At 35.7% G+C, this 1,153,433-nt stretch overlaps 2 protein-coding genes, 1 long non-coding RNA gene and 5 pseudogenes across 5 annotated transcripts; 4 read left to right on the top strand and 4 right to left on the bottom strand.

Annotated features, from left to right (window-relative positions):
• Window positions 1-4,148: 4,148 nt before the first annotated feature.
• Window positions 4,149-4,543, top strand: LOC144581242 (putative dispanin subfamily A member 2d). Its single transcript, XM_078364273.1, has 2 exons — window positions 4,149-4,333; window positions 4,405-4,543. The coding sequence occupies exons 1-2, from the start codon at window positions 4,149-4,151 to the stop codon at window positions 4,541-4,543; spliced, it is 324 nt and encodes a 107-aa protein (XP_078220399.1).
• Window positions 4,544-184,550: 180,007 nt separating this feature from the next.
• Window positions 184,551-989,498, bottom strand: PCDH11X (protocadherin 11 X-linked). Of its 3 annotated transcripts, none has more exons than XM_078363016.1 (8): window positions 989,444-989,498; window positions 933,971-934,554; window positions 885,224-887,716; window positions 598,079-598,159; window positions 546,343-546,372; window positions 434,255-434,453; window positions 346,786-346,809; window positions 184,551-186,558 (listed from the first exon to the last, which is right to left on the bottom strand). In XM_078363016.1, exons 2-8 carry the CDS (start codon window positions 934,508-934,510, stop codon window positions 185,882-185,884), a joined length of 4,044 nt encoding a protein of 1,347 aa, XP_078219142.1. In that variant the 5' UTR covers window positions 934,511-934,554; window positions 989,444-989,498; the 3' UTR covers window positions 184,551-185,881. The 3 variants fall into 3 exon arrangements, with proteins under 3 accessions (XP_078219142.1, XP_003735826.4, XP_054107158.2); XM_003735778.6 differs by lacking the exon at window positions 989,444-989,498 and adding an exon at window positions 988,938-989,243; XM_054251183.2 differs by lacking the exons at window positions 346,786-346,809; window positions 989,444-989,498 and adding an exon at window positions 988,938-989,243.
• Window positions 564,471-565,345, top strand: LOC144581223 (small ribosomal subunit protein uS5 pseudogene; annotated as a pseudogene).
• LOC108589836 (KATNB1-like protein 1 pseudogene) lies at window positions 846,265-847,161 on the top strand (annotated as a pseudogene).
• Window positions 972,347-972,504, bottom strand: LOC118150679 (U2 spliceosomal RNA; annotated as a pseudogene).
• LOC118150677 (U2 spliceosomal RNA) lies at window positions 972,811-972,921 on the bottom strand (annotated as a pseudogene).
• LOC118150576 (uncharacterized) lies at window positions 989,331-1,065,464 on the top strand. Its single transcript, XR_004738676.3, has 3 exons — window positions 989,331-989,516; window positions 997,815-997,929; window positions 1,061,804-1,065,464. It is a non-coding gene; the product is annotated as an uncharacterized LOC118150576 (long non-coding RNA).
• A 28,182-nt stretch (window positions 1,065,465-1,093,646) lies between these two features.
• On the bottom strand, window positions 1,093,647-1,094,910 carry LOC100386174 (transcription factor Dp-1 pseudogene; annotated as a pseudogene).
• Window positions 1,094,911-1,153,433: the final 58,523 nt, after the last annotated feature.

Here is a 1,153,433-nt window from a genome sequence, read left to right as displayed (position 1 = left end):
CTAACCTTATATACAATATTTACTTCAGTCCAGACACTGTTTTAAATGTGCTACATTACTAATTCCATCCTTAAAGCAAGACTATAAATACATTCTATGACTATCCCTTGTTTACCCTTGAGAGATGTAAAGCATTCAAAGCATAAATATATTGTTCAAGATAAAAAACCCAATTAATGATTAGCGTCATTTTCAGAAGCCAGAAAATCTGCTTTAAGAGTCTGCATTGTTTACCTTTATGCTGTACTGTTGGAAATTAAAATACTGAAGAATGATGGTAAACAGAAACAGAAAAGTAGCAGCAGCAAAAAGACTCACCACTCTAGGAGCAGTTCACACACTGCAAAAAATCCTCTAAGGGTAGCATTGCGTTAGCACAAAGGAATAATAATAACATGAAAATGATAATAGAGGCAACAATAACAGTGGTTTCTTGAGCAACAACTACACATCAGATACTTTCACAGAGGTATTTATCTGATTAATCCTCACAATCCCCAAATTAGGTTAATATCCTGCTTTTGAAACAAAGACTATCTGACTTCCAAATAAAATATGACTTCTAATAGATAATACTGGCCAATGAAACAATTGCTTTTCATTAGTATGGCTATGGATTTCCAAAAAAAAGGAAAAACGTTATTTCATACTGTTAACAAAGACAGGATATCCATAAATGCAGTTTACATATTGTTTTTTTAAATACTGGAAACCTAATTTAATCTAATTTAATTCAACAAGTATTTGCTTGTTGAATTAAGCAACAAATACATTCGGTCCCTGACTTATGATAGTTCAATTTGAGATTTTTCTGACTTTATAATAGTGTGAAAACAATACACATTTAGTAGAAATGGTACTTCAAATTTTGATTTTTTTTTTCTGGGCTATCAATATGTGGTATGAAACCCTGAAATTCCCAGGCAGCCATGCATCTCAAGGGTAAACAACCAATACTCTACAATATGCTGTGTTGCCATGTTCTTTTGCCAAACCACAGTCTAATAATATATGTGTTCTCTGCATGTTTAAGGCAGGCTGGGCTAACCTCTGAGGTTCAACAGGTTAATGTATTAAATCCATTTGCAACTCATGATATTTTCAACTTACAATAGATTTATAGGGACATAACCCAATGGTAAACTGAGAATCATCTGTAGTGAAGGCACCAAATTAGATCCTTTAGGGGAAACAAAAATGAGTAAGTAATGAGACAGTTTCCACAGATCTTATAGTCTCCTGAAGGAGCTAATTGCACAAAAAATAATGCTGTATGCAAGAAGAGCATACACATTTTAAAAGACATACAAAATATCATAAAGGGACATCTAGATTTAGGATGACAGAATAAAGAGATTTCTGCATATTTATTTTCTGAGAATCATTTCTAAATAAGAGAAAAAGATAGAAAATGAAAACCTGACCACCGTAATTGATGAACTCAGGATGTTGCTAAAAGAATGTTTTTGTTATATGAAGGTGGAAAGTAGATAGAGAGATTGTAATAGACTCAGCAGTGATAATAAGATCCACACACTTGTTTTCTGGGTGGAAAACATTTCCAGAGGTGAGAAGAGTAATTGGGCGAGAAGCTTTCATTTGTACTTTTTCGTTTGTCCTGCAAATTCTAGAAATGAGCCTGGGCTCAAGCCTATGGAATGTTGTATGTTAGACATATTAAAACATGTGGAATGACTTAATATTAAGTAAAACAAAAACTAATTACATGAAATACCATTATATACGTTTTGAGTCAGCATTGAATATTTCTCAGTTGTAAAAATATATGTGTGCTTTTATCTATGTATACATATATATACATGACTTTTATATTAAACTCAATCACTTTCTTCTGTAGCCAAGGAGTAAGAAGAGAAACAAACAGAAATTGATAATTAGCCAAAATGTGGTCTAAAATTTTGTTAATTAAATGACACATTTAACATGCAAATTTTGCAGTTGTGCATAATTTTTAAATTATCATTATATTTGTACAGTTTGAATGCAGTATATAAACTGAATATAATTAATTTTTATTAGCATATTGTAAATATTCTTTAATGTATTTTGAATATTTTCTTATATGATTAAATATTATTCTTAAAAATTTAAAGCATGATTTACATACAGTGATACAAAGATCTTACATGTTTTGAATACTGGCAATTGTATACATCATGTAACCATTTACCACAAGAAGTTATAGAACAGTTGCTTTGCCCAAGAAAGTTTGCTCCTATCCCTTTTCACATCTACCACCTCATTTCCAACTGGCTCACTCTTTTCTTACCTTATGACTATAGGTCAGGTATGCTTGTTGTTGTATTTCACATTAATGGAGTCAGACAGTGCAAACTCTTGAGGCTGGTATCTTTTAGTTAACATCAGGTTTCTAAGTGTCAATATGTAGTGTGTTTCTGTAGGTTGTTCCTTTCAATTGATGAGTGGTATACTTTCATATGAATATGCCCCAGTCTGTTTGTGCACATCTTTTTTGGACTTATGCACATAATTTATTTTTCTTTTTTTTTTTTTTTTTTTTTTTTGAGACGGGGTTTCGCTATTGTTACCCAGGCTGGAGTGCAATGGCGCAATCTCGGCTCACCGAAACCTCCGCCTCCTGGGTTCAGGCAATTCTCCTGCCTCAGTCTTCCGAGTAGCTGGGATTACAGGCACGCGCCACCATGCCCAGCTAATTTTTTGTATTTTTAGTAGAGACGGGGTTTCACCATGTTGATCAGGATGGTCTCGATCTGTTGACCTCGTGATCCACCCGCCTCGGCCTCCCAAAGTGCTGGGATTACAGGCTTGAGCCACCGCGCCCGGCCCAATTTATTTTTCTGTATTATTTTATTCCCCTTTAAGAGCAGAGAGCATTCGCATTATTGTGCATCAGCACCTAACCCTTCACGTTTCCTTCCAAATTAATGACTACTGTATTTTCTTTTTCTAGAATCTAAAAATATGACTAATTAGGAAGTCTCTAAATTTGTTGTTTAAATTATCAAAATAAAATCAGTGCTATACATTTAGCTTAATCAACAAATAAAATTTCTCTGCTAGAAATATCTATAAACCAAACATTACATTATAATCTCCTGTATTAAAATGCATATTGTTTTGTTTAGAAACATGACTTTAAAATACACACCAAAACAAACCAGCGTATTTTTTTACTTAAAAATTATTTTAAAATTATTATGCAGTAAAACTGATTTTACTTTTCTTTCAGTGCACATTTCTATAAATTTTAAGACATATATAGATCTTTGGAACTGCAACCACCATCAGAATATGGACATTTCCATCCTTCAAAAAACAAAACTACCTTATGCTCTTAATTTATAATCATACTCTATCCCTAGCTCTAACCCATGGACACCACTGATTTGTTCTTCAGCACTCCAATTTTGTCATTTCAAATCTGTCATATAAATGGAGTCGTGTAATATGTAACATTTGAAGACTGGTTTCTTTTACTCAGCACGTTTGATATTCATCCACATTGTTCTGTGTATCAGTAGTTAACTCCTTTGTATTGCTGTGTAGTATTCTATTGTGTGACTATAATCCAAATTATCAATTATCTAGCTATAGGACATTTCAGTTCTTTCAAATTTTGACTACTATAAATAATGTTTCTATAAAATGTGTTAGGAAATTGGAACAGTTATTTAAATTTTCTGATTCAGGAGGTTCTTTTATAAAACAGAGAAAATGCTAGTAATCACCTCAAGATGAAACAATTATTAGAATGTATGTAAAACAAAGTATACATTTAGCAAAATTTTAATGATTACTAATGGAAGACAAATAAAAAGACTATGCAAAATTGCACTGTCGTCATCTACTTTTGCAACTGATTAAAAAATGACAGCTGCAGAACATTTCATTTACTTCTATTTTACATCATTTTGTTAATGTTTCGATCAGTCAAAGAATATAGTTTCCTCATGCTGCAACATTAATTGCCCTTTCATAAGATGAACCGGCTAAAAATTTGAATAGTATGTTTTTCACACTTTAAATAATATGCTTTGGAACCATCGCAGCAACCAGATCAAAGCTTGTCTTCCCTGGACAACATGAACCACACTGTCCAAACCTTCTTCACTCCAGCCAACACCGACCCTCCCCTCAACTAAGAGATGCTGAAAGAAGAGTACGAGGTGGATGTGCTGGGGGTGCCCCACAACCCTGCTCCCCCGACATCCACCGTGATCCACATCCTCAGCAAGACCTATGTGCCCAACCATGTCATCTGGTCCCTGTTCAACACCCTCTTCATGAACTCCTGCTGCCTGGGCTTTGTAGCGTTCGCCTACTCCATGAAGCAGCCCCAAGCAAGTCTCTCCATAACCCAGAACCAGAAATTACACCCTCACCTTCCAGACTGGCAGCCAGCCTCCCCCAGAAATCTAGGGACAGGAAGACAGTTGGTGACCTGACCAGGGCCCAGGCCTGTGCCTCCACCAACGAGTGCCTGAACATCTGGGCCCTGATTCTGGGCATCATCACGACCATTCTACTTATCATCACCTGAATATTGATTTTGCAAGCCTTTCAATAGATCAAGAGGAATCATTCAGGCCATGGGCTCTGCCTGTGACCCGTTTCCCACATACACCATCTTCCATTCCTCACCCCGCCCCCAAGCCAAGTCCTGTATCAGCCCTTTATCCTCACATGCTTTTCTACAACGGCGTTCAACAAAGTGCACATGTTCCTGGAAAATGATGATGATAATAATAATAATAATATGCTTCACAAGGCACAATAGTAGTCAGAAATGTGGAAATGAATAGACTAATTCAAGATAAATTATGAAGAATTAAAATGAATTTGCATGTTTTGAGTATAAGAGCTGACAGTAAAAAAGGAATAAGATGAAGCTTTGGACTTGAGTCCTGAAGTCAGAAATGAAAGAGGAGGGATATTCAATTTTAGACATGAAATTCTCAATGGTAAAAGAAGTATAAAATAATATTTTTTAACCATATATTATTAACTATAAAATAACATTAAAATACTTTGGGGAAAAGTAAAGAATAAATGAACATATAAGTATTTAATCACCTAAGAGAAAATGTTCTAATGAGGAGTCAAGGGTCTCTAGATTTAGCAAATAAAAATATATGATACCCAATAAAATTAAAGATTCGGATAAATAATTAACATTTTATTTACTGTATAAAATACATTTACTAATATTATATGTGACACAGTTATGCTACAAATTTTTCATTGTTTATTAAAATCAAATTTAAAAGAATCTTGTATTTACTCTAGAAACCTCTGATGGTTAAAAAAGTTTGTTGAACTTTGAGCATTTGCAAAAATTTAAGCAATAACACTAACAAGTCTAAGGTAAAGTAAGAATCACAAAATAAAGAGAGCAGAAGAAAGGTAAAGAAAAGACAATAAATTTGGAAGGAAGAAAAAAGAGACTGAGATAAATAAAGTAATATACACATTTTAAGGTGCTAGAGTATCATTATCCCGGGAAAGGCCTTTATGGGTTCCATTCAACAAATATTAATTAGCCATAAGATGGCTAGTATTTAGTTAATTCTCAGCTAGACTTCATAGAGCTGAGGTCCTTGTAAAGAATTGCTTATGATTCAGAGAATTCAAATACCAAACTAAATAAACAAATATATACTCTAATGGTCCCAGTTTATCCATGCAGTAAATGTTTTGAGAGGTCGATGTGGAAGATGAAGAAAGCAAGCAGCTGAGATGTGCCTAAACTTGTACAATGGATTAGAAAATGAACTACACTAGGTACCTGATTGCTACTTTCATGTTTCTTTTAACTTAGACCTTGATATTTCAGTGCTTTATGGAGGTAACATTCAAAACAATGTCAAACAAAAAACACAAAGAGAAAGTTTGATATCTCCATCATGTAGACGAGATATAAAAGGAACCTCAGAATGTAATTTGTAGTAGCAGTATAGAAATAGTGTAAGAAATACCATTGAGCCAGAATAATGGCTAACTACAAAGCTTTGGCAGGGTATGAATCATTGTTCAATTCAATTTTGCACCAACAGAACTGAGCATATAATCTTGCAGTTACTGGATGTTCAATAACCACTCATTGAAAATAACAGGAAGATTTTTTTGTTTATGGTAGAGATCAAACTTCTCATAAACTTCATCAAACATTTTACAATACTGGAGACTAACTCAATAGAGACCACATAAAAGTTCTGAAAAGATAAATTGAAATATATATTTATTTATTTATGGGGTGTGTGTGTGTGTGTGTGTGTGTGTGTGTGTGTGTGTTTGAAAGACATGATGGACATGAAAGAATCATGGTCCTCAGACCATAAGGCTGAACTTTAACAATTAAACAGGACCCTTGAAGGTATGAGGAGGAATCATGTCATTTTGAAACTAAACATACCTAAACTATTTTTTAAACATTTCAAATACAAAATAAGGTGTGCAGATTTTTGAGTCATCAATACTTGCATTCTTTATCACTCATTATCTCTTATTTTATCCCAGAGATACACGCAGACTTTTCTAAAATTAGAGAGGTAAAGTATGTTTTAATTGGAAAGGATGGAAGATCCATTTAATAATGAACTGCTACTTAAAATTTTAAGTATGTTTTTATAATGTCTGAAGACAAAAAAGACCTGGAGGCATTTTGAAATCTCATTTGTCATGGGAGGTAATTCTTCTAATGACTTTAAGTCCAAGCTTTTATTCGGTGTGTTTTATGTGTGTTGAGGAATCACTTGGCCAGACAATTTCCTTAGGACAAAAGGGAAAAGACATGACTCATTGCAACTCAAAAGGACATTTAACTATCATTCCTTCCCCTTCATAGTGGACCTGGCAGTATCTTTTCCTGCCTATTTGTTTTGTGAACATAGACTAATTAGCTGCTATCTCAAAAAAATAGCTTTGCTTGGTAAGCACTGAATTCTAGTCTATAAGAGGAAAAAAAACTAAAGATGCCAATTGAAATTTCTTGTTTACTGCTTTTGTAATGTTGTATTTGGTTTACTCCAGCAACTAATCCAAAAAAATTTTATTATATAGGAAATATAAAAAACTTGGATCATTTTAAAGGCCTCAGCTATGACAGAAACCTAGAACCTTAAGCAAGATTGAGGCAGATGTTGCTTTTATAAAAGCCATGAAACTCCCATTTATACAAAAAAATAATGATTCCAAAGATCAAATACTGATTGTTTTACTTCATAGATGTAATATGTATTTGGTAGTGAAGGCACAGTTGCATCCAACTACTAAAACGTCTCTGACTTTGCACATAGGATAAGAAACTACACGTGTGTTTGGGAATATGATTTGTTATTAGTGTTATTGATATAGGATGGGTTAGTTAACAAATGATACCAAGAAACAACAAGCCTAGCAGAGAACTAATTAATAGTGTGATGCTTTCATACTGGGCAAAGCTATTAGAAAGAGCTCTGGAGTCTAGCATTTCTCATGTGGAAGTAAGGGCAATACTGCACTGTTAACAGCTTCAGCCAATTAAGAATTCTTCAATACCACATAAGAAAATGAAAAACAGAATTAGAACACTATCTTTGTTTCTTTTCTTTAGATTTGGAGGGTACATGCGCATATTCTTTTTAATTTTTGTGGCTACAGAGTAGCCTTATATATTTATGGGGTACATGAAATGTTTTGATATAGGCATGAAATTTGAGATAAGCACATCATGAAAATTGAAATATTCATCTCCTCAAGAATTTGTCCTTTGAGTTATAAACAATCCAATTACACTCTTCATTTCAAAATGTAAAATTAAATTTTTGTTGACTATAGTCACCCTGTTGTTCTATCAAATAGTAAGTCTTATTTATTTTTTCTATTTTATTTTGTACCATTAACCATCCCCACCTTCCCACCAGCCCCTCACTACCCTTTCCAGCCTTGAGTAATCATCTTTCTACTCTCTATGTTTATGTGTTCAATCGTTTTGATTTTTATATATCACAAATAAGTGGGAACTTGTGGTTATTGCCTTTCTGTGCCTGACTTATTTCATTAACATAATGATCTCCAGTTTCATCCGTGTTGTTGCGAAAGACTAGATTTTTTGATTTTAATGAATTAATAGTACACCATTGTGTATATGTGTCACATTTTCTTTATTCATTTGTTGATGGACATTTACATTGCTTCCAAATCTTAGCTGTTGTAAACAGTTCTGCAACAAACATGAAAGTGCAGATATCCTTTGATACATGGATTTTGTTTCTTGGGGGTTTATACTTGGCAGTGAGATTACTGGATCATATGGTAGCTCTATTTTTAGTTTTTTGAGGAACTTCCAAACTATTTTCTATAATGGTTGTACTAATTTACATTTTTCACCAACAGTGTATGAGGGTTCCTTTTCTTCCCATCCTTGCCATCATTTGTTATTGACTGACTTTTGGATATAAGCCATTTTAACTGGGGTGAGATGATATCTCATTGTAGTTTTGATTTGCATTTCTCTGATGATCCATGATATTGAACACCTTTTCATATACCTGTTTACCATTTGTATGTCTTCTTTTGAGAAATATCTATTCACATCTTTTGCCCATTTTTGATGAGATTATTAGATTTTTGTCCCATAAAGTTGTATAAGCTCATTATGTATTCTGGTTATTAATCTCCTGTTAGATGGTGATGTGGTTTGGATTTGTGTCCTCACCCAAATCTCAAGTCAAATTGGAGGAGAATCTTTGTGGGAGGTACTTGGATCATTGTGGCAAATTTCCCCTTTGCTGTTCTTGTGATAATGAGTTCCCAAGATATCTGATGGTTTTAAAATGTATGGCACTTCCCCTTTCATTCTTTCTCTCTCCTCCCTCCATGTGAAGGGCTGCTTGCTTCCTCTTCACCTTCCTCCATGATTGTAAGTTTCCAGAGGCCTCCAACTCATGCATCCTATTAAGCTTGCAGAGCTGTGAGTCAATTAAACCTCTTTTTAAAATATATTACCTAGTCCAAGTTAGTTCTGTATAGCAGTGTGAAAATGGGCTAACACAGAAAACTGGTACCAGAAGAGTAGGGCCCTGCTATATACATGCCTGAAAATGTGGGAGTAACTTTGGAACTGGGTAACAAGCAGAGGTTGGAACAGTTTGGAGGTTTCAGAAGACAGAAAGATGTAGGAAAGTTTGAAAACTTTAGTGACTTGTTGAATGTTTTTTACCAAATAGTGATATGGATAATGAAGGACAGGCTGAGTTGGTCTCAGATGGAGATGCGAAACTTATTGGAAACTGGAGTAAAGGTGACTCTAGCTATGCTTTAAAAAAGAGACTGGTGGAATTTTGTCCCTCACCTAGAGATCTGTGGAATTTTGAACTTGACAGAGATGATTTGGGATATCTGGTGGAAGATATTTCTAAGTATCAAAGCATTTAAGACTTTACCTGGCTGTTTCTCAAAGTGTACCCTCATATGCATGACCAAAGGGATTATTCGAAACTGGAATTTATGTTTAAAAGAGAAGCAGAACACTGAAGCTTAGAAAATTTGTAGCCCAGCCATGTGGTAGAACAGAAAACCCATTTTCTGGGGAAAATTCAAGCCCACTGGAGAAATTTGCAAAAGTTAGGGGAGCTGAATGTTAATATCCAAGACAATGGGGAAAATATCTCCAGGGCATTTCAGAGACCTTCGCAGCATCCTCTCTTATCACAGGCCTGGAGCCCTAGGAGGGAAAAAGGGTTTCATGGGCCAGGCACAGGGCTCAGCTGCTCTGTGCAGCCTTGGGACATGGCATCTTGTGTCCCAGCTGCTCCAGCTCCAGTGGTAGCTAACAGGGGCCAAGGTACATCTCAATCCATGGCTTCAGGGGGTTCAAGATCCGAGTCGTGGAGGCTTTGACATGGTATTGGTGCTGCAGGTATGCAGAAGGCAAGAGTTGAGGTTTGGGAACCTCCACCTAGATTTCGGAGGACGTATAGAGACACCTGAATGTCCAGGAATAAGTCTGCTGCAGGTGCAGAGCCCTCTTGGAGAACTTCTATTTGGGCAGTGTGGAGGGGAAATGTGGGGTTGGAACCTACACACAGAGTCACCACTGTGGCACTATCTAGTGAATCTGTGAGAAGGAGATCACCATCCTCCAGATCCCAGAATGGTAGACACACCAACAGCTTATACTGTGTGCCTGGAAAAGCCACAGGAACTGAACACCAACCTGTGAAAGCAGCCTCAGCGACTGTACCTTGCAAAGCTACAGGGCAGAGCTCCGAAGTTCTTGAGAGCCCACCCCTTGCATCAGTGTGGCCTGGATGTGAGACATGGAATCAAAGGAGATCATTATGGAGCTTTAAGATTTAATGACTGCCCTTCTGGGTTTCAGACTTGCATGGAGCCTGTATCTTTTTTGTTTTGGCCAATTTCTTTCATTTGGAATAAGAGCATATGCCCAATACCTGTACCCCATTGTATCTTGTTAGTTAATAACTTGTTTTTTATTTTACAGGGTCATAGGCAGAGGCAAATTATCTTGTCTCAGATAAGATTTTGGACTGTGGATTTTTTATTTAATGGTTAAATGCGTTAAAACTGATGTACTGTTAAGAAGGAATAAATGTATTTTGCAATTTGAGAAGGACATGAAATTTAGGAGGGGCTGGGGCAGAGTGACATGATTTGGATTTGTGTCCCCATCCAAATCTCATGTTAAATTGGAGAAGGGACCTGATGGGAGGTGATTGGATCCTGTTCTTATGACAGTGAGTAAGTTCTTATGACATCTGACTGTTTAAAAGTGTATGACACTTCCTGCTTAGCTCTCTCTCTCTCTCTCGCTCTCTCTCTCTCTCTCTCCTGCTGACATATGAAGAAGCTGCTTGCTTCCCCTTCACCTTCTGCATAATTGTCAGTTTCCTGAGGCCTCCCTGTCATGCTTCCTGTTAAGCCTACAGTTCTGTGAGTAAATTAAACTTCTTTTCTTCATTAATTACCCAGTTGCAGATAGTTCTTAATAGCAGTATGAAAACAGATTAACACAGATAGGTAGTTTTTAAAAATTTTCTCCCATTATACGGGTTATCTCTTCACTTTTTTTATAGTTTTTCTTAACTTGATGTGATGCCATTTGTCTATTTTTGCTTTGGTTGCTTGTCTTATGGGATATTGCTCAATAATTTTTTTGCCCACATCAATGTCATAGAACATTTTGCCAATATTTTCTTTTAGCAGTTACATAGTTTGAGGTCATAGATTTAAGTAATTAGAAATGAAAGTTTAAAAAAAGATTTAAGTAACTAATCCATTTTGATTTGAGTTATGTATATGACAGGAGAGAGAGGTCTAGTTTTATTCTTCTTCGTATGGATATGAAGGTTTCCTGGCACCATTTATTGAAGAGACTGCCTTTTCACCTTTGTTTGCATGTGTTTGGCACCTCTGTTTGAAATGAGTTCAGCGAAAATGTGTATATTTGTTACTGGGTTCCCCATTCTGTTTCATTAGTCTGTGAGTCTTTTATGCCAATATCATGCTGTTTGGTTACTATAGTTCTATAGTGTAATTTGAAGTCAATGTGATTACTCCAGTTTTTGTTTTGTTTACAGAGAATTGTTTTGTCTATTCTGGGTCTTTTGTGGTCTCACGTAAATTTTAAGATTTTATTTCTATTTCAACGAAGAATGTTACTGGTATTTTGGTAGAGATTGCATTGAATCTGTATATTGCTTTTGGTAGTATGGACATTTTAACAGTTTGATTCCATCCATCCATGAACATGGAATATTTTCCCAATTTCTCATGCCTTTTTCAACTTCTTTCATTGGTGTTTTATAGTTTTTATTAAGGAGATCCTTCACTTCTTTAAGTGAATTCCTATGTATTTAATTTCATGTGTGGCTGTTGTAAATGGGATTACTTTTTATTTCTTTTACACATTGTTCACTTTTGGCATATAGAAATGCTACTGATTTTTGTACATTGATTTGTATCTTATAAATTTACTGAATGTATCATTTCTAACAGTTTTCTTTTGTAGTCTTTAGATTTCTCCACCTATGCACTTATAATATCTGCAAACAAGAATAATTTGACTTCTTCCTTTCTAATTTGGAAGACTTTTTTTTCTTTTTCTGTTGGCTCTAGCTAGGACTTCCAGCACTACGTTGAATAATAATTATGAAACTGTTTATCCTTGTTATGTTCCATATCTTGGAGGAAAGGCTTTCATTTTTCCCCATTTTGTATAATACTACCTGTGGATTCATCATCAATGACTTTTAATATGTTGAGATATGTTTCCTCTGTAACCAGTTTTATTAGAACTTTTATGATGAAGGGATGTTGAATTTTACCAAATGCTTTTCAGCATCGATTTTGTCCTTCATTCTGTTGATATACTGTATCACATTAATTGTTTTGCTTATGTTGATTCATCCTTGTATCCCAGAGCTAAATCTCACTTGGTCATGATGAATGATCTTTCTGAAGTATTCATGAATTTGGTTTGTTAGTATTTTTTTAGGATTTTCGCATCAATATTTATCAGAGATATTGGCCCGTAGTTTGCTTTTTTGATTGTGTCTTTGTTTGGTTTTGGTATCAGAGTAATACTGACCTTTTATAATGAGTTTAGAAGTACTCTCTCCTTCTATATTTTCCAAAATAGTTTGAGTAGGATTGGTATAAGTACTTATTTATATGTTTGGCAGAATACAGCAGTGAAGCCATAGGGTCCCAGGCTTTTCTTTACTGTAAGAGTTTTTATTATGACCTTGATCTCATTATTTGTTATTAGTCTGCTCATGTTTTGAATTTTTTCTGTTTCAGTCTTGGTAGGTTGGATGTGTCTAGGAATTTGTTCATTTCTTTTAGATTTTCCAATGTATTAGCATAGTGGGCTCGTAGTACCCACTAATAAACCTTTGAATTCTGCAGTATCAGTTGTAATTTCCCCTTTTGCATTTCTTATTTTATTTGAATTCTCTTTTGTTCTTAGTTAATATGGCTAAAGCTTTGTCTTTTGTTTAACTTTTCAATAAACCACCTTTTTGTTTCATCATCTCTTGTATTGTTTTCGTCATTCCAGTTTCCTTTATTTCTGTTCTGATCTTTATTTCTTTTATTCTACTAATTTTGGTCTGGGTTTACTGTTGCTTTTATAATTTTTTAAGATGAATCATTAGATTGTATATGTGAAGTTTTTCCTGTTTTTTGATGTATGCACTTATTATGGTTAAAAAGTTTTCTCTTGTTACTACTTTTACTGTATCCCATAGGTCTTTGTAAGTTGTGTCTCTGTTATCATCGATTACAAGACATATTTTAAATTTCCCACTTCATTTTTTATTGCCCCACTTATCATTCAGGGGCATCTTGTGTAACTTTCATATATTTTTATAGTTTTCAAAATTCCTCTGTTTATTAATTTTTGGTATTGTTTCCTGTGGTCAAGGTAGTTGCTTGATTATATTACAAATTTTTGGGTTTAAGGCCTGTTTTCTGACCTGTATTTTTGAGAATGATACATGTGCCAAGGAAAAGAATGTGCAATCTGCAGCCACTGGATGACATATCCTGTAAACATCTATTAGATTTATTTGGTCTACAGTGCAGATTAAGTTAGAAGTTTATTTGCTGAATGTCTGTGTAGGAGGTCTGTCCAATGCTGAATGTGGCATGTTGAAGTCTCCAGTTTTTTTTTGGGGGGGACTTATATCTCTCTTCAGCTCTAATAGTATTTTCTTTATATATTTATGTGCTCCAGTGTTAGGTGCACATATATTTAAAAGTGTTGTATACTCCTGTTGAATAGACCTCTTTATCATTATATAATGACCTTCTTTGTCCCTTCTTATAGTTTTTGTTTTGAAATATATTTTGTCTGTTATAAGTGTAGTGACTCCTGTTCTTTTTTGGTTTTCATTGGCATGGAATATTATTTTCCATCTCTATTTTCATTCTATGTGTGTCTTTATAGATGAAGTGTGTTTCTTGTAGGAAATAGATCAATTTGTCTTGTTTTTTCATTCATTCAACCAATTTATGTCTTTTGATTGGAGGGTTTACTCCATTTTCATTTAATGTTATTATTAAGTAAGGATTTACTCTTGACACTTTGCTATTTGTTTTCTAGTCATTCTATGGTTTTCTATATCTTATTTCCTTCTTATTTTCCTTTAGCGAGGGTGATTTTCTCTTATAATATGATAGTTTCTTGCTTTTTTATTTTTTGTGTATCCATTATATGATTTTTGGTTTGAAGTTACCATGAGATTTCTACATAATATATTATAATCTATTGTTTTAGACTAAGAATAACTGAACACTGTTTTTATAAACAATAAACATGCAAAAAGAAAACTGATTTAAAAAGTCTGCATCTTAACTTCCCTTCACCACTTTGTAACATTTTGTTTTTTCTATCTATGTCTTTTTGCACTGGATTTATGTCTTGAAAAATTGTTGTAGTTATCATTTTTGATGGTTCAGTGTTTAGCCTTTTTGCTTAGAATAAGAGCTGTTTGCTCACCACAGTTACAGTGTGGTAATATTCTGTGTTTTTCTGTGTACTTGCTATTGCCAGTGAGTTCTGTACCACCAAGGGATTACATATTGCTCATTAATGTACTTGTCTTTCTAATTGAGGTACTCCCTTAAACATTTCTTTTAGTACAAGTCTGGCGTTGATGAAATCTCTCAGCTTTTATTTGTCTGGGAAAATATTTCTCCTCCATGTTTGAAGGATATTTTTGCAGGGTATATTGTTCTAGGGTAAGTTTTTTTTTTTTTTAGCACTTTAAATTCTTCATGCCACACTCTCTTTGTCTGTAAGTTTTTCACTGAAAAATCTGATGCCAGAATTATTAAAGCTTCATTGTATGTTATTTGCTTCTTTTCTCTAGCTGTATTTAGAACCCTTCTATTTTTTTCTGTACTCTTTGGGAGTTAGATTATTAAATATTTCCATATAGTCTTCTTTTGTTTCAATTTGCTTGGTGTTTTATAAGCTTCTTGCACTTAAATTTTGACTTCTTCTCTTGGTGTGGGAAGTTCTATGTTATTATTCTCTTGAATAAACATACTACCTGTTTCTTTCTCCACCTCCTCTTTAAACCCAATAACTCTTAAATTTGCCCATTTTAAGCTATTTTCTAGATTCTGAATAGCATACTTCATAGTTTTTTATTATTTTCGCTTTTGTCTCCTCGGAGCATGTATTCTCAAACTGCCTATCTTCAAGCTCACTAATTCTATCTTCTGCTTGATTAATTCTTCTATTAAAAAGCTCTGATGCATTCTTCATTATGCCAATTGCATTTTTCAGCTTCAAAATTTACATTTCATTTTAATTATTCTTCTTTTTGTTAAATGTATCTTCTAGAATTCTGAATTTCTTCCCTGCGTTATTTTGAATTTATTTCAGTTTCCTCAACACAGCTATTTTGAATTCTCTGTCTGAAAAGTCACATACCTTCTTTTCCCCAGGATTGGTCCCTGGTACCTTATTGAGTTCATTAGATGAGGTTACACCTTCCTAGATGCTGTTGTTGCTAGCAGATGTATTTTAGTGGCTGGTTTTTGAAGAGTTAGATATTTATTTAATCTTTACTGTCTGGGCTTGTTTGTAGGCCTCCTGGGGAAGGCTTTCCAGATATTTGGTAGAACTTGAGTGTTGTGATCCCAGCTTTATCTGCTTTAGAGGACACCCCAAACCCAGTAGCACTGTGGGTGTTTTGCAGATTTGTAGAGGTACTGCCTTGATGCTCTTGGGGAAGGGCTGGGATAATTTTCTGGTTTACGAAGAAGAGACTCTTGTTTCTTTCCTTTACTTTCTCTCAAACAGAGTCTCTATCTTTGTTCAAATCCACATGAAGCTGGTGGAAGATTGACACAAGTGCCCCTGTGGCCACAACTACTGTGACTACTCTGAGTTAAACCTAAAGCCAGCACAGCACTGAGGCTCTCCAAAGGCCTGCCATAACCACTCCCTAGCTACTATCTATATGCTCTGAAGTCCCAGGTGCTCTACAACCAGCCAATGGCAAAGCTAGCCAGACCTGTGTTATTCTTTTCAGTGTAGTGAGTTTCTGCTGGCTCTATGTGCGTCCACAAGTGGCATCTGGGAGTCAGGGACTAGAGCCAAAACCATTAGAAGTCAGCCAGGTGTTCTATTGTACTGCAGCTGAGCTGGCACTCAAATGACAAAATACAGTTATTCTCACTCTTCCATGCCCTTTTCAGAGACAGAGGAGTCTCACTCCATAGCCACTGCCACCCTAATCCATGAGGAGTATTGCCAGACTACCACCAATGTTCTTTTGATGCCGAAAGTATCTTAAGTCAGCTAGTAGTGAATGCTGCCTAGCCTGGGTGTCACCATTCAGGGCAGTGGCCACCCCTCTGGCCCAGGGCATGTGCAGAAAAGCCATCTAAGAGTCTAATTCTGGAATTGGGACCCCAAGAGCCTAATTAGTGCTCTACTACCCTGTGGCCACACTAGCACTTAAGGCACAAGAAAGTGTCATCTTTACTTTTCCCTCAGCTTTTTCCAAGCAGAAGGAGTTTTGCCCTCTAGCCACCATAGTTGGTAATGTGCTGAGTCTAATGTGATGCCAACAAATCTCAGAGGCTTACCCAAGGCCCAAGATGTAATATTGCTGCTGGTTATTCAGAGCCCAAGGGCTCTTCAGTTAACAGGCAATGAATGCTGCCAGGACTGGAACATTTCTTTATAGGCAGCAAGTTCCTTTCTGGTCCAGGGTGTGTCTAAAAACGTCTGGGACCTGGGGCCCAGCATGGGGGCCTCTTGATTCTGACCAATGCCCTGTCCTGCTGTGGCTGAGCTGGTATCCTAGATGAAAAAAAAAAAAAAAAAAAAAGCTTTTCCCGCTTCTCTGTTTGAGCTGAAAGAAGGGATCTTTTTTGGAGCTGACAACGGTGCCACCTGGGTTTAGGGGAGGGGCTAAAGCCAGCACTCCTTCAGATGCCCCAGCTGGTGTCTCAGTATGTCACATGTTCCTCCAATTCCACTGTCTCTGGATCTAGGTCAGCACCAGGAATCTCCAAAGAGTTGCAGTCCCTATGGCTTAGACTGCCTTTCAAGTTTACTTGAAGACACAGAACAGTGTAGCCCTTGGTAACAAGGTTGGCCAAGTTTTGACTGCTGGCACCTGCAATTTCCCTTTAGCTAAGTTTGGTTTAAATGCTTCCCTAGCGGGCAGCTGTTAGCTGAGTTTCATCTGGTTTTCCTTTCCGTTCTAACAGGAAAGCACTAAGTTCAATGCCTCACAATCGCTGTGCTCTCCCGACTCCAGCACCCAGAGAAGTTATGAGCACCCCACCACTGCCCCATAGGGTTGGGGGAGGAGTGGTGTCCATCATTCAGGACTGTTTTATTTTTTCTCTTTATAGCCTCTTTCAGAGGCAGGAAATTAAAACCAGGTACCATGATCACCTGATATTTGCTTCTTTTGAAGGTGTCTTCCCTATGTAGATAGTTGTTAAATTCATGTCCTTGTGGGAACTATAGGTGGAGCCTTCGATTTTGCCATCTTGCTCCACCTACCCTACAGAATGCAATGTTGAAATGTATGTATTTGAAGATTGCCAGGTGTCAGATCCCAGCCTCTTTACTTTCTAGCTGCATTAGCTAGGGCTTCTCATTATCTGGTTTTTTTTTTTTAACCTATAAAATGGAGATAATTGGAATCTACTCCACACATCCGTAGTGAGCACTAAGTTAAATAATGCATGTGAAGTGCTCAGTTCTGTCAGATTCTATCCATGTTAACTATTATAAATATTAATATTATTATTATTACACACTTTTTAGACATATACCGTGCTAGAATTTTTGCATTCCTTATTTTGTTTCACACTGACAAGGATCTTGCCAGGGCAATATAATTCATTTTGTCAATTAGTCCCTTTGTTTGAAAGCAAAAAAAAAAATGACTTTGAATAACTCAAGCAATGGAAAAATCTATGTATGTATGTATGTATCTATCTATCTATCTATCTCTCTGTCTTCCTATCTGAATGATGTTGTATAGTCCTCAGACTCAGAAAAAGAGCTGAATTACTAGTTACAGAAAGGATAATTCCAGTGATCTACATAACAGTTATATTATGCTGCTTCTGCTGGGATAAATTAAATCTAATTGTTTTTACTATTCCTTTTTTACTCTGCTCAAGAGAGGCTCTAACTGTTTAAGCTTGAATATTTTTGTTTCTGAGATAAGAGTCTTATTCTGTCACCCAGGATGGACTGCAGTGGTGCTATCATGGCTCATTGCAACCTCGACCTTCTGGGCTCAGGTGATCGTCCTACCTCAGCATCCAATGTAGTTGGGACCACAGGCATGTACCGTCATGCCCAACTAATTTTTTCCTTATAGAGATAGGGGTCTCACTTTGCTGCTAAGGCTGGTCTTGAACTCCTAGATTTGGCCTCCAAAAGTGTTGATATTATAGGCATGAGCCACCATGCTCAGCCAAGCTTGGAATATTTATACCACAAAGTGGCTAAAGAAAGAATGAAAAATCTGATTCACTATCTCATAAACACTGATCATGATAGGGCAAAGGTAATCCTATAAGCGGAAAGAAAGGTAGTATTACTTGAAGAAGAGAAAGAATGATGAATGGCCAAAAACAGAAATACTTTCAGTGTAACACCTCTTTATTCTGGAACTCAAAGGAGTCTTTTTGTGATTTCAGTTTTCAAGGAGTGGGAAGAGAAATGAAGGAAGATGACCCAACAATTGTGTGGAAGTCCAGGCTAGTCAGTATTTCTGGTGATATGTAAAAGGCATCATGAGAGACTTCTCTTGGGAATTCATTTTCTGAAATTCCTTATGAATTCCTGTAACATTTTCTATGGAAGATCAAGAACTATCATCACTAGCAAAGACTTTATAAATTCTCCATTATGTTGCATACATGGAAATACTGATGCTATAGTCTCCTCACAACATCTTAGTCTGTGCAGCTAGTAACCTTGACAAGATTATTTTCATGTGAAAATTATAGATGAAGTTTCTTGTCCAACGAAGCATTAATTTATCTACTGCTTCAAACAGAATATAATTGTTCTTGTAATTAATCATAAACCTAATACAGTTAGCAAATTACTGTAAATCTGAAATACCTTCCAAAATCACTAGTGATAGCAATAGTAATAGAAACTGTCCAATGATACAAACACCTTACAATATGTTTTTAAAACTGTTGAAGATGTTAATTTATAGATATTAGACTATTACAGATAGAATGATATGTATGGAAACTTGGGAAGTAAAATTCTTTTAGGAAAATTAGTTATTTCTTTTTCCTCTAGCAAGCAAATTTTGTCTTACTGAACAGCTGTTATCAAATTTAGTCATTTACTTGAAATACCACACATTCATTTTGACAGTAAAAAATGACAAGAAACTGCTTTTAAACACCTCTCTACTTTTTTTTCTTTTTTGTTGGCGTAATAATTGAAGCATGTTTTCTTACTAAGCTATGTCCTTTGTTGAAACATTTTGAAGTATTAATTTTGATTCTTGGGTTTGCTTATTGCTTGGCATTTTATTACAGTATATTAGAATGTGTTGCATGTCAATTAAGAGTCAAAGCCTGTAAAATATCTGAAGAGATTTATTCCGAGCCAAATATGAGTGATCATGGTCCATGACACAGCTCTCAGTAGGTCCTGAGAACATGTGCCCCAGGTGGTTAAAGTGCAGCTTGGATTTATACATTTTAGGGAGGCATGAGACATCAATCAAATACATTTGAGAAATACATTGGTTTGGTTTTGGACAATTCAAAGCAGAGGGCTTCAGGCTGTAGGTAAATTTAAACATTTTTTTGGCTGACGGTTGAGTTTGTTTAAAGACCTGAGATTAATAGAAAGGAAATGTTAAGGTTAAGATAAAAGATTGTGAAGATGAAGGTTCTTTTGAAGTCTCATAGTGGCTACTCTTAAAGACAATAGATGACAAGTGTTTCCTATTCAGACCTTTAAAAGTGCTAGATTCTCAGTTAATCTCTTCAGAATTGTGAGGGCCTGGAATAAAAAATTCCAGCTTTGTTAATAGAGATTCTCTACAGATGCAAATTTTCTCCCACAAAGGACTGCTTTGCAGGGATATTTCAAAATATCACTGTGAAACATGTTTTGGGGTAAAATATTTTTATTTTCCTTTTTGTCATATAATATTATGCCAGTCATATTGGAAAGTAACTCCCAACACACAGGGTTAAATAAAATCCATATCATGAGAGTTTTTGGATTGTACAGCATGACTCCCAGACTCTTTAGCTGAGAATTTGGGCAAGATAAAAAAAGCAGAGTATAGTCCTCAGTGGTACCCAGTTTACATTTCTGACATCAGTGCACTATAAAGTTTTATGACACAATTTAGTTCTAACAAACTCTAACACTACTGTAACTGTGTATGTTTCATCTGCTTAGAAAGAAATGGCAGAAATCTTTATTCATCTTTGAGGAGTGGAGTAGTTACTCTAACGGGAAGTTCACTATTTTGATAGTACTTACCCAAAATTGTCATAAAGGAGAAAAGGTTTTCATAGCTTTAAATCAGATTTAGATTTTTCAATTAAAAGTGCCCTATTTATAGAAGCACTAAACCAAGCAAATATTTTTTTTTAAATGGTAAGATGATAAATGTCGTACTTGTCAATGTGCCTGCTGCTGAAGTCCTTGTGAGACAGGAAAATAGGGTCTGGAGGCAGGAATCGTAAGGCCAATTCACACTTCAGCTATGACAGGAAATAATCTCTCCACAGGGCATAGGACATGTAAATGACTTTGTAACTTTACTTCATCCTCTCCATTTACGTAGGCCCAACCAGAAGTAACCAGTGGAATCCTCTAGAGGGTATTGCAGCTTCCCAAAATATTGTAATGGGGCCCTTGAGCCCCTAATGGCCTGCTCCCACACTGTGGAGTGTACTTTTATTTTCAGTAAATCCCTTCATTTCTTCCTTGCTCTGTTTGTGTGGTTTGTCCAATTCTTTGTTTGAGATTCCAAGAACCTGGACACGCTCCACCATGACACTAGGTGCTCTCCTCCTGCAAAAGACAAATGATTTAAATATATATATATATACATGATAATATTTCTAAAGACATAGCATTCAAAACTACTAGCACTTAAGACCACATGCTTTCGGAAATAAACCCCTAATTCTGCAATAAGCGTCATCTGAGCAAATTTTAACTATGTATATAATTAGGATTTTAAAACTTGACACAATCATAAAAATGCAAAAATCATGAAGTACCACCATTACCAATGTACTAAAGTTTTTCTGTAAGAAAAAACACATTTATATTTGTATTAATTGAGAAGGTTAGACTACCTCCATATCCTATAAAATTTATCGAACTTGCCCTGCCAGAAATGTTCCCCATTAGCCAATTCTTTGTGTTAAAACATTATTACATCCCTCTATCAGATTGCATGTATTATCCAACAGGGAGTAGAATATTAAGCCATTAAATGTAAACTTCAGATGGGTTCGATTTTAAAAAAATTAGACACAGCCAGTTTTCTTCAATTGAGGCAAATTTCTCATAAAATAAAAGTAGACATATAAAAATGAATAATTCAGTATCATTAGTTACATTAACAATGTTAATCACCTCTATCTAGTTCTAAACATTTTCATCAGCCCAAAATAATATCACATACCCAGTAAGCAGTTATTCTCCATTCCCACTTCCCCCAGCCTTTGAAAACCATCAATCTAGTTATTTCTATGAATTTACCTATTCATAAATTATATATAAATTGGATCATACAGTATATGGCCTTTTGTGTCTTAACAAAAGATATTTTGCAGGTTATAGCACATATAGGTGCTTTACTCCTTTTTATAGCTAAATATTTTTCATTTTATATATATATATATATATATATAATATATATAAAACACCATTTATTTATTCATTAAGCTATTTATAGACATTTCAGTGTTTCCAGATTCTGTCACTTCTGACTAGTGCTACTATGAATATTTGTATACAAGTATTTTTTTTTCAGTACTAGTGTTCCATTCTTTTGAGTATATACCTAAAAGTGAAATTGCTGGATTATAGGATAATTCTATGTTTACATTTTTAAATAACTGCTCCTATACTCTCCCTTTTGATGAATGTACCTTGGATCCCAGGTGAGCCCCGACAATGAAGTGGCCTTGTTGTCTGGGGTGACACCCGAGTTTTGTTGTCTCAGCCACAGAGATCAAGGATGCATACATGCAGAGTGAAGTTAAAAGTGGAAATTTGATAGGTAAAAGGAAGATAATAGCTTTCTGTTACAGAGAGGGGTCGTGGAAAAATGGGTTGCTGATCTGCCGTGAAATGAAGTTTTATAGATGAGCTAGTGGGGAGGTGGCATCTTATCTACACAGGACATGAAAAAACAGTTAGAACAAGGTTTGCCATTTGCATAAGGCAGAAATCTCTGGCAGCCCCCACCCCGATCTTTTATTATGCATGTGGGTTTTCTGCCTGAGCTTCTCCATGTGGCCCATTTCTTTCTTACTGTACAAGTGCTAACAACAACAACAAAAAGAAAACAGAGCTTCCATGGTAGACATGGCTGGCTCCCAGGTAACCCTTTTCTATTGACGCAGCTGCAGGCATTCCCCCTTGCGAACTTCCACCTTCCTTATCTGTATTTGCAGCTCAATCTTTCAGGCTGCTCTTTGTTAGAAATAAAATGATTTTTTGGGTTGCTTTCTTTAGAAGGGACGTTCTGCCAAGGACTCTTTTTGCTCTATCTGCCTAAATAATTCTTTCTATCTCCTGTATCAGAACTGTTAAACTTTTCCACAGCAACTGACCAATTTTACATACTCATCAACAATGTAAAAGGCTTGCAATTTTTCCATATCCTTGACAATTGCTGGTTATTTTTCTGCTTTTTAAAAATTGCCATCTAAATGGGAATGAATTGGTATCTGACTGTGATTTTGATTTTCATTGACCAAATGACTAATAATGTTTAAGATCTTTTGAAGTGTCATTTGCACATCTTTAGAGGAGCATCAGTTCAAGTCCGTGGGTTGGTTGTATGAGATTGTTTTCCTTGTTGTTGTTGTTAAAGACTTTTAAAAGTTGAATTGCAGTACTTTTCATTTCGTTATTGAGTTGTAGGAGTTCTTTATAAAATCTGGATACTATATCCTTATCAGATATATGATTTGTGAATATTTTCTCCCATTCTGTAAGTTGTCTTTCTCTTCCTTGATAACATCCTTTAACATGAAAAACATTTTAATTTTAACAAACTCAAATTTATCTATTTTTGCTTTTGTTGTTTGTACTCTTGATGTCAGCTTGTGATAACCAACCCTTTGTTAGCCTAACCCACTCTCTCTTTCTTAGCTGTGAGCTGTACAGACTCCATGTTAGCTTTTTCAGCTGGACAGACTCCATATTAGCTTCTTCACTTTCCCCCCTTTTTCCTTCCCTGAGCATGTAGCTGGGTTAAGCTGACTCTAAGCAGACCCAGGAATGTCCTTACAGATAAGATACAGAGGTAAGCTGTACCAGCCACTCCTAGGGATGTGTCTGCTGATAGTATCAGCAGCCCCTTGGAATGTGCCTGCTGATAACCAAAAGCCCCTACATCTGCAACTGTTAATCTTTCTGTAATAGTTTTCCTTTTAATTTTTGCTTGTTCTGCTTCTGTAAAAATTTGCTTCAGCCAGGCTCCCCCTCCCCTCCTTTAAGCAAGGTATAAAAAGAAACAAAGCCCCCTCTATGAGGCTGAGAGAATTTTGCACATTAGCCATCTCTCGGTCTTCAGCAAATAAAGGACCCCTTATTCGATCTCAGAGTGTGGTGCTTTCCTTCAACTTGCTCGGGTACAGCAAGCTCTCAGAATCCATTGCCAAATCCAAGGTAATGAAGGTCAAGAAATCCCTTTTCTTTCTAAGAGTTTTAGAGGTTAGCTCTTATAATTAGGTCTTTGATAAAATTTTAAATAATCTTTTGTATATGTTGTATAATTTTGTATAAAGCTCCAACTTTATTGTTTTGTATATAAATGTCAATTTGAGCACCTTTTTTTGAGGAAACTATTCTTTACCTATTGAATGATCTTGGCATCCTTGTTGAAAATCAATTGACCATACACATATGTGATTATTCCTGAACTCTCATTCCTGTTCCATCAGTGTGTATGTCTATTCTTATGCTAGTACCATACTGTTTAATTATTGTAGTTTTATAGCGGGTTATAACACTTGAAAATGATAGTACTTCAACTTTGCTCCTCTGTGAGTGTTTTAATATTCAATGCTCTTCACAATTTTATATGAATTCAAGAATTGGATTTTCCATTCTTGAAGAAAGGCTCTTAGAATTTTGATAATGATTGCATTGAATCTATAGATTCTTGAAGTAGTATTGCTGTTTTAACAAAGTAAGTCTTCTAATCCATAAACATGAGATATCTTTCCATGTATTTATGTATTCTTTAATTTATGAAAGTAATGGTTTGCAGTTTTCAATGTATAAGCTATTCACATATTTGGATGAATTTATTCCTAAGTACTTAACTGTTTTGGACCCTATGGTAGATAGAATTACTTCCATAATTTCTTTTCAGATTGTTTATTATTCATGTATAAAAAGACAGTTGATTTTTATGTGTTGGTTTTTACCCAGAAGATTTGCTAAATTCATTAGTAGGTCTAGTAGGTTTTGGTGGATCCTATGAGATTTTGTATATATAGAATCATGTCATCTGTGAATCAGTTTTGATAGGGATATGAAGAAGTAAATAACATCATAGAGTATGTGACCTATTCTGTCTGGCTTATTTCACTTAGCATAAATGTTTTTCAGGTTATGTCGTGTATCATTATTTCATTCCTTTTTATGGCTGGATATTTTTATATATACCACAATTTGTTTATTCATTAACTGCCAATGAACATTTGGGTTATTTTGAACTTTTGTCTATTTTGAATAATGCTGCTATGAGCATTTGTGTACAAGTATTTTTTGAGTACCAGTATGTAAACCTTTTGAACATATACCTAGAAGTAGAATTGCTTGGTTATATCATCTTTGAGTCATGTAGGAAAGAAAATATTCATAACATAGGAGTGCAGAGGATGTAAGTCTTACATAGGATGCCACAATTGGTACAGAGAAAGAAGAGCCAGAGGGAGAAATAGAATATTCAATTCCCAGGAAATGTGTAGAAAGAAAGAAGTTAAAAAATGGATTAGAGAAATTTGTGAGGTGAAGTTTTCATACTTCATGATTTATTTAGTAGACATCTTTATTCATAGCAGAAAGGAAATAACCACAGTTAATCACAATTCATATTATAAGTATGGTACTTAGAGGCATGTTCTTGTTGTAACAAAAACTTGATCCTCTAGGAGTCAACTAGGTCAGATACTTAAATTTTGTACATTTAAGGCCAGGCATGGTGGCTCACACCTGTATTCCCAGTACTTTGGGTGGCCAAGGTGGCCGGGTCACCTGAGGTTGGGAGTTCAAGACCAACCTGACCAACATGGAGAAACCCCATCTTTACTAAAAATACAAAATTAGCCTGAGTTGGTGGCACATGCCTGTAATCCCAGATACTTGGGAGGCTGAGGAAGGAGAATAGCTTAAACCTGAGAGACAGGTTGCCATGAGTCGAGATTGCACCATCGCACTTCAGCCTGGGCAATTAGAGCAAAATTCCATTTCCAAAAATTTGTATATACATATATATGTATATATATATACACACACACATATAGCCTTTAACATATAAGGTAATATGTTATATTTTAGTAGATGCTTCCAATTAAATCATTTAATATCTCCAAATAATCTTATAGCAGGCAACATGGAGTTTGAAGGCATTTAATAAAGTAGATTTGCATTTTAAGAATTTCTATAGTAGATAGTATTTTAAAATTCGCCTACCTACTTCAACACAATTTAATTTCAACTGTTTCAATTTTGATTCATGAGAAACATTCAAAATTAGAATTGTCTATTTTATATGCATTATTTTTTAGTTATGTCTGAATAATAATAAACAGAAAATGACACAAGTAAGTCATTTTAATCTACCACTGAATTTTAACCTCATCATATCTCAGTAGACTGAATAAATTGTCCTTTCTATCACTTGATTTCCATCTGCCACATTGATTAGATTGGGTTTTCTTTTTAACCCTATTCTTTAACATAATCAAAATATCAAGTAAATGCCTGAATTAGAAATCTAATTTCTTTCTGGACACTTTTCTCTCAGTCTTCGCACACATCTAATCCATCAAAGTTTTGAAATTTCTGCTTGCAAGGAATGTCCCACTTCTCCATTTCTCTTTCTCCCCATCATCACCAGCCTATGCTAGGCCACCCTCACCTCTTGGCTGAATATTAAAATAGCCTTATTATTATTTGCACCTGGTTCTCTCCACCTAGTTATGCTGTCCATACAGCAATGCGAATGATCATCTAAAAATGTAAATTAGAAAATTTCACTGTCTTATTCAAATCTTTCAATCTCTTCTCCCTTTACACATAGAATGTAATATTCAAACTCTCTATTAAAAAAAACCTGTAAAACCCTGCATGATCTGAACCTTTACTGACTCCCCCATACTTTCTGCTACTTTCTCCCTCACATGATATGCTCCAGCCACTTTATGACCCTCCATATGCTAAATTTGTTACCTCTTCTGAACATTTTTATTTTCCTGTTATTTCTACTTGAAAGGCTTTTCCAGCTGGTCAGCACCTTGTTTAGCAAACTTAGTAAGATCTTAGCTCCAATGAAATCTCTTAAAGCTGGTCTTCCTTTACAACCTGATCTAAATAGACTGTCTAATTCCTCCCCTTTTCCATATTTTTTTTCGCAACATTCAATTCTTTTCTACAGAAGTCTTATCACCATATACATATATATAAAAAACCATCTATATATACTTCATGTTTACGAGTCGCATAAACTGTTCTAGCCATTTTCAGTGCCTTGCCTTGCTCTATTAAGTTACATTAATTTAGCTCTAGGAACTTTCCTCTTGGTTCAAAATGGAGGTCTGAAGTGTGTGTGTGTGTGTGTGTGTGTGCATGTGTTTCTGTCTCCTCTACTAGATTTTAAGCTTCATGAAGTCATATCCTTGTATTTATTGATTACCAATCTATAATATGCACCTAGAATGGTACCTGATTTAAAAAACAAACATTTATTCACTGTAGAAATAACTTTTATTCTGTCAAGGAATAAGAAAATGCCAGCTTATTTTCTCAATTCATTACTTCCTTCCACAAATTTTATCCTTTCTGTTACATATTTAATGTCTTCTACTCAATTGTTTTTTTTTTTTTCATTTGTTATACATATGTTTTAATTATCTTTAGGAAACAAAAAGAAAACTTTGCCCCATCTGTCAAGACATGCCTTGATTTCTCAACCGCTGCCTTGCCAGCTGTTTCCAGCTGGATGCCTATGATTTGAAAGCTTGTTCTTTAGCTGATCCAAAATGATATATACATTACATCAACTGCCATAGCTCTAATTCTACAGAGTAGTAATAGCTATATATTGAGTTTCCCCATAATTCTTGCTGCCAAACAGTCTAGAATATGGTTCGCTGAGATATACCCTTCAGAATGTGCTTTCCTAGATTCATAGATGTATTGTGCAACATTCAATTCTTTTCTACAGAAATTAGTTATAAAACTAATTCACATTAGTTTTATAGAGGCCAAGGGAGACTTTCTTCTTGCTCTCTGAATGTTTGTTGAAAATCACTGACATAAAGTAGATTAATAGGAGAGAAGGCATATACATTTATTGTACAGATGGGAAGCATCACAGAGTGATTTTCCACTCTCCAGTGGAGTTCAGGAATTTACCACCCTGGCAAAAAAGGTTATGAAAGGAGAGAAAAGAGAAAATCTATTAAGGGGATCACTAGGGAGAATGATTAGATCAGGGAACAAGTAACTTGTGCATTATCTTGTGAAAGGATTTGTTAACACGCGATTGTACTCTTGGCTTTATAGAGAAGGAAAAATTGTTCTCCTTGGTGGATCTGGATCTGAAGAAAAAAAAAATTTAAGCTTTTGGACACCTAATGTTTAGGGGAAGAAATTCATAGAGACATTGAAGGATCTTCAGAATATCTATGTACCATATCTTGGAGTATTGACTTCTGAGCCCTAACATTTCATTCGCCAGACCCGGGTTTTTGTGTTAGTTTATATTTCTTAATTGTGACAGGTTATTCTTTCTGTCTAGTTTTTATTCCTGGGATGGAGTCCTGACATATCTCCTGTTCACCTATTAATCACCCTGCTGTTTTGACTTACTTTTACCCTATTTCACTCGAACTGCAGAATTGCTCATTAGTGTAGTCTCAGGGCTGAGGACTAAGGATCTAATCCATTTATTTTCCTGAAAAAAAAAAAAGTTCTAAAGAAGGGCTGGGCACTCCTTAAATCTCTTCCAACAATTAAGATCCTTATGTCTGAGTATTCTCCTCAGGACCAACTATTTCCAAATTGTTACTGAGATTTCAGTGGGTGGAGCAATCAACTTTACCACTAAGCTCTTAGTCCTGTCCTTATGAAGAAGCCTTAAATATCAAGTTCTGCCTACTTTGGGCTTCTTGTTTGCATAAAATTCTTTAGAACTTTATACAATTATTTCCTCTTTTTTGGTAACCTTGATCTGATCTTTATTTGTTTGTATCTGATTTCTTTCTCTTTCTCATTATTACAACTATTCTTAGAAGTGATTTCCAAATGATAAAACTGATTTTGTAGTTGTCATTAAAATTTATTTCCCTGTAGTAGTTGACTAATCCTTTCTTATTGAAACAATCTTAAACTTCATAGTTTGTGACCTTTTATTATCATGTTTCTCCTCTCATCTATTCAACTAGGCTTATTGTTGTTTTTCTAATAACTCCTTTTTCCTGCTGCTGCTTAATATAATACTCTGCCCTTGATTGAATTTTGCTTTGCACCTTAGATAATTTATTTCATTATCTTAATTATTACTTCTATGTGAAGTTTGTATACTCAGTTCAAACATCGCTGGAACACTCTTCTTATATTTGTATTTGATAGCTGGCTATTTCCATTTTGAAGTTCTATCCAGATCTCACTCTCAATATGTCAAAACATCGAGCCCATCGTCTAATGAACCACAACTCGTTTTTATTAATGGTTACCCTTCTTTTTCCAGTTTCAGTCTTCAAACTTTAAAAAATCTTTTACATCCTCCTACATCACTCCCTACCCAGGAGGTATTATCAAGTTTTTCATTACACTGTTTCTCAAATAAGACTATATTCAGCTTTTTTTCCGGAAACTGAGCTTAATCTTGCATGTCACATAAACTATGTAAACATTTGCCTAATCATATCTTCTGTTCTCAGTAATTCCTCTAGAGCAGTCACCTACAAATTCGAAGTGCTCTGACACAAAGATACACAAGATTACTCTTTAGAACTATTAAGTTTAGTCTAAAGCTGCCACCCTACATATTTTGACTGCAATCTAAAGGTTTCTGTGTACACAATGAGCTGTAATCTAACTGGTTTTAAGAATAGACGGCACTTATTCTTGTACCAATCATTGAGTTTTGGCCAGTTAAAGGCAACCAACTATTCAACCCATGTTGAAATAAACAAAACACCAAGCTGTATTCAATCCACCTGTTTCTGGACCTCACTTTCAGTTTCTGTATGCCACTTTGCTATTTTAGTCCACAAATATCCTTCAACCATGGGACATCACTGGAGATTCTTTGAACATATTCTGGTCTTGGAGACTGTTCGATTCATAAATTATGCATTACTCAATTAAACTCTGATGAATTTAGTTTGTCTAAAGTATTTCTTGGTGGAAGGGACAAGATGGCCAACCAGATGCAGCTAGTAAGAACGTGTCTCACTGAGAGAAACCAAAACCTTGGGTATACAACCAAACTTCAAAGTTATTTCAGAGGAAACACTGAACTTTGACAAAGACACAACACAGTCTCCAAGGTTAAACAGGGAGTAGGCTGAGAAGTCCACAGAGAATCACCAGACCAGGCTCTTGGTCCTGAACAGGTCCTAAGGAAGAGGTAAATGAAGGAACTCTGTGACACCACATTCCTGCTGTGGAGCCTCTGGAATCCTAGCAACAACAGATATCATGATGCTCACAAACATTTCAACTGGCAGAGGAAACTGCCTGAACAGTAGGCAGAGGCAGAGAATAAACTGGCACAGAGCTTAAAATGTTATATGGCACACAATGGCAACTGCAGCAAAACGTGACCGTAAGCGCCCATCTCCCAAGGTTTTCCATCTTGCTCTGAATGGGTGAAGCCCCTCCTGAATGCTGGCTGGGGAGAGCAAGGCTGCTTTTCCTGCAGCATTAAGGTTCAACTTATCTGCATGCCCCCTTTTTCACTGGCCCATCACAAAGCAAGGTGCCTTTCAGCTCCCACAAGAGAATGCACACAGTACAGCCTCCAGGACTCTGTCTGAGTGTATTTGCCAGCATCCGAAGAGCAGTTCAACAGCCCAGTACAGCCAGTGTTTGGCCCCAAGACCCCAGAAGACAAAGCCATAGGACTAGTTTCAACTCCCCAGGGTTTGAACCCACCAACCACAGTTACTGAGCTGAGATTTATGCTACAGTTCAAGTTGGGAGGGGAACCCCAAGTCTCCGAACACAGAGAAGAGTGAGGTATGAACTCATATGTTGGTGTAGGAGCTAAATGTCCCTCCCTCTGCAAGACCAGTCAGGGAAAGGTGGAGCCTGTTTACCAGCCACAGTTTCTTCCTGAAAGAGTACAATGGTCTTGATCACCTAGAACATGCCAGCAATCTGAGTGCAGAAGGTTTGACACAAAACTAGCTGATCAGGCTAGATATGGGGATCTCTTTGCCCAAGGATCCTCCACCTTAGACCCACTATATCACCAGATCACCTGAAGAGATACACCACAACCTGCTCTGTCTTTGCTAAGCTCAGAAAACCAATGAGTACCTGAGGAGTTGCAGGAATCCTGGTAACCTAAACTTTGGCTCTGGCCACCCTTAAGGGAGGAGAAATGCCGGCTGCCAGGGCTCTCCTTAGAGCTAAAAGAAAATGTGCACAGCACCAGTGATTAAAAATGGTTTCCCCAAGGCCCAGGAATAGACTTGGTGAGGGAGTTATTTCTTGCACACCCCATCTCTCTTTCCACAGAGCACTGCTGCATATGAGCCTATGTGCTGACCTTTACTCTTAAGCACCATCTACTGGATCACAGCCTGAATAACATTACTAAACAAAAATAAATTCATTTCACACTGTGAAACCCAATGTAGAAACCCAGTCATAACTATGGAACTCACAAAGAGCTTTATATAAGCGGCAAAAAATTAAATTACAGAAATTTCAAAAAGATAATGGAATACCAGCTTCTCAGATGAGAAAGAATCAATGCAAGAACTTCAACAATTCAAGAAGTCAGAGTTTTCATACCTCTAAATATACACAATAGCTCCAAAGCAAAGAATCCCAACCAGATTGCCAGATTGAAATGTCTGAAATGACAGACATAGAATTCAAAATATGGATGGGGAAAAAAGATCAACGATATTTAATAAAATGAAAATCCAATCCAATAAAGTGAGTAAAATTATTTGAGAGTCACAAGATGACATAGCTATTTTCAGGAACAACCAAACTGAACTTCTGGAATTTCAAAATACAGCTGAAAGCCTTAATGACTGAATAAACAAAGCCAAGAAAAGAACTTCAGACTGCAAAGATAACTACTTCAACTCAACCCAGTCAAAGACAGAAGAAAACTATAAAACAATGAAAGTTTCTGAGAAATATAGAATTAACATATTTGAGGATAAAGTTCACTAAAATTTTTCCATTCATGATAGAGATCAACATGAAAATTCAATAAATTAAGAGAATCCCATGAGAAACTGTACAAGACAATCACCCCAAAGACACAGTCATCAGAATTTTAAAGGTCAATGTGAAATAAAAAATCTTAAAGGCAGCCAAAGAGAATGATCAGATCCTTTAAAAGGGAAATCCTATTAGTGTAGCAACAGACTTCTCAGCAGAAATTTCACAGGCCGGAATAAAATGGGGGCTTATTTTCAGCATTCTTAAAGAAAAGAAAATCCAATAAAGAATTTCATATTCCACTAAACTAAGCTTTATAAGTGAAGGAGAAGCAAAACCTTTTTCAGCCAGGCAACTGCAAAGGGAATTTGTTTTCACTAGAACAGCTGTATGAAAGATTCCTAATGGAGTTCTAAGCATGGAAACAAAAGAATAATACTTGCTATCACATGAACACACTCAAGTACATAGTCTGGAGACCCTATGAAGAAGCTACACAGTAGAGACTACAAAGAAACCACCTAACAACATTAAGACAGGATAAAAACCTTACACATCAATAATAGCCTTGAATGTTAATAGTCTAAACACCCCAATTAAAAGGCAGAGTATAAAGGTGGAGTAAATGCAAGACTCAACTGTCTGCTGTCTTCAGGACACACGTCTCACATAACAACATGCATAGGCTCCAAGTAAAGGAATACACAAAAATTTATCATGCAAACAGAAAACAACAGCAACAAAAAAGCAGAGGTCACTCTTCTTATGAAAGATAAAACAGACTTAAACCAACAACAATATAAATGGACAAACAAGGGCAATACATAATGATAAAGTGTTAAATCAAGCAAGAAGACTTAACCCTAAAATATATCTGCATCCAACATCGACGCCCCCAGATTTGTAAAACAACTACTTGTAAATCTATTAAAAACATAGCCACACAATAATACTGGAGGACTTCAACACCACAATGAGTGAGCTACACAAACTCTTGAGGCAGGAAACTAATAAAGAAATTCTGCACTTAAATTTGACACTTGACCAACTGGACGTTGTAGATATCTACAACATAATCCACTCATCAACCACAGAATATGCATTCTCCTCATTTTAACACAGAACATATTCGAAGATTGACCACATATTTGACTATAAAGCAACTCAATAAATTCAAAAAAATTAAAAAATCATATCGAGAATTCCTTTGGACCACAGTGGAATAAAAATTGAAATCAGTAACAATGAACTCTATCAAAGTCACACAATTACATGGAAATTAAACTTGTCCTCAATGACTTCTTTTATTTTTTGAGGCTGAGTTGCACCCCTGCTGCCCAGGCTGGAGTGCAATGGCATGATCTTGACTCACTGCAACCTATACCTCCTGGGTTCAAACAATTCTCCTGCCTCAGCCTCCCCTGCCTCAGCATCCTGGAATTATAGACACATACTACTACACCTAGCTAATTTTTGTATTTTTAGTAGAGACAGGGTTTCACCATGTTGACCAGACTGGTCTTGAACTCCTGACCTCAGGTGATTCACCCACCTCGGCCTCCCAAAGTGCTGGGATTACAGGTGTGAGCCACTGCGCCTGGCTGCTCCTCAATGACTTTTAAGTAAACAATGAAATTATAGCAGAAATCAAAACATTCTTTAAAGTAAATGATAATAGACATGTAACATACCAAAATCTCTGGAATGCAACAAAAACAGTGTTAAGACCCAAAGCAAAGAATAAGTCTTGATCTAAGGCTCAACTGTCACTTTGAAATTTTTCTGTATTACTGTTTAGGTAGGATTTATTGTTTCTTGGATTCTGTGGCTTTTCCTTTTATTTTTTTCCACTTGTTTTGGTGCAGTACATCTTCCAGTCATTCCCTAAGAAAGAACACACTGTAGAGGTACATTTTATGAGTCTTTGCATGCATAGTAATCTTTTTTCTTTGTCCTCACACTTGATTGGCAGCTCGTTTGGGTATGGAGTCTTAAGTTGGAAATAATAGTCAATCAGAATTTTAAAGTGATTCTACTGACTTCCAAAGCTGCTGCTGATAGGTCTGATGCTCTAACCCATTATCATTTTTTTCATTTCTGCCTCTTCTTTCAAATTATTGTGGGAAGTATTTTGTATTTATCATCCACCTTCTCGAATCTCATGGTACTCTTTGTTTTATGTCTCTTCTCATCTATGCTGCAGAGTTCTCATGAGATCCTTTAATCTAGAACACTTTCTTGTGTTTTTCTGACAGTTTATTAATTTATTTATTGAGATAGAGTTTCACTCTTGTTGCCTAGGCTGGAGTGCAATGGCAGATCTCAGCTCACTGCAACCTCCACCTCCTGGGTTCAAGTGATTCTCCTGCCTCAGCCTCCCAAGTAGCTGGAAATACAGGCATGCACCACCACACCTGGCTAATTTTGTATTTTTAGTAGAGACAGGGTTTCTCCACATTTGTCAGGCTGCTCTTGAACTCCCGACCTCAGATGATCCTTCCTCTTCGGCTTCCCAAAGTGCTGGGATTACAGGCAAGAGCCACCATGGTGGGCTCTGACAATTTTTTTCTCTATATTTTCTCCTTTTGAAAACTTTATTGGTAAAAGTTGGACCTCCTGGAATGATAAAGTATTTTTTTTCTTTACTATCTACTAGTACTTTGGGACATTTTCTTAACTTTATCATCAAAATTTGCCATTACAATTTTCATTTTAGCAACTATCTTTTTCATTTACAAGAGTTATTTTTGTCCTTCATTGGTCATATTTGCTCTTTGTTTTGACTTTTATATGTTCTCTAAAGATAGTTTTTGGATGTTGATTTTTTTTTTTTAATTTCAATAGGTTTTTGGGAAATAGGTGATATTTGGTTTCGTGAATAAGTTCTTTAGTGATGATTTCTGAGATTTTGGTGCAGCCATCACCTGAGCAGTGTACACCATACCCAACGTGTAGTCTTTTATCTCTTGCCACCCCCAACCCTTTCCCTGAGTCCCCAAAGTCTGATGTGTCATTATTATGCCTTTGAAAAGTCACTCAAATCTTTCTGCATTGTCTGAATTTGTCAGAAGCAGGTGTTAGAGACACAAATTCCTAAAGGACTCAGAAAATTTTTTTCTTTTTTTTTTTTTTTTTTTAATTTTTTATTGGATTTTAGGTTTTGGGGTACATGAGCAGAGCATGCAAGACAGTTGCATAGGTACACACATGGCAGTGTGCTTTGCTTTTCTTCTCCCCTTCACCCACATTTGGCATTTCTCCCCAGGCTATCCCTTCCCACCTCCCCCTCCCACTGGCCCTCCCCTTTTCCCCCCAATAGATCCCAGTGTTTAGTACTCCCCTTTCTGTGTCCATGTGTTCTCATTTTTCATCACCCACCTATGAGTGAGAATATGTGGTGTTTCATTTTCTGTTCTTGTGTCAGTTTGCTGAGGATGATGTTCTCCAGATTCATCCATGTCCCTACAAACGACACAAACTCATCATTTCTGATTGCTGCATAATATTCCATGGTGTACATGTGCCACATTTTTCCAATCCAGTCTATTATCAATGGGCATTTGGGTTGATTCCAGGTCTTTGCTATAGTAAACAGTGCTGCAATGAACATTCGTGTACATGTGTCCTTATAGTAGAACAATTTATAGTCTTTTGGATATATACCCAGTAATGGGATTGCTGGGTCAAATGGAATTTCTATTTCTAAGGCCTTGAGGAATCGCCACACTGTCTTCCACAATGGTTGAACTAATTTACACTCCCACCAACAGTGTAAAAGTGTTCCTTTTTCTCCACATCCTCTCCAGCATCTGCTGTCTCCAGATTTTTTAATGATCGCCATTCTAACTGGCATGAGATGGTATCTCAATGTGGTTTTGATTTGCATCTCTCTGATGACCAGTGACGATGAGCATTTTTTCATATGATTGTTGGCCTCATATATGTCTTCTTTCGTAAAGTGTCTGTTCATATCCTTTGCCCACTTTTGAATGGGCTTGTTTTCTTTTTTCCTGTAAATCTGTTTGAGTTCTTTGTAAATTCTGGATATCAGCCCTTTGTCAGATGGGTAGACTGTGAAATTTTTTTCCATTCTTTGGGTTGCCGATCCACTCTAGTGACTGTTTCTTTTGCCGTGCAGAAGCTGTGGAGTTTGATTAGGTCCCATTTGTCTATTTTGGCTTTTGTTGCCAATGCTTTTGGTGTTTTGTTCATAAAGTCCTTGCCTACTCCTATGTCCTGGATAGTTTTGCCTAGATTTCCTTCTAGGGTTTTTAATGTGCCAGGTCTTATGTTTAAGTCTTTAATCCATCTGGAGTTAATTTTAGTGTAAGGTGTCAGGAAGGGGTCCAGTTTCTGCTTTCTGCACATGGCTTTTTTCCCAACACCATTTGTTAAACATGGAATCCTTTCCCCATTGCTTGTTTTTGTCAGGTTTATCAAAGATTGTATAGTTGTATGTATGTTGTGTTGCCTCCGGTGCCTCTGTTTTGTTCCATTGGTCTATATCTCTGTTTTGGTACCAGTACCATGCTGTTTTGATTACTGTAGCCTTGTAGTATAGTTTGAAATCCGGTAGTGTGATGCCCCCCGCTGTGTTCTTTTTGCTTAGAATTGACTTGGCTATGCGGGCTCTCTTTTGGTTCCATATGAAGTTCATGGTGGTTTTTTCCAGCTCTGTGAAGAAAGTCAGTGGTAGCTTGATGGGGATAGCGTTGATTCTGTAAATTACTTTGGGCAGTATAGCCATTTTCACGATATTGATTCTTCCTAACCATGAACATGGAATGTTTCTCCATCTGTTTGTGTCCTCTCTGATTTCGTTGAGCAGTGATTTGTAGTTCTCCTTGAAGAGGTCTCTTACGTTCCTTGTGAGTTGTATTCCAAGGTATTTTATTCTTTTTGTAGCAATTGCGAATGGCAGTTCGCTCTTGATTTGGCTTTCTTTAAGTCTGTTGTTGGTGTAGACGAATGCTTGTGATTTTTGCACATTGATTTTATATCCTGAGACTTTGCTGAAGTTGCTTATCAGTTTCAGGAGTTTTTGGGCTGAGGCGATGGGGTCTTCTAGGTATACTATCATGTCATCTGCAAATAGAGACAATTTGGCTTCCACCTTTCCTATTTGAATACCCTTTATTTCTTTTTCTTGCCTGATTGCTCTGGCTAGAACTTCCAGTACTATATTGAATAGGAGTGGTGAGAGAGGGCATCCTTGTGTAGTGCCAGACTTTAAAGGGAATGCTTCAAGTTTTTGCCCATTCAGTATGATATTGGCTGTTGGTTTGTCATAAAAAGCTTTTATTACTTTGAGATACGTTCCATCGATACCGAGTTTATTGAGGGTTTTTAGCATAAAGGGCTGTTGAATTTTGTCAAATGCCTTCTCTGTGTCAATTGAGATAATCATGTGGTTTTTGTTTTTGTTTCTGTTTATGTGGTGAATTACGTTGATAGACTTGCGTATGTTGAACCAGCCTTGCATCCCTGGGATGAATCCTACTTGATCATGATGGATAAGTTTTTTGATTTGCTGTTGCAATCGGCTTGCCAATATTTTATTGAAGATTTTTGCATCTATGTTCATCATGGATATTGGCCTGAAGTTTTCTTTTCTCGTTGGGTCTCTGCCGGGTTTTGGTATCAGGATGATGTTGGTCTCATAAAATGATTTGGGAAGGATTCCCTCTTTTTGGATTGTTTGAAATAGTTTTAGAAGGAATGGTACCAGCTCCTCCTTGTGTGTCTGGTAGAATTCGGCTGTGAACCCATCTGGACCTGGGCTTTTTTTGTGTGGTAGGCTCTTAATTGCTGCCTCAACTTCAGACCTTGTTATTGGTCTATTCATAGTTTCAGCTTCCTCCTGGTTTAGGCTTGGGAGGACACAGGAGTCCAGGAATTTATCCATTTCTTCCAGGTTTACTAGTTTATGCGCATAGAGTTGTTTGTAATATTCTCTGATGATGGTTTGAATTTCTGTGGAATCTGTGGTGATTTCCCCTTTATCATTTTTTATTGCTTCTATTTGGTTGTTCTCTCTTTTATTTTTAATCAATCTGGCTAGTGGTCTGTCTATTTTGTTGATCTTTTCAAAAAACCAGCTCTTGGATTTATTGATTTTTTGAAGGGTTTTTCGTGTCTCAATCTCCTTCAGCTCAGCTCTGATCTTAGTTATTTCTTGTCTTCTGCTGGGTTTTGAGTTTTTTTGGTCTTGGTCCTCTAGCTCTTTCAATTTTGACGATAGGGTGTCAATTTTGGATCTCTCCATTCTCCTCATATGGGCACTTATTGCTATATACTTTCCTCTAGAGACTGCTATAAATGTGTCCCAGAGGTTCTGGCACGTTGTGTCTTCGTTCTCATTGGTTTCGAAGAACTTCTTTATTTCTGCCTTCATTTCGTTGTTTACCCAGTCAACATTCAAGAGCCAGTTGTTCAGTTTCCATGAAGCTCTGTGGTTCTGGGTTGGTTTCTGAATTCTGAGTTCTAACTTGATTGCACTATGGTCTGAGAGGCTGTTTGTTATGATTTCTGTTGTTTTGCATTTGTTGAGCAGTGCTTTACTTCCAATTATGTGGTCAATTTTAGAGTAGGTGTGATGTGGTGCTGAGAAAAATGTGTATTCTGTGGATTTGGGGTGGAAAGTTCTGTAAATGTCTATCAGGTTTGCTTGCTCCAGGTCTGAGTTCAAGCCCTGGATATCCTTGTTGATTTTCTGTCTGGTTGATCTGTCTAGTATTGACAGTGGAGTGTTAAAGTCTCCCACTATTATTGTGTGGGAGTCTAAGTCCTTTTGTAAGTCATTAAGAACTTGCCTTATGTATCTGGGTGCTCCTGCATTGGGTCCATATATGTTTAGGATCGTTAGCTCTTCTTGTTGTATTGATCCTTTTACCATTATGTAATGGCCTTCTTTGCCTCTTTTGATCTTTGTTGCTTTAAAGTCTATTTTATCAGAGATGAGAATTGCAACTCCTGCTTTTTTTTGCTTTTCATTAGCTTGGTAAATCTTCCTCCATCCCTTTATTTTGAGCCTTTGTGTATCCTTGCATGTGAGATGGGTTTCCTGTATACAGCACACTGATGGGTTTTGGATTTTTATCCAATTTGCCAGTCTGTGTCTTTTGATTGGTGCATTTAGTCCATTTACATTTAGGGTTAATATTGTTATGTGTGAATTTGATACTGCCATTTTGATGCTAAGTGGCTGTTTTGCCTGTTAGTTGTTGTAGATTCTTCATTATGTTGAAGCCCTTTAGCATTCAGTGTGATTTTGGAATGGCTGGTACTGGTTGATTCTTTCTATGTGTAGTGCCTCTTTTAGGAGCTCTTGTAAAGCAGGCCTGGTGGTGACAACATCTCTGAGTACTTGCTTGTTTGCAAAGGATTTTATTTTTCCTTCACTTCTGAAGCTCAGTTTGGCTGGATATGAAATTCTGGGTTGAAAGTTCTTTTCTTTAAGAATGTTGAATATTGGCCCCCACTCTCTTCTGGCTTGTAGTGTTTCTGCCGAGAGATCTGCTGTGAGTCGGATGGGCTTCCCTTTGTGGGTGACCTGACCTTTCTCTCTGGCTGCCCTTAGTATTCTCTCCTTTATTTCAACCCTGTTGAATCTGATGATTATGTGCCTTGGGGTTGCTCTTCTTGCGGAATTTCTTTGTGGTGTTCTCTGTATTTCCTGCAATTGAGTGTTGGCCTGTCTTGCTAGGTGGGGGAAATTTTCCTGGATGATGTCCTGAAGAGTATTTTCCAGCTTGGATTCATTCTCTTCGTCCCCTTCTGGTATACCTATCAAACATAGGTTAGGTCTTTTCACATAGTCCCACATTTCTTGGAGACTTTGTTCATTCCTTTTTGTGCTTTTTTCTCTGATCTTGGTTACTCGTTTTATTTCATTGAGTTGGTCTTCGACTTCAGATATTCTTTCTTCTGCTTGGTCAATTCGGCTATTGAAACTTGTGTTTGCTTCGCGAAGTTCTCGTGTTTTTCAGCTCCTTTAATTCATTCATATTCCTCTCTAAGTTATCCATTCTTGTTATCATTTCCTTGAATCTTTTTTCAAATCTTTTTTCAAGGTTCTTAGTTTCTTTGCATTGATTTAATACATGATCTTTTAGCTCACCAAAGTTTCTCATTATCCATCTTCTGAAGTCTAATTCTGTCATTTCGTCACAGTCATTCTCCGTCCAGCTTTGTTCCCTTGCTGGTGAGGAGTTTTGGTCCTTTCTAGGAGGCGAGGTGTTCTGGTTTCGGGTGTTTTCCTCCTTTTTGCACTGGCTTCTTCCCATCTTTGTGGATTTGTCTGCTGGTCGTCTGCGTAGTTGCTGACTTTTCGATTGGGTCTCTTGAGTGGACACCCAGAATGTTGATGATGAAGTATTTCTGTTGCTTGGTTTTCCTTCTACCAGTCTAGCCCCTTCACTGTACGACTGCTGAGGTTCGCTCCAGACCCTGCTTGTCTGGGGTGCACCTCTAGCAGCTGTGGCACAGCGAGGGATGCTACCAGTTTCTTTTTCTGCTCTCTTTGTCCCAGGATGATGCCTGCCTAATGTCAGTCTTTTGGATATAGAGGGGTCAGGGAGCTGCTTGAGGAGACAGTTTGTACTTTATAGGGGTTTAATTGCTGAGCTGTGCGCTCTGTTGTTTCTTCAGGGCTATTAGGCTGCTATGTTTGATTCTGCTGCAACAGAGCTCATTAAAAAACCCTTTTTTTTTTTTCTCAAATGCTCTGTGTTGAGGGGTTTGGGTTTTATTTTTGGATGTTCGATGAGGTGTCCTGCCCAGCTAGAAGGCAGACTAGCCACTGTTTGGTTGCCGAGGCTACACCCTGCTGTTGTATGATTCGCCCTGTTCCTGCAGGCTCTGCTGTGGTCTCCGAGTCTCTTTGCTGTAGCGTGTTGCCTCAGCAATGGCAGGCTGCGTCAGCAGTGGGCGTGTATCTCAGTAGGGACGGGTTTCCTCAGCAACGACTGGCTGCGTCAGCAGTGGGCGTGTATCTCAGTTGGGGCGGGTTGCCTCGGCAACGGCTGGCTGCGTCAGCAGTGGGCGTGTATCTCAGTTGGGGCGGGTTGCCTCGGTAGTGGTGGACGCCCCTCCCCCACAGAGCGTCTCGGACCGCCTGCTCGGGATAGTTTGAAATCGCGGTTTTGTTCATCCCACTGGGTATCCCAAACGATCTGTCCCTGCAATCCCCTGGGCTGGGCTACTGTCCAAGTCTCGTTCAGTCTCAAGTCCAGCCCTCTCAAGTCTCAGGTTGCCGGTTGAACAAGGCACCCTGACAAGCGCGCCCTGTGGGGATTGCTGGGTCGGGCCGGCCACCGCCGCCCCAGCTGCCGGCTTCGCCGGGCAGACCTACTGCCTGGTGTCCCGTGTCTTTTTATACTTGGGAGTTTCCCCGTTCTGTGGGCAACAAAGATCAGTCTGGAAATGCAGCTCTGACTTACCGTTTGCAGATTCAACGCAAGCTCCAATCCTGGGTTGTTCTCACAGCGCCATCTTGAGTCCTCCCCCCCAGAAAATTTTTTTTCTTTTATATACATATGTGCTCTCTTTCATGTCTCTTAAACTTATTACAATCTTTATATGCTTTTTTGCTATGGCAAAAACATGATATCATGTATCATTTGACACATGGCCTTAAAGTCACAGAGACAAAAGAAAGAGGTTGCAAATTTGATTAAGTAGTTCAAGATGACAAAGGACTTTAGAAGTAAAGAATCTAGAGAAAATAGAAACTCAAGAAAAGCCTTTGATATCAGAAAGAACTGGGGAAAAGATTTCATGTGTAGATTGCAAATGGCAAAATTGAAATGGCACAATTGAAAATCAGGCTATTAATAGTTCCAGAAAAATGGAAGTGCCATAAAACAAAACAAATGCAATTACAATCACTAATTGATGCTACAATTATCAGTGTAAACACTAATTATTCACTTAATAAAGTAGCACTTTTTAGAAAAAGAACTAATATAATTGAAGAAGAAGCAATATTTAAAAGATAATGGCTGAAATTTTTTCTAGAACTAACAAAAACAGGACTATAGATCTAGAAACCACAGCACAGCCAAGCATTTGGAAAGTAAGAGTATCTAAAAAGAAACAATAATTTTAATCGCAACTTCTTTAAAACATTAAGAACTAGAATACAGGAGGATCGAAGATGGTGGTTTAGGAGCAACTCAGGATTGCAGCTCCCAGTGAAAGCGCAGCGGGTGACTGGATGCCGCATTTCCAGAGGGATCTTTATTGCCCACAGACCAGGAGATTCCCAGGCAGAGGAGCCCCACGGGTCACCAGTGCAGCTATTTTGGCCAGCGTGGCTGTATTGCCGGCACTCCAGCGCTGCAGTTCTCCTTATAAAATACACTGGTCTGGTTGCCCTTTTAAGCTGGCGATTGGAGCTCCAGGAATGCAGAGTCGCCAACTCATCTGATTAAACAGGGGACAGAAACAGGGAGCCAGGCCAGGAGATTCCTGGGCAGCGCCATTGTTTCAGCCAGCACAGTGGGTCACAGCATGGGAAATCACACAGATCCTGGAGCCTTTTCAACAGGAGACTGGAAAGCCTGGGAGAGAGTCAACCGTTCAACTTTTTCAAAAAAAAGGCTCTGAGGCAGGGAGCCAGGTGATCAGGCTCAGCAGGTCCCACCCACCCTGCCCCCCCCAAAAAAAAAAAACCGGCAATTGGAAATGCCTGGGGTTGAGAGTTTCATAGCAAGCACAGCTGAACCCAGGACAGTCCAGCTCTGCGGTGGAGGGGCGTCCACCATTGCTGAGGCACAGAGGTAGTCCGTCATTGCTGAGGCAGCCTGCCATTGCTGAGGCAACCCACCACTACAGAGAGAGTCCGCCATTACAGAGGTGAGCCACCATTGCCGAGGCAGTTCTAACCACACCCATATAAACAGAACTGCAGGGAAATTCACAGGGCAGTAGGGCGGAGCCCACAGCAGCTCAACAAAGCCTCTGCAGGCAGACAGTGACTAGGCTGTCTCCTTGCTGGGCAGGGCAGCCCTGAAAAAAAGGCAGCAGCACAACAGAAACTCATAAATAAAGCCCTAACTCCCTGGGACAGAGCACCTGGGAAAAAAAGGCGGGGGGGATATGAGTTCTGCTGCAGCAGACTTAAACGTACCTTCCCAGCAGCTCTGAACAACAGAGCTCACAGCTCAGCACTTGAGCTCCTATAAAGGACAGACTGTCTCCTTAAGCAGCTCCCTGACCCCCATATATCCAAAGAGTCACCTCACAAAGGACTGATCAGACTGACATTTGGCGGGCATCATTATGGGACAATGATAGCAGAAGAAGAAACAGGTAGCAACCCTTGCTGTTCTGCAGCAGCTGCAGGTGATCCCCAAGCAAGCAGAGCCTGGAGTGGACCTCAGCAGTCCTACAGTAGGAGGGCCAGACTGTTAAAAGGAAAAATAAGAAACAGAAGTAACTTCATCATCAACTGGACATCCATTCAGAGACCCAATCTGAAAATCAGCAACTACAAAGATGACAGGTGGATAAATCCACAAAGATGGGAAGAAACCAGCTCAAAAAGGAGGAAAACACCTGAAACCAGAACACCTCTCCTCCTACAAGGGATCACAACTCCTCACCAGCAAGGGAACAAAGTGGAATGGAGAATGAGTGTGATGAACGAACTAGAATACAGTAAAATCAAATCACCAAAATTTCTGAAAGAAAGTAATTCAGTATAGATTACTGTACTGGTTTAAATTTTTAGTAATTGTGCCAAATCATTTTTCCTCCCTATATTCCTATAACCATGTCCTTGCATATTCCCCTTCCATATTGACTTTGGGGTTGGTTCTGTGATTTGATTTGCCAATTAGACTTTATCAAACCTGAGACTTAAGAAGCACTTGATCACTGGGGCTTAGCCTCTTACTGTTGGAAAGTCTACCTCTAACATATGAAGAAGTCTGGGCTAGCTTACTAAAAGCTAAAAACATATGGAGCAGAAACAAAAAAAATCTCAAGTGAGATCCTCCTAGATTGGCTGTGGTAGACCTAATAATTTTCTCCCTAAACCATCCACATCTTAACCCCTGGAATGTATAAATATGTTACCTTACATAGCAAAAGTGACTTTAAATATATATATTTGATTAAATTAAAGGCCTTAAGATGAGGCCATTGTCATTCAGTATCCCAGTGGTCCTAATGTCATAAAAAATATCCTTAAAAGAGTCAAATAAAAAGATGTGACAACAGAAACACAGAGAGAGGAAAAAGATGCTAATATTGCTGGTTTTAAAAATGTAGGAAAGACCAAGGAATGTAAGTAATCCCTAGAAGCTAGAAAATGTAAGGAGATTCTTCACTAGAGTCCCAAGAAATAACACAACTCCACCAGCCTATTGATTTTAGCCCAGGTAAGATTCATTTTGAATTTCTGAGCTCCAGAGTTATAAGATAAAAATTGGGATTGCTTTATGTTTTTACATTTTTTTAATTTATACATTAAAATTGTACATATTTTCATGGCACATATGATAATTTGATATACATATACAGTATGTAATAATTAAATAAGGGTAAGTGAGATATCCATCGCCTCATATATTTACCTTTTATTTCTATCAGCAACACTACAATTCTTCTCTTCTAGCTATTTTGAAATATACAACAAATGATTTTCAACTATAATTTCCTATTGTACTATCCAACAATAGAAGTTTCTCCTAATTGTTTTTTTGTACTCATTGACCAACTTCTCTTTATCACTTTCCTGTTCTTCACAGCCTCTGATAACCACCATTTACTCTGTCTTCATTAGATTCACTTTTCTAGTTTCTACTAATGAATGAGAATATGAAATATTTGTCTTTCTGTGCCTGACTTATTTCACTTAACATAATGTCTTCATGTTCCATCCATGTTGCTTAAAATAACAGGATTTTATTCTTTATGGTTTAATAAAATTGATTGTGTATATATACCACTATTCATTATCCATTCATTTATTGATGGACACAGGTTGATTTCAGATCTTGGCTACTGTGAACAGTGCTGCAAGAAACATGAGAGTAAATGTATCTCTTTGATATCTTTATATTCAAGAAAGAAAATTTCTTGGATATAAATTTCTTGGAAAGAAAATAAGTAGTCTTTCTAACGTGTCTCAGTGAGTTTCATATGGTAGTTCTATTCTTAGTTTTTATGAGGCACCTCAATACTGTTTTCATAGTGGCTGTACTACTTTACATTTCCACCAAAAGTGTAGGAGCATTCTCTTTTTGTCATATCTTCACCAGCATTTGTAATTTTTTTTTAATGATTTCCATTCTAACTAAGGTGAGATATTTCATTGTGGTTTTGATTTGCATTTTTTTGATGATTAGTGTTCAGTAGTTTTTTATATAGCTTAGCCATTTCCATTTCTTTTTTGAGTAATGTGTATTAATGTATTTTGTTTACTTTTTGAAGAAATTATTATTTTTCCTATTGATTTTGAGTTTCTTATATATTCTGGTTACTAATATCTTGGTGGATAGTCTGTGAACATTTAACCCCATTTTGCAGGTGATCTCTTCACTGTGTTAATTGGTGTGTGTGTATGTGTGTGTGTGTGTGTGTGTGTGTTTTGCTATGCAAAAGCTTTTTATTTTGAGGTAATTCCATTTGTCTCTTTTTGCTTTTGTTTTCTGTTCTTTTGGGATTTTACCCCAGAAATATTAGTTTCAAATTTTCAGGACTACCATGTAAGTCTTTAGTCAATTTTGAGTTTATTAGTTTTATACATCAAAAGATGGGGATCTAGTTTCATTCTTTTGAATAGAGATATTTAGTTTTCCCAGCATCATTTTATTAAAAAGACTATTCTTTCTCCAATGTATGTTCTTGGTGCAATGCTGAAAATGAGTTGGCTGTAAGTGCATTAAGTGCAAGGATTTATTTATGGGTTCTCTATTCTGTTTCATTGTTCTATGTCCAGTTTATATGAATTGCTGTTTTGGTTATGACAACTTTGCAGCACAATTTGAAATCAGGCAGTGCAATACTTCCAGCATTGTTCCAGCTTTATTTTGTTAAAGATTTTTTTTTTTTTTTTTACAAATTTTTCATATTTGATGGTGAAATTTGGGTTGTTTTTAAAACATTTGTTTTACTTTTGTGGTTACATAGTAGGTGTATATGTTTATAGGGTACATGAGATCTTTTGATGCAAGCGTGCAATATTAAATAATGACATAATGGATAATGATGTACCAATCAATTCGTTTTCCCTTTTATAAAAAGGAATTTCTATTTTGTGTTGCAAACAATCCAATTACCTTCTTTTAGTTATTTTAAAATGAAAAATATTATCAATTATAGTCACCTTGTTGTGCTATGAAATACTAAACCTTGTTTATACTTCAATTTCTTTGTACCCATTATCCTTCCCCACCTTTTCCCAACTCCTCCCTACCTCTAGTGGCCATCCATTTACACTCTATGTCCATGAGTTCAATTGTTTTGATTTTTAGATCTTACAAATAAGTGACAACATGAAATATTTCTTTTTCTGTGCCTGGCTTATTTCACTTAACATAAAAATCTCCAGTTCTGTCCATGTTGTCAATGACAGGATCTTGTTCTCTTTTATGGCTGAATAGTACTCCATTGTGTATATGTGCCATGTTTTCTTTATTTATTCATTTGTTGATAAACACTTAGGTTGCTTCCAATTATTAGCTACTGTGAACAGTGCTGCCACAAACATGAGAGTGCAGATATCTTTTCAATATGCTGATTTCCTTTCTTTTTTTAAAAAAAAATTGATGCTTTTATTGATGTTAAACTAGATTAATAGGTTTCCTTTTTTTTCTTTAATTGCATTTTAGGTTTTGGGGTACATGTGCAGAACATGCAAGACAGTTGCATAGGTACACACATAGCAGTGTGTTTTGCTGCTTTCCTCCCCTCACCCACATTTGGCATTTCTCCCCAGGCTATCCCTCCCCAGCTCCCTCCCACTGCTGTCCCTCCCCTATTCCCCCCAATAGACCCCAGTGTTTAGTACTCCTTTCCCTGTGTCCATATGTTCTCATTTTTCATCACCTGCCTATGAGTGACAATATGCGGTATTTCATTTTCTGTTCTGTGTCAGTTTGCTGAGAATGATGTTCTCCAGATTCATCCATGTCTCTACAAACAACACAAACTCATCATTTCTGATTGCTGCATAATATTCCATGGTGTATATTTGCCACATTTTCCTGATCCAGTCTATCATCGATGGGCGTTTGGGTTGGTTCCAGGTCTTTGCTATTGTAAACAGTGCTGCAGTGAACATTTGTGTGCATGTGTCCTTATAGTAGAATAATTTATGGTCCTTTGGATATATACCCAGTAATGGGATTGCTGGGTCAAATGGAATTTCTATTTCTAAGGCCTTGAGGAATCGCCACACTGTCTTCCACAATGGTTAAACTAATTTACACTCCCACCAACAGTGTAAAAGTGTTTCTGTTTCTCCACATCCTCTCCAGCATCTGTTGTCTCCAGATTTTTTAATGATCACCATTCTAACTGGCGTGAGATGGTATCTCAATGTGGTTTTGATTTGCATCTCTTTAATGACCAGTGATGATGAGCATTTTTTCATATGTTTGTTGGCCTTATGTATGTCTTCTTTTGTAAAGTGTCTATTCATATCCTTTGCCCAATTTTGAATGGGCTTGTTTGGTTTTCTCCTGTAAATCTGTTTGAGTTCTTTGTAAATTCTGGATATCAGCCCTTTGTCAGATGGGTAAACTGCAAAAATTTTTTCCCATTCTGTTGGTTGCCGATTCACTCTAGTGACTGTTTCTTTTGCTGTGCAGAAGCTGTGGAGTTTGATTAGGTCCCATTTGTCTATTTTGGCTTTTGTTGCCAATGCTTTTGGTGTTTTGGTCATGAAGTCCTTTCCTACTTCTATGTCCTGAATGGTTTTGCCTAGATTTTCTTCTAGGGTTTTTATGGTGCCAGGTCTTATGTTTAAGTCTTTAATCCAACGGGAGTTAATTTTAGTGATTTCCTTTCTTTAGTATATATACCCAGCAGTGGCATTGCCGGATCATATGGTAGCTCTAGTTTTAGTTTTTTGAGGAAACTCTACACTGTTATTCATAGAGGTTGTACTCATTTACATTCCCAACAAGTGTACAAAAATTACATTTTCTCTACATTTTTACTAGCATTTATTATTGTCTGTTTTTTTCTTTTTTGTATATAAGCCATTTTAAGTGAGGTGAGATAATACTATAGGTTTGATTTGGATTTCTCTGATAATCAAAGGTGTTGGGAACCCTTCCTTATGCCTATTTGTCATTTGTATGTCTTATTTTGAGAAGTATCTATTTAAATCCTTTGCTCGATTTTTAATTACACTATTTTATATATATATGTGTATATATACATATATAGAATTTTTTTTCTGTAGAGTTGTTGGAATTCTTACATATTTTGGTTAATAATCCCTTGTCAGATGAGTAATTCCCAAATATTTTCTCACACTTTGTGGGTTGTCTCTTCTTTTCATGATTGTGTCCTTTGCTGTGCAGAAGCTTTTTAACTTGATATAATGCCATTTGTCCATGTTTGCTTTGGTTACCTGTACATGTAGGGTATTGCTCAAGAAATACTTACCCTGACCAATGTCCTGGAGATTTTCCCCAAAGTTTTCTTGTAGTAGTTACATAGCTTGAAATCTTAGATTTATGTCTTTAATCCATTTTTGTTCTTTTTTTTTGAGAGAAGGAAAGAAAAAAAATGAGTAAAGGAGAGGAAGAAAGAGGAAGAGAAAGAGGGAGGGTGAACAGAATTATTGCTTTATTCTAAAAAAAAATGGGTATTAATAATGGCAGATCAATGTTTCATTTAAACCTATGAGTAGGTGTGATGTGCTATTGACAAGAATGTATATTTTGTGTATTTGAAGTGGAGAGCTCTATAAATATTTATTAAGTTTACTTGTTCCAGATCACAGTTCGAGTCCTTGATATCCTTGTTAATTTTCTGTCTCATTGAATCTAAGTCTCTATGTATCTGGGTGTTAGGATCGTTAGCTGTTGTTGTTGCATTGATCCTTTTACCACTATATCTTTGTTGCTTTAAAATCTATTTTATCCGATTCGAGAATTGCAACTCCTGCTTTTTATTTATTTATTTTTGCTCTCCATTTGGTTGGTAAATCTTTCTCCATCCCTTTGTTTTGAGTCTTTGTGTATCCTTGCATGTGAAACAGGTCTGGATGTAACATGCCGTTGGGTTTTGGCAGTGTCTTTTGATTGGGGGATTTAGTCGATTTAAATTTATGGTTACTGCCATTTGATGTTAACTGACTGTTTTATCCATTCGTTGGTGTAAATTCTTCTTTATGTTGATGCTCTTTACTTTTTGGTATATTTTTAGAATGGCTAATACTGGTTGTTTCTTTCTGTGTGTAATGCTTCTTTCAGAAGCTCTTGTAAAGCAGGCCTGGTGGTAATAAAATCTCTGAGTTCTTGCTTGTTCATAAAAGATTTTATTTTTCCTTTAGTTGTGAAGCTTAGTTTGGCTGGATATGAAATTCTGGGCTGAAGGTTCTGTTCTTTGAGGATGTTGAATATTGGCCCCCACTCTCTTCTGGCTTGTAGAGTTTCTGCTGAGAGATCTGCTAAGTCTGATAGGCTTGCCTTTGTGGGTAACCTGACCTCTCTCTCTGGCTGCCCTTAGTATTTTCTCCTTCATTTCAATTCTGGTGAATCTAACGATTATGTGCCTTGGGGTTGCTCTTCTTGAGGAATATCTTTCTGGTGTTCTCTGTATTACCTGGGGTTGAATATTGACCTGCTTTGCTAGTTTAGGAAAATTTTCCTGAATAATACCCTTCAGGGTATTTTCCAGCTTGGATTCATTCTCTCCGTCACATTCAGGTACACCTATCAAAAGTAAATTTGGTCTTTTCACATAGTCCCACATTTCTTGGAGACTTTGCTCATTCCTTTTTATCCTTTTTTCTCTAATCTTGTCTTCTTGTTTTGTTTCATTAAGTTGGACTTTGACCTCTGATATCTTTTCTTCTGCTTGAACAATTCGAGTGTTTAAACCTGTGCATACTTCTCGGAGTTCCTGTATTGTAGTCTGCAGTTCCATTAATTCACTCATACTCCTCTCTAAGTTGTCTATTCTCAATAGGATTTCATCAAACCTTTTTTCAAAGTTCCCAGTTTCTTTACGTTGGGCTACAACATGTTCTTTTAACTCACAAAAGTTTCTTATTATCCATTCCCTGAAGCGTGATTCTGTTATTGGGATGTGCTCATTCTCCATCAAACCTTGTTCCATTGTTGATGTGGAACTGTGATCATCTTTAGAGGGAGAGGCGTTCTGATTTTGTGTATTCTCAGACATTTTACGCTGATTTCTTCCCATCATTGTAAATTTATCCTCCTGTCATCTTTGAAATTACCAACTTTCAGATTAGTTCTCTTGAGTGGACGTCCAAGTTGTTAGTTCCCAGGGCCAGAACAGTGGTGTTAAGACTGTTGGTGCTTTTCTGCCCAGGATTCTCCTGTCTGGATTCCTTCTTGTGTCCGTATTAGGCGACTCTGCCTTCCTGGAGCTCCAAACCTTCGTCAGAAGGGGAACCAGTCTCATTTACTCTGCGCGGAGAGCTACCGCACTGACGTGCCATCACAGCCGCTGCGCCCGCCTCAGGAGTCGTGCTGGGGACCCGTGTGGGTCCTCCAAACCTCGGTCAGAAGCGGAGCCAGCCCTGTTTACTCTGCTCCAAGATCTGCCGCGCTGAGGTGCCAGTGAAACCGCTGCGCTGGCCACAAGAGTCTCTCTGGCAACCCATGTGACTCCTCCACTGGGGATCTTCTGCTCCGTGAGCGACCAGAATTTGTCTGAAAGTGTGGCATCCTCTAGTTCTCTGCAGTTTCACTGAGAGCTGCAATCCTGAGATGTTAGTGATCGGCCATCTTGGATCGTTCTCTTTAATACATTTTGATTTGATTTTTGTATATGGTGAGAGCTAGTGTTCTAGATTTATTCTTATGTGTGTGGAAATCTAGTTTTTCCAGCACCATTTATGGAAAAGACTGTCTTTTTCCCAATGTATGTTCTTGGCATATTTGTTGAAAATGAGTTCACTGTAGGTGTGTGGATTTGTTTCTGGGTTCTCTATTCTATTCCATTCTTCTATGTGTCCGTTTTTATGCAAGTACCATACTGCTTTGGTTGCTATAGCTCTGTAGTATAATTTAAAGCTAGGTAATTCGATTCCTTCAGTTTTGTTCCTTTTACTCCAGATTGTTTTGGCTATTCTGGGTCTTTTGTGCCTCTATATAAGTTTTAGAATTTTTAAAATATTTCTGTGAAAAATGTCATTGACATTTCAATAGGGATTGCATTAAATCTGTACATTGCTTTTGGGTAATATGGACATTTTAACAGTATTAATGCTTTCAATTCATGAACATAGAATATATTTTTGTTTATTTTTTTGTATCCTTTTCAATTTCTTTTATCAATGTTTTATAGATTTCACTATCTCTATTTTACACTTCTTTGGTTACATTAATTTCTAGGGATTTAAATTTATATGTGGCTACTGTAAATGAGATCACTTTTTAATTTCTTTTTCAGATTATTCACTCTTGACGTATAGAAATGCTACTAATTTTAGTACATTGATTTTGTATCTTACAAATTTACTGAACATATCAGTTCTAATCATTTTCTTCTTTATTCTTTAGGATTTTCCAAATATAAGATCATATCATCTACAAACAAGGAAAAATTGACTTCTTCCTTTCCAGTTTGAATGCCTTTCATTTTCTTCTCTTGTCTGATTACTCTAGCTAGGTCTTCCAGTACTATGTTGAATGGCATTGGTAAAAGTGGGCATCCTTATCATGTTCCAGACCTTAGAGGAAAGACTCAGCTTTTTCTCATCCAGTATGACACTAGCTATGGGTCTGTCATATACAGCTTATATTATGTTGAGATGTGTTTTTTTAATAACTAAATTTTTGAAGGGTTTTTTTAATCATAAAGGGATGTTGAATTAATGCTTTTATAGCATCAAATGAAAGGATCACGTGATTTTATCCTTCACCACATTGACAGATTTGCATATGTTGAGTCATCTTTGCATCCCAGGGATAAATCCCACTTGGTCATGATGAATGATCTTTCCAAAATATTGTTGAATTTGGTTTGCTAGTAATTTTTTGAGAATTTTTGCATCAATATTCATCAGAGATATTGGCCTGTAGTTTCTTGTTTGTGTGGTTTTTAATGTGTCTTTCTCTGGTTTGGGGCAATACTGACCTCGTATACTGAGTTGAGAAGTATTCCCTCCTCTATTTTCCAGAATAATTTGAATGGGATTGGTATTAGTTCTTAATAAAATGTTTGGTAGAATACAGCAGTGAAGCCATAGGGTTCCAGGCTTTTCTTTACTGGAAGACTTTTTACTATGGCTTTGATCTTGTTGCCTCTTATTAGTCTGTTCAGGTTTTGGATTTCTACTTGTTTCAATTGTGGTATGTGTCTAGGAGTTTGTCCATTTCAATATTTTTCAATTCATAGATATATAGTTGCTCATAAGAGCCACTAACAATTTTTTTAATTACTGTAATGTCAGTTGTAACATCTACTTTTATATGTTTGAGTCTATTTTGATCATGTCTTTTTTACTTAATATGGTTAAAAGTTCGTTAGTTTTGTTTTACAATAAACCACTATTATGTTTCATGTTTCATTATCTCTTATATTGTCTTCTTCATTTCAATTCTCTTTATTTCTGTTCTGATCTTTATTTTTTCTTTCCTTCTGCTAATTTGGGGTTTGATTTGCTGTTCCTTTTCCATTCCTTTAAGATGCATCATTAGATTGTTTATTTGAAGTTTTTCCTCTTTCTTTATGTAGGTCATTGTAGCTATTCAATTGTCCTTTAATATGACATTTGCTGTATCCCATAGGTTTTTATATAATTTTTTCTTTATCATTTGTTTCAATATGTTTTCAATTTTTTCTTAATATTTTATTGACCTACTTGTCATTCAGAAGCATACTATTTGTATGTATTTAGATAGTTACAAAAAATCCCTGTTTTTAAATTTCTAGTTTTGTTTTATTGTGGTAAGAGAAGACGGCTGATACAATTTCAATTTTATGTTAGTGTTTCAAGACTCCTCTTGTGACCTAACATATGGTCTATACTATAACTTACATATGATCCATGTGCTGAGGAAAAGAATGTGTATTCTGTAGCCATTGGATGAAATGCTCTATAAATACATATTATATCCATTTGTTCTATAGCTCAGATTAAGTCTGATCTTTCTTTTTGGTCTGAAAGATTTGTACAATGCTGAAAGTTTACAGCTATTGTGGTATTCAGACATATCTCTCTCTTTAGTTATGATAATATTTTTTAATTCTATCTGGCTGCTTCAGTGTTGGGCCCATATTTATTTAAATTTGTTATATCTTCTTGCTGAATTGAACTTTTATCACTATATAGTGACTTTATTTGTCTCTTCTTATGGTTTTTGTTTTAAAATTTACTTTTTCTTATGTAAGTATAGCAACTCCTGCTATATTGTAGTTTCCTTTGGCATGAAACATTTTTCTATCCCTATATGTTCAGGCTACATATGTCTTTATAGGTGAAGTGCATTTCTTATAGGCAGCAGCTCAATTTATTTTTTTTTTCATTTATTCAGCCAGCTTATACCTTTTGATTGGAGAGTTTAGTACATTAATATTCAATGTTACTATTGATAACTAAGGATGTACTCCTACCATTTTTTTTGTTTTTGTTTTTTGTTTGCTTTCAGATTGCTTTGTGGTCTTTCTCCCTCTCTCTCTCCCTCTCTGTATTTGTCATCCTTTGTTTCTCCCTTTTTCTGATTCGGGAATGTAGTTTTCTCTTATAATATGTTATAGCTTCTTGCTTTTAATTTTTTTTGTGTATCCATTTTTTTTTTTTTTTTTGGTTTTACGTTACCATGAAGCTTGCAAATACTATATTATAACCTATTATTTTAACCTGAAAGCAACTAACACTATGACATAGACAAAGAAGCCAAACGAAAACTGACAAAAATTTTACATCTTAACTTTGTTACTCCTCTTTTATGTTTTATTGTTGCTACCTATATCTTCTTGTATGTCTTTGTCTTTAAAAGTTGCTGTAGTTAGGCCAGGCGCGGTGACTCAAGCCTGTCATCCCAGCACTTTGAGAGGCCGAGGCGGGTGGATCATGAGGTCAAGTGATCGAGACCATCCAGGTCAACATGGTGAAACCCCGGCTCTACTAAAAATACAAAAAATTAGCTGGGCATGGTGGCATGTGCCTGTAATCCCAGCTACTCAGGGGGCTGAGGCAGAATTGCCTGAACTCAGGAGGCGGAGGTTGCGGTGAGCCGAGATCGCGCCATTGCACTCCAGCTTGGGTAACAAGAGGAAAACTCTGTCTCAAAAAAAAAAAAAAAAGTTGCTGTAGTTATTATTTTTGATTTATTATTTAGCCTTTGTACTTAGGACGAAAGGGTTTATTCATCAGAGTTAGTGTTATAATATTAGGTGTTTTTTTGTGTGCATTCTATTACCAGTGAGTTTTTTGCTCATTCACATCCTTTACTTTATGATTGAGGTATTATCTTTAGCATATCTTGTAGGACAGGCTTGATATTTATTAAATCCCTCAAGTTTTGTTTGTCTGGGAAAGTCTTTTCTTTTATGTTTGAAGGACATTTTTGCTACATATACTGTTCTAGGGAAAAAGGTTTTTCTATATCAGTACTTTAAAGATGGTATGCTACTCTCTTCTGGCCTCTAAGGTTTCTACCAAAAAGTCTGCTGTCAGTTGTGTTGGAACTCCATTGTATGTTATTTGTTTCTTTTCTCTTGCTTCTTCTAGGATCCCCTTTTTTTTAATTCTTGATATTTGAGAGTTTGATTATTAAATGCCTGGGGATAGTCTTCTTAGGTTAAACCTGTCTGGTGTTTTATAACCTTCTTGTATTTTGATGTTGATATTTTTCTTTAGGTTTGGGAATTTCTCTGTTATCATCTTTTAAAATAAACTTTCTAATTATATCTCTTTCTCTACCTTCTCTTAATAGCTAAATAACTCTTAAATTTGCCCTTTTGAGGTTATTTTCTAGATCATACAGGAATGTTTCATTGGATTTTATTCTTTTTTCCTTTGTCTCCTCTGACTGTGCATTTTCAAATAGCTCTTGAAGCTCACTAATTCTTTGTTGTGCTTGAGTCCACTATTAAAAAACTCTGATACATTCTTCCAGCTCCTCTTTTCCTTTTCTAAAGGCAGAGGAGGCTCACTCCCTAGCCACCCCCACCACAGACCATGGGGAATACTGCCAGACTACCACTGATGTTTCCTTAAATCCCAAGTGCTATTAAGTCAGCTTGTGGTAAATGCTGCCTGAACTTACCCTTTTGAGGCAGTGGGCTCCCCTGTATCCCAGAGCAGGTGCAGAAATGCCACTCAAATATCTAATCCTGGAATTAGGGGCCTCAAGTACCCACTTGGTGTTCTACCCTCCTGTTGCCATGCAACAGGTACAAAACAAAGTCTCCTTTACTTTCCCCTTGCTGGAGCAGAAGGCATTTTTTCTTGTAGCCACCATAGCTGGTAATGTGCCTAGTCTTGCCTTAAGCTAGCAAGTTTTAGAGCTCACTCAATGTATTCAAGGTAATAGTTGAGTATTGCTGCCAATTATTCAAGGCCCAATGGCTTTTTAATTTAGCAGTTGATGAACGCTGCCAAGACTGAGTCTTTCCTTTAAAGTCAACACATTTTATTTTATTTCACAGTGTGTCTAGAAAAGTCATCTAGGAGCCAGTGCCCGAAATGGGGAACCCCCAGCCCTTACCAGTGCTCTATACTGCTGTGGCTAAGCCAGTATCCAAGATGCAAGACAAAGTCCTCCCCACTTTTCCTTCTCCTCCCCTGAAGCAAAAGGAAGAGGTCTCTTTTGGAGCCATGAGCTGTGCAGCCTGGTGTTAGGAGATGGGGGATGCCAGCACTCGCTTAGCTGGCCCAGCTGAGCTAAAGTCTCAGTAAGTCATGTGTCCTCCCAGTCCACGGTCTCTGGGCCCAGTTCAGTATGAGGAATCACCTAAGAGTGTCAGTCCTTATGGCTTAGACTGCCTTTCAAGTTTTTTGGGGTGTTTTGTTTTGTTTTGTTTTGTTTTGTTTTGTTTTGTTTTGTTTTGTTTTACAGACCCAGAGTAGTTTAGCCATTGGTGGCCAGGTTTGAAGAAACTCATCTTCCAGCTGCTGAGATTGTTGATTCACTTCTGGGTTGGGCTGTTTTAAATTCTCCCTTCATGGACAGGCATCAGTTGAGTTTGGTCAGACTTTCCTTTGTACTCTAACAGGACAACCCTAATTTCAATGCCTTGCAATTGCTGTACTCTTCCTTCCCCAGGGCCCAGAGATGCTCTTCTTACCACCACACTGTTGTTGGGGATGGTGAAAGGGTGGCATCGGGAATGCAGAACTTTTTCTTCTACCTCTTCAGTGCCTCTTTCAGTGATATGAAAATAAAACCAGGTACTGTGAGGGAGATTACTTGATTTTGGTTTTTATGAAGGTAATTTTTATGTATGTGTAGATAGTTATTAAATTGGTTCTCATGGTAGAGATGATCAGTAGAGTCTTCTATTCTGTCATCTTGCTCTGCTTCTTTCTCCTTGGGTTATTTTAAATCACTGTTAATTTGTTACAGCAGCAATAAGAAATAAAAACTTAGCTAAGTATCTCTCAGCCAGAAATGTCAGAGGACACAAGTGTGTATGTGAAGACATTTCTGGTTGTCACAATTTTTGGAGTTACATGGCATGTAATAGAGAAAGGCTGTGAATATCATGAACATTCTGCAATGCATAGGAAAGTCCCACAAAACATAAAAATATACAACTCAAAATGTCAAATGTTCTGAGGTTTACAATTCCTATCCTAGGCTAACACGCCCAAGCAAATTCACAAGCTAAGCACAGCCATATGACTAATGTCAGATAAGATCAGCAAAAAAAAACCCATCCAGCTAAACATAACTCTAGTTGATAATTCATATTGTGATCACCTGATAAAATATATGTAGCTGCTTTGTGATATAGAAATAGATAACTGATACATATACCCAGCAAATCAATAAATTTAAAATAATGGTGGAATAAATATATTTTCGGACAAAGAAAAAAGGTCATATAGAAAGTGTATTAACTCATCTTTTTAAGGATTAACAGCTGATGTTAGAATAGTTTGAGCAGAGTAGTGATCAAATACAATGGTAAATAGGTATGTAAATTCAAGTAATTAATTTTTGAGACAGGGTTTCATTCTGTTGCCCAGGTTGTGTGTCACCACGCCCAGCTAATTTTTTGTATTTTTAGTAGAGATAGGGTTTCACCATGTTGACCAGGTTAGTCTCAAACATTTGACCTCAACAGATCCACCCACCTCAGTTTCCTAATGTGCTGGGATTACAGGCATGATCCCCCGTGCCTGGCCTCAAACTATTTTTTTAATTAATAGAAATAATTTATAATGCATGATATTAAAAAAACAAAAACAAAATAAGAGACAAAAGTGGTATATGAATCAGGATGCAAATGTTTTGGATTAAAGTGTTCTAAGTCCTTTATACTATTCAGAATGGGCTGCAAGATAAATTTACTTTTTTTATATCTGTTTTGTTTTGTTTGTTTTCATGTTATCTGCATTTTTTAGGTTGATTGAGATTTGTGATTGTGCATTTATGTGATTACTGATACATTTATTTTGGTAAAAATTCAAAGAAAATTACTTAAATAATGCAGAAGGTAATTCCATATAAGTGGAAAATATGGAAAAAGAACAAAAGCAGACAAAAACTAAACTGATAAAAAGCCAAGCATATAGAAAATGCAGGACAAATATAAATAAAATTAGCATGGTGGAAGTAAGCCTCATAACAATAATGACCATTGCAATAAAATATAGGTAGATGAAATTTAAGTAAGTAAGAGATAATCAAACAGCATTGTAAAGACTACAGCTGTAAATGTCTTCACAAGAGACAGTTCTTTATTTTTTTATTTAAAAAAAATTTTTTTGAGACGGAGCCTCACACTGTCACCTAGGCTGGAGTGCAATGGCATGATCTCGGCTCACTGCAACATCCACCTCTCAGTTTCAAGCGATTCTCCTGCCTCAGCCTTCCAAGTAGCTGGGATTACAGGTGTACACCACCACCCATGGCTAATTTTTTGTATCTTTAGTAGAGACGTGGTTTCACCATATTGGCCGAGCTGATCTCGAACTCCTGATCTCATGATCCACCCACCTTGGCCTCCCAAAGTGCAGGGATTAAAGGCATGCATCACTGTGCCCAGCCAAGAGACACTTCTTAAGTATAACAATGAAGATTGGTTACAAGTATGAAATTGATTTACTAAGAAAGACTGATTAAAAGAAAGCTAATATCAGACAAAATTATTATTAGGAACAAAGAGAGTTACAAATAATAATAAGTTTTAAATTATCAAAATATAAAAATTCTAAGCTTCTTTTAATAGTTAATTTTATGTATCAACTTGTTTGAACCATTGAGCTTAAATATTTGATCAAATATTTCTCTGCATGACTCCAGGAAGATGACTTTGGAGGAGATTAACATTTAAGTTGATAGACTTTTAGTAAACAAAATTGTTCTCCCTAATATGGGTGGACCTAATCCAATCAGTTAACAAACAGTATAGAACAAAAGACTAACCTCCCCCAAGCAAGAGATAATTCTGCCAAGATACAACCTTTGGACTTGAACACCAATATACGATTTTCCCTGGCTCTCCAGCCTGATGGCTTTCAGATTGGAGCTGCAATATTGGCTTCTCCCTGGATCTCCAGCCAGGCAGCCACTCATTCAGATTTTGGTTTTACCAACCACCATAAGCACTTGAGCACTTAAGCAATTTCTTAAAATAAATCTGTCTCTCTGTTTCTCTCTGTCTCTCTCTATCCCGACAGACACACAACACATGAACACATCCTATAAGCTCTGTTTCTCTAGAGAATTTGATACACTTATATTCAACTAATATGTTCTCAAAATATATCAAGCCATACTTGAAATGTTGATAGGAAAAAAAAATTGAAATAAAAACATGCCACAATAGTTGGAGACTAATTCTGCATTATTAATGGATTAATGGATAGTTATCTAGAAATCTGTATATGTAAATAAAATTTTATAAATATATTTAACAATTACAGTATAATTGCCATATGTAGCATTCTGTACCAAAATATTAGAGAAGATACATTATCCTCAATCATACAAGGAAGATAATTTTCAAAATTCACATTTTAGATTATGATGTAAGCAAATTTCAACAACAAAATAACATATTTACTACCACACTAAAATTAAAATACAATCAATTAAGCACATTTTTTAAAAAGTCATATTTACAGAAATTTTAAAACACACAATAATTTCTTGGTCAAAAAATGAATCATAATGAAATTTTTAAATTATGGAGAAAAGAAAAATAATAAAAATATTTCTTATAAAGCTTTTTAAGAGGCAGCAGCAACATGTTACTTTTAGAAATATTTGTGGTCTTAATGACAGTATTAAAAAAATAACAAAGACTAAAATATGTGCCTAACTTCGGAAATTTAAAAATAATAAGAAAATAAATGTAAAAGAAAAACAGAATAAAAGAGAAAATAATGAGAATCTCAATAATCTATCACACAGAAAATAAATGCTTCATAGAATAAGAATCCACAAAGCCAAGAGTTAGTTTTAAGTTTCATAATATGGAAAAACACTAGTCAAATCGATGAAGAAAAATTAGAGAAAGGGCATATCAAAAAATGTAATGAACTTAAAAGGGCACATAAGTACAAATAGAGCAGATATATAATGACAATAAGAAATTGTGATATATTTTCAGCAATAAATCAAAAATTCAGTCAAATGAGATACACTTCTCTTAAAATATCATATATAAAACTGACTCAAAATAAAACATAAAAAGTTTGAATTCTCATGCACCTACTGCTGAGCAAAAATGAAATTCTACCTCAAATGGTTTTACTTGAATGTTCCAATAATGTTTCAAGAAATAGGTTACTTTTTTCAGTAATATTAATGTAGTCTGTTTTAGACTAATTCTTCAAGTGTTAGTAACTAAAGAATCATTACCCAATGTAGACAACATATGCTTAATAATGTCACAAAATGACCAAGTTTTCCAAGAATTTTGAGACCAGGATCTCGCATGGAAGGGAAGCATGTTGAAATCAGCCCAATATTCTGTAGCAATTTGTCCCCAAGACATTTTCCATTCCATAATTGTCAGGAGGCTAAGAACAAGTTGAGAGGAAAAAAGAGAAGGCTACAATAAAGGGCTGAAAAGTCAAATATAGCTCTTAGTAATCTCACGGAGTTGGAGAGAAAAAAAATACTGCAGTTAAGGCTGAGAAAAATATGATGAGTCTTGGTAATAAGATTGCTACAATCAGCAGATAAAAGTCCAATATGCCTCCATAAATTTGAACTTCAGCTAAATAGCAATTGTTTTATAGTATAAGTATATACCATGCAATACTTAGACATACTTATACTTGAAATTATGTATTGTTTATCTGACTTCCATATTTAATTGGGTCTCCTGCATTTTATATGATAATTCAACTTGATCGACATACCAGATAACCAGTTTGAAAATTTAAAAAGCCTATACTCCAGAAAGGAAGACAAACCAAAAATATACCAGCCCTAACAGACAAGGAAATCAGGACAAGAAAAAAAAATAACATAATAAGGAATTGAAGTAAAAATCTCATTAGTCACAAACACTTGCTGTCTATGTTCAAAACAAAAATAATCAGATAAATGACTGAGTGAATTAGAATTTATTAAGGTTAGTGGATGCAGATTAACTGATCAAAAATGATTTTTAATAAGCAACAAATATTCATAATATAGAGTTTTCAATGTGACCAAAAAACATGCAATTCCAAGGATGATATGTAAGGAAAAGATGTACAAGACAGCTACACTAAAATTTTAAACACAATGCAGAGAGAAATTTCAAAAGTCATACATAAATGAGGAAATACACTGTATTCAAGGAATGAAAAATTTAGTATCTTTCTCCAATTAACAAATAGATGCAATATGATACCAATCAAAATTCTAAGGCTTTTTAGTGGTAATCGACAAGTGGATTTCTAACCTAATATTTAATTCAAAGGGTCAGAAATAGCTAAGTAATTCTAGAAAGAGCAAGAGAAGAAGGAAAAGAAGGACGGGGAGGAGGAGGAGGAGGAGAATAACAACAGCAACTACAAAAAAATATATATATATCAAAAGTTTGCAAACCTGTACCATGATATATGAAGACTAGTTATAAAACTGAAGCATGGCATTCTAACAAGACAGACAAATAGACAAGTAGTAAATGGTGGAGTCCAGAAACAACTCCACATATTATGGATATTTAAATCTATGACAAGTGTATTACTATGGAACCATAGAGAAAAGATGATCTCTTTAAAGCATGACTTCAGCAAGATGTTGGGATAGGAAGTTCCGGGCCCTAACTTTCCCATGGAAGCATCAGATGAACAATATATAGGCCAAAACAGCTTTGTAAGAATGCCAGAAACCAGTTGATATAGTTCAGATACTTTTCTCCACCCAAATCTTATGTTGAAGTGTAATCACCAATGTTGAGAGTGGTGCCTGGTAGGAGGTGTTTTGATCATGTGGGTGGATCTCTCATAGCTTGGTGCTGTCCTGACAACAGTCAGTGAGCGCTCATGAGATCTAGTTGTTTAAATGAGTGTGGTACCTACCCCCTCTCTCTCTTGTTTCTACTCTTGCATGTAATATGCTTGAGCCCCCTTTGCCTTCTGCGATGATCTCCAGTGCTATGCTTCCTGTACAGTATGCAGAGCCATGAGCCAATTCAACCTTTTATAAATTACCCAGTCTTGGATTTTTCTTTATAGCAATACAAGAATGGTCTACCACAGAAAATAGATACCAAGGAGTGGGGCATTGCTGTAAAATATCTGAAAGTATGGACACAACTTTGGAACTGGGTAGTGGGCAGAGGTTGGAGAGTTTAGAGGGCTCAGAAGAAGAGAGAAAGATGAAAGAAAATTTGAAATTTCTTAGACTCTGGTTAACTTGTTGTGACCAAAATGCTGAAGTGATGTGAGGGAAGCAGGAGCCTAGGGAGCCAGAGTGACACCATTTTAAAATCAACTTCATCTTAAAACTAGCAAGGCACCTTTCTTGTCAGTCATGACCCATGGTCTTAGAATATTTATGGTTGAGGATACAGCCTAAAGACACCTACAAGTGTCTCCTACAACAGAAGAAAGTCCAGAGATCCTAATACCCATAATCATATATGTTTTGAAGATAACTATAGTTCTGCTTTGTTTTATTTGCATGCTACATTGTCAAGGATAGTTTTCTTTAAATCAATACGATAATAAATTTTATCATGCTGTCAGTGCACCTACACATAGGCACACCTTTACTTAGCTTTTACATCAGCAAGACCCATATATATATGTATATATATATATAAACTTAAAGAAGGTGCATTTCTCCACTTACTTTCTGAGGATTCCCTACTCTGTAATGGAATACCTTTCAATAAACTATCTCTTCTCACTGTAATTTGAGACTCACTTTGAATTCATTCCAGCATGAGATCCAAGTATACTCTCTTGGGGTCTGGATCAAGACTTTTTTCTTTTTCTTTTTCTTTTTTTTTTTTTTCTTTTGAGACAGAGTTTTGTTCTTGTTGCCCAGGCTATAGCGCAATGGCATGATCTCAGCTCGCTGTAACCTCCGCCTCCCAGATTCAAGCAATTCTCCTGCCTCAGCCTCCCAAGTAGCTGGGATCACAGGTGCCTGCCACCACACCCAGCTAATTTTATATTTTCAGTAGAGATGGGCTTTCACCATATTGGCCAGGCTAGTCTTGAACTCCTGACCTTGTGATCTACCCGCCTTGGCTTCCCTAAGTGCTGGGATTACAGGCATGAGCCACCACACCTGGCCAAGACCTTTGTTTTTCAGTAACAGTGATGGACAGTGAAGTTCAGAGTAATGAGGTCTCCAATGAAAATGAGAAACTTTGGGAACCGGAACAAAGGTCACTTGTGTTATACCTTGACAAAGAACTCAGCTGTGTTGTGTTTGTGTCCTAGTAATTTGCAGAAGTTTGTACTTAAGAGTGATAATTAAGGCCTGGCATGGTGGCTCAGACCTGTAATACCAGCACTTTGGGAGGCTGAGATGGGTGACTTACCTGAGGTCAGGAGTTTGAGACCAGCCTGGCCAACATGGATAAACCCTGTCTCTACTAAATAAAATACAAAAAACAGCTGAGCTTGGTGGCACATGCCTGTAATCCAAGCTACTCAGGAGGCTGAAGCAGGAAAATTGTTTGAACCTGGGAGGCAGAGGTTGCATTGAGCTGAAATCATGCCACTATACTCCAGCCTGGAAGACAAAGTGAGACGAGACACTGTCTCAAAAAAGAAAAAAAAAAAAAAAAGGGTGATTGATAATTTAGAGTATCTGGTGGAAGAAATTTCTAAGTTGCACAGCATTTTAAGAATTGACCTGGCTTCTTCTAACAGCCTATGATCAGATACAGATGCAAAGAAATGACCTACAGTTGGAACCTATATTTAAAAGGAAAGCAGAGCATTAAAGTTTGGAAAATTTGCAGCCTAGCAAATAAGAAAGGCTGAAAGTGACTCATAGAAAAGTCAAGTTATGAGTAAGAAGAAGTGATACAAGTAAATACAAAGTTATTAGGAAAACAGTATATAGAGAAAAAAAAGTTGCACAATGTAAAGACTGAGGTAATTCTTGGTAGTAACAAGTACAGAAGAAGGGAAGACAAGAGAAAAGGAATTGCCAGAATGAAAGATGTCTAAGACAGGCCACCAAGAGGCAATTATACCCCGAAAGATTGGGCCAACTCAGTCTCTAAATTGCATTTCATCTCCAGCTATGCAGTCATACAATTAATTCTGAAATTCTGCAAAATTGCTCTTTCCCTCACTGACATAAGCGGCATTTATTATTTATTACAATAATTTAAGTGAATTTATATTCTTTTTGATAAAAATAAACTATGACAGTTCTATGTCTTTGTTCTGTCTAATACAATTGTGAATAATTTACAAAAGCATATAGTTTGATAAGACTTCCTAAGAAAACAACAAGGAATCAAATATTTATAAGAAATATACCCATGCAGGCCGGGAGCGGTGGCTCAAGCCTGTAATCCCAGCACTTTGGGAGGCCGAGGCGGGTGGATCACGAGGTCGGCAGATCGAGACCAACCTGGTCAACATGGTGAAACCCCGTCTCTACTTAAAATTACAAAAAATTAGCTGGGCACAGTGGCGTGTGCCTGTAATCCCTGCTACTCAGGAGGCTGAGGCAGGAGAATTGCCTGAACCCAGGGGGCGGAGGTTGCGGTGAGCCGAGATCGCGCCATTGCACTCCAGCCTGGGTAACAAGAGCGAAACTCCGTCTCAAAAAAAAAAATAAATAAAAAAAAATATACCCATGCACCAAACAATCGAAGCATTGTTTCTATTAGGGTATACAATTGTTATGATACAAAGATTGAGTTTTTTCTTTGTTAAATATGATTTTTTTCTTCTTAAGGTCATGAATATTATTTCAGGCTTTTCTATTTTGTTTCTATTTTTCAATACATTATTTCAAAAACTATGTAATCTGACTATTGAATTTGAAATGCTGGTAGACTTGGCAAAATATATTACACAACATGTGTTGATAGGAATTCTTTACCATTTTTAATGTTTTTAACTTTTATTTTAAGTTCAGTGGTATGTGTGCAGGTTTGTTATATAGGTGAGCTCATGTCATGGGAGTTTGTTGTACATAATATTTCATCACCCAGGTATTAAGCCTAGTGCCCATTAGTTATTTTTCCTGATCTTCTCCCACCTCCACTCGCAACCCTCCAGTAGGCCCCAGTGTCTGTCGTTCCCCTCTATGAATCCATGCGTTCTCATCATTTAGCACCTACTTAGAAGTGAGAACACAAGGTATTTGCCTTTCTATTCTTCTGTTAGTCTTCTAAAGATAATAGCATCCAGCTCCATCCATGTTTCTGCAAAGGATATAAATAATCTCATTCTTTCTTCATGTCTGCATAGTACTCAAAGGTGTATATGTACCCCATTCTCTTTATCCAGTCTACCACTGATGGGCATTTAGGTTCATTCCATGTCATTGCTACTGTGAGTAGTTCCACAATAAACATGCACATGTATGTCTTTATAATAGAATGATTTATATTATTTTGGGTATAAACTCAGTAATGGAATTGCTGGGTCAACTGTTAGTTCTATTATTAGGTCTTTCTGGTAGAATTGCTCTATGAATTTTTCACAAGGAACAAATTTATACTCCCACCAACAGTGTATAACCATTCCTTTTTCTTTGTAACTTTACCTGCATCTGTTATTTTTTGACTTTTAATAATGGTCAGTCTGACAGGTGTGAGATATTGTCTCATTGTGGTTTTGATTTACATTTCCCGAATAAACAGTGATGAGCTTTGTTTCACGTGCTTGCTGGAAACATGTTTGTCTTGTTTTGAAAAGTGTCTGTTCACGTTCTTTGTCCACTTTTTTTCTTTTTTTTTTTTTTGAGACAGAGTTTCATTCTTGTTGCCCAGGCTGGAGTGCAATGGTGAGATCTCAGCTCACTGCAACCTCTGCCTCCCGCGTTCAAGCAATTGTCCTGCCTCAGCCTCCTGGGTCGGTAGGATTACAAGCATGTGCCACCACGCCCAGCTAATTTTGTATTTTTGGTAGAGACGGGGTTTCTCCGTGTTTGTCGGGCTGGTCTTGAACTTCTGACTTCAGGTGATCTGCCTGCTTCAGCCTCCCAAAGTGCTGGGATTACAGGCATGAGCCACTGAGCCCAGCCCTTTGTCTACTTTTTAATGGGATTGTTTATTTTTATCTTGTAAATTTGTTTCTTATAGATACTGAATGTCAGATGCATAGTTTGAAATAATCTTCTCCCATTCTGTAAGTTGTCTGTTTACTGTGTTGAACGTTTCTTGGGCTGTACAGAAGCTCTTTAGTTTAATTAGATCCCATTTGTCAGTTTTTGCTTTTGTCGCAATTGTTTTTGACATCGTTGTCATAAAATCATTGACATTTCTCTATCCAGAATGGTATTGTCTTTGTTGTCTTCCAGGGTTATTATAGTTTTAAGTTTTACATTTAAGTCTTCAAACTATCTTTAGTTAATTCTTGTATATAGCGTAAGAACGGGGTCCAGTTTTACTCTTCTACATATAACTAGCTAGTTATTTTAGCACCAGTTATTGAATGGGGTATGCTTTACCCATTGCTTGGTGGTTTCAGCTTTCTAGAAGACCAGACAGTTGTAGGTGTGTGGCCTTAATTGTAGGCTCTCTATTCTGTCCCATTGCTCTATGTCTCTTTTCATACCTGTGTCATGCTATTTTGGTTGCTATAGTCCTGTAGTAGTTTGAAGTCAAGTAGTGTGATGCCTTCAGCATTGTTCTTTTTTGTTTAGGATTTCCTCGGCTATTCAGAATGTTTTCTGGTTTCATATCAATTTAAAAATAATTTTTTCTAGTTCTGTGAAAAATTTCACTGACGGTTTAATAGGAATAAAATTAAATCTATAAATTGCTTTTGGCAGTATGAACATTTTAATGATATTGATTTTTTTCTATACATGAAAATGGAATGTTTTTCCATTTGTTTGTGTTATCTCTGATTTCTTTGACAAGTGTTTTATAGTTCTGTTTACAGAGTTCTTTCACCTCCTTTGTTTTCTGTATTCCTTGATATTTCATTTTTCTGTGGCAATTGTGAATGGAATTGCGTTTCTGATTTGGCTGTCATTTTGACTCTTGGTTTATAGGAATGCTAGTAATTTTTGTATATTGATTTTGTACCCTGAGACATTGCTTAAGTTTCTTATCAGCTTAATAAGCTTTTGGACTGAGATTATGGGATTTTCCAGGAATTGAATAATGTCACCTGCAAACAGAGATAGTGTGTCTTTCTTTCTATTTGCATGCCCTTTACTTCTTTCTCTTGCCTGGTTATGCTGGCCAGGATTTCCAACACTATGATGAATAGGAGCAGTGAGAGAGGTCATCCTTGTTTTGTGCCAGTTTTTAAAGGGAATGCTTCCAGCTTTTCCCTTTTCAGTATTATGTTGGCTGTGGGTTTTTCATAGACGGTTTTCATTATTTTGAGGTATGTTTCTTCACATCCTAACTCATTGACACTTTTTAACATGAAAGGGTATTTAATCAAAAGTCTTTCTGTACCTGTTGAAGTAACTGTGTGGTTTTTGTCTTTTGCTCTGTTTATGTGATAAATCACATTTCTTGGCCTGCATATGTTAAACTAACCTTGCATCCCAGAGATAAAGCATACTTGATCATGGATAAGCTTTCTGATGTGTTGTTAGATTCAATTATCCAGTACTTTCATTAAGAATATTTTCACCAGTGTTCATCAACGGTATTGGCCTGAAGTTTTGTTGTTGTTGTTGTTGTTATTGTTTTTGTTGTTGTTGTGTCTCTGCCAGGTTTTGGTCTCAGGATGATGCTGGCCTCAAAGAATGAGTTAGAGAGGAGTTTCTCCTCCTTAGAGATTTAAAATAGTTTCAGTAAGATTAGTACCAGCTCTTCTTTATACATTTGGTAAAATTCCTCTGCGAATCCATCTGATACTGGGTTGTTTGGGTTGATAGGCTACTACTGGTTCAGTTTAGAAGTTTGTCATTGCTCTGTTCAGGGCTTTAATTTCTTCCTGGTTCAGACTTGGGAGAATACATGTAATCAGGAATTTATTTATGTCATCTAGATTTTTTAGTTTGTGTCCGTAGAAGTGTTCATAATATTCTCTGATGGTTATTTGTATTTCTGTGGGATTAGTGGTAATATCCCGTTTGTCTCTTCTAATTGTGTTTATTTGGATCTTTTAGACTATCTGGAGGTCTATTTTATTTTTTTTAAACTTCTGCATTTGTTGATTTTTTTAATGGTGTTTTACATGTCAGTGTCTTTCAGATCTTATTTTGGTTATTTCCTGTCTTCTGCTGGCATTGGGATTTCTTTGCTCTTCATTTTCTAGATCTTTTAGTTGTGATGTTAGGTTTTTAAATTGAGATCTTTATAAACTTTGATGCGAGCACTTAGTGCTATATATTTCCTTGTTAACACTGTTTTAGCTTTGTCCTAGATATTCTTTTATGTTGAATCTTTGTTCTCGTTAGTTTCTTAGAACTTCTTGATTTCTGCCTTAATTTCATCATTTACTTCAAAGTCATTCAGGAGCAGGTTGTTTAATTTTCATGTAATTGTGTAATTTGTAGTGATTTTCTTAGCCTCAAATTCTATTTTGATTGCACTGTTGTCTGAGAGAGGGTTTGGTGTGATTTTGGTTCTTTTGCATTTGTTGAGGATTATTTTATATCAAATGGTATTGTCAAATTTAGAGTATGGGTGATGTGCAGATGAAAAGAATGTATATTCTATTGTTTTTGGATGGAGAGTTCTGTCAGGTTCATCTGATTCCAAGCTAAGTTCAGGTCCTGAATATCTTTCTTAATTTTCTGTCTCAGTGATCTCTCTAATATTATCAGTGGGATGTTAAAGTCTCCCACTACTATTGTGTGGGAGTCTAAGTCTCTTTGTAGGTCTCTGAGAACTTTTTTTGTGAGTCTAGATACTCCTGCGTTGGGTGCATATATATGTAAAATAGTTAAATTCTTCTTGTTGAATTGAACACTTTACCATTATGTAATGCTGTTCTTTGTCTTTTTTTATCTTTTGAGTTTAAATTCTTTTTTCAGATATTAAGATGGCAACCCCTGCTTTTTTGTTTTTCATTTGCTTGCTAATATTTTCCACCACTTTGTTTTGAACTTACAGACGGGAGATGGGTCTCTTGAAGACCACATACCATTGAGTCTTTGTGCTTTATCCAGTTTGCCCCTCTGTGCTATTTAATTCGGGAATTTAGTCTATTTACATTCAAGGTTAGCATTGATATTTGTGGATTTGATGATGTCATCAAGATATTAGCTGGTTATTATGCAGACTTGTTTGTGTGGTTGCTTTATATTGTTATGGTTCTATGTATTTAAGTGTGCTTTTGTAGTGACTGTAGTGACCTCTCCTTTCTACAGTTAGTGCTTTGTTAAGGAGCTCTTGTAAAGTAGGACTCATGGTAAAGAATTACCTCAGCATTTGCTTTTGTGAAAAGGATCTTATTTCTCTTTTGCTTATGAAGCTTAGTTTGGCCAGATTTAAATTATTGATTAAAATTTTTTTTATTTAGAAATGTTGAATATTTGCCCCCTAATTTCTTTGGGCCTTTAGGGTTTCTACTGAGAGGTGTGCAGTTAGCCTGACGGGCTTCTCTTTGTTGGTGAACTGAGTTTCCTATCTAGCTTTAACATTTTTTCTTTCACTTTGACTTTGGGGAAACTGAAGATTACATGTGTTGGGGATGATCTTCTAATGCTGTATCTTACTGGGATTCTCTGCCTTTCCTGTATTTGAACATCAGCCTCTCCAGCCAGCCTGGGAAAGTTCTCATGGATGACATCCTGAAATATGTTTTCCAAGTTGCTTCCATTCTCTCCATCTCTTTCAGGGACACCAATGGGTAGCAGATTTGATCTCTTTACATAATACCCTATTTGTCAAAGGTTTTGTTTGTTCCATTTCATTTTTTTCCTCCATTCTTGTCTGAGTGTCTTATTTCAGAAAGCCAGTCTTTAAGCTCTGAGATTTTTTCCTCAGGTTGGTTTATTCTGCTGTTAAAATTTATGATTGCATTATGAAATTCCTGTAGAATGCTTTTCAGCACTATCAGGGTGGTTACATTCTTTTCTAGACTTGGTACTGTGTCTGTCAGCTCTTGTTTCAGAATTTAGGTCTGAGAGTTCCCCGAGTGCTAAAGTCTTCTATGGGAACAGTTGAGCCTGTAGGGTATGGGCATCCCTGGCCATGCTCCACTACAGATGCTCCCACACTAAACCCTCTGTGCTATGCACTGGCTGGAATTCTGCCCCATCACTTCTCTAAGCAGCCTTCTCTGCCAGCTCAAGTGTCTATAGTTGTAGAGGAGTCTCTTACTGCCGGGATTCCAGAGATCTGTGGGGAGAGTGGGTTGCTCCTTAGCCGTTCAATAAATGTGGTTTCTTTAGTGGGGTAAAAGTTTCACACAATTTATAGGTATGTATGTATATATGTATACAAGTATATGTGTGTGTATATATATACACGCACACAAATACACACATATATATTTATATTTATACACATATGCTTTATATGTACACATAAAAGATCTTGACAAAATCAAGTCAAAATTGACATTAAGAAGTCTATTTTATTTATTTATTTATTTGCAGGATCCACAAATAATTTTCTTGAAATTTAACAAATAACACAACAGTCTTTCTAGGCTGGGGACACCCTCCCCAAGCCATTTCCCACACTCCAGAAGCACAGAGCTTGCACAGTATTTAAAAAAAAAGTTACCTCTATATAGAAATCAGACTCTGCCATGACATCATCAAGGACTATTTACAAACCTTCATATTATAATTATTTCTTTTATGGTTTTTTTCCACCTTTCTTTCCATACCCAGAGGCTCCAGTACTTTCCCTTGAATGATCCTGAAAGGGTGGGGGTTACTGTTGGGGAAGGGGTGCTAGGCTACTAATAACTATTGGCACCAGCCTTAGCATATTATCCCTTACCACAAGGTGATGAACAGTCTCTTCCCAATTTGAGGAGTGGAGGACTTGGTGCAAAGGTATTAGACCGAATAGGTGGGTTGGAGTAACTCCCTATAGGCACAAGAATCCACAGCCTGGACTGACCATAGCCTTCACCCTCTCAACTCAGGAGCGGGGGCAACAACTAGTATGGGGATCAGCCCAGCCCTGGGTATAGAGAGAAGCCCCCACCCAGTCTTCACTTCTATCAACAGTCAGCAAACTGTCCATCCTTCTGAAGGCGGGAATAGATGACAGCTAGGTGGGAAGAATCAGGCTGGCACTTCCCCCAGCCTCTGTCCAACACAGGAGGAATCAAGGTAGCAAACCATGGTAGCTGGAATGCTCTGACTAGGGATTAAAAGGGAAGTGAAGGAAAGGAAGTTCCTACTTGTATATAGTGCCGGCAGCCTAGGGGCTGGAAGGAGGCAGACATTGCTGGTAAAGCGCTATAGCCTCTAACAGGTTTAGGCTCCAGGCAAACTTGGAAGAAAGTAGATGAGGCAAAGAACCAGGTACCAGGCATTCCTGACAGGTATATATATGCCCTGCGTGCTACTTGCAGGAGTGGCTGGGGAGAGTGGGGTGCTAACTCTTCCATTAGCCTTCACCAACCAACAACCACGTCTTCTCCACACACAAATCAACACCCAACCAATACTGCAGGACTAATCCACTCACACACAGCTAAAGGTTATGTGCCAACAGAGTTTATTCAGAGTTGTGGCCCCAGCCTAGGCTTCTCAATGGCAGCTACACCTTGAGCCTGGGAGTTTCTTGCTGGACCAGGGGAGCTACTGTCTGCCACCTCCCAGGCTTATACCTCATAGAGGATCACAAGGAAATTTACATGGATGTGGGGTAAAAGGGGGGTGGTTCCAGGAATTCTATTTTATAGTAAAATAAAACTAAGAAAAGCAAATAGTAATGGATAAAAACATAGACTATCAATAGTGATTATTTTATTACAAAATATTGTAAATTTGGTGTATTAAAAATATGAGATGAAATTTGTCCTACTTTGATAGAATAAGTGGTAGTTAACTTGCCCTCCTTTCAGAAAATTTACAAAACTTGAAAATATAGATGAGACTGTTTGCAGACTTTGGCAAACAGGCAGCATAGAAGCATAATCAGTGAACAGATAAAAGACAGTAAGCACCACAATACCCAGACAGAGAAATCAGAAAGGTAAATTCAGGAAAATGCCAGGAATCTCCCTGGATTGAAAAGACCAGAATTGAAATTTTGGAGAGTTTAGATGGCTAAACTTTGGAATTTGTGGAGTAGAGTACCAGAGTTGAAGGAATAGCACAGAGGAAGAGCATCAAAAATCTTCATAGAAAAGCCTTTGAAATTTTTGCTAGATAAAAAGCTGTGCATATGTAAGATGGAATTCCATGAGGTAACACATATAACTTAAAAGCGCTGACTTGAATAATTCCAAAAAATACCCAGGGTTGGGAAACATTTAAATTCCGGCCAATGAGGTTGAAAAAAATTCATTGTATGATAGATTTTTCAGTAGAGAAGGATTCAACTGATCTCTAAGTAACTTAACTTCCTGTCTAAACACAATTCAAAGTTAGTTAATGTAAAATAACAAATTTAGACACTCAACACCATAATAATCACCAATATTTACCATAGAGTAAAAATTATTTAATATGAAAGAAGCAGAAAATTATGACCCATAAAAACATATACCATGCTAACAACACTAACAAGAAGACAGCTACAGTAACTATATTAATTTCAGACAAAGCAGATTTGAGAGTAAGGAAAAATATCGAAAGTAAAGAAGGGCATTACATAGATAAGTGAATCAATTCTCCAAGAACATATAACAATTCTTAATATGTGTGTGCTTAGCAAGCATAGAATATGTGAATATGTCTTCTACAATGAGTCTGATTTTGTCTCGTAAAAAGTGTGGCAGGATTTCAGTCCAAATTAACACTTGATATTTTATTTTTCAGACTCTTTTGCTTTTTTGCAGTATTAGCATTCAGTTAGCCAATAGCATCACCCCTACTATTTACTCCATGTGTGTGTTTTGGGGCAGGATAATACTGTTATTTCTGTTCCATGGAGTTTTAAATTAATATTGAACATTTTGATGTCTTCTTAATATGTTAAAAATATTGATGGTGTGCATGTGCAAGTATTTTAAAGAGAACTTATAGCATCACCTAGACGTGAATTGTCTCCTCTGTGTTTAACCTTTAGTTTTCTTCAAGATTTGAAGGATGGAAGTTTACCTAGGCAATTACTTCCTACTCTATAGCATATGCAGCTAGTTGAATAAAGCAACTATTCAAATAAAATTTGTTATATTTTCTCCTAAATCTTTGACTAACAGACACTTCTATAGTATATGGTTAGAAAAAAAAAGGCCTAAAGGAAAATCAATTTACTGTTTATCATTCTCCTGAGACAGTTTCATAAACAGATATTAAAAGGTTTTAAGATGATAAGTGTGTGTGTGTTTGTGCATGTGAAAGGTAAGCCTTTTGAACTCATCTGTAGTAGATTTAAAAAGCAGTCTCTGTCTAACACACACATACACGCCCTATGCATACACTTTTCAGTTTCATGCCACAATATTGTCATCATTAGCCCGTGTGCAAACATATTCTTGAGAGATTGTCCTTATTGTATGTTTACTTCTTTTGCTATCATCATAGGGTTGGTTTGGAGTGTTTCACAGAATTTATGAATTATCTATTTCATATAAATATGAAATTATTCCCTTTTTTATTTATTTTATTTTTTGCAATGGAGACTCGCCCTGTGGTCCAGCCTGGAGTGCAGTGGCGTGATCTTGGCTCACTGCAACCTCTGCCTCCCAGGTTCAAGTGATCCTCCTGCCTCAGCCTCCCAAATAACTGGGACTATAGGCACATGCCATCATGCCCAGCTGATTTTCATATTTTTAGTAGAGATTGGGTTTCACCATATTGGCCAGACTGGGTCTTTTTCTTTTTTTAATGGAAACAGTGTTGGGAAATGTTTCCAGTTTTGGGGGCTACAATGCAAAAAGAAGAGTATAGCAGAACAATGAGAAATTGTCTATCAAAGCAAGATAAAAGGTATTACTGTGCAAAACAATTTTCTTAGTCAATGGGTATTGTCTTTGTGGTCAGCATGTGGCATTAACAATGAGAAAGGGCAAGTTAAAATATGTAATTAATGAACAGGCACAATGGCTCATGCCTGTAATACCAGCACTTTGGGAGGCCAAGGTGAGTGGGTCATGAGGTCCGGAGTTGGAGAGCATCCTGACCAACATGGTGAAACTCCATCTCTACTAAAAATACAAAAATTAGCCAGGCATGGTGGCACACGTTTGTAATCCCAGCTACTCTGGAGGCTGAGGCAGGAGAATTGCTTGAACCCAGGAGGTGGAGGTTGCAGTGAGCCGAGATCACATCATTGTACTCCTGGGTGACAGAACAAGACTCTGTCTCAAAACACACACACACACACACACACACACATACACACACACACACACACACACGTAATTAATTATTCAACCAAAGTATGAAACTATGTGGCAACACAAAAAAATTAATTACACATTTAAGGGATAGGTTATCTGTACTATGCAATTTTGTTCTTTAAATATAAATAACACAAAGATGATAAAACTATTAATCTGTGCAACTATTATAATCATGCTATTAGTGGCTTCTTTTAGAAGTAATGGAAGATCTGGTAATCCTGGCCTTACATTTTTGAATGGAAATAATTAACAGCAGCAGAGCAGCAGTGGCATTTTGGAAATGAAACCATAATCTTTGTAGTAAAATATAGTTTAGCATAATTTTCACCACTCATTACATTTCTGACACTGAAAGATTTTTAAATCACTTTTGGGCATAGTGCCATGAACCAATTAAAATAAAAACATGCTACTGATAAGTAATTGAGGGATGAACTAAATATTAGAAAAGGAATATTTGAAGTTTTCATAAGCAGAAAAAAGTGCAAGAAGTAACTGCTAACTTTCAAGATAGCCATATATTATGAATCACAAAAAGGCTGCAAAATTTTTTAAAACTGTCCATTCAACATTGGCTATGAATTATAATAGTCATATGATTATATCTGAGTCTTTATATGTCAATGACCATTTTAAATAATGATTTTAGGCTATAGAAACATAGAAAATAAAATGTGTTCATAAAAGAACTCTTTAGCTATTTGTTCCTTGAGTATGCTGCTAGGCCTCATATAACATCCTAGCTATCCTTCAAGCAAAGTGTTGATATTAACTTTGTCCTATCAACAATTTCTATCTCTTGTTGTTCATTGATATAGCATGTTTCTCATTTAAGAATTAATATGCAATATTGATTCAGTATGTGGAGTATTTTGTTATTAATAAAGCATTGTTGCTCCTCATCATTGAATATCTCTTGTAATATTCCCAGGAAGAATAGCAAGGGTAGTAGTGAAATAAAAACTGGGTAATTACTAACAGCTGAGATGGCTGAATCTCATGGTTGAGATGATTATCTGTGTAGCTTAATTGTGTGCTCTCCTTGGACCTCCTTCTGTGGGTAATCAAAAATCTGCTATGTGATTTCTTTAGCATAAATACTATATGCAGCTGTTAAATCATGTTGCCAAAATTTATTTTTTTTCTTGCTCTTAAAAGAGAATGCTAGTAGAAAACGTTTGTTGTAATGTAACTCACTTCAACTGTGTAAGTGTGTTTTTCAGCTATAAGTTTTTAGGTAATTTCTAAAGTTAGGTGACTCAAAAGTTGATTTTTATAATACCACATCAAAATTACTGAATGCCTGCTTTAAAGCAAAAGAACATACTGCATCATGTTTTAGAAAAGAAACTTTTGAAACAATAAGTAGTCTGAGCATCTAAAAGGACAGTTTAAGCAATTATATATATATATATTTTACTTTAAAAGTTTATGCAAAACTTCAAAACACAGTTGTTTTTCCTCAGCAATTGAATATTATTTGGCTATGTAGTCCTTGACAGGCTATATAAGATTGGGTTTTCTTGGATCATTAGGATTTAATGAAGGCTTTTTTTATAGCATATTCACTTTAGGGAATAGAATACCCTCAAAGCGAAGAATTTGGGAATGCCACGAAATTACTTTCCTTAAAAATAGCTACCAATTGACGAACCCAGGTCTCCCTGTTATATCATCAGTACTTTATCAAGCTCAAATTACTCTTAATTACTGTTCAGATTATCCTAAAAGGAGACACTAGCTGTAAGTTACATAAACCATTAGGTTTAACGTAAAATGAGTTACTGCTGAGCTCTATCTGATTTCTATACCAATTTCACCAAAGCAATTGGTGGATTTTATTATGAAGACTGCATAACTTCACTTTTAGTTTTATGTATTATTCTATTTAAACAGTGTTAAAATGCATACCTATGACTAGGAGATTAATAGAAACAATATAGAATTCCTAATGGATGAATAAAATACAGAAAAATGTATAATAATTTTCTCAGATACAAATTTAGAAGTGTTCAGAAAATTGTAGGTTAATGGAAAACTAATATATAATACAACTTTGAATATTTAGCTATATTTACAATTGAAAATTATGTGAGGCCATGGGCTAATACTGCTAGAATTTCTGATATAATAACTTTTTAAATACATATATTCTAATTGTCTATATAATGTACAGGGCACCAGGGTTATAAAAAAGAAAATTGCAATTCCTATGTATTAGTCAAAATACATGCATATGTCATCGTAGCAGATAACCCCACTCAACCGCAAGAGATAGAAAAAAAATTCCCGTGTTCCCAGAAATAGAGGAAAACTGAATATAGGTGGCCACAGCAGTTCATGCAGGATTGCCCTCTTGTTGTTACCAAATGTGTGGTTCCTTCTCCTTCCCTCATATAGAACACACACTATTCATGTCAGATTCCATGCTTTATATGTAATGTATGTTGTCATTTAACATCATGGATAGGTTCTTGGAAACTGCAACATTAAATGAAACAACATACAGCAGGTCCTTGAATAACATTAGGGTGATGAGAAAAAAAAAAGATTTTCTTATATACATTGTTTCATTTGATGTTGCTGTTTCCATGAACCTATCAAAGACCTAAAGTGAGGATTTACTGTGATAGTCTTGTAACCACCCAACAGATTCACCTTGCCCACTGTCTAGACGGACTTGATTTATTAAGACAGGGGAACTGCAAGATAGAAAGAGTAACTCACACAGAGCCAGCTGTGTAGAAGACCTAAGTTTTATCATTACTCAGATCAGTCTCCCCGAGAATTAAGGAACTGGGGTTTTGGAAGATAATTTGATGGGATTTCTGACTGGTCAGGTCCGAGATGAATCATAGGGAATTGAAGCTGTCCTCTTGTGCTGAATCAGTTCCTGAAAGGGGCGAGGAGCTACAAGACCAGATGAACTAGTTGATTAGTATGGATAGTGCCTGCTAATACATCCAATGCAAAGTATGTCAAGCACTGATCTTATGTTTCACAATAGTGATGTTATCTCCAAGGAACCATTTGGGGAGGTTAAGATTCTTGCAGCCTCCAGCTGTATGACTCCTAAAACATGATTTCTAATGCTGTGACTAATTTGTTAGTCTTGCAAAGGCAGTGTAGTTCACAGGCAGGAAGGGGGTTTGTTTTGGGAAAGGGATATTATTGTCTTTGTTTCAAAGCTAAACTATAAACTAAGTTTCTCCCAAAGTTATTTTGGCCCACACTCAAGAATAAAGAAGGACAACTTTGATGTAAGAAGCAAGATGGAGTCAGGTCATATCTCTTTCACTGTAAAAATTGTCTCAGTTATAATTTTTGCAAAGGTGTTTTCTGGTATCTTTCACAGTACAGATCTTTTCAAAATTAGTAGGATACTGCGGTCTTGAAAATAAAGAATCAACATTATATGTCAATTTTCCTTGAGTTATCTAAATGTAAAACTATTCCAATAAAAATGCCATCAAGAATTTTTATGAACCTAGGTTTTAGAATTCATTTGGTAAAACCAACAAGTAAGAATACTTAGAAGGACCTTGAAAAATAGCCACGTGGATAGGAGGGCAAACGTCAAAATATATTATGATGTTTCTTTTATTAAACCAGTGAACTATATGCATATACATAGATACATGGATTAATGGACCAGAACAAAACAGTCAAGAAATAAAAAAAATGTTATATGTGACAAATATGACATCTCACAACAGCTGGCAGAAAAGATGGGCTTTTGAAATTAGTGGTATTGAAACTACACAAAAGCAAAACACACAAAAACCAAAATTTGTTCTGTTCCTCACACCATATACCTTGATGTGTTTCAAGTAGACCAGAAGTTGAAAAGATTGAAAAGTAAAATGAAACACAATACCAGTAATAGATTAAAGCAAGGATGCTTTAATCTATTACCTGTGAGAAATGAATATTTCTTAATTGAGACTTTAACTTCAGATACTGTAAGAGAAAATATTAATAAATTTGAGCACATTTAATTTAAAAAGCTTTTGTCTCAAAGAAAACACCATCAGCAAAAAAAAAAAAAAAAAAAAAAATTAAAAACGTGTAGGTTATTTTTTCCTGTAAATCTGTTTGAGTTCTTTGTAAATTCTGGATATCAGCCCTTTGTCAGATGGGTAAACTGCAAAAATTTTTTCCCATTCTGTTGGTTGCCGACCCACTCTAGTGACTGTTTCTTTTGCTGTGCAGAAGCTGTGGAGTTTCATTAGGTCCCATTTGTCTATTTTGGCTTTTGTTGCCAATGCTTTTGGTGTTTTGTTCATGAAGTCCTTGCCTACTCCTATGTCCTGGATAGTTTTGCCTAGATTTCCTTCTTTGGTGCCAGATGTCCTTTATGGTGCCAGGTCTTATGTTTAAGTCTTTAATCCATCTGGACTTAATTTTAGTGTAAGGTGTCAGGAAGGGGTCCAGTTTCTGCTTTCTGCACATGGCTAGCCAGTTTTCCCAACACCATTTGTTAAACAGGGAATCCTTTCCCCATTGCTTGTTTTTGTCAGGTTTATCAAAGATTGTATAGTTGTAGATATGTTGTGTTGCCTCCGGTGCCTCTGTTTTGTTCCATTTGTCTGTATCTCTGTTTTTGTACCAGTACCATGCTGTTTTGATTACTGTAGCCTTGTAGTAGAGTTTGAAATCCGGTAGTGTGATGCCCCCCGCTGTGTTCTTTTTGCTTAGAATTGACTTGGCTATGCGGGCTCTCTTTTGGTTCCATATGAAGTTCATGGTGGTTTTTTCCAGTTCTGTGAAGAAAGTCAATGGCAGCTTGATGGGGATAGCGTTGATTCTGTAAATTACTTTGGGCAGTATAGCCATTTTCACGATATTAATTCTTCCTAACCATGAACATGGAATGTTTCTCCATCTGTTTGTATCCTCTCTGATTTCGTTGAGCAGTGGTTTGTAGTTTTTCTTGAAGAGGTCCCTCACGTTCCTTGTGAGTTGTATTCCAAGGTATTTTATTCTTTTTGTAGCAATTGTGAATGGCAGTTCGTTCTTGATTTGGCTTTAAGTCTGTTATTGGTGTAGACGAATGCTTGTGATTTTTGCACATTGATTTTATATCCTGAGTCATGAACAGACACTTTACGAAAGAAGACATATATGAGGCCAACAGTCATATGAAAAAATGCTCATCGTCACTGGTCATCAGAGAGATGCAAATCAAAACCACGTTGAGATACCATCTCACGCCAGTTAGAATGGCGATCAGTAAAAAATCTGGAGACAACAGATGCTGGAGAGGATGTGGAGAAAAAGGAACACTTTTACACTGTTGGTGGGAGTGTAAATTAGTTCAACCATTGTGGAAGACAGTGTGGCGATTCCTCAAGGCCTTAGAAATAGAAATTCCATTTGACCCAGCAATCCCATTACTGGGTATATATCCAAAAGACTATAAATCGTTCTACTATAAGGACACATGTACACGAATGTTCATTGTAGCACTGTTTACAATAGCAAAGACCTGGAATCAACCCAAATGCTCATTGATGATAGACTGGATTGGAAAAATGTGGCACATATACACCATGGAATATTATGCAGCAATCAGAAATGATGAGTTTGTGTCGTTTGTAGGGACATGGATGAATCTGGAGAACATCATCCTCAGCAAACTGACACAAGAACAGAAATTGAAACACCGCATATTCTCACTCATAGGCGGGTGATGAAAAATGAGAACACATGGACACAGAAAAGGGAGTACTAAACACTGGGGTCTATTGGGGGGAAAAGGGGAGGGCCAGTGGGAGGGGGAGGTAGGGAGGGGTAGCCTGGGGAGAAATGCCAAACGTGGGTGAAGGGGAAAAGGAAAGCAAAGCACACTGCCATGTGTGTACCTATGCAACTGTCTTGCATGCTCTGCTCATGTACCCCAAAACCTAAAATCCAATAAAAAAATTAAAAAAAAAACGTGTAGGTTATATAACAGAAAAATAGTTAATGTAAATAATATACAAAGAGATTGTTAAAAAAAGAGAGAGAAGAAAACAGCAATAGCCTTATGGGAAAATAGACATAAGATAAGAGCATATTAGCCACAGCTTAAACATATTAAAGTGTATACAACCTCACAAAATCACAGAATAGGTTAACGTTAAAATGACATGGTGGTATAATTTATCACTTATCAGATTACTAACAATTCAAAAGCTTGACCACATAGTTTTGTTTTTTTTTTTTTTTTTGGCAAAGCTATGGAAAAAAATAGGCAATCTGGCACTACAAAAGGGTACAACCACATTGGAGTAGACTTTGCCAAGATCTAACAAAAAGAGTGTGACTGAATTTTTTGTAGTGGACAGCAGACAACTTTTAAGACCCAACACTCCTGCTTGCCCTTCCACACACATCTGCCATGAGAAAGCCTGGGTGTTCTTACCTTTGGTGTCCGTAGGAAGTTCAAAACACAAAAGTGCTAGCCCCTACTCAGTAATTCTTATCCTAAACCCACTCCCAGCTACCATAAAAAGCTAGTCTCCTTTCTCCACTTTCTCAAGCCATCCTTATTTATGTTTGAGACATTGTCCTGTTCTTCTAAAGAAAAACTCATTTTGTGAGTACTATAACTTTTTATACACTCTTGGTGCATATGTGACATCATCAGCCTTGATATCCAAACCAAATTTTGGGTGAGGGTCTATCCCATTTTTCTGGGATTGCTGTATTAGGGTTGTCTAGAGGGACAGAACTAATAGGAGATATATATGTATATATGAAATCTAACAAATTCTGTATCTAATATATAAAAAGTATAGAAAAATATAAAATACATTTTAATATTTATTTATATATATATAAATATATATTTTAATGTATTTTTATATATAAATAAAATATAGGGACATTGTGGCTAAATAATTAAAATCACTTGCAAAATAAACATATTATTATGGTAAAAATATCAGTAGCTATACCTCCAGTTATTTTCAAGTTATATTTTCAAATATTACATCAATTATAAAAATATTATGGATTATACTATGCTATATATTTTCATTGTATTGTTACATATATTTATATATTACATATTTGTATTTAGTTTTATTTTATATTACATAATATATCATATATAGAGAGACAGAGAGAGAAAAGAGAGACTTTTTGAAGCTCCCTACCCTCCCTCAATTTAATGGGGACAGCCTTGAGATGAGGCTTTCAGTATGGTCTTCTCTTGGAAGACCACATACTTAATGGGATTTTTGTTCTGAGTTACTTTATTAAATTAAAATGTTTTATTAGGTGCCACACTCTTAAGCAAAACTTTTACCAGAGGAAATTTAAATCAGATTAAAGGTTTTATTGGGTGTTCATTTCTTAAAGTCTTATCACCCTTATCTTTTATATTTGGAGCTCATAAGTAAGTAGACTTTTTAAACATTGGAAGGTCTAGAATTTTTGAACTAGAAATTCCCATTATTATTATTATTTGCTTTGAAACTAGCCAATTATTTTCAGAGTTCTTCTTTTACTTATAATACTATGCCAAACACAACAAATAACTAACACAATTACCATTAGGTTGGTGAGAAAGTAATTGCGATTTTTGCAATGAAATTGTTGCAAAAACCACAATTACTTTTGCATCAACCTAATAATGTTTTCATTTCCTACTTTGCTTTCTATCTTCTTTTTGGCTACAAGTTCCTTTGTTCCATGTTCTGATGAATAACTTGTGGAACATGACAGTTATTCCAAATGCATTGTCACTGTATAATATGGTTACCATCCATCCCAGCTATATTAAAATATTTTATTTTACTGTTGCCATTTCTACAGTCAAATTTAGGGTTTTTTTAAATTCATCTAAAAATTATATACTGCAGTTACAGAAACTAACAAATTTTGGAGGCTCTGCACAATCACCCAGAGACAGAGACTGATAGACCTTTCACTCTCTTGAAGCTGCATCATTTAGAATATGTATATGTGTTAACATGTCGCAGGAAGAAAAGACTGGAACTGATATTTTTAAACCAATTAACCATAACTGTGGCACCATCTCCAGCTTAATTATAAAGGAAAGAAAAGCATAATTATCCTGTGTACCTGAAAAAAGAGAAAATTTCATTAGATATTAGTGCACACTAGAAATCCATACCATACCTTGACCTAAAACACTGTGAATCAAGCAGATTGGCAAACCTCATGTTACAATACAGAGCAATAACTGATATGATAAAAGTGTGCAGTGTACAACAAAACATGGTGAGTGATATGGAGGAACTCTCGTGGTTGTGTCTGTTCCATCCTTGCTATGAAGAACTACCTGAGACTCGGTAATTTACAAAAAAAATAGAGGTTTCATTGGCTTATGGATCCACAGGTGTACAGAAAGCATGGTAACATTAGCTTTTGGGGAGGCCTCTGGGAACTTTTGATCATGATGGAAGGCAAAGGGAGAGCCAATCCTTCACGTGGCTGAAGATAGAGGAATAGGGAGAAGGAGAGGTGCCACACACTTTTAAACGACCAGATATCATGAGATGTTCTCACTACACATATATATATATATTTTTTTATTGCATGTTTGGTTATGGGGTACATGTGCAGAACATGCAGGATTGTTGCATAGGTACATACATGGCAATGTGGTTTGCTGCCTCCATCCCTCCATCACCTATATCTGGCATTTCTCCCCATTTTATCCCTCCCCAACCTCCCTGACCCCCACTGTCCTTCCCTATTCCCCCCCAACAGACCCCAGTGTGTGATGCTCCCCTCCCTGTGTCCATGTGTTCTCATTGTTCAGCACCCACCTATGAGTGAGAACATGCGGTGTTTGATTTTCTGTTGTGTCAGTTGGCTGAGAATAATGGTTTCCAGATTCATACATGTCCCTACAAAGGACATGGTCTCATCATTTTTTATGGCTGCATCGTATTCCATGGTGTATATATGCCACATTTTCCTTGTTCAGTCTATTATCAATGGGCATTTGGGTTGGTTCCACGTCTTTGCTATTGTGAACAGTGCCAGAATGAACATACCTGTGCCTGTGTCCTTATAAAACAACGATTTATAGTCCTTTGGATATATACCCCATAATGGCATTGCTGGGTCAAATGGAATTTCTATTTCTAGGTCCTTGAGGAATTGCCACACTGCCTTCCACAATGGTTGAACTAATTTACACTCCCAACAACAGTGTAAGAGTGTTCCTATTTCTCCACATCCTTTCCAGCATCTGTTGTCTCCAAATATTTTAATGATTGCAATTCTTACTGGTGCGAGATGGTATCTCAATGTGGTTTTGATTTGCATTTCTCCAATGACCAGTGATAATGAGCATTTTTTCATGTTTGTTGGCCTCATATATGTCTTCTTTTGAAAAGTGTCTGTTCATGTCCTTTGCCCACTTTTGAATGGGTTTCTTTTTGTTCTCTGTAGATTCTGAATATTAGCCCTTTGTCAGATGGGTAGCTTGCAAAAATTTTTTCCCATTTTGTTGGTTGCCGGTTCACTCTAATGATTGTTTATTTTGCTGTACAGAAGCTCTGGAGTTTTATTTTATCTCATTTGTCTATTTTGGCTTTTGTTGCCAATGCTTTCAGTGTTTTAGTCATGAAGTACTTGCCTATGCCTATGTCCTGAATGGTTTTGCCTGTCTTGAGAACAGCACCAAGAAGAAATCTGTCGCCATGTTTTAATCACCACATGGCAGGCCTCATCTCCAACATGGGGGATTTTTTTTTTTTTTGAGTCTCATTCTGTCACCTAGGCTGGAGTTCAGTGGTGTGATCTCAGCTCACTGCAACCTCTGTCTCCCAGGTTCAAGTGATTCTCCTGCCTCAGTCTCCTGAGCAGCTGGGACTGCAGGTGTTTGCTACTACGCCCAGCTATTTTTTTTTGTATTTTTAGTCAAGACAGTCTTTCACCATTTTAGTTAGGCTTGTCTCAAACTCCTGACCTCAAGTTATCTGACTGCCTGAACGTCCCAAAGTGCTGAGATTACAGGCTTGAGCCACCATGCTGGGCCAACATTGAGGATTGCAATTAAACATAATATTTGGGTGGGACACAGAGTCAAACCACATCATTCTGCCCCTGGCCCCTCCAAAATCTCATGCCTTTCTCACATTGCAAAATATAATTATGCCTTCCAAACAGTCCCTCAAATCTTAACTCACTTCAGCATTAACTCAAAAGCCTAAAATCTTATTGGAGACAACTCTAGTTCCTTCTACCTATGAGGCTGTAAAATAAAAAAATAAATTTGTTACTTCCAAGATACAATGAGGATACAGGCATTGGGTAAATACTCCCATTCCAAAAGGGAGAAAGTAGCCAAAACAGAGAGGCTACAGGCCCCATGTGAGTCCTAAACACAACAGGGAAGTCCTAAATCTTAAAGATCCAAAATAATCTCTTTAGAGTCTATGTTCCTTATCCAGGACATTCTGATGGATCTTGTTTACCTTTGGTTTATCAATCTTATTTTTTTTTTTCAGAAACAACTCAGTTTTATTGATCTTTTTATGGATTATCACCTCTTAATTTTATTAAGTTATCTGATTTTAGTTATTTCTTTTCTTTTGCTAGCTTTGGAGTTGAATTGTTTCTTTCTAGTTGCACTAGATGCAATGTTAGATTATTAATTTGAAATCTTTCTAACTTTTTAATGTAGCATTTGGCACTGTAAATTTGTCCCTTAACGTCGATTTAGCCGTTAAGATTCTAGTAATTTTTGTCTCTGTTTTCATTCATTTTATATTTTTTTACTTTTGCATTAATTTGTTGTTCACCTAAGAGTTATTCAGGAGGAAGTTGTTTATATTCCATGTATCTGTATAGTTTTGAGATATGTTCTTGATACTGATTTTTATTTTTATTGCACTGAGGTCAAGAGCATGCTTGATATGATTTTAATATTTTAAATTTTTGAGACTTGCTTTATTTAAACATGTAGTTAATCTTAGAATATGTTCTATATGCAGATAAAAATAATGCATATTTTGTAGTTGTTGGGTGGAATATTCTATAAATGTTTATTAGGTCCAGTTTGTCAAGTGTCAAGTTTAATTCCAGAATTTCTTTATTATATTTCCAACTTGATGATCTGTCTAATGCTGTCAGTGGGTTGTTGAAGTCTCCCACTCTTATTGTGTGTGTGTTTAGGCCTTTCTGCAAATAAGAAAAAAAATCTTTTATGAATCTGGGTGCTCCAATGCTGGGTACAGATATATTTTAGTTAGTTAAGTATTCTTGTTGAATTCAAACCTTTGTAATTAAGTAATGTCTTTCTTTGTCATTCTTGATTGTGTCAATTTAAAGTCTGTTTTATCTAGGATAACAATAGTGACTCCGGTCCTCTGTGTTTTTCATTTGCATTGAAGATCTTTCTTCATTCATTTACTTTGAGCCTACGGGTGTCATTACATGTAAGACGGGTTTCATGAAGATAGCAGAGAGTTAAGTCTTGTCTTTTAATCCAGCTTGTCACTCTATGCAATTTAAGTCAGGCATTTTGACCATTTTCATTTGGGGTTGATATTGATTTTTTACCTTTTATTTTAAGTTCAGGGATACATGCACAAGTTTGTTATATAGGTAAATTGTGTCATGAAGGTGTGTTCTACAGATCATTTCATCATCCGGGTATTAAGGCTAATAATCATTACTGATATTTCCTGATCCTCTCCCTCTTACCATCCTCTACCTTCTGATAGGCCTCAGTGTGTGTTGTTCCTCTCTATGTGTCCATGTGTTCTCATCATTTAGCTCCCACTTATAAGTGAGCACATGTGATATATATTTTTTTGTTCCTGTGTTAGTTTGCTGAAAGTAATGGCCTCCAGCTCCATCCCTGTTCCTGCAAAGGGAATGATCTCTTCCTTTTTTAATCCTATTTAAAAAAAAAGATACAATAGTATTCCATGTTGTATATATAACATACTTTATTCAGTCGATCACTGATGGGCATTTAGGTTGATTCCATGTCTTTGCTATTGCGAATAGTGCTGTAATGAACATACATTTGCATGTATCTTTATAATGGAACAGCTTATATTCCCCTAAGTATAAAAAAGTAAACATTAGAAATAATAGAAATCAATAAAATTGAAAACCGAAAATCAGCTAACAACATGAGGACAGGATCAAAATCTAATAATCTTTATTTTGTTTGCTGGTTTCCTGTTTTCAATTTCATTGGTTTCTGCTCTTTTTGTAATTTCTAATGTTGATTTTTCTTCTGCATGCTTTGGATTTATTTTGCTGTTTTTCTAGTTTTCTAAGTTGGAGATTTGATTGCTGATTTTAGTTCTCTTTTCTTTTCTAATACAGGCATTAAATGCTATACATTTCCCTCTAAGTACTGCATTGGTTCTATTCTACAAAAGTCAGTGATTTCCATTTGAGGTATTTAAAAATATTTTCTAAAATTATCTTCACACTTCTTATTAGATATGTATGTTATTTTAAAATATTAAACTCCAAGTATGTTAGATGTTTTCAGTCACTGATTTCTAGTTTAGTTGCATTATGGTCTGATAGCATACTTTGTACGATTGCTATTAATTTAAATTAATTAAGGTGGGTTTTAGGACTCAGGATACTTTCTAAGTTGGCAAATGTTTCATATAAGCTTAAGAAAATGTTTATTTTTCTGTTTTTGAATAAATTTTTTTGTAAATGTCACTTATATTCAGTTTATTAAAGATATTATTCTGTCCAAACATGTCTATACTGATTTTATGAATTCTGAATCTGTCAATAATGATAGTGGAGTGGGTTGAAATCTCCAACTATAAAAAGGTAAATTTTTCTATTTTTTTCTTTCATTTCTATCACTTCTTATTTCACATATTCAATGCTCATTGTTAAGCACACACATATTAAGAATTTTTATATCTTTTGAAGAATTGATTCCTTTATTATTGTATAATGCCCTTCCTTACTTTTGATATTTTTCTTTACTCTCAAATCTGCTTTGTCTGAAATTAATATAGTTACCAAAGCTTTCTTATTGTTAGTGTTGTTAGCATGGCATATGTTCCTCCATAATTTTACTTTCATGGTTCATAATTTTTGGTGTCTTTGCACATCTAGTAATTTTTCACTGTATGGTAGATTATGACCCTATATTTGTTGTCCTACATTAATGAGATTTGAATTATATTTAGACAGGCAGCTATGTTACTTATAGATCAGTTTAATCCTTCTCTACAGAAAAATCTGTCAACGTGATTGGTTAAAGTCTGACAGACTTTTCAGCAGAGAAGGATTAAATGAGTTTTTTCAACCTGATTGGTTAGACTTTAAATGTCTTCCCACCTTGTGTAATTTCTGGGAATTATTAAAGTCAAAACTTTCTAGTTGTTTGTCTTAAGTCATAGAGTTTCATCCTATGCATGCACAGCTTTTTATAGAACAAAATTCTCAAAGGCTTTTTTGTGCCGCTTTGTGAAGCTCTTTCTCTGTGCTATTCCTTCAACTCTGGTACTCTCCTCTGCAAATTCCAATGTTTAGCCATCTAAACTTTCCAAAATTTCAATTCTGGTCTTTTCAATCCAGGGAGATTACTGGTATTTCCCTGAGTTTACCTTTCCTATTTCTCTGTTTGGAATATTTTTTTCTTTTTTTTCAATTTTTTTTATTGCACTTTAGGTTTTGGGGTACATGTGAAGAACATGCAAGATAGTTGCATCAGTACACACATGACAGTGTGATTTGCTGCCTTCCTTCCCTTCACCTATATCTGGCATTTCCCCCCATGATATCTCTCCCCAACTCCCCAGCCCCCACTGTCCCTCCCTTATTCCCCCCAACAGACCCCAGTGTGTAGTGCTCCCCTCGCTGTGTCCATGTGTTCTCATTGTTCAACACCCACCTATGAGTGAGAACATGCGGTATTTCATTTTCTGTTCTTGTGTCAGTTTGCTGAGAATGATGGTCTCCAGGTTCATCCATGTCCCTACAAAGGACAGGAACTCATCGTTTTTGATGGCTGCATAATATTCCATGGTGTATATGTGCCACATTTTCCCTGTCCGGTCTATCATCAAAGGGCATTTGGGTTGGTTCTAGGTCTTTGCTATTGTAAACAGTGCTGCTAAAATTAACTCCAGATGGATTAAAGACTTAAACATAAGACCTAACACCATAAAAACCCCATAAGAAAACCTAGGCAAAACCATTCAGGACCTAGGAGTAGGCAAGGACTTAATGAACAAAACACCAAAAGCATTGGCAACAAAAGCCAAAATAGACAAATGGGACCTAATCAAACTCCACAGCTTCTGCACGTCAAAAGAAACAGTCACTAGAGTGAATCGGCAACCAACAGAACGGGAAAAAATTTTTGCAGTTTACCCATCTGACAAAGGGCTGATATCCAGAATTTGCAAAGAACTAAAACAAATTTACAAGAACACAACAAACAAGCCCATTCAAAAGTGGGAAAAGGATATGAACAGACACTTTACAAAAGAAGACATACATGAGGCCAACAAACATATGAAAAAATGCTCATCATCACTGGTCATTAGAGAAATGCAAATCAAAACCACACTGAGATACCATCTCATGCCAGTTAGAATGGCGATCATTAAAAAATCTGGAGACAACAGATGCTGGAAACAATGTGGCGAAATAGGAACACTTTTAGACTGCTGGTGGGAGTGTAAATTAGTTCAACCATTGTGGAAGACAGTGTGGCAATTCCTCAAGGACCTAGAAATAGAAATTCCATTTGACCCAGCAATCTCATTACTGGGTATATACCCAAAGGATTATAAATTGTTCTACTATAAGGACATATGCACACTAATGTTCATTGTTTGGAATATTTTGGTGCTTACCTTCTTTTATCCCTTCACTAATTACAGTCCTATGCTGCATGTTTGTCAATGTCTGCAAACAGTATTTTATCTTTATTTTCCAGTTTTGTAAGTTTTTCTGAAAGGAGGGCAAGTCCAATACCAGTTTTTCTATCATAGTAGAAAAAATTTCATCTTGCAATTTTAATGTAGCAAATTTACAAGATTTTGTAATAAAGTAACATATGACAGTCTCTGTTTTTATTTATTATTTGCTTTTCTTAGCTTTATTTTACTCTAAAATGGAGTTGTGTCAATTTTTACTTGTTTTTGTACAGATCTTTTATGTATACATAAAAAGCATATATGTATAAATATGAATATACATACATACATATCTAAAAATTGTGTGAAAGTCTTAGTCCATTAAAGACACCATGTTATTTTTAGCAACACTTCAATGAAAGTGTCTATCAAAAATCAAGGATAGGAGCTTGGGTTGTCTCTGAAACTGGTTGTAGTCTGGGCTGTTGAGGTATTTGGGTCTTATAATAAACACATGTGTACAGGTGTTTGTATGGACATATATTTTCATTCCTTTTGAAGAAATACCTAAAAATGGGATTGCTGGAATCAAGGATCCTATTGTAATTACTCAGCATAGATAATTTTCTGTTGGAATTGAGAAAATCCACCAGAGTTTTCTGGTGGATTTGAGCAAGATGGCTAACTAGACTCAGCAAGGTGGAACAGCTGCAGCAGGGGGATGGGGATGACTGGTGTACTCCTAACAGATCTTCAGATGGGAAGGCATTGAGAGTGGATGGAGGGAAGACACAAAGCTAGCCTGAAGCAGGAGGAAGCTGGGAATCCTCCAAGGGGCTAACATGCACAGGGACTCATTCCCAGCCTCCAGTGGCTGGGGCAGCCAGTGACTTGAACTGCCAAGGAGCAACCCATTCTCCCCACAGACCTCTGGAATCCTGGCAGGCGAAAACTCCTCTATAAGTATGGAACTTCAGTTGGCAGAGAAAGCTGCTTAGAGAAGTGGTAGGCACAGAATTCCAGCCAGTGCAGAGCCCAGAGAGTTTAGTGTGGGAGCGTCTGTAGTGGAGCATGGCCAGGGATCTCCATCCCTGAAGTTTCCACTTGCTCTCATGGGAGATTTTTGCCCTAAGTGAAGTGTTGGTCCTGAACTCTGGAGGGTGTCGTTGCCCATGAGTCACGGTGCCTCCCCTCAGCACCCCTCAGCCTGCTTGCCTCTTCTGAGTCTCCAGCCTGTCTGTGCCTATTTACAGTGCAGCCCCCAGGTAACTTCTGGGAGCTCACATAATAGCTCCTGCACTGGCAGATTATGTCTGACAGGCAGAGTGCTCCAATAGATTGGCCCCCATAGACACGCACCAGTCCACCCCTGCCCTCCCCACTGCAGCCTCCCCCATGACACTCACCCACAACCAGCCTTCCCCATTGCTTTGCCAGTGTTTGTGTGCATGAAAAGATCTAGCACACTCTACCAATGCTGGAGTGCTCACGCACCCTGCTGTGCCACTGTTGCAGAAATGACTGCACACATCCTCCACCTACAGTACATGGCCATTGCCCCAACCATTGCCCCAGTTCTGTACCAGCACTGCTGCTGGTATGAAACTAGGCATGGAAAACAGCAGACCTGCCCACACCTGGTGGCAGTAGCCACCATGTGTTCAGAGAGGGTGCACATATTACAGCACTCTCAAGCAAGGCACCCCAATGCTGACATCAGCATGAACATGTTCACAGTGACTATTCACAGTGACTGGTGGGGGTTCCCCACCCCCCTGAGCTCTACTGCCATTAACACTGCTGTGAATGCCTCCACAGAGGCCAGCAACCAAGCACATCACTACCAAAAACCATGAACCCTCCTCTGTTGCCACTGCTGCTGTTACTACCACATGTGAATTAAGATGGATCCAGCTTCCACTGCCCTATGAAGTGATTTGTCTGACTCCTCTCATTAGATTGTTATGACCAGAAGTCCAAAAGCACTTTGATCTCTCCAGCACAGAAGATTCTTAACCTTTGAGGAGCAAGAGATTAAAGCTGGGGCCTGATATTAGTCCTCCAGAGTTAGAACACCCAGTCCAGGAGTCCTTAGATAAGACTTGGTCGCTAAAAGCTTCCGGGAATGAAACTGATCACTGAAGCTACCTTATGCCACAATCAAACCACCAAGGTTTTCAAAAAAGGAAAAATCCTAACCAAAAAACAACTACTTCAAAGATTAAAGAAACATCAGCCCATAAAGATGAGAAAGACCAAGCAAAAGAACTCGGACACCTCAAAAAGCCAGAGTGCCTTCTTTCCTCCAAATGATCATACTCATTCTACAGCAAGAATTCTTAACCAACCTGATATAGCTGAAATGACAGAAATATAGTTCAGAATATGGATAGGAATGAAGATCATCAATATTCAGGAGAATGTTGAAACATAATCTAAGGAAGCTAAGAGTCACAATAAAATGATACAGGAGCTGATAGAAAAAATAACCAGTATAAAAAATAATGTAACTAATGTTGTTGCACTGAAAAACACTCTATAAGAATTTCCTAATGAAATTGCAAGTATTAACAACAGAATATACCAAACAGTAAAGAATCTCAGAGCTTGAAGACTGGCTTTCAGAAATAAAACTGTCAGAAAATAATTTTTAAAGAGAAAATGAAAAGGAATGAACAAAACCTCTAAGAAATACAGGATTGCATAAGGAGATTGAATCTACAACACATTGGCATTCCTGAAAGAGATGAGGAGGGTGTAAGCAACTTGGAAAATATATTTTAGGTTAGCATACATGAGAAGTTCCCTAACCTAGCTAAACAGGCCAACATTCCAATTGAGGAAATGCAGATAACTCCCAAAAAATATTTCAAAAGATTATCCCCAAGGCACATAAACATCAGATTGTCTAAGGAAAAAAAAAATTAAGGTATCCGGAGGGAAATGACAGATCACTTACAAAAAGAAGCCCATCAGACTAACAGTGGACCTCTCAACAGAAACCCTATAAGCCAAAAGAAATTGGGGGCCTATACTAAATCTTCTTAAATAAAAGAAATTTCAACTTAGAATTTTATATCTGGCCTAACTAGCTTCATAAACAAAGGAGAAATAAGATCCATTTCACCTGAAATGCCGTAAACATTAGTTACCACCAGACCTGCCTTTCAAGAGCTCCAGAAGGGAGCACTGAACCTGTAATGGAAAGACTGTCACCAGCCACTACAAAAACACACTTTAGTGAACAGACCAGTGACAATATAAAGCAACCACAAACAAGTTGGCATAAGAAACAGCTAACAATACAATGAGAAGGTCGAATCCATATATATCAATACTAACCTTAAATGCAAATAGACTAAATGCCTTAATTAAATGACACAGAGTAGCAAGCTGGGTAAGAAGCAAGACCCAATGGTATGCTGCCTTTAAGAGAGCCATGAGATATGCAATGACACTGATACGCTCAAAATAAAGAGATAAAAAGTCAACCAAGCAAATGGGAAACAGAGAGAAAGCACGAGTTGCATTCTAAGTTTTGGCAAAAAAAGAATTTAAACCAACAACAAACCAAAAAGGACAGTACATCATGATAAAGGGTTCAATTCGACCAGAAGACAACTATTCTAAATATATATGCATCTAACACAGAAGTACCTAGATTCGTAAAACAATTCCTGCTTAAAAAAATTCCTTAGAGACCTTCAAAGAAATTTAGACTCTCACATAATAATAATGGGAGACTTTAACATGCCACTGACAGTATTAGACGGATCAAGGCAGATAATTAATTAGATATTCAGGACCTGAGCTCAAAACTGAATCAAATAGACTTCTACAGAACTCTCTACCCCAACATGTCTACCCCAGATGTTGATAGACATCTACAGAACTCCTTACCCCAAAACTAGGGAATATGTATTCTTTTCATCTGTAGATGGCATATACTCTAAAACTTGCAACAGAATTAAACATTAAAAAATCCTCAACAAATGCAAAAAACTGAAATAATACCAACCACTCTCTTGGACCACAGCACAATAAAAATAGAATTTGAGACTAAGAAAAATCACTCAAAACCATACAATAGCATGGAAATTAACCTACTCCTGAATGACTTTGGGGTAAATAATGAAATTAAGGCAGAAATCAAGAAGTATTTGAAACTAATGAGAACAAAGGTACAACATACCAAAATCTCTGGGACAAAGCTAAAGCCAAGTTAAAAGGGTAACTTGCAGCACTAAGTGCTGACATCTAAAAGATAGAAAGATCTCAAATTAACTACCTAATGGCACAACTAAAAGAACTAGAGAAGCAAGCGCAAACCAACCCCAAAGCCAGCGGATTACAAGAAATAACCAAAATCAGAGGTGAAGTGAAGGAGTTTGAGATATAAAAAACCATTCAAATGACAAACAAAGCAAGTAGCTAGATTTTTAATAAAGCAAGGAGCTAGTTTCTTTGAAAAAAATTCTAAGACCACTAGCTAGACTAATAAAGAAGAAAAGAGAGACAATCCAAATAAACACAATCAGAAATGACAAAGGAGTTATTACCACTGCCCACACAGAACTACAACCATTAGAGACTTTTATGAATACCTCTATGCACACAGACTTAAAAATGTAGAAGAATTAGAAAAATTCCTGGATATACACAGCCTTCCAAGACTGAACCTGGAAGAAATTACATTTCTGAACAGACCAATAATGAGCTTTGAAATTGAATCAGTAATTGACTACCACACACCCACACCCCCCAAAAAAGCCCTTGTCAAGACATATTCAAAGCCAAGTTCTACAATATGTACAGAGAAGAGCTTGAACCATTTCTCTTGTAACTATTCCAAAAATTGAAGAGGAAGAACTCCTCCACAACTCATTCTGTGAGGCTAACATCAACCTGATTCCAAATCCTGGTGGAGTCACCACAAGAAAGAAACTTCAGACCAATATTCTTGTTGAACATTGATGCAAAGTCCTCAACAAAGTACTGGCAAAGCAAAGCACATCAAAAATGAATCCACCACAATAAAATAGGTTTTATCCCTCAGAGGCAACATTAGTTCAACTTATGCAAATCAATAACATGATTCATCACATCAACAGAAGTAAAGACAAAAACTGCATGATTATCTGGATATAGAAAAGGTTTTTATTAAAATTCAACATTTCTTCCTATTAAAACTCACAACAACCTAGGTATTGAGGAAAAGTACCTCAAAATAATAATAGTCATCTATGGCAAACCCACAATCAAAAATCATACTGAATGGACAAAAGCTGGAAGCATTTCTCTTGAAAACTGGCACAGGATAAGGATGCCATCTCTCACCACTCCTATTTAACATACCATTGGCAGTCGTAGCCCAAACAGTCAAGCAAGAGAAAGGAATGAAAGACATCCAAATAGAAAAAAAGGAAGTCAAAATATCCCTGATTGCAGATGACATGATTCTATATCTAGGAAATCCCATACTCTAGCCTAAAAGTTTCTTAATCTTCAGCAAGGTCTCAGGATGCAAAATCAATGTACAAAAATCACTGGCATTCTGATACGCCAACAACAGACATACTGGTAGCCAAATCACAAATGCAATATCATGCACAATTGACACAATAAGAATAAAATAGGAATATAGTTAATCAGGGAGATGAAAGATCTCTACGATGTTAAATACAAAATACTACACAAAGAAATCAGAAATGACACAAACAAATGGAAATACATTCCACGCTCATGGATAGGCAAAATAAATATCAATAAAATGGCCATACTGTCTAAAGCAATTTATAGATTAGGTGATATTTCTATCAAACTACTAATGTCATTTTTCATAGAACTAGAAAATAATTAAAATATCCCACACCGATCAGAATGGGTATTATTAAAGAGTCAAAAACCAAGAGATGATGATGAAGTTACAGAGAAAATAGATTAATTATATGATGTTGAGGGAAGTATAAATTAATTCAAGCATTGCAGAAAGCAGTGTGGTGATTCCTCAAAGAGCTAAAAACAGGACTACCATTTGACCCATCAATCCTATTACTGGGTATATACCCAAAGTAATATAAATCATTCTATCATAAAGACACATGCATGTGTATGTTTTTTCAGCCCTATTCACAATAGCAAAGACATAGAATTAACTTTAATGCCCATCAATGAAAGACTGGATAAAGAAAATGTGGTGCCTAGTCACCATTTAATACTATGTATCCATAAAAAAGAACAAGATCATGTCCTTTGAAGGAATATAGATGAAACTGGAGGCCACTATCCTTAGAAAACTAATGCAGGAAGAGAAAACCAAATATCACATGTTTTCACTTATAAGTGGGAGGTAAATGATGGGAACACATGGACACAAAAAGGGGAACAACAGACACTGCAACCTATCAGGGGAATGGGAGGAGGGAACGGAGCAGAAAAAATAAAAAGTAACTATTGAGTTTTACGTTTAGTACCTGGGTAATGAAATAATCTGTACGTCAAATCCCCATAGGTAAATTACATACTTTACCTATGTAACAAACATGCACACGTAATGCTGAACCAGAAATTTAAAAAAAAAATTAAAGAAAATTGAATGAGTTATATAAAAAAGAAAAAATAAATAAAATCATTAAACAAAACTCAAATCTCTCTGTGACTTGCCAGTCCTCTCCCTTATTTAAACATGTGCTATCCATATATAACACACTGTGAAAAGGAAACAATATATTTGGGTAACGTTGGCTCATCATCATTTTGCTATAGTGCTAGATCTGATAGTGGGTAGGATAAACTTGTTAGTGAGAATGCCAGGCAATGTGATGTTGGAATTATCCATTCAAATTGAAGATGATGAATTTTTATCAGAAATGCTGTGTATAGTAAAACAATAATATAAAATAATTAAATGAGTTTGCAAATACAGGACACTAACAGGAAAATTTAAAAATAGGAGATTTAACTCTCGCAAAGGTATCCAGCTGAATATTAACTGAATAGGCAAACTAAGTATTTACAGATCATTTTGGATCACAGTGAATAAGAAGAACTGATGCCAAGGATTCAGCTGAATCAATTGCAAGAAGCTATGGTTAAAAGTTAGAATTTCACTAGCTATCTGATAGAATGGTATAATCTTTCTTTTCAGTCTCATTTGATTATCTGAAATGTTATGTCATACTCTTTTTCCTCTATCTTTATTTTTTCTATGTTTAACTTTCATCCTCACTCCTTTCCATATTTTGTTTCCTACCCCTACTATTAACATCACTTTTCGTCAGTATTCTATTGGTGATTCTGATACACTTAGAAGAATTATTACTAGTATACATAATGAACAACATTTAGGGCACTGAGAAAGTATCTGCCTTATGCTATGATGGAAATTACTTTAGGTCCTCAGATCAGTTTATTCTACATGCTTGTTTTACTTGTCTGCCTGTATCATCACTGGATAATTTTCATATTGATAAAATAATTATAGTTCAGTGTAGTATGCATTATGATAAATCACAAAGACCAAAATTACTCATGATTCTCCACTTTTTATTCAAATAATAAAAAGTTGTATGATTTGGTAACATCTTCATGTGTCTGTCCTTTCATGGAGCAATATTTTCAAGTGTCCCCTTATAGTAAATTGTATTTTAAAAAATTAAACCATTCAGTCATTCTCCTCCTTTCTTAAACACTGTTTACTTGCAACTTTCTACCTCCAATCCTTTCAGGAATCAAATTTCCTTGGTTAAACATGATCAATTTACTTTATTAGTCATGAGTGTCAACATTGACTTTCTTAAATTATTTAGCAAGAGAAATATTGTTAAAGATGAGACAAGAGGAAATAATAAGTAACTTTATCTACCATTTAAGAAATTAAGAGGCAGACTTAGTTGATTATAAAATTTCAAATAACAATATTACTAAGATGGGAAAAGAAAGGAAAGCCAGCTCATTCTCATTCTGGTTCCAGGAAATTCTGGGAAGAAAAATTGAAACACAACTAGGGTTAGGAGGTTAGACACCAGAACTTTCACAAACCCCTACTAGAACAAATAGATAGAGGTGGAGGAGTCAGATGGATGTAAATATTAAGATTATTGACACACTAGGCAGAGGCTGCAAACCTCTAGAAGATTCCCCACATGCCCCTACTTTCAACACAATGTTTGAGCTATGAATGTTGAAGTGTAGGTATTAGGTAAATTGTTTGATTAACCTGAGTCAAAGTATCTGATTCCCTATGGCCTGGAAAATTGGGACTTAGATGTTTCAATGTACCTCATTGTGGATGCTATTTGGAGTTCATAGGATACTTTTGGAGCAGCAGCAACTTGGAATTGTAATAAAGATAAACTATGTGAATTGAGACTTCAAGATTAGGGGCCAATATCCAAGAACATGAGTGCAACAAGTAGGGGCAGCACATCACACCTAGGAGGGTAAATGAGACCAGTTGCACATCAGAACTCATCATTCTAAGAAGCAGCACCAACTGCTGAGTATCTGGAGAGAACAACGGGAGTCCAATGGGTTCCATAATAATGCAAGACACCCCATATCCCTTTTAGTGCCTTGAGGGTCACATAAGCCATGTCTACTTTCCTTCCAAACATACTGACAAGCTATCTGATGAAGAATCAGGAGGAGGGAGGCAGAACACTAAAAACTGAGATACTTGGGTCTTCCAAGGAGACATGAACTGAATTACCTAAAGAGATAGTTTAAGTTATTGGAGTAAAATTAGATTATGGGATTCTATTCAACCTTGGGTGGGGGTAGTTTTCATTATTTCTTTTTATCACTATCTAATAGGGTCATGAACAGGTCCTGAAATAAAAGTCAAGTCAATCGTAGACAATTAGAAAAGATATTGCATTCATATATCTGAAGGCACTTTCATAACACTGCTATATAATTAAATTTTTCTCATAGTCAAGCAAAGTTGGAATGTATTAAATAACTATAATTGAACCAACATATTCTTGCTAATCATTTGTATTTTACATGGATATGTATTGCTCTGTCTTCCAACTTCTTATAGGCCACATGAGGGAAACCCACATGTAGGAGAAGAGAATGAAGCAACACACAGTTCACAAAGTGAAGCAGAGCCAAAAGAATGAGGGAGAAAACAGCTTTTGAATATCTTGGTATTGTCATGCCTGAAACTGAAACTACACTTAGTCTTCCTCTCTTTACAGGTTGCTACATTCCCCGTTTTACATAAGCTATTTTATGATGGATTTTCATCATTTACAGAAAAAAATCACAATAAACTATGCTTGTTTTCAAGTATACAATCTTTTAACATAGTAAGCATGTATGTTAAAGATTTTAACTCTTCACTTTTACATCCATTGTAAAGATTGACACCAGATTTGGTGTCATTTTCATGTATGGATATTTGGAATTTTTTTGGTTATTTATATATTCATTTATTTTTACATTTTTCCCAGCTTTATTGAGGTATAATTGACAAAAAATACATATAGTTAAGGAGTACAACATGATTTATTAATTTACTCGTACACTGTGAAATGATTACAATAAAGCTAATTGAGTGATTAGCTTGAATATGTATTCATCACCTCACTGTTACCCTTTTCTGTGTGTGTATGATGAGAACGTTTCCAATCTACTCAGAAAATTTTAAGTATATAATACAGTACTATTAACTATAGTCATCATGTTGTACACTGGATCTCCATAACTTAATTACTTATCCTGAACAATTAAAACTTTGTACCCTTTGACCGACCTCTCCCCATTTCCCCACCCTGCAGCCCCTGGTAGCCATCCATATTTATAACATGACAATCTTCTCATTTATATTTTGTTTTTCCCAAAAGGTCAGAAATGCCTGCTTCAACAGAGATCAAATGTGCATTCAACAAGGGTTGTTCCCTTTTTATGATTTTATTATTAATGAAAATTTAACTATGATAATGAAAATTCCAAATATCACATAATATTATTCATCAATAATTTGATGTAAATTTCAAAAAAGGCACACTTTTTTTACTATAACTACAATCTATTTTTACACCAAAACATTAATACTAATCCTTTAAAGCAATACAATTCCAGTTAATATTAACATGTCCTTGATTGATTCAATATGAATTTTTATAGTTGGTTTCTTCAACCCGTGATCAAACAAAGATATTACACTACATTTGGTCATGATGTCACTTTTATTCAATAACAGTTCCCTTTCCCTTTTTGCTACATATTGATCAAAACAATTTGTCTTTTAGAAGTTCCCATGTTCTGGAATTGCAAGATTGAATCATCTTTATGGCTTTTAATATTCTTTTACTTTGCATTTTCTACAATCTGGTGGACAGTGTCTGGACATTTCACTTTTATGACATTACATTTGATTAGGCACAGGTGTTATAGACCTGGTATATTTATTATAAATTTTTTTTATCATCATTTCACTATAATATTTTAGTGAACATTGATTATGTTCATGTAGACTTATTATTTTATTTTTGATTCATTTACTGCCAAACTTTCTGTATTCTTATGTCTTAAATGTTTCTTTATAATAGTATATGGGTAGATTTTTCTTCCAATATTTTGCTTAATAAATGGAACATATAATTCATATATAATCAATGAAATTACTAAAAATATTGAGTTTTAATGAATTGTATTGTGTTGCGATTTTTGTTTGTGCTAAACAAAAATCTGTGTTACTTCATCTCTTTTTTTTTTGCCTAATTTTGAATGGAATAATTTTTATTATGTCACTTTTTTCTCTATTTATTCAGAAATTTTACTTTCCATTTTGAATTTTTCATGGGTAACCTGGAAATTACAGATGCCTACTCAATGAATTCTTAGTATAAACAAAATCTCTATTCATACCTTGTGATTGTGCAAGTACCTTAGAATACCTTCATTCAATTTAATCACCTCAAAAAGCATTTGTCTCTTTTCTTACTCATTTTAATTATCTTTTTTGTTGCCCCATGATGTTATCATTATCGTTGCCTTATGCAGTCAATGTTCATTCAGATTTCTTTACATATTTACTGTTTTATTTGTTTCGCATTTTGTCTTACATCTCAGAACCTCTGTTTCTGTTTACTTTTCCAGTTGAAGCATATCCTTTAGGATTTTTATTTAAGAACTTCAGTTGGTTATTACAGATTTCATTATCCACAAATGTTTTCATTCCCTGTTAGTCATGAAATATACCTACTCAGTTTAAAACTCTTTTGGCAGCTGTTTTTTAAATCTTTATTCAGTATAAAGATATTATTCTGAAAATCACTGTAGTTGGAAAGTCAGATTTCTATTTAAACTGTAACCTTTTAAAAGTAATTCAGCTTTTTCCTCTGGCTACTTTTGAAATGTATCGTTATCTTTGGTGTTTTGAAATTTTATTAGAACATACCTAATGATTTATTTATATTTATCACAGATATGCGATTCATTTGGTGTCTTAAAATTTCTAGAAATATCTCAACAATAGTTTTCCCAAATGATTTTATGTTTAGTAAAATTAGATTTAAAATATAAGTGCATTATAACTTAAATCTGATATTTTTTTTTCTGAAATATCTATATGAGTATTATTGGACATTAAAGCCACAATTATTTTTTCAGTTTTGATTTTTGTATTTCATGCTTCTTTTTCATTTTCTCTTGGTGAACCTAATCAGTCAAACATTATACATTCTCAGTCTATCCTCCATTTCTTTAAGCCTTTCTTTTTATATTTTCCATCTTATATCTTCAACTGCACTCTGAATAAGTTCTTTAGATATATTTTCTAGTTCACTAATCATCTCATTGTCCATGTGACAGTTGCAATCTGCTATTTATTTATTTATTTATTTATTTATAATTTTTTTATTGCATTTTAGGTTTTGGCGTACATGTGCACAACATGCAAGACAGTTGCATAGGTACACACATGGCGTGTGTTTTGCTTCCTTTCTCCCCTTCACCCACATTTGGCATTTCTCCCCAGGCTATCCCTCCCCACTTCCCCCCCGCTGGCCCTCCCCTTTCCCCCTAATAGACCCCAGTGTTTAGTACTCCCCTCCCTGGATCCATGTGTTGTCATTTTTCATCACCCGCCTATGAGTGAGAATATGCGGTATTTCATTTTCTGTTCTTGTGTCAGTTTGCTGAGAATGATGTTCTCCAGATTCATCCATGTCCCTGCAAACGACACAAACTCATCATTTCTGATTGCTGCATAATATTCCATGGTGTATATGTGCCACATTTTCCCACTCCAGTCTATCATCCATGGGCATTTGGGTTGATTCCAGGTCTTTGCTATTGTAAACAGTGCTGCAATGAACATTCGTGTGCATGCGTCCTTATAGTAGAACGATTTATAGTCTTTTGGATATATACCCAGTAATGGGATTGCTGGGTCAAATGGAATTTCTATTTCTAAGGCCTTGAGGAATTGCCACACTGTCTTCCACAATGGTTGAACTAATTTACACTCCCACCAACAGTGTAAAAGTGTTCCTTTTTCTCCACATCCTCTCCAGCATCTGTTGTCTCCAGATTTTTTAATGATCGCCATTCTAACTGGCGTGAGATGATATCTCAATGTGGTTTTGATCTGCATCTCTCTGATGACCAGTGACGATGAGCATTTTTTCATATGATTGTTGGCCTCATATATGTCTTCTTTTGTAAAGTGTCTGTTCATATCCTTTGCTCAATTTTGAATGGGCTTGTTTGTTTTTTTCCTGTAAATCTGTTTGAGTTCTTTGTAAATTCTGGATATCAGCCCTTTGTCAGATGGGTAAACTGCAAAAATTTTTTCCCATTCTGTTGGTTGCCGAATTCACTCTAGTGACTGTTTCTTTTGCCGTGCAGAAGCTGTGGAGTTTCATTAGGTCCCATTTGTCTATTTTGGCTTTTGTTGCCAATGCTTTTGGTGTTTTGTTCATGAAGTCCTTGCCTACTCCTATGTCCTGGATAGTTTTGCCTAGATTTCCTTCTATGGTGCCAGATGTCCTTTATGGTGCCAGGTCTTATGTTTAAGTCTTTAATCCATCTGGACTTAATTTTAGTGTAAGGTGTCAGGAAGGGGTCCAGTTTCTGCTTTCTGCACATGGCTAGACAGTTTTCCCAACACCATTTGTTAAACAGGGAATCCTTTCCCCATTGCTTGTTTTTGTCAGGTTTATCAAAGATTGTATGATTATAGATATGTTGTGTTGCCTCCGATGCCTCTGTTCTGTTCCATTGGTCTATATCTCTGTTTTTGTACTAGTACCATGCTGTTTTGATTACTGTAGCCTTGTAGTATAGTTTGAAATCCGGTAGTGTGATGCCCCCCGCTGTGTTATTTTTGCTTAGAATTGACTTGGCTATGCAGGCTCTCTTTTGGTTCCATAAGAAGTACATGGTGTTTTTTTCCAGTTCTGTGAAGAAAGTCAGTGGTAGCTTGATGGGGATAGCGTTGATTCTGTAAATTACTTTGGGCAGTATAGCCATTTTCACAATATTAATTCTTCCTAACCATGAACATGGAATGTTTCTCCATCTGTTTGTGTCCTCTCTGATTTCGTTGAGCAGTGGTTTGTAGTTTTTCTTGAAGAGGTCCCTTACATTCCTTGTGAGTTGTACTCCTAGGTATTTTATTCTCTTTGTAGCAATTGTGAATGGCAGTTCATTCTTGATTTGGCTTTCTTTAAGTCAGTTATTGGTGTAGAGGAATGCTTGTGAGTTTTGCACATTGATTTTATATCCTGAGACTTTGCTGAAGTTGCTTATCAGTTTCAGGAGTTTTTGGGCTGAGGCAATGGGGTCTTCTAGGTATACTATCATGTCGTCTGCAAACAGAGACAATTTGGCTTCCACCTTTCCTATTTGAATGCCCTTTATTTCTTTTTCTTGCCTGATTGCTCTGGCTAGAACTTCCAGTACTATATTGAATAGGAGTGGTGAAAGAGGGCATCCTTGTCTAGTGCTGGATTTCAAAGGGAATGCTTCCAGTTTTTGCCCATTCAGTATGATATTGGCTGTTGGTTTGTCGTAAATAGCTTTTATTACTTTTAGGTACGTTCCATCAATACCGAGTTTATTGAGGGTTTTTAGCGGAAAGTGCTGTTGAATTTTGTCAAATGCCTTCTCTGCGTCAATTGAGATAATCATGTGGTTTTTGTTTTTGGTTCTGTTTATGTGGTGAATTACGTTGATAGACTTGCGTATGTTGAACCAGCCTTGCACCCCCGGGATGAATCCTACTTGATCATGATGGATAAATTTTTTGATTTGCTGTTGCAATCGGCTTGCCAATATTTTATTGAAGATTTTTGCATCTATGTTCATCAAGGATATTGGCCTGAAGTTTTCTTTTCTTGTTTTGTCTCTGCTGGGTTTTGGTATCAGGATGATATTGGTCTCATAAAATGATTTGGGAAGGATTCCCTCTTTTTGGATTATTTGGAATAGTTTCAGAAGGAATGGTACCAGCTCCTCTTTGTGTGTCTGGTAGAATTTGGCTGGGAACCCGTCTGGACCTGGGCTTTCTTTGTGCGGTAGGCTCTTAATTGCTGCCTCGACTTCTGACCTTGTTATTGGTCTATTCATAGTTTCAGCTTCCTCTTGGTTTAGGCTTGGGAGAACACAGGAGTCCATGAATTTATCCATTTCTTCCAGGTTTACTAGTTTACGTGCATAGAGTTGTTTGTAATATTCTCTGATGATGGTTTGAATTTCTGTGGAATCTGTGGTGATTTCCCCTTTATCATTTTTTATTGCATCTTTTTGGTTGTTCTCTCTTTTCTTTTTAATCTATCTGGCTAGTGGTCTGTCTATTTTGTTGATCTTTTCAAAAAACCAGCTCTTGGATTTATTAATTTTTTGAAGGGTTTTTCGTGTCTTTATATCCTTCAGATCAGCTCTGATTTTAGTTATTTCTTGTCTACTGCTGAGTTTTTGAGTTTTTTTGATCTTGCTCCTCTAGCTCTTTCAATTTTGACTATAGGGTGTCAATTTTGGATCTCTCCATTCTCCTCATATGGGCACTTATTGCTATATATTTTTCTCTAGAGACTGCTTTCAATGTGTCCCAGAGATTCTGGCATGTTGTGTCTTTATTCTCGTTGGTTTCAAAGAACTTTTTTATTTCTGCCTTCATTTCATTGTTTATCCAATCAACATTCAAGAGCCAGTTGTTGAATTTCCATGAAGCTGTGCAATTCTGGGTTGATTTCTGAATTCTGAGTTCTAACTTGATTGCACTATGGTCTGAGAGACTGTTTGTTATGATTTCAGTTGATTTGTATTTGCTGAGGAGTGCTTTACTTCCAATTATGTGGTCAATTTTAGAGTAGGTGTGATGTGGTGCTGAGAAGAATGTATATTCTGTGGATTTGGGGTGGAGAGTTCTGTAAATGTCTATCAGGTTTCCTTGCTCCAGGTCTGAGTTCAAGCCCTGGATATCCTTGTTGATTTTCTGTCTGGTTGATCTGTCTAATATTGACAGTGGTGTGTTAAAGTCTCCCACTATTATTGTGTGGGAGTCTAAGTCTCTTTGTAGGTCATTGAGAACTTGCCTTATGTATATGGGTGCTCCTGCATTGGGTCCATATATGTTTAGGATTGTTAGCTCTTCTTGTTGTATCGATCTTTTTACCATTATGTAATGGCCTTTTTTGTCTGTTTTCATCTTTGTTGCTTTAAAGTCTATTTTATCAGAGATGAGAATTGCAACTCCTGCTTTTTTTTGCTCTCCATTTGCTTGGTAAATTTTCCTCCATCCCTTTATTTTGAGCCTTTGTTATCCTTGCATGTGAGATGGGTTTCCTGGATACGGCACACTGATGGGTTTTGGATTTTTATCCAATTTGCCAGTCTGTGTCTTTTGATTGGTGCATTTAGTCCATTTACATTTAGGGTTAATATTGTTATGTGTGAATTTGATACTGCCATTTTGATGCTAGCTGGCTGTTTTGCCCATTAATTTTTGTAGATTCTTCATTATGTTGATGCTCTTTAGCAGTTAATGTGATTTTGGAATGGCTGGTACTGGTTGTTGCTTTCTATGTGTAGTGCCTCTTTCAGGAGCTCTTGTAAAGCAGGCCTGGTGGTGACAAAATCTCTGAGTCCTTGCTTGTTCGCAAAGGATTTTATTTTTCCTTCAGTTATGAAGCTCAGTTTGGCTGGATATGAAATTCTGGGTTGAAAGTTCTTTTCTTTAAGGTTGCTGAATATTGGCCCCCACTCTCTTCTTGCTTGTAGAGTTTCTGCCGAGAGATCTGCTGTGAGTCTGAAGGGCTTCCCTTTGTGGGTGACCCGACCTTTCTCTCTGGCTGCCCTTAGTATTTTCCCCTTTTATTTCAACCTTGTTGAATCTGACGATTATGTGCCTTTGGGTTGCTCTTCTTGTGGAATATCCTTGTGGTGTTCTCTGTATTTCCTGCATTTGAGTGTTGGCCTGTCTTGCTAGGTGGGGGAAATTTTCCTGGATAATGTCCTGAAGAGTATTTTCCAGCTTGGATTCATTCTCTTCATCCCCTTCTGGTACACCTGTCAAACGTAGGTTAGGTCTCCTCACATAGTCCCACATTTCTTGGAGACTTTGTTCATTGCTTTTTGTGCTTTTTTCTCTGATCTTGGTTTCTCGTTTTATTTCACTGAGTTGATCTTCGACTTCTTATATTCTTTCTTCTGCTTGGTCAATTCTGCTGTTGAAACTTGTGCATGCTTCACGAAGTTCTCGTATTGTGTTTTTCAGCTCCTTTAATTCATTCATATTCCTTTCTAAGTTATCCATTCTTGTTATCATTTCCTCGAATCTTTTTTCAAATCTTTTTTCAAGGTTCTTAGTTTCTTTGCATTGATTTAAAACATGTTCTTTTAGCTCACAAAAGTTTCTCATTATCCACCTTCTGAAGTCTAATTCCGTCATTTCGTCACAGTCACTCTCCGTCCAGCTTTGTTCCCTTGCTGGTGAGGAGTTTTGGTCCTTTCTAGGAGGTGAGGTGTTCTGGTTTTGGGTGTTTTCCTCCTTTTTGCGCTGGTTTCTTCCCATCTTTGTGGATTTATCCACCTGTTGTCTGTGTAGTTGCTGACTTTTCGATTGGGTCTCTGAGTGGACGCCCAGATTGTTGATGATGAAGTATTTCTGTTACTTGGTTTTCCTTCTACCAGTCTAGCCCCTCTACTGTATGACTGCTGAGGTCCACTCCAGGCCCTGCTTGTCTGGGGTGCACCTATAGCAGCTGCAGAACAGTGAGGGATGCTACCAGTTTCTTTTTCTGCTATCTTTGTCCCAGAATGATGCCTGCCAAATGTCAGTCTTTTGGATATAGAGGGGTCAGGGAGCTGCTTGAGGAGACAGTCTGTACTTTATAGGAGCTCAAGTGCTGAGCTGTGAGCCCTGTTGTTCATCCAGGGCTGTTAGGCTGCTACGTTTAATTCTGATGCAGCTGAACTCATAAAAAAAACCCTTCTTTTTCTCAGATGCTCTGTCTCGGGGAGGGTGGGTTGGGGCTTTCCTCCTGTGTGTCCACCGCGCTGTCCTGCCCCACCAGGAGGCAGTCCAGTCACTATTTGCCTGCCGAGGCTCTGCCCTGCTGGTGTGAGGTTCGCCCTGTTGCTGCAGGCTCTGCCCTGCTGCTGCATTCTCCGCCCTGCTGCCACGGGCTAGGCCCTGCGGCGGAGTATCTCTGTTGTAGCGGGTTGCCTCGGCAACGGCAGGCGCGTCAGCAATGGGTGTGTTCCTCAGTAGGGGCAGATTGCCTCGGTAATGGCAGACGCCCCTCCCCCATGGAGCTGCACCGTCCTGGGTTAAGCTGTGCCCGCATCCGGAGCACTTGGAATTGCCGCTTTGTTTGTCCCACTGCGCTACCCCAAACGCTGTCTCCCTAAAATCTCCTGGGCTGGCTCACTGTCCAAGTCCCGCTCAGTCTCAAGTTCAGCTCTCTCAAGTCTCAGATTGCTGATTCAACAGGGCACCCGGACCAGTGCGCCTTGTGGGGAGCACTGTGTAGCGCCTCTGCGCTACAGCGCCAGCTGCCGGCTGCACCAGCCAAAACCTCTGCCTGGCGTCCTGCATCTCTTTTATACCTGGCAATTTCCCGTTCTGTGGGCAACAAAGATCCATCTGGAAATACGGCCCTGACTCACCCTCTCTGCGCATTCACCGAGAGCTTCAATCCTGGGTTGTTCTCACCGCGCCATCTTGAGTCCCCTCCCCTGCAATCTTCTATTTAATCTGCTCATTGGAGTTTTGTTATTACACTGAATATGTATTTTTTCATTTCGTGAAGTTTCACGTTGTCCACAGATGTCTATTGCTTTCTGATATTTTCTTACTAAATGATCTTTGTAATTTAATCCTTTATTCTTTAAACATTTTGTGCTTCACTACTCTATATTTCATGTCTGACAATGTATATAATTGCAGTTGTGGATGTTTTATTTTTGGTTGTTTCAAAATTAAATCAAATTGCCTGTGAAGATGTTCACTCTTCTTTCAGAGATTATACATTTTTGATGTAGTAAATTATGACATAACAAAAAATGTTCCATTGCAACCATTTTTAAGTGTACAATTCAATATTCTGCACCAAAACCACTATATATTTCTAGAAATTTTTCATCACACTGAGCAAAAACTATATACCTGTTAAGCAATAAATCTCCAGTGCCTCTCCTTTCAATCACTGGAAACCTCTAAAATGTTTTCTATCTCTACATATTTGTCTATTCTACATAGTTCTGTTTTGTCCTTTTGTGTCTGGCTTACTTTATTTCAAATAATGTTTTTAAGGTTCATCTATGTTGCAGTGTGTATGAGAACTTCATTCCTTTTAATGACTGAATAATATTCCATTATGTGACTATACATTTTTTATCCAGTAATTCAGTGATGGACATGAGTTATATTTCCACTTATTGACTACTGTGAATAATGCTTCTATGTACATTCATGCACCACTATCAGTTTGAATCCCTTATGGTAATTCTACATTTTAACTTTTTGAGGAACTCTCAATCTCCACTTTTCACAGAGGCTGCAACATTTTGTATTTGCACAAGTAATGCAAAAAGTTCCAATTTCCCATATCCTTTGCAATTAATGTTACTTTTTAGTAGCCATTCTAGTGGGTGGGAAATGGTATCTCATTGCAGTTTTGGTTTGCATTTTCATATAACTAATGGTGTTGAGAATATTTTTATATGCTTATTAGCCATTTATATATCTTCTTTGAAACAACATCTGTTGAAGCACTTTGACCATTTTTTAACTGGGTTACCTCTTTGTTAGAGTCCTTTATATATTTTAGATGTTAAATCTTAAGGTATTATTTGCAAATATGTTCTTCCATTCTGAGGGTTGTCCTTTTATTCACTTGATTGTGTCCTTTGATATATAAAAGTTGTTAATTTTTATATTATAAAGTTTAATTTATCTGTTTTTTTTCCTGTTCATTGTGGTTTTGGTATAATGTTTATGTAACTATGCCAAATAAAAGGTCATGAAAATTTGTTCTTAAGATTTCTACCAAGAATTTTGGAGTCTCAGCTCTTCAATTTAGGTATTTCATTTATTTTGATCTATTTTTGGATATGCTGTAAAGTAAGGATTTTACTTCATTCAATACATTTGGATATCCAGCTTTATCAGTGCCATCTGTTGAATCACTTTCTTTTCACATTGAATAGGCTTGGCACTTTCTTATAAATCAATTAGTGATATATGTGAAGGTTTCCTTCTGAGCTCTCATTTCTATTCTCTTTGCCTTTATGTATATCCCTATGTGAGAGTCTTAAAGTTATTGTCTAGTGTTCTTTTATTTCAGCTTAATGTAGTCCCTTTAGTATTTCTTGCAGGAAGCTCTGTGATTAATAACCTTTGTCAGCTTTTGCTTATCTAGATATATTTTAATTCTCCTTCATTTTTGAAGAATAGTTTTGTCAATTATAGAATTTTGGTTGCCAGTTTTATTTCTTTAGCACTTTATATATGTCATCTCACCTCTTGCTTTATTGATTCTAAAAAGAAATCAGTTGTTAATCTTATTGAGGATTTCTTTATGTGAAATAAATCTTTTTATCTTGTCACTTTCAAGAGGTCTCTTTGTCTTAGGTTCCAACAGTTTGATTATAATGTGTTTCAGTGTGAATCCCTTTTAGTTTTTCCTATTTGAAGTTCATTTAGCTTCCTGGGTGTGTAGATTCATATAATTTATCATATTTAACTTTTCATCCATTAGTTATTTAGTGTTTTCTCTTTCCCTTTTTTTTTTTCTCTTCTCCTTCTGGCATTCCCATAACATGTATGTTAATACATTTTTGATGTTTGACATTTGCTTCAGTTTTTATTCATTTCTTTCATTATTTATCTCTCTATTCCTCACACTGGATAACTTTAATTGATTTATCTTCAATTTTGCTGATTCATTTTTCTGCCTGCTCAAACTTGAGCATATGGGAGGGGTGTGAAGATTTTATGGCTCTCCTGGCACATCATCATTCAGGAAATTACATGTGTTCAATTATTCAGATGCTCTCCACACCCATCCTTTTGAATTTTTATGAAGGCTTTATTATGTAGGCATAATTGATTAAACAGTTGGCTACTGGTGATCAACTTAGTCTTCTAAATTGAGAGAATCTGGGGAAATCTCTCAACCCTCTAATCCTGCCTTAATGTTTCCCATAACCAACTCCTATCCTGAAGTTACCTTGGGGCTGCCAGTCATCAGTCAACTTATTAGCATATAAAAAGATATCGCTTTGGAGTTTCTAAAGATTTTGGAAATTGCATTACTGGAAACAAGATTGAAGACTAAATATGTATTTCACAATATGACAAACTGCCCCTGGTCTTCAAATTCAAATCCCTTACATCAAAAGGACATACAACTCAGAGGACCCTGCTGCATACTAGAATCCCATATAACAATTAATAATTAGTTCAGTCCATTATATTGCATGAATGTCTTCCAGGGTAAAGCCATTGATGTTTACAGACATTAATTCAATCTTGGCAGGTTACAAAAGCAGCAGTGGTCTTCATCCTTTCAGGCAGCTGGCATACTGGAGCTAAGAGATAATATAATCTCTTTCTTTAAGTCTCTTTTGAGGTTTTAATATAATAAAGGATTTCCCTCAATTCATAACCCATTTATTCATTCCTTTACCCTCAGCTACTATTCCATCTCTCCATTAACACTCAGACTTTTTCACCTTTGGATGAGACCTTAGAATCAGCAGTTGTGTTGATCTCCATTGCAGGCACTAGTTTAGCAAGTACCTCCTCCTCAGTCCATTCACATTTAGATGGCTATTTTTACCACCAGAAAAGATAGCTACATTCACTGTTAACTCCAATTTTGCCAGATGGGGTGAATGCAACACCCACCCCCATCTGGCCTCTTGAAATTCTGACGTAAAGTTTCAATACATAGTTATAGGTTCTTTCTTAGAAATTGTCTCTGCTTCCAGCACTTGCATCAAATAAGGGAAATATTTTTTGAGGTTATGTGGGGAAAAAGTATAGTCGTTATACTAATATACTCCTCCTCTTTTGGTAACTGTAACACAGTTACACTAGCGTCCTTTCCCATCCCCTCTTTGCCAAAATCACAGAAATGTGAAGGGATCTAACCAATGGGAAACTTCCCTTAGCCTCACTTATGTTGAGTGTGGGCACACATTTATGAAGCCCTGTGCTCACACTCATAAGCCATTCCTTTATTCTTATATCTTTCCTTGTTTTAGACAGCTAATGTTTTCATTACCTGTTTTATTTTTCTATAAAACTACTGCTCTGAGAAGGAGATCTCTTTGCCCACTGTTGAACATTATTGCCTGTATGGTGAGTCTCTCAGCCTGCAGTAATAATGCTTGACCATTCACCTCTATGCAATATTTTCTTTTCTGGTTTTCTTATAACACTTTGAACATTTACATCTTCCACAGGATAATCAAAACCTAATCCAGAATCAGTAAATGTCCTGCAAGTAAAAAGATTTTAGTCCAAACTTTCAGGAGTCATCAGGCACTCACAGGTTTTGCCATAAACCCTACCTCAGTGAACACTTGCTGACCTAAATGGAAGAAGCCGGGACAAAAGTAACAAAAGTAGAGATTTTATTGGGGCCAAAATTGAGAATTGCAACTTAAGAACATAGATTAATGTTGTCATGAATATAGCAGAACAACTTCAATTAACAGCAATTACAGGTGTATTTTTTTTAACTAAGTTCTGGGGTACATGTGCAGAACATGTATGTATGTTACATAGGCATACACATGCCATGGTGGTTTGCTGCATCCATCCCCCATCATGTAGATTAGGTATTTCTCCTAATGCTATGCCTCCCCTATCCCCCCACACTGTGGTATCCCTCCCCTAGCCCCCCACCCCCTGACAGGCCCCAGTGTGTGATGTTCCCTTCCCTGTGTCCATGTGTTCTCATTGTTCAACACCCACTTAGGAGTGAGAACATGCAGTGTTTGGTTTTCTCTACTTGTGTCAGTTTGCTGAGAATGATGCTTTTCAGCTTCATCCATGTCCCTACAAAGGACATGAACTCATCTTTTTTATAGCTGCATAGTATTCCATGATGTGTCTGTGCCACATTTTCTTTATCCAGTCTGTTATTGATGGACATTTGGGTTGGTTCCAAGTCTCTGCTATTGTGAACTGTGCCACAATAAATATGCAAGTGCATGTGTCTTTTTTTAATAGAATGATTCATAATCCTTTGGGTATATACCAAGTAATGGGATTACTGGGTCAAATGATATTTCTATTTCTAGTTACATGTGGATTTTTAAAGGAAAATAGTTTCTGAGTTGTTTCCCCAGAATTTACACTAAAATTACATAAGCTATTGATCAACTATATATTGTTCTTTTTATCACAAATTTCAGGAACATAAAAATAATGGGTAAGACAGCTATTCAGACACAAATCGCTTTTAAAAATTTTCCCCAGGCATAAGTGTGAACAGAGGGAGATGACTAACATCCTGTACTCATTTTCTCTTGGTTCTGCATACCTCACATAGTTCAGATTGCTCTGAGCTATTTTTCTTTTCTCTCACTGCACACAGGGTTATTAAATGGAGAATTTATCCCTACCAGAACTCCAGCTTCTGTTCTACATTCTGTGGGCTCAGAAAACCTTACTGGTTTCTGTTTAACATGTCCAATTAATATTGCTAAATAGGCAGATTTATATTTCTTCTATTTTAAACAACTAGGTAGGAGATTTCTCATTCAGATACAATGTCCATGCCCGTTATACAATTAAGTAAAAGAGACACTACCACTTCATATAACTCATATTCAAATGTACAAACTCTCCTACAAACTTTTCATTTTATCAACTCTTACTTTCCTAACTGTAGCCTCCGTTAGAACTTTATCAGTAGGTTTTTGTTTTACGATACCAGGTAGGAAAGGTGTTCCCCATTCAGATATAATATAAAGTTTCATAAAATATTTAGGTAAAGAAGATACAACTTCTTTATATGAAACCAGTTAAAACATTCCAACTTTTCTAATTATATCAACCCTTACATTTTTATGTTCCAGTCTTAGGAACTTCTCTTCTCCACTCTCAGACCATTTTATCCCCTCTTGTGCGCAAAAGCTTTAGGTCCCCAGTAAAACTGCCTTTGAAAAAATTATAACTGAGAAAATTATGACAGTGAAAGAGATCTGACCTAACTGACTCCATCTTGTGTCTAATCTCTAAGCTGTCCTTGTTCATTCCTGGGATGGGCATAGGTTGAACTAACTTTGGGAGAATGGAGTCTATAGTTTAACTTTGAAACAAAGATGATAACAACTGTTTTCCAAAAGTAGCTCCTCTGGCTGGGGGCTAGATAGCTTCTCAGGACTAACGAATTAGCTACACAATTAGAAATTATGGTTGAGAAGTCATGCAGATGCAGGCTGCAAGATGGGGAACCTCCCAAAATTGTTCCTGGAGCTAACATCACTATTGTAAAACATAAAATCAGTCCTTGAGATATTTGTCAGACCCTGTCCTCAATCAGCTGGCACAACCCAGATCAAGAAACTGGCTCATCTGGTCTTGTGGCTGCAATCCAGAAACTGACTCAGCACAAGAAGACAGCTTTGATCCCTGTGACTTTATCTCTAACCCAACCAATCAACACTCCCCGCTTACTCTTTTGTACCCCCCAAGTTATAGTCTCTGAATTTTCAGGGAGACTGATTTGAGTAATAAAAAATCTCCAGTCTCCCATTCAGCCAGCTCTGCATGAGTTAAACACTTTCTCTATTGGCATTTCCCTGTCTTGATAAATGTGCCCAGTCTGGGCAGCTGGCAAGGGAAACCCATTGGGCAGTTATACTCTCACAATCCATTTTAGTAAAGGCTTCTGAGGACGTGATAATACAGATCTACAAAATGAAACAATTTTTTTACACTATACCCTCTGGTTTCAGTCATTACTTGGTTTTCCCCTTCCCCCACATTGGATTCCTTCTTAGTAACCACAGGTCTTAGAAGTACTGTCTGTTATCCCTACATAATTTTTCCCTTGGATATCAGCTTAGGGTTTAGTAGCTGAAGCTCAGACTCACTGAAGTCTGTGCTTGTGCTAGAATGAAAGTCTGACCCAGTACTCTCTTTTGGTTTCATTTCAGCTTTCACACATAACAACCAAGGGCTTGAATGTTTTGCTTTTTTTTTTCTTATGAGGTGGTATTTCTTAAAGCATCCAGTGAACTCTTGATTTAAAAAACTCAAAATCTGTAAAATATCTGAAGAGATTTATTGTGAGCCAAATATGAGTTAACAAAGGCCTGTAATACAGTCCTTAGGAAGTCCTGAGAACATGTGTTCAAGGTGGTCTGGCCACAAATTGGTCTTATACATCTTATGGATAAATAAGTTATCAATCAATATATTTAAGATGTACATCGGTTTGGTCTAGAAGGGGGTGGCAAATGGAAGTGGGGGTTTTCTAAGTCATAGGTGGACTCAAAGACTTTCTGATTGGCAGTTGGTTGGAAGAGTGATTATTGATAGATAGGAATGTTTGGGTTATGATAAGAGGTTTTGGAAACCCAGGTTTTATCATGCAGATGAACCCTCCAGGTAGCAGGCTTCAGAGAAAATGTCTTGTAAATAAATATTTATTATTAGACTTAAAGAGTCTATTCCATCAGTAGTTCCAAAAGTGAGGAGGGTGTAATGAGTCATGTCTGGTCCACCTTACCATCATGGCCTCAACAAGTTTGTCAGGTTAACTTTGGAATGCCATTGGCCAAAGAGAGATTCATTCATATGGCTGGGGCTCCTCATTACTTTGTTTTGGTTTACAGAACTAAGTCCCTGGGACCTAGATTCATCTCTGAATTCCACTGGTAAATTTTACCTTTAGTAACTGATTTCAGCACATCCATGGCTCCAAACCATGGGTGACCACATGGCCCCTCAGGAATCAAAGATTCCTTATCATCACCCTTTTATTCTTTACTTCCAAAACCATGTTTCTAAGAGCCAGTACTGTTCTAGTAAACCCCACTCCACTGACACCAGTCGAGAGTAGAAAAAGCTTACACACAAACTCTAAGTGCTCTTTCTATTCTCTCATCAGTAACAATCAACACAGAACACTTCCATGACAAAATGTGTGGGAATTTCTCTCCATCAACAAGCTATCAATCACTTCCACAGTTCACATCAGCCAGGTTTCCTCTAATTTAGTTCTATTCTGACACTGTCTACTTGAAGATAGTCTCAGATCCCACAAATTGAGATCTCAATCCCCAAGACTGTGTAACCCCTACACACGCCAATTGCAAGCTTCAGGCTCTTTTACATGTGTATCTTACCAACTGGCTATCAATCAAAGATCCCACAACCCCCTCCTTTCATTTGATCAATTTGCTAAATCAGCTCACAGAACCCAGGGAAACATTTACTTATATTTTCCATTGTATTATAAAGGAAATTCCAAAAGACTGGTCAAGGCAGAGAGGCCCACTGGGTTAAACCAACAGGCCAAATGTGGCCAAGTGTGGCTGTCATAACCTGAAGCTATCTGGCTCAGTCGGAACCTTATTCCACCCGAGCCAGTCCACCTCCATGGCCAGCAGCTTACAAAAAGATGCATAGGGCAAAGCATATGCAAAGGAGTATGAAGCTTAAATGCCCTCATTAGGTGTGCCATCTGATAGATTGGCTCTGTGTCTCCACTCAAATCTCATATTGAGTTGTGATCCCCAGTGTTGGAGGCGGGGCTGTCTAGTGCTGTCTCATTATAGAGTTCTCATGAGATGTGGTTGTTGAAAAGTGTGTAGCACATCCCCCTTCTCTCTGTCTGTCTCCTGCTTTCTGGCCATATGAAAACCATGCCTGCTTCCCCTTCACCTTCCACTGTAATTAAAAGCTTTCTGAGGCCTCCCCAGAAGCAGAAGGCTTTACAGCCCACAAAAACATTAGCAAATTAAACCTCTTTTCTAAATAAATTACCCAGTCTCAGGTATGTCTTTATAGCAATGTGAGAATGGACTAATACACCACCATCCAGGAACCTTCATAGGTTCCATTATCTGAAAGATCTATCTCTTTTCTAACATTTGCTATTTGTTCAGACAGCATTCTTCTGAATAACTTAAATTCATTTTTTTTTGGTGTCGTTTTGCTCTTTGAGGATATCTCAGGCATTCTGTGTAACATATTTTACTATAAATTCAAATGTTTGGGCTTTTTCAGAGATGGGTTTTGTCAATTTTTCCCCTATGAGTGGGCTATATGTTTCAATTTTGGTTTTTTGTATTTTTTTGTAATTTTGTTATTGTTGCTGTTCTTTGGAACTATACATTTGGTCAACATGGTGAAAGGCCATCTCTACTAAAGATACAAAAAAATTAGCCGGGCATGGTGGCACGTGCCTGTAATCCCAGCTACTAGAGAGGCTGAGGCAGGAGAATTGCCTGAACCCAGGAGGAGGAGGTTGCAGTGAGCCGAGACCGCGCCATTGCACTCCAGCCTGGGTAACAAGAGCAAAACTCCGTCTCAAAAAATATAAATAAAATAAAATAAATGTTATAATTTGGTAACTCTGGAAATTATATTTTCTTATTCCTAAGGGTTGCTTATTTTTGCTTGGTGATAGCTGCCATGATCCGTTTGTTTAGTAACTTTTTCAAACTGTTTTTGCAAAGTTTGCATAAACTCTTGTTGTATATGGTCACCGAGGTTTCTGTTTCAATATCTCTGCCATAAGCTAGTGGAAGTTCAGAGTAGAAATCCTAAGCCAAAAATGTACAAGCCTGAAATCATCATTTTCTTTCATTAATCTCTCTACTATGGTCAGAAACAAATACCCAACCCTCAAACCTATATTATTCATTCCAAAAATAACAGTCTATAACAATTGCAATTCAGTACAGTTATCAGTAAATCCTTAACTATTGGCCACAGTGTCCTATGAACTAACAGTAATGCATTTCCTGATAGTAACAGGATTGTCATAGCTTTATACACACCAAGGCCAGATAACCAACACAAATACCAATTTTGAAGTTTTATTGTCTATAATTACTTCTAGTATCAAGCACTGTAGTATCAATCAGGGCTCAGTTTAGGTAATAGAAGTCACTTAGAATGTGTAAGTAAAAAAGAAACAATGTAGTAAATTTAGTATTGACTAGTTTATTGCAAGAATTAGAGAGTAAAGATTAAGGCTGTACCTCTAGAAACAACCCCTACTACTCGTAAGAACAAATACATCAGAACCACTACTACCTTCATCATAATCAGAAAGGTAAGAAATCAGAAAGCTTCATCCTAAAATATGAACTTTAATGTAATCTCATTGAAGCCATGATCCAGGGATTAGGAAGACTGTTTAGGAAGCTATGACTACTGCTACAATTACTACGACTGTGGTAGGAACCAGAGAAAGCCTTCACCAACACCCTGCAGTAACTCTGATAAAAGTATAAGTTAAATACTAATGAACTAAAGAAAATGACACCTTAGAACAAAGGCTAGAATGTAAAAAAAAAAAAAAAAAAAAATGCATTTAAGTCCACTTTAGATTAAGGAATGCTTACAAGGCTCTAAAGTAATTTTTCGGACCCCAGACCCTAGTTAAAGATTAAACAGGGTGACACACCTTGGCTTGCAGGTGCACTCTCACACATAGGCATATGGTCTGGATTTATATGAGCACTGGAGAAGAAACTCGTAACTTTGAGTTGATCTGTTGAGTCACTTCGAATTTCTGCCTGTAGCCAGTTGCAGAAATAAACTCACTTCTTTCCCAGTCTGTATGCATCTTGTTACTGGGCCGCAAGAACAAGCAGCCAAACCTTGTTTTGTCTGGGAACACAAGTGTCTAGAAAATGAAATATGAAATCTAGCCACCATTTTTCTCAACACTCAGGATGCTTATAAACAAATTTTAAAATGTTAGTCCATTATTATTGCTGTAACTGCAACTTTCATTGCTAAAACTGGAAATTAAACAACAGAATCTACATAGATATTGTTTGCCAGACAGAAAACTGAAAAAGTCATTTTAGAGGAGTTATGCCTCATATTACCCTTAAAATCTTATAGAAGTTCAACTTATTAGTAAAACTTAATTTGACTCTGTGATAGCTTTCTATTACTACATAACAAGTTACCACAAACTCGGTGGTTTAACACAACATTAACTTTTTTGCCCACATTTATGTAGTTCAGAAATTGTCATGTCATAGTTGATTTCTCTGCCCAGCATGTTACAAAGCTGGTATCAAAATGTCAGTCTGAGTTCCGGTTTAGAGGGTTTGGAATATATGTACTCCTAGCTCATTCTAGTTGTTGGCAAAATTTAGCTTCCTGAGGTTGTAAGACTTAGGTCTACATTTCCTTAATGGCTGTCAGTCAGGGGTCACTCTTATCTCCTAGAAGCCACTCTCTGGTCCTTGCACATGGTCCTCCTCATCTTCAAAGTCAGAAATGGAAGTCCATTAAATGTTTCTACTGCTTCGAAACTTTTCAATATTGTTTTCTGCTATTATTTGAACAAAATGTTCTGCTTTATGCCAGCCAAAATAAGCTAGACAGATAAAGACAAATATTGTATAATCTCACTTATATGTGGAATCTAAAAATGTCAAACTTATAGAAACAGAGGACAGAATGGTGGGTGCTAAGAGCTGGGGTTCAGAGGGAATAAAGGATGGTCAAACTGTATAAACTTCCAGCAAGACTATTATGTGCTGGGAACATAATGGATCTTATCTGTGGTGACAGATGTATTAATTTATTTGATTGCAACAATTATTACAAAATATATGCACATATCAACTCATCATGTTGTACACATTTAATATGTACAAACTTTGTCAATTAAATATTTTTAAAAGAAAAAAGGGACTCACTTGATTGGATCATGCTCACTCAGATAATCGCCGTATATTAACACCCATTAACTAAAGACTTAAATTACTGCTGTAAAATCCCTTCACAACCATACCTAAATTAATAATCTGATTCAGTAACCAAGAATGGAAACCTTGAAGCTAGAGAGAGCAGATAGAATTCTGTCTATTACAGCCCACATAACTGTAGTTCCAGCTACTGTAGTACTAAAAAAAAGAAAAAAAAATCACACTACAAATAACTTTGAATTTGGTCATTTGAATATTTTCATCCTAGAATGTTTGGAATAAACAGGAGATATTTTTTAAAGTGGAGATATTTATGAAACTGCAAGAAGTTTAGTACGATTATGTTGAAGGGTAGCCACATAATGGGAGAAAGAGGAAAAAAATCAGCCTCTAAATGTGGCTAGAGGAAAATTATGAAGAACTATGTATGAATTTGTAGGAATCTTGAACTTCTTTCTGCAGGCAATGGAAAGTTGTGAAGGAGAGAGTTTAAAATTATAAATATTGATTTGGTATCAGAATCAATACATATTGGTTTACATTCCAGTTTCAACACTTACTAACTTTATTCATCTGCTCAGATTATTTGAATTTTCTGAGTATCAATATCCTTGTATATAAAGGAGGATGATCATAATAGTAATCTATGACTTGAAGAACATTTTTAAACAACTAAACAGGTCAAGTGAATAGAATACACATTGCACTTCAACATGCTAACTTTCATTGACATTAAATATATTGAATAGGAGAGTTATCTATTGTGTTTTTAAAATAAAACTCAAAAATTATTTTGGACGATAGTTTATAATGAAGAAAAGATCAGAAACAGACAAATTAGCAAAGGTCCAAATAAGAGAAGAAAATAATATGTAAGCTAAGACACTATTGATGAAAATAAAGAAGAAAAGACAGATCACTTCAGAAATGGATTTAGTTTTTCTGTGTTAATTTGTTTACTTCACAGATTTTATCAGCCAGTCATAATGCCTGCTAGGTCAAAGTTTATTCTATGTGTGATCGTCCTCAGCAAGACTCCTGCTGAAGGAAGTGACCCCCAGTTGTTTTTTGATTATGTTCTGCCCACATGGTGTTTCCCTTTATTATTCTCTATAACCAGTACTCCAATACAGAAGATTCGACTACAAATGATCATTTGACCAACTTGACCAAGAAAAGCCATTTCCTAAACATCACTAACTTATAAGGTGACAAAACATAAAGATTTCTGGCCAAATATAGATAAACTGGCCTAATAAATTATCTGTTAAGCAACTTAAATTAGGAGTCCAAAGAGAATGGGATAGTTAATAGAGGGAGGTAAGACTGAAAGCATGCATAAAGAGGGGCAAAAATGCAAGAGGGACCATGAGAAATAATGAAGTTCATGGGTCAAAATTATAAGCACACAGAAAATTTGAGTAAATTGGGGCTAATTTTGTAGGATCTCAATCTTACACACAAATAAAAGGAATTCATGAAAAAAATTTGGGAGATACTGGGGTATGGTGAGTTATGCATAATAAATCTGGTTAACATCAGGTCAAATAAGAAATATATTAAATGGTGTAAAAAAATCAATGCATAGAAGATGAAATGAATAATACAAAAAAAATTAAAAAAAACAGAAGAGTACCTGAGTTAAAATAATAATGGAACATTAAATTGAAAATCCATTCAAAATGCTGCAGAGGTTTCTAAAATAGTCTTTGACAGTCCATAATATAGTCTCAGAAATATGTTTTAATTCCTGTCTCTATGAAATGTGACCAATGTCTTTTGGGCTTTTTATGGGTCTCATTATGTGTTTCTGCATATGTCTCCTTACATTGCGCTTATATCTTGAACTAGTCAGTGAGAGACTCTGTTCCTTTCAATTAGAATAGATACATAGAGTATAAGGAAGCTTTTATCTGCCTCTGTCCTTGGTATTATATTCTAGTTATTAGTATTTCTATTCCTTGAATTTTTTTTTTTTTTTTTTTGAGATAGAGACTTGCTCTGTTGCCCAGATTGGAGTCAATGGCGCCATCTCGGCTCACTGCAACCTCCACTTCCCAGGTTCAAGCAATTCTGCCTCTGCCTCCTGAGTAACTGGGACTACAGGGACATGCCACCATGCCCTGCTTATTTTAGTATTTTTAGTAGAGACAGGGTTTCTCCATATTGCCCAGGCTGGTCTTGAACTCCTGACCTTATGATCTGCCCACGTTGGCCTCCCAAAGTGTTGGGATTACAGTCTTGAGTCACCGTACCCAGCCCCCATCCCTTGAATTTTTAAAATCTCCTTATGTCAGGTTTCCCTCCTGTATCTACAAACATGGCTCAGCTCCTCTAAGCCAAAAAATCATTTATTAATTCCTATCACCTCTTCAAGGGACTATCTTGTCTATTTTTCATAGTTCCACATTTCCTCCAGAGAAGATTTCACACCAGTTTTCTTCACTTTCTCCGTACCCATTTATAATCATACTTTTTACAATCAGTCTCTTTACACCACTGCTCTACTGAAACTGCTTTATGAGATACTACAAATGAGTTTCCCATTTCTGAATCCAGTCAGCTTTCTTAGTATTCATTCTTCTTGACATTTCTGCAGTATTTGAGGCTGTTGATAACACCATACTTCCAGGAATTTCTCCTCCTTTGCCTTCTGTAATACTATACTCTCCTCATTTCTATCTGGCTGATTCTGTATCCTTTTGCAGCTTCTCTTTATTCTGTCAGCCTGCTAAATATATATAACACGAATTGCACTATCTTGTTATCATATCTGCTGACAAGATTTACTCCAGTCTCCCTGAAATGACTGCCCCTATCCTTGTTCAGAAAACCTTATGAATGCTGCACTTCCAATGTATCTGCGTTACTCTATTAGGTGCTATAGTCATCACTGCCGTTCAGCTAAGTACAGTAGTTCTCTAATTCTGATGGTTGCCTCTCTGCCTACTGCAGCAGGCATTAATTCCTTCAGTATCACAGAACAGACTGTTGCCACTGATATGACGCCCCTGCTTTTTTGGGTATTGTAGTCTTCCTACTTGATCTGCTAGGCACAACAGCTATCTTTCAGTTGCCAAAGCTAAAAAGGTTTGCATGACAGTGTGATAAAGAGTAAGTACTTATTTCTTTTGGAATTTGTTACAGAAATCCTTAAGAATTGTTCTTGTGGATCTATATCTTAAAGAACATTTATCGAAAGATCTCTCCGTAGGTCTCAGACAATCCAAATCAATTAGGGCCAGGCGACTAAGCTTAATAACAGCAAACATTTGTTAAGGACTTAGTAAACCTCCTTAGTAAACTGTCTTATATACTTAGTGTATTTTAACCTTAGTAAACTGTCTTATATACTAAGTGTATTTTAACCTTAGTAAACTGTCTTATATACTTAGTGTATTTTAACCTTAGTAAACTGTCTTATATACTTAATGTATTTTAACTTTTTAAATTACTACAACTAATCTTTGGTGTAGTATTATTTTTCCCAATTATACATTTAAAGATACTGAGACAGCCAGGTGTGGGTGATCATGCTTATTATCCCAGCACTTTGGGAGGCCGAGGTGGGTGGATCACTTGAGCTCAGGAGTACAAGACGAACCTGGCCAACATGGTGAAACCCCATCTCTACCAAAAATACAAAAATTATCCAGGAATGGTGGTGTACACTTGTAGTCCCAGCTACTTGAGTGGATGAAGTGGGAGGATGGTTTGAGCCAAAAGGCAAAGGTAACAGTGAGCCGAGATCGTGCCACTGCACTCCATCCTCGGTGACAGAGCAAGACCCTGTTTCAAAAGTAATAATAATAATGAAGATACTAAGAAGTAGAGAAGTTAAGATAATTGCTCAAAGTCACCAAGCTAGTAAGTGACAGGGCAAGAATTCAAACCCATACACTTTGGCTCTAGAAACTATATTCTTAACAAGTAGACTTTACCATCATTCAAAATTCATACTGAGGACACAATGTTTTACTTAGATTATTATTGCCTAAATTAACTAAGCATTGTTACTGGATCAAGCATAGGGTTTTTAAGCCTCTCCGCTGAAAGACTTATTTTGGGAGAGCTCACTAGTTTGATGGACATGACAAACTCTGAGTTGTTTCCTCAAATTTTACTCACGACATGAGCTATTTAGACATTTGCTAGATATGTCCTAATGACTTTTATCTTCAATGTGGATTCTACTACTTCTGTATATCCCTTAAGATTTTATTCACATTTCTTTTTAGAATCTATCAGAAAATATGTCTATATCCATAGCTTCAACTGCCGCCCCTATGTAAATGACTCTTACGACCATGTCTTCTGTCCTATCATCTCTCTAGTTCAGGAGACCTACACATCCAACTGCTTCACTGATTTTTTCTACCTCATGAGCACAATACATTCAACATTTTTTGTGTGTGCTCAAGGTAACTTATTTTCCTGATATTTAATTTATTCTAACAGCTCTAACCAGGCTTGAGAACTCTTTATCATCATTGATTCCACTCTATCTACTATTCCTTATGGCCAGTTGCTGAATTGTATTGATTTTAGTTTCCACAAAAAAACTCTATTCTCCTCTGTTTCCTCTGCCACCACTCGAGTTCAGGCTTGAGTGACTCAATCTTGTGCTATTGTAAGAGGTTTTTACCTGATCTCCATGTCTTCCACATCCTGACTTAAATTTTCCCACTTGGCCATGAGCATAATTTCCCCTCAGTAAGTTTTCTATATTGTATAGACCTACTCAAAAGCATTCATTGCTCCTCAGCTGACGGTAAAATTAACTCAAAATTCCTCAACTTCCTATTCAAGACTCTTATCATTTTGTTCAAACTACATCTTCAGGCTTCTAATGGTCTAATCTGCTAGATTTTCTACAAAGCATCACTCCACCATCACACTAGGTGCTTTCTGCCTCTTGGTTTGCTATGCATATTTTACTCCATTTTTTAAAGAATGTCTTATATCTCCACCCTGAATGTCACATGTCAAAATTCTGAAATAATATCTCACCACCTCTTTAATGAAAGCACATTTGATCCTCTAATTACATGCAATCATGCCTTCATTTGTTCCCATATCATTTTGTACATTTTTAAATGCCACTCGTCCCTGTCCTGATTTTTGTTTTTACATTTTTTTACTTACCAGCCTTTTTTAGACCTCACCTTATAGATCCACCTCCAACTTCATGCCAGCTAGTATCTGAGCATTTTAAGATTCTAGATGATCTTACTTATGTTTGTGTTTCCTGTAGTGATTAACAGATTTATGATAAATAGAAAGTAATTGGTGGCATCATTCAGTTGAATAAAAACTTCAAATAAGTAAGACTTTTTAATGTATAAACTGGAAGTGTAAAACATCTGTTAGTGCACATAAAAGCAGAAGGAAGTCTAATAGTTTCTTGAGTAGAACCAGACTGGCAACAAATAGAGCTACACTATGGTCTGCCCCCTAATATATTTATAGCACACCTCAAAATGCATCACTATATTCATTAGTGTTCTCTAGAAAAAGAATTAATAGGAGATAGATTGATTGATTGATAGATAATAGATAGATAGACAGATAGGTAGGTAGAGACATAGATAGAGAGATAGATAAATACATAGATACATAGATAGATAGCGATATACAGATACTGTTGGTAATTCCTACCCAAATAAATTCTGGGGTCGGGTGCAGTGGTTAATGCCTGTAATCCCAACACTTTGGGAGACCGAGGTTGATGAATCACAAGGTCAGGAGTTCCAGACCAGCCAGGTCAGCATGGTGAAACCCCCTCTCTACTAAAAATACAAAAATTAGCTGGGCGTGGTGGGGGGGTGCCTGTAATCCCAGCTACTCAAGAGGCTGAGGCAGGAGAATCACTGAACCCAGGAGACGGAGGTTGCATTGAGCCAAGACTGTGCCACTGCACTCCAGCTTGGGTGACAGTGTGAGATTCCATATAGAAAAAATAATAATATACATATATATATATTTTTAAAGTATGTACCGAAATACATAATTCTATTGAAAATGAATACAATTTTTATTTCACCAAATTTAGAATAATGAAGGGATATGCTGCCTGCCAAAGATAACACAGAGGAAATCAACAGAACTTGCTGAGCAAGAGACAAGTTAGGAGTTTTGCCTTATTTCAGTTATAATTTTCAATGCTATTTATATCTAAGCCCTTCCAACTGCGTTGAGGAATGCACTATTTTTTTAAATAAACTAGACACCTCCAACATTTACTTTTCACATATTGCAGATAAAAGAAATAAACAAATCAAATGTATTTCTTCTACAGAAGACACAAAAACAATGTATCCAAATGTAAACATGACAGAAATGGGGAAGATTGCAATCTCTTTTTCTTCAATGGTGTTTCTGTTTAGGCAGCTTTTCCATAAGAGAAAGAATAAGTACATATATTTAATCCATTGCATTCTGGGTTGCAAATAATAACTCTGATTTATGTGGAAATATTCAAGAGGCAATTTATATGCAAAGTAAAAGGTGAAGAATCAGAAGTTTTTCTTCCTTAGTCGGTGATTTATAAAAGATGGAATCTAAGTGTTATTCTGTACACTATGTGTTTTTAGATAAATGAAAGTCATATAAAACAGCAGGCCTTAAATATCTATTTTGGTTTGTTTTAAATAGTAACTTAATTGCAGGTCAATGTAGAGTGATAAGTTAGGTATACATAAAACAATTGACTATTATTTGTTCCTTTGTTTCTTTTTCTTTGTAATTAATCTTTCTTATGTTACTATGTAAACACCAATCAACGGTATGAATTAAGATTTCTTTTACCTTGAAATGCACTAGCCACTGCCTCTCCTTTTTACAAAATAAGCTGTGGAAGCCAGCTTTTATTTCTGGTTTATCATAGGCTAGAAGATTATACAAATAAAGAAAGCTTCAGAAACATTTTTTTTTTTTCTATAAAGATGTACCAGTACAATAGCAAAACTAACAGGCTCATCTTTTTTTTTTTTTTTTCTTTTTCTTTTGAGACAGAGTCTCTCTCCATCACCACGTGCCAGGCTGGAGTGCAGTGGCGTGATCTCGGCTCACTGCAACCTCTGCCTCCCAGGTTCAAGCAATTCTCCTGCCTCAGCCTCCTGAGTAGCTGGGACTACAGGTGTGCACCACCACTCCCAGCTAATTTTTGTATTTTTTTAGTAGAGACAGGGATTCACCATGTTGGCCAGGATGGTTTCGATCTCTTGACCTCCTGATCCACCCGCCTCAGCCTCCCAAAGTGCTGGGAATACAGGCATGAGCCACCGTGCCCGGCCGGCTCATCTTTGCTATTATACATGAAAATAAACATCTCGCAAAGGGGCAGAACAAGGAGGCTAAATAGAAACCTCCACCAATTTTACCTCCACCAAATTAGAAAGAACCTTCATAAGAATCAAAAATCAGGTAAGCAATCACAGTACATAGTGTTAACTTTGTATCACTGAAAGAGGTACTAAAGGGAATAGAAAAAGAGTCATACATTGCTGATGCTACCCCTCCTGTATACTCTGGCAGTGGCTGCGTGGCCATGAGAATCTGTTCACCTGGGGAAGGCAAGGTGCAACAACTGTGGGAAATTGCATTGAATTCAGTGCTGTCCTATCACAGAGAAAAGCAAAACTGGGCTAAACTCAGCTGTCAACTACCCATGGAGAGAGCATTTAAAGCAGCCCTAGGTAGAGAGGCTTCACCCATCCCAGTGATAGGAACTAGAGTTTCAGCAAGGCTTGCCACCATGGGCTAAAATTTCTCTGGGGTCTTAAATAAACTTAAAAGGCAGTTTAGATCACAGAGTCTGTAATTTCTAGGCAAGCCCTAGTGCTGAGCTGAACTTGGACGCAGTGGGCTTAGGTGGCACAATACCTAGTGAGACATCAACCAGGGTGGCTAACAGAGTGCTTGTGGTACCCCGCTGCAAGGTCCATACAGTTCAGCATTTAGCAATGAAAATGATGCCTTCCGGCTGGGCGCGGTGGCTCACTACTGTAATCCCAGCACTTTGGGAGGCCAAGGCGGACGGATCACAAGATCAAGAGATTGAGACCATCCTGGCCAACATAGTGAAACCCTGTCTCTACTAAAAATACAAAAAAAAAAAAAAAAAATTAGCTGGGAGTGGTGGCACGTGCCTGTGGTCCCAGCTACTCAGGAGGCTGAGTTGGAAGAATCGCTTGAACCCAGGAGTTGGAGGTTGCAGTGAGCCAAGATTGTGCCACTGCACTCCAGCCTGGTGACAGAGCAAGACTCCATCTCAAAAAAAAAGAAAGAAAGAAGAAAGAAAGAAAGAAAGAAAGAAAGAAAGAAAGAAAGAAAGAAAGAAAGAAGGAAAGAAAGAAAGAAAGAGAAAGAAAGAAAAAAGAAAGAAAGAAAGAAAGAAGGAAGAAAGAAAGAAAGAAAGAAAGAAAGAAAGAAAGAAAGAAAGAAAGAAAGAGAGAAAGAAAGAAAGACGGAAAGAAAGAAAGTGATGCCTTCCTTCTGCTTGAGGAGAGGAGAGGAGAGGACTTTGTCTTGCAATTTGGATACCAACTCAGTCACAGTATGATGTGGCATTGGGCAGAGTAGTGAGGCTCCCATTCTAGGCCCTAGATCCTAGACATTTCTAGAAACACAGTAGACTAGAAGAAAACCTGCTACCTTGAAGGGAAGAACCGAGTCCTGGCACTGTTCATCACTTGCTAACCAAAGGGTCTTTGTCCCTGAATAACCATTAGCAAGATCCAAGTTGTATACACCATAGGCGTTGGGTGAAATTCTGAGGTGTGCAGGCTTCTAGTGAGAGCCAGTACATTCACAGCTGTGGTGGCTATGAGGGCAGACTCCTGCTTGAGAAAAGCAGAGGGAAAAGTAAAGAGGACTTTATCTTGCATTTTAGGTACCAGCTAGATTGTATCGTAGAAGAACACCAAGAGGGAGCTTGGAATCCCTGCTTCAAAGCATTGGCTCACATTTAAAGCAGTGTCTAGAAGGAAATTCATAGCACTAAATGCCCACCAGATAAGCAAGGAAAGATATAAAATCAACGCCCTAATGTCACAATTAAAAGTACTAGAGGAGCAAGATCAAACAAATTCAAAACCTAGCAGAAGGCAAGAAATAACTAAGATAAAAGCAGAATTGAAGGAGATAGAGACACGAAAAACCCTTCAAAAAATCAATAAATCCAGGAGCTGGTTTTTCGAAAAGATCAACCAAATAGACAAACCACAAGCCAGATTAATAAAAAAGAAAAGAGAGAAGAATCAAATAGATGCAATAAAAATGATAAAGGGGATATTATCACTGATTCCACAGAAATACAAACTACCATCAGAGATTACTACTAACACCTCTATGCACATAAACCAGTTAATCTAGAAGAAATGGATAAATTCCTGGACACATACACCCTCCCAAGACTAAACCAGGAAGAAGTTAAATTCCTGAATAGACCAATAACAAGATCTGAAGTTGAGGCAGCAAGTAATAGCCTACCAACAAAAAAAAGTCCAGGACAAGATGGGTTCACAGCAGAATTCTACCAGAGGTACAAAGGAGGAGCTGCTACCATTCCTTTTGGAACTATCTAAACAATACAAAAAAGAGGGAATCCTCCCTAAGTCATTTTATGAGATCAACACCATCCTGATACCAAAACCTGACAGAGATCTGACTAAAAAAGAAAATTTCAGGCCAATATCCATGATGAACATTGATGCAAAATCTTCAGTAAAATACTGGCAAACGAATGCAACAGCACATCAAAAACTCATCCATCACGAGCAAGTTGGCTTCATCCCAAGGAGGCAAGGCTGGTTCAACATCCACAAACCTGTTAACGTAATCCATCACAGAAACAGATCCAAAGAGAAAAACCACATGAGTATCTCAATCGATGCAGAGAAGGCATTCAACAGAATTCAACAGCCCTTTATGCTAAAAACTCCCAATAAACTAGGTATGGATGGATCATACCTCAAAATAAGAGAGATTTATGAGAAACCCAAAGCCAATATCATACTGACTGAGCAAAAACTGGAAGCATTCCCTTTGAAAACTGGCACAAGACAAGGATGCCTGCTCTTACCACTCATATTCAACATAGAATTGGAAGTTCTGGCTAGGGCTAACAGGCAAGAGAAAAAAAAAAAAAAGGACATTCATATAGAAAGAGAAGACATCAAATTGTCCCTGTTTGCAAATGACAGGATTGCATATTTAGAAAACCCCATCATCTCTGCCCAAAATCTCTTTAAGCTAATAAGCAAAGTATCAGGATACAAAATCAATGTGGAAAAATCACAAGCATTTCTATATACCAATAATAGACAGAGAGCCGAATCATGAGTGAACTCCCATTCACAATTGCTACAAAGAGAATAACACACTTAGAAATATAACTGACAAGAGATGTGCAGGACCTCTTCAAGGAGAACTATGAACCACTGCTCAAGGAAATAAGAGAGCACACAAACAGATGGAAAAACATTCCATGCTCATGGTTAGGGACAATCAATATTGTGAAAATGCCCATACTGCCCAAAGTAATTTATAGATTCAATGCTATCCCCAACAAGCTACCATTGCCTTTCTTCAGAGAATCGGAAAAAAAAAAAAAACAAAAACCTGAAACTTCATATGGAACCAAAAAAGAGCCCACATAGCTAAGATAATCCTAAGCAAAAAAGACAAAGCTAGAGGCATCACGCTACCTTATTACAAACTATAGTATAAGGCTATTGTAATCAAAACAGCATGGTACTGGTACCAAAACAAAGATGTAGACCAATGAAACAGAACAGAGGCCTCAGAAAGAATGCCACACATCTACAACCATCTGATCTTTGACAAACCTGACAAAAACAAGCAATGGGGAAAGGATACCCTGTTTAATACATGGTGTTGGGAAAACTGGTTAGCCACATGCAGGAAGCTGAAACTGGATCCCTTCCTTACACCTTACACAAAAATTAACTCTAGATTGATTAAAGATTTAAACATGAGGCCCAACACCATAAAAACTCTAGAGGAAAACCTAGGCAATACCATTCAGGACATAGGCATGGGCAAGGACGTCATGACTAAAACATCAAAAGCATTGGCAACAAAAGCCAATATAGACAAATGGGATCTAATTAAACTTAAAAGAGTCTGTATAGCAAAATAAACTATTGATAGCATAAACCAGTAATCAACAGAATGGGAAAATGTTTTTGCAATCTACCCATCTGACGAAGGGCTAATATTCAGAATCTACAGAGAACTTAACCAAATTCACAAAGAAAAAGCAAACAACCCCATTAAAACGTGGGCAAAGGATATGAACAGAGACTTTTCAAAATAAGACATTTATGCAGCCAACAAACATGAGAAAAGCTCATCATCACTGGTCATTAGAGAAATGCCAATCAAAATCACATTGAGATACCACTTCATGCCAGTTAGAATGGTGATTATTAAAAAATCAGGAGACAACAGATGCTGGAGAGGATGTGGAGAAAAGAAACACTTTTACACTGTGGGTGGTAGTGTAAATTAATTCAACCATTGTGGAAGACAGTGTGGTGATTCCTCAAGGATCTAGAAATAGAAATTTCATTTGACCCAGCAATCCCATTACTGGGTGTATACCCAAAGGATTATAAATTGTTCTACTATAAGGACACATGCACAGGAATGTTCATTGTGGCACTGTTCACAATAGCAAAGACTTGGAACCAACCCAAATGCCCATCAACGATAGACTGGATAAAGAAAATGTGGCACATATAAACTATGAAATACTATGCAGCCATAAAAAAGGATGAGTTCATGTCCTCTGCAGGGACATGGATGAAACTGGAAACTTGTCTCAGAAAACTGACACAAGAACAGAAAACCAGATGCCACATATTCTCACTCATAAGTGGGTGTTGAACAATGAGAACACACGGACACAGGGAGGGGAACATCACACACCAAGGCCTGGGAGTTCGGGACTAGGGGAGAAATAGCAGGGGGTGGGGGATTGGGGAAGGATAGCATTAGGAGAAATACCTAATGTAGATGATGGGGCAATGGATGCAACAAACCACCACCATAGCATGTTTATATCTGTGTAACAAACTTGCATGCTCTGCACGTGTACCCCACAACTTAAACTATAATAAATACATTTAAAACCAAAAAACATTGGCTCTTGAAAGGTCTTTTCGAACATGCTCTGGGCAACAAGCGCATACTGAGAATACTACAGTAAATACCTAACTACTCAATGCAGAGACAGCAGTTAACACACACAAGCATCAAAGCTACCCAGAAAACCATAATTTCACAAAATAAATGAAATAAAGCACCAGGAAACAATGCTAGAGAAACAGATAAATATGTTGTTTCAGACTGAGAAATCAAAATAGCTGTTTTTAGGAAACTCAAGGAAATTCATGATAAGGAAGAGAAGAAATTTAAAAGAATATCAGATAGATTTAACAAAGAGATTGAAGCAATTTTTAAAAATCTAGCAGAAATTATGGAGTTTAAAAATGCAACTGACATACTGAAGCTTGCATCAGAATCTTAGTAGCAGAACTTATCAAGCAAAGAAACAATTAATGAGCTTGAAGACAGGCTATTTGAAAGTGCACAGTCAAAGGAGACTAAAGAAGAAAGAATAAAAGGATTGAAGCATGCCCACAAGATCTAGCAAAGTTGACAAATTGAAGATACAAGGGCTGAAAAGAAGGAAAAATAAAAACCTGTTAGTGGCCTCAAAAAGAGGAGGAACCAGGAGAACCATCCCTAAATAGATACGCATGAAGACCATTCTTGTGATGCTTTTTTTTTTTATTTCGGCAGCTTGTTCCCTGAGTTTTTTGACATGGTTCTGCACTATTCTCTATTGATTAACATAAACACAACATCCTTCTCCAAGGACTAAACAAATGCCCCATTGGGCTGTTATAAGCAGATTTATGGCACAGCCATTTTGCATTACACTTTGTGCTAGGAAGTCGACCTGACTTTGGAGGACTTCCTGGGTGTCAGATACGTTTGAACTTGGCCGTGAGTTCCATTGAAAGGCTGTAATAAGTACGGGCTGTGAAGTTCATACCTATTATTCCCATACTTAATCCAATGGCAATTGCTGGGCCAATGAGCAAGGCAATCAGATGGATTGCTCAGTTTTCCCTGCTAGAACTGTAATGTGGAATTGGGAGGAATTGATTGGAAGGAGCAATTTGGATGTCTAGGGCTAAGTAAACTAGTGTAGAAGTTTTAGTTCACTTGGCTGGAAGACAACTATATACACTTGATTCACAGAGGAAGAATGCTCCCTCAAATTTAAGGCAAGATATTGAAGTTAGAGTGAAGAAAGGAGTGTGTTTTGGCCTTCTGACCTGAAGAGGAAGTATTAGGTAGCTAGGGTAGCAGCCATAAGAGCTGTAAAACTTGGATATTATAGTTTGCATTGGGTGGATTTTGTTTTCCCAGAATAACTGAAAGCATTGGCAGTCTAGAAAAATCTGAGCTTTGGGGTTGCTGAGCATGAGAATTTGTAGGCAATTGTTAGGGGAATTCACGACCTTGCAATTTCACCATGGAGTTACATCAGTACAAGTGTCTGGAGAGGGCCTCACTGTACAGAAGTGACACATTATATTTCGGCGATTTGGGGCATTGAAGTTGGCTAGGCCTTCTATTCCAACTGGTACCAAATTATATTTTCTTCCAATACATATTTTCTATTGATGCCATTTATAGTTATAGCGTAGTTGCAAAGGGGTTGAGGAACATTACCAACAAGGAGGAAGTATTGCTTGTTTTCTGTTGCTTTAAAAAAATAGAAGCTTAATGTTTAAGTTGGACTTGTTTAAAAAGTGGGGCCACAATGGGGTTTTCTCTTGAGTCGGAGAACCAGTCCTTTGAGAGGGTTTCTGTTTTTGGCTTAGTTGTGTATCAACTTAAATGGGCAGAGAATGAAGAAGCTACCATTCCTTGTGTATGCTTTTTAGGGTCTCATGGGAGTGGGGAAACAGGAATTTGGGGTACAAAGTGGCGTAAAAAGGGATGAAATTCTGAGCATAAATGGGGAATGTGAAATCATACCTTTCAGAGGCTAATAGTAAGCAAAACCAACAATCCTTTGCATACCGAGAATGTTGTATCCTTAAGAGCTTATGAGTCCCTTCAAGTAGGGTGTAATCCACAAGACTTGTCAGAGTAAGATTCAATCTAATTGTTAATGCTAAGTGGAGAGACATCCAAGTAACTAGGATGACCCCTGACCTGTCAAAATTGACAATATATAGCGAATTCAGGGAGACAAGAAAGGAGAAGGACTGTAAAGAATATAAGAAAAATAGTTAACCAAACCCCTAGTATCTTGATATATTGTTGTTGTGATGTGGAGGGATATGAGATTATCTGAGTGGTAATCTTGGAAGTCCCCCTGCAAATAGCAACCATAGTCTACTTCCCTTATAATAGTATTAATATCAAGAGGATGATGCTGTTTAAGTGAGGCCGTTGGATAATTACTGTGAGCCTGTAATAGAATTGAGTAAAAAGGGTTGGATCTAAGAATAAGGTTTAAATAAGGCATTGGGCTAATCTCCACCAACTGCAGGAGAGTTCAAAATATTCTAGGTCTCTTGGGAAAGCAGGAAGCCCTGTTATTAAATGATGTTTCGGGGATCTCTATAAATTATAACCTTGAAGTTCGTCCCTCCTTGCTTTGCTGATTGGTAATTTAGAAAGCACAATTACACACAAGGACATTAAGGATAAAATATTGTTTAGGCATCTGGTTTTTAGACATTGTTCTAATTGCTTATCTTCACAGAAAATCCAAACAAGGGAAAATTTTACTGAAAATTTTATGCTATTTTCTCTATAGTATGTGGTATTGACTTGGTGACATTAAATTATATGGCTAATTAGATAAACTCAATGCTCAAAGTTGGTATTATTGCCTGAGTCCACCGGTACTTGTAGGTTTTTATGTGCTTGACAGAGTGCAAATTGCCTTGATGTGTATCTGTTTGTTAATTTAATAAATAGATTAACTATCTGGGATCCCAACCGGAGATTGAAAAGAACTCAGTAATAGCTTTAATTGTTAGCTGCAGTGGCCGAACATTGTTATGGTGGTTGGGTCATTGGAATGCTTATTCTTTAAGAGTGAAGTTCAAGAACAAAGGCGAATGTTATTCCATCAAGATGTAACAAAGTAGGTAAAGTGCAGGACAATGAAAGCAATGATCCGGATGCAGTTTACAGCTCTATTAAGTAAAGAATCAAGGAAAAATAGAATTCTTTACTTTTAAAGAAAGTAAAGGGAGTAAGGAAAAATAAACTCCTTGAAGCTAGAGTTGAGAATTACCTGAGTTAATATTACCTGAGTCCAACTCAGAGTCTCAGTTTGTCTAAATAACAGATAGAGTCTGGTTTGGCTACGTCCTCATCCAAATCTCATATTGAATTGTAGTTCCCCAAATCCCAACAGGTCATGGGAGGGACCAGGTGAAGACAATTGAATCATGCAGGTGGTTTTACCCATCCTGTTCTCATGACAGTGAGTTAGCTCTCAGGAGATCTGATGGCATTATAAGGAACTTCCCGCTTCACTGGGCACTCATTCTTCTTCTCTTTGCCACCATGTGAAGAAGTATGTGTTTGCTTCCCGTTCCACCATGATTGTAAGTTTCCCAAGGACTCCTTAGCCATGCAGCACTGTGAGTCAGTTAAACCTCTTTTCTGTCTGACCTGCCTAGACCCTCGTAACTTGGACCCCAAGGCGCGACCGAATTAGACCAGACGAAAGAGGAGTTCAGGCTTTATTGGAGAGTCTCCGGGCGGACCAGACTCGTGACGGGGGAAGAGTCAGCAGTCTCGCGCTGGCTTTCTTTGTTCGGCGACTTTTATAGGGGTAGAGGGACTGGGGGAGTGGGAGAGCCGACCTGGCAGGTAGCAATTGGCCAGGTTGGCTGTCGGGCGGGAAGTCTGCCGGGCGGGAGCTTGTTGGGCGGGAAGTTACTGGAGAGCTGAGGGGGTGGATGGTGATTGGTTCAGTCGGTTGCGGGGCGGGAAGGTTGCTGGAATCAGGCGGAGCCAAGACGGTAGACAGAGTGAGATAAGGGACCTTCCTTGCGAGGGAGGAGGGGCTTTCCTTATCGGGAAGTTAGGTACTTTCCATGTGGCTAGGGGGCCCAAGGGTCCTCCACCAGACATTTTCTTTATAAATTACCCAGTCTCAGGTGTGTCTTTGTTAGCAGCATGAGAACGGACTAATACAGAAAATTGGTACCAGGAGTGTAATGCTCCTATAAAGATATCCAAAAATGTGGAAGCAACCTAGGAACTGGATAACAGGCAGACGTTGGAACAGTTTGGAGGTCTCAGAAGAAGACAGGAAGATGTGGGATATTTAGAACTTCCAAGAAACTTGTTAAATGGCTTTGACTGAAATGCTGATAATAATATGAACAATGAAGTCCAGGCTGAGGTGGTTTTAGGTGGAGATGGAAAACTTGTTGGGAACTGTAGTAAAGGTCACCGTTGCTATGCAAAGAGACTGGTGGCACTTTGCACCTCCCCCAGAGATCTGTGAAACCTTGAATTTGAGAGAGATGATTTAGGGTATCTGGCTGAAAAAATTTCTAAGTAGCAAAACATTCAAGAGGAAGCAAAGAATAAAAGTTTGGAAAACTTGCAGCCTGACCTGTGGGATAGGAAAGAAAACCCCATTTTCTGAAGAGAAATTCAAGCCAGCTGCAGAAATTTGCATAAGTAATGAGGAGCCAGATGTCAATCACCATGGGGAAAATGTCTCCAGGGCATGTCAGAGACCGTCAGGGAAGCCCCTCCCATCATAGGTCCCAAGGCCTAAGAGGGAAAAGTGGTTTCCTGGGCCAGGCTGTGGCCCCAAATACTGTCTGCAGCCTTGGGACTTGGTGCCCTACATCTCAGCCACTCCAGGCACGGCCAAAAGGTGCCAACGTACAGCTCAGGCCATTGCTTCAGAGAGTGCAAGACCCAAGCCTTAGCAGGTTTTACATGGTGTTGGGCCGTGGGTGCACAGAAGTTAAGAATTGAGGTTCGGAAAACTCTGCCTAGATTTCAGAGTATGTATGGAAAGGCCTGGATATTCAAGCAGAAGTTTGCTGCAGGGCCAGAGCCCTCATGAAGAAACTCTGCCAGGTTAGTGTAGAAGGAAAATGTAGGGTAGAAGCCCCCACACAAAGTCCCCACTGGGGCACTGCCTAGTGGAACTCTGAGAAGAGGGCCACTGTTCTTTAGACCCCAGAATAATAGATCCACCAACAGTTTGCACCATGTGCTTAGAAAAGTTGCAGACACTCAATGCCAGCCCATGAAAGTAGCCGGGAGTAGGGCTGTACCCTGAAAATGGTCCTAACCCAGCCATTGTGTGCCTTCCAATGACCAATCACATAGTTATCAAAGAACCTTGATTTGTTGGCACAGGGCTGGCCTCCATTCCTCCAGGCACTAGCATCTGTGACCCTATTGGTTGAGGAGGTCTCCAAGCTAACTCTGGGCAAAGAAATAATGATATATACCCCACACAATGTAATAAATAATTTAAACTCAAAGACCTTCACTGGGTCAAATTAGCAGATGTCAAACACTACAGTAAACACCGTAATTAAACATTAAGCCATGTCGATTTCTTAATCCTACCACCCTGTTACGAGCTCCAAATGCAGATGGACCACTTAAGCACTCCTGCTTACAAACTATTCGTTTAACTTGTAGCACCAGAATGGACCTCCAAGACACCTCCCCTTACCAATCTATTGGCCACTGGGTTCACAGACAGCAATAGTTTCATGTTAGAGGGTACCCAGTTATCAGGATATGCTATTGTTAGCCTTACTGAAGTTATAGAATCAAGGCCCCTACCGGGTGGCACCACCTCAGCCCAGAAGGCAGAACTTATTGCCCTTACTCAAGACTTGCAATTAGGAGCTGGCATGAAACTTAATATTTACACAGACTCAGCCTATGCATTCACGTAGTTAATGCCGATGCAGCCATTTGATGGGAAAGGAAACTCTTAACAGACTAGACTTCTCCAATTAGACGGGCACCTATAATCATGATTCTGTTAAAGACAATTTTGCTTTCTGCACGGGTAGCTATCATTCACTGCAGAACCCATCAGGGAAACAGTGATGAAATCTCAATCGGGAACAATTGAGCTGATGACTAAGCAAAAGCCGCTGCCAGGCAGTTTTGGTTCCTAATCCCAGTCTCCTCTCACACTATTCACAGAAAGAAACCGAAAGGGCTCTAGTTAAAGGCTTCTCCTTAGCCTTCCTGGCTAAGAAGCTCTAATGGCAAGCTTTGGTTGCAGAAGCCTCACAAGGAAACTTTTAAAAAGCTTACACAAATCAGGCCAGGTGCGGTGGCTCACGCCTGTAATTCCAGCATTTTGGGAGGCCTAGGCTGGTGGATCACAAGATCAGGAGTTCAAGATGAGCCTGGCCAAGATGGTAAAACCCCATCTCTACTAAAAATACAAAAACTAGCTGGGCGTGGTGGCAGGTATCTGTAATCCCTGCTACTCAGGAGACTGAAGCAGAGAATTGCTTGAACCCAGGAGGCCGAGATTGGCCACCGCACTCCAGCCTGCTCAACAGAGCAAGATTTCATCTCTTAAAAAAAAAAGCTTTCACAAATCAACTAATTTGGGGGCCAAAGCCCTTTCAAACTTAATAAATCCAGTGTTCATTGGCAAAGAAATAACCCAATCTTTAATGAGCCATCTCGCAGGCTTGTGCCACCTGCTGCAAAAAACAGTCCTGAAGGGGCCCACAAATCTCCTCCTCTCCTCTAATCAATTTGAAGACGAGGGGCCCTACCAGGAGAAGACTGGCAGCTAGAGTTTACACACATGCCTCCAGTGCAAGGAACTTCAATACTTGCTAGTCTTTATAGATAATTTCACTGGGTGGATAGAGGCCTTTCCACCAAAACTAAACAGGCATTAGAAGTCACGGTGGCCCTTTGGACCACATTGTTCCCAGTGTTGGGCTTCCTTTACTCACTTCTGTAAGACAATGGCCCTGCCTTCATTTCTCAAAACAAGAAGTTGCTAAGGCCCTTCAAATCAAATACTACTGGCATGCATTCTGATGTCCACAATCCTCTGGAAAGGTAGAAAAATCTAATCAAACCATAAAAAGGCATCTCACAAAGCTAATGCAGGAAACAGTTATGGCCCACTGCGCTCCCTATTGCCCTCTTAAGATCTTGCATTACCCCAAATTCAGAAACCCATCTCAGCCCTTTTGAAGTTCTTTATGGGAGGCCCTTCTTACAGACAGACCTCTTGTTACATCCAGAAAGTCATTATCTCACACAGCCTGCTATACCTCTGAGACACACCATCAAAACCATTAACCATTACCAAAATCTTCATAGTCTAAAGCCCAGTCCCTCTTTTCCAGAGAACACACAGCCAAAACTGATGCCTGTGGACTGGGTGGATTTTAAAACTCTCCCATAGGATGAACGGCCTTTAGAATCTGTTGGGACTGGGCCATATCAAGTTCTTCCTGCCACTCCAATGGCTGTAAATCTCTGAGGTCTCTCTCCAGGGGTCTACTTCTCCAGGGTCAAAGTCACTCTGGCACCAAGATCCTTCACTACATACAACTGTGAGACAATCAGAAACCTCTGTATTAGTTTGTTGTATCACTGCTAATAAAGACATACCAGAGACTGGGTAATTTATAAAGGAAAGAGGTTTAACTGACTCAGAGTTCAGCATGGCTGGGGAGGCCTCAGGAAATTACAATCATAGCCCCTTTTAGCCACAGCTGGAGCTGAAGCAGCTGGGATGCAGGGTACCACGTCCCAAGGCTGCATAAAACAGGAGGGCACTGGGCCAGGCCCACAAAACCAAGTACTGTTTTGAGGCCTTTGGGCCTTTGATGGGAGGGACTGCCACGGAGGTCTCAGACATGCCCTGGAGACATTTTCCCCATTAGCTTGGGGATTAACATTCAGGTTCTCTCTCATTATACAAATTTCTGTGGCCCGCTTGAATTTCTCCCCAAAATAATGGGTTTTCCTTTGCTTTCTTTTTTTTTTCTTTGAGACGGAGTTTTGCTCTTGTTACCCAGGCTGGAGTGCAAGGGTTCGATCTCTGCTCACCACAACCTCCGCCTCCTGGGTTCAGGCAATTCTCCTGCCTCAGCCTCCTGAGTAGCTGGGATTACAGGCACGCGCCACCATGCCCAGCTAATTTTTTTTGTATTTTTAGTAGAGACGGGGTTTCACCATGTTGACCAGGATGGTCTCGATTTCTTGACCTCGTGATCCACCCGCCTCGTCCTCCCAAAGTGCTGGGATTACAGGCATGAGCCACCGCGCCCGGCCAGGTTTTTCTTTTCTATTGAATGGTCAAGCTACAAATTGTCCAAACTTTAATGCTCTGCTTTCTTTTGAACACTTTGCCACTTTAAAACACCTTCTGTTACATACCCTAAATCATTTCTCTCAAGTTCAACGTTCCACAGATCTCTAAGGCAGGGGCAAAAAATGCCACCAGTCTCTTTGATAAAGCATAGCAAGAGTCACCTTTGCTCCAGTTTTCCACAGGTTCCCATCTCCATCTGAAGCCACCTCAGCCTGGACTTCATTGTCTGTATCATTATCAGCATCTTAATCAAAACCATTCCACAAGTCTCTAGGAAGTTCCAAAATTTCCCACATCTTCCTGTCTTCTTCTGAGCTCTCCAAACTGCTCCAACCTCTGCCTGTTACCTAGTTCCAAAGTTGCTTCCCCATTTTGGGGTACCTTTATAGCAGCACCCCACTCTCTGCTGTATCATCTTAGTGTATTAGGCCGTTCTCATGCTTCTATAAAGAAATACCTGAGACTGGGTAATATACAAGGAAAAGAGGTTTAATCACCAGAGGGATGCAAGAAGCTGGCTGCTGAAAGACAGAAAAAAAGTTAGTAGACTCAGGTCCCTTATGAAACAAGTTATGATGGTCAGACACTTCCACATAGACACCTTTTGGTCCCACCAGAGTGTAGTTCCAATCCGTGACCTGCACTTGGCTCTGTGCTTAGATGCTGTCTGCTAGGGGTCCACGGCAGTCTTGGTTCACTTTCCAAGTTGGGAAAGGGAAAGAGAGAGGGGAGAGAGTTCCCCGTGAAAGGAGAGTCCCGAAATGGGCCACCAAAATGTTACAGGCAAACGACAACTATGCCAGTGGCATGGGGCTAGAAGAATATACCATGACAATTGTAGATAAATAAAGGCAGACTTATTAGAAAATGTATTAGGAAAATCGCCTTCAAGGAGGAAATGGGCAGGCCAGCAGAAGCTGACTGCCAGGAAACAAAGGCTTACTGGAAATCTAATAGAATAGCATTTATGCTGTCTGCTGAAGAGAGTTTTGTGCAGTACTGATAATGCCAAGGTTGCAGTGACCTAATTTGCAGGTAACTAATGGTAATTGGGCTCAGGAAGATTGTCAGGGGTGTGCACAGGGAGATCTGTGTGCCCTGAACCATGAAGAAAGGCACACTTACAGCTTATCTGTTTCTTCCTTTTTGTTTTTCCCGTCTCTCACCAGCCTAACTCCTTTGTCTATTTAAGACTCCACACATATCAAACTCGTATATGGAAATCCCTTTTGGTACCAACCAATTTTACTTTCTGTCTCTGTTCAGAGACTACTCTAAGGGTGTATATGTTTGCCTTAACGTTTTCAAAATCAAAAAATGTTTCACATCTTTAGAAATAATGGAAATAAAGCAAACTTATCTGTCAACCAGAAGAAATAAATGAAAGACAGAAGTCTACGGTGTCAAATTCAAATATGATAATATATAAAAAACGGACAAAGGTGGTGTTTTTGACAACTTTACATGTAAATAAAGATATAAATGGAAAAATTTTACATGTAGACATAGAGATAGAAATACATACATAGAGTCAATTCAATAAGCTTTTGTTACCTAAAAGAAAAATCAGAAGTTGATTAAAATGTATCAAAAGACTTGTTTGCTTAGCATTTGTTTTCTCCACTAAACAGCCTTGAAAATGATGGGAGCCGTGGGTGATGAATGCTTGCTTGTCCCTTAAGCTATAGTGAATAAATAGTACAATAAATGAGCAGGGATCTATAAACATAGCTCCAGGATCCTCCATTCTGTTAGTTTCTGATTCTGGGTCCCTCCTGTATACTTTAGGCAAAATGATGCTTCTGTGAAAGTACATTGTAACTACTTGAAATGATTTTAAAGCAATAGTATATAAACTATTTCTAACACATTTTGTTTTGCAACTTTTCTCAGTTCTTCAAGAATTGATCAAGTTGGAATGAATATCCAGTTTCAAAGTTTGACTGTAAATAATTTTTATTCGCAAAAAAAAACCTCTAGAAAATTGTCAGCTTACTAAAATTAAACCTATGAAATGTTTTAATCTACGAAAATTAACAAGGTATTTTCTAGATGTACTATAAATATATGTCAATGCAAAAACTGATTCTAGAATATAGAGATATAATAAAGTTATATATTATAGTCACTATGCTTCATGTTTCTTTGAAAAAGTGTCATTTATTTTATTATAATATTTTGCAATTTTGGTGAAAAGTATTAGATATGTTTGCTTTAACATTTAAAAATCAAAATATTTTTTTCACATCTTTAGAAATAATCTAAATAAGGCAACTTATTTATTAACCAACATAAATAAATGAAGGACAGAAGCCTGGGGTATGAAATTCAAATATGAAAATATATAAAAAATGTACAAAGCTACTTAATAAACAGTTTTGCTTAGATAGAATTTCTTTTTTTCAATATTTAGATTTTTTCATAAAAGCCATAAATTGACTTTTTCTTATTAATTCTAGCTCTTCAAAACTTGACATAGGCTATGCAAGAAATTACCTATGCATGTGTTCATTTGTTCAATCCACCAGTGAATAAAGCAAACAAATATTGATTCATTGGCTAAAATAAAGGTTTTTAAATAATTGGTTTGAAGATACGTTGTTTCAATGATTTATTGCTACGTAAGAAATCATCGCAAGCTTAATAACATAAAACAAACTTCTTTTAATTATTACCTTTTATGGTTTAAAATATAGGTTAGGATTAGATCAGGTAGACAATTATTTTTGTGGGTCTCCCAGACTATAATCCGTAGGTGACCGGGGGTGGAGACATTTAGAAGGATTCCTAATTCATGTATATGGCAGTTGATTCTGGCTGTTGCCTGGGAACTCAATAATGGCCTCAGCTAAAAGATATAAATATGTGATGTGACCTGGACTATTTTCCCAAAAGGAGCCAAGAAGAAGCTCTATTATCTTGTTAAAGATATGATATCTTTTCAAGGACACAGTCTATCCTTGAACCTTATATATCATCATTTACACTGTATGTAATATCACTTGCATTGGGGCAGTAACAAAGGCTCACCCAAATTCAAGAGAAAGAAATACAGGCTTCACTTTTATTTATTTATTTTTTCTTTTGAGACTGGAGTATCGCTCTGTCACTAGGCTAGAGTGCCATGGCGTAATCTTGGCTCACTTCAACCTCTGCCTCCTGGGTTCAAATGATTCTCCTGCCTCAGACTCCCAAGTAGCTGGGATTATAGGCATGCACCACCATGCCTGGCTAATTTTGTATTTTTAGTAGAGACAGAGTTTCACCATGCTGACAGGCTGGTCTCGAACTCCTGACCTCATGATCTGCCCACCTAAGCCTCCCAAAGTACTGGAATTATAGGCATGAGTCACCATGCCCAGCCCTAGACTCCACTTCTTGACAGGATAGTAGCAAGGATGTAGAAGCGTGTGTGGGATCATAAATATTGTTGCAGTCATTACTTGAACAAACAATCTGCCACAGTCATTGTAGAAAGCAATATAAGAAAACAGCGCCATGCAGTCCAAATTTTGACACCTGCTAGACGTATGAACTTAGTAAATTGCTTGACTTTCCTAAGGCATAGTTTCTTCATACGTAAAGTGCAGATAATAACCCCTAATTTATAGGGCTACTATTATTATTATTACACATTATTATTGCTATTATATGATATACAGCCATTCTTTGTGATAGTATTTTCTTCAACAGTGGAAATGTTCCATATCTTCACTGTCATAAGATAGCTTCTAGCCATATGTGACTACTGAACTCTTAAAGGTGACTCATGCACCTAAGGAACTGACTTTTCAAATTTAATTAAATTTTGGGAGATAATTATCAATAGATCTTTTGAGTGTCTGCAACTCTTGTGAATGGGGTGCTAAGTGTCCCTTGTTCCAAACAAACATTTCAAGAATGTGTGTAGAGAAGAACCTTGAAAGATTGAGACTGTTTCCCCTTTGGAGAAAAAGGAAGGCATATAGAGAACTCATTATAAAAGATGTGAGTTTCATAAACTCAAGATTTCTCTCTTGTATGTATCCTTTTGTTAGAGAGACTATCAACTAGGTTTCTATTGCATCACCCTGTGAGAACTGGGGCTCAATAAAGCAGTGCAAAAAATGGTGGCACTCTTGACTACTGCTATTGCTGTGAATAATAAACTGTCCTTTGTTGCTGATCCAGGAGTCTCAGGTCTTCTTTCTGAGGGAATGTATTCTCTCTCTGGGTCCACAAGGGGGTGCAGTTTTGAATGAAATAACTTCCCAGCGCCATACCTTTCCGCCTTCTCCACCTGGTTGCTTAGAGGTCTTTCTTTGACTTTCACCCGCACAGATAGATAGACTGCCCAGAAACGGAGATCAATCACTCCAGCGAAAGTCTGAAGGAACTCCTTTCATAGGACAAAAACCGTGAAAAGGGCAGGAGCAACTCCCAGGTTAAATTCTCCTGCTCCTTTGCCCACATGGACTCCATCTTTTTGGATCCCCTCTCACTCAGTGTGACAGTTGTTTTTCTCTCCTCTTACTCACTGTGAGAGCTATTTTTCACTTCTCTCTCTCTCTCTCTCTCCCTCTCACTCCTCACTCTCTGTCTCTCTCTTTCTCTCCCCAAAATAAATCACTTTTCTTTTTTTATTGCATTTTAGGTTTTGGGGTACAGGTGAAGAATATGCAAGATAGTTGCATAGGTACACATGTGGCAGTGTGATTTGCTGCCTTCCTCCCCTTCACCTATTCTCCCCATGCTATCTCTCCCCAACTCCCCACCCCCTGCTCTCCCTCCCCTATACCCCCAAACAGACCCCAGTGTGTAGTACTCCCCTCCCTCTGTCCGTGTGTTCTCATTGTTCAACACCTGCCTATGAGTGAGAACATGCGGTATTTCATTTTCTGTTCTTGTGTCAGTTTGCTGAGAATGATGATCTCCAGGTTCATCCATGTCCCTACAAAGGACACGAACTCATCGTTTTTGATGGCTGCATAGTATTCCATGGTGTATATGTGCCACATTTTCCCTGTCCAGTCTATCAGCGATGGGCATTTGGTTGGTTCCAAGTCTTTGCTATTGTAAACAGTGCTGTAATGAACATTTGTGTGCATGTGTCCTTATAGTAGAACGATTTATAGTCCTTTGGATATATACCCAGTAATGGGATTGCTGGGTCAAATGGAATTTCTATTTCTAGGTCCTTGAGGAATCGCCACACTGTCTTCCACAATGGTTGAACTAATTTACACTCCCATCAGCAGTGTAGAAGTGTTCCTATTTCTCCACATCCTCTCCAGCATCTGCTGTCTCCAGATTTTTTAATGATCGCCGTTCTAACTGGCGTGAGATGCTATCTCAGTGTAGTTTTGATTTGCATTTCTCTAATGACCAGTGATAATGAGCATTTTTTCATATGTTTTTTGGCCTCATGTATGTCTTCTTTTGTAAAGTGTCTATTCATATCCTTTGCCCACTTTTGAATGGGCTTGTTTGTATTTTTCTTGTAATTCTGTTTGAGTTCTTTGTAAATTCTGGGTATCAGCCCTTTGTCAGATGGGTAAACTGCAAAAGTTTTTTCCCATTCTGTTGGTTGCCGATTCACTCTAGTGACTGTTTCTTTCGCCGTGCAGAAGCTGTGGAGTTTGATTAGGTCCCATTTGTCTATTTTGGCTTTTGTTGCCAGTGCTTTTGGTGTTTTGGTCATTAAGTCCTTGCCTACTCCTATGTCCTGAATGGTTTTGCCTAGATTTTCTTCTATGGTTTTTAATGGTGCCAGGTCTTATGGTTAAGTCTTTAATCCATCTGGACTTAATTTTAGTGTAAGGTGTCAGGAAGGGGTCCAGTTTCTGCTTTCTACACATAGCTAGCCAGTTTTCCCAACACCATTTATTAAACAGGGAATCCTTTCCCCATTGCTTGTTTTTGTCAGGTTTGTCAAAGATCAGATGGTTGTAGATGTGTGCCATTGCCTCTGTTCTGTTCCATTGGTCTATATCTCTGTTTTCCTATGAGTACCATGCTGTTTTGATTACTGTAGCCTTGTAGTATAGTTTGAAGTCCAGTAGTGTGATGCTTCCTGCTTTGTTCTTTTTGCTTAGAATTGACTTGGCTATGCGGGCTCTCTTTTGGTTCCATATGAAGTTTAAGGTGGTTTTTTCCAGTTCTGTAAAGAAGGTCATTGGAAGCTTGATGGGGTAGCATTGAATCTGTAAATTACTTTGGGCAGTATTGTCATTTTCATGACACTGATTCTTCCTAACCATGAACGTGGAATGTTTCTCCATCTGTTTGTGTCCTCTCTTATTTCATTGAGCAGTGGTTTGTTGCTCTCTTTGAAGAGGTCCCTTACGTTCCTTGTGAGTTGTATTCCTAGGTATTTTATAGTCTTTATAGCAATTGTGAATGGCATTTCATTCTTGATTTGGCTCTCTTCAAGTCTGTTATTGGCATATAGCAATGCCTGTGATTTCTGCACATTGATTTTGTATCCTGAGACTTTGCTGAAGTTGCTTATCAGTTTCAGGAGATTTTGGGCTGAGACAAGGGGGTCTTCTAGATATACAATCATGTCGTCTGCAAATAGAGACAATTTGACTTCCTCCTTTCCTATTTGAATACCCTTTATTTCTTTTTCTTGCCTGATTGCTCTGCCTAGAACTTCCAGTACTATATTGAATAGAAGTGATGAGAGAGGGCATCCTTGTCTCATGCCAGATTTCAAAGGTAATGCTTCCAGTTTTTGCCCATTCAGTATGATATTGGCTGTTGGTTTATCATAAATCACTTTTCTGTAAAACTTTTGGGGTCTGATATTTAGTTTAAGGAGCTCACCATCGCTGGTGGGGTCCACTCCCCTATTCTTGTTCAAGTGTGAGACCCAGGAACCTCAGGCACACCTGATCAGGGAAGGAATAGTGCTATCATCCCTCTGGTAACATCATCCTCTTTGGTTACATTTCCATTCAGCTGGCCCAAAACCATGCCCACCTAACTAGTTTGAGTAAAATTTCAGACCCTTCACAGTTGTTTGCAGAAGCACATGGCTTTTGATTACCATATTTCAAATATTTTTCTTTAAATATTTTCTCTGTCCCCACTCTCCAATGTTGGAGGTCAAATTAACATGTTTACTAAGTTAAAGTTTTCTCCCAGCTCACATCTTTTATTCCTTTTTATTCCAGTTTCATTTATGATCGTTGATGATAAGTCTTTAAGTTCAATTATCTTTTCTTCTGTAGTGTCTAATCTGCCATTGATCTAGAATATCAGTTGAGACATTGTATTTTAAAATCTTTCAGACTGTATTTGTGTCATTTTAAATATTTTTCTTGTCTCTACATAATGTTTAATTCTTCAACTCTCTTGATGTGGTGGTGATTTTTCTATTCTATAATTCTTCTCAAGCTTTATTCTGGGATGTACTTTCATCTCATAAACAGCCTTATTCATGCATTTTACGGTTTGTTAGGTGAGACCTAAGAAACATTTAATGTAAGGCTAATTATCTCCATTATCTCCAATCCTGAGGAAAGACTTTTTTTTTTTTTTTGAGACAGAGTTTCCGCTTTTGGTACCCAGGCTGGAGTGCAATGGCACGATCTCAGCTCGCCGCAACCTCCGCCTCCTGGGTTCAGGCAATTCTCCTCCCTCAGCCTCCTGAGTAGCTGGGATTACAGGCACGCGCCACCATGACCAGCTAATTTTTTGTGGTTTTAGTAAAGACGGGGTTTCACCATGTTGACCAGGATGGTCTCCATCTCTTGACCTCGTGATCCACCCGCCTCGGCATCCCGAAGTGCTAGGATTACAGGCTTGAGCCACCGCGCCTGGCCCAGGAAAGACTTTTAAAAATACTTTATATGCCTGTGCAAGGTGGCTCACACCTGTAATCCCAGCATTTTGGGAGGACGAGGCAGGTGGATCACCAGAGATCAGGCATTTGAGACTAGCCTAGTCAAAATGGTGAAACCCCGTCTCTACTAAAAATACAAAAAATTAGCCAGGCATAGTGGTGAGCACCTATAATCTCAGCTACATGGGAGGCTGAGTCAAAAGAATTGCTTGAACCTGGGAGGCAAAGGTGACAAGAGTGAAACTCCATCTCAAAAAAAAAAAAAACACTTTACTTAATGCTCTGTGAATTATTACATTTACTTGTCCAGCTGGTAAGAATAGGCAATATTCTGGGGCTTTTTGAGCTCTAAGTATGCTATTCTCTAATTCTTTTGGGCAGTTATTTTGTCTTGAGTAATTTTCTCTCAAGCATCAACTTAACAGTATTCTGTTAAATACTCAGTGATGATCTTATTGTGTTCTCCAAATTGATTTCTCTGCGCAGACCTTTCCTTTAAGTTACTCCACCTTGTAAAGTCTAACCACCTTGCTCTCTCTTGACTCATATCTTGACTGTCTCTTGAGCCATATCTCCTCAACTGTGAGAGTCTGCTGGGCTTCCCCTGGGTTTCCCGTCTCTGAGCTGCATCTGAGAATCTCTCAAAAGGTGGTCAGCTGGGAAATTATTGTTATGCAATGCCTGAACCCCAATGTTTTGAAAAGTGTTATTTTCATATGTTTTTCAAGTTATTGCTCGCTTTTAGGCAAAACAATCAAATATCTGTTACTTTCTTTGAGTTCGATAAATTGTTTTATTCATATTATCCGGCAGTTCTTTTGCCTTGAGTAGTTTCCTCCCAAGCATGAACTGATCAGTACTCTGATAACTACTCCAGATTTATGTTGTTGTTTTATTGACATTTTGTGTTCCAGTTTTTCTCAAAAGTCAGAATATATGTTCATAGTTAAGAATGAGAAACTAAAAACTGTTAAGAAGCTCTGTATAAGTACATTGAGCTTGCTTACATGTAAGCTTAGTGAGACCTTTGTTTCATTAGAGATTTGGTTGTTATGTTGGTAAATGTTCAAATGGAGAACTCAGAAAATTTCACTCTAAGATAGCTCAGTTTTCTTTAATTGGAACAATTTATTATATCTGGAAGCTAGCACTTCCAGATGTGGAGGCAATACTTATTTTTTATGATAGAATGAATGGGAAATTTACTCATTAATATTTATACTTTCAATCAATTCCCTATTGTCAACCTAATGTCTGTCTCAAAAACTCTCTTATTTAGTAGAAAAAGTAATAATTTGGATTGAAAACAGCTAGGGAGGCTGAGTACTTAGCACACACATGGAGGAGTGCAAACTTGTCTATCAGTCAGAGAAGTGGAAGACTGTCTACAGATACTCCAACAACCTCTTCAAGTATAGAGGTAAGCGTGTGCATTCCAAGATATTTTCTGATTTTTAGTAACATTGTGAGACTTTTGTGGGTTTCAGAATTGGTCATGAAAGGAAGAATTGTATAAAAATTTGAAAAAAAAAAAGAATTAAAACAACAGATACAGAACTCACAGAAATGAGTTTTTTGTACTGGAGGAAATAGTATAAGCACATATTTTAAGGCATCTGTGATAGAACTTTTAAAGCAAGGCAGAACAGTTTTGGGTAAGTGTAGATGAGTGAATTACAATTAGAAGTGCACCACCCACCATTACTATATGTAAAGCACTATGATTTGCATGCTCCAAATAATTTAATCTCCACAGCCAACCTTTATTTTACTATGAAACAAGAAGTTTATAATCCTGATTTTATCTTTGCCTTTGGTATAGTGGGATTCAACTAATTTTGAAACTAAAATAAATCAAATAATTAACCAATCACAGTACAAATTCCATTAAGATGATTTGGAATGTATATTTTTATAGACCGAGGGTCTAGAGAAAAATAAAGAGGAGATATTATAAAAGTGGGTTACCTCTAACCCTAGATTTTTACAGCCTAATTTAGCATGGTACAAGCCTATTATGTTCTCATAAACATTACAGATTAAATAAAAATCTCAGTTTTTAATGTGTAGCACTTAGGAAGGCCAGTTTTCAAATAGTCATTGAGAATCATCAAAAGGTAAAAACTATCACTTAATATGGAACACTATCAAATTTTATTTAATTGAGTTGATCTTCAATCTCTGATATCCTTTTTTCTGCTTAACCAATTTGGCTATTGAAACTTGTGTATGCTTTGTGAAGTTATCCTGCTGTGTTTTTCAGCTACATCAAGTCGTTTATGTTCTTCTCTAAGCTGGTTATTCTAGTTAGCATTTTGTCTAATCTTTCTTTCAAGGTTCATAGTTTGTTTGCATTGGGATTGAACATGCTCCTTTAGCTTGGAGAAGTTTGTTATTAGCCACCTTCTGAAGCCTTATTCTGTGAGTTTGTCAAACTCATTCTCCATCCAGTTTTGTTTCCTTGCTGGTGAGGAGTTGTAATCCCTTGGAGGAGAAAAGGAGTTCTGGCTTTTGGAAATTTCAGCCGTTTTGTGCTGGCTTCTTCCCAATGGAATTGATCCAACAATTCCATTACCGGGTATATACCCAAAAGATTATAAATCATTCTACTATTAAAACACATCACATATATGTTCACTGCAGCACTGTTTACAATGGCAAAGACTTGGAACCAACCCAAATGTCCACCAATGAAAGACTGGATAAAGAAAATGTAGCATATATACACCATGGAATATTATGTTGCCATAAAAAAGAATGAGTTCATGTCCTTTTCAGGGACATGGATGAAGCTGTAAAGCATCACCCTCTGCAAACTAACACAAGAACAGAAAACCACTGCATGTTCTCACTGATAAGTGGGAGGTGAACAATGAGAACACATGAACACAGGGAGGGGAACATCACACACAGGGGCTTGTCAGTGGGTGCAGGGAAAGAGGAGAGAGAGCATTAGAACAAATACGAAATGCATGCGGGACTTAAGACCCAGATGAAGGGTTGATAGGTGCAGAAAACAACCATGACACATATATACATTCATCTCATGTATCCCAGAACTTAAAATAAAAAAAAAATAATAATATTTTTATGAAGATTCCCAAAATAATAACTCCATTGGGATTATTACTAGATGCAATAAAAAAATGTAATTAATTACAAGGTTTTCATATTTTGATGGTATTATGGCTTCTTATCTGAGACCATGGCTTGCTCTTCCATTTAGACTGATTTGTTTTTGTGTTTTCTACAAAATTTTATAGATTCATATAGATTGTTTCCATTTTGTTGAAATTTATTTCAAAGTAGTTGATGGTTGTGTTATTAGTGTGAATGAGATACTTTTTGTTTCTATTTTTAATAAGGTAGTATACAAAAAAATGTATTGATACTTTTATGATAAAAATTTGATCAAAAAAATTAATAATTGTACTATCAAATTGTCTTAATTCTAATAACAGAAAGAATCTTTTACATTACTAGAATACTTTTATTTTTGACGTTTTAAAATTTTTTTCAACATTCATGATGAATGTTTCATTTGTTTATTGCATTGTATTAGCTAAAGTCTCCAAAAACATTGTTGAATAATAGTGAGGATGGCAGCCATCAGTCTTTTTCTGACAGCAATAAAAATTAGTATTTCAGTAAAAACTATGTTTGCTTCTAGTTCTGTTGCAAAATGCATTTATCAATTTTTGTAGTTCCTCTTAATTTCTATCTAAATTTTTATGTGAGTTGAATGTTTATTTTGACATCTATTGATGCAATCTTATACTTCCCCTTAAATTTATTGATAAAGTGAAATCTTTTGTCATTTTCTTTAAACAAAAAGTTGCATTTAAAAAATAAGACATATTCAGAAATCACGGTATTATTCTCTTCATTTACTTCTCGATTTGATTGACTAAGATTTGTTTTAAATTTTTTCACTGATGTTTATAATTTACATTCGCTACCATTTTCTAATTTTGTACTACTGCTCTTAGTTTTCATTTCAGTAGAAAATATTTGTTAGTTTTATATGATTAATTATGAAGGTTTTTAATAGTTTTTTACCAATGGAATAAGTTTGGATAACATAGAAGTTTTCTTAGAAGGAAACACAAGGGAAAAGCCTCATGACAGTGGCCTTAGCAATGATTTCTTGGATATAACAACAAAACACAGGAAACACAAATGTAGACAAAGGAAAGTACATTAAACTTAACAGCTTCTGCACAGCAGAAGGAATAGCCAGCAAAATGAAAAAACAAACCTTATGAAACAGGAAAAAAAATTTGTAAACCATATATCTGATAAAGGCTTAATATCCAAAATATATAAGAAACTCCTACAGCTTAGTAGCAGAAATAAAACCAAGAAACTTACTTAAAAATTAGTAAGACATCTGAATAAACATTTTTCCAAAAGAATACATACAAGTGGACGACAGGTATATGAGATGGTGCTCAAACCAATCTATAAAAAAAATTATGTCACATCTCTTAAGATGGCTATTATTAAATATAAAAGAAGAAAAATAAAATAAATGTTGATGAATATGTAGAGAGAGAAAACCCTTGTATACTATTGGTATGAATGTAAATTGGTATAGCTACCATGGAAAACAGTATGAAGGATTCTCAAAAATTTAGAAATATAACTACCATATGATTCATCAATCCTAATTCTGAATATATTGCCTCAAAGAATTAAAATCAGGGTTTTACAGATGTATCTGCACTCTTATACTTATTTCAGCACTATTTATAATGACCAAGACATGGAAACAACCTAAATGTCAATCAACAGCTGAATGGATAAAGAAAATGTGACCTATACATAAAATGGAATATTATTCAGCCTTAAAAAAAGAAGAAAATTTTACCATTTGCTACAATGTAAATAAACTTGGAGAATACCATGGTATGTGAAATAAGACAGACACAGAAGAGCAAATACTGTATGAATCCATTTATGGCATTGTTTATGGTAATGATTTTGTAGGCATATACTTATCTTCAAACTCACCAAGATGTACACATAAAATATGTACAGCATTTTTGTACATGAACCAATTATAAATAAAAAAATAAGAATTTTATGGTTTTATGTGCCCAAATCATTATGTATAATTAAAGAGCAAAATAATCTAAGCCTGATCGCTTTTTAAATAAGTCGATTTTAAATTGCCTTTGCTCTCTCTTCTGAGATTACTTTAATGTCTAGATATTTTACCATTTCCTCAGTCAGTTTTGGTAATTCTGTTTGCAGAGAAATAAATTACTTTTTCCAGATTTTAGACCCACATTAATTTTTAAAAATTTTCATCAACACATAATTGTACATATTTATGAGCTATGTTGTAAAATTTTGATACATACAATGCATAATAATTGCATCAGGGGAATTAGCATATCCATCACCTCAAACATTTATTATTTTCTTGTGTTGGGAATGTGACAATTCTTTTATTCTAGCTATTTAAAAATATAAAATAAATTATAGTTAATTCTAGTAACCCTACAGTGCTATAAAATTCTAGCACTTACTCCTTCTATCTGGCTATAACTTGTATTTTTTTTTAACCAACATCTTTGTATTCTCCCCTCTTTCCCTGCTTTGGATCTAGTAACCACTCTTGTACTTTCTACTTGAATGTGAGCAAGTTTTTTTGTTTTTGTTTTTGTAGCCTCCAACATATAAGACAGAATATGCAGTATTTATCTTTCTGTGCCTGGTTTATTTCACTTGACATAATGTCCTCCAGTTCCATCCATGTTGCCACAAATGAAGGATTTTATTCTTATGGTTAAATAGTATTTCATTGTCTATATTTTATTTACCTATTCATCTTTTGATGGACACTGAGGTTGATTCCAAACCTTGGCTACTGTGAAGAGTGCTGCAATAAACATGGGAGTGGCGATATCCCTTCGATGAACTGATTTTCCTTCTTTTGGATACATATTCAACAGTGGAGTTGCTGGTTAATATGGTAGGTTCAGTTTCAGTTTTTTTGAGGAACCTCCATATTGTCTTCCACATCAGGTGTACTACTTTACCTTTCTACCGACAGTATGAAAGCGTTCCCCTTTCTCCATATTACCATCAGCATTTGTTAGTTTTTGTCTTTGATAATAGCCTTCCTAATTGTGGTGAGATAATATTTCCTTGCAGTTTTGATTTGCATTTCCTGATCATTGACAATGTTGAGCATTTTTAATGTACTTGTTCGTCATTTGCATGTCTTCTTTTTAGAAATATCTATCTATTCAGATTACTTGTGCATTTCATACTTGATTTGTACTTTTTTGCTGTTTAGTTCCATTTATATACTGAATACTAATCTTTTGTCAGATAAATACTTTGCAAACTTTTTTTTCCATTTTGCAGGTTGTGCCTTCACTCTGTTGCTTGTTTCCTTTGTAGTGTAGAAGTGTTTTAGTTTGCTGTAACCCCATTTATTTGTTTTCCCTTTTGTTGCCTGTGCTTCTGAGGTCTTACTTATAATTTTTTTTCCGGACCACTGTCTTAAAGCATTTTACCTATGTTTCCTTCTAGTTGTTTTATACTTTTGATTCTTAAGTCTTTAATCCACTTTTAAAATGGTTTTAGAGATGAGAGATGGGGTATCACTCTGTTGCCCAGAATGAAGTGCAGGTGCAATCAGAGAGCACTACGGCTTCAAGCTTCTAGACTCAAGTGATCCTCCTGCTTCAGCCTCTTGAGTAGTTAGGACTACAAGCTCTTGTCACTACACAGAGCTTTTTAATCCATTTTGAGTTGATTTTTGTATGAGATGAGAGACAAGAGTCCAGTTTCATTCTTCTGCATATGGATTTCTTGTTTTCCCAGCACCATTTATTGAAATGACTGTCCTTTCCATAATATATGTTCCTGGTGCCATTGTCAAAAGTCAGTTGGCTGTCAATACATGGATTTCTTTCTAGGTTCTCTACTCTGTTACATTGGTGTATGTGTCTTTTTTTATATCAGCACCATGCTGTTTTTAGTTATTTCAGCTTTGTAGTGTATTTTAAAGTGGTTTGGTAATTTCTATTTGAAATAAAATAATTTTATCCAGATTTTTAAATTTCTTGAATAATGTTCCACATTTAAAATTTTTCAGTTACTTCAAAATCTGAGTATGTAGTCCTTCTCAGCCTTTATTTCATATGTTTTTTAACTTTCTTATCTTACTCTTCAGTTTCCCATTTCATTCCTATTTTTCAAGAATTAACTTTTATTTTTATTTTCCATTTCTTCAAATTAAAAAAATAGAGAATTTAGTTCCAAAAAAGTAGCATCCGAAGTTTTCCCCAAAACAACAACCATAACTGGTATAAATTATTTAATAACAAATATTTAAAGTGTCTGAAAATTATTCTATAGGCATACTGTAAATTTGAAAGAAAACACTTTTTATGTCAAGAAAATGTACTAAATCTTGGCAAGAGCAAAGCAGGCTTGTGGCATTTGGACTATAACCCACTCCCTCACCCCAACTCCAGCTTATAATAACAAGAGGCTTACGCATGGTGGGGTCACCTAGGAACTCAGGGTTCTCTCTCTTTCAACTTCCAGTCAAGAGTTACAGGGTATTGCAGGGACGAGGAGGCCACCAGCATTTTTTTCTCTCTCTCAGCTCTGTGTAACATACAAATGCTCTGTTCCAAACAATAGCATCTAAAATTTCTGAGGCTCTCTTCTACTACCCAGTCGCTACTCATAATATACAAGCTCTTCCCCAGGTGTGGCACACGAAGGATTCAGGGGCCCATTTGTCTTCACTTCAAATTACTTCTAAAGTGAGGATTTCACACTAAAGAAGGCAAACTTGGATAATCAGAAGCTACCACTTACCACCTTGGTCATGAAGCAAGTGTGCCTCGATGATAATAGGAATGAGTCACTGTCATCATAGCAAGTTTTGGAGAAGTGGCTCAAAAATGTTACATAGGGAAGGAGGCAGGTTGTAAGAATGAAAAACAGTGAAGCTCATCAAAAGTTATAAGACTGTCTTTAGAACAGACTGTGTAAAAGTTCAATCCCAGGAGTAAGTTGAAAGTAATGGAAGATTTGGTCACAACCAATTAAAAGGAGACTTTTGGCTCCATGAGAGCAACAAGCCAAACTGTAGACCACGTAGAGCTTTACCAGACAACCAGAGAAAATGGTAGCTAACAAGACACCTCCTGGGATTATAAGATATGTCAAAGACCATCCTCAAAACTGTACTCATAAACGGAACAGTGTTTAATTTAATCAACCAGTAGAGCAATTTATACCTTCAAGTATTGTTAAAACCAATAAAGGAATCAAATGGGAAGTTGAGGCTTACTTCCCAAATTTGATGGAAAACAATCTGCCAAACATTCTATTAAATGTTGCAAAGTAACATTGTCTTCTGAAGAGTGTATCCTAAAGATCCACACCCACACACATAACAGTAAAACCGTTGAAAATCCGATGCAAAGAGAAAATCTTGAAAGCAGCAAGAGGAAGAAAAATCATATGTAGGGGAAAACCAAAAATGTTAACAGCTGTATTCTCGGTGTAAACAATAAATGGAATTGTATATTTAAAGCACTAAAAGAAAAAAAATGGTATCCATCAGGAATTTAAAATCTTGCCAAAACTATATTACGAAAATGATGGCAAAGTAACAATATTCTCAGATAAACAAAAACTAAAACAAATTGCTGCTGGAAGACCCACCTAACAAAAAGTACATAAGGAAAGAAATTCTTCAATCTGCAAACAAGTGGAAATTATATGGAAATTCAGTGTATTTTACAATAGCAGCACAAAGCAGGTGAGTAGAAGCAAAGTTGCACTGAATTAAGGGGAGAACACCAAAGTGGTATCTCAGACCCACAGGAACAAATGAAAAGAAGAAGAAATTTTGATAAGAATGTTGATATAATGAACTCTTTAAAAATGTATTCTAGGCCGGACGTGGTGGCTCACGCCTGTAGCCCCCTCACTCTGGGAGGCCAAGGTGTGCAGATCACAAGGTCAAGAGATCAAGACCATCTAGGTCAACATGGTAAAATCACATCTCTACTAAAAATACAAAAATTAGCTGGGCATGGTGGTGTGTGCCTATAGTCCCAGCTACTCGGCAGCTGAGACAGGAGAATTAGCTTGAACCCAGGAGACAGAGGTTGCAGCGAGCCGAGATCATGCCACTGCATTCCAGCCTGGTGACAGAGCGAGACTCAGTCTCAAAAAAAAAAAAAAAAAAACAAAGTAATGTATTCTATTCTTGCCTCTCTTCTTTAAAAGACATAAAATCATATAAGATAAAAATTGAAACAATGTATTTTTGGATTTATATAAATGTAGTAACAATAATAGTAAAAAATGTGGGAAAATAATAAGACGTTTATAGGAATAACATTTCTATTAGTAACTTAGTTGGTATAAATTTGAAGTAGATTTTCATAAGTCAGGATGTATACTAACTCTAGAGAAACTACTAAAAATACTCAAAAATATATTGAAAAAAATCATTAAAGGAATTAAAATGTTACAATAGACAATATTTACTGAATGCCAAACAATGTAGTAAAAAAAGAACAGAGCCACAGAAAAGAGATGAGACACATAGAAAACATAAAGTTAAACGTCAGATATGAACTCAATTACAGCAATAAAATCAATGATTGTAAATTCATTAAAGAATCAAATAAAAAGGCAAAGGTAGGGGTTTTCATCCCCCAAGGGGTCAGATTAGCAGTTTGTTAGCATACTTCTTCAACTTGTAAAGACAAGATAGTGTGTAGAGGTTCATACTGTGAAATTTTTTCCACGAAGCAACACAAGAAATTAACAGAAAAACAGAACAAAACCACAGAGCCTTTGAAAGAAGCAGCAGGCAGCAGCCTCCAATTTGAACCAGAGGAAAATCGTTGAGTCTCCACTGCGTGAAATAGAGAGACTGCTGCTTTGACACACACATGCACAAAATAGCCAGGCAATCCAACCCATGGGGCAAGGCTGTGACTCTACTCAGCACTGGAACTGATTTAGTGAACAGTGGGGAATATATAAGAAGCAGCATGCTTTGTGCGCACTCTCAGACTCCAGTGAAGATGGAGAGAAGGCATTCCTGCTCATTCCTCAGAGGGGACCATGGAAGTCTGCCAGCTAACTCAGGCAGCAGTTCAGAGACACTCCCGACGTAGATTTGCGATATAATCTTGAGTGGGGATGAACCCCATTGGCAGGAACCGAGGGGTGAACAGGAAGTGTGCTACAGCCATATGTGCAGGAGTTCCGTGACCCTGGGTGTCCCTGTTTCATGGGCATATAGAGAGGGGTGTGGCCTGAAACCTACAGTTTCAGCCTTCCTGGCAAAAGACTTATGGCTTGGGGCAGTTTTGAGTTCTGAGCTCTGGTTGCCTGGAATCCAAATAGCTGTTGTTGGCATAAGACTCCGGATACGAGACCTGCCTTGCCAAGTGTGTGGTAGCTGAGTGGAGCTTACTGCCACCTGCTGTACCTGGCTCCTCGTGCAGATTCTTATGTGCAGCAGTTAGTTGTGCTCCTCTCTGGAACATTACTCCAGCAGCCAGGGAACTGTCATCTAATCTCCATACAGCAACTGCTTGTGGCTGCATGTTGGGAGCCAGAGGATAACCCTGCCTGACCCACCCCCAACTCAGCTTTATCCCTTCACCACCCTGGTAGTGTAGCATGTAGACAGGGACATTTAGGAGCTCCAAGGCCCTGCTTACTGCCTGAGGCACCGTACTACCTCCTCTGGGTAACAAGGCAAGAACTCCTTCTACTGCTGCCACTGCAGGTGTTACTCTGTTGCAAGTGCCACTTCCTGGTTTGAGGTCAACCAGCAAAGCCTATTACATCTGCAGACACAGTAACACAGCACTCAGGAAGAAGACACTTGCATGACCTCAGTTATTTCCAATGCCTGCATCACCCTGATGAACCAAGAGGTCTTGCGTCTGTGCTGGCGTTTGAGAAAGCCAACATGCTAAGGCTATTTATAATCAAGGAAATCTGAGAGTCTACGTCATTCCCTTCCAGCCTGCATCAGAGATGGTGCTTATAAACACTGCTGAGAGACTTGAGGACAGGTCACATCACCAGATCGCTTGCAGACATTTCTCAGCATCAGCTTGGAGTGTGGCAGCCAAACTGGGTGGCTAGACCCAGAGAAGTAACAGGATTCACAGTAGCCTTGCCCTCAGGGACTGCTAATCCTAGGGGAATGGGGAGTACACCACATTAAGGGAGTACCCAATTGGGAAAAAGAAACCAGACTGAAGGCTTTGCATCTCTGAACTTTCCATGTGTGGGAAGTTTTCTTCAGCATTGGCACAAGTGCAGTGTTAGGCTCAGTGGAAAAGTCTGTGGTTTGGTTCCAACAGTCAGGCACCCATCATTCTTGTGTAGGATCTGGGAGGAGGAGACTTCTTGTCCCCCTTACCCACCACTGCAGATACATCTGGGGTGTCTACCATGGGAACTTGGCATGGATCCATCTGCAGGCAGCATTTCTGGAAGACTTCAGGGTGATTGCATCCCGAAAAGAAGAATGCCTTACAGGTTCAGGTTTGCACTAGAGGGAAAGTCACAATCCCTCTCTTCATGGAACATCAGCATTCCTACAGATGAATAGAGGTGCCTGCCTTATCTGAATAGACAGAATACTGGTTAGGAATATGACTGAAAGGCAGATTGCTTTTCTGAGGCCTAGAAGGAGAGCTGTGGCAGCTTCCTCTCTTCCCCCTGAAAATACCACATTGCAGTTTACTGAGAATTTTCATAGCAACATCTAATAGCTGGAACCTCTTCTCATCATTGAGGTATTGCATTTACTTACCTATTTTAGCCACTGCTGATTTTATCTTTGGGCATCTCCTACTGGCCTGAAGCCTGAACTGTTCAACCCAGTTAAAAAAATTATTTGGGGGAAAAGGTTAAAATTGCACACTACTGGGAAACAAGATAAGCTTCGTGAGGACTCTGCCACTTCAGCCAAACAGGAGACTGAATCTGCTCATAAACCTAGCATAACTATAACACAACCAACATCAGAGAAAGCCATGACACAAAATTTATCTATAACCAAGGAAGTCATACTGACACTTCTCCAATGAAATCACCCAGATCAAAACTATGTGACAATAAACTGCAAACATTAATGTCAAATCCTTAAGGGGAAAAAAGCACAAAACCCAGTTGAATTAAAAATAAGGAAAAGGTAAGATTTGCCCAAATAAGAAGAAACCAAATAAATATTTCTAGCAATATGGAAAAAACAAGTTTCTATATCATTCCTTCTCCCTAAATCACAATAACTATCCAGCACAGTAGATCCAAGTCAAAATAAAATATTTGAAATACCAGATAAAAAATTCTAAAGTTTGGTTATTAACTTACTCAAGAAGACACAAGAGAAAAGTTAAAACCAACATAAAGAATCTTTTAAAAAATCAGTATCCAAATAAGAAAGTTTCTAAAGAGATAGATACTTTGAAAAAAAAAGAACAAATCAGAACTTCTGGAAATAAAAGAAACATTTAGGAAAATACAAAATTCAATGGAAATTTTTAATATTTGACTAGAACAAGTAGAAGGAATTTCAGAGTTCAAATAAAAGGCATTCAAATGAATGCAAACAGACAAAAATTTTAAAAAAATTAAATTAACAACATCTCCAAGAAAAATAGGATTATGTAAAATGCCCAAGTCTAGGAATTATAGGTGTTCTTAGGGAAAAGAAAAAGCAAAATATTGGAAAAACCCATCTGAGGAAATAATTATGAAAAACTTCCCTGGTCTTCATAGAGTTTTAAACATACAAAGATAAGAAGCTCAAACTCCTGTGATACTCATTGAGAAAAGGGCATATAGTTATCGAACTATCTAAAATCCATGTGAAAGAAAGAATTGTAACAGCAATGAGACAAAAGCACCAGGTAACCTAAAAGGAAAACCTATCAGACTAACTGCAGATTTCTCAGCAGAATCCTTACAAGCCAGAAGTGATTGTAGTCCTGTTTTTAGTCTCCTTAAGCCAAGAAGACAGTAAGCCAAGAATTTTGTATCCAGCAAAACTAAGTTTTATAAATGAAGGAGAAATAAAGTATTTCAGACAAGCAAATACTGACGAAATTTGTCAATGCTATACCAGTTTTACAAGAAATTCTAAAAGGAGTTCTACATCTTGAAATAACAGGTCAATATACACCAGAATAAAAACTCCTAAAAGCATAAAAACCACCAGTCTTATAAACAATAACACAGTGAAGAAAACAAAGTTACTAGGTCAAAATCAACACGATGACTGGCACAGAACCTCACAACTCAGTATTAATGTAGAATTTAAATAATCTAAATATTCCATTAAAAAATACAGATAGGCAGACTGGATGAAAATATTGTAAATCAAATATCTACTACCTTCAGGAAATGTACCTAAGACAGAAGAATTTTTGAATACTCAAGGCAAAGGGGTGGAGAAAGATAATTCACAGAAATGGAAACCAAAAGTAAGCAGGAATCGCTGTTATTTTATAAGATAAAACAAACTTCAAAGTAACAACAGTAAAAAACAAAAAAGGCAAAGACGATTATTATACAATGAACAAAGGATCAGTTTGATAAGAAGATACCACAATTGTAAATATATATACACTTAACCCCTGAGCTATCAGATTCATAAAACTATTTCTATTAAAGTAAAGAGAGATCATAGCACAGTAATAGTGGGGGACTTCAACACTTCATTGACTGCATGAGACTGATAATTAAGGCAGAAAGTCAACAAAGAAACAATGGCCTTAATCTGTACTCTAGAACAACTGGATATAACAAACATTTACAGAACATTATATTCAAGTACTATAGAATATACATTTTTCTCAACACACAAAACATCCTTCAAGACAAACCCTATCAAAGGACACACAACCAGCCTCAATAAATTCTTCAAAATCAAAATTTTTTTGTAGAAGTATTTTTTTTTTGTCAAAATCCTGCTTTACTATGCAAGGTTACAACCTCTTAACACTTTAAGGTTCTACTATCCCAAAGTTGTTTCTTTTTTTTTGTTTGTGTGTTTGTTTTATTATAGTTTAAGTTCTGGGGTACATGTGCAGAATGTGCAGGTTTATTACATAGGTATACATGTGCCATGGTGGTTCCTGCACCCATCAACCCATCATCTACTTTACATATTTCTCCTAATGGTATCCCTCATGTGGCCCCCCACCCCCTGACAGGCTCCAATGTGTGATGTTCCCCTCTCTGTGTTTACGTGTTCTCATTGTTCATCTCCCACTTATGAGTGAGAACATCTGGTGTTTAGTTTTCTATTCTTATGTTAGTTTGCTCAGAATGATGGTTTCCAGCTTCATCCACGTCCATGCAAGGGACAGGAACTTGAACTCGTCCTTTTTTATGGCTGCTTAGTATTTCATGGTGTATATTTGCCACATTTTTTTTTTAATCTAGTCTATTGTTGATGGACATTTGGGTTGGTTCCAAGTCTTTGCTATTGTGAACAGTGCTGCAATAAACATATATGTGAATTTTTCTTTATAGTAGAATAATTTATAATCCTTTGTGTATATTCCCAGTAATGGGATTGCTGGATCAAATGGTATTTCTAGTTCTAGATCCTTGAGGAATTGCCACACTGTCTTCCACAATAAACTAATTTACACTCCAACCAACAGTATAAAAGTGGTCCTATTTCTCCACATTCTCTCCAGCATCTGTTGGTTCCTGAAATTTCAATGGTCGCCATTCTAACTGGGATGAGATGGTATCTCATTGTTGTTTTAATTTACATTTCCCCACTGACCAGTGATGACGAGAATTTTTTCATATGTCTGTTGGCTGAATAAATGTCTTATTTTGAGAAGTATCCATTCATATTCTTCATCCACTTTTTGATGGGGTTGTTTTTTTTCTTTTAAATTTTTTTACATACCTTGTAGATCCTGGATATTAGCCCTTTGTCAGATAGATAGATTGCAAAAATTTTCTCTCCTTCTGTAGGTTGCCAGTTCACTCCAATGATAGTTTATTTTGCTATGCAGAATCTCTAGTTTAATTAGATCCCATTTGTCAATTTTGGCTTTTATTGCCATTGCTTTTGGTGTTTTAGTCATAAAATCTTTGCCCATGCCTATGCCCTGAATGGTATCACCTAGGTTTTCTTCTAGGGTTTTTATGGTTTTAGGTCTTACATTTAAGTCTTATTCATCTTTAGTTAATTATTATATAAGGTGTAAGAAAGAGATCCAGTTTTGGCTTTCTGCATGTAGCTCCAGTTTTCCCAACACCATTTATTAAATAGGTAATCCTTTCCCCATTGCTTTTTTTTAAGAAATATTTTATTGTTATTTCAAAATTACAAGGAAAAGAATGTACTTTTTTAAAGATTTATTTTTAGTTTGAGGATGCATGTACATGTTTGTGACATAGGTAAACATGTCATGGGGGTTTGCTGTACAGATTATTTCAGCACCCAGGTATTAAGCCTAGTACCCACTTTTATTAGCCCATTTTCACACTGATTGCAAATACCCAAGACTGGACAATTTACAAAAGAAAGAATTTTAATGGACTTACAGTTTGGCATGGCTGGAGAAGCCTCACATTCATGGTGGAAGGTGAAAGGTACTTGTAACATGGAGGCAGAAAAGAAAAGAGAGTTTTACAGGGAACCTCCGTATTACATACTCATCAGATCTTCAAGATGCTTTCATACATCTGAAATGAAGCTGGTGGTTCCCAATTCTTGACTTCTGTGCACTGGCAGGCTTAACACCATGTGAAAGCTGCCAATGCTTGAGGCTTTCACCCTCTGCAACCACAACCCAAGCTCTATGTTGGCCTCTTTTAGCCATGACTGGAGTGAATGGGACACAGGGGACAAAGTCCTTAGGCTGCACACAGCACAGGTACCCTGGGTCCAGCCCATGAAACCACTTTTTCCTCCTAGGCCTCCAGGTCTATGATGCTAGGGTCTTTGTGAAGCCCTCTGACAATGCCCTGGAGATATTTTGACCATTAACTTAGAAACTAACATTAGGTTCCTTGTTACGTATGCAAATTGCTACAGCCGGCTTGAATTTCTCCTCAGAAAATGGAATTTTGGTTTCTATTGCATTGTCAGGTTGCAAATTTTCTGAACTTTCATGCTCTGTTTGCCTTTTAAAACTGAATGCCTGGCCGGGCATAGTGGCTCACGCCTATAATCCCAGCACTTTGGGAGGCCAAGGTGGGTGGATCACAAGGTCAAGAGATCGAGACCATCCTGGTCAACATGGTGAAACCCCGTCTCTACTAAAAATACAAAAATTAGCTGGGCATGGTGGCACGCACCTGTAGTCCCAGCTACTTGGGATGCTGAGGCAGGAGAATTGCCTGAACCCAGGAGGCAGAGGTTGTGGTGAGCCGAGATCGCGCCATTGCACTCCAGCCTCAGTAACGAGTGAAACTCCGTCTCAAAAAAAAAAAAAAAAAAAAACCAATGCCTTTGACATCACCCAAGTCACCTCTTGAATGTTTTGCTGCTTAGAATTTTTTCCTCGAGATACCCTAAATCATCTCTCTCAAGTTCAAATTTCACAAATCTCTAGGGCAAAGGCAAAACGCCACCTGCCTCTGCTAAAATATAACAAGTCATCTTTGCTCCAGTTCCCAAGAAGTTTCTCATTTCCATCTGAGATCACCTCAACCTGGAGTTTATTGTCAATATCATTATCAGCATTTTGGTCAAAGCAATTCATCGAGCCTCTAAGAATTTTCAAACTTTCCCACATTTCCTGTCTTCTTCAGAGCCTTCCAAACGGTTCCAACCCCTGCCTGTTACCCAGTTCCAAAGTCACTTCCACATTTTCAGGTAACTTTTCAGCAGCACCTAACTCCTGTGGTACCATACAATTTATCATATTAATCTGTTCTCATGCTGCTGATAAAGAGATAGCCAAGACTGGTCAGTTTACTAAAGAAAGAGGTTTAATGGACTTACAGTTCCACATGGCTTAGGAGGCGCACAGTCATGGCTTAAGATGAAAGGCATGTTCTCACATGGCAGCAGACAAGAGAATAGAACTGGTGCAGGCAAACGCCTCCTTATATACTCATCAGAACTCATGAGACTTGTTCTCTATCACCAGCACAGCTCAGGAAAGACCTACCCCCATGATTCAATTGCTTCCCACTGGGTCCCTCCCACCACACATGGGAATTCAAGGTGAGATTTGGGTGGGGACACAGCCAAACCATATGACCATTAGTTATTTTTCCTGGTCTTCTCCCTCCTCCCAACCTGCAACTTTTTAGAGGCCTCATTGTATGTTGTTTTCCTCTACATGTCCATGTATTCCCATCATTTAGCGCCCACTTATAAGTGAGAATGTCCTGTATTGATCTTCTGTTCTTTCGTTTGTTTTCTAAGGATAATGGCCTCCACCTGTTATCTTGGACATGGTTTCATTCTTTTTTTATGGCTGCATAGTATGTCATAATGTATATGAATAATTTTATTTAGTTTACCATTGGTAGACATTTAGGTTGGTGTCATGTATTTTTCTATTGTGAATACTGCTGCAATGAACTACACATGCACATCTTTATAACAGAAGGATTGATATTTGTTTGGGTATATACCCAGTAATGAGATTGCTGGGTCAAATTGTATTTACATCTTTAGGTCTTTGAGAAATTGTCTCACTGTCTTTTGCAATGGTTAAACTAATTTGCCCTTCCATCAACAGTGTGTAAGCATTTCTTTCTACCCACAACCTTGCTGGCATCTGTTATTTTTGACTTTTTAGTAATAGTCATTCTTACTGCTGTGAGATGGTATCTCATTGTGGTTTTGATTTGCATTTCTCTAACAATCAGTGATGTTGAGCTTTGTCTCATATGAATGTTGCCTACATGTATGTCTTCTATTGAAAAGTTTCTGTTCATGTCCATTGCCCACTTTTTATGTGGCTGTTTGTTTTTAATCTATACATTTACTTAAGTTTAGTTTAGATGTTGGATATTAGACCTTTGTAGGATGCACAATTTAAAAAAATTTTCAAGGAAAATAATTGTTTAGTCTATTGATAGTCTCTTGATAGCTTCTTTTGCTGTGCAGAAGCTCTTTAACTTAATTATACCCTATTTGTCAATTTTTGTTTTTGTTGCATTTGCTTTTAGAGTCTTCATCGAAAATCTTTGCTCCCGCCTATGTCCTGAATGGTATTGCCTATGTTGTCTTACAGGGATTTTATAATTTTGGATTTTACATTTAGGTCTTTAATCTATCTGGAGTTAGTTTTTGAATATGGTGTAAGGAGGGAGTTCTGTTTTAATCTTCCACATCTGGCTAGCCCATTATCTCAGCACTGTTTATTAAAATGATAAGTGTCTTAAATCACAGCAGAATAAAACTAGAAATTAATTGCAAAAGAAACCCTCAAACTATACAAATGCATAAAAATTAAATAATCTGTTCCCAAATAATTATTGAATTAAAAATGAAATCAATATCAAAATTTTAAAAAATATTCAAAATGAATGATATAACTGACACAATTTATCAAAACCTCTGAGATATAGCAAAAGCAGTGCTAAGGGAAACATTCATATTGCTAGATGCCTACATCAGAAAGTCTGAAAGATCACAGTTTGGTAACCTAACCTCACATCTCAAGGAACTACAGAAACAAAAACAAACCAAATTCAAAGCTAGTAGAAGAAAACAAAAAACTCAGATTAGAGCATAATTAAATAAACCTGAAGGAAAATATCCAAAAGATCAACGAACAAAATGGTGGTTCTTTAAAAAGAAACAGAATTGTCAAATTACTAGAGGATATATTAACCAATATAAAAAGAGAGAAGATTCAAATAAACTCAAATAGAAATGAAAATAAAGACATTACAAGGTCACCACATAAATACAAAAGATTATTTGAACTACTATGAACACTTCTATGCAAACAAACTAGAAAATCCAGAGAAAATTGATAAATTTCTGAAAGCATATAATTCACCCTAGCTTAAATCAGGAAGAAACAGAAATTCTGAAGAAGCAAGTAACAAGCATTGAGACTTAAACGGAAAAAAAAAATGCCAACAACAATAAAAGCCCAGGGATAAATGCATTCAGAGCCAAATTTCACTAAACACTTAAAAAATTATTACCAATTCTACTGATATTGTTTCAAAATATTGATATGAAGGAAATCCTCCCTAATTCCTTTATTTAAAACCAGTATCACCCTAATATCAAAATCAGAAAATGACAACAAAGGAAAGAAAAGAAAGCTACAGAACAATATTCCTCTTGAATACAGATGCAAAAATCCTCAAGAAAATACTAGCAAATGAAATTCAACAGCATGTCAAACAAAATAATTTCAGAGACGAAGGGATGTTTTAACATGTGCAGGTCAATAAATATGATTCATCACATAAAAAAATTAAAAACAAAAATTGTATGATTATCTCAATAGTTGTGGAAAAAGCGTTAGATAAAATCCAGCATCTCTTTATCCCTCAATAAACTAGGCATAAAAATAATATAACTCAAAATATTAAAATCCTTAAATAAAATAATACAGTAAAATAAAAAACTCTATATGTAATAAACCTAAAGCCAACATCATGCTTGATATGGAAAAGTTGAAAGCATTTACTTTCAGAACTGGAATAAGACAAAGAGGCCCACTTTCACCACTTCTGTTCCACATAGAATGGAAAGTCCTACCCAGAGCAATCAGGCAAGAAAAAGAAAAGGAACATCCAAATTGACCAAAAAAAAAAAAAAAAAAGGAAGTCAACCTGTCTCTGTTGGCTGATAATATAATTTTATGCCTAGAAATCTCTAAAGACTCTTCCAGAAGACTCCTAAATCTGACAAACAAATTTAGGAAGTCTCAAGTTACAAAAACAATGTACACAAATCATTAGTACTACTACAAGTCAACAATGACCAAACAGAATCAAATCTAGAACTCAGCCCCTTTTACAATATTTGCAAATAAAATAAACTACCTAGGCATATACTTAACCATGGATAAGAAAGATTTCTACACAGAGAAATACAAAATACTGATGAAAGAAATCATAGATGACACAAACAAATGGAAATATATTCCATGCCCATAGTTTCAAAGACTTAATATACCAAAAAAAGCCCAAATAGCTAAAGCAATCCTAGGCAAAAAGAACAAATCTGGGGGCATCATCTTACTGGTCTTCAAATTATGCTACTAAACTACAGTTACCATGTGAGAATAGTTAAAAATTAGACACAGAGACCAATTGAGCAAAACAGAGAGCACTGAAATAAAACCAAATACTTTCAAGCAACTGATCTTTGACAAAGCATACAAAAACATGAATTGGGGAAAGGATACCTTATTCAATAAATAGTGCAGGGAAAACTGGACAACCAAAGGAAGAAGAATAAAACTGGATCCCTAACTCTCACCGTAATACAAAACTTAACTCCAGGTGGATTAAAGACCTAAATCTAAGACCTGAAACCATAAAATTTCTAGAAGAAAAGCTAGAAAACATTGTTTTCTACATTGGACTAGGCAAAGAATTTGTGATTAAGACCTTGAAAGTAAATGGAAGAACTATGAAAATAAATAAATGGGATATAATTAAAGTAAAAACTTTCACAAAAGAAATAATCATCAGAGTAAACATACAACCTATAGAATAAGAGAAAACAACTGCAAATTATGCATCTGACAAATGACTAATATATAGAATCTACAAGGGATTCAAACAAATCAGTAAGAAAGAGACAAATAATCTAATTAACAAGTTGGTAAAGGGCATAGATAGAGTTTTCTCAAAAGTGGATAAACAAATGGCCAAAAAACACATGAAAAGATGGTTGATATTGTTAACCATCAGGGTAATTCAAATTAGAAAGACAGCCTTACCACAGCCAGAATGGCCATTATTTAAAATTAATAAAATAATAGATGTTAGCATGGAGGTGAAAATAAAATGCTTATACACTCCTGGTGGGAATGTAAATTAGCACATCCTGTATGGAAAACAGTATGGAGATTTCTCAAATACCTAAAAGTTCACACATATACCATGATATAATACTCTGCCACACACACGAAAAAAAAAAACTAAACTAAAATAAAGTCTTTGCAGCAACTTGTGTGGAACAGGATGCCGTGATTATAAGTGAGGTAACTCAGGAATCAAAACCAGATACTGCAGGTTCTCACTTACGAGTGGGAGCTAAACTATGGATAAATGAAGGGATACAGATGTCTAGATTCTTTTGTCCTGCAGGATTTTCCTTCGATGTAGTACTGAGGAACTGTGTTAAGGAAAAAAACTTCTCTTCCCAGTATCAAAGATCAATCACTCCAGAGGAAGTTTGAAAGAACTCCTCTTATTAGATAAGAACATGAATGAGGAGGGAATAACTCCAGGGTTAAAGCACCACTGCGCCTTACCTATATAGATATCCTCTCCAGATTCCCCTCCCACAACAGCGTGGGAGCCCTCTCTCTCTCTCTCTCTCTCTCTCTCTCTCTCTCTCTCTCTCTCTCTCTCTCTCTCTCTCTTTCTCTCTCTGCCTAATAAATCTCTTTTTTTCTGCAAAATGCTTTGGGTTCATAATATTTATTTGAACAGTAAGCTCACCACACCTCCAGGGCCACTTTCCCCATTCTTCAGGGTAAGAGAGGCCAAGGACACTGGATTGGGGAATTGGGAGCATCTTCAGGGCTCCTGACTCCCTCCCCTAGCTACATCTTTGTCGAGACGGCCAGGAGCATTGTTGGACTTCAAAGCGACGAGTGATATCGGACCCCTTTCCCTTGCTAATCTGCCCTTTTGCTTCTTTTAAATTTGTTAAGGAGGTAAAGACTGGTTACAGGGGCCATGGACAGCAGTGGAGGCTAGACTGGGTGGTTGCCACCTGTGGAAAGTGGCTGGCTGGGCCTCCATGGGGCCATGTGCAGCAGTGGCAGCTGGGCCTAGGCTGCAAAAGCAGTAGCTGCCTATGCAAGCCACGCCCAGACTTTCAGACCTACAGTGGAGGCAGTTGCTGGGCCGGGTGGCCAGGCCATGCCAGGCAGCTGAAATGCAGCCGCCTATGCAAGCCATGCCCAGCCTTTCAGACCCCAACCTCCTGTGTGCAGATTTCCATAAGGCAAACTTCCAGCTCTTTCCTCTAAGATATTTTCTACACATAATGCTACTACCCATTTTGCAAGGATTTCAAGGCTTTTGGGGCGGGAGGCAGGGACCCATGCCCATGGTGCCCTCAGTCTTAGGCCTTTGAGGACGTCCTGCAGTATAAATGCACAGGGAAAGTTCCCTTAGTCCACAGTGCTAGGTTATGTCCTAAAGGAGCCAGAGTCTATCAGTGGGTACTGGAGGCTATAGGACATTGTGTTTTTTGTCACCCACAATTTCCCAATCCAACTGAATGGTGCCAGAATCTGATGACGTACAATTTCTCTTGCCTAGGATTGGCTCTCCATACAGCAGAACTTCTCCATCTAGGATACCATAGTCAGACCAGGTCTGAGGGTCGAATTGTTAGTTACAGGTCCCACAACCCTAGATCATATTCCTATGATGAAAAATAGGGTGGGGGGGAAAGGCCCAGGTCCCGAGGGCATGGCTCCAGCCTTGTCCATGTGGCCAGCCATTGCCTTCTTTACAATTGTGCTTAGGGGTCCCTCTCAGGAAGTTTATTCTCCTAGGACAGCTTTATGGTCATGCCTATGTTAATTGAACTCTTGCTAGGGAATATTGACACCCATCACCCAAGCCTCACTGGCCTAGTTCTTAAAGGATGTGCCAGTACAGGACCACTAATCCTAGCAGTCTCCATGTCCTTCAGGTGGCCATAGGACCTTTAGACAGTGAGGGTAAACCCAAGATGCTGGTTAGTGTGATTAAACCCAGCACATGGTGGGGCCCAGGAGATGATCATACATCTAGAGTGCAAGGAAACTACAAGGTGCTATAAATAGGGGATGCCCCAGGACTAGCAGTTGCAAGGAATAACTAGGGATGCAGGCATCCCTGTGTTCAATTTCAGATGGGTGCTACTCTTCCCAAGGCAAAATCACCCTTAAAGTGTATCCTGGATAACTGGGACCAATTTGACCCATGGTCTTTGAAGAAGTAACTGGCCCTGGGGCCAAAGCAGAGTCTAAAAGCATTACGAAATCTATCAACCTTGGTATTCAATAATAGAGACCAGGAGGAACAGGCTGAAAGAAACAGGAGGGACCAGAGAAAAGCTGTAGCCCTAGTCATGGCTTTCAGGCAAGCAGACCCAGGGGCTCGGAAGAGAGAAAGGCTTGGGTTAGCCTTCAGTCTGGCAGAGCTTGCTACCACTGTGGTCTACCGGGACACTTTAAGAGAGATTGTCCCCAGAGGAACGGACCACCTCCTTATCCTTGTCCACTGTGCCAAAGGGATCACTGGAAGGCACACTGTCCCAGGGGATGAAAGTTCCCAGGGCCTGAGGTGGCTAAGCAGATGACCCAACAGCAAGACTGAGGGTGCCCGGGGCAAGCGCCAGCACAAGCCATCACCCTCGCCAAGCCCCAGGTGAAGCTAACCATAGAGGGCCAGGAGGTCGATCTCCTCTTGGACAATGGCGCGGCCTTCTCAGTTTTGCTCTCCTGTCCTGGATGGTTGTCCTCCAATTATGTAACTGTCTGAGGAGTGCTAGGACAAGCACTGCCAATATTTAGTCTCCCAATACTTCTCCCAGCCCCTAAGCTGTAACTAGGGAGATATACCCACCTCCCATGGTCTTCTCTATTACCAATAGCACTCTTCAGGGCTTGAAACTCTCCTCAGAAAATAGGACTCGGCCCCTATGAGATGCTTTATGGATGGCCTTTTCTTACTAATGATCTTGTATTAGACAAGGAAACAGCAGATCTAATAAAAGATATAACCTCCTTGGCTAAGTACCAACAGGCTGTTAGGACCTTACCTGAAGGACACCCTAGGGAAAAGAGGAAAGAGTTGTTCTGCCCTGGAGACCTAGTGCTTGCTAAATCTCTTCCCTCAGACTCTCCCTCTCTAGGCCCATGTTGGGAAGGACCATTTTTTATTATTCTGCCTACCTCAATGGCAGTTAAGGTGGTCGGAACTGACTAGTGGATTCATCACACTCAGCTGAAGCCTTGGACATCTCCTGAAGAAAATCATATGCCCTCCACCCGACAGCCTGAAGTTGCAGGAGACGACCCTTCATACACCTGTGAGCTGTTAGAGGATCTACATTTGATCTTCCATTGATCCCCAGGAAAGTAACTACTCATGAGTCTAACTTACATCCTGGCATTAACAGGACGATCACTCTTAACTTTACTATCTGAGACTGGACTCTATGCAGTTGCCCCTATGGATTGGCGTAATAGCTTCCTCCCCTCCTTCCTAGTGCCCCCCATGACAATTTACACTGATTCTAAAGTGCAGAATCTTCTCTTGCCAAGGCCACACCATACTCGATCTCCAATTATTCCTTTCATAGTGGGCCAGTGGGGTGGAATAATAGGAGGACTGGGTACCGGAGAAGTTACTACCTCTACTCAGTTTTATTATAAGCTATCTCACTCTGAACAGCAAAGTCCAACTGCTGTTTAACTACTTCCTGCTGAATTGGGGCATAGAAGGGGCACTGCAGTTGAGGTTTCCTCCTAAGGGAAGTTTTCCAGGGGTGCAGGTTGATCCAGAGGTCCACGATAGAACTCATGAGCCAAGGATATCTGGGGTTCCATTTGCAGGACCATTTGTGGCCTCATGGACTCAATTCTAGAAGAAACAAATTTTACAAGAACATGAAAGACTAGAAGCCCGAAGGCCAGAAATATAATAGAGTGGTTATAAACAGGCCTAGAAAAGGGTAGAACCAGGACAGCCAGTCGTTAAACAAGCTCCACGATCCTGTTTCTTGAACACTTTTAGCCCTGTGTTTGATTTGGTCCCTGAGTTCTTTAACTTTGTTTAAGTAAAATCCCAATCAGTTTACAAAGTAGCAACATTCTTTTCCTAGAAAGAAACATGTTCCTCCTTTCTCTACTGTTAGCAGATCCAGGGCCCTTCTATTTTGAAAAGCCACAGCAGCTAAAAAGTTAAGCTGCTTCTGCAGAGAGAATTAACAACCTTTTCCATGTTATTATTTGACTCCTGAGCTAGAGATAAGAAGACTTAATTCATCATAAGACATGTTAAAATGGCCAAAAAGTGATCAACAGTTTCAACAAAGTCTCTAACAAAGTTTAAGCTGGCATTATTTTTGGCAAAAAATAAAAATAAAAAATAAAAGCTTATTTGAAGTTCTTATGAATTTTTTAAAAAATATTTTGTATGAAACAATCTTCAAAAAGACCAAAGATTAGGCAGCCAGAGAAAATATTGATATTTCAACTGCATATAAACTGAAGCAAATGTTCTGTTTCAAAGGCCACTTTCAAGAGTGTAAAAGGTAATCGAAAAATTAAAAAACAAATCGCATGTCATATATCTTATAATGATTTTGTATCTAGAGTATATAAATAAGTCTTACAACTCAGCAATAAACATTCAAATAATCCAATTTAAAATGAGCAAAGAATTTCAACATAAATTTATCCAAAAGAGATGTGCAAATGGCCAATAAATGCATAAAAAGCTCTATGAATCAGTAGGAAAATGAAAATAAAAAACACAATGAGATATCACTTAAAACTCATTAAGATGGCTGTAATCAAGAAGACTGACAATAACATGTAAGTGATAATGTAGAGAAATGGGAATCTTATGCATTGCTGGTGGGGCTATATAATGGCACAGCCACTTTGGAAATTAGTGTTTGGCAGTTCTTCAAAAATTAGATATAAAGTTGCCATTTGACCCGGGTATTGCACTCCTAGGTATGTGCCCAAGAGAATTGATCACATTTGCCCAAACTTTTTTTTTTTTTTTTGAGAAAGAGTTTCACTCTGTCACCCAGGTTAGAGTGCAGTGGCACAAATATGGCTCACTGCAGCCTAGGCCTCCTGGGCTCAAGAAATCCTCCTGCTGCAGCCTCTAATATAGCTGGGAACATAGGCACATGCCACCATGCTCCCTCTTTTTTTATTTATTTTTGTAGAGGTGGGGTTTCACTTTGCTGTCTAGGCTTGTCTCAAACTCCAGGCTTCAAGCAATACTCCCACCTTGTCCTCCCAAAGTCCAGAGATCATTGCATGAGCTAACATGCCTGGCCCTCACAAAAATTTGTACATGGATATTCTCAGCAGGATTACTCATAATTTAAATAGTGGGAATAACACAAATTTCTATCAACAGAGGAATGGGTTGATTCCATACAATGGCATACTATTCTGCCTTAGAAGTAATAAAGTACTATTAGGTTGTTGCAAATGTAATTGTGTTTTTTGCATTGTTGAAATTTGTAGTTTGATATTGGAATACATTCTTAAATAAGGGTGGTTATGTTATACATCATTTTAATGCACATTTCTCTCTTTATGTTGTTTTGCTAATGACATTATTTGCTGTTTATTTTATATTTATTTTAAACTATGAAAATGATGTTAGACAAAAAACAAATTTGAGCGTTTTTCTTATTCAAGTTCAAAATGGGTTGTAAGGCAGTGGAGACAAATCGCAACATTGACAATGCTTTTGGCCCAGGAACTGCTAATGAACATGCAGTGCGGTGGTGGTTCAAGATGTTTTGCAAAGAAGATGAGAGCCTTGGAGATGAGGAGCATAGTGGTCAGCCATCAGAAGTTGACAATGACCAACTGAGAGCAATCATTGAAGCCGATCCTCTTACAACTACACAAAAAGTCGCTGAAGGACCCAACATCGACCGTTCTACTGTCATTCAGCATTTGAAGCAAATTGTAAAGGTGAAAAGGCTCGACAAGCGGGTGCCTCATGAGCTGAGCAAAAATTTTAATAAATTGTTGTTTTTAAGTGTTGTCTTATTTTATTCTCTGCAACAACAACAATTCATTTCTGTATTGGATGGTGACATGCAATGAAATGTAAATTTTGTATGACAATCAGTGTAAATTTGTATGGCTCAGTAGTTGGACTGAGAAAAAACTCCAAAGCACTTCCCAAAGCCAAACTTGCACCAAAAAAATGTCATGGTCTGTTTGGTGGTCTGCTGTCTGTCTGATTTACTACAGCTTTTTGAATCCCAGCTAAACCATTACGTCTGAGCAGTATGCTCAGCAAATCGATGAGATGCACTGAAACTGCAATGCCTGTGACCCGCATTGGTTAACAGAAAGGGCCCAATTCTTCACAACAATGCTCAACTGCATGTTGCATGCCAAACTTCAAAAGTTTAGCAAATTGGGCTACGAAGTTTTGCCTCATCTGCCATATTCAACTGACCTCTCCCAAACCGACTACCACTTAGTCAAGCATCTCGACAACTTTTTGCGTGAAAACCCTTCTACAACCAGCAAGATGAGAAAATGCCTTCAACGAGTTCACTGAATCCTGAAGTGCCTATTTTTATGCTACAGGAATAAACATACTTATTTATTGTTGGCAAAAATGAGCTGATTGAAATGGTTTCTATTTTGATTAATAAAGATGTGTTTGAGCCGACTTATAATGATTTAAAATTCATGGTCCAAAACCACAATTACTTTTGCACCAACCTAATAATACATGCTACAACATGAATTAACCTTGTAAACATTATGATAAATGAAAGAAGCCAATCACAAAGGACCACATATTGTGTGGTTCCAATTATATAAAATAGTCACAATTTGCAAATGTGTAACAGAAATAAAATTATTGGCTGCGTAGGCCTTGCACCAGGAGATGTAGAGTGGTGACTTTTTGTTGGCATAAGATGTCTTTTGGGGATGAAGAAATATGTTCTGGAGTTAAATAGTACTGATGATTGCACAACTTTTTGAAGATACTGAAACCACTTAATTCTTCAACTTAAGCAGATGCATTTTGTGGTACGTGAATTACATCTTAGGGAAAAACAGATTGTATGAGACAGAAAAAGACCTTGGGGATATGATGAGAAACCAGCATATTTGAAAATAGAAGCAACAGCTAGAGCTGTAGGAGAAAAACCAGATACATGTGGTGTCATACAAGTCAAGTGAAGAAAACTTTTCATGATGGATGCTGAAACTATGTCAAATGTTTCTGAATACTTAAGTCAGAATTGGAAAACCAGTCATTGCATTTAGCAGCATGGCGTGATTGGTTACCTTGATAAGGGAAATTTTGGTACAGTTGTGGGACACAGAGCTGATTAGAGAATAATCAATGGCTTAATTAGATAAATTGACTAAAAACAGCTCCCCTAAAGAGTTTTGCTAAAGGTGAAAGATAAAAAAGGAATAGTAACTGGAGGATGAAATAAGGTCAGGAAATAACTTTTTAAATCGCAAAAACGATTGCATATTTTAATGCTGATAAGCATGTACGGTAAAGGTATAAAAGTTAATGATACGAAATAGACAGGGGGAGATTGTTGAAGTAATTTGCTTAAGTAGGCAACAGAAGATTTGACCCAATGCATATCTACAGTGACTGACCTTAAATTACAGTTTCAACAGCTCACTGATACTAACAGGAGAGAAAGAAGACTACATAGTCACAGATGCAAGCAGTTGGAAGTAAGTATTGTTGGTAGGAGCTGTGGATGTTCTATTTGTGTTGCTCTAATATTCTCATTGAAATAGAAAACAAGATTATCAACTATGAGAGAGTGAACTAATAATCTACAAAAGAAGGAGAGAAATCAAATTCATATTGTATGGTTGTAAGCCAGCACTAAGGTCCATTTGAGGGGAGAGACCATTAACCTAAAGTTCTGACATTTAGCAAAACCAAATATTCACATTTCATTGATATTATTTTCCTCTTTGGCTTCCAAAAATTACTCTTGGTGTTTTCTTTGTCTATATCATCTTCTTCTCACTCTCAAGTCATCACATATTTGTCTCTTTTTATTGTTCATATCCCCTCTCAAATGTCTTCTCACAAATACCTTCCAAACTGCTTATGGTGGTTAACTACACCAAACCTATACCATATAGTCTACTTTATTTATGGCCTTTCACTCAGTTTAGCAGGGATTGGTTTTAATAAGGGCATATGACTTCATTTTGGCCAACAAAATAGTCAGATGGAAGGCTCCTGAGAAGATTTTTCTCTTTTTTAAACAGTGATATCTCCTCCTCTTTCTAAGAATGTTGCTGTGTCTAGACGCAACAATAAAACTGCAGCCAAATTTTAATATCATCCTGAGGAGAGAGCCAAAAAACAACAATAATAGAAAGCAATGGAAATACAGGAAAACAAATTCAGACCCTGGATGTGCCATGCTTTCTTACCTGTGGATATCACGTAAAGGAAAGAGGAAGTTTTCTTACCTCTGGATATCATGTAAAGGAAAATAATAAAATTTCTCATTTTGAAGCTCTGTGAATTAGAGTTTTTCTGTTATCTGGAGCAAAACTTATCAACTGATACAAATCTTAGATAAAATAGCCTCTATTGGCCGGGCACGGTGGCTCATGCCTGTAATCCCAGCACTTTGGAAGGCCGAGGTGGGTGGATCACCTGAGGTCGGGAGTTCAAGACCAGCCTGACCAATACGGAGAGACCCTGTCTCTACTAAAAATACAAAATTAGACGGACGTGGTGGCACATGCCTGTAATCCCAGCTAGTCGGGAGGATGGGGCAGGAGAATTGCTTGAACCCGGGAGGCGGAGGTTGCAGTGAGCCAAAATTGGGCCATTGCACTCCAGCCTGGGCAACTAGAGCGAAACTCCGTCTCAAAAAAATAAAAGCCTCTATCATATTACCTTGTTTGATTTTCCTTACTTATTTATCACCATCAGACATTCTCTTATAAGTGTCTATTTGTTCTTGTTTGTTGTGTTTTGTCTCCAGCACATCATTAGATCATAAGCTCTATAAAAGCGACACTGCTTTTCTTGTCGGCATTGTATTTTCATCACCTACAACGATGCATAGGCACTCATTAAATGCTCATCGGATACATAAACATTCTCTTTTAGGCCTCTCTTATATTCTTTCTTGTCTCACTAGCTCGCGCCTGAAATATTTGTTTCCCTGGAGTCTTTCCTTGGCTGCTTCCTTTTTCACTAATGGTGTTGTAAGTAGAAATGTTTAGCCATAATGTGATGGCCACGGTCAGGTTAGGAATTTGAAAATGACGGTAAGCATTGCCTCAAAGCAATAAAGAACCACAGACTGTTTGGTTCTTTAGGTGAGTGCTGTGGTCTGACTGTATCTCCCCCAAAATTTATGTGTTAAGACTTAACCACCACAGCAATAGTATTAATTGCTGAGATCTTTAGGAAGTCATTAGGTCATTAAGGCTTTGATTCATGAAGGGAATTATTTCCCTCATAGAAAGGGCTGAGGAAGACTTTAACTCCTTTTGCCATGTTAGGACACAAAGAAGGTGCCATTCAAGAGGAGCAGCTCTCATCAGACACAAAAATCTGCTGGTGCCTTGTTGTTGGATTTCCCGGTGTCCAGAACTATGATCAATAAATCTCTTTTTTTCTTTCTTTTTTTTTTTCTTTTTTTCTTTTCTTTCTTTCTTTCTCTTTCTTTCTTTCTTTCTTTCTTTCTTTCTTTCTTTCTGTCTTTCTTTCTTTTCTTTCTTTCTTTCTTTCCTTTCTTCTTTCTCTTTCTTTCTTTCTCTTTCTTTCTTTATTTCTTTCTTTCCTTTCTCTTTCTTTTTCTTTTGAGACAGTGTCTTGCTCTGTCGCTCAGGCTGGAGTGCAGTGGTGTGATCTTGGCTCACTGCAACCTCCACCTCCCAAGTTCAAGCAATTCTCTTGACTTAGCCTCCTGAGTAGCTGGGATTACAGGCATGGGCCACCACGCCCGGCTAATTTTTGTATTTAGTAGAGACATTGAGTTTCACCATATTGGTCAGGCTGGTTTTGAACTCCTGACCTAGTGATCCTCCCACCTTGGCTTCCCAAAGTGCTGGGTTTACAGGCATGGGCCACTGTGCCTGGCCAATAAATTTGTTTCTTATAAATTACTCAGTTTAAGGTATTTTGTTATAGTAGCCCAAATAGGCTAAAAAAGACATTGGTTTTAAGAAGTGGGGTGCTGCTGCAGCCAGTACAAAAAACATGAAAGCAGCTTTGGGACTAGGTAATGGGCAAAGCCTGGAGGAATCTTGAAATGCATGCTAGAAACAGCCTGTATTGCTGTGAACTGACTAAAAAGGGAAAATATGGCAAACACCTTAAATAAGAAGAGAGCTGTAGAGAAAACTTCAGTCTTCTTAGAAATTACCTAAGTGATCACTGCCAGAATGTTTGTAGAAATGTGACAGCAAAGGTCATTCTCATGAAATATCAGACTGAAATGAGGAAATGTTATTAAACACTAGATGAAAGGTGATTCTTGACATAAAGCAGCAAACAACTTGGCTGAAAGGTTCAGGTCATAGTGTACCATGGAAGGAGTTATGAAATAGAATATTTGGCAGAGGAAATCCTTAAGCTAACAGTTGAGGGTATGGCATGACTTTATTAGACTGCGTATAGTAAAATATGACAAACAAAGTTTGAATTCATAATCGGAAGGGAAGGGCTTAAAGATTTGAAAAATTCTCAGCTTGGCCACGTTGTAGAGTGGAAAAATGTGTTCAGGAAAGAACATCAAGGATGTGGCCAAGTGAGTGATAATGAGATTAGTCTGAATAGAAGGAAGCCAGATGCTTTTTATCAAGGCAATGGAAGAATGATCCTAAAAGCTTTTCAGACATCTTTGGGTTGTACCACCCATTATGGGCCTAAAAGCCAGGGCTTTTGGGGCACAATTATTACAAAGTTCCACTCTCCACATTCCAGTAAAGCACTCTTTGGCTACCCTATCTGTGGCTCAAGCAGGCCCAGGTGCAGCTCAGACTGCCCCTCTGAAAGGCACAGATGGTAAACCATGGTGGCATCTACATAGTGGCATCCGCAGGAGTGTGCAACTTGCACAAGGTTTGGAAGCATGCCTACCTTCACCAAGATTTCAAAGGATGCCCTGGAGAGTCTCGAGGCCCAGGCAAATAACTGCTAAAGCGGTAGAACCACTATAGAAAGCCCCACTGGGGCAATGACCAGTGAAACCATGGGAGCAGGGCCGTCAAAAATGACCCCCGCTAGGGAAATAGCCAGTGAAAAGATGTTTACGGGACAACCTTCACATCCTCAGATTAGTATAGCCACGACTGTACTAATATAGCCGTAATTTCTGTTTGCCATAATTTCTGAAATTTTCATTGCTAGTGAGATGTACCACACAACTCATTTCCTATTCAGAAAATTGGAAAGGGAAACACATTTACTTAATATGTTTCTATTAATATTTTATTCTCAATTGTTTTATTAGAGACTGAGAGAGTAAAATAAAATTGGAAGTTGGTCATCTATATGATAGTTGGGAATCTGAGGAAGGAGCATGTCCTGAATTGTCCTAGCCTTCAAACTTAGTAAGGAAAGGTGGGTTTCTGCTTCAATGGTGAACAGTGAACCCTGAGCATAAAGCAAAATGATTTCAAATGCTAACTTATACAGGTTAAAAATGTGCTATCACTTACTCCTGATAGCATGTGATGAGATGAGATACATTACCTCTGAAATCTTCCACACAAAATCCATAACCCCAGTCTAAACACAAGAAAATATGCCATTGAAATCTCAACTAAGGAACATTCTACGAAATACCTGATCAGTACTGTAACAAACTGTCAAGGTTACTATCAACAAGGGCAGTCTAAGCAAGTGTCACAGTCCACAGGAGCCTACGAACATATACAATAAATAAATGTCGAATTTTGGTTGGGAATCTGGAACCAGAAAAGGATACTAAGTAAAAATTCAGGAAATCTGAAAAAAACTAATGGACTTCAGTTGACAATAATGTAAGAACATTGGCTCATTAATTATAACAAATATGCCATGTTAGAAAGAAAGAAAACTGGGAGTGGAATATTTGAGAACTCTGCATTATCTTCACAGTTTTTCTGCAAATCTAATACTGTTCAAAAAAGCTTATGAAGAAAACAGAATATGACCAGATTTCAGAATTAAATTGTTGACAAATTAAACTTTCATTTTTCCATTTTCTTCATTTATATATTTTGCTTCTGTTTTACCCTAATTAACTTTAGAATACTTTAACAGATAAGGAATTAAGCCAGTGCACAATTTAAACTTCCATTGATTTTATATATGTGTTGTTGATTTTCGCATACTGGAAATGGTTATTAAATTTGTTAACCAATATACAGAAATCAAATTCTGAACTGAATTGCCTGCATCAGGATTGTCCTTGTTTTCATTTTTTATTTTATAGCAATTGCCATTACTTCATCAACATTTTACGTTGTAAGTCAGTGTGACCAGTTCTGACAGTAAGACCAGTAACTTCAATGTTTTCAATCAAGCCAAAGATTAGCTCACTTATTTTCCCACTTGTTTAAATGTTAGAAGAAATTTGTAATAGTCCTTTTCAGTAGGGTATTTTTTTCTCCTATTCAGAGTATGTTTTCATTATATTCACTTTCTCAGTCTCTAGAGTTCTTGCTAAAGTTATTATGATAATATCTATATATAACCTGGTTATTCTCAATCAGCTTCACAAATTAAGTCACAACAACTTGTGGGTTTTTTCTTTCCCAAATGGCTGGAGTGAAGATGAGAAATAACACAAATTAACCCACACATATATTGTACTTCTAAAACTGCAATCTCCTTTTTCCCAGAGGTTAAAATGTTGCTTGATTTAAATTTTTCTTTTTTTGTTTCTTCACCAGCTAATCCTTGGTAAAAATGAATGAATTAATATCACAATAATAAATATATGAGTGAGAAAAGAAATAAAAGAAAAAGCACTAGACAGTGCAATATGTATGTATGTATTTATTTATTTATTGCATTTTAGGTCTCTCCTTCACCTATATCTGGCATTTCTCCCCATGCTATCGCTCCCCAACTCCCCACCCCCCACTGTCCCTCCCCTATTCCACCCAACAGACCTCAGTGTGTAGTGCTCCCCTCCCTGGGTCCATGTGTTCTCATTGTTCAACACCCGCCTATGAGTGAGAACATGCGGTGTTTGATTTTCTGTTCTTGTGTAAGTTTGCAGAGAATGATGGTCTCCAGGTTCATCCATGTCCCTACAAAGGACACAAACCCATCGTTTTTGATGGCTGCATAATATTCCATGGTGTATATGTGCCACATTTTCCCAGTCCAGTCTATCATCGATGGGCATTTGGGTTGGTTCCAGGTCTTTGCTATTGTAAACAGGGCTGCAATGAACATTCAATTTCATTTGACCCATTACTGGGTATATATCCAAAGGATTATAAATCACAGTATGTAATTCTTAATCAAAATTTGGGCTAATAATATTCTAAATGGAATTACATATTGAGTGACACCATGTAGTTTGAGAGGTTTCAATGAATTCTCTCCATTTAGCCAAAGTGAAAACAAAGGCAGGAGTAAAGTTATGTTGTTCCACAAATATCATCAACAATCTCCAGAAACTTATTTCACGTGGATCGCCTGCGGTGCTACAGAGAAATCCTTAGGTAGCTTTTACATCAAGTCAAGCAATAGGTCTAATCTGGAAGAAATAAATATCTCTTAAACCACATCTTAAAAGATGCAAAATAAATGCTCAGAAACACTATAATAGTGTTCACAAATTTTGAAAGTGATTGAAACTATATTCAACCACTTTCAAGTCAGGAATTATATGGATGGAGCTATCAGAGTGAACAAAAATATGCTAACTCGAAAATATACCACTGAAAAAGGGTATTTTACTCTACATAAATTTAAAAATTTATTTAAAATAAAGTGAATCCTTTGTGTTTTGTATTAATGAACACACATAATAAAAATGAATTTTTTCATAACTGTTTTATTAATATATATATTAATAAATAAGAAAACATGCAATACAGAACCTGAAATAGAACAATTAATACAAGTTTGCTGCTGGATTACACACTGCCATCCTCAGCCATACAATAGCCAACCTTCTTCCAAAGCATGGTTAGAACTGCTTTGGGGTACTGTTCACTTTCAGATGCTGTATAATATCACAGAGGAGGAATCTTTCCACAACACAAACATAAATACATATTTTATAAAATTCTTAACATTTTAAGCAGGGATAGCATAAATTTCACACAGTTTACTCCTAAAAAAGTATCACTTACAATCACTAAACAATTGCCATCATTTTTTTTATTTGTGCACATACATTTTTCTGAGCAGATTTTTCATTACTGCTTCTGCTGTTTGCAACTTGCACTGCTTTGAAAAATCGTATTTACTAAAAGCACATGATGGTTAGTGTAAGAAAGCTACTGTGAAAGAATATTTTAAGGCCTCTGCATAAAATTGATCTGGTGTGGCAATTGGCACATAATATAGAAAGGTTCTTGTAGAAATATATTTCAGCTTCTCTTGCTCCCATGTTTTCCAGGCCAATGGAGTCAGTTGGAAATATTCAACATAGTTTCTAATGATAATGATAAAAATTTTATCTAAACTAACTATAGGTTTGGTTTTCAAAAAATATAAAAGAAAGATAAGAAATAATAATGAAAATTATAAATCAGAAGTGTATAAATAAAAGTCTAAACAAGTAGATTTTCATAAATGTATATTAGGAAGTACACACAACTTCAGTAATAACATGAAAAAGAAACAAATAAAACTAAATGTTGAGATATACACATGAGTAAAACCCCCTTAACTTTCTCAATATTGGAAAGGATTTTTGTGTGTGTGTGATATGATTACATTTTAAGAACTGAACAATTTGTGATTTTTTAGTTTATTTTTTCCCATTTAATGGCTGTGTGTGATAAATATTAGTTTGGAAAGGCAGAGGCTCTTTGGAACTGTTACCATTACACAATAGCACTAACCATTTAACAATCATTTTTTTTTTAACCAAACTTACATAATTAAAAATAGAATGTTAAGTAACTAAATAAGACTACACAAAATTACTCTCTAAATTTATTACATTGTAGTTATCACATGTAAAAGCTAATTTTTAATACACTGACACAATATTAGTTAAAACGAAGATAAAGTTTAAGAAAAGAGTGTGTATGCACGTAGCATAAAGGTACTTAGTATTTGAATACGTACTTACAAGTTTAATAGTAATGCAATAGCTAGAAAATTAATCATTATAATCAAATTGAATATGGACACAAAATAGAATAAGTAGTTTGATTGAACCTAGTATTCTCATATAAGACATCCAATTTGAAGTTTTAATTTTAAATAAAACCAAATCCTTCTTTTTAAAACAGAACCACTTTTTGATTGACGGTTAAGTAAGACATGTTGCAGTTCTAGGACTACATATTCATACATGACAATAGCCACCTGTGAGCTGTTTCAACCGATACCTCTGTCTATTCAGTCAAAGAAAGAATTTGTAATGTGATGAAACAGAGTTCATCAGATCTGAAGCCCTAGAAGTTACATGTTTCCAGGGTCAGTCCTAGTGGAAGCTTAGAAAGAGAATGCATAGGGGAGAATAACTGGGCTCACTCCCCTTGCCTCTTTGGCTACTCTCAGCCTGCTTCCATTCAAAGCCTCTCTGGTACAAACCAAGAAGAGGGTGCCCAGTCATTTAATATTCTAAACACAAATCTAAGTCTGATTATAAAATCAGAGTTAGAAAGGGCAATAAAAGCATATTGGTTCATTCCTATATCTATAGGAAAGGTGTCAAAACTTCACAAGTTTTTATATACGAGGATTTAAGAACCTCCCAAGTAACTCAGTAAATTATACTATCAGAAGAAAAAACCCAAACATCCAACTTGGGGTCCTGTTCGATTTTCATTAACATAGATAGTAACAATTGAGATGCCTGATAAGTTATTTAATAATCTTTCAGCCTCTTCCTTTTATATCCATTAAGAGTGTGTGTGTGTGTGTGTGTGTGTGTGTGTGTGTAGAACATAACAAAATTAAAGGTTTGCAGAGAGAAAATGTGAAAATAATTAAAATACAAGAAAAAAATCTTATTCACATAATCTTTACAAGTTTTTTGAGGCAAAAAATGTTCTAAAATCTACTGTAAGCACTGATTTTTGTCATTATTTTTTCTTTTTTTTATCTTCCTCAAGTTCAAAATTTTCATCAACAATAGCAACAATATCAACACATTTATATAATAATATATTAATAAACTTTTAAATATCATCAGACCTTCAGGATTCACATGCACCTGGAAAACCAGTATGCTCCAAATCCCTTGGAACATCAACAAACACAAGAGAAAACGAAATATTAATTAATTGTATTAATTAAACTGATAGTTAAAAGTTAAGTTGCTCTGCACGCCCAATCAAATACGATTTCAGGAGCTTTACAATCGATGGAATAATATATATTCTGAAAACGGCACTTAACCTGCTGGGCACATGAAATTATGCAATTACCACAGTTTATGTTACAAAATTTACACACAGTTTAGTTGTAAATTAAATATCAAGTTACACATCACAAAAATCTATGTCTAACTTAATAGGAGATATTCACTCCTCCCGACTGCCCTCATTAAACATCAATTGGTTTAGTGTTACACTGAAACAAGGTATTTTCTCAGTTTTACTATGGAAGAAAGCTAAATTGGTGGTGTTTCTCTAAATTTATGAAATAATTCACGTAGAAGATAATGGCCAGTTAAGAGGATAAAAGAAAAAAGGTAAAGAACAACAGAAGAAAACTAATGTTTTCTCTGAATAATACTGTTTCTTTGCTTAGAAGGACATATTTGACATTATATGTGAGATTTTCTTGTTTTTTTGTTTTGTGTATATTCCTGTTGACTGCAAGAAGCAGTCATGAGCCTTATTTCTCCCTCTGCATTTTTCCTTAAAATCTGTTTGATGTAGGTTTAGAATTACATTTCTGAAAAAGTTTGTTCCTGACTTTCTTGTTGTTATTAGTCATTTTCTTCAGTAAGTTGAGCTAGAATAAGAAAAATCCCTTAGTCTTATAGATTTAGTATATGGTGTTATGTACAGTTATATGTATTTGTTTGTTATTTTTACTGAACACCCTTTGGCAACTGCCTATTGAGCTGTCAAATCAACATTTAAATCTTCCTGAGTTTCTCTACAAAATAGAAATTTACAGTCAACACTGTAAGTGACTTGTGCATTGAATGCATCCACCTCCTTTTAATTTTCTAGACTGTTACATACAAATTCCCCGCAGTAAAGACCTAAGTAATAATGGACTCCAGGCTTAAAATGGCAGATACAGTTTTATTTCTGATGTACTTTACACTAAACTATTAAAGTAAAAAGAGGCCCATTTTAGCAAATAGTTGCCTAATTTGGGCAGTTATTGCACTTTTGTGTCTCGGACTCTACTAAAGAGTAGAGAAATAGGTTATAAACCTAGATCTGTACAGTTTATATATATTCTTTATTGAAAATGTATATACAAATTATATCAACAATATAGTATTGGAATAAAGTAGAAAATATAAAAGCAGAGACAGAGACACAAACAACAAGCGGTATTTACATTACCTACTGTGTATTTTGAAGGGAAAACCACTAAAAACAACAACAAAAAAACCTGAAAGCAACAAACAAAAATCAAACAAAAAGCCAAAAAAAAAAATGCTAGAGTATGTACACCTTTTAATATTATCTGAAGAAAAGTTAAGATAAACTAAAGGTAAACTTGGAAAATAAGATATTTCTAGGCTTTCCATTTGCTACATACTGGTTCCACACCATCAGAAAGGAAAAAAAATCAGTAATATTGCACATGGTGACAAAAAACAACAAAAATACTGTACATCAGAAATAGTACACTGTCATGATAAGCCTCACTGTACAAGGGGATGCAAATTTTTAAATTCCTTTTCTTTTTAAATACACATTCTGAATTAAACAAATTGCAATTTTTTTGGTTAACTTTTGACTAAGGGTCTAGCTCTAGACTTATTCTGGTATCTGTTTCTATTTACATAGCTATTTACAAACCTGATAATCAGAATGGTCATTGAAATTGTATCTTAAATTTTGACTACATACTTCTTTTCTGAAAGTTTGAAATAACTATTTTAGCTTTATAAGGGATGTTCCTCCATAATGGGGGACTCAGGACTAGAGGGTCTGGCCTGTTGGCTTGGAGTGAAGGTTGTCAAAGGAATGACTTTAATTGAATCATCACTGGGATGTAGTCTTTCAGACATGGTATAAAACTGAGATGCTGCACTACCCTGCACTCCCTGATCAACAGAGCGTAGTCCATCAGCACCTTGCATCCGACCTTGCTGCAAACTCATTGACGTTTGGGCCTGGCTGAGATGGAGGGCAGTAACCTGTGGCAGAGGAGAGCTGTGGCACATTGCAGCAGCCTGTGCTAAAGGAGGGCTATAGCAGAGGGCTGGGGCCTGTGCTGATGGTGGGCTGTGGCAAAGTGCAGTAGCCTGCACTAGTGGAGGACTGTGGCGGAGAGCAGAGGCATGTATCGGTGGAGGGCTATGGCACAACGCGATGGTCTGTGTCACTGGAGGGCTGTGGCAGAGAGCAACGGTTTGTGTCACCGATGGGCTGTGGTGGTGAGTAGAGGCCCGTGACAGTGGCAGGCTGTGGCAGAGAGCAGAGGCCTGTGCTTGCGAAGAACTGGAATGGGTCAGAGATGCCGGCATCCAGCAGGCATCAGAATGGCCCAAGATGAGACATTCTTGAGTGCAGGTGTCGGAGGCCTCTTCCACAGTTGGTTGAACAGTTATTTCTGCAGCTGTTGGAATGAGGAAACAAACAATAAAATTTATATTTCAAAGGCATATTTTTATTAGCTACTTAAGTAAGATTGTAACAAAGAAAGGTAACAACCTATATACAAACGCGACTTCTGTTATTTACAGTTAGTATTTTTAATTTGTCGAGACATAATTCCTAGGGAAGTATAAATGACTTGGAGTGGGTGGATGAGATCTCATTATTATTATTAGGATCTTTTGGCCTAGTGTCCCAAATGTAGGCATCTTTTATTGTATTTGTGACCCTCAAGGGAAACTATGCTCATTCATCAAAACATGTAAGTCAGCTGAAATATGGCTTCTAACTAGCACTTAGAGAGGACATAGAAGTTAAACAAATAGAAAAACAAATTAAAAGAATATATAATGAAATAATTATAGCTAAAAAATAGTTGAGAATAAATTACATAAATTTGGAAATGTAGCTTATTGAACTCTTAAGATATGACTTAGTTTCAAGAATAAAATATAGTTGCAATTGTTTTAAAGATAATTAATTTCTGTATTTTTCATTTTCTGAAATCATCATAAAATAGAAGTAAGCAACATAATAAATTAGAGATCCAAGTACTTAGCTGTAAACTATAATAGCTTGTAATACTCTTTTTATAAAATTTCTGTATAGTCCTCAAATGTCAATAGATAATCAGACATCAATAAAAATGTTATACAAATTGAAGTAAAATAGAGATCAAGTTACCACATCTATATAAAGTTTACTTGAGAGCAATAAATACTATCTGGTATAAATAAGTACATTATATAACAACAAAAAGACAAATTCATCAAGAAGACATATGAATCCTAAGTGTGTATGCTCCTTACAACAGTGCTTCAAAATATGAGAAGCAAAATAAGCTAGAAATGAAAGGAGAAATAGACATATCCACAGTTACACTTGGACACTACTATACTTTCTAGAACTTGATGGAAAAAATAGAAAATCAGTAAACACATAGAAGACTTGAATAATACAATCAACCAATTATATCAAAACTAATATTAGTAGAATTATCCAATCTTAGCAAATTAGAAACCGGGGAATATCTTCAAATTGACATGCAGGTTCTACAAAAAGATAGCAACTGACATTATATTTAAAGGTTAAATATTGATTATCTTTCCCCCAAAATCAGAAACAGTAAGGTTGACACCACTCCTATTTGACATAATATTGTAAGTTCTAGCCAATGAAATAAAGCAAGAAAAAAAAATGAAAGACATACAGATTGAAAATAAACAAATAACACTATCTATTCACAGACACATTTACCTATATATATAACAAAACGTATGTTGTATCTGTGTGCTTAAAATTTTTTTTAAATGATAAAATATAAAGAAGATCTAAAGAAATGGAGAGATATACCATGTTCAATAGCTTGGAATACTCAATATAGTTATGATGTCAGTAGTTTCATAATTGATCTGTAAACTCAAAATAATCTAAACAAACAAAAAAATCCTAGCTAGATTTTCTGTTTTTGTGGATATCAACAAGCTGACACTTTAATTTATAGTGAAAGATAGGGGAATTAGACTAGGCATTCGATTTTGATTTTTAAAAAACCTATTTGTGGACTCACATGATCTGATTTCAAGATTTACTATAAAATATACCTAATCTTGGGAGGCTGAGGCAGGTGGATCACAAGGTCAAGAGATCGGGACCATCCTGGTCAACATGGTGAAACCCCATCTCTACTAAAAATACAAAAAATTAGCTGGGCACGGTGGCGCATGCCTGTGATCCCAGCTACTCGGGAGGCTGAGACAGGAGAATTGCCTGAACCCAGGAGGCGGAGGTTGCGGTGAGCCAAGATTGTGCCATTGCACTCCAGCCTGGGTAACAAGAGCAAAACTCCGTCTCAAAAAAAAAAAAAATATATATATATATACCTAATCATTACAGTGTAATGTTAGCAAAATTATTAACAAAAATAGAATAATCTGTTCAGAAATAGATTCACAAAAATACAAAGTGATTTTCAATGAAGGTTTGAATTCAATGGAGAAAATACAGACTTTTCAACAAATGGCAATAGAACGATTATAGGTTATAAACAAAAAATTAAAACTTGACCCACATTTTTAGTCTTATAAAATAATCAACTTGGAATCAACCAAAAGTCTAAATGTAAAACTCTACAATCTCTGTTAGAAAATACTGGATAAAATCTTTGTGACTATGGGTTAGGCAGCATTCTTAACTGCAACATCAAAAGCGCAATTTATTTTTAAAAACATAGTAAGTTGAGCTTATTTGTAAATAAAAATATTTACTTTGCAAAGGTAATGTAAACGAATGAAAAGGCAAGCCACTGACTGAGTAAAAATATTTGCAAATCACATTTCTTACAAGAGACTTCTATATTTTGAAAAGGATGTAAAGTAACTGTAATAATAGATTATTTTTCCATGATGACAGATTAAAGCCTTTTATCATGCCTCAGTGACTTGGAAATAGCAAGACAGTATGTAAAGAGCAACTTTGTAAACTTTAATTCAAGAAGAAAAATGAGAATCCATCAGTATTGTGAAGGGTGCTCCAGTCCTCCTAACGGAGGAGAACGTGGGCAAACACTCCATGTGATGGCATCCAGGTGATAAAAGTAAGTGAAGCCCCAGTACATGAGAGAGGCAGAGAGCCTCGCTCTGACTCACCTTTCTACTGGGGATCTGAGCAACCCAAGAGGAGGGAGAATATTTTGTTTTTAAAGTCCTGGTGTTAACTTGGGGAGAGGCTTGGAGACCTGTGAGGGAAAAACACCAGGAAAAACTACAGACATTTGTCCAGGCTGAGGACTGAGAGCAGGATGCCATTTTCAATCCAGGCACATACAAAATCAGCCATTCCTTTGAGACCTAGCAGCATGGCCGTGCAGGTATTTTAGTCTCAGGTCAGAAATTGGAACACCTGCTCTGGAGCAGGGTAGGGGCCTCTATGGCCAGAACAGTAGAAAGCACCACAGCAGTAGGCACCAGAATTGTATGCTCCCCTGTTGAAGCCCTGGGGCAGGAGAAGAGCTACTATAGCTGTAGTTTCTCCTGAATGACGAGACTTTCATTCAAGGCCAGCTGGCAACCTGAAACTGACCTGCATATGCCATTAATGGGTACCCCAGCATGCTCCCTTGAGATTGTAGTATAGCAGGGCCCTCTCCGTTCCACCTCCATGCAGAAATCCAAGCATTTGGAGCACCCACTTGCTCGAATCAGCAATCTGAGTTGCCCCACTCTTCATGGGCATAAATTGTGGTATAGCAGGCACTTTGCACTCAATGCCCAAACAGATCTCCAGCTATTTATTTGAAGCACGTCCTCACCTGGATCAACAGCCTTAGCTGCCCCTGTTTTTGTGCACAGATGGTGATGCCGTGGGGCTTTCATCACAACACATGCAGACAAATCTCCAGGAATTTGGAGTACTTGCTCACATGGACTAGTAGCCTGAACAACTCTGCCCTTTTTGGGCATGGATCATGGTGCAGTCAGGCCATCTACACTTTACGCCCATTCAGATCTTCAGACATTCAGAGCTCCCACTTACCTGGTTCAGCAACCTGGAGCTGCCCCACACCTACTGTGCAGAGATCTTGGTGAAGGGTGGCTCACTCTGCTTCACACACAGGCAACTCTCTCTGTTCCATACCAAGGCATATCTCCAGGCATCTGGAGGACTAGCTCTTCTGGATTCGAAATTTAGGCCTCCTCTAATCCCTGTCCAGAAACTTGGGGCTCAGGAGGTCTCCCAGCTCCATGCCTAGGCACACCTTTGGGTGTTTAGTGGCTGTCCACTGGATCCTCACTAAGTGCTGATGCTTGTGCCTGACATCCGGGGACATTTAGGCAGGCCACACCCATCTTGGATCTGACCCAACATAGTGCTGAGCAAGGAGCTCAGACAACTGTGTACTGCACATATCAGCCCATTGCCTTAGAAGACAGAGAGCTTCTCCCAGTAAACGAGGATCAGTATAAATCCAGCCACATCAGCTACAGCCAGCTCTCACTCACAAGTACCATCTACAGGCTTGTAGGTTGAACTACATATATCAATATAAAATCTGCCGATGAAAGTACATAGCGTTATAGAAGCAAAGCCAATTGAACATACCCAGCATTCACAACAGTCACACCCTGCAGGGAGGAGAGGAAAGGGAAAGGGAAAGGAAAAAAAAAACCATGTTATACTGAAATAAAGAAAAAAAATCCTACTCACACAAACTTTCAAAAATTAGAAATGCTAACAGTCTCAGATGAGAAGACACCAATGCAAGAATTTTAGCACTATAAATATGAATGCGGTGACATCACCATAACATTGCAGTACCTCTCCACCAATGGTTCATGACCAAAATGTAAATGTAGAAATGACAGGTAAGGAATGCAAAGCCTGGACTTCAAGGAAGCTCAGTGAGATCCAAGACAAGTTGAAAATTAATACAAAGAACTTCTAAAGCAATCCAGGAAATAAAGAAAGAGATAAACATCTTGACAGAAAGCAATCAGAACTTTAGATTTGAAAAAGTAACTTAAGGAATTTTAAAATACAACTGAAAGCTTTATCTACCAAGCAGCAGAACAAATTTTAGAGTTTGAAGACTAGTATTTTGAAATAACATAGGCAGATAAAAATAAAGAGAAACAGAATTTTAAGAAATAAATAATGTTTTTGAAAAATGTCAGATAATGTAAAGTGAACAAACATACAAATTACTGGCATACCTGAGAAAGAAGCAGACAATGTAGGTAACTTAGAAAACAATATTTGGGGTAATAATTTAATAAATGTTCTCCATTCTTGCTAGAAAGACAGATATTCGAATTCAGAAAAGATCCACAAAACACCTGACAGATGTTATACCAAATGAGTATCACAAAAGCGTATAGTCAGTCACAAGACTGTCGAAGGTCAACACTAAAGAAAAAAGTCTTAAAGGCAACTAGAGTAAAAGATCAGATCACATACAAATGAAGCCTATCAGGCTAACAATGAACTTCTCAGCAGAAACCTTACAGGCTAACAGAAATTGGGGGCCGATTTTTAATGTTCTTAAAAACAAAAAATTTGAACCAGGAATTTTATATCCCACCAAACTATGCTTCATAAGCAAAGGAGAAATAAACTATTTTACAGACAAGCAAGTCCTGAGAAACTTTGTTACCACTAGGTCAGCCTTATAAGAGATTGTTGAGAAAGTTCTAAACATACCAGCTACCAGGAAAACAAACTTAAATATATAGCCCAAAGACCCTATAAAGCAACCACAACATAGGAGACACAGAGCAACCAGCTAACAACTTCATGATAGGATTAAAACCTCAGATATCAATATTAATCTTGCATTTAAATGGCACAAATGTCCTATTTAAAAAATATAGTGTAACAAGCTGCATAAAAAAGCCCTATCAGTCTGCTGTCTTCAACAGACCCAATTTGTATGCATAAACATCCATAGACTCAAGGTAAAGATCTAGAGAAAGATCTTCAATGGAAACAGAACACAACAAGAACAGGGATTGCTATTCTTATAACAGATAAAACAGAGTTTAAAGCAATAACAAAAAAAGGGCATTACATAATGGTAAAGGGTTCAATTCAACAAGAAGACTTAACTACACACATATCTATTTGCTCAGCATTGGAGCACCCAGATTTATAAAACAAGTTGTTCTTAATCTACAAAAAAACTTAGAAAGCCACACAATAATAATGGGGGACATCAACATCCAACTGACAGCATTAGACAGATCATCAAGACAGAAAACTAACAAAGAAAATTTGGACTTGAATTTGATACTTAACCAGTTAGACCTCATAAACATCTACAGAATACTCTACCCAATAACCACAGACTACACATTCTTCTCTTCTACACATCGAACATACACTAAAGGTTGACCATATTCTTACCCACAAAGCAAGTCTCAATAAATTTTTAAAAAATTGAAATTATACAACCCATTGGAAAAGAAAAACAAGATTGACAGGCTACTAGCTAGATAAACAGGAGAAGATCCAAATAAGCACAGTCACAATAGACAAAGGTGATATAACAACAGATCCCACAGGAATTCAAAAGCTCCTCAGAAAATATAAACACCTCTTTAGACACAAAATAGAAAATTTAGAGAAAATAGAGAAATTGCTGGAAGCACACAATCACCCAAGATTGAATCAGGAAGAGATTGAAACCTTGAACAGATCAATGCTGAGTTTTGAGATTGAATCAGTAATTTTAAAAACTACCAAACAAACCAAAAGCAAAACCCAGACCAGATGGATTTACAGCCAAATTGTTCCAGACATACAAAAAAAGAGATGTTACCAATGCTACCGAAATTATGCAAAAAAAAAACCAAAAACAAAAACAAAAAATTCAAGTAGTAGGGACTCCTCCCTAACTGTTTCTAGGAGGCCAATATCATCCTGATACCAAAACCTGGCAAAGACACAACAAAAAGTGAAAATTACAGGCCAATATCTCTGATTAACAAAGACACAAAAATTATCAAAAAAATACTAGCAAACTGAATCCAACAGCACTTAAAAAAATTAATAGATTGTGATGACTGTGATCAAGTAGACTTCATTCCTGGGATGCAAGATTGGTCTACCATATGCAATCAATAAATGTGATTCACTGCATAAACAGCAGTAAATTTTAAAAAACCATACGATAGTCTCAATAGACACAAAAATGGCTTTTAGTAAAATCCAGCATCTCTTCATAATAAAAATTTTCAAATATTAGGCACTGAAGGAACACACATTAAAGCAACAAGAGTTATCTATGACAAACCCACAGTCAACATCATACTAAACAGGCAAAAACTGGAAGCATTCTTCTTGAAAAATAGAATAAGAAAAGGAAGCCTGTCTTCAGCACTCCTCTTCAACACATTACTGGAAGTGCTAGACAGAGAAATCCAGAAAGATAAAGAATTAAAGGCATCTAATCAGAAAAAGAAGATGTTTACCTAACTCTGTTTGTGGCCAGTAGTATTCTATATGTAGAAAACCCTAAAGAGCATTGAAAGATTCCTGAAACAAAAAATTCAGCAAAGTTTCAGGATACAAAATCAATGTGCAAAAATCAGTAGAATTTCTATATACTAATAATATTAAAGCTGAGTGCTGAATCAAGAATAGAATAGAATTTGCAATAGCCCCCCCAAAAAAAGCTAGAAATGCATCTAATCAAATCAGCAAGAGATTTGTACAAGAAGAAGACTACAAAACACTGCTAAAAGAAATCACAGATGACACAAATGAAAAACTATCCTATGCCCATGGATTAGAAGAATAAATACAAAAATGGCCAAAGCAAAATTCAGATTCAACATTCTTCCTATCAAACTACCAAAGTCATTTTTCCAGAATTTGGGAAAGAAAAAACTGTTCTAAAATTTATTTGGAATCATACAATAAGCCAAGTAGCCAAAGTAATCCTAAGCAAAAATAACAAAGCTGGAGGCATGACATCTGATTTCAAACTGTACTGTAAGGTTACAGTAATAAAAAGAGCATGGTACTGGTAGAAAAGCAAACACATAGACCAATGGAACAGAAATATAGGACACAGAAATAAAGTTGCAAACCTACAGCCATCTAATATTTGACAAAGTTAACATAATTAAGCGATGGGGAAAAAACATTCTATTCAATAAATTGTGCTGGGATATTTGACTAGCCACATGAAAAAGAATGAAACTGGACCCTCATCTATCACCATAAACAAAAATTAACCAAAGATGAATTACAGATTTAAATGTGAGACCAAAAACTAAGAATTCTTGAAGAAACCACATAAAACATTATTCTGGACATCAGTCTTGGAAAATAATTTATGACTAAATCCTCAAAAGCAATTGCAGTAAAAATAAAAATTGACAAATGGTACCTAATTAAACTAAAGAGCTTCTGCAAAGCAAAATAAGCTATGAGCCAACCAGACAAACTATAGAATGGGAGAAAATATGCCCAAACTATACATTCAGCAAAGGTCTACTATCTAGAATCTATAAGGAACATAAACAACAAGCAAAAACCAAAATAATCCATTCAAAAGTGGGCAAAAGATATAAACAGACACTTCTTGAAAGAAGACATACAAGGGGCCAAGAAATATATGAGAAAATATCCCACATCAGTCTTCACCAGATAAATGCAAATCAAAACCACAATGAGAATCTATCTCACACGAGTCAGAATAGCTATTATTCAAAAGTCAAAAACCAACAGATGCTGATAAGGTTGTGGAGAAAAGAGAATTTTTATATGCTGTTGATGGGAATGTAAATTAATTCAGCCTTTGTGGAGAGCATTTTGAAGATTTCTCAATGAACACAAAACAGAATTACCATTCAACCCAGCAAATCTCACTACTGTATATATATCCAAAAGAAAACAATTGTTCTACCAAGAAAGACACAACCACTTGCATGATGACACAGCACTATTCATAATAGCAAAAACATGAAGTCAACCTAGGTGCCCATCAATGGATCAATGGTGGACTGAATTTCTTAAATGTAACACACATATACTGTAGGACATACGCAGTCTTAAAAATAACAAACTATATTATTTGCAGCAACATGGATGCAGCTGGAGGCCATTATCCTAAGCAAATTAACACAGGAACAAAAAGCCAAATAGCACATGTTCTCCCTTACAAGTAGAATCTAAATATTGGGTACTCATAAAAATAAAGATGGCAACAATAGACACTGAGGGGTATTAGACCGGGGAGAGAGGGGAGAAAGGATTGAAGAACTATGAATATGATGGGATTATTTATACCACAAACCTCAGCATCACGCAATATACACAGGTAACAAATCTGCACATGTACCCCCGAATCAAAAATAATAGTTGAAATTTTTAAAAATTAAAAACAACAATAAGAAAATAAAGAACTCAATTAAAAAACAGAGAGAAATGCCAGATATGGGTGAAGGGGAGGAAGGCAGCAAATCACACTGCCACATGTGTACCTATGCAACTATCTTGCATGTTCTGCACATGTACCCCAAAACCCAAAATGCAAATAAGATAAAATAAATAAAAAATAAAGTCCTCTATGATTAAAAAAAAACTGGCAAAGGATCTGTATAGACACTCTAACAAGGAAGATATGAATATGTCAGAAAAACATGTAAATAGATGCTCAGCACAGTCAGACATTGAAGAAGTGCAAATTAAAAACCCAAAGAGATACCATTCTATTTGAGTGATTAAAAGTAAAAACTAAAAATACCAAGTGCTGGTAAGTATTCCAGACATCTGGAATCTTCAATTAATGCTGCTGACACAGAATGGCACAGGGAATTTAGATAACAGTTTGCCAAATTCCTATAAAGCTACACATAGACATGAAAACAAAAACAGAAGAAAACCAGCGATCTCAGTCCTGCACATTTATGCAAAATATTTAAAAACTTATGTTAACATAGAAATTTATATGTGCAAGTTAAACAGCATTATTAATAATCACCAAAAAGTAGAAACAACCCTTACTGTTTTTCAGCTGGTAAAAGATGAACTGTATCATAGCCATACACTGAAGTACTACTCATCAGTAATAAGGAACATATTGATTCATAGAGCAATATGGATGAATCTCAAATGAATTTTGTTAAGTGAAAGAAACCATAATCAACAGTCTACATCATGTATGATTTCTATTACATAATATTCTGGAAATGGCAAGCTTGCAGGGTTGAAAAACCTATCGGTGTTTGTCAGGAGCTGGGAATTAAGGTAATGTTGACCAGCAGAGCAGCACAAAGAAATTTTAGGAATAATGAAAGTGTTCTCTATATGAAAATTGTGATGGATACATGATTGTAGGCATTTATCAAAACTGGCAGAACTATAGAATATGAGTGAATTTTATTGTACGTAAACATAAAAAACTTCAATGAGCGTTTTCAACTATTGAGAATTGTACTTTTTATAAATTATCTTTTACCTCTTTTATTCAGTTCAGAATTATTTTTCCAAAAAATATCCTAATCGAATTAAATAGCACTGGATGCAAATATTATGTGCTTCTTTGTGGACTCACTGTATTTAATATTTGTAATATAAAGTTATCAAATTCAAAACATAACTGAAAATAATATGTGGAAATATTTAAAAACATAAGCAAATACCATATTTCTTTACAGAAAATATAGGAAAAACTATAATGCAAAGGTTTTCTAAGACATTTAGCCTCACACATTTTCAACTTTCACAAAGCTACAAAAATGACATAATGATTTTTGTTTAGGTGCATGGTATTAAAAGAAGAGCAGAGCAGGAAGAAACAATTTGTTTTTTTTTTTTGGTTGGGGGGAAGAAACCGTCCATATAACCCTCACTATTTTCTCAACTTTGAGTTGCAACTACTAGTTAATTTCAAAAACTTTATAAGTGATTGATATAATTTGTTTTCACACTTAGTTTCCAGAAAAGAAAAAAAAAATTTTTTTTCTCTCTTTACATGTGTGCTTGCTGCGTGATAATAGCAATTCAAATTTTTGTGCATAATTTAACAAATTAAAAATAGAGCCTCAATTTCTTATAGAGTCCAGCGACTCATCATCTTATCATGCTTAGTACTAAAGAATGGGATGTAAAATAAATTATAGTTAGACTAATAGCTCCCCATTAGATAACCATTTATCTTTCTTTATTTAGAGCTCACTTAAAATAAACGTGTCCCTAGGTTATTAACATTAAAAATGTTCTATATTTTTTGCACAATTATATTTGAGAAATAGTTGGGAATATAGAGTTTTATATATTTCAGACAATATTAAATCATAATCACAGTCATGAAAATACTTGAACACACATATAACCTTACTTTCGAACAAAGTTTAATGTCCTGGTCATCAGAAAAGCAATTAATCTGGTAGCCTGAAATTTCACAAAAAATAATCCATCATAGGCCGGGCGCGGTGGCTCAAGCCTGTAATCCCAGCACTTTGGGAGGCTGAGGCGGGTGGATCACGAGGTTAAGAGATCGAGACCATCCTGGTCAACATGGTGAAACCCCATCTCTACTAAAAACACAAAAAATTAGCTGGGCACGGTGGCGCGTGCCTGTAATCCCAGCTACTCAGGAGGCTGAGGCAGGAGAATTGCCTGAACCCAGGAGGCGGAGGTTGCGGTGAGCCGAGATCGCGCCATTGCACTCCAGCCTGGGTAACAAGAGCGAAACTCCGTCTCAAAAAAAAAAAAAAAAAAATCCATCATAGTTTCAACATTGAGCTTCCAGCCTATTTGTGATAAAGAAATTGATGCAAAGTCATTTTCTCTGGAAAATGATATAATTTATAATTATTCCTTTTTAACAATGTTCTTGAGATATAATTTATACCTTAAAATTCACCCATTTAACGTGAGAAATTCCATGGTTTTTAGTATATTCACAGCACTGTGCAACCATCTCAATTCTGGGACATCTTTTTCACTTCAAAAAGAAACTATTAGCAGCCACTGTCCAATACCTGTCAAACTCCAGAGTCCTAAGCTATCCCTAATCTACCTTTTCTCAATAGATTTGTCCAGAGAAAATGACTTTGAAGGATTTCATCTTATAATATTGTCTTACAAATTATGAACATGGAATGGCTTCACTTACTTAGATTGTTCATATCTTTCACCAATACTTTAGAGTTTTTAGTGGATAAGATGTACTTGTGTTAAATGTATTTCTAAGTATTTTATTTCATTATATTCTACTGTAAATCAGATTGTTTTCTTAATATTTTTAGATGTGCTTAACACTAGAGTATAGAAATACACTCAATTTTTAGTATATTTCTCTTATACCTTGAAGCACTTCTAAAGTATTAGTTATAACAGGTTTTTAAAAGATTACTTAAGATTTTCTGTATAAAAAAACTCACATCTTTTTCAAATAGAGATAATTTTACTTCTTTCTTTGCAATCTGGATGCTTTTGTATCTTTTTTTTTTTTTTTTCCTAATTACCTGTGGTAAAATGTTTAAAAAGTGCTAAGTATGAACATCCTATGTCGTGTTTCTGATCTTACGAGAAAAGCATTGAATATTTCACCATTAAATGTTTTGTCATTTCTTTTGTTTCTTCTTTAACCAATTTATTACTTAGGAAGATCTTGTTTAATTTCGATATATTTGTTAATTTTCCAAATTTCTTTTGTTATTCATTTCTAATTTCCTTGCATTTTGGTCAAAAGAATTTCTGGATGAGTTCAATCTTTTCAAATTATTGAGGTTTCTTTCATAGCCTACCATATAGTCTATCCTGGAAAATGCCTGTGTACTTTCAGAGTATATGTATTCCGCTCTTACTAGTTAGATACACGTCTGTTAGGTCATGTTGAGCTAGAGTGCTGCTTGAGTCTCCTGTTTATTGATCTACTGCTTAGTTGTTCTATTATTGAAAAAGGAATATAGAAATATCCAATTGTTATTGAAGTGTCTATTTCTCTCTTCAATTCTGTCAGATTTGCTCCATGATTTTGGTGGCACTGGAGTTAGGGGCATATATATTTATAGTTACTATGTCTTTATGACAGTTTAACCTTTTCATCATGATAAAATATTTCTCTTTATTTCTGTTAACATATTTTAAAGTCTTTCATTGCCAAATATTTGTGTAGTCACTTCAGCTTTCTCATGATTCTTACATGGTATAGTGTTTTTCCATATTTTTACATTCAATACATTTGTATCTTTGAATCTAGGGTATGTGTGCTGGAGACATATGTTCAGATTTTATTTTTATTCTGACAGTGTTTGCCTTGTTTTATGTTGTTTAATCCATTTACTTTGTTATTAATATAAAAAACTTATATCTGCCATTTTTCTTTTTATTTTCTATGTGTTTTGTGGTTTCCCCCTACTTCTCCTTGCAGCTTTCTTTTGCATTAGGTGAATACATTCTAGTGTAATATTTTAATACTTTTAATATTTTTCACTATACATGTGTAGGTATACATATGTATGTGTATATGTATATATGAGTGTTATTCTCTTAGTGTCTAGTGCTTGAATCTTAATCTATCAGAGTTGCTTTTGACTTATTGTAAGTTAATTCCATGGGGACAGAGAGATATTACTCCTATATACCTGTATTTACTATTTCCTTTCCTGTAACATATATATGTAAAAAATTCAATAACTACATTGCCGTAATTATTATTTTATGTATTTTAATAAAGCTGATAAAAAGGGAGTAGTACATAATTATAAATTATATTTCATTAACCTTCCTATTTTACATTTTTTATTCTTTTATTTTTCCTGTGATTTTTAATTATGATCTGGTATCATTTCCTTACTCCAGTGCTTTGTTTCTACCTATTTTTGTGCTATTGTTTTAATTATGTATTATTATTATACATGACATTTCTATGTGTTATAGACCCAACAACAAAATTATATATAATTGTGTGTGTATAGAGATATATATACATATAATTATATAGGTATAAATCTTGTCTTATACAATTGTTTATATTGATGTATATATCTTGCCTTATACAATTGCTTATCAAATTCCTTAAGAGGAGAAAAGAGAAAAAACATAAAATTATACTGTCTTTTGTACTTACCTACATGATTGCTTTTACTGACAATATTGTGTTTTTTAATATGATTTCAATTATTATCTTGGGTCTCTGACTTTCAGCCTGAAGAATTTCTTTCTGTATTTTATGTAACATGTATATACTAACAATAAATTTTCTCAATATTTGTTTGGCTAGGAAGGTTTGTATTTCACTTTCATTTCTGAAAAATATTTTGCTGAATAAAAAATTATTTCTTAATTTTTTTTCTTGCAATTTTTGGTTATTTCACAGCCTTCTTCCCTTCTGGTATCCATTGAGACTCATTTTTTTTCCTCCCAAATTTTTTCATTTTCTAAATACTGAGATGTGTCTGTGTGGATCTCTGTGTTTATCAGGCTCCATTAAGTTTATTGTGTGTATATATATGGCTTTTTAACTAATTTGAGAAATTTAATAACATTATTTCTTCTAGTATTATTTCCACTCCTTTTTTTCTCCTTTCCTTCCGATATGCCATTTCTTCATAATTGTTCTTTTGTTCTTTTTTACTTCAACAAAGTAAATGGATTAAACAACACAAACAAGGCAAATATTGTCAGATAGAATAAAAAATAAGATCTGAGTATATTGCTACAAAAAGAATAAAATACCTTGGAATACAACTCACAAGGAACGTAAGGGACCTCTTCAAGGAGAACTACAAACCACTGCTCAACGAAATCAGAGAGGACACAAACAGATGGAGAAACATTCCATGTTCATGGTTAGGAAGAATTAATATCGTGAAAATGGCTATACTGCCCAAAGTAATTTACAGAATCAACGCTATTCCCATCAAGCTACCATTGACTTTCTTCACAGAACTGGAAAAAACCACCATGAACTTCATATGGAACCAAAAGAGAGCCCGCATAGCCAAGTCAATTCTAAGCAAAAAGAACACAGCGGGGGGCATCACACTACCGGATTTCAAACTATACTACAAGGCTACAGTAATCAAAACAGCATGGTACTGGTACCAAAACAGAGATATAGACCAATGGAACAAAACAGAGGCACTGGAGGCAACACAACATACATACAACTATACAATCTTTGATAAACCTGACAAAAACAAGCAATGGGGCAAGGATTCCATGTTTAACAAATGGTGTTGGGAAAACTGGCTAGCCATGTGCAGAAAGCAGAAACTGGACCCCTTCCTGACACCTTACACTAAAATTAACTCCAGATGGATTAAAGACTTAAACATAAGACCTGGCACCATAAAAACCCTAGAAGGAAATCTAGGCAAAACTATCCAGGACATAGGAGTAGGCAAGGACTTCATGAACAAAACACCAAGAGCATTGGCAACAAAAGCCAAAATAGACAAATGGGACCTAATGAAACTCCACAGCTTCTGCACGGCAAAAGAAACAGTCACTAGAGTGGATCGGCAACCAACAGAATGGGAAAAAATTTTCGCAGTCTACCCATCTGACAAAGGGCTGATATCCAGAATTTACAATCATCTCAAGCAGATTTACAGGAAAAAAACAAACAAGCCCATTCAAAAGTGGGCAAAGGATATGAACAGATACTTTACGAAAGAAGACATATATGAGGCCAACAATCATATGAAAAAATGCTCATCGTCACTGGTCATCAGAGAGATGCAAATCAAAACCACATTGAGATACCATCTCACGCCAGTTAGAATGGCGATCATTAAAAAATCTGGAGACAACAGATGCTGGAGAGGATGTGGAGAAAAAGGAACACTTTTACACTGTTGGTGGGAGTGTAAATTAGTTCAACCATTGTGGAAGACAGTGTGGCGATTCCTCAAGGCCTTAGAAATAGAAATTCCATTTGACCCAGCAATCCCATTACTGGGTATATATCCAAAAGACTATAAATCGTTCTACTATAAGGACACATGTACACGAATGTTCATTGCAGCACTGTTTACAATAGCAAAGACCTGGAATCAACCCAAATGCCCATTGATAATAGACTGGATTGGAAAAATGTGGCACATATACACCATGGAATATTATGCAGCAATCAGAAATGATGAGTTCGTGTCGTTTGTAGGGACATGGATGAATCTGGAAAACATCATCCTCAGCAAACTGACACAAGAACAGAAAATGAAACACCGCATATTCTCACCCATAGGTGGGTGATGAAAAATGAGAACACATGGACACAGAAAGGGGAGTACTAAACACTGGGGTCTATTGGGGGGAAAAGGGGAGGGCCAGTGGGAGGGGGAGGTGGGGAGGGATAGCCTGGGGAGAAATGCCAAATGTGGGTGAAGGGGAGAAGAAAAGCAAAGCACACTGCCATGTGTGTACCTACGCAATTGTCTTGCATGCTCTGCTCATGTACCCCAAAACCTATAATCCAATAAAAAATTAAAAAAAAAAAAAAAAAAAATCTGAGTATATGCCTTTTTCTTTTTTTTTCTATCATTTACTTTAGATTGCATAATATCTATCTACCCAAATTCAAGTGTTCTGATGAATTCTTCTATTGGTTCAAATGTATTGTTGAATCACTCTAATCAATTTTATATTTTGGTTATTATACTTTTCAATTCCAGAGCTTCCATTTGGTATTTTTATGCCTTTTATTTAATTGTTGATACTCTGTATTTGATAAAACATTGGCATTTTACCTTCCTTTACTTATTTAAGCAGAGCTTCTTTTAAATCTTTGAATCTTATTATAATGGCTTCATTGTAGCCATTGTCTGTTAAATCTGACATAAGGGCCCTCTCACAGTTAGTTTTTGTTGGTTGCTTTTTTTCATGTGTAGGTCACAGTATAACTCATAATTTTGTCACAGAATACCTCATAATTTTGTCAAAAAGTAGACATTTTAGATTACATATTGCATTAACTGCGAATACTGATACCCCTACCCTCTCTAAGACTTGATTTTCCTGTTGCTTATTTGCTTATTTGTTTTGTTACTTGGCTGGAATATTTGTCGAAGTCTATATCCCATTTAATGTGCTAGCCCTGATGTCATGCGTCAGAGGGTGCAGCCTTAAATATGGACATACACTAAGATGTCAGGGATTTTAGCTGAGCTTTCTTTGATAGTCTCTTTACCTGAATTTTCAGCTAAACTACCTGCTTCATTTGGTATCCATTCTCAGCCAGTTAGGCTTCACTTATTACTGGCTGATTGCTTGATTGTTTTTGGCAATGTCTTGGGGCATAAATTGCTCATCAGTCTAATCCAATTAAATTTAAACCCCTTTGCAGGGGTAGTCTTTGAGCCAAGACTTCAGTGTTCGTTCTGACCCAGGTGGGCTCTTTCTCTGCACTTTTTCCTGGTTCTCTCTGCTAAATGTACAGCTAATCTACAGTCTTTTAATTTTTAATTTAATGTTTATTAATTTATTTTGCTCTCATGGAGCTATCAGCTTCTTCTTATTGCCTTACCATCAAAATCTCCACTAATTTTGACAAATCCCTTAGCCTGAACTTTCCCATACTTTGCTCCAAAGGAAGTCCCTTCTCTTGAGGACTGCTTTGGTGCTCTCTGTATTTATGGTCCCCTGGGCAAAATGTGTGTGCCACTGCTTTGGAGATTAAAAATGAGAACAGTAGCCTGCGTCTTCTGGTTGATACCCCTGCTTTTTATCAGATAGGTGAAGTATCCTCTGGTCTTCTTAACTTGCCTAACCCAGCATGGTATTTTTACCATATAAGTGAATGGGAGTATGGGCAATTAGGCACAGTATTCTTAACCATTCTTGCCTATAATAGAGTTTCTGCAACATAGACTTGTTAGAAATTAGAAATCCTGGAAGCCTGTGCCTCAGTGGAAGGTATCTTAACCCTAGACTTGGAGTTGGAGGGAAAAGGAGTTCTGTGTTTTTGAATGACCCTGCAAGGGATGAAGCTTTCGTCACACTAAATTGTGGGGAGAGATATGGGTTATGATTCCCATGCCACAGGCTCTCACTGTTCATGCAGAATACTAGCAGGTTTGGTAGAATAAGTGCTTCTGCATTTGCTGTTTGCTCTTACGACAATCTCTTAGGTTGCTTCCAACTCTTGGCTGCTGTGAATAATCCAGCTATGAATATGGGTATTGATACCATTTGAATCTCCATTTCAAAAAATTTTTTAATATCTATCCAGAGTATAAGAGTTGGGTCATATGGTAATTTTATATTTAATTTTTTTGATGAATCGCCATAATATTTTCCTTAGTAGCTATACCATTTTACATTCCCATCAGAAATGTATTAGCATTATAATACCTTCACATAATTGTCCTCCTTCCTTCCTTCCTTCCTTCCTTCCTTCCTTCCTTCCTTCCTTCCTTCCTCCCTCCCTCCCTCCCTCCCTCCCTCCCTCTCTCCCTTCCTTCCTTCTTTGCCTGAGACTTATTCACTATCACAAGAATAGCCTGGGAAAAACCCATCTTCATGATTCAATTGCCTCTCACTGGTTCCCTCCCACAACACATGGGGACTATGGGAGCTTCAATTTAAGATGAAATTTGAGTGGGGACACAGCCAAACCATATCATTCTGCCCCTGGCAACTCCAAAATCTCATATTCTCACATTTAAAAAAAAAATGATGTTTTCCCAACAGTTCCAAAAAGTCTTAACTCAATTCAGCATTAACTCAAAAGTTCACAGTCCAAAGTGTCATCTGAGACAAGGCAAGTTCCTTCAACCTATGAGCTTGTAAAATCAAAAGCAAGTTAGTTACTTCCTAGAACAATGGGGATATAGGCATTGGGTAAATATGCCTATTTCAAATGGGAGAAATTGGCCAAAATGAAGAGACTACAGGCCTCATGAAAGGCTGAAATCCAGCTAGGTGGTCAAATATTAAAGCTCCAAAATAATCACCTTTGACACCATGTTTTACATCTAGGGCACAGTAATCCAAGAGGTGGGTTCTCATGGTCTTGGGCAGCTCTGCCTCTGTGGCTTTGGAGAATACAGCCCCACTCCTAGCTGCTTTCATAGGCTGGCATTGAGTGTCTGTTGCTATTTCAGGTGCATGGTGCAAGTTTTTGTTGGATCTACCATTCTGGGGTCTGGAGGATGGTGGCTCTCTTCTCATAGCTTTACTAGGCAGTGCCTCGATGGGGACTCTGTGTGGGAGCTCTCACCCCACATTTCCCTTCTGCACTGCCCTAGCAGAGGTTCTCCATGAGGGCTCTGCCCCTGCAAGACACCTCTGCCTAGACACACAGAAATTTCCATACATCCTCCAAAATCTAGGTGAAGGTTCCCAAACCTCAGTTGTTGACTTCTGTGCACCCACAGGCCCAACAACACATGTAAGAGACCAATGGGTGGGGCTTGAACCCTCTGAAGCAATGGCCTAAGGTGTACATTGGCCCCTTTTATCCATGGCTGTGATGCAGGGCATCAAGTCCCAAGACTACAAAAAGCAGCAAAGCCCTGGGCCTAGCCCACAAAACAATTTTTTTCCTCCTATGCCTCCCAGCTTGTGATGGCAGGTGCTGCCACAAGGACTTCTGACATTTCTTGGAGAATTTTTTCCTATTGTCTTGGTGATTAACATTTGGCTTCTCATTACTTATGCAATTTTCTGCAGCCAGCTTTGAATTTTTCCTCAGAAAATGGGCTTTTCTTTTTTATTATGTCATCAGGCTGCTGATTTTCCAAACTTTTATGTTCTCCTTTCATTTTAAACATAAATTTCAACTTCAAACTATTTCCTTGTGAATGAATACAACTGAATGCTTTTAAGAGCACCCAAGTTATATCTTGAATGCTTTACTGCTTAGAAATTTCTTCCACTAGATACACTAAATCATCTCTCTCACGTTTTTTTTTTTTTTTTTAATTTTTTATTGGATTATAGGTTTTGGGGTACATGAGCAGAGCATGCAAGACAGTTGCGTAGGTACACACATGGCAGTGTGCTTTGCTTTTCTTCTCCCCTTCACCCACATTTGGCATTTCTCCCCAGGCTATCCCTCCCCACTTCCCCCTCCCACTGACCCTCCCCTTTTCCCCCCAATCGACCCCAGTGTTTAGTACTCCCCTCCCTGTGTCCATGTGTTCTCATTTTTCATCACCCACCTATGAGTGAGAATATGCGGTGTTTCATTTTCTGTTCTTGTGTCAGTTTGCTGAGGATGATGTTTTCCAGATTCATCCATGTCCCTACAAACGACACGAACTCATCATTTCTGATTGCTGCATAATATTCCATGGTGTATATGTGCCACATTTTTCCAATCCAGTCTATTATCAATGGGCATTTGGGTTGATTCCAGGTCTTTGCTATTGTAAACAGTGCTGCAATGAACATTCATGTACATGTGTCCTTATAGTAGAACGATTTATAGTCTTTTGGATATATACCCAGTAATGGGATTGCTGGGTCAAATGGAATTTCTATTTCTAAGGCCTTGAGGAATCGCCACACTGTCTTCCACAATGGTTGAACTAATTTACACTCCCACCAACAGTGTAAAAGTGTTCCTTTTTCTCCACATCCTCTCCAGCATCTGTTGTCTCCAGATTTTTTAATGATCGCCATTCTAACTGGCGTGAGATGGTATCTCAATGTGGTTTTGATTTGCATCTCTCTGATGACCAGTGACGATGAGCATTTTTTCATATGATTGTTGGCCTCATATATGTCTTCTTTCGTAAAGTATCTGTTCATATCCTTTGCCCACTTTTGAATGGGCTTGTTTGTTTTTTTTCCTTTAAATCTGCTTGAGTTGTTTGTAAATTCTGGATATCAGCCCTTTGTCAGATGGGTAGACTGCGAAAATTTTTTCCCATTCTGTTGGTTGCCGATCCACTCTAGTGACTGTTTCTTTTGCCGTGCAGAAGCTGTGGAGTTTCATTAGGTCCCATTTGTCTATTTTGGCTTTTGTTGCCAATGCTCTTGGTGTTTTGGTCATGAAGTCCTTGCCTACTCCTATGTACTGGAGAGTTTTGCCTAGATTTCCTTCTAGGGTTTTTATGGTGCCAGGTCTTATGTTTAAGTCTTTAATCCATCTGGAGTTAATTTTAGTGTAAGGTGTCAGGAAGGGGTCCAGCTTCTGCTTTCTGCACATGGCTAGCCAGTTTTCCCAACACCATTTGTTAAACATGGAATCCTTGCCCCATTGCTTGTTTTTGTCAGGTTTATCAAAGATTGTATAGTTGTATGTATGTTGTGTTGCCTCCGGTGCCTCTGTTTTGTTCCATTGGTCTATATCTCTGTTTTGGTACCAGTACAATGCTGTTTTGATTACTGTAGCCTTGTAGTATAGTTTGAAATCCGGTAGTGTGATGCCCCCCGCTGTGTTCTTTTTGCTTAGAATTGACTTGGCTATGCGGGCTCTCTTTTGGTTCCATATGAAGTTCATGGTGGTTTTTTCCAGTTCTGTGAAGAAAGTCAATGGTAGCTTGATGGGGATAGCGTTGATTCTGTAAATTACTTTGGGCAGTATAGCCATTTTCACGATATTAATTCTTCCTAACCATGAACATGGAATGTTTCTCCATCTGTTTGTGTCCTCTCTGATTTCGTTGAGCAGTGGTTTGTAGTTCTCCTTGAAGAGGTCCCTTACGTTCCTTGTGAGTTGTATTCCAAGGTATTTTATTCTTTTTGTAGCAATTGCGAATGGCAGTTCGCTCTTGATTTGGCTTTCTTTAAGTCTGTTATTGGTGTAGACGAATGCTTGTGATTTTTGCACATTGATTTTATATCCTGAGACTTTGCTGAAGTTGTTTATCAGTTTCAGGAGTTTTTGGGCTGAGGCGATGGGGTCTTCTAGGTATACTATCATGTCGTCTGCAAATAGAGACAATTTGGCTTCCACCTTTCCTATTTGAATACCCTTTATTTCTTTTTCTTGCCTGATTGCTCTGGCTAGAACTTCCAGTACTATATTGAATAGGAGTGGTGAGAGAGGGCATCCTTGTCTAGTACCAGATTTCAAAGGGAATGCTTCCAGTTTTTGCCCATTCAGTATGATATTGGCTGTTGGTTTGTCATAAATAGCTTTTATTACTTTGAGATACGTTCCATCGATACCGAGTTTATTGAGGGTTTTTAGCATAAAGGGCTGTTGAATTTTGTCAAATGCCTTCTCTGCGTCAATTGAGATAATCATGTGGTTTTTGTTTTTGGTTCTGTTTATGTGGTGAATTACGTTGATAGACTTGCGTATGTTGAACCAGCCTTGCATCCCTGGGATGAATCCTACTTGATCATGATGAATAAGTTTTTTGATTTGCTGTTGCAATCGGCTTGCCAATATTTTATTGAAGATTTTTGCATCTATGTTCATCATGGATATTGGCCTGAAGTTTTCTTTTCTCGTTGGGTCTCTGCCAGGTTTTGGTATCAGGATGATGTTGGTCTCATAAAATGATTTGGGAAGGATTCCCTCTTTTTGGATTGTTTGAAATAGTTTTAGAAGGAATGGTACCAGCTCCTCCTTGTGTGTCTGGTAGAATTCGGCTGTGAACCCATCTGGACCTGGGCTTTTTTTGTGAGGTAGGCTCTTAATTGCTGCCTCAACTTCAGACCTTGTTATTGGTCTATTCATAGTTTCAGCTTCCTCCTGGTTTAGGCTTGGGAGGACACAGGAGTCCAGGAATTTATCCATTTCTTCCAGGTTTACTAGTTTATGTGCATAGAGTTGTTTGTAATATTCTCTGATGATGGTTTGAATTTCTGTGGAATCTGTGGTGATTTCCCCTTTATTATTTTTTATTGCATCTATTTGGTTGTTCTCTCTTTTATTTTTAATCAATCTGGCTAGTGGTCTGTCTATTTTGTTGATCTTTTCAAAAAACCAGCTCTTGGATTTATTGATTTTTTGAAGGGTTTTTCGTGTCTCAATCTCCTTCAGCTCAGCTCTGATCTTAGTAATTTCTTGTCTTCTGCTGGGTTTTGAGTTTTTTTGATCTTGCTCCTCTAGCTCTTTCAATTTTGACGATAGGGTGTCAATTTTGGATCTCTCCATTCTCCTCATATGGGCACTTATTGCTATATACTTTCCTCTAGAGACTGCTTTAAATGTGTCCCAGAGGTTCTGGCACGTTGTGTCTTCGTTCTCATTGGTTTCGAAGAACTTCTTTATTTCTGCCTTCATTTCGTTGTTTACCCAGTCAACATTCAAGAGCCAGTTGTTCAGTTTCCATGAAGCTGTGCGGTTCTGGTTCGGTTTCTGAATTCTGAGTTCTAACTTGATTGCACTATGGTCTGAGAGGCTGTTTGTTATGATTTCAGTTGTTTTGCATTTGTTGAGCAGTGCTTTACTTCCAATTATGTGGTCAATTTTAGAGTAGGTGTGATGTGGTGCTGAGAAGAATGTGTATTCTGTGGATTTGGGGTGGAGAGTTCTGTAAATGTCCACCAGGTTTGCTTGCTCCAGGTCTGAGTTCAAGCCCTGGGTATCCTTGTTGATTTTCTGTCTGGTTGATCTGTCTAGTATTGACAGTGGAGTGTTAAAGTCTCCCACCATTATTGTGTGGGAGTCTAAGTCCTTTTGTAAGTCATTAAGAACTTGCCTTATGTATCTGGGTGGTCCTGTGTTGGGTCCATATATGTTTAGGATCGTTAGCTCTTCTTGTTGTATCGATCCTTTTACCATTATGTAATGGCCTTCTTTGTCTCTTTTGATCTTTGTTGCTTTAAAGTCTATTTTATCAGAGATGAGAATTGCAACTCCTGCTTTTTTTTGCTTTCCATTAGCTTGGTAAATCTTCCTCCATCCCTTTATTTTGAGCCTTTGTGTATCCTTGCATGTGAGATGGGTTTCCTGGATACAGCACACTGATGGGTTTTGGATTTTTATCCAATTTGCCAGTCTGTGTCGTTTGATTGGTGCATTTAGTCCATTTACATTTAGGGTTAATATTGTTATGTGTGAATTTGATACTGCCATTTTGATTCTAAGTGGCTGTTTTGCCTGTTAGTTGTTGTAGATTCTTCATTATGTTGAAGCTCTTTAGCATTCAGTGTGATTTTGGAATGGCTGGTACTGATTGATCCTTTCTATGTGTAGTGCCTCTTTTAGGAGCTCTTGTAAAGCAGGCCTGGTGGTGACAAAATCTCTGAGTACTTGCTTGTTTGCAAAGGATTTTATTCTTCCTTCACTTCTGAAGCTCAGTTTGGCTGGATATGAAATTCTGGGTTGAAAGTTCTTTTCTTTAAGAATGTTGAATATTGGCCCCCACTCTCTTCTGGCTTGTAGTGTTTCTGCCGAGAGATCTGCTGTGAGTCTGATGGGCTTCCCTTTGTGGGTAACCCGACCTTTCTCTCTGGCTGCCCTTAGTATTCTCTCCTTTATTTCAACCCTGTTGAATCTGACGATTATGTGCCTTGGGGTTGCTCTTCTTGCGGAATATCTTTGTGGTGTTCTCTGTATTTCCTGCAATTGAGTGTTGGCTTGTCTTGCTAGGTGGGGGAAATTTTCCTGGATGATGTCCTGAAGAGTATTTTCCAGCTGGGATTCATTCTCTTCGTCCCCTTCTGGTACACCTATCAAACGTAGGTTAGGTCTTTTCACATAGTCCCACATTTCTTGGAGACTTTGTTCATTCCTTTTTGCGCTTTTTTCTCTGATCTTGGTTTCTCGTTTTATTTCATTGAGTTGGTCTTCGACTTCAGATATTCTTTCTTCTGCTTGGTCAATTCGGCTATTGAAACTTGCGTTTGCTTCGCGAAGTTCTCGTATTGTGTTTTTCAGCTCCTTTAATTCATTCATATTCCTCTCTAAGGTATCCATTCTTGTTATCATTTCCTCTAATCTTTTTTCAAATCTTTTTTCAAGGTTCTTAGTTTCTTTGCATTGATTTAATACATGATCTTTTAGCTCACAAAAGTTTCTCATTATCCATCTTCTGAAGTCTAATTCCGTCATTTCGTCACAGTCATTCTCCGTCCAGCTTTGTTCCCTTGCTGGTGAGGAGTTTTGGTCCTTTCTAGGAGGCGATGTGTTCTGGTTTTGGGTGTTTTCCTCCTTTTTGCGCTGGTTTCTTCCCATCTTTGTGGATTTGTCTGCTGGTCGTCTGCGTAGTTGCTGACTTTTCGTTTGGGTCTCTGAGTGGACACCCAGAATGTTGATGATGAAGTATTTCTGTTGCTTGGTTTTCCTTCTACCAGTCTAGCCCCTTCGCTGAACGACTGTTGAGGTCCGCTCCAGACCCTGCTTGTCTGGGGTGCACCTCTAGTAGCCGTGGCACAGCGAGGGATGCTACCAGTTTCTTTTTCTGCTCTCTTTGTCCCAGGATGATGCCTGCCTAATGACAGTCTTTTGGATATAGAGGGGTCAGGGAGCTGCTTGAGGAGACAGTTTGTACTTTATAGGGGTTTAATTGCTGAGCTGTGCACTCTGTTGTTCATTCAGGCTGTTAGGCTGCTGTGTTTGATTCTGCTGCAACACAGCTCATTAAGCAACCCTTTTTTTTTTCTCAAATGCTCTGTGTTGAGGGGTTTGGGCTTTATTTTTGGATGTCCGATCAGGTGTCCTGCCCAGCTCGAAGGCAGTCTAGCCACTGTTTGACTGCCGAGGCTCCGCCCTGCTGTTGTGTGATTCGTGCTGTTCCTGCGGGCTCTGCTGTGGTCTGCGCCACGCCCTGCGGCGGAGTCTCTTCGTTGTAGCGTGTTGCCTCAGCAACGGCAGGCTGCGTCAGCAGTGGGCGTGTATCTCAGTAGGGACGGGTTGCCTCGGCAACGGCTGGCTGCCTCAGCAGTGGGCGTGTATCTCAGTTGGGGCGGGTTGCCTCGGCAATGGCTGGCTGCGTCAGCAGTGGGCGTGTATATCAGTTGGGGCAGGTTGCCTCCGTAGTGGTGGACGCCCCTCCCCCACAGAGCGTCTCGGACCGTCTGCCCGGGATAGTTTGAAATCGCGGTTTTGTTCGTCCCACTGGGTATCCCAAACGATCTGTCCCTGCAATCCCCTGGGCTGGGCTACTGTGCAAGTCTCGTTCAGTCTCAAGTCCAGCCCTCTCAAGTCTCAGGTTGCCGGTTCAACAAGGCACCCGGACAAGCGCGCCCTGTGGGGATTGCTGGGTAGGGCCGGCCGCCGCCGCCCCGGCTGCCGGCTTCGCCAGGCAGACCTACTGCCTGGCGTCCCGTGTCTTTTTATACTTGGGAGTTTCCCCGTTCTGTGGGCAACAAAGATCAGTCTGGAAATGCAGCACTGACTCACCGTTTGCGAATTCAACGCGGGCTCCAATCCTGGGTTGTTCTCACAGCGCCATCTTGAGTCCCCTCCTTCCTCTCTCACGTTTAAAGTTCCACAGCTATCTAGGGCAGGGGCAAAATGCTACCAGTCTCTTTGCTAAAGCATAGCAATAATCACCTTTGCTCCAGTTCTCAGTAAGTTCCTCATCTCCATCTGAGACCACCTCAGCCTGGACTTTTTAGTTAATACCATTCAACAAGTATCTAGGAAGGTCCAAACTTTCCCACATCTTCCTGTCTTCTGAGCCCTCCAATCTGTTCCAACCTCTGCTTGTTACCCAGTTCCAAAGTCACTTCCACATTTTCTGGTAACTTAATAACAGTGCTCCATGCCTGGTACCAATTTGTCTTATTGGTTTATTTTCTTACTTCAATGAAGAAATACTTAAAACTGGGTAATTTAAAAAGAAAAGAGGTTAAATGGACTCACAGTTTCACATGGCTGGGGAGGCCTCATAATCATGATGGAAGGCAAAAGGCATGTCTTACATGGTGTCAGGCAAGAGAGCATGTGAGGGGAACCGCCCTTCAGAAAGCCATTAGATCTCATGAGACTTATTCACGATCATGAAAACAGCACAAGAAAATCCTGCCACCATGATTTAATTACCTCCCATTGGGTCCCTCTAATGACACATGGGGATTATGTGAGCTACAATTCAAGATGAGATTTGGGTGTGGACACAGCCAAGCCACATAAGAACAAACAAGATGTTTTGTTGCTGGCATACAAAATGTAATACTCACATCATGAAATGTGGGCTATCTATCCCCTCAAGCATTTATCCTTCATGTTATAAAGAATCTAATTATAATATTTTAGTTATTTTTTAATGTACAGTTAAATTATTATTGACTATAGTCATCCTGTTCTACCGAATATTAGGCATTATTCATTTATTCTAACTACTTTTTGGAACCATAAACCTCCCCTGCCACCCACTTTCTCTACTCTGCTTCCCAGCCTCTGATTAGCATATTCCACACTCTATTTCCATAAGTTCAATTGTTTTAATTTTTCGATTCCAGAAACAATTGAGAACATGCAATGTTGATCTTACTGTGCCTTTCTTATTTCACATAGTATGATAACCTCCAGTTCTATCCATGTTGCTGCAAATGACTAACTCTCATTGTTTATATAAATTAATAGAACTACATTGCATATAAATTTTATATTTTCTTTATCATACATCTGTTGAGGAACACTTAGATTGTTTCCAAATCTTCCTTATTGTAAATGTAGGAGCTCTCACCCCACATTTGACAACTCTGTCACCCCACAGAGTTGTCAAAAACAGGGGGTACAGATATCCAATTTCTGTACATTGGGTATACACCAAGCAGTAGAATCATTGAATCATATAGTAGCTCTATTTTTAGTTTTGTGAGGATCCTCCAAATTGTTCTCCATAGTGATTGTACTAATTTACATTCTCACAAACAGCGTATGAAGGTGCCCTTTTCTCCACATCCTCTCCAGCATTTGTTATTGCCTGTCTTTTAGATAAAAGCCATTTTAACTGGGGTGAGATTATATCTCATTGTAGTTTTTATTTGCATTTATCAGATAATCAATGATATTGTGCATCTTTTCATATCATGTTTGCCTTTTGTATGTTATCTTTTGAGAAATGTATATTGACATCTTGTGCCCATTTTTTGATGAAATTATTAGGGTTTTTTTTTTAATACAGTTGTTTGAATATAAGTTGTTTGAACACCTTATATGTTCTGTTTGTTAAAATGTCAGGGGGTAATTTGCAAATATTTTTTCCTTTCTGTGGGTTGTCTCTTCACTTTGTTGATTGTTTTATTTGCTGTGCAGAAGCTTCTTAACTGGATATGACTGCATTTGTACATTGTTGCTTTGGTTGCCTGCATTTGTGGGGTATTACAGAAGAAAACTTTGCCCAGATTGATGTAGACCATTTTTCAAATGTTTAATTTTAATAGTTTTCTTTTAATGCTTTCACAGTTTGAGGTCTTAGATTTAAGTCTTTAATCCATATAGATTAGATTTTTTTTTTATATGGTGAAAGAAAGGGATCTAGTCTCATTCTTCTGCATGTGAAAATCCAGTTTTCCCAGCACTATTTGTTGAAAAGACCGTCTTTTCCCCGATGTATGTTCTCAGCATTTTTGGAGAAAATGAGTTCACTTGTAGGTGTTTGGATTTGTTTGTAGGTTCTCGATTCTGTTCCCTTGGTCTATGTGCCTGTTTTTATGTCATTATTATGCTGTTTGGTTACTAGAGCTCTGTAACATAATTCGAAGCCAGGTAATGTAATTCCTCCAGTTTTGTTCTCTTTGCTTAAGATAACCTTGGCTATTATGGGTCTTTTTGTGGTCCCATATGAATTTTAGGATAATTTTCTCTATTGCTATAAAGAATGACATTGATGTTGTGATAGATATTACATTAAATCTGTAGTGGCTTTGTGTGATGTGCACATTTAAAATATATTAATTCCTATAATTCATAAACATGGAATATTTTACCTTTTTTGGTGTCCTCTGAAATTTTTTCATCAACAGTTTATAGTTTTTTATTATAGCGATCTTTTACTTCTTTGGTTATGTCAATTCTAGCTATTTAGTTTTATGTGTGGCCATTGTTAATTTGACTACTTTTTCATTTCTATTTCAGTTTGTTCACTGTCAGGACATAGAAATGCTACTAATTATTGTCTTCTTACCTTGTGTCCTGCAAGTTTACTAATTTTTTAAATCAGTTCTAGTAGTTTTTTGGCACTCCTTAGTTTTTTCCCAATATGAAATTATGACATCAGCAAAAAAAGATAATTTGATTTCTTCCTTTCCAATTTAAATGTATTTTATATATTTCTCTTGTCTGATTGCTCTAGCTACAAATTCCAGTATTGTTGAATAACACTGGTGAAAATGGGCATCCTTGTCATGGTCCACCTCTTGGAGGAAGGCCTTTTATTATTTTACTATTCAGTGCAATACTAGCTAAGGATCTGTCTCAGGGGGCTTTTATTATGTTGTGTTATGTCCATTTTTCCTTGGTTTTTCTCATTAAAGGGTATTGAAGGTTATTATTTTGATATCAATTGAAATATAGTGTTTTTTTCTTTCATTCTGTTGATATGATTTATCACATTGATTGATTTACATATGTTGAACCATCCTTGTGTCGTAAAAATACAGATTTTTTGGTCATGACCAGTAGTCTTTTTAATGTGCTGTTTAATTCAGTTTGCTAATATTTTGTTAAGGTTTTTACATCAATATTCATCAGAGACATTAGGGCCTGTAGTTTTCTTTTATTTTAACATGTCTTTGCATGGCTTTGGTATCATGGTAATACCAAACTCATTCATAGAGTGAGTTTGGAAGAATGTTCTCATCCTCTATTTTTAGGAATAGCTTGAGTAGGCTTGGTTTTAGTTCTTTAAATTTCTGATATAATTCAGCAGTGAAGTCATAAGGTCTTAGGCTTTTGTATCCTGGGATAATTTTTATTACAGCTTTGATCTCATTTTTTGTTATTGGTTTGTTCAGGTTTTGGAGTTCTTCATGGTTTAATCTTGGTAGATTGCATGTTCCAGAAATTTACCCATTTCTTGCAGGTTTTCCAATTTTTTGGCATATAGTTGCTCATAGTCAAAATTTTTTCACTGATTTGTTTTTTGCAAAGGTGGTTTCAATCCCCATTTGCCTGTTTTGTTTTGTTTTGTTTTGTTTTCAGACAGAGTCTTACTCTGTCGCCAGGCACCAGGCTGGAGTGCAGTGGCACAATCTAGGCTCACTGCAACCTCCACCTCCTGGGTTCAAGCAATTCTGCTGCCTCAGCCTCCCGAGTAGCTGGGACTACAGGCGCACGCCACCAAGCCCAACTAATTTTTGTATTTTTAGTAAAGATGGGGGTTCACCATGTTGGCCAGGATGGTCTCTATCTCTTGACCTCGTGATCTGCCTGCCTTGGCCTTCCAAAGTGCTGGGATTACAGGCTCAAGCCACTGTGCCTGGTCTGCCTTTTATTCACCTTATTCTTAAGTTGTTTGTCAGAGAGATAGAAAAACGGCAATGACTACTCAGGCTTCTTCTTGCTGACAGGTGGTATAATGGGGGAAGGTCGGTCCCAGGAGAATAGGAGTAAAATTGCTGCTTTGCAGCCATCTGTGTGTAATCATTGGTGTATGACAAAAACATTAATGTTCTCACCCACAGTTCTAATAAAGCACTTAAGTGAACAATATACCATAGGTTGTTAGAAAAACAGATTGGGAGAAACTGGAAAGGGCAAATTAAATATATCATCGTTAGTATATTTGAATATCTTTTGAGTCAGTTCAGTTAAACAGCCATTTCTTACATGAGGAAGTGGCATTTCAGATTGGCGAGTCTCCTCTATTTTATGAAGGCAAACTAATTTTAATAAGAGGCTTTTTTACAGAGACAGAAGAAAAACAAAGGTTAAAGTTGGGTACAATGTAATTAGGTGTTAGATTTAAAGCTTCTTTAGGAATAGAAGAGGACATCGGTAGCAATCGGACACATTTTTCTCTCACCTGTATTACAAGTAATACACTTCAACTTACTGGGCCTCAGGAAAGAGGTAGTGACAATTTTATTGAGGCCAAGTCAAAAAAGAAAAATGAAAACTTTGCAAGGATTAGTATGGACACCTGTAGACTGGAAAAAATTTAGTATTCTGTCCAATTTGCACTCAAAATAGGGGACTAGAATCTAATAACAGGGGTACTACATTTTTTTTTCTGAAATATAATTTTTATTTCTCCTATCCTTGTTTTTACTAAAAACAAATCACAGTAAGACGAATTTTTTTGTAAAATAAGTTTTAGTCTTACTATACTTGGCTTGAGTATTTGCATAACTCTAGCAAGAATAATTATTTGCCACACAGTCCCTTTTTTACATTGAATTTTCTAGAACTTTATTCTGTAAGAAATCTCAGGCACAACATTTTTAAAGCCTTTAAGCATAGCCCCAGATTTATCTGTGCTTACAAATACCTGTATTAATTGGGTGAATTTCTTACCTCAAGGCCCCAAGATAATTTGGGCTTTTGGGGCCTGTCAGGAATTGACATTCTTTATTTACCACATGGCAGGAACCTTATTCAGGGACTGTGTAGACAAGGTGTGAGGTCAGTTTTCCCAAGGGGCTTCTATTGGCCCTATCAGCCAACTTTGACTCTTAAATGAATCTGAAAGTGGCTGGGTGTGGCTCACACTTGTAATCCCAGCACTTTGGGAGGCCGAGATGGGTGGATCGCAAGGTCAAGAGATTCAGATCATCCTGGCCAATATGGTGAAGCCTTCTCTACTAAAAATACAAAAATTAGCTGGGTGTGGTGGTGCATGCCTGTAGTCCCAGCTACTCAGGAGGCTGAGGCAGGAGAATCGTTTGAAGGTGATTCTCCCTGCTTCTGGTAGACGGAGGTTGCAGTGAACCGAGTTTGAGCCACTGCACTCTCCAGCCTGGTGACAGAGTAAGACCCTGTCTCCAAAAAAAAAAAAAAAGAATCTGAAAGTATGCCATTCCATAGAAAGACTTGGTAAAATAACCAGTGTCTCTAATTTTTTCCTGTTACAAAAGAAAAAAGATTCTTATTGAACTTATGCAAATAACTATACCTGTCATAAAGTAAGTACACATGGCAATAGTTTTCAAGTTCTGGAGAAATCAAGTAGAGAGAAATATGCTTCAGATTTTGCTCACGGGAGTGTAATTCACCAAATTATTTAAAGCTATAGATAGCTCAAATGAAAAAAAAAGTTTGCTGGATTCCAAAACAAAAGAATTAGCAATGTTTTGAACAAATTTATATAAAGATTATTTTGGTTTTCCATTAATTCAGTCTGTGCAATTAATTCCTGTTCTGCTTGATATTCATAAACACATTAGCTCTCTATGGGAGTCTTGGAAGTTTTTTCTCCTATTTTAATGTCACAATCTCCAAAGTTATCACAAACCTGCATTCAAGTGCACCTGTCCGAGACTTATAGCTGATTATAAAACCAACCTGAATAAAATCAAAATAAAACAATTGTGAATGAAAAAACTCTCAAAACTGCCATGATTAAGGTCTGGCCATCTCTATAGCACATAATCGCAAAACAACCATAATTATTACTAAAAATATACTGAGACATATCAGAATTACAGGAATCTCACACAATTCTGAACAGACACCAATAACACATTTATGCAAATACAGCTCACAGAAGAAAGCCAAACACAATTTCATACTTGACAATGCTTCCTGTGTGATTTTGATACACCAAATAAGCCAAATATATCTCTTTTGAACTTTGGAGTATTTAATATCTGAAAGGGTAACCAGATCAAAAAAGGGCTTATTTTAGAATTTGACTGTCAGTCAAAGTTTGTCAAATATCAAATATTTAAACACTTGATATTACAAAATGGAACCCATGTAACTGTAAGTAATTTATTTAACCCAAAAGGATAATTAAAATAATTGTAAAAGCAAAATTCTTTACTTGCTGATAGAGGGGAGACTCAGCTTTCCAAACAGGATCCATTAAAGACAGCTTCAAAACAAGTGGATGTTTTCTTTCACCCCTCTCTAATTTTTGTCGTTTATTCAAAAGGCATATAAAAATCTTTTACAATATTTTATAATACACTAAAATATTGTTTAAAAGACAACACAAAATTTCACCTTTGCATTAGTGTCTTATTAATGTTAAACCCTATTGTTAGAGACAAGGAAATGCCCTTCGTGTAGGCTGACCCTTTACCCCCCCAACCAGCCCCCCCCACCCTCGCTCTGACTGCTCTGCAGCTGCATTCCTGAACCCCTACCTAGGCGCCACATCAAGGCTGCCAGACGTGCCACAATTAAGGAAAGCCTGATTACAGCCATCCGGGCTGCATGGGCAGCTCGAGGGAGGACAGGGAAAACGAATGTTGGTTATCTATACTTGTAAATTCCTGTTTGACACATATCTGTAAAAAAAATCCTGGTTTCTGTCTTTTCTAAAAGATTGCCGCCACAAAAGTCACAGGATGATGTATTGTAGGTCTGTTATAAGTTAACAAACTATCTCTGTGCCTGTTACCAGTGGATAGATTATCTCAGTCCTAAAAACCCCCTTATCCCCCTCTCACCATATATAAACCCGTCGTTTTGTAAGCTCAGCACTGCCTCCTCTGATTGTTACAGAGCAACTGGCAGGTTAACAAAACTTGCTTGCCTGACTTTGGGTCTATTCTCCTTTCTTTCACCTACCCTTACACCATTAATAAAACCTTATAAACCAATCTATACAATTTTAATTAGCTTGACCATAAGGCAAACTTTTCATAAACCTCTTATAATTCTTTACAATTTTCTATTAAACAGCAGGTCCGTTCTCTAAGAAAAACATGCTATTCAGACACATGGGCACAGATTCTGGCCCGGCATTAGTGTGCTTTTATTTTAAGGTTTAACCTACAGAAAAACTAAATAATCCGCTTTAAATTTTAGCTAATTTGTCAATACCCACAAAACTTCATTTACAAGATCAATCCTTCACAAATCCTTTACAGTTTGCTTCAACTTTGTGTCGTCCCATTATTCTTTTCAGAATTGGAAAAAAAAAAAAAACTTCTGAACTAGACAAAATTACATGCCTTTCAACAAAAAAACACATTGCTATGCCTTCTCATAACCTCCTACAAAAACCAAATTCTACTTTCCTTTTACAACATGCTTGTAAAATTGTTTATCCAGTAGTCTCTAAGTACACGTTACACTGTGAACTCTCAGCAAATTTCATTCTTGGAAAAAAAAACCTGGTAAGCAAGCAATTTTAACCACGTATATCATTGCAGAGCCCATGACAAAGACTAAGATGCTGACAATGTCTGACTCTTCCCAGCCTAGCCAGGGAATCTGACCGACATGCATGTCTCCAGGCCTTATTTAGCATCTAATGACTATCTGTAAAGCAGACAAATTAACAATTATTAAAAGTCATATAAGCAGTTTATTACCTTAAAGCATCCAGCAAACCATATTTGACCTGCCTAATTCAGACCAAATGTAAAAACTTTGAAGACATTTTTTAGTTTACCAATAATCTTGTAACTGTCTTTATTTTTCAAACATTATCTCAGTCACATGACCTAAAACATATTAAAGTTTCTTTCTGAAATTTGATCTAAGCATTAATTTTCATTAAGTCAATCCATTAAAGCTCTTTTATATAAACAGCCCATACATACATACATACATACATATAGTTACACAGACAGACAGAAACAGAGAATCAAGACAGAGTTCCATCAACTGAAAAGTGATTAGAGGCAGAGCAGGGTCTTCAAGACGGTATCTGCATGCATATAGCGCAAATATTTTCTATGGAGTTCTCCAAAGAAAAATCCATTTAAAATATTTTATGTTAGCCAGGATAAATAGTCAATATTTCTGGCATTTGAATTTTTTTACTAAAGGTAACCACCTATGTAAAAATCAATAAGCCATTACTAAGGGGATAGCTTAACCACAGACACACGAGGTTTCTCCGGAGAAATGGTAAGTGATTTTTACAAGATCTAGAATCTCCCCAAAGGTAGTTCAAATAAAATAAAATTCAAGACAAAAAATCAGAAGCTGTCTGTGGAGGGGAAAAAATGTCAATAAATAGCCAAATTTCCACAAGTATTAAACTTCAAAGGATTCACTCCAAAGCCAAAATTGAACACAGACCACCACTGGGAGAGGGTAAAGAGTTAGCACCTGACCCAGAGCAAAGGTGACTGCTGTTGTTCTTCCCTGAGGGAATCTTGAATATTTTCAAGCTTGCAAAGGATTTTAACTGCTCAGGACAATTTTCTAAGACTAGCCATGTTATTATTATGCATCCTTCTTTTAATTCAACCTTTTTCTTTCAATGGTACACTCAGTTCCAATAGCAGCTCAATCCAAAATGTCTGGTAAAGTCCAGATCGTAATTTTCCAGGTTTTGACTATATCAGCAAACAGGGTTTCCAGAAAGGGGGTAGAGGAGGTATCTCCATGATCCCCATGATTCCCAGGAATTAACTCTCAGAAAAGGGCTTAAGATAGCAAAAGATCATAAAAGCCCAACAAAGATGAGGCCTTTTAAGACAAAACTCACCCAGGGGCTTGGCACATTCAGGGTGAAGAGCGTGCTGACTCATCTCAGACTCCTCCTCTCAGACTGGCTGCCTGAAATAAATTCAAATACTCCAGCCCTCCAGATGGCACAGGCCAAGAGAGAGTACCCTACATGGTCATAAAGTTATGCTCTCAAGGACATAAAGCAAGACAAAAAGAAACTTTCATCTAATTTTTGCTCCAGAGATCTGTAGCTTAGTTTGTAACTGACCAGTATGCAGGGCTGGCTTGAGTAGTAAACTTATAGGAGCCCTAAATACACATTCTATTCTGTGATACCTCTCTTTATGACAGAATTGCACAGAAAGACACATTCATAGTGCAAGGTACACCAAGTTTACCACAGTCTGAGACTTGCCTCACAAATACTTTTTCTCATTAATGAACAGTGATTTCTACAGATCACTCAACTGGTTTGCACAGAGAGAAAGAGGGCCTAGAAGCCAGATTGGTAAGAAATTCATTCTTATGCTTTTGCTGGCATGCAGGATTTCCAGGTTCTCTTTCCCTTGGGGCCCTGGCCACCCTGCTCACTGCACTACAGTCACAAAGGAAAATCACCTTTCTCCACTTCAAGGAGCCTTAGACAAAAGCCTCTTAATTTTGCAAGATGCCACCCAATGGGCTGTGAGGGGAATCCTAATTGGGGGAACCAAATTAACATTTTCCATCCCAGCTGACACAAAACACGCATAACAAAACATACATTAGTCAACTTGCTGAGTACCCAAAATGGACCTATTCCCTTTGCTCCCTGTTTTCTTTGATCCATTCAAAGTGGGGAGGGACTTCTGACTGAGGATTCAATGGGTGGTGTCTGGGCAATTTGAAGAGGAGATAGTCAGCTAGTCAGGCCTGTTGACCTTCCACTAAAAATTCCTTCAGGGCTTACCAAATGTGACCTGACAAATAAGGAGGCTTCTCTTGAGTTAGGCCTGCTGGACTTTCATCAGCAATTTCTTCGGAGATCCGATCCACAAACAGAAACACACACAACAAAGATAAACAGAAGACCTTCCAAACTGATTCCAGACCAGAGGATCATTCCTTCAAACAGTCCCATATTCTTCACCCAATTGAGGAGATAGTTCCCCAATCTGAAAATCCCTGTGATAGGGCCAGTCCCTGTGACAGGGCTACAGTGTATCTTAGTAAGGTCAACAGATCAGGAGAAGGGTGGAGGTGATGGCAGTGCCTAGCATGCTCACCAGGCAAGTTCCAGACTATTTCTCCACTGCAATTTGGCCCAAACACTATGGGTCAACAGCACCTCATCAGCAGAGACAATACCAGAGATAGCCTTCAGTTAAATAAGCAGCTGCCAAGGCTTACCTCCATGTTCCTCATTCTGGTGGGGGGACTAGAAAACCGTGCTCAGGGGATTCCAGATGATCCCCCAAATTTGTAACTTCCCAAGAGGTTCTTCCTGCCTACTGCATAAAGAAAGACCATGCCATTGCAGAAAAGGGTTTAACAGACATGAAGCCAGGAAGCCCATGTGGGATTCGGAGTTTTTACTTAAATCATCCCATTCAAAGCTCATCAGTTAGGGCTTTGTAAAGGCAGTTTGGGGGAAGGGGTGGGGGGTGGTCAGGTAATGAGTATTCATTGCTGATTGCTTGTGGTAGAGATGAAATCATAGAGGGTCATAGCTGTCCTCTTGCAGGATGAATTGGGTGGGGTTAGTGGGTCCAGGTGGAGCCATGGGTGTCAGATATGCAAAAAAAATGAAAAATATATCTCAAAAGGCCAACCTACAATAGTGGTGTTATCTGCAGAAATAATTGGGAAAGTTGTACATCTTATAATCTTCATAATAATGGCTGAAAATCTTTTAAGTCCGCACTTTAAGCAGGACTCAGGCTTCTCTCCTCAACCCACACTGATGGCCTCCCATTAGCTTTACAAAAGCCCTTGAGTTTCTGGCAAGGCTTATTATCATTTAAACAATAGACTAAATATCTCTCCTTAGCTTGTATTAATAGCCCAGGAATAATTAAAGGAAAGGTAAGGTGGGAGTAGGTTAGCTCAGATCTTGTTCACTTTATAATTGACTCACTCATATAATTTTTGGAAAGGCAGCTTCTTCATTTTAATGAAGGTGATTTTCCCTGATGATATGATTTTGTTTCCTGCTTTTTATTTTTTCGGTATCCATTGTGCATTTTTTGGTTTCAGATTACCATGGGGCTTGGAAATGCTGTTTTATAGCTCCTTTTTTAAGGTGGTAAAAAACTTAACAGTACTTGCATAAACAAACAAGCAAAAATTGAACTAATAAAGATTCTATGCTTTCACTTTGTCCCGCAGTTTTCAAATTTTTGTTGTTAATATTTATATCATTGTACAGTTTAAGTCTTGAAAAGTTGCTAGATTATTTTTATTAGGTTTATCATTTTGTCTTTCTACTTAAGAGTAGATTATGCATCACAGTTACAATGTTATAATAATCTGTTGTGTGTGTGTGTGTGTGTGTGTGTATTTACTATTGCCAGTCAGGTTTGTACCTTCAAATGATTTCTTATTGTTCATTAATTTCATTTTCTTTCTGATTCAAGTACTCCCTTTAGCATTTTTTGTAGAAGAGGTCTGGTGTTAATGAAATATGTCACCTTCTGTTTGTTTAGGAAAGTCTTTATTTCTCCTTCATGTTTGAAGAATATTTTTTAACCAGACATACTATTCTAGGGTAGATAGGGTAGAAGGCTTTTTGTATTTTTTTTTCTTTTGGTTGTTTTGTTTTCTGTCAGCACTTTAAATTTGTCTGACCAGTCTCTCCTGGCCTGTAAGGCTTTCACTGAAAAGTCTGCTTCTAGATGTGTCTGAGCTCCATTGTATTTTTTTTCCCCTGAGGTGCATTTAGAATCTTTTGTTTTTAGTCCTTGACCATTGCAGGGTTTCATTATTAAATGTCTTGAGGTAGTGTTCTTTGGTTAAATCTGCTTGGTGTTCTACAGACTTCTTATACTTGGATATTAATATCTTTCTCTAAGTTTGGGAAGTTCTCTGTTATTAAGTACTACCCCTTTGAATAAGCTTCCTACCCTCATCTCTTTCTCTACCTCTTCTTTAAGGACAATACCCCTTACAATTGCTCTTTTGAGGCTAGTTTCTAAATCCTCTAGGTATGTTTTATTGTTTTTTATTATTTATTCTTTCATTTCCTTTGTGTATTTTCAAACAGTCTGTCTTCGGGCTCACTAATTCTCTCTTCTGTTTGATCAATTCTACCATTAAAAGACTAACACATTCTTCAGTATGCTAATTGCATTTTTCAACTCCAAAATTTCTTCTTGATTCCCATTATTTCAAGCTCTTTGTGAAATTATACATATATGCATATATATGTAGATCCATACACACACACACACACACACACACACACACACACGCAAGTATATGAAAATCTACCAAACACTAGTAAATCAATTTTAAACAATGAACAAAAGACAGAAGTGTAATAAGCATTTTCAGGATTTCTATGTGAATGAATGCTGCTAAAATATTCTTCTAAATATATACATTTATAGTGCACTGTATGGTCTTTCTTAAATAGCAACATCATTTAATTATCTTAAAAATTATTTTTCAAGCAGAAAGTATAGGACTATCACAGATTAACTCAGTGTAGTTTCAAAATAACATGCATTGATAATTAGTGGGGTTCAATTTAATTATACTTAAAACAATATACTCTGAGGGCTTCTGTAACTCATTAATAACATTTCATTTTTATGAATTGAATATTCTTCCTAGAGAAATATATTAGCCTCTCACATAGCACCAAAATACCCTGTGGATATCACAGTAATTCTTCTCTAGGGAAATTGTGATGCAGTCATACAGTTGATAATTTTATCATGATGAAAAGGAAACTTGAATTAAAATTATTTTTTAAATGCGGAACAAAAATTCTGCCAACACACACATCAATGGAATACACTGGGCAGATGGAATATACAGCAGTGTAATAGAAATAGCTATCAGCAAAGACCAGATTTCAGAGAAGACTGCTCCAATATCTCTTCTTGGAAACTATTTACAAGTGCACTGTTGCCATCTGCATTTATTGAGAAGAAGTAAGAAACAATTACAGTATTTTGAAATATATTTTAGCACAATTCAATAAATATCACTGTCAGCATAATTCATCTGTTTTGGCTCAGAAGGAAGATTTGTTCTTATGGTATTAAATTCTTTTGGACAATTTTTTTCTACATTCTAAATGCTTACACTTTTATAGACTTTAAATTGCTTTTGAGAACTATCTACTATATCATATTTTTAATTGGATGATGCAGAATATGTTTCAAGAAAGAAAGGAGAACATCCCAGTCTTTCAAAATTCAGATAACAAGTTAACAGACATGATTAAATCCACTCGTGATGGTCCCTATTATTTTCTAATCTCTATCAATTTGGGAGCAAATATATATTTTATAGATGTTTTTCTTAATATCATTCCAAAGCATAATTGAATGTTCATTATACAAATATTTCCAGTCAAACTGTTGTATTTAATGTATCTGTTAATGTCTGATAGCAAATTTCATATGATAAAGGTCTCATACAGACTGATTAATGTTCTAAGCTGAACTCTCATGAAAAGAAAGAAGATGCTGTAAAATTGCTTTTGATCTTTTTTTTGATCTCTTGCACTTTCAACAGCTTCCCAGTTGCCCCACTGAAGACTGTCAATGTTGTGTTTTAGGGCCATATCAAGTTGTAACTGATATACTAATTTCAGTCAAAAAAAAAAAAAAGCTTCTGTGTAGAGTTCATCATTTGGTCTTTTCAAAACAATAAATGACTCACCTAATGGGCTGAAACGTCAATGTTTAGTTAAATGTGGTACACATGCATAGCTGCATTGTTTGAAACATTCAATCCAGATTTTAACTTTATTTAGCGACTTGTATGACTAAGCTCTGTATTGCTGGGGATATTCTGTGAAGATTGATAACTTCAATCTATTCTATTCATGTAAACTAACCAGAGCAGCCAAAGGATACACTAGGAAAAAAATACCATAAGATGAGTAATCCCGTTTTCACCTAGTATTTCTTTTTTTTTTTCTTTTTTTTTTTTTTGAGACGGAGTTTCGCTCTTGTTACCCAGGCTGGAGTGCAATGGCATGATCTCGGCTCACCGCAACCTCCGCCTCCTGGGTCCAGGCAATTCTCCTGCCTCAGCCTCCCGAGTAGCTGGGATTACAGGCACGCGCCACCATGCCCAGCTAATTTTTTGTATTTTTAGTAGAGACGGGGTTTCACCATGTTGACCAGGATGGTCTCGATCTCTTGACCTCGTGATCCACCCGCCTTGGCCTCCCAAAGTGCTGGGACTACAGGCTTGAGCCACCGTGCCCGGCCATTCACCTAATATTTCTTACAATGTTTACTGGAATTTGCTGGACACCAATTTAATGAAGTGATCATCACCAAATTAGTAATTTGGAACCTAATTAGATAAGCAGACATCAGGAACTTGGTAAGCCTGGGCTTTCTAAGAAAGTATCATCAAATGTTGCTACTTTATACATACAAATATACTTATACATGTTAATAAAGTGTGCTTATTCAACTCCAGACCTTTAATCAATCCATGGTTCCATAATTGTATTCTAGGTTCAATTATTCAAGTTTCCATAGTTTTATTCCTATGCAACTTGAAGTCTAAATTAGATAGGTTACCTAGTTTTACAAAGATCAGGTTTAAGCAAATTCTTATTATTAACAGTCTAGCTTTGCAATTAGAATAAAATGATGAAAAAAAATCCACAATTCTCACTCAGTGAAACAAACTATCTACAGTGGCACAAAAATATTCTTTATATTTTTAAATGCTGTCCATACAGCAATACAGAGCTGACTATATCAACAACCATCAAACAATGACAAGTGACTTTCATTTGCTGTAGCATTTCTAATTAACCAATACCTGCAGCATTTTTTACATTATCAGCTTATTGGAATATAAGTAAAAGGAGTGTAATGACCACCTTCTACTGGTTCAGTCAGCAATAGGCAGTAAAGTCTTTCTTCTTTAGAAGTAGTATTTGATGAATATTGCAATTAAGTCCTGGTATTTTTAAAAAGCCCCTGAATTACCTTAGCAACTAAAAATAACCCATGAATAATAGTATTAAATATTCTGTTACATATTATTCTATATCACATAACTGTAAAGTATTTTTAAACACCCAAAGCTATCCATGTTAAAACAGAGTGCACATAAAAGCGAAATTTTTAATTCTTTTATCATTTTATATTTTATCATATTATGGGTATTATTGAAATAATACACTCAACTTTGATGAAGACATAATCACAATTTGATGCAAAATGTTCTCATGCTAAAGGTTTAGTGATTCAAAGTATTCTTTAGAAAGCATTATTTACATTTGGCTTTTGAAATAGGAAAGGACAATTAATAGGGTTTAGATCTGTGACCCTGCCCAAATCTCACGTGGAATTGTAATACGCAATGTTGGAGGTGGGGGTGCAGCTGGTGGGAGGTGATCGGATTATGAGGGTGAATCCTTCATGAATGGTTCAGCACCATCCTCGTGGTTCTGTTCTTTTGCTAGTGAGTCAGTGACTTATTGTTGGATCTGGTTGTTTAAAAGTGTGTAGCACTCCACCTTTCCTGCTCCAGCTATGGGTAGTGTTGATAGCACTTTGCCTTCTGCCATGATTGTATCCTTCCTTCTTCCTTCCCTTCCCTTACCTTTTCCCTTCCCCTCCCTTCCCTTTTCCCTTCCCCTCCCTTCCCTTTTCCCTTCCCTTCCCTTTTCCCTTCCCTACCCTTGTTCCTTCCCTTCCCTTTTCCCTTTCCCTCCCCTCCCCTCCTCTCCCTTCCCCTCCCTTCCCTTCCCTTCCCTGCCTTCCCCTTTCTTTTTTACTTTTTTTTTTCTGGAGTCTCACTATTTTGCCAGGCTGGAGTGCAGTGGCACAATCTCAGCTCCCCACAACCTCTGCCTCTAGGGAACAAGCAATTCTCCTACCTCAGCCTCCCAAGTAGCTGGGACAATGGGCACCTGACACCAAACCCTGCTAACTTTTGTATTTTTAGTAAAGATGGGGTTTCACCATGTTGGCCAAGAGTGTTTTGATCTCTTTTTCTTGTGATCTGCCCGCCTCAGCCTCCCAAAGTGCTGGGATTATAAGGCGTGAGCCACGGTGCCCCACCGATTATAAGCTTTCTGAGGTCTCCCCAGAAACCCAGCAGATGCCAGCATCATGCATCCTGTACAGCCCATGGAACCGTGAGCCAATTAAATTTATTTTCTTTATAAATTACCCAGTCTTAGGAATTTATTTCTCGCAATGCAAGAACAAAGTAATGCAACAAATTTTCCTTTTTGTGGTGGGACTTTTTAAAAAATATATTGTTTCATTTACATCTTAGGCTTAGTATGTACTGAAGTCCAAAGGAGATCAAAGCCCTTGCCTTTGGTATGCCTTCCAATTTTTGTTTGTTTGTTTAATGGAGAATCTGTCAGACTGAAACTTTCTTTTGGGAGATGAAGAATGTGTTTTTTGGTCTATGGCTACAGACACTGAAAGAACATACAGAATTATTCATAACAAATAAATGCAGCCAATGCCATTCAGCCAATAACCCTGGCCAATTTGTGCTAATGAAGTGCATTAGGTAATAACTATTGCTACTCTATAAAGCAGGAAACTGGTATTTATTTAGACTGTGCAAACTGGGACACAACTGCCTTATACAAGAAATCGTTTGGTTAACCCTTCATAATTCAGTTTTAATCCACTCCCTTATTAGGTTTAATATACCAGATGAGAAACAGAAATGGTTCTCTCTTTTTAAAAATTAAGAATTCTACCATTCGAGACGTCCTCTTTTATAAACTCTGGAAATTTCTTATAAGCATGTTAGTTTCCTCAAACAATGAGTTGTTTTAGAACCTTACATCATTAATAAGAAACATGTTCACTTTATTTATTAGAAAAGGTTAATCAAGTTGAACATAATTATACATTTTTTTTTCCAGAAACTCAAAAATGATCATTAACATAAAAGCATTCATGACATTTTAGTAACTATTTTGGAAACATTTATTCATACATTTATCATCAGTTACTTATTCAAACTTGTGTTTGGCAAAAGCAACGGTTGATTTTAATGAATAATGATGCCTATAATTAATAAATGTATTTAGTAATTTTTAAAAATGCCATTTTAATATGCCTTTCAACAAAACCTACAGCATGAGTATATTAACTTTTAAGGAATAGAAAGTATGGCAGGCATGGTGGCTCACGCCTGTAATCCCAGAACTTTAGGATGCTGAGGTGGGTGGAATACTAGAGGTCAGGAGTTCAAGACCACCCTGGGCAATATGGTGAAACCCCGTCTCTACTAAAAATACAAAAATTAGCCAGGTGTGCTGGCATGTGCTTATAGTCCCAGCTACTTGGGAGGCTGAGGCAGGAGAATCACTTGAATCAGGGAAGTGGAGGTTGCAGTGAGATGAGACTGTGCCATTGCACTCCAGCCTGGGCAACAAAGTGAGACTCCATCTCAAAAAAAACAAAAACAACAACAAAAAAGAATAGGAAGTATCAGAAAACAATATATTCAAATATCCTGAAAAAGTAGCATTTGATGCTTGTTTTAAAAAGTATATAATTTTATTTATATAAAATTAATTTTTATGCAAAATATTTACAACATCAAAGTGTTAGCTATCACTATTGTCATTACCAGCTACTTAAAAATTGGAGAAAAGAAAGAATTTATTCCTCTAAAGATGCTCTTCAAATAGGGCAACAGTAAGAATAAGATTAAAAAACAAGGGCACCAGAGAGTCCCAGTGCTAACATCCACTCTACAATGTTCTGGACTCAGCTTTGAAAGTGCCAAAGTATATAATGAAACCAATGTAAACGTTTATTCCAGAGTGACTTAGAATAGATTGATCCAATTGTGAAAGAAGTCATAAAAGTTATCTTTAGTGGCAATATTATTCTTCCCATTGTGGCATTTATGAAGAATTTTCCAGGTTATAGGTGTGTAGGAATTAACCATTTATATTTGACTATTTTATATTATTGGAAGGCAAGAGTCAATAAATTCTAATTTAACTAAGCTAAACTTCATGTTTAGAAACACTTATTCACTATTTTGTATTTTAGTCAAACTAATTAAATTATGTTCCTGGTGTCAATATGCTGGTTGCCTTTGAGCAAGATTTAAAAAAAAATTGCCTTTCCTTTTTGAAGGATGCTTGCTACTTGCTTTTCTAGTTGTGCTTGTATTGATTTGCATATAGTTTAGAGGTGTATCATTAAAAGAGCAATTTTATATAGTGTTACACTTGTAACAGAACTACATGTTAAATGGTCAAAAGATGAAGCTAATTGCTCACCTTTAATGATGCAGATCTCATACATAGACTGTAAAGGTCACATGAAGATATTTTTCCTTCAAATTAGATTTTTAGAACTGGCAGTGTCCTGGATGTATTAAGTATATTACATATTCAAAATTCTATCTGGAATTTTGTAATGAGAAGGCATTAGAGTGTTTCTACCGATGTAAGATCAATATTAAATAAATCAAGTTCAGCCTAATGACCGATAACTTTGATGTCTGCAATGGACATAACTTGTATTTGCATTTCCCTTTACAAGATGTCAAAGGTAAGTGTATGTGCCATAAAATATGGACAATTATGGAGTATGATATCATTGAACCAAAACCCATTTTCCAAAAAACTAAAGTCTTGATTATTCAGATAAATAAACTGTTACATTGTGATGAACAAATCATATTCTACTTTCAAAATAGCTGAAGAGAGGTTTGAGAAAAAATGAGATTTCTTAAAAATTATTTGATTTGGAGATTCAAAGCTAACTTATGAATAATAACCAAGTTAAGTACTCCACATAAGAGAAAAATGGTGAATAAGACACGGGTTTGTGTTAACAAATGGTGTGTGTTGGGGGGAGCATGTGTGTGCGCATACTTGTGCGTATAAAGATAGCCAGAATGTGATTGTGGTTGGTGTTGTGGAGAGAGTACAATAGCCACAGTGGACCAGAAATAATGAAAATAAGTAGACGAGAGAGAAATTGTATGGGAAGGTTTGCAGCAAACTAGTGTGAACACCTTTTGAACAGTTAATTGTGACCTTAAGTGACGAGAAAGTCCCAAAGGCAGTGTTCTTTCTCAATTGAGGAATATTAATCAAAAATAGTCCCTGATAAATGTGGAAAGATAGATGAAACGTGAATTATGACATACCCGAGACTGAGTAATTTTTAAAGAAAAAGAGGTTTAATGGACTCACAGTTCCACGTGGCTGCAGAGGCTTCACAATCATGGTGGAAGGCAAAAGGTATGTCTTACATGGCAGCAGGCAAGAGAGAAGGAGGGCCAAATGAAAGGGGTTTCCCCTTATAAAACCATCAGACTCTTAAGACTTATTCACTGTGATGAGAGCAGTATGGGCAAAACCACCCCCATGATTCAGTTGTCCCACACTGGGTCACCCCCACAACATGTAGGAATTATGAGAGCTACAATTCAAGATAAGATTTGAGTGGGGACACAGCCAAAACATATCAGTGGTCTACCTTGGTTAATGTACCATGTGAACTTGGAAAAAAATGTACATATTCTGTAGTTTTAGGATATAGTATTTTGTCTATGTATAAGCATCCAAGTAGGTCATTGTGGTTGACTGCATTGTTTAGACCCACTGTCTCTTACAGATTTGTTTTCTTTATTTATTCTATTAATTGCAAAATTAATCATGTTTAAAAATCCTACTATGGAGGAGAAGTCATGATGGCTGATTAGAAGAAACTGGTCAGCAGCTTCCACCAAGAAAAATGAAAAGAGTGAGTGAATCTTGGCACTTTCAAGTGAAGTATCCAGATTCTCTTGTTGGGACTGATTAGGTGGTTGGCACAACCCACAAAGAGTGAGGACAACAGGGTGGAGAAAAGGCCCACGCAGGAGCCACATGGGGCAAGGTGAGTTCCCAACCCCACCCAAAAATGGTGGCAAGTGATTATGCTCCCTAACTCAGGAAACCATGCTTTTTCCATGGATCCATGCAACCCACTGATCAGGAGACCCCCTCACAAGCCCAGGCCACCAGGGCCTTGGCTCCCAAGCACAGAGTTGTGCACTCTCAGCAGCCACTTGGGTTGTGGCCAGTGGCAGCAGGCTGGAGACTGCCTAAAATGACTGAGTTCCCAGGGAGAAGGGTAGCTGCCATCACTGCAGCTTCAGTCAACCTTTTCTCCTTGCCAGTGCTAGGGAGACTGGGCTACTTGGACCAGAAGGAATTCCCCACAGCTCTGCGCAGTGGTTGTGGCAAATTATTGCCTGACTGCTTCTTTAGGTGGGACTAGGATCCATCTCTCTTCACTGGATTGGGCCTCCAATCCAGTGTAGAAATTTCAGGAACTCCAGCCAGTTAACAGAACTCTGATATCCCCACAACAGAGACCCTGGGGAGAGGGGCAACCACAGTCTCCATGGATTAGAAGACTTAGTCTTTCCTGCCCTCTGGCTCTGAAAAGTCCAGGCAGTCCAGATGAGGGGAATCCTCCCCAGTGCAGTTCACCTATTCAGCCAAGGGGCATTCAGGGTACTTCATTTAATGGGTCCCTAATCCCATGCTCTTTGACTGTATAGATGCCCCAACATGGGCTACCAGGCACCTTATATAGGAGCATTCCAGCTGGCATGAGGTCAGTACCCCTCTGGGATAAAGTTTGCAGAAGAAGTAGCAGGCAGCTATCTATACTGTTCTGCAACCTCCACTGGTGACACCTCCAGGTGTGGGAGTGTCCCAGGTCAGTAGAGTCTGGAGTGGACCCCCAGAAATTACAAAAGCTTACAGAAGAGGGTCCTGACTGTTAAAAGCAAACAAACAGAAAGCAGCAACAGCCACAAAAAGGCCCCACAAAAACCCCATCCAAAGGTCAGCAGCCTCTAAGATCAAAGGTATATAAGCTCATGGAGATGAGAAAGAATCAATGCAAAAATGCTGAAAACTCAAAAAGCCACAGTGCCTATTCTCCTCCAAATGATTCCAAGACCTCTCTAGCAAGAGCCTAAAAGTGGTAGGTAGGTAATAATGAACTTTGCTGAGCTAAAGGAGTATGCAAAGAAGCTAAGAACCATGATAAAACATTACAGGAGCTGTTATCAAGAATAAACAACAAATGACCTGATGAAGCTGGAAAACACAAGAACTTATCAATTCAACCACAAGTACCAATAGCTGAATAGACCAAGCAGAAGAAAAGATATGAGTTTGAAGATTACCTTGCCAAAATAAGACAGGCAGACAACATTATAGAAAAAAATAAAAAGGAATGAATAGAACTATCAAAGTATGTAAAAAGACCAAACCCACGACTGATTGGGGTACCTGAAAGAGACGAGGGATATGGAACCACGTTAAAAAACATATTTCAGGATATCATACAGGAGGACTTGCCCAACCTAGCAAGACAGGCCAACATTCAAATTCAGAAAATCCAGAGAACCCCAGTAAGACACTCCATAAGAAAATCAACCTCAAGACACATAATCATCAGTTCCCCAAGGTGAAAATGAAGGAAAACAGTATTAAGTACAGCCCATGAGAAAAGCTAGGTCACCGTCAAAGGAAAGCCCATAAGACTAGCAGAGGACCTCTCAGTGGTAACCCTACAAGCCAGAAAATATTGGGAGCCAATATTCAACATTCTTAAAGAAAGAATTTTCAACCCAGAATTTTATATCTGGCCTAACTAAGCTTCATAAGTGAAGGAGAAATACAATACCTCACAGACAAGCAAATGCCAAGGGAATTCATTGCCACTAGGTCTTCCTTGCAAGAGCTCCTGAAAGAAGCACTAAATATGAAAGGAAGTACCATTATAATCCCCTACAAGAACACATTGAAGTACACAGACCAATGAAACTATGAAGCAACAAGTCTGTAAAATAACTAGCTAGCATCATGATGACAGGATCCAGTTCATACATAACCATATTAAACTTAAATGTAAATGGGCTAAATCCCCCAATGAAAAGACACCAAATGGCAGGGTGGATAGAGTCAAGACCCACCAGAGTGCTGTATTCAAGAAAACCATCTCACATGCAAAGACACACATAGGCTCAAAATAAAGGGATAGAGAAAAAATTACCAGGTAAATAGAAAGCAGAAAAAAGCAGGAGTTGCAATCCTGGTTTGTGAAAAAAGATTCTTTGAACAAACAGTAATTTAAAAAGACAAAGAAGGGCATTACATAATGGTAAAGGATTCAATTCAACAAGAAGAGTTAATTATCCAGGCACACCCAGATTCATAAAACAATTCTTAGAGACTTCCAAAAAGACTTAGACTCCCACACAATAATAGTGGGAGATTTTATATATATATATATATATATATATATATATATATTTATTTTATTATACTTTATGTTTTGGGGTACATGTGCAGAACATGCAGGTTTGTTACATAGGTATACACGTGTCATGGTGGTTTGCTACACCCATCAACTCATCATCTACATTAGGTATTTCTCCTAATGCTATCCCTCCTCTAGCCCCTCACCTCCTGAGAGGCACTGGTGTGTGATGTTCCCCTCCCTGTGTCCATGTATTCTCATTGTTCAACTCTAATGGGAGACTTTAACACCCTACTGACAATATTAGATCATCCCTTGAGATAGAATATTAACAAAGATCTTCAGGGCTTGAACTCTGCTCTGGATCAAGTGGACCTAATAAATATCTACAGAGATGTCTACCCCAGAGCAACAGAATATGCATTCTTCTCAGTGCAACATGACATTTACTCTACAGCTGATCACATAATTGGAAGTAAAACACTCCTCAGCAAGTGGAAAGGAACTGAAATTACAATAAGAAGTCTTTCAAACCAAAGCACAATCAAATTAGAACTCAAAATTAAGAAACTCACAAAAACTACACAACTACATGGAAATTGAACAACCTGCTTTTGAATGACTCCTGGATAAATAATAAAATTAAGACAAAAATAAAGTTATTTGAAACTAATGAGAACAAAGAGACAATCTATCAGAATTTCTGAGACATAGCTAAAGCAATGCTAAGAGTGAATTCTACAGCACTAAATGCCCACATCAAAAAGCTAGAAAGATCTCAAGTTGACATTCTAACATCACAACTAAAAGAACGAGAGAACCAAAAGCAAACAAACCCCAAAGTTAGCAGAAGACAAGAAATAACGAAGATCCGAGTGGACCTGAAGAAGATACACATAAAAAAAACCCTTCAAAAAAGCAACTAATCTTGGAGCTGATTAAAAAAAAAAAAAAAAAAAGATAGATAAACCACTAGCTAGACTAATAAAGAAGAAAGTAGAATATTAAAATAAACACAATCAGAAATGATAAGGGGGATATCACCACTGACTGCAGAGAAAAACAAACAACAATCAGAGAATACTATAAACAACTCTATGCACATAAACTAGAAAAATGTACAAGACATTGATTAAGTTCTGCATACATGCACCCCCCCAAGCCTAAACCAGAAAAAAAGTTGAATCTCTGAATAGACCAACAATGAGTTCTGAAACTGAAAAAGTGATAACCTACCAACCAAACAAAAGCCCAGGACCAGAAGAATTTACAGTTAAATTCTACCAGAGGTACAAAGAGGAACTGCTACTATTTTTTTCTGAAACTATTACAAACAATGGAAAAAGAGGGACACCTCCCTAACTAATTCTATGAGACCAGCCTCATCCTGATACCAAAACCTGGCAGAGATACAACAAAAAAATAAAACTTCAAGCCAATATCCCTGATGAATGTTAATTCAAAAATCTACAATAAAATACTGGCAAGCAAAATCCAGCAGCGCATTAAATAGCTTCTGCACCATGATTAAGTCACTATCATTTCTAGGATGAAAGGCTAGTTCAACATATGCAAATTAATAAACATAATTAATCACATAAAACTAGAGACAAAAATCACATGATTATCATAATAGTGCAGAAAAGGCCTTCAATAATATTCAACATCTCTTCATGTTAAAAACTCTCAGTAAAGTAGGTGTTGAAGGAACATACCTCAAAATAGTAAAAGCCATTTATGACAAACCCACAGCCAATATTAGACTGAATGGGCAAAAGCTGGAAGCATTCCCCTTGAAAACTGGCATTAGACAAGGATATCCTCTTTCACCACTCCTATCCAACATAGTGTTGGAAGTTCTCGCCAGGGCAATCAGGCAAGGAAAAGAGATTAAAAGATATTCAAGGAGAAAGTGACAAAATCAAATTATCTTTGCAGATGACATTATTGTATATTTAGAAAATCCCATTGTCTCAGCACCAAAGCTTTTTAAGCTGATAAACAATTCTGGCAAAGTCTCAGGATACAAAATCAATGTTCAAATATCATAAACATTCCTATACATAAACAACAGATAAGCAGAGAGCCAAATCATGAATAAACATCCATTCACAATTGCTACAAAAAGAAATACAATTGCTAAAAACAGAATAAAATACCTAGGAATTCGGCTAACAAGGGAAGTGAACGTCTTCAAGGAGACCTACAAACCACTGCACAAGGAAATAATAGAAGGAACAAACAAATGGAAAAATTCCATCCTCGTGGATAGAAAGAATCAGTATTGTGGAAATGGCCATAGTGTTCAAAGAAATTTATAGACTCAATGCTATTTCCATTAAGCTACAGAATCATGATATGTTAAATGAATGTCCACTCAGAAGCCAAGCATGAGTTTGTCAGTTTTTAGTTGATCTTATAGAGGGAATAATGTTGAATAATTTTTTTCTATTTTATTTTATTATGGACTGTCCAATAAAAGCCAGGTCAATTCCTTTTCCTCCAAAACCAAATCCCTTAAAATAAATTGCAGATTGCTTTTCTATCTTGAAAAGAACTGAAGTTGGGCACGGTGGCTCACGCCTGTAATCCCAGCACTTTGGGAGGCCGAGGCGGGTGGATCACGAGGTCAAGAGATCAAGACCATCCTGGTCAACAAGGTGAAACCCCATCTCTACTAAAAATACAAAAAAATTAGCTGGGCATGGTGGTGTGCACCTGTAGTCCCAGCTACACAGGAGGCTGAGGCAGGAGAATTGCCTGAACCCAGGAGGCAGAGGCTGCGGTGAGCCGAGATTGCGCAACTGCACTCCAGCCTGGGTAACAAGAGCGAAAATCCGTCTCAAAAAAAAAAAAAAAAAAAAAAAAAGAACTGAAGACACCTCATCTAGTGATATTACAGAATAGAAATCCAAGGCAAAGTCAAGTCACCTCCCCAAATGCTCAAAAATAGTGATAAAGGCAAGCATTGAACCCCATTTTCTTCATTCCTAATCCAATGTTTATCTAACTACCCTTTCCTCTTGTGGCATAATAAGGACAACATGTGTTGTGTTATGTTCTCCATTCAAAAGCATTCAATTCATAATTAAAAGGTAGAAAGATTTTTAGGTTTCAAGTTAGAATGCAATGTTTCAGAATTTTATCACAGCTTGCATTCAGATCTTTTCTGAAAAACAATGTGAATTAATTCTTCAAATTCCTGCGGGTTTTTTTTTTTTGTATTCATTTACTTATTTTTGAGATGAGTCTCACTCTGTTGCCCAGGCCGAAGTGCAGTGGCGTGATCTCAGCTCATTGCAATCTCTGCCTCCAAGGCTGAAGGGATTCTCTTGCCTCAGCCTCCCAAGTAGCTGGGGTTACAGGTACATGCCACCACGCCTGGCTAATTTTTGTATTTTCAGTAGATATAGCATTCCCCTGTGTTGGTCATACTGGTCTCAAACTCCTGACCTCAAGTGATTCACCTGCCTCGGCCTCCCAAAGTGCTGGGATTATAGGCCCGAAACCAGTGCACCTGGGCAGGCACAGGGCCCGGCCCTGAGCTTGATTTAAAAAAAAAAAATGCCTTTCACTTTTCTTATTTACTTTTCACTATTTGATGAAATTAAATGATAGTTAAGATAATATACAAATAAAATAGTAATAATGTTTCAGCTGCTAAAAAAAAGTACTCCTATATTTTAGACATAACTTGATAAAATTCAACCATTCTTAAAGTTGGTCATCAGCAGTCAGACAATCAAACAGTTTATTACTCTTCTTCCTGCTCTTTAGAATATAAGCCACAATTGGGCAATTCTCAGAAGTATTTACTAGTTTTCCGCTGTTCACATCCATTACATAAGAGGTGCCTACTAAGAACTGCTCTCAAGTCTAATAAAATCAATGACTATCTCAGACAAACTTCTGATTTATAATTCGAAATAAGTTTAATAGTGACATGAGTTTTTAAGCTGTATTTCTAGTGAGAGTATACAGTGAACATAATCTACACTGCAATTTATATAATCAGCATTAGAATGTTAATGAGGACCTTGTAAGTCGAATTTCAAAATGTTATTTATAACTCATTCTACATTTTATCTACACATATATAATCAAGTTTAATTCAAAGTCTTAATTTATTTCTTTTTTCCACATGATATAAAACACAACTTGAGAATTTTATTGTTTCATTGTTCATTTATTTAATATCATGAATTTCAAATATTTTATTTAACCAACACTATTAAGTATTGGTCCCATTCAACATTTGCCATTTCTCCGTCCTTCCTGCTGAGCCTAGTGACAGAGAAAGGCTGAGAGCAGAGGAAGCAGGGTAGAAGCTTGAGGAATGGTGATAGTGCTGAATAACTGTTGAAGCTTGCAATAAATACAGGCAAGTTCTCAGTAGGGATGCCTATTAAACTCAGCCTAAATCAAATAAAATTACTGGATCATATACAGCACCACTTTTCTTTTAGAACCCTCATCGTTCTGACTCATTATGGCAGTTCTTGTATCTAGGACCTCAAGTAAGTCAACAATATTTACTATGCCAAATAGTTAATAAAGAATGCAGACTGCTTTCTTTGCATACAATTTTAAGTTATGCTCCAACAAATGCCACACGATTTTATGTCTTATTATATCACAAAATATCCAAATTTTTTCACCAATTCATCTCCCTTAATACTAATTTGATATTTAATTACTAAATATTATTTTAGTTTAAATTTTTATTTACTTTAAATTTATAAATTAACTTATAATTTACTAAAATACTAATTTAACAGCAATTAAAAACTTAATGAAGAATACCAATTAGGTTTGTGTATCCTGGCCAAAGTCACAAATTAAAACTAAACAGAGCATCCATACATTGCTCCTTATAATACATAAATGGAAATTGTAAGCATGTGATCAAGCTCTTTCCAGAAAAAGCAATCATCAGAGCAAATGAGAGCTAATTTAAAACATGCATTCTGTGCTTCATTCAATATTGTGCCTAGGAATAAAAAGTAAAGCTTAATTCTGGTTTTATAAAACTTTTCAGGTAGCTCTGTCATCAATTTGAGAATAATATAAGGTGATTTGTATAAATTCTGAAAATTTGTCAAAGATATGCTTAATTATCTTTACCATACAATTTTAAAATGTCAAGTTTTTAAAAAGAGGCCTTCAAAGGAATGATATGTATATGTTTTTTTCACTCTTTTTTATTTACTTTCTAATATGCCTTCCCCCATAATACTGTTTCTATGTCTATAGTTAATTCATTACAGACCAGTGCTTCCATTCAAGCTCAAGTTAGCAGCATATATTCATCAAAAATAATTAAACTTGAGAAGATAGATTTAGCTTATGACAGAGAATAACTTATTATGGTTATTAACAAGCTTCTTACCAACTGAGCTGTTTGAGAGGTGGAAGGTAGAAATGTTATCCTGGGCCAGGTGCAGTGGCTCAAGCCTGTAATCCCAGCATTTTGGGAGGCCGAGGTGGGTGGATCATGAGGTCAAGAGATCGAGATCATCCTGGTCAACATGGTGAAACCCTGTCTCTACTAAAAACACAAAAATTAGCTGGGCACAGTGGTGCACACCTGTTTTCCCAGCTACTCGGGAGGCTGAGGCGGGAGAATTGCGTGAACCCAGAAGGCAGAGGTTGCCTCCTCTCTCCCTCCTACCCTAATGCTATAATGATCAGTAGATCACCAAATTACCTTTGCATACAGTGAAGAGATACAGTTTTGTAATGGCACCTCAAAGGAGCAACTTCAGTGACAGTGACTCATTTAGCTGTTTAGAATTCTGTTGATTCACAGGGGGTTACAATCTGCTCAGTCAACTAACGTGGGCAAGTGATTTATGTTAGACAAAACGTCTTTTTTCTCTTGACAAACTATCTATAATTGTATTTCATAAGATACAGATTAATATCGTTCCAAAATATGGCAATGATTACTATTAATTACATGTTCTAGCAAGATATGCACATAAAAATGTACCTGTACACTTGTGTAGACAAAACATTTTATTGCATATGGTAGAACTTAAATTCTATCATTTAAAAACAACGGATTATATAAATGTAAGTTCACTGATGTACTATAGATGCTGCAAAATTTAAAGGATTAGAGTTAAACTGATTAAACTGATGTGAAATATGTAAAAATGGTACAATATATTAAAATATATCAAGAAATATAATTTTAAATGTTGATTTACTCAAAGAAATCAAAACACAATAGAGGACATACAGTGGAATGTACCATTAAAAATCAAAATTTCAAAAAATAATAACATTGGAAGAGCTCATGGTATAATATTAAGTTAAAAAAATGAAGACATCAAAAAATAAAACGATTGTAATAAATTACAGTATCATGTCACCATTTTAACAGAGATTATACCTACGTAATTTTAATTTTTGATGTTTTCTATATGTTTAGTATTTTCCATTTTATTTATGAGCATGCATCAACACATGAACAAAATAATCAGATTTTTGCATACATATATGTGTATTGAGGTGGCCCTCAATAAAGGATTAATGACATTTTTTAAGAGCTACCTAAACGTCAAACACAGTTTCTGCTGCATTCCTTGCAATATTTCGTTTAATTATAACAGCAACCCTATCAAGTAAGTATTGTGATTTTAATTCAAATACTCAGCAAGTATTTAATGAGGAAACTGAAAGTCAGGAGGTTAAATAAATTTCCAAAGCAAAGAGCTAATTAAACAGCAGAAGCAGGATTTAAGTCATTGCCTATAGCTCAAAATGTTCTACTCTTTCCCTCTTAGCACAATACCTCTCCAGTGATTAGTGAAGTTATATTAGAAATATGTGCCATTTTATAAATTCTTTCTTTCAAATTTAAAGATCAATAATGAACCAGAAATATAAATTTTAATTAGTGAAGATTCCCGAGCAAAGTCGAGAGAAAGGTTTCATCATCTTTGAACATGAGAGAGAGAGAAAATTAACTTTAAACATATTTCAATTAATAGACTTTCTATTAATAACACTTAAAAATGATAAACAATTATGTAAATTTTACACTGCTTCAGACTGGGAATTTGGAAATTGATAAAAATGCAATAGTGTATTTTTAAAAACATACAAAAAAGCCTGTCCTGCAACTGGCTGGGTTTCTTTGAACATTTCATTATTGACCCCTTCTCAGTTTTGTTATAATTATTTTTTCACAATTATGGTTCTTTAGGTTGTACTCTCCCTCTAGAATTCATAATAAAATGATGCTGGCAGTTAATAAATAATATTCAGTGAGTCTGGATATTTAAATATAGCCTTTGAACAGTTTCAGTGATATTTAAGTATCAATATATCACTCAAAAAGCAGAGCTCTTTCCAAAACTGACTGATGGTTTTTTCTGTTATTATTCCTCATGGATATTTCTTTTGTTGTGTGTGGTAGAGATATTTGCTTCGCTGTTAAGTTTGTAATTATTCTTAATACTGATTCGAAAGTGATATAAAAACTATGACTACTATGAACATTGTATTATTTTCGTGTACTGAGGATGGAAGATTTCAGTACATTTGTTCTGACATACTATCATTTCTGTGCACAAGCTGGTTCTCAAGTTAGACAGTGGCTTTTTGAATAGTCTTTTTTTTTTTTTCCTCAACTTTTATTTTAAATTCAGGGGTACACGTGCAGGATGTGTAGGTTTGTTACATAGGTAAATGTGTGCCATGGTGGTTTGCTGCATAGATCATCCCATCATCTAGGTATTAAGCCCAGCATGCATTAGCTATTCTTCCTGATGCTCTCCCTCCCACCACCCTCCTTCTCCAACAGGCCCCAGTTTGTGTTGTTCTTGCCCATGTGTCCATGTGTTCTCATCATTCAGCTCCCACATATAAGTGAGAACAAACCAACAGCCAATATAATACTGAATGGGCAAAATCTGGAAGCATTCCCCATGAAAACCAGCACAAGACAAGGTTGTCCTCTCTCACCACTCCTAATTAGTATTGGAGGTTCTGGCTAGGGCAATTAGACAAGAGAAAGAAATATAGGGTATTCAAATAGGAAGAGAGAATGTCAATTAATTTTTGTTTGCAGATGACATGATCCTGTATCTAGAAAACCCCATCATCTCAGCCCAAAAGCTTCCTAAGCTGATAAGCAACTTCAGCAGTCTTAGGATAAAATCAATGCACAAAAGTCGCCATCATTCCAATACATCAACGATAGGCGAGCAAAGAGCTAAATCGTGAATGATTTGTATTTACAATTGTTACAAAGGGAAAAATACCTGGGAATACAGCTAACAATGGAAGCAAAGGACTTCTTGAAAGAGAACTACAAACCGCTGTTCAAGGAAATCAGGGAGGACACAAACAAATGGAAAAACATCCCTTGCTCATGGATAGGAAGCATCAGTACTGTGAAAATGGCCATACTGCCCAAAATAATTTATACATTCATTGCTTATTGCTATTAAAGTACCATTGACATTCTTCACAGAGTTAAAAACAAAATTATCTGAAAATTCATGTGGAACTAAACAAGAGCCGGTATAGACAATACAATCCTTAGCAAAAAGAACAAAGCTGGAGGCATCATGCTATCTGACTTCAAACTATACCACAAGCCTATGGTAATCAAAACAGCATGTTACTAGTACAAGAAAAGACGTAGACCAATGGAACAGAGAACTCATGGATGTTCTTAGTTCTGGTGAAGGATGATTTCCAATTGTGGCTTTAGGATACTTCAGAGTAATTCTAATCATTTAATAAAATATTAAAATTTACAAAATACATGACATTTTGAGTATTTCAGGAAAGCAGTGGCATGCAACAACTCAAGAAAAAGTTTCAATTCCTTTTCCAACTGGCAAAAAGGGAAATATTAAGGTTAAATAGTAGGCTAAATTAAAGTTAAATGCTCAGTGATCTTCAAATACTTAGTACTTTTGAAATATGTAACAATAAAGTGAAAATAGTTGTTTCATATTTTTATACAATTAAAATGTAGGCACATTTTAGAGGGAGTAATTGGTTTTATTAAGTATTTTTATCATATTACTGTGGGTAATAATGCATATTTTAAGGTATAGAAAAACATTTATTCAGGTGGCTTTTCAAAGCCTCTATTTCTAAATCTGGACTTAGTTCATCTAAATATGCTTAGACAGATGCATATACACATGTTTGCTAAATACTTTTACTAAACATTTATTAGTAACTGTATTTTCCCTTTTCTTTCTGCATTAATTACAAATCTAAAAGAGGTTCAGGTAACTCACCATTTTCAATAAAATATTAATAGAACAAACATATTCAGCATGCTTTGATTTGATATTTGGCTCTTGCACATTCTCAAATATATTTTACTTGATCATCTAATGTTTAAATAATACAAAATTATAGTTAATCATTCCATGTTCTACTTTCTAGTGTCTACTAGAGCTTAAATAAATTTATGATATTAATATGAATTGGTGGATTCATTTGGGTTTCATAGGGCCAACTACTTGGTAATGCTTAAACCAAAACAACCACCACCATCTTTTTTTAATTGAAATTTTTCTGTGAAATCCTGTTGATATCATCTTTATATATAGACTTTGTATACAAAGTCACATTCACCAGATTAGCATTTCAAAATATCTGTAGTACATCTAAAATTTCTATCTACCCTTGGTTAATATGAACTAAGCATATTGTTCAAAATGTTTATTTTTTTTAATTTTTGTGGGTAAATAGCAAGTGTATATATTTATAAGGTACATAAGGCATTATGGTACAGGCAGGCAATGTGTAATAGTCACATCATAAAATGTTGGGTATCTATCTACTCAAACATTTATCGTTTGTATTACAATCAACCTAATTATACTATTTCAGCTACTATAAAATGTACAATTTAATTATTGTTGACTATAGTACTCTGTTGTTCTATCAAATAGCAGTTCTTATTCATTCTTTCTAATTATGATTTTGTTTCTCTTAACCATCCGAACTTCCCTCCCAAACCCCACTACCCTTTCCAGCTACTGGTGGCTATCCTTTTACTCTCTATCTCCATGAATTGTTTAGACTTTTAGATTTCACAAATAAATGAGAACAAGCAATATTTGTATATCTGTGCCTGGCTTATTTTACTTAACATAATGACCTCCAGCTTCATCCATGTTGCTGCAACTGATTGCAACTCATTCTTTATTATGACTGAATAGTACTTCATTGTGCATATGTATCATGTTTTCTTTATGCATTTATCTGTTGAAAGACACTGGATTGTTTCCAAATATTGGCTATTCTAAACAGTTCTGTAACAAACATGGGAGAGCCAATAACTATTAGATACTAATTTTCTTTCTTTTGGATGTGTACCCAGCAGTAGAATCGTTGGATAACATAGTAGCTTTCCTTTTCCTATTTTATTATTATAATTATTTTTTGAGGAACCGCCTAAGCACTCTCTATCATGGTTGTACTAATTTACATTCCCACCAACAATGAAGGAGTTTTCCCTTTTCTTTATATCCTCACCAGAATTTGTCATTGCCTGACATTTTAAAAAAATTTATTTTAACTGGGATGAGATAATATTTCATTATAATTCTAATTTACATTTCCCTGACAATCAATGATGTTGATCACCTTTTCATATGCCTGTTCATCATTTGTATGTCTTCTTTTGAGAAATGTCTATTCAGATCTTTTGTTCTTATTTTAATTGGATTATAAGTTTTTAACTATCTTAAATTTTATTTATCTTAATTTTTATTTTAATCAGATCATACATTTTTTTGTATGAAGTTGTTTGTTTATAAGTTTTTAAAATCAGATTATAAGTTTTTTTGGTATAAAGTTGTTTGTTTATAACACTTATTTATAAGTTTTTAATAAAGTTTATTTATAAGTTTTTTTTTGGTATAAAGTTGTTTGAAATCCTTATATATTCTGGTTGTTAATCCCTTGTCAATGGGTAGTTGGCAAATATTTTCTCACATTCTATAGGTTGCCTCTTCTCTTTGTTCACTGTACCCTTTGCTGTGCAGAAGCTTTAATTTGATGACTAAGTCCCATTGGTTCATTTTTGCATTGCTTGCTTGTGCTTGTGGTGTATAACTTAAGAAATTTCTGCACAGGTCAATGTCTTGGATAGTTTCTCCAATATTTCCTTGTAGTAGTTTCATAGCTCAAGGTCTTAGATTTAAGTCTTTAATACATTATAATTTGACTTTTATATGTGGTTAGAGATAGGTGTCTCATTTTATTTTTCAGCATTTTTAAATCAAGTTTTCTTAGCACAATATTTTGAAGAGACTACCTTTTCCTCAATGTATATTCTTGGCACTTTTGTTGAAAATTAGTTCTATGTAGGCATGTGAATTTATTGCTGACTTCTCTATTCTGTTCCTTTCGTCTATGCATCTATTTTATGTCAGTACATACTGTTTTGGTTACTATACCTCTGTAGTGTAATTTGAAGTAAGGTAAAGTGATTACTCCAGTTCTTTCCTTTTGGCTCAGAATAGTTTTGACTATTCTAGGTCTTTTAATAAACCATGTAAATTTTAGGATTGTTTTCTTCTATTTCTGTGAAAAATGTTACTGATATTTGAATAAGGATTGCATTGAATCTGTAGATTACTTTGGGTAGTATGGACATTTTGAGAATGTTGATTCTGCCAATCCATGAACATGAAATACCTCTCCAGTTTTTGATGTCTTCTTCAGTCACTTTTACCAGTATTTTATAGAGTTTATTGTAGATACTTTTCACCTTTTTGGTTATTTCCTAGGTATTTAATTTTACTTGTGGCTATTGTAGTTGGGAATATTACTTTATTTCTTTTTCAGATTGTCTCCTGGTGACATATAGAAATGCTATTGATTTTTGTATATTGACTTTGTATCCTGAAACTATACTGAATTTATCAGTTCTAGAAGTTTCCTGGTTGTTGTCATTATTTTTTATTGGTTCATTATTTAATCTTTCTGCTTAAGACACAAGTCGTTTACACACCACCATTAAAATGTTCTACTGTTCTGTTTTGTTTTTCTGTGTGCTTACTATTACCAGGGAGTTTTTATCTTAAGATGATTTCTTCTAGCACATTAATATATTTTTCTTTCAAGGTGAAAAACTTTTAGCATCTCAGGTAGGATAGGTTCAGTGTTGATAAAATTCCTCAGCTTTTGTTAGTCTGGGAGTGTCTTTATTTTTTCTTCATGCCTTAAGGATGTTTTCACTGGATATAAATTTGAGAGTAAAAGCTTTTTTCCTTAAGTACTTTAAATATATGATGTCACTCTTTTCTGGCCTATAAGGTTTTCACTGAAAAGTCTGCTTCTAGACCTGTTGGAGCTTGATATAATTTGAATGTGTATCCTTGCCAAAATCTCATTGAAATATAATGCCATATATTGGGGATGGGACCAGGGTGGAGGGTGATTGAATCGTAGGAGAATATTTCTCACAAAAGTATTAACACCCTCCTTCTTAGTGGTGTCCTCTTGATAGAGAGTGAGTACTTCTGAGATCTGGCCATTTAAAAGTGTGTTGCACCTCTCTCCCCCTTCTCTTGCTCATGCTTTTGCCATGGGACATAACTGCTCCCTCATTGCCTTTCACCATGATTGTAAATTTTCTGAGGCCTTCCCAAACGCTGAGCATATGTCAGCATCATGCTTCCTATGCTGCCTGCATTACGGTGAGACAATTAAAGCTTTTTACTTTATAAATTTCCCAGTGTCAGCTATTTCTTCACGGCAATGGGACAATGGACTAATACAAAAAAACTGGTGCCAAGGAGTTGGGAATTCCTCTAAAGATACCTGAAAATCTGGAAGCAACTTTGGAATTGGGTAGCAGACAAAAACTGGAAGAATATGGGGAAGGTTCAGAAGAAGATAGGAAGATGAGGGAATCTTTGAAACATTTTAGTGACTGATTAAATGGCTGTGGCCACAATGCTGATAGTCATATAAACAATAAAGTCCAAGCCGAGGAAGTCTCAGATGGAAATGAGGAACTTATTCAAATTAATATCTTTTAAATACCATTAACGTTAACACCAATATTTTTCCAAGAGTTTTTAGTAGGATTTCTGATACTTTAAAAATTATTGATCTTGTATCTTTAGTCCCGTAAAGCATTCCAAATCACTCGTAAGCTGAGTGTAGCAGATCTTATTTTTTGTCTTGTTTCCATACAGTACTTCAAGCATGTAAGTCTTAATCTACTTTACTCTTGAATTAGTTCCTTCCCAATGAACTCCATATTTTCAGTTTAAACCTTAGTTCATATATTTTTTATATTATGCCATTAGTAACAATGTAACTCTACTATGAGCTTGTGCCTTTTTAAAAGATGTCTCATTTATTTATTCATTCAGAAACTTTATTTTCTACAATATGTCTGGGCACATAGAACAATGGGCAGGGGAAAAAAAAAAACCTGTGTTATGATGAAAGTGTGTACAAGGGAAGAACAATATCAAGAATAAAGTGTGGAGTTTTGAATGCTGTATATTCAAATAGTGAGTCCCCTGTGAAACATATTATGTGTTGATATGGTTTGGCTATATCTCTACCCAAATCTCATCTTGAATTGTAGTTCCATAATCTCCATATGCTGTGGGAGGAACCCAGTGGGAGGTAATTGAATTATGAGGGTGATTACCCCCATGCTGTTCTCATGATAGTGAGTGTGTTCTCACAAGATCTGATGGTGTTATAAAGGGATTTTCCCCCTTAGCTTGGCACTCACTCCAGCCAGCCACCCTGTGAAGAAAGTGTCTGCTTTGCCTTCCGCCATAATTGTAATTTTCCTGAGGCCTCTCCAGTAATGCAGAACTATAAGTCAATTAAACCTCTCTCCTTTATAAATTACGTAGTGTAGGTTTGTGTGTGTATGTGTGTGTGTGTGTGTGTGTGTGTATGTGTGTGTGTGTGTGTGTGTGTGTGTGTGTCAGTGTGAGAGAAAACTAATATAGTAAATTGGTACCAAGGTACTGGGGCACTGCTGTAAGGACACTGGAAAATATGGAAGCAACTTTGGAACTGGGTAACAGGCAGACATTGAAACAGCTTGGAGTGCTCTAAAGAAGACAGGAAAATGTGGGAACGTTTTAACCTTCATAGAGACTTGGAGGGCTCATAGGTAGACAGAAAAATGCAGGAAAGTTTAGAGAAAAATGCAGGAAAGTTTAGAGCTTCCCAGAGACTTGTTGAATGGCTTTGACCAAAACTGCTGACAGTGATACAGACAATGAAGTCCAAGCTGAGGTGGTTTCAAATGGAGAGAAAAAATTTCTTGGGAATTGGAATAAAGATGATTCATGCCATGCTTTAGGGAAGAGACTGGTGGCATTTTGCTCCTGCTTCAGAGATCTGTGGAACTTTGAATTTGAGAGAGATAATTTAGGGTATCTGGCAGAAGAAAATTCTAAGTGGCAAAGCATTTAAGAGGAAGTAGAGTATAAAAGTTTGGAAAATTCGCAGCTTGATGATGCGATAGAAAAGAGAAATCCATTTTATTTTCTGGGGGAAAATTCAAGCCTTCTGCAGAAATTTGCATAATTAATAAGGAGCTGAATGCTAATTGCCAAGACAAGCTGGGGAATGTCTGCAGGGCATGTCAGAGACCTTCACCGCAATCCATCCCATCACAAGCCTGGAGGCCAAGAAGAAAAAAATGGTTTCGTGGATTGGGCCCAGGGCCCTTCTGCTCTGTGCAGCCTCAAATTGTGGTGACTTCTTTCAGTCTCACCATGGCTAGAAGAGGTCAACATACAGCTGAGGAAGTTGCTTCAGAGTGTGCAAGTCCCAAGCCTTGGGGAATTATACATGGTGTTGGGCCTTCTAGCACAGAGTGAAGAATTGAGTTTTGGGAACTTTCAACTAGATTTCAGAGGATATATGGAAATAACTGGATGTCCAGGCGGAAATTTGCTGCAGGCTGGGGAAAGCCCTCATGGAGAATCTCTTCTAGGGCAGTGCAGGAGGGAAATGTGAAAGCGGAGCCCTCACACAGTCTTCAATGGCACACTGCCTAGTTGGACCTGTGAGAAGGTCACTGTCCACCAGACCCCAGAATGGTAGATCCATAGGCAGAGCAATGTGCACTTGGAAAAGCTATAGACACTAAATGCCAGCCTGTGAAAGCAGCCCAGAAGGGGGTTATATTCTGCAAAGCCACAGGGGTGGACCAGCCGAAGAACAGGGGAGTCCACCTCTTGCATCAATTTGGCCTGGATATGAGACATGAAGTTAAAGAAAATCATTTTGCTGTTTTAAGATTTGATGACCTCCCCTGTTGGATTGTGGACTTGCATAGGCCCTGTAGCCTCTTGGTTTTTGCTAATTTCTCCCACTGGGAACAGGTATAATTACCCAATTTCTGTACTTTCATTGTTTCTAGAAAGTAACTAACTTGCTTTTGATTTTACGGACTCACAAGCAGAAGAGACTTGACGTGTCTCAGATGAGATGTTGGACTTGGACTTTGGATTAATGCTGGAATGAGCTAAAACATTGGGGGACTGTTGGAAACGTAGGATTGTGTTTTGAAATGTGAGTACATGAGATTTGGGTAAGGCCAAGGGTAGAATTATGTGGTTTGGCTATGTCTCCACCCGAATCTTATCTTGAATTATAGTTCTTATAATCCCCACATGTCATGGGAGAATCCCCACATGTCATGGGAGGAACCTAGTGGGAGGTAATTGGATCATAGTGGTGGTTACCCCCATACTTTTCTCATGATAGTGAGTGAGTTCTCACAAGATCTGACAGTTTCAGAAGGGGCTTTTTCCTTTTTGCTTAGCGTTCACTCTGTCCTATCATCCTGCAAAGATGGTGCCTGCTTTGACTTCTGCCTTAATTGTAAGTTTCCTGAGGCCTACTCAGCAATGTGAAACTGTGAGTCAATCATATCTCTTCCCTTTATAAATTACCCAGTTTGGGGCATATCTTCATAGCAGCGTGAGAACGAACCAATACATGTGTTTAGGCAAAAGGACCTTCCAGGAACTTCTGTTATAATAGCCTATGAAATATGACTTTTTATCAATAGTTCTTTTAAATGGAGAAGGACAGAACCTTTCTAAAATTGAACACAAGGAATGGTAATGCAAGTGCTATGCAAATACCAACCAGTCGTTTCATAAGGGACACTGTGGCTTTGGAAATATAACAGCACTACTTATGTGAAGTCATGAATGTGTTAGTTTAAGTCCTCAGACCTCAGATGTCTCCAAACTGCAAGCGCTGCCTCCAATAAACTTTAAAATATTCAGTTGAAGTCTCTAATCTGTATGATTCATATTTCCTTTGGTTATATCAGGATTATAGTATTATTATATTCCAGAAAATATTAGACATTTTTTGGTCAAAATTTCAGGACTTTGGGAAAGTTAAAAAATAATCTCCCTATCATAAACCGCATTTTTTTATGTGAATGCTAAAATACCATCATGATAGACCCTACATACATACTTAAAGAAGTACTGAAGGTCAGATATTTTGTCTGTGTTTTAGACTATACACTTGAATTAAAAATTCCCTTCCATTCCAAAGATTTAACCTTATAAACTCAGTAAACCACTTCTGCTGTGTGGGCCTCAATTTTATTTTTTTAATAATAAAGTTGTAGAACTAGATGATTTCTAAGATTATTTCTGATATTAATATTATTCAGCATGCATTTCAAAAGTTATGAGCTTCCCATGTTGCACCAGATATTGGGCTAAACATTGCAAAAACAAAGGTAAACATCACAAAAATCCTGCTACTAAGACTCTGATGTTACAATAGAGAATACACATTTGTAAACAAGTAATAACACTAGAAAGTGCTAAAATAAGAATTGAGATGCTTTGGTGGGCTAAGGGAACAAAGAATAATCTTAGACAGTGTGGAAAGTTTTGTGGGATGTGGGATGTTTACAGTGAGAAGAGCTAGCTTATATAAAGGCATGCGGAGAAGAAAGCAAGGCTCCTTTGAAGGACCCTTCTTAGTTCACACTAGTAGAAGAATGTGACATATAGAAAAAGACAAAAAAAAAAGGTGTAAGTTATAGAACATAGAAAACAGATAAGAACTACAAACATTTCAATTATTTTTTGTAGCCATTAAATAGTTAATAAAAATTCAGAGAAGTGATATTCAATTCAAAAATTAATAATATATCAATTAAAAAATTATGAGCAGCCAAGTGCTCTAGGCTAAAGAATAGTTTATAAAAATGGAGAATTATGGAAGGGGTGATAGTAAGATATACATGCTTGAACTGTATAATTAATACAGTCCTTCTGATTCTAAGGGGTTTAAGGCTTTAACAAGGTTATGGCATGTACCCCATAAATAAATACAACTATTATGTACCCATGAACTTTTAAAAAAGTAATATTTAAAAAAAATTCTATAGGTCCTGAAATATCAGACTAAACCTTAGTGTTTAGCTATAAATAATGCAGTTCTTTTAACTGATTTAAAGAAAGTAGCATGCATAAATGTGGCATAGAAAGTTTGCATCTATTCTTACTATATACAAGACATTGAAGAGTAGAATGCAGAATATCGTTGTCTTCCACAATTAAAACATAATACTTACAATAAATATTATGGTTTTTTTTCCCAGAAAAGGAAATTCTGCCTTAATACTACAGCATAAACTCCTGCCTGAGCTTCTGACCTACTGGCCTGTCATATAAATTGCAGATTTTTTTTTTTTTTTGGAGACAGAGTCTCACTCTGTCACCTAGGCTGGAATGCAGTGGAGTGATCTTGGCTTTGAGTGAACATAGGCAGAAGCCAGGAAGAGGTTACAGAAGGCTGTCAGTGAGATCCAGTGCTATGCTGGCTTCAGGTCTGACCAAGTACATTCACAGTGGTAGTGGTCATAGGGATGCTTGTGCTGCTCCACCCTCAGCTTTATGTGGCTCAGAACAAAGGAAGAGACTATGTTTTGGGAAAAGTAAGGAAAAAAGAAGAGGAGTGTCTGTCTCATAATTCAGAGAATTCTCCCAGATCTTGTACAAGACCATCACGATGGTACCTCTGAGTGTGCAAGAACCACAGCATTATTGGGCTTAAGGTGCTCCCTAAAGTAAATATGGCTTAAATCATGAAATACGAGTTCCTTCAAATATCTGAAAAGCCTACCCAAGAAAAACAGGTTAAAACAGGCCCAGACTGTAAAAGCTCATAAACAGCTAACTCTTCAAGGCCCAGATTCAGGTCAACATCTACAAGTATCAAGTCAATCTAGGAAAACATGGCCTCACCAAATGATCTAAATAACATATCAGGGACAAATCCATTAGATACAGTGATATGTTACCTTTCAAAAAGAGAATTCAAAATAGTTATTTGAGAAAACTTAAGAAAATTCAAGATAAAACAGAGAAGGAATTCAGAATTCTATCAGATACATTAACAAAAAGATTGAAATAACTAAAAAGAATAAAGCAGACATTCTGTAGCTGAAAATGCAACTGGAATAATGAAGAATGTGTGGCAGTCTTTAAATAGCAGAACTGATCAAGCAGAAGAAATAATTAGTGAGCTCGGAGACAGGCTATTGGCAAATACACAGTCAGAGGAAACAAAAGAAAAAAGAATAGAAAAAAAAGCATCACACCAACAGGATCTAGAAAATAGCCTGAAAAGAGCAAATATGAGTTACTCGCCTTAAGGAGAGTATAGAGAAAGAGATAGGAGTAGAAAATTATTCAAAGAGATAATATCAGAGAGCACTCAAAATGTAAAAAAGATATTCATATTCAAGTACAAGAAAAATGCAGGGCACCAAGTAGAATTAAACCAGAAAAGTATACCTGAAAGCATTTAATAAATAAACTCCCAAAGATTAAAGATAAAGAAAGGATTCTAAAAGCAGAAAGATAAAATAAACAAATAGCTTTCAATGGAGTTCCAATATGACTGGCAGAGGACTTTTCAGTGGAAACCTTACAGGTGAGGAGAGAATGGCATGACATATGTAAAGTGCTGAAGGAAAACAACTTTTATGCTACAATAGTGTTTCTAGTGAAATTATCTTCTAAACATGTAGGAGAAATAAAGATGTTCTCAGAAATCAAAAGCTGAGAAAATTCATCAAGATGAAATCTGTCCTGTAAAAAATGGTAAAGGGAGTATATCAACCAGAAAAAAAAGCTATTAATGAGCAATAAGTAATCACTTGAAGGAACAAAACTCACTGTTAATAGTAAGTACACGGAATATTATAAAACTGTAATTGTGGTGTATAAACTACTCATATGCTAAGAAGAAAGACTAAATGATAAACCAATCAAAAATAATAAATATGACAACTGTTTATGACAGAAACAATATAAAAAGATATAAATATAACAACAAATTGTTAAAAGCAGGAGAACAACGTTACAGCATATTTCTCTCAGTTTTCTATTTGCTTGTTTGTTTGTGTAAACCGTGTTATGTTGTTGGAAGATTAAAATGAGAGGTAACAAGATTGTATTTATAAGCCTCATGGTAACCTGAAACCAAAAAACATACAATGAATACACGAAATATAAAAAGAAACTAAATTATATGACTGGAGAAAATCAACTACACAAAAGAAAGACAGAAAGGCAAAAAGGAAGTAAGGGAAGACCATAAGACAACCAGAAAATAAATAACAAAATGGCAGAAGTCCTTATTTATCAATAATGAATGAAAGTGAATGTAAATGGGCTGAACTCTCCAATCAAAGATGTAGACTGGCTGAATAAATTAAAAAACAAGATCCATTGATCTGTTACCTACAAGAAACACACTTCACACATAAAGACACACTTAGCCTCAGAATGACGGGATAAAAAAAAATATACCATGCCAATTCAACAGAAAAAAATAGCTAGAGAGCTGTACTTTTATTAGGCAATATAGATTTAAAGCCAAAATCTGTAAGAAGAGGCACTATGTAATGATAAAGAAGTCAATTCAATATGTCAACATAACAATTTTTTTTCATTTTCTTTTTCTTTTTTTAAGACAGGGTTTCACCATGTTGGTCAGGCTGGTCTTGAACTCCCAACCTCAGGTGATCCACCCACCTTGGCCTCCAAAGTGCTTGGATTACAGGCACTAGCCATTGTGCCCAGCCAACAATTTTAAATATATATACACTCAACACTAGAGCACCCAGATATATAAAGCAAATATTATTGGAGAAAAAAGTGAGATAGACTCCAAGAAATAATAGCTGGATATTTCAACAACTGACTTCCAGCATTGGATATAACTTCTGGGCAGAAAAATAACAAATAAACATCCAACTTAATCTGCACTATAGACCAAATGTATCTATCTAATAGGTATTCATAGAACACTTTATCCAATAGCTACAGAATACGCATTCTTTTTCTCGGCACATGAATCATTCTTAAGAATAGACTTTAATGCTAAATTCTACCAAACATGTAAAGAGCTAATAAGGATGCTACTCAAACAATTCTTAAAATAGAAGTGGATGGAATATTTCCAAATTCAATCCATGAGACCAGTATTATCCTGATATCAAAAACAGACAAAGGCAACATCAAGAAAAACATATACATACACACAAGAAAATTGCAGGACAATGTCCATGATGAATATTGATGCAAAAATCCCCAACAAAATACTAGCAAACTAAATTCAGAAAAAGCAATAGAAAGATCATTCATTATGACCAAGTGAGATTTACCCCTGAGAGGCAAGGGTAGTTCAACACACACAAATCAATCAAGGTGATAAATCATATAAAGAGAAGGAAGGATAAAAGCCATATGACCTTTTCAACTGATGCTGAAAAGTATATGATAAAATTTATCATTCCTTTATGATGAAGAAAACTAAAAGTAATAGGTATAGAAGGAACATACATTAATACAATAAAAGCCAAATATGACAGAACCTCAGCTAGTACCATACTGAATGGAGAAAAATGGAAATCCTACTAACACCTGAAACTTGACAAGGATACCCACTTTCACTACTGTAATTCCACATAGCAGCAAGAACTAGCTAGATCAATCAGACAAGAGAAAATATGAAGGGCATCCAAATTGGAGTGAAAGAAGTCAATTTATCTCTGTTTATAGATAATATAGAACTCATGAACAAGGTCAGTAAAGTTGCAGGATAAAAAATCACATGAAAAATCAGTAGCATTTTTATACGCCAACAGTGAACAATCTGTAAAAGAAATTTTAAAAGGTTATCCTATTTACAATAGAGACAAGTAAAATTAAATACCTAGGAATTAGCCAGAAGTGAAAGAGCTCTGTAATGAAAACTATAAAACTATAAAAAGCTGATGAGGACACTAAAAAACAGAAAGATATTCATTCCATGTTCATGAAATGGAAAATTAATATTGTTAAGATATCCATACTACTAAAAGCAATTTACATATTCAAGGCAATCCATATCAAAACACCAATGGGATTACTCACTGAACTAGAAAAAAAAGTTCTCAATCTTATATGGAATCACAAAAATTCTCAAATTGTCAAAGCTATCCTGAGGAAACAAAAAAAAAATTAGCAGAATCACCTTACCTGACTTCAAATTATACTACACTGCTATAGTAAGCAACATAGCATGAAACTGGCATAAAACCAGACACAGACCAATGGAACAGAATAGAGAACCCAGAATCAAATCCACACACTTACACTGAATTCATTTTTGACAAAGATGCCAAGAACATACTCTTGGGAAAAGACAGTTTCTTCAACAAATAAGTCTGGAAAAATTGGATATTTGTATGTAGAAGAATAAAACTATACCCTATCTCTCATCATGTACAAAAATCAAATCAAAATGGATTAAATACTTAAATATAAGACTTCAAACTATGAAACTACTACAAAAAAACATTGGGGAATCTTTCCAGGACATTGGTCTCGGCAAAAATTTCATGAGTAATACTTCACAAGCACAGGCAACCAAAGCAAAAATAAACAAACGAGATCACATCAAGTTAAAAAGCTTCTGCACAGCAGCGGAAGCAATCAGCAAAGTGAAGAGACAACCCATAGGAGACATACAAATGTCAAACAGGTATATGAAAAAGAAATGCAGATCTAAACTACAACGAGATATCCTCTCAACCTAGTTAAAATGGCTTTGACACAAAAGACAGGCAACAACAAATGCTAGCACAGATGTGGAGAAAGGGAACCCTAGAACACTGATGGTGAACATGTAAATTAGCACAACCGCTACAGAGAACATTTTGAAGTTCCCTCAAAAAAAAACAAAAATTGAGCTACCATATGATTCAGCAATTCCACTGCTTGGTATATACCAAAAAGAAAGGAAATCAGTGTATCAAGGAGATATCTGCATGCCTATGTTTGTTGCAGCACTGTTACAATAGCTAAGATTTGTAAGCAACCTAAGTGTCTATCAACAGATGAATAGAGAAATAAAATATGGTGCATATATACAATGGAGTACTATTTAGCCATGAAAAAGAATGAGATCCTGTCATTTGCAACAATATGAATGGAAGTGGAGATCATTACATTAAGTGAAATAAGCCAGGCTCAGAAAGATGAACATCATACGTTCTAACTTATTTGTAGGATCTAAAAATCAAAACAATCTAACTCATGGAAATAGAAAGTAAAGGGATGATTACCCAGGGCTGGGAAGCATAGAGTGTGGTGGGGTTGAAGTGGGAAGAGTTAATGAGTACAAAAATAGTTAGAAAGAATGAGTAAGACCAAGTATTTGATGGCACAACATGATGACTATAGTCAATGATAATTTCATTATTCATTTAAAAATAACTAAAAGAATATAATTGGATGGTTGGTAACATAAAGGATAAATGCTTGAAGAGACAGGTACCCCATTCTTCATGATTTGATTATTACATATTGCATGCCTGTTTCAAAATATCTGATGTATCACATAAATACATATACTTAGTATATACCAAAATAAATTAAAATTTAAAACATTTAGAAAGAAAAGTATTCCAGAAATTTATACTAAACTAGTCATGCCTTTCTTTTTTAACTCTATAAGTGAGAGAGTACCTAGATATCCCAGGAAGATATTTATGATATTACAATAGGAAAAATACAAACCCTTTAATTAACAGCACATTTAATATGCCTTTTACATGAATACACAGATATGGGTGAACCTGAAGGATATTATACTAGGTGAAATAAGCCAGGCACAGAGGATTAATATTGCATGTTTCCACTTACATTTGATCCCATGTAAGTAGAGACTAGAATCATGGTTACTAGAATAGTGGTTACTACAAAGCCTAGGGAGAAGAGAGGAGAGGGAGACATTCATCCCATGATACAAAATTACAACTAGATAGGAAGAAGTGCTAGCATTCTATAGCGCTGTAGGATTACTATAGTTTACAATAATTTATGATATGTTTTCAAAAAGCTAGAAGAGAGTATTTTGAAATTCTCACTACAAGAAATAATAAATGTTTCAAGTGACTAATATGCTAATTACCCTGATTTGATCACTATCCATTGATGTATCAAAGCATCACTATGTACCCCATAAATATGTACAATTATGTCTACTGATATAAATTAAATTAATCTGTATTATTAGTAGTATACTTGAGTTTCTTTATATGTATATTTCAGTGAGATGACTTTATTTTATTTATTCTGAACCATAGATGTTCTTTGTTCTCTTTTACCATCATGAAAAGGATGATAGGAAGAGATTAAATAAATCTTTAAAGCTTTGCTCTGAATAAAGCACAGAAAAAAAGGCACTACTCATTGTGAGAAACACATGTGTTTTCTTAACAAGCATTTTATAGAGGAACTCAGTGAATCTGAATTCAGATATCACAAATTAAAAAATGCTCATCATTTTCATACAGCTTCTCATTTTTTCTATTATTTCAGAACTCATTTACATGCATAAAGAAAATTTGCTGAAGGTAAATGTAAGCATTGAACACACTTAACTTCAGATTCAGGTAGCATCTTTATATTGACCTGAAATCATGATACTTTCTAAGTAAGCAGCAAATGAAATGAAGTGAAAGTCCATTTCATGCTCAAGATGAAATTATTATTGAGTGCTCCAAAATAAGGCAATGTAAGGCATTAAATCAAATTTCAAATTAGAAAAGCAAAGTCAAGTTACATATACGTATGTATATGTAATTTCTTAATTAAATGTTATTGTGATATTTGGCAATTACAACTTTGTGTCCCTCATAAAGTACTGAAAGACAGTATTTTGAACCTGCATAATAAGCTTTGTGAGAATACATAGTGAATCATTTTTTATATATTATCTAGTTCTATAATGGTCAGATGTACCTGGCATAGGCTTTACCATGTTGAATGGCACACTTTAAGCCTGATTTCAATAAATGACAATTGCACTGTTTTTTTCACATATCAAGAAAATGGATTAGATATTTTTAAAGACCTTCTGAACCTTTCATTTATGGTTTGACTATTGTTTCAGCTGATATAATTTTTAAAACTCTAGTAATACTTGCAATATTTTCTAATGATGGATCAAACATGTCACTGAAAAACAAATGTACCTTTTCTTCTTTGATCCTGTGAGCAACTATTTGAAATAGAATTTATGTCATTTGGTGTTGGCTCTGTCGTCTTTTAAAATGACTATAGCATTTCTACAGCATTTTGGAAGATAAGGGGAAAATGGGTGAAGGGAAAACTTGACATTGTAGTATTGAATTTGGCTCACATTTCAGTAGGTGGTAGTGTTAACTGAAATTAACTTGGGGATGTTCATCATGTTATCATAGGTTTGACAACATCAGCAACTACCATTCCACACACTGATGATAAGATGCCAGAAGGCAAGATAAGAGAAACTAAGGGGCTGTGTGCTATGGATCATGACTGCAATCCCAGCACTTTGGGAGGCTGAGGTGGGTAGATCGCTTGAACTCAGGAGTTTAAGATCAGCTCGAGAAACATAGTCAAACCCTGTCTCTACAAAAAATACAAAAATTACCCAGGAGTTGTGATGCTCATCTGTAGTCTCAGCTACTCAGGAGGCTGAGGTGGGAGGATCACCTGAGCCTGGGAAGGTTAAGGGTACAGTGAGCCATTATTGTGTCACCGCACTCCAGCCTGGGAAACTGAAAGCATGTCTCAGAAAAGAAGAAGAAATCTAGACAGAGAAAGAGTTAAAAAAAAAATAGAATTGCAGGAAAGGAATGAGTTCTTTCCTTTAAGAGTATTTTATGACATGGCACAATTTGAACATGAGTTGTGAGAAAGGAGGAAACCAGTTCATCTCCTTTTTACAAAAGCTTTTGGTTTTAATCACCTTTTACATATATTGAAGCTATTGGCACTTTATAAAAATGGAATAAGCATGTTAATGTAATTTCTGTATTCCCAAAATTACATTTTGATCTATGCTAAAATTCTTGCAAATAGTTTACTGTCCATACAATGAAAATTAAGTAGAACATTTTGTCAAAGGCCTGTGTAAGTTTTCTTTCTCATGTATAGGTGGAATTGATACACTTATTCAGGAAAAAGAGAACCCATTTAACATCAACAAAGAGTTCAATCTGGGAGTGGGGGTTCACTCCTGTAATCCCAGCACTTGGGAGGCTGAAGCAGGAAGATCACTTGAGGTCAGTAGTTCAAGACCAGTCTGGCCAACATGGAGAAACCCCATCTCTACTAAAAAATAAAAAAAAAAAAAAATGATCTGGTTATGATGGTGTCCGCCATTAGTCCCAGCAGCTGGAGTAGCTGAAGCAGGAGAATGACTTGAACCTGGGAGGCCGAGGTTACAGTGAGCCAAGATCCAGCCACTGCACTACTGCAGCCTGGAAAACAAGCAAGACTCCATCTAAAAAAGAAAGAAAGACAGAAAAGACAGACAGAAAGACAAAGACGAAAGAAAGAAAGAAAGAAAGAAAGAAAGAAAGAAAGAAAGAAAGAAAGAAAGAAAGAAAGAAAGAAAGAAAGAAGGAAGGAAGGAAGGAAGGAAGGAAGGAAGGAAGGAAGGAAGGAAGGAAAGAAAGGAAGAAAGAAAGGAAGAAAGAAAGGAAGAAAGAAAGAAAAAGGAAAAAAAGGAAGGAAGGAAGGAAAGAAGGAGCTCATTAGAAAAAAAGTCTATCATTTTTTTTCTCAAGGTAAATGTTTAGCTTTTAAAGGCCTTGATGGGAAAGAGCAACACTAAATATAAATCCTCATAATGGTATAAGAAAAGTGACTAGAAACATTCAAAATATTAAGGAGGGAGGAAAAGAGGAGAAAGAGAGGACAAGGGAGGGAGAAAGAAGGAGACAGGGAGAAAGGGAGGAAGGAAGATAGAGATTTTCATTCACATTTCTTTCTGAGATTACAATTTAATCTTCCCTTGGAAACTCCAGGTGAAAAGTAGAATCTGCATTTCAATAGCATTTTTCCAAATAACAAAGATTGCCTTAAGCAGCATTTGAAAAAGATCTGCTTTTATTTCAACATGTTTTATTTTATAACCATTTCCTTTTACTACAAATCTCTCACCTTTTATATCATGTTCTAAATAGTTTATCCCGGAGTTTTGACAGTTTTGAGCCAATAGAGAAATCAATCATTAATTTTCACAGTTCTTGCCAAATCACCTTAATACTTCTTAAATTCACAGAAAGAATTAACAATTCCTAAAAGGGAATTCACGTAGAATTTCTGTAATAGTATTTTCCAACAAAACTGTCTGGCAGCTGCTTCTTTTTTTGCTGGGCTTTCCTTAAGGTACAATAAATATGTCCATGCTAAGGAGGAAAATCATTTCTTCCCACAGCAGCGAATGATGTCACTGCTTCAAGGAGGTGAATAAGATACTATGCTAAGGTGCATTGCAAGGACACAGTAAAGAGAACAAAGTATAGCTATTTCAGGCAACAAGTCCTTGAAATATAATTATTGAATATTGACTAAATGATATATGGTCTGTTTGCCCCTGCAGATGTAGACCCAATATAAAGGGCAATATGTAAAACTCACTTTCAGATATTCTGTTTTTTAAGTTAAACGGAATCTACTTGTGTAAATAGTGAGCAGTGATGAAATAATTGTGTGATTTGAAATACTGCAAGAAAACACAACATTTCATCAGACACCTACATGATTTACATAGTTCCTCATATGAATATAAACCTAGATATTTTTTTCCACCTAAATGGATTATTACTATATAGCAACTTAAGTTAGACTGAAATAACATTTGTAGTTTGTAGAAGAAAATGAGGAATTAGGCATGACCTTATTTTCTTCCTTGTGCTAACATATGAGAACTATTATTGTCCATTTTATTGGATATCTCATTTATCTGATATTCTCATTCTCAAAATGAGAATTGATAAGAAAAAACACAAGTAATATAACTTAAATTTGTATTAGAAAACTGTTATATATACAGAGAGACCAGAATTTTTTAAGACTCCTCTGTCATGTATGTTGATAGAATATAACATTATTTGGACTTTAAATCAGTGCATCATCTCGATACTGTATAGTTTTCTGATGTTAGCCCCATTCCAGCTAGAATCTGATAGATGGATATTATTTGTCCAATAATTTTTCTTTCAATTTATATTCTTTGTTCCACAACTGAATAAATGTGTGATTGTGGGTAAGTCACATCTGCTCTAAAACTTAGTTTTCCAATATACACAATAATTTGGTCTCTATGATTTTTAAGAATATTTCAAATATAAAATTCAATTATTTTTCTTTGCTCTTTTTCTAAGAGTAGAAAAAGGTTCTCTGTTGTGTAATAATCAGCTCACCACATAGTACATTAAATGGAATATTCAGAACCCAATTTATCATTGGGTTCACATTTTAGAAATATGAAAGAGGTAGACTCACATCAACAGTACCTCAGGGCTAGTGATAATAATTCCCCTACTCCCTATCATACAATTTAGCAGAAAATGGTATCAGAGAAAATGCTATTTGTAAACCAAAGACATTAAGTGCAATCAAAATTTTGTATTCTTAATTTGAGATGTTGAATGTAATCTCACCTTTAAACGAATTCTACTAATATCTCAATCAGACTGATGTAAAAGCTTTATTTAAATGTGTACTCATAAATAGAGAACTCTAAGCATATCAGGGAATTAATTACGGATTCCAGAATTTAACCCTTGAGGCTGGGTGTGGTGGCTCACACCTGTATTCCCAGCACTTTGGTAGGAGGAAGGAGGCAGATCACCCGAGGTCAGGAGTTCAAGACCAGCCTGGCCAACATAGTAAAACCTGGTCTTTACAGAAATACAAAAATTAGCCCAGCATGATGGCCGGCACCTGTAATCCCAGCTTCTTGGGAGCCTGAGGTGGGAGAATCCCTTGAACCCAGGGAGGTGGAGCTTGCCATGAGCCAAGATCAAGCCATTGCACTCTAGCCTAGCCGACAGAGCAAGACTCTGTCTTGCAGCACTGTTTACAATAGCAAAGACCTGGAATCAACCCAAATGCCCACTAATAATAGACTAGATTGGAAAAATGTGGCACATATACACCATGGAATATTATGCAGCAATCAGAAATGATGAGTTTGTGTCGTTTGTAGGGACATGGATGAATCTGGAGAACATCATCCTCAGCAAACTGACACAAGAACAGAAATTGAAACACCGCATATTCTCACTCATAGGCGGGTGATGAAAAATGAGAACACATGGACACAGAAAGGGGAGTACTAAACACTGGGGTCTATTGGGGGGAAAAGGGGAGGGCCAGTGGGAGGGGGAGGTGGGGAGGGATAGCCTGGGGAGAAATGCCAAACGTGGGTGAAGGGGAAAAGGAAAGCAAAGCACACTGCCATGTGTGTACCTACGCAACTGTCTTGCATGCTCCGCTCATGTAAACCAAAACCTAAAATCCAATAAAAAATTAAAAAAAAAAAAAAAGACTATAACCCTTGAAGTCAATGATACTAAAAACGAGGTTTTAACAACTCTTCTTATTTGATAGACTACATGTCTCCTATGTAGTAACTTCTCACTGCTCTTTGGAACCAATACGTCTCTAAGTTGTAAGTCACTCAGGTAAAAATGTAAGAATATGCACTAAGGTAAATCCTCATATGGCCCCCGAGTTTTCATGTCAATCACAAAACTTACTGGCTAATCATTACAACGTCTCTCTCTATTCTTTCCCACAGAGTGTACCAAAAGCTAAAATGGCCTTTTTATTCCAGGCCTCCACATGGAAGCACGCATTTGGACAGCAGGATCTCTCCAACTATACTGTTAAAATTCTACCCTACTGAATAGGCTTTCTGTTCACTTAAAGGAATCATAGAATCTGGGCAAAGGCAATATGAAGAGACAGGTAGCAGTATACTCTGACTGCATTTTGTAGGGGATTGAATCTGGATATATCAATTATAGTAGTCTGCACCATCAGTAAAAACATGGCATCCAAATGGAATATAAAAATTTCATTCATACTAGTTTTCCTTGCTTTCAAAAAGTACTTCCATTATTAATGCATACAAGTACATTTTTCTTCATAAAAGATATTTCTTCATAAAAAATTTGATTGATTTAGGACCTTTAATTAGGGTGAACCTGAGAAAATCTGATGTTTGTGCTGAACATACCTAACCTTCTGAGTTAAAATAAAATCATATGATGGGGTTAAATTTAAGGTGTCTTCAATGGTACCTGTTCACCTGAGACAAGATTAAAAGGAGTAGGAAAAAAATGATAAAACAAAAGCAAAAAAAATCATAATAAAATCCAACTCATGCTGACTTTTCAGAGTACCTCAATGGCTAACTAAATCTAACATATCTTCGAAAGTCTTTCTAGTCTCACTATTTAAAAAAGAAAATCAAGGGCAAAATGTTTTGCTGCATCTTTTGTTAATTATAGTGAATAATTTCTCTTCTATTCTCCAAAGGCTGTGTTCTTCACAGAATCTATTTTGCAGGAAAATGTAATTATATTTTCTCCAAGGGTAACTTACGTACCTAGGAAAAAAGCTTCCTTCTTGAAATGGTAAATTTCTTTAAGACATTTTGCTGTCCTGCTTAGCAAGTATATGGGCAAATGTCAAGTATGTGGGAATCATGCTCAAGAAGAGAAATTTAATGAAAAAACGGTACTTGCTTAAAACTCAGGGTTTTATTCCAATTACCTATAAAGTCCATGGTGAGAAAGGTGTCTGACAATGGCCACACATTAACCCTCAAGCATACTAGTTTTATCTAAAAAGGTAATTTAAATTTCTGAAGGATGTGGTTTTTAAAATTACCTCCCTTCCTTTCTTCCTTCCATTGCCTATCATCTATGGTACTTACAAAGTTTTGTGGTTAGTTTTCAAATTATTATATTAGCATATCTATATTCTTATTTATCTTTAACATGTTTCGAAAACAGGATTGGCTTTTGATGACTTCCTTTAGATGGTTTGAGTATAGTATTTCCTTCTGTTATTTTAGACTATATATATATATATTTTTTTTTTTTTTTTTTTTGAGACGGAGTTTCACTCTTGTTACCCAGACTGGAGTGCAATGGCGCGATCTCGGCTCACTGCAACCTCCGCCTTCTGGGTTCAAGCAATTCTCCTGCCTCAGCCTCCCAAGTAGCTGGGACTACAGGCGCGCGCCACCATGCCCAGCTAATTTTTGTATTTTTAGTAGAGACGGGGTTCACCATGTTGACCAGGATGGTCTCGATCTCTTGACCTCGTGATCCACCTGCCTGCCTCAGCCTCCCAAAGTGCTGGGATTATAGGCGTGAGCCACCGCGCCCGGTCTAGACTATATATTATGATAAAACTTATTTATTTATTTCGAGACAGAGTCTCACTCAGTCACCCAGGCTGGAGTGCTGTGGCATGATCTTTGCTCACTGCAACCTCTGCCTCCCAGGTTCAAGCCATTTTCCTGTGTCAGCCTCCCTAGTAGCTGGAATTACAGGCATGTGCCATCAAACCCAGCTAATTTTTGTATTTTTACTAGAGACAGGGTTGTACCATGTTGTCCAGGCTGGTCTCGAACTCCTGACTTCAAGTGATCTGCCTGCCTTGGCCTCCCAAAGTGCTGGGATTACAGCCATGAGCCACCGCGTCGGGCCAAAACTTAATTTAAAAATAATGACACTGATCCCAGTTTAATAAATTCATATCATAGCTTCTAGACCATTTAGAAAGTTTCAAAAAATGAGTTAGTTAGATATTTCTTTCTAGTTTCTGATTACTAGGGATTATAGGAAAGGTAGGATTAAAAACAAAATCTCTTTCCATGTATATTCTTAACAAGTTCTTGACATCTTTTAGAAAAGTTGGGCCCAAAAATGTGAACATAAATGCAATATAGTGCTGTATTAATAAGTATGTTACTGTAATCTTTTGCAAGTCAATTTTATGCAATATTTGCTTTCAATCACGATTGGAAAAGAATATGTCTACAGGAAATCTTTATAATGTTTTAAAATAAAGTTTAAAAGATATTAAAAGCCAAAATTTTAAAGAACAATATTATTATTGTATGATTAACAATTGCCGTGATCTGATATTCAGGGGACTTTACACTAGTTGGAATTTAGAATGCTTTTTAAATACTTGTAGAAATCATATAATCTCAGTAGTTTCTTTTATTCTATACAGAAAAGTGGAAGTTAGTGGTTTTATAGTCTAGATTTAAGAAGCATGTTTTTCGAAGGATAAAAATGTGGGCTAAAGAATTTTGATGTCTTATAATGAATAATCCTGTTCAGGATCATTAATAACAGAATTGGTTGAAACACTTCATTTTTTTCTATACTTTGAAAAATCTAGAAAGATGGCTCTCAAGAGATGTTAAAACAACATTTTCTTTATGGTATTGTTTCAAAGATCATGTATTCTTTATATTAAACCTGTATTGAATTTTGTAAATTTCTGCCACTAGAGAGGCTTTAGATTTTTCAGAGTACCCCAGATATCAGAAAACAAATTACAATATTTTTTAAAGGTAAAACATTCCATTTGTTGAAGTTATTTTGCCTATATTCACAGAAAATAATGTTTTATCCTTTCAGCTAAAATGAGACTTATATATATTATATATTAGTTGACTTCTAATTATTTTATTATTTTAGATGATTTTTAAGAAACATACATTGATAATATATTGTGAGTCCCACAAAACTTTGTCTTCTGTTATAAGCTCTTAGAAAAAATATATAAAAATGTGGTTTTATTATAACTTTATTCTAATTTATGGACATTTTGAATGGTTCTAATAGTCCCAGTGTTCTAACAATATAATATAAAATATGGTAATGCAGAAAATTGTAAAGTCAAAAGTTTGGAATCATTGGGACAATGATTAGTATTTGTGTGCAAAACTACAGGTAAATCTTCTTCATCTTCTAATGTGCAACTACATATTAGGGTGTCCTAATATCAATGGAAAAGTGATATTTAATGAGTTCTTTTCAATAAAAGGGATTATATCTGCAATGCCAAAATATTCACCTGGCAGAGTAAAATTCAGTCGAATAGGTGTTGAATTTCAGTTTATTCAATTCAAAAATTTTAAAGCCAAATTTAATCGTATTTACAGATTTAATCTTAAATATGTAGTGTGAGAATATGCTATATAATTATGTAAAATACATTTGAAATAAACTGATATCTCCCTGAGAAAACAGTAATATAGAAAATTGTTTGAACTGGAAAACATACACATGGCAACATCACTTTATGTGTAGTATAGCCTTTTCATAGTGAAAGGGGGTAGATGGTCAAATAGGATTTTTTTGTTAATTAATTTTTTAAAAGAACTTCTTGTTTAAAAGAAGTAAAAACTTAAGAAAAATATCTAAAGAGGGTGGAGTAAGATGGTAGCAGAAAAACCTACACGATTTGTCCCCACACTGAAACACCACATTTTAACAAGTATCTGCACGCAGAAAAACACTATCACTGGAACCAAAAATTAGGTGAGTAATCACAGTACATGGTTTAAATTCATATCACCGAGAGAGGCATTAAAAAGGATAGGACAGTATTAAATAGCTGATACCACCCCTCCCCATCCACTGGCAGTTGTCCTGTGGCACAGAGAGTCTGTACACTTGCCGGAGGGAGAGCACAGTGACTAAGGGCCTTTACATTGAACTTGGTGCTGTCTTGTCACAGTGGAGAGCAAAGTCATACTGGGATCTACCAGTGCCATGCACAGAGGGAGCCTTGGGCTCTGAGATGTACTGACTTCAGGTGTGACCAGCCATATTCCTAGCTGTGCTGGCTGCAGTGAAAGACTCTGTTGAAAAAAGCAGAGGGAAAAATAACAGAGACTTTGTTTTGCATACTAGATACCAGTTTGGTCACAGTGGGGTAGAGCAACAAGCAGGCTCTTGTTGTCAAGTCCTAGCCTAGGCTTTTGGACAGCAATTCAGGACCTGCCTTAGATAGAGGGGGAGCTCACTACCTTGAAAGCTGTGTCCTAGTTCTGGCGATATTCACTACAATCTCTCAGAAGAGCCCTTGGTCTTTAAGTGAACATCAGTAGTGGTCTGGCAGAACGCCTCGTGGGCTTCTGGTGGTGGTGGCAACAGGGAGAAGTCCCTATGCCTGTGGAAAGAGGAGGGAAAAGCAGGAAGGACCTCGTATTGTGGTGTGAGTGCCAACTTACACAACGTAGAATGAAATATTAGGTAAATTTGTAAGGTTTTTTTACTACAATCGCTGGCTCCCAGACAGGATTTCTGCACATGTCTGGGACAGGAGAGATCTCACTGCCCTGAATGGGAACCTGGCTAGTTTCACTACCTACTGATTATAGAGTCCTAGAACCTTGAAGTGAACATAGTTGGTATCCAGGTAGTGGTTACAGTGGGACTTTGGTGAGACTCAGTGTTCTGATGGCTTCAGGTCTGACCCAGCACAGACCCAGTAATGGTGACCCCATGGTACTTGCATCATAACACCCACAGTTCCAGGTGGCTCAGCACACAGAGGGAGACACTGGGAGAAAGTAAGGGAAGACAACATGAGCCTCTTTCTGATAATCTAGGTAATTCTTTTGGACCTTATCTAAGACTACCAAGGCAGCACCTCTATGAGTCCACAAAAACCATAGCATTTTTGGGCTCAGGACCCAATTCCCTTAGAATACATGGAAAACCTTCTCATGAAGGACAGGTATAAAACAAGCTCAAACTGCAAAGACTACAATAAATACATAACTCGTTAATGTCCAGAAACTGATGTAGGTCTACAAGCAATGAAGCTAATCAAGGAAAACATGGCCTCATCAAATGAACTAAATAAGTCACCAGGGACCAATCCTGGTAAAACAGGAACATGTGACCTTTCAGACAGATAATTGAAAATAGCTGTGGTGAAGAAGCTCAAAGAAATTTAAGATCAAGCAGAGAAGGAACTCAGAATTCTTTCAGATAAATTTAACAAAGAGATTGAATAATTTAAAAGAATAAAGCAGAAATTCTAGAGCTGATTAATGCAATTGACATACTGAAGAATGCATCAGGAAATCTTAATAGCAGAAATGATCAAGCAGTAGAAAGTATTAGTGAAGTCAAGACAGGCTAGTGGAAAATACAAGGAAAAAAATTTAAAGGATAAAGAATGAAGCACAACTATAAGATCTAGAAAATTCCTCAAAAGGGAAAATCTAAGTATTATTTTACTTAAAGAAAATGTAGAGAAGGAGATGGGAGTAGAAAATTTATTCAAAGAGGTAATATCAGAAAACTCCCCCAAATCTAGAGAAATATATCAACATTCAAGAACAAAGAGGTTACAGAACACCATGCAGATTTAACCCAAGGAAGACAACCTCAAGGCATTTTAGTAACAAAACTCCCAAAGGTCAAGGATAAAGAAAGGATCCTAAAAGCAGCAAAAGGAAAGAAACAAATAATATACAAAAGCTGAGGGATTCCATAAACAGAATCCCTGTGTTACGGGAAATGCTAAGGGTGGTCTTTATTCTGAAAGAAAACACATAAGAAGAAATCATCTGAAGGTAGACAACTCACTGGGAATAGTAAGTACATAGGAAAACACGAAATATTATAACACCATAATGATGGTATGTAAACTACTCTTAAGTAGAAAGACCAAATGATGAACCAATCAAAAATTTAACTGCAAGACTTTTCAAGACATAGACAGTACAATAACACAAAAAAAGTTAAAAAGGGGAGTTTAAAGTTAAAGTACAGAGGGTTTATTAGTTTTTGTATCTTTTGTTTGTTGCAAATCACTGCTAAGTTGTCATCAGTTTAAAATAATGGGTTATAAGATAGTATTTGCAAGCCTCCTGATAACCTCAAATCAAAAACCATACAACAGACATCCAAAAATAAAAAGCTAAAATTAAATCATATTACCAGAGAGAATCACTCTAGCATGCATGTGGAAACCATGGTAACTATCATAACATAAATCTTTATGTTTACTAAATAGTGAGGAGTCATATTAATAATAGCCACTATAAATTTCAATACTAGTAATATGTATGTCTTCATATTGTCACGTCACAGGAGTTTAACTTTTGCTATACTGCTTAATTATGAAAAGGTATCTGCTCTGTTATCTTTGACCAAGTATACACAGTGGCAATTAATAAGCAATTTCTCCTAAGGAAATTTCTAGTGGCATTAGCTAAATTTTGTTTTCTGTTAACATTACTGTCCTACAAAATTGCTTCTAAGAATATTGTACAAGCTTTATATTCTGGAGACGATTACACTACCTGTACCAAGCACCTTCTAAGAAGTACAGGAAAGCTTAGAAACATAGTCTTAATATCATTCTTTAAAAATCAGTTATAAACATTGTAACACAGAGTCTGATAATTCACTATATTTTTATAAGTCTTATCAGAAACATAATTTTTCCCTTTGCCTACTTCAGATCATAAATGTTCTAGCACTGGATAATAAGTTTAAAATTAAACCAAATAAATGTCAATTTTATATAATGTAATTAGTAAATATTGTTATCACCTTTAGGTCTTGCAAAACTATCACCTTTTCAAGAGGCCCAACCTGAAAAGACAACCTTATTTACAATTATCATATGATCTATCCGCCAAAGATCAACTTGCAATCCCACTACCTATGCACAATTTTTTTCTACAGCACACAACATCTTTCAACATACTATAAAATCTGAGAGAGCAAATTAGCAAAGAATAAAATTTGTTTATCTCATATTTATTGTCTCTCTTTCATCACTAAAATTTAAGTCAGTGTCCCATTTAAAATCCTTGCTCTGGATTCACGGGTCCTCTGTCAGTTCCTCCAACATGCCAAGCATGTTTATTTCAGGGCTTTTGTACAAGCTATTTCCTCCACCTAGAAATCGTTCCCACATCTACACACCCAGTAGAAATAAAGCTTGAGGATTAAACTTAAATATTACTTTCACAGAGAGACCATCCGTGATATTCTCAGCTTTCTTGATAGCATACTCATTTATCATTAAGTAGGACATTTTTTTCTAGTTTGTCCTTTGGTAGAACTCAACATCCTAGAGCAGGTCCTGTTATAAAGTATTCAATAAATACTCATTAGGGATATTTTTATCATTCATATAAAATTATGTGATAACATCACAAGTATTATGGCTATATTTAACTAAAATTTACTTTAAAAAATTTTTCCTCTCAAAGACATTTTATTTGTATTCTGTTTTGAAAATGATATTGTGTTCTAAAAAGCCTGTTATTTTCTATTTTAATCAGCCTTTAATGTTTAATTTTTCGCTCTCTCCAGATGTTTAATATTGGCAGTTAATCTACTTAATTTTTATTTTTAAAATTTTTTTCAAGTTTTTGTGGGTTTACAGAAGGTGTATATATTTATGGGGTACCTGAGATTTTTGATACAGGCATGTAATGTGAAATAGTATCCTCATGGGGAATGGGATATCCATCTTTTTACGGATTTACCCTTTGAGCTACAAATAATCCAATTACATTATTTAAAGTTATTGACTACAATCACCCTACTATGCTACCAAACGGTAGGTCTTATTTGTTCTTTCTTTTTATTTGTAACCATTATCCAACCCCACCTCCCCCCACCCCCATCCCTCTACTACCCTACCCAGCCTCTGGGTACCATCCTTCTACTCTCTAGTTCAACTGATTTTATCTTTGGATCCCATAAATAAGTGAGAACATGCAATGTTTGTTTTTCTGTTTCTGGCTTATTTCACTTAACATAATGATCTCCAGTTTTATCCATGTTGTTGCAAATGACAGAATCTCATTGTTTGCTATGGCTAAATAGTACTTCACTGTGTATATATACCAAATATTTTTCTCCATTCATCTGTTGATGAACACTTAGTTTGCTTTCAAATCTTAGCTATTGTAAACAGTGCTGCAACAAACCTAAGACTGCAGCTATCTTTTTGATATACTGATTTCCTTTGTTTTGGTGTCCTCTTAAATTTCCTTTATCAGTGTTTTATAATTTTTTTATAGAGATATTTCGCTTTTTAGTTGAAATAATTCCTCAAGGTTTAATTTTATGTGTGGCTATTGGAAATGGGATTATATTTTTTTATTTCTTATTCACATTTTTCATGGTTGGCATATAGAAATGCTCCTGATTTTCATATGTTTAATTTGTGTCCTGCAACTTTACCAAATTTATCAATAAAGTTATCCTATGGTTATCCTACAGTTATAGGTAGCTATAGTTATCCTATAGTTATACTATAAAGATATAGTATCCACTATAAACAACTATAGGGAATGGGAGTCTTTTGACTCTGGTCAAAAGATCCCCATTCTATCCTACTGAGGCTTAGCTGGTATCCAACAGGCAAGACAATGTCCTCCCAACTCTTGCCTCTCCTCTCCTCAAGTGCAGGGGAAGGCTATCATTTGGAGCTGAGAGCTGTGTAGCCTGAGGTTAAGTGTGGAATGATGCTAGCACTCCCTTGGCTTCCTCAGCTTGTATCTCAGTAGGTTGTGTGTCCCCCTAGTCTACTGTCTCTCAGCCTAGTTCAGCCCTAGGACGCAACTAGGATTTGCAGCCCTTATGGCCTAAACCGCCTTTCAAGTTTACTTAAAGATGCACAGCACTTTTGCCCTAGGCACTGAAATTCACAGAACTCAAGTTCAGACAGCTGGGATCCACAGTTCCTCTCTAGCTAGAGCTGGTTTACATGCTCCTTCTGTGGGTAGGCATCAGCTGAGTTTGGTCTGTGTTTCCTTTATGCTGTAACAGGACAGCACTGAGTTCAGTGACTCACAATTGCTCTGTTCTCTCTCCCACAATACCCAGAGATACTCTTCACACCAGCTCACCACCACAGGGGTTGGAAGAGGGGTGGTACTAGTGATTCAGGATTGTTTCTCCTACCTCTTTAGGTTCCTCTTTCAGTGATATTAAGTTAAAACCAGATACTGTGAGTGCGTACCTAGTTATTGGTTTTTATGAAAGTGCCTTTTTCTGTGTAGATAATTATTAACTATTGTGTGGGGGTAATATGGTTTGGCTCTGTGTCCTCACCTGAAGCTCATTTTGTAGCTTCCATAATTCCCACATGTTGTGGGAGGGACCAAGTGGGAGATAATTGAATTATGAAGGTGGGTCTTTCTTGTGCTGTTCCCATGATAGTGAATGGATCTCACCCTATCTGATGGTTTTGAAAATGGGAGTTGCCCTGCACGAGTTCTCTGTTTGCCTGATGCCATCCATATAAGACATGACTTGCTCCTCCTATCCTTCTGCCATGATTGTGAGGCCTCCCTAGCCAAGTGGAATTGTGAGACCAATTAAACCTCTTTCTTATGTAAATTGCCCAGTCTCAGGTATGTCTTTATCAGCAGTGTGAAAAGGAACTAATACAGGGGGTGAACTGGTAGAGCTTTGTATCCCACCACCTTGCTTTACCTTCTCCTTAATTTTTTTTTAATGAAGGAAGAGAACTTTATTCTTGTTAAATATATTGGTCCCCAACTATCCCACATCCCTTTGAATATATTATTAAATCTCACAGCCTCCAAAGGTAAGCATTTGTTCAATTTTCATCTTGTTTTTTTACATGAACCTAATCTATATCTCTTCTTCCATTTCTACTCTTTCCTGATTTATTCTTCTCAGGACAACTAAACGCATCTTGTCTTTACTGTGTATTCTCATTATCCTTAATGCAGTATAAACTTAGTGCATGATAATGATTGTATGGTGTCCGTTAGTATATTATATTTCATAAAGAAAATTTTCTTTAGGAAATGAAGGAACCTTAGAACTACTCCTTGTATTTGAAAAATAAAGATATCATTATGCCTCTAATTTCTTAAGGAGAAAACAAGTCTAATAGAAATTTAAGCTAATGCAATAATCTCTCTCTTAAAAGAGTTTCCTATTGATGTCCTGTCCCTCCTTCTCTCAGTAACTCTGCGAGAATATGCAGTATATTTATCAGAAGGCAATCTTTATATATCAGCTAAATAATGGCAACTCGAAGTAGAAAAAGACAGACCAGATCCTTTTAAGGTACCAGAGGTTCTGAATTAAAATGTATTTCTATTGGTATACCTTTCTTTCATGAAATTCTACTTACTAGACCTTATTTTCTCCAGTGTCCACTTTGACCCTATAGTACTGAAGTGGCTCTGTGTGATCATTACTAATACATTATAGCAACAAGACAGAAATCCTATTTATTCTTACAACACCAATGGAGTACATATTATATTATCCACACTAGTGAGATTAATTAACTCAAAGAAATTTTCATTTCCAGTCCCCAGGCATACTGTTAGGTCATGATCTTTCATGGTTTTTTCTCAGAAAAATATAATTGACTTTATTTTTGTGACAATATAAGGCTCTCAAAAAACCCAGAAAAGCTCAGAGCTAATGAAGAGATTATATAAATGGGTCAGTCACTTAATGTTAATATTTTTCCTATCAAGTTCTCTGGTATGTCAAATACTGTCAAAATTATTCTTTTCAGTATTAGTATAAGGATTTAGCTGCATATTTAATATATTCATTTAAAAATTTCATGTCAAATTTTCATAAAATCTGGTTGAGGAAATTTTCATAGCATGTTACTTATTGTTAATAGCAAATAAGATGGCTTAAGCTAATAATATGTAGGAATATCTTTAAGAATTAAACACATAAATTCACTAACAGTCTTCATATAGAGTTCAGATTTTCAGAAAACAGCAAACTTTAGTCCATTATTTACATTACAGGAAATTATATTCTCACTTATGGAGCTAATAACTTTGACATCTAAAGTTAAGAAAAATTGAAACACTATCAAACATCCTACGGAAAGGAGTCTCCTTGGCAATTTCGATAGTACCTATATATTCCTGTCCTTACCCTTTGTTCTTGGTACACTGCAGAGTTTCACTTACAGAGTTGATTTTAATAGAAAACATTATATTTGGTCTTTAATTCTTACAAGAAATTTCATAGAAGTTGATAAAACTCTCTGTGTGCACACACATGCACTTTTAAATTAATGCTTTATTCCTACTAAGTTGATATTTTTGTTTGGCTTAAGGAAGCCTTTCTATTTCTAGATTTTTTCTCACATGTGCAAGCTCTATTGAAGTGTTTTTCCCAATATAAAAATATAATTTTGAAGATAATGCATTAACATGAGGATTAAGAAAACCCTCTAATATATCGTATAAATTTCAGAATTATAAAAAACAAATTACATTCTACATAGGCCACCAATATACTTTAAGATGCACTGAAACTATCTCCATCTGTATTACCTTCCATCTGGAAAAGATAATTTACGATGCTTGAAATTTTGTGAAGAACTATATAACTAAATACAATAATTTCATGACTAATACAGTTGTTTTTATGGTAGTCAGTTTTAGAAGAGATGAAAAAAAAACTAAGCTAAAAACAGTCGATTCAAATATTCATCACCCAGGTGATATCATATTCTGTCTTTAGAATTTTGTGGCTGAAGCAGTCCTTGTACCTCTTTCAAAATCTCTGCAATCTTATTCTTCAAGCACAGATCTACTGTGAAGCATTACTGTAATTTATGTACTAAAGGCCATTGTATCTTTAAAAGGGAAATGCATGACAAAGTATTAGGAAAATGCTAAACTTACTCTTAGTATTGCAAGCACTGGTCTCGGGGATTTCTCCTGCCTAACATCTATAGGTTAAATCTATCATCGTAGAAAGGTTTTTATAATTTGTAAAGTAACAACAATGCAAGGCTTGTTTTGGTGGAGGTAGATGCTCTTCCCCACCATTCCCCAGAAGTTTTGCATTCATGCACTTTAAAGTAAAAGAGCAAGGGGAATCCAGCTGTTTGCAAAATAGTAAATATTGGAATGATTTTGAATCCTTGAAACAATTTGTACTCCCCCAAATATGAAGCCTAATTAGAAGGGCTAATCTACACCTTGACTTGGGGGTTTAAAGAACAATAAACATAAATTACTAATCTTTAAAATATATTTTTTTCTCAGCCAGGCACAGTGGCTCACACCACTAATCCCAGCCCTTTGGAAGGCCGAGGCAGGTGGATCACCTGAGGTCAGGAGTTCGAGACCAGCCTGACCAACATGGAGAAACCCCGGCTCTACTAGTCTTTACTAAAAATACAAAAATTAGCCAGGCCTGGTGGTGCATTCCTGTAATTCCAGCTATTTTGGAGGCTGAGGCAGTAGAATCCCTTGAACCCAGGAGGTGGAGGTTGCGGTGAGCCAGGATGCAACACTGCACTCCAGCCTGGGCAACAAGAGTAAAACTCCATCTCAAAAAAAAGAAAAAAATTTTTTTTTCTCTCTTTGAGAATCATCTAAACTGAAAGCTGCTTCTTGGGTTCAAAAGTTTCTTTTTTTTTTTTTTACATGTTTATAAGAAACATGTTATCAGAGTATTTTGAATCACTTGTTTTTATAATCCTTAAGTCTATTACATACTTTTTTATTTACAAACCCATATGTCACAAAAAAAGAGGTCAATGCTCTCTAAGAAATGATATAGTATAGAGAAGTCATTTGTCTCTATATTTCTGGTAAATCCTTACACAAGGTAACTTTAAATTATTATTTCTACCAAACCTAGAAAAGACAACAATGGACCTCATTGTTGACTCAAGTCATAGGTAATTCCAGTTTTTGGTTCTTATTGCCAAACACAATACACCACTGCACTTTTATTTATTTATTTTTACTTTTAAAAGTATTTCCCTGTATTAGTATCCAACAGAACATACTTTAGGAAATGGTAGTCTCTGCTTATCAACCTTTGAGTAAGCTAATTATTTTTTCTTTTCTTTTTCTTCAATCACTGACACCTAGAGAACGGATATGTGACCTGCTCTGTGCTACTTATATCTAATTATTCATAATTTTAAATTCCCTAATCCTCTGCACATTCTCTCCCATCTCAATGCTACTCTGAGCAAGACCCTAGACTGGCTATAACTCCTGTAGTTGCTCTTTATTATCACAGCGTGAAGGCTATAAAGCACTACCAAGATTTATGAACACAAATGAATAACAGAGAAGTAAAAATCTAGAAAGCTTTAGAATTGGTAATGGCACTAAATAATACATACAGATTCAGTGAACTGTGATTAGCATTTCTCTGAAAGGTATCACAGACATGTTCCGCTGTTAGAAAAACTTTTTCAGCCATAGAATAAATCTAAATTAATGCTGGAACACATGACTAATGTACCTATCTTTAATAACTCATCCAGAAACAAGCAATGATGGTGTGCTTGTTACATCAACACAGATTGCTCACTAATCACTGCCTACTTCTGCAAACGTCATCAATCCTACTGTGTTTTTTGCTCCTAATTTTCTTACAAAAGATTTTCATCCTATAAACCCATAAAAATGGCAACTTTCCTCAATATGAAATATAATGCTTCAGGATAAAGTGATGCATTAAAGTGTTCTACCCTTTAGTTCCGTCAGCAATCTAAATCTAATTTAAGGCTGGGTTTGTTTAACGTATGTGGATCTAATTATCTCATGCAGCATATTTCTTTGTGACCTTTATCAATCCTGCACTTATCTTTCATCAATTAATAATGTCACAAATAATAGGGCTTAACATGCACCTTATTTCCTAGGTCTTTACACTGATATTCTCATTTTATCACCAGAGGTACAGTATGCATTTGTAGGTAGTATTTTTTAAAGATAACTGAATGCTTTTTCACATTTAAAACTTTTGTGAAACATTACCTCTTCTTAGAGATTCTGACATAATAATGTGAATTCTTATTAAAATACAGAGAAATATAATAATACTATTAGGATTAGATGGAAATGGGTTGAACTGGAATTTTTCTAAGGATTCCTGTCACAATTTAGGACTCAAGGCCGGGAGTGATGGCTCAAGCCTGTAATCCCAGCACTTTGGGAGGCTAAGGCGGACTGATCATCTAAGGTCAGGAGTTCGAGACCAGCCTGACCAACATAGAGAAACCCCAACTCCATTAAAAAATAAAAAATTAGCTGGGTGTGGTGGCATATGACTGTAATCCCAGCTACGCAGGAGGCTGGGGCCGGAAAATTGCTTGAACCCGAGAGGCGGGGGTTGCGATTAGCCGAGATTGCGCCATTGCACTCCAGCCTGGGCTATAAGAGTAAAACTCTGTCTCATAACAACAACAACAACTGCAAAAAAAAACTTAAGACTCATTAAATACATGCAGGATATGCATGTGTGCATATGTGTGTATATGTGTGAGTGCATATAATTTTCTTTCTTTCTTTTTTTTTTTTTTTTTTGAGACAGAGTTTTACTCTTGTTACCCAGGCTGGAGTACAATGGCGCGATCTTGGCTCACCGCAACCTCACCTCCTGGGTTCAGGCCATTCTCCTGCCTCAGCCTCCTGAGTAGCTGGGATTACAGGCATGCACCACCATGCCCAGCTAATCTTTTTGTATTTTTAGTAGAGATGGGGTTTCACCTTGTTGACCAGGATTGTCTCGATCTCTTGACCTTGTGATCCACCTGCCTCGACCTCCCAAAGTGCTGGGATTACAAGCGTGAGCCACCGCGCCCGGCCTAATTTTATTTTCTTCAAATAAAACTTCTCTTTAATTTTGCTAGATACATTATGTATACTCCTGTTCTAGAAAAATGAAGCAAATTTTTTAAATCAAATAAAGAGACGCTTTTCTCCATTAATCAATCTCATTGATTATGAGATTTTAATCAAATAGAGCCCCAGTTATCAATCTCATTCTGTTTATGATTCATATCTAGAAATAAGAGTACTTTTAGAAGTAGTTCTAGCAATTCACCCCAAAACGTAGAATGTTCCTTACACCAAAAGAGCTATCTTGAAATATGTCAGATAAGGGTCCCCTCAATTCACTCATGCACTCTTTCATTCATTCATAATAGATCAATAATATGTTTTTAAATACGCTTGATACTATTGCTTGAAAGGAAGAAACTTAGTTTTGTCAGTGAAGTATAATTCAGATATTTGGGCTAAACAATTCACTTGGGTCTTGAAAACATGAGTAAACGTTCTTCCCAAGAAATGGTCAATTATTAGATTCCTCCTCAAGGGCAGGATTTTTAAATAGGAGAATGTATTTTATGTGTTGCTCTTTTAAAAAGTATTTTCTTTTAGCTTTAGGGTCTGATAAATGTTTTAAAGTAAATTAATTTTAGAGCTAATTTTCTAGCTTATTATATTAAATAAGACTGGTTCATTTGTAACCGTGTCTAGTGTTTTAAAATAAGTTATAATCTTTCTAAAGATATGCTAATAATACCATGTGTAATTTAACAAGAAAAAATGTGTTCACTAATTTCAAATATCCTTCATGGGAACTGAAATCATAACACTTTTAACTTTTAAATTTCTAATTTTTTATTTAATTTTTGTGGGTACATAGTAGGTGTATACATTTATGGGATACATGAGATGCTTTGATAAAGGCATGCTATGTGAAATCATCTCATCATGGGGAATGGGATATTTGACCCCTCAAGCATTTATCCTTTGAGTTAAAAACAATCTAATTACACTCTTTACCTTAAAATGTATAATTAAGTTATTATTGATTATAGCCATGCTATTATATCATCAAACAGTAGGTCGTATTTATTCTTTCTATATTTTTGGATCCATTAACCATCTCCATCTCATCCCATAGCCTCACTACCCTTCCCAGACTCTGGTAACCTTCCTTCAATTTTCTATGTTCCTGAGTTCAACTGATTTTATTTTTAGATCTCACAAATAAGTGGGAAGGTGCAATGTTTGTCTTTCTGTGCCTGGTTTATTTCACTTAACATAAAGGTCATCAGTTCCATAGATGCTGCAAATGGCAAGATCTTGTTCTTTGTTATGGCTAAATAGTATCCCATTATGTGTATGTATAACATTTTCTTCCTCCATTCCTCTGTTGATGAAAAGTTAGATTGCAAATTGTGCTGCAACAAATGTAGGAGCGCAACTGTCTCTTCAATATACTGATTTCCTTTCGTTTTGGTATATACCAAGCAATGGGATTGCTGGATCGTATGGTAGCTCAATTTCTTTCTTTCTTTTTTTTTTTCCTGAGGGAATTTCAAACTGTTCTCTATAGTGGTTGTACTAATTTACATTTCTACCGACAGTGTACTAGGGTTCCGTTCTCTCCACATCTACACTAGCATATGTTCTTGCCTGTCTTTTGGATAAAAGCCGTTTTAACTGTCGTGAGAGGATATTTCATTGTAGTTTGGATTTGCATTTATCTGAGGTTCGATGACACTGAGCACCTTTTCAGATGCCTGTATGGGATTTGTATGTCTTCTTTCCAGAAATGTCAATTGAAATCTTTTGCCTATTTTTGATGGGATTATTAATATTTTCCTATAGAGTTATTTGAGCTCCTTATATATTCTGGTTATGAATCACTTGTCAGATGGATAGTATGCAAATAGTGGCTCCCCAATGTAAACATGAACTATTAAGCAATTGGAGTGGTACTCATTAAAAAATCTCAATTCTCCCAAAGTCTTAGCTTCATAAAAGAATTTGAAAATCCTACTTTTCTTCACTTCGTTTTTGCCACTTACAGTACTCCAAAGGCTGCTAATGATCAGATACCAAATGTTATGTTGCAGGTTGTACAGGAAGAAGAAAGAAAATGCTAAAGTCAGTCTAAAACGACATAAATCTCCTGTGATGTAGCAATTTGCTGTAAATAAAAACCGCAGTTTTTCAGTGAACACCTTTTATGCTGTCTTAATTTTTTAATTATAAAATACCTTGGGTGGGTGCAGTGGCTCATGCCAGCACTTTGGGAGGCCAAGACGGGCAGATTACCTGAGGTCAGTGGTTCGAGACCAGCCTGGCCAACATGTTGAAACCCCATCTCTACTGAAAATGAAAAATTAGCTGGGCATGGTGGTGGGTGCCTGTAGTCCCAGCTACTGGGGAAGCTGAGGCAGGAGAATCACTTGAACCCAGGAGGCAGAGGTTGCAGTGAGCCAAGATCACACCACTGAATTAAGAATGAATTTTATTTTAGGGCAGATACTATTCCAAGTTCAGATACTGACCTATTATATTCTGACACCTGAAAAAGATTTGACAGGGAACAACAGGGAATCTGGAGCCCAAGTACTGAGTTCTATTTGTTAATATTGTATCCCAATTCATTCTTAGGTCACTCTGTAGTGCTCTGTGTTTATCTTCTAATTTAACAAATTGGAGTAAAAAGTATGGAAATGAACCAATGAATGAATTCTATGCCCTCACTAAAGTTGCATTATTATTGAAATATTTTTCTTTAAATGGTTGTCAATTAAAACTCAGTAGTCTAGCTTCAAGAAAGCATCTCATTATAATATTTGTTAGGCAAGGTTGGTAAAGAATGTATCAATTTTTTAATATTCAATTGTATACATGGTTGGCCAAGAACTGATAAGATAGTAACTCTACTTTTTTTTTTTTTTTTGAGACGGAATTTTGCTCTTGTCTAGGCTGGAATGCAGTGGTGCAATCTCAGCTCACTGTCACCTCTGCCTCCTGGGTTCAAGCGATTCTCCTGTCTCAGCCTTGCATGTAGCTGGAATTACAGGCATGCACCACCACACTGAGCTAAATTTTGTAGTTTTAGTAGAGACAGTGTTTCTCCATGTTTGTCAGGCTGGTCTCAAACTCCTGACCTCAGGTGATCCACCCACCTCAGCCTCCAAAAGTGCTGAGATTACCAGTGTGAGCCACTGTGCCCAGCCAACTCCACTTTTTAAAAATTCTTATTTTGGTAATTTCATGCAGTATCACTTTTGTGAATACATTGAATTACCTTTATCTTCCTCTATACATTGTTCTTATGTCTATAAAGTATAAAAACAGGCAGCCTCTCATCAATTTGCAAAGACATAATTCAGGAAGAAAAATCTAGCAGTTAACAAAAAGAACTCAAAATTGATAAGAAGGTTATGCTAATGTTAATTGTAAAACTGCATAGATACCAAGGTTAAGTTCATTTAATAAAAATGAAGTTTACATTTATTTGTGGGTTGATTGAAGACATGTAATAGTTTATGAACATTCTTCTAGGCTTCCATTTAAGGACTCCTTTCTGGCACTGTTTTATATTGACTGAGTAAGGAAAACATTTGGATGTTTCCAACTGTCAGACTTAATTCTTTGGTAGATTGAGGATTAATTATTAGAAATCATAGAATTCCACATAGCAAAAGAAACAAGGCCCTGATTAGAGACACAGCACATGCCCTGTACTAAATTTCAGGCATTACCATAAATATACACTTGTACAGATGATACTCTCTAAACTTTCTATGCTGCTATTAAGTTAATTTTAGTTAGTTATCACGTCTCAAGTGAGTGGCAAGTCACAGAATGGCAAGAGATTGAAAACCGAGTCCATTGAAGGGACAGAGAACAGAATACCACAGGATAAATTTAATTAGTATTTAGTCTTAGAAAAAAAAGTCAAATTCATGACGAAAACTACTGCTCCAATGAAACTAAACACAAATCTTTTATATATTTTTTTTGAGTACAAAAATAGGGATGAGGTTACTGATAACTGGGCAGTTGCTATGGGCAGTAGATCCAAATATCGACAGTAGATACCCATATTGGAAGATAACATGTCAAAAATCAGAATATAAGCCAGAAAAATAAATATTCCTGTCTCATCAGTTATACTACAATAGGTATTTACAGACGTCCCTTCTGAAAAATGAATAGGCAAAAAAATCACATTTTGGATAATAGACATAAAACAGAATTTGAACATCTGGATTTTCCCCTATTAACTCAACCTGATTTATGGCTTGATGTATTTGCTTCAAATTATAAATCCTGATTCACAACTCTAGAGCAACTTAAAGAGAAAATGGAAAAGAGATCTTTTCTGGGTATAAGTTGGTTAAAATCAAATGGAGATAAAGGCAGAATCAGGGTACTGAGGTAGAATAGGATTTAAAATGTAACTCCATGTAATATGTAATAAATGAGAAAATTAGCACCTAAGAATTACGCTAAATGAACTGAGCCTGAACTCTATCAATGGAACAACAAAGTCTTAATGACAGTACATATTTTGCCCAGTGTATTTTTGCATTTGAACCCACTTTTGAAATGTTCTCGAACACCAATTTCCTATCTTCTGTGCTAAGCATTTACTCATATGCCTGGTAACCAGGCATATGAGGGATAATAAAAAGAAGAAAAAAACAGGGGAAGCTTTGGATTGGGAAGTAAGTGACTGAAAGTAAAAGAAAGAATTTCATGATAATGGAAACTACTAAGTCCCAGAAAGGCATACTGATTCACTGCTGTGAATGCTCTTTCTCTGGAAGTCTTTAAAAGGAAAGGTAAGTGTTCATTACAGTGCCTGATCCTTCCCTTAGGAAAGTCCTGTCAACTTTATAGGACGGAGTGACCAAAGCAGAGACGGAAAACAGTGGAGAAAATCTCTGCCACCCACCTCTGAGTCTAGGAGTGAACTTCGCTGGTCACATATCCTGTGACCATCAGTTAAGACTACAATAGCACTATTAATGTCAAGTTTCAATCTTCATTCAATAAAAATATGTTTTTCTGAGATCTGAGAGATGTCTAACATTACTTTTGCTATTTAAAGAAAGAAAATGTAGCTCACAGCTCTCTAATCCTTAAGAGGGGAAAATGAGGAGAAAATGACTGTATACAACATCTGTGGACCAATTTAATAACATAAAATTTAAGAGCTAGACTAATAGAAAATTCCCTGTATATCTAGAAACAGACTCAAAGAAGCCTGTGGGCAGAGTAGTATGCAAAAAAAAAAAAAAAAGTGGCTCATCCAAACTAATATATGTTATTATTTTGGTCAAAAAGCAGTGTATCACCAAGAAAAATAGATATGACATTGGATAGCAATGACAGAAGAGATTGCCTGTCGCTGTGATATTATTCTTGGGAAAAAGACCTTAAAATGGCATACCTTTTAAAGGATGTGCATATCATGAAAATAGTGCAGGAGGCCTCCCCTCTTATTTTCTTTCCTTTATATTTAGCTCACTCACTGAATGGCCCATCTATGGCAGATTTGTCAGAAAGCCTTACTTTCCTAGTGGCCAAATCTTAACTACTGAGAATAACTCTTGGATATACTGCATCCAAGTGATAACAAGTTCCGGGAGAAACATCATTATTAGGGTCAGACTAACCTGGGCTTGATTTGGTGTTTTGGCACTTTATAAATTTTGATCTTGGGAAAGTTAACTCTCTCACCACAATCTGTTACCCACACTTTCTTAAGCTCTAGAGTGCGTTTGTAATTTTTCTTCCTCAGAGGACAATTTTGAAAATTAGATATAACATCTATTAATTGCTCAATGTGGCATCTTGTAAACACAATAATATACCATTTACGAGCACACCTAATTTTACTGTACTTCGCTTTGTTGTTCTTCACGAATATTGGTTTTTTCCATATTGAAACTTTGTGGCGACCTTGTGTCCAACAAGTCCATCTATGCCATTTTTCTAACAGCATGTACTTAATTTGTGTCTCTGTATCACATTTTGGTAACTTTTATAATGTTCTGAACTCTTTCATTATTACTATACTGTTTTAGTGATTTGTGATCTTGGATGTCACCATTATAATTGCTTTTGGATACCACAAACCAGGCAAAGATAAGAGGTCAAACAATCAATAAATATATGTATTATGACTACTCCACTGACCAGCCATTTTCCCATCTCTCTCTCTTTCCTCTGGCCTGTCTATTCCCTGACACACAACAATATTGAAATCAGGCCAATTACTAATCATACAATGGCGTCTTACCGTGTTTAAGTGAAAGAGTCACGCATATCTAACTTTATATCAAAAGTTAGACGTGATTAAGCTTTGTGAGAAAGACACGTCAAAAGCCAAGATAAGCCAAAAGCTAGACTTCTTGCACCAAATAGTTTGCCAAGTTGTGACTGCAGAGGACAAGGTCTTGAAGGAGAGTAAAACTTAAATTCCATTTAACACATTAATTACAAAAAAGCAAAACAGCTTCACTACTAATATTGAGAAAGTTTTAGCGGTATAAGTAGATCAAGCCAGTCCCAACATTCCTTTAAGCTAAAGACTAATCCAGAGAAAAGTTGAATTCTATGAAGGCTGAGAGAGGTAAGGAAACTGTAGAGGAAACGTTGAAGCTAGCAGGGGTTGGTTTATGAAGGTGAAGGAAAATAGTTATCTCCCTAACATAAAAGTGCAAGGTGAAGCAGCAAGTGCTGATGAAGAAACTGCAGGAAGTTATCCAGATCTAGCTAAAATCATGCATGAAGGTGGCTATACTAAATAGCAGATTTTCACTGTAGATGAAACAGCCATATAGTGAAAGAAGATACCATCTAGGACTTTCATAAAGAAAAGAAGTCAATGCCTAGCTTCAAAGCTTCAGAGGACAGGCTGATTCTCTTGTTAGTAGCTAATGCATCTGATGACTTTAAGTTGAAACCAATGCTCATTGACCATTCTGCAAAACCTCGGGCACTTAAGAATTATGCTAAATGAACTGAGCCTGAACTCTATAAATGGAACAACAAAGTCTTAATGACAGCACCTATTTTCGTAGCATGGTTTACTGAATATTTTAACCCAACTGTTAAGATGTGCTGCTGAGACAAAAAGATTCCTTTCAACATATTATTGCTCATTGCCAATGTACCTGGTCAGCTAAGAGCTCTCATGGAAATGTACAAGGAAATGAAAGTTGTTCTAATGCTTGTTAACACAACATCCATTCTATAGTCCATGAATTAAAGAATAATTTTGACATTCAGATCTCATTACTTAAAAATATATTTTCCAAGGGTATAGCTGGAATAAATTGTGATTCCTCAGATGTGTATCACATCTGTGTAAAGTAAATTGAAAATTATTTAGAAAAGGTTCACCACTCTAGATCCCATTAATAACATTCTTGATTCATGGGAGTGGGTCAAAATATGAACATTAAGAGGAGTTTGGAAGAAGTCTATTCCAACCCTCATGGATAATTTTGAGAGATTCAAGTCTTCAGTGAAGGATGTAACTGCAGATGTGATGGAAATAGCAAGAGAACTAGAATTAGAAGTGGAGGCTGAAGATGTGACTGAATTGCTCCAATCTCAGAATAAAATTTTAACAGATGAGGAGTTGCCCCTTAAGGATGAGCAAAGAAAATGGTTTCTTGACATGGAAACTACTACTGAGGAAGATCTTGAGGACCTTGTTGAAATGACAGAAAAGGATTTAGAATATTACATAAGCTTGGTTGATAAAGTGGCAGCAGTGAGAGGATTGACTCCAATTTTTTAATGAAGTTCTATGATGGGTAAAATGCTATCACACAGCCTGCCATGCTGCAGAGAAATCTTTTGTGAAAGGAAGAGTCAACTGATGCAGCAAACATCACTGTTGTCTTATTTTAAGAAATTGCCACACCAGGCGTGGTGCCTCATGCCTGTGCTTCTAGCATTTTGGGAGGCCAAGACAGATTTCTTGAGTCCAGGAACTCAATACCAGCCTGGACAACGTGACAAAACCCTGTCTTGACCAGAAAAAAAAAAAGCCACAGTCACTCCAACCTGCAGCAACCACCCCTCTGATCAGTCAGTAGCCATCAACATCGAGGCAAGACCTTCCACTAGCAGCAAGATTACTACCCACTGAAGGCTCAGATGATCTTCAGCGTTTTTTAGCAATATTTTTAAAATTAAGGGATATACATTTTAAAAGACATAATGTTCTTGCACATTTAACAGACTACAGTATAATGTAAACATAATTTGTATATGCACCGGGCAACAAAAACATGCCTGATAGATTTGTACTATAAATACCATAAGTGTTAATGTTGATTCCTTTCTATTTATCTCCTTCATCCCCAAAAGATTTGTATTTATCAGCATTTTTCCTGTTCTTGGAATTATTTTTTACAAATGGTATCTAATTATCCTATCTTCTCTCTTATGTAATTAGAAGCCAATTCGTTTTTCCCTTGACCCTATCCCACAGGACAGCAAAAATGCTTAATGTGTGTCCATATTATTTTTCAACCATTATGGTTAAAAACTCAAATCCCCAAAGATATAGCTATTAATACTATTGCTATCTTTGATCAGAAACCCTCAAGAGCCCAAGAGATGCACATGTATTTTAGGGGTTTTACTATTAAAATCTACTTTGAAACAGCATATGAAGGCAAAATGACTGAGAGGAATAAAGAGAAAGTATATCCTTTATGACATACCGAAGCAATGAAGTGCACTGTTTGAATGTACTGAGATAATTACAAATTAACTAATAATAAAGGGTACACTTTTGATTTACCTGGCAGAAGTCAAAAAACAAAAAATACGAAGTCACTATGATATTTCTGTTTTCTAATCCTTATAATAAATTGAACTAATTAGAACAGATAGGTTAATACTCTTTTTGATAGATGAGTCCATAGTTACTAATGATATGTTTTTATCTTGAACAAAGAAGGAGTGATAATTAATTATACTTAAGTGCATGGCCAGACAGTGATACTAATTTAACCAGAAAGTAAAATAAAAAGATAAAGCACATATTAGATGGCATTAGGAGAAAGAAGATCAATTTTGTATCATGTTTTGGTAGAGATGATGAAGAAGTCTATTCGCTACTATAATAGAAGGATAAAAACAAGTTTGGCTTCAATCATAAATCAGCTAATGCCCAAATCTACTGCTGCCTACTGTGTGAGCTTGAGTGAGTTACCCATCTTCTCTATACAGATTTTTTCATCTGCCAATACATTGTATTAAGCACTAGGCATATGTAATGTATTATCACAACAAATGAAGTTGTGAATTATGGTCCTCATTTTACAGATGAAGAAATGCCGTTCAAAGTTTCCAAGGCCACACAACATAGTAAGCAGCAGAATCAGAACATAAAATATCTTTTATGTGTAAGCCATACTGCATGTTCCCTGAAAGATTTAATTTATATCTAGTGAAGTCTTCTTTTGCTAGCATGCTCACAGAAGGTCTTAAACAGGCCAAGTTAGGATGTAATCCTGGAGGCCCTGATTATTCTACCTTTTGTAAGATTGAGGAAACAGGACTTAGACAAGCAAGTCAAGTAGGTTGCCAAACCAAGTGGAAAAATATAAAACGTAAGCCCCTTTGAGTTGTTAGGAAGATTGTGATGTTCAAGAAGATACATTGACTCAATTGAGTAGATCCATAGAAGACTCCTTAATCACTGGGTTGAGTTTCCAGAGTATGTACACATGTACTTCATATATGTGCACATGAACACACATATGGATTTATGGTTATTGTTGCTAAGGAAACTGTAATGACAATATCGACATGATAGGTAAAGCTAGAGTAAATGAAACTCATTGGAAGTTTTTCACAGACATGGAAAGACATTTCACAAAGAGAAAACATATCACAACATTTACTTCTCAATTTGGATGAGTTTACTCATACTTTTTAAGATAAAAATCCAGTTAAATACACAGAATTAAACAAACAGGTTTGGGGCAGATAGGAAAGAAATTCAACTTAAAAAAACTATTTAAAATTATGTGATAGTTTTCACATACTGGTTTGCTTAAAACAACCAATAAATAAAGACAAATCAATCCATCAATTGTGGGAATTAATCTATCATCTTAATGTAATCAATTTTCACCAAAAGAAGACAGAGTAAATGAGCCCCAGTAAATAAAAATGCTATCATTGCACTATGACAATATTTTTTAAAAATCACAGAAGTCAACAATCAGAGTATAGTTTTAGGGACTTGATATATGAAAACAATAACATTTTTTTTCAAATTGAGAAGAAACTTTATTGAATAAAGTAGCATTGCTCAAGAAGTATTTCGCCCAGGCTGGCACAGTGGCTCACACCTGTAATCTCAGCACTTTGGGATACTGAGGAGGGCAGATCACCAGGTCAGGAGTTTGAAACCAGCCTAACCAACATGATGAAACCCCATCTCTACTAAAAACATAGCAATTAGCTGGGTGTGGTGGTGCATGCCTGTAATGCCAACTACTTGGGAGGCTGAGGCAGGAGAATTGTTTGAACCTGAGAGGCGGAGTTTGCACTGAGCCGAGATCGCGCCATTGCACTCCAGCCTTGGCAACAAGAGCAAAACTCATCTCAAAAAAAAAAAAAAGTATGTCACCCAAAGTTTATGGCTGTAACTTTTTATGATAGGAAGAGAAGTTGAGAAGAAAAGTCAGAAGGGGAAACGTACTTCACATAAATGTCTGAATTAAGTGAATAGATTAGAAAAAATAAATTTGATTGTATTAATTTTCATATACTTAATGCTATATATATTTGGAAAGAAATAAAAATCCTATGATATAAAATTTATTAAAGACATAAATCCTGTTTAAAATGAGCAGTCCTTTTTATGTAGTTGGCTCTTTAACGTTATATATTTGAGACCACTGTTCTGGTATACAGCATTACCCTTGAAAACTAGTTGACATGATTAATTTTCTTATCTCAAAGTTTATTTCACTGGGCATAAAGTGATCCATTTTTTGAATTACCACGAAGGTTATGGAAAGTTTATCCACTTCCAGCTTTACACAAAGAATGGTAATGTGATGTAGCTATGTAACTACTAATTGTTGACAATTTTCTCAGGAGCCTAAATTGGCTTTCATAGAGATCTCTGATGCAATTCCAATTCACTTTTGAAATTTGGTATGTGCACACGCGCGCACACACACAGACACACACACACTCAAACTCTGTTTTTTGTATTGGTTTTTTTAAGTATACAGACAATTGCAATAAAAGCAGGGAGGATAAAAGTTACGGGATAGACAGGGTAGAATAGGAAATGTTCGAATCATTCAGATTATTGGTATCTATTCTTCAATTTGCCCTCAATGAAAAACAATTAATAAAAACTTGGGTACTGTGAGACATTATTTAGTTCACATTCAGCCTGGACAATATCTCATATAAATCAATCCAGGCTTCCATTCTCACAGTCTTTCACAAAAGGTCATTCTTTCATTCAGCAAGTCATTGTCAGAAAACACCCAGTCGTGCCTATCATATATCATCTTATCTTACATTTCTCTTGAGAGGTCAACCCCTTTTCTCTCCAGTGGTCCTGAAGATGGCAAATGCTCAATGTTAGAAAGATACTGTTCCCCGAAATGAACCTTCATATATAGATGGTTGTGTTTATGATTGAGGTTGCTGTCATCATTTGATGTGTGTTTTCTTTTAGATCACAGGAGAAAATTAAGAAAAGAATTGTAAAATCTGAGTCTTTATAAGACAGATTGATTACCTCTATAAATACAATGCAAATGCATTCTTTGGAAAATAAATTGATCATATTTGAAATTCTTAATTATTTATAGTAAACCTATATGTAAACTATAGTTTAATTATATGATTCAGTAATCTTTTTTTTCCCTTGGGAAAAAAAGTCTCAGCATTGCATATTAATCTTTTTGTTGTTGTTAAACTATGTGAACTAGAAGGAATTTTTCAAAATACTTTTCTCCCTTAGATGATAAATCCTATTCTCTTCATATTTCACTTCTGTTAACAAAACTTCAAACGTTAATTAAACTGAAAAATCTCCATTTATTCCTTTATTTCCCCAGGTCTTCACCAGTACATTTCACAGACTCTTTTATTTTCTAAACTTCATCATAGCAAGACTTTTGTTTAGTCCTTTTCTGTTTTCACTTAGAATCATCATCTTTTCCTTGTTTCTTTTCTAAAATCCACATGCTTTTCAACCTCCTATGACTGGAAATAGTCTAAGCTCAGCAATCAAGTTGGGACAAATATGATTGCCAGGGATTAACAACCCCTCAATTCAATAGGCAGAATTATGTTCACACAGCTGAGAAGATATAAATCAGTCGCTTCTCTAATTAGGCTCCAAGGTTGATGGAATTATCAAGACTTCACCTGGTAAAATAGAACCTTATAAGGAGATAAAGGCCTGTGAGTCTTTCCTCTTTATTTGAACAGGATATAAACTATACCCATTTACTGAATCTTGAGCAGTATAACATTGCAAGAGAACAATTTCTTTTACCTTTGATCTCTTGCTTCCATAGGTATGTTTGCAAATGAAGGACTCTAATGTAAAATATCAAACATGTATCCAAGTACTTTTTAATAACACTAAATTTGTAATATTACTTAGAGCAATTATTATTCCTATTATGCAGAAAAAAATTGTCATTGCTTTCAATATGGTAGGTAACTTCTTCAGATGAAGAAATTTCAATTGACTAACTACCCTTGCTTTAAATTCACATAAGAACATTTGGACATTGAATTCTAAACTACTAACTTAGGGTATTTACAAAATATTCTTTATGAAATAATAAGAAATGAGAATTGACTAGTAAATAAATGAAAAATATGTTCATCATGTATCTCCCTGAAACATTTATTATAATACTATTTGAAGACTTAACTTTTTCTTATAAGATAAAGCAATACATATGACAAGAGTCAGAGTCAGTTTTGAAGGATAAGGGTGATTTATTTTTTATTTTTATTTATTTATTTGAGATGGAGTCTTGCACTGTCACCCAGGTTGGAGTGCACAATCTCAGCACAAGCTGGCACAATCTCAGCTAACTGCAACCTCTGCTTCCCAGTTTCAAGCGATTCTCCTGCCTCAGCCTTTCAAGTAACTGAGATTCCAGGTGTACACCACCATGCCCGGCTAATTTTTGTATTTTTAGTAGAGACAGGGTTTCACCATGTTGGTCATGCTGGTCTTGACTTCCTGACCTCAGGTGATCCACCTGCCTTGGCCTCCCACAGTGCTGGGATTACAGGTGTGAGCCACCGCGCCCAGTGGGTGATTTAAAAGTACTAATTTTGATCACTTCAAACTGTTAAGCCAGATGCCCTTAAATAATTATAACCAAAACTAATTTGAGAAAACTGAAATTTATCTGATCTTATTCAGCCTCTTATTCACAAAATGCTGGTGATAATATAAAATGGCACAGCTGCTTTGGAAAACAGTTTGGCAGGTCGTCATAATGCTAAGCATAGAGTTAATATGAACTGGGTGTTTTGCTCCGTATATCCAAGAGTAATGAAAACATATAAGTGTCTGTGCACAGAAACTTGTACATGAATGTTTATAGAAGAATTGCTCATCACAGCCAAAAGGTAGAAACAAACCAAACATTCATCAACTGATGAATGGATAAACAAAATGTGTTATGTCCATACAATGGGATAGCAGTCCACCATAAAAAGTAATGGAGTACTAATACATACTACAACACAGATTAGCCTTAAAAACACTGTGCTAAGTGAAGCCAGATAACATACTGTACAATTTCATTTATATTAAATATTTAGAATGTAACTACATGAACGGAAAGCAGATTAGTGGTTGCTCAGGTTTGGGGTGGCCACCATCTTTCTTGGGGCAAAGAAAATGTTGTAAAATTGGGTCATGGTGATGGTTGTACAAGTCTATTAATTTGTTAAAAATCATTGTATTGTACACTTATAATAGATGAATTTCATGGTATATAATTTATACTTCAAAGAATCTGTGAAAAACTACATATTGAAAGATAAAGAAGTCAATGTGAATAACTTTATGAAAATAACAATACAAAAGGGAAAAAAGGACTTTTCAAACTGAAAAGTTTAAGTGCAAAGCATGTTGAAATAAGTGAATCTTCAGAAGCTGAACCCTCATTTAAAACCTGAGTTTTAAAATTTTTCAAAAGAAATAACATTTGTACAGTGAGATGTTTTATGGCCAATAGAAAACCTCATGAAATTTTACATTATGTGGTGGCCAGAATTCTAATATTCTCATGTTGTATAATACTAAACATTAAGAAATTACTCACTATGCCTTATTTTTATCAATTCCGTAAGCCTCAAATCCCATTTTACTTCCAAAATATCTTCACTATTTTTGCTAGTAATATTTTTACCACCCTCATAATATAAAAGTTGCTACTTTCTTAGTTGGAAATGCTTCTTCTTGTCATCATCGGTAAAATAACAATTTGCATAGATTTGTGGGTGTTGCTTTAGAAAGAACAGGTGAAACTTATGTTTTTCAAATTGCAATAGGTATGTGTACACATGTATATTACAAATTCATTCACCATTGAGTTTCCACTTTTGTTCAGATTTTAACAATAGTAACCATAGGAATATACTACTTGTATATTTATAACTACAAAAGAACTATCTAACTAATTTGTACTGAATAAGCACCATGCTAAATATTTTACAATCATTTTATCTCAATTAATCCTCATATTAAATAAAGCTGACCCTTACTGAAGACCTCATCTATGCCAGGCACTCTTCTAAACACATTAAATACATAATCTCTCATTTAGTTATCAAAGCATTTCCATAAGGTAGGTACCAATGTTATCTCCACTTAACAGATCAGAAAACTGAGACGTGATTAAGTAACTTGCCCATGACCACATAGCTAATAATTGCAGAGCTGAGAGTAAAAATTTAGTTGAGATCCATGTTCTTAATCCCGATACAATGTTGCCTTCTACTTTGTATTAAATTTTCAAGCTTCATTTAAAAATAATCCAAAATACTTTGATTTAATAAATTCACTAAAAAATTACTCTTCCCATTATGCTTGAGCCCTCTGTACACTGACTGTGACACCCTGGCTCAGTTTTATGGCCTATAGATAAAAAGATAATATAACTTTAATTAGACATTTTTCTTTCTTTGGTATATTGTCATTTAAATATCTGTCTAGTAAATTCCTTCTAACTAAATAATTTACTTCTCAGGAGAAATTCATCTCAATTTCATATTTCATAAACCGAGTCTCCTCAAAACATTTTAGTTGGCTCTCTAAAAACATTTTAACATGATGAAAGGATTCTGATGAATTTATTATCATTATATATGTCCCTAAAAAGTTCCCACTATTAGTATATGAGTTACAATCTACTGATCTTGAAAATGTTGCAACCATCAAAAGCTTACACTTTCCATGAAGTGTCTATCTTTTCATAAGAGGAAACACTGATTTAAATCAGTGAATCACGTAGACCAAATTATTTTGCTTTCCGAGAGGTACAGATAAAAGTACAGGTGTTTGCATTAATATGCTGGTGCCTTAGAGAAAGAGACTATTATGCCAGTATGGCCTTCATATAGTATATGGTATGTGAAATTAGCTTCTTTGATGATAAGCCTTCCAAAGATTCTGATTTGCAATACATTGCCTTAACAACAAGTAACAGTACATATTATACATGAGGAATAGTTCCCCCACAGCATCATTATATAAGGATTCATATTTTGAGGAATATTTTTAAGAAGAAGCACAGACAAGCAATAGACATTATAAGGTGATGCCACGGATAAAGGCCTTACTGAATTTCTGCTAAGTTTGCCATCATGAAGCTAGAGCTGTTGTACTCTTAGGCACCCCCTTAACTTCCAGAAGTGTGGAAGTTCCTTGATAGCTTTTGCTGATAGTATGTACACCATCAGGAAGCAAATAATGCATTGTAGAATTTCAGGCCTTTTTTTTCTGCTATGCTGAATTATTTCCAAAAAATATAAGAAAGTCTGATCACAAAGAGTATCTTGCCACTGTTCCCTTTCACTAGAAAGTACTGCATCAAGGTAGAAAGTACTGAATTAAGACTGAATTTTGGACTCATTTAGCGCAGTTAACTTCTCTGTATCTTACTTTATCTATGGAATAATAATGCTAACAGCTACAATAACAATAGCTACAATCAATTTAGAAAACACTCTGTGCAGGCATCCTACTGAGTGTTTTTAAAAACATTATTTCACTAAGGTGGGTTGAATTATATTGTTTCACAGTTGAAACAAATTAGGCTAACCACTAAAAAATACAATAATCAAACTCAGACTCACTCTTCAAAGCCGCTCTTTTTCAGTCACATTAACATTGCCTATTTGTCCCCCTACTACCTAAAATGAGACAGTGAAGGTTGAGTCTTTGTTGTCACTTCTGATGTAAGTAACTTCTAGTGACATGTTTTAATGACACCATTCATGCAACTATCTCTTCCTGGAGTCAATACAGTTTACTGAGCATTCTAAAGCTGCCACAGACCTGTATCATTGTTACTAATAGATATCACAGATGCTAATAGATATCACACATAGATATCACAGGTGTTCTAATCTCTCCAGTGAGATTGCATATGAATGGGTACTGGCCACATGTAAAGACACAACAAATGGTGAGAAAAGGAATTTCTACTGGCCATTCTTTTCTAAGTTACATCTGGGGAAACTATAGGTGCAATAGCACCACCAACCACACTCAGTGTTTCTGTCTGCAGTCTGAACATTCAGCAACTTTAAAAAGTATTGATAAATGTTTATTTATTAGAGATAAACAAGATAATTGAAAGCCTGAGGGTAGATTTCCATAATTTAATAATAACTATTATTCACAGTAATTTAAAAGCAGAGTGAAACTGATGTGTTTGGGGAAGCTGTACTTAAAAATCTGGAGATGAGTTAGGATAAGACAGACTGAATTTTAAAATAATCTAATAGAATACAAAAGCAGGAGAGTTCTATTGAGAGAACATGTGCCTTCTAGAACTACCCAAGATACAGTCTGTTAACACAAGGAAGGATTGTTAGGAATACTAAATGAGATCTACTCCAAAACCTGAATCACTGCCAGATAATAAGTGAGGTTGCTGCAGTAGCACAGTTCCCTTTTCACGGTCTCTTAGGGATAATTTAGTGCTTTGAAAATTGGCAGTAATGCACTAAATGCCCTTAGGTTACCGCTTCATAGGTTAAGAACTAGAGATTTGTAGCCATTATTATATCAGGACAATTCTGACAAAAACCCTTTCCTCAATTTATACTGATAGTTACTTTAAAAGAGACAGAGACTGGCATTTGCAAGGTTGTCCCTCTTTCATTTAATTTTTTTAACCATGTTGATACAGCTAAAGTGCTTATCTTACCCACAAGCTGCTATTCAAGAAGAGGGGAAAACAGCCTTCATTAGTTATTACCAAATGAATGAAATACAGTATCAGCTTAGGATACTTCTGTAGACAAGATGTTATAGCCTGGTAATGATCCCTATTAGTTATATTTTATTGCTGTCCTCAGTAAGTTATAAATTTCAGTTACGTCAAGATATAAGTTTGTTGTGAATGAAACATTTCATTTCACTCACCCTGAAATTGTATACTACATGTTTATTTTCACACAAACCTGACTATTATAGCCTTACAAATTACAATGTCAATATGGACAACATATTGTTACATTATTAAATATTCTATAATTTTCAAGCTAGATTCTAACTCTATCTCATTGTTTATTATAAATGTGGGCATATTTCATTATTAGTCTCAGAAAAAGAAAAAGATATCAAGATATCCAGTGAACATATGATGAAAAAAAATTAATAGCCTATCTCAAAAATAAGTAGTTGTTTCATTGTATCAATAATTTCATAAGTTGCACAAAGGAGCTTTTAGGAACCTGATTTTTGGCTAGCCAAACAATTATTTGTTCAGAGGAAAGGATGCAAACTAACTGCTATTAAGCATCACCTGTAAATCAGAATCTAGACTACAGACCAGATCACCTAACTCTTAGCCTCATGTTTCTGCATGTATGTCGTGCTGCCCTTCTTGAAATGCAGAATAAACAAGTCAGAAAAATATTCCTGAGACAATATTAGCTCTTATAATAAATAACAGGGAAGGTGTCATCAATAAGAAACTCAGATTGCTTTCAAATAATACGTATCTCAAAGAAGATGAGTATCTGAAACAGAAATCGTTTTGCAGAATTATAAGAACATGTCTCAGAAAAAGAAAAACAAGTATTTCTTGTCACTATTAATAACACTTTTTATGTGATGTTTTTATCCTTAATAATCAGGATAACCAGATTTTTGACTTATAATTTATTTGAAGAAATTATGTCTAGTGCCAGAGTATCAATCATTGTAGGGCTTAAAACATGAGCCAATCTGGTAACCCATTCAGCTGCACCCCCACTTGAACATCATCTACATTGTGAAGTTTTCGTCCCATCATGTAAGCTAAGAAGCAAATCGTACAATTTATTACAGACTTCCTGTAATGGTCCAATTGATCGTATGTGACAGAGCAGCTTAACTTCAAGAGCTACTGCTGCTTTCTGTAACTGCTGACACTTTTGCTTTCCTCATCTTCACCTTCATAAACAATTTCCTTGTTGCTGCTTTAATTCTGAGATGTCTTGTTTCCCTGGGAAATTGCCATAAGAGTGAATAAAAATAGGTGGCTATAAAGTATTTTTTTCAATATACACATTAATTTTTGCTTAATAATCATAGTAGCAGAGCAGTGGCTAACACCAGACCTATTGTTTTCATAGCCAATATGAATAAATGGCCAATGTCTCATGCTGGTAAAACTCTTTCCTTTTCAAGTGATATATAATCCATTGAGGCAGGAAATAAAGCTTTTAAAATTAAGTGTTACGATCTTAATATTAAGTAAGAAAATTGCACGTGCTTCAGGCAATTTAGAAATACATTCCATTTCAAAAGTTTTTATATACAAAATTATTTTCAGCCTCATTACATTAAAATTGTGGGTGTATTTTTGTCCCAAGTGCTATTTTTAATTTTCCCATCATTCTCTTTATTTTTTATATTGATTTACAAAATGAGTTTATTTAAGTCTTAGCTTTATATCATTTTAAAAATATCAATAAAGCATTATACGTTTTGAGAGGGCTGATATGTGTTGGTATTAAGAAAGTCCTTGGTTTGGCCAGGCACGGTGTCTTACACTTGTTATCCCAGCACATTGGGAGGCTGAGGTGGGCAGATCACTTGAGGTCAGGAGTGTGAGATCAGCCTGGCCAACATGGTGAAACCCTATCTCTACTAGAAACACAAAAAGTTAGCCAAGCACAGTGGTGGGCAACTGTAATCCCAGCTATTGGGGAGGCTGAGGAAGGAGAATCTCTTGAACCCGGGAGGCAGAGGTTGAAGTGAGCCAAGATTGTGCCATGCACTCCAGCCTGGGTGACAGAGCAAGGACTGTGTAAAAAACAAAAAATGTTCTTGTGCTTCAGTGTTAATATTCTTGTTTCTTTTTTGGATTCTTCCTGTTTAATTTCCTTTGAATTCACATTCTCTTAGGAGCATGCTACCTCTAAGCAGTGCTTCCTCAGTAAGAACTGTTATTGAAGTCTTGCCTGTTCATTTCAAGGCCAGCACCAAACATTCATTTGCACATAAGTTTTTCTTTCAGCATCAATCACATGTTTAGTATCCAAATTTAAAACCAGATGATTTAGCTGACCTTTTTACTGCATATGAATATAATGTCAGTTTCCAAATAATGCATCTTATTTTAAAAAAATTGAAATAGAGTCAGCTCTCACCCATCTAGCCCAACGGAGAAGGACCGTAGCAAGTATAAACCAGAACATGAAAAGTGCTTTGAAACCACTGAGAACAGAGATACAATATACCAGAATCTCTGGGACACAGGTATTAAAACAATGTTAAGAGGAAAGTTAATAGCCCTAAACATTCACACCAAGAAGTTCACATTAACAACATAATATCACACATAGAGAACTAGAAAAACAAGAGCAAACCAAACCCAAAACTAGCAGAGGACAAGAGATAACTAAAATCAGAGATGAACTGAATGAATTTGAGACACACGAAAACATACAAAAGATCAATGAATTCAGAAGTTTGTTTTTTGAAAGAACAAATAAGATTGATGGATCACTGGCTAGACTAATAAAGAAAAAAGGAAGAAAGATACAAATAAGCACACTCAGAAATGAAAAAGGACATGAACACAGACTCAGAGAAATACAAAAAAACCCTCAGAGACTATTATGAACACCCCTATGCACAGAAAATAGAAATTCTAGAAGAAATTCATACATTCCTGGCAGCATAAAACCTCTGAAGATTGAACCAGGAATAAATTGCAACATGAAAAGCCCAATAAGGAGTTCCAAAATTGAATCGGTAATGAAAAGCCTAACAAACAGAAAAATCCCAGGACCAGGTGCATTCACATATGAATTATACCGTATGTACAGAGAAGAGCTTGTATCGTTCCTTCTGAAATGATTCCAAAAATTTACAGAATGATACTAGTATCATTCTGAACCAAAGCCTGGTAGAAACACAACCAAAAAAATAAATTTCAGGCAAATATAACTGATGAACCCAGATACAAAAAGCCTCAAAAAAAATAATAATTAGCAAATTGAATCCATTAGCACATCAAAAAGTGAATTCACCACAATCAAGTAGGCTTTAATACTGGGATACAAAATTGTTTCAATATATGAAAATCGAAAAATATGATTCATCATATAAACAGAACAAACATCAAAAATGAAATGACCATCTGAATAGATGCAGAAAAGCCTCTTGATATAATTAAACATCCCTTCATATATTTAAAGAATCCTCAACAAACTAGGCATTGAAGGAACTTACCTCAAAATAGTAAGAGCCATCTATGACAAACCCACAGTCAACATCATACTAATTGAGCAAAAGCTAAAAACATTCCCCTTGAAAACTGGAACCAGAGAAGGATGCTCGCTCCAACCGCTCCCACTTAACACAGTACTGGAAGTCCTAGTCAGAGCAATCAGACAAATAAAAAAAAAAACGAAAAAAAAAAAAAAAGAAAGAAAGAAAATGTAATAAAAAAGGAGAATACTGTTTAAAAAAGATAATGTTAAAAAAGAGAATTTATGTTTATCTAAACATAAATTCAAATTATTTATGTTCACAGATCATATGGTTCTATACCTAGAAAGCCTCATAGCCTCTGCCCAAAAGCTCCCAGATCTGGTAAATATCTTCAGCAAAATTTCAGGACACAAAATCAATGTATAAAAATAAACAGCATTTCTATATACCAACAAGGTCTAAGCTGAGAGTCACATTAAGAATGCCAGATCTTTCACAATAACCACAAAAAGAATAAAGTATCTAGAGATACACATAACCAGAGTGGTGAAAGATCTACAAAACAAGAATTATGAAACACTGCTGAGAGAAATCAGAGGTGACACAGCACATGGAAAAGCATCCCATAGGGCCCAAAGCAATTTACAGATTCGATGCTGTTCCAGTCAAACAACTAATAACATATTTCACAGAATTAGAAAAAAAAATTCTAAAATTCATATGGAATCAAAAGAACCTAAATGGTTAAAGAAATCCTACACCAAAGTTACAAAGCTGGAGGCATCACATTACCCGACTTCAAACTATACTACGAAGATATAATAACCAAAAGAGCATAGTACTAATACATAAACAGACACAGAGACCAATGGAAAAGAATAAAGAGACCAAAAGCAAAGCCACACAACTACAGCCATCTGATCTTCAACAAAGTTGACAAAAACAAGCAATGAGGAAAGACTTCCTATTCAACAAAGGGTGTGGGGATGGTTAGCCATATGCAGAAGATTGAAACAGAACCCCTTCCATACACCATAGACAAAAATCAACTTAAGTTGAGTTAAACGTTTAAATGTAAGACCTAAAATTACAAAAGCTCTGTAAGATAACCTAAGAAATACCATTCAGGACATAGGCCCTTGCCAAAATTTAATGATGAAGACATTAAAAGCAATTGCAAAAAAAAAAAAACAAAGTGGAACTTAATTAACTAAAATGTTTCTGCACAGAAAAAAAAAAAAAACTAACTATCAACAGAATAAACAGACAACCTGCAGAATGGGAAAAAATTTACTCAAATTATGCATCTAACAAAGGCCTAATATCTAGAATCTACAAGGAACTTAAACAAATTAAGAAACAAAAAGCTAACAACATACTAATTGAGCAAAAGCTGAAAGCATTCCCCATTAAAAAGCAGCCAAAGGACATGAGCAAATACTTTTCAAAATAAGTCATACACTTGGCCAACAAGCATATGAAAAATTGCTCAATATTACTAATCATTAGAGAACTGCAAATCCAAATCACAATTAGTCAAAAAGGCTTTTATTAAAAACCGTAAAATAACAGATGTTTGGAAGGCAGCAGGGAAAAGGGAATGCAAATGCACTGCTTATCAGAGTGTAAATTAATTCAGCCATTGTGAAAAGCAGTTTGGTGATTTCCCAAAGAACTTAAAAGAGAACTACCATTTGACCCAGTAATCCCATTATTGGGTATATACACAAAGGAATATAAATCCTTCTACCAGAAAAACACATGCAAACATATTTTCATCACAGCACTATTTATAATTACCAAGATATGGAATCAATCTAAATGTTCATATATGGTAACTGGATAAAGAAAGTGTGCTACATGTACTTAATTCAATACTATGTAGCCCTAACAAGGAATAAGATTGTGACCTTTGCAGCAATATGAATGGAACTAGAGGTCATTATCCTAAGTGAACTAATGCAGGAACAGGAAACCAAATACCATATGTTCTCACTTATAAGTAATAGCTAAGCACTGAGAATGGATGGACACAAAGAAGGGAACAATAGACACCAGGGCCTACTTGAGCAAGGAGAATGAGAGAAGAGTGAGGATCGAAATTCTATCTACCTGGTACTCTGATTATTACCTGAGTCATGAAATAATGTGTACACCATACTCCTGCAACACAAAATTTATGTATATAACAAGTCTGTACATATACCCCTGAACTCAAAATAAAAGTTTTTTTTAAACATCTATAATATGAAGACAGATATTGTGCTCTGAAATGCATTTTTACGAAGTTTCTTTGTTTTTTTTGGAACTTGGGTGCTTGCTGATTTAGAGCATTTGATTCAAATGAAGACTTTCAGAGACATCATGAAGGGTGAGCTCTGAAAATGCTGAAAAGCAGTTTTGAACCTGGATGTCCAGAACTCCCCCTCATCCCACCTCATGGTCATACTCTTCAGTTCTCTTATTTCTAATTCAACTTTTATTTCACATTTAGGTTACATGTGCAGAATGTGCAGGTTTGTTACATAAGTAAACGTGTGCCATGGTGGTTTACCACACAGATTTTCGCATCAATGAAGTATTAAGCCCAGCATCCATTAGCTATTCTTCCTGATGCTCTTCCCCACCCCTACAGATGCCCAGTGTGTGTTGTTACCCCCCATGTGTCTATGTGTTCTCATTGTTGAGCTTCCACTTATAAGTGAGAAAATGCTGTGTTTAGTTTTCTGCTCCTGTGTTAGTTTGCTTAGGATAATGGCTTCCAACTCCATTCATGTCTCTGCAAATCACATGATCTTGTTCCTTTTTATGGCTGCACAGTATTCAATGAGGTCTGTGTACCATATTTTCTTTATCCAGTCTATCACTGACATGCATTTAGGTTGATTCTATGACTTTGCTATTGTAAATGGTGCTTCAGTGAACATATGCATACATGTACCTTTATAATAGAATGATTTATATTTATTTGAGTATATACCTAGTAGTGGGATTGCTAAGTCAAATGGTATTTCTGTCTCTAGGTTTTGGGAATTGCCACGTTGGTTGAACTAGTTTATACTCCCACAGACGGTGTAAAAGTGTTCCTTTTTCTCCACAACCTCACCAGCATTTGTTGTTTTTTTAACATATTTGTAATAGCCATTCTGATTGGTATGAGATGGTATATCATTGTGGTTTTGATCTGTGGATCTCTAATGATGACACCTCCAGCTTTGTTCTTTTTGCTATAAATTAACTTGCCTATTTGGGCTCATTTTTAGTTCCATATGAATTTTATTTTATTTTATTTTATTTTTTAAGAAATAGAGAAAGAAAGAAAGAAAAAGGAATGAAGAAGAGGAAAAAAGAGGAAGAGGAGGAGGGAGAGAGAACAGGAGTGTTGCTTAATTGCCCAGGCTAGAATGCAGTCTAAAAATGGGTATTGAAAACCTCTCTCCATATGAATTTTAAAATAGTTTTGTTCTAATTCTGTGAAGAATGTCAGTGGTAATTTAATGGGAATAGCATTGAATCTATAAATTACTTTCAACAGTATGGACATTTTAAAAATATTGATTCTTTCTATCCATGATCCTGGAATGTTTTCTATTTGTTCGTGTCCTCCTTGATTTCCTTGAGCAGTGGTTTGCAGTTCTCCTTGAAGAGGTCCTTTACTTCCCTTGTTAGTTGTATTCCTAAGTATTTTATTCTTTTTGTAGGAATTATGAATGAGAGTTCATTCACAATTTTGCTCTCTGCTTTCCTTTTGTTTGTGTATAGGGATACTAGCGATTTTTGCACATTGATTTTTATATCCTGAGTCTTTGCTGAAGTTGCTTATCAGTTTAAGAAGCTTTTGGGCTGAGACTATGGGGTTTTCTAGATATAGGATCATGTCACCTGCAAACAAAGATAATTTGACTTCCTCACTCCCTATTCGAATACTCTTTATCTCTTTCTCTTGCCTGATTGCCCTGGCCAGAGCTTCCAATACTATGTTGAGTAGGAGTGGTGACAGGGCAGCCTTGTCTTGTGCCAATTTTCAAGGGGAATGTGTCCAGCTTTTGCCCATTCAGTATGATACAGGCTGTGGGTTTGTCATATATGATTCTTATTATTTTGAGGTCTGTTTATTCAATATCTAGTTTATTTAGAGTTTTAAACATAAAGGGACGTTGAATTTCATTGAAGGGCTTTTCTTCATTTATTGAAATAATCATGTGGTTTTGTCTTTAGTTCTGTTTATGTGAATTACATTTACTGGTTTGTGAATGTTGAGCCAGCCTTGCATCCCTGGGATGAAGCCAGCTTGACATTGGTGGATAAGCTTTTGGATGTGCTGCTGGCTTTGGCTTGCTAGTATTCTACTGAGGATTTCCACATCAATGTTCAACAAGGATACTGGCCTAAAGTATTCTTTTTTGTTGTTGTATCTCTGCCAGGTTTTGGTATCACGATAATGCTGCCCTCATAGAATTAGGGAGGAGTCCCTCCTCTTCAGTGTTTTAGAATAGTTTTAGTAGGAATGAAACTAGCTCTTCTTTGTACTTCTGGTAGAATTCCACTGTGAATCTGTCTGGTCTTGTGATTTTTTTGGTTGGTAGGTTTTTAGTACTGCCTCAATTTTAGAACATGTTATTGGCCTATTCAAGGATTTGATTTCTTCGTTTCAGTCTTGGAAGAGTGTATGTGTCCTCAGGAATTTATCAATTTCTTCTAGATTTTCTAGTTTATGCATACAGAAGAATTTATAGTATCCTCTGGTAGTTGTTTCTATTTCAGTGGGATCAGTGATGATATCTCCCTTATCATTTCTGATTGTGTTTATTTGATTATTCTCTCTATTCTTCTTTATGAGTCTAGATAGCAGTCTATTTTATTAATTTTTTCAAAAAACAGCTCCAGGATTTGTGGACTTTTTGAAGGGTTTTTTATGTCTCTATATGCTTCAGTTCTACTCTGATCTTGGTTATTTATTGTCTTCTGTTAGCTTAGGGGATTGCTTGCTATTGGTTCTCTAGTTATTTTAGTTGAGATGATAGGTTCTTAATTGAGATCTTTCTAGCTTTTTGATGTGGGGATTTAGTACCATAAACTTCCCTCTTAACACTGATTTAGCTGCATCCCAGGGATTCTGGTATGTGGTCTCTTTGTTCTCATTATTTTCGAAAAACTTCTTGATTTCTGACTTAATTTAATTATTTACACAAGAGTCATTCAGGAGCAGGTAGCTGTGTCTTTTTGAGTGGATGTCTTAATCTTGCATACTCTTCAATGTTCTGCTTAAATCTTCCCTCCATCTCTCAGGCTTATATGTTATCACAAGTGTCTGACATTGCCTCTTACGCTTACAGGATTTACTTTTAGATTATCCCTGATGTTAAACAAAGGGTTTAGCTGTGTTTTCTAAAAATAACACTGGAAATATAATATTTTCCCCCTGCATTTTATTTTATACCTTTCTAGATGAAGTGTAGAAAATGATGTTGTGGAAATGGTAATAAAAGGCAGGAGAAATCAGTTGCTTTTTTCTAGTTTCATGTCATATTTTCAACAAATTAAACTCCCTTAAGTAGAGAGATCTACAATAGAATTCAGATTCCTGAAATATGATTCTTTAAAGATAAATTGTTTTAATAGGCATATGAAAAGGTAGAATGCAATAACTTTAAAATATTTTACATTTTGATTGCAATGGAAGCCGGAATTTATTCTGTTTCTCAAAGAATGTCTTAGGTTAGTATCAATTTCCAAAAACGTTATATAAGGCACATAAATTTCCATCAATAAATAACCCCTATGAAATACAATATCTGCATTAGAAATGTGTGTTACAAGGCAAATAGAGTGAAGAGCTGGATTTGCAATTGAAAAAAAAATACATATTTATAGTACAGTGACCAGAACTAGCATTAGAAATGCCAGAGAAAAACTGTAATTATTTCTTGCCTTCCTTTTGAAGGTAAAGGTCTTTCTTTCCCTCCCTCCCTCCCTCCCTCCCTCCCTCCCCCTCTCTCTCTCTCTCCCTCCCTCCCTTTTTTCTTTCTTTCTTTCTCTTTCTGTGTGTCTGCCTTTATTTCTTTCTCTCTCTCTCTCTTTCTTTCTTTTCTTTCTTGACACAGTCTCTATGTCACCCAGGCTGGAGTGCAGTGGCATAATCATGGGTCACTGCAGCCTCAACCTCCCAGGCTCAGATGGTCCTCCCACCTTAGTCTTCTGGGTAGTTGGGACTATAGTCACATACCACCAAACTGGATAGTTTGTTTTTGTTGTTGTTGTTGTGTTTTTTTTTTTGTAGAGACAAGGTTTTGCCATGGTGCCCAGCCTGGTTTTGAACTCCTAGCTCAAGTATTCTGCCCCTGGGCCTCCTATCATGCTGAGATTTACAGGCATGAGCCACTGTACCCGGTCAGGAAGGTATTTCTAAAGTCCTTTATTAAAGGTGATGGCAGTTAACTATCCACTGGTTTATTTTTTTCAAACTCCAAATGAGGAGAGGTACTTCCATTTATTTTATTTTTCCTACTTTTTCATTCACAACCTTTATCTAGGCAAAAATTACTACAAGTAAAAAATTGTATTAACATACAATCAGATATTCAATCATTTTGTATTTATATACATAAAGAAAAATAAATTTAAGTTAACTTAGATATCCTATTGATGAGTAAATTTTTTCTATAGGTAAATTGCCATAGATATTGAGACAAACATCACAGAACTTCTATATTCTGATTTCAAAAAGCTTTTCAGTTTATTGAAGTGATTTTGATTTAAATAAAAAGAAATAAGATATGAAAAAATTTACAATGAACATTAGTTGGTATTTAATAGATTTAGGAAGAATTCTCAAGGTGGTAAACAAAACTGTGGGGGTTTTTTGGGAAGCATTTAAATAATCAGCTAGAAATATTATGCTGATATACAGCTGCTCAAGTTATCTAAGAATACACTCAAGAGATTTCAAGTTTTATTATAATATCTAATATATTGTTGATGACAATATGAATGAAAGAACAAATAGGTTGCTATTTGAGTTAAGGCGTTTATCTTTCCTTGGGTATTCTTCAATCACTACATGTTATAATTTTTATTTTTTATTTTAGAGTTGTATATTATGTATGAGTGTGATCTTTGCTTTTAAACATTTTATGAGTTTTAAGTGCTACATATTGTAGAAGTATGTAATACATTTACAGTTTGCAACAGCTTGATAATTGCTACATTATTGTATTGATTTAACAATAGGTTAAGTCAACTTAAAGCTATATGTTAGTTACTAATATATAGTAAAGCTAACTATATGGCTAATATAATAACCTGGCTTGAAGCTTCATTCTTTTGTCATGACTTTTTTTTTAATTTTTAAGAAACTGGGCCATAGGATATTTAAGGAAATGAAGCCCCTACTATAAACATGTAGCAGAATTAAACTATCAATTGTTTGTATAATTAGGGATATTCCAGCACATTTTGTGAGTGAACCACAAGTGTCTGTTAAGAGTGGGTAATCTGGCATACTATATGTAATACCATGCTGTCTCAATAGGATAGCGTCTTTGCTGTAGAAACTTTGCAAGTTATCATTGTACTTTTGCGAATTCTGTAGCTGAACTAATTTTACTCAACTAAAGACAAGCAAAATAATCTCCTTTAAGGAGCATACATTCATAAAATAACTTTAAAAGAGAAATGGAAAAGTCACAAGGTATGATTACTTATGGACATTTGAAATAATGGTCAAATTATGGAATTCTCATTAAACTGTATGCATGCAAATGCTTGTGCCATATATATATATATATTTGTTTTTAGAGACAGAGTCTCGCTTTGTCGTCAGGCTGGAGTGCAGTGGTGCTATCCTGGCTCACTGCAACTTCCATTTTCCGGTTTCAAGCAATTATCCTGCCTCAGCCTCCTGAGTAGCTGGGACTATAGGCATGCACCACCATGCTAGGCTAATTTTTTGTACTTTTAGTAGAGACAGGGTTTCACCATGTTGGCCAGGATGATCTGGATCCCTTGACCTCATGATCTGCCTGCCTCGGCCTCCCAAAGTGCTGGGATTACAGGAGTGAGCCACCGCGCCTGGCCGTTGCTGGCTGTATTTTACAGTTTTAGCACAAGGAATGTGTCTTTACTCATTAACAAAACAATAAATATATAATTGCAAACAGTTAGTAAACTGTTAATCAAAAAGTGTTTCACTTTTCCCTCACTAAACAAATTAATCAGACCTTTTGTCATCATGCAGATATTTTTCTTAAATGATTAAAATCTGCATGGAACAAATGGCCTAGCAACCTTTACAACAGCATATCAGAAAAAAATGTGATACAAATAACTTAAGACAGCCATTTAGTCCTATATTAGCCTTCTTCCTTATCATTCTCTGTTATGTTTATTTGAAACAAAGTCATACTATCAATAAAAGTTTTAGTCATAGATCAGAAAGTAACTAGTTTCCATTTTCATAATTACTAAATATATATAAACATCAGTCAGAAGTTTATACTTTGAAGACTTTATCATTTTCTTGTAGAATCCTAGTATCTAATTCCTAATGAATACCAGCCACTAAAGCTATATGATTTTTAAAATAGTAGCTTACATTTACCTTATACTCTATACTTTAAAAGTTAATTTCAATTCAACAAACATTATTTGCATGTGCCAAGCATGGTGCTATTTGTGAGGAATACAATATTGAATAAAGAATAATCTCTACCCTCCTGAAGTTTTCAATCTAGTGAGGAATATGTTAAAAAAGATTTTTTACAAAGCTATTTCAGTACAGTGTGATGAATGTTTTGATAGAAACGAAGAGCCTCTCCTTGACCAAACTTTGGTCAAACTCCTTTAAGACCTTTCTTAATTAGGCCTTTTTCTTCAGCCTTGTCCTCCAACCTGTTTAGCCAAGTTTTAGTCAAAATCTCCCACCTTCCATATCACCTGACTTGCAGGACTCCACAAAAATTATGTTAGGTGAATTTAAGCAGAATTTCCCCTACTCTTGATGGCTCCCCTTAGTAATTTTCCATCCACCAGGCTTCACCCGACAACTTCCTCCTTGTCTATAAATCTCCACTTGTCCTTGCTGTATTTGGAATTGAGTTCAGTGCCATACTGGGGCATCTTTTCCCCATTTGCAATAGCTCCTGAATAAAATCTGTTTTACCACTTTAACTGTTGTCCAACTCTGGTTTTCTTTATCACTAATATCTCAGAGTGCTATGGAACACAAAGGTAAGGCTCTCAAGTAATTTGGTCAAATATGTCCTCTTAGATGAGTTAACTTCAGAATTAGAGCTAATGACTGAGAACTAACTAGATAAAGGGATTTGGGAATGGGTGGAAAAGCATTCTAGAGGCAGGTACTGCAAAGGTATGTAAGAAGAGTTTAAAGTGCATTCTTAGAAGGGAGTTATTTAGACTACCTGAAATATAACATTTTAGGGACTCATCAAGAAAGATAAATGTAAATAGCTAAGCAGTGTGTTTACATATCTGGGCTTATTCCCAGAAAGGTGGAATTACTTTGGTTTCTACATTACCATAATTTTGTGTTTGCCATATTCAATAATCCATTGTCATCCTCATCAAATATTTTCTGTGGGCATATTTAATAGTAGTCCCAAAGTCAAAGAATACACATCTCTGAAAATAAGGCTTATGCAACCACCTTCACCTATTCGCTAGCTGCTAGGAATGATACACCTATAGTTTATTAATTGATATCCTAAAACCTAAGAGTTACTTTTCTTCCAACAGTTAATTTCTAGATGGCCTATATATAAGAGATACTTAATTTTCATCACATTTTACCTTACATAATTGTCACATAATTAACCAACTTCCATTTTAAGTCTGTTTAGAAAATAGTAAGCCCCAGATAAGGCTCAACTTCTGGGATTTTGAAGGGATTACCTGTAATTAAATGTATGAGAAAGAAATGGATAATCTGCCTCTTATACTCCCTAATTTTTAAAGGTTCTCATATAAATTTTATGCTTTTATATATTAAAACCAATCTCATCTATATCATAGACAATGAACCACTACTTTACATATATTACAGAATTATATTGCCTAATAAAGTTATTTCAGTCAATACACATTTACCAATTAACTGATAAAATCTAAAATGGTAGTCAGTGCAGTAGGTACTGGGAAAATGAAAAAACTTCTAGGAATAATAATTATGTTCAGTATTTTCATTATGGTTGATATGGTTTGGCTCTGTGTCCCCACACAAATCTCATTTTGAATGGTATTTCTGTAATTTCCATGTGTTGTATGAGGGACCCAGTGGGAGATAATTTGAATCATGGGTCAGTTTCCCTCATACTGTTTTTGTGGTAGTGAATAAGTCTCACAAGGTCTGATGGTTTTATCAGAGGTTTCTGCTTTTGTATCTTCCTCATTTTCTCTTGCCGCTGCCATGTAAGAGCCTTTCACCTCCTGCCATGATTCTGTGGCCTCCTCAAGCATGTGAAACTCTAAGTCTAATTAAACTTCTTTTTATTCCCAGCATAAATGTCTTTATCAGCAGCATAAAAACAGAATAATGCCATGGTGATAATTTCAAATATGTACCGATATGTCAAATTGCATACTTTACATATGGGTAATTTATAATTTCTCAGTTATTTCTCAGTAAACTCATTAAAATACATAATAAATTTATCTTAGCTGATATGACAACAGTCCATATAGGGCATAGTTATGTCACAGAGAAGAGAATGCTCAGTTCTACCTCAAAGAAGAGTCATGGAAAGCATTACAAAAAAATTGACTCTGATTGTGTGTTGGAAGAGAAGTGTTTTCAAAATGGACATTCGAACAGAATAGCATATAAGCAGGCACATGAAGCTTCATGAATCATTAAGTGAACCTGAAATTATCTGGGTTGTTTAAAGCACTGGGATTGAGGGGCAACTGAAGAAATCAGTATGGAGAGAAAAAGATGGTATGCACATTCATGGAGGTTTTATCATGCTAAGCAATTCACTTGAGATGATGGAAGAGAATAGTAAATAAAGGATTGTATCAGTATATCAACATTTTATGAAAATATTCAAGGAAACTCACTATTAAAAATGTGGTATGCCATACTGAGGAAAGAGTATGGCAAATCAGGGTCTAAACATCGATTCTTCCATGTAGTAACTCTATGACTACCAAGTTTCCTAGTATCTTTGAGCCTTAGTTTACATCTTAGCACATGAATTTACTTAGCTATGGGAAAATACGATACCAATGTAGTGATACTTTTGTATCTGGTATAGAGACATCAGCAGTAGAATGGTACGCTGTAGTCTGTATAAACAACTGTAAAATGAGCACCCAGCAATAAAATGCTTATGTTCTGTTGTACTGACAAATACTGGTGAACTATTCATAAATCGTACACATTTACTGATACTTCAGGTCAAAGCACTTTCACCACTATTCAGCCCCAGATGCCTTATTTCAAAGGAGGACATAGCTGTAGATCAATGCATTTTCTTGACTGTTTTATGTAAATTCAGTATTGTCAGTGAGAATAATGGATTATAATAGCGCTGGCCTAAAAAATTCACTGGCAAAAACAATGCTGATTAAAAAACAGAAAATCAAATATCAGCCTCTCCTGAAACAAAGTGGAAGGTGAATTGTTTGTACATATAGCATGACAGCCCCACTGATATACACTTCATTTTTCATAGAATAAACTGACAGTGACATTTAATACTCCTAATAGGCTAGATGCTCTGATCTGTTTGCTTGGCAGTTCATGCACAAAAGACAAAAGTGTACTGACATCCTATTGAGAGGCCAGGACAAAATATATATCTCGAATCACAAATAACATGAAAAGAATTTAGGACTGACCATGTATGAATGACTTTCATGTTATTTTATAACAAAAATGTTCTCCACAATTTATACCTCTTTGCTATTTCATGTCCAATAATTGCACCCTGATTTTGTTTAAGAAAAATTTTGAATTGTGTTCGAATTCAGGGTGAGGATCTCTCAACTATCTTTAGAATAGATAATGTGCAAAATAGCAAAACGGTTCTTTTAGTAAAGTTATGTGTGACCTTTCAGCAGATGTTTTGCATTTATTTTCCTTTGCATTATATCACATAGCCTCATGAAGAGAAAGAAAATAACATTTAAAAACAAACCTGTTGGGAAAACAGGGTTATAAAAATTAAGGGGGTGGCCGGGTGCGGTGGCTCACACCTGTAAACCTAGCACTTTGAGAGGCCAAGACGGGTGCATTGCCTAAGCTCAGGAGTTCGACACAAGCCTGGGCAATGCAGTGAAACCCCGTCTCCACTAAAATACAAAAAATTAGCCAGGCATGGCAGTGACCTGTAATCCTAGCTATTCGGGAGGCTGACATAGGAGAATCACTTGAACTTGGGAGGAGGAAGTTGCAGTGAGTCAATATCGTGCCATTGTACCCCAGCCTGGGTGAACAAGACTCCAACTCAAAAAAAAAAAAAAAAATTAAGGGGCAAACATGCAAGTTTTACTACTGAAGTTCTCTATTTCTGTGTTCTGCAGAATCTAAATCTTGAATGAAAGCTTCCCATAACTTTGTTCCTGAAAATGGATTTTGTACTAGAAATGCACACATCATTACCTTATTGACTTCTAAGGAGACTAAAAAAAAAAAAGGTATGCGAACTGCCCTATTTATTACATTATAATTCCAATGCTATAACTTTTTATGACAACTTTTAAGAAAATTGTACTTTATTGTAGTCAGAACACTTAACATGAGATCTACTCTCTTAAATTTTATGTGTCCAACATGGTATCGTTGACTATAGATACAGTGTACAGCTCATCTCTAGAGCTTATTCACTTTGCTTTGAAGTTCTTACTAAAATGAAACTTTAGAATTTGTTAAAAATTATCATTGCAGTAAAAATACATTATCTCGCTGGACTCTATTGTAGTCTTATACAGTGGGATAATCTGTATTTATGATATTTTAGTATATGTAATATGCATTATTTAGCTGTATTTTAAATAGTTACTTAGAAAATATGTTTATTTTACATAATTCTGATTTTGAAAAAAATTACAATTATATTATTTGCTTATATTTAGAAAAATCATACAATATTCGGCATTAAATAACAGGCTTTCAGGTATGTTTTATAAAGATGTTTGCATATTCTCAAGCTTTACCTCAGTTTTAAACTATCACTCAGTAATGTGGTAGACAAATTTAAGGAATACACAGCAGGCTTGCTGGAAAATGAAAGACGAGATTATCATAAGGAACAGAAACAAAAAGTTTAGGAAATTTTGTTCCAATTATCTATAAAAATTAGTCCCTCTAATGCTTGTTTCATATGTTCCATTTGTCATCCAGCACCTGTCTCTTCTGAATTATCACATATGCTGTTTAATAATAGATATGCAAATTGATAAATGAGTCTTCTACGATTCCTACATCTGCATCTGTATTAGTCTGTTTTCATGATGCTAATAAAGACATACCCAAGACTGAGCAATTTACGTAAGAAAGAGGTTTATTGGACTTACAGTTCCATGTAGCTGGGGAGGCCTCACAATCATGGTGGAAGGCAAGGAGAAGCAAGTCACATCTTATGTGGATGGCAGCAGGAAAAGAGACAGCTTGTGCAGAGAAATTTCCATTTTTAAAACCAGCAGATCCCTTGAGACCCATTCACTGCCATGAGAACAGCATAGGAAAGACGTGCCCCCATAATTCAATCATCTCCCACTGGGTCCCTCCCACAACATGCGGGAATTATGGGAGCTACAAGCTGAGATTTGGGTACAGACACAGAGCCAAACTATATAATTTCACCCTGGGCCCCTTGAAAATCTCATATCATCACATTTCAAAACCAATTATGCCTTCTCAACAGTTCCCCAAAGTCTCAACTAATTTCAGCATTAACTCAAAAGTCCACAGTCCAAAGTCTGATCCAAAACAAGGCAAGTCCCTTCCACCTATAGGCCTGTAAAATCAAAAGCAAGTGAGTAACTTCCTAGATACAATGGGAGTGCAAACTGGATAAGTACAACCACTGCAAATGGGAGAAACTGGCCAAAACAAAGGGGCTACAGGACCCATGCAAGTCCAAAATCCAGCAGGGCAGACAAATTTTAAAGCTCCAAAATGATCTCCTTTGACTCCATGTCTCACATCCAGGTCAGGCTGATGCAAGAGGTATGTTCTTATAGCTTTGGGCAGCTCCACCCCTGTGGCTATGAAGCCTGCAACCTCCCTCCTGGCTGCCTTCACACGCTAGTGTTGAGTGTCTGTGGCTTTTCCAGGAACACAGTGCAAGCTGTCAGTGGATCTACCATTTGGGGTCCGGAGACAGTGGAACTCTTCTCACAGCTCCACTAGGCAGTGCCCCCATATGGACTTTATGTGGGGGCTCTGACCCTGCATTTTTCTTCTGCACTGCCCTAGCTGAGGTTCTCCAAGGGGATCCTCTCCCTACAGCAAACTTCTGCCTGGGCATCCAGGCATTTCCATTTATCTGAAATCCACATGGAAGTTCCCAAACCTCAATTCTTGACTTCTGTGCACTCACAGGCTAAACATGAGTTGGAAGCTGCCAAGGCTTGGGGCTTGCACCCTCTGAAGCAACCGCCCAAGCTCAAAGTTGGCCTCTTTCAGCCACAGCTAGAGCAGCTAATGTGCAGGGTGCCAACTCCCTAGGCTGCTCACAGCATGGGGAACCTGGGCCCTGCCCACAAAACCACATTTTGCTCCTAGGCCTCTGGGCCTGTGATGAGAGAGGCTGCCACAAAGATCTTTGACATGCCCTGTAGACATTTTTGCCATTGTCATTGTGATGAACATTTTGGCTCCTCATTACTTTTGGAAATTCCTGTAACCAGCTTTAATTTCAACTCAATAAATGGGATTTTCTTTTCTACTGCATTGTAAGGCTACAAATTTCCCAAACATTTATGCTGTTTCTCTTTTGAAACTGAATTCCTTTAATGGCACCCAACTCACCTCTTGAATGCTTTGCTGTTTAGAAATCTCTTACATCAGATACCCTAAATCATCTCTCTAAAGTTCAAAGTTCTACCAATCTCTAGGGAAGAAAAAAATGCCACCAGTCTCTCTGCTAAAACACAAGAGTCACCTTTGCTCCAGTTCTCAACAAGTTCCTCATCTCCATCTGAGACCACCTTAGCCTGGACCTTATTGTTCATATCACTGTCAGCATTTTTGTCAAAGCCATTCAACAAGTCTCTAGGAAGTTTCAAACTTTCCCACATTTTCCTGTCTTCTTCTGAGCCCTTTGAACTGTTCCAGCCTCTTCCTGTTATCCAGTTCCAAAGTTGCTTCCATATTTTCGGGTATCTTTTTGGTAATATCCCACTCTACTAGTACCAATTTACTGTATTAGTATGTTTTTATGCTGCTGATAAAGACATATCAGAGACTAGGTAATTTACAATGGAAACAGGTTTATTAGACTTATAGTTCTGTATGGCTGGGGAGGCCTCACAATCATGGTGGAAGACAAGGAGGAGCAAGTCACATCTTACATGGATGGCAACAAGCAAAGTGAGAGCTTGTGCAGAGAAACTCCCGTTTTTAAAACCATCAGATCTTGTGAGACCAATTCACTATCTACAGAACAGCACAGGAAAGACCTGCCCCCATGATTCAATCATCTTTCACCAGGCCCCTCCCACAATGCATGGGAATTATAAGAGCTACAAGGGGATACAGAGCCAAACCATATCAACATTGTTACCTGGTGATATGTTGCATACAACGTTTTTAAGTGCCTTAATTAATGACATTCTGCAGGCTCATCTCACAGATGACTCAACAAGGTTAAATACCATACACAAGGGCACATGTGCACATTCTAATGCTTAGGATTTAATATTTAAGTATTCTGCCCAGTCCATCAAGCTATGCTAGCTCCCCAGAGAAGCACCTCCTGGGATAGTATTAATACTTGTAGAGGGCCTCAAGGTGGATGCATGCAGATGATTTTCAGAGGGCATAGTTGTATTCTGAGAAAGTTAAAGCCTAGTCCTGGTTTTTGTGTTAATTAACTATCCCCCAAACCCCTATGGTGTGCCCATGTGTAAAACAAACTGAAAATCAAAAAAACCAAAAGAGTTAGAAACAGCCTGAATAACCTTACAGCAGAGTCACCTGAGAAATACAGCCATTTTTCATAGGATTTTCAACTTTTATAATGAGTCTGATACCTTCCATCTGAGTCTCACAACAATCCAGGCAATGAATCAGGGTGGGGATTGATCTCCATCTGATAGGAGAGCAATTTAGCCATATACGACCTGTCGGAATTCTCTTATAGTAAATGGCAGAAAAGGAGCTAGAATTAAAATGCACATCTCTAGGTTTCCAGCTCCAGGCACATTAACATTTCTGAAAGGCTGATGTAGTGATCTTGCCAATCTGTTATTGGGGCTAAAAGGAAAAAATTGACTTAAAATATATAGTTGCTTTCTACCACCAAAACACATTTGTTTACTTTCACCAGGAATGCAGAATAGACTATACAAGTACAATGCTCATTGTTACATTGAAACACAAATTGATTGATCTGGTCATATCTCGTATGTGTCCCTAGCAGTGTTAGCTTATGTAATCAGCGGTAATGATCTTGCCAAAGTACTTTCCATTCCTTTGTGTACAGAGAGATAGATCTGAAACACGGTTTCCCACAATTATGCACCCAGCTGGGGGAGAATGTTGCTACCTAAATTTCTAATCAATGACATAACAATAGTTTTACTTCAGCTCATCAATGCACAAAAAATGCAGCTTTCTCTAAAGCAAACATGTTTTACTATGAAAAATTGTGAGTGAGAACAAAATAAAATGATTATCTGACAAAAAAATGTGCATAGAAATTTATTTGGATACTTGTATCTAGATATTCAGATGAGAAGATAATATTACAATAAAGGTTGTTATGCTGGCAAAAGCAAATTCAGACTAATTGAATTACAGTCACTTGTTTGTCACAGCCATCGATGTAAAAATACTGTCTGCTAATATAATGTAGGTTACCTTAAAGTTTAAGTGGCTCATTACATTATTGTAGAAATGTAAGTAGTTTCTAATTCTTCAAATTGTACCCAGAGGCTCAGAGCCAATTAGCAAAATAATAATAATAATAAATACAGAACATTTAAACATTAAAAGAGAATTAATCACAGCTCACAGCAGTTCTTATAAGCAGCTAAAATAATGTGTTTGATGATAAAATGTAAACTTTGAAAGAGTATGATTTGTCACTATTAAAGATTACAGTTTCTAATTAGTGCATATTCGCGTATATCAAATTCAAAACCAGAAAGTTTCTGGCAGCTATTGCCAACATAAACCATATTTTTGTGCTATTAATAATTTTGAGACTTCATGATATTCCATAATATTATTCAGCCTTAAATTATATTAAATTCAAAAGCAGGAAGTTTCCTGCCAGCTATTGCCAACATAAACCAGATCTTTGTGCTATTAATAATTTAAGACTTCATGATATTCCATAATATTTTTCAGCCTTTGAAAAGGATATATTGCCATTTGTGAAAAAAGAGATGAGTCTAGAGGACATTATCCTAAGAGAAATAAGCCAAACATAGAAAGAAAAATACTGCATGATCTCAGTTATACATGATATCTAAAACTAAGTTAAATATATAGACATAAAGAGTAGAGCAGTGGTTACCAGGGGTAAGGAGTGGGAGAAAATGACGAGAAATTGGTCACAGAGTAAAAAGTTGCAGCTATGTAGGATGAACAGGTCTAGAGTTCTAATAACGTATACCATGAGGTCTACAGTTAATATTATTGCATAGTACAGAAAAATTTTACTCAGATAATAGATTTTAAGTGCTCTTACTATTTAAAAATGGTAGCTATGGTATGTGATGGGTAGGTTAATATTTTTGTTTGACTGTAATGATCTTTTTACTGTGCAGATGTATACCTAAACATCGCGGAGAACAAATATATACAATAAAATATATACAATAAAAATAAATACATAAATACACAACTAAAAATAGACACTTAATACAAGATATCAATAAGCAAATCTCTTGTATAAAGCTGTTAGGACAATACAACATACTTCTGGAAATGCAACTCAGGGAGGAATGCACCATACTTGCTCTATTTCACTTCTCGATAATTTTCGAGGGACCTTGTAATTCTCAGAGTGTGATTTATTATGTAGCATGCATTCCAAATGCTCTCTTTCTCCTCCTCTTTCCCTTTTAAACTGCTTTAATGAAATTCAAAAACGATTCTGGGAATAACAGTCATGCCATATTATTTAATAATTTTGAATAGACAAAATATGGTCACTCATATTTTACTCAACCCTTTCTTCCTTTTGAATGTTAGACCTGTTTCAGTTCATATGAAAACAGATCACAAAATACATCACAAGAAAAGCTTAACAAGTCTCCTTAAGTATGTGTCTTATTTTTTCTGGTTGACCTTTTCATAGTTAATTATAGTCATTTGGCTGTCAAATTCCCAGCTTAGGATTCCCTAACATCTGCACCAAAACTCACAGTTGTCATTAATTGTTCATCTAGTTGTCATTTCAGTAAATGTGCCAAGGACCAAATGTCTTCTTTCTTTCTTTCTCTTAGAACAAGGGCTCCTGGGCATGCATGGTAGTGAGATGTGGCACAAAAGTTTAGTGTCACTGTTCACACCATTTCCATTCTGTGTATTATATAGAGAACCATGGTGTCTAGACTTTCTGACATCTGGCTTAAGTTCTATTGGTGACAGGTTCATTATAAATACATAGATCTTTCAAGATCATCAAGACAGAATATAGTATTTTGTTTCCTTGAGGTACCTAACTTTGTCCTGCATCCAGATTCATACTAGAGGTTTTGTTCATTGCAAATACCTATTTCTGACATAAATTTGACAACTCACAATAAATGCAAGGAGTAAAAATAGCGCCGAATATGTGATGTAAAGCTATGTGGAGGAAAAAAACCTGTAGAAATGTAGGAATACAAATTATATTTTAAGTTTTATTGTTATAAACCATATAATTAGTTGATCTACTCCAAAGATTATTCGTGTCTTAACCTTTCTACTAATTTGACTCTGATGTTCTCATTTCTCTTTCAGGACAAGGATCTCTCCTATCTCTTTTGGACAAGTTCTTAGTATCAGAAGTACTAAGAATGTGCTGACTATCGTTTCATCTAGCAGCATCCATTATAAACAATTAGTTAGGTTTATGTATCAGGAAAACTTTTTTCTGCTTCTGTACAAGTAGAAGGATTATATTGCTTTACTATGCTTACAAAATTGTTTTCTGTCTGCCTTGAATATCAATTTTATTTGTAAATCCTCTTACGTTATTGTTGTTATTTTTGTTCTTAGTGTTATTATTATTATAGAATTATAGGTGTTCAAAATATCATACCAGAATTAATTACTTGTTGTGTCCAAGTAAGATCATGTTGTTTAGTAAAGTGGCTGATGTAAGACTATTAGCAATTTAAAGGATATATATATGTATACATACATATAAATTTATATAAATCTGTATTTATATATGTGTGTGTATATATATATACATTTATGTATATAAATTTTTGTGGCATAATTCCCATCATTTTTATAAATGAAATAGGTAAAAGTGGTTAAAATGATAGAGAGGTATATGGTTTAGGAATATTTTTGATAGTGAGAACAGAAGGGAGTGAGAAAGAAGAGATATATTATTATGTTCTCAGTTTAGCTGCATGAGGATCTGAAGGTGAAAAAAAAAGCAGGAGTGGGGATACATGGAGAAAATGACCAAATAAACTCACAAAACTTGGCTCTGCCCAAGAAGAAAAATAAAGAAATACCATGAGAGAAGAGATAATGGATAAATACATTATGTGGTAAATGAACATGCAAGTGTAAATATGCCTGCATTTATAGGTATATGCTCTAAGAAGGCCATTGTCTTCCCCTGGCCTAATGACTTACATAAGCCGGTGGCAACCATTTCAGTTCAGAGCTGATAGTCGGTGCCTTTCACCCACCTATAATACCACGGATATACCTTCATGCCTTGTTTGCTTTTTCAGACATAGGAGTAAACGAGTAGAGGTCAAAAGTGAGTTAAATACTTCATTCACATCTAGATTTCTGCCATTATGATACCACTGTAACTATACTTTTTTTTAAAAAATGTCATTCTTTTGTAATATTAAAAGTTCAGTTAACATGGGTCCTGTGCTCACAGGCTAGAAGTCATCAGATTGGATAGAAACTGTGCTTTAAAGATCATATTTTAAAATGCTTGGTAAATGGGGGTATATACCCACATTCAGGGCTGGGTGCATCTGGCCATTTGGAACAGGTACAAATTAGCTTGTGCAGGAAAACACCCCCACTGAGCTGCAGGTGTCACTTTCTGGAAAGTTGAGCTGGAATACATGATTTCAAATTGCCATCCTGAAAATTGTTTTTAGCATTCCTGCTTATTCTTGCCTCTCTTCCTATTTATGTAATGCCAGAATCCAGAGGATCTGAAATATCATGACTTTTGAAACAACTGAAATTCCTTCAGATCAGAATTTGCATGGTATATGCCTCTCCTTGGCAATAAGCCAAATTTTGTTGTATGTATATTGAGACTAATTCAGCCTTTCTTTTCGGGCCAGATTCAAACTATTTCGAATACAGAATTTAGAATACAAACAACTTTCTCAAGCTTGCCTGACTCTAATAGATAGAGATATAAATATATAATAACACATACAGATGTATAATAAAAAATATATAATTACCAATTTGAGTTTTCCAGGAACTAATTAGCCTAAAAATTCTACCTTAGTTATTATGTCCAAGTCTTGTATATATTTGTAAGATACCTAGAACAATTAGACTTTACTAAGGGAATAGACAAATGATTGCTACATTAGGTAGAAATTTACTAAATGAATAATTTATTAAAAATCTTCTATGTGCTAGATATTGTTGAAGAAGCTACAGAAACACAAGGTGAGCATCTCAGACAAGACTGCTGCCATCATAGAGCCTATATTCTAGTAAGCTTACATTCAAGTTATTCTGGACAAAAAAAAAATCGCTAATTCTCAAGACACTGAACAAAACTTTCCCAAGAATATAGTCCTGTCATTTCTTACAATCTGGTAATGTGCTCTCACTTCACAAAGATGCTACTGATGCTAAGGGGTTAACCAAAGAGATAATTATGCTATATGATTCTAATAAAACATTATCCAAGTCCAGGAGTGGTGGCACACACCTATAGTCACAGCTTCTGGGAAGGCTGAGGCAGGAGGATCACTTGAGCTCAGCAGTTCTAGGCTGTAGTAAGCCATGATTGTGCCACTGCACTGCTGGGCAACAGAGCAAGACGCCATCTGGTATATATTCACTTTTTCCTGATATACAGAATTTGAAATTAATTGGAAGGCAATTCAATCACACCATTGTAGGCTATCAATCAAAAGATAAAGTATTGCTTTCAGTGCTGTGTTGTATACATGATTACTTTGCCAATATTAAGGATTAAAGACAAAAGTGTTAGGTCTCTTAGTTAAGAGTCAAAATACTCTTCTTTTTTCTCCTCTGGAGAGAAGAAAAATGAAAGAACCCTTTCCATACCTCTATCTTCACTTACTATGTTATACTAACATTATCTATTTATGAATCTAAATATGTCCCAGAGTCAGATGGCAGTATACATATTTCTGAAGCCTGACACAGAGTAAAGGCTCAGAATTGCTAATGGAAGAATTATTTAACAACAGTAATACTGTTTTTCATAATGAAGATTTAAATGCCATTTATAAATACCAACTATTTGAAAATATTATTTTTTCCTTCTATTTTGCTGTATACAAAAATAATGACATATTAAAACACTAAAATACTTAACATCTTATAACTAAATATTAGAAAACTTGATTACTCTCTTGTATTAACTTAAACACAGTAAGTGTATTTTATCGGTATTCTCAATGGAAGGCAGATTTGGCTCCAAGGGGAAATGTCGTAATGTCTGGATACATTTTTGATTGTCACAACTCAGGACAGGGAGATGCTACTGGAATCACTTGATAGATAAAAGCCAGTAATGCTACTTGATATCCTCAAATGTACAGGACAGCTCCCCACAACGAATAGTTACTCAGCCCACAATATTAATTGTGTCAAGGATGAGAAATACTACATTAGATAAATGTAGGCTAAACGTATAGAAAAAAGATACTGATGTGTACTATTTTGTAAACATCCAAGTTATGATGGTAACTAAACAGTCTAGTACATATTGTTAGTGAATAACAGGCAACATATAACACTTTTGTTTCATTTGTAACAGCTATTTTAAATGCTACAACTGCATTTTCCACTAAAAATACATGGATTCAAGCCATATATGTGATATAAAATTCTGCTGTAGCCACGTTTTAAAAAGTAAAAAGAAACAGATGAAATTAGCTTTAATATTACTTTAATATGCTGTAACCAAAATATTACCATTTGCAAGCCATATATGCAATTTAAAATTCTGTGGTAGCCACATTTTAAAAAGTAAAAGGAAACAGATGAAATTAATTTTAATATTAAACTTTAAAATGCTATATCAAAAATATAATCATTTCAACATGTAATCAATGTAAAATTATTAATATATTTTGCATTCTTTTTTAGTACTAACTCTTTAAAATTCCCTATGTACTTTATACTCATAGGACATATAAATTTGAGCTAGCCACATAATAAGGATTTAGTTCATATATGTAGCTAGTGGTTTCCATATTGTACAGGCAGACCTAGATATTGAAAACTGACTCTTTAATTTGTTTAGGGGAACCTGGAAAAAGAGGAAGAGAAAACAAGGAATCATCATGGTGTTGTCCTTATAACTAAGGAGGAAGTTTCAATAGTTTCTTCCTAACTCCTTTTCTGTGGCTTATGATAAGGGCTATAACTAGAAATATAGGCCTTACTTTTCTTCAAAAAAAAGCATTATTAAGTAAATAGTGTAATGTAAAATAATCTGAAATTTTTTGTTTTAGAATCTGAAGCAAATTAGGATTCAGGGATATTAACTAAACAATAGGATGACAGCACTGAGTTTGTAAAGTTCAAAAAATTAACAACATTAAGTACTATCTCTGCAGTCCTTTGGCTTATTTTAATGAAAACCTTTATCTTTAACCATAATGCAGATGTTTATAAATAAGATTGTAAGAAATTTATAACTTTCTATGTTAAATATAATGCCTTTTGTATCATTCAATCAGTGAATTTAGCTCACCTCCACCATCCAGTTAACAGTTAAACCAGATTATTTTTCTTATAGTTGGGGTATTTGGGAGTGTTATTGTTATGTTACATAATAATAGCAACAATCAAAATATTTCATGCTCCTTGCTGTTATAAATAGCTTGCACTTAATCTTTACACTCTGTTATGTATTCTGATGTTACTTTCAATCTGATAATCTATTATAATACAAGGAAAGGCAGTCCCAGAAGGCAAGCTTTGACCTTGTGTTCTACTACATAAAAAATTAATGCGCAGACTCACCGTCCAACCCAGCTTTAATAAAACTACTCAAATTCTCTTGGCTGTATTTTTGGCAGGGTGATATAAATCAAAGTATTCAATTTTGTATTTGCTAATTCAGTAGGTAGGCTGAAGAGGCTTTCAGCTCTACATTTAATGGGATAATAGGCTTTTTACATATTTTCAATTTTTGCTCTGTTGACAGAAAAAATGAGTTTCGAGAACTACAAGATGTTCTTTTCTAGTTATAAATGTTCTTCTAAATTTAATATTACTGACCATTTCATCAATCTTTCCATTATTATGCAAGGTTATATATTAGAGAAAAATATTATCTTTGCTATCACAAGTAACTGAAATTTCATTGATTATTAAAAATAATATACTGACTCAGATAGATTGCATGTGCTTTCAGGCCTTACAGATAGCTTCTAATTGTGATGAACAATTATGTCATCCTGTTACATTATTATGAACACTTATTATTAAAGGCAAAATTTTTCTTCATTGTAAATGTGCTTCTTATGATATATAAAAACGTGAACATTTTTACATAATAGATGAATCTTTTCTGATCTTTTTCCTACATTATTATCCTTATCGTTAATCACTAACGTTTCTAGGGTATATACACTGTTATATATTTATGTTAGGCATCTTTTTAAGTATACTTAAAAATTTGAGCCATATGGACAAAGAAAGATTGCTCCAAATTGCCTATAATATTTACAACTTTTGCTACTATAGTAATTATGAAAAAACTATGAAATCTTGTTATCTGAAGAATCTCAGCCATAATTTTATATGTAAATATAAACAAATATGTATTAATAAATATATAACAATGACTGTATAATTAATTTTTTAAAAAAACAATTTCAAAAATTTATATTGGTCTTTGATGGAAATCAATTTTAATTCAAGAATATTCATCTTATAATTTCCAAGGCAGGTACATGTTTTGTTCTATAAATAACTCAGAAATATCTCTCTGACTCTTCATGTAATACAACCTTTGCAAAGTAGAAATCTATGACAAAGACTAAGTGAAATAAATATAATCATAGCTAACTTTTGATATTTAAAAAAAATAATATTCAGACAGGGCAAGGTGGCTCACACCTGTAATCCCAGCACTTTGGGAGGCCAAGGCGGGCGTATCACCTGAGGTCAGGAGTTTGAGACCAGCCTTGACCAACATAGATGAACTTTGTTTCTACAAAAAATACAAAATTAGCCGGGCGTGGTGGCACATGCCTTTAATCCTGGCTACTCAGGAAGCTGAGGCAGGAGAATTGATTGAACATGGGAAGCGGAGGTTACAGTAAGTCAAGATGGTGTCATTGCACTCCAGCCTGGGCAACAAGAGGGAAACTCCATCTCAAAAAAAAAAAAGAACATTCAATGTTTTGATTAGACTCAGAAGTCTTTACTCCCCCTCCATGATCCAAGCTTTATTAAGGTATAATAGATAAATTAAAATTGTGCATTTTTACAGTGTACAATGTGGTTTTGATGCATGTATATTTTGTGAAATGGTTAAATCAAGCTAATTAACCTATAAAAAAAGAGTATTCATCTAAAGTCTTAAATCATACTCATCTTTTTTATAACGTTACCTCATTTTATACAGCAATTACATTTAAAAAATTTTTTACATGAATAAGTTATTTAGTTGTGATTTCTGAGATTTTGGTGCACCTGTCACCCAAGCAGTGTACACTGTACCCCATGTGTAGTCTTTCATTTCTTATCCCTCTCCTAACTTTTCCCCCAAATCTCCAAAGTCTATTATATCATTTGTATGTTTTTGTATCCTCATAGCTTAGCTCCCATTTATGAGTGAGAACATATGAGGTTTGATTTTCCATTGCTGAGTTACTTCACTTAGAATAATTGTCTCCAATTCCATACAGGTTGCTGCAAATGTCATTATTTTGTTCCTTTTTACGTTTTATGCCTGAGTAGTATCCAATGGTATGTACATATATATATGTTCATATATATATATATATATATATATCAACGGTATGTACATATATATGTATGTACATATATAAATGGTATGTACATATATATGTGTGTGTGCGTGTGTGTGTGTGCATGTGTGTGTGTGTATATATATATATATATATAATTTTATTTATCCACTCACTGTTTGGTGGGCATTTGGGCTGGTTCCATATTTTTGCAATTGTGAATTGTGCTGCTATAAACATGCATGTGCAAGTATCTTTTTCATATAATGACTGCTTTTCCTCTGGATAGATACCCAGTAGTGGGATTGATTGCTGGATTAAATGGTAGATCTATTTTCAGTACTTTAAGGAATCTCCATACTATTTCTCAAAGTGGTTCTACTAATTTACATTCCCATTAACAGTGTAAAAAGTGTTCCTTTTCACCACATCCATGCCAAAATCTATTAGTTTTTGACTTTTTCATTATGGGCATGCTTGCTAGAAAAAGGTGGTATCAGATTGTGGTTTTGATATGCCTTTCCCTGATAATTAGTGACATTGAGCATTTTTTTCATATGTTTTCTGGCCGTTTGCATACCTTCTTTCGAGAATTGTCTATTCAGGCCCTTAGCCCACTTTTTAATGGGATTGTTTGTTCTTTGTTCTTGCTAATTTGTTTGAGTTCCTTGTACATTCTGTATATTAGTCCTTTGTTAGATGTGTAGATTGTGAAGATTGTCTCCCACTCTGTGGATTGTTTCTTTCCGTTGCTGATTGTTCCTTTTTCTGTGCAGAAGCTTTTTAGTTTAACTAAGTCCCATATATTTAATCTTTGTTTTTGTTACATTTGCTTTTGGGTTCTTGGTCATGAAGGCAACCTAAGCCAATGCCTAGAAGAGTTTTTCTAATGTTATCTTCTAGAATTGTTATAGTTTCAGGTCTTAGATTTAAGTATTTGATCCATCTTGAATTGATTTTTATATAAGGTGAGAGATGAGGATCTACTTTAATTCTTCTACATGTGGCTTGCCAGTTATCCCAGCACCACTTGGTGAATAGGGGTCATTTCCCCAGTTTATGTTTTTGCTTACTTTTTTGAAGATCAGAACATAACCAAAAAGGAAACTACAAGACTAATGTCTGTGATGAACTTTTATGCAAAAATCCTCAAGAAAATCCTAGCTAATCAAATCCAACAGCATATCAAAAAGATAACCCACCATAATCAAGTGGGTTTCATACCAGGGATGCAGGGATGGCTTAACATCTACAAGTTAATAAATGTAATACACTACATAAGCAGAATTAAAAATAAAAATCACATTATATCTCAATAGATGCAGAGAAGGCATTTGATAAAATTCAGCTTCACGTTAGGATTAAAACCCTCAGCAAAATCGGCATAGAAGGGACAAACCTTAAGATAACCAAAGCCATCTATGACAAACCCTTAGCCAACATTAAACTAGTACTAGGTCCTAGTAGAGCTGCTCTAAACCAACAGCAGCCGACCTGAGAATCAAATCAAGAACTCAACTCCTTTTACAATAGTGGCAAGAAATAAAAATAAATAAAATAAAGAAATAAAAAAAAACCTCAGGAATATACTTAACCAAGGAGGTAAAAGACCCCTACAAGGAAAACTAAACAACACTGCTGAATGAAATCATAGATGACAAAAACAAATGGAAACACATCCCATGTTTATGAATTGGTAGAAAAGCAATCTCTAAATTCAATGCAATTCCCGTCAAAATACCACTATCCTTCTTCACAAAGCTAGAAATAGTAATCCTAAAATTCATGTAGAACCAAAAAAGAGCTCACATATCCAAAGCGAGAATAAGCAGAAAGAACAAAACTGGAGGAATAACATTACCTGATCTCAAGTTATATTACAAAGTTATAGTAACCAAAACAGCATGATACTGGTATAAAAACAGCATATAGACCAGTGGAACAGAATAGAAAATCCAGAAATATAGCTAAATACTTGCAGTCAGCAATCTCTTTTTAAAGGATTAGCTTATGAATATTTATGAAATTTCTCTCATAAGCATTATTTATATACATATCAACACAAACAATAGATTCAAAGTTTTAATCTTTATTAATCTTAGATGTCTAGTTGTCCAAAATTAAACTTTATTAGTAAATAAGTATAGAAAGTGTAAGAAAATTATATGATAGAATTATAACTAAACAGCTCTGTGACCTTGACTGTCATGGACAAGGTAAAAGAAAAATCAGCTACAACTGATACTCATCACCTAAATATCAGTTATTTACAGCCTACAATACTGATTTGGCATCACATAAACATAGCATATAAGTGAAGGAAGATAATGTTCTCCAACACAGATTGTCATAAAAGCCCTACTACTTTTCATTTTAAGGAAAATGGATTATCAACATACAGGACATGGAAAAGCATAAGACAAAACAAACCAAAAACAAAAACAGAGGAGTTATTTGAATGTTAAGATACATTTTAGGCCAGGAGTGGTGCTCACGCCTGTAATCCTAGCACTTTGGGAGGCCGAGGTGAGTGGATCACCTGAGGTCAGGAGTTCAGAACCAGCCTGGTTATCATGGTGAAAGCCCATCTTTATTTTTAAAAGTAAAATAAAATTTAAAAAAATAATAAAAAAGAGATATTTTAGTACTTGGGGACAGTAGAAACTTGACTAATGAAATAATAATACTTTTAAATCAGTAATCACAGATTCCTTAGATTTTAATGGCAATTTGTGACTTATACATTACTATTTACAATTCCAAAATCATGCTCAGATAATCCAACTGTTTTCTTAATTTTGCACAGAGCAATGATCTCTGAAGTCAAGTTTAGTATTCTTTCCACCAAACCATGCTCCTTCCTTCATCAGCAATAGTCAGAGGAGTACAGTTACATGTTATACCACTGTGTCATTGCCTCCTCAGCAGTGTGCATTTTCTAGCAGAAATATTATAAAATCAGAAGCAACCTCACACTGGAATAGGCAACATGGCAAATGAAAAATATTGCTTAAATGTTTAAACCATCTCTCTATCTATAAAGAAGTGGTTTCTTTTATGGAGTAAATTATGAAATAAAAAATTAAAAGATAAGCTTGCTCTTTCTGATGGTGGGAATTTAAACTTAACTGACATTTATATTCACACAGGGTAGGAATATTGTAATGAGGAGTCTGAACTTCCAAATAATTGAACATTACCTAGATTTTAGGGAATGTATGAAGAATACACAGATAACCCTTAGAACTAAAAAATAATTGAAAAACAATTATCCCAATTAAAAATGAGCAAATAATTTGAATAGACATTTATCCAGGGAAAACATATAAATGGCCAGCAGCACATAAAAAGATGCTCATGTCAGTAATCATTAGGGAAATACAAATTAAATTTTACTTGAGATACCACCGCACACCAACTATGATGGCTATAATAAAAACAACAAATAATAATAAGTGTGAGTTAGGATATAGAGCATCAGGAACCTTCATGCAGTGCTAGTGGGAACTTAAAATAATGCAGTTCCTTTGAAAAAAGTTCAACAGAGTTACCATATGACCCAGTAATTCTATTCCTCAGCATACACCAAGGAGAGTTAAAAAATACGTTCACACAAAAACTTATGCACAATTGCTAACACTAGTGTTATTCATAATAGCCAAAAGGTGGGAAAATAAACCCAAATATCTATCAATTGACCATGCCTAAATAATATGTGATATATCCACACAATGAGATAAATGTAAGTTCAGTATTATTCAGCAACCAAAATAATAATGAACTGTACACTTAAAATGACTAAATTGGTAAATGTCATTTTTAAACCAAATTACAAAGAAAAAAAAAGAATTTCAGTACTAATACCTGCTACAACAGGGAGGAACCTTGAGAGCATTATGCTAAGTGAAGGAAGATAGTCACAAAGGCTCCAAATAAATGATTTTATTTATATGAAATGTCCAGAATAGGTAAATCAATAGAAAATAGAAGGTAGATTAATAGTTGCCTGCAGCAGTAGGTCAAGGGAGTAAAAAAAATGGGGGTGGCCGTTAATGGACATAGGGTTTCTTTTTGGGGAGACAAAAATGTTCTAAAATTAAATTGTGGTGATGGTTGGATAACTGTGAATATACCAATAACCACTGAATTTACTTTAAATGGATAAATTTTATGGTACATGAATTATGTCTCAAAGAAGCTGCTAAAATCTATCATCTATTTATCACACATAGAAACTTACTTCCTAAGAATAAAGGGAAGGGGAAAATGGCAACTTCTGAGTGGGGATACTTGGCAGAAATTTTATTAACCAAGAGTTTAAAGGTAAGACCACCAGTGATGTTATATGGATATCACCTTCCTCCTGATAAAATGTGGCAAGCAATGCATTTCCCTCTTTGTTATTCTTCATTCATAACTGCTATCTAATCATGAGCAAACATCAGATAAACCCAAATTGAGGGAGATTCTAGCAAATTTCTGACCAGTACTCTCTGAAAGTGTCAAGTTTATGAGAAATTGTCACAGATGAGAAAAGACAAAGGAGACATGACATCTAAATGGAATGTGGTATCCTGGATTGAATTCTGGAACAGAAAAGAAAAATTTTGGAAATACTAGTTTAATCTGATAAAGTGTGTAGTTTGGTTGATTCTCTTAGCAGCTTAAATTTCTTAGTTTTCATCAGTAAGATGGTAACATCAGAAGAACTGGAGGGAAGGGTACATAAGACCTCTTTGTACTACCTTTGTAGATGTTCTGTACATCTAAAGTTGCTCCCAAATAATAAAAATGTTGAAGTATGTAACATTAGATATGCAGCATGTGTGACTATTATACTTCCAATTTGCAAATGAGTCTATAAATCAGAAAAAAACAGAATTATTCTTATTCCAGTAGTCAAACTACAAATAAGAAAATATAATTTTTGATATTAAAACAAAATATATATATGACAAAGTTATGTTTCTTCTCGTTATTTCACGATGAAACATATTTATGTTAAATGAATGATAGCATGAAAGTACCAAATCTAAAACAAACAATATCATTTATTTTGGAATTGGTATAATGAACTTTAGCAAAGAGTTGGACATGATTTTATGAATAAAATAAATTACATAATTTATAACAAACACATCAAAATGTAATTTATGAAAATTAAGTGTAAATTATTCATAAGTGAAAGATCATAGTCCTTATTCAGAGTGTATTATTGGCTCACCAGTCTCTTGAGCCTTCCTAAACTAACTTAAAGGCCATATATTATAGTCTTGAATAACTGTTTTTGTTTTTATGTCATATCATCTTCCCTTTCTATGCAAAATTATTCAAATGCATCATTAAAAGCAGCATCTGTGTCATATGTGGAAAAGCTGACAAATTTTCCCATACCAAGGTACAGTCTGTTGGCCAAGTGATGACACCAGGAATGTTACCCAGTGCAAGAACTGTCTTTCAGAAATAATTTAAATTCCAAAGCTTGGAGAAAATATCCTTTTTTCCAGTAATACTTCACTACCTCTGACTATAGTGTAAAAGGTAATAAATTGTTTCAGTACAAGGAATGTCAAACAAGCCTGGTGTCACAATTGTGTGGCTTCTCTTTGTCTTCATGAAGTTATTGCAATCAGTGTCTCTGTGTTAATTTATAAATTCATTGCATCACTTTCGTAAAAGAACAAAATACGGATTATCATGATGTCAGACATAAACCTTACAAGAGCCAGATAATTTAGTTTGAGTTGAGCTGTATGGCTTGTCATATGGCTTCAGGGAATTTAATAAATACCTTGGTTATCTTTGAGGGGTTAATAAGATAATTAATTTACATGTTTCACATCTTTCCTTGAAACACCTCATACACTAAAAAGTATCAAAGAACAAGATTAGAAAGGAAATCTTATGTTTAATGTTTGGTGTCAGATACTTAAGTTAGATACAATATACTGTTCCCATGGATGTTAAAATGCAAATACTGCTGTCAGATTCTTAAAATGATATTCCCCTTTATTACTAACAATCTGATTCAAGCTATTTATAAGGAGTCTACACATAAAACTTTGAAGACTAAGAGAAAAACAAAGTAGAAGAAGAATTTTCCTAATAATTTTAGTAAGACATACGTGGGTAACATATACTATAACCAAAGATTGATATGCATAAATCTCTTAATTTACATGAAGACTTTGATGAAACTTTAAAATATGCTAAAAATGCAATTTAATCATTGGCACTTGACTTATCATCTTTACAGTTAGACATTACTTAACAGAGAGGTTAGCTTAATTAAAGGTAAAAGACAATCTAGATTTAGTTATGAGAATGGAGACTTCAAAGTATATTTAACAATTATAAGATTATTTGATAAACTCATAAAAAGATGTATCTCCTATGTTTCTTAAGATATAAGTGGCTGAAAATACTAATCATGATAAAAGAACAAAATTATGCACACAGTTTTATGAAGTCATAGAAAAATATTTCACAGGTTAATAAAAACAAGCAGTACCTTTATTATTTATATTTAAAATAAAAACAAAATAAAAATAATTTTGCCTAAAAGCTAATGGATATCCAATAAAAGTTCCATCCAGAAAAATAATAATAATAATGCAAATAATAAGAATCCTCTTATTATATAAGCATAATATTTAACATCTACAATGTCTAAATGGCAGTGCTAAAGTATTTGCAATAGCTGCTATTGGTATTTATATTTTACAAATGAGTATCAGACTTTAAGAGGTTAAATGATTGAAACTGAGCAAGATGGCCAACTTGAAGCAGCCAGGTGGCATGGCTGCCACGGAAGGATCCTGACAGCTGCTGCACTTCTAACAGATCTTTGGAGGAAAGACGCTGAAAGTGGACAAAGGGAAGGCAAAAATGGGCTGAAGGGGGAGGAAGCTGGAAATACCGCAAGGGGCTACTATGCACCAGGACTCATTCCTGGCCTCTAGTAACTCTGAGGGAACAGGCAAGTTGAACTGGCAAGGAGCAACTAGCTCTCACCATGGACCTCTGGAATCTCAGCAGGAAGAAACCACTTGATCACCACAGACACTTGAGTAGGCAGAGAGCTGCTTAGAGAAGTGATAGGGGCAGCATTTTATCCAGTGCAGAAAGCAGAGGGTTTGGTCCAGGAACACCTGTAGCACAGCATGGTCAGAGACACTCACCCCCCAGGTTTGACTTGCTCTATAGGAGAATTTAGCCCTAGGGGAACTGTCATATTTGAACTCTGCAGGGAAGTCTTGCCTATCAGAAGGGGATGGTCCAACCTGAGCACCCCTTGGTCTACAGCTGGCTAGTCCCATAGGCCCAGCCTGACTGTACCTCATTACAGTGCAACCTCTGAGGTACCCTAGGGACATGCATCATAGCTCCTGCACTGGTGGACTACATCTCACTGGCAGACAGCCCCAGCAGAGCAGACCCCATGGCCATGTACACCACATCCTCTTTCCCCCAACTACATCTACCCCCAGTCCCACAGCCACTCCCCATATTGCCTTGCTGGTGAGTGTGTGTGCAGGTGGCTTTTGCATTCCCTGTTCTGTCAGTGCTGTGTGTGTGTGTGTGTGTGTGTGTGTGTGTGTGTGTGTACCCTGCTCTGCCACTGCTGCCAGCATGAGTTCACTCCACCTCCACTCTCCCCACTGTAGGGTCATTGCAGTCAGAGCCTTGGTGGACAGAGAGCCCACCAGCACCACCTTTACCAAGCCCCTGCCCCTGTGCCAATGCTGTTGTCAGAGGGAAACTAGGAACAGAGAAGAGCGGACTCTCCCATTACCTGAGTGGGGACCTCCAATTGCATAAATGTGAACAGAGGATGCACAAAGACCTGCATCTGGCAGCATCCAGCCCTTGCACTAAAACCACCACCAGCATGACCACATGCACAGTCACCAGAGGGGATCCCCACCCCAGAAAGCCATGCTGCCTCTGTCACTGTTGTGAATGTCTGCAGGGAGACCAGTACCCCAAAACCCACCAGCACCCTGCCACAGCCAACATGCATGTACCACACAGTGCTGCTGCTTTCACTGCTGCTGGCACATGCAAACAAGGACAGATTTCACTGCCACTGACCTACCAAATGTTCTGGCTGGCACCAGCCATCAAAGTGTAGTGATCAATAGTCTGGGAGTATCTCAGGCTCTCCATCACATTTGGTTCCTAACTTTGAGGAGCCAGAGAACAAAGTCGGGGCTTAATACCAGTCTCCCAGAGTTAGAGCATGCAATATATGACTAGGGTACTGAGCCTTGACCCCCTAAATTCTTCCAGAAATGAAACCAGTTGACTGAACCAACCTTGTAAAACAATCAAACACTCATGGCCATCTAATAGGATTAAAAATAAACCCAAATTCATGAAATAGCAACTTTGACAACTAAAGGAACATCAGCCCACAAAGATGAGAAAGAACAGTGAAAGAACTCTGACAACTCTAAAAGCCAGAGTGTCTTCTTTCCTCCAAATGACCACACTAGCTCTCTAGCAAGGGTTCTCAACTGGGCTGAAATAGTTAACATAATAGAAATTGAATTCAGAATACACATAGAAACAAAGATCATTCAGATGCAGGAGTACACTGAAACCCAATTCAAGGAAGGTAAGAATCACAATAAAATGACACAGCAACTGACAGACAAAATAGGTCTTTATAAAAAAGAATACAACTGAGCTCATAGAGCTGAAAAACACACTATGAAAATTCCTTAAAATAATCACAAGTATTAATAGCAGAATTGACCAAACTGAGGAAAGAATCTCAGTTTGAAGATTGGCTTTCTAAAATAATACAGTCAGACAAGAATAGAGAAAAAGAATAAAAATAAATAAAACCTCCAAAACATATGCAATTATGGAAAGAGAACAAATCTATGAAGCATTTGTGTCCCTGAAAAAGACAAGGGACTGGAAGCAACTTTGAAAACGTATTTCAAGATATCAACCATGGTAACTTCCTAAATGTAGCTATACAAGCCAAGAATCAAATTCAGGAAATTCAGAGAACCCCAGTAAGATACTTTACAAAAAGACCATTCCCACTGCAATCATCAGAGTCTCCAAGGTAAAAAGAAAAACAAACAAACAAAAAAAAAATAAGGCAACTAGAGAAGAGTCAGGCCACCTAATAAGAACTCCATCAGACTAACAGTAGACCACTCAGCAGAAACCTTAGAAGCCAGAAAATATTGGGGGCCAATATTCAATATTCTTAAAGAAATTTCAAGCCAGCGTTTCATATCTGGCCAAACTAAGCTTCCTAAGTGGAGAAATAACATTATTTTCAGACAGGCAAATGCTGAGGAAATTAATTACCACCACACATGTCTTACAAGAGCTTCTGATGGAAGCATTAAATATGGAAAGGAAAGGCAGTTACCAGCTACTACAAAAACATATTGAATTAGACAGACCAGTGACACTATAAAGAACAAAACAAACAAGTCTGCAAAAGAACCAGCTAACACCATGATGCTAATAGATCCAAATCCATACATATCACTACTAACCTTGAATCTACACAAGCTAAATGCCGCCAATTAAAAGGCACAGAGTGGCAAGTTGCATAAAGAACCAAGACCCATTGTTATGCTGTCTTCGAGAGACACATCTCACATGCAATGACACCCACAAGCTCAAAATAAAGGGATACAGAAAAATATACAAAGCAAATGGAAAACAAAAAAGCAGGGATTGCAATCCTAATTTCAGACTAAACAGATTTTAAACAAACAAATAGAGAAAAAAAAGATGGGCATCACATAATTGTAAAGGGTTCAATTAAACAATAATACCTAACTGTGTTAAATATATATGCCCCCAACACATTTTCACCCAGATTCATAAAACAAGTTCTTAGAGACCATCAAAGAGACTTAAACATGCACATAATAATGGTGGGAGATTTCAACACTCCACTGACAGTATTAGATCATTGAGACATAAAATTCATGAAAATATTTAGGAACTAAACTCAACACTGGATCAAATGAACTTGATAGACATTTACAGAAATCTCTACCCAAAAACCACAGAATGTACATTCTTCTCAGTGTCACTTAGCACATACTCTAAAATTGACCACATAATTGGACACAAAACACTTCTCAGCAAATGCAAAATAACTGAAATAGTAAGAATTATTCCCTGAGATCACTGCACAATCAAATTAGGAAGCAAGACTAAGAAAATTACTCAAAACCATACAATTAAATGCAAATTTTATAATTCGCTCATGTCATGAATGACTTTTGGGTAAATAATGAAATTGAGGCAGAAATCAAGAAGCTATTTGAAACTCATAAGAACATAGATACAATATACTGGAATAATATGGATACATTTTAGAAAGAGCAGAAAGAGAAAACAAACAAATAACATAAAATAGAGCATCAATACATCTGGCAGCACATTTCAGTGGAAACCTTATAAGACATGAGAGAGTGGCATACAATACTTACAGTGCTGCACAAAAAAAAAATTCTTTTACCCTATAATAGTATATCAGGTTAAAACATTCTCTATATATGAAGGCAAAATAAAGATTTCCCCCAAAAATCAAAAGCTGAGGGATTTAAAAACCAGATCTGTCCTACAAGAAATTCTAAAGGGAGTACCTCAATCAAAAAGAATAGAATGTTAATGAGCAATAAGAATTCATACAAAGGTACAAAATGCTCTGGTAATAGTAAATACACAAAAATACAGAATATTACAACACTGTATCTGGGTGTATAAACTATTCTTATCATAAGTAGAAATATTAAAACAGGATCCAATAAAAAATAATAACTACAACTTTTTAAGATGTAGACAGTACAATTTATAAATGGAAAAAACCAAAGGTTAAAAAGTAGGAGAATAAAGATAAAGTGTAGAATATTTATGAGATTTCTTTATGGTTTTATGCTTGCTTGTTTATGCAAACACTGTTAAATTATTATCAGCTTAAAATAATATGTTATAAGATAGTATTTGCAAGTTTCATGGTAACGTCAAATCAAATAACAGACAACCGATTGACAAAACAAAACAAAAAAACTAAATTGTATCACCAGAGAAAATTATCTTAACTAAAAAAAGCAGGAAGGAAAGAAAGAAGGAAGAGAAGATCATAAAATGAACAGACAACAAATAACAATATGGCTAGAACAAGCCCTTATTTTTTAATAATAACATTTAATGTAAAAACAAAACTCTCTAATCAAAAGACATAGAGAAGATGAATGGATAAAAATAATATATCATGTAATCTATTGCCTACAAGAAACATCACATTTAATGACTCTCATAGATTGCAAATGAAAAGATGGTAAAAGATATTTCATGCCAATAAAAACTAAAAAAAATGCAGTAGTAGCTAGACTTATATCAGACAAATTATATTTCAAGATAAAAATCACGAGACAAAGAAAGTCAGTATATAATGATAAATGGGCCAATTCAGGAGAAGGATATAACAATTGTAAATATATATATGTACTCAACACTATAGCACTTAGATATATAAAGCAAACATTACTGGGCTACAGATAGACATAGGCCCCAATACAATAATAGGTAGTGACTTCAATACTATACTTCCAGCATTGGATATTTCAGACAGAAAATCAACAACAACAACAACAACAAAGAATTGAACTTAATACTCACTATAGAACAAAGAAACCTAATATTTGCAGAAAATTTCAACCATCTGCTACAGAATAGACATTTTTCTCTTCAACAAATAGATCATTTTCAGGGATAGGCCATATGTTAGGTCAAAAAACAATTCTTAAAAACATTTAAAAAAATCAAAAATTATCAAGCACCTTCTCTAACCACAATGGAATAAAACCAGAAATTAATTACAAGAAGAATTTTGGAAACTATACACATATAGAAATTAAACAATATGCTGCTAAATGATCAGTGTGTTAATGAAAAAACTGAAAAGAAAACTGAAAAATTCTTGAAACAAATGATAATGAGCACACAGCATAATGAACCCCATGAGGTATAGCAATAGCAGTACTATGAGGGAATTTTATAGCTATAAGTGCCTACAGTAAAAAACAAAAAAAACCTTCAAATAAACAACCTAATGATGCATCTTAAACAACTAGAAAAGCAGGAGCAAACAAAAGCCAACATTAGTAGGAAAAAAAGAATAACAAATAATAGAAGATAAATCAATGAAATCAAAACAAAAAATAAATACATAAGATCAATGGAATAAAAAATTTGTTTTGTGAAAAGTCAAACAAAATTGACAAGCCTTTGCCAGAATAAGAGAAATGAGAGAAGACCTGAATAAAATCAGAGATGTAAAAGGAGACATTACAACTAATAACACAGAAGTTCAAAAGATGATTAGTGGCCATTATTAGCAACTATATGCCAATAAATGAAAAAAATCTAGAAGAAATTGACAAAACCTAGACATATACAGCCTATCAAGATTAAACCATTAAGAAATCCTAAATCTGAACAAATCTGTAACAAATATTGAGCTCCAAGCCATAATAAAAATCTTCCAGCAGAGGAGAAGTCAAATTATCTCTGTTTGCAGAAGACATAACCCTATATCTAAAAAAACTCCATTGTATCAACTCTGAAACTTCTGAAGCTGATAAGCAACTTCACCAGTCTCAGAATACAAAAACAATGTGTAAAAATTGTTGGCATTCCTATATATCAACAACAGTCAAGCTGAGAGCCACAAACAAATGCCTATTCCCACTTGCCACAGAAAGAATAAAATACCTTGGACTACAGCTCACCAGGGAGGTGAAGGATCCCTACAAGGAAAATTACAAGCTACTACTCAAAGAAATCAGAGATGATACAAACAAATGGAAAAACATTTCATGCTCATGGGTTGAAATGATTATATCATTAAAATGGTCATCCTGCCCAAAAAAATGTATACATTCAATGCTATTTCTATGAATTACCAATGATATTCTTTACAGAAATAAAATTTAAAAAATATTTAAATTCATATGGTACCTAAAAATAGCCCTAGTAGCCAAGGTAATCCTAAGCAAAATGAACAAAGCCAGAGGCATCATGCCACCTGACTTTATACTACACTACAGGATTATAGTAACCAAAATGGTAGGGCACTGGTACAAGAACAGACACACAGATGAATGGAACAGAACAGAGAACCAAGATGTAAGACCCCCACCTACAACTCTATGATCTTTCACAAACCTGAACCAAAAAAAAAGCTATGAGGAAAGGATTCTCTATTCAATAAATGGTGTTGGCATAACTGGCATATGCAGAAGATTGAAACTGGACCTTTTCCTTATACTATATGCAAAAATAAACTCAAGATGGATTAAAGACTTAAACATAAGACCCCAAATCATAAAATTCCTGTAAACATAAAACCCCAAATCATAAAATTCCTGTAAGATAACCTAGGCGATACCATTCAGGACACAGGCACTGGCAAAAATTTCATAACAAAAATTCCAAAAGCAATTGCAACAGAAACAACAATTAACAAATGAGATCTAGTTAAATGAGACAGCTTCTGCATAGCAAAAAACAAAACAAAAACTATCAACAGAGTAAACAAACAACCCATGGAATAACAGAAAACTTTTGCAAACTATATATCTGACAAAGGTCTAATATCTGGCATCTATAATGAACTTAAAAAATTTTTACAAAGAACAAAGCCAACTCCATTAAAAAGTGGGAAAAATACATGAGCAGACACTTTTCAAAAGAAGACATACATGTGATCAACAATCATACGACAAGAGCTTAACAACATTTATCATTAGAGAAACGAAAATCAAATCCACAATGAGATACTATCTCACCAGGCAGAATGGCTATGATTAAAAAGTCAAAAAATAAGAAATGCTGGTGAGGTTGTAGAGAAAAAGGAAACCTTATCCACTGTTGGTGGGAGTGTGAATTACTTCAGCCACTGTGGAATACAGTGTGGCAATTACTCAAAGACGTGAAGACCAAATACCATCTGACCCAGCACTCCCGTTACTGGGAATATGCCCAAAGGAATATAAGTCATTCTATTATAAAAACATATGTGTGCATATATTCCCTGCAGCACTATTCACAATAGCAAAGACATGGTATTAATCTAAATGTCAATCAATGACAGACTGGGTAAAGAATATGTGGTACATACACACCATGGAATATTAATGCGGCCATAAAAAAGAACAAGATTATGTCTTTTGCAGGAACATGAATTGAGCCGAAGGCCATTATCTTTACCAAAACAGCACAGGACCAGAAAACCAAATACCACATGTGGACCAGGAAAATCAACTAATAAGTGCTAGGCTTAAAACCTGGGTGATGAAATAAACTGCAACAAACCCCCATGACACAAGTTTACCTGTGTAACAAACCTTCACTTGTACTCCTGAACTTAAAAAAAAACGAGGCTGGCAAGTATAGTCCAGGGTTGTGGGAGTAAAGTGGGAATGGTTAATGGGTACAAAAAATAGAATAAATAAGACCTAGAATTTATAAGCACAACAGGGTGCCTATAGTAAAATATATATATAATTGTACATTTAAACATAAATAAAATTATATAATTAGATTGTTTGAAACAAAGGACAAATGCCTGAGGTGAGGCCTACCTTATTTACCCTCATGTGATTATTATACATTACATGCTTGTATCAAAATATCTCATGTAACCCATAAATATATACACCTACTATGTACCCACAAAGATTAAAAATACAGAATAGTATTTTAGTATAAGGCTCATTTTTTCAACCATCACAAAAGACTTCATTCAAGACTGTTAAAATAGTGGAGAGAGACAATTGCTGTATAAGAGAAGGGTTGAACTCAACTCCACTGAAGCAAAAGGTCTGAGAGTGAAAAAGTACTGAAAGACTTGGGAGGGGAGGGATTAGTCAATGTGATTAGATCATCTGTGTTTGCTAATTAGAACTAATTAGAACAGTAGTTAGGCTCCTATCTGCCCAGGGAGACTGGGAGATAGAAACCCCATCTTTATCGATGACACTGAGGCACCTGAATGAGACATTTCTGGATTGTAGCAGATTTCCAGCTCAAAAGGACAGAGAAGAGGGCAAGAAGTAATGTAAGAGGGCAACATTCCTAAAGTAAATGTCCTAAGAATGGAGATTAGGGGCCTACATCCAGGAATAAATGTGTCTAAAGTGTAGTCAAGCTGAGTGTTAGGAAAAGGCAATCTTGGTCAACTACATATCAACTATTGGGCCTGGAATGAAGATTTCATAAAACAGTGATATACTTTGTAAAGCATGATCTTAACATGTTTAGGGACAACTAACATATTACTACCTCACAGTTAACCCTCTGTTTAATCTCTAGAAAATTTGACCTATTTTACATTTTGTTCTGGTTCAAAGCATTACACTTTCATAAACCTAGGACTCCTATATAAATGGAAAAATCCTTTGAGGTCTGATTATCCTAGGGTGAGTAAGCAGCTAATCTGTATTCTTAGATAATGAGAGGGAATGAGTAGGTCAACTGTTAAAGAAAGTAATAAATTTGTCTGTTTTTATTTCTAAAATAATCTTTTATTATTATTATACTTTAAGTTATGGGGTACATGTGCAGATCATGCAGGACTGCTACACAGGTATACACATGCCATGGTGGTTTACTACATCAATCCCCCCAATCACCTACATTAGGCATTTCTCCTAATGTCATGCCTCCCCAATCTCCCCATCCCCTGCTATCCTTCCCCTAGCACCCCACCCCAGAACAGACCCCAGTGTGTGATGTTCCCCTCCCTGTGTCAATGTGTTCTCATTGTTCAACACCCACTTAGGAGTGAGAACATGCAGTGTTTGGTTTTCTGTTCTTGGTCAGTTTGCTGAGAATGATGGTCTTCATCCATGTCCCTGCAAAAAACTCATCCTTTTTATGGCTGCATAGTATTCCATGGTGTATATGTGCCACATTTACTTTATCCAGTCTGTCATTGGTGGGCATTTGCATTGGTTCCAAGTCTTCACTATTGTAAACAGTGCTGCAATGAACACACATGTGAATCTGTCTTTATAAGAGAATGATTTAATAATCCTTTGGATATACATCCAGTAATTGGATTGCTAGGTCAAACAGTATTTCTATTTCTAGATCCTTGAGGAATTGCCACACTATCTTCCACAATGGTTGAACTAATTTACTTTCCCACCAACAGTGTAAAAGTGTTCCTATTTCTCCACATACTCTCTAGCATCTGTTGTCTCGATTTTTTAATGATGGACATTTTAACTGGCGTGAGATGGTATCTCAATGTGGTTTTGATTTGCATTTCTTTAATGACCAGTGATGATGAGCATTTTTTCATATGTTTCTTGGCCACATAAATATCTTCTTTTGAAAAGTATGTGTTCATATCCTTTACCTACTTTTTGATGGATTGTTTTTTCTTGTAAATTTGTTTTAGTTCTTTGTAGATTCTGGATATTAGCCCTTTGTCAGATGGGTAGCTTGCAAAAATTTTTTCCTCATACTGTTGGTTGCCAGTTTTCTCTAATGATTGTTTCTTTTGCTGTGCAGAAACTCTTAAGTTTAATGAGATCCAATCTGTCTATTTTGACTTTTGCTGCCATTGATTTTGGAGTTTTAGTCATGAAGTCCTTGCATATGCCTATGTCCTGAATTACATTGCCTAGGTTTTCTTATAGGGTTTTTATGGCTTTAGGTCTTATGTTTAAATCTTTAATCCATCTGGAGTTAATTTTTGTGTAAGGTGTAAGAAAGGGGTCCAATTTCAGCTTTCTGCACATGGCTAGCCAGAATAGATGCAATAAAAATGATAAAGGGGATATCACCACCAATTCCACAGAAATACAAACCACCATCAGAGATTACTAAAAACAACTCTATTCACACAAACCAGTAAATCTAGAAGAAATGGATAAATTCCTGGACACTTACACCCTCCCAAGACTAAACCAGGAAGAAGTTGAATCCGTGAATAGACGAATAATAAGGTCAGAAGTTGAGGCAGCAATTAAGAGCCTACCAACCAAAAAGAGCCCAGGTCCAGATGGGTTCACAGCCGAATTCTACCAGATATACAAAGAAGAGCTGGTACCATTCCTTCTGAAATTATTCCAAACAACAAAAAAAGAGAGAATCCTTCCCAAATCATTTTATGAGACCAACATCATCCTGACACCAAAACCTGGCAGAGACTCAGCAAGAAAAGGAAACTTCAGGCCAATATCCATGATGAACATAGATGCAAAAATCTTCAATAAAATACTGGCAAACCAATTGCAACAGCACATCAAAAAGCTTATCCATTACGATCAAGTAGGCTTCATCCCAGGGATGCAAGGCTGGTTCAACATACACAAGTCTATAGACGTAATTCACCACATAAACAAAAACAAAAACCACATGATTATCTCAATAGATGCAGAGAAGGCCTTCGACAAAATTCTACAGCCCTTTATACTAAAAACTCTCAATAAAGTAGGTATCAGTGGAATGTATCACAAAATAATAAAAGCCATTTATGACAAGCCCACAGCTAATATCATATTGAATGGGCAAAAACTGGAAGCATTCCCTTTGAAAACTGGCACAAGACAAGGGTGCCCTCTCTCACCGTTCTTATTCAACGTAATATTGAAGTTCTAGTCAGAGCAATCAGGCAAGAAAAAGAAATAAAGGATATTCAGTTAGGAAAAGAAGTCAAATTGTCTCTATTTGCAGACGATATGATTGTATATTTAGGAGACCCCATTGTCTTAGCCCAAAATCTCCTCAACATGATAAGCAACTTCAGCAAAGTCTCAGAATACAAATCAATGTGCAAAAATCACAAGCATTCCTCTACACCAATAACAGAGAGCCAAATCACGAGCAAACTCCCATTCACAATTACTAAAAGAGAATATAGGGCTCATTTCTTCTAGTACCATATGTCATTGTGTAATACATTGCATAATCCATAATGAATACGTCAGAATAACTTGCCATATATTATCTGAATAAGGCAATTTAAGACGCTAAAATAGTCAACTACTAATGCTTCTTAAGGCTTAATTTCTTTCACAAGTATTTTGCTATGGCATTTTAGAGTCTTCTATGAGTAATCCAAGACAAAACTCATAAACTTCACATTGATTTAATCCTTTAGTCTGGGAATTTAGGGAGATATTAAATTAGCATGAAGGGATTAATTCTGTGGCCTGTGCTATAAGTTTGTCACTTGGAAACTACACACATGCATTTTCACTAGCTCCTGGCCATGAAAAGGAAAAGCTATCCTCTGAAAATACATTACTTTTTGCAATCATTGACATAAAAAAATTCCATATATCTCATAACAGTAGTGAATTGTGTCTTATGTTCACAAACCCTTATTACCCAAACAGTCAGATGAGGATGGGTGAAGTGATTCATTTGGCTGAGAGAGAATCCATTTTCCCAGACTCTTCTAGATCCTTCCACCTCAACCTACTTTTTTTCCCACATACTTGTCACTCAACAGTTACCTCTGACTCAAATTGAACATTTCAAGTCTAAAGTAACACATTTCTAAATTATAGCTGGCCTTTCAGGACAAACAAGAAGTATAGAAACCCAGCTCACTAGGCAGGCAGATCACCAGGTCAGGAGTACAAGACCACTCTGGCCAACATGGTGAAACCCATCTCTATGAACAATACGAAAATATTAGGTGGGTGTGGTGGCGTGTGCCTATAGTCCCAGCTACTCATGAGGCTGAGGCATGAGAATTGCTTGAACCTAGGTGGCACAGGTTGCAGTGAGCCAAGATCATGCCACTGCACTCCAGCCTGGGTAACTCCGTCTCAAAAAAAAAAAAGGAAAGGAAAACAAATAAACAAAAAGAACATACCCTTGAAAGTCAGCTGAAAACCAAAAGGATAAAAATTGTTTGATAAAACACTGTAAGGAAATGACTGCAGGTAGGCTAACCATGTAACATTCCACTGCTTACAAACCCTAGGTCTCAATGATAGCCAAAAATGTTATTGATGCAGCTAAGACTCTTGCTCTTATATTAAAACATACGCAGAAGAAAAAGACCCTGTACTTAAAAACAAATACAATGGAAAGTATTAGTTTACTAAAACTTAGTAATGTATATTTTCCTCAGAAAAAGGTAGAAAGAAATTTTCCCTGGATGAGTCGATAAGTATATATTTGTCAATTTCTTTGAGGACAAGTAAGGCATCTTCAGAATTAGAAATAATTCTCTGATTACCAAGTATTTGCCTGCATATACTAATTTTACCATGACTTATGTGTCTTGGAAAATAACTCAAGTCATCCCTGGAAATCAGTCAACCCTCAACAGAAAAGTTGAATAAATGAAATGATTCTTGTTTTATAAATTTATAAATAAGGTCATAAAGGACTTTTTAATTACATAAAATATCGTAAAATTTGTACTATATAAGGTAAATTATAGCAAGTATACTCAAATAAACTGAAAATAGAAAATGAATATAGGAAATGTGATATGAACATAGTTATAACATATAACAATAAAAGGTATGATGTTTTTTCACTGTAGCTTAGAGTCAGAGCCAAACTGCCTTATAAATGTACTAAATAAATATTTTTCAATAAAAGCAAATTTTAAAGTATGAATTTAATTGTAATTATCATTACTCAGTGGTGTACAGAAGAAGGTGAAAAGAATCTAAGTAATGGTAATGCCTAACAGAGGCATAGTGTTTCAGAGATTATCAAATGAATTCTAACATTGCTTATCTTTCCTTTGCTTCAAAGAAACTTTTCAGTTTCTACCTATGAAAAAATGGAAATCATAATAAAAACTAAGCATAGAAGTGTTATAAGTATTAAAATTATTCATAGATTATTAAGACCAGTGTCCAGATCATAGTACACACTCAAATGCTAGCTAATGTTGATTGCTGCTATTATTGTCATCACTGTTATTATGCTTCAGAGATATACAAATATTGCAATTTTTTAAATGAGGGAAACAAAAAAAGTGGAGATCCTGTGAGTTTACATGTCTTGGTTAAGTGTTCGCATCTAGTCAGGAGTAGAACTGTCATCAGAACTCAAAATGAGCTGACTCACATTCAAATGCTCCTTCCACTATACCTATGAATACTTAGGACCAAAACACCTTGATGATGTATCACAGACACAAATGAGTCCCCACAACAACTAATTATCTGTTTTTCCTGAAGAGTATCAGAGGATACCAAGAAACCAATGAGAAGCAGACAAAATAAAAAGCACATACAACGCATCTACTTTAACCTGCATACTGAATTACGCATGTAAACTGAATTTTCAAGTTTCTCAAAGGTAATAAAATATTCAGCTTGAAATGTCATGATAGCCAAAAATGTATCATGGTCATCAGGACTGATTACAGAAGAACAGGAGAACTACCCCAACACAATGTAAAAAGTCAAAAGCAACATTTCACAACATTCAAAATACCAAAAATTGATAAAGTATATCATTAATATTGCTAATATGTCAAAATTAAAGATTAAAGGTAAATTTCTACTTTACATAACAATTTAGGTTTATGATTGATTTCAAGAAAATTTATTCTTCAAATGCTATTTCTATTTCATCAAAACATCAATGTATTATACATTGCAGTTTAAAATAAAAGCGTATGAGTAAAAAAAATTATTGTTATAAAGAGCAGTGGAACAATAAGACAGAACCATAGCAAAATATAAAGTGGACAATAAATAAATGTGTGCATATACACGATGAGTGCAAATATATTTAGAAGATTCACTATATCCGGCAGCATTTTAAAATTTTATCAGCACAAGAAAATTATATATATATTTAACTGATTGCTTAAACTCTATGTTTTTAGAAATCTTTTCTGTCAACCTTATTATAGGATTACACATAATCCATGTGTTATAATTTGGCAAAGAAAATACATATTACATATTACCTACAAGTTTATAAAAAATGTAAACTTTATTTTGTTAGTAATTTAGAAAACATATACAATTTATAGATCAAATTGGAATAGAATGCAGAAAAATATAATGGGTACTCAAAATACTGAAAATGCTTACACTATCAGAGGAGAAAAATGAAAAACTAGATTCATAGGTAATTTGAAAGCAACTACTTTAAGCCAAATAAATAACTATAGAGTCACATTTATTTTACTATCTAAAGACTGATGACACACAACTTAGACAAAGCATTCAGATATATAAGATATCCAACTGACTGAATGCCCTTCCTAGATTTCAGATGTTTTAAATGTATTAAAAACATGTTTTAAGCAAACAGTTGATGTTTTATGAAAAGCAAAAAGGTAAAAAGTTCTTAAACACAAATCAGCAATTCATTTGAAAATAAAACATGCAACATGATTATGGTTTGTGTTGATTTCTACAGTACCTTTCTTTAGTCCAGGAATGAAAGCTAAAAAGAGATTTTAATAAAGTTAGACACAATAAATATTTTCTCTTATTTCTACAATATTATGTTAACATACCTAACTAAATGTAAACTGTAACATATTGCAATATATTTTTGACTTCACTTTGCACAAAATGTAATAATTGAGATAGACAAGGACTGGTGCTCCTTGAAATTTGTCCTTTTTAATACATTTTTATAGAATTGGACCAAGCTTATACAATACGTTGGCTTCCTGGGAAGTAATAATTGGTTCTTTCTGTAAAAGAAATGTGTTGTTGAACTTCGCATTTTTCAGTAACTCAGTAGATTTTCTAGCTTCGTCACCTGTGAGGGCTAAGTACAGTTCTCTATTGACATAACAGTTTCTTTCAGGCAATCTCCTACTATTAATGCAGAGCAAAAAAAGACATTGATTTTGACTTAACAGATTGCTCTTCCTCCAAATTCTTATATGTAAAATCTAATAGAAAAACCCCAAATCAGCAGACACTAGCATGAGAATGGCCTAATAAAATTATTCTTATCATTGTTTAAGAAACTTTTTCTATAATATTGCTGTCTTCACCTAAATGTTATATTATGTCTCACAATTAGAATGTAAGGGATTAGAGATCATTGTCATTATTATCTAGGTAAATTCAAGCCTTGTATTATCAACTTTTCTTGAAACACTGTAAAATCATGCTTGATCTGGAACAAGTAGCAAAGTGTATTTTTAAACAAAATAATTTTATGTTTATAAACACCCAAATATGTATTGATCTGGGCAGATGACTCACAAGTTTATTCACCATAAGATTTTAAAGGTAATATTAATAAGTGATTTCCTGATGACATCTGTATTTTATGAATTATTTAATAATATGCATTATGGATAAAAGCTTAAAAGATAAACATTTTGAACTTGTTAAAAATCTATTTTGAATAAAATTAGAATATTATATAATCAAAGACATGAAATTCTTAGATAGAAGTAATAAGGCAAAATAGAAAAGTAGACGTGAAGGTAATGTTTCTGTGCCATAAGAAGGATCAATAAGAGAGCATTGTACAATATTTTGAAGTGTCATTGACAAACAGCACATTTATTTCTCATCACAAAGTGTTTCATCTGTATGCAATGTAAGTTAATGGTAATACAAGCTGAAGTATAAAATTTTTTTTTAAATAGTGTTTTCATAAAGGAGAGGATTGGTCTTCTAAACAGAATTATGCAACTTCCCATCTTTTAAATGAGGATTCTACTTCAATGATAAGAAACACACACACACACACAATCATTCTAATTTTTATTAGAATTAACAATCAACTCGTAATATTTAAGTGTAGAGTTTTTAAATATACTGAAGTAAAAAAAGGAAGACTGCTTTAAATAGAGAAGTAATAATGTATCCTCCTTTCTTTTTTGTTTTTTAATTGTTCTGGGGTACATGTGTAGAACGTGCACAGGTACACCTGTGCAATGGTGGTTTGCTGCATCACCTCATTATCTACATTAAGTATTTCTCCTAATGCTATCCCTCCCCAATCCCACTACCCACTGATCTCCCTCCCCTAGACCCCCACCCTCCGACAGGCGCCAGTGTGCGATATTCCCCTCCCATTGTCCATGTGTTCTCATTGTTCAACACCCACTTAGGAGTGCAAACATGTAGTGTTTGGTTTTCTGTTCTTGTGTCAGTTTGCTGAGACTGATGGTTTCCAGCTTTATCCATGTCCCTGCAAAGGACATGAACTCATCCTTCTTACAGCTGCATAGTATTCCATGGTGGATATGTGCCACATTTTCTTTATTCAGTCTATCATTGATGGGCATTCAGGTTAGTTCCAAGTCTCTGCTATTATGAACAGTGCCACAATAAACATATGTGTGCATGTGTCTTTATAACAGAATGACTTATAATCCCTTGGGTAAATACCCAGTAATGGGATTGCTGTGTCAAATGGTTGAAAGTCTTTTTACTTTTAAAGACTGCAATTTCAGTGTTGTCTAGAGCTTAGTGATAATCATCCTTTCTAATTTGGTGACTAAGAATGTCAGAAAAATAAGTAATGTAATGGGTCTGGACTTATTTCTAAAAGTATCGAAGGTACAAATAAAAGCAGCACAACAAGGGATGTGACAACAATAAAAAAGAAAACAAACACATTTTAACAATCTATTCAAGACCTTTAGTTCTCAGATTGAAAAGTGAAAATTGGTTTATTAACCACCAAAGTCAAATGTTGAATAATTTCCCTTAAAATTCAAAACAATAAGCATATTTGGCATAAAACTTTTAAGACTGAATATAAAGAATTTCTTTAATTCATCACATGAGAAATGGTCCGGAAAAGGAACCATTTTCCCACTGTAAGACAGTATATATATATTATTATATGCTGACAACCACTAAGAAATACATTCAATATAAGGACTTTTTTGCATAAGGTAAAGGCTCATCTTCAAATGTATCTCGAAATTTCAGAGTAATTTTTAATTAAGGTTTAAAGGTTTATCACTGACATCCTTAAAGCATCCACACAGCCCAAGATGTTTGTTATAAACAGATCAGCATAGTCCTTCTTACCTGAAATACTATAGTTTATATGAATCATTACAATGAAAATGAAGTTTTAAAATAATTACTCCAACCAAATATCATATTATGAATGACTAGGTATACAGTATGACTAATGTGTAACTTAAAACATAATTTGTATAATACAGATGAATGTATCTCACAAGTAAAGGTTGTTTTAACAAGAATATTATTTTCAGGCTATTAAATATTCTGTGATTAAATTTATTAGTTAATAAATTTAAACACAATGGTTTAGGTATCATTATTTTTACTTACACTAATTTAATAATAAACAATATATTTCCATAAATTATTACTTTGAGTAAAATTGAGTTTTTAACATTATTTTCTGAATTAATTACTAGCAAATATTTTAATTAGTAAATTAAAACAATAGAAATAACTAGGCTTCTTTTACAACAAAATTAAGGAAAATATCTTTTAAAGAAAAAAATCTCCTGTTTGAGCTTCATAAATATTACTAAAATTTACCATGAGAACAATACCAAAACATGATATATTATCAAATACACACATATTTTAATATCTCCTTTATAATCCTAAAACAAATATTTAAGTACTAAATATAAACTTGAAATATCTGGCTAAATGTAAAAGAGAATTCCCAATATCTAGATGATATTTGAAGAGCTTAAAGGTCAATAGAACTCACCATAAAATTCACAGTGTTGACATAATGTTTGTTGAGCAAGTGTCATGCATCAATCTATAATTGCCATTTACTTCAATAAAGAAGTGACAGTTGCAGTTTTATTATGCATAATTTTTAAAGTCATGTAATAAAGCTGCATTAATGAAGCCCTATTAAAATAAAAGTATTATTTCTTGGAATAAATAAGAAGTGAAAACATTTTCAAAGACATTTGTTTAGAAATAATCTGATATCTTTACTTCTAGAGTCAACTGAAATACAATATTGTATGTAGGTATTTATCCCATATGCATGTGTCATATGCATATGTCTTCTCCTTAACTCAGTGCATTACAGTGTTTATTATACTTCCTATTACATATGAAATCTGATCAGTCAAGATCCAATTCATCTGAAAACTAACACATATTCTGTTCTTATGAGCTTTTTTTTCTTTTAGAGACAGGCTCTCACTCTTGTAGCCCAGGCAGGAGCGCAGTAGAAAGATTATAGTTCCGCGTAACCCCAAATTCCTGGGTTGTAGCAATCATCCCACTTTAGCTAGGACTACAGGCCTATGCCACCTATAGCATGGACTAGCACATGCCACCATGATATGGGCTAATTTTTGAAAACACATTTTTCATTTTCTTATGCAAAGCCACACAGTAGTTTATACTGAAGGTCACAGGATATGGCAGATGCGGTATAAAAAAAATATAAAATCAATGTATGGAAGACCGTAATATCAACTCAATAAACCAATACCTCTTTGAATAATGCTAATTTTAATTCAAGCCTGTAATCCCAGCACTTTGGGAGGCCGAGGAGGGTGGATCACAAGGTCAAGAAATCGAGACCATCCTGATCAACATGGTGAAACCCCGTCTCTACTAAAAATACAAAAAATTAGCTGGTCATGGTGGCACATGCCTGTAATTCCAGCTACTCAGGAGGTTGAGGCAGGAGAATTGCCTGAACCCAGGAGGCGGAGGTTGCGGTGAGCCAAAAATCGTGCCATTGCACTCCACCCTGGGTAACAAGAGTGAAACTCCGCCTCAAAAAAAAAAAAAAAAAATCTACAAAATACACCAAAAAGATCCAATTCTTCTTGTTGTATAATTCAAATCACCCTAGTGAATCCCCTATTGAGTGTAAAACTAATAAGCTATAGAAGTGTTGTACTTTTGTGGATTGCATAGAGTCTGAACTACAAAAATAGTGAAGCAAAAATCAAATGTTCTATTCAAATTGTATAAAATATCAAAACTTCTGTATTAGTTCGTTCTCATGCCACTATAAAAAACTGCCCAAGACTAGGTAATTTATAAAGGAAAGAGGTTTAATTGACTCACAATTCTACAGGGCTGGGGAGGCCCTAGGAAACTTACCTTCATGGTGGAAGGTGAAGCAAACACATCCTTCCTCACATGGCAGCAGGAAGGAGAATTGTCAAGCAAAAGGGGAAAAGCCCTTTACTTCCTACTTAGGAATTTTTCCATTTCTTAAGTCTTTTGATTTTAGCTTTATAAAATCATCCACTTGTCCCGAATGACTGCAGCTTTTTGTTCATGCTATGGCTTCACTAGCCTTAGTTTAATAAACTGAATGTTTGGATTCCTCAATAAAAAAAAAAGAAAAACCATTAGATCTCTTGATAACCCACTCGTTATCATGAGAACAGTATGGGGGTAACTGTCCCCATGATTCAACTACCTCTTACTGGGTCCCTACTGAGACACGTGGGGATTATGCGGACTACAATTCAAGATCAGATTTGGGTGGGGACACAACCAAACCATATGAACTACAAACAGAAAAGCTTCAAGGTGATTAATATAATGAGCATCTTATTTGCAGTGAAATAAGTGTTTCAAATATAAAATTAATTATATATCCCCATATATTAAATTTTTCATCCATATTCCTCTGTGTCTTGGGTTTCAATAAAAATTAGGCTACTACTGGATCAAAGAAATATTTATTTGAAAATTGACAACAGCTAAATTCATAATGTTGGCTTTACTACAGAGGTAACTAAAACCTTAGGAATCAAAACATTTTCACCAAATATGCAATTACCATTTTGTACATTAACAGAATTTTGGTTGACTGAACTCATGCAGTGCCATAACACAAAATGGCTTATTTTCTTTCATAATCTAGAGTTGTATATTTTCTTCCATTTCTGTAATTAACTCATTTTTCCTATTCTTCACAAAATCTTCCTACTGCACAAGCTGTTGGCTCTATTTTCCGCTCTTTTATTCAGGGAAAATGCTTGCAAACATTGTAATGACCACTTTCAAGTCTCATTTTTTATGTTGATAGTGTTTATGTACTTCAAAGAGCATAGAGTTACAACTTAAATTTTACCTAGAATAAAATAATTAGACGAGTCAAGGACCAGAACCCTTAGACAGTAATCTGATTCAGCATGATTCATATACACACGAAGAAATGTCATCAAGATAAATAAAATAAATTAGATCTATGACTCACACAACTAGTTAGGGAAATAAGTAGAATTATAATTCATGTTTTCATTACGAAGGAACACACACACTATTAAATTTCACCATTTACTGATCATTTCCAAGATATGAAAACAATATGTGTATCCAGACCTATTTGCTGAAGGAAAAGTTTCATCAGTGCTTTTAGAATATACTTTTGGAAAATTCAAATTTAGATGAATATTAAATGTGATTTACCTCCTCATGTACACATCAACTGACAAGGGGAGAATAAGAAAAATTCATATTTTAAGAAATAAAATCTTGCTTTGGCAGCTCCAATAAAATGATAATGCCTATTGAAAAATACTAATTAGCAATTTAGCTTTGCCCTGAAGAGAAATATAATTGAAGTTTATTTTTAGAATAAAAATTTTCAAAACTTTTTCTTCACATTTCACCAATCTGTTTGCTCCACTACAAACTCATTAAAAAATTTGCTGTATTATAATGAAAATAGTAGGCAAAGTCTCTATATAGCATAAGTGGACATAATATCAGGAAATAACATTTACTTAAACACTTCAAGGTAGACCATTTATATAATTTTGAGAAATGTCTATTCAAATCCCTTGTCAATTAATCAGATTTTTTTTCCTATTGAGTTACTCGAGCTTCTCATATATTCTAGTTATTAATTCCCTTCTGTTGGTTGTCTCATCACTTTGTTGATTGTTTCCTTTGCTGTGCAGAAACTTTTTAACTTGTAATCCCATTCATCCATTTTTTGTTTTGACTGCTTGTGCCTCTAGGCATTGCTCAATATGTTTTTGCCTGGACCAATGTCCTGGATAGTTTCTCCAATTTTTCTTGTAAATAGTCTTACAGTTTGAGGTCTTAGATTTAAGTCTTTAATCCATTTGGATTTGATTTTTATATATAGCAAGAGATATGGGTCAAGTTTAATTCTTCTGCATAAGGATATTCAGCTTTCCCAGAACCATTTAACAAAGAAACTGTCTTTTCCTCAGTTTATGTCCCTGGCAGCTTTGTAAAAAATGAGTTCATTGTAGGAGTGTGAATTTGTTTGTGAGTTCTCTATTCTGTTCCCCTGATCTATGTGTCTATTTTTATGCCAGTACCATATTGTTTTTGTTATGATGGCTCTATAGTATAATTTGAAGTCAGGTAATGTGATTCTTCAAGTGTGGTTATTTTTCCTTAGGATAGCTTTGGTTATTCTGGGCCTTTTGTGGTTCCATATAAATTTTAGGATTATTTTTTCTATTTCTCTGAAGAATGTCAATGGTGTGTTGATAGGAATTGTAGATGGTTTTGGGTAGTATGGAATTTTTAACAATATATTTTTCCAATCTATGCATATGAAATATCTTTCCATTTTTTTGTATCTGTTTCAATTTCTTTCATCAATGTTTTATAGTTTTTATTGTAGCAATCTTTCAAGTTTTTGGTTATTTATTCTGGATACTTCATTTTAATTTTAGCTATTGTAAATGATATTTCTTTTTGTTTTTTGTTTTTTTGCAAATTATTTGCTGTTGGCATATAGAAATGCTGCTGACGTTTTTCTGTGTATGTCGGACTTGTATTCTGCAACATTTTTAGTTCCAATTTGTTTTTTGGTTCCAATCATTTTTTGGTGGAGTCTTAAAGGTTTTTCTAAATATAATATATTGTCTACAAACAAGAATAATTTGACTTCTTCTTTTTCAATTTGAGTGCTCTTTATTTCCTTCTCTTATCTAACTGATCTGGGTAGAGAACTATGTTGAATAAAAGTGGTGAAAATGGACATCCTTTTATGGTTCTAGATCTTAGAGGAAAGATTTTCAGATTTTCCTTGTTCAGTATGATACTAGCTGTGGGCTTAACACATATGACTTTTATTGTGTTGATATATGTTCACTCTATACCCAGCTTTTTGAGAGATGCCAATCAAAACTATAATGAGACATCATCTTGCCCCAGTTAAAATGGCTTTTATCCAAAAGAGAGGCAAACACAAATTCTGGCAAGGATAGGGATAAAAGGGAATACTCATATACTGTTGATGAAAATGTAAATTGAACAACCTCTATGGAGAACAGTATGGAGGTTCCTCAAAAAACTAAAATTAGATCCACCATATGATCCAGCAATTCCACTGCTGTGTTTAATCTAAATGAAAGAAAATCAGTATATCAAAGAGATATTTGCATTCCCATGTATATTTTGCAGCACTATTCACAATAGTCAAGAAATGAAAGCAATCTAAGTGTCCATCAATGGATGAATGCATAAAAGAAAATGTGCTGCATATTCACAATAGGTTATTATTCAGCCATAAAGAGAATGAAATTCTGTCATTTGCAACAACATGTATAGAGCTGAAGGATATTATGTGAAGTGAAATAAGTCAGACACAGAAAGACAAATGTTACACGTTTTCAATCATATGTGGGAGGTAAAAAAGATTTGAATTCATGGAGGTAGAGAGTGGAATGATTATTGCCAAAGGCTAGAAAGCAGAGAGTAGACTGGGGATAAAGTGAAGATGGTTAATGTGTACAAAAATAGAGTTAGATAGAATGCATAAGACCTAGTATTTGGTAGCACAATAGGGTGATTCTAGTTAACAGTAATTTGTTTTATATTGTTAAATAACTAAAAGTGTGGAATTGGAATGTTCCAAAAACAAAAGAAATTATAAGAGCTTGAGATGATAGGTTCTCCAATTACCCTGATTAGATTATTGTACATTACATGTCTGTATCAAAACTTTACATATACCTCATAAATATATGCAAATATTATATATATAATAATTAATTTTAAAAATAACAAATAAAAAGCACTTGAAAATTTTATTTTATTAGTGAATATCAATTTTGTGAGTTCTATAGGATATTTTGTCTTTCTGCATGTTTGTATGCCTTGCTAAATATATTAAGCTCTGCATACAATTTAGGACATAGTTTGTAAAATAAGATATTTCATTTGAGAAAGACTTATATTTATCACATATTATGTGCCCTCTGTATTCATATTAATACTATATTATATACATTTTGTATTACATATAGCATATGTAACAGAAAAATGGAATAAGAAATAGGTAATAAAATTACCATTTCAAAAATATCTATTTCAAGTTTATTTTAGGCAGATGTTTACCTGTTTCTGTATATGAAAGCATGCTTTTTAAAACCCATAAAAAAATTTGAACTAATTTCAATAATTTTTATGTAATAAATATTGCATAGTTCCCCCAAAGTAATGTTCTATTACTTTCACTTTAAAATTTGCTATAAAATGAAAAAGACAGTGATGTTTATTCATTGACAGTATTTTTTCTCCTAATACATCAGTTTAGAGAGATGCATCTGGGTGGACAACTTATAAAACTACAAATAAATTTATTATTTTATCATGTAGATCTTAATATTTACATACCAAATATTTAGAAATAATTGAAATGAAAGTATAGTTTTGAAATTGCAAGCTGACTTGATAATTCTCTTTATAAATATGTTTTTATAATCTCTTATGCTATGTTAGCATCTACTGAAGTTGTGATTTCTTGTAATCACAGTGAATTAGTGGCAGCTTAACAGGAGTACCATGCTGGCAGTTTCAAAGAATTGCAGACTTTGATTTATTTTCTATACTTATATTTTTTCTCTCTAATATATATTTTATTGGGATTTTGTGATTGTATGAACACAAGCTTTGACAGAAATTTTCATTCAGGGAACTAGCTGGTTATTTGTATGTTGTAACACTGGGGAAAGGTGGGATCCTTGAAATGATAGGCCACATCTAAAAACATAGTCTCTGAATAATGTCATTATTTTAACTATTTGGGAAATCATAGCAAAGAAACAATGAAAAATAAGTGTATTAATAAGCTTGTTTCCATTATAACAATTAAAGGAATATAATAAAATGCAAACCCATGTTTACATGATATTGAAAGATATATGATTATTTTAGTTTAAATCTAAATTATTTTAAAATTTACTCTTTAATGGCAGTGTTTATGCATAATTGCTATCCACATAATTACCTAGTTTTACATTTTCAAATATCAATGGATAAACCAGACATATGGGAATTTGGCTACAGATTTTAGGAATAAACAAAAAGAGACATTTTCCATGTGGTGAAACATATTGGATATCTACTGTGGAGAACCAATCTTCCTAGACGATACGTTGATAAATATTTTATGTCAGCAAAGAACAAAGCATAAAAAGTAGTGCCACAAACATGAAGAGGAAGCAAAAATAGAAGCAAGCTATTTCAAACAGAATTAAATAAAAGCTTATATGCACAGGAAGGGGGGGGGTATGAGGAACTTATTTTATCAGTCTGACAGATTAACTCACTGCAAAAGACATGTTAAAAGGTTTTTTTGAATAAACCAAATGTTGTCTGCCTTAAAAATCATCTCCACTTCATGATTAGAAGATAGAGATTTAAGGTAATGGCTCTTTGGATACTCAAAATATAAATATTATATTTTGGTATTTATAAAAGGAGAGTATACCACTAACAGATAAAATATTGCCCAAGTTCTAGTTCTTATATAACAAGGAAGGAGATATATATCTTTAATACTCTATAAATTTGATTCTGCATTTGTTTGAGTTCCTGAGTATTAATCTCTCCCTTTGTTTCTCTAAAAATAAAATGATGTTTCTGCTACAGAGTTTGGATAATTTATACAGAAATTAGTTCAAATATGCATATTAATATTGCTAAGAATTTGATTGAAATTTGGTCTAAGAGACTGTAAACCATGAGTAGCTAAGATATTTATTTAAACTATAAGCCAGTCCTATCCATTCCTTGAATGCACATTATGCTCAGATGAAATATCACGTCCGCTGAGGAAAAAGGTACGTCCCCTGATCCCTATGTAGCAATATTTTTCTATTCTCTTTCATCTTTTGTAATCTATTGTACAAATAATTACCAGTGTTCACTTATTTTGCATGGACATAACTCACTGAAATACTTCCCAAAATTATTTTACTTTTGAAAAGTAGAATTAACTTCAAGTCTACATGTACTTTTGCTTGTGGAAATTGAAGGATATATTTATAATTTGCCAAAATTCCCAAAACACAGGTGAGTTTTCTAAAATACAACAATTAATTATTCTAATCTATCCCCTACAATTTGAAATATTATACCAGGATTTCAAGTGTCAAGAGAGAGTGAAATATACTCCTATCTTGAATAACAAATATATTTGGTTTAAATAAGATTTTGAGGAGAGGACTCAAGATGGTGCTGTGAGAACAACCCAGGATTGAAGCTCTCGTTGGATACATGGAGTGAGTGAGTCAGGGACGCATTTCCAGATGGATCTTTGTTGCCCACAGAACGGGGAAATTCCCAGGTATAAAAGAGACGCGGGATGCCAGGCAGAAGTTTTGGCCAGTGTAGCCAGCAGCCGGTGCGGCGGCAGCCCACGCTGTAGCGCAGCAGCACTCCACAGCACTCCGCACAAAAGCGCACTGGTCCGGGTGCCCTGTTGAACCGGCAACCTGAGACTTGAGAGGGCTGAACTTGAGACTGAACGAGACTTGGACAGTGAGCCAGCCAAGGAGATTCCAGGGACACAATGTTTGGGGTAGCGCAGTGTGACAAACAAAATGGCAATTCCAAACGCTCCCAGTGGGGAGGTTCCCTGAAAGCGCAGCTCCGTGGGGGAGGGGCATCTGCCAGTACTGAGGTACATGCCCATTGCTGACGCAGCATGCCGTTGCCGAGGCAACCTGGTACAAAAGAGAGACTCTGCCGCAGGCTGTAGCCCGTGGCAGCAGGGCGGAGACCGCAGCAGAAGGGCAGAGCCTGCAGCAATAGGGCGAACCTCACACCAGCAGGGTGGAGCCTTGGCAGGCAAATAGTGACTAGACTGCCTCCTAGCTGGGCAGGACAGCACAACAGACACTCAAAAATAAAGCCTCAACCACCACAGACAGAGCATCTGAGAAGAAAAGGGTTTTATTATGAGTTCTGTTGCAGCAGAATCAAACATAGCAGCCTAACAGCCCTGAATGAACAACAGAGCTCACAGCTCAGCAATTGAGCTCCTATAAAGTACAGACAGTCTCCTCAAGCAGCTCCCTGACCCCTCTATATCCAAAAGACTGACATTTGGCAGGCATCATCCTAGGACAAAGATAGCAGAAAAAGAAACTGGTAGCATCCCTCGCTGTTCCGCAGCTACTATAGGTGCACCCCAGACAAGCAGGGCCTGGAGCGGACCTCAGCAGTCGTACAGTGAAGGGGCTAGACTGGTAGAAGGAAAACCAAGTAACAGAAATACTTCATCATCAACAATCTGGGTGTCCATTCAAAGACCCAATCAAAAAGTCAGCAACTACACAGATGACAGGTGGATACATCCACAAAGATGGGAAGAAACCAGCGCAAAAAGGAGGAAAACACACGAAACCAGAACACCTCGCCTCCTACAAAGGACCAAAACTCCTCACCAGCAAGGGAACAAAGCTGGACGGAGAATGACTGTGATGAAATGATGGAATTAGACTTCATAAGGTGGATAATGAGAAACTTTTGTGAGCTAAAAGAACATGTTTTAAATCAATGCAAAGAAACTAAGAACCTTGAAAAAAGATATGAAAAAAGACTCGAGGAAATAATAACAAGAATGGATAACTTAGAGAGGAATATGAATGAATTAAAGGAGCTGAAAAACACAATATGAGAACTTCGCGAAGCATGCACAAGTTTCAATAGCCGAATTGACCAAGCAGAAGAAAGAATATCAGAAGTCGAAGATCAACTCAATGAAATAAAAGGAGAAACCAAGATCAGAGAAAAAGGTGCAAAAAGGAAAGAACAAAGAGACCTAACCTACGTTTGATAGGTGCACCAGAAGGGGACGAAGAGAATGAATCCAAGCTGGAAAATATTCTTCAGGACATTATCCAGGAAAATTTCCCCCACCTAGCAAGACAGGCCAACACTCAATTGCAGGAAATACAGAGAACACCACAAAGATATTCCGCAAGAAGAGCAACCCCAAGGCACATAATCGTCAGATTCAACAAGGTTGAAATAAAGGAGAAAATACTAAGGGCAGCCAGAGAGAAAGGTCAGGTCACCCAGAAAGGGAAGCCCATCAGTCTCACAGCAGATCCCTCGGCAGAAATACTACAAGCCAGAAGAGAGTGGGGGCCAATATTCAACATTCTTAAAGAAAAGAACTTTCCACCCAGAATTTCATATCCAGCCAAACTGAGCTTCATAAGTGAAAGAAAAATAAAATCCTTTGCGAACAAGCAAGTATGCAGAGATTTTGTCGCCACCAGTCCTGCTTTACAAGAGCTCCTAAAAGAGGCACTACACATAGAAAGGAACAACCAGTACCAGCCATTCCAAAATCACACTAAATGCTAAAGAGCATCAACATAATGAAGAATCTACAACAACTAACGGGCAAAACAGCCAGTTAGCATCAAAATGGCAGTATCAAATTCACACATAACAATATTAACCCTAAAAGTAAATGGACTAAATGCACCAATCAAAAGACACAGATTGGCAAATTGGATAAACATCCAAAACCCATCAGTGTGCTGTATCCAGGAAACCCATCTCACATGCAAGGATACACAAAGGCTCAAAATAAAGGGATGGAGGAAGATTTACCAAGCAAATGGAGAGCAAAAAAAAGAAGGAGTTGCAATTCTCATCTCTGATAAAATAGACTTTAAAGCAACAAAGATCAAAAGAGACAAAGAAGGACATTACATAATGGTAAAAGGATTGATACAACAAGAAGAGCTAACTATCCTAAACATACATGGACCCAATACAGGACCACCCAGATACATAAGGCAAGTTCTTAATGACCTACAAAGAGACTTAGACTCCCACACAATAATAGTGGGAGACTTTAACACTCCATTGTCAATATTAGACAGATCAACCAGAGAGAAAATCAACAAGGATATCCAGGGCTTGAACTCAGACCTGGAGCAAGCAAACCTGATAGACATTTACAGAACTCTCCACCCCAAATCCACAGAATACACATTCTTCTCAGCACCACATCACACCTACTCTAAAATTGACCACATAATTGGAAGTAAAGCACTCCTCAGCAAATGCAAAACAATTGAAATCATAACAAACAGCCTCTCAGACCATAGTGCAATCAAGTTAGAACTCAGAATTCAGAAACCGACCCAGAACCGCACAGCTTCATGGAAACTGACCAACTGGCTCTTGAATGTTGACTGGATAAACAATGAAATGAAGACAGAAATAAAGAAGGTCTTTGAAACCAATGAGAACAAAGACACAACATGCCAGAATCTCTGGAACACAATTAAAGCAGTCTCTAGAGGAAAGTATATAGCAATAAGTGCCCATATGAGGAGAATGAAGAGATCCAAAATTGACACCCTATTGTCAAAATTGAAAGAGCTAGAGGAGCAAGATCAAAAAAGCTCAAAACCCAGCAGAAGACAAGAAATAACTAAGATCAGAACTGAACTGAAGGAAATTGAGACACGAAAAACCCTTCAAAAAGTCAATAAATCCAAGAGCTGGTTTTTTGAAAAGATCAACAAAATAGACAGACCACTAGCCAGATTGATTAAAAATAAAAGAGAGGACAACCAAATAGATGCAATAAAAAATGATAAAGGGGAAATCACCACAGATTCCACAGAAATTCAAACCATCATCAGAGAATATTACAAACAACTCTATGCACATAAACTTGTAAACCTGGAAGAAATGGATAAATTCCTGGACTCCTGTGTCCTCCCAAGCCTAAACCAGGAGGAAGCTGAAACTATGAATAGACCAATAACAAGGTCAGAAGTTGAGGCAGCAATTAAGAGCCTGCCACACAAAAAAGCCCAGGTCCAGACGGGTTCACAGCCGAATTCTACCAGACACACAAAGAGGAGCTGGTACCATTCCTTCTGAAACTATTCCAAATAATCCAAAAAGAGGGAATCCTTCCCAAATCATTTTATGAGACCAATATCATCCTGATACCAAAACCCGGCAGAGACCCAACAAGAAAAGAAAACTTCAGGCCAATATCCATGATGAACATAGATGCAAAAATCTTCAATAAAATATTGGCAAGCCGATTGCAACAGCAAATCAAAAAACTTATTCATCATGATCAAGTAGGATTCATCCCGGGGATGCTAGGCTGGTTCAACATACACAAGTCTATAAACATAATTCACCACATGAACAGAACCAAAGAAAAACCACATGATTATCTCAATTGACACAGAGAAGGCATTTGACAAAATTCAACAGCCCTTTATGCTAAAAACCCTCAATAAACTCGGTATCGATGGAACGTATCTCAAAGTAATAAAAGCTATTTACGACAAACCAACAGCCAATATCATACTGAATGGGCAAAAACTGGAAGCATTCCCTTTGAAATCTGGCACTAGACAAGAATGCCCTCTTTCACCACTCCTATTCAATATAGTACTGGAAGTTCTAGCCATAGCAATCAGGCAAGAAAAAGAAATAAAGGGTATTCAAATAGGAAAGGTGAAAGCCAAATTGTCTCTATTTGCAGACGACATGATAGTATACCTAGAAGACCCCATTGCCTCAGCCCAAAAATTCCTGAAACTGATAAGCAACTTCAGCAAAGTCTCAGGATATAAAATCAATGTACAAAACTCACAAGCATTCCTCTACACCAATAACAGACTTAAAGAAAGCCAAATCAAGAATGAACTGCCATTCACAATTGCTACAAAAAGAATAAAATACCTAGGAATACAACTCACAAGGAACATAAGGGACCTCTTCAAGGAAAACTACAAACCACTGCTCAACGAAATCAGAGAGGACACAAACAGATGGAGAAACATTCCATGTTCATGGTTAGGAAGAATTAATATCGTGAAAATGGCTATACTGCCCAAAGTAATTTACAGAATCAACGCTATCCCCATCAAGCTACCATTGACTTTCTTCACAGAACTGGAAAAAACCACCATGAACTTCATATGGAACCAAAAGAGAGCCCGCATAGCCAAGTCAATTCTAAGCAAAAAGAACACAGTGTGGGGCATCACACTACCGGATTTCAAACTATACTACAAGGCTACAGTAATCAAAACAGCATGGTACTGGTACCAAAACAGAGATATAGACCAATGGAACAAAACAGAGGCACCGGAGGAAACACAACATATCTACAACCATACAATCTTTGATAAACCCAACAAAAACAAGCAATGGGGAAAGGATTCCCTGTTTAACAAATGGTGTTGGGAAAACTGGCTAGCCATGTGCAGAAAGCAGAAACTGCACCCCTTCCTGACACCTTACACTAAAATTAACTCCAGATGGATTAAAGACTTAAACATAAGACCTGGCACCATAAAAACCCTAGAAGGAAATCTAGGCAAAACTATCCAGGACATAGGAGTAGGCAAGGACTTCATGAACAAAACACCAAAAGCATTGGCAACAAAAGCCAAAATAGACAAATGGGACCTAATGAAACTCCACACCTTCTGCACGGCCAAAGAAACAGTCACTAGAGTGAATCGGCAACCAACAGAATGGGAAAAAATCTTTGCAGTTTACCCATCAAAGGGCTGATATCCAGAATTTACAAAGAACTCAAACAGATTTACAGGAAAAAAACAAACAAGCCCATTCAAAATTGGGCAAAGGATATGAACAGACACTTTACAAAAGAAGACATATATGAGGCCAACAATCATATGAAAAAATGCTCATCGTCACTGGTCATCAGAGAGATGCAAATCAAAGCCACATTGAGATACCATCTCACGCCACTTAGAATGGCGATCATTAAAAAATCTGGAGACAACAGATGCTGGAGAGGATGTGGAGAAAAAGGAATACTTTTACACCGTTGGTGGGAGTGTAAATTAGTTCAACCACTGTGGAAGACAGTGTGGCGATTCCTCAAGGCCTTAGAAACAAAAATTCCATTTGACCCAGCAATCCCGTTACTGGGTATATATCCAAAGGACTATAAATCATTCTACTATAAGGACACATGCACACGAATGTTCATTGCAGCACTGTTTACAATAGCAAAGACCTGGAATCAACCCAAATGCCCATTGATGATAGACTGGATTGGGAAAATGTGGCACATATACACCATGGAATATTATGCAGCAATCAGAAATGATGAGTTTGTGTAATTTGTAGGGACATGGATGAATCTGGAGAGCATCATTCTCAACAAACTGACACAAGAACAGAAAATGAAACACCGCATATTCTCACTCATAGGTGGGTGATAAAAAATGAGAACACATGGACACAGGGAGGGGAGTACTAAACACTGGGGTCTATTGGGGGGAAAAGAGGAGGGCCAGATGGAGGGAGATGTGGGGAGGGATAGCCTGGGGAGAAATGCCAAATGTGGGTGAAGGGGAGAAAGCAAGCAAAACACACTGCCATGTGTGTACCTACGCAACTGTCTTGCATGTTCTGCACATGTACCCCAAAACCTAAAATGCAATAATAAAAAAAAGAATAGAAAAAAAATATATGCTAAGTCAAAGAAATACACAGATTATATAAGTCCTTTTTATGAAATACCCAGGATAGATAAATCCATAGAAAATTCCATCTCTATTGTCACAGATGAATGGTCACCAGGGGTAGAAAGAGTGAGGGAACAGGCAGTAACTGCTTAATAGAAAGCACCAAGTTTCTTTGGTGATCATTAAAATGTTTTGGGGTTGGGCATGGTGGCTTACACCTGTAATTCCAGTACTTTGGGAGGCCAAGGCAGGAGGATTGCTTGAGCTCAGGAGTTTGAGACCAGCCTAGACATCACAGTGAGACCTCTTCTCTACCAAAAAATAAACAAAAATTAGCCAAGTGCGGTGGTGCATGCTTGTGGTCCCAGCTACCTGGGATGCTGAGGTAGGAGAATCACTTGATCCCAAGAGGTGGAGCCTGCAGTGAGCTGTGACTGCAACTGCAATACTGCCCTCCAGCCTTGGCAACAGAGCAAGACTCTGTTGAAAGAAAGAAGAAAGAAAGCAAGAGAGAAAGAGAGGAAGGAAGGAAGGAAGGAAGGAAGGAAGGAAGGAAGGAAGGAAGGAAGGAAGGAAGGAAGGAAGGAAGGAAGGAAGAGAGGAAGAGAGGGAGGGAGGGAGGAAAAAAATAAGATTTTGAAATTATGTTTTTTTTTCTAATAGAAGATAACTTTTTTAAGATGCAAATTATCCCCATAAGTTAACTAAGTTAAATAAGAATTAGTCATGTAATTTTGAATTAGACATGGATAAACTTCCTAATTCGCTTTTTTCTTTTCATTAAACTTGTTACTTCATATAAATAAATAATGGAATAACATGTAAAGGAAGACATGTGTGGTGGCTTATGTCTATAATTTTAAGGCTTTGGATGGCTACCGGAGTAGTATGGCTTGAGGCAAGGAGCTCCAGGTTAAAGTGAGCCATGATCACACCACCACACTCCAGCCTAGGAGACAGAGTGAGACCCTGTCTCTAAACATAAATAAATAAGCCAAAGTTAGTCCAACATTACATTCTTTCAACATTAAACTATATACAAGCAATGCTAAAGTCTAAGGACCTATCTCAAAATTTCTTCCTTTTGAGAAATGGGTACCATCAGGAATGGACACATAATATTCCCAGTTATCACTTGGCCCTTTAGCTACAATAATTTAAATGAGATATGCTGGGAAGAAGACATGATTAACATGTCTTAGGAGTCATAAAGGTATCACAAAATGTAGCACTGACACTAATAAGTAAACATGATGCCACCAAACACTCAAGTACTAATACGAATATAAAACTACCTGACAACAAAAGTCACTAAGAACAAGTTCTTTATATAGGTGAAACTATTTTCTGGCAATGTATAATCAAAACCCAGTCATATTTTAGGGAAAAAGATACATGCAGAATTATATAATGCATTAACACATTTTCTCACAATATTTTTCTCAAAATTTTTGTGCAAGGGTAATGTATATTTAGTTTACATAAAGGTTACCTAAAGAATAAGCTAAAATTGTGTCTGGTACTATGCAACCTTAAATATCTGTTGAATGAATGAAAACATGTTAAATGCTTAAGGGTCAATATGCCACAATTACCCTGTGACTCTCACTCTAGCTCAGTGAAAAGGAAAAAAAAGCAAACCTAAGAATGAAAGAAAAAAATAGTAATTAGCTATATCTATATCTAATAGATAGATGCCTATATCTATTAGATATAGATGCCTATATCTAATCAATTTCTTACACTTTTAAGACAAAGTTCCTAAATAGTCTTTTTCTCAGACTTCTTTATAACCCATTTCTTTCATAATGAACATTCTTATTCATCATTACCTTAGTGTCCAAGTCATGAATTCTTCACTAATAAGAATTTCTGAAACCCTGTACCTCACTGTTCATGTCTTTTAAACTTAAAAAAAGAAAGAATATTTTTGCTAACTATGCCTATTTGGGTAGAATTCCCAAATCTAAAATACTATCAAAATAAAGCATTTCTGACATTCATTAAACCAAACACATATATTGATTATTTAATATGTTTCGGGTCTTGCTATGTACCAAGAACACTGTGCTGAATAAATGACATGGTCCCAGACCCCACTTGGCACTGATTTTGTATGTTTGTATATGTATGTATATATATTTAGTTAGATATATATTTAGATAGATATATATTTTACAAAGAGATACATATATAATATCTATATATACTGAATATATAAATATGTATATATATGCTGATTATATATAATTATCATACACATAATTTAATTATATGTTTCACTTATATATGTATGAAGACATGATAATTACAGGCCTTTATTTCACATTTTTGAGCAGTCTTGTCATTCTGTGATTAGTATGCTGTGTAAATGATTTCACTTCAGCGAGCTCCTTTTTAAAATGGGCAGGTGAGATGACATTTTTCTACAAGTGATTGATTCAAACTAATTATCTTTTTTATGGAAGTACAGATACAGATTATGGAACATCATCAGCCCACTGGAACTATTACTGAGATTTAAAATTTTAGACTATCAAATAATTTATATGCACACAAAGCAAGTAGGTACAGCTGTCATTGAAAATATTATTAATACAGCAAGAGTCAAAAGATCATACAGATTTCCCCTGATTTGCAAATACCTGTAATCACTTTAAAAGCTCTGACTTTTAAGATATTCTAAACACTACTGCAAATTGAGGAAACACCTTCCTTGGTTTTCAGAAACATGTTAGTCATGGACTGTCTCAGCAGAAAGAATTATTTTAAAATAATTTATTAGACAATAGAGAAAAGTAAAACACGGCACTATATGTAGTACCATAGAATGAAAAAAAACTCATTCTGTTAACTAAATAGTTGGAGAGGATTCCATGCATATACTGAAAGTCAGTACATGCTTATACTTGAAACATTTAATACAGGAATTCATCTTCCTATAGTTTCATAAAATAATACTAACTAGTATAAAATTTAGAATAGATACCTATGACTATAATATTTGCTATAAGTTTCTATGTGTTTGTCCTGTGTAATGTGTAATGTGGTGGTCTAAAAAAATGTTTAACATAGTGTAATTCAACAAAATAAGCCACTTCACTAGTTTGCATTGACTTAGCAATAAAGGAAGTCATTTGTTCCATATCATTAATATATAATCCCAAATTAATATTTAATACTGCATAAATTGTGTCATTACCGGTTACATTTATAAGACAGATTTAGGAGAAGAATTTGTCTACTTCAAACACTGTTATAAATATTGACATATCTCTAAAAAGGCAACATAATTATAATTTCAAAAAAGGTACTTACTAAGAATGCAAGGTAACTTATAAAAGAGGGATAGAAGAAAATAACAAAAACAATATGGAGGTAAAGGAAGGAAGAAAAAGAGGGGCAGAGTAAAATATTAAAATAGAATACACAAGTAAAGGAAGAGACCCAAATACTCCAAGTGCTATCTTAGACCATATTTTATATTATATAATATTATATAAACTACTATAGATGTAATTTTCCTCTGTTTTAGATGATCTCAGCTTTGCAGTATAGTGCTCAAATACAATTTTAATACTTATGCTATCAAGATGGACTCATCTTTCTAACAGAGTTCAAATTATTCTCATTCTTATAGGAAGTTTTCATTGTAGATGTTAGAGAGCTCAGAAATGAGTAGTTACTTGCTCGAGTTAATAGAGCTGTTATTATTTGAATCTAAGTCAAAAGGTTGAGATGAATATATTCTTTCTTTTGATAAATATTTGGTTTTCATAAATGAATTTCTACATAAATATTCTCAGAAGGCATTTAGTCTGGATATAATATGGGTACATCTCTCTCTCTCTATCTACATAATTTGTATATACATATCCAAATACCGATAATATTGATATACAACAGAATTCACACATTTATGTGAACTAAAATATAACTTCAGAGTCCTTCAGTTTTCATACAGGTTCAATGAATAACCTTAGATTAATAAAAATATGATGATGTATAATAGAGTAAACTTAATATCCATTTGAATCATTACCACTCTTCTGTTTCCTACATTTTGATTATTAAACAAAACATGGAATTTAGCATAGGGAGAATTTGACATCAGTAAAGGAAATTTTTATTTCTGTCTGTCTACTAATGTATTTTGTGATCATCAAATACTGTCAAGTAGTTAACTACAAACAAATAAGAATGTCGGAAGTTTGTGGCTCTTCACTAAATCAATCTCTATTAATCAATCAAATTTCATTGCTCTTCTTATCATGAAGTCTTTTTTATGTTACGTTCAGCCTAACAGTCTTAAGAATACGCCTACTTAGCAAACACATTTTCTTACCCTGTAACAGAAATAATTGATAGACTCAAAGATAAATCTTAACTTTTGTTCTCACTGGAACTCAAGTGGTGAATGACTGGAACATATTTTAAGGTTTTCCATTTAAATCGTTTTTTTTTTTTTTTAAATTTGCATGCACATAGATCAAATGGATAATTTTGCAAACATATTATTTCCAGGCTACACTCTCAAAGGAAATAATAATATTAGTAGAACATGGCACTAATATTTCTTTTTTGCCTTTTTCCTTTTGGCAAAACGTACATAACATAAAATGTATATGTTATATGATGGATCTGCACATGAAAGTTTGAGGTGCACTGATGTTAACTATTTTAAAAAATTATGCAAATGTACTTGTTTCATTCAAAAATTCATACTTTTGGTTAAAGGCTGGTGCTGCTGTCATGCAGCACTCAGGTTATCATGAAGGTATGTGTAGATTGCAAACAAACATCTTGAGATGTTAGAATCATCAAAAATTCAGTTTAGATTTGTAAATATAGTGGTAAGTTGTGAAATCTTCCACAACTGGATGACTTACTCTGATATAGCACATGCATCAATATTAATAAATTGGAAACTTTTTTTTGACAGACCTCTACTTAGCCAAATCTTTCAATTAAATAAAGCTCATTATTCCCATAGTGAGTAAAACATTCATTTGATGAATTCAACAAGCTTTATGTCCTCAGGTAGGATGCCACTTTATAGTATGGCCACACACTTCTGAGCCAAAGTGAGTATTACGCTTAAGAAAAGCCAAATATGTGTTTAAAATACATTTACATGAGCTCCATTTGCTATTGCAACCATTTAACTAAAATCTCACATAACCTGATATTAATATTAATCTAAAAATAATTGCTTATAAGAAGATGAAATTAAACTTTTCAGAAACATTTATAAAGGGCAAAGTGCTACAATGACTTGTCATAGAGTACTGTCTGAGCAAGAGAACTACAAAAGATTCAGAAAAAGTATCATAAAACTCTAGAAGCATTCCATACTCAAAACACTTTTCAGGAGCATTTAAACATGCACTCCATTTTATGGGAACAAAAACTGGATACCACAGAGGATATAATATTGGTGCAGTGTATGTAATAAATATGGTGCATTGTGCTAAAGTAAGTGAATATATATACAAAGGAAAGGCAAAGACTCTACATCAAATTATGGAAGATTAAGGTACTCATCATTGTTTCAAGTATTTATCATATATATGTAATATATATGAGATATATATGCATTTCTTAATGATTTACCTGTTCATCTGATTGCTTTGATGAACCATCTTACCTCTGATTTTGACTGTGACTGTTAAAATAACTTCTATTGGAATTAAATGTTATTATGTGCTTGCTAATAAAGCCTTGATGTTCTATAACCTTCTAATCAAAGATTTGTTAGCCTTGTGAATAAAATTTAGCTCTAATATCTAATCTCTAAGGTTGCATTCTTGGTATGTATTTCTGAGTGTATATTTGTGAGAGGAAAATTTTCCAAATGATCTGAGATGGATACAATGTTATTGACCTTATCTTTATCATTTCAGGAATTCTATAATAAAGTTATTATTTATTCAATATAATATTCAATATTAATTTTTTTAATTATACAAGTAAACTTTTCCAAAATTTTAAGAAAAGCACTACAATACACTAATACTTGATACAACTACCATGTGCCAGGAAGTCTCTTTTTGGATGCATTTTATCATTTCAATAACTCTCTGACATAAATACTATTTTCATTCCTGTTTAATCACTGAGGAAACTGAAGGTGAAATAGAAAGGCAAATGACACAGCTGAGATTGGAACAAAGAGTGTCTGACTGTAGAGCTTTTCTTGGGCTTAACTACTGCATGAGAATCACCCTCCAGAATGTTTTCTTGCAGAATGAGCAGAGCACAATGTAAATTAAGCTCTCATGTATGATTCAAATATAATCAGGATTATATTTGTGGGGGCTTATATTATTCAAATATACTCATGAGGATTATATATACTGTGTTTTAACATGTTTAATAACATGTTATATTACTAAATATTTTGTGTAAACTTTTGCAAATAATCTTTCTTTCTCCAGCTTTAATTTTCACATCTTTAAAATGGGGTATTTATATATATTATTATAAATGTTCACTTAAATTTAAAATAATTTTTACACTGTCATATCAAGGACTAAATTTGGAATTAGTGGGTTTACCAGAAATTCAGTTTCTGCTGCTTGATGTTTCCTGGTCTTCCACTGTTAATGAGAATGAACAACCATCCGGGAATAGTATGGAGACAAACAAAAAATCCTTAGTTCAGTAGTTTATTGCAATTTCTGATAGAGAAGATTGAAGTTATTATACAAGAATTTAATTTGAAAGTTGTGTACTTCTCAAATATCTATGTTGTCCTGATTCTACTCAGTTGACTTTAACTTTTCTGTTCATACAGTCTCCATAGAAAATGCCTAAATAAAATGCCTACACTATTTGTTGAGATTTTTTCCTAAAAATAAAAATCTAGATTCCACTTATAGGTTAAGAATTGTAATCCATCAAGAATCAGCAAAATATTCAGAGCATGTCTATGCTGATCTGTCTGTTCTCAATCAGTTTAGTAGCTGAAGGATATCAAACACTTATTTGTTCGGCTTCGCAAATAGAAGTAATGACATTACATTATAGAAGGACTTTAGAAAAGCCCTATCTAGTACTGCACATTTAAGTGATGCCTATCTGAGGAACATCAAAGCCATCTGCAAAAGAACAGATCTACTTATGTGAGTCATTCTAAAAAGATATGAAAATCTGTTGCTCTATATTTTTAAACATAATGCTTTTGCCAGCTAAAAAATGATAAACTTTTGGCTATAAGAAGTTACTGAAAACTAACAAAACTACATATACTACATAGACTATGCTGAAACTTGGACTTTCCAAAATTCACAAATTGTAAAGAGTTAATTAAACACTCTTTCCCCACCACACACACATATTCTTGGTAGCATATATGCTCTATCTCTTTAGGGATTATTTTAAAACCTAGAGGAAATGTCATGTATTAGTCCATTTTCATGCTGCTAATAAAAACAAACCTGAGACTGGGTAATTTATACAGGAAAAGGGTTTAATGAACATACAGTTCCACATAGCAGGGGCATCTCACACTCATGGCAAAAAGCAAGGAGAAGCAAGTCATATCTTACATGGATGGCAGCAGGCAAAAAAGAGCTTGTTCAGGGAAAATCCCAATTTTAAAACCATTGGATCTTGTGAGACTAATTCAGTATTATGAGAGTAGCACAATAAAGGCTTGTCCCCATAATTTAATCACCTTCCACCGGGTTTCCCTCACAACATGTGGGAATTGGGGGAGTCACAATTAAAAATGAGATTTGGATGGGAATACATCCAAATCATATCATTCCACCCCGGCTTCCCCCAAATCTCATGTCCTCATATTTCAAAACCCTCATATTTCAAACCTTCCCAACAGTCCCTCAAAGTTTTTACTCATTTCAGCATGAACTCAAAAGTGCACAGTCCAAAGTCTCATCTGTGAAAAGGAAAGTCCCTTCTGCCTATGAGTGCATAAAATGAAAACAAGTTAGTTACTTCCTAGATACAATGGGAGCATAGGCATTGGGTAAATACAGCCATTCTAAATGGAAGACATTGCCTCAAGCAAGAGGATTACAGGCCCCATGCAAGTCAAATTCCAGCAAGGCAGTCAAATCTTAAAGCTCCAAAATAATCTTTGACTCCACATCTCACATCCAGGTCTCACTGATACAAGAGGTAGGTTCTCATAATCTTGGGTAGCTCTGCCCCTGTGACTTAGCAGGGTACAACCTCCCTCCCAGCTCCTTTCATGGGCTGGTGTTGTCTGTGGCTTTTCCAGGCACACAGTGCAAGCTGTAACTGGATCTACCACTCTGAGGCCTGAAGGACTGTAGTCCACTTCTCACAGCTCCACTAGATGATGCCCTAGTAGAGACTCTGTGTAGGGGCTCTGACCCCACATTTCCCTTCAGCACTGTTTTAGCAGAGGTTCTTCATGAGGGCCCTACAACTGCAGCAAACTTCTGCCTGGACATTTCCTTACATCTCCTGAAGTCTAGTCAGAGGTTTCCAAACCTTATTTATTGATTTTTTTTGCAGCCACAGACTCAACAAGTGGAAGCTGCCAAGGCTTTGAAATTGCACCCTCTGAAGCCATGGCCAGAACTCTACCTTGGCCCCTTTCAGCCATGACTAGAGCTACTGGCACACAGGGCACCAAGTCACTAGGCAGCACACAGCATGGAAACCCTGGGCCTGGTCCAGGAAACCACTTTTCCCTCATAGGACTCCAGATTTGTGATAGGAGGGGCTGCTGTAAAGTCCTCTGATGTGCCCTGGAGATGTTTTCCCTATTGTCTTGGTGATTAACATTCAGTTCCTGATTAATTATGCAAATTTCTGCAGCTAGTTTGAATTTTTCCTCAGAAAATGATAATTTATTTTCTATCAAATTTTCAGAACTCTTATGCTGTGCTTCCAATATAAAACTGAATGCCTTTAACAGCAGCCAAGTCACTTCTTGAATGCTTTGCTCCTTAGAAATTTCTTCCACCAAATACCCTAAGTCATCTCTCTAAAGTTCAAAACTCCACAAATCCTTAGGACAGGGGAAACGTGCCACCAGCCTCTTTGCTAAAAAGTAACAAGAGACACCTTTGCTCCAGTTCCCAATAAGTTCCTTATCTCCATCTGAGCCCACCTCAGGCTAGACTTTATTGTCCATATTGCTATCAGCATTTTGGGCAAAGCCATTCAACATGTCTCTATGGAGTTCCAAACTTTCCCACATTTTCCTGTCTTCTTCTGAGCCCTCCAAAGTGTTTCAACCTCTGCCTGTTACCCAGTTCCAAAGTCACTTCCACATTTTTGGGTATCTTTTCAGCAACACCCCACTCTACTGGTAACAATTTACTGTATTAGTCTGTTTTCACACTGCTGATAAAGATGTACCTGAGACTGGGCAATTTACAAGAGAAAGAAGTTTATTGGACTTAACAGTTCCACATGGCTGGAGATGCCTCATAATCAAGGCAGAAGAAAAGGAGGAGTAAATCACATCTTACATGGATGGCAGCAGGCAGAGAGAGCTTGTGCAGGGGAACTCCTCTTTATAAAACCATCAGATCTCATGATATTTATTTGCTATCAGGAGAACAGCATGGGAAAATACTGCCCCCATGGTTCAATTACCTCCCACCAGGTTTGCCCACAATGCATGGGTATTCAAGATGACATTTGTGTGGAGACACCACCAAACCATATCACCACATATTCTTACTTATAAATGAGAACTAAAATTGGGCACTCATGAACATAAACATGGCAACAACAGACACTGAGGACTACCAGGGTGGGGAGGAAGCATGGGAGGGAGGCAAAAGTTGAAAAACTATTCAGTACCATGCTCAGTACCTGGGTGATGGGATCATTTGTACCCCAAACATTATGAAATATACCCAGGTAACATACTGCACATGTACTCAGTGAATCTAAAATAAAACTTGTAAAAAAAAACTATTTAAGATCTTCAAATTGTAACAAATTATTGAAAAAATAATTTCTAAAAAGAAAATTGAATCTTTGACATTATTTGGCATTAAAATTGAGACTGACACTGGAGAATACCAAGAGGATAAACATGTTCGCACTCCATAATAAAAGAGAGTGAAATTGATTTTTAAAAAACTAGCTATGGCAACACTGTCATTAAGTATAATTATCAAGCAAAAATGGCTCTGAAATGTAACTATTTGTACTCCATTCTCTCATGTAATATCCTACAATTTACAACATCTTGTGGCTTATTGTTTTTAAAAAATCTTTAGTCTTCCAAAGACTGTTTAAGTGTAACCTTTTGTCGGGAATCATTTTGCGTAGAATGTACCTAATGCATAAGTAGATGCAAATAGAAGAAGGGATAGTAGGAAGGAAGGGAGGGGAGAAGAATCCAGGAGGGGAAAGAAAGAGCTGAAATTTCTAAGTGAATACCTCTCTACGTACCTAAACCTGAACTCTCAAGAAATTCATAAAATGTTTAAAATGAGTCAAGCAGCGAAGTCTTTATATAGAGAAAAATCTTTTGGCAAGATCTGATTTATAAACTCAATCACCTTTTCATACTTTCCTAGATATATTTTTTCAAAATTATAATGGTTTTAGTAACTTGGTCCACAGCCATCCAGAGTAGCTGCATGTTTTGGTCATTCATTACAAGGAGGAAGATCCTATGACTCTGATTCCATCTATGGTCTGTCCATATTCCTCCAAATTCAGGTCACATTTTGTTTTCCTTTTAAGTTCTGGCTTCCATTTCAATATAATAGAGATGACCACAATCCAAAGTAATTGCTAAGATAATACACAAGTTTAATTGTTATTATTGTAGCCCACTTAGTGTTGTTACCTTCAGAGGTATGATCCTAAAGAAACTCTTCTTTACTTCTTCATTTTTTATGACAGTTCATAACCTCAGTTTAATTACATAAATGCCATTAATTCACAATAAGACCTAAGAAGCACAAATGAATTCTGGGTTATATATTTATGCATCTTCTGATGTTTGCTGAAATTCCAGGTGTCTCCTGTGTGTTTTTCTAATACAAAAATATTAAAAATTACATTCATGTCTATTTCTGGTGTCATGACATATAAGTCAAAGTATATCAAGTTTACTGTGGAGGAGAGGAGAAATATCTTTTCCTCACTTATATTAATTTCATGTCTCAAAATGAAAAGACGAAAGACTAACAAGAGAAAAGCATACAAATCTATTTAGTATAAGTTTCATATGACATGGGGACTGTACTCAGGAAATGATGACCCATTAAAAACAGGTAAACTTGTGTATTTTTATGCTTATGTTTTACCAAGAATGAACAATTATGGAGAAATAATTGGACAAAGAAGGGTGGATCTAATGGTAACTGGTGGATAGTTAGCAAGAACTGTTGGTTCAGATCCTTCTCTGTGACCCTTCATCTTCAGATATAAAGATGTCCTTTTCCTCTGGGTATAAGAAGGGCACTTTTCTAATGAGTGTCTTATGAGCTGCTTCAGGGAACAGTCAGAAAATCCTTCCTTAGTTTTACAGCATGCTTTAGGTAACAAGGAGAGATGGGGAGGAGTTGAGACTGACCTTCCTGCTTCTGCTATCTTCTCAAATTACTTCAGCTTAAAATATTCAGTATGCTAAGGTATCATATTTTGGAGTAGAATATCCTGAACTTCATCAACCCCAATGAATGTTTGATATATAATTAACTTTTAAAAATGAAACAAAATAATCAATGCCCTTAATAATAACTGCTTTGAGTGAAAGCAACAGCACTCAGGTAGTTTTTAAAATAAAATTGTGTGTCTTATGTTTAGTGAAATACATGTTCATGCAATATACATGCAATTTTTAGACAATAAAAGACATCATTCAGGATACAAGTTGACTGGTAGTTTTTTCATTACAGTAGAGTTAGGAAAAGGACGATATGTAGATTAGGTAGCTTGACTGAGTTGAAGATGGAATATAGAACTTTCAATTTACTTACAATATCAAATTTCCATAGACTCTAAAATACAATCTTTGCTTATGTTCGTCTTACTACCTAACAGGTTAAGTTCAAAGCATGGGGAGAAATGCCAGATATAGGTGATGGGGAGGAAGGCAGCACATCACACTACGCTGCCATGTGTGTACCTATGCAACAGTCTTGCATGTTCTTCACATGTACCCCAAAACCTAAAATGCAATAAAAAATTTAAAAAAATATATATATATATAAAAGAAAAGGAAAACAAAAAACAAAGCACACAACTGGCCATGTTTGGCAGCATCCAACTTTCTATTCAATCTTATGTATAATTGTTTGCAATACACTTAAATCATGTGGTCATCTGTCTTGTTACCTAAAGCTGTATTTTTTAAATCTTTGTTATTATTTTCTCTGCAAGGTTTACTTATATTAGGGCTTAAAGCAGGGTCCTTTTCCACCCTTGACTTCATTCAGACTAATTCTGAGTTATTTTATTCCCTTATAAGAATATCTTAAGGGAGAAAGATATACTACACAGCACCTAGGAAAAGTTCTGCACCTGTTGCAGGACTTCTGTTTCCATGTAAAACAGTGGGTCATTCCATGTAAGAAAGCTTTGCTTCTGCTTGTTTAAGACTCAAAAGCAATAATAGTACAGTGCCAGAGCACATGATACACTTACTAGAAGTCAGTGAAATTAATTAATGAGCAGATGATAAATTTAAAGAAAGAAGGGAGGGAACATATGGACAATTTAAAAATTATAATCATATTTATACTTCTGTTATAAGATCAATTATGTATTTAAGTAAGGTGATTTATCCTTAATTATCAGTATCTGACTTTTCAAAATTACATTTTAAATATTTTGCTTTTCTTGATAGAGATTCACTGAAGCTCAGACTACAAAATTGTACCAACATCTTTAGAGAAGATATAAAATTTTACTAAAATCATTATGTGGTTATTTTTAATTAGAATTATAAACAGAATCCTGACTTTCTATTTTAAGTGGTTACACTAATTCCTATTCTGTTTGTTAAAGTTCAGCCTTAATACAAAACATAAACATATGCACACATCTACTATATTTGCCACTTCGTGTTTTTAATTTTTGTTTACACATAGTAAGTGTGTGTATTTGTGGGATGCATGAGATGTTTTGATGCAGGCAAGCAATGCACACTAATCACATCATGTATAATGGAGTGTCCATCATCTCAACCATTTATCCTTTGTGTTACAAACAATCAAATTATATATATTTTTAGCTTTTATTTTAGGTTGGGGTACATAAGCAGGTTTGTTATATAGGTAAACTCCTGTAATGTAGGTTTGTGATACAGATTATTTTGTCACCTCGGTACTAAACCTAGTACTCAATAGTTATTATTTCTACTCCTCTCCCTCTTTCAACACTCCAACCTCAAGGAGGCCCCCTTTGTCTGTTGTTTCTTTGTTCATGAGTTCTCATCACTGAACTCCCACTTATAAGAGAGAACACGTGGTATTTTGTTTTCTGTACCTGTGTTAGTTTGCTAAGGATAATGCCCTATAGCTTTATTCATGTGCCTGCAAAGGACATGATCCCATTATTTGTATGGCTGCATAATATTTCATGTGTGCCATATCTTATTTATCCAGTATGTCATTGATGGGCATTTAGCTTGATTCCATGTCTTTACTATTGTTAATAGTACTGCAATGAACATTCGTGCACATGTTTTTCTATGTTAGAATCGTTTCTATTCCTCTGGGTATATACCCAACAATAAGATTGCTGAGTCAAACAGTAGTTCTGTTTTAAGCTCTTTGAGGAATTTCATACTGCTTTCCACAATGGTTGAAATAATTTATACTCTTACTATCAGTGTATAAGTGTTCTCTTTTTTCCACAGCCTCACCAGCATCTGCTATTTTTTTACTTTTTAATAAAAGCCCCATTGACTGGTGTGACATGGCATCTTGTTGTGGTTTTGATTTGCATTTCTCCAATGATTAATGATATTGAGATTTTTTTCATATACCTGTTGGCCACATGTATGTCTTTTTTAGAAAAGTGTCTGTTTATGCCCTTTGCCCACTTTTTAATGGTTTTTTTTTTCTTATAAATTCTTTTAAGTTTCTTATAGATGCTGGATATCAGACCTTTGTTGGATGCACAGTTTACAAAAAATAATTTATTCTATGGGTTGTCTGTTTACTCTGTTGGTAGTTTCTTTTGCTATGCAGAAGCTCTTAAGTTTAATTAGATCTTATTAGTCAATTTTGCTTTTGTTGTGATTGCTTTCAGTGTCTTTGTCATAAAATCCTTGCCTGCTTCTATGTCCAAGAGGGTATTGCCTAGATTGTCTTCCAGGGTTTTTATAGTTTTGGGTTTCGCATATAAGTTTTTAACCAATCTTGAGTTGCTTTTTGTATATAGTGTGAGGAAGGGGTCCAGGTTTAATCTTCTGCATATGGCAAGCCAGTTATCCCAGCACAATATATTGAATAGGGAATTATTTCCCCATGACTTGTTTTTGTCAGCCATGTCAAAGATCAGATATGTAGAGGAGTGTGGCCTTATTTTTGTGCTCTGTATTCTGTTCCATTGGTCTATGTACCTGTTTTTTACTAGTACCATACTGTTTTGGTTACTGGAGCCCTATGGTATAGTTTAAAATTAGGTAACATGATGCCTCCAGCTTTGTTCATTTTGCTTACGATTCCCTTGGCTATCAGGGCTCTTTTTTTGTTCTATAAAAATTTTAAAATAGCTTTTTCTAGTTCTGTAAAGTATTTCCTTGCTAGTTTGAAGAAATAACATGGAATCTATAAACTGCTTTGGGCAGTATGGTAATTTTAATGTTATTGATTCTTTCTACTCAAGATCATAGGATGACTTTCCATTTGTTTATGTCATCTCTGATTTCCTTGAGCAGTGTTTTGTAATACTCACTGTAGAGATCTTTCACCTCCCTGCTTAGCTGTATTCCTAGATATGTTATTCTTTTTGTGGCATTTGTAAGGTTGTGTTCTGGATTTAACTCTCAGTTTGGCTATTGTTTGTGTATAAGAACGCTAGTGATATTTGTACATTGATTTTGTATTCTAAAACTTTGTTGAAGTTGTTTATCAGCTGAAGGAGCTTTTGGGCAGAGACTATGGAGTTTTCTAGATATAGAATCATGTTGCCTGCAAACAGGGATAGTTTGACTTTCTGCCTTCCTATTTTGATATGTTTTAGTTCTTTCTCTAGCTTAATTGCTCGGACTTCTAACGCTATACTGAATAGAAATGATGAGAGAGGGCATCCTTGTCTTGCACGTCTTTTTAAGGGGATTGCTTCCAGATTTTCCCCAATGAGTATAATGTTGTCTGTTGGCTTTTCATAGATGACTCTTATTATTTTGTGGCATAATTCCTTTAATAACTACTTTATTGAGTGTTTTTTAACATGAAAGGATGTGAAGTTTTATTAAAAGCCTTTTATGCATCTATTGAGATACCCATATGTTTTTTGTCTCTAGCTCTGTTTATGTGATGAATCACAGTGCTGATTTTCATATGTTGAACAAACCTTGCATCCCAGGAATGAACCCTACTTTATCCAGGTAGATTAGCTTTTTGATGTGCTGATACATTTGTTTTGAAAGTACTTTGTTGAGGATTTGTGCATCAAAGTTTATTAAGGATATTGGCTAGAAGTTTTTGTTGTTGCTGTGTCTCTGCCAGGTTTTAGTACCAGGATAATGCTGGCCTCATAGAATAAGTTAGGGAGGAATTTCTCTTCCTCAATTTTTTGTAATAGTTTTAGTAGGAATGATACCATCTCTTCTTTGACACATCTGGTAGAATTCAGCTGTGACTCCATCTGGTCCTGGGCTGTTTTTGATTAGTAGGCAATTTATTACTGATCCAGTTTCAGAGCTCTTTATTGCTCTGTTCAGGAAATCAATTTCTTCCTGGTCCAGTCTTGAGAGGGCACGTATGTCCAGGAATGTATCCATATCTTCTAGGTTTTCTAGTTCATGTGCATAGTGTTGATTGTAGAAGTTTCTGATCATTATTTCTATTTCTGTTGGGTCAGTGGTAACATCCCCTTTGTCATTTTTAATTGAGGTTACTTGAATCTTCTCTTATTCTTTATTAGTCTAACTAGTGGGCCTATTTATCTTATTAATTTTTTGAAAAAACAACTCTTGAGTTTATTAGTATTTTGATTTTTTTTTCATGTCACAATTTCCTTCAGTTCTGCTCTAATTTGGTTTATGTCTTGTCTCCTGCTAGCTTTGGAATTGATTTGCTCTTGCTTCTCCAATTCCTTCAGTTGTGATGTTAGGTTTAATTTGAGATCTTTCTAACTTTTCATGTAGGCATCTAGTATTACAAATTTCCCACTTACCACTGCCCTCACTTTTTGCCAGAGATTCTGATATGTTGTATCTTTGTTCTGATTAGTTTCTAAAAACTTCTTGATTTCTGCCTTAATTTCATTATTTAACCAAAAATCATTCATGAGCATGTTTAATTTCCATGTAATTGCATGGTTTTTAGTAATCTTTTCAGTCTTGACTTCTATTTTTATTGTGCTGTTATCCAAGAATTTGGTATAATTTCAGTCCTTTTGCATTTACTGAGGATTGTTTTATATTCAATTATGTGGTCAATTTTAGAGTATGTGACATGTGGCAATTAGAAGAATGTATATTCTGTTGTTCTTGGGTGGAAAATTCTGACAAGGTCTATTAGATCAATTTGGTCCAATGTTGAGTTCAGGAATACCTTTGTTATCTTTCTTCCTCAATGATCTGTCTAACACTGTCAGTGGAGAGTTAAAGTCTCTCACTATGTATTTTCTAGGAGTCTAAGTCTCTTTGTAGGTCTCTCAGAACTTGCTTTATGAATCTGGGTGCCCCTGTAGCTGCATATATACTTAAGATGGTTAGGTCTTCTTGCTGAATTGAACCTGTTATGATTATGCAATGCCTTTCTTTGTTTTTTTTTTGATCTTTGTTGGTTTAATGTCTATTTTGTCTGAAATTAGAATTGCAACCTTTGCTTTTTTGATTTCTATTTGCTTGGTAGATTTTCCTCCATCCTTTTATTTGGAGTCTAAGAATGTCATTATGTGTGAGATGGGTCTCTTGAAGACAGCCTATCATCCATCTTGCCAGTCAGTGTCTTTTAAGTGGGGTATTTAGCCAATTTGCATTCAATGTTAGTATTGATTTTTTGGGGATTTGATCCTGTAATTGTGCTGTTAGCTGCTTATTATGTCAGCTTATTTGTATGATTGCTTTATAGTGTCACTGGTCTGTGTATTTAAGTGTGTTTTTGTATTGGCTCTTAGCAGTGTTTCTATATTTAGAGCTCCTTTCAAGACAATTTACTATATATATATATATATTTTTTTTTTTTTGAGACGGAGTTTCGCATTTCACTCATTCTTTTTTTTTTTTTTTTTTGAGACGGAGTTTCGCTCTTGTTACCCAGGCTGGAGAGCAATGGCGCGATCTCGGCTCACCGCAACCTCCGCCTCCTGGGTTCAGGCAATTCTCCTGCCTCAGCCTCCGGAGTAGCTGGGCTTGCAGACACGCGTCACCATGCCCAGCTAATTTTTTGTAGTTTTAGTAGAGACGGGGTTTCACCATGTTGACCAGGATGGTCTCGAACTCTTGACTTCGTGATCCACCCGCCTTGGCCTCCCAAAGTGCTGGGACTACAGGCTTGAGCCACCGCGCCAGGCCAATTTACTGCTTTAAATTACAAATTGAAGGAGACTGTTAGAAATCCTGCACTTTTAATATTATTTTCAAGAGACAATATTATGTAGTAAAGCTGAGGTAAGCTTTCTTTTACATTTTCAACTTTTAAAAAAAGAAAAGAAAAAATGCCTCCTTCAGGTAAAGCTGCACTTTGTAAACTGATTAAAAGAATAAGAAGGCCAGGTGCCGTGGCTCACTCCTGTAATCTCAGCATTTTGGGAGGCCGAGGCTGGTGGATCACGAGGTCAAGAGATCAAGACCATCCTGGTTAACATGGTGAAACCCCGTCTCTACTAAAAATACAAAAAATTAGCTGGGCAAGGTGGCGTGTGCCTGTAATCCCAGCTACTCAGGAGGCTGAGGCAGGAGAATTGCCTGAACCCAGGAGTTGGAGGTTGCGGTGAGCCGAGATCGCGCCATTGCACTCCAGCCTGGGTAACAAGAGCGAAACTCCGTCTCAAAAAAAAAAAAAAAGAATAAGTAAAATGAAATTCCCTTTAGCTTGTAATTCAGCCATTAGCTTCTATCAGAGATGAGCTTTCAAAGTCAGTTTTGAGAATTCAAAGATGTATTCTCTCAATAAAACTATAAAACATATGCTATCATGCTTTACAGATGGTTGCAAACAGAGTTGTAAACCTGATTTATTTTTATTTATGTGCTATGTATAGTGCTGCCTCTGCCATCACTTCACTGCCTCATAACAATGAGCCACATATGACAAACTGCAGTATGATTGCAATAAGTTGTATTTTCAGAATATTCCTAAAACCTATTTTAAACCAATCTTTCACAATAGAAATGACATAATTTTGTTCCTCTGTGGCTTTTGAATATATTTTAGAACACATAATTGACTATGGATTTATGACTGATCTCATAGAGGTTGTAAATTATTGTTAGAGCAGTGATCAAAGTTCAATCACATAGGCAACACCTTTACAGCCACTGAGAAGACCAAACTACCCGAAACCAAGCTGTTCTATTGGCAAGGGAGCTCACCCTTTGACATCATTAGTAAAAAACACTGACATTTTAACAGAAAGTAAACAGCATAAAGTAAAATCAATAAACTGCTCAATTGAAATTGGAAAGTTAATATTTTAAGCAGGCAACTGTGCCAAACTTTTGAACAAAGATGTAATCAATTGCCATGGGAAATTGAATAATATTAGTTCTTAACAGTTATTTTTCATATTAAACACTTTTCTTCTGAATTCTATCTAGCATTATCTCCTCCTACAGATAAAAATAGAGCACAAATTACAAACATGGAATCAGAACAGAAATATTAGGCATATTAAGATGAACTGTCACAAAATTTTATGAGAAGGCCTGAAGTTTGGTAGAATGTTATTTAGAGGATATTTTCAGACTGGTGAAATCCTAAAGATGCTTGCAATACAGTAAGCTCAAGTCTATTAATTTTCACCCTAGAAAGGTAGTCATTGATAACTGTTCTCCAATGGCATTAAAGCAGATGACAAGGCTCATGTTCTCATATGGAGCAGTTTATGCTTCCACACAGACAGAAACTCTCAAGACTGAAAGAGTTTCGTTCTCCATTGTTTAACAATATACTAGAAGTTTTAAGAAAATTTATGTTGGAAGAAAAGTTATCAATTACTTCTAAACCTTTCCCACTCATCAACAAACCTGAATGTGTTACTATCTATCAGTGACACTGACTACGTGGCAATTCTCAACAAGGCTATGCCTGGCACCAATATGGGCTTCAGAGAATCTGGGTAGGAAAGAGGTATAATTTTTAAGGGTCCATAATATGTCATGATATACATCCCCTGTAGCAGCATTCCCACCCACTCAACCTCCTTGAAAATCAAGAGTCTCTCTTCTCATAAGGCATAGCATATTGGAAGAAGGGCCTGAATACTAAAGCATTTAAAACACTATGTGCCCTAACTTTTCAGCTGGGGGTGGATTATTATTTTAAAATTTCATTCCTTGACCTTGGCTTTCAAAGATGGCCCATTTAACTCCTAAAGGGTTTGTATGATAGACACTAGTAATCAACAACAAAGTTATCTGTGACATTAATGATCAGGGCGCTGGCTGTCTCATCTGTGCTATCTGGTCAGCGTGATTCTATAGGAGATACAGATTTCTCAAACTGTTTATTTTCTATAGGCTGATTGAGAGCATAACAACTGTGACTTGCTTATCTTAGTTTGTTTACTAGGTCCCTAGGAGTTTATTTTCTCATTGGTCAAGGTAGGCTTTATGATACAGGTAAAAGGGGAAATCCACTTACATTCTGAGTTAATGTCTCCTAAATAAGTGCAAAGGGCTATTTATGCTAGCTCCAGTTATTGACCAATACCAAGAAAATGAGTTACCATTTTCCCTATAAGTTGACATTTGAATTTTCACTAAAAAATGCAGGTCCAAAAAAACCAGCTTTGAGGCATCTAGAACTTTAAGGCATCAAAAAACCAGCTTTGAGGCATTTGGTCACACTGAGTCATCACATCTAGTACAGGGCGTACTCAATTCAGTAACCTGGTAGAGTGCTACCTGGTCTCTATGAAGTGTTATCCCCTCTTGCTGTATCGAAAGTCAGAGTATATGGCTTCATCTGCTCCACATTCACTCTAACATGTTTGTCATAAAAGCTCTCTTGTTCTGAAGAGAGGGTGAAATTATACATTCCAAGGTGCCTTGACAGTTTGGTGCAAGCTGGATTTATTTAGTTCATATTAATTATATCTTACAAGGAGGCTAAAAGGCTAGATTTTCAGATAGAACAACCATACTAGCATGATCACTGAAAGAAAATAAATAAGTAAATGTACAAGAGTTTGCTATAATTTTAAAAAAAGAAAGAAAAATAAATGACAATTTTTTTTTGAGACGGAGTCTTGCTCTGTCGCCCAGGCTAGAGTGCAGTAGCTTTGGCTCACTGCAACCTCCGCCTCCCAGGTTCAAGCAATTCTCCTGCCTCAGCCTCCTGAGTAGCTGGGGTTACAGGCGGGTGCCACCATACCCAGTTAATTTTTATATTTTTAGTAGAGACAGGGTTTCACCATATTGGTCAGGCTGGTATCGAACTCCTGACTTTGTGATCTGCCTACCTCAGCCTCCCAAAGTGCTGAGATTGCAGGCTTGAGCTACCACGCCCGGCCTTAAATGGCACTTTTATAAATATACATGAACAAAGGTCATGGAGTGCTAGCCATTCAATCACCTGTCCTATCTGTAGCTAGGAGGGGCCATACAATGAAGTGTTATAAAAGAGTTTGGCCTAGAATATCAAAGGCACAGAAGGAAATAAAGAGGGACACCAGAAAAGGGCAATGGTGACAACAGGCACTTTTGCTTTCCACATGCTCCTGACTTACTCCATTATCTTCGAACAATAAAGGCAGGAAGGGAAGAATTTAGTCTCACCTTGGTGGGATAGAAGAGAGAATAACACAGAGCAAGGCAAACAGAAGGCAAAGCACAAAATGTGTACAAAGAAATCCACTGTTACATCACTCAGCCCCTTATGGACACAGATGTACAGTTCAATGTATGCTAATATGGGCTATCAATTTCCAGAGAAAATTCATTGTCATTTCATTTTGATGCACACATATATTCTGCAAGAGTTTTGTTATGATTCTGAATATAGCACCTACAGGAGATGCTGCTGTATCATTTGTACACTTGTATAAGAAATTACAATGACATTGGCAGATGCTCATTTGAGGTTCATAAATAAAATTTTCCATATCACTTTAGTAAAACCCATTTCAACTGTACAGTTAAACACTCTAATAGGAAGCTCAATCAATTCTATTATAATTATTAGAAGAATTGGATTTCTTAGGATGGAGTATGGACACATGCCACAAGTATCAAAGCAAACATAATTTAGATGATGTGTCCTATCTTCATCTATTGGTGATTTCACTAACTAAATTTTATGTTAACCAGCACCACAATACTTCACAGGTCCTACTTTTATCTAATTTCTGAAACAGTGACTATTAATACATTTACGTGTTTTCAGAAAGATATTTTCCATTGGAAGAGTGTTATTACTGGTAACAATAGCAATAATAGCAATAAAATAATTAACAGTTATGAGACAGGTGTACCATGTACAGCTATCAATTGCTTTCCAAAATAAGCATTATTATCATCTTTATTTTTTAGATTAGAAAACTAAGGAACAGAGGTCTTAAATCATCTGCAAACTATAAAAAACTAGTGACTATGAAAACAGATTTTAAAATTGTGCCTGTCTGCACTCCTATGATGCTAAATTTTTGCTATATTGGTCAATAGCTGACAGAAAAGTGAAACCTCAGAACATGATTAATCTGAAGTTCATGAAATAAATCTCGGTTTATTTAATAAAGTATGGTTACTGTTATTGCTTTCTGTCCCAGGATACAATATTGAAGGTTACTTTTTAAACTAGAAATAATTTGGAAACTTAGTGCTTTTAGGATTGTATCTTCCAGATGGTTTTAGGTACGTGTGTGCTTGTACATAGGCATGAAGGGAAATAATTTTAGGGGAAACTACTAAAATAATTCTCCTCTTTCAACTTCCTCCCACTGCATTAATACTTAAGTTTTCCTTTCTTAAAGAAGAGTAAATTTTTTTTTATAAAGCTGAAAATGGAGGAGGACGGATAGAAGGGAAAGAAGAAAAGAAAGGCGGGGAATGAAGGGGAGGAAAGAGGAAAGAAGAGAACGCAACGTTTTCCACATTTCAATTGCTTCTCTCATATAATTCTGAATAGTAAAGTGGCAATAGTGCTGAACCCCACAGAGTACCAAACATTGTCCAAATCAGTTGGGTTACCTTGGGTAGGCCATTATACACATTACATCTAAATTGCTACTTTTATAAATGAAGAACATTGGAAAAAATCAACTCCAGGGTCCCTTTCAAATAAAATTATATTTCCTCTAGTATTTTCAGCTTAGATTATGAGACACCATATTATTTTTAAAGGGATTTTTTTAAATAAGCATTTAAAAAAATGTTTTTGCCATTTCATCATATTTTCAACTTCATGAATATAAATGATTTATTTTAATAATTTCTTAAAATAGTATTATTTTATGCAATGATAACTAAGCATTGATATTAGTTATCATATTATTAAAACTGAGCCTTTATATTATTCATTATCTTTGTTTTTGTATGAAAGCGTAGTTCAATGCAAATTTTTCCTTAATTTGAAACACACATATCGGTCCTAAATATGCACTCCAAAAATAATGCAGGCCAAACTGTTATTACAATATTCATGACACTGATGAAAATACATATCTTAGTCAACTCTGGTTGCTCTCTTTCTCTACCTTGCATTGTTTTTTAAAGACAGGACAGTAATGTTTCAAATTGCTTACAGCAATGCCTGAAGTCTAGAACTACTGAAATGTCCTTAGCTCTATAAATACTACTTACGCTCTATTTATTAAGAGCAGAACATTTTGGTCAATTCTATTATACTTTGAGGTTAATAGGTATCTATTGATTGTCTAATAGCTTAATAGTTAAAAAAATACAGTTGCTGAAAGAACTAACATATTAATAACATTTTTAATCCAAATACAAGCAATCTGTATTTGTTCTCTGATAAATATTTTCTTGAACTCATACAATTTCTTTGCTCCCTTTCTACCTTGAACCTACTAGATCCACACTTTCACTCCCAATATTACACTGAAAATTATCTTTTCAAGGTCACAAATAACCCTCCATGCTGCTAAAATCAAATCGTTATTTGTCAAATCTAATTTTACTTCACAGATCTCATTTTCTGAACTCTACGTTGGACACTGTTGATCAAGCTTCCCCTTTCTTGAAATAGTTTCTTATGTGACTTCTGATCTGCCATTATCTTAGTTTTTCACTTACATTATACTAAACTTTTCTCAGTCTACGTGGCTGATTTCTTCTCACCTCCTCTATTTCGAAAACTTGGAATATCTTAGAATCAGTACCCAGACTTTTCATCTTCTCTATCTGTACTCTTACCCTACATGATCTCATCCTTTCTCATGGTATAAAACCCCATTTGCACACTCTTTATTCCAAGCCAATGGATCTCTCCTAAAATACATTCCCATATATCTAAGTGTCTGCATAATATCTCTATTTACCTGAGAAAGAGGAATGATAAACCCAATCTTCCCACTCAACCTTTTATTCTAAACTCCAAACTTTCTTCTCCGCAAGTCTTTACCATCTCTGTTTTTAAAAATGCAACCGTCTATTTACTTAGGTGATAAAAAATAGAGTCACCTTTGATTCCTTCATTATTATCAAAGGAGAATGGATATGTACATATCACACATACAATATATTAGGGAATCTTGTTGGCTGTATCTTCAAAATACATCTATAATCTGACAAATATCTGCCACATCTACTGCTATGAACCTTGTATAAACTATAATTCACGTAAATTATTTCCAAAGCTTTCTATGTGGTCTCCTTCCTTTTGCTCTAGTCCCATTTATTGTTTTCCAAATAGTAATCAAATGATTCATCTTAAAATATAGATTAGATCATGCCACTTCACTCAAAATCTTCCTATAGGAGTGATCTCAGACTCTTTTTTTGTGTGTGCTGGTAACAACAGTTTGTCCCAGGACCCACTGCTGAACCCCCCTTGCAGTTTTTCCAACACTTCTAGAACCAGACAGATTACATTTCCCTCACAAATACCACTACCAGTTAGCTAGCCTCTCTTTCTCAAAGGTCTAGGTCTCAAGCCCACAGAACCCTCCTCTGTGCTCATAAGCATAAGCACCAGCTGAGGTGCACAACCTGTACAGAGGGTTGCAGTTCTGTCCAAACTGTAGTAAGCCCAGTATAGCCCATATATAACACTTGTTATAACTAAAACCTCTGGAAAATATACAAAAGGCAACTACTCGAGGACTCTAAAATGTAAAGAAACAAGGGCAGATATAGAAAAGTAGTCAAATCATAGAGAAGCAACCCATTCAGGGATGAGATTTCTCATACATTTTTTCCCTTTTGTCTCATAGATTTGCCCATAATATGGGTCCCCTTTGCAAAGCTCCACAGAGAAACAGAGCTGGCAGCTAAAACTTCAATTGAAAATGCATCTTTCTGCCAGAGGAACCAGAAAAGGGTCAGAGAATGTGGCAGAAGTCCTAGAAACAGAAATGTTAAATAAAGGGGACTCCCTAATTCTGTGTGTATCTACACAAATCCCAGGTTCAACTCTGAACTGCACCAGCCAGAGAGAGACCCAAAGCAGAATAGTAAGGGGTTTTAAAAACTGAACTATGATATAAACTACAACCTGAACTTCAGATTAACCCCTGAATCATGCATGTACTCGATTAATCCAGATATCAAAGAAAGCCTTTAAAAATTTGACAGATACTAGAACAACTGCTGGTTAAAAAAATAAACAAAGAAAAAAATTAGCATTATCCAGATGATTAAAATAGAACACAGAAGGCTATACTATATAATATTTAACATAAAACTCTCAGAAAAATATGAGAGATTCTCAAGGAAAAAAAAATAACATTTGCCAATAGAAATTCTATGTTCCTGTTGAGAGAAATCAAAGACAACACAAACAAATTTCATGCTCATGAATGAGTAGAATGAATATTGTGAAAAACACCATGCTGCCAAAAGCAGTCTACAAATTCAGTATAATTCCCATCAAAATACCACCATCATTCTGCACAGAACTAGAAAAAACAATCCTCCAATTCATATATGACACCAAAAAAGAGCCTGCATAGCCAAAGTAAGACTAATCAAAAAGTACAAATCAGGAGGTATCACGTTACCTAACTTTAAACTATACTATAAGGCCATAGACACCAAAACAGCATGATGGAGGTACAAAAATAGACCTGTAGACAAATGAAACAGAATAGGGAACCCAGAAATAAACCCAAATACTTACAGCCAACTGATCTTTGACAAAGCAAACAAAAACATAAAGTGGGGAAAAGATACCCTATTCAACAAATGGTGCTGGGATAACTGCCAAGCCACATGTCAAAGAATGAAACTGGATCCTCATCTCTCACTTTATACAAAAATCAACTTATGGCCAGGCGCGGTGGCTCAAGCCTGTAATCCCAGCACTTTGGGAGGCCCAGGCGGGTGGATCACGAGGTCAAGAGATCGAGACTATCCTGGTAAACATGGTGAAACGCCATCTCTACTAAAAATACAAAAAATTAGCTGAGCATGGTGGCGCGTGCCTGTAATTCCAGCTACTCTGGAGGCTGAGGCAGGAGAATTGCCTGAACCCAGGAGGCGGAGGTTGCGGTGAGCCGAGATCGCGCCATTGCACTCCAACCTGGGTAACAAGAGCGAAACTCCGTCTCAAAAAAAAAAAAAAAAAAAAATCATCTTATGATGGAACAAGGCCTTAAATCGAAGTCCTGAAACTATAAAAATTATGCAATTAACATTGAAAAAACCCTTCTAGACATCGTCTTAGGCAAACACTTAATTACCAAGATCCAAAGCAAATGCAACAAAAATAAAGATAAATAGGTGGGACTTAACTAAAGAGCTTCTGCACAGGAAAAGAAACAATCAGCAAACAGACAACCTTTAGAGTGGACAAAAATCTTCACAATCTATACAACCAACAAAAGACTAATATCCAGAATCTACAAGGAATTCAAACAAATTAACACGAAAAAAAATCCCGTCAAAAAGTGGGCTAAGGACATCAATGGACAATTCTCAAAAGAAGATAAACAAATGGCCAACTAACATGAAAAAAGGTTCTTCATCACTAATTATCAAGGAAATGCAAATCAAAACTGCAATGCAATACCACCTTACCCCTGCAATAATAGCCATAATCAAAAGATCAAAAAATAATGAACATTGGCAGGGATGTGGTGAAAAGGGAACATTTTACACGGTTGGTGGGAATGTAAACTAGTACAACCACTCTGGAAAACATTGTGGAAATTCCTTAAAGTACTAAAAGTAGAAATATCATTAGATCCAGCAATGCCACTACTGAATACCCAGAGAAAAAGACATCATTATATGGAAAAAAAAAACTTGCACACATGTTTATAGCAGCCCAATTCACAACTGCAAAAAAAAAAAAAAAAAGAACCAACCCAATGTCCATCAATCAAAGAGTGAATAAATAAATTGTGTTTTATTCCATGAAATACTACTCAGCCATAAAAAGAAATGAAATAATCTCTTTTGCAGCAACCAGGATGGAATCGGAGACCATTATTTTTTAAGTTAAGTAACTCAGGAATAGAATCAAGACATCATATTTTCTAACTTATAATTGGGAGCTAAGCTATGAGAATCCAAAGGCATAAGAATAATACAATGGACAATACAATACAATCTGGAGAACGTCATCCTCAGCAAACTGACACAAGAACAGAAAATGAAACACCGCATATTCTCACTCATAGGTGGGTGATGAAAAATGAGAACACATGGACACAGAAAGGGGAGTACTAAACACTGGGGTCTATTGGGGGGAAAAGGGGAGGGCCAGTGGGAGGGGGAGGTGGGGAGGCATAGCCTGGGGAGAAATGCCAAATGTGGGTGAAGGGGAGAAGGAAAGAAAAGCACACTGCCATGTGTGTTCCTATGCAACTGTCTTACATGCTCTGCTCATGTACCCCAAAACCTAAAATCCAATAAAAAATTAAAAAAAAAAAAAAAGAATAATACAATGGACCTTGGGGACTAGGGAGGTCTAGAGGGAAAGGGTGGGATATGGGTGAGGGATAAAAGACTGCCAATGTGATAACGTATACACTGCTGGGGTGATGTGTTCACCAAAATTTCAGAAAACACCACTAAAGAACTTATCCATGTAACCAAACACTACCTGTTCCCAAAAAACCTATGGAAAAGAAATAAAAATATAAAAAAATAAATTCTATGTGTTCATTTATTTCACTGAGCCAGTGTGTAATCATTATAGCTGCTTAAAATCATTGTCTAATAAGTAGAAGTTCTATTTCTTTCATTGAAGTAGAAACTATAAGATAATCAAATGAAAATTTTAGAACTGAAAATGCAATATCTAAAATAAACAATTACAAAAGTCTAATATCCAGAATTTATAAGGAATTTCAAAAAAATTAACAAGCAAAACACCACCCCATTAAAACGTGGGCAAAGTGCATGAACAAACACTTTTCAAAATAGAACATACATGTGACCTACAAGCACTTGAAAAAATGTACAACATCACTGATCATTAGAGAAATGCAAATTAAAACCATAATGAAATACCATCTCACACCCATAAAAACGGAAATTACTAAAAAGTCAAAAAAACAACAGATACTGACAAGATTATGGAGAAAAGGGAAGACTTACATATTGTTATTGGGAATATAAATTAGTTCAGCCATTGTGGAAAGCAGTGTAGCAATTTCTCAAAGAACTTAAAGTAGAATTACCATTTGATCCAGTAATCTCATCATTGGGTATAAACCTAAAGGGATGTAAATCATTCTGCCATAAAGACAGATGCATGTGTATGTTCAATGAAGCATTAGTCACAATAGGAAAGACATGGAAACAACTTAAATGCCCATTAAATGGTATACTGGAAAAAAATATGTGGTACCTATATACAATGGAATACTATGCAACAATAAAAACAGAATGAGATCATGTTCTTTGCAGAAACATGGATAAAGCTGGAGGCCATTATCCTAAGAAAACTAACACAGAAACAGATAACCAAATACCACATGATCTAACTTACCAGTAGGAGCTAAACACTGAGTACATATGGACACAAAGAAAGAAACAATGAAGACAGTAGGGTCTATATGATGGTGGAGAGTGGGAGGAAGCTGAGGAGAGAAAAACTACCTATTGGGTACTATGCTTATTACCTGGGTGACAAAATAATCTGTACACCAAATCCCCATGACGTGCAATATACCTGTATAACATGTGCCCCTGAACTTAAAAGTTAAAAAACAAAATGCAGATAAATAAACTATTTCCATAATATGATCATGCGATCAATTGCAGAGTGGAAATGACAGAGGAAGTCAATGAACTTGAAGACAGATCAGTAACAATTATGCAAGTGGAAGAACAGAGAGAGAGAAGAAAGACTGAATAAAAAGAGCTTTTGAAAATAGTGGGACAATCTCAAAAGTTTTAAAATAAATGTCATTGAAGTCTCAGGAAAAGGAAAAGTGATTGTTCCAGAAAAAAAATTTGAAGAAATTACAATAAAAAAACTTCCAGATTTGATGAGAAAAAATTACATATTCATGAAGCTCAGCAACCCCCCCAACCATGATAAACTCAAAGAAATCAATGCCCAGATACACCGTAATCAAGATGCTAAAAACAGTAGAGGAAGAAAATATTAAGTAGCTAGAGAAAAAAAAATTCATTATAATTAATGGAACAATAATTTGAATCACCAATAATCTCTCACTAACAGCCATGAATGCCAGAAAACGGTGAGATGGTATCTTAAAATGATGAAAGAAAACAACAGGTAATGTAAAACTTTATATCCATGAAAAACCCTCCTTGGGATGAAGGATCAAGAAAGGCATTCTTAAATGAAGGGAAACTCAGGGAAGTCATTGCTGAAAGACTTCAGGCTGAAGGAAATTTACATAAAGTTGAATTTATTAAATTTCTTTCTTAAGGGAAGAAAATTAAATGTTCAGCTTCATTGTTGTAACTAACAAAATGTTAATTTGAAGACCAGCAGAAAAAATTTTCAGGAATAAAGTAAGAGGAAGATGAATAATAAAAAATGGGTAGTATAATACTCAATTTTCTCTTCTTAAATTATTTCAATTGTGTATAATCTTTGCAATCAATGTACATAGTTGTAACCCATGACAACTATAACAAAAAAGGTGGGAAAAGATAAACTGTATTGTAAAACTTCTACATTTTTACTGTGGTGGTAAAATATATCTCTGAGTAGACTGTGAAAGGTTAGGTGCGTATATTATCAGGCCTAGCACAAGAAGGAAGAAATAATAAAAGAGTCATAGTCAGGGATCAACAGATATATTAAAGTGGAATATGAAGAAAAATCCAAAGAATTCAAAAGGAAAGGCGGAAAGATAAACAGAAAAGAGAAGGGACAAATAGAAAACACTTATTAAAATGGTAAAATTAAATCCAATCACATCAATAAATACATGAAAATACATAGTTGCAGCACATGGATTATAAGATTTTCAGTTTGGATTAAAAAACAAAAAACAAAGCCAAATGATATCCATCAACAAAAGAGCTGCGTTAGCTACAAAGAACTAGGGATGATAAAAGTTAAGAGGGCCACCCAGGTGCAGTGGTGTACACCTGTAGTCCCAGCTATTTGGTAGGCTGAGGTAGAAGAATCTCTTGAGCCCTGGAGTTTGAGCCAGCAGGGGCAATATGATAAGACCTCATCTCTATGAAAGAAGAAAACAGAAAACAGACATACAAAAAAAAAAAAAAGCTAAAAGATGAAAAAAGATATACCATACAAATGAAAATTTAAAAAGTTGAAATGACTATATCAATATCAGAAGAAGTATATATCAGAACAAGGAACATAAACAGGGATATAGAGTGAAATTTTATAATTATGAAAGGATCAATTTATCAAGAAGATTTAACAATCCTGCATGTATATACACAGTAAAACAGAGCTTTGAAATACATGAAATAAAACCTAATACAATTAGAGAGAGAAAACAAACACTTCTAAACAGTACATAGGCCAAAAGGAAATCACAGTTGAAAGAAAACAAAATAAAGCATTTCACAATTTGTAAGATGCAATGAAAGCACTGGTAAGAGGGAACATTACATTACACTAATTACCACAAACTAGAAAAGGAAACAGTTCTCCATTCCGTGTTCTAAATTTTCACCTTAAGAAACTGGAACAACAGCAAATATAATCAAAGCAAGCCAAAAGAAGTAATTAAAAAAAAATAAGTAATTAACCAGGCATGGTGGTGTGTGTTTTTAGTCCTAGCTACCAGAGAGGCTGAAACAAGAAGACCACTTGAGCCCAGGAGTTTGAGGTCACAGTAAACTGTGATTGTACCACTGCACTCCAGCCTGGGTGACTGAGCAAGACCATGTCTATCTAAAATAAAATGAAACAAAAACATAAATCAACAAAATTTAGAACAGAAAAATAATAGAAAAAAATATGAAATCCAAATCTGGTTGTTTGAAAGGTCCAAGGTGGGGATAATGAAAAGGGGTAATACGCAGCATTTAGTATATATGACATTTACTCATAATGATATTTTTCCTCCTGGCAAAGTCAATCATAGCAAAACTCTGACTAAAATATTATGTAGGAAACAAAATCAAGAATATCTGCTGTTACCTCCAGGAGAAAAATTACATGATACATCTGAAATGCATGTATGCTTTTGTGATTACCTGGCCATTTGTATTTTAAGATTACCTGCTGTTATAGATAATCAAAAATTTGCTTTATTTGACAGTTATGTCTCAGTAAGCAACAAACCCAAATAGTAATTATTTCACGTTGCTAAACTAGTAGAAACTACTATCAATAGTAAGGGTGTTAAATTTGAATAAGTAAAAAAAAAAAAATAGAATAACTAGTAGATAGAGAAGAAACCTGACTTGTGGCAATGGAAATCTGATAGTGATAAGCAGCTCAGGTACATGCCAATATATAATCAGTGAAAGGGTAGTTGAATGTTATTTAACACCACGTAGAAAATATAAAATACATTATCTACCTACGTAAAAGGCCTACTCTAAAAATGAGCAAACTGAATACATCTTACGTATTAAACCAACCTGCTAGTATTGGGCTATTTAAGGCTTAACCTTCTGGTTTGTGAAATCAGAACAGGCTTTTGCATAAGAGAGGAAAGAGACAAAGGGAATGGAAAACAAGAAGAAAACAAAAGTGTACGACCATGGCTATAAACCACAGTGATTTTGCAGTTGTTCAATGCTAGTTAAAGACATCAGGCAACCAACTAAGCCTCTGCAATATTCATAGCCTGTAACAGTTTCAGTCATATAAAAGCAAGATGGAAATCTGATGGTGATAAGTAGTTCAGGTAGACGTCAAATATATGAGTGAAAGGTAAGTTGAATGTTATTTAACATCATATGGAAAATACAAAACACTTTACCAATCTAGATAAAAGGCCTACTCTAAAAATGAGCAAACTGAATATATCTTACGTATTAAACCAGTCTACTAGGAGTGGCCTATTCAAGGCTTAACCTTCTAGTTTGTTAAATCAGAAATTAGTTATTCAAATTTAACACCCTTACTATTACTAGTAGTTTCTACTAGTTTAGTCATGTGGAATAATTACTATTCAGGTTTGTTGCTTACTGAGACATAACTGTTTTGACCTATAACAGTTTTAACCATTCATTTTTACCTTTACTTTTAGAGTGAGCAAAGAGCAGAAACACAGTTTGACAACAATTACATGTAAAGATTAGGATTCCTTGAACATTGAAATACACTCTTCAGATCCATATTGAGTAGTCTCTAAGTGTCTTTTATGACATAAAATTAGAAAAAATTTTTATTTCACTCTTGTAAGTAATACAAATATTTGTTTGAAAGCTAATATAGAGGATTCATGATTTAATGACAGACATTTGGCAGCCATGTTGACTGTGACCAAGGCAGAGCACGTAGCTTTTCTTCTAATACTGACTGCATTCATAAAAAATAGAAACCAAAAAGAATAGTACTAATTTGGCAGCTCTAGGCTTGGTAGGTCATTAGCACTGTATTTGAAAAAAATATATACATGAAAGTAATTGATACTTTGGAAATGGCTACTGATATAAAATGTAAAAGCTAATATTTACTTGCATTGTACAGTTCAACTAACAATATTTGTTAAGTTTTACTGGGATTTTTATTTATTGCTACCTTTCTTCTAACGAATCATTCATTTGTCTACAGATGGCATTTATTCAAAGCATAATGCACGCTACAGCATCATTCAGGGAAGGACTACAAGAGATTAAGAAAAACAGCTCTGACAGTCATCCACCCACCTCTGTCACTGGTAAAATCAATGAGATATATTTATATGCAATGAAGTAACTGTCTGGTATATGAAAGTTATAATTATGAGACAATGTTAAACTAAAAAACTGCCACTAAAGTGGCTTGGATCCTGAAAACACAGTAAATCACATGCAACTTTTATTCGTATTGAATACATATTCTGTTATCAGAATCAATAGAAGCGCTTGGTTTAATGTACTCAAAGAGAAATATTACATATTTTACTTTTTATTCTTTATTTTTATGGACATATAATAGTCATACACAGTTATTGGGTACATGTGATATTTTGATAAAAACATACAACAGGAAATGATCAAATTAGGGAAACGGGGAAAACATCACCTCAAACATTTATCATTTCTTTGTGTTAGGAATATTTTAACTCCACTCCTCTAGTTATTTTGGAATCACTTTCTAATTCACATTTTCAATCCGATATTTTTCTTTATAAACACATGCCTTCCATAGTTTCTTTTTAATTGGATATATAGAATTTTTATTTCAATTTTTATTTTTAAATATTGTGTATATATAGTAGGTGTATATATTTATGAAGTACACGAGATGTTTTGATACAGGTATGCAATGTTAAATAATTACATCATGGAGAATGGGGTATCAATCCTCTCAAGCATTTATTCTTTGTGATATAAATAATTCAATTACATTATTGTTTTTTCCAGAATGTACAGTTATTATTGACTATAGTCACTCTATTGTTCAATCAATTACTAGGGCTTGCTTATTCTTTCCATTTTTGGGTACTCATTAACCAGCCCCATCTCCTCAATCACCCCACTACCCTTCCCAGGCTCTGATAACCATCCTGCTGCTTTCTCTATCCAGGAATTTTTTGCACACTAAAAATTAATAGTTTGGCCCAAGAAAATACAGACACACACATACACATACACAATAGCAAACCTATGACTTTGAGTATAGCATATAGTGAGAAATAAAAAGTGTTCACTCTCATATAACAAACACATATTAAGGCAATTGTTCCAATTATACAAAGTGAAAAAAGAACTATGAATATTTTCTTTCTTAATAATATAAATATTTGAAAATAAAATGTATTTTTCTATTAATTTAAATGAATTGTAAATGCTACTATTTGTGGTATTCACGACTTGTGCCACATCCCCTAGTAGTTAAAACATACATTCAGTCTAAATTGTGTCCTCGAATTTCCATATTCATGATTGCTATTCAGTGGAGGACCTAAATAGGTTAAACATATCTCTTATTGTAGTTATAATGAATTATTATTTTTCTTTTCTTAAAATCCATACAATTCAGCTTTAAAGTCATTAGAAAATTTTTATTAAAAATATTTTCTAGTTGCCTACACTGTTTCCTCTTATTTTAATGCAAATGAATGCTGACATATTTTAGACTATTGCAAAATTTTTCATTTATACATAGTAAAAGTAAAAATACTATTTTTTAGGAGACATACTCAACATTCAGGAAAGATAATTGCAATAAGGGACTAGAGTTCTCATTCACATAAAAGATTACAAATTACATTATTTGTTAGTCAATGATGTAAATGTACATTAATGTCATGAAATAAAGGTCCACAATCGTTTGGAAATTGTTTTAAAAGGAAAAATGATAGGCACACATATGTTGACCCGTATATGGTTAACCATCTCTTCTAGGAAGTTAAGTGTTTCTCTTGAAAGCAATAGTGTACTCAGACAGTAGAGTACTTTCCTCTGATGAAGTACATCATTCTCTCATCTCAATGAGCAGTGAATGGGTAATGATGAATGCGTTATAGAACTTTTCACTCAATACCATCTGCTTCAGAGAAAAAAACAAAAGCTGAAATTGTCTAGGAAAGTTTAAAGAAATATGAGATTTCTATCAAAATCCCCATGCTTGCAAAGAAAACTTTCTTTTCTTTCCAAATTAGCATTACGGATTAGAAATGAGAGTCTATACTAAAATAAATAAAAAAGTATACACTGTACTCAAAGGTAAATCCTGAGATGAGAACATAATTGTCTTCTGAAAATGAAATTTTCAATTCATAGGCCAATGGATGTGACTGAGAATAGAAATTCTATTCTGATTGCTTATGTCATCCTTTGGATAAGAATTGCATCCTAGAACTTAAGATATGAGGTGTTACTGGCGCAGCCATGCAACTCTTGGTTAAGAATGGTTGATGGTCTTGGAAAGCTGTAACATTGTAGACTTTTAAAAATAGTAATTCTAGGAAACAGTTTGTGATGTCTTAATTCTATTTCTTCTTGTTCCATCCACCATGGAAGTGTATGTGTCAATGTGGTGAATCTGTATATAAACGTTATTTGTTTCAGGATAACATAACAGTTAAAGACAGATATTGGTGGCACATGTACCACTCGTTCCATCATGTCCTAAAGGTGTAAATTGAAAAACCTCCTTAACGTCTTTAAGCTTCAGTTTACTAACCCTTAAATTTGAGATATTAAATTTATCCCATATGTTTGTTTTCAGAATAAAATGTTAGAGCTTTGAGCATGGTAAGCAAGTGATTAAAGGCCTTGATATTATTACTTAATAGTAGTAGTACTTAAACATTTAGTTTGACGTAGTTTCTACATTTTCCATAATGATTACTGTGTGATCTATTCTACTGAGAAATAAAAATAAAATCTTAAGCCTATAATTCAACTGAATGACCCCCTGCATTGGCCAAGGGATCCCCAAAGAAACCTTGGAACCTGAGTTTCTGGCCATGACTCAATGGGAGGCTGTCATTCCTCATTATAATCCTTTCCTCACTCACTAACCACCATTAGACTTTCTTCTCTAAGCATTAAACAAAAACCAGCCCTTTCAAGAGACTTGCTGTATTACTGTTTTTAACCAAGCACCTGATATATTGCTCCATCTTTTTGCAGTTTTGACAAAACAACGGATCAGCACTTCTTCCTAACAAGAGACTGCCAGCTACGGATTGGTTCTGGACAGTCTACGTAGAATGCACAGTGAGGGTTTTTGTTTCCTCTGCTTCATCTTTTAATGTCAGAGGGTCAAAAGCTCCACCCTCATATGCTAACACTGCCATTTTTTGAACATGGATCCTATGGAGAGTCATAAAGCTCAATTCTGCATGCATGAATTTCTTCTTTCATAAATATTCATGCCTCCTCCTATAGCTTACTGAGTATGTATATTTGGACAGTTCATTCAGCATATATCCCTGTCTTATTTTTCCGACCCTTTAAGTATGCGTTTCTGGCTTCTGACTAGAGGCTAGCTTTCCCAGCCTGTCACAATGGCCACTCCACAGGCTGCAATCCTTTATGGAAATAAAGATCTTCTTCCCAAATTTATGAACCTCATCATTCTTCAATTGACATTATCATAGTGTATTGACAGACTATGAGTTGAGAAGCCATGAATACCTAAGCCTAACAGTCCCACTCCATGGTAATAAGACGTTTTAGAAATATATGAGCATCAAATAATAATATGTGATTCTTTTCAAAGAGAGGTACCATTAGAATTTATTCAGTTCTTAAGAAAATTATGTATCTGTATATAATATATATACAGATGGATGGATAGATAGATAGATTGATCTAAAGATTCCCAAATTCTTCTTAATGGAAATGAAGAATGTCTTTGATGGCCTTATCAATAACTTGGAGACAGCTGAGGAAAGAATCAATGACTTGATGTCTATTGACAAAACTTGTGAATAGAAGTTTTCCAAAACAAAATGCAAATAATAAATAAAGAATGAAAATAAAAAATAATCCAGAAAAAAGGTGGATAGAAGACAGGACTAATGTGCAACTCCCACTTGGAAGGACAGAACAGTATGTGGAGACTCACATCACGAACTTTTGCTGCAAGAACCACCACAGGAAGATACCAGAAAACCAAAAGAATTCATGAACCCTTTGAAAGAAGCAGCTTGCCACCGCAAATCCCATGAGACAGCTGAAGAACTGTGAGCTCCCAGAGTGTGAGAGGGGGAATAGTCAGCCTCCAAACATACATCCCCACTAGGCAATCTGAAAATCCAGATTACAGGTAGAGGATTTAACCTTACCTAGAACTGAAATGGGTTCAAGGAGCCACGTGAAATATAAAAGTAGAAGAAAAAGCAGGAAAAGCCCTGTAGGCACTCCTGGTCCCCAGCTCAAGCCCAGGGAAGCCAACCCTAGCTTTATCTCACCGGGGTCCTTGTGCAAGGCTGCTAGCAGAATTGTGGATGAGCCTCAGGGTAAAGAATGCTTCTAGCTGAACTTTGTAATAATTTTGACTGCACACAAACTTTTCTGAGCAGAATTTATGGTAGGTGGGTGAATGGGAAGCGCAGATACAGATACGAGCTCAGAAGACACCGCTAATGGTGCAGGCAGGCAGGGAGTGGTGAGGACTGAGAGCCCGGCTTTCTTTCTCAGCAGGGAAATTTATAACCTGGGGCAATATCTCAGCCCTATGCACCTGCTGCCTAAATATAAACTCTGCACTGTTGGTGGGGCACAGCATTGGGAGTGAGACTGGCCTTGGTGACTGCATGGGAACTGGGTAAAGTCAATGCTGGCTTTCCCCCATTTCCCTGCTTACCTGTGTGACACAGCAAAGGCAGCCATAATCCCCTTTGGAAACTAACACCATTGGCCTAAGAACCACCCTATCGTCTCCCACAGTGGCTACAGCAAGCCCAACCCAAGTATAGTCTGAGTTCATACCTGCCTAACCCTGCCCCATCTGATGGTTTTTCTCAACCCTGCCTGGTAGCCAAAGACAAAAGACATAAACTCTTGGAAGCCCTGTGGCCCACCTCATCACCTGAGAAGCCTGAATACTTATTCTGGTCAACATAGGGCAAGCTTACATTCCTACTTCTACTACTGCAGCTGGCTCTCTTGAAAGTGCAACCTCCTGGCTGGAGGCCAACCAACTTAAGCCATTACACCAACTGATAACAAACAATCCTGTTCCAAAGAAGGAGAAAACAACAGTTAATTCCACTGCCTGCAACATCCTGGCTAACCAAAGGTCCTGAGTCTGTCCATGTGACAGCTTCACTGCTAGCACAACCAGCATTCACAAAAAGCGGTGCACTAAACAAAACTACAAGCAAGGACTACCACGGAGTCCACTTTACTCCCATTCCACCGCTACAGGAACAGGTGCTGGTATCCATGGCTGGGAGACCTGAAGACTGATCACATCATAGGACTCTTTGCAAACATTGTTGAGCACCAGTCCAGAGCCTGATACTGCCATTGGGTGGCTAGAACCAGAAGGGCAATAGCACACTTCAGTCCAACCCTTAGGAAGCCCCATTTCTAGGGGAAGGGGGAGAACACCACATTAAAGGATTACCCAGTGGGACAAAAGAATCTGAACAGTTGCCCCTGAGCTCCAGATCTTTCCACTGAAACAGTTTGTCCAAATGAGAAAGAACGAGAAAAGTAATTCTGATAATATGGCAAAAAAGGCTTCATAACACCCCCAAAAGATCAAACTAGCTCCCCAGCAATGGATCCAAACCAAGAAGAAATCTTTGAATTGCCAGATAAAGAATTCAGAAGGTTGATTATTAAATTACTCAAGGAAGTATCATAGAAAGGTGAAAAACAACTTAAAGATATTTTTTAAAAAGCAGAATATAGATGAAAACTCTCCAGAGAAATAGATACCATAAATAAAAAGCAGTCACAACCTCTGGAAATACAAGACACCATTAAAGAAATACAAAATACACTATAAAGTTTCAGCAATAGGCTAGAACAAGTAGAAGAAAGAACTTCAGAGCTCAAAGACGTCTTTCAAATTAACACAATCCAACTAAGACAAAGAAAAAGAATTTTAAAAAGTAAACAAAGGCTTCAGGAAATTTTGGATTATGGTAAATGGTCAAACATAAGAATAATTGGTGTCCCAAGGAAGAAGATAAATCTAAAAGCTTGGAAAACATATGTGAGCGAATAAATGAGGAAAAATTCCCTCATCTTGCTAAGGATCTAGACATCTAAATACAAGAAACTTAAAGAACATCTGGGAATTCAGCACAAAAAGATCATCACCTAGGCACATAGTCATCAGGATATCTGAAGTCAAGAGAAAGGAAAGGATCTTAAGAGCTATGAGCCAAACGCATTAGGTAACCTATAAAGAAACACCTATCAGATTAACAGCAGATTTCTCAGCAGAAACCCTACAAGCCAGAAGGAATAGGGTTCCCATCTTTAGCCTCCTTAAACAAAACAATTATCAGTCACAAATTTTGTATTAAACAAAACTAAGCTTTACAAATGAAGGAGAGATAGTCTTTTTCAGACAAAAAAATGCTGAAAGAAGTTGTCACTACCAAGCCAGCACAACAAGAAATGCCAAAAGAATTCTAAATTTTGAAACAAAACCTTGAAATATACCAATATAGAACCTCCTTAAAGCATAAACTTTACAGGGCCTATAAAACAATAGCACAAGAAAAAAAAGGTATTCAGGCAAAAACTAGCAAGATTAATACAACAGTACCTCGCATCTCCATACTAACATTGAATGTAAATGGCATAAATGCTCCATGTAAAAGATACAGGATGGTGGAATGGATAAAAATCCACAAACCAAGTATCTACTGTCTTCAACAGACTCACCTAACACATAAGGACTCACATAAGGGTAAAGAGGTGGAAAAGGATACACCAGGCAAATGGAAACAAAAAGAGAGCAGGAGTAGCTATTTTTTATATCAGACAAAATAGCCAATAAAGCAACAATAGTAAGAAAAGACAAAGAGGGACATCATATAATGATAAAAGCAGTAGGAAAATATCACAATTCTAAATATATATGCACCTAACACTGGGGCTCACAAATTTATAAAATAATTACTACTATACCTAAAACATGAGCTAGACAACAGCACAATAATAGTGTGGAACTTCAGTTCTCTACTGACAGCACTAGACAGGTTATTAAGACAGAGAGTCAACAATGAAACAAAGGACTTAAACTCTACCATAGAACAAATGGACTTAACAGATATTTACAAAACATTCTACCCAACAACTGCAGAATATACATTCTTTTTAGTAGAATATGTAACATTCTCCAAGGTACACCATGTGATAGGTCACAAAAAAGCCTCAATAAATTTAAGAAAATTGAAATTATATCAAGTACCCTCTTATACACAATTAAATAAAATTGGAAATTGACCCCAAAAGGAACCCACAAAGCTGTACAAATACATGGAAGTTAAATAATCTGCTTTTGAATGATCTTTGGTTCAACAATGAAATCAAGATGGAAATTTAAAAATTAGTTGAACTGAACAATAATAGTGACATAACCTATCAAACCCTGTGAGATACAACAAAAACAGTGCTAAGAAGAAATTTCATAGCATTAAATGCCTATGTCAAAATATTAAAAAGAACACAAATAAGCAAGCCAAGCTCACACCTAAAGGAACTAGAGAAACAAGAATGAACTAAATTCAAACCCAGCAGAAGAAAAGAAATAACAAAGGTCAGAGCAGAACTAAATGAAATTGAAAGAAAAAAAATACAAAAGATAAATAAAATGAAAACTGGTGCTTTCAAAACTTAAACAGAATTGATAGATCACTAGTGAGAACTAACAAGAGAAAAATCCAAGTAAGCTAAATTAGAAATGAAATGGGACATGTCACAAATGATACCACAGAAATACCAAAGCTCATTCAAGGCTACTATGAACACCTTTATGCACACAAACTACAAAACCTAGAGGATATGGATACATTCCTGGAAATATACAACACTCCTAGATAAACCCAGGAAGAAATGGAAACTGAACAGACCAATAATAAGTAAGAAGATTGAAACAGTAATTTTAAAATAGCCAACAACAACAAAGAAAAGTCCAGGACCAGGTTAGATTGACAGCTGAATTCTATCAGACATTCAAAGAAGAACTGGTACCAATCCTACTGAAACAATTCCAAAAAAGAGAGAAAGAGTAACTCCTCTGTAAATTGTCCTATGAAGCCAGTATCACCCTAGTAACAAAACTAGGAAAGGACATAACAAAAAAAGAAAACTACAGACCAATATCCCTGATAAACACAGATGCAAAAATCCTCAACAAAATCCAACAGCATTAAACACACACACTCACACACACACACACACACACACAATGATCAAGTGGGTTTCATACCACAGATGCAGGGATGGTTTAACATCCACTGAGTTAATAAATGTGATACACTACACAAACAGAATTAAAAACAAAAATCATATGAGTATCTCAATAGATGCAGAAAAAGCAGTTGACAAAATAAAGCATCCCTTTATGATTAAAACCCTCAGCAAAATTGACATGGAACAAAACTTAAGGTAATAAAAGCCATCTATGACAAAACCACAGCCAACATTATGGCAAATGGTGAAAATTTGAAAGCATTCCCCTGAAAAAAGGAGCAAGACAAGGATACCCACCTTCACTCCTTCTATTCAACATCATACTGGAAATCCTAGCCAGAGCAATCAGAAAAGAGAAAGAAATGAAGGGCATCTAAGTGGGTAAAATGGAAGTGAAACTGTTGCTGTTTGCCAAATATATAATTGTATACCTAAAAAACACTAAAGACTCATCCAAAAAGCTTCCAGATCTGATAAATAAATTCAATAAAGTTTCAGGATACAAAATCAATATATAAAAATCAGTAGCACTGATATACACCACCAAGAACTCAACCCGTTTAACAACAGCTACAAACATATAAAATATTTAGGAATATGCCTAACCAATGAGGGGAAAGGCCTCTGAAGAAACTACAAACCACTGCTAAAAGAAATCACAGATGACACGAACAAATGGAAAAACATCCCATGCTCATAGATGGGTAGATCTAGTATTGTGAAAATGACCATACTGCCAAAAAACAATCTAAAATTTAATGTAATTCCTATGAAAATATCATCGTCATTTGCAGAACTCAAGAAAAACAATCCTAAAATTCACATGGAACCAAAAAAGAGCTCGCGATACCAAAGCAAGACTAAGCAAAAAGAACAAATCGGGAGGCATCACATTACCTGACTTCAAACTGCTCTATGAGACCATAGTGACCATTACATTAGTAATAATGTATCAATATTGATTTATTAATTACAACAAATGTGTCATACAAATGTCAAATGTGAGCAACAGGGGAAACTGTTAAAGAGAAAATTATTCAATTACACCTGTTGAATCATGGTAAGGAAGATTTCATGCAAAACTATCACAATTGGCATAGGGAGCACTGCAATATATTGCAGTGGGGGATAGAGATTGTGCTTAATTCCAAATACAGATGGAAAAGTGGGAATATGTAACCAAGGAGCAGCATGGGGGTTAGTGAGTGGAAAATTACTAAGAGGAAACACCAAGGCTAAGGGAGATCTTGACTAAACCTGCCTAATAGGATTCCTGTGAAATACAGGCTAGGGTGATCAGACATTACCTGGAGGATGGTAGAGGATCACATTATATATCTGATAACACCAATGGGATATCAGAGTGATCAGATATAGAGGATGGTGTGTTCTTGCTAAAACTGGATTTTACAAAAGAGTATACAGATGGAACTAAGAGAAGGTTCAGGAGCCGTAATGAGATATGATCAACCAAATAATCTTTGTCAAAACTCAGTATGGATATACGGGAACTCTGTTCTATCTCCAAAATAATTCTGTAAATCTAAAACTTCTAAAATAAGTTTTAAAAAAATATTATCAGGCCGGGAACGGTGGCCCACACCTGTAATCCTAGCACTTTAGGAGGCCGAGGCAGGTGGATCTCGACGTCAAGAGATCGAGACCATAGTGAAACCCCGTCTCTACTAAAAAATACAAAAATTAGCTGGGCATGGTGGTGCGTGCCTGTGGTCCCAGCTACTCGGGAGGCTGAGGCAGGAGAATTGCTTGAAACTGGGAGGCGGAGGTTGCCATGAGCCAAGATCACACCAGTGCACTCCAGCCTGGCACCTGGCAACAGAGCAAGACTCTGTCTCAAAAAAAAAAAAAAAAATATATATATATATATATATATATATATCACTTGAGTCCAGGAGTTTGAGGCTGCAGCGAGGTATAACTGCACCACTGCACTCTAGCCTAGATGACAGAGCAAGACCCTATATCAAAAATAAATAAATAAATAGAAATATAGTATTCTATATTGAAGGGTAGTCATTTCCGTAATAAATAATATTACATATAATTATATATATATATATATATATATATATATATAATCAAACTTCCAATTACTACATTTGAATCAATATACTTAACATCTCTTACTCAAGGTTCTTTGGTTAGAGTATTATTAATTATTTGAAAATAATGACCATTTATTTGTTAAATCACAGGCAAGATTTTGCTAAATTTGCAATCCATGTACTTGTTTTCTTTTTTTCTTTTTCTTTTGAGAGACGGAGTCTCACTATCTTGCTCAGGCTGCTGGCCTCAAAGTCCTGAGCTAAGTCATCCCCTGCTTCAGCATCTCCACCCCAGCACCCGGAAATACAGGCATGCACCACCAGGCTCAGCATTTTTTCCCCCATTTTGATTTTTTTTTTTCAGACATTCATCATGTGCAGAACCTAATTTCTGAGTGTGTGGTCCCACTAAGAACTATAAGATGTGTACAATTCATATTTACCGATAAAATAGCAATATAGAAATGGGATGCGGTGGCTCACACTTGTAATCCCACTGCTTTGGGAGGCCAAAGCAGGAGAATCACTTAAAGCCAGGAGTTCAAAGCCAGCCTGGGCAACATAACAAGACACTCAATTTTACAAAAAAAATAAAATAAAATTAGCCAGTTGTGGTGGCATGTTCCTGTAGCCCCAGATACTCCAGAAGCTGAGGCAAGAGAATCACTTGAGTCCAGGAGTTTGAGGACGCAGTGAGGTATAACTGCACCACTGCACTCCAGCCTGGACGACAGAGCAAGACCCTATATCAAAAATAAATAAATAAATAGAAATATTATTCTATATTGAAGGGTAGTCATATCCATAATAAATAATATTACATGGAATATGGAGAAACCATGACATAATTTCCAATTGTTGGACTAAAAGAGAAAAAGACAGTCAGCAGTATGAAGTGCATTTTGGGTTTTGCTTTGTTTGGTCAATCCCTAGAACACTGTGAGTCATATATTAGTTGAAATATGAATATATGTTAGATGCATGAATGATCATTGATGACGGATACCGACAGAGCAAAATGATGGATGATTGACGTGGTTTTGTAAATTCTCAGATTTATATTTGAATAGGATTATTAGAACTGTTGTTCTATGAGTTAAAAACCCTAAAATAATTGAACTCACTCTCCTCATTTTCTCCTATTGTTCTTATTTTTCTCTAAGACTAAGCTTCCAGAATAATAGAGAATATCAGAATGAGTTCTCTGTGTTACTTAGAAATATATTTCTGTTCTTAGCGAAGCTTATGAGGAACCTGTAATGCTTTTATATGGCAGGATTTGTCTTGTTATTCTTGCTAGTTTGAGGGGGAAATAAATCTAAGATCGAGTTGAGTATCAGTAAATGTACTTAGTTGGTGGAAAGATAAACGACAATGTGAGCAATCCCCCATAACATCTGAGAGATGATTGTAATTGTGGTATGCATATGTTATTATTTAAAGATTCAATTATTCAAATGTGAATTGTTCATGTTTAAGGAAAAAAGGATCCCTATTGTCAGGGTATGAATACTATCAGGTATCTACTATTAATTTGTCTGTTTTTATAACCAACAGACACCAAAATTCTTCTACTCACAATTAATCAAAATCAAATAAGAAAGAAACTTTATGTACAACAAAATGAAATAAATGTAAGAGTTATAAGGAGGAAAGATAATATAAAAGCATATTAAAATAAATGTAAGTGGGATAGCAATGCATTAATTAAATGCTATCTTTTTGCTTCATTGGGGCTGCAATTTTGGCTCTGTGCTTTACAGAAAACACCACCAATGAGGTAACATAGTTAGATAAATTATACATGCAGTCAAAAACAAAAGACAAAGCAGTTTCTTAGAAGAAATAGAGCTACCTTCATCAGAGAGCCGCCTACCATGTACATATGATCATGTACATACGAAGCTTCTAGCTGCCTATCTTAAAGAGAATGAATATGCTTACTTTTTTCTCTATCCAAAAATAAATTTACATACAGAGAGAGAAATAGAGAGGGAGACTGTTCTTTGAAATATAAGAGAAATTGTTAATAGGTAATAATTAATTAATAGAAAATAATTCTTTCTGCACTTCCGACCGAACAAATCTTTAAATGATGGTACTATAGATGCAAGGTTGTGTGAACTCCCATTATGGCAACAAAAGGTAAACTCCAAGAGTGTGGGTTTATAAAAAAAAGAAATGATAAATATATACCATGTTTTCCTAGCTATTTCTCTATATATCTATATACTATTTTCTTTATTTAAAACATCAAATTTTTATTTTTAGAAAGTAAATTGTTAACAATTAAAGCTTCTTGTGACAGTATAGCACCTCAGTAGGTTCTAAGACGGACAATTAATTGGGCAACTACATCATAGTTTAAAATTGCCAAATGTGGGTGAAGGGGAGAAGAAAAGCAAAGCACACTGCCATGTGTGTACCTACGCAACTGTCTTGCATGCTCTGCTCATGTACCCCAAAACCTATAATCCAATAAAAATTAAAAAAAAATAGCATTACAAATTAGTAATCCAATCTGTAGCAAGATTTTTAAAAATTAAACTCCAGCACTCTTAAGTTAGCATCTCCTTACATTAAACTATCAAATGTGACTCAGCTTAAAAAAAAAAAAAAAAAAAAAAAAAAAAAAATTGCCAGTCCTGGTATCACTGTTACAGGTGCCAATAGAGTGAGAGCCAAGTCTCACCTTCAGAAAGTCAGTAAAAAAGAACTACTGCAGGCATATGTGTTACAAAGTAAAGAAAGACCTTCAGCTTAAGCAGTTGTAGGTAAAGCAGGATCCTTATTTTGGCAACAGGGATATTTCTCTCTCTCTCCCTTTTATTCATCTTCCTCCTTCTCTTTTGCCTCCTCCCTCCCCTCCTCTTCCTCTTCTTCTTCTCCTCCTCCCTCCTACCCCTCCTTTTTCCTTCTTTCTTCTTCCTTCTTCTCCTCCTTCTCCTTCTTCTGCTTCCTTTATTCTTCCTCTCTCTCTCTCTCAAAATTTTATACCCGTAGCATCCCTTGTTTACCTTCAGTTTATCTGATTATACCTCTCTGAAACAGCATGTCCAATCTGCATTTCCTGTTATCTCTTAACTACCCTTAAAAAAAAGTGCAATAGACCAGGCGCAGTGGCTCATGCCTGTAACCCCAGCACTTTGGGAAGCCGAGGTGGGCAAATCACAAGGTCAGGAGTTTGAAACCAGCCTGGCCAATATGGTGAAACCCCGTCTCTACTAAAAATACAAAATTAGCCAGGTGTGTTGGTGCATGCCTCTAATCCCAGCTACTCGGGAGGCTGAGGCAGGAGAATCACTTGAACCTGGGAGGTGGAGGTTGCAGTGAGCCGAGATCACACCATTGCTCTCCAGTCGGGGCAGCAAGAGTGAAACTCAGTCTCAATTAAAAAAAAAAGTGCAACACTATTTACAAAAGCAAAGACTTAGAACCAACACAGATGCCCATCAATGATAGACAGGATAAAGAAAATGCAGCACATATATATCATGGAATACTGTGCAGCCATAAAATGAATGAGTTCATGTCCTTTGCAGGGACATGGATAAAACTGGAAACTATCATCCTCAACAAACTAACGGAGGAACAGAAAACCAAACACTGAATGTTCTCACTCATAAGTGAGAGTTGAACAATGAGAACACATGGACACAGGGAGGGGAACATCACACACTGGGGCCTGTCGGGGGATGGGGGGAAAGGGGAGGGAGAGCATTAGGACCAATACCTAATGCTTGCAGGGCTTAAAACCTAGATGAGGGGTTGACAGGTGCAGCAAACCACCGTGGCACATGTATACCTATGTAACAAACCTCCATGTTCAGCACATGTATCCCAGAACTTAAAGTAAAATGTTTAAAAATTGCAATAACATTGGTTAGCCAATTTATTCAATCTGTAGGGAAATATAACATTAATGTGTATTTATAGCATTGATCTATTCATATCTTTTCTGATAGTAATCTCTTGTAATATATTTAGATTTTAAAACTTTTCCTCTTCATAGTTGATATTAGCCTTAAAAATTTGTGATACACATGCACATGTATATTCATTGTGGCACTGTTTACAATAGCAAAGCCCTGGAACCAACCCAAATGCCCATCAAGGATAGCCTGGACAAGGAAAATGTGGCACATATACACCATAGAATACTATGCAGCCATAAAAAAAATAGTATGTCCTTTGTAGGGGCATGGATGAATCTGGAAACCATCATTCTCAGTAAAATGACACAAGAACAGAGAATCAAATACCACATGTTCTCACTCAGAGGTGGGTGTTGAATAATGAGAACACATGGGCACAGGGAGGGGACACATACTGGGGTCTGTTGGGGGGGCCAGGAGAGGGAGAGAGGGTGGGTGGGGAGATTGGGGAGGAATAACATGGGGAGAAATGCCAGATATAGGTGACGGGGGAAGGGAGGCAGCAAACCACATTGCCATGTATGTACCTATGCAACAATCCTGCATGATCAGCACATGTAGTCCAGAACCTAAAGTACAATAAAAAAATTGGTGATACAAAACAAACAGGAATAGTGAAAAGAAGAGATTATCTTATATATGACCTGCTGACTTTATTTATTTACACAGCAAAAACGAGATGTACATAGCTTTCATTAAATTAAGCCTTTTTCTTAGTGATACCACATGAATACATTTTGCTTCTTACAGAGTTTGCAGGTATTTCTTTCTTGTCCCCAAGACACAAATTGTTCTTTAATAGAAGACCAGTATCCTTTGATGCCATTAAACATCGGTTGGCCCTTCTGAGCTCCCTCAAGAAAGCAGTCTTTACTACTTAAAAAGTTCTCTTATTTTTCCATTTTCTCCTATAATATTTTGGCATTGTCAGTTCAAAATATGAGCTTCTAAATTCCTAACATTTCCTGCTATATTTTATAATAATAAATATTATGCTTGAGTTTCCTTTAAGCCAATTAAGCAAAAACTAATGATAATCACAAACTAGATTTTTAAAATATCCTATATTTTCCCTTGTATCTTGATGGAAGCTACTACCTCTCCTCAAAGGAATCTTTTTTTATACCGTTTATGATTCTCCCTTTCACACAGGTGCAGCATTAAAATCCTGTAACTTGGTACCACAAGGGCAATTCTGCAAGAAGCATACCACTCAATTACCAATTTCACCTTGAAAATATCACAGGAATGTACCTTTTGTTGCTGTGCAGGTAATTATCAATATTTACAGTATGTCCCCAAGTAAAGCCACTTCCTATATGCACTAAGAAAGGTGATTCACTCTATTTCCAGCTAAACACCTGAATGGATGCTTACCAGAAAGCAATAGGAGAAAAAGAGATAATTGCTTATAATTCCTAAATGAGATTTTCCTTCCTTAATTATGTTTCTTCCTACCAATTTACTCAATAACAATGATGGGGGAAAAACTGAAATGCATAAGAGATATTTCTTTAAAAATAAATGATACTGATGCTACTATGGAGGAGGGGGGTAAGGGAGGGGAAAACTTTTATTCCCATAGAGACTCATTCTAAATTCTGTAAAAGTAATTAAAGCTATTATTACTACAGTCATATTTCTAGTTTAAATTTTTTGCCACCAGTTTTACGTATAAATCTATGCTGATTTTAAAATGTTTAAAAAATAGGCTTATAAAGTTCTGGGAAAGCTAAATATTTCACACTTCAAAGTATAAGCCTTAAAATAAGCAATTTCTTGGCATTGATTTTTCAGTAAAAACAAATGTTGAGTCCACTAATTGAAACAGAATAAGCACAAGCAAAATGAGGTAGAGTAAATCAATTAACTAAGAGAAATGTGAATCAAATACAGTTAAGAACCAAATCTTCACTTGAGTTTGGACATTGTTACTTTTCTACCCAATAAGTCAAAAAGCATGAGTCAATATAATGCATGATTTGCAATTTTATAAATCAAATAGTTTAAAATTGTGTGTAATCTAGACCTAGGGAAGAAAAACATTTCATACTGCCATTATTTCAACCAAATCACATTTTCTGCCATTGTCGTCTACGTATCTATGTTATGCTTCTAATAATACACGTAACTCAGATGGCCTATTCACCAACATAGAATTTATTTGTAGAATGAATGGTTGTAGCTACAAAATAATAGTGCTTTATAATTTTTCTTTTGCTTGAAGCCTAACAATGCAATTAAGTGAGAGGAATGTTTACCATTTTGATGGGTGTTTAAACAGAATGCCAGACCAAGTCCTAGCTTACTGTGTTATATGATTATGCATGTGACAGAGATACTATATAAGATTGTCCTCTGCTGAACTATGACAACATCAAGCATATTATTGGATGACATATAATTTAGGTTAATTCTAAAAATCCATTTGGTTTTGTAAATAACTTCTCACAAATTTGTCTTGCAGGATTAAAATAAGTAAAGCCTTAACCAAGAGAAGTCATGCTAGCAAAATAAATTCCACTAAAATACTTTAAAACATTCTCACTCATAGGTGGGTGTTGAACAATGAGAACATGTGGACTCAGGGAGAGGAGCATCACACACTGGGGGCAGTTGGGGGTGTAGGAGAGACAGCGGGGGGGAGTGAAGGGGGGGTGGGAAGGGATAACGTGGGAGGAAATGCCAGATATAGTATGCACCTAAAGTTAAATAAATAAAAAAGACACTTATTTCAAATCAGCAATCAATGGCTTGTCCACCCCCTTATCTAGTTCTCAGAAAGTATATAATAAACCACATATTAATCTAATATTGGTACTTCCCAGCTTAAATTATATCATTCCAAATATTATTAGCCATTTACATTTTTCAAAATATGTTAAGATTAAGCATGCTTTTATATAAATTCTACAGAGATTTGAATAAAAGTAAAAAAAAAACTATTTATTTAAAGAATAGTAAAACATGAAGCAGTTCTTTCCATTACATGCATTCCAATAACTCTGGCAAACACTGACATTTGTAGTGGTTCTTCCCCCTTCTACATGAGCTTGACAAGGCAAATCCATTTCAGATGCATCCAGCTCTATAAAATTGACAAATTATTTTTACAAAAAAAAACTGCAATAATTTGCAAAAGTCTTATATTTTCAAGTAATAATGATAAAGGGAATTTTCTGTAACTGAAATTACTATTTTGATAAATACATGCTAAAACATGCTAAGATCCTCTGTCTCACTTATAAATAAGGAAAATTATATCTAGGCATCAATAAGACAATTTTTCAGCTATTCATTTCTTAATATTAAAACTCTTTAAGGTTGGGCACGGTGGCTCACACCTGTAATCTCAGCACGTTAGGAGTCCAAGGATAGCAGATCACGAGGTCAGGAGTTCGAGACCAGCCTGGCCAACATGGTGAAACCCTGTCTCTACTAAAAATATAAAAATCAGCCTGGCACAGTGGCATGTGACTGTAATACCAGCTACTCAGGAGGTTGAGGCAGGAGAATTGCTTGAACCCAGAGGCAGAGTTTGCAGTGAGCCAAGATTACGCCCCTGCACTCCATCCTGGGCAACAAAGCAAAACTCCGTCTCAAGAGAAAAGAGGAAAACAAAACACTTTAATAGTATCCGGTATCTCCAAGAGTTTAGGGGAAGAGTAACCTCATACATACTTAATGGGATTATAATCTAGTTTATTCTTTTTGTCAAGCAGCTTAACAATATCTACCAATACATGTGTTTTAATGTACATACAAACAAGATGAATAGGATATCGAAAGACGACACATGCCATACACATATCTGATTATTTTTATCGTCTATGTAAAGAATATAAAAATAACTAAGTATAATACAATTTAAAAATCAGCTACATTCACGAATAGTTTAATCAAGAGAAGAAAAACACATAATAAGTGATACATTTTTGAATACATACTCAACCATATCAGTAAACTAGAAAATGTACATAAACGACAAAATGACGTTTTATTCTACAATTTTCACATTTGAAAAATTAAAATACGTTATCAAATGGCTATGGGATGTTGAGCAACAAGATGTCTCTTGTACTAGTGAGAGACTTTAGATGGATTAAATATGCTTATATTCTACAACTCAACAATTCAATCATAGGTAAATACCTAAGAGTAACTTTAAACATGAGCAATAGAAAGCACGTAGAAGGTTGTTCTTTGTAGCAGTTTTTGTAATGGTCAAGTATTGTAAACAACATAACTTGAAAATACCAATATGGAGCTAACCTGTTAAATGTTCAAACAAAACACTACAAAACAGTGGGAGTGGGGGGAATAGACTTATATATGCCAATAAATAGGAACTGGCAAAAGGAGTAAACAGAAAGGTCTGTACATGACTACACCATTTATAATGTATAGTGTATGTAATAAAAATATTAAAAATAATAATTGGGAGTAATAAATACCAAATTCAGAATTGTGGGCTACTCTGGAGAGAGAGGAAGTGGATTGGGAACAGAGGAATATTCATAACTCTGAGAGTTCAATTTTTTCTTTTTTTTTTTTTTTTTGAGACCCCTCATTCTGTTACCCAGGCTGGAATGCAGTGCTGCCATCTCAGCTCACTGCAATCCCATATCCCCAGTTCAAGCAATTCTCCTGCCTCAGCCTCCCAAGTAGCTGGGATTACAGGTGCCTGCTACCATGTCTGGCTATTTTGTGTGTGTGTGTGTGTGTGTGTGTGTGTGTGTGTGTGTGTATTTTTAGTAGAGACGTGGTTTTACCATGTTGGCCAAGCTGGTCTTGAATTCCTAACCTCAGGTAATCCACTCACCTCGGTTTCCCAAAGTGGTGGGATTACAGGCATGAGCCACTGAGCCCGGCCAAGAGTTCAATTTTTAATAATAAAGGGTGATATGACACAATCATGGCAGAATCGTAATCTTTCAAAATATTAGAGGATAAAAACAATAATGTATTATCAGTCATTTTTTCTTAATAATTCAAAATTTTAATAATTAAAATTGAACAGTCCTTTTCATCCATCAATTCCATTTTTTCCTTGACAGATTGACTAGTGATGAAGCATTACAGTTTCTGCTCAAGGACATTCTTTGCAGCATTGTCTGTTTTAGGAAAAATCTGGACATTGCCTAAAAGTTATCAATAGGTAACTTTTGGTCCATCAAATCATTAGAATACTATGCCACCGCTAAAAATAATGAGTTACATTTGTTCTTTTTAATGTAGAAAACTCTCCAAGACATACTTTAAGTGAAAAACAAAACAAGACATCAACATTTGTGTATAGCAATAATAACACATTTTTATATTGACTAATTTTTTAAAAATCATCTATATACATATACATAAATGTTGGTATACAAATTTTAGGTGGAATTAAATAGAAAAAACTTTTAACAGAAATTATCTGTTGTAAGAGGTACTTGTAAAGCACTGAAGAGAGGTGCTGAGGGAGACACTAACTTTTACCTGCATATCTTACAGTGGTGTTTAAATGTTTTACCATGTATGCATGTGTTATTACTTTTATTTTTAATATAACTGGTATTATCTTGGTACTGAGATTATGGGTCATTTTATTTTCTTCTTATTTCTGAATGCCAATATAATGTTCTTTGCAATAGAGACTAAAGAAGAGCTGCTTTTAAAAAATATAACTAAAGCTTTGTCTATATGAAAATAAAATGACTGATGAACTCACTCAATTTATCTAAACAATTATCTTCTAAAAAGAACCAGAGAAATCACCTATAACATGAGTGGTTTGGTCTTGGAAGACAAAATGGTCAATGAAGATTCCTCTAACCTAGTAAACTAATACCTATGGCCTTTCTTGTTTAGGTCAATCAACTGAATCTCCAAAGTGATCAAAGACTTTGTGAAATCCTATGTGGATCCTTGAATGTATGTTTATTATTCTGGGGGGGAGTTCATGGCTTGAATATGATTAGAAACGTATCCATTATTAACACCAAATTGTTTAAGGTATGCAAGATGTGGTGTTATGTGTATTGTATTGCTTCTGTCATTTGGTCCTCAAAATTATCCAGTGAGGTAGGCAGTATTCTTACATACATTATACAGAGGAGGAAATTTGATAGAGCATGAGTATGTAAATTCCTCAAGTCACAACCACCCATCATTCCATAATATATATTACTTTGTAGGAAGTGTTAGGGGCAATAACAGAATGAATATAGAATATAATTTGCATGCATTGAAAATTGCTCAGATACAAAAAACCATTATTGTCTCTTAAAATTCTTCAGATATATGTTCACTTACACCTAGTGGCAGAGACCAGAGTTGGCTTCCATAATATGTAGCCACGTCCTTTCTCCAATACCTGCTTATTTTACTTATGCACAAGTTGGAGAAGTGGAATTCAGTGACTAAGCTCAAAAACCAACCTATTGCCTACTCCTCAAAGCCCTTCTGAGACTCTGCTAGAATAGTTCCAAAATTATGTAAGCAGGAAAAAGGCAAGTTGCAATCTATTTAAACTCCTACTATCTAATTTTTCCTTAAAAGTCAAATTTTTCAGAAAAGAATAATGATTATATCTCCATACATAAAACTTTAAGATAAATAACAAACAGGTGGGTATTCTTATTATACATCAAAGCTTGAAGATGCAGTAAGGCTACTTGTATAATTTTTTCTGATTTAGCCATCAGAGGAGATTAGAGTGAAATTTTTACTCTACATTTCTATGTGATCCAGTGAAAGACTTAACTTTCCTATATAGATTATTTAAATATAAGTGAGGATAGAATGAAAATTTATTCATTTTTTTTTATTTCATGGTAGACATAATACACATGATCATAATTTTCCCTTACCAGACTAAAGCTTCCAAATATTCTTACATATCTTTGAAAGTCCAAAGTATGCATTTTTATTTTTACTATTTGTCACCATTCTCAGTAAATAATGTTGAAAGAAAATACTATATGTAAGTATTTTTTAATCTGTTGCTATATCTTTTCATAACTTCTGATTGCTGTGAGGGTGGAAACATGGTTTGTGAGGTTTTGCTTTAAGTACTGATGAGAGCAGGCTAGGTCAGTTATAAAATATACAGTTATAACATGATATTTGTAAATTTTATAAAATTTCTTTTATCCAGAATAATTATGCTTTTAGTATCAAATGGTGGAACTTTAGTGAAGTCTTCTTATGTTCTGCCAGTATCACCATTGCACAGATCTCATTCCAATCATCTTGTTGAAAATAAGATACTAATTCTACTCAAATGAATTACTCAGTCCTATTTACCATTTTGAAAATGATGACCCAAAATAGGAAAACTTTTAAATTCTACAAAGAAACTTGAAAATGTGAGTTACTTTGATTTTCTTGTTAGATTTTATCCAGAAGACAAAGCTTTGCTTATTGTCTTCTGTTTTCCTGATTGCAATCTCATTTCACTTGCCCTTCAGAAAACACATTTGCAGTGACCTCCAGCTTGTTAAATATTCAGCAGAAAGTTTATGGACTTTCCCATAACCTTGATTAAAAGCCTTCTGGGAAACTAAACGCTGAAAGAAGAACTTTATTTGGAAAGCAACTTGAGTGCTCCATGCTTATTTCTTTTTCACTAATAGTACATATAATCAGCAGTCACTGACTTAAAATGAGGACAGAGGTAAAATATTGAAAAGCAATCTTTCTCTTTTCATGAGTTACTGTAGTAGCAGATTAAATGAGATATTTACAACTTGATTTAGCAGAAAGAAGAGATTTATTTTTAAAGCCACAGGAGATATGCATAAAGTGACTTGCAGATTCACATTCTACAAAAAAAAAAAAAAAAAAAAGGCCAAGTAAATGCCCTGACACATATCACAGAATACACATATAAACAGATATGCCACACACACAGCAACAACAGGTGAAATAACTCAGGATGTTTTGAACCAAAATAACTAGGAGATTTGAATATTTTAAAGTTGAAGATCTAGGTAGTAATTAATCATTAAGACTGATATAAGATGAGCTTCTTATATTTTATTAGTGATTTACAGTTTATCATTTATTTGTTGTATTCTTTTGTTCTGGAAGTTCCTCATTGTCAGTATCTCAAGAGGCAAGGAAGTAAAATTTCCAGAATTTAAATGTAGTATTCATTTTCAATTACAATCTTTGAAATATATGCACAAATATATGTGTGTGTGTATATATATATAAATACATACACATACATACTTTTGACAAATATATAAAATTATAAACACATATAAAAGAACAAATGCAACAGTTGAAAATACAATGTTAATTATTTGTCTTGTATTTGCCTAAGAAGCAATTGTGAAATTTAGCAGTTGCTCCTTATAGATGCTGTAAGTTGTCTGTTAACTCTGTTAATAGTTATTTCGCTGTTTAGAAGCTTTTTCATTAAATCAGATTCCCATTTGTCAATTTTTGCTTTTGTTCCACTAGCTTTTGGGGGTCTCCAAATTTTGCCAGTTCTTATGTTACAAATGAATTGCTTAGGTTTTATAGTTTTGGGTTTTACATTTAAATCTTTAACCCATCTTGTGTTGATTTTTGTATATGGTGTAAGGAAGAGGTCCAGCTTCAATCTTCTGCATATAGCCTGTTACCCCAGAACCATTTATTGAATAGGGAGTTATTTCCCCATTGCTTATTTTTCTTGGCTTTGTCTAAGATCAGATGGTTGTAGGTGTGTGGCCTTATTTCTGGGATCTCTATTCTGCTCCATTGGTCCATGTTCCTGTTTTGTTTTGTTTTGTTTTTTTACCAGTACCATGTTGTTTTGGTTACTGGATCTCTGTAGTATAGTTTGAATTCAGGTAGTGTGATGATTCCTGCTTTGTTCTTTTCATTTAAAATTTACTTTGGCTAATTGGGCTTTTTTTGGTTCTATATGAATTTAAAATAGCTTTTTCTAGTTATGTAAAGAATGTAATTGGTAGTCTGATAGGAATAGAATTGAATCTGTAAATTGCTTTGGGTAATATGGCCATTTTAATTATACTGATTCTTCTTATCCATGAGCTTTGAATGTTTTCCATTTGTTCATGTCAACAAGGTCACAGAGTTATTGATAGAACCCAGACTATATATCAGGTCCTCTTCTTTCTAATCATATTCTTTCCACTGAATATACAATACCAAAGAGTCATATATGTATTAATTTGATAACAGAATTAATCTTCAAAAACAGAAAGGAGTAAAGGACATCAAGGATTAATGCATGTATCCAGCTTAAGGCCATTTACTTTTTCATACAAATGACTATAACTCTTGAAAGTCATTTTTACATTTGCTTAAGGTAAAAATATAGATTAAAGGATGATATGAAGCATGATGGTTTGATCTATAGTAATTTTTTCAAAACTGCAAATTATTCCTTCAAGAACCCTCATGCTTGCCTAACACTATCTTCATTAGATAATTGCTTGTTATAAATCAGCACAGCCTGAAGTCTGAGGGCATTCAGCATTCCATATGTACAGAAGTTTCTTTACTAAGTTCAAGATACAATCCTTTAAACAAATTGCATTGATTAAAAATGTAGTCTTTGTGCTTCCCGTGCAATTTTTTAAATAAAAAGATGGCATATTGCCATGGGTTACTAGCAATAAATCACCTTAAAATATCACAATAAAATGGCTTGGTCTCATATAATACAGCCATTTGTAAAGAAAATTATAAAAATATACTAAAAATTTGAAATGATACACTCTTACGATGAAGTAAAAGAAAATTGTGCTGCCATGTCTATACAAGAAAAAAACATAATATTAAAAATGTTTTGTTTCTGTGAAGATTTGGAATTATAAAAATGCCAAGTATACTTATTATTCTGTCCCGTTGAGAGTAAGTTTGTTTGTTTCATCGTCAATATATTCAATATTCGCCCACACCTTGAGGACAATGTTTATCTGTACTTATTCCTATGTAACAATAAGCTTGATTATAAGTTAGCAATGACACATTATCAATCTACTTCTAACATCTCAAAAAGTTGTCTGTAAATTTAAATATGAAAAAAGTAAAATTTTGACTATATGATTATTATTGCTGCTGCTATTGGAAGATATGAAACTATTCATCTCACAGGAAACTTCAGATGGTTAATTTGAGAATGCTAAAATAATTTGAAATAAATAACATGATTAATACATTTTAAACTGAATGAAGTTTTAATTCAAATGAGCCACAATGTTTTTAACTTGGCTATCTTTGATTCCTACCATGAAATAGAAAAAGCTACATAGTGTGAGAGATGAAAACACACCTGCCTGCAATTTTCTTAAACATCTATATTCAGAAAACATCATGTTACTAAAAACATAGACTTCCCTTCATTTTATGCCCATTAGACTCAAGGCACAGAACCTCCTAAAACATACTGGGAGAAGGAGATTGCAAAGAAAATGAATGGTGATAATTTTAAAAGATGCAAGAGCAAATATTCAGTCAATATTTCTTTACTCTTTGGAATTAAACTAGGATATATTAGTAAGCAATGAGCTTTTTTAAAAAGAAATAAAACTTCCACATAATGAGCAGTTATCCAATTAAAGTTTCTATCGTAGAATACATCCACATTGAATAGCTAAGCAAATACGTTTCCCAAAACTATGAGGACTTTAACAGGATATTTGTTTTTTATGATGCAACAGCCATACACAAAAACCAAATTCCTCTCTATACTGACAAAAGTAGTCAACTAAAACAGTCTAGCACCCCACATTCAATGGAAAACTTATCTGTCTCTTTTTCATCTACTTTCTGTAACTTTCTTAGATTCCTTTGTTCACCATTCCAGTCTGATAATCATAGGCAAAAGTTGGCACTTCAACACCAGTAATGATCCAGAAGGATTCTTAATCTGCTTGAGTGTAATAGATATCACAACGACTTCACCTGCAGAGATATTTGCTGACTTGATTAGCTGACAGTGCAGCTGGTACTCTGCTTTGCTAATGCCCTATCTGCCCTGTTCTTCTTCTGATCAGTTTCCTGGAAATAAAGAGTTCATCTATAGGTGACCATCTAAAATAAAAATGGGATTTATGTTCAACTAGATGACATGTGTGATGTATAAATAGAGTGCATTGTTTTTCAAATAAAAATTATCTGAAAAAATAAGGTGTGCATTTTTGTGTGCATGTGCACATTTGTGTGTGTGGACAGAGAGAAAGAAAGAAGGGAAAGTCTCTTTATTGAAGAATCAAGCAAGTATGCACTGACACTTCAAAACTTTCTGTGATACTTTTCTGCACTTCACTATGAGACTTATCTCAAAGTCCCTATAATATAAACTCTAGTATGGTAAGATTTTATGTATCTTAAAATATAATGTGTTTGAGGCTTTAGGACAGACCTTCATGAGTTATTTTAACACCTCAATTTATCATGGCCAATTGATGCTCTGCTCTCCCTCATCTTTACCTGCATCAGTTGCTAAATACATTTGCTGGAACTTTGGTACCCAAAGTGTAGCCCCCACTCCAACAGCATTCATATACCCTAGGGATTAATTAGAAATGAACTCTCTGGTCCCTACGCCCAACTGCTGAGTTTGCATTTTAACAAAATTTCTAGGTGGTGTACATGCATGTGAAACTGAAAAGTACTGTGTGAGAATATGATTATCTTATAAAATATTTTTAAATGACATAAACATACGTATATATTCAGACAAATACATGTACTTATATGCATTTAATACAACAGTGCTACAAAGCAGCTGATTTTATTATTCCTATTTTAAGGATGCAGAAAACTGAGGCACAGGAAGCCCAGATGTCTTGTCAAATGTCATTCTAAGAGGAAGGAGCAGACTTGAGATTCTAGTCTAGGCATTCCTGCCCATTGCAATAGAATCCTTCTCTTCATAACGAATTATTTAATCATATATATTTTCATAGCCACTAAGGTGTGTATTGTAGATAAGAGGTTAAGAAAGAAATAAAATAGAAGAGAATTAAACATATCTGCATCACTTACATCTTAATGTATTTTTAAAAATCTTATGGGTGTTAAAATTCTCTGATTCCATAAAAATCTTTCTGGGAGTAGACAAACAAAGAAATTCAAGGTCTTTTGAAAACAGGGTCTCTGCAGGTCAACTTTTTTTTCTTTCAGCAAAAATAGTACTGCTAAAGCAGCTCTGAAAGTTCAGTTTCAAGCGTATGATAAATTTCACTTACGCAGCGGTCCAGTTCTCTGCCCTGAAAGCAGTCTGTTTTTACCTTATATTGCATACTAACGCACAGACAGATTCACTTCAGACTGTTGGGCATTATGGGATCTTTCTAGATGAAAGGTTTTTTATACTTAGCCACAGTTCATATCCTTTGATACCCTGAGGGGACAGTCCAAAAAGTTACATTGGTATTGAATTGGGCTCAGTGTGCTTAAGATATTCCCTCATGATATTTGGATTTCAGATATTATATTTCAGAAGTTCAGCTGTTCTGCAAAAATGTAATGGCTAGTTATTTCAGAAGGGAAGACTTAATAGCTCAATACCATGGCACTTTTAATTGGAATTTCAATATTTGGACTTAATTTGGGTTGAATCCTAAAACTCCAATTTTCTACTTGAAGAAAAACAGATATTTGTGTGACATTTTTCAATATATCCTGTTCTTCTGCCCAATTCAATTCATAATCAACTGGGGAGGAGGCACTAGAAAACATTACTACTGCAAAATTTGCAATGAATTTAAACTAGTAAAAGTAGCTTTTATAGAAGATTTATCTGAACAACAACCAAACACACACACACACACACACACACACCCAGCTCAATCAAAAACATGATTCATCCAAAAACTAAGAAGGCCTTTGGTATACATTCATATATCAAAAATATCTCTAATGAGTACTCTGTCCTTGTAACTACAGTCCCAATTAGGCAAAGAATCCCTGAATTCCTTGTTAATATTTAACTTAGTCTTTAAAAACCAGATTAATTAGCTACATTCTTTAAAAGAATGTAGAAGATATGTATGTACCTCTGTAAAACTGACTCCTCCCTCAAATCAAATTTAAGAGGTATTTATGCAATATGAGAACACACATTTTCCAAAGAGACAGATAGAGTACAGTTAAATGGAAAGATCAGTTAGCAAAAATGTCAAGTTCAGTTTTAGATTAATATACATGCATAAATCTAAGGAAATCACAGTCTAACCTCAACCCTGGAAAATTACACCATTAAAATAAAAATTATAGTCAGCCAAGTGAACCTTGCAATGCACTATTGATAAGTGAAAGTGTAGGAGTTGAATATTCTAAATGTTAATTAAAACTCACTTTTTTTTACATGCTTCAGTAATTTTGTCCTATAAAACTAATGGCATTTTTAAGATCATCAAGTTTTCTTCTGAAAATGTTTTTATTTTTGCATAACTTTCTTAATCTAGAGCATCGATTTCTATGTTGTCATCTATTAGTATAAGTAAAAGCTAACTGACTTTATATGTAAGACTAACTTCATATAACTTAATGATTTGAGCAGAGGAATTGTACTCTGCTCAGTCCATTAAAACTAGAACTAGAAAATAAATCAGGATTAGTTTTCTTTTCTTTTTTTTTTTTTTTTTAAATACAGAGTCTCTCTGTCACCCAGGCTGGAGTGCAGTGGTGCCATCTTGGCTCACTACAATCTCCCCTTCCCGGGTTCAAGCGATTCTCCCACCTCAGCCTCCCAAGTAGCTGGGATTATAGGTACCCACCATCATGCCTGGCTAATTTTTATATTTTTTTGTAGAGACGGGGTTTCACCATGTTGGCCGGGCTGTTCTTGAACTCCTGAAATCAGGTGATCTGCCCATCTCGGCCTCCCAAAGTGCTGGGATTCCAGGCATGAACCACTACACCCGTCTGAAAGCAGGGTAACTTTTATAGAACATTTATATAACTATAAAAGTTATCCTACTTTCATCTCAAGTTCTAATCATTGTCCAAAAAGGACTATTATAATAGGGTTTACCCAAAACATTTTGATATATGGCACACTAATCAATTCCCTATTAACTGAGACTTCATTCTTCCAGAAAGCATAGAGTCACACAGGAATTTCATATAGAGGAAGTGCTGAGTTTACAACAGAATGTATGACGGATATATTCACATATTCTGTGTTTCTCCTGGAGATTCTGTTTACATATGTTTCATCATATTCAAAAGAAATTTACCTTCTAAAATTCAGTTTTAAGTCCAAGTTGCTCTAGAAGTAATCATACACACACATAAACATAATTTAACTACATTAGATAAGCATAGTGAAGAGTGGCAAATTTTACTGATCATTATCATTCAGCATGTTTACAATTTTTCCTGCAAGACTTTTGCTGGTTAGCACCAAGAGTAATTTTAGAAATCAGCAGTCCATATTGCTCCAAATGCCCTTTCACGGCATTTTTTTTTTTTTTTTTGAGACGGAGTTTCACTCTTGTTACCCAGGCTGGAGCGCAATGGCGCGATCTCGGCTCACCGCAATCTCCGCCTCCTGGGTTCAGACAATTCTCCCGCCTCAGCCTCCTGAGTAGCTGGGATTACAGGCATGCGCCACCATGCCCAGCTAATTTTTTGTATTTTTTTAATAGAGACGGGGTTTCACCGTGTTGACCAGGACGGTCTCGATCTCTTGACCTCGTGATCCACCCGCCTCAGCCTCCCAAAGTGCTGGGATTACAGGCTTGAGCCACCGCACCCGGCCCCAAGGCATTTTTAAAATGAGAAGCTTTTAAAAAAAATAAAGGGTCTCATCACATATATAAAAAGTTTTCAATTTAGATATATTATAACATTCCCCTTGGGTGATGATAATGCTAAATTTTATACTACTTTTCTCCCATGAGTTGTTTCATTTAAATTTCAAAAGTAACTGCTTACCAACATCAGTGACTCTTATTTTAGAACACAATAAATGATAAACATCAAATCTTAATTTAGAACATTAAGTTGTTGCTTAAAAGGGCCAGATCTCAGTTATCTCATTTGCATAATGAGGGAGCTGGACTAAATAAATAGCACTCAAGGTCCCTTAGAGCTCTATAATTTAAAGACTATCAAAGGTAACCACCTGCACATGTAAATTCTGGGATTTTAATAGTTACAAAATTATGACCCTAGAAGGGGCACTAGAGATTCTTATAATCCCTTCATTATATAGATTAAGAAAAAGAGACCAAAAAATAAAAATAAAAAAAAAAAAAAGAAAAAGAAAAAGAGACACAGACTTTGGATAGGTTAAAAGACCTACCCAAGTTTAGAGACCTAGTTAATTTCAGTAAAAGGATTGGAGTCCTGTAATATGTAAGCTGATTGTCTAAAATGAATTATCTACAATGGTCTGTGATGAAAAGGTTTCACAAACAGTGATTACAAAATGAATTACTGCAATAAAAATTCTTACTCAACATTCAAAAATTTTTAACATATAATTAAATAGACACTCCAAAATAGTATTTTAAATTACCAACTTTTTCAGAGCCTTTGAGGTCTATACAAATTGCAAGAGGGGAATTTTCTAAGAAAAAAAAAAACTTTTAATGGCTAATTTCATATACACTATTCAGAAAAAGGTTTTTTAGATAACATACAAACATTTCCAACATAAGATTGATTTAAAAAAAAGAAGTGCCAGATGAAGACCACGTACCTAGTGGAACTGAGGCAACAATTTCTAAGATTATTGATTAAGACAGACAAAGAATTGGCTAAGCAAACATTGTCATCTCTATTCTAGTCTCTACTGAGCATCTTCAACATTCAATAATGTAAATTTAAAAATAGCAGAAATCATGGTAAGACAGATGGTCTATAGTTATTCATTTTTTAATGAATTCTTTGATTTATTCACTAGTTGTTGAATATTCTGTCGATGCAAGCAATTATGAAAGATGCAAGTTACTGTACAATTTTAAAAGTGTCATGGAGATTAAAAATATGTTGCTATAATATTCCTCATTCATTAAAATTTATAAATCATTTTAAAGTAAGAACTTGGTGTGTGGCTAACACTACTGAAATTCCAAGTCACCTAAATGCTACATCTTGAATGACTGATTATACTGACTTTCAAAGAACTACAAAAAATAACAAATGGCAAATAGTCTGCCTTATAGGCAAAGAAAAGTGAGAAGCAATAGTAAGACTTAAAAGAAGAAAAAAAGTTGTCATAAAATGAATAGCCTCATTGCTCATGAATTATAGAAACACAAACATCAAATGACCTTTATTATATGGTGTAAGTAGCCTAACAAAAATTTAGAAGCAAGAGGTTTATTGTGAAGGGAAGGCCACCTATTTTCTGTCACTTTAGGTGATGATTCAAGCTTATTGACATTCCTGACCTTATGGCATTGGCTTTCAATTGGCAGCTTGTGCCAATCTCCCAGTGCTTATCATTTTCAAACAGAAAAGACAAGAGATTGCTTTACTTATAGTGGACTGCTTTTGAGTGATAAACCTCTATCCAATCCATATTAGATTTAAGATATTAAAGATACACTCATTTTAGAGACCGTAACCTAAATAAAATCCTGTAAATGTCTTCAGGTCTCCAACTTTAAAGATATACTTCTCATTTTGATTCATGACTTCTATGACTTTTTAAAGGTTATCTCTAGCATAAAGGCTTTATTGGCCAGGCGAGGTGGCTCACACCTGTAATCCCAGCACTTTGGGAGGCTGAGTCAGGCAGATCACCTGAGGTCAAGAGTTCGAGACCAGCCTGACCAATATGGTGAAACCCCATATCTACTAAAAATACAAAATTTGCCAGGTGTGGTGGCAGGCACCTGTAGTACCAGCTACTCAGGAGGCTGAGACAGGAGAATTGCTTGAACCCGGGAGTTGGAGGTTGCAGTGAGCTGAGATCATGCCACTGCATTCCAGCCTGGGCGACAAAGCAAGACTCTGTCTCAAAAAAAAAAAAAAAGCCTTTGTTGCCTTCATAAAGCTGACATACTACAAATTAGCAGTCATTTTTCAATTGGTCTACATTGTGATTGAATCTCTTATACAGGGAAGTTGAATATGATAGGATGGTGTCATCAGATGTGTTTTACCTATTTTCTTATTATGATGTATTTATAAAGTTTCATAAGCTTCAATAGAGAAAGATTTACTTTTCAAAAGCATGTCAGTTTAAATGGTAAAATTAATATACAACATAGAGCATCTGTTACTAGATCACTGTTTATTTCTGCCTCAGCACATTTATTATACGAACTACTATCACTGTCAGGTATACCTTATTGTCGCTAAAGCAATGGCAGTTGACAGAACTCTTAGGTAAAAGCATTCTTTATAATCTATTTATACATAGATACTTTTGTAACACTATTTACATAACACTGAGGGACTAAAATAAACTGGCAAACATAGAAAGTACCAATTATTACAATAATATTTCAGTTGAAAAAGAATAAAAGTGACTTTGATATTATTGTTACCTTAAAAATATTAATAGATGCAAATGAAATTTTAAAAATTTTAATAGCAGCATAAAGCTATATATTATTTTCTATTGGCAAGACGAGGAAATAGAGCAAGCATTTGTCCTATATTTCCAGAACCCAGGGCCATGGAGTCCAATCTCTTTTTCCAAATAGACCGTAACTGACATTGATAATGATAATATCACTCCATGGAAACATCGTTTGATTAATTTTTCAAAACACATGACATTAAGCTTGCTGAACTGATTCAAATTATTTTACTCCCCCCTCTCTACCATGGACTGACACTATTATATAGGCTAAGAATGAACACAGTTTTAAGAAATAATCTGAAAACTACGTATCCCGCAGAGATAGAATTGGCCTTATTACATAATTAACCTCTGAAGGGAGCATAACTGCATTTTCTTAAGGGGAATGTACTTCCTATTTGTTTCATGTAAAAATATTAACAAAATGAAGGCATTCACTTTTGTTTTGATTGTAATACATGAATTGATATATGACTTTTCTCAAAAATGCATTTTAAAGAAATATTAGAGAGCCTATGGAGTCAAACTTTCATGGGCATATAGCAACAAAAACAAAACAAAACACTTAATTAACAGTTACATGGATAACATTAGCTGAACTGTGGATTCAGATGATTTTCTGCCACATCAGAAGAGTTACTGGCCTCTTAAATATACTAACCAATACTACTCCTTTTTTCTATAATTGAGTCATATTTTCTCCTTGAATTTTTTAGATAAATAATTAGATCACTGCTTTCCCCAAGGTACTAGTATATCAATATTTTCCAGGAAAAAATTTTGCATTGCTTTATTTTTCTTTTAGACAACTCACTCCTAATATTTTAAATTATGAAACGCTGAGTTTTAATGACCCATTAGTAGGTGATTCTTTTAAAGTTTCACAGTTTTTGGTTTTGATTTTTTAATTTCAGTTGCCTACCTTCAGAATTAGATATTTAAATAATGAAATGTTCGACCACTTACTAGTAATTACCCTAGTGTTCTTCATGTCAATACTCTTAGCAGATCAAGTGAAAGTTTGGCATTTCTCTGTGTAGAAACTCATTCTAGTCTATTGAATTGGTCTCCCACTTTTAATACCAATTTATTAGATTACTAGTAGAAGATCAATCAAAGTGCCTTGCCAGGGAAAGATTAATTACTTCCTTGTGAATTAATTAGTAGTGTACTTGAGTGCTAAGCAAACCTGATATGCTGAAATAAAAATGAATGTCAAACAGATGTGCTAACCTGAGATAAACTCTAGCAGACATTGTTTTCAGTTAATAACAATGGATATTTATCTTTATTTTAATTATAGAAACTTTATAGCCCTAAATGTTCTGGAAACTCTATATTTTCTTCTTTCATATCGCAGAAATGACTATGGTGTACACAAACAAGAAAAGCATTAACTTTTTTTGGAAAGTTGAAGAAATTTCACTCAAGTATTTCATTACTTTAAAATCAAATGTTATACACTAGATTGGCCATAACATTTTCAGATAGAATGACTTCACATGTGAAATGACCACATACAATGAAGAGGTTTTAAAAAATTCAGATGACATAACTTGTTCAGTTGAAGAAAATTAAAATACTGATATAAACTAATTCATTCTCCCCTTCATTTTAGGGGGATTTTCTCTGCAATTAAACTGATGTATGGCTAGTAAATTGAAGACTGATTTGAGTCTCTTCAGCAACATTCTATTTCACCATTTCTCTTCCAAAGAAGCATAGCTATTTCATCTCTTCAAATGAAGCTGGAAAATTATAATATAGCAGCAGATCAGTAGAAACTTAAAAAGGTTAATAGTTACCCTTTTAGATCCAACTTACTTATAGTGAAAGAGTAACAGTGCATTCTCTATTTAAAGACAAAACACAAAACCCTGGCTTCATATACATAGACTATTAAAAAATCTCAGAAGTTTAATGTGGCAGACATTTGCTAATATTTCTATATGTCTCAGAACTTAGTCTGAATTATAGAAACAGAATAGAGTTTCAGAAAAGAAATTGGAAAGCATTTTAAAATCATATCCTCATAAATCATATTTTACCTGAGGCTACTTAAAAATAAGCAGATAGGAACATAGGGCAATATGTAATGCATTTACAGTAGCCCCTAAGAGGATCTCACTGTTCTCAAATCTCTGAGTTAACACTATACCTGGATATGTAAAATCCGCAAAAGTAGACGCACAACTTGTTCTTTAACAGGGCCACATGTGTCTCCATGAATATGTATACAGAAAACTACTTGAAAATGCAGACATTATCTGTTCCAGTATCCACAATAACCCAGCAGCAACCAATAATGCTGTTTTTAATTGGATTTCTGTTTTGTGGTTTTATTTTGTTTGCTTGTTTGTTTGCTTGTTTTTAACAAATTAGCTCCCTTTATTTCTTTTTTTTCTTTTTTTTTTTAATATATATTTTTTCCTTTTTTGAGATAAGGTTTCACCATGTTGGTCAGACTGGTCTCGAACTCCTGACCTCAGGTAATCCACCCACCTCAGCCTCCCAAAGTGCTGTGATTACAGGCGTGAGCCAATGCGCCTAGCCAATTAGCTACCTTTAAAGAGCAGGGTTCATGCTAAATAATTTGATGAGGCTGTGGTAGGAGGAAAGGTTTGGAATATAGGCTGTCGTCCAAGGAAGACAGAGCTGTATGAACAGCATTAAGTGACCCTTAGTCCAGTGGCCACAGTAAAGAGATTGCAATTATAACATTTAAAAATTACATAGTCTTCAGATGAAATGAGACAGGATATTTTATTAAATTTGTCTCCTGAAAAAGTAATGATTGGCTTGAGTTTGTTTTCTTTATTTTAAAAAGTAAAGTTAAGTCTTGGCAAAAGACTTAAGAGAATAAAACTGTGCAATTTCTTAATCTAAACAGCAGATTTTTATCAACCAGGTAACTATATTTTTAAAGCAGTATTAATAAATCCCTCTAGCAAATTTTACAGAAAACCCTTATTCACAAATGTCATATTTATCTCTGTTTTGTAAATTTACAAAGGATTTGCAGAACTATGTGCTATTTTTGGCAATTCACTGGCAAGAAAGAAAGCAGATTGAAGATGTAATACACTTCAAAATACGAAATGGGAACCGCATAAATTAATTCCATTGCTTAAGGACAGCATTTATTTTCTCTAACACTTTACATTCCTATTTGTGGTGCTATGAACTAACACTGCGCAGTTTATTGGCATCTGCTCCATATCACAAAGCTCATTATTGTGTACTATTTCAAAGCTATAGGCTTTCTTCCTGAAGAATCAAAGTATCTTATCATCAGTGTTAGCCTAAAGAGATTACTGTGCTATGGCCAATTCTAAACCAGTTTTTTTTTCTTTTTAATTAAAACACACACACACACACACACACACACACACTCACTCACTGTTAAGCATTTTACTCCTATGACACATTAAAACAATACTTCGTTTCAAGTAAATTATCGTGCTTCTTGCACTTTTAGTAAGGCCTCAGACTGTCCCCAAATGGGACACCTAACCAAAATTTTCTTGGAACATGATTTAGGGGGAGGATTCAAGTTTAGTAGGAGAACAGTTTGTTAGTATTATTCATAGCAAAAATAACCTTTAAATATTCACTCAACAATATTGTTAGACTTGTAGAAAAATGGAAATTCATTTTTAATTATCTCTACCCTTTGCATACATTTATTAAAATAATAAGCAGCAAAATATGTAATTTGCTTTACTATTATCATTGCCCACAGACATCTTAATTTTAAAATAAAATCAATTTAGCAAGTTTTAATAAAAAATTTGTGAGTCTTTTATTCTGTAATCATGGACAAGATATTTAATAGTCAAGATAATAGTGTCAATATAATTAGAAGAAATGTTTAGCTTCAAATAGAAACAAGTTTTTTTAATATGCCCCTAAGTATGTAAGCTAATACACTGATACTAGCACTTACATCCTTAACTATAAACAAGATCAGCTTCTGTTAAGAACTCTGTGTTTGAATATTTTTAAAAAAAACTACTTATTTCTAGATATAATTGGGATTTATAAAGCTATATTTAATGTTAAATGTTTTATAATTTCTAACACATACCAATTCTTCTCCTCTTATTTTCAACAATATTCCATTTGAGTCCCATTCAGTTAGAATTTTATTTCAGGATTAGATGTGCACTGCGGCTGCTTATGCTGAGCTTACTCTTTAATTGTTGCTATGCAATCCTCTATGAAAGAGGAATGGTAACACCTGTCATGTGCAAATGAATCATCATCTCTTTGTAGTTTATAAAAATGATCCTTATTTCATTTCTATATTCTTACCATTTAACAGGGCATGATAGACCTACAACTAAAATAATAATTTATGAAGTAAAAAAGATCAGTGGCATGCTTGCTTAATGTATATTTTTTACTTATTAGAGATTGGCTCTTAGTTCATTACACAAGTAAATAAAATCACAACTATGTATTTCTACCAGGCGTCATTATGTTGTGCATATATATGAAGTAAATTAAAGATGGTTTAGTGACACAAAGTATAGGAGAATTTTTCATCCTCAGAATGAATGTTGATTATTTATTCCAAGTATAAAATTGAAAATGAAGATAGCAGATGTTTAGGACTATCTGCACTTGCTGACTCAAAAATCTCTAATATTTTTTGTATTGAAAATACCTATAATATACAGCATCTACATTTGTAGGGAGAAAACGCTGATGCTATGTCGTCATTGGTTCCACATGTTTAGCCTTAGATTATATCATAATGTTTAACCAATCCATTTCCCTTATTTTTTGAAGTTTCAAAAATAGAGGATTAAAATACAAAGATAGGGAAGCTATTTTTTCTAAAGCCTAGATGCTTTATTTGAATGATACATCCCTGTATTCCATAATGCTCAAAAATACCTTTCAAAATGTCCAGTGTATATTACTTTATTTATGTTTATGTCAGGTATTTGGCCCATTTTTTTTTGTATTGGTTTATGGCTATGACTTTTCTCTCACATGTATTATATGCTTTTTTGTACCTACATACTTTTATGTATATAACACATATGGAGCAAATTGTAGCTACTTTTGATCTCAAAAATCTTCTGAGAAATGTATACCTTATCAAATTTTGTATTTCCTGAAATTATAAATCAGCAGGGTTGGTCACTACATGTTCAAGATAATACATTTAATGAAGTTTTATTTAATATCAACTCTATGGTCATATTAAAGACTTCAACATCTTTGGAATTTGCAAAACACAGATTTTGTGCCTTCTGTCTGAAGACAAAATGTTATGTGAATACCTTTCTAAACAGTAACATGGCGCAGGGATGTGATTTCAGTATGTTATTGAAAACCTCAGACACACTCTCCAACATTGGAGTCAGGATCTCTCTTATTTCCTCAGGAAGAAAATAACTGTCAATGTTTTTTATCTCTACTAAAAATAAAGATAAAATCTAGATAATAACTTTTGTATATTCGAAAAAATTTATACCTCCATAAATGAATGAATAAAATAAAATAAATTGGTTGTTTATATACAAATAAATATACAGGTATACATAAATGGAAAATTCTACCTATGCCTTAACAAAGTCACTACAATAAATTTCATTCAAAGTAGTTATGATCATACATTTCAAATATTATCAACTGCTGCATATATGCCATCCATCTAATTCTGTATGTTTACCTTTTAACAACTGTCACTGTTTCCAATAACATAACGAATTAGCCCATGTTATTATGGCTATGACTGCTTGAATTGCAAACACAGTAAACCCATTTATATTGAGGGACCAGAGAGGTATCACTTACCAGATTCAGGATCGGAGTTGCCATCCCCTTCAGTGCGATTGTTGGGCGTAGCATGATCAAAGTATTCCTCCTGAGGATAGCCAAGAGGCAGGGCATGGGATGTGCTCTGAAGGCTGCCTGCATCATGGTCTCCCAGTCCACCATCACTGATGCTTTCCTGAGAGCCTTCTGGCAGGTGAAATGTGACACGCCGCTGGGACTGAAAGGGAGAATGAAAATTACAGGGTTTCAGATATGATCTGACTAATTGCTTAATGTCTGCAATTTAGAAAATGAATTATTTCGGCTATCTGCTAAAGACACATTAACATTATCTTGATTTGTGTACAGTTTCAGGCTTTTGTGATAAGCAATTCTGTGTTCAAATCTTCTTCACCTGAAGGTATATTTGGAAGGTTGTTTCCATTATATTTCAAAACAAGGCACAACCAGATGCAGAATGAAAGCCAACTTGCTCTAAAGCAAGAGACAGCTGGCTTTATAGCATATTTGAACAAACTGGGAATGCCAATCATCATTTTAACATGTATTTATTTAGCTATTGTTTGACAATAACTTATTTTTGAATAATCAGTGTGGATAAATATAACCATACTTTTTTGCTGTCTCTATAAGTTGCTAGTGGGCTGAAACCATAAATAATAACACACATTTATTCAATCATGTAGGCTTAGAAAACTAAAAGTCCATCATCTTCAGAAAAATCTTAGGGACAGAATTTTGAATTGGAATTCATTTAAATTGATTTCACTTTCTAATAAATCAAAAATAATTACATAATACGGATAACAGTTGATGGTAATTATAAAATCAAACCATAGTTATCATCATAAATGGAATTCCTAGCAGAATATAAAAATATATATACATGTAAAATATAAACATGAAGCATTTGGCTTCCAAAAGAAGAAGTCTGTAACATCTTCACCAGATCTTGTAGCAGCATTTTTGTTTACAGCATTGCTATGCTATATGTAGTAGTCTCCAAAAATAGGCTCTCCAATGGACATCACCTCTTGGTATTCAGATATTCATGTAGCCTGAGACCACATTAAATCTGAGCAGGCCATGTGTAATCAAACCTTGTAGCTTCTGCTTTGCAACCTTGGAAACCCCCCCGTGGAAAATAGCAGCTGCATTGAAAGTAGTTTGAGTACTGGGAGCATGCCATACTGTGGGGAAGCTCAAGCTAGCTGTGTGGAAAGACCGTATAAAAAGAGACTTCAATGCTGAGAGAGTCCCAGCTGTTCCAGCCACTCAAGTTCAGGTGCCAGATATGTACATGAAGAACCCATTATGAACATTCCAGCTTCAAATAATTTGAAACTTTCATGCTGCCAGTAGTTTAGTGCTTTGGTTGATTTACTGTTACCTAGTGAGCCATCAGTAATCTTTGGAGACATAAAAACCAATAGTCCTTCTTAATGTTTAGGTCAGGAATTTAGGTAGCGTACAGCAAATATAGCTATTTCTGCTCCACAATGGCTGCTAGCTTAAGTAGGGGGTGCTCAAATGTCTGAAGATGATTAGGATGACTCCAGTAAAGCCACCAGCTGGAATGTTCATAATGGGTTCTTCATGTACACATATCTGGCATCTGAACTTGAGTGGCTGGAACAGATGGGCCTCTCTCAGCATTGAAGTCTCTTTTTATACGGTCTTTCCACACAGCTAGCTTGAGCTTCCCCACAGTATGGCATGCTCCCAGTATTCACATTACTTTCAGTGCAGCTGCTATTTTCCACAGTGAGTTTTCCAAGGGGACAAAGCAGAAGCTACAAGGTTTGATTACACATAGCCTGCTCAGATTTAATGTTTATTTAAGAGATTTACATACATCGAAGATTACAACGATTTAAGTCCTAGGCATTTTCATGACAGAATGCATACATTTTGACAAATTCAGGTCTAATAGTCAGCCATTTCTTCAGATGGAGCTATTAAAAGATTTCAATATCATACTTCAAACTTATTGGAAGATACATGAAAATATAATAGATGCATATAATATTTAAGTAGCTCACTTGAATCTTCTTTAATTTTTAGCCATTATTTTTTATATTAAAATCTCTATAAAATATGAGGAAATGACTAATGTATGTAATATGTAATATAATATATCTTATGAAATAGTTTTATCATCATAAAATTACTCCCAAGGAGAAATAGTCTGCTGATTTTCTACATGTAAGTATAACAGCGAGACAGGATTTCTCTGGGTCTATTAGAGGGAGTACCAGGTGGTGTTGGTTAAGGTAACTCTTAGCAGCATTAGTATGAGCAGAAAATAAACTGAATTAAAGAAAAGCTTGCTGGAACTAAGTAATATTGAGGAGTTCAGAAGGAAGGGATTTTACTGTTGTTTGTTTTGTTTTGTTTTCTGAGACAAGGTCTCTCTGTCATCCAGGAGGGAATGCAATAGCACAACCTCGGCTCACTGTAACCTCCAACTCGTAGGCTCAAGTGACCCTCCCGCCTCAGCCTCCCAAGTAAGTGGAGCCACAGGTGTGTATCACCACGCTAAGTTAATTTTTTGTATTTTTGGTAGAGATGGGGTTTCACCATGTTGCCCAGGCTGGTCTCAAACTCTTGAGCTCAAGCAATCCCCCTGCCTAAGCCACCCAAAGCGCTGGGATTACAGGCGTGAGCCACCTCACCCAGCCTTGGTTTTAGTTTTTTTGGGGGTGAGTGTTGGGTTGTGTGGAAGCTGTGAAGAGTGAGATTGTCTGTATTATCTGAGTAAACCACATTGTACCTTCTAAGATTTAAAGCACTTATCAGGGAAATAATGTAACTGAAATATCTTTTGGAATGCTTTTGCCTAGTCAATATCCCTTTTTCTGTTTATCTTTGTATCTAGAACCCACAGTGAAAAGAACAAAATAAAAGCTTCAGGTCGTCTTTTTATCATGTCTATACAGACATAATCTGAATGTAACCCTGTGTTACAGGGCATTAAAATACATGGATTATCTAGCCTGTCAGTCATGTATTAATTACTACTAAAGATATTTAGTAGGGAGCTACTGAAATAATCATCAATGCTGAATTCTTCAAAAGCAGAGTTTTATAAAAGTTTATAAAAAGTTTAGCTGCTTCAACTCTAAAGTCTCAGAGTACTAAATAAGCCCTTGTGAAACTGCCTTTGCAAAATTATGACTGAGACCATGAAAGGTATCTAACCTAACACACTCCATCTTTCTTCTAACCTCCAAGCTGTCCTTGTCCATTCCTGGGCATAGGCTGAACTAACTTTGGGCGAAACTTAGTTTCTAGTTTAAAACAAAGATGATAACAGACCTTTCGCAAAACAGACCTCCTTCTTGCCTGGGGTCTAGATTGCCTTTGTAGGACTAACATTAGCCACAAAATTAGAAATTATGGTTTAGGAGTCATGCAGCTGGAGGCCACAAGATTCTGACCCTCCCTAAACTGCTCCTAACTTCAGTGCTTAAGATATTTTGCATGTCCTGCTACACCACTTATATCAATAAACTGGCTCATCTGATCTAGTGGCCCCCTACTCAGAAACTGACTCGGCCCAAGAAGACAGCTTTCAATCTCTACAATTTCATCCCCAACCAATCAGCATTCCTGGCTTACTGGCTTCCCCCGACACACCGAGTTGTCCTTATAAACTGCTCATGAAATGCTCAGGGAGACTGGTTTGAGTAATAATAAAACTCCGGACTCCCACACAACCAAATCTGTGTGAATTATTCTTTCTCTACTACAATTCCCCTGTCTTGATAAATTGGCTCTGTCTAGGGAGTGGACAAGGTGAACCCATTGGGTGGTTATACTTGCATAATTGCAAATAAGCAAACTAAAACATTGTCAATAGCTTGATGGATTTCTGTAGAAGTTCATAATATATAAAAAATTTACAATATTTAAAGAAACTATAATCAGAGTGAACAGGCAACCTACAGAATGGAAGAACATTGTTGCAATCTATCCATTTAACAAAGGGCTAATATCCAGAAACTACCAACACCTTAAACAAATTTACAAGAAAAAACCAACAACCCCAGGAAAAAGTGGGCAAAGGATATGAGCAGACAGTTCTCAAAAGAAGACATTTATACAGCCAACAAACATGAAAAAACCTCATCATCAGTAGTCGTTGGAAAAATGCAAATCAAAACCAAAATGAGATACCATCTCATGCCAGTTTGAATGGTGATCATTAAAAAATCAGGAAACAACAGATGCTGGAGAGGATGTGGAGAAATAACACTTTTACACTGTTAGTGGGAGTGTAAATTAGTTTCATCATTGTGGAAGACAGCGGGGCGATTCCTCAAGGACCTAGAAATAGAAATTCCATTTGACTCAGCTATCCCATTACTGGGTATGTATACAAAGGATTATAAATCATTCTACTATAAAGACACATGCACACATATGTTTACTGCGGCACTGTTCGCAGTGGCAAAGACTTGGAACCAAGCCAAATGCCCATCAATGATAGACTGGATAAAGAAAATGTGGCACATATATACCATGGAATGTTATGCAGCCATAAAAAAGAATGAGTTCACATCCTTTGCAGGGATATGGATAAAGCTGGACACCATTATTCTCAGCAAACTAATACAGGAACAGAAAACCGAACACACAGGTTCTCATTCATAAGTGGGAGGTGAACAATAACACATGGACACAGAAAGCAGAACAGTACACACCAGGGCCTGTCAGGGGATTGGGGCTAGGGGAGGGAGAGCATTAGGAGAAATCCCTAATGTAGATGACGGGTTGATGGGTGCAGCAGACCACCATGGCATGTGTATACCTATGTAACAAACCTGCACATTCTGCACATGTATCTCAGAACTGGAAGTATAATTTTTTAAAAATTACAACATTCATCTACAATTTTAAGAATGATAATCTAATCATCCTCTAAGATCCCTCTTATAACCATTGAATTGAAGGGTCAACAAACTTTTTCTGTGAAAAATTAGATAGTAAATATTTTAGGCTTTGTGGGCCGTATAATAAAGTCTCTGTCTCAACTACTTAAACCTAATGTCGTAGTGTAAAAACAGCCATAGACAATATGAAACTGAATTGGCCTGCCTGTGTTCCAATAAAACTGTACTTATGGATGTTAAAATTTAAAATTTTGATACTTTTATGTATTATTAAATATAATGCTTTGCTTGAACTTCTTCAATCATTTGGCTCTAAAGGCCCTGGTTTGAAGACCTCTGATCTAGAAGGCTAAGTTTGTCAATATGGTAAAGTTGGTTAAAGATAATTATTGTGCAGTATAAAAGGGGTACTACATTAATATTCACGTCGTAATTTGTTCATGACAAACTTCTGTCTTTAGCCCTGCAGAGAAGCTGTGTCACAGAAATTAAAACAATCTATCGACTGGAATAGTGACTTTATGGGATGGAAATACATCTCGGAGTTTTCATGAATAAATATTTGCCCTGAAAAGCTAGTTATTTTCTGCCAGTAGCAGAGAGAAATAGCACAGGATGCTTCTCCCTAAAATCTACACACCTCATTTTTAGCTCAAATCAGTCAAAATTCCAGAACATACCAATATCCAGAAATTATCTGGTGTCACTCCCATAAATCATTTACAGACTAGTTATCGGATGGCCAACATTCTTGTGCCCATTAAACCTCATGAAGGCAGCATTTCATACTAAATATCCGGTAAATATTTTACATTTCATAACATGATGCAAGTGGCATTTCGGACAGGTAATCTGGCACCACAGACCCTGTGATTCTAATTATAGATTACTTTAGTATCATATTAGAGAAAGCTCATTAGAATTACCTATTATACAACCTTGCACACTCCATAAGTCAAAATCTAATACACTCTAACCCAATCTTCCTTTAGATTCATTGTCATCACCAGTAAATCTGATTAGAAATAGTAAGCATATGTAGGGTTATTACTTTCTAAGGTTACCATATGCAAGTTTGTTTTTGATTCATGTTTAAAATGTTTTGAATTTCAAACTATTAAGAATACTTTAGGATTCCAAGTTCCCACATGTTATAATAGTAAACAACTTCATTCTAGATGTCAGAGGACTTTGGCATTTTTTCAAAGGTACTGTCTTTTAGCCAAAGGATTATTACTCAATATATCATAAAGTGTGTAAATAGCCTAGTTAGAAGCTAAAGATTTTCACATACGTTATGTGGCCAGCATACATATCCCATGTGAAGATCACAATTCCCAGTGTAAAAACTCACAGATGACATATCAGGCCTTTTTATTGTGTAGCAGGCCTTTACTATTTGACCCTGAAATTTGTAGTCATAAAACCTTCTACTTTACCAATTCAAGTCATTTTGCAGGATGGATCAGTTGACCTGTTGGCCTAATTGTTTTTTCACTGCCCCATTTCATAGAATTTTTATAGTCTCATTTCTCACGTTTCTGGAGTTTTTACCCTTCAAGGCTATTTTTTTTTCTTAAGTACTGTAACACAACACGAGCATGTGCTGGAGGGTTTTTATGACAATCCATTGTACCAGCATCAGAGCATCAGGTGACCTCCTAGCTCTGACTATTCTGCCATTGCATTTTTCATGGTATTTGGGGTGTGTGTATGTGTGTTTGTGTGTGTGTGTGTGTGTGCGTGTGTGTGTGTGTATGTGTCAGAGTCAGATATATTTTTTGACGATTAGAAGACTACATGGCATTATAAGCAGGCAGCTTTCCTTCTTTCCTTGAATCATAATTCATTTCAGTTCAGTCAGAATAGAAATAATTTATTTGTAGATATGCAAGATGAAGCTTCTTCTTTCAGGACTGTTATTGCTTATAAATCATTAAATTGGCTATTACCACAGTTGCATGAACTTTGCAAATGAAATAACAATATTGTGGATGTTTGAGAAACTATAATTCTTTGACTAACAATTAAAATATGACAGAATTGAAACTTAACATGCTTTGAAACTGGCATGTGTCCAAAAATGCCATTGAGTAATATTAAAACCAAATATTAAAACTAAAATACACAATGGTTTCAATGAAAAGCCCAATTATCAGTCAAACAAGAATAGTAGAAATATCTACATTGTTTTTGGCATTAACTTCATCCATATTTAGTGACTTACATTTAAACTTATAAATGACCAAAGCACCTTGACTATCAAGAATTAGTTGTCTGATAGCCTCGGCCATCCTAATAGAACCTCATATCAGGAGTAAGTGGGGGAATAAAGGCTTATAAATTCCTAAAGTATTTATCACAAAGTTTGTTTTCAGAATCATAGCTACCATACTCTGCTTTTATTTTTAATAACTTTGGGTATCTGTTTCTTCAGCTCACAGTGTATATTAGGAGACTTCATAGCTGCTAGCAATGAAAATATTGACAGAAGGAGAAATTCCCACTAATTTTCTTTAGATCTGCCTTTAGCTACATAAAATATGTGTGGTTCTTCTTCTATATGACAAGCCCTCCTGTGTTTGAATATAGTTAAGCCTCATGTAAGTCTTCCAATTCCAGGCTAAAATTCCCATCCTAATTTGTTATGGTTTTCAGAACTTTTACTATCCTTTTCACCCTTTTCTTTTTTGTTCCTGTAGTCTATTTGCATAATTAACAAGATCAGACCTAAACTACTTATTCCATTGTCAGTGATGAAGTAGGCTTGGGAGATGATGGAATCATGGATCACATATGTTCTAAATAATCATTTTATTTTTAAGAATATTAGTCAATAGTTAAGTTTTTCTAGTTGTTAAATTATTTGAAAATATGTTTCCATTGAATAAGCCACAAGTTTACACACTGCTTTTTCTCTGGTGTCCCTCCTTTATATTTGCAAAATAATTCTCCCACTGCCATAGTTACACAATATGTCTGTTTAATTGATAAATTTTAAACAAACCAAATGTCATTCAAGCAACAGATGGTTTCTGACTTGGATTAGATGTTGGAACAATTATGCGGCATACAACGAAATAGGAAAAACTTGGCATTCTCATTAATTGCATAAACACTTGGATCAAAATATTTCTTTGTTTAATGTTAGTAAAAACCACAACAAAAAGTTGTGATGGTGAATGAATATCAGTTTTTAAATAATAACTATTAGAATGTTTCCCTAATAAACTTGGAGAATGCGCACATCAGCTAGTATGCTAGCAATTTCTTTACTGTGTTGAGTTTATGGATAGTGGTAACCTGTTTGCTTTAGACCCATTCTGGTGTATATGAAACATGTTTATTTCATCTTTTTTTACCTGGTTATCATTAGCACATGAAAAACAATTGCTACTTATGTAATATGTGTCATTTCCTGGAAATTAATATGAAATGAATAGACCAATATTTCCTTTGAACTTTTCTTACATTAAAAAAAAATGGAAGTTCTATAATCATCATAGGTAATCAAATAATAAATTAAAATAGCTGCATCTTCCAGCAATAATACATACCAGTGCGGAAGATGACAGAAAGCAACATTGTGGTAAATATAGTTGTGGGTGGACGGGGGAGGAATTGTAATTAACTAATATCTGTAGTGCTACTGTAGTCTTTTACCCGTGGCTCTGTCTACAGAGATGTATTTCTTCTATAAGTAGGCTCCCGTCTACTTATTTTCCATACAAACAAAACATCTCTACATACTGTCCACCATACCTACATACTTTACACCCACATACACACATATACACACACAATATTAGAAATAACCTCAAACTGACTGACAAGTTATAGGGTTTCCAAAAAAAATCATTATGCTCCAGTCCCAGGAGTAAATTGATATAGCACTGTCCTTTTCATTGTTCTTAAAAAGGTATATACATGTACTTCTTAATTACGTCTACGTTGAGGATGGGAAGAGAAAGTAGTAGAAAGATATAGTCTCCAACTCTAAAACCCATAAATCAATCTTATATATTTACCTCCAATATATTATTTGGACCTTTGTAACACTACTTTTGTTGCCTTTTATAACATTTGGGAATTAGATAAGGGTATGCAATTTTGGATAAAATTAATAGTTAGTTACTGCAACCAGTAGCTATCCAGCAGTATTCAAAACATCAGCTATGGGAGACAGATCCAAGATGACCAATTACTAGCAGCTCAGGATTGTAGCTCCCAGTGAAAGCGCAGAGAACGAGAGGATGCCACACTTTCAGACGAATTTTTGTTGCTCACGGACCAGGAGATTCCCAGAGGAGGAACCCCACGGGTAGCCAGTGAAACTCTTGTGGCCAGTGTGGCGGTTTTGCCAGTGCCTTGGCGCAGCAGTTCTCGGTGCAGAGTAAACGGGACTGGGTCCCCTTCTGGTCGAAGTTTGGAGCTCCGGGAAGGCAGAGTCGTCCATTCAGCTGATTGAAAAAGGGACTCAAGAGGGAAGCCAGACTGGAGATTCCTGGGCAGAAAAGCACCATGAATCTTAATGCTGCTGTTTTAGCTGGCACAGTGGGTTGCTCAGATTCCAGCACTGAGAATCAACAAGTTGGACGTCCACTCAGAGACCTAATTTGAAAGTCGGTAATTACAAAGACAACAGGCGGATAAATTTACAATGTTGGGAAGAAACCAGCATAAAAAGGCTGAGAATACCCAAAATCAGAATGCCTCTCCCTCTATAGGGCATCTCAGTTCCTCATTAACAGGAAAGCAAGGCCTGATGGAGAATGAGTGTGTTCCATTAACAGAATTAGGCTTCCGAAAGTGGATAATAAGAAACTTCTGTGAGTTAAAAGAACATGTTCTAGCCCAACGTAAAGAAACTAAGAACCTTGAAAAAAGGTTTGATGAAATCCTAACGAGAAAAGACAATTTAGAGAGGAATATAAGTGAATTAATGGAACTGAAGAATACAATATGAGAACGCTGCAAAGTATGCACAGGTTTTAACAGTCGAATTGATCAAGCAGAAGAAAGGATATCAGGTGGAAGACCAACTTAATAAAATGAGAAGACAAGATTAGAGAAGAAAGAGTAAAAAGGAATGAGCAAAGTCTCCAAGAAATATGGCACTATGTGAAAAGACCTAACTTACATTTGATAGGTGTACCTGAATGTCATGAAGAGAATGAATCCAAGCTGGAAAATATTCTTCAGGATATTATTCAGGAAAACTTTCCTCACCTAGTAAGGCAGGACAATACTCAACTCCAGGTAATACAGAGACCACCACAAAGATATTCCTCAAGTAGAGCAACCCCAAGACACATCATCGTTAGATTCACCAGGGTTGAAATAAAGGATAAAATTCTAAGTGCAGCTGGAAAGGTCAGGTTACCCATAAGGGAAATCTATCAGACTCACAGCAGATCTCTCAGCAGAAACCCTACAAACTAGATGAGAGTGGGGGTCAATATTCAGTATCCTCAAAGAAAAGAATTTTCAACTCAGAATCTCATATCCAGCCAAACTAAGTTTCATAAATGAAGGAAAAATAAATTTTTATGCAAACAAGCAAGCACTCAGAGATTTCATCACCACCAGACCTGCTTTACAAGAGCTTCTAAAAGAAGCATTACACACAGAAAGGAAAAACCAGTATCAGTCATCCCAAAAACTTACCAAAAGGTAAAGAGTATCTCCATAATGAAGAATCTGTATCAACTAATGGGCAAAATAGCCAGCTAGCATTAAATGACAATATTAAACTCACAAATATCAATATGAATCCTAAATTTAAATGGATTAAATGCCCCAATCAAAGACACAGACAGGTAAATTGAATAAAAAGTCAAAACCCATCGGTATGCTGTATCCAGATCCATCTTAAAAGCAAGGACACACAAAGACTCAAAACAAAGGATTGGAGGAAGACTCACCAATCAAATGGAGAGCAAAAAGCAAAAACAAAATCAAAAAAGAATAAAAACAGGAGTTGTAACTTTCGTCTCTGACAAAATAGACTTCAATAGTAACAAAGACTAAAAGTAACAAAGAAGGACATTACATAATGGTAAAAGGATCAATGCAACAACAGGAGTCAATGATCATAAATATATATGCACCCAATACAGGAGCACCCAGATACATAAGACAAGTTCTTAATGACTTATAAAGAGACTTGGACTCCCGCACAATAGCGGGAGACTTTGACACCACATTGTTAATATTCGACAGATCAACGAGATAGAAAATTAACAGGGACATCTATGATTAGAACTCAGACCTGGAACAAGGAAACTCAGTGAATATTTACAGAATTCTTCACCCCAGGTCCATAGAACATACATTTTTCTCTGTATCACATGACACCTATTTTGAAAGTGACCACATAATTGGAAGTAAATCACTCTTCAGCATTTGCAAAGCATTTCACAGACTTAAATGAAATATTGGTTGGCTGTTTGTTATTTTCTTCCCTTATTCCTTCCTTCTGCTGTTAAGCACAATTATCAGCATAAAAGAGGTTTTTAATACCTATTTTTAGATTGCATTCCAGCCTGGGCAATAGAGCAAGACTCCTGTTCTCTCTCCCCATTTGTCTTTCTCTTTCTTTCTTTCATTAAAAAAAAAAAATACAAAACATCAGCTATGTAGAAATCACCTAGTCAATCTGTTAACATGCAAATGTCACAAGGTCCTCGGGGTGCTGCTTCATCAGACAGAAACCTCTGTGGCCAGTGGTGTCTCTGCCCGAGTTTTGCTTGGGCCCACTGGGCTCGTTCCACCCACTTGGCCTGGCAGGCTGCACTTGGCTCTCACTATCAGCCAGGATCCCAATGCCCACTAAGGGCAAGCCAGATGCTGGGCAGAGAGGGGTGTGTGAGTGAGCAAGCACAGGTTCTGGCCACTGCGCATAGCCAGGTATGCTGGCTGCAGTGGGGTGGGCAGCTCCAGGTGCCAGTATGGGCACTGGCTCCCTGCAAGGCTGTGGCTAAACCAGGTGGACTGCAAGCGAATTCCCCTGTGGGCACCAGGGAACGTGGTGGTATCTGGAAGCTTAGTGATGCCAGGAACCACAGAGCCCCAAAAATGGTGTCACAGCTCCTCAGTGAGCTCCTAGTTCCAAGCTCCCCAAAGGGCACAGGTCTTCTCTTCTGTGCTCTTCTCTCCTTCTTGTCACCCCCAACATGGCAAGTTGGGGTGGGGTTGTGTGTTTCAGCCCTATTTGTGTTATAGCTCTTTCAGTCCTGCCATTTGGTGGGTCCTGAGTCCTGCGTCCAGGAAAAATGAGGTATCCAGACAACTGGAGGGTGAGCGAGGTGAAGAGGTGCTTTATTGAGTGACAGTGCAGCTCTCAGGAGACCCGGAGTGGGCAGCTCCTATCAGCAGTTAGGTCATCCTGTCGTTTGCCCAAGTCTAACTGAGTCCTGGGGTTTTTATGGACTTCAGAGAGGAGAAACTGCATGCTGATTGGTCCGTGGGCAGCCATAGGTGAGCCAGAAAAAGCACATATTCTCACTCTGGTCTGAGGAACTGGTCAGAGGGTCCCCAGTATTCAGACCCTCTCTGACCAGAAGGTGGGACTTCACCAGGGACCTGCCCCTTTCCAAGCAAAAGCTTGTCTGCCTCCTGCCACTATCTATCATGTCATCCATGGCACCCAGGCTGTTCATGCCCAAAGGCACCTGCAGGCCCATGCCCAGCTGCCCTCCACACCTCCTCAGCTTCCCTCCTGTGCTTGTGGGTGCCGAGAGTCTGGAGGGGGGCTGAAGTAGCAGTGGGCCGGTGTGTCAGCACCACCAAAACCTCACACACACCCCACCAGGTTGCCACAGCACCTAGCCTGCACCTCAACTTTTCTCCAAAATCGGAGTGGGCACCTGGAGAGCTGAGAGGCCAGACAGCAGGAGCAGGCACTTTCAAGCCTGCTGGGGCAGGAGGGCTTCCCACAACCCCAAGAGCACCAGATACCTAGGGCAGCAGCCCCAGTTGAGGCCCTGCAACTACAACTGGGAGGGCGGGGCTCAACCCTCCAACTCAGAGTGGGGCAGGGCTCCTACTGGTTCCTGGTCCTACAGGCTCCATGGAGCATGCAACCCTGGCCATGCCTCCCCCACTGTAGCTGGTGTCATGGCAGTGGCCAATCCAGAGAGCCTCAGCTGCCATCACAAATTCCTGGGTTTCAATATTCAAGTATTCTGTTCTGTCTTAGTAGGTCTGAAGTAAGATTCAGATTATTGAATCCATATGATCTACCATCGAGTGAATGTTTGTGTCACCCTAAAATTCATGTTAAAATATAATCACTGATGTGATGGCATCTGGAAGTTAGCCTTTGGGAGGTGCTTAGGTCATGAGGGCGGATCCCTCATTAATCACATTAGTGCCCTTATACAAGTGACTTCAAAAACCTCCTACCCCTTCTGACATGTGAGTACACAGTGAAAAGACGCCTCCTTGTCTATGAACCAGTAAGTGAGCCCTCACCAGATACTGAATTTGCCAATACCTTGATCTAGGCCTTCTTAGTCTCCAGAACTGTGAGAAATAAATATCTGTGGTTTATAAGCCACCTAGTTAATAGTATTTTATTATAGCAGCCTGAACAGATTAAGATATGGCTCTTTGACAATTTCAGAAACACATACCTTTATATGTATGTCTGAAAGAAAACTGGGTATGCTATGCTGATTTTCTAAATATGTTTATAATAGACTCTCATTTACCATTTTAATACGAATGACCATACTGGAGTAATGAAATTCTAATGATGTCAGACTGTACCATAATTAGAACAATTTTGGAATATGATTATTTCATAATTTTTATTCTATAGATATCTCCTTTTGCCACAATATTATATTAAATCACATCTCTTGCCTTGACACTCATTAAAGGACCATTACTGTAAGACAACTTACAGTAAAACTATGAAATAAAAACTGTGAAACTTAGATCACTATTTTTCTTAATAATCAAAAATGAATCTACACAAAATTATCTTTCTAAATTGATAATATTAGTCATTTGAAATCATTATGGACAATATTTCCTGGATTTTTATTGCCCGTATATCCTCTTTGAGGATCAAAAATACATCATATTGACCAGAGAAATCATGATTACAGTTTGTTATCTATGAATGATTAAGTTCTGTAACATTCAAAAGTCATAGGATTATCTTAAAAATAAGAGACTAATTCTTAAACATGAATATATTCACTTTTACTTGGCAAAATTGATGAATTATATTTGTATATATTAATAATTTTGAAAATGTTTCCTTGGATGTCTGAAATGTTTTTAGTATTACTTGTTCCCAACATTCCTGGAAAAGAATTTGTTTTTCAAAAATATTTTGAACATGTTTCCTGATCATAATGTAAAACACAAGTGACTCATTAGTAACTGACATAAGGGTCAGGAGTTAGAACTGGTGGTACTTTGAAAACTGCCATTAGCTAATCATGTTTACATTTAAAGAATGTTAAATTAAACATATTGGAATATTAAGTTATTGCCACAAATAAGTACAGAATTTTTTTTTTTTTTTTTTGCCGAAAGTGATACTGAAAAGAGGAAGAACCAAGTGCTATTTATTTTACCTACAGAAAGAGTAGCACACTCTTAACAATTGCTTCTGTTTTGACATCAGTCTTTGAAATATGTTTTACTAATCTAGACTTCACGTTGACTTAGTCATCACAGACAACCAGGCAGCTTAAAAATCCTAATAGGAATACGGCACAAATGAATTAATTGAGCTCTATTGTTGAGCGGTGAATTTGCTGCTAGACCCTTTTTGTTCCATGGCTATGTGAAAATGCAAATCCTCAAATCTCTTCAGTGTGTTTGTTAAATCTGGTTACTTTTCATGCTCCTCTAACATTGCTTATTTATGAATCTATTAAAATTTTATTGTAGTAATAAAGTAAAAGCAAAATATTATATCACTTAGAGAAAAATAACACAAGTTACTCGATGTTAGCAGGGTAAACGCTAAAGTTGGAAACTGGTCATGAGAGATGGGATAAATTCAATTTAAAGACAATTGCTCACCCCACAATTGATTTTTTAAAATAAGTTTGACATGTCAGTTTGTGGTTCATTTTATGAAATAGATTTTATTCTGATTTAAATAACAGCAAAATATGTTGTGATATATACATTTAAAAATATGATCTCAGACCTCAAAGGAGAAAGAAGGTCAGAAAGAATATATATTGATGGTTGGAAGAATACACACATACACACACACACACACACACACACACAGACACACGCACATGCACATGCATTCACATATGCACGATGTTTTTCAAAAGTCTAGGCCCATCAATATTTCTTAATTTCTTTCTGGGGTTATTTAAAAAATTACGTTTAACAAACAAAACATATTAAAAGTCATTTGAACAAGTAAATACTTCAAATAGGCAATAATCTTTAACTAGATACTACTAGCAAATATATTTAATGTAATAATTGAAAATACATATAAACATAAGCTAATTCTTAAAAATATAAATGAATGGAATGATTCAAAAGTGAGATAAACTCTTAAAAATCTGCATGTTGTGTTATATTTAATAATACCAAATATTTACAAAAAAATTTTATTAATTGAATATTTAAAAATTTTTTCCATGCCAGTGTATTATGAAGAAATCACATCTAAATTTGCTTTCCCATATATTCATAAAATATCAACATAAATCACTAATTTATTTCACACCAATAATTTCAAGATAGTTATTAATAATTTAATTTGATAAGCCTAGGGACATTTTAGTAAATTTTATACACAATTTAAATATGGATTAACAAGATCCGAATTACATTTCACACATGGTGATACAGATTATCATTTTAAACTGGCTCCACTCAATTCCAAAGACATTTGTTAAATGGCAACAGTGTAACATTTGTTAAATGTTGCTTATTTCACTTGAATACAACTCAGATCCAGAGGATCTATTATTGTCCACTGAATCAACAAAAAGCTCACATTCCAGAAGAATTATTCTTTAGTCAAACAAATATAACCCATTATCACCTAGAAATGTAGCATACTGTGAAGCTTCCACACCTACTATTCCTTTGTTAGGAGGAAAAAAAACAAACTTTGTATTGATATTCTAAAGTGTTGGTAAAGGTCCTCCTGATTACTACTATGCTAACTGCAAATATCTGGAGAAAAACCGTGAGCACTCTCAGGGAGACAATGGATAAATCCTCTTTGGATAAAAGAAAAAACTTTAAGATAACAAACTGGTACTGTGGAAACTCAGGGCAGTATTCTGTGATGGAAAAGATAAAATGTGAGTTATACCTAATTCAATTGAAAATAATCTTCAGAAATTAAAATATGGTAAATGTCTTTTAAAGGGTTACCTTATTGATATTTTAAAATTCATATCATAAAAAAAGTAACGGCCAGGAAAATATACAGTTCCATGATTCATTTCTGAAGAAAAAAAATGACAATTATAAAAGTGAGGTTTTGAAAAATGCAATAAAAACAACATAAAAACTATATAAAAATAAACCATGGAAGTTATAACTTTGGTCACTTCATTAAATAAAATTATATATAAAATCTTGAAAATATTAATCTCATAGGAACATGCATCCCTGATCCTTAAAATGTCTCATTTTGTAGTGAAACATCTATAAACAAGCAAATTATTATTTTTTTAATTGCCATAGGAGTTGAGTGAAAAATTGGTTCTTGGAATAGGATGAGTGCTGTGAAAACTTAGAAAAATAGGACATAATTTCACTTAGATGAATGAATGTAAATGAGTCCAGTTCACTTGTTTGAACACTGTCTTCAATTTAAAAAAATCAGTTGATTCAGTAAAGCATTACCCTTTAGGTGTACATTAAAATATAAAGGCACATTTCTAAGGATCAAATATAATTATCTTTCTGATATAATTATTTGATTATTAATGAGTTGTTTTAAAAAATCAAAGTCATTAATACCTCTTAGCCTCATTCAAGAACAGCCTACTTCCTAATTCCTCTCAGAGATTTTAAGATTCAGAAGCATCCTTTTAAGAGTTATATTCTGCTCTTTTCTTACTTTGAAATCTAACACAGTGAAGGACTTTAAGACGCATCACTCCAAAATATGCTCTGCTAAGGGCATTTGAAAAACAGCAGGTGCAAGAAGTTCACTCTGACCTTCACTGTGTTTCTTAAACAGCAAGAGATGAAATCCCCTTGTGAAAAATATCCTCTTTATACTGGAAGGCAAGAAACTTTGTCTTCAAATTAAGACTGAGGGAAATTCGTACAAACTTTGTTAAACCAACCTTATCTTCTTAGTCACAACTCTTACCCAATTAACTACCCTAGCCCAAACCCCTTTACCTTGTCACATTTTCACAATTTACTATATTTAGTCCAATACAGCATATAAGTTTTCACTTCCAACTGCATTTTTGAGTGTTCATTTCCTTATTTATGAAGATTCCCATGCCATGTAAAATTTGTATTGAATAAATATGCATACATTTATTCTATTGATCTGCCTCATGCCAGTTTAATTACCATGTCCAGCTGAAAAAATTCTAAGAGTAGAGGCAAAAGTTTGCCTTCCTTTTAGCAGTCTCTGAAACATATTTTAATCTCCTATTAATTTATAAATAATTATTTTTAAACATTTGCAAATTCATTTAATTGAGATACCAACCTGAGTCAGATGATTCAATCTAGTTAATGAATAGTCATTTATGTTGTAAAATTTTTTAAATTGTATAATCAAATCTAAGTGCTAGGCCTTATTACTCTGTGAGGTCTCTTCAATTTAGCTGAAAATAAATGTTCTATTAATAATATAGTTTTTGGTGATCTATCGATGATACATGCTTAAAATTAGTGGTTTTCAAACATTAGACACATATAGAAATATAACAATTGATAAACTATTAAATACTTATGATGCATTTCAACTTCATTTAAAATGCATTATATAAATGAGACATTGGAGACCAGTGGTGACTGCAGGGATTGGGGTGGGGTTAGCCGCTGTGGCCACTGCTGCTGCCGCTCCTGCTCCTGATGTGGCTGTTGTTCCGGGAGCTGCAGCTTCCGCCATTACCGTTTGCCCCACACAGCAAAGGCCCCGGAACTTCCAGGATCACATAGTTCCGGTCCTGCTGCGAGGAGAAGACAGCAAGGCCAGGTGAGAGGAGGGGAAGGAGAGTGAGGCACATGTTCGGTCCCTGCAGGCTCCGCGTCGTGTCTCCGAGCTCTCCCACCACTTGAAGAAGTCACTTTTTATATTGTATTAGTTTAGCTCACTTTAAAACATATTCTTCATAACAGTGTAAAATTGAGGGTTAGATTATTGTCCTATATCTATCAAAGGGAAGTAACAGGAGTTGCTTATCACAAAACAATAGCATATTGCCTCCCCTAAGAGTATTTTATTTTCCTTCATGATGTCTATCAGCACACTTTTGTGATATTTTCTGAAAGAAGAGGCTGATACTGATAGTCATGAATTACTCCGTGTCCTACATGGATTCTGACTTTAATTTCTTTTTCAATTAGCATTGAGCTTAGGAAAAAGGTAGTTTAGCCAAAACTGACAAATAGGATAGAATTAAACTAAAGACATTCTGCACATCAAAAAAAAAATTTTTCATCAGAGTGAACAGGCAACCTAGAGAATGGGAGAAAATTTTTGAAATCTACCCATTGGACAAAGGTCTAATATTCAGAATCTATGAAGAACTTAAACAAATTGACAAGAAAAAAAAATCCCATCAAAAAGTGGGGGAAGCATATGAAAAAATACTTCTCAAAAGAAGACATCCATGCAGCCAACAAACATAAAAAAAAAGCTCATTATCACTGGTCATTAGAGAAATGAAAATCAAAACCACAATGACATACCATCTTATACCAGTTAGAATGGTGATTATTAAAAAGTAAGGAAATAATAGATGCTCTGAGACTGTGGAGAAACAGGAATGCTCTTACACTTTTGGTGGGAGTGTAAATTAGTTCAACCATTGTGGGACATATTGTGGTGATTCCTCAAGGATGTATAACCAGAAATAATATCTAACCCAGAAATCTCATTACTGGGTATAGACTCAAAGGATTATAAGTTACTCTACTATAAAGACACATGCACACATATGTTTATTGCAGCACTATTTACAATAGCAAAGACTCGAAACCAACCCAAATGCCCATCAATGATAGACCTGATAAAGAAAATGTGGCACATCCTTACCATGGAATACTAGGTAGCCATAAAAAGAATAAGTTCATGTCCTTTGCAGGGACATGGATGCTGTTGGAAGCCATCATTCTCTGTAAACTAACACAGGAACAGATAACCAGACACTGCATGTTCTCACTCATATGTGGGAGTTAAACAATGAGAACACATAGAAACAGGGAGGAGAATATCACAAACCCAGGCCTGTCAGATGGTTGGGGATGAGGGGAGGGGAAGGATTAGGACAAATAACTAATTTACGTGGGGCTTAAAACCAAGATGATGGGTTGATAGGTGGAGCAAACCACCATGGCATATGTATATCTATGTAACAAACTTACAGGTCCTGCACATGTATCCCAGCATTTAAATTAAAAGAAAATAACTAGAAAAAAAGAACTAGAAACAGAAGAACAGAGCTAGCAGAAAAAAAACTTTTTTAAATAGAGCAGATATAAACAAAATAGAGAACATAAAAAGAGTAGAAAAAATATATAAACTAAGTGCTGAATCTTCAAAGAAGTTAAAAAAATTGACAAGATTTTCCAGACTTACTAAAAAAAAAAAAGTGAGGAATGAAATAATTAACATCATAAATGACAAAGGAGATACCACAATTCATTCTACATAAATAAGAATTCTAAGAGTGTACTATTATAATTCTTAATTGTCTATAAAAGACAATTCTATACCAAAAAATTGGGTAACCTAAATGAAATAATCAAATTTCTGAAAAGTGCAACATATAGAACCTGATTCATTAAAAGAAAAAAAAAACTGAACAGACCCATAACTAGGACAAAGATTGAATTAAGAATTTAAAAAAAAATCCCAACATATAAAAGCCCAGGACCTGATAGTTCCACTGGTGAATTGTCGTAAATATTTGTATTAGTCCATTCCATGCTGCTAATAAAGACAACAGGTAAAGACACTGAGTAATTTATAAAAGAAAGAGGCTTGGTGGGCACAGTGGCTCACGCCTATAATCCCAGTATTTTGGGAGGCCAAGGCAGGCAGATCATGAAGTCAGGAGATTGAGACCATCCTGGCCAAAATGGTGAAACCCTGTCTCTAGTAAAATACAAAGAATTAACTAGGTGTTGCGGTGTGCACCTGCAGTCCCAGCTACTCGGGAGGCTGAAGCAGGGGAATCACTTGAATCTAGGAGGCAGAGGCTGCAGTTGGCTGAGATCGTGCCACTGCACTCCAGTCTGGCAACAGAGCAAGACTCCATCAAAAAAAAAGGGAGGGGTTTAATTGACTCACACTTCCACAGGCTGGCAAAGCCTTGGGAAACTTACAATCATGGTAGAAGGGGAAGCAAACACATCCTTCTTCGCATGGCAACAGCAAGGAGAAGTGCCAAGCAAAGGTGGAAAAAGTCCCTTATAAAACCATCAGATCTTCTGAGAACTCACTATCATGAGAACAGTAGGGTGAAAACCACTGCATGATTTCATTTTCTCCAACTGGGTCCCACCTTTGACATGTGGGGTATACTACAATTCATGGTGAGGTTTGGGTGGGGACACAGAGCTAAACCATATCAATATTTAAAGAAGAGTATTGGGAGGCTGAGGCGGGTGGATCACGAGGTCAAGAGATGGAGACCATCCTGGTCAACATGGTGAAACCCTGTCTCTACTAAAGATACAAAAAATTAGCTGGGCATGGTGGCACGTGCCTGTAATCCCAGCTACTCAGGAGGCTGAGGCAGGAGAATTGCCTGAACCCAGGAGGCGGAAGTTGCGGTGAGCCGAGATCGCGCCATTGCACTCCAGCCTGGGTAACAAGAGCAAAACTCTGTCTCAAAAAAAAACAAACAAAAAAAAGAAGAGTAAACACCAATCTACCAATCTTCTTCAAAGTATTCCAAGGAATTCAAAGACAGATTGCTTTCCAGGCACAGTCTTGCACCACATAACAACATTTCAGTGAATGATGAACCACATATATGGCAATGGTTTCATAAGATTACAATGGAGCTGAAAAATTCCTACAACCTAATGATATGATAGCCATTGTAACATCATAGCACGATGCATCACTCATGTGTTTGTGGCAATCCTGGTATAAACAAACCTACTGGCCAGATGTGGTACTCGCAACTTTAATCCCAGCACTTTGGAAGGCCAAGAAAGGATGATTGCTTGGGTCCAAGAGTTCCAGACCAGCCTGGACAACATAGTGAGACCCTGCCTCTACTTTTTAAAGAAACAATACAACAATGACAACAGCAAAAACCTACTGCGCTGCCAATGGTATAAAAGTAGAGCACATACAATTATTTATAGTACATAATACTTGATAATGATAATAAACAACTATGTTATTGGTTTATATATTTTCTATACTATACCTTTAATTGTTATTTTAGAGTATACTTTTTCTATTTATTAAAAAAAAAAGTTAACTGTAAAACAGCCTCAAGCAGGTCTTCCAGGAGGTATTTCAAAAGAAGACACTGTTATCATAGGAGAAGAGAGCTCTGCGCATGTTATTGTCCCTGAAAACCTCCCAGTGAGATAAGATATGCAGGTGAAAATAGTGATGTTGACTATTCTGACCCTATGCAGGCCTACGCTAATGTATGTGTTTGTGTATTAGCTATTAACAGAAAGATTTAAAAAGTTTAAAATATAGAAAATATTTAAAACTAGAAAAAGCTTATAGAATAAGAATAGAAAGAAATAAAAATTTCTTTTTCTTCTCTTTTTTTTTTTAAAGGAAGGGTCTTCTTATGTTGCCCAGGCTGGAGTACATTGTCTAGTCTCACATGCAGTCTCTTTAGCGCACTACAGCCTGGACTCAAGGAATCCCCCTGTCTTAGCCTTCCAAGTATTTGGAATTACAGGTGCCCACCACTGTGTCCAGCAAAGAAACAACTTGAGCTATAAACTGTGTTTTTGTCTTAAGCTAAGTGCTATTACAACAGAGTCAAGGAGCTATAAAAATTACAAGTTCACAGGGTAAAAAAGTCATAGAAAGCTAAGGTTCATTTATTATTGAAGAAAGAAAAATATTCTTTCATAAATTTAGTGTAGCCTGTGTACATGTTTAGGAAGTACACAGTAATGTAAAGTAATGGCCTAGGGACTTCTCATTAACTCACCATTTATTCATTGACTCATCCAGAGAAACTTTCAGTCCTGAAAACTCTATTCATGTTTAGTGCCCTATAGAAGTGTACCATTTTGTATTTTAAAAAAAATTATATATATATATAATTGCACTTTAGGTTCTGGCGTCTCTATTTTTTGTACTATATTTACTCCACCTTTTATATGTTTAGATACACAAATACTAACCTTTGTGTTGCCTACAGTATTCAGCAGAGTAACATGCTGTACAGGTTTGTAGCCTGGGAACAATAGGCTATGCCATATAGCCTAAGTATGTAATAGGCTACAGCATGTAGGTTCATGTAAGTACAGTCTATGATGTTCATACAATGACAAAATCCCCTAACAATGCATTTCTCAGAACATATTGCCATTATTAAGTATCACAACTATAATTATATGAGAAAAGCATTACCATGATTCCAAAGCTAGACTAAGACACTATAAGAAAACTTTACACCAATATCCCTAATGAAAATCCACAACAAAATACTATCAAAGAGAATTCAACAATATATGAAAAAGGTTATACACCAAGACTGAGTAGTAATTATTCTGAGAAGAAATGCAGAGATAATTCAACATACAAAAATCAATGACTATACTATACCACCTAATGGAATGAAAGGAAAAACAAACGTCATCATATCAATGGATGAAGAAAAACAGTTGATGAATTTCAACACTCTTTTGTGATTTTAAAAAGACATTAAACCAAGTACAAATACAAGGAAACTATTTTAACATTATATCATATATGAAAAGCCTGTAGCTAATACCATATTCAGTAGTGACTGTAGGATTTCCCTCTGAGATCAGGAATAAGGTAAGGATAACTACTTCTACCACTTGTATTCAACATGCTACTGGAAGTTCTAGCCAAAGCAATGAGGCAAGAAAAAAGAGTAAAAGTCATCTACACTGGAAAGAAAGAAGTAAGATTATCTCTGTTTTTAGATGGCACGAACTTAAATATATAAAATCCTAAAGATTCCACAGAAAAAAACAAAAACCCTGTTGGAACTAATAAATAAAATCAGCAGAGTTGCAGGATACAAAATCAGCACCTAAAAATCAGGCTTCTAAACATTAACAATGAATAATGCAAAAATATGATTAAGAAAGCATTTCCATTTACAATAGTATCAAAACAATAAGGTATGTATACATAAACTTAACAACAGAGGGGAAAGACAGACACTGAAAACTACAAAATGTTGCTGAAACAAATTAAAGAAGATGCAAATAAGAAGAAAGATATTCTACATTCATGGATTATACTTAATATTGGGCATGTTTCAGCACCTCCAAAAGAGATCTGCATATTTAGTGCATTATCTATCAAAATCTAAAAGGTACTTTTTAGAGAAATGAAATAATTTATCCAAAAAACCACATGGAAGTTCAAGGGATCTGCAATAGTGAAAACAATCTTGAAAAGAAGAATAAAGTAAAAAGTCTCACACTTAGTTATTTGTAAACGTACTACAAATTTACAATAACCAAAGTGGTATGGTGCTAGAAAAAAGACAGCTAAATAGCCCAACAAAATAGATTAGAGAACCTAAAACTAAAGGTTCACGTACATAGTCAAATGATTTTTATCAAGAGTGCCAAAACAATTTAATCAGAAAAGAACAGTCCTTTCAACCAATAATTGGGAAACCTTAATACTCACATGCAAATGAATGAGGGTGTATCCTTTCCTTGCAATATATATAGAAAAACTCAAAATGCATCAATAACATAAATGTAAGATGTAAAACTATAAAACTATTAGAAGGAAACAGAAAGAAAAAACTTCTTGACATTGTGTTTGGCAATAAGTTCTTAGAAATAACACCAAAAATACAGAAACAAAAGAAAGAATAGATGAATTTGACTATACAAAATATACCATTTTCATGAATAAAAAACACAATCAACAGAATGAAAATACAACCTACAGAGTGGAAGAAATATTTTCAAATCCTACGTCTGATATAGGGTTAATATCCAAAATATCTGAAGAACTCATAAACTCAAAAATAATAAATAACTCCTTCAAAAAATGGGCAAAGAATTTGAATAGACATTTTTCCAAGGAAGATGAACATATGATCAATATGCACATGAAAAGATACTCAGCATAATAATTAGGGGAAAACAAAACTACATTGAGATATCACTTCACATCCATTAGAACGGCTACTACCAAAACAGAAAATAACCAATGTTGATGAGGATGTGGAGAAAGTGAAATCCTTGTATACTGTTGGTAGAAATATAAAATGCTACAGTCTCAATAAAAAACAGTATATCAATTTTTCAAATAATTTAAAGTAGAATTACCATATGATCCAGAAATTCTACATCTAGATATGAATGCACATACCCAGAATCAGGGTCTCTAAGATTCATGTGTATTCCTATGTCCATAGTAGAAATTTTGAGAATAGACGAAAGGTAAAAGCCACCCAAATGTCCATTGACGGATAAGTGGATAAGCACAATGTGGTATACACGTTAAAAGGAAGGTATTTTTGATACATGCTGCAATGTGGATGTACCTTGAGAATATTAAGCTAAGTTAAATAACCCAGTTACAAAAAGACAAATACTACTTGAGTCCACTTATACATAGTAACAAGAGTAGTCAAATTAACATAAAGTAACATGGTCCTTGCCCCGGGCTTGGATACAAGGAAGAATGGGGCATGATTATTTCATAGGTAAAGTATTTCAATTTTGTAACATGAAAACAGTTCTGGAGATGGATGATGTTGATGGCCGCACAAGAATGTGATGTACTTAACAACATTGAATTCTATATTTAAAAACTACTACAATGGTAAGTTTTATGATATCTGCATTTCACAACAAATCTTCTAAAAGCTAACAGTGATATAAGTTATCAGAAAGAAGAGAGCATTTGTAAAATGGAGCTAGTAATAAAAACAAAAAATCTAATAAATCAGAGATTTAAAAAAAGCTACAGATTGAGAAATGTCACTTGAGTTTGGTCATCATTGGTTTTCTTTAAGGATATAAAGCTGGAAACGATAATTCCATGTTGCAAGAAGTCAAAGAGCTGACGTGTTAGGACAGCAGTTACAAAATTATTTTTCAAATAGTTTGGAGGGAAAAGGAAGTGAAGAGTTTCAGCAAATGTCTGAAGGCAAAGTAGGGTTTAGGATGTTTAGAATTGTTTGCCTTTTAAAATAATAAAGACCTGATCATGTGTAGCAATATAGGAAGACCAAATAGACAAATAACTTAAAAATGCAAACAGGGGCAATTGAAAGGAGAGAAATACTTTTTTTTTCTCGAAGACAGTAACCAAAATACAGACAATGAAAGGAAAGATTCAGAAATACTCTAAAAAGTGTAGACAGATAAGGTGAAAAAAAAAACTGGTTTAATTATCTTAAGCTCCTAAATAAATAGTAGTTGAGCTAAGAGCTGGCAAATTGTGAGTGACATAAGATGGGACTAAGAATTTCAAATAAATAAATAAATCAGCTTCTTGGGATAATGTGTTAAGAAATAATAAAAAATGTAATTAAAAAAATACTTCCCAGAGGTGCCAAGAGCCCTAATGCAGTTAGAAGTATGAATTTATAGTGGCCCAACACAGGCCATTTTAAGAAACACAATTTCCAGCAGTTTTGGAAATGTGGGAGCCAAAAAGGAAAATATTGACTTTTTCTTGATTTTTTTTTCTTGGTTTGAAAATGAATGACATCTTAGTGAGCTAATGAAGACCTGCAATACCCAGAATAGTGCCTGGAGCATAGAGACACTAAGTAGATTTAGTTGTATGCAATGTCTTTTTAAATATGTATGATGTAGTAAAAGACAACTTTAAAAAAAAAAGCTAAATGAGAAGTTTGATGATATCTAGAAATCTTACAAATGAAGGGAAGAAATGTATTTATACTCTAGAGATCTAAAACATTGTTTTGAGTTGGCTAATCTCCAGTATTTTCCCTGCAATATTTTAAAGAATACCCACATATTATAATTGATCATTTGAGTTATGCATATCAAATTTAGATAGGACCAATTTCAAGAAAAAGGTGATCTACTTATTTATCTTCTGTGCAATATACTTCATAAATTCAAAATACTTTGAGCATTAAAATGTTCCAGTGTTTCAAATGCTGTAGAAATGGAAATGATACTACCACCCTAAAATGATTTTTCAATGCAAGCAAGCAGTAATATCAGAAAAGCAAGAAATAAAGCTATATTTCATTTTCACAAAGTATAAAGTACATACAGTACATATACAAAGTATAAAGTACTGCACAAGTACTTCTAAAAAGAAGGAAACAGTTGAAATTAATAGTTTTTAAATGTTATACTTTAAGCTTTGTAAAACATACTCTTCAGATCTTTCATATTGAGATAATTTATTTAAAAAATAGTTGCTTAAGGAGTGAGAAAATAAGGATGTTAGCAATAAAACTTGATAGAGAGATTAATTTATGCTTAATCACATAGATTTGTTTGCTCTTACAGACAACTGATTTGAAAAGGCATATTAAATACGTACCTATTTGTCACAATCACTGAGGAAGACTAAAATGACTATTATTTTAATGGGTCAATATTGTGTTTTAAGGAACATTTATAAAGTTAACAGAAGCATCAAATGCTTCTACCCACAAGAGAATAAACTACCTATGGTATTCTATCTTATATGATGCTCTTAGTTTTGTTTGCTTGCTATAGTAAGATCTAGTTACCATGTACATAACCTAAAATGCAATGATGAAGAGACAGTTAGATGCCGTATACGTGCAGCTGCTGAGTTATACATACTTTACTTCATTTCTAGCCCTGTATGTCTTAAATGGCAGAGCCAATCAAATCTGTTGTGTCACAATATAAATCAAATATTACGTCTGCTGAAAACACTGGTTTTTGATTCACTGAATTTTATCATAGAGACATGAACTTTGCTTTAAACTAAAGATTAAATTCCACTAGTTTGCTTTTATCATACTGTGTAAGAAATTAAATACAACAATCCAAGCTGTTCATTGTGTGTATGTACCAAGGGATACATTTACCCTTAATTGTTTTGAGAAATCTATTTACATGTTTTATGCTAATGTAGTACCTTATAGACTTTTAATTACAGTCAGTTCTCACAGTGCTTTTTCTTTCCTTCTGATCAATAAGTGTAAATAATGAAATGCCAAATTTAGTGCATTAGTGGCCATCAAAAATAGCCAATCACTTCTGTACATTCCAAAAGATGGAGATAACTCACACACAAAATAATGCGTGTTTATCCTCCTCCATTTCAAATCTAATCAAGTTGAATATATATTTTTTTCTAACAAAGGGCAGCTTGGCAGAAGAAAAAAACATAAATGAAATTAGAAGAAAAAATAGCAACGCCTGTCCCAGGCATGAGAAATCACCACTCAATTAATTTACAGGGAAAATGTACATTATAGATACTGCCTTCTGATGACAGCTTTTCATATGAATCAGATTGTAAGGCTGAAGGACTGCAGATTAGTGAAAATTGATGAAATCATAAATGTCCTTGCTTTAAGATTATTACAGCCTGAAGTAGAAAATTCCTACAAGCAGTTTCCTTATGAGAAGAATTTGTAATAAATAAATATGAGAACCTACAGATCTAAAATTCTAGATGCTAAAAGAAAATAAGAGACACTAATAGAGGTGGAATAAAATATTATTCTGTTTGTTCAAGATCACGTTTTTGTCTCCATCTGTGAGCATGATAGGTAAAGGAGTTTTTCTTGTCTGTGGGTACCCAGGTTGTGTCATTGGTAACTTTAGCACAAGGAGAAATAGAGTTCTTAAAGTCATAGTATAAACCATGGGTTATTTTGGACAAAGAAATATGCAATAATCAAATTTCTAGGCTTGTACAAAGTCTAGCAAAGCAAAAAACATCAAACAACTTACCAGCAATATTATAACATTTTTCAAAAAAGCCTAAAATGTATCCATTTAGGACCTAAAATGATCTGACAATAGCCAAAAATATAGATTCTACATTAGCTGAATCCAAACATTCAACATCTTTGTGTTTTCAATAACAGGAGTTTTCTTCTTTTCACCCTTATGTGTGTGGCACATCGTAGGCACTCGAGATTATTTGTTGATCACAGGGATAAATGTATATATTAAGAGTCTCTAGAATCTTTACTCATGACATCAATGACCATCTCTATCTAATGATTAATTATTTACCTTCAGCCCTGTTAGCTGTGTCTTCTGAGATTTAGACCTATACTTTTTTTTTTTTTTTTTTTTTGAGACGGAGTTTCGCTCTTGTTACCTAGGCTGGAGTGCAATGGCGCGATCTCGGCTCACTGCCACCTCCGCCTCCTGGGTTCAGGCAATTCTCCTGCCTCAGCCTCCTGAGTAGCTGGGATTACAGGCACACGCCACCATGCCCAGCTAATTTTTTGTATTATCTATATTCCCTTTCCCTCAGTCTTCTGCACTTTGCTCTTCATTTCTTGTGGTTCCTAGGCTTTGGCCCCATAGACATCACCAATTATTGTCCATTCTACATCCTAAATATGCCCCAAATTTCTTCCTTCCTCCATCCTTCACGCCTCTTGCTTTATTCTTACAATCATTGCCTATGACCAAAACTATATCTGCAGGTAAAACATAAAATACACCCTAAAAATTTACTTTCTACATATCTAAATCTCTTAGGTATAAAACAAAAAACAGACATAACTCTGAAAAGATACATATTAAAATAGATTTGTACTTAATGAGATTTATACAGGTAATACAGGGCATCTTAATATGTTCAGGCTCCTATAACAAAAAACCACAAACTAGGTAGCTTATGAACAACAGGGATTTATTTCTCACAGTTCTAGAGGCTGGGAACTTCAATATCAAGGTACTGGACAGCTTCATTGTCTAGGAATGGCCTGCTTTCTGTTCATAGAAGGCTCTTTAACTGTGTCCCGACTTGGTGGAGTTGGTGAAGGGACTCCCTCAGGCTTCCTTTATAGGGGCACTAATTCCATGCATGAGGACACCACTTACATGACCCAATCACCTCCCAAAGGCCCAACTTCTCAATACTATCACCTTAGGGGTCAGGATTTTAACATGAATTTTGGTAGGATGCAAACATTCCAACCATAGCACAGGATAACAGAAAGACTAGATTTCTTTTTCCAAATTAGTTAAATGAAATAAAGAAATATATCCTCAACCATAATAATTAGTGGAAAAGACAATATTAGGACATCAGTATGCATTTTTTTGAAATTCTTCCTGATTATCAACTGTAGTAACCACATTCAACTGCTCTATTATAATGATGCAAGGAGAAATCAGGAATTTAAATTAATGATTTATATTTTCTCTTTTGAGCAAAATATAACTTATCAGGCCTGTCTTTAAAAAAAATAGTGAGGCTTTGGGTGATTCATTCAGAAAAAATAAAAATAAAACCATTCCATTCTCCACTGAGAATAAACGTTAAGTTTTGAACTTTGCTCCATCCTCAGTCACCTGCTTTTGGCATTTAATACTTATTGAATTTTCACTGTTCAACAGGGGCCATGTTCCCTTCAAAGGTGTGCATTTCCTGCTGCCTTTCATGATGCCAATCTTCATTATAGTCCCCAAATTACCTAGAGTTGACATCTTTATGTGGTCCATCTCTGGAAAATAGCCATTGCTGTATAAAGATGATTTCACTTTAAGTAAATAACTAGGGGAACTGACATGGCCAAAGACCCTATTCCAAATATTACAGCAATTACCTAGTATGATACTCTGTGTCACATTCCTTAATAGTTTGGCTATATTTATCCTATTGAGGTTGAAAGATATATGATTTAAGCTGTTATACTTTCTTACCCGGTGATTATGGAAGCAATAACAAAGTGATAAGAAAATAAACAAATGTATAAATACGGTATTTATAAGAGATAATCCCACCACATTACAAGCAAATGTGTTCTCTGCTTTCAAGCATACTATTGTATTCTTGCTGCATTTGCTGTTTATTCTACCAAGAGGTGAGTATATAGGTTTTTAATTTTATTATTACAAGGCCATTCTACTCTGAATTATGTTGTAACTATAGGGGAAATATTTCAAAGAGTGAATTGCTTAATAGTTTTAAAGGTTGGGATATACAGTTAACTTAACAGAATATATATGACACATAGCTAGACATATTAGAGCTGAATTTGGTATTATTTCTTTCCTTCTTCAAAGAACTCAGTTTTAGGTAATTACACACCACAATTTTCAGAGACATGAAGCATTTTAATGTGGTTAATGGATCGTTTTTATAAAGTAATATAACTTGCAGTTTCTTTGCTGGCAAAGGAAGACCAGTCTGTGAAGAAAGTAAATGAATTCTTAGTGCATCAAAGAAATAGAGGAAAAAAAGTTATAACTTTTGCTTCGCTCTCCAAATTATCTCCTAGGATTCCCTCTGGGGAATAAAAGTTGAAACATTTACCAGAAGCATTGACACAGAAGGAGCTTCTGGTGATCTATTCATTCTATATATACACCACTTGTTCAGTTGAAGTATGAGGCTGTACAAGTAACAACTCTCAGGAGTATTTCAAACATCATTTAAAGTTTTTAATAAAATTTGCAATGATTATATAAAAATATGTGAAATAGCGTACATTTATACAGTCTTAAGATGAGATAGCACGGTTCTGTAATTGCAGTGATCAGTTACAAATGTGCAAAACTATATTGCAACATGAATCTATATTTCCTCCAGATCCTTCCAAATGGACACTTAGGATCCTATTGCTTGGTCATGATAAAAACTGGGTAACCATGAGCCACATATTGACCAGGAAATATCTATAGTAGCTCCCATGATATTTGCAAAAAAAAAAAAAAAAAAAAAAAATACAAGCATTCTCTAAAATTTATAATGACAACATAAACTACAGTTAATAAATGAAGAAACCATTCATGTGAAAACAATTATTCATTTAATAATATATCCTTGTAATAAAACTCATAAGTGTCTGTTTTATTTGTAACCTTCAGATATATTAAAGAGTTATGTTTCGATTTTGTATTACTTTTAATAAACGAGATTCTCCTTCAATAATTTGTTTTTACGAAAAGCAATCAGTTTCGATTTTATCAGATTCCAAGGCAGATAAAGATTACAAGAATAGCAATTTCTTTTAGAAAGTGAAATCAATAAAAATTATTAATTCATTAGAACTCTACAGACTAGCATAAATGGGGACTATTTATTTCAATAATGCTGCTATTATTCACACATTTTGTTGTTTCTCTTTCAGATTTATCTTCTGTGCTATGTTCTGAGCCACACAAGTTCACTGGCACTATTTTATTGATTGACCTCACATTTATCAAGGCTTTTATAGCTCTATGATGCTGAATTCCTCTCTTTTACTGAGTATCTACTAATGTCTTAGAATTTTTCTTGGTGCCTTTAGTATAACTTCAGCCAATTTCAAATATTGCCTTTTCTCCTTGACTGTATTTGTTAGCCAACACTTGCCTTGGTGATGAAGAAAAAAATCCTACATTGAATTCTTCATTTATAGTAAAATTTCAAAGATAGAATTCATAATGAAAGGAGTTTGGTGGCGTAGAAAAAGCCCTAGATTATGAATTGAGAGATCTAAGCTCAAGTTCCAGTTCTTATTCATATAAATCCAGGTAATTTGTAACTAAGTTGGCATCAGTTTTCTCAAAAATCAAATGAGAGAGTTGAGTATATAATGTCTTTTTAATAACCCTTTAAAATTCTATGGTTTTTGTAGGAATAGATTAACTTCAGGCAAAAGCACCAATCCATTTAGGATGCAAGGTCAGTAGACAGAATACAAATACAAGATACTGCATCTTGACTAATAACATTTTTTTATTGTATAAAGTAGAAAGTCGTGATAATGATGATGAAGAAAATTATTGTTTCAGTTGCAGGGCAACTGGAAATACCTTATTCTCCAATTGATAGTATGGTCATATAGTCAGATTGAGTTAATACTTCCAATTTCCCATTGCTTGAAAATAACACAGGTTTCCATTTAAACACTTCACACATCTTCTTTGTAATAATGTATATTATCCTTTATAGGGGATGTCTAGGAGTGGACTGATGATCTTAAGAAATAATAACATCCTTTCTGTTAACCCATAGCTGCTGTATCAGTAAGTCAGTGTGAACACACCTCTTTCATACCCAACACAATGAAAACTCCACTACAGGCAGATTCCAGATGATGGGATGATTTATACACAGTAGAGGATTATGAAGTGAGCTAAAGAAAAATGGATTTTACCTCATTTAACAGTGACTAATACGATGCTTGCAGTAAATGAACATGCAATGTTTATACTGTGTTAAAAAATTTGACTCAAGGCCAGTGTACTCCATTCAAATGTAAAGATCATATAATTGTTATTATACTATAAATAGCATTGATATCAGTAAGACGAAATAGAATTTTATAGTTACAGATCTTAGAAAATTACTCAATGTAAATGTTAAAGATAGCTAAATAAATGGAAAGAAAACTTTCTATATGTAACACATAGGTTTAGGTGATATGAAATATTTCGAAATGAAATTGAATATTGTTAGTTTACATGAAATTAAAATAGGTCATTCATTAGTCAAACTTACTCTGAGTCATTCTTGAATGATTTGTTCTGAAAACAAAGAGATGTGAAATTATTTGTGAAATTACACAAAAGAGTTTTGTAGAAATAGAATGATGTTGATGGAATAGTTCATAAAAAGTGAGTCTTGCAAATTAGAAGTAATTTTAGTTCTTGAAACAGATATACCTGATTAGGAGTTATTGTATTTTAGGACTGAAGAATAATTGACCTGTGATTGCAGTAAGTAAGCATCATACTGCACAGAAGTTATTCAGAAGTTTGAAATTAACTCACAAGTTCTTTCTTCCACTTTGAATTGCAATTAGTCTACATAAGTTCAAAACCTGCGAGCAGTGAAATGAAAAACCTAAAGATGTCAATTTTCGTTGCCTATCAGTGTACAATAATTCATGACAAATGAGAATAACAACCCCTAAAAATTATACCAGCTCACCAGCGATAGACCCAAACCAAGAAGAAATCCCTGATTTACCTGAAAAGCATTTCAGGTCAATTATTAAGCTAATCAAGGAGGCACCAGAGAAAGATGAGGTCCCATTTAAAAAAATCAAAAAAATGATACAAGATATGAGGGGAGAAATCTTCATGAAGTAGATAGCATAAATAGAAAACAATCACAACTTCAATGTATATGTTGAAGTAATAGTCTCTACTAAAAACACAAAATTAGCTGGGTGTGGTGGAGCATGCCTATAATCTCAGTTACTTAGGAATCTGAGGCAGGAGAATCCCAGGAGGCAGAGGTTGCAGTGAGCCACGATCGTGCCATTGCACTCCAGCCTAGGCAACAAGAGTGAAACTCCATCTCAAAAATAATAATAATAATGATAATTTTGATACGTTTGATTTCCCTAAATTAAAACACCTCATAGCTGAATGGTTTCAATTACTGAACTTGGATTTTGGATGGTTACAGCATATTGGTTGAGATCCTGGACTTGGGGAGTCAGATAGACCAGGATTAGAATTCTACTTTGGCTATTTACTACTTTAACACAGCCTTTGGCTTACAAGATATAATACTTATTTGTGTATTTTGTTTTTGTTTCATTTTGATTTTGTGAGCCAGCCCAGGACTGGATCATTCATTCCTGGTAGTCCACAACTTCACCATCAGAGGTCCTCAGAGGTGAAAATAACAAACTGCTTGAATCACTTAAGCAACCATTTTGCTTAAGCTTTAGGACAGGTGACCGTGTTGTGTGAAAGAACAGAAAAATGCCAGAGTTTGGTGGAATGGGGTGGATTCTATAATAAATTACCCTAACAAGAAAACTTGTGGCTCCAGTGTCCATAAAAATGGGACACTGACTGAAATAAGTTTTTGTTTTCTTTTTGAATTTCTCTCTGGCTCTGATGTATAATATCTTCTTTTTTCATGTAATCTCTCTGGTCCATAACCCAAAATGATATTTGTCTTCAAAGACAGCATTAAATTGCAATATTATGCTACTTGGAGAAAATAAGAAAAATTGATTTGCAAATCAATGGAAGACCCAACTAATTCTGTGGAATCTACTATGTATATGCTACAATATAGATACTGAGCCAAAACTAGGGTTTTTTCATGCACCTTGCTCCAATGTAGTTATAACAAAAGAAACTATCTATGAAGTTATAATGGAGGATATAGACTTGATCCCATGTCATCTAGGAATCCAAGACCCTCAACTGCAAGAAGGAAAATAGGTTGCGATGAACTAAATTAGTGACCTAAACCCAGGTATAAATGGTTTAGAGTGTCTGTGAGGGTCAGTTGCTTTCCTTAACACTCAGGAATACTTAGAGAATTCATTTCTACCCAGAAGCCTCTCAGATTTTGAATTAGGATTTCCAGTGCTCTTCATTTTCTCCAGACTATTTCCTTCTTTGTCTTCTAACTGTCAAAATTTTTGTTGAATTAGAAGACTATAAGAGCATCTGAAGGAGAAAAAAAGCATTCTTTACGAACTATTAATGCCATGTTTCACATCAAACATTTCATTAAGTCAAACTATGTGAATATATAATGGCATCTAATATTCTACAATTTCTTAAATTACTTAATGAGTCACTTGTCAAAGAATGCTATTTATATGATTATTGAGTAATTTGACATTTATCACTAATAGTAACATGGTTTATGTCTGAACTTGTACTTTTGTATGTACATATTCTGTACATACAAAAATATGTCCACATATGCAAATAATTTTAAAGTACATAAATCAAAGTGTAGCTGGAATTCATTTCATACTTAAGGTTATAAAATAATTTTAAGCATATATAAAAACAAAAAAAGATTATTTTAGCACAACAGTCACATAATATATGTAGATAATTTAAGGGAATGGCTCAAAAGTGATTTAATAAAACTTAGTCCTTTTACCAGCAATTAACAGAAAAGTAATGGGAAACCAACTGAAAAGAATTAGATCTTACTGGATACGATATAATACATTTTCTAGGGAAAAATATGCTACAAGACATCTTCTTTAACGTTTCAATACCTTTAGAAAATATATATTGGAAACCATGGCTGCCACCATGAGAATGTATTAGGATAGGCCCCTCTGACTAGAATAAATTATTACACATTAAGTAAAAGAATTGAATCAATTTCTTTGCAATATTTAATTTTGGTAAAAAGTCAATATAGGCATTTATTATTAAATGTTGATTGTAGTCTACTACATATGCCTATGTTTTCAGTTAAAAGTATAATTCTACATGTCACTTGTAAAATTTTAATACAAAAGTCTTACTTTCTGAGAAGATGGTAAGATAAAGTTCAGGTTTTTGGACTTGTGCAGGTTTTATTTATATTATGGGAAAGGATGCTTGGAAGCAGAAATAATTCATCTTGAACAGAGGATCCATCTAGTAAGTGACTGAGTATTCTATTATTGCAAAGTTTAAAGGTTTATAAACCTTGAGATGCAAAATGGAGCAAAAATGTTCTCCAACAACAAATTACCTACATATCCCTATCTGAATTGTTCACTGACATTAAACAGACATTTCTATTTTACAAGACAATAAGACTGACTGATAAAAATTCTATGACCTTTCCTTTTCCTCTTTCTTCCACAACAAAAATGGTCTACTTCAAAATGTCAAGGAAAGCGTAAGAACTTAATCTTGAATCTGTCATATGAGTTGATAAATTCATTGCCAATATAGCATTGGCAGTAGTTAATGTACATGCAAGCATCCTATCTATATATGCTGCTTCAATTAAGTAAAGGAAAAGAAGATCTAAAACCTATCATTGGACATTCAAAACAATATTTTACTTTAAAATTGAGTTTCTGTGTATTTTCTGTTTAGATGTCATACATTAGGCTTCTTTTGATATATTAGCTACTCACACATTAAAAGCTAGTACTTTTTATCAGAAAAAAAAATACAGGTACTAACTTTGATACTTTTCTTATGTGTGCTCAGGAGTGTCTAATTAGCTATCAATATCATGTCTCCTGTGTTGTCATATTCTGAAAAGTAATGAATGAATTTATTGAAGTAAGTTGTAAAGTAACCTTCAAATAACAGATGAAGATGACAGAAATAATTTCATGAATTCCTATGTGAAAAGGAAAAAATAACTATCAAGACTATGAACTTATTTTATAAAGCAATTTTTTGAGATTTCCTCTGATATTATTGCAGTTCTTAAAACAAATATAAATTGTCTTATTCTGGATTTAATAAAATCAGTTTAAATAATTCTTTAAAACATTTTTTAATGTTTAAGAAATTTTATGATATTCTGATTGTGTTCAGAATATTTCTAGTATAAATTTGGGGCCAGTAAGAAAAAGAGTATAAAGCATCATATTCTAACTCATTTTCTCTGTGGTTTTTCTTTGTAATCCCTTTAAATTTTTTTTTTATTTTCAAGCCAATTATTATTTACTTCTATGTAAAAGTAGATTTCCTGTATCTAACCCAATGGGAGATAGGTGACATGTTTATGTACCCTGTTTGTATATGATAATAACTATAGTTGAATTACTTCATATTTCTGAAAAGCAAGTAACTAACACATTAATAGTTAAAAAAAAAAAAAAAGGTACCAAATTGAAAATGAGTGTTTCTTTCTATCCTCTTCAGCTCTGTTTTCACTAAGGCTATATTAGTCTATCTTCATATTCTCTTTTGATTCGTTAATAAGATTTATAAATTCTCATTTCTTCAAAGAGTACAAAAATCAAAACAAGTAGAAAAGAACTACTAAACATTTGGAAATATCTGAAAAATTAAAGTAAAAAAGGAAAGGAAGTAGAGAAAGAATATTTTTTAAAAAGGGAAGATGAAAGCAAGCATTTCCACCTATTCATCATATTAGCTAGCAACACTGGATAGTAGGAAATAGCCCGATTCCTGCTTTTTGAAGGGATAGTACACAGTGCTCTGTTACATTCCTGAATACGCTTAACAGATTTATCCTCATTATTTTATTTTCCTTCAATTCCACATTATTAATTATTCTTTGGTGCTATTACTTCTGTCATTGGTCCTTTATTTCTCATTCACAATTGAGTTTATTGCATAGACGTTCATGTTAAAACAAAACACAGGAGTAGCTTACAATCTCAATGTTCATGGAAGTGAATTTATCTTACATCTTTATAAAGCATCACTAATTTTCTCTGCCTTGGTGATATTTATGAAATCGATAAAAGTTATTATGAGCAACAGCATTTCTACAATGCAATTCTCTAGTACAACTATGGAAAATGTAAAGAATAAGATTTTAATTTTACAAGTGTTTAGCACTACATATAATGTTGTTTAAACATAATCCCCCTCATCCATTCCAGAAAGAAGAGGATAAAAGCAGCCTATTACAAGGGAGAACTCAGACTCAGACAGAAAATATAAATTATGCTTCTCTGTCTATTTTAACTTACTACCCGACTTTGATAAAATAATGTTAACAGCCACATTGTTAATTAGCTTATAAAATAATTAATGAAAATTTCTTACTTTTTGCTGTCTACTTATAAATTAAATAATAACTTTAATTTGCTTCTACAGGCATGAGGAAAGGTCCAGGTGGATATAGTCTTCAAACATCATCATTCATTAGCTTCATAGTCTGTAAGTCACAAATTATTCATTTATGGAATCCCTACTATACCTAGAATAATGTGCCAAAATAATGTGCCTAACATGAGGAAAGGTCGGGATGGATATGATGTTCAAACATCATAATTCATTAGCCTCAGAGTCTGTAAATCACAAATTATTCATTTATTGAGTTCCTACTATACGTAGAATAATGTGCCAAAACTTTAGAACCCAAAGAACTTATGGGACAGGAGCAAGAAAAAAACTGCACAAGCAGCCTTCAAGAAATTTAAAATCTAATTTAGAGCTAGAATACACAAAGCAAAGTTTTCTCATCCAGCTATGTTTGTAAACACCCAATTATATAGACATTGTCCAGACTCAACAGAGGATCCAATTCGGCTTACATATAATGTAGAATTGAATGTTCAAAAATAGCATTGAGTGCTGTTGAGGTGGGTATTAAATTTGGCAGTATTATTTTCACAAGCATCTTGATTAGAAATAATTTTTAAATATTATCGCTAAAGGTACAATTTATTTTTTGAAATACAGCCTGAAAATTTCCATTAGATAATTCAAAACTAGTTTGGTAAAATTAAAAATTGTATTTAATGTGATTCTCTTTTTCTTTAAAGGCCAAAGTCATTTCACATAAAGAAATACACGTAGATACATACTTTGACATAAAACAGTTTATGTACGTTCCCTTATGATAATGTCCAATATGGGTGATTCTGAATTAAAACTTAAAATGTCACTACAGGTTTAACAAGTAGTGCTAAATCTTTTTCGCTACTCTTTACTGTAATATTATCCACCATATCAAAGGATGAGGTGAAAACCAACTCGGAAAAGCTATTCCATAAGAAAGTTTGAATTTCTAAGTGCTTTGGTTGATTTTTAAAATAGTAGAACTATTTGGCTTACACAATATTATTCCATTGATTTGTGTAAGTTCTGCTCTACCTAAAACTAAACAAGGGAGATGGAATTCCCAAATCTAATCTGACCTTAAAGTTTGGCCTTCCAAATGGCTTTGGTGTAAACCCATCTTCGAAAACGGACTTTGCCTGAACGTTATTACACATTTAAAATGAGACAACTATTTGAGTTTCAAATAATGGTGTTTAGTCCCAAGCCAGCTTCAGCAAACAGAGTCTTCATTGTGTTTCTGATTATATAAAATACTTAATTTGATTAGAAATAGTCTCATGTTTGGTCAGCTATTTATCTTGGCAAATGTTTCATATTAGCAATTGAAGAGCATAAAATAGAAATGATTTCATCATCTATCAGAAAAGAGAAATGGAATAACATAACTATCTTCATATATTCTTTTCTCATTTTTACTTTTTTCAATTTTTATTTTAAATTCAGGGGGTACATATGCAGGATTCCTACAGAAGTATATTGTGTAATGCTCCTGCTCTGGACATGTAAGGTGCCTGCTCCCCCTTCACCTTCCACAGTGGATGACAGTGGCCCTCTTCTCACAGCTCCACTAGGCAGTGCCCCAGTAGGGACTCTGTGGGGACTCCAACCCCAAATTTCTCCTCTGCACTACTCTGCTAGAGGTTCTCTGTGAGGGCTCCATCCCTGCAGCAAGCTTCTGCCTGAGCACTCAGGCTTATTCAAACATCTTCTAAAATCTAGGCAGAGGGTCCCAAGCCTCAAGTCTTGACTCATTGCAACCACAGGCTTAACACCATATGGAAGCCACCAAGGCTTATGACTTGCATCTTCTTAAGTAAATTTCCTGAGGGCTCCCCAAAAGCCAAACAGACGCCAGCATCATAGTTACTGTATAGCCTGCAGAACTGTGAGTCAATTAAACCTCTTTTCTTTATAAATTACCCAGTCTCCAGTATTTCTTTATAGCAATGTGAGAATGGACTAATGCAAAATCTTGGTATCAAGGAGTGCCGTATTTCTATAAAGATACTTGAAAATGTGAAAGCGACATTGGAACTGAGTAGCAGGCGAAGGTTTGAAGACTTGGGAGGGCTCAGAGGAAGACAAAGAGACAGGAAGGTGAGGGAAAGTTTGGAAGTTCTTAGAGACTGGTTAAATTGTTGTGATCAAAGTGCTAATAGTGATATGGACAATGAAGTACAGGCTGCTGTGTTCACAGATGGAAATGAGGACCTTATTGGAAAATGAAGTCAGTATCACTTTTTTTATGTCTTAGCAAAGAACTTGGATGCAATGTATTCATGCCCTATGGTTCTGTGGGAGTTTGAACTTGAGAATGATGATATTGAGTAACTGGCAGAAGAAAATTTTAAGCAGCAAAATGTCCAAGAAGTGCTGTGCCTGCTTCTAACAGCACATGTTCAGAGGTGGGAGTGAATAAATAAGTTAGCACTTATATTTAATGGAGAAGAAGAACATAAAAGTTTGAAAAATTTGCAGCTTAGCCAAGTGTCAGAGAAAGAAAAAACTGTTTGGGAAGAGGAATTCAAGCAGGTGGTTGATCAAGCACTTGCCAGAGAAATTTGTATAAATAAAAAGCCAAGGGCTGATAGGCAAGACAATGGGGAAAAGGCCTTGGAGGCATCTCAGAGATCTTTGAGACAGCCTCTCCCATTAACAGGCCCTGAGGCCTAGGGTGAAAGAATGGGTTTGTGTGCCAAGACCAGGACCCCACTGCCCTGCACAGCCTTGGGACACTACTCTCTACATCCCAGTTCCTTTGGTTCCAGTCTCAGCTCAACGGGCCTCAGATACAGTTCAGGCCACTGCTTAAAAAGATGCCTTGGTGGCTTCCATGTGGTGTTAAGCCTGTGGTTGCAGTGAGTCAAGACTTGAGGCTTGGGACCCTCTGCCTAGATTTCAGAGGATGTTTGAATAAACCTGAGTGCTCAGGCAGAAGCTTGCTGCAGGACTGGAGCCTTCACAGAGAACCTCTAGCAGAGTAGTGCAGAGGAAAAGTGTGGGGTTGGAGTCCCCACAGAGTCCCTACTGGGGCACTGCCTAGTGGAGCTGTGAGAAGAGGGCCACTGTCATCCACTGTGCACCTGGAAATGCTGCATTCATTCAATGTCAGCCCAGGAGAGCAGCTGTGGGGTCTGGAAACTCCAAAGCCACAGAGACAGAACTGCCCAAGGCCTTGAGAGCCCTTCACACCACTGTGCCTTGGATGTGAGACATGAAATCAAAGGAGATTATTATGTAGTTTTGAGATTTAATGACTGCCCTTATGGGGTCTGCAGCCCCATTCTTTTGGCTAATTTCTCTTTTTTGGAATGGGAATGTTTACCCAATTCTGGTGTTTTCATTGTATCTTGGAAGTAAATAACTTGTTTGACTTTATAGGATCATAGGAAAAAGAAACTCATCTCCAGATGAGAATTGGGATTTTGGATTTTGAGTTAATGCTGAAATGAGATAAGATTTTTGGGGACTATATGAAGGGATGATTGTATTTTGCAACATCAGAAGGACATGAGATTTGAAGGGGCCTGGAGTAGAATGATATAGTTTGGATATGTGTCTGCACCCAAATCTCATGTTGTATTGTAATGCCCAATGTTGGAGGTGGGGCCTGGTGGGAGGTGACTGAATCATGGGGTTGGATCCCTCATGAATGATTTAGCACCATCCCCATGATGCTATTCTCACAATAGTGGGCAACTTCTTGTCAGATCTGGCTATTTAAAAGTGCGGCACTTCTCTCTTTCTCCTGCTCTGCCCATGCGATGTGCCTGCTCCCCCAGGTCTTCCATCATGATTGTAAATTTCCTGAGGACTCCCCAAAAGGTGAGCAGATGCCAATATCATGCTTCCTAGATAGCCAGAAGAACCATGATCCAATTACATCTCTTGGCCTTATAAATTACCCAGCCTTTGGTATTTCTTTATAGCAATGTGAGAATGGGCTAATACAGGTTGCAGTTGCTTTAGAGGACTTAGCCATAAATTCTTTACGAAGGCCAGTGTTGAGAACAGTATTTCCTAGATTTTCTTCCAGTGTTTTTATGATTTGAGGGCTTACATTTAAGTATTTAATCTATCTTTAGTTAATTTTTGTATACAGTGATAGATGGGAGTATAGTTTCATTCTTCTGCATGTGGATAGCCATTTTTCCTACACCATTTATTGAATATGGAGTTATTTATCCATGGCTTACTTCTGTCCACTTTGTCAAAATTCAGATGTTTGCATGTGTGTGCTTTTATTTCTTGTTTCTCTAGATTGCTACATTGGTCTTTGTTTCTATTTTTGTATGGGTATCATGCTGTTTTTGCTACTGTACGTTTGTAGTATAGTTTGAAGTCAGGTAATGTGATACCTTCTGTTTTGTTCTTTTTGCTTAGGATGGCTTTGACTATTCAGGCTATTTTTTGCTTCCATATTATTTTCATATATTTTGTTCAGTTCATATTGAATTTTATATAAAAGTAAATACACTCAAATCTGTAGCTTTGAGCAGCCTGCCTGTAGTTAGAAATAGAGAAAAAGCAAGGTACACACATGAAACTTTTCTCTGATACCTGAGCTTCAGGACATCAACCAACATGACCCAGGCACTTATGCAGAGTAATTGGTAGCAATACAAATTAACAATTTGATTTGATTGCCTATTGCTTATTTACAAGCATTTTCCATGCTTGTGTGTTTCTATCTCTGCCACCTGAAGACTACTGTCATGTTGTATAAAATTAGGGGTGATTATCTCAGTAAGTGAATATAATAAGTTGCTCTAATAGATAGTGATAGGTAGTGAGGTCGAAATACAACAATAATCTGAGGCAGGAAACAGTAAAATGTGGTGAAATGCTTCCAACATTTATAAAAGAACTAAATTAATTTGTATGCAATTTCACAAATTCGTTTATGTGCTTGTACTTGTTTTTATATAGCCTTTTTTCGGTCGCTAAGCTCAAATTACTCAATTAAAAAAAGGAACATTGTGACAGTCCACAGCTGCAAAGTCTGCACTCTGTGATCCTAACATGGATTAATCTAATCAATACAGAATGTAGCCCAGACGTTCTAAAATAGCAGAAACTAATTTTATAACTGTCTACTTAAGAAAAAAGAAATTAATATAACATTTACTTAAGATCGTTATTTGAATAAGAATCTCTATGTGGAAAGGTTGTCAGCCTAGTTTATTGTTTTATTTGTAAAGATGAGAGTACAGGTCTTAGAAAATGGAATTATGACTTCTTTTGTGAATAGTGACTTCTTGTTTTAAAACATATTTAAAGCATTAACCATCCCCAACACCCTGCCCCAACCCTCTCACTAACTACTCTTCTCAGCAAACTGAATAGGCAAAAAGATTTCTATTTGTTAGTTATGGAAATTTATACCAAAGAGAGGGCAATATAATGTAGAATTGAAGAATATGTCTAATCAAAAAACTGTGGACTTTAGGCAAATGTTTTGTACATTATAAGACTTATTTTTTGCATTTTTTGGGGCACAAATACATTAATTTATATATTCATAGTCTGAAGAGTTTTTAGCTTGTTTGTTTGTATGCCTTTAATTTTATCAACATTTCTTAGTATGGTTCATTAAAGATGATAAAAACTCTAAAATGGTGGATATAGATATAGTATTCATTTTGCCCACAGTAAGTCACCCTCTTTTATATATGTATTCATATTTAACATTTTTAGAAAACTCTGAAGATGGTCTTTCTGGAATCAGGACCTAGTTATGCCAATTAATGTCTAGGAATCTCCTCAAATTACTGAAACAGACTTACTTTCTTCTCTGTAATCAGGTAGGGCTTCATATCAATACATATCTCTATTACACAGTTTGTTCACATTGCATTACATATTTAAATTATCATGTCTTTCTTTTTTAATTGTTTATAGCTTTTACTCAAGCTGGGACCTCATCTTATTCAGTTCTGTGTCCCAGAACCAAGAACAATGAGAACATCCAGGACAATCCATTTTTGGTGAATGAATGACCTATGAATGTCAGCATTTTTTTCCTGTGATGTTAATGGATACAGTGTAGTGCTTTCTCTGAAAAAACTAATGGATTGGCAGAAACCAGAAGTCTATTAACTTATCAAAGGGAGCAAGGGTTCACTTTTACTTATCTACTGTAATGAAGACACAGGGATAGATGCTTCCAGAGAACTTGTGGAATTCATCAATATGTCAGTAGTACAAGGCATTAGGATCTTGGACTTGGATCATTGTGAGAGCTTGCCAGGTAACAAATGCAAATTTCCTACCTTACAAGACAAACTGTGAAAACTGCATTCCACTGGCCACATATATACCTTCAGTGTTCGAGCTATCTCCGGTAACTTTTTAGCTATATAAAGATCACAAATTGTTCTACTAGGTATTAAATATGTCACAGTTCAAGTAGTATAAATTCACTATTTACGTAAAGGCTGAGAAATAACTACATCTACATTTATTTTTGGAGAAATCTAACATTACTTGGAGTGGAACATCAAATATTTAGAGCATATCAGTCCCTCCAATGTAAATATAAAACCAGAAGACAGCACTGTAAGGAACTGAATCAAAAAGCTACTTGTATGAGTTGTTTGGTAGGACTGAGTTTATAAGTCCTCAGACACTATGACTATTTTCTTAAAAAAAAATAAACTTATGTTGCACACTTTGCTGTGAACTAATTGGCCCAAGATTCTTACTGGAAGAGATTCAGCTACAAAGAGATAAAAGCTGTCCATGCATTGTATGACTCATAAGTGCGAGAAATATTTAGAAACTTTGAAAAATTGGAGTCAATTTGAGGTCAAGTAATTGTGCAGCATACAGATTCCACTATGGCATATGTGGCAAAAATCAATGGATTCACAGCTTAACCAAAAATGCCTAACAAAAAGCTTATAAATATATACATTTTTGAATTTAATGGAAAAGTTTTCATATGTTGTCAGATTTAGGTTTTGAAATTTACAAGGTTAAGATAATGTGGATGATCAATTATTAATGAAAGACTTTTTGAATATATTTTTCACATACATGCAATAAACTTTTTAATATATTTGTTTTCAGAATCAGGGACTACCTCTGGTTTTCTTTGATAAATGTTAAAAATTTCAGCATTACAACGAAATCTTGTAAATATCTCAAGATTCAATTTTATGACCTTGAAGACAGCTTTTTCCCAAATAATTTTGTGTGTGCATCCTCCTGACAGATTAAAATTGAAAAAGGACCTTTCCTGCATGTCAAATATAACATAAGAATAAATCAAATTATTTTCTTATAATAGTTATTATGTAATTTTGACATATTTATATGACAGCTTCCTTTTTTCTTTATTTTTTTCTATTTTGATAATTTTAGTAGATAGCTTCCTTGTAATTTATGTAATGAGCACAAACAAAATCACTCAAATAATTGCTACGGTTGTTTTCTTGTGGTAGGTGTCACCTACAAATATTTAAAATGCAGCTCAAAAGTGAATTTCCAATTGATAATTTATAGCTTTGCTAATATAACCAATACTGGTCTATAGGGTGATTTTATTCTTATTTTTATGCCACTGACCGCATAAAAGCAGATCAATTACAGCAAAACTTAGACATTAAAAAGAGAAGGTAGGCATTAACTATCAAATCATGATCACTATTATAAATATTTTAGAAACACACACCCAATATCTATCTATCTATCTATCTATCTAAAATGTGTTTATTTATAAGATACTGGCTAGAAATTCATGATCTCATTGTAGTATATTCTTAGCCTTACCAACAAAGTACATTTAAAGAAACGTTTCTGCACAATGTTTCCAGTAGTTGCTTTTTGTCACTCATTCTAAGTGTGATTTTCACACTGTTTGGAAAACTCAGGCCTGCTCCATTAACAGAGAAGTGTTATTGATCTGATACTTGCAGATTAGAGAGGAGCTAATTTTCACTCTTAAGATTTGTTATCATTTGGTTGCTTCTAGTCCAACAATGGATTGGAAAACATGCCTATGCATGCAAAGCCCATTCGAGATAAATAGATTTCGATTTCCTTCAAATGCCTTGATTTGCACTTATTTTCAGACAGCTTTCAGGAATCAAAGCCTAGAGCACATTACTTTCAGATTCCTGATTATAGATGCAACTATGATTTAAACTTAAGAAGCTACTTATACATGAATGAAATAAAAAAGTAATCTCTCATTTTGGTTGAAGAGTCACTTGAGGTGTAAAATTATGGAATTTGGTGTTCATTTGAAATTGAAAGCAGTTATTCCTATGCTTTGGGCTCTAAAAAAATGATTTTACATAAAATCAAGGTGGTTCCATGCACTCAATGTTGGGAAAATAATTCCTTGTCTTCAAGATAAAAAAGAAAAGAGGGGGTTTTGGCATGTCAGAAATAGAGTGAATTGTGGTTCTTTTTCCTTACCTGTAAATTATTGAGTCTAAACCCCAGACCCTGAGATAGACAAAATACAGTTGACTCTTAAACAACAAAGGAATTAGGGGAATCAGCCCTTCTTACACTTGAAAATCCACATACAACTTTTGATTCCCCCAAAACTTAAGGACTAATAGCCTACTGTTGACTGAAAGCTTTACCGATAACAAACAGTTGATTAACGCATTTTGTTGTTATATGTACTATATACTGTATTCTTACAAAATAAGCTATAGAAAAGAAAATCTCATTAAGAAAATCATAAGGAAGAGAAGATTCATTTACAGTACTGTATTGTGTTTCTCAATACCGTAAGTTTATCTTGTCTGCTTCTAAGATGAATCACTTGTATGCAATGGTGGGCAATGCAGCTGCCAACCTTAATCTATGGCGCATAGCAAACAATTCAACTTTTTCCTGCAATGGCATGACTTTTCTCTGCTTTTGGGAATATTAGCAGTATGACTACCGGCACTTCGTATGGCTCCCATGACATTATTCAAGGTTTACAGTATTGCACTAAATATGATGAAAAATACACAAGAACTGAAAGATCATTTTTTACTACAATATGTAATTTACTAGAGAGAGAACTGCTCACTTGGAGATGAGCATCACAGGGAGTTTAAAGGAGATACTTGCAACATATGAGCTCACTGTAATAGAAATAGGAGATGACTATCAAATTATTATAGTAGTAGAGTATTCACTACAGTTAAATTGATGCAGTTATAATTTCATATAGCATCTTTATGTTTGATGATATCACTCTCAACTGCAAATGGTGCCACGCAGGGTCTGTGTTTGCACATGAACATTTTGATAAATTTTAACTTTTTGTTAAAAATCTGTGTACAATTTATGGTAGTAAATGATGAAATAGACTAGTATCTACATTTATTTTATGCAGTCATGATATACCATTTTCTTAAAAATTTCAATTTTTGTAGGCTACACAGTTTGTTTTTTCCAAATTGTCAGAAATTTCCAAAAAATTTTACAGTATTCACTGAAAACAAATCATATAAGTGGATCCATGCAGTTTAAACCCATCTTGTTTAAGAGACAACCACAGTCTGAAAGCAAATGCTATTCTCAGAGCCTGAAATGTAAATGGAGACATTCCAAAGCAGCCCAATCAGAACAGCACAAAGTTAAAGTAGATCCCAACTCAAACTTTCAACACCGATAATAATTTTGTGGTTTTCTATGACAAGAAAGTACTTTCTGGTTTTTGTGTCACTGAAGATGTTAATAAGTATGTGTTGCTTAATTGAACTTTGCTTTCCAGAAATATCAGAGATAATTTATATATGCTAAATTAGTATCAAAAGACTGAATGGAACAAAGTATATGAACCGAATTAGGTAAACTGTCAACTGAAACTAAACAAGTAATTTGTCCTGACTGTCTACAACCTCTACTGAGAAAATAAAACCTGCTGTCTGACCACCTACCTCCCCTCAGGTAAGTTTTAAAAGTGAGTTCTTTCAATATCTTGACTTACGTTGCTGCACATGGGCTTATAGCAGGATATGTACTTTGAGTAAATTTCTGAATAGTGAAAATTATTTCCAAAGCAATTTTTGGAAAAATTAAATGCTTGATAAAACATTAGTTATTTAGTGAAGAATGCTGCCTCAGACAGGTAGGAATAATTTCATCACTCTATGATTCATACAGGCATAAATTGTCAGCTCTATTACACAAGCCACAAAAAAAGGAAAAATTAATCTTCTCATGCAAGAAATTAGGATTTATATCTCCTGTAATTCAAATACTTTATATGTATTAACCCCTTTAACCTTCACAACATTATTCATCAGGTGTCAATATCATCATGCTCATTTTGGAGATATGAAAATTAAGTCACAAAAGTTTTACATAACTTGTTGTTCTTATCATTACTTCATGGCAAGAGTGGGCATTAAACTCTAACAGTTCTTAGCAAAAACAAGGGAACAGAACTAACTCCCTCTGTTGCCCCCCATGTACATGTTACATAAATGCTTCTACCCTCACAGTTTCTTACCTGGGATTTAATATGACAGTATTTCTTATTTGTTAACCCCTCTGAAGGCCTAGATATGAACTCAAGTAGTTAAGTTTCCACTGGGTCTAACCCAAATTCTCAACCTTATTCTAAACTTTAACATGCATCAGGATAAGCTAGCAGTCTATTAAAAAATCCACTTTTGAGGCTTATTCCTGAAGTTTTTGATTCAGCAGATCTGGGTAGGGCCTGAGAATGTATATTTCCAACCAGTTGCCTATTGCTGCTGCTGCTGCTGCTGCTGCTGCTGCTGCTGTTCTGGTAACTACATTTTGAGAACAATTGGTCAGATTACCCAATTCATTGCCTACTAATATACATGATATTTTGGGCCAGGTGTGGTGGCTCAAGCCTGCAATCCCAGCACTTTGGGAGGCCGAGGCAGGTGGATCACGAGGTCAAGAGATCAAGACAATCCTGGTCAACATGGTAAAACCCCATCTCTACTAAAGTTACAAAAAATTAGCTGGGCATGGTGGCACGTGCCTGTAATCCCAGCTACTCAGGAGGCTGAGGCAGGAGAATTGCCTGAACCCAGGAGGCGGAGGTTGCGGTGAGCCGAGATCGTGCCATTGCACTCCAGCCTGGGTAACAAGAGCGAAACTCCGCCTCAAAATAAATAAATAAATAAATAAATAAACAAACAAACAAACACAATGTTTAGTAAAAGCATATGGTAAGGATAAATTGTCATTTATCTTTAGAAATTGTCAAAACATACTTGTAAATTAAAGACAATAATTGTTATCGATTTAATTTTTTTTTTTACTGAAAGACTGGGTATCAACAGTGAGGAGTGATAGCAGTACTTTAATAAACACATAGGAGCTCAAATTAAAAACCTTGAGATCTCACATCTTATGGTCTTAACCTTTATATGTCAGAGGCATGCACGTAAATGCACACATGTGCACATGCATGCACACAAACACCTATACACACGTAAAAGTTTGGGAAAGACAAAAGGATAACCTGAGTACTGTTAAGAGTGGAGCTGCCCTGTGATACCAACAAATAGAAGCCATTGTCAAAAGTAATGGAATGCTCATTAGAAAGGTATTTACTTGCTTTCTTACATTTTCTTATTTATACAAGTCTCATTACACTGAATATCATACAGTTTCCTTCAAGAAATTTAGGTCACCTTAGCTCTTAAGTATTAGCAGATATACAAATGGTGGTAATTTCACTGTAACTATATTAATAGGGCAACTTTTTTTTTTTTGAGACAGAGTTTCACTCTTGTTGCCCAGACTGGAGTGCAATAGCGCGATCTTGGCTCACTGCAACCTCCGCCTCCTGGGTTCAAGCAATTCTCCTGCCTCAGCCTCCTGAATAGCTGGGATTACAGGCACCTGCAACCATGCCTCACTAACTTTTTTTTTGTATTTTTAGTAGAGACAAGATTTCACCATGTTGACCAGGCTGGTCTCGAACTCCTGACGTCAGGCAACCCGCCCACCTCAGCCTCCCAAAATTTTGGGATTACTGGTGTGAGCAACCGTGCCCAGCCATGGGCATCTTTAACAGTTTATAACTATAGACTTCAAGTTGTGAATAGAAACCCTAGTTATGGCATGTATTATAATTAATTTGTGCCAGATAATGCTATTTATCTGAATGTCTATTATTCATGGAACACTACGTTGAACAAGCAGGAAAGATGGGAAATAGGGTTCTTGATCACAATTAATTTTAAATTACAGCTGTAATATAGTAACAGAACAAATAAATTGAGAAAAACTGAGTTTACTACACTTGAGAGAATGCATATTAATACCTGGTGATAGGGACAGGAGATTAATCAGAGAAAGCTTTGTAGAGCACGTAGTTTTCAAACCAATATTTTTTCAGGTGTATATTGGCTAAAAAGGAAGAAAACCATTTGAATAAAATACCTGATAATCCAATTTCTTCTATAAAACTTCCCCTAGCTATTATGGAATATATTGATCTTTTGCTTTTCATAACTTAAATATCATAATTTGTAATAGAAAATTTGTCACTTAAATATGTACTTTCTTGTATTGACTGTACTATTTCCTTTTTTTATGTTCATGTTTCTTTCTCAATTGAACCAGAAGTTTTTTGATGGCAGGCAAAAGATTTACACATTTTCTTTTGGTATTTCCTTTTTTAGTCTGTTAATATCATGAATTGCACTGATTGATTTTAGAATGTTAAACAAATCTCTCATTCCTATAATAAACACCACTTGTTGATGAAATAGTATCCTTTTCATATACCGCTGGATTTGTCTCACCAAAAATTCATTAAGACTTTTTACATCTATATTCAGAAAGGATATTGGTGTGCAAACTTTCTTCTCCTCAAATATTTGCTTCTGGTATTGGTATCAGAGTAATTCCAGCTTCAAGAAATGAGTTGGGATATATTTTTCTCTCCTTATAATTGTTTTTGGAGTTTGTATGGTTTTTGGAGTTTGTCTTATTTAGTCCTTAAATATTTGGTATAATTTCCTAGTGAAGCCACCTAAGCTTGGAGCATTCTTTTTGAGATGATTCACTTTAACTATAAATTCAATTTCTTTAAGTGATATAGGGCTACTCAAGCTATTTCTTCCTGATTGGACATCGGTAGTGTTTTTTCCCAAGTAATTTGCATATTACATCAACGCTGTCAAATGTATACAGCATAAATATTAATACTTCCTTTTTATACTTTTAATATCTGTAGTGATATTATCTCTCTCAAGCCAAATACTAATAATGTGTTTCTTCTCTCTTTTATAATCTTATCAGTTTGCCTAGAGTTTTATCAATTTTTTAATTTTCTCAAAATACTAGCTTTTGCTTTCACTAATTTTCTCTATTGTTTTTCTATTCTGATTTCACTGATTCAAGCTCTAATTTTTATTACTTTTCTTCTGCTGCTTAATTTGGTTTTCTTTTGCTCTTCTCTTGGTTACTCACTGTGGAACCTTAGATAGTTAGCTTAAGATCTTATTTTCTGATATTGTAATTTTATGCTATAAATTTCCCTATCATCAATGACCAGGGACCCTAACCACCTTGACCTCCCTGGCTCACAATTCCAGAAGACGAATTGACTACAAGGGCCCAAATCATGCTCTGCTTGGGTTCCCTCTCCCTGTGCTAAAGGATAGAAACATTATGCAAGCAATAAACTAAGGCAATAGTAAGTATTGCTTCATTTATATTCCATTTCTTAAGTGTCACTATCCATTTAAGTTTATGTATGATAAGTTGAGAACCATTGTTTCATACATTTTGTTTGGTTTCTTTGTTGTTTCAGGTGGAGGGTAAATACACTCCCCACCGCTTAATCATCACAAGAAACAGAAGTTTCAAATGATTTCATTACTTGTACTTCCTTACATGTAATTATTACTTTAAGTAGCTTTCTGAAAATTTTTTAAACAGGACATTTTTTAATAACACATTTCATGATCAAAATTATCCAAGTTATGTCTCAGAAATTATGTTGTATTTCTGAGAAAGAAATACTTACAGGCATAATGTTTTTTTTGCATTTTAATTATCAATACCTTAATTTTTGCATTTTAATTATCAATACCTTAGTTCTTCAAAAGAAAAAGTCTTTCTATTGGAGAAAATCTTCCCCAAGAAAAAGCAAAATATCTTTTGCTGATATATCCATGTTGAATATAAATATCAGGTGTACTAATGCCAGGTACATACTATATGGTCAGTTTGAGATATCTTCAATAATTTAATTCTGAAAAAGTCAGGATAAAAGCTGCCAGGACCCAAAGTCAAACCGTGAAATCAATTGGTTCTTTTCAGAGTGACAATTATTATTTCTCACATAATAGATGTTATTATCTCAAGTAGTCAAAAGCATATGGCAGCCTTGCAGGTAGTCTGAATAAAGCTTTTTTATGAGTCTTTTTAAAATAAATCTCCTTAAAGTTTAGAAGACAGCTCAGTGTGTATTCAACTAGACTGCCCAAGTGCAGATGAAAAAAAAGACATTTTGACAGTAATCAAGCACTGCAAAATCTTAAAATTGATTAACACAGTTTTTCATTACAGTTGTTTTTAAAACAATTTATGTAATTTAAATATTCAAAATGTTTCAGGACTTCCAAGTCCATTTTTTGACTCTATTATGTAAGATTTTTAGGTCTAACATTAATCTCTTTATTTTTACACTATAATGATTTCCTTAAGATTCGGCCTTTGAAAGCATGAAATTATTAGCTGACAATATATCAGATATACATGCTCTAGTTTTTCAGATTATTAACACAGATACCTGAGAAGACTGATGAAAGACTTCATGTTGGAATGTTTTATAATCCTTTATTGAATTACATCTGCAAATTATGAGATGAAGTCTTGGTATTTTTAACAATTTCTGTGGATTTTTCTTATTAAAGAGATTCTAACTTTTCAAATATTTATATTGGTAACTATATCTTCACTAAATATGGCAAAAGTAAATAAAAGTTTATGTGCATTTAGATAGTCTTCCTGGGGAGAGAAATGAGAAGAGAAAATAAAAATTCCTAAGTGGCATTTAATCAACTCTCCTATCATTTTATTTTCCATTGTACCTTTCTCCATATATATATATATATATGTTTATTAAAAATAATTGAAAATAACATGCTACAGAGTAACATAGCAAAGGGCACAAAATGCCCACATTACTCATTTTGGCCGATTGCATTTTCCAAAGATGACTAGAAACATATTTCCTATCGTACATGTTCTCCTAGAACCTTGCCACTCCAGCATCAAAAGGTAGACAGAATCTATGTTCCCCTTGAATCTTAGTGGGCTTTTGTGACTGCCCAGACTAACAGAGTATAGCAGAGATGATACTCTCCAAATTTCAATGCCAGGTCATAAAAATGCTGTGCACTTTCACCTGCTTCTCTAGGATGTTCATCCTTAGACTTCAGCCCCCCTGTAAGCAATGTGATTACCCCAAGTCTACCATGCTGCAGTGAAGCCCAAACTACTCCACACGGAGAGGCCAGAAATCTACATGAACAGAATGTCACCTTTCCAATTTCCAACCATTTCAGCCACCTGCTATAATAACTATAACCTCAAGCCAGAACTTCCTGATAAGCCATTTCTAAATTCTTGACCCACAAATACTGTGAAACATAATACAATAATTGTTCTTACTTTAAACCATTAAGTTTTAGAGTCATTAGTTACATAGAAATAGATAACCAGAGGACTCATTCCTTTCATTATCTAAAAGGGATAACATGTTATTGATGTTATAGTTTTAATGACAGATAACATCAGTCGTTAGCACTGTGCCATTAATCTCTCTGAGCAACACTTGACTACAGAGAGAAGTAACAGGAGCAGATTAGTTGTTACAGTAAAGTGGAGTTGAGGAAAATTATGGAACAATGGATGACACTAACATAAGATGGCTTTGGGCAACCATGGGACAGCATGGGGACAAATGCTAAATTAAGGGATGTGTTGGAGGCAGAGAAAAGCTTTGTCAACTAAATCTAGGTGTTATTAAAGTCAGGGTTGTGCTGACTGTGGCATTTGCCATATTTGAAAGGCTTCCCATGGCACAGTGACAATCTGGCTTCCATACTGAACAGAGATGAAACTGGAATAATATGAGAAAAAATGGTGATCTCTTTTTCTCTCATTTAGCTGAAAATGTCATTTAAAATAAGTTTTGGTACCTACACTGGAATGCTGCATTTCCTAAAATTTACTTGCTAAATTGCTGTTTCCCTTGATATTAAATTGATTTAATGTAGAGGGACTATATTAATATTATGTTTGTCACTTAAAGATATAATACTTCTTTAAAATGTATATATAATGTCTTGAAAAAGCAAGAGCTTTTGGCTCTATCATTTCTTTTCTGTTTTCATTTCTTCGATTTCAGATCAGAGAATACAGGGTGAATAAGGGTAAGAATCATTACTTCTAGAATTCTTGGGCATAGAATGTTGCCAAGTTTAGGAGTGTACAAGACCATCTCTAAATATGTGGATTGTTCAGTTTCTATTCTTCTCAATGAGTTACCTTTTTGTTCCAAGTAATTGCAGTATGCTGTATATTTATTGCAGCACTATTCACAATAGCAAAAACATGGGGTCAATCCAGGTGCCCATCAGTGACAGCCTGGATGAAGCAAATGTGGTACATTTACACCACAGACTATCATGCAGCCATAAAAAAGAAAGAGATCACGTCCTTTGCAGCAACAAGGATAAAGCTGGAGACCATTATCGTAATTGAATTAACACATGAACAGAAAACTAAGTATCACATGTTCTCACTTAAAAGTGAGAGTTAAACATTGAGTGTACATAGACACAAAAAAAGAGAACAAGAGACACTGAGCCCTATTTGAGGGTGGAGAGTGGGAGGAGGGTGAAAATTAAAAAAAAATGCTTATCAGGTACCATGCTTATTACCTGAGTAACAAAATAATCTGTATATCAAACTGTCATGACACATAATTTACCTATATAACAAACCTGCACCTGTACCCCTGAAACTAAAAGTTTTTCTAAAAGAAGAATTGCAATATCTTAATGATGGCACTCAAAGTGATGGTGATATATAGTGTTATCACGTACTACATCGCTGTCTTTCTATATTAATATCTTAACTCTGCAATAAATATTATATAAACATTATTTAGAATAGTCTTCTTGTTGCCAGAAGGCATTTGAAGAAAATTAGAAGAATGTCACCAAGTTATCTCAATAACTCTACAGACTGCTGTGAAGCTCTAAAGGTATAAATGAAGGTACATGTATCTGATCTATAAAGTTAGATTGTTCAGTCTATTGACATTGAAGAAAGAGATTGCCAGATTGATCTATAAGTACTTTGGACACCATCAAATTAACTTAATGACTTCCAGCAATAGGTTGTCAGGTTTACACAGAAGACTATGATTCCTGGGTTGGCCTCAAGCATGACCTGAGTACTCTAGTCAACAGAGTAGGGAAAACATCAATGACTTGAGGATAACTTGTCAAAATCCTAATTGTACTGGAAAATCACACTCCTATTCATCATAAAAAAGTATGTGAGAGGTTTTTTTGTAATGCCTCCACCCAGAGATTCTCTCCCTATGCCAATCTCACCTTAACTGACCAGCTTAAAGCAGAACCACATAATCATTGTCCTTAAGATTATTCTAATAAAGAAATACAGAATATATTAGATAGGATTTGATCATGACCTAAAACTAATCTCTGGAACACTGATTTATTGAATTTTATTTTTAACATAATTTTCCTGGATTGGTAATAAGTATGTTATTAAAGCCTAGGAAAACTGAAACTGTGTAAAGTAATCCTATTTCATTTCCATTGTTGAAACAGAGAAAAATCCAGATATTTAACTGAAATGGATTTGACACTTTTAGAAAGCCGGTTGGTCTGATGATTACAAATGTATCAGAAGGAGGTGGTCTTGGGGAGTGATTACTAACTCCCCTTGTGTGGAGGCACATAGCTGTGTTCATAGTAGAAAGCCAGTAACTGAAAGTCAAAATAAAAGGGCTAGATTGCAAGGTAAACGCAGAACACTCATTTATACAGGGGCTCACCAAGACACCAGTGAAAAGGCATGTCTGAAAGCCAGCATTCAAGATAGATCTGAGGGTTTATTGCTTCTTTATTTATCTTACAGTGGTAGGTAAATGACAAATTCTATAGTTATCGCTCTCTCTTGTCTTCTAACAGTTTCAATACCAGCCTACCAGCCTGTCTAAGTAGTGTAACAGCAGAGAAAAAGATCACAGTCTGATAGTGTTTTGGATTCTTTTTTTTTTAAATTATTATACTTGAATTTCTGGGGTATATGTACAGATCTTGCATGATTGTTACATAGGTATACCATATTTTTAATTGATTCTATATGAGAAGGAGCTTATTTTCATTTTAAAACAACAGCTTTAATATTTTCCATTCATGTAAGCATAGTGATGGAATTAAATGGAAAGAAACAGGCTTTCTTCCATTAAATATCTAAGAAGTATTTGTTTATTACAATGCACTTGCTTGTTAATTGGTTAATTTCTTGCTTAAGCAAGCAGATAACCTAGAGAGGATAGTGTTATTACTCAACAACTAAAGAAAGTAGCTGTAAAGGTATTATCAATTTCAAGTTACTGATCTTTCCTTGTGGTTCCAATGACTGGACAATCTGAATCCTGAAAGAGAAAACACGACCTATTTGACAGATCTAAAGGACATAATACCACTTAAAAAGAGCTAAAGCATTTATTAAAACCACACAGCATTAAGTATCCCCTTCATCATTTCAGTGTTGCTGTCATTCTTTGCTTTCAAGCTATTTTCCCCAGTCTCTGTCATATTTTTGTCCCTAGAATGACAATATTCCCCTGGCAAGAGACTTTCTTAGTGTTGATAAATGCATTATTAATAATAGTATTGTGATAGCCATTGAATTAATATTGTTACCTCGGAAACACGTCTTGTAACTACTTTTCTTTGTCAAGAAATATTTGTAGAGTTATCTGTTTATAAAATATGTCATATATGTTTTTACTGAAATGAGTAGAACCTTGATCAAATTACAATAAATAAGGTATAACACTTCATAAAGCCACAGACTATACCCAAGTCCCCATGATTAAGCCCACTTCTTCCTATTTTCCTCACATTGCACACAACCCTTCAGCTTCAATTTCATCATCTGTAAACTGATGGTAAAAATAACCCCTTTCGCTGGTAATTTTGAATTTTATAAAATGAGGAATGGAAAGTACATAGTAAATACTGAGTAAATATCAGTTACTTTTGTTTTGATTGTTATTTGTGCTTTTTCTCATACATATTTGATTCAGTCATCCACCCATTTGGAGAATATTGTATATAATTCTGGGAAATGTGAATTTTCTAAGAACAAGTTAATTATATTCCAGGTAATCCTGAATATTTAGTACTCTTTGTTTCTTGTAAATATGTGTATGTGTGCATGTGTTAAGTATGTAAGATGAAATTCCTAAAGTAGACTACTGGGTAAACTCACCATTAGAGAATATCAGCAGAAAGTTACATAGACATTAATTATAATTTAAAAGGCTATATATCAGCAAAGTATATATGCTTCTGCCGCAAAAGCTTTAAAAATAAAAAATATTTTATATGCTCAATGTGCACTTATGTGAACACTGCATGTAGTATAGCCAAAAACTGAAATAAGAAAACATAATGTTTGAGCAATTAGTATAAACTAAAAATAAAATGCTAAGAATCCCCACTGGTTAAATGGACTTTCTTTTGGCCAAAGCTACCCTAGAAAAAACTTAAAAACAGTCCTCAGCCATGAAAAAATGGGAGGTCAGACACTCCTCAATATACTTCCTTCTTTTTGGGGTTTAGATACAACTGACCAGCATTAATATTAAAATAGAGATCATGAGATGACAGAACAGTCTCTGTGGCAATAAGATACCAAATTATCAATAGGATCTAAGGCCATAGCAGTCAAGGGTTAAGACCCTTACACATAAGGAATAAACTCTGTTCTAACCTGCCACAAAGTTTTCTTTTTTCTCTAGCAGCTAAACAAGCACTGGCCACGAGATACACGGTATTAAAACAATTACAGTTCAGCTCACAGATACTAACTGACCCACTGTTTCACAAGCCATAACTACAGCTTTAATTGGAAAAGGCAACTGATTTCAGGACTTCCTCCTGATAAGAAGCCCACCAACCATAGACTGATTCTGGCAACTTTACAGAGACTGCAAACTTCTATATCTTCATGTTCAGAAAAGGCCCTTTCATGTACAGGGCCTAATTGTAATACATTTAAATGTTAAGGTCTTAACCCCAAAGTGAACATGGGTCAGATGTTACATGCATGTTTATTAAATACACAAGTCAGGGTCTTCATAAATATTCATAGCTCTTCCTGTAACCTGTTGAATATGTATGTTTAGCCAATCTGTTCAGCATAAAGCTCCTACCCCGACCCCTCTTCCTTAAAGTGCCTGTCTCTGGTCACTGGAAGCATGCTTCTCGGCCTGCAGGATGGACACCTTACAGGTGGTAAGCCCTTTTCAGAAATAAACCCTCTTCTTTGCTATATTTATAAATTGGGTGAGTTCTTTAATTAATGACAGTATATAAGATTGTTAGAAAAACTGTTCCTTTCATCCTAGTATCTTCAAATATTTTTATAATTCATTATGTGCAACAAATGATAACTTTTAAAACTGTATTTAGGCACTATTTATTTGCTAGTGGTGTCAGTAAGCCTAGTGATTTATGGATCATATATTCTTCATATTGTTGATTTGGTTGGAAAAAAGTGTGTGTGTGTGTATGACAGAGAGAGAGAGAGAGATCATGAGATCATTGTCTATTAGATCTGCCTACCTCCTTTCTATACCACAATTCCATAACAGGAGCAGACATATGTAATATAAATTTCAACAGGAGTCTATAAACAGAGGAAAAATTCAGAGGCATGTGAGCTAGAACTTTTGTCTACCATAATGATTGTTAATATATTTTATTTTTCTCACTAACCAATTGCCACAGACACATGCTTCATTTATGTACTGTACACAAAACGCAGTATGAGAGAAGGTAGAATGAGATGTTACCGTCTTTGTTTCAATGTATAGAAGAATATCATATCATATAGGATTCTAGTAATCAACCCCAAACCCATTAACTGTGGTAGCATTTTGATTGGGCATGGAGGCTTTAATTAACTTACTGAACATACATGAACACTGATTAGAATTATACCATGATGCTTAGTGAAATGATCAAGAAAACTGTGTAATATTTTAAGAAAGCATTAGCAGTGTTATAAATGAATGGTGATATTTCAAAACAACTTCTGTATCCACTAGCAAAGAAACTGAAAAGACCTTCTCTACTTAACAGTATTATTTTATATTTATAAATTTTAATTTACCATTGATGATAATAATAGCAGCTTTCTCTGTCAAGTACTCATGATATGCCAGGCCACATGTAAGCACTTTATATATATATAAAATCTTATTTCCCTTTCCTGATAATCCTATCTGAGTTAGGTATGATTATCCACATTTAACACAGAAGATACTGAAGGCAGGCTGGATGTAGTGGCTCACACCTGTAATCCCAGCAATTTGGGAGGCCAGGTGGAGGATCACTTAAGGCCAGTGATTTTGAGAGAAGTCTACCTTCTCTCATACTGCGTTTTGTATACAGTACATAAATGAAGCATGTGTCTGTGGCAATCGGTTAGTGAGAAAAATAAAATATATTAACAATCATTATGGTAGACAATTTCGAACAACATTGTGAGACCCTGTCTCTACTAAAAATTAAAGCAAAGAAAGAAATAATGAAGGCACATAAAATTTTTGATTCTATGGCCATGGACTCTCTCATTCCTGTTAAGTAGAAGACCAGGTCTTAAAATTCAATCCAAATTATTTAATTTTATCTTTTGTTCTCATACTCAATATCTAAAACCTTAAGTTCAAAGTATTCCTGTATTGATTTTTAATCTTGAAAAATCAAAAAACAATAATGTTGCAAGACAATCTCAAGACACATACGTAGACACACATATATAATAAATGATAGGGGAAGATAAATTGCACTACCTACTCTCAAGATAAAGATAATCAAGATCCCTGCTTAAAGTTCATCAAACATGGTTATCTAAGATATCTGACTATTTTCACAAAACATTTTGATAGTAAATTAAATATTTTGGTTTACTTTATAGTTGTGCCCACATAGCAATGAGGCTGGTTGCAAAATGCTTGCAAAATTGGACTATTTTTAGAGAAAATTTACATTATTTGAATAAAGTAAAAATACCTACTTTATTCTGTGAGAAAAAGTAGATACGTATATAAAGACATTCATAGCTAGTTTCAACAAATAGGAATTTTTCATGGTACAATGCCTGTGAAATCGCTAAATAACTATGGATTTCCTTTACGGTTTTTAAGGATGTTAACAGTTTCCCAGTCCTCTAACTAATTGATCATTAAAACTGACATAAAAGTGACAATTACAGAATTGTTTGCCTTTACCTTGGATGATATTCTTTTATTTTGGTCCTAGAAAAGCCAATTTTCCTATGATTATTAAGACAGTAAAACAGTTACTAAGATTTCATATAATCAGACATGAAACCAATCTATTCCCAGGCTAAGGTGCTTTGAAATAATAATGGTGCTGTCCTACATCCATAGAGGTGATGCCAAACGCTGACCTTATACCAGGCAAGAGTGAAAATATCTGATGAGAGAAGCAAAGAGTGTATGCAACTGCGGCTGTATTTTTTTTTTAATCACAAATATCAACTACCCAGCGTCTGTATTACAAAAAAAAAAAAAGTCTGAGCTTGGCTGTGCAATCATCTGGAGAAGAAATTTGAGGGAAAAACTGCTGACTATTTCTATTTTTGTCTTTGTGTCTGCAAGTGAGTTTTGATTGCTGGATTGTATGGGCAACACTTTTCTGGTTGAAACTATAGAAAAGCATGGCAAAAATCAAGCTTAGCTACAAAATATGGAAGCCTCAGGAATGTGGCAAATCCCAAATCAGAGGATAAAAACAGAGTAATTTTGAAATATAGGTAGGCAATAAAAACATAAGGAAAACACTTTCATCCACATGGTGTATTTTGATAAAAATATACTATACAGTTTATTCAAAGAGGGTTTTCTCTCCCCCCACCCGTGGCAATTGTGATGCAAATTCGACTGACCTAAATTTTTTTAGTAACAAATAAGTGTGGTATTAGAGTATCATAAACTTAAAGATAAAATGAGCTCAGAAATACCAAAAATAAGTAAATGATAACCTTACATTTTCAGATGTCACATTGCTTATACTACTACTACTGTTACTACTACTATCAGTACTACCAATAACAATAACTAACATTTAATAAGAATTACTGTATGCTGAGGTCTTTTAAGTCTATCATTATGTTACATGCTAACAGTAATCCGAGGGGGTAATTATTCTTCTTCTCATTTCTAGTTTGATAAATTGAGTTTTAGAGAAGTTATGTAACTTGCTAAATTTTAAACAGTTAACAAATGGGGTATCCAGAATCTAACCTCAAGCAAGTATGTATAACTCCAAATCTGTGAGCTTGGCTGTTACATTAAATTGCTTTTTACACCTAAATACTAATGACAGAAAATGATCTGTTAGAACTGTTTAGATTTGCTATGAATTATAAATCTTGGTTCAAAATACTCAATATATGTATTCCCTACTTTTATACCCAGCCAATCATTCCAACTGAGAAATAGTTGATATTTTATGTGCCGCTGGAAAGTATTATCAACAATTATTGTCAAGTTTATGACTTTGTCCTAATTTTAATATATAGTGTACATTGAGAAACAGTATTATAAAATGAGAGAGAAAGATAAAGAGATTTTAAAAATTGTTCAAAGAAGTGTTATTTTTAACAAACAGAAATGTTCATATTTGTCCAGCCTAGAGTTTTGGGACTCCTTAAAGAAACTGGTAGAATAATGAGGAAATCTGAGGAAGAAATGTGGAAACATATATTACAGATTAAGAGAGGATGAAGAAGAACCCTCTAAAGACAAATCAAACTATTTGGTCTATCAGTATGTCTTCATTCAATTTCAATGCAAATGTCATTCCTAGCAGGCATGGGAGGGGTGGGAGGGGACAACTTCATAAACTATAACATATTCTTTCCAATTAACATTTCTTCACTCTTGTCCCTATTACATTTCCACTCTCTTACTCCAATGTTTAAAATGAACAGTTTTTCAAATTACTTTCTGTTTTTTTCCTCCTTGACTGCATTTTTTTCTGAAAGTACGTGTTTGGCTTTCTTTAAGACATAAACATTTTAATACCATTTTGGTGCTGGAGACCTTAATTCAGCTTTTCCATGTATGTAGAAAGGCACAGTGGATAAATGCCTATTATGCATTGGTTCTTTAATGACTACAGTGACATTATAAGATTAAACATTCATAAAGAAAGTTACTTAGTTTAGCAGAACCAGCGTGAGAAGTTTCTAAACCCTACCAAATATAAATCCCTTAAAACTTGAAATATAAAATAAATTCAGTTTCCTCAAAATTCTTTCTACCACCAGTGTCAGAGCAGTTTTGACCCTAGTAAGTTATTTGTAAAGAGCTCTAAATTAAAGAAACAAATAATATAAGATCAATAATAGAAAAAATTTGCTGACATTACTGTTTTTATAATTTCATAATACTATCTCTCAAAATGACACTAGAAATTCCTAATGTTTAATTAAATTTCTAAACTGAACTAATTATTGGATAATCACAGATAATATTTTTATGAAAAAAGTGTCCAATTATTTTAAGAAGAGATAAATAACACATCATATTTTATATCACCTTGTATATAAAGAAGATCCTAATTAGGGAACTGCTTTTGAAAAATAAGTTTCGGTGAACTGTTTCATAAATCAAATGCAGCATTCACTGGTCTATTTAGAGAGATTACTAGATTCCTCAGCAACGTAAGCAATTTTATACTTTCATGGTTCTCCCAGACCATGATTTTCACAATATTATTTGCCTAGTATTTGGCAAATTCTAGGCAAAACAAATACATTATTTTATAATCTATAATGTATTTGCCTTTCTCCCATTCTAAACTGTGAGTTCATCTAAAGCCACCATGACTTACTTCTAGCACAGTTGTACCTCTAGCACAATTGCCAGCACTAAGGTTGTTCAGAACATTTGATGGTTAAAGCATATAGGGTTCAATACTTGCCTTGACTTCAGAAGAGCACTACTAATTTGTTCTATTAATGAAAGTAATATTCATGTTGAATTCATTTGCCAAGTTCATCCATAAAAATAAAATATATTCTTGTTTTGGTCATTACACTTGTCTTCATTGAGTAATTTCCCAACCCTTCATTTGGTTTCAATTAAAAACATACAACAGCAATAAGTGAAAAATAATGCTCTAAGATTAAATAATTCAGGCCAGGTACAGTGGCTCACTCCTATAGTCCCAGCACTTTAGAAGGCCAAAGAGGATTGATCCCTTGAGTCCAAGAGTTCAGGACCAGCCTGGGCAGCATGGTGGGACCCCATCTCTACATAAAATACAGAAATTAGCCCAGCATCATGGCATGTACCTGTAGTCTTAGCTACTCAGGAGGATGAGGTTGAGGATCATTTGAGCCCAGGAGATAGAGCATATGGTGAGCCGTAATCGGATCACTGCACGTTAGCTTGAGTGAAGGAGTGGGAGCCTGTCTCCAAGACAAAAAAACCTTAATTTGATCATTTCTATCAAGGATGTTATGATTTAAGTTCACCTTTCTGAGGCCAGAGAAGTGAGGTGGGACTTCCAAAATGATTCATATGGCTCCATTCAATAAATAAGCAAGCAAGCATCCTAGCTAGCAAACAATATAAACAACAATAATTTTATCAACCAGCTGTTAATAAGAGGCTTTTAAATATCTAAACTGTCTTTCTGTTGATTAAAATTAAATGGATAGATGCCAATCCTCCAGTGCACTTCATGCTATATAGATCTGGCAGGAGTAAATAGTACATGTTAAAGAATATCTTAATAAGACTTAGAGTATATGGCTAATATCACTGTGCATCTATGAGCATCTATAAAAGTTTAAAGATTTGAAAGGTGGTTAGTGTTTCAATTTGTGTAGGGCTCTGCAGGTGGTGTACATATTGACTGCACTCTTCTTGCGGCATTTCCTTTCCAGGGGCATTGATAAAGATTCTCAAAATTCATGTTAGAACTTGAAAGGAAAAGAAACGAAATGGAAACTCAAATCGTAACATATTATTAGGCATTCCAATTTAAACATTTTGAAATCCAAACCTGTAGAGGCTTGCATAGTGATATTAACTTCATCTGGTCTTCAAACATTGTACTTTTAAATCTTCATAGACTAGAAAACAGTCTTACTGCCCTATTTATGTAATTAACCTTGATCCAGTATATGAATGTTTTAGATATTCCACAAAACTTGCAAAAACTGTCCAGTGCTCTGTGTTGATACATAGTCCTGTGCCGCTTAGTGTTTTGGTCAGCGACAAACCACATATATGACTGCGGTTTCATAAGATTATAATGGAGCTGAAAAATTCCTATTGCCTAGTGACTTCGTAGCCACTGTAACGTTATAGTGCAATGCATTACTCCTGTGTTTCTGGTGCTGCTGGTGTCAACAAACCTACTGTACTACCAGTCATAAAAAAGTATAGCATATACAATTACGTACAGTATATAAGACTAGATAATAATTACTCTACTAGTTTATGTATTTACTATAATTTTTATCATTATTTCAGAGCGTGCTCCTACTTTACAGAAGAAATTAGCTGTAGAAGAATCTCAGGCATGTCCTTCAGGAGCTGTTCCAGAAGACAGCACTGTTATCATAAGAGATGACAGCTTCATGTATACTATTACCTCTGAAGCTTCCAGTGACACAAGATGTGGGAGTGGAAAACAGTGATATTGATGATCCTGACTGGGTATAGGCCTAGATGAACATATGTGTTTGTCTATTCGTTTTTAACAAAAAAGTTAAAAAAAGTCAAAATGTTAAACAGAGAAAAAGTCTATAGAATAAGAATATAAAGACATAAAATATTTTTATGCACCTGTGTAATATCTTTGTGTTTTGAACTGTTTTTACAAAAGAGTTCCAAATATTTAAAAATTACAAAATGTATAAAGTAAAAAATTTACAATAGGCTAAAGTTCATTTATTATTGAAGAAAGAAAAATAGACTTCCCTCAATTTAGTGTATCCTAAGTGTACAGTGGTGATAAAGTCTACAGTAGTACAGAGAGGGTCCTAGGCCTTCACTTTCATTCATCACTCACCCAGAGCAACTTCCAGACCTGCAAGCTCATTCATAGTAAGTGCCCCATGTGAGTATACCATGTCTTCTCTTTTATACCATATTTTTTTGCTGTACTTTTCCTAGGCTTAGATATATTTAGATATACAAATACTTATCATCATGTTTATATGTCTACAGGTTACAAATACATAAACATGCTGTATAGATTTTTACCCTAAGAGCATTAGGCTATGTAGTACAACTTAAGTTGCATAGTAAGCTGTACTTTCCAGGTTTGTGTAAGGACATTCTATGATGTTCTCGCAACAAGGAAATCGCCTAACAATGCATTGCTCAGAAAGCACCTCCATCATTAAATGACACATTTTATGATGTTCTCATCACAAGAAATCACCTAACAATGAATTGCTCAGAAAGTATCTCCATCATTAAATGACACGTGACTGTACTTAATAAACCTGCATAACAAACACTATTGGGCATGTGTAAAATTTTCATGTATATATATTAAAGAAAAGGTATGACTTGTTTCTTGTTTTGACTTTTTTCTTAGAAAAAAATGTATAATTTTCTCAAAGAAAAATATTACATAGCAGGTATTCAAATGTAAGGATCACAAGAAACAAGTCATACCTTTTCTTTCATGTTAAGGAAGTGTGTAATGATGCAAAATGATAGGTATTTGGCCAGATGTAGGTTTGTCTTCTCTATCAGTCATTGACTGTGTGACTTTTGCCAAGTTACATATTTTCTCTAACGCTCGGTGTTATCATCTGCAAACAAAGTTAAAAACACCTACCTTCAGGTATAGTACACTGCAATGTCCCTGTCACATAGTAGAGACTCAATAAATGTTAGCTACTCTCTTTCTCACAGAAAAAAAAAAAGTATCCATTTTGTGGAATTATATACTGAAGAAATGTAATCTTTGTTCCTGCTTTTTACAACTGTCACTGAGACTGCTTTGCTCTTCTCAAATTAGGACTAATGGAAAAGACCCTATTACTAGGAAAATATGGGCAATTATTAATACATAACAATCTAGCCATTAATGAAGAGACTATTTTATAGGAAATAAGAGCATCAGGGAAATCAAGCAATTAAATTGTTATTAATAGTTTTAGATACTAGACTAAGTGTCTACATGACCCCAAAACACACTGGGTAAGCTTCTATTCCTGAACAGGAGTTAGTTATTTTAGGCCTCCTGTGTATCCTGGTTAATTATTCTCATTCAGGGTACAGAGTTTAAAAAAGGAACTCGTGTTGGCAAGGAAAATGATCTAAAGTAAAGTAGTAAGTTCAAACAGTGGAAAAATGACATTTTTCAAAGGGCAAAGTAATCCACTTGAATGTAAATTTAAAAGTGTAAAAATGATTTGTGACTGGAAAAAAAAAGCATTCAAATTTCTAAGGTTTTAGTAAATGCTTACCATTCCTACAAATGGAAAACTATTTTAGATAGTTACTTGTCCATTTAGTGTGTGCTCTTGTGTAGTAAATGTTATGAAAATAATCCAGTATTCATGTCAGCGATATTATTAATCTGAGTAGTATATTAGTCAAAACCTTTTTCCCAGGGGAACCAATCTCTTATTTTAACATGTAAGTGAATATAAAAATAGTATTACTTGGCCAGGCGCAGTGGCTCACGCTTGTAATCCCAGCACTTTGGGAGGCCAAAGCACGTGGATCACAAGGTCAAGTGATCGAGACCACCCTGGCCAAAATGGTGAAACCTGGTCTCTACTAAAAATACAAAAATTAGCTGGGAGTGGTAGCGTGTGGCTGTAGTCTCAGCTACTCGGGAGGCTGAGTCCACAGAATCGCTTGAACCCGGGAGGCAGAGGTTGCAGTGAGCCGAGATCGCGCCACTGCACTCCAGCCTGGTGACAGAATGAAACTCCATCTCAAAAAAAAAAAAAAATAAAATTAGTATTACATCTTTAAAAATTTAAAAGAATGTGGCACCAAAATAAATCTATTTAATTAAGTAAGGAACACATATGCTAATAAATCGTTTTTCATATTACATACTAAATCTCTCCTTGAACTTATTTTACAGTGCTATTAAATGTTTCTCAAATTTCCTATTTTGCCCTACAAGTTCTCTAAAGGCTATAATTATTCCACTATATCATTTTTTAAAAGGTAAATAACTATGCTTTGTGGGAGAAAAATAAAATAGAAAAATTAATTTATCATGGAACAGTTTTATTATCACCAATGGAAACAGTTCATGCATAGACAGGTCTGACCAGGGCATTCTTTAGCACTGCAAATTTGGCTATGCTAAATAATTTTAAACCAACAGCATACATAACAATGTTTATTTACTCTACATAATACAGGTATTTAATTTTCAAAAGTTCATCTTTTTTTACTATAGTCTCTCAAAAATAGTAATGAATATTTCTTTTCTATGCTAAAAAGGTAAATAAACTATCCTCTTCTATTACAAAACTGTTAATATCCTACTACTTCCTTATCATATATTCCATTTTATCTGTATTGTAATAAAGAGGAAAAAGGTAAATATCTTTTTATTTCCATTTAATATAAAATCCTAGAATGTCCCATGTTAAAATTATAAAACTGAATGTTACAAACAAATTTGTAGCACACACACTGTAATTGCTTACTTTCTGGAGTACATGAAATAAACACTAGTAGTGATGAAAGATAAGTCCTGTGAGCTACTGTGAAAAAGAAAAAAAGCAAACATTCAATTATATGGAATTTTTTGAGAATTTACTTTCAATTGCCAAATTCTCAATTTAACTGAACAATGTCAATATGATACATTTGCCTACTTGGGTTTTGGTGGGCTTTTTTCTCTCTTTTATTTGAAGAACTAAATAAAACATCCAAATAATAATTACCTATGTTGATGGCACATCAAGATTACAAAGTTATCACAAAAAGGAGAAGAAATATTAAAAACAAGTATTTGCCATTTAAAGAAACACTGACAATAAATAAGTGTAGAATACTTCCAGTTTTAGAAGGCTGACTCTGCCTCAAAACGGATTCAAGGTAAAAAATAAAACTGACTTGAAAGTAGAACACAGCCTATCATAACTGAGTGTCTACTATGTATGAGGTGAGTTTTACGCATTGTTTTCTACTTCATAAAACATCAAACGATTGGTATCATCCTTATTTATATTTCTATTGTTCTTAAATGTTTCACATATCAAAGTTCATTCTCATTCCATTTTTCATCTAATATAAATTAGATAAAATGGAAATTTAGTTGAGGTAAAGGTCACTGTACATAAAATCATTTGGGTTACTGGAAAACCTCAAAGCCTGAGAAATTCATTAGTTGACTCACTCATTGATCTAATGTCTTATTATAGATCAAACTGCTCAGATTATTTTACTCAGTTCCAGGTGAACTGGGACTTACAAATAAAATCTACAATGTGCTACATTTACAATAAACGAAACCTGTATTTTAACCATTTCTCAGAAGTTTGTAAATGTGTTTTATTGGAAGAGAGTTCATACACTCTTGAAGAGATAGCACTTACCCTTATTGTTTTTGTTTTTCTCCCATATCAGAGAATGAATGGAATAAATATTTTTTATTTACCATTTAGAGGCCAGGCAGGGTGGCTCATGCCTGTAAACCCAGCACTTTGGGAGGTCAAGTCAGGCAGAGCACTTGAAATCAGGAGTTTGAGACCAGCCTGGCTAACACGGTGAAACCCCATCTCTACCAAAATTATTGGTGGGCACCTGTAATCCCAGCTACTTAGGAGGATGAGGCACGAGAATCGTTTGAACCTGGGAGGCTGAGGTTGCAGTGAGTCAAGCCTGGACAACAGAGCCAGACTCCATCTCAAAAATTAAATAAATAAATAAATTACCATTTAGAAAAAACATGAGGTTAACACAAAGAAAACTAAGTAAGGCACATGCTTCAGAAAGAGAGATATTTTAGGATATGATGATGTTGATAAAATTGAGATTTCTATTCCCAAATTTAATTAAACATAAATTTTCCAGCCTGACCTCTCACGGGTCTGCATTTCACCTAGAACAGGAAAGCAAAACATGAGGGAATACTGGACACAGTGGAGAAAATTGTTTAGAATCAGGTCAGAGAGTAGTATGTAGGAAACAAAGGCGTAACATAAACAGCAGCAGAGTGAAGCAGGTGGTGAAAAATGGGGGGGGGGGGAACCCAAGTAAGAAAACAAGAATAATGGTTAAACTGAGGAGAATACATACTAAAGTATCTGGAAATTGAGCCGAATTTTTCTTTTCTTTAAAAAATTAATAATACAATTGTAAAAGTGTCATTCGACACCATTGAGGAAGAGGTGTTTGAAAAGCAGCATAAAGAAAATCTAGGTCAGTATTAAATAGAAAATTGCTGCTATACAGGTAGTTCCATTTGTTACTGCTATCACTGGCTTGGGGAAAATGTCTCTGGCAGTGAGAGATCCACCATTAGAAAGCAATTTCCTCTGTTTCCTTAGTGGAGGGAAAATTCCATTTAATTTTAGACGTGTCTGTAAAAGTTACAGATTTGAGTTTGTGTTGTTTTGTTGTAAATTTGTTTCTTTCATTGTGATAAAACACACATAACATACAATTTACTATTGTAACTCATTTGAAGTGTACATTTCAGTTGCATTAAGTACAGGCACATTGTTGTGAAACTGTCATCACCATCCATCTCCAGAATATTTATCTTTCCAAACAAAAACCCTAAAACCATTAAACAATAACTCCTCATTCTTCCCTTCTCTCCAGCCCCTGGCAATCATCATTCTACTTTCTATCTTTATGAATCTGACTAATCTAGGCACCTCTTTAGGTGGACAAAGTGGAATCATCCAGTATTTGTCCTTTCATGAATGGCTTAAATCACTTAGCATAATGACTGCAAAGTTCGTGCATATGGTAGCATATTGCAGAATTTCCTTCCTTTTTTAATTGATTGATATTCCATTGTATATGTATATACACAATTTGTCTTTTTATTTATCAATAGACACATAGATTTCTTCCACCTCTTTGCTATTATGATAATGTGGCTATAAATATGGGTACACAAATATATGTTCAAGATGCTGCTTTCAGTTCTTTAGCATTTACACCCAGAAGTGGATGTGCTGGATCATATGTCAATTAGTTTAATTTTTTGAAGAACCATCCTCTCAGTTTCACAACAGCTGCACCATTTTACATTCCAACCAACAATGCACAAGGCTTCCAACATCTCTACATCTTCACCAAACACTTGGTATTTTCTTTTATTTTTTTAGTAATAGCCTTTTGAATCTGTGTAAAGTGGTTTCTCATTGTGGTTTCGATTTGCATTTTTCTAATAATTAATGATACTGAATACCTCTTGGTATGCTTATTAGCAATTTATAGATTATCTTTGGAGAACCGGTTTAAGTCCTTTGTCCATTTCTTAATCAGATTGTTTAGTTTTGTTGCTATTATTGTAGGAATACCTTACCTATCTGGATATCAATGCCTTATCAGATACACAGTTTGCAAATATTTCCTCGAATTCTACAGGCTGCCTTTTCACTCTGTTGACAGTGTCCTTTGATGCAAAAAAGGTCTTTACTTTTAGTGTATTATTTTTGTTGCCTGTGCTTTTGATTCCATATCCAAGAAATCATTATCAAATCTAATGTAATGAAGCTTTTCCCCTATGTTTTCCTCTAACATTTTTATGCATTACCCCTTATGGTTAAGGTCACTGATTCATTTCGAATTAATTTTTTATGTGATATAAGGTAAGAATCTCACTTCATTATTTTGCATGTGCATATCCAGATTTCTAACACCATTTGTTGAATAGACTGTCCTTTCCCTATTCAAAAGTCTTGACACCCTTGGTGAAAATTATTTAACCATACATGTGACAGTTTGTTACTGGGATTTCTGTTCTATTCCATTGGTCTATATATCTGTCTTCATTCCAGTACCCGCACTGTTTTGATCACTACAGCTTTGTAGTTGTGAAGTAAGAAAATGTTAGGACTCCAACTTTGTTTTTTTAAGATTATAGTAACTATTCAAGATCCCTTGAGATTCCATATCATTCTTAAAATGTATTTTTCTATTTTTTCAAAAAGCATCATTGGAATTGATATCGGTTGCACTGAATATGTATACACCTTTGGGGAGTATTGACATCTTAATAATACTAAGTCACTCATTTCATAACGCAAGATATCTTTCCATTTATTGGTGTCGTTAATTTCTTTCAGCAATATTTTGTAGTTTAGAGGCTACAAATCGTTCACCTCCTCAGTTAAATTTATTCCTCAGTATTTTAATCTGTTTGAGGATACTTTAAGTAATACTGGTTTCTCAAATATTTTTATACATTCATTTTTAATGTATAGAAATATAGCTAATTGTGATAATTTTATGTCCTTCAACTTTACTTTTAATGTATTAAACTCATTTTTAGTTCTAAGGATTTTTCAGAACTTTTACAACTTGAGGCACTTATGCAATTGCTATGATTGCCATGACTCCTTCATGCAAATGGAGACAATCATTTCACACAGTATTAGTTCTAAGAATGTTTTTATAAAATCTCCAGGGTTTTGTATTTACAAAATCAGGCCATAATGCATAGAAGACAACTTAATGTGTTTCTTTCAAGCCAATTCCATTACAATGTTAAATGGAAGGGATGATAGCAGACACTCTACTCTTGTTCCTGATCTTAGAGTTAAAGCTTACAAACTTTCATATTATGTTAGCTGTGAGTTTTTAATATGTAGCTTGTATTATATTGAGATAATTTCCTTCTATTCCGGTTTGTTGGTTATTCTTTAACATGAAAGGGATGTTGAATTTTGAGTGTTTTTTGTACATTGAGATAATTTTTTTCCTTCATTCTGTTAATGTAGTATATTACATTGATTATATTGTTTGATTTTTTTTCTTTTTGAAAGGGAGTCTTGCTCTATCACTCAGGCTGAAATAAAGTGGCATGATCTCAGCTCACTGCAACCTCCACCTTGCAGTTTCAAGCAATTCTTCTGCCTCAGCCTCCCAACTAGCTGGGATTACAGGTGCCTGTGACCACGCCTGGCTAATTGTTGTATCTTTAGTAGAGACGGGGTTTCACCATGTTGGCCAGGTTGGTCTCGAACTTCTAACCTCAGGTGATCCACCCACTTTGTCCTCCCAAAATGCTGGGATTACAGGCATGAGCCACCGCACTAGGCCTATTGTTTGACTTTAGTACACTGAAACATCCTCTTACTCTAGAAATAATTCTCACTGGGTCATGGTATATAATCCCTTAAATATGTGGCTGAATTTGGTTTGCTAATATTTGACAAGAATTTTTCAACAATATTCCTCAGCAGTATTGGTCTGTGTAGTTTTCTTTTCTTGCTGTGTCTTTGTCTGCCTTTAATATCAGGATCACACTGACTATGGAATGAGTTCATAAGTATTTCCTTTTCTATAATTTTTTGGAAGAATTTGAAGAGGATTAGTGTTAACTTTTCTTTGAATGTTTCGTAGAATTCACCAGGAAATACATATGGTCCTGGGCTTTTCTTTAAGAGTTTTTTGTTTCCTTCCCCCAAACCTACCCCGCCCAGACAGAGTCTCGTTCTGTCACCCAGGCTGGAGTGCAATGGCATGTTCTTGGCTCACTGCAACCTCCCTTTCCTGGGTTTTAGCAATTCTACTGCCTCAGCCTCCAGAGTAGCTGTGATTACAGGCCCACACCACCACACCCAGCCATTAATATTATTATTATTTGTTTTCAATAGAGATGAGGTTTCACAATGTTGGGCAGGCTGGTCTTGAACTTCTGACCTCATGATCCACCTGCCTCAGCCTCTAAAAGTTCTGGAACTACAGGTGTGAGTCACCGCACCTGGCCAAGAGTTTTGTTTTGTTTTGTTTTAATTATTATTATTATTACAGATTCAATCCCTTTACCTATTACAGTGCTATTTGGTTCCTTCCTATCTCTTTCATTCTTTATATTTCTCATCTTTCATTCTTGTTGTTAGCTATTAGTCTTCTCTTCTTATTTTCTTCATAAATTTAGTGAAAGTCTTGTCAATTTTGTTTATCTTTTTAAAGGAACATTTCTTAATCTCATGGATATTCTCTATTTTTCTATTCTGTATTTTATTTGTTTCTCCTCTAGTGTTTATTTCTTTCCTTCTGTTCACTTTGGGTTTCATTTGTTCTTTACTTCTTTCTAATGTAAACATAGGTTGTTAATTTGAGATTATTTTCTATTTTTAATGTAATTGTTTACAGCTCCAATTTTTCCTGCTTTCAATGCATCCTACAAGTATTGGTATGTTGTCTTACTTTTATTTGTTTCAAAATATTTTATATATTCCCTTGCAACTTCTTCCTTGATCTATTGGTTGTTTAAGAAATTTTCACATATTTTGGAATTTCCTTCTATTGTTGATTTCTAGTTTCATTCGATTATGATTGAAAAGGATACTTTGTATAGATTTAGCCATTTAAAATTATTGACTTGTTTTATGGTTGACACATGGTGAATTTTGGAGAGTGTACCTGAGAAAAATGTGTATTCTACTAAAAAAAAAAAAACACACACACACACACAAAACCTGTTAACTACCATTGTCACCCATTTCACATTTGGTTCAATGGTTATCAGAGAAAAAAGATATTACTCTTTTATGTTGGTTAAATTTTGCTCTGGGTAAGTGCAGCAAAAATAGTAATAAATGGAAGGGTGGTGGCCAGTTTGAAAGTACCTCTGTTGCTCAATCATATTATACTGTATTTGTAACACATATGCATGTGCCAGCTTCCTCTAGGTAGATTGCACTTTAAAAGTTTGTGACTAGAAAAGATGTGATGAAGTAACATTGAATGTATGTTTTTAACATGTTGATAACAGGTGTTATAAACCAAATAGATGCCCCCCTAACCCAAATTCATACTTTGAAGCCCTAACCCCAATGTGACTGTATTTGCAAATAGGGCCTTTAGGGAGGTAATTAATGTTAAATGGAATTATAAAAGTGGGATCCTAATTTGATAGGGCTGGTGTCCTTATAAGAAGAGGAAGAGACACCAGATATCTCTCACTCTGCATGCACACAAAGAGGTCATGTGAGCACACAGCAAAACGGTAGACATCAGGAAGCCAGGAAGAAAGGCCTCACCAGAAACCAAACTTAATGGCATCTTGATGTTAATCTTGCACCTTCTAAAACAGGAAGAAAATAAACTCCTATTGTTTAAGTTACTCAGTTTGTGGTAACTTTGTTACCCATATGTGGTAATTCTCATAACTGTTATGGCAGCCCTCTAGACTAATACAATGTGTCTACGTGTTGCATCACCATCAATAATTTTAGGATTCTGTTAGGAAGTTTTTCTGAATATCTGATATAATCTGCTGCTAAGTGCAGTCTTAGTAAAATATAGCAAATCAACGAGAAAAATTATATTCAATCAGCTGTCAGTAGACAGATGTGAGTGTAACAGATTGCTTTCAAATATTCCAATTTCCTAGATTATCTCTTGGGATACAGAAAAAAAAATTGGCTGCAAGATTATATTCATTGCAATCATGGCTAACTTAAGAGGGCTGGGAAGCTGTTATTTTTCTAAGTTTATTTCAATTCAATATTATCATACTTTCATCTCAAATTCACTAGAGGGATTAGTCAAAGTAACAGTTTTACTTTACTGCTCTGAACAAAGTTTATTATGAGTTTTAACATAATGAGTAGTGTAGTACAGTGGAAAGAATATTGGATAGGCTAGAAAGAGTTCAGAACATAAGGATGGTAATCTAGTTTTTCAGAGTAAGATATTTTGTGAGCCAGGGAATATTACTTATGTCTCTGAATCTCATTTTTGTCTTCTGAAGAAGAGTGAGAAGGCAAGCTAGATATTCCCTAAAGGTTCCCCCAGCTGTAACAATATATTATCCTAAGACTAGTGTTTTTCTTATACAATATTCTCTATTTTACATTGAATTACAACAGTCATAAAAGACCATATATAACACAGATATGGACCTCATAAGTACCATATTTCTATCATTGTGTGGTTCTTTTGTGATGTCATAAGTACATATCAGTTAAAAATAAAACTGATATATCTGTAGGATTTGTCAATTTTATAAGTTCTAGTAAATCTAAATCAATTTCTTCTTTGCTTCATACTATATATTTGAAGGCCTTCAATGATGGCAAGATAACCATTTTTATATCTTAAATCAAGGGCAGATAGCTGTATTCACTAAATGAATACAGTAGAAGTCTCCAGTAAAACAAATTTTATTTATTTATAGTAGTTAACATTTAAGTTTATCGCTAAATTGGGAAACATGAAGGAAGAATTTTTCAGGTATCTGATTAATATCATCCATATAGGTTGACAACGTAGATGACCCTTGGGAGATATAACCTAAATGTAACACAGGGATAAAACAGTGTTCTTTGGATTTATCTTTAAATATTCTACTAGTTTGTCCAATAATGTTCTATCAACATTACTGTTGACAGAATTTCCAACTCCACTGGGATCTAAGAGTTCTTATTCTTCCAAAATAAAATATCTCAACTTAGTCATTTAAAACTCATTGTAATAAATATCTGAACTCATTTAAGAACTGTTTATCTTGTGAGGCATGGTTGTAGAGCACCAGCTATAAATGGCATCAGAATGTACCGTCTTGAACTGTAATTCAACCATTAGTGTTTGTTGTACTCTTCATGGGAGGGAAAAGCAGTATCTTAGTATGAAAATTACTATGTAAAATGATATTTTAAAAATGAGAATGAAATGTTCAATTTCATCTGTTTGACAGATATTGCTTCCTAAACATCTGGGAGCCTGAGAAACATTTAAACACATAATTGCAAGTGGCAAACAGATGCAAATATATTCACAGTTTGTTATATAAAATGGGACCTATATAGAAAACATACAGTTACTAAGCACAGTTTTTGTCAGATGGTGTTTCTTTAAATTACATGGACATACTTCCTGTCAAGAATGTTTCTCTTATTTATATTTACCTCAGTTGGAAGTTCTCTAGGACACTACATAGTCATCTTAGAGAAGGAGATATACAAATGCACTGAATTTTAGAATTTGGTATAGAAAGGCTATCCCATACTCTCCTTCTTGAAACCCTGTCAGGCAATTGCTCTGCAATGCTGTTATCCTCCTCTATTCCATCTTGTTATCTTCTTCCAGTAGAATTTTCTGGCTGCTCTTTTTCCAACCACAGCACTGAAAGTACATTGTGCCAGAATTTCACCCCTGGAGCTGTTATCATCTTCTTCTTCTATGTGATCTTCTTGGGTAATAACTGTTCCAATGATTTCAAATACTGTGTATCCTATTATGCCTCCCACCTTTCTATCCCCAAGTTCAATGCTCTCATACCTCCAGAGCCATCCTTGTAGCTGCCTCCTAAGCATTTTCCTCAGGATGCCCTACAGCCAAACAAAACAATGTCTCCAAAACCATACTCATTATCTTCTGCTTCGAGTTTGTTCCTCTCCTTATGTATTCCACTTGTGCTCAAATCAGACATTAGTTACAAAATATTGTTCCATTATCAAATTTTTACCCGTCTGCTAGTCAATATCCATATTCAATCAACAATTTCTCAACTTTCTATCTCTAATATTTCCCGTGAATTCATTTTCTATCTATTCTTACTCTTCAAGTCATGGTTTAAGCTCTTGAGTCATTCAATATTTGGGCTTAGCTTAGTTGAATTTCCCTTCCATACAGCTTCCGGAATTATTCTTTAAAACCCCAAATCTGGTCATATCACTCAGTTTCCTAGAAAGTACATGGGGGCTGCACTTCCTAAGGGATATTTTTTAAATTTCCTAGTATGACATACAAGGTCCTTCACAATCTGTGGAAGTCTCATACCCTAAGCTCCAGGCTATTAAAAAATAACTGTTCTAGCCAATAAACTCTGATTTTATATTCTTTTATATTAAAATCACAGTGTAAAAACTGACTTCCAGCATGACATCTGAGGAGCTACATGGATGTTATCCCTTGCAAAACTGGTAAATATTAATTTAAAAGCAGCCATTTAAAACATCAGAAAATAATTTTAGAGCATCTAGCAAACGAAGAAATACTTGTTCAAGAAACTCTACTAAAATTCTATAAAAAGATCAGGATTCTGTGGTATTTGCATGAAGACCTGTGCCTTCCTTTTTCCTCCCTAGTCAGCAAGACTACAACTCCATTACATATGAGAGCAGCTAAGAACACAAGGTTCCATTTTACCTGGCTTCCAGTGGGAGTGCTATCTTTATGAAGGGATCATAAGGTCAGCATTTCTTATCCCGCCCCTAAATTCCTGTTGTTGAGGCTAAGTTCCAGGTAAACACAGCTGAGCGGTGAGGGCTTTCTTTTCTACCTAGCCCCCATTCAAGTAATGGAGGTTCTACCTTGGTGAAGACACAACCAACAATGCTAGGGTCCCAATCTGCCTTGCCTTCACTTATAATGCAGTGGTTTCATCACCAAAGAATGGCTGAGAAGACCTGAAGCTACTGCCACTGACCACTTTGCTACATGCACTAAACACTCAGCTCCCAAAGCAAGAGATTCACGCACAAAGAAATGGGCCAGTACAAGACCAGGTCATTTCACTGTTGAATTCTACCAAAAATTTAAAGGAGAATTCACACCAATTCTTCACAAATTCTCCCCCTAAAAAAATAGGAGAGTCATGGAATACTCTCTAACTCATTGTATGAGGCCATGATTTTCCTGGCACCAGAACGAGGGAAAGACAACACAAGAAAAGAAAACTACAGAAGAATATCTTAAATGAATATAACACAAAAATTCTCAAAAAAAAAAAAAGTGAACCCAGACCCAAAGGAAAGGGATGAGTTGAACGGGTGAGGAGTGATTCATTTTCACCATGCACATCTGGAATCCTGGTAGCAGGAGACCCCATGAGCCCCATTGACACTTGAGCTGGCAGCAAGAGCTGCTTAAAGATTTTTAAGACTGGGCAGAATTCCAGTCTACCTGGAGCCAAGAAGGTTTGGTGTGGGAAGATCCGCAGCTAAGTACTGCCATGGATGCCCATTCCAAAAGCCTTGAGGTGCTCCGCAAGACACTCTAGACTCAGGGGAACTGCCAAATCGGAGCAGAGCTGAGCCATCTTGCCCAGGAGGCTGGCCAGTCCAACCCGAGTGCCTCCTGTCTGCTGGCCTCTCCTGGGCCCCCACCCTGGCCATGCTTACTTGCAGTTCAGCCTCAGATACTCAAATGGGGTGTCTGCCAGATCCCGCAAGAAAGCCCCTGCACAGGAAGACCACACTCGACTCTCAGTGAGCTCCAGCAGTGTGGCCCTGGCCTACTGGCACCAGCCCACCTGCACCCTCTCCCCACGGCAGCCTCCCTCATGTCTCTTTGCCCACAAGCACATGCCCACAGCCGTACTCTCAATGCTTTGCTGGCACACACACAGGCAAGTGCACCTTGCCTTTGCTTCTCTGCTGGTGCAAGGGTGCACATACACCCTACTGTGCCATTGCCTAATAGCAGTCCTCCAGACTTAGAGCACACACCCCAGGAGTGCTGAGCTGAGCCTAGTCTCCACCAAAATATACCAGAAATGAAGCCACTAAACTGAACCCACCTTATATAAAAACCAAACCTCCAAGGATATCAAAGAAAAAAAGCTAATAATAATAATAATAATAATAATTCCTCGCCAAGCACAGTGGCTCATGCCTGTAATCCCAAAACTTTGAAGGCTGAGGTGGGTGGATCACGAGGTCAGGAGATAGAGACAAGCCTGGCCAACATAGCGAAACCCTGTCTCTACTAAAAATACAAAAAATTAGCTGGGTGTGGTGGCAGGCACCTGCAATCCCAGCTACTTGGGAGGCTGAGGCAGAAGAATGGCTTGAACACAGGAGGTGGAGGTGGCAGTGAGCCGAGATCATGCCATTGCACTCCAGCCCAGGCAACACTGCAAGACTCCAACAACAACAACAACAACAAAATTCCAAAGAACAGCAGCTTCCTGAAGGAAAGGATTGAAGAAACATCAGCGCACACATATGAAAAAGAAACAGCACAAGAACTCTGGCAACTCAAAAAGCCAGAGTGTCTTCTTACATCGAAATGAACACATTAGTTTCCCAGCAATGATTCTTTTTTTAATGTTTAATTTTTGTAGATACATAGTAGGTATATATATTCATACATACTCATAATTGAGGACTCAATCAGACATAAAACAATCCTCAGCAAATTTCTAAAAATCACACAAACCATGTTCTTGGACCACAGTACAATAAACATAAAAATCTATACTAAGAAAATCATTCAAACCCATCTAATTACATGAAGTTAAACAACTTGCTCCTGAATGACTTTTGAGTAATCAATGAAATTAGAGAGAAATCAAGGCATTATTTGAAACTAATTATAACAAGGATACAATATATCAGAATCTCTAGGACACAGCTAACATAGTGCTAAAGGCAAGTTTACAGAACTAAACACCAACATCAGAAACTTAGAAGGATCTCAACTTAACAAGGTAACATCACAACTAGAGGAGCTAGAGAAACAAGAGGAAGCCAACCGCAAACAGAAAAGAAACATGCAAAATCAGAGCTGAACTGAAAGGTAACATCACAACTAGAGGAGCTAGAGAAACAAGAGGAAGCCAACCGCAATCAGAAAAGAAACATGCAAAATCAGAGCTGAACTGAAAGAGAATGAGATGCTAAAAACCATAAAAAGATTAAAGAATCCAGGAGTTGGTTTTTTGGAAAAAAAAAAAAAAAAAAAAAGATAAAGTAGATAGACTGCTAGCTAGATAAAGAAAAAAAGAAAAAATCCAGATAAACATAGAAAAGAGGTAATTACCACTGACCTCATAGAAATTAAAAAAAAAAAACCCACAGAGACTACCATGAATATGTGTATGCATGCAAAATAAAAAAAAAACCAGAAGAAATGGATACATTGTTTAACAAATACAATCTCTCAAGACTGAACCAGGAAGAAATTGAATCCATGTTCACACCAATAATGAGGTCCAAAACTGAATCAGTAATAAAAAGCCTACCAACCAGGAAGAGCCTGGAACAGATTCACAGTGAGTTTCTACCAGATGTGTAAAGAATAGCTAGTACCATACTTGTGGCAGGTGAGGTCTCACTAATGCAGGCCTCCGTAACAACTGTTTCAGTACTGACTGAGTGGTTACTAAAAGCTCTATCAGCTTAGTAACTCATTCAGTTATTTATCTGTCAGCTTTTAATAACCACTCAGGATGGAATGTAACAAAAGCCCACCAAGAGTTTTGCCGAGGTGTTTCCTGGGCCTTAAGGCATGACAAGATAATGAAGAAATTCTTAAAAGGAACTGTTTAGGATTAAATAAGTTATATTGGGGGTCTGGAGAAACTCCCCAGGCCTCCACAAACAAGCTTTATTGGGGACCAAAGGAACTACCCAAACCTCTACAACTTAGCAGGGGACAAAATAAAGGTAATAACTCAAGCAGCCAGAGCCATCTAAGTTAAGTAAATTTACTGAGGCTCCAGAAGAAGGTCTTCAGGACACAGATCTTATAGATTAAGTTAATCACTTATGATCTTAAATGAAAGCACACTTACATGCGACATATAGCTTAGAAGGTATATAAGCCCTGGAAGACTAATTTTGAGTTTGTCCAGCAATATTTTTCAGGGTTTCTCCCTGTAACCAGTTACAATTATAAAAACTCTCTTCTCCCCAGTTCACCTGAATCTCACTATTGGGTCATAAGAAATAGCAGCCCGACCCTCAGTTTGGTCTGGGAACATTCCTACTGAAATGATTCCAAAATATGGAGGAAGAGGGACTGTAACTCATTCTATGAGGCCAATGTTATCCTGATAATAAAACCTGGCAGAGACACAACAAAAAAGAAAACTTCATGCAAATATACTTGATGAAAGTGGGTGCAAAATTTCTCAGCAAAATACTAGCAAATTGAATTGAGCAGCACATAAAAAAGCTAATCACCATGATCAAGTAGACTGTATCCCTGGGATGTAGGTTTGTTTCAACAAGTGCAAACCAATAAATGTAATCTGTCACAGAAACAGAACTGAAAATAAAATATTCATTTGTATCTCAAAAGATACAGAAAGGGCTTTTGATAAAATTTAACATCCCTTCATGTTAAAAACACTCACCAAACTAGGCATTGAAGGAGTATGCTTCAAAACAATGAGTCATCTATGATAAATCCCCAGCCAACATCATACTGAATGAGCAAAAACTGGATGCATTGCCTTGAAAATTGGAACAAGACAACAACGCCCTCTCTCTCACCACTCCTATTCAAAACCGTACTGCAAATCCTGGACAGAGCAGTCAGGCAAGAAGGAGAAATAAAAGGCATCCAAATAGGATGACAAGAAGTCAACCTATCCCTGTTTGCAGGTGATATGATTCTATACCTAGAAAACCCCATAGTCTCTGTCAAAAAGCTCCTTGACCTGATAAACAACTTAAGCAAAGTTTCGGGATACAAAAATCAATGTACAAAAATTGGTAGCACTCCTATACACCAATGACATTTAAGGTGGCAGAAAAATAAAGAATGCAATTCCAGTCACAATTGCCACCAAAAGAGTAAAATATCTAGGAAAACATCTAACCAGGAAGGTGAAAAATCTCTATAACAAGAATTGCAAAACAGTGCTCAGAGAAATTAGAGATGACACAAACAAATGGAAAAGCATTCCATGCTAATGGATAGGAAGAATCAATATTGTTAAAACAGCCATAGAGCCCAAAGCAATTTACAGATTCAATACTATTTCCATCAAACTCACAAAGACATTCTTCGCAGAATTAGAAAAGCTATTTTAAAATGTATATGGCACCAAAAAAGCCTGAATAGTCAAAGCAATCCTAGGCAAAAAGAAAAAAGCTGGAGGTATCACATTGCCTAACTTCAAAATATATTACAAGGCTACAGTAACCAAGAGAGTGTGGAATGGGTACAAAAACAAGCACATTGACCATTGGAATGGAAGAGAAAGTCCAGAAATAATGCCACACACCTACAACCACCTGATCGTTGACAAAGTTGACAAAAACAAACAATGTGGAAAGGACTCTCTATTCAATAAATAGTGCTGGGATAACTGGCTAGCCATATGCAGATGATTGAAACTGAACCCCTTTCTTACACCATATACAAAAATCAACTCTAGATGGAATAAAGACCTAAATATAAAACCTAGAAGTACAAAAACATTAGAAGATAACCCAGGAAAAACCATTCTGGACATAGGACCTGGAAAAGATTTTATAACAGAGAAATCAAAAGCAATTGCAACAACAAGATAATTGGCAAATAAGATCTAATTAAACTAAAGAGCTTCTTCACAGCAAAATGAACTATGAACAGAGTAAACAGGCCACCTCCAGAATGGGAGAAAACGTTTGCAAACTATGCATCTAACAAAGATCTAATATCCGTAATCTATGAGGAACATATATATGGAACATGTTCAACATCACTAATAATTACAAAATGCAAATCAAAACCACAATAAGATACCATCTCACACTAGTCAGAATGTCTATTATTACTTGTAAAATAACAGATGCTGGTGGGGGTGTGGAAAAAAGGAAATGCTTATGCACTGATGGAGGGAATGCAAATTCGTTCAGCCATTGTGGAAAGCAATGGCAATTTCTCAAAGAACTTAAAACAGAATTACCACTCAACCCAGCAATACCATTATTTGGCAAAGTCCCAAGGAATACAAATTATTCTACCTGGCTGGGCACAGTGGCTCACGCCACTGTAATCCCAGCACTTTGGGAGGCCAAGGTGGGTGGATCACGAGGTCAGGAGCTCAAGACCAGCCTGGCCAAGATGGTGAAGCCCTGTCTCTACTAAAAATACAAAAATTAGCCAGGAATGGTAACAGGAACCTGTAACCCCAGCTACTCAGGAGGCTGAGGCAGAAGAATCACTTGAACTAGGGCAGCAGATGTTGCAGTGAGCCAAGATCGAGCCACTGCACTCCAGCCTGGGCGACAGAGTGAGACTCTGTCTCAGAAAAATAAAATAAAATAATAACTCTACCATAAAGACACATGCACATGGATGTTCATTGCAGCACTAGTCACAGTAGCAAATACATGGAAAAAACTTAAATCCCCATTAATAGTATTTGGGTTAAAACAATGTGGTACAAACATCATGGAATACTACACAGCCATAAAAAATAACAAGATCATGTCTTTTGCAGCAACATGGATGGAGCTGGAGGCCATTGTCTTAAGCAAACTAACACAGAAACAGAAAACCAGCTACCACATATTTTCACATATAAGTGGGAGCTAAATATTTAGTACACAAGGACACGAGGGAACAACAACCATTGGGGCCTACTTGAGGTTGGGGGTGGGAAGAGGGTAAGAACCAATAAACTGCCTGTTACTACCTGTCAGGTACCATGCTTACTACCTGTGTGATAAAATAATCTGTATATCCATCTTCTGTGACATGCAATTTATCCATATAACAAACTTGCACATGTATACCAAAACCTAAAAGTTTAAAAGAAAACATAGTGAACCGAATTCAGCAATGCACAAAAATAATTATACACCATAATCAAGTGGGATTTACTCTAGCCATGCAAGACTGGTTCAGCATAGGAAAATCTATCATACATCAAATCAATAAATAAGAAACAAAATACAAATGATCTTTTTAATAGACACACACACACATACATAAAAACAAAAAAAAAACACTTGTCAAAATCCAACACACTTTTATGGGGAAAATATTCAACAAACTAGGAATAGAAGAAAACTTTCTGAACTTAATGAACGGTATTTATTAAAAACCCACAACTACCATCATAATTAATGATGAAAGACTGGGTGCTTTCTCACTAAGATCAGGAAAACCACAGGTATATCCACTCTTGCTCATTTCTAACATGTTATATTGGAGGATGGAGCCAAGATAACTATGTAAAACAAAAATGATTGTAGCAATAATAAACGAAATTCACACAGATTGAAAAGGAAGAAGTAAAACTATCCCTATTTGCAGATGACATGATTGTATATACAGAAAATCTCAAGGAATCTACTAAAAATTATTAGAAATAACAAGAGCTCAGCAAGGTTGTGGGATATAAGATCAACATATAAAAGTCAACTATATCATTCAGTCGGTTTTTGTTCACTTTTAGACAAGACCAATATAAATAACACCAAATCCTTAACTTTTGGGCTGATTTATATCATTTTAATGTTTTCTCAGTTCTATGATTACTTACAGTTCAGTGCTTACCGTATTTTTATGAGTCATATTTTGTTTGCATTTACCCTTTGCAAAGTTTAAGTTACTATTCATGATTATTTTCTCAATACTTTTGGTTTCAGTAAAAGTTTTCTTAACAATTCATGAAACTACATTTATCTATTTATTCAAATTAGTTAACAAACACTATAGCTGACTTCTTTTTAAGTACAATTTTGGCTTCTAGAGGAGAGCTTAAAATAGCTGAGGTAGAAATAGATAACTTTGAAACTTCCGGGACTCCCTTAGCTTTACTATGTGTGATGCTTCGTTGTATTAAATTTGAATTAATAATAGTAATTTGTCCACCAAAGAATGCACACATATGTTTCTCTAGGGCCTTGAATCTAATAATTACTGTTGATTTTTATGAATCTCCAAACAGTAGTTCTCTGAGAATATGCCCTTATTTTACAAGTGAAATCCTAAGCTATTATTGATGAGATCTAGCATATAGCAGCTCCAGGGCAATCGTTTATGAAAATTTATCTTTGTAGTCACTTTGAGTCCTCTTGCTTTTCCCCAAGACCACAACTCCTAAAATGTATAAACAAAACTGAAATGTCTATTCCTGTTGAGTATTGTAACATTTTGAGTACCTGTCTTCTCAGGTAATGAGCATATTTCAAGGAGATTTAGATAGATTGGAATAAAAGCCATTAATAATGCTAGAATTGATACCAGGACAAAATGCTCTAATGTTTTTAATAAACTTTAGAATTGGCAGGGCGAGGTGGCTCACACCCTATAATCCCAGCACTTTGGGAGGTTGAGGCAGACAGATCACCTGAGGTCAGGAGTTCGAGACTAGCCTGGACAACATGGTAATAGCCTGTCTCTACTATAAATACAGAAAAATTAGCTGGGCGTGATGGTGGGTGCCTGTAATCCCAGCTACTCGGGAGGCTGAAGCAGGAGAATCACTTGAACCTGGGAGGCGGAGGTTGCAGTGAGCTGAGATCACGCCATTGAACTCCAATCTGAGCAACAAGAGCAAAACTCCATCTCAAAATAAATAAATAAATAAATAAATAAATAAATAAATAAAATAAACTTCGTAATCTTTAATACATTTTAGAATTTAGATTGTTAAAAAAGTTGCAAAGTTAGTATAGTCTTTCTCTACACCCATTTTCCCTATTGCTAATGTCTTACATTAGTATGATACATTGTGCCACAACTAATGAATTAATATATCTATACACTATTATTAACTAATTCTTACTTCATTTCTATTTCTTAATATCTTTTTCTTTGACCCAGGATCCCATCTAGGGTTCCACATTAGATTTAGTCATCATGTCTCCTTCAGTGCACTTTAACTGTGACAGTTTGTTAGGTTTTCCTTGTGTTTGATGACCTTGGTGTTGAGAAGTACTAGTTAGGTATTTAGTAGAATGCCCTTCAATTTGGCAAAAGCCCAAGTGTTTTTCATTGAGGTTTCATAACAGAAGAGAGAAAGATATGCATCTACATGCCAAAATAGTCTTTGGAACATGTTTATAGCCTTAGTTCTATGTTACAGAACTCTATTATAACTCCAAAGTGATTCATTAAATTTTATTCAGTGTTGTTTTTAATTTTACTTTTGGTCACAGTGGAATATTTTATTTTAATGAAAATGTCTATTGGATGCCACTCCCTAGACATAATTTTCTCTTAAACTTGACATAAAAAATGACATTTTAGTGTCACTGAGATGTGCCTCTTCATTTTTCTCCTCACTTTATTTTCTGTAGAAGAAATTTTCATGTAACTAAATCTTACTAGTGCAAGGTCACTGCTACAATCCCTGCACATGTGCACACATGTACAGCATGACAACTGCCTTGGCAAAAGGCTCTTTGTTTCCTGAATGGTTCCTTTATGACCTTCAATCACTGGCTGTTATTGATTCGAGAAACAAATATGATTCTTTCTTGGATTTACTATGCACACTCTCTCTTGTTAAATACTCTTAGTTCAAATCACTTTGCATTTTGTTAAGGTCAACAAATTGGAGAAACTGAATAATTCATTGCTGGACTTTCACTGCAGTTCTCTTTCTTCTACATCTCAGTTCTTTGAATACCAATTAAAAATAAAAACATTTTCTTCTTTGCCTATTGTACCCAATGGTGTCTGTGTGTCATTCTATGTGTGCTGTCAGGGAGGGGTACATGGTATAGGGTACCAACAGTAAAGATTACAGAGCAAATGGTAGAAAGACATTATCTTCCTCGAATGGTTTCTTTTTAACTTCTCTTATTTTCCTTGTCAGGAGGTTGTGGCTTCAGCAAATGACAGTTTCATTTTACTGTTAAGAGAGGCATTTTAAGAAAATCATCCTCTATACACCTAACTTTAAAAGGTCTCCTGAATTCTTTTAACTAAAATAGAACAAGACATAATCTGACCCAGCAGGTAGTACTTAGAAATGCCTTTCATGAAAAGGTTGCATAAGTGGATATAAAATAAGAATCAGAGTATCTAAAAAACAAGTGTACAGGTAAAATGTTCCAGAAACATGTAAAAAAATTAGGGATACTTCCAATTTATGAATTTTCTGTTGTTTTTCTTAAAAAGTTACCTGCTGACTGTTATGACATTCAAAATAATTTTCTCCAAAATAATTTCTTTTCTACAGCAAGCTTTGAGAAGTCTTTGCACAATGATCAAACAAAATCAGCCACTTCCACAGTTCTAAAATTTAAATGACTTTGCATCCATAATTCAGAAAGGCAAGATTAACTATATATTTTATACATATTAGGTTGTAACTATTATCAATAGTACCTAGTATAATATATAATGGCCCATATTTTATTGGATTAGTAACTCTTAACCAAAGTTATATATTTCACATTTTGCATTCTTTCTATTCAGAGCAATTTTCCAAATAGTCTCCAAAATGGATAAAGAAAATGAATGATTTTATTTTAATTATTTTTTTCTTTTGGGTTCATGCTTTTTTTTTTTTTTTCCCTTTGTCTCTCTCTTTTTTTTTAAGACAGAGTCTTTACATTTTCATAATGCCACATGGTAGACTAAGTCATGATTTTAAAGTATTTCAATGGCCATAAGTCATGTGTCTGATACTCTTTTCCAAGATGGGACTTTTTCATCTCTGCTCATTCAAGTATATAAATATTCTTTGTTTCATTTCCAAAGATAAAAAAGAAAAGTAAGCATATAATTTTAGTTATAGCTTATAGAACTTGTTCAAAAGCAGGAAATACACAACAAAACTAAAAACTATCCTTAATCTATTAGCAAGCAACAAAGTAATTAGGTAGTTTATTCTGCTAGCTTTAGGCCTCATACCCATTTTTATCCTATATTGGTTGCATGCATAGACTTTAAAAAGTTGGAATTGGGTTACAGAAGATGTATGTTATAATTTACTAAACCTAAAAAATTACAAACATGGTTTATCCATTGGTGAGGCCCTCCTATATGGTAGGAGGGTAAAAATTCTATGATTTTAACAAATGGGAATATTTTTCTGAAACTGTGTTTAATTATTTATAGCTATCAAATGTATATACAAGGTACAGTGTATATGCCTCTCCTCCTCAAACACACACAGACTTTAGAGTATTTTATAAGAGAAAAATCTTTGGAAAGAAAATGTTGTATCAGTATGTTTTAACAAACGAAAAATTTCTGGGCTGGGTGAAGTGGCTCGCACCTGTAATCTCAACACTTTGGGAGGCCAAGATGGGAGGATCGCATGAGCCCAGGAGTTCAAGAGCAGCCTGGGAAACATAGTAAGACTCCATCTCTACAAAAAATCAACAAAAACAACAACAACAAAAATAGCTGGGCATAGTTGCAGACACCAGTCATCCCAGCTATGCTGGAGCCTGAGGCAGGAGGTTCCCTTGAACCCAGTCAGTGCTGCAGTGAGCCATGTATGTGCCACTGCACTCCAGCCTGAGTGACAGAGAGTGACTCTGTCTCAAAAAAAAAAAAAAAAATGAATAGAAAAAAAATATTTTCACTGGGCGCCATGGCACATGCCTGTAATCCCAACACATAGGGAGGCTGAGGCGGGTGGATCATGAGGTCAAGAGATCAAGACCATCCTGGTCAACATAGTGAAACCTTGTCTCTACTAAAAATAGAAAAATTAGCTGTTCATGATGGCACATGGGAGGCGGAGTTTGCAATGAGCAGAGATCACGCCACTGCATTCCAGCCTGGCGACAGAGTGAGACTTCATCTCAAAAAAAACAAAAAGGAAAACTTCTCAGTTCATTTTTATCCACTAATTGCATCCTCAATGTAAATTATTTTATAAATCTTGTAATTAAGAAATACATGGTGGTGCATTATTACCAAACATACAAATACAAATACCATACAATACTATACAATAATTTTGCCTACCGAAGTAACGTGATTGATTAAAAAAAAATTCCAAGAACTTTAATCATGTTTTGAAAATATTTGCCCAGTTAGGTATACCAATATTAGTCATTGCAAAATATTAAACATATTTTAGACAAACATGACAACATAGGAGGACAATTTCTTCAAACACTTGATTTTCTGCTTTTACAAATAGTGAATTTGATTTTTCCACAAGTCAACATGCTGATATGCTTTCTATAATATGACTAAAAATATCTTTGCTATGCCTACTCTTGATGATTCAGAAATGATGGCATGTGTTATTTAGGAAGGAGAACTTGGTTAAAACACATGCTGTGGAGCCAAATGCTAAAAGTTAATTGCTCCTTTGTGGTTGCTACATTGAATAGCGTTAACAATGTGTGTTTTAACCACCTAGTGAATCTGTGAAAGTAATATACTGATTCTAACCTCTCCCTAATCATGGTGGAAGAAATAAGCATTAGATGTAAAAGGTTGTAAAAATTAGCAAATTGTATGTCTGCTCATCCCTAATATACATACATACAAATGGAAGGTGAATAAGAAATGAAGGTATAATTAGTACTCACTAATTCGATTCATAATTGTTTTTTCAGATACCGAATCAATAAGAACTGTTGCATTATCATTAAATTGTAGCTGGTAAAAAATCATTTGGTCATAATTGTAGCTATGATTAATGATAATATTAAATATTACCTCTACCATTGCCACTACTAACCTTTTATAAAAGAAGTGTTTTAAACTAATGTGCTTCACAATCCTTTCTATGACTTACTTCCTTTAAAAATATAGTAAATATGACTTAGGAAAATGTTAACAAATGATAAGCTTTTCTGGGAAATATTTATTAGGTGAGCTGACAGATATTTCTAGGAAACTGTTCATATAAAAATTATGAACTGTATTAGTTACTTAAGAGAAAAAAAATAAATTGTTATCTGTGTAATAAATTATGCTTTTACGAAATACTGTTCCTACAATTACTGAGTCTGCACAGTAAAAACATAGTTGAATTTTTTAACTGAATTGAGGTATCTGACGTAGTCATAACAGTGTTTTGCTGTTTATTTATATGTAAACAGTCTTCACATATAAACTGTTTTCCCTCTTGTTCTAACCCAGTAGTACTCAGCCTTTAATTCACTAAAATGTATTAAAATATATTTAACTTTTTCATTTTAAATACATTTGTTCATATTCATCAGTGCATAAGTACTCATTTATAAGTAAAAGCTGAAATAAATGGAGCTGTCATTTAAATTATGAAAATACAGTTATTTAATTTTATGATGCTTTAGAAACTATGTTTTAGCCTGTGCTATTACAAGTTGGAATAATTGAGCCTCATTTCTAACAGAAAAAGCAACTTGAATAAATATTCAACCTTGGTATGCTGTATATTGCATCCATTGAGAAGATGGTAGATATATGATTCTAATGTGATTTTAAATACATGATCTGAAATTCTTTGTAATCCTTCATAATGGATGCAATGGTAATAGCTTATATTTTAATATATTTTTAATCATATGAGTAAAAACCCAGTAATAAATCTTGAAGGAATTTCTGCAAATAGAATTGTTATACAGTCAATAAAGATCAACTATGAAAGTTGAAACCGGTTAAGTTGTAACTCTATTTGATAGTTCCAGTACAAAATTTAATAAAAGATAAAATACAGGCCGGGCACGGTGGCTCAAGCCTGTAATCCCAGCACTTTGGGAGGCCAAGGCGGGTGGATCACGAGGTCAAGAGATCAAGACCATCCTGGTCAACATGGTGAAACCCCGTCTCTACTAAAAATACAAAAAATTAGCTGGGCATGGTGGCGCATGCCTGTAAATCCCAGCTACTCAGGAGGCTGAGGCAGGAGAATTGCCTGAACCCAGGAGGCGGAGGTTGTGGTGAGTTGAGATCGTGTCATTGCACTCCAGCCTGGGTAACAAGAGCGAAACTCCATCTCAAAAAAAAAAAAAAAAAAAAAAAGATAAAATACTCACAGTTCATTATTAAAACAAATATTTTCAGTCTTTTGGTTGGTAATTCACAGTTCTTAAATAAATTGAAATTATAGTGGGATCAAGTGCAGAATGATTACCTTTCAATACAGCATTCATTAATTTCTCTTTTACATTATAAAAAATTTGGTCAATTATAAAATTAAGAAAATATATTCATTTCCATGATATACTCTTAAAAACATTTTGAAATTCAGACTAAATTATTTGCTGAGATGATATAAAACCTGGTACATGTTTTTGAAAAAAAAACACACATTAAGATTTAAATCTATAATTAAATTCTTAAAACAAATCACAGAAATACTTAATACATTTCCTGAGATTTTTATTTTTCAGTAATGGCAACAAAATTTAACTAATGCAAATATCAAGGCATGTGCAAAGAAATGGCTGCCTGCCTTGATGAACAGTAAAAAACAAACAAATATTTTAAGTCTGGAATTTATTGATACAGCATTAGAAGTAACTAACTCAAAATTTGTAGTGACCTCAGTGCCTCCAAGTGACTCTAAATCCTTTCATAATAGTAGAACATTTCTTCCTAAAAGGTAGTATAAGAACCTATTAGCTACAGAAAGGAAAAACTATAGCAGACCTCTTGAACAGGGCTAAAATTCCCAGAAATAGCCATTAATTTTGGTTTCTGCAATCTCTGCATCTAAAAAGAAAATGCATTTCAGTAGTAATACATTACATCCAATAGCATGGATTTTGTATTAGTCTGTTCTCACCCTATTATAAAGAACTACCTGAGACTGGGTAATTTATAAAGAAAAGAGGCTTAATCAGCTCACAGATTTGCAGGCTATACAGGCTTCTGTTTCTGGGAAGCCTCAGGAAACTTATCGTCATGGCAGAAGGGGAAGAGGAAGTAAACAGTCTTCACATGGCCAGAAGGAGACAGAGCGAAGGGGGAAGTGCTACACACTTTCAGACAACCAGATCTCGTAAGAACTTACTCACAATCACAAGAACAGCAAGGAAGGACTATGCCCAAGGAGCCAATCACCTGCCACCAGATCCCTCCCCGAACATCAGGGATCACAATTCAACATGAGATTTCTTTGGGGATACAAAGCCAAACCATATCAGATCTATTTTAGTAGTATTAGCTAGCTATCAATTTATTAGAGTGCAAAGCCTAAAGAAATGATATATTGCATAAGAAAAGGTTGATTTAGTAAAGTTTAAAAGAGAAAAGGGAGAAAATGCTAGGTCCCAGGATAATGTCCAAATAGTGCTGGATACCAGCGAAACACTAGTATCAGGGTTGCTGGTTGATTGAATGAGCACATTAAATGCAGTAGTGGGCAGACAGAATGCCAGTGGTGGATACTGAAAGAGAAGTACGCTGGGAAAGGTGAAAAAGAAGCTAACACAGGAAGAGAAAGCCAAACATCACATGTTCTCACTCATAAATGGGAGTTGAGCAGTGAGAAGACTTGGACACAGGGAGGGGAATATCACACACCAGGGCCTGTCAGGGGGTGGTGGACAAGGAGAAGGAGAGCTTTAGGACAAATACCTAATGTATACGAGCTTAAAACCTAGATGATGGGTTGATAGGTGCAGCAAACCACTGTGGCACATGTATACCTATGTAACAAATTTGCAAGTTCTGCACATGTATCCCAGAACTTAATAAAATAAAGAAAAGAAGCAGTATTTTCACATTCTATTTTGTACTGACAGTCAATTCCAACAAAAAACCACTAGTTTGGTACCCACTGTCTTAAAGTCATGTAACTACAATGTATTAAATCATACTATTACTACCACTAATAATAATGATAATATATAAACTTTGCATGGTACTGATATGTTCCAGGCACTGTTGAAATCATTTGTAGCTACATGAAGTTATTTAGTATTCACTTACTTAAAACTCACAATAACCCAGTGAGATAAGTATGATTATTATTCCTATTTTACTAACTGGAGAAAGATCTCTTTTTATCATTTAAAAAATACTTTCATGTTTGCTGATGTCAGATCATTTCAGGAGCTACAGATTATAGCTCCCTTCTTGCTATATAATTCCATTCCAGATTTTCAGTTGTAGCTACTTTGCTCTTTTTTCATCTTTCAGTAGCATTAAGTAAACTAAATCCTTTAAGAGAGAATCTTCAGAATTAGAACTAGTAAGATCATTTAGTAGAACTTACCTCATCTAATCCTCAATTCAAAAATATAAAAGTCCATTTAATCTAGAATGAAAGACATGGTTTCTTTTAAGGAAGAGAACTGAATTGTATTTATTTGATTTTCCTTTTGTTTATTTTATTATTTTATTTTATTTTCACTTTCTTTGTACAATATCCATTTTCTTTTCCTTTTATTTTAATTTTTATTGTTTGAATTTAATTTAAAACTGTAAGAGAAACAATGCTTAACTTCTCACTTTATTTTTCAAAATGTCAACTGGACTTTCTATTAACTTTTAATATGCCTACATTGAAAGATAATTCTGAATATTCTGTGAAATGCTGGAATATTTGTGTGTTCCAACATTAAATAATTTTTTTCTTGGCTCATTAATGAGAAGCAAAGCAAAAATTATATAGGCATGATAAAACTGTGCTGGCTTTATCTTTAGCCATGACAATCTTTAATTAATGATGATTCCTTATATGTGTACAGAATAATAAACAATTTGTCAGTATGTTTCCTTGTTTTCAGTTTTAGTTCCCTGACAAAATTCAAACCTAAGCATATATATATTATTACACAGAGTGACTTACTACTTTTATAAAAATATGCTACAGTCTAACAGAAAATCCATACTGTATGATGATGTATGACTAGTATTCTGTATCATACTGCCTGCTAATATCATAACAACAATAATAATAATGAACTGGGCACTGGATAAATGTCATCTTTCATCACAATAAAAAGCATCTGTGCTTGTCTCTTCATTGCAATATCAGTATAGATTGTATGTGTGCCATCTGCAGTAATTTGGCGGATAAAGCAGAGGGAAAAAGTGGAGAAAAAGGGCTTTTCACGGCTATGGGTCTCCAGATACCACAGTTCACTAGCTACACAAATTGTTTCTGAGCAATTTGGCATATCTTATCAAGACCTTCAGATTAAATTTAAAATGCAGTCCCATATGTGAAAATATAGTGTTTTATGCACTAGATCCTCAAATTCCAGCTCATTTTTAGATGCTTCTGCAAAAAAGCCATTGAGAGTTGATGCCAGATTTTCCCCAAAAAAATCTATATAGTACATTAGAAAATATCCTGTTCAAGCATAAAAATAAACTGTGATTTGTAGGCAGTAGAAATATTCTCGTACACAAACAATTGTAGCTTCCTTAAAAGCTTCTTAAAAAAACAAAAAAGTGGCCCTGCCTCGAAGCAAAAATTGTTCTCATCCTGGGTTTTCTAGCACTCATTAGGGGTACTGATCTGGAAGAGGGTCAGTAATATCAATTTTCCCCTTTCTCAGAACTGTCTTAAATCATGATGATTAAGAGTGGATTGAAATATATTGTTTTGTTTTTTATTCTAGTAAAATACCACAGAAGAAAATTTACAGCGGGTATAAACACAACTTGTTTTTGTTAAAATATTTAATTGATTAAAAAACAAATAGTAATTTACAGTGTCTAATAACTGGACCCAGTCCCACACACATTCTATTCCATACATGCTGCTTTGAATTTTTTATCTTTTTAATAATGCCATTAGAAAGCATAACTTTAGAACTAGCAGAAATAAATATGAACCATTATGATGATTAACATTAATGACTAAGTTTCTCCAAAGTCTAGTAAAGAATGAGAAGAATATTTTATATTAGTCATTAAATTTCCATACACAGGTTGATTTATGTCGGCAGTAATTTACACTAACTATCAATAGGACTCTAAACAGAATTCACATGTGTTGTCTTAGTTTGAATTGTATTAGGAAAAATTAACTACAACGATCAGTTTGTAAGGCAAGTTCAATTAGTTTGTAATTGCATAAAATCTGAAATTGTGAACATGCTAAAAGAAACCTGGATAATTCTGTCAACTAAGAAAAAAGAGAGCTTCTCCAAAATGAGAACTTTTAAGCCCATTAATGAAGACTGTTTAAAGTCCATCAAGAAAAAATAAAGAACAGTAAAGGGAGAAAAATATGTCTGACTTCATTCCATACTGAATTTCATGTAAGAAAAAATTTAATCTAGTAAGTCCAAGATATACACCTCAAATAAAATATAAGCGCCTCTATAGCTAATGAAAAGTGAATGAATGGAATAAATATGCTTAGAAACACTGGCTATTTTATGTGATGATATAGCAATTTATATGGTACTCTATGCAAAATTGTTTATCAGATCATGGAAAGTGCTAATCTTTTTGTGTTAGAAAGTCATATAATTTGTAGATCTTGATGTGGAATTATGTAAAAAATCAGACATTAAAAACCTAAACAGTTGTAAGTAGCAAAAACAAAATGAAATAAAGCCCTCACTAAATCACTGACTCATCAATATTAGGCATGAAATGAAAGCCGGATTAAAGAAATACCTTCAATTGTGATAGGTAAAAGGCATCCATAGAAGTTCAGGGCATTCTGCTTTAATCACAGTGCAACACTGTACACTCAAATGGTTAGAGGCTTAGGAGCAATATTAAAGTAAGATCACTTCTATAAAAACTCTAAGTAAATCCTTATTAACATAGCCTTTCTTACCAATAGGAACAAAAGAAGCAAGCAAATTAATAATGTTTTCCCGTACAACACAATACAGCATAACTTGAGTAATCTATTTACTTTAAAATATCTGTTTCTATATGATATTAAGTATTGCCATAATTGTTGCTAAATGATTAATCCTAATCGGAATTATCATGTAGTGATGTGGAAATGTTAATTTCTTTATCTTGATTCTGTCCATTTAATTTGTTTTTTTTGCTTAGGAGATCTGGCTCTAGAATTACATTAAGGATTCAAACCCCAGCTTCATATACTTCTTGGCACATGACATGAGCTCAATAAATTTGAGCAATAATAGATATATAGATAGAGAGAGAGACAAATGTTCCCATGACTCAGATTTTCCTGATATCAAGAAGCTATGACGGATTTTGTGTGCCTTTTTAAACTTTGTGGAATACATCCACAATTTTAGCACTGCAGGAAATAGTATTCAAAGTCTCCCAATAATGAAAAATGACAGCAATCTGCCCATACCTTCCCAGCAGAAATACTGGAACTAATATATGCTAGAGATTTCATCCAGTAATTAACCGTGGTCAAAGTATGTTTGTTGGTAGTGAAGTTGTGTTCAGATTTGATAACAAAATTGACCTGCTATCTACTAAACCATCTAGCTCATAAATATACAGCATTGACCAAAAAAGCATAAATACTATTTTATTTTAGCATAATTCATTGCAAAGAGCTTAACATACCATATAGTTTGATTATAATTGTGGCATACTGGCTTTAACTTTATCATACACACAGTATTCTACCCTCAATGTTATATAGCTGAATGTATAGGCTTTTTAATGAACTGAACCATTTTATCTTTCAGTCTTAAATAATATACTAACTTCTATAATTTAAAATTCTATATTTTTTTCAAAGATTGAACTAGGGTATTATTTTTGGAAGACATTATGTAAGGGTTAAAATCCTCTATGTTTTGTATTTTTTATCCATTTTTAAGAAAAAATGTTTAAGATGAGCACTAAAAAATTTGAACTGCAAAGTGAAAAATAAATATTTAACTTAGTAATTTCTTAGCTATTTTATAGACAATTATTTTCTAGACAGCTCCTGTGAAAATAAATAACTCAAAAGCATTATTTTAGAACTTCTGATTTCCCCACTCCCTTTTCTCTCCTTGTTTTCCTTCTTTTGCTTTTCTTCCTTCTTCTCCTCCCTCCTCTTCTCTTCTTGTTTTTCTCATCTTTCTCATTCTTCTTTATCTTCTTCATCTTCCTCATAGAACTCGGGTTTAAAAAGTTTAAGTGGCTCGAATAATGTCTATGTCTGAACGCATATGTCACAACTTACCTCAGAATAAGGTCTAAATCTGAACGTATATCTTAGTTCCTGAGACAGAGTGGGGCTTCCATAAAAGTTTATTGAATGAATGAATGAATGAATGAATGAATTTTTGTCATATACTATAACATGTGTTTTAGAGATAGCAGAGTAGTTCTTATTCTACTACCAAATTAGTCTGAGAATGAAGCCATTATACAGAATCCAGATGAGTTGAAAATATGAGGCTATTAGTATGTCAACATCCACAATTCACTTCTCCTCAGTTTGGACTCTAATTGAAAGAAGCTGTGTGACAAGGAAGTCATAAAACCCAATTTTTGGAGATTACATCTCCATACCACATAATTTAGGACTCTTAAGTTTAATTGATATTAATCCTTCCTATACATTGTATATCACCAAACCACATTGCTACCTGTTCTTATTTCATGCTGACTAGTTCTATTAATCATATTTCCAGATCCAACGTAGTAAACATAATCTGCAGTACATACCCTAATCATGTCAGCTGCCTGGGAATGCCCTTGGTTTCCTTTTAAACTGACATTTTCCCCCAATGCATATGTATGAACATACATAAATTAAAGTCAGATGGAACTAGAGCTGCGACCTTCTAAATGCTTGCTTTAATAAAAATAGTAGTTGTCTGTGAATGTATCCTTGTGTTCTCTTGTGTATGTATGCATGTGTATGTGTGTTTATCAGAGGACAAACCTGAAATGTAAAACAAGAAAAATGATTCAATATGACTTCTGGTTCAGAAATGAAAACGAGGTTAAGTTGCTGTGGAGATAAGTACCAGGATGATGACACCCAGAAAAGTGCTGAGAAAGATGTTAGTCACTTTAGTTCAATGATTGCAGTTCACGAAGGGTCGTCATTCACTATCACCACTCCATTACCATCACCACCACTAAAAGACTCAAGATTCAGCTAGTTGGAACACAGATGCTTCTGCTTAGAATTCTGTAGAGGGAACTCATTTTGAACTTTAACATATACTTTGGCAGTTCCTCGATTCATTTGCTGAAAACAATTTTTATTTTTCCTACTCATTTATTTATTTTAATATTGATATTAGACTAGATTTCAAGTTTCTCACATTTACCACTGTAAGTAGTAATGTTTTCTCCCAAATTTACTAATGTCAATTTTGTTTTTAATTCTATTAATTACTTCAAAGCATTTGTTTGTTGAAAGTAACTCAATTGTTTTCTCATTTTCCACCTAGTTTTTATTTAGTTCTACAGCACTGCATGTCGGTATCTCACTTAATTTAGGACATAATTCTCCAGTGTAACTGAATGTGAAATATTCAAAACTGGAAAGTATATTCATATACCGGTTAACAACGGAGATGCATTCTAAGAAAGGTGTCATTAGGTGATGTCATCATTGTACAAAAATCACAGTGTACTTACACAAACTGAAATGACATAGCCTACTACACACCTAGACCATGTGTGTTTGTATGTGTGCCTTTGTGCACGTATGCATGTGTGTGTATACTTTAGCCTATCGCTTTTAGGCTTCAAGCCTATACAGCATGTTAGCATGTTTCTATACTGAATACTGCAGACAACTGTAACACAATGGTAAGTACTTGTGTATCTAAACATATCTAAAATTAGAAAAGGTACAGTAAAAATACAATATTATAATCTTATGGGACAACCCAATGTATAAGTGGTCCATTATGTGACATGTGATTGTATAAGAAAAATTTACCCAGGAAAATGTAACAATGGTTTTTTATTTGTTATCTTAAATCTATAAGATCTGCAGTGAATTAAGTTGAAATGTCAGTATTTTTGACCTTCAGAAACGTAATAAATATGCTGGGCAAAAACCATTCATATATTGCCAAATATATACCAACCACTAGGTCAAGTAATATATTGCCAAGTAAAAGTTAATAGGAGCTTTTGTTTAAAAAGTTTAACATTATCATTTCTGCCATGAATTTTGAATTTTTTTCCTATTTCAAGTAGCTTCTTTTCTCAGATTTCTAATTGGATTTCCTGTTTTACAATACCCCCTACAATATTGTGTCTAATCTGATCATAATGTGTTAAATTAATGTAATGCCCAACCAACTTCATGTAAGTATTACATAGATGATAACTTATCAATAACAATGATACAAAAACTATTCTGGAGTTATGCAACAAACAATTCCAGAAGTCACCTTTATAACACAATACGAAACAGATCTGAGACAGTCCCTGTAATGCTAAAGATTTACAGAATTGCATTCAATGCTCACTATGGAAAATATTAAAGGTCAGTATTTGTGACTTGCTCCACTACACATTTGTTTTCAGGAAAATACAGAGGGTAACCTGTCTTGTTAGTAAAGAGATGCATTGTTTGAAGTATTACACACTTCAAGAAGAAAACCCTACTCTTACATCAATGTTTAAAGTATATGTGGATGACAATAGGTTTTGTTCATGAATAATAAAACAAGCTGTTAAAGTGTATCTGATAAATATACTAGGCTAAAAGGAATCAAATATAATGGGAAGGAGAATGCTATTTGAACAGAATAAAAGTGCAATGACTTACATGACTGACAAAAGCTAAAAAGAGCCCACCAGAACATGAATGCTCCAAAACATAAGCAAAAACAAGAAAGTAATGTATCTTTCTTTTTTTTTTTTTTTTTTGAGATGGAGTTTTGCTCTTGTTTCATAGGCTGGAGTGCAATGGTGTGATCTCGGCTCACCCCAACCTCCGCCTCTGGGTTCAAGAGATTCTCCTGCCTCAGCCTCCCAAGTAGCTGAGATAACAAGCATGTGCCACCAGTCCTGGCTAATTTTGTATTTTTAGTAGAGAAGGGGTTTCTCCATGTTGGTCTGGCTGGTATCAAACTTGAGACTTCAGGTAATCTACCTGCCTGGGCCTCCCAAAGTGCTGGGATTACAGGCATGAGCCACCATGCCCGGCCAAAAGTAATATACCTTAAACAAAGGTTAGTGAATTTATGAAGCACTTACTCCTAAATTAGTAAGCCAGACCTAAGTATATGTAAGTGAAATTTAGTTTTATTCAAGAGGAATATTCTATAATAGGTTATTATAATAAATTAAGCTAGTTGTATCAAATGGAATTTTTAGTTTATGAAACTCTTTTTCTTTTTTTTTATTGCATTTTAGGTTTTGGGGTACATGTGAAGAACATGTAGGATTGTTGAATAGGTACACACATGGCAGTGTGATTTGCTGCCTTCCTCCCCATCACCTATATCTGGCATTTCTCCCCATGCTATCTCTCCCCAAGTCCCCACCCCCCGCTGTCCCTCCCCTATTTTCCCCCAACAGATCCCAGTGTGATGCTCCCCTCCCTGCGTCCATGTGTTCTCATTGTTCAACACCCACCTATGAGTGAGAACATGTGGTGTTTGATTTTCTGTTCTTGTGTCAGTTTGCTGAGAATGATGGTTTCCAGGTTCATCCATGTCCCTACAAAGGACATGAACTCATTGTTTTTTATGGCTGCATAATATTCCATGGTGTGTTTGTGCCACGATCCTCTTTTTCTTACTAGACAATGGGGTCCTGGAGGCTAAAGTGCTACCTTAATTCCTTTAGATATCTTCATCACCAAGCACTGAGTTTGACACATAGAAACCATTCCACATATGTTTGTGAAATAAATGACAACACATATTCATTCAATATTTACTAGAATTCAAGTGGTTTGCTAGACAAAAGCTACAGGAACCTATAAGGCTTGTTGAATTATTAATTATCCATATTCTAACATTAGATCACAGAATCTACCACTTAAATGTCTCTAATTTAAAGCATAAAAATTAATCCTGGAAATTTCTTTTAAGCAATAAAGAAATAATTCAAATAACTGAGGTAGATTAGTTTGACAGTGATCCTTGAGAAATAAGTTAGGCAATCGACTAGTAAATTTAAAATCCTTTGGTAAAATGCCACCTGATAATTAATTGCCAGAGGCTTTCTTGTGAGATCCCTGTGAGTTAAGAGATTTCCCAGCTTAAAAATTAAATGTATAATGAGGGACAAATACATGAGACGTAAGTGGACACAAGAAAATACGCCTAAAATAATATATCTAACTTAGTGGTTACAAAATATGAGATTTATAAATCACAGTTCTTTCTCATAAATGGTTTAATATCTGACACACGGCTGGGCGCAGTGGCTCACGCCTATAATCCCAGCACTTTGGGAGGCCAAGGTGGGTGGATCACAAGGTCAAGAGATGAAGACCATCCTGGTCAACAAGGTGAAACCCCGTCTCTACTAAAAATACAAAAATTAACTGGGCATGGTGGTGCGCACCTGTAATCCCAGCTACTCAGGAGGCTGAGGCAGGAGAATTGCTTGAACCCAGCAGGCAGAGGTTGCGGTGAGCTGAGATCGCGCCATTGTACTCCAGTCTGGGTAACAACAGCGAAACTCCATCTCAAAAAAAAAAAAAATCTGACACAGCAACCCCAGCTAATTCTATTGGAGAAACACATCTTCAGAAGAAAATTTCTTAACTTTCCAATATAAATGCTCTTGATAGAAAATGCAGACATCTAAGTCAGTACTACTGATGGCTCCACTTATATTTTATATCAAGACTGTAAGGTCTTTTAGGCTAAAACAAGCCATGGTGACCCCCATGACCCGCACGTATACCTCTGGATGACCTCCCAGAACTAGAAAGTCTGAAGTAACTGGAAAACCACAAAAGGAGAAGAAATGATCAACTGCTGTGGTGCCTAATTAACTTTGAGACATTCTCTATTGTTCCTTATTCCTGGCTCAATTGATAAGGCAATTGGACTTTGTAACAGACCTCAGTCAATCTCATGACTCCTGACCCTCCAGCCCTCTCCCAGTGTGCAAAAAAATGCTCTAAACTGTAACTTCTTTAACTTTCCACTGCCTACCCCAAACCTATAAAACCAACTCTCATCACACTGCCCTCCACTCACTCTCCTTTTCAACTCAGTCCACCCGCACCCGGGTGAATAAACAGCCATGTTGCTCGCATGATGTCTGTTTGGGTGGGGGGGGTCTCTTCATTCAGAGTGAATTTTAACAGAGATACTTTTCCATCCAGAAATTTGTCATAAAAACAGAAAAAAAATCTGAATCAATACCATCATGAATTGTCAAACTTCACCACCTCCATGAGTCTGATCTATTTATGCCATTTTCTCTGGACATTAATAAATACTTGTTCTAGTCTTTAAATCATAATGCTTAAGGGACATATATGAACTAAATTGTCTTTAGGATAATAAAGAGTCCTTCATGCTTGAAAGACTCAATTAAAATTCTAGTATGTTAATTACTGTAAAGCTTACACAATTATGAATATATAAATGTTATGGAAAGCCAACATCATTGCAAAAGGGCATGGTGATGAGGTTCAGGATATTCCATGCCAAAATATGACTGCAAGAGACAAGAATATTGGGGCAGAACAATAGGGTCTGGAAGTGGGGAACGTAAGGCTGATTCACACTTCAGATACACCAAGAAATGTTATCTCCATCGGGTGTAGGCCAAGTAAATGACTTTATAACTTTACTTTCTCCTCTCCATTTATATAAGGCATGCCCCAAGTAACCAGTGGAGTTCTCTAGGGGGTACTTAAACTCACCCAAAATTCTGTAACAGGAGCTTTGAGACCCTATGCTCACACCCCCTCTCACACTATGGAGTGTCCGCTTCGTGCCTTTCTTGCTTTGTTTGTGCCTTTTGTCCAATTCTTTGTTCAGGACACCAAGAACCTGGACATCCTCCACTGTTAATATTATGCCTCCCTGACACAAAGATTTTTTTTTTTAATATTTCTTTTTGGCTGGAAGCAGGAGGGGAGGAAAGAGGAATTTTAATTTTTTTTGAGACAGAGTTTTGCTCTTATTGGCCAAGCTGGAGAGCAATGGCACAATCTCACTCATTGCAACCTCCAAATCCCAGGATCAAGCGATTCTTCTGCCTCAGCCTCCTGAGTAGCTGGGATTACAGGTGTGCGCCACCACATCTGGCTAATTTTTTTTTTTTTTGTATTTTTAATATAGATGGGGTTTCCCTATGTTGGCCAGGCTGGTCTTGAACTCCTGACCTCAGGTGATCCACCCACTTCAGCCTCCCAAAGTGCTGGGATTACAAACCTGAGCCACTGTGCCCTGCTGCAGACACAAAGATTTATTTAGAGCTGTTATTTTGAGAAACTGCAGACAGGGGAATTTCAGAGAAGTTACCCTTTTGTAAAATAAATTTACAGCTATAAAGGAAATTTCCATTTGTAAGGGTGTTTCTTGTCTGTACCAGGAAGAAAAAGAGAACTGAATTACTAGAGATTCTTAATCAATGAAGAAGGCTTTCACTTAAGTCTGCACAACAAATATTACCTTTGTTTCATGGTGTTTTTTCTATCTCATCTTAACTCGGCATTTCCCACACCCTTCTTTCTTTGCATCAGAGAATCAGGTAGCAAAGCCTGAAGTTTAAGATAACTCTTTGAGATCTACTCTAGGGATTTACTCATTTCTCTGGATTATCTTCTGGGAATGGAAAATAAAAACATGGGACCCCAATTCATTATGCAAAAGGAAAAAATAAAGCTGAAAGCTGAGTCATGCAGGAAACTGCCTTTCCTTTGGTTCCTAAGCAGATAGTAAAAGATAAAAGGTTAAATATCTCCACAGGTAGCTACAATGTTCACCATATCTTAGGTAGAGTGCTGATTTACTGAGCTTGAGAATAATATATAATTGACTATTCCCCTACTTTTTCCTTTTGCTTACAACATGTGGACTCCATAATGTGACCACACCCCTCTCTATTTCACCTCCAGCCAGTTCTTTGCTGTAAATATCAAAGCCTTCAAAATTGTCTTTAGAGAAAAGCACAGACCTCTGTCCTAGGCATGTCCTTCACATCGGCAAAATAAACTTCTAAATTGATTGAGACCTGTTTCAGATACTTGGTTTACAAATTGGTGACCAATGAAGGGAACTCTGTGTGGAAGGGTTATGTGTATTGGTATTAAGAATGTCCTGTGATCACCTGAGATCGGGAGTTTGAGACCAGCCTGACCAACGTGGAGAAACCCCGTCTCTACTAAAATTACAAAAGTAGACGGGCGTGGTGGTACATGCCTGTAATGCCAGCTACTTGGGAGTCTGAGGCAGGAGAATCTCTTGAACCTGGGAGGCGGAGGTTGTGGTGAGCCATGATTGTGCCAATGCACCCCAGCCTGAGTAACAAGAGCAAAACTCTTGTCTAAAAGAAAAAAAAAAATTTAAAAAAAAGAACGTCACGTGCTTTGACTGGGCGTGGTGGCTCACGTCTGTAATCCCAGCACTTTGGGAGGTTGAGGTGGGCAAATCACTTGAGGTCAGGAGTTCCAGATCAGCCTGGCCAACATGGTAAAACCTCTTCTCTACCAAAAACAAAACAAAAAATTAGCCAGGCGTGGTGGTGGGCACCTATAATCTCAGCTACTTGGGACAGGAGTCTGAGGCAAGAGAATCACTCCAAGGTGGAGATGGAGGTTGCAGTGAGCCGAGATTGCACCACTGAACTCTAGCCCAGGGACAAAGAGAGTCTCGAACAAACAAACAACAAACAAACAAAATTGAAGAATAATATTGGGCCAGGAATTGAGAAGATACAGAAGAAATATGTACTTAATGAACATGAAGTTACAATCTAGGTGTGAATATTATATTTATATATACAAATGAGTAAAGAAATCACAGAAGGTTTTATGGAAGAAAAATTTCCAGAAAAATCAAGAGAAAAGCAGTGGTTAAAGTATATAACAGAAAGTTTAGGATGTGGAAAGTAGAAAATCTTGCCCAAATTATAAAAGAGTTCTACTTTAATCAGGAAGGGAATGCAATTAATTATAGCAAAAAATATGTGGTGAGAAAATGTAGTTAATACGTGGGAGATGAGCCCCTCAATTTAGAGTGAATTACATCAATATCCAGCAAGGGTAGCTGACTTAAGGGGAGGCCTTTTTATTATATATATATATTTTGACAAATGGCTTTTACATATTTTTAAATATAAAAGGGCAGTGGCTTTTAGGAAGAGACTAAAGAGCTAGATATTTCAAGATTTCAGAGGAATAAATGGGAGGCTAAAAAGGAACTCAGAAATATATTGAGGTTACAAAATTTGTTTCTATCTTAGGATAGTAGGATTTAAAGTAATCTGCTGGTATTCACGCTGGAAATTGTGAAAGAAATTTGAAAATTGTTGAAAAGGTTTGGAAAGTCACTCAAAGCATGGGATAGAATGTAATGAGAGGAGAAAAAAAGACTTTAGAACAATAGCTAGATCCCAACTGAAACGTAGTGCTATTAACTTGTAGTAAGCTAAATCTTCAGTGTGTGTGTGTATATATATATATGTATATGTATGTTTATTTATCTAAATGTGCTCAGTGGCTGCGGAGAATACATTCTGCAAGGGTAATCTACAGTTGGAAACTGGCACTGCAAACAGAGAAACCAAGGATAACGAGGATGAGAAAGAGAGACAAATATAAACAGGAAAGAATTTTATAAAGTGGGTAAAATGGAGAGGGACTGAGTAACTGGAGAACCTAATGAATGGAAACCTCAGGTTAACCAGACAGGATAATATAAAGCAATTAATAAAGTTGTGCTCTTAAAAAGGGAGGATTATGTTCAAAATTATGGAGACCTTGAAATCACGTGAATATAAGATCCAGGGAATGCACAGACAGACCTATAAGAACCACAGAATTGAGCCAGGTGCAGTGGCTCATGCCTGTAATCCCAGCACTTTGGGAGGCAGAGGCCAGCGGATAATGGGGTCGGGAGTTCAAGACCAGCCTGACAAACATAGTGAAACCCCATCTCTACTAAAAATATAAAAATTAGCTGGGCGTGGTGGCAAGCACCTGTAATCCCAGCTACTCAGGTGGCTGGGGCAGGAGAATCCCTTGAACTCAGGAATGTAGAGGTTGCAGTGAGCCAAGATAGTGCCATTGCACTCCAGCCTGGGTGACAGAGTGAGAGTGCATCTCAAAAACAAAGAAACAAACAAACAGAAACAAAAAACAAAAAAAACCCCACAGCATTGAGAAATGTAGCATTCAAAGATGTAAAACAACTGATTTTCACCTGCGGTAATGGCTACATTAACAGTTGTAACACTGAATGTCAGGCATAAGCTTAAGTCTTTTTTTTTTTTTTTTTTTTTTGAGATGGAGTATCACTCTGTCTTCAAGGCTGGAGTGCAATGGCACAATCTCAGCTCACTGCAACCTCTACCTCCCGGTTCTAGTGATTTTCCTGCCTCAGCCTTTCACATAGCTGGGATTACAGGTATGTGCCACCACCCGACTAACTTTTGTATTTTTAGGAGAGACAGGGTTTGCCATGTTGGCCGGACTGGTTTTGAACTCCTGACCTCAGGTGATCCACCCACCTCACCCTCACAAAATGCTGGGATTACAGGTGTGAGCCACCCCACCTGGCTGATAAGTGTAAGTCTTAAACCATCATGAAACTAGCATAGATAAGGAATCCAAAAAGATCAAAGTGTCCTTTACATTATATGACACTTTTTGCCACTGATCAAATTTTCAGTCATTACCATTGAGTTAAATAAATAATCTAATCCAAAGTAAGAAGCTGTTAAAACCCTACAAAAGGCCTCACAGTATACCTGCAGCACAGTGTCCCTAGATAAACATATTTATAGAACATATGTAGGATGAAGGTAAATTAGTTTCTTTAGGTGGTAATGCTAAATTAGAGCTCCTAGTGTGATTTAATTTTTTATAATATTAATAACACCCACCCTGGCCAACATGATGAAAACCCTTCTCTACTAAAAAATACGTAAATTAGTTGGGCGTCGTGGCTAATGTCTGTAATCCCAGCTACTCAGGAGGCTGAGACAGAGAAGAATTGCTGGAGCTTTGGTGACAGACGTTGCAGTGAGCTGAGACAGTACCACTGCACTCCAGCTTGGGCAACAGAGTGAGACCCTGTCTTAAAAAAAAAAGGTACTAATAACACTAAACTGAATGTTTAGTAAGGAACACTGGTAAAAGAAACAGAAGAAGTAGCATTTATTATTGTGCAGATTTAGCCTCATGCATTTGCTAGGTCATAATACTCAGAAAAGTAATGTAGAAAAATAATGCTTCTCTAAAATAAGATATGAGAATGTATCTCTTCAGAAATATACCATTAGAATTTGTTTTATTTAGGTAACTAAAAAAATCTCAATGTTACTTCTATGGTTTGAATATGTCCCCCAAATTATATGTGTTATATATGTAATCCCCAAATTCATACATTGATGGAAGATGGGACCTTGAGGAGGCCATTGGGATTAGATAAAGTCATCAGGGTAGGGCCCCCATGATGGGTTCAGTGGCTTTATAAGAAGAAGAGACATCTAAGCTGATACACACACTCTTCCTTCACACCAGGTGATATTTTCCACCATTTTACGATGAACAAGAAGGTCCTCACCAGATGCTGGTACCTTGATATTGGACTTCCCAGCCTCCAGAACTGTAAAAAATATGTTTCTTATTTTATGAATTACTCAGTCTGTGGTATTCTGTGATAGCAACAGAGAAGGAACTAAGATAGTGCTATTCCACATTCAAAATTATTGTGTTTTGAATTATGTTTCAGGAAAAGTTCTGAAGCAGGAACCTCCAAACAGGTCTCGACTATTGTACAAAATAGCAGATGAAGAAATACCTTGGAGATACCAGCAAAATGGGTATTTTAATATATGTTGGATCAAACATATTTATTTTTGCCCCCTCATCTTCATGTAGCCTTGGCACAAATGACTACATGAATGTCAGTAGTCTGGTTAATGAGAGAGAATGAGTTTTACTTGCTTTGCTACTATAGCTACTCTTTCTGTCATCTATTTTGCTAGTCTGAACGAATCCACTTTTTATTACCTCAGGCAGATATAAAGAAATGAGAAATATACTCCTCGGAGAATCTCAGGCAGTTCTGTTTCTGCCATATTCAGTTTAGCACTTTGGTGAACACACTCTTTAACAAGCCAGGTCATTTGTGCAAACCCTAAGGGCAATTTAGTCTCAGGCTAAGCCAAAGTGGGAAGATATCTTGAAAAAAATGTCTACATGGAAATGTTCAGGTTAATGCTAAATAAGGGAAAGGTGGTAGATTGAATAAAAAGACCAATTTGTATTCATACAAGAACATTTACAAACTATTAAACAGGTTTAAAAAACTCTAATTCTGTTTTTTAGTTGAAAATAAGTATTGCTTACAATATTCAGTCACAGATGGCTATGTGAAATCTGTTTTTCCTCCCAACTAGTAGTCACATGGATACCAACTGGTTAAAGAATGAATGAACTATGGCATGTGGCATTTGCTTTTTTCGGCTGTGAATGAATGCCACTATCTTATCTATGAAATATAATACAATCTTTTAAGAGGGTGTAGGAAAATTCTCTACCTTTGTAAGTTAAACTTCTGATCTGAAATCTAAATATAGGTCCTATTTGGTGAGTACTTTGATTACACTTAAATCCAGAGAAATCGTTGAGAAATTATCATCTTCTTTGATGCTTTAGACTCTAAAATATCAAGAATTCATCTAGATACTTCATTCTTAGCTAAGATAATGAGTTGCCTTAGTTTTTTACAAGTGCAAGAACCTTATACTTTCACATACTCTGAATTAAACTGAACATAAAAGCCATATTTTATAATTCATATAAAGACTAAAAAGGTGAAGTTCAGGAGTTCAAGAAATTAATTTAACTTTTTATAGAAACATTTGCAATAAATTCCAAGTTAATGAATATTCTGACACTTAATATGCTTGAAGTTTATAGCTTCTTGAATTTAATATCCAAAATACCCTTCAAAAGGCATACATAAATGCAATGAACCAAAAATAAAGGACACCAGAGTACAGACCTAATCTCCATAGTATACGTTAACCATATGATAACAGGCAATGTATGGAATGTATATAGACTAGTGAAAATGGGTTGATGTTTGTTCTGTAGCATTATTGTAGTTGACAGAAGTAACTTTTTAAAAATTACGATTCCAGAAACATCTTTGGCACATTATAATGGAAAATATATTAAAGGTTACTACTAAAACACAATAAAAACAATTATCTTAAGATAAACGAAGTATTTGCTTTATGATTCCAAGTTGTTATCTTTTTAAAGAGAGAATTTCAAACTCTGGCTCTTCTACTTGTGAGCTCTGTAAACTTAGGCAAGCCACTTAAGCTCTGTGTATCACCATTCCTCATCTGCAAAACAGCCTATAGGGTTATTGTGAAGACTATCTGTCTATACATATATGTATACACATGCCTATATATATTTATGCATACCTATATGCATATACAAATGTATACACACATGCACAAACATAGAGTGCTTGGAACAGAATAAGCAGACTAGTATTTTTTTTTTTGAGATGGAGTCTCTGTTGCCCAGGCTAGAGTACGGTGGCGTGATCGCAGCTCACTGCAACCTCTGCCTCCCGGGTTCAAGCAATTCTCCTGTCTCAGCCTCCCAAGTACCTGGGATTACAGAAACTCACCACCACACCCTGCTAATTTTTATACTTTTAGTAGAGACAGGGTTTCACCATGTTGGCCAGGCTGGTCTTGAACTCCTGACCTTGTGATCCACCCACCTTGATCTCCCAAAGTGCTGGGATTACAGGTATGAGCCACTATGCTTAGACTTATTATTTTTTATTATGCTTACTTTATTATAAAAAAGCTAGTGAAAAAGTAATAAACTTCACAGTTGCCCATTTTTAACCCTCTACTTTGTCCTTACCCATCTTTTGTCAGTCTTTTTGCCTTCCCACAGGCGCCTGAGCTTGGCTTGACACCAATTCTGAGCAACCACTAAAAAAGGTGGAATATGCCCCAACCATTAGCTTCTCAGGAAATAAGATGACAACAGACAGTTTTGAGTCCACTTTCTTGTTTGTCCAGCTTCCTCTTTAAAGATTCTGCTTATTGGCAGGGTGTGGTGGTTCACACACATAATCCCAGCACTTTTGGGAGGCTGAGGTGGGATGAACAGTTGAGCCGGGAGTTCAAGGCTGCAGTGAGCTATGATAGATTGTGCCATTGCACTCCAGCCTGAGCAACAGAGCAAGACCCCATCCCCCACCTCCAAAAAAGATTCTGCTTATCTCTTCTTGGTTGCCCTTCTTGATCCTAAAAAACAAAGGCCTTTTCTGTTGAATTTTGAGATCTTTGCAGATTTTTAAAGTCAGAACTTTCTCCCTATTGCAATATTCTTTCTTCTGAACAAAGTCTCTATTTCAGTCCAGATTTGTTTTATTTGACCAACAAAAAAATTGTCCTTCTTTAAGAACCTCTTTTTCCATTGATCCTCATATTGATATTTTACATATTGAAGTGTTTTATGCTGAAATGTCTGACTTAAGAGTTTCCTTACTTGGAACATGGGTTTATCCCAGAATGCTATATGCAGGATTCTAACTTTTAAAACAAAGATATGTCCCTATTTACATTCACTAAGCTAGAAAAAAATTCCAATATTCTTCTTCAAAATTCAGATGTTGAACTAACTGAGTTATAAGTTCATTTCCAAATTTACCAGAATGGTTAAGGATGTTAGAACACAAAATCTCAAAATCTGTGGGCCTTCTCTATCTTTCATTTTCTCTCTCTCTTCCTCTAAACATACACATAATATGTGTATACATGTTTTATACATACACATTATATACATATATATACATATATAATCACACCGTACATAGTAGCAGTCAATGACATTTTACTACCTTTGCTTCTCTCCATTTACTTGGAGATCTTGTCTGAACTTTTGTCTTCTGGGAGGAGCTGACTTTCAAAACTTCATCACTCCAAGGCCACAGTCATACTCAATATGATTCAGATAGGCATTTGAAAGCTCTCCAAAAGATATATTGATTTACAACTCTCTGATGCTGTTATTTTAGTTTATCTCTAAAACATTAGTGAAAATCCCTTTTGGCATTATATTTAAACTCCTTTTTCCATTAATTCTCACACTTGATAAAGACATCCAAGGTGAACAGATTACCTTCTGGCATAGCTTAGACCACTCTCTGGAAAGTGCTTTTTCAAACATAAAGTTTGGTCTCTTAAGCTAGAATAAGATAATTTATCTTTAAGATGATATATATATTTGCCCTAGCATCAGCAAATATAAGATTCTGGTGCCTAATACAGATAGCATTTAAAGCTTACTGAATTTAATATCCAAAATGTCTTCCATCGAAATTTCAGAGAAATCTGTTTCTTTAAACCTCAAAACATACTAAGAAACTAAGGTATAAATGCTAGGAAAGAAATGTTAATAACCAGAAAACTTTCGTTTTAGTTTAATGAGTGAAGTTTTTTAACAGTATGCATGAGACTATTTATTTAACAGTAGAAATGCAAATTTTTCTGGAAGACTGGACTATTCATATACGTTAGGTTGGTGCAAACATAATTGCAGTTGTTGCAATAACTTTTAATGGCAAAAACCACAATTACATTTGCACTGACCTATACTTGAGCAGAACTTAAAATTTTCACATTGAAAAATGCCTTTCCAAAGCCTAGTTTCTATGCGATCATCATTTTTCTGATTAACCGTTTTTAGTTATGTAATTCTTCTCTGTGGCCCTATCAAATACATGATTTATATTCACTAACTTTCTGTTGTCACTGCTAAAATGTGAATTGACACTAAAATGGTTCTTTTTTTATTACTAGCATTTATCATAAAATAACTGTATTATCAGAACATTCACAAAGTGATGCTGTCAACAGTATGTTGGTTTTGCATGGTGCGAAAAGAAAGTATTGGTGAAAAATAAAATAAGTCTGGAAAATTGTTTCCAGAACTGTGTAAATGATACAAAATGTGAAAACAGCTCAGCTTAACTGTCTTTTAAAGTAGAACCACAACATATGTTATTCTAAGTACTTACAGTTTTAACTCCATGGACTAACTACTGTAGCTTCACACAGTATAAACACAACATTTCAAAATCAATTTTCTTTGAAATTTGCAGTCTTACCTTTCCTGCCCCTTTCCCTTCGGATTTCCGCTGATTTAGGATGAAACGGTGCCAAGGGAAGCAAGAGAAAATGAAACAAAACAAAAACAAAAATGAGCTCAAATTTGGCTATTGCAAATACATTAAAACAAAACAAAACAAAAAGCATGTCAGTATTCCCAGTGTAATAGTACACATTTTTGTTCGTCTGCTGAAACGACTTTCATCTGCTACATTCTTCAGTGGTTTGGGTAAAGGGATATAACAGCACTGTAAATCTCGTACAAAAATATGAAGCGCCACATACGAAATTTCAACTGGCATAAAAAACATATGCTTAACTCACTTATGCATTAACCAAGAAAAAGTTCCCTTCCAATTAGATATTCTAGTATGATATAACTTGTTGTCTATCTATTTTTTAATCAATGGGCCTTTATTTTAAGCATAAACACATTTTTTAATTAAAATGAGAAGAACTAGACTCATTGAAAATTCATGATTTGGGGGCAAACATAAGAAATGTTAATACAGCATTGGGATACTAGTGTTGAATTTTAAATCAGCAGTTTCTGTTGTTCATAGGGGCATCTTAAACCACCTCTGTTCAAATAAATCCTTTTGAATACCATCATGAAAGCCATTCTTTTCATTTTATTTAATATTTTTCCCCACTTTAGCCACTTTTGGGAGACAGTTTAAGTTACTTTTTAAGATACCAGAAACACATAGACCATTTGTCCTTTTGGATTCATTCTCCTTTGTAGAGGATTAAATTTCTGAATTAAAAGTGAATCAAGTGTCTACATTTCTAGCTAATGATGCCCCCAAAAATCTGTTCTCTGTAATCTTTATCTTAATTCACTTTTCTTTTTACAGTTATGGAAAAGTTCCTTATAGAGTCTTCCTGAATACAAAGAATCATAGAAAATTGTCATGAGGGTAGGCTTGAATCTGAAATAAGGGTAAATACTAAGAGAAATAAACTCAACATAGTAAGAAGATCCATGCTCTCTATAGTTTTTTTTTAATCCAGTGGCTTATTCCCAGACCAAGAAAGTATCTATTTTTTTCCGTCATTTTCATATAACTTGAGTTTACAAAATTGAATTTGAGGTAAGCATCCAGATAGAGGCACAAACTTATTATACAAGAAAATAACGTACGCTTCTTGTCCTTCTACTTTGAGTGTTTATTTTTAGCCTAAAACATTCATATTATCTCTCTGCATTGATCAAATTCAACCATCAATGGCTCAGTTTTAGAATTTAATTTTCTGAGAAAGCATAGCCTGAGGATAATGCCTTGAGTAATCTACTCCAAGAAAGTGTCTTGGATTTTTCTGTCTTTAAACAATCAAATTTCTACTCCAAGAAAGTGTCTTGGATTTTTCTGTCTTTAAACAATCACTATTTATATTTCTCTTTATTATGAATGATAAATAATAGATCAAAATTTTTAACTGTCCAAAAGAATCTCAAGGACTAAAATATCAACAAAACTTTAACCATATCTAAGAATATAATATTAAAAAACAGAATTTTCTGTTTTATAGAAAAGAAACTTTGTTAGTTTCATTAGAAATTACTGTGACAATCACAATAGATTATTATTAGATGCTTCACCACTTATCACAAAGCAATCCAAAAGCATTAAAATTTTTAGTGAGCAAAGTGAAAGTCTAAAAACGTGAATCATATCTATCTTGGTAAAATACTTCATAATTATTGGAAGGTTAATGACTCAGTCAGCATTTAAGACTAGTGAACAATTCGGGGTGAGCATTTCCTCTTCTTACCATTTTACTGAGAAAGAACAACTCTAGAATGTCTTTATTTCCCTAAACTGTTTATTTTCTTTAAGAGCACTGCTTATGCTGTGCTATTTTTGCCCTTATTTGTGAATTTCTCTTGTGAAAAGCCTAAAATTGATAATGTGGGAAATATTAAAATGATAGTCTTTGCATTTATCCACACCACATAGACACAACGCAGTCTGTCAAGTGAGTAGCTTCTAATGTATGACTACTAAAGAAGCATTAGAATGAAAAGAAAGTACAGAAATATATTGGCAAGCAGGCAAGTAGCACAGTAAATTCATTCCAGATTTGCTGGCAGAAATACAAAAAAAAAAAAAAATCAATGCTGGAAGGTGAAAAAACATGATGAAAAGCAACTCCTGTTTTAATAGAGATACGGATTTTTTTATACTCTTCTTTACAAACTGGCCACAAACAGGCAACATTATATCAATAAAATAATTGCCCAAATTAAATTATATATAGTGAGGAGGGGGAGAAAATTTAATGCATTTCAACGTCTATTAGCTCAGTTTTTACACAATATACATTAGTCATGGAGTGTCATATGTTCTTATTAACCTCCTGATGTGAATAATTCTACCACCACCAATAGGTGAATATTTCTCTTACTGCATCTAAATTTCTGGATTGACAGAGCTATTCAATACAACTTATCAAAAGGAGGGACAGAATGTAGTGTCCAAAATAAGTAATGAGAGAGTGGAGGCAGAGCAAGATGGTGAAATAAAAGGTTTCACTGATAGTTGCCTCAACAAGGAAAAGAATTTAACAACTGTCTACACAGAAAAAAAAACACCTTCATGAGAACAAAAAATCAGGTGAGCCCTCATAATACCTGATTTTAACTATGTATCCCTGAAAAAGTCATTGAAGAGATAGAAAAACACATTCCTGAATCACTGATGTCACCTCTCCCCAATGCCAGGAAGAGGAGGCATGGTGCAAAGAGCATCTCTGGATGTTGGAGGAAGGAGAACACAGCAATCATGAGGCACTGAACTCAGTGCTGTTTTGTTAGAGCAGAAAGGAAAACCAGACAAAACTCAGCTGACAACCTCCTACAGAGGGAGCATTTAAAGCAGCCCTAGCCAGAGGGGAATCACCAATCCCAGTGGCACAAATTTGAGACCTATGGCTACAGCACTCTGTGTCTTCAAGTAAACTTGAAAGGCAGTCTAAGCCATAAGGACTGCAACTCTTAGGTGAGTCCTAGTGCTGAATTAGGCCCAGAGACAGTGGGCTGAGGGGCACAAAACCTACTGAGACAGCAGCTGGGGAGGATCAAGAAGGGTTGGCATCACTGATCCCCTAACCCCAGGCTGCACAGCTCATGGCTCCAAAAGAGACCACTTCCACTTGAGGAGAGGAGAGGGAAGAAAGGGGAGGAGTTTCTCTTGTATCTTGGAAACTAGTTCAGGCAGAGGAAGACGTGGCAACTGTCACAGCTGTGGGGCGCCTATTCCAGGCCCTAACTCCCCATCAATACATTGTTACAAAGACCCCTGAAAATGTTGAAGCAACTTTGGAATTGGATAACAGGCAGAGGCTAGAAGAGTGTGGAGGGCTCCGAAGAAGAAAAATGAGGAAAAATTTGGAACTTCCTAGAGACTTGTTAAATTGTGACAAAAATATTGATGGTGATATGGACACAGATGGCCAAACTGATGAGTTCTTAGAGATGAAGGGCTTATTGGGATCTGGAGCAAAGGTCACCATTATTACGCATTAGCAAAGAACCTGGCAGCATTGTGCCTGTGCCCTAAGGATCTGTGGAACTTTGAATTTGAGAATGATGATTTAGAGTATTTAGGGAAAGAAATTTCCAAGCAACAAAGCATTCAAGATGTTGCCTTGCTACTTCTGACAGCCTATGCTCTTGTATGTGAGCAAAGAAATGATGTAAAACCGAAACTTATATTTTAAAAGGAAGCAGGGCATATAATTTTGAAAATTTTGCAGCCTGGCCATGTGGGAGAAAAAGAAAAGAGCTCCATTTTCAGGGAAGGTATTTAAGCTGGCTGTATAAATTTGCATAACTTAAAGGCAGCCAAGTGCTGATAGCCAAGACAATGAGGAAATCACCTTGAAAGCATGCCAGACACCTTCACGGTAGCCCCTCCCATTACAGGCCCAGAAGTCTAGGAGAAGAGAATGGTTTTGTGGGCTGTGCTGAAAGTCCTGCTGCACTGCATGGCCTCAGGAGACTGCTCACTGAATCCCAGTCTCTCCTTTTAGCTAAATGGGTCTCAGGATGCTGCTTGAGAGAGTCCAAATCATAAGGCTTGATGGTTTCCACATGAGGTTAAGCCTGCAGGTGCACTGAGTACAAAAGTTGAGACTTGGGACCCTCTGTCTAGATTTTTAGAGGGTGTATGGAAAAGCCTGGATTTCCAGGCAGAATCCTGCAGAAGGGGTGGAGCCCTCATGAAGAACCTCTACTTTCACAGTACAAAGGGAAAATGTGGAGTTGGAGCCCAACACAGAGTCCCCTCTGGGGCACTCCTTAGTGGAACTGTGAGAAGAGGGCCATGATCCTCCACACTCCAGAATGGTAGATCCACCAACAGTTTGAACCCTGTACCTGGAAAAATACAAGTACTCAACAGCAGTCCGTGAGAGTCCAAAGCCACAGGGGCAGATCTGCCCAAGTCTTTGGGAGCCCACCCTTTGCACCAGTATTTCCTAGATTTGAGACATGGAATCCAATGAGATTATTTTGGAACTTTAAGATTTAATGACTTATCTGTTATATTTCGGATATGCATGTTTGGCCAATGTCTCCCTTTTGAATGAGAGTACTTACCCAATGTCTATAAGACCACTGTATCTTGGAAGCAACTAACTTAGTTTTTATTTTATAGGCTCATAGACAGAAGGGACTACCCTAATCTCAGATGACACTTTGAACTTTGGATTTTTGAGTTAAGGCTAGAATGAGTTAAGACATTGGGGGACTGTTGAAAAGGTATGATTTTGTTTCGAAAAGTGAGAAGAACATGAGATTTCAGAAAGACCAGGGGTGGAATAATATGGTTTGGTTGAATGTCCCTACCCAAATCTCATATCTAAATATAGTCCCCAACGTTGGTTATGGGGGCTGACGGGAGATGACTAGATCATGGGGGCGGAATTCTCATGAATGGTTTAGCACCGTCCCCTTGGTGCTGCTCTCATAATAGTGAGTAAGTGAGTTATCAGGAGATCTGGTTGTTTTAAAAGTGTGTAGCAGCTCCTTTGTCCCTCACTCCTTCTCTGGCCATGTGAAATGCCTTTGCCTTCCACCATGCTTGTAAGTTTCCTAAGGCCTGCCCAGAAGCAGAAGCTGCTATGCTTCCTGTATGATCAGCAGAACCATCAGCCAATTAAAACTCTTTCCTTACAAATTACCCAGTCGCAGACATTTTTTTATAACATTGCAAGAATGGACTAATACATGTGCTGAAATTCGTTCTGCTTGAAAAAAGCAGAGGGAAAAGGGAAAAAAAAAAGAATGAGATAATGTCCTTTTCAGGGTCATGGATAGAGCAGGCAGCCACTATCCTCAGCAAAGTAATGCAGGAACAGAATACCAAATACCACATGTTCTCACTTGTAAGTGGGAGCTGAATGATGAGAACACGTAAACACAGGGTGGAGAACAACACACATTGGAGTCTGTCAAAAGGTTGGGGATGGGAGGGGGAATAGTATCAAGAAGAATAGCCAATGGACGCTGAACTTAATATCTAGGTAATGGGATGATCGGTGCAGCAAACCACCATGGCACATATTTACCTATGTAACAAATATGCATATTCTGCACATGCACCCTTGAGCTTAAAATAAAAGTTGGGGGGAAAAAAAGAAAAGAAAGATCACTCATTATGACCAAGTGGGATTTATTCCAGGAATGCAATGATGGTTCAGTGTATACAAACCAATTGCATCAACAGAATGATAGACAAAAGCCACACAATCATTTCAAATGATGTTAAAAAAACTTTTGATAAAATTCAACATCCTTCATGGTAAAAGCCCATGAAAAACTGGGTATATCAGGAACATACCTCAACATAATAAAAGCCATATATGCCAGACTCACAAGTAGTATTGTACTTAATGAGAAAAAAACTGAAAGCCTTTCCTCTAAAATTTGGAGCACAACAAGGATGCCAATTTTCACCACTGTTATTTAACATACTACTGGAAGTCCTAGCTAGAGCAATCAGACAAAAGAAAGAAATAAAGGGGATCCAAATTGGAGTGAAAATAGTCAAATTAACCTTGTTTGCAGATCACATGATCTTATATATGGGAAACCAACACGCTACAAAAAAACTATTAGAACTGATAGGTAAATTCAGTAAAGTTGCAGGATTCAAAATGAACATACAGAAATTGGTAGCATTTCTGTACACCAACAGAGAACAATCTGAAAAAGAAATAAAAAATGTAATCCCTTTTGCCAAAGCCACACATAAAAATAAAAATCCAGAAATTAAGTTAACCAAAGAAGTGAAAGATCTCTGTAATGAAAGCTATAAAACACTAATAAAAGAAATTGAAGAGGACACCAAAAATTAGAAAAATATTCCATGTTCATGGATTGGAAAAATCAATATTGTTAAAATAGCCAAACTATCCACAGCAGTCTACAGATTCAATGCAATCTCTATGAAAATACCAATGACATTCTTCACAGAAAGAAAAACAATCCTAAAAATTACATGGAACCACATAAGATCCAGAATAGCCAAAGCCATCCTAAACTAAAAGAACAAAACTGGAGGATATATATTACCTGATTTCAATTTATACTAATGAGCTGTAGTGACCAAAGCAGCATGATACTGTCATAAACACAGAAACACAGAATAGAGGACCCAGAAACAAACCCACACTTGTAGCGAACTTAGTTTAGACAAAGTTGGCAAGAACATATACTTGAGACTCCAAAAAAAAAAAACTAATTCTATTCAAATATTTTTAAAGACTATATGCTGGTATCTAAACTTGGTTTAATTATGTTAATAAAATTATGTAGCATAACTATTCTATATGTAGTGACACTTGTAAAAAAAAGTGTCAAATCATCCTTTCAAAGGGTTGAAAAATTATTCATTACCTAATACAAGTTTACCCATCTGAAATACATATTTTAAAGAGGAAATTCCTTCTGTTATAGAGAATGACAATTTTTAAAAGATTATCAAATTAATATTGATATACAACTACTGTATAACACTATTAAAGTCTGAAAAAAAGACAATTGGAAAAAGAGACACAATATCATGGGACAATGACATTTCAGTTACTGGACAAAGACGAAAGAAATTGAGAGTATTGGATTAAATCTTGAAATGATTTTTTATGAATCCTGTATCTTGGAATTGGAACATACAGATTCTATAAAGTACTATAACGAAAGCCAAATTAAATGAGATATAAACCAGTGCTATCTCAAAATTGGTCCTAGGGTCCATCTAACAAAGCTAAACAGGAGTGAAATATTCTCAAAATAATCTAGAAGCAGAATATTACAGATGACAGCACATTCCCAGCTGCTTAGCAGGAGAACAGTCGAATTAGAGTACAATTGCACCTTTTCCTCACATAATTGTGTTGGCTTATTCAAAACCCTACTCTTGCCCTGAAACATTCTTTACTATCATAGTAACAAAAGCAATGTGACAGGCACATCTGCTTTCTGAAAATATTGCATGTGAGTTGAAACAATGTTTTATTTTTAATAGTTTGAATTTTGCATAAAGATACTTTTATTTGCTGCTAAAGATGTATGTATGCAAATGGATCCAGTATCACTTTAAATTACAGATCATCTTAACATGTCACTCTTGTGACATGTGCAAACCTGACTGAGAATGTGTATTGTGTCTATTAAAGCTTGTAGATGTTTGCACAATGAACATAAAAGCAATAAAGTGATTATGAGACTAAACAACAGAATACAAATGATCTTTCTTATTTACTAAAAGGAAAGCATTTTTTTAAAAAATGTAATAGCTTCAAGACTGTTTAAATCTGTGAATATCTGGTTTTCAATTAGATGATAGCATGACAAACTACATATACATAACAAGAAAAAAAAGGTTAAAAGCTTCCTTTTTTATATCAAACTCCAGGATAGACAAAGGGGCATTTAAAAATAGGATTATTCAAATTTATTCCTTCAATCTATGTTTGATAGCACAGTAGAATAACTATAGTTAACAATAATTTATCAAACATTTCAAAATATGTAGATTTGGAATGTTCCCAACGCAAAGTAATGACAACTGCTTGATGTGATGGATATCCTAACTACCTAATTTGATCATTACACATTGTATGCATGTATCAAAATATCACATGTACCCTATAAACGTGTGCACTTACTATGTGTCCATTTTAAAGAGAAAAAAATAAAATAATATTACTGTTTTATCATGAACATAAAGCAATAAAGTGATTATGAGAATAAACAACAGAATATAAACGATCTTTTTTACTAGAAGGAAAGCATTTTAAAAAAATGTAATAGCTTCAAGACTAATTCTGTGAATATCTGGTTTTCAATTAGATGATAGCATGACAAACTATATATACATGATAAGATAAAAAAAGGTTAAAAGCTTGCTTTTATATCAAACTCCAGGATAGACAAAGGGGCATTTAAAAATAGAATTATTAAAATTTATTCCTTCAATCTCTGTTGGATAGCACAGTAGAATAACTATAGTTGACAATAATTTATCAAACATTTCAAAATATGTAGATTTGGAATGTTCCCAATGCAAAGAAATGACAACTGCTTGATGTGATGGATATCCTAACTACCTAATTTGATCATTACACATTGTATGCATGTATCAAAATATCACATGTACCCCATATACATGTGTACTTACTATGTGTCAATTTTAAAGAGAAAAAATAATATTACTATTTCATCATGAACATAAAATAATAAAGTGATTATGAGAATAACTTAAATGAATGTAAAATGCTAGTATAGTAATTTTAATTAAAGACTAGTTATATGTACATAACTAACTTTCTGCTACTGACTTGCACCTAGACTGTGGTTTCATTCTTTTTGATTTATCCCTAAAGATTTAGTTTCAAGGTAATATTTCCTAGTTTATAACAGATTGAGAAGTTATTATAATTGTCTGATACCTGGTACCATCTCTTGTTATTTTCTAGGTGGGAAAAATATTATTTTCTGGGATTATCGTATAGTTTCCCTGAGTTCGTAGTTGACTCTACTATATTTTCCCTATTTCAAGCTCCTCTAGCAATTCCATGCTGAACTTTCACCTTCAATGCATTTTCTGTGGAATTTTCAACTTCATTTCAAATTGCCTACGAAAAGTGAAGTTCAAGATAAAGCCGTTCATTTCTTTCTAGTTGAATTCATTATTTTTATGTTTGTCAGGTTTCACTAAATGTGTCTCAACACTATCAACTCAAATAATGCAAAATAACTACAGAGGATGAAATAGTGCCCTCCAAAAACTCATGTTCACACAGACCTCAAAGTACCGCCTTATTTGGAAATAAGGTCTTTGCAGATGCAATTAGTTAAGGATCTGGAGATGAAATCATCCTGTATTTAGGGATCCTTAGATCCAATGACTGATGTCCTTTTATAAGGACACACACTGACACACAGAGAGACGAAGGCCATGTGAAGCTGGAGGCAGAGATTGGAGTGGTGTAATTACTAGGCAAGGATTGCCGGTGCAACCGGAAGCTGGAAAAGACATGGAAGAATTCTTACCTAGAGCTTTCAGACGGAACACAGCTCTGAGGACTTGATTTCAGACTTCTAGCCTGCAGAACTATGAGACAATAAATTTCTACTGTTTTAAGCCATCAAACTTTGTGGCAATGTGTTATGGCAGTCCTAGAAAACAATGCAAACAACCAAAGAGACACGCTTCCAGTTCAGGGAAAGAGGAAGCTAGTTAGAAAATGGGTTGTTCTATCAGTTAACTAATTCATATCTTTTAAATGCCTTGAAAGACTATTTAACACAAATCACTGCATTTTGTGTAAGATGTAAGTTTCTGGAGATTTGAGATGAATAAGTAAGCATGATACATGGAAGAAGTGTCAGGATTTAAACAGCCAAATACAGGTTACAGTCCCAGATTACTCTTCATTAGTAAAGCATTTCGCAAAAGACTATTTGGTACTATGTACAGGTTTTCTAAGTCATAGAAAATGAATGCATTAAGGCTTCTGTCCTAGAGGAACTCAGAGTTTAATCAACTCATAATTTAGTAGCCAGAATAGATAATTACAAGATAACATTTTAAGTGTTATCATGGGTAGATAAATAAAATGCTGGTGATGGTCTAAGGGATCAAAGAGCAGTGAGACACTGAGAAAGTCCCTGGACCTCAGATTATTAATCTGTAAAATGGGAATAAATAACATACACCTTCTATCTTTAGAGGTCATTTTGAAGGTCATATAAAATCCTATTTCTCTCCATTCCTCTTTTCTTTCTTCTTATACTTCAACTATTTTTGGCATCTACTTTTTTTTTTTTTTGAGATGGGATTTCACTCTTATTGCCCAGGCTAGAGTGCAATTGCGTCATCTCCACCCACTGCAACCTCTGCCTCATGTGTTCAAGTGATTCTCCTGCCTCAGCCTCCCTAGTAGCTGGGACTACAGGCACGCACCACCAAGCCAAGCTTATTTTTGTATTTTTAGTAGAGATAGGGTTTCACCACATTGGCCAGGATGGTTGGGAGCCCTTGACCTCATGATCCACCCACCTCAGCCTCCCGAAGTGCTGGGATTACAAGCATGAGCCACCTCGCCCGGCTGGCATGTACTATTTTAAAGTGTCCTCTGAACCAGACACAAGTTAGATATTTAATATATATTATCTGAATTTATTCTTAAATATTTTATCATAGTAAATATCCTACTTTTACATTTTTGAAGATGAGATACAGAGATTTCCACTATTTGCCAAAATTACATAGACTATAAGTAAGTATATAAAAATCTTTTCAGGTGGCTCAGGCTTATAAAACCAGCATTTTGGAAGGCTGAGACGGGTGGATCACCTGAGGTCCAGAGTTCAAGACCAGCCTGGCCAATATGGCAAAACCCCGTCTCTACTAAAAATACAAAAATTAGCTGGGCATGGTTGTGGGTGTGTGTAATCCCAGCTACTTGGCAGGCTGAGGTAGGAGAATCACTTGAACCTGGGAGGTGGACATTGCAGTGAGCCGAGATGGAGCCACTGCACTCCAGCCTGAGCCACAGAGTGAGACTCTGTCTCAAAAAAAAAAAAAAAAAAGAAAGGGAAAAAAATCTTCTACTATATACCTTAGATATAAATATGAACAAAATAAATATACTACTGAGAGTTCATGTCCAATATGCCCCAATACCTATGAATAAGTGAGTTAGATGTTAAAATACAAGAATAATTATGAGTAGATGAATATCATGTAACCTTTATAGTACTTCATTTCCTAATTAAATGATTATGCTAAAGGAAGAAGGTTCAGATGTGTTTCTACAGTGTAGGCATTTGAATTGACTTTAGTGTTATGCAATTACATTTATATTTACCTCATGAAGTTCTCTAAGGTAAATCCCCCCAAAATATACAATTAGATTTATATTATTAGGATATTCAGTATTTTTAAATATACAAGTAACATAGCCAGCCCTTAACATGGATCCTTGAGTATTAATCAGTTTATTTTTATAATGTAGTTAAACTAGTAAATTGTACAATTAACAAATGTTTCAATTCAACCATTTTAGGTCTCTACTCAGTTTCCACATGGTTAATTAAGGTGCATCATATGTAAAGAGAATATCCGTTATATGGAGAAAAGGCCAAGGTTTAACAATCTATCCCCACTTCAGGTAGGAAGGACTGTCTGGTGTGTCAAAGCTGGGATATCTACAGCTTAAGATAAATTTTTGTCTCCTACATTATTTCTAACCCATTCCTTCATTCAGCAGGCTAGTTACTCATTCATTTATTCATTCACTAGGCTAGGTCTTAATTATACAGGGATTACCAAAATAGATATATACATCTTTGTCCTCTCAGAGATTAGAGTCTCCTTAAGGGAATAGAGACAAAAGTATAGTGATGTCAAAATAGTTTGGCAACCTTTTCTTTATTAATAGAGGTATCATTGTACAAGTTTGTCTCTCAGAATAATTTATAACTATTTAGTTACAGCTTTAGCAGAGATATACAATGAGCATTAATTCAAGGTGCAGCTTAATATTTACCATAGCTCAACTCCAGTATCTATCAGGCTGCCAGATTTCCATAATACAGAAATAAAAGCACACCTCCTGAGTGATCCATGAAGTCCTGAATTATCAAAGACTTACATTAAAACTGCATAAGATAGGGTCTGAGCTTTATTTAAAAAGGTATTTCATTCCCCTAGAGGCTCATCCGCCTCAGGCATCTACACAGTATTTGGTTCTTAAAGTATCTAAAATATTTTAAACTTGTACATATTTACTACTTCATGAATCTATCATGTAGATCTCCCTTTTTCCACATTTATCGTATTGAAGCTCTTATTTTCAGCTTCCCATTCAACATAAAGCACTTGATGGTTCCAGTTGTCTTTCTGGCTGAGTTTATTCTCACCAGAGCTCTGTATTCAGAATATTTTTATTTTTACTATTAATTATTTATCATTGGTACTTTAGGAAGAATGAGAGAGTTGTATTTATTTAGGAACTTTAATATGGAATTTTATCAATCAGTAAATATTACATAGTACTTTATCCCAGGCTCTGGAAACAGACTGCCTCGCTTAAAACCCAATTCTACCACTTAACTCTATGACCTTGGGAAAGTTACTTAATTAACAAAGGCTCATGACCTTTGTTCTTAAGTCGATTAATCTGTAAAACACCAAAAATAATAGTGAGTATAAGACAGGAAGGCTGTGAGGGCTAATTGAGCTAATACAGTAAAAGAGTACCACATAGTCCTGTGATAAGCACTTAACAATTTCTGGCTATTATGATGATGACGTTCATTATTTTAATCATGCCCTGTGTGAAACCTTGAGAATACTAAGATTCAAAAAGAAACAGTCTCACAATCTACTGACCAAGTCAGCTACTAAGAAATACTTAAGGAAAATCAATTAATTGCTGAGATGTCTAAAAGTGCTTTGAATGGCAGTAAAAGATTGTGAGTGGGAAAACTTTTGCTTTGGGGTTCCAAGTAAATCACTACCTTGTGAAAATGAACTATAGAAAATTGTATAGTACTGATCTAGTTTGCCTAAAGCATAGAAAATATGTTTTAAAAAATAAAACATTTTATTGAGCTCATGATTATGGTCCAAAAGTAAAAGAGCTAGGTTTATTAAAGGCTTTAAACATTTATAAATCTCCAGAGCCACAGAGTTAATGTATGCCCCTTAATGTTAAATCAGTACTGAAACAGAGGTTTCTATCTTAGGCTCATGGGATCAAAACTCCTGGCCCAGATTATGAGCTCTTTATCATATTCATTCTAATTTTGGCTCATCTTGAAATGATTATATCTATTGTTAGAAAGTGGCCTTGTCAGCACTAAGTATGCAGTGATTAATAGAAAATTCAGAATAATTTCTTTGGATATATGTCTAAACTCTCAATTGAGCTTCTGACTCAAATTATTAAGTGATTACAGAAATTTTAATTTCTACTCTTTATTCACATTCATCTGCCCAGGAAGTAATTATTGCAAGCAAAGAATGGCAGAAAGCAAAATATTTTATAACTAGTTATCTACAGAGAGACAGAAAAACTTCAAGTAGGCTATGTGAACAACCCTGAGATCACAAGCCAGAACTAAAGTATATCATTAGAAATGCTCTAACGAAGCCCACTTTAATTTAGATGAGGTTCAACTTACTCTTAGGGGTATCAAGAACTTTTTCCCCACTACTAAGGCGACTTTAGTTATTTTAGAGGTATAGATAAGCTATTCTAAAATTATATGGAAAGGCCCATGATCTAGAATAGTTAAAACAATTTTGAAAAAGAATAAAATGGAAGGAATCACTCTACCTTACATTCAGGCCTATTAAATAGCTACAATAATCAAGACAGTGAGGTACAGACATGTGGATATAAAAACACAGAAAACAGGAACAAAGGAGATCACCCCAAAATAAATTCTCACAAATGTCTGACCAATTTTTGAAAAGGGTACAAAAGTAATTCAGTGAAGGAAGGGTATCCTTTTTGTTAAGTGTTTCTCATGCAACTGGCTATGTATAAGTAAAATAATGTACCTTGCTTTAAACCTCATACTTTACACAAAGATTAATTCAAAATGGATAATGAACTCAAATGTAAGGTGTAAAATTATAAAACTTCTATAAAAATTTTTTTAAATTTCAGAATTTAAGGTTAGGCAAAGGGTTTTGTACCTGACACCTAAAGCAAAATGCTTACTAGGTGAAATTGTTTAATTAGATTTTATTAGAAATGAAATCTTATGATTTACAAGATTCTGTGAGAAGATTGGCAGAAAATACTTGGAATTCATGTATCTAAAAAAGGAATAATATCTACAGTACATGAAGAACTTTAAAAATTCAATAGTAAAGAAAGAGAGCAGTTCAGTTAGAACATGGACAAAAAGTATGAACTGCCATTTCAATAAAGAGTATAACTGAATGGCAAACATAGGCAAGAAAAGATGTTCAGCATAGTTAGCCATCAGGGAAATGCAAATTTAATCCACAATGAGGTATCATTATACAACTATCAGAATGCTAACTTTAAAAATAATAATAATAATAATACCACCACCAAATGCTGGAGAGACTGCAGAGAAATGAATTATACATACACTGCTGATGGCAATAAAATGGTATAGACATCCTGGAAAACAGCTTGGCAGTTTCAAAACTAAACATGTAACCTAGCAATTACACCTTTGGACATTTATCTCAGAGAAATTAAAACTGATATTCACACAAAATACTGTATACTAACGTTCACAGCTTTATTCATAATAGCCAAAAAATTAAAAACAGCCTAGGTGCCCTTCAGCTGGTGAATAGGTGGACAAACTGTGGTACATTCATAACATGGAATACCATCCAGTAATAAAAAGGAATGAACAGCTGGTGCAAACTACAACTTGAATGAACCTCCAGAGAATTATGCTGAGTGAAAAAGCCAATCCCAAAATGTTATGTACAAGGCTTTTCTATGTTGCCCAGGCTGGCCTCAAACTCCTGGGCTCAAGCAATCCTTCTACCTCAGCCTCCCATATAGCTGGGACTACAGGTGTGTACCACTGTGACTGGCTTCCATGCATTCTTAAAATCCCAAAATTATAAAAATTGACAACATATTAGTGGTTGTCAGAGTTCAGACATGAAGAAGGGTAATGAGGAGAGAGTATGTTTATAAAAGGGCAATAGGAGAGGTCATTTTGGTGATGGAACTGTTTCATATATATATATATATATATATATATATATATTTTTTTTTTTTTTTTTTTTTTTTGAGACAGAGTTTCACTCCATTGCCCAGACTGGAGTGCAGTGGCATGATCTCGATTCACTGCAGCCTCTGTCTCCCGGGTTCAAGCCTCCCGAGTATGTTCAGTATCTTGACTCTAGTGGTGGATACATGAAGATACACATGTGATAAAATTGTACAGAGCTGAATACACACATATACACAAATGACTGTACATGTGATATTATACTATACTTGTGCAAGATATTAAACAACAGAAAAGAAATCCAGGGAATCTCTTCGTTTTATCCTAAAACCATCGTGTAAATCTAGAATTGGTTCAATAAAAATTACGATGTAAAATATTTTGAGTTCAAAAGAAACTAAGAAACTTAACCAAGGAAAAGCAGAATTTTGAGAAACCAACAAGTCGTCCTGGCTGGTACAAAATATTGGTTGTAAACATTGTTTCTGCTGTAACAGATATCCACTGAGAGGAATGTCCACTTTTTACAGTTTTAACAAATGATTAGCTCTTAGAAACTAGATTTTGTTTTTCATGCTCAAGGGCCTTAAAGAAATGACAAGAGATAATTTTTTTAAATGGAAAATAAAGTAATATCTCACCCAGAAACTGGAAGGATCTCATCAGAAGAACTATTTTATTTGGACTTCATTGCAGTGTATCTTTCATGTGAGTCTTTAGTGACAAGATTAGATACATTGAAAAGAATATACTGTTTTTCACAAGTCATTGCACACCGTTTCATTGTTGATGCATTCATGTGGTCTTTCTAATTTTATTTAGCACTTTAAGAAAATAATTTTATATAATGTGTACCTTCACATTTTTTAAATAACTAAAGTCACTTATATATACCTTCAATAAACATCAAAGCCAGCAAGTCTTCTTTATTACTTCTTTCAAGTTGACCCTAATTTATAATAACTCTGCTCTAAATATGATGGAATTTACTTGGACCACTATTCTCATTTATATTTAAATGTATACCATTAAAATCAGGGCAACTTTATCATTACTATTTTAATATCAGTCCCTGTGCATCATCACATGAATATATACTAAGCAATGTTCTTCTGAGGCAGTGTAACCTGAATTAAAAATGTCTATATAAACGATACTGTCATTTACAATTTCAAAAATTTTGCTGAGATTAATAAAAAAAAAACCCAGGCTAGCATTAAGCTGTGGTTGCCAGACATTGAGACACAGTTCTAATAATTTTCAGGCAAACTCTACATGATCAAGAAAAGTAAACTGCTACCACAACTTCCGAAAACAGAATTGTAAAATTTTCCATTAGCCCAGACATATGTTTGAGTATAATCCCAATGTTATGATTGGGAAAGTTGACCAAATAGTTATTAACAATGTAAAAATTTATTTTAAAATACAACCTTTGACATTAAAAAGGTAATAGATAAATTTTATCATATGTCTTACTATATTTCAACAAAGCTGTGAAGAATGATAATGACAGAATATAGACAGTGCATTGTTTCAGGCAGAATTCTAAGATGCTCCACCCAGTGATCGCTATTCTTGTATAACCCCCTGTACTTTGTGAGTGGAACCTATAATTATGATGAGATATTACCCTTGTGATTATGTGGCATTATATGGCATAAAGGGAGATTAACTTGGCTGGGTCTCCTAATCAGGTAAGTTCTTCAAAAACAGAGAAATTTCTCCAGCTGATCAAAGAGAAGGAATCCAGAGAGATGCAGAGCATGTGTTCTAGAAGAAAACAAGTATCCATGTTATGTGCTGTCTATGTTGAAAGCTGTGTGTCAAGGAGCTGCAGGTGGCTTCTAGATATGGAGAATTGTTCCCGGACTATAGCTAGCATGTAAATGGAGATCACAGTACTCCAACAGCAAGAAAATAAAATTTGAAAACAACCAGTGCATTGGAGAAAGGATTCTGATCCCAGAGGACCACAGTCCTCTTCAATGCCTTGATTTCAGTTCTGTGAAACCCTGAACAAAGAATCCAGCTATGCTGTGCTTGGACTTTCAACCTACAAAACCTATGAGATGATAAACATGGGTGCTTTTCTTAAGTCATTATGTGTTAACTAGCAATAGAAACAAAGAAGTCTGTATACTAGTATTCACTGTATAAAATTATTTCAAATTGGTTGTAGATTTAAACCTTCTCCTACTTAAATGTTGAGATAAAAATGAAAAATTCTAAAAGGATGAGAAATATAGAAGTGGCTTGTTAATATTCACAGCTATAAGCTTTGGTCTCTGGAAAAATAAAGAATCCTACATCCCAATCTTAGACATAATTCATGTGAGTATGTGCCAGAAGTTCCAGAAATGTGTAATGGAGGATAATAAATAACTATGGTATATACTGCATTACAAAGTAGAAATAAAGTACTCTAAGTTACATCAAAATTTGCAATCAGAGAATTGGGTCCCTTAATGTATGAGCGGTTGACACATCAATCTCTTTAGTTGTCTGGCAAGAGAGTAATGTGTATTGTCAGTAATACAGAGTTGCATAATTCAATGAAGAACTTTTAAAAACAATCTTTAGACAAAAATTATCATTTTATTTGCAGTTCCTCTGTATCAGTACTCAAGTTAATTTTCATGGTTAGGTATATTAAAATTTATGGAAAGTGAAATTTACCATGACTATTAGAGAGCATGTGTGATTCCCATTTGAAACCTGTTTATTTCTCTGCATAATGGTTTTTAAATTTGGCATCTTAATAAGACTTATCATCTATATTAGTTTTAAGTCTATGCCTGGTGGACTCCAAAACCACAATCTATATATAAATTAACTAAATAAGAAAAATAAATAGCCAAATATTCATGATAAATGGAATATATTTTGGATAAAGAATTACATATTAAACACGATGTCACTTCTTCTCCAATAAAACACCAAATGGAGGATGATGCCAGTGCAGTGGGGCGGGGGGGGGGGGCGGGAGCAGGGACCCTGGGATGGGGAAACCGTGGTGGCTTCCGTGGAAGTTTCAGCAGTGGCATCCAGGGCCAGGGTCACAGCCGTGCACGGGGCCGGGCCCGAGACCGCGGAGCTTGCGGAGGCAAAGCCGAGGATAAGGAGTGGATGCCTGTCACCAAGTTGGGCCGCCTGGTCAAAGACATGAAGATTAAATCTCTGGAGGAGATCTATCTCTTCTCTCTGCCCGTCAAGGAATCTGTAATCATTAACGTTTTCCTGGGGGGGGCTCTCTCAAGGATGAAGTTTTGAACATTATGCCGGTGCAGAAGCAGACCCGTGCTGGCCAGCGCACCAGGTTCAAGGTGTTTGTTGCTATTGGGGACTACAATGGTCACGTCGGTCTGGGTGTTAAGTGTTCCAAGGAGGTGGCCACTGCCATCCGTGGGGCCATCATCCTGGCCAAGCTCTCCATTGTCCCCGTGCACAGAGGCTACTGGGGGAACAAGACTGGCAAGCCCCACACAGTCCCTTGCAAGGTGACAGGCAGCTGTGGTTCTATGCTGGTGCTCCTCATCCCCAAGCCCAGGGGCACTGGTATCATCTCAGCACCTGTGCCCAAGAAGCTACTCATGATGGCTGGTATCAATGACTGCTACACCTCAGCTAGGGGCTGCACGGCCACCTTGGGCAACTTCGCCAAGGCCACCTTTGATGCCATCTCTAAGACTTACAGCTACCTGACCCCCAGTCTCTGGAAGGAGACTGTATTCACCAAGTCTCCCTAACAGGAATTCACTGACCACCTTGTCAAGACCCTCACCAGAGTCTCCGTGCAGAGGACCCAAGCTCTAGCTGTCTACAACATAGGGTTTTTATACAAGAAAAATAAAGTGAATTAACATTGGAAAAAAACCCCACAATGTCACAAAATATAGACTTCATATTCTTGCTTCTTGAATCAATATTTAAGGAGTGATTCACTCGTTTCACAAACTTTTAGTCCAGTTTCAATATATGAGACATACATTCAAAATAAATATACAAAGAATGAGCAATGGATGAAAATAAAGGCAGGCAATATCTGGCAAGATGAAGTGAAATGACTGCAAGTAAGACACATTATTTCAAAGACATGAAGAAAGGTAACATATCAATCTATGGATGGAAAGGAAACATGTAAAGTACAATGACTATTTTTCTAGAATAATGACTGAAATGCTTTGTTGTAAGCATATGTGATTAATCAGCCACATATTGGAAAGTAAGTCTCTACCAATAACTACTGAAGAGTGTATGTGTGTAAAAAAAGTGTGCCGCATTCATAATTATTAAGATATAATTTATTGAGCACTTACTATTTTAGGCACTGTTACTTTACATGCATTTTATAGGCAATATTTATTTAACTGTATGAATTATATACAACCATTTTTTCAGTCTAGACAGCCATATATTACCTAGATGTGTGCACAGACAACAGCAGCAATTATAAACAGCAGCAGCATCTAGAATTTATGAGTTTACAAGAGTCAGACATCAATATGACACCTTGTATTACCTATATTATCTCCTTTAACCTTTGTAACAACCCCCAAAGTAGTTGTTTTTCTTTTTAAACAAAGTAGTTGTTTTTTTCCTTAAACTCCCACTACATAGATGAAGAATGTGTAGCTCCGAGATGTTATGTAATGTGCCCAAATTAGTCATCTTCTAAATGGCAAAATTAGGACTAATGCATATCTATCTGAATTCTATTTAACATCATGCATAATACCATTCTGCCTATTGAATATAATGCTGTCTAAAATGACATTGTTATAGAAATATGATCCTGGACAATTAGATGTCTATGTAAACTATTCACAGTACACACATATAGAACACATGTACACACAAACAGTATAATTATTGACCTTTATTTTAGTCTTATTGAGGGAATCTTTTCTCTTCCTGGGTCCACAAGTGGGTGTAGTTTCAAAGGCAAGAACTTCCCAACTCCATGCCTCCCCAGCCTCCACCCAGGGACTTAAAGGTCTTTGTTTAAACTCTGGAGCGTGAGGGAAAGAATTAAAGATCAATCACTCCAGCAGAAGTTTAAAGGAACTCCTTTCATAGGTCAAAGGGCTTGGATAGGGTGGGAATTCCTCCCAGGTTAAAAGTCCCTGTCCTCACATGTGGCCAGATTCCATATTTGGGTCCCCTTTTGCAGTCTTGTGGAAGCTTTTCTCTCCTATCTTTTTCTTTCTCCTTCTTCTCTTTCTCTCCCTAAATAAATCACTTTCTGCAAAAACTTTTTGGGGTCCGATATTTACTTGCAAGCACGCCATGCCCAGGGTGGTCCCCTCTCCCATTCTTGGGTGAGTGAGAGACCAAAAGCCTGGAACAACAGCCTACCAAGGAGTGAGCTAAGCCTCCCCTGCACCCCAGGTCCCAGAACCTGGCAACATTATTAATCCCCAAGCATCACAAATAGCCAATGCTTTCAAAGTCACAAGATGCATTTAAACATTTTTTTAGTTTTCAAATATTTCTAAAAATTTTGAAAGCATCTCATGACTCTCAGACACATAAAATTGTGGTTGGATTATGTTTTATTTCAAATATGTGGAAAATTTATCTTGTAGAAAAGGCACTTTTACAAGCCAATGAGTTTTCTAGGGACAAAATATTGAGATAAGTTTGCTTTGTTCATGACTGATAAGAAATAGAAATGTGTAGTTAGAGCACTCTATCACAGATTAATGCCATTAATAGGTAAATTCCTTACTGACCTGAGGCTGTAAACAATTGTCCATTGTGTTATTCTGCCCTGACAAGTTGCTGACTTGTATTATTCATGCTTTGGCATAAGCGGTTTTATAAATGATGAACTTCTTTCATGATCCATGACTAAATATGGATGCAGAAGCCAAGGGAAACAACCACAACAAAACTAGAACTGAAGATTGAAGAGAGGTACTGCTGTGGAGTCTTAATAGGTTAGGGCAAGATAAGGAGGTACTTGTTAGAGGCGCTTAGTGAACACTGATAATCTCCTAAAGGGAATTTATGACTTCTTTTGAAATTATACCCTTGTATTGGCAATTGAACGATCACAATAATAGAAAGAAACTTTGCTATAAACAATAAGAACTATCTTTTATTGAGTTTACTATGTGCCTGGCATTATGCTAAACCCTTACATTCATTATCTTATTAAATTCTCCAAATATTCTTCTGCATTTGGAAATGTTACTATCCCATTTTACAAATGAGTTAACTAAAACATACTGAATTGTAGTGATTAAATGTTGTGAAAGGATAAATTGCTTATAGTAACAATGGTAAAATTAGCAGGTATGGAATTTCAGCTCAAATTCATCTGATTCCAAAGCCGGCTATACTGACAAAATAAAATTCATTGATAAAATTATTGATCTTTATGGATTTCACCTTCTGTAATTGAAATCTGATTATAAATTTAAAATAAATAGTAAAGATATTTTACTATATTAGTAAATGTTAGAAGTATACTTTAAAAAAACAAATTTCTCTTCCTATAAAAGACCAAGTTTACCTGTATACTTGGCAAAAATGAAGAGTTCTCCCGCACAGGTGCCAATCTGTCAGGTAAATCATGACAGAGGTCTTTTTTCTTCAACAATTTTAATAACTGAAACACACAGCTTCTAAGTTGGTTTTAAAATTTTGGTTTACTTGGCAAAAGCTTTTACCAGCCAAATTGTTTTCATTAGAGAAGAAAATCTAAATGGATCCTTTCACTGATAGTCTCAGTGAGCATCAAGCTAAGTTGGTATTTCATTGTACACTGTGGACAATTTCTAAGAAGAGTATTTTATGAAAATTTATTTTCTCTTTGTAGGCCTATTAGGCAGTGCCAACATATTAACCAGATGAAATAATTTATTTCCATATTTTCAAAATAAATAGAAAATATTTATCTAGACTCTATACATAGTAACATAATGAGTAAGAATGGCCACAATCTCCAGCATTATTTTATCAATACCTGCCAGGCTTCTTTCTTTTGCTGGCTTGATTCTTATTAGTTTCTTATGAAGTGATTTTTCGCCTTTTGTAAAAAAAAAAAATGTGTTTCTTCTTTATCTTGTATACATTTTCCCTATCATTAACTAATTCTTGTTGTAAGATAAAATTTTAGAAACAGGAAAGTATGTCAATGAGTCATAAAAAGAACTGGTTAGAAAGTATTTTAACAAATTTGAAAATCATTATTAAGAAAAATATACAAAATAATTAAGATCTGGTTTTGTCTTACCTATTTGTTCTCTCCTAATGCAAATAAACATAGTTGATTTTCAAAATTATTTTTTATTTTAAAAAAATCTACTTTCCTATCTCTGAGTATCTAATCCCATTCACAAGTACTATTTATTCAAGACTTAAAATAGGAGATTCGGAATGGTTTTTAGACAGCAGTTAACTATGACTTAAGTCTCCTTGGTACATTAATTCTTTGTTCTTCTGATGCTCAAAGTAGTTACAGTAATCAAATCTACTTAACATATACTTGGATGAGCAAATTCAGCTTTCTTTGATGAAATTGTGAGAAATATAATATCTTAATACAGACTGTTAGCATTCTGTTACACAATCAATAGATAAATTTTTATCATAACTATATTAGCATATGGAAATATCAGCTTAGTAGGTAATGTGGCAGTAGTTGACTAGGTCCTCTTATCCAATATTATTTGTATTTATTAAGCAAACATCAGTTCAATACTGTGATAACAAGTTTTTCAGATAAAGCCAAAATCCTGCCCCGGGCTGTACATGAAGGATGACAGTCCATTTTGAGGTGCATTGCAAGCTACTGTTTGATCAGTAATCATTTAGATTTGATTTGCATTTCAAACAAATGCAAAGCTGGATTCTTCTCAACATGATCCCATTGCACATGCTTCCAACTTGGTTCTTCAAAATATGTTACTCTATTCTTTTATTCACTCCCTTATGAAATATTAAAATATAAAGATAGTTTTGAATGGTGAAGTCTTGCTCTGCTTGCTTTATCAAAGCTCTTGGGTTGCAAACCAACTTTGCCATTTTCTACAGTAATAGTGTTTGAAATTCCATCTGCAGAAAATTTTGAGATATATCAGCTATAAAAAGCAAATTTGGAACACCTGTGTTAAAAGAGAGAGTATGCTTTTGAGTTTATTTTATTTACGTTCAGTTTTCTATTATTATTTACCCTATACCACCTTTAGCAGAAAATATTTATGTTAAGATTAAGGGGTCCTATTTGTCAAAACTCTTACAAAACTGGTAAGAACTAACATTGTCTATGAAATCATAACCCAGACCTGACAGCTATAATTCAATGCAAACCAATCATGTGAAGTCTCAGGGAATCTCAGGGTTACTTTTTAAAATCTAAAAATATAATCAAGAACCATCTTTATCAATAACCTGCTAGATTCATGGACTATAATATATTTTTTAAAAAGAAAAGATTTTGTGCTTTTATTTCTCTTTCTTTTTTATCATATTCATATGCACTTTGATTTTAATAACTTCTGTCCTTCTGCAGCTTTTTTCTGAAGCAATAGTTTCTTCATCTTGTATTTTTTTTGTTGCTGTAATAATATGGACTTTCAAGTTTTGAAAAATTCCCTGCTTCTAAAGTTTCTTTTCTAAAATGCATATTAAAACACATTTTGGAAATAGCATATAATTTGTAAAGAATAATTTTTCCTTTACAATTAAAAAAACACATGGGAGAAAAAATGTTTTATTATCTTTTAATGCAAAGCATCTTAATGAAGACATGATTTCAATGATAATAAAAAGTATCCCTTCTGAACATGTATGTAAAACTCATTGTCTCCTCCATGGTTCTTATTAATGTAAGAAAATGACAGTTGTCTCTAAATGTAAATGCTCACAATGGGAAAAAGAAAAAAACAGATAAATGGATTTTAGGTATGAGTACAATAATCCTTTATATTATTTATTCTTTCATCAAAATCAAACAATGTAATATTCTTTGTATTCTGTGAGCTTTTCCATAAAGTGCTGCAGATTATATATATACGCACACACATATACACACACAGAATTCCCTTGGAAAATAGAGCCTAAAATTTAAAACCCCAATGGGTTTGTTGAAACTCATTATCAAAATGCATGACAAAATTATTTCATATGTTAGATTTGATATGTCTGGTTTTAAAAAGTACATTAAGTACACACAGCCGTGTCTTAATGCAGCATTTTGCCTAGGGATATTGCCAACTATGTCTTCTGGTATGATTTTGAGAGCCGCTTCATTTGCCACCTTGGCAACTGCTGCCCCATACATCCCTCTTGAAGCTACCACTATAATTATCATTTTCTCTGCATGCTCTGACCAGTCAGAGTCTTCTTGTAGGTAACTTTTAGTTCTGTAACTATTGACATACTGTAGGCAAGCAAAGAAAAAGATTATGCTATTCAATGTTGTCAAGTTAACATTGATTAAAAACAAAAGAAGTATTTTTAAAAGAATATCATTTTCTAGAAAAGTAGTAAGTGTTTTCCCATTTTAGACACTAATTGTAACAGTACTACTGGATGATCTAGATTGTCTTGGCTCCTTTGTGACATCCTTCAACATCAGGTTTACAGATAGTGCATTATTCTGTGAAAGTCAAGTTGCTAAAACCATGCCAATATTGACAGAAAAAACTGAAATCACGGTATCTTCATATAGTCATAAACTTGAAGTTACCTTTCATTTGGTAGAACTGCTTTTTTTAATTAGTGAATACAAAAATAAAAATGAAGTATGCTGTAAAAAAATATAATTAAAGTATAATTGAAACACAACTATTCTTGTATCCATAACACACTATAGCCTTTATTAGGTAAGTTTGAAACACACTTAAAATTCTTGTGGCTAGTGTAACTATTTTCTGAATTCAAAAATATTCATAGATTGAATGTATATTTTTCATTATGGTGGTTCCAGGTAAATATTTCTATAATGAAAATGAATTCTTTTTCTGTGAACTAAAATACACAATGTATGTCTGGTTTAGTTCTAGGATGATTTCAATCGGCTTTACACAATATATCACAGTATAAAATAGGCTAAAATTGAGTAAAAATAGAAAAACAAAACCATCAAATACTGAAACATAGATACGCCCATAACTCATGAGTGTTTTAATGTTATAGTTAAGCTATGAACTTACCTCTAACCTAGCCTCACAGCTAAAGCATAAAGAGAAACATTTAAGTCACTACTTAGGCCCGTGCCATATTGTTCCTGCAGTTTCTGAAGAATTGTATGTTACATATTATGTAGAGTGTTATGTAATGTTTTCTACATCATTAAACAAATGGGAAAGGACTGTGTTTCCAGGTACTAAGTACAGCAATAGGAGAAAAAAACCATAATCAATGAGATAATAGTTTATTACAATGTTGTAACATTACCAATATAAGAAAGGAATATACGGTACGAATTATTACCTAAGAGAGTACAATTGACTGAGGCTCTAGGAGATATTAGGTAGGATTTAGGGTGCAGGAAATCAAAAGAAGCAATGGATAAGGACAGGTGAGGGGTTGGGGTAGAGTCAGATTTTACTACTTAATTATAGTTAGGGCATAACTGAAGGTCAGGACTAGCAACTTTACTCTTAGTTGAGAGAATCTAAATAATTATATTTTTATCCTTAGATTTATTGCCTATGTCTATAGGATCTGAAGAAACAAGTGAATATATGTAGGCAAGCACATGTGCAAAGACCCCCAAGACCATACAATCATATTAATTGATGAGTAGAGATGCCTGCCCTATTAGATAGTCATTAATAAAATATCCCATATTACTAGCAAACTTTAGGGAAAACATTTAAGTATTATGTATATACAGGGCATTTACGGTATTTTTCAGAATTTAGGAAAATATGAAATCAACAAAGTTGCAGAGTGCACCATCTAGTGGTTCAGTATAGTACATGACAATATATTCTAGTCTTGACTACTAGACCGCACACGGTCCTTGTTTTATGATTTTAACTCACGTAGTTTTATGCCTTGCCTTCCCTTGACCTCTGTTGCCGCTGACCATTCTATTGTATTATTTTGAGAAGAACTGAACACAGTGATCATGGCTTTTATAATATACACTGCTATAAATCTGTTCTATGCCATTGTTAATCAAAAAACAAACTTTTTATCAAATAATTACTCAAACAACTAAATAATGCAATAATAATGACTGCAATATATCTCAAGATCTATGGATAAATGAATATCAAATGAATTTATCTATCTTTCTTCACAAAGCTGATGTAACATTTGGAGCACTATATGGACCCTTCCCTCCAAATAGTTCCTCAAATCTCCCAGTGTGGCCTAAGATGGAAATTACTCTGCCTAGTCACATTGGAATGAAGTGAGTCTTCTCTGTTCTTTACAGCCCTAAGATGGACTCAAGAGGCTGTCCATAATACTCCCATGGGTGCTATTATGGACTGAGATATTTCATGGCCAAGTGTCATTCTTGGGGAGAAGCACACCTACTAGCCTACGTCCATAAGAACTTAAAATTGGCATATGCCTTGTAATCTCCTATTTGAATATGTGTTCATACAGTAGAAGATCTTTTTCATATTTGGAAGAGTCTCATTCCACTAATTGCTAATGACCAGAGAACTGAAACCACATACTTAACTATTCCCATATACCACTGTATCTCTACTCAGCCGCTAAAGGCAAATACAAACATATCAAAGGCCCTGTAGATCTAATACAAACAGTGATTTTCCTAGTTCTTTGTTTCTTTTGCTAGCATCCTTACATCATAATGGAATTTCTCCAGCTCACCCACTTAGCCTCCTACTGAGACTTTTAATGCCATTGTTATAATTGTTTATAATAATAGAAAAATGAAAATTGTCAGAGATGGCTTTTCTTTCAAATGATCTGGCAATTTTCCTTTTAGATACCCAGCTGTATGTAGCACACAAAATCTTGCATATAAAAATTATAAAATTTTAAATGGCTGAAGTTTTTCCTCACCAGCTTACTTTTTACATTAGTAAACCATAAAAAAGAGCTTATTTGTAATTCTTTTCTGATACCTCAAAATGGGCATATTTTCGAAAACAAACCGAAAAAATATTCTCATCTAGTAGGACAGACAAAATAAAAAAACATTTAGAGTTCTTTTCTGTTTCTAATTTGGGCAAAGTTATCTATGATACATAGACACATTCTCTGCTAGAAAGTGAGCTAAATGCTGAGAACTGCCTCAAGCTGCTGCCTTTGCTCTCCATACTCGCAGATGTTGGTGAAGAATTGCAGTGATTTTACTGCTAATTCCCTATTGCTACATTCTGCACCTCCAGACTATCTTCTATAGCTGTGGCAGATTGAAAATTAGAAGGCCCTGAAACAGTGACTAATGTTTCCAGTCCTGTCTGCACTGCCATTTTCTCCTGTGGTATAGCTACCAATGGAGAATCAATTTGGAAATTCCCTTCAGCAAATGGATTCTCTGGAATATTTGCTGACAGTAGCAGAACACTTATCAACAGCACTGGCAAGTTGTACAGCAACCTCTCCCTGTGGACTTTTCAACTCTGAAAAGTAAAGAACAGTTCCCAGGATACCAACTCATTGGTCACTCCAATAATATCCATATTCACCAAACCAAGATGACTTCTGTGTAGAGAAAGGGACTCGCCTTTCAGCAGAAGATATAGAAATATAAATATATATATTTCACAGATAGACATTCTTTAGGCCAATATTGAGATATACAAAGCAAAAGCAAAACAATGAGAAAACAACCTTTGTTCCAGGGGACACTGTAAGTACACATTTTCAAACTGATTAAAAGTTATTTTTATACTTCATCTGCTATACAAATTACATGAAGAAAAGAGCTTATATATTCTGCATGTTGATATTTTTCTAAAACAAATTTCCTTATACTAAAAAAAACTTTTCAATATTTTTAGTACAAATGCATTTCAGGATATGAGATTCTTGCCATACAAAGATGGAATATTATCTCACTGTAATATTATCCAAATTTCTAGTGATTGCCCTCCATTGATTTTAATTACCCACTATAAGCCACAGTCCATTAGATCAAAGCAATAAAAAGTCATCCACATTTCTGGGTTTCTAAACTTGAAAATTATTTTAATGCATTTTATAAGGTATTCTGAACCGCATCTAGGTAGGCATTTGGTTTTATTAGGGGCCTTTTTGCCAGAAAACTATTTTTCAAAAAAGTGAGATTGTAAGCCAAAATTACATAAGTTCTCCCACTAACAATATCATGAACTAGGCTTCTTGGAAACTTTGTTCATGTTTCCAGAAGTAAATAAGTTTACTTACAAGTCTCCTTCAGTGTTTTGATTTCATTTTATCCAGGATAAATATTAAAATCTTATTTTAGACTTGTCAATAGCCTGAATGCCTAATGACAATATAAAATTGGAAAAGTTATAATTATTCCCAGAAAAAACTCGTGTCACCTTTGCCACTCTTTTGATATTAGCTAATTTATTTCAGGTGCTGTCATAAAAGTTTCAAGTCTAGAGTTTTTCTTCTCTCTAGGCTGTTAATGCATTCTGGCATTATTAATGGTTCCCTTATGGAATCACACAGTAAGTTGAAAGCTCAACTCTCTAGGCATTAGCATTTATATTTTAGAATCACTTAGCAGGGATGAAAACAAATTTAAATTCTTCTGTGTCAAGCAAATCCATCACTCAGTCATCTTCATGAACTGTCTAAGGAGAAAGATGAGACCTTGGCAAAATGAGGGGAGACCTCATGACTACCGCATGTTGTCATTATTTAATTGATACTCCTACCCCCTTAAATGCCATTTTTGTTTTCCCTGCTATGCCTCTACTCATGCTGTTGACAATTTTCCCACTTAACAGCCCAATAAAATATTCTTCCTATTCTTTTTCTCCCATCCAAGTCACACCTATTTCTAAAGGCCCAACTCAAATCTCACGTCTTCTAAAGTGTTTACTGAGTACTATAGACCACATCATTCTCTCTGGTCTTAAACTCTTAGGGTACCTAAAGTCTGCAGTGCATAATTTAGTACTTAATTAAAAGGAGATTTGTGATTTTTTTTTTGAGATGAAGTTTCACTCTGGTTGCCCAAACTGAAATGCAATGGTGCAATCTCAGCTCACTGCAACCTTGGCCTCCTGGGTTCAAGCGATTCTCTTGCCTCAGCCTCATGAGTAGCTGGGATTACAGGAGCACACCACCATACCCAGCTAATTATTTGTATTTTTAGTGGAGACAGGGTTTCACCATGTTGGCCAGGCTGGTCTCGAACTCCTGATCTTAGATGATTTGCCCACCTCAGCCTCCCAAAGTGCTGGGATTACAGGCATGAGCCACCATGCCTAGCCAAGATTTGTGATTTTTAACGTGAGTCTTTTCTCCCAATCTAAGATATAGGTTTGTTAGAGCAAATTAGTGGTGTTTGAATATCTATGCATCCCTTAGCCTGTACAATGCACACCTCAAAATATGATTATTTTGGGTGTTATGTCTATAAGAAAAGACAAGGTCTATCATAATGAAAAAGTTAATCACCACCTTTCAGTGGGAGAAAAGAAGTTTTGCTACTGTTTGAAGATAAATAGTGTAAGTGGCCTAGATAATGTCCTTTCTTTCATGTCAAAAAAAATTTTAAAGTAATAATAACAACTGCTCTTTTATTGCTTTGGCTATGGCTTAGCATTGACTTAATTACTTCACGTACATTAATGAACTCAATCTTTCCAAAAGCCGTATGCAGCAGGTATGGTAGTATCATCTGTGTTTCACCAATGAGAAAACTGAGACTTAGAGAAATTAACTAGTTTACGCATTGTTGTATAATTAGTAAGGAGGACTAAACTAAGACTGAAACCCAGGTTTAACTGTTTCCAAAGCCCATGCCTTTAAAGCATCAAGTATATTCTACTGCCTCCCAAAAGAGAAGCTGAATTCAAAGGAGAGAAAACAAATACAGAATTCTTACTGAAAAATGTGAATGCAGATGGCATGGCATGGGCAGAACTTAAGGATACGCTGTGGTCTTAATCTCTAAAATTTAAGCACTCATTTTCTCTGCCTCATCAGGACTTAAAGTACTCCCTAAGTATATGTCAGAGAACATGGAAAACATTACTATCTTTTTTTAGATCACTAAATCTTTCAATTAATTAGTATACATTTATTGCTTGACTAGTCCAGCGTAATAGAATTCAATCTGTCAGGTGTTTTAACACAAGTTTCAATGTCCAACTAACTAGTAGACATCCAAAAACAAAAATGCAGATCAATACATTTTGGCTGTATTGTTGGTAAGACTACCTTCCCTTCAACATTATGAGCACAAAAATAGAAAGGTGAAGGAATTGATGATCTTTCAGTAATAGGTATAACACAGTTTTAGCTGTCTGTTTCTATTTTATTGTTAATCTTAATTGTCTTATTATTGCTACTTATTGCATGCATGTTTCACTTTCAAAGACACAATCTTTTTCATTAAAATATATAACTGTTTTTCATTTTTGATAGAGCAGTGTTCCTCATGTTCATTATTAAATAGATGTGATTGTTTAATTTCCTAAATTTTAATGGTTTGCAGAATTTTTCTATAGGCTCCTACTATATCTTTATACTAACTACATTATAGTATCTATGATACTATAGTACCTATGAAATTATAAAAACAAACATGCAACCCATTAAAACCCACAAAAACTTACCAGTCAGTTTCTGTCATCAAGGAAAACAGAAACAGAAATATAACAAATTGAATTATAGATATTATTTTGTAAAGGGCTGCAGAAATGTTAGTTTGGGTGATAAAACAGACTAATTACAAGGAGATTTTATCTGCATGAACAAAAGACACATATTTCTTAGATGAAAACTTCAAGAAAATAGATGACTAATATTTGCCAGGAAACCCAACAGCTTTAGGATCATTAGGCATAACCAGGAACACTGTCCCATCAATCTTAGAAAATGTATTTCTAAAATTAAAATAAACTTGGGTGGATATTAATGACTTGAATGTATTGAAATTTGCATTAAGTTTATAGATCTTGACACACTAAGCAATGCCAGGAACAAACAAACAAACAAACAGAAAAAGGGAGTTAAAACAAGCATATTTTATAGGATCAATGTGGAGATCAGCTTTTATATTTCTCAATGAAATATAAGAGGTGAAAGAAAGCTCAGGGAAAGGCAAGGAGTGAAATTCAGATGCAGACGTTATAAATGCACTCCTTGGAGGAAAGTTTCTATGACAGGTGGGTCACAGCGTGTGAGTTACAAGACAGTGATGTATATGATGAATGGCAAACTTGCTAATGCTCAGAATATATACTTTACCTGTTAATTAATAAAAGTAAATGTGCCCTGAAATTATAGTTACAGTAAAAACTAATGTAGGTATTTCCTTATCTGCTTCAAAATTTCTTCTAAGGATTAATTAAAAAAAAATAAACACTAAACAAGCCACTTGAGAGTCCATCTGCTTTGGTCTCTTTCTCTCTAAAACTTTTTATGCTCTTCCATGATTAAAGCTCAGAATCAAAAAATTGTAAGCATTGGGGCTCAAAAAATAATAGCATATACTGAAAGCCTCCAGATGCAGCCTCAAAAGCAAAATCTTTCTCTGGGCTTCTCCTGTCTCTCAGCATCATTCTCCCTAAGGCTAGACTACCCATAGAGACTGTAATCCCTCTTCTCCAAAGGAGGCCAAAGTAACCAAAATCCCTTCCCCAAAGCCAGTCATTAAACCTAAAAATATTACGGTTTCCTGCTTTTCTTTAAGCAGTTTAATATTACTGTAATTTTCTCCTGCTTTTCTTTATGGCCAGTAGGAACTAATATTGGAATTCCAGTTCCAGTAAGAACTGGCCGTAAAGAAATTCTCTGAACTACCTTGTTTGATTATAGGTCATAACACCCCATTCCAGGGACAGTCAGCTCCATACCTAAGAGAAAAGAAAATAGTGTAGACAGGACAAGAAGAATTTGAACAGACAGGCCTTGCTAAATTTCTCTATTCAATCTATTAACATTAAAGTATATCCTTTTTACCTAATGACAGTTCTCCATAGCTGTCCATTCTTCATTGAACCTAAGCATAGAAATGGATATTTTCCCCTACATCTTTGAATCTTCATTCTGAAGGCTACCATTTAACAGAAAGATATAATCAAATAAATTTATTATGCTTTTCTTTTTTTAAACTGTCTTTTGTTATTGGGGTGCCGGCCAAGACACTTAGGATGGGGAGGAAAGGGATCATCCCCTTTCTGTCCCTACATAAGGGTACAAATTGTGTTTGTGTATTTCAATATTACCCAAAGATTATTTTGTAGTAGTCTGAATTTTGCATTCAAATAATGTGATGATCAAGAATAGTTCTGATTGTTAATGTTTTTTTCTCATATTTATTCCCCAAAATAAAAATTCTAAGGATGATGAAATTCTATCAAAAATTGATCTATTTCAATTTAAGGCTCTTCCTGCAGATATTGAGGCACCTCTGTTGATTAGGACATACTTTGCTTAAAAAGAGAAAAATAGTCAGGGCGTGGGGGCTCATGCCTGTAATCCCTGCACTTTGGGAGGCCGAGGTGGGTGGGTCATGAGATGCAGAGATTGAGACCATCCTGGTCACCATGGTGAAACCCCATATCTACAAAAAATACGAAAAACTTAGATGGGCATGTTGGTGCAATGCATGTTGTCCCAGCTACTCGGGAGACTGAGGCAGGAGAATTGCTTGAAACCAGGAGTAAGAGATTGCAGTGAGCCGAGCAGAGATCGTGCTACTGCACTACAGCCTGGGTGACAGTGTGAGACTCCGTCTCAAAAAAAAAGAGAGAAAAATATACAAAGTAAATTCTCACTTAAGCCAGAAGATCTGGTTTCTGACCCTGCCACTGACCACTTTTGTGAGCTTAGAAAACAGTAACTATTACTGTTGCTTGAGGGTCTGTTAAGTACCGTGGTTTATTTATTTTTTTAACTTTGCAAAATCTCATGTCTTTGTTCTTAACCCCATCTTCACCATTCTAATATGTGAATTTTAGCTCCAGTGCCTTTACCAACCAGAATTCTTTTCTGATCTCCAGTCCCAGTCTAATGTAATCACTCCTTTTGCATGGACAGAGCATGTTAATAATTCTAAATTTTGCACCCGTTTCTTTCCATCTTTTATAATTGCTGGTTGAAAAAAATACTCTTTCTTAATAAACTATGAGCAACTAGAAGTCAAGGCCTTTATTATTATTATTATCTTCTTTTTCATGATTATATTTCCAGTTTATTTCCTCAGGACTTGGCACAATCTAACCACTCAGTAAGTGGTTTTGTTTTTTGAATTATTGTGTTAAGGCAAACTAAAGTAAGGGATAAAATACTACAAATAGCTTATTCTGAAAAATATTAAACCAGCAGGGGAAGTGGGACATATGGCAAAAATAATTTATTTACCACATTTAGAGCAAAATGTGTTTTGTACAGGTATAAATTATATTGCCTTAGAAGAGCTAACTCAAACAGACATTTTTATTAGATTATTAAAAGAAAAAATAAGTATTTGACATATTGTAAAACTCCCCTTTAAGCTAACAGCAGCCTTTTTAATAGCTGTTGCAATAGAAAAAATAGCAACAGAAGCCCAATATGTTTCTATGCTACATACTAACAGCAGTGTCAAACACGCAGAGGTGATGCAAGGGAAAGAAGAAAGAAGAGCAATTTTTCTGGTGGAGGACACCCACTGAATTCTCACAACACACACAATTTGACAAAAGATAATCATTTTAGACACAGCAAAGGTAAGTGGTACCTAGCGTGCATGTTCAGTGATTCAGGGTAAATTTTAAGAGGTTGCTATAGTTGTTTTTCTTGCAATCATTTTCTAAGTTGTTTTAAAAAAAGCTTCAGACAAATTAAATGTAACAGAATTTAATTAAGGAATGAATGATTCGAGAATTGGGCAACACTCATAATCAGCAGAAGTTCAGAGAGTTCTACCTCACAAGGTGGGCAGGCAGCATTTATTGACAGAAAACAGAAATGAGACACAGAAAACAGAAGTGAGGTACAGACACAGCTCAATTGGTTACTGCTCAGCCTTGGCCTTATACAAACATAATCTTGTCAGTTGACAGGCTGTTATTGGCTGAAAATACACCTAAGCTAGGCTTTCCATTTGTTTACATACTCAGTTAAGTTGCAATTTGTTATGTAGAAACTCAAGTTAAGGAGGCATCCTCAGGCCAAATTTAATTTAATTTAACAAAATGCGTATGTTGAACACTTTCAAGGATCAAAAACATCTGCATTAAAAAAAGTTGAATTTCTCCCATAAACATTCTCTACTATCATCTCCTTAAGGGATCAAGAAGACACGGTCTGCTGGTAAAATTTCCCCAGTGTTGCCTTCAGTGGCATCATCCTAAATAAGCATCACTGCCTCAAAGAGTCAGCACAGCTATATAACCGAACATTCATTTTGCCTTAACTCTCAATATGCCTAAATGAGATACTTCATCTGAATGACCTATATTGTCAATGGGGGAAGAAAGTTGAGAGTAGGAGTTAGAGGAGTTACAGTTCTTACTCCTTACATCAGAGTAGTTAAGACACTCCCTTATAGAAATTTCTTCTACACACAAAGGTAAATGGCCAAAGAGGTTCTGGATGATACCCCTCATAATACATATAATGTGTGCATTAAAGAGCTGAGGCAGATCACTAAACTTGTAACCTTAGCATTTGTAATCTTAGCATTTATTTCTTGCAAGCAGGTTCCCATTTATGTAATACATGGAATATGTACATATACCATATGTATATATGGTGTAAGTTACATTTATTGAATATTTACAATGTGCTAGAAATTATACTAAGTGCTTTATATAGGTTATGTAATAGGACCCACAATAATTTCTGATTAAATAAATCTAAATATTATTGTCACGGCAAATGGGGGAAATAAAACTCAGAGCTATTAAATAGTTTGGTGAAAATTACATAGTGAGTCAGTAGCAACGTTGGTATTTAAATCCCAAATTGTCTGATCGCAAAGCACAAGTTCTTATCTGACATAATGTATTGCCTCTTAATTTTAAAAAATAGTGTTATAGTGTTGGTAGATACCAGTTGCTTAAGGTGAGAGAAGATGGTTGTACCTGGCACTGAAGAACACCGAGTACAGGGTACTACGCTAGGTGTGGAGTCATGAGTTAAAAATCTTATCTGCTCTTAAGAACCTTCATTGCACTGGGGGAATATGACACAGGCATAGATACTTGCAATGTAAATTTGTGTGTGAGAAAATCTTGAGAGGAATAGACACAGTGTTAGTGAAGTTTAAAGAATGGAGAGCTAAAATCCAGGTGGGCGCCTTTAAAGATGAGTAAGTAGATAGTGGTTAAGCACATAAAGAAACAGCATTGTCTGGCAAAAGAGAAATATATACAAATAAGTAGGTAGGAATGAATACAAGGGATTAATTAAAGAAAGAGCAAAGAATCCTGTTTGGAACATACGTATGCATTTCAAAATTAGGCATGTGTGTGGCTCATGCCTGTAATCCCAGCAACTACAGAGGCTAAGGTGGCAGGATCACTTGAGCCCAGGAACTGGAGGCTGCAGGGAGCTATGTTTACACTGCCGCACTCCAGCCTGAGCAACAGAGCAAAACCCTGTCTCTAAAAATAAAGAAATAAAAAACAAAATTAGCAGATGACAAGACCAGAAAGAAAGGTGTAAGCCAAAACATGGATAGGCATGAAAGTAACTTACATTTCTTTCAGTGAACAATGGGAGATGACAGAAGACTTGAAACTAAGATGATCCATAAATCAGGGCTGGAATTTAGAATGAAAACTATGAGCACTCTTTAAGAATGAACCAAGGGGAAATCAAGGAGAGGGAAAAGGATGTGGAGTCTGACCGCAATAGTCCATGTGATCTGTTTTGCCGCCTTGGTATAAAGCCTGTGCAGATGAAATACATATGGAAACTCACTCTGGTTAATTTTTTCTATGATAAATTAAACCGGGCCAAAAATCGTTGCAGAAACCTGGTGAGAGTATCAATGAGTGGAAAGTTGGAAAGTCTTCAGCTGTCCTACCCTATTTGCAACAACTTTATGTCAATAACAACAACAACAATAAAAGGAGTTCTACTTCATAGAAAAGAGCCAGCAACTCTAGAGAGATCAGGATGCTCTACAATGTATGCTAATAGGAAATTGCAGCAGGAAACAACAGCAGGGGAGAACTATCTATTACAAAGTAAAATAAAATAAAACAAAACAGAACAATCTTTAAAATCTCAAAGGCATGAAACTTGCTAAATTGTTCTATTGTTTCTCTTTACATTTGGGCACTAACATATAAATAGGGCAATCTGACATTACTACCTGTGAAACAGTTTCTAAGAAACAAGTCCTGAAATGATACATTCAATATTTAGATTGAGTAATCTTCCAAAATTGTGATACAAAATATTTTCACATCACGCCAAGGAGCTCCCTGCCATTGTATGATCCTTTAAAAAAATCTATTGAAGAGGCCGGGCACAGTGGCTCACGCCTGTAGTCCCAGCACTTTGGGAAGTGGAGGAGAGTGGCTCACCTAAGATCAGGAGTTCAAGAGCAGCCTGGCCAACATAGTGAAACCCTGTCTCTATTAAAAATACAAAAATTAGCTGAGTGTGGTGGCTTGCACCTATAATCTCAGCTGCTCAGGAGGCTGAGGCAAGAGTATCTCTTGAACCCAGGAGACAGAGGTTGCAGTGAGCTGAGATCATGATTTCACTCCAGCCTGGGCGACAAGAGCAAAACTCTGTCTCAGAAAAATATACATATATTGAAGAAAATGTTTTGCTCTGAAATTATGCTGGAAGTCAACAATTGATCCAATGGTCATACAATAGACCCATAAAAGTGACTGTGAAAAAGTTCACTTGTATTTTTATTATTTTTTAATTTAGCTCTAGATTATATCAGCAAAGGTTTTAAAGTAACTAGTATTTGCTACTACAGATCTGAGCAAACTCAGTGGTGTTTCTTTAAAGACAATCTCTTTTATTTGCTTATAATAGTTCTAGATTAGTCGAAGTGAAGTATTTTTAGCATATAACTTTATGCTGATCAGATACAGTGATACACAAACTTGAATCAATGGAGTTTTTGTTTCCTTCACAATAACTCCTGCCAAAATCAACAAAGAGACAATGACATATAATGTCTCTGGTCTTTATCTAGCCTTCCACTGCAGACACTTCTGAAGGTTCTCAGACTGCTCAACTGCTTGAGGTGAGAGCCAGCTTTGCCTCGGGCCAAAACCAATCTGCCAGTCGGGATCTCCCTTCCATTGCCCATGCTGGAGTGCAGTGGCAGGCTCTCTGCTTACTGCAGACTCCACTTCCAGAGCTCAGGTGATTCTTCCATCTCAGCCTCCCAAGTAGCTGGGACTATAGGCATATGCTAGCACACCTGGCATTTTTTTGTATTTTAGTAGTAATGAAGTTTTACCATGTTGCCCATGCTGGTCTCAAACTCCTGGGCTCAAACGATTCACCCGCCTTGGCTTCCCAAATTACTGAGATTACAGGTGTGATCCACCATACCTGGCCTCCTAGCAGTACTTTAACAGGCCCAGTCTCACTAGGTAAAGAATTTAATATGCTAGTGTGGCCATGGAAACCTACATGTCCACGTTTGCTAAACCAATTTCACATGGCAATGTTTCCCTGGTTCCCGTTTTTCCTTCCAATTTTCAGATGGTATTAGAGGGGAAAAACAAAATTGGTTATCTGGTTATTGAACAACTTCTATATGCTCACTTTAGAGACTTTATTGTACTAACCTTCATGGCAGTTCTATAAGAAAGATATAAATATCCCCAAGTTACAGATATGGAAACAAATTCAAATTATTTGTCACTTGTCCCAGGCTCTGTCTGTAGTTAATGGGATAGTCACTGGCTGCATTCTTACTACACAGAGAACCAAATAATGAGGTTGCCTAACCATGAGTATCATCACTGATCACATGCTTTTTGCTTCAGAATGTTTCCCTTCAGATCGGGACTTTTGGCTTCTGAAAGTTTGTCCAAATTTGTCAAATTCCCTCTTGCGCCTTTGAATGTGCCCTGCTGGCAACGCTTCTTTGAGGGTCATACCTTCACTCCAAATGAGGCCCCCAGCTCTGGCCTTACCTATTCCTGGTGTTAATTTTGCTCTCAAGTGGCCTCCATTTCACTCTCAATGTGCTTTACTTATGAGTCCTCATGACAAACCAAGTGATAAGCTTTTAGCAGTTTGGTTTCAGTGTCATCAACAAGGTTACTTCTGTTAATACAAATGCAATTTGTTTTGCTTGGGTGCTAGACATTGCGAGAAGACTCATGCACAGGCTGGTGAGTCATAATCCAAAACTCTATGTAAACAAATGATTCATCTGATAAAAAAATGTGCATTCACTCTTGATTACTTCCTTATATTTGAAAACTGAGACTCCGTATTTTATTCATTTATTATATTGAATCGTGCTTAATTTCTATAATTTATAATTTCTATAATCTATGCTTAATTTCTATAATTTTCCAAAGCCTAATAACTGGTGGATATAAAAAGCACAGTTAGCAACTTTTTTTCTAAGTTGGATGCCAATATTTTGTGGTCCAAGAGCTCCAGAAGAATGGTTCCCATCGGTTATGCTGTGCATTCATCTGCTGTGGGAGCTCATAAGCCTTTTTTCTATGGACATGACACTCATCTGTTCTGTTGCTAAGATTCATTAACATGCCATGAGAATCGTGGGATGTCAGGTTGCACCTGGGATACATGTTCACGGAGGAGCCATTATGTATAAATATAAGAATAGGAGACAGTGCATGATTGGACAAACAGCATGGACTTTAGAATCAGAATATTTATGTTTGACTCCCTCTATCAAACACTTGCAAACTGTGCAACTTCAGGTACATTATTTAATCTCTCTGAGCCTCAGTTTCCTCAACTGAAGAATTAATAACTATACAACAATAAAGCTGTTATAAGGGCTGAATAAATTGAAAGTATTACTTTAGAGCAGTTGTCTCGGCACTTAAGGCCTTCCACAGCATAATTCTTGAAGATGAGAATTACTCCCAAAAGTTCCCAGATTAAGCTTTGAAAGAATTCTGACCTCAGATTTTTCCATAATAGTTAACTTACGTTTCTAAAGAACATACATGTTTTCCATACAACTTAAAGAAATCAAACCAAAGAAACACATCCTGAACTTCAAGCCAAAGATAAGTGCGTTGTGCTTTGAGGAAAACATTAAACTATGAAGTATGTGATTCAAAAACTCTTTTTTTAAGTGTGTGTATCTTAAAAGTATCAAAAATATCAACTGCTGTGAAATCGTAGCTTACAAATAAAGGAAGTTAATGGTAATGTGCACCTTAGAAAACTTTCTATTGTTTCGTGACCCCAGTGAATAGTGAATGTTTTTCAAGATACGTCTGTGGCTAATAAAAGAGCATCCCAAGGGCCAAGCATGGTGCCTCACGCCTGTAATCCCAGTACTTTGGGAGGCTGAGGTGGGTAGATTACTTGAGGCTAGTAGTTTGAGACCAGCCTGGTCAACATGGTGAAATCCCATCTCTACTAAAAATAAAAAAATGAGTGGTGCGTGGTGCTGTGTACATGCAATGTCAGCTACGTGGGAGCCTAATGTAGGAGAATTGCTTGACCCTGGGAGGTGGAGGTTGCAGTGAGCTGAGATTGTGCCACTCCACTTCAGCCTAGGTGAGAAACCAAGACTTTGTCTCAAAAAAAAAAAAAAAAGCATTGCCAGTGGCCCCACATAGACACAAACTGAAATCAATACAAAATGTTACCCAAGCATCTAACAATTAAAGAATCAATTATGTGTAGTCTAGAAAGGTAGTTTTCCTTGGAAAAGAAGTAAAGACACTAGTGTTGACCTTTAACCTGAGCATCTCAATCTCCCTTTGGGGTATTTTGTTTATAAACAACAATAACAAAAACAACTCAGGCTGGGCGTGGTGGCTCATGCCTTTAATTGTAGCACTTTGGTAGGCCTACGTGGGCAGATCACCTAAGATTGGGAGTTGAAGACCAGACTGACCAACATGGAGATATTCCGTCTTTAGTAAAAAACTACAAAATTAGCCAGGCATGGAGGTAGATGCCTGTAATCCCAGCAACTCAGGAGCCTGAGGCAGGAGAATCACTTGAACCCGGGAGACAGAGGTTGTACTGAGCCAAGACTGTGCCATTGCACTCCAGCCTAGGCAACAGGAGTGAAACTCCATCTCAAAGAAAACAAGCAAACAAACAAAACCCTCAAATGCGTGTGACTCATTCTGTCAGAAATTACAGACCATTTGGAATATGAAAGCGTTATATATAAGAGCTAATTTTATTTTATGAAAACTGATTAGCCAAATTTCTATGGATTTCTTAATTGTGGTGTGGTAAAATATTAATGTAGCAGTTCCTTCATCAAGTAAATTTTTCTGCTAACATATTAAATTAGTGATCCTATTAGCACTATTCCAGGATGAGAAGGTCATTCTTCAATACTGCTATTTCTCATATCCTATCACTCTTCATTAGTCCCTCTCAAACTCCAGAAATATTTTCATTAAAGATTATCACAGTAGTTTACTGATAGGATTTGCGTCTGTGTCCCCACCAAAATCTCATGTTGAATTGTAATCCCCAATGTTGAGGGAGGGACCTGGTGGGAAGTAATTGGATCATGGTGGCAGATTTCCCCCTTGCTCTTCTCATGATAGTGAGTGAGTTGTGAGGCTACCTGGTTGTTTGTAAGTATGTAGGACTTCCCCCTTTACTCTCTTCCTTCTGCTCCCACCATGTGAAGATGTACTGGCTTCCCATTCACTTTCTGCCATGATTGTAAATTTCCTGAGGCCTCTTCAGAAACAGAAGCCTGTACAGTCCACAAAAAGAACCATGATATGATTAAACCTCTTTTCTATATAAATTACCCAGCCTCTGGTATGTCTTGATAGCAGTATGAGAATAAACTCATACAGAAAACTGGTACCAGAGAAGTTGGGCATTGCTATAAAGATACCTGAAAATGTGGAAGTGACTTTGAAACTGAGTAATTGGCAGAGGTTGCAATGGTTTGGAGGGCTCAGAAGAAGACAGGAAGATGAGGGAAAATTTAGAACTTCCTAGAGACTTGTTAAATTGTTGTTTCTCTTCCTAGAGACTTGTTAAATTGTTGACCAAAGTGTGGATAGTTATATGGACAATAAAGTCCAGGCTGAGGTGGTCTCAGATGAAGATGAGGAACTTACTGGGTAATGGTGTAAAGGACACTCTTGCTATGCTTTATCAAAGAGACTGGTAGCATTGTGTCCCTGCTCAAGGGATCTAGTGAACTTTGAACTTAAGGGACATGATTTACAGTATCTGTTGAAGAAATTTCTAAGTATAGTGTTCAAGATGTGACCTAGCTGATTCTAAAAGCCTATGTTCATTTGCATAAACAAGGAAGTGACCTGAAACTGTAACTCATATTTGAAAGGGAAGCAGAGCATAAAAGTTTAAAAAATTTGCAGCCCGGCCATGTGGTAGAAAGGCCATTTTCTGTGGAGGAATTCAAGCTGGTTGCACAAATTTGTATATGTAAAGAGAAGCCAAATGTTGACAGCTAAGATAAAGGGGAAAAATGCCTCAAAGGCATTTCAGATACCATCATGGAAGTCCCTCTCATTACAGGCCTGAAGGCCTAGGAGATAAAAATGGTTTCATGAGCCATGCCCAGGACCCTGCTGCTCTGTGCAGCCTCACGACATGGTGCCCTGTGACCCAGCTGTTCCAGCTCCAGCTATGGCTAAAAGAGGCCAAGGTACTGCTTGAGTCCTTGCTTCAGAGGGTGCAAGCCCCAAGCCTTGGCAGTTTCCACATGGTATTGAGCCTGAGGGCAAGAGTTGAGGCTTAGGAGCCTCTGCCTAGATTTCAGAGGATGTATGGAAAAACCTAAAGATCCAGGCAGACATCTGCTGCATGTGATGAAGCCCTCATGAAGAACCTCTACTAGGGCAGTACAGAGGGGATATGTGGGGTTGGAGCTCCCACACAGAGTCCCCACTAGGGTACTGCCTAGTGGAGCTGTGAGAAGAGGGCTACTGTTTTCCAGACCCCAGAATGGCAGATCCACTGACAGTTTGCCCTGTGCACCTAGAAAAGCCACAGCCACTCATTGCCAGCCCATGAAAGCAGCCAAAAAGGCTGTATACTGCAAAGCTGCACACTGCAAAGCTGCAGGAGTTGGGGGAATGCCCAAGAAATTGGGAGCCCATCCCTTGCATCAGTGTGGCCTGGATATAATACACAGTAAAACAGAAAGTATTTTGCAGCTTTAGAATGCAATAACTGCCCATTTGGGTTTTGGATTTGCATAGGGCCTGTAGCCAATTTGTTTTTGCCATTTTCTCCCCTTTAGAATTGTTGGATTTACCCAATGCCTGTACTGTTATTGTATCTTGGACATAACTAACATTTAAAAAAACTTTAAAGGCTAATAGATTTTACAGGTTAATAAAATTAAATTGCCTTGTCTCAGATGAGACTTTGTACTTCGAATTTTTAGTTAATGCTGGAATGAGTTAAAAATTTGGGGGCCTACTGGGAAGGCATGATTGTGTTTTGAAATCTGAGAAATACATGAGATTTGGGAGGGATCAAGGGCGAAGTGATATGGTTTGGCTCTGTGTCCTCACCCAAATCTCATGTTTAATTATAATCCCCAGGGTTGGGGGAGGGACCTGGCAGAAGGTGAATACGGGCAGATATCCCCCTTGACATTCTCATGATAGTGAGTGAGTTCTCACAAGATCTGGTTGTTTGAAAGTGCATAGGACTTCCTCCTTGACTCTCTCTTTCTAATACTCACAGCATGTAAGATGGGCTGGCTTACTCTTCACCTTCTGCCGTGACTGTAAATTTCCTGAGGCTTCCACAGCCATGCCTTTCATATAGCCTGCAGAACTGTGAGTCAATTAAACTTTTTTGTTTATAAAATACCCAGTCCTAAGTAGTTCCTTATAACAGTGTGAGAACAGATTAATAAATATACCATTTCTAAAAATTGCATTGCAGGGGTTGTTTCAACACCTTATATTTTGTATGGTCTGTGTATCTAATTGTTTTTTCCTTTTCACTCCAGCATCATAAAGGATTATCTTACTTTTTCATATGCAAATATATGCAGGTGTTCTTCTACCTGAATAGAAACCTATACTGGTCTAACACCAGAAGGAGCCTTCTTTAAGATATATATATATATATATATATATATATATATATATATATATATATATACACACACACACACATATACATACACATTTGTTTCAGGGACCACCTTCAGTTCTTACTTTTCATTCTTGGTGAGAAACTGTAACAGAATGGTCAGGAAAATGAGCTTTGAAGCCAGACCGAGGGACTTTGCATTTTGTCTTTGGTACTTACTAGCATCTTTCTATTCCCCAAATTCCTCATCTATAAAATATGGAAAACAAAAAATAATAGTTTTAATAACAGTCACAGGTTTATAATGAAAATTAGATGAGTTAGTGTTTTAACCACTTAGGAGATTGCCTAATATAGAGTAAATTTATATAAATTTTTAAAATAAATGTTTTTTTTTTTTGAGACAGAGTCTCACTCTATCACCCAGGCTGGAGTTCAGTGGCACAATCTCGGCTCTCTGCGGCCTCTGCTGCCTGGGTTCAAGCGATTCTCCTGCCTCAGCCTCTTGAGTAACTGAGATTACAGGTGCCTGCCACCACACCCAGCCAATTTTTGTATTTTTAGTAAAGATGGGGTTTCACCATCTTGGCCCGGCTGGTCTTGATCTCCTGACCTCATAATCCACCTGCCTCAGCTTCCCAGAGTGCTAGAATTATAGGCATGAGCCACCATGCCCAGACAAGAAATAAGTTTTATGAAATTTAGCTTCCATCATCTTTCCAAAGTGATCATTCTTTCTAATTTCTTTATTTATCTTGTATCATTTCACATTGCACTATTTTATGTCCTCCGTGTGCCAGAAGTAAGTAATGTTTTTTATAGGAGACATGAGTCATAAGCTGTGGCCATTGATATTCGAAAAATTAAAGTCAAACAATAGGTCCATTCTCCAGTCCCATATATTCTGTAGCAGTTGTCTACTGCTATTAGTTCAAACTACTTACTTCTCAATGAATATAAGATGTGATTACAAAATATTGTATTTAATGAAGTACCATGGTACCCAAGTTATTGTCTAAATTCATAATTAGAATGTCATCTTTGTGGAATAATTTTTTAACAAGCAGGGCAATTGCTATTCAAAGTCATAGAAAAGCAAGAAAAAGCCCTAGTAAATAGACCCCAGTTTTATTTTGTTTCAATTTTTTGACAGAACATCATTCAGTTTTAGACTTGCTAAGTCATGAAGCATTATAATTGCCATGAATCAGGGGCAGGGAAGGTAAAGGATGAATTTACTGTGGAAGGGGAAAATATCAAATCATCATAAAATGCCACATTACAAAAAAATAAGAATTCCACGCTAACTGGCATATATATACAGCACGTGCAAAACTGATCGACTGCCATTTTTGAGTACCTCTCTATTTGCTCTAAGTATTGCACAGCTGCTAGCATATTTGCTACATTGAATGTTTTTGATCCCCTTGGCCCCTAGAAATTAAAAATGTTCTCAGGGTGATTTGATTTATCTTCTGAAGTTGATTAAAGCTAAGATTAATTTCTGAAAACCTAATTTACAACTTCAATATATGTACTCCAGTTATGTATCAAAATATCTTTACAGATACTAACAAAAATGGTAATTATTCTGATAAGGATATGGACACTCTCATTTGATATTCTTTACTCAAAGAATAAACTGGCCCACAATTTCACAATTCCCACATTAATTAGTCGAATAGTGGGCTTTTCAGCTAGCATCCATTCTGTTTTATGGCATACCACTATAGCATTTGCCAAGTAAAAAAAAAATAGGCCAGGTGCAGTGGCTCATACCTGTAATCCCAGTACTTTGGGAGGCCAAGGCTGGTGGGTAACAAGGTCAGGAGTTCGAAACCAGCCTGGCCAACATAGTGAAATCCCGTCTCTACTAAAAATACAAATAAATAGCTGGGCGTGGTGGTGGGCACCTGTAATCCCCAGCTACTCAGGAGGCTGAGGCCAGAGAATCGCTTGAACCCAGAAGGCAGAGACTGCAGTGAGCCATTGCACTCTGGCCAGGTCAACAGTGGGAGACTCCATCTCAAAAAATAAAAATAAACAAACACTCAAAATCACTATCTGTATCATGAATATTAATTAATTGGCATCTAAATTGTTAAATGTGGCATTATCAAAGTATTAAGAATTTCAGTGAAGGAACAGAAATAATTTAACTTCTAAATTTCACTGTAGACCAGTCTAGAACTCTTGATCTCAGGCAATCTGCCTGCCTCAGTCTCCGAAAGTGCTGGGATTACAGATGTGAGCCACTGCTCCTGGTGCTATCAGATAATTTTAAAAAGATCTTCAAGAGAAAAGTGCCCCGTATATAAGAAATAAGTGTCAATAACAAGATTTTGTCTTTGTTAACAGACAAAAAAAAAAATTGGTAATTGGTAAATTAGTAGAGTTAATTATATGGCACTCCATTTGCTAGAATATAGTCAGAAATAACTAATTGCTTAGATTAAGAAAGCCATTGATTTATGCCTGGGTGCAGTAGCTCATGCCTGTAATTCCAGCACTTTGGGAGGCCAAGATGGGTAGATCAACTGAGGTCAGGAGTTCGAGACCAGCCTGGCCAACATCGTGAAATACCATCTCAACTAAAAATACAATAATTAGCTGGGCATGATGGCAGGCACCTCTAATCCCAGCTACTTGGGAAGCTGAGGCAGGAGAATTGCTTGAACCCAGGAGGCAGAGGTTGCAGCCTGCTGAGATCATGTCATTGTACTCTAGCCTGGGTGACAAGAGTGAAACTCATTCTCAAAAAAAAAAAAAAGGTCACTGATTTAGCATCTTCTTATTCATTGAGGAAAAGTATTATAAGGTCTAATTCAATCTGACTTCTATTTATCCCAGTGATGCCTGATGTCATACCTACCAGTCAAATGTTTTAATTTTAAGGTGCCTATTTGAAATTGTGTGCTTTTCTTCAATACTTCTATTCTGAAGACCACTGCAATGGTTTCTTAATCAAACATTCAATAAACTGATAGTATAATTCTTAGGTGCCTTTTGGATACAGATATAGGTGGGGTTATTATGGTATGTTCACCTTGTATTCTACATTCTCACCAATTTTCTTGAGACTGAATCAGCAGAGTATGACTTGAAAGTCATAGCAAAACCAACTTTGCAAAAATTGTAACTAAGAAAATGATCACAGTGAAAGAGACTGGACCTAAATGATTCCATTTTGCTTTTAACCGTCAAGCTGTCCTTGTTCATTCCTGGGCATAGGCTTCACTGTAGGAGGAACTTAGTTTACTGTTTAACTTTGAAACAAAGACAATAATAGCCTGATAAAATTTGGCTCTGTGTCCCTACCCAAATCTCACTTTGAGTTGCAATAATCCCCATGTGTCAAGGGTAGGACTAGATGGAAATAATTAAATCATGGGGGCAGTTTACCCCATTCTGTTCTCATGATATTGAGTTCTCATGAGATCTCATAGTTTTATAAGGGGATTCCTCCTTTGTCCAGCACTCACTTTCTCTCCTTCCTCCAGGTGGCTTCCACCATGATTATAAGTTTCCTGAAACCCTCCCCACCCCCCAGCCATAGGGAATTGTGAGTCAACTAAAACTTTTCTATTTACAAATTTATTTCTTTATAGTAGCACGAGACAGATTAATACTGATACTGAGGGAGTGGGGTGCTGATATAATGATATCCTTAAATGTGGAAGCGACTTTGGAACTGGGTAATAAGCAGAGGTTGGAACAATTTCAATGGTTCAGATAAAGACAGGAAAATATGAGAAAGTTTAGAACGTGCTAGAGACATGTTGAATGGCTTTGACCAAAATGCTGATAGTGACATGGACAAATGCTGATAGTGACATGGACAATGAAGTACAGGCTGAGGTGGTCTCAGATGGAGATGAGGAACTTTGGGAACTGGCGTAGCAGTCACTCTGATGTTTTAGCAAAAAGAATGGTGAGATTTTGCTCTTGCCATAGACATCTGTGGAACTTTGAACTTGAGAAAGATGATTATGGTATCTGGCATAAGACATTTCTAAGTGACAAAGAGTTCAAAAGGAAGCAGAGCATAAAATTTTGGAAAATTTAAGCCTGCCGATGTGATAGAAAAGAAAAACTAATTTTCTAGGGAGAAATTCAAGCCTGCTGCATAAGTAATGAGGAGCCAAATGTTTATCACTAAGACAATGGGAAAAATGTCTCTAGGACATGTTAGAGACCTTCATGACAGCCCCTTCTATCACAAGACCAGAGACCTAGGATAGAAAAAATGATTTTATGGGCTGGGTGAAGGGCCTTCCTGCTCTGTGCAGCCTCAGGACATGGTGACATGTCCCAGGTGCTTCAGTTCCAGTCATGGCTAAAAGGGCCCAACATATAGCACAGGTCATTGCTTCAGAGTGTGCAAGCCCCAACCCTTGGTGGCTTACATGTGGTGTGGGCCTGAGGGTGCACAGAAGTCAAGAATTGAGGTCTGGGAACCTCCACCTAGATTTCTCAGTATGTATGGACATACCTGGTGTGCAGGAAGAAGACTGCTGCAGGGGCAGAGCCCTCATAGAGAACCTCTGCTAAGGCAGTGCAGAAGAGAAATGTGAAATTGGAGCCTCCACACAGAGTCCCCACTTGGGCACTGCCTAGTGGAGCTGTGAGAAGAGGGCCACCATCCTCCAGACCCCAGAATGGTAGATCATCCAACAGCTTGTACTGTGTACCTAAAAAAACCATAGATACTCAGTGCCAGCTTGTGAAAGCAACTGAGAGGGAGGCTGTATCCTGCAAAGACATAGGGGCAGAGCTGCCCAAGGCTGTGGGAGTCTACCTCTTGCATCAGCCTGACCTGGGCGTGAAATGTAGATTCAAAGGAGATCTTTTTCGGAGACCACATGGACACAGGGAAGGGAGTACTACACAGCGGGGTCTATTGGGGGGAATAGGGGAGGGAAAGCTGGGAGGGGGGGGCTGGGGAGGGATAGCCTGGGGAGAAATGCCAAATGTGGGTGAAGGGGAGGAAGGCAGCAAAACACACTGCCATGTGTGTACCTATGCAACTGTCTTGCATGTTCTGCACATGTACCCCAAAACTTAAAATGCAATAAAAAAAATAAAAATAAAAAAATAAGTCCATTGTGGTGACGGCTTCCAGGGGTATGCGTATGTCTGAACTCATCAAATTGTATACATTAAATATGTGCAGTTTTCGTATATCAATTATACCTTAATAAACTTGTTTTTTTAAAAGAAAAAAAAAAGATTTAATGACTGCCCTACTGGATTTTGACTTGCATGGGACCTGTAACTCCTTTGTTCTGGCCAATTTCTCCCATTTGGCATGGGTGTATTCACCCAATGCCTGTATCCTGACTGTACCTAGGAAGTAACTAACTTGCTTTTGGTTTTACAAGCTCATAGGAGGACGGGACTTGCCTTGTCTTGGATGAAACTTTGGGCTTGGACTTTTGGGTTAATGCTGGAATGAGTTAAGACTTTGGGAGACTGTTAGGAGGATGTGACTGTGTCTTGAAATGTGAGAAAATGAGATTTTGGAGGGGCCAGCAGTGGAATGATGTGGTTTGGTTCTGTGTTCCTACCCATATCTCTCTTGGAATTGTAATAATCCCCACATGTCAAGGGTGGGACCAGGTAGAGATAATTGAATCATGGTGGTAGTTCCCCTCATGCTGTTCTCATGATAGTTAGTGAGTTCTCACAAGATCCCATGTTTTTATAAGGGGCTTCCTCTTTTTCTTGGCACTCAGTGTCTCTTCTGTAGCCCTGTGAAGAGGTGAATTCCGCAATGATTTTAAGTTTTCTGAGGCCTTCCCAGCCATGCGGAACTGTGAGTCAATTAAACTTCCTTTCTTTATAAATACCCAGTCTGAGGTATTTCTTCCTATCAGTATAAGAGCAGACTAATACATAGCCCTTTCCCAAAACTATCTACCTTCTTGTCTGGGGCCTAAACTGCCTTTGCAGGACTAACGAATTAGCCACAAGATTAGAAACTGTGGTTTACAAGTAACATCTCTTTTGTAAAACCTAAGATCAATGCTTGAGGTATTTTGAGACCCCGCACTTAATGGATCAACTGGTACCATCCAGATTGGTAAATTGGCTTATCTGGTCTTGTGACCCCCCACCTAGGAACTAACTCAGCAAAAGAAGACAGCTTCAACACCACCCATGATTTCATCTCAGACCCAACCAATCAGCACTCCCCATTTTCTGACCACCTACCACCCAAATTATCCTTAAAAACCTCCATTCTCTCCTGAGTTTTTGAGTTATAATAAAGCTCTAGTCTCCTGTACAGCTGGCTCTGTGTGAATTAAACTTTTTCTCTATTGTAATTCTCCTGTCTTGATAAATTCACTCTGTCTAGGCAGCAGGAAACAAGAACCCATCGGGAGGTTACGACAGTTTCAAATTTGGCAAAACTTCACTAATTCAGGCCGGAATAACTTAAAACTTGTGACAATTTGCACAGGATCCTGGGTTGGGATTTACCATTATAATATTAATCATGTCTTCTCACAGTGCATAAATTAATTCTGAAAGTCTTTGCAAAGAGCATAAATTAACTCTGTGAAATATTGTAGGATGTTATTATTGTAGAACACGTGGCTTCCATGAATTTCAGATGCACACATGAATTAATAAATAATAAACTAACATGATCCACTTTCTATTCCATTTGGGTTATTTATCAAATAGTCTAGATTCATATTTATATATTTACATTGTCTGAATTTATCCTATACTAGAAGGCATTTGAAAATAACTAGGTAGAAGGCAATTAATGGATATTAATTTAACACCCAAGGAGTCAGAATTAGGACCTTATTAACAACAGTATGATAACCATCGATAGAATACCAAATAACATATAAATGTCTGGACATTGGCCTTCTAACCCTTTTTTTTTCAATCCCCTTAAAAACCTATACTAGGAGCAGAAACTTGAATTTAATTTTTGGTCACATTTTGAACTGTCCTGACCAAAATAACTAAAAGTGGTTGCTTTACAAATATACCTTATGACTTGATTTTACAAACAAATTCAGACTGGTTTTGTTAGAGTAGGTAGCTATACAGACATGAGCAGGGCAGAAGACTCCCCCAACCCAGGAATGTCAGGTGACCATCAGGTGATGGCCAGGCTGTCATTAAACTATCTCCCTAAAATAATAATTGGTTGCAGCAGAGGCAAGGAACGGCAGTCTCCCAAAGATAGAAAACACCTGAAGCTGGTGATCAGCAGCTTCCTAACAAGAACTCGGGAGTTGGGTGAGAGGGCTCAAGCATGCACACTAAGAGGCAAAATGGTAGAATTTACTTAATGTATCCCCTTCCTCTAGGAACACTCAACTGGTAAGGAAAAAATGCCTCAAATGAGCATGTGCACAACTTCAGTAAACACACTGCATATGCGGTCCCTCCCAAGTGCTGCCAGGCCACTGTGCATGTGGATAGCCCAACACCCAACAAGAAATCAAAGGAGAAGACACACAAACCTTGGAACCATGCCAATGTATAAAAACCCCAAGTTAAGAGTCAAACAGGGCACTTAATTTCTCAAATTGCCCACTTGGCTCTTTACCAAGTGCACTATGCTTCCTTTCATTCTTGCTCTGAAACGTTTTAATGAACTATACTCCTACTTTAAAACTTGCATTGGTCTCTCACTCAACCTTACGTTCCTCAGATAAATTCTTCCCTCCAAGGGAAGAGTTTGCTGCAGATCTATCATATTTACTTCTGCTAACATTATCCCCAAAAAAAATTTGTTTCAGTGAAGTTTTACTGAAGTTTGCCTAATTAACATAAAAAGCAAATTATGCTATATTGTGCTAAAACTGTAATTTAAGTCATATTATAAAACAGCAATTTTATTTTTTTCAATCTATGATTACAAAACTACACTTAAACATCAGCAGAATAAACATTTAGAAGATGCTTTTAGAGGAACACTTTTACCTGATCCAACAAGTAACTTCCACTATTATTATCAAATCACACTACAAAGATAGATATATACTGCCATAGTTTCAACTGTAAATTTTGAGTCCAGCACAAAATCACCTGAAGAAATGTCAGGGAATACACACTGTATACACTGCTTAAGAGTATTCCTTATACATTTATAAAAATCATTCAAAAGGAAGAGGGAGGAAAAATCATAAGTGCTTTTTTCATACCTGTAGTTGGGGATGAGTCCAGATCTCCACAATTGTAGACTCTTTCATGGGGGTGCAAGATCTCACAACTTCCTTCATTGGCTTTAGAAGGGAATAAAATAGAAGTATTTTAAGCTGTTTGTTAAAAGTAAAATACATAGTACATTTCATGTAAACATTGCCTACAGGTAGCTAAAATAGTGCCTAGGTAAATTATCTCTTTTTAGACATCATAGTTTTTTATTTTATTTTATTTTTTTGCCAATCAGTTTGAGCTTATGAGGTTGCTCAGGTTAGCCTTGAACTGATGACCTCGCCTTTGCGAGTGCCATGACCTCCGGCGGGAGACACTTTGGGCCCTGACATCATAGTTTATTTATGTAACAAATGGTTGTTGAGGGTTAACAATACTCCACACATAGCTCTAGATACTAGAGTTAAAAAAGAGAGAGAGAAAAAAAGAGTGGAAATTTCTTTAAACATATGAATGCAATTGCAGAGAACAATTTAAATGATACCTGTAGCAGTGCTTTGGGAGGCCAAGGTGGGAAGATGACTTGAGCTGGGCATTTAGGAGTCTGCACTGAGCTATGATTGTGCCACTGTACTCTAACCTGGGCAACAGAGCAAGACCTTGTCTCGATAAAATAAAATAAAGATAAAAAAATAAAATATTTAAATGGCTGACATTTAAGCTGGAAAAAATTTCTTTCCAATGCTTTTAAAACCTAATGGCTTCAAGGCTATATTTGTGAATGTGCTCTTGTCTCAAATTAAAATCAATCTTGTGTGTGCCACCACAACACAAATTTGCTATTTGCCATACAAAGATATTTAATAGATGTGATAAATGTCAAGGGATTTAATAGATGTGATAAGTGCCAAGTGCATTGAGGACATATATCCTCAGTGCAAATGATCCTTGTCTTTTCATGAATTAACAGATGTCACCATGGATGTTCAGTTGTTACTTATGTAAGGAAGCAATACCAAGTTTGAAGTGATTGAAGAATTATCCTATATCTAGGCTATTGTGATTAGTGCTGCAATAAACATAGAAGTGCAGGTATCTCTTTGATATTATTGATTTTCTTTTCCTTTTTTTTTTTTTTTTTTGTATATATAACCATCAGTAGGACTGCTGGATCACATGATAGATCTATTTTCTGGAATCTTCTTACTGTTTTCCATAGTGGATGTTGTCACTTACATTCTCATGAACAATGCGCTAGCATTCCCCTTTGTCTACATCCTCTTCATTATCTGTTATTGTTTGTCTTTTTGTAACAGCCCTGTTAACTGAAATGAGACGCTATTTCTTTTTTTTTTTTTTGGAGACGGAGTCTTGCTCTGTTGCCAGGCTGGAGTGCAGTGGTGTGATCTCGGCTCCCTGCAACCTCTGCCTCCCAGGTTCAAGCAATTATCCCGCCTCAGCCTCCAAGTAGCTGGGACTACAGGTGCTCACCACCATGCCAGGCTATTTTTTTTTTTTTTTTTAAGTACAGTGGTGTGATGTTGGCTCACTGAAACCTTTGCCTTCCGGGTTCAGGCAATTCTCCTGTCTCATATTCCAGAGTACCTGGGACTACAGGTGCATGCCACTAGCCAGCTAATGTTGGTATTATTAGTACAGACATGGTTTCACCATGTTGACCAGGATGGTCTTGATCTCTTGACCTCATGATCCCCCTGCCTTGGCCTCTCAAGTTCTGGGATTACAGGTGTGAGCCACCACGCCTAGCTGAGGTGCCATTTCATTGTGGTTTTTATTTGAATTTCCCTCAAAATTAGTAATGCTGAGTACCTTGGGGATTAGTAACCAGAATATATAAGAAACTCAAACAACTCAATAGAAAAAAAATTGATTTAAAAATGGGCAAAAGATATGAACAGACATTTCATAAAATAAGACATAGAAATGGCTAAAAGGTACATTTAACTTTTGTGAAAACTAAGTTTATTTGGGTTGTATTTCACATGCACATTTTAAGCATCTAATTTAAACATTTTCTGTCAACTATGAGCCGTTCAATGTCTGCTTGGCTGCCCTCTGTGAAATACATAATGCTGTATTCACATGTCCATTTAATTAAGTAAGGATGCTATTTTACATGGTTAAAACCATAAGTCTATGTGGATGTATCTTGCACATTTACATTTGGCAACTAAACATGTCTACTGTATAACATGCTTCAGTATTGAAACATTAGAAAAAATTATTTTGTTTTGTTTTGTACAAAAATTAGAACTTAAAATAATACCATCACCCCTACCAATATTCTATCAGTCTTCCCTCTCACTCCAAAATCCCATAATTATAAGACTAAAAACCAGGAAATCATCTAATAGACTAGCCCCAATATACAGAACTGCTGAGAATTAACTGTAATGCAAGCAAGAGAAATGGCAATTGCAGGAAAACTTAGTGCTTAACTACATTTATGCTTGACTGTTTTAAGAAAATGAAATATGGTTCCTCAGTGACACCTGAGAAATAAAATGCAAATCTGCATTTCTCTTTCCTTATATGTACCACATATTGAACCAAACGATCTTTCCTTTTATGGAATTAGATGTCAGACTTTCAAGAAAAGACTAAAATGCTTTATAAGAATCAGTCTTTGTAGATTTAAGTCACATTTTAATCCAGTTGATGTTAAGATACTGCTCAGTGCCAAAAAGTGAGAAGTCTGTTTTCGCAATGATCTTACAGAGTCTTGAGAAGTGTCACTGGCATTATTGCTAATAATGAAAAATAATATTTCTAAGAGAAGGAAGGAGAGATATTCGATCTTATTATTATTCCTGAGTTAGAGATTACTTGTTAATGGTCTAGATATTGGAAGGGAAGTTGACTTTGTTTAAAATTGCATTAGCACCTACAAGCGCAAATATTTTGTTTCACTAATAATGCTGTATAAAGAAATAGACATATGTGAGAGAAAAGGGGGAGGTTTATATTACTTCCCACCTTTTAGAATCTAGCAACTGCATAGATTAAAAATTATCCGTAAAATGCTTGAATTATTTTATTTATGGAGGAGGCAGGAAGGGGCTGGGTCATAAGAAGCATGCTTAATTAAGAAGAGTAAATGCTCAAAATTCTATTAATTCCAATGTTGTCAAAAAGAAAATTTTAAGGAAAATTCCAATTCACAAAAGTGAGAATTAGTTCTCAAAATATATACAATAGAGTTTTTGTAATAAATGAAAAATGTATTTTCAGCTTCCTAAGTACTCAGTATTTCATGAAATTAGTAAGAAGCAGGTAACCTAAAATAATATTCACTTGCCAAAATATATCTGTTTTGCAAAAATAGGCTTATTAAGTAAGGTAATTTGACTGAACTTTCTAAATCTGGCTGGTTCTTCTTGCTGTTCTCAAATGTTTTCCTGACAGTGTCACACAGTATCTGAGCTTTACTAACTTCATGCATAAACTGCATTCCTTAACTTGACTAATTAGAAAGCTACTAGGAGATGTAAACCTCAACAGGTTTTGTAATTTTTTTTTTTTTTGAGACAACATCTCACTCTGTCACCCAGGCTGGAATGCAGTGACACAATCTTGGCTCACTGCAGCCTCAACCCCCCGGGAGCAAGCGATTTTCCCACCTCAGCCTCCTGAGTAGCTGTAACTACAGGCGCATGCCACAATGTCTGGCTAATTTTTGTAATTTTCTGTAGAGACAGTGTTTCATCATGTTGCCCAGGCTGACCTCAAACTCCTGACCTCAAGTAATCTGTATTTGCCATGGCCTCTGAAAGTGCTGAGATTACAGGCGTGAGCCATCTCACCTGGCCCCTGGTTTTGTGATTGTTTTCAGGAGAAATGTGGAATGCATCCTCCCTTCTTGCAATTAGAAATTTTATTGCAACTCAAACCTAATGGTAAGAAAATCATTCTTACAATAAGGTCATGCTGTTTCTGAATATAGTCTTACCATTATTGTTTCAAAATCTAGCAAAAAAAGAATCCAGAGAAGCATGGGTGCATTCAGCAACTACATTTCTTTCTCAAATGCAGTAGCTCTTCTACTAGAAATGTAAGTGTGCTATCATTTTCTGGGTAATCAAACCCAACACAGAAATCAGGATTTAAAAATATGTGACATTATAAATTGTCATAGTCATCACTTTATTTTAGCTACCAAAGACTACAAATCGGTATAGCAGAAACATTACTGTTGTGTTATTGCCATATAGTTGACATGTTGACAGGGCAAAAAAGGTCTTCTCAAACATGCATATGATACATTTTTTGGAGAGTCGTATGTAACATCTAGCATGATGATATGTGCCCAAAGACATGTGTGTATGTGGGTGATGCTTTTAGTGATTACATTTATAAAAATTTTTCTTCAGTTTTATTTCCTTGTAAGAAATTATGATCCTTACTGTGGAAATAACATTAATCAAAACTATGGCAAAGTTTACAAATATAAAGTGTAACTTGATGCTTATTTTTCTCAGGAAAAATTATAAAATTTATAAAAAATTAAAATTATAAAAAACTTTTAATTTTTATAATGTTACAGGACACATTTTCTAATTGTGGTGAATATACTCCAGAGGTTTCCTGAGTAGTAAAACTCTCAGTTAAGTACCACTCTCTTTAATGTTTCTTTTCTCCTGATGTGACTTTCTGTCTTATATTTGTTAGAGGTGTTAAGATGTATTCTACAGGCAATATTTAAGGAAGAAAACATAGATATTTAAAAGAGCCTAAAATCTACTCAAGAGTAAGGTGCAACCGTGGAAAGGATAGAGCTTTTGGAATCTACATCTGGGCTACAGTCTACTAGTTTTATGAACTTTGTCAAGTTACTTAACATGACTTTCAGCTTCATCATCTGTGAAATGAGTATAATAACATGAGCCTCATAACATCCTCGTTTGACACTGAGCTGTAATAAAGCGCTTGGCGTTTTATAATTGTCCTCCTGGCTTGTACAATTATGGCTTTATCTTCTCTAACAACATGAAACAGAAGCCATTCACCATGTGATTCATTCTTTCTCTCTCCCTTTATCTGCTTTCTAAGTGAAGCTATCACTTTAACATAAGAGAAAGGCCCTGAGCAGCCCTGCCACTGATGGAGAATGCTGACCTCACAATTTTCTATTCTCATTCACAAATGACCCTAAATTCTCATCAGTAAGGTAGTATGAAGGACGTAAATTTTTTTGAAACTAGAAATTCCAGTTACTTCGAGGTGTTCTTTTTTTGTATATCTGAAAAATGAAAACTTGCCACTGCTACAATAATGTGATGAGTGAGGGTGCTGGGAACACGTAAGGCAGACATTAATTATTCTTTACTTATTCCAATAGTTACATATTTCTAGCTGGAAAGAGCCTCTTTTGATGAGAGATAAATTCTTCTTACTCAGGTAAATAAAATTTTTGTGTGAATTTAGTTGAAACTTCAAATTCAAAAGTTGTTTTTTAAAACTGGATATTTCTCAAAAACTTAAATTTTGAGAACTGGATGAAACTTAAATGAATCATACTTACTAACGCTTATAGTAAGGATAAACACAGATTTTAAGTCAAATTGACAATTGAAAGAATAAAATAAATTGGCTAAATGTTATAAAATGTCTCTAAATTTTCCTAAAAATCAATGAAAATTTTTAAGGTGGAGACAAGGAGAAGGGTTGGATTAAATAGGTTTAAACTTGGAGTTTGGTGTTTAGTTGAAATTTTCAAGTATTGAGATATTCTCCTTCCCAGGACTCTATAGATTACATGCTTGAAGAACTATGACAACTCTAAGCTTCCTTATAAGTTACACAGAGTAAAGTGTTCCCATATAAACTCACTGTGTTTTTTTTTTTTTTAACTGTGTTTTTTAGAGATGAGGCAAGACTAGAAAATACATAATTTAATAATGTTTCCTCTCCAAGGGGAAATTGGCACACATTTATCAGAATTAAAGGGACATGTAAACCTATGTTAATCAACACTATGGCATGGATAAGACATTGTGAATCTGGAACACCTTACATCCTATGATTAATTCTTCTTTATTCTTTGTGTGATTTTTTGTTTTGTCTTGAGTTTTGTATGAAAATTGGTGTCAAGAGACATGGATTTCTAACTGCAAAGCACAATCTGATAGCTATGGATGGAATGTTTAGAAATGACTTAACACCAGGTAAATATAAACTAAAATTTATTTTAAGACTACATTTTTTTTTTAGGATAAAATCCGCAGTGATGAGATTGTGAGTAAATTAGTGTTGGGTTATTTCATAGGCTTGTCCAATATTTTCCAGACTAGTCTGAATCCTTCTGAAGTGGTTTGTCAGCACAAAGAAATGAAGATCCTCCTTCTGGATGTAGTTAGACCCAAGAGAAACGTGGAAAAAACGAGATGAATAATTTGGGAGAAATATATTCATGTATCCATAAGGATTCCAAGGGTTGTGCCAAAAGCAAACAGCTATCTTGAAATTGTCGTCAAGAGTAACAAATCACCAGGTGGAAAAATCAACAAGCTTGGAGCATTTAATTAGATCCTTTATCTTAATCATCAAGTCAAGTGTGTGTTCCTATGTGTGTTTAGGGAAGGGGGAATGTTATAGAAGGGGGATGAATTAACACTTAGAAAGCTCAGAGCTTTAACAAAACCCGACATGAGATTTACCAGATGGTTTGGTACCGGATTGTAAAACTTGAAACTAATCTTCATTTAAGAGTTTTAATGGTTGTATCGCTCTTATAAAGCCTCTTGCTCTTCTGCTAGGGTGATTCTGCAAAATTATACATCAGGCTTTAAAGAACAGCTTCCATGAACAGAGTCTCCTTAAATCTCAGCTAAACTGAACAAGAAGATTACATGTTATTATGATGTAGCACAGCAGGATTTCCTCCCCCCAGCAAATGATGTGAAAAAAGGATAAAGCTACCATTCTGTGCAAAGAGGTCATCCATAGAAGCACAGAAGAACAATGCTTTTCACACAGATTATCTGGACATGTTGAAATATTCACAGTGCAAAGTCTCTTAATGTTTCTGTACAGAACTCTGATCCTGACAAGCCTCCAGATCTAGATAGCAAGACCCACTGACTGTAGATCTCTATGAGATGGCCTGCCCTAGGGCACCTGGGAGAGAGTCTAGCTGCCCCAGATATTGCTGGAAAAATAAGTATAATATGTATTTCTCAGATGATATATATGTAGTCCCAGCTTATCAGGTTTATTTCAAGAAGGCATTTTCCCACTTTTTATAATTTAAGTTTACTAAACTTTAAAAATACCTACTCCTATTATCATGTGAAAGAACAAAAAAGGCACAGAACTATAATTCTGTGGGTATTTTCATATCTCAATATCCCTGCTAAAAGCTAATTAAGATAGGTGCCATAAAAATGAAGCTGTACTGAATTTACAGGCTTCCGATATTCAGTGGAAGAGTTATGTATGAATTATGAGTAGACAAGTTCAATCCATCAGCTTATTTAACATTAGATAATTTGACCTTTCATATTTTATATTTCAAATCTTATCAGAAAATATCAGTAAAGTATGTTTACATCCCTAAAATAATGTTATGTTTGCTTCTTCATTGGATTATTTCTCATTTTTACCTCTCTGAGAATGGCTCAAAATGGCTCCTCAGTGTAGACACAGATACTTTAATAATCCTCAGTTATGTTTTTAAGAACTAAACCCAAATAAAGACAAAACACAATACTATAAGTTTTATTTAGTCCTTATTTTCAAAGTAATTACTGTAACTGCTGTTCCCATAAGTTCCTAAAAATATACTATATAAGTAGGGACTAGTCTAGTGAATATTGTTCCATTTTTTTAAAGGTGGCTATGAATGCATTAAAATCTTTTCTAAATGTATGCTTCAGATATGGCAGTTATACATTTTCCAATATTTTATACATTGTCAGAGCAGGATTAAGGGAGGGGAAAACCATTCCATCAAAATAGTTTTTTCCAGTATTTGAAAAGCTCCAAATGGTGAAATAAACTGATTATTCAACAGCTTACTGTACAGTGATTTTTATACAAACATTTATTTCAAAATTTTTCTAAGAGGTGTGAGAGTACAAATAATTCATGGGTTTATCATACACTTAAAAGTGTATCTTTCACTTGGAAACATTTCATGCATAAATCTCTTTAATGGGAAAATATACAGTAATTTATATTATAGCAATGCATAATTTAAAATATAAAAGTATTATTTTGAAATTGGAAAGAAATATACAGGAATAGTTTGGCTAAATTTATGCCCAAAATACTAAATTTTGTTGTAATTAGTCAAAAATTATAATGTTCTTACTATTAATAGAGATAAATATACTATAGGTAAAGTTAAACTAGAAAGATTTAAGTAGCCCCTAAAAAGCAAAGCAAGATATAGTAAGATTATTGGCATTATTCTTGTCTCCACCACAAAAAAAAAGCTATACATACTTTACTGCATGTAAAGTGGATGCCATCATGAAAATAATGTGATGTGTATCAATAATACTAAGATTATTCACCACTACCACCCCCCACCCTATGGTGTATTGATAATTCCTAAATGGTAAACAAGTCTGCCTATAACTATAAATGAATTATAATTGTATAACCCAGGGGCTGGGCACAGTGGCTCATGCCTGTAATCCTAGCACTTTGGGAGGCCGCGGCAGGAGGATCGCTTAAGGTCAGGGATTTGAGACCAGCCTGGCCGACACTGTGAAACCCCGTCTCTACTAAAATTACAAAAATAAACTGGGTGTAGTGGCACATGCCTGTAATCCCAGCTACTCGGGAGGCTGAGGCAGGAGAATGGCTAGAACCTGGGAGGCAGATGTTGCAGTGAGCCAAAACCACGCTATTGAACTCCAGTGTGGGCGACACAGAGAGACTCTGTCTCAAAAAAAAAAAAGAAATCGTATAACCTGGGTCTACTCTAGCTTGCCACCATTCTGATACCTGAATGATGGCACTAACTGTTTAGCAACAGAATGGAATCATGAACTTATAGTTTTGTCTTTTATCCTTTCCAGTGATGTGCAAAAAGGTTTGCCAGAGAGTTAGTGGCTACTACAATTATGAGTTAACTTTCTTTAAAAAAAAAGTCATTATAATTCACAAACTAAAGAATTATATATACCTCTTTGTATCCTAATATTAGAACATTAAGCTCAAGTGTGGGGCAAGGAAAGAGAATGGTTCTACTTCATTAAAAAAATTATGACTTACATCAAGATTCATATCATAAGGCATAAAAAGGTACTTCTTCCTAACCTTGAGTATTTGATGAAGAAACATTAACATTTCAGAAAATTTATATATTTACTTCAGTCAAGATTCTAGGGAGTAACAAAATCTCACTAGATTTCTTGTCAATGAGAAAACTGATCTGGGAGGTTGCTGTCCTGAATATCTTCTGAGTTCTTCAAAGATGCTATTTGTACTTAATTATTTTACAACATAAACATGGCCAAATAGAAGCACTGAATGTTATCATGAGAACTTGGCTTTGTAAGTGTAAACTCAAGAGTAAATAATTAAAACTGTTCTATGGAAATACATTAAGCTCTTAATTAACATTAGTTTTCAGTTTTCAATGCAAAAAGAACTTTACTAATTCATTATTTTTGAAACATTCATTAGTATTGCCTGCCGAACATAAATAACGGCAATTCCTAGGTTGATGTCAATGACTCAGTAATGAATGGAGTTAAGATGTATTCTATAATTTAAAAGTATGCTAGACTAAGCCATTGGTAAATTTAATTTTTTTTGTAAGAATCTGAAGAATATGCATTATGATTATATTAAAATCCTTTATATAACAATGATATTTCTGATTTCTTAAATGATTCTTTTAGGAATCTGAAGTGATAAGCCAAGAAAATATTTTGACCTAAATTGGGCTACAATATACTTCAATTATCTTGGAACTTCAATGAAGACCAAAAGGACAAACAGAGAACAAATTCAAACAAGTAAAGGCAGAAAATAAATCAAATATAATTAGGAAAAGAAATAAGTTGGTTGTCTGAAATATGACTGGAAAAAAAGGTAGGGTAAAAAGATAATATGACATGTAACTGCTCTTCAACCTTGAACTATTATCTACTGAATTTGGAAGGATAGTTAGGGAAAGGGACAATATTCCAATATCAACAACAATGACAAAGTAGAATCCATGTTAGCTTAATTAGAGCAAATGTATCTTGACCAAAACAAAAAGAATAACAAGCAAGTATGAAAATGGAATTTTAAAATTAGAATTAACTAACACAAATACAGAAAATTAACACTGGTTATTTCTGTATCAGGGCCTTGGGAAGGATTTGCATATTATTACATAATAATCAAAAATAACCAAATCATCAGTGAAATAGCAACAACGATCAGGTCCTCTTTAAACTAGATTCTCTAAGCTTGAAAAACTGAGTTAAAAGCTCTTCAGTTTATTTCATGTCAGATTTTACAATGAGCAATCTCTAGAGACTACTTAAAATGGGGGGAAATGAAAAGGTGAATGATCTATATTTCTGAGAGAGCAAAAATTTCATTAATCAGTAATTCATGGTTATTCTATATTATTATTTTCCATCAAATGTACTGAAAAAAATAATTTTTTATTTATTTAGTAGACTCATGGAAATTTTTTTTTAAAAGAAACAAAACACCTTTTCATTATATACCTGCATAAGAAGAATACTGAGACTGATGAGAAAGTTAAGAATGTTGAAATTGTTTTGAAGTAACCTGCAAAATATGCATCATGATTATATTAAAGCACTGCCTGGGGTGCAGTGACTGCAGAAATAAACAAAATTTATAGAAATTTTAAAAATTATTATTTCTTAAACTGTTTGCTTCACATAGTGAACAGACACATAAACAAATGGAATAGAACAGAGAACCCAGAAATAAGACTCCACATGTACAACCATCTGATATTTGACAAACCTGACAAAAGCAAGCAATGGCGAAAGAATTCCCTATTTAATAAATGGTTCTTGGAGAACTGGCTAGCCACATGCAGAAAACTGAAACTAGACCCCTCTTCTTTACACATAATACAAAAATTACTGCAAGATGGATTAAAGACTTAAATGTAAAAGCCAAAACTATAAAAATACTAGAAGAAAATCTAGATAATACCATTCAGGACATAAGCACAGGCAAAGATTTCATGATGAAAATGCCAAAAGCAATTGCAAAAAAAGCAAAAATTGACAAATGGGATCTAATTAAACTAAAGAGCTTCTGCACAGCAAAAAATAAAAAACTATCATCAGAGTGAACAAACAACCTACAGAATAGGAGAACACTTTTGCAATCTATCTATCTGATAAAGGTCTAATATCCAGAGACTACAAGGAACTTAAGCAAATATGCAAGACAAAAACAAACAACCTTATTAAGAATTGGGCAAAGAACATGAACAGACACTTCTCAAAAGAAGACATTCTTGCGGCCAACAAACATAGTCAAAAAGGCTCAACAACACCAATCATTAGAGAAAGGCAAAGCAAAACCACAGTGAGATACCATCTCATGCCAGTCAAAATGGTGATTATTAAGAAGTCAAGAAAAAACAGATGCTGGGAAGGTTGCACAGAAAAAGGAATGCTTTTACACTGTTGGTGGGAGTGAAAATCAATTCAAACATTGTGGAAGTCAGTGTGGTGATTGCTAAAAATTCTAGAACCAGAAATACCATTTGATCCAGCAATCTCATTACTGAGTATATACCCAAGATAATATAAACCATTCTATTTTAAAGGTACATGCACATGTATGTTCACTGTAGCACTATTCACAATAGCAAAGACATGGAATCAACCCAAATGTTCATCAGTGATAGACTGGATAAAGAAAATGTGGTATGGTACATATACACCATGGAATATTATGCAGCCATAAAAGGAACAAGATCATGTCCTTTGCAAGGACATGGATTGAGCTGTAAGCTATTATCCTCAGCAAACTTACACAGGAACAGAAAACCACACACCACATGTTCTCACTTACAAGTGGGAGCTGTACAATGAGAACACATGGACACATGAGGGAGGTGGGAACAATACACATTGGGGCCTATCATGTGGGTGGAGGAAGGGAGAGCATCAGGAAGAATAGCTAATGGATACTGGGCTTGTTACCTAGGTGATGGGTTGATCTGTGCAGCAAACCACCATGGCACATGTTTACGTATGTAAGAAACCTGCACATCCTGCACATGTACCCCAGAACTTAAAATAAAAGCTGAAAAAATATATATATTAATTTTCTTTAAAAAGACTGCCTACAGGTTTTATAATTTTAGTCATGTCACTACATTAAAATTTGCTTCCATTTATGGCTTTATGCTAATCACATTTGACTATACTAAATTATATTCCAAGGATATACAATCATGGCAAAAGTCACATAAATCTGTGATTGGTTGAAGACACATATTGCAAAGAAAGATTTTCAATTTTCTCCCTTGTACTCTCATAAAATCAATACCTTTGGGATCACTGTTGAGATCACGTTCATGTATAAATATAATAAAGATTGATGTCTTTGTAAGTTGTTTGAAAGAGTAGAGATTTGCAAAGATGCTTCACTTAACTTACTTTAAGACTTTAAATATTCCCAGAATTCTTTTGTGTTTCATCTCATCCACCCCATCTCATGGTCAAATATGAGCAATGAATTAAATAAACAGGGACAATTGGAAGATGATGCCCTCCTATGCAATATGCTCTGCTTTCTTTCAATGATGTTGTTTTCTTCTAATCACAACAAAAACTGCTTGAATAGCTGCCCCAGCATTCCCTTCATTATAGTACCCCATTTGGATTTGTTCTCCCTTCGCAGATCTTCAAGATAGGTTTCCTTTCCCTACTATTACATCAAATACATCTAAGACTGTTTTTTAAAGATGTTCTTTAATAAATAACAGTATAATTGTATTAATGTATCCTCAGTATCAATGCCTTATTATGCTAATTCCTCCTCAGCTGAACTTGCACTTGTGAATACTTAATACATCAGCCCAATGGAATAAATGAATGAGAAATGTAGAGGCTGGAGTTGACCAATGAGAAAAGAGCTTAGAAAGAAGAAAGAATAGGTAGAAGAAACTGGAAGGAGAGCTCCCCACAGTCTTGCCTCATCACTTCCCCAATCATCCCATTCACAGTACCTAGCCACAGCTTTCCTACTCTCCTCAATGGGTAAAGATGAAGATGAGCCTTACCCTTGGAAGGAGGTGAAATTGTCTCATTCAGATATTTGGGCTCCTAGGCTTCTCAAGAACTTTATGTAGTCAGTTCTCACATATAAGTTTCACCCTCTCTAGGCAGTTAATTGAAGTCCTAATCTTTGGTTTCCTATTTTTACAGAGTACAAAATGCACTACACAAGATTTTCAGGTCTGTGATGACACAGAGAAGAACAAATACCATCATGTTTATATTCAGGATTAGCCAAGGTTAAGAGCAAATAAAAGTTCATAGAACCTTTATCCCAGGGTAGAAATAATCTAATTATGGTATTTAATAAAGACTTACTAATGTTCCAAATCAAATGTTCAGAAAATTTTGCATTTCTTAATTTGTTAAACAAAAACCCGAACATTCAGACTAGTTTGCAGCATCTATTATTTCAGCAGTACTGACAGAATTATAAACAACAAAAAGGTAACATTTTTTCTGATACTAAGATCTATATATAATCTTGGGAATGATTTCTGTTTTTGATACAGATTTCTGTCCCTACTTTAAATTCATTCCATTTAAAATTCAACCCTATGTGGCAGGAAGAATAATGACCCTCTCAAAAACTGTACACATCCTAACCATTAATTTTGTGAATATGTTAAATTACATAACAAAAGGACTCTGCAGATGTGACTAAGTTAAGAATCTTGAGGTGGCAGGATTATTCCAAGTTATCGGGGATGTTTCAATGTAGTTATAAGGATCCTTCTAAAGAAAGAGGAAGGAATGAAAGCCAGAGAAGGTTTTAGGGGAGGTCGGATTGATATGACCTTGAGCCCAGGACTACAGGTAGCCTCTAAAATGTGGAAAAGGCAAGAAAACAAATTCACCTCTAGGGCCTACAGAAGAAATGTAGCCCTGTCTATGCCTTAATTTTAGCCTCATTAGACTGATTTGGGATGTCTAACCTCCAGAACTGTAAAACAGTGATTTTTTTGTTGTTTTAAGGCACTAGGTGTGCTGCATATATTACAGCAGCAGCAATAGGAAGCTAATACACCTACTAAAAGCTAAATTAAATTCATACCACTGATATTCTGAAATATATAAGTAAATATGTTAGACACCAAATACTTTAACAATTTAGTTGACACATAATTTATGGGGTACAGTGTGATATTTTGATATAAAATACATGTAATGATAAAATCAGGGTAATTAGCATACCCATGACTCTCAATATTTATTATTTCTTTGTGTTGGGAACATTCAAAACTCTCTCTTCTAGCTATTTAAAAATATACAAGAAATTATTGTTACCTATAGTCATCTTACAGTACTATAGAAGCTAGAACGTATTCCTCCTATCTATCTATAATTTTGTGTCTGTTGACCAACCTCTGGTTAGATTCCCCTTCACCATTACCAGCTTCTAGAAACCACTATTCTACTCTCTACTTCTATGAGATCAACTTTGTTAGCTCCCACATATGAATGAGAAGATGCTCTCATATGTACCTATTTCTGTGCCTGGCTTATTTCACTTAACATAATGTCCTCCAGGTTCATCCATGTTTCCAGGAATGATAGGATTTCATTCTTTTTTATAGCTGAATAGTATTCAATTCTGTCTATGTATCATATTTTCTTTATCCATACATCTGTTGATAGACACATAGGTTGATTTTATATCTTAGCTGTCATGAACAGTGCTACAGTAAACATGAGGTTCAGCTATCTCTTCAACATACTTATTTCCCTTCCTTTGGCTATATACCCAGTAGTAGGATTGCTCAATCATATAGTTGTTTTATTTGTACTTTTTTGAGGAGCCTCCAACTGTTTCCAATAATGGCTGATCTAATTTATATTTCTACCAAAAGCCTATAAAAATTCCCATTCTCTTCATCCTTGCCAGCATTTGCTATTTTTTTGTTTTTAATAATAGGCATTCTATTTAGGGTGAAATTATTTCTCATTGTGACTTGCATTTGGATTTCCCTAATGATTAGTGATGTTGAACATTTTTTCATGTATGTGTTGGCCATCTGTATGTCATTTCCCAAATCCCTTGCCCATTTTTTAATTGGATTAATTGTTTTCTGCTATTGAGCTGTTTGAGTTCCTTATATATTCTGGATATTAATCTCTTGTTGGTGAATAGTTTGCAAATATTTTCTCCCATTCTGCGGGCTTCCTCTTGATTCTGTTGGTTTTTTTCGCTTTGCAGAAGAATTTTGGTTTGTCATAATCCCATACTTCTATTTTTGCTTTGTTGCCTGTGCTTTCGAGGTTTTATCTATGAAGTCTTTTCCCAGACAAATGCCCTGAAGCATTTCCCTTATGGTGTCTTATAACTGTTCTGTAGTTTTGGGTCCGGCATTTAAGTCTCGAATTCATTTTGAGTTGATTTTTGTATATGGTGCGATATGAATTTAGTTTCATTTATCCCAGCACTATCTATTTATTTATTTAAATTTTTAGAGACAGGGTCTAGCTCTGTCACCCAGGCTATAGTGCAGTGGTGCAATCATAGCTCACTCCTCCTGCCTTAGCTTCCTGTGTAGCTGGAACTACAGGCACAGGCAATGAAATAGCCACAGCTATTTCATATTGTGAATATGCTAAATTACATAGCAAAATGGACTCTGCAGATGTAACTAAATTAAGAATCTTGAGGTGACAAGATTATTCTGAATTATCTGGGAGATTGCAATGAGTTACCAGGAAGAAAGCTGAGTTTGTTCCAGCTTATTTATACTATATATTACTTATATTATTACTGCTCCTGATTTATTTATTTATTTATTGTTATTATTGTCATAGAGAGGAGGTCTTGCTTTGTTTGCCAGACTGGACTTGAACTCCTGGCCTCAAATGATCCTCCTGCCTTGGCCTTCTAAAGTGCTAGTATTACAGGCATAAGCCACCCTGTCAGGCCCCATCACCATTTATTTAAGACACTATTCTTTCTTTAATGAATACTCTTGGTATGTCTGTTGAAAATTAGTTGTCTGTATACATATGAATTTGTTTTTTGGTTCTCTATTATGTTCTCTTGGTTTATGTATCTGTTTTTATGCTTGTACCATACTATTTTGGTTACTACAGCTTTGTAGTGTATTTTGAGGTCAGGTCATCTAATGCCTCCAGCTTTGTTCTGTTCTTCTTTTTTTCAGCTTTGTTCTTTTTATTCAAAATTGCTTTGGTTATTCAAGGTCTTCTGTGGTTTCATACAAATTTTAGGATTGCTTTTTTTCTATTTCTGCAAAGAATTTCACTGGTATTTTGGTAAAGACTGCATTGAATCTTTAGATCACTTTGGGTAGTATGGTCATTTTAACAATATTAAATTTTCCAATGCAGGAAGTAAGATACCTTTCAATTTTATTTTAAACACAAAACATTTTATATTGCAACCACAGCATTGAAATTAATGGCTATTGATAAATGCAGATATGTGAAGATCTAAGTCAAGTCAGTGACTTTGGCAGTATTTACTTTAACCGAAGCTTAAAAATATATAAAATTTCATGATATTTTGTCATTAGTGAATTGCATGGCACAAAAGACAGGGGTACTCATATACTCATTCACTCATTTATTCAAAAAATATTCACTGAGCACCTATTTGTTATATATTGTTCCACATGCTGAAGATATAGTTATGAATACAACCTTAGAAACTATCCTGTTGGAGATTATATTCTACAGGAATGTAAAATGCAATAAACAAAAATTTAATAAATAAAATACATAGTCTATTATATAGTGTCCAATGCTGTGGAAAAACTTTAACATGAAGACGAGGGATAAAAATTTCTGGAGAGTGGGGTTGCTATTTTACATAGAGTGATCAAGAAAGGACTAATCAAGGAGCTGACATTGAGCAGGAATTTGAAGAGGGCAAAACAACACGCCATAAGAATATCAAGTGAAAGAGAATCTCAGGCAGACATAACTGCAAAAGCAACATTTCTGACACAAGGGCTTGTTTGCTGTACTTGGTGTGTCCACTGAATTACAAGGAAGCCAGTGTGGCAGGAGCAGAATGATCAAGGAGAATAGAAGCATAAGATTCAGAGAAGGATCACAAGGCCTGTCATTTTATAGTCTTTTCGACCATTATATATACATTGGCATTTACTCTAAGATTGTGAAACATTAGAAAATATTTAACAGTGGAGTGACATGATCCAACCTGAATTTTTAAAAGGTTTCTCTAGATGATATGCAAATAGATTGGAGGACAATGGTAAATGTAGGAATGCCTGTTTGGAAATTAGTAATCCAAGAGCAAAATGATGATGGCTTAGACAAGAATGGTAGCATTGGAGGTAATCAAAACTGATTGGATCTATATATTTTGAAGGTAAAATCCCACAGGACTTGTTGAAAGATTAGATATATGGCATGGCAGAAACAAAGGAGTTAAGAATAATGCCACAGTTTTTTCAGGAGCAATTAAGATGTTAAAGACTCAAGAACAGCAGGTTTGGAGGTAGGAAATCAAGAGTTGAGTCTTGAGAATGTTAAACTAAAAATAGCTATTAGACATCTAGGTAGAGACTCTGAGGTTTAGGGGAAAAGTATGAGGTAGTGTACTAGTCCACTTTTATGCTGCCAATAAAGACATACCTGAGACTGGACAATTTACAGAAGAAAGAGGTTTAATGGACTTACAGTTCCACATGGCTGGAGAGGCCTCACAATCATGGTGGAAGGCAAGGAGGAGTAAGTCACGTCTTACATGGATGGCAGTAGGCAAAGAGAGAGTTTGTGCAGGGGAACTCTTACAAAATCATCAGATGTCCTGAGACTTACTCACTATCACAAGAACAACATGGGAAAGACTTGCCCCCATGATTCAGTTACCTCCCACTGGGTCCCTCCCACAACATGTGGGAATTCAACAGAAGATTTGGGTGGGGACACAGACAAACTATATCATTCCACTCCTGGCCCCTTCCAAACTTCATGTCCTCACTTTTCAAAACCCATCTTGCCTTCCCAACCATCTCCCAAAGCCTTAACTCATTTTAACATTAACTCAAAAGCCAACAGTCCAATATCTCATGTGAAACAATGCAAGTCCCTTACACCCATGAGCTTGTAAAATCAAAACAAGGTAGTTACTTCCTAGATACAATGAGGGTATAAGCATTGGGTAAATACAGCCATTCCAAATGGGAGAAATAGGCCAAAACAAAGGGGCTACAGGTCCCATGCAAATCCAAAATCCAACAGGGCAGTCAAATTTTAAAGGTCCAAAATGATCTCCTCTGACTCCATGTCTCACAGCCAAGTCACAGTGATACAAAATGTTAGTTCCCATGGTCTTGTGCAGCTACACTCCTGTGGCTTTGGAAGGTACAACCTCCCTCCAGCTACTTTTACAGGCTGGCATTGAGTGCCTGTGGCTTTTCCAGGTACACAGTACAAGGTGTCAGTGGATCTACCATTCTGGGGTCTGGAGAATAGTGGGCCTCTTCTCACAGCTCCACTAGGCTACTCTGTTGGGGGCACCCACCCAACATTTCCCTTCTGCACTGTCCTAGCAGAGGTTCTCCATGAATGCCCTGCCCCTACAGCAAACTTCTGCCTTGACTACCAGGCATTTCCATACATCCTCTGAAAGCTAGGCAGACATTCCCAAACCTCAATTCTTGATTCTTGACTTCTGTGCACCTGTAAGCTCAACACCATGGCGAAGCTGCCAAGGCTTGGGGCTTGCACCCTCTGAAACTATGGCTTGAGCTGCACCTTTGCGCCTTTCAGTCATGGCTGGGGTGGCTGGGACACAGGACACCAAATCCCTAGACTGCACACAGCAGAGGGACTCTGGGCCTGGCCCACAAAACAATTTTTCCTCCTAATCTCTGGGCTGTGATGGGAGGGGCTGCTGCAAAGGTCTCCAATGTGCCCTGGAGACATTTTCCCCAGTGTCCTGGGGATTATCATTTGGCTTCTCATTACTTATGCAAATTTCTGCAGCCAGCTTGAATTTCTCCTCAGAAAATGAAATTTTCTTTCCTATCTCATTGTCAGGCTGCACAGTTTCTGAACTTTTATGCTCTGTTTTCCTTTTAAAATTGAATGCCTTTACCAGCATCCTAATCAACTCTTGAATGCTTTGCCACTTAGAAATTTCTTCTGCCAGGTACCCTAAATCATCTCTCTCAAGTTAAAAGTTCCACAAATCTCTAGGGCAGGGGCAAAATGCTGCCAGTCTCTTTGCTAAAACATAACAAGGGTCACCTTTGCACCAGTTCCCAACAAGTTCCTCATTGCCATCTGAGCCCATCTCAGCCAGGACCTTATTGTTTATATCATTAGCAGCATTTTTGTCGAAGCCATTCAACTAGTCTCTAGGAAGTTCAAAACTTTCCCATATTTTCGTGTCTTCTTCTGAGCTCTCCAAACTGTTTCATCCTCTGTTACCCAGTCCCAAATTTGCTTTCAAATTTTCAGGTATCATTACAGCAGCATCCCACAGTACTGGTACCAATTTACTGTATTAGTCCATTTTCATGCTGCTAATAAAGACATACCTGAGACTGGGCAGTTTATGAAAGAAAGAATTTTAATGGGCTTACAGTTCCACATGGCTGGAGAGGTCTCACAATCATGATGGAAGGCCATAAGAAGCAATTCATGTCTGACATGGATCACAGTAGGCAAAGACAGAGAGCCTGTGCAGGGGAACTCTTTATAAAACCATCCTATCTTGTGAGATTTATTCACTATCACAAGAACAGCATGGGAAAGACTTGCCCCCCATGATTCTAATTTATTTCCACTGAGTCTCCCCGACAACATACAGGAACTCAAAATGAGATTTGGCTGGGGATACAGTCAAAGCATGTCAGGTGGGGATATACATTTGGAATTCATCAATACATAGATAGTGTTTAAAGTCATGGGACTTTACAAGCTCACCAAGAGCATGAGTCCAAAGAGGAAAGATAAGCTGTTTGAGGACTGCACCCTAGGGCATTAGAATGTTTAGAAGCTAGGAAGGTGAGGAAGATGCAGTAAAGGAGACTAAAAGTGAATGACATTAAGGTAAAGTAATTAAGAGACTGATATGGTTTGGCTCTGTGTCCCCACTGAAATGGCATGGCAATTGTAATCTCCACGTGTTAAAGGAGTGACCTGGTGGGAGGTGGTTGAACCATGATGGCTGACTTCCCCCTTGCTGTTCTCATGATAGTGAATGAATTCTCACAAGATTTGGTTGTTAAAAAGAATGTAGTGATTCCTCCTTCACCCTCTGCTGCTCCACCATGGTAAAACATGCTTGCTTCCCCTTTGACTTCCACCACGATTTTAAGTTTCCTGAGGTTTCCCAGCCATGCTTCCTGTACAGCCTGCAAAACTGAATCAATCAAACCCCTTGTCCTCATAAATTAACGAGTTTCAGGTAGTTCTTTATAGCAGTATGAGAATAGACTAATACCAAGGGAGTGAGGTTCAGTAAACCAACTGAAGAAAGGGATTCAAGTAGGAACAATCAAGTGATCCACATGTTGCAGGGAGATCAAGTGAGATAAGAACTGATCACTGAATATGGTGACACAGAGAGAAGTACTGTACTGCTGACTGCTGCTTCAGTGGAGTGGTACAAACAAGTATTGATTGGACGAAATAAAATATATTCCATTAGTATCCCCAAACATGTTTCAGATTTCTACAGCTGTAGAAATGTCTTTTGAATAAGCTCAAAAGGATTCTATGATACAAGCATGGAACTCTTTTTTTTTTTTTTTGAGACAGTCTCACTGTGCTGCCAGGCGCCAGGCTGGAGTGCGGTGGCACAATCTTGGCTCACTGCAACCTCCGCCTCCTGGGTTCAAGCAATTCTCCTGCCTCAGCCTCCCAAGTAGCTGGGACTACAGGTGCACACCACCACGCCCAGCTAATTTTTGCATTTTTTTTTTTTTTTTTAGTAGAGATGGGTTTTCACCATGTTGGCCAGGATGGTCTCGATCTCTTGACCTCGTGATCCGCCCGGCTCGCCCTCCCAAAGTGCTGGGATTACAGGCTTGAGCCACCGCGCCTAGCATCGGAACTCATTTTTAACAGTGCTTATTCCATTAGGTAAATTAGACACAAAGAAATAAGCACTTTTCTGCTAAGAAACTGACTTTTATAGATAACAAAGCCTTGTCAATGAAATTGAACATTTTCATTTCACTATCTTCCTTTCTCTGGATCATTCTAGCATATGGTTGAGCAGTTTAAACACAGGTCTATAATACATATATGCTCATATGGCCAGAGGTAAAAAAAATTTTGTGTTCATTTTCTGAAATTCAAATGGGTTAAAATGTTCAAAGTTTTGTGTTAACCTTAGTGATGGATATAGAAAATAAAATAAAGAGAAATCAAAAATCTTTCTGAAAAGAGGGACAACCAACTTCAAGTATTCTGCCTTTTAGAAAATTAAACCTGATGTCTTTATGTATTTATGTCCTTCAGAAATGTCACGCTGCATTTTGTAACTTCACTTGCTTTAACAAAGTCAAATGGAAAATTAAAGTAATAATTCAGGTAGTTTAAGATCAAAATAGCCAGCTTTTGTTTCTAGTGGTTATCAATTTGAGGAAATGTCAACTTTTGGGTTGGATTAGTCAAATGATTTTATTCTTCTGACTTCTTTTGGCATATAGGATAACATGAGAGTTACTACTAATTAGAAATCTAATGATCTCAAAGAATTAACTACATAAACCTATGTGTTAGCATACATGCTGGAAAAAGCTGTCGAAAAAAATAGAGTTATTATTTGAAAACTTCTCACTGGAATCTACGTTTTTAGATAATAATGACAGTGAATAACATCCCTGTCTATTGTTTTATAAAATATTTAATTTTAAAAGTCTCTGAATTAGATTTGAAATAAGAAATATTTTTCTGTATAACCGTCATTCTTAATTATAATGAATTTTGTTTTATGTGTAGTTAAGTAAAAATACGCATAATTTAAATTATTAGAGGAAAACTTTTCAAACTTAAGAAACATCTGTATATACAAAAGAATATTCAATATTCTCCTTCTGGCCTGACCAACATGGTGAAACCCTGTCCCTACTAGAAATACAAAAGTTAGCCTGGCATGTTGATACACACGTATTATAATCCCCGCTACTCAGGAGGCTGAGGCAGGAGAATCTCTTGAACCCCGGAGGCAGAGGTTGCAGTGAGCCAAGATCACACCACTGCACTCCAGCCTGGCAACAGAGAGAGATCCCGTCTCAAAAAAAAAAAAAAGATTTTTTTTTTTTATCCTTGATAAATCAAAATGAAGGCCAATAATGCATGAATTATTGAATAAGCTTTAAGTCATAGAAAACTTGTAATACAGGCCATGAGAAGTGAAAGTCTTCATAATTATCTGATGAAGTTTACTTAACATATATAATCAATTTAGAGATGATGTAGCTTAATGTATACATTTCACAAATTGCCTGAGTTTGTTATAATATTTTACTACTTTCAAATATTTAAAGTATGGAGACATATCATTAGGTTACTGTTTTAAATAATACAGAATAGTATCATGAGACTGTGAATGCCAAATAAATTTAATGTTTAATTCTGAGAGTATGTTTGTAGCTAGATGCAATTTTATGTAATACTATGTCTGAAGAAGAAAATAATGAATGCAAATAATGAGCATAAATTGAACATCTGCAGCCATTCTTAGTTTACTAAAGAACATTCACTGTTCTGTATTTTAAATAAATTGCAAAATCCAGGCATTATTCTTCAATTTCCATTATTTTGAGAGTCACTGGGGGATTTGGGGATTGTAGCAAGAATTAAAGCACTTTCATTCTACCTAAGGTTCCTACTGCTCATGAAATAGATTTCAAATCATTTCTGTTAAAATGTTTTAGTTTCTGTTATCTTTAACAACAAGGAAAGAGAAAGCAAACAGAATTCCTCTCACAATTCATTTATCCAAGGCTTCTAATCCTTCTCTGAAACAAATAAAAACTCCAGGGAAGGAAATTAATGGGTAAAAAGTGGGTAATGTAATGGTGGCTGGAAATCAAAACCAAACAAAAACTCTTCTGTGCTACCAAATATAGAACATTTTCCAAATTGTGTTTTTTTGTGTGTATATATGTATATATAATTTAAAATTAATATATAATTTTTCAAATTTTATGGATAATTGTGTACATGTAATAAATATGCATCCATAAATAAGAATCCTCAAGTGACTGTGATAACATATAACCCTTATATACCAAGTAAAATCATGTACCAAAAAATTGGATCACCTAAGATGTTCTAGGTTTTGTATGAATATTACACTAAAATTCACAGATTTAACTCACAAAGTGACTATTAGGTTTGTATATGTTTCAGCACTTCAAAATATGTTACCGTAATTTATACAGGCAGGCCCAAGAGGGAAAAATTTGTTTGGCTAAATTATGGCAAACTAAAGAATGCCCCCATCATGGAATTGTAACTTATACTGTCTATTAAGAGACAGGCTATCTCAAGGATGAGGGTGCTAGAGATTATTCCAATTGCTGATTCAAGCCCCACATAAGCTTTTGTGATAAAATCAGAATATGTCACTATTTTCTGAGCTTTTAACTTCCACTCTCTAATAGCTAGATTTATTGCTAGTACAAGAACTTCTCTAAAGACATTTAAGCACAGAGCACCATGCCTCAAACTAGTTTGAAATAAGACAACTACCTTGTGGCTAGGCACAGTGGCTCAATCCTGTAATCCCATCACTTCGGAAAGCCAAGGCAGGCAGATCGCTTGAGGTCAGGAATTCAAGACCTGCCTGGCCAACATGGTGCTACCTGGTCTCTGCTAAAAATACAAAACTAGTTGGGCGTGGTGGTGCATGCTTATAATCCCAGCTACTTGGGAGGCTGAGGCAGGAGAATTGCTTGAACCCAGGAGGTGGAGGTTGCAGTGAGCTGAGATTGCCCCACTGCACTCCAGCATTGGCAACAAAGCAAGACTCCGTCTCAAAAAAAACAAAAAATAAAAAACTACCCTGTAGTTTAATGCTTAAAATATCTGCTAGTTACTGTAAGATCTTTGCTCCCCACTCTCAACACCTGCAAAAAGTGTGTCAATCTGTCCTAAGGATCTGTAGTATAGAGCTTAGAGAACATTAAAGAACATGATAGAAGCTGTAAACCTAGGTAGAGATATTGTAGTATCTCTATGTATATATTTTTCTCTTCCTGTACGCTGACATAAAATAAATTATCTCTCAAGAGCTACATGAGCTTGGTCTTAAATATTGCATGTGTGTATGCTTACAGTATTCTGGGAAATGTATTTATGTATGTTTATTTGTGCTGACATATCCTTATACAATGGAGGCACTGAATATGTTATCTAGTTCATTATTAGACAGCTTGAGTTACAGAACTACAAATGGTTTTATGATAAGTATACAAGGGTTAACTTATAAAATTGACAAATATTCTGCATGTTGAATCTGGATCTCATTCTTGAAACAATGTTGCCTACTACATTGCGCACTGAATTAATGTATGCGTTGGCAGGTGTTGTAGAAATAGAAGAAAGTTAAACTTGGAAGATTAGGGAAGCTTTACTTTTCAAACAACTCAGCACATTGCTTGAAAATGTCTACAAGCCTGTGATTTGGCTAATCCATTAAATTCCTGTGGCATTTTAAGTGAAGCTTTTAAAGCCCAAGTGAAATCCATTACAATGAATGTAAGAATAAACTCAAAAGTATCTCTATATCTAGTCATTTTTGTCAAGACCCAATCTGAGAAGTAAGTTCCTGGGTACATCCTAAATACTTGGAAACAAAGGTGGCATTCCAATGATAAACCATATATGTCAGTTGCTCTTGTTCATTCTGCTTCATTCTTCTAAGCTCCTAGTGAGGCAGTGGTTTGTAGTGAAAAGGATGACATTAAAAGACATCAGCAGTTTGGGTTCTGGTTTCACTTTTGCCACTAACAACTTCTGTGGTTTTAAGACAGTTACTCTGACCATTAAATGAAAAAATTGCAATATTTTACAAAAGAGGAAATCAATCTAGATAATGTGCCTTCATGGAATTATAAATTAGAAAGTTCTTATCTTGGGGATTTTAGTTATAACAGAGATGGGTAAATTCCTAAGGAGTACATGTATATTTTTGTCTCTCTCTCTATATATGTATGTATGTAGGTGTAATATATATACACATATACATATATATACATATACGCATATATTCTTTTTAGGGAAGAATATCTTTATTACTTACAGGGACACAGGTATATTTTTATCTAAGGAATACATGTACATTTTTGTCTATATGTATTTATGTGTATAGATAGATAGATACAGATATAGATATAATTTTCAGGGAAGCCTATTCTTATTAGTTAGCAGTAACCTCTATATATGATTCACATCTGCTTCAAAAACTTAGAAAATTTTTTAACTAAAGGTGCCTATCATTTGAATGCTATATACTCACTAGAACTGTTTACTTACTAATCCCAAATTATGGTTTGCACTTCATGGCTTTCTTGCAAAATCAGACTTTCTTTTTCTATTCAGTTAAACTTTATTATAGGCCATGGCAGATTCTCTCAGAAGCTGCAGATGTACAAGACCTGCCCTTCTTTTCCATGAATGATTAACTGACAGTTTAAAATTTTTGTAAATTATATATGCTTTTATGCTGGAACTAAGTTTCTTCAGATTATTGTGTTGTGGTTAACCTCATTTAATAGCTGCTGGGAAAGTGTCATTTTCCATTACTGAAGTACAAGGAGCTTTAAAGTTATGATTTTATATACCTCATAGAACAAAACATGGTTGAGTCTCTAGATCTACTCATCAAGTAGTAACATTTATTTGTGATAGTTTAACAACGTAATTATCTGTAGTCAGACCTCAGAAATGTAAGTGAAACATGGAGGGCTTGAAGATTTGTACACTGTAAATGTCCTACATTTAGCAGATGTTATCAGAGCTGCCATTCCTGAGACAACTAGATCTCCTTTCTTTCACAATCGAACGTTCTTGGTTTCAGCATGCAGTCTTCTCAAATGAACATTCCCAGTTATGACTTAGCTCTTTATCCAGCATTTGCTTGTCTACATTTTTTTGATTCTCACATGCATATTAACATTGGTATCCATGACCTCATCAAATCTGAACTCATTATGATCCCTCAGTACTCAGCCTTCCTGTTTTCCCATTAACATCATGAGCAGCACCATGAGCAAGCCGTGAAAAAGTCACATCAAGAGTCTCCATTGCAAGAGTGTGAACTCAATGTCAAAAAACACTCTAGTATAAAATCATCACATTCTCCTTCAAGGTAAACAATTTCACCTTTTTCTCTTTTATCCTCTTTGCTTATATAAAACTAGGTTTTATGAGTTTTTTTTTCTTTATGTATTATACTTTTTAATCATACTGTCTGTGGTCTTTTTTTTTTTTTTTTTGAGAATTACTTTTGACTTTAAAAAAAAAAAAAGTAGTTCCCTCCAAGGTTTTGTGGACCATTTAATATGTCTTTTCTCTCCATAACAGGTCTGCTTTCATCTTTATTGTCTTTCTAACAAAGCCTCTTGTTTAGGTGAGCAATTGGTTTTCTGATTGCTGATCCTCAGTACTTTTCTTCTTTCTTTTTTGAGACAGGGTCTCACTCTATCACCCAGGCTGGCATGTAGTGGTGCTATTATGGCTCAGTGCAGCCTTGAGCTCTGGGCTAAAGAGATCCTCCCACTCACCCTCCCAGGAAGCTAGGACTACAGGTTTATACCACCATGCCTGGTTAATTTTTGTATTTTTTTTTTGTAGAGATAGGGGTTCGCCATATTGCTCAGGCTGGTCTCAAACTCCTGGGCTCAAGCAATACTCCTGCCTCCCAAAATGCCAGAATTACAGGTGTGAACTGCACCCAGCCTTTCTCATTACATTTTAAAAAAATAAAATTACAAAATACATTTGGAGGTCACAGTCTTTAAAATCAGACTTTCTACAAAAGAAAATAATATATGCTCATTAAATTGGAAAGTAAGGTCTCTATATTACTTTCTTCTATGTGACTGTTTCTCTGGTGAAGTCATCAAAAATATATGTCCTGATCAATTGACTCCTTATTTTCAAAAAGGCACCAAATGGTATTATTTGCCTTCTTTGTCAGATTATGTCATTATCTACATCTAACAAACTGAGAAACTCCCAGAAGTAATTTAAAGCAATGATCGCCTCAAATAACAACAACAAAATGAGTTGTCTGTTTCATCTTCTTTATTCTAAAAAATGAACTCATAATAGGGGCTAATTCATTGTTGAGCAGGTCTTTGGCACTAAATAAAGTTTAGAGATTTACAAATGATTAAAATTCAAGTTTTCAAGGACAGGTTTACCAGCATTAAGTCCTAAACTCTCAGGATATGTCATCTAAAAACAAATACCAAAAGGAATACCCTGTATTGCTTCATGGTTCAGGACTCCTGAAAAGAAAGACTAAGCCTTTCCTGGCATTATATATAAAAAGCAGTTCTTCAGTGACAACCTAAAGCTAGGTAATATAACTTGATATATTTTATGTGGTCACAGAAAATTAAAACAATGTAACAATTTATTCTTGCCACCTTGTATAGATAAAAAAATATTGTAAAAATATTCATTTGGATGTTTTTAAAAAACCACCTTAGAAAAAAAGGTGGTAACTGCAAGAATATGGACAGTTACCATAAGTACTAAAGGAATTATATAGTGTCCAGTGACTGATATTTCCATGCATATAAAAATAAGACTCATTCACTGTAAACATGGAAAGAAATCTATATTTCTTTAATAATCATCTCAGGCTTCTTCAAGTAGTTCAGTTTCCTTGAAGCCCATCTATGACCCCAGATAAATGTTCTTCTTTAACCAATAGAAACCATATGCTGAAATGTGCTGAATTAAGAATTTTGCTCATAAAGTTTCCTTGTTTTGCTTTGATTTGCTTCTTTTCTACTGAATCTTGAGCAATGGGTCAGTTTTACTAATAATCTAACGTCAAAAAAATTTTTTTTAACTAACGGCATGGTGGCACACACCTGTAGTCCCAGTTACTGGGGAGGCTGGAGCAAGGGATTGCTTGAGCCCAGGAGGTCAAGGATGCAGTGAACTATGATTTTGCCACTGCACTCCTGGTTGGGCAACAGAGACCCTGTCTCAAAAGAAAAGAATAAAAACAAACAAACAAACAAATAAATAAACCAACTTTGGTCATCAAATCAATAAACAAGCAAGAAATATACAGAAACTACATCAACCTGATAAAGGACATCTATGAAATAATCACGGCTAACTCAAACTTAATGGTGAAAGAATAGTGCTTCCTTGCTAAGATCAGGAATAAGAAGAATATGTAGGTTTTCACACAGCAATTAAACATTGCACTGGAGGTTCTGGCTAGGAAAATTAGGTAAGAAAAAAAACTGAACAGCATCCATATTGCAAAGGAAGAAGTAAGACTATCTCTATTTGAAGATGACAGGATCTTGTATATAGAAAATCCTAACTGAATGTCTATGCAGTAGCAATGAATAATCCAAAAATAAAATTTAAGAATATTATTCTATTTTCAACAGTGTATAAAAAGAAAAGTGTTTATTCAGGAATGAATGTAATAAAAGAAGGGCAAAACTTGTATGCTGGAAATTCAAAATATTGTTGAAATAAAGAAGTTCAAAATAAATGAAAAGGCATACCACATTCATAGATCAGAATACTTAATATTGTTAAGGGGGCAAAACTATTCAAATTTATGTACATATTGTGCATAATCCCTATCAAAATTCAAACTGGGCCAGGCACAGTGGCTCATGTCTGTAATCCTAGAACTTTGGGGAGCTGAGGCAGGTGGATCATCTGAGGTGAGGAGTTCGAGACCAGCCTGGCAAACATGGTAAAACCTCATCTCTACTAAAATACAAAAAATTAGCCAGGCATGGTGGCACATGCCTGTAATCCCAGCTACTCAGGAGATTACAGCAGAAGAATCACTTGAACCCAGGAGGCAGAAGTTACAGACGCTATTGCACTCCAGCCTGAGCAAGAGTGAGACTCAATCAGAAAAGAAAAAAAAAAATTCAAACTGCATTTTTTTGCAGAAATTGATAAGCTAATCCTAAAATTCATAGGGAAAAATGAGGAAAGCAGAAAAAAATGAAAAATCTTGGGGAAAAAAAACAAATTCAATAAAAACCTCTGAGGTAGAAACAAATTATCAGTATATTTTTTTTAATTTTAAAAATTGCACAGCCAGCGTTGGAAAATACACTGTTAGTGCAAGTAACAGCGCTGGACAACTGATTCATAACTAGCTCTGAATCTCAGTTTCCCTGTTTGTAAAATGAGTACGGCTCCTGTCCTCAATGTTATAAATGACTACTTGTATAAGAAAGGGCTTTTAGAACACACAGAGTAACCCCTAAAAATCAAGTTTTTAGGCCGACACAGTGGCTTGCAATGGTAATCTCACTCCTTTGGGAGTCAGGAGGATTGTTTGAGGCCAGAAGTTTGAGGCCAGCCTGGGCAACATAGTGAGACCTCCATCTCTACAAAAGAAGTAAAACTTAAAAATTAACTAGGCTTGTTGGCACACACCTGTAGTCCTAGCTGCTCAGAAGGCTGAAACAGGAGGATTGCTGGAGCCCAGGAGTCTAAGGCTAAAGTGAGCTGTGATTGCACCACTGCACTCCAACCTGGATGACAGAGCAAGATGCTGTCTCTAAAAATAAGATTAAAAATAAAAATAAAAATAAAGTTTTTAAGGGATCTTGGTGTATGAATGTCCACTGTAAAATTCTTCAACTTTCCTGTATGTTTGAAAATTTTCTTTTCTCCATACCTAGAACAAGGTTTGTGAACTGATTCTACCCCAGGGACTACTACTATATTTTTTTCATTTCTTTCCACTTTTATTTGAGCTCTCTTTCAGTAATCTTAAGTTTTCTGTTCTTCAACAACAGAACTAAACTTCTGTAAGTGCATCATTTATACGCATATATTTGAAATATACAATACTGTTTGGCTAGAAAACCATAGATGAATCCTAAAATATTCATAAAATTAATATTTTTCCTTAAATTTATCTTTAATACTATTAAGTGAGAGAAGATTGTGAAATAGCTTATTCATTCTTGTCCTGAGTATCTTGAGACAATTAAAAATACAACTTTCAGTTCAAAGTCGAGGGGGTTCATAAGCTTATGGTGATGAAATATATAGAAAAGTCTTTTTATTTTATTTCTATGTCCATATTTTTATACAAAATATATCTTATCCTAAGTAATGCGATGTTAGTAACAGAATACCTAGACTGGAAGTTACTTTGTATACATTTCTCCAGCCTAAGTTAATTGCTACTGCCTCTGAGTTTCCATGGCCCTCTGTTCATACTCTGATGCTATAAAAAGTGGCTATTACAGTTAATATTAACTATATGTAGGTAAGCCTGTCCACCCCACAATACTGTGAGGTTCTCGAAGGTAGGAACTCTGTCTTATTAGTCATTGTATCATCAGTTCATAAAATTTTTCTGAGTATTATACACAAATATAGTGCTAAGTGGTAGTAATTGATGTAACTACTGTTTAGCATGGTTCCTGGCTTATAGTAAGCACCCAATAAATGTTTCTGGAACTTGAACAAAATATAATATATTCCACTGCCTCCATAAGACAAAATAGAGCAAAGCAGTTAGACTAAGAACCCATTCAGTCATTTATTCATGAAATTGGCTAGGCTAATTCCAGAGAATGAATAACACAGTCTCTTTCTAAAGTTACGGTACTAGAATTATATGGCGGGGGAGGGGGAGAGGTGAGGACCCATGTAATAATGGTTATCCTTTGAATAAAACTTAATCCAAAAAGACTACTAGCTCTTTTGCTATCAAATTGAAAGTCTTGTATTTCAGTCTCTGTCTGTTGTGAGCAGGATTGTGGATGAAAACATTCAGAAGAGTAAGAATGCCCCTAAAATTCAGTCTTAGCTCAAATATGATTTTGCTGTATAAATTTGGAGATGAAGCATTTTTTGTGAGCTCTGAAAAAAAATGGGAACCATGCTAATAATTCTGTGTTTTGAGAGCCCCAAGTTTGCTTATTTTTTGCCTAGACTTAAATTGTTCATCTGCAGTATTTTTCAATGTCTATTTTTAAAGTTCTTAAGAGAAGATTCCCTGTCAGCAATATAACTTCCAGTTTTATAGCTTTTAGATAATCTTTTAAAAATATACTTTAAAGATTAATATAGTACTTCATGTTGAGTGAGGAAAAGGAAGCAAAATTAGCAAGTAAAATTATAGAATATAACTGAGGATAGTATGTATTAGCAAAAATAAATGCAGGTGCAGGTTTAAATTACAGGAAAGTATTAATTTTAATGTTCATAATAAGGAGAGTTGCCAACATGATAAAGAATAGAGTCATCAATTTACAGCTATTGGTGATATTTCCTACTGTCATTGAGCAAACTAATTGCCTATTTGCCAAGATGAATTTATTTTTGTTTTTTAAGAGATGGGATCTCATTCTATCCACCAGGCTGGAGTAGAACGGCATCATCATAGCTCATTGCTGCCTCAAATTCTTTGGCTCAAATGATCCTCCTCCTGCCTCAGCCTCCTGAACAGCCAACTATGCCCAGCTAGTTTTTAAAATTTTTGTAGAAGCAATGTCTTCCTCAGTTGACCAGGCTGGTCTCCAACTACTGGGCTCAAGTGACTCTCCTGCCTTGGCCTCCTAAAATGCTGAGATGACAGGTGTGAGCCATCACACCTGGCCCAGATCAATTCCTTACAACAAAGATGTTACAGGAAATTCTGTGTTTTTCTAAAAAATGTTATATTTTAGAACTTCCACTTAATCTGTCTTGATATATGGATATTACTTAGATGATTGAAATGATAATTATTAGCAAGCATTTCATGTAAAATATGACAGAAAATATAGAATTTTGAAGTCTGGAAGAACTAGCATTTTAAATAAAGAGTTAATAATATTAGGAACTATTTTCTGATATCCAAAGTCATAGTTATTAATATATTTACTCAAAAATATTACATATCAGAAATAAACTGTAAGTAGAATGTTATTTTACAAAAATAAAATGTACAGTAGATTGGTAAAAGAATTATATCAACAAACAGATGTAATATGTGTGTATTTTCTGAACACAATATCATACAAATACTTTTGGGAAAATTTTTTCTCTTCTAATATATTGAAAATATATTTCATTGTATGAAAAAAACAGTGGTTAGCTATATTTAAATATTAATTACTGTATACTATATTTCACTATATATATATTCATAATTAAAGACTGATTTTTCCTAGGCTTATGCAATAGAAGTAATATCACTCACAATCCCTATCAATATGCTCACTAAAAATGCCCTTCGGCTAGTGTGGACCTATGGAAAGAAACTATGTAATGCAAATGTTATCTTTGTCAGTTTCACTTTTTTTGGTCAAATTCCCTTTGAAAATCCCATCTATCTAGAAATAGTCACATAATGCTTTCAGGAGTTTCGTGAAAACTATCCCTTCCTATGGCAGATTCACTTATAACAGGAAGTACTGGAAATGCAAAAGTGCAAACAATGATTTTTCATTAGCAGGAGAGTCACCCTTAAGCATTTAAATATAATAGAGACACATTATGAAGGCAATTACAGTGCACATAACTACTGGAATCTGAACATGGACCAGTTTTAAATTGCTTTAAAATCAATAACATATATCACTGGTCATAATTATCAAATATCAAAAGTAATGTAGGGTTGTATATAATTATTGTTACAACCATGGCATTTTACAACAAAGCCAATGACCTCTGGAAATAAATCTCTTTCACTTTCACTGCCTAATTCTGTTTAAGTGGGGCATAGGTATGTAACAGAGCAAAGAAAAAAAAGATAGGTTTTGTGATGACAAATGCCCTGTACAGACAACAGAATTCCATAGCCAAGAAAGCTTGGTAATACATTAAGAGTTTTGCAGAGACTGCTTTGAGTGAGGCCATGTTCTTTGTCAATAAAATGGAAAACTGGATTGTGATCTCAACTTTTTCAAAATACATAAGGAGACTGCTACTTATCAGAGTATCTTTATAAAGCTTTGGCACTGAGGCTGCAATAGGGCTCTCTTGGTGTTCAGTATATGCCAAGAATGATCTTTTCTAACTCTATTTATGATATCTTAAATTTATTACTTTATATGTACCCAATGAGTCAATTACTCTTAAAATACAACCATGAAAATAATTTGTCAAGCAGAAAACTATATGTATTCATCCATTTTCACACTCCTGACAAAGACATATCCAAGACTGGGTAATTTACAAAAGAAAGAGGATTATTGGACTTATAGCTCCACATGGTTGGGGAGGTCTCACAATCATGGTGGAAGGTAAGAGACAAGGAGGAGCAACTTACATCCTACATGGATGGCAGCAGGCAAAAATAGAGCTTGTGCAGAGAAACTCTCACTTTAAAACCATCAGATTTTGAGAGACTCATTCACTATCATGAGAACAGTGCAGGAAAGACCTGCTCCTGTCATTCAATCACCTCCCACTGTGTTCCTCCCATGACACGGGAGAATTCTGGGACTTACAATTCAAGATGAGATTTGGGTGCAGACACAGCCAAACCATATCACTATATATGGAATTCTTGCATCAGAATTACAAAAAAAAAAAAAAAATGACACTTAAAAAATGACACTCTTTAACTCCTGGATTCTGTGCAGTTACATGTGTTAGTACTTATTTTAAGAAATAGCCTTTTTTAAATTTTATTCATATTTTTGTTGCTTGTCTATGTATGTGCACACTTTACTTCAAACTTTGCCTTCAAGAACATTCATGAACGCATGTTATTCCTGTCATACTTCAGATCATTTCTAATGAAATAATATACAACAAAATAGAACTATTTCTCATTAGAAGACAATCCAAGAAGAAATAATTATGTTAGGGCTTTCACAACATTGATTGTTTTGTAGATAGTGGTATCTTTCTCCTTAACAATTCTCTACTTCACACTCTTTATATGAGCAAACCTGTACTTTTACAACATCTGACTCAATAATAAAGTCCTTCCATTTAGTAAAACAAAATAAATAACAACAAAACATAACAAAAGAGGAATCAGCTGATTATTGGTATATTTCAGTAAGTAGAAGCCCATGTCATAAATGTTACTTTTAACTTTGAGCAAGATGGAGATATCATTGCAGGTTACTTAGAAACCAGATGATAAATTCTAATTAAAAAGTATCTTCCTTGTAAATCTTAGTTAAATTTGAAAAACAATAATTCTTGATAGCAACATAATTCAGTAACCAAAATTTTATCTCTATATCAAGATTAGTCATTTATGTTTAGAAAGTATAATCTCCTTAGATTATCTCATTTTTAAACTGTAAAATGACTAAAACTTTGTATTATTTTGATGTTGTAGAATTTTAAAAGCAATCTCTGGAACAGAGAGGGAAGATGGTGGATAAGAGGCAGGACTAGCTTGCAGTTTCAGCTTAGACAGAGCAGTGTGTGGAGACTTGCATCATGAACGTTTGCTCCTGAACTCTTGCGGGAATAAACCAGGAACGCCAAGAGAATCCACACATCCTCCAAAGGAAGTGGAATGCTCCTACAGGACCCAGGAGACAGCCCAAATACTGAGTGCCCAAGCTGTGACAGTGGGAAAAAGGGATTGTCTGCTCGCAAACACATACCGTCACTGGGGAACCTGAAGGTCTAGATCACGGGAGACAGATTTGAACTTACCTGGAGCTGAGTGAATTTATGAAGCCATGAGAACGAAATACAGGGGTAGAGAAAGCAGCGGAAAAAGCCCTATGGGCTCTCCAGATCCCCAGCATAGCCATTTCTGACTTGTCTCACAGGAGTCCTTGGGGACGGCTGCCAGAGGAACTGGGAAAGACCACAGGGAGAAGGAACCCTCCAGCTGAACTTTATAACAATTCCCACAGGATTGGGAACTCAGGGTAAGGTGTGAATCCGGTGTGCAGACTCAACAGGTGAGCAGGCACAAAAGCCCTGCTTGCTTTCTTGGTGGGGAGGCTGGTAACCTCAGGAAAGCTCTCAGCCCTGCTTGCCCACTGCCTGGAAACAAACTCAGCACTGTTGTTGGGGGCATGGTGGGAGTGAGACTAGCCTTTTGGGTTGCATGGGAACTAGGTGAGGCCTGTAACTGCCGGCTTTCCCTCACTTCCCTGACAACCTGCATGACACAGCAGAGGCAAACATAATTTTCCTGGGAACATAACTCCATTGACCTGATATCAGGCTCTTGCCAGATATCAGAACCTAGATATCCACCACACCCCTATCCACCACAGCAGCCACAACAAGCACTGCCCAAAGAGAATCTGAGCTCAGACACACCTAAGCCTGCCCCCAGCTGATGGTCCTTTCCTACTCACCTTGGTAGCTGAAGACAAAGGGGATATCCTCTTGGGAGTTCTAGGGCCCTGACCACCACCTGATCCTCCCTATACTACCACAGCTCATGCTCCCTTGAAAGCAGGAGGTCAACCAGCACAAAAATAGTGCATTAAACAACCAAAACTAAGGACGCTCAAAGAGTCCATTTCACCCCATTTCCACCTCCACCATAGCAGGTGATGGTATCCATGGCTGAGTGTCCTGAAGACAATTCACATTGCAGGATTCTGTGCACACAACCCCTAGTACCAACCTGGAGTCTGGTAGCCCTGCTGGATGACTAGATCCAGAAGAGAAATAATAATTATTAGAGTTCCACTCTCAGGAAGCCAAATCTCTAGGAAAAGGGGTAAAGTACTACATCAAGGGAACACCCCACGGGACAAAAGAATCTAAACAGCAATGGCTGGGCACAGTGGCTATGCCTGTAATCCCAGCAGTTTGGGAGGCTGAGGCAGGCGTATCATCTTATGTCAGGAGTTTGAGAACAGCCTGGCCAACATGGTGAAACACCATCTCTACTAAAAATTCAAAACTTAGCCAACCATGGTGGCATATGTCTGTAATCCCAGCTACTCAGGAAGCTAAGACAGGAGGACTGCTTAAACCCAGAAGGCGGGGGTTGCAGTGAGCCAAGACCACACCACTGCACTCCAGTCTGGGTGACAGAGTAGGACACCATTTAAAAAAAAAAAAAACAACTAAACAGCAGCCTTGAGCCCCAGATCTTCCCTCTGATATAGCCCATCCAAATGAGAAGGAACCAGAAAAACAATTCTGGTAGTATGACAAAACAAGGTTTTTTAACACCCCCCAAAAAATCATACTAGGTCACCAGCAATAAATACAAACTAAAAAGGAATATCTGATATACCCGAAAAATAATTCAGAAGGTTGATTATTAAGCTAATCAAGGAGGCACCAGAGAAAGATGAAGTCCAACTTAATGAAATCAAATAAATGATACAAGACATGAGGGGAGAAATCTTCAGTAAAATAGACAGCATAAATAAAAAACAATGACGACTTCAGGAAATATAGACCACAGAGAAATGCAAAATGTGGTGGAAAGTCTCAGCAATAGAATCAAACAAGCAGAGGAAAGAACTTCAGAGCTTGAAGACAAGGTTTTCTAATTAACTCAATCCAATGAAGACAAAAATAAAAGAATTTTTAAAAATGAACAAAGCCTCTAAGAAGGTTATGATTAGGATAAATGACCAAACCTAATTGGCATTCCTGAGGAAGAAGATAATGACCAAAAGATAATGAGAAAGAAATGACCAAAGAATAATTGGCATTCCTGAGGAAGAAAATAAATCTTAAAGTTTGGAAAACATATTTGGGGGACTAATTAAAGAAAACTATCCTGGCCTTGCTAGAGACCTAGACGTCCAAATACAAAAAGCTCAAAGAACACCTAGAAAATTTATCTCAAAAAGATCATTGCCTAGGCACATTGTCATTATGTTATCTAAAGTCAAGATGAAGTAAAGAATCTTAATGCCCATCAGTGATAGACTGGACAAAGAAAATGTGATACATATACACCATGGAATACTATACAGTGTTAAAAAACGAGTTTGTGTCCTTTGTGGGGACTTGGATGAACCTGGAAACCATCATTCTCAACAAACTGACACAAGAACAGAAAGCCAACCATCACATGTTCTCACTCATAGGTGGGCGTTCAACAACAAGAACACATGGACTCTGGGGGAGGAGCATCATACACTGGGGGCAGTTGGGGGGGTAGCAGAGAGACAGCAGGGAGTGGGGAGGGAGGGGAGGGTGGGGAAGGATAACATGGGGAGAAATGCCAGATATAGTATGCACCTAAAGTTAAATAAATAAATTTAAAAAAGAAAAAGAATCTTAAGAACCATGAGGAAAAAACACGAGGTAACCTAAAAAAGAAAACGTATTAGATTAACAGCAGATTTCTCAGCAGAAACCCTCCAAGCTAGAAAGAAGTAGTAGGGTCCTATCTTCAACTCTCTTAAACAAAACAATTATCAGCCAAAAATTTTGTATGCAGCAAAACTAAGCTTTATAAATGAAGGAAAGATACAGTCTTTTTCAGACAAACAAATGCTGAGAGATTTGCCACTACCAAGCCAGCACTGCAAGAACTGCTAAAAGGAGGTCTAAATTTTGAAACAAATCCTGGAAACATATGAAAACAGAACCTCTTTAAAGAATAAATCTCACAGAGTGGGAGAAAATCTTCACAATTTATACATACGACAAAGGACTAATATTCAGAATCTATGAGGAACTCAAATTAGCAAGAAAAAAAAATCACAATCCCATCAAAAAGTTGGCTAAGAACATGAATAGAGATTTCTCAACAGAAGAAATACAAATGGCCAACAAACATATAAGACACTGTTCAGCATCACTAATGATCAGGGAAATGGAAATCAAAACCACACTGCGATACCACCTTACTCCCGCAAGAATGGCCATAATAAATAATTTTTTTAGATAGCTGTTGGTATGGATATGGTAAAAAGGGAACACTTTTTTTTTTGAAATGGAGTTTCGCTGTTGCTACCCAGACTGGAGTGCAATGGCACGATCTCAGCTCACTGCAACCTCCGCCTTCTGGGTTCAAGCAATTCTCCTGCCTCAGCCTCCCGAGTAGCTGGGACTACAGGCGCACACCACCATGCCCAGCTAATTTTTGTATTTTTAGTAGGGACGGGGTTTCACCATGTTGACCAGGATGGTCTCTATCTCTTGACCTCGTGATCCACCCGCCTTGGCCTCCCAAAGTGCTGGGATTATAGGCGTGAGCCTCCGCACCTGGCCTAAAAGGGAACACTTCTATACTGCTGGTGGAAATGTAAACTAGTACAACTATTATGAAAAACAATGTAGAGATTCCTTAAAGAACTAAAAGTAGAACTACCATTTGATCCAGTATTCCTACTACTGGGTATTTACCCAGAGGAAAGGAAGTCATTATACAAAAAAATAAAAATTAAAAATAAAATTAAAAATCCTGCACACACATGTTTATAACAGCACAATTTGCAATTGCAAAAATAGGGAAGCAGCCCAAATGTCCATCTTTCAATGAGTGGATAAAGAAACTCATTATCGATGTCAGGAGATTCAGACCATCCTGGCCAACATGGTGAAACTCCATCTCTATTAAAAATACAAAAATTAGCCAGGCGTGGTGGTATGCACCTGTATTCCCATCTACTCAGGAGACTGAGGCAGGAGAATCGCTTGAACCTAGGAGGCGGAGATTGCAGTGAGCCAAGATCGCACCACTACACTCCAGCCTGGGTGACAGAGGGAGACTCTGTCTCAAAAAAAAAAAAAAGAAAGAAAGAAAGAAAGAAACTGTGAGAGATATAATATATATAATATATATTATATTACATATATAACTCACAGTTTATACATATAAAATATGTATAATATATAGTATTATATATTATACATATTTTATATATATTATATAATATAATGAATCTCACAAATCATCACTAAAGAACTTACTCATGTGACTAACTACCAACTGTTCCCCAATAACCTATGGAAAATTAAAAAAAAAAAAAGGTGGCCAGCAGAGCCAGCCAACTACAGACCTAAATAGATACATACATACATGCATACATACATACATACATACATACATACATAAAACCATTTGCTGTTAAATAAAATGTATGAAAGGCCATTGTTTTGGGCTGAGCTCCTGCACTAGGCCACAGTAGAGTAAACCAAAATGGAGTCACTCACCGTAAGTGTCTTATAATCAAACTGAAACCTTAAGGAAGCAGGTAAATCCTTAACACGTGTGATCTGATTCTTCTAGTACACCAAGGCAAGAAACCCTGGGATATATGGCAAAATCCCGTCTCTACTAAACACACAAATATTAGCCAGATGCCTGTAATACCAGTTACTCAGGAGGCTGAGGCAAAAGAAGCACTTGAACCTGAGAGGCAGAGGCTGCAGTGAGCTGAGATCGCACCACTGCACCCCAGCCCGGGCAACAGAGCAAGACTCTGTCTCAAAAAATTAAAAAATAAATGGCCAGGCACAGTGGCTCAACCTGTAATCCTAGCACTTTGGGAGCTAGAGGCAGGCACATTACCTGAGGTTGGGAGTGCAAGACCAGCCTGACCAACTGAAGAAACACCATCTCTACTAAAAACACAAAATTAGCTGGGCATGGTGGCACATGCTTGTAATCCCAGCTATGCAGGAGGCTGAGGCAGGAGAATTGCTTCAACCTGGGAGGCGGAGGGTTTGGAGAGCCAAGATCATACCATTGCTCTCCAGCCTGGGCAACAAGAAATAAAATAAATAAAAATAAAATAAAATAATAAAATAAAATAAAATAAAAAAGTCTCAAAAAATAAAATAAAATAAAATAAATTTTAAAAAATTAAAAAATAAAATAAAAAGAAAGGAAATAAATTTTTAATTTTTAAATTAAATTAAAATTTTAAATTTTTAATATTGTAGACTTTTGCTAATGAAATGAAGAAAGCTTGGTCACTCTGAAGTGGGCTTCACAGGATTATTCTATCAGTATTTTGTGAATGCATATATGCATAAGCATATAAAAATATTCATCTATTTTAAATAAGCAAAGACTCTTGAAATAAAAGGTTAAAGTGCAGTTCTAAAGTACATTGTCTTAATGACCTTCCTTTTACCATGTGAAAAATTTTAGGGCTCCAAGTAGTCAAGTAGTGTTCATGAAGTATAACTGAAGTTATACAAGAAAATATACATTTAATAAATTTTTAAAAATTTGGGAAAAAAGTCTACTACTTAGCATTATAACTGAAAAGTGCATAAAATCATATTTACTGGATTATGTGTCTAATATTAAAAATAAACCCAAAAAAGTGATATTTCATTCAGTTATTGGTGTAAAATGATTTTGTTTTCTGACTTCAGTGTTGGATGGAACTACTTAAATATAAATATGCATACATTGATGTTTGACAAGGCACTTGCATACAATGAAGTCTTCTTAGTCACCAGCACAATTTTTTTTTACTGTTTTTATGTGTATTCTGTTTCCTTGGCAGGTCTACACAATTGACACACCTGTTAGAATGGCAGAATGCCCATCCAAAAATTGGAATGCTGAAGTCAAAAGATCTAAGGACCAAACATAGGTGTGTTTTTAGAGCACGTTGACACAAGTAACAAAATATTGTTTTCCTCACCTATATGGTTTTCTTTCTTCTTCCTCTAGCTATTATAGTATCTTATTCTTGATTGTTTTGACATCTGCCTCCTAAAATTTTAGAGCTATGTTTAAAATTACATAGTTTTAGCCACCTTTAAACTCAAGATTACAGAGAAATCGTTACATAGAAATTAAATGAATTGATAAAAGAATGGTGGTTTAATATAAAAATGAACTCTAAACTTTGTTCATAATGATGAAAAATTTCTTTAGTCATATATGCAAACATGATGAAATAAAATATGTGTAATAATAATAATAGTAAATATTAGAGTGAAGGTTTTTTTGTTTATGAAAAAGAACCATAGAATTAAGATAGATTATCCATAATTTTAATTTGAAGAAACATTCTATTAGAAAATATAATATGCCATATTAATAAAATAAAGAAAAAAACATTTCAATAATTGTAGAAAATACATTTGACAAAATTCATCATCTATTCATATTTTTTAAAATTCTATGCAAACTAAGAATGATGGGTAAATTCCTCAAACTAAAAAAGGAAAAAAAAAAAAAGTACAGCTAAATTCATCCTTGAAAGACTGAATGCTTTCTCCTTGAGACTAGGAAGAAAGCAAGGATACTGGCTCTTGTCACTTTGTTCAACGTTTCCTTAAGAGGGATAGCAATTTGAATAAAGCAAAATACAAACACATAAACAAAACAGAAGCACAATGGTTTACATGAAATATCTATGGTTTGAAGATGACATGACTGTGTATTTAGAAAACAGTATCATCTCAGCTCAAAACCTCCTTTAGCTGATAAAGAACTTTGGCAAAATTCAGGCTACAAAATCAATGTGCAAAAATCACAAGCATTCCTACACACCAATAACAGACAAGCAGAGAGCCAAATCATGAGTGAACTCCCATTCACAATTGCTATGAAGAGAATAAAATACCTAGGAATACAACTTACAAGGGATGTGAAGGACCTCTTCAAGGAGAACTACAAACCACTGCTCAAGGAAATAAGAGAGGACACAAATAGATGGAAAAACATTCCATGCTGTTGCGCCATTGCACTCCAGCCTGGGTAACAAGAGTGAAACTCTGTCTAAAAAAAAAAAAAAAATTCCATGATGATGGTTAGGAACAATCAGTATTGTGAAAATGGCCATACTGCCCTAAGTAATTTATAGATTCAATGCGAACCCCATCAAGCTACCTTGACCATCTTCACAGAACTGGAAAAATCAGCTTAAATTTCATATGGAACCAAAAGAGAGCCCACATAGCCAAAACAATCCTAAGCAAAGAACAAAGCCGGAGGCATCATGCTTCCTAACTTCAAACTATACTACGAGGCGATAGTAACCAAAACAGCATGGTAATGGTACCAAAAGAGATATATACACCAATAGAAAAGAACAGAGGCCACAGAAATAATGTCACACATCTACAACCATCTTCCTAACAAAAACAAGCAAAAGGGAAAGGATTCCCTATTTAATAAACGGTTTTGGGAAAATTGACTAGCCATAGGCAGAAAACAAACTGGACCCCTTCCTTACACCTTATACAAAAATTAATTCAAGATAGATTAGAGACTTAAATGTTGCTGTGTGAGGTGGCTCAAGCCTGTAATCCTAGCACTTTGGGAGGCCAAGGTGGGTGTATTGCCTGAAGTCAGGAGTTCGAGACCAGTCTGGCCAGCATAGTAAAACCCTGTCTCTACTACAATTACAAAAAAATTAGCCAGGCATGGTGGCATATGCCAGTAATCCTAGATACTTGGGAGGCTGAGGCAAAGGAATTGCTTGACGCAGGGAGGTGGAGGTTGCAGTGAGCTGAGATCACACCACTATACTCCAGTCTCTGTGACAGAGGGAGACTCCATTAAAAAAAAAAAAAAGAGTTAAACATAAGAGCTAAAACCATAAAATCCATAGAAGAAAACCTAGGAAATAGCATTCAGGACAAAGACATGGGCAAAGACTTCATGACTAAAACACAAAAAGCAATGGCAACAAAAGCCAAAATTGACCAATGGGACCTAATTAAACTAAAGAGATTCTACACAGCAAAAGAAACTATCATCAGAGTGAACAGGCAACATACAGAATAGGAGAATGTTTTTGCAATCTATCCATCTGACAAAAGGCTAATTTCCAGAATCTAGAAGAAACTTAAACAAATTTACAAGAAAAAAACAACCACATTAAAAAGTGGGCAGTGGATATGAGCAGACACTTCTCAAAAGAAGACATTTATGCAGCCAACAAACATATGAAAAAAAGCTCATCATCACTGGTCATTAGTGAAATGCAAATCAAAACGACAATGAGATACCATCTAACGCTAGTTAGAATGGCAATCATTAAAAAGTCAGGAAACAGCAGATGCCGGAGAGGATGTGGAGAAATAGAAATGCTTTTCCACCGTTGGTGGGAGTGTAAATTAGTTCAACCATTGTGGAAGACGATGTGGTGATTCCTCAAGGATCTAGATCCAGAAATACCATTTGACTCAGCAATCCCATTACTGGGTATATACTCAAAGGATTATAAATCATTCTGTTCTGAAGACATATGCACACATATGTTTATTGTGGTCCTGTTCCCAATAGCAAAGACTTGGATCCAACCTAAATGCTCATGAATGATAGAGTGGATAAAGAAAATGTGGCACATATACACCATGGAATACTATGCAGCCATAAAAAAGGATGGGTTTATGTCCTTTGCAGGGACATGTATGAAGCTGGAAACAATCATTCCCGGCAAACTAACACAGGAACAGAAAACCAAATACCACATGTTCTCACTCATAAGTGGGAGTTGAACAACAAGAACACACGGACACAGGGAGGGGAACATCACCCACTGGGGTCTCTCAGGGGATGGGGGCCTAGGGGATGGATAGCATTAGGAGAAAAACCTAATGTAGGTGACCGGTTCATGGGTGCAGCAAACCATCATGGCACATGTATACCTATGTAACAAACCTGCACATTCTGCACATGTATCCCAGAACTTAAAGTATAATTTTTAAAAAAGATAAATAATTACATTATACATAGCTGGATAGTTCCATTCTTGGTTTTGTTTCTGCTAACAGTTTATAGAATTAAACTTTCCATATTTCAATTCTCTTCTTCTGAAAGTTAAATAACAATAATAATGTGTCTACTGTGCTATTTATCTCACTCCCATTTGAGATAAATCAAAATGTAATCTCATATGAAATTCTGTTACATTAGGTCAATTCTCTGAGTATTTACTTATTGATTTATTTATTTAGTATTTTTTTGAGACGGGCTTTTGGTCTGTTGCCCAGGCTAGAGTGCAGTGGTGCAATTTCAGCTCACTGAAAACTCTGCCTCCCGGGTTCAAGCGATTCTCTTGCCTCAGCCTCTGGAGTAGCTGGGATCACAGACATGCTCAATCACACTCGGCTAATTTTTGTATTTTTAGTAGAGACGGGGTTTTGCAGTGTTGACCAGGCTGGTCTCAAACTCCTGACCTGTGGTGATTCGCCCACCTCAGCCTCCCAAAGTGCTGTGATTACAGGCGTGAACCACTGTACTTGGCCATCTCTGAGTATTTATTACTAAAGTTATAGTTTAACTTCCAAATTATCCAAGCCTAACATTTTATGTAGCATTTATAGATACAGGAAATAGGCCTTTTGTGATTTTAAGAATGCATTTAGGGATCAAACAGAATTATCAGGTGAATTCTGCGATATTGACTGGCTCATAGAGATATCTCAAAAGTCCAAAAGTCAACCCCGAAATGCTTAATATTGTTTTTCAAAAAATGGAAAGATGCGTTTATAGAATATAAAGGCAGTAATTAGCACAACAAAATCCAGTATTCCATATTGCCCCTCTTGGAAGGCATTTTGACTCTTAGCTATTACACAAGTTGCACATAGGGGGAGGGGGGTGTAGGCTCCTTCCCAACCCCACTGCCAAAAAGCAAGCAGTTGTAGGCAGCAGCACAAGTTTCCACTTTAATAGACTCCCAGGGTGAAAGGAAAGATTGTTGTACCTGACTGGAATGTCTTTAGGGATTCTCAGTCGTCAAAATTAAATTTCAAAATAATAGTTCAGTTTTTATTAGCCCATTTTTTCTCATAGGAAGGAAGAAGAGAGGAGTATGCTAAAATACCCTATATGCATATGATGTTTATGAAAAATATTATTTATGGCAGTTCTATAGAATGTCTCCTAGGTTTTATGATTTTGATGAAAGAAAAAATATTCAGAGGTTGTCTCTTATGTGCAAAGCACATTTGCAAGACAATAGGCCAGAGGCAGTGCAACGATTTAATGCTTTTTTTGCATTCTACGAATGGATATATTATACAATAAGAAAATACGAACTTTGGAACAGCTTGACACTTACATTTGAAAAATATTTCTGTGAAAGTGGAACTGAAACATCTTTGGAGGGATCATAAAACTGCTGAAAAACATTATCAAGTCATTATGAAGTGTGTACAAAAGCCCAATGGGGTGGACAAATTTTGGAACAATACAAAAGTAAACCTTTCATGTCTCTATTTTTCAAGTAAATTAGTGTATTCCTTTTTTATTTATGTATTTTTTTGAAGACGGAGTTTCACTCTTGTTGCTCAGGCTGGAGTGCAATGGCATGATCTGGGTTCATGGCAACCTCCGCCCCCACCCCAACCCTGGTTTAAAGTGATTCTCCTGCCTCAGCCTCCTGAGTAGCTGGGATACGGGCACGTGCCAACATGTCCAGCTCATTTTTTTATTTTTAGTAGAGACACAGTTTCACCACGTTGGCCAGGCTGGTCTTGAACTCCTGACTTCTGGTGATCCACCCACCTCAGCCTCCCAACTGCGCTAGGATTACAGGTGTGAAACACTGCGCCCAGCTAGTGTATTCTTATATTAACAGTTTGATTGAATAAGATCAGTCCATTTGTTTAATAATTCACAAATTTTGAGTGCCTGAATACATCTGGCACTGATTGACTCTAAGAGTTTTGGTAGTGTTATAACTGACGATATTAAAAAGAAATTTAAATCTTCTGTTTCCAAATAAAATGCATACATTTTTCTTGCCACAACCATATCTTTTCTAAGTAATATAACTTAGCTGTCTTCTACATGCACCATTTATAAAGCAAGGTCGTTTTATTCCATACAAGAGCCTTTCCTGTTATTTTCTTAATTCTCTGGAAAATATTGCCTTTACATGAACTATCAGGTGATTTTCATGAAGTCTAAATTCTGACTTACAGTTTTCTACTCATAGACCATAAAAAGCCAAATAAATCATAAAAAATAAAATACATAAAAGCTGTAGATATTTGGGCTCATAAATATTCCACAAGTGACTATAGCAATACTTCTCTGAAAGTCCCAACTCTTTTTAATCTGTCATAGGGCTGTTTCTCACATTTTTCTGAGTCCCTTTGTTTATACTTAATGAATATAAAATTAGAGCTATTGTATACATATTTGAGTTAAATACAAGCAGCTTATTTACTTTGCACAATCATCTCACTGTCTACAGGTTATGCTCATTTGAAAGATAAGCCTATTGCCCAAACCGACACTATGGTAATTTTGTGATGTTTTTAATAGATAAAGCAATCCAAACAGAAGGATCAATAGTGTACTTAGAAGAATAACTTGAAGAGGATGGTTGCACTGGCAGCCCCACCCAGGACATTTATACATAATATAATGACACCATATCATTTAGATTTTGTACATGAAACAAGCAACTTGTAGATCCAGTTCAAAGGTCAGATGATTAAATCAGTTTGCCATCATACATGAAAAAATTAAAAATGTATAAATTTCTCATGCATGTGAATATTATTCCTTCATCCTTCTGCATCAATTTCAAGAAGAATACAGAAAAATTCAGAGCTAAACTATGTAATCCTATGAAAGTCTAGTACTAATGACATCAGGATAGCTGGCCATAAGGATTAGCAGTATAGGAGGCGAACAAGTTGGGTGATATGGTCTGAAAATGACAAAGTGCAAAACTGCCAAAGAACCAAAAGAGCACAGCATCCAAGAATAATTATAAATTTGTTAATGGCATTTGCATTAGCCTGTTTTCATGCTGCTGATAAAGACGTACCCAAGACTAGGAAGAAAAAGAGGTTTAATTAGAGTTACAGTTCCACATGGCTGAGGAGGCCTCAGAATCATGGTGGGAGGTGAAAGGCTCTTCTTACATGGCAGTGGCAAAAGAAAATAAGGAAGAAGCAAAAGCATAAATCCCTGATAAACCCATCAGATCTTGTAAGACTTATTCACTATCACGAGAATAGCACGGGAAAGAGTAGCCGGAATGATTCCATTACCTCCCCCTGGGTCCTTCGCACAACACTTGGGAATTCTGAGAGCTACAACTGAAGTTGAGATTTGGTTGGGGACACAGCCAAACCATATCATTCCACCCTCAGCCCCTCCAAGTCTGATGTCCTCACATTTCAATCATGGCTTCCCAACAGTCCCCCAAAGTCTTAACTCATTCCAGCATTAACCCAAAAATTCACAGTCCAAAGTCTCATCTGAGCCAAGGCAAGTCCCTTCTGCCTATGAGCCTGAAAAATCAAAAGCAAGTTAGTTACTTCCTAGATACAATGGGGGTTCATGTATTTGACAAATACAGCTGTTCCAAATGGGAGAAATTGATCAAACGAAGGGGTTACAGGGCCCATGCAAATCTACAATCCAGTGGGCAGTCAAATTTTTTTATAGCTCCAAAATGACCTCCGTTGACTCCAGGTATCACATATCAGTCACGCTAATACAAGAGGTGGATTCCCATGGTGTTGGGCAGCTCTGCCCCTGTGGCTTTGGAGGGTTCAGCTTCCCTCCTGGCTGCTTTCACGGGCTGGTGTTCTGTGTCTGGGGCTTTTCCAGGTGCTCAGTGCAAGCAGTCAGTGGATCTACCATTCTGGGATCTGGAGGACGGTGGCCCTTTACTTACAGCTCCACTAGGCAGTGCCCTAGAAGGAACTCTGTGTAGGGGCTCCATCCTCACATTCCCTTCCCCACTGCCTTAGCAGAGGCTCTCCATGAGGGCCCCGGTCCTGCATCATACTTTTGCCTGGGCATCCAGGTGTTTCCGTATGTCTTCTGAAATATAGGTAGAGGTTTGCAAACCACAGTTCTTGACTTCTGTGCACCTGTAGGCTAAACGCCACATGGAAGCTGCCAAGGCTTGGGGTTTCCACCCTCTGAAGCCACAGCCTGAGCTCTAAGTTGGCCCCTTTCAGCCACGACTGGAGCGGCTGGGACACAGGGCACCAAGTCCCTAGGGTACACACAGCATGGGAACTCTCAGGAGACTGAGAGAGGAGAATTGCTTGAACCCAGAGGCAGAGGTTGCAGTGAGCTGAGATCATGCCATTGCACTCCAGCCTGGCCAACAAGAGTGAAACTCCATCTCAAAAAAAAAAAAGAATCCCCAAAGTCTGTTCTGGTTGAGATATTTTATCTTTCTGTGGCTCTAAGTCACACAAGGAAAGATTTTAATGTCAAATTGAACTTACTGAGAATGAGAGTCACTGAACTCTTCGCTTATTGGCACATAGGAAAGCAACGAGAATTGGTGTGAACATAATGGAGATTAAACATGACTACCGAGAATTGTTTCAACTCTGAGATTGTATTATTTTGTTAATATTCTGCTTTAAAATTTTAAAATTAAAATCAGCAATATGCTCGTACAAAGTAAAATGTGAAATGAATAAACTTCTTTATATTTTTCCTTGACATAAACATCTGGAAACTCTACCTACGTATAGACTACTGCAAGTATTTATAAATGTATGCATATATAAAACCAGTATATAGGGGCTGGGCTCAGTGGTTCACACCTGTAATCCCAGCACTTTGGGAAGCTGAGGTGAGTGGATGACCTGAGTTCAAGAGTTCAAGACCAGGGTGGTTAATATGGCAAAACCCCAACTCTACTAAGAATACAAAAATCAGCTGGGTGTGGTGACATGTTCCTGTAATCCCAGCTACTCAGGAGGCTGAGGCAGGAGCATCACTTGAACCCAAGGGGCTGAGATTGCAATGAACTGGAATTGCATCACTGCACTCCAACCTGGGCAACAGAGACTCTGTCTCAAAAGAAAGAAAAAAAACACTATATATAGACAACATAGGTTATTTAAAAAGTGTGGTCGCAGTACACAGTTCCTTTTTTTTTTTTGAGATGAGGTTTTGCTCTGTCTCCCAGGCTGGAGTGCAGTGGTGAGATTTCGGCTCACTGCAACCTACCCTGCCTGCCTGGGGTTTAAGCGATTCTCCCCTACTCAGGCTCCCTTGAAACTGGGACTAAAGGTATACGCCACCATGCCAGGCAATTTGCAAGTTGAGATCAGGGTGCCCTCTCACAGCAATCGGTATCATGATTTAAACATTTTCTATAGTGGTACTAACTGAATTTTCTTCTACATTCAGAATATCAATTTTAAAATGCTCATAATCTTGGAAGGCATATTTTGGATGAATTTTTAAAAATTATATCAATGAGACTTCACATGTGAATAAAGCGAAGGCAAACATATGGTAAAATAATTCTTATACATCTTACAAAATAATCAGTAATAATCTTTAAGCCATAAAGTTAATTTATAATATGTAATACTTGAAATAATTTATAACATCATATGTAATGTTTTATTAGACTTTTGGGACCTGTGAGAAAGAAAAAAGAAAACCGAGGAATTAGGAAAAGTAGGATGGGGACAATAAGAAGTTGAATAGCATTCCTTTTTCTTTTGAGATAGGATGTCACCATGTTGCCCAGGTTGGAGTGCAGTTTCATAATCACAGCTCACTTCAGCCTTGACCTCCCTGGCTTAAATGATCCTCCCACCTCAGCCACTCTAGAGGCCAAAACTACAGGCATGTGCCACCACATCTAGCTAATTTTTTGTTTTTTGAACAGATACAGGTCTCACTATGTTAACCAGGGTGGTCTCAAACTCCTGGGCCAAAACAATCCTCCCACCTTAGCCTCCCAAAATGATGGGATTGCAGGCATCAGCCACTGTACCTGGCTGGAGAACACTGGAAACATTTGAAATGCATATATAGGTTTGTGTATGTGTAGATGTGTGAGTGCATGTGTGTGTGTGTGTGTGCCTGCACCTGTATATGTGTGTGTGGTGTATATATATCAACATATATATGTATATGTGTGTGTGTGTGTATATATATATATATATATAAAATTTAGGATCAAAATTTTGAATAAAGATTGGAACTATCTTATATAAGGTTGTTAAAGTTAAAAAATTAAGGCACAGAAAGGATGGCAGATGATCCAGTAGTTCACTGCAGAAAAAAATACAAGAAGTTACCCATATTTGTAAAATGAATAAAATACTTTGAACTGGTGTGTGTGTGTGTGTGTATGTGCGTGCACACATGTGTGTATGTAATTCACAAGTAGTGTGCTCACAAGTGCTTTATTTAAGTGCTAAAACAATGAAAATCCAGCTTAGCAATTTGTACTTTGGTTACTTCAGTCATCAGAATAGACCCAGTCAATCTCTATCTCTGGTGAGGTTGTTTTACAATTATCTGGCAAATTCAAGATTATCTCTAAAATTTATCCAACTTAATTTATACAATGTACATTTAACTTATAATTGCATAAATTGCATCTGCATTGTCTGAGAAGATTTACCCAAACAATAACATATATCAAACAATACTCAACAATGATGCAGAACTTTATGGGGTGAATAGCCCCATCTTAAAACTCATAGATGGTTTAGAACAAGTAGAATATCTCGGGCCAGGTGCGGTGGCTCACGCCTGTAATCCCAGCACTCTGGGAGGCCAAGGCAGGTGGATCACAAGGTCAAGAGATTGAGTCCTTCCTGCCAACATGGTGACCCTGTCTCTACTAAAAATAGAAAACATTGACTGGGCATGGTATGCATGCCTGTAATCCCTGGTACTTAGCAGGCTGAGGCAGGAGAATCGTGTGAACCTGGGAGGTGGAGGTTGCAGTGAGCCGAGATCGCTCCATTGCACTCCAGCCTGGTGAAAGAGTGAGACTCCATCTCAAAAACGAAAAAAAAAGAAAACGAGTAGAATAAACAAGTAGACTATCTCAATTCCAGAGAAACATAAACATATTCTTAAGTACAGAGTTATTGTTGGGAATTAACTATATCAGGTTTTCCTAAAATATCTATTTCTGCCATCTAACACACAAGCCATGACTACTACACACATAATAGATGTATTATACAAATACTGTAATACAAATTATTACAGGGTAAGCATCATTAATTTATTAAACTAAAGCACATGGCTATATTATAAACATAAAAATTGCAACATCACTGTAATGAGGAAGAAAATGGCATTCGAAAGAAACAGTAGGTTTAAATGCTCTTTCTGTTTCATCAAGTATCTTACAAACAATATGGAATTTAAAATGGGGAAGTGAAAGAGCTTTGTCTTAAATGTAACCTATAGCATCACTTTTTAAAATTAAAGTTCTGCCTTTGCCTGGCTTAAATTAAGATGTGATATCTCTTAACAATACTCTCTTGTTTTGCTTTTTATGTTTTCTAAATAAACTAAGTAATTAATCATGTTGCAATTTCCACTTGCTGACCCAGCAGTCAGACAAGGTATGGTCCCATACTAATAATGAAAAATTAATTTTCAATGTTAACAATTAGGTAATTAACACAAACAATGGAAAATGGAATATAGAATTTTTTAAAACTATATAACATTCAGTATTACTGATTACCGATAAAATCCTGCATGCTGTTGAAATCAAACTGCTATTAATTCACTTCTGTGAGAGGAATGTTAAGAGAAATGAACTAAAATGAAGCAAGTATAGTGTTCTACTCTCCACCTGTTTCCCCTTCTTTAAATAATATCAATAAGCATCCTATAGAGGATGGTATTATATACAGACACAACTGGAGGAGAATGATCATGTCCTATCCCATGTAAAATTAATGATAGATTAATAATAAATAAAAATGCATAACACTTATGTAGGCATTTGTATAGCTTTATTTATGTACTCATCAACTTTTCTCTGTAACTATGAAAGCAAAATGAGTATTTACTAGTATGTCTCCATTTCACATAAATTCTCTCAGGTACCTCTTAGATTGGATGCTATATGAGAAGATGAAGCACAAGCTACATATATCCTAACACTAAATAAACATTTTCTGAATAACGAGTTTTTATAGCAGAGAGCTGGTTGTTTTTATAAACCTTGCTATAAGTGGGTTGGCAGGTAGAAATTCGCAAGAAAAATAATTTTGAAAAAAGGCCATGTATTCTGTAAATTTATATGTAAATGTTTTTATTTTTCAAGATTTTTGATTATCATTGGTGGGTTTTTAATACAAGAAAAAGGTATAAGAGAGCCTTCTCTTCAGAGTTAGGAAAAAGTGACAAAAGCACAATCATAATTTTATATTTACATACTCTTTTATTTTATTTACTATTCTCAAGTAAATTACACAATAGTTTTGAAAAATGTTTATTTATTGTGCCTCACCTAAATAAAATCTATAGCTACTAGCCATCTACAGTCTTTCATAAAGAAAACCATATTCTATAAGAGAGCCTAGTAAATATTAACAATTTTTGAAGAGAGATTAAATTACAAGTCTATTTAGATGTTGAACTAAAAATCAATACCAATAAAATAGCTTTTGAAATAATTATTAAACTCATAAATGCCTCTTCCTTTTTAAAATATACATATATATGTATGATACATACATATGTATATACACATTCACATGTACACGTGTCGGTACACACATTGTATTGAAAATATTCTCAATATATATTTATATGTATATTTCAAAAGTCTGTGTTTGTTTGTTTGTTTGTTTTGAGACAGAGTCTCACCCTGCTGCTCAGGCTGGAGTGCAATGGCACAATCTCAGTTCACTGCAATCTCTGCCTCTGGGTTCAAGTGATTCTACTGCCTCAGCTTCCTGAGTAGTTGGGATTACAGGAGTGCACCACCAGGTCAGGCTAGTTTTTTGTATCTTTAGTAGAAATGGGATTTCATCATGTCGGGCAGGCTGGTTTTGAACTCCTGACCTCATGATCTGCCCACCTTGGCCTCGCATTGTGCTGGGATTACAGGTGTGAGACATCGAGCCCAGCCCAAAATCCTGTTTTTGAAACACACTTAGAAATTTTGAAAATATTGTCTACGTCTATAATTTGAAGTTTTTGTTTTTTACAGTATCTGTTAATCTTGATTCTTACCTCCTTTCACATTTTCTCCTTGAAGTCAAAAAAAAAAAAAAGAGTAGAATGGCATGGACAGTAGGTAATTTTAATCCTTTCTTAAAAGTGATTCCATAAATGTGCTAGGTTAATATAAATATAAATATAATAACTGGGCAGAATATAGAAAAATAGTCCCTTCTTTATTGATAGATCCAAGGCACTATAATAGCATTTTAGTAATGAAGGTATGTATGTCACATTCTCTGCTGAATCATACCACATAAACACTTTTTGTATATTATATTTAATTATTAGCTATGAACAAATTATCAAAACATTTGTGAAATGACTCACAGCAACACTGCATAGATTATCTTTCTGATAAAGGTTTCTTATTGGTGTTTCCTGGATAAATAGTTCAAAAAGAAAAACTGCATTTATTTGAGTAACGTACATTTATTTGCTTGCAGCTATTGTCATTCTGATTAAGACTTGTTGTAGAGTAAAACTGACTTTTTTTCCCCAAAAATTCCTAATAGTATCTGTAGATAATCTTAATACCAGGTAGTTACAAAAGGAAAAGAAAAACAAACTAAATTTCATAAAAAATTAAAATGTTAATTGCATTACCGATCAAAGAAAAGAGGTGAAAATAATCTACATGTAAATGCATTTTCAAGGGCATACACCCTGTTATTATCATTAACAATTAGCCAAAACATTTGCATCTAGATTGAACATTCTCCTCTGTCCAATAAAATTAAAATGTGTTGTGCACATGTGAAGCCTAGGAAAGTTGTTGGTAAGAAACATAATGTTGATGAAAGAACTCACTTTGAGATTCCTTTTTTTTTTTTTTTTTTTTTAGTAGAGACGGGGTTTCACCATGTTGGTCAGGCTGGTCTCAAATTCCTGACCTTGTGATCTACACCCACCTCGGCCTCCCAAAGTGCTGGGATTACAGGAGTGAGCCATCATGCCCTGCTGAGATTTCTTTTTGTATACTCCTATAAGTATTAGGAATTTGGAATTCTGAGATAATTATTTTTGTATACAAATACTGTTCAACACATTATAAAATGAATTAAAGACACTAATTCAGTAGAATAATATGAAAGTAAATATTTGGATATCGATATAATACTATAAATGATTATCCATTATACATTATGATTATATTGAATAATCATTTAATTTTAGGACTCTGATACATTGGATACTTCTTTAAGTCAAGACTAATATAAGAACTAATAATTACAATGTGCTTTGATACTCTAGGCTATTACAATATTCAGAGAATATATTATATTTGATATTATATTTCCAATGCACATACTAATGCAACTTGAGGAAATATCCATTAATTTTTTCATTTTTATTTGTTTGTATTTAATTTATTTTCTATTTGAAAGTATTTTAATTCTTTAATTCTTAAATTATAGAATTACGATGGCATGCTATTTTATGCTGTCACAATTTGTGGAAAATAATTATGAAAATAGATTCTGATGCTAGAGTAAAATTGAGGACCTGCCAGTTTTTATAACGTACCACTAAAAAAGCCTTTATAAAACATTATGCTTGCAGCACTTTTCACAATAGCAAAGACATGGAATCAATCCAGTTGCCCATCGGTGATAGAGTGGATAAAGGAAATGTGGTACATAGCCGCCGTGGAATACCGTGCAGCCAAAAAAAGGAATGAGACCATGTCCTTTGCAGGGACATGGATGGAGCTGGAAACCGTTATTCTTAGTACACTAATGTCGGAACAGAAAACCAGACACTGCATGTTCTCACTTGTAAGCGGGAGCTGAACAATAACACTTGAACACCGGGAGGGGAACAACAGACACTGGAGCTTGTCCGGGATGGAGGGGTGGGGGCAGGGAGAGCATCAGAAAAAATAGATAATGGATGCTACGCTTAAAACCTAGGTGATGAGATGAAAACCATGGCATAGGATTACCTATGTTACAAACCTGCACATTCTGCACATGTACTCTGGAACTCAAAATAAATAAATAAAACATTTTTTGCTAAGTGAAAAAAGCTAGTAACAAAAATACCACATATTATATTATTTCATTTGTATGAAATACCCAGAATAAGTAAATCTTTTGATACAGAAAGATTAGTGGTTGCTAGGAGCTGTGTTGGTGGGTGAGGAAGTAGAATGGTAAGATGTGGGGTAACTTTTAACAGGTATAGTATTTCTTTTGGGGTTGAGAAATATATTCTAAAATTAATTGTAGTGATTGTTGCAAAATCCTATGAATATACTAAAAGCCACTTAGCTGTGCACTTTAAATGGGTCAATTGTATGATATGTGATTTATATCTCAGTGACTGTTACCATGAAAAGGACCTTATGTGCTAAAACATGTATGAAAATGTTTTTCATATTTTAATGGCATCTTAGAAGAAAGCTGTATCCTTCATTGCGTGCCAGAACTAAAGACAACATAGTACATGTCAACCATTAAAGTTACTTGAATTTGAGCTTTCCTACAGCAGACGGTTTTCAATCTAAACTGTAAGCTCTCCAAGATGACCTTTTTAAGGACAAAATAGACTATGCATCTATTATTCTATAGGTTAACAGAAATTGACCAAGTTTATTTTATAACCATACTTAACATGCATACTAATTGTATGCATGTATATGTATACACAGCTGTCTATGTGTATATTTGCTTATAGTATAAGAAAAGTAACCTGGCATAGTGGCGTGTGCTTGTGGTCCCAGCCACATGGAAGGCTAAGGTAGAAGGATTCCTCAAGGCCAGGAGTTTGAGGCTGCAGTGAGTCATGATTGCTTTTTTGAATAGCCACTACTCTCCAGCCTGGGCAACAATGTGAGATTCTGTCTCAAGAAAAGAAAAAAAAAAGAGAGAGAGAAAAGAAAATAAAACCGACCAGTAGGGAAAACATGAAGGCCTATTAGACTTGATTTATTGTTGTGAAGTAAAAATTTTTTAGGGAAGATGAAAGTATCCACTCTGCATCCCCTCCCAAAGTTATTATCATAGCCGGTAGCAGATAAAGTAATCCTGTGTAAAAAGAAAAAATCTCATATAATTCCACTGCTCAACACCTACCGAAGGCCTTCCCATCGCACTCTGATTAAAAGTTAAAGCTCTCAAAATGGCTCTAGCTGCAACAGGGGTAAGTAAGCAGTTTCTGTAATTGAACAGATATCAAATATTTCAGGTTTCATGGGGTCCATCATGTCTTTTGCAACTACTCAGTTATACCCCTGTGGGCTAAAAGCAGCCATAGGCAATATAAAAAACAATGAGCATGGCTGGATTCCAATAAACCTTCACTTATAAAACCAAAATTTGAATTCAACAAGATGTTCACATGTGAAGTAACATTATTTTTCTTGGGCTTATTTTTTAACCATTTAATACATGTAAAAATCATTCTTATCTCCTGGGGTATCTTAAAAGAGGTGAAGTTTGCAGACTCTTACTCTACAAGATCTGGCCCGCTGTTGTCTCTCTGACCTTGTCTCCTATTCCTCTTCCTTTTGTACCTTGAGCTCCAGAGATTCTGGTATTCTTGCTGTCTATATCACACATATATCTTAGTGCCTTTGTATTTTCATTCCTTCTGTTTGGAATATGCTTCCCCCAAATAGCCACAGGATTACTCCCTCAAGTCTTTCAAATCTTTGCTCAGAAGTCACCTACAATTTCAACAACAAGATGTTTCACTTTTATTTCTTTGCTTTGCTAATGAATAGTGCTTAACAGCTAATATGGGACTAATTAGCATTCCAGTGTCTTAATTTGAACACATAAGACTTCCTTGCCACGTGCTTGTAACTTGCAAACGAAAACCAATTATTGACTGAATAATTACAAGTGAGCAATCTATGGTTCTTTCCCAAATATTTTTGTTTAGAGATAATGACATTTTCTTCTGCATATGTCATCATTAAATTACAGTATATGTGTTCTCAGCTCTACTATCACTTCCTCGTTACCAAAGATTGGCAGCCCAGATTTTCTTCACCAAGATCATAATTTTCATTCCAATTATACACAAAAGGCTGATCCTCCAACCGACTTCATGGATTCCACCATACACGAGTACACATCTATGTACATAATAATCACAAGACTAAAATCTGAGCTACAGGGTAATGTACAGCTTGATTTTTATTAGTATACTATACTCTCTCCAAGAGGACACATAATAATTACTTTGGGCAATGTTCACAATAATATTTATAATAAAACATAAACCCTATTCTTACACCAGCAGTTGAGGGACATATATTATCACTCTTATTGGAATAAGAAAACAGAATATTAATGAGATGTTGTAACTTCCTTCCGCCGACCAAAAACAAAAAAAACTTTTGGCTACCACATAGAATCTTTTACTGCACAAAATCATCGTAGCCTATACAATAAAGAGCACTTAGCATACTTGAAGAAATTATTCATTCCTGGATGGGATATTTACTTCTTAGAAATAATGGACTTCATTGCACTATCATTGTGACAAATTGAATGTGATGAGACAATGGATTTTGCTATTTTCCCTTTTAGTTAAGAGATATTGAATAGAGAAACAGAAGGTAGGATAAAAAACGCTGAACTCAGAGAAGACCAATAACACAACTCCACTATAAAATGCATTAAAGCTGCCGTTTCATTAGTTCATAGTAAAATGGGGAGCTAAAATCCAACAGACTACCATTTTTAATACAATGAAATGTGTTTAATAGAAGGAAATTCCTTGTGGACAAAGGACAGGTGGCAGAGCTCAAAGTCATCCCTCTGCTCACCTGAGACAAACGCATATCTGATCGCTTTCTTTACCCTATTGTTTCACTAAGCCAGACTAAGGCATAAATGACTATTCCTGTAAATTGTGCGTTCAGTGAAAGGCTGATCAGAAACTCAACGGAATACAATCACTTGTGTCTTATCTGCCTATGACCTGAAAGTCCCCTCCCCACTTCGAGTTTTCCCATCTTTCTGACTGATCCAATGTACAAGTTACATATACTGATTGAAGTCTCATCATCTCCCTAAAATGAATAAAACTAAGCTGTACCCCTACCACCTTGGGTGCATGAGGTCAGGACCTCCTGAGGCAGTGTTACGGGTGCATCCTTAACCTTGGCAAGGTAAACTTTCTAAATCGATAGAGACCTGTCTCAGATACTTTTTGGTTTACAATCCATTTCCAGAATATATATGTATTCTGTTCCTCTTTTGAAATAAGTCTGTCCATCTCTATGCATGGTCCATTTATATTGTCCTTGTATTCTAAGATGTGTGGTTTTTCATAAAAAATAAAACACTTGGCTGGGCACAGTGGCTCACACTTGTCATCCCAGCACTTTGGGAGGCCAAGGCAGGTGGATCACATGAGGTCCAGAGTTTGAGACCAGCCTGACCAATGTGGAGAAACCCTGTCTCTACTAAAAATACAAAATTAGTGGGGCATGGTGGCACATGCTCATAATCCCAGCTACTCTGGAGGCTGAGGCAGGAGATTCGCTTGGACTTGGGAGGAGGAGGTTGTGGTGAGCAGAGATCACGCCACTGCACTCCAGCCTGGGCAACAAGAGCGAAACTCTGTCTCAAAAATAATAATAATAATAATAATAATAAAATAAAACATTTATCCAATTAAAAAGCCAAAAACTACAGTCCCTTATGATTCCAGGTGTCTGCGAAGTTTCAAAATAATTTCCTAAAAGTATGTGACTTTTATCCAGACTAATGTGAGGAAAACGTTGAGACTTGATAATAGCAAAATATAAATTATCATTCGCAATACATAAAAGAAGCCAGAACTAGTCAGTGTAATGGCATTAGACATTTTTGTAAGTGAATTACCACATTTTTAAAGTCTAAAATCTAGTTGATGTGTTATATTCTCTTCATATATAAACCAAAGTGCAATGTAATTAATTACAAAATTATTTTGCATGAAATTAAAAATTTTTAAATGCATTTCTCCATTTAAGAAACTCTTAAAAAGACTAGTCATGAATATTGAATTTGTGTTGTTTTGCTTCCAAACATGCACTTACTTGATGGCATTTTTAAATGTTAAGAAATGTCAGAATCTAAAATTATTAATTGAAAAGGGTTTGAATTTTTGTTAATTCAATGGAGTTTCTTTTTCTTTTTCTTTTTTTTTGAGATGTTGTCTCACTCTGTTGCCTGGGCTGGAGTACAGTGGTGCGATCTGAGATCACTGCAACCTCCACCTCCCGGGTTCCAGTGATTCTGCTGCCTCAGCATTTCGAGTAGCTGGGATTATAGGCACCCACCACTATGCCAAGCTAATTTTTTGTATTTTTAGCAGAGACGGGGTTTCATCATGTTGTCCAGGCTGGTCTCAAACCTTGACCTTGTGATTTGCCCACCTTGGCCTCCCAAAGTGGCCCTGGAGTTTATCTTTCTAATAATTCTTTAGATTAGAACAAACTGTGAATGATGCAGAAAATTGAAGAAAAATTATCTCATGTCATCCTGTGGCAGGCCAGGTTTCCATAGCATAGTCCTCCATAACAACTGTTTCAGTACTGACTGAGCAGTTAAGTTAAATATTAAAAGCTTAAAAAGCCAGTGCCCTTATACAAAGGCTGGAATGTAACAAAAACCCATGGAGAGTTTTGCCTAGTCCTTTCCTGGGCCTTAAAACATCACAAAATAACAAATGCATTCGTAACAGGACCCATTTAGTATTAAAACAAGTTTTATTGGGGGTCTGAAGAAACTCCCCAGGCCTGCACAAACTAGTTTAATGAAGGTCTGAAGGAATTTCCCAAACCTCCCTGATTTAGCAGGAGACAAGACAAGGATAATTACCCTAGCACCTGAACCCATTTGGATTAAGTAAATGTACTGAGGCTCTAGAGGAAGGTCTTCAGGGCTCAGATCTTATAGATCAAAAGAAGTTAATCACTTATGTCTTTAGATGGATGCAAACTTACACGTAGACATACAGCTTAGAAGGTATATAAGGGCTGGAAAACTATCTAATTTTGAGTTTGTCTGGAGATAAATTCCAGACCTTCTCCCTGTAACCGGTCGCAGAAATAAAACTCTCAGCTGATGCAGTGGCTCACACCTGGAATCCCAACACTTTGGGAAGCCGTGGCGGGTACATGCACAAGGTCAGGAGATCCAGTCCATCTTGGCTAACACGGTGAAACCACCTCTCAGCTAAAAATACAAAAATTAGCTGGGTGTGATGGCACGCGCCTGTAGTCCCAGCTAGTCAGGAGGCTGAGGCAGGAGAATTGCATGAACCTGGGGGGCAGAGGTTGCAGTGAGTCGAGATCGTGCCACTGCACTCCAGCCTGGGCAACAGAGCAAAACTCTGACTCTAAACAAAATAAAACAAACAAACAAAAAAAACCTGAAGAAAACCTCTCTTCCTCCCCAGTTCATCTGTATCTCCTTACAGGGCTGTGAGAAACAACAGCCCAACCCTCAGTTTGGTCCGGGGAACAAAATTATTTCCTCATCTGACTAAAGAGAAAGTTCATAACTCTTGCTGTGTTTCACATAAGTAAATGCTCCTTAACATTTATTTTCTTCTGTCTATTGATTTAACATTTAAATCCATAAAAATTCAAACCCATAAAAAATGTCCTGATCTTAGGACTTTGAAAGGTAAAATGAACACTGTACATATCTTTAAGCTCTAGAAATATTGATCTCAGTTAACATATAATAGAATTATTGGTTTTTTAAATGGTGGAATCTAAGACATTAGAAAGCAATCTTGTTCAGGTAATAATTAGGTAATTTACATCAATTATATATCATGATTCAGAGTATATTGTCTTTAATATTATGAGGGCATCTTGTTAAGTGGTAATGTATTTGGCACCCATAACTGAAATTTTCTCAGGAAGTTGCATTTCAACAAACACCTAAAATTAGATGTATATGGGGTGTTTTTTTTAAATTTTATTTCCATGGATAAATATTCTTTTCAAGTAGTAGCAAGGTATCTGCACAAAATGAGTTAATATTATTTTTCTAGATCATTGTACCTACTATACCATAAAAGGAAGTCAAGTATATCAAACAATAATGATATAAAATGGGTTCCATTAAAATAAAATTGTGGCCGGGCATGTTGGCTCCCGCCTGTAATCCCAGCACTTTGGGAGGCCAAGGCAGGTGGATCACCTGAGGTCTGGAGTTCAAGACCAGCCTGACCAACATGGAGAAATCCCATCTCTACTAAAAATACAAAAATTTAGCTAGGTGTAGTGGCTCATGCCTGTAATCTCAGCTACTCGGGAGGCTGAGGCAGGAGAATTACTTGAACCCGGAAGGCAGAGGTTGTGGTGAGCTGAGATCCTGGCGCTGCACTCCAACCTGGGTAACAAAAGTGAGACTCTGTCTCAAAAAAACAAACAACAAGAAAAACCCATAAAATTATATACTTTGATCACAAGGCAATGGTCATGTAATTGCAGTTAATGCGATAGAGATAAAATTAAGTATCCCAAGAAAAATTTAAAGATCTATTTTTTAAAAAAATAATATTAATACTAATTCAATATATATATTTTTTTTCTGAGACAATGTCTCACTCTGTCGCCCAGGCTGGAGTGCAGTGGCCATCTCATCTCACTGCAAACTCTGCCTCCCAGGTGCAAGCAATTCTGTCTCAGCCTCCCAAGCAGCTGGGATTACAGGCGATCGCCAATTCACTGGCCTTGGCCTCCCAAAGTGCTGGGATTACAGGGGTGAGCCACGGCACCCAGCCAATAACATTTTTTAAAAGATGTAAACCCCTAACAGTTTGTCTACTGATCTAGTCGAAACATGCTAAAACGTGGTTAGACTAAATGGTTACTCAAGGAATTTTTGTAAGAAATAAAAATATAGGAGTAAACAAGTGAAATACTTTATAATAATAACACACAGGAAGAATTTTGTCAATATGTACCAAATTTTTGTTTAATGAATAACATTACCAATATTAAAAATGTTGTTCTGATTGTCCTAATGTTACATATATGCATATATTACATATACTTTATATGTGCATGTATTACATGTATTTTAAACATACATATATAGGGATTTATATTCCATTAACAAAATCAGATCTTAGATTTGGAAATGTGTGCGTATGTGTGCGTGTGTGTGCCTATAAGCCATTTACTCATGAAAACTACAAACTTTCCTACAGAATAATGTTGTTGGGGTTAAAACCCACTATCCCCAAATGTAGCACCTTGGCATATTGAACATTTTATGCAGACGAAATTTGAAAAGACAGGTACAGAAAGAACTCTCTGACCTTCCTGCCTCCCACGGAGCTATTCATGAGATCCTTCTGTGAGAAGTGCCCTCCCTATGCCTGAAGGAAAGAAGAATCCTCTCAAGAGAAGCGGGGGATGCCCAGAGGATTCTGAGAAAACAGGTCTAAGTCTCCCCCAGTTTGCTAGTCTTAGGGTATACCTTTTTGGTCATATAGCACTTTTTTTTTTAAACAACATTTCACCTTCCCTCAAACCTAGTTTAAAAATACTCAGGCTTAATTGCTTCTTTGGATTTCATTTCCTCATGAAGTCTCCCTCGTCCTAAAAATCTTACGCTAAATAAATGTGTATGCTTGTCAGTTGTTAATTTGTCTTATGTCAGTTTGGTTTACAGGGCCACAGGCAATGAACCTAAAATGAGTGGAAGAAAAAGACGTTTTTCACCTCCCCTACAATGTTTAGGAATTAATTAGAAATATATAGTATTTATGGTATTCATTTCCAGGGGAAAACTGAATTTAAAAAAAGGATTCTTTGGTGTGCGGTGGCTCTCACCTGTAATCCTAGCACTTTGGGAGGCCCAGGTGGGCGGATCACAAGGTCAGGAGTTTCAGACCAGACTGGCCAATATGGTGAAACTCCATCTCTACTAAAAATGCAAAAAGTTAGATGGGCGTGGTGCCATGCACGTGTAATCCCAGCTACTGGAGAGGCTGAGGTAACAGAAACTCCGTCTCAAAAAAAAAAAAAAAAAGGATTACTTTTTATTTATTTACTTATTTTCTTGATATATATGGCAAACATCCATTTTAAAAATGATAATTATAATAAATGTCCTGTTTATGTTTGCATGTGTCCAGAACTTAATTTTGCTATAATATTAATTATATCACCTGAAAAAAATCTCTTCTATAAATAACAAATGACTGTAATAAAAAATGTGAAATGAATTGATTTTGACACATAATCTGCCTTTTGTCCATTTTTTTTTTAATTTGTAAAAAATTAGTTTCTGATTAAACAGAAATCATCTTATAAAACTAAGGCTGAGGCTGGGTGTGGTGGCTCACGCCTGTAATCCCAGCACTCCCGGAGGCCGAGGTGGGCGGATCACTTGAGGTCAGGAGTTTAAGACCAACCTGGCCAATATGGTGAAACCCCATCTCTACCAAAATTACAAAAATTAGCCGGGCATGGTGGCACGTGCCTGTAATCTCAGCTACTCAGGAGGCTGAGGTAAGAGAATCACTTGAACCCGGGGTCAGGGGTGAAGACTGCAGTGAACCGAGATCGGGTCATTGCACTCCAGCCCGGACTGCAAGAGGAAGACTCCCTCTCCAAAAAAAAAAAAAAAAAAAAAAAAAAAAATGAAACAACAACAACAAAAAAATTAATACTGAGAGACTGCAGGTAAGAGCCCGATTTTTAGTTATTCCTAGAACATTATTTTTCAGGAAATATATTCCGTAGTTACTCAAATCCAAGGAGAATGAGTTTAGAGATGTAAGATCAATCATTTATTTTCTCTTTCAGTAAATACTACTTAGTGCGTACTGTTCCTGAGAAGAATGTTTTACATTTGTAAAGCATTTAATAATATCTCAGATTGCTTCCACATTCATTATAATTAACTGTAACACCGGACTTAGTGAATCCATTGGTGCAAGAGTGAAAAGAATAGAAATCTTACATATCTATTTACAAATCTTCACATACAAAATAGAGAATCAAGCTACTTCTAATCAAACTGTCTGCTTCTGAGACAAAATTACTCTTTTGGCTATTTAATCTTTCGTAAACTAGCTCCCCATTTCAACTAGATAACTTATTCAATAATCACCATAATAGTAACATAAAACCAATAGCTTTGCATTAAATTGATATTTTAGGTTTGGGTAGAATTACGCGACTCTTAGAAACGGGGAAGGGGTGGCTGGGCACAGTGGCTCACAACTGTAATCCCAGCACTTTGGGAGGATGAGGCAGAAGGATCATGAAGTCAGGAGTTCAAGACCAGCTTGACCAAGATGGTGAAACCCTGTCACCACTAAAAACTACAAAAATTAGCCAGGCACAGGGGCGCGCACCTGCAGTCCCAGCTACTAGGGAGGCTGAGGCAGGAGAATAGCTTGACCCCGGGTGGCCGTGGTTGCAGTGAGCCAAGATTGTGCCACTGCACTCCAGCTTGAGCGACAGAGTGAGAATCCATCTCATAAAGAAAGGGGGAAGAGTAACTATGTGGCTGCTTCTCATGTGACACTTAAATGATTAATTTAAAAGCTGCCTACTTTCAAGAAGAATTTCAGACTGTTGTTTTAATTCTCAAAATAAAATTGTGGCACAATTGCAACCAAATGCTGTAAAAATATTCAATCTAATTTAACAGTAGAGGGAATAAAAGAAATAAATCTGGGAATCGGGGTATTCAAATTTTGGCATTCTATGGAAAGCACTCATTATTAACATCTATATTAAAGTGAAAACACCAATAAATGACATGGCATATTACAGTACTTAATATTTATAACATATAATTTAATAACTACACTTTAACAATATACATAGGGGCTTGGCAATGAATACACTGCATAAAACATATATGTTTGCTAGTAGTAATAATTAGATTCATATATCTCTCTTTTTTATACTATCCTAAAAACATTTTCATTATTTACATAGGTTGAGTTTTCAAACACTTATAAACATTTCTGCACCGGATATACTCATGAACAAGTATTAAAATGAAAAAGAAAAGACTTGTCTATAATTACAACCAAACCAAACAATGAATTTAATAAAAATCATGCTTTTTAGGCAACAAAATTCAGCTTCCACTGGTTGAAATACTGACATGAGCCAAGGTCGCACCACTGCACTCCAGCCTGGGCAACAGAATGAAACTCTGCTTCAAAAAATAGATAAATAAATAAAAAGTTAAAAATGGAGGCCAATGTGCCTGGAATATATAGTGAGCAAGGATTAAAGCAGAATGACATAGACAAGAGTCAAATCCGGTGGAATACTGTAGGTCATTGTAAAGATTTGAGTTTTAGTCTAAATGCATTGGAAAGACATTATAATCTGATTTACGTTTTGAATGTCGCTCTAGCTACTCTGAGAAGAATGTAACAGATGAGATGTGAGAATAGGAGTTTGGGAGATGCTCTAGGATACTGATACAAGATTGTGTGGTGGATGGTCCATGGCCTAGTTTAGTGGGATATGAGTAAAGATGGAGAGAAGCTGATGAGTATGACAAAGTTTGGAGGCGGAATAAATAGGGTCTGGTGAGGGATTGATTCGAGGTTTGGGTAAGAGAAATAAAGAGAGAAACTGGGCTAATATTAGTACCATTTAATGAAATAGAGATGATGAAGAAGGAACTAGGTTTGGTGCAGCAGAAAGGCAGTTAAACTTTAAGATGCCTGTGACTTATGCTGGTGTAGTCAGTTAGACACAAGTTTGAAGATAAATGAGAGTCGTATGCATAGAGATAGTATTTAACACCATAGGATATGATAACATCAAGAGAAAGGTCTTAGAAAAAAAAAAGAAGATGGTGGCTTAGTATTGACCTCTGAGAAACTACACTTACAGGTTGAGTAGGTGGTATGACAATGATAAATTGTATGGTTACTGCCCACAAGGAGCTTATGGTCTAATAATATAGATATAAAAAAAATCACTAGATTGTGATAAACACTGTTTATCACAATTATTTTTTAATTATTAATCAGAATTATTTATCACAATTATTATTTAGTAAGAACACGCTGTGGTAAGTTAGAGAAGGGAAGCAGTATTTATCAAGGCAGAGGAAATCAAAGACAACTTGGTAGAGAAAATTAGTTGGCATAACAGAAAAAGATTACATAGATCAACATGCAGAGGGTTAGGATTGGAACACCAATTTCAGATGAGAAGTAAACTTTCCCCAAAATGGGGATTAAGGACAGTGTTCATGCTCCAGAAACCTAAGTTGCCCTGGTTAAAGCATAGGGTAAATGGTTATAGCATATGGTAGATGGAGGGCAATACATTCTGCTTATGACTTCCTTCCCTTCCTTCCTTCCTTCCTTCCTCCCTCCCTCCCTCCCTCCCTCCCTCCCTCCCTCCCTCCCTCCTTCCTTCCTTCCTTCCTTCCTTCCTTCCTTCCTTCCTTCCTTCCTTCCTTCCTCCCTCCCTCCCTCCCTTGCTTCCTCCCTTCCTTCCATTTATTTTTCTGAGATGGAATCTCTCTATGTTGCCCAGGCTGGAGTGCAGTGGCACCATCTTGGCTCACTGCAACCTTCACCTCCCAGGTTCAAGTAATTCTCCTGCCTCAGCCTCCTGAGTAGCTGGGACTACAGGCGCCTGCCATAACTAAAAAAAATTTTGTGTTTTGAGTATAGACGAGTTTCACAATGTTGGCCAGGCTGGCCTAAAACTCCTGACCTCATGATCTGCCCACCTTGACCTCTCAAAGCGCTGAGAATACAGGAGTGAGCCACTGTACCTGGCCCTTTTATTTATTTATTTATTTATTTATTTATTTATTTATTTATTTATTTATTGAGAGGGAATCTCACTCTGTCACTGCAGCTGGAGTGCAGTGGAACAATCTGGGCTCATTGTAACCTCTACTTCCCAGGTTCAAACAATTCTCCTGCCTCCGCCTCCTGAGTAGCTGGGATTACAGGCGTGTGCCACCATGCCCAGATAATTTTTATATTTTTGGTAGAGATGAAGTTTTACTATGTCGGCCATGCTGGTCTCAAACCCCTGACCTCAAGTGATCCACTCGCCTCGACCTCCCAAAGTGCTGGGGATATAGGTGTGAGCCACTGCTCCTGATCCAGATTACGATTTTCTAAAAGGTAAAAACATTAAGTACTCAAGAATATCACTTGGCCTTCATTCTCACTATACCGCTATTTAATGTGACATCCATTGATTCTTTTTCTTTTCTTCGTAGAGGAATTTCTTGTAAGTTTCATAAATATAATAAGCATGTTAAGTCTCACAGAAAGAAACACATATTATGAAATAATGACTTATCGTAGAAACCATTTAGAAACTAGTTACAAGCAGGTTATGAAAACATCAACCAGTTCATGGCTCAATAATTTTAAAACCTGTTTCCCAAATGGTTTCATTATACTTATTTCAGGGAGAAAAATAATGTTGTGGTTAACATTCTGGTTGGATTTGGTTTTTCAAGGCATGGTGGCTCCTGCCTATAATCCTAGCACTTTGGGAGGCCTAGGCGGGTGGATCACCTGAGGTCAGGAGTTCGAAACCAGCCTGGCCAAGCTGGTGAAACCACATCTTTACTAAAAATACAAAAGTTAGCTGGGTGTGGTGGTGGGTGCCTGTAATTCCAGCTACTCGGGAGGCTGAGGCAGGAGAATCACTTTAACCCGGGAGGCGGAGGTTGCAGTGAGCCGAGATTGTGCCATTACACTCCAGCCTGAGCGACTGAGAGAGACTGCATCTCAAAGAAAAAACAAAAAAAAAAATCAATTTTAGAAGCTATGATTAAAATGAACGATCATGTTACTAAAATTTAAAAATACATAACTCATAGCTAATTTTCATAAAAATAATAGATATGTTTGTTTATTGGTCTAAGCTACATACCCATACTATTAAGAGAATAAAGTGTAGTCAGATAATTTAATAATTGACTAAAACTGAAAAAGAAAGCCACTACATGAACATGTGCTAGATCCTGATATTTTTAGTAAAAAGACTTTATGATTAAAAGATGTCAAAATTCATAGTGCATACACTACAGGTAAGTGTTTATGGAGAACCCTATGCTATTGATTTTGTTCGATCTAAATCATTTATGCCTGAGAAGACTAAATATGTTCACATAAGCTGTATTGTCAACTATTATTACAATCATGTTGTAACTGTCACTTTGTGAAAGACATGCTATTTTCTGCACCAAGACATTAGCTTCCAACTACGTATGGGTCTGCTTTCTTCATGAATCTAAAAGGCATGACTCTTTTTTTTTTTTTTTTTTTTTTTGAGACAGTCTCACTCTGTTGCCCAGGCTGGAGTGCAGTGGCACCGTCTCGGTTCACTGCAACTTCCGCCTCCCAGGTTCAAGCGATTCTCCCTGCCTCAGACTCCTGAGTAGCTGGGATTACAGGCGCCCACCACCATGCCCAGCTGATTTTCGTACTTTTAGTAGAGACAGGATTTCACCAGGTTGGCCAGGCTGGTCTCAAACTACTGAGGTAATCCACCCACCTCGGCCTCCCAAAGTGCTGGAATTACAGGCTGAGCAACCGCACCCAGCAAAGGCATCACTCTTTCACTACAATATCACAATAAAAATACAAGGCTTATGATCAAAAGTGTAAAATATGAATTTGACAATTAGCATTTACATTACTACATCAAATTCAATTTCTAATTATTTTAAATCTGCACTTTCACTATACTTATCTCTTTATCTTTCCATCTTAGAAAAGTTAGAAAATGGTGCTATTCCATTCTACAAGTCATCAACTTTACTACATAGTTCATATGATGGATAGCATAGGCATGACTTTGTATTACTTAAAAAATATCATGGCATACCAGTCCTGCCCCTTTTTAGCTTATTCCATTCTAAGGGTGTGTTTTGAAACTGTTATGGGCCAGGCGCAGTGGCTCATGCCTATAATCCAAGCATTTTGGGAGGCGTAGGCTGGTGGATCACAAGGTCAGGAGTTCAAGACCAGCCTGGTCAAGATGGTGAAACCCCATCTCTACTAAAAATACAAAAAGTAGCCAGGTGTGGTGGCTAGTGCCTGTAATCCCAGCTACTCAGGAGGCTGAGGCAGGAGAATTGCTTGAACCCGGGGGAAGGAGGTTGCAGTGAGCCGAGATCATACCACTGCACTCCAGCCTGGATGAAAGAGTGAGACTGTCTCAAAAAAAAAGAAACTGTTATGCAATATCACATTAAAGTATCTGTATCAAGACTACAAAGCAATTTCATCTCTCAAAAAATACAGGTAGACCAAAATACTATTGGGTAAAATCCTCTTGTTTAATTTTGCAAAACATTAGCATGATTTTCTTCACAGATAAACAATTAAATGTGTAAAATAAAAATATAAAATGCATGAATATGTCTCAGTCATTCAATATGCATTTAAGAGCCCACACTATTTGGTAAGAAATGTGCTAGCTATTCAGCTTGGCTTGAATACATCTATTATGTAAATTAGTTTATTTAGAAATAATAGAAATAATGAAATGATGAAAATAATAATGGAAACCTGTAGGTTTTATTACTAATGAGTTAACTTTGTTTTGAGAAATTATTGAATTGCTTAGGGACTCCCAAAATTCCATCTCAATTTTTTAAATTTCCCATCTAATACGGTACTTTTGGTTAATGTGGAATATCCATTACCTAATACTCTTCCTCAAAAAGTATTTGACTTGGGTAATTTGCTGCTTATAAGGTCTGGTTCTATAATACCATATTGCTTTGATTTTTAAGTAATTCATCATGTGTGGTGGCTCATGCTTGTAATTCCAGCACTTTGGGAAGTTGAGGCGGGCAGATCACCTGAGGTCAGGAGTTTGAGACCAGCCTGACCCACATGGAGAAACCCCGTCTCTACTAAAAATACAATTAGGCAAGCTTGGTGGCATGCCACTAATCCCAGCTACTTGGGATGCTGAGGCAGGTGAATTGCTTGAACCCAGGAGGTGGAGGTTACGATGAGCCAAGATTGCACCATTGCGCTCCTGCCTGGGCAACAAGTGCGAAATTCTGTCTCAAAAAGTTAAATAAATAAAATTAAAAATAAAAGCAAATATATAGTTTATCAGATTATCTCAAGACTGCATTATAACCAAACCAATAATATGCATGCCTAGTTTTCATTAAGATGCAATAAATTTCGAAATGTGTCAAATTTGAAAAAAATACTAATTGAACTATTAATTTTAAAAGATATGTGTTTATACTCTAAAGCATACAAGAGGGAGGGCTGTGAGGATAAGCCAGTCAGACGAGACTTCCTGCGAGTGGAGCAGAAAGCTGACATTTAATTTCATTGTTCTCTGGTTTTAAGGTTTTTAAGAATATTTTGGAATGAGTCAATACATATTATTTATTCCACCCTCTTCCCTTCTTGAGGCCTTCAAGATTTTATACTGAAGAGATCTCATGCTGATAGTACAGCAGAAAATCATATTTTAATTCTGGCACTTAGAGTCTTGTTTAGTTACATGTTAGATCTTTTTTCCCTGATGTCTTTGTTTGCTGCCTTTAAATGAAAGATTTTTATGAAACATTAAGAAAAATGTACATTATTATGAAGGGAAAACCAAAATTTCATTGTTTCTGAAGGGCATGTGGCTTCATAAAACTGTTGGTGGTAGATCTGTGTTGTAGAATGGAAATCTATAGCAAAAGTAATCTGTGGCTCAAGAAAAAGAGTGTTTGCCAACTACCTGCATATGCATGAAACATTTGTGGCCATTAAGAGACTACTGTTTTAAAACAGCAGTATGCATGACCATAAATACATTTGACATTTATACAGCCCGGCTCTAATCTCAGTGTTCTCTGCTTGTGGAGCAGCAAGAGCCATAAATGTTATTACACATTAATATGCAAAGGTGAACCTGTATACTCAGTACATATTGCCTCAGCTTGTTAATGAGCATTTCCTGGACTGTGTAACTGCTGAACTACATTCTGATAGAAACATTGAGTTGTTCCTTCAGGCCTTATGTTTCGGCAAGCTTGTTCTCACTTTGATGTATAAATTAGAGCAATACATTGAAAGGACCCAGGGGTTACTTAATGTGGAATCTTCCCTGTGAAATTGAATGTAGCTCTCTTCAAATATGCTCCTGAAGAATCCTTCCTGTATTTAATGTGGAAGAATGTCTACTGCTACAGAAATCATCCTCTAGATTTAATATTACTTTTATTTACTTCATTTAATAAAAAGTTTATCACATTTCCCTTGCATTATATGAGGAAATAAGAGAGTGAATCTCAAAGAAACACTTACACTGGTATATACAGATCCTTTTGTTTTGTTCTTCAAGAGAGTATTGGTGTGAATATGGTATTACTTTTTCTTTTTGAGTTTCGCTATTTAGCCCTGGCTGGCGTGAAGCGGCCTGATCCCGACTCACTGCAACCTGTGCCCTGCCAGGTTCAAGCAATTTTCCTGCCTCAGCCTCCCAAGTAGCTGAGATTACAGGCACCCCCCACCAGGATCAGCTAATTTTTGTATTTTTAGTAGAGACAGGGTTTTGCCATATTGGCCAGGGCGGTCTCGAACTCCTGACCTCAGGTGATCCACCTGCCTCGTCCTCCCAAAGTGTTAGGATTACAGGTGTGAGACACCACGCCCAGGCCCATATTACTTTTTGAGGACTTTTCCCTTACTCTTTACAAGTTTAAAGACATAAAACAATTGAACTGGAGGAAATCTTAGAAGTCCCCAAGTTCTGAACCCTCATTTTACAGAAAAAAACATATTCAGGTTCATATCAGAAAGGAGACCTTCCCAAAGACAGACAACTAATTCCTAATAAGGTTTCCTGATCCTCAGGATGCTATTCGACATAGTATATAACACTGCTAACCTAACACTGATTTTTTAAATTATAAATTTGCTGGCTCAGCATGGTGGTTCATGCCTGTAATCCCGGCACTTTGAGAGGTTGAGGATGGTAGATTGCTTGAGCCCAGTAGTTTAAGACCAGCCTGAGCAACATGGTGAGACCCTGTCTCTACAAAAAAATACAAAACAATTACAAGGCATGGTGTCATATCACTGTAGTTCCAGCTACTCAAGAGGCTGAGGAGTGAGGATCACTTGAGCCCAGGAGGGGGAGTTACAATGAGCCATGATTGTACCACTGCACTCCAGCCCGGGCAACAGAGGGAAGACTCTGTCTCAAAAAATAACAATAGATAAATAAATCAATAAATAAAATAAAAATACATTTGCTAAAAGAAGAAAAGAGCAAGAATGATTATCTAAGAATTTAATTTCCTAGTAGCTTTCTACATCTGTCTACAACTACATTAATGCTAATATATTAATATTGGTTTTGGTCTCCAATGCTATTAAAAGTTGTATTGGATCATTCTGATAATTTAAAAAGATGATAGAAAGAGCTGTTTCTCAGGCCGGGTGCGGTGGCTCACGCTTGTAATTTCAGTATTTTGGGAGGCTGAAGCGGGCAGATCATGAGGTCAGGAGATCAACACCATCCTGGTCAGCATGGTGAAACACTGTCTCTACTAAAAATAAAAATTAAAAAAAAAGAAAAAAGAAAGAGCTGTTTCTTTTTGTTCCTTGATTCTCTGCTGAGCTCGATAACTTAATCAATGTGCCATCATGAATCAATTTTAAAGGTTAGAAATTAGTTTTGAATTAAATAAATGTTACAGGCTATTTAATAAATCATACCTTCAAGATGATCTATGAATACCAGAATAATGTTTTAATGGATTAACCCCAGTTCTGGTCAAAGTCTTAAGAAATATTAAAAATATATTTCAAGTATGTCATTCTAAGCATTAAAAGCTAAGTGTTGAGCTAATTAAAACACTCACATTTACATGTCTTATAAATATACTGGTGCAGAATAATACATTTTACATTTTAAATTATGGGCAACTATCACTCCGAGAAACTATGAATCTAAGAATATCATTGCACTGAAGCTATAGTATTGCAGGACAGAGAGTAGTAGAAATCTCTCAGTGATGGTTAATATTAGGCGTTAATTTGTTTGTATTGAAGGATGAAAAGTATTGTTTTTGGGCGTGTCTGTGAGGGTGTTACTAGAGGAGATTAACATTTGAGTCAGTGGACTGAGAGAGGCAGACCACCCTCAATTTGGGTGAACACCATCCAATCGCTTGCCAGCGCAGCTAGAAAAAGCAGGCAGAAGAAAGTGGGATAAGCCAACTTGCTGAGTCTTCCCCTGCATGCTCCCTCTGCCCTCGAACCTCAGACTCCAAGTTCTTCAGTTTTTCAACTCTTGGACTTATACCAGTCATTTGCCAGGGCCTCTCAAGCCTTTGGCCACAGACTGAAGGCTACACTGTTGGCTTCCTGACGTTTGAAATTTTGGGACTAGGATGGAGCCACTGCTGGCTTCCTTGCTCTTCAGCTTGCAGATGGTCTATTGTGGGACTTCACCTTGTGATCCTGTGAGTCAGTTCTCCTTAATAAACTCCCTTTAATAAATGCCTCTATCCTATTAGTTCTGTCCCTCTAGAAAACCCTAACGAATACAGTCTCCTAGTTAAACACATATTTTTTCATTATTTTCTTTCTTCTTGAAACTAGAAGAATAAAATTAAACTTTATTACTCTGCAAAACTTGTGGTCCATGAGTACCTCACAATAAATATGTGTTTCATTTAACACATATTTATTGAGTGCCCACATATGGTCATGTACATGTAGTCTACATAGATAACTGCAATATAAAGTAGTGGTAAGAATAAATCATAATTGGTATTAGAGTTCAATGGATAGAGAGGTCATTTCCAGTATTATGAGTTAGAACACTTCTCAGGGAGAGTTTCACTTCACAAATTGAAAGGGACTGGGTGAGGTGGCTCACGCCTGTAATCCCAGCACCTTGGGGGGCCGAGGCAGTGGAGCACCTGAGGTCAGGAGTTCGAGAACAGCCTGACTGACATGACGAAATCCCATCACCACTAAAAATACAAAAATTATCTGGGCATGATGGCAGGCACCTGTAGTCCCAGCTACTTGGGGAGGCCGAGGCAGGAGAGTTGTTGAACCCAGGAGGCGGAGGTTGCAGTGAGCCAAGATCAGCCATTGCACTACAGCCTGGGCCACAGAGCAAGACTCCATCTCAAAAATAATAAATAAGTAAATAAATAAATAAAAGAACAGGTGACATCCTTTGGATCAAGCAGGAGTGCAGGATAGGAGAGGGGAGCTTCCAAGATGGAAGCTGCAAGTTTATGCAAAGCAGGGAGCAAGGAAACCACAAGGTATGCTTAGACAATGTTCAGAAAATAAGTTTGGATGAGACAAAGTGATTGTATAAAGGAAGAAGAAGCAGTAAATACAGTTAGGATATGGAGAACTTTGAATAACTTTGATCTTTGCCTTTAAGGAAGTGATTTTTTAAATTCTGAAAAGTTTACGCTTTGTAATACACCTCTCCACCTTTTTAATGGAAATTTAGCAGAACCAAAGCCAAAATACAGAAAATAGATAAAAAGGTAGGTATTACGGTTAAAGTACAACTACTGTTCCTTCCCCTGAATCTAACCCATATACATTCACTGACCATCCTCAAATATTTAGGATCTGCAAATAGTTTTAAGCAAAAAAACTGTCATATGTTCTTCTGCAGGGAAGTTGATCAATAAACTAAGTGTTTTAAATATAATCTACCACTGGTGTTAATCTCTTCCACCCTAAATAGAAAATGTAAGTCATTGCCTTTTTTAGAGTTAATTTACACTGAAACAACTTGAGTAATTCTTCAAAGAAACTTCAAACGATCAATTTTAGCAATTAATTATAATTAGGACTCAGATGCCATGATTTAAAAAAGAATTGAAAAATGACTGAACAAATTAATAGCAAAATTTTCATGGCCGGGTGCTGTGGTTTATGCCTGTAATTCTAGCACCTTGGGAGGTCAAGGCAGGCCAACCCCGAGGTCAGGAGTTCAAGACCAGCCTGACCAACGTGGCATAACTCCATCTCTACTAAAAATACAAAAATTAGCCAGGCATAGTGGTACATGCCTATAATCACGCTACTCAAGAGGCTGAGGCAGGAGAATCACTTGAACTTGGGAGGGGGAGGTTGCAGTGAGCTGAGATCTTGCCATTGCACTCCAGCCTGGGTGATAGAGTGAGACTAACTCAAACAAACAAAAAAAAAGAGCAAAACTTTCTTAATCATAAACTCATTATTAGGAGCCTCAATAGTGAATTAAATCTATAAATGGAGTATCATTGTGGAATAAAAGTGAAAATTTAAAAAATAATATAAACAAAACAATGATATCAAATTGTCATAAGAAAACATTATAATCTCTTTATCTAAAATATAAACATGCCTACTGAAATTGTCCACAAAAAAATGACAGTAGGTAGCAATTATAGAACCAAAATCAATAATAGTTTAACTCATTTTCCTTTAAGAGAAAATATCAAAATAACAAACATATCAGGAGTTTTTGGGGAAGGATTTGTTTCAAAATTTTAAATTTTAAAACAGCATGACACTATGATGACTATAAAGTACTTTTTATTTTTACCAGAACCTCATCCTATCCCAGATACTGTGTCTGTTTGCCAAATCTCTCCAAATTCTATAAGCCTGCCTGCTATGATGTAGCTGTCTTCTGCACAAATAGTACATGTCTTGTCTTGTGTGTCCTGATCATATGCAGTTGCCATCTTGTATATATCTCTCCTAAGAAATTATAAGCTCCGTAAGAGCAAAGATGATAGCGTATAGCTGGTACTTTTCTTTTTTTTTTTTTTTATTCCTGGTTGTGGAATAATCAGTGCAGTTTAGAAAAATGAATATTAGAGTGGGGTTGTGAAACAGCCTCAGTTCTGTCACTAACTACGTGATTTGGGAAATTATATTTCAGAATTTCAGTTTTCACTTTTGAAAAATGATGACATTGGCCTAGATCTTCTAGGATTCTTTCAACTTAGTGATTCTGTGACTAAAGGAAACTGGATAAATATATACTGGGTTTTTTTCTTTCCTATATACTTTCCTTCTGACATTCTACCTTAAAATTAAAAATATACACGAAATGTTAATTATAATTTGAGGAAATTTACTTTCATCGAGTAGCATTAAGTTTTTATTTAAGATGAGTAGATACAGCCCATATGAGCAGAGTTTCTAATAGAAGGGCAACTACATTTTTATGAAAAAAATTCTTTTTCATTAATAACTAGAAGCATAGGGTAGAATATGAAATTTCTAGACAGACTTTTTAAAAACTACTGATAAGGGGCTGGGCGCGGTGGCTCAAGCCTGTAATCCCAGCACTTTGGGAGGCCGAGGCGGGTGGATCACGAGGTCAAGAGATCGAGACCATCCTGGTCAACCTGGTGAAACCCCGTCTCTACCAAAAATACGAAAAAATTAGCTGTGCGTGGTAGCCCGCGCCTGTAATCCCAGCTATGCGGGAGGCTGAGGCAGGAGAATTGCCTGAATCCAGGAGGCGGAGGTTGTGGTGAGCCAAGATTGCGCCATTGCACTCCAGCCTGGGCAACAAGAGCGAAACTCCGTCTCAAAAAAAAACAAACCTACTGATACAAGCTCATCTGTATTGGCAAAACATATGCTTAGAAAGTAGCTGATACAGAAATTTTTTTTTTTTAATTTATCATTAGGTGATTCAAATCCAGCTCAGAAAGTTTAAAGCTAACATAGAGCTTACTTTCATATTCTCCAAACTTACAGAGAATGCTGGTAATAAAATATCACTGACGCAGACTAAACCAAAGAAGGCTCATAGTAATCTTTCCTTTGCCAAGTATTTAGAGGCTCTCTCCAGGTGAAAATATTTGCTGTTTGTGGAGCTACCAAAGGCCTAGAATACCCCAGATGTTGACTACATTTACATATTAACATCACTGTAAGAAAGGTTATCAGCATGTCCTGGTTCCTCTAAGAAAACAAAGGAGAGCCAGAAAGGGATATTTGGAGCTATTAGGAATATGGCCTGTTGTGAAAAGAAATTAAATTTTTGGACTCCAAACTCATTTAGCCAAAGGGAAACGTCAGGCTGGGAACTGAGTGACGAAAACCTGCCTCCCGCTTTTGGTTGCTAAATAAGATGGCTACAAGATGAAAGGCTACCTGCCTTTGCCCTATTTTGCCCACAAGGAAATTCCTGGTGAGCTGTTAGAACTTCTCCACGGCAATGAAAACTGATAGCTTATCTTTACAGGTGCAGTCCAGCCACCCAGACAAAAATGCACTTCTGATTGTTCCCCTACCCCATCTTGTCTGTGTTATGTAAAGTACAGATTCCCTACATTTTTCCTCTGCCCCCTATGTTTATGTAAAACCTGTGTGCTTCTCAATATCCTGCCCTATCCCCTTTACATTTAAAGCCCTCAAAATCATCTTTGGAGAAAGGCATAGACCGGTCTCCCAGGCGCATCCTTAACTCTGTCAAATAAATCTCCTAAAATTGAGACTTGTCATTTTCCTCTCTTGACAGTGTCTTCTGAAATTCAAAACGTTTTCTTTGATTCGTTTAGGTATCTAGTCTATATTGGCATGGTACTGTGAAATCTTAATTTAAGATTTTCTTTTTCTTTGTAAGATCCTATGATTTATGTATTACTTAGTCTATACAATAAAAATCTCATTTTCAATAAGCTGGAACTTTCTTAGACCTTCTAATTTGTTTTATTCACAATCTTTCAAGGATAAGTTTAAAATAAAAACCATTGTAAATATATGATTGATTAATATTTAGAGACTAATCAATCTATAAAAATAGCTATTTCAATTATGAAGTAACTTAGAGGAATGATTAACTGCTGAGAAAAATTGCAGCTCCATTGGTCAATAGCTAAATTATATTGTGTTTTATTCAATAACTATATCTTCAAAAAATAACTTCCTTTTATTGAAACTGTCTTTGCAAAAATTATAACTGAGGAAATTATGACGGTGAAAGAGATTAGACCTAATCAACTCCATCTTGCTTCTAACCTTTAAGCTGTCCTTGTTCATTCCTGGCTGAACTAATCTTGGGAAGAAATTTAGCTAATGATTTGACTCTGAAACAAAATAATAGCCCTTTCACAAAAAGACCCCCTTCTTGCCTTGGGATCAGTCTGCCTTTGTAGGGCTAAGAAATTAGCTACATTACCTTTAGGGCTCATGCAGCTTCTGGCTACAAGAGTCTGAACCTCACAAAATTGCTCCTGGGGATAACATCACTATTATACAACCTAATATCAGTGCTTGAGCTATTTTGCAGCCCCTGCACTTGATGGATTATTTTCCTTGGTTGGGCAGGCTGGTCTGGAACTCCATACCTCAGGTGATCAGCCCACTTTGCCCTCCCAATGTGCTGGGATTACAGGCATGAGCTACCTCGCCTGGCCCAAATTACCTTTAAAAACTCCAATCACCAAGGGTTCTCCCAAATGCTCAGGGAGACTGATTTGAGTAATAATAAAACTCCGGTCTCCCACAGAGCTGGCTCTGAGTGAATTACTCTTTCTCCATTGCAGTTCCCTTGTTTTAATAAATGGTCTCTATCTAGGCAGTGGGCAAGGTGGACCCGTTAGGTGGTTACAGTATTACAAAACTTTAATGATAATAGAACATTTTCCATAATGTTATTCGATGTTTAACAGGACATAATTTAGGCTAATATTAGGTACTCGTGACCATAGTTATCCATGCATTTTAATTCTATGTCCCTACCTCTTACGGCTTATTCAAAACCAAAAGGAATAATATATCCTATAGAAGGTTAACATTTAGTAATTCAAAGTACAAGAGGTTGTATTCGCAGATACATTATTGAAACTCTATTTAAAAGGTATTTCCTCCCACACTCTTCTATCAAAAATCAGCTGTGTAGTAAAGGTTACAGATGAAAACAGAATAGTCTACATTATATAGTAAGTGTACTATTATGGTAAGACATTATTGTATATTGATAGATTGGGGGAAATTTTTTTTTATCTTATTGAGGTATAAAAGACAAAAATCAACGAAGCAGAAAACTAACCTTAGAATGACAGTGTTTTATGTTTTTCTAAGCCTCTACTAAAAATTTACTCTATTTTCTGACTTAATATTCAAAATGGATGCATGCTGATTTGAAGTACTGAATCTTCCCAAGGCATTCAGCCTTAGAAATACTAAATCCACTTTACGTTTTTTTAAATCACAACGTCAAATTCTCCTGAGTGAATCACAAGTCTAAGGTGGCTGAATACACTGGCCAGTCTATTGCCATTGACACATCTTAATGAGATAAAGAAGAAGAAATCAATGAGCATCATTATATATTTCATTTGATACTGATGTGGATAGTCTGAGGAAATCTATATTTTGAAATAGCTATGTTTTCAGAGTAGATCTTCAACTCCATGATGTTTACAAACTAAATAATGTCCAAATATCCTTCATGATTAAATTCCTTTCACTCAGCTTGTCAAAGAACTCTGCTTCTTTTCATCAGAACTATGTTTTTTCTTTATCAGTTCATATTGCTTATATACAAAGATATTTCACGAACTATCAAATAGCATGGATAAATTGATTTGACTAGTGATTTCCTATGCATATTGTCGATGAAAGTGTCAAATTCTGGGCTGGGCGTGGTGGCCCACACCTGTAAGCCCAGCTCTTTGGGAAGCCGAGGTGGTGGATCAGGAGGTCAGGAGATACAGACCATCCTGGCCAACATAGTGAATCCCCATCTCTACCAAAAATACCAAAATTAGCTGGGTGTGGTGGCGCACGCCTTTAGTCCCAGCTACTCCGGCCACTGCACTCCGGCCTGGAGACAGAGCAAAGACTTAGTCTCAAAAAAAAAAAAAGTCAAAATCTGTAAAATATTTTAAGAGATTTATTCAAACCAAATATAAGCAATTATGGACTGTGATACAGCCCTCAGGAGGTCCTGAGAACAAGTGCCCAAGGTGGTCCGAATACAGCTGGGTTTTATATATTTCAGGCAAGTATGAGACATCAAACACATTTATGAAATACATTGGTTTGGTTCAGAAAGATGGGACAACTCAAAGCAGAGGCTTCCAGGCTATAGATAAATTTAAACATTTTCTGGTTGATGATTGGTTGAGTTTATCTGAAGACGTGGGATGAATAGAAAGGAAATGTTTAGGTTAAGATAAATGATGTGGAGACCAAGTTTTATTGTGGAGAGGAATCTCTCAGATAGCAGATTTCAGAGAGACCAGGTTGCAAAATGTTTCTTATTGGACTTAATAGGGTGCCTGGCTCTTGGTTGATTATCTCCTGGATCTAGAAAGGAAGGAAGGAATACAAACGGGAAACGGGATTCTCTCTAGAAGTAGATTTTTCCCATAAGGGATGAGCTTTGGAGGACCATTTCAAGATAGGGCAGAGAAATATGTTTTTGGGTAAAATATTTTTATTTTCTTTCTTGTTTTTTATTTTCTTCCTGTTCTTTCCAGAGACAGACTGGAAAGAAAGTCACCATACACAGGGTTAAATAATCCCCATCTGATGAGAATTTATGGTTTGTAGGGCATGACTTCTCAGACCCCTTAGATAGAAATTTGGGCAAGATAAAAAAATCAGAGCATAATCCTCAATATTATAGTGGTTATTAACTCAATCAAGTTATACTTTTAAAATCTGGTAATATCCAATTCTATCTATATCTATTTATCTCAATATAATACTTCAATTATTCTATGTCTTAATTAAAAGTATGGAATAATACCTTAATTAAAGGTCTTCTTATCTCTCGGTTAAATTACTACCCTCCCCTTTTCCTCAAAATTCTATATTAAGGCTACCCCTGCTTCCAACTTTTGTGGAATATGTGTTGTTATAAACAACTAAAATAAACATAAAACTGTAATTTCTAACATGAAAGATATAAAGTGACATTTAAAAAAATACTTTTCCTTTTTTTTTTTTTTTTTTGATACAGAGTTTTGCTCTTGTTGCCCAGGCTGTAGTGCAATGGCACAATCTCGGCTCACCGCAACCTCCACCTCCTGGGTTCAAATGATTCTCCTGCCTCAGTGTCCTGAGTAGCTATGATTAGAGATGTGTGCCACCATGCCCAGCTAATTTTATGTATTTTTAGTAGAGATGGGAGTTTCTCTATGTTGCTCAGGCTGTTCTCGAACTCCTGATCTCAAGTGATCCACCCACCTCAGCCTCCCAAAGTGCTGGGATTACAGGTGTAAGTCACTGCCCCTGGCCAAAAAATACTTCTAAATTTTTTAGTACCCGCTCAAACTGGAGAGGGGCTGAGTTGTTCTACAACAAGATCTGGAAGGAAATAAAAGAACGTTGGAAGGTAAACATAGCAAGTCCAAGGATATCTAGGGTAGCTTGTGCACAATGCATCAGAAAGGAAAAATGTTGCTACACATTGCCAGGTCCTTCACTACTTTTCTGATTCAAGTTTTCTCTTCTGACTTGGTCTATGCCTATAGTCAACAGAAGTGCAGTTCAAATATCCACCTTTACTTTTAACTTTATGAATTATTTGACCTCACTCTTTTACTGTTCTTCAGCTAAAATGAAGACAAAATTATTTACTTTCCCTGTAAAGGTGTTAGATTTAGTAAGTTAATGTTACGTAGGAAATAAGAATAAATAAAAGGCTCCTCTTCAAAGCTTCCTCTTAGTTCATTATGAATAAATAATATTTTCTTCAAAGGTCAATTTATTTTAAAGCTTTTGATAATAATCTTAAAGTAGCTGCTAGTCATAATGAAGAAATAAGTGTATCCATTGTTCTTAGTTCATATACTTTAGCCTAGATATTTGCCATGACATGCCTGGACAAGCCCAGATAAGTCTTAGATCATAGCTTATTTCCCTTTCTTATTTGGAAATGTTATTGCTTCTCTAAGCATTCCTCAATTTACTTCCTCTTTTCTTTTGTTATTTCCCCTTTATTATAGTTTGCCTGATTCCAGCCAACGGAATCAGGACATAGCAGTCGGGTGGATGCGTTAGATATAAATGGCCCTGTCTCCTTTGTTCAGTGTCCTCTCATGGCAAGATGGCTAACAGGAGCACCCTTTCTGCAGTAAGTAAAGCTGCCTTGCTGAGAAAATTAAACTTATATCGGAGTGCTACTTTTGTGGTACTGAAAATTCACGTATAACACATTACAAAAGTGCTTTAAGAAGGAAAAATGCTAAATATTACTGTTATTACATGATTGTATATGTGTATAGATGTATATGTCCACATATATGAAAGAAATGAAACAAAAAAAGAAAACTGAAAAATATAGCAGCTGTAATATTACTGCCTCACAGATGTTCAATTTCGAAGCTCCTCTTGGAGATTTAGACAATGAATTCCATTACCATCAAAGGGTGTTTTGAATCCAAAAGTATCTAAGACAGCTCTCAAATTTGTGAACCCAAAAGTATCTGAGACAGGTCTCAATCAGTTTAAAATGTTTATTTTGTCAGGGTTAAAGACACGCCCATGACACAGCCTCAACAGTCCCAGACAACGTATGCCCAAGGTGGTCAGGGTACAGCTTGCTTTTATAAATTTTGAGGAGGTAAAATACATCAGTCCATACATGTAAGCTTTACCTTGGTTTCATCTGGAAGGGCAGAATAACTCCAAGTGGTGAAGGGGGTTGAGGAGGGGGATGAGGGGCAGCTTCCAGCTCATAGGTAGATTTAAAAATGTTCTGATTGGCAATTGGCTGAAAGAGCTATTATCAATAGAAAGGAATGTCTAGATTAAGGTGTGGAGACCTCATTTTTATCATGTAGAAGAGGCTTCCAGGTGGTAGGCTTCTGAGTGAATAAACTGTAAATGTTTCTTATCAGATTTAAGATCTGTGTTTATTTAATGCTGGTGGGATGTAGAGTGAGGCATGTCCCTTCCCCTCTTCTATCATGTCCTGAACTGGTTTTTCAGGTTAACTGTGGAATGCCATTGGCCAAGAGGATGGGTCCATTCAGATGGTTGGATGGCTTTAGAATTTATTTTTGGTTTATAGTGTCATACAGCTAAATCCAAGAGAACATCTTAGAAAATGTAAGTGCTATCTTGGTAAATATAGAGTTAATTCAATATTTCAATTATTTTTAAAAGATAAACCAATAAATAATATGGCTTTTTCAAATTTTTCCCAATAAGAAGTTTTTATAATATTTTAATCAGCAGGTATTTGAGGAATGCTGAGTCCTATAGTAGATACCAAAACCTTAGTAAAATAAATATTTATTAAAGGTTAACACAAAGTATTTGGAATCGCACAAAATTGATAAAAATATATACCGTGTGTTACTTCCAGTTTTGCTCAATATCCTCATATTTTTAAAATTTGCAGTAATAACTTTGCTAAGATGGCAAGAACACACACTAACAACAATGAAAAAGAAAAAAAAGTCTGAGTAAACATAGCCAGAATTGTATCATAGTCATAAGAAAAATTTTTAATATTATTTAGGACAAAAATATAGAATGGAATAAAAGAAAAGACACAATGTAATCTTGGGTAGAAGGATTCAGCATCATAAAGCTGATGATTTTCACTAAGTTAACATCAAATTTATGTGATTCCAACAAGATTAGCAACATTTTTTAGAGCTAGATAAATTGATTCCAAAGTTTATGAGACTCAACAATCCCGTTTCTAGAAATATGGATAAATGACATGTGTGAAAGGTTTTTTTTTTTTAATTACAGCACTGTTTACTATTTTACCATTTTAAAGTTGAAAATAAGCCCCTATAAGGGACTGTTTATAACAGCTATGAGATAACCTATGAATATTTATTTATATCTACAGACAGAAACTCTGGAAGTATATTTGAGAAACTAATGAAAATGATGAACTCTAGAGGGAAGTATATATGGAAGAAATAGAGACAAGCTTGGAAGAAAGGCTTCTTTGGGTGTACCTTGTTACACGGTTTTTATTTTTGAATCATTTGAGTACATCATCTATTTAAACTCCCTAAAATAAATTAAAAAAATTAAAAACTTGTAAGAAAAACACTTAAGGGAAAATATATGAACTACACATTCTGCTAAATGCTGTAAATGCTTGCTGTGTCAATACAATGGAATCTTTTAAACTTATGCTCTTTATTTAACCAGAATTTTTGGATTAATATATGGAATTCAGCCATCATTCATCCTTGGCTGCTTGAAACTTGGAGCTGATTTTCAGAGAAATTATTGACGGTCACTACTTTCTACCTAAACATCATACCACAGTGCACATTGAATTGGCTTTGATTACTACCAAAAGGAGTACATTTTCCCTGACAATTTTCAGCATATAAATACAAGCAGAATTTCACTGAATGTCAGCAGGATACACAGCAATGAAATACACAAAAATTGAACTAAATTTTTGTGTTTTGTGTAAGAGAATGGCTCTGATCCCTGCTGTCAAGCTGCTAACACTAAATTTACTCAAAACCTGTATTGTTTGCCTTCTGTGGGCCAAAACCTGCACTTTATTCTTTCTCCATTGTTATTCTAGACAGAAGATATTACAGAATTCAGGACTGAGAGAAATAAAGAACTTAGCAACCACAGTTTCACTGAGGTTTATTCCATTTTGGATAATTTAATTCAAAAGATTAAAGTGATGAACGTAGCTCAGCATATGACCTGCAATTGAAGACACCTGGCTCACAGTTTGCTTTACATTTGATACATGAGGTTATCTGGCATTTACTGCCATAAGGTTTGAAGGATGCATACTGAAAAGAAGACACAGCAGTAAACTTTTGGCATTAATTTCTCAAAGTTTCTGACAAGCTGGAAAGAAATGTCATTTGTATTTTTTAATTGGATTTATTTCCAAACAAATACAGACTTTCAGTAAAAGTTTCTAAACAGCTATACAGATGAAATTAAAAACAAAACAAAGCACTAACTGAGCCAAGGTGTGAATGGATAATTCTAACAGAAATTACAAAGCAAGTCAAGATCAAAATATGATTAAGACAGGAGAGCAATTCTTATGGATGTTTTTGTAAAGTAGATATGAATTATGAGTACTGTATTTTGTAAACATGCTTGATGTGGCCAGTATGTCATATCATTCCCCTTTTAGAAACACACAGATCTGGCCGGGCTCAGTGGCTCATGCCTGTAACCTCAGCACTTTGGGAGGCTGAGGCAGGCCGATCACGAGGCGAGGAGATCGAGACCATCCTGGCCAACGTGGTGAAACCCCGTCTCTACTAAAAAAATATACAAAAATTAGGTGGGCATGGTGGCAGGTACCTGTAATCCAAGCTATTCAGGAGGCTGAGGCAGGAGAATAGCTTGAATCACGGAGTCAGAGGTTGCAGTGAGCTGAGATCGCGCCACTGCACTCCAGCCTGGTGACAGAGCAAGACTCCGTCTCAAAAAACAACATCAACAACAACAAAAAGAAACACACAGATCCATATGTATTTACAATGATTAAATAAAAGAGAGCATTTGGATCTTCAGTGGACAAGCACAGCCAGCTCAGTGGATTTCTGGCAGTACCAAGAACATGTTGAGAATCATGCCTGTGCTGTAACCATGGATGAGATTTTAGCTAGTGTCCTAAGGGAAGAAAAAAATGATGAGCAAGTTCAAACATCATCGTTTGGTTTAGCCTTATGCTTTATATGGCCAACTGTATGTTTATTTATGACAGAGTTTATTTGATTTAATTAAAACAAAATATAAATGAAGGTATATAGTATCACAGTCATGTTCATTATTAGTTCTGTGTCCTGCTGTAGAAACACATTTAGTGAGTCCTTACCTACCATTGGAGTTGAATCTAGATCAACCTTAATTTGTTCCTGGGCTCAATTTTATGATAACATAACCTCACAACATAAAATGTAGTTTTGGTTACTTAGATTAGTGTAGGCCAGAAAATGTTGGTGTAAGAAGAAAAAATAAAATAATAAATCCTTAGGATCAACAAGACATCATCTGCTACCTCATTTTTTCCCCTCATTTGTATTTCTTAATTGGATTTATTTCCAAACAAATACAGACTTTCAGTACAAGATTCTAAACGGCTACACAGATGAAATTAAAAACGACAAAAAGCACTAAATTAGCCAAGTTGTGAATGGATAATTCTAACAGAAATTACAAAGAAAGTCAAGATCAAAATATGATTAAGACAGGAGAGCAGTTTTTATGGATGTTCTGGTAAAGTAGATATGAATTATGAGTACTGTACTTTGTAAACATGCTTGATGTGGCCAATATGTGTGCTTTAGGATTGAATTTAATTAGTTGAATACATACATATATGTATAGATAGTTGGCCCCTTGTATCCACGGTTCCACATCCTTGATTTCAACTGAGGATCAAAAATATTTTAAAAACCCAATACAAATAACAACACTACAAGAAAAAGTAACACAAATAAATATGAGTATAATGACTATTTACATAGCATTTATGTTGTATTAGGTATTATAAGTAATGTAGAAATAATTTAAAATATACAGGAGGTATGCAGACTATATGTAAATACTATGTATCATTTTATATCAGGAACTTGAGCATCTAAGGATTTAGTTATTATGTGAGTGCTAGAACCAATCCCTTACAGATACCAAGGGAGGACTCAATGTAAATATACATATATATAGCATATACATAAATAGAGGATTCATATCTTGAAATTCTATGGAGTTCTGCATAATTCATAACTAATTTTTACTTATCAAACTATAATCTATAGCCTTATGTATTAACTATCAATTCTGCTAAATATTAATTTTTTCATATGAATGTACACCATCCTTAGAGATGCAAAGACTTAGAGAGGAAATAAAAAGAAAAAATAAAATATATTTGTGATGGGGGAATGGTACAATGAAAAAAATATATTTCCCTGCATCTTTCCTGAGGACTTTTTCAATTTTTTTTTTTTTTTTTTTTTGAGACAAGGTCTCAGTCTGTTGCCCAGGCTGGAATGCAGTGGTGTGAACACAAGACACTGTAGCCATGACCACCTGAGCTCAAGCAATCCTTCCACCTCAGCCTTCCAAGTAGCTAGGACCATAAGTGCATGCCACCTGGTTAGTTTTTATATTTTTTGTAGAGATGTGGTCTCAGCATGTTTCCCATGCTGGTTTCAAACTCCTGGGTGAAGTGATTTTTCCACCTTAGCCTCACTAAGTACTGGGATTGCAGGTATGAGCCACCATGCCTAGCCCCTGACTTTTTCAATTTTGCTTTTTAATCTTACATGAGAAAATAACAAAATGAAAGATAAATGTAAGCAAGATTATCAATATCTTACACCTTCTTATTAGCTAAAATGTCACCATCACAAGATGAACATCTCTATCTAATAAAGATTGACATGAGTTTGGCAGATCCATTAGGCTCTGTTCCACCTTAATTCTAACTTTTTCCAGATATTCATCCATACACATAATTTGTATATAATTTTACAGAATGTATATATATATATATGTGATAGGGTTTCCTCTGTCCCCATCCAAATCTTACCTTGAATTGTAGCTAATGTAATTCCCACATGTTGTGGGAGTGATCCAGTGGGAGATAACTGAATCATGGGGGTGGTTTCCCTCATACTGTTCTTGTGGTAGTGAATGTCTCATGAGATTTGCTGGTTTTATAAAGGGGTTTCCCTTTCGTTCAGCTCTCATTCTCTCTTGCCTACTGCCGTGTAAAACATGCCTTTTGCCTTCCACCATGATTGTGAGGCCTCCCCAGCTACATGGAACTGTGAGTTCATTAAACTTCTTTTTCTTTTTTAATTACCCAGTCTCAGATATGTCTTCATCAGCAGCACGAAAATGGAAAAATAAAATATGATATATGTATATATTCATATATAGCAGATGCATACACACACATAACACACACATACACACTCCACTCAGGACCCTTACACTATTATAAACTTGGCTGTTTATTCAGTCTTCTTATATAGGCCCCCTGAGAGCAAGTGAAAATAATGTCCCATGTGTTCAAAGTGTCTATATTAAATCATAAAGGAAACAGGGGCCTTTGTATATCATTTAGAATGAATCTCCACTTCTTCAGTCTATGAATAGGGTAGACACACTCTCCCTTGATTATCTTAAATATAAAGGAAGATTGATCTTCCAGCAAGTGACTTGCATTTGGGAAAATATCAAACAACATTACAATTTAACCTTATTTTCCTTCTGAAATATATGTAAGGGAAATATCTTGTCTTTGATGCCCACTGTGATAACAATGTTAAGTAACTAATTCTATTATTTGCAATTTTATAATCTTTAATAATTGCATTAGTATATCCAAGAACTTGGATGTTGAACATCTTAACTTTGTTTCTAAAAAAAAAAAAAAACGCATGATAATTGGCCTAACAGTGCTCAATGATTCTCTTTGCCTTGGAACTTGAATAGCAAAAAGTAATTCAGAATCAACTTCGTTGCCGTTTAAATAACTTCTCTAAGATTGTTCTAGTAAAATGGAAGATTTCCCAAAGCGGTGATTTTTGCCTTGTGAATATCCATTAGCAATTTCACTATGTGTACCGATTTAATTACTAAAAAGCAGTTATTGTCATTGATATGTAGGACCTAAGGTTTCAATGGCATATATTTTTATATTATGGATTGTTCAAATTTCATACTTATAGCATATGTTCACTGTATCTTTGCTGACTTTCTGCCGGATTTAGAATTTTTTATTGTTTAAAGTTTTCAAGTAGGCTTAATTTAGGGCTATAATGATGACAACATGAAGAAGAGGTTACTTCTAGATGAGAAACTCAACAAAAATTACAGCATGAGAAAGAAATGAAAATTCCTTCCTTTGGGATATGCCATAGAATAAAATCTTTGTATTTTATTAAATATATGTTAAAGGATATATCTTATTCAGAGTTATCTACCTTTAAACAACAAACTAGAATATTGTGAATAACATTTTAAAAATATTTTTGGAGAAAAAAATAGTATTAGAAATAGCCTTCTAAGGACATGTGCTATAAGATGTCACAAAAGTAACCAAAGAAGAAAAGAGGGGGTGAGGAGACAGGGGATATGAAATGCAGAAAAAGTCCAAAAATTAGTGAGCAATGGAAGAGTAAATGCATTAGCTTTGCTGAAACAGTAATGTCAACCTAGATATTTCTGTGGTGGAAATGTCATCATAGCTAGGGATTGGGGGTTAGGGGGTAGGAGGACCCAGATTTGGGATTTGGACTTGCATTTTTATTAGATGAAATCCCTACAGAATTCACTTATTGGTCTATGTTCTTCAGTTGATAATGCCTAAGTTACCATATATACTGCAATGAAAGGGCTTTATTCTTGGATATATCTTTAATGTAATTTAAATAATAATGTGTGTGTGGAGTGACATCATTCTACATTCAAATTAAAGAAGGATTTTAATGTTTTTCTGAACCTCTAGATATTAGAAATTACTATTTTATTTATTTCAAAATATTCTCCAAGTGAATAAAAAGCAGTACACTTGTTATTGTTGTTGTTGCTGTTGTTTTTCCCCAAAGCCAGAAGGTATTCACGGTGGCATATTGTATTGTCCTAGTGAATTCTGTTGTTAAAATCCAACTGAAATACTAGAGGCTAGGATAATTGGAATGTATGATCATCCATCTGGCAGACAGCCCTTTTGGTGGACATGATAGAGCAGTTAAATGGTTCACATTATCCTAGTGTATAAAATAAGGGAGAAGGAGGATGTTTTTCTACACCCTGATCTTTGGATATTTCTTTAGGGGGAGAGACTAAGTGGGCTTGTGCTCATATATACCTAAGTATCCTCAAAGATAGATAAACAATTAAATATGAATAACACTTGCATATCATAAGGCATAAAATACTTTGAAGCAAGAGATTATGGTTCAAAATCAAATTTCTATTTCTAATATCTAAAGAAAAAGATTCTGCAATGATAATTAGCCTAGCTCTACTTATTTTATAACATAATTCAAATGCTTTGCAAAGAAAAGTCTTGATAAAATGCCATTGTCCATTTTTCAGTTATTTAATCTAGTGTGTGTGGGATGTCAACCAAACAATCATGCTAGATATTATTTTTTATTTTGAATGTTTTACATATATATATATACACACACACACACACACACACACACATATATATACATATTTTTGTGTGGTACTGGATATTTTTAAATAGAAAAATATAAATAAGGAAAAGGGAATGAAGCTTTATGAATAAAAAATTCATACATAATTTGTGTTTAATCAAAACAGCTAGATTTGGAAGAAAAAAGAAATCATGAGTATCAGTAAATGTATATTCAATTTGTATCTCGTAATAACTAATTAAATGAGAAATGTTGACATTTTAATATACAACACCCAAACAACACTTTAAAATGTTTGGAGAGCTAATCTCTTGCATATCGCTATATATTAGATATATTTGTCTTACAAATGCTGATACAGTGGAAAATGGAGTCACTTTCCCTGATGAATCTGAGCATGTTCTATGCCTCTCTTCTGCGCCACTAGACATTTGTCATTCTGGCTGGCAAATTTGTAACTAATTTTCTCAGACTACTGCTTTTCATACAGATAAATTACTGAAAAATTACCAGTAAAAGAGCTGAGCTTGCATAGATGGATCTCAAGAGGGAACAGTGATTAGGTATAAAATCATATGAGACATTCGTGTCTATTCACTGTTTACCAGGAAAAGTCTATTCCAAGAATGAAGGTAGTTTCTCTTAGGGACTCTTATCATCACTCTGGAACCCTGTTGTCCATATGTTAAATAATCTATTTAAACATGGTCCAGTTCACACTGATATAGTAATAAATATCTTCTATAGTTCAAGCTGTAGATAAAACTCTCTCATAATTAATATAGTTTTCTCTCTTTCTGAAATGGTCATGATTTAATATATGCAAATTATGCTAAAATAAAAACAATGAAATAATATTTATCTATCAAAATACATTCTCAAGTAAATTCCTCTTCTCACTTTTCAGCATGTGAGGATGAAAACATACCCTCTCACCACACAATAGTCTCATTTCTCTCTATACATGTTGTATCAGTCTCTTCTCGAGTTGCTGTAAAGAAATACCTGAGGCTGGGTAATATATAAAGAAAAAAGATTTAATTGGCTCAGGGTTCTCCGGGTTGTACAAGAAGCATAGTGGCTTCTGGGGAGGCATCAGGAAGCTTTCAATCACGGCAGAAGGGGAAGCAGGCACCTCTGACATGGCCCTAGGAGGGGGAAGAGAGTGAGGGGCGAGGTGCCACACACTTTTGAGATGGAGTCTCACTCTGTTACCCAGACTGGAGTCCAGTGGTGCGATCTCGGCTCACTGCAAACTCTGCCATTCGGGTTCAAGTGATTCTGCTGTCTCAGCCTCCTGAGTAGCTGGGATTACAGGCACCCACCACCACACCCATGTAATTTTTTTGTATTGTTAGTATAGACAGAGTTTTGCAATGTTGCCCAGGCTGGTCTTCAACTCCTGACCTCATGATCTGCCTGCCTCGGCCTTCCAAAGTCCTGGGATTACAGGCATGAGCCACTGTGCTGCATACTTTTAAACAACCAGATCTTGCAATAACTCAATCAATCACAATTACCAGGACAACACTAAAAGGGATAGTGGTAAACCATGAGAAACTGCCCCCATCATCCAGTCACCTCCCACTTGGCCCCACCTCCTACAATGGGGATTACAACTGGACAGGACATTTGCGTGGAGACACAGGTCCAAGCCATATCTCTGTGAAAGGAAAACATCTTGGAATCTGAAATCACTAAGCTAAAGGGTAATGTCAAGCTGAGAACTGCTTAGGGCAAATCTGTCTTCCATTCCACTCAAAGTTATCCCTCTGCTCATTGAGATGGATGCATATCTGATTATCTCCTTTGGAGAGGCTTATCAGACACTCAAAAGGATGCAAACATTTGTCCTTTATCTACCTATGACCTGGAAACTCCCTCCCCTGAAGTTATTCTGCTTTTGCCTCAAGTTCTCTTGCCCTGATAATGTTCATCTTACATATGTTAATTAATATCTCATGTCTCCCTAAAATATATTAATGTATTAAATGAAGCTGTACTTTGACTACCTTGGGAACATGTCAGGACCTCCTGAGGCTGTGCCATGGGTGTGCATCCTCAACCTTGGCAACATAAACTTTCTAAAACTACTGAGACTTATCTCAAATTTTCAGAGTTCACATTGCACAGAGATCACTACTATATCCATTTGTGTTCCTTAGTGTAAGGTTTGTAAGGTCTTTTAGGCTGACTGATGGCACCATAGACACCATGGTAACTTCTGTGACCTCCATGGACACTCCAGATGAGTTCCTGGAACTAGAAAATCTGAAGTCACTGGAATACCACAAGAAAGAGAAGAATGATCAACCCCTGTGGGGCCTAATTAACTTGAGACATTCTTCTATTGTTCCTTATTCCTGCCTCAACTGATAAGGCAATTGGACTTCGTAACCAACCTTGGTCAACATCTTGACTCCAGACTCTATGATCCCTCCCAGATTACAAAAACCACCCTAAACTGTAACTTCTGTAACTTTCCACTGCCCACCCCAAACCTATAAAACAAACTCCTATCCCACTGCCCTTTGCTGACTCTTTTTGGACTCAGCCCACCCACACCTGGGTGAATAAACAGCCATGTTACTCACACAAAGCTTGTTTGGGGGAGTCTCTCCATTCAGAGCATGTGTTTAACAAGGCTAGTATCTTCAGTGTATTACTGTGTAAAGTTCTGGAAGATATAAATTGCATTTTCTAGCCTGCTGAGATATTGGGCAATTATACAACCATGTCAACCTGCCTAGATTTGAGAATGAGGACTAAGCTATGATTTTTTTTATTTTTCCCAAATTTCCATGTAAGGAGTTTGGGGAGTCATGCCCTACAAACCATAAATTCTCATCAGATGGGGTTTATTTAACCCTGTATATCATGGCTTACTTTCCAGTCTGACTCTGGGATAACAAGGAATAAATTAAAAATATTTTACCCCAAAATATATTTCCTTGCCATGTCTTGAAATGGTCCTGCAAAGTCGTCCCTTGTGGGAAAAATTCACATGCTAAGGAGAATCCTTTTTCCACTTTGTTTTCTTTCCTTCCTTTCCAGATACAGGAGATCATCAACTAAGAGCCAGGCACCCTTTTAGGTCCAATAAGAAACATTTTATAACCTTCTCTCTCTGTAGTCTGCTACCTGAGAGCTTCCTCTGCACAGTAAAACTTGGTCTCCACAATCCTTTATCTTAACCTAAACATTTCCTTTCTATTGATTCCACGTCTTCAGATAAACTCAACCAATTGTGAACCAGAAAATGTTTAAATTTACCAATACCCTGGAAGCCCCTGCTTTGAGTTGTCACACCTTTCTGAACCAAGACAATGTATTTCTTGAATGTATTTGATGGATGTTTCATCCCTTCCTAAATTACATAAAACCAAGCTGTACCCCAACCACCTTGGGCACATGTTCTAAGGACCTCCTTAGAGCTGTGTCACGGTCAATGGTCACTCATATTTGGCTCAGAATAAATCTCTAAGTATTTTACAGAGTTTGACTCTCTTCATAGACAAGAATAATTACATATAGAGTTGAAAAATGCAAAGATAGGCATGTCTGACCACACAGAAGACAAGAAGTCTGACAACAAATCCAGACTGGCAGTTAAATCTGGGAATTTAAATGGAATATGCAAACAGTTGTTAGAATGTACTTCACAGCCTTCTGTTGTCATTGTATTAGGTTGGTACAAAAGTAATAGTTGGATACATAATTCTGCAGTCTTCTAAATTGACTTCCTGTTTTAAGAACTAGAAAATCCCTGAACAACTTGATGGAAGACTGCAGAACAGAAAAGAAAGGAAGAAAGAAAAAACCTCACTAAAGCATTGCTACTTATGTTAATATGATAGCAACTCAATTTATACAAGCGCTGATCAATGCTCAACAATCAGAGTGGTTCATGAATTATGTATTATAAAAGAGTCTGGTGCTTTTTAGTGAAATGTCACAAGGTTAACCAACTGGTATACACGGATTCCCTTAGGCAGAATTTCAGCTGTAGTGCTTACTACTCCAGTTGATGGAAGAATATCAAAATAGAGTTTTGTTTGAAATACATAATGAACTGGTCTCATGAATTTCAACCTTCAAAAGTCATTATACATGAGAGATTGATGCTGCAGACAATTACTGGATCTCCATTTATCTGTCATCATATCATTTCTTGTTGCTTTATTTCTTAACGGTATCTCAGAAACTATTGATAGCGCAGTTGTCACAGATTGCTCAGTTAATACAAATGCATTAGCAATTAAAACAACTTGTTATGTGTATTTCCTACTTAAGGGTTCTGTAGCCTGTTTCAAGTCTGTCTCCATTTCTTAGAGATGTTTACTTCTGTAAAACCTGAAGGCCTAGCCTCCACTTTCCCATATATGCCTCATTTACATAACAATTTCTCCAATTTTCATTTTTGATTAAAATTCATGTCAGTATTCCTTTACCCTGCCATTTTAAAATTGAGGACAATTCCATTTGAAGCTAAAGTTGGAGTATTGATAAATCAAAACTGGCATTTTCCAAGGAGTTTTTAAGAGGTAGGAATCCATCTATACTACTAATGAGGTTATAAATTTTAAACAATCAACTAACTCTTAGATCATTTGGAATCCACTTTTACAAGATATTTCTATCATTCTGCTCTAGTTATTAAAAAATCTTGCTATTATGCAGAACTCATAAACATTTCATTATCATTAGCCTATCGTGCCCTCAATAAAAAGGTGGCACTGTATCTGAAAGCATCAATTCCATGAATAGCTCTTTTACACATGCAATAGTGTATCTTGACATTTCCAACAGTTACAACTCTTAGCAATGCCTCACAATCATAATTCCTCATGAACAGAATCTATTCTTTCAAAATGTAGTTCAAAATGTAGACTGTAGAAAAATTAAATGAAGTAGGTATTCAACTTTACCAATATTAAAATAACGATACCCATCTTAAGGAAAAATGAGACCAAATTGCAAAAGATTTATTGCAATGTTATTAAAATACTGAATCAGCTTCTGAACAGTCTGTCAAGTTTTTACTAAAACCTCCAATCACCTGCTGCCATGGAGATTTCCTTTTAAACACGCAGAAAATGTTTAAAAAACAATCTACTTATGGTATTTATGCCCCATTATCCCAAAGCAATGTAGAATGTGGGCTTTTATTTTATTTTAGATATCCCCCTCCCATAAAGCTAAGTTCAAGAGACCATGAAAGATTTATTTATAAATTTAATGAAACTAATAGAACATAATTATACATGACCATGTGAGCAATAATGATTTAACATCTACACAGATTAGGCTGTTCAGAAATCAAATTGTTATATTTAGACTGGTCATTTTTTGGGAAGATTAACTGTCCTCAGTTTTAGTGAATGGATACCATCATTCTCTTTATGGTAAAGCATGTTAATGTCTCCTATATTATGCGTACAGTTATATCACAATTTATAATTGTCTTGAAAATGTTTTATATTTAAGGTGTAAAATTAGCAAATCAGTATGTTTATGCTTTTTCTAGACATTAGTCATAAATTACCTGTAAATATTTGAAAGAATTATTGTATACTGCCCAGTAACAGGACATTGACTTCAGACGTACAGACAAGATGTTTCTACATCTCAAGAACAATTTCATTCTCCATTCCTCCTGAAGTTAAACAACTTATCTTAGGTTTTGTTTTGTTTTGTTTAGATAATTACTTCTTTTCTGCTACCTGAGTATAATAATGTGAAATATTAGGAGATGACATATTAATGTTACCTTTAAGATGGTAGTATTTTGTAGGACACAACAGTACTCTCAAAACTAGTGGATATACCAAACAATAAATTTTTCTAAGGCAGGAGAAGGAAAGAAAGACCAATTCTTGAAGAAATAAATCTACATAAAATGTTGTAGGAGGATTTTATATTCATTCCATGGACAGAAACATACTTTACACTAGGGAAAACCCTACTTGGGCATTCTTATTTAAATCTGTAGTTCTCAGATATATGTTGGCCCCTCCAATGAAAACTTGCTAATAAATCAAAAGTGCATTTGAGCTTTAAAGCATAGTTTTTAGTAAATTGTAATAAGCAAAAGTAATTTCTCTTCTTACAACCCGTTTCCTACTTATAGAAAATGAGAATTATCAGATAATTCAAGGACCAACTAAATAAAAAGACATATAGATGAGTTCCCAATGATTTCCCAGGACATGGATCAAAGCATTAAAAAAGAGAATTCCTTAAAGGAAAAAAATATCTAATACTTTATCTAAAACAGTGACACAATTGTTATGGTATTTTTTTTAATTTGTTAACAAAAACAAGAATAAACTGCTAAAGCTATTAAGGCAATTTAAAAAATATTCAAGAGCAAAACTGTTTTGCTCAGAATTTTACATCCTAAAGACCCTATCACTGTAAATTTATTAAATCTATATAATCTCTTCATTTTAAATGCAATTTTTATAATGATTATATATTTCCCTATTTAATTTTACTGAATATAGCTGTAATAACTTTAAATTCTCAAGAATGTAGTCAAACTGGAAGTCTCACACTCAAAATGATCGGTACTTTAAGATAACAAAAGTGATCAAGGCCTTATATATGCCGTTAAATAGCTTATGTAAGAAATATATAAGCAATTTTCAAACTAAGTAAAAGAAGCATTTTTTAACTCCAAATAATAATTCAGCATAACTCATTGTTTGCCATTATGAGTACATGTTTGGAGGGCAAAATGATATCTGACATGATATAAAATGAAGTCCTTTTTTAGCTTGTTGGGTCATAATTTCAACATTAAATGATGAAGGGAAAGTTAAGCATTTGAAAACGATTTTCATGATTTGATTAGATATGAATTATGTACAAATCTGTCCATGAGGAAAAGTTAAATATTAAATTTGAACTCAGTTGAATATAGACACAGACAATGGTCACCAAGCCCTAGAACAGGTTGTGTGCGTCCCTTGAGGCATTCATCCAGCACTGTTTCAGAGAAATCTCTATTTCAACCAATTTCTATACATTAGTTATTGAAAAACAACAGACAATTGCAAAAAACACATACATTTTGTGTTCCTTGAGCCCAGTCCTGAAGGGTCTTTGTGACTGGGACTCATGCCAAACAACTCCTCACAGACAGAGCTAGGAGCCGGCTATGGTGGCTTACACTTGTAATCCCAGCATAATTGGGATTACTTCGGGAGGCCGAGGCGGGCGGATCACCTGAGGACTGGAGTTCAAGACCAGCCTGACCAACATGGAGAAACCACGTCTCTACTAAAAAATACAAAATTAGTGAGGCATGGTGGTGCATGCCTGTAATCCCAGCTACTTAGGAGGTTGAGGCAGGAGAATCATTAGAACCCAAGAGATGGAGATTGCGGTGAGCCAAGATCACGCCATTGCTCTCCAGCCTGGGCAACAAGCGCAAAACTCAGTCTCAAAAAAAAAAAAAGACCTAGGGTCCCAAACTTGCACCAAAGCCTCCTCTCCTCATCTGTGCATGGATGGGTGACCAACTCTGGAGCTCAGGCTGTTGCTTCCCAGGCTGGTGATGCTTCCTCCATAGTCTCATGACTGTAAATACATATACATCTTTTCCATTCTCCCCTTCCAATTGCGATTTGCTTATTATATCATTTGCTTATTATATCTGTATTGCCATATACTTGGGATAAAGGGTGTTTACCCTCAAAAGTATTGTGCGTGCCTTTTCTTCTCCCCTCACGTGTCTCCTGCACAGGACACTGTCACAAAATATACTTAATATAGTAAAATAAAGAAATCTGTGTGGTTGTCTTTCTCATAGAAAAAAGTTTTATACTTTTGAGTGCAATAAAATATGAAATACAAGGGTGTATGTTCTCTATTGCACAAACCCATAAACTCTTTGAAACTTATATCTATTCTTTATTTAGCAGTTTGCTTAGAAAACAAGCCCAAAAATAATCTACTTCAAAGAGGTGAAGGGAAGTGGAGTCTCTAATTAAGTGTCAATTTTCTGGAATTAATTGTATATGACCATGCATATTTAATGTTAATATGCCGGTCATTCATCATATTTGTAATTTCATATTAATATTTAATAGGCAATTCCTGAAATTGTACATGTCTTTGGTATTATATTTTTATTTTATTTGGATTATTTTAAGAAATATTTTTAATCTGTTATGCCGTAAGAAACAAGAAAGTCAAATGGATTGGTATCAAGCAATCTTCAGTCAAAATCTTCCTTAGTAAGTTTGGTATAAAAGAGGGGTTTTCAACAAAAATTTAAGACAAGCTACATATGTAATTCCTGGGAGTCACAGTAAAAGAAAAAGCCAAAATGAGCAGGTGAAATTAATTTTAATAATCTGTTTTATTTAACCCAATAGATGTAAAATATTTGAATTTCAACATGCAATTAATATGAATATTAATGTCTTAACAATGAGCAATTTTACATTCTCATTTTTATAGTAAGTGATCAAAATCTGGTATGTATTATATACTTATAGCAAATCTCAATTTAGACTAGTCATATTTCAGGTGTTGTAAAGTCACACATTGCTACTAGCTACTGACTAGGCAGCATAGGTATAGAATATTCTGCACTGGTGTTTTACTATTGATAGATGTAAGTGCATTAAACCCATAAAGTCCAGCTCTGTGATATTTTTGTTTTCCTTTCTTTCTTCCATAGGTGTTATTTGGGAAGAAAAAAAAATGTTCTGACCATAACTTACATTTTTTCTTTAGTCTTTGAAGTCTCAATATGCCAGATGGTAGAATTTCTTGGGACATTTTCTTTTTTTACTTCTACAATATGAGGGTGGGGATTGTAAAAGATTTAGCATAGCTGAGCACATACTGTTCAGTAATGGCAGAATTCCAGGGTGTAACAACACAGGCAGCCATGGCATGTGGGTGGCTTTCTTTCTTTCTTTTTTTTTTTTTTTTGCAGCCAAGTTAAGAAGAGACTTTTAGAGAATGAATTTCTAACATAAGAAGAGTCAAATAGGGGGAGGTTTAAATCAAGTATTCAGCACCCAGTTAAAGGTTAATTTTGTTAAATTAAATAAGCAGGAATCATTGGATTGAGGCTGTTCCCCTACTTTTAAATTCCAACAAAACGAACCACAAACTACGACCTATTTTAGTATATAAGCCAACTTAAACCCAATTTAGATGTATATTTTGTAACAAAGAGCCAAGTTTCAGCCAATCACAAGGCACTGAGCTTCAGTCAATCACAAGCAGCAAACTGATCAGGTCAAATGAGAGAAGCATCTAGCCTCAGCCAGTCAGGTGATCACTCTGCTTTTGTACTCAGACTATAAAAGCTCATTGTCCACACCACTATGGAGAGTTCTCTGAACCTCTTCTGGTTCTGAGTGCTGCCTCATTCATGAACTTGCTCGAATAAACTCTCTCAAATTTAATTTGTCCAAAGCTTTTTTTTCTTATTTCAATAGTTTTAAGTCTAACCAATTAGAGCTACATATAACAAATCATATTTATCTTATAACAATAAAGAAACCTGTGACGAAATGAATAATTGATTCAGACTGTATTAAAGTAGACTAAGATAATTTACAATCATAACTAAAACTATATCCAGTGATGTAACATTGTATAATAACCACTCTTTAAAAAGCTCTCTAAGATTAAGAGGTAGTCTAACCCTCTAAAGGTCAAGAGGTAATCCAACCAAGTGCTTGTGATCCTCTGGAGGAGCAATTACTACATGCTAGCTGCACCCTTGGAGTTTTCTTATAAGTATAATAAAATCTTTTTCAATATTATGTGTAAATTATTTAAGTAAAATTTTTTTGATCTTTTGGAAGTGTTAGTTAATATTAGACTATTTCAATGAAGAAAGATATTGAGAAAAATTAATTCAATCACTATTAATTAAACTCTCCCAAATTTTCTCTTTTTTTTTTTTTTTTCCAGATGGCTTTTCACTCTTGTTGCCCAGGCTGGAGTGCAGTGCGTGATCACGGCTCATTGCAACCTCTGCCTCCCGGGTTGAAGCAATTCTTCTGCCTCAGCCTCCCGAGTAGCTGGAAGTACAGGTGCCCGCCACTCTGCCCAGCTAATATTTTTTATATTTTTAGTAGAGATGGGCTTTCAGCATACTGGCCAGGCAGATCTTGAATTCAGGTGATCCACCTACCTCGGCCTCCCAAAGTGCTGGGATTACAGAGGTAAGCCACTAACTCTTCCAAATTTTCAAAAACTAGACTACTATTTAAAAAGATAGCTTAACAAAAATGTTCTACTAAGCTGTATAAAGTAAGCTATTCAATTGGTAGTTTCTTGATCAAGTATTCCCATCCTCTCTAAGATACCTTTTTTTGGGGGGCGGGGGAATGGAGTCTTACTCTGTCACCCAAGCTGGAGTGCAGTAGTGCTATCTTGGCTCACTGCAACCTCTGACTCCTTAATTCAAGCTATTCTCCTGTCTCAGGGAAATTCTAAAATTAAAACAAAACACTGGTTGTTTGGATTATTTTGAAATTAGCCAACATTGTTGGTGCATACTAATACCTTACTTAAATATAGTAGTTGCATTTGTTTAATTCTGGTAATAAATATATCGATTTCAGACAAACAACTATCACAATTCGTTTCTCCAAAAGGATTTCCGATCACATGAAAACACATACAATAAAACTGACGGTCAGTTTCTTTGTTCATTTTCAGAGTAACACTAGTGCTCCAAAAGATTCATGCAACATCTAATATCTGATATGCTTCATTTCTTTAATTATTTGGCAAGCTCAAATTCATCACACATCAAAGTTTACATCCTCACAGTTACATATTTTGAATATATTATAATATTCTACTGCACCTTCTATCAATCCTGCAAAAATTTTGTTACTTAAATTTAAATACTTGTGGAATTAGTTTTTATTCTTTTTAAGAGGAATGAAGCAAAAGTTGGAAAGCCAAGGGAAGCCACTTGCAAAAATATATGTTTTCCAGTTATTTTCAACCTGAGATTGATAGTACGTGCCATCATCTGATAATGCCTCCGTAATTATTAACAAACTTAAGAAACTTTGCTATATTGTTCTAAAGCATTTCATATTTAAGTTTTAAATGAGAATACATTTTGTAGGCTCTTTGTCATATACTAGCTTTCACATGCAGTGAAATGACACCAATTCAAGTCATCTGCCCATTTGCTTTAAGCATATCTATTTCATTGCTTCTTAGGAAAGCACATCGGTTATCCTTCTACTATGATTTAGAAGGTTTTTAATTTAATACAACTATCCTATTATATCACATATTTTGAAATACTCTGTCTTATCCTTGTGAAAACAAGAGCAAAATCTGTCACACTATTAACTTAATTTTGGTGACATTCAGACAAATGATTTCAGATGTTATATGTACGTCAGCAATTTACATAGTTATGTCAAAGAAATATGGTAGCCTTCTGAAAAATGTTAGTTTAAACTGTTGAATTATAAGTTCTCAAAGGCGAGATGAGTATATATGCAAATATATGCTTCGTATGGAAGTATGCTTACCTGTAAACTAAAAACTTCATCTAGTGTTTAAAACCTACTCAATTTTATTTTTTTCTACATCCCAACTCCTCAAGTGCATTAGAGTTAGACTGGTATCAGGTAGCCCTGAGTTTTAGTCTTGACTTTGCCACATAATAGATTTGTGACCTTGAAGAAAAGAACTATTCTAAGCCTCAGTTTCCCCATTAGTGAAACAAAGATAATAAATTGTACCTACCCCAGAGTATTGTTGTAAAGACAAATTGGAATAAATGATGTAAGTTACTAAGGCCATGGGGTACTTTAATTTTCCCTAAAAAAGCCATACCATTCAGTATTTACAAAACAATATATTTCAGGTCTATTTTGCTATTATTCTAGCCACTGCTGCAAATTAAATAACATCATATAATCATCATGCCTTTAGATCAAATCAAGTTCTCACTTCTGTTATGAAACCAGTATTGAAGTCTGTGTGCATATATGTATATGTTTGGATGTGTGTGTGTGTCTGTTATTGGCTCAGAAAAAGTTGTGTATTATTATGTTATTCTCTAATTTCCAGTACTTTATTTATCGGTGCTTAATTATATATTACATCATACTAACGATGATGTGTTTGTGTGCATTTCATCTTCCCAATTAGACTGCAAGTTATTAGTGAAATTGGAATGAGTCATAGATCTCATTGTAGCCTGCAGTGACTAGCCACAGAGTGAGTGCTTAATTGATCAACAGGAGATGAATTACGTATTTGGTACTAGTTCCTATCTCTGTCTCACTCCTCATATATCCTTGTCATATGAATTCCTCTCAATGGAAAATGTGTTTTGGGAGGGAAACATCTACAGGTGTACATGAGGCATGTGTTTTTCATTTTGCAATGAGATCTCAAGTTTCCTGAAATGTATTCAAGCAGGGGCAGATCTAGATTTTCTGTGCCCTAAAAATTATTTAATATGAGGGGGACTCTATAGTATCCTATTATTATTGTCATTATGTTACTAATATCATTTTTGCAATTTTACAAAATCATGTGAACCATGTGATACATTGATAGGAGATCCAACACTCTCTGGAGCTTGAAATATGTGTGTACATTTTATTAGTATTGAAAGAATTCAAAACACACCACTCCAAAGTATACCACTTTGAGCTAAAAATGATTTTGAACTAAAGAAACTTGAGGGCCGGGCACGGTGGCTCAAGCCTGTAACCCCAGCACTTTGGGAGGCTGAGGCAGGTGGATCACCAGGTCAAGAGATCGAGACCATCCTGGTCGACAAGGTGAAACCCCATCTCTACTAAAAATACTAAAAATTAGCTGGGCATGGTGGCACGTGCCTGTAACCCCAGCTACTTGGGAGGCTGAGGCAGGAGAATTGCCTGAACCCAGGAGGCAGAGGTTGTGGTGAGCCGAGATCGCACCATTGCACGCCAGCCTGGGTAACAAGAGTGAAACTCTGTCTCAAAAAGAAAGAAAGAAGGAAGGAAGGAAGGAAGGAAGGAAGGAAGGAAGGAAGGAAGGAAGGAAGGAAGGAAGAAAGAAAGAAAGAAAGAAAGAAAGAAAGAAAGAAAGAAAGAAAGGAAGGAAGGAAGGAAGGAAGGAAGGAAAAGAAAAGAAAAAAGAAAAGAAGGAAGGAAGGAAGGAAGGAAGGAAAGAAGGAAAGAGAGAAAGAAAGAAAGAAAGAAAGAGAGAAACAAAGTTGAAAAACAACAGGTACAAGATCACTCTGACTTTCAGTTCTTAAGAGATGAAATTTTCATGTGAAAGAGGTCCTCCTTATACTGGAAGGACATTTTTATCACCGAAAACAGAACACTAAGGCTAAGAAAAATCTGTACAAACAAACCTGGTTGAAATAACTTTCTATCCAGTCACTTCTCTACCCGATTAATTAACCTAGCCAAAGCCCCTTTGCCTTGTCATATTTTCACAATTTATTACATTTTGTCCAATTCAGTATATATACAACTCTGTGTCTTTGGGTCTTCATTTCCTTATGATGGCTCCTGTGCCACATAAAACTTGTATTGAAAAAAATTGTATCATTTTCTTCTGTTTATCTGTCTTATGTGGGTATAATTCTCAGTCCCTGAGCCAAAAATCCCTCAGAAGGTGGAGGCAAAATTTTCCCTCCCCTACAGTATCCAGTTAAGTCCTCCTCTATATCCAGCAAGTCCTCCTGGTAAAATTCCCAATTTGTGCTGTCATTTCCAGACCTTTTTACCCCCCCATGATCATAAATGATATTGAAGGAGAAATCTTTTTAGCTATGGTGTTGTTCTCATTTGACTTTTTTAGTACTAGATTAATTTTTTTTTTTTGAGATGGAGTCTTGCTCTGTTGCCCAGACTGGAGTGTAATTGTGTGAGGCTCACTGCAACCTCCATCTTCCGGGTTCAAGCTATTCTCCTGCCTCAGCCTCCTGAATAGCTGAGATTACACGCACATGCCACCACACTTGGCTAATTTTTGTATTTTTAGGAGAGACAGGATTTCACCATGTTGGCCAGGCTATTCTTGATCTCCTGACCTCGTGATCTGCCCTCCTTGGCCTCCCAAAGTGCTGGGATTACAGACATGAGCTACCAGCTACCATGCCTAGCCAGTACCAGGTTAATTTTTATGCATTCTGAGTAATAAAACATCAACAGCAGCAAAAACTATCAACTTATGATTTGGAGACATCTGTATATGTTTTCTATTGCTACTATAACAAATTAGTACAAACTTTGTCACTTAAAACAACACAAATTTCCTAGTGCATAGATCCAAAAGTCAGAAATCTCAAATTAAGTCTCACTGGGATAAACTGAAAATGTCAGCAGGGTGCATTGGTTTCTGGAGATTGTGAGAGATAACCTATTTCGCTATCTTGTCTAGCTTCTACCAATCAGCCACACACTTGGAATGATGCTCCTGTTACATCTTCAGAGCCAGCATGCTGGAACTTTCACCCTTTTCTGCCTTCTGCTCCTACTTTTAAGAGCTCTTGAGATTATATTGGACCCACCAGAATAATCAAAATAATCTCCCTACTTTAAGATCAACTGACTAGCAACCTTAATTATATCTGCAACTATAATCCTCCTTCACTTTGTAATCTAATATATTCATGGTTTCCACATATAATGTGGACATCCTTGGGGGAGGGGCATTATTCTGCCTACAACATCCTTTGGGAAATCATTGAGCAACAGTTACCATCCATTCATGTAACAGCATCATACAATAAATAATATTAATTATTTCTGGGTCAGTGATTCACTTCTTTATTCAACAGATACAGTTGGCTATTGTTATCTGAAGTAGGCATGCTCTATAAAGTAGCTGAGAACTATGAATTAGCTAATTTTCTAAAACTTTCCTACTAGGAGAAATGTACAAATGTACACATATCTTTCATATATTATCAACTTAAAGCCTAAAAACACTTATTCTCGTAGATTCTATTTTCTTTACTTTACAAAAGAGAAAATGGGCCAGTTGCAGTGGCTCATGCCTGTAATCCCAGCACTTTGGGAGGCCAAGGTGGCTGGATCACCTGAGGTCAGGAGTTTGAGACCAGCCTGGCAAATGTGGTGAAACCCCGTCTCTACTAAAAATACAATAATTAGCTGGGTGTGGTGGTGGGCACCTGTAATCGCAGCTACTCGGGAGGCTGAGGCAGGAAAATCACTGGAACCCAGGAGGTGGAGGTTGCAGTGAGCTGAGATTGTGCCATTGCACTCCAGCCTGGGTGACAGAGTAAGACTCTGTCTCAAAATAAAGAAAAATGAGAGAGAAAATGGCCTTCATAAGTTTTAAGTGACTTGCCTGAGGACACCCACTAACAGATATGAGTTGGGGTTTAAATCCCATCCAAGGGGCTCTCAGTCAGAGCTTCTTGCAGTATACTGCACTGTTTCCTGCCATCTCTATCTGCTGGTCATTTCTGCATTAGAGCTGGAACAGGACAGAGCAGGGCCATGCTGGAGCTCAGCTGGAAACCTGAGCATGAGGCAACTTACATTTGTTGCTGCTCTGCCCATGTGCGTGAATGACCGAAAAGCTTCATGAATATTGATTGTGAGGTTACGAGTATATTTTAGAGAGTAGGGGCATTTGCAAATACAGAATTCTCAAATAGTGAAAATCAACTCTATTTTTGGAGCACCCACTGTGTACAATGCACTGTGCAAGCCTGCTGACACTGATATCCCAGTGAGACCCATTATAGATTTCTGACCTCCAGAACTATAAATTTGTGTTGTTTTCAGCCACTAAATTTGTAGTCATTTGTTGCAAATTACTGCATTTATCATTTGCAATAGGAAGCAGATACAGATGTCTTCAGATCATAAGTTGATAATTTTTGTTGTTGTTGATTCTTTTGGGGAGAGAAGAAGATTCCTTGGTCTCTCATAACTTAGGGAATTGAACAGTCAACAGGCATTATGATAAATGGATATTCATGACAATTCTCTGTAAGTGTGTGGGAAGACGTCTGTGCATACCAAATCATGAAAGACCTAGAATCAGATCAAGACCTCCAGAGAAATAAACACGCAAAACACACTGAGTGACAATACCCACAAAACAGCCATGTGATCTCATTTTCACTGACCTTGAAAATGTTCATTTTCTCATGCTATTCCTGGCAAGTAGGCTTAGGAAAAAAATGAGTAAGGCTTAACACAACTCTGAAGAATTAGCATAGTCAGCTGCTCAGCTGAGCAAAATTTTAATGTAAAGAAGTACTGTTAATGGAGAGAGTGGTACCATGCCATACAAACAGTGTTGCTGCTCCTTTTTATAACTGCCCTCATTCTGCCAAAAATCCTCAGAATCACTCATTAGCACCCTTAAAATGACTTGAAGATGTTATCCTTGCAAATATGATAAGCATGTTTCAAGAAAACTTACCTAAATCAACAAAACCTGTACACATACATCTGATGTTGAGTTTCAAAAAGTAGAGCAAAAGGCAAAAGTTGCCCAAAATATATATACCTTCTCTGTAAAAGTAAAAAAGGAAGAAGAATAATGAAGAAAGATTTAAGCTTTCTGTACTATTGGGATTTAATTACATTAGATGAAACATTTTATAAATATTTGCAACATGAGCAGATCCTTTGGAATGTTCAAACTGAAATATTGTAAAGATGCCAAGTCTTCCAGTTTCTTCATTTTAAAAGAAAAAGAAAAACACCCTGAAGTTCAATTTCCAATAAAGAGACCAATTTATTTATAACTGGTGATAATTATTCAAAAATTAAAATAAATTAAGGTAAAAGCATAGCAATATATTTATTTCCATTTCAGCATCAGATGAGAATATTAAAATTGTTTAAAAGTATGCAGAGAAGGGCCAAAATAGTTTTAATAGTCTATTGAGTACACAGGGAAATACTACTCCATTGCGTTTCCAGGAACAAGCATAGGGATAAAACGAACAGTAATAATATTATTTATAAAGCACTTGGTTTCCCTACCAAGACACTCAAAATACAATAGTTTAAATCTTATCATAAATAACCACTTAAAATTTCTCATTACAATAATTAAAATTTTGTGAAAATATTCACTTAAGTTTTTGGAGATCAAAAGTACTAATAGAAATAAAGGTATTTCTCAATTTGCCAAACTGGAAATATTTAGATTGGAGCTTTAGTTTAAATTCCTTAAAGAAAGTAGCCTAGAAATTCTCATATATATATATTTTTTTTTTTTTTTTTTTTTTTTTTTTTTTTTTTGAGATAGAGCTTTGCTCTTGCTCTTGCTACCCAGGCTGGAGTGCAGTGGCGCCATTTTGGCTCACCACAACCTCCACCTCCTGAGTTCAAGCAATTCTCTTGCCTCAGCCTCCCGAGTAGCTGGGACTACAGGCACGCGCCACCATGCCCAGCTAATTTTTGTATTTTTAGTAGAGACGGGGTTTCATCATGTTGACCAGGATGGTCTTGATCGCTTGACCTCGTGATCCACCTGCCTCGACCTCCCAATATGCTGGGACTATAGGCGTGAACCACTGCGTCTGGCTCCTATATGTTTCCTTTACTAGTTTATGTACTATATACTGAAGTGAAATTTATGTGATGAGTTTATTTTTACTTGATGTTTCTTTTTTCTTCCTTCCTTCCTTCCTTCCTTCCTTCCTTTGTTTCTTCCTTCCTTCCCTCCCTCCCTTCTTTCCTTTCCTCCCCCTTTCCTTCCCTTCCTCCCTCCCTCCTTCATTCCTTCCCTCCCTCCCTCCTTACGTCCCTCCCTCCCTGTCTCCTTCCTTCCTTCCCTCCTTCACTGCTTCCCTCCCTCCTTCCTTCCCTCCCTCCCTCTCTTCATCCTTCCTTTCTTCCCTCCCTTCTACCCTCCCTCCTTCTCTCCTTCCCTCCCTCCCTTCTTTCCTTCCCTCTCTCCTTCCTTCCCTTCCTCCCTCCCTCCTTCCTTCCTCCTCTCCATCCCTTCTTCCTTCCTTCCCTCCTTTCTCCCTCCTTTCTTCCTTCTTTCCCTCCCTCCCTTCTTTCCTTCCTTCCTTCCTTCCTTCCTTCCTTCCTTCCTTCCTTCCTTGCTTCCTTTCCTTTTTTTTGGAAACATTTAAAATAAGCAGCTAATAGGAATGAGGCCTGCTATAGAAGCAATTATAAATGCCTTGATCTGAACATTTAAAATGATATTTTCAGTATTACGTGGTTATATATTGGTGGAACTATCATGAAATAAATTTCATAATGCTGACTACTCTAATTCTACATTAAAGCAAATTGACGTCCTTGAAATGGAAACAATTTTGCATGTACTGCATGGTAATTGAACAATCGAGTTAAAGCTAGGATTTATATTTCCTTACGTCTGCTCGGGTGCTCCTTCAGCTATATTGTGTTGTCCTCTATTCATGAAACAGGTATACACTGATTGCCTACTATATTCTGGGTATCACGTGAAGGCTATTAAAAAATAATTCAGGTTATCTTCAAAGTTTACGGTGACTATGGGGCTGGCTTACCTGTTTGTCCTCAAAGTCGATATAAACTCTATGAGGGCTGATATTTCATCTAGCTCACCATTATTCCCTGGCACCTAGCACAATGCTTGGCCCATGATAGATGCTATACAGTTTTGTTGTACAAATGATGTGTATAAAAAGGTGTATTAACAAAAGGCATGAAAGACAATGTTCATTGAACGTCAGTGTTTTGGAAGTCAGAAAGTAATTCCAATATTTCAAGTGAAAAAAACCCTTTATCAAATAAGTACATTCGTCACAAATGATTTTTATCACATACTTCCAGCACGCTAGATCTAACTTGGTGTTTAAGAGATCATTTGAATGCACAAAGGTTTTTATGTAGTTTTGGTGCCAGATAATAAAAACTGAGGATCTAGACATTTTGAATAAACCCAGCTGGGCAGATGTCAATTTTATTATATTTATGTATTCAACTCAGAATATTGTGTGAACTGGCAGGAAACAAAAAAGCCAAATGCCATTAAAAGTAAATGACTCAATTTCGATTTACTGAAATAATGTAACTTGAAGCTTTTGCAGATTTGATGAGGGTATCCTGAGTCCCACAAAAGCTATGGAACTTTGGTTATTTGTCCCTTTTGGTGTAATCATGCCTTTACGATTCTGATCCTGTTCCAACCCATTTACCACGCCTGTTCTACATCGTGAGCATCAAAGTTTGATCTCATAAAACCCAACAGAGAAACTATTTAATCGATCACAGACCTTACTGGAAGCATTTCCGAACCAACTGTAGCTGAGTCCTTTGCTTCCCTTTCTGGGTGATAAACACTGACTTCTCACTACATTGCACTAAGAAGTTTGGCACATCTTCACTTGATCATAACAATTACAAACAATTGCTGTGGTCTCTCACTGATTTCCTCTCACAGACATACAAAATGTTATAAAAGGAATTCAAGCAAAATGATGCAAGACCTTTTTTAGAGACCATAAACCTGCTGTCATTGAAAGAGTGTTTGGGCTAGCAGCTAACCTATTTCCTTACACATAATTTTTTTCTCCTTATCTGTCACCATCAATCTCTCTCTCTCTCTCCTATGCCCACTCGGACAAATAATTGCAATCACAAGGAGAGTTCAAGCATCTCTTCCAATGCAATTAATTTGACCGAAGTCGTACTGTACCTTCATTTCTTTATTAAAACATGGCATATAAAGAAGAAGTCACTAACACCTTTCCATAGCTTCTGGGTATTATGGTTGATGTGTTTGTACACTACTGGCTAGTGCATTGGAAAGATAACAAGATATGGTCTGCAGTAAACATATCTGAGGCAGGATTTGTGCTTATTAAATGCATGTCTTGGGGAAATTGACCATAATAGAGCTCAATTTCCCCATGTGTAAAATGAGAAGGTGATAGTTATTCTCACTGAATTTTTGTGAGGATTTAACCAGATTAAAAAGGTGGTTGAAACACATCAATTCTTACAAGTGAATTTTATGGATCTAAATAATTTTTCTTTTGAAGAAGCAGAATGATTCTGAAATAGAAACCTTAATTCCAAAAAACTAAAATACCCTTGAACAAACTGAAGATTGCTCACATAATTTGCAAAAAGTTGTTAGAATAATACCTAGTCTGAGTCACTTTATGAAAACTCCTTTTGCTTCTTTGTTTCAGTTCTACACACTGTATGCCACAGGGGTGAATATGATTTGTTCATTCAAGTAGAAATCCCATACTAGCTATTTGCTCAGGGCAGGCATCGCTGAAATCAGTGTTTCTCAAAGATAAGTTCAAAAGCCACCTGCATTCAAAGGTAATGAGGTACCTGTCAATAATGTAGTTTCCTGAACTTTACTTCTCACCCACCAAATTACTGTTTCTAGAGGTGGAGCCTTGAAATCAACATGCTTTCAAGAGCCTCAGATGATTTTCCTGAACACTAAAAGTTTGAGACTCACTGACCTAAGGAAATACTATGGCTGGTTATTATAGAATTCCAATTGAGGTCTCTATGAAATGCAGGTACAAACCAAAAAAGCATTTCAAGTATTTTTTTTTTTAGATGGTGTCTCACTTTATTGTCCAGGCTGGAGTGTAATGGCATGATCTCAGCTCAGTGCAACCTTCCTCTCCGGGCTCAAGCGATTCTCCTGCCTCAGCCTCCAGAGTATCTGGGATTACAGGTACCCACCACTATGCCCAGCTAATTTTCATATTTTTAATAGAGGCAGGGTTTCCCCATGTTGGCCAAGTTGGTCTTGAACTCCTGATCTCAGGTGATCCGCTCACCTTGGCTTCCCAAAGTGCTGGGATTACAGGAGTGAGCGACTGCATCTGGCTGCATTTCAAGGATTTTGAATCTAGAATCCAGCATTGCAAGAAGGAGAACAAAATATCTCTGTGTAATTACTACCAAGAATAAAAGTATCCCCATGCAAATATTATGCAAATTTGTTTTGCTTCATTCCTTTGATCAATTTTTACCTGCAAGCTCTATATCCATTGAGTGGTTAGTTACAGATGCTGGACTTGGAAAGGCTGCTAATGTCAGTAAATTCTGTGTATGTGATATAACACACACATTGCTTTTAACCCCAGGGTAGATAGAATTCTGAGTGATGGAATAATATTAAGAAAGGAAAACAAGAAAGAAAGCAAATTTATCTAAATTAAAAAAATGACAATTTCAGCTGGAATTAACACTTTTCAAATTAATAAATGATTCATGGCTCATGAAATTTAATACTGGGTAGAAAAAATTCTCCAAGTGTATTATGTGAAAAAATGTTGACAATTAAGAAATGATTGATCTATTACATTGTTTCCATCTCTGATTTCTGTCTCCAAAACTGTAGTTTCACAGAGATATTTGTATTTTTCCAATAAGCTAAATTGAGTGGTCAACAGGTGAATGAATAAAACAAATTTTTTTCACATAAAAACGAGTATTGAAACACACTAAGAAAAAAATTATATTATTAAACATGCACTAATATAGATTATAAACTAGATACATGTGTAAAATAGGACACATGGAGGTTTGTTTTTCCTCTGCATTTTCAGACATAAATAAATTCATTTGCATTTTCTGAAAATGCCAAACTTTACCACCACAATCCTTACTTTGTATATGAAATTGAATTGTATCTTTAAATCTGGTCTCATTTTAACTTCACTCTATCAGAATATAGACAAATTGCCATCATTTTTATTCTTTTTCAATGCCCAATGAGAGTTTGGTCTAAAAGTATCTTTCATTACAGAAGTATTATATTTAATTGGTAACAACAGAAAGAGAGTAATACAAAATAGCACATTGGCAATTTTGATAAATGTGCTATTTTGTATTCTCTAAAGAGATAGATGTTGCTTACTGTGGATCCAATAGCCACCTGAAGGAACATTTTACTTTGAACATACTCCCCAGGTAATTCGAATTGGGATTATTATAAAATCATGCTCTGACAAACGTGTCTAATGGAAACAAAGCATCTTTAATGACCAGGTGTGAATGATTCATCACAAGAAAATAAAATAAATTAATATGGTGAGCATCAAATTGTATTCTATTCTACACACACGAAACACTTGCAAACAGCACTTTAACATTGCCCTATACATATTTATAGCCAGCTTTTATCCTAGCTGAATGGGTCTAAATCACATTCACTTGCTACAATTCCAAAATGGGTACGACCTCCCAGTATTCCAGTCATTTAACTATTTTTCTGTACACAAGAGACTACTGCCATCTTTGTTGAAACATCTTGATTAACCGTCTCATCATTAAAGAGGCTATTTGCCTCATTTAGACTTCTACTACCCCTAAAGACTGACCCCTTCAACAATGACCACTAGTTACCTATTGCTCTGAAAATCTATTCTGCATATGTTCATACAGACAAGTATATTGTTCTTCCATCCCCTCCAGGTTCCTGTATAATTGCTCTGTAGATATTTAGAGGATATATAAAGTAGGTAAGGTGGATGAAACATGGTAAGAGAACTTATTTTGTTCTTGCTCCTTTAACCAGTAAGTTTTCTGGTTTCCACGCACTGTATTAGATATGGAATGAGAATCGTCTCTCTTATTTTCAGCATAGGCTTAAAGTAAAAGGACAATACACACTTTTCTGCAAAGAATATTGCCACAGTTGTAAAGAGAAGGCAGAGAAAGATGACAGAATGGAAGCATACACTTATTTCCCCCTCTGCAACACCAAATTTTAACTGTCGGCACACAGGAAAGCACCATCACAAGAACTAAAAATCAGGTAGGCAATCACTTCATAACCTGGAAAGAAGCATTGAGGAGGTCAGAAAAGTCAGTCTTGAATCACTGATGCCACCCTTCCCCCATCCCCTGGCAGTGGCCATGCAGTAGGGAGAAAGAATATCTGTACTTTGTGAAGACAGAGAGCAATGACTAGAAGACTTTACATTGAACTCAGTGCTACCCTGTCACAGTAAATAAACCAATGCTGAACTTAGCCAGCGCTCATGCACAGAAGGAGCCTTCAGACCAGCCCTAGACAGAGGGGAATCTTCCAGCCCAGTTGTTAGAACAAGAGGTTCCCAGCAAGCCTTGCCACCGCAAGCTGAAGTGCTCTAGGATCTTAAATACACTTGAAAGGCAGTCTAGGAAACAAGGCCTGCAATTCCAAGGCAACTCCTAGTGCTAGGCTGGAACCAGAGCTAGTGAACAGGGTGTCATGTGACCTAAGGGGACACTACTGGTGAGGCTATGGGATTGCTTACACCATGCCACCTTTTGCCCCAGGCAGTGCAGCTTTTAACAATGAAAGGGACTCCTACTTTCTGCTTAACAAGAGAAGAATGAGGAGTAAAGAAGACTTTGTATTGCATCATGGGTACCAGCTCAGCCACAGTAGGATAGAGCACTGGGCACAGTCAAGAAGGTCTCATTGCAAGCTGCAGCTCCCACATCACATTTCTACATATACCCCGGATCATAACGGAACCTGCTGCCTTGAAGGAAAGGATGCAGTCCTGCCGGCATTTATCACCTGCTAACTGAAGAGCTCTTGGTCTCTGAATAACCAGCAATGATACCCAGGTCTTGGATATCAAGGTCTTGGGTAACCTCTGAGATGTGTTGGCTTCAGGGGAAACTCAGCACATTATCAATAGTGGTGGTTATAAGGCAAAACTCCTTCTGCTTGAGAAAAGCAGAGGGAACAGTAAAAGGTACTTTGCCTTGCACCCTAGATACCAGCTAGACCACAGTGGGGTAGAACAACAAGCAGTCTTTTAGGGTTACAGAGTTCAGGCCTAGGCTCTTGGACAGCCTTTCTAGACATGCCCTTGGCCAGAGAAAGTTCATTGCCATAAAAGGTGATTTGAGGCCTGGCTGCATTCACCACAAGCTGATAGAAGAGTTCTTGGGCTTTAAGGGAACATGAGCGGTGGCTTGGCAGAAATCCCTCATGGACTAGTGGTGTTCCTGACCGCGGGGAGCGGCTCCTAGCCAGTGGAAAGGGAAGGGAACAGTGGGAAGGACTTTGTATTGTGGTTCGAGGATGCTTAGAACAGAATAACAGGTAAATTGCTAAGGTTTTGACTCCAATCCCTGGCTCCTAGAAAGCATCACTGGGCTTATAAGAACTTGCCACCCAGAAGAGAAGGCCTTGGGCAAGGGCCAGAACTGTGCTGGCTTCAGGAATGACCCAGCAAAGTCCCAGTGGTTGTGGCCACAGGGGTGCTTGTGTCACTACTCCCCCAGTTGCAGGTGGCTCAGCACAGAAAAAGAGACTTTATTTGTTTTGGAGAAAGCGAGAGAAAAGAGCAGACTCTCTCCCTGGTAATTCAGGGAATTTTTCCAGATATTATTCAAGACTACCAAAGAGTTACCTCTATGCGTCTGCAAGAACCGCAGCATTGTTAGACTTGAAGCCCAGGTCCCTTCAAATTCCTGGAAATTCTTCCCTAGAAGGATAGGCAAAAACAATCCCAGAAGTGAAAACTACAATAAATAGCTCTCTTTAATACCCAGACGGCAATGAACATTTAGAACATCATTCAGGAAAATATGACGTCACCAAAGAAGCTAAATGAAGCACCAGGGACCAATCCTGGAGAAAGAGAGACACAGTATGTTTCAGAGAAATAATTCAAAAAAAGCTGTTTTGAGGAAAATCAAGGAAATTCAAGATAACACAGACAAGGAATTCAAAATTCGATCAGATAAATCCAACATTTCTAGAGTTGAAAGATGCAACTGACGTGCTGAAGAATTTATCAGATTCTCTTAATAGCACATGTGATCAAACAGACAAAAGAATTAGTTAGCGTGAAGACAGGCTATTTAAAAAGACAGTCAGAGGAGACAAAAGAAAAAAGAATAAAAAACTATGAAGCATGCTTACAAGATCTAGAAAATAGTCTCAAAATGGCACATATATAAGAGTTACAGGGGTAGAAAGTATAATCAAATGAATAATATCAGAGAAATTTCCAGACCTAGAGAAAGATATTAACACTAAAATACAAGAAAGGTACAGAATGCCAAGCAGATTTAACCCAAAGGAGATTACCTTACGGCATTTAATAATCGAATTCCAAAAGGTTAAGGATAAAGAAAGGATCCTAAAAGCAGTAAGAGAAAAGAAACAAATAACATACATTGAAGCTCCAATAAATATTGCATCAAACTTCTCAGTGGAAACCTTACAGGCCAAGAGAGAGTGGCATGACATATTTAGACTGCTGAAGGAAATACATTTTTACTCTAGAATGGTATATCTGGTGAAATTATTCTGTCAGCATGAAGGAGAAACAAAACCTTTCCATACAATCAAAAGCTGAGGGATTTCATGAACACCAGACCTGTCCTACAAGAAATCCTAAAGGGAAATCTCCAATCTGAAAGAAAAGGATCATAATGACCAAGGAGAAACCATTTGAAGGTACCAAACCCATGGGTAATGCTAATCGTAAGTACACAGAAAAACAGACTAGCATAACACTGTAATGGTGATGTCTAAACTACTCTACTTCTAAATAGAAAGAATAAATTATGAACCAATAAAAAATATTAACTCCAACGTTTTTGCAAGACATAGACAGCAAAATACGATATAAAGATAAACAACAAAAAGTTAAAAATGGGAAGAGGAAGTTCAAGTGTGGCGTTTTTATTAGTTTTCTTTTTGCATGTTTGTTTAATCAATCAGTGTTGTTATCTGTTTAAAACATCAGGCCGGGTGCAGTGGCTCACGCCTCTAATCCTAGTACTTTGGGAGGCCGAGGTGGTCAGATTTTGCCTGAAGTCAGGAGTTTGAGATTAGCCTTGCCAGAATGAGGAAACCCCGCCTCTACTAAAAATACAAAAATTGGATTGGCATAGTGGTGCATGCCTGTAATCCCAACTATTGAGGAGTCTGAGACAAGAGAATCATTTGAACCCAGGAGGTGGAAGTTGTAGTGACTCAAGATCATTCCACTGCACTCCAGCCTGGGCCACAGAGCAAGAATTTGTCTCAAAAAAAAAAAAAAATCAGTTTTAAGATAACAGTTGCAAGCCTCATGGTAATCTCAACAATGGATACACAAAAACAAAAAACAAGAAATTAAAGAATACCATCAGAGAAAATCACCTTCATTAAAAGGAAGACAGTAAAACAGAAAAAAAGACCACAAAATAATTGAAAATAAATAACAAAATGGCAGAAGTAAGTATCTACTTAATAATAATATTGAATGTTAATAAAATAAACTCTCCGATCAAAAGACAGAGTGGCTGAATTGAAAAAAAACAAGAAGACCTAATGATCTTTTGCCTACAAGAAACACACTTAACCTATAAAGATAAGCATAAACTAAAAAGAAAAAAAGATGGAAATAGATATTCCATGCCAATAGAAACCAAAAAAGAGCAGGAGTATCTATAGTGATATTAGACAAAATAGATTTCATACAAAAAGTATAAAACACAATAAAGGTCATTATATAATAAGCAAAGGGTCAATTCTACAAAATTTAACATTTGTAAATATATATGTACCCAATACTGGAGCACTAAAACATAGAAAACAAATATTATTAGAACTAAAGAGAATGATAGACTCAAATATGGTAATAGCTAGAGACTTCAACACCCCACTTTCAGCATTGGACAGATTTTCTGTATAGAAAATCAGCAAAGAAACATCAGATTTAATCTGCATAATAAAACAAATGGATCTAATATTTACAGAACATTTCATAAAACAGCTACAGAATGCACATTTTTCTCCCTAGCACATGGATCATACACAAGGGTAGACCATATAATAAGTCACAAAACTAGTCTTAAAACATTTAAAAAATTGAAATAATATCAAGAAACTGGCTAGGTGTGGTGGCTTATGCCTGTAATCCTAGCACTTTGGGAGCCTGAGGCAGGTGGATTACTTGAGGTCAGGAGTTCAAGACCAGCCTGGCCAACATGACAAAACCCCATATCTACTAAAAATATAAAAATTAGCCATGGGTCCTGGTGCACATCAGTAATCCCAGCTACATGGGAGGCTGAAGCTGGAGAATCACTTGAACCTGGAAAGTGGAGGTTGCAGTGAGCCAAGATTGTGCCCCTGCACTCCAGCCTGGCCAACAGAGGGAGACTCCACCACAAAATAATAATAATAATAATAATATCAATAATCTTCTCTGACCATAACAAAATAAAATTATAAATTAATAACCAGAGGAATTGTGGAAGCTATAAAAACACATGGAAATTAAACAATATATTCCTAAATGATCAGTGAATCAGTGGGTCAATAAAGGAATTAAGCAGAAAATTTAAAAATTTCTCAAAACAACTGAAAATAGAAACACAATATAGCAAAGTCTTTGGGATACAGCAAGAGCAGTACTAAGGGGGAAATTTATAGCTGTCAGTGCCTACATAAAAACAAACCAGAAAAAGCACTTCAAATAAATAACCTAATGATGCATCTTAGAGAACTAGAAAAGCAAGAGCAAATGGAATATAAAATTATTTATTTTTATTTTTATTTTTTTATTTTTTAAATTTTTTATTGCATTTTAGGTTTGGGGGTACATGTGCAGAACATGCAAGACAGTTGCATAGGTACACACATGGCAGTGTGTTTTGCTTCCTTTCTCCCCTTCACCCACATTTGGCATTTCTCCCCAGGCTATCCCTCCCCACCTCCCCCTCCCACTGGCCCTCCCCTATAAAATTATTAGAGAAGAAAAGAAATTAATAAAGATCAGAACAGAATTAAATGAATTAGAAATGAGGAAAACAACATAGAAGATCAATGAAATGAAAAGTTGGTTTTTCTAAGAGATAATCAACTAATCTGCAGCCTACGAAAAGGAAAGACAAAAATAAACATAATCAGAAATAAAAAAGGAGATATTACAATGGATACTATAGAAATTCAAAGAATCATCAGTGGCTACTATGAGTAACTATATGCCTTTAAATTGGAACATCTAGAAGAAATAAATAAATTCCTAGACACATACAACCTGCCAACATGGAATCATGAAGAAATCCAAAACCTGAACACACCAATAACAAGAAACAAGATTGAAGCTCTAAATAAAAAGTCTCACAGGAAAGAGAAGCCTGAGACCTGATGGCTTTACTGCTGAATTCTATCAAACATTTAAAGAAGAGCTAGTACAAACCCTACTCAAACTTTTCAAAAAATAGAGGCAGAGGGACTATTGCCAAACTCATTCAACATGGCCAGTATTACACTAATACCAAAAGAAGATACCAGACAAAGATATATCAAATAAGAAAACTACGTGCCAATATCTCTCATGAATATTTATGCGAAAATCTTCAATAAAATACTACAAATTGAATTAGACAATACATTAAATAGAGCATGCCTCATAACCAAATGGGATTTATCTGAAGGATGCAAATATGACTCCACATACACAAATCAATGCGATACATCATATCGACAGAACACAGGACAAAAATCATATTTATCTCAATTGATGCTAAAATAATTTGATAAAATTAAACATCCCTTCATGATAAAATCCCTCAAAAACTGGACATTAAAGGAACATATCTCAACATAATAATAGCAATACCTGACAGACCTAGGGCTGGTACCATAGTGAATGGGGAAAACTGAAAGCTTTACTTCTTACGTTTGGACCATGAAAGGTATGCCCACTTTCAACACTATTATTCCACATAGTATGAGAAGTGCTATCTAGAGCCATCAGAAAAGAGAAGCAAATAAAGGGCATCCAAATTTATTTTTAAATTTATTAACTGTTTATTTATTTAGACAGAGCTTGCTCTGTCACCCAGGCTGGAGCGCAGTGGCAAGAACCTGGCTCACTGCAATCTCCATCTCCCAGGTTCAAGAGATTCTTGTGCCTCAGCTGCCTACATAGCTGGAATTACAGGTATACACCACCACACCCAGCTAATTTTGTGTTTTTAGTAGAGAAGGGGTTTCACCAAGTTGGCCAGGCTGGTCTTGAACTCCTGACCTCAGGTTATCTGCCCACCTCAGCCTCCCAAAGTGCTGGGATTACAGGTGTGAGCCACTGCTTCCTGCCAGGCATCCAACATTAAAGAAAAAAGTAAAATTATCTTTCTTTGCAGTTGAAATGATCTTAATTTTGAAGAAATCTAAAGACTCCACCAAAAAGCATTTAGTACTGATAAAATAAATTCAGTATAGTTGCAGGATACAAAATCAAGATACAAAACTGAGTAGTATTTCTACATGTTAACAGTGAACAACTTGAAAAAGGTATTAAAAAGTAATCCAATTTACAGGAGCTATAAACAAAATGAAATACCTAGAAATTAACTTATCCGAAGAAGTCAACAATCTTTATAATTAGTGCCATAAAACACAGATGAAACAAACTCAAGAGGACACAAAAATATAAGATATTCCATGTTCATCAATCGTAAGAATCAATATTGTTAAAATGTTCATGCTACCCAAAACAATTTACAGATTCAATGCAAAACACCAATGACATTTTTCACACAAATGGAAAAAAATAAATCTAAAATGTATATGGAATCACAAGAGACTCAGAATCACCAAACTCATCCTGGGCACAAGGAACAGCATTACAGGAATCATATTACTTGACTTCAAATTATACTATAAAGCTATAATAACCAAAACAGCATGATAATGGCAGAAAAAGACACACAGATCAATGGAACAGCACAGACAACTTGGAAGAAAATCCTATACCTACAATTACCTCATTTTTCACAAAGGAACCAAGAATATACATTGAGGAAAAAAGTCTCAAAAAAGTCTCTTTGATGAATGATGCTTGAAAAACTGGATATTCATATTCAGAAGAATGAAACTTTATTTCTCACCTTATGAAAATATCAAATCAAAATTGATGAAAACTTAAATCTAAGACTTCAAATTATGAACATACTACAAGAAAACTTTGGAGAAACTCTCTAAGACATTATTCTGGGCAAAAGTTTTTTGAGTCATACCCTAGGAGCACAGGCAACGAAAGCAAAATGAACAAATGGAATCATATCAAGCTAAAAAGCTGCACAGCAAAATATATCATCAACTATGTGAGGAAACAGCTCAGAGAAAGGGAGAAACTATTTGGAAACTATCCATCTGACAAGAGATTCATAATCAAAATATATAAGTAGCTCAAACATCTCTACAGGAAAAAAATATCCAACAATCCAATTAAATATTGGCAGAAGATTTGATTAGACATTTCTCAATAGAAAACATGAAATGGCAAACAGGTATATAAAAAAAGTACTTAAGCACTTGATCCTCAGAGAAATTTAAATAAAAATTCTGAGACGTCATCCCAGTTAAAATGGGTTTTCTCTAAAAGTCAGACAAGAATATGCTGGTAAGAATATGGAGAAAAGAAAACCTTTGTACACTTGGTGTGAATGTAAATTAATACCACCACTATGGAGAAAAGTTTGGAGGTTCGTCAAAAAACTAAAAATAGTGCTAACATACAATCCAGCAATCTTTACTCTTGGGTGTATATCCACAAGAAAAGAAATCAGTATAATGAAGTGATATCTGCACTCCCATGTTTGTTGTGACACTGTTCACAATAGCCAAGATTTAGAAGCAACCTATATATCCACAAAGGAATGAATGAATAAGGAAAATGTCATACTTATATACAAAGGGATACTATTTGGCCATAAAAAAAGAATGAGATCATCCAGTCATTTGTAGCAACATGAATGGTGTGCATTCATCTGCTCCTGCAGTTTACTTCCAGGATGGAGGAATATACCCACCAGTCCTTGGGATCCACCCTCAGGCAACAGTGTTCAATGTACAGACTCCGGGAGACCACCTGACACCTCCTGGAATCCATCCTGCAGCTACTTGGGTCCACCTTCAGCCTCCTGGAGTTTACTCCACAGATCCTGGAGTGCACCCCCAATGTCCCTGATGCTGAAGGCCGTGCTTTCCTCTGAAGGCCCTGGGAACATATCTTCTCCTCCTAGAACCAACTGAGGAGCTACTCCCTTTCCCAGCAAGACTGGTGTTTTGTGGCTGCCTGCATTTTCCCATGGAGGAAAATTTGTTTTTTTGTATTGACCCCGAGCTCATCAAACAGTCTCCCCAAGGGGGGAAAAAAAGGAAAAAGAAAACACGACAAAAATTTATTGCACAGTTCAATTTAGAACTAATAAGTTTCTTAATTATAAAAAATCACAAATCTGTAATAACTTTGTGATTTCATTTAAATGAAATTCTAGAATAAGCAAACTTACTTATCACGGCTGCAGCAAATTAGTAGTTGCCTGGTACAGGGACCAGGAAAGACTGACTACAAAGTAATGTGACAGAACTATTTTTTATTTTGTTTTGATGGTTTTTAAATTTTTGTGGGTTTGATAGAAATGTGCCATAACTTGATTGGTGGTTACATGGGTGGGTACATTTTTCTGAATTTTTTGAATTGTACAATCAAAACTGGTGCATTGTATTATATGTAAATTATATGTAAATAAAGTTAGACTTTTAAAAGAACAAAAAAATGAAATCTATAGTAATAGATCCCTAGAAGTTTTCTAGCTAAAATGAGGCCATCACTGCTGCCAGTGCAAATGTGTGAGACCACCAGTGATTCACCCTTGCTGCTATCTCTGCTGCTACAAGCGCTTGCATGGACACAGGCAATCCTGCCTCTGCCAGCCCCCCATCCCCACAACACCACCTGCATAAGTGAACTCAAGAACACCAGTACACCATTCTCACCAGTACCCAGCCTCAGCAAATACACGTGCACTCTGCTGTGCTGTCACAGCTGCTGGTACACATGAACAAGCATGGATCCTGCTGCCACCACCCCAAGAGTGTTTTAGCCAATACAACCCATCAGAGTGTTGTGGGTGCAAGGCAGGGAACATTTCAGTCCCTCCAGCATAGCAGATTCCTAATTTGCAGATGTGTACTATGCTTATTACATGCATGACAAAATAATTCATATGGCAGATTCCTTCATTTTCATAAAGGTAAAATGAAATTTGCTTTTATAACAAACCTGCACATGTACTCATGAAGCTAAAATGAAAGTTTAAAAAAATTCCCTAGGAATCAAAAAGAAGAAACAAGATTACTTATAAAGTCATCTGAAATTTAGAGAAGTGATCCCACTTCCTGTGAAATTATTTTTATGTTACATTATGACACACAACAGAATAAAAGCAAACATTTTTATTTTAAATCATTTTTTCTGTATTTTTAAATAGGGAGTTCATCAGATTGTAGATGGAATTGTCTCAAAGTGCCAAGCAATTAGCTAATCCCTGTTTTTAGATGCAAACTATTTTTTCATGGGTGTAATTTTAGTGTTTGCAACAATCTGTACCTATGAATAAAGCAGAAGGACCTAATTGGATCAAGGAAAGCACCTACATATTCAATTCATTGTACATGTCATGCTGCATATATAAGCAGAGTAGATAAATTTAGCTGTGACTAATATATGTATGTTTTTCAAATGATGACTAAATGGGCATTAAATACCTGTTAAATAGGTAAGCAGAAAGATAAAATAGTAGCTATGCCCGGGCTTGCTGAGTTATCATAAAATTGTTATATTAAGGAGGTCTAAATTACAGAATTGCAGGATCAAAAGCCTGGCTTTGTTCCCGATCATTCAAATCAATGTGCCATACTTTCTTCTATGCAGGTATGATATAGAGATACATTATTTTCCAAATGTGATATTTATGTGATTTTTTTTACATGTTAAAAATGTAATGAACCAAGGTAGCATATTTAGTTTCTGGAATTTCTTTGGTTTAGAATTCATTTGATATAGGTAAGGTTGTTCTCACCATTGAGCCTTCATATCTACACCCTACACACATAGTGTAAGCATATACAGGTCCTTTACAATTGTTACAATTAAAAATGAGATTCTGAGTACTCAGAAGCAATGCAGTATACTGAAAAATATCATTAGACTACGTTTCCAACCTAGAAAAGTCAAATACCTCCTTGAATTTCCATTTTCTCATCTTTAAATAGAAATTTATAAAGCCTGCCTTTCCTAGCTCATGGGATTGTGAGGATCACATAATGTAATATATGAAAAAGTCCTGTACAATATGAGGTGGTATCATTATTATACTTAGGTTTTCTGTTACACAATATGTATCATCAAGAAGTATGTATCAAATTTCTACTATGTTTATATGTTAGTTGGAACTTTTTCTCAGACATTTTGCTTTTCAGCACAAAATTAACGCATTCATATCATACAGCCAAATCTTTATTAGACACACAGAATCAGTATTTTAATAACTTTTAATAGCTCTGTGGAAGCATCATATCACAAGCTTCAGTTTAACTCAGATGCAAAACCTTATTCAACCCTTTCAATTTTTATATTTTAGAAACACTTAGGAACGTATAATTTCCTCACCTCTGCAACAGCCTACCACTGTTAATGACCAATGTAAACCTTCAGACAAGAGAGGAATCTATGCATCTTGAATATCAAATTCAATTACCTACCACGGTTTCTAAAAATATAAATCACAGAAAAATACAGCATTGAAATAAAAATTAATATTTTGAATCTGAATATTTATTAGGTTCTGCTTTTTATTGTAAATCTGAATTCTGATCAGCATTTATCAACAAAAACATACATGCATTACTGTACCAGAATTATGAAATATAATATCAATTCAATGACTAGGTATAATATCTTGTACTTCATCCAAAATTTTTAATAAAGGTATGTTTTATGAGCACATAACAATTTGACTGAATGCACTGTGTAAACACCATAACATGTACTTGTATATAGAAACAAATTAGACATACTTTGAGGATTAAACACATACATACAAGCAGATATGTTTTTACATATATAGAATTGGTTTTATTCATAGCATTTGCAACCTCTTATGGACCACATCGGTAGGTTTACAAAATATAGTTCAGAAATAGATTTTTTTGGGTTGTTATTTGATTTTATTTTATATTCAGAAGGTACATGTGCAGGTTTGTTTCATGGATATGTTGAATTATGGTGAGGTTTGGGCTTTTAGTACACCCATCACCCAAATAGTGAACCTTGTATCCAACAGCTAATTACTCAATCCTTAACACCCTTCCATCCTTCCCCTTTTTGGAGTCTGCACAGAAATCGTTTCTGGAACCTATGTCATCTCTCACCACCAGCCCTTCCTGTTTTAGCTATTAGTTGCAATAATAAAAACAGAAAGATAGATAGCTTCGCTAATTGTAATATATCCAGCCATGTGACTACCTCCATCAGCCATGAGGCTCTAGAGGACTAAGTTAAAATAGGCCTGAGAGAAGTGAGGAGAGACCACTGGGATGTTTTGTCCCAAGACTTGGGTATCCAAGATGGACAATAATGTGAGAAGAGCAACATAGAAAGGGAAGAAATTAAATGCAAATCAAGTAGACTTTGGGATTTTATTGTATGTGGTTGTGAATCTATTATCATCATGATTAAAATGAATAATTTCAATTCTAATAGCAAAATAACTGGCTTCAGAATTGAATCCACAATATAATGAGTAAGATGTCTATTCTCTGAAGAGTGACTGTATACTCAAGTTACTTATCTATAAAGATAAGCAATAAATCTTTTCCTCGTGCTATATTAATGATATAACTTTATAAAAATGAGCTATCCTGTGTGAACTATAGAATGTAAATCCAGAATCGAGAGACTAATTTGCAAAACTCATACTAGGTTGGTATTCTGATAACTAAATTAAGCACCATTAATGATCTCTATTTCAGTTATTTCATCTGCATTTTGGAACTTTTAGTTCCAGTTCAATAACAAAATGAAAGCTTAGAATAAATCAAAAAGTATTTTGAAATCCCTGAAAGATATCAAGGTAACACAGCTTTCAAATTTCCATATCAGATGCCCGCTGCTAAAGACCGTCAGACTCACTATAGTGTTTTTGATGTATGGTATGTTAGCTTTAAGCACTTTATGTAGAAAACTCCTATGACAGCATTCTGTGCCACTTCCTGGCCATATGCACTATCAACTATAGCTCCCACTTAGCTAGGACAGAAAGAAGCCTCATTATAAAGAGTAGAGCATCAGCAAGGACTTCATGACTAAAACACCAAAAGCACTGGCAACAAAGGCCAAAATAGACAAATGGGATGTAATTAAACTCCAGAGCTTCTGTACAGCAAAAGAAACAATCATTAGAGTAAACAGACAACCTACAGAATGGGAGAAAATTCTTGCCAGCTATGTATCCAACAAAGGTCTAATATACAGCACCTATAAATAATTAAATTTACCAAAATCCCCACACAAACAATCTTGTAAAAAAAAAGTGGGCAAAGGACATGAACAGACACTTTTTAAAAGAAGACATACATGTGGCCAACCATCATGAAAAAAAGGTCAACATCACTGATCATTATAGAAATGCCAATCAAAACCACAATAAGAAACCATCTCATACCAGTAAGAATAGCTATTATTAAAAAGTCAAAAAGTAAGAGATGCTGATGAGGTTGTGGAGAAAAAGGAATGCTTATATACTGTTGGTGGGAGTGTAATTTAATTCAATCATTGCAGAAGACAGTGTAGTGATTCCTTAAACACCTTAAGACAGAAATATTATTCAACACAGCAATCCCATTACTAGGTATATAACCAAAGGAATATAAATCATTCTATTATAAAGACACGTGTACACATATGTTCACTCCAATGCTATTCACAATAGCAAAGGCATGAAATCAATCTAAATGCCCATCAATGATAGACTGGGTAAAGAGGATGTGGTACATATACACCATGGAATACTATGCAGCCATTAAAAAGATCATGTCATTTTCAGGGACATGGATGAAACTGGAGGCCATTATTCTTAGCAAACTAACAAAGGAATAGAAAACCAAATACTTCATGGTCTGACTTGTAAGTGGGCACTAAATGATGAGAACACATGGACACATAGAGAGGAACAACACACACTGGGGCCAATCAGATGGTGAAGGGTGGGAGGAGGGAGAGGATCAGGAAAAGTGGCTACGAAGCTTAATATCTGGGTGCTGAAATAATCTGTACAACAATACCCTATGACATAAGTTTGTCTATGTAACAAACCTGCACATGTACCCCTGAACTTAAAAGTTAAATAAATAAAAAATTACATAAATAATTGTTAATATGGCTCTTATGTAAAGCCCCAAACACATGTTATACAAATATATACAGCAAAAAAAAAAGTAACATATATGAGCTTTAAAAGAAGACTCATCGTCTCTCTTTCATTCCAGGGTTCTCCTACAGGCAACTTTCCCCAGTGTCTGGTTTGTTTCAATAATGATTTTCTGTTTATAAATACAATTATAAATCAAATGTCATTGGATGGTTCTTAAATCACTCTTTTTCTAAGAGAAGCATAGTAATGAAATAATCCTGCAACCTGTAAACTACTATGTATCAAGTGGCAGTATAAAGGAAAGTAAAATGAAGAAACTCAGTTCCAATTTTATTCATGCACATTATCCAGGACCTCTCATGGCAACATATCCCCATATACCTATTTGCTCTTCATGTCTACTTTCCTTTAGGAGAAGTTAAAATGACGAGTATTTTAAGAACTCCACTCTGCCTTTCCTGGAATAGAAAGTTCAGGCTTTAGGATAACAGGTAATTGCTCTAGTTAGCCACACAATGCATATTCCATATTCATCAAACAGCAAACTCCTTTTCTCGAAAGTAGGTATTTATGCAGTTTGATAACTTCTTTTGAGCAACTGGTTTCCTTTACTATTGTCACACATGTTTTCAATTTCAAAGCCTACATTAAACATTACATTGTGGTCACATTTTATTTTATTTTTTTCACAAAAGCACTTTTTATTTGAGGCAAAGAGAGTCTTGCTGAAAGGATTACAGTTCCAAGCAGTCAAAACTCAGCTGTTAGTGGCACCATTTTGACTTGGCAGATTTTGCTTCTCTTTGGTCAGAAAGGGTATTCAGGTTGTACTTTCCCCAGTGGGGCAAAGAGAAGGGCAAAGCAAACTGGAAGAGACTTCTACTCTATGGGCAGGCCTCGTGAGATCCAACATCAAGCCAGACATGCTCTCGCTGGCCACTCTATAAGCTGCTGTCCCACTGCTGAATGACACAGGCTATACTACATTTGTGTGGTCACGTTTTAATCCCAAGAACCTCTTCCTTGGACTTCTGGTGAAGAAGCAATGACTACATTAAACTATATTGGATTTCTACGGAATCCAATAGAAATTTCTTACTAATAAGGCTTTGAGCAATGAAGTAAAATTTTCACATAATATATCCCATTGGATTCCCACAAAACTGTGAGTTGGAAATACACTATTTCCGTGGCCAACTTCAATAAGTGATGTTAAAAGGGTTGCACAATTGGGAAATTACAAGAAATATTGATCTCGTCCATTCCTTGCTAAATTTACCCCACTTTGCTTCTAGGGTCCAAACTGACATAAAGAGATAAACTTAAGCCAAATTTACAATTTGTAGGCGATTTAGCAACTAATGAGGCATTTATATAAGCTCTTGGCACACTTCAGATTATCCTCATAGCAATGTTGAGTGTTGAAAGGTTAGATATTTTCAGTTAAATGATTGTGAAATGGAATCAGGAATACATGTGCACGGGCTGAGGTTCTGCTAAGCATGAGTTCTGTGATCTTGGCCAACTTTTTTATTATTTCTTAGCCTTCATTTTCTCATTTGAAAAATGGGGATAACAGTTTTGAGATCAAGTATGTTGAAAATTGAATGACATATTAAGAGCAGATGACAACACTCAGCATAACATTTAAAAAATACCAGACTCTGCCGCGTGCGGTGGCTCACGCCTGTAATCTCAGCACTTTGGGAGGCCAAGGTGGGTTGATCACAAGGTCAGGAGTTCAAGACCAGCCTGGCCAAGATGGTGAAACCTCATCTTCACTCAAAATACAAAAAATAGCTTGGTGTGGTGGTGGGTGCCTGTAATCCCAGCTACTTGAGAGGCTGAGGTTGGAGAATCACTTGAACCTGGGCAGGAGAAGTTGCAGTGAGCCAAGATCCTAGCACTGCACTCCAGACTGGGTGATAGAGCAAGACTCTATATAAAAAAAAAAAACAACAGACTCAATTCAATGTCAATTCTTCCACTCCTCCTTATCTGAAAAATAGTAAGCCTAAAAAAGATAGTTTTAATCTTTTGGGTTTGATGATTTTCAGAACATTCTTGATGATAATATTATGAATTTTAAAATAATTACAGAAGGTATAGATAGGTAGTTATGAATGACTACTATGAAGACTGCAAAATGTTACAAATCTGATTTAAAGTCAATTTTATAGCTATTTTTAAAGTTAATTGGTTGACACCTTGGGGTTTATTATCATGCTGCTGTCTGTTGAACTAATGTGGTTTGGGGCCCCCTATGCCTCAGGATACATGGAAAGCTTGTGTTCATATGCCAATTAAATATAAATTGTCTTCTAGTGCAATAAAGCACACAGGCAATTTGAGAAACACCTGAAATATAATAAAATTGTTTCTAATAACTTCGTAAATGTATATGACAACTTAAATATGTAAATACCTGAAGAGTACTAGTAATTAACATTAGAATACATGAAATAAGAAATTATGTGAATAAAAAAATGTGTTTTGTATTCAATGAACATTTATGAAATAACTAAGTATGTAGAGATCGTTTTTCATACCTAGGAAATATTTCTGCTTTTAATTTCCAGCAATAAAAATGTAATTACTTTATTTTGAAATTTATTTTTCGACTTTAATTCAAACAAGAAGTCAATGGTAAATAATAAAATTGTCTTACTTCATAAAGTTTTGATAGTGTCTACTTCAGGAAGCCTTGTTAGAGAAGAAAATGCTAGGAATTCTACAGAAAGTGATGTATTTTCAGAGAATAAAAATTAAGCATATGATAAAGTTCAACTATATCACAAGTCTACAGAATATATCTGAAAATTGATGATGTTAACATATAATGCCTCCTGTGGTTTGGAAAGAAAAAAATTAATCTACACCTACCAGATTAATTAGGATTTTGTAGAATGTTTGTGTCTGAAAGGTTAGTTTTTACTCTGTGTAACTTGTTTTAGTATAAATGCAGAAGTAAGCTGAGACAGAGAGAAAGAGAGAGAATGAAAATGAATTAGGGAATTATAACTGGGCAATACTTATTATGCTATTTTTTAATAATAATTTTTTAATTAATTTTTAAAAATTTTTAAAAAAGAAATAGAGACTGGGCTTCACCATCTTGGCCAGGCTGGTCTTGAACTCTTGACCTAATGATCCACCTGTCTCGGCCTCCCAAAGTGCTGGGATTACAGGTGTGAGCCACCACACCCGGCCTTTAATAATTATTTTTGTAAAAAACAACAGTATCTTCACTATAATTTTTATTTCTCTCTGATTTATAATGCATTAAAAGAGCTAGTCAATCAATGCAGACTTGAAAATCAGCACAATTTTATACATTCTTTGTAAAACACAGCACTTCAATGACTTAGTATCAGTCATTCTGATCCCATTCCCACAAAACTCACTTACATGTAAAGCTAATTTAAAAACTGGACTTTATTAGGGTTATATTTGTTTTACCCACAGTATTCAACATATTTTAAAAATATTGTGCCTACTATAGTTTTTTAATCATAAGGAATCTAAATTTCAAATCAAGGGTCAGATCATACTAAACATTCAAGTTTACTAATGCAGAAGAAATGGGGATGGGACATTCATTCCAGCTCCTCTGAGTTGCTAAGGGGTAAGAATGATTTGAGAAGCCAAATTAGGGAGAATAATGAAAATGGAATTTTACCTTTTTGTTACTTCTCAGTGCATGTAGTGGCTTTTTCTGGAACTGGATGGAGACTAAAGAAAATATACTGTATGATAGCTGAATTGAAAGTGTTCAGAATGACATTTACCTTTCAAAAATTATTTGTATCAGCATTTTACCAGCTTTATTGAAACATAAGTGTCATACTGTTCACCTTTTAAAACATAAAATTCATTAGGTTGCAGTATATTCACAGACTTGTACAACCATCAAAACTATCAAATATATTATTTTTATTATTAACCTGAATGCCTAAAGTTATTTATCCAGGCTCTCTCTAACATTTTACCAAATTTTAATATACTTCAGCTTTAGAAACTCTTATCTTAACAGCCATCTGATTCTTTGAGGATATATTGAGACCAATATTGTACAATCTTAGTAATAAAACTCCATACACTCTCAAACCTCCCCATGTACAAAGACAAAGAAATGCAGGTTTCTATATTTTTCACTATATTGTTTCTAGTATAGTAGAAATAAGAATATAATCTCTACATGTACATGTATCTCAACAATTCATTATATTTTGTTTCTAGCCATAAATAATATACACCTAATTAACGTACAAGTACGTTTCTACCAGCTTAGAATTTAGAGTATGCTGTATTTGAAATCATTGCTATATCACTGTTCATATCACAAACCTAGGAGATATATTCTCTTTTGAAGGACTGTAACCGGGTTTTTTCTTACTGGTTTAGTGCTTGGAATTGAATGGCTAATAATGCTTTCAAACTATATTTCATTTGATGCACTTGTTCATCTATTTTTCTATCCTTCCATCTATACATCCTGTAACTCATGATTTGGTTGTATAGAATTTGTGGAGTGCTAATTTTCATACTATAGAAATTAGTATGAATAAACTTTTGAACATTTATTGTATCAAAAAAAAGAATATCATTTAATGAAGTCTACGTGAGCAGACACAAAGTGGACATCATGCTATAGAGCTTTTTCAGCAAATATTTATTGAATTGAGATGTAAACCGGCTGACTTTGTCCAACTTGGAGCTAGATGGGGTTCCAGTGCAATCCAAACCAAAAATTGCAAGGGAATTATAGTTATTTTTCAACATTTATTGGAACATATAATTTATTTAAAATATTTATTATTTGTTTACTGTGTCTGCTAGAAACTATCCTAGGTACTTGGAATATATAGGTGTGTATGCCACAAAGTATATGTTATACTTAAAGAGTTTACAATGTACTTTGCTGGTACTTAGGTTAACTATCATATATAAAAAGTTCTATGATGAATGTCTGCATTTTATAAGACATAGAAACTGAGGTACAGAGTGATTAGTTGACTTGTCCAAGGTCACACAGAAAGTGTCAAAGTGTAGGACTTTGAACTCAGGTGGTAAGAGCATCCATACTCTTAAAAAGTTTACTGTACACATAGTGCATTCTTTTGTGAATACTGAATAAATGAATAGCATCAAAACACGCTTCCAGTAAATTATAAATTTCATGATGGCAACTCATTCTACTATCCTTTATATTCATGCCAATAAGATAATATGAAATACACCAAAAAAAACCTTCAATTTACATTGATACCTAACTTATGCTCCGAAAATGTTTTCCTTGAAGTATGAATGCCAGCTTTTCTAAGAAGTAAAGGTCATTTTCTTTTCTTATAATACAAGCTTGTACCTCTAACTGAAGGAGCAAAAAATGAATCAATGTGGGTTTCTGGGTCACCAAAACATTGATATGTCTATATCTATAGTATCTTTAATTTTAAGGCAAGTATTTTGGTAAACTTGGAAATTAAATCACACTAGCAATCATTGGTGCTAAGATAAACTTAATTTTGTAATAATAAAGTATAAAAATATGACAATAACTAAACAAGAAAAGGGAAAATAAAAGTAACAAAAGTAATGAGAGTAATAACAAGTAATCAAAATAAAAATAGAAACCTTAGTAAGTATAAAGTATTAACAGAATATTTATTTTTAATTAAAATACCTGTTCATCTATAGATTTTTTTCTATCTATAAATAAAATTTTAATCTTAAAGGCTCAATTTATTGTTATTAAATTGAAGTTCTAAATTATTTTCCAAATAGAAATTAAGTGATTTTCCTTAAATACCATAGGAGATCCTTTAAAACTGTGAGAATGAGTTCTGATTTTTTTTATCTTGCCGAAATTCCATTCTAAGGGGCCTTGTTAGTCATGCCCTACAAACCACAAATTCTTATCAGATGGGTTTCCTTTAACCCAGTAAATCATAACTTACTTACTGTCCCATCTGACTCTGGCATAACAAGGGAAAAAATCAAAATATTTTACCCCAAAATACATTTCATTGTTATACCTTGAAATTCCCTGCAAAGTCTCTAGTGGGAAAAAATCCACATTCTATACAGAATCCCCTTCCCCCTTTGTTTTCCTTCCTTCCTCTCCAGATCCAGAAGATCATCAACTAAGAGCCGGGCTCTTTTAAGTCCCATAAGAAACATTTTACAACCCGTTCTCTCTAGTCTGTTATCTGAGAGCTTCCTCTGCACAATAAAACTTGGTCTACACAATCCTTTATCTTGTCCTAAGCATTTCCTTTCTATTGATCCCAGTTCTTCAGATCAAATCAACTAATTGTCAGTCCGAAAATGTTTACATTTACCAGTAGCCTGGAAGCCCCTGCTTTGAGTTGTACCACTTTAGTGAATGAAACCAGTGTATTTCTTAAATGTATGTGATTGATGTCTCATGCCTTCCTAAAATATATGAAACCAAGCTGTACCCCAACCACCTTGGGCACATGTTCTCAGGACCTCCTGAGGGCTCTGTCACGGTCCACGGTCACTCATATTTGGCTCCAAATAAATCTCTCAAAATAGAGTTTAACTCTTTTCATCAACAACTGTATTTGATGAGAAATCATGAACTACCAATGCCACATGATGAATTTGTTTATTTTATAATTGTATATATATATATATTTAATTGCACTTCAGTTTCTGGGGTACACGTGCAGATCACGCAGGATTGTTGCATAGGCACATACATGGCAATGTGATTTGCTGCCTCCATACCCCCGTCACCAATATCTGGCATTTCTCCCCATGTTATCCCTCCCCAACCTCCCTGCCCCCAGCTATCCCTCTCCTAGTCCCCCTCAACAGAACCCCGTGTGTGATGCTCCCCTCCCTGTGTCCATGTGTTCTCATTGTTCATCACCTGCCTATGAGTGAACACATGAAGTGTTTCATTTTCTGTTCTTGTGTTAGTTTGCCGAGAATGATGGTTTCCAGATTCATTCATGGCCCTGCAAAGGACATGAACTCATCATTTTTTATGGCTGCATAGTATTCCATGGTGTATATGTGCCACATTTTCCCTGTCCAGTCTATCATTGATGGGCATTTGGGTTGGTTCCCGGTCTTTGCTACTGTAAACAGTGCCGCCATGAACACGATAAAAATGAATTTATTTTTTAATAGATATTTAACACATAGCACTTTCAACCAAAAGCAATGTTACTTTCCTCTAAATCATATTTTCTGATTAAAACTCAGACCTTTTGCCACATTTAGCTTCTTTTGGTAAGTAGCTATGTAAAAAGAATAAAGTATATATTTTTTTCAGTACTTAATACAATTAAATTTCGAATTGTTTGGTAACTCGTTATCTGGCTTATCAATGTTAGGTGCCTTGCATTTACTCATTGAAACTAGATAGCTTATTCTTCAAATAAAAGCTTTTTTTGTTTCTTATAAAATGGAGGTTCTTTGATCTCAAAGTTGTAAGTAATGAGTATTTGAGAGAAGGGACACTTTGAACAACACCAGAGTTAGAAGATAGACGTTGAGAAAGACAGAGAAAGTAGTTTTTCTTCAAGAGAAAAGCTTTATATCAAAGGCAAATGATAATTATTTATATTTTGAAATGATGTGTTCTTGGAGAAGAAACATGTCTTCTCCAGTCCTCACTATGTTATACTACTGGTCGTTTCTCCTGAAGCATGAAAATTCTGCATTTTAAGGCATCCACAAACATGGTATATCACTAAGTAAGAATCTACTTGTAATGCTGATACAAATGTCATTACTTTAGCCTGACCTGAAAAGAGTCCTCAGCATTGGAATGCAAATTTTCTTTTCCCTCCTAGGCAGCCTTCCATTGTGCACTTAAAGCTCATCCATAAATGGAATGGGTAATCCAAAGTGGCTCCTGTGCATATAACTACTTTGATTTTGACAATTCATTGAGCTGGATAATGCTTGCTTTCTTCTGGGGTGCTAAAACCTTCTTACTGCTTGAAAATACATTGTGTGCATGTTCCTAAATTAGACTTCCAAAAATATGTCTCTCTATTCTTTCCACAATGGATTTCAAATTTCTGACTGAAAGATGAGAAGATGGGGGTAACTATTTGCTCTGACTTCTTAGAAACAACAACAACAAAAAAAATAGAAAATGCTGCTCAATTTTCTATCCCTAACCTGGAAATTTAAAGCCATAAATATTCTGTTTAGGTTTCACTGTGCCATATGTCAGATTTCAATATATAGCACAATAGTATTGCATCCTAAAGTTAAAATATAGCTAAGCAAAGGCCCAAAGCTTAAGTACATAAATAAAAGAATCATCTTAAATGTTTTGATTGGTAAAAGAGCTGGAGGCTCTATCATTTTCTCTGCTCCTGACTCAGTTCCTAGCTATAAAACAAGGTCTATCAAGGCCTACAAAGAATCACTGCAGTAGAATCCTAGTTTTTACAGGTTATACCCATAGAAAACAGGGACAAAGAGTATTTATATTTCAAGGAATACAAATGGAGAAATGTGAAATACAAAGTAAATTGTTGCCAAATATAAATTATACAGTATTACTACTATAATCAATTGTATTATCTAAATCTTTGTACTTCACATTAATATGCTATGCAAAGAAGATAGTATGTGTTTAAACACCATTAAAATGTATGATATTATTACAAAAATATCTTACTCCTCTCAAGATACATCCCAAAGAAAAGAAAAGAAAAGATCACTCTTTGCCTCTTTTCTATTTCACATTTTCTTTTTTCTTTTTTTTTTTTTGAGATGGAGTCTCATTCTGTTGCCCAGGCTGGAGAGCTATGGCATGTTTCAGCTCACTGCAATCTCCCCCTCCCAGGTTCAAGTGATTCTCTTGCCTCAGCCTCCTGAGTAACTGGGATTACAGGCACCTACCACCGTGTCCGGGTAATTTTTTGTATTTTTAGTAAAGATGGGTTATCACCACATTGGCCAGGCTGGTCTCGAACCCCTGAGCTTGTGATCTGCCCACCTCAGCCTCCTAAAGTGCTGGGATTACAGGTGTGAGCCATCGTGCCTGGCCTAGATTATATTTTTTCACGTAAGCAAGTGTATGCATAGATGGATATTTAATCTCCCCTTTGTTACAGTTTTTTCTCAATTGAACTTTGTGAGCTCAAAGGGAAATCTGTATAATGTTTTAAATAGGAAGGCAACATCACTTAATCCTATGGGAAAGTATGTTGGAGACAACTATATTTGAGAAAAGCCTTGAATCAAGATTTTTGTAAAAGTTTTTGTATTTCTAATAGTAATGAAGAATAGTTTTGCCAAAATTGACTACAATGTGAATTGTATGTCCTTTGTCTTTCCAGTAATTTTCTAGGCATTTCCGTTGCTCATTTGATACTTTCAGAAAAAAAAAAAATTGTACTATTTCCCTTGACACCCCTGTCTTGCTTATTTTGTTTGGATCAGCCAACACACAGTATCTGGAGCAACAACAAGAATTTACAACAGTACCGATATCAATGCAAAACCAACAACACATGTTTTCAGTTAACTTGTTCTAAGGAATAGATGGTACTTTCCAAAGATTATATTTCTGAAGGGCTTTAAATCTTTAGAGGATCAAACTATAATTTTCTATTTGGTAGATTATCATCTCCCTTTTATGTTAAAGCAACAATGATAATACTCCTATTTTTCATGGAGAGTCTGTTACCAATTTGAAAGGTCTCATGAAAATCAAACCTATATGCTTAAAAATCACCAGTAGACACTAACATAGAGAGTGTTGTGTCCACCCAGTGGTATATTGGTCAAAATTAATTGACCAATTCTCAAAAGGGGTGAAAAACACCTCGTTGTAGGATTTGCCAATTTATGTGGCATAGATACTCCCACTATTGCCTGTTTCAAGCTAACAACATGATATCACTAGTTAGAGTTGGAAAGAGATGCACAATCGGCTCTCACAAGTGGGTACTTGTTAACTCCAACACACCATCACTGGTATATTTTTAGTAGCAATGGTGAGAAATACAGTGAACCATATTAGAGACAGATTTTTTACTGGAATCTCAGCCAAAATAAACTTTTGAAAGTTTTTTTTTTGTTTTTTTTTAAGACAGAGTCTTGCTCTTTTGCCCAGGTTGTACCGTGGCATGATCTTGGCTCATGCAACCTCCGCCTCCCAGGTTCAAGTGATCCTTCTGCCTCAGCCCTCCTAGTAGCTGGGATTACAGGCATGAACCCCTATGCCGGCTAGTTTTTGTATTTTTAGTAGAGACAGGGTTTCACCATGTTGACCAGGCTGATCTTGAACTTCGCACCTTATGTGATCCACTCGCCTTGGCTTCCCAAAATGCTGGGATTACAGGCGTGAGACACTATGCCCAGCCTGAAAGCATTGTTCTGACTCTCCATCCCCAAATTGTAAATGTCAACTGAACTCATTGACCTGGCATCCAAGATCCAAATCTAACATTTCAAATTTACTCACAACTGCTACTGATTCATGCATTAACCCAATGCAACTGAACTATTCGATCTGTATCAGTGTACACCAGAGATTTCCTGTGTTAGTGCCTTTAATAGTTCTGTTCTTATTTCTGAAACATCTTTTTATGCTGATGACCCACATATCTAAATTTGATTTTTCAACAACCTGCTTAAGCACCACCTGCACTATAATCCTTCTGCCTGAATAGATCTCTCCTTCCTCTGGTGTCCTGTGGTTCAGACTCTGTATTTTCATTCTGGAATCAGTTTCTTCCTGAATTGATAATTATATACCTATATTTCTTATCTGCACTAATTTGACTACAAGCTCCCAAAGGGCAGTTACCAGGTGTAACTGATCTTTCAATCTCCCAGAGCTTCTAAAGCACCATGAATGTCTAGAAATCTACAATTGTGCCTAATTCATCTATTAGAGCAGAGTAGGAGAGAAAAAGTCTATGTTGTCATTTTAGAAAGAGCAAGGTTACTTTTATCAAGATTTAATTTAAAGCTTGTCTTTCCTTATAATTGCCAATTATAAACTTTGGAATTACATGGCTTTTTCCCTAGGAATCCCTTCTGTAATTCAGTGAAAGAAATGATGGGTATGACAGGGCTGAGGACACACAATCATATAGATGTGGCAATATATCATACAATTACTTGAAGCAAATAAAGCGTATTTATTTATTTTTGAGACAGAGTCTCGCCCTGTTGCCAGACTGGAGTGCAGTGGCGCGATCTTGGCTCACTACAACCTCCGCCTCCTGGGTTCAAGCAATTCTCCTGTCTCAGCCTTCCAAGTAGCTGGGGCTACAGGCACGCACCACCAGGCCTAGCTAATTTTTGTGTTTTTTAGTACATACGGGGTTTCACCACGCTGGACAGGATGATCTCGATCTCTTGACCTCGTGATTCGCCCACCTCAGCCTCCCAAAGTGCTGGGATTACAGGTGTGAACCACTGGGCCTGGCCAAAACACTCATTTTCACACCTACCATTTTGACTTTTAAGCTCCACTGTACTTGCATCAATCAGAAAACAGTATAGTAGTAACACTTTACTAAGTCTAAAGACATTTCTCTTAGCATGAATTCACAAATTTTCTCATTACAATACATCTTGAAAGATCACACTTAAGGTTTTAAGATTTGATATCTCAAAAGAATAGATGCAAACATGGCTGAGAGCAAATGAATAACTTAAATACAAAGAACAACAACGAAAATCCCATGAAATCAAAAAGATGATGGAGGTACAAACGAAGATGCAAAACCAGTAGCTAAATTTTTACATATTTAAAACTTTATGCTTCAAGAGTCCCTACTTACTAATCAATTTAATAAAGCTGTGGAAAAATTCTACTTTCTATTACCTATATGATTAATTATGAACACATACAGGAGTTCCTTTGTAAACTTTTCGTTAATCTATATGCTCATTAAATATGCAAGAATATGATCTTATTATTTATATGGAAAGGGAGATATTGGCAAGACTATACTATAAAATATTTAAAACTGAGTATCTTTCTGTAAAACAAGTCAAAATAAAAAGAAATCCTCTAAACAACAGTGAATATATTCATCTCAATTCAGCTTTAGCGCCTAGCAGTAAAAACTTTAGTAGACAACAAACTCATCAGAATTACTTTGTCACAACTCTACAGAGATTTTACTAATTCTTTTCAAGTCCATTTCATTAGTTGGAAAAAAATAAAATATTTTAAGTAGTCAAATCCTGATTTGATAAGTGAAGAATTTAAGTAAATTACATCCTTTCCATGTTCAATGAACTTTAAATGAATTTCACTACACTCCATTGCCAAGCAGCTAGACAATTACCCTTAGGAATTTCAACAACATATTTATATTAAACTGACAAGTTGAACTAATAGTTTACTTAGTATTTCAGCTTTGCAAGATTATACATGAGTTGGAATATCTCTTATTAATTCTATCAATCATTTATAAATGCAAGATTATAATTAATACATTAATGCTGCTATTTTAAACTTAAGAAAGTTATGCCTATGATAGTATGTTTGTCAATGAAGTTCAAGCTATTTAAAGGCAAATTAAAATTTTACATTAGGATTTGTATATGATTGTACAGTTAGGGTTGTACATAATTTTGACTGATGAACTGGCAACTTAGTATTTCTGTGAAGCTTTTCTCATACAGTGAGTATTTCTTTATAAGTTACAGCAGCCAAGAGATTATATTTCTGGATTGTATTTTTTTTTTTTCGCTCCAGGTTATGGTCCTTCACCAAAGACCAGTGGCCCATGAAAGTTAGAAAGGCAAAGATCATTTAGTACTTTGATGAAGGACTGAGAGAATATCAGTGTATTTATTTTGTAAAAAATTGTGTATTCCTAAACACAAACTTTGATGTATTTTAGAAATTACGAGCCTTATGGGATAACAACCCTGGCAATCTGCTAGAGATTTTTATATAAGGTCTTAGTTATGTATAGATTAAGCATTTTATAGCCCAATCCTCCACATTTTGTCCAATCACTACTTAGTTGAACTGACAGGGAAAAGAATAAAGCTAAAACCATTAATTGCAGAAATTGCAATGCAATTTCAACTGAAACGAAGTCAAGAGAAGTAAAATATGTTAAAGAAATTATTTGTATTATTAAGTGCTGGTATACTTATGTGCCAATATGCTAAAAGAGATAATATTTAATTTTTTTAAAAATTCTTCCTCACTTTTAAAACACATAAATATTAATATACAAGTATTACTTCATTCAAGTAGAAAGGTAGGTTATCTTTATTCAATAACAACATAGAAATATATAATACACGGAAAATGAAGTTATTTTTAGGTTACCTACAATGGTATAATCAACTGAAAATCACAGAAATGTGTTTTTAAAAAATTAGCCACAACTTTATAGCTTCCTGAACTACAATTTTTCTTCAAATAATTATTTGTGTGTGTTCAGAAGTGGCCAATAAATAGCTAAATGTAGTTCATTGAGAGAAAATCAACATATGTATATTACTATAAAGTCACATGGTAGTGCTCAGTAGAAAAAAAATTGTCAAAAGATTTTATACTCAGAAATGCTAGATTTTGTAAAGTGTGTGTCTTAGTCTGAGTCATATACTATGATGTACAGAAATCTTCAGAAGGCACATTCATTTAACACAGATTAATTTTCTACTAACATTTATGCACGTATTTAATAAAATAAATATGTTTAGTTGATCATTCATTCAAGACAAGGATTTCTGCTTGTTCATTGAAGAATGTGACATTATCTTCCATGACATATTTTAGTTTAAGAAGATAATATTTTAAGATATTATAGGCTATTTATGGTGTTTCTTAATTTTGACAATTAAATTTTAATGGATTGCATGGGAAATATTCACACTGCTATTCTTATCACATGATAGTGTAATTAAAAATTAAATTATATTTAGATACTTTATTTGTTTTAGGATTTTATATTATTTATTAAAATTGATTTTTCAATGACCCCATGTCTCACTGTAAGATCAAAATGTGATTTATAGTCAAGTATATGAATATACATACATTTCAAAATGTAATTTTTTTAAAATCACTGTCATTCTATACTTCATCGAAGGAGGAGTGGCAAAATTAAAAATAAGTTGCACTCTAGAGGGACTCTAGTTAGCAAAAATATGTTGTATAATTCAAAGTAGCTGGAAAAGAGGACATAAAATATTACCAACCCTTACAAATAATAAAACCCAAGGTGATGGATACTTCAAATACCCTGACTTGATCATTATTCATTCTATACATGTGACAAATACTCACAAGTACCCCATTAATATGTAAAATATGATGTGTCAGTTAAATAAAAAAGTAGAATTACTTCTCTTTTTTCATGTGTAGAAATATTGAGATTTTAGATACAATCAATAACATAATCAGCAATTTCTAAAACATTCGAAATACGTAGCAATAGTTTTTTTTTTGTTTGTTTGCTTTGAGACAGAGTCTTGCACTGTTGCCCAGGCTGTAGTGGCATGACCTCCGCTCACTGTAATTTCCACCTCCTGGGATCAAGAAATTCTCCTGCCTCAGACTCCTGAGTAGCTGGGACTACAGGCGTGGGCCACCACATCCAGCTAATTTTTTTGTATTTTTAGTAAAGACGGGGTTTTCACATATTGGCCGGGATGGTCTCCATCTCCTGACCTTGTGATCCACGTCTCGGCCTCCCAAAGTGCTGAGATTACAGGCATGAGCCACTGCGCCCGGCCCAGGTTTGTCTTAATAATGAAATTTTGAAAGTATTGAATGAGGAAATACTTATCTAATTTTCAAAATGCATTAATTCATCTTTGGTAAAATCTCTGTCTTACCACAGAGAAAGATGGCTGAATAGAAGCCTCCACTGATTGTCCACTTGACAGGAACATGAAATTTTAACAACTAACCACACACAAAAAAGCAATGTCATAAGGGCAAAAATCAGGTGAGCAATCACACAATTGAAAAGTTAAAACCTGATTTTAACTTTATATCACAGAAAGAGGCACTGAGAAGGCTAGAAAAGACAGTCGCGTATCATAGACGGCACCCCTCCCATATCCCTGGCAGTGGCTGCATGTACGGGGAGAATCTGTGCACTTGGGAGAAAGTAGAGTGACTAGGGGACTTGGCATTGAACTCAGTGCTGCCCTGTCACAGTGGAGAGCAAAGCCTTCCTGGGCTCAGCCCTCACTCATCCACAGAACGAGCATTTAAACCAGCCTTAGCCAGAGGGGAATTGTCCATCCCAGTGGTTGGAACTTGATTCTTGGCAAGCCTTGCCACCATGGAGCAAAGTGCTCTGGTATCCTGGGTAAATTTGAAAGGCAGTCAGAAGCACAAAGACTAATATTCCTAGGCATGTCCTAATGTTGGGCTGGGCTTAGAGCCAGGGGACCAGAGCAACATGTGACCTAAAGAGACATCAGCCCGGTAAACTAAGGGTGTGCTTGTGCTAAATTCCCGCTCCAATCCCCCAACCCCAGGCAGTTCTCGAGGAGAGGAGAGCAAAGAGTAAAGAGGACCTTACCTTGCATCTTGGATACCAGCTCAGCCACAATAGAATAGGGCACTAGGCAGAGTTGTGAGGCCCCTATTTCCAGGCTCTGGTTCCCCGATGACATGCTAGCCATACCCTGGACCAGAAAGTAACCTGCTGCTTTGAAGGGAAGGCCACAATTGTGATGTTATTCAACAGGCTCTGAGTAACCACCAGTGACAACCAGGTAATACATTGTGGAACTTCAGTGAGATTGTGAGACAGGCTGGCTTTAGGTGAGACGCAGCACGTTCCCAGCTGTAGTGGCTGTGATGAAAGACTCCTAATGCTTCAGACAAGCAGAGGGTAAAGCAAAGGGAACTTTTCTTCTACTTTAGGTACCAGCGTAGCCATAGTGGGATACAGCAAAAAGCAGGCTCTTGGGGTCACTGAGACCAGGCCTAGCCTCTTGGACAACACTTATGGACCTGCCCTTGGCCGGAGGGGAGCCCACTTCCCTGAAGGGTGAGTCCCAGGCTTGCCAGTATTTATCACAAGCTGACTGAAGAGCCCTCGGGCTTTAAGTGAACATCAGCAGTGGCCTGGTAGAAATCCCTGTGGCCTGGTGGTGGTGGTGGCCACTGGGAGAGGCTCCTCTGCCTGTGAAAAGGGAAGAGAAGAGGAGAAAGACTTTGTCTTGTGGTCCAAGAACCAGCTTAGCCAAAGTAGAATAGAACACCAGGTAGATTTCTAAGGTATTTGACTTTAATTCTTGGCTCCCAGAACACATCTCTGAACCGGCACAGGGCCTGGGAAATTTGCTGGGAAGCAATTTTAGAATTTGGGAACAAAAGATCACAAACATGGCAGCAAACCCCACCTGCTGATTGTAGAGCTCTAGGGCCTTGAGTTAACATGGAAAAGAGCCTGGTAGTGGTTACGTGGACCTTAGTTGAGACCCAGTGCTGTGCTGGTTTCGGGTCTGACCAAGCACAGTCACAGTGGTGGTGGCTACAGCTCCATGTAGCTAAGCATAGAGAGAGGTTTCATTTGTTTAGAAGAAACTAAAGCAACAGAACAAGAGTCTTTGCCTGCTAATCCAAATAATTCTTCCGGATCTTACACAAGACCACCAAGCCAGTGCTTCTATGAGTCTCCAAGGATGACAGCAGTTTTGGGCTTAAGGCCCAAGTCTATTTTAGGACCTAGAAAACTGTATTAATTGGTTTTCACACTGCTGATAAAGACATACCCAAGACTAGGCAAACTATACAGGAAAGGTTTATTGGAATTAAAGTTCCAGGTGGCTGGGGAGGCCTCACAATCATAGCAGAAGGTGAAAGGCATGTCTCACATGGCAGCAGAAAAGTACAGCAAGCTTGTGCAGGCAAACTCCCATTTTTAAAACCATCAGATCTTGTGGGACTCATTCACTATCACAAGAACAGTGCAGGGAAGACCCTCCCCACTTCAATCACCTCCTACTGGGTTCCTCCCACGACACATGGCAATTGTTGGGAGTTACAATGCAAGATGATGTTTAAGGGGGGGACACAGTCAAACCATATCATTCTGCCCCTGGCCCCTCCCAAATCTCATGTCCTCACATTGCTCAACCAATCATGCTTTCCCAACAGCCCCCAAAATCTTAACTCATTTCAGCATTATCTCAAAAGTCCATAGACCAATATCTTATTTGAGACAAGGCAAGTCCCTTCCTCATATGAGCCTGTAAAATCAAAAGTGAGTTAGTTACTTCCTAGGTACAATGGGGCTATAGGTATTGCATAAATACAGCTGGTTCAAATGGGAGAAATTGGCCAAAACAAAGGGGCTACAGGCTGATGCAAGTCTGAAATCCAGTGGGGCAGCCAAATCTTAAAACTCCACAATGATCTCCTTTGACTCTATGTCTCATGTACAGGGTCCACTGATGTAAGAGGTGGGCTTCCTCAGCCTGGGGGAGCTCCAGGACTGTGGCCTTGCAGGATATTGCCATCCCCCCCCGGCTTCTTTCACGGCTGGCATTGAGTGTATGTAGCTTCTCCAGGCTCACGGTGAAAACTGCTGGTGGATCTAACAGTCTGGGGTCTGAAGGATGGTGGCCCTCTTTTCACAGTTCCACTAGGTGATGCCTCAGTAGGAACTCTGTGTGGGGGCCTCAACTCCACATTTCCCTTTCAAACTGCCCTACCAAAGGTTCTCTTTGAGAGCCACACCCCTGCCACAAACTTCTGCCTGGACATCCAGGCATTTCCATACATCCTCTGAAATCTAGGCAGAGGTTCCCAAACCTTAGTTCTTGACTTCTGTGCAAGTGCAGGCTCTATACCATGTGGATGCTGGCAAACTTGAGGCTTGTAACCTCTGAAGCCACAGCCTCTATGTTGGCCCCTTTCAGCCATGGCTGGAGCCTCTGGGACACACGGCACCAAGTCCCTGGGCTGCACACAGCATGAGAACCCTGAGCCTGGCCCATAAAACCACTTTTTCCTTTTAGACCTCCGAGCCTGTGATCAGAGGTGCTTCTATGAAGACCTCTGACATGCCCTGGACTCCTTTGGCTTGGGGATTAACATTGGGCACCTTGTTACTTAGGTATATTTCTGCAACCTTCTTGAATTTCCCTTCAGAAAATGAGATTCTCATTTCTATTGCATTGTCAGGCTATGAATTTTCTGAACTTTTATGCTCTCCAAATGTTTCCAACCTCTGCCTATTACCTAGTTCCAAAGTCACTTCCACATTTTCGGGTATCTTTTCAGCAGTGTCCCACTCTACTGGTACCGTTTTACTGTATTAGTCCATTTTCATGCTGCTGATAAAGACATACCCAAAACTGTGCAATCTATACAGGAAAGACATTTATTGGACTTTCAGTTTCGCATGGTTGGGGAGGCCTTACAATCATTGTAGAAAGTGAAAGGCATGACTTCAATGGCAGCAGACAAGAGAAAAGAGATTGTCCAGGCAAACTTCCATTTTTAAAACCATCAGGTCTCCTAAGACTCATTCACTATCATGAGAACAGTGCAGGAAAAACTCACCCCTATAATTCAATCACCTCCTACCAGGTTCCTCCCATGACATGTGGCAATTGTGTGAGTTACAATTCAAGAAGAAGTTTTGGTGGAGACAAGGCCAAACTATATCAAAAGTCTTCCCAAGAAAGATGGGCACAAACAAACCCAGACTATGACGACTACAATAAATACTTAACTCCTCAATACACAGCCATAAACAAACATCTACAAGCATCAAGAACATCCAGGCAAACATATTCTCATGAAAGAAACTATATAAAACGTCACAGATCAATCCTGAAGAAGCAGAGATATATGCCCTTTCGGACAGATAATTCAAAATACCTGCTTTGAGAAAACGCAAAGAGATTCAAGATAACAAAGAATAAGAATTCAGAATTCTATCAGATAAACTAACAAAAAGAAATAATTTAAAAGTATCAAGAAATTATGGAGTTGAAAATTGCAACTGGCATACTAAAGAATGCATCAGTCTTTTAACAGCAGAATTAATCAAGCAGAAAAAATAATTAATGAAAACAAAGACAGGCTATTTGAAAAGTCAACTGAGGTAAAAGAAAAAAGAATATGAAAGCATAAAGCATACATGATGGCTATTGCTGTCTAGGTAATAGCCTCAAAAGGGCACATCTAAGAGTTAATAGCCTTGAAGAGGAGATAGAGAAACAGATAATGGTCGAAAGTATATTTAAACGGATAGTATCAGGAAATTTCTCAAACTTACAGAATGATATCAACATTCAAGTACAAGAAAGTTGTAGAACACCAAGAAGATTTAACGCAAAGAGGACTACCTCAAGGCATTTCATAATCAAACTCCCAAAGGTCAATTCCAAAGAAAACAGCCTGAAGGCAGCACAAGAGAAGAAACAAATAACATGCAACAAAGCTCCACTACATCTGGGAGCATACTTTTCAATTCAAAACCTTACAGGCCAGAAGAGAGTGACAGGGTATATTTAAAGTGCTGAAGGAAAAAAAAAAAAAAACTTTTACCATATAATCGCAAAAATTGTCAAAAATATCCTTTAAGCTCGAATGAGAAATAAAAACTTTTCCAGAGAAAGAAAAGCTGAGAAATTTCATAAACACTAAATATGTGCTACAAGAAAAGGGAATTCTTCAATCCGAAAGAAAGAGACATTAATGAGCCAGAAGAAATCCTCCGAAGGTATAAAACTCACTGGTGACGGTAAGCACACAGAAAAACACAGAATAATATAAAACTGCAACTGTGGTGTATAAACTATTTTTATCCCAAATGGAAAGGCTAAATAATTAACCATTCGAAAATAATAATAAGATATAAACAGAAACAAAAAATGTTAAAAAGTAGGGGGATAAAGTTAAGGTATAATGTTTGTATTAGTTTTATTTTTACTTGTTTCTGCAGACAATGTTAAGTTGTTATCAGCTTAAAATAATGGGCTACAAGATGACGTTTGCAAGCCTTATGGTAATCTCAAAAAAAAAAAATAAAATGGATACAAAAAAATAAAGACCAATAAACTAAATCTTGCCAACAGAGAAAATCACCTTCAGTAAAAGTAAGAGAGGAAGGATGAAGGGAAGGAAGAGAAGAGCACAAAACAGAAAACCAATGACAAAATGGAAGGAGTAAGACCTTACTTATCAATAATTACACTGAATATAAATAGACTAAAATCTCCAATCAAAAGACATAAAATGACTGAATGGATAAAAAAAAAAGCAATTCCCAATGGTGTGTTGATTACAATAAATATAGTTCATCTATAAATTTACATATACACTGAAAATTTTAAAAAATGAAAGAAGATATTCTGTGTCATTGGAAACCAAAAAAGAGCAGGAGGAGTAGCTATACTTATATCAGGCAAAATGGATATCAAGGCAAAAACTGAAAAAAGAGACAACAAAGTTTATAGTATAATGATAAAGTGATCAAATCAGAAAGAGGATATAACAATGGTAAATGAATATTCACCCAAAGCCGGACCACCCAAATATGTAAAGAAAATAATATTAGAGCTAAGAATAGTAATAGACCCCAATAAAATAATAGCTAGAGACTTCAACACACCTCTTTTAGCATTGGACATATCTTCCAGGCAGCAAATTAAAAAATAAACATCTGACTTAATCTGCACTATAGTCCAAATGGACCTAATAGGTATTTACAGAACATTTTATCCAGCAGCCGCAGGATACACATTCTTTTCTTCAACACGCGGCTCATCCTCAAGGCTAGACCATACCTTAAGTCACAAAATGGGTCTTTAAACATTCCAAAAAATTGAAAGCATATCAAGCATCTTCTACAAACACAACTTAATAAGCCTAGAAATCAGTAATGAGGGATTTGGAAACTATACAAACACATGGAAATTAAATAAAATGCTGAATTATCAGATCTATGAAGAAATTAATAAGAAAATTAAAAAATGTCTTGAAACAAATGATAATAAAAACACAACATACCAAAACCTATGGGAATATCAAAAGTACTACTAAGAGGGAAGTTTATAGTTGTAAGTGCCTGCATTACAAAAAAAACCAAAAACTTCAAATACATAACCTCACTATGTATCTTAAAAAACAGGGAAAATGTGAGCAAACCAAACTCAACATAAAGGGAAGAAAAGAAATAATAAGGATTGGAGGAGAAATAAGTGAAATCGAAACAACAAAACAATACAAAAGATAAATGAATGAAAAGTTGGCTTTTTGAAGACAAAATTGACAAACTTTTAGGCAAACAAAGAAAAAAGTCAGAAGATGCAAATATGTAAAATCAGAGAAGAAAAAAGAGATTTTATGACTGAAACCACAGTAATTTAAAGGATTATTTAAAGGATCAATTTAAAGGACTATGAGCCACTCTGTCTATAAATTAGAAAACCTAGAAGAAATAAATTAATTCTTAGACACATACAACCTACCCATATTGAACCATGCAGAAATGCAAAACCTGAACAGATCACTAACAAGTAATGAGAACAAAAACATAATATGAAATTTCCAGGAAAAAAAAAAAAGCCTGGGACCCAATGACTTCACTGTTGAATTCTACCAAACATTTAAAGAAGAACTAATTCCAATCCTATTGAAACTATTCCAAAAAATAAAGCAGAAGGGAATACTTCCAAATTCATTCTATGAGGCCAGTTTTACTCTCATACCAAAACCAAAGACACGTCAAAAGAAAACTGCAAGCCAATACCTCTGATGAATATTGATGCAAAAATCCTCAACAAAACACTAGCAAACTTAATTCAACAATACATTAAAAATGATCATTTGCTGGGTCCTGTAACATAAGCCTAAAATCCCAGCACTTTGGGAGGCTTAGGTGGGCAGATCTCTTGAGCCCAAGAGTTCAAGACCAGCGTGGACAACATGGAGAAATCCCATAGCTACAATAATTTACCCAGGCATGGTGGTGCACACCTGTATTCCCAGTTCCTTGGGAGGCTGAGGTGGGAGAATCATATGAGCCCAGGAAGTTGAGACTGCAGTGAGCTGTCACTGCACTAGTCTCAAAACAAAACAAAACAAAACAAAACAAAACAAAACAAAACAAAACATTTATCATGGCCAAGTGGGATTTAACCTAGGGATTCAAGAATTATTCAACATAGGCAAATCAATTGACGTGATACATCATACCAACAGAATGAAGGACAAAACTATTATGATCGTTTTAATTGATCCCGGGAAAGCATTTGATAAAATTCAACATCCCTTGAGACAGGAGAAACGGACCTCAATGTAATAAAAGACATATACAACAGACCCACAGCGAGTATTGTACTGAATGAGAGAAAACTGAAAGCTTTTCCTCTAACATCTGGAACAGGACAAGGATATCCACTTTAACCATTGTTATTCAACATAGAACTGGAAGTCCTAGCTAGAGCAATTAAACAAGAGTAAGAAATAAACGGCATCCAAATTGGAAAGGAAGAAGTAAAATTATCTTGGTTTGCTGAGGATATGATCTTATACTTGGAAACCCTAAGGACTCCAGAAGAACACTCTTAGAACTGCTAAAAAATTTCAGTAAAATTGAAGGATAGAAAATCAACATGCAAAAATCATTTCTATATGCTAGCCGTGACCAATGTAAAAAGGAAATAAAAGGTAATGCCATTTACAATAGCCACAAATAAAAATGAATACCAAGGAATTAACCTAACCAAAGATCTAAAAATCAAGACAATGAACACTATAAAACGGTGCTGGAAAAAATAGGAAGACAGTCCATGTTAATGAATTGAAAGAATGAATATTGTTAAAATGTCCACACTACTCATTGCAATCCTTATAAAAATACCAATGACATTCTTCACATAAATAATTTTTTTAAATCCTAAAATTTATATGCAACCACCAAACATCCACAGCAAACAAAGCTATCTTGAGCAAAAAGAATAAAAATGGGGGAATAACATTACATGACTTCAAATTTTAATACAGAGCTATAGTAACCAAAATGGCAGGTACTGGCATTAAAAACAGACAGATAGATCAGTGGAACAGAATAGAGAACCTAGAGATAAATCCATACACCTACGGTGAACTCCTTTTCAACAAAGGTGCCAAGAACATACTCTGGGGCAAAGACAGTATGCCAGTCTCTTCAATAAATGGTGTTGGGAAAACTGGATATCCATGTGCAGAATAATGAAACTAGACCTCTATCTTTCACCATATACAAAAAAAATCAAATCACAATGGATTAGACTTAAATCTAAGACATGAAATTATGAAATGACCACAAGAAAACATTGGAGAAATGCTCCAAGACATTTCTCTGAGCAAAAATTTTTTGAGGCATACCCTACAAGCAAAGGCAACTAAAGCAAAAATGGACAAATGGGATCATATCAAGTTAAAAAGCTTCTATGCAGCAAAGAAAACATTTTGCTAAGTGAAGAGACAACCCACAGAATGGGAGAAAATACTGAAATACTATCCATCTGAGAAGGGATTAATAACCAAAACATATAAGGCGCTTAAACAACTCTATGGGAAAAAAATCTAATAATCTGATTAAAAATGGGCAAAATATTTCAATAGATATTTCTAAAAACCAGAACTATAAATGCAAACAGGTATATGAAAAGTTGCTCACCATTGATGATTAGAGAAAAGCAAATCAAAACCACAATGAGATATCATGTCACCCCAATTAAAATTAAATATCTAAAGTCAGGCAGTAACAAATGTTAGTGAGTATGTGGTGCATAGGCCACACTTTTACACTGTTCGTGGGAATGTAAACTAGTACAATCACTACAGAGAAAAGTTTGAAGGATCCTCAAAAACTAGAAATAAAGCTACTATGCCCCAGCCACCCCAAAGGAATGAAATCAGTGTCATGAAGTGATATCTGCACTCCCATGTTTGTTGCAGCACTGTTCACTGTAGCCAAGATTTGAAAGCAATCTAAGTGTCCATCGACAGACAAGTGGATAAAAAATGTCACATATATACACAATGGAGTATTATTCAACCACAAAAAGACAGAGATCCTGTCATTTGCAACAGCATGGACGGAACTGAAGATCAGTGTGTTAAGTGAAATAAACCAGGCACAGAAAGATAAGCTTTGCATGTTTTCACTTATTTGTGGGATCTAAAAATTAACACAAATGAACTCATGGACATTGAGAGAAGGATGGTTACCAGAGGCTGGGGAGAGTAGTTTAAGGATTGGGGGAGATGGGGATGGTTAATGGGTACAAAAATAAAATAGAGACAATAAATAAGACCTAGTATTTTCTTTTTTTTTTTTTTTTTTGAGACGGAGTTTCGCTCTTGTCACCCAGTCTGGAGTGCAATGGCGCGATCTCAGCTCACTGCTACCTCCGCCTCCTGGATTCAGGCAATTCTCCTGCCTCAGCCTCCTGAGTAGCTGGGATTACAGGCACGCACCACCTTGCCCAGCTAATTTTTTGTATTTTTAGTAGAGACGGAGTTTCACCATGTTGACCAGGATGGTCTCAATCTGTTGACCTCGTGATCCACCCACCTTGGCCTCCCAAAGTGCTGGGATTACAGACGTGAGCCACCGCGCCCAGCCAAGACCTAGTATTTTCTAGTACAAAAGGGTGACTACAGTCAATAATAAATTGTACATGTTAAAATAACAAAGTATAATTGGATTTTTTGTAACACAAAGCACAAATGCTTGAGGGGATGCATGCCCTATTTACCATAACATGATTATTATGCATTGCATACCTGTATCAAAGTATCTCATCTACCCCATAAATATATATACCTACTGTATACCCACAAAAATTTTAAAAAATAACTAAAAAAAAATCTTTGCCCCACCAGAAAACATTATAATATTGTAAAACCAACTCAGTTACTATTTAGAAATCTAGTTTAACAGAAAGGTTCAAATCTACTTATTGTTTCTCTTAGTCTTATTGGCCTGATTTTCTAATATCAGTCCATAACCCAGTCTGAAATGGACAAATCAATTAAGATTTCTGTTTACTTATTAGGTAATATAGTAAGGTTTTAAATTATGAAAAATTATGTTCAAGTGCAATGTTCATTAAGCAACATTTCTTAATCCAAAAAGCTTCTCTTTATTTTTGGAAATACTTAATACTACCTAATGTTCAAAACAATTTTGAAATGTACTCCCTCTCCCCTATTTCTTTGCAAAAAGTTTCCTAAATAGCATATGCTACAATAAGTCTAAACAACAACTCACCTATGCTAGGATTGTATTGGTATAGTAAAAGAAGTTTATAGGGTAGTTTTTTATATATGGTGAACTTGAATAAACGTTGACAAAAGAATCTGAATTACACTGGGAGCTCTACAATCTCATATTCATTATAAATGCCTGATTTCCTCCAACTTCTGATCGTGTCACATATTTTAAGTTTTAACTAGAAAATAGGAGAAATTTCAGCCTCACTTGAATACTCAAAGTAAAATTGAGATCAGTGACAATCCAATGAACTGGGATAGAAAGACAGTTAACAGTAATGGGGGAAGGATTCCAGCAAATAAAATAATGCTAATTATGTTCAATCATTACCCGTAGGAGGTGGTGATAAAAGGGACATTGGACTTTGCATTAATCTTCGAAAACTCTGCCATCAGTAAACTTGCTCCTAAAGACCAGAGCTATTGAAGTCTCCTTTAATCAGCAGTTGTTCCTATCCTGTAGCAGATGTGGATTTTACCAACAAACTGAGCCAGGTTCTCCCAATGTATAAGCTATTCCTGGGGAGTGTAATAAGCCTTTCTGGAAGCTACATTAATTCTGTAAAACACTGAAGCAGTAATTTTCAATGGTATCCTTCTGGCCCACCAAAAAGACAAGGAAATGGCAAGACCAAGATTGTGTGTACATTGCTCATGATGGGTCATTGATTCTTCCTTCCAACCTGGCACAATCTGCAGTTTTAGCAAAGAATCTCAGAAGGAGAAAACAGACAGCTTGTTGTTGCTGTTTCTGTTACTGCTGTGTTTTTGGCCTCCTTTGTACCAATGTTTATACCTGTTGAGTCCTAGAGAAAGTATTCAGAGGGCAAATAAGTAGAAACTAATTTATGAGTATTTGAGCTTCATGGTATTTTAAAAATGAAATGTGATAATAACTTATAAATGGCAATTTATAGAAAAGAGCAAAGAAGCTAGTTTGAGTGGGGGAGAAAATAGTAGAAAAAAAAGTGGTAGACCTGAAGGAAGATCTCATAGAGCCTTGTAGACCACTGTAAGGACCTTGGGTTTTACTTTAAATGAGAAGCAGACATTGGAGATTTGAAAAGAGGAATCAGCTGGCTTCCTTTTAATAGAATCTCTGCTACATTGAGAAGAGAATGTGATAAAGAAAATGTGAAAACAGGAGACAATTATAGAGACTATTGGAATAATTCAGGTGAGAGATAAAATAATTTTTACACTTGGACCAGTGTAGAAATAGTGAAGATAGTAAGAAATGGTTAATAAACTGTAAGTCTAACTTCAATTCACAAGCAAGAAGCTTATAAATAAGACTCAAATTTTCAAATCAGTCCTAATCCTTACTGTCACCATCATACGGTATATGAAGTATGTAACATTACTCACAGATATACTTTGGAGAGTTTTCTGCCAAAGTTTTGAGACTTCCCTCACCATGTGATCTTTAAATTTTAACACTTACCTTTGTTTCTCTTAATTAATTAGCTTTTGATAGCACTGACTATGCAGGGAGCCTTATACTTGTCACTGTAAGACAATGAAATAGTATTTAGAAAACTCTAAACTTAAACGGTAAGTTCAACTCTTAAAGGTGAGCATAGATGTGTAGAAAGCTGGGACAAGCACCATTAAAAATTTTAATTAAAAAGTTCACAATCTAGAGTCATCTATGACAAATTGTAAGAGAGAAAATAAAGTCAAATGGAGAAAGCCTATATGTGCTTTTTAGCAAGAAACCATCAAATATAAAATGTGCATAATTCAGAGGGCAGAAAAATTACACAGTAAGGTGAATTTTCTTGCAATTCAATGACATAACAATGGTCGTGCACGCATTTGTAACAATAACTTACATCTTGTATCCTGGCTGAAACATTGAATAGTAAGTCAGTTCCCACTGGATTATTATAGTTTTGTTTATATAAGTGAATTTCAGACACTTAACTATATTTTTGCAGCTATATTGTAAGATTATATGTATTTTATAATGTTTTTGTATGCTAAAAACTGCTAAGCATAATTGATAAATCTAATATTCATGGATTAGTGAAAAGGGGAGTGATATGGTATTACTTTCATGATTCTCTTGCTATGCTATATATAAGTTGTAATAAACTTAATTTATGACTCACATTTCTCTTTCTTGGCCATAGTACACGTGGTCCCTAGGGCTATTTAACTGTTCTTAATATCTCCTATTCTTTGATTAAGAGACAATCAGTAAAAAATTGCTTTGGCCGCCTATGTACTATATTATTTGACATCTGCATAGCTAGTAAAATTGGTACTGTGAAGGCATTTAGCTCCCAACTAGGAGTTTTCTTATACAGGCCAACAAGCCCCTTGGTACTTGTATTCCAATGAAATAAGAGAAGCTAAATTATTAGATCATACCAATATATTATCACATTCTTACCACGACACTATCACTGAGACACATACATACATAAATATAATATGCAAATAATGCACATTATATATGGCATGCACTATGTGTCTGCGTGTGCTATGTGTGTGTATATACACACATAAAAACACTGAATATTTTAGCACAAGGAAAAAATTTAAAGCATGAACCTTAACAAAATACAAAACGTAGTCACTAAAATGGCAATATGTTTCCCTGGTGATTGTGTAGAATAAACAGTCAGTCATCACATTCACATTCCTGAAAAAGAGCAAAAGATTAAGAGAAATAGGCTAAATTCCAAGTGGATACAATTCTCTCCTTTTAGCCTAGAAGTGTTCTTTTATGGCATCAGAGTAGCAATTTTCCTCCCAGCACCTACTTTCTAATTTGTGAATAGGGAAGAGAACCCCCAGGTAATAACTATGCTCATCTTGAAGGAGATACAGTTTCTATTCTCACATGACACATAGAGAAGAAAACACGTAACAGAGTAAAAGCTTTCTTTTCTTCTTTCTACCTGTGCTCTATTCTTACTCAATGTTTGAATAGTACTCAGAAACACATGCTCACAGTGATTTAATGCCTAAAATTGAAAAATTTTTCTTCCTCCAAATTCCAAAAGGCAATCTATAGATGCTATTTTGTTTCATTCACATCACTTGTTAATCCCCTATCATTTTCTATTAAGAATGGATAATGAGTGTTCCCCGAGTCTTATGGGAAATGCATCTCCTCTTTTAACCACACATTCCACCAGCGTGAGTGATCTACAGCAAGAGTCAGCATGTTTTTGTTATATATAGAAAAAGGCAGATAGTAAATTTATGATTGTTGAACTATATGGTTTCTATTGCAACTAGTCATTTCTGCCACTATAGTGTGAAAGCAGCAACAGGCAATATGTAAATGAATGGTTGTGGCTGTATTCCAATAAAACTTTATTTATGGACACTGAAATTTCACATAATTTTCATATATCACAAAACATTGTCCTTCTTTTGATTTTCTCTTAACTTTTAAGGATGTTGAATATTGGTCTCCACTCTCTTCTGGCTTGTAGGGTTTCTGCTGAGAGATCTGTTGTTAGGCTGATGGGCTTCCCTTTTGTAGGTGACCTGGCCTTTCTCTTTGGCTGCCCTTAACATTTTTTCCTTTGTTTAAACCTTGGAGAATTTGATTATTATGTGTTCTGGGGTTCATCTTCTTGTGGAATATCCTAGAGGTCCTCTCTGTATTTCTTGAATTTGCATGTTGGTCTGCCTTGCTAGGTTGGGGAAGTTCTCCTGGATAATAACCTGAAGTGTGTTTTCTAACTTTTTTTCATTCTCCATGTCTCTTTCAGGTACTCCAATCAACTGGAGGTTTGGTGTTTTTACACAGCCACATATTTCTCAGAGGTTATGTTTGTTCTTGTTTTAAATTTATTCCGTAATCTTCTCTGCAGCAAGACGGTCTTCAGCCTCTGAGATTCTTTCTTCCACTTCGTTGATTCAGCTGTCAATACTCATGTATGCTTCACAAAGTTCTCGTGCTGTGTTTTTCAACTCCATCAGGTCATTTATGTTTCTCTCTATACTGGTTTTCTAGTTAGCAGATCCTGTAACCTTTTATGAAAGTTCTTAGCTTCTTTGCATTGAGTTAGAAAATGCTTCTTTTTTTTTTTTTTTGAGACGAAATTTTGCTCTTGTTACCCAGGCTGGAGTGCAATGACGCGATTTCGGCTCACCGCAACCTCTGCCTCCTGGGTTCAGGCAATTCTCCTGCCTCAGCCTCCTGAGTAACTGGGATTACAGGCACGCGCCACCATGCCCAGCTAATTTTTTGTATTTTTAGTAGAGACGGTGTTTCACCATGTTGACCAGGATGGTCTCGATCTCTTGACCTCCTGATACACCCGCCTCGGCCCCCCAAAGTGCTGGGATTATAGGCTTGAGCCACCGCGCCCGGCTAGAAACTGCTTCTTTAGCTCAGTGGAGTATGTTATTACCCACCTTCTGAAGTATACTTCTGTCAATTTGTGCATTTCATCCTCTGTCCAGTTCTGCACCCTTGCTGGGGAAGCATTGAGATCATTTGGAGGAGAAGAGGCAGTCTGGTCTTTTTTTCTTGACTTTTTCCAGCATTTTTCACTGATTCTTTCTCAGCTTCATGAGTTTGTCTAGTTTTGGTCTTTGAGGCTGCTGACCTGTGGATGGGGTTTTGGTGGGGACTTTTTTTGTTGATGCTGTTGTTGTTGTTGCTTTCTGTTTGTTTTTCTTTTAATGGTCAGGTCTCTCTTCCATAGGGCTGTTGTGGTTTTCCAGGGGTTCACCTCAGGCCCTATTCATCTGGTTTGCTCCTGCTCCTGAAGATACCACTGGAGGAGCCTGGACAACAGCAAAGATGGGTGCCTGCCAAACACTGTTGGAGGGTCTCACCCAGTTGGGTGGCACGGGGAGCAGGACCCATTTAACCAAGCATTGTGAATATTTCTTGGTGGAGGGAGTGTGTTTCGTTGGACGGAAACCCATTCATTTGGGCTGCTGGGATTCCTCAGAACTAGCAGGAGGAAAGACTGTCTGCTGTTTCACAGAGACTGTAGCCACCCCTTCCCCTAGGAACTCAGGCTCAGGGAGATAAGAGTTCTGTCCCTGAGCTCCTAGCTGGAGTTGCTGGAGTTCCTGCAGCAAGGCCTTGCCCAACGAGGAGGAATGGGTCAGGGTCAGGCTTGAAATGGTGCTCTAGCCACAGTCTGCCACAGCCGGTGTGTCGGGCTGTGGGAGATATCCCTTAGGACCAAGCCACCCAGGTTCCCTGGCTCCAACAGGGGAAAAACGTGAAGCTATAGAGATATAGCTGGAGCTATAGAGATGACTGCTGCCCTTCCCTTGCCCTGGGAGCTTAGTGTTAGGCAGCTATTAGTCCCAGTACTGGCTGCCACCCCTCCCACAAGGAGCTCAAATGGCTTAGACAGCAGACAGCAGCAGCTGTGATGCTGGCTGCCCCTCCCATGGGGAGATTGGTAGGCTTAAGCTGTTTTTAGCTGAGTGGCTTTTGAGAATCTACACGGCTCTGTGGTTGGGGCTCTAGGCCCTGGTGCCAGGGGCTCACAAGAGGAATCTTCCAATCCATGGGTTGCACAGTTTGGTGGAAAAGCACTGTTTCCCAGGCTGGGTAGCACACTCATTCACTGCCTCCTTTGGTTTGGGATTAGGGGTCCCCTGCCCCTTGTGGCTCTTGGGTGGGCTGCCACACCACACTGCTCTTCCTTCCTCTCCATGGGCCATGCCAGCTGCCTAGTCAGTTCTGAAGACAGAACCTGGATACCTCACTTGCTGGTGTTGGATTTGCACACTGTTACAGTTTTTTTTCAAGAGGAGCCTCTGATCTCTCCTACTTCTAGTTGGCCATCTTTGCCCCACCCCCCTAAGATCTTTTTAAATTGATGTGGGCATTTAGTGCTATGAATTTTTCTTCAAACACTGCTTTAGCTGTGTCCCAAAGATTCTTGTATGTTGTATCTTTGTTCTCATTAGTTTCCAGTAATTTTATTTTTGGCTCAATTTTGTTATTTACCCAAAAGTTATTCAGGAGCAGGCTATTCAATCTCCCTGTAATTGTATGGTTTTAAGAAAATTTCTTAGACCTGATTCCTAATTTGATTGTGTTGTGGTCCAAGAGAGTGGTTATTATAATATCAGTTCCTTTGCATTTGCTGAAGAGTGTTTGTGTCTGATTATGTGGTTGATTTTAGGTTAGATGCCATGTGGTGATGAGAAGAACATATGTAATATTGCTTTTGGGTGGAACATTCTGTAGATGTCTATCAGGTCCATTTGATAGAGGACTGAGTTTGAGTTCTGAATATCTTTGTAAATGTTCTGCCTCAATGATATATGTAATACTGCTAGTGGAGTAAAGGAGTCTCCTCTTGCTAGGATTCCAGAGGCTCCTGACAAGAGCAAGTTACTCCTTGACAGTTTAACTCACCTGTCCCCCTGCAGTCCCTGGGGGTTAGGAATGAGTCCTGGCATGCAGTAGCCCCATGCAGTGTTCCCAGCTTCCTTCCTCTTCAGCCCAGCTTCCATCTTTCCTCCATCCACTCTCAGTTCCTTACCACTAAAGATCTGTTAGAAGTGTGCCAGTTGTCTTGATCCCTCAGTGTCAGCTGTTCCACCTGGCTGTGTCTATTGAGCCATCTTATCCTCTAAATCTGATGTATTTAAACATTTAAAAATGTGAAAGAAAAAAAAAAAACTATCTGTAGCTCCTACAAAGACTATATGTGCCCAGGATTTATAGTTTACTGACTCTGGATTTGTAGCATAAAGTCTTTTCTGATACATGTAAGATTATAAATGAAGGTGTAGCACAACTGGAACACAGGCAATCAGGCTCTTCTTTTTTATTTTCAATGGTCAATGTGTATGTGTGTGTGTACATGTGCAAACACGTACATGGCTGTACGAATAATCAGATCACATGACATCCATGAGAAACATAACAGTAACACATCATAATTAGATACTATATGAATCATGGCTATATATTATTATAACTGGTGTTTAACAAGCCTGTCAGAATGTATATATTTAGACAAATGCCATTAATTTCCAGGTAGCTGTCTTGAGAGGCTATATTCATTACAAGTGGGCTACCATTGCTCAGACTGCTTTTGGAATATTTAATTTGAAAGTGCATTTGAAGATAACTGGTACCAAGGCAATGGCATTTTTGACTCTGTACACCCTGGTCAATTTTTTAAAAACTGTTCACATTGCCATTAAAAATGCTCAACTTAGCAATGTATATTAACTATATCCATTTAAGAATTTGCAGATGTTAATATTGATTTTTTTGCTCATAACTGTATTCTTAAATAAGCATTGTTATTTTTTAAAACAAAATATATCTACACAATTTTATTGACAGCTATTTGTCTAATGAACTTGAAAAACAAACTCTAATACTATTTGTGGTTGAGACTCAACTAATACATACTGATTTCAGATCATCTCTTTCCAGTCATTTTTATAATGAACCTCCCATCAGCTATGACAACGGATAGTAAGAATGAGACAAATAAATGCCAAACACAGTAGCTGCTAAAGCATCCAGCTCTCTGAGCCTAACCATTTGGCTGCTTGTTATTGTTGCTGGTATCCAGATATTTCACACACTGGTAAAGACTGAATGTTTACTCTTTGGCATTGATTACCATAAACATTAACAAGACTCAATACAGACATAGCTCATTTTATTGTGCTTCATTTCATTGTGCTTCACAGATATTTTGTTTTAAATTTTAAAAATTTAAAATATGTATAAAATATAAACATATATATTAAATATATTACATGTGTATATATATGTATATATACAACTATATATATCTATGTATATGTATATGTACACACATACATAGTATACTATATATATATGTGTGTATAGATACGTATATATATAACGTTTTGGTATTCTCTCTCTGTGTATAGTAAATATACTATATATGTTTATATATTCTATATTAAATATATACACGTGTATATATATTTAATATATATTATATATAAAATATATATACACGTGTACATATACATATATACACAAATATGTAGAATATATACATATGTACACATTTAATATATAATATATACACATATATATTATATATGTGGATATACACATATAATATATATTTAATATACAATATATATTAAATATATATACATGCATATACATATATGCACAGAGAATAACAAAAAAGTTATATATATGTATGTATACACTATATATATGTATATATACACAAACATATATATACTATACTATATATGGAGATATATATATATATATAGTTGTTGTTGTTGGTTAGACAGAGTCTCACTCTATCACCCAGACTGGAGTCCAGTGGCACCATCTTGGCTTCTCGACTGACTGCAACTACCACCTCCTGGGTTCAAGTCAGTCTCATGTCTCAGCCTCCCAAGAAGCTGGGATTACAGGCATGTGCTATGACACCCAGTTAATTTATGTTTTTTAAATAGAGACGGGGTTTTGCCATGTTGCCCAGGCTGGTCTTGAACTCCTGACCTCAGTAATCTGCCCACCTCAACCTCCCATAGTGGTAGGATTACAGGGGTGGGCCACCATGCCCCACCTACTATTATATCTTTTATGGTGATCTGTGATCAGTGTTCTTTTTCATAATTTTTAACTTTTGTGGGCACATAGTAGGTGTTTATATTTATGGATTACATTAGCTATTTTGATAAAGGCATGCAACATGTAATAGTCACTTTAGGGTAAATGGAGTATCCATTACTTCAATCATTTATCTTTTGTGTTACAAATCATCTAGTTAAACTCTTAGTTATTTTACAATGTACAATTTAATTATTTTTGGCTATAGGTGTTACTACTATAATTTTCCAGGAATCCACAAACCCTGACCATATAAGATGAAGAACTTAATTGATGAATGTTTTCTGTGTTTTGAGTGTTACATGAACTGGCCCTTCCATGTCTCTCTCCTTCTTTTAGGGCCTCTCTATTTTCTAAGACATGACACTCTTTAAAGTAGGCCAACTAAGGATCCTAAAATGGCCTCTTAAGTGTTCAAATGAAAGGAAGAGTCACATGTCTCTCATTTTAAATTAAAAGCTAAAAGTGATTAAGTTTAGTGAGGAGGAAAGCATATCAAAAGCCAAGACAGGCAGAAAACTAGTCTTCTTTTGCCAAAAAGTTAGCCAAGTTGTTAATGCAAAGGAAAAGTTCTTGAAGAAAATTGAAAGTGCTACTCCAGTGAACACAAAAATGATGAGAAACTGAAACTGCCTTATTGCTAATATGGAGAAGTTTCAGTGGTCTAGATAGAAGATCAAACCAGCCACAACATTCCTGTCAGCCAAAGCTTAACCCAGAAAAAATTCCTAACACTCTTCAATTCTGTGAAGGCTGGAAAAGGTGAGAAAGCTGCAGGGAAAAAAAAGGAAGTTATCAGAGATTGGTTCATGAGGTTTAAGGCAAGAAGCCATCTCCATAATATAAATGTGCAGCAAGTGCTTATAACGAAGCTGCAGCAAGTTATCCGGAAGATCTAGCTAAGATAATTAATGAAGGTGGCTGCACTGAACAACAGCTTTTCAGTGTAGATGAAGCAGCCTTACATTAGAAGAAGACGCTATCTAGGAATTTCATAGCTACAGATAAGTCAATACCTGGCTTTAAAGGTTCAAAGTAAATACTGCCCTCTTGTTAGGGCCTAATGCAGCTGGTGACTTTGAGCTGAAGACAATGATCATTTACTTTTCTAAAAATGCTAGCACCCTTAAGGATCATGCTAAATCTACTCTGCCTGTTCTGTACATACGGAACAACAAAGCCTGGATGACGGCAAATCTCTTTACGGAGTTTAAGCCCACTGTTGATCCCTCCTGCTAAAAACAAAGATGCATTTCAAAATATTTTCTTACTGACAATGCAGCTAGTCACCCAACAGTTCTGGAAAAGATATACAAGGAAATCAATGTTGTTTTCATGGCTGCTAACACAACATTCATCCTGCAGTTCATGAATCAAGGAGTAATTTCAACTCTCGAGTCTCATTATTTAAGAATTGCATTTCATAAGGCTATAGCTGCCATAGTCAGTGATTTGTCTGATGAATTTGAGAAATGCAAATGGAAATAGTTCTGAAAAAGATTCACCATTTTAAATCCTGTGAAGAACATTCATGAATCATGGAAGGAGGTCAAAATATCAATATTGATGAGACTTTGGAAAAAGGGGATTCTACACCTCATGGATGACTTTGAGGGGTTCAAGACTGTTGAAGGAAGTCACTGCAGATGTTATGGAAGTAGAAAAAGAAATAGAAATATAAGTGGAGCCGGAGGATGTGACTGAATTGTTGCAATCACATGATAAAACTCGAATGGATAAGTTGCTTCTTATGAATGAGAAAATAATGTGGTTTCTTGAGATGAAATCTATGCCTGGTGAAGATGCCATAAACATTGTTGAAACGACAACAAAGGACTTAGATAGAATATTGCATAAGTTTACTTGATAAGGCAGTGGCAGGTTATGAAAAGATTGATTCCACTCTTGAAAAAAGTTCTGTTGTGTGTAACATGTTATCAATCAGCATTGCATGCTACAGAGTATTTTTGTCATGAAAGGAAAAGCCAATCAATGTAGCAAACTTCTCTGTGATCTTCTTTTAAGAAACTGCCGCACCTACCCCAGCCTTCAGCATCCACCACCCCATTAGCCAGCAGCCATCAACATCAAGGCAAGAGCTTTCACCAGCGAAATGATAAGTGGAATTTCATATCTCACAGTGTCCTGTCAATAAAGATTAAGGTCCACCATTTTCTTTATTTAAAAAAAAAAAAAAGATTTCACGCTACTGAAGCCTCAGACAATTGTTAGCATTTTTAGCAATAAAATATTTTGAAATTAAGATATGCAAATTATTTTATGAGACATTAATGATTAATGCTATTGTACACGTAAGCTACAGTATTGTATAAACGTAACTTTTTAATGTACTATAAGATGAAAAAATTTCCATGACTCACTTTTTCGAATATTTGTTTTATTGCAGTAGTCTGAAACCAAACCCATAATATCTCTGGAGCATGCTTCTATAATATTTTTACTAAATCCAAAAGAATTTTGTCCAATAGGACTATGGACTTGTACGAGGTCTACCTTTGTAAAGCCCTAAGTCATTTTAGGCAGGGATTTTATAATGTGAGACACATGCTATTTTAACTACTTTCTTAACACTGATTGTACCTATACAATAAACAAATATGTTTATACTTGTATATATTTATACTTTCAAAAAGAACAGACTTTCAAAAAGTGCTTTTTAAATCCTCTTTCCAATTATTTGTAACATTTTGTACAGATTCAGTTTTCTACATTTTTTTAAGGGAAAAACTCCTCTTACAGAAGCCAATTACAAAGAGAATATTGTTCCTAAAGCAGCACAGATGTTGAGAATATTTTTACATATGGGATAACTTCTCTTTGCCCATTTAAGGAAGCATCATATATTCACAGCTGGAATTTCTCTAGTAAGAGGTCTTCTAGGGTAAAGCCAGCTGCCATTTCACTATCTCCCTAAGATAAGCGACTCAGCAGCACATCACAACATTACTACATTAAACAAAAATAACACATGGTCTTTATGAACACACATCTGTTCTATGTATTCACCACCACTTCATTATTTTAATATAACCTGAAGAATCAAGTTGTGTCTAATGTTTTTAGAGTACAAAAGATATGTGTTAGATTTGCCTATTAGGTTGCTGTAATGGCCCTATATGTCAAGACTGACTTTGAAAAAAAAAACTTTCACCTAAAACAAGAATTGCCTTTTAGATATTAGAAGCTTCATTAGACTACATTAAAAATATATAAAAACTACTATATGGGAAAAATAAGCCCAGATTCTAAGACTGGCTCTAACACTAAAACAAGAGTTTGGACATTTGGCAAGTCAGTATTCTCCTCTAGATTTCAGCGACTTCCTCTATAAGAATATGGTTTCATTAAATGATTTTCAGGGTCCCTTGTAATGCTGATTCTAAAACCTAAGTATCTATGTTCTTCCTGTTTTTATCAATAATTCTATCTTCCATCAATGTGTATATCTACCTAATTTAACTTATACAGCAAGCCACCGAAGTGGCAAAATGGGAAATGATATCTATTAAGAAGATACTTTTTGGTGTTTGCTCTTCCTTCAAATTTGTAGAATCCTGATTCAAGGCCATAAACTCTCTTTTCTCTACTTCATGTATTAGATTCACCGCTTTAAATAAGAAAGTTGACCAACCAATTTAGAGCCCATTTTCTTCCAGAAATATTTGCCTTCTCAAAATTGAAACACATTTTACATTGAATTAAGTGGTATCCTGTGAAACCAGGGCCCTTTGATAAAAATAGTCACTGCTTGGAATGATCATTATTAAAAAGTCAAAAAATAACATGTTGGTGAGGTTGCAGAAAACAAGGAATATTTATACATTGTTGGTGGGAATGTAAATTAGTTTAGCCACTGGGGAAAGCAGTGGAGATTATTCAATGATCTTAAAACAGAAATAACCATTCAACCCAGTAATCCTATTACTGGCTATATACCAAAAGGATTATAAATTGTTCTGCCCTAAACACATTTGTGTGTATGTTCACTGCAGCACTATTCACAGTAGCAAAAAACATAGAAATCAACCTACATGCCCATAGGCTGTGGCCTGAATAAAGAAAATGTGATATATATATATACACACCATGGAATACTACATAGCCATAAAAAGAACAAAATCATTTCCCTTGCTGTAACATGAATGTGGCTGTAGGACATTATCCTAAGTGAATTAGCACAGGAAGAGAAATCCAAATGCCTCATGTTCTCACTTATACGTAGGAGCTAAACATTGAGTATATGTGGACACAAAGATGAGAAAAATAGATACTGGGGACTACTTGAGTGGGGAGGGGAGGAGGAGGGTGAGCACTGAAATACTATTAGGTACTATGCTCACTACTTGGGTGATGAGCTCATTTGTACACTAAACCCCAGTGACAAACAATTTACCTATATAAGAAACCTCCACATGTATCCCCCAAACCTAAAAGTCAGAAAAAAATAGTGACTATTGATTTTTCACTAGCTTATGATTTCTCTAGTATTCATCTAAGAAACAGAGACGATATCTACGCATATCTATCTTATAGAATTATTTAATCAAATATTTTGAATACATAAGATCAAACTGTTCTGTACACATGGAAAACTGTGTGAATTATTAATTAATGAGGTAATGAAAGAACTCTCTGAGGGGGTAAAACAGTATCTAAATACCAGTAATTGTGATGAATTTATAAATAATTCTAGATAGAAAAGCTATATTATGGGCTATGTCTGGAAGAACGTAATAAGAAGAAAAGTGAGACATGAAATCCCTAAAATTATTTTAATGATCTACCTAGATGACAGGAACGCTGACAAATTTCTGTAATTGGCTTCACTGTTCAAAATATAAAGGCCCATTTACATTTGGGGTATAAGGCAACTTAGTTGTTATCTGTTTTAAATGACTGTGGATCACTTGCAAACATATTTCTTTTTCTCCACATTGTTCTTTATGAGTAGATACTTGCTTATTTTGACAAAGGCGAATATTATTTTTAATCACCTGAGAATCATATTCCTGTCATATTTATTTTTCCATGTGTATAGAATAGTTTGGTTATATGAAATCAAAGTATTTGTTAAAATAATTAAATAAAGTTGATTTGTGTAGGTATTGTCTCTATTTTTTAGATGAATACTAGAGAAGTCATAAGTTAGTGAAAAAGCAACAGACTGGGCTGGTGGTGGCTCACACCTGTAATCCCAGCACTTTGGGAGGCTGAGGCAGGCGGATCATTTGAGGTCAGGAGTTCCAGACCAGCCTGGCCAACATGGTAAAATCCCATCTGTACTAAAAATACAAAAAAAAAAAAAAAAAAAAACTAGCTGGGTATGGTAGGATGTGCCTGTAATTCCAGCAACTTGGGAGGCTGAGGTAGGAGAATCCCTTGAACCCGGGAAGCAAAGGTTGCACTGAGCCAAGATTGCCTCACTGCACTCCAGCCTGGAAGGTAGAGTGAGATGACTCCGTCTCAAAAACAAACAAACAAACAAACAAACAGTCACTGTTTTTTATCAAGCGGCCCTGGCCCTGGTTTCATAGCATATCAGTTAACTCAATATAAAATGTTCTTCAATCTTGAGAAGGTAAATCTTACTGAAAGCAATTCTTCCCTGAAAACTTTCAAGATATTGGTATGCTTAAAACAATAAAATCCTTGTGAATTTATTTTAATTGCATTGTAATTTACATGTTATTTGTAACACATCATAAAAGAGCAATAAAAGTATTCTAATAATTTTAATAATATTCCCAATACAAAATATAGTTTGTGTCATTTAAAATATATATTAAAAAATAAATCTGAATACTATTAAATATTATTAAAATTTCTTGTAAACTGATAGCCCTTAAAAATTATTTTTTGGGCTGGGCACAGTGGCTCACATCTATAATCACAGAAGTTTGGGAGGCTGAGGCAGGAGGGTTACTTGAGCGCAGAAGTTAAAGATTAGTCTGAGAAACATAATGAGACCCTGTCTCTATAAAATAAAAATAAAAAATTAGCCAGAAGAGTTGGCATGCATCTGTAGTGTCAGCTACTCAGGAGGTTGAGGCAGGATGATTGCATTACTCTGCACCTAAGCCTGCAAGACTCTGTCCAAAAAAAAAAAAAATCTGTAAGAATGTTCTATAAGCTTACTTATGAGAAAAAAAATATTTTCAATATGACATTGCTTAATCTAACATGTAGTAAGTTATAATGAAACAAAATATAATCATGTAAATTTTGTAGAAAACTTAAACCTTGTACTCAATGACTAAAAATGATTATATCAGTACTATTAAGTTAGAAGCAAGATAAATAGAAAAGAGTGCTGTAGTCATCCTTACCCTAACCCCAGGATGCACGGCTTTCAACACTGAAAGGCACCCCTTCTTTCCACTTGAAGAGAGAAGAAGGAAGGGTGGGAAGGACTTTGTCTTGCGTCTAGGTTTCCCACTGAGCCACAAAAGGATAGCACACTGGTCAGAGTCATGAGGCCCCCTTTCCAGGCATTAACTTCCAGATGACATTTCTAGACACATCCTGGGCCATAAGGGAAACTGCTGGCTTGAAAGAAAGGACCTAGTTCTACCAGCATTCATCACCTGCTAACTAAAGAGCCCTCAGGCCCTGCATAACCAGCAGCAATACCACCACGTGAGCTCTTGGGGTCTGTAATTGTAAGACTTGACCCTTGGGTGGCATTTCTGCTCTCGACCTGAATCAGAAGAGAGGCTACTACTCTAAAGCGTGAGTTCCAGGGAAGGCAGCATTCACAGTAAGCTGACTTGAGAGATCTTGGGTCATAAGGGAATATCAGCGGTAGTCTGGCAGTACACGTCATGGCCTGAGGTGGTTGTGGCTATGGGGAGAGGCTCCACCGATTTTGGAAAGAGAGAGAAACAGTGGGAAGAACTGTGTCTTGTGGTTTGTCAGCTCAACTGCAATACAGTAAAACATTAGGTAGACTTTTAAGGTTTTTGACACTAGTCCCTGACTACCAAACAGTACTTCTAGACTTACCTATGGGCTGGGGGACCTCACTGCCCTGAAAGGAAGAACGTAGGCCTGGCTGGCTTTGCCACATGCTGATTGTAGAGCACCAGAGCCTTGAGCAAACATGGGAAGTAGCCAGGGAATAGTTACAGTGGGTCTTAAATGAGACCCAGCATTGTGCTGGCTTCAGGTATGACCCAGCAGGGTCATAGTGGTGGTGGCCACAGGGGTGCTTGTTGTCACTGCAGCTCCAGTTTTACGTGGGTTAGAAAAGATAGAGAGAGACTCTGTTTGTTTGGGAGAAAGTAAGAGAAGAGAACAAGAGTTTCTGCCTGATAATCCAGAGAAATCTCTCAGATTGTGTCTGATACCATAAATGCAACACCACTACGAGTCTGCAAGAATCACAGCATTAATGGGATTGGAGTGTCCCCTAAAACAGACACAGTTTAGACCACACCATTTCAAATATCTGGAAACCCTTCCAAAGGAGTATGGCTACAAATAAGACAGGGAAGACTACAATAAATATCTAACTCTTCAATTCCCAGACACTGAAGAATATCTACGAGCATCACCACCATCCAGAAATACATGACCTCACCAAAGAAACTAAATAAAAACTGGCCGGGCGCGGTGGCTCAAGCCTGTAATCCCAGCACTTTGGGAGGCCGAGGCGGGTGGATCACGAGGTCAAGAGATCGAGACCATCCTGGTCAACATGGTGAAACCCCGTCTCTACTAAAAATTACAAAAAATTAGCTGGGCACGGTGGCGCGTGCCTGTAATCCCAGCTACTCAGGAGGCTGAGGCAGGAGAATTGCCTGAACCCAGGGGGCGGAGGTTGCGGTGAGCAGAGATCGCGCCATTGCACTCCAGCCTGGGTAACAAGAGCGAAACTCCATCTCAAAAAAAAAAAAAAAAAAAGAACCATGGGGCAGTCCTGGAGAAACGAGAAACAGAGGTATATGACCTTGCAGACAGATAATTCAAAATAGCTGTGTGGGGAAAACTCAAAAAAAAAGGTCAAGATAACACAGAGAAGGAATGCAGTCTTCTATCATCAGATAAATTGAACAAAGAGATTAAAATAATTATAAAGAATAATGCAAAAATTCTGAGGCTGAACAATTCAGTTGGCATACTGCATAATGCATCAGCATCTTTTAATAGCAGAATTGATCAAGCAGAAGGAATTACTGAGCTTGAAGACAGGCTATTTGAAAATGAACAGAAGAGTCAAAAGAAAGAAAAAAAGAATGAAGCACACCTACAGGATCAAGAAAATAGCCTGAAAAGGGCAAATTTAAGAGTTACTAGCCTTGAAGAAGGTAGAGAAAGAGATAGCAGTAGAAAAATAATTCAAAGGGATAATGACAGAAAACTTCTCAAACCTACAGAAAGATATAATTATCCAAGTGCAAGAAAGAAGTTGAACATAAAGCAGATTCAACCCAGAAAAGGCTACCTCAAGTCGTTTAATAATCCTACTCCTAAAAGTTAACAGTGGAGAAAGGATTCTAAAAGCAAGAGAAAAGCAACAAATGGCATACAATGCAGCTCCAATACATCTGGCAGCTGACTTTTCAGTGGAAACCTCACAGGCAAGGAGAGAGTGACATGACATATTTAAAGCGTGGAAGGAACAAAACTTTTACACTAGAATGGTATTTCTAGAAAAACTATCCGTCAAACGTGCAAGAGAAATAAAGATTTTCCCAGAAAAACAATAGCTATGGCATTTCAGCCATATCAGACCAGGCCTATAAGAAATGCTACAGGGAGTGCTTCAATCAAAAAGAAAAGGACATAAATAAGAATAAATAATCACTTGAAAACATAAAATTCAATGATAATAGTAAATACACAGAAAAATACAGAATATTATAAAACTGTAGCTGTGGCATGGAAACTAATTTTATCTTAAGTAAAAAAGCAAAAAGATGAACCCATAAAAAATAATAACTACAAAAACTTTTCAACACATAGTCATACAATAAATGGCATTGGGAAAACTGGCTAGCCATGTGCAGAAAGCTGAAACTGAACCTCCTCCTTACACCTTATACAAAAATTAACTCCAGATGGATTAAAGATTTAGACATAAGACCTAACACCATAAAAACCCTAGAAGAAAATCTAGACAATACCATTCAGGACATAAGCATAGGCAAAGACTTCGGCACTAAAACACCAAAAGCAATGGCAACAAAAGCCAAAATAGATAGATAATTAAACTTAAGAGCTTCTGCACAGCCAAAGAAACAATCATTAGAGTTAACCAGCAACCAACAGAATGGAAGAAACTTTTTGCAAGCTACCTATCTGACAAAGGGCTAATATCCAGAATCTACAAAGAACTAAAACAAATTTACCAGAAAAAAATTACCCCATCAAAAAGTGGACAAAGGATTTGAACAGACACTTTTCAAAAGAAGACATTTATGTGGCCAACAAACATATGGAAAAATGCTCATCATCACTGATCATTAGAGAAATGCAAATCAAAACCACATTGAGATATCATCTCATGCCAGTTAGAATGGCAATCATTAAAAAATCTGGAAACAACAGATGCTGGAGAGGATGTGGAGAAATAGGAACACTTTTACACTGTTGGTTGGAGTGTAAATTAGTTCAACCATTGTGGAAGACAGTGTGGCGATTCCTCAAGGACCTAGAAATAGATATTCCATTTGACCCAGCAATCCCATTACTGGGTATATACCCAAAGGATTATAAATTGTTCTATTATAAAGACACATGCACACTTATGTTCACAGTGGTACTGTTTACAATAGCAAAGACCTGGAACCAACTCAAAAGGCCATCAGTGATAGACTGGATAAAGAAAATGTGGCACATATATACACCATGGAATACTGTGTAGCCATAAAAAAGGATGAGTTCATGTCCTTTGAAGGGACATGGACGAAGCTGGAAACCATCATTCTCAGCAAACTAACACAGGAACAGAAAACCAAACACTGCATGTTCTCACTCATAAGTGGGTATTGAACAATGAGAACACATGGACACACTGGGGTCTGTTGGGGGGTGGAAGGGCTAGGGGAGGGATAGCAGGGGGTGGGGAGATTGGGGAGGGATAACATTAGGAGAAATGCCTAATGTAGGTGACAGGGGGATGGATGCTGCAAACCACCATAGCATGTGCATAACTATGTACCCATCCTGCAAGATCTGCACATGTAGTCCAGAGCTTAAAGTATGTAAAAAAATGAAATTAAAAAAAAAGCAGGGGGACTAAGTTCAGGCACAGAGTTTTTATTAGTTTTCTTTCTTTTTGTTTGTTTATACAAATAGTATTAAGTTGTTATCATGTTAAAATAATGAGATGTAAGTTAGTATTTGCAAGCCTCATGGTAACCTCCAAACCAAAAAGCATACAATGGATACATAAAAAATAAAAAGAAAGAAACTTAGTCGTATCACCAGAGAAAATCACCTTCACTAGAGGAAGACAGGCAGGAAAGAAGAAAGTAAGAGAAGACAATAAACAGCCAGAAAACAAATAAGAAAATGGCAGGAGTAGGTCCTTACTTATCAATAGTCTTACTTATCAATAGTGAGTATTAATACTGAATGTAAATAGACTGAACTCTCCAATCAAAACACATAAACTAGCTATATGGCTAAAGAAACAAGACCCACTGATCTGCTGCCTACCAGAAACACTTCACCTAAAAAGGCACATGTAGACTGATAATAAAAGGATGGAAAAATACTCCAGGTCAATGGAAACCAAAGAAGAGCAAGGGTCATTATACTTATATCAGACAAATTAGATTTCAAGACAAAAACTATGAGAAGAGACAAAGAATTTCACTATATAATGATAATGGGGTCAATTTCACAAGATAATATAATAATTTTCAATTATATATGTACACTGAAGCACACGGATATATAAAACAAATATTATTAGAGCTAAAGAGAGAGATAGGTCCCAATACAATAATAGCTGGAGACTTCACCACACTTTCAGCATTGGACAGATCTTCAGACAGAAAATTTACAAAGAAACATCAGATTTATTCTGGGCTCTTATAGACCAAATGGAACTAATAGATATTTACAGAAAATTTCATCTAACAACTATAGAATACACATTATTTTCCTTAGCACATGGATCATTCTCAGGGATAGATCATATGTTAGGTTACAAAATATGTCTTAAACATTCAAAAAAAATTTAAATATTATCAAGCATTGTCTCTGACCACAATTAAATACAACTAGAAGTAAATAATAAGAACTTTTAAACATATATAAATAAATGGAAATTAAACAATATGCTTCTGATTGACCAGTAAATCAATGAAGAAATTTGAATAATTTCTTGAAACAAATCATAATGTAAACACAATATACTAAAACCTATAGAATTCAGCAAAAGCAATACCAATAGGAAAGTTTATGGCTATAAGTGCCTATATCAAAAAAGAGGAAAATCTTCAGATGAATAATGTAATAATACATCTTAAAAAACTAGAAAAGCAAGAGCAAATCAAACCAAAATTAGTAGAAGAGATAATAAAGATCAGAGCACAAATAAGTGAAATGGACATGAAAAAACAATGAAAAATATTGATTAAACAAAATGGTGATTTTTTGAAATTAAACAAAATTGAGAACCTTTATTCAGACTAAGAAAAAAAGAGAGAAGATCTAAATAAATAAAATCAGAAATGAAAAGGGAGACATTATAATTGATACTGCAGAAATTCAAAGGATCATTAGTGACTACTGTGAGCTACTCTATGCTAATAATTTAGAAAATGTAGAAGAAATATAAAAATTCCTATATACATACAATCTACCAAGATTGAACTGAAAGGAAATCCAAAACCTGAACAGACGAATAGCAAGTACTGAGATTAAAACCATAATAAAATTCTTCCAGTAAAAAGAAAAAAAAAAAGCCTGGGACCCTATGCCTTCACTGCTAAATGCAACCAAACATTTAAATAATTAATTCCAATCTTATTCAAACTACTTCAATAAATGCAGGAGGAGGGAGTAATACCAAACTCATTCTATGAGGACAGTATTACCCTGTTACCAAAACCAGACTGACACAATAAAAAGATAAATCTACAGACCAATATCTCTGATGAATATTGATGCAAAAATTCTCAACAAAATACTAGCAAACCAAATTCCACAATACATTAGAAAGATTATTCATTGTGACCAAGTGAGATTTATCCTTGAGATGCAAGGATATTTCAATATAAACAAATCAATGTGATATGTCAACAGAATTAAGGATGAAAACTGTATGATCATTTCAATTGATGCTGAAAAACCATTTGATAAAATTCAACATCCTTTCATGATAAAAACCCTGAAGCAACTGGGGATAGAAGAAACTTTCCTTAATATAATCAAAGTCATATATGAAAGAGCTTTAGATAGTATCATAATTAAGGGTGAAAAATTGAAAGACTTTCCTCTAAATACAGAACATGACAGGAATGCCCACTGTCACCACTTTTATTCAACATATACTGGAAGTCCTAGCTAGAGCAATCAGACATAAGAAAAATAAAAGAATCCAAATTGGAGGTGGGTGATGAACAATGAGAACACATGGACACAGGGAAGGGAGTACTACACACTGGGGTCTATAGGGGGGAATGGGGGGGACAGCAGAGGGGGGAGCTGGGGAGGGATAGCATGGGGAGAAATGCCAGATGTGGGTGAAGGGGAGGAAGGCAGCAAAACACACTGCCATGTGTGTACCTATGCAACTATCTTGCATGTTCTGCACATGTACCCCAAAACCTAAAATGCAATAAAAAGAAAAAAAAAGAATCCAAATTGGGAAGGAAGAAGTCAAATTATTCTTGTTTGAAGATGATATAATCTTATATTTGAAAAAATCTAATGACTCCACAAGAAAACTATTAGAAGTGATAAAAATATTCAGTAAAATTGCAGGATAGAGAATCAACATACAAAAATTAGTAGCATTTTAATATACCAACAGTGACCAATGTAAAAAGAAAATAAATTCAATCTTATTTACAATAGCCACAAATAAAATTAATTACCTAGTAATTAACCAAAGAAGTAAAAGTTCTTCATAATGAAAACTAAAAACATTGATGGAAGAAATTCAAGAGCACACAAAAAAATGGAAAAATATTCCATGTTCATGGATTAGAAGAATGAATGTTGGTAAAATGTTCATGCTACCATAAGCAATCTACACATTTAATGCAATCCCTATCAAAATACCAATGACATTCTTCACAGATTTAGAAAAAAAAATCCTAAAATTAATATGGAACCACAAAACACCCAGAATAGCCAAAGCTATTCTAAGCAAAAGAACAAAACTTGAGGAATCACATTACTTGCCCTCAAATAATACCGCAAAGCTATAGTAACCAAAACAGCTGGTACTGGCATGAAAACAGACACATAGACAAATGGAACAGAACAGAGAACCCAGAAAGAAATCCACACCCTAACAGTGAGTTTATTTTTGACAAAGGTGTCAGGAACACACACTGGGGTTAGATGAAAACATACCTGTCTCTTCAATAAATGGTGCTGGGAAAACTGGATCCTTATATTCAGAAGGATGAAACTAAACCCCTATCTCTCGTCATATACAAAAATCAAATGCAAATGACTTAACTCTAAGACCCCGAAGTAGAAGACTACTATAAGAAAACATTGGGGAAAATCTCCAGGATATTGGTCTGGGAAAACAATTCTAGAGCAATACACAATAAGCGTAGGCAACCAAAGAAAAAAATGGACAAGTAAGATTACATCAAGTTGAAAGCTTCTGCACAACGAAAGATACAATCAACAAAGTGAAGCAATAACTCACAGAACGTGGGAGAATATTTGCAAACTACCCATCTGAAAAGAGGTTAATAATCACAACATATAAAGAGCTCAAACAACTCTATAGGAAGAAAATCTAATAATCCAATAAAAAATGAGCAAAAGACTTCAATAGACATTTCTCAAAACAAGACATACAAATGGCAAACAGGCATATGATAAGGTGGTGAATGTCATTGATCAGCAGAGAAATGCAAATCAAAGCTACAATGAGATATTGTCTCACTCCATTTAAAATGTCTTATATCCAAAACACAAACAATAACAAATGCTGGGGAGGATGCAGAGAAAAAAGAACCCTTATATATGGTTGTTGGGATTGTAAATTAGTACAATCACTGTGGAAGACAGTTTGAAGTTTCCTCAGAAAACTAAAAATTGAGCTATCATATTATCTTGTGATTCTACTACTGGGTATATACCCAAAAGAAAGGAAATCAGAATATCAACAAGATTTCTGTACTCGTAGCACTCGTATGTCTATTGCAGCACTGTTCACAATAGCCAAGATTTGAAAACAACCTATATGTCTATCAACAGATGAATAGATTTTTTAAAATGTCATACATATACACAATGGAGTACTATTCAGACATCAAAAAGAAAGAAATCCAGTCATTTGCAACAACATGGATGGAGCTGGTGATCATTATGTTAAGTGAAATAAACCACGCACGGAAAGACAAACATGGCATGGTCTCACTTATTTGTGGGATCTAAAAATCAAAGCAATTGAACTCACGAGCATAAAGAATAGAGGAGACTAGGAAGCGTACCTGAGACTAGGAAAGGTAGTGGGGTCTTGGGTGAGGATGAAATGTGTAATCGGTAAAAATATAGTTAGAAAGAATAATTAAGACTACAAATTGGTGGCACAATATGGTGACCATAGTAAATAATAACTTAATTATACATTTTAGAATAACTTAAAATATTTAATTGCATTGTTTGTAACTTGAAGGATAAGTGCTTGAGGGGATGGATACTTCCTTCTCTGTGACATGCTTATTTCACATTGCATGCCTGTATCAAAAAAATCTCATGTGCCCCATAAATATATATACTTATGTACTCACAGAAATAATTTTTTAAAATAAGAATGTTATTAAGTATAACTTTAAATATAGCAGAAACTAAATATGTAATATATTAAATACTATTTTATTTCATTGTATACAGTAGTACTTCAGTTAACCAGAACCCAGTCCACTGGCACTTTGGCAAATCATATGTGAAAATGGAACAAAGGGATTAATGTAAATCCAGAAGAACTAAAGATTTGGACTAAAATGTAGTCTGTTTGATATCATCAGGCAAAATATTCAATTTATGCTAAAGTCATAATATTAATTAATTATTTTAATTAAGGAGTATAACTTCAGGGTAGCCTATGTATGATCCAGCACTGGTCATATATAATCATGACTTTCTTACCTGGTGAAGGTAGAATGTGTTTGCCTGCTAGTTGACTCATGTTGAAAAACCATTTCTTCAGTCATTAGCCTAGAGTTACTTTGTCAGCTAAGACAACTAGAGCTAATGTTATATTTTCCATTTTTAAAGTTAGACTCCTATTTTAAGTCTGTCGCGTTACACCTGCTTACTCTGAACTGCTAGAAGCCATGCAGCTACTCATTTAGCCTTAATTTGAAAACATACAGCTTTGGTAGGGATAAAGAAGAAACAATGAAAGAGAAAAATATGCGATGGTAGATAAACACCAGCAATGAGATTATTTGTTCCAAACGAGTCATTCTCACCATCTGATTCCATGACTACCTCTGAGTCTCTCCATCATCTGGTATAGCCAGTGTTATCTTTTTATTCTTCAATTAAAAACTAGAAAGCTGTCATTTTTTATAAAGCTCTATTGACTCTATTATTTTAAACCATGCAAATTTTAGAGTAAATATTTTATTTTTTCTTCTAAGTTTATGCTGTGTATGTAACATTTTTTAGTAACACTTTTGAGCATTTTAATGTGGCCTCTTTCCAAACATATTGCTCTGATTGAAGTTTCATGAAAAACACAGTTGTCTTCCAAAAAAAAAAATAAGAGAATTAAGAGTGTAAACAAATATCAATGCACAGATTTGAGGGTTTTGGTGGTTGATCCCACTAGTCTCATCAGGGGATATCCCACTTGAAATAATTGCACTGAATAAAATGATGAAAACTGTTACATGAAAAACCATTAATCAAATTAAATTTGTTGCCAACATACCGATTAACTGAAATGTTACTGCATTCCTGTTTTACAGAAACATACTATTAAGGCCAGGCATGGTGGCTCACGTTTGTAATCCTAGCACTCTGGGAAGCTGAGGCAACAGGATTACTTGAGCCCAGGAGTTTGAGACCAGCTTGGTTCCATCTTTAAAAAAAAAAAATTAAAATTGTCGGGCATGGTGGAACATGCATGTAGTCCCAGCTACTTGAGAGGCTGAGGTGGGAGGATCCTTTGAGCTGGGAAGGTTGAGGCACCAGTGAGCTGTGTTTGCACCATTGCACTACAGCCTAGAAAATGGAGTGAGACACTGTCTCACAAGAAAAAAAGAATAAAAACTATGCAAACATGCTATCAATCAGGAAATAGATTATTTACTGACTATAAACTAAATGCTTAGCTCTGTATTGGGCATAGTGAAAATACAGGAAAATATGACACATGCGCCCCACCCTATAAGGAGCTTATGATTTGAATGGGGAGGAAAAAATTACATAAAAGGACAATTAAATATAAACAAATAAATAAATGCATAAATATAATGTCCAAAATGGTAGAATATATCATAGAGAAATGATTGGTCTTGATGGGCTAAGACTAGAGTTAAGATATAGCAAAAATTATGTCAGACTTTTGTAGTATTAACAAATACCACCATAGGATATAAAAACAATAATAAAGATGATAGAGTCAAAGAATTAAAAATCATTGAAAGTATGTATTACTATACATTACTTTTAATTGTAGAGTAAATGAAATGCAATATGTCAATGGCCACTGCTCCTTAGGATCTTCCATTCTAAAACATGACAGCATATATAGTAAGTATGCCATATATATAGGATATATTTTTATTTTGGTAAAATACACATAACAAAATTATCATTTTAAAGTTTACAATTTGGTGACATTTAATACGTTCACAATATTGTGTAGCTATCATCACTATCTAGTTCTAGAACTTTTTCCTGCCCACAAATGTAAATTCCATATCTATTAAGAAGCCACTTCCCATTCTTTCCTTATTTAAGCCTCTGGAAATTACTAATTTGCTTTCCATCAGTATAGATTTGCCTATTTTGAATATTTCATATAAACAGAATAGTACATTATATGGGCTTCTTTAATTTGATGTAATGTCATGTTTCATCTACATGGTAGCATATGTTAGTACTTTATTCCTTCTTATGATGAATAATATTCCATTTTGTGGATATGCCACATATTGCTTAGCTATTCATCAGTTGATGGACATTTGAGTTGTTCCTACTTTTTGACTCTTGTGACTAACACACATGATATATTAATCAATCTAGAGGATGCATGTGATAAACACATACAATCACAATTACATATACATTCCATTGTTTCTACTTTATAATAATTGTTATTGTGTTTAAGCAATCTTGATAAAAAGCTAATGGGAAAAGATACTTGTTTAGTGTGGAATGTTTGGGAGAATAATATAATTTCTCATTAGGCTGTTTTCTTGTATAGTTTGGAATTTGAGGCATCTTATAGTTATATTAATATTAATATAACACATTAGAATTTGTATTGATTCTGTGTGAACTGAAAGAATAATTTGTCATTTAATCTGGGAAAGTTTTTTTCAAGACAAATAATACATCATCTGGGAATAAAGGAACAAATCTGAACTATTCTGAGAACACTAGAACATAAGTTTAAATGGACAGTACTGTAGTATTTCTGCTTATAACTAATACATGTTAAAATTAGACAGTACACCATGTCTTACATCAAGTTAAATCAAGGGTAAAATAGAAATATCACATTCCTTTATGCAAAAGCTTTCTTTTCTTATGCATTTTTCCCTAATAGATATTACCTTAAATTATAACATTTAAAAGTTCATCTTTTTTGTAATTTTATTTTCATATATGTAAACTTAAAGGGTACTCTGGAGCTTTCAATAAACTTAGTTGATGTGTTCTTTGCTTTGCTTTATAAAGGTTAATATTTTTCAGGCAAGCCTCAAGTCGCAAAATATTAGTTAAATGTAAACTAATATATGCAATAAAAAAATGTACAGATAAAAGGAGTAACATCAGCAAGATGGCAGAATGGGAGTTATCTACCATTATCTCCCCACGAAAGCACAAATGTTGACAATCATTCATGGGCAAGAGGATCTTCATGGATGTCTGGGAGTTTAAGAGAGAAATTCCAGCATACCATTTGAGTAAAAATTCTAAGAAAAGACACAATGAAGAGGGTAATAAAAGCAGTTTTACTTTACCCATGTCACCTCTCCCTCAAGTTGGTATGACTCAATGCAAAGAGAGATGCTCTCACTCCATGATTTCTCCCGTGGGAGTAAATGGGAATGTATTGAGTAAGTGTTCAATTTCTACATCTGTGTAGGATGTTTCCCAAGAAACCCATTTCTTTCTCTCCCTACCCAGAATATGGATGTCACTAACATGGCTCATTATTTGGGAGAAGTTGAAAGCAGAGAAGGAAGAGTGGTGGAGACTAACAGCAACCAAGACTCAAAACTCAACAAAGGGTTGCAGGCAACTGCTTCACTGACTTCATTATGAAGTCATCCCATGAGCTTCTTATAATACCTCAACTATTGGTACCTCTAACTGGCCCACAGGCATCTTCAACACTCAGTATGCCTCATAACCACCATACATGGTAGGTCCCTGCGTGTCCCCCTGTGGACAGCAGATGAATCGTGAGTATGTGCAGACAGCTAGCCCAGCTCTATAGGTTTGGGAGAAGACACACAAACTTGAGCATTTTGGGGCACTGACCTAAAAATAAGAAACGAGAGGCTCTTAGCACTTGGCCAGGTTTGGGAGATCAAGAAATGGCATGCAATCTTAATTATACTCCCAAAAGGGAATGGAGGTGTGGAGTGGCTGTGTTGATAGAGGGGATTCAAGAGAGGCTCAGAATTTCAAGCTGAGTTGACTGGTGAAGGTGTTTCTCTTTTGAAGCCAGTCAGAAAAGACTGGAGGACATGATTCTTCTTCAAATATAAAGTAAGCAACAAAAGACTTAAATGAACATGAAAAAAATCAATAAAATGACACCACCAAAGCAACACAAGATTTTTACATCAACTGAGCCCGAGGAAATAGAGGTATATGAATTGCACAACAAAGAATTCAAAACAACAAAAAAAAGCTCAACTAGAAAAGAACATAGACAACTCAAAATATATCAAGAAAACAAGGCATAAACAAAATAAGTTCAACAAAGAGAGAAATTAAAAAAAAATCAAACAGAAATTTTGGAGCTGAAGAATATGAGAAATGAAATGAAAATTGCAATAGAGAGCACAAAGAGCAAATGCGATCAAGTAGAAGAAAGAATCTGTGAACTTGAGGCCAGGTCATTTAAAAATATCAAATGACAGGAGAAGCAAAAAACAATAAAAAGGAAGGAAAGAGTTGACAGAATTTAGGAGATATTATCAAGAGAAGTAATGTATGGATAATGGGATTGCCAGAAGAAAAAGAGAGAGAAAGAGGTAGAAAGTTTATTTAAATAAACGCTAGGTGAAAACATCTCAAATATGGGAAAAGCTACGGGACTCCATGTACATGAGGCTCAAAAGTATTCAAAAGTTACAAAAAAGTTTTCAAACACATTCAACTCAAAGAGGACTTCACTGGGACATATTATAATCAACCTGTCAAAAATCAATGACAAAGAGAGAGTTCTGAAAGCAGAAAAAGAAAATATTCTCATTACATAAAAAGGAACTTTGTAAGTAAAGCATTAGATTTCTCAGCAGAAATGGTGCAGGCCAGGGGATTTGGGATAATATCTTCAAAGTGTTAAAAAAAAAATAACAAACCACGCAACCTGTCATTCCAGAATACTTTTCCTAGTAAAGACTTTACCCAGTAAAGCTATCCTTCAAAAATAAAGGGGGATATGAAGACTTTCTGAAACAAAAGCTGGAAGAGCTCATCAGCAATAGACCTGCCTTGAAGGGAATGCTAATGGGAGTTCTTTAAGCTAAAATAAAATTATGCTAATTAGTAACATGAAAACCTGAAAAAAATACAACTGACTGAGTAAAGGTAAGTATACAGTCAAATTCAGAATACTCTAATATTGTAATCATGGTTAGTAAAATACTTTTAACTGTTATAAAATAATTAGAGATATGATAGCAATGTTATAATATTTTAAAAGGTATAAACTGTGACATGTTTTAGGCTTTCTCAAAAACATAAAATGTGTGGCATAGGAGTAAAAGTGAAGAAATTTTTGTATGTTACCAAACTTACATTGTTACCAACTTAAAATACATCATTATAACTTCAAGAAGTGTTATGTGAGCTTCATAGTAACCACAAAGCAAAAACTTATAAGAAGTCCCCTAAAATAAAAAGATAGAAAGCATAGCACTACAGAAAATTATTAAATCACAAAAGAAGGTAGCCTGAGAGAAAAAAAGAAAAGAAAGAAAGAAAGAAAGACACAGTGAAAGAAAGGAATGAACTACAAAAGTATCAGCAAACAATGAACAATATGGTGATGGTAAGTCCTTTCATGGCTACAATTACTTTAAATGTAAACAGATTAAATTCTACAATCAAAACACATAGACTGATTGAAAGGATTCAAAAAAGGACAACAAAAATAAGATCCAACTATATGCTCCCTATAAGAACTCACTTCAGTTTTTAAGGACACACAGATTGAAAGTGACAGGACAGAATAAAGTATTTTAGGTAAATGAAAAAAACAAAAGAGAACAGTAATAGATGTATTTATGTTAGATAAAGTAGACTTAGAGTTAATTAAAGGCAAAAGAAACAAAGGTAGTCATTATATGATGATAAAGGGGTCAATCACAAGATGTATCATGTAAATACATATGCACCCAACATCAGAGCACCTAAATATATAAAGCAAAGATTAATAGATCCAAAAGGGGAGGTAGACAGCAATACAATAATAGTATGGAATTACCACTTTCAACAATATTTAGATCAAAAAGACAAAAAAATTAATGAGGGAACACTGGAATTGAAACAAGTGCATACTTAGACATACAAAGAATATTCCATTCAACACCAGCAGAATTATCAAGTTCACACAGAACATTCTCCAACATAGATCATATGTTATAACACGAAATAATTTCTAACAAATTTAAGATTGCTATATCAAGCATCTACTCTGAATAAAATGGTATACAACTAGAAATCAGTAACACGAGGAAAACTGAAAAATTCACAAATATTTGAATGTGTCCTCCAAAGTTTGTGTGTTGGAAACTAAATCCCTAATGCAACAGTGTTGAGAAGTGAGACTTTTAAGAGGTGATTATGTTATGAGGGCTCTGTCCTCATGAATGGATTAATGCTGTTATTATAGGAGTGGGTTAGTTAATGCAGAAGTGGGTTGCTGATAAATGAATAAAGAAAGTGTAATATGTATAGACAATGAAATATTACTCAGGACTTAATAACAAGGAGAAACTGCTATTTGTGACAACACTAATAAACATGGAGAACATTATACATAAAAAGAAATAGTTCATTGTTTCTCTTAATGTGAAATCTAGAAAATCAAACTCAGAAACAGATTGCAGAATGGTTATTACCAAGTGCTGGGAGGGTGAGGGAAATGGTAAGCAGTTGGTGAAAGGGTACACACTTTCAGTTAGAAGAGGAATAAATACTACAGACCTAATATATTTGCTAAGAGATGAGATCTCAAGTGTTCTCACCACAAACACAAAGAAGTAACTATGTGATGTAATTTATATGTTAATTAGTTTTTTTGTGGTAATCATTTCACAGTGTATATGTGTATCAAAACATAATACTATATACCTTAAATTTATACAGCTTTTCTTTCTTAAATCATACCTCATAGAAGTGAATGGAAAAAGAGGTTGCTATTGACATAAAATACGGTATTATTTCTCTGCCATCTTCACATAGTGAGTAGTAATGAGGCCATTCTGCCATTTCCTACTAGAAATAACAGCAGAGGCCTGTAGCGAAAAGGTACACCCTAGCCCCACCTAGCAGTAAGTAGGAGCCCCTGCACCTCCTATGTGTTAACAGAAGTTGAGTGGGAGATTGGGATTCCCACTATCCCTGGAAATAATGAGGTAGTGTCTTCTTTCCCACTGTAGTGGTGTCAGATTAGGCCTGTTAAATCAGGAAATTTAAATAAAATTTGGAGTTTCATAACATAATTCTCAAAATGTCTAGATTTCAATTAAAAAATCACTCTTCATACCAGGAAGCAGGGAAATCTCCATACAAAAGAGAGAAAACAATCAACAGACACAAACAGCAGAATGAAGAGTGTTAAATCTATTTTTTGTCAGGACTTCTCAGAATGTTGAATATGCTAATATGCATTTGAAATAAAAATTTTATAAATTGATTAGATATATAACTTTTTTTTCATAAATGTAGTTTGGGGTCATGCCAGCACCTCCAGCATGAGCTCAAATTTACATTCTGCATTGTTTCCTTCAGTTTCTTTTCTATCTTTTGTTTTTTGACAAGAAATGTTGGGAATCCAATGACAGCTGCTTTTTTTTTATTATTATAAGCAACTTCTTTAATGGAATCAGGAAGGATGAATCAGGCCCTATGTGGTTTGAAAACCTGCCTAACCCCTAGTAGCAGATTTCTGGATAGTGAAGGTGATAGCGAGTCTGGGTAGATGAGGTAATAGATGCAGAAAACCAAACCTGATTTAGGGTTCCTTGAGCCAATTGGTCCCCTGTGAAATGGGTATATATTTGAATCAAGAAGTAAATTCCTGGAAGCCCAAGAATGAGCTTTTTCACACTGAGTAGTATAATCATTCTATTTGGAAGAACCTTAAGAGATTGTGTTGAGTTTTGAATCTACACTATACCACGGTAGCACTGGTCTGGGTCCTCTACCAGAGTATGTAAGACTAGTGTTTAACAACTGCACTATATGGCAGCCAGGAGCAGTGGCCAGAGCAGGCTGTTCAAATTTCCCTTCTTGGATTTTGAATTCAAACAGAGCTCCATTTGGACTAGATAGAACACCATAGCATTATTGGTCAATTTGAGGTGGGGACAGGAAGAGCTTCAGTTAGAAAAATGTGAAGATAAGTGACAGTTAACACTGCTTCTATTTAGGGATACTTATTGCTATTTCAAGTCATTCCAATGTTCAAATGCAATTTCAGTCATTTGGTAAATATTGAGAACCTACTATCATTCAGGTATAATGCAATATCGGAGAAATGCTGAAATATTCATACATTTCACAGACACTTATCAGCTGACCGGTGGAGACGACAGAAATGAATGTCATGGTCACTGCCCTCAAGATATTCAAAATAGGTGGACAGATATAACTATAACATAGAAATTACAGTACAGTATAAATGCTATAAAAGAGATATGGACAAATTGCTCTGGGAACATAAAAACTGCAATGATTTTCTCTGCCTCTGGAACTACTGAAAGTGTTAACCTACGGGACTGTGGAAAGAGCCTCCAACAGATCCACGTAAACATTTACCATCGTATTTTTGCATTCTAAAAGAAATGTATAACATTAAGAAATCAGATAATGTCATTTCTCGACAGGTGTATTTTATATAAATTACCTCATAATTTAATATAAAATATACTTTCTTAATGTCAAACATACTATTTAGAGACTTCAGTAAAGATAAATTCCCAAGGTAACTAAGGATTCTGATTTTAAAATAAAGCTCAGTGAGTCCAAAACTATCTTTAGGTATTGTTTTCCCTTATCTGAACCAGTATTCTTTCTGGCAAGGACCCTAATCATGTTATTGCAATTACTTTTTTTTTAGTCAGTCAAATTTAGCAGTGGGGGATTGTACGCCAACTTTAGTAACAATAAATGTTAATACATTCGGATAACCCACTACCATCGGACTAGCCGCAATTATGTTTTGAGAGGATCTGTAATTTATTAGTGTTGGCTCTGATCAATCCATCAAATTTACCTGCTCTCACTCATTCTTAGATATGTTTCAGTATGTTACAGTTAAAATTAAAATCATCTCAAAATATTATTGATTTCTTTTAATTGTGTGGTATTTTAATGTTTTACTCTACTGCTTCAAAAGAGAACATATAGATGATTCTCTATAACACAAGATACTAAAAATTAAATGTCCTAATGTAAACGTCTTATACCTTCAACACTTAGGGTGGTCTAAAAGACAATGGGAAATGACTTGATTTGAAAAAAATTAATGAAAAATAAGTTACATCAAGTATTTTCCTGAAGTGAATGTGTTATCTAACTCTGTAAATACAACTTACATATTTATTTTCTTATATTTGAGATAGAGATACTAGAAGGTACATGGAATTCTTGAAAGCCAAAGAATGGGAAGACTTGGACAGCTGAGCTTATTCACAGTGAGTAATATAATCATTCTCTATAAGATGTGTATCCCCTCAAAACATGACAATAGAGCTATAAAGATAAAATAGAATGTTTTAATCTATATTTGTTATCAATAACTTCTATTTTGCAGATTAAAATAATTGCAAAATCTCCATGCAGTTCATTTTATCAAATGCTGCCTAATCTCTGATCACTTGAACACATAATCATCTACACACTTCTGCCCACTTGAGAATTATTGATTCTTCCCATTAAAACACAAGTTCAGGTGATACATATTATAATTGTCATAGGTAATGTAATTACTGCATGCAAATTGATTGCTATAATTAGTTTATCGTTATTTGTATGAGATAGAAAAGTAAATTGCAATGTTTTTGGGAAAAAAAAGATTAAGACAACATATTCCTCAGCAGACAAATAAAGAGGAAGACTCATTAAGTTAACAATATATGTCACCATGACATATGTTTTAAGATATATTAACTGAACCATTTCTAGTAGCAGATTTTGAATTACTTCAGCGTGAGGAGGAGAAGAGAGAACTAGATGTGGGAAACAGAGGTAGAGAAAATAGAAGATTCAAAGAGAGGGATGGAAAGAAAGGAAAGAAAAAGGAGGAAAAGAGGAGAATAGAAGAAAGGAGAGTAAAGAGAAGAGAAAGTAGCTGACTTCACACAAAAAATTAATCTAATATTATCATAATAGTGCTATGTATTATGGTATTGCTCATCAAAAGAACTATGTTAGTAGTGGTATTTTATTCCAAGATTTTTCTCTGGTTTCAAAATTTTAATTTCTAAAAAGAATTGGCTTTGATATCCTCACAGCTCATAAATTAAAAAACAAAAACAAAAGTGCCATTACATCGTGGGAGATACAAAGATAAATAAGACATGGTTTCTCTCAAAATAAAATGAATTTTGTGAGAGATTTTTATAGTTTTTTCATAATTTTTAAATAGCTTTTTAATAGACCATTTTAAAAAAACCATTGGGTCTTTAAAATGTTTCAATTCTCTTTTTTTTTTAAATTGTACTTTAGGTTCTGGGGTACATGTGCAGATCATGCAGGATTGTTGCATAAGTACATACATGGCAAGGTGGTTTTCTGCCTTCATCCCCCCATCACATATATCTGGTATTTCTTCCCTCATTATCCCTCCCCACCCCCATCCTGCTGTCCCTTCCCTAGCCCCACCCTACTGACCACAGTATGAGATGCTCCCCTCCCTGTGTCCATTTGTTCTAATTGTTCAACACCCACCTATGAGTGATAACATACAGTGTTTGGTTTTCTGTTCTTGTGTCAGTTTGCTGAGAATGATGGTTTCCAGATTTCATCCATGTCCCTATGAAGGACATGAACTCATCATTTTTTATGGCTGTGTAGTATTCCGTGGCCATATTTTCTTTATCCAGTCTGTGGATGATAGACATTTGGGTTGGTTCCAGGTCTTATAAATTGTTCTATTATAAAGACACATGCACACGTATGTTCATTGTGGCACTGTTTCAATTCTTAAACGTTATTGAAATACAAGTGAATTAATTCTTAAATGGTTTATTTAGTTGATGAAACTTCACACAAAGGACAAACAGATTGATTTTTTTGGCTGAGTATTATAGTGTTTTTTTTTCAGAATGTAATTTCCAATTGATCCTGAATACAGAATAATTTATCAGATTAAGTAATAAAATTGACCTATTCCACAAATTTTGTGCATTTGTGAAATGCAAAAAAAAAATCAGTTTATGGTAATATTTGTTTCAATCATTTTGTTTCTCTTTTTTTCCTAATGACTCTTGTATTTCTTAAAATGAAAATAAGTGTTTCTATAAAATTCCTAATATTTACGATAGGAAAATTATGTATGAAGCATTTTTCCATCATACAATGTAAAATCTTCATAGTGGGTTAGTATGAATAATTTGCAATATAAATTAAATATAAACTTAAAAAATATACCAACCTGAGACATTATAAAGCATTTATATAACTAATAGATTTAAAATAAATAAGCTTCTGTCCATCGTAATCTAGACATAAACAGTAGACACTCATTATGTTTAATAATATCACCCAATTTTATGTTACTTGATTAAGAAGAAATATGTCTGGGCCAGGTGTGGTGGCTCACACATGTAATCCCAGCCCTTTGGAAATTGAGGCAGCTGGAACACTTGAGGTCAGGAGTTCGAGACCAGCCAGGACAACATGGTGAAACCCCATCTTTACAAAAAAGTACAAAAATTAGCCAGACATGGTGGAAGGTGCCTGTAATACCAACTCCTTGGGAGGCTAAAGCAGAAGAATCCCTTGAACCCAGAGGCGGAGGGTGCAGTGACTTGAGATTGTGTCATTGCACTTCAGCCGGGGTGACAGAGGGAGACTCAAACTCAAGAGAAAAAAAAGTTAAATAATTCCTTTTTAGGAGACAATTTTCATTTTTGGCCTGGCTCTATCTAAAATATTTCAGTTAATTTTTTATCATGATGATATGACTGAATGAATTGGATTAAATATATTGGCAATTCTTTGCTCAGGCAAATTTTAGACAGCTGAGAGCAAGGTTTTAATTACATAAGACATGGTAAGACAGAATGATGGCTCCCAAAGATGTCCGAGGTCCAATTCTAGATTCTGTTTCTACATTACCTCACATAGCAAAAGTGACGTTGGTGAATGTGATTAAGGTTAAGGTCCTTGAGATGGGGAGACTCAAGGGCCTGGATTATGCACGTGGGCCCGATCTAATCACATGAGTGCTTAAAAAAAGAAAATATTTCCCAGATGTAGTCAAAGGGAGTCATGAGGTGAAGAAGGTGAGAGAAATGCAGTCACTTTAAAGATAGAGGAAGAGACCATGAGCCAAGGAAGGTAGAAAAGGCAAAAAAATGGCTTCTTCCCTAGAGGCTCCAGAGGAAATACAAACCTTTTGCCACCATGATGTTAGTCCACTGATATCTGTTGGACTTTTAACCTTACAGAGATATAAAATGATACATTTGTGCTGTTTTCAGCCACAATTTGTGATACTCTGTTACAGCAGCAATAGAAAACTCATATACACATAAATATGGCTCAGTTGCTACATCTTGACGTTAACATAGTATCAGTGACGTATATAAAGAATTAGTTTGAAAATGGTTGATTCATACATATTTTAATAGAAAGTTAGCACATTTATGATTCAATTCATTTAAATCTTTATTAACTTTATTTCTCTAAACTACTTCAAATTCTTAGTATTTACTATTCTAGTGGGCATAATTTAAAATCGTATCCCCCAAAAATTGGCAGTTGAAACTGCCAGAATTTTTAAATGAGTTGTTCTACTTCTTCCTTACCTCATTCCGTAAAATCTATTTTGAAGAAGGGGTTGAGGTTAACTGTGCTGAAATAAGCTTCTCTGAGCTAATCACTAAAAGAAATAGATTCATGAGGAATGAAGCCAGATATGCAAGTGAGGGAAGAGGCATCTGCTGTCCTCACTGTGGTGGTATATATCCCCGTGGGAGGCTGAAAAACATCTGTGCTTCATGAAACCCTTCCGTGAAAGAATTATGCATCTCCACCAGACATTTCAAGCTCTTTAAAAAAAGATGCATTTTAAAAAGACAATTTTCCATACTAGCATTTAACTTAGCATTTGGCTTAGTTTTATTCTGAATTAATTTAAGTTTCCTATGAAGTAGATTTCAAGCTAGATGTGGATTTCTGCTAGTTTTATAAAGCATACCCTTTCCCTCTGAAATGGTAACTCCATGAGTTTGGAAGGCAGGAAAGAAGACAAGAAGGATGTATTTAAAAGTTAAGTCCAGATATAAGCAAAACAAACAAAAACCTCAGCAAAATCTCCATTTCAGTTGGAATATGGTAATATTCTGTGAAGAATGCAAAGCCTCCAGGGGAAAAATAGGGTTTGACTATGGTTTTTCCTGAATGTCACAAGTTAAACTTTGAGCATGTAAAACCTAGTAGATTTCCGTTTCTGTTAATATGGGAAAATATATAACCAGAAAACTCTCCTACTACAAAATCCAGGCTACCTGATAAGTCCCCCACTGCCTGCTGTTGAGCAAATTGATTCCTTAGAAAAAATAATAATTTGGAATCAGAAATTGTAGGTTATATTTCTGGATCTACCACACCTTTTATACTACTGTATTCATCCATTTTCATGCGGCTGATAAAGACATACCCAAGACAGGACAATTGATAAAAGAAAGAGTTTATTGGACTTAAAGTTCCACATGGCTGGGGAGGCCTCACAGTCGTGGCCTTCTTCACAACTGCAGAAGAAAATACAGCAACACCCCTTTATGTGTATGACTTAGATCATAGGAAAAGGAAAGCAATCCTTAGAGGAACAATATAAAAAGTCCTGACATCAGGGCTGCCCTGGTGATGACTTTGTGGTGGGGGGTGTGCAGGCTGTGAGAGGACTTAGAGTTCCTCAAACCAAGGAGCTTGTGATTCACTTGCAAGGAAAGGACACAAGGCACAAGGCTAAGGTCTTAGGTTCACTTAAAGTGGGAATTTGGAAATGAGATTTCCTGAACAAAGCCAAGACTTTGAAGAAGCATACATATGTTGGATTTTTAAAAATGGCATCAGAACAGTGAGATTCCAAGACACTATGCCTATGTTAGTCTGGTCTCTGGATGGGGAATAAAAAGGGTCTCCTGAGAATTTATAAACACAGATCTTCATTTTAACAGGTTATGGTCTGAATTTATACTATGCACATGATCTGCGGACACCTGAAGTAAAATATTAAAGTAAAAAGTGGTCCTCAGCAGGCAATATGGCTGGGTTGCCTTAGCAGTGGAAAACTCAAAATTCATCTATGAGGAATATTCAATCCAGGCAGAAGAGGATTCCTACAGATAAATTATCTCTGAGGATTAGCTCAGAATTCAAAATTTGCCATAGAGGCTGGGTGCGGTGGCTCAAGCCTGTAATCCCAGCACTTTGGGAGCCCGAGGCGGGTGGATCACGAGGTCAAGAGATCGAGACCATCCCAGTCAACATGGTGAAACCCCATCTCTACTAAAAATACAAAAAATTAGCTGGGCATGGTGGTGTGTGCCTGTAATCCCAGGTACTCGGGAGGCTGAGGCAGGAGAATTGCCTGAACCCAGGAGGTGGAGGTTGCGGTGAGCCAAGATCACGCCATTGTACTCTAGCCTGGGTAACAAGAGTGAAACTCCGTCTCAAAAAAAAAAAAAATTTGCCATAGAAAAGAGTCAACAGCCACAACAAATAGCTCAGGTGTTACTCCAGGAACTTTAAAGAATCATTAGGTAGATTAAAAAAAAACAAAAAACAAAAACAGTATCATTAAATCAATTAAAGAAACAGTTCCAAAATACTGTTTTAAAAATGAAGCAAAGAACATTATGACAAAACTTAACACGTATTCTTAAAGAGATTAAACTAATAAAATGAATAAATACATAGGTATTGAAATTAAAGGCTAGCAGAATATTTATTAAAAAAGTGAAAATCTCCGGAGTGATAGGGTTCTAATGAGTAATAATCTATTAAAGCGGTTTTAATAGGGTAAAGTAAAAATTAGGACAGTCATGCCACATAGATTTCACTTTATTTTAAAATTTCCCCTCATTTAAAAATAATACTATAATAATCATAAAGTTAATGAACATCACTGACTTATAGATATCTGGATGTATATTTTGTAGTAAAACAACTGAAAAGTAACTTTCATATGAAGCATGCAGTAATAAATTGGGATGATTTTCCAGATTAAACTCAATTAAGGACTTTGAATGTAACTTTAAATGCTCATAATGCAATAAGAACACAGTCTACATATATATAAGTATTTCTATAAATATGAGCAATCTTCTATGATACTTTTTGTCTACAGATTAACATATAGTATTTTTAACGTACATATATATTCTTCATTTTATTAAATTGGCTTTATTGGTGATTGATACAGTTCAGCTCTCTGTCCCCACCCAAATCTCATCTTGTAGCTCCCATAATTCCCATATGTTGTGAGAGGGATCAGGTGGGAGATGACTGAATTATGGGAATGGATCTTTACTGTGCTGTTCTCGTGATAGTGAATGGGTCTCATAAGATCTGATGGTTTTAAAAATGGGAGTTGCCCTGCACAAGCTCACTTTTTGCCTGCTGCCATCCACTTAACTTGCTTCTCCTTGCCTTCCACTACGACTGTGAGGCCTCCCCAGCCATGTGGAACTTTAAGTCCAATAAACTCTTTCTTTTATCAATTGTCCAGTCTTGGGTATGTCTTTATCAGTAGCATAAAAATGGATGAATACAGTAGTATAAAAGGTTGTGGTAGATCCAGAAATATAACCTACAATCTCTGATTCCAAATTATTATTTTTTCTAAGGAATCATTTTGTGCAACAGCAGGCAGTGGGGGACTTATCAGTTAGCCACAATTTTTTTTTTATCAGATACTGCATCATTGTAGACTTCCAGACCACTTAGGAAACCACAACTATAAATCTTTGTTCAATATACAATCTCTGCAAGGACAAACCAAGTTTTACTTGAATAATTAAAAACATACGTAAGATAGGAACTATTTGATGGAACTTGGTTCTCCTTCATTTTTTCCTTATTTAGTTCTCCATTCAATGATTGAATGGGGAGGGAAGTAAAATCACAAATAACCTGTCAGTCATAGCACTGTAGAGTTAGCTATCAAACATTTACAAAATGTAAGATTGCCATAGTGAGTTTCTTGAAGAAAGAGAACAAATCTTGCTCACTATATATATATATATATATATATATATGTGTGTGTGTGTGTGCGTGTGTGTGTGTGTGTGTGTATACAGAACCTCACACAGAACTTCAAGACTACTAGACACTCAATGATAGTTACTGAATTAACAAATTAACTAAATTCAACTGCTATTCATTTCCTTCTTTTTAAATGTAAAAAAAGTAGTAATGCAGTATTACCATTTGATATGTGTTGCATGTCGTTCATCAAAGCAACATAAAATGCTCTATAAAAATCTCCAGTTTGGGCCGGGCATGGTGGCTCAAACCTGTAATCCAAGCACTTTGGAGGTCAAGGCAGTCGTTCACCTGAGGTTGGGAGTTCAAGACCAGCCTGACTAACATGGTGAAACCTCGTCTTTTAAAAAAAAAAAATCTCCAGTTTGGGGCTGGGCACAGTGGTTCATGCCTGTAATCCCAGAATTTTGGGAGGGCGCAGAGGGAGACTGTTGAGCTCAGTAGTTGGAGACCAGCAAGGTCAACATAGTAAGATCTTGTCCCTATTATAAACAACAACAAAAATTAGCTGGTGTGCACCTGTAGTCTCAGCTACTTGTTAGATTGCTTGAGCTGGTCCCACAGCACTCCAGCTTGGGCGAGACCCTGTCTCAAAACCAAACCCAATGAAAACAAAATGATAAAACCCTCCAGCTTTTTAAAATTGTCACTTGCTAAAATAACTTTTCTAAGACATCCATCAAAAAATACAGAGCTAGAAAGACCTGTGAATACTGTCGAGCAATCATTAAAACATGATATGATTGGTCAAGGAAACATTCCTGCTTTGAGTCAGCTTGAGCCTTTGCTTTGAAATAAGTGCTGAGTATTGCTGGTGGAGAAGTTTGCAGAGGGCAGTTCAGAAAGATGGAATTGCCTGACCTAGGATTCCAAGCCTGTTTTAATAACATAAATACTCTGGTTCAGGTTAGAGCTGTCAGCTTTTAAAATGCTAAAATTTCTACTCCACTTCTCTCTTTCATTCAATTGAATTTTGTCCTAAACTTAGGATAAACAGTCAAAGCTGTTTTTACTTCTCAGAAATTAGACACCAAGCGCATTCTTGCTAATTTTAATCCGGGGCATTTCAGGATAAGATATCATTTGGTAAACTCATCAATGCCTGCCCAGTTTTTGATGTAATCCTCAAACTGTTGACTATTAAGACTTACAGCTTGATGAGTCAAAATTTTTAAAAAATATTTTATTGCATTTTAGGTATTGGGGTACATGTGAAGAACATGTAGGATTGTTGTATAGATACATACATCGCAATGTGGTTTGCTGCCTTCCTCCTCATCACCTATATCTGGCATTTCTTCCCATGTTATCCCTCCCCAACTCCCCACCTCCCCATTGTATTTCCTCTAGTTCCGCCCCACAGACCTCAGTGGGTAATGCTCCCCTCCCTGTGTGCATGTGTTCTCATTGTTCAACACCCGCCTATGAGTGAGAACATGCAGTGTTTGATTTTCTGTTCCTGTGTCAGTTTGCTGAGAATGATGGTTTCTAGGTACTTCCATGTCCCTACAAAGGACATGAGCTCATCATTTTTTATGGCTGCATAGTATTCCATGGTGTATATGTGTCACATTTTCCCTGTCCAGTCTATCATCATTGGGCACTTAAGTTGGTTAATTGTATTAACTCACTGCTTTTTAAAGTCTTTGCCTTTAGATACAGCATTAAACAATTGGATTGGTTGCTATGTGACTGTTTTGTTACTCAGTAATTATCATTTGGTCATAATTTCATTGGCAGTAAAGATAAGGAATGCTTTAACATTTTGCTTTTAAATTATTTGTAAGAACAACTATGATGACTGTAACTCCACAAATTTGTAATCACATTATAGAGAAACAGAGCATCTCTTCTTTGCAGTAAATAAAACTGTATACACTCTGGAGGTTTAAAAAAGTTAAATGAAGGGGAACAGCATATGATAATGTTAAGGTCCTTGGTGTGGGAATGAAGGGATCTGAATTTTAGCCCCAGCACTGTTACTAACTAGTCGTATGTCTTTGAGTAAGCCACTTAAATTCCCTGACCTTTTGTTTTCTTACCTGTAAAATTTTATGCTCTATTTTTACAGTAAAAAGTATATAAGATGAATGGGATTGGCAGGAAGGAGACGTGGAAGTACGTTAAAGAAGACAATATAAAAGCAAAACAGCCTGCCATTAGTCTTTCTTGTCTTGCATTTACACTTTAATAGAAGTATTAAGTTGCCTTAATATTCTTAAGCAATGCAAATTATTATAGGTTAATTTAAGCCCCGGAAGGCTAATTTTGCCAGTTTCATATTCCATATCTCGCCAAAGAGAAGAATTTGTGAAATCTCACTCTGAAGAGCAAACCTACTGAATTGTATTATGGTTAGATATTCCCAACTGATACCCCATTCATGTTTGTTACAGACGTATTAACATGATGTCATTAGTATACGATATGTCCAGTCTGAATTTTATCTCAAATATCATGAAAATAATTTTACAATGCATTTGAGTATATAGAAAATTCAATGTATTTGATTGATTGATTGTTATATTTTAAACAGACAAAAATGCCCTTATGGAAGGCTCATATAGAAAAATAAATTCAGATATTAAGTGCTGAATTACACATACCATGTACCTCAAATCATCAGAGATAGCTCTGGAATTAGGCTATGCCCAGAGGTATTGGAAGAATCCTGGAATCTGAGAAAAACGATAGCAGCCGCTGTCACTGATGCTGGCGCCAAACCAAACTGTGATGTCCACAAGTATCAATCACAGAGCCCTGAGTCCTGGCCTCTGTCTTTATTACCATCTCCAAAATTGGAGGGTAAAGATGTAAGATGAATAAGCAAAACACCATCAAGAAGTTTGTGAGGACAAGAGGTAGAGATTGAGCATTGGACAGACAGTAAGTGAGTAGCAGCTGCCCACCAAATATAAGTAGGGAGAAATAGGGAGATTCCTCTTTTACCTATTCAAGGAACATCCCTTGTGCACCTATTATGTGCAAGACACTACTGGGTGTTGGTAATACAAAAATGAATTTAATCTAACCTTGCTTATCACAGAGCTCCCCGTAGAGCAAAGTGAAGCAAGGACACACAACTCTTGAAATACATTATGGTAAGTGTTACAATGAAGAGATGTGCGAAGTGTGATTGGTACCCCAGAAAAACAATCAACCTCCCAAGAGACTCAGGAAACTCTTCATAAAGGAATTATTACATGAGCTGGGGCTGAGTAGAAGAATAAGTATTTTCTAGGTAAGGGAGAAAGTCAAAGTGAGTATAGGCAGAGAAAAGCACAGACAAAAGAAAGGGAGCCGAAAGACGACTGAGGCTAAAGGGACTAGGTATAACTTGCTCTCTGCTGTAGCTCTTGGTGTATGTTGTGGAGACAGGATATTAACAAAAAGTGGAAGTGAAGGGACTGGGAAAAGTAGACTGGAACCACGTGATGAAACTTCGCATCTGCCATGTTAGAGTTTGGATCATACGCCACATGCAATAGAGAAGGGAACAGGATTTCCAAAGGAGGGTTATATAATCAGAGCTGTTTTCTTAGGTTACTGAATCTGGGGAAAGAGTGGAGGGTTACTTGGACAGGGAAGATTTACAACTTGAAGAAAACAATTAGGAGACTGGATTACAACTGTCTAAGGAAGGCTTACAAACCCAAATGCTTGGAAGGCCTCAGAAATCATGCATATATAAAGCAGAACCTACCACACACACCCTGCCCCCAGGCATTACATTCAAATTTTTAATAAAAAAAACAAACAAACTATACTGGCCAAGTATCAGTCAGGATGGAATTAGGTTTAGATGTCAGTTTTTTAGATCATATGTAGGAGAAAGGGGGATGACATTATAAATTACAGAATGGAGAAATGAGAAAAAGGAGAAGATGAATTCCATGTGTATTTGAATGGTGAATTAGACTGACTGTTCCTACTGCTGAAGCACTAAGAATTCAGGAGATTCACTGCAAATGCTTGACATGTGCTCATTGACTCTATCCACTCATGGCTAAGGAGAAAGCAAGAGAGAGGTCTCTGCTCCTCATTCACTGCCATTGAAACAAAATTCTGCATATATACAGTTATAAATCAGTGTGGCTTGGGGTGTTTCTTTCTTTAACATATTGAAAATACTTTTGGTCTAACGTAAAGAAAATTACCTAGGCTTAGTTCGGAGCTGGTTTATTTGTATACTTAACTATTTTTGTAAGGCAGACAGTGGTTGAATTAAGCACCTGGGAAAAACCACAAAATAAACAACTATGCTATAGCAATGACAAGAGGCCAAGGAGACTATATAATTAGAAGTGATTTTCTTTTTAGTTTTTAAGAGAGATTTTCAATTATAACTTGATGATAATTTTATACAATTAATCCTCTTATTCTTGCAATTTATATCTAAATAGACATATTATCTATAACCATAGTGTGGCAGGAAAGGATGGAGACATAATGTCTACTTAGGCTTCGAGAGGGAAACATAAATGAGGAAGTACAGAGACTTAATTCTAAGGGTTGAATAATTTCTGGACAAAACAGGAATTCTAATGGATAAGAATAATGGATTGAATACCAGCAGTTATCTCAAAACCAAAGTGGAGCATTAATATGGCTTTTCTCCACTTGAGCTAACCTGATCATAAATCATTACCAGAGGTAATATGGATAAATATAATCTTAAAAACTACTATATGTGGTAAAAAGCACCATATGTGATTCTGGTAAATTTAAACATACGATTTAAGTGCATTCCCTGGTTTTAAAAATGGCTGCAATTTACATGTATTACTGGCATAAATATAGAATGCCTCACATACATGGGGTGATTAATGAATAAGTTAACTGAACAAGTGGCTAGATAGCATAAAAGAAAGAACAGTAAACTTCATATCAGAAGACCAACATAATCTTCGGGGCTGAGAGAGAAGTTAAGAGTCTTGGTTATATCATATAACCAAGACATTTGATCTCTCTGTTCAGATATCTCTTTTGTGAAGCAAGATTAGGAAAGGCCAAATAGCAAAACAAGATTTCTGTCTAACAAAAAGTCTATCATTCAGTGCCCTTATAGAAGAGAGAAAGTATATCTGGCCTTGAAGAGGAACATGAATTTAGATAAAAAATTCAATTATCCTGAGCTAGAAATCAAAGTCTTTTATATATCTATATAATAATGAAAATAACTCTACTATCAAAAGTACAGCTGTTTTATTTTTTTTTTTCTGTGCCAAAGCAAAAGTACACTTAATAACCAGGGGTCACAAATTCAATGCTCTTTCAGGAGCCAAGCAAGAATCATAAATATGGGCCGGGTTTGGAAGCATGCCTCTAGTCCCAGCTACTCAGAAGGCTGAGATGGGAGGATTACCTGAGCCTGGGAGGTTGAGGCCGCAGTGAACCCTGATCACGCCACTGTACTACAGCCTGGGTGACAGAGTGAGACGCAGTCTCAAGAACAAAAACAAACAGAAAATAAAAATATGTGAAGACCCTCGTATATAAAATAATATGACATGATGGGGTCTATGGCTAATAGGAGAGGATGTATCTCCCAATAGCCTTCACATTCAATTATCTTTTTCTAAACACTGCCTCTCAAAGACCATCTCTGTCTACATGTGGGCAGTGAGCCATAAGATTGCGGCCCAGTCTTAAGTTGTCTATTATTAATAGCATTAGAGTATCTTCTTTCATATGGATATTGATGTGGCTTCTCACAAGTCAGTAAACTATCTTATCAATGATCAGTTTCCTCCTCATCTTACTTGATGCTATCAGCAGCATTTAACCCAGTTGATCCCCTCCTCCTCCTTGATGGCTTTCTTCACCCGACTCCCTGGATACCACACACTCAGGCTTTCCTCTTACTTCTACAGCCATTCCTTAGTCTCCTTGGCTAGGTTCTCCCCTTCTCCTAGATCTCCTAAAGTTGGCATTCTCTAAGGTTTCTTCCCTTCTGTATCTACACACTCAGTTTTTTGGTGATAACCAGTCTCATGTCTTTAAATAACAACTGTATGTTGTCAACTACCAAGTTTATACCTTCAGCCAGGACCACTCTCCCAAATCCAACTTCTTATATCCAACTGCTCGCTGAGCATTTCCACATAGGTGTCTAATTGACATCTTAAGATTAAGAAGTCTAAAGCTGAACTCCTGATCTATGTGCATACTTAGCAATCTCAGTTGACAGTAACTATTCTTTCAGTTGCCAAAGCCCAGAATCTTGGTGTCATCTCTATTTTTCTCACATTTCACATTTTGGTCTATTAATATTAAGACATCACCTTAGGTGTTCCTAATAAATACAGAATCTGATCACTTTTCACCACCTTCATTGCTTCCATCCTTGTGCAAGCCATCATTCTGTCCTGAGGAGTACTACAATAGGTCCCTGCTTGCATCATTATCCCATATGTACTTTTCTCAACACAGCAGCCAGAGTGATCCTATTAAAACTCAAGTCAAAGGCCGGGCATGGAGGCTCACACCTGTAATCCCAGCACTTTGGGAGGCCGAGGCAGGCGGATGACCTGAGTTCAGGAGTTTGAGACCAGTCTGGCCAACATGGTGAAACCCCGTCTCTAATAAAAAATACAAAAATTAGCCAGGCGTGATGGTGGGTGTCTGTAATCCCAGCTATTTGGGAGGCTGAGACAGTAGAATCAATTGAACCCAGGGGGCGGAGGTTGCAAGTGAGCGAAGATCGCGCCACTACACTCAAACCTGGGCCACAGAGTTAGACTCTACCTCAGAGAACAAAACAAAACAAACAAACAAAACCAAGTAAAATTATTTCACGCCTCTAGGCAAAAGCCTGCCATGGCTCCCTGTTTTACTCTGAATTAGGCCATAGTCCTCAACAGTAGCTTCTTATAAGGCCTTTCTAAATGTCTCCGTTGCCACTGCCATCTTCCCTGTCATGTCCTCTCCTATCACTGCCCCCTAGTTCAAGCTGCATTAGCCACACTGAACACCTTATGATTCCTTGAAAATACCTGTAATGTTTTCATATAATGCTGAATTATTCCCTCTGCCAGGAAAATTATTCCCCTGGGTATTTGCTCAAAGAAATCTCTTACCACCTGTAATGTTTTCATATAAAGCTTAATTATTCCCTCGGGTATTAGCTTGATGACATCCCTTACGACATTTAATGCGGGCTCCATATTCCACCTTTTCAATGAGCATACCCTGACCAATTGCAGAACAGTCACGACAACACCACTGGCACGCCTAATCCCATTTATGATGTACCACAAAGGTTATCAGTTTCTAATAGTCTCTATACTTTGCGCTCATTGTCACTTAATACAAAATTGATGATTTTTCTTCAACAAGAACTTTTATATATTTCTCAAGATAATTAATATATAAATATCTAAATAAATCATGGATAGGTAAGGGTGAGACTGATCTACAATTAATAAAATTAAATAAATCATGGATAAACTGGCTGAGACTCATCTACAATTAATAAGTCATCCATTTCGATTTTAACATTCTTAAATCTTTGCTCATATTATAAAAAATTCTTTTTTTGCAGGTTTATAAAAAGTTTTCTCCCACTGTAAAATTGAGAATAAAGAACTGATACAAATGTGAAATAAATCCAATATAAAGGCTTTGCAAAATACCTGCTAATTTTATTTTTTCTTTTCTTAAATTTATTTTTTAGTTGACAAGTAAAAGTTGTAGACTGGGTGAGGTGGCTTATGCCTGTAATCCCAGCATTTTGGGAAGCCAAGGCAGGTGGATCACCTGAGGTCAGGAATTCAAGACCAGCCTGACCAACATTGTGAAACCTCATCTCTGCTAAAAATACGAAAATTAGCCAGGCGTGGTGGTGGGTGCCTGTAATCCCAGCTACTCAGGAGACTGAGACTGGAGAATCGTTTGAACCCGGGAGGCAGATGTTGTAGTGAGCCGAGATCACACCACTGCAGTCCAGTCTGTGTAACAGAGTGAGACTATGTCTCAAAGAAAAAAATTGTTTATACTTATGGTGTACAATATGATTTTTCTATATGTACACATTGTGAAATGGCTGAATCAAGCTATTTAACATACATTAGCTTACATACTTATAATTTTCTGTGTGATGAGAACACTTACAGTCTGTCACCAGCAATTTTCAAGCATAATATATTAACTATAGTCACCATGATGCACAATAGAGTTCTTGAACTTACTTTTTTTAATCTAATTAAAATGTTATGTCCTTTGACAAACACCTCCCTAATTTCCCAAGTCTCAAATGCTGGCAACCACCATTTCACATTTCAGGTAGTTTTATTTGTAAAGTGTATCTTTTTTTTTTTTTTTTTTTGACGGAGTTTCGTTCTTGTTACCCAGTCTGGAGTGCGATGGCGCGATCTTGGTTCATTGCAACCTCCGCCTCCTGGGTTCAGGCAACTCTCCTGCCTCAGCCTCCTGAGTAGCTAGGATTACAGGCATGCGCCACCATGCCCAGCTAATTTTTTGTATTTTTTTAGTAGAGACGGGGTTTCACCATGTTGACCAGGATGGTCTCTATCTCTTGCCCTGGTGATCCACCCACCTCGACCTCCCAAAGTGCTGGAATTACAGGCGTGAACCACCGCATTGTAAAGTATATCTTACGTGTAGGTAGATACTAGCTTCTTTAGAGTTTATCAAGCAATATAAAAATTATCCCAGAAACCATAAAACAAGTTCTCTCCATGTTTTTCCTAAGCTTTCAATGCTTAAAATTGAACAGATCAGCTACTGGAAGTAATATTATGGGTTCGTCTGACAGCTTCTGTTCACTGTCAGAATTCTGCCAACTAGTTGTTAGCACAGGCAAAAATTTGTCACTTAAGAGACTAATGTGTTAAGCCTAAAAGTCAATTTGCTCATTAAGGATAAGGTGACTGCTTTTACGAACAAACAGCTATGTTTTTATTAGAGGTAAAGCTCTCATGATCATATGGCCATTTACATCAGAAATTCGGCCACCTCAGTGAACAATTTATCTTCCAGACTGGATTCATTGTCTATGCAAGTGATGCAATTCCCTGGTTTAGAGCTTATTATCATGCCGAAAACCTAGTAACATATTCTTCCAGACATAAATATCTACAGAACTCCCCTTAACAAGAGTCAAGTGTCCTTTTCAACTTTGCTAAAACACTAAGATGCCCTGAATAAGCTTAAGTGAATTACTTTGTTTTATTAAAGTATGCAAAGTTGCTCAGTTTCTTCTTTTTTTGTAATAATCAGGACCCCAGGTACACATAAATGAATTCTCTCCTCCTTTTGGAAAAGATCAAGAACAATTCCCCAAGTGCAAAATCAAAAGAAAAGAAAGCTTTCTTTCCTTACTTGAGCTACAAATCTTGTCTTCATGTTCCTGTAATGCTTTCTCAAATAATGAAAATAAGTTAAGAGCGGGTAATCATGCATTTTTTTCTTAGCCATTTTCCTAAGGGAACAAATTTATTAAAATTTCAATGTATTTTTAAGTTATATTAGTAATAAGTAGTATCTGCATAACACTATGGTTGACAATGCCTTTCAACTTCATTTGCATTTGGTCTTTACAATTCATTGAAAAGCTGAAAGTAACAGACAATCATTGGATGCTTATGAGGTCCAACATTCTGTTAAGTGCTTTACCATATCACATCTCAGTAAGGTAAGTATCACTATATCTTAATTTTTATATGTGGAACCTGAGTATTTTCCTGTTGCATCTTATTTTATTGCATCTGATGTTTTAGAAAAACAGAATAATCATCAGAACTAACTTTATTCGGTGCCTATGAGGGGCCACACTATGAGGTGCTACAATATGAACCTTATCTTATTGCTAATTTTCATTAAAGCCATGTAAGAGAGGTATTATTATACCTGTTTTACAAATGAGGAAGCTGAGCCTTAGTGAGATTCAATACATTATCCTAAGTCACATAACAGGAACTGGCAAAGTCAGAATTCTAGGCTGCATTCTCCACCAAACCATGCTGCCAAACACGATGATCTCCTTTTCTTTCCTTTTTGCATTTTTTTTTCTTTTGAGACAAGGGCAACTCTTGTTACTCAGGCTGGAGTACAATGGCACGATCACTGTTCACTGCAGCCTCAAACACTTGAGCTCAAGTGATCCTCCCACTTCAGTCTCCCGAGTATTTGGGACACAGGAGCATGCCACTATCCCAGGTAATTTTTTATTTTTCGTAGGAAGGGGTATCCCTTGTTTCCCAGGCTGGTCTAAACTCCTGGGCTCAGGCAATCCTCCGACTTTCTGACTCCTAAAGTGTTGGGATTACTGGTGTGAGCCACCATGTCTAGCCTACGAAGATCCTTCTTTGATTATCTTCACTACCTTGAGGCTTCGTCAATTCTAAACAATTCTTCAGTTTTACTAATGTGATGCTACTTTTAAAAACAATTACAACATTAAAAAAAAAGTCTAACAAGACACTATTTTCCAAGTAATCCACAGGAAGTGAGCAAAGACATGTTTGGATACTAATTTCATGGTGTAAATTGGTACAGGGAAAGTTGCTATGACCTGGGTTTATACTTGTAAATTTAGCCCTTGGCCTTGCAAAGTATTATTCTCTAGAGTCAAGCAAATGCTCATGTAATTAAGCTACCCGTTCTGAGGTAACCACTTTTTAACCAACTATTTTTTTTATACCAACTACATTCCTTTGGGTAATAATGGGAGGTCTCGTATTATAACCTCATACTTTATAGTGTTTTAATTAAAAGAAGTATCACTGAATACTTAAACATTTTGTGTCTGCCAGAATCTATAATCATGCAAATGGAAAGGAGCTGGGAAAGAAAACACACATCTTTTCTGTTTATATTTCAATTAGGATGTGAAAGTTCATTGCTGAAACTGAAAATTTAAGACTTTCTAAGAGAAATTAAGACATGCCTTTTTTAAATTCTAAGCTGCATAGATTTCTACCAATAATAGCTTTTAATAATTTCATGTTATACATACATGTTGCATTTGAATGTACAAAGTATGGTTAAACTAAGTCACCCATTTTTAGATTTATAACAATATCGTGTGAAAAATCACAATGTTTTATTGCAATATTTCAATGTGGCATGGTGAATTAGACCTTTCCAAATTGGCAAGGTCTTCTGGAGTTGAATATAAAACTTCTTAAAAGCCACACACACACTTTTCATGTCATCAGGTTATTTTGTAACATGTAATGATAAATGGTTAAGTATACCTAAAATACATTATTATAAAGTCCTATTAGTCTCTGAAAAATTAAGCTAAGACTAAAACAGGGGATATTTAAAAGAAAAATAAATAAATAACTTTTGCTGTCCAAAGAGCTCTAGCCTAAAATTAAGAACCTGAGATTTGCGCTGTACACAAACTAGCTGTGAGACCTTGGGCAACACTGTTTATTTGCTTGTGACTCAGTTGCTTTAAATGTGAGACAGGAAAACAAACTAAAAAAAAATAACAAATACGGTGGTATTTTGAGAGAGAAAAAGACTATTTACAAATCTAAGATATTCATATTGTTATTTTACTATTTATACTGCAGATGGAGACAATATAAATACTTAACAATGTGAACCTGTTAAAAAAATATTAAAACAGCACAGAAGGAAATATAAAGAAAACTTAACCTTCTATCCTAAATCCACTCCCCAGAAAAAAAACCTACTATGTTCTGTAATCCGATTTTGAAAAATAAATGTGAAGATTTTCTATTACAGTGAAGAGTTCATTTTGAAAAATCAGTTCATATTTGAAGGCTTGCTTTTCAATGCACTGCACTACTCAAAACTGCACTTCACACTGTAGAACCAGATGTGAAGGAAAAGCAAATGGATTGCATTCAGAAGACCTTGTTCAAGTTCTGGCAGTACCCTTTATTAGCTGGGTGAGAAGGTTAAATCTCTGAGTATCAATTTCTCACCACTAAAATCAGAGTAGCATTTCCTTTCAGCCTTATTAATGGAAAAAGAGAACATAAAGATGTTCTTTAAATTATAACAGGAAATATTCATTTAAGAGATTTGTTGTACAACTATGTTGTTCCTGTTAATATAGTTATTAAAAAATTAAATATTAATCTGTACAGATAGAGATAACAGAATCAAGTACTCTTAAATTTACAATGTGTGCTCATGTGATGTTGCCAGGAGGTTCTACCTCTTTTCTACTTTGTCGCCTCTCTGGAAACGTTGAATGCTCAATTGGAAACAAGGAAATATTTCTGTTTGTCTCCTTCTCCTACAACAGTGGTCCCCAAACTTTTTGGCACCAGGGACTGGTTTTGTAGAAGACAATTTTCCATGGCTGGAGGGTGGGAGTGGGTGGGTGGATAATGGTTTCAGGATGAAACTCTTTCACCTCAGATAATCATGCATTAGTTAGATTTCTCATAAGGAGAGCACAATCTAGATCCCTTGAATGAGCTGTTGAGAATAGGGTTCGAGCTCCTGTGAGAATCTAATGAGGCTGCTGATCTGACAGGAGGTGAAGTTGAGGCCGTAATGCTCGCTTGCCACTGCTCATCTCCTGCTGGCAGGCAGGCTGGTTCCTAATAAGCCATGGATAGTTACTGGTCCATGGCCCAGGGTTTGAAAATCCCTGTCTTACAGCATTCCAAGTCACACAGCTAGTTCAAACCACCCCCACCCCTCCAACCACCACCAATAACTATAAACTGGTAACAGACCAAAAACAGGGGTAGAAAAGAATAACACCAAAACATCCCTTCCAACATCTCTCCTTGAATGAAGCGGGAAGCCATCATCCTCAGCAAACTAATGCAGGAAAAGAAAACCAAACACCACATGATCACATGTTCCTATTACACATGGGAGTTGAACAATGAGAACACATGGACAGAGAAAGGAGAACACACTGGGGCCAGTCAAGGGGTGGGGAGCAAGGAAAGGGAGAGCATTAGAACAAATATCTAATGCATGTGAGGCTTAAAACCTAGATGGATGGGATGATAGGTGCAGCAAACAACCATGGCATGCTTATAGTAACAAACCTGCACGTTCTGCACTTATATCTTGGAACTTAAAGTAAAAATAAAAAATAAAATAAAATTAATTTCCCTTCACTGAAGAAACTATTATTTAGTTGCATAACACATCTCTTCTGTATTCTGGGAAATAGTATTGCAAATAAGTTAATTTTCCCTCCAAAAGCATCAAATATTCATTCTCTTGAAACTGACTCAATAATCCCATAGACAGTTGTTTTTGGATAAACATAGATATCGATCTTTCTGGTCTTAAAGCTTGAAACTTACATTTATTTTATCTGCATTCCTTCCTCAGGAAATGATGTTCAGGCATCTTAAAAAAATCAAAGAACTGAAACTCACCAGATCAGGGCATCCAGACAATGAGATGCCAGACCCCTTATTCATCGTGATTGCTTTCTTACCCTTCTCTAGTTCCTGTCTTCTAACACATTGTCACATTTCTTCCCTGCTATATAAAAACTTAATTTTAGACAGTCAAGGAGAGGGATTTGAGACTGAGCTCCCATCTCCTTGGCTGCAGCATCCAGTTAAAGACTTCTTCCTTGGCAATACTTGTCATCTCAGTCATTGGCTTTCTGTGCAGAAAGAGTAGCAGAACCTCGACCAAACCCATTCTATTTTAGGAACCCTTTCGACTGACAGAATGTGGCCTTCTAAAAATTAGAGAAAACCAAATGTATGGTTTTAATAGATTTCCTTTCTCTTGTAAGCCAATGTGTTTAACTTCTTAAAGTGATAACTAATGGTTGCTTAAGGAACTTCATTAATTGAAAGAAGTCTTTTATTAGGAGATAGATATAAAGAAACATCAATGGAGAATCAATTTATCCTAACCTGGGACAAAGAAATCAGGTTTCATAAATTGTAAAAATGACTTTGTTGTCTGTCAAGTCCCTTAATTGGTCTCTCAACTACAAATTAAGTTTAACTCACAAATGTGTCTAAAAGACACTCCATCTAATGTCTGCTGTCAACACAGCCAGAACTGGGAATTGCACATCTAATGAACATGGCCTCTAATTGTTATTTTGGCTATAAATAAAAAGAAAAAAAAGAAGTCAAAAATGGAGTTTGCAAGGGCCCACCAGCATGCTTGACATACAAAAATAATACATTACGTGATATACAGTGTTTGTATGAATGAACTGTTCTACTCTGTGTGTTCTCAAATGTGACTTACTCTGGCAAACAGAATAAATTATAAACAATCTTCTTAACCACTATAATTTCTATTATTACTCCATATTCAGCTTTCTCATGCACTCTTTTATATTATCTCCCAACTCCATTATAAGTCATTAAAATAGAAGATTGTCAACTTTCCTCTGTTTCCAATAACTTTAAGCTTCTCCTCTGTTCTTTTAAAAAGCTGAAAGTACTTTAAATTACTGAATGCAAAAGTAAATATTACCTTTTTAAATGCACCGTTGAAATGTTAAGGCTATTACAAATTGTCTGTCACTGGTACTCAAAAACACCTGTGAAAAAGATAAAAACTCAGCGACCCACAAATGATAGCAAGGTTTGGCACCCTTTAAACTAAATGCAAGCAGTTTCCTTCAGCTCTGCCCTTATGTATGTCTCCTGTTTTCAAGACCTGTCTACTGCTCCTGAATTTTCTAAGGGTTGAAACCTGTACCCTAGTCAAGAAAAGTCATCTGACACTGCATGTTGCTAGGCCAGAGAGGCACAGTTGGAGTATGTGCTCTAGTACAACTTGTTAGCTCTCTAAACAAAGCACATGTAAGTCCTGCTGATGGAGGAAATCTGGAGAGAAAACCCCACCCTTTAGCAGGAGCATTTTCAAATAGAAAAGATAATGTAAAAATATTATTTAAATTTAAAGACTCTGATGCTCAATAGTGTAATATTTCATCATGGTTTTCTTCCTAAGTGATCTTGATCTTTATGCAGTCATAATAACTAAGTTTTCAAATAAAATATGATACTATTCATTAATATAACATACCACTATCATGCTAACACATAACATGCATTCTTTCTAGCTGAACAGCTGGATGAAACCTTGCAATATAAATAACAAGTCTTAGGCAAGACTGTGATAACTATATAATAGGCCTGCTAATGAAATAAGGTTTCTCAAGTTTGCATTGGCTATTCTGGGTACTTCCTGGTTCCGTGTGAATTTTAGAATTATATTTTATATTTCTGTGAAAAATAACATTGGCATTTTAATAGGAATTGCATTGAATCCACAGATTACTTTAGATTGTATGGACATTTTGGCAATATTAATTCCTTCAATCTAAGAACACAGGATATCAGTGGCTGGCAAGATGACCAAACAGGAAAAGCTCTAGTCTGCAGCTCCCACCAAGATCAATGCTGAAGGTGGGTGATGTCTGCATTTCCAACTGAAGTACCCGGCTTATCTCACTGGTACTGGTTAGACAGGGGGTGCAGCTCAGGGAGGGCGACCTGAAGCAGGGTGGTGTGTCGTCTCACCTGGAAAGTGCAAGGGGTTGGGAAACTCCCTCCCCTAGCCAAAGGAAGCCATGAGGAGCAATGCACTCCGGCCCAGATACTGTGCTTTTCCCATGGTCTTTACAACTCGCAGACCAAGAGATTCCCTTGGGTGCTTACACCACCAGGGCCCTGGGTTTCAAGCACAAAACTGGACAGCCATTTGGGCAAGCACTGAGCTTGCTGCAGTTTATTTTTAATATGCCGGTGGTGCCTGGAACGCCAGTGAGACAGAACCGTTTACTATCCTGGAAAGAGGGCTGAAGCCAGGGAGCCAAGTAGTCTAGCTCAGCGGATCCCACCCCCATGGAGCCAAGCAAGATAAGATTCACTGGCTTGAAATTCTCACTGCCAGCACAGTAATCTGAAGTCAACCTAGGATGCTGGAGCTTGGTGGGAGGAGGGGCATCCGCCATTACTGAGGCTTGAGTAGGCAGTTTTCCCCTCACAGTGTAAACAAAGCCACCTGGAATTTCAAACTGGGCAGAGCCCATGGCAGCTGAGCAAAGCTGCTATAGCCAGACTGCCTCTCTAGATTTCTTCTCTCTATGCAGAGCATCTCTGAATGAAAGGCAGCAGCCCAGTCAGGGGCTTATAGATAAAATTCCCATTTTCCTGGGACAGAGCAACTGGGAATGGGGCAGCTGTGGGCTCAGCTTCAGTAGACTTAAACATTCCTGCCTGCTGGCTCTGAAGAGAGCAGCAAATCTCACAGCACAGCACTCATGCTCTGCTAAGGGACAGACTGCCTCATCAAGTGGGTCCCTGACACCTTTGCTTCCTGACTAGGAGACACCTCCCAGCAGAGGTCGACAGACACCTAATACAGGAGAGCTCTGGCTGACATCTGGAGGATACCCTTCTGGGATAAAACTTTCAGACAAAGTAACAGGCAGCAATCTTTGCTGTTCTGGAGCCACCACTGTTGATACCCAGGCAAACAGATTCTGGAGTAAACCTCCAGGAAACTCCAGCAGACCTATAGAAAAGGGGTCTGACTGTTAGAAGAAAAACTAACAGAAAGGAATAGCATCAACATCACCAAAAGCATGTCCACACAAAAACCCATCCGAAGGTCATCAACATCAAAGACCAAAGGTAGATAAATCCACAAAGATAAGGAAAAACCAGCAAAAAAAGGCTGAAAAATTCCAGAACCCAGAATCATTTTCTCCTCCAAAGGATCACAACTCCTTGCCAGCAAGGGAGCAAAACTAGATGGAGAGTGAGTTTGCCGAATTGACAGAAGTAGGCATCAGAAGGTAGGTAATAACGAACTCCTCTGAGGTAAAGGAGAACATGCTAAATCAATGCAAACAAGCTAAGATCCTTGATAAAAGGTTAAAAGAATTGCTAACTAGAATAACCAGTTTAGAGAGGAACATAAATGAACTGATGGAGCTGAAAGACACAGTGTAAGAACTTTGCAAAGCTTTCACAAGTATCAATAGCTGAATCAATCAAGCAGAAGAATATCAGAGACTGAAGATCAACTTAATGAAATAAAGCATGAAGATAAGATTAGAGAAAAAAGAATGAAAAGCCTCTAGAATGGGACTATGAGAAAAGACCAAACCTATGTTTGATTGGTGTACCTGAAAGTAATGGGGAGAATTGGAAAACACTCTTCAAAATTATCCAGGAGAACTTCCCCAACCTAGCAAGACAGGCCAACATTCAAATTCCACAAAGATACTCCTTGAAAACACCACAAAGATACTTCTTGAGAAGAGCAACCCCAAGATGCATAATCATCAGATTCTCCAAGCTTGAAATAAAGGAAAACATGTTAAAGACAGCCAGAGAGAAAGGTCAGGTTACCCACAAAGGGAAGCCCATCAGACTAACAATGGATCTGTCTGCAGAAACCGTATAAGACAGAAGAGAGTGGGCGCCAATATTCAACATTCTTAAAGAAAAGAATTTTCAACCCAGAATTTTATATCCAGCCAAACTAAGCTTCATAAGCAAAGGATAAATAAAATATTTTACAGACAAGCAAATGGTGAGAGATTTTGTCACCACCAGGCATGCCTTACAAAAGCTTTTGAAGGAAGTACTAAATTAAAAAGTCAGGAAACAACAGATGCTGGAGAGGATGTGGAGAATAGGAACACTTTTACACTCTTGGTGGGAGTATAAATGAGTTCAAACATTGTGGAAGACAGTGTGGTGATTCCTCAAGGATCTAGAACCAGAAATACCATTTGACCCAGCAGTCCCTTTACTGGGTATATACTCAAAGGATTATAAATTATTCTACTATAAAGACATATGTGCATGTATGTTTACTGCAGCACTATTCACAATAGCAAAGACCTGGAACCAACCCAAATGCCCATCAATAATAGACTGGATACAGAAAATGTGGCAGATATACACCATGGAATATTTTGAAGCCCTAAGAAAGTTCATGTTTTTTGCAGGAGGATGGATGAAGCTAGAAACCATCATTCTCAGCAAAATAACAGAGGTACAGAAAACCGAACACCACATGTTCTTACTCAGAAGTGGGGGTTAAACAACAAGAACACATGGATACAGGGAGGAGAACGTCACCCACTGGGGCCTGTTGGGGGGTGGGGGGGCTCGGGGAGGGATAGCATTAGGAGAAATACCTAATGTAGATGATGGTTGATGGGTGTAGCAAGTCACCATAGCACATGTATGCCTATGTAACAAACCTGCACGTTCTGCACATGTATCCTAGAACTTAAAGTATAATAATAATAAAAAAGAACACAGGATATCTATTTATTAATGTCTTCTTTAATTTCTTTCACTGATGTATTATACTTTTTAATGTACAGATCTTTTACCTACCCTAGTTAAATTTATCCCTAAATCTATTAATCTTGACATTACTTTATATGGTTTGGCTGTGTCCCCAACCAAATCTCATCTTGAATCATTCCCATAATCCCCATATATCGTGGGAGGGACCTGGTGGGAGGTAACTTAATCTTGAGGTTGGTTACCCTCATGTTGTTCTTGTGATAGTGAGTCCTCATAGGCTTTGATGGTTTTATAAGGGGTTTCCACCTTTTTGCTTGGCACTTCACCTTGTTGTTGCCATGTCAAGAAGGACATGTTCATTTTCAGTTCTGCCATGATTGTAAGTTTCCTGAGGCTTCAACAGCCATGCTAAACTGTGAGTCAATTAAATTTTTTACTTTACAAATGACTGAGTCTCTGGTATGTCCTTATTAGCAGTGTGAGAACAGACTAATACAGTAAATTGATACCAGGAGTGGGTTGCTACTGTAAAGGTAACTGAAAATGTGGAAGCAATTTTGAAACTGGGTGAGAGGCAGAGGTTAAAAAAGTTTGGAAGTCTCAGAAGAAGATAGGAAGATGTGGGAAAGTTTGAAACTTCCTAGAGACTTGTTGAATGCCTTTGACCAAAATGCTGATAGTGATATGGACAATGAAGTCCAGGCTGAGGTGGTCTGAGACAAAAATGAGGAACTTATTGTAAAGCATAAAGGTGATTCTTGCTATGCTCTAGCAAAGAGACTGGTGGCATTTTGCCCCTAATCTAGAGATCTGTGGAACTCAAAGCTTGAGAGAGGACAAGTGTTTCAGATATTTCAAATAGTACTCTTGCACAGTGTTCCACAGCAAACAGCAGTTGTAGTGCGTTGACTTTCAAATGGCTTTTACTCTAGTGGTAGAGGTTGTTTTATAGTATAAGTACACTTGTATTTAACACAGAAAGAAATAAAGAAAATAATGCTATTATCTGAAAGAAAAAATAATGCGTTATGGATGCCTAGTTAATATTTCTCCCTGAAAAAAATGAAGATCTGTTATTTACTAATACTTAGTATACAGCCATAAGTGCCTGTAGTTGGAAAGCTACAAAATTCTCATTTTGAAAAAATAAGATTGCTCACAGCAATTGTATCTTATGTCTCTCTACATGGAAGTGATTTTGCAAGGTTCCTTTAATGTAAAATGTCTTATTTTTCAAGATGTAAAAACAAATCCTGATTTATTTAAAGCACACTCTAACATAGGCAAAATGTGTTTATATTTCAGCCACTTTTCTACATGTTAAGAATACAGAAGGAACAAAGCAGACAATGATCACACAGAACTTATACCCTAATGGAGAGAACAAAGTACTCTAATTTATAGCTGTGTATTTAAAAATATTTTGTGCCTTTGCAATTGCAAAGATAAGGAATCAGCCTAAGTTCCCATCAACCAATGAGTGGATGAAGAAAATGTGGCATATATATATGCCACATTTTAGTATTAAATGTGATTCTGATTAATATTTCTATATATTACATAATATATAATATAATACATTATTGCTTATACATGTATTATTGTACAATGTACAAGTATTTTTACTTATACATTGAAGGGACTACTGATTAATAAAATCAACTGCCAAATCAACTTTACTCTGCAATAAATATCCAATTAAAATAAAAAGCAATAGATCTTCTAAAGTGTATTTTTAGTGCATCTATTTTTTTCATACGGAATATATATTCGGGAAAGTTTGCTACAATGTGACTTACCATTATAATACATTGTATTACAGTATATTATATATTATATAATATATAGGAATACTAATCCGAATTACATAATATATAATATAATATGATTATTATATATGATCATATATAATAATTATTATATATTATAACATTATTCTATATTACATGTGTTATAAAATATATAATTCTATATTATATATGTTTTTAATATATTATTATATAATAATTACTATATAATATAGAGTAATTTCTATAGTACTTAAGTATTATTACTTATGTATATAATATAGGAATTACTATATATTATTTATAGTAATACTAATCAGAATCACATTAATACTAAAAATAATACAATAATGTGTTTCACAGCAACTTAGGTAGAACTGGCAGCTGTTATTCTAGGTGAAGTAACTCAGAAATGGAAAAGCAAATACTGCATGTTCTCACTTATAAGTGGGTGCTAAGGTATGGATATGCAAAACTATACAGACTGGTCTAATGGAAGGGCATAGAAGACTCAGAAGAAGGGAGGGTGAGAAGGAGATGAGAGATTAAAAACTACCTATTGGGTAGAGTTGTATGCTACTCAGGGGATGGTTGCACTAAATCCCAGACTTCACCATTATACAATTCACCCATTTAACCAAAAACACTTGTAACCTGAAAGCTATTGAAATAAATGAAATTAAATTTAAAATGATAATAAATAAAAACATTGCATGCTTTGAAATACATTTTGAAATGCTGAAATATTGTATTGCCTTCAAATACATTCTACAAGAACTTAATATGCTTGTATAAATCATTAAATCACACAATCCCTATATGATGTCTCACTGTCTACTCTATTCCTGTCAGGCTGCTCTCATGATTGGCCCATCTACAAGCCACTCTCCCTCTCCTCATCACTCCAGTTATTCCTCCCATTAGAATTCTCTTTTCTGTCTGCCTTTCTCTGTATGCCTGTGAAAATCCCAGCCAGCTTTTTACACAACTGTGATCAATATACTTTAAATGCTACCTCTTTCCTAAACCTCCCCCATCATCCCAGCCTTTGCTTATTTCTTCTTTTCTAAAAAACATAAAAGTATTCACAAATATACATTCCCAAATATAAATATAAAATCATTAAAAGTCTGACATATAAAGCCACTAAATAGGTCTGGAGTGAATTTTAGAGATCATTTAAACTAATTTCATTTTATAGCAGAGAAAACAGTGCTAGAAGCTGAGTGGTTTATCAGAGTCAACCAGGTTACAAACGTAGTGTTGAGTCTGAAAGCCTCAACACTTGACTTCTAATAAAGTATTTTTCCACTACATCAAACTGCTTGTATGAATTTGTTTTAATGTTTTTCCTGGTCACTAGACTTTATTTTACCATTATAAGTTGCAATCAAATTCCAAATGCTTCAGCCTATGGCATTAATATTATCTCTCAGGTTATCTCATCTATTCAGAAGCCACAGTATTTTCTTTTGTAAAGTTTTTTTTCCCTCTCTATCTGCCTCCTCAAAAAATGCTTGGTATATTTTTTGCCTGTTTAAGTATAATTTGGCCGTTCTTGTCTTGTCCTGTACCTGTTAAGCTGCTGTTGTTTCAACTCATCTTTGTCAGAATCTTCCTTGAGATAATCAATCCCCAAAGATTGTAATAGCTTCTTACTGCTCCCTCCATGCACTTTAGTCTTCAATAGGACAGACCCATTCCATAACAGTCTTTTTCCTGTGAACCCAGTAACACGGGAAGTGCTAAACTGCGAAGTATTGGCTTTGTGTATGTATTTGTATATTGTAACAAATACTCTCTCTTAATCAGGCTCCTCCAAGGCCTTTGCTTGGTGAGACCTGATCTTGGGTTTCCCTCTCCATCCTTGTAGAATCCAGTTTAAGTAAGAATCCTGCTAAATCAGTTTAAAGAAAATCCCCCACCCTTGGTGTCTGTCCTCGTCCTCACCTTCTATATCTTATCATCCTGGCCTGTCTTCAGCAAGCAGTCTGTTGAGTTGGCACAGCAGGAATCTTTCTTAAGCCTGATGTTTCCTCTTAGTGATATTCTATCCACTGACCCCAGACTGCTCCTTGGATATCAATTTCCACTTGTCCTTGTTGGAGTCAGAGTCAAGCCCAATCTCTCTTCCCCGCTGCACTGCAAGTCCCCATTGCAGTGGTCCCCGTACCTATTGCAATGGTCCCCCCTTAGCATCATCCTATTTAACAAGTGTTATAAATAATGCTTTTCTTTAACAGTTATAACATATTCAACTAACATGAATCTATCAGCTGATTGCAACATCTTAGTGTAGGAAAAAGAACAGCTGGTATAACCATAAGGTCTACTGTATTGAATTCTAAATCCAAGAAACATTATCAGAGCAACGTGGAATTTTACATTTCTTCTGTACATGCCATCACTTATCCCACAATCCATTACCCCTGGCACACCAACATAAGCTTCATGAGTTTGGTTGCTTCTTTTTGGCTGTAACATAACATGGAATTAGAAATAATGTAGTGGGCAGAATTGCCAATTATTACTTAAACACAGATTTTTCTTTCGCTTTGATTGCTGACTTTATTGTGCAAATTTTAAATAGCATTTCTTTTTTTAAAAGGGATAATGGTGACTTAAGGTTTCCTTGGTAAAAATTAAATATTTCATTTAAAAAGTTTTATAATAATCGTGACAATCAAAAACTCTTAATTAAGGCATAGCATTGGAAGCTAAGGATCCAAGAATTGTAAGACTGCTTACATGAGAAAGAAGTGTAAACAAAGAAAGCACCTTAAATTTGCTTCTAGGAAATCTGAAAACATAGGATATCATATAGCATATAACAAAATTTAAAACATTTCAGAGGTCTCAGTAGCCTAGATTAGGAAGGAGACATTGGTAGCATGGAATGACTCATAACACATTGCCTAGAAGGCATTTCCATCCAAGCAACTGAATCTAATTTTTGAAATAGAAACCGGATTGGCTTCTGTTTTCCAGAAATTTGGGTATCTAGCAGGATACCAGTATGTTGCCCAAGTTATTAGAAGTGTGTACTTAGAAAGGATATGATTTAAGGCAACCATATCCCACACACCAGTCAGTGAATTGCAAATGACTAGATTCACTGATTTTTGTGCATTTGCCAAGCCAAGGCCTGGAGCAAAATTATTCTTTATATACCCCCAGGACAGTGGTAGAGAAAAGAATTCCTAATCAAAAGCCTCATCCTGTAATCTTTTTGAGAAAAATCTGTATGGGCATTTTGTCCTCTCTAAGATTTCTTTTCTTCTAAATTTCAAACTGCAAAATAACATCAATCTTTAGCTGCAAAATTTTGTCAGTTGTCACTAAAATAACCGTATAGAATATCAGTTTTAAACATAAAACTCCCTCCAATTACTAAGTGCATCTTAAAAAATGGCAACAATTTTGTACAGTGTATGTATGCAAAACACATCTTGCAAGTGCATAAATGTTGCCTAAATGTGACTATACAGAAATACATGACTTCTGCACTCTCTATTCTGGGACTGCTTCATCTCCTACAGTTTTCGTATGTCCCTTGCATCAAGATTTACACTTGAATGATGTTGATAACAACCATTACTTGGAGTCTACTATTAAGATTTTTTTGACTGCACCCCTACAACACAAACCTTCCCCTAGCTTGCACACTCAAGAGCACACATGTGCCAAAATTTTTATAAAAATGTGTGTAGCTAGTCTCAGCATGAATATGAATATAGGGGAATTCTTAGGTAGCGTGCTCTTTGCAGTAACTACACTTCCTGATTGGCCACTACTCAGGATCAGCTTTGTACTACATATTACCTGGGGTTTTTCATTTTCTAGGGATTCCTGTGCTAGGTGTTCCAGAGTTAAGCTGTATGCTCTCCACCACAAGAACTGAAGCACGTCTCCATGCAGGAAAACACATATTCATACTACATAAAATAAAAATTATATTGAGATACGTCTTCAGGATTTTTAAGATTGACCTGCTTTCATTTTAACACCTATAAGCATACCTTATTAAACTGTCTCTGTAAGTATGGACAAATTTTGAATAGTCACAGTGAATATAAACACAAGAAGAAAACAGTGAGAATCAGAGAGAAAGGTAAGAGAATGAAGATCAGAATTAATGAGATGCAAATTACTGCTAAATTTTAAAAATGTATATTGCTTCAACCTGTCCTTCATTTAAAGATAAATATATCACAAATCTTTCCGAGTAGAATATTTTAAATAGAAAAAAAAATAGAACAGGGAAACAGGTTTGAATCCAAATTGAAACTCCAGACATCAGGACATATGACAAAAGCGCAGCTTTCTTATATTTTTTATGGTCATTTACAATACTTGTAGTCAAGTATAATATATTTTTTAATTGACTTTGCATGGGATTCCCACATTTAGCAGTTTAACAACTATGTTATGAATAAGATTGTGCTATTGGGAAAGTTTTCTCAGCATCAACATTAATAGTATAATGTTTAAAGTATAAATTATAATGTTCCTGACAATGAGTGTGGAAAAGCAAAAAATAAATGTGCACTTCCAAGATATGTGATTCTGAGTCAATAACTGAACCCACTTGTTCTTCCTTATCTATAAAATGGGGATCACAATATCTGTATCAAAAAGCATATTGTGAGGAGTACAACCAGCAAAAATGCCCGAAACACACCCTAGTGTACTAAATAAAATGGCTCTGAGTATTCGGTTTTATCATGGAGACAATTCAGCGTGTGTATACATAAAATCTTCCTTATCCATTCTATGTGGTGTGTGTCCCAGTTGAAAGTATAATGTAGTTATAGCACCTGAATACTAAAAATTGTCTAGCTAATTCGTGAATCATTGCTTCATGCCACAAGTAGTTGATGCTAAATGCCTAATCTGAAATCTGGCAGCAGAACTAGTAACAGAGCTGAGAAGTAAGGTGTAGAAAATCTAAGATGCGTTTGGAAACATGCAGCAATTTCAAAACAGGTAAAGGTTCGGATTCATCCTACAATTATCTGAACTTAGAAGACAAATTTTAATTTTTGTAAAATCCTACTATAATTCTTTCTTTGTAACAAACATGTAAACTTACCATTTTTTTTACTTATAATATTTATTATAAGATGCTGGCAAATAGGCTGCATTTTTAGAACACCAGACAATGCATTCTACTACCATAAAATTTCAAAGATGTATTTTCCTGTACTTGTCTTCTGACTTAAAAAGATGTTTAGAGTACAAAGAGTTGCCTTCTTTGGAGTTTAACAAAAGAACATGGTGCATCTAATTCATCATGTATGACAAAACTGGTCTTTGCATTTTGGGATAAAAGAGTCTCCATAAATTTAGGAATATCATTTAGGGTTAAGTATGACTTTCATTGTAAAGGCCAGGATTACTTATAATTTATTCTTACCTCCATAAAACTTTCGTTGTTCAGTCTTGACTGCCAGCATATTAATAAAGCGAATTGACATGGCACTCTAGAACTGTCCTGCTATCTACTTGCATACTTTAGACATAAGATTGAAAGATAATAAAATTGAAATGAAATTAGCCATTTCATAAAGCTTTTCATCTTATACCTGAATAGTATTTTTCTTTAATCTAAACCCCCAGAGATTAATTTCCATGGGAACAATGTATTTGTAAGATCTGGCCATTTTCACTGTGTATGAAAGTAACACCATCTTTTTGACATTTAAGAACATATATATATATATATATATATATATATATATATAATATATAAAAATATATATTTGTATATATATGATGTCTATGAAGACTTAGAGAAAAATAAGTGAGACAGCTGCAATTCTAAGCAGTTAATACAAAGACTTTCAGAGAAGAGGGATTTTAAGTATGATCTTATGGTACTATGTGTCATCTGATGGTTTGATCTAAGTATTGATGTGACTGCACTTAATGGATTTATGTACCTGATTTGTATTTTGAACGCTGTTCCTTATTAATAGTATGAAATGTCTTTAAAATAATATAATAATGATTGTTTTCTATTAACAAATGAGAATATGATGCTAAAAGATACATATCCTAGTTTCATCTGACATGGTTTCATTAAACGTGTAAATCCATTTTAAAAAGAAAACCCATACATAATTCTTAGACTATTACTAAGGGATTTTGAGGGATCAACTAAAATAAACCATTTCAATTTGTTTCCGGTAAGAATATTTCCCTTCCAACCAATTTTCTACAGATACAGCCAGTGTATAAAAATCTAACAAAAATGAGAAAATATCAAAGGGTTATTTGATGTTACATAACGATGCACTATATAATTGACCTGAAAATTACTTTCTTCATGTATTTTGTTTCTTAATTTTTAAAACATGATTTATATACAGATATTTTGTGTGAATATCTCTATTGTGTGAGATCAGATACAAGCATTTTTAAAAAGTTGTCATGTGCTGGAGATCACTAGCTTTCATCACAATAGTTTTGATGTAGCTTTTTTTCCCCTGGAGTATAGGCAAATAAAATGAAACTGAACAGTACCCAGAACTCTCCTTATAAGAATTTCAAACTAAACTAATTGTTTTTGTGGGTACTCTTTCAAATTAAATTCAGCCACTTCTACTCACTTCACATGTTACTATCAGTTTCCTGTTTTGTGTGGAGTACGTAACCCTAATTCTAACATAATGTGATCAAGGAAATCTAATTATATACTAAAAACTTTTGTAGGTCTGTTACTAAGCACATAAGAAGAAGTGCACATGCATGTGAACACACACACACACACACGCACACACACAGAAATCCAGAAGGAGATACAGCTTTGAGATATGCACTTCTGAAAGGAGAAAAGCAGTTAAGCCAGCTAAGGTGAAATCACAGATGTCTGTCACCGAGTTTATTGGATGTTTTAATGACTATATCAAAATCTGTAAGTAAGCTTGTGGCTTGTTTTTGTTTACTTTTTAGTCTGAAAAAAAATGCAGAGTATCATGATTAGCAATATTTATGTATTTTCTCTTAACTATGGCAGGGCTGTTATTCTGCTTTCAAATGTCAGATGTAAAGTACTAACTGATAGATTAAAGATTGTGTTGTTAACCTTTAATATAATAGTCTCCTAATATTTGCATGTCTTGCTTTTGATATTCAGGGGAAAGCATTCTGTTTTTCACCATTATTATGTTGTTAGCTGTAGGTTTTACATGGATATTATGTTAGGTTTTGCAAGTTCTTTTCTATGTATATGTTACTAAGAATTTTTATAAGGACTAGATGATAAATTTTGTCATATGTTTTTCCTATATTTGCTATGATGATCACATGATTTTCCTTTTTTAGTTTTCTTAATATAATAAAATATATTAATTGATTTAATAGAGTTATTTTTTAGAGCAATTTTAGGACCACAGCAAAATTAAGAGGAAGGTACAGAGATTTATCATATACTCTCAACTCCACACATGCATCGCTTCTCGCATGTTAATAGCCTCCATCAGAGTGGTACATTTTTTAAAACTGATGAACCTACAGTGAGACATCATTATTAGCTAAAGTTCATAGTTTACATTTGGGTTCACACTTGGCATATATTTTGTGGGTTTAGACAAACGTATAATGACATGTTTCCACCACGATAGTATCATAAAGTGTAGTTCCACCGCCCTGAAAATCCTCTATGCTCTATTCATCAGACCTGCCACAACCCCTGGCAACAATTAATCTTTTTACTTTGCTTTTCCCAGAATGTCATCTAGTTGAAATCATAAAGTAGCATTTTCAGATTGACTTCTTTCAGTTAGTAACACATATTTAAGTTTCCTCCATGTCTTTCATGGCTTGATAGTTCATTTCTTTTAAGCACTAAATAATATTGATAGATTTTTAAAAGCTACACTTGATCTTAGCCAAAAGGCCAAGAAGCAATGATTTTTAAGAGCTAAACCATCCTTGTATTCTAGAATAAACATCACTGGCAGATTATGTATATCATATTGGATTTGACTTGACATAATTTTGTTTAGAATTTTATATCTATATTTATTATGGACATTGATCTTTACTTTGCTTTTTTTCTTTTTCTTTTTGTGTAGTTTATTTATCAGGGTACTGCTGGCCTTATAGAAGGAGTTGGGATATATTCTCTCCACTTTAACTGTCAGGAATTTTTTTATGGGATTAGTGTTATATTTCCTTTAAACGCTTAGTGGAATTGACAAGTGAAGCTATGTGGGCTTGCCATCTCTTTGTGGGACGATTTTAAATCAGAAATTCCATTTTCTTAATAGATATAGGACTATTCAACTTATCTATTTCTTTAGTGAACTTTGGTTGTTTGTATTTTTCAAGCAATTTGTATATTTAATCAAAGTAATCTTCTTCCTGTTGCTTAATATTAAGACTGAGGTCCTTGATTCTTTTTTAATAAATTAAGACTGAAGTCATTGCTTCTAATAAAAGCACTGTAAATTTCCCCATATTTTCTGGTTTAGTAGCATCATGGAAATGTTGACAAATTGATATTTCCATTTCCATTTAGTTTAAAATGTTTTATTTTTGTACTAATGATTTATTTAAAATTGTGTTATTTAGTTTTCAATTATTTGGAGATGTTTCCAAGTCTCTTTCACAGTCGAATTCCGCTGAGGTTACTGAACATACTTCCATAACTTGAATTCTTTTAAATTTATTGAAACATTTTATAGTCCATATTAGAGTGTATCTTAGTAGATTCTCTATGTGCACTTGAAAAGAATGTATTCTGCTATTGTTGAGTGGAATGTTTAATAAATGTCAATTAGGTCAAGTTAGTTGATAATGGCAATCAAGTCTATTATATCCTCGTTGATCACAAAACTTGTTGAATCAGTTAATGAAAGAATATTGAAATTCTCAACCAAAATTGTTTATTCTTCTACTTTTCCCTGCAGTTTTATCAGTTTTTACTTCATGTATTTTAAAATTCTTTTACTAGATGCACAAACATGAATAATGTGTATATCCTCTTGATGAATGTATGCCTTAACTTTATGAACAATCTTGCTTGATCCCTATTAGTGTTATTTACTGAAACCTATTTTTCCAATATTAAATAGCCATTTCAACTTCTATTGACTACTGGTTGCATAATGTATAATTTTAGATGTTTTTATAACTGTAGTGCATTTTTGTAGAGAGCCGACATTAAAGTCTTGTCTATTTTTATCAAACCTGATAATCTGCATCTTAATTCAGGTGTTCAGACTCTTTACATTTAATAGTATTACTAGTTAAGATTATGTCGATCATTTTGCTATTTTTTTTGTCCTATGTGTTTTCTGTTTTCCCCTTTTTCTGCTTTCTTTTCTGAAGTTGGGGTATCCACCCCTCGAGCATTTATCCTTTGAGTTACAAACAATCCAATTATACTCTTTAAGTTATTTTAAAATGCACAATAAAGTTATTAGTGACTACAGTGGACTGAATATTTTTTACAATCCAATTTTATTTCTGTTGTCTTTTATACATATATATATATATATATATGTATATATGTATAATTACACTTTAGGTTCTGGGGTACATGTGCAGAACATGCAGGATTGCTGCATAGGTACATATGTGGAAATGTGGTTTGCTGCCTCCATCCCCCCATCTCCTATATCTGGCATTTCTTCCTATGTTATCCCTCCCCAACCTCCCTACGCCCCACTGTCCTTCCTTTATTCCCCCTCAACAGACCCCAGTGTGTGATGCTCCCCTCCCTGTGTCTATGTGTTCTCATTGTTCCACACCTGCCTATGAGTGAGAACATGCAGTGTTTGACTTTCTGTTCTTGTATCAGTTTGCTGAGAATGATGGTTTCCAGATTCATCCATGTCCCTACAAAGGATATGAACTTATCATTTTTTATGGCTGCATAGTATTCTGTATATGTGCCACATTTTCCTTGTCCAGTCTATCATTGATGGGCGTTTGGGTTGGTTCCAGGTCTTTGCTATTGTAAACAGTGCCCCAATGAATATACATATGCATGTGTCTTTATAATAGAACGACTTATAATTCTTTGGATATATACCCAGTAATGGGATTGCTGGGTCAAATGGATTTTCTATTTCTAGGTCGTTGAGGAATCACCACACTGTCTTCCACAGTGGTTGAACTAATTCATACTCCCTGTCTTTTTAGATACAACATTTTTATTTTAGTGGTTGCTTTAATACTACTAATATATATCTTTAATTTATTGCAGACTGCCTTCAGACTATATTATCCTACATCATGTCTATTATAAAAACCTCGCATTAGTATACTTCTGATCGGGCACAGTGGCTCACACCTGTAATTGCAACACTTTGGGAAGCTGAGGCAAGAGTGTCACTTGAGCTCAGGAATTTGAGACCAGCCTGGGCAAAATAATGAGAACTTATCTCTACCAAAGGAAAAAAATATTAAATTGGCCATGTGTGGTAACATGTACCCTTAGTTCTATTTACTTGTGAGTCTGAGGCAGGAGATAGTTTGATCCCAGGAGGGTGAGGCTGCAGTGAGCTATGACTGAGCCATTGCACTCCAGACTAGGCAACAGAGTGAGATCCTGTTTTCAGAAACAATACATAAAAAGTGTGTGCCTATGTGTGTATGTGTGTGCGTGCACACACACACACACACACACTCTTCCATGTCTCCTCTTCCAAACATTTATGCTATTATTTAAATATATTTTACTTATATACGTTATAAACTCCAATATATTGTCGTTAATGGTTTATAAATAACCAACTTATTTTATAATAGAGTGTGTTAGGCCATTCTTGCATTACTATAAAGAAATACCTGAGACTCGGTAGTTTAAAAGAAAATATCTTTATTTAATTGGCTTACGGTTCTGCAGGATATACAGAAAGTATAACATCAGTATCTGCTTTTGGGGAGGCCTCGGGAAGCTTACAATCATGGAGGAAGTTGAAGCAGGAGCAAGAGAGGAGTGGGAAGGTGCTGCATGATTTTAAATGGTGATTGATATCTAAAGAGAACTCACTCATTATCACAAGGACAATACCAAGGGGGATGGTGGTAAACCATTCATGAGAAATCCACTCCCATGATCCAATCACCTCTCACCAAGCCCACCTCAGACACTGGGAATTACATTTCAGTATTAGACTTGGCAGGGCACACATCCAAACTATACCAGCGAGTTTAGTGATACAAAAAAAAAATATTGTATATTTACCCTGTAATGACCATTTGTAGTCTTATTCTTTGTTTTTGTATGTCCACATTTCCATCTGATGTTTTGTTTTTCCCTGCCTGATGGACTTCAACATTTCTGTCTGCTGGTGATAAATTCTTTTGATTTTTGTATACTGGAAATATCTTTATTTTACCCTCAGTTTTGAAAGATATTTCCTCTGGATATAAAATTCTAGGTTGACTTCTTTTTTTCTTTTAGCACTTGAAGATGGCCCTCCACTGTCTTTTCACTTGCGTTGTTTCAGACAAGAATTCTGCTGTCATCTTTGTTTCTCTCTATATAATATGTCTTGTTTCTCTGGCTGCACCATACTTTTTTTTCTTTATCATTGAGTTTGAGCAATTTCACTAATATGAGCTATAATGGGTATAATTTTCATCATGTTTCTTGGGCTTGGATTCATTAACCTTCTTGACTTGGTGAGTTCAAAGTTGTCATTAAATTTGGAAAATTTTTGCCATTATTAATTCAAATATTTTTTTCTGCCAGTCTCATACCTCCTCTCCTTCTTGGACTCTAGTTCCACATATATAAAGCTACTTGAAATTGTCCCAGAGCTCAGTTACTTTGTTATCATTTTTTAGAGTCATTATTCTGAATTTCATTTGGAACAGTTTGTATTTCTATGTCTTCATATTCACTAATCTTTTCTTTTTCCAAGTCTAATCTAACGTGAATTCCATTCCGTGCATTTTTACTTCTCATGCATTGTAAGCTGGCATTTCTGGAAGTTTGACTTGAGTCTTTTTAATATTTTATGTATGAACATATACAACACAATTACAATAACATTTTAAGATGCTCTTATATGCTAATTATAATATTTGTGTCAGCTCTCAGTTTGTGTTGATTATTCTACTCATTTTAGATTATGTTTCTCCGCTTATTTGTGTATTTGGAAATCTTTGCTTCTATGTCATTTGTTGTGAATTTCACTGTGTTGGCTTCCAGATATTTTTCTGTTTTTACAAATCTGATCAATATTTTATCTGAGATGCATTTAAGTTACTTCGAAAGATTGATTCTTTCAGGCCTTCTTTTTGTTATTTGTTAGAAGATGCAGAGTTATGCTTCATCTAGGGGCTATTTCCCACTACCGAGAAAGACCTTTCAGAGTACTCTGTTCAATGCCTTGGAAACATGATTTTTCTCCAGTCTAACAAGTAGAAACAGACACTATTTCTAGCCATGTATAAGCACTAGGCACTATTCTATAATACTACTGGATAGCTTTTTCACACTGACTTTAGATGGTTCCCTTACTGATACACTGATCAGCAAGCTGATGTATACCCAAGGGAGATCCTGTGCTGATCTCCAGGGTTTTCTCTCTATCTCTTTTCTCTTCCATACTTTGATCCAAAAATTCTAACCATCTCTGTCTCCTTAACTCAGGAAGTTATTCAGTCTCCCCCTGGACTGTCTTTCTCTGCAATGTGTTCTGGCAAATCCCTCAAGATTGTGAGCTGTGGGAATTTTAGGTTTACTTCACTTGTTTCCTGACTATCAGGGATCACCGTCCTTTTTGGCCTGAGGTCCATAATTTGACAGATGTCATTTCGCATATTCTGTCTCTCTCTCTCTTTTAGTTGTGTCAGAAGTAGGATAAATCTGGTTCCTCTTATTCCACCTTGGACAGATTTAAAAATATTAAACTAGTTTTTAAAACCACAAATATGCTTCTGAGGGTGTGTCATGGGGAAATACATATGTTCCGACTTAGATGTGTCAGGCTGCTTTGATTCTTCCAACCTTCAGATATGAAAGGGAAGTTGTAGCAACTTTAGATTCTAGATAATATTTATTTGTGGATATTACGTTTCTTTTGGAAATATGTTATGAAGGAATATGCATAAAAGCAGCTCACACATTATTAAAAGGAACCAGTATTATTTCATTATGAAATGTTCTAGTGATAATTTCCTCAATGTGAGAAGAATTGCATAATATCATACGGACAATCTAAAATTAATGGTGACTTTATTGACCCAATTAGACAAATAGGCATACATAGTGAATTTAACTCAATTACATGAGATATAAAAGTCATATTTGCATGAAGAAATTAAGCTTAATTTTTCAAATTTGAGGAAAAGGAGAAAAAAACTGCTGCAACTATACAAAATGTTGAAATTATTCAATGAATAAAGGAAAATCTCATACAGTCACTAAAGACAGAGAGAGACAGTGTAATGATGTTTTGAACTAATGAGACCCAGTTAATCAATCTAATAACTCTTCTTATCAGCATGGTAAAAGCGCTGCATATCAGAATGGATTATTGAAAGAAACACAGTTTCCAAATACATTTTCTAATATTACTTTTTTTAGATTCATATAAATCTGGAAGAAATGAATTAGTAAAACTGGTAGCAATCATTTCACAAGCAGCAAATATGCAGACCTTCTAAATTTTGTTGCATTTATTTGAATCTTGTGTTTTACTTTTTTCACAAGGAATAAACTTTGGGCATTTAATATTTGTCCCTATGTCTGATACAATGGGAAATTATTCTGATTTTACTCTTTACATATGTTTATTTTAGAAAACGTAAGTGAAAGCAAAGCAAATAGTTTCATATATTAGGTAAGAAAAAATTTTGTAAATTTGACTAGACTCCCGAAACTATATAATAGCATAGTACTGATGTGTACTATTATTTAAAAGAAAAAAATAGTCATGTATATTGAGTTAATGGACATAGAAAAGGTGATCAGACTATTGTCCTCCTTCTCATTATATATATGGCAGTTGAGTAGTGAAAAAAGTCAGTGAGTCTAAACCTCTCCTCACTCACAAAATCTGTATATGGACTTAGAAAAATAAATTCCTATTAAGTGGCAATTATCTATCAATCCAGAATCTTAAAGGCTATTATAGTGTAATTAAAGGGATTCCTTTGCCAGCGGTAACTTTGAATTAAACTACTTAAAACATTATATAAATAATTATAACAACATATATTTAAACTTCTTAATAGTTAAATCTAATAAAATGAGAAGGTAGTAAGCATCCTTATTGAATATTGTTAAAAAATGAAAAGGTAAAATTTTAAGCCCATTCGATTATGATCATTTCCTTAAAAACACCAATGCAGATAAGAAATAAACTTTATTTATGTATGGCTTCATGCTAAAATCATATAAACATTTTGCCTATAGCTAAACTTAAATCATTCCTTTCAGGACTCTCAAAAATCAAAAACAAATTAACAAACGCCTTCAAATATTACCTTCAAGTTAATAGCAAATGATAAAAATTATTTTAGGCTAGGAACCACTCCCAGTGTTAGAAGAACTATATTATATAAGCGATAGGCATTGTTTCAATTTCAAAAAGAACTAGCTATACGTTTCAGAGAGGACTAAGTCAAGAATGAAAATATGATTGTAAGTTTTAAGGGTTTGAGATAATTATAAGTGATCTAATGTGTATTTTTTGGTGTATACATTAGCTAAATGTTAAGAAGGTTAACATTACTTAGGCAAAACAAATTTTCATCTCACAGAACTCTCAATTACAGTTTAACTCTATGTTCACTGCTTTCTAATTCTTACAAACTATTAATTGAGGGATACTAAGGAGAAATATTGCCCCATAGATCTCATTATGCTGAAATATCCCACCCCCTCTGTATTGTACAAAACTTGAAGATCATAAGGTACCTGGATAGGACAAAGAAACTGTAAACCAAAAATAAAATATAAAAGCCCCCTGTAGCCATCTGAATGGGCTCCCTCCTCTGCCAGGGAACCCTAGAATTTAACCTGAAAGGCTTGTTCAAGCCATTATGAGAAGTGAATGTTGAGCATGCCTCATTATACCCTTCCAATATTAACATCAATATAGTCTTTATTCTGGTAAGAAACATTTACATTTGATTCTCTCAAAAGTCTGCTACTTGGAGGCTTCATTTGCAGGATAAATCCCAGGTCCCCACAAACCCTTCTAATAACCCAGACTTTCCTTTCTATAGATAATAACTCTTTCAACCAGTTGCCAATCAGTATATATTTAAATCTACCTGTGACCTGGAAGCCTTGGCTTTGAGTTTTCCCACTCTTCCAGATTTAACCAATGTAAATCTTGTGTGTGTTGATTGATGTATTATTTTTCCCTAAAATGTATAAAATCAAGCTGTACTCAACCACCTTGGGCACATGTCATCAGGACTTCCTGAAGCTATGTAATAGGGGCATCCTTAACCTTGGCAAAAAAACTTTCTAAATTGATTAAGACTTGTCTCAGGTACTTTTTGGTTTACAAAACTTCTGTTTCCCTAAAAATATCGACAGTAACAAAAAAATGTGACAACGTTTCGTAGATATTCTCGGCACTGAGTCACTATGAAGATTTAACAGTGCATTGTTAAATTAATTGAAGCTCACTGATAAAATAAAATAACAAATAAATTCAGGAATAAATCTTCCTTAGGAAAAATAATGTATCTTTAGGATAAATGGCAATACTAAGCTAGGAAATGTAAGTGTAAGAAATTGTACAAAATTACAAATGATAAGAAAATAATTTAGCTGTCCCTGAAAACTGGGTCTTCTTCTTGTACTGCGTCTTCTCTAGTAAGACATTTATTATCTCTATAGCCATGAAAAACTGAAAACATGTTCCAATATTCTTCCTCACTTGCATATTTCCTTTTTAAACAATGCCTTTTTTAAAACTTGAATTTCCTAAGCTTGACATATAATTGGGATAACACATCTTGCTGAGGTATTTTCTACCTGAATTAGCATACATTGAAAAATACTTATTTCCCTTTCAAATTTTTTATCTTCGTTAAGCTGTGTCTATTTAGTTACATTGCCTTGCAACTTGCTGAGTTGCATCTTATACAATTAGATGTTCTTCTAATTGCCTAATAATTTTCTGTTCAGCTTTGGGTGATTTATTTTAGATACAGAGTTATTTCAGTTTAAACTCAGTGACATATCTACAGTGGGATTCCAGTCTAATTTCTATAGTTTGCCTATGACTGTCAGGCAGGAAAAGACAAAACTGAAGCATTCTTCAATTCAGTGAAGAGTAACAAATGGTCTTCATTGAGGAAAAACAATGAGGATGGCTTCAGTTGAAATTGCTGTCGTATAATGTACATAAACACGAACAATTTGATGGTTCCAGCAAAGTCAGTAGCATTATGGGTAAACAATTAATTCAATTAAGGTACTCAGAAGTAGAATTTTAAAATTAGACATTGACTTAAAATACAATTTAAACTATTTCCGTACAGTTTTGAAGAATTGGATAAGGTGTCCCTAGTCTGTTTTAGAGTATCCTAAAGAGAGACCCACAGAAGGTATCCCAGAGCTAATGCCTTCAAACCTCACTAGAGTCAGAAAAAGAAATCTAGCTAACAGTGGAGTGTTGCGCCAAGAATTTCCAATTTTAGAAAGAAACAAAGAGTGACCTATAAGTCTCGAGAAAAAGCTATTGTTTCAAAAAGAGAAAATTATCTTTAGGGAAAAAAACGGTAAGACTAGAAGCATAACAAAGGCTGACAGACATCTTTAATTATGGGTGCTATTCTAACCCAGGCCTAAAATAACTTGGCCTTCTCCTGGTGCAGGTAAAATTTGAATGCCACTAATCAAGGATTTTGATAGCTTGGGCCATGAAGTTCTTCTACAATAACATTTCCAATGGTGAGGGACTATTAACAAAGGAAACAGCTAAAAGAAAGACAAAGACAAAGCCCAATTTTTTTTTTTTTTTTTTTTTTTGAGGCGGAGTTTCGCTCTTGTTACCTAGGCTGGAGTTCAATGGCGCTATCTAGGCTCACTGCAACCTCCGCCTCCTGGGTTCAGGCAATTCTCCTGCCTCAGCCTCCTGAATAGCTGGGATTACAGGCATGCACCACCGTGCCCAGCTAATTTTTGTATTTTTAGTAAAGACGGGGTTTCACCATGTTGACCAGGATGGTCTCAATCTCTTGACCTCGTGATCCACCTGCCTCGGCCTCCCAAAGTGCTGGGATTACAGGCGTGAGCCACCGCGCCCGGCCTAAAGCCCAGTTTTAAAGGAAATAAAGATTTCAATAGCTGTGATGAAACACTTAGCTACGTTTTAAGAAAAGAATATGTCTGGGTGTCTGGGATGATTTATTGTTGTCCTAATTAACAGACTTGCAGTGTTTTGCGTGGATGGAGACATATCCTTAACCACAACTTTGTTATCACCCTTTCTCTTTAGAGATACTCAACACATTCAATGGAAGGGCCATTAAGAATGTCTCCATTTGGAAACCCTATTTTATGTGATTTTTGTTAATTGTTCACATTATGATTGTTATTCCTTTATTGCTGGAAACTTTTTGAAGAGAAGAACTAAACACTAATTGCAAACAAAATGAAATTTGCTTAGGCATGTCTAACACCTCAAATATTCACTTATTCACACCAACTCTCCCATTTAGCAATACTTATTCACTGACAAATTTAGAAATAACTGCTTACTACCTAAGCAGTTCATAAATACCCATTGATTTTCGTCAACAAACAAAATAACTAGAGAATATTTTGATAAAAATGCATCTAAATACATCAGGATTACTAGCTAACATTAATATTGTTTTTCCTATAAAAGCTGAGCTCTTTTTCGTTAGCAAAATAAATTTTCTTTAAAATTCATCATGGGTGGAAATATCTTCAAATATTTGCATAGAACTGTGCTAAATTGTGTTTGAAGCTTGAAAAAAATGCATTGTAGGTATTTGAATTGACTCTCTGTCAACAAAAATTCACTGATGTAAAGTAACATTATACATCAAAACAGTTTCTAATATTTTACCAAGGTATTTAACTGCTTCTTCTTTAAGATGACCTGGTCCATAAGTAACCCATTATCTTTCCCAAGGCTGATAGTAGCAGAGGAGGAGACAATTTTCTCTGGCTGCGTCTGAATCTTCTGAATACAGCTTGGCCTGTTAATTACTGCAGTCTTTCAGCTAGCGCAAATGAGGCATTAGGAAGTAGCAAAAGTTTTGCAAGACAATAGGTCTGCTTTGACCAGTTAGAGATTTTCAGAATAGACCCACCTATTTATCTTAAAATAATTTTATGATCCAAAAAGTGATATTTAGGAAGTCAGGAAGTTAAATGTTTTTCATGATAAACTTTTTCATAACATCTTCAGTAAATGCATCATTTTGGTATTTGGTATGAAGATAAATTTTCCATTCGAAGGTAAAGGAATCAAAATTAACTAAGGGTGGGTAATTCCAGAGACTTAACTGCCTTGAAGATTTGTGGGTGAAAAGGGTGGGAGCATGAGTGCCAGTATCTCCAATTCTTATTGGAAACGCTACTTGTAATGAAGTCATGAATTTAACACAGGATAATTTTAAGACATTAATGAAAATGTTTTTAATTATTAAGTAGGTACTGGATGAGTATGTTTTAGTACACAGTTAAGTCTAGAAATGTACTGTCTCTGTCTCTTTCTCTCTCAGGCACATTCACACACACACACACACACACACACACACACACACACGGCAGACACATACACCATGCCCACTTCTCCATACCTCTCTTTCCTCCCTCCTCTCTTTCTCTCTGCTCTTTTCCTCCATTTCTTTCCCTTTGTTTCTTGCTGCTGCTGATTCTGGCTGCCTTTCTTCATCTTTCACACATTTTCTCTCTCTCAGTCTCTCTTTCAAACTATCCCACTCTTGCTCTGCTTTCCCTCTTCCCATGTTTCTCTTTATCTTTACCGTACTCTTTTTCTATTTTTACTTCCCTTTTCTTTCAGATTTCTCCCTGTCTCACCTCCTACCTCTTTTCTCTCTCTCCCCCTTTCTTTCTCATCATTTCTCTTTCCAAAACTCAAAAAGGGCCTGACGTTTTTATCTTTTCCTTTTTAAAAATAACATATACACATAATCATACACAATGTTTCACAGCTATGGCTCAGCTTTGGTCAGGAACAGACCATTAAAAAATAGTGTATTCCATGGAATACTATGCAGCCATAAAAAGGAATGACAGCATGTTCTTTGCAGGGACATGGATGGAGCTGGAAGTCGTTATCCTCAGCAAACTAATACAGGAACCGAAGTCTAAACACTGCATGTTCTCACTTATAAGTTGTAGCTGAATGATGAGAACACATGGACACATGTGGGGAAATAACACACAATGGAGCCTGTTGTGGCCAGGCACGGGGAGGGAGAGTATCAGGACGAACAGCAAATGGATCCTGGGGTTTGTACCTAGGTATTGGGTTGCTCTGTGCAGCAAACCACCATGGAATATATTTACCTGTGTAACAAACCTGCACATCCTACACATGTACCCTGGAACTTAAAAAAAAAAGTTGAAGAAAAAAAAATATAGATATAATCGTGTATTTTTCTCTTGAGTAGAGAATATTTTGACTGCTTAAAATATGATTTCTCTATGGGATTAAATTGCATTCATCAGCCAAAAAATATTATCTTAATCATTTTTTGCTGAACCCAACTTCTGACAAAAGACGAGATGATGCACATCTAAAATACCGTGTTTTATTTTAATCAAGAAGTGTTTAAAAAGTCAAACAATTATAAAATACAGAGATAGAAGTGGACTTAGAATTCATATAGTGTAACCCTCATCTGAAGCCCTTCAACGGAACCCTCTGTCTGTGTCCACATATCCTTTGCCTTTTCAATTTTAGTGCTGAAAATATCACTACCTCATAGGATAGCTCATTTCATTTTATTAGAAAATGCTGTCTCCTAATGAAATAAAATCTGTCAATGTAAACTCCACTCACAGGTTATTACTAATTACTCATAGTACATTAGCAGACTATTTTCAACATAATTAATTTGCCTTTCATAATTTCTTTTCCTGGCAGCCCAACATGCAAATAGTTTTACCGCCCCTTATTATATAAAAGTTCATTGGAACAAGCTAAAAACTTTCAAAAAGTTTTTATTTCAAATCAACTAATGTTGACAGTTATTTTAAAATCAATGATCACACAAGTGCATGCAACACACACACACACACACACACACCACTAAAGCTTATTGAAAAAGAAATTAAAAAATCACCTATAATGAATTTCTCAAAACAAAGTTCACTTAAGCTCCTTTTCCTGAACAGTGTTTTGAAATATTCCCTCTAAGATTACTTGCACTTTTAAATCTTACATATTTAGAAATCTAATCTATTTAAAACTAACCACAGGAGTGGCTACAGAATTTTCCCATCTACATATATATTTTACACTTACACTTCACATCTGAATACCATAACCATACTGAATGAACCAATCTAATGACCAAGTCTGACACTAGGCTACTTTCAAAGCTGATTTACCATGCTCTCTGGTTCCAGCATCAAGGGCCAAATTAAACCATCACATCTAGTTCGAAGTAAACATAACAGTTGTCCTTGTATCGGGAATTGTACGGAAAACTAAGCCTTAAACATGCTGCAGCTTGTGACAGGGGTACCAGCTTTATTGCATTTGGTAGCTAAAGTCTAATCCCCTACTTGCCACTTTTGGTGGCCACAAGTTGTACCCCAAAGTTTGTTTTTCTTTCTGAGCATGAAACAAATTAATATGTATATATTTGGAGAGGATCTCTCTTCTTTTTTGCTCTTACTATTTTCTGCCAAAAATCTTTCTCTCCTGTCATGGTTAATGTGTTACTTTACTGAATTAATATGATCATATATCTCTCCATAGTGACTTAGAAGAGATGATTTCCTTTTCTTTTATTCTTTTACTAATATTTCTCACATGCATGCAAACACATACAGACACACAGCATTTTACCGCTACTATCAGGTATGCTTCCAAATTTTGCTAATTTTTTAATTTAAGATATATTTCTACCTATTCCTATCATTTTTTTCTACCATTTAAATCCAGTGAATATTCTATGTTATAGAACTATCTATGGACATTTGGGCTAGATCTAACACCTTTTAATGAGTCTTTGGGCCGTACGAAACTTCTATTATTTGGGCTTATTTCTCTTTATTATCTATCTGTTCCTGAATTTATTTTGAGACATCATGTATACATATGAACACTAATTATAAAATAATTAAGTAGTTTCGTACTACTTTATGAATTTCAGTTTGCTTTCTGTCATTTTAGACCTCCTCTTTTTAAGTAAATCTTTCCACTCTTCTTCTCAATAGAGGCTTTTGTGTGCCTGCCTAGTATCTGAAGAACACAGAATCAGCAATATATCATATATTTGCATAACATTGATAGAAGTCATGTAGTTCTAAAAACTCACCAACTTTCTGAGAATCGAACTGTCTAGAGCTAAATCTTCACTGCGTAGATTTTCTAATAGATGGCTGGAATCTCACTGAACAATAGAGTCATTAAACGTGTAAATTCTTATTTCACTTCCTTAGCATTTTAACTGATATGAAGTTAATTTTATTATTTTTCCCAGATTGCTGCTTTTAATAGCATGTCTCAAACTTTTTTAAGTGTATTGGTAAGAATGCTACTGCTTTGCTGATCAACATGGTCATGATAATCAGTAATGAGAGCTAAAACAAAATTCCTGGAGCTAGACTGTCTGGGCTTGAATCCTAGCTCCATTACTTCCTAGGTTGATGATCTTGGGCAATTTACTTAGCATTTCTGGGCTTCAGTTTCCTTTCCTGAATAACAGAGATACAAAGAAATGTAAATATTTCATAGGGCTCTTGTGTTATGTTCAAGGGCTCAGACTAGTACCTGGCACATAGTAAGAACTCAACAAATCTTGTTTACTCTTTTATTCATTAGACTCTCTGTATTCATGACTATCAGGTAGATTGTAAATATAATATGTTAACTATAACTAAATATAAATGAAATAATTCACAGTAATGATCAAAATGGTTGATAAATAGGATAAAAGTCTGATAAATAGGATTGATATTTATCAGATTTTAAATTTATTATTTTATTTTATAATTCAAATATACTAAACTATATAAAATTGTTTTCATTATTGTCTAAACTAGGCACCATTTTATCAGATTCAGGTTACAGTTGTTAAGGTGTCTAACATATTATAGAAACACTTCTACAAAGCTCATAAGACATCTACATATAGAGGGTTACCTACACAAATGTTTATATATATGCACTACACCTAAGAATTTGATTCATTTGCTCATATTTAATCTTTGTTCACAAGCTTACACAATTTATTTGTTTCATTTTTCTATGCAGTGTTTGATTAATTCTATGATATTCCAGAACAGTGAATGTCATATATTAAAATATGCTTTATAATGTGAATTAGAAGGACATTATATCAGATCTGAACACTTGAAAATGAATCAAAATCCATCTCTATCATTTTCAGGGCATGTATTATCCATTGTGAGCTCTTACGCGTGACACTTACATCCTTAGATAGGATATACCAGCCATTAATTTCCCTATACAAAGAAATTCGCTCACACAATAAACCATTAATTGTTAAAATATAATTTGAAGGTATCTGAAAGTGTACTGTCTGGAAAAACTTCTGTTAAAGTTTAGTAAATAATAAAATCTTATTTCCTTCCTTTCAAAGTAATATTTAAGTTTTATTTAGGCTCCAAATGTGTTTCTTCATTTACAGTAATTATTTTTCTATCTCATCATGTCTGATGAATTTAATCAGGGCCTTTTTAGCATCTTCTCTTTGCAAAGCACCACTCATTATTTAATACATATGCCTAAATGATGATCCTCAGCATGATATATGGTTATATATTTACTATGGGTGCCTACAAAGAATAAAATCTACAAAAGCCAAGTTTGATTAGGCTGTTCATTTTACAAAACACCAAAATAAATAGTTTGGTGTTTTTTTATATAAATAATGAGAGTAGTGTTACTAAGTGCAGCAGTCAAGTATATATTCACAGCATGCTGTTGGTAGTCAGTACGGATAAGGGGAATCACTAAAATAAACCATGAAACTTAATTTCCAGGCTAAGTGTCTGTTTCAACTCTTTTTTAAACTGAGAAATAGATGCAGAGAAATACATGTACTTTTATCTGGCCATTTATTTGGACTATAAATTAGACTAAATCTACTTTTAAACACTGGGCCGAACATTTAAACTCCCCTAGTAAACAATGAAGCTCTGAGTACAATTCTTCTTCCTTCACATCTTTATGAATTATGAAGCTTATTCATGTTCATGTCTAAGCCAATATCTAAATTAAGCAGCAGATCAGAAGCCGGAAACAAATTCTGCAGGTGTTTCATTGCCTGTTTCAGAGCGATTTATTTTTCCTGCTTCCCTATCTCCCACCAGCCTTCTGTGATGGGGGAACTTCTCAGAAAAGTTGTAAGAGATACCAAAGATGTGTTGCATGAGCAGAGCAAGTCATTTTACTACTCTGGTTTCCTAAGATTCCTCACTGATAAAGTGAAAGATTCAGACATGAAAGCTCTTCTAGCTTTGTGAGTCTAAAATCTCTATCAATTACGTTGTTTACAACTGAGTCACTACGAGAATTTTTTAAAATCTCATTTGAAAGGCTTCATAGTTTAATTGTCAAGAGAATGGTCTCTAAAGTCAAAAAGGCTGGATTCCTGCTCTGTTCCTCAGTCTTCTCATTCATGAAATGGAGAAGATAATGGAATCTGTATCATATAGTTATATGAAAATGAAATGAGTTAACCCATGTACAGCACTTAGAAAAGCATTTGACATTTAGATGGTGAATTTGTCATGTTCTCTAACTGCTGATGATTCTTGGGATCATACTGACTACATTTTCATTATTTTACTGAGTATTTCACAAAAATATTGTCTTCTACTGAGGAACATACATATTCAGGAAACATAAAGTGAGTGTGTATGCACGTGAGTGTATCATTTAGCACATTATCTATCTAGATTATTTATTTCCCATGTGTCAAAACGGATCTTTCTTTCATTCTTGATGCAGAAGCTAAAAAGGTTGATCTCACAGAAGTAGAGAGTTGAATAGTAGTTACCAGAGGGTAGGAAGGGTGGAGGGAAAGAGGAGATAGAGGTTGGTTAAAGGTTACAAAATTACACCTGGAAAGAAAAAATAAGTTCTAGTGTTCTATAGTACTGTAGGATGACTACAGTTAAAGATAATATATAGTTTCAAATAGTTAGAAGGAGGATATTGAATGTTCCTGACACAAATAAATTATAACTGTCTGTGATGATAAATATGGTAATGACCCTGATCTGACCACTATACGTTATATGTATTGCAACATCACTATGTACCCCATAAAGATGTACAATTATGTGTCAACTAAAATTTTTAAAAAATATACAAATAAAAATATATAGTACTTGCAAAAAATTCTATTACAATCAGAATTACACATAATATACAGACATTTGGGAAAACTGTATGTACTTAGTTTCAATCAATTGGCTGTCTGATATAACAATAGGCTTTTAAAATCTACAATAGTTAAAAATAAAGTCATAGAAGCCAGGACAAAATAGCACCCTCCTCAAAAGAAGTGATAACTCTACAATGGTGTGAAATGTTTCCTACAATATCATGGGATGGTTAATTTTCTGAGCCAACTTGAAGGGTGTTTTTGCATTTAACATTTAAATCAGTGAACTTTGGGTAAAGCAGGTTACCCTCCTTGATGTAGGTGGGCCTCATCCAATCAACTGAAGGCCTGAATAGAACTAAAATATGGGTCTCCTTGTACAAGAAGAAATTCTCCAGCAGATGGCCTACAGATTTAATCAGTTCTATTGGTTTTCTTGGGTCTCTACCTTGCCAACCCACACAGCAGAATTTGAACTAAGCCTCCATAATCTTATGCTTCAATTTCTTATTATAAATCTCTCCCTCTCTCTGTCTCTCTCTCTATATATATATGTGTGTGTGTGTGTGTGTGTGTGTGCGCACGCGCGTCGATTCTGTTTTTCTATATAACCCTGACTATACAGTATTTGCTCAATCTTTTAACTGTCTCAACTAAGAAAATGCACCAAATACTAGGAGAATACGTCATCAAGAGATACCTCTCCTTTCTATACCAAGAAAGGAAACCTATCGGCATGCTTTGAATTGAAAGGAAAAATCAGTCAAGGATGTGATAATTCTGCCATACTAACTTAGAATTCATTTAGGTTAAAAAGCCATTTACTGTTTTAAATCATTGCACAAAAGCTCTAGCTATATTTTATTTCTCAATCCTGAGAGTCCTACTTGTTAAAAGAAATAGTATTATTAACTATGAGTAAATCCTCCATGATGATAAAATTCAAGTTTAATAGTAAATTATTCACTAAGAAGTTTGGAAAGATAATCTTCAATTATCTTAGCATTTCCTCTGAAAATCAGTGTTCTATACAGCTAGTGCTTGGCAACAAGGGATCTCAGTTAAGTGAGATAGAAAAAACTTTCAGTTCAAAAACAATTGCCAAGAAAGACAGCTAGATCATATATTCATATTTCAATGAAAACGGAGTTTGTTCCCAATATCAGCTTTTCTATAGAATAATAGTCACAAGTCAATAGATTACATGATATATTAAACACTTTTTAATAAAATAGGCTTTGTATTGGATGATTTTGCTCAACTTTGGGCTAATGTAAGTGTTCTGAGCATGTTTAAGGCAGACTAGGTTAATCTATAATGCGCTGTTAGGTTAGATGTATTAAGTACATTTTTTACATATAATATTTTTAATTTACTGTGGTTTATCAGAATGTAACCCTACTGTAAGTTGAGGAGCAACTGTATTTACGTTTATAATGTTTGCCTAGTTGATTCTTAATATTGGTAGTTTCTTTTTAAAAATTTTGTAGTACAAGTCAAACCATGATGAAGATGAGACTGCCATGTTTCTTTCAAGTTGAGCTTCAATGATTCATTCCCTTGAAAATTAGATACTAATATATTTCTTACTATTTAAGTCCCTAAGTGGCACGTTTTAAAAAATATTTCCAGCAGCCATTCAGATGTTTCTATACTAGTTTTGTGCCTTACTTCCCACACATACACAATTACTGATGAGACCAGGAGGAAGTAATGTGTAGAAGAGCTAAACAAAAGGTAGTAATTTTTGTATTCCCGATAATCAGAAGAATTGGAATTCCAAGTAAAGCTGCAAAAGAAACAAAGCCAGCAATAGGTTCTAGACAGATGCAAGGATGAACGAGCTCAAATAGGTTAAAAGTCCAAAATTAACCAAGAGATAAATTATGCATATGGCTTGAATTAGCAAAGACAATGTTTTTAATTAAAGCCAAATTTTGTTTGTGTGCTTGTGTGTGTGTATTACTTTCCTATCACCATTGTGCCAAAGTACCACAAAATGATAGCTTAACACAATACAAATCTATATTACAGTGCTGGAGGTCAGAGTTCCAAAATGGGTCTTGCTGGGCTAAAATGGAGGTGTTGGCAGGCCTGTATTTCTTTCTGGAGGCTCTAAGGAAGAATCTCTTTCCGGTTTCTAGAGACCACTCACCTTTCTTAGATTACAGCCCTTTTCTTCCATCTCAAAGCCAATAAGAGCAGGTCAGTTCTTCTAATGTCCCATCACTATGATCTCCTGTTATGCCTCCCTTTTCGAAACTTAAGGAGCCTTGTGATTAAATTGAACAAACTTGGGTAATTCAGGATAATATATTATTGCAATCTCACCTGATTAGCGACTTTCCATGTCCTTTAACATTTCAGGCATCATATTCATGGGTCATATTAAGCCATGGGCACTTTTGGGAGGCCATTATTCTTTTTGCTGTTGCTATGAGTTTTTTTGATGATTTCAAATTTTATTTTAGATCCAGGGGGTACATGTGCAGGTTTGTTACATGGGAATATTGTGTGATGCTAAGGTTTGGGGTATGAATGATCCCTCACCCGGTTAGTGAGCATAGTACTCAATTGGTAGTTTTTCAGCCCTCCTTCCTTCCCCCTCCCCATTCTAGTAGTCTCTAGTGTCTACTGTTCCCATTTGTATGTCCATGTGCACTTAATGCTTAGCTCCCACTTATAAGTTGGATCATGTGGTATTTGGTTTTCTATTCTTGCATTAATTCACTTAGGATAATGGGAGGCTGTATTATTCAGGGTTCTCTAAAGGGGCAGAACTCATAGGATATATGTATATATGAAGGGAAGTTTATTAGGAGACATGACTCACACAATCACAAGGTGAAGTCTCACGATAGGCCATCTGCAAACTGAGGAGCAAGAAAGCCAGTCCAAGTCCCAAAACCTCAAAAGTAGGGAAGCCAACAGCACAGCCTTCCGTCTGTGGCCCAAGGCCTGGGAGCCTCTAGCAAATCACTGGTATAAGTTTAAGAGCCCAAAAGCTAAAGATCTTGAAGTCTGATATTCAAGGGCAGAAAGGATTCAGCATGGGAGAAAGATAAAGGCTGGAAGACTCAGCAAGACAAGTCCTTCCACCTTCTTCTGCCTGCTTTATTCTAGCTGCACTGGCAGTAGATTAGATGGTGCCTACCCAGATTGAGGGTGGGTCTGCCTTTTCCAGTCCAATGAACCAAATGTTAATCTGCTTTGGCAACACCATCACAGACACACCCAGAAACAATATTTTGCATCCTTTAATCAAGTTGGCACTCAATATTAAACATCACACGTCTGCCCCTTGTCAACTTGAACCCATATACATCTCTTGAAATCATACATAATCTTCAAATATAAACAATAATAAGGTCATAACTATGCCTAACATACAGCTATTCCTCATACAACCAGAAGTGCACTAATTATTCATTGTAGCACAGTATGTATGTATGTATTTTTTAGATTGATATCCACAAAATATGCATTTGTTTTTTATTTTTATTTTATTTTTGATTTTGATTTTTATTAATTCAAGAACCTGTATCTTTTGATTTAGAATCTCCAGAAGCTGTTATTTTGTAGAGTCCATGTGAAATGTCAGGTCATCTGAATTTGCCTTAAAAGTTAGCAAGAGATATCTTATATCAATTGCATTTGCTAAGGGTTATATGCTGTAAAAGTGATTTATCCTCTGAAAGATATTTATAATAGAGATCTAAGATTCTGTCCTTGAAAGCAGGGGTCCTCAACTTTTGTGGCATCAGGGACTAGTTTCATGGAAGACTATATTTTCCATTGACAGGTGTAGTTTTGGGGATGAAACTGTTCCAAGTCAGATCATCAGGCATTAGATTATAAGGAGTGAACGACCTAGATCCCTCGCATGTGCAGTTTACAATAGGGTTTATACTCCTAATGAAAATCTAATGCCATCACTGATCTGACGGCAGGCGGAGCTCCGGCAGTAATGCAAGCTGTGGGGAGTTGTTGAAAATGCAAATGAAGTTTCACTCATTTGCCTTCCATCCCCCACCTGCTATGTGGCCCAGTTCCTAACAGACCACAGACCTGTACCAGTCCACGGCCCAGGAGTTAGGAACCCCTGATCTAAAGCATCTTAAACACAGCTACTATATAGTCTTAAAGTCTAGAGCTAGACAGACTGTGTTTAAACCCCAGCTTTACCACTTACTAACTGTGTCATCTTCAACAGGTCATTTAATCACTCTAGGCTTCAGTTTCCTAATCTGAAGAAACAGAATTTAAAATATTACCTAAGTGAGATATTTCCTAAGGATGGAGTCTGGCACAGAGTTAAGTGATATATACAGGTTAGCTATTATCACTGAGTTATCATTTTAAAACCATCCATCTAAAATGTCTAATTTAATAAAAACATATTGCCAACATTAACAGTAACAGATCTTGTCTCATTTCATAACTACTAACAATATTATGAAACAAACACTGGTTTAAAAATTATACATTTTATACATGCATATGTAATGCCAAATACTAACTGAAATAAAGGTCATTCCTATATGGTAGAAAACACTGAGTCATAAAATGGCTGAGTTATTATGTATTGCCATCTTGACAGTGAGAGAGAATCTACGGTCACTTTTCAAGATAGTTTGGCAGTGTTTCACAAAACTATACATGCTATTAACCATAAGGCTCAGCAACCACATTTCTTAGTATTTACACAAAGGAGCTGAAAACGTAGTTTACACCCACCCAGCAAGCAGATATTTATAGCAGCTTTATTCATAAATGCCAAAATTTGAAAGTAACCAAGATGTCCTTCAGTAGGTGAATAAACTGGTAGATTCAGAAACAATTATTCACCACTAAAAAAAAAAAAAAACGGGCTATCAAGCCATGAAAAGACAGGGAGGAGGCTTAAATTTATATTACTATGTACAATAAGTTAATTGGAATTGGCTACATACTGTATGATTCCAACTATATGACATTCTGAAAAAGGAAAAACTATGAAGACAGAAAATATCAGCAGTTGCCAGGGGTTGCAGAAGAGGGGGAGGGGGATGAACAAGCAGAGAATGGAGGATTTTTATGGTAGTGAAACTACTCTATAGATACTATAATTGTGGATACTTGTTATTATAAATGTTTTCCAAACCCATAGAATGTACAAAACCAAACCCCAATGTAAATATGGACTTTGGGTGATATTGATGTGTCAGTGTAAGTTCATCACTTATAACAAATGTGTCACTCTGGTGAGGATATTGACAATGAGGGAGGTTATGCATGTGTAGCGTAGAGAATATACGAGAAATCTCTGTAACTTCCTCTCATTTTTGCTGTGAACCTAAAACTTCTCTAAAACCTAAAGTCTATTTTAAAAAATGAAGAGGGGCCAAATATTTCTGAGGCCTCGCGGGGAAAGTTGTAAATGGGAAATTCACTCACAGATCAACCATCACTGGAAGCTTTGTGGTAAATGCTATTATTGCTTTTTGAATAATACTTTGACTCCAGAAATCCATACAGTGAAAAGCATTTGTAGATCTAGAGTTTTTCAAGTGTGTGCTTCCTGTAAGTACTCAGATTATGAAATTATAGACTAATTAGTATAACTGGCAATATGGATCTCAACTGAGGTTTCTAAAATTATAAGTCTGCTAATGAGCAGGTAAAAGAGAATTCATGATTCCAAGATTTCTTAAGACTTAGAATTTTTCAAATTATGAACATACTAACATAACAGTAAAATTATATTTAGTGAGAGAAAAAATATGGATCTCTTTCTAAACAAATATATTTTTCTCACTTAATGTTCACACCCAATGTAAATAATTAATGCAGTATAAAATGTCTCAATTGTCAAGAAAACATTATGAAGGAAATTATAATAATAATAAAGACAAAAAATTCTTGATTTTGGTGAGGGAGGGATAGGTGGGGTAGAATGAGATTTCTATGCTTTATTGTTACTCCTAAAAACTGAGAAGGTAATTCAGGATCATTATATCTGCCTTCCTTTCAAAATTGAAAGCAGTATACTGACTGGACAAAACTCCTTTTTAAAGCTTTATTGTTTTGTGTTTTCAATTGTTTACTGAATGCAAAATGCACGTTTGAATTATTTAGTATAGAAGGGGCTTATAGACGACTCTAGAGAAAATGCCTTTGGTACAATATAGTGTGGCCCTATTTTATCCACCATTGCACAGAACATCCATAAATGGTCCCAGTGCTTGCACAGTGCTATAGGGCTCGTTCCCATTATCTCTGAGCTGTGGTTACTTCAAATGCTCTGCTAATCGTTCTGTGCTCTAACATGCTCTGGAGAAAAATCTAAATGTTCCCACAAAGTCAAAGAGAAGTCCCGCTAATGAAATTAAGCAAAGGGAATAAATGTGCTTTTGTCAATGTAGGCCCCTTAAGTGAAATTTTGCAAGGTGATGCACATGGATTATTCAGTAGAAAAGCTTTTAATTAGTGTTACTTCACACTTACGCTGTAAAGGGCAAAAATCATCAAAACGGTCCATCAGGTTTGTTGAATGTGTAACCTAGCAAGTTTTCAACAAGCTGAGTTCCCATCAGTTATTTACTTGAAAAATATCTGAAAGTTAATTTATGTAAAGTTACAAGGAGGGGGTAATCAATTGCTTCTAGAGGAAACATACTTTGTTCCTTTAACCCATAAAAGTAATTTTTATTAAACCTAACCTTCATTATTTTTCTTTTTCTTTTTGTTAATCAATGAGAGCTTGTTATGTTGCTCAGGTTGGCCTTGAACTCATAGCCTCGCCTCCTCAAGCGCCAGGACAACTGGCCGGAGCCACCGCAGCTCCCTCTTTTTCTTTCTTTTTTATCCAGATAATTTTTATTACTATTGAAATACCTAAGAGATATGAAAACAGACAAGTAACAGAAGAAAGACAATTTCATTAAAGAATATGCTTGAACAATTTTCTAATGGTTATTTCTTTCTCTTCCTGGTAAGGTACTCTTTTTCCCAGTAACTCACTCTTTGTGTCCTGGTTGTGGAGTGGAAAGTGCATTGAAAACAGCAATTTCCAAAAGCTTTGGTAGGATGTTAAGACAGAGAAAAAATATGCAAATATTCTGACTCTACCTCAATACTGATTTCAAATCAGCCTGATGTGTTAATGTAATTACTTTAATGGACAATTGTCTACACCTTTTAAATCAACCTGCATCATTTTCACGGAAGTACCCAAAACATTGTTGATTCAAATATTGTCTCTAGAAACAAACATAATCCTTTTTTGAGACTTAAAATTTTACTTATAGACTGTGCGTGACACCAGGTCAGAGCCATTAGCTGAACACCAATTGACCTTGACAGTTCTGACATTTTAAACAGGCAATTGGTAGTGATTGGCTCACCCGAGAAGAGCTCATTACTTATAGAGCTATATCTTATAGAAACAAACAGCTCATTATTTATAGAGCAATATAGAAACAACTTGATTCTGACCTGAGTAGTTTTCATCTGCACCTGAGCAGTGGAGAATTACAGATCCCTACTGAATTGAACGGTAATTTGTTACTTTGTATTCCTTAAGTTTATAGTTTTCATTTCTTCCATACCCTGCAAGGTTTGTTTCTCCTCCTGTGGGTGACATCCTATCTAGACTGTCTCAGTGAAAAATACTGATGGTACATGCATTTCTCTCTTAAGTTTACATCATCCTAAACGCTATTCTGTGGAGTACAATTCTTCATGATGTTTGAAAAGAGAGAGAGAGAGAGAGAGAGCTAGAACACCAGTGGTTGTTTTAGTAGGCATTTATCATGTGCCCAGAATAAATTTTAAAATACCCTGCACACGCAAACCCATAAAACTCAGTTTGATTTACCAGGAGGTTTAATAAAACAAAAATTCCCTGAAATAATTTATAACTTTCTTTTATTAAAAGTGAAAATTCCACCATTAGTACAAAATGTGGGAAAAAAACCAAACATTTTTTGCAGTAAATATCCTCATGGCAATGTTCCTGAAACAGATTTTAGATTAGGTACAATGTCTCTCAATCAACAACAACTTACTTTACACCTGATTGATATCTATCATTATCTAGATATGTTTCTCCTCATATCTTCCAATGTTTAGGTGCAAAATAAACATATTCTTCCTAGAAGTTTAGCACATAAACACTGCATTGGAAAAATTCTACTGTATTTAAACATTTGAAACCCAATTTCAATTAATAATATGTGGCATTCTGCTTGTAATATTACTCAGTAAATGCACAGGACTTGTATACTTGATCTCCTCAAGATGAAAACAACACAGCGAGAAATTACAGCACAAATAAACACACTCTTCTTCCCAAAAGGAAATTTAGCCTAGCAGATTAAATGTATTAAACAAATTCACAATGCTATTAGTGGCAGAGTCAGAATCAAAATCAATCTTAACTGGCTCTAAATTCAATGTTCTTTTTTGTATATAACCCTCCAAATTAAGAGGATGCATGGTCTGATGCACACTGAGATTTTAAGCAACTGTAATCACTAGAAGAATAATAACTGTGACACTCCAACCCCTCAGGTGGATGCAAATACACACACACACACACACACACACACCCCACACACACACACCATTAAGAGAATACTTAAGATTGACTATTTATTAAATAGTAATTTCTTTGGAAAGCCCAGTGAACTGACTAAAATGTGGTAACAATATATCATAATAAACAATGGAGTAGCATCACACACAGGGGAGAGTTGGGGGGGGTAGGGAAGAGACAATGGTGGGTGAGGAGGGAGGAGAGGGTGGAAAAGGATAACATAGGAAGAAATGCCAGATATAGTATGCACCTAAAGTAAAATAAATAAATTTAAAAAAAAAGAGGCATCTTAGGAACAAGAAAAAAAAAGCAACGGAATAAAATGTGACAAGTCAATAGTAAAAAAAAAACAAAAAACTAAGCAGAAAAGTGATGAACTCTGATTAACAACTATGAATGAATCAACAAATTCAGCTTCAAATATATCTAAGAATTAATTAATCAAAAATCTCAAGGCACATTACCTCTGCCAGATGTCTAGTTCCCAATATCAATGGTAGCTCTCCTTATTGGAAGGCTAGGTCTCTGGGGCAAGGTTCTATGCTCAGTAATATTCAAAGAATATCTCCTTTTCCCCACAAGTTTAGGAACAAATATTTTATTTGATTCTTTGTTTTCTCTTATTTGCCAACAAGACAAAGAATAATGACAAAAATATAAGAGTAATAGTCAGCTAGAGAGGCAAACTATAATTTTGAATTCAATAATCTACTAACAAAAAGGAATTGATAGATTTTTAACTCACTAGAATTAACTGAATAAGGAACTCAGTTCCCCATGTGGTTTACATGATGAACTGATGAAACGTTTGTATGTATGTTTGTTGATGAAAATATATAAACTTCAAGAATTATAGAAAAAATTATGTATAGTTTTAGAGAAAGAGTCTTGCTCTGTTGCCCAGGCTGGAGTGTAGTTGTCTGATAATATCTCACTGCAGCCTCTAACTCTTGGGCTCAAACAATCCTTCTGCCTCAGCCTAGTGCATTTTAAAGATAGAATCATCTTTCATTAATTATATGCTACTTTCATATATTAATATAATTTAATTGAATGTTTTTATAGAACTACAATGTAATATATATATTAAAATGTACACACTTCATAAAAGAGAGATTCTCATCTTTAAATAATTAATCTCCATTGTATAAAGTACTAAGATTTTATGAATACAGAATATTATAAAATAAATGTTTTCCCTCAAATTGTTATTTTATCATAGAGCTTAAAATTACCTGTTGTAATCCTAAGATCAAGTTCTAAAATCAGGAACTCCTATAGAAAAAATTCTAATAAATAATTTTGTCTCTAGGTTGAGCATACTCTATAAATTGCCACTATTGCAGCTAGATCGTATGTTATAGAAGGTACAGTGATTTTGAGAAACAAGTTGAAAATTTCATATTGTAGCTAGATGATGGAGGATTTTAGCTACAAGACAAAAAAGGAACTTCTTCAGTAAATGATGGGAAGTTTGGAGAAGAGTATGACATTATTAGAACATGACTATATGAAAGTGATTCTGACACCAATTGCTCAAATCTGCTGAAGAGGAGATAGCTTGGAGCCAATGAATCATTTAGGAAGTCATTTTAATAGGTACAGTTAAAGGCAATGCGTTTGTATGTTTTACTTCAATGCAATGCAATGCAATAAAATAAAATAAGCAAAAATAAGAAAACTGGTGCCTGAATTATGACGGCAGCACTGGTAATGAAAATAGGTGAGCTACTTTGGTTGTAGAGTCAAGAGCTTGGGACGTTAATGGGTATGAGGATAAAGAGGAATGTTGCTACAATAGTTATTACTATATTTTAGCATTAATACAGTGATATCAGGCACCAATTTAACCTACAGTTAAATTTCTATAAATGAACTACTATTAAATAAACAAACACATAAATAAGCAGATCTTAACAAAAGTGAAACAATTAGGTGTCCCAAATTAACTTTCTTCATTCAAATGAATGTATCTTGGTTTTATGTATGACTTGTGCTTTTAGATATTTACCTGTACGTAATTCACATAATTTTTAAGATGTTAAAAACTGTAAGATCTCTCCCTACCGTTAATTAAAGTATGCTTTTTAATTCTATGTTAATTTCAGAAATTTATTTACTAGAAAGGAACTTCAATAATAATTGAAGGACAGAACAAGTTGAAGAAAACTAAGATTAAAAGAAATATCATTGGCCTGATTGCATAACCTTTATTACTTTACAGGAATCCATCATGTCCACTATTAGTGGTAAAGAAACTCTCATTAGGAGAATACAAAATCTCTTTAGTGAACGTGAGCAATAGATGGTCTGCTGTTTGAATACAGATAATTATTTACATAATATAACTTGCTTACATTATGATTAGACAGAAGGAATATTTGAATATGTTTAATACTTCACCAGTTGAACCCAAGTTTGTTAATACCTGTATAAACACTGGGATACGTAAATTTGAATTATTTATCTTTAAGTATGTTTATTTTTACTATTTAATAAAATGATAATTTATTTGATCTTAATTTTTCCATATTTCAATTGAATTTGCAGTTTTTACAAATGTATCAACGTCTTTTAGCTTTATTTTATAACATTCTAACATATGGCATAGCTTTAGTGCTTATTCATAACAACTATGATCTCTGAATATCCTTGCCCTCTCCTTTGCTACCAAAATTAGCTAGATACTTTTGAAAAATAATTAGCTTCATTAAATGGATGTTAAAAACTACAAAAACATTTTAAAAGTTTCTGTGCATAAGAGAAAAAGTTCCAATAAACTAATGAATCTTACAACTTATAATTGCTTACTGAGCTGACAACTTTTCCAGGGGGACAATAATTTACACTTTTTTAGTATTCCAAGCACCCAGCACAGTGCCTGGTATCCTCAATACATACCTTAGTTCTTTTTGAATGACCCGTAACTCAAGTAATTTTTAATCCAAAAGCAATAAACATGATCAGCCAAAAAATTTCCACTATTTGTTCTGTGGGTTAGATTTATCTCTAGAAAGTTACCAAACAACCAATGAAGATACGAAAACTGTATAGTGCCACAATTATCTTTAGGATATTTTGAGAAGGTTGACTTGAATCATTGACAATTTCTAAATAACTTGACGGGAAGATTTAAAAGTCCAGTTACATTGCTAAGTGAAATCATTTCAAAAACCTCTTGCCAATAAACTTTCCAAATTATGTTGTATGTTAATTACTTATGGTTTAAGATTGTTCCCAGAACTGGAACAGATATTACTACCTAAAAATTCACTGTTCATGAATCACTCTGTGATAAGTATAGCCACTTCCTTAAAATTATTGCTTTATAAAATTGAATTTCATTATTTTAATAGTGCTTTCTGTTTCTATATTCTTGGTCAGTTAAAAAGTATCTGACTTTTTAAAAGTCAGATATCCCTGCGGGATAAAAAGATACAGATATCCCTGCGGGATAAAAAGATACAGATATCCCTGCGGGACCCTTGCGCGGCTGCGTTTGAATGGCCCTGAGTGGGACTCAGCCCAAGCCGAGGGACACTCTGGGCTGCCAGGGGGATCGTAAGCGACAGGGCTGGGCAGAGGCGCCGCGGTACCATGAGGCGCGGGTGCTTAAGAGATTATGGCATCGGAAACCCACAATGTTAAAAAACGGAACTTTCGTAATAAGATTGAGGATCATTTCATTGATCTTACTAGAAAAAAGATCTGTGATTTCACTAATAAGAACATGAAGGAGGTTAAGAAATCCCCAAAACAGTTGGCTGCTTACATAAATAGAACAGTTGGACAAACTGTGAAAAGACCAGATAAACTGTGTAAAGTGATCTATCCCAGAAAGGTCCCTGGAAGTGGGGGCTGTAACATGGCAAATAAAGAAAATGAACTGGCTTGTGCAGGCCACCGGGCTGAAAAACTACACCAGGATAGTCGAACATACTTAGTTAACTCCAGTGATTCCGGTTCTTCACCAAGAGAAAGCCTATCATTAAAACACAGTAGGTTTTTTCCTGAGGTTTCTCAGGACCATGAAACAATGGCCCAAGTTTTGTTCAGCAGGAATTTGAGATTGAATGTAGCTTTAACTTTCTGGAGAAAGAGAAGTATAAGTGGACTTGCAGATTATTTGTTGAGGATAGAAGATCTTGGCGTTGTAGTAGAGTGCCTTCCTGTGCACACCAATAGTTTACAGGAAGAAAAACAATATATCTCACTTTGCTACTGTGTAGACTTGTTGGCTCTAGTAAAGTCACTACTTAAAAGCACATTTGAAGAATATGTCATAGTTGGTTTAAACTGGCTTCCAGCAGTCACTAAAAGGTGGTGGTCAGGACTATCATCCAAAACAGAAATTATAAATGATGGAAATACGCAGATTTTAAAACACCAATTAAATGGATTATGGGACCAGGAAAGCCATCTTACTTTGGTTCCAGGATATACTGGTAATATAGCTAAGGACGTAGATGCTTATTTATTCCAGTAACATTGAGAGATTTCATCTACTAATGAGCATTTGGTTTTTCAAAACATCCCTGAACTACATAATTTACAAAAAAAAAAAAGTCTGGTCTGAGAACTGTGAACTGTGGAAGAAATCAAATCTATTTTTTCTCTTAAAAAGCCACATAATGAAACCACTAATGAACCCCCAACAATCTACTTCACATTGAAGTAGAAAAATATCCAAAAGGAGCAGCTTCAACTTCATGGAGGTGAAAACACACTATGAAGATTGTTGACCTTTGCTGCATTTGGGATTTATGTGGTTATTTGGTAACATTAAGAACTCCTGGATTTTAATGCAATCCTGCATAAGAATATAATTTATACTATGTGAAAAAATAAGACAGGACTTATTACTAGGAACCACCAAGACCAATCACCATTAACTTTGTTAAGACTGAAAGTTTAAAACATGGAAAAATCAACAGTTTTTTTTTTCTTCACACTGAAAAAAAGTATTATAAGTATAGTGGTTAAATTCATAAAACTATGTAAAAGTTCTTTCTGATAATAATACTGATAATAATTTAATTTTATTTAGAATAACGACCCCTAGTTCCATGTTAAAATTAAATAATAATAATAGCAATAATTTCTTTTAACTTGTTATCTATCATAATTATAGGACACTAAATGAAAATGACAGGAAAACTTAGAGAAAATACTGAAAATAAATATATCAATGGGAAAAAATGACAGTAATAACGTATGTTTTAAACAAAAATGTTGTATAGTATTAGAATTTCAAAAATTAAAATACGTTTAAAAATCCATGATAAATCTGTTCATTTAAAACAATTTTATCAATTTTGATTAAAGATTGTTACCAGGGAAACTCATATTTTACAGATAATTAAGTATCCCAAACCATATTGCAAAATGCATGATTCTATGCTCTGCCTAGGTATTTCTACAAAAATATACCAAGTATATTCATGTTTTTCTAATAAAAACTACATGTTCACAGATATCATGGCGTTTAGCATCCCACTCACAAAACATTAATTACCCAACCTACTATGCGATATGTGCTGTAGATATACAAACATCTACAGCATATAACTGTAGATATATTTTGTCTAAACATCTACAGATATAGACAAAATCATGGGACCACAGACGAATGTGACTAACACCATGCTTAATGCAAATGGAATGCTTCTCCTTTCCTGTTTCACTTATTGTGAATAATAATTATTTCACAGACTTAGTTTATTTGTGAAATGGCAGCCTTATCTTTTTGGTAGGGCTGAAATTTCTGTTCATTAGTAATGTACTCATCTTACCTCTTGCAGAGTTATCTGAAGAACTAAATATCTCCTTAACATAGAGAACATAGAATGGTATATTTTATTTTTTGCTTCTTCACTTGAGAAAGAAATAAAAGGGAAGACCCCCAAAAATTATTGGTACTTATAATGGATTATCCAGAGTCCACTTTACTTCCAGAGACAAGATTGATTAAAATGAGAATATTGAGAACTAAGTAGATCATTTTTATCCAATCCCTTTGTGACAGAATTCTAAAATGCTCCTCAAAACCCATAAGACACCCATTCTAGTCTCTGGGATTATGACGATGATGAGATGCCTGTGATTGTGTTACACTGAGTGGCAAAAGGAATTTTGCACCTGAAATTAAGTCACTTACCAGTCGACTTCACATTCATCAAAAAGAAAATCTACTCAGTCGGCCTACCCTATTTACATGAGCCCTTTAAAAACAGTATTTCTTTTCTAGCTGGTAGAGAATAGGATGTCAGAGAGACTGGAAGTATGAGAGGAATTCATGCAGAAGGTTTCTCCATTGTTGACACGGGGTGGGGGAGTTCATGAATCAAGGACATAAAGTGGTCTCTAGAAATTAAGAGAATGGCCTCTTGCTGATGACCAGTAAGAAAACTGGGATCTTGGTTGGGTGTGATGGCTCATGCTGGTAATCCCAGCACTTTGGGAAGCTGAGGTGGGTGGATAACTTGAGGTCAGGAGTTCAAGACCAGCCTGGCCAACATGGTGAAATCCCATCTCTACTAAAAATACAAAAATTAGCCAGGCGAGGTGGCACCAGGTTGTAATCCTAGCTAATTGGGAGGCTGAGGGAGGAGGATCACTTGAACTCTGGAGGTGGAGTTTGCAGTGAGCTGAGATCACGATGCTACACTCCAGCCTGAGCAAGAGAGCAAGATTCCATCAAAAAGAAAGAGAGAAAGAAAGAGAAAGAAAAAAAGAAAGAAAGAAAAAGAAAGAAAGAAAGAAAGAAAGAAAGAAAGGAAGGAAGGAAGGAAGGAAGGAAGGAAGGAAGGAAGGAAGGAAGAAGGAAGGAAGAAGGAAGGAAGGAAGGAAGGAAGGAAAGAAGGAAACAAGAGAGAGAAAGAAAATAAAAAGAAAATGGGGACCTCAGGAACTAAGTTTTACCCATAACCTGAATGACATTGGAAGCATATTCTCTATAGACTCCAGATAAAAGCCAGCATGGCCAATATATTGAGTTTAGCCTGTGAGACCCTAAATAATAAACCCAGCCAAGCCTACCTGGACTTCTAATCTACAGAACTGTGAGATAACAAATGAGTGGTTTTAGGCTTCTAAGTTAGTGGTAATTTATTACACAACTTCCAAAACTAATACAACATTCATTTTTTTTAGATAAAGAAACTGAGACCCAGGGAGGTCCACAAATAAAAATGATGTGTCTCTCTTCAATAGTCACATCCCAACTGGTACACAAGCATTATGTTCTTCTATTGGGAACTGTCTATGAATCCCACAAGGCAAAGATAATTAATATTTTAAATAGCCAAATATCCATAACAATTGGCAGGGAAATAATACCTGAATGACTGAGTTATCAAATGTGCTAATGTAGAAATGATTGTTATGCAGACCCGTATCTTAATTAATTGATACTACTTTCCTTTTAGGCATGGAAGTAATAAACTGATGGGACTTCCCATATTAATAGGTCCAGAGTCTTTGGGTGCCTGTAACAACTTTACTTCATATACATTCAATTAGTTATGTAAAAACCACCTCTAGAGATAAGCTTAATTATTCTGACTTAGTTTCATTATTGGACTTTGAATGAACATGCAAAAGTTCCTAGGTGTTTGCAAATTTCAGAAATAAATATAAAATCAACTATCTTTGTATAGACATAAATGAGCTTTAAAAATACATCATGTCAAATTAACGAAGTTTCTGAAATCCTATTAAGGAAGAGAGAAACTGCTTATGTGACTGTTCTCAACAGCTTGTCAGGCATTAAAAAATATCCAATTATAGGTAGTATGATGATTAATATTAGGTGTCAACTTGATTGAGTTGAGGGATGCCTACATGGTTGGTAAAGCATTGTTTTTGGTTGTGTCTATAACGGTGTTTCCAGAGGAGACTGACATTTAAGTCAGTGGACTGAGAGAGGAAGACCTACCCTCAATGTGGGTAGGCACTATTCAGTTGGCTGCCAGCATGGCTAGAAGAAAGAAGGCAGAAGAGCGATAAACTTGCTTGCTGAGTCTTGTACCTTTCTTCTTCCCGTGCTGGATGCTTGCTTCTGTTCTTCCTGCCCTTGGACAACAGACTACAGGTTCTTTGGCCTTTGGGCTCTGAGACTTGTAGCAGCAGCTTACCAGTGGCTCTAGGGCATAAAAGCTTCCCTGCTGGCTTCCCTGGTTTGAAGGCTTCCAGACTGTGTTACTACTGGCTTCTCTCTTCCCCAGCTTACAGATGGCCTATCGTGAGACTTCACCTTGTAAGCATGTGAGCCAATTCTCCCTAATAAATTCCCTTTTATATATACATATATTCTATTTGTTCTGCCCCTTTGGAGAACCCTTACTAACAAAGCTATATTAGGATCCTGCAGCTGAGAAACAAAATAGAAAAATTTAAGTAAATATTTAGGATGTGCCAAAATTCCAGATTCTTTGTTATCAAGTGTGTGTGTGTGTGTGTGTGTTCATTTTATGTACACTTACTGGCATTATCTATAGCAAAATAAGGATGAATTAAATGGTATCAATTGAAGAGGTTAATGTCTTGAAAAAAATTACTGAAGTCAGTAACAGACAGTAGATTTGTCTCTCCTTAACCCAATTTCTGAGTTGGCTTGTTTTTACCTGGTTGGTAATGCTCCTTCCAATTTATGGATATATTTTAGAGATGGGGCTAATAAGTTGCATTTGCTTATATATGATATTTTTCTTTTCAACTATAAGTCCTTTTCCTCCTCTGTAATTTTGTTTCTAATGATTATAATGTTATAATGATGATCAAAATTAAAAGAAGAATGAACCTGTGATTTTTAATCAGTAGAGCTTGAGTTTGATCCATTTTGCTTTTGATTCTGTAGTCTTCTGGCACAAATTGTTTGCATTTATTCAAATTGATGATGCCCTCAGTTCATCTTTAAGATATTGAATTTTCATGCTCATGGACCATGACACAGAGGAATTTGATTTCTGTAGCTAAGTCATAATTTCTGAGAGGTTTTCTACTTTTATGTACATCTGTATTTTAGTGTTTGCTACACATCAATATGGTGTATACTTTGCTCTATGTGTAATGACTGTATTAAAAGGAATACTGATCTATAGTCTTCATTTTGTTAGGTCAAGCATGAGTATTTTCTCAGAAAAGATTAAAATTATTTTTTAGTGAATTAATAAAAATAATTAATTTTCTACAGGTCTGCTTCAATATATGCAGGTGAGGAGCACAGTGAGATAGGAAGCTTCTCTATCGTGGCATTTGAATGATCCTGAAAGCAAATGACTCTTAGTTTTTGTACCTCAACCTTGTCTCAGACCTATAAGTACATTGACTGATTTTTACATTATTTAATTTTGTGTCTTTTTTTTTGGTAAAGATGCTATGCTGAATAACAATTGCAGATGTACAAAATGGACATGTTTCCATTTTTAGTATTTGTACCAAAAAGAACAAAAATGTGATACAACACACAAAATGTATTTGAAGAGACCAATGTATACACTCACCAAGAAGTTTTTTTACAATGATGAGACAAATTATAAAACATATTATACAATGGATACATAAAAAATAAAAAGCTATCAATTAAATCATACCACTAGAGAAAATCTTCCCTGAAAAGAAGGCAGGAGGGCAGAAAAGAAAGAGGACCACAAAATAATCAGATAACTAACAACAAAATGGCAGGAGTAAGTCTTTACTTATCAATAATACTGTTGAATGAAAATGGACTAAATTCTCCAATCAAAAGACATAGAGTGGATGAATGGATTTTAAAAAAGACCCCATGATCTGTTGCCTACAAGAAACAATTTCATCTATAAAGACATACATAAACTGAATATACAGTGATGTAAAAAAGATATTCCACATCAATGGAAAACAAAAAAGAGAAGTAATAGCTATGCTTATATCAGACAAAATAGATTTCCAGTCATAAATTATAAGAGACAAAGAAGGTCACACTATATGATGACATAGGGCCCAAAAAAGCAAAAGGACATAACAATTGTCATTATATATGTACCCAGTGCTGCAACACCCAGATATATAAAGCAAATATTACGAGAGCTAAAGAGAGACATAGACTTAAAAACAGTAATACCTGGAGAGTGCAACAATCCACTATAAGGATTGGACAGACTACCAGACAGAAAATCAACAAAGAAACAGCAAACTTAATCTGTACTAGAGACCAAATAGATCTAATAAATATTTATAGAGCATTTCATCCAAAGGCTGCAGAACACACATTCTTTTCCTCAATACATGGATTATTCTCAAGGACAGACCATATGTTAGGTCACAAAAGAAGTTTTAAAACAGTCTAAAAATTGAAATAGTATCCAGCATCTTCTCTGACTACAATGGAATAAACTAAAAAATCAATAAAAAGAGTAATTTTGAAAACTGTACAAATATATGGAAATTAAACAATATGTTCTTGAATAGCCAGTGTGTCAATGAAGAAATTAAAGAAATGGGAAGATTTCTTGAAACAAATGATAATGGAAACACAACATACCAAAATCTGTGGGATGCAGCAGAAGCAGTACTCAGAGAGAAATTTATAGCTGTAACTGACTATATCAAAAAAGAAGAAAAACAAAATAATTAACCTAACAATGCATAATAAATAACTAGAAAATCATGAGAAAACCAAACCCAACATTAGTGGAAGATAGTAAACCATAAAGATCAGAGCAGAGATAAATGAAATTAAAATGAAGAAAACAATACAAAAGATGAATGAAATGAAAAGTTGTTTTTTTAAAAAGATAAACAACATTGGCAAAACTTAAGGCAGAATAAATAAGAAAAAAAGTGAGAAGATCCAAATAAATAAAATCAGAGATGAAAAGGGAGAGATGCGACTGATACCACAGAAATTCAAAGGATCATATTTGGCTACTATGAGCGAATATATCCCAGTAAATTGGAAAATGCAGAAGAAATCAATAAATTCCTAGACACATACAACCAGCTGAGACTAAACCATGAAGAAACCCAAAAAGCGAACAGATCAATAGCAGATTATGAGATTGAAGCCATAACAGAAAGCCTCTGAGCAAAGAAAAGCTCTGGACTCAATGGCTTCACTGCTGAATTCTACCAAACATTTAAAGAATGAATAGTATTCCTTCCCAAACAATTTCAAAAAACAGAGGAGAAGGGAATACTTCCATACTCATTCTATGAGGCCAGTATTAGCCTGATATGAAAACAAATCTAAGACATATAAAAAAAATAAAATAAAAAAAGCTGGGTGTGGTGGCCATGGCCATAATCCCAGCACTTTGGGAGGCTGAGCAGCCAGATTACTTGAGGTCAGGAGTTCAAGAACAGCCTGGCCAACATGGTGAAACCCCAGCACTACTAGAAATACAAAAATTAGCCTGGTCTGATGGTGCACACCTGTAATATCAGTTACTAGGGAGCTTTGTTTTTTTCTTATTTCTCTAGTTCCTTGAGGGGCAACCTTAGATTGTCTAATTGTGCTCTTTCAGACTTTTTGATGTAGGCATTTAATACTATGAACTTTCCTCTGAGCTCTGCTTTTTTCATATCACAGAGGTTTTGTTAAATTGTGTCACTATTATCATTCAGCTCAAATAATTTTTAAATTTCCATCTTTATTTAATTGTTGACTCAAATATAATTCAAGAGCAGATTATTTACTTTTCATGTATTTGTATAATTTTGAGGATTCCTTTAGGAGTTGATTTCCAGTTTTATTCCACTGTGTTCCAAGAGCATACTTGATATAATTTTTTCTCAAATGTATTAAGACTTGTTTTGTGACCTATCACATGGTCTATCTTGGAGGACATTCCATGTGCTAAAGAAAAAAAAAGCATAGTCTGCAGTGGTTGGGTAAATGTTCTGCAAATATCTGTTAAGTCCATTTGTTCTATAGTTTAAGTTCATTGATTCTTCTTTGACTTTCTGTCTTGATGACCTGTCTCATGCTGGCAGTGGAGTATCGAAGTCCTGCACTATTACTGTGTAGACATCTGTCTCATTTCTTATTTCTAGTAGCAATTGTATTATACATTTGAAAGTTTCACCAGGTGTGGTACCTCATACCTGTAATCCCAGCACTTTGGGAGGCCAAGGCAGGTGGATTACCTGAGGTCAGGAGTTTAAGACCAGCCTGGCTAACATGGTGGAACCCCATCTCTACGAAAAAATACAAAAATTAGCCAGGCATGGTGGCGAGCACCTGTAATCCCAGCTACTCAGGAGGCTGAGGCAGGGAGAATTGCTTGAACCCGGGAGGCAGAAGTTGCAGTGAGCTGCAATCAGGCCACTGCACTCCAGCCTGGGCAACACAGTGAGACTCTGTCTCAGAAAAAAACAAAGGGAAAAAAGTTATTTTTGTTGCAATAACATTTTCCTTTTCTATAAATATCTTAAAATAAAGAAGTCCTTTCTGTTTTTATCTGTCGAAAGGAGAATGTAAAGTTTTTTATACTCCCTGATATTTTGAAAAAAACTATATTGATATTTCTTATATTATGAAATGTAATTCCAGTCATATGAAGGTGGAAATAAGGATTGAGATAGGAGATTTCAAAAAGATTTTATCTCAATTTTGAAACTACCTAAGAAAAATGTGAGTTTGCTAGAGTAACTTATTTAAATATGTCTATTTTATTTCTCTAGCATTCTAAATTACTAAATATATATCATTGCTTTGAGTAATTTTTCTTTTAAAATTAACTCGCTTTTCACAGTAAGTCAACTAACTCATTGCCTACAAATAAGTAAATGCTTAATATTTTGTGTACATTATATTTTATTGAGGAAAGAATGGCATGTTACAATTTTGTGCTATATTCTTACACTATTTATGACTTACCAATAGTAGCTGCCATACTCCACCATGCCCAGCTAATTTTCGTATTTTTAAAAGAGATGGGGTTTCACCATGTTGGCCAGTCTGGTCTCAAACTCCTGACCTCAGTTGATCCGCCTGCTTCAGACTCTGAAAGTGCTGGGATTACAGGTGTAAGCCACCACTCCTGGCCTTGACTTTTTAATAATAGCCATTCTGACTGGTGTGAGTTGGTATCTTATTGTGGTTTTGATTTGCATTTTTTAAATGATCAGTGATGTTGAGATTTTATTCAAATGATTGTTGGCCACATGTAAGTCTTCTTTTGAGAAGTGTCTGTTCATATTCTTTGTCCACTTTTTTATGGTGTTGTTTGTTTTGTTCTTGGAAATCAGTTCCTTAAAGAGGCTTATAGTTCATTTTTTTTTAAGAGATGGGGTTTCACCATGTTGGCTAGGCTGGTCTCGAACTCCTGACCTTAGGTGATCCACCCGCCTTGGCCTCCCAAAGTGGGCTTATAGTTCTTTATAGAGGCTGGATATTAGATATTTATAGGATGTATCATTTCAAAATTTCCTTCCATTCTGTAGGTTACCTGTTTACTCAATTGTTTTGCTGTGCAGAAACAATTTAGTTTAGTTTAAACAATTAGTTTAGTTGGATCCCATTTGTCAATTTTTGCTTTCATTGCAATTGTTTTTCTGATTTTCAATATGAAATGTTTGCCCATGCCTATGTCCTGGATGGTATCACTTAGGGTATCTTCCAATAGCAAAAACTTGGAATCAACATAAATGCCTATCAATGATAGACCCGATAAAGAAAATGTGGTACATGTACACCATGGAACACTATGCAGTCCTAATCAAGAACAAGATCATGTTCTTTGCAGGGACATGAATGGAGGCCATTATCCTTAGCAAACTAACACAGGAATAGAAAGGCCAAATACTACATGTTCTCACTAATAAGAGGGAATTAAATGATGACAACACATGAACACATAAAGGTGAACAACACACAATGGGGCAGAGGGTGGGAGGAGGGAGAGGACCAGACAAAAACAACTAATGGCTACTAGACTTAATACCTGGATGATGAAATAATCTGTACAACAATCCCCCATGACACAGGTTTACCTATGTAACAAACTTGGACTTGTACCCTGAACTTAAAGTTAAAAAAAGGAATTACATAACTGTGATTGTTTGAAAAACTGTTAAAGAAATAACTAAAATACATATGGCTGTCCTTGACATTGGCAATACATTAAAATTGATTCTTTAAAATATAAATTGAAAAGCATTGGTACTATTTAAGACCATGGCAATTTGAATATTTATATTCATCAATTAAAATAAATTCATGTCAGTCTCTCTCTCTCTCTCTCTCTCTCTCTCTCTGTGTGTGTGTGTGTGTGTGTGCGTGTGTATGCATATATGTTTGTGCCTTGAGGGTGTGGTGTGTATCATGTACATGCATGAGTGTACCAATGGTTGCTCTTTGGGGAAGAAACAGAAATTTAGAATCCACTCAACAAATAAAAAATAAATACTATATACACCCATCTCTATCTGAAGATCAACTATTTACAAAAACACTAAAATCATTGTAATAATGGCTTATGTTTTAGAATTATAATAGTATAATAGTGTAAATAGTGTGGTAGTACACACAATTTTTATACTTTCACTAGTCATGTCATTTTCTTTTAAAAACAACATTACAAACTATATATTGTCTGTATGGCATTAATTTGGCAGAGGTACCTAAAATTTATTCCTTGGTCACAAACAGTGTGTTCATTAGCACATAATTAGCCAAAATATCTTGCTAGAAAAAATTATTTTTGGTTTTCCTCAAGTGATTTATCCTTCTTTGACAAAAAGAGTAAAAAATAATAAAAATTTGTTCAAAAGTGGTTTTGTGTTTGATATTTAAAAAGAAATTTCACAAACATTTTGTTTGTCACTACCTATGAATCGTACAAATGCCAAGATTCTTCATCAATTTAATGAGTTCATATGACCACAATTAATTAATTAATTAATTACTTTTTCTGAGTGCCTATGTGCTGAAAACCAAGCTGGTGACTAGAGATACAAAGCTAATAAAGGCTTTGTGCTTGCCTTTTAAATGCTCCGTCTAGTGAGTAGAAGGTTTTTAATGAGCAATATTTCAAGTATATGGATAAGCACTCAATTAATGGATGCAGGTATGTTTATGTTCAGTGATTATCATCCTTGTTTGCTCATATAAATTATCTGTCAGGCTGATTAAAAAAAAAAAAGCAAAGATAACTAGGCTTTAACTCAGACCTGTATTAGAATTTCTTAAGATACGTTCTGACCTCCAAATGTAATTTTAATGTACAGCCTGTGTTGTGAATTTCTGGCCTAGACATCAATCAAATAAAAGGTCACTTTTATCAAAGTGGTTAACATATTGTGCCACTGATGATTCAGCTTGTTTGCATTATTCTAATAGTGGGAGAAAGTGAAGTCTTCATTACTCTAAATGAAAACAAAATGGGAAAATTCTAAAGAATCCTCAGTGTATAATTGCTTATTAGATAGGTTGACTGCCCATATGCAGCATAGGAAACAATATTCAAGATGCTGAATTTTATTAACATAAGGTTAAACGTTCCTTATACATATCTGTAGTAAGTTGGCGTCATCTTCTACAGCAAATTGTAAGCTAAAAATGTCTTCTCTATGACAATTTTGAATATATGGGTCAACTATATTAAAATTGTTTAGTCTTTATCTATGACCCCCAAATGTAAAGATCTTATATGTACATAGGAAACCATAAAGTCTGGTCTGTGATACTTCTACATGAGTTGTCTGAAGCAGTAATTTTGAAGTATATAAATGACAAATGACTAATTATATATGTGAAGTCAAAGAACAAATGAATTATAAACCTGTTTAACTTATATAGAAATTATTCAGCAAAAGTCAATATAAATTGGGCAGATATCTTTTCTTCTGACTGGTACCCTGGTACAGTTAAACACTTAGAAAAAGGCACAATTTAGTTTATTTTTTAGAAACGAAAGTTTCAAATCTTGAGAAAATTAGTTGATGTGTCATTTCATACCTTAGTAAAAAAATGTGTAGAGCTAACACAGAGGGAAAAAATAACAGAAAGAAAAATGAAAATATCATGTGTCTTGAAAAAACACTTAATTATGCATGATTTTTCAATTAGACATAAAACATAGTTAAAAATATAAATCTAAACTTGTAAACTGAATTTCTCTATAAAATTACTTTTATACAAAAAGTAATTATTACATTAAAAGGAAAAGTATTTAATAATGATATATTATACATTAGAACATTGATAATGGTTGAGATGGTATAAAAATATCTTTTAAAACTTAGTAGCTTTCAAATATTTTTCTTATTTATCCGTACAATAAATTTCTGGAAGTAGAATTAATGACTTTACTACACATCACAAAAGTTGACTGCTAAAAGCTGTTCTTCCAGCCTAGGGAATATAGTGAGAACTTGTCCCAACAAAAACTAAAATAATTGGCTGGGCATGGTTGTGCACACCTGTAGTCCAAACTACTTGGGAGGCTAAGGCAGTAAAATAGCTTGAGCCCCAGAGGTTGAGGCCGCAGTGAGTCAAGATTATACCACAGCACTCCAGCCTGGGTGACAGAGTGAGACTCCATCTCAAAATAATAATAATAAAATAATAAACAAAAAAGTAAAAAATAAAAGCTGTTCCTCTTTATACTGCCAGAAGTTTTTCTTGGAGTTTCTTCGTGGAAGATCATTATAAACAATAAATATTAATAGCACCATATTTTTCTATATTTATTCTTTTTCCCTGTACTACTGTTTTAAATGGAATGTCTAAAACAATTTTAAACAGATAGTACTCTTAGCTTATTATAGATTTGAATGGAATCAACTCATGCACAAAGAGATTTATGTTCAAGAAGGTTCATTATAGTATTGTTTATAATAGCATAAAAATAAAAACATTCATTAATATTGGATCTCTAAATGTATTATAGAATATCTATATGATGTAATATTATATAGATATAAAACATCTAATTTGAGAAGAGTATTTCACAAAATAAAAAAAGCATGGGCACATACATAGAAAAAAGATGGAAAGAGGCCAGGCAAATATGCACTGAATTAACATTTATTATCATTGAGTTGGTAGGATTGTAGGTAATTTCCATTTTTCTTCTCTATTTTATCTCTATTCATCTGTATTTTTGAAGCTTTCTACAATTAATTTATGCTATTTTGTAGTTAGATGGGTATCAATTACCAACAATTAAATAACAAGTTATTTAAGTAATTTTTGAGAAACATAATATCCAAATTGAATTCTAGCTGAAGAAACTCTTTGCTTATTAATCAGTTAATCATAGCTGGATGCTTCCACCAAACTATTCGATGACAAAATGTAAATATGTCGTCATCCGGCTGCTTTAACCTCACACAATATTCCCAGCATTTGTTCAACTATGCTAAATATCCATCTACTCACCAACGTTGGTATGAAATATGCCTCACACTGTATAGGTCATTATAGGAAGCCAGGTTTGTTGAAGAAAGTGGGCAAGACATGATTAATGAATCAGAATCCTATTTCAGTGGTGACTTGGATAAAGAGTGTTTAATAAAAAAAAAATCCATTTATTATTTTATTAGGTTGTTGCAAAAGTAAATGTGGTTTTTGCCATTATGTTTATGTTATGTAAATGGCAAAAAACATGATTACTTTTGCACCAACCCAATATAACAGCTTTATCATATGCTATTTCCTACATTTCAAAGTATTTAATCTCCACACCCATCTTCTCACCCTTTTGTCCCATAGTTAAAAGGAATTAGAGTTTTGCCATTTTTACATGTAAAACATCTTAACATTTGTTCTCCATCTCCTCAACTCCTACTTCTTTACAGAACTTACATTCCTGATTACCTTAGTTCAAATTCTGATTGCTAATCTCTAGTAAACACTCTTCAATTTTGGAGTTTGCACTAGAAGTTATCCTCTATTTGATCCCCACATCATCTCATTTGTCAGCCCCTATTTTCAATTCCCAACTCTACTACCCTAATCCTGGCCCTTGTCCTTTATTTTGGTCTTAAGGCAATGTTCTTCTGGTTCTTCTAGCTGGCTTTCCTACTTTCAGACTGGTCTTTCATTTTTCATTATAATTTCTAATTAATCATCTCAAAATATTTGTTATATTTTTCCCTACTCAAAGATTTTATACACACACGCATGCACACACACACACACGCACATACACACACACATAGAGGAGCCTGAGCTGAGTCAGAATGACTCCGTGGAATTTAATCATATTATGTAAATAGAATAGCAAAGAGCAAGTCTCTGCTATAAAAAATATGAATGAATTTGCAGAAACTAAAATCAGCATGCTGTATAGTAGAAAACTACAAGGAATTTGATATCTCTGAAGTGTAATCTATGACCCGGGGATGAATGCGACCTCAAGCTGAAAAGTAAGCACAAGACTACACCATGGAGAGTGGCGTTTGGTATACTTAAAAACTAGGGTATTTACACTGAAACTTATAAGGATGCAATGAAGGATTTTAAGCAGAGGAGTGGGATGATGAGATTTGCAAGTGAAATAGAATATTCATTGGCTGTCTGAAAGCTGATTTGAAGGAAACAAGATTAGAGATATGATGAATGCCAGCTAAGCAGCTATTGCAATTGTCCACATAAAATATGAAAAGAACTTAAAATAGGATACAGGAGTAGAGATAGGAAGCAATAAATGCTCCTGTTATGTTTAAGAATATAGAATTTGGAATGTAAATATTTGCATTTAAATAACAGCTTCAGTGAATACTATCTGTGTGACATAGAGCAAGACAATGAACCTTCTGAAGCTCAATTGTTCCCGTAAGTGAAATGGGAAAATTAGTCTCTGTAATATGAAAATTAAATGAGTTAATGTTTTTTAGATTCTTGGCACCATAACTTGCATGCAGTACCTTTTCAAAAATATTATCTTCTATCATTTTCATTTTAAAAACATTTTAAATGTAAAATCAGAAAAAAAAAGTTGTGAACAACTGGAGTGAAGGGGAGAGGGAGAAAAGGAAGCACAAGATGTTACTGAGATTTTTAACTTGAGTGGCTTGAATGGTGACTCTATCAGTTGATGTAGGTAAGAAACAGATTTGGGAAAAGGAAGTTGAAGGGAATCAATCCAATTTGGAGCAAATAGAGCTTGAGCTTCCATGGACCAGTGAAGGGGAGATGTTCATAGGGGAGCTTGAAATATCAGTCAAAATCTCAGGCGAGAAGCCAGGACTATGTACAGAGAGTAGAACTCATCAGGATATAGGTCATATATAAAACAACAGAGAGAGTATAAAGGGATGAGAACAGGCTGAGGAGATAATTCTAATAAAAATTAACACTTATGCAGTGGACATATGAAATTACCACACAGAAAAAGAAATGGAATTATCAGAAGGCCAAAAAGAAAAAAAATCAGAAGGGAATATCACCATGCAAGCCAAGAAAATAGAACTTCAAAAGGAGTGAATGAAAGAGGAAAAATGTCAAATGGATCAGAAAGATGGAAATAAAATATATCCATTGAGTTTAGCAAACAGGAGGCCACTGCAAACTGCATGAGACATGTGGGGAGTGAATGGATGAGGATAGAGACTAGATTAAGATATTTTGAAGAGAAAATGGGAATTGAGGAAGTGTAGATGGTTGATGTAACATTCCCATTTGAGAAGGACATATGAGACACAGTATTCCAAAAATAAATATAAAAATTTCTTTCATTGGTTATTGCCTCCACAAAATTGTCAATAATATGGCCCTAACATCTCCCTAAATGTAACTCAACAGTAGCTGAGAACATTGCTCCAGAAGTATGACATATGTTTTAGCTTATTTAATTCCTACCCACTGGGACTTTTCCTTTCTCTCCATTTTTGAAATCCTGCATTAAGGACCAAATCATGTTCAATCTCTTCCATGAATCTTTCCCAATTTACTCTAGCCCTTTCTAGTTTCCAGTTTCTCTCTTCAAACTCAAAAATGGGAATTATTCCCATACCGTCTTGTATTTTAGGTATTTATTTTCATGAATGTATGCCTGGTAAGCCTAAGTAGTATGTATTCTGAATCCAGCCAAATAAAAATTAAATTTGTCTTTATGTTTTATCTTGGGATGCCTATTTTCGTTAGAGTTATCTCTATAAGACATCCATCCACAATCACGGAATAAAGTGTTTATAATTTCAAAGATAATAGAATGATAATTGAGTAAAATGGCTAATATTAAAAATCATATATTAAGTCATATTCTTATGATTTTATTATAAGATTCCTCTTTAAAGTAATTTACGGGTAATTCAGAAAATAGAGTTATACTTACATAATATCTCCCTATACGTTTGGAGAAAGAATGTGAAAAAGGCAATTAATTGTATATTTAATGCTATGCATAATGACTCAAATCTTATGAGTTGATAAACTACTACTGAATAGTGGCATTTGAGGTCTAATGCCAGAGGCAGAAAGGCTGACAGGAAAGGACTGGGAACTGAGAGTTAGGCCAATCTTGGTAAAATTCCAGACAGACCCCTTCCCAACTGCCTGAGCTTAAGCAAACCACTGCAACTCTGGAACTCAGTCTCCTATTTTAGTTTGTGATGTGGGGATAACGCTAACATTACTTGCCTACCAGGCAGTTTGGCAGGTTAGTTGAGATAACTGATGAAGGAGGGGCACAATGCTTATCAAGTGCCTGCTATGTCCCAGTCACATCTCAGAGTTTATCTAATTTAATTCTCACAACGAACCTGGGAGTTTGACATAACATTTGCCATTTTTTAGTTAAAGATCCCAAGGCTCAGAAATCTTAAATAGTTTTATGCAAGGTCCAACAGCTAAAGACCAAAAAGTCAGTATTATAACCCATGTCCCCTGATTCCAAAGCTCATTCACTTCCTGTGACCCCAGTGTGCCTGACACAGAACAGACACACAAGAACAATTTTCTCCTCTTTCTAATTTTGAGGAGAAGCACCATAGTTACCATTTCTAAAATGGCCTTACTTGCCACCAAAAACTGTCTCAGTTTCGTTAATTAAGTGCCATACAAACCCATGGTTTTAAGGAATTTGATTTCTTGTGCTTATGGGCTATTCTAAGAAATACTTGGCATAAATTTAGTTCATGAATTAGAAATTGCATTTCAGAAACATGGGAGTCTTACAGTCACCCCCTATATAATCATAAGTTTGACATTTTGGATACTTGCATGAAATTTTAGGATATTTGTAATCAAAGTCCCATCATTTTCAGTGTCTTGTGAGGGAGGAAACCTGATTGTAGAGCAGGTTGAAAGTCTTGTTTAATTACATAGTGTTCCCCATCATCCTGAAGCAGCTGGACTGATAGAATGCTGAATGGCTTTGCAGGGCTGGGCCAAAGTTCTCCAGAAGGCAGTGTATGCTCTGAATCAGCGTCCAATATATGGTATTGTTTCCTACCATAGCCAGGATTCACGGGTCCAGGAATCAAGTGGTGAAAGTGCAAGTGGCACCACTCACCATCACCCCTAATAACCCACTAGCAGAAGTTTTGCTTCCTGTTCCCAGGACAGTACATTCTGCTGGCCTAGCAGTCTTAATTCCAAAGGGAGGAATGTTGCCACCAGGAGATACAACAACAATTCCATTAAACCGGAAGTTAAGATTGCCACCTGGCCGCTTTGGGTTCCTCCTATCTCTAATGCAACAGGCTAAGAAGGGAGTTACAGTGTTGGTTGAGGTGATTGACCTAGACTATCAAGATGAAATCAGTCTACTGCTCCACAGTGGAGGTCAGGAAGAGTATGCATGGAATACAGGAGACCCCTTAGGGCAACTCTTAGTGACCTGTACTGTGATTAAGGTCAATCGGAAACTAAAACACCCCAATCCAGGCAGGACTACAAATGGTCCAGACCCTGTAGGAATAAAGGTTTAGGTCACTCCACCAGGTAAAAACCATGACCTTTTGAGGTGCTTGCTGAAGGCAAAGAGAATACAGAATGGGTAGTAGAAGAAGGTAGTCGTCAATACCAGCTATGACCTTGTGGCTAGTTGCAGAAACAAAAACTATAATTGTCATGAGTATTTCTTCCTTATTTTGTTAATAACATGTTTGTGCCTGTATACACCTGTACTAAGAAAAAAATCTTCATTTTGTTTCCTTTCTTTTTTCTTTATCATGTGACATAAGATTTATTGATTTCATTTCAGCACTTAACTGTTGTCAACTTTAGGTAATAACATTTGGGTTAGGGATTGGTGTCTTTCTGGTTATACAAAGGATAGCTCTATTATGTTAGGTGTAATTGTTTGAAGATTATATATGTGTATAATTTAAGAAGACATATATGGGTTCAAGTTGACAAGGGGTGGACTTATGATGGTTAATATGGAGTGTCAGCTTGATTAGATTGAAGTATGCAAAGTATTGTTCCTGGATGTGTCTGTGAGGGTGCTGGCAAAGGAGATTTACAGACCCACCCTCAAGCTAGCTGGGCACAATCTAATCAGCTGCCAGCACGGCTAGAATAAACGCAGGCAGAAGAACCTGGGAAGACTACACTGGCTTAGTCCTTCAGCCTGCATCTCTCTCCCATGCTGGATGCTTCCTGCCCTCTAACATCGGACTGCAAGTTCTTCAGCTTTCGGACTCTTGGACCTTCTACCACAGACTGAAGGCAGCACTGTTGGCTTCCCTACTTTTGAGATTTGGGGACTCGATCTGGCTTCCTTGCTCCTCAGCTTGCAGACAGCCTACTGTGGGACTTCACCTTTTGATCGTGTGAGTCAATACTCCTTAATAAATTCCCTGTCATATATACATCTATGCTATTAGTTATGTCCCTTTAGAGAACCCTAATAAACATGGTATTGGTAACAATGACCATTTATATAACTTTCTCATTTTTCAAATGCTTTCTGAAAAGTCATCTTGTTTGGAGTTCTGAACTCCATCTTCATTTGACACATCTTCTTCATTTGAACATCATCTTCATTTGACACATGAAGAAATTGAGTCTGAGAGAGAGAAGATGACTGATTTTCCGAGGTCACAGTAGATACATTAGATAGGAAACTAAATCTCAACGACGGTCTGGCTCCTAAAATGGTATTGTTAGCTTCACTTTTTCTGAATGTTAATAGTCATCAATGCCATTTCATACAGTTGCTATAGTGTTGTCACATAGTAAACAGAATGTGTATTCAATGGTAAGAATCCTGGACTGGAAGTCAGGAGCTTAACACTCATCACCCGATTCTGTTAAAATCTAACTGAATAAACTTAGGCAAGTCATGCACACATTCTGAGTCTGATCTTCATCTGACATTTTATGATTCTACCACTTAGTCAATATCGTCAATAATTTTCACTATCATTAGAAGACAAGGCCAGGAGCGGAGGCTCACGCCTATGATCCCAACACTTTGGGAGGCCGAGGCAGGTGCATCACGAGGTCAAGAAATCGAGACCATCCTGGTCAACATGATGAAACCCCGTCTCTACTAAAAATACAAAAATTAGCTGGGCGTGGTGGTACATGCCTATAGTCCCAGCTACTCGGGAGGCTGAGGCAGGAGAATTGCCTGAACCCAGGAGATGGATGTTGCCGTGAGCCGAGATCACGCCATTGCACTCCAGCCTGGGTAACAAGAGCGAAACTCCGTCTCAAAAAAAAAAAAAAAAAAAAGAAGACAAAACTTTACATCAGCTGTATTGAAAAGTACCTTCACCTACAACTGAAAAGACTTTAAAGTTACATTACTGCCCAGAACTAGACTCATTATATCTATTCAGGCTCCCATAAAGAACACACATGGCAGGGTTTAAGAAGCAACATTCCTACCAGGCAAGTGAGCTCTAATTAAGCAGTTAATAAAGTAGAATCACCTAGACTGTTGATATGAGATAGCTTTGATACAGGAGAATGAAAACTAAATTGACTAAATTGGGCTGGGGCAAATTATTGAGCTCTCTGAAAGCTCAATCTTTAAAATGATTATGATACCAATGATATCTAGCTCAAAACATTATAAGAAGATTAGATGAGTTCATCTATGTAGAAAAGGACTTATACTTACTGTTCCTTTTATGCTGTGACATGTACATTTTTACATATTATCTCATTTACTCCTCATGATCCTGTTGATTAGACATCTTGGTATCACTGGGAAGATGAAGATCCTGAGGTTCAAAGAGGATCAAGACCACATAGCTAAAACCTGCAAATCCAGATTTGGAAAAAAGGTCTATCCGACTTTAAAGCCCAGTGATGTCCCACCATACCTTGCTTCTCAGTATACCTAGCACTAGGCCTGGGATGTAGTAAGCACTCACAGAATTTTCCTGAATTAATCCTTCTCTCCTTTTCTCCTTTTTACAAATTCTAATTTCCAGAACTTAATGTAGGACAGGAATTTGACGTATGTTCCCTAAGTGGATGTAAGGAGTTTTCTGAATAAGGGATAAACTTTACCTCTTTGGAACAAAATGTATTTATATTATGGCATGGTATATGTTTGACAATATTAAAAATTAATGTTGCAATTGTTACATATGAATTAAATAGTTAAATTAGGAAGCACAATCTAGAAACAAAATATATTTCCTATTTATATAAGCAAAAGTTAATCATTCTGACTAATTTGAAAATTCATATTGTAATTAAATTGATTATTTTCCTTACCATTCATAGATATCTGGTGGTCCATATTTGATATATATTTCTGGTCATTACCAATATGTCTATTCAGGTTAAGAAGGAATTTATAGCTATATTTAATGCATCAAAATGTTCCTCTTCATTATAAACTGATGTCAAAATTACTTTACACTTAGATTTGGTGATGCATATATATTCCCTCCTCTATCGAACTCACCCTATGGCTTATGAAACTGCAGGACATTAGAATCATATTATGTTTTAAAGATTGCAAAGGCTGAATGGATAACAGAGCTGGGGCTTGCAACACACTATGTGTAGGAAGTTCAAATAAAAGTTTTTGAATAACTACTACCTTCAGAATTTGTCCTGGGTTCATATATTAGAAATGCAAGTAGATGAAAGAAGAGAAACTTCCTTGTCTATGCTATTTGCATTTCCAAACTGATTTGTTCATAGGAAATTATGCCCCATGGCAAATATCTGCTAATAATAGTAGCTTCCAGAATGAATGTAGTGCTTGCCAACTTTATGAAAATTTAATAAAAATAATCACATGCCAGATTATCTACCTGACCTTAAATAGAAGAGAATGAGTCTAGGGAGGTGCAAAGAGTGTTGGGAAAATATAACTGAACTTGGTGTTGATTTATAGAGCAGAGGAGAATTTTTTTTTCCTTAGACAAAGTCTTGCTCTGTCATTAGGCTGGAGTGAAATGGCACGATCTCAGCTCACTGCAACCTCTGACTCCTTAGTTCAAGGGATTCTCCTGCCTCAGCCTCCTGAGTAGCTGGGATTACAGGCACGTACCACCACGCCCAGCTAATTTTTGTATTTTTTTGTAGAGACGGGCTTTCACCATATTGGCTGGGATGGTCTCAATCTCCTTACCTTATGATCCGCCAACCTTGGCCTCTCAAAGTGCTGGGATTACAGGCGTGAGCCACGCAGAGTGCTAAAAGTGAAGGGCCTATGGACTTCAAATCAGGAGAATGAAGAGCCATAGATATGCCAGAATTGTGATGTAGTATAGTGGAAGGAGAATTTAAGAGTCAATCAGGCTTAACTTTAGACCTTCTCTCTGCCACTTACTAATGTTGTAACCTCTCTGAGATAAAGAACTAACATGTATGGCACCTAGCACATTACCTGACATAAAATAGCTGCCCATTAAAGGTCAGTTCTTTTTCTGGGCCTTGGTTCCATCATTTGTCAAATAATAGAGGCAGACTAGGATACTACATAATCTTTAAGGATCCATTCTATCTCTAAAAGAGAAGCAGAAGATAGATAAACAATAAGTCTCATAAAAAGTGTAGGTAATACTACAGACTCCAGCATTAGGTCAGGCAGTATAACACAACCACCAGAAGACTAGAGAGCATTCTCGATATAAATTAAGGCCCGGTGCAGTGGCTCACTCCCAACACTTTGGGAGGCTGAGGTGGGTGGATTTCTTGAGTCCAGGAGTTTGAGATCAGCCTGGCCAACACAGTGAAATCACATCTCTACTAAAAAATACAAACACACAAACAAATCCAAGGGTGGTCGTGGGTGCTTGTAGTTACAGCTACTCGGGACGCTGAAGTGGGAAAATCACCTGATCGCAGGAGGTTTAGGCTTCAGTGAGTGGAGATCTCACCACTGTGCTCCAGCCTGGGTGAGAGAGAGAGACCTTGTCTCAAAAAAAATGTATTAATTAGTTAAGTAAGTAAAATATTTTTCCAAGATGAAAACAAATATTTGTTCCCATTAGAAAAATATAATTTTCATCTTCTTAGTTTGACTTTTTAAAAATTATGACCTAAGTTAATTTCTATTAACTCTATTTTAGTTTTATATTTATATATACTATGTATATATATTATATACATGTATATGTGTTATATATGTATTATGTATGTATGTATAATGTATGCAATGTTATGTGTATTACGTATTATACATGTAATATATATGTAATGTGTAATGTAATGCATATATAATAAACAAAATATATACATATATAATGTAATATGTATTATACATATAATATCAGTATTTATATATCCGTATAGAATCAAACCTATATAAAGATCTTTCTGGACTGTTACGTTTCTTTGGGCAAGGGGAAACCTCAGGGAGAATATATATAACTATACGATTTTTATTTTTTTTTGAGACAGAGTCTCACTCTGTCACCAGGCACCAGGCTGGAGTTTGGCGTGATCAAACTCACTTCAACCTCCACCTCCCGGGTTCAAGAAATTCTGCCTCAGCCTCCCAAGTAGCTGGGACTACAGGCACATGACACCAGGTCCAGCTAATTTTTGTATTTTTTAGTAGAGATGGGGTTTCACCATGTTGGCCAGGATGATTTCGATCTCTTGACCTCATGATCCGCCTGCCTTAGCCTCCCAAAATGCTGGGATTACAGGCATGAGCCACCACTCCAGGCCTATTTCATATTTCTGTCAGAGATGAGAGAAGGTGGTATAGCTTGGGGGTGTGACTATGTGAAACCTTCAGAAATGACAACTTGTTTAAGGACCAATCCTAGGCATTAGCAGGGAGAGGCAAACTAATAAAGATACAGGTTGATGAAACTGAGGAAATGTCCGAGAGAATCCATAGTTTTGATCTTTTGGATCGTACCGCCTCTTTCTCTTTTCCTGATAGGCTTTTTATCTTTTTAGCACCAGCACTCTCTCTCTGTCTCAATCTCTTTTTGCCAACACTCAACCACCTTGTATAGCTTTAGCTACACAAAGTACACTTCTCTCAATGTGAAAAATGTATTTCCAGAATAGCAGGTTATGTGGTTAAATAAACTTTACTTTCCATACAGTGTATATCGACATTGTGTTGAGGATAGTGACCACCGCTCAGGGAATGAGAGAGTTCAGGTGATTTGACTGAAGTATACTACAAAGTAATATTGTTAAGAAAGGCATAAAAATGGATTATAAGGGAACATGATCAGAAAACTGTTTTCCTGAGTAAAAAGGAGTCACCTTATCCAGAAAGTCTGCAGGTGACTGAGACTTTTTCACCTACTGGATGAACAGAAATTATATGAAACAAGGCCCATGTCCCTATGTGAACATGGTGTCACAAAGGGTTCCCAGAGGATGAGAAGGTCTAATCTACAGTATGTTTCTTTAATGTGTTAATAGGACAAGTCTCTATCTGTTAGTACATCCAGCACTTCCCATATCTATATGTGGTAGCCAATCTGGGGTTCTAACACATTCTAGATGCCAGACTAACCTAAAAAAGGATACGTGGCAAGTCTATTTTCTGAGTTATCTCTTGGGATTTCGATTTCATATCAGAAAGGATATGGTGTTTTTCTCCATGAAAGAAAAAAATGGACCATGAAATTTGAAATTTCATATATAAGCACAGTGATATTTGAGGTAGAAATAGAGTTAGGGCAGATTTGGAATACTGTTATGGTACATTTTGAGTTAGATTCATTTTAGATATAATTGTTTCTAAGAAATAAATCAGAGTAAAACATACATTTGGCCTCTATCAGATTAAAAAGGAATGAGGGTGTGCATTTATGAATAATAATCTTCCCAATGCCCTGATGAAAGTACTTCAAAAAATATAAAACACCACACAAATATTAAGGAAATGTTTGTTCACTAGAAATATGGTAATGTACTGCGCTTGCTACGCTTTTCATGTTGTTGAGTCCTTAGCCTTGGTCTTCATATCTAGTCTTCCACTTTATTACCCCTTTATAATGACCCTCTATTATCAAGGTATGTGCACTGAAGAAAACAGTCACCTGTTTTAAGAATGTTAATACACGTTTATTTTATCTGGGATGACTGAAAATTCTCTATGGTTGTAACTGAAAGAAACATTATTTTCCTACTCATGATGGTATTCATTCCCTTTATAAAAAGAGGTGACATAAGTAATGAATTTTTGTAAAACATGTACCATGGAAATGTATTATTCTAAAGTTGGTGTTACAGAATCTCCTGATTTAAGATTGTCCAGGAAAGATCTGAAAGAGAAACAAAACAAAATCCCAATTCCTCAGAATGTTTCCTACATATAATTTAGAAATACTTTTTCTTTCATAGTAAGAATGAAAAAAAAAAAGGGGCTAACTTACGAACTCAGTGGTTTATTTTTATCTGTTCTGTTTCTAGGAAGCAGGTAGCATATTTGCTTTCAATATATGTGCCAAGAAGTTCATTCCTTAAAATCATATACACACACGCACACACAGTCAGCTTTGACTAGGGATAAGTAGTTTCTGCATTTTAGAGTAGATCTGCCATGTTATAATTTGGACATACATATATGTACATTTGATATCCCATGGTTTCTCCATCTGTTCATGTTTTCCCAAAATTGATAACTTTGCTTTTCAGCAGAGAGGAGAAGAGACACAATGATTTCTATTTGGGTGAACATTTCCTCTCAGTACTTCGGCGACAGAATTTATATCTATACAAACACATCCAAGCCATAGTCATTAATATAGATTTGTGATTATTTGCCATAGAAAATGTCCCTCTATTGAAGACAAGAATGTCTTTTTTTTTCTTGCCATATAGCATACTGGCAATATTTTTCTTTGAAGAAATCACACTTAGATGCTTCTTGTGCGAAAATGCCTAAAAGCAGTATGTGGTTCTCTCATCCCTTTGTATATTGACTATAACAACAAATGGGTTAAGATTTTTCCTTTGATATTTTTTGAGTACAATTTATGGACAAAGGTGTAACAACAATCAAAATATCCAAAATAGATATTTCAAATTCTTTCTAGATTAATGAAAAAAAGTAATGTAACAATTTTCTGGGAATAGTGTCCAGAAACTAATGTTTACAGGTTATATGACCTAGTCATTTATTTGAAGCACTTTAAGTTTATAAGAATTATGTATGGTTGATGCTAAGATTTGAAAAGATATGAAAGGAAATGATACCATACAGACTTGTTTCATTTTTAATAAAATCAGATAGCTTTTCTTCATTTTTGTCATTCTATCTGGTATTAAAATTGTGTTCTTGGCCGGGCACAGTGGCTCATGCCTGTAATCTTAGCCCTTTGGAGAACGAAGCTGGTGGATCAGTTGAGGACAAGCATTCAAGACCAACTTGGCCAACATGGTGTAACCCCCTTCTCTGCTAAAAATACAAAAATTAGCCGGAAATTGCTTGAACCTGGGAGGCAGATGTTGCAGTGATCCGAGATCGGCCACTGCACTCCAGCCTGGGCAACAGAGCGAGATTCCGTTCCAAAAAAAAAAAAAAAAAATTGTGTTCTTGTCCTATCTCTACGGTTGCACTTCAATAACGCCAACTGCAGCTTAGTTATTTTTGTTGTCCTCAAAGCAGTGTCTTAACCAAAACAAGTCCTCAATATAATTCTGGTAAATTGTGCAGATTTATGGAGGCATCAAAGTGCATGCCATGGTCAGAGAAGAGGGGATAGCAGAAGAAATGACAAAAATATAAGGTACATGGGATGGTAGGAGATAGAATGAACAAGTAGAACTGGTTAAGATTGCGAAGTCCCTTGAAAAATAGAAAGATTGAGGCTTTATTCTATGTGCAGTAAGGAAAGACTCAGAAGCTTTTCTATCAGGCTTCACTGTGTTTGAGGGATATTATGGGTATGGAGTAGAAAACTGATTGAACAAATGAAAGTAGGAAGTAAGACAACTTGTTAGTAGTGAAAGAGGTAACTGGTGATGAAGACTGGAAATAGGAAATGGCAACATAACAAATGTCAGGGATATTCTGGAGGTATTAGCAACACACTTTAGTTATTACTTGGATGTGACTGAGGGCAGGAAAGTGTTGCGGACTTCAGGATGCTTCCTGAAATGGGTTAGGTACATGCATTCCCATACCCAATACATACTTGGGAGGTGGTGCACCAGTGATATTCTCTCTCTCTCTCTCTCTCTCCCTCTCTCTGACACACACACACACACACACACACACACACACACACTCCTAATTATAATAAACACTGAAGTTTTATATTTTGTCACTTTTATGTGCTTTTTTCTTTCTTGTTTAAAAAATTTGATATTATATACTCAGAGATTTTCTGAACTGAAAAAAGAAAAGTTGTTGTTTGTTTGTGATTTTTTTAAACATACTTGCAGTTCAACTCCCTAGGCAGGGGGCTTTTTACACTAATAGCAACTAGGAGAAAACCTTGGTCATCCTGCATTCCCAGCCCCCTATACCCCATCTCTCCCCATAACCATTGACCTTCTCCACACTGCCTTACTCACAGTAGGAGTTTGAGAAAGATTTAATTAATCTTGTTTGAACTTATGGCAAACTCTATTATCAATAATGTTTTATCAAACACCGTGGTTCATAAATGATACCACCTTACCAATATTCAAAAAAATGTTAGTATAATAAAATGCACAAAATTAAAACTTTAGTAAATATGACTACTTCATTGTTTTGGGTTAATCGAAAAAGATCAATTACACCACAATGGTGGTGAATAGAAATGACAATATAAAAGTTCTGGTTAATCCAGCACAGATAAAGAGCTACACCATGAAGAAGGTGGGATGTTACTGTGCTAAAAATATTTTAGGATCCTTGATGATGTTAATGAAACTAGTAGCCCCTGCTGACAACAAGCGCTTCAAAAAATATCAGAAGATGTGTTATTGGAATGCAGAAACAACTTTATTTATAGATATTTCACTTAATACAGATTACACACAATGCATGCACTGAAATTACATCAAATACAACCAGGTTTTAGTATCTACATGTATTCCAGTTGAAAGATGCTCTATAATTAGTCATTCTAATATATTCATACAAAAACCTGTTCATTCTTTTTTTTTAAATTACAGCTCCAAAGTACAAAGCAAAAACAATGTTTTTAAAGTGACTATTATGAATCCTCTTGTATTTTAAATCTCCATAATTTTAATTTTATACTGCTTTTCTTCAACACTGTTCTTATTACTAACTCTACTCAAAATCAGAAATGATAACAAACTGTATACCCATTGCTCAATTTGAAAATTGAATGTATATTCATAATCACATTCCTATAATTGATGTCAGTCCAAAGTCCTCACTGAGCTGTTTACAAAAACATTTGTTTCTATATACATAGGTAGGCATGTATTCATGTATATAATTATGGTAAACCTATACCATAGCCATTTGATGAAGATGTAAATTAAACCCATTAAGTTGAAGACATATGAAACTGCAAATCTGACACTAACAGAGAACTACTTATTTTCATAGTTATTAAAATAAAATAATGTAACAATGCAAAATAAAAAGGATTGTTTTAATGAACTTTTATTTGGATATATTTTAGTTATAACAACTGGGCAGAAGTTGGCAGTTACGGAATGCAAATTTATTTTTATTTGTGTGTGTGTGAGAAGCACAATCTGTACTAATACTAAGATAACAAAAAAAACAGTTTAATTTTTTTTATATGTACTTTAACATTACTGGATCTGTGATCATTTGGGAAACGGCCAATTTGATTAAAAGAAGAAAACACAGGACATATACAGAATGTACTCGATACGACAGGAATTTTCCAAATGAAAGATTATATATGGGATGATATAAGGGATACTCGATGATTATAGTTTAGAAGCAAGGAATAATAGTGTAAAGGGGGACAATAACATTGTAAATGTAGATGCAAAATCTTTTAAGAATTTTTTAGTTTGCAGTTTATATTACGTTTTCTGCTGGAAATCTGACAAACAAATATGCACACATATATGCAAACATATCTGTGCTTACACACACACTAACGCATTTTAATTCTAATACGTTAGAATTGCTTAAACATCAAATTAATATGACTTTTCTTCTGGACACACAATTAGTTTTATCAACTTCTAAACATGGGTTTGGTATATTTATCTTTCAGTTCAGACACCTAAAAAGATTTAATTGTATATTCCCTCTCATTTCTGTAATTTGTGTTTATTTAGAAATAAATAAGTGTATGGCTTTATACACAACTGAAATGTATGTATGTAAAATTGAATTGCAGCACTGTGTGGAATTCTGTTGTTAGCTGTTATCAATTATTCTAGATTCAGATAATGACAACTTTATATAGCATGTAAAAGTCTTTGTCTATCGAAAACGAAACTACTTACAACATCATTCTGTAGTACTAAAGTCTGTGTCTTTATGTAGTCAAATAATTTTGTCAGGTCAGCAAAATAGCCCTAAATGTAGTAAAAAATTGTATTTTGCCTCCAGATGTTTTGGTATCATGTAAACACAGCCATGATTATCATCTGGAAGATATCAGCAGCTTCTCTTGGATAATTAATTTTGTGTAAAAAAAGTAATTATTTGGTCAGGTGTGCTGACTCACCCCTGTAATCCCAGCACTTTGGGAGGCCAAGGTGGGCAGATCACCTGAGGTCAGGAGATTAAGACCAGCCTGGCCAACATGGCGAAACCCCATCTCTACTAAAAATATAAAATTTAGCCAGGCATGATGGCACATGCCTGTAATCCCAGCTACTCAGGAGGCTGAGACAGAAGAATCTTGAACCCAAGAGGCGGAGGTTGCAGTGAGCCGAGATCAGGCTGCTACACTCCAGCCTGGGAGACAGAGCAAGACTGTGTCTTAAAAAAAAAGTAATTATTTAATCTGAGCATCATAAATGATGTGTATATGTTTCTGCAAAAAAAAATACACTCGATTCATAGTTTTGAATAACAAGTGATGAAATTAATAAAAATAATGATAAAATGTAGTCTCTCATTTAAGAGGCCATAAACTAGTTTGAATATGAGACTACATCTGTATTTACATGTCAAAAGAGCCAGTCAATTTCTAAAAATAATTTTAGTTACTTCAAGTTTGTGTCACTCAACAACTATTCAAGCTGCATGTTTGAATTACCAAAAATATTTTTGGATAACATAACAGTTGTTTACGATCAATTCTCTTAAGTTATATCACTGAAATGGTGCTCTGCATTGATTTTGTAATTGAGGTTAGAACTGACATATAATAAATATATATTATAGATTTCGGTAAATAACATTTTTCTTTAGAGCTGCATCTTTGTTTTACTTTTCACTACTACTGAATAAGAGTAAGAGCAGTACTACTTAAACTTTTCTCTAACTAATGAAAGCATTATTGTATCTAATGTTTCTTCCTTGTTTTCAGACAAAAATAATGAAAATGTTTTTATTTATTTATTTATTTGTAAAAAAAAGTTTTTTCAGATGGAATCTCACTCTGCCACCCAGGCTGGAGTGTAGTGGCATGATCTAGGTTCACTGCAACCTCCCCCACAACCCCCTGCCACTCAAGTAATTCTCCCATCTCAGCCTCACAAGTAGCTGGGACCACAGATATGTGCCACTAAACTCAGCTAAGCTTTTGCATTTTTGATAGAGACAGGGTTTCACCATGTTGCCCAGGCTGGTCTAGAACTCCTGATCTCAAGCGATCCACCTACCTCGGCCTCCCAAAGTGCTGAAATTATAAGCATGAGTCACTGTGCCCGGCCACTGAAAATTTTTTAAAAAGTCAACTGTATTCAAAAGATAGTAACATTTTATGAAGTAAATCAATATGTAATTGATACATATAAGGTTCCAGGATAAGGAATAAAATACAAATATTTCTAGAAAATCTATTGGAATACTTGATTTTCATTATGATGTGAATTTGACTATCTGCAACCTAATGAAATGTGATTTGTGATTTTTTTCACTTGATAAAAAAGTTTTATTATTAATTGAATATACTTGTGTATGGGTGGATAACTAAATATAACTAAACTTTCAAAAAGAATGGTTAAAACAATTTTGGTTGAGGATATCTAGAATATGGACAAATTAAAAGAGTTGGTTCTGAAAATTCAGGGAAATAATTATGCAACTAGGTTGTTTGTTCTAAGGAAAGTTTTGGAAAATATTTAGATGGCATTATTTCAAAGTCTAAAAGCTTTTTCATCAAGGCTTTCTATTTTTACTGAGGCGAGTTTAATCTCATGTTGGAGATATGTAACATGCCTCTGTATTACACTATCAACTAATCAAGCTATGCTATTACATAAATTTGTCCAATCATACATCTATAAAAATAAACAATATGCTTAATAAATCAGTCTTCAATACATGTAAAAAATCCTGCATGTATAGTTTATAATTATAAAACAATAAGCATAATTCTGTAATTTAAAAATGCACCACTTCCAAAAGTTATATAGCCTTCAAACAGAATTACTATTATAAAGAGCTTACTGCTATAGCTTGAAATAAAAAGAAATAATTTTAAAATTCTTCATCTAAAACGTTTATACTATTTTCTAGATTTTTCTACAACAAATGTGCATCACATATACCATAAAAATAGAAACCTATAGCTACTCTAGAATTTTAGAAGTCTACTCCTAATTTTAAACACATTAAATCAAAATGTCATGTATGAATACCCATGATGTATGAAAAAAATGCACTGTAGTTCTTTCTAAAACTACTAATTATATACAACAAATACAGCTTTGTATTATCACAGAGACTTTGAATATTGTAGAACGCTAAGGCATATTTAAAATAAACACAAATTAAGCTTCATAAAAGCTAAGAAAACACGTCTATTACACAATAGTACCTACAGGAAGCATTTACGGAATGTGGCTTAGATTTATATAAGATTATTCAAAGTCTGCTTGTCCTGTAGCATTTCTGTTGTGCTCAGGTTGCACATCACACGTAGCTAGACACACAATCACAACATCTAGTTGAACAGTGAGGAGTACAGGTGACAAAATAGCAAAATGAGGCCGTAGTATTTCATGACGAAATGAAAAGGATAGTAAATACTGATTGAATATAAACTCAATTTTTAAAAATTATTCTAAAGCATATACACATTTTCATTTATAACATGGACAGGGTGGTCAACAGAGAAAACAGACTTATACATAAAAGATTAATGAATGAATGGAATTAAAATTGTTTTATAATTTTTCCATTTAAATCATTGAAACTAAAAATAGTGTCAGAAATATAATAGCTTAAATATTGTATCATTTAAAAATAAACTTGCATAATTAAAATAAATGAGATAATATATTTCAGAATTTTTTGTTCAATTTATGAACTATAGATTTTGATCAAATTAAGTAATATTTCTTTGAGTGCTTAAAGGGGAGAAAGAATACAGTATACTGTAGCTCTTCAATTAGGCTACTTGTAATTTAATAGATAAAGTTCACTAAAAGTTCCTTTTATTAATCTATGATGAGGAGTCTTAAGATTTGCTATCTTTCTGTCTTTTTCTGTGCATGACTAGAATAAGAACCATAGAGACCATCAAGAACATTTCATTGAGAATATTCCAGGAATCTATTAATGACAACACAAAATGTTGGAAGATATCTGTGATCTTGTGAGGTAAATGTAATATAATAATGACAATTAAATTAAAGGTGCCCCTAAGTCTACTGATAAGAAGGAATCAAGTAAGGAAATAGATATTTTTGCCCTCTGGCCTTTGTGGAAAACTAGTTTCGATGCCTTCTATATCGTTCTCAAATGGAGATAATCTCTCAAACAAAAGCAAAGGCTAGATCAAGAATAGTTAATAGTCAAAAATAGCATTCATTTTCATCTATGGCTCAAATTTAAATACTGTTAAATCTTAGTACTATCATTGGCTTATATGGGTAAATATTTTAGCCTAAAGCAGAAGTCAGTTTAGAAGCTCCTTTCTCAGAGACACTGCATTCTAAGACATCGAGTCACAGCTTTAAAAATAAAGTGTCTATTTTCATCTTCTTCAAATACAGCACTCATCAAACCATTGAGGAATGCTTTTAAAGAGATTCTGGATAATTATTTCAAGGAATTTTCATCTTCATATACACAAAGGAGTCATAAGGCCTTTACTCGTTACAGTTATGAAGGAAAGGTTCACTGAAATGGAAGAAAAACAAGGTATTCTACCTTAGTTCAGAGGGTGCAGAAAAGGAAAGGCCAGGAGAGTCATGACACGAGCAATCAAAATGCAAATGCATTTGTATAAAAATTACATACACTAATGATCATGAAGACATGGCAGCTTATTATGGGATATTTCAACTTCTGATTCACTTTTCTGGGCTTTGTTATTTTATTCAAAATTAAATTGAAACTTTAGATTTTGGAAACCTTCATTCTAGGTATATCTTGCTACCTGCAGGGCACTGATTTTAGGAATATACTAAGTTGGCTTAATTTTTACATTCCTTGGAATGATCTGAACGAAACTGAAATATTCATCAAGAATAAAAGGGAGGAACTGCAAACTTTTTCTATGTGAATAACTTGTACAAAGGTATATTTTAATTTTAAGCAATTTTCCTACAACAGTTGTTTATAAGTATGTAACACAATATTGTAACTCACATGACACCTCACATTACCAGTAAAAGTAGTTACACCCACAGTAATTATAATCCACTAAGTAATGTTTAAACAACCAGATAGCATGTACATTCAAGGAACCTGACATCATTGGAAATACAAGGGATTCTGTATGGAGCTAATGGGAATACTCAATTTTAACAGAAACTTGTTTAAAGTATTACCTATATATTAAACACCCAAGAGTTACACTAATTTGAAATACTGAACAGAGCATAAAACTTTTCTATATACCATTACATCAAAGAACACTTCAAATTAACACACTAATTTTAATGTACATACAAAACAGACCAAATCCTATTCACACTTTTCAAGATAGAATGATACATAATTAACATTTGAATAAAAATTCAAGAAGCATATGTTATGTAGTCATTATAAGGGTCCTTTGTACTCCCTTTTTATCTCAATAAATCATGATTTTAAAAATTTCTGTTAGTACTGTTAGTAAGTCAGAAAAAGTTTAAGAATATAGCATAAAATTGGAACATGTCATTTTTTTCTCAGTAAAACATAATGTACACAAAATATGAGGAATTTCTCATTTGTGTACAAAATGAGTTAGTTGATTTACTGTGAAGAGTTAACTTTAAAGGAAAAATTAAAGAAATGATATATAATTAGTAATTTAATGCTAGAGAAATAAATAGACTTATTTAAATAAGTTACTCTAGCAAACTCACATTTTTCTTAGGTAGTTTCAAAATCGAGATAAAATCTCTTTGAAATCTCCTATCTCAATCCTTATTTCCACCTTCATATGACTGGAATTATGTTTCATAAGAAATATCATTATACTATTTTTCAAAATATCAGGGAGTAAAAAGAACTTTACAGTCTCCTTTTGACAGATAAAAATGGAAAGGACTTCTTTATTTTAAAATTTTTATAGAGAAAGAAAACATTATTACGACAAAAATAACTTTTTTTTCCTTTTTTGTTTTACAAGACAGAGTCTCACTGTGTCACCCAGGCTGGAGTGCAGTGGCATGATAGCGGCTCACTGCAACTTCTGCCTCGGGTTCAAGCAATTCTCCCTGCCTCAGCCTCCCGAGTAGCTGGGATTACAGGCGCCTGCCACCACGCCCGGCTAATTTTTGTATTTTTTAGTAGAGACGGGGTTTTGCCATGTTGGCCAGGCTGGTCTCAAACTCCTGACCTCAGGTAATCCGCCTGCCTCGGCCTCCCAAAGTGCTGGGATTACAGGCGTGAGCCACAGCGCCCGGCAAAAAATAACTTTCTAATGACTAAAAGGAGTGGAACAGCATGATTACAACCAACATAAAAACCTAGTAAAATTATTTTCTATCATTCAACTTCTAAGCAGAGAAGTGGGTAATTACAGTGATTTTCTCAGTAACATTATATCAGTGAATATTTTCAAAAAACTGAACCAGAGTTTTTGGTTTCATTTTTTGTTTGTTTGGGGTCTTAAAAAAAACCTCTTGCCCTGGATACTTTTCAGAGAGTAGCTTGGATAGTTCAGCTTCACTTCCAAACTCCCAGAGATAATGCTTTAATTATTCAACAATCAGGGCAAGTAATGGCATGTTTCATGACTGATATATTTACCATAAGTGTATATACCAAGACAGCATTATATTACATCACAGCTGTTGACATTCAGAGCAAACAAACAGAGAAACAGCATGAGAGAACTCTGTTATTGCACTGCACTGTCTCTTCCATAAATTTTAAATTTCCATTACCAGATTACAGCTAAAGAAAGAACATGGGACATCATTTTTAAGATGGTTTTTGTTTGTTTGCTTTCAATGGGAAATCTAAATCACAAAATTAATGATCTTAGCCTAATTTGGAAATCACAAATCATTGAAATTTTTTGGAAGGGGAATGGAATTTTGCTGTTCCTAGAAAGTTATATCTCACTGCAGATTTCAATAGGTGATGTACTGGAATCAGTCTAGGACAAGAAAAATAACACGTTATCAAAATCAGATGGTTGTGTTCTAGGAGATTTATTTGCCAAGCATGCTTCATGGTTAAAATTCACATTACCAAAATATAAATGCACAGAATCAAAGTTACTGAATTTTACAATAGCGAATACCAATCCTATTCCAAGCTAACTCAAACTGCAATTATCATTTCAAATCCATGTATCATGTCTACAGCATAGTTTCATGCATGAATTAGAACTCTCTAAAGTTTTCACCATTCATTTCACCTTATTTCTGAAACTGAAAGACTATTTCAACTGAAATCATGGAAATTTGTAAGGTTTGTTCGTTTGTCTTTTGGGAAATACTGTACCCCAAACACATGTCTTAGACAGTGACTGGAAGACCCTCAAAGAATTCTATTTTCATTTTTATTCTCCCCTCTATTTTTTTACATGTACAGTCTTCACAATATTTAATGGGGGAATTGTATTAAGCAAGACTTGGTTTTGGCAGTTTATCTCTTTTATATGACATTGATCAAAACAGATTTTAAAATAATTATTTATACTTATGGTTTCTCTAGTGTCATACCAATCAGTTACTATCGGCTTGCTTTGGAAGGTGTTAATAGAAAATAATGTGAAGCCTCATCCTCTCAAATTTCATGTTTTTAAAATTTCTAGTACAATACATACAAAAATGCCTTCCATAATGTAGAAACTTATGCCAAAGAAGAGCCTTATATTCCCCAGGTATAGATGGCTTTATGCAATATATATACTTCTATCTAATAAATGTTCCATATATTCTCAAAACATCCAAGTCAGAAAAACAACCTATAGAATGATCAAAGAGAATGAGAAATTATGAGGAGAAAGTATTTGATTCCTTTTTTAAAACATAAAATTTCAAATGGATTCCCTTGTCTCTTATAGTCTTTTAGAACCATTTTATATTCCACTTTCATGTTTCTATTCAGATGAGTAATGAAATAACTGTAAATATCCCCAAACCCTCATTTTGAAAATGCATTTCTCACTGTTTAAGATAAATTGGAATACTTCTGCCTTCTGCTAACAGTAATATTTTATTCCACTCTAAGTATCTCCTTAAGGAACAATCAATTTGTATTGTATTGGCTGTCCCTTCTCCCATTTTGTATGATATTTCTTTAAAAAGAAGACACCTACTGTATTTGAATTTTTAAATACATAATTTCTTTTTCAGTGTTCACGTATCTTCCTAACATTCTGCAACATCAGTGAACACCCTAATATTAAACACAAACTGGTGAGTATATAGAAAAGGTAAAGAACATTGCAAATGTAGCACAAAAGGTAATGATTCGAATTATTTTTAGTATTATGTTAGTCTGCTAAGTTCACCAATTCATGTATTGAAGGTATTTAGTAATGAATATGAAGCAACTGTGAATCAATGACAAAGTATGTAATTTATTTATAAGATGTGAAAAATATCAAATAAGTCATCTGCAAATTCAGTGATTCTAACACAGTCTTTTTAGTTAATAAAAACCTAATAATAACCAATAACTGACTGTCCTGAGCATTACTTTTTTATATTTTGTTTAATACTTATGTTTAGGAAAATGTCTCTCAGTTACATAAGATTTATCATGGAAAATGGTTCATTAATTTTATTGACTTTTCAGGATTATAAAATACTTTAAAAAACAAAAAGGTGAGGATATTTGAAAAATACTTCAATTTTTTGTTCTTCATCCATGCCCTTCTTACTATGTATTCATAAACTCAAGTAAAATTAGTCTAGCTCATAAAATATCTCTGTGCCTTCACAAAGCACTGAAACCAGAACTTGCTCTATTAATTAACTTCATTCATTCTATTAAAAATGATGATCTACACATGTAATTCACAAACCCACTCTTTGTATACATTTAAAGAAAGTCACAAATTAAACCCAGGAAAAAAAGAATATTATACCCAAACCATATCATGTTACTCATAAGATACTTTTATGCTGAGAAATGCATCCAGTAAGCAGAATAGCAATAAGAATTAGGAAATGAGAGTGCCCTTTTTAATGGTTAAATATAAACCAAAACACACCCTATGGCGATGTTTGACGTCTATTATGTTTGTTGCCCATCCCAGATCCACTAACTATGTAAAATACGGGATTCATCCGAGCTGTAGAAATAACAACTGCAGCATAAATACCTTTAAAGTCTAACAGTAACTATACAAACACTAGGTTTCTAGTTTACCTTTTGAAACAGCATTTAATTGTGTACCTGTTGTAACAAAAATGCTCCCACATCTGAATTAGTACCTTAAGTTCACTGTGTGATTCAGAGAGCAAGGTTCATGTTATTGTATTATTTAACTGTGTTTATGCTTGAATGACTTCCATTCTTAAACCAATTTCCAAAGTTATGATAAATTATTTGGATTGTTACCTTGAATGTAGTAGACTTCTTTAACATCTCAAATTTTGATGAAAGAAAATCTGTTTTGACTTTCACATTACTACCATTTTGTTAAGCCTGAATAGTTATTCAAAATACTTTAGTCCCTGAAACTTAGATTACCACCTTCTTAAGAGTTAACACAGACAAAATAATAAAGTCAACATACAGCATGACTTCAAGAGAAAAAAATATAGGTAAATTCCATTGCTTGTCTTTTTAAAGGGAATAATCATATGTAAATCATTCAATATTTATGAGCCTCTGGAGAAATTCATATTCATTTCTCCATGGAACACTGATAAAAGGCACTGGATAGACTCTTGCTTTCATAAACGTATTGGGTTTTAAATTATCGTGCACTGATTTCTTGGGTCTCAACATGCCCACATTTTTCTTTGTGCCCATTAGAGAAAGCAAACATTTTATTTTCCAAAATACATCTTTTAAGACTGTATTCTGAAGAGCTCAAAATACCTTGAATAAATATGCAAATATTTAAATAGCTATCTAGAGTAGAGACCTCATATATATTTTATTCTTTGGCTTAAAGATGAGAGTGAGTAGGCTTTCATTTTTGTAATCCCATTCTTGTTATATTGTGTGACTGTAGATTTGATGAACCAAAATAATTTTGAGTTCCTAATCTGAAAATGACACTTTTCTTTGTGAGGGCCTGAAGGCCTGGTAGAGTGGGTGCGGGGAGGGGATTTTATTTCACTGCTGAATTTCTGTGAACAACCACAAATTTTCCCAAGTGAAGCTAGGATTCTAACATCATTAGTATTTAGAGCTATTTATCAGATTCTAAAAAGCTTTACTGTGCTATATCTAGCCCAGAGTATTCTAATCCTCATGCACACAAAAATGGTACTGAGGACAGGGCTACAACCCTTTGTGTTGAAGTTTTTCTAATAGATTCTGTAGCAAGAATTGTCATACTGCCATAAACAGACAAAACTGCCCCTACTATAATCATCATTCTGCATCTAATTTTCCTAAAAGAGCAGTTATTTTGTTCTCATCTTCCACCAAACTTAAATGAATCCATATATCTATTTGGATATATCTATAGAATATGATTGTTTAGATCCCTCTTTGAAGTCAATAGATTTTGTAAAGTTCCACATCAACTGAAAACAATAAAAAATATAGTTAGAAAGTTGTATTAGAAATCTGGGTTACCTACCGGTCTGGCGTGTACAGACACAGTTGCCTTGAAGGTTGTCACTGGATAGTTGCAGTCAGAAACACTGTAGGGATCAGAGCTGCTTGAGGAACACTTGGAGATTGAATCACAGGCCACAAAGGTGTTATCAAGAGGCAGTTCTTGGATGATGTGGTGCTTTGAATTCAGGGGAGTTTCAGGCTGAATCTGGAAGGCAGGCTGTGGAGAGGAAGATCTGTAGTGTCGGGCCAAATCAGGGCTGTCAGGCTTGAAAGTAGTGGGTGTAGTGCTCCAATTGTACTTGCCCATGGTTTGCTCTTCTAGATCAATAGGAAGGTCTAGTGTGACGCTGTTTCCATCATTGTCAACATCATCTGTCTTAGTTTCTTCAATAGTGACCAATTTAAGCAGCAGGTTCTTAGGGGAATGCTTCTTCTTCTTCTTCTTTTTCTTCATCATTATCATCTCCCTGTTTTCTGGGTTTGGGGTAACCCATTCAGAATTCTGCTTGTTTTTCTGAGCAGCCTTAAGGCGTGGTGCATGGTGACATCTTACTACAGCAGCGATGAAAATAACTACAATGACAGTTATGATGCCAGCAAGAACTGCAAGCAGGATCTTGACATAGTCACTTATTGGTGAGGATGTATCAGCTATCTCAATATTTTGGGTCACTGGCGATTCAGTGCTTTTATGCACCAGTTCATTAATCAGTGTAGCGTTGGTCAGTGACTCATTCACAAACAGATTGACAATTGCAACACTGAAGAGAGAATCAGGTTGTCCTAAGTCCTGAGCTTTGACCAACAGTTTGTGTAAACCAAGGTCTGTAACAACGCATTTCTCCTTCAGTGTTATGTTGCCTGCTACTTGGTCGATTTCAAACAGATCTCTTGTGTTTCCTCCTACAATGCTGTAACGAATCTCTGCATTCAAGCCAGTGTCATTGTCAACAGCAATTACCTTAAAGACCTCTGTGTCTGGATTAGTGGATGGTAGAACCAATTCGTAAGAGTAGTTGGAAGGAGGGACAATAAAAACTGGTTTGTTGTCATTGACATCAACCACATTTATGGTTACTTTGGCACTTGAAGAACGTGATACTCTACCGCCATCCTCAGCCTTTACATAGAAAGTGTAAGATTCTTGTTTTTCTCTGTCAAATGAAATATTTGGTCGGATGACACCAGTTTGTGAATCAATGGTGAAGGAATCTTTCATGTCTAAAACGGAGAGAGTAACTGCAGAATTCTCTCCATAATCAGGATCAGTTACAGTGATTAGTCCTACTGTCCCATGTCTTGGAAGGTTTTCTGGGACATAGAAATTGTATTCATTGTGAGTGAAAACTGGGCTATTGTCATTCTGATCAAGAACATTTACAAAGACGGAGACATTGGAGGTTAAGGGTGGCACCCCGTTGTCTTTTGCCAGAATTGTGAATAAATATTTTTCCTGTTTTTCTCTATCTAGTTTCTTCACTGCAGTCAGCATGCCTGTACGACGATCCAGGTCGAACTCAGGTGGCGCATCAGTGCCTAGCAGGTAACTGATCTCCCCATTAGGCCCACTGTCTATATCTGTTGCACTTACTTTCGTCAACTGTGCACCAGGAAAGTTATTCTCAGGAACAGAAAGACTTACGAAAGACTGGGTGAAAACTGGAGTATTGTCATTTTCATCTTTCAGTTTGATGAGGAGCATAGATGACTCATTCAAAGGAGGTTGGCCAGCATCTGTAGCCAGTATTTTAATGGCATAGTCTTCTGTGGTCTCATAGTCAAGAAATGCTGCAGTCTCCAGGAGGAACTGATTACTGAATACTGGTCTTAATCTGAAAGGGGTTTCAAGATCTGTAAAGCACGTCACCCTGCCATTATGGTCTGCATCCTTATCCGTCACAGTTATGAGAGCAATTTTGGTGTTGAGTGAAGCATTTTCTGAAAGAACAACAGTGCCATTGATTGGATTGATGATGTATCTTATGTCAATGGATGGGACATTATCATTGACATCTGTAACATTTACCACCACCATTGCTTTTGCTGGAGTCAATCCGCCATCACTTGCCAAAACCAGTAACTTGTGGCTTGGTGATTCTTCCCTGTCCAGTGGTTCTTTGATTGTGATAAGTCCAGTGGTGGCATTGAGGTGAAATAATCTCTTGGCAGTGTTGGAGACTAGACTGCTGAAATAGAAGTGGATCCTGGCATTTTCACCTATGTCAGCATCTGTGGCATGGAGCTGAGTCACTGAAGTACCTACAGGAGCACTTTCTGGTATACTGACTTCAATCTCCTCCTCCTTAAAGACTGGGTGGTTGTCATTTATATCAGTAACACTTACTTGCAAAATAGCTGTACTGGATTTTTGAGGAGAGCCACCATCTTCAACCTTTACTTTCATCACGTAGGTATCCTTCTCTTCCCTATCTAACTCCTTTTGAACAATCAGATGTGGCACCTTGTCTCCTTCTGGCGTTTCAATGACATCGAGGCCAAAAATGTTTTGACCCTGGAAAACATGCAATGAAACAGAATTAACTTATGTTAATATAAATTAATATATGAATATGAATATGAATAAAATATAATTTAACTTATGTTAGCTTATGTGATGAGAACAATTTTCAGTTTCTTGAAGCCACATAATATAGTAGAATCAGTTCAGAAAGAGGTGTTAGAAGACTTGAGTTCTAAGTCTCAACTCTGCCTATAACAATTATTGTGACTACAAGTAAGTTACTTAACATTTCTTAATACTTGTAAAATTAGAGAACTGTACTAGAAGATGTTCTGGGGGAGGGAGGCTTCAGATTGTAGCATTTTATGGTAATAAATGTAACTCACTTATGTGAACTAAATTAATTTATTATTTTATTTTTCCATAAGTTATTGGGGTTCAGGTGGTATTTGGTTATATGAGTAAATTCTTCAGTGGTGATTTGTGAGATTTTGGTGCACCCATCACTGGAGCAGTATACACTGTACCATATTTGTAGTCTTTTATCCCTGGCCTCCCTCCCTCTCTTCCCTCCAAGTCCCCAAAGTCTATCGTATCATTTTTATGCCTTTGTGTCCTCATAACTTAGCTCCCATATATCAGTGAGAACATATGATGTTTGGTTTTCGAACTACTTAAGTTTTCAAAAGAAAAAAGTACATAGAATTTTAAAAAGAATTGTCACTACATTTTCACAAGATAAATGAAGCTATAAGCGAACTATCCAAGATTATTCCAAATGAATTAAAATATTTTTTGCTGTAGATTTCAGTTGTCTAAGATGCTTTTTCAATACCAAAGCAAGCACCAAGATAAAAATATTCCTCCATACAACATCGTAAGTGTCATATCTAATAAATACAGCTAAAACCTTTAGCGGATGGGAAAAAAAAACAAACTCTGGTCAAAATATAAACTTATATAAAATACACAGAATTTCAATATTTCCCATAGGAACACACAATCCAAATGAAATTATCTCAGAGATTAAAAATGCATTGTTATTTTTTTTAACTTCTTTTGTTAACATGCAAGCACAATGAACTAAAATTCACTGGTCAAATCTCAAATTGAGAAAGACATCTTGGGATAGGACCCATTTTCAATTCATGCCCACAAAGTCACAGTATGGGAATATTTAAAAAACAGTCTCCTCCTTGAACTATAATAAGATAATCCCTACATACAAACATAGTGATCTTGCCAGCTCGCTGAGGAGTAATGAGAGAGGAGATAATGACAGAGATGAATGAGATAAAAAGGTACTGGGGGTGTGAAGAAAAGATCAGAAGAAGACCTTAAGATTCCTATTCACAGTGATTTATGAATATATACACACACACACACACACACACACACACACACACATACATACACATTATGTACATCTAAATAATTTTTAATTATCTACTACATTTTTTAACATACATGTTGTGGACATGTGTCAAGGATCAGTTATTGGTCTCTTATTTATGTGCTGTGTCATGAAAGAACAGGATAAGATCTGAGGTTATAGTTTTGACATACTACTGTCCAAAACAAGATCCTAAAAATTAGAACCTAATAAATAATAACAGAATTTCAGAGATTGCTAGAATAATGATCAGTTTACAAATATATTTTGATCACATTATCTTTTAAAAATTTACCTGTCTTATAATTGCCTATATTGTCTTTTTATTTACAAACAAAATATTTTATTATAAAACCATACATTGATGGAATGATCAAATGAGATTATAGAATCATGGCTATAGAAATAGAAATACAAGTCTATTGACTAAGCCCACTATGACTCATGTAGGATGATATCTTCTAGAGAAAAAGATGGCCATTCAATCACGTACTTGTGATAATCGTTTTTAAAAAGAGAAGTCAGATGATTCCAAGTTCTAAAGTCAGAAAGAAATAGTTAAATTAATAACTGAAAAATTACAGATTTTATTGGATAAATGTTTAAGTATTTAGTTGTGAAAATATATTTTTTTCTCCAGAGAGTTAAAATGCCTGAGTACTGACCCTCTTTTGTTTATAATTGACAATATCCCCAGGATGTTTTCTTCAAGAAAATTATCAGCATAAACATTTTAACTCTCTGGAGAAAAATTTATATATAATAATAATTTTCTTGAAGAAAACATCCTTAGGGCTTTTGCCAATTACAAAGAAGTCTTAGTACTCAGGCTCTTTGTCTTAAGGAATCAGAACTTTGAATTTTTCTTTAATTGCCTAACAAAACCTGTTGCATAGAGCTCTTTATGACTCTGATAAAGGGCATATGTTTTTCTGTATCTACTAGAAAAAGGAGCAACCTCTGCTGCCCAGGTTCAAGCAAGTCTCCTGCCCCAGCCTCCTGAGTAGCTGGGATTACAGGTGCTTGCCACCGTACCAGGCCAATTTGTGTAGTTTTTAGTAGAGATGGGGTTTCACCATCTTGGCCAGGCTGGTCTTGGATCCTGACCTCATGATCCACCAGCTTTGGCCTCCCAAAATGCTGGGACCACAGGCATGAGCCATGGAGACCAGCCAGATTCTGTTCCCTTAAAGCAGGATCCATTTTTCACATGTAATTTCACAATGGGTGCTATGACCAGCTAAGCCTATAAATGGTCATTGCACCAAATAAGGTACTACTGGTCTTAATTTACCATGACCTAGCACATGTAGCAAAGTAGCATAATAGAAGAAAAAAAATCCTGGTTTTACCATTCTCATGGCATTAGCATAATCTCCAGTGAGTATAATGATATTTCTTAAAAATTGGCCCAATTTATCTATTGTAACTATAGCCTATAAGGTATTTTCAATAACAAAGTGATTGTGATAAAGAAGAATGCTGGCCAGGTGCAGTGGCTCACACCTGCAATCCCAACACCTTGAGGGACTAAGACAGGAGAATTGCTTAAACCCAGAAGTTTAAGACCAACCTTAGGGAGACATCATCAATACAAAAAATTAAAAAAGTTAGCTGAGCATGGTGACACATGCCTGTAGTCCTTCCTACTGCAGAGGCTGAAGTAAGAGGATCGCTTGAGCCCAGGAAGTCAAGGCCACAGTGAGCCATGATCACAACTACCCTCTATTCTGGGCAACATAACAAAACTCTGTCTCATTAACAAAAAAAAAAAGAATCCTTTTTGTCATTCAACACTTGATTTTGAAAGCTTGATAATGTGGCTAACAGAACTGAGGGTCCCTGGAAAGAGGGGTTCCATGGAAAGATGTGTTTTTTTCTTTTCTTTTTTTTAAGTTCTAGGGTACATGTGCAGATCATGCATGATTGTTACATAGGTATACACATGCTATGGTCGTTTGCTGGCTCCATCCCCCTATCACCTACATTAGGTATTTCTCTCAATGTTATCCCTCCTCAATCTCCCTACCCCTGCTATCTCTATTTGATTCTTCTCTCCCCCTTTTTCTTTTATTAGTCTGCCTAGCGGTCTATTTTGTTGATCTTTTCAAAAAACCAACTCCTGGATTTATTGATTTTTTGAAGGGTTCTGTCTCTATCTCCTTCAGTTCTGCTCTGATCTTAGTTATTTCTTGTCTTCTGCTAGTTTTCAAGTTTCTTTGATCTTGCTCTTCTAGCTCTTTCAATTTGGATGGTAGGGTGTGGATTTTAGATCTTTCCTTGCTTCTAATGTTGGCATTTATTGCTATAAATTTTCCTCTAGGCACTGCTTTAAATGTGTCCCAGAGATTCTGGTACGTTGTGTCTTCATTCTTGATTTCGAAGAACATCTTTATTTCTGCCTTCATTTCTTTGTTTATCTAGTCAACAATCAAGAGCTAGTTGTTCAGTTTCCATGAAGTTGTGCAGTTCTGAGTTAGTTTCTTAATTCTGAGTTCTAACTTGATTGCTCTGTGGTCTGAGAGACTGATTGTTATGATTTCTGTTCTTCTGCATTTGCTGAGGAGTGATTTACTTCCAATTATGTGGTCAATTTTAGAGTAGGTGTGATGTGGTGCTAAGAAGAATATATATCTTCTGTGGATTTGGGGTGGAGAGTTTTGTATATGTCTATTAAGTCTTCTTGGTCCAGATCTGAGTTCAAGTCCTGGATAACCTTGTTAATTTTCTGTCTCATTGATCTGTCTAATATTGACAGTAGAGTGTTAAAGTCTCCCAATATTATGTGTGGGATTCTAAGTCTCTTTGTAGGTCATTAAGGACTTGCTTTATGTATCTAGGTGCTCCTGTATTGGGTGCTTATATATTTAGGATCTTTAGCTCTGCTTGATGCATTGACCCTTTAACCATTATGTAATGCCCTTCTTTGTCTCTTTTGATCTTTGTTGGTTTAAAGTCTATTTTACTAGAGACAAGAGTTGCAACTCCTGCTTTTTTCTGTTCTTCATTTGCTTGGTAAATCTACCTCCATTCCTTTATTTTGAGCCTATGTGTGTCACTGCAAGTGAGATGGGTTTCCTGGATACAGCACACCAATGCTTTTTGACTTTTTATTCAATTTGCCAGTCCGTGTCTTTTCATTGGGGCATTTAGCCCATTTACATTTAAGGTTAATATTGTTATGTGTGAATGTGATCCTGCCATTTTGATGCTAGCTGGTCGTTTTGCCCATTAGTTGATGCAGTCTCTTCATTGTGTCGATGGTCTTTACCATTTGGTACATTTTTGGAGTGGCTGGTACTGGTTGTTCCTTTCCATGTTTAATGCTTCTTTCAGGAGCTCTTGTAAGGCAGGCATGGTGGTGACAAAATCTCTTAGCAATTGCTTTTCCATAAAGGATTTTTTTTCTCCTTTGCTTATGAAGCTTAGTTTGGCTGGATATGAAATTCTGGGTTGAAAGTTCTTTCCTTTAAAGATGTTGAATATTGGCCCCCACTCTCTTCTGGCTCATAGGGTTTCTGCTGAGAGATCTGCTGTGAGTCTGATGGGCTTCCTGTTGTGGGTAACCCAACCTTCCTCTCTTGCTGCCCTTAGCATTTTCTCCTTCATTTCAACCCTGGTGAATCTGATGATTACGTGCCTTGAGGTTGCTCTTCTTGAGGAATATCTTTGTGGTGTTCTCTGTATTTCCTGGACTTGAATATTGGCCTACCTTGCTAGGTTGGGGAAGTTCTCCTGAATAATATCCTGAAGAGTGTTTTCCAGCTTGGATTCATTCTCTCTGTCATATTCAGGTACATCTATCAAACGTAGATTAGGTCTTTTCACATAATCCCATATTTCTTGGAGGCTTTGTTCATTTCTTTTCACTCTTTTTTCTCTAATCTTGGTTTCTCATTTTATTTCATTGTTTTGATCTTCAATCCCTGATATCCTTTCTTCTGCTTAGTCAATCAGCTATTGAAACTTGTGTATGCTTCGCGAAGTTCTTGTGTTGTGCTTTTCAGCTCCATTAAGTCATTTATATTCTTCTCTAAGCTGTTTATTTTCGTTAGCATTTCGTCAAACCTTTTTTCAAGGTTCTTAGTTTCTTTGCATTGGGTTAGAACGGGTTCTTTTAGCTCAGAGAAGTTTGTTATTACCCATCTTCTGTTTCTGTCAATTCATCAGACTCATTCTCCATCCAGCTTTGTTCCTTTGCTGGTAAGGAGTTGTGATCCCTTGAAGGAGGAGAGGCATTCTGGTTTTGGGTGTTTTCATCCTTTTTGTTCTGGTTTCTTCCCATCTTTGTGGATTTATCTACCTGAGGTCTTTGTAGTTGGTGACTTTTGGATGGGATCTCTGTGTAAAAGTCCTTTTTGTTGATGATGAAGTTATTTCTTTCTGTTTTTTAGTTTTCCTTCTCACAGTCAGGCCCCTCTGCTGTAGGCCTGCTGGAGGTCCATTCCATACCCTGCTTGCCTGGCGATCACCTCTGGTGGCTGCAGAACAGTAAGGGTTTCTGCCAGTTTCTTCTTCTGTTATCTTTGTCCCAGAAGGATACCTGCCAGATGTCAGCCTGAGCTCTCCTTTATGAGGTGACTCTTTGGATCTATTGGGGTCAGGGAGCTGCTTGAGGAGACAGTCTGCCCCTTATAGGGGCTCAAGTGCTGAGCTGTGAGTTCCATTGTTCCGTTCAGAGCTGCTGGGCAGGTACATTTAAGTCTGCTGCAGTGGAACTGATAACCGCCTTTTTTCCCAGGTGCTCTGTCCTGGGAAGGTGGGATTTTTTTTTTTTTTTTTTTGAGACGGAGTTTAGCTCTTGTTACCCAGGTTGGAGTGCAATGGCGCGATGTCGGCTCACTGCAACCTCTGCCTCCTGGGTTCAAGCAATTCTCCTGCCTCAGCCTCCCGAGTAGCCGGGATTACAGGCACGCGCCACTATGCCCAGCTAATTTTTTGTATTTTGAGTAGAGACGGGGTTTCACCATGTTGACCAGGATGGTCTCAATCTCTTAACCTCGTGATCCACCCACCTTGGCCTCCCAAAGTGCTGGGATTACAGGCTTGAGCCACCGCGCCTGGCCCTGGGAAGGTGGGATTTTAAGTTCCTGACATGCTGCTGCCTTTTTTCAGAGCTTCCCTGCCCAGCAAGGAGGTAGCCTAGTCACAGTCTGCCATCAGAGGCATTGCTGAGCAGCCATGGGCTCTGCCCAGCTGCTGTGTGAACTTCCTTGTGGTTTTGTTTATAGAGGTATAGTTAGAACTACCTCGGTAATGGCAGTCTGCCTCAGTAATGGCAGACTGCCTCTGTAACGGTGGACTGCCTCAGTAGTGGTGGATGCCCTTCTCCCAACAGAGCTGGACCATCCCGGGTCCAGCTGCATTTGCTACAAAGCTCTCAATCCAGAGTGTTTCAGATTGCTGGTCTTTGTGGGGATGGGATCTGCCCAGCCAGATCACCTGGCGCCCTGTTTCAGCCCCTTTTTTTCAGTTGAATGGGCAGCTCTGTCTCCCAGGTGTTCCAGGTGCCAGTTGAAATGGCCACCCAGATTTCTGTGAGTTTTTGTGTGGAGACCTGCTGTGCTGGCTAAAACAGCCATGCTGGAAACTCATGGTGCTTTTCAGCTTGGGAATCTCCTGGTCTGTGGGGAGTAACAACTCATTTGGAAATGCAGTGTTCACTCTCCCTCTGCATTGTTCTCACTGAGAACTGCATTCCAGAGCTGTTCCTATTAGGCCATCAAAGCATGAGGATTCTGTTCCTATTTTACTCTAATAGAGCAATAATCAACCTGGCTTGTCCTTGATTATATAGCAAAAAAAGATATTTTCATGTAATATCTATTTATAGTGTGAAAGTTAGCAAGTGAAACCTATCATTTTATATACTGTATATTTTTTAAAAAAATAGAATTTTATTACAACATTGAATATAAGTAAATACCATAACATACTATTGTAATTTGATCTAAGTAAACTTAGTGATTGATGATAATTTGATTTTTGTAATGATATTCCAAAAGGTTTTTAGGAAGATTCAAATCCAAAATGTCTATTTATGGATAGAAAAAAATAGTTTCTAAATTGTACTTCATAAAATCCATGGCACTTAATACTCTTTTAATCCCTGACATTCTAATACTGAGTGGTTTATATGGTCAGAGCATTCTCCCAGATGCTAGGGTTATGGTGGTGAGAAAACATGTTTTACTAATGTAATAAAAGTTCAGTTCTAGCTAAGGTAAAAGAAAAATTAATAACTGTGGATTTAATGTTGTCATTGATACTAATGGATTTATATTGATTGAGACAATGACTACATTTTTAATAAGACCTATATGGGGAAATTATAAGGTATTATTAGAGGTTGCATAAACAGAAAGAAAGATAACATAGTATAAAAAGAACAATTAAATGTTCTGAATTTCTTAAGTTTTGGAGCCAATTATCCAGTTTATGAATACAATACATTTAGGAAAAAGAATCTGTTAGTTTTAATTTTAGAATTTATGTATGTATGTATGTCTGTGCATTTCTTGTTTATATATTTAGGTTTTAGTTTCATGTGTTTGTCTGAATTTTGAGTTGGCCTTTGCTTTCCCAAGCAAATTAAAGCAAGCTTGTGTCAGATAAAAAACCCAAGAACAGCATATTCACTGTCTTTTAATTACTTTATGTGAAATGGCAGTAATCTTAATAATATATTTTTCTAATTCTCATGGTGATAAGAAATGTACATACTAGTTAATGGATAATGTCATCAATGCTCTTCTGTATTCCAAAACTGCTCTTTTATATATGATGGTAATTAGCCCCAAGGGATCATTTAAATTTAGATTTAAATTAAATGAATTGGATTAATTTAAAAAAATCAGTTCCTACTTGCACTGGTCATATTTTAAGCTCTTAACAGTTCCTTGTGGCCAGTAGCTACTATATTGGACACTGCAAATACAGAATATTCTCATTATTGTATAAATTCTATTGAACTGTACTCTGCTAAGACATCATATTTTTATTAAAAAAAAAAATCTATGATTAGCCAGGTGATTGCATGCATAGCCCCCATTTTTCCAGATTTTTAGAACTCTACAAAGACTTGTTGGGCAAACATATTTAAACTTAATATTATCCACAGAATTTGAACAGGATTTGCCCACATGTATGACATAGATAATTTTCAACAAAATTTTGGTGAGATATCTAAGTTGATGTCAATGTACAGCACAAGCACGAGCTTCATATTATCACTGAATGATGATTCCAACGCTGTTCTCTGTCCCATCTCCTTCAGGAATAAAGAGTGACTAACACATAGATCCAACATCAGTCCTACCCCAAATAGAGTTAGTTTAATGCACTCACATCCACATGATTAATTAAAAAAACTAAAGTCTTTTGCCATATATTTGACCATGACAGGAGGACAATGAGAGAAATGAAAAAGGATATAAGATGTATGGCTCCTTAATTCATCATCTCCCCAACTTCAGCATAGACACGTCCTTATATACAAAAAAATTAAAAGTTTGGGAGGATTGACCTGCACTATCCTGAATTACAAATGCACTTAAAATTATTTATTTTACTGTATAGAAGCAAACTCTATATGTATATCTCTAGGTAATTTATGTAAGCCTTCATATACTAAAGATTGTGACTGTAGGGTAATATGACATGAAGCTTTGTTTAAATGTGTAATCTCTAAAGAGATAGCACCTGGCATATGTGAACACGTTTAGTAAATGTTAGATAAATAAATGTATGAATTGAAGTAGTGGTTCTTATTTTAAAAGATAAAAGAAGAAGAGAAGCAGAATTTGGTCATTCTTAATTCTCAGTCTGTGTAGGCACAAAAAAACCCTATAATTGTTGACTTGGGATTATTTTTTGTCTTTTATTTTAATAAAACTGTTCAGAAAACAGTTTCAAAATTATTTCCTGAAACAATTAATTCTTTTCTGTTCAAAAATGTTATAAAATCCAAAGCATCAATTGCTAGTAAAATTTTACAACCTAGTTGTAAAACTTTCTTTTCAGAAGAAATTATGACAACTACTAAGTGGGGTATGTAGCCACTGCATTATTGAAAAAAATACAAAACCCTGTGTCTGTCAAACATGGATAGGTGCGATTAACAAAGAAAACAAAAATCAGAGAAGAAAATAATATATGTGAACTGCATGCAAGAATCATTTACACATGATGTGTCAATTTTTGGATTCTGGTATCTTAAACGGCAGTGACCTCTAGTATACAAAACTGCCGGTTCAGGCTGAGGTCATGAAAAATTTATGGTCTTTCTAAGTAATCTCATCCAATAACCTCATTCTAATAACCTTCATTTGTGAGTGATATTTCTTCCTAAATTCAAAAATAAGCCTTAGGATTGTAAACCCAAGACAAAAACTGCTGAAATAAGCAAGATAAAGCCCTACTGAGACTTTAATTCTTGTGGGGAAAAGAGAAAGTTGATGTTGGATGTGAAACTCGAAAATGAAGTGTTTTTTTCTTTTTAAAAATAGATAAAGGACATTTATTGCCAAATAAAGAGATATATATTTTATCTATTGTCATTGGAAAGAATTAACTAGACCACTGTAGAAAACTTTAACATTTTTTACATATGCATGTGCAAGACACCACTTCATTGCCTATTGGAAGGCAATAAATAACACAGCACTTTTAGAGCTATAAATCTGGTACAGTTGCCCAGAAAATGCATACAGTGCCAGTAAGTACTAAAAATAGTTCGAAAGAGATCTAGTTCTAAAACTGATTAAAAGCCATTTATTCTTCAGATCGAGGAATGCTGGTGGAAAGAACTAAAAATTTATTTTTGACTTTCCCCACTACTTGATTTATCAATAATTAACCTACCTGATATTTAAATTTTTTTTCACTTTTCTGTTAGTATCACTGATACATTTTTGGGCCACAGGAATGCAAGAACATAGATTCAAACGGATAACACTACAATAAAATGGCTATTTTAGAAAACATTAAGGAAATACTTAAATACACATTGAATAGTCTCAATACAGGTACAATAAGTATTATAATAAATTCACTTTTATTTCACGAAAAATTTCATGGTTTGCTATAGGCTGTGTAAAACTATCAGAGGGAATAGCAACTGTTGCTTATATATTCAATACTGTGGTGCCAGTAAGAGTCTATGCACTACTTCTAAAACACTTATTTCAGCATTCATTTGTAGCATTGTCAAGGGAAATACAATAAAAAATTGATTACAATAAAATGCCCCAAGCCATTAGTCACACATCTGCTGATAACCCTAATGTCAACAAATCCCTTGCTACTTGAAAGTCATATTAAGGAAAGGAGAGTGATGTGTAAGAAAACACCGTCTCTCTTTGGAAGAAATAAATTTACATTAAAATATTAATAATAGTATTGCTAATTTTGGTAAAGCCGCATACAAGGTTTAAGATGTTCTATATGTACATTTTTTCCACTAGGACTTATCAAAGCCTATTTTGTAGCACATTACTATTCATAGCATGTGGTTCTTTTTTCTCTTTTTAAATGTTAGTCCAAAGAATAGGAATTTCTGTCATTGATTTTTCTGTATCTCGTCAGATTTCAAAATTAAGAACAGTTTTGTGTTTCCCTTTTTACAAAAGAGTAGGCACTTAGGAAGGTTCTTGAAAATGACAGAATTTTTGTACTAAGTACTGTTTTAATGTGTACTTCCCTCAACATTGCTTTTAAAAAATATATATATAATAAATTCTATTTCATGTTTTCTGGCCTTTTGTTCACTATCATTACTCTAGTTCCTCCATCTGAGTGAACAATCAAATGATTTTATTATGATACTTGAATATGCACTAAGACTGAAATGTCTTAAAGTGTTATTTTAAATTCACAATGTTTTGAGCTGGAACAAAGGAGATTTAATTGAAGATATCAGGGTTACTATATCCATGAGAACAGTGAAGCAAATCCATTCTTCATGTCTCCATTTTTAAGTCTAGTCTTTATTTGATTTTGAAAAGTCAGCTTTTGACTTTCAGAAAGAAAGGAAAATCTTAAACATATGACTTAATGTGAAGTATAGAAATTAAACACAAAACATAATCTGATTCATTCTGCAAACATCCTAGGAGAAACCACTTTTTAACTAGCATATATAATAATTCAGAATTCTCTTTTTTACTTGTTTCATTTGCTTGTGCTCACATATGCACTTGCATTCTCTATCTCATTCTTTGACTATGTCTGTCTCTTCAGTTTCTGAAACCCGCAATGCCTAAGCATGCCTTATATCATAGCAAAACTCTTTAATATTATGCAAATGTTTAAATACATATTGGCCTTGACACTAAGATTTTGAAGTTTTACCTTTTATTTGAAAATATTTCCTTTTAAAGACTATATTTCAAGCATGTGATTTGAATCACTAAATGCTTTTAATTGGGAAGACATGCAATACAAATGAAATGCCACTCCTAACTGTTGCTAATCAGCTCTTTTTAGCAGCTGCTTCCTTGTGCTTAAGTTAGATGAGCTGCATTCATAACAAGAATATAGTATACTCAACCACTGAATACTAGTACTAGAAAAAACTTCAGATATCATCTAGCCTTCCTTCACCACTTATGAATAGGACACTAAGACCCAGTAAGGTTAGGTGACTTGCCCGTGATCACACAGCTGGTTTATTGCAGAATCAGATTTGAAAGCCAAGTCTCTTAGTTTTTAGTTCAATGGATTTTCAACTGAAATGTGGTTACTTCTCAAAAGGGAAGTCATTTTGATGCTGGCAAGAACTCTACACTCAGGAGAGCTCTCAGTATGAGAAACTCACCAGGTAATTACTGTCCAAAAAGAGCAAAAGCAAAACAAAAATTACATGTTTTCTGATCCCAGAATATTGAGCCACTGATAAAGACTTCTTCCCTGCTCCCTTCAAAATTACCACCCCTAAAAAGTAATGTTTATTGAAAAACAAAACCAAAAAACTACCATCTAAATTTGTAAGAGTACATAAATAAACAATATTTTAACTTGCCAATTTAGAAATATGAATAAATATTAAGAGTGCTATTTTTCTATGTATAAATTTAATCAGATTCTCAAAGTAAAGTTCCCCTTTACTATTCTTTAATAGGTGGTATAAAGTATTTTACAGTTATTAGAAGATTTTCTTTAAAATTCATTAAAATAGGTTCCTTAAGAACATTCTAAGAAAAGTCCAAAAGCTTTCTATGGTACGGTATACTTTATCTAAAATATTGTTTTAAAGAAGCAGGGTAATGATCTAATGGTCAATTTTAATGGAAATTCATGATTAGGTTAAGCTTAAAAAATCAGTTATCAAAAATGAAAATATGATCTTTCACTAATAGATACTGCTGTAAACCTCATTGATTGCTTATTAACATCAGGAAAATTAAATTTGCTCCTGGTTCATTTTATGTCAGAGAAAACTTCAGGTAAAGGAAGTCAGTACATAATACAACCTTAAGAAGAGAAAACAGTGCTAAAAAATCTGTCATATGAAGGTGTTTTATCTTTTAAGTCTCAGGGCTCCCTGAGTGCTTCTATATCTGATTGGTTCTACCTTCTAAATTGCTAAAAGATCTCAACCAATTTATTTTGGATCTACTATCATCAAAGTCCAGAAATCTCCTTTTATTCAAAACAAGATTTCAGTTTCTATATCACATGAGAAGGCCATTTTTTCTGTGTGTCATGGCCTCTGACTACTGATTAAATGGATGTCATAATAAAGATGGTGGCAAATTTTGGGGACAGAAGTTCGGTGAATGACAAATTTGTCCAGGGATCACATTCTTTTGAAAATGAGTTTTAAGAGCAGTTCATATATTTTGCTCTTTGATGCAAATAGAGTTTCGAATTGGCAGTAATGAATCAGAGATGGTTCATTCTAATCAAGTCCTTGGTGAATAATTGGAAGTCGTTAATGCTATAATGGGTGAATGACAGAATCTTGTGGTAGATTTTTTTTTTTTTTTTAGTATTTTTGGTCACTAAAACATTGGTCACATATATGAATGAAAGTCCCAGATTTCTCAGTGACCTGGTTTTTGAGAAGTAGGATGTAGCCCAAGTAGAATCAAACCTCCACAGGTGAGCTTGGGAAGCTGAAGGATAGCATGGAAGAGTCAGAAAAGTTGGATCTTTTTTCCCTTGAACATTTCAAGCAGACCAAAATCATTTTTTCCCAGTGGAGGTAAAGGAATGGGAATCATAGATGTGTCTTTTTTCATAAATCTGGGTTTTAACTAAAATGCATATTCTTCTTTGTTGAATGCAAGACTCATAAAGGAATGGGGAGTATGGGATAGCTGTGATATGTATCTGGGATAAGAGATAATTAAAGTAAAGAGAGAAAAGTTTAGGACAGAAAATATGAGGCCATGCACAGAGAGGCTAGAGAAAACTTCAGGTAAGTCCATTTATAAGGTCTATCGAGTTGGCCCTGACCCCATGGGATATATCTGGAGATGTTAAAGGACCTTACCTCTGACTCATACTTTCCTGCTTTAATTTAGGGGAAAGCAGAACTCATTGCCATTTGTCCTAATAGTTTCTCATTCTGTATTAGAAAGAAGTACTATGTCTTCCAAGATGATTTCTGACTCTTCATTACCTCTGACTCGTCATAAAACAACTCATTGACAGGAAAAATGTCAGCAGTATTCTGTAAACATAACTATTTGAGTCTTTCCCTACTCAAATATACTGGAAGTACTTAATATTTCTAGTAAAAATACTATGCCCCATAGCAATGAAGCTAGGAGTGATTTAGGTTATGTTTGGGATCAAGTTGAACTAAAAGAAACAATGATATTTTCATACTACTAGTAATTTTTTTCTTCAAGTGCAATAAATATAACACCCTTTAATCAGGGCCTCAATACAATATAATCTCTAACCTCCATCCAGATATTAATAACATGTATGAAATTACACCAAAATTAATTAAAATGATGTCTTGAAAGTCAGAACCAGATTTTTATGGCCCAGCATTCAGCAACTATGTAAGTCACTTGAATAATTAAAATTTTCATTCATATATAATTAACCAATTCTTTACAGACCCAGCAAGTGACAAGCTTAAAGACACTGGTCCCAGTTTTGCTCAATGAAACACAGACATTTTTAATGACTGATAGCAGTTTTGATAAAAATGATTATGAGTGTATGGTCAAAAATAATTTTTCATATGCCACAATAGTAAGAGATAAAAATACTAGAATGAAAGACAGAGCAAGATGGCAAAATAGAAGGTTTCACTGATCATCCTCCCCCACCCCAAACAAGGACACAAATTTAACATCTATCTACAAAGAAAAGACACCTTCATAAGAATGAAAAAATCAGGTGAGCATTCATAGTACTTAGTTTTAACTCCAACCCCAAAAGAATCTCTGAAGAGATAAAACAAAAACAGAAAACAGTTTTGAATCACTCAAGCCACTTCTCCCTCGACCACTGCAGTAGCCTCATGGTACAGACAGCTTCTCTGGGTATTGGGGGAGGAAAAATACAGAAATTGTGAGGCATTGAACTCAGTGCTGTTCTTTAGAGCAGAAAGAAAAACCAGACCAAACACAGCTAACAACCACCCACGGAGGGAACATTTAAACCAGCCCTATCTGGTGGGGAACAACTGATCCCAATGGTCCAAATCCGAATTCTCACAAACCTTGCCACAAAGAGTCAAAGCGTTCTAGGTCTCTAAGTAAAATCAAAAGGCAGTCTAGACCATAAGGACTACAATCCTTAGGCAAGGCCTAGGGCAGAACTGGGCATAGGACTGTGGACTGGGTGGCATGCAATACTAAATCATCAGCTGAGGAAGTATCACCCTAACCCAAGGCTGTACAGTTTGTGGCTCCAAAAGAGACCCCTTCCTTCCACTTAGGGAAAGGAGAGGGAAGAGTGGGGAGGACTCTCCCTTACACCCTGGATACTGGCTCAGCCACAGCAGGATAAGGCACTGGATAGAGTCATGAGGCCCCCATTCTATGCCCTAGCTCCCAGATGACATTTCTATACAGCTGGCTTCAGGTACCAGTATGGCAACAGGGGAGCAGAGCATCAAGTGGGCTTTTGGGGTCCTCAATTCCAGGATGTGACCTTTGGTTAGCATTTCTGGACCTGCACTGGAACAGAGGGGAGCCCACTTCCCTCAAGAGTGAGACCCATGCCAGACAGCAATCACCACAAACTGACTTAAGAGCCATTGGCCTTTAAGCAAATATCAACAGTAGTTTGGCAGGACTCCTTGTGGCCTTGGGTGGCAGTGGCTACAGGGTGAGGCTCCTCTGCCTTTGGAAAGTAGAGGGAAGACAGGGAAGGACTGCATGTTGTGGCTTGAGTGCCAGCTCAGTCGCAGTACAATAGAACATCAGGTAGACTTCTAAGGTCTTTTTTACTGTAGTCCCTCACTTCCAGATGGCACCTCTGCAAACACCTGGGTCTGGTGAGACCTTGTCACCCTGAAATGAAGGACATAGACCTGTCTGGCTTTGCCACTGGCTGATTGTAGAGCCCCACATCCTTGAACAAGCATTGAAAGTAGCCACAAAGTGGTTATACAAGGCCTTGGGTGAGACCTAGTGCCGAGCTGGCTTCAGGTATGACCAGGTGCAGTCATATTGGTGAAAGCCACCAGGGTGCTTGTGTTACCATACCCCCAATTTTAGGTGGCTCAAAACAGAGAGAGCAACTCTGTTTGAGAAAAAGTAAGGAAACAGAACAACAGTCTCTACCTGGTAATATAGAGAATCCCCTTGGATACTGACCAAACCATCAAGGCGGTGCCTCTATGAGCTTGCAAGAACCAGTGTTACTGGGCTTCAAGTGTACCCTAAAGCACATACAGCTTAGATCACAACACCAACACCCTTCCAAATAGCATTCCCAAGAAGGATGGGTACAAATACCAGACACCAAAGGGTATAATAAATACCTAACTCTTCAATGCCTAAACACTGAAGAACATCTACTGGCACCAACACTATCCAGGAAAACATGATCACACCAAATGAACTAAATAAGTCACCCAGGACAAACCCTAGATAAACAGAGATACATAACCTTTTGAAGAGATTTCAAAATAGCTGTGTTGAAGAAACTCAAAGAAATTCAAGATAATGTAGAGAAGAAATTCAAAATTCTATCAGATAAATTTAACAAAGTGATGGAAATAACTAAAAAGAGTGAAGCAGAAATTCTGAAGTTAAATAATGCAATAGATATACTGAAGAATGTGTCAGAGTATTAATGGCAGAATGAATTAGCAGAAGAAAAAGTGAGCTTGAAGACAGGGTATTTGAAAATACACAGAGGAGACAAAATAACAAAGAATAAAAAACAGTAAAGAATGCCCACAGGATCTAAGAAATATTAGTAGCTCAAAAGGGCAAATCTAAGAGTTGCCTTAAAGAAGAGGAAGAGAAAGAGATAGGGGTAGAAAGTTTTTCAAAGGAATAATAACAGGGAACTTCCCAAACCTAAAAAAAGATACAATATCCAAGTAAAAGGAAGTTATAGAACACCAAGTAGATTTAATGCAAAGAAGAGTACCTCAGGTAATTAATAATTAAACTCCTATAGGTTAATGATATAGAAAGCATCCTAAAGGCACTAAGACAGGGAAAATACACACACACACACACACACACACACACACACACACTGACTGGAGTTCCAATATGTCTGGCAGCAGACTTCTCAGTGTAAACCTTAAAATCAAAAGAGAGTGGCATGACATATTTAAAGTGCTAAAGAAAAATAAACTTTTACCCTAAAATAGTATATCTGGTGAAAATATCTTTCAAACATGAAAGAGAACTAAAGACTTCTCCAGACAAACAAATGCTGAGAGATTTCATCAACACAAGATCTGCTCTACAAGAAATGCTAAAGGGAGTACTTCAAAAAGAAAGAAAAGGACATTAATGAGCAATAAGTAATCACCTGGAGATACAGATCTCACTGGTAATAGCAAGTACACAGAAAAAAACAGAATATCATAACACTGCAACTGTAATGTGTAAACTACTCTGATCCTAAGAAGAAAGAATAAACAATGAACCAATCAAAAGTAATAACAACCACTTTTCAAGACATAGTCAGAAACAACAAAAAGTTTAAAAGCTCAGGGATGAAGTTAAGGTGTAGAATTTTTATTTGTTTCCTTTTTGATTGTTGGTCTATTTATGCAAACAATGTTAAACTATTATCAGCTTAAAATAGTGGGATATAAGATGGTATTTATAAGCTTCAAAATAGCCTCAAACCAAAAAACGTACAATGAAAACACACACACAAAAAAGCAAGAAACTAAAACATATCACCACAGAAAATCTCCTTCACTAGAGGAAAACAGGAAGGACAGAAAGAAGGAAGTGAAGACTACAAAACAACCAGAAAACAAACAATGAAATGCCAAGAGTAAATCGTTACTTACCAGTATTATTGAATGTAAATGAACTAAAATCTCCAATCAAAAGACAAAGATTGGCTAAATGGATGAAAAAACAAGAACCAGTGATCTGTTGCATACAAGAAACATGTTTCACTTATAAAGTCACACGTCGACTGAAAATGTAAAAAACAGAATAAGATATTCCATGCCAATGGAAAACAAAAAGAGCAAGAGTAGTTATATCAAACAGAGTAAATTTCAAGACAAAAGCAATTAAGAAGAGAAAAGGAAATTTAGTATATAATGACAAAGGTGTCAATTCAGTCAGAGGATATAACAATTTTAAATATATATGTACCCAACACTGGAGCTCCTGGATATATAAATAAAACATTATTCAAGCTAAAGAGAGAGATTAGGCCCAGTACAATAATTGCTAGACATTTCAATCACCCACTTTTAGCATTGGACAGATAGTCCCAACCGAAAATCAACAAAGAAACATCAGACTTAATCTGCACTATACAACACCTGAATCTAATAAATATTTGCAGAACATTTCATCAAAGAGCTGCAGAATACACATTCTTTTCCTCAACACATGGATCATTCTCAAGAACAGACCATATGTTAGGTCTCAAAGCAAGTATTAAAACATGCAAACAACTGCCAATTACATCAAGCACCATTGCTAAGCACAATAAAATACAATAAAGAGAGGAATTTTGGAAACTATACAAATACATGGAAAAAAATAATATGGTGCTGAATGATCAGTGGGTCAATAAAGAAATTAAGAGGTAAATTGAAAAGTTTCATAAAACAAATAGTAAAGAAAATGCAGCATACCAAAACCTGTGGGATAAAGCAAAAGCAGTGCCAAGAGGGAAGGTTATGGCTATTAGTGCCTACACCAAAAAAGAGGAAAATATTCAAATAAACAATCTAAGAATTCATCTTAAATAAGTAGAAATGTAAGAACAAGCCAAACCCAAAATTAGTAGATGAAAATAAATAATAAAGATTAGAGCAGAATAAAATGAAATTGAAATGAAGAAAACAATAAAAAAAGGTTGAAGAAACAAAAAGTTGCTTTTTAAAAAAGTTAAACAAAATTGACAAACTGTTAGCCAGACAAACCAAGAAGAAAGAGAGAAGATACAAGTGAATAAAATCAGAAATAAAATAATCAGACATTACAGCTGACACTGCAGAAATTCAAAGGTTCATTAGGGATTACTATGAGCAACTCTATGCCAGTAAATTGGAAAATCTAGACAAAAATAGACAAATTCCTACACACAAAGAACCAACCAAGATTTTACCGGGAAGAAATTCAAAACATGAACAGGCCAATAACTAGTAATGAGATCAAAGTTGTAATAAAAAAGTCTCCCACTAAAGAAAAGCCTGGGACCTGATGGCTTTACTCCTAAATACTACAAAACATTCAAACAAGAACTAATCCAATCCTACTCAAACTTTTGCAAAAAACAGAGAAGAATGGAATATTTCCAGACTCATTCTATGAGACCAACATTACCCAGATACAAAAACCAGACTAAGACACATCATAAAAAGAAAACTGGGTTGTGGCAAGGCCAAGATGAGTGGTGATGGGGCCACCATAGCTGATTAGATGTGTGATTGGCAGCTCCCACCAAGAAGAACAAAATGGCAAGTGAATGCTGTACCATCAACTAAGGTATCTAGGCTCTCACATTGGGACTGAGTAGGTGGTTGGTGTGACCCATGAAGAGAAAAACAGAGTGGAGTAATGACCCACTTGTTAGTTGCACTATCCTCAGCCAAGAGAGGGGGTGAGTTATTATGCTACCCTGCTCAGGAAATCATGCGTTTTCAACCAATCTGTGCAACTCAGGGATGAAGAGATCCCTTTTTGAGTCTATGCCCCCAGGGTTTGGGTCTCAAGCATAGAGTTGTGTAGAATTTCAGCAGCTGTTGGGGTTGCAGCCAGTGGCAGCAGGCTGGAAACTGCCTAAGATGACCAAGTTCCTGGGGGGAGGTGCAGCAGCCATCACTGTAGCTCCAAACTGTCATTTCTGGCTGCCGAGGCCAGAGAGACTGGAAGGTTTGGACCAGGAGGAAATCTCCACAGTGCAGCACAGCAACTGTGACAGACTGTGGCCAGATTGATTCTTTACGTGAGACCTGGATCTATCCCTCCTCAATGGGCAACGATTCCCTGTGGGAATATCAGCAACTTCAGTCAGAGGTTTACAGACAGAACTCTGATCTCTCTGGGACAGACAGAATTGAAATAATAAAGGGGATATTACTACTTACCCCACAAAAATACAAACAAGCATCAGAGAATACTATAAACACCTCTTTGCAAATAAACTAGAAAATCTACAAGAAATTAATAAATTTCTGGAAACATACACCCTCCCAAAACTGAACGAGGAAGAAACTGAATCCCTGAAGAGACCAATAATGAGTTCTCAAATTGAGTAAGTGACAAATAGCCTACCAAAAAATCAACCCCAGGACCCGAAGGATTTACAGCTGAATTCTACCAAAGGTACAAAGGAGAGCTGGTACCATTTCTTCTGAAACTATTCCACACAACTGAAATGGAGGAACTCCTCCCTAATTAATTTTATGAGGCCAGCATCACTCTGATACAAAAACCTCACAGAGATACAACAATAACTACAAAAAACCACTTTGGGCCAATATCTTTGATGAACATCAATACAAAAATCCTCGATAAAATACAGGCAAACTGAATCGAGCAGCAAATCAAAAGGCTTATTGACCACAATCAAGTTAGCTTCATCCCTGAGATACAAGGCTGGTTCAAGATATACAAATAAATTAACATAATTCATCACATAAACAGAATTAAAGACAAAAAGCACATGCTTATCCAAAGAGACACAGAAAAGGCCTTCAATAAAATTCAACAACGCTTCATGTTGAAAACTCTCAATAAACTAGCTACCAAAGAAACATATCTCAAAATAATAAGAGCCATTTATGACAAACCCATAGCCAATATTATATTAAATGAGCAAAAGCTGGAAGTATCCCCCTTTGAAAACCAGCACAAGACAAGGATGCTCTCCTCTCACCACTCCTGTTCAACATAGAATTGGAAGTTATGGACAGGACAATCAGGCAAGAGAAAAAAATAAAGCATATTCAAATAGGAAGAGAGGAAGTCAAATTGTCTTTGTTTGCAGATGACATGAGCCTTTATCTAGAAAACCCTTGTCTCAGTCCAAAAGCTTCTTAAGCTGATAAGCAACTTTAGCAAATTCTCAGGATACAAAATCAGTGTGGAAAAATCACAAGCATCCCTACCCACCAAGAGCAGACAAGAAGAGAGCCAAATAATGAATGGACTCCCATTCAAAATTGCTGTAAGACGAATAAAATACCCAGGAATTCAGCTAACAAGGGAAGTGAATAACCTCTTCAAGAAGCACTACAAATGACTGCTCAAGGAAGTCAAAGAAGACATAAACAAATGGAAAAATATACCATGCTCATGGATGGCAAGAATCAATATCTTCAAAATGTACATTCTGCCCAAAGTAATTTATACATTCAGTGGTATTTCCATTAAACTACAATTAACATTCCTCACAGTATTATAAATAAAACTATTTTAAAATTCATACAGAATCAAAAAGGAGACTCTACATCCAAGACAATCCTGAGCAAAAACAACAAAGCTGAGGTATCACACTACCTGACATCAAACTATACTATAAGGCTATACTAACCAAAGTAGCATGGTACTGCTACAAAAGCAGACACATAGAGAAATGCAACAGTACAGAGAACTCAGAAATAAGACCACACACGTACAACCATCTGATATTTGACAGACCTGAAAAAAAAAAACAATGGGGAAAGGATTTCTTTTTTAATAAATGGTGCTAGGAGAACTGGCTAGCCATATGCAGAAATTGAAATTGGACCCCTTCCTTACACCTTATACAAAAATTAATGCAAGATGCGTTAATGACTTAAATGTAAAACACAAAACTATAAAAACCCTAGAAAGAAATGTAGGCAATACTATTCAGGACATAGGCAAGCAAGGGCAAAGATTTCACAATGAAAATGTCAAAAGCAACTACAACAAAAACAAAAATTGACAAATGAGATGTAATTAAACTAAAGAGCTTCTGCAGAGCAAAAGAAACTATAATCAGAGTGAACAACCTACAGAATGGGAGAACATTTTTGTAATCTATCCCTGTGATAAAGATCTCATATAAAGAATCAATAAGGAACTTAAACAAATTTACAAGAAAAAAAGAAACAACCCAATTAAAATGTGGACAAAGAACATGAACAGACACTTCTTAAAAGACATTCATGTAACCAATGAACATATGGAAAAAGTTCAAGATAATTGATCACTAGAGAAATGCAAATCAAAATCACAATGAGATACCATCTCAGGACAGTCAGAATGGCGATTATTAAAATGTCCACATAATACAGATTCTGGAGAGGCTGTGGAGAAATAGAAATGCTTTTACACTGTTGGTGTAAACTGTGAGATTGTTAAACCTCTTTTTCTTTATAAATCACCCAGTTTTAGGTGTGTCTGTACTAGCAGTGTGAGAATGGACTAATATAGTTAATTGGTACAAGTAGAGTAGGGAGCTGCTGTAAAGATACCCCAAAATTTGGAAATGAATTTGCTACTTGGTAACAGGCAGAGACTGGAACAGTTTGGAGGAATTAGAAGAAAACAGGATTGTGTGGGAAAGTGTGGAACTTCCTAGAGACTTGTTGAATGGCTTTGATCAAAATGCTGATAGTTAAACGGACAATGAAGTCCAGGCTGAGGTCATCTCAGATGGAAATGAGGAACTTGTTGGGAACTGGTACAAAGGTGACTCTTGCTATGTTGTAGCAAAGAGACTGGAGGCATTTTGTCCCTGCCCTAGAAATTTGTGGAACTTTGAATTTGAGAGAGATGATTTAGGGTATCTGGCAGAAGAAATTTCTAAGCAGTAAAGCATTCAAGAAATGACTTGGATACTGTTAAAAGCATTCAATGTTATGTATTCACCAAAATATGGTTTGGAATTTGAACTTATGTTTAGAAGGAAAGCAGAGCATACAAGTTTGGGAAATTTGCACCCTGACAATGTGATCAAAAAGAAAAACCCATTTTCTGAGGAGAAATTCAAGCTGACTGCAAAAATTTATATAAGCAACAAGGAGCCAAATATTAATTCAGAAGGCAATGAAGAAAATGACTCCAGGACATGTCAGAAGTCTTCATGGAAACCCTTTACATCACAAGCTAGAATGCCTAGGAGGAGAAAAAAAATGGTTTTATGAGCTGGGACCAGGGCTTTCTGCTATGTACAGTCTTGGGACTTGATGCTCTACATTCTAGCCATGGCTAAAAGTGGCTAATGTAGAGCTCAGGCTGTTGCTTCAGAGCATGGAAGCCCCAAGCCTTGGTGGCTTACATGTGGTATTGGGCATGTGGGTGCACTGAAGTCAAGAACTGAGGTTTGGGAACCTCCATCTAGATTTCAGAGGATGTATAGAAATGATTGGATGTCTAGGCAGAAGTGTGCTACAGGGGCAAAGCCCTCATGGAGAACCTCTGCAAGGGCAAGGAAGAAGGAAAATGTGGGATGGGAGCCCCCATACAGAATCCCCACTGGGGCACTATCTAGTGGAGTTGTGAGAAGAGGGCCACAGTCCTTGAGCCTCTAGAATGGTAGATCCATTAACAGCTTGTACCATGTGCCTGGAAAAGCCACAGACATTGAATGCCAGCCTGTGAAATCAGCCAGGAAAGGGGCTGTAAAGCCACAGGGGTGGAGCTGCCCAAAACCATGGGAACCTATCCCTTGCATCAGCATGACCTGGAAGTGAGACATGGTGTCAAAGGAGATCATTTTGAAATGTTAAGATGTGACTGCCCTATTGTATTTCAGACTTTTACGGGGCCTGTAGCACCTTAATTTTGACCAATTTTCCCCATTTGGAATGGATGTATTTATTTATGCCAGTACCTCCATTGTATCTAGGAAGTAATTAACTTGCTATTGATTTTATAGGCTCATAGGTGGAAGGTCTTGCCTTGTCTTATATGAGACTTTGGACTTGGACTTTTTAGTTAATGCTGAAATAAGTCAAGACTTTGGAGGACAGTTGGGAAGCTATGATTGGCTTTAAAATGTGAGGATATGAGTTTTGTGAGGGGCTGGGCAGAATAAAATAGTTTAGCTGTGTCTCCACCCAAATTTCGAATTGTAGCTTCCATAATTCCCAGGTGTCATGGGAGGAAACTGGTGGGAGGTAATTGAATCATGGAGGCACGTCTTTCCTGTGCTGTTCTTGTGATAGTGAATAAGTCTAATGACATCTGATGGTTTTATCAAAGAGAGTTCCCCTGCACACATGCTCTCTCGCCAGCCTCCATGTAAGATCTATCTTTCTCCTCCTTTGCTTTGTGCCATGATTGTGAGGCCTCCCCAGCCATGTGGAACTGTGAGTCAGTTAACCCTATTTTTCTTTACAATTTACCCAGTCTCAGGTATGTCTATATTAGCAGCATGAGAACAGACTAATACAACCTAGAACCAGAAATATCATTTGACCCAGCAATCCCATTACTGCATCTATACCCAAGGGAATATACATTTTTCTACTACACAGATACATGCACGTGTATGTTCACTGCAGCACTATTCACAAAAGCAAAGATGTGGAATCAACCCATATGCCAATCAATGATAGACTGGATAAAGAAATGTGGTACATATACATCATGGAATACTATACAGCCACAAACAGGAATGAGATCATATCCTTTGCAGTGACATGGGTGGAGCTGGAAGTCATTATCCTCAGCAAAGAAACGCAGGAACAGAAAATCAAACACCACATGTTCTCACTTGTAAGTGGGATCTGAACAATGAGAACACATGGACACAGGGAAGGGGACACCACACACTGAGGCCTGTTAGGGAAGGAGAGCATCAGCTAAATAGCTAATGCATGATGGGTTTAATACCTAGGTGATGAGTTAATGAGTGCAGCAAATCACCATGGCACACGTTTACCTATGTAATAAATTGTACGTCCTGCACATGTACTCTAAAATTTAAAAATAATAATAAAAAGAGAAAACTACAGGCAAATATCTCTGAAGACCTTTAGTGCAAAAATCCTCAACAAAATATTAGCAAACCAAATTCAATAATCCATTAGAAAGATCACTCATCATAACCAAGTGGGATTTGTCCCTGGTAAACAAGGATGGTTCAATGTATGCAAATCAATGTGAGACATCATCAACAGAATGAAGGATAAAAACCATATGATCACTTCTATTAATACTGAAAAAGCATTTGATAAAATTCAATGTCCCTTCATGACAAAAACCCTCAAAACACTAGGGATAGAAGAAACATATCTAAACATACTTAAAGCCATATATGAAAGAGCCACACTTAGTATCATACTAAATGTGGAAAATGGAAATCCTTTCCTCTAAGATCTGGAACATGACAAGGATGCCCACTGTTACCACTGTTATTTAACATGGTACTGGAAGTCCTAGCTAGAGCAATCAGATAAGAGAAAGATATAAAGTTTATCCAAATTGGAAAGAAAGAATACAAATTATCATTGTTTGCAGATAATATGATCTTATATTGGAAAAAACTAAAGACTCCACAAGAAAACTATTAGAACTGATAAACAATTTTAGTAAAGATGCGGGATGTTGGATACAAAACAAACATACAAAAATCAATACCACTTGTATATGTCAACAGTGACCAATGTGATAAATAATTTAAAAAGCATTTCCATTTATAATATAATAGCCATGCAAAAATTTAAATACCTAGGAATTAACTAATCCAAAGAAGTAAAAAATCTCAATAATGAAAACTATAAAACATTGATGAAAGCAATTGAAGAGGGCACCAAAAATTGGAAAAAATATTCCATGTTCATAGATTAGAAAAATCAACATTGTTAGAATGTCAATACTACCCAAGCAATCTACAGGTTCAGTGCAATCCCAATAAAAATTCCAGTGACATTCTTCACAGAAATAGAAAAAACAATCCTCAAATTTGTATACAACCACAAAAATACCCCAGAATTGACAGAGCTGTCCTGAGCAAAAAGAACAAAACTGAAGGAATCACATTACCTGACTCCAAATTATACTACAGAGCTATAGTAACCAAAATAGCATGGTACCGACATAAGAACAGACACATGTACCAATGGAACAGAACAGATAACTCAGAAACAAATCCTCACTACTACAGTGAACTGTTTGACAAAGTTGCCAAAAACATACACTAAGGAAAATGCAATCTCTTCATCAAATGGTGCTGGGAAAACCTGATATCCACATGCAGATGAATAAAACTAGACTCCTATCTCCCACCATATGAAAAAATAAAATCAAATTGAAGTAAATACTTAAATTTAAGAGCTCAAGCTATTATACCATACAAGAAAACATTGGAAACAATCTCCAGGATATTGGTCTGGGCAAAGATTTCTTGAGCAATACCCCACAAGCACAGACAATCAAAGCAAAAATGGCAAATGGGATCACATCAAGTTTCAGCTTCTGCACAGCAAAGGATATAATCAACAACAAAGTGACAAGACAACCCACAGAATGGGAGAAAATACTGCAAACTACCCATCTGACAAAGGATTAATAACCAGAATCTATAAGGAGCTCAAACCACTCTAAAGAAAAAGAAATCTAATACTCTAATAAAAAATGGGCAAAAGATTTGAATAGGCATTTCTCAAAAGAAGATATACAAATGGCAAACAGGCATTATGAAAAGATGTTCGACATCACTGATCATCAGAGAAATGCAAATCAAAACCAAAATAAGATAACATCTCACCCCCACTGAAATGACTTTTATCCAGAAGACAGGTAATAACAAATATTGACGACAATGTGGAGAAAAGGGAATTCTTATATAGTGTTTGTGGAAATATAAATTGTTACAATCACTTGGAGAACAGATTAGAGGTTCCTCAAAAACTAAAAACTGAGCTACCATGCAATCCAGCAATCCCACTGCTGGGTATATACACAAAAGAAAGGAGACAAATATATCAAAGTGATATCTGTACTCCCATGTTTTCTGCAGCACTGTTCACAGTAGCCAAGATTTGGAAGCAACTGAAGCGTTTGTCAACAGATGAATGGGCAAAGAAAATCTGGTACATACACATGATGGAGTACTATTCAGAAAAGAGAATGAGATTCTGACATTTGCAGCAATATGGATGGATAGATCATTATGTTAAGTGAAATAAGCCAGGCACAGAAAGAGAAACTTCACGTTCTCAATTATTTGTAGGAGCTAAAAATTTCAACACCTGAACTCATGAGGATGGAGCATAGAATGTGGTTACCAGAGGCTTGGAAGGGTTGTTGGTAAGCAGGGAAGGTGGAGATGATTAATGGGTATCAAAAAAAAAAGAATAAATAAGACCTAGTGTGTGCTAATACAACACAGTGGCTACAGACAATAATAATTTAATTATACATTTTAAAATAACTAAAAGTATAATTGGATTGTTTGTAACACAAAAAATAAATGCTTGAGGAAATGGATGCCCTATTTACCATGATGTGATTATGATGGATGGCATGTCTGTATCAAAGTATCTCAAGTACCCCATGAATATATACACCTACTGTGTACTAACAAAAATTAAAAAGAAAAAGAAAAAAGTAAAAAATATTTAAAAATTTTAAAAATACTATAAAATTCAAGAGCTAAGAACAATTTTTCATAAATAAATCTATAACTAAAAATATTAGCTTAAAAATGCTTATTAGTCCTATCATACACCAATATCAAATTTGTATCTCATTCATATATTGAATCTTGAATTCATTTTTCATTTACCTAATTCTAGATGTCAATTTTTATCCTTTCTTATCCATTAACAACTAGGAAATAGTTTTTCTCAAAGTTTATAATTTTAACATTGCTAATAATTCATATATAACTATGAAATCAAATTAGAAAAATAATGATTTTACTGCTGAAAATAATAAAACCTCCTTTACTAGCTGAAGTTGAATAATTTATAATACATATTCCAATATATTCATATGTATCAATTTTCTCATTCCAATTTTTTATTTTACGATTTGAAATTAGGTTGGCAAAACATTCATATTTGATTAACATAAATATTCTAGTTATGAATTGGGTTCATTACATAAGATTTTGTTAGTGCTAATAACTGTGTTTTCTGTATACATATAAAACAAATTTAATATTGAGAAACTTTGTGCAATTAGTGAAATGCATATCTGACCTAAATTTAGAAGAAAACCACCTCAGGCTACTCTGTTTATATCATTTAGCACTGTGTTCCCCTTTCGTTACACAAACAAGAAAGTAACTTCTACATTTATAATCAATTAAAACATATTGCATATTTTTTAAAAAGCACTATTACTTCATAAAATATCTTTTGATCAAATGACTTGATATATGTGCTAATGCTATTCCACCTATGACCAATAAAGTATGAGTTGCTAAAACAGCATTCATTGTTTCAACATTTCTGATTTATTTTCTTATCTGAAAATGCTCATTACTTGAAGGATTTTGAAGGTTTTCAAAACAGTCTGACTCTTTTTTGGAGTTAATAAAATATTTCTGTAAAATATAAGCTCCTCTTTTATGAACATGTGTAAGGATATGCTATAGCAATGGTTTTCTACTGGTGAAATTTTTGGGTCCCCCACCCCAATCACAGAAAACCATTTGTCAAACTCAGGAGATATTTTTACTCATCACAATTAGGCAAGAGTGTGCTACTAAGATCTATTTGAAAGAGGCCAGAGATGCTGCTAAAGTTCCTATACTGCACAAGACAAGCTCCCTCACCACTCCACAAGGAAGAATTATCCAGCCTCAAATGTCAATAATGTCAAGGTTGAGAGGCCCTAGGCCAACATAATAAAAATTGCAATCATAGAAGAAAAATAATAAATTGTACCTCAATACAAATATTGCTCTGAAATCAACATAACTGGAATTATAAATGTAGGGTCCCATAAATAATCAGAGAACACTCTGAGAAAATATAAATGTATAGAAACTAATAAAAGTGCATTACAATCATTTGTGCAAACATCATTTTTTTAGAGCATTAAGCTGACTATAACAAAACATAGTTTTGTTTAGACCTTCTTATTTTGTGGCTAATTAAAAATCCCTTAAGTTATCAACAAATATCTAATTTTGGGCTGGGCATGGTGGCTCACACCTGTAATCCCAGCACTTTGGAAGGCCGAGATGGGTGGATCACCTGAGGTCAGGAGTTCGAGACCAGCCTGGTCAACATGGTGAAACCCTGTCTCTACTAAAAATACAAAAAATTACCCGGGCATTGTGGTGGGTAGGTGCCTGTAATTCCAGCCTTGGGAGGCTGAGGCATGAGAATTGCTTGAACCCGGGAGGTGGAGGATCCAGTGAGCTGAGATCGCACCATTGCACTCTAGCCTGGGTGACAAGACCGAAACTCTTTCTCAAAAAAAAAACCTAATTTAATGAAAATATAAATGAATTAAATACTTCCAGTATGAGAAGTTTTGTTTTTGTTTTTTTCCTCACTATCCTAGAAAAACATGAAAAGTAAAGCTTTTGACTTAGGTTATTTGTATGCCAAGACAGAATAGCAGCAAACCAGTTTCTATTTGTTACCAATGGAAGTACTGCCTGAAAGCTGCAAGATTCATACAATAGCTTGAGAATAAAGGTGATAAAAATCAATGCATATTTGAAATATAATACTTGAGTTTATGTGAATCCAGTTATTCTAATGATCAGACCACCTGACTATAGAACTGGAGAAATCTTGGTTTCCTCAGCTGACCTGTGGATTTCAAAGAAAATTTTAAAATCTAATTTTGATTTAGGTTCCAAGACAAATTCTTATTCAATTAGAGCTAAAACCATAGGTGACAAAGAACTGAGGATACCCCATTTACGCTGATGGGATTATTACACATTGCATGCCTGCATCAAAACATTTCATGTATCCTGCAAATACATACACCTACTATGTACTCATAAAAATGAAAAATGAAAAAAGAACAACAGAAAATATGGAAAAGAATATGCATTAATAGAAGACAGTCTGTTTATTTGATATGAATAAATGCACAACTTTTTATTTTATGTTTACACTAAATCTAATAATGGTCATTAGTTCTTAAATGAAAGTGGTAAATGTATTTGATCTGTGATAATATCATATGAAAAACTACAGTGGCTTAAATATCTAGGTTTTACAACTACTTTTAATAATATTCTAATGTAATTTTTATCATTTCATGCATTATTTAGTGATTTACTGGTGTACAGTTAGTAAACATAGGTTTATGACAAAATATTGATAATTTTCCACAGCTCCCTACATATTTTAATTAGCACCACATTGAGCAATAATATATAATTCAATCTTTAGTGCAGAAAGAAAACAATAGCATGGAAGTGGAATTATCACTACTTTGTAATCTACCAGGAAGCTGATCGTCATCCCTTGCCTATTATAACATTGCCTCTCCCTTATTCTCCTAAATTAGCTGTCACAAATATCAAAAGATGTAACAGTTCTTGACAGTTAAGGGTTATAAAATAAATGCTTCAACAGTATACAGGTAGCACAGGGAGTTTTTAGTTTAAATCTTTTTAATTGAGAATATCAAGACTTCTGTCTCCTTTTTATGATCTACTTTGAATAAAGTTGGTAAGGACATAAATCAGCATACCTGTTTTCAATTCATGAGCAGCTACATTTCTTAATTTAAAAATGAAAAAGAACAAAGTATATGTCTAATTGTAATAAAAATGCTATATTTGGAAAGTCACATCTTGATAAAATTTTTAAGATAACCTTCTCAAAATTGAGTTCCAAACTATAATGCCCACAAAAACATTTTGCAGCACTGATATTACTATGATAAAAGGATGATAATTGAGGAATACGGTAGAAAATATTTTAAAAATACTTTTTATCTTGTCTAAAAACTAATGTAAAGTTCTTATACATCAGAGCCAGTATAATATTTATACTTTCTCTTTGGGATTCAAAGCAGAAGTTAAAATTGTTGGTATCCATAGCCTCTACGGTTATCACAGCATGATTAAGAAGCTAATAGTTGTAAGAAAATGGTTTAAAGACATGCATACAAGGATACCAAGAAAATCTTCAAAAGGAATATAGCTATGCCCAAATAAACTGTTAAAAGAGGAATCTCTTATCAATGATACCTATTACACTGAGGTTTGTGATACCTACAAGATCCAATTTGAAACTGTCTTAAAAATCCCTATTATTCTAGTAGACACACCTATTTGTTTTGACCTACCCTCTTAGAAGAGGGAAGATGCTGCTCCTTGTAAGATACTCTAAATGTAATAGAAACCAAGAAGAAGGGTGTTAAAACACTGATCTAAACTAAAGAGTAGAGTTTACTAATAATAGAAAAGAACATCTAAATGGAGATTTGAGCTTATCTAATCCTATGAATAATTCTGGACTGTAAAAATATTTTCTGAGAATCTTGAAATGCATTTACTAAAGTAGGTAATTTTAGACAATAAACAAAAAAATAAAGTTGATAACTTCTAGGACATATTTTTAAAGTATTTTGAAGAAAAATGAAATGTGGTGGGAGGCATATGATTCATGAAATTTGACTATTAACTACTGAATAATGAAACACTGGCTTTGATTTCAAATAAATTAGCTATACATATTATGCTAATTACTTTAAAGAACATAACAGCATGTACAAACAATTCTGGATACTAAAGCAATGTTCACGTGGTAGATTTTGAAGTTACGCTTTGATTTTCAAACACTAATTTAATAAAATTAGAATATCTAAAAAAAAATCACAACACTGGGATATATATATTGAAATATAGTGAGCATCTTCAATGATAGGAGCCTGGTAAACATTTGGTAAATACAGATTTTTAGCTTCTGAAAAACATATTTTTCTCTTATAAAAGTCAAAATTCTACCAGAAAAAAGTCCAGGTCCAGATGGGTTCACAGCCGAATTTTACCAGAATACAAAGAGAAGCTGGTATCACTCCTTCTGAAACTATTCCAGATAATACAAAAAGAGGGAATCCTTCTCAAATCATTTTATGAGACCAACATCATCCTGATACTGAAACCCAGCAGAGACTCAACAAGAAAAGAAAACTTCAGGCCAATATCCATGATGAACATCAATGCAAAATCTTCAATAAAATACTGGCAAACTGATTACAACAGCACATCAAAAAGTTTATCCAACATGATCAAGTAGACTTCATCCCAGGGATGCTATTGCTTCAACATATGCAAGTCTATAAACAATCCATCACATAAACAGAACCAAAGACAAAAACCATATGATTATCTTAATAGATGCAGAGAATGCCTTCAACAAAATTCAACAGCCCTTTATGCTGAAAACTCTCAATAAATCAGGTATCAGTGGAACTTATCTCAAAACAATAAAAGCTATTTATGACAAACCCACGGCCAATATCATACGGAATGGGCAAAAACTGGAAGCATTCCCTTTGAAAGCTGGCACTAAACAAGGATGCCCTCTCTCACCATTCCTATTCAATATAGTATTGGAAGTTCTAGCCAGAGCAATCAGGGAAGAAAAAGATATAAAGGGTATTCAGTTAGGAAAGGAGGAAGTCAAATTGTCTGTATTTGCAGATGACATGATTGTATATTTAGAGGACCCCATTGTCTCAGCCCAAAATTTCTTGAAACTGATAAGCAAATTCAGCAAAGTCTCAGGATACAAAATCAACATGCAGAAACAACAAGCTTTTCTACACACCAATAACAGACTAAAGGAGAGCCAAATCATGAGTGAACTCCCATTCACAATTACTACAAAGAGAATAAAATACCTAGGAATACAACTAACAAAGTATGTAAAGGACCTCTTCAAGGGGAACTACAAACCATTGCTCAAGGAAATAAGAGATGACACAAACAGATGGAAAAATATTCCATGCTCAGGGTTAGGAAGAATCAATATCGTGAAAATGGCTATACTGCCCAAAGTAATTTACAGAATCAATCCTATACCCATCAAGCTACCAATGACCTTCTTCACAGAACTGGAAAAAACCACCTTAAACTTCATATGGAACCAAAACAGAGCCCACATAGCCAAGACAATCCTAAGCAAAAAGAACAAAGCTGAAAGCATCACGCTACCTGATTTCAAACTATACTACAAGGTTACAGTAATCAAAACAGCATGGTACTGGTACCAAAATAGAGATATAGACCAATGGAACAGAACAGAGGCTTCAGAGACAACGCCACATATCTACAAACATCTGATCTTCAACAAACCTGACAAAAAGAAGCAATGGGGAAAGGATTCCCTGTTTAATAAATGGTGCTGGGAAAACTGGCTAGCCATGTGCAGAAAACAGAAACTGGACCCCTTCCTGACACCTTACACTAAAATTAACTCCAGATGGATTAAAGACTTAAACATAAGACCTAACACCATAACTACCCTAGAAGAAAACCTAGGCAAAACCATTCAGGACGTAGGCATAGGCAAGGAATTCATAACTAAAACACCAAAAGCATTGGCAACAAAAGCCAAAAAAAGTCAAATGGGACCTAATTAAACTCCAGAGCTTCTGTACAGCAAAAGAAATGATCACTAGAGTGAACTGGCAACCAACAGAATGGGAAAAAATTTTGCAATGGAAATCATTAAAATATCAGGAAATCATTAAAATAGGAACAATTTTACACTGTTGGTGGGAGTGTAAATTAGTTCAACCATTGTGGAAGACAGTGTGGCGATTCCTCAAGGACCTAGAAAGAGAAATTCCATTTGACCCAGCAATCCCATTACTGGGTATATATCCAAAGGATTTTAAATCATTCTATTATAAAGACACATGTACACGAATGTTCATTGTGGCACTGTTTACATTAGCAAAGACCTGGAACCAACCCAAATGCCTGTGGATGATAGACTAGACAAGGAAAATGTGGCACATGTACACAATGGAATACTCTGCAGCCATAAAAAATGACAAGCTTGTGTCCTTTGTAGGGACATGGATAAATCTGGAAATGATTATTTTCAGGAAACTGACACAAGAACAGAAAATCAAACGCTGCATGTTCTCATTCATAGGTAGATGTTGAACAATAAGAACACATGGACACAGGGAGGGGAGCATCAGACACTGGGGTCTGTTGTGGGGGGTTAGGGAAGGGATAGTGGGGGTTGGGAGATTGGGGAGAGACAACATGGGGAGAAATGCCAGATATAGGTGACGGTGGGATGGAGACAGCAAACCACCTTGCCATGTATGTACCTATACAAATATCCTGAATGATCAGCACATGTATCCCAGAACCTAAAGTACAAAATATATAGGTAGATATTCTTTTCAAAAAAAGAAAAAAAAATTTCCAGTTTCTGATTTGGCAAACTGCCAAGTGGTGATAGAAAAATAATTAATATAAAAATAACTCATGGACACAAAGAAGGGAACAACAGATATTGGGCCTACTTTAAGGTTGACGCTGAGAGGAAGGAAAGGAGCAGAAAAAAATATCTATTGGGTACTTACTTGTCTTAGTACCTGGGTGATGAAATAATCTGTACAACAAACCCCCATGACAGGAGTTTACCTATATAACAAATCTGCACATGTACCCCTGAACCTAAAGTAAAAATTAAAAAATAACTTAAAAAAACTAAAAAATAAATAAATAGTAAAATTAAGAAACCTAACAATAAATAAGTAATTTGCATTTTCAACATAATTACTCTAAAATCGAATGTGGACTAGTAAAACATTAGGTTATTACATTAACTGAACTCTATGCCATGTCTTGTATTTAACTAGATTTTTATTATCAGCAGAATGATTTAGATTTATAGTAATTGCTATTAACTCTATTAACTAGATACTAAAATTTATTTCAATTATTTTTATTAGGAACTATGCCAAAATATTCAAGCTATCTTTAGGAGTTAAAGGCAAGTTTTAAAATAAACATACTTGGAATGTGTTTAATAATTCATAAAATTCCTTTTTTCATAAATAATGTCATTTGAAGAAATCAGCAATCATTATATGGATAGTTGAATTGTAAAGTAGAGGTCTGCATCATATCTGTTTCAATGAATCAATGCATGTAGAAATTTTTTTTTACCAAACTTAAACTTATCTTTAGAAAAGTGATTACTTGTGCTAGAATACAACACAGGCATTTAAGTCACAACTAAATGATACATGCTGCATATGAAATATGTAATATCCCAAACCCAAAGTGAAAAATTTAGGCAAATGAATGAAGAAATCCAAAACATATAATGCAAAAATAATTAAATTATTCTGGGTGACAGCACATTTTGTATTGTTGATGAATGGAGACAAACAACAAAATACAAACTTGATCCCAAATCAATGATATCGATTATTTTCAAATCAGGAAAATAAAGGAAAGTATAACATAAACAATTAAATGATTATTGGTGACACCACGTTTTGTAATGTAGATGAACAAAGAAAAGCAACACTTGCTCCTGCATCAATGGTATAAATTATCTTCAAACCAGTATAACAGAAGACAGTATAAGCGGTTCTAAACATTTATGAAGAATACCTCCATGGAGATAAAGTCATAAAGAATCTTTTGTAAGATTTTTCTCTTATGAAAACCATTCAAAGCATTGGCTCTACAATCTAAAATCTCCCTTTGGAAAGCTGCTCAAGTGGTTCTGTATCTCATCCTCTCTTCAGGCTATACTCAAATGGTCTGTAGACAAATGGCTATTTAGGGAAATATGTGTAGAAAAGGAGAAACTCGGTCACACATTTAGCTTCTGAAAACTTTACTTGTTTAGTAACTTGGCAAGACAACTAATCCCTCCTACGTTTTGTGGATCAGTGCATGGAAGCAAACGATATAGTCTTCATCTATTGGAACAATGTCAAAGGAAATAGAAGTCTTATGTCCAAAAGTAACAGAATTCTAAATGCAATTATGCCTGTTTTCCATGCCCGGTTTTTTTTTTTTTTTCTGTGTATAATTTAACTTTAGAAAACACTACATTAGATGAACAATGCCAGCTCAGAAAAAAATTCACCCTATATAAGTTTGATGACAGCATTTCTGCTGTTAGACAATCCTTCAGAAGCTAGTCTTTTGCCAATAGAGCCAAGTCACCCTGAGAGTCGTTCTGCTAAAATAAAACAAGAGTGTAGTTTAAATTTGTGCAAGTAACAGTTGACCCCATTGATGCTATGTAGAAGATGGCAGCTCTCTAGCTCAAGGTAGACCAGATCTTGGGAAGAAGGATGTAAAATGGAAAAGAAGGAACTAGTGTAGAAATTTGGGGTTTTAAATATTGTGACTATACATTCTGGTTGTCCCTGTTTAATGTCAAAATTGTCTTAATTTGGAGGATAAATGATATGGCCATCCTAATATTATACAAGGCAAACAGATAACAAAAATTCAGATGAGGATAAAATCAAGGTAAAAAATGTAACAAAAAGGTTGGGCCTGGTGGTGATAGCCTGTAGTCTCAGCTTCTGGGGAGGCTGAGGCCGGGCAATTAGTTCAAGGAGTTAGAGCCCAGGAGTTCAAGGCTGTAGAGTGCTAAGCTCATGCCTGTGAATAACCACTGCACTCCAGCCTGGGCAACACTGTGAGACCCTATATCAACAATAAACACACACACAAAAATACACAAAGATAATTCCATTTTTAAGCTACAAATTGAATATGACCTGTACAGGTCGAACCATTTGTCCACTACCTCTGTGAAAAATCATTTTAGAAAGCAATACTTAATAATAAATATTGCCTAAGCAGTCATCAAAATAAATAGAATAAAAGTTCTTCTTAAGAAGCAACTGCTGATAATTGCAACTAGGAAAGCAAATCCAGTTATTCATGAAATAGCCATTGCTAACCACATAGTAAAGCATAGAGTTATGCAGTCAGTTATTTGTGAAGAATCAACAAAACTCTCAAAATCACACTGTAAATACAAAACAAAAAAGCTGTTGTCAGTGAAAAAGAAGTGTCAATAATTCCTTGTGGCAATACACCACAAATATGGGTGAATAAACTATCACTAACTCATTGAAACAATCACAAATTTAAGGAAGCTCAACAGCAGCAACAGATTAAACAACTGTAAATGAGCTGTGTAGCAAGGCATGGAGACACTTTAAAATAACTCTTGAGGTTACATAAGAACATAGTTTATGTTTACTTATAGCTGTATTTAATCTAATTAAGATTCTATTCCTTAAGATGAAAAAAATACAAAAATAATTGCTTCACTAAATTTCATAGTTAACCTGGTAATAACAGGAGGTTATTGGGTAAAATACTAGTTTTTACATTAATCAATACCTAAATAAGACCAGTCACTATTTTGTGGTATAAAATAGTAATGTAAAACATTATTTCAGAAAGAAGTCATTTTTTTTTTTGCCTCACACCTTTATGGTTACAATGAGATTTCAATTTACAAAACATCCACAAAACAGTTGGAAAAAAATTTAAAATTACTTAAATTTCCATTAGTATAATTATATTTGAGTAGACAAATATAACTTAAGAATTCTTGTCTATTAGATAAATAATTAAAATCCAATTCTGAGAGCTAAAGAGATTATCAGTTTTATTACATGTAAACTAGTTCTGTGTGAGAGCTTTAGCGATATAAAAATGCTTTCATTTAGCAGTTAGGTATTTGATCTTAAACATATAGATAAACAGACTATAATTAACCTCAAACTACAGAGAAAATAGATTATAGAGAAATGTTTAGAATCCTAAAACTACAGATGAATAAATAGGTTATAAATAGCCTATAAAGAATCCAGTCAATGATTTTCCAATTTAGGGCCATGTATCCATTCCCCAAGGAGGTCATTTTGACTTTTCCAGGCCCGTGAGTACTTCTAGTTAAAAAGGTGCATTCCTATACCAGTACTATGGTTTCCAAAGGATTAAACATTGATAGCATGTCATTGCTACTTCAACTTGGAGATTTCTACATAGGGATTGGAATCTCGGAAAATGATGCATTTGATGGGGGTAATACAGCTATCTGTAACTGATCTCTTAGGAAGAACTTTCCTCACAGCAAAATGCCTCCTGAAACAGAATCTGTTAAATACTTACTTTCTCCAGGGAAAAGCAATATGAAACCACTAAATTGAAAATTAAATAATCAGCATCATAATCTTATTATACTGTGTATTCAAACAATGTAAGTAGCCTTCATTTTATATTTACTTATTTATTGAAGGTAGTTGAATGGGAATTAATTTAATATTCATTAGTTTGTAACTAAGCACGATCATATTCTCTGGCTTTTTGATTTCTATATGCAATCTAATATTCATTCATTCAGTGACTTAAATAAAGGACTCTGTTCAACTAAAAGTAATCTATAAAGTCTTATTATTTATAATTCATTAACTTGTTTCTCTAGAATTCATGCATCCAGACAGTAGAGACAGTATATGATTATGGAGAACAACACTTTGTTCTTCTGTTAACCATTTACTTCATTATTTTCATTACTGACAGCAAAGCTCTCCTTGTTCCACTGTCCTTAGGATGCAGGCTATTTATTCTGCTATATTTCCTTGGTCAAACAATTTTAAATGAATTATTCTAAACAAACTCTTGTCCTCAGAGGGTATCTTGGCTCTCTTATAAGCCAGAAAAACATACTAGCATCCAAGAAAGGCTTGTTATAGCAAATATTCTGCTTGAAAAGGGATATTCAAAAACCTATTTAATTTAGAATAATTAAAAATTAAAAAGTTCAAGTATGCTATTACATACCTGTTCTACAAAATCTACTGCAAAAAAAAGTCATTGCCTTAGAAAAGGGATACGAAAATAAATTCTCAGCTTGAAATAAGAAAGACAAGAGAGGAAATCTTTTTTTAAAAAAATAAGGGCATATGAATGAGATGTAAATAAAGCAATTCCAGACGGTAGAAACAGTACATGAGAAAGTACTCATATTAGCAGTATCACTGTCATATGGAGGGCCTGGATGACACAAAGACAAATGAAGAGGAGACATCCAATTCAAGACATAAGCCAAAGAGGGTAAATGGAAGACTTAAAAAAGAAGAAAAAAAACTGAACTAGGTCCAGGAAAAAAACATAGAGCCAGTGGCATTGATCAAGAAAGAGATTAATGTCATATTTTTCTCTGTGTACATACATAAAATATATATGGAAAACTAAGTTTAAGTCATAAAATAGGCATTTCAAGGAACATAAAGCATCAACTCTTAGAGCAAAAATATAATCCCGATAATGCCTATTATTAATCTCCTTGTGGACACTGTTTTCCAAACACATTTTTTATTCCTCAAGACTTTGTACATTGGGCACTCATTAAATATGTGTTAAATATAGATTACTGGAATTAGACTAAGATATTAGTTAGCAGTCGGTTGTTGTTATATCTAGACAAAATTTAACAGAATGGCTTTAGAATTTCATTTCATTGCATTGAAGAAGCTTAAAATACTGAACTTCTATATACAAAATAAGTAAAAGGATGAGAAATAGTCATGATAATACCCTACACAGAATCCAGATTGAGATATCACAGACAAATATAAATTATGTTAGATACTCTAAAACTTCATTTTATGATATTCAACTTTTAAATTGTTTGCTTTGTTTAATGAAAGGAAATTCACACTTACTTTGCAAAACAGGTCTTTGAAATATTTCCTATATATGACTTTATGCTACTTTCCTCAGTTTACCAGCAAGTATAGAGATGTGTGCATGCAGGAATTAAAACATACTACCACTAAATAATCTTCCAATGTATAAAGAATAAGCAGTCGTTTTCTTATAATTGTTCATCTAAAATTACCTCTTCTATTTAAAATGAAATAAAAACTAGGTGACTAGCTATATTTTTATAGTTTTCGCTGCTAAAATGTGTGTGTCCATATGTATTCTATCTTGATCTCCTTAGTGCTCTAGTAATAGATATTTAACATTTTATGGATAAAACACTTTATTAAATATTTGTAGAATAAGACTGGTGAAGATACAATTTGTGCAAGCCAAAGACTAATGAATAAAGGACGTTTCAAAGATAGTTAAAAAAATTAAGTTCTGCATTATGTAATTAAATTAGACCCAACATTTTCTTTCCTCCAGTAACATCTACCTGCACTGGGAAACTGAAAGACACTAGAACAACAATCTACTAAAATTTAATTTGTGGTCAAAGCAATTTATTTGATCTATTATGTTACTGGGTTAATTATTCATTCTTCATTGGTTTTTGTGAAGATGGCTGTAGACTGACAAACACAAAGGGAGAATATTAATTTATTTAGTATTTGATTTTTAAGTGAGAATTAGTTTTCGGGTGCATTTTATAGTATTTGCTAAAGAACAATTCCACCAAAAACTGGTCCAAACTCACATAGCCTGGTAAAATCATGAAGATAGATACATTAATTTATAGATGAAACTCAAACAAACTCAGAAAGTTTTCTGCAGAACGACCTTATTGCTTTTATCATCACTTCTCATAAAAGATGTCATCACCTCTGATACAAAAATCTTACCAATACATCCATTTTTTTGATCTAAGATTGAAAGATCATACTTCAGTTCACTAAGAGATGGTCTCCACAGCACAATGTTGTTATAGAATCAATATAAATCAGGGTACACAAAGAGAATAATTTATGTCAAGAAAACTACCCACATTGGAATATATATTAATTATTAAGACTGATCAAAATTATGAAAACCAATTAAATCTGTGTAACACATCATATTTTCATTGATTAATTCCATACCAATTAATTTTGTCTTGTATGTTTTTATTTTAGGCTTTAATCATTTCCTTTGGCAGGAATAAAATTAAGTTCAAATTTATTTTTATTTAGATAGAGTGGACAATGAAATAACAGATTAAAACTGTACCTAATAACATAAAATTTAATGATGCTTCTTAAAGTTAGTTGGTAACATTAAGAGGCATGATGTGAGTAAATCACTCAGATTTGGAAACACATTTGGTCTTCAGAGCCTCAATTTATAAATTCTAGAACTGAACTATTTAAGATGCGCAACTTATGTTCCATAAATGTCCATCCATACTGTGGGACTATTAATAACAGATGTATTTAACAAAAGGCATTCGTGGATGATGAATGCTAACCAAGATTCTGATAATAGTAATGAAGTCAAAAGTTACTTAATCCTATTAGTGTCACACTCCCATATGTTAAAACTTGATGGCTTTAATAAAGATTCATTTATGAAGACAATGAGTTTTATGTTGTCATTTTTTGCCCACTGGAAGTGTACTTTGAGAATTACCCCAGCTTTTAGAAACCTCATAGTCATTAGCATTTGATTGTCATCTCTTTTGCTTCTTTCCACTAGATCAAAAGTATTAATATGCAAATTATATAATTCAGAGAATATAAAATCAGGTAATATTAAAGCTGTAATGGGGAAATTTTAAGTGAAACTTCATTTTATATTTGAAAAAAATTGAGGAAATCATTATATTCAAACTCTTCTGAGCCTCTTGGAGGCAAATAAACTAGGTAAGTTTTCTAAAATTGTTATACTCATTGTTATAATATATTCTCCCCGCACTGACGTTGATGAATCTTCACTCACTTCTCCTGACATTACACATCACTTTGAGCTATGGGCACATAAGGTTAAAAAATATTATTTTCTTCAGAACAACAAACTTTGCTTCACAATATACTATTTGATGCCTCATTTCAGCAATTTAAATCAAGATTCCTAAATCTTGTGGTAGATGAGATTTTTCACAATTTAGATTTTCTAATCCCAGATCTCAAAACAAATCTAATTCTAAACTTAGTTTCATAAATCCAGTCCAACTTTTTATCAATGGGGAAGATTTTTACTTAAAATAGAATCAAAGACCCAAACATCTTGGCTATGTTAAAAGACTACCCCAGATTAAATGATCTTTTGAGATTCATTGAAAAGATAAGGATGCCTTATGGGATGGGTAGAAACAAGTGAGTGGTTTGAGTACGATTACTAATCTGAGAAAAAGTTGATCTTCATGTTCTGTCATCACAAACTGCCAACCTTTGAAACACTGTCATGCCTGCCTTAAGGAAATCAATCAGCACCCTGTCACTGGGATAGTACAGAACGTGACTGTTGATATACACCAGAGAAGATGGAAATTTGAAGCAGAAAATACAAATATCTGTAACATCATTATATAAACTAATTTCCCCTGAGTTCCTAACATGAGGAAAGAAGGAAGTCCCTGTGGCTTATATACATATTCTGAGTCAGACTGGGTGCTTGAGAGATGTTTCTATTTGTGAAAGTGTTGGCTTCCCTGTCAAAAAATACTTACAGTATTTTAAAAAGCTTTATAAATAACAGACCATCTGAATTAAAAAGTGAAAGTTAAAGAGATCCTGTGATTTCCTACTCCTGACCAACAGTTCTTTGTAATATTGTAATGTGTAGTATGATGTGTGTGAGTATGTAAATATATATAGGTATACAGGAAATTAGCATTGTAGTATGACTTTTCTTGAAAGAGGGAAAAGAGAAAGTTTCAAATCTGGATTCCTTTTTAAGTGGCAACTATTAATAACATCAAGAACTCTTATAGATTATTATTTTCTTTAGAGAGTAACATGTTCTATTAAAAAGTTGAAAATTAACCTCATCAAAGTCACAAATAAGTTTTATTTTTACTTTTTTTAATCAAGCAGAATTACTTGGTAATCACTTTAATCACTTCATTCCCCCACTTTTTCCTTTTTTTTTTGAGAGGGAGTCTTGCACTGTTGCCTGGGCTGGAGTACAATGGCATAATCTCAGCTCACTGCCACCTCCACCTCCTGAATTCAAATAATTCTCCTACCTCGGCCTCCTGAGTAGCTGGGATTACAGGCGCCCACCACCACACCTGGTTTTCTTTGGTTTTTTGTGTTTTTTTTTGTATATTTAGTAGAGATGGGGTTTCACTATGTTGGCCAGGCTGGTCTCGAACTCCTGACTTCGTGATCCGCCTGCCTCAGCCTCCCTAAATGCTGGTATTATAGCCGTGAACCACCATGCCCAACCTTTTTTCTGTCTTTCACTCTTTTCCTTTTCTATCATGAACTTGCAGTGATCCTGCTCTTAGGGTTATCTACACATCTACAAGCTGTCTGTTAATTAGGAGTCAGGAACTGCACTCTGGTTCCTACCGCTATCATTTACCAGTCATATGATAAGCATAATACATTATCACTCTGAAACTTATTTCCCAAATATTTAAAATGTGAAATAACACTTTCCCTGTTTGTGCCAAGGTATACTGAAACTCATAAAAAAGTAAGCCAAATCAATATATGTATATATTAGTTTTAGAAATGCTCTGTCTTATGAAATTTTACACTATGTACATTTCAAACATTTAATAAATCTCTTCTGCCAAAGCCTTTAATTACAGCTAATGAATATTAAATAGTCAACAGTAGGACCCCTTCATGTATAAATTGACCTATTTTTTCCTAGAATATTTCTCCCTTCTCTTTCTTTGCTATTTGAACATTTCATATACATTTTATATTAGCCTAGTTAGGATAAACTAACTGTGACTTTGCCATTCTTGTCTATTCAACAAAAGTAGAGCAAATTAATATTAATTAAATACTCATCCTATTTTGCAGGACAAAGGGTCTTTTAAAAGAAATCATTATGGTTGGCCTACTTATTTCACATTGTAAAATTTACTAAAGTTTATGGATGAATCAAAACATGCTTTTTTTCTCTCTCTCTCTTTTTTTTTTTTTTTTTAAACTCTCCTTTCCCATAGCAAATATGCCACTTTCATGACAGGGCCTTTCTGCAAGTCAAAGTGCATTCAGTTAAAGTCACCCATGTCATGGCCCTCTGCATGCCTGGGGCTATGCTTTGTATTCCATTCTCATTACTTTTAACAAGCAGTCAAAACAGTATTTGTCCACAGGGCCATACAAATGCCCCAGTACTTTAGGCACATCATGTACTTACCTTAGGCTTATCACACATTCTAAACCAAATTTTAGAGCATTTCTATTTCTAAGACTCATCTAAGAACCTGTAGTGAGCCTTTTTGTCATTTGCTGACAATCTTTCAAAGAATGTCAAATGAAAAGCACATTTTAACAAAGCTAAAATTTTGCCAGCAGGCTTGTTTTATTTGAATTAATTAAGCAGCTTTCAAGACAAATCAGAAATTTCTTGGAAGTTCATTAAGCTGCCCTAAGGGAGACACGACAAAATTTTTCCTTGAATAAAGCACTACATTTTAAAGCAACACATTTGTCAAGATGGTCAGGTGAAGAGACCTGATTGCCAATATTCGATTTAAATTTGGTAAAGTCTTATTTTGATTTTATCTATTAATTTTTATTTTCCAAATAAACTTTTTATTAGTTTCAGCTGTGCGGTGCAATTATGATAGCCACTAACCACATGTGGCTATTAAAATTAAAACTGAATTAATTAAGCATTTAGTACCTTAGAAGCACTAGCTACTAAGTACTTTCAAGTACTCTATAGCCATGTGTGACTAGTGGCTACTATATTGTATCACAGATCATAAATATACTGTCATTGCAGAAAAATTCTGTTGTGGAGTGTTACTTTAGAGAGAGAGTATCCACTCTGCTACTTAATTTATTATTTCAAGTGATAAGTCTCACATTTCTATAAGTAGTCGAATGTTTTAAAGCATCTTCAAAAATCTTCTCTGCAGGTATATCTACTCTATACTAAGTTCTTATTCTTTCCAATTCTGCCCCTGTGATAGTTATATTATTGTCCTCATATTATGACTGAAGAAATTAAAGGTCAAAAAGATTAAGCTGAAAGTAGCATGTCTGGTAAGAGGTAAGCACAAAACTGTGATCCATATCTGTCTGACTCCTGAATATTTTTCCATTTCATCAGATAAGAAGATGTCATTGCAGGGAATTCACCCAAAGTGCTCATTTACAAATCATCTAATTTTTAGTTTTTTGAGGATCCTCCAAACTGTTCTCCATAATGGTTGTGCTAATTTACATTCCCACCAACAGTGCACAGGGATTCCCTTCTTTCCAAAGCCCTCTCTTTCTGTGTTCACTTCATATATTCAAACATATCTGCATTTCACTGAAATTTGCTTAAGAGATCTGTAGCCTTCCATTTCTGAATGAATTTATAAACAAGTATATCTCTACAATAGATCAGCGTCAGTTGAGTAATTTTCTTATAATATATATCCTCCAGGTCAAAACCTTCAGATGATATATAGCAGAATATCTCATTTATGTGTTTTTGGGCATATTTTTTAACACTAGTTATTATGTAGATCATAGTGTGGCAGAATATTTATAAAAGTTTGAAAATCCCCTGAACATATCTTTCTGAATTATGCACATTTGTTCTTTTACTAACATATATTTTCCAAGATCATTCAAGTGCATTGTACTATCTTACATACCCGTATCTGAGTTATCTATTACTCTTTATATCATATAAGTAATTAAAAAGAATTGATTATTAACTTGATAGATGTGGCCTCTCTGCACATATTTTGAAGAATACCAAATATTCTATCTATTCTTCTCTCTGCCTTCTCCATCTTAAGACCCAAATCAAGCCTGAATAGTCTTTCAAATTAACTGATTGAATCTGTTTTGTTAAAAGTCTTACTTACCCTTTCCAACGAATGAATCCTCTGTTTTCAAAGAATTGCAAAATAATGAAAACATTTAACATTAACAGAACATTGACAAAAATTTAATCTAAACTTGATGATTCAGAATATGCTAAAGACCTTGCCTTGCCTCAAAATCCTCACGAAAAACATTTATCTTTTATCAAAATATTTATTTATATATATATTCAGAATTGCTAGTAATTGTTCTATTCACCTCTCAAATAAATTTATTTGGCACCATATCAAATGGCAAGATAAAATGTTTGTATCTAAAGTAATCACTAGGAAAAATTGATCCAGTCAAATTTGTGGATTCATTCTTAATGCTTTGCTTATGTCAAGTTTTGGCAAAGGCACGACTAGACAGATTAAAAGAATGAAGCTGGTCTGATTTGTAAGTAGCAGGGCTGACCTTCTTGTCTGATCCCTTTATAGATTAATGGAAACACAACTGTTTGAAAAATGAATATACATACCATGAATATTCACAATCCCCATGTAATTGCAAAAACTGCATTGATGAAGTTTTTCCACTATGCTTTACATTACACAAATTTTAGAATATTGGAGTGATGGCTTACTCAAAATTTGAAATACATTAATATCATTTTATTTTATTCTTTAAGAAATAAGATAATATCTTTAACAAAGTAATTTTAAAACGCACCTTAATTAGATGGTAGTTTTGAACTCCGTTTATTCCTACGTCAGGATCAATGGCCGCTGGGAGAGCATATCTAGAGTTTATAGCCGAGTTCTCTGGAACTGATATGTTGATAACCGTTGCTGGGAACAATGGTGCATTATCATTTATGTCTTCTATCAGAAAACGTATCTTAATCAGTCTAAATATTTCATCCGGCAAAACGGCAACCTCCACTTCATAAAAGCATTCAGTATCCATTGAGATACCAGCACATAATTTCTCACGATCAATGCGAGCGCCAGTAGTGAAGATCTCACCAGTACCCTCTTCAATTCGAATCAGTGGCACATCTCCGGTCTTGTAGACTAGCTTGAACTGCATAGGAGATTTCAAGGACTTGTCTAGAACCAGGGACAAGTTAAGGTCTTTCAACAAGTCGCCTATCAGGACGTTTTCTGGCATTTCTTCTCGGATGGTGTAGTTCTTCTCCTGGGCGCCAGACTGGAACACGACGCATGCTAGCAGGACCGCAAATATATACGTCCCGGACAACAAGTCCATAACAGGCACACTTATAACAGTTCTTTGTTTTCACCCACAGAGAACTGGCAAAGAGAAGAAGAGAGAGAAGAGAGAGAGAGAAGAGGAAGAAGAAATTATTAAGACGTCAACCATAAACATGCATGTTAACTAAAGCTGTTTTAAATTAAAATCACTAAATGAAATGCTAGCATAATTGACACTGTTAATTAGTGATAAATTTGTTTGAATCAAATATGAATTTGTACATTAAGAATAAAGATAAATGAAATAAGATACCTACAGTATAAAAATGACAGAGTACCTATAAAAGTGTCCACCATTGATAAAATATAAAAAGATAATGCATTAATATGCCAAGATAGTTAAAGGTTTAATACAAATAATTAAAACTATTTAATTCAATAGTTAAGGAAATATAAATGGGTGTTTCTTATAAATCACAAAATAGAATCATTATTTTTTGTTATAATATGGATTTCAAATGCAATTATTCTATTGGCAATGATTACTTTTATACAATAGTCCATTTCCTCAGTTCTGGACATCAAAGTGAAAAAAAAATTGATCTGGACACAAAGAGACAAAGAATCATAAAGGAAGGACTAAGAAAGTTTGATTTGAAAAAGAAAATTACTTTGGGAGAGGAGAGGAGTTGATGTGACAAATGCCTAAACATGGGAACAAATATCACAAGGATTGGAGGTTTTTCCTTTGTATGAGAAAAACAAGAATAGCTATTAACATAGAGTACAGGTAAGTGACATTCAGATTAACATAACTGCTCATTAAAAGATTCTGAAACATAAAAGGTTACAGGATACTTCAGGAGTGTACTCCATATCTTTGGAGGTGCTGGACCACCAGATTAGATCTAATATATTTACTTTAGATATGTAGATTTGGTAGATGATATCCAAACATTCAGTTGGAGAGTTAGATTAGAAGACACCCCAACCGAGAAAACTTTTGTTTATAGATTGCAGAAGGTAGTTCATATAAAAATGGATTTCACGTCTACAGACTAACAGGAATTATACAACTTCAAGGAACAACAGCTTGATTAGGACTTGAAAATAAGAAAGGCATTTAAAAACAGTATGGAGTTGAAAGTGAGTCAAAAAATCAATCTTTCTTGACTTCACCCCATTATTATTTTTCACTCACTGAAAGCTTTACAATTATTTCAGTTCTCAAAGTGTTCTGATAAAATTCAATGAGAAATTTTGATTTCCTCAAAATCTGCAAAATTTTTCTTCAGTTTCCTTTCCTAATTCTCAATTCTTATCCTCAATTTTATTTAATATATTCTCAAGTTTATATATTGAGTATCTTTTTATCTCTAGTATAACTAAACATTCTAATGTGCTGCTTCTGGATATTATTTGTAGATGATATATAAACAGAATTAAATTTGTATCACACTGAGCTAAAGCCTATCTGATGTTACTTTTTTTTTTTTTTTTTTTTTGAGATGGAGTCTTGCTCTGTCACCCAGGCTGGAGTGCAATGGTACGCTCTCGGCTCACCGCAACCTCCGCCAACGGGTTTGAGCAATTCTCCTCCCTCAGGCTCCTGAGTAGGTAGGACTACAGGCAAGCACCACCATGCCCAGCTAATATTTGTATTTTTAGTAGAGACGGGGTTTCACATTGTTGACCAGGATGGTCTCGATCTCTTGACCTCGTGATCCACCTGCCTCGGCCTCCCAAAGTGCTGGGATTATAGGCATGAGCCACCACTCCCGGCCAATATTATACTTTTATAATTAAATGAAGTTTAATACAGCTTTTAAAGCATTTAGCAGTTTAAAAACTCCATGGGCAGATGGTTATTTAAAATTCCATTCCAGAAATGTATTAATGCACATAGTTATCCAATTAAGGAATTTCTCAATATTTATTGGTAATAGATAACATCAACAAGTTTTAGGAATCATTCTAAAAACCGGAGAACTAAATGATATAAATAACTTGTTATGGATATTGTGCTCTGATTATGGCAGAAAACATGTTATATGGAATAACCATCTCATTGCATAGCTGCACATCTGCATTTTTAAAAATATGCATATGCTGCCTGGCACAGTGGCTCACATCTGTAATCCCAGCACATTGGGAGGCAGAGGTGGGCAGATCACAAGGTCTAGAGATCGAGACCATACTGGCCAACATGGTGAAATTGGGTGTCTACTAAAAGTAAAAAAAATTAGCTGGGCATGCTGGTGTGTGCTTGTAGTCCAAGCTACTTGGGAGGCTGAGGCAGAAGAATCACTTGAATCCAAGAGGCAGAGGTTGCAGTGAGCTGAGATTACACCATTTCACTCCAGCCTGATGAGAGAGTCAGACTCCGTCTCAAAAATAAATAAATAAATAAAAATGTGCCTATGCCAATGTTGGAAGACACAAAATGGGAAAAAAAGAAATCTTCCTATTTACAGTCAATAATCAGATAAATGCATTTGTTTCAACAATTGAGATGGTTTAGGTTAAGAATAGACCTTAAACATCTCATTTGATACATTTTTTATCACAAAACGTAAAAAGTATATATTATGAACCCAACTACTTTCCTGTGTTAAGCAGTTGGTGTCATATAGAAAATATGTTATGATAGCGAGTAATGCTAGAGCTGAAGACATTCTTTATCCTAGTAAACAACACAAAAAGTCTGTTGCCTATCGTATAGTATTTTTAGTATCATTTGTACAATGATGTGGATTGGCATTACATAATATAGAAACTTGCTCAAAATTCAGTCTTGTGAATTATTGGTTTTATGCTCTGTTATGAATGTTAGATAAAAAACACCCCAGTGATACTACCAGCTAATAGGCACACATATATGTGTCCTATATGCTGTGAATCTAGTATATCTAAGAAGTTTTGGATGCCATGTGATTTTATAAATAACATGCACACAGAAGCAGAAATAAAAATGGGGCAGTGACGATTGGAATTAAAACTATAGCTTTATCCTTATCTTACCCTTAGTATTACACATTATTACAACTGGTAGAAGAATACTGTAGAAAGTTTTTAAAAATATTGCAGGATATTCTCCCTTATAAGTGCAAGCTAAATGATGAGAACTCATGGACATATACAGGGGAAGAACACACATTGGGGCCTATTAGAAGTTGGAAGATGGGAGGAGAGAGAGTATTAGGAAAGGTAACTAATGGGTTTTAGGATTAATACTTGGGTGATGAAATCTGTATAACAAACCCCCATGACACAATTTTACTTATGTAAATCTGCACACGTACCACTGAACTCAGAATAAAAGTTAAATTAAAAAAATAAAACAACCTTGAATTCCTGGGACAACCCTCCCCCTTCAAAAAAGAAAAACAAAATAAAGAAATAAAAGCAGTGCATGCACGTTGCAATATCTCCACACAACAGAAAGAATTAAGAAAGCGATCTAGTACCAAGATGTCACCCTCTCCCAATCCTTTCTAAATCTGTTCAAATCTATCTTTAATATGGTCATCATATAAAACATTTTAAAATGTGTTTCATAACTGGAAATTCATTCAGTTGTTTTGTAAATGGGGAAGAAATATTGAGAAAAAATATCATTTCTAAAGCTTAAGTGAATATATATTGCCAACCTAGAAGGAATATTCACCCTCAAATTAGTAAAGAGTTTGAGATGAAATAAATTCATGGAGGTTTAGCCACTTATTCAACAAATACTTATTAAGCATTCTTATTATGTCAAGCACAGTTCTAAACAATGAAAGTACATCAGTGAACAAAACAGATAGAGTTTATATTTGATAATATATTCTAGTATGTCTTTAATTCAGTGTTCAACTACTATATAATGAACTAATCTCTGCTTTTACCAAGATGTGAATATGCATGTTTAAGTAAACTCAATCTCCAGATTTTGATTTCAGCCATCACATTTACCACTTGAAAATTTATTATCCTTAAAATTAAGAGTTTTCCTTGAAAAGGCTGAGTTTAATTCTTTGAATGACCAGTACAGAAATATTAAGGTACTAAATATGGATATAAATAATCACTGCTTAGTCTTAATGGAAGCATGGCACATTTAACTCAGATATCCAGGAAAAATATGTCTACAGATGTATCTTAACGTGTATAAATTACGTTCTAATTTTTCCATCTCTCATGAAACATGTGATGAGACAACCTTAAATTTCTTTACCCTTCTCCTGCAACCCACTCCCACTACAGATTAAGGTTAGTTTGGAAATTGATAAGGGAAACTACTGAAAGAAGATATGAAGAATTAAAATTTTGGACAAAGTTCCAGTAATGCCCATGCTATTTAAGTGGTGCCCTTTATCAGCAAGACATCATGGTTGAGTAAGCAATAGTTATATTTAGAGGGACAGAATCATGTCAATTAGATAAAGCAAAGGCAGAAATAAATTAAGCATCTCTGAAAATTTAAAGATACATAGAACAAAAATGGAAGTTCATTTTATCATCTCTGAGCAATTTAGTTCTTTTTTGTTTGTTTTTGAGATGGAGTTTTGCTCTTGTTGCCCAGGCTGAAGTGCAATGCTGTGATCTCGGCTCACCGCAACCTCCGCCTCCCGAGTTCAAGTGATTCTTCTGCCTCAGCCTCCCGAGTAGCTGGGATTATAGGGATGTGCTACCATGCCCAGCTAATTTTGCATTTTTTAGTAGAGAGGAGATTTCTCCATGTTGGTCAGGCTAGTCTCGAACTCCTGACCTCAAGTGATCTTCAGGTCCCCTAAAGTGCTGGGATTACAGGCATGAGCCACGGCACCCGGTCCCACAACTAGTTCTTAAAAGGTAAGCAGGTAAGGGAAGTAGGCATCTACTATATGCAATTCTAGAAATTTCAAATCACACAATGTTCAAATGCTTTGCCAGAAGAATTCCAAGGCATAATATCCTTGATATTTTTGTTAATTTATTCTTCATTATAGTGCAGGTTTCATTTGTAATATAGTTAAATGAATTCTATGTGAATGACTGGATTATATGCTACAATATCAAATATATGAGTGAATGGTTGATACGCTACAATTTTTTGACCAATTTTTACAATAGTACACATTTAAGTATTACAAGAAGATGAGAAATATCTATATGTTGCCCATTATCATAACTCTACTTAGATCTCATCATTCTGATTATTTCAATGTCTCATGAAGCAAAAAATACACCGTTTAACCACCATGATATATTGGGTAGTCACTACTATGCTCTTGTTCTCACATAGAGCAAACCTTCTTTCACAGCCTGGGTAAACAATAAGGTAGTTGTTGAGGTTGACAGAAATCTAGAACATTGCAAGAAAAGTAACCACATTTGGAGAAAGACAAACTGGAGCAACTGATAAACCCAGTATTTTCAAAGGAACTGACCACAGCAAGCAGAGGGGGGCAAGAGCTGTCCAATTTTCCGTATCTATTTCCTGTGTATTCTGAAACTTGAGATGTTAAAATGAAAGATTTAATAAGGCACTTTAATTATATAACATTGGTTTTGTTAAATTTTATTCCATAAAGAGCTTGCTTATTGTACTTATTGTATAAGTCTAATTTTTCATATTTGGGTCTAAATTTCTCTGAGAAGTGAAATCTATCAATGCTGCTTTCTTCTCCAAACTATTTGTTGTTTACTGATTCATTCTAGCATTCCAACAATAGTTAGTGTGGTGTTCTCTAACACAGCTTCAAATCTGATATTAATTAATTCTCAAACAACATTCATAAGACAAATTCTAAAGGTTGCTCTTCTATATTAATTTTTCTTGATTTTTGATATATGATTTAGGAAACATGTGAAACATGGCTTTACAGATTAATCAAGCAAGAGACACATTCTTTATGGCAAAAATATGTTTGTCTATCATTGCACCATATTCTATTGCCTCGGGTTGACTGTAATATCACTAATTTCAGTATCTAATAATTATTTTACTGTACTTTGTCAATAAGTACCAGATTATCATAATAAATAAATACTAAGTTCACCAAAGTTCAAAGGATAATTTCACTTGGTATAGCATTTTAATTGCTCTATGTGGTTTCAAGTAAGTTATTTCATTTAATCTATATAACAACTATGTGATATATATATATAAATATCAATAGGCATTGCCTTATATGTTAAATATTTTTTACCAAATAGGCATTAATTTCACATTCTATAAATCCTCTAGATGATCTCATTTTAAGACAGTAACTAAAGATCCCTCACGTGTAAAGGAAAAGTGCTTACAAAAGAAAGAGAAAGAAATAGAAAGTGATGGGCTTGGAATCCATTATTCATGGATAATAAAATTAAAGAAATAAAGGGGTATAGAGAGGTGCTGTTCAATGAAAGAGGGTTCAGGCATGCCAATTTTAGTCATTTGTTAACAAAATGTGGTTTCTTCACATATGTGTATATAGTGTGTGTGTGTGTGTAATATATTTGTGACTTCACTGAGTATTTGTTGAAAGGCCTATTTTGAGTTTTATATATAAGGATAAGTAATAATTTCATTAATCACTATTCCACGAATTAATAAAGCAGTACAGGAAAACAGGTAGTATTAGATCTATCATATTAGTGTTTAAATTATCTATGTAGAAAGACTGATTAATATTTTACTATTGATTCCTTACCTCCCCAAAGTTCAGTATTAATTGCAGTATCTACTCAAAGCACTTTATCAGATTACTCCCCTATATACAATGCACATTCTAGAAGGACTTAATTTATTTTTTGTTTGTGTCAGCTTCTAATTTATCAAAATTACAATGCAATAAAATCAGCAGTTAAAAGCAAATGAGATATAGCATCAGAACCTTGGAAATGATGGTTAAAAACAAAATCCAGAGGGAGGATCAAGATGGCCAAATAGGAACAGCTCCAGAGTGCAGTTCCTAGCAAGAACAATGCAGAGGGTGAGTGATCACTGCATTTCCAAACAAATTTTCACTGCCCACAGACCAGTAGATTCCTGGGCCAAAAAGTGCCATGAGTTTTCAGCACAGGGTTTTCAACCGGTACCAGGTTGGTGCACAGAAACTCACACAAATCTGGGCAGCCATATCAACTGGTGCCTGGAATGCCTGGGAGACAGAGCCACCCATACAACTGAAAGGAAGGGGGCAGACACAGGGAGCCAGGTGATCTGGCTCAGCGAGTTCCACCCCCACAAAACAAGCAATCTGAAAAGCTGTGGATTGAGAGTTTTGCAGCACAGTTCAGCTCAGTGCGGGGAAGGGCAACCACCACTATCCAGGTAGTCTGCCACTACTGAGGCAGTTCCCATAGCAGCTGGGCAGAGCCTGTGGCAGCTCAGCAACACCTCTGCTGGCAGACTGTGACTAGACTACTCCGTGCAGGGCAGGGCATCTATGAAAAAAGGCAGCAGCACGATAGGAACTTATAAATAAGGCCAACCTTCCTAGGACAGAGCACCTGGGAAAAGAGGACATTATGAGTTCGACTGCAGCAGACTTAAAAGTACCTGCCCAACAGCTCTGTATGAAACAACTGAGCTCCCAGCACAGCACTTGAGCTCCTATAAGGGACAGACTGTCTCCTTAAGCAGCTCCCTAACCCCCGTATACCCAATGAGACACCTCATAAAGGAGAGATCAGGCTAACATCTGGCAGGTACACTTCTGGGATAAAGATAACAGAAGAAGAAACTGGCAGCAACCATTACAGTTCTGCAGCCTTTGTGGGTGATCCTCAGGCAAGCAGGGTCTAGAGTAAACTTCCAGCAGTCCTGCAGCAGAAGGGTCTGACTCTTAGGAAAACGAAAAAACAGAAAGAAATAACTTCATCATGAACAAGAAGGATGTCCACTTAGAGAACCCATCTGAAAGTTACCAACAACAAAGACCACAGGTAAATAATTTGGTGAAATAGAGCCACTAAGATGGGGAGAAACCAGTGCAAAAAGGATGAAAACACCAAAAACCAGAACATCTCTCCTCCGAAGGATCACAACTTCTCACCAGCTAGGTATCAAAGATGGATGGAGAATGAATCTGATGAATTGACAGAAACAGGTTTCAAACTTTTCAGAGCTAAAAGAAGATGTGTGAACCCAATGCAAAGAAATGAAGAACCTTGAAAACAGTTTAGATGTGAATGAGATACTAACTAGAATAAACAGCTTAGAGAAGAATACAAACGACTTGATGGAGCTGGAAAACACAGCATGAGAACTTTGCGAAGCATACACAAGTTTCAATCTCTGAATCGACCAAGCAGAAGAAAGGATGTCAGAGATTGAAGATTAACTAAATGAAATAAAACAAGAAAGCAAGAATAGAGAACAAAGAGTGAAAAGAAATGAACAAAGCCTCCAAGAAATATGGGATTATGTGAAAAGACCTAATCTACATTTGATAGATGTACTGAATGTGATGGAGAGAATGAATCCAAGCTGGAAAACACTCTTCAGGATATTATCCAGGAGAACTTCCCCAACCTAGCAAGGTAGACCACCATCCAAGTCCAGGAAATACAGAGAATACCACAAAGATATTCCTCAAGAAGAGCAACCGTAGGGCACATAATCATCAGATTCACCAGGGTTGAAATGAAGAAAAAAATGCTAAGGGCAGCAAGAGAGAAAGGTTGGGTTACCCACAAAGGGAAGCCCATTAGACTTACAGCAGATCTCTCGGCAGAAACCCTATGAGCCAGAAAAGAGTGGGGTCCAATATTCAACATCTTTAAAGGAAAGAACTTTCAACCCAGAATTTCATATCCAGCCAAACTAAGCTTCATAAGCAAAGGAGAAAAAAAAATCCTTTATGGAAAAGCAATTGCTAAGAGATTTTGTCACCACCATGCCTGCCTTACAAGAGCTCCTGAAAGAAGCACTAAACATGGAAAGGAACAACCAGTACCAGCCACTCCAAAAATGTACCAAATGGTAAAGACTATCGACATAATGAAAAAAAAATGTGCTAACGAATGGGCAAGATATCCAGCTAGCGTCAAGATGGCAGGATCAAATTCATACATAATAATATTAACCTCAAATGTAAATGAACTAAATGCCCCAGTCAAAAGACTGGCAAACCCATCTCACGTGCAAGGACACACAAAGGCTGAAAATAAAGGGGTGGAGGAAGATTTATCAAGCAAATGGAGAGCAAAAAAAAGCAGGAGTTGCAATTCTAGTCTCTAATAAAATGGACTTTAAACCAAAAAAGATCAAAAGAGACAAAGAAGGGCATTACATAATAGTAAAAGGATCAATGCAGCAAAAATAGCTAATGATACTAAATATATATGCACCCAATACTGCAGAGCCCAGGTACATAAAGTAAGTTCTTAATAACCTACAAAGAGACTTAGACTCCCAAACAATAATAGTGGGAGACTTTAACACTCCACTGTCAATATTAGACAGATCAACCAGATAGAAAATTAACAAGGATATTCAGGGCTTGAACTCAGATCTGCATGAAGTGGACCTAATAGACATATACAGAAATCTCCACCCTAAATCCACAGAATATACATTATTCTCAGCACTGCATTGCACCTACTCTAAGACTGACCACATAATTGGAAGTAAATCATTCCTCAGTAAATTCAAAAGATGGAAATCATAATAAACAGTCTCTCAGACCACAGGTCAATTAAATTAGAACTCAGAATTAGGAAACTAAAATAGAACCACACAGCTTCATGGAAACTGAACAATTGGCTCCTGAATGTCAACTGGATAAACAATGAAATGAAGGCAGGAATAAAGATGTTCTTTGAAACCAACGAGAGTGAAGATACAACATACCAGAATCTCTGGGACACATTTAAAGCAGTGTCTAGAGGGAAATTTATAGCAATAAATGCCCACACGAGAAGCAAGGAAAGATCTAAAATCAACACTCTATTGTCAAAATTGAAAGAGCTAGAGGAGCAAGATTTAAAAAATGCAAAAGCTAGCAGAAGACAAGAAATAACTAAGATCAGAGCAGATGTGAAGGCGATAGAGACAGAAAAAAACCCTTCAAAAAATCAATAGATTCAGGAGCTGGTTTTTTGAAAAGATCAATGAAATAGATAGACTGCTAGCCATATTAATAAAAAAGAAAATGGAGAAAAATCAAATAGATGCAATAAAAAACAATAAAGGTGGTATCATCACTGATTCCACAGAAATACAAACTACAATCAGAGATTACTACAAACAACTCTATGCACACAAACCAGTAAACCTGGAAGAAATTGATAAATTCCTGGAACTTGTATCCTCCCAAGCCTAAACCAGGAAGAAGTTGAAACCTTGAATAGATCAATAACAAGGGCTGAAGTTGAGGCAGCAATTAATAGCCTACCAACCAAAGAAAGTCCAGGTACAGATGGGCTCACAGTTGAATTCTACCAGACATTCAAAGAGGAGCTTATACCATTCCTTCTGAAACAATTCCAAACAATAAAAAAAAAAGAGCGAATCCTTCCCAAATCATTTTATGAGACCAACATCATTCTGATATCAAAACCCAGCAGAGACTCAACAAAAAAAGAAAACTTCAGGCCAATATCCATGATGAACATAGATGCAAAAATCTTCAATAAAATACTGGCAAACCAATTGCAACAGCACATCAAAAAGCTTATCCATCACGATCAGGTAGGTTTTATTCCGGGGTTGCAAGGTTCGTTCAACATAAGCAAGTCTATAAATGTAATTTACCACATAAAGAGAATTAAAGACAAAAACCATATGTTTATCTCAATAGATGCAGAAAACGCCTTTGACAAAATTCAACAGCCTTTTATGCTAAAAACTCTCAATAAACTAGGTATCAATGGAACATAACCCAAAACAATACAAGCTATTTACAACAAACCTACAGGCAATATCATACTGAATGGGCAAAACTGGAAGCATTCCCTTTGAAATCTGGCAAGGATGCCCTCTCTCACCACTCCTATTCAATATAGTATTGGAAGTTCTAGATGGAGCAATTAGGCAAGAAAAAAAATAAAGCATGTTCAATTAGGAAAAGTAGAAGTCAAATTGTCTCTATTTGCAGACAACATGATTGTATATTTAGAAGACCCTATCATCTCAGCCCCAAATCTCCTTAAACTAACAAGCAACTTCAGCAAAGTCTTAGGATACAAAAATCAACATTCAGAAATCACAAGCACTTCTATACACCAATAACAGACAGAGGGCCAAATCATGAGCAAACTCTTATTCACAATTGCTACGAAGATAAAATACCTAGGAATACAACTAACAAGGGATGTAAAGGACCTCTTCAAGGAGAACTACAAACCACTGCTCAAGAAAATAAGAGAGGACACAAACAAATAGAGAAACATTCCATGCTCATGTTTAGGAAGAATCAATATTTTGAAAATGGCCATACTGCCCAAAGTAATTTATAGATTCAATGCTATCCCCATCAAGCTACCAATGACTTTCTTCACAGAACTGGAAAAAAAACATCTTAAACTTCATATGGAAGCAAAAGAGAGTCCACATAGCCAAGATAATCCTAAGCAAAAAGAACAACGCTGAAAGCATCACGCTACCTGATGTCAAACTATACTACAACGCCACAGTAATCAAAATGGCATGGTACTGGTACCAAAACAGAGATATAGACCAATGTAACAGAACAGAGGTCCTAGATGCAATGCCACACATCTACAACTATCTGATCTTTGACAAACCTGACAAAAAGAAGCAATGGGGAAAGGATTCCCTGTTTAATAAATGGTGTTGGGAAAACTGGCTAGCCATGTGCAGAAAGCAGAAACTGGACCCCTTCCTGACACCTTATATTAAAATTAACTCCAGATGGATTAAAGACTTAAACATAAGACCTAACACCATAACAACCCTAGAAGAAAACCTAGGCAAAACCATTCAGGACATAGGCATAGGCAAGGACTTCATGACTAAAACACCAAAAGCATTGGCAACAAAAGCCAAAATAGTCAAATGGGATCTAATTAATCTCCAGAGCTTCTGTACAGCAAAAGAAACAATCACTAGAGTGAACTGGCAAGCAACAGAACGGGAAAAACTTTTTGCAACCTACCCATCTGACAAAGGGCTAATATCCAGAATCTACAAAGAGCTAAAACAGATTTACAAGTAAAAAAACAAACCTATCCAAAAGTGGGAGAAAAATATGAGCAGACACTTTTCAAAAGAAGACATATATGAGGCTAACAAACATGAAAAAATGCTCATCATCACTGATTATTAGAGAATGTAAATCAAAAACACACTGAGATAATATCTCAACCCAGTTAGTATGGCAATCATTAAAAAATCTGTAGACAACAGATGCTGGAGAGGATGTGGAGAAATAGGAACACTTTTACACTGTTGATGGAAGTGTAAACTAGTTCAACCATTGTGGAAGACAGTGTGGCGATTTCTCAAGGACCTAGAAATAGAAATTCCATTTGACCCAGCAATCCCATTACTGGGTATATACCCAAGGGATTATAAATCATTCTATTATAAAGACACATGCACACGTATGTTCATTGCAGCACTGTTTACAATAGCAAAGACCTGGAACCAACCCAAATGCCCATCGACAATAGACTGGACAAAGAAAATGCAGCACATATATGCTGTAGAATACTATGCAGCAATAAAAAACGATGAATTTGTGTCCTTTGTAGGGACATCGATGAATCTGGAAACCATCATTCTCAGCAAACTGACACAAGAACAGAAAATCAAATGCCACATGTTCTCACTCATAGGTGGGTGATGAACAATGAGGACACATGGGCACAGGGAGGGGAGCATCACATACTGGGGTATGTTTGGGGCAGCAAAGAGAGGGACAGCAGGGGGTGGGGAGGTCAGGGAGGGATAACATTGGGAGAAATGCCAGATGTAGGTGATCAGGGGATGGAGGCAGCAAACCACATTGCTATGTGTGTACCCATGCAACAATCCTGCATGATCTGCACATGTACCCCAGAACCTAAAGTACAATTTAAAAAATACAGTTTGGCAGTCTGTAAAGCAAACCGAGGTAATATATTAGTTATCAGAAAATGAATTATATCCATCAATCTATTGTTCCAAGGAACAGGGAAATAAGTTTCATCGTTAATAGTTCCATTCATTTACCCTGTGAGACAATGAAGCTCTTCCTATTAAGATGACTTTGGAATTGCACAATACATAATCAGTAACTACATGTCATATAACACTAAGCAAAAATGACATAGCAACCTTTTAAAACCAATCCTGCCACTTGGTTTATCAATTGCCTAGTAACAGATGCCTCAGCCTAAAGGTTCAACAATATTCCTTCTCCTTCTAGTTCTCATCTTTTTTACACATATTTTAATATTATTTCTGTGCTTTGTGTTTGTTATCACCTCAAAACCTAAACAATGGATAACAAATTAAAAATGACAACATTAATTAGTAAGTGAATGGAAAAACAACTGAACCACCAATGTGACACACACAAGCCATATATTGAATCTTCAGTTATGATACTGTTAAATTAGAATAGGAAAAAAATGATAAAGAATTCTGCCTTTTAAAATAAAATTTGCATTTATCAGTATAATTAAACACAACTTCACTGATGCAAAGAATAAATATCATTAAATTTCCATACTACCCAAAGCAATTTACAGATTGTTATTCCTATGAAACTACCAATGTCACTCTTCACAGAACAAGAACAAAACTATTTTAAAATTCATATGGAACACAAAAAGACTCCAAGTAGCAAAAAGAGCAAAACATGTGGTATCACATTACCTGACTTCAAACTATACTACAGGGGTATAGTAACCAAAACAGCATGGTACTGGTAGAGATACAGACACATAGACAAATGGAATAGAATAGAGACCCCAGATATAAGGCCACACACCTATAACCATGTGATTATCCACAAAGCTGAAGAAATCAAGCAATAGGGAAAGGATTTCTTACACAATAAATCTGGCTGGGACATCTTGCTATCCATGTGCAGACAACTGAATCTGGTCCCCTTTATTACACCATATACAAAAATCGACTCAAGATAAATTAAATATCTATATATAAAACCCAAAACTTTAAAACCTTGGAAGACAACCTAGGCAATTCCATCCCGGACAAAGGAGGTGGCAAAGGTTTCATGATGAACATGCCAAAAGCAATCATGACAAAAGTAAAATTGACAAATGGGATCTAATTAAAGTTAAAAGCTTCTGCAGAGCAAAAGAATCTATCAACAGAGTAAACAGACAACCTACAAAATGGGAGAAAATATTTGCTAACTATGCATCTGACAAAGGTCTAATATCCAGCATTTATAAGGAACTTAAATTTACAAGAAAAAAACAACTCCATTAACAAGTAGACAAAGGACATGAGGAGACACTTTTCAAAAGAAGACTTACATGTGGCCAGCAAGCATTTGAAAAATACCTTAGTATCAATGATCATTAGAGAAACGCAAATCAAATTCTCAGTGAGATACCATCTCACACCAGTCAGAATGGCTATTATTAACAAGTCAGAAAATATCAGATGCTGGCAAGGTTGCAGAGAAAAGAGGACACTTTTACACTGTTGGTGGGATTGTAAATTAGTTGAACCATAGAGAGAAGCAGTGAAGTGATCCCTCGAAGAGCTAAAACCAGAACTAGCATTTGACCAGTAATCCCATTACTGGGTAACTACCCAGAGGAATATAAATCATTCTACCATAAAGTGCACACAAATGTTCACTGCAGCCCTATTCACAACAGCAAAGACAGAGAATCAACCTAAAGGCCCATCAATAACAGACTGAATAAAGAAAATGTGGTACATATACAGCATGGAATACTATGCAGCCATAAAAAATAATGAATTCATGTTTTTTGCAGGGACACAGATAGAGCTGGAGGCCATTATACTTAGCAAACTAATGCAGGAACAGAAAACCAAATACTACATGTTCTCACTTACAAGTGGGATGTAAATGATGAGAACTCATAGACAGAGAAAAGAGAACAACAGACACTAGGGACTAATTGATTGTAGAGTGTGGGAGGAGGGAGAGGAGCAGAAAAAATATTGAGTAATAGTCTTAGTACCTGGGTGATGAAATAATTTGTATAAAAAACTCCTGTGGCATAAGTTTACCTATATAACAAACCTGCACATGCACACCTGAACTTAAAATAAAAGTTAAAGAAATAAAGTAAATATTTTGCCATTAAAAAAATAAGTAAAATGAAATTTGCATTTATAAGGTAAAATAAACCATACTTCTTGTCTGTTCTTTAATTTCACAATAAATGCATGTACTGGGTTCAGCCTGGTTTTCATAAATAAATAGTATCTATAACAGAGAAAATTCAAATGTATTTACAAGATGTTCATACAAAGACAAGTTATAAATGTTAGCGTTTGTATAATATTTTCTTTCTCTTTCATCTAGGTTAATATATAAGAAAATGTTTTCTTTAGCAATATTCTTCATATCTATATTGAGTTATTTCAACTGTCTTAATACATTTTAACTCCAAAGATAAATGTAATATTAACCATTTAAACTTCAATTTGGGCATTCAAAATAATCTTGCTATGTGTGAGAAATCCTAATTTTAGGGAAGCCCTGTTGGGTCCTGCTTCAAAAGTATTAGTATATTTGAAAGTGCAAAAAGATAAGCAGTAAATGTTGGATGTTTTTAAAGATATCTATCTACATAATACTCAAAGATTTAGCTCTTTGAAAATAACAATTTAGATATAAAATTTATTCTCTATAAAAATCAGTTGTGAATTGAAACAACTGTACAGATTCATAATATTTTATACTATCAATCTCAACTCAAAGCAATTGAATCATTCCAAATATACACCAAAAGTTTTAAGACAATTTATTTAATTTAGCAGTTCATGGGCACTGTACCAAATAAACAGTAAGTGCTTAAGAAATGTTTGCTGGAGATCCAGGTCACCACTTCTTTTGTCTTAAATCTTTTCTTCCAAGAATATATCACTACAAGAACCAGAAAAGACTTCAAGAAATAATGGGAGTGATTTACAATTACTTGGAGTGTTCATTATTTTATGAATTCCATTCCATTTTATTCAAAAACCTAAAGTTTTCTGGTAAGAGTATATTTTATGGATAATCTTCACCTGTAGTTATTTTCATTAGAAATTACATTAAATCATTCTTTGGAAATCAGTTTTTCAAACTATTATTAAGTAAAATATTTAAATTAATTAATCCTACATGTTTTCACAATATCTTTATATTCATTTTTATTTTTATTTTTTCAATTCCACTTAGGACAACCACAAACCCCACTCCAACTCATCAAAAAATGCAAAGTGATTCCTTTTATCATTAGCCTTCATTCAGCATATTCCATTCCTTATCACCACAAGAAAAGAGCAAGTCTTCTAAGGGGTAATATACTAGCATATTGGAAGAAGAATGATATGCAACCCCCCTTTTATTTATAAATCAAGCAGTGCACTAGCCTCAAAACAACTGCAAGTAACCGTCAAATGGGAAATCAAGAATATGCAAGTTCTGCCTCTACAGAGTTGGATACAGTATTGCTTGCTGGACTAACAAACACTAGTCGAATTATAATTGAGAAATAGTCATGAGATGCTTTATTTATATGTTTAAAATAATAATCTTTGTGTTTCACTGTGAACATATGCCCTTGTGTGCATTTGTGTGTGTGCACATGTAGATAGATCACTGTAAGGAAAACTGCCAATTGAAATGCCATTACACTAAACAATAGTTGAAATGCAAGTGGTGTGATCAGGGTTACTCTCACATGAAGGCAGCCCCAAAATAGAGCGTTCATTGAGTTCCATACCAATGCAGTTTTAAGTGAGTAATACATTCAGATAAAAAAAAACTTCTTTATGCATTTGCAGTTATTGTTATTTTTATAAATTTAGCTATTGCACTGCTTATAAACAATGTAATTTAATTTCACATTGGTTTTGAAAAAGAGATTACAAAAAAACAAAGACACCATTCTTTTATTCGGTACTAGAAGCTCCAATTAATTGTGAGACATTTTGATTTTTAGAATAACTTACTCTGTAATGATTTCAGTTTGTCACAGAGTACAAAATATGTGAAAATGGCCATTATTTCATTTTAAATTATTTCTATATAGCTGATAAACATAAAATATTTTCGTATTACAGAAAACACTAGAAATACTGACATGTGATTTTTTCTTTTCAGAGATAGCTAACTCCTTAATAGATATCATAGAAGAAGCTATCACAAACACAGCTATTTGACACTTGCCAAAACTGGCACTGACTCTAGGAAATTGTGATCACATGGTGCATTAATTATTTATATAAGCTGACAACCCTAGAAAATAAAGACCAGTGTTCTTCACAGTAAAATTATATTTCATCGACTTGATTTATAGATAGCATGAGAACAAAAATTAGAAATGAAGGTGATTGATTATGCCCTGAAAAAAATCTTTTTTATACAATAGTTATATTTAGACTATAAGCAACTACAGCTGTGCAGTCTAATATGGTATGTTTTGCTATGTGTAGCTGTTAAAATTAAACTTAAATCAGATTAAAAATTCAATCCCTTAGTTGTATTAGGCACATTTTAAGTGCTCAATTGTCCAGTGAGGCCAAGGACTTAAGTACTAGTCAGCACAGATTACAGAATATTTCTATTAATACAGAAAGTTCTGTTGGACAATGTTAATTTAGATCAGGAGGTCAATAATCTTCAGCTATGCCTGCCCCCAGGACAGTGAAATGATGGTTAGGATATCCAATTCATAGACAGGGGACAAAAAAGTATAAAATTAAATAGTACAGTAAAATATATTCTTGAATAATTTAGGAATGAGTAATATTTTATGGTACTAAATATCGAAACTATTGGCCAATGAATATTTGTAAGAGACTGGTAACTTGTTAACTCACAAAGAAGCAATCAAATCTCCCCTTATTTTAAGTTAGAAATCATACTGTTCCAGATCCTCTGAGAAAACACAATTACACATTTTATAGTTATGAGTAAATAGTATCTTAAAATAGAATTATTTCATAAAACATATATGATCCCAATAAAACCTATGTGATATGCTATATAAATAAATGTACTGTATCTGAGACATAAAAATTATGAAGTGGTAGTATACCAAATAACTATCCACTTGATAATCTTAATGTACTGAGTAGGGTCGATAGAAGTTTGGGATATTCACCATGTTCTTCTCATTTATCACCATCATAATCCTTATATAGATAGTATGAAGAATATGATGCATGACAGAAATCATTAATCCTTCAAAAACTTCAAACAGAAAACTGAAGGGTATAGGGCAAATATCCTAACAGACAACTATGTAACTTTATCACTGTCTTGTTTCATGCAGTATGCATGCATACTGTGAATAAATACCTGTGACATGGAATCACGCAATGAGAGCCACTGTTTTCTAACATAGCCAACTACTCTTTCACTCTTAATCCTTCTCCATTGTCCCTCGGCCCACATTGCCTCATCCTTCCTTAAATATACAGTCAGAGCACTAATATATATTGGCTAACACTGTTTATCAATTTCCTCATATTTGTACTTTTGTCAGACTCTCCCTTGACCTCCAGGTTCTACACAGTGCTGAATATAGTCTTAATGAATGCCACCAATTTATCATTTTTTATATCATCATATAATATGTATTTTACAAAGAAATAATATTTGATGAAGGAAAAGGTTCTGAGAGTTTTAAAAACGTAGACAAAATAAGTTAAATCATTAGTAAAAGCTATTAAGCACTGAAATGGAAATAGAATCCTTCAGTGTTCCCTATATAACATGTAGTCTTGCTCCCAATCCCTTTCTTCCCTAAAAAATGAAAAAAATAAAAAAGGAATTCATTCCTGCTTCTTATGAGTCAGCCATTCTCCACTTTAATTTGTCTTTCCACTATATTTGAACAGAAATAAACAAATTGGGGCAATGATCTCATATTCTAACATTTTTAATTTTATATGATAATTTTCAGAAAGTGCTGCATAATTATACATAAAACAAACATATATAGGCATTTTGGGTATTAGGAATTTCTTCCTTTTTTTTTTTTTTTGAGACTGAGTTTTGCTCTGTTGCCCAGGCTGGAATGCAGTGGCACAGTCTTGGCTCACTGCAACCTCTGCCTCCTGAGTTGAAGCGATTCTTGTGCCTCAGCCTCCCAAGTAGCTGGGATTACAGGTGCCCACTACATGCCCGGCTAATTTTTGTATTTTTAGTAGAGATGGGGTTTCACCATGTTGGCCAGGCTGGTCTCAAACTCCTGACCTTAAGTGATCCACCCACCTTGGCCTCCCAAAGTGCTGGGATATTTTTACCTTTCCCATATCTACTATATAATGTGGCTGTATGTGTTAATATATTAACATGTCAACATGTCAAAATATGTTCTTTCCTATTGAGTAAGATTTTACCCAATATTACTTTCAAACTAGTAATTGAGTCTACAGAATAAAACAAGCTAGAAAAAAATAGGGCTTTTATTCCTGTGTTGTGTGCCACATTAATAATAAAATACAAAATCAATTTTGTTCACATAGTCATTACCAAGTATATGAAAATATAATTAGTTGATAGCTCATTTTACCATTCTCACAGAAGAAGCCATTTCATGGAGACATTATTTAAATATATTTTTGGTTTGATTTTCTAGTTTTAAAAATAAATGCAATTTTTTTTCACGTACAGAATAAACCAAAAGACTCCATAGAGACCACTGTTTGCAACTGTCTTAATGAACAATATTGATGATTTCAGACAAATCATTCATTCAGGACTTCACATACATTGTAGCAAGACCATTCATTTAAAGCTATTGCAAAATGTATATGATATGGAAATTAAGACAATCATTAATTTCCACTACTAAGAAATGTTCTTATACCCTACTGAAAAATTAAAGTCATGAAATGTTGTTATATCCAAATATAATCTACCCTGGCAATAAGAAATATACATTTTTTAAAGATGTCCTAGCATGAGCTATGGAGCTGGAGTGTCTGGTTTTATAATAAATCCTGGATCCACCACTCACTAGCTGTGTGACTTCATGCAAGTTATTTAAATTATCTGCATCTCTGTGTAAAATGGGGATAACAATTGAATCTACCTCATAGTGTTACTATATACACTAAATGAGTTAATATATGTAAAGCACTTAGTTCCTGGAACATTAATGTCACATGTGTTTGTAATTGTTGATATTGTTATTATTAAACTAAAAAAATAAAATAAACAATGGTATTTGTATAACTGCACTCACAAAGACAAGTCTAATCCTGTGGAAAAAACTAACTGGATTTGAATTCTAGCATTAACTATGCCTTTAGGTAGCTGTGACTTTGGACAAGTCATTCAGTCATTCTATGCTTCATTCTACTCACTGAGGGTGAATAGCCTTCAGATTCATCTCTAAGATCTTTTGTTGTTGTAGCCATCTGTGATTGAAACAAGGTTTAATCATAAATGCATAATCATTTGCATAATGGATCTCAATTATGAGCAATGCTACAGCTCTAAAAGATCTTACATCACAATTCCACATGCGAAGTCAAAATGTCTTTTCATCAAATGCATATTTCATATAATTTTCAGACTTAAAATTATGTTTATAAGGTTTAAAGACTGTGTGCTCTGTTTTAGGTGGTTAGTGATTTTATAATTGTTCCCAGCTTGACAACAAATTTATTTCATGTAATTTAGTTTAAAAAGCTTATTTTAAAATAGTGTTTTAATGATTATATTCCACTTTCAAGGTACAATTGGTAATATTTTGGTAATAAAATTACCTTTCAAAATTTTATAACCCTTCATAACATTTTCAAGGGCATATCCCAGTGAAATTTATCTTTAGATATTATTATGACTGGTTTTCAAATGCTTAAACTGCACAATGAATGTTTTTGATAAAACAGGGAACATATTGACTTACTCGATGATTTTAATTAATATTTAAACTTTTAAAGAACAAGTACAAATTAGAGAAAGTGGGAGTTATTTTAACTGGATACATGCAATATATCTTGAAACCCTGTAATCCAGCCCTATGTTGAAAATATTTAAGCAAATATGTCACAAAATCAAGTGGATTTTGAAATAGTATTACCAACTAAAATATGTGAACTATGTCATCATGATTTTTCCCTGAAAATAATACAAATTTGACATCTGTACATTTATTCGCTTTAAAATAAAAAAGATAATTAAAACCTGTTACAGCTGATAACAATATTGCAACTTCATAATTTTTCACTAAGTACAGCTACTAATTTTCGAGAAGAACTGTTAAAGAGAGTCAGATTTGACATAAGGACTGCTTCTCCTCTTCTCTCTCTCTCTTTTTATTTAGAAGAAAAGGTTTTTCAAAATGAAACATTTCCAAATATATTATCTATCCCACCTGTACTTTTTTGTGGTCTAATTCCACATTTTTATGGTGTTGAAAAATAAGTATTTACTACTTTAAAAAACATTAGCTATAACAACCAAACCAAACCAAACAACAATAACAAAAACTAAAAGTAAAAAAACTACGTTTCTTATCTTTTGAAATCTATAGAATCTAAACTCTGAGGCCTAGCATTCAAGGTCCTCAGTTAGCTGCTTCTAAGAAATGTTTTTCTCTTTAATTTATCATCCATGACCTCTCCTCTTCAGCCAAGCCAACATCTACTCTTTAGCCATAACATTTTCCACATCTTCTCTGTTCATCGAAGGTCATCATCTGCTTCAGAGCAATTCAAAACTGTTTCCTCCAAGAAATTTTCAAATTAGCATCATGTGGGGAAAATCTGAATAAACATAAGAGTAAGGATAAGGATAAATGTAAGTGCTTAAGGGATTTGTAGTTAAAGTATGACAGCTGAGGTGGCGGTAGTCAGCGAGAAAAAAAGTCTTAGACAAATGAGTTTTCCTTTTAATTTAAGATGGAAACAAATCTTGTCAATATTCAATTAGCACATTCCATTATTTGTCTATTTTTCTTCCACTCCTTAAAGAGTACATAGAATATTATTTTGAACTGAATGAACTGAATGCCTTGTTGAATAAGACATTTTCACCTTGGTTTAATTTGGCTTTACTATCTGAATATTAATTTTTTGTAATTCTCCTCTACTATCTCAAGTTCTGTTAAAACCAAGAGTGGTACAAATATCAAGTCTATAAAATGTTGTGTATATATAAAGCTGCAATAAAGAATAAGATGATGTTAAACTGCCAATGATTAAGCTACAGACTGTTTTATTCATGGCATTTTGTGAATGTAAGCTATTTCTAAATATGGAAATTATGTGATGAGTTATATTCCAACTACCTGCAAGAGACTTGAATAATTTGGGAAGAACTGAGGCACAAGGGGAAACTGGTAGGAGCAGAGGATACAGAAGAGATTGCAGAGAAAACTGAGAAAGAATGAAGGTATTAAAGAGAGAAAAGGAATTATTGAGAGGTAAGGAATGATTCTGAGCATTAGGATGAACTAAGAAAATAAGAAGCACTCACAGAGTCTGAGCAACAAGTTGGTATAGAAACTTAACTGGGGTGACAATGAAGATGCAGAACTTAAAAACTGGATAGAGACTTGGAAGAATTATAGACACTCAAAAAGAACAGAGAGAAATCTGGGGAAACTAATAGAACTGAGAATGACTTCAATGAATGGAAAACTTGACGGAATGAAAGGTAGAGGGAGGGGGTGGGAAGATTTATTGGATCTCGGAGGTCTCAGGCACCATAAACAGTGGATTTATGTACCTGGAGAGAATGATGGAAGTGACAGAGGAGTAATGGAGGGAATGAAAGGGAACAATAAAAAGAATGATGTAAAAAGTTGTTTAAATCTTTTCTTCTCTAAAGTTTAAAGCGTGAGCAATTTAACATTGATTAGAACTTTTAAGAGATTTCTTCTTTGAGCAATGTCAAGGGGCACATATTTTGCAATCTTCTGCCACATAGACAAGAGAAACTGAAAATGAATACTTATGACAAATAATTTAAATATGTTAGTTTTAAGTGTATTACATCATTGGAGTATTGTGACAAAGTTGGAGGGGTGCACCGGAGGACACGTTAACAACTAAGTGGACAAACCTAAATGATTTTGAATAAATCGAAACCTCCCAAGCAAGACACTGAACACTACTTCTAAATTTGTTTTAATTAAATAGAATACTAAACATTTTTTATTCATCTAAAGAGAGATTTGGACGGATATCTTATTAGCTTATTAAATCAAATCATACTCCTACCAGTACTATAAAGTCTACATATTTATTCATTGGAATACTCTCTTCTTTGTTTGATGGAAAGTATGTTCTGTGTACCAGGCATCAGAAATGCAAAACTGAGGAAGAACAGTCCTTCTACTTAAGGTACTCACAGACTACACAAGTATTTGTTCTGAAAATAGGCACTTCTGGAATTTTTCAGTACACGGATAACTCAGGGTCCTAAAAATATCTTTGCACATTCCATAAGGGCCTTTATATCTTCATAGTTTACCATCAGTAAACTGTCAATTCTTTAGAAACCGTCAATCTGCTGACATGTGTGTTCAGCCAGGCCAATCCAGGTAAATGATGCTTAGTACAATTTATGAGATTTTTGTTGTTTTGCTTCTCTCCCCACATCATTTCCATCGGTATATTGGAATATAGACTTCCTCTTACTCTCATCCAATCTCACTGTTAACATTTTAAGCTTGAAACAAATCTTTTAAGAAAATGAAAGTTTCAAACATGAAAAATCAGAGTTCAGATAAAATTACTACTCCCGAAAACACACAGAGGAGATGAGACTTATATGGCATTTAATATATATGAAACTCACTTTGAAATATCTGAATTAAAACCCACTTTTGTACAGTCCTCATAGTGTTCTGCAATCAGCTGTGGAGTGGAGGATAAAAAGAGGGAGAGGAAGAAAAAGGGTCTTTGCCTCTGGTACGTTGTAATCAGTTTAAACTTAAATAAAATAGATGCACTAAATAGATACAGCTCCAATAACCCAAATGCTGGACTAGATAGGAGGTTCCATGGCAGGACCTCAGACTGCTGTTAGCAGCAAATCATCCAGGATTCTGAAACATAGGAACAAAATATTCTATGAATTAAAACTGGAGTGAAGTCTCTGCTATCCTTACTTGTCTGCTACTGAAAGCTTAAATAAAAACACCCTTCCCACCAATTGGGACCATTCCAATTTTATCTGTTAGGTTTATAAAACTGTTATAATGTCATTGTATTCCCAATTTTATGAGTTAGGTTTATAAAACTGTTATAATGTCATTATTAGATTTTTTACATAGGCTTATCAAATAGTAGAAAGGATAGATTCAAGGTTGTGTTTACATGGACTTTGTGTGATCCTGGCCCCATCGGCTAGTGGTATTTATTTCCCGACTCTGAGGGAAATGGTCATGTCTGCCTTGAATGGTAATCACATAATATACCTCATTAAAAATTCTTGATTACCTACATATCAATTTCAATTTTTTCAGTTATGAACGTGATCTTAGCTATAGTGATCTTAGCTATAAAGACTCTTGTTAACAATTCATACTATCTTAGGGAGGAATTTCTAATTTTGTAAGGAGGACAGCAAAGCATTGTCTCACCCAAGCTTGTCAGCTTCTTTACAAGATTACAAAGTTGAGAGCAGCTGAGGCAAAACGTCTCTGGTATGTGATCTGTGAAATCCTCCTTACTCACAATAGGATTTTCCTATGATGGGTCAAACATTTTCAGTTGGATTTCAAGAAACCACAATCTAAATTCAACAAGTAGACACATAACAGAGGTCCATCATTATATGGCAGGATCCTCCAAATAGCTGTAATTGCTATAAATCAAAACTGCTATAAATATGTTTATATTTCTATATTAATTGCTATACATATTTCTGAACAATTTTAGATTTTGGAAAAGGGAAAGCAAAGAACATAAAGATTGTGTTTTATAATCTCATGAATCTCTCTTGGATTAAAAAACAAGTAATCCTTGATACTTTTGGAGGTAGGGTATATTGAAAGGTATTTCTTAGCTTTAACAGGGAATAAGCTATTACAATTTTTGAAAAACCAGCCCAGCCTGTGGTATTCTTATTCTAATTAAGCCAGACCTATTAAAACACTTAATGCATATTTATATGGAAAATATGACATCTTCCTACCTAAATTATATTTTGAGTTTCATATTATTGATGTTGCAAAAATATGGATACAAAGTGATAATAATGATACTAATGTAAATCTTCCTCTTTGAGGGGTAATTGCTTTTTTTTGTAAATGATTATAAATTTTACTTTTTATTATGAGAAGTGGTAATCCTAGGCCTTATTATTTGTGCTTATGATCGCCCTAGAATTCCACCGAAGTGTTTCTCTCCTCCATTCCTCCAGCAAAAATTTATAGAGCAGAGCTATCCAATATAACTTTCTGCAATCATAAAAATATTCTATTAAAATATCTGCATGGTCCAATATGGTAGCCGTTTGTGCCTATTAACCACTTGAAATGTGGCTAGTGCAACTGAGTCATTAAATTCTTAATTTAATTATAATGTAAATATTCACATGTAGCTAGTGGCTACCATATTCAACGGCAAAGCTCAGAAGTACTTCACATTGTGTATTTAATTTGGAGTATGCATGAATGTACTTAAGGAAAATGAGTTTTGTTACAATATTCCATCCTCTTCCATCCATTCATCCATGCAGTTGATCTGTACTTTTTAAGCACCCTCTGTGTATAAAACACAGGTTAAGCTTATGTGGTGAGGAAGATAATACATGATTTGTAGAAGATAAATACTATACTAAATAGGCTAAGTGACAAAGGACAGAGCAAAGTGATATGGTAGTACCAAAGAATGTGAATACTTTGAGGTAATGGACTTAAGAAGTGCTTCATGGAAGAAGCAGCTCTTTAAATGTTTTTGATAAATAGCTGCAAGGTATAGAAAGAAAGATAGGGAAGAGAATGAGATTGCAAGACAGAAAAGTCTAAAGTTTAATCTGAAATGTGGGTATAAGGAAGAGGAAATAGTCCAAACCTTTTGAAGTGTGAATGACTGAAGAGGTTTGTGCCAAGAATAGCTAAGGCAAAGTCAGGGGAATGAATGTGTTTTATAAGAAAATGTTGAGACTAAGTAAGATAATGTACTTAAATCTGAGATTGTATAAATGTTACTTGATTGTAAAAAATTTATTTGTAATTAACTTTAATGACAAATGAGCTGGAATTTTAGCCATTAAACAAACCTTATACATTAATTATAATTTTACTAAAGATAAATATGATCTATGTGGATACAAGATACACTTAAAGAGACTTCTAGTAAAGTATGAGCATTTAGTCGTCTATTTAAACTTCCATATTCGTTTCTATATTTAAAGACTAGGACAGCTACAGTAAGTGCTGATAAACACAAACATACATAAATTTTCTCTTAATTTCTGTATTCCATTATTTGGGCAGTGCCAGATAACCTAAAATTAATTAATTTTTGTCATGCCCCAGGGGAGTGCCTTAAATATTTCAGCCACTATTACATTCTGTATTAATCTAAAAGCAAAGAGCAAAATACCTTGAGGAATTAGATATCCTTGTAATGTGATGTAGATAGCTAATCAAACATCATAAATACAGAAACTTAATGATAGATTTATCAATGCCCAGATCCATCACACATACCTTTTGAATATACATTTATTAAAATTTATGAAATTTGAATAAAAGTTAATATTATCTACAGAGATCTTTGCTATTTTTGCTTTGCCTCTGTGAATTTATGCTTACTATTTTGACCAGAAAATCTTTCTTTGCAAACAAAGGAAGAATTGAATATTTTTTATAGTATGAGTAAACAAATTTTAAATACATAATCAGAAGAGTGGGAGAGAGTTAGGTTTATATCTCTGCCTTTAATACAGACCAGTCCAATAAACGGGTTGAAGTTATTTTTCTAGCTGTTTTTTCATCCCTGGATCCACAGAGCTAACAGATAAGGGTATTATTTCTTGGAAAGCAATTATGAATTCCATAAATTTTATTAGAATGAGTATTTTTCCATTAATATTTATAATAATGTTGTTAATTTAAAAGTTGTAGCCCTTTATATCTAATATTTTATGAACCAGTCAGATGCACTTCATGACTTAGGGGCTATGCCTATATTGGTATTTTTTTCTCCTAGAATAATGTATGAGGAACAAGTTGTGAACTCTTGTGAACCTGTGAATACACAGTGCGCTAACACGTGGATTCTAAAATTCTGGAATTTCTGGTTCTAATAAAATATCTCTATGAATTTGGCCACGCAATAGAATGTTGGTGGGTGAATTAAAATACTGTTTCTCCAATATTTCTCTTTCTCTCTTACACACACACACACACACACACAACAACAACAACAACAAAAACCATCTTCACTGGTTAATTCAAGCTTATTGATATTAATTTGTCAATTCCAATTGCTGTCTACCTTAGCTATTGATTCTTCCTGTTGACTTTCATTTATATTTCATTGTTTTAGAGGCAGGGTTTTCACTGTATTACCCAGGTTGAAGTGCAGTGGCATGATCATAGCTCACTACAACCTCCAACTCCTGGGCTTGACCGATTCTTCTACCTCAGCATCCCAAGTAGCTAGGACTACAGGCACACATGAACAGACCTGGCTAATTTTTTATTTTTTGTAGAGATGAGGACTTTCTATGTTGCCCAGGCTGGCCTCAAACTCCTATTTTCAAGCCATACTCCTGTTTTGGCCTCCCAAAACACTGGAATTACGGGCTTTCAGCCACTGTGTCCAACCCCTGTTCACTTTTATATCAATATGGTTTATGGAGATATTTCTGTTAAAAGATAACATGCTTGAATTTTGTCCAATTCAGAGTTTTGTTTAACTGCTTCTCTCTGATCCTTAGAATACATACGTCTATAAAACCACATGTTTGGTGGTATTTATAGTGGAAAAACTTCATCTTTATTCAGAATTTGCAGAAGCTATAAGTAAAATGTCTGCTTTCTGCTATCGTGTACATTTTGTTATGTGATGGCATAGATACAGTAAATAAGGGAAAACCACAAGGAGGATGGACCCTGTCAATGGTAAGAAAGTTTCTGAAGTTTTTTTTTTTTGTTGTTGTTGTTATTGCTTTTCCTGCACTGAATAGGTGTGGTCAGGTACCAAATTCCAGTTTGCCTATTATCCCTCCACCAGCATAGGCTTAAGGTTAAACTCAAATTGTAACTTGCATATGCAAATTTAATTTGCATAGAAAAATTGAGTTTTTCAGTGAGACTAAAATTTCCATAACCTGGATGTCTTATTAGTTGAAAAGTGGTAGAAAAACTCCCACAAATGTAGTAACTGTAATTTACACTCCTTGTTAATTATCACCTCGAGAAAAGTTTCTTTTGTAGTTTCAGATTTCTGTGGACTACAATTTTTAAACAGGTATACTGTGAAGAATATGAGAAATCTACACTTAGAGAATTTAATTTATCTTTTTCTTTTTTTTAGCCAGAACAAAGCATTTTATTAGGAAAATTTCAGAACACATAAAAGTAGAGAGAATATAGGTTTAATGAACCGCACATACCTGTCAACCAGCTTCAACAGTTATCAACATTTTGCCAATCTAATTTCATTGATTACTCCCCAGTTTTACGGTGGGAGTAGAGTTTTTAAGACATATCCCACACCAGGCGCAGTGGCTCACACCTGTAATTCCAGCACTTTGGGAGACTGAGGCGGGCAGATCACTTGTGGTCAGGAGCTCGAGACCAGCCTGGCCAAAATAGTGAAACCCATCTCTACTAAGGCTGCAAAAATTAGTGAAGTGTGGTGGTGGGCACATGCAATCCCAGCTACTTGGGAGGCTGAGGCAGGAGAATTGCTTGAACCCAGGATTCAAAGGCTGCAGTGAGCTGAGATCATACCACTGCACACCACCCTGGGAGACAGGTGATATATATACATATCTCCCAGATATATTAGACATCCTGTCACTTTATACATAAATACTCTAGGGTCCAAGTCCATTTTGATGAAGGGTTTGAGGGAGAAAACCCTCAGCCTAGTTTAGTGCTCTGGGGCAGAATGGGTGGCTGTGATGGGGGAGGGTGATGCATTTCTGCAACCGTCAAGGGAGGTTTCCACACACATCCCTCTTTCCCTGGGCCCTGATTCCAACCCCAGGAATCCCTCCCCTGAGAATTTAAGATATTTAAGAAAATTGTCACAACCGTGAAAGATGAGAATCGTGAAATGCCCATTGTCCCTCTTTTAAAGAAACAACATTTTCTAGTGGAAATCAAACTCTTTTTTTAGGACACACAAAACATTCCTTCACTTTCATTTTCCTTATTCTAGCAAGTTTTATTTTTGGCATACCTCAAGACATAAAAAAAAATGAGTATTTCTAGCCAATTTTCAAAAATTATCAAATCCTACAAATATTCATTATAAATAGATCAAAACATTCAGCCACATGCTATTACAAAGGCAGTCAATTTAAATCAAGTTTGACTTGCAAACTTTCTTCTCCCCCACCTACTTTTACAGTCCTGCTGATCTCCCCACTTTACTGTCCCCAATTCGCATAAAATATACTAAATTGTTCAAGAAAAAAGTCCTAGGCAATTCATTGATCCAATATTACCTTCATATTAACAAATATTGTTTTCTCTTTAATTGAGGTGGGTAAACATTCTGTTTATTTTACCCTATATCTTTTTGTCTTAATTACTTTATTTTGCGACAGGATCTCACCCTGTCACCCAGGATAGAGTGCAGTGGCGCCATCATGGCTCACTGAAGCCTCTAAATCCTCGGCTCAAGTCATACTCCCACCTCAGCTTCCCCTGTAGCTAGAACTATAGGTGCATGTGTCACCATGCCCAGCTAATTTTTTAAAAACAGTTTTTTGTAGAGACAGGGTCTCACTACGTTCCCCTGGCTTGTCTGGAACTCCTAGGCTCAAGCAAGCCTCCTAATTTAGCCTCCCAAAGTGTGAGGATTACAGGTGTGAACCACTGTGCTCAGCCTAATCACTTATTTTAGTGTGAAACTACTCTAAATACATGAAACTGATAAACATTGTTGTGGCAAATATATTGTTTCTATCCTGACATTAGAAACTAGGAATATTAGAAATTCCTTTTTGATATGTTATTACAAATACTGATTTTAAAAATACATACAAATACACATACATATGTATAACATATATGAAATATGCAATATCCAGATGAAAAGGGTCTAGTGCTTAATTTAAAGAAAGCCAGAAGATTGGATAAGGAAATGCCTTTTAGGGAGAAACAGAATTCTCGGTCTCAAACATGTATGATTTTTGTGTATTTCTTTAGGGAGACTAAAATGTTTCAAAACAGCTACTACATTTAAATATGTTGTAATAAGCAATTTTTGAATAGATCACCTGAATAGAATTAGAAGTGGTTGTAGAAAGAAACTTAAATCTGATCATTATCCTTTATATTCATAAAAAAAGTCCTTCTTAGAATAAACTTTTGTGTATTCATTGTTTGGTATATTCATTGTTCTTTAGTATATCACAAAAGGAAAATGCAACTTCTAGGAGTCTTTTTGTCACTTCAGTTAAATGGAAATGAGTATTTTTCATAATCATTTTACTACAGGTTATAATTACTAGTTTTCAAAAATCTCTGATTTTATCATGTTGAAAAATGAAAGAACATTACTTGCATTTTTCCCTAAAACTGAGTAAAATTCCTCTGGAAAATTATTCTTTCTGAATAGAATCAAGTAATATGTCCTTTGTCTTTTATAATGACATTTTATAGTATGTCTATTATTATTATATGAACCATTTTTAAACTTTCACACTTGAGTTAAATATCTGATGGTTCAAAACTAAATTACAAGTGCACAATTTAACAATGAATAATTACACTTTGAACTATACCCTCTATGACGTGATAAAGTGACCAGTTTAAAAACACAATACCATTTCTGTCATAAAAGCAAAGAAATCCACAACTTTTTTTTTTTTAAGATGGAGTCACACTCTGTTGCCCAGGCTGGAATGAAGTGGCATCATCTGGGTTCACCACAACTTCTGCCTCCTGTGTGCAAGCGATTCTCTTGCCTCAGCCTCCCAAGCAGTTGGGACTACAGGTGTTCACCACCATGCCCGGCTAATTTTTGTATTTTTAATAGAGACGGGGTTTCACTATGTTGGCCAGGCTGGTCTTGAACTCCTGACCTCATGATCTGCCTGACTCAGTCTCCCAAAATTCTGGGATTACAGGCGTGAGCCACCACGCCTAGCCAAAATCCATAACTTTTATACATGTTGATTGAGTAGTCATTTGAAAATAATGAAGTAACATTCATTTAAATAACATTTATTTTAAAATAGAAGTTACTCAGAAATACCAGTTTCCTCAGAAAAACCAATTAATACATTAGTAAAGACCATAAACTATAAGTTAAAATTTTAATTTAATTATCTTTTCTACAGTCTTTTTTTCTTACTTCCTCTTTGGTTAATAAAAAATGACCAGACCACTTGAAATATAAAATTGCCACTTCATATTTTGTGCCATTATTGTAAATAAATAATATTCTCACTGACCAAAAAAATTCCCATTAAAATGGCATATTTAATGATATAATATCCTTTTAATTAACTTGATGATTTTTCAAAATGACTAATTGTGCTAAGATTTGAAAATACATACCGTTGGTAAAAAGAGAAAATGTATCATGTTAACATCGCTTAAGCTGTTCAGAAAGAATATTCTTTATTTGCAGACTACTGTTTCCAGCAAGGCCACCGATATAAGAAGTGTAAAACTTCCACAGTTTAGCTAACAGTGGGGATTATTGCTATCCATATGTGATTGAAAAAAGGTGGGAAAAATCATAGTTTCTACTCAGGCTATTTGAATTCCTGCTGCCAAGATCATATACACACTAGCAAACTCCTGCAAGTCCTAATCCTATTTTAAAAATATATAAAGGAAACACAGATTCATGTTGCTGCAAATTACTGTGGTGACAAATATAGTGATATACTAAGCAGCTGGAGTCATCTTAACACAATTTCCAAAAAATGTAATCAGTTATTAAAAATAGCTACCATTTATTAAGTTCTTATTACGGGTGAAGAACTGTGCTAAGTGAATTTAATATTGCAGTCTTACGATATATGTACTGTTATAGTCACCTCCATTTACATATGAGGCAATTGAGACTCTAAAAGTTTCAATAATTTGCCCAAGGTCACAGACCTATTAAGGTATACAGCTAAAATTTGAAAGATTTATATGTGTCAAAAGCTTAAGCTCTAGCTACTACACAGACTTTATACAATACAAAATATGTTTTTTTTCACTTACGCTAAAACAAAACTTAGTAACATATTGGAATCAGAATCTAAATTGTAATTATCAAGGACATCACCCAATAAAGAGCTCTTCTGTTTGAAATGTAAGTTTAGAAAATAAAATGGAAAAGATAACTGATGGCAAATGGTTTTGTTAATTTATCTTTTTCTCAGGAATCAAATTTTGCAAAATTTCTGATAATGGGATAAATAATTATATGGAAACATTACTCTGTGTGTTTCTAGAATCCATATTAAATTGCAAACACAATAAATCTGCAGAAACAAAAAAATGCTACCATTTAATCCAAATGCCTATCTTATTAGAAAAATGCCTGTTAATTCAATAAGTCATTGAATAGGAAAATAGATTTACTTGATGCTGCATTTCATTGAAATTGATGTTGGATAATTGGGTCATTTGTACTGAGGCATTTAATAGAACTGTGTTTCATTTTTCAAGAACTCATATTAACATTAAATCAGAAGTCTCAACTTTATAAACTGACTTTCATTTGATCTTAGCCAAAAAGCTGAGAAGTGATCAAATCTCACTTTCTCCAGAAGTATGCATTATTCATAAAGACTTCTCCAACACTAATTTTTAGTTAAGCCTATGTAATTGTCTGGACAAATCTGAATATGTGAGAAGAAATTCAGAAGATATCTCCACTGACAATTATGATTTTCTCTCTTTCAGTACATCTGGGCTGTGACCTCTTTATTGACTGAAATAGACAAAATTGCTGATATTAACCAACTTTTACCTGAAAAATATAAATTTCATGTAGTCTGACTTCATATATTCTATGTATATATTTAGTCAGACTTTCCTTTAATATGCAGTTCTCCATACGAATCACTACGTTACTAAGAAAAGATTTATTCCAAATATCTGGGGAAAATACAAAACTATGGATACAGGAAAGCTTATTTCATGCAGCTGGGCATTAATAAGTATACTGAAATGGTCAAAATATGTAGGCCTTCTTAATGGAACTTTGATATGGGGTGAAGACTAGGATGTTTAAATATGCAAAGATAAATTTGTCATTTGAGAGCTGTTAAAAGCACAGCAGACAAGATAAGGTGTGGTGGTGAGAAGCAGGAAATGGGATCAAAAATGATGTATTTTAGTCAACAGAATTAATTGATCTAAATTATGTGCAGCACACCATACTAGCATATATGGCTGTAACTGTAAAGAAGAAATGATAAAGGGCACACAAATAAAACCTGGGAGAGTATCTGCATAAAGAAAATTGCCCATATTTAATTTCAAAGATTTGCACTGAGATGAAACACAGATTGCCAACAACAACTTAGATAGACATGTTACTCCATCTTTTCTAATGTTTGCATGCAGATGCATGTGTATGATTGTCAGCATTGCTCCTTAAATATATAAAATGCTATTCAGACAGGAAGAGAATCTGCCTCACTTACCGCAAGGTCAGTTTTCTGAATTATTTTAGTGAAGCATTTTCTCTCGAGACCAATTCTTCAAGAAAGTACATTGTTAATGCATAAGTGTGCTTTCAAATCAATCAGGATTTTATTGTTTCACTTAAATAAAGTTATTTATTTTGGGCTTTCTGACTCTTGTTTCTCCTAAACATCTTTCACATATACTGCCATCTAAATGTGACTGTGAGTCTTATGTAAAACCTGGAGGACTGACAACAAATTCCATCTTTAATACACTGAGAGTTTGATATTTGGAGTCTATAATGCATTCATTTACACAATGAAGAATCTTTCTGGAAGATTCTTCCAGAAAGAATATTAATATTAATCATTGGTAATTAATATTGCATTCATATCATGTAAAATTTCAGCTTTAATGTGAGAATATTTCTAGTTTTAAAATATGTAATTTATCTGTATGAATTTACTTTGTATATAACGTTTTAAAGTGTTTATATTGCTCCAAAAAGGTTACTTTCAGGAATGAAAGAAAAGTTTACTTTATTCTGGAAAATTATGCCTGGCTATTTCCTTCTCCTTGAATATAATCAAATGTAATCTACTACTTCCAGGCAAATGTTTTTCAATCAGTTTATGTTGAAGAAATCTCCACTATTCAGGCACAATATGCAGCCGTTGTTACTTTTTGTTCTCTTTATGACTCAAGACCCTCTTGTTTTGTTGACTAACAAAGGCCAAAAATGAATACTGCTCTCTGAACCCTTTAAGCTTTATTTAAATTCTTCTGAGCTGAATAAGTAACTGCCCTTCTTATTAGAATCATTTTACCTGAAGCCTAGATGGGATAATAAACTTTTTTTTTTTTTTTTTGAGACAGGGTGTTGTTCTGTTGCCCAGGCTGGAGTGCAGTGGCATGATCATGGTTCACTGCAGCCTCCATCTCCCAGGCTCAAGTAATCCTCCCACCTCAGCCTCCAGAATACCTGGGTCTACAAACACATGCCACCATACTCGGCTAAGTTTTTGTATTTTTGGGGGAGATGGAGTTTCATCATGTTGCCCAGGCTGGTCTGGAAATCCTGGGCTCAAGCTCTGTGCCCCACTTCACCTCCCATAGTGCTGGGATTATAGGCCCAGGGTACCTAGGAATAAACTTAAAAAAAAAAAACAGCATTTCTATGTTTTCAGTAAAAATAAATAACTTTTGAATTTAAACCAAATATTCCTAATATTAAATGGAAGCCATCAAGTACCTTAACAAGAATGATCAACTGAATATATTTATTATAGGTTAGTTTGCTTTTGGTTTTGCCTTTTTTCTAAAGTCAATGAAAGCAGTGGTAAGGGTCTAAATTTTCAGAAGAAAGCAATTGCTACCTCCACTGCTAAATGGAACCAACCAAAACTAGGTACATGAACTTTAAGTTACACATAGAAAATCATTTTAATTACAGCAAAATAGTGTATTATATATCATCTTTGTTCCAAACTCTAATCAAGAAATATCCATAGTTTTCTGTGTTAACTTTGTCAGACAACATTTAGATATACAGGATATCAAAGCCTTATTCTCCTGGACGTATATCCTTTTACTGTGCATCTCCAAGACAAATAAGAGCAAACAAGGGCTAAAATCAGAGTAGGGGGCAAACAGTTGCCTTAAAGAGCCAAAGCACATATTCCTAATTGTACATTCTGTTTTTAATTTTAGACAAAGAGATGTTTAAAAACAGAATAAAGGAGATTTTAAAACTGATCATCGTTTTGACATAGATGTGTATTTGTAGAAGAACAGAAGTAGAAAACAGTGAATTGCAGTAAAATAGTTAATCTTTCAACAACTTACTTTATGAAGAAAGAGTAGTAAAAATTCAATGGAAGAAGGAAAAAAGAAAGTAGGGAGAAAATGGAAGAGTATGAAAAGCGTTATGTAAAAAACTTTTCTTTTTGACAGAGTCTCACTCTGGCACCCAGGCTGGAGAGCAGTGGTGCCATCTCAGTTCATGCCTCCTCTGCCTCCCTGGTCCAAGCGATTCTTCTGTCTCAGCCTCCTGAGTAGCTGGGATTACAGGTGTGCACTGCCTTGCCTGGCTGATTTTTATATTTTTAATAGAGACGGGGTTACATCATGTTGGTCAGGCTGGTTTTCAACTCCTGGCCTCAAGCAATCCACCCACCTCGGCCTCCTAAAGTGCTGGGGTTAATTACAGGCATGAGCCACTGCGCCTGCCCGCAAAAACCTTAATGAGGTATCAGTTCAATCTCCCTATTATGTGAACTGGGCAACTTTCTCTGACCTTTTAACTCCCCTGACCTGGAATGTTGTAGGCTCTACTAAAGGAGTTGAAATGCTACTAGTGTGGAAGCAATAAAAGATATTTGGAACTGATTCTGTAAATGAAAACTTAAATGATCTAGTTTGTAATTCCTTGATTAGTATACATGATACATGGAAATTTTTATTAGGGAACATATGTCTAATCATTATATTGCCATTTGTCTAAGCAATATATAGGCATATGTATCCACATATGCCTCTCCATAAATACTGTTTAATATATGAATAATAGACATATATCCCTGTAAGAGCACTTGCAAAATGTGTAGAAAATATACAACTTTTTTATGTGGCATCTCATCTGGTTTTACAAGTTATATGTAACACCTAATGTTAAAAACTTATTTACTTATGAACACATATCAGTATTCACTATTTATGGTAATTTGTGAATATAAATGTTTAACATCTAAAGCCTCACAACTTTCAGTTCTTTTCTGAATAATATGTTTTTATTTAAGTTTTATCACTCATTTGTACAGTCAGAAAAGTTTTTAAAGAGTCATTGTTTTTATTTCACAACAGGAAACTATTTTGCAGAAATTCATAGTAAATTAAGTGAAAGGCCAGAAACCTACTTTCTCTTGTGAATCTTTAAACAACCTTATCAAGCTCATTTATATCATGTATCACATTATACCAAAAAAATTACATGTTTTACTCTTCATACCAGCCTCTTAGTAATCATCTCACACTCACTCTTGTGAGTGTAGCACAATTCCTCAATAGAGAGGTGCTCTTTTACTTAACAGAACTGTATATGTTTGTGACTAATTGAAGGATAGTAGAAATATTAGCTGTAGATAAACTTTTTTAATGTAAGATAAAATGAAGATGTTTGTTTAGGAGGTCATAGATTTAGTCCAAATCTTTGTTTGTCTTTGTGAAATATTCTAAAATTTTAATTTCAAATATGTGTGTAGGATTTTTTCCAAAAGATAATTGAGGAAAATTGAAAACATGGAGTAGGTAAAAAATAAGCTATCCAAAATCTCTGGAAAAGGGTAGGTTTTCATTAAATATTAATTGATAATATACAATAAGGAAAAGAGAATAAATGTGACCTAAGTATTTTTAAGAATTTCATGATTTATCATATAATTTCAGAAATTATGTATATATTTGTTAAAGGAAGAAATATGTCTAAGTAAAATACATTCCAATAAGAAATGAGTTCTTACAACCTCACTGCTATCTGGTGGTAATATATCCTAACAGCAGAAAGACAACCTAAGTCCTACAAAAATAGGTAGTTTTCTGTGAAAAGTACAACTTTCAAGTAACAAAGTGACACTGAATATGAGCAAGAGAAACATAATCTAAGCATTATTAAAAAGAAATTTCTATTTGTCTAGATATAATTTGAAGCCCACTGTGTAAAATATATTTGTAAAAGTGTCTGTGTACTTACATTTTAGAAAAGTGATTCTACTGATTTTTTGGCTCACTGCAACCGCTGCCTCCCAGATTCAAGCTATCCTCCTGCCTCAGCGCCCGTGAGTAGCTGGGATTACAGGGCCCACCACCACTCCTGGCTAATTTTTGTATTTTTAGTAGAGATGGGATTTCACCATGTTGGCCTGACTGGTCTCCAGCTCTTGACCTCGGGTGATCCACCTGCCTCAGCCTCCGAAAGTGCTGGGAATACAGGTGTGAGCCACCGTGTCCGGCCTATAACACCCTGTTTTAACCCCAGGCAGAGTGCACCATTCCTGGAAGTACTGCAATACCAGGTCAATACGAGGGGTGGATGGAGCAAGCTCCTATTCAATCCCTCTGCTCCAAAATTCCATTTAATATACTGTCCTTGGATAGTGGATTTATCTACTGAATCGGAGTCTCCAACAGTGAGGTGCAGGGACTGTGTTCTTTTTAAATGTTTTTTCTTTTTTCTTTTTTTTTTTTTTTTTTGAGACGGAGTTTCGCTCTTGTTACCCAGGCTGGAGTGCAATGGTGCTATCTTGGCTCACCACAACCTCCGCCTCCTGGGTTGAGGCAATTCTCCTGCCTCAGCCTCCTTAGTAGCTCGGATTACAGGCACGCGCCACCGTGCCCAGCTAATTTTTTGTATTTTTAGTAGAGACGGGGTTTCACCATGTTGACCAGGATGGTCTCGATCTCTTGACCTCGTGATCCACCTGCCTCGGCCTCCCAAAGTGCTGGGATTACAGATGTGAGCCACCACGCCTGGCCGGATAGCAGATTTATTGGATATTAAACTGATAAGAACAGATACTACACTAGATCGTAGACAAAAGGCCAAGAAGCGATACTGATTCTTTTTTTTTTTTAAGTTTTAAAAATATCAAGATAAGAAAAAAATATAAAGCTTAGCTACTAGAATGAAAGTCCATTTGGATAAAATTCTACCATGCTTTTTCTTTGTTTGTACTTATCAAGCAAATAGATCTGTGTTCATTTATGTTTTTGTTTGCACTGCATTTGCATCATTATGGCATGATAATAGTTATTAAGAAAATACATCCAAGAGAAGATATTTTAACTTTGGACTGACTTTTAATAAATATCTTTGACTCACAATATTCCACTGTGGCTGATAAACCCTAAGGATATGATTAAAGTATAAGGAACTGCTGTATTTTAGTTGTCTTAAGTAGAAGTATAGAGTGAGTTATTTGGAAAATAAGGCTAATGTCCACATAAAAATAACACCAGCAGTTAATTTGGAAGAAAATCAGTTAAAATAATTGATTGATTCAACTAGATGTGCTATGCAGATGGATTGTAAATAAGCTCAATTCTTTCTTTGTGGTTCAAACAAATGTTATTTAGTTATTTAATGCTAAGAGACATTTTATCCCTCCAGTTTTTATCTCAGTATTATGAATCAGGATTTCTGAACAGAGACTAGAACTGAAAGCTTTTATTTTAACTTGAGATTGTCCAAGCAAATCCATTAAAAATCAAAACTGTACATGCCTCTAGATCAAATCTGTCAAATATCTAATACAAGTGAAATAAAAATGCAATCATCTTTGATGAGAAAGATTACAAGTCATCTATAATTTTAATTTGCTTAAACTCATTATATAATCTACAACAAAAATAGAATTATCAAAGGAGCAAATCTAGTTTTAAATTAGACACTTAAAGTGTGTGTGTTCACATTCACTAGGCTGTAACTGAATTGTTAATGACAGACAATTTTATAGATAGAATATTTCTCCTACAATTAAGCTGTCCAGAATAAAGAAGAACACCCTTAATATTCAGTTTAACTAATGTACTTTTATGTTTCCTCAAGGAATGGTGCTCTACACTCCTAACACAGTTAATAAAGCTGAGAAATGAATATAATATAAAACATGTATCTAAAGAGAAATTGAAAAGTCTATGTGCATAGTCATTATCAATATACTTAAATGATATTTCAAAACATAAACAAAAATAAATTTATTTTTTGCATTCTGGTTAAAAACCTGGACCGTGAAGTGAAAAAGATGTGTGTGTGATCCCCAACATGGTCATTTACTGTCTTTGTATGTTTAGGCAAGTCTCACTTTCTTTATAAAACATGGAGATAATTAGACTACCTCCCACTTCACAGGGACACAGATGTAGACATCTAAGATATAGATAACTAAGGATTACTTTGTACCAAATATATATATAAATAATCCAATATGTGAAAAGTAATTGTTTTGGTAAATTTGGCATTGGTATTTTAACCATAATCTTTGGTTCAAAATGAACTTGAATTTTTCAGTTTTGTGAACTTGTTACTTTTAAGAATCAGTTTATCAAGTCAACTATTTCTAGACAAGATAAGAAAATGATATTGACAGCTTTTCTGCCCTTTTAGTCCTTTAATAGTTTCCAACTTTACTTGTTTGTCTTCAGTAGCTTCTGAATCAAGGAATTCTTTTTCATTGAAGCTTTTCACTACATTAGCAAAATTTCACAATTTATCTATACAGTAATTTCAAAATAGTTATTCAATTAAAAAACCACACCTAAATTTTTTCTCTGAAAATTAAATTCATTCAAATTATTTCTTAAAAGAATTCACTCTAAAAATGTATACTATGCAGTATGAATACATGGCTCTGGTAGAAAAGAAAATTTAAAAAAATTAATAGACCAATAAATATGTTAGATAAAATGCTATCTGTTCACAAGGAAAATCTTTTACATTTTGAAAAAAAGCTATGTAAAGTAAATTTTTATTCAAACAAATATAACAAGACTAAAATATAACTGAGGTTGGTGGCTTTTATAATACTTCCTTGCACTTGACCAAAACTTGTTAATTTTTATTTTGAGAAAAGCATGGCCTTTAATGGTGTGTTTGCTGAGGATTAGTCTACAACTCCATTCCATTAATCTATTACAAGTCTAATGTGTTAGACATTTTTAGCAATAGATCAAATACCTTTAAAATATTTAAAATAGGGCAAATATTTATTTTTCTGTAAATAAGCAAAACATAAGTTTCATAAATTTGATGATTAGTAGTATTTATGGAACATTATAACTTTAAACTAATATATTCTGGGGTCTTAAGTCACAGGGACCTGCTATTAAAGTTAAGATGACTATAAAACTGTTCTTACAGTATTTATGCAAAACGAACTTCTTGGATTCAAGAGAGATCTATGTTGCCATAGAGTATTACAGTAAAATTTAAAGTTTAAATTGTAGCATGTAACCTCATTTAGAAGATATATCTAACATTCAAGATGGTAAACATTATAACATGTAACATTGCCTTATAAAATTTAAGTTTCATTCAGAAAGTTAGCTAATGAGTTAGTATTTTTATGTCTTTAATTTGTTGAAAAAGAGTCACCATTTTACTATTTACTATTGGTTCAGTATTTAGTATTCAAATCTATAACTAAAACTAGTTTTAACCCTTTGGACTATTTCAGGCTATATGATCATTATACATGTGATTTTTAAAAAATGTACATAAACCCTTTTACTATGGCAAAAGATGCAACAGGATGATATAGTGAAAAGCACACTGACCAGGGAGACCTAAATTCTATTTCAGACTTCCACTAAGTTGCTTTTGTGACCTTGGACAAGTCACTTCAAATGGAATGGAACCTTCTGGAAAACAACACATTAAGTCAGTAGGTGTAGCTGTTCATAGCTCACAGTTAAACAGCATTTGCATTTTAAGTTACTTCCAAAAAAGTACAAGTTATGTGTAAAGACAAAAAGTATCAAAAATGACCTTCTGTGTCAGTCTGTTTTCACGTTGCTGATAAAAACATACCCAAGACTAGGTAATTTATGAAGGAAAGAGGTTTAATGGAGAACTCACAGTTCCACGTAGCTGGGGAGGCCTCACAGTCATGGCAGATGGCAAGAAGGAGCCAGTCATGTCTTACATGGATGGCAGCAGGCAAAGAGAGAGGTTATGCGGAGAAACTCCCACTTTTAAAACCATCAGATACCATAAGACCCATTCACTATTATGAAGACCACATGGAAAAACCCAACCCCATGATTCAATCATCTTTCACCAGGCCCCTCCCACAACATGTGGAAACTATGGGAGCTACAAGATGAGTTTTGTGTGGGCACATAGAGTCAAACCATATCTCCTTCCTAAGTAAACATAGAAAAATCAAATAAACTAGAGATTCTAGGTTATGACAGAATGCCTAGGAACATGCATTTCACTACAATAATTCCTACTTTCTTCATTTGGAGCCACTAATAATGAGAACAGAAATAAAATCCTAAGCAAACAATTAAATACATTTTCATCAAAACATTTCTAGTTATGACTTACCTCAGTGTATTGCTAATTCAATAGAACCTGAGTATCTCATCGCAATTTGCATTTGTTCTGCAAAGAAATGTTAACCCTAACTTAGATTCCATATCCAAGAAACATTTCTTTTCCTTTCCTGCCTTTATTAAAAATCTCAAATCACTACATAATTCCTAGGTTAAATTATTTACCACCAGTAATTCAGTCTACATGAGAATGGTGAAAAGTTCACAGAATCTTAAGTTACTCCTAATTAAATTGATGACGACTTCAGGCAAGCCATTTAGCCAATCTGGACTAGCCTAATTCTTCATTTGAAAAACAGAAATGGACAAAAGAAAAGGAGGATAAAAATGCTGCCCCAGCTAATCCACAGGGTTGTTTGAAGTGTTAAATGATTATACGTAAAGACTTCTGTCAAGAAAAGATTCACAAATAAATATCACCTTTATGTAGAACTGTGTTTTTTAAGGAAACTTCACAATAAGGATAGTGTTTTTCTTATATTCAGTAGTACTTCAGCAGAGTATGTGTCATCATTTATACCTTTAAGTCTAACTCATGGTATTCACTAAAGAAATGAAACAGGGTTTGCTTCTCTAACAGCAAAATACATTTTTTGTAATAGTTTCTAATAATCTAGTTCTTCCAATGGAAAACAAAGTATATTATCAGTGGATAAAACTATTCACCCCACATGGTTAACTACCATTTAACTACAGAAATGCTTGAGTGTAAGTCACAAAAAATTTACAAATCTGAAATCTACCAAAGTTCTGTGATCAAACATAACCAGTACTTAGCCAGAGTAATATACCTTGGTTTATTATTAACAGTCTATATCTAAGCCAATCCATAGCCATAATTATTACCATTTTGCTGTTGCTGTTAGTATCTGAGCTTAGAAAAGACTAGTACAGCTGGGCGCAGTGGCTCGCACCTATAATCCCAGCACTTTGGGAGGCCGAGGCAGGTGGATCACAAGGTGAAGAGATCAAGATCATCCTGGCCAACATGGTGAAACCCTGTCTCAACTAAAAATACAAAAATCAGCTGGGCATGGTGGCACGTGCCTGTAGTGCCAGATACTAGGGAGGCTGAGGCAGGAGAACTGCTTGAACCCAGGAGGTGGAGGTTGCGGTGAGCCTAGATAGTGCCATTGCACTCCAGCCTAGTTAAGGAGCAAAATTCCATCTCAAAAAAAAAAAGACTAGTACAGTTTCATTGGGAAGGCGGTGGTTTCTGAATTTCAATGGCACAATGAAGACATTAATTCTAACAATGAAGTGAAAACTTTCAGTTGTTTTCCTAACCTTGCTAGAACCACATCATGCCTCCTAACAAGCACAATTTAAACATTTACACTCGACCAATTGCAATGGTTGCTTTCAATGTCATTTGTTTTAATTTGATACTGTTTCTGAGCTGTGCATAAAGAAACGTGAACTATGACAGTTTTCCTAATTTTATCATGAATGAAAAGTTCACTTTGATTAAGGGACTATTTTGCTGTATTTAAAGATAAAAGTGTAGTTGTGAGAAAGGTGGTTAGCACGGTGCCTGATTTACCATTACTTTCCACTTTGAGGGCTTGTTTTTTTTGAGATAGCAGATATAAAATAATCTCTACCAAGTGTCTTTCATTGCTGCTGTTATTGTTGCTCTGCAAAATGTGAATACTAATAAGAAAATAAAAAGAAGGTCTTCAAATTAGGTAAATGAAAATTTAATTGGCTACTTGACTCTAAAATCTGAATGATTAGCTGATATGTTCACTTTTGATATTTTACAAACCAGTATCTTTAAGGATCTATACTATACTAAGACTTCTCAGAGCTTTTGATTTATTTAAATAGATTTTAACATATTGGTACACTATTGACAGTGTATGACCAATGGTTTCATTTTTAAAATGGTGTAATCGTATGTACATAGTGTCCATGAAATAGATTTGACTATAAAATGAGCAAGTAACTGGTTGTTATTCTGAATTACAGCTTCAACCAATATAATCACATTAAAGGTTAAAATCAAATTTAACCTCTAAATGCTAATAATTGTACATCTATTTGAATTTTAAAACTTTCATCCATTGCAAATACCTAAATTGTTTATTTTTTTAAAGAAAATCTCTCACCCTTGGCTTACTTCATCTTTATCATGCTTGTTTACCAAACTATGAATTAGCACCTTTCAGATAACTGTAGTTTAAGGGGCAGCAGCTTCTATTTGTACAGAGAGCTTCTTAGAAATGCAGAATTTCAGGCCTCACCTAGAATCTACTGAATCAAAACCTGCATTTTAACATTTCGAGATCATTGGTCTGCTCATTAAAGTTTGAGAAGAACAGGAATAAAATGTAAATTTCTAGAAACTGGAGTTTAAAACAGTAAGTTGTTAGCAGTGATGCTGATTGATTACTAATTGTATATTGACTCTATTTCTTTCTAAAGTGTTTCGGTTACGTTACAGATGCCAGCTATCCAATTTTTGAGCATTAGTGTTATATCCCCATATCTGTTACTCCTGTATGAAGTTCTGAAGTATTCAGAATGTTTGTGACTTTCAATGAATTCAAATGCCCTTTCTTAAATAATTGTGCTTTGCACTCCTGACTGTTATAAAATGGCCAGCATATATTGTAACTGCTTTATTTCATGGATGCTAAAACTGAATTCATGGACTAAGTAAGGCTGCAGACAAGGAAAGCTTTAAGAACTGTGGAGGCTGACTGAAGGGTAAAAGGTCACCATCAAACTGAACAAATTCTTTTCTGATCTAAAGAGAAAGACAAAGAAAATTCTGTCTGCTGAGCTCTCATGTAAAGGTTTTGTCCTGTTTGCTTGTGTTTGGTGTGTGTGTTTATTAACTATTCTTAAGCCTCTCTTTAAAAAATTTAATGTGTTCACATTTTGAAAGATTTTGATTCTTGCAACCTAGCAAGCAACATCAAATAACACTTAAGGTATTCTTTTTTTCTTTTTTCTTTCTTTCTTTTTTTTTTTTTTTTTGAGACAAAGTCTCATTCTGTCACCCGGCTAGAGCACTGCTGCACGATCTCGGCTCACTGCAACCTCCGCCGCCCAGGTTCAAGCAATTCTTTTGCCACAGCCTCCCAAGTAGGTGGGACTACTAGGTGTGTACCACCACACTTAGGTAATTTTTGTATTTTTTTTTTTTTTTTTTAGTAGAGATGGGGTTTCACCATCTTGGCCAGGATGGTCTGGATCTCTTGACCTCGTGATCCTCAGCCTCCCAAAGTGCTGGCTTAGAGGCATGAGCCACCACACCCAGCCAACACTTAAGGTATTCTAAATGTACAATATGAGAAGTAAAAGAGAGAAGCTATCCTAGGCAGTTTCAAAAAGGTTGCATATTTCACACTAAACTGAAAATCAGGCCCTATCCTCCAACGCTCTGGTAGTTTTCTTTCTTCTCTATGTGATTTCCTTTCTCCTCCCCTCCTCCTTTCTGTCACAAAGTAAAATAAAGCAGTCTAAGATTATTCAGGAAAGAAAGAAAAGCTTTGCTTTGGCAAAATTTTCCTGCCTATCTTTCCCTGACCCATACTCCCTAACAAACGCACATATGCCCTGACACAGAATGAGATTATGTAGCAAACATTAAATGTTAGAAAATGCACTCAAAATCTTCCCCAGATTATATTTAAAATTTAAAGGAAATGAATACTTCATTCTTTAGGGTAAATATGCATTTATAAAAATAAAACCATCCTTCCAGGTATGTATATTTCTAGCCATTTTAAGTAAATGGGATTTTCCAAACATTTGTTTAAAAATTAGTATACTTAATGCATTGATATTTTAATTCATTCACTTGTTTTCAATATCAAAGCACCATTTCAATGTTTTATAACACAATTTGCACAATGTAGGTGTTTTTAATAATCTCCATTCAAAACAAAATGTGGAAAACAGTACTTTCTAGATCTGAGTCAGAAGAGAAATTGTTTACCACAACAAAAAAAAAAGCCCAAACAAAAAAGTTTTGGATGCATTTAACTTTCTGAGAAGATCCTATTATTAAATTTGAGCAAAGGTAATTAAAAAGCCATACATGATAGTGTTTTAAAATTCTAAACACATTGGAAATCAGGGAACAAGTATGTTTGTGGAATAAATTAACTCATGCTATCACCCAATACCTTATGTGTACTCCTGTATCACTCATTTCCCATATCTGAGGCTTCCTTTTCTTATCTGTAAAATTAGGAGTTTGGAGTAAATTATGTTTCTGGTCCCTTCCACTTCGAGTGTCTACAAAACCTGCACCATACTTGGTGCGCTCTAATGTAGATGACAACAAATATTTCTTGAATTCAATTTAATGTGATTATATATTACTTTGTTGTTATTCATTATTTTAGCCCTATTAGAATATAAGCTTTTCAAAGACAGTACTCTCTAAAATTTCTTTAAGAACCACCCTTTACATTTCAATTATTGCTATGCTGGACAAGCAATAGGCTTTTAGTTATGGACAGTTAATGAGTCAATGCAGTCAAACTGATAATACGTGATAATAATACAAGGAAAGAAGGTCCTAGACGTCTACTGCTTTTTGTAAAATACCACAGGATTTTTTTCCCTTTGGAAAGTGCCTTGAAATAACTTACAATTCCTTCATTTTACTTTTGGAGAAACTGAAGTCCAGGGAGGTGAAGGTTTTTCCCCAAGGTCACTTTCTAGAAACTAATAAAACATAAATCATAAAATACCCTGTGTTCATACAATTTAAATAAACCTCTGCTCTCATTGGACCTAAAAAGACTTTGTAATCTGAAGACAACAAGCAATGATTTGTATCCTTTAGGTTGAAATGATACAAATCCACACTCAACTGATCACCAAAGTTACAAAAATGTCATGTCAGGAAAAAAACACCAACTTAAAACTCACTGGCAAACATCTAAAATAAATCTTATGTAAAAAATATAGGTGTTCTAAAAGATGATAGTAGGATAGTAGAATATAGCACCAAATATTTGCTATATTAAGTAAACAAACTTTATGGACTCTCATTATGATGGGTCATAATTTAAATTACTTTTGTAAACAAAAAGGAAGGAGTTTATGAGCATGTGCTATTAACATTTCAATAGTTCTACCATTTTATTTAATACCATATAATTTTTACAAAGCCTAGTGCACAGAAACACTAAATAGGAGTATATAATGCTAGTAGAAAATTAATTGACCAACTTATTTTAATATACTTGAATGTACTCATCTTTGAATTTTTTATTTTCTAATCTAAGACACATTATATGTTTTTGCTTTTTACATTCAGAACTTTGACAACATATACTCAAACATATAAGAGAGGCAAAAAGGGATGTCAGGAAAAGACCTGGCTTGGAGACTAATCAATCCTCTTGAGGCTTCCCCTCTTAATTCTGGAAATCCTTAGGGAGCTGATTTCACCAGTGGGACTTTCAGTATTCCCATCGGTAAAATGGGTATAACCATGTCTTCTTTTTCTGTTCAAAAATTTTTATGTGACTAAAATAAAATCACTTTAAATTATATAAAAATATAAAATACTGTACATATTGAAGGAGTTAATTAAAAGAATGACTCAAAACAAAGGTGACAGAAAACAATCTTTTAGCTTCAGTTTAGGTGATGATAGTGACTGAATTATACAATCAGTTAAAAATCTCAATTTGCATTCTAATTACTTAAAGATTTTTAAAAGAAATGAATTTTCCTTTAGTTTAATTAAAATCCATCAGCAAATTAATTGTATCATTGTCATGCTAAAATTTATGTTAGATTATTAAGATAGAGAAAATATTCTTCCATAATTTATTCTCTTTTTTCATTTTTCTTTCCTCCTATTTACTCAAATCCACACATTCAGCATGAGCAGATTAGGTGTACAAAAATCATTCTTTCAGATTTGGGCTGGAAACAAAAAAACACTAATGTACTTTGTTTTAAAATTTATTCTGTTGATCAAATGCTTAACACAGTACAGAAAATTAAAAGGGCAGTTTAAATCCTTGAACAGTTGAAGATTTTTAGATGGCAAAAAGATAACAGGAATATTTATGATTTCTGGCAAGCCGCTTCTCAAATTCAAAACAGTAATTGAAAAAGACTCCTTTTCCCATGTTTTGGTGCTGTTTGATAACAAGAATGCAGTCTTTCCCCAGATGTAACTAAATCTCAAAAAACACTTTCACTCTAAAATAGATTTCTCTATCAGATAAACCTTTATTTTACAATTAACTTTGCATAGAGCATAAAACTTAAGGGACCATGGCACATAGGTCATTTGATGTTGTCTCCTAACAAATGAAGATGACCGCATTTTAGAGATGACACCTTCATGAAGAATATCTATTGGAAAAAATACCATTTCAAATATGATTAATTTGAATATTGCAAGTCAGTTTGGAACATCAAGGCATCTTACCTAGTTTTCTTCATTCTGGATACAAAATGATCAATAACGTCTTCAAGTAATAGAACTCTGCTCAGACAATGACATGTAATTTGGAATATTGTAATATAAAGTCAATCCAATTAAATGTTTCTAGATATTTTATTTTTCCCAAAATTTATATATGTCTTTGATGAAAAAGGTATTTTTAAAGCATACTCTTTCTTCCCTTCCCAATTCCCAGTGATGTTGAATTAATTCCACTGAATGTAGACAGGACGATATGAGAATTGCACCTTTACTATACACACACACACACACACACACACACAGACACAATTTTCTAATGATGCAGTTAAAATAAGACAAACAAGGGTTTCTTTGCCTCTGAAGATTGGTAACTGTATGTTGACGTGAACACACGTTAACACAGGCCTTAAAATCCTGTGTGTGGGCAGAGGGGGGTCTGCTGACGGGGGTGCCTTCTCAAAATATTTAAACTCGAGCCACTATACCAATCCCACAAAGCAAAAAAAGAGAGAAGAGAATAAAAACAAGAAAAAATTGTCACTGAAAATATAAAAGGAATGACTCATGGGAAGAGAATACAGCAGAAAGGATGGGATGCTAAGAAACAGTGTCAGGAGTGTGTCAGTGAGAAATTCAGAAAGGTTGGAAATATTTCCCAAAGTGCAATATTTGAATCCCTAGCCACAACCAAAGGAAAATAGACATTTGCAGGCATAATGGATATATATAACAAATTGAAGGAATTCCACTAAAAGTCTTGTGTGAAATAAAACAGCAAAAGTCACCTAAAGGGAGAAAACTTGATAAAGAAAATTTGGCAAATCTAAGCAAGTTTGAAGTAGAGTGGCCTTTCTTTCTCCTTAGCTCCTTTGAGGTCAATGAAAGGTGGATCCAAGGAGGCTAATGGGGAGAAGAAGGTAAAAAGGTGGAACTCAGTGGACAAATTAGCAGGATAATTAATGCAGGTGAAAGGGAGTGGGGGATGGCTTACTTAGAGGAGGAAAGAGAAGTGAGACAGCTGTTTGTTAGTGCCTAAAGGGAGGAAAAAACAAGATTAAGGGCCTCTAACTCGTAGAAAGAAGGCTGAAGTGGGTAAAATGTTAGATGATGTAGGTTCAGAGATGATGCAGGGATGTGGGTGGAAAATGGGGTGGGGTGAAGATGAGGGTGCTTGGAAGTGGCTGAAGTGGTCGGGGGGGGGGGTCTCCCCAGGACAAAGAAAGTTTAATCAATAGGCGGGAGATGGGGGCTTTTGAAGACTGAATGGGAAAAGTGAGATGAGTAAAACAATCAAATTGGATAAATGACGATGCCTAAAGAGAAATTTTCTTCCCCAAAGTAGCTTTCGTTTGTTTCTTAGTTGTACTGATCAGTTTTAGGCCCTTTTCATTCATTTGTTCTCTTTTCCGGATGTTATCTTCTTAACATATGTGCCTTCACTCTCTACTGAAGGCATCAATTTATTCAATTCTTCATTTAAATGCAAACAACAATATTTCTAATGTGTGCTATCTATTGTCCCATTTTCTCGGGCTATTTTTTTTTTTTTTGTCGTTACTTTAACAAATTTGCTGGAAAACATATCTTCAAAGGTGTCCTAGGTCTACAAAACACACATACACCTCAAAACTTTGTAGCAAGACATCAAGCCCTCATGCTTACTTAGTCTGTATGGGGCATGACCTTCCAGATATATTTTCTTGCTAGTGACTGACTAGGAATACCTATTTTTAAAGCCACAGACCTCTCATTTATGAACCTCTTTTCAATCTGTTAACAAAAATTAATTCTTCCCTCCATTATGCTCAATTACATCATTGATCACATTGTATCCTAGATCTATAAGAGTGTCCTGGCTCAAAGAGGCCCATGCCAGTTTGTCATACTCCCTTTTGCATTTCTAGAGCCTAGCACATTGGCACAGTAGGTGACTAATTAAAGTTTGTGGATTCTTTAGTGAATAAATACAGGGATGACACCTCCTTCAAAATATGGGAAGCAAGATTATTGGAGAGAATTGGCTTTCAAAACTTCACTCCCTGAATAATTTTCTTTTCCACTAAGAAAACATGTCAGTCACATATATTTCTTCAATGTAGCTTAAAGCCAGGGGTTTAGATAAACTCTCCTTGTTGATGTGCCTCCCCTTGCTCCACCAAGAATCTTATATATCCTAGCTAAAGGCTGTTGCAGACTGCTTGCACAGAGAAAAAGAATTTTCTGCTTTCTGAATCTCCTTAACCAGAATTCCTCCCTGCCACCAGCAGTCTGGAAGCTCTCTATCAGGAATTTCTATCTTGAAAAAAATATAAAGTTTTGAATACCAAGAGAGGGAATAATATGAAACCTACAATCCCTTCTGCCAGGCCTTTCTGCTGCTGAAACCGAGCATTACCTGGGCGTCCCTCAGAATCCATTCCGGTGATAAAAAGGCCGGGGACCCGGGGGAAGTGGCATGGAGTGGGGTACTCAGTTGCTTTCAACCCTTAGCAAATACAGGATTGATTGAGCTCTAGAAAATAAATGTGTTTTTATGCTTGGTAGGAGTTTCTTTCCCATTCCTGTATTTCAAACGCACCGCAACTTTAAGTTTACTGCCAGCTATACGTCATGAAAGGGACGCTTTTCATCAAAGGGAAGAAGAAAAGGAAGGGGGGAAAATCCTAGTTTTACGAAATGGAGTAATTCTTCGCTCCTGCTCCCATTTCCCACATCTCTCACCTGCGTCCAAACCAAAACACAATAGGTAAGCAGTTGCTTGCGACCCCCCTGGAAGGTAATTTCCCCTGGAATGTAATTTTGCTCTAGACGCCAGTTGCCTCTAAACGCCCTGCCTCTGCCCCTCCCTCTTGCCCTGTGCAACCTTCTCCAACTGCACACTGCCGCTTTCCTACCAAAGCTGAAGAAGGAACTGTAGGCAATCAGGAAAACAGATTAGCCTCAAATTTGGGAAAGCAGGGGCTTGCTCCTTAAGACAAGAAGAGCAAGCTCAGAAGGGAAGCCGTAGAGGGCTTCCGTCTTAAAGAAACCTATTCCTGCATCTTCCCAATTTGGAGCGCGTGTCTCTAAAATAAAGAGCATGGTGGCCTCTCCCCTATGGCAGTAGAGGATACAGCCTTTCCCCAACTTCCAATTTCCAGTTTCTTCTTTCAGTGAAGGGGACTCCCCAGCCTGCGATTTTGCCTAAGGTTAAAAACCCTCCCCCACCGCACAATTTTGTGCGGAAGATGACCCTCCCCGCCTTCTAGAGAGCGTGCTCTGTGACAGGCGAAGCAGCAGCCACGGGGTTTTAAAGAAGCCGGTCTTCACAGCCTTCTTTTTAATCACCCGAGGGGAGAGAAAACAGCAGAAATTTAACACCAGTAACTACTATCATTGCATCTGGAACACTTGCCCTCTAAAATGCTGCTAAATAAGTAAAATCACTGTGAATAGTGAAGGTGCAAGTTGAAAAAGGGAGAGAGCTCGGGCGCGGAGGGAAGGAGGAAATGGATGGGGGGGAAGACCCCAAACTGGGTTTGATCCCCGGGTTTAAAACCGGCGGCGACCAGTCAGCAGTGGCCACCCCCGCCTCCCTCGCCTTAGCACGCCTCTGAGGAGGAGGGACTGGAAGGGGCGTGCTGCGAGCCGGAACCGGGGAAGGACCGAAGGGACGCGAGGGCGGCTGCGCGCAGGGAGCGCGCGGGGCAGGGCTGCTCGCGCTTGCGAGTCGGACTTGCCACTCGGCTTCCTAGCGGCCGGGCCAAGTCTCTCTGCAGCTGACATCATTGCCAGAAGGAGGGGCTGCCCCTGCGAAGGCGACTGAAGAACAGGGTTCTCAGGCCTGGTAGGCAAAGGGGCTCCCTCGCCGCTTGGCGAGCCTGACGCCCTGGCAGCTGCCGCGGGACTCAGCTTTCGGGAGCTGCACGCGGCAGTTCTTAATTTAGTCGAGGGAGAAAGGTATCTTTAGACCTTAGCGCATCCATCTCTCGGTTCTTTCGTCAAAACCGCCTGCACACAGTCCGCGCTCTCTCCGATGAACCAGACAAAGGCAAGAAAGGGGGAAACGTGTACATATACTATTACTTCGACTTGCTTTCAATTGCTTCCCCACCCCCACCCCCGCCGCGACTCTCTCTCACACACACACACAGAGAGAGAGAGAGAGACCCACAGTGGAAAGGCCAGCCCTGGCGCTGATTCCCTGCTGGGATTGCGGGAGTTTGTTTCAAACAAGATTAAAAGTGGAAATCTGTAAGTCTTTACCAAGTTACAAGGGTGCCCGCAAATACCAGTTCCTTTTCTATTTTGAGTCACGCCTGTTTTACTTTTTAGGGGACCTAGGAAGACGGTCGCTTTAAGTCACAAAGCACCGCTATCTTCTCAGGTGTTGTGCTTGGCGTTCGGAATTATCCGCATGCTCCTCAGGTTGTTTCCTGGCTGCAGCGCTAAGAGCGCACAGACGACAGCTATGACACCATCGCCTCCTCCCCATCTTTGCTGCCCCCCCCCCTTCTACCCAGATTTTCAACCACTTTCTTCCACACACTTTTCTTCGTACAAACAGTTCCTAGGCTGGGTTTCAATCCCATCTTGGGATGCTTACACACAAGACAAGGACACTTTTCAAAAATTTATTGTTTGTTGTTGCGCTTTCATTCTATTTGTTTTGTCCTAACCCCTCTTCCCCACGGTTTTTGCTTTGTGGGTGTGTGCCGCAGTGGCGCAAATATCGATTCCCAGCTCCCAGCCCACATTTTGCATCGGAGAGGCTAGGGTTCCCCACAAGTACTTCACAGGATCCCCCACCGCCCCACACCCTAAGCCGCAGGCGGGTGAAGCAGGGGAAGGTGAAATAAATCATTCTGAAGCCAAAGGGCCCATCTTCCGTGAAGCTGTAAGAGTCTTTCCTGGGCAGAGGCAAAGAAGCGGCTGGGGCTATGCATTCTGAGAAAGTGACCTCTCCTCCTACCCCTCAAGTCCCTTTGAGACTAAGCGCTCAGATGCAAGTCCCAGCTGCAACCCGGTCGGACTGCTGCTCTGCTCTTCTAAAGTCTAAAAGATGCACCGGTCTGCGGCTACTCGCTTTTTAAAAAAGTCACCTTTTCCGATTAAGCTTTTTTAAAAGAGACATTCCTTTTCTGGCGGGGTCGGGGAGGGGGCGGTTATCGCTCTGCGCTTTAAGAAAAAGAATTCCTTTGTGAGGACGCGAACTGTTTCTCGGTTCTCTTTTAGAAAACACCATCTATTTATGGGATAGGTAGGCGGTTTATTGATTTATTTATTTGGCTAAGGGATTACAAATCATTTCTTTAGATGTCTGGCAACACTTAGAAAAGTCATTTTTTTAAAATGAGAAAATGATGCCGTTTTTCGGCTCGATTATAAGTTGCCTTATAAAAAGATAGGCAGAATTTTCACACCTACCATCTCCATATCCAGCAGGTGCTGGCTGAGTACAGTCCCATAAATAGGGCGGGAAGGAAGGGCGGGGAGGCGAGCGCCAAGAGAAACAGCACCGGGAACCCTGTGCGCTCCTGGCTCTCCTGGCTCTCTGCTCTGCGCCAAGGTTCGTACCCTCAAAGGTTGGAGCCAACCTGGCAGAGATCCAAACCCGAGCCCCCAGAGGAGGGCAGCGAGGCTGGGGGCAGTTTCTCCGCTGGAGGTATCGCCTCTCAGCTCTGATCTCTGCCAGGCAAGTCCGGGAGTCCGGGACGTGCTCTTGTCAACACCTGACCCAATCTTAGAGTTTCCCTCATCCTCACTAAAGCTAGCTGTACCCATTAAAGGGAGAGACCTTATTGCTCTCTTATTCCCCAACGTTGGGGAAATTCCTGCGCCGACACATTTCTGACAAAAGTGAGAGTTTTCTCAAAGTAACCAAGCGCATTGGTGGTAGTGCTAAAAAGATACTCTCCCTGCGCTCACCTCCGGGGTTTGCTCTTTCTCTTACCTCCTGGGAAGAGAAGGGGGAAGGGAGAATAGCAAAAGCGTCTTTAAAACCACCCCGTTGTCATAGTTCAGACCTCGGGCACAGGCAGCGGGCAGTGTCCGCACACTAAGTGTGGAACTCACGCCTCCCTGCCAGCACCCTGTACAGGTACCCAGTCCGGTTACTTACCCACTGATCGAAGCCTCTGTGAGTAGAATGAAGAGGTAAACGAAAGGAGAGAAAAAGGCTTCCGCCCGCTCCACGGAGACTGCGACTGCTGTAGCGGGCTCTACCGCCACAGCTCGCAGTCCGCAGAGCAGCCGGAGTCGCTGAGGCAGTTTCTGAGGCTTTTCGGGCCGCCCGGGCTGCGGGTGCTGCCTGGGTCGCCGCTGCCACTCAGCGCACTCGGTTTGGCTTGCCTTCAGCTTTGCCGCGCGGGCAGCTGCTTGCAGCTCAGGCTTAAGGCTCCTCCCGTCCCGACAGTTCGCCGACTGCAAGGAGCCAGTGCCGAGCCAGCCCTTTTCAATGGCGAGGGGGAGGGACTTCACAGAGGGGGAGAAGGGGAAGGAAGGGGGGTGAACCAGTGAAAGGCGTGGGGAGAGAAGTAAACCAGTGTCCGGACCGCCTGCTGGGAAGGGAAGGAGCAGCACCAACTGCTGAGTACCCCCCTCTGGTCCCCACTCCCTGCACCTTACCTCCCCAGTCGATCCGGGGGCGGCCCCTCCCCGCTGACGGAGAACCAGAAAGAAGGGCGGGGGAGAGATGGAGGTAAGCTTAGGAAGTTACTGCTCGCCTCCCAGAGAAGGAGGCAGAATGCGCGCTGGCAGCACTCTCGCGTGCGGGACCCGCTGCTAGAGAAAACGCGCCGCTTTCGGGCTGCTAGCTTTCCGGAGCAAAACCCAGAGCATGAAATGTTCTCCTCGGTCCTCTGCTCGCTGCTCTCTTAGACTTCCCTTTAAGTTTCACTCATTCACATTTTCTCAGAGAAGTTTGATTTTTCCTGTGTGTGTTTTCCTTGTGATCACGCTGGCTGCCCTGGCTCCAGCTAGTGAACAAGCATCCTGCAGCACCATTTTCTCACACAAAGGATACTTAAGGAAGACTAGGGGAAGTAGGGGCAGGAGCCTGGCAAAGTCACAGTTGGAGCTGAGAGACTGTCTGCATATATCATACTTTACTGTGAGCGGGGTCTGGTATTTCGATCGCCTGTCCAGATTGATCCTCTGAGGGCAGCGAAGGGGTGTGTGTGTGTGTGTGTGTGTGTGTGTCTCTGAAAGGGAAGGAGAAGTTCTAGCGATCTAGCATTTGGCTACCCCAGAGATCAAGCAGGAGTGAGTCAGGCGGCATTGCTGCCAGAGACCAGGCAGCGTCGCGGGCGTGGACGGCTCATTTCCAAGGTAGGAGAGGGTGCAAGAGAGGGAGGAAACCAGCCCGGAACCTCATGCCTGGTGCTTGCCAGCGAGCTCTGGCTGCCTGGTGAGAGACGGCTGGGTGGGTATCAGGGTGTCAGGTCCCCAAGGACCACTAAAGCTGCCAGGAGCTATGTGGCTGGTTTATGCCTGCGAAGGATCGTGGGTATAAGTAAGTAGGGGCTAATTCCCCCTTTCATGGCATGTGATTAAAAAACCAATAGCAACAACATCAAAACCACTCCAGCTGGTCAACTCTTATTCTTGTTTTAAGAAGCAACTCCTTAAATTTACCCAGAGGCCAGAGAATGAACCAGGTGAATTTTCTAAATTCCTCTCTCCAGAAAGGTGTAGGATTTTATGGGGAAAATCCACTTTCCGTGCTTATCCTGTAGAAAAACTTATCTTTCTGGTGCTGTGCAATTTTTTGAAAGAATGTTGCTCTTTTATTTCTGAAATAAAAGGAGAAAAAGTAGAGAACGTTTTAGAGCACCAAGATCACAGTATCCATTCTTTACTTTTATTCATTTATTTTTTTGTGTGTACTGAATGGAAGAGGAAATGACATCTGTATAGAGATAGAATATCAAGAAGGAAAAAAATCGTCAAATTATAAGTTTCTTTTCTCTAACAGCTTCTTCAGGGAAAGTTTTTTAACTGAAAGGCAAATCCTTATGACTTGTTTCCCCAGTACATCCTTCTCCACCTTCTTAGCTGCCTCCTTTCCAATTTCTGATAATTTAAAGATTAAAATCTTCATTCAAATATTCCTCATGTCACTTTCTTGCATATTTTTATACCCAAAGCCATACTACTATGAGAAGCATCAGCACGGCAGCTGAATGCAGGTCTGCATGAAAGAAAACAGAGAAACACCTGTGTTTACTGGCACAGGTGCGAGGGGACACTTCACTATTACATTTTAGTACTCCTGTAACTGGCCCTCTATTCTTCACAATATCCAGCACATGCATTGTACTCTTCTTAGGAGCTAGGAAATGTCTGAGAGGGGAAATCAGAAGCTGCTAAATGGTTACAGCTCCGACTCTTGGGGATTGCACTACTGGATGAGACTGTGTCATGGGAGATGGCAGGAACTCAATGCAAATAAAATCACTGATTGATCCAGGGACGGTGTGGCAAAGCCATGCTATGGAAGTGGTTTTAGAATACTAATAATTATTCATAATATCTACATTAGATACCAATTAATTGATTTCTGAAGATTTTCATTTAATCCCGAGGCAGGAGAAGGGAACTATTTGGTCACCGTTTAAAGTATTTAAAGTTATTATCATGACAGACTTATGAGGTTAATATTATTATTCCATTTTGCAATTCCTGAAACAAGTTCATAGAGGACAGGAGATTTGCACAAGACCATGGGGCTAAAGGAGACATAACTCATAAATTCAGCCACATGGTTACTTTATAGTTAATCTGAATTCTTCTATGTATAACATGGAGCAGAACATTTAGTTTTAAGTGTATGGTCCAATAGAAAATGATCTGTGTAGAGTAAAAACATTACTTACAGACCAAGGAGACTCTACTAGTTGACCTAAGTAATCCAGAGAATTACCTAAGAAATTGAGTCTGTTGAAAAGACTGACAGAAATCCACATCTGAAAATAATGAAATTTTTTTTTACCATTTTCTTTTCTTCTGTGTTCTGTCTGATGGTGGCACCAATGAGTGGTGGAATAACCAAAAGCCAGGACACCTGGCAAAAACCTCTAGGCATTCTAACTCTAAAAGGACTGATGAAGATTCTTTTGACTACAGACAGAAGGACTGTACTGAATGTTTTTCTTTTGTACCCCATTACTGAATGTTGTTTTTTTGTACCATCTGCATTATATAAATTGTCCTATTAATCCTCCAAATCATTCTATGAGGTAGGTATTATTAGCCTCATTTTTTTTTTCTTTAAAAAATGAGAAAATAGAGACTTGGTAAAAAATGCCCAAGGTATTATAACTATAAAATACACAGGAAATTCCAACCCATGTTACTTCCAGTCCATTGTGCTGCCCCTCAGCATATGCTCTTCTGATTGTGTAATGACACATTTTCAGAATGTGCATTACATCAAAAATTTTATGATTAACAAAAGCTCTCAAAAGCAAAAAGGGCACTGTGGGCATCTGGGTTTTGGATGAGGTGTCAGGAAGGAACTGTGATATTTATTGCATTTTGTTTCTTCAGTGTTCCCTTTAGGAACCTTGATCAGCGTTCTGCTATGATCCTAAAAGGGAAATTATAGTAATATATATCCATAAACATGGAAATATATCTATTTTCTGAGGGATAAACTATAAAGCCATTATGATTATATAATTGATCAAAGAAGAGTTTTCAAAAACATCAGTGAGAAAGTATGTTTCTCATGCCTGTAAGAATTGATTTAAACCAAGAAATAACATGTCCATCTAAAAAGGGATTGATCAGCCATGGAATCCTGGTAAAAGAATGCTCCTAAAATGAGCATTGGCAACACCTATTCATGTACATTTTCATCTCTCTGGCAAAATCACCCTTGATATGAGATTGATGAAGCCAATCAAATATTGTTATTTCAATTCCCCTTGCATGAAACATCTCTTATCAAGCAATCTGTCATTTCATTGTGATTTGTCTTTTCATAAAGTCTCTGTTCAGAGAGAGAATGTACAGGTCATGCTGAGAGATGACAACAGAGTAATTTGCTTGTTTCACATGACACCATTTTGTACTAAATTCCATTCATGTTTTTGCGTTGTACATTCCAAATTGCACTATACATTGCACAGAAATGTTAGGTTATCATTGCTATTGGAAAAGTAGATGGGTGTGTCAAAATGAAACAGCAAGCAAGATTGGATAAAACACATTCTCCATGATATTTTTAATGTTTAATATTAAACCATCAGCAACAATTGCAATCAGTAGGAGACAGTGATGCTCAGTGGTTAAGAAAAACCTTTGGTTTTTGACCAAATTTGGAGTCCTGGCTCTGCCATGTTCTAGCTGTCTGGCTGTGAAGAAATTAATCTCTAGACCTGTATTGTTGAATAAGATAACGCCTATCCACATGTGGCTACTGAGCACATGAAATGTGGCTTGCCCTATTTGATATGTGCTTAGAGTGTAAAGTACCCACCAAAATTTGAAGGTATATTACATAACTACACACATGTATGTAAAATATATTGGCCAGTTGCTGTGGCTCAATCCCAACACTTTGGAGGATCAAGGCAGGAGGATTGCTTGAACTCAGGAGTTCCAAACCAGCTTGAGCAACATAGTGAGATCTCATTTATACTAAAAGTAAAAACTTCAACAGGTATGGCAGTGCTCACCTGTAGTTCCTGCTACTCAGGAGGCTGAGATGGGAGCATCCCTTAAGCTCGGGACTCAAGGCTACAGTGAGCTATGATTGTGGCATTTTATTCTAGCCCAGGCAACAGAGCAAGTACCTATCTCAATAATATAATATAATACAATATATTATCTTTGCATATCAGTTACATGATGAAATGCTATATTGACTCATTGGTTTAATATATCAAGTCAATTTCCCCTGTGTATTTTAAATATTTTCAGAAAATTTCAAATTACATGTGTGGCTTGCATTACATAGTTTTTTTGACAGAGCTGTCCTAAAAAGCTATAATTCTTCATATAAAATTGGAGATGATGATAACCTTTCCACCTCAGAATATTATGGTGATATTTAAATAAGGTAGTTCACCTAAAATGCTCAGCACCATGTCTAACATAAAGCTAAAAGGTTGTCACTCTCCAAGATATTTAAAAAATGCATTAAGGAAAATTAAAAGATAACTTAAACCTCAGTGGGATAGAGACTGCTTAAAGGAAAAGCCTTACTTAAGAATTCATTTCTCTTTATCCCAGGTAAAATCATTTTACTTCTCTCTTTAAAAGCAACAACAAACATTCATGTGCTGTCGTACGGGTAGGGGGACAATATTGTGACCTACAGATATTATAGTGTATATGCAAGTGCTTTGAGAAGTTAAGAGTACTTTCTCAATACCAAGCATTTTTACTAGCGTCATTTGTACAGGCAGTTTTATATTTAATTGGTAGATATTTCTAGCGTTCGGGCATTCACATCACAAATGATAATAAGGCTGAAACTGGTACAGATACACAAAAGACAAATGAATTTCTTCAGAAGCTAAAGATACAGAAATGGTTGAAGGTCTGCTAGTTGCAAAGCTCTCTGTTGTCAGTAGTTTAACTGCTCTACCTAGCAGCTCACCAAATGCATAGCTCAGCTGGAGACACTAGAGGGTACTATTACTGAAAACACAGTTGAATGAAATCTTTCAACACACTTCCCCTTCTCCACCAGTATAAAGTATAAGAATTTGAAAAGGGCATATCTGTGAAAGAAAAGCAACACTTCTCCATTCCCTCCTGTACATGACTTGCAAGGCTTTTTTTTTTTTTTTAAGACTCTGTAATGGCTTAAGATGCTACCAAAATTATATATATATTAGAAGTGTGCTATAGTGATTGGGCCAATAATTGGGAAAAGTTTGAAATCATACTCTGCTCTGAGAAAAGCTTTACTGAACATCTGAGGAGGGGAGGAATAGAAGAGCTTTTTATGGGGCAAAGATTTTGATAAAAATTATTAACTACTCCAGCAAGGTCTTTAATTAATAGGGGTGGGGAATTGTTTGGTAGTCAGGTCATATAAGATTTTTTTTTTTTTTTTGGTAGGCTTAAACAGCTCCACATTTGCAGTGGATAGAAGCTACAGCTGAGTTTCCTTCACAAGACCCTGGCAATTACAGCCTTATGTTTATAGCTGAACTTTGTTGAAGTCCCGAGCTCTGATTGTAAATGATTATAAATGTGGGGTTGTTTTTAAGGTTGCTGTTTTCCCCTGAAGAATGAATTTCTCCTACTGTACTCTTATTTTTCTGCAAATGAATAGCTGCAAACTGTACCCGATGAGATTTTCATCTGTGTGCTGTTGGCCTGTGTTGTGATGGCAGCACGTGAGTGGGGAAATTTCTATGTGGACATCTCTTCAGGTCATAGGTATCAGCTACTGCTTTCAGTTTAGGAAATGCACACACACATTAAACCAACCACATAATGTTTCCAAAGCAACATTGAGATTGATGCAAATAAACATTTTTCAAGAATCCTGGATTAATCCCACACTACTCTGAGCCTTCTTTACTTTTTAAGCCTCTTTATTTCTATTATATGATTGTGAACTAAGTAGATTTAACTTTTGTATGCATTGTAAAATCAGTTATATTTTCTGATGTGATAATGAATATACTGTGTATTTCACGGAAATGTGTAGGAAAAATGCTCTTTTTTTTCTTTTGCAAACAGTGCCTATAGCTTAGTCAATAGGGTATTTAATGAGTGGCTATTTTGAGCCATTTTTAATTGACTGGACTACTGCAGACATACCATTTTCAATGTTTACACGTGTGTTTAGAGAATTGGCATAGAATTTTTGTTTTTCCTTTGAGATTGAACAATTTTTGTTTCATCATTACTAAAACTTAGCTGGATGTCAGTTTCTGCCTTTAAAGAAAATATTCAAATCCGGGATTATTCTCAATTGCAAAAATGCAGCTGGTCTCAACTATTCCTTTTATATTTTCTTTCACATAAGGTAGAAAATGGTGAATCACTGTACTTCCCTATAATAAAAAAGGTGTCTTGAATTTTAAATGAAATTGTCCTTTCTTGAGTAATTTCTAAATAAAGTGAAACCACAAAGGCAATTTGGCACACCATTGATTCTATCCTGGTTGTCTTTTTTTGTCAGGCTAGACAGTGAAAGGAAAGAGTTTGGAGCACAGAATGGTTTTCCTTTTAAAGAAAAGAAAAACAGAATGAAAAATTAGTAATGAAAATAAAGTACTGGACCTAGATTCCCACCTCTGTGAATGTTGTCATTGTTAGTCTGCACCTTCTCTAGCCCTCTTGCTGGAACTTGAAGCACTAATCTCTCTTTCAGGCTGAACCTAACCCTGTCATAACAAAGGCTCCTTCAGAAATCTCTGCCTTGTCAACTGATGGGTTTTTGAATTCGGTATTTTTTCAGGCCCAGGGTTCAGTGTTCTTGTAGTGGATTGGCCAAATCTGAGTTTTACTCTAAGTGCAAACCTAGTGGTCTAGTTTATACAATGAGCCATCTAACTCAGTTATCTGGGGGCACTGTACTACCCATTGCTAGCACCAGAGCTCGGACTCTGATAGTTGGAGCATTGGCTCCATGCTTATTTCCATCAGCCTCTTTCCCTGCTGCTCTTGCCTCAGTGTCAAGGAAATATTACCTGCTTCGCTGAGTGTCATGATCCTGAAAGGACAAACTTTTTAGCACTGTCCTACAAAGAAGATTACTTTTGACTCTAGCTTCTCATTTTATGTGTTATATCCTTGGACCATTTATTCTATGGAAGATGCTGAAGTGGGTAGGTTGCATTTACCAATGCAACCTTTTGCAGTTTATCAAAATAAATAATGCTATGTCATCCAATGACATTTATTATCCTTGAATAGTGTGACTGAATTACTTAACACCACACTGCCAAAACCAGATTTAGATCCCAAAACTAGATTTAGATAAATCCCAGATAACCAGAAGATAGTCTTTTACCCCCAGGTGGATTAAATCTCAGAGAAGAGGAGAGAAGGAAGAAGGTGGGACCTAAGGAATAGACAAACTCAGGGTCCTGAGGAGGGGAGCAAGTAGGGATCCTTTTTTCCTTTTAAATTATTTTCTTTTATTTTTTTCTTCACCTTCACTACTATAACTTCTCAAATTTACACCATGCTACATCTCTTTCTAACTTTTCTACAAGCACTCCAGCGGGGTAAAATGCTCATCTGGAGACTTGTGTGGAGAGAAAGGAAGATGATAGCAAAGAAAGGAATTGAAGTCACCTCATGCCTTCATGATGATTTCCTTTCTGCAAACTCTGTAAGGAAGAGAAGGGTGGTAGCAGTTGGCGAATGATGTAAAGACCATAGATTGGTGTTCAAACCCTGTTCCCAAACTCCTGATCTCTTTACTTTGAGCTCCACGGACCTGAGTTTAAGCAGTGTAGTCTGCGATAAAAAGAGGAACTAGGAGAGAAGGTATTGATGGCTTGTGCACTGTGGCCAAGGCCCTCTAGGGGGCAGCAGAGGAACAAATTGGAGTTGGGGGAGTAGGTGTGGTACAGAGATGGGAACAGGTTTATTTAGAGGATTTCCTGTGTCTTTAATATGTAAATATGTGTTGTGACTGTCCAGCAGGACCATATTAAAAGTTTATTCAACCATGGGACCTTTTTGAGATAGTATGAAAAATACTGCTTGGCAGTAGTAAAAGTGCTTGGCTCTTCAAACGTGTCAGCCTATCATGATGAGATTAATCACTCTGCATATAACTTTTCCTTTCTATTAACATTCATGTTATCCCTTACCTTGCTGCTGCAAACCATACCAGACCCAGTTTCAAAACAACAGCAATTTGTGGATATGAAAATGAAAAGAAATAGAATAAATCTGTATGTTGTAACACAGCAACAAGAACTTGTAACTATTTTTGACATATTACATTTTTGCCTAAAACCTGTGATGTATGTACCACAATTTTATTTTAATAAGCTCCTTTTGTTTTGGCCAGGTTTTTACAGCATGACATCAAGGAAGAAGAAATGGCTATGATATATATTACCTAAAAATCTGGAAAGCCTGGATTCAATTTGTGATTTTATGACATTCTAGCTGTAGAACATTTGGTAAGTTACTCAAATTCTCTCAATTTCAATAACTATGTATTGAGAAATGAAATTACTTTGAGAATTGTTATTAGAAAAATAAATGAGAATTTACTTATAAATTTTGTTATTTGAAACATAAAAATTGCCATGAAATACCTGATGAAAATATTTCAATGTAATTTAGCACTCAGAAAATTGGACTTCATTAGACATCTAAAGCAGTCATTGAGGTACAATGAGGCAGAAGAAAGGAGAGGTGGGTATAGCTGTATTAGCCATTCACTCATTTGTTAGTTTATTCGTAAGCAAATACTTATTGAATAACTATATATTCTAGGCACTTTTTAGCCATATGAATACATTAAATAGACTTTGTACTTCATGTCCGGTTTTTAGTTCTAGATAGTGACTTATACAATACTAAGTACAACCCCAGCATTGTATAAGTCACTATCCCTTTCACTACTTAACTGAAGTAGGCAGGTAATAGGTATGGGCAACCTCAATTTATTTGCATAAAATAAATATTCCCTCTCACTCCCACCACACAATTTGAATCTCTCTGAGGATGTATTGCACCCTGAAATACAGTCCAAAATTTATCATTCACATGATCATTTATATGCATGCATATGGTTATAGATGTGGATACAGATATTGATATAGATGTATATTGATGCATATTTTGCAGCAATGTGTTGTTTCTATTTTATATCTTTTGAACAGCCACACATTGATTAAATAACTGATACAAACAGAGGCAGTTTTACCATGGAGCTAATGAAGTTTAAGACTGAGGGCCCTTCACATACACTGGCCTCTTCTGAGGCCTGATATTACAAAATCATTTTCATATGAAAAGGCAATCCAATGATAGGCACCCAAAAATGTTGAAAAAAAGTATTATAGATATGTACATATAGGAAAAAACATAATGCATATAGGGTTAGGTAGTCTTTACACTTTCAGGCATCCACGGGTGTTCTTAAAATGTGAAAAGAAAAATTTTAGAGAGATGTGTCAAGCAGTTTATTATTAAAAGTATAGAATTTTCTTGGATTCTATAATGTTTGTGATATTTGTCAGCTTCTAGACATATGTCTTTTCTTGTGATCTCTCCTTACTCTATAAACAAATATTCTGTTTATACAAAGTTTTGTACAGTAATTTTGTACTCCTTTTTTAGAGCGAGCTAATATGTATCAGTTTCAGGTTCCCAAAACCAGGATTCATCCCTATTTATCCATGTCAAAAGAGCTGTCTTTTATTCTTCCAGAGGAAATACAGAATTTTTAAAAATGGAACTTACATTATAAGTTTGGGCCTTTATGAGTAGATTAATTTGGGTCAACAAAAATAACTTCAAATGTTAATTCTGAAAATAAATGTAATAGTTTCTGTAGCTTTCTGAAGTACGATTCTTAGCTATATCAGTGATTAAAGGGAAAATAGAAACAAAACCTCCATACATTTATGGAAGAGATTATAGTCCTTTCATTAAAGTACAGCGTGCAATAACCATATGTAGCTCTGTAAACTAGGACTGGCCTTTATCAACTTTGAGATTATGGAATTTCTTCAAGGTTTGGACTTTTGGTCATTAGACATTTTTATTCTCAGATGATCTTCTGTCACATTTAAAGGATATATGAGATTCCTCACAAATCAAATAAAATATAATTTTATAATGAACATAAAATAGAAAAATAACAAATCAGTCTTTCCTTTGAGTTCTATGATGACAATTCTCTCTTGGATTAGGTTTTTCCCTCTTTGAACTGCTAAGGATATTATATTTCACACAAAGCAACATTAGTCAAATTTAAAATCTTTTCTTCAGACAAGTTGTCATTTTTGTTATTTTTAAATAACAAGAGATAGGAAGCAATTGCAATTTTATCTATTCCAATTGATGTTCTGTGCTCTTATTACACTGTGTTCCTAAAACAAAAGAACATCATAATTTATAAACAAAGTGAATGTGAATGGGATTCCTTTATGAGAATACAGTGTAACTAATCTTCAGCAAGTCTAGATTCTCATCCCCTGAATCTCTTGTTTTTATGTTTGCTACAATACTGCAGATTGTATTTTTCAATTTTTAAAAATGTTCATAGTTGTATAAGGGAATATGCAACTTGAAATTTTTTAGTTAAAATGAAGCATTTGTTAGTTAAAATGTGACCACATCTTGAGTTTTCTTCTTGGGTCAGTTTCTTTAAGAAAATCGTGTGTGTGTTTAGATGTGTTAGAGGCATTTGAACCAGACCAAATTAATCTTGTTTAGGGGCTGGTAAAATAGGCTGAGACCTACTGGGTTATATTCTTAGGAGGTTAGGTATTCTTAGTCACAGGGTGAGACAGGAGATCAACACAAATTATGAGTCACAAAGACCCTGCAGATAAAACAGGCTGCAGTAAAGAAGCTGGCCAAATCGCAACCAAACCAAGATGGCAATGAAAGTGTCCTCTGGTCATCCTCACTGCTCATTACACGTTAATTATAACATGTTAGCATGCAAAAACACACTCCCACCAGTGCCATGACAGTTTACAAATGCCATGGCAACATCCAGAAGTTACCCTACGTAGTCTAAAAAGAGGAGGAGCCCTCAGTTCCGGGGAAATCCCCATCTCTTTCCTGGAAAACATATGAATAATCCACCCCTTGTTTAGCATAGAATCAAGAAATAACTATAAGTATACTCAGTAGAGTAGCCCATGCCACCTCTCGGCTTATGGAGTAGTGATTCTTATTTTTTTCACTTTCTTAATAAACTTGCTTTCACTTTCTTCTGTGAACTCACTCTGAATTCTTTCTCGTGTGAAGTCCAAGAATCCTCCTTTGGGATTTGGACCTGGACCCCTTTCTGGTAACAGAGGAAAGGCCAAAGATCCATTAGTGAATAATGATGAAGAAGTGAACTGCCTACGTATGTGTGTGATCCTACTTGTTCCATTTTATTTTATTTTTTAAGCAGTGGTGATGAATTTCCTTTATGATCAAAACGTAGATATTCTTTAGAGGCTTGGTTAATGACAATGGGCCTAACAAGATATTTTTTCTGTACAAAATTAACTGGCCTATGTGTGACTCAAATCCACGCACTTGGGCTCATTAGCACAATGCTCTAACTAATTAAACTAATGAATCTCAAAATAATGACAAATTTTAAGTTTGAAAGAATAAAGTTCTTTAACTCAGCTTGTTAAAGAGTATTAAGCAAGGTTGCCAAAATTGTGCTAACAATTCCTGGAATCACAATGACAATAGGGAGCAAGAATTGTTTTTCTTTCCTTTCCTCAGGATGCTTGTTCATAAATGCAGTAAATGTCATACATCAGTAGTCCGTAGTCTGCCAGCAAAGTATTAATAGTAATGATGAACCTAAAAGGGGATAAGGGACTCAAAAAATAAGGAAGATAGGGATTAGAAATGCTGGAAATTACTAAGACACTATGTATTCCCATTTACATACAAAAGAGAATTTAAGAAATCTAATACATCTTTTCTGAAACATTTGGTGCTGAATCAGAGACCAAGTCAATGTAAAGCCTCTAAATCTAGTATTGAGGGATCACCAACTCTAAATCTGGCAATTAATTTATTTGGATCATTGATTATTTTTGTGACTGTGATACCTACTACAAGAGGACTGAAGCAGATCCATTAATTTGCTTATTAAGATACCTAAAGGATCCATTCAGGCAGGAATATAACCCTTGCCAAATACTTATTATCTAAGTGATCCATTTACTTCAAATGGTGTTTTCTAATCCATGTTCACTGGATTCATAATTAAATATTAGCTTTAAAGGCTCTGAGATATATTACAGCAAAGAAATATATTTCTAACCCAGAATTTACCAAGTCTGTCTTTTTTCTTTGCTTTTTAACAGTAATACTTATTATTGTACTTTCGAACCCATTTCAAGAGACAGTGACTTATAAGGCATACATGTTCCTACTAAGAAGCATAAAAGAATAGATGAAAATTGCTTGTATATTGTCGAAGTATCACAAGAGAAAAACTGAGGTCCAATTTTGTTTACAATTACTTCATGTCTCTGAATTTTACATTTTTATATTTTAAAATCTGAAATTATACAGTATTTCAAATGGTTAAATATCAAATTAATAAATTTATGCAGCTATTTTTAAAGTTCTAGGCATTTAGACTACAGCGTCTTTATTGTGTATCAAAATGTTCATGAGTAAGGGAAAAGCAACCTCAGTTATTTCTTTCAAATTCAATTTCTGCTAATTTACTTTCTGTCTAGTTAAAATGCTCTTTATAACATCCATTATATGTAGTTTTATTTCACTTTGTGTTTCAAACCTCTATGTTATGTTGTCTTATAGTATTTAGTTGCCAAGTTGCATTGCTGAGATGACAGATACATGGGTTGGTTTGTAATGTGACTGTAGATGTGTAAGAGAGGGAAAAAAAAAAACCTTTTTCCTCTGCCTTCTCAGGTTCTAGATCTAGGGACCTGTGAATTAAACTGAGAAAAGATGGATTATCTAAATAAAAGGCATACAAATGTTTTTGGTTTTAATATTTTTCCATGCACTGGAGCTTCACAGAAAAGAAATAAGAAATTCCAAGAGGGATTTAGACTAGGGGGCTTCTATGTCATTTTAACACAGTGTGGTAAATTACACAGAAGTGACTAGATAAAGGACAGGAATTTGAGATTTTAGGGAGTAAATTGTGGGAAGGTGACTAGGAAATATATGGGGGAACTAATGGTGAATAGGGGTTGATTATGCAGACTCATCTTGGTGCCATCTTTAATAACAAGAATCATTCCCCACTTTCTGATATTGGAGAGGAGGGCAACTTTACAAATGGAATTATCATTACAAATGAAAATTTCCTTTACAAAAGGGCAATGTATGACCTCAGATAGATGGGGGGAGGGCAGAGAGCTTCTCCTGTGTCTGATGTTCTCAATTGCCTTTAGCTTAAAATTGTCTTTAGCCAAAGTGGCATGTTTTGGGGTAGCATATTCTGATCTCCTTCAGATGTTAATCACAGTATATGTGAAACTCATTTTGCTTTGTCATAATTTGTTAGATTTCTTTTGTATTTCTTTCTTTAAGAGATTAACTTATTTTACAGGCATGAGAAAGAACTAACCTATATTCCAATGTATGTAGTTTAGCAGATTAATTCAGTGATCTCTCATAGACCAATTTCACTTTAGAGATTATTAATGTGTCCGGTGATTATAGCTGGGCTTATCAATTTTGACTGATAACAGTCAACTGTGAACACTAAAGCCACATATTTAAACCAGTGTTTCTTTTGGCTAAGGTTCAAAATAGTTTCAGTGTAGGAAATATTAATCGTTGTTGACAAAAGAAGTCCAAACCTGTAAAATATTTGAAGAGATTTATTCTAAGCCAAATACGAGTGACCAATGGCCTTAACACACCCCTAGGACATTCGGAGAACATGTGCTCAAGGCAGTCTGGCTACAGCTTGGTTTTATATATTTTAGGGAAACATAAGACATAAATCAGTGCATGTAAGGTGTTCATTGGCTTGGTCTGGAAAGGGGACAACTTGAAGCAGGGGCTTTCAGGTCATCGGTGGACTCAAGAATTTTCTACCTGGCAATTGGTTGAAAGAGTGAAGTTATTGTATAAAGACCTAGAATAAATAGAAGTGAATGTCTGTGTTAAGAGGTTGTGGAGACCAAGGTTCACATTACGCAAATAGAATGAATAGAAGGGAATGTTTCTTATAGACTTAAAGAGTCTAGTCTATCAGTCTTAAGGTCTTTGTGTTAATGTTAATGCTGATCAGTGGTGCCTAAATACCAAAGGGAAGAGGGTATTTTAAGGCAGGTCTGAACTCCTATTTCCCATTATGGCCTGAACTAGTTTTTCAGGTTAACTTTGGAATGCCCTTGGCTGAGGGGAGGATCCATTAGTCAGCTGTGGGGCTAAGAATTTTACTTTTGGTTTACAAAGTAAAATACTTATTTTTAGTATTTTTTTATTAAACTCTCTGAGGGAAATAATGTGCTTAATAGAGAAATGACATGTATAATTTTATTCTGTAATCCAAAGTCATTTTTAAAAAATAATGAAGGAATTTATAGCACTAACTTTGTCATTTTTAAAAAACCCATGAGACATTTTTTCCTAAAGTTAACTACATATATATATATATATATATATATACACACACACACACACACACATATAAATATATATATATATATATACATGCTCTTTCAATTAGTTATAAAATTATGTTTCTAATGGATAGCAGAATATCCCTACTAGCTGTAAATATTGGCCTCTGTGGTGAACTTTGTTGCAAGTTTAAGACTAATGCATGTCTTCTTTTAAGTAGCATTCTGAACTCCTGAGGTATGTGTACTGGGTGTGCAGGAAGTGCTTATTCATTAATTACGTACATTGTTTGAATAGTGGCACTACCTATTTTTAGCTCACTTATAACCAACTATTTTCAATATCTTTTTAAGAAAAGCACTACAAAGCTATATAATTTTCAGTTTGCAAATTTAGTTTTGATCACTTGGGAAGAAATAAAACGCCCTGTTCTAAAATGGGTCAGCCTAATAGGTCTGGGACTTTCTATGCATTTACTAATATCAGTAGGGTATTTGGTTTTCTTGGCGAGAGTTGTAGAATTTGTCAGTTTTGCTATATAAATTTCAGAATTATTTTTGTAGCTGGTAATAACTACTTATGATGGAGCACTGGAAGTAGTTGTTTAGAATGATGTTTTAAATGAAAAATTTAAATTTGCCTGCTTTGTTATCTAATGAATTAGAAATAGTAAATATAATTTATGACAACAAGCTTAATTTCATAATTGAGAGGACATCATGGTCTGTTAAAGTACAGAAATCAAAGGGCAAAAGAATGAAGAAAATGTTACTAAAAATGTATAATTTACTTCCTCTTCATTTCTTAGAACTAAAATATTCCATGTAAAAACCAGTGACTAGCTCTCTTTAGTTGTCATAATTTTAAACAGATATTTGAAACTGGAAGACAGATTAAGGTTATCTGGTTCAGATATTTTCACTTTGTATCCCTCAGAGTTGCACGGTTTTATGGAAATGCATGAGAAGATAAGGTATGGGATGCAATGAGAAGGAAGCTTGAAGGGCAAGGCTCTGGGTCATACTCAGTTAGAATTGCTTTGTTTTTTGGCTGAAATATATCTAAGTTTCCACTTGATATTTTGTGTGAAGTCAGAGTCCTCCTGCAAAATGTTAAAAATGCCCTTAAGAAAATAACTGATCTAGGTCATCTTCATTTTACCGGTGAGAAAACTGAGGCCCGGTTCATTTAAATAACTTATTCATGAAAACACCCATTAACTGAGTGGCAGAATAAACTGTTTATTGAAGAAACTTGCTAGGATATATTGATTATCCCCTATGTTTATATATGATTTTAAGCTTTTCAAAGCAGGCTCATGTCTCTTATCTTATTTGATTCTCAACAAATAACACTATTAAGTGGCTATCAAAAGCCTTAGTCCAATTTTAGAGATGAGGAAATGAGGCTGAGAGACAAATCCACCAGGGTTATATCACATTCATGGTGGAATCACAATGACAACTAAGTTCTCTTGACTCCCAGAAGTTTGCCCTGGAGCATACCTTGTTCTAATAACATTTTGCCCAGAAAGTGAACATTTATACGGATGTGTCATGTACACTCAACCCATGGTTAGCTGTCACCATAGAATCTCAACTCACTGAGACCTTAAAAAAAAATCTAGACCTGTATTCCCATTTTATTGATGATGAAACTGAGATTCAAGCTAAATAAAGGAGCTTCTATTTAGAGACAGGGTTTGAATTAACATCCATATATCCTAAATTTAAATTAATATCTTTTCTACCAAACTGCATTATATCAATTTGCAATATATACTCTTCAGTGAAAACACATACTCTTTTGTGAAAACACATACTCTTTTGTGAAAACACACATTCTTGTCAGAGTTCTGTATCTGTGCTTTTAATAATCTACCTCCTCTATCTTAGAATGCCAAAGACCTTGCTGCAATATACTTATGTATCCTCTGAGATGGGTGTGATAATCCATTTTATGAATTGCAATGTCCATACATGAGAAAGGAATGTTAATTGTGTGAGGAGGGATTACGACCGTCTAGCATTTGTATAGGAATTGTAGTTTTCCTGGCCAGTTACTGTGACATTTTGCAAGTGAAGAAGTTGATACATGCTTTCCTGTCAAGGAGAAAGCATAAATCCCCATGTTTTCTGGACGAGGTCTCAGTCCATTAAAAGTTTAACACCCCGGAAAGGTGAGTAATGTTCTTTCTAGAACATTACTGAATTTCCCAGCCAATTCAGCCCTAAGGATTGTGCTAATGTAAACAATTGTTTTTCTAAATCTCTACGAGATCTCTTCAAAGCATTTTTTTCATACTTTTCTGTGTGTATTCTATATCTACCCTTATGGATGTTTTCTCAACTGTAAAGTTTCTTTCCAAAACACACATGTGAAATTAAATGTGATTTAACATAACTTCGATAATAACATCAGTAACACAATTATATAATCTTTAATTGGCCATTGTCTGTATTGGAATTTAGCAACCACATTTTTTGGCAGGAAGAAAGAAAAAAAATATAAGCTACTCTCATGAACTTACGGTTTTCATTTAGTTGAAAATAAAATCAGAAATTATTAAAGAAGATCCACTTGAATGGCACACTTCATGGGGGAAAACATGACTCCAATGGTAGAAGTAAGTTAGCTGTAGAAGATGTATTCCAGAGTAACTGTGTACAAATTATTATCAAATGCACATTAAAATGTCAAATACAGGAAAATAAATATTAGTGTTAGGAAGATGGTGAGGAGGTAAGTAATGAAGATAGGATCTGTTTAATAAATAGGATTGAGCGGGACAGGAAAGGTTCTAAGGAGAGTAAGAAGTCAAAGGGTAAAGTCAATGCTTCTTGACCCCTAGAAGCTATAGAGCTCAAGGCTGCTACGTAGGAATGTACAATTGTTCACAGCACAAAGGACTAACAAATGGGACAGGCGGAAGCTTAAATCCAAGTTGTCCATCCTGGAGACTTTTTTCTCTTAAAGGAAGAGGTATTGTGGCATGAAGAATTTTAAATATATCCTCTCCTCCCCCAACCTGCCCAAGATTTCTGTGCCTGGTTTATTTAATCAAACACTGATCTAAATACTATCATGAAGGGATTTTCCTAATGTAATTAATGTCCAAATCAATTGACTATAAAATACACATGTAATCCAAGTGAGACTGACCTAATCACATGACCCCTTTAAAAACAAAGAAATTTCTCCAGCAGGAGAAATCCGAGGAACAAGGGTGATTCAATGTGCCTTTGCTGGCTCTAAAGATGGAGGGAGTCATGTGAGAAGGAATGTGGGTATCCAATAGGAGCTGAAAGGAGGTCTCAGCTGACAGCCAGCGAGGGAGCAGGAGCCTCGGTCCGGCAACTATAAGAAACTGGATTCTGCCAACAACCTGAATGAGCTTGGAAGAAGGCTCTTCCCCAAAACTTGGAATAAAGGAACACAGACTTTCCAACACCTTGATTTCAACCTTATGACACCCTCAGCAGAGAACCCTGTCTAGTCTAGCTGAATTTCTGAACTATAGACCCTGTGAGATGAAAAATGGGTGTTGTTTTAAGCTTCCAAGTTTGTAGCAAATTGTTATGGTAGCAATAGAAAACAAATACAGGTGCCTTAAAAATATCAAGAGTCTTTATGACCTAGTAAGCTGCTCCCTTTGTGGCTTTATGGCCAAGCTCTTCAGAAAAGCAGAGGAAAGCCTTAGAGGTGACCAATCACACATTTTCCTTTTTGATTCCTGCTCCAAGTACCATCTCTTTCAGGGGAAGTTGTGACAATTGTTAGTGTAACTACTGACCTGAAAATCTGAAAGTGTTGTTTGTTCTGCTGGTTTCCTTTTCATGTTTAATCTCTTTCACAGAATGTTGTGTAGAGTGACTTCATTGCAAACTCGTTAATTAGGCTAATTCTTCCATAAACAGATTTTTAGGTAAGATTGTAAATTGTGAATGTCATTAAGTACTTCTTAGAGCTAGCATTCTGCTTATTGGAAAGAGGCAATAATTCATTAGGGCTTTCAGTTGGGCCATGTAGTGAGCTCAGAGGGACTAGAGGGAGTAGGATTTGACACCTAATGTTGTCTGTGAAAAAGCCAAGCCTTGTAACTAATGTCTGGAATAAGTGACAGTAAAACTATTTCTCATCACACGGATGCTTCTTAAACAAAACAAAACAGCAACAACAACCCAAAACCCAGAAACATGGGTGAGAGGATACTGCTGAAATGTTTTATATTTTAATTAAAAAGACAACTGGATTCCACTATGGACTAAAAAACTATAAAATAACTTATACTTTGTATTTTTGCTCCTTTCGGTTCATCCACAGGCTAGGCTTTCTGATTTTCACAATCAAAGCAACACAGTGTTCAACAAGTAAGACAAAACTAGAGAAGAGTTCCAGTTAACTCTATTAATTGGAAAGTTAAAAGTTCCAGTTAACCCTTAGCATCATCTTTGATGCAAAAACAAATCAAACCAAACCAAATCAAAAAGTAGCGTTACACTAAATCTTATAAACAAAACTTTTGCTTGCTTTTTTAAAGTGTACTTTAGGGTATTTATATTTTTTTCAGATTTAGAGGTTTCAAATTTTCTGAGAAAATATAGCTAAGATATGAACTCCTGAAATATGAACTCCTATGGCTAGCAACGTGTTAACATTATGAACATATAAAAGTTTCAGTTCTTTGCTGTTTTATGCTAAAGTAGAACGCAAGTCTAGGAGTAGTCTGCAGACTTTTATGACTTAATGTACTCTGAAGAAAAATAAAATAATTCTGTCACCCAAGGCTGTAATCTCTAATGAAATGAATGAAAATGAAAGCATCATGTATGCTATGACTAGATGAAAATAAATTTTGTTATAAACACACTCCTATTATGGCAAAGGAAATAGTAGTTCTCTTACGTAGTGATCACTATTCACTATATCTAAATTATAGTACATCCTAAAATAGAAGTGATGATACACAGAATATTACCCTCCAGCTGAATGGACTCTGACAGTGTTTAAAATAACACACTCATATACTCGGGCATGTAGAGTGCTTTCCCTGAAAGTTTTATCATTCATGAATTCCTGCTTAGACATCGCTTCTTATTCCTGGGATTAAATGACTGGCTTGTTTTCTTAATCAGTCTCATTTATCTATCTCATGGGTCTCCATTTCATTTCATCTAAACTACTGCTTAGAAATGGAAAATGTAACAACATTTAAGAGAAGATGCTTTATCTCTATAATAAGAACTCTTTATAGAAATGTAATTTTGGATTATGTTTAGTTTGGCCTATAAACACTGATTATTAATATGGCATGGCAAAACAAACTAATAATGATACCTCTTTTGTCTCTGTAAATAGAAAATAAAATGTTCTGAAGTCTTTTTTACATGTTTAGATATATCACTGCAGAGCAGTCACAACAGCTAATATAGTCAACTGCTTTAAACAAGCTATTTGTGACTTTAAAATAAAACTGTAAGTGCTTGAATTCAAAGAAAATCTCCATATAATCATTTTTTTTGAGAACTTGAAAATGTAGCTCTTTTTGATAATGAATTTTAGAGGGTTGGCTCATTTATTATGCTTTAGTTCATTTTTTTGCTTATGCTTACCATTTCTTCTTTCTAAAATTACCCTTTAGTTACAACTGAATTGAAATACCAAAGTAATTATTTGTCATTATGTATTTTTTAAAGTGAAATGCTGATCTGGAAAATGTCAGGTATCGAATGAAAGCCAATCTGCATTTTCTAAGTGCTGCATTTACTTCCTTCTACATCATTTGAAAAAGAAGTCGTTATATTAGTAACTATATTATGTTTATTCTCATCAAACTTATCATATATTTGGGCTAAAGTAAAATTTATAACACTCTGTGTTATCACAGTATTTATGTCAAAGAAACATTTTCAAGAGTAGAGCTGACAGATTTTTTGTAACAAATGCTTACTGAAATGGGGTTTTTAGTTTAATGACAGTGTCAAACCCAGGCATAAGCAGCTAACCCTACAGAAAGCTGGAGAATAAAACTGGGAAATCTAAAAGTAGGGAATGGTAAGGCAAGTCTGATAGCTAATATAAAGACCAGTCATGATATCAGAGGACAAGACCTAGGAAGACAATGAGCAAAAGTAACATAAGCTTGTAACCTTTGAGTTACTTAAAACTATGGAGACAAAATATAGAGCCTAGATTCTGAGAATGAAGCAGAAACCCAGTGATCGGGGCATTAAGCCAGCAATGGATCTCTTTTATCTAAAGACTAGATTAATCTTAATAACTGGGACATGACTCAGCCAGCAGATAGAAGGCAATAGCTGAATCTGAGGGGGATAAAGGACTACAAAAGTTTGGGAATGGGTCTAGGCAAGGGTTTCTCAATATTAGCACTCATGGCATTTTGGATTAGACAATTAATTCCTTGTTGTGAAAGGCTGTCTGGGGCCGGAGAGTATATTTAGTAGCATCCCTGACCTCTACTCCACAGATGTCAGTAGCACTCACCTCCTCACAGTTGTAACATCCAAAAATGTCTCCAGGCAATGCAAAATGTCCTCTGTGGGGCAAAACCACCTCAGGTTGAGAACCTGTATAATTATGTACTATAACAACTTACATAAAGAAGTTTCTTTTCCCCATTCTAGCCAGACAGAAAGAAACCTGGAATAAAGTGCTTTTTGGATAATTCATTTAGATTTTTGCTATGAGAGTTGCCGAAAAAAGCAAGTTTGTATATTTGGTTTTCCAGGGCTACTTTGTTTTAGGCTAGGTAAATATTTCTCATGTGGTTTGGAAAGAGTGAAAGGAGAATTTGGAAGCTGAGTGGCTTTTCCAATTTGATTACTACGAGAAGACATAGTCAGATTCTTCACAGTAGATTTACAAATATATTCCATATTTTACTCCCATTTGAATCTAGCTCCAGGCATATGAAACCAAATACTGCGTTATTCAGTATCCATGAATTTTCTGTGTGATTGCCCCCATTCACTGATGTGGATAACAGGAGATTGACTGTACATGCTCAATGTATACTCAAATTGTTTCATGAAAAACCTTTTACCTGCCAGTTCTCATATGCCATTTTGGAATGTGTCATCTCTCAATTGCAGCTGATTTCCACTTCCTAAGAAAATGTTTTCATTTGGATTTTTTACAATATCGTGTCCTTGTATAAAGGTGCCATTTTGGGCTTAATTTATTTAAGAGGCTAGAGACACTCAGATGTACCTTACTTCTTCTTATGATATTTATTTTGGAGGAAGGTAATCCATGTACAGGTGTGATACGTATAATTTTGCAATCCCATGAAAAAGCTCTTTTCATTAACTGTAGCATTAGTTAGTGTAAACTAAATCTTTCTTTAGATGTATATTCACAGCTTGAGTCAACATCAGTGGGTGTTACGTGTGTTTATAAGGGAGGGTTCTTGCTAAATTTCTATTCTCCATATCTGAACTTTAATGGGTGGCTCTGGATCACAAGAAGTATGCTGTATAAGTAAAATTTCCAAAATATCTTTATCATACTTATAATTTATAATTCTCTTTGTTACCTCCCGAAAAGTCTAAGTCTCATTTTGTTTTAGAAAACTTTTGCTTATTAATTTACCATTTGTTTTTCAAATATATATGGTAGTTACAACTCTGTAGTAAGTACCACATATAACTAAACAAAACAAAACACAGAAATACATCTGCTTTCTAGGACATTCAGTCCTAGAAATAATTCTCAATCTCTCTCTCTCTGTCTCTCTCTCTCTCTCTCTCTCTCTCTCTCTCTCTCTCTCTCTCTCTCTGTGTGTGTGTGTGTGTGTGTGTGTGTGTGTTTGTGTGAGTGTGTGTGTGTGTGTGTGTATTTGCATATGCATGTTGGTGGGAGGAGGTAGACAGTGTTTGGGAACATTATTACAGTAAGAAATTAAAGACATTTTATCTTTTACATAGTTTTATTTTTCCTGTTATTATTTCCTCTGTAAAATTTGGGGCAAAAAAGAATGCTAAAAGAAGGTGGAAATAAGTTAAATAACCGAGCATCACAGAAAAGAGTGAAGGGCAAAGATAGGAATTAAAACCTTGTTCCAAGGGGCAGGAGTACATTATCAGTCATGGTTAGTATGTGGAATACCTTGTTCCATCTTTCATTCTGGGGAGGTTTTATGTTGACAGGAGAAAGATTTCATGAAAAACATCTCTTCCCTTTTGTAGGCTGGCTTACCCACTGTAAAATTTGTGCACTGTATTACTCTTCAGTAGCTCAGAAATACTGCTTCTACTTCTTTCTAAGTAATAACTGTAGAAATCCTGTAGTAAACAAGCATGGTTGGTCTGCTTATGTAAAAATATTAGTGCCATCTTCCTGCTTTGGAAAAATGGCTGCAGGTTATTTTATCAGCAGTTTCATCACACTGACACTTTCATATTACAAAGTCTGAATTACTTGACGGTAACCCCCTTTTTTCCAAGTGATTTTTTGTAAATGTTTATATTGTTATCGGTATTCTCCCTGATTGCACTGGCTTACCTAACTGGACAGCTGGACTATGTCAGAGAGTAGGCTGCTCTGAGAAACAAAATTGTTCCTTTAAAAAAATTCCCAAGAGTTACTGGAACATCATCCAGGCCCTTTTCATTTCAAAAAGACTTGCGTTCTACATTAAGTCTGGTCTTTTATTTGAATTTATTTTCCTTTATCAAGAAGAGTGCTCTCTGTGAATGCTTTTTGTGACTACTGAGACCACGAAAAATAAAAATAGGCTAATAAAAAAGCATAATAATTAAAACATTTTTCAGACTCTTTTATATTTTCATTGATTTATATCTGTTGACTTGGAACTCCCGTTTCTGCTTCCTGCCCTCCATCCATGCTAGAAGGTACATTCCTTAATAGCATCATCAGGAGTTTTGTTACAAGGCCATTGCCTTGCTGGTTAAGTGTCCTTTAACTAAAAAGAGAGAGATGTCTTATATTTCAGGGAAATACTGTAAGTCAATGTTAATGCAATTTTTTTGCTGTTAAAAATAAAGCATGTGACTGTGATCATTTTTAGCTTCATGTTTTGCCATGGTAATATTTTAGTGCATTCTCTTTACTCTTGCTAGAGCTAAAAATAAATGCTTAGTACATTTGATGCTTCCTGAGCTTATGACATGACTGACTTCTTCATATTTAGTAACATTCATTACAACCATATTTTCTTGTAAGAAGCTCTAAAAACATATTCTTTTGTCCCTTTATTTTTTTTCTATTGTCTCCTTCACTCAGCAGCTAGAGAAGCTCTTCTTTACTTCCTTAGTAATTCTGTTGCAATTTGATATTTACTATTTTTCTACACAATGCCAGAAAAGGGAAGCAAATCTTGTAAAATGAAGTCCTATGGAGGTTTTATCCTGGCCTCATTAGCTCTGCACCCAGGATCCATGAAAACAGCTTACAGGATGTGATGTGTGGTTTATAACTGCTTGTATAGCTCTTTTCTGCCAGAAGATTTTCTTTTTATAAATCTTAGCTCCTACCCTGCATAGACCATGATTTTTGGTTCCAGATAGCCATCACGCAACCTTATCACTGGCACCAGCAATTCTTTGTACCTGGCCTCTGTAGTGTGTTATCTCATTACTGACTGGCAGTTGAGTCATAGCATATCAACACTTGAAAATCTCCTCTTAATAATTGCCATGTATTATTCCGTTAGCACTGCTTCATAATTAATACCCTGAGCATGCTATCTGCTGGTATCATGATGGTAATTTCCTGCTCTCACAGGGCATGCTATTGATATTCTCAAAGGAATTTCTATTCAATGCTATGATTTTTAGAGAAGTCCTCCTTACTAGTCAAATCTGTGATCCTTGGTAAATAATGCTCATGTTTTTATCTTACATATCTCACCAACCAGGAAAAGAGAACTACAGTTTATTAGTCTTCCCATGCTAGCTGGAAGAGATATTATAAAATAATTAGACTACATTTCATGAGTAGTTTCTGGTTTTACATAATTAGGCATCTAGAGTTATAAAGAGCTCACATACACCCTCATTCACCATGCAATTTCACTGATGCAAAAACTGAGGTCCAGGGAAAGTTGTCTTCTAGCTAATGTCACAGGTTGAAGCTAGCTCTTTTGACTTCCAATCAGGACTCTTTCAATATGAAGCTCTTAAGTTTTCATCATCCTATCTTACTGAATCATTACTCATGCCATATAAAAATCCACTGAAACGCTAATTCTAGCGATTAAAGGTCTGTTTTACAAGAGGTTACCTTGGAATTCTGTGGTGGGCTGAAATTGGGCACAATTTCACACAACATAAGATTTAAAATATAAAATAAAACTGGAAAGTAATGGTGCTTGTGTTATTATTTTAGATTATTTGGCCCCAGAGAAAAAAGACGTTACCTTATGTGAGCAAGTGCTTCAAATACAATTAATTCACAAATATGAATTGATAGTATTGCCTATCAATTCACAATAAACAGTTGTCTGGTAGAAAGAGGTCTCCTTTCATGCCCCCAAGTTTTAGCCATGCAGGTACTATTAGTGCTGGTTATGCCTGTGTCATTCACTTGTTGAATGAATGTTTGGAGATTAAATGTATCAACATATGTAAATGAGTTAGAAGAATGTCTGGTATGTGATAAATTATATGTTACTTGTTATGTTTTTAAAATAATGGTTAAGAACTTGGAGTCTGGAGTGGAAGTGCATGGATGCAAATACTTGGTTCTACCATTTACTTCCTATGTGACTTTGCCCTAAGTTGTTTTTTTTTTTTTTTGCCTCAGTTTTTTGATCTATAAAATGGGAACATTGATAGTATGTAACTGGTCATTTTTAAGGGTATGCATTAATACACATAAAGCACTTAGAACAATGTCTGGCAGACAGATAACACTTTATAAGTGGTAGTTGACATTTTTAAACATTATTCATGTATTCATTCATTCTAAAATACCTTCCCTGCTGTGTTTTACTCATGATGGGGATATAGTCCATTGAGGGAAGAAGGCAAATAAACATGCACTGTACTGAGTTATTAATAATATGCGATCAGGTATACAGTGTGTTCACACTCTACAGAGTTATTAATATGCTGTGATGAATATAGTGTGTCCACAGCATAAAGGCAGCCTACTCTGTGTGTTTATGTACATTAGTGGGCGAGTAACTGGGAGGTGGAATTGGTTACGGTGGTAGATGAGAGAACAATGACTCGGTCCAAAAACAGCTTCCTAGAAGGGATTTTATTTAGGCTGAAAAATAAAGCATAAACAGGAATTAGGAGGGGGTAAGTGGAGTGAAAAGAAGAGAGAATTCATGAGCAAAGAAAATATAGAGAAAGCACAGTAAAATGCAAGGGAATGAAATAAAGGGAGAATGGCAGCCTTAGGAAACTATATATATATTGAGACATATTGATTAGTTTACTTGTATTTGATTGGCTAGTTTAAAAAAAAAAGTCACAAAGCATTGTTTGGTTTTCGCCTCCCCCCAGTTAACTATCTACAGAGTATTTGGATTGGGTAGAGGTAACTAGCTTCAGTATCAATTTCTTGACATATACAAAGAAAAAATGATCTAGATTCTGCATCTTAAAATCATTTAAAAAGGTTAAAAATACTTTAAAGTGTGTAAAACTCATTGTTCCTATTATCTTCAGCATTATTGTTTTCTATTGGACAGAGAGTTACCATTTGTTTGCGAAGTGCACAGTATGTAAGTTCATGGTTACTTCTTTGACATAGTTGCCTTTCTTCCCTTTTCCCCATCTTTATGGGCTGTCGTAACAAATTATCGGAAACTTAGTGGCTTTAAACAAAAGATATTTATTTTCTTCTCAGTTTTAGATGCCAGAAGTCCAAAGTCAAGGTGTCATCAGGACTGTGCTTTTTCAGAAAGCTCTCAAGGAGATTTTCATTTACTGCTTTCTGCAGCTTCTGGGGGCTCTACACTTTCCTTTATTCATGGCTGCATCACATCTATCATTGCCTCCTTGGTCAAATTGTCTCTTCCTCTTAGGTCTAATATCCCTCTGACTTATTCTTATAAGAAAATTTGTCATTGGATTCAGGGCCCACTGAATTAATCCAGGTTAACGTTTTGGTATGCATTCATTGCACTACTTACCTTCTCATCTGTTTTCCTTTTTTACTTTTCCGCCCTTAAATCGTTTTCTAAGACCATCAACCACCATATTGTTTTACGCTATCTTAATATCTTTAATTTCATAATATTTTCACATAAACGATAATATCATTTGTATATTACTTCTGAGGTAGTCGTGTCAGAATTATTGTTCTTTGTATGTGAAGAAACAGACAGGAAAGCCAAAGGAGCAGAGCTGGGCTTAAATCCCAGCTTGTTGTTCCTTCTGTTACATGAAATTTTGTGAGCACATAGATCACTTGGTACTTTGTTAAAATACAGATTATGATACTATTCATATGGGATGGGACTGAGATTTTACATTTCTATGATATTCACAGGCGATTTTGATGCTGCTGGTCTTCAAAGCACACACTCGGTAACAAAGAGGCTTTAGGTGACAGATTTATAACAGAAGTTAGAGGTTCAATCTAAAAAGTTTTAAATGATTATAGCTTTAATCTTTATATGTCTGGTTTGTAGCCACATGTTTACAAAGCAAAAGAAAATTACTGATATTTGGATGTCAAAAACAGATGTCACGTTTCAACTCTCACAGAATAGAGAAAACAGAGAAAGATCGTGGTATAGAAGGCTCCATCGATCATCCCCCACCCTTCAACAAGAACACCTAGTTAACAACCATCCACACAGAAAAAGCAACTTCATGATAACCAAAAACCAAGTGAGAACTCATAGCACTGCCTTTAATTTTATGTTTCTGAAAGAGGCACTTAAGAGATTAAAAAAGAGTCCTGAATCACCAATGCCACCCCACCTCCCATCCGTGGCAGCAGCTGCTGCATGGTGTGGAGAGCTTTCCTGGGGACTGGGGGAGGGAAAACACGGGGACTGGGGGAGGGAAAACACAGCAACTGTGAGGCTTGAACTCAGTGTGGTACTATTAGAGCAGAAAGGAAAACCAGACCAAACTCAACTGATACCTGCCCATGGAGGGAGCACTTAAAGTAGCCCTAGCTGGAGGAGAATCACCCATCCCAGCTTGAGGATCCAAACTTGAGTTCCCACCAATCTTACCACCGTGGGCTGCAGCACTCTCTATCTCCAAGGAAACTTGAAAGGCAGTCTAGGCCATAAGGACTGCAACTCTTAGGTGAGTCCTAGGGCTGAACTGGGCCCAGAGACAGTGGACTGGGCAGACACATGAGACACTAGCAGTAGCAGGGTCAAGGGAGTGCTGGCATCACCTCTTTCCTAACCCCAGGCTACACAGCTTTTGGTTCCAAAAGAGATCCCTTTCTTCTGCTTGAGGAGAGGAGAGGGAAGAGCGGGGTGGACTTTGTCTTGCATCCCAGCTACCAGCTCAAAGAAAGCAGGATAGGGTATGAGACAGACTCAAGAGGCCATTGTTCAGGGCTTAGCTCCCAGATATCATTTTTAGACATACCCTGGGCTGGAAAAGAACCTGCTGCCTTGAAGGAAAAGGCCCATTCCTATCAACATTTGTCACCTGCTAACTGAAGAGCCCTTGGGCACTGAGTAATCAGCAGTGATACCAAGGAACTACATCAAAGGTCTTGGTTGAACCTCTGAGACTTGCTGGCTTCAGGTGAGACTCAAAACAATATGAGCTATGGTACCTATGGGGCAAAACTCCTTCTGCTTGAGAAAAGCAGAGGGAAAATAAAGGGGACTTTGTTTTACACCTTAAGTAACAGCATGGCCACAGAGGAACAGAGCACCAAGTGGGCTTTTGGGGTTCCCAATCCAGGATATGACTCTTAGATGGTGTTTCTGGCCTTGAACTGGGCCAGAAAGGAGCCCACTTCTCTGAAGGGTGAATCCCAGGACAAACAGCATTTATCATAAGATGACTTAAGAGCCTTTGGGACTTAAGGGAATATTGGTTGGTAGTCTGACAGTACACTTCACAGCCTGGAATGGTAGGGGTTACATGGTGAGGCTCCTCTGCCTTTGGAAAAAAGAGAAAAGAGTGAGAAGAACTGCATTTTTGTGATTTGACTGCCAGCTCAAATGAAATATACTAGAACACCAGGCTGACTTCTAAGATTTTCAAAAACAAACATGCAGAAAACAACAACGACATCAATGAAAAGGACCTCACAAAAACCCCATTCAAAGGTCAGCAACCTCAAAGATTGAAGGCAGATAAGGCCACAAAGATGAGAAAAAAATCAATGCAAAAAAATACTGCAAACTCAAAAATCCAGAGTGCCCCTTTTCCTCCAAATGGCCACAACACCTCTCCAGCAAGGGCACAGAAATGGGCTGAGGCTGAGATGGCTGAATTGATAGAAAAAGGCTTCAGAAGGTAGATAATAATTAACTTTGCTGAGCTAAAGGAGCATGTTCTAATCCAATGCAAAGAAGCTAAGAATCATGATAAAACAATACAGGAGCTGATAACCAGATTAGCCAGTTTAGGTAAAAGCATAACTGACCTGATGGAGCTAATAAATACAATATGAGAACTTCACAATGTAATCACAAGTATCAACAGCAGAATAGACAAAGCAGAGAAAAGAATCTCAGAGCTTGAAGACTATCTTCCTGAAATAAGAGAGGCAGACAAGAATAGAGAAAAAAGGAATAAAAAGGAATTAACAAAACCTCCATGAAAAATTGGATTATTTAAAAAGATTGAACCTATAATTAATTTGGGTACCTGAGAGGGACAAAAGGAGCAAGTTAGAAAACATACTTCAGGATATCATCAAGGAGAACTTCCTCAACCTAGCAAGATAGGCCAACATTCAAATTCAGGAAATCCAGAGAACTCCAGTAAGATACAACATGAGAAGATCAACACCAAAGCACATAATCATTAGATCCTACAAGTTAGAATGAAACAAAAAATGTTAGGGGCAGCCAGAGAGAAAGGTTGTGTCACCTACAAAAGGGAAATGTATCAGACTAGTAGCAGACCACTCAGTGGAAACCCTACAAGCCAGAAGAGGTTGGAGGCCAATATTCAACATTCTTACAAAAAAGAATTTCCAACCCAGCATTTAACATTTGACCACACTATGCTTCATAAGCAAAGGAGAAATAAGATCCTTTTCAGACAAGCAAATGCTGAGGGAATTCATCACCACCATGCCTGCCTTGCAAGAGCTCCTGAAGGAAATTTTAAATTTGGGGATAGAAAAACATTACTAGCCACTACAAAAACACACTGAAATACACACACCAGTGACACTATGAAGCAACTACATAGACAAGTCTGAAAAGTAGCCAGTTAGGATGTTAATGACAGGATCAAATTCACACATAATATCATCTTCAATTATGAATGAGCTAAATGCCCTAATTAAAGCTGGAGAGACTCAAGGCCCATTGTTATGCTATATTCAAGAGACTCATCTCACATCCAAAGACACACATAGGGAATTACTCTATGTGTGTCAGGGCATTATCATGATGTAATGCCCTTTTTGTCTTTTTTTTTTTTTTGGTCAGTTTAAAGTCCATTTTGTCAGAAACCAGGATTTCAACCTCTGGTTTTGAAATAAGGATTGAAATCCTCATTTCTGACAAAACAGACTTTAAACCAACAAAGACCACCACCAACAACAAAAAGACAAAAAAGGGCATTACATAATGGTAAAGGTTTCAATTCATCAAGAAAAGCTTAACTATCATAAGTATATATGCACCTAATACAGAAGCACCCAGATTCATAAAGCAAGTTCTTAGAGACCTACAAAAAGATGTAGACTCCCACACAATAATAGTGGGAGAACTTAATACCCCACTGACAATATTAGACAGGTCACTGAGGCAGAAAACTAACAAAGATATTCAGGACCTGAGCTCAGCTCTGGATCAAGTGGATCTTATAGATATTTACATAATCTCCACCCCAAAACAAAATAACATATATTATTGTCATTGCCACATGGCACTTACTCTAAAATTGATCACATAATCAGAAATAAAACACTCCTCTGCAAATGCAAGAAAACAAAAATGACAACAATCTCTCAAACCACAGTGCAATCAAATTAGAACTGAACATTAAAAAACTGACTCAAAACCACAAAACTACATATAAATTTAACAACCTGCTCCTGTATGACTCCTGGGAAAATAATGAAATTAAGGGGAGGATCCAGGGTGGCTGAATAGGAACAGCTCTGGATTCCAGTTCCCAGTGAAAACACAGAGGGTGAGTGATCACCACATTTCCAAACAAATTTTTACTGCCACAGACCAGGAGATTCCCAGGTGAAAAAGAACCACAAGTTTCCAGGGCAACTGTTTCAGCAGGTGCAACAGGTCTCTGCACAAAAACTCATGCAAATCCGGGCACCATTTCAACTGCTGACTGGAATGACTGGGAGACAGAGCCACCCATTCAACTAAAAAAAAGGGGGCTGAAACAGGGACCCAGGTGATCTGGCTTGGCTGGTCCCACCCCCACAAAGACCAGCAATCTGAAATGCTCTGGATTGAGAGTTTTATAGCAAGCACAACTGGAACCAGGATGGTCCAGCTCTGTGGGGGGAAGGGCGTCCACCATTACCAAGGCAGTCCACCACTACCGAGGCCATCCACCAATACAGAGACAGTCCACCATTACTGAGGCAGACTGTCATTACCGAGGCAATCTGCCATCACTGAGGCAGTCCACCATTATTGAGGCAGACTGCCACTACTGAGGCAGTTCTAACTATACCCCTATAAACAAAACTGCAAGGAAGTTCACACAGCAGCTGGACAGAGCCCAGGGCAGCTCAGCAACACTTCTGCTGACAGACTGCCAGCAGTCTGACAAGGCTACCTGACTGACAAGGCTACCTCCTCGCTTGGAAGGGCATCTCTGAAAAAAGGCAGAAGCATGACAGGAGCTTATAAATTAAAGCCCCACCTTCCTGGGACAGAGCACCTGGGGAAAAAAAGGCAGTTATGAGTTCCACTGTAGCAGACTTAAATGTACCAGCCCAGAAGCTCTGAATAGAACAATGGAGCTCACAGCTCAGCACTTGAGCTCCTATAAGGGACAGACTGTCTCCTCAAGCAGCTCCCCGACCCCCATATATCCAGAGACACCTCATAATGGAGAGCTCAGGCTGACAGCTGGTGGGTATCCTTCTGGGGCAAAGATAACAGAAGAAACTGACAGCAACCCTTACTGTTCTGCAGCCACTGGAGGCAATCCCCAGGCAAGCAGGGTTTGCAGTGGACCTCCAGCAGTCCTACAGCAGAGGGGCCTGTTAGAAGGAAAACTAAAAAATGGAAAGAAATAACTTCATCATCAACAAAAAGGATGTCCTGAGACTCCATTTGAAAGCCACCAACTACAAAGACCACAGGTAGATAAATCCATAAAGATGGAAAGAAACCAGCGCAAAAAGGATGAAAACACCCAAAACCAGAATATTTCTCTTCCTCCAAGGAATCACAACTCCTCACCAGCAAGGGAACAAGGCTGGATGGAGAATGAGTCTGATGAATTGACAGAAACAGGCTTCAGAAGGTGGGTAATAACAAACTTCTCTGAACTAAAAGAACATGTTCTAACAAAATGCGAAGGAACTAAAAACCTTGAAAAGAGGTTTGATGAAATGCTAATGAGAATAAACAGCTTAGAAAAGAATATAAATGAACTGATGGAGTGGAAAAACACAACACAAAAACTTTGCGAATCATACACAAGTTTCAATAGCCGAATCAACTAAGCAGAAGAAAGTGTATCAGAGATTGAAGATCAACTCAATGAAATAAAATGAGAAGGCAAGAATAGAGAAAAAAGAGTGAAAAGAAATGAACAAAGCCTCCAAGAAATATGGGATTATGTGAAAAGACCTAATCTACATTTGATAGATGTACTGAATGTGATGGAGAGAATGAATCCAAGCTGGAAAACACTCTTCAGGATATTATCCAGGAGAACTTCCCCAACCTAGCAAGGCAGGACAATATTTAAATCCAGGAAATACAGAGAACACCACAAAGATATTCCTCAAGTAGAGTAATTTTAAGGTACATAATTGTCAGATTCACCAGGGTTGAAATGAAGGAAAAAATGCTCAGGGCAGCCAGAGAGAAAGGTCAGGTTACCCACAAAGGGAAACCCATCAGACTCTCAGCAGATCTCTCAGAAACCCTACAAGCCAGAAGAGAATGGGGGCCAGTATTCAACATCCTTAAAGAAAAGAACTTTCAACCTAGAATTTCATATCTAGCCAAACTAAGCTTCATAAGTGAAGGAAAAAGAAAATCCTTTATGAACAAGCAATTGCTCAGAGATTTCATCACCACCAGACCTGCTTTACAAGAGCTCCTGAAGGAAGCACTACACATAGAAAGGAACAACCAGTACCAGCCACTCCAAAAACATACCAAATGGTAAAGAGAATTGACACAATGAAGAAACTGCATCAACTAATCGGCAAAACAACCAGCTAGCATCAAAGTGGCAGGATCAAATTCACATATAACAATATTAACCTTAAACCTAAATGGGCTAAATGCCACAATCAAAAGTCACAGACCAGCAAATTGGATAAAATATCAAAACCCATCAGTGTGCTGTATTCAGGAAACCCATCTCACATGCAAGGATACACATAGGCTCAAAATAAAGGGATGGAGGAATATTTACCAAGCAAATGGAGAGCTAAAAAGAGCAGAAGTTGCAATTCTAGTTTCTGATAAAGTAGACTTTAAACCAACAAAGATCAAAAGAGACAAAGAAAGGTATTACATAATGGTAAAAGGATCAATGCAACAAGAAAAGCTAACAATCCTAAATATATATGCAACCAATAGAGGCGCACCCAGATACATAAAGCAAGTTCTTAAGGACCTACAAAGAGACTTAGACTCTCGCACAATAATAGCGGGAGACTTCAACACTCCACTGTCAATATTAGAACAATAGGACAGAAAATTAACGAGGATATCCAGGACTTGAACTCAGACCTGGACCAAGCAAGCCTAATAGACATTTACAGAACTCTCCCCACAATTCCACAGAATATACATTCTTCTCAGCACCACATTCCAGCTATTCTAGAATTGACCGCATAATTGGAAGTAAATCACTCCTCAGCAAATGCAAAAGAATGGAAATTGTGACAAACAGTCTCTCAGACAACAGTGCAATCAAATTAGAACTAGGAATTCAGAAACTAACTCAGAACTGCACAACTTCATGGAAACTGAACAACTGGCTCTTCAATGTTGACTGGATAAACAATGAAATAAAGGCAGAAATAAAGATGTTCTTCGAAACTGATGAGAATGAAGATGCAATGTACCAGAATCTCTGGGACACATTTAAAGCAGTGTCTAGTGGAAAATTTATAGCAATAAATGCCCACATGGGAAGCAAGGAAAGATCTAAAATTAACAGCCTACCATCAAAATTGAAAGAGCAAGAGGAGCAAAATAAAAACTCAAAAGCTGGCAGAAGACAAGAAATAACTAAGATCAGAGAAGAACTGAAGGAGACAGAGAAACAAAAAGCCCTTCAAAAAATCAATAAATCCAGGAGCTAATTTTTGAAAAGATCAACAAAATAGACCACTTGCCAGATTAATAAAAAAGAAAAGAGAGAAAAATGAAATAGATGCAATAAAAAATGATAAAGTGGATATCACCACAGATTCCACAGGAATACAAAGCACCATCAGAGATTACTACCAACAAGTCTATGCACATAAACCAGTAAGCCTGGTAGAACTGGATAAATTTTTGGACACTTGTACCCTCCCAAGCCTAAACCAGTAAGAAGTTGAAACCTTCAATAGACCAATAATAAGGCTGAAGTTGAGGCAGCAATTAATAGCCCACCAACCAAAAAAAGTCCAGGTCCAGACAGGTTTACAGCCGAATTCTACCAGACATACAAAGAGGAGTTGGTACCACTCCTTCTGAAACTATTCTAAACAATACAAAAAGAGGGAATCTTTCCCATATCATTTTATGAGACCAACATCATTCTGATACTGATACCTGGCAGAGACTCAACAAGAAAAGAAAACTTCAGGCCAATATCCATGATGAACATAGATGCAAACATCTTCAATAAAACACTGGCAAGCTGATTGCAACAGCACATGAAAAGCTTATACACCACGATCAAGTAGGCTTCATCACAGGGATGCAAGACTGATTCAACATATGCAAGTCTATTATCGTAATTCACCACATAAACAGAACCAAAGACAAAAACCACATGATTATCTCCATAGCTGCAGAGAAGACCTTTGACAAAATTCAGCAGCCCTTTATGCTAAAAACAAATTTACAAGAAAAAAACTAACTACCCCATCAAAAAGTGGGTAAAGGGCATAAACAGACATTTCTCAAAATAAGACATTTATGCAGCCAACAAACATATCAAACAAAGCTCATCATCACTGGTCATTAGAGAAATGCAAATCAAAACCACAATGAGATACCGTCTCATGCCAGTTAGAATGGTTATCATTAAAAAGTCTGGAAACAACAGATATTGGCAAGGCTGTGGAGAAATAGAAATGCTTTTACACTGTTAGTGGGAGTGTAAATTAGTTCAACCATTGTGGAAGACAGTGTGGAGATTCCTCAAGGATCTAGAACCAGGAATACCGCTTGATCCAGCAATCCCATTACTGTGTATATACTCAAAGGAATATAAATCATTCTATTATAAAGACACATACATGTGTATGTTCATTGCAGCACTATTTATAATAGCATAGACATAGAATCAATCCAAATGCCCGTTAATGATAGACTGGATGAAGACAATGTAGCACATATACACCGTGGAATACTATGCAACCACAAAAAGGAATGAGATTATGTCATTTGCAGGGACATAGATGGAACTGGAGCCACTATCCTCAGCAAACCAATGCAGGAAGAGAAAGCCAAACACATCATGTTCCCACATATAAGTGGGGACTGAATGACGAGAGCACATGGACACATGGAGGGGAACACCACACACTGGGGCCGGTTATTGGGAATAGGGGGAGGGAGAGCATTAGGAAGAATAGCTAATGAATGTGGGGCTTAACAATTAGGTGATTGGTTGATCTGTTCAGCAAACCACCATGACACATGTTTACCTATGTAACAAACCTGCATGTCCTGCACATGTACCCTGAAGTTAAAATAAAAGTTGAAGAGAGAAATAGCAGACACACGTTGGGTGCAGTGTACCCTGCTCAGGTGACAGTGGCACCAAAACCTCGTAAGTCCCCTCTAAAAAACTTATCCATGTAACCAAAAACCACCTGTTCCCCAAAAACTATTGAAATGAAAAAAATGGTGATGGGAAAACTGGTTATCTTTATGCAAAAGAATGAAACTAGACCCCCTATCTTTCGCCATATACAGATATCAGATCAAAATGGAAAAAAGTCCTGTATCTAAAACCTCAAATCATGAAACTACTACAAGAAAACTTTGGAAAAAATTTCCAGTACATTGGTCTGGGCAAAAATTATTTGAGCAATATTCCACTATCACAGGTAACCAAAGCAAGCATGGACAAAAGGGTCACATCAGGTTAAAAAGCTTCTGTTCAGCAGAAGATATAATTAACAAAATGAAGAGACAATACACATAATTGGAGAAAATCGCAAATTGCTCATCTGACAAGGGTTAATAACTAGAATATATAAGGAACACAAATAATTCTATAGAAAATTAATAATTCATTAAAAATTGCAAAAGATTTGAATAGACATTTTTCAAAACAGACATACAAATGGCAGACATATGAAAAGGTGATCAACATCATTAATCATAAGAGAAATGCAATGAAAAAACAATGAGATATCTCACCCCTGCTAAAATCACTTAGATCCAAAAGACAGGCAATATTGTCTATAATAGCAAATGTTATGGACAATGTGGAGAAAATGGAACCCTTGTACACTGTTGGTGAGAATGTAAATTAGTACAACCATTATGGAAAACAGTTTGGAGTCTCCTCAACAAACTAACAATTCAGCTACTATATGATCCAGAAATTCCACTGCTGCATATATACACAAAAGCACAGGAATGGGTATATTGAAGAGATATCTGCACTCCTATGTTTGTGGCTGCACTGTTTACAATTGCTAAGATTTGGATGCAACCTAAGTGTCCATAAACAGATGAATGGAGAAAGCAAATATAGTACCTATATTCAGCTATAAAAAAGAATGTGATTCAGTCAATTCTAACAACATGCATGGAACTGGAGATCATTCTTTTAAATGAAATAAACCAGTCAGAGAAAGACAAGCATTGTATGTTTTCACTTATTTGTGGGATCTAAAAATCAAAACTATTGAATTTATGAAAATAGAGAGCAGAAGGATGGTTACCAGAGGCTGGGAAGGGGTGTGGGAGATTAGGGGTGAGGTGGTGATGTTTAGTGGGTATAAAACATAGTTGCAAATAATAATTAAGACCTACTATTTGATAGTACAACAGAGTGTCTATATTCAATAATAACATAATTGTGTATTTTAAAATAACTTAAAGACTATAATTAGATTATTTGTAACTCAAAGTATAAATACGTAAGGAAATAGATACCCTGTTCTCATTATATACTCATTTTACATTGTATAACTGTATCAAAACATCTCATGTAACACATAAATATATATACCTGCTATGTACCCATAAAAGTAAAAAATTTAAAAAATACGTTAAAAAATAAACTCTCACAGAACAAATCAATGATATGGTATTTTCTTTAACTTTGGAAGTTTAGCTGTTCATCAAGGCCTTTTGCTGTTTGTGAAGCATTATCTTAGTATTGCATTAGTTTACATATTGCTTTAATGTGACTTGGAGCAGTAGGGTGTATAATTGTTTGAATGTTTCTTTCCACTGACTGCACAGCATTGTTTTTTTCTGCACCTGAAAAAGTGTTTTCTCCTATCTGACATTTAAGGAGGAAATTTCCAGCATTTAGCAGCAAAGGCATGCAATTTAGAATACATCTTATTCACATGATTAGGATTTAAAATGAAGCAGATTGCCAAAGAGTATTAGAACAGCAGACATACAGGGACAATTGTGTCCTTGTTACTTTGCAGTATATTGTGCATTCATCTTGCGTTTATCTAGTCTCTCACTTTCTCTCTCTCTCTCTGTTTCACTAAGATAATAGAAATAAATTAAACCAATGAATCAGTTTTGCCTCTCACAAAGACTGTGATGCTAACTAAATCAAGAAAAAGACTAAAAGAAAATGACCCTTTCTTAGTTTTCTCTGGTAGTTTCAATTATTTAAGGTGTAGAAATCATCATGATGGTTGAGTTTCAGTAAAGACTTAACAGTACTCTGCAGAAATAAGTCAATTTCTTCTGAGCAACAATAATGCATTCACTGGAGAAACTGTGAACATTATTTTTTTTCATTTAGAAAAAGATGTTCCTTCAAGACCTAAATGATTAGGATATCACTCAGCCACAATGAAGTGTTATGTCCTTGAGTCTTTATACAAGGATACTTTCTACTTCAAGTCACTGCCACTGCTGGAAATGCAGGTACAAAACTCTTTGTCATCTTAAATGTTACTTTGCTATCAATGAATGTGGCATATATTTAACCTGATATTTTAATTCCCATCCCCAATTTTAAAGTATATTCTATCTTCCCCGTTAGTACCTACCTTCACTATTTTTATCTTTAAGAGAACAAAACACCTTTAAGACTCCAAAAACATATATAGCAAAATGTCCTACTTGTAAATATGTATTTACTAGTGTAGTGTCATACACAAAGCATATCAAAAGATAGGGGAAAATGACTTTCAATATTCTACATATTGTAAAGCGTAAGCTCCCCTCCTTTTATTTAAGAATTCATAGTAAAAATATTGTCTCCTGAACTAATTTGTTTCTACCCCACTTCTCCTCTGTTCACCTACCCCGGAGTGTTTTGAAAGAGAGAAAGTAAGATTCCTTACCGTTCTTGATATAGATTTGTCTTCCCTCCTGAAAAGATCTCAGTCAGATGGAAAAAAAGAGATAGGTTTCTAAACTGTCCCAGATTCAAATATGAACAGTAGGATCCATCTGGTAGGACAAAAAAGAGAATGATTCCAAAATACATTCTGCTGCACCAATTCTGACATACAAATACATACTTCTTTCTAAATGTACACAAATGAGGATAAAGTGTTAACATTTCCTGTTATTTACTTATTTTAAAATGCACTTATTTGTAAATTATTAATTTGCCCCGTTCATAGACACTAATTCATCATACTTGCATCATTAATAAACTGTATAATATTTTAATGGATAATTATTTGGTGGGATAAACTTTTCATGGAAATTGAAGGTTTCTAAAGGGGCACATTTTCTGTTAACATTAAGCAAAAATTAATTTCTTGCTGTTATGAATTTCAAAAAATACAATTACATATGCATAAAGCAGAATACTAAGATTATTTTGATCTTAGTTAATTATGGAGCAGAGATAACAGAGATTTATCTTGATATCTGCTACTGGCTTCCTTTGCGACCATGGCCACACATTTCTTGGCTTATTTTTATAGTTGGAATAATAAGTATAATCTTTCTCAGAAGGATTTGATTTAAAAGCACGCAATACTTTCACCTCTTAACATTCACTGAATCTTTCTGGAGGGAGTAAGTAGGTACAAGTCATCAAATCTTCAGTGAACAAAATTGAGGTATCTTTCAATCTTGGGTACATCAGTTCAAGGCTCCTGATGACCATAAAACATTTATAAAACTCAATATTCAAACACACATTGATAGAAGAGAAGAGAGCAAACACAGGTAATATGGAAACTGAAGGGATTATTTTGAAGAGAACTGGTGCTAAGGGGCTCAGAAAAGACAATTCGATTTTCTACTTCTAGAGAGACAGAAACAATGTCTTATTTAACTTTGTATCTGCAAAGTCTAGCATAGTACCTGGCACCTACTAGCCTTTTAGTAAATGTTTGTTATATGAAATTAAGAGCAAAAATTAAACTTTTCTAATTGACTGCAGAGGTCTTTAGATTTTGAAGAAAATATTTCAGAAGACCATTTTCATGTCGAATTATTTGGGAGTTGGCATAGCAGATGTTAGCCATTGCACTTGGAAATTAGGTCTTTTTGTAAAATGAAGCAATATGTTGCTAAATGTGTCTAATCGAATTTCCTTCCCTTATGAATACATGGCATTAATTGCTGTTAGCTCCTTTACCCTCTGAATAATAGTAAACAAACTGTGACTATATAGCAAGGAGAAAGCAGGAATTTATGAGAACATTCAACGTAAATCATATCTTTGATATCAATAGTATGAAATCCTATTAGTTAATGTAACAACTTTGAGATATGACCTCCTTTTCCCCTGATTAGGTGAAGGTCCTCAGATTGAGCACAACCCATGGACACACGGAGGGGAGTATCACACACTGGGGTCTGGTGGGAGGAACTAGTGGAGGGACAGTGGTGGGTAACGAGGTTGGGAAGGGATGACATGGGGAGAAATGCCAGATATAGATGATGGGGGGATGGAGGCCGCAAACAACATCGTCATGTATGTACCTATGCAACAATCCTGCATGTTCTGCACATGTAGCCCAGAATCTAAAGTATGATAAAAAAGAATAAAGAAAAAAAAAGCTGCTGATTTGGGAACTTTACCTAGAATTGAGGAGAGCCATGAAAAGAATAGGGACTAGTTGAGTTTTATTTTGAGCCCCTTGGAGCAATTTCAGAATAGTTCCTTTTAAGGTAGTACAATACCCCTGTTGAAAGGGGAATGATGGATGATGTAAGAATTGGGTGTCATTCTGGTTTCTGTATTTGAACTTTTGACAATTTCCTCAAACTCTTAGCAGAGGTGATATTCCAGAGAACAGATTATCTCTTTCTGTGTGATGCCACAAAATCTACCCTATTGTGGACTCTGAGTTCTGTGGTTGACCAATATATCTAGAAGCAGTAAAGTCACAAACAGGTAGAAAATCTTCAAAAAAGTAGAGCATTCTTACATTCAAGGAAAAAGGCTATTCTGAAAATATTAATCACTGCCTCTCTTAGGAAAGATTTACAAACTTTCCTTTAAACTACATGTGTGTGTATTAGAAAATTATGGGTTATGCTGTGGTAAAACAAAAACAAGCAAACAAATAAAAGCACCTCAATCCCAGTAGCTTAAGACAAAATTTATTCTGTGCTCACACCTATTATTTTCTGAGTTCAGGCAACTTCACAAAGACGTTGTCCTCCACGTGTTGGCTTCACCTTCCAGATTCCTTTTAGTAACTCTATGTCGAGACATATTTCTACAATCATTGTAATGGCAAAGAGCAGGTTAAAAAGCCTACCACCAGCATATTTTCTTGGCTAAAGCATGCCATATAGCCCAAATTATGTTGGTTTATGCAAAACTTTTTCTAGATCATTAACCTTTTGTGGCACCATGTATCAGGAGCTTAACTGCAGTATATTAACACTCCTAATGTGGCAAATCACAGAAAAATACTGTACTTTACACAATGTCCATTATTTTTACTATCTTCCTCTAAGCCGGATATAGACTTATGTTCTGTTTAGGAAGTGCTCGTTGTATGTCTCTTCCTAATTTTTGTTCATTTTAGTCTTGTTTCCAGAACTATTTTGCTTTCAAGATAAAAACCTATATATGCAGCTGTAGTTCTTTATGAGCAGTTTAACATACCAATTTGTAATTAGTGCTATAATTTTATTAATTTTTTTTTGTTTTTGCTTTCCACAGTGTTGAATAGGGTTTCAGTAGTGAGTTCAAACCTATTTTTCTCATAGCAGCTTTTCTTTGTAGTGAGTGATTTTGCAGGATGTGATGTTCTCCTAGTAATGTATGTATCGCTTATAGCAGAAATACTTGTATTGCGGTTAGTGTTTTACCACTACTTAAGAGGAAGTTCTAGATAGCGTGAGGATGTAAAAGGGGGCTTTGTTCCAGCAACCATTTAATTTCAAATCTGAGGAGCATTTGATAGGTTCTTATATAAATCAGACTCTCCAGAGACGTTGAATGCTAATTCTGTAGTCTCACTGTGTTACTCTATGTGGCAAGGATTTGCCTGCTCCAAAATACTGGGCAATTAGCCTTTTATTTTAACAAGACATCCTTTGTCAGATTAGGGTCAGACTGCTTAAAAATTGGGAATTTACATCTTTTGTTAGGCTGTTCACTAGAAAGCTATGCCCACTTTTACATGAACATTTACTCCACTGAGGGTTGACCACTGAAAAATTAATGCAAACTTTTTTTGGCACTCTGTCTCTGATCTGATTATTAGACTTATAACCTTAGAGAAACTAGCTGTCATTTTTCCCCCTTTTTTAGTAACTTCAATAGTTTTGGGGGGAGCAGGTGATTTGTTTTTTGTTACATGGATAAGTTCTTTAGTGGTAATTTCTGAGATTTCGTTGCATCCATCAGCCAAGCAGTGTACACTGTACCCAATGTGTAGTCTTTTATCCCTGCCCACTCGCATTCCCCCTGAGTCCCTAAAGTCTGCTATCTCGTTCTTATGCCTTTGCATCCGCGTGGCTTAACTCCCACTTATAAGTGAGAACATAAAATATTTAGTTTTTTATTCCTGATTTAATTCACTTACAATAATAGTCTCCAGCTCCATCTAGGTTGCTGCAAATGCCCTTACTTCATTCCTCTTTATGGCTTAGTATTCCATGGTGTACATATACCACATTTTCTTTATCTCATTGTTGATTGATGGGCGCTCAGGCTGCTTCTATATTTTTGCAATTGCAAATTGTGTTGTTACAAACATGCATGTGCAAGTGTCTGTTTCATATAATGACCTCTTTTCCTCTTGGTAGATACTAAATAGTGGGACTGCTGAATCAAATGGTAGTTCTATTTTTAGTTCTTTAAGGACTGTCTATCTATTTTCCATAGTGGTCGTACTAGTTTACATTCCCACCAGCAGTGTAAAAGTGTTTCCTTTTCAGCACACCCACACCAGCATCTATTGTTTTTCGATTTTTAAATTATGGCCATTCTCGAAGGAGTAAGGTGGTATTTCACTGTGGTTTTAATTTGCATTTCCCTGATAATTAGTGATGTTGAGCATTTTTTAATATATTTGTTGGGTATTTTTATATCTTCTTTTGAGAATTGTCCATTCATGTTCTTTGCCCATTTTTTTTAATTTTTTTTTTTCTTGCTGATTTTTTAAAGTTCCTTGTAGATTCTGGATATTATTCCTTTGTCAGATGCATAGTTTATAAATATGTACTCCCCTTCTGGGGGAGTCTCTTTACTTTGCTGCTGATTATTTCTTTTGCTGTGCAGAAGCTTTTTAGTTTCATCAGGTCCCAGGTCCCATCTTCTTATTTTTGTTTTTGATGCATTAGCTTTTGTGTTCTTGATCATAATGTTTTTGCCTCAGCAAAAGTCTAGAAGAGATTTACCAATGTAATCTATAATTTTTATAGTTTCAGGTCCTAGATTTAAGTCTTTGATCTATCTTCAGTTGATTTTTGTATAAAGTGAAGGATGTATAAATTTTAGAGTTTTTTCCTAGTTTTGCAAAGAATGATGGTGGTACTTTGATGGGAATTACATTGAATCTGTAGATTGCTTTTGCAGTATGGTGATTTTCACAGTATTGATTCTACCCATTCATGAGCATGGGATGTGTTTTGATTTGTTTGTGTTGTCGATGATTCCTTTCAGCAGTGTTTTGTAGTTTTTCTTGTAGAGATCTTTCGCTTCCTTGGTTATGTATATTCCTAAGTATTTTATTATTTTTTATAGCTGTTATAAATGGATTGAGTTCTTTGTTTGACTCTTAGCTTGGTCTTTTTTGGTGTACACCAGTGCTACTTATTTGTGTACATTGATTTTGTATCCTGAAACTTTACTGAATTCGTTTACCAGATCTAGGAGCTTTTTGGATGAGTCATTAAGGTTTTCTAGATATGCAATCATATCTTCTGTGAACAGTGACAGTTTGACTTTCTTGTTACTGATGGATGCCATTTATTTCACCATCTTGTCTTATTGCTCTGGCTAGGATTTCCAGTCCTATGCCAAATAGAAAAGGTAAAAGTGGGCATCCTTGTTTTATTCTAGTTCTCAGAGGGCATGTTTTTCCCATGTGGTATAATGTTGGCTATGGGTTTTTCATAGATGGCTTTTATTGTGGTATGTCCCTTCTATGTCAATTTTGCTAAGAGTTTTAATCATAAAGGAATGCTGGATTTTGTCAAATGCTTTTTTATGCATCTACTGAGATGATCATATTATTTTTGTTTATGATTCCATTTATGTGATGAATCATATTTATTAACTCGTGTAAGGTAAACCATCCCTGCATCCCTGGTAGAAAACCCTCTTGATCCTAGTGTATTATCTTTCAATATGCTGCTAAATTCAGTTCATTAGTATTTTTTTGAGGATTTTTATATCTATGTTCATCAGGGATATTGGTCTGTAGTAGCTGTTGTTATGCCCTTTCCTGGTTTTAGAATTAGGGTGATACTAGCTTCATAGAATGATTTAGGGAGGATTTCCTCTTTATCTTTTGGAATAGTTATAGTAAGTTTGTAAGATTGGTACCAATTCTTCTTTGAATGTCTAGTAGAATTCAGCTGCAAGTCCATCTGGTCCTGGACTTTTTTTATTGGCAACTTTAAAAGTACTATTTCAATCTTGTTACTTGTTTTTGGTCTGTTCAGAGTTTCTATTTCTTTGTGATTTATTCTGGCTGGGTTGTATATTTTCAGGAATTTATCCATCTCCTCTAGATTTCCTAGTTTATGTACATAAATGTATTCATAGTAGCCTTGAATTATGTTTTGTATTTCTCTGATATTGATTGTAATGTCTCTTGATTCATTTATGATTGAGTTTGTTTGGATATTGTTTCTTCTCTTCTTGGTTAATCTCAGTAATGGTTTATCCATTTTGTTTATCTTTTCAAATAACCAGTTTTTTGTTTCAATTTCATTTAGTTCTTCTCTGATATTTGTTATTTCTTTCTTCTGCTGGGTTTGGATTTGGTTTGTTCTTGTTTCTCTAGTTCCTTGAGGTTCAACCTTAGGGTGTCTATTTGGACTCTTTCAGACTTTTTGATGTAGGCATTTACTACTATAAACTTTACTCTTAGCACCTCTTTTGCTGTACCCCAGAGGTTTTTGATAAGTTCTGTCACTGTTATTGTTCAGGTCAAATAAATTTTAATTTCAGTATTGACTTCAGTATTAACCCAAAGATAATTCAAGAGCAAATTATTTAATTTCCATGTATTTGTATAGTTTTGAGGGTTTCTTTTCGAGTTAATTTCCAGTTTTGTTTCACTGTGGTCTGGGAGGACACTTGATATAATTTTGATTTTCTTTAATTTATTGAGACTTGTTTTGGGACCTGTTATATGTTCTATGTTGGAGAATGTTCTATGTGCTGAGGAAAATAATTTATATTGTGCAGTTGGGTAGAATGTTTGGTAAATGTCTGTTAAATCTGTTTGTTCTAGGGTGTACTTTAAGTCCATTGTTTCTTTTTTGACTTTCTGTCTTGATGACCTGTTGGTGATGTGAGTAGAGTATTGAAGTCTCATTCTATTATTGTGTTATCATTTATCTCATTTCTTAGGTCTAGTACTAACTGTTTTATAAATTTGGGCACTCCAATGTTAGGTGCATTTTTATCGAAGATTGTGATATTTTCCTGTTGGGCTATTTCTTTTTGTCATTATATGATGTCCTTCTTTTAAATTTTTTATTGTTTTTGCTTTAAAGTCTGTTTTGCCTGATATCCTGATATAAGAATAGTTACTCCTGGTTGCTTTTAGTTTTCATTCAGAAGAAATATATTTTTTCATCCCATTACCTTAAGTTTATGTGAGTCTTTATATGGTAAGTCTCTTGAAGACAGCACCTACTTGGTTGGTGAATTTTTATCCATTCTGTCATTATGTACATTTTAAGTGGCATACTTAGTCCATTTACATTCAATGCTAATATTGAGATGTGAGGTATTGTTGTTTTACTCATGTTAGTCATTGCCTTAATATCTCGTTTTATTTTTTTCATTGTGTTATTGTTTTATAGGCAATGTGAGATTTATCCTATAAGGAGGCTATATTTTCGTGTATTTTGAGGTTTTGTTTCAAGATTTAGAACCCCTTTAAGCATTTCTTGGAGTGCTAGTTTAGTGGTGGTGAATTCTCTCATTATTTGTTTTTCTGAAAAAGACTTTAACTCTCCTTCATTTATAAAGCTTAGTTTTTGTGGATACAAGATTGTTGACTGATAATTTTTTTTGAGGAATTTTAAGATGGGACCCCAATCTCTTCTAGCATGTAAGGTTTCTGCTGAGAAGTCTGCTATTAATCGGATAGGTTTTTCTTAATAGATTATCTGATGCTTTTGTCTCACAGCTCTAAAGATTCTTTCCTTTGTTTTGACTTTCAATGAACTGATAACTATGTGCCTAGAGGATGATCTTTTTGTGATGAATTTCCCAAGTGTTTGAGCTTCTTGTATTTGAATGTCTAGATCTCTAGCAAGGTCTGGGAAGCTTTCTTTAATCATTCCCTCAAATAAGTTTTCCAAACTTTTAGATTTCTCTTCTTCCTTAGGAACACCAATTACTTTTAGATTTGGTCATTTAACAAAATCCCACATTTTTTTGGATGCTTTGTTCATTTTTTAAAATTCTTTTTTGTCTTTGTCTCATTGGGTTAATTTGAAAGCCTTGTCTTTGAGCTCTGAAGTTCTTTTTTCTACTTCTTCTTGTCTATTGTTGGAAATTTTAACAGCATTTTGTATTTCTCTAAATGTGTCTTTCATTTCTAGAAGTTGTGATTGTAATTTCTTTGTGATATCTATTTCTCTTGAGAAGTTTTCATCTATATCCCAGCGTATTTTAAGTTCTTTAAGTTGTTTTTCAGCTTTCTCTGGTATCTCCTTGAATAGCTAAATAATCCACCTTCTGAATTGTTTATCTGGAAATTCAAAAATTTCTTTTTAGTTTGGATCCATTGCTGGTAAGCTTTTGTGATTTTTGGGGGTGTTATAGAACCCTGTTTTGTCATATTACCTGGATTACCTTTCTGGTTCCTTCTAACTTGGGTAGACGAGTTCAGTGGAGATGCCTTAAATTCAAGTCCTGCTGTTCCATTCTCTTGTCCCATGGGGTGATTCCTTGATGTGGTGCTCTCCTCCTTCCCCAAGGGATGGGGTTTCCTAACAACTGGACAACAGTGATTGTTATTGCTCTTCTGGGTCCAGCCATCCAGTGAGGCTACCAGCCTCCAGGCTGGTGCTCAGGGATGTTTGCAAAGTGTCTCGTAATGATCTGTCTTCAGGTCTCTCAGTCGTGGATACTAGCACCTGCTCTAGTAGAGGTGGCAGGGAAGCGAAGTAGACTGTGAGAGTCCTTTTTATTGTCTTTTTTTGTTTTATTTTTGTTATGTTTAGTTTTCTGGCTTTATTAAATGCTGGTTATGCCAGCGGTGACGTTGTCCTATGTAAACACTCAGGGCCTCTGGTTAGCTGGATGTTGCAAGCAGTGTAATTAGGCATTGTCTTTTCCTTCCGGGAATCAAGGTTATTTTGTCCTGAGTTGCTGTAATGGCATGAGTTGTTTGGCCTCCACCCAAGAGGTGGCACTTTTAAGAGAGCACCATCTGTGGTATCAGTAGGGGACTCTAAACAAATCCTAAAATGGTCATGGTAAGTGTTTTGGTTTCTCAGGTGATGGACGGGACCATAAAGGTCTGAAGAGTTTCTTTGTTTTGTGTTCAGCTACCAAGGCATGTAGGGAAATACTATCAGGTGGGGGCAGGGTTAGGTAAGTCTGGGCTCTCCTTGGGTGGGGCTTGCCATGGCCACTGTGGAGGATGAGGTGTGGTTCTCATGCCAATGTGGATATGTTTTAGAGGGGATCTTGGCTGCCTTTGCTGTATGACATAGTTTGCAAGGGGAATGGGGGATAGTAGCAGTGAGAGGCCTCACCTAGCTCCCATGCGTTGTTGAGGTCTGTCTCACTTCTGCTGTGTCCCACTGAGACCATGCCCTAGGCCTTGACCTACCCCACCGAGACAGCAAGCAAGGCTTTTGGATATCACCCCTTCCCACCTGCCCACTTGTTTGGCAGCTCCTGTGCTATTGCACTCACTCATATCTGCAGCTCCCACTCATTCCCTGGACTCTGCTAAAGAATATTTGTGCCCAGTCAAAACCACTGCCAATTTTAGTTGGGAGCTTCCTTTGCCCAATGACCTGTCCCCAGTCCCAGTGGCTGCCTTCTTCTAGGACACCTGTGAGATAGAGTTAGGACTGGCTTCTCTGGGCTCAAGCTGGAGACTGGAAATGTGGGCAAGGGACTTCTTGCTGCTATTTCTACTTTTATATTTCACTCAACTGTATATCCATTTCATCTTTAGGTAAGGTTAAATCTCCCTCTCATGCCCTAGATTTTCAGATTCCCCATGGGGATGTGTATTCAGAAGTAGGTTTACCCCTTCTCACACTTTTGGAACTCATATTTTTTGACTGTTTTGTGAAATTTACAGTGGTATGCCACTTCTTTCAAAGGACCTTTGAATTCTTTTGGTTTTCCTGGTACATTCCTGGGATGGTTCTTTGAGTGAAAAATCACCATGTGTCTCCACATGCTGTTTTGTTTCTTCATGTGGGAGCTGCATGTTAACCCTGTCTCCTATCTTCCATCTTTCCCAGATTGCGTTAGCTGTCATTTTCAAAAGTTGTTAATGTGAAACCATTATTCCAATCGCATGCTAATAATATAGTAATTATAATTGAATTCAGTTCTGTTTATATAAGCAAACAAAGATCTTTACAATTTTGCCTCCTTTCTTAAAAGAAGAAAAATTAACCATAAGAAAATGAGAGTAAACTAAGTGACTGACAATGACTGACCATTTGTAACCTTTTTAAGAAATATTAACAGATACCTTTTTTTCTCATTCCCCTTAGTGACACAGTGTGAATGCATTTGTACTGTCATTAGAAATTCTGTGAAAGTTGCTGGGTGGGCGCAATGGCTCATACCTATAATCCCAGTGCTTTGGGAGGCTTGGGTGGGCAGATCACCTGAGGTCAGGAGTTTGAGACCAGCCTGGCCAACATAGCAAAACCCCTTCTCTACTAAAAATACAGAAATTAACTGGGTCTGGTGGTGGACGCCTGTAATCCCAGCTACTTGGGAGGCTGAGGCAGGAAAATTGCTTGAACCCAGGAAGCAGAGGTTGCAGTGAGCCGAGATTACACCACTGCACTCCAGCCTGGGCAACAGAGCAAAACTTCATCTCAAAAAAATAAATAAATTCTGTGAAAGCCATTACTGTCTATAAACAGGCTTTTGAAAACCCCATCACATATATAATGGAACCATGTTCACAATGGTCATTACAGAGTTATTTCCTGGTAGTTAAGATGAGAGGATAATGACATAATAAGTTTTTTCTAATTTAAAACTGTTTTTGATTGTACACAAAGGCTTAAAGCATGTGAAATACTTAAATATCATAGTCCATCTCTCTCACTCTCTCTCTAACTGCTTTTTGGCAAGGGACATAATGAGTATGTTAAACTATGGTATATTTAGAACTGGTATACTAGAAGAATTTTTATAACATGAATTTCAGTATTGGCTATACTGCAGCTGTACAGTGAGAAGCCTTCTAAGAGACATTATTCTACTTTTGCTTTTTCAGAATTCTGTGGCTGAGGAAAAGGAAGGAATATGAAAAATGGCTTAAAATGATTTATTGTGAAACATAGGCCTTGACTACTAAGCTAGATGTAGCAGTAGGCAGGATGCCACAATTTTATGAAATGAACATAAAATAGGAAGTGAACAAGCTTTGGAGTTCTCAAAGTTTCCTTCTTGAGTTAGTACCTTTATCTTGCAGGAAGAACTTCTTATTCCTCCCAAGCAGATGTTTTTCTATGGCAGACTGATAAAAGACTTTTTATTGCTAAAATATTGGAGTCTCAGGGTAAACTTCCTTGCAAGATACTTTGATTTTAAGGAAGAGTTAGAGAAAATAGTGTACATGAAGAGCTTTTTATTTGTAGTGTTGGCTTTAAAGGGTAATTCAGTTCATATTAGAAGTCACCAATTAGTGTTTTAAATGAAAAATTCTATTAAAAGTAACAGCAGTATTTGGATACTTCATAAATTCTCTGGAAATATACGTTTCATGTCTAATATATGGCATTGCAACTGTCCTTTGGCAGATAATTCAAATTGCTATAGAAAAAAAAAAAAAAGCTTCAGCCATAAGGAGCAGAGATTCTGAGCCTTATTTGTAAAATGGGAATAATACTTCCTCATAGGTTTGCTAGGAGACCAAATAAGATAATACATATAGATGTGCTTTGTGAATTGTAAAATGCTCTGCAGATATTAATTCCAATTCTAGTTTCATGTACAATAAACATTATTACTCTTTTTAGTTCTTGTAAGGACAGTTTTTTTTCACCAATATCATAAACTTTCTGATGAAACCAGGTTTTCATCTTCATTTGATCACATAGATAAAAGACAAATTATTCTCTGTAGCCAATAGGAGATCAATTTTTTTGACTGAGAAAGGCAATATAATTGGAGCTAGTCTGAGGTATCTCAGACATCTTTCAAGAAATGGCCCCATTTTGACCTATAACTGTGATTCAATTTACATTGTTTTGTATTTCTGAACAAATATAAGAGAACAGGAAAAAAATGTGTTCGTTGGCTTTTCTTTGGCTCTCCCATGTGACTCTCTGAATCATTATTTGCTGGGGAGAGATTTCAAAGAAATTGGCAATTACTCTCTCATATTCATCCCCTGAGGTAGTGTGCAAGAGGTCTCAGTGTATGAACAAAAAAACAGAACTAACACTTAAAATTAATCTTAAGTATAACATATTGTCTTAATTGACAATAATTTAGACTCTTCTGTTGAATTATTTCATTGAAGAATAAAATAATTGTAGTTCCTAAGGCATGCATATATATACATATGTATTTGAACCTTTGAACTGCTATCTTATACATTTAATAATTCATGTTACATTTCTTTAACATGAATGATATTTTTCTGAATTCAATCATTGTTTAGAAGAAGCTAGTTCTAAAAAGTATATATAATTATATGAATATTTTTGTATATTTAAAATACAATTATATAAATATATATATAATTATGTGAAATTATATACATATAAAGTCTTTAGGCAACATTTTTTGGTATATAATCAATTAAATATCTGGATAGGTATCATAAAATATCCTACATGATTTTAAACTATGCATTCATAGTTTTTTTAAAAGAATTTTTATTTTATTTGTAGCATTGGGGTTGCAGTTCTTTTTTTATTCTCTTATTCTAAAATAATTCCTCATTATGACTCTATTAAAATTTAAGCCCTCTAATATGTGTTATCCAGACTCATGATTCTATTAAACTCTCTGTTGATAAAACATATATATATAGTTTGATACAGAAATAAGTGCTTTTACTTATAAAAAAATAAAAACTTGATGTAACTACTTTCTTGGCTTTGGATATGTACAGACCCTATATACTCTTATTTTATTTTAGCATTGTCTAAAACTGCAACAGTGACCAAAATTTACACAAAGATTAACTCACTATTTCTAGCATGCAACTGCATGTGTAAGTGCTGTAATGACAAGGACCAGGGAGTATGCATTCATTATACTTCTCAATCTCATTTCTTGCCTGAGACAGCTGAACATTTTTACTGGGGGAAGAGGAAGGAAGAAAGGCTTCCATGATACTTTGCACACTGTAAATTCTCAATGTGTTTGTTGAACAAATATAAAATATTTGCCAGTTCCTCAAGTAAATGCCTTATTTCCCATGTCTTTATCATAATGAGCATTCATGTTAATGAATATATTATAAATGCATGTGTACAATATATTTCATTTTTACTAAAATTTGAGATTTCAGACAGTAGTTGATTATCCTGAGTATAAAACTTGCAGGGAATAAGGGGTTGGTAGTAAGTTGCACAGCAGAATAATGTTTTTGTGAACTGTAAGAAGAAGAGATAATTTCAACTCTTTATATCATCTTGAAAACAAATGGCTGTGGGAGCCATGTTAAAGCTGTGTAGAAAGTGGAAGAGAAGGACAATCAAATAGGAAAAAAAGCCTACTAACAAAAGCCATCTCTGGATTTGTTTATTAGAAATACTGGAGTAAAAATTGAAGATGTATTTTGTCTGAGACATTTAAAATCATTTGATTTTATTACACTTATATTAGTAAATGTATTCTTAATTCAAAATATGAACAAATTTACATGCAGTTCCTGAACTCAAATCTTATAAAGGCATAAAGTTTTTTTTTTTTTGATAAGCTACCCATCTGACAAAGAGCTAATATCCAGAATCTACAACGAACTAAAACAAATACACAAGAAAAAAAAAAAAACCATCAACAAGTGAGCAAAACATATGAACAGAAATTTTTCAAAAGAAGACATTTATGTGACCAAGAAACATAAAAAAAATGCTCATCATCACTGGTCATTAGAGAAATGCAAATCAAAGCCACATGGTGATACCATGTCATGCCAGTTGGAATGGCAATCATTAAAAAACCGGGAGACAACAGATGCTGGAGAGGATGTGGAGAGATAGGAACACTTTTACACTGCTGGTGGGAGTAAGACAGTGTGGGGATTCCTCAAGGACCTAGAAATAGAAATTCCATTTGACCCAGCAATCCCATTAGTGCATATATACCCAAAGGATTATAAATCATTCCATTATAAAGACACGTGCATACCTATATTCATTGCAATACTGTTTGCAATAGCAAAGACTTGGAACCAACCCAAATGCCCATCAAAGAGAGACTGGATTAAAAAAACTGTGGCACATATATACCATGGAATACTATGCAGTCAGAAAAAATGATGAGTTCATGTCCTTTGCAGGGACATGGATGAATCTGGAAACCATCATTCTCAGCAAACTGACAAAAGAACAGAAAACCAAACACTGCATGTTCTCATTCATAAGTGGGTGTTGAACAATGAGAGCACATAGACACAGGGAGTGAAACATCACACAGTGGGGTCTGCTGGGGGTAGGGGGCTAGGGGAGGGATAGCAGTGGGTGGAGAGATTGGGGAGGGATAACATTGGGAGAAATACCTAATGTAGGTGATGGAGGGATGAAAGTAGCAAACCACCATGGCATGTGTATACCTATGTAACAATCCTGCAATATCTACGCATGTACCCCAGAACTTAAAGTAAATTATATATATACACATATATATATATGTATACATATACACATATATAATTTAGTTAGAAACAGAATAACTTTTACTGTGTTTTGTATTGACCATACAAGAGAGAAGGTTCATATTTGTGTAGTTGTCACTGGTTATGCAATGCATTTATACTATCTGTAAATTATATCTGATTCATGTGGTAAGGCCAAAGGAAGGTAATATATGTTATATGTAAAGTGAAGAACCAAGTGTCTGACACTCACTAAATTGTAGATTTCATCTTCATTTTCATCATAACCATCATATCTCTTTCAAAGGTCAAAGAGTACACTTTAATCCTCTTTTTCTTAGTCTTTTTTTTAGTTTGAACTTATATAGAAAAATAATATAGCATCCTTTGAATTTGTTGATGTGCCCTTCTTTTAGCTTATTTCTTTTCTGCTTTCAGTTCTCCAATAGCAGCTGCCAAATTTGGTGTGGTGTAGGTGTAACTGAACCCCACTGTATTGTACGAAAATACCAGAGTAAGTAAAGTGCTTAGTTTTCATCATTTTCCAGAGTAATTCACAATCAACAATGACCTAAGTTTTGTTCCTACACCTTAAATGACAGCGTAGACATAATAATTTAGGTTATATTTTTCTGAACTGAATTGCCTCACTTTTACCTGTCTTTAAACTTTCCTTGAGGCTTGTCTGATGCTTTTCTATCAACTCGAAGAGCCATGTTATATCTTCTCATGATTTAACACATCCACGTAAATTGACATTTTTCTCTTCTTTCATTTGACTCTGTGCCATTTAAGTTATCTGAGAGTTAAGAAATAGAGCCAGATAACAGTGTACTCTGTTGTCTAGGCCTCCTGAAGATGTGTCCTAAAATAAGAGTGGGGTATCTTTAAAGTATGTAGAATATAAGGACACATTTGTGCTATTATTCGAGGGATGCCATAACTCTTTCTCCTGTCCTCAACTACTTTTTGCCGCACATAAAAATGGCTCCATACTCAATTTTGTGTATTGTAAATATGTTAAGCAAATTTTAAAATGCTTTAGATCCTAATGGATTTCCTTGGATCAGGAGTCCAAGCTTAAATTTCATTTTATCTGGGAATGACTTCTTCACTCCTCTAGGTAATTAGGCTTTACCCCATTCTCCTACTGGTCCCTGTCTACACTTTAGTTGTGGCATAAGACAAATTTATTTGTTTTCACGATAGCTGACACGGTACCTGAAAGAAAAATGCACAACACATATGTGTAAACAAATGCAAAATAAATAAATGAGGCAATTCTTAGGGGAAATATTTTATTTTAGGCCTGAAATACCTCAACAAGGAATATTTAGTAGGATCTGCATGTGAGTTGATTTGCTAAGAATAGGGAGTTGTGTAGAGTGAGAGGAGTGGGCAATACCTCTCATACAAATGAAAGGCAAGTTGTCTGTGAAGAGAAGTGTAGAAAAGATTGGTAGATAATTCTTACAGTTTTTCTTAGAGCCTCACTAAATTAAATCTTTGTATACCTAATAATGGTCTCTTTACCATTCCACACTATCTCCTGTAAACCAAAGATAAAATTCTAAGCCCCCTAACCATCTGAATAGACCCCTACTCTCAGCTGAGTGTATTCCAAAGTTAGCCTGAAAAACTCCTGTCAGGCCATGATGGAAAGGGGAACTGGACGTATTAATTACACCCTTCTTCCTTTTGGAATTACTGGTAGAACGGACTCTTTAAGTCTGATAAGAATTATTTACTATCTTTTCTCTCTGAGGCTTCCTACCTGGAGGCTTCATCTGCATGATAAAACCTTAGTCTCCACAACCACTTATCACAACCCAGACATTCTTTTCTATTGGTTATAACTCTTTCAACCAATTACCAATCGGCAAATCTTTGAATCCTCCTATGACTTGGAAGCCCCTGCTTCCAGTTGTTCTGCCTTTCTGGACTGAACCAGTGGACATCTTATATGTATTAACTGATGCCTTATGTCTCTCTAAAATGTATAAAACAAAATTGTGGCCCAACCACCTCAGGCACATGTTCTTTTTTTTTTAATTGCATTTTAGGTTTTGGGTTACATGTGAAGGACATGCAAGATTGTTGCATAGGCACACACATGGCAGCATGATTTGCTGCCTTCCTCCCCATCACCTATATCTGGCATTTCTCCCCATGCTATCTCTCCCCAACTCCCCACCCCCCACTGTCCCTCCCCTATTTCCCCCCAACAGACCCCAGTGTGTGATGCTCCCCTCCCTGTGTCCATGTGTTCTCATTGTTCAACACCCGCCTATGAGTGAGATCATGTGATGTTTGATTTTCTGTTCTTGTGTCAGTTTGCTGAAAATGATGGTTTCCAGGTTCATCCATGTCCCTACAGAAGACATGAACTCATCATTTTTGATGGCTGCATAATATTCCATGGTGTATATGTACCACATTTTCCCTGTCCAATCTATCACTGATGGGCATTTGGGTTGGTTCCAGGTCTTTGCTATTGTAAACTATGTTGCAATGAACATTCCTGTGCATGTTTCCTTATAGTAGAACAATTTGTTCTTATGATCTCCCGAAGCCTGTGTTATAGGCCATTGGTCAGTCATATTTGACTCAGAATAAATCTCTTCAAAGAGTTTGACTCTTTGTGTTGACACTTCCTACGTCTCCTCACACTCTCTGACAACACTTTCTTTTCATACTCTTGCCTTTGTGGAGAAAATTTACCTACTTATAAATGATTGAATATAAATTAGGACTTTCTATTGATATGGAGAAGGTATACAAACACAGAAACATATTAAGAAACAAAAAGTGACAAGATTTAAAGCTGCAATATTCTGATTTGCACATATCCATTTAGAATGATTCCTTTCTTTAGAAAAGAAGGTATGTTCTGATTTTTCATAACATATAATATTAAATGTTTAAAATTTTGAGGACAAATGTTACATGAACAAAATAAAAACAGTCATAGCGTTGCTCTTGGATGAATGCCTGTCACTCAGACACATGGTTTTCTGCTAATCTACCCATAATGGGGAATTTGATGGAAGGTTATTTTTCCTTTTTGTAGCAGTTTGTCAGAAGAACATAAGTGTTTATGTGCATAATGTCATTATGAGTAACAAATGCCTCTGAATTTATTACAACATGTCCACTACCATTTTGTTTGTACAGCAATACCTCTCATGATACTTGCATTCATTTCTTATGTGTTTTACATTTTTAGAATTAGAATAAATAGACCATTTTTCCATTTAGAAAATATTTTAGGAAATGAGGTTCAATTTTAGGGCTAGAAATTTATAATAAAATAAAACTGATATGTACAAAACTAGATGTAAAGTTGAATGTTAGGTGTGGAAATAAAGTAGCACACTATTAGGATTGTGAGTGGAAAACACTGCAACATAACGTAATTTTTAAAACCCATATTTGAATATTCCAAGAAAAATGTCAATTCTTGGTTCTACATCCCTCATATATGTTTTGAGGATTCTGACAATATTACTCTGAGAAATACCACCCTTGATTGTCCTCCTTCTAACTGCCTTCCTGGTTCTGTCAGCCTTTTCAAGCCAGTTTCAGTCAGTGGTGGTATTTTCTTAAAATTCACCTGTGTAATGTATATAAAGAGTTGAGGGTGTCCTTTTCTCTAGTTGCACTTTAGGAACATTTTTTATGTTTCGAGCATTAGTCTACCTCATCCCACCAGGAACAAACAGCCCATTTTATTCACTCAGAATTTGGACCATATGGCCCATCCTTATGAATGAATGGCTACCTCTGTGATATGATGTGAAAGATGCTGACCTGTGTCTTAGTTTCTTATCTCCCCTATGGGTACTGACAGTATTATTGACAATTCTATTATTATTACTATGATAATTTTGAATAGTTTAACCTTTATTAGCTGCAGTATTTTCATATGTACAGTGAAAATAATAATATTACTTATTCTGAGGTTCAAGTGAGATTATGTGTATGCTTGCATAGAGTAAATGTGGTACTATGGTTTTAAAGTGTCCCTTTCAAAATTCACGTTCTGTCAATATGGTAGTTTTAAGAGATAAGAACTTTATTTTATTTATTTATTTATTTATTTATTGCATCTTCCAAATGTGAACAGTACGTTTTTGTATTTTTAGGAACTCATGAATTTAAATATAGTTGATGTTTTTCAATTTATTGGAATTGTTATTCACTTTGATACTCTAACTGTTCCCTTACTGGCCAAATTGTTCCATTTTTTAAAAAAATATATTATTCTACTTTAAGTTCTGGGGTTCATGTGCAGAGCATGCAGGTGTGTTACATAGGCATACATGTGCCATGGCTACTTGCTGCATTCATCACCCTGTCATCTACATTAGGTATTTCTCCTAATGCTATCCCTCCCCTCACTCCCTGCTATGCTTCCCTTATACCCCCACCCTCTGACAGGCCCCGGTGTGTGATGTTTTCCTCCCTGTGTCCATGTGTTCTCATTGTTCAACACCCACTTATGAGTGACAACATGTATTTGATTTTTTCTTCTTCTGTTAGTTTGCTGAGAATGATGATTTTCAGCTTCATCCATGTCCCTGCAAAGGACATGAACTCATCCTTTTTTATGGCTGCAGAGTATTCCATGGTTATATATGTGCCACATTTTCCTTATCCAGTCTGTCACTGATGGGCATTTGGGTTGGTTCCAAGTCTTTGCTATTATGAACAGTGCCACAATAAACATATGTGTGCATGTGTCTTTATAATAGAATGATTTATAATACTTTGTGTATATACCCAGTGATGGGATTGCTGGGTCAAATGGTATTTCTATTTCTAGATCCTTGAGGAATCACCACACTGTCTTCCACAATGGTTGAACTAGTCTATACTCCCACCAACAGTGGAAGAGTTTACCTATTTCTCCAGATCCTCTCCAGCATCTGTTGTCTCCTGATTTTTTAATGATCACCATTCTAACCTGTGTGAGATGGTATTTCAATATGGTTTTGATTTGCATTTCTCTAATGACCAGTGATGATGAGCTTCTTTTCATATGTTTGTTGGCCTCATGTATGTCTTCTTTAGTAAGGTGTCTGTTCATATCCTTTGCCCACTTTTTGATGGGGTTGTTTGATTTGTTTTGTAAATTTGTTTAAGTTCTTTTTAGATTCTGGTTACGAGCCCATTGTCAGACGCGTAGATTGCAAAAAAATTTTTCCCTGTCTGTTGGTTGCCTGTTTACTCTAATGATAGTTTCTTTTGCTGTGCAGAAGCACTTTGGTTTAATTAGGTCCCATTTGTCTATTTTGGCTTTTGTTGTCATTGCTTTTGGTGTTTTAATCATAAAGTCCTTGCCCACGCCTATGTCCTTAATGGTATTGCCTAAGTTTTCATCCAGGGTTTTTATGATGTTAGGTCTTACGTTTAGAGATGGGGACTTTAAGAAGTGATTAATTAGGCCATGGGGGCACTTCCCTGATCAATGAGATTAAGGCCTTTATAAATGAGGTTTCATGCAGCATTAGGTCTGCTCACCCCTCTGCTTTTAGCCATGTGAGGACACACCATTCCCCCCAATCCGATGGATGCAACAATAAGGGGCAATCTTGGGGGCAGAGAGCAGAGAGCAGCTATCACCAGAAAACCAAACTTGCTTGTGCCTTGATTTTCAACTTTCCAACCTCCAGAACAATGAAAAATAAATATCTGTTCTTTATAAATTACCCAGTCTCAAGCATCCTAGTTTAACATCACAAATGGATTAAGACATGTAATTACAACAATACTGATAACTACAGTGAAAGATGTTAGTACTGCTCACCAATGTTTCTCATCTTCTCTCTTACTGAGTACAATGGAAAATTGTACCTTCCTTCCCCTTTGCCAATAGGTGTAGCTGTGAGAGTTACCTTGAGCAGGCAATAAAATATGAGCGAAATTAATGAATGTGATTTCTAGGTAAAGCTCTTAAAAACATGTGTCTTGTTTTCCCTTATATTGCTCTTCTCATCATCCACAGTAAATGGCAACAGTCCAGATAGCAAAGTCTGTGTCAAACTGTGTCCCTGAGTGAGGATCATGTGAAGTAGAGAATTTATCTCCAATCTAAACAATGGATTTGTAGAACATGCAGTACTGAGGGAGCAATAAACTATACTGTCTTGAAACTAATGATATTTTGGTGTTTAATCATAGCACGTATTAACATATCATAATTAACATCATTTATTCTTCAAGTTTCAGTATTTTATTATATTAAGTATTACTTTTTCATGGCAAAATGTACAAAGACATGTAATATCTTTTCATTTACCTGTGTCTTCTTTCTTTCACCAATATTTTGTTATTTTTAGTTTATAAATCTGTCACTTCCATGTTTAAGTTTCAATATTGTTTTGGCTATTTGGGGTTCCTTGTGACTTTATATGAGTTTTAACGAGAGTTTGTCTATTTCTGAAGAAACTATCATTTAGATTTTTATAACAATTGTGCTGAAACTATGCATTGCTTTGGGGAATATTGATATCTTAACAATAGTAAGTTTTTGAATCTATTAACAATGGCAAGCTTTCCAATTATTTATGTTGCCTTTAGTTTCTTTCAGCGATATTTTGTTATTTTCTTCTATGTGTTCTTTGGTATCAGTCTTTCATCTTCATGTATGTTCTTTTCTTATTTTCTTCATTATTAATCTTTCACCTCCAAGTATTCCCACATTTTTTATTCATTTTTTAAAATTATTTTCTATTGTGGTAAGATAAACATAACACAAAAATTATTATTTTAACTATTTTTAAGTGTACGTGTCCGTTGCCTTAAGTATATTCACATTCTTGTAAATTCTGGAGATAAATCATCACCACTATTTATCTCCAGAATTTCTTTTCACCGGAAACCAAAACTCTGTGCCTATTAAACAATAATTCTCCATTCTCCTGACCATCAGCCCCTAGTAACCATTATTCTACTATCTATCTCTATGAATTTGACTACTCTTGAAAGCTCATGTAGAGGAATCATACAATATTTTCTCTTTATGGATTGGCTTAATGTCTCCACTTAGCCGAATGTCTCCACGGTTTGTCTGCATCGTCGAATATGTCTGAATTTTATTTGTTTTTTTGGTTAGATAATAGTACATTGTATGTATATCCTTCATTTATGTATCCATTTGTCTGTTGATTGACACTGGGTTATTTCTTTGTTTTGACTGTGGTGAATAATGCTGCTATGAAAATGGTATACAAATATCTATTTGAGTCCCTGCTTTCACTTATATTGGGAATATACCCAGAATTGGGATTGCTGGATCATATGGTAATAATTCTATGTGGAATTGCTGTACCATTTTCCATAGCAACTGCACCATGTTACATCATCACCAGCAATGCATGAGGATTCCAATTTCACCACAGCCTCTCTAACACTTGTTATTTTCTTTATTTCATTCTTTCTCTTTCTTTCTTTCTCTTTCTTTCTTTCTTTCTTTCTTTCTTTCTTTCTTTCTTTCTTTCTTTCTTAATAGATGTCAGGAATTCATTTGAACTAGAGGGGCAGGGAGAGAGAGGGAGGGAGGGAGAGAGAGAGTGCGCATGCTGAGCTGTTAGATGTGGGAGTAGCTGATTAAAGCAGCAAGTCAAAAATAAAATAGTGAAGCCTTTAAACGCTTACTGCAATGGTATAAACAAGAAGCTAAAACCAGAAACAGTGCCAGTACACCCTGTTCCATTTCCCCTGGTGCACTAGTGAAGGGTCACATGGATCAGCACAAATGTGGGATATATCTTATTGCTGAAGGAGCTCCAATGAAAGGCTCTAGCAGTTTTATGTCTCTGGGCTTGGAGGGAAAGCTAGGAGTAGAAAAGAACTCATACTGAATCACAGTGGAAAAGTGTCTTCAAATTTTTCTCCTTACTGCCAATAGGAGGTCTTAGCAGAAGAACCTGAAGAGAACCTTTGCCAAAGGCCTCAGACAAAGAGATTGAGGAATGAAGACATCATGGCTAGGAATGTACATATGTGACAAACATGATCAGACAAAAGAGGTGGAGAATGTGATTGCAATTTCCCATAGAGACTGTAATAAAATGGCTCTACCCTAAGTCTGGTGTAGAGAGGGCAGTATTTTCCTGTGATGCCTGTCAGGTTGTTGCTCATGGTCTGGCCTGAGAAATTACACATAGGTTTTTAACCAGGCACCCTGCTCTTCAGTAGACATCCTAACAGAGTGAAGTGATATGTCATTGTGGTTTTGATTTGCATTTCCCTAGTGACTAGGGATAATAAGCATCTTTTCATATATATATATAGTCATATATATATCCAAATGGAGATAAGTTTGAGTCCTTTGTCCAATTCTTAATTGGGTTGTTTGTTTTTCATTGTTGTCAAGTTACAGAATTCTATATATATTGTAGACATCAGTCTCCTATCATATATTAGATTTGCAAGTATTTTTTTCTTGTAGGCACTTTTAGTATTTTGTTTTTCACATTTAATTATTTAATCTGTTCATTTTAATAAAAGGTATGAGAGACAAGTTTTATTTTCTTCCAGATGGGTAAAAAGTTGTACCAGCATTATTTATTGAACATTCTATCATTTTTACCAACGAACTTAATTTCAATTTTTGCCATATTGGTATTGATAGAAGACTAGATATTCTAGATAGTACCTCCATGGAAGCATGTAGGCTCAACGAAATGTATCTCAGTCAGTATGAGATTTGCAAGTATTTTTTTCCATTCCATGGATTGCTTTTTCATATTTTTGCCAGCATTCTTTGATACGCAAAAGTTTTTAATTTTGATGAAGTCATGAAATCCAACTTAACTGATTTTTCGTTTGTTCTCTGCCCTTTGGTATTTTATACAAGAAATCATTGCCAGACTCAAGGTCATTAAACTTTTTTTTTTTTTCTCTAAGTTTTGTAGTTTTAACTCTTATGTTTAGGTCTTTGATCCATTTGGAGTTATTTTTTATACATGGTGTAATGTAAGGGCCCGACTTCTTTTTGTGTGCATGCTGTGGATATTCAGTTTTCCCAAAACCTTTCATCAAAGAAATTGTCCTTTCCCCATTATGTTGTCATGATATCCTTGTAGAAAATCATTATGATAATGTGAGGTAATGCATAAATATTAATAAGTGTATAATATATAAAAATGTGTAATAAAAGTGAGGTTGTGTGTTTTCTGACATTTGCATGAGGGTTTATTTCTGGGATCTCTATTCTATTCTACTGCTCTATATATCTGTCTTTATATCGTTACCACACTGCTCAGATTACTATGGGTTTGTACTAAGTTTTGAAATCAGGAAGTGTATGAAGCCTCTAAACTTTTTTTTCCCCAAGTTGTTTTGGCTATGAGGGTCCCTTGAATTCCACCTAAATTTTAGGATAATATTTTCTATACCTACATAAATGTAACTTGGATTATATTTTGTAGTTATTATTATTTTATTAATGTATAATATTTTACATATTTATGGGACACATATCAGTATTTTTTTAAATACATAGAATGGGTAATAAGTCAAGTTATTTGGAGTATTCATCACCTCAAGTATTCATCATTTCCATGTGTTGGTAGCATTTCCAGTACTCTTTTCTGGCTATTTTTAAATATACAATATATTGTTGCTAAATGTGATCACCTTAGTCTGTTATCAAACATTAAAATGTATTTCTTCTACCTAACTGCAAGTTTGTACCCATTCAGTAACCCCTCTTCATTTCCCCCTCACACCCTCATACTCTTTCCTGCCTCTGGTATCTATCATTCTGTTCTCTATCTCCATGAGGTCAACTTTCTTAGATCCCACACGAGTGAGATCATGCAATATTTGTCTTTCTGTGTCTGTGTTATTGCATTTAACATAATGATCTTCAATTACATCCATTTCTGAAAATCACACAATTCTTCTCTTATTATAGCTAAAAATTATTCTATGATGTGTATACCACATTTTCTTTCCCCATTATTTCATTGTTAGACACTTTATTCCATACCTTTGCTGCTGTTATGAATAGTGTTACAATAAGCATGTTTGTGCAGGCATTTATTTGATATCCTGATATACTTTCCTTGGGATAGATTCCCAATAGTGGGATGGATGGATCATGTGGTACTTCAACTTTTAGTTTTTTGAGAAATGTCCATACTCTTTTCATAGTGGCTGCACTAATTTGCATTCCTATCAGTAGTGTATAGGAGTTCCCTTTTCTCCATATGCTCGCCAGTATGTATTATTTTCTGTCATTTTATATCTATTTATTTATTTATTTGAAATAGAGTCTCCCTCTGTCACCCAGGCTGGAGTGCATTGGCGTGGTCTCGGCTCACTTCAACCTCCACCTCCCTGGGTCAGGCAATTCTCCTGCCTCAGCCTCCCGAGTAGCTGAGACTATAGGCACATGCCATCACACTTGGCAAATTTTTGTATTTTTAGTAGAGATGGGGTCTCACTATATTGGCCAGGCTGTTCTTGAACTCCTGACCTCTTGATACACCCACTACGGCCTCCCAAAGTGCTGGGATTACAGGCATGAGCCACCCACACCTGGCCTATTTTTCGTTATTTTCATAGGAGCCATTCTAACTAGGGTAAGATGATATCTCACTGTGGTTTTGGTTTGCATTTCTCTGATGATTAGTGACAGTGGGCATTTTTCACATTCCTATTGGCCAATTGTATGTCTTCTTTTGAGAATTTTCTATTCGTGTTTTTGCCCACTTTTAAAAGGATTTTTTTTTTTTATTGTTGAGTTGTTTGAGTTCCTCGTATATTCTGGATTGTATTCCCTTATTGTATAAATAGTTTGCAAATAGTTTGCAAATAGTTTGTCCCGTTAAATAGGTTATGTCTTTATTCTTTGATTGTTTCATTTGCTGTGCAGAGGCTCTTTAGTCTAATATGGCAATATTTGTCTATATATTTTTTAAATTTTACTTTAAATTCTGGGATACATGTGCAGAACATGCAGGATTGTTAAATAGGTATACATGAGCCATGGTGGTTTGCTGCATTCCTCAACCCATCATCTAGGTTTTTAAGCCCTGCATGTATTAGGTATTTGTCCTAATGCTCTCCCTCTCCTTGACCCACACCCCACAACAGGCCCCTGTGTGTGATGTTCTTCTTCCTGTGTCCATGTGTTCTCATTATTCAACTCCCAATTATGAGTGAGAACATGTGGTGTTTGCTTTTCTGTTCCTGTGTTAGTTTGCTGAGAATGATGGTTTCTAGCTTCTTCCATGTCCCTGCAAAGGACATTAACTGATTTTTTTTATGGCTGCATAGTATGCCATGGTGTATATGTGCCATATTTTCTTTATTCATTTTATCATTGATGGGCATCTGGATTGGTTCCAAGTCTTTGGTATTGTAAATAGTGCTGCAGTAAACATACCTGTGCATGTGTCTTTATAACAGAATGATTTCTAATGCTTTAGTATATACCCAGTAATGGAATTGCTGGGTCAAGTGGTATTTCTGATTCTAGATCCTTGAGGAATCGCCACACTGTCTTCCACAATGGTTGAACTAATTTACACTCCCAACAGTGTAAAAGCATTCCTCTTTCTCCACATTCTCACCAGCATCTATTGTTTCCTGGCTTTTTAATGATTGCCATTCTAACTGGTGTGAGATGGTATCTCACTGTGATTTTGAGTTGCATTTCTCGTATGACCAATGATTATGAGATTTTTTTCATATGTTTGTTGGCAGTATAAATGTCTTTTTTTGAGAAACGTCTGTTTATATCCTTCACCCACTTTTTGATGGGGTTGTTAGTTTTTTCTTGTAAATTTGTTTAAATTCCTCGTAGATTCTGGATATTAGCCATTTGTCAGATGGATAGATTACAAAATGTTTCTCCCATTCTGTAGGCTGCCTGTTCACTCTGATGATAGTTTCTTTTGCTGAGCAGAAACTTAGATTTCATTTGTCAATTTTGGCTTTGTTTTAATTGCTTTTGGTGTTTTAGTAATGAAGTCTTCACCCATTCCTATGTCCTGAATGGTATTGCCTAGGTTTTCTTCTAGGGTTTATATGGTTCTAGGTTTTAGGTTTATGTCTTTAACCTATCTTGAGTTAATTTTTGTATTAGGTGTAAAGAAGGATTTCAGTTTCTGTTTTCTACATATAGCTAGCCAGTTTCCCAAGCACTATTTATTAAATAGAAAATGCTTACCTCATTGCTTGTTTTTGTCAGGTTTGTTGAAGATCAAATGGTTGTAGATGTGTGGTGTTATTTCTGAGGCCTCTGCTCTGTTCCATTGCTCTATAAATCTATTTTTGTAGTGTTTTGTGCTTTTCAAGTCGTAGCCATAAAACTTTGCCAAGGCCAGTGTCCTGAAGTGTTTTCTTCATGTTTTATTTCAGTAGTTTTATAGTTTAGGTTGTTACATTTAAGTCATTAATCCACCTTTTGTTGATTCTTGTATATGGTGAGAGATAAGAGTCCAGCTTTATTCTTCTTCATACTGATATTCAGTTTTTCAAGCAACATTTATTAATGAGACTGTCCTTTTCTTAGTACATGTTTTTGTCAACTTAGTAAAACAATCTATTGGCTATAAATATATGAATTTATTTCTTGGTTCTTTATTCCATTCATCTCTGTGTCTATTTTTATAGCAATACCATGCTGTTTTGGTTAATACAGACTTGTAATATAATTTGAAGTATGGTAGTGTGATATCTCCAGCTTTATCTGTTTTAATCAGGATTCTTTGGCTATTCTGGCTCTTTTTCGGTTCCATAAAAATTTTAGATTTTTTTCTATTTCTGTGAAAAAAAATGACATTTGTATTTTGAAAGAGATTTTATTAAATCTGTATATTACGTTGGACATTATTATCATTTTACCAATACTAATTTTTAGAATGCATGAATATGGTATATCTATACTGGTTTGTATCTTCTTCAGTTTCTTTTTTCAGAGTGTTGTAGTTTTCATTGTAGAGATCCTTTTACTCCTTGGTTGAATTTATTCCTATGTATGGTTTTTTTTTTTTTTTTTGGTAGCAATTGCAAATCGGATTGCCTTCCTGACTTCTTTCTCAGCTTCTTCATTATTGCTGTATCCAAGCACCGCTAATTTTTGTGTGTTTATTTTGCACTCTACACCTTTACTAAATTTGGTTACACCTTTAAGATATCTTTGGTGGAGTTTTTTGGTTTTCTTAAATATAAGACCATGTCATTGGCAAAGGGGACAATTAGACTTGCTCTCTTTTAATTTGGATACTGGTTACTTCTTTCTTTCACTTGAATGTTCTGGCTAGGACTTCCAGTACTATGTAGCAAAGGAGTAGTGAAAGTGGGTATCTTTGTCTTGTTACAGTCCGTAGAGAAAAGGCTATCAATCTGTTCCCATTTAGTAGGATATTAGCTGTAGTTTAGTTATATGTATTCTTCATCATTTTGAGGCATATTCCTCCTATGACTAGTTTATTGTGAGCTTTTCATTATGAAAGGATGTTGAAATTTGGCTGGTCTCAATATCCTGGTCTCAAACTTTTCTTCTGCCTTGGCCTCCCAAATCTTGGAATTATAGGCATGAGGCACCATGCCCAGCTGATCATAAAGTTTTTGTACTTCATTCTGTCATGTGATGTATTATGTTTATTGATTTGCATATGTTAAGTCATCCTTGCATCCCTGATATAAATCCTACTTGATCATTGTACATTATCTTTTTAATGTGCTGCAGGATTCAGTTTGCTAGTATTTTGCTGAGAATTTTTGCTTGTATGTTCCTTGGGCATACTGGCTGTATCAGTCATTTTCACAGTGCTTATAAGAACATACCTGAGACTGGGGAGAAAAAGAGGTTTAATTAGACTTGCAGTTCCACATGCCTGCAGAGGCCTCAGAATCATGGCAGGAGGTGAAAGACACTTCTTATGTGGTGGCAGCAAGCTAAAATAAAGAGCATGAAATCCTGAAAACCATGTTAGAATTCTATTTAGAAAATCATGTTAGATTCCTAATGGTTTATATTATTATGTGTTTTAAAAAAGGAGTGAACAGAGGAAAGGTATTCATTGTGGTCTTTCTTTTTACAATAACATTTAATTACATTTAAAATAATGCTTGCCACACAAATATAACATATTTGCATATAATAATATGTACTACAACAATACATCCATATATAATCATAATAATTAAATGAACATATCTTTCTTTTGAGATTAGGAAATAAATTCCATGTGTTTGTTATTTATTGCTATATAACAGATTATTACAAACTTAGTAGCTCCTAGACTAACACAAATTTATCATCTTAGGATTTTCATGAGTAGCTTGGCACATTTTGGTTGAGTCCTCTGCTCAGAAGCTCATAAGGCCAGAGGTCAAGGTGCCAGAATGCTGCATCCTCATCTGGAGGTACAGCTGGACTTCTAAGCTCCCTCAGGTCACTGGAAGACTTCACTTCCTTATGGTTGTAGACTGAGGTGTCTTCTTGCCAGAATCCAGCTGGAGGCCATTTCATCTCCCAGGGGACACTTGCTGGTTCTGGCCATATCTCTGTGTCCACAGTTTGGTCACTTGCTTCTCCAAGGTCAACAAGGGGAGCATTTGCTGTAGCTTCCAATCTCTATTTTGTATGATTTTGTCTTGGAGCTTTAGACCCTTTTTAAAAAGGGTTCACTTGCAGGCCCAGCACACTCAAGGGGAGAGAACTGTACAGGGCCTACACCCCAAAAGATGGGAATCATGGGGACCATTTTAGAATTATGCCTATGGCATTCATAAATCCCATGATTATTACTGAGCTGTGAGGTCAGAGATCTCTACAGAAGTTTCACCAGATGAAGTCTAAAAGGTGGTCACAAGGCTCTTCTCTTCTGAAACATCCAAATTCATCTTGTCCGAGATTATGTCCCACCCCTTAGTAGTCTTCTCCACAGAGAGTACAATGGAAATATTCAAAAGAGTAATTTTTTTTCTCGCCAAAGGCCTAATTCTTCATATCACAATCTCTTTCAAGCTGCCTGATTTATTAAAGTTCTTTCTTCTTGGTTGAAAGTTAATTTATTCTCATTTGCAGAAGAAATACAGAGAGGGTTTGTCTAAGAAGGTCCCTCCCAGGAACATAGGGGACAAGAAATATGCAGGGAAGGGGCCCAGAAAGCAGTGTGTTGTGGGATCACAGACCCCAGTCTGAGCCAGCCTAGAAGGTTGGTGCAGCAGTGGGGCCTCTCTTAACAAACAAGGGAGAAGGGGTGGGGTTGTGAGCCTCTGCTCTCTGGAACAGTCTTTCTTTCAGTCCCCAGCTCATTGCCTCCATGGTTTTCTGAATACCTTAAAGAAAATGTATGGGTACAAGAGCCTGGAATTCAACAGCTCATAACTACAATTAACCACCATTAATTAATGGCTGCAAGATAAATGGGCCATGCGATTCGTTTATCCCTGGGTTGGAAGTATTTAAATTCACAGTGGGATGCAAGCCTGTTTTTCATCAATGTAAATTTAAAACAAGTTTGAGTCGGGGCTGCATGCTGCAGGAGGCAGAATACAATTTCCTCTCTGTGTAGTTCACAGTTTAGGTCAATGAAATGGCAGGAGGACTACAGAAGCAAAGAATTCCCATGCACAACAGAATTAGAGAGTAAAGATTAGTATTCAAACACATGACTTCCTGGAGTCAGGGGAATTATTATGTAATGAGACTGACTTTGCACCAGGTATTGTGCTAGGAAACATACAAGGAGTATTTGTTCTTAATTTTCACCGTACCTTTACAGGTACATTATTATCCCCATTTTATTTTATTTTATTTTATTTATTTTTTTGAGATGGAATTTCGCTCTTGTTACCTGGGCTGGAGTGCTATGGCACGATCTTGGCTCACCGCAATCTCTGCCTCCTGGGTTCAAGCAATTCTACTGCCTCAGCCTCCTAAGTAGCTGAGACTACAGGCATGCACCACCAGGCCCAGCAAATTTTTGTATTTTTAGTAGAGACGGGATTTCACCTTGTTGACCAGGATGGTCTCGATCTCTTGGCCTCGTGATCCACCCACCTCGGCCGCCCAAAGTGCTGGGATTATAGGCATGAGCCACAGCGCCTGGCCTATCCCCATTTAAAACTCAAGACAACCGACAATCAGAGGGGTTAAGAATTTTTGTAGAAACAAACTTGGGCTTTCTTACTCCTAGACTTCTTCCAGAATGCGCCCAAGGCGTGCCTTTGGGTGTCCTTACTCCCGATTTTTAAATATCCCCTATGGCCTTTGTCCTTGTACATGAAAACTTTCCAAATAGTAACTAAATATTATCCTATTCCCTACATTTTCAAACCATCAACTGGACATCAATAAGATTCAGAAGATAAGAAAACAGGCAAAGGAAAAACATTAATATTGATAAAAAACAAAATTAAATAGGAGTCTTCTCCACAATATGTTTATTAAATAAAAAGAAATAAAATACTACTGTAGAATCCTAACTAGTTAGTCATCTTCACAAAGTGGTCCAAAGTCAACATCACCAGTGATAGGATATGTTAATGTCATGCACCTCCTGATTAAAAAAAGGGCCAAAACTTCAGTGGTATGCATGCCAAAAATGCCTAACCTCAACAATCTAATCAGGAAGGGGAAAAATCAGATAAGCCCAAGTTAAAGGGCATTCTACAAAATCACCAAGCAATACGTTTCAAAAGTGTCAGGTTATGAAGGCAAGGAAAGACTAAGAAATCATTAAAGATTGGAGGAGCCCAAAGAGATACAACAAGTAAATGCAATGTGGGGTCCTGGACTGGATCCTGGAATAGATAAAGAATGTAAGTTAAAAAAAAAAAAACTGCTGAAATTCAAATAAGGTCTGTAGTTTAGTTACATTACAATACAATACAATACAATTATTGTGCTATACGAACTGTGTTTAGTCTGTCTTGTGTTGCTATAACAGAATACCTGAGACTGCATCATTTATAAAGACTAGAGGTTTGACACATGATTCTGGTAGCTGAAAAGTCCATTGAAAAGCTGCATCTGGGCGGGTGCCTCAGGCTGCTTCCACTCAAGGTGGAAAGCAGAAGGAGAGTAGATGTGTGCAGAGGCAACATGTTGAGAGAGGAAGCAAGACAGCAAAACTGAGGAAGCCAGGCTGTTTATATAACCTATACTCTCAGGAACAAACTCACTTCTGCAAGACTGAGAACTCATTCACCCAGGTTGTAGGGATCTATCCCTGAGGAATCTACACCAATAATCCAAATACCTCTCATTAGGCCCCACCATCCAATACTGCCATATTGGGCAATAATTTTCAATTTTGATCAATTTTTAAGCTTTCCAGGAAGAAACAAAACCAAAGAAGACGGTATTATACCAAAGTTAATTTTCTGGTTTTGATCTATTGTACTATAATTACTCAACATGAGGAGTACTATAATTATATCAACATGAGGAGTAGCTGAGTAAAGGGTACACGGAAACTCTACCATTTTTGCAACATATTTCCAAAGGTAAATATTGTCAAAAGTGAAATGGCAACTTGAAACAAAATTTTAAATCATGATCAACTTGAAATTTTTCTTAAAAATTTCTATCTTTATGCATAGGTGTGAAGAAACTACTCTATTTGTAAAATATTTTATTCAGCTAAATTTGCTGTAAGATCAAAATGAAATATGTTCTATAGATTCAAAAAATAGTTCGAAATAAATGTAAATTCTGTTTGAGAACTGCTGCTTCTGGGAGCAGCACAGATTTGGTAAATAATGCATGTTCCTGTCCATTGTTACATGGCACTCACGTGGTGATGTTCTGCTTGGAAGCAAGCCATTATAGGATCAGAGAGAGGAGAGAAAACAATATGCTACGTATAAACACTTCTAACATGGGAAAGAAGAAATTGAAGAAAAAGATAGTCTGAGATCTCTGCTATGAGAGATAGAATTTGCACACTTTACTGTCTAATTAGGCAACTCTTTCAAATGGCATTTAAAAATTATTCTTTAAGTTCAGGGATACATGTGCAGAGCATGCAGATTTGGTATGTAGGTATAAACGTGCCATGGTGGTTTGCTGCAAACATCAACCTGTCATCTACATTAGATATTTCTCATTCGGGAGCATAAATGACCTGGAGAAAGGTAATAATTCCTAGGTATCATATTTCAGAATTCCTAAATAGGCATTCTTTCATCTACCATGCATTATGGCAATAAACAGACTGCTTTAAGTATCATTCTCATCTGTAAAGTGAGGATAACAGTAATTTACTACATAGGGTTTGTATAAGGATCAAATGAGTTAATAAATGTCAAGCCATTAGTAGAGTACCTGGCACATAAAATGATCAATATTTTCTACTATAATTAACATTAAATCAGCAGTAACTTCTGGTTGAACATTTATCTGATAAATTGTGTCTAAAACTCAACTTCTATTAAAGGTTTTAGGACTCCTTAGATATAGGTTATTATACATATTACACCTCTACCCTCCTTTTTAAGCTTTATTGGCCTTTAGCTGAATCTATATTAAGATACTTGATTGATATTCTCAGTCTATTACATTTTGGCTGACTCTATCTTGGGAACGATAAATACCTTTTGGCTTTTAATATAGTATATTCTTATAAATTCTTTGCTTTCCAGATTAGGACATATTTGACATTGGAAGTAAATGAGGCATGAATCCATTGGGCTTATGTATTTCTGCCAATATTGAAATCTGCTCCTGATTTCTCAAAAGAAGAAAATAAATACCTCAAATGTCCTGAGTAATATATAAACCAGGTCATTTCCTTCAAAGGCCTTTCTTTTGGGAGAAAAATATCTTTATACTTTTGGTTGTTAAGAAAGAAAAAAAGTGTGGAGATTAACTTCATATGGGAATTTAGGGTATGAATATCCTGATTAATTATTAAACCATGACTATAGTAAGCCTTTGTTTATTAAAAAGAAGTCCCCAGGATAATAGCTGTAGATACTTATTGCAAACATTCAACAAATGTTTCAAATGAATTTTCTGGCAAATACTGTCTTTACCTCCTCAGGTATCCACAGCCAGGCCTCCATAACCTTGGGTTCCACATTCATAGATTTAACCAACTGAAGATTTAATACATAATTAATATTTTTAACACAAAAATATTTTTAAAAAAAGGAATAACAGCAATACAACAACAACAAAATTCAGTATATCAGCCATTTATACAGCTTACATTGTCTTAGACATTATAAGTAACCTAAAGATAGTTTTAAGTGTTCAGAAGGATGTGCATTGGCTATATGCAAATACTATGCTATTTTCTAAAAGGTACTTAAGCATCTCTAGATTTTAGAAGGCATAGGAGGCCCAGGAACCAATCCTCAGTGAATACTGAAGGATTAATGTAGTCTCTTTTTTTTTTTTTAAAGGAATATCCCAGATGGCCGATAGACACAGTGAGAAGGAACATCTGTTACTGAGAAATTAGGACATCAGGAAGACTGGCACACTCTGACTAGAACTTCAGAGGGAAGGCTTTGTGAATGGATGGTGAGAGGACACAGATATCTGGTTGAAGGGGGAGGAAGCTGGGAACCCTGCACAGGGCTACTGAGCACTGGGAAATATTCCTGGCCCCCAGAAACTTCTGGGGGAAAAGTGAGTGCAACAGGAAAGGAGTGGCCCACTCTTACCATGAACTTCTGGCATCTTGGTAGTAGGAGACCCCATAACCCCCATGGACACTTGAGCTGACAGAGAGCTGCTTAAAGAGGTGCTAGAGACAGGACTTCATCCTATGTAGAGCCCAGAGAGTTTAGTATGGGAACATATGCAGTTGAGCACGGCCAGGAAGATGCATCCCCCAAGGCTCACCATGTTCCTGTAGGAGACATTAGCCTTGGGTTGGCTGTTGGACTCAGACAGAGCAGGGAGGTCTTGCCCATGAGATGAGGCAAGTTCTATCTGAACACAGTTATGTCTGCTTGCCTCTCGCAGGGCCCCAGCCTGTCCATGCCCACTTGCCATGCAGCCTCAGATGCTCAACCTGAGTGTGAAATAGGTGCCCTCATCATAGCTCCTTTACTGTCAGATCATGCCTGATGTTCAAAGAGCTCTAACAGAGGAGCCTCTGCTGACATGCACCAGTCCACCAGCACCCTCTCCCCATTGCAGCGTCCCCTGTGCCACTTTGCAGGCACACACTTGCCCATGGCCAACCACCCATTGCTGTGCTGGCATGGGTGAATGTGTAGACCTCACCTCCCTTTCCCCACCAGCATGTGTGTGTGCATGCACCCTGGCACATCACTACTGGCAGCAAAAGGAAACCCCTCATGCTCTACCACTAATGTGTAGACACGGGCCACACTGCCATTGCAAGCATGAATGTATGCATGGATGCCAGAAACCCTGGTTCTCCTTGTGCTGACACTGCCACTGACACAAACACACACATGGATGTGGGCCAGCATCCTGACTCCCCATGCTACTACTGCTGTTGCTGTGAATATGTGCATAGAGGTCAATAGCTTTACATTGGCCAGCACCCTGCCCCAGCTGCTGCCACCAGTGTGAGAGTGAGCACAGACACCAGCAACCCCATGCCTGCCACCACTCTGCCTCTCCATGCCGCTGATAGCACTGGCATGAATGCATGCAGAAATGCAGCATCCTGTTCCTGCCTGTACTCCACCCCAGCCAACATGCGTGTATCCTGCCATACTACCACAGTTGCTATACTCACAAGCAAGCATGAATCCTGCTGCCACTTCCCTGACAATATGCTTTGGCTGGCATCACCCATTGAAATGTTCTGGCTAGCAGACTGAGAACACCTCAATCCCTCTAGTGCAGTAGATTCCTAACCTTGAAAGGCCAAAGAACAAGGAAAATGGCCTGGTACCAGCCCCCCAGAGTTAGTGCATGCAGCCCAGGAGTGCTGAGCTGAGCCATGGCCCCCTAAAATCTTCCAGAATTGAAGCCAGTCAACTGAATCCACCTTATACCAAAATGAAACCCTCAAGGGCATCAAAGAAGATAAAAGGAAAGGAAACTCATCCAAAAGATACCATCTTCAAAGACTGAAGGAACATCAGTTCACACAGAAGAGAAAGAACCAGCACAAGAACTCTGGAAACCCAAGAAGTCAGAGTGTCTGCTAACCTCCAAATGACTACACAACTTCTTTAGCCATGGTTCTTAACCAGGCAGAAATGACTAAAATTGCAATGATAGTGTCCACAATGTGGACAGAAACAAAAACCACTGAGGTTCAGGAGAAATTCAAATCCTAATGCATGAAATATTCAGAATACATGAAAATGATACAGGCAATGAAAGATGAAATGATCGTTAAAAAAAAAAAAACTGAACAGAGCTGAAAAACTCACTACAAGAATTTTATGATACAATCAGAAGTATTAACAGCAGAATTGTCCAAACTGAGGAAAGAATCTCAGAATTCAAAGAATGATTTTTTGAAATAACTCAGACAATGATTTTAAAAAAGAATGAAGGATAAACAAATACTCTGAGAAATATGGGATAATGTAAGGAGACTAAATCTATGATTCACTGGTGTTCTTGAAAGAGAGTGAGGTAAAACTAGCAACCTGAAAATAACTTGAGAATATCATCCATGAAAACTACCCCAAACTTGCTAAAGAGGCCAAGATTCAAATTCAGGAAATGCAGACGACCCCTGCAAAACACTATGCAAGATGATCACACCCAAGACACATAGTCATCAGATTTTTTAAGGTTAATGTGAAAGAAAATATGTTAAAGACACCTAGAGAAAAGTGACAAATCACCTACAAATGAAACCCCATCAGGCAGTGGACCTTTCAACAGAACCCTACAAGCCACAGGAGATTAGAGGCCTATATTCAGCATTATTAAAGAAAACAAATTCCAGACAAAAATTTCATATCCAGTCAAACTAAGCTTCATACCCAAAGGAAAAATAAGATACATTTCAGACAAAATAATGTAACTGAATTTGTTACCTACCACCACAGGAGACTTACAAGATATCATCAAGGGAGTGTTAAATATAAAAAGGAAAGACTGTTACTGGCTACCACAAAAATTCCTTATGCACATAGGGCACTGAAACTTTAAATCAATCACAGGATCAAGTCTGCATAATAGCCAGCTAACAAGATGATGACAGAATCAAATCTGCACATATCAATATTAAACTTGAATTTAAACAGGGTAAATGACCAAATTAGAAGGCACACAGTGGTAAGTTGCATGAAGAAGCAAGACCCAATTGTACACAGTCTTCAAGAGACACATCTCACATCCAATGACATGCCTAGGCACCAAGTAAAGAGATGGATAAACATCTACCAAGCAAATAAATAAAAAATCAGGGGTTGCTATTCTAATTTCAGACAAAAAGGATTATAAACCAACAATGAGTTAAAAAAACAAGGGCATTACATAAGGGTAAAGGGTTCAATTCAACAAGAAGACTGAACTTTCTTAAAAATATATGCCACTCAAGAAAGTAGCACCCAGGTTAATACAGTTAGTCCTTAGAGATCTATGTAGAGATTTAGATCATGACAAAATAATAAAGATGGGAACTCTCCACTGAGAGTATTAGATAGATTATTGGGGCAGAAAACTTACAAAGATGTTTGAGACATGAACTCAACAATTGGCCAAATGGACCTAACAGACATCTACAGAACTCTCAACCTCCAAACCAACAGAATATGCATTCTTCTCATCTGCACATGGAACGTATTCTAAAATCAACCACATAATCAGCTATAGAAAATTCTCAGCAAAGTCAAAAACAATAAAATCATGCCACCTACATTCTTGGATCACAGAGCAACACAAATAGAAGTCAATACTAAGAAAACAACTCAAAGCCATACAATTACATGGTAATTAAACAAAGAAAACCCCATAGTTTCTGCTCCAAAGCTCCCAGATCTGATAAAGAACTTCAGCAAAGTTTCAGCATACAAAATCAATTTATAAAAATTAGTAGCATTCCTATACTATATACCAATGTCAAAGCTGAGAGCCAAATCAGGAACACAATCCCATTCACAATAGCCACAAAAAGAATAATATACCTAGGAATACAATTAATGAAGGAGGTAAAAAATCTTTACTATAAGAATTATGAAACACTGCTCAAAGAAACTGAAGCTGACAAAAACAAGTAATAAAACATTCCATACTTATGGATAGGAAGAATCAGTATTGTTAACCGATTCTTCCTATCCATAGGTATGGAATGGATACCTACTGCCAAAAGCAATTTGCATATTCAATACTATTTCTAACTACTAATTATATCTTTCAGATAGTTAGATAAAACTATTTTAACATTCATATAGAACAAAAAAAAAAGAGAGAGAGAGAGAGAGAGAGAGAGCTCAAAGTACAAAGTCAATTCTATGCAAAAAGAACAAAGCTAAAGGCATCATGTTACCTGGCTTCAAGCTATACTATAGAGTTACAGTAACCAAAACAGCATGGTACTGGTATAAAAACAAATACATAAATCAGTGGACCAGCATAGAGAACCCATAAATAAGACCACACAGCTACAACTAACTGAGGTTTGACAAAACTGACAAAAATGAGCAATGGGGAAAGAATTCCCTGTTCGACAAATGGTGCTAGGATAACTGGCTAGCCATATGCTGAAGATTGAACCTGAACCTATTCTTTACACTACATACATAATTAAACTGAAGATGGATAAAAGTCTTAAAAATAAGTTCAACCATTGTGGAATAAAGTGTGGTGATTCCTCAAGGACCTAGAAATAGAAATTCCATTTGACCCAGCAATGCCATTACTGGGTATCTATCCAAGGGATTATAAATCATTCTATTATAAGGACACATGCATACGTATGTTCATTGCAGCACTGTTTATAATAGCAAAGACTTGGAACCAACCCAAATGCCCATCGATGATAGACTGGACAGGGAAAATGTGACACATATACACCATGGAATACTATGCAGCCATCAAAAATGATGAGCTCGTGTCCTTTGTAGGGACGTGGATGAACCTGGAAACCATCATTCTCAGCAAACTGACCCAGGAACAGGGAATCAAGCACCGCATGTTCTCACTCATAGGCGAGTGTTGAACAACAAGAACACGTGGACACGGAGGGGAGCATCACACTGAGGTCTGTGGTGGGGGGGACTAGGGGAGGGACAGTGGGGTATAGGGAGTGGGGAGGGATAACATGGGGAGAAATGCCAAATATAGGTGATGGGGATGGAGGCAGCAATCCACATTGCCATGTATGTACCTATGAAACAATCCTGCATGTTCTTCATATGTACCCAGAACCTAAAATGCAATAATATATAATTATAATATATATAATTATAATATATATTATAAATACATTTATATATATAATATATATAATATAAATATATAATAGCAAAGACTTGGAACCAACCCAAATTATATATATATATAATATATATAATATAAATGTATTTATAATATATATATATAAACTTTGGATGGAAACCTTCAACATAATAACATTCTGGACATAGGCCCTGGCAAATATTTCCTACAAAGACACCTAAAGCAATCACAACAAAAGCAAAAATTGACAAATGGGACCTAAATACATTAAAGAGCTTCTTCACAGCAAAAGTAAATATCAACAGAGTAAACAGACCACAAATAGGATGGGAGAAAATATTTGCAAACTATGCATCTGACAAAGGCCTTATATCCAGAATTTTTAAGCAAGTCAAATAAATTAACAAGCAAAAAAAAAAAAAAATTAGAAGAGGGCAAAGTTCATAAAGTGACAGTTCTCAAGAGAAGACACATACATGGTCAACAAGCATATGAAAAACTGCTCAACATCACTGATCATTAGAGAAATGCAAATCAAAACCACAATTAGATACCATCTCAGAACAGACAGAATGGTTATTATGTAAAACAATACAGATGCTGCTGAGGTTGCATAGAAAAGCACTTCAGGTGGGAATGTTAAATTAGATCTTCCATTGTGGAAAGTAGTTTGGTGATTTCTCAAAAAACTTAAGACAGAATTACCATTCAACACAGCAATCCCTGTATTGGGTATATGCCCAAAGGAATAGAAATCATTTAACAATAAAGACATATGCATGTGTATGTTCATTGCAGCACTATTCACAATAGCAGAGAAATGGAGTCAACCTAAAAACTATTAATGGTAGACTGAAGAAAGAAAATGATGTACATATACATCATAAAATACCCCACAACTCTAAAGAATAACCAGATTAAATCATTTGCAGCCACACAGATGGCACTGAAGGAAGTAATACAGGAAGTGACACAGAAACAGAAAACCAAATACTACATGTTCTCACTTTGAAGTGGGAGCTAAACATTGATTAAACATGGACATGATGAAGGGAAAAATAAACACCAAGGCCTACTTCAGGGTAGAGGGTGGGAGGAGGGCGAAGAATGAAAAATTACCTACAGTGTACTATCCTTATTATCTAGGTGATTAAATAATGTGTATAACAAATCTCTATGACATGCAATTGTCCATATAATACCTGTAATTTTGAACCTAAAATAAAAGTTATAAATAAATATGAAAAGTCGGGTGAGGAGATAGATTGCCAGTTTCAATCTTGCCTCACTGTTTTGCAGTCTTTTTCCCAGTTGAGAAATGGGCATCATGACAGTATTATAGTTTTGTTGTGAGGATTAAGTGAGTTAATACAGGTGTAGCTTACTGTATTGTGCTACACCTTATTGCACTTCTCCGATATACATATTTACAAATTTAACGTTTGTGGCAACCCTTCCCTGAGAAATTCTTTCAGAGCCATTTTTCCTAAGTGAGCTGTGCTCACTTCGTGTCTCTATGTCATATTTTTTGTAATTCTTGAGATATTTCTAAACTTATTAGTATTATTGTATCTGATTATTATTATATGTATTAAGATGGTCTGTGATCAGTGATCTTTGATGTATACCACTAACTGCACCCCAAAATAATGGTGAACTTAATTGATGATTGTGGTGTGTGTTCTGACCGTTTTACTGGCCAGGTGTTACCTTGTCTCTCTCCCTCTACTTGGGCCTCCCTATTCACCGGGACAGAACAACATGCAAATTAGGCCAATTAATAACACTAAAATGGACTTAAAGTGTTCAACCCTTTCACTTTAAATCAAAAGTCCAAAATGTTTAAACTTAGGAAAAAGGCTTGCCAAAAGATAAGACAGGTCAAAAGCTAGGGCTCTTCTGCGGGTTAGCCAAATTGTGAATACAAAGGAAAAGTTCTTGAAGAAAATTAAAAGTGTTACTCCAGTGAACACACCAATGATAAGACGAATAAGAAGACGTATTTCTGATATGGAGAAAGTCTGAATGATCTGGATAGATCAAAGGAGCCACATCATTACCTTAAACTGAAATCTAGGTGGGGGAGGGGAGTAAAGAAAAAACAAAAACTGAACCCTAACCCAGAGCAAGGCCCCAACCCTTAATTCAATGAAGACAGAGAAGTGAGGAAGCAGCAGGTAAAAAGTTTGAATTTTGCAGAGGTTGTTTCAGTGAAATTTAAGGAATGAAGCCATCTTCATAACATAAAAGTGCAAGGTAAAGCATCAAGTTCTGAGGAAGAAGCCGCAGCAAGCTGCAGAAGAGTGTGTTAAGTAACGAAGGTGTCTACACTAAGCGACAGATGTTCAATATAGACGAAATAGTCTTCTATTGGGAAAGAAGGTTTTTTTCCAATTGGAAAACTGCAGATATGTTGTATATAGCAAGAGAACTAGATTAGAAGTGGAGACTGAAGGTGTACCTGACTTGCTGTACTCTCATGACAAAACTTGAGCCGATGAGTTGGTTTTTATGGATCAGCAAAGAAATTGGTTTCTTGAGGTAGAATTTACTCCTGGTGAAGATGCTGTGGAACCTTGTTTGAAATGACAACAAAGGACTTAGAATGTTATATAAACTTAGCTGATAAAGTGGTGGTAGAGTTTGAGAGGACTGACTCCAAGTGTGAAAGTTCTACTGTGGGTAAAATCAAACAGCATCACATGCTACAGAGAAAACTTTCATGAAAGGAAGAGTCAATTAATGAGACAAATGTTACTGTTGTCTTATTAAAAATTTCCCCAGGAACCTCAACCTTCAGCAACCACCATGCTATTCAATCAGCAGCCATCAACACTGAGACAGAGTATCTACCAAGAAAAATATTGCAGTTTGCTGAAAGCTCAAATGATTATTACCGATTTTTAGCAATAAAGTATTTTTGTTTTTACATATACAATTTTAGGCAGAAGATAGTCTCAATAAATATATTCACAATCCTAAAATATTTTCTTAAATATTCCATTTGCAATGGAATTATTATCAGAGAAGAAGCAGTTTTTAATTTGTGACTGATACAAATATATTTACTTTAGAAATTTCAAGGAGATTGTGATAGCCATAGATAGCCAATAACATTTCTTAATAATTTCAACTTTTATTTTGGATTTGGGGATATTTGTACAGGTTTGTTACCTGAGTATATTGCATGATGCTGAGGTTTCTGCCTCTCTCATGTACTGGGGCTTTACTCACTTTTATAGGTCAAGCATTGTTAGAGGAGCTGTTTGTACACGAGCTCATCCTCAGGATTTGGGGTGTCCTTGATGACTCTGGTGTATTCCCATTTTCCTTCTTATATTAAAGCACACAGTGTTTATCTTTATATACTCTTGGTATTTTCAAGTAGCTGAGGCAAGCTAAAAGTTTCTAATGTGCCATCTTGGAAAGAAAACTAATAACATTTTAAATTATCTGTCACTTATCTGTCCATTAAACATTTAATAATTTTTAATATTTAGTTTAGATATATTTGTGATATAAAACATTTAAAACAACTCAATGTGTTGTTCAAAGCCATAAACTTATATATATTAGATTATTTAACCATGACTTTCATTACTCATATATAAAATATATAACTTCATAATATATATATAATAATTACATAAATTAAAATTTCACTGTATTATTTTATATATTTGTTACAAAATTTAGACTAGGTCCTCGATTTTACATTTACAATACTCATTAGATATTGAGTGTGGAAGTTTTATTTTCCTCAGTTAGATATTCAGAATTACCACATTTATTTATTTCTCATGGCATCTTTTAGCAAACCCAAGCTATGGGTCATGTAAAACAGGAAAAGTATTTTTAATAAAAAACACCATTACAAAACTTTACTTTATTAGCAATGTATTTCCTGATATATCTTACATTTTAATTTCATACTTGTCTCTCCTATGTCTCAATTTTCATTTCATTTCCAAATATCCAACTATGGGGTCTATCAATCAAGATCAATTTTTAGTAGTGATTTATATTGTACCTACAATACAAATAATTTGAAAAGTAATGCATTTTTGCTAAGTGAGAAATTTGCAGAAAGTTGAATAATTACAGTTACCACTAAACCAGTGGCATAAACCATGAAGGAAAATTCTTTTTTTTTTTTTTTTCATTTGTTGGGAATGTAATATACTCTCAAATCAATTGATAGGGGAAAATAGAGCAGATATGGTTTTATTTTATGCTTGTTCTTTCCATAAATCCCAACCCTAGCTTTCTTCCAGGCTTAAAGATACACAGGGAGGATGATCTATGATAGTTAAAGAAGAGATGAAAGAAATGGTTCTATGAATAGGTTAACTTAGACTCAACCTCAGAAATATAACTATGTACTCAAAGATGAAAGTAGAATTTCTTTCTATTCTTCGTATCTCCTTCCTTATCTATGATCGCCTTAAGCACTAAGTCCAGATGATGTGTGTCCTGTAATGATGTTGTTTACAGTACATAAATTTAGTTTGCTACGAATGTTTTTTTCATACTAGATTATATATTCAAATTGCAATGATGCTCTTTCTTGAGATAAATGTGTTCCAGTAAAGCATACATTTTACATTTCAAAACTGATTTTAGAGAATTTTGAGAGTCTTGCAATTTATATGACACTGCATTAAACAGGATTTTTGGGTAATTCAAATTGCTGGGTTAACATAACTAGCATGTAATACATTGTTCTTTGAAGAACATTTCTATGTATTTATTGTTTTATCAGATCCTCATAACTGCCCTATGGAAAATAAAAATTTTAGTATCTAAATTTTATAAATGAGGAAATTGATGCTTGGTGAGTGTAAATTATACAAAGCGGGATTGAAACTAGAAATTTTATGTACTCATATTACTTCACCTGAATGACCAGAGTTCACTATAATTCCCTAGATCACTGACTGGTTTATGTATAATGTGTCACACTTTCAAGGAAGTTCACAGGCTCTTGCATTATTTTCTGCAACTTCTGCAACAAATCTGTTGCAATAAGCAGTATTTTCATCATTTTCCATATTGCTGAAAATAATACTGCCATTCACTTGCAAGATATTAGATAATGTTAACTAAATTTACTTTGAAATGCTTTATAATAAAAGAATGAAAAACAAATTTGAAGTTGAGTTCTAATGTGATCATAACAGTGAATTTAGGAATGAGTATATATACATGATGGAAACAAGTATTTGAGGGTTGTCAAATGAAGACCACATATTAATTTACTTTGTTTCCCTTTTTTTAATTCCCATACACTATACTGTGGCTTTTTCTATACATGGCATTCTTTGGCCTGGCTGTACTTAGAAAACATCATTCCATGACCCTCTTTATTCTCCATTGAATAGACTTTTCATCTGGCTGTCCTAAAACAAGAGAGTATCAGGCTTAAAAAATTCATACGATATTTACAAGATTGCTAGAGATTCCTACTACACTCTTTACCTCCCCAATAACCTTCCACTGGTCATTATTCTCTTGTTCCCATTATTTTATGGGTAATTAACTTTAACCATATATAACAGCAACCCACTCTTTGGCTTTTAGTTTTGATCATTGAGATTTCCAAGAATATCTAATGGAACAAAAAATAATCACTTATTTCTAAAGGTTTTCTTTTTGGAAGTTGCAAGAAAGAATTTGATATGGTTTGCTGCATCTGCACCCAAATCTCTTAAATTGTAGCTCTGGTATTTTCCATGCGTTGTGGGAAGGACCTGGTGGGAGATAACTGAATCCTGGGGCAGTTTCCCCAATACTTTTCTCTTCGTAGTGAATAAGTCTCATGAGATCTGATGGCTTTATAAGGGTCCATTTCACTTGACTCTCATTCTCTCTCTTGCCTGGAGCCATGTCAGATGTGCCTTTCACCTTCTGTGATGATTATAAGGCCTCCACAGCCACATGGAACTATGAGTACATTAAATCTCTTTTTTCTTATAAATTACCCAGCCTTGGGTATGTCTTTATCAGCACTGTGTAAACAAACTGATACAGAATTAAAAGAAAAGTAAAATTATAGTGATTTACTATTCCAGAGTTATCTCAAATTGATTACATATTTAATATTTTATTTGGTTTTACTAATTAAATGAAATAGTATAAACGTGTATATTAAAATTTCAAAAATTAAGGTATGGAGTTGTCTATGCTATCAGTAAATTAATAATTGCTTCTGTGTGAAGTAATATACATATCTCCTTAGAGTTAAAAAAAAGAGTCCTAATTATCATCTTAATAAATAATTCACTAGCTTGTTCAATAAAGTAGTTCTGGTGAACTCCTGTTATCTGAAAGAATAGAAAAAAACTCTATTTCACTTATAAGTTTGAATCACAGGAAAATTATAATATTACTCTGAAGTTTTAAATGTTTCAACCAATAACTGATGTAAATCCTTATTCTGGGATACAATTACTAGGCCAGTTCAACAGTTTTCCTTTTGTTAAATAAGTATGCAATCAATTTCAATTAAAAATACTATTCAGAGCTTTTATAAAACAAAATATTAGCTTTTACTGAATCACTTATTGTCCAACAATGGCTACACTATAAATGACATCAAAAATACCATAAAAGCAGATTCTCTAAGTCTTTTCAGGAGCAACAGCCATTGCATTTATAAATGGTGTAGAAATGCTGGATTGCTTTTGATTATTTTTAAAAATTTGGTTATTCAAAGCAATTTCATTGAATTTCTCTTAGCCATTTCGATACATTAAAATTAAAGTAGTGGTGTCTTCTTTCAGTTGTGACAAATTTGTTCAGACATAGTATACGGAAAAGTAGTTTCTATTGTGCTTAGTTTTTTTTGTCCTACTTTGAAAGTAAATTCTTTCTCTTCTTTTTAAACCTCTTCTGCATTTTATTTTCTTTATATTTGTATAAATTACGAATGATAATGTAAAGAAGTGTCAAGACAATAAGTGTACATCTATTGCGTTTTCTGAAAATCTACTCTGAACCTCTTCCCCACCCCACTTTTAATTTGTTCCATATACAAAAGGATAAATGTGTACAGTGTTCTACTTTTGATTCCAAGTTTTCATTCAGGTCAATTATTATTATTAAAATACTTTTCCTGGCAATAATCTTCACTTTTATTTAATAGACTTGGTCTCAGATTTGTGTGATTCTACCTTCTTTGAGCTTTAGTCTCTCCATTTAAATAAAATTAACCACAAAAATTCCTCTCATCTACCAGTTGAAAACTTTACAAGTAATAATGAGACAGGGAAATAATTTTCCAAATGAGTACCAAGAAAATCTCTATGTAGTTTAATCATAAAAAAATCATTAAAGAGTGAAAAATATTTGCTGCTTCTTTTTGTTAACATCAAAATCAAGTACAGATTTGCCTTACCAGTGCAAGAGATATACAGTAATAAATCTGCTTTCGGGAAAACTATAACTAGATCTTGTTTTATATATATCATTAAGAACATTTGCAGCATATTCATTAGAAGTCAGAAAACAACTAATTTATTTGAACAATAGAAATATTTATTCAAACTAGTAAGAAAAATTTCAACACTTTATTGGAATATCATCACATTTTTAATATTTGAGAACAAAATAATTTCTTTGGTTACATATTAATTTTTACTTCTTATCATTGCAATTAAGTAAAAATCAGAAAACCTCTAAATACTATGACATGTTCTGATATAAATAATTACACTCAGATAATTCAAACTGATATCTTTTATCTAGAAAAGTAGAGCAAAGATTCAATTTAACATGGTGTATAATGATGCACAGGATTTTTTTCAAGAAAATTTTGATAAATATACCAGACTACAACCTCCATAAGAACAAGGACAATGTTTCATTCATTTTTAAAAGTTTCTTGGAGCACTAGAACTGAGATTGCTAATGGTGGGCCACAGTAAATACTAGCTATAGTTATCTTCAAAATGGAAATAACAGTAGCCTTTATGTTAGGGCTATGTGTAATAAATGAGATAATGTTATAAAATGCCTATCACAATCACTAAATCTTAGTAAACATTCAATGAATGTTAGATAGCAATGAAAATATAACTGTATTAAATAGTATAATAAACTATTTTATCAAGTGTTTTATGGAAATAAAACATTAATTAATGTATCCTCTTTATATAAAAAGATGTTAACTATCCAAATATTTTAAAACCTAATATATCTTGCCAGAAGCTTTTATTCTGTTTCACCAAGATACAAACAGAATACTATCGAGTGAAAGAAAAATGCTGGTATTCATATTGTTAAATACTTGGATTTGATCTTCATTGATAAAATTGGATTGTTATGTTAAATCGTAATATGCTTAAGGCTGATTTTTTGGTCCCTAACAATACTACACAGCACCTACAGAGTAAAAATTGTCACTGAAATATTTTAATTTTTAGACATTCATCCTCAGTATTGAGCATGTTTTTATTACCATTGCTATCAACAATCAACATTTCCAATAGTTTTAATTTTCAATATAAATTCAACCTACTTAAAATATATTTTAGATATATTTGTGGAATATAACTGTAATGTGATAAAGGAATTTACTACTCTGTGTTACTGGTAACTATAAAAACAGGCAAAATTTTAAATGGGCCATTCAAACTTACAAGCATTAGTGCACTATGTAGTAGAGCAAGGTAGTTAAGGACAAAAGCTTAAGCTGAAGGTAGACATGGGTGAGACTACTGCATTTTGTCTGTACGAAACAGTTCTCAGTTTCCTCAATGATAAAGTGTGAAAAATAATTTTATCTTCATTAAATAGAGTAATTCATTACATTGCTTACTCTGGTACCTGATACACAGCAAAAATACAGTCTTCGTCATTATTATTTGAAGAAAACCTCAGATCTCATGGTATCCTTGTGATGTATTACTAGTGTCACCTGTCTGTCAATATTGATTAACTCTAAAACATTGTGATAAAATCTTGATTTTAATTATTCATTCCTGCATTAATCTTAACTTTGGTCACGTGAATAGTTTTGTGTTTTCTTACCTGATTTTGATAGGTAGATTTTGTGTTGAATATGATTTTATTCCAACACATCATAGATGTATTACTCATTCAGTGAGAATCTGGGAAAAATACCTAGTACAACTTTACTAGCTAAATCCTGTAGATAACTATATTTTGTCTTTTAAATAATCAATTTGGTTTTTAGGGACATCAATAATCGAGGTCTCAAAACTTCAGCCTAGATTTCAGAGGGCGTATGGAAACACCTGGATGTCCAGGCAGAGGTGTGCTGCAGGGGCAGAGTTCTCATGGAGAATCTCCGTTAGAGCAGAGTGGAATGAAAATGTGGGGTCAGAGCCCCGACACAGAGTCCCCACTGGGGCACTGCCTAGTGGAACTGTGAGAAAAGGGCCACTATTCTCCAGCCCCTAGAATGGTAGATTCGTTGACAGCTTGCACTGTGCACCTGAAAAAGCCACAGACACTCAATGCCAGGCTGCGAAGGCAGCCAGGAGGGAAGCTGTACCCTGCAAAGTCACAGGGCAGAGTTGCTCAAGGCAGAATAATATTGTTAGGCTCTGTGTCCCCATCCAAATCTCACCTTGAATTGCAGTTCTCATAATCCCCATGGGAGGGACCCAGTAAGAAGTAATTTAATCATGGAGGTGGTTACCCTTATGCTGTTCTCATGATAGTGATGAGTCCTCACAATATCTGACAGTTTTATAAAGGGCTTTTACCCCTTTTGCTCAGGACTTCTCTCTCCTGCCACCTTGTGAAGAAGAATGTGTTTGCTTCCCCTTCTACCTTGATTGTTAAGTTTCCTGAGACCTCCCAGCCATGTACAACTGTGAGTCAATTGAACCTATTTCCTTTATAAATTATTGAGTCTGGGGTAGTTCTTTATAGCAATGTGAGAACAGACTAATACACCTTCTGTTTCAAGATAAGAGACTTTTTTTTTCTTTTAAATGGCTTCTACTGAAATTTTTGTAGTTGTCTATTAGTTTTAAAGGTCAGTGATAAGACCAGGCCTAAGTCTCAGATAATGTTTACAGTTTTCTCAAATGACTTAAAAATGAACTAAAGTATCTAGAAATAGACATACCATTTGACCCAGCAATCCCATTACTGGGTATATACCCAAAGGATTAAAAATTGATCTATTATAAAGACACATGCACACGTGTATTCATTGCGGCACTGTTTACAATAGCAAAGAGGTGGAACCAACCCAAAAGCCCATCAAAGATAGACTAGATAAAGAAAATGGCACATGTACACCATGGAATACTATGCAGCCATAAAAAAAAATGAGTTCATGTCCTTTTCAGGGACATGGATGATTCTGGAAACCATCATTCTCAGCAAACTGACACAAGAACAGACAACCAAACACCACATGTTCTCACTCATAGGTGGATGTTGAACAATGAGAACACATGGACACAGGGAGGGGAACATCACACACTGGAGTCTGTTGGGGGATGGGGGGCTAGGGAAGGGACAGCAGAGTGTAGGGAAATTGTGGAGGGATAACATTGGGAGAAATACCTAATGTAGGTGATGGGGGGATGGAGGCAGCAAACCACATTTCCACGTATGTACCTGTGCAACAATCCTGCATGATCTGCACATGTATCCCAGAACTTAAAGTAGAATAAAAAAAAGTAGACTTAAGTGTTTTCATTCAACAGTAGTAAAAGTTACAGAGATTACTAGATCATTCTTCAGTGGATCTTATCTAGTTCCTAAGTATGCACAGCAAAATATGTCATAATTACAGTAAGAAAGTTTTTACTTTAAGAGAAACTGGCGACCAAGGCATTAGAATGTATCTCTTGGGTATTTAAGTTGCTAGACAGAAGTTTTTCAAGAGGAGTTATTGTTAAAGGTTTCAGACCAATAACTACTAATTTTGCCATTATATTGCTACTCTTAGTCCCAATATACTTCATTATTATAAATACTTTTATTATATCCTTTTCAAGTTATTTGGTGTAGTTATTTTAAGTTATTGTATATGGGGAGGGGAATGAGAGAGAAGGTACACATGATTCTCACTGGCCTTATTGGATGTTACATATATTATTTCATAGCATATATACTCTGGTTTAGGATTTTATTACTCCTTTTCAGGAATTCTTTTGGAGCAAAAGTGAAAAAATATATAAACTACTGTCTCCTTTGTATTAGTCCTAGTCAACTTGGCACAGTTTGCATAATTGTAACCCAATCAAGTGTCAATTAAGAAATACCTCAGAAGGATTGTTAACGTTAGTCTCCTGTAGCTGACTTCTGCTGCTGCATCTGCAGAATCTATGAAAACAGGATTTTTAATAGACTTATAACTCATTCATTAGTAAGAGTGCTACTTATTTAGACTGTCAGCAATTATCCAAATTTTAAAGTAAGGTTTAAGCCAGTGATCAGTTGTAGTTGAAATGCACAAGTGAGAAGCTTTTATTGTGAGTTCAGCTCAGAATATTTTAATAATACTCCTGGTTTCTGTACACTTCCTAGAAGAGGCTCACAAATTCGGTTCTGAGCATTTTAATAACCAAAGTGGAGAAAGAAATGGTTTAAAAACACATTTATTCATTTATTTAAAAAATATTCATTGAACTCTGTTAAGATGTTCCTTTAAAAGTCTCAGTATACACCAGCTACTCGGGAGGCTGAGGCAGGAGAATTGCTTGAACCCAGGAGGTGGAGTTTGCAGTGAGTCGAAATCTTGCCATTGCACTCCAGTCTGGGTAACAGCAGCGAAACTCTGTCTCAAAAAAAAAAAAAAAAAGAGTCTCAGTATACATAAAAATAAAAACAAACTAATTTTTCAGGAGATGCATAATTCTTCCTGACACTAAAACCAGAGTGAAACTTCTTTTGTGGTCCATCATAAAGAGAATACTGTGTATGGCTCATTGTCCTGGTTTTGGCCTTGTTTCCAAATGTCAGAGTTAAGAATATTTCACAGCCTAAATCCTGGGCATGTTTTTCTGTATTTCAGGTGTAGGTTTTTAAGGTTTAAATTTATAATAGACACCTGTTTCATTAAAATTGAAACTTTGATTTGTGTAATGTCATAAGCATCATACTCAACGACATTCTCATAGTAAATAGAATAATGAATTTTAGAGGATGGTTTCTTATAATGTCCTTCACTGTAGGTTGATTACCTAATGCCAAATACCAGTATAGGGAAAGCAGTTTTGAGGAAATAAAAATGATTTGGCCCCATAATACAGCTCTCTGGTTGACTGGCTTCCTCTGATGATAGATTTTAATGTTTAGTAAGTTCTTATATAACACAAGTATAATATTCAAAAAAGCACTATATCTTTTCAAAATTTCATAAGAAAAACCAGAGAACTCATGAGAAAAATGAGGATGGGGAACAATATTCAAACACTTTGACAGTGACACATAAAAAATAAATAATAGAAATCTAATATTCATGGTAGCACAATTTTCCATAAATGCTATAATATGGCACTTTACCTTGTGGAAGTAGGTTTCAGAAGGATTGCAGCTTGTGAGTTTTGTGAGGTCATGTGGGGTGATTATCTGAAAGCAAATGCAAAGTTGTAGCACTAGATATGGATAGGTATGTGTATTAGTCTGTTCTCAGGGTGCTAATAAAGGCATATGGGAGACTGGGTAATTTTAAAGGAAAGAGGTTTAATGAACTCATGGTTCCACATGGCTGGGGAGGCGTCGAAATCATGGTGGAAGGCAAGGAGGGAAAAGACACATCTTACATTGTGGCAGGCATGAGAAACCTTGCTCAGGGGAACCCCCATTTATAAAACCAGCCGATCTTGTGAAACTCATTCACTACCATAAGAATAGTATGGGGAAAATTGCCCCATGATTCAATTATCTCCACCTGGCCCTACCTTGACACATGAGGATTATTACAATTCAAGGTGAAATTTGTGTGGGGAGACAGCCAAATCATATCACTACGGCTCATCGTCCTGCGTTTGCCATTGTTTGCAAATGCCACAGTTAAAAATCTTTCACAGCCCTACAGCCTGGGCATGTTTCTGCATTTCAGGTGTAGGTTTTTAAGGTTAAATTTATAATAGACACCTATTTCATCAAAATTGAAAATGCGATTTGATGTAGACTTTTTCAATTAAGTTTTGAATCATCGCTGGGAATTATGTTGTGGATGTCCCACATGCGCCCATTGCTTATCTGGACAGCTGATAGCTTTGAGAATTGTAGAGATGTTTGACAACACTAAAATAGCCACCACTAGGCCTCATTTCCCAAGATAAAAGAAGTCACTTCTGCAGGATTCAGCACATTATGATTAAGAATGTTAAGTATAGTCTTTTCTTTTTATGAGAATATTGTTCCCAATATTTTTCACTGTTTAGACTAGAGTTTATATGCCCAACAATCTTTTCATTTCCTCAATTTATTTAGGCCTTGTTGTTACTGACTTTGCAGCAATGCTTAAGTGGATCCTGCCTGTGTAAAGTTTTTGTACACCAACAAGCAATTCTCTGATTCTCTCACACCAACTGGATGCCCAGCAACTCAATTTAATTTTGATTTTATCTACCTGAATTTAGAATCATAGCCCACAAATTAAAGGGTTTGGTTCCTCAAATTGCTTTCATTTCAGATGCCACCGGCAATTCCTGGGGGCCACCTGTACTTTTGACTGACTGGCTATAATTCAGGGGTTCCTATTGCATCCTTTGACAATTTGCTAGAACAACTCACAGAAGTCAGGAAAGCATTTGACTTACATTTATTATTTTATTTTAAATAGTAAAACTCAGGAACAGCAAAATAGAAGAGATGCACAGGGCAAGGTATTGAAGGAGGGGATGGTGTGCCACTACCATGCCCTTTTCAGGCATGCCATCCTTCACAGCACTGTGAAGTGTTCACCAACCCAGAGGAAGCTCCCTGAATTACATGGTTCAAGGGGTTTCATAGGGTCAAATCTCCAACCTCCTGCTTACCTCCCCAGAGGCCAATATGTAGAGTAAATTTCCAGGTCTCGAATTACACAGTCCTTCTGGTGACCTGCCTTATCCTGAGGCTATCTAGGAGCCTCACACTAAATCAATTCATTAGCATAAACTTAAGTGTTTTGATATGACACTACTGTTTCCCGGGAGATTTCATAGGTTTTAGGAGCCCTGTGCCAGGAACCAAAAACAAAGACCAAATAGACTGTTATTATACTGCAGAGTCATAGTAATTTCTTTTTTTTTCCTTTTTTTTTTTACCTATTATCTCTGCTGAGAAACAGTGAATTTCTGTCTGTTGCTTGGGAAACATCATGTTCTCTCATTTAGAAGCACTTTATTAATTCAAGCTTTTCCTCAGTACTTAAATTTTTTCTTTTCATGCACTATTAGGCATTTTTGAACCAAAATATTTATACATGTTTTGGATGTTGACTTTTTATTTAGTATAAAAATGTCTTCAAATACAAAAGAGTGGTAAAACATAAACTTGTAGGATAGCATACATAATAAACTGAGGTTGCTGGTAAATTGTTTTGGGGTGTGTGTGTGTTTATATTCTTATGCTGGGTGCAGTTTTCTGTGTTTACCTAGAGATTTTCAGAGCATAATAAAATGTGAAATACTCTTTATGTTAAAATTGCTCCCTAATATATCAATTGTGTTGGAACAAATTCATGTTTTCAAAAAATATTTTAGCAGAATTGACTGCACCTTGAGGAATAGATGAGCAGCATATTCTTCAGAAAATGCTACCTAAATAATAGATATATTTCTCATATATATATTTATAATGTTGAGACATAGAGTTTAAGACGATCCTCCCTAATAAGTAACTGGAGTGAAGTTATTCTCTACTACTGTTTGCGTGAAGTACTTACCTTCGCTGAGAACTCAGATCTAGGTTGCAGGATCCAGCACCCTATCCTCTTTACTTGCCAAAGCATTAGCTATAGGATGAACCTTTGCAAAAAAAAAAAAAAAAAAAAAAAGTGAAAGATACTGATTTCAGAAACTACTGCTGCCCCTTACATATTCTAAAATTTAATATAGCTTATAATGTATTTTCAAATATATAAGTCAATATTTACAATGTTTTTACAAAGTCCAGGAGAACAAACCATTATCCAGTTAATCAATCAACGGATATCTGAGCCCAAGAAGCTGATATATTAGTTTATGTTATTTATTTCCTTGAGTTCTATTTACTTGCCACCACGGCATCATTACATCATATTTTAATGAGCATCCTTTTTTTTTTTACCAACGTTGTAAGTTGCCTCTAAATTTATTAAGTGAAACTTAGCTCTAGGACTCTTTATGTGGAAAACACTGTGAAATCTTTACCTTGGAAGAAAGCACAATGTTATGGTTATATCGTACTTTATCAGATAGTCTCCAATAGGAGAAAATACTCGGAGAAGGTCCCCTGCTTTATGGCATTATGTAATTTATCAAAAAAAAAAAAATGAACAGCATCATTAGCAAGAGATATGTGAAAAACTGAGTGACTAATTTGAATATTAGGCTCAAATATAAACTTTCTTGTCATTTCCACCAGTTAGTATGACACTTAAATGTGAAAATTTTCTGTTTACCAAAGCATTTGAAATTAGTAAGCCATCCTTGGGGTATGGGAATGCAACATCTGGTTCTACCTAGTAGGAAACAGCTATAATAATAGAAAAATCCCTTTATAAAACAATTTGCACTAAAAAAACAAATATCATTTGAAAAGAAAAAAAGGTACAACTGTTTGGAATGCTGACTCAGAAAAATGATGATTTTCTCAAAGAGTATCATAATATCATGAATCAGAAAATTGTGTTCTCCACTTATTTCTAGGTGGAAGGAAAAATAAAACTGTTTCAAGTGTTTCAAAATGTTGATGGAAAGAGGGACGCACTTGTGAAATGTAAATTACAAAGATCAATTGGAGATAGGGGAAATTACCTAAATCTAGAATCTTTCATTCTTATTCCTTGTAAAAAGTAGGAAAATACTGTTTTAATCTTAAAGCAGAGAAAAAGAAGAGGATTGACAAACAAAATTACTATTTTAAGGCTGCATGTTTCCTTGAGTGAGAGCACTCTTAAGGAAGAATATTTACAGAGGGAAATTAAAAAATATATATTAGCTATTATAATTTTGAAGGATGACAGCTAATATGTTAATGTGTTTAATTATATATATTTAAATATTTGAATGACATATTTATGTAGTACATTTAAAAGAAAAACAACTATGGTTTGTAGTGTATTGGCTATTCTTAAGGCAATTTGGTCTTAAAATCCAGAGCTTATTGAATCGTAATTATTTTTTTACCCAGTAAATGTTGCTGAAACACTGCTATGTGTTAGGGAAACTTCTAGGTGCTGAGATTGTAAATAAAATAAGATATACCTTCACACTTTGGGACTATCGCCATACAGCAAAAAGTTCTACAGATGCTATAACACATTCTAGTATTACTGAACAAATGCAAACTATATATCTCTTAAGCAGTGTGAATGTGAAGGGATGATGTAGCAGATTTCTTAGAATCATCATTAGCATATTTCCTAATTAAATCACAGATATTTTAAATAAGATCATTCTTGATTTAGAAATAGGTGTTATATTAGCACTATATTTTATATGCTAAAAACAGAAACTGGAATAGAATAAATCTTCTTGAATGATACATCATATAGGAATTTAAGGAATGTCCCATTATCCATAAATTTTCTAAAGATACTCTCATCTACTCAAAATTAAGCCCCTTTTATGTTTTATTTATACATGTATTCATTCACTAATATGTTGATTCATTCATCAAGAAATGCCTCAGTCTTAGGCATAAAAAAGAAAACAACATATTCCTTGTTTGTAAAAAGCTCAATTTCTTAACTTGTTCTAGCCTTCTCTACTGTCATTTCTAAAATGGTAACATCTCTGAGAGATTTCTCAGTAGTAGTATTGCATTAGTCTGTTCTCACACTGCTATAAAGAACTGCCTGAGACTCTGTAGTTTATAAAGCAAAGAGACTTAATTGACTCACAGTTCCACAAGGCTGGGGAGGCCTCAAGAAACTTACAATTATGCTGGAAGGGGAAGCAAGCATCTTTCTTCACATGGTGGCAGAAGAGAGAAATGAGTCCCCAGGGAAGGGGTGGAACCCCTGAATAAACCATCAGATCTCGTGAAAACTCACTCACTCTCAAGAGAACAGGATAGGGCAAACTGACCCTATGATTCAGTTATCTCCATTTGGTCCCTCCCACGACATGTGGGGATTATGGGAACTACAATTCAAGATGAGATTTTGGTGGGGACAGAGCCAAACCATATCAAGTATATAATCAGGCAGCCGAGGCCAGATATTTGAGGCAAGTAAAAAAGTCAGACTAGGCTGGGTGCAGTGGCTCACGCCTGTAATCCCAGCACTTTGGGAGGCCGAGGTGGGCAGATCACCTGAGGCTGGGGGATCAAGATCAGCCTGACCAACGTGGAGAAACCCTGTTTCTACTAAAAATACAAAATTAGCCGGGCATGGTGGTGGGTGCCTATAATCCCAGCTACTCGGGAGGCTGAGGCAGGAAAGTCGCTTGAACCCGGGGGTGGAGGTTGCAGCGAGCCTAGATCGCGCCATTCCACTGCAGCCTGGGAAAACAACAGCGAAACTGTCTCCAAAAAAAAAAAAAAAAAAAAGCCAGATTGGAGGAAAGGGATAGGCGATAAGAGCCAGGCCCCTTTTCATAGCACCCTGACAAGAGTAGGTAAGTATTTACAGTGATAATAGAAAAGAACGACTGGCCTAGATATTCTCCTTAATCTCCAAATCCTTTCTTTAACAAGAAGCTTATTTAATTAATTTATTTAACAGACACTTAAATAGCACTTAGCGTATCTAATATTCCAGGTACCATTTTAAACTCTTCAAGAGTGCAAAGAACTTTAAGTGGGCCCTGAATAGAAGACAATCTATGGTATTACAGGCCGGTGGAATTTAATCTTCTGGTGAAAAATCGTAACGTTAATAATAATTGCTAACTCCACCTGCCTGGGACTTTATATACATTTCCCTTAATATAAATTGCAAACACATATATATAGGCCCTATCTATTGCCATCCCTGTTTTACAGTTGTGTAAAATAGAGGTTAAATGTCCAGGGTAACAAAGTACCTGTTAGAGCCCAGATTCAAGTCCACATGTGTTTGACTTCAAAGCTTGAGATCATTCTCGTCACCATCACAATGGAGGGAGTTGTATGTGAGTTTGGACGCATAGTTAAGGATCTACAGAATCATCTTCACAGCTTATCAGATTTTCCGGCGTTATATTATTATTGATTCATTTAAAGGTAACTCTCTTAAAATTACTCTAAAAAATAAAAAAACCAGAAACCTAATAGCATAATGAAGAAGTTTTGATAGTAAATTTTTAGCCATGCATATTAATGCCTGCAAGAGTAGTGAGCAAAATTGCTAAAGAAGGTGACTTTGTTAGAGCAGGAAAGTTGAAAGGAGCTGCTAACTTGATAGACTTAATGGTTTACCTATCTACATCTGTCTATCTGACACTAATTGCCAAATATAATCGTTCAGACTTGTATATTGAATCTTGAAATTTTTGCACCATCAATTAGCGGCATGTATATCTCTTGTAAGATTTAGATTAAAGTAACTAATAAGTGTATGATAGAGTAATCTACTTTAACACAAGGGTGTTTCGGCACACTGGATTTTGTCCACCAGAGGCTAGAATAGCATAAGTGATGTCTGAGGAAAACAATCCTCAAAATGTTTCTCTTTAGGGCTTAATTGGTCTCTAACACAGATCTTTTTCTTTTTCTTCTTATTTATTTATTTATTTATTTTTATTTTTTGAGACAGAGTTTCGCTCTTTTACCCAGGCTGGAGTGCAATGGTGAGATCTCGGCTCACCGCAACCTCCACCTCCTGGGTTCAGGCAATTCTCCTGCCTCAGCCTCCTGAGTAGCTGAGATTACAGGCACGTGCCACCGTGCCCAGCTAATTTTTTGTATTTTTAGTAGAGATGGGGTTTCACCATGTTGACCAGGATGGTCTCGATCTCTTGACCTCGTGATCCACCCGCCTCGGCCTCCCAAAGTGCTGGGATTACAGGCTTGAGCCACCATGCCCGGCCTCTTTTTCTTCTTTTAAGTATTTTTAGTCTTTCCCTCTAGATGAGCGATTCCTCTCTGTTAAAATATATATATGACTTCTTAAAATTTCTTTCCATGTACTGTTGTTTTAGCTATTTTTTTCATATTAGCTTATAGCAGTGGCTAGATCATCTCTTCTTTCTTAACCTTTGGGAAATCAACCCTGATATACAGTTGACCTTTGAATAATTAGGATTTGACCTGTGCAGATCCACTTAAATACAGATTTTTTTTTCATTAAATACATTGGTAAATATTTTGGAGATTTGCAACCATTTGAAAAAAAATCACAGACAAGCAACATATCTTAGCCATATAGAAAAAATAACAAAAAGTTATGTATGTCACAAATGCATAAAATACTAATCTATTTTATTTATCATCATAAAATATACACACACCTGTTATAAGAAGTTAAAATACATCAAAACATATTCATACAACCACTTACAGACCTTACATAGTGTTATTCGCATTTGAAAGCAGACAAACATAAAGATACATAGTTAAATCATAACTCCATAAAATTAACTGTAATATGTAGTACACTACTATAATTTCTTAGCCACCTCCTGTTGCTGTTGCAGTGAACTCATGTTATCAGCATTCATTTAAAATGCCCTGTGATGCTAATCATCTCCACATGAGCAGTTTGTTTCCTCGGTAAATTGTGCATCACGGTAAAAAGTAACTTCTCGTGGTTCTTGCGTATTTTCATCATGTTTAGTGCAAAACTGTAAACCTTGTGTAACACCATGGGATTCATATGAAGTGCCACTGGTGATGCTGCAACTGTTACCAAGAAGCAGAAAAAAGTTATGGTATTACAAGAAAAAGTTGAATTGCTTGATATGTACCATAGATTGAGGTCTGCAGCTGCAGTTGCCTGCCATTTAGAATAAGGAGCATTGTAAAAAGAGAAAAATAAATGCGTGGAGCCATTGCGGCTGCTATCCCAGCAAGTGTGAAAACCTTTCACATTTTGTGAAACACTTTTTGCCTTGCACTGAAAATGCAGCTTTTATGTGGGTGCAGAATTATTATCAAAAAAGGCATACCTATACACTTTAATGTAATTTGAGAAAAAGCAAAGTCATTATATGATAACTTAAAGCAAAAGGAAAATGAATAATCTAAAACTGAAGTATTTAATGCCAGCAAAGGAAGGTTTGATAAATTTAGAAAGAGGTTTGGATGAAAATATGTAAAGATAACAGAAGAAGCAGCTTCTGCCAATCAAGAAGCAACAGACAAGTTCCTAGATGCCATTAAAAAAAGCAGTGAGGAGAAAAGATTTTTTAATGCAGAACAAAGTGCCCTATTCTGGAAAAAAATCCCACAAAGGACATTTATTAATAAAAATCAAACACCAGGATTTAAGGCAGGAATGGAGATCCTAACTCTACTGTTCTGTGCAAATGCAGCCGGGTTTATGATCAGGACTGCTTTTGTCTATAAAGCTGCTGACCTCTAAGTCTTAAGGAGAAAAGATAAGCAGCTTCTGCCAGTGTTTTTGGTACAGTAGGAAGGCCTGGACGATGAGAACCCTGTTTTTGAATTGGTTCCTTCCATGCTTTGTCTCTGAACTTAGCAAGTATTTTACAGTAAGACACTGCCTTTTAAAATTCTTTTGATATTGGACAATATCCGTGACTACTTGAAACCCCATGAATTCAACACCAAAGGTGTTGAAGTGGTCTCCTTCCCCCAGAGGCAATATGTCAAATTCAGTCTCTAGATCAGGGCTCATGAGGACCTTTAAGGTTAATTACACATGATTCTCTATGGAAAGAATTGTGAATGTTATGAAAGAGAACCTGGTTGCTGAGAACATCATAGGAGTCTGGAAGAATTACACCATTGAAGATGCCATTATTGTTATAGAAAAAACATGAAAGCCATCAAGTCCGAAATAATAAATTTCTGCTGGAGAAAACTGTATTCAGATGTTGTGTATGACTTTACAGGATTTACAACAGAGCTAACCAAGAAAACAATGAAACAGATTGTGAATATGGAAAAAAAAAAGTGTGTGTAGGAGGGTTTAGGCTTTCAATATATGGGGCTTGGAGAAATCCTACAGCTCATAGACCCCACACTATAGAAATTTTAAAAAAATGACTTGATGAAAATGAGTGCTTCCAAAACAGTGTCAGACGATGAAGAAGAAGACACAGAAATAGGGCCAGAAAAAGAGAGTGTGGTGATTCCTCAAGGATCTAGAACTAGAGATACTCTTTGACCCAGCAATCCCATTACCGGGTATATAGCCAAAGGATTATAAATCATTCTATTATAAAAGCACATGCACATGTATGTTTATTGTGGTACTTTTCACAATAGCAAAGACTTGGAACCAACCCAAATGCCCAACAATGGTAGACTGGATAGAGTAAATATGACACATATATACCATGGAATACTATGCAGCCATAAAAAAGGATTAGCTCAAGTCCTTTGCAGGGACATGGATGAAGCTGGAAACCATCATTCTCAGAAAACTGACACAAGAACAGAAAACCAAACACCACATGTTGTCACTCATAGGTGGGTTTTGGACAATGAGAACACATGGACACGGGGAGGGGAACATCACATATCAGGGCCTGTCAGGGGCTGGGGGAATAGGGGAGGGTTAACAGGAGGTGGGGAGACAGGGAAGGGATAGCATTAGGAGAAATACCTAATGTAGATGATGGGGTGATGGATGCAGCAACGGTACTTGTATACCTTTATAACAAACCTGCATGTTCTGCACATGTACCACAGAACTTAAAGTAGAATTTAAAAAAAAGAAATTGACATTAGGCAATCTGGCAGAAAGGTTCCTATGACTCAAGATTGCTTTTCACTTTTTTTATGACGTTGCCCCTTTTATGATATGGCCACTGAAAGTAAAGCAAAGAATGGAAGAATTGGTACTGTATAGAAGCACTTCTAGAGAAATGAAAAAGTGAAAAAGTCAGAAAGAAATTATGATATATTTCTGTAAATGTACACTGAGTGTGCCAGCATCTCCTGCCTTCCCTTCTACCTCTTCCATGTTTCCACCTCTGCCCCTCCTGAGACAGCGAGACCAACCCTTCCTCTTCCTCCCACACAACCTACTCAATGTGAGCATGCAGACCTTTATGATGATCCACTTCCATTTAATGAATAGTAAATACATTTTCTCTTCCTTATGATTCTTTACCAACACTTTTCTCTAGCTTACTTTATTGTAAGAACAGGGTATATAATACATGTAATTAATCTACAAAATCTGCTGTTTTTTTGACTATGTTAATTGACTGTTTATGTTCAGTTTCTGGAGAGTCAACAGTTTGAAGAAAAACTGAATTCTGTTCTCTACACAGCTGCATTCTGTAAAAGCGTGACCACACAGCAATAAACATCATCATAATGTGAGACTTTTGCTCATCATTTTAAAGTTTGAATTAATAATTTTAACAGTGTGTCCTTAGGCATTTGTAGTTAATTTGTCTACCCTGCTAGTCTACAACATAATATACAATTATGAAGCAGCAGTGGGAGAAAAAAAAATAGTGGTAATCCCAACAGAGGTGTTAACAGAGATTCCAATTTTACTGAAAAGAAGTAGAGATCCCACTGAGGCTGGCAAACAAAGAGAAATCTTCTTTAGCTAATAAGAGTTGCTAAATCTTACTTTTATCCTTTGTGCTATGTCAGATCATATTGTTTTTCTGCTCAGAATCCTGCAATGACTTCCATCTCAGTAAAGGGCCAAAACAAGCTATTATCCACCTGAATGCCTTACTCCTTTGACGTCAACTTCTCCAACATTTTTGCTCACTCCACTTCATCAATGTGGTCCTCTTTACTCTTGACAAGAGGCAAGCTTAGAGCTGTTACATTTCCTTTCCCTCTGGTTGAAATTCTCTTCCCCAAGATATCCATATTTTCATTTCATTGTTTCCTGATCTTTGTTCAACTGGCACCATCTCAGTGAATTTTTCCCTGATGATACTACATAAAATTATGTTTCCTCACCTCCTCTTGTCTGCTTATTTTTGTTTCTTAACACTTATCCCCTTCTAATATGCTTCATAATTTACTTATTAATTTTGCTTGCGTTCCATCTCCCCCAAGTATGTAAGATCCATGAGGACAAAGGTTTTTGCTTATTTGTTTACTGCTATTTCCACAGTTTCAGTAACAGTGCCAGACACACAGTAGGTGCTCACAAATGCCTGTTATATGAGTGAATGAATGATGGATGGTAAAATAAGGAAAGCCTCTCTGTTCTGCTAATAATGTATGAATTTTCAAGCTTGCTCACAGTCAAATATATGCAATGATTTTAGGAAAAGAACCTTTCCATAAGCCACCCTCTTTTGTTTTTGACCGAAGCTTTCTTTAACCTTCCCAATAGGTAACATGATGCCATCTTCAAACATGTTGTTTGCGTTTTTCCATTGAGGAACAAACTAGAATGTTTAGGGAAAGATAACTTCATCAGCAAAAGTATATCTGAAACTCAAGAACATAAATAGCATTTCAGTGCTCTTTAATAGGGCAGAACATTACAGGAAGCTAAATGTCAAAATATGTAAGTTTTTCCTTTCCTGTCATATAATATAACCCTAACAATATTCTCTGTTATATGTTTGAAAATGGAAGATTATTCATATTCTAAGTGGAACTTCCAGGAAAGTATGCATATAATAAGGAGTGGGTAGTTAAGATAGGAGGTGTCCTAAAGATAATAGACACCTATGAGATCTGATACAAGATGAATGACTTATTCTTAAATTTCAGTGTACAATTTATGTGAAATATTAACTTAGCAGTATATCACCAGCTGAAAGGGACTGGTAAGTACAGTAAATAATTAATTTGAAACCACTTTTAACAAAAATCAAGCTTTTTAATCACTAGACTGCTAAACAATCTCTTAGCATAAAATAATAGGTATCACTGTCAACATGGAAAATGTCCGTGTGTCTTTTAAAAAATAATTTCTCCATCATCCCCTGGATTTCCACAGAAAGATCCTACTAATCCACCCTTGAAAAATCACTTCATTCACTCTCAGTCACATATGCTAAACAAGATTGCAAAATAATTATGAGAGAAAAGTGACTACAATCTGAACAATATGAAATGAGTAGATTTATACTGCTATTAAAATATATAAATGACCTAATGTGCATTAAAATTAATGATAAACCTTTATTATACTCCACATAAATCAAACCTGCCATATTTTTCCAAAGGCAGCTAACACTCTGCCTAGTGAGTGAGATCACATGGATCGAGCTGCAGTCTTGAGTATCACCCATGTTCCATTTTCTTGATGCTGAAGGAATTACCTCTGCTCATTAGTTTGACAAACTATTACAATGTGATGTTTTCTAAAAAAAAAAATATTTCAAGAATAAGCCTCTTTTAAACTTAATCATTTATTGGTTTTGGTTATGAGTTTTAATAGATTGACCAGTAGGATTTATAATAGTAAATTAATTTTCTTAAAATAAAATGTGAAAAAAGAGATTTTTATTTAAAAATCATGTAGAGAATTATCTTTGCACTATAATCTCATGTTTACAATACATGATTCTTTCCTGAGTTTCCAAAGCAGAAATTTGAACATCTGAGACTATTTAACCTACTCTGCTGTCTACCAAAATTTCATTCTCCTTCTGATTGCACTGAGCACAATTTGACAAAGCTAATCTTTATAGTCAGGATACCTCGGCTGGAGCAGTTTCTGAAGGGGGTATTTTGAGAAAGATATATTAATAATAATATTGTAAAGACGTGTTTGGACATGCACTATCCCAGGAGGATTATTGATTACTTATTTATTCATTCAACAAACATTTGTTGAGATATCCCAGATTACAGCTATGCCTTTAAGAAGCTCAATATATGATTGGAGGGCAGCATGTAGCACAAATAATTCATAGTCATTAAATATTATTCTAAGTGCATTTAGAGAGAGATATATATATAAGTGCAATTATTAGGTATAGGGATGCCATAAAGAAGGACTGCTAAGCTGTGCTTTTTTCGATTAGAGGAATTTTCACTGTGGAGGAACCATTTGTTCTGGATACTGAAAGAGTGTTGCACAATCATTATATGAAGCTACAATAAATTTATAGTTTCCAAGTTGTGATGGGTGTTAATTATTAACCAGTAATTCTTAGTCACCAGGAAGACAGAGAAGCTCTCAGATTCCTTTACATTTCTCTTCAATGTCTACTCGAGACATACATTTTTTTCTCCTCAAATCTCCTAACATTCCACTTTCTTCATCGGCATCAGCAGGCTTAACCTCTCACTTCACTGAGAAAATGGAAGCCGTGAGGAAGAATTACTACAACTTTTTTCCTCTTGTGTATCTTCATGTCTACATATCCTTTACTTCCTTACTCATATCTCAGTGGAAGAAGGTTCCCTTCTTCTTCACATGGCAAATTTCTCCCCTTCTGTTTCTTTTGTCTCTTAAGAAACTTACTCCTTCAGATATCATCTCTGTATCTTTTGTCAATAACATAAATCTCTCTAGTCATCATGCCATTTTTTAAATGCCCATGTGCAATTTATTAATAAAAACGAACAGTGCCAAGTTAAACAAGTCAAACAATTAAGTCTCTTTATACTTCATAAAATATTACAGAAAATTTATTTGTGTTTCAATACAAAGACTATCACTTCAGAACAGGCAGCTAATAGCAACTGTGCAGTTAATGGGTTTTGTGAATAAATTTTAAAAGAGACTACTGACTGTCTTTAAATTTCTTTTTCTTTTTATAATAAAAGAACTATAAAAAATGATTGACAAATTTTGAGTTAAAAATTGTTAAATCATTCTCTATATTTAATTTCAACTTTATAATAGATTACAGAAAGACGCTTCTGGAGCAAATACATTTGTTTCAATACATGTCTTTAAATGATAATATGTAAACAACTAAATAATAAAAGGTTCCCAAACACTGCCTCTAAGAAATCAGGCAAATTTTACCATAAGCAATAAACCATTCCAAGCCTTCCAGACAGTTTCTATAGCCACACCAGTGTGGCAATAAGATTTAATCAAACCAAACAAAATCAAACAAACAAAAGCACTTTGCAATTTGTTGCTGCAAAATAGGGAAAGAAAAGAGTGTATAAACTTGATAGAATCACAACAGTCAATATAATTTAAGGGAAGATAAAATCAAGAAGGTTGATGGTGTTTATTATTGAGAAAGTAGAATCCTGTTGTTTGCTTGGGGCTCTGGACACCATACCATTGAACGAATGGAAAACTCCGTAGAGTCTGGCTATCCACCAGCGGGGGTTTCCTCCATACTCACGGCAAATAAATAGCGTCAGGTGCTCACCAGCCATAACAGGAGGGCTTTTTTTTTTTCATGGATGTGGATGAAATACAATTTCTTCAGCAAACTGAGTCAAAACTGTTCAGGGGCAAAAATGAACTCTGCACTTAAAGAAAGATAGAAAATGAAAACACAAAATCTTAAAAAGTAAATAAACACTCTGCCACAGCCCACTGATATTAAAACACACGTCGACAGCACGTCCTAATCCTACTGAAAGCAATCCTTGCTTATCAGAGGTGCATATCTAAATTCAATATCTTACCAATATCTTCCTGGGAGTAGGCCAAAAGGAAACAGAAAATCCACAGTAAAAAAAAGAAAAAAAAAAGGAAAAAAGTTTCTTTTTCCTCAAAGTTTTCCTGAAGCTGAATTTGAAGTGGGGAGGACATCAGTCATCCTCATCATTCTCATTGAAGTCATCATCATCTTCAACGTCTTCCCTGACATAGGACACCGGGGTCTCCACCCTGGAGCTGCTGTACTGAGACCCTTTGGAGCTCTTGGCCAGCATCCCATCTGCACCATTGGTCAGGCCACTGGCAGAGAACCTCGTGCCATTAGACGTGGAACCTGCAGTAGTGATGAACATGCCTCCAACATTTCCCTGAGTTATTTCTGTCACGTAGGGCTCCAGAGCCTTAGGGACCAGACTTCTGGTCATTTTAAGGTCTTTAGCAGAGCAGCTTCCGGACTACAGCCTACACACCATGCCCATCCACTTCAGCACGTCTATGTCGTTGTGGATTTCTAATGTGTTGTCAAAATTAAACATATACTCGAATTTGTCATTGTAGATGCTACAGTCGATGACAGTCTACTTGCTGGTGTTGACGATTATGAAGGGCAGATGGATGTTTGAGTTGGGCAGTAGCAGCCAGCTAGCCTACTCCTCAGCGTGTCGATTTCTCTGCATCAGGTTCTTGAAGACAATTTGCTATAGAATAAGTTCTTGAAGTCGAGACTGTTTGTGTTTTATACTTTCAAGTCTACTCTGTCTTTCCACCTCTAAGTTCTGACATTCCTGAGCCGAGGTGGTGGACAGACTAATCAATCTGATCTCCTTCTTCTTGGAGATGATGTTCATGGCCATCAGCACATTTAAAGTATTGTAGACATGCTGTCTTATGTTCTCCTGGTCATAAGATGACTCCTTTGGTAAGATGTGGTTGTCGGCAGCGCTGAACTCCGTGACCAGCTCATCCGCCACTTCGTTGTAGGAAATGGTCCGTTTCCTCTGTACCTTGTAGAACTTCATGGAGAAATGCTGCAGGCCCTTGCCTTTCTTCTCTCCTTTCCTGTTGTGCTTGCCGGCAGACCAAGGTGAGGAGTCCGAAGACTGGTTCTGAGAGGCAAATGAGTACTTGGGGTGTGTGGGCGTCCTGCCACGAGGGTGTTTGATGCTGCCGGTCTCTGAAGAGTACCAACTACCACATGCTGAGCAATGTTGACATTGGACTCTTCAAAGTTTTTTGGCAAGAGCTGCTTCCCGAGCAGGTTGACTGTGAAGGGGTGAACAGCCTCGAGGGACACCATGCCTTTTCCCAGACTAAGGTTCTGGTCTATGAAGACCTTGAGTTCTCCGTTGGCTTCAATTAGACCGGCATCTTTTGCCATGTTACCAGATCCGGGAAATCAATGCTATAAATGTTCACCTTCCCGGAGTAGAAAAATGATTTTTCTTCCTTCCCAAAGGCGCCCTCCATCCTGGGAGTGGAGCTGGCCAAACCAACTCCCACACTTAGAATTTTAAGTCGCCTCGCCAGAAGGAGATGCCCCTTGGCTGCCTGGTCTGGCCTCCCCCATAATGCCATTTTCTTTATAGCTAAGAGTCATTATAAGAGTAGTCTATATTTATTTACTGCTTCTGCTTATTTACTGCCCATTGTCCCCAACTTACAACCATCTGGCTTCTCAACAACCCTCCCATCTCCTTGAAATGAAAGAACCTGTCTTCCCAAATTTATCAACGGGATCAGTATTTCCAAAGGTACTTTGCTTTACTTATCTTACTTCATCTCTCTGATATTTGGGACTGTGGCCCACTGTCTTTGTGAGACTGTCCTTCCTCAATTTCTATGACATACTTTCCTCCTTGTTTTCCCCTATCATTCTGGCTATTTCCTTTTACTCCCTTTACAGGTTATTTTTCAGTGTGAATAATCCAAAAATGTTTATGATATTCAGAAACCTGTTCTTACCACCTGCTTTTGTGTCTCCATAGGCTCTTTCTGGATAACATCAGGCATGTTCACATCTGTAGTTTTATGCCTACAACTCCAAAGTTTCTATCTATAGTCAGAAACTCACTACAGAATTCCAAATCAAGCATGTTCAGCTTGCAACTGGACATCTCCATTGGGATGTTCCTTGGCAACTTTAAAAAAAAAGTCCTTCCTCCAGTCTTTTCTTTCTTCATCCCAGTTTTCCGCCCTTCCTAAGCATTATTCAGTATCCACTAAACCTTAGGCTTAAAAAAGAATGTCATGCAGTTACTATTGTATGCATACAAGTTCCCAAAAGACAAAAAATAGCAAGCTAGAATATAAAATACAAGAAATAAAAATGAATCCTTTAAAAAAATTTCTATAAATAAGTGTACAAGCAAAAAACAAATAACCCCATTAAAAAGTGGGCAAAGGATGTGAACACTTTTCAAAAGATGACATACTGGGCCAAAAAGCATATGAAAAAAATGCTTAACATCACTAATGATTAGAGAAATGCAAATCAAAACCACAATGAGATACCATCTCACACCAACCAGAATGGCTATTACTAAGAATTCAAAAGATAACTGACCTCAAGTGAACCTCATATCTTGGCCTGCAAAAGTACTAGGATTACAGCTGTGGGCTACCACACCCAACCCCTAAATTATAATTATTATAACAATGTCAATATGCCCTAGAATGTTTTCTTTTTTAACTTTTATTTTAGGTTTAGGGGTGCATGTGGGGGTTTGTTTCATATGTAAACTGTACACCATGGAGGTTTTGTGTACAGATTATTTTGTCCCCCAGGTAATAAGCATAGGACCAGATAAATATTTTCTCTAATTCTCTCCCTCCTCCCATAATCCATCCTCAATTACACCCCAGGTGAGGTGCAAGCAAGATGCTGCTGAGGTGGCAGTGAAAAGCAAACACTTATACACTGCTAGTGGGGGTGTAAATTAGTTCAGCCACTGTGGAAAGCAGTGTGGTGATTTTTCAAATAACTTAAACAGAATTGCCATTTGACCCAGCAATCCCATTATTGGCTATATACCCAAAGGAATGTAAATCATTCTACCTTAATGACACATGCACCCATACGTTCGTTGCAGCACTGTTTATGATAGCAAAAACATGGAATTGACTTAATGCCTATCAATGTAAGACTAGATAAAGAAAATGTAGTACATATACATCATGAAATACTATGCAGCTGTATGAAGGAATGAGATCATGTCCTTTGCAGCAACATGGATAGAGCTGGTGACCATTATTTTAAGCAAACTATTATTTTAATGCAGCTACAGAAAACCAAATACCACAAATTCTCACTTATAATAGGGAGCTGACCAGTGAGAACACATAGACACAAAGAGGGGAACAACAGAAACTGGGACCTACTTGAGTGTATAGGGTGAGAGGAAGGAAAGGATCAGAAAAAAACACCCATGTAGTGGTTATCCGCATGACAAAATAATCTGTGCAACAAACCCTCAGGACATGCAGTTTACCTATATAATAAACCTGCACATGCACCATTGAACATAAAAGTTCAAAAAGAAAGCATTCTGGGATATGTTGGCACTGTTCTAATAATTATAATTTGGGGGCTGGGTGCAGCAACCCACACCTGTAATCCTAGTGTTTTGGGAGCCCAGGGTGGAAGGATTACTTGATGTTAGGAGTTCAAGATCAATCTGAGCAACATAGTGAGACACTGTCTTTGAAAAAGTGTTTTTTAAAAATTAGCCAGGCATGGTGACTTGAGCCCAGAAGCTTGAAATTACAAGGAACTATTATTGTACCACTGCACTCCAGCCTGGATGAGAAAGAACATGTCTCTAAAAAGTTATAATTTGGAGATAACATGCAAATATAATTAGAATTAATCAAGCACGTTAGAGTCTTCAAAATATCTTAGTTTAATTGGTTAAACTCACGTTCACCTTAGAAAGCTAGAAGAAAAAGTTTGGCATTACACTGGCAATTTAATATTTCATTTGAGTTAATCTGAGAGCATGTTATTGTTTACATTTAAAATACATTTAAATACATTTCTAAGAATATCACTAATTGTCATAAGCAAAACAAAAAATGATTTATTATCATTCACTAAGCAGTCTTCCCTTGTGTTTTCTCAAAGCAAGGGGAGTGGTTGAGTGTATTACCATTTTAAGCCAAACACATGCTTTGGTGTGGATCATTTGGATAACTGAAATAAAAGTGGAATTTATACCTGGAAGATGAGTGTTATCCTCTCAATTTGTTTGATTGTGAAGATCTGATCAGGCTGGTAAAGGGAGTCTAGCTTAGTATGTTCTGATTTCATTTTATTCTTTCTTATTTATTTATTTATTTTATCTCATTTTCTAAAACTATCTTCAACTTTTTTGTCCTCACTTTCAACTAATACGATGTGTTTTCTCAGGCTCTCTGTAACCAGCATCATATTTGGAGGGGTATAAAAAATAGAAGAACTAGTCCTTTTAATATGCTTGATAAAATAACTGGCTTGCTTGTGGACTTTATATTAGTATATTTTAATTGAATTAATTTATAACCGAAACCTTTGAATTATCTAATTACTTCAACAGACACTTTCCAGACCCAGAGAAAGGTATTGATACTGAAGTACAAAGAGGTTACAGAATACCAAGCAGATTTAACACAGAAGACTACCTCAAGACTACCTCAAGGCATTTAATAACCAAACTCCCAAAAGTCAAAGATAAAGAAAGGTTTCTAAAAGCAGCAAGAGAAAAGAAATAATAATATACAATGGAGCTCCATTATGTCTGGTAGCAGACATTCCAGACATTCTATAGGCCAGGAGAGATTGGCATGACATATTTCAACTGCTGAAGCAATAAAAAAAAATGCAAACAAACATAGAAAACATGAAAGAGAAAAAGACTTTCCACAGAAAGAAAACTTGAGGGATTTTATAAACACCAGACCTGACCTACAGGAAATGCTAAAGAGACTTTTTCAATCTGAAAGATAAGTACATTAATCAGAAATAAGAAATCATCTGAAGGTATAAAACTCATTGGAAATAGTAAGTACACAGAAAACCACAAAATATTGTAACACTAATTGTGATGTGTAATCTGTTCATATCTCAAGTAGAAAGACTAATGAATAACCAATCAAAAATAATACTACAACTTTTCAAGATATAGACAGTACAGTAAGATACAAATGGAAGAAACAAAAACTTACAAATGGGGGGTAGGTTATATTAAAGATTAAGGTTTTTATAAGATTATATTTTGCTTGTTAGGATGTTTATGCAATCAGTGTTGAATTGTCATCAGTTTAAAATAATGGATTATAAGACATTATTTGCAAGACTCATGGGAACCACAAATCAAAAAACATAATGAATACCCAAAAAATGAAAAGCAAGAAATTGAGTCATCATACCACAAAAGAATATTACCTTCACTAATAGGAAGACAGAAAGGAAGAAAAAAGGAAGTGAAGATGACAAAATTATCAGCAAACAAATAAATAAATGGCAGGAGTTAAGTCTTTACTTATCAATAATATTTAATGTAAATGGACTTAACCATCCAGTAAAAAGACATAAATGGATAAAAATACAAAATGCAATGATCTGTTGCCTACCATAAACACACTTCTCCAATAAAGACACATATAAACGGAAAATAAAGGGATGAAAAAGATATTCAATGGCAATGGAAACCATAAAAGAGCATGTGTATCTATACCCATAACACAAACAAAAAATAAATCTTAAGACAAAAATGTAAAAAGAGACAAAGATGGTCATTATATAATGATGAAAGTGTCAGTATAGTAAGAGCACATCAAAATTGTAAATGTATATGCACCAAACCCTGGAACACCCAAATATATGAAGCAAATATTACAGCTAAAGAGAGAGATTCAAATAATGTAGTAGCTAGATAATTCCATACCCCACTTTTAGCATTTGACAGATTTTCCGGACAGAAAATCAGTAAGGAATCATTAGACTTGGAGGCAGTGCCAAGATGGCCAAGAAGAGGCAACACTGGAATGCGGCTCCCAGCAAATGAGACTCAGGGGGCTTGAGGACTTCACAATTACAAGTGAGGTGCTGGGTTCGTTTCAGGGGGTCTGGAAGGACTCTGAAAATAGCCCAGGGAAGGAGCCAAAGTAGGGCGAGAGCCGCCCAGGGAGAACGAACCAAGACAGTGTGGGGTACGTCCCCACCTGGAATGTGCAGCCAGCTTGGAGGGTCAGGGGATTTCACCCACTCGGTGCTCTAATTCGGATCCTGTGCTTACCTCATCCCTTCTGCAGCCCACAGTCCATGAGAGCCCCACCAGACTGAGGGGTGCTGTGGATTGTCGATGCAAATCTGAGCTACAGCTACCACCTGGAGCCACAAGTTTTCGGCAGGACCTGGCTGGAAATTTGGACTAACGCCAGCAGGATGGAACAACCCGTGCCACAGAAAGAAGCAGAGTTGAAAGCAGGGAAACAGGTCATAAGGCCTGGCAGGCCCCAACCCCACAAAACTCAAACTGAAGCCCATGTGCCAGAGAGCTTGGCAGTGAATACACAGGTTTGACCCCATCCAGGAAGATCAAGCTCAGGGAAGGAGAGACACCACTGGGAAGGTGGGGCTAATTTCACCTGCAACAAACCCCAGGGGAAGACCAACCACCCAGCAACCTGACTGAATCTGAGGCAGCCCAGCAGCGCCTCTACAGGCCAAAAAATATACAGCTCCAACTGCAACAGAAAAGACTTCCACTCAGAGATTTCTCCCGAAATCACCAACTTCAAAGATCAAAAGGAGATAAATCCAAGAAGATGGGAAAAAACCAGCGCAAAAAGGATGAAATCTTCAAAGACTAGGACAAATCTTCCCTTCTAGGGATCACAACTCCTCACCATCAAAGGAAGAAAACAAGACAGAAAATTAGTTTGATAAATTGACCGAAGCAGGATTTAGAAGGTGGATAATAACAAACTTCTCTGAGTTAAAGGACCATGTTCTAACCCAATGCAAAGAAACTAAGAACCTTGAAAAAAGGTTAAACGAAATGCTAACTAGAATAGCCAGCTTAGAGAAGAACATAAATGGCTTGATGGAGCTGAAAATCACAGCACGAGAACTTCACGAGGCATGCACAAATTTCAACAGGTGAATCAATCAAACAGAAGAAAGGATATCAGAAACAGAAGATCAAATCAATGAAATAAACTGAGAAGGCAAGATTAGAGAAGAAAGAGTGAAAAACAATGAACAGAGCCTCCAAAAACTATGGGATTATGTGAAAAGACCTAATCTACACTTGATTGGTGTACCTGAATGTTTTGGGGAGAATGAATCCAAGCTCAAAAACACTCTTGAGGATGTTATCCAAGAGAACTTCTCGAACCTAACAAGGCAGGCCAACATTCAAATCCAGGAAATACAGAGAACACCACAAAGATATTCCTCAAGAAGAGCAATGCCAAGGCACATAATTTTCAGATTCATCAGGGTTGAAATGAAAGAAAAAATCCTAAGGGAAGCCAGAGAGAAAGGTCGAGTCACCCACAAAGGAAAGACCATCAGACTCACAGCAGATCTTTCGGCAGAAACCCTGCAAGCCAGAAGGCAGTGGGGGCCAATATTCAACATCCTTACAGAAAAGAACTTTCAACCCAGAATTTCATATCCAGCCAAATTAAGATTCAAAGTGAAGGAGAAATACAATCCGTTATGGAAAAGCAATTGCTGAGAGATTTCATTGCTACAAGACCTGTCTTACAAGAACTGCTGAAGGAAGTACTAAACATGGAAAGGAACAGCCAGTATCAGCCACTGCAAAAATGTGCCAAATGGTGAAGAACAATGATGCAATGAAGAAACCAGGTAAACTAAGGGGCAAAACAACCAGCCAGTAACAAAATGGCAGGATCAAATTCAAACATAACAATATTAATGTTGCATGTAAATGGCCTAAATGCCCCAATCAAAAGACACAGAATGGCATACTGGCAGGAGTAGCAATCCCAGTCTCTGATAAAATGATCTTTAAACCAACAAAGATCAAAAGAGAGAAGAAGGTCATTACATAATGGTAAAAGGATCAATGCAACAAGAAGAGCTAACTATCCTAAATATAAATTCACCCAATGCAGGAGCACCAAGATATATAGAGCAAGTTCTTAATGACCTTCAAAGAGACTTAGACTCCTGCACAATAACAGTGGGAGACTTTAACACTCCACTGACAATATTGGACAGATCAATGAGATAGAAAGTCAACAAGGATATCCAGGACTTGAACACATATCTGGACCAAGCCACGTAATAGACATTTACAGAACACTCCACACCAAATACACAAAATACACATTATTCTCAGCACCATATCTCACTTACTCTAAAATTGACCACATAATTGGAAGTAAATCACTCCTCAGCAAATACAAAAGAACAAAAATCATAGCAAAGAGTCTCTCAGACCACAGCACAATCAAATTAGAACTCAGGATTAAGAAAAGCACTCAAAACTACACAATCACATGGAAACTGAACAACTTGCTCCTAAACGACGAATGGATAAACAATGAAATAAAGCCAGAAATAAAAACGTTCTTCAAAACCAATGAGAACAAAGACACAACATACCAGAATCTATGGGACAGATTTAAGGCAGTGTCTAGAGGTAAATTTATAGCAATAAATGCCCACATGAGAAACAAGGAAAGATATAAAATCGACATCCTGTCATCAAAATTGAAAGAGCTAGAGGAGAAAGATAAAAAACAAAAACCTCAAAAGCAAGCAGAAGACAGGAAATAACTAAGATCAGAGCAGAACTGAAGGAGATAGAGACACAAAAAACCCTTCAAAAAATCAATAAATCCAGGAGCCGGTTTTTTGAAAAGATCAACAAAATAGACAAATCACTAGCTAGCCTAATAAAAAAGAAAAGAGAGAAGAATCGAATAGATGCAATACAAAATGATAAAGGGGAGATTATCACTGATTCTTCGGAAATACAAACTACCATCAGAGATTACTAAAAACAGCTCTATGCACATAAACCAGTAAATCTTGAAGAAATGAATAAATTCCTGGACACTTGCACACTCTCACGACTAAGCCAGGAAGAAGTTGAAGCCCTGAATAGACCAACAACAAGGTCTGAAGTCGAGGCAGCAATTAACAGTCTATCAACCAAAAAAGGTCCAGGTCCAGATGGTCTCACAGCCTAATTCTATCAGATGTACAAAGTGCAGCTGTTACCATTCCTTTTGAAAGTATTCCAAACAACACACAAAAAAAGGGAATCCTCCCTAACTCTTTCTGTGAGAACAATATGATTCTGATATCAAAACCCGGCAGAGACCGATCTAAAAAAGAAAACTACAGGCCAATATCCATGATGAACATTGATGCAAAAATCTTCAATAAAATACTGGCAAACCAAATCCAACAGCACATCAAAAAGCTTATCCACCACAAACAAGTATGCTTCATCCTGGGGATGCAAGGCGGGTTAAACATATGCAAATCTATAAGTGTAATCCACCACATAAACAGAACCAAAGACAAAAACCACACGATTATCTCAATAGATACAGAGAAGGCCTTTGACAAAATTCACCAGCCCTTTATGCTAAAAACTCTTAATAAACTAGGTATCAATGGAATGTATCTACAAATAATAAAAGCTATTTATGACAAACTCACATCCAGTATCATACTAAATGGGCAAAAATTAGAAGCATTCCCTTTAAAAATTGGCAGTAGACAAGGATGCCCTCTCTCATCACTCCTTTTCAGTATAGTATTGAAAGTTCTAGCCAGAGTAATTAGGCAAGAAGGAGAAATAAAGGGTGTTCAATTAGGAAAAGAAGAATTGAAATTGTCCCTATTTGCAGATGACATGACTGTATATTTAGAAGACCCCATTGTCTCATCCCAAAACCTCCTTAAGCTGATAAGCAACTTCGGCAAAGTCTCAGGATACAAAATCAATGTGCAGAAATCACGAGGATTCCTATACACCAACAACAGACAAACAGAGCCAAATCATGAGTGAACTCCCATTTACAATTGCTACAAAGAGAATAAAATACCTAGGAATACAATTAACAAAGGATGTAAAAGATCTCTTCAAGGAGAACTAAAAACCACTGCTCAAGTAAATAAGAGAGGACACAAACAGATGGAAAAACATTCCATGCTCATGTTGAGGAAGGATCAATATTGTGAAAATGGCCATACACCCAAAGTAATTTATAGATTCCATGCTATTCCCATCAAGCTACCATTGACCTTCTTCACAAAACTGGAAAAAAAAAACACTTTAAACATCAAATGGAACCAAAAGAGAGCCCACATAGCCAAGAAAATCCTAAGCAAAAAGAACAAAGCTGGAGACATCATGCTCCCTGACTTCAAACTATACTACAAGGCTACAGTAATCAAAACAGCATGGTACTGGAACCAAAACAGAGATATAGACCAATGGAACAGAACGGAGGCCTCGGAAATAATGCCACACATCTACAGCCATCTGATCTTTGACAAACTGTACAAAAACGAGCAATGTGGAAAGGATTCTCTGTTTAATAAATGGTGTTGGGAAAACTGGCTAGCCATATACAGGAAGCTGAATCTAGACCCCTTCCTTACACCTTAGACAAAAATTAACTCCAGATGTATTAAAGATTTAAACATAAGAACTAACACCATAAAATCCCTAGAAGAAAACCTACACAACACCATCCAGGATGTAGGCACAGACAAGGACTTCATGACTAAAATACCAAAATCAATGGCAACAAAAACCAAAATAGACAAATGGGATCTAATTTAACTTCACAGCTTCTATACAGCAAAAGAAACAATCATTCTAGTGAACAAGCAACCAACAGAATGGGAAAATATTTCTGTAATGTGCCCATCTGACAAAGGGCTAATATCCAGAATCTACAAAGAACTAAAGCAGATTTACATGAAAAAAACAAAGAAACCCATTCAAAAGTGGGCAAAGGACATGAACAGACACTTTTGAAAAGAAGACATATATGCGGCCAACAAACATATGAAAAAATGCTTATCATCATTGGTCATTAAAGAAATGCAAACCAAAACCACATTGAGATACCATCTCATGCTGGTTAAAATGGCAATCAAAAAATCTGGAGACAACAGATGCTGAAGAGGATGTGAAGAAAAAGGAACACTTTTACACTGTTGGTGGGAGTGTAAATTAGTTCAACCATTATGGAAGACAGTGTGGCAATTCCTCAAGGATCTAGAAATAGAAATTCCATTTGACCCAGCAATCCCATTACTGGGTATATACCCAAAGGATTATAAATACCTCTATTATAAAGACATATGCACAAGTATGTTCATTGCAGCACTTTTTATGATAGCAAATACCTGGAACCAACCCAAATGTCCATCAATGATAGACTGGACAGAGAAAATGTGGCACATATACACCATGGAATACTATGCAGCCATAAAAAATGATGAGTCCATGTGCTTTGTAGAGACGTGGATGAATCTAGAAACCATCATTCTCAGCAAACTGACAGAAGAACAGAAAATCTAGCACCACATGTTTTCTCTCAGAGGCAGGTGATGAACAATGAGAACCCTTGGGCACAGGGAATAGAACAACACTCACTGGGCTAGGTGGGGAGTGGGGGGAGGGGAGGGGAAAGACAGCAGGGGCCGGGGAGGATAGGGAGAGAGAATACAGGGAGAAATGGCTGATGTAGGTGATGGGGTGGTTGGGGGAGGGAGACAGCACACCACCATGGCATGTATGTACCTGTGCAACAATCCTGCAGGATGCAGCATGTGCACATGTACACCAGAGCCCAAAATACAATAAAAAAATTTTTCTTAGCCAAAAAAAATCCCAGAAACATTATACCTAATATGCTCAATAGACCAAATGGATCTAAGAGATGTTTACAGAACATGTCATGCAAGCGTTGCAGAATAGAAATTTTTCCTCAGCATATGGATCATTCACAAAGATAGTCCATATGTTATGTCACAAAACAAGTCTTAAAACATTCAAAAAATTGAAATAAAGCAAGCATCTTTTCTGACAACAATGGAATAAAACTAGAAACCATTTTGGAAACTATACAAACACATGGTAATTCAACAATATGCTCTTGAATACCAAGTGAGTCAAGGAAGAAATTCAGAATAAAACAGAAAAATGTATTGAAGCAAGTGGAAACACAGCATACCAAAACTTAGGTAATATAGGAAAAGCAGGACTACACTTTAAATTTATGATTTTAGGTGCCCTTATCAAGAAAAAAGAAAAACTACAAATAACCTAATGATGCACCTTAAAGGACGAGAAGAGCAAGGGCAAAGCAAATCCATGGTTACTAGCAGAAAAAAAATAAAGATCAGAGAAAAAATAAATGAAATTAAAACTAGAAAATAATACAAAAGATCAAAGAAAGAAAAAGGCCTGAAATCCCTGCACTTTTGGAGGCCAAGGCAGGCGGATTGCCTGAGCTTGAAAGTTTGCAACCAGCCTGGGCAACATGGTGAATATCCATCTCTACTAAAAATACAGAACTTAGCCAGGCATTGTGGCATGTGCCTGTAATCCCAGCTACTTGGGAGGCTGAGGCAGGAGAATTGCTTGAACCTGGGAGGCAGAGGTTGCAGTGAGCCGAGATTGTACCACTTGTCTGCCTGGGTGACAGAGCCAGACTCTGTCTCAAAAAAAAAAAAAAAAAGGAAATTTTTTTTCTAGAAGGTAAATGAAATTGACAAAACTTTAGCCACAATAACTAAGAGAAAATGAGAGAAGACCTAAATAAAATCACAGTAAAAATGGAGAGAGTACAACCAGTACCACAGAAACTCAAAGTTTCATTAGTGGTTATTATGAGCAACTACATACCAATGAATTGTATAATTAGAGGAAATAGACAAATTTTTAGACACATACAACCTACCAAGATTGGACCACAAAAAAATTCAAACCTGAATAAAACATGTTAAAAGCCATATATGACAGACCTACTGCTAGTATCATAGTGAATGGGGTGGAAATCGAAAACCTTTCCTTTAAGAATTGGAAAAGGACAAGGTCGCTCACTGTCACTGCTATAATTCAACATAATACTGGATATTCTAGCTAAATGAATTAGACAAGAGAAAGATTTAAGGGCATCTGACTTGTTAAGAAAGAAGTCAAACTATCCTTGTTTGCAGATGATATGATCTTTATTCAGTAAAACCTAAAGACTCAACCAGAAAACTATTAGAACTGATAAACGAATTCAGAAAAGTTGTATAAAAATTCAACATACAAACCAGTAGCATTTCTATATGTCAACAGTGAACACTGAGAAAAATTATTAAAATGTAATTTCAATTATAATACACAGAAAGAAAATTAAATATCTAGCTTTTAACTTAATCAAAGAAGTTAAAGATCTCTGTAATAAAAACTATAAAATACTAATGGAAGAAATTGAAGAGGATGCAAAAAACTGGAAATTTAGATTATGTTTATGGATTGGAAGACTCAATAATGTTAAAACGTCTATACTTCCCTAGGCAATCTGAAGATTTCATGCAGTTCCAATCAAAATACCTATGACATTCTTCACAGAAATAGAATCAAGTATCCTAAAATTTATATGGAACTCCAAAAGACACAAAATAGTCAAAGCTATTCTGAATACAAAAAACAAAATTGGAGGAATCACATTACGTGACTTCAAACTATAACACAGAGCTATGGTAACCACAAGAGCATAGTACTGGCATAAAAACAGACATATTGACTGTATTAGTCCGTTTTCACACTGCTGATAAGGACATACCAGAGACTGGACAATTTACAAAAGAAAGAGATTTCACTGGATTTACAGTTACATGTGGCTGGGGAATCCTCACAATCCTGGCAGAAGGCAAAACAAGAGCAAGTTCCATCTTACATGGATGGCAGCAGGCAAATAGAGAATGAGAAAGATGCAAAAGTGGAGACCCCTGATAAAACCATCAGATCTTGTGAGACTTATTCATTACCAGGAGAACAGTAAGGGGAACTACCCCCATGATTCACGTACCTCCCACTGGGTCCCTCCCACAACATGTGGCCATTATGGGAGTACAATTCCACATGAGATTTGGATGCGGACACGATTAAACCATATCACTTCACCCCAGCCCCTCCCAAATCTCACATTTTCACATTTCAAAACCAATTATGCCTTTTGAACAGTCTCCCAAAGTCTTAACTCATTTCAGCATTAACTCAAAAGTCCACAGTCCAAGGTACTTTTGAGTTAATGCTGAAATGAATTAAGAAGGCTTATAGGCAGAAGGGACTTTGCTGAGACAAGCAAAGTCCCTTCTGCCTATAAGCCTGTAAAACCAAAAGCATGTTAGTTACTTCCTAGATACAATGTGGGTACAGACATTGGGTAAATACCGCCATTCCAAATGGAAGAAATTGGCCAAAACAAAAGGGCAAAAGCTCCCATGCAAGTCCCAAATGCAGTGGGGCAGTCAAATCTAAAAGCTCTAATATGATCTCCTTTGACTCCATGTCTCACATCCAGGTCATGCTAATGCAAGAAGTAGGTTCCCATGGTCTTGGGCAGCTCTTCCCCTGTGGCTTTGCAGGGCACAGCTTCCCTGCCGGCTTCTTTCATGGGCTGTTATTGAATGTCTGCAGCTTTTCCAGGCTGTAAGTGGATCTACTATTCTAGGGTCTGGATGATGGTGGCAACTCTTCTCACAGCTCCACTAGGTGGTGCCCCATGGGGACTCTGTGTTGGGGCTCCAACCACAGATTTATTTTCCACAGTGCCCTAGCAGAGGTTGTCCACAAGAGGCTCACCCCTGCAGCAAACTTCTGTCTGGGCATTTAAGCATTTCCATACATCTTCTGAAATCTAAATGGAGGATCCCAAACCACAGTTCTTGACTTCTATGCACTCACAGGCTCATGCTTGGGGCTTGCCCCATCTGAAGCCATGGCCCAAGCTCTATGTTGGCCCCTTTCAGCCATGTCTGGAGTAGCTGGGACACAGGGCACCAAGTCCCTAAGCTGCACACAGCTTGGGAAACCTGGGCTTGGCCCACAAAACCACTTTTCCTCCTAGAACTCCAGGCTTGTGAAGGAAACGGCTGCCATGAAGACCTCTGATATATCTCTCTGGTATATCCCACTGTCCTGGGGATTGTGCCAATTTCTATAGCCAACTTGAATTTCTCCTTTGAAAATGAGATTTTCTTTTCTACGGGATTATCAGCCTGCAAATTTTTCAAACTTTTATGTTCTGTTTTCCTTTTAAAACTGAATGTTTTTAATAGCCCCCAGGTTACCTTTTGAATGCTATGTTGCTTAGAAATTTCTTCCGCTAGACACCCTAAATCATCTCTTTCAAGTTCAAAGTTTCACAAATTGCTAGGGCAGGGGCAAAATGTTGCCAATCTCTTTGGTAAGACATAGTAAGAGTCACTTTTGCTCCAGTTCCCAGCAAGTTTCTCATCTTCATTTGAGACCACCTCAGCTTGGACCTTATTGGCCATATCACTATTAACATTGTGAGCAAAGTCATTCAACAAGTCTGTAGGATGTTCCAAGCTTTTTGCTGCAGGCAAAGAAGGGATAAGGAACATGCAAAAATGGAAACTCCTGAGAAAACCATCAGATTTAGTGAGACTTATTCACTACCACGAGAAATTTATGGGGAAATCCGCCCTCACGATTCAATTATCTCCCACTAGATCCCACCCACAATACATGGGAATATAATTCAAGATGAAATTTGCGTGGGGACTCAGCTAAATCATATCGTTGAGCAATAGAAGAGAATAAATAACACAGAAATAAATCTACATAGCTACAGTAAACTCATTATGCACTCACTTGGCACAAAGGTGCCAAGAACATACACTGGGGAAAAGACAGTCTCTTTGATAAAAAGACAGCTCAGAAAGCTGTATATTCCTATGAACACACACGCACACACACACACACACACACACACACACACACGTAGAGCCTCTTTCTCGCCACATACAAAATCAAATAAAAATGTATTAAAGGCTTAAATATAAGATGTAAAACTATAAAATTGCTGTAAGAAAACTTTGTCAAACCTCTCTAGGACATTAGTCTGGGCAAAAATTTCTTGAGTAATATCTCAGAGGCATAGACAAGCAAAAATGGATAAATAGAATCACTTCAATGAAAAAAGCTTCTGCACAGCAAAGGAAGCAACCAATAAAGTAAAGAGACAGCCCATAGAATGGAAGAAAATATTTCCAAACTACTCATCTGTATTTGTCTGTTTTCACACTGCTAGGAACATACTACCTGAGACTGGGAAATTTACAAACAGAAGAGATTTAATTGCCTTACAGTTCCACATGTCTTCAGAGGCCTCAGAGGTATCATAAAATTATGATAGAAAGCAAAGAGGAAGCACGGTATGTCTTACGTCATGGCAGGAGAGTGCAGGGGAAACGGACACTTTTAAAACATAAGATATTTGAAGAACTATTACAAGAACACCATGGGGTAAAATACTCTATGATCCAATCAACTCCCACCAGGTTCCTCCCTCAACATATGAAGATTATAATTCAAGATGAGATTTGGGTGGGGACACAGAGCCAAATTATATGACCATCTGTTAAGGAATTAATAACCAGAATATGTAAGGAGGTCAAGGAATTCTATGGAAAAAAAAATCTAACACTTCACTTAAAAAAATAGGCAAAAGATAGAAATAGACATTTGTCAAAAGACATACAAATGTCAAACAGATATATGAAAAGGTGTTCACTCAACATCAGTGATCACCAGAGAAATACTAATCAAAACTACAATGAGATATTATCTTGTCCCAGTTAAAATGGCTTTTATCCAAAAGTCAGACATAAACAAGTGTTGGCGAGTATGTGGAGAAAAGGGAACTCTCAGCCACTACTTTTAGGCATGTAAATTAGTATAAACTATATGGAGAACAGTTTGGAGGTTCCTCAATAAACTAAAAAATACCACTACTGTATTTTCTGGCAATCCCACTGCTGGGTGCATAACCCCAAAAACGAAAATCAGTATACCAAAGGGATATTTGTACCTTATTAAACAATTTATTTAACCTCTTTCTTTTCTACTAAAGGGAAATTATACTGAGACCAGTTTCTGTGTTATAGGCTTATTATGCTTGGCCTGATTATTTGCATAAAATGCAGCAAGAATTGATTGGCCATATAGGCTCCTTTTAAGTTGGCTTTGCTGGAACTTTATCTAAAAATATACTACTTCAGTTAAAGCCTTGGTAAAATAACCAGTGTCTCCAATTGTTCTGTTTTAAAAGGCTCTTATTAAACTTATGCAAATAATCATATTGTAATAAAGTCACAGCCTGAAATTTGGAGAACTCAAGAGAGAAAGGTAAATGTGTTACAAAAAACATACTTTACCTAGATAAGTTAAAAGTAAAGATTTTCTTGACACTTCTTTATCTAGAGCAGTGTCTTTTAAAAAAGATGTTTGTTTACCCTGGAAATGCCATTCGTGAGCCAAGCAGTTCATGAGAGATATCAGACATTTTAGAACCTAGCAGCTCCTCACAGAGTTAGAAGTTCTAGGAAAGAGGCCCCCTGCTTATCAGTAACTCTTCCTTATATTCCAAGGTAGCAAGATTCTATGTAAACCATTTTTATTCTATGATCGATCTCTTTTGGGCACCACACAGTGGAGTACTATTCAGCCATTAAAAAGTGAGATCCTGTCATTTAAAAAAACATGGACGATACATGAGGTCATTCTGTTAAGTGAAATAACAGACACAGAAAGACAAACTTTGCATGTTCTCACTCATTTGTGGGAGCTAAAAATTAAAACAGTTGAACTCATGTAGATAGAGAATAGATGGATGGTTACCAGAGATTGGGAATGGAAGTAGGTGAGTGGGGGTAAAGAGGGAATAGTTAATGTGTACAAAAAGTAGTTAGAAAGAGTGAGTAAGAACTATTTGATAGCACAACAGAAAGACTAGAGTCAGTAATAATTTATTTTTACATTTAAAAAGAAGTAAAAACATATAATTACATTATTTGTATCACAAATGATAAGTGCTTGAGGAATGAAGATCCTATTTTCTGTGATGTGATTATTATGCATTGCATGCTCATATCAAAGTATCACATATACCCTATACATAAATTTACCGACTTTGTGCCAATAAAAATTAAAAATAAAAACAATTTAAAAAGTAAAGAGTAATCACCAGCCATCCTTTATGACGTAGGGGTATGTTGTGGAGTTAAAATTTGATATTAACAAGTTTACTGCCAATAACCTTTAAGTTCAAAGGCGAATATAGTATGTCCCTTGTACTTGAGGAACTTGAAATCTAACAAAGAAAATAGAGACATATTTTTAAGTTTGGTGCAACACAATAAAAAGTTCTAGAAGTATTAAATACTTCTAGAATTTACCTTTTAGTTCTCTAGTTCTCTATGAATTGAGTGTTTAGATAATAACATGTTATTTTTGTCTGAATCATTAAAGATTCCAAAACACAAAGTATATATTACCATATTTAAATAGTTTTCTGAATTTAAACTGTGGGTATTATTTTTTTGATATGCTAGTATTGTTTTCTTAATCTGTTATCCAATGTAAACTGCAAAAAAGCATCTAGCTACAGTCATATGCTGTATAATGATATTTCAGTGAACAAAAGACTGCATATACTATGGTGATTTCATAAGATTATGATGGAGCTGAAAAATTCCTATTGCCTTATATTTTCTATACCATACCTTTTATCATTACTTTAGAGAATACTCCTACTTATTTTGAAAAAGTTATCTGTAAAACCACATCAGTCAGGTCCTAAAGGAGTATTCCAGAAGGTATTGTTATCATAGGAGATAACAGCTTCATTCATGTTATTGCCTCTGAAAACCTTTCTCTTAGACAAGATGTGGAGGTAGAAGACAGTGATATTGATGATCTGAACCCTGTGTAGGCCTAGACTAATGTGGGTGTTCATGTTGTAATTTTATAAAAATTGTTTAAGTATTAAAAATGTTCTAAAAATAGAAAAAAACTTATAAGAATATTAAGGAAAGAAAGAACTTTGTACAACTGTACAATGTGTTTGTGTTTTAAGCTAAATATTACGATAGCTCAAAAAGTTAAAAATTAAAAAGCTTATACAGGTTAAAAGTTACTAAGTTTAACTTATTATTGACAAAATAAATTAAAAAATAAACTTTGTATAGCTTAAGTGTGCTTATAATGTCTACAGTAGTATACAATAATGTTCACATTTACTCATCACTCACTTGCTGATTCACACAGAGCAACCTCCAGTCCTGCAAGCTTCATTCATAATAAGAGCACTGCACATGTTTATCATTTTTCATCTTTTATACCACACTTTTATGGTTCCTTTCTATGTTTAGATATGTTTAGATACACAAATACTGATCATAGTGTTACAACTGCCTATAATATTCGGTATAGTTACATGCTGTACAAGTTGGTAGTCTAGGAGCAATAGGCTATCTAGCAGTGTTCAATCAGTTGGCTTTCCTGGGCCAGGTTAGAAGAAGAAGAATTGTCTTGGGCCACACACAAAATACACTAACACTAACGATAGCTGGTAACCTAAAAATACATCCCAAAACAATCTCGCAATGTTTTAAGAAAGTTTTCAAATTTATGTTGACCATATTCAAAGACATCCTGGGCCACTTGTGGCCCATGGGTGATGGGCTGGACAAGCTTAGCTGCTATATCATGTAGCCTATGTGAGAAGCAGGCTATATCATCTGGGTTTATGTAAGTATACTTCATGATGTTTGCACAATGGCAAAATTACCTAATGACACATTTCTAAAAATGCTTTTTCATAATTAAATGAGGCATAACTTTATATACACAGATACATAATATAGCTTATATTAATTATATAGGTTATATTAATTAAAATTAATAATTAAACGTAATTATTAAGCATTTAATAATTACATTTGTTCTATACATATTCTTTCTCCTTTAGAATTGAAGCTTAGCACATCAAAACATTTGATAGCAACAAAAAAAATTATACATTACACATTTTAAAGCAATAAAAGTAAAATAAATAGCACATTATACTGGTATATATGCAACCAAAAAAATATCATTAGCTTATAAAAAATTTAAAACTAGTAATTTTCAACCTAAATTGTATTTAGGCATATGATATTCTCTGTAATCTTTAGACTAGCAAATTAATGTTTCTGGTTGGCTAATAACCCAGCCCCATCACTTCACAATCAACTAGAAATAATGTTCCCCAAACTATAATTTGCTTATTAATTCTCTCACTTCAAGAGTCCAATTTTTTCTGTAACTTGGGAGCCATAAACTGAAAGATTGATATTAAAATAAAAAGGTAGATTCATGTAGCAGAGAATATAGCCTATTTATGGCAATGAAAACCTGGAAGATTTAGAGGAATGTTTAAACCTCAAGCCAAATGCCTTCACTAAAACAGACTTTGGGAGTTAGAATGGATTTTAATTTAGAACATTTTGGCTTATGGTTGTTTTTATAGCATTGAGGCTTTCTTTTCTATCCTTGTAAATTTTACCTTGGTTAAATGTTCACATTCTATGTCTGGGTTTTCATTTCTCCTTCTTACATTTCTGGCAGGCTTTTGTTTCAGCTAGCTGTCTACTTAATTATTCATCTAGAAAAGTATTTTTAATCTCATTGGTAGAAAATTTTAGTCTATAATTTATTTTCATTTAGATGTTATTCAGAAGACAGTTGATATGATTTGGCTCTGTTCCCACCCAAATCTCATCTTGAGTTGTAACTTCAACAATTTTCACCTGTCATGGGAGCAACCCTGTGGGAGGTAATTGAATCGTGGGGGCAGGTTTTTCCATGCCATTCTCGTGATAGAAAGTAAATCTCATGAAATCTGATGGTTTTTTTAAAAAGGGAGTTTTCCTGCACAAGCTCTCCTCTTTGCCTACTGCCATCCATGTAAGACATAACTTGCTCCTCCTTACCTTCTGCCATGATTGTGAGGCCTCTCCAGTAATGTGGAGTTGTACATTTATTAAACCTCTTTCTTTTGTAAATTGCCCAGTCTTCAGTATGTTTTTATCAGCATCGTGAAAATGAGTTAATACAATAAATTGGTTCCAGTAGAGTGAGAAATTGCTGAAAAGATACCCAAAAATGTGGAAGCAACTTTGGAACATGGTAACAGACAGATGTTAGAATAGTTTGGAGGGCTCACAAGAAGACAGGAAAACGTGGAAAAGTTTGGAACTTGGCTTTGACCAAAATGCTGATAGTGATATGGACGATAAAATCCAGGGTGAGTGGTCTCAGATGGAGATGAGGAACTTGTTGGGAACTAGAGCAAAGGTTATTCTTCATGTTTTAGCAAAGAGACAGGCAGAATTTTGCCCCTGCCCTAGAGACTTATGGAACTTTGAACTTAATAGAGATGACTTAGGGTATCTGGTAGAAGAAATTTCTAAGCAGCAAAGCATTCAAGAGGAGACTTGGGTGCTGTCAAAACCATTTGGTTTATAAAGGGAAACAGCATAAAAGTTCAAAAAATTTGCAGCCTAACAATGTGATAGAAGAGAAAATCCCATTTTCTGATGAGAAATTCAAACCCACTGAAAACATTTGCATAAGTAACAAAGAGCCGAATTTTAATCCCCAAGACAATGGGGAAAATGTCTCCAAGGTATGTCAGAGGTCTTCATGACTGCCCCCTTACCCCCATCACAAGCCCAGAGGCCTAGAAAGAAAAAGTGCTTTTGTGGGTTGGGCCCAGGGTCCCTGTGCTAAACAACAGCCTAGGGACTTGGTGCCCTGTGTCCCAGCCACTCCAGCCATGACTAAAAGGAGCCAAAGTACATCTCAGGCCATGGCTTCAGAGGGTGCAAGCCTCAAGCCTTGAAAGTTTCCACATGGTGTTGAGTCTCTGAGTGCCCAGAAGTCAAGAATTGAGGTTTGGGAACCTCTGCCTAGAATTCAGAGGATGTATGGAAATGCCTGGACATCCAAAAAGAAGTTTGCTTCAGAAGCAGGTCCCTCATGTAGAACCTTTGCTAAGGCAGTGCTGAAGGAAAATATGGGGTGGGAACCCCCACACAGAGTCCCTATTGGGGCACTGCCTAGTAGAGCTGTGAGAAGAGGAACACCATCCTCCAGAACTTAGAATGGTAAATCCACTGACAACTTGTACCATGTGCCTGGAAAAGCCACAGACACTCAATGCCAGCCTGTGTAGGCAGCTGGGAGGGAGGCTGCACCCTGCAAAGCCACAGGGGCAGAGCTGCCCAAGACCGTGGAAACCCACTTCTTGCATCAGTGACCTGGACATGGGACTTGGAGCCAAAAAAGCTCATTTTGCAACCCTAAGATTTGACTGCCTCCTGGATTTAGGACTTGGATGGGGGCTGTAGCCCCTTTGTTTTGGCCAATTTCTCCCATTTGGAATGGTTGTACTGACCTGATGTCTGTATCCCATTGGATCTAGGAAGGAACCAACTTGCTTTTGATTTTACAGGCTTATGGGCAGAAGGGACTTGCCTTGTCTAGAAAGAGACTTTGGACTGCGAACTTTTGAGTTAATGCTGAAATGAGTTAAAGCTTTGTGGAGGCTGTTGGGAAGGGATGACTGGTTTTGAAATCTGAGGACATGAGATTTGGGAGGGGCTGGGGGCAGAATGATATGGCTGTGTTTGGCTGTGTCCCCATCCAAATCTCATCTTGAATTGTAACTTCCACAATTCCCACATGTCATGGGAGAAACCTAGTGGAAGGTGGTTGAATAACGGGAGTGGATTTTTCCCATGCTATTCTTGTGATAGAGAATAAGTCCCATGAGATCTGATGGTTTCAAAAAAGGGAGTTTCCCTGCACAAGCTCTCCTCTTTCCCTGCTGCAATCCGTGTAAGACATGACTTGCTCCTCCTTGCCTTCCACCATGATTGTGAGTTCTTCCTAGCCAGGGAACTGTATGTCTGTTAAAACTCTTTCTTTTGCAAATTGCCCAGTCTCAGGTATGTCTTTATCAGCAGTGTAAGAACAGAATAATACAACAGTGTTTTAAAGAGGAGGATACTTTTTTGTTATTATGCCCAGGATTAAATGTGACGTGTGTGTGTGTGTGTGTGTGTGTGTGTGTGTGTGTGTTTGATTAACATACCATTTCCATTGTAGTATGATAAATCCAATATCAAAATGGGATTAACACTCATCCAGTGTGTATTCTTATATGAAACCACCTGCTATTTGAACATGGAGTTGTCAAAAGGAAAACATCAATGAAATGGGTATAAGATATACTTCTGTATTTATAAATCAAATCTAAAAATGAACGTGAGCATTATGACATCCCAGTATAAAGAAATGTTTGTGGATATGTGTGACTGAATGTAGTCATTGTTAATATTCTTGTAAACCTTTAGAAGAACATTTCTTTCATGTTCAGGTTGCTGTATAACATGAACACTTTGAGTTGTGACTCCCAAGCCCAGGAGGATGCAAAGAAAAGAACCAGCTAGAGTGCAGTGCATATTGATGACTATCCCAGGCTCCAGTCCTTTTTCATATCAGCCTGTGGAGGAAGTATCAGTAGTGTCCTCAGAGGCTTTTCTAGCTTTCGTAGCAGATGTTTTTCCAAACTCTCAATAGGAGAGTAAGAGAGTGAGATTAAGAATCCAATTATAAATTTATATTTAAGTTTTTGAACTGTATATTTGATGAGTCTATCAAATGTTTTAAATCAAATTAATTTACCTTTTTATTCAAAAACCTATAAACAACTGCATTTCCTCATGCCAACCATGACAAGCTTAAGCTGACAATAAACAGGCTTTGTTTACTTATCCATACTTTAACATTATTTTAATTCCTAAGTTGGAATAGAAATAGCATCAGAGCAATGAATGTTGGATAGATAATTAATTAACAAATATTACCATGGGGAAATGTTAAAATTTACTATTTATCTCACATATTGAAATGTGTGTGTGTGTGTGTGTGTGTGTGTGTGTGTGTGTGTGAATGACTGTGTATGGAAATGAAGCATTTAGTTGATAAGTGAGGAATCTATTTAACCTTTAATATTAAGCAAATGGTTCACACTGTCTACACAGTATTTATTGAATAATCATGCGTAATCACCAAAATGATTCAATAGCAATGAAATGTAAATGTTAAAATATTGCAGAAATAATTGCTAAGATTGATTTTTAATTGATTTTTAAATCATTGTGTCGCGTTTCACATCTGTTTTTTACTCAATTTTGACATTAATGTATTTCTCCCTCTGTATATATTCTACCAGCTGTTCTCTAATAACTGAGGTATGATAATTAGTAGTTTATTTCACCCTGGTTCTTCCAGTCAGGCTCTTTTCTTCACTGGTTTTGCATTCCACAGCAATAGTTTTTCCCTCTTTACTCAGTTATCTCATACTACTCCTTTAGCTCTTAGGAGAGATTCCATTGTGAAAACCATCCTTTGGCTTTTGACCTGGTTAAATTCTATTTTATGTTGCCATAGTGCCATTTTCCTCTGCTTCACTGCATTTTTTGCAATTCTAAGTATATATTTATTAGTAATGATTAATATTTAATATATAATTTTATTGTTTCAGTTCTCCTAAGAAAATGGTCAGCCACGTGAAAAAAACTCTCCCTATTTTGGCCCTACATTATTTGTTTTTCCTTCCCCTGTCACAGTGCCTGATATTAAGGGGGCACTCAAATAGTTATGAAAACAAAGGGGGAGGGAAGAAAAGAAAGAAGAAAAGAATGGAGGGAGGAAGGTAGGGAAAAGTGGAAAGAGGGAGAAAATGCAACAATAAAGCTTCTTGTTTAGCTGAAGTACAATTGTATAGTCTTCATTTCCCTTCTTTGATCATACAGATAAATAGTTACGCTGTCTCTTAATTTTTTTATTTTATATGTATTATTAGTTAACCAGTAATCACCTGTAGGGCTGGACAGTTGCCCAGAAAAACTTCCTAAACTAAGAGAAAAAAAGGAAAGTTTTACCTCTTGATCTCAGAGTTTAGTGATTCAACAGGAATTCAAGTGAGATGCTTATTCGTGTGAGTACATTTTACTAAAGGGTAGTGAACATGACAGTGGAAATAATGTTCACTATTTGTATGGAGCTGATTTGTACTCATATGAGAAAGGTTGACTATGGGGGCAAAGTCAAAAATATTTCTCCAACTCCTTTTTATGAAAACATTATGGAATAGTAGATGTAACACACATAGCTAGATGAAAGAGCCAATCCACTTCCAAATGTTCAGCAAATCCTCTTCTCTTTTGGGGATTTGTTGGTTGTTCCACTAGTAATCAAAATTCAGATGGAGATTGACACTTTTGTTTCAATATTTCTGAATGTTGTTCAGGTCCCCCTGTACCCCTTAGGTTACATGTCTTACATGGATGGCAGCAGGCAAAGAGGAGAGATTGCCTTAGGTTTAAGGGGTACCCAAGCAACATTCAGAAATATTGAATGTTACTCAAGTTCTACCTTGACAATGTTACTTTGTTTTTTAAAATGTATTTCTCTGTGGAAATTATAAATTTATTTTAGTAATCATTCATTTAAACTTTTTGCATGTATGTGTCATTTTAAGTGTAACAAAATCTTTTTATTCTCATCAATCATAACACTTCTTTTTCTTTATAAATTACAGGAAAATATTAATAATATGTAGGGTGGAGGTGGAGAGTGGGTGTTGACAAATAATAAAAATGCATAGTATATATTTTATGAATGATCAAATTGAATAGAACTTGAGAAAGAGATGTCAAGATGCATAGCTCACGTTCCCAAGCATTTCCTTCATATAGTCTGTTTCTATTTCAAATGTAATTTAATGCAGAGATGATTACAAAGTGCAGGAGAACAGGCTCCCTAAGCAAAGCCAAATGATGTTGACTAAGCGTTGTGTCACTGGAAGCAGACATTTAGACTCTCTGATGTTTTAATTTTTTATTTAATTTTTTGATAATGCAGCACAGTTGCTTCTCCTTGTCTCAGACACAAAATAGAAAATATGAGAAGCTAAATTGTTAGAGAGTTAGCATCTACTTTCCAGGGTTTTTTTTTTTAATGCTTTCTCTATTTTTTAATATCCCAAAGACAGAGGCCTCCCAGGATAATAAAAGAGATGTGATTGGCTTATTATCTGTCAAAGATAAAATGCAGTTAGTCATACAATATTAAATCAAAAAGAACTGTAAATCCTAAAATGATATCACTTTCTCTATAATCAAGTTCTCATTTACCTTGGATATATAAATATGCAGTTTGATGCTCTATCTTTTCCTATTTCCTGCACTCTGATCAATGTCTCTATGACTGACTGCTACATAGAACACATCTATTTCATGAATATTTATTTGGGTTATAAAATAAAATAAATAGAAAAAATATTTGTATTCTAAACATATCCAGTTGAGCTTATAAAATCAAACTTACTGTAAAGCTTCCAATTGTTTGATTTCTAAAATTGAGGCTAACATTCAGATCTTCCTTACTTTTATCAATTTAGAAAGTTTTGTTTTGTTTGTATCAATTTTAATCACTTGAACTTATAACTTAGAATTTTAGCTTGGAAGGTTGTATGCTTTTGCTGTGTTTATTTCTACCAGTAGTAATGGGCTTTTAAAGTAATGTTTTTATGGATAATCAACATGGTTCTATTAGCTAAGTGATTAGACCTAGAGAGTAATAAGAAGGAGAAAAGATTGGGAAAAAAGAATCACAGCCACTTTTTAAATAACCACTTACACAAAAATAAAAATAAAGATTGGTATCACAATTTTACTGTCTGCTATGGTGAATATGACCATAAAATAAATAAGTAGCACCCTTCTTTACACAATGCCTATTACATGTCATGTCCTCTGCACTCAGTATTCATTATAAATAGGTATTATTATTATTTACCAATCAAGGATCTAGTTAATAAAACCTTAGTCCCTCAGCTAGTAATTGGCCAAAATTAAACCCAATTTTGTTATGAATCAATGTGCACTCTCATTGTTTCTGCACTGTACTGGTAAAGCAAGCTGTAACCATGATATAATGTTTAAATCCTTCCTTAGCTAAAATCAGATGCATCTGTACCCTCTAGTGAAGAATTCTGTTTAATTACTCTACTCACATGTCCAAATTAAACTGTATACTTGTTGGAAACAGTTCACAGCATTGCTTAATTCTTAAAATTCTTCAAGTAAATAATGGTTTCCTTCATGCAGGTTATTTTTTTGCCATCATACCAGAGAATCTATGTGTATTTATAACAGAGGGTTAAAAACCAATATGAGTCAGCTTGGGATTAATTTTGTGTTTGAATTATAGAAGAAACTGTAACAATCAAGGTCAGAAGCCAAGAAAGGATATACAGTCTATTTATCACAACACACCTCACCTTAGTGATCTCTCCTACAATAATGTTATAGGGAAAACACTGAGAGTGCTTGTGATTTTAAGCTATCTTAAGTGTGGATTTTGATAATGCTCCCTGTTGGAAAATTTTGCTTTAGTAAAATTTTTTTTTACAAACTATTAGTGACTTTCGAGTAGCTCAAGTATCAGGCCTTCTAGAAATCTATTATGAAAAAACATGGGTAAATGTTGATTGATTTTGCAACAAGCAAAATGTAGGAGGCATAGAGCTGTCTAGAAATCTAGATAACTTCTTGTAGCCCATTCTGATGCTAAGATTTCACTGCTATGATTTCACGAGTGTGTGGTAAATAGTAATGAGGCTGACTTCTCTCTATTCAACTACTAAGTCGAAACCATTACCGAACACATTCTCAAATTTTCTAGATGTTGAAACTTAGTTTGAATAAATTGGGAATTGTTAAATAGTGGCATGCAGTACAATGAGAAAAAGAGTACATCTTAAGTAAGAGTTTACTATCCTCTTCAAAAGAGGATGTAGGGTTATAATAGTTGTGTTATATATATATATAATGCCAGGTCTTTATTTTCCTGATGCCTGATTAGTACCAGAGGGTAAAATGTAAAGATTCTTTAACAGGAAATTCAAAGTTTGTTCAATCTTATGAAATTATTTAAATATTTTGTTTATACTTATTACATTAAACTAAAGGGGGAAAATGATCTAGTTTCTGAGTTAGGCCATTCTATAGAAAAAAAGGAACATAGGAAATGATTCAATGATTTAATATTTTTGATTATAGTGTCTTAGCTTTAGGTTAGCAAAATTTATCTGAACAAGGAAGAAAATAAAGTTAATTTAGCAAACATCAGAGTACGTATTATATGCTAGTTGGAATGGAAGGAGGACACAAATATGAATTAGAGGAGATACTTATCTTTGAGGAGCTCACAGTACAGCAAAGATTATAGTAAGAAAAATGACATGTTTTTTTTCTTTCTTTTAATTGTACTTTAGGTTCTGGGGTACGTGTGCAGATCATGCAGGATTGTTGCATAGGTACATACATGATTTGCTGACTCCATGCCCCCATCACCTATGTCAGGCATTTCTCTCCATGTTATCCCTCCTCAACCTCCCCTTCCCCCTGCTGTGCCTCCCCTAAACCCCCAACAGACCCCAGTGTGTGATGCTCCCCTCCCTGTGTCCATGTGTTCTCATTGTTCATCATCCACCTATGAGTGAGAATACGTGGTGTTTGATTTTCTGTTCTTGTGTCAGTTTGCTGAGAATGATGGTTTCCAGATTTATCCACATCCCTACAAAGGACAGAAACTCATCAGAAAAATGGCATGTTTTCACCTACCTTAGCGAGCATTCAAATTACAGATACTCCTCAACTTATAACGGGGTTACATTTTGATAAATACATCGTAAGTTGAAAATGCTGAAAGTCAAACTTGCATTTAGCATACCTAATCTACTGAACATCATAGCTTAGCCTAGCCTAACTTAAACATGCTCAGAGCATTTATATTAGCCTATAGTAGAGCAAAATCATTAAACACAAATGCATTTTAAAATAAAGTGTTGAGTAACTCATGTAATTTATTAACTGCTGTACTGAAAGTTAAAAAACATTATCGTATGGGTACTTGAAGTATGGTTTCTACTGAATGCCTATTGAATTTGCATCACTGTCAAGTAAAAAAGTATTAAGTTACACCGTCCTCAGTCAGGGACTGTCTGTATATCCTTTCAGTATGCCTTACCTGGAGACAATCTTGGAAAGGACAGTGAAACCGTTTTTTTTTAATCCAATGGTTTATTAACTAAAACTGTAGCCAGAAAAAAGATTCAATACTCCTTTCTTTACGGCCCAGATAAAGTCAGTTTATAAATCTTTCATGAAGTGTTCCCTGTTTATTTCCAAGTAAGGCTTTTTATTTTAATTTCTACATTGCATATTGCCTAAACAACTTCTCCATAAATTCTATGCTACTTTGTGTGATTATTTACATCTTTATGAATAAAATTTTATGCATTAGAATATAAGCTAAATGAGAGTAAGGATTTATTATTTCTGTTTGGTACACGACTATGCCTAGTGTATAGAAAGTGTTCAACAAAATTTGTTGAATGAATAAATTAGGTAAAGGAGACAAATAAATTAATTGTTAAATGGATGAATAAATTAAGTAAATGAATTATTTGTGAAGCTACTTAATAAATAATAAAACATTATCACCCACAAATGAGTGAGAATATGCGGTGTTTGATTTTATTATTTATTAAGTAGCTTCACAAATAATTCATTCTCGTTATTCTGTTTTAGTTGGCCAAGATACTTCTTACAATTGGGCTATTTCTGTTTTTTTTTTTTTTTCTTTTCTCTTGCTTTGAAGCAGTACAGAACAAGCAGACACTTATGGCCTTTCCATATCTAAGGTGAGTCTAATCTAAATATCGGTAAATTATACTTAAAATTATGACTGACTAAAATGTGCTGAGAAACCTAAAACAAAATGATAGCTTTCTTAATATTTGCTTTGAATCAACATTATTAATTGCTCCTTTGCTAATTGTTTGAGTGCTTTCTATATTTAAAAAACACTAAGGTGGGATTTTGCATAAGTATGCATACACACACACACACACGCACACACACACATCAACACCCCAAGTTAGACTAGATAGAAAGCAATCCCTTAGATAGTCCCTCAAAAAACTGGAACAGTAGATGTGTATGCTTCAGTATTCTTTTGTCCACTGAGGGAGAGGCCATACAATCCAATGCGCCCCATAAAACAGCAGGATGGTGCCTGGATCTTTTGTTCGCACTGGCTTCCAGGAATCTAGAGTGTGCTGTCAGTGTTCCAACACTGGTTAAATACAAGCCAGTCACTCCAGAAGCCTCCCGCAAAAGTCAGAATGTTAGTCACATGGTCCATTCTTCTCTTCTTTCTCAATGAGAAGCTGGAAGCTAGAAGTTTCCTCTCCATTGTGTGTCCTTGTGCTACTGAGGGACTATGGTGAGAGGCTACCACACATTATCCTATCACTTTCAATGTGGTTGGTTTTGTGCTTGCTTGAGGGTGCACGAGCCTCTTACCTGGTTTCTAAATGTCTCATAAAAGGAACTGATCAGTCTATTATAGTTGAATTTTTGTTTCTTTGGGAAGAAGGAGGATCTAGGGCTTCCTATTCTGCCATCTTTCTAACATTCCTCTCCCCTCCATATTTCCATATTGTTTTAATTAATATATTAATGGTTAATATTGAGTGTCAACTTGATTGGGTGGAAGGATGCAAAGTATTGTTCCTAGGTATGTCTGTGAGGGTGTTGCCAAAGAAGATGAACATTTGAGTCAGTAGACTGAGAGAGACAGACGTACTCTTAATCTGGGTGGGACTGAGCATCATTTAATTAGTTGCCAGCAGAGCTAGAGTAAAGCAGGCATAAGAATTTGAAAAGATTAGACTTGCTGAGTCTTCTGGCCTTCATCTTTCTCCTGTGATAGATTGCTCTCCAACATCAGACTACAATTTTTTGGCTTTTCGACTCTTGGACTTACACCAGTAATTTGCCAAGGGCTCTCAGGCCTTTGGCTGCAGATTGAAGGCTGCACTTTCAGCTCCCTATTTTTTAGGTTTTGGGACTCAAACTAACTCACTACTGGCTTTGTTGCTCCTCAACTTGCAGATGGCCTATAGTGGGACTTCACCTTGTGATTATGTGAGTCAATTCTCCTTAATAAACTCCCTTTCATATATACATATATCCTATTAATTCTGTTCCTCTAGAGAATCCTGACTAATATATAATATATAGTTTTATATCTATCTATCTATCTATCATAAGTTTTGACATTGGGAAGTGTGACTCCTCTAATTCTATTCTTCTTATTCAAGTTACAAGTTATTTTTGGCTCTTTGGGGCTCCTTGCAGTTTTATAAAAATGTGAGGATCAACTTTTTCATTTTTGCAAATAATACTGTTGGACTTTTTACATTAATTTTATCAAATATGTAGATTGCTGTTGGTGTTATTGACATCCTAACAATGTCAAGTCTCCTCATTAATGAACAGAAATATATTTTGATTTAATTAAATGTTCTTTAATTTCTTGCATAAACCTCTTGCACATCTAGTCACATTCTGGATTCTACTTCTTGACGGATCTGGGCTAACATAAATATCAAATAAAGATACCCATTGAAAACAACTTAAATTTGTTTATATTTCAATTTGTTTGTTTAATGAGCATTAGATTTGGTTGTGTTTTGTTTAAGACATGAGTTGCTTGATGGAAAATGAGATTAGCATTAAATTAAGTAATTGTGACAACCAGATCTGTGTTTTATATTTCACATATATTAATGTGTAATATTTCTCTTTAGTGACCTTGAACTTTTATAAGTAAAATCTAGAAAAATTTTCAGCCAATTTCCACAGCACTTGACAAACATTTCTAATGTGATAATTATCTAATTGCATTATGATAATTTCATAATTTCTTCTGCTATATTGTGAAATCCCCAAAGTGGGAAAAAGTATCTTATCTTTACATATATCCCCAATGCCTAGCAAAATCTATAAGAAATAGTTGTTCTTCACAAAAGTTTATGGAATGAAAAAGAACACTATGCTCCAATAAGACTTAAATATTAAAGAAAATTTGTCTGAAGAGTATCTAATATAGAAACTTTGGAAAGAGAACACTAGAATTTAATAAAGTAGTGATAGGAAGCACTGAAAACAAAGGAGAGAGAAGCAAGACAGCTTTTTTTGGCTGGGATAAGCAGGGAGTCCAAAGAGACTCCCTGTTGCAAGGAAAATGCAAATGAAAGACACACCCAGTAGTCCACATTCCCACCACAGACTTCTACAATTCTAGCCATAGGAGAGCCTCTCAACCCTCACAGGCCCTGAAATTAACATAAGATGCTGCCTGGAGACTACATAAAGGAATTGTTCCAGAGATTGAGCTCAAGCTGGGTCCCACAAACCTGAGTCCTAAGCAAATGCAGCATGGCACCATTTTGAGAACCCAGCCCCAACCAGACTGCATCCAGCCCAGATGCTCAACACCCTTTGCGTCTCCACATTCCTGGAGCCCCCATTGACATTTCTCATCCGTAGCTGTCACTGTCAGCGTTTGGCAGAAACCACTAGCAGTGACCTCATGCCACCCTGATCCTCAGCAGAGGAGCAGTTGCACATTTTCATTTACCCTTAGAAAAAATGACTCTGTCTATAACCACCAACATACTGCTGAAGTGCTTAGGTTCAAGTGAAGTGTGTGACCCTCAGCCAACTCCCTATGGTTGCTCCCACAGAAAGCAACCATGCCCTACCCCCAGAAGCAGGGCCATGGCACAGATGCTACCCTCATCAGAGCATTTTGCCTGTGGCCTGGGGATCACCCTGCTCCTGCCTACCACACCCAGCCCATGCATACACCACCACGGGGCCTCTCAAGTTGATCATCCAGCCCATCATTAACCCTGCAGAGTACAAGTATGTCATCAAGGAGCCTGTAAATAACCCAGTCCTGTACAACACAGTTGGCACCTGAGTACTCTTCCCATTGTCTGAAGTCATGTCCACTCAATCTGCTGCTAACATTACAATTGGCATCCACCTACCTGTGCCACATGTTGGGCTGGGTACTAGACTGGCTAGCACCCACACCAGTGTGGATAGCTTGGGCCCTGGAGGATTTCCCACCACTGCTACTGCCATCACCAATGCCATACTCACTTCCCAGAAGCTCACGAACCCACTTACTTGTGTGGCCCACCACTGCAATCCTAAGAAACTAAACAAGCAACATAGAGACCCAAGATCAGGATACCTGAACCTATGAATAGTAGTGGCAGCATATATTGCCCTGGGACCTGAGGACAGATATGCTCAGCCCACCACTGCCACCTCTGGGACATAAAGGCAGGCCAACTTAGTGTCCAAGTTTTTAGAAAAACCTCATCACTGTTTCTACTATCAACCACACCCTAAGCTACTGAGAAAATAAAAGATACTACTGACACTGTTTACAAATGAAGAAATCCTAGAGACTACACTACTCCACAAACCCAGAATCAAAGTCAATCAGAGTGTCCTACCAAACCAACACCATAAACACATCTTCAGGAAAAAGTCCTCTCCAAAATAAACTGGTAGAAGCTACTGTTACAGCAGATGCAGTAATAGTAATTTAAAGACATGAGAAACATAAAAAAGCAAATAAATATGACACTTCCAAAGGAGCACAATAACCTTCAGTAACAGACCTCAATCAAAAATAAATTTTAAAAATTATGCTAAAAAAATTGAAATGTTGATATTAAATAAGTCCAGTAGGACACAAGATAATACTAAAAATAAACACATAGAAATAAAAAATTCAGGATATGAATATGAAATTTACCAAAGAGTAAGATATTGTTAAAAAGAACCAAAGAGAAATTATGAAGCTAAAGAATACATTGCATGAAGTACAAAATACATGTGAAAGCTTCAGTATAGACTAGATCAAGACAAAAAAGTATCTCAGAAATTGAAGACAGGTATTTTGAAACAAACCAGTAAGACAAACATAAAGGTAAAAGAATAAAAAAGTTGAGCAATTTTTACATGACATATGTGAACTGTAAAATGATCAATATTCAATATTTCGGTGTCACAGAAGGCAAAGAGAAAACAAAAGAGTTAGAAAACCAATACAACAAAATAATAAGTGAAAATGTCCTTAGTCTAACAAGAGATTTAGACATCTATACACAGCAGGTTCAAATATGTCCAAACAGATACAGTTCAAAAAGATCTCCTCCATGGCACATTATAGTCAAACTGTCAACAAAGACCAAGGAAAAAAATTAAAAACAGCAAGAGAAGAGCATCTATTCACTTACAAACACCACTCCCTTCAGACTAATAGCAGACATTTCAGCAGAAATTATATAGGTCAGGATGTAATGGGATTATGTGCTCAAAGGGCAGAAAGAAAAAACCTGCAAGCCAAATATGCAATATCCAGCAAAGTTATCCTTCACAAATATAGGAGAAATAAATTCTTCTTTAGATGAGGTAAAGCTGAGGGAATTCATCACCAATAGACTGGTCCTATGATAAATGTTTAAAAGTGTTCTACACATGGAAGTGAAAACTGGTAAAGTATCATCATAAAAACACAGAAGAAGGGGGAACTTCCACCAAGACTGCTGAGAGAAGGCAACTCCAGAGTGCAACTCACAGGGAGTGATATGCAGAGGGCTAGAGTACTCCACGATTCCAAGAGACATGCCAGGTTCATTTTGGTGGGACTGGTAGGAAAGTGAAAATATCCCAGGGAAGGTGAACTGAAGTAGGGAGGGAGCAGGCCAGGGAGGGTGAATCAAGACAGGGCAGGGCACTTCCCCATCCAGAAAGTACAGCTGGCTCAGAGGGTCAGGTTCTTTACCCCTTGGCGCCGATTCAGATCCTGTACTTCCTTCATCTTTCTTGCCACCCATGGTGCACAAGAGCCCTGCTGGACTTGAGGGGCACTGTGGGTTGTCAATGCAAGAGTGAATGACAGCTCCAGCCTGCCTGGTGCTACAAGTTGTTGGCATGGACCTGGGCAGAAGTTTGGACAAACGCCAGTGGGACAGAAGTACCTGCCACACAGAAAGAGGCAGAGTTGAAAGCAGGGAAACACACCATATAGCCTGGCAGGTCCCACCCCCACAAAACCCAACAAACTGAAGTCTGCATGCTAGAGAGTTTCACAGTGAATACACCAGCTTTACCTTGACCAGGAAGATCAAGCTTGGGGTAGGAAAGGTGCTCACCATTGGGAAGGTGGAGCTAATCTCACCTGCATAAACAAACTCTAGGGGAAGACTACTCAGCAGCCTGACTGAATCCGAGGCAGCCCAGCAGCACCTCTACAAGCTGGAAAAAAAAAAAAAAAAACCTCACACAGGAGATGTAGCTAAAACCTCAACAGAAAGGACATCTACTCAAGATTCCTCCCGAAATCAGCAACTTCAAAGATGATTGGGAGAAAAATCCATGAAGATGGGAAGAAACCAATGCGAAAAGGATGAAATCATCAAAGACCAGAATGCCTCTTCTCCTCCCAGGGATTATAATTTCTCACCACCAAGGGAACAAAAGAAGATAGAGAATGAGTTTGACAAATTGACAGAAAGAGGCTTCACAAGGTGAGTAATAACAAACTTTCCTGAGTTAAAAGACCATGTTCTAATGCAACGCAAAGAAACTAAGAACCTTGAAAAATGGTTAGACAAAATGCTAACTAGAATAACTAGCTTAGAGAAAAGGGAAAATAACTTGATGGAGCTGAAAAACACAGCACAAGAACTTTGGGAGACATACACAAGTTTCAACAGCCGAATTGATCAAGCAGAAGAAAGGATATCAGAGATTGAAGATCAAATCAATGAAATAAAATGAGAAGGCAACATTAGAGAAAAATGAGTGAAAAGAAATAAACAAAGCCTCCAAGAAATATGGGATTATGTGAAAAGACCTAACTTACACTTGATTGACATACCTGAATGTAACAGGGAGAGGAATCCAAACTGGAAAACACTTTTCGGGATATTATCCAGGAGAACTTCCCCAACATAACAAGGCAAGCCATCATTCAAATGCTGGAAGTACAGAGAACTCCACAAAGGTATTCCCCAAGAAGAGCAACCCCAAGGCACATAATTATTAGATTCACCAGGATTGAAATGAAAGAAAAATCCTAAGGGCAGCCAGAGAAAGGTTGAGTCACCCACAAAGGAAAGACCATCAGACTCACAGCAGATCTCTCAACAGAAATGCTACAAGCTAGAAGGTTGTCAGGGGCAATATTCAACATCCTTAAAGAAAAGAACTTTCAACCCAGAATTTTATATTTGGCCAAACTAAACTTCATAAGTGAAGGAAAAATAAAATGCTTTATGGACCAACAATTGCTGAGAGATTTTATAGCAACCAGACCTGCCTTACAGGAATTCCTGAAGGAAGCATTAAACATGGAAAGAAACAGCCAGTACCAGACACTGAAAAAACATACCAAATGATAAAGACCAACAACACAATGAAGAAACTGTGCCAATGAATGGCAAGACAAGTAGCCAGTAACAAAATGACTGGATCAAATTCACACATAACAAATTTAAAGTTGAATGTAAATGGCCTAAATGCCCCAATCAAAAGACACAGACTGGCAAACTGGATTAAATGTCAAGACCCATCAGTGTACCGTATTCAGAAGAGCCATCTCACATGCAAATACTCACATAGACTCAAAATAAAGTGATGGAAGAAGATTTACCAAGAAAGTGGAGAGCATAAAAAAGCAAGGTTAACAATCCTAGTCTCTGATAAAATGGTCTTTAAACCAACAAAGATCAAAAGAGACAAAAAATAGGATCAATGCAACAAGAAGAGCTAACTATCCTAAATATATATGCACTCAATTCAGGAGCAACCAGATACATAAAGCAAGTTCTTAACCACCTACAAAGAGACTTAGACTCCTGCACAATAATATCAGGAGAGTTTAACACTCCACTGTCAATACAGGACAGATAAATGAGACAGAAAGTCAACAAGGATATCCAGGACTTGAATACAGATCTGGACCAAGCAGACCTAATAGTCATTTAGAGAACACTCCACCCCAAATCCACAGAACACACATTCTTCTCAGTACCACATTGCACTTACTCTAAAATTGGCAACATAATTGGAAGTAAATCAGTCCTCAGCAAATGCAAAGAAGGGAAATCATAGCAAACAGTCTCTCAGACCACAGCACAATCAAATTAGAACTCAGGATTAAGAAAAGCACTCAAAACTACACAATCACATGGAAAGGGAACAACTTGCTCCTGAATGACGAATGGATAAACAATGAAATGAAGGCAGAAATAAAAATCAGTAAAAACAGGAGCAGGTTTTTGGAAAAGATCAACAAAATAGACAGACCGCTAGTTAGACTAATAAAAAAGAAAAGAGAAGAATTGAATAGACACAACAACAAAAAATAAGGAGAGATTACCACCAATTCCTGGGAAATACAGACTACTATCAGTGATTACTTCAAACAGCTCTATGCACATAAACCAATAAATCTAGAAGAAATGGATAAATTCCTGGACACTTGCACACTCACAAGACTTAACTAGGAAGAAGTTGAAACCCTGAATATACCAATAACGAGTTCTGAAGTCGAGGAAGCAATTAATATTCTACCAACAATAAAAAGTCCACGTATAAACAGGTTCACAGCTGAATTCTACAAGATGTACAAAGAGGAGCTGGTATCATTTCTTTTTAAACTATTCCAGGCTGGGCATGGTGGCTCAAGCCTGTAATCCCAGCACTTTGGGAGGCCGAGGCGGGTGGATCACGAGGTCAAAGGAAGAGACCATTCTGGTCAACATGGTGAAACCCCGTCTCTACTAAAAATACAAAAAAAAATTAGCCAGGCATGGTGGCACGTGCCTGTAGTCCCAGCTACTCAGGAGGCTGAGGCAGGAGAATTGCCTGAACCCAGGAGGCGGAGGTTGTGATGAACCGAGATAGCGCCATTGCACTCCAGCCTGGGTAACAAGAACGAAACTCCGTCTCAAAAAAAAAAAAACTATTCCAAACAATTCGAAAAGAGGGAATCCTCCTTAACTGTTTCTATGAGACCAACATCATCATGATACCAAAACCTGGCAGAGACACAACTAAAAAAGATAACTGCAAGCCAATATCCACAATGAACATTAATGCAAAATCTTCAACAGAATACTGGGAAACCGAATCCAACAGCACATCAAAAAGCTTATCCACCACAATGAAGTGATTCATCCTGGCGATGCAAGGCTGGTTCAACACACACAAATATATAAACGTAATCCACCACATAAACAGAACCAAAAACAAAAACCAAATGATTATCTCAATAGATACAGAGAAGGCCTTCAACAAAATTCAACAGCCCTTTATGCTAAAAACTCTCAATAAATTAGGTATCAATGGAATGTATCTCAAAATAATAAAAGCTATTTATGACAAAACCACAGCTGATATCACTGAATGGGCAAAAACTGGAAGCATTCCCTTTGAAATCTGGCGCTAGACAAGGATGCCCTCTCTCACCAATCCTATTCAATATAGTATTGGAAGTTCTAGCCAGAGCAATCAGGCAAGAAAAAGAAATAAAGCGTGTTCAATTAGGAAAAGAAGAATTGAAATAGTCCCTATTTGCAGATGACATGATCATATATTTAGAAGACCCCATCATCTCAGCCCAAAACTCCTTAAGCTGACAAGGATCTTCAGAAAAGTCTGAGGATACAAAATCAATGTGAAGAAATAACAAGCATTCCTATACACCAATAACAGACAAAGAGAGAGCCAAATCAAGAGTGAACTCCCATTCACAGTTGCTACAAAGATAATAAAATACTTAAGAATACAACTAACAAATGATGTGAAGGACCTCTTCAAGGAGAACTACAAACCACTGCTCAAGGAAATAAGAGAGGACACAAAAAGATGGAAAAGCATTCCATGCTCCTGATTAGCAAGAATCAGTATTGTGAAAATGGTCATATTGCCCAAAGTAATTCATAGATTCAACACTATCCCCATCAAGCTACCAATGACCCTCTTCACAGAACTGGAAAAAAAATCTTAAACTTCATATGAAACCAAAAAAGAGCCCCATAGCCAAGACGATCCTAGCAAAAAGAAGAAAGCTGGAGGCATCATGCTACCTGACTTCAAACTATACTACAAGGCTATAGTAATCAAAATAGCAATGTACTAGTAACAAAACAGAGATGTAGATCAATGGAAGCCTTGAAGGCAATGCCACACATCTACATCCATTTGATCTTTGACAAAACTGACAAAAACAAGCAACGGAGAAAGGATTCCCTGTTTAATAAATGGTGTTGGGAAAACTGGCTAGCCATGTACAGAAAACAGAAACTGGACCCCTTCCTGACACCTTACACTAAAATTAACTCCAGATGGATTACAGACTTAGACATAAGACCTAACACCATTAAAACCCTAGAAGAAAACCTAGGCAAAACCATTCAGGACATAGGGATAGGCAAGGACTTCATGACTAAAACGCCAAAAGCAACAAAAGCAAAATAGACAAATGGGATCCAATTAAACTCCAGAGCTTCTGCACAGCAAAAGAAACAATCATTAGCATGAACCAGCAACCAACAGAATGGGAAAAAATTTTTGCAATGTACCCATCTGACAAAGGGCTAATATCCAGAATCTATAAAGAAGTAAAACAGATTTACAAGAAAAAAACAGACTAACCCATTCAAAAGTGGGCAAAGGATATGAACAGACACTTCTCAAAAGAAGACATATAGGAGGCCAACAAACATGAAAAAATGCTCATGATCACTGGTCATTAGAGAAATGCAAATCAAAACCATATTGAGATACCATCTCATGCCATGTAGCATGGTGGTCATTAAAAAATTTGGAGACAACATGCTGGACAGGATGTAGAGAAATAGGAACATTTTTACACTGTTGGTGGGAGTGTAAATTAGTTCAACCATTTTGTAAGACAGTATGATGATTCCTCCAAGACCTAGAAATAGAAATTCCATTTGACCCAGCAATCCTATTGCTGGGTATATACCCAAAGGATTATAAATTGTTCTATTATAAAGACACATGCACATGTATGTTCATTGTGGCACTGTTTAGAATACCAAAGACCTGGACCTAACCCAAATGCCCATTGTTGATAGACTGGACAAGTAATAATGTGGCACATATACACCATGGAATACTATGCAGCCACAAAAAGTGATGAGTTTGTGTCCTTTGTAGGGACATGGATGAATCTGAAAACCATCATTCTCAGCAAACTGACACAAGAACAGAAAATCAAACACTGCATGTTCTCACTCATAGGTGGGTGTTGAACAATGAGAACAAATGGACATAGGGAGGGGAGCATCACACACTGGGGTCTGTTGGGGTGGCTAGTGGAGGGACAGCAAGGGGCAGGGAAGTTGGGGTGGGATAACATGGGGAGAAATGCCAGATATAGGTGATAGGGGGATGGAGGCAGCAAACCACCTTGCCATGTGTATACCTATGCAACAATCCTGCATGATTTGCACATGTACCCCTGAACCTAAAGTACAATTTAAAAAATCAGTATTACTTCTGACATTTATCAATAGAAAATCTATATTATTTTACAGTACAAAATGAAAGGAAAAAAATCATTGCAAAAAGAGTTTATAACTGAGTTGTCTGTGGAGTTTAATACTCTTTTCTGTAGTTTTGTATGAGTGTAGTTTGTCCTTTCTGAATGACGGTCAAATATTTTTGTGTGTCACTTCATTTATTAGAATTTCTTTTATAATTTACCAACTAAAAGCATTAAATTCTGTAGTAACTGCTACTTCTGACTTCGTATTAATTGGAAATAATGCTGTTAAAGCAATTGTAGTTCAGCGACTTACCTAAAATATCAAAGCTATTAAGGTAAAAGAAAACCTTGAACTCATTTATTTATATAGAGATGTAGAGTTAGATTTTCTTTGTTTGTTTTGTTATTTATTTATTTTTATTCTTCAAGATGATGGTTTGGAGAAGGGGTTAAGGCCAATTAGCAGAAAGAAAGAAATCATTCATGCTCCCAATGCTGGAGTATTAAAGACAGACAAGAATAGCTATGATAGTACCTGAAACGAGTCTGATAAGTAAAGTATGTCTGAGACTGAAATCTATTTATCTGATGGATTTAGACAATGTGAGCTTTGAGTGGCTTTGAGTATTTTATTTTTTTTCCCTTCTAGCTATTTTAAATGAAATTGAAAGTATTAATATGCACTATGATCAACTGGCCAGTGTGGTTTGCAATATACACTTGTGTATAGTTGAACTGAAAACTATATGTGTAGGAAGAAGAATGTGAATTAATTAATATCAAGGTAATGTTAGGGAGAAGGACATCAAACTACACAATTAGATGAGATATAAAGTTAAGAGGAAGCAAATGTATCCAACATTCAAACCTCCCCTTACTCTGATAATCTGCCCTCAAGTGTTAATGGGGAAAATTTTAAGTTATGTATACATAACAAACAGGACTCCATGCATTATCCATGAGTTCATAAGCCAGTTTCAAATCTGACATTTTCAGAGCTATTCTTTATCAGAGATTATTTGATGGAAAGGAAATTTTTCTAGGGTATAATCTTGTCAGAGATTATCATTGCATGACATTTTCAGGCTACTCCCAAGTGTCTTTTCTGGCAATGTTACAATAAGATGTTTTTTGGTATTGAACGATAACAGACCATTTCTTCTTAGGTTTCCCTGAAAAAGATGTTTAAGGTATGAACTTGATTCAATTTTAGTGAAGTCATTTTCTTGGTATATTTTCTGCTTACTTTTTAAAGAAAATATGTGTCATAAATAAAGATAGGTAAATGGGGTGATAAATATGTTAATGACTTTAATATAATAATTTCACATTATATACATATATCAAAACATCATATAGTACATAATGAATGAATATAATTATGAGTTGTCAATTGAAAATATAATTTAAACAAAGAAAAGGAAGAACAATATGACTAGAATGTAAGCTTCTTTGAGGGCAGGTTTTTGTTTTTCTTCTGTTTTACTCACTGTCAGATCTCCTGCACCAATAACACTTTCTGGTACATGGTAGGTACTTAGTATATACAGATCTGCCAAATAAATTATTTAATGGCTAATAGATTATAAAAATATTAAGGCTGATTTTTGTTCTGAAATATTTCTAGAATCAGTCATTGAGAATCAAGATTCCTAATAGGAAGTAAATGCTGTACTTTTTCCTAAAAATGTAAATGAATGTAAAATGAGCTCAAATTATGCCAAGGATATTTACTTTTGTAAATAAATCAGGCAACATTCAAGGCAAGATCTGAGTTTTTGAAATCACTACTTTAGGTTGCAAATGTCTGACAATTAAGTTCTTAACATGGATTAATGGGGGTAAGGAACGTTGTTTTTATCAAGGCCAATACTGCTGTAAGTGTTTATTCTTTGATTTACTCAAAACATTATTTAATTGGTTTACTTGATTTTGGACTGTGTATCTGAAAACAAATGTCTATGGTTTAATTGGGCTTCTTATATTTTGAGAGTTTTGTTGTGGATTTGGCTATTTCTCCCTATTTGTTCTTTTCGTTCCCAACATAAGCAGCTTAAATCATCTTCAAATAATGTTGATTTCAATAGAATTTCAAATGAATACAACTTTAGGAAATTTCTGTCCAAAAGGAACACTCATTGTTTGAGAGAATGGAGGCTTTCATTTATAGGAGTACATTTTAACAACTTTTATATTTTGGAATAATTTTATATTTACAAACAAGTTTCAAAGCTAGTGCAGAGTTTCTGCATGCCCCTCAACTATTTTCCTCAATTGTTAATTTTTTTACATCAGATGGCACATTTATAAAAATGAAGAAATTGACATTGGAACATTATTATTAGCTAAAATATGTGATGTTTTAATAATTCTACTTAGCCATTTTGACGAATAGAAAATGATTTTGAAATTGGAGCCTTCAAAACCAAATGACTGGAAATTAGTTGATGATTAACACATTGACTGGATATGCTTTTAATGGAAACTCTCCTTAAAAACAAATTAAACACAACTATCCAGCTTTATATTACAAAAATTGCTATAGGATCCACAGGCAGGGTGACTAATACATTTTAAAATATATAAATTCTTTGCAATATTGAGTTTGTTTTCCCTTTAATTATATATAGTTGGTAGTATTTTGTAGGTTTGAACTTAATGGCAAAATCCTATTTTTTCCTGATAAATTTTGGAGTTTGAGAATGAACCTACTGATTTTGTTGCTATTTGTGTTTAAGAACTAGTCTGGGAAGTCCATCACTACTGAGTAGCCATAATCCTTGTCCTTAAAGCTAAGACTGAGCTATGATGGTATTATGATTACTAATCCAGAGTTTGCAAGCTGCTTTAAGAAGGATTGTAACATCCTTCACTTTTTCTGCCAACTCAAGGGATTTATTTTTGTATATCAAAAAGATTGGTTTCTAAGACAGAATACATAAATTTGAAAGAAGTAACAGTCTATTATACCTACAATGATTAAAAATGTCTACCAGACAAAACATGAGTATAAATAACTCACGTTCTGTTGTATAATGAACTTTAGGATTCTATATTCAATATGTGCAAAGTTGTCATATCAAAATTTTTTTTCAGAGTGAAAGATCTGTTAAAAACATTTTAATTGATACATAATAATTGTACATATTTATAGGGTGCATGTGATATTTTGATACATGCATACAAGGCGTAGTGATCAAATCAGGGTATTTAGGATATCCATTAAATAGAACATTTATTATTTCTTTGTGTTGGAAAAATTTTAAACCTTGTTTTCCAGCTATTTTGAAATATAGAGTATATTGCCAATAACTATAGTCCCCCTACTATGTTACAGAAGCACAAGAACTTATTTCTATTATCTACTGTGTATTTGTAACTATTAAGCAACTTCTCTCCAACATCTCCCACCCTTCCTGTCTTTGATAACTATGATTCTACCTTCATGAGATCTGCTCTTTTAGCTCCCACATGTGAGTGAGAACCATGCAATATTTGTCTTTCTGTGTCTGGCTTATTTCCCTTAACATAATGACCTGCAGTTCCATCCATGTTCCTACAAGTGACAGAATTTCTTTTTTTTTTCTTTTTATGGCTGAACAGTATTCCATTCTGTATATATATGACATGTTCTTTACCATTCACTTGTTGATGGACACTTAGGTTAATTTTATATCTTCGCTATTGTGAATAGTGCTGCAATAAATGTATGATTGGAAGTGTCCCTTTAATAAACTGATTTTCTTTTCTAGTAGTGGATTACTGGAATGTATGGTAGTTCTATTTTTAGTTTTTTGAGAAATTGTTACACTGTTTCCCACAATGGCTCTACTAATTTACTTACAGTATATCCTTGTATATCCCCCACATCCTTGCCAGCATCTGTTATTTTTGTCTTTTTGATAATCGCCATTCTAACTGGGATAAGATGATGTCTCATTGTGAATTTAATTTGCATTTCCTCAATCATTAGTGATGGTGACCATTTTTTTATATACCTGTTGGCTGTTCATGTGTCTTCTTCTGAGAAACATCTGTTCATGTACTTTGCTTACCTCTTAAGTTGAATTTGTGTGTGTGTGTGTGCGTGTGTTGTGTTTCCTGTAAAATTTGGATTTTAGTCTCTTGTTAGATGAATATTTAAAAAATATTTTCTACCACTCAACAGATTAGTTCTCTCTTCACTCTGTTGATGATGTCCTTAGCAGTGCAGAAACTTTTTAGTTTAAGTCCCGTTTGTCTGTTTTTGTTTTCGTTGGATGCCTTTTTGAAGACTTAATCATAAATTCTGCTTAGGCCAATGTCGAGAGGAGTTCTACCTAAGTTTTCTTTTAGGATTTTGATAGTTTCAGATCTTGTGTCTAAGTCACATTTGAAAACAATATATTTTTAATAGCTTGCATAGAGTTTAATTAATAAACATGATTCTTCTTTTTCATCAACTTTTCATTTGAAAAACACTATTTGCCACTACTAAATCGCACTTCACCTGTTAGTATCTTCTCAGGGAATTGTAAGAGCAGTCACAGTATGCAATAACTGTTAGATGGAATAAAAATAAAATACACATAATTTGAAAGAGAGAATAAATGCTTAGTCATACCATTAATAGTATTATAAAAAAGATTTGGACTCTGTGTTTTTAAGAAGAAATATGGGAGTTGAAATTTTTACTCTGGCTTTTGGGTGTTAAGTTTGAGATTCAGTTTGCTTAAGTTGCCTTCCTGCTGTTGTATGCTTTTCTTCTCTTCGAGGCAACATATGGTTTAAAACTACTTGTGAAACACTCAATGAACTTCCTGACTCCCTACTTATGCAGAGGGAATTCACTATATATTAGCGATAATTGGATTTTCATCTTTTTTGTCACACAGTGGTTATTTCTAGCTTTCATTTTTAAATTGTTTAGAGATGACATTTTTATTTAAACATAACTAACAGTACTCATTACATTTAAAATAATGGGAAATGTGTGTCATTTTACATTAGTTGCCTCTGAGAAGAATAAGAAAGGAATTTAATAGCCACATGAGGCCCTGTAAACACACACACACACATTCACATGTACACACACACAAATTTGTGGTTATTTAGGGACTATAAATATTTAATACCATAGATACATTTGTCTTATTTACATGTTGTATTAAAATTTTTAATTTTTTTCATAAGCACTTAAATGTTTCATACAATATGTAAGATTAAAACTGTGTGAACAATCCATTACATATCAAAAATAAAAGGTACTCTGACTCCAATGAAAGTTTAACAAAATGAAATTATTTTATGCCTTCTAAATCAACATAAACACAATCAATTCTACTTTCTCTAATACTGGGTTTTAAAAATATGCTATTACCGTGTTATAAGCTTGTACAAACTTTTGCAACATTTTAATTTAAAATCCAGATGTTTCTATGACTGCTGCATTAGAAGCAATCAGTTAATTATCCCACAAAGATTAAAGGAGACATACTGTACAAAAGTCAATTAAGTTGCATACAATTGCTTAATATGTTGAGAGCTGTTTCCACAGGCAACTAAAATTAAAATTATGTGTCGCTAGGGAAGTGTTGTTTTATTTTTCTTATCTGTATTTCCTATTGATGTACAGAGATTTTGCTCTATTTTATTGTGATCTCTTCCCAACTGCCCTATAAAGCTATTGCTATAGTCATCCTCTTAGTTATTTTACTACAGTACTTGCCCTGATAGTTTTATTAGTTCAGAGGCAAATGTTTAATCATCAGGATAATGCTAAATAAGTTTAATTACCAACACTGAAGAAGATGACAGAGCGACATATAAGTCCTGTTTATGTCTCTGTTTAACTGAACACCCATATATTTTAGACACAAATGAGACTACTCAGTTCTCCATTGAATATGCTTGTTGCTCTGTATACTCTTACTATCTAAAAGAAAATGATGAATACTAGGCTTTAGCCTCTTACATCTATTGTTTTGGGGTTTCTGCCTGTAATGAAAGGAGAAAAAATATGCATAGTGTTAATTTTCTAGGTAGAAAGGTCATTACGCAGTTGTGTAAGTGCAGAAGTATTTTCTTTTTCTTTTTTTTTCGATAAAGCATTTTTTTAAAATTGTACTTTAGTTTCTGGGGTACATGGGCAGGTCAAGCAGGGTTGTTGCATAGGTACATACATAACCAGGTGACTTGCTGCCTCCATTCCCCCTTCAACTATATCTTGCATTTCTCCCCATGTTATCACTCTCCACCCTCCCTACCCCCTGCTGACCCTCCCCTACCTGCCCCCAACTGCCCCCAGTGTGTGATGCTCCTCTCCCTGAGTCTACCTGTTCTCATAGTTCAACACCCACCTATGAGTGAGAACATGCAATGTTTGGTTTTCTGTTCTTGTGTCAGTCTGCTGAGAATAATGGTTTCCACATTCATCCAAGTTGCTACAAAGGACATGAACTCATTGTTCTTTATGGCTGTGTAGTATCCCATTGTGTATATGTGCTACATTTTCTTTGTCCAATCTACCACTGATGGGCATTGGGTAGTTTCCAGGACTTTGCTATTGTACACAATGCCACAATGAACATACGTGTGTATGTGTCTTTATAGTTTTTTGGGTACATACCCAGTAATGGTATTGCTGGGTCAAATGGAATTTCTATTTCTAGATCCTGGAGAAATCGCCACACTGTCTTCCACAATGGTTGGACTAATTTACATTTCAACCAACAGTGCAAGAGTGTTCCTATTTCTCTGCAACTTTGTCTGTATCTGTTGTTTCTTGACTTTTTCAATAATTGCCATTCTGACTGCTCTGAGATGGTATATCATTGTGGTTTTGATTTGCATTTCTCTAAGTATCAGTGATGTTGAGTTTTTTTGTATGTTTGTTGGCCATATGAATGTTTTCTTTTGAGAACTGTCTTTTCATGTACTTTGCCCACTTTTTAGTGGTGGTGTTGGTTTGGTTCTTTTTTGTAAATTTGTTTAAATTCTTTATAGATTCTGGATATTAGACCTTTGTCAGATGGATGGATTGCAAAATTTTTATGCAACTCCGTAGGCTGTTTGTTCATGCTGACCTTTGTTTCTCTTGCTGTGCAGAAGCTCTTTATTTAATTAGATCCCAGTTGAAAAGTTATGCTTTTGTTGCAGTGGCTTTGGTGACTTGGTCATGAAATCTTTGCCTGCGCCTACGTTATAAAGGGTATTGCCTAGATTTTTCCAAGGTTTTTTATGGTTTTGGGTTTTATATTTAAGTCTTTAATTCACTTTGAGTTAATTTTTGTATACGGGATAAGGAAGCGGTCTAGTTTCAATTTTCTGCATATGGCTAGCCAGTTCTCCCAGCAACATTTATTAAATAGAAAATCTTTTCTCCATTGCTTTTGTCCAGTTTGCTGAAGAACAGATGGTTGTAGGTGTGAAGTCTTATTTCTGAGTTCTCTATTCTGTTTCATTGGTCTATGTGTCTGTTTTTGTACCAGTATCATGATGTTTTGCTTACTGTAGCCTTTTAGTATAGTTTAAGGTCTGGTACTGTGATGCCTCCAGCTTTGTTCTTTTTGCTTAGGTTTGTCTTTGTTATACAAGCTCATTTATGGTTTTATATAAATTTTAAAATTGTTTTTTCTAGTTCTGTGAAGAATGTAAATGGTAATTTAGTGGGAATAACATCAAATCTATAAATTACTTTGGGCATTACAGCCATTTTCATGATATTGATTCTTCCTATCCATTAGCATGGGATTTTCTTCCATTTGTTTGTATCCTCTCTGATTTCCTTGAGCAGTGGTTTGTTGTTCTCCTTGAAGAGGTCCCTCACTTCCCTTGTTAGCTGTATTCCTAAGTATTCTTTATGTAGCAACTGTGAATGAGGGTTCATTCATGATTTGTCTCTCTGCTTGGCTGTTGTTGGTGTATAGGAATGCTTGTGACTTTTGTACATTGATTTTTGTTTCCTGAGACTCGGCTGAAGTTGCTTCTCAGCTTAAGAACCTTTTGGGCTGAGATGATATAGGATCATGTCATCTGCAAACAAAGGCAAATTGGCTTCCTCTTTTCTTATTTGAATACCCTGTATTTTTTTCCATTGCCTGATTGCCCTGGTCAGAACTTTCAACACTATGTGGAATAGGAGTTTTGCAGGAGGGCATCCTTGTCTTGTGCCAGTTTAAAGAAGCATGCTTCCAGCTTTTGCCAATTCAGTATGATTTAGGTTGTGGATTTGTCATAAATGGCTGGTATTATTTTCATGTATGTTCCTTCAATATCTAGTTCATTGAGAATTTTTAACATGAAGGGATGTTGAATTTTATCAAAGAAACTTGCATCTATTAAGATAATCATGTGTGTTTTGTCTTTAGATCTGTTATATGATGAATTATGTTTATTGATTTGCTTATGTTGAACCAGCCTTTCATCCCGGGATGAAGCCAACTTGATTGGGGTGGATAAGCCTTTTGATGTGCTGCTGTATTTGGTTTGCCAGTATTTTATTGAGAATTTTTGCATAAATATTCAACAGGCATATATTGGCTTGAAGTTTTTCTGTTCTTGTTGTTGAATCTCTGCCAGGTTTTGGTATCAGTATGATGCTGGCCTCATAGAATGAGTTAGGGAGGTGTCCCTACTTTTCACGTGTTTGGAATAGTTTCAGAAAAAGGAATATCAGCTCCTCTTTGTACTTCTGGTAGAATTCAGCCTTAAATCCATCTGGTCCTGAGTTTTTTTTTTTTCCTTGGTAGGCTATTTATTACTGCCTTAATTTCAAAACTTGTTATTGGTCTATTTAGGGCTTCAACTTCTTCCTGGTTCCATCTTTGGAGGGTGTATTTGTCCAGTGATTTATCAATTCCTTCTAGATTTTCTAGTTTATTTGCATAAAGATGTTTATAATATTCTCTGATGGTTTGTATATCTGTAGTCAGTGATGATATCCCCTTTATCAGTTTTTACTGTGTCTTTTTGATTCTTCATTCTTTTTTTCTTTAATAGTCTAGCTAGTGGTCTATTTTATTAATTTTTTCCAAAAAAAGAGTTCCTGGATTCATTGATTTTTTGAAAAGCTTTCTGTGTTTCTATCTCCTTCAGTTCCATTCTGAGCTTGATTATTTCTTGTCTTCTGCTAGATTTGGGATTTGTTTGCTTTCATTTGTCTAGTTCCTTTAGCTGTGATGTCTCAGAGGTTTTGTTTGTTCATTTTTATTCTTTTTTCTCTAATCTTGTCTGCCTGCCTTATTTCAGCCAGATAGTCTTCAAACTCTGATATCCTTTATTCCACTTGGTCTAGTCAGCTATTGATACTTGTGTTTGCATCATGAACTTCTCAGGTTGTGTTTTTGAGATCCATCAGGTTATTTATGTTCCTCTCTAAACTCATTATTCTGATTAACAGCTCCTATAATGATGTATCATGGTTCGTTAACTTCTTCACAATGAATTAAAACTTACTCCTTTAGCTCAATGAAGTTCATTATTACCTATGTTCTGAAGCCTACTTCTGTCAGTTATCAATTTCAGCCTCAATCCAGTTCTGTGCTCTTCCTGGAGCCATGTTGTGATCATTTGGAGGAGAAACAGCACTCTGGCTTTTTAAGTTTTCAGCATTTTTGTATTGATTCTTTCTCATTTACATGGATTTATCTACCTTTGATTTTTGAGGCTGCTGATCTTGGGATGAAGTTTTTGTGGGGTCCCTTTCATTTGTGTTGTTGTTGTTGCTTTCTGTTTGTTTTGCTTTTAGCAGTCAGGCACCTCTTCCACAGTACAGTTGTGGTTTGTTGGGGGTCCACTCCAGACCCTATTTGCCTGGGTACCTCCCATATCACTGGTGGAGTCTGCAGAACAGCAATGATGGAAGCTTATTCCTTTCTCTGGGAGCTCTGATGCAGAGGGGCACTGATATGATGCTATCTGGAACACTCCTGTGTGAGGTGTCTGAGGACTCCTGTTGGGAAGTCTCATTCAGACAGTTGGTGGGGGATCAGAGACCAGCTTAAATAAGCAGTCTGGTTGCCTTTTGGCAGAGTGGGTGTGCTGTGCTGGGTAGAGTCCCCCTCATCCAGGCTTTCCTGTCTCTCCAGAGTCAGCCAGAAGAAAAGACTAAGACTATTGATACACAATATCACAGCTGCCCCTCCTCCTAGTGGCTCTTCTCAGCAATATCAGAGTTCTGTCCATAAACCCCTGACTGAGGATGCTGAAATTCCCACAGGGAGGCCCCACTGAGTGAGGAGGAGTGGATTAGGGTTCCAATGAAGAAGCAGTTTGGCCAAAAAATACCCCAGACACTGTGCTGTGGGGAATTGCTCCTGGTCCAAACTACCCAGTCTTATTGGCACCGGCAGCAGGGGAAAATGGCCAGCTGGAGGCACAATAATGGTGCTTTCTCCTTACCTTGCCCCAAACTCAGTCTTTGTAAGCAGTCTTCAGCCTGCTGCGCTGGCCAGTGTGGATTCTAAGACACTGGATTTTAGCTTGAGGGGTTCTATAGAAGTGGGGCCCAGTGGGAGAGGGCACTTGACCACTTGGCTTCAGCCCCCTTCCCATGGGAGTGGACAGATCTCTCGTCTCACTGGAATTCCCAGAGCTGGGGTGTGCAGAAACTCCTGGTCTCAGTGTCTGCTTGAGCAGTCTCCCACCTGAGCAGCCACTGCTCTGTGCTTGGGACCCAAGGCCCTAGTGGCTTGGGCTCACAAGGAGACCTTCTAATCTGTGGGTTTCAAGGATTCATGGGAAAAGCAAGCTTTTCAGGGAGGAGTAACACAATCCCTTATTGCCTTCCTTGGCTTGAGGAGGGAGCTTTCTTTGCTCTGTGCAGATCCCAGGTGGGACATCACTCCACCTTGCTTTTCCTTGCTCTCCATGGGTCATGCCAACTGCCTAATCAATCCCAATGAGACAACTTTGGTACCTCAGTTGAAGATGCAGAATCCACTCACTGTTTTCATCCTTTTTGGTGGGAACCACAGAGCAGAGCTGTTTCTATTTGGCGATCTTGGCTGTTCCCCCTATTTATTTTTAAATGTTTTCTTTTTATTTTCTTTTGTGGGACCAAAATAAGTATATGTTTATGTGATGTATGAGATATATTGAGGCAGGCATATAATGTATAATAATCACATCAGAGTAAATGGGGTATCCATCACATCAAGCAATTATCCTTTGTCATACAAATAATGCAATTATACTATTTTAGTTATTTTTAAATATACAATAAATTATTTTGAAAATAGGCACCCTGTTGTGCTATCAAATACTAAGTCTTACTCATTATTTCTATTTTTCATACCTGCTAAAAATCCTGACTTTCACCACCCCACTACCTTTCCAGCCTCTGGTAAGCATCATTCTGCTCTCTATCTCCATGAGTTCGATTATTTCATTTTTAGCTTTCACAAATGAGTGACATCATGTGACATTTATCTTTCTGTGCCTGGAATATTTCACTTAACATAATGACCTCCAGTTCCATCTATGTTATTGCAAATGACAGGATCTCATTCATTGTTATAGCTGATTATAATTCCATTGTGTCTATGTGCCACATTTCTTTATCCATTCATCTGTTGTTGGACAGTTAGGATGTTTTCAAATCTTTGCAATTGTGATAGTGTGGGAATGAACACCAGAAGTGTGGATATCCCTTGGATACGTTGATTTCTTTTCTTTGGGCTTTATACCTAGAAGTGGTATTACTAGATTATGTGGTAGCTCTATTTTTAGTTTTTTGGGGAAACTTTGAAACTGTTTTCTGTAGTGGTTGTATTAACTTACATTGTCACCAAAAGTGTAAGAAGGTTCTCTTTTCTCCACATTGTCACCATTATTTGTTACAGTCTATCTTTTGGATATAAGCCATTTTAAGTGTGGTGACGTAATATCTCATTGTAGTTTGGATTTGCATTTTGTAAATAATCAGTGATGTTGAGTTCTATTTCATATGCCTGATTGACATGTGTACATCTTCTTTTGAGAAATTGACTACTTAAAATTTTGCCCATTTTAAAATCAGATTATTATTTTTTCCCTATAGAGTTGTTGGAATTTCTTATATATTCTGGCTATTATTCTTTATCAGATGGGTAGTTTGCAAATATTTTCTCCAATTCCGTGTGTTTTTTTCTACACTTTGTTGATTGTTTCCTTTGCGGTACAGATTTCCAACATGATGTGATCCCATTTGTGGATTTTTGCTTCAATCGCCTGGGCTTATGAGGTATTACACAATAAATCTTTTCCCAGTTCTGTATACTACAGTTTCCCTAAGGTTTTCTTGTAGTAGTTTCGTAGCTTGAGGTCTTCAATTTAAGCCTCTTATAAATTTTAATATGATTTATGTATGTCAAGAGATAGGGGTCTAGTTTTATACTCTCCATATGGATATCCAGTTTTCAAAGCGTCATTTATCGAAGAGACTATCCTTTCTCAAATGTGTCTTATTGGCACCTTTGTCCAAAATGAGTTCACTGTAAATGTATAAATATATTTCTGGATTCTCTAATCTGTTCCATTGTTACATGTGTCTGTTTTTATGCCAGTATAATGCTGTTTTGGTTACTATAGCTCTGTAGTATAATTTGAAGTCAGATAATTTGATTTTAAATAATGAGATAATATCTAATGAAATAGAAAAATATGTTGCATGTTCCCCAACTACACTGGCTTTGAACTCAGCACAGCACTAAGACTTGCCTAGAAGTTGCAGTCCTTGTGGCAGAGACTCCTTTCCATGTTTATTTAAAACTCCAGGGCACTTTTTCCCCCAGTGACAAGGCTTGATGAAACTCAAATAATGATCACTGGGATGAGGAATTCCACTCTGGATAGGGCTCATCTCAATGCTCTCTGAGTTCTACCCAGTGTCAGCAGCACTGAGTTCCAGTGATAATTCCCACAATGCTGCACTGTCCCTCAGTAAAGCACAGAGATTCTTTCTTAATACCATGCATCCCCTGTCATCATATGAGGGGCTGGTGTTGGCAATTCCAAACTATCTTTCCTGCCCTGTTCAGTGCCTCTTTCAGTAATAAGAAGTTAAAGCCAGGTACTGCAATTACTCAATGAATTTTTGGTTCCTATGTAGGTGTTTCTGGTGTAGATAGTTGTTAAATTTAGTGTTTCTGTGATGAAAATGATTGATGAAGGCTTCTATTCTCCTACCTTGCGCTCCCTTTCAGCAGAAAATTTATAGGCCAGAAGAGAATGTGATGATATATTCAAATTGCTGTAATAAAAAACAATCTGCCACCCAAAAATAGTGTCCGTAGAATTATCCGTCATAAATGAAGAAGAATTATTCTCTCCCATGCAAGCAATTGACAAGGGAATTTATTACATTAGACCAGCCCTACAAGAAATGCACAAGGAGCTCCCAAACCTGGATGTGAAAGGATGACATTTACCATCATGAGAACACACAAAAGCATAAAAGCAGTAACATAAAAGAGGAAAATAAAGGACTCACTTTGTATCACTACAAAAATCCAGGTGACCCAATGACAATCTTGTTACAGCTTCTTGAAAATACTGAGGTAAAGAGAACGCTTCCTAACTCATTCTATGTATCCAGAAACACCCTGATACCAAAAACAGACAAGAAAGTCACAAAAAAGGAAAACTACAGGTCTTTGCATTTCTTGAACATGAGCACAAAAATACTCACAAAATACTACTGAACCAAATCCAACAGGACAATGAAAAGACAATACACTACAATCAAGGGGTGTTTATTTCAGGGAACCAAATATGTTTCAACATACACAAATCAATAAACATGATACATCACATCAACAGAATGAAGGAGAAAAGACATATTACTTTCTCAATAGTGTAGAAAAAAGGATTTGATATAATTCGACATCATTTCATGATAAAAACCTTCAACAAACTAGGCACGGAAGTATCAGATTTGACAATAATAAAGGTCATATTTGAAAAACACACAGCTAACATTATTCTGAATGGGGGAAAAGTTGAAAGCCTTTTCTCTAAGAACTGGAACAAAATATGGATGCCCAATATTACCACTTTTATTCAACACAGTCCTAAAAGTCCTATTCAGAGCTATCAAGAAAGATAAAGAAATAAAAAAAGCATCAAAATAACAAATGAGAAATTCAAATAGTTTATCTTTGCTGATGCTATTATTATTATTATTATTATTATTATTATTGAGACAGAGTCTCACTGTGTCACCCAGGCTGGAGTGCAGTGGCACTATCTCAGTTCACTGCAACCTCCACCTCCTGGGTTCAAGGCATTCTCCTCCTGCCTCAGTCTCTCAAGTAGCTTGGATTACTGGTGTCTGCCACCATGCCTGGCTAATTTCTGTATTTTTAGTAGAGACGAGATTTCACCATGTTGGCCAGGCTAGGCTCAAACTCCTGCCTCCAATCTCAAAGTGCTGGGATTACAGTCATGAGTCACCATACCCCACTCTCAATAATCTTGTACCTAGAAAAATCTAAGGACTTTAACAAAACCTCATGGATTTGATAAATGAATTCAGTAAATTATAGGATATGAAATCAATGTACAAAAATCACTAGCATGTCTATAAACTAATGATGATCTAGCTGAAAAATAAATCAAGAAGATAATCCCATTTATAATAGCAACAAAAAAATAAAATACCTAGGATCAAATTTAACCAAGGAAGTGAAAAATCTCTACAAGGAAAACTACAAAACACTGAAGAAATAAATTGAAGAAGACACAAACAAATAAAGATTATCTTATTTTCATGGATCAGAAGAATTAACACCATTATAATAACCATACTACCCAATGAAATCTTCAGATTTAATTTAATCACTATGAAAAAATACCCATGTCATTCTTCACATAATTAGAAAAAAAATCCTAAAATGTATATGGAACAAATAAGAGCCTGAATAGCCAAAGCAATCTTGAGCAGAAAGAAGAAAGCTGAAAGCATCACACTACCTGACTTCAGACTATACTACAAGGCTGTAGTAACCAAAATGACACGGTATTGGTAGGAAAATAGACATATAGACCAATGGAATAAAATAGAAAACCCAGAAATAAATCCAACTGATATTTTTACAAAGCCAACAAGAACTTACATTAGGAAAATAATACCCTCTTTAATAATCGATGCTGGGAAAATCAGATAGCCACGTGTGGAAGAATGAAACTGGACTCATTTCTCACCATAAAAAAACATACTCTGAATGGATTCCAGACTTAAATATAATACCTGAAACTACTGAAATGCTACAAAAAAAAAAAAAAACAGGAAAAACTTTCCTAAACAAAGAGTTTGTGACAAAGTCTCCAAAGCATATGTAACAAAAAACAAAAATAGTAAATGTGGGATATAATTAATGTAGAAAGTAAATGATATAATTAACAGTGAAGGGACAACCCGCTTGTTAAACAGGACAAAGTATTTGCAAACTAATTATCTGATAAGGGACTAATATCCAGAATATACAAGAAACCCAAATGATAGGAAACTAACCCAGTAATTTAAAAACTGGGCAAAGAGCACATACACACAACAAATGTATGATAAAAAGTTCAACATCCCTGTAATTAGAGAAATGAAAATTTAAAGCATAATGAGATGCCCTCTTACCAAAGTAATAATGGTTATCATTAAATAGACACGCACAAAAAAACAGACATTGGCGAGGATGCAGAGAAAATGAAATTCTTATACACTGTTGATTATAATGTAAACTAGTACAGCACTATAGAAAACAGTATAGAAATTTTTCAAAAAACTAAAACTAGAACTACCATTTGATCTAACAATCTCTACTGGTTATCTACCCAGAAAAGAAATCAGTGTATCAAAGGGATACCTGAAGTAGCATGTTTATTGCAGCAGTCTTCATGGGAGCAAATATACGGAATCAACTTAAGTGCCTGTCAACACAGGAACTGATAAAGCGAATGTGGTATATGTATACACAATGAAACAACATTCAACCATAACGAAAATAAAATTATGTCATTTACAACAACATGAATGAAACTTGAAGTCATTATCTTAAGTGAAATAAGCCTGACACAGCATGAAGACCTTGAATATTGTCACTCATGTCTGGTAGATAAAATATTTGATTACATAATGTAGAGAGCAGAGACACAGGTAACATAGACTAAGAAGGCTGATGGAAGTGAGGAACAACAGAATTGTGTAATAACGTATGGGCAGGCAGTTAAATAGCAGGAATAAATTCAATGCCTGATAGCAGAGTATGGTTACTACACTTAACAAAAGTATATTGTACTCAGGTTGTGGACACCTTAAATATTTTTTCTTTATCTGTATGCATTATATACATGTAACAAGATTTCTCATGTAACCCATAAATATGTACAAATTAAAAAAATGTTTCACAGTCCATAATAGGAAAGGTACCTTATACACATGGTTGAATGTCAAATGACCAAATACTAAAATCAGTATTTGGTTGAAGTTGATTATAAGCATTATTGAATAATATTCTAAAATACAAAAATAGGCCAGGTATAGTGGCTTACACTTGCAATTCCAGCACTTTGGGAGGCCAAAGTTGGAGGATCACTTGAGCTCAAGAACTTGAAGCCAGTCTGAGTAACATAGACTGAACCATCTCTACAAAATATTTAAAAATTAGCTGGGCATGGTGGCACATGCCTATACAGCTATCTGGGCAGCTAAGATGGGAAGATCACTTGAACCTAGGGATGACAAGGTCACAGTGAGCCATGATTGTGCTACCACTGCACTCCAGCCAGGGTGACAGAGTGAGATCTTGTCTCAGAAGAAATAATAAATAAATAAATTACAAGAACAAAATAATTTTATGTTTTAAAGTACAAAGTATTCCAATTTTATTACTAATAGCCCAGAATTCTGCTACAATATGGTATTCTTTAATTCTTTTCTTAATACAAACTCAAAGTATATAGATAAAATGTATTCATAATTTTGTAGTCATTAAAAGCCTTCACAATGTTTTTTCTACAATCAAAGGCAATTGCATAACTATTATCTTTCATTGACATTTTATTCTCTAAATATTTCTTACTATACTGTCAATTGTGTCAAAGGCAACAACTGTGTTCCGGGTTTATCTTCTGCCTGTTTCAAAGTACAGTAGAGGTCTTGTTAGAAGAAACAATCTTGTGAGGTTTTTGCACTTTCTCTGTCTCTGTCTCTCTCACTGTTTATCTCTTCCCTCCTGTCCCAAGGGTGATACTATTTGGTGTTTTATATATTTTCACGTGGTTAATTAAACCAAGCCAAACTTAAATAAAAGGGCTAAATCCCTAAATATTTTAAAATTATTACACATACATACACACACACACACACACACACAGAAAATAAATGATTAGTCATGTAACTCCTCTTATAACAAAATCACTAACCTGCAGAAAGGCAACTCTTTGCTAAGTAAAGCATTAAAGCTCTGTGTTTGATGAGGAAAAGTGATAAAATGTTAACTTTGGTGAGAGAATCCCATTCTGACTTGACTGAAGGAAATTTTGCTTCGACTAACAATTTACTATAATCTAATTTATTCTAAACTGTAGTTATATTATCTTAAAATATTAACAGGGGATGGCAACTGATGTTATTTTTCAGTAATATCTCTAAGAAAGCAGTCTCAACATACAGGTTGGCCAATATCCAAAAAATTTTCCCCTCGGAAAAGTAAGAAAGGAAGAGTTGAAGTGATGAAAACACATTTCAGAAAAGAAACCATACACTTTAAATGAAAGACATAAAATTTCTTTTAAATTTGACCTAGAAACAGTGCTCCAAATGTAAAACTTGAAATAAAAATTAACAAAAATTTAGAACTAGTTATATGATGAGTAAATTTCATTTGCTTTCTATTGAGAGAAGAAAAGAGTCTATATAATCGAAATGTCTGCTTTGGAGATGTTAGAAAAATCTTTTCAGAAAATTCTATGTAAGACTGATATGATTTAGCTCTGTGTCCCCACACAAATCTCATGTTGAATTGTAATCCTCACTCTTGGAGGTGAGGTCAGGTAGGAGGTAGGTTGATCATGGGGGTGGATTTTCCCCCTGCCGTTCTTATAATAGTGAGTGAGTTCTCGCAAAATCTGGTTGTTTGAAAGTCTGTAGCACTTCCCCTCCACTCTCTCTCTCTCCTGCCAGCCATGTGAATATGTGCTCGCTTATTTTTTATCTTCTGCTATGACTGTGAGTTTCCTGAGGGTTCCCCAGCCTCCTTACAGCCTGTGGAACTGTAAGCCAACTAAATGTCTTTTCTTCAAAATTACACAGTGGTAGGTAGTTCTTTATAGTGGTGTGAAAATGGACTAATACAAAGACTAAATTTTATTGGGGAAAAATTAAAAAGTGGATTCCTAATTGGTAGTTAGAGGACAAGACTGCTCTATTTTAATGGGAATTTAGCCTTTTAATTATATATAGTCCCAGCCTCAGCTTGTAGCATTTGTTAAATCATTCAAGACATCAAGAACTGCTCACATAATACATTTTTAAAAACCCGAAAGAATTTTAAAAGTGCAATTTTAAATGTGTGCTTGTGAGATCTAGTTCTCCAATTCTCCATTTATAGAATTCTATTCTATAAATTCTTTGTGAATGCACCATCAGAGTGGCTGATAAAAATTTTAAAAACTGGGTTGATTGTTGTCACCAGAACAGTATTAAGAGTACTATAATGCCAACATAAATTGCTTTAAACTGACTTGTCTTTAAATCTGAATTAAAGAATTTTTCTAACAATGTTTATGTCAATGAATTTTAGTTTTTCCTTTTTTTGTTTTCTTTCCTTTCCTCTCCCTTTCCCTTTCTTTTTCACTACCTTCCTTCCTCTTTTTCCTGTCAAATATATTACTCTGCCAAATTGTTTCTATTAGCCACATAAAACAATATTTATAAGAATGGGATATAGACAAGATGGCCAACTAGACACATCCAGGAGGAACATCTGCCACCAAGGGACCTGGATATTGGGATGACTAGCACACTCCTTGAAGATCTTCAGAGGAAAGATACTGAGAGTGGATGGAGGAAAGTCACAGATGTTGGACTGGACGGGGAGGAAGCTGGGAACCCTGCATGGGGTTACTGCACACCAGGATTTATTCCCTGCCCCCAAAGACTTCTGGGAAAGGGATATATTGAGCAAGCAAGTGGCAACCTGCTCTCACTGTGGTCCTCTAGAAGCTTGGAATCAGGATACCCTACAGCTACCACAGACACTAGATATGGCAGGGATAGCTGCTTAGAGAAGTAGTAGGGGCAGAACTCCAGCCAGTGTGGAGTCTAGATGGTTTGGTATG

The sequence above is a fragment of the Callithrix jacchus genome, chromosome X, assembly GCF_049354715.1.
Source record: "Callithrix jacchus isolate 240 chromosome X, calJac240_pri, whole genome shotgun sequence".
NCBI classification, from domain to species: Eukaryota; Metazoa; Chordata; class Mammalia; order Primates; family Cebidae; genus Callithrix; species Callithrix jacchus.
This window is presented reverse-complemented; position numbering and strand designations above follow the sequence as displayed.

Coding starts and splice junctions, on each gene's coding strand:
- LOC144581242 (XM_078364273.1), top strand. CDS start 4,149: ATGCTGAAAGAAGAGTACGAGGTGGATGTGCTGGGGGTGCCCCACAAC. Junction 4,334..4,404: donor GCGTTCGCCTACTCCATGAA/GCAGCCCCAAGC, acceptor ACTGGCAGCCAG/CCTCCCCCAGAAATCTAGGG.
- PCDH11X (XM_078363016.1), bottom strand. CDS start 934,510: ATGGACTTGTTGTCCGGGACGTATATATTTGCGGTCCTGCTAGCATGC. Junction 546,373..598,078: donor GGACTCATCCCCAACTACAG/GTATGAAAAAAG, acceptor ATCCTAAATCAG/CGGAAATCCGAAGGGAAAGG. Junction 186,559..346,785: donor CATTCCTGGACTAAAGAAAG/GTACTGTAGAAA, acceptor TCATTCCAACAG/CTGCAGAAATAACTGTTCAA.